The sequence below is a fragment of the Stegodyphus dumicola genome, chromosome 10 (genome assembly GCF_044657685.1).
Source record: "Stegodyphus dumicola isolate Sdum_Otavi_A_Nest chromosome 10, ASM4465768v1".
Taxonomy (NCBI): Eukaryota; Metazoa; Arthropoda; class Arachnida; order Araneae; family Eresidae; genus Stegodyphus; species Stegodyphus dumicola.
The window spans coordinates 94495384-95531528 of NC_140777.1; the positions used below are offsets into that span (position 1 = coordinate 94495384).

Consider the following 1036145-nt stretch of genomic DNA (forward strand, 5'->3'; position numbering starts at 1 on the left):
TCCAGAGCTCTGAGAATTTTTTTCTCCCCCCCCAACCAACTCAATGGACTAGACGATGAGTTTTTAAGAATGGACGTTTTGTTATTTATGCAGATATTCCGAGTTTCGCGTCAGGTAAATGCGCGCTCACCTTAGAGTGGATTCCCTTCAGACAGGTCTAGAGATTGGATAACACATCAAGAATTCTTCGACAGGTTTTTGGAAAAAAGAAATCGTCAAGAAGTGAGTATTGATTTTGATATTTTCTTTTCAACCTTGGTTCAGTTTCTAGTACATTCCTATACTAATTCCATTGTATTTAAAAAAAATAATGTCATCACGGACTGATCTGACCCGAAACGCTTGCCCATCCATTTGGCTGCTGGAGGGAGGAAAAAAAAAGAAATTAGTTGTGAAGGATATGTCAGTTTTTTCTAAAAATAGATTTCTAAGAAAAGAATGAACCTTTGTTGGAAATCTATTTTTAGAAACATGTCTAGACAACATGTTGACAAGAAAAAAATTCTTTTTTTTTCCTGAGAGTGAAATGATTTTTTTCTTTCCACCCACTTTTCTTTCTTTGGGAGGAAGGAAGAACTTCCCTTCCCCCCGTCTTTTTTCCACTAGTATTTATATAGATCCGAGTTTTTCTGCCTACAGGGTTCATTCTCGTTCTTCCTTCTCAACCGAGCAAAACTAAGATGTCGACCGATACCGTTGCAGTTCTACCTACCCTGGTGGAAATAACGCCCGTCTGTCATCTCGAACGAGCTCATCAATGGGAACCTCTCTCCCGTTTCGAGGAATGGTTTCGGGACCCGGAGCGTATGGAACAAATCGTCCAAGAAACCATGTGCTATTTATCCTGTTACGATGGAAAAATCCTGCATTATTTTTCGTCCATCGAAGCTTTCAAGCACTTTGCTTTCCAATCGATGATGGAGGCAGGAACCTTTCGCTTACACGCTTATCTGCGATGGGAAAATGTGATCGCCGTCGATGCTGGAACCTTTTTAAAACTGTTTTACATTTCACCCGAGTGGGTTCATATTCTTCAAACCGGAGAAGCTTCTATCCGTCTTTATGGATGGGAGATGGAATCAGAAGCCGACGGGTATCGTATGATTCCCTATCGACTGCGAGCTCGCTCCGTGTACATTATTCACGGACCTCTTTACTACCAACTCCAATTTCATGACAAGACGGTGTTTGCCGTAGACGCCCTTTACGAGCGTTGCATCCTGAACAGCATTTCCAATTCCCTGCTCGCGAGGAAGACAGGAGAAGGAAAAGATCCAGAAGGAGGAGACACCTAAAGAGGTACTAAAAAGAAGTCGGAAGGTGGAAGCATATTTTTTTTTCATTAACGGAAAAAAAAACTGTGGATCATTCTTTGTATATTTCTTGGAAAAAAAAGAAAAAGACTAATAGTCATAATAGAGGGAGTTAGGAGGGACCCTATCTATATATAGCTCTCTATATAAATCGGAAGCGTCAACAGGACGGTCCACCCAAAACAATCTACCTTATCTTTCTCAGAGCAGAGTGGAAGAAAGGCCAAGATGCGTGGACTCATTGGAAGCAAAATTCGAGTGGTTTAAATAGATAAGTGAGAAAAGATTTTGAGAGGTGTTGTTTTATGGATGGAGCTGGCTGGAAAAAAATTGGCAAAGCTCAGAGAAAAATTTCTGAATTGAAAAAAAAAAAAAAAAAAAAAAACTTTTTGTTAATTTTTATCATGTCCTATAGACATGATAAAAATTAACTCTCTCTTCTTTTTGTCTGGGAATGATGTCTCACCGTTTCGAAAAATAGACCATCACTCATCATCTTTTCTAAAATAATAGAATTTCAAGAATGGGATATGTTCTATTTTTCGAAACGGTGAGACATCATTCCCAGACAAAAAGAAGAGAGAGTTAATTTTTATCATGTCTATAAGACATGATAAAAAATTAACCAAAAGTTTTTTTTTTTTTTTTTTTTTTTTTTTTTTTTTTTTTTTTAACTCAAAATTTTTTTCCAGAGCGCTGAGAAATTTTTCCCAGTCGACTCACTCATCCAAACAAGACATCTAAAATTGTTTCTAGAAGGAGCTCTTATTTTTTTCTATTTAAGAAACTCGAGTTTCGGCTTCCCATCAGTCTGTACTGTGCATTCAACCTGGATACCCATTTTTTGGAGATAGGGGGGAAACTTTCGCAGTTTTTTTTCCTTAAACCCTCTATGGATCAGAGAATCTCACACATATCCTCCTCCGTGGATCGAAATGGACTGACCGCCACATCTGTTTTAGATAATAGTTTTGAATTTTCCACCTCCTCCCCAAGATTGGACTATCTCAATATTTTTTTAAAAGAAAAACGAAATTATTTTTTATGATTATTCTACAATTTTTAGTTTTTCTTCCCCCCCACTCTTTAAGAAGAATAAAAACATAAAGCACATTGAAACAGTTCCGATAAATTTTGAAACTGAAAGTCCATCACCTTGTTCTCCACGGGACTAAAATAAGTTTTCCCGGTCTGAGGATCTTCTTGGATTTGAAGAGGTTCTCTCATCACACTCTGAAGCCAGGTCAAAAAGAGGAGAGCGTCTGGACCCAAATCGTTGAGCAGTCTTTCCGAATCGAAGGTGATAAAATGGGTATAGCGGAGAATCCGGCTGGGGCGGTCCGACGTATCGATCCAGAGATCCGTCGTTAAGGATCGGTAAGGGCGAAAAGGGGCTCGAGAGATCCATTGCTGAAGGGTCCGTTGACCTTTCGGACTCTTCCAAGTCCCTTGCTGGGAAAGGCAAGTCACGAGTTCCGATCCTCGAAAATAGAGCGTGCCCGACCCCAAGTAAAACGTGAGGGGGATCGTCTTGGCGAAACGGAAACGAATCGCGAGGGAAAAAGACTCTCGCCGTAACCACTCCATGGCATTTGGTTTTCTCTCTCTCTCTCTCTCCTGAGGACGAGATGGAAAAAAAAGAAAAGACAACTTTTCTCTCGGCTTCTTTTATATATAGGAAGAGAGAGGGAGAGGAGTGTTCTCGAAAAGACTCATGGGAAATTTCCTTTTCTTCTTCTTTTTGGGGTAGGTGGGAGGAACTTGTTTTTTTTTGGCGGAGAGAATGCGTCGGATGACATCCCGAGACATTTAAAAAAAGAATAGATAGGATGGATTCTTCAAGTGGGAAATGCGGGGTGGTTAAGGGATCTTATTTTAAAGAATATTATTACCATTCTTCGAGGGTGAGACGTCTTACCATTAAGTCAGGTAATCCGAGATGATGAGCATTCCTTTTGACATGCCTCATATGTTTTCTAATAGTTATGTAACATAAATTTTCCAGGCTAAGAATACGTGGTTCAACAGCATAATTGAGTAACCGCATATTTTCCTCTTCCAATTTTCCATTTTTTCGCCAGCGTTCTAAAACTGTTTTGGGATCGCAACACCGGACATTTGCACCAGCAAGCAACAACATATCCACGATGAGTTTGCATCGTAATTGACAGGCATAGTGTAAAGGGGTAAAACCAAAAATATCATGTTTGTTCATGTCGCATCCAAGAAGAATCACTTGCCGAACGATATCATCCATTGAGAACAAAATAGCGAAATGTAAAGCATTTCTTTTCGTTAATCTGTGTTCATAAAAAACGGGTGGTTCCGCGTTTATTATTAATTTTGTGAATATCCATTGATGAAAAATGTTAGAAAAACTCATATTGAATTCAACTCTATTAAATTTACGCGTAGCTTCTTTGATAGATAGGTAGGAGATATCCTTAAATTCTTCACTGGACGGGGTTCTTGAGAAGAGAGGGTAGAACCATGTTGGAGAGCACACACTCATTCTAAAAGGAAACACGGATTGAACTAAAGCGAAACTCGGAATGCTTAAATAGATGAGTGATAGTCCGTTCTTAAAAAATTGGATGGTTTTGTTCATCGAGTTGGCTGGGAAAAATTTCTGAGAGCCCAAAAAAAAAAAAAAAAAAAAAAAAAAAAAAAAAAAAAAAAAAACTTTTGGTTAATTTTTATCATGTCTTAAGACATGATAAAAATTAACTCTCTCTTCTTTTTGTCTGAGAATGATGTCTCATCCTTTCGAATATGTTTCTAAAAATAAATTTCCAAGAAAGAAATGAGTCATGTTCTATTTTTAGAAGCATATCGAGACAACAGGTTATCAACGTCATTTGAAAAAGAGGGTATAGTTAATTTTTATCATGTCTAAAGACATAATAAAAATTAACAAAAAGTTTTTTTTTTTTTAAGGTTAAAATTTTTCTGAGAGAAATATTTTTCCCAACGACTTATCTTTTTTACTCCTACCTACTTTCATTCCCCCCCTCTCACTCTTTCTCTATATAAACGATTGCAGAAGGAATCGCGGCTCATTTTCTTGAGCAGATAGGTCGAGAACAGATGGCTACGGGAGACTTAATCATGAAGTGTGAAGACGATGATGAACCCTGTTTGGACTTGCAACCTTCTTCGCCTTTATATGAATGTGTTTCTTCGGAGAATGAGTATATCACGTCGTGGTCTGATATATCGCCAACTCCTTCTCCTCCACCTGTCCGCCGTAGGATCAAAAAGAAGAAACCTAATCCAATTCGTGATACTCCTTCTCTGAATTTCAATCCGCCGTTATCGCCCATTTCGTCTTCTTCCTCTCATTATTCAGAAATAATGGACCAATCCTCTCCACCACGCATGCGTTCTACAATCGAAGAAGATCTTCCCTCCTCATCTCATTCTACTTCTTCTACTAAAAAAAAGAAATATCGAACTGAAATTCATCCGAGTGTCATAGGTGTGCTGGCCATCACGTCTGATGGATACACTCTGACAAACAGTGTCCGGTTTGCCTCTAGAGACATGAAAACGTATCGACCGCATACCAAATGGATTCAGCAATTGAATGAGGATCTGCGAAAACTTCATATTCAAAGACTGTATGTCGCGAATGAACATTGTCGAAAAAAAATTTATCAATTGCTCCGTGTTGAATCTGTATGGACAGTAAGCTATAAACCTTCTCGTCGTCCACAGCAATGTGAGTATTGTGGAACGAAATATTGTCATCGATTTATGGCTATGATCGCCCTGCAACAAATAGTGAAATATGGTGTCAATAAATATATTCATTGGAGAACCAAATGAAGTGTCTTTTTTTATAGATGATGATTAGTATTTTGTCCAACCTCCTCTGTGTTCTATGACAGATGCAATTCGTCGAGGCATGGACGCGATTAATGTTTCAAAATAAGTTTCTTCCAAACTATAAAAAGCATCGCGGACCAAGTCCCATAATTCCAATCGGTTTCGAGCTACCCGATTCGCTAATCGACGTTCTAATTCCGCCCAAACATTTTCGACGGGATTCAAATCGGCTCCTTTAGGAGGCCAGTCTTCGACCTTAGGAATTTCATGTTCTCGAATCCATTGTGTGACGCGTAAACTCGTATGGATCGGAGAGAGATCGTGCATGAACAAGAGACGGTGTTCGGTGATCAAAGGGTTTAAAGAAACATCGGGAGGTTGACTATGATCGAGAAGCACCGGCTCTAAAATATTAGAGAGGTAATAGTCGGCATTTAAATGCTGGATCCCGATTCGACGGATTTGGTTGGGAAATTTTCCGCTCATGCACATCCAGACACTGAGATTAAAACGACCGGAACGTTGACGGCCTTCTAACGCAGAAGAAAAATAACGTTCGTCTTGATAACGCAGGACCTGTCGAGGCCGCCATACGCGAATAGGACCGTACCCGATCGAACTGAATACTTTCTCGTCGGAAAATATAATCCGGGACCAATCATCGACCGTCCATTCCGCACGCTGAGAAGCAAAGTCGTAGCGTCGTTGACGATGAATCTCCCGCAAATAATCTTTTCGGACGGGGATGCGCGACACTAATTCTTTTTCTTTTAATCGACGACGAACCGTTTGAGCGGTGCAAGGCACTTGTAATCGACGACCAATATCCGTCGCGGGTAAAAAGGGATCACCCGTCGACATTTCAAAAATACGTTGATCCATTTCTTGGGTCGTGGCTCGAGGTCGGCCGGATTTGTGTTTGGTTTGATAGTTCTCCTCATTTTCCGAGGAGCGGGAGATCCAATATTGAACTGTGGAAGGAGCGACATTCAAGTGTCGAGCAATTTGACGAACCGGTTGCCCTCGTTCATAATACGAACGACGAATTTCCCGTCTTATTTCAATAGGTGTATACGGCATGATAAGAATAAGAATAATACAAGTAGGATCTTGGTTACCATGTTCCTTGATTTCATTTCAACGTGTCACGGTCCCGATAAAATCGTAGCAGGTGTCAATGGTCAATTGCAGTGCACGGAATGTGATCAAATTCAAGATGCGTATGCTTTTATTTTACGAGCGTCCTTTCCTGATGACAGTGATCCGTTCTTATCGGCTCGTCTAGCTCGAGAATATGCGAATTGGACGGGAGATTTGAACGTACTCTGCACATTTCCTCTCATAGGGATTCCTGGTATTTTACCGATCCGTAATGTTTCCGTCACGTTACGTATTTTATTAAACGGGATTCGATTATTACAATGCGTGAATGCCCCTTTTCGATCCCAGACCGAACCTTTTGAATCGTATGAATCGCTCGAACGGTTCATGATCGAATACATGGACGAATACGCCCAGCATATTGAAAAAATCGCCAATGAAGAGAATCACTCCCAAGTCGATAAAGCGGCTCTGCACGCTCTTTTCACCAACATGAAATCGCTCATGGAAAATGTCCATCAAGACGAGGACCAACCTTTCAATTTTTCAAGTTATTATCACAAAGTCCTAGCTCCCTATGTAAAAATATGTGACGGCGACGATGCTTCGTTCCTTCTACCTCCTACTTCCAAGGATGTTGAAAAGGATCCGGCTTATCAATTATGTTTGGAAATGAAAGCCTCGAATCAAATTAGGGCTCGTTATTCTCCTTACACGACCCTATTTGATCTTGTGCACGTCATGATTTATTGCAATTTATGCCGGAACGAACTCAACGTGGTGGCGAATTTCGTGTTTGAGTTTGGAGTTCGCATTTGTCGTCGCCCCTTCTTCTTCAAAGAATCGTTCTTGACCCAGCAATTGCGAAAACTGGTCACTTCTCAAATTACGTACCATCGGAATACAGAATTCTACTACCTCCTTCGAGAGATTCAACAAGGCGGCACGTGCGATGCCTTATCACTAGAATTTATTGAAAAAATGAGTCGAATCGAAACCTTTTTAGCGAAAGTGTTCCTAGGAAAAGCGGATGATCGAATAAAGCAGTTTGCGTTCAAACAAAATTTCCCCTACGTCCTGTTTGTTCCGAAAGAAGACGAAGAGATGACGAAAAAAGCCACCCAAATTGATGAGTACCTCGGATATCTTTTCGGGACCGGGTTTATTATTTCCAAGCTCAAAGGTAAAGGATTAGTGAAAGGTTCGATCGCGACGGGTAAGAAATTTTACCGTCTTGTACAGAAAGTGGCCTTGAAAATACGCGAATTTGAAAAATCCGACGAAGAAATTTTCTGGACGATGGAAATGGTGAAACTGTTCTTATGTTCCGACGGATATATGGAAAAAGAATTGAGAATGTTACTCAATGTAGCGACGAAGGAATCTCAAGTTCCCTCTCGTCAAGAAATATGTCAAGGAGGAGGAGGAAGAAGAAACGAAGATGGCGAAGAGATGGATATGTCATAATCAAGTAAATCATTGGGAAAAATGGCAGACGCAGTGGAAGAAATCTGTGGAATTTGCTTGAAGGCCTTCAGAGAAACGAAACGCCATAAAGTCTACAATCTCGATTGTGAGCATTCCTTTCATATTAAATGTATAAAGAAATGGATTCGAGAGTATGGTAAAAAGAAATGCCCGACCTGTCGGACTCGTATCAGCCAGGATGATATGCTCTATTTCACCAGCGGAACATTGCAAATGGAACATTTAAGAATAGATTCGGATGAAGAGGAGGAGGAGGAAGAACCAGAGGTGGGAGAACCGCCAAGGCAACGACGAAGACGAAGACCCGAAGAAGAATTAGTCGATCTGGGAGGCCATGGTCTCATTTTTTCAGGGCCTAGTACCAGTCAGACGAGACCCAGAAGACAGAGAAGAGAAGATTTAGTGGGAGATTATGCTTATATGGATACACCTAGACAAAATTCACCTACCTCAGATGATGAAGAACGGGAAGTCAATCCTTATTTTGGTCGACCGAATGCATTTTGGAGAGAAATGAGACGACAAAGACGAAGTAGAAGCAATTAGATGATTCTTAAAATAAAAATGAATACAGTACGCAAAAATGGAAAAGTAAGACTCACGACTGGTGTATAATATTTCGTTATCAACAGATCCATCTCCTATACATCGTTATATCAACAGATCTATTTCCAAATGGAAAAGTAAAACCGACCGACTGTTGAAAAATATTTCTCAAAAAAATTTGATAGTAAAAAAAAAAAAAAAAAAAAAAAAAACTTTTTGTTAATTTTTATCATGTCTTTTAGACATGATAAAAATTAACTGTACCTTCTTTTTTATTTTGAATGATGTCACCTTTTCTAAAAATAGATTTCTAAGAATGAATCATGCTTTTCTTGGAAATTTATACTTAGAAACATGTCTAGACAACATGTTGACATCATTCCAAACAAAAAGGAGGGTAGAGTTAATTTTTATCATGTCTAAGACATGATAAAAATTAACAAAATTTTTTTTTTTTTTTTTTTTTTTTTTTTTTTTTTTAAATACCACATTAGATTTTTTTGAGAAATATTTTCCACCAGTCGGTCGGTTTTACTTTCTTTTTTTGGAGATGTTGATAACGATATATAAGTCGATATATAAGTTTCACTCACTGGGTTCTGATTCATTCGTTTTAGCCTTTTGCTTTCACGAGATATCGAGACCGCTTCAGCATTTCGAAGGAAGCCCCTTTGATGTTATACTGTTTCTTCAATCGTCGCTTTAGATTAAATAAATACTGGTAATGATTTTTTCCAAATAGTTTGGATGGAGGAGCATTGAAAAGAAACTGGAATAACTTTATCTGATTTGGATCCTTATAGACTTCTAAAGATTTAGACGCAAACGCTTTTCGTTTCTCTGGATCATCGTTTAGATAGCCCAAGATGTGAATCATCCTCAATTCCGTTTCTAACAGTAATAAGACTATCAGCGACAGTTCATCTGTTTCATAATTGGAGAGACAGTGATTACGGATTTGATTCATCTGCTCTGCTGTAAAACGTTGGTGTTTTCGACGACGAGGTTTCTTGACCACCACCTCATCTGCAGAAGGTAAGAACCATTTTCGTCGAATAGCATTTAAAGCGTTTGAAATATATTTCGCGGAACGTTGTTTTTGATCGATAAGATATTGGTGATATTCTTGAAGTGTTTCGGTATGATTTAGATCTTTATGCATTTGTAAACACCAAGTTTCATATTGATTTTCATAAATAGAGTAGACTAATTTACTAGTTTTTGAGGGAGACATGATGCTTCTTTTATTTTTGGTATAATGAAGAACTCTTACTTATTTATAATTTTTTTAATAGGTTTTTGAATCAAAAAAAATATTTATAATAAGAAGAAGAAACAGTAGAAACAAAATGGCCGAATGTTGTCCAATTTGCTTAGACGAACTCATTGCCGAAGATGTAGAAACCATTTCTACTTTAACGTGTCAACATCAGTTCCACACGAAATGTATTGACATTTGGAGAGAAAAAGCATTGACGTGTCCTGTCTGCCGAGAACCGTTTGAAGATGCCCTGCAGAAATTAATTTCTATGTTTCTCCCTTTGCGACGTTCTTTTTTATATGATGTAATTTACGATTATGAAAACCGCATCAGGTTTTCAGACGATGAGGCTGATTTAGATGATTTACTTATGTATGAATTATTGGGACCTTGGGAAACTTCTGATGAGGAAGAGGAGGAGGAAACAGAATCAATCGAACCTGAGGAAGAAAACCAGAGTGAGGAAACTAATTGAGACTGGAAAAAGGAATCGAGACCATAGATGGGTTTGAGTAAATTAGCCGATGACGGATGTAGGGATTGGACTCGAACCGATGGAATGGATTGGGACTGATATTCATCCCATTTCTTTAATCCCATCCGAAGATTTAAAGCCAATGACTTTTTCATATATTCGGAAAGAAGGAATCGCCAGGTTTTGGGACGATACTTTCCAACAATCTCGAGAGCGTTTAACATGCTGAGATAGCATTCTTGAGCTGTCCGACACAGTTTCAAATGAAAGACAACATCCATTTCATTCTCGACTTGCTTCCACCATCTCCCAGTTTGATATTTCCTTGGGTACAGCACTTCATTGTGTGGATATATTTCAGCCTCATCTTCGATCCACGGTTTCATGCTACTGGAAGGAAGGTCGTAGGGATCGCCTAAATGATAATTCAGTAACTGACAATTAGATAAATTGAGATGAAGATGGCTCGTGAAAACAATGAGACGATCGGCATAGGCTGGTTTGACTACCGAGTCTCCAAAATTCGGTTCGATCCAGATGAGAAGATCGCAATGCGTGCCGTTGCATTCGTAAGACGGATCTAACCCGCTGACGAACCAATCGTTGGAATCGTCGAGAAGAATATGGACCGTTTTATGATGTCGAACAAAAAGGGTTTCCAAATGATAGGATAAGAGGGAAGGATGCCTTCCTAAATTATCTAATACAACGGTCACGGGTGCGTCTTGACATTTCTTGAAAAGATCTTGAATGGAACCCATGGTGGTTGTTCCGCATACTTGATTCCCGAGACGAGTCAGAAAAGATCCCATGCTTCTTATTCTTTATTTTTTAAAGCAGCTCGCATATATTCTTGATCTTTCTGGAATTCCGATTCAGGATAAGGCGGCTTTTGAAGATTGGCATTCACTTCATTATGAAATTGAAACCAGACGTGGGCAAAGTTTTCGCCTAAAAACCGTTCTTTATACGTTTTGAGTTTGGATAAGCAATGATACACACAAATCCCGCATCGGAGAGTTCGATATAAAGATTCTGTCACAAAGTCTCTCCAAAGAGTTTTCGCGAGACGAATATCCGCGTCCTGCTCGTCCTGAACTGAAAACGCTTCGGCCATCCAATGTAAAAGCCGTCAGTAATAAGGACCAAAGACCAACGTGTTGTGGTAATTGATGTGATGAAAATAATCTTCGGCTGAAAAAGGTTGTGGGGATACAGAAATGCCGATCCGGGTCATCAAGTCTCGAATCGCCTGACTTTTCCCCTGCAGTAATTCAATCACCGCTTCGTCTAAAAAGAAAAAGTATTCGCTCTTCCATCGAATACGGTACAGGAGCGTTAAGACGCAGTACGTGGTCAATTTAAAGAGTTGAATCCAACTGTATTCGCCTACCCAAGCTCCAGGTCGTAGAAACGTCCGTCCCCATTTATCTTGGTTCATTAAATTGGCCGTGAATAATAAATAGGTGACGACGACTTCATCTAATCGTTGTTGGGGCTCTTCTTCTCGGAAAGCGGTCGTAAAGTGGGTGACGTCGATACCCGGAGGAGGAGGTGGAGAAGAAGGGGTTTTGAAGTGTAAAAGTTCATGAATTTTATGAGCCACGAACGGTGAAACACGAGCCTGGCTTTCTTGGAGTTCGTTCGAAACGATCGGTTCATCTTATAAATAAGTTCGTTTTAAACGTTTAAAGGTTTGAGCATCCATTCTCTTTACTTAAACCACCATTGACGAAAACGGCAATACCAATCTCCCACGTCTTTATTTTGCACCAAACTGCCGAGCAATTCGCCGAAAGTTGTAAAAATCGTCAGCTTGCGAATGTATCCAAAAGCCAGAAAGAGAAAAATGAGTCCGTTGATGAGGAGGAAAAGGAGAAAGAACCAGCTTTGTGTTAAAATGAGACAAAACAAGATCACGAAGGACGTATACGCTCCAGCGACTAAAAGCGTTCCTAATGTTAAGGAATCCATTTGTTTTTTTTTCTTCTTCTCTATTCTTGACCTAATGTCTCGTAATAAAGGGTGCGATACGTAATATTCTGGTAAGCATTATAAACGGGATGGTGGATAAAGAGAAATAATAAAATCCATAAGAGGATCGATACCATATTTTTGTTTTCTTTGTTCTGAGTCAGAAGAGAAGAGATAATAATAAAGTAACTCATATTAATTAAAAAAAATGGTTCGAAGGGATAAATCCAAATCTGATAAAGCGGAACGAAAATTGCTTCGAATGGAAGCAGCTCCTCCTAATCATGTAGGAGACCCAGTCGTTGACAACCCCCTTAACAATCACCCTCCAAGCAATCCATCTAACCATCCTCCTCCAATCCATGACAATCCTCCTAATAATGATAATGTAGGCAATATTCCCATGGACGTGGATGAGGAAATAATTCGTCGGCATAGGCGAGATCTCCTGAATTACGAAGAATACTACCCCGATCGAATGAAATCAGATAAGCGCTATGCCAAATTGGCTGACGAAAATGAGATTTATGCTAAGAATCGACAAGGAGATGAATTTTATATGCTGGATCCCGATGGAAATATTGTGTTTGCAAAACAAATCTCTCCCATCACCGGTAAAATAACCCCTGTCTATGCCGTCGATCATCTGAACCGTTCTATTTTACCCGTCGACGCCCAAAACCGTCCCGTGTATGGATTTGATAGTGATGGGGAACCCATGTTTCCCATGGAAAACGGAAAAATGGTGTATCTGTTCTATGGAGGAAAAGAATGGTATCCGGAAAATCCTCAGACCAAAGAACAAATCTATGCTTTAGACGAGCACCATCGACCCTATTTTGCCAAAGACGAGCATCAAAAGCCTTACTATGCTCGAAAACTCGATGTCAATCAATTCCCCATCGAATATGCCCCTCTCGATTCCAACGGTCAACGGATCTATATTCCCTTAGAGAACAATAAATTCCAATACCCGTTTAATCTCGTCACAAAACGACCGCTGTTTGAACTCTCTCCGGATCAGGACGAAATGTATTTCCGAAACAATACGCTAGGTGAATATTATCCCGTCAACAAATTCAACGATGAAATTTACGCTCGAGATCGTTTGCACAATGAAATGCCGGCTAGGAACATCGATGGAACCCCTTATTACGCTAAGAGAGCGAGTGGGGACGAATACTATCCCAAGCAACTCAACGGTCTCGAAACGTATATTCGAATTGGAAATAGGGATGAACCGGCCTTAGATGCTTTAGGAGGAGGCATTTATGCGAAAGATGAAAACTTGGACGAATATTATCCGAGAATTTACCACGACGACAATGACGAATAAAGCAAAACGATTACCAAAGGATCTTCGATGGCAAAAGATGAGTATTATGCAGTCGACAATCTTGGAAATCAGCGATATAGAAAGGATCGAAGGGAATTTGAAACATATATTACCACTGACGATCCCAGTCTACTGTATGCCCTAGACAAATATAAAGTTCCCCATTGTGCTAAAAAACCCGTATATATCGGTGGAGAAAAAAATTTGAGGAGTATTATGGAAAAATCAATAACTTGCCCGTCTTTCTAAAGTACCAGGGTCGAGAAATTTATGGCAAAGAGCATTCCGGGGCCGAGATGTATCCCAAAGATTTGTTTGGGAACGACATGATTGCTCGAGATGCCGACGGGCGGTATTATTATGCTAAAGATGAGACAGGAAATGAAAAATATCCCTTGTTCGCCGACGATACGGAACACAAGCCCGAATACATGTCTTACGCCCTCGATAAAAACGGTATTCCGTTCTATCCTATCAATTCTCAGGGTAAACCCATCTATCCTAAAAATGCTACAGGCGATGAATTTTATCAAATCCTTCACCCTTTCACTCAGCAAGTCATCTTTGGAAGAGATACCGATCAGAACCAAGTGTATGCGCGGAAAGCGGATGGAGGCGAAATTTACCCGGACAGCGGTCAATTCGCCATGACGAGGCTGAAAGAATTCTTTTATGCTCATGATAAGAACGGGGTCATTATTTACCCGGTCGATCAACACGGCAACGAACGATATTTAGTGACGGACAAAGGATCGTAAGATCAATTGATGAAAGATCCGGCCGTGAAACGATACGCCAAAGATGCAGACAATAATGAAATCTATCCGGAAATTATTCATGCCGATAAGCGCATTACCCAAAAACCTTTAGGAAACCGGTACGCTCAAAATAAATTGGGTGAATATTACTACCCGGTCGATCGATACAATAACGAGTACATTGTTCAGTTCAAGAAAGTGAGTGAGGAACAAATCTTTGCGAGTGGATACCCCATCACGTGTGATCAAATCATCATTGTTCCCAATTTAAATGACAAGCCCTGGATGCCTGCGTTTATACGAGACCCTAGAATTGAACCCGAAAATTTGATAGGCTACTTGTACCGATCGCATTCGAAACCGATGGATTATTTGACCAATTTGAGATCTAAACGCGCTTCTCGACACGGGTTCCAACCCTATAAAGTTATATATAATAACTCGGAGGGTAAAGTAGTCGAGAAAGTGGAAAGCGGTCTTCCAGGACAGGAAGATCCAGTGGAAGAGGAAGAGAAAAAGAAGAAAAGAAAAAAGAAAATATATGCCAACCCGATACAGTCTGACGAAAATAATCATCAATCCACCACCAACTGGACTAAAATCATTCTTTCTATGATCGGTATCTTGGCCATACTTGCGTTCCTAATCTGCATTAATATACTGTTTAAAAACTAAAGTCGTGAGAGAAAGAAAAATATCTGAAACAATCCATTCTTAAAAAGATTGGGATGTCTTGTCAATCCAGTCGGTTGGAAAAAATTTTTCAGAGCTGAAAAAAAAAAAAAAAAAAAAAAAAAAAAAAAAAAAACACCACTTTTTGTTAATTTTTATCATGTCTTCTAGACATGATAAAAATTAACTATCTACTCTTTTTGTCTAGGAATGATGTCTCACCTTTCGAAAATTAGACCATGACTCACCCTTTCTAAAAATAAAATTCCAAGAAATAAATGAGTCATGGTGTATTTTTAGAAACATGGTGAGACATGATTGAAAACAAAAGGGGGATAGTTAATTTTTATCATGTCTAGAAGACATGGGTTAATTTTTATCATGTCTAGAAGACATGATAAAAATTAACAAAAAGTTTTTTTTTTTTTTTTTTTTTTTTTTTTTTTTTTTTTTTTTTAGCTCTGAGAAATTTTTTCCAGCCGACTGGATTCACAAGTCATCACCATTTTTTTTTAGGAATGAACTCTTTCTTATCTATTTAAGCATTTCGAGTTTCGCTTCAAATGTGTACGTGCTGTTGAAGAGGGACCCACCTAGATCCTAGTTGACTCATTCATGGGGAAGGAAAAAAAAGTATTCTATAACGTGTTGGATAATGTTGGAGGTAAATCTCTTTGTTTTTCATTTTTTTCTAAAGATTTATGAATGACAAACGGAAAGGTTTCTTTCTTGTACTCTTGAAGGCGATGAAAATAAAACAAAGCTTCTTGGAAAGCACAATATTTGGTCCGACCTATATGTTTCGGACAAAACGATGAATATTCATAGTTCATTGGTATGGACGCGGTATGAAACGCCTCCTTGTTCTTGGAGACGAAATTGAAATAAATAGGACGGGCCAGTATCTGGTACAAAACATTAATTTTCCAATAATGAGGGCAGTAAATGTTTTTATATCCTGCCGTTAGAGCTACGAGAAACGGTTTTAATTGATCGTACGGCAAATGACCCTCATTCCATGAAAAGCCATGCGTTATATCCGCTAACGGTAAATGAACACTCGATACACTTTGTTTGGCGGAATAGGATAATTCAGACCACGGTATGGGTGGTTCCACGTAGATAATGCCTTGGGAACGATCATGGGTGATATAAGCCACTTCTTTAATAATATAGTCGGAAAAGTCATCATTATAAGAAAGATTGAGTTCTTTGGCGAGAGGATCACCATTCAATTCGAAACCTTCGAAATTGAGAACGATATAGGATTCCATGATTTATTTTTATCGGTCATCTTGTTTCAGGAGAACATTGAATCTAAAATCCTCTACGGTTATCACATGAAAATCTCTCAATTTGCCTTTTAGATAGGTGGCTCCAACTAAGTGGAAAGATTGAGTTCCATATTTTTTCTTTAATTGTTGGAAACAAATCCGCTCTGATACTTGTACTGCAATAGGTCCTAGACGTATCTTATCCTTGCGAGTGAACAAAGTTATATATTCTATACCCACTCGATGTTGACGAAACTTTTGTAGAAATTGTATTAAGGACCAAGATTGAAGACCCAAGGTCGATTTTAAATCTCTTTCCAAATTAAACGTGGCAGTATGGGAAATAAGAACAATATATCGAAAGGAGGGACCTATTTGTCGATTGAACCGTTCGGTGATTCGCCATGGAAGAAAGGATGAATGATTCATTTTTGTTTTCAATTTAATTTAATTTTTTTTCTTCTTCTTCGGTTCGAAGGATTAAACAAGCATGGCAGAGTATTACGATATTTCTGTTTTGAAAACTATTCAATTACCGATTGATCGACTCATCCGATTCGTGATTGGGCAAAATCCTCAACTTGAAAACTATCAAGCGACGTACCGGTTTCTGAATTTATATTTTGAGATTACGCCTCGACTCGTTCGAGATTTTCAATCACAGGCCGTTGCTCATATCCGTCACGTGTTAGATAATATGTCGCAATATGGACACCTATATCTTTTAATCGATCAGCAGCCCCTGTTTAATGCCCTGGAATGGAATGATGAAGAATTTATTGTATCGAATGAAGAAGTCTTAGACCCTATTCGCAAAATGGCCAGTCAGTTTTTTCCTAAACTCGCGAATCCGAAATATACTTGGATCACAATGGATTATTTAATGCACGGCAATAAATATCATCAATATTTATTAGCTAAACATTCTTACGAAGAAAAGTAAAAATAAAATCATTAGACGAGAAATTTATTTTTGAAAAGATAAAGCAATATAATGGAATTTTATCCGAATCGACATGGTAGCGAATATTACAAATATCGAAAAAAAGATCCAGTCTTTGTGAAAAGTGAATATGGTCATGAAAGGTATGCCATTCACTCCCAAAAGGGGGAAATCTATCCCGACAAAGGTGATCCTTTCGCTAAAACCCGAGACGGCCTTCCATATTATGCCAAAGATCGGAAAGGAAATGAAAAATATCCTCTACAACGTAAAAAATCCCTCGTTATTCAAATTCAAAACGAATTCGTTCTGGCCAAATACGCGGACGGAAAAGAACGATACCCGGTGGATTTCCGAGGGAACGAATATTATTTAGTGAAAAATGAAGAACCTTACGTCCTGAAAGATGCCCAAAGTGAAATCTACTTTGCTAAAACATGTAGTGGAAAAGTCCTCATTCCCTGGAATTATTTTGAACAGTACAAGTATCTTCTCTCAGAACATTATAAACGCACATGCGATGCTGCAGGAAACTGCGTTTATCAATCCACGGTACCTGTTGAAGAAATTCTTAAAAAGTTGTTTCCATGCCTCTGTTTGTGCTTAGCTGAAATACCTACAATGGCTTTTATTCTAGCAGCTACGTTAATGTCAATACCAGGACTGTAAGAACAACGTTCTTATATATAGTCAGTGAGAAGAGAAAGAATGACTCGAAGCTGGCTGAGAAAAAATTCTATTTAAAAAAAAAAAAAAAAAAAAATCCCCTTTTTCTTCCGAAATTGATGTCTTCAATTTTCGAAAAATTGAAGACATCAATTTTCAGACTTAAAGGGTTTTTTTTTTTTTTTTTTTCTAAATCTTTAGAATTTTTTCTCAGCTGTTAGAAATTTTTCCAACCCGACTCGATCGACCGGACATCACCCTTTTTTAAGAATGGACTCTCACTTATATATTTCAGCATTGCGAGTTTCACTTTACATGATTCTGTGTTTCTGAAGAAGAAACATCTTGAAATCTGGCTTTCTTCAGTCAACTTTTGTTTTTTCCAAGTCATTACACAATGAAATGTTGGGAACCTACCTCATGCATATGTAAAAAGGTTAGTAATTCTTGTCTTTTTTCAGATTTTTGATGATAACATTATCGTAATAAATAACTTGTCTTTTATGCTGAGGCAGATCAATGGGTTCATCGTCCACTTTTAAATGTTTCGTGGTTGAGTGTTCTCCCTCTTCGTCGTCATGCTTTCGTTTGAGAGACGAATTCAATTCGGCATTTTCAAACTGAAGGGGTTCTACTATATCCAAAGACGAGGAAATATTATTTTCGGCTGAAAAGGAACTGAAATCCATTTCGGTCCGTTTCAAATGTCCAAATTCATCATTGAAACGCATAATGAGTTCCGTTTCGTGGATGGAGGTGTCGCGCATCGTTTTCAAAAATTGTCGAATGGCCGATTTCAGTTCGTTAAAGGTCGTAACAGAACCGGGAATGATTTGTACATCGGCATACTGTTTGAATTGTGTAAAAATATCGGTCGAAGATAAAAATTCTTTTTTGAATTCTACTAATATTTCAGGTTCGGAACGGTAACGGATCATGCCGTCCTCCATGTTAATATTGTGGGCCAGATGCAGATAAATCATTAAAAAGAAACCTTTATAGGAATCTTCGACGATAGAATCTTTGGTTTCGAGTAAATATTGATCCTGCATCACTTGTTCTGAGGTGAGAGATGGAGCATTTTTCGTAAACACGGCGTCAAAAGGAATCGCTACCACGCGATCATTAAACGCCTCTGTGGCCGTACACACTGGGAACGTATTGGTAGAAGCCATGAGTTTGGCACTGGGAATCGCTCCTACATTTTGCTCGTACAAATTCCGAAAACTGGTGGTCGAATTACCCGTGATTTCTTTCACGAGGTTTTCGTTTAATTTTCCCGACATTTCTTCAACAGTCACTACCCGACAACAAAATAACGAAGAGGCCAGTTCAGGTTGGGCTGATAGTCCTTGACCACTCGTCGTTTGTAAATTGACGGCTCGAATACCATGACTATAGCCTCCAAAGACCTTCGAGATCATTTGAAAGAATTTACTTTTTCCATTGCGCGTGTTGCCTTTCAAAATAAAAAATTTACGACCGTAATTGGTCGCAATGAGAAGACTGGCCAGGACATCTAAAAGGTACATGAACAGATCGTATTCGAAACACGTATATTTACACATGTGCACATAAAAATGAAGCATGCTTTGAATGAGCGGGTTGGTTTCTAGTTTGTCATGAAACTCGCGCACTTTTTCCCGCAGCGTATCCAGTAAATCGTCCGTGAGGTCGAGAAAACAGCTTTTCAGGTATTGTCGAAAAAATTTCCGGTCGGTTAATAAACGATAGATGGCTATCAAATCCGGATCGTGACGAAATTGTATCAACTCGTGTCGACTAAAATTGATGCCCAGACGTCGATCCGATAGGTAAAATTCCGGAACCGTCCCTCCTACATGACCCGTCAAGAGATTCAGAACCCCATCGTGGGTTCGAATATGCCATTTATGTCGATCCATTTGAATGATTTTACGATCAATGTTGGTTCGACTCAGAATGGACGAGACCACATAATTAATGTTGACCTGTTTCATAATGTCTGTGAAAGGACACATGATTTTAGTTTTATCGGCAAACTGATTCCGAGCATAGGCCTGAATGGAGGACCAGATGGCATTCATCAGTTTAGAATTTCTATCTGGTGGGGCACTTCTTGCCAGTACTCGTGGATGTTATTCCACATATAGCGTTGAGGTTTCTTACAGGAATTGTGCATGGTAATGACGAGAATCGGAAAATATCGCTCTTGAATTCGATGAATTTGTTCCACGAGCTGATCTCCAGACACCGAATATAAAATAACGCCTTTCATGGTTTTGATAATAGCTTCCAGTTTATCTTTAAATTTGTAAATTTTAGGATTGAGATTAGAACCACAAAAGAGGATCGTGTCGAGAGTAAAATCTTGGGAAATGATATCTATAATTTTACTGTTGATTTTTTCCACAGAATCTATGAGTTCGTGAGATTCTAATATCGTACGCAAATGGGATGCGAGTGTATGGGAGGACATTCGTAAATGTTGACACAAGGCACAAAAGACAGGTAAAAAATAGTAACCTTGATTGTACTGCATAATCGTACGAAGGGGATTGGGATCGGAATGCAAACTAGGATTGTCTAACTTGAGAGCTTGATTCACCGTCTGGAATACATCGTTTTCGATGACGATAGAATTTTGACTTTCCCGGTACCATCGTTTTAGAGCCCGGTTATTAGATTCAAAGTCTGAAATCACAAACCCGTTAAACTTGATAAAGTAAAACGTTTTTGACCAATGATGACCTTCGGTTCCAAAATCCTTCCCTTTGTAAATATACATCGGGGTTTTTAGTTTATACACAAATGTAGCCACTTTTTCATCGTCGGGTCCAGCTTCCTCATCTTTGCTAATAAGCGTGGGATACGATACTCGATACAAAGGATCGTACAGTGTCACCACAGGCATCATATATTCATAAAGTTGTTTTTGAATATCCATTGGCTGGAGGTGGAGCAGTTTACGAAAAAAGGAATTGGTATTATCCTTGCGACGTTTAAATTTTGATTGAATGCCTAACAATCGCATGCTTAAAGCATTGGGATTGGTCAAATCTAAACGCCAGGTGGTTTGTTCGTCTACATAAATAATCAGCATGGGTTCGTATTTATTCGTATAGGGCTTGGACGAATTCACAAGCGTCGCATTCGCTAAAACGTCCAACTGGAAAACAAATTCAGATGTTTCGTGATAGAACCGGGGTTGAAGTTGGCTGCAGAATTGAATATAATCATCATGAGCGATCGAAATTTCCGGCAAATGGACATGAATACCACCTCCTGGACGAATAGCCACAATAAAAGTAAAATGCTTAAGGGATAAAAAGTAAAATTTTAAGGTTGAGAGAATAACAGAATCTAGATAATCGTAGAGCATAGATGAAGGAAGGGATGCATCGCATTCGGTTTTAATATCAATATCTAGGATAAGGGAATGATGGGTCGTCGAGCAAAGATCCATCGTTAAAAAAAGATTTTCGGCAGACGTTCGAGTATAAAATCGAGAAAATTTTGCGTAGTCTTTTCGGTTACTGTAAAAGATTCCTCCCGACATCTGGTAGAAAATGTAAGCATCGTTGGGCGCATCTCCAACCGAATTAATCCTTGTTAAATAATGGAGGCTCTGCGACATGATTATATATCTTAAACTTGATTAATATTTCTTAAAAAAATACAAGCAATGCTTTGTAAGTAAATATCCTATAAAATCTCCACGTGCTCCTCTAAAGAATAAATAAACTGAGCACTTTTACCTTCATAAAGTCTGTTCCTATATAATGTTGAATTCACGGCACAGAATGATTTAAAGTGAAATTCGTTTCGCACGTCTTAAATAGATAAACCAGAGTTCTTTCTAGCCAGAACTCAGAAAAAAATTCTAAAGTAGATATTAAAAAAAAAAAAAAAAAAAAAAAAAAAAAAAAAAACTTTTTGTTAATTTTTATCATGTCTTTAGACATGATAAAAATTAACTACCTTCCCCTTTTGTCTGGGAATGTTGTCTCACACTTTCGGAAAATAGAACATGACTCATCCTTTCTAAAAATAGAACTCCAATAAAAGAATGGGTCAAGGTATATTTTTTAGAGAGTGAGACATCCTTCCCTGACAAAAAGAGGGGACAGTTAATTTTTATCATGTCTAAAAGACATGATAAAAATTAACAAAAGTTTTTTTTTTTTTAATATACATTTCAGATTATCTGAGAAATTTTTCCCAGCCAGCTTTTACTTTTCTAGACATAAACGTCCTTGTTTATGTCCTTGAATGACGTCATCTCTCATGTATATATAAAGCGTGTAAGTTGGCTCTGTAGACTTATTCCTTTCAAGGAAGAAGGCGAGATAAAGTAAGCTCTGTCATGGATAATGAAAAGTACTACAATGTTTCGGATTATGTGGAAGCGTATGAAAATGTCTATAGACAATATTATTTTATAGCTATTCGTTTCAAACTACCCATCTTCCATGTCGATACTTTGAAGCATTTTAGCCCGGGTCTCGTTCGAGCACCTTGTATTCTCGTGGTCAGTGAAAATCGACTCATTTTCCAAGGAGAAAATTTAGACAAAGACTATCCGTTTCCTCGTGGGTCTTTAGTCTTTTGCGTGCATGGAACAAAAGAGGATCCTCGTTGGATTAAGATCTCTAGAGATACGACCGATCAGTTTTTACAAAGTTTATTTCCCTCTCGAGATTTTATCAAGGTCTACTATGAAAATAATACTTTATTTGTTTGTTCGACCATCAATCCGTTTTGTTTGTTCTGGAAAGTACTTCCTCGCAATATGGCTTTTCGCGCCTTAAGCGATCTGACGATGACCTACATAAAAAGAGAACTTTTCCAGTTAGAGCATTGCATGCGCCTCCGATTTTTCAAACGAAATACGCACATCTGGGAATCGTGGTCCAACTGGTATCACTATTTACATCCCATGCTCATCCTCCACTTCATACATTTAACGGGACAAGCTGCGAGTGCTCAATTGGCTGCCAAACTTCATAAATTGTGGAAACGCTCCCTTCCACCTTACCTGCATACGGATTCTATTCCATCGGACTTTTATACTTGTGAAATTAGTTTTGATGACACGAAATTAACCGGTGTTTGGTTTGTCGTTTTGAATATGTCTTTAGTGATGTATGTTTCGCCCATGATTGCGTCATTCCATCATGAAACGTTCCTCGACGTGAATCGTGAACAATGTAATTATTGGCTACCGTTTTACCGAAATAATGAATTATGGACCCGAGAAGGATTTAAAATATACGTTTCCCACTTTAGAAAGATTCGTCGCTACTTGAAAGAAGTCATGATTTGGTTATCGTCCCGCTCCGAAGAAAAATATCAATATATGTTGCTCGATTTGAACAAAGTAGCCTACCTTTTAATGATTTAAAAAAAGCAAAAAGAAAAGAATGTTACGAGAACTGGTTCGATGTCTTATTCAATACCAGTCCGACCCCACTTTTATATCTTTAAATGTTGTCGATGGTCTCAAACAAAATCTTCGAGACGACGTGATCGATGCTTTTCTCCTGAGTCGACCTTTACTCCATCTCTATCCTCAACTGTATAAAAAGAGTTCGAGCATCATCGATTTCTTGTTTCGCATTTCGGGCTTGCATTTGGAAGAGATTGTTCCGATGGAATCGCAGGACCTGGAAAACAAAATCGCTTCTTTGGAAACTCAATTGGAGGCAGATCGGAAAGCTTTCGAGAAACAAATCGAGACGCTCCAACAAGAGCACCGGAACGAAATGCGTTATTTTCTAGCAGAAAAAGAACAATATGTGAATACCGCTCGATTCGGAAAAGAGCATTCAGTCGTGGATTTGCAACGACAATTGGAACGCCTTACATGGGAGAAAGAAACCCTGCAAACTGAGTTGGAGCAGCTGAAACGGAATCACGAAACCTTACAAACTCAGTGGGAGCAATTGAAACGAGATCACGAAACCTTACAGACACAAATTCGAACGCATGAGTCTGAAAAAATACAATGGCAGAGGCAAATAGTAGAACAACAACAACAATTGAATAATAATAATAATAATACCGAGTTTCCAAACCGTTTGATGAACGAATGGCAAATGCTCCACCAACGCTACGAAACAGGACTTGAAGAATGGATGCAACGAACGGAAAGTTTAATCCGCCCTTTGCAAATGGCTTTACAAGAAACGATCGAGCAACTGAAACTTCCTCCTTCTTCTACGACTACGGTCATTGAAACCTTACCGCTCGAATCGCCTCCTTCTCAGCAGCTCATGATCGAGTCGTCGCGATCTAAATTAGAGCAATTACAAGAAACCCTCGACCAGTTTTTAACATCATATCAATCGGAACAAAAACAGCACGTCCAGCAATTGAACGAGGAACTGAAAGGACAATTGACCCTTTGTCAAAACGAAAAACGGATATTGGAAAAGCAGTTGGAGCAGGGTCAGAAAGAACGAACCGACCTCCTGCAAAAATGGAAAATCGAGTCCGAAACACATTTCCAGGAAGGTATTCAACGCGTCCTTGACACGCTGCAAAAGAAAAATCCTCATATCGAGACGATTCTTCGAGACGAAATGGCTAAACAAATGAAGGAGTTCCACGAAACGCAGTTTATGACGTTTTTACAGACGATCCTTCCCCCCTCATTTTGGAAACCTTTAGGCGCGAACCAAGATTGGAAAACGTTTTTCTTCCAGCAAATTCAAACGTATATCCAGTATTTACAAAATTGGCAAACCCAGCTTTTGAACCAATTAACACTTCTCGGGAATGCTTTAAATCAATCGCTAACGCCCGACAATTTAGCTCATACCGTTCTTCACAGTCTCCCTTCTTCCTCTAAAAGCATGATGGAAGACACGACCCTCTTGCAACGATTGCACGATCTTCAACAATCGATTGAGAACCAGAACGAAGCGAAGGAGGTCCTACAACAAATCCAAGCTCAACTCCATCGGGATCGTAGCCAAGAACATAAAAAATTACAGCAGAGTCTAGAACATGAAAAACGGCAACGCGTCGCTTTGGAAAAGAAACTGGAGGTCCTGAAAACGAATTTGGTAACTCTGATACGGACTAAATGGAATGCGTATTTTGGGGCCACGGATTACGATCAGATTCTCGCGGAACTCGAAAAAGTATTCCAATTCAAAGAAAATCTAGAGAGGACCTTCCAAACGCAATTGGCGCAACTGAAAGGTCATTTTCCCGAAATACCGGTCGTTCAATTCGATAATTTGGCGTCGAGCATGATCGAATGGGCTCGACAGGTCGAGAATCGCAACGATTGTGAAGTCGAGCTCCGTAAAACCAAAGAACAACTTTTCGAATTGAAACAGAAACTCGATCAAGTCGAAAGTAATTATATGAAATGTAATGAGTACCTTCTCTACGCCAAAACGAAATTGACCACGTTCCTAAAAACGATCCTTCAGAATGACCCTAGTGATCAGAGGGAAGATTAGCCGCAAGCCGTTGTCCATCAACTCCAAAACGTGATTCACGAGCATCGACAATTTCAAGATCTCGTTTATAAACAAATTGTCACGCTTCGAGCCCAGTTTCCGAACATACCGGATCCCATTGAAGAATTGGCGAATTCGGTGATTTTATATTTCGAGCAGGAACGAGACCTATATCGACGGCAGTTGGAGGAACGTCCTCACATTACCGAAGTGAAAGAACCCACTACTGTACCGGCCATTACGTATCCTACGGATCAAGTGGAGGAATTACAGCGGGAAGTGAAAGATTTACAAAACCAACTGGAAGTGTCTCGGTCTCGAAGCCAAACTTTAGAAAACCAACTGGCTAAAGCTCTCGTAGCTCCGCAGGATGTAGAAATGTCCGATACTTCGAAATATAAACGAAAGCACGTAACGACGGTCTACAAAGACTATGTAAGAGGTCTGTCATTGGATTTACAAGAGGCCAAACACGCTTTAGATCGATGTCTGGTCGAAAAAGCCCACTTGCAAAAGGAATTGGAACACATTAAAACCGAACCAACCCCTTCTCCCTCCGTATCGTCCGATTTCAAAATGCTCAGCGACCTGTTTTATCAATTATACGTGTCCTATTTTCGATTACGATTTGATGTCGTGTACGGAAAAACCGTTTTTTCGTCGGAGGAATATATTAGATCCGTGCTGAATAAATTGGATTTCGTGGATCGAAGCATTCGATCCAATATGACTGTGAAAGAATGGACCGATGTTTTATTGCAATACATCAAGTGGGACGTACAAACTCTGACAGGAGGGTTAGATTGGCAGGGGTCGCATACAGCCTACATTAAAGATGAATTCTTAACCTATTGCATGAATCAAACGATTGAAATCATTGACCGGTACGCGAAAGAATTGAGGAAACAGACCGAGATGTTTAGAAGTCCATAAAATAATAATAAAGGGGAACTATGGAATATTCAGAGTTAATTGATCGTATTCTTGCGCACCCGATTTTAAAAGCGGGGATTGACGAAATTGTTGAAAATAACCCGAGAACGTTAAACCTCGTGAGCCGGGAATGGAAAAATATATTAGCCAACAATCCTCAGTTTCAAGATTTTCAAGCTAAAGCGATCCCGTTCCAGCATCCCGTAGAAAAAGGTTATATTCAGATTGAAAATATTAAAGATTTCAATCATCATTATAATATTCTCGTAGCGGGGTATTGGGTTCTCTGCGCTACTAATTATAAGAGGAATCTGAATGCCCATTCTTTCATATGTAAACTCTGTCCTCCTCTGGTGGACATTACCAAAGCCGTGGCTGCCGATCATTCCCAAATGCTGATTTCAGAACAATGTCGGTTCTTCATTGAAAAATGTAGACCTTCTCTCTGTAAAGCGTGTCGGCAAATGAGTCAACGAAATGATCTGAATTCTCAGATGTCTCAAAATCAATGGTGTTTACGCAAAACCAAAGTGTTTGATGGAACGACCCTTTTAAACGTGTTTCAAGAAACCCTGGACCAAGAATTTGTGAATAACGATATGTTTATTGGTATTTTAAATATTAAAATTAATTCGCGGTACTTTTACGAAACGGACGCTTTGTATTGTAGAGTAGGAGGCATTTGTAGAGATATGATTCTCTTTCAAGAAGATGCTCTGAATATGATCGAAAAACCCGTGTTTCAGTTAAATATTTTAGAACCTTCTTCGAGAAATATTATTAACGAAACCATTTCCACTACCTTCGATAAAGAGAAAATCAAAACTGAAAAGGTGGATCCAGAGCAGGTTCCCATCAAAAGCAAGATCAATCCAGATCTGTGCAAACCATTCAAGAAAGAGAAGCCTAAGAAGGAGGCTGAGGATGTAAAAGGCAATGAGGATCCAGTCTATTTAGGTGAGGTTTCTGCCAGTTCTATGAAGAACAAGTTTAGTAAATTTGCGTATAAACCGTACGCTCTCAGGTCTCGTCGTGATATAGATTTAAAAAAAAAAAAAAAAAAAAAAAAAAAAAAAAAAAAAAAAAAACTTTTTGTTAATTTTTATCATGTCTTTAGACATGATAAAAATTAACTACCCTCCCCTTTTTGTCTGGGAATGTTGTCTCACTCTTTCGAAAAATAAACCGTGACTCATTCTTGGAATGATTGCCATTAGAAAGGATGAGTTATGGTCTATTTTTAGAAAGTGTGAGACAACATTCCCAGACAAAAAGGGAAGGGGGTTGTTAATTTTTATCATGTCTAAAGACATGATAAAAATTAACAAAAAGTTTTTTTTTTTTTTTTTTTTTTTTTATCTTAAAAATTTTTTCCAGCCGACTCGATCAACAAGACCATCATTTTTTTTCAAGAATGTGTTCTCACTTATCTATTTAAGCCATTCGAGTTTCATTTCAGATCGTTTGATGCTGTGGTCTGTGTACAAGCTTCTACATGATGAAAACAGATTCTGTGTCAAGGTATATTACCATTTTTTTTTTCCTTTTTACATAATAGAAATTTTTCTGTACTGACTTTTTAATCCCCCAACCAAATCAATTTATTTCTCCAAACCTTTTCGCATTTAGCAAGTTAGGAACCGCGTATCAGAAAACTGCATGGCATTTTTCATAATGAGATTATCGGGCAAATCCTTTCTCGTCAATTGTTTATTTAAAGCCGTTTCTTTGGGATACGTGATGCATTTGGATTGATAGAGATACGAAGATCCTGTTTCTTCTCCCGTCACAACAATCGGTTCAGGGTGACAAATATCTTCTAACGTATAAAACCCAACCCCTTTCTTGTACGCGACATTCGAAATGACGGTTTCGGGAACGAGGTCTAAATTGGGTAGTTTATGAAAATCGAATAAACAATGCGCCAGCAGGAAATTGTAAAAGGGAGAGAATTCCGTTTTAGGGTCGACAAAGAGACCTCCATTCGCCATGTCGCATACCTTTATCTTGTCGAAAAGCGTCGCTACATTTGAATTATTAATATAGTGATATAAACCGCAAAGACGTTGCTGAAGCGTGCTCTTGAAATGCACCATCATTTCTTCTTGCATCTTCGTGGTATTGTTCACGCCTAAACCAATTTCGTTCGTGTTGCCAACACTTAAATTCCGTAGCAGTTCGTAATGGAAACGCCGATCAAACACATCCATGGCGTTATTGCGTTTCAAGTCGGTCGGGTCTTGAGAATACAGGTGGTTGATATAGTGCTCGATGTACGGGTTGAGTTTAAACGTGAGATCGTCCAACTGGACGTCGTGTAAATCGGGTCGGAAATGTTTATCCAGGAATTCGCGTGTCGGTAAAATGACAGTATTTTTCGGAAACGAGAAATTTTCCTTCACAATCAGGAAAGGTCCAACGACCTTGGTATGCGATTCCGATTCCATTCGATGATAATAAATTTGCAATCCATAAGGATTTTGAAGATGGTTCAGGCAGAGAATATTCCGAAACGCCGAAATATTGTCCGACCCACAAGGAATTTTTCGATTACTAAAAATACAATTGGATTCGTTCATTGTCTTGGTTTCTGAAAATCCGGCAAGGGTCAAGAGACATGCGATTTTTTAACAAGTCTGGAGGCAAAGTCGCTAAACAATTTAAACGATTCGACATTCCTGTCAAACGAGCAGGGGAGGTCGCTAAAGTCGTCGCGAAGAATAAACCCCTTCAAAAAGCTTTTGATAAAGTGTTTAGTAAGATAGCTCTTCTGACCGCAGGAGGGGTGACAGCCGTCGCGCTCGGTTCTCAATATGTCAACCAATACATTCGGGACAATTCGGGCTGTTTTCTCTACAACGGAGGGGACATGGTTTGTAAACTTAAAGAATTGAGTTGTTGTCAACCCGAACCTGTTCACGGAATCGAATCGTGCACGGGATTTCCTATTCAGCAATGGAATGCGTGTGAAGGGTACGACAACGAGAAAGAGGATACGTGTTGTCGATTATGTGATTGTCAATATCACGATTGTACACCGACGCAAGAATTGAAATGCCGTCGACCCACGATCGGAGAAGCTTTAACGCATTTCAGTCAAGACGTGACGGGTTCCATCACGAGTGGTATTTTGGATGTTTTGGGTAATATACCGTACCTAAAACCAATCTTGTTGGGAATCGTTTTTGTCATCATCGGCCTTATTATTTGGAAATTCGTATAAGAAAAGATGGATATCGTTACACTTCAATCCTTAAAGACTCCTATCGATCACCTTCTTCAACATAAATATCGTCCTCGACTGAATACCGTGGTACCTCAATATATCAAATTTCATAAATTTCCGCCCTTCACGAGCCTCGTTACGCTCGAACTGGTGCGAGATCCAGAAGTACGGGAAGCGGTGCGAGACTATATTCAAACGCTGTTTCGAGAAAAAGAGAAATACGGCTATTTGTATTTTTTGAGTGAACAAAACCTCGTACTTCCATTTACAATTCAATGGAATACAGAATTGGTCGTGGATCCATTGAACTTTTTTACTATCATTACGGAAATAGATCAGATAGCCGACCAGTTCGCTCAACGGGGAGATATGACGTACGAAATAACTCGCGTTGAAATACTCTATTTTTTAGTGTTGATTGTGAATATTCAACTCAATTGGATCACGGTCGATTATTTGCTACGATGTAATCAGATGTATGATTACTTGATTGCTGCTCCTAATCGAATCTTGACCAATTCCGAAATGGAAAAGAATACAATATGATCTCCAAGTGACGAAATGCTTCTTCTTCAACCCTCCTGAGCGATCTAAAGTAAAACTTGAAATGTTTAAATAGATAAGCGAGAGTCCATTCTAAAAAGAATTTTGAGATGTCTTGCCAATCGAGTCGGCTAGGAAAAATTTCTGAGAGCCCAGAAAAATTTCTGTAGATGAAAAAAAAAAAAAAAAACTTTTTGTTAATTTTTATCATGTTTTAAGACATGATAAAAATTAACTCTCTCTTCTTTTTGTCTGGGAAGGATGTCTCACCGTTTGAAAAAACAAACCATAACTCATCCTTTCTCATGGCAATCATTGCAAGAATGAGTCACGGTTTGTTTTTCGAAACGGTGAGACATCCTTCCCAGCCAAAAAGAAGAGAGAGTTAATTTTTATCATGTCTTAAAGACATGATAAAAATTAACAAAAAGTTTTTTTTTTTTTTTTTTTTTTCTAGCTCTCAGAAATTTTTTCCAGCCGACTCGATTCACAAGACATTTCAAGATGACGTCATCGTTTCAAGAATTGTGTATATCAGTGGATAACTTTCGCACTTCTTGTGAGTTGAGTTCCTAGCTGAGCTAAGGGAATCACCATTTCTCAATCTACAGATATTTGTTTCGTTTTTTTTTCTCTTTACAACAGAACACATGGAGAGGAAACTGGTCGTTCCATAAATTCAATTCTTAACCGGACAATATCGAGAAATTTTCGAGCTTCCCGACTTAGGCGAATGACGATCGGGGACGATGAATTTCTTGGTACAATGATACCTTCTTCTTCTTCGGTTTCGACCGTTTCGGCCGAAAAGCATATTTTATGTCGAGCCAAAGTTAGAGCCAATTGAAAGAGTTTCAGATTGCCGTACCTGATTTCTGGATCCGTGGAACGATTCTGATGATAAAATTCCAGCCATGATTGAACCAGGTAAGGTAGATGAGCATAGGGTTTAGCAAGTGGAACTGGTTTTTCTTCTTCGATTTTGGTCAGACACCATAAATCATGAGGAATGGAAGCATATCGAACTCGGTGAAGCGCATGCTGACAATCGTATTCGTAACTCTCGAGAAACGTCAATTCGCTCACATTTGTGACGGGATGGAACAGACACGCCGTGTTTCTATTAGCAGGTTGTTTCGGATGAGATTCGAGCATGACATAACTTAAACATAAGAAAGCCTTTTTGTATTCAAACCCGATGACCGTCGAACAGAGTACGACCGGTTGGAGTGGATACGTGGTTTCTGGTTCGTAAAGAATAGGAATCCAGTGCACGGTCGTGGGGATGGCTTGATATTCCATGTACCGCTGATACGGTGATCGAACATATAAAATAGTTTCCGGTTCAGAACCGTTGACGACGAGTCCAATGCATTTCCCGTTAGGATTCGATCGAGTAGCATTTTCGAACCCGATTTGAAACGGGTATTCGATCAAGAGTCCGACCTTCTCAAGCGAATTTCTCTGATCGTACGTATTCAAAATATCTTGGACAATATATTGAGGATGGTGCTAATACGTCCATTGTTTTTGAATGAGCGCCGTACTCTTATTGTACTCAATGGGAAACGGGATGGGTTTCTCAGGATTCACGGACGGTAAAAATTCAATAAAGGAAGACGGAAAAGCCGTTCGCGTTTTCAGAGGATCGTAATAAACGTCCGTTCGATCTTTCCATTCGTTGATGAAATTATGGACGAGGTCATTCTCGTGATGGACCTGGTTGGACAAAAAACAAAGACGATACCTTTTCCCTCCGTCATCTTCTGGTAAATGTAATCTGGGCCCGTTATCATCATCAAAGTAATGTCCTCCTGGATACGGTATATCCCATTCGTCTAAATATAGAATTGTATGATTATTTTGGGAGCGGTACACGTTTTCGAACACGGGATTTTGTAAATACCGTTCGATCGTTTTAGGATCTTTCACAAAAAATGGTGTGGCGAAAAGTTTGAAAAGATTGTGGGAGGATTCCGATGAATTCGGGATCGTGGGGAAAATGACCCGTTCGTTTTCTAAAAGAAGGATCCATGACGCATTGCGTTGAAGAAAAACGGTACACGATAAGTCCGACATTTTACAATAGGCGGCTAGGGCGAGAACGAGTGGTTTCTGACTCGGGACGACTTTATCGAAATGAACGAGTTTTCGAATCACAGAAGGTTGAAGCCGCATATGGGCTAAGGGAAAAAAAATCGTATCTTGAAGCACATTGAATCCTCCTAAATGCAAGCCATGAAATTGGCTGTAAAGTGTAGCGTATTTATGAATATTCATTATCCTTTGTTTTTGAGAGGGTCGGATTAAAAAAAGAAGAAAATAGACATCTGAGAAAGTATCCGCAAGTGGAAAAGCTTACGATGAGCCGATTTTATAGTTGGCGTAGTATCCGAACTGACATTCGCTAAGGGGTCTAATAAAATCTAAAATCCATGGCTAGAGAATAGATGGGAAAGTCTTTTATGCTTCTGATAAAAACCGCTCGTTGTAAATCCAGAATCCATTGGTTAGAACAGATGCGGGAAATGTATTTGGAATTCTAATAAACAGACCAAACTGCCTCGAGTATCTGCAAGTAAAAAAATCTTACGATGAGTCAATTTTATAGTTGAAGTAGAATCTTGGATCCATTAAGGATATTGATAGAACTTGTATGTAAATAGAGAGAAAGGAATGAACAAGATAAAATGAGTTATGAATCATTTCTCCGATCCGTTTTTGGATCTAATTATAAGACATTTATGCCTTTTATTCATACTATTCAGCTTTACTGTTTATTTGTCATTACATTAGTGATTTGTCTGACCATCTACATGATTTACAAAACACAGCAAGATAAACATTAGGAAAACTATGTTCCCCCTTCATGGTATTTGTTTTTCAGACATATATATTATGGATTAAGTTATTTCTTTATCAATAGCGTCAGATCCTGGCACCCATTCAAAAAATCATTAATAATAATTTAATATCATTAATAAAATTTTGAAACCTTCTAGTATAAACCTTTTTATCAAATTTTTAGTAAAATAAAAAAGATCCTAAAATCCTTACCTTTTAAATCTAGTGTGTCCGATAGGACAAACCGGTTTGTCCTATGGGACACACTACATTTAAAAGGTAAGGATTTTAGAATTTTTTTTATTTTACGGTCAAGGAAAATTTAAAAGTTTTATGGAATCCTTATATTTTTTTAATCAATTTACTTTTTAGGTACCAAAAAAGGATTAGATTAAAAAATATAAGACGAAGTGAAAAATAATAGATAATAATTAATAATGAAGGGTAGGAATCAAGATGGATACTGAGGAACCTACAACTTTATCTGAAAGGAAAAGAAAAAGAAAAGCATATTTGAAACATTATTGGTCACTGGAACGAGTAAAAGAAGCAAATCGATGGAGAAAACGAGAAAGGCGAAAAGATCCAAACGTTCGATCCAAGGAAAAAGAATACCAACGAATGAGACGATGGAAATGTTGGGATAACGCTCTTCCTAAACATAGACATAAGCCTGACCATACAGTATTCAAACAATGTCCGTCGATGGAGGAATGTCAAAATATTATTAAACATATGAATATTTCGGAAGGAACACGAGCTAAGTATGAATTTTATTTTAATGAATTCTATGATTGGTATCGAAAACATGGTGACGGTATAAAATATCATTATAAAAGAGCACTAGAGATATATGAAAAGTATCTGACTGAGGAAAAGAGGAAATCGTATAATAAAATAAAAAATAAAATTCTGTTTTTATACCGTTTGCTCGGTGAAAAAAGGGAGCGCTCGAACCAAATTCATATTAAAAGATGTCAAGGTCCTCTTCTTACATTAAATGATCTCAAAAAACTTAGAAAAATAGTTATAGATCGCTATGAATATGAAGAGATGGCTTTATTTATTCTTGTCATTCTTGAAACTGACTTAAAAGCAAACGAAATTTTAAAACTTCTGAACGAAACAGATCTTCGACGACATTATGCAGAAAAGAAATTGGCATCGTCCAATATATGGGATCAACGTAATCGGTTTTTGTATGAATTTTTGGCTTGGGTTATTGCCGGCCCACTTTTCCCTCGATCATTAGATGGTTGCTTAAGAAAATTAAAACGATTCTTTCAAAAGTATTTTCCGAATCGATCCTTTAGTCCTTCCTATACCATCATTAAACGTTCTATGAAAATTGCAGGTTATCGTAAATATATACAAGAAGAAGCTAAAAAGGAGATGGAATCAGTAACACAAGAGTCTATTCTTTAAAAAACTTTCAAAAAATATAGGGATCATTGCTTTTATGGATTGAAAAAGATAACCAGATTGGATCTTCAAAAGCACTTCGTAATCTGAAGTAGAACTCAAAACACTTAGATAGGTTCAAAAAAAATAGGATAATCATTTCTTTCTAGTAAAACGAAAAATAATTAAGAAGGAAAAATCTCTTACCTTTATTGAAGCATTTGTCATAACGTAGAAGCTGCGTTGAAAGATGTTACCTCTTCAGCAGTACAGACTGATCTGTAGGGAATGTCGGATTGTTTAAATAGATAAGTGAGAGTCTGGATAATTAAAAAACCATAAGGATCAAGTCGATTGAATTGGTAAAAAAAAAAAAAAAAAAAAAAAAAATCTCTCTTTTCGTCCGAAATTGAAGACATCAATTTCGGACGAAAAGAGGGGTAATTTCTAATTGCACCCAATGTAAGATAGAGTCACGGTTTGTTTTTTCAAAAAATTTGAGACATTTTCAGACGTACATTTTTTAATGATCCAGTTCATTACGGATCCCGATAAAACCGAGCTATATTCCTATGTACACATTGAGGTTTTCCTTGAATCATAGCCTTTACTTGTGGAAATTGACACATGCATTCATGCTGATTGAACCCCCTATAGATAAATGTACCATTTTGACAAACGTCTTTCGCCAATTCTCCACAATCCGGTCCATTGTGAAAAGCTGGATCCGTACAGTAACACGACCACTGATAGACTCCATTTTTTTCGGTAAGAATAATCATACCCCCTTTTTCAGTTTGACACGGGTAAGGATTCAGTTTGGGCATACAGAGTCCTCGAACACATTGCATTTCTTCCCCGTTTGTGCAAAGAAAATCACATGTATCCACACACCAGACTTTTTCTCGTTGACAATCTTTAAGCGGTATAGATTCGTTCATGGGGATGGAATCCGATTCTATGACAGAAGTAGGAAAGAAAAATAGAAAGAGACCAAACATCATCAAGAATATATACATTTCAGACATCTTTTTTTTCTTTGGAAAAAAACAAAGGATAAGGATATGGAAAGACGAGTTGATCAACACGAAGAACATCGATCTTGTCGTCGAACGGCTCTTCAGTCTAAAATTAATACTTGGCGAGATGCTTGTACGGCATGCTTTAAAATCATGGATGATTGGGCCACGATCGATTTTAAAAAATTCCATTTCATATTTGAACGATGGGTCTCGATTCTCAATCGTATCTTGGAAAATCCAATTCGTCGATTGGACCGTTACGAAATGTCCATGTATTATTGTGAAGAGCCAGGAGGACCCAAAGAGGTTATTCAGTTATATATTAATGAAACCGAAACCGAGGAAGGAAAAATTCCCGTCTACGTTATTTTTAATCTTTTCGAGTTTATTAAAATTCATCGCAATTACTGCTTAAACTATTCCACTTCGAAAAAGATGCTGGTAGATCAAAACAGGGGCACGATCAATATGAACACCTATTATGCTAATCAGGTCAATGTAGATCAAACTCGATTTTATCGTAATGAAACGACATGGCAATTATTATTCATTTTTACTTTACATGCCTTGGCTCATTTAGATGTGTTTGATTTATACGATCACGCTTACTATGATACACACCAGCACGTTCGAGATTCAGTTTTCTTCCGATTATATTTCTATGGACAAGTCATTTGGGGAATATAAAGCAAAAAAAATGTCTTATCCTTCCAAAGTTCCTATTGAGTATGTTCAAAAAGTGTTAGAAGAGAAATTAAATCGAAACGTGCGTCGTTCTGAATTGACAGGGACATGTTCGTTGGGGCACGTTTTATTCGACTTGTCTCATTTACAAAAATTTTTTCCCCGCTATAGTCCAGAAGAGTTTATAAAGTTTCGAGACGATAAATTTATAATCATTCCGGGAAATTACTGGTATGACACTATGAGTGAAGAACCTCGTGTCCAAGACTATGTAAAACGTTTCTTAAACCGTAATAAAGTAGAAATAAATCCAAATATGCGGCGTCGATCTCAACGTCAACGTTCTAGAAGTCGATCGAGAAGTCGATCTCAAAGTCCAACGAGAGTCCGAACACGATCTCAAAGTCCAACAAGAGTCCGAAGTCGATCTCCAAGTCTAACAAGAGTCCGAAATCGATCCCGAAGTCGCTCTTCGAGTATAGATATACCCATTCGGCATTACTTGGCTCCTCTACCCAAAAAAAAGAGGAAGAAAGAGAAAGTCTAAACTCAAAGCTCGTGTTGGCTACGATCAAAAGTTTATAAAAGCCCTCGAGACAAACGAATCAGGTCTGATTCTAAAACCGACTCGAGGAATGGATCGAGATTTAAATTTGCCGGGATCTATTTGTCGGGGTATTCGCCAAGTCTGTCGCTACAAGGATCCTCAAACGAAACGTTACATCAATTTTGTTCGTGACGGGAGTGAAGACGATGAGTACGTGCTGCAACTGGAATATTAACAAATGATGGGATTTTCTAACGGATTAAAAGCCAGCGGGACAAGAGCCTTCCAGTGATCCGAATAATATAAATTATAAGGATCGTAATCATATACATAAGACGGTAAAATGGCTTTATCGATATGATTCTTCCAAGCATAATCATCTCGAAGGGACAATAATACTGATTTAGAAGTGCACGGTGACAATAAACCTTGAATCATGCGTGTTTCCAGTAAAAGAGATGAACGGGGTCCAAAATATTCGGGATCCATAATTTGATGAGTGATCTTGGCCGTTTTATAGTTATACACCCATAGTCGTATGGACTGGGGTAAATATCGAGTACTTTCGTCGTGAGTTAAGTTCAAAAATTCTCGAATGGCAGGAATGTTACTATTCAGATACATTATGAAATTATAAATTTGTTCTTCGAACATCTTGTATTTAAACATATCAAATTCAGCAAGATGGTGACTGGACAGTTTAACACGAAAACATTTTTCCGGATATTGATTTATATTAAAATCTTTAGGATCGATTTGTCGTCGATTAACCAATTTACTACTCTCGTCCGAAGTGATAAATTCCAGTTTATATGGATTGGGTTCTTCTAAATATCTTTGATTCAACTCGAAACATGGGGAGTCGAATCGTTTTACTTTCCCGTCTGATTTATAAACCTCTTTGTAATAAATATCCATGACCACATAACCCAATAAAATGGGATATTTTTTCTGTTTCAATAAATCGAGGACGAGTTGTTTATAATCCATCTTCTTGTTTATCTCGCAGAAAGCCACGTTCGAATGAGTTGACGAATAGGCTCATGGGGCATGAGTTCTTGAAAAGTATCTAAAACCTCGGCCAGACTGCGTTGTCGACTTTTACAAATCAGTTGATGCGTTACATCGTTGAAGACGACTTTCTCGGAGAGAATGCATTGACCGCGACATTTCTACTTAAAATAATCCGGATGCATGAGTTTCACGTACCGAATAATGTCTCGAGTCGTTCGTCGTTTCAAGAACCGATGCCATTTCTTCTCGTTTAAAAATTCTCGATGACCGATGCGTTCTCTCTTTTCCACATTCAGAGCTCCAATATCCACGAGCACGGGATGATGGTCCGTGTACACAAAAGAACATAATTTTAAAACGGGAGCCGTTCCTCCGAGTCGATAACAAATACTACACAAGAAAACAATGAACGTGTAAAACGTTTCTGCTAAATATTCCGGTTGAAGAATGCGAGCACTATAAAGTCCAGGATTCATTTCAAAGAGACCTATTGTATATCCCGAACGTTCTCGGAAATGCGTTGCAAAAGGCAACACATACTCCGAACTCAATTGTCGATGAAGAAGGATCAAATCGAAAAATGTTCGGGCAAGTCACAAGAGCTGCTGGCACTGTAAGATCTCCATTGCATCGAGTGGGAAGTAAACAGGCAGTGGAATCGTCTTTGATTGAAATTATTTAAAATGAGAAAACAGGCATAATCAAAATGCCAAGGACATTTGGAAGGAGCATAATAAACAATTTCTTTCACGTGTTCAATAATAGTATGAGTGGTGGATCGACTCATCTTTTCTTTCTTTAAAAAAGAAAGATGGTGGTGGTCTGTGTCTTAGATATGGATGAGACGCTTGGATACTTTGAAGGAGAAACATTTCAAATTCGACCCAAAACCAATTTCCTGATCCAGTTTTTACGTCTTTGCAATATCGATATCATTTTGTGGAGTAAAGGTTCGGATGATTATGTCGAGCGAGTGATCAACAGTTCATTGCACGATATTGCACGATATGCGTATCGGATATTTGGCCGCACGTAATGTGAAAAGTCGTGCCGAAAGTATAATATTTCAAAATGTTCGGAACATATCAGAGTCTTGTACGATTACGACATTCTTTTAATTGGGGTCGATGATAACGTCAATGAAAATATGGACGAGCGCTATGATTTAAGAATTCACGTGAAGCCGTACAAGCAGATAGATCCCCGTGATCAAGAACTGTATAAAGTCGTGGAAAAAATTACCCAATTTTGTATAGATCATCAACGAGAGTTGTAGATGAAGCGAGATAGGGTTTTTGCTATGTCAGCTGGGAACCCCATTCCGTATAGAGAAGTGAGTACGAGAAAGTTATGTGTACATAGTTCTTGAAGCAATGACGTCATTTTTAAACAAACCAATAGTAAGCCAGTTTTAAAAAATGATGATTGGGAAAAGGTCGGTTGAAAATCTGGCTGGAAAAAATATGTCAGGAAAATTTACAACCATTAAAAAAAAAAAAAAAAAAAAAAAAAAAAAAAAAAAAACTTTTTGTTAATTTTTATCATGTCTTCTAGACATGATAAAAATTAATGACCCCCCTTTTCTGTTTTCAATGATGTCTCAGCACCATGTTTCTAAAATACACCATGACTCACCATTTCTAAAAATAAAATTCCAAGAAAAGAATGAGTCATAGTTTATTTTTAGAAATGGTAAGACATCATTCAGAGACAAAAGGGTGGTTGTGTTAATTTTTATCATGTCTAAAGACATGATAAAAATTAACAAAAAGTTTTTTTTTTTTTTTTTTTTTTTTTTTTTTTTTTTTTTTTACTCTCCAGATATTTTTCTTCCAGCTCTCACAAATTTTTTTCCACTCGACTTCATCAACCAAACAAGACATTGCAAAATTCTTTCTAGAATGAATTCTCGCTTATCTATTTAAGTTATCCCATTTTCGCTTCAAATCAGTTTTTGCTGCTGAAGAGGTAACATCTAAGGCGAGTAGTCTAATAACCAAGATACTACATTCTACTTTGTTCGAAAAGAAGAAATCTATTGAGTAAGAATGGATTATTCGTTGATTATCAAGAATATTCTTTCTTCTCCCATCCTTGAGAAAGCTATCGACGAATTAAAAGAACGTCAAGGTGCTCTCAACTTAATATGTCCCGACTGGGAAGATGTTTTAAATCACGATCCCCTGTACGAGACACATTGTCAACAAAAAGTTCAATTTTCCAAAGGAACTCGAAAAGATACTGTTCACATCCGAAACATTATTGGTTTACAAAATTGCTATAATGTTCTCGTGGCTGGTTATTGGTATTTGAAACCGGGGGAGAATAATAAAACAGGAACTTCGTTCATGACTCGACTGTGTGCTCCTTTAACTAAAATTGGCGAAAGCATGAAAGAGAATCCGCAACACAAATTTGCGGAGAATTGTCGTTTTTTCATGGACCGGTGCGATCCCGCGTTCTGCTCTGCTTGTAAAGGAGCCCAAGATAAATTTCAAATTCATAGAAATATGTGGTGTATACGAAAGAGTCGGATCTTTAATGGAGAGGGTTTAAAAAATACTTTTCAGTGTTCGATTGAAAATATGTTTGGTACGACGACTTCTTTTCTAGGTATTCTAAACCTTCAAATTTCTAACCGGTACACGTTCGGAGAAAATTCGTACAAGATAGGAGGTTTAGTTCGCGAATTTATCTTATTTAAAGAATCTGTTCTGTTCTCGACCGATCTGGATATCGAAACTCCTCTTTCCCTCCCTGTAGTCGAAGAGATGGAAGAAGGGGAAGAGAAGTGTCCCGAAATTATCGGCATTCCCAATTACTTCAAACCCGTTACTCATTTTTAAATAAGAAGAAAGCATTTAGAAATGGATTTATGGAAAATCCATCGTCGACATTTATTATCCAAACGACGTTACCGATTTTTTGCCAAGATGGCTCAAAAAGAAATGGATCAACTTCCCTATCTCACCCCTCATGATATGTTTATTCATCGAGGTTTATCGGAATCGCTGTTGTAACAGTTTTGTGATTACCGATCATATGCTTTCCAGCATTATACACCGAAAAGATAATATTGATCCTCGGTACAGTCAATATTTGAACAAAATCGTTCCTTGCCGCAATTTTAATCAACCTCTCCTCCTTCAGTTAATAGCCACCTCGATCGCGGAAAAGGTGAAACCGGAACAGAAAGAATTACCGATGGACACAAGAGGACTTCCTAAAGACCCTATAGAGGATCCAAATGCTAGAAAAGTAAGTGTTATTAAGGGGGGTCCAGGAACCTCCACGGAGGATGCACTGAATCAAATGTTTGGCGTAAACAAGTAATTTAAAAAATAATGGAGGACCCTGTCAAAATGGTGAAGGCTCAACGAAACGATATGGTCTACAGTGTTCGAAAGTATTTATTATCGATCCAGAATCTACAAACCAAATATAAATTTTTGCAATATTTTGAACAAATAGGGGCCCAACGAGATAATGCCGGTCTGGTGCATGAAGATCGAGGCGATAAAATAAAAGTTGTGAACCTCTATTGAAAAAAAGAAGATGACGCTTTGGATATTTCTTCTCGTCTTTTATCTTTACCTGATCATGATCTACCTGTTTCGAAACGAGTCACAAACGACTACAACCCCTCCTTGGCAATCCATTTCCTACCACCCTCCTCAGCGGACGACGCTTTATTCGACTTGCATTCACGCAACCGATTGTGACGACGATCAAATATGTTTTCGGGGTGAATGTCTTCCCAAACTCCTTCCCCATACCACTTGTTCTTCAGCTACGGGAGAGTGGGTTCTGGTGAATCAAAAAGGATTGAAATTCGCGACCTATTTTTGTAAATACCCTCATCTCGTCACGCAAAAAGAACGCGGGGGGGGGAATTGTGACGTAGACATTGCTTGCGGACCTCACGGCCGATTATAAAGTTTAGACAAAGATCCTTTGAAAGAAGGTAAATGTGTTTGCGATTTTGGATACAAGCCGATTTTGCAAGGTTTCGGGTGTGAAGAAATGAGCGCTCACGAACGATTAGCATTTTCGAAGGAAGAAGAAAACAACAACGTATGGGATCCGACCGTATTTTCCGAAAAGTATCTCGCGTCTTTCCAAAAACCCGGTTACTTCCAGCAGCCCTGTTCCTTCGATGCTTTTACAGGTCAGCCTTTAAAACATACTTTTTATCATGCAGAATTTGGAAGTTGTGTGTGCGATCTGAGGTATGGGAATATCGGGGTGCGACTCGATCATCCCTATTATTTGAAAAATAACGATAAGGGCTATAATGCTTGCGCGAATATTTTTAAAAGCGAACCCGATTCCCCGATCCATCATGTGAAACTGTTTGCCTATTTCTACATGTTTGATTATTCGCCGGTCGCGTTCATCGAATTTGAGAATTTAGACCCGATTCAATTATCCTATCCTTTCAATTATTACGTGGTCCAATCCAAGAAACACCATCTACAAATCGAAGAAACGTGGCCTTTTGACTACATGCAATATGTTTTTAAGTACCTTCCCTTTACGGTGCATACGCGTCACTGCCACGAAGATCCTATTTTTCATGTCAAAACGTGCTACGAAACCATTATTCGACAAAACCAGCTCACGCGTTGCCAGTTGATCGAGCAAGAACTGGATGGAAAATTAAGTCAACACGCGAACGCCTACACGCTCCTGTATCGATATCCCGTATGTCTTTTTTCAGAGGAGGATCGACGCGTTCCCGAAATTTATCAAGGCCATGTCGTTCTCAATCCTTTCCATTTACTGTTGAAAGCCCTCCCAAACCTTCTTCGATCGAACGGTATTCAGATGAAACCGAATGAGGAAGGCATGTGGCATGTCACGTTCGCTCGAGCTCCTTATGTAGAAACATATGCGGCGACGTTAGATCCAGCCGTCTTTCCCGATATTAAAGGAGAACCCACGAAAGCGTTGGAAAAAGGTCATTTCTTTTAAAGAGAAAGAGAGAGAAAATCAAAATAAAAGAAAGGGAGACATATAATCAAAATAAAAATGAAACGCGCTCATGAAGAATCCGAAAAGGAAATGGACCATGGAGAGGGGGAGAAGGAGGAAGAAGAACCTACCCATAAACGAATTAAACAGTCGGACGTGTCTCTATTATTAGAGCTTCAAAATAAACACACAGATCCCGGTCAGAAAATGAATCGAGAATTGGAAACGGCTCGCGAAAAATATCTCGTTTCTTATCTACGGAAAGTCATTGAAAAACTGCCCATGAGTAAACATGTTCTAGATTCAACGACCGAAATTCCAGAAGGCTACGAAGGATTTTTAAAAATGTACAGTATCGCTAAAACATGCGTCCATTCGGAAATTCAGTTAAAAAAATTGATGGCGTTTAATTCCATCTTTGACATGTTGAATGGCGTGATCGGGAAAGTCATTCACGATAAATATATCGCTCCATATTTAACGAAACTAGTCACCGATCACGATTTGAATCGGGCTTTTGCCGTATTCCAAGAAACTCTGCAAGCAGACGATACGAACGTATCCACGGAACTCCATTGCGTTTCGTTTTTGATTCAAGACGAATTGTCAAAGAAGGAACCTCTCAAAGTCCCCAATCCTTTGTATAATCGTTTCACGCAGCAAATGTATGCCGTCAGTAAATACGTGACAAGTATATTAATGGCGATCGCAGCGAATCATGCAACTGCATCTACGCCTGACTTTGAAATGATCGGAACACCTAGAAAAGGAGAAAAATAACCAATGAAAAAAAAAGCTTGGGAATACGAAAGTCCATTAGTAACAAAACATGACAATGTCAGTTGGAAAAATTTTCTAAGAGCTGAAAAAAAAAAAAAAAAAAAAAAAAAAAAAAAAAAAAAAACTTTTTGTTAATTTTTATCATGTCTTTAGACATGATAAAAATTAACTCTACCCCCTTTTTCTTTTTTGTTGTGAATGATGTCTCACACTTTCTAAAACTAGATTTCTAAGCAAAAGAATAAGTCATATCGTTCTTGGAAATTTATTTTAGAAACATGTTGACACCTGATTCAAACCAAAATAAGGGGTGAGGGGTGGTAAAGTTAATTTTTATTATGTCTAAAGACATGATAAAAATTAACAATAAGTTTTTTTTTTATTTTTTTATGGCCAGTTTGATGTGGACAAGAAGTTACCCTTTTTTAACCAGAGTAAACTTTCACTTAACTATTTAAATCGTCAGTCAGTGCTGTGGCCTGGATCCAAGCTTATACTCCATCATAGGAAAAACCTTCTTATTTGGGTCCATATTCTTAAAAGAATTTCTTTTTTTGAATGTCTATTCTCCATTCGATAAACCACGCAACCAACACCAGAAACACGATCCATCGAAACTGAAATATATAGAAGAGTTTAGGAAAGAAATGAAATCCATGGAATATAGTTTCGGCCGCTTCATGGTACCGTAAACGCCGATCAAGGTTGACGAGCTGTTTAACCGGTTCAGGAGCGATTAATAATTGTCTGTCTTGATTCACCAGAATCACGGAATGAGCCCAATCCACCTCATTTAAAGAACCCACGTTGAATTTTTCTGCCGAGGGGTAATTGGGATAAACATGTTCCATTACATATCGTAAATGCGCGTCTAAGAGTTGAGCTGTAAAAATAATATTTTTGGGATACGTCAATAACAATTGACTTCTTAGAAATTCTTCCTGATAAGGAATCCAAGCTGATGAACGATCAAGAATCGTTTCGATCATGATATTATTTCCTCTACTCTGTTTTTTTCTTCTTTACCTATTCCAATGTTTCATGTACCGAAATTTACTCGTCTATTATTCGGGACAATCGATCCCTTTACATTTCAATCTTCTTCAATGGTATCGACAAGTCCATCAAGAAATCACATAATAAAGGAATCATTAGTGGATAAAACAATGTTTGGTTTTAATCTTCGTTCGACTCTCGCCATAACCATTTTAATATGTCTGGTGACAACACTGGTCATCATGGCCCTCATCGTATATCGTCTCTCCTACGGCAGTGTGGCTTTCGTTTACGATGCTGCTGATCCGAATAAAGTCACGACCAAAGGAACGACAGCGAGCGATTTCTGGGCCAACAATAAAATGTTGCTCATTGCTCCAACGGTTGTCAATGTGATCAATATACTAATGGTCGGTTTATTACTTTACGTGTAACCGAAAAGAGAATAAAGACTAGATTCAAAAATACATCACGATGGATACAAAGGCTATCATGGTAATTATCTTATTAGGAATTGTATTTGTCTCGTTACTCAATTTCGGCTACCTGGCAACAGCTATTTACAGTGATGCGACACCCAAAACAGGAGCCGAACATTTTAATCAACGCAACTGGATGTTTTACGGAAATATAATGCTACATATTATTGCTCTGACGCTAGGTGGAGGCATTTTTATGAAAACGTAATGATTTAATTAAAAAAATATGACAAGACCTACCCAAGATGAATCCAAAATCTTTCAGAGAAATACTTTCATAGATAACGATGAGTCACTCGTATTCATAAACACGTTCAAGGTGATGGACGGGCGTAACTTCAATCCAAGAAGAAATATACCAACAACTGCTTTTATTGACATCTTGCCCACTCAAGAAGGAAGAACAAGAATGATCAGAGTCAGCTAGAAAAATTTCCCAAGAGCTAAAAAAAAAAAAAAAAAAAAAAAAAAAAAACTTTTTATTAATTTTTATCATGTCTTCTAGATATGATAAAAATTCACTCTACCCTCCTTTTCATTTTGAATGATGTCAACATGTTTCTAAAAATAGATCTCTAAGAATGAATCATACTTTTCTTGGAAATCTATTTTTAGACACATGTTGACATCATTCAAAACGAAAAGGAGGGTAGAGTTAATTTTTATCATGTCTAAAGACATGATAAAAATTAACAAAAAGTTTTTTTTTTTTTTTTTTTTTTTTTTTTTTTTTTTTTTTTTTTTTTTTTTACTATTAGAGAATATTTTTCTCAGCTCTCAGAAATTTTCCCAGCCAACTCGATTGACCAGACATCACCATTTTCTTACAATAATGAACTTTCACTTATTTATTTAAACCATCCCAGTTTCACTTCAAATCAGTCTGTGCTATGACCTGAATACAAGCTTCTGTTCAGGTATGTTAATAATATATTTTTTGTTTCTTTGGCTTTTCGCGTTTAGTTTATGTGATTCGTCTTTCGCTATAGAGATCCAATATTTTATAATGGCAATTTTGATTTAAGATGGTCACCATTTTCGCCATTTTCCGTAGCGCTTGATCTGCTCGAGTGTCCATGTTGCGTCTATCTTCATAAGACATATCTAAATACAGCTCATTGGCGTTCGGTTCAATATTTAGGCGATACACTTCATGATTGCGTTCTTTGTCCATGAGAAACTTGAACACATCAAATTCATTTGGCCGGCGATCTGATTTGAACGGTTTCAGGACTCTCGGACTGTAAAGTCGTTTCCCCTTCGGATCAAAGACGAAACCCGGACAAGGTCCACCTTTTTGAGAACGAACTTCCACCTCGTCTGGTTCGACATCTTCTTCGACCTGTCGGCCATTGTCGGAACGATACTGTAATTTAAACCGTCGCCAATTGTCAATAAACGCGTCGAGAGTATCCTCCGATTCTGGAAAATATTGTCGGTAAAGCGTTTCGGCTTGAGTTTGTTCTTCGGGTAATAAATTGGCATACTTCACATATTCAGTGAACAATTTCCGGAAAATAGGATCTTTCTCACTTAAATAAGTGGCCATTTCATCCAACGTCATTTCGTATAACTGTTCGACAAAATTCATGATGGAAGTGCCTTTTTCTTCTTATTATTATTATTGAATTTTCAAAGCGGACATTATATCTTCCATTCTCTCACATTGATAGCGGTATTTTAAATATTTGAAAGATGTGATGGCCATGAGCGCTAGAAAAATGACGAGCGTTAAGACCGTGAAATGAAATTTAAAGTGAGTTTCTTCCTCATGCACAATCAACACGCAAATGGAATAGAGTAATCCGCCCGCTAAAGCAAAGATACCGAACGGTTCTAGCTTCGAAATATTCATGGGGATCCTAAAAGCGACTGGGCAACTCTCAAGTTAGTAAATACTTTATTCCAAAATTCTTCGTGAATAGCGAGCGAATTTTCTAAAGAGGCCTGGAACGTTTCGTACTGAGGCAGAGTTTGAGCAAACGATAAAATACAGTCTTTGGGATTCTGCATCGGCGTATATGAACTAACCATTCGCGTAACCGGTTCCACATCTCGGGCCAACATTGAATTTCTTGGTTGAACCGATCGGCAATCGAGGGACCGAACGTTTCATTCAAAAACCAAGAAATGCAAGCTACAGTTTGTTTCATAATCGTTTCTGAATTCATGGTTCCTTATTTTTAAATATTTTTTTTCATTTATTACAGAAAAAGAAAAAGAAGAGCAAAGAATGAATCATTTAGACGAATTGTTTCAGTACCTTCTCCAACACAAGAAACCAATTGTGTTTGGGAACCTGAGTCGATTGCCCTATGTGATCAACGATTACATTTCCAAACATTTATCCCACCTCACCATTTTTGTCATTTGTCCCTTTTATACGTATCCGTCTTCCCCTCATGTGCGTGTAATTAAACCGGAAGAATTGAGCACGAACACGTGCGATTTATTATTCTACATTGAACCTTTTCCGCATGCCGTTTTACACCACGACATTAAAACGGCTCAGCGCCTCGTCATTTTAACGAGCCACATGATTTTTATCGATCGATACCATACGTGTTCCTATTTATCCTATTTTCATTTCCCGGGAAGTTTAGAAAGGTATATGGAAAAAACCAAACAGCTGATGGATTTGGAACAGACGTTCCTTTACAAAACGGATCTACCCGAAGTTAAAGAGTCTAAGAAAGCTCTTTCGATCGGTCCTAGTCCTACCCTGGATCGATGGATCAGTCCCGAGAATCCCGATCCGACTCCCTTAGAAAACATGTCATGGATTTTAATCGATCTCACGTCCTTCCGGAATACGTCGTCACTGTTATTTCAATTTTGGACAGCCTTTGATTACATGCTGAATCATATCGATCGCATTGAAGGCTGGCAATTGTGTTTTAAAACGTCCGCGGAAGCTCGTGCTTATAAGAAACTCGTTCAGAAATGGATCGATTATCTCTGTTGTAGGGAATTCCAGCACGGGAACGTGTTACAATTGAATGAAATTCTGTCCCTCACGCCTTTTTATCGAGCAGGGACGGTCGATCTTCCCATTATTTTAGAAAAGAAACGATTCGGACCTTTGGAATACATTCTTTGCACATCGGTTCAAGATGCGTATCGAGCTTCTGTGCGATATAACTTAGATCCTGTCGTCGGATCCGTGTTTCGATTGAAATAAAGTCAGAATGAATGATCCTAACGAGGATGATGTTTCGAAGGAAATTCCACCTCTTGGAACACCCGAAGTTATTTTTTATGACGATATTCTACCTTCACAAATTCAAAACCAAGTCGACCTTCCCGACGATTTCGAACTTCAATTTCCTCTCCACACGTATGCCAAATCCGATGTAACCACTAGCCCTTACATTATTCGACCGTCCGTTTCTCCTTCTTCTCGAAGTTCGAGTCCAAGTTCAAGAAGAAGTCCAAGAAAACGCAGTCCGAGTCCAAGAAGGAGCAGAAGTCCAAGTCTAAGCAGGAGCAGGAGTCCAAGTCCAAGAAGAAGAAAAAGTCGAAGAAATCGTAGTCGTAGTTTAGAAATACGTCATACTAGAAGAAGAAGTCCTGTAAGAAGAAGTCGTTCGGCTTCCTTTTCATCGTCTGCATCTTCTTCTTCCTCTCCTTCCAATATGAATCGTAGAGGAACACAAAGACCCATTCGTAGAAGACCTATGAGAAAACGTCGAGGATACGTTCTTGGATCTCGAACCGTTCGTGTGGGTCCTAATCGATTGCTTCATAAATATGGTAACCATTCCATTACGTTTGTGACCGAAGGTGGGGCCCACATACGAAATAAGAAAATTCCCAATAAAGCTTGTCGATATCTATTAAGTCATTGCTCACGACGGCATCCAACAGCTCGAGATCGATTGCCACGACAAGCTCGTATTGTTTTGAGAAAGAAAAGAGATTAAACACAACGAGTTGAAAAAGAAACAATATTCAAGCAATTCACAAAAGCCAAAAAACAATTCAACAAAATAATAAAGTTTACTTACCAAAATGTGTATATAATAGACTTTAACTGAAGCTCTTTCGAGGCTGGTATGCAAAGCACAGACTGATCTGAAACCAAAACTCGAGTAATATTTAAATAGTTAAGTGGAAGTCCTTTTTCTGGTTTTATCGATCGAACCAACTGGGAAAAATTTCCAGAGCCGTATTTAAAAAAAAAAAAAAAAAAAAAAAAAAAAACACTTTTTGTTAATTTTAATCATGTCTTCAGACATGATTAAAATTAACTACCCCCCCTTTTGTTCAAATGATGTTAATCTGTTGTCTCGATATGTTTCTAAAAATAGAACATGACTCATTTCTTTCTTGGAAATTTATTTTTAGAAATATGTTCGAAAAGATGAGACATCATTCCCAGACAAAAAGAAGAGAGAGTTAATTTTTATCATGTCTAAAGACATGATAAAAATTAACAAAAAGTTTTTTTTTTTTTTTTTTTTTTCAAAGTTAAATTTTTTCCTACTACCCAACTTTTGCTTCTCCTTTCTACCTCCCCCCCTTTCGTTTCACAGTATATAAACAGCTGGAGCTGAAACGATTTTCTCATTTCATACTGAGGACAAGATGGATCAGGAAAACACTGTAACCCTGGAGCCTTTGACATTACCCTTGAAGGATAGTCTCAAGTACGTGTTGGATGAAGTCGTGCTGGAAGAATTTAGTCAACCTAATTTGTTTACGACTAAAACCACCGTTCAGTTGAGAGTTTTAAAAAGAATAGCTAATATGATGATGTTTCCGTGGACCTTGATTCAAGATTTGAAACCTCTTGGACCCGTCCATCGATACTGTTTAAATACCATTTGGCGTTTATGGATGGATGTGCAACAGCAGTTGGTACAAAATAAAACCATCTCCACGCCAGATGAATGGAATATGATCGAGAAAGTTTTATCTAAAGACTATTCTAGATCGACCGATCTAATAAGACTTTCCAACATCTTATTCAAACGACAGGAAATACCTAAGATAGAAGTGTATAAATTATTTGCCGTAGACGGATTGCTGGGCGAGGATCTGCAAAAGTATGTTTTTAATCTACAGTACGGAGGAGATGAAAAAACACCTTTAAACGAACAAGAAGCTCTAGATTTTAAAGCAGTTCATGCTCGAATCGTCCGTTGTTTATATCACGAAGTTTCCAAACGATCGGAATCTCTTCTCTACGTGGATGTGATTCGACGTACTATAGAAGAAATAATAAACACTACACCTTCTACCAGTGATGAAGTAAGCGAATGGGGTGCATTGTATTTAAAGTATCTTGGAGAGGATCTATTTTCAAATATATTTTACGAAATTAAAGTCTGGAAGACGAAAGAATTGGAACAATACCAGGCGAAAAAGAATCAACAAGAAAATAATTCTCAAAAGAGAAAGAATGTGAGAGATGATCCTAGAATTTAAGAAGAAAAACAGAAATAATATGTCGGACCCTACTTTAGCTTCGAGTGATTATTTCGACCCTTCGATTGTCGATTTGCAACCTGTTCGTTATCCTTCTCCCAAGAGTCCACCTCCATCGGAAAATGGGGAAGAAGATCCTATTTCTCCCGAGAGTCCACCTCCATCGGAAAGGGGAGGAGAAGATCCTGTAGAAGCTTCCTTCGAAAGACTAGAGTGTGAAGACGAAAATGTAGAAATTACAAGTAGTGAACAAGGCAAAATGAACCCTAGAGACTCGGAACATTTTTTCCATGGCTCTTTAATGGAATATAAAGAGTGGACAGTCCAATAATACATTGAAGGTATGTGGGAGACTATATATATATATATTTGGAATAGATTTAAATACTTTAGATGCACAAATATTAGACGAAATGAACTTGTTTTTGTCCTTTACAAGAAGAACTACTAACCATGATAAAATGTTTTTTGAATAGCATCCTTTCCAAAATATTTTTTCATCAGGTTCCATCCTCAACTGTAAAAACTGATTTTGACAAGATTTTATAGATAAGATAGTTCATTAAAAAAATTTTTGAGAACTGGTTTTTATCGCTATTCCATACGCAACTGTAAAAACTAAAATTTATAGGATTTTATAGTTTAGACAATTTATTTTTTAATTAAAAAAATTTTTTTTCTAACTGGTTTTTGTATATGTTCCATACGCAACTGTAAATACTGAATTGAATCTCATTTTATACTTGTTACTATATAAAAAAAAGAATCCTTTTATTTTTGTTGTTAAAAAAAAGCAACAACATCGAACTTTTTTTCGATATATAGGAACAAAGCCCTCCTCCAAGATGAAATGGGATTCGTTTCAAAATAGAAATGAATATATTGTCACTTCTTACGATCTCGATCACGCTATTCGGTATGCTCAAGAAGCGACTCAACTCTATATTTACGAACAAGCTCTTCAAAGTCGGTACGCTTTTATTTTTAAACATACCACCTTCCAAATAAGAAAAGCCGACTCCAAACGGGATTACTACATACCTAAAACCCTCGATCCGGAACAATGTCACGTCGTCGAAAAATTTGTTTTTACGCAAACGGGATGTGACATGATTGCCTCCTTCCCTTTCCAAGAAAATTTAGAATCGTGTTCCCCGGAAGATGAACCGCGATGGATTCGACTCGGAACGGGTTTCAGTTTAGCTTGCCAACCCGCCTGCGATCGTTTATATTCCAACACGCAGCAGAGTATGGACACGGAATATCGAAATGGAAAATGTGTAGCCGTAAATCTCGCCAAGAAATTATTAGCTCTCTTGCCCGAACAAGTTTTCTTTCAATCGAATCATCCTTCTCTTCCTCGTCATCATGCCGGCCTCAATCTCGTCGAGGGTCATTTACGACTCAACCAGCCTTATTGTGAAGCGTACGGTCTTGTTTTCAACGGGTCTGATTGTGTGACGACGACGGGGCAAGATATTGGCGAATTGTTCTTGGGAAGCAGTATCTATCGATCTATTTCCACTCTGCAAAAAAATCATACGTTACCACCATATCCTCCTTATCTTCCCGACTTTGTACAAAACTGGCCCAAGAAACATGTGAAACGGTCCTTGGTTCATGAATTGGCGATTGATGTAGGGATCGATATCGGATTAGAAGCCGCGCAAAAAATCCTTGAAAAACGGATGCCTAAACTCTTAACCAAATTGAGTATGCAGTCTCTTCCCATTCAATCGGCCATCCTTCAAGCCGTCGTTCGGACCCAATTAAGTACGCTCGCAACACTTTCCAGAATCGCCGCGACAGGATTCTCGGTTACTTCCAATGTGCTGACGGGTATAAGTATTCTGTCCGCCGTACTCGATATATTGGATCCGTTTCATTTCAATAAAGTGCTGACCGCTCGAACTCTTTACGATATCGACTGGCGATTAGACGTTCAGTTTTATCAATCGGAAACGGACCATGTTCTAGAAATCACACCCGGTCTTCTATGGGACGTGTTAGAAGAAGATGCGAGCGATCGATACCTCTTCTTTGCCGAGAAAGTGCAAGAATATTTAGATGCTATCCATAAAGTGCCCATGACCGATCGACACCAAACGCGAATGTCATTTCTCCAAAAATCACGAACAGACGAAAGAGCCCCGAAAAATTGGATTTATTTCACGATAATTGTTTATTTGTTAACAGGACTCATCTTCCTATTTCAACCCTACATGCATTACTTATGCGTGACCATCTTTTTCCTATTTGTGTTTTATTTTTATCGTCATTCTAAATAAAAGCTGAAGATTTTTGGAGAGAAAAAACGAATGACTTGGAGGGGGAGTAACTAACCAGTGAATAAACTAAAAATCAGTTAGTACTTACAAATTACAAGAAGATGTTTCTTCTTTCACAGCACAGAGTGATCTGAAGTGAAACTTGGAGTTTAAATAGATAAGCAAGAGTCTCTTCCAGAAACAATTTTAAAATGTCTGGTTTTCTGGATCAACTCGGCTCGGAAAAAACTAAGAGCTGAGAAAAATTTCTAAAAAAAAAAAAAAAAAAAAAAAACTTTTGGTTTATTTTTATCATGTCTTTAGAGATGATAAAAAATAACTACCTCCCCCTTTTGTCTGGGAATGTTGTCTCACACTTTCTAAAAATAGACCATCACTCCTTTCTAAAGAATAGAACTCCAAGAATGAGTCATGGTTTGTTTTTTCGAATGGGTGAGACATCCTTCCCAGACAAAAAGAGGGGACAGTTAATTTTTATCATGTCTATAAGACATGATAAAAATTAACCAAAAAAAATTTTTTTTTTTTTTTTTTTTTTTTTTTTTCAGCTGTGAAAAATTTTTTCCCAGCCGACTCGATGGACAAGATACCATTTTTTAATAATGGACTCGTTTATCTATTTTTTAAGCTTTCCAAGTTTCGTTTCAGATGAGTCCATGCTGCGAATACTGTTCTCCTGAAGATCTTTCAATAATACCACTTTCTCGGATAAAATTCATCACCATTCGCTTTTTTAGCATAACTTAGATAGATATAGAGAAATTCCTCGTTTTTATGATCTTTCGGGTAATACTCATTTCCATTTTCGTCTCTGGCTTTTCCCGAATTCTATCCTGTATATAATATTCTTTTCCAATGCTGCATTTAGGATAAATCTCTCCTCCCCTCGCATTGACAGCATACGTTTTCACATTTACATCCAATGAATTTAACGGGTATTCTCCTCCATTGTTTAATTTAGGATAAAATTCGTCTCCGGAATTGGATTTGGCGTACCGACGAGGAAGCGCTATATATTCATGACCCCGATATTCCACAGCGTAATATTCATTTCCATGCTCGTCTTTGGCAAAAATAGGTCAATTGTCATTATCGAAATAATACAGCTCCTGTCTAGGTTTTTTAGGATCTTTTGGATATCGTTCTTTTCCAAATTCATCTATGGTGTAAACTGAAACCATGTTTTTTTCCTTTACCGATCTTGATATTTATATGAGTCACCTCCGATTATCCAGTTATCTTTATCTTTTGATACATCTTTCGAATCCAGTCTTCAATCGATTGGCCCGTCGTTTTGAGATGTTCGGAATTATGAACGGTCAAATAAGCCATGTAAGCGGCTAGACCAAACGTGAGGACTAATAAAAATAAAAAGATGAGCCGGTTCGTTAAGAGGGTGACTGCGACTAGGATGATGCTGATATAAACCGTAGAGTAAAACAATATGCCTTGACCTAAATAACGATCCATTTTTTTTCTACTTTATTCCATTTGAATCAACGAGTCAGCCGAGACCGGATAGTCATCGGTCGTGACGGGCTTTTGGGTCATTTCACCTGTGTACAACAACGTCATGTCAGGATCGGGGAGGGCTTTTAATTTTCGGTCTTCCCAGTAAGCTGAACGAGGATGCGTGACGAGAATTCTAAAAAACAATTTCATGTCGCGCTCGGTCCAAATTTCATAGACTGAGGTAAGGAGGGGGATACCTTCGGGATGCTGCGTCGCATCAAAAACAGCTTCTCGTCCATCTATTTTATATCGCGCTCCATGTTCCGGTACAATACGACTCAGCTCTTGAACTTCAAGTCAAAGGGTTAATCCAGCCGGTAAAATCCCTTCATAGGCTTCTTCTTTGGGTACGCATACGTGATACCCGTACGGAGTGGCTCGAATTCCTTCTGTGGAGGAAGAAGGACAAAAGACAAAAGGTTGACGCCAATTACAAGTGGCGTATAATACGGAATCGGGAATAAATCGTCCCGATCGTATGCGATGGCCTTCACGACACGTTTCGGGAACGCTATAAGTCGAAGCCTGTTTCACGAATCGCTGCGACCAAAATTTCAAACCTTGCCGTCGAACGCGTTTCTTTCGAATTTTTCCCTTTTCGAAAAGACACATGTGAGGAGAAGTGGGTAAATAAATAGCTGTTTTCAATTGTTTGAGGAATGGGTACGGCGTGCAGTCGGGATGAGAACAAATATTATAGCCGGGAATATAAACTTCTTCGTTGGTTTCGTCACAAGAGGCACGAGGTTCATGATCAAGAGTCGTCCAGGGCCGAATCCAATTCGCAACGATCGATAAATGATCGAATTTAAACACATCGAGATGCCGATACTGAAACGCGCCGGGGATGCGCGGTCGACATTCATTTCCGTCAAAAAATGTTTGAGGAGGACACGTTTGAATTTCCCTCCGAGCGCAATCAAAATATTGATCGCTCGTATCGCCTATCGCGAGTTTCAACGACGACGACTTATCCTCACAAGCCCATTCAACCGTATATTGATCCGACACTCGATAGCCTGGTTCTAGAACCGTACGTTTTCGGGTTGGATCACGCGTGTAAGCTACAGCTCGATCCAAGGATGTTGAAAATGGACAGGACGGGAGATGTTTCGTATACTCGTGAGCGGGAACGACAGTTTCTTTTGAGCTCGGTTGAACATTTTCACAGAAAAGAGGCGGTTGACATGTTTGGGACGTTTCATCGTACACCATCGGTAAATGGAATAAGGCATCGCCGGTCCATGTGTCCCAGGAAAGAGGACAGGATATAGTGTCGCGAACCATTCCGTTTTCACAAATCGCGTAACCCGGAGAGTACAGAAAAGATCCTTTTTGGACGATGGGGAGAGGTCGTTGCGTATTATCCGGAAATCCGTCGCAGAGATCAGACACGCATCGCCGATAATGTGTCGAATATTTTTCTCCGGGCGAACATCGAATCATTTTCGGTCGATGGCCACGACACTCGATATACGTCACCTCGTCAATCGGAAAATGTTGACCGTCTTCACAGTAAGATACGAAATGTTTTCGCGAAGTGCAAGCGTCGTAGTAGAAAAATGTCTTGGGCGGACAGGCGATTCGAATCGGTTGTTCGTTCTGGCATTCGTAATAAAAACGTCGATTGGTTGGATCGGGTAAAACCGATCCGTCATGCTGATTGATGCAGGGATTGACAGGAATGCAGGTAGAAGGAGAATGTTCTTCTTGACACATGAGCACGTCTAGAACACGACCGTGCCGACATCGATAATAATAATACATCATGGACGTTTCGCGGGGTACAAAACTCTGCGATCGTAATAAAAACAGGTAGAGGTTTTTCCCCGTTGCGGGGAGCTGAGTATCATCGGGCTGTCCAAAACATTCATCCTTTTCCCAAATCCGTCCTTTCGCGAAATAATACTCGAGTGGGAGAGGAAACGTCCATGTTTTTCCCGTGGAGGTGTGAAACGAAACCTCGTTGTCGTTTGAGGTCTCGATCTGATATTGGAAACGCGTCGTTGTCGTCCGAGGAGAAGAAGGAACTTTCGGGGACGGGACCGAAAAATTATAGAAATACAAGTAGCAGTAGTATAAACCCAAAACGAATAAAAGTATGACGAGCATCCAGCCTTTATTCATAAACGAGATGTGCCAATTATGGAAAGAGCAAAGAATTCCGAAAAAGGACGCAGCAGCGTGTTGTTCCAAACCGAATTATCGACATTTTTTAAAACAAGATCGCGCGTTGGATGAAATGCCGGCTCTGTATCGTGAATGTTTATCCTGTCAACAAAAAAGAAAGATCTTGGCGCGATAAAAAAGTAAGTCAGAATGGATTCGTATCGTCTAACCCGACGTTATTTTCGTCAATTGCGACGGCTTCACTTCCTCTCGCAAATGCGGCAACGCGATTGGTATCATCATATCGTCATCCAATACGTGATGGATCCCCAAAAAGGACGCCATTTCACACTTTTTCATCCGGCTATGGATACCCATACAGAAGAGTCGCTGGTTTTTTTTGGAAAACGTCGCTTGTTTCTTACGTTTATGTTGAAACGGATCGTTCACCAAGGTTTGAATGCCGAACAACGGTTACAACCGAACGCGTTATTACCTCTCAAATCGCTCGACGATCCCGTCTATGAAACACAACGCAAGGCTATTCAAAATATTTGGGAGGTCGATGCTCATTGGTATACTACGGAGAATAAAAACGATATTGCCGTGAAGAATACGGCTCCTTTCATCAAAACCGAACCTCAAGCTCTGTAATTTAAAATATCCATCGGATGGGTGAGATGATTCGGATACGACACGATTTCAATCGTATGAGGCCATTTTAGCATGTATTTATAATGTAAAAGATCGTGCCGTCTCAGCGTATCGAGCCGGATAGCTGAAATATAGGTTATTTCTTCGTTGGTTTTCTCGTACAAATAACAAATACCTTGATCGACGAACACGTAAACATCTTGAGGAAACAGTTGCAGAAGCGACTTGTCCTTGGAAAAGTATCGAATCACAGTATAATGAGAACTCGTAGGGATCGGAACCGGTTCTAATTTATAAAGGAGGAAAGAAAGAAAAATGATACACCCGAGCGCGATCATTCTATGCATTGTATTTCTAGTGACTCTCTTGAATCTTTTTTATAAACCCGATCTCCGGATGCCTTCTATTCCTCCCTCATCATCATTAGCCTTACCAGAAATTTCAACCGAGACGTATTGCCCTTTCCAAATCTTTCAGTGTCCCGATAGCCATTGCGATTGTTCTCAGCTCTGTGAAACAAATCCCACGTTTTACGAAAAACTCACTCTTTCTGATAAAACATGGAATCATCTCGAACCGGGTACTTATTGTATTCCCCAAGGAATTCGGACCGCTTGTCTTTCTTCCTCGGAAATTCCTATTTTTTCGGCCTCGGGATGGCTCTGTGCTCCTCATTCCTCTTTCACCCATCCCTGTCAACATCCAGAAGCCCGTGATCCTTCTCTCAATGTTTTAATAGATCGTCGAACCCAACAACCCGCTCAAGAAGTAGCCGATTATTACTAAACGTTAGAAGATGGATCGTTCCGATACCAGTGTCAATGCCATTCTTTAGATCGACGAGGTAATCGAATGATTCAAACATCTCCGTGGGTCTGTTCTGTCGATTACTGCGTTCGAGATTTGTGGAACGTGCCCGGATTAGGATGGGACGCTGAACGACACGTCTGTGAATGTGGACCCTACGTGCATCGAGTCCTGGGCGATCTATCTTCCCCCTGTGTTTTGGAATATACACACATAGACGAAAAGCATAGGTTAACGGGAAAACGAGAATGTATGACCGACCAATCTGTTGAATTCCGACCGATTTATTGTCCAGAGAATCAGTCGGTGTTACGGTTCACAAAACGGGTCTTGCGAGGCAACACAGCGTACGATTATGTCATTGTACATGGAACAAGTGTTCCTAAAATTTCGAGAGGTCAAGAATGACATCTCATTTCAAACGAATCGAGAAAAATTTTCAAACGGACCAAGAATTGAGTCGGTTTGAAAAGGAAGACGAAAGCCCCAAAGAGGAAGGATGGTCGAAGAGACAAACGTTCGCCATTCATTTACTACTGGTAACGGCGGGTCCTACGATTCTTTTTGCTTTACTGGGCAACGTATTGAAGATTCATTATTATGTCGTCTGTTTAATTCTATTATTTTACTTTGGAGCTCTGGCCTACTTGATACGATACCGATTTCAGTGGCTATTGCAAGCTTTTAAAGAAAGCCAGAAATATATTCGTTGAATATGGGACTTGAAGAGTGGATTATATAAAAAAAACTTTGAAAAAAAATAAAGAGGGAGAAGAGTAATAAAAAAGGAAGAAGCAATAATTTAACCATGGCGATGGATCCTGTACTTATTCATCTATCTCCCAAAAATTCTGAAGGTAAAGAGTTAGATTTGGAAATATGGATAAACCCCGATGATACGGATGACAAGATTATAGAAATACATCGTCATGATCGCAAAGACAAAACGAAAGAATTTGAACCCTGTTGTCAAAATCCTTTTTTAACTCCCGTTATCCTCCAACGTAGAGAAAATGAAAAGAATAAGACGATAGATAAAACATTAGAATTGACCAAAGAAGCCATCCACATGTTGAAAGAAGTCTTTTCGGGAAATGGAGAATTCAGTACAATGGAATTTGATGCATCGTCCACTGAGGTAAGAGCTGATTTTAGACAGCCGACCAAAGAACCTGAAGTTGAGAAAGCAACAAGTTGTCAAGGTCGTAAACATAAGAAAAGAGTTAATAAAAAGAAATAATACATTTAAAAAGACCTCCCCATCTTTCCATGAATTTCTTGAACAATGAACTGTTTTCACGAGACTCAATCCACATCTTTGCTGGATCTAAAGAGAATCTTGAGAGAAGACATGGCTTAAACTGTTTCCAGGAGAGTTGAAGTGCAGGCTTTTTCAACAGCACAGAGGGATCTGAAGCAACAGTTGAAATGCTGAAATATATAGAACAGAAATTCCATTCTTAAAAAAAACTGGGATGTCTTGTCAATCGAATCGGGTAGAAAAAATTCTTGGCTGAAAAAAAAAAAAAAAAAAAAAAAAAAACCCACTTTTTGTTAATTTTTATCATGTCTTTTAGACATGATAAAAAAGTGGGTTCCGTATCTGGAAAGGTGAGACATCATTCAAAACAAAAAGGAGGGTAGAGTAAATTTTTATCATGTCTTTTAGACATGATAAAAATTAACTCTACCCTCCTTTTTGTTTTGAATGATGTCTCACCTTTCCTAAAAATAGATTTCTAAGAATGATCATGTTTTTCTTGGAAGTCTATTGTTTACAAACATGTCTAGACAACATGTTGACATCATTCAAAACGAAAAGAAAGGTAGAGTTAATTTTTATCATGTCTAAAAGACATGATAAAAATTAACAAAAAGTGTTTTTTTTTTTTTTTTTTTTTTAACTGAAGAATTTTTTCTCCTAGTTCTTAAAAATATTTTTCAACGATATCTCGATACCTCTACCTATTTTATTACCCCCTCTCTTAGTATATAAATGGTTGAAAAAGAAATCGGAGTTCATTCTGTTTCGTAAAAAGATAGCGAACACATGGCAACGGATAACTTAGTCATTTCATGTGAAGAAGATCCCTTTGAGGATATTCCAGATACGGAACCCACTTTTTATGGGCCATTTTCACCCGTTTTTAGAGTACCGGAAAAGTCTTCTCCTTCTCCAACTCATTCTTTGGAAATACTGTCTTCTCCTCCCTCGTTATCCACTCATCAGCGCTCTAGAAAGAAGAAGTCCTCACAGACCAAGCTTCACCAAAAAATTGTTGGTGTGTTGGCTGTCACCTCTGATGGATATACTCTTACGAACTGCGTCCGGTTTATAGCCAGAGACCTGAAAACACGTACGAAGGAATTTATTCGGCAATTGAATACGGATCTGGAACGACTTCATATTGAAAAACTCTACGTGGCGAATGAACCCACTCGAGAAAAAATTCATCAAAAGGTACCTCTCAAGTTTTTATGGACTGTTATTTACAAACCTCAACATCGTCAGCCACAGCAATGTCCATCTTGTCGATCGAAATCTTGTCATCGATTTATGGCCATGCTAGCGCTCCAACAATTAGTGAAATTTGCTGTTCATAAATGTATTCATTGAGTGGATAGGTAATCAAGGAATTTTTCTCTCTTTTTCCTTTTTTCAGATGATCCAGAGAAACAAATACTCTACTTCATATGGTTTAGTGGTAAAGACCTCATCAGGAGGTGGTGATGATTCATCGAAAAATGCCATATTGTTTTCAAAATTATTTAATTCAGCTTTTAAAAAATAAACGTATCGAACCACCCTTCGATTTGGAAAAAATATCGGTGCTTCAAGATGAATTTGAAAACCATATTTATCCGACTCTCCATCCCAATTTACAAGACGATTATGATCGGTACAAGGCTAAATTAGCTTATGAAGATGAATGGGATTTCCCGCATGGACAAATGGATAAAAGACGCTTCAAGAAAGACGACGACCCTCGATTCAAATGGTTCAGAGTCGCGTATCAGGAATTTGAAGAAGAGTCCGGCTACCGATTCGCCTACCAACCCTCGGACGTGGCTCAGTATCCCTTAATCAAACTAGAATTTACGGGATTAGATCAATGCATTTATACACAATATTTTTTTATAGTCGAACATCCTAAACATTTACGCCGTAATACCTACTTTGATAATTATTCTCCTTTCCAATCTCAAGCTGCTTATAGAATGGCTCTCGAACGCAATATCGGGAGTATTGATGATCGGATGGTCTATCGGGGTTACTTAATTAAAATCGAAGAGGCTCTAAAGTATCTAACACATCAACAGGAAATGAAAAAGGACGGGAAGGATCAAGTGTTGCTATATTTTTTAGACGGAGATAAATGGAATCCACCCGATTCTATTTGTTATTTAGAAAAGTAAAAAAATGCAATAAGATCCCTTAACCACCCCGCATTTCCCACTTGAAGAACCCATTCTATCTATTCTTTTTTTAAATGTCTAGGGATGTTATACGACGCATTCTCTCCGCCAAAAAAAACAAGTTCCTCCCACCTACCCCAAAAAGAAGAAGAAGAAGAAGAGGAAATTTCCAATGAGTCTTTTCGAGAACACTCCCCCCTCTCTTCCTATATATAAAAGAAACCGAGAGAAAAGTTGTCTTTTCTTTTTTTTCCATCTCGTCCTCAAGAGAGAGAGAGAGAGAAAACCAAATGCCATGGAGTGGTTACGGCGAGAGACTTTTTCCCTCGCGATTCGTTTCCGTTTCGCCAAGACGATCCCCCTCACGTTTTACTTGGGGTCGGGCACGCTCTATTTTCGAGGATCGGAACTCGTGACTTGCCTTTCCCAGCAAGGGACTTGGAAGAGTCCGAAAGGTCAACGGACCCTTCAGCAATGGATCTCTCGAGCCCTTTTTCGCCCTTACCGATCCTTAACGACGGATCTCTGGATCGATACGTCGGACCGCCCCAGCCGGATTCTCCGCCATACCCCTTTTATCACCTTCAATTCCCTGGAAAGACTGCTCAACGATTTGGGTCCAGACGCTCTCCTCTTTTCGACCTGGCTTCAGAGTGTGATGAGAGAACCTCTTCAAATCCAAGAAGATCCTCAGACCGGGGAAACTTATTTTAGTCCCGTGGAGAACAAGGTGATGGACTTTCAGTTTCAAAATTTATCGGAACTGTTTCAATGTGCTTTATGTTTTTATTCTTCTTAAAGAGTGGGGGAAAACTAAAAACTGTAGAATAATCATAAAAAATAATTTCGTTTTCTTTTAAAAAAAATATTGAGATAGTTCAATCTTGGGGAAGAGGTGGAAAATTCAAAACTATTATCTAAAACAGATGTGGCGGTCAGTCCATTTCGATCCACGGAGGAGGATATGTGTGAGATTCTCTGATCCATAGAGAGTTTCAGAAAAAAAAACTGCGAAAGTGTCCCCCCCCATCTCCAAAAAATGGGTATCCAGGTTGAATGCACAGTACAGACTGATGGGAAGCCGAAACTCAAGTTTCTTAAATAGAAAAAAATAAGAGCTCCTTCTAGAAACAATTTTAGATGTCTTGTTTGGATGAGTGAGTCGACTGGGAAAAATTTCTCAGCGCTCTGGAAAAAAATTTTGAGTTAAAAAAAAAAAAAAAAAAAAAAAAAATTTTTGGTTAATTTTTTATCATGTCTTATAGACATGATAAAAATTAACTCTCTCTTCTTTTTGTCTGGGAATGATGTCTCACCGTTTCGAAAAATAGAACATATCCCATTCTTGAAATTCTATTATTTTAGAAAAGATGATGAGTGATGGTCTATTTTTCGAAACGGTGAGACATCATTCCCAGACAAAAAGAAGAGAGAGTTAATTTTTATCATGTCTATAGGACATGATAAAAATTAACAAAAAGTTTTTTTTTTTTTTTTTTTTTCAATTCAGAAATTTTTCTCTGAGCTTTGCCAATTTTTTTCCAGCCAGCTCCATCCATAAAACAACACCTCTCAAAATCTTTTCTCACTTATCTATTTAAACCACTCGAATTTTGCTTCCAATGAGTCCACGCATCTTGGCCTTTCTTCCACTCTGCTCTGAGAAAGATAAGGTAGATTGTTTTGGGTGGACCGTCCTGTTGACGCTTCCGATTTATATAGAGAGCTATATATAGATAGGGTCCCTCCTAACTCCCTCTATTATGACTATTAGTCTTTTCTTTTTTTCCAAGAAATATACAAAGAATGATCCACAGTTTTTTTTCCGTTAATAAAAAAAAAATATGCTTCCACCTTCCGACTTCTTTTTAGTACCTCTTTAGGTGTCTCCTCCTTCTGGATCTTTTCCTTCTCCTCTCTTCCTCGCGAGCAGGGAATTGGAAATGCTGTTCAGGATGCAACGCTCGTAAAGGCTCCATTTTCTTCCTGGAGAGGGCGTCTACGGCAAACACCGTCTTGTCATGAAATTGGAGTTGGTAGTAAAGAGGTCCGTGAATAATGTACACGGAGCGAGCTCGCAGTCGATAGGGAATCATACGATACCCGTCGGCTTCTGATTCCATTTCCCATCCATAAAGACGGATAGAAGCTTCTCCGGTTTGAAGAATATGAACCCACTCGGGTGAAACGTAAAACAGTTTTAAAAAGGTTCTAGCATCGACGGCGATCACATTTTCCCCATCGCAGATAAGCGTGTAAGCGAAAGGTTCCTGCCTCCATCATCGATTGGAAAGCAAAGTGCTTGAAAGCTTCGATGGACGAAAAATAATGCAGGATTTTTCCATCGTAACAGGATAAATAGCACATGGTTTCTTGGACGATTTGTTCCATACGCTCCGGGTCCCGAAACCATTCCTCGAAACGGGAGAGAGGTTCCCATTGATGAGCTCGTTCGAGATGACAGACGGGCGTTACTTCCACCAGGGTAGGTAGAACTGCAACGGCATCGGTCGACATTTTAGTTTTGCTCGGTTGAGAAGGAAGAACGAGAATGAACCCTGTAGGCAGAAAAACTCGGATCTATATAAATACTAGTGGAAAAAAGGCGGAGGGAAGGGAAGTTCTTCCTTCCTCCCAAAGAAAGAAAAGTGGGTGGAAAGAAAAAAATCATTTCACTCTCAGGAAAAAAAAAGAATTTTTTTCTTGTCAACATGTTCTCTAGACATGTTTCTAAAAATAGATTTCCAACAAAGGTTCATTCTTTTCTTAGAAATCTATTTTTAGAAAAAACTGACATAACCTTCACAACTAATTTCTTTTTTTTTTCCTCCCTCCAGCAGCCAACTGGATGGGCAAGCGTTTCGGGTCAGATCAGTCCGTGCTGACATTATTTTTTTTAAATACAATGGAATTAGTATAGGAATGTACTAGAAACTGAACCAAGGTTGAAAAGAAAATATCAAAATCAATACTCACTTCTTGACGATTTCTTTTTTCCAAAAACCTGTCGAAGAATTCTTGATGGGTTATCCAATCTCTAGACCTGTCTGAAGGGAATCCACTCTAAGGTAAGCGCGCATTTACCTGACGCGAAACTCGGAATATCTGCATAAATAACAAAACGTCCATTCTTAAAAACTCATCGTCTAGTCCATTGAGTTGGTTGGGGGGGAGAAAAAAATTCTCAGAGCTCTGGAAAAAATTTCTGAGTTAAAGAAAAAAAAAAACTTTTTGTTAATTTTTATCATGTCTTATAGACATGATAAAAATTAACTGTCCCCTCTTTTTGTCAAGGAAGGATGTCTCACCGTTTCGAAAACGAAACCAAAACTCATCCTTCTCATGGCAATTATTCCAAGAATGAGTCACGGTTTGTTTTTCGAAACGGTGAGACATCCTTCCCAGACAAAAAGAAGAGAGAGTTAATTTTTATCATGTCTAGAAGACATGATAAAAATTAACAAAAAGTTTTTTTTTTTTTTTCATTACTCAGAAATGTTTCCCATCCGACTCGATGATCCAAACAAGACAGATCCAAATTGTTTCTAGAAGGAACTCTCCCTTCTCTATTTAAACCACTCGTGTTTCCAACTTCAGTTCAGTCTGTGCTGTGAATTCGACCTGGATACACACTTCTCCCTCCTGGAAAGAATTTCTGTGAAGGTATGCGAACATTTTTCTCAGCTCTTAGAAAATTTTACCAGCTGACTCGATCGACGACAGACATCTCGAACATTCTGTTATCTGCGGAAGCCGTTTCATTTTCGTGCAGTCCATGCTGTGGACTCACCTGAATATTCATTGCTCCCTCCCCTTCTGGAAAGGGTCGTAGCTTTTTTAGATCCTCGTCGCTCTTTTTACGTTTCGTTGGATATCTAGCACGAACTTTTTTACCTTATTCCTTTCAAACTCTAATATTGAGGTTGGAGAACCGTCATGGAAAATCAGCCATGATCCTGACGAATCTAAATCGACTCCTTGAAAACAGAGCTATGTCATGTTTTTTTGATGACAGATTTCCAAGCTCCGAGTGATGAGAAATTTAGAAATTTTGCAGTGTTAACGGAAAGGAGGAGACAGAAACCTGGAGAATGGAAATGAAGCTAAGAAAAAATGCTAAGACCACAGAAAAAAAAGGCTCTTTCCAGGAGGGAGGAGAAGCGCGTATCTAGGTTGAGTGCACAGCACACACGGATCTGAAGTTGGAAACGCGAGGGGTTTAAATAGAGAAGCGAGAGTTTCTTCTAGAAACAATTTTGGATGTCTTGTTTGGATCATCGAGTTGACTGGGAAAAAAATTCTCAGAGTTCTGGAAAAAATTTCTGAGTGAAAAAAAAAAACTTTTGGTTAATTTTTATCATGTCTTCTAGACATGATAAAAATTAACTGTCCCTCCTTTTTGTCTAGGAAGGTTGTCTCACCATTTCTAAAAATAGATCATGACTCATTCTTGGAATAATTGCCTTGAGAAAGGGTGAGTGATGGTCTATTTTTAGAAAGGGTGAGACATCCTTCCCAGACAAAAAGAAGAGAGAGTTAATTTTTATCATGTCTGTAAGACATGATAAAAATTAACCAAAAGGTTTTTTTTTAATCTCATCTAGAGAATTTTTTCTAGCCGACTCGATCGACAAGACATGACATGACCATTGTTTTTTTTAATAATGGACTTTCACCTATCCCTTTCAACCCTCCGAATTTGGCTTTGGATCCGTGTACTTGCTTCCACATTCAGAGCTCTTTTCTTCAACATTTCGATGCAGGGGAAGAATCAATTCTCTCACGACGTTTAGATATTCTTTCACAATGCTAGAAAACTCATTCAAAGAAGAAGTATCTAAGGGTGGAGTTGCCGGTTGAGGAAAATTCACGAGTCTTGGAACCGGATTATGCGAATCCGTCTGTATGCCAAACTGTAAAAGAAAACCACCCGCTTTAGGAGAGCATATAATAGTAAGATCCATCTTTTTCCAATTTTTGATTTGTATACTTGTTTCTTCTTACTCGGAACATTTTCCTTTTTCTTCCTCCTCATCCAGGAACTGAATTCCAGGTGGAACGGAAGCATTTGTAATAAACTGTTGTTTCTTGGTTCCACACGCCTGACATTTTCCCGTGACCATCGGCCGTCGATTTTTCGACATGCGATAGTGGACGTCGACCGTATCGGTCTTGGCTCGGCATTTCACACACCAAATGGAATACGAAACAGATTCCGCGTCAGAATGCTCCATTGCAGTAACACACTCTTTATTATTTTCTTCTCTTTCGATAGAGAGAGAGAGAGATCTTAACCAGAAGTGTAGATATAAAATTTAGGATACGTTTCGGATCCGTCGGCTCTTTTCGCATACCCCACTTCTTCACAGAGGTATTCCGTTTGCTGATCCGCTCTTCGAGGATAAAACTCGTTTCCCCAAGCATCGCGAGCATAACGAATTCGATCGCCAGCCGTTAAACAATATTCGACTCCATCCGCCTTTTTAGGATACATTTCATGCCCCGATTCGTCTTTGGCATAAGGGAATAAAACAGACGTATAAAGCGAATACTCGTCCCCATTTTGAAATTTCGGGTAGTATTCTCGTCCAAAAGACGTTCGGGCATACCGTCGAGGAGCTAAAATGTATTGGTTTCCGTTTAAATCTACCGCGTAATACTCATGACCGTTTTCGTCTCGAGCCAAGATAGGATTTCCTTCAGGATCCGTAACGTATAATTCGTAGTGAGGATGTTGGGGGTCGGTCGGGTATCGTTCTTTCCCCGATGCGTCTACTCGATAAACAGACATGCTTAGTTCTCGTCGCCTGCTCCTTCCTTCCTCCCACTCGAGACCCGTTAAGATGAGGGTATGATGTGATATCTATAAAATAGGTTGACCCTTTCAAACTATTCCATTGTTTAAAGACGGGTGGGTTAGGAAAAAAAAATAATAATAAAAGCAAATATCTGAACGGTTCAACACAACGGGTGAATAGAAAAAGGAATAGTTCTCTCTCTCCACTCACAGGATGGTTTCTTCTTCTTGAACGGCTCACACTCAACTGAAGCGAAACTCGGAACTCGAAATGTTTAAATAGATCATAGAGTCCATTCCAGAAAGAATCCGGAGATGTCTTGTCCATCCAAGTCGGCTAGAAAAAAAATTCTCAGAGCTTTGAAAAAAAAAACTTTTGGTTAATTTTTATCATGTCTTATAGACATGTCTTTATTGGTCTTAATTTGGCTTTGGATCCGTGTCCTTGCTTCCACATTCAGAGCTCTTTTCTTCAACATTTCGATGCAGGGGAAGAATCAATTCTCTCACGACGTTTAGATATTCTTTCAGAATGCTAGAAAACTCATTCAAAGAAGAAGTATCTAAGGGTGGAGTTGCCGGTTGAGGAAAATTCACGAGTCTTGGAACCGGATTATGCGAATCCGTCTGTATGCCAAACTGTAAAAGAAAACCACCCGCTTTAGGAGAGCATATAATAGTAAGATCCATCTTTTTCCAATTTTTGATTTGTATACTTGTTTCTTCTTACTCGGAACATTTTCCTTTTTCTTCCTCCTCATCCAGGAACTGAATTCCAGGTGGAACGGAAGCATTTGTAATAAACTGTTGTTTCTTGGTTCCACACGCCTGACATTTTCCCGTGACCATCGGCCGTCGATTTTTCGACATGCGATAGTGGACGTCGACCGTATCGGTCTTGGCTCGGCATTTCACACACCAAATGGAATACGAAACAGATTCCGCGTCAGAATGCTCCATTGCAGTAACACACTCTTTATTATTTTCTTCTCTTTCGATAGAGAGAGAGAGAGATCTTAACCAGAAGTGTAGATATAAAATTTAGGATACGTTTCGGATCCGTCGGCTCTTTTCGCATACCCCACTTCTTCACAGAGGTATTCCGTTTGCTGATCCGCTCTTCGAGGATAAAACTCGTTTCCCCAAGCATCGCGAGCATAACGAATTCGATCGCCAGCCGTTAAACAATATTCGACTCCATCCGCCTTTTTAGGATACATTTCATGCCCCGATTCGTCTTTGGCATAAGGGAATAAAACAGACGTATAAAGCGAATACTCGTCCCCATTTTGAAATTTCGGGTAGTATTCTCGTCCAAAAGACGTTCGGGCATACCGTCGAGGAGCTAAAATGTATTGGTTTCCGTTTAAATCTACCGCGTAATACTCATGACCGTTTTCGTCTCGAGCCAAGATAGGATTTCCTTCAGGATCCGTAACGTATAATTCGTAGTGAGGATGTTGGGGGTCGGTCGGGTATCGTTCTTTCCCCGATGCGTCTACTCGATAAACAGACATGCTTAGTTCTCGTCGCCTGCTCCTTCCTTCCTCCCACTCGAGACCCGTTAAGATGAGGGTATGATGTGATATCTATAAAATAGGTTGACCCTTTCAAACTATTCCATTGTTTAAAGACGGGTGGGTTAGGAAAAAAAAATAATAATAAAAGCAAATATCTGAACGGTTCAACACAACGGGTGAATAGAAAAAGGAATAGTTCTCTCTCTCCACTCACAGGATGGTTTCTTCTTCTTGAACGGCTCACACTCAACTGAAGCGAAACTCGGAACTCGAAATGTTTAAATAGATCATAGAGTCCATTCCAGAAAGAATCCGGAGATGTCTTGTCCATCCAAGTCGGCTAGAAAAAAAATTCTCAGAGCTTTGAAAAAAAAAACTTTTGGTTAATTTTTATCATGTCTTATAGACATGTCTTTATTGGTCTTAATTTGGCTTTGGATCCGTGTCCTTGCTTCCACATTCAGAGCTCTTTTCTTCAACATTTCGATGCAGGGGAAGAATCAATTCTCTCACGACGTTTAGATATTCTTTCAGAATGCTAGAAAACTCATTCAAAGAAGAAGTATCTAAGGGTGGAGTTGCCGGTTGAGGAAAATTCACGAGTCTTGGAACCGGATTATGCGAATCCGTCTGTATGCCAAACTGTAAAAGAAAACCACCCGCTTTAGGAGAGCATATAATAGTAAGATCCATCTTTTTCCAATTTTTGATTTGTATACTTGTTTCTTCTTACTCGGAACATTTTCCTTTTTCTTCCTCCTCATCCAGGAACTGAATTCCAGGTGGAACGGAAGCATTTGTAATAAACTGTTGTTTCTTGGTTCCACACGCCTGACATTTTCCCGTGACCATCGGCCGTCGATTTTTCGACATGCGATAGTGGACGTCGACCGTATCGGTCTTGGCTCGGCATTTCACACACCAAATGGAATACAAAACAGATTCCGCGTCAGAATGCTCCATTGCAGTAACACACTCTTTATTATTTTCTTCTCTTTCGATAGAGAGAGAGAGAGATCTTAACCAGAAGTGTAGATATAAAATTTAGGATACGTTTCGGATCCGTCGGCTCTTTTCGCATACCCCACTTCTTCACAGAGGTATTCCGTTTGCTGATCCGCTCTTCGAGGATAAAACTCGTTTCCCCAAGCATCGCGAGCATAACGAATTCGATCGCCGGCCGTTAAACAATATTCGACTCCATCCGCCTTTTTAGGATACATTTCATGCCCCGATTCGTCTTTGGCATAAGGGAATAAAACAGACGTATAAAGCGAATACTCGTCCCCATTTTGAAATTTCGGGTAGTATTCTCGTCCAAAAGACGTTCGGGCATACCGTCGAGGAGCTAAAATGTATTGGTTTCCGTTTAAATCTACCGCGTAATACTCATGACCGTTTTCGTCTCGAGCCAAGATAGGATTTCCTTCAGGATCCGTAACGTATAATTCGTAGTGAGGATGTTGGGGGTCGGTCGGGTATCGTTCTTTCCCCGATGCGTCTACTCGATAAACAGACATGCTTAGTTCTCGTCGCCTGCTCCTTCCTTCCTCCCACTCGAGACCCGTTAAGATGAGGGTATGATGTGATATCTATAAAATAGGTTGACCCTTTCAAACTATTCCATTGTTTAAAGACGGGTGGGTTAGGAAAAAAAATAATAATAAAAGCAAATATCTGAACGGTTCAACACAACGGGTGAATAGAAAAAGGAATAGTTCTCTCTCTCCACTCACAGGATGGTTTCTTCTTCTTGAACGGCTCACACTCAACTGAAGCGAAACTCGGAACTCGAAATGTTTAAATAGATCATAGAGTCCATTCCAGAAAGAATCCGGAGATGTCTTGTCCATCCAAGTCGGCTAGAAAAAAAATTCTCAGAGCTTTGAAAAAAAAAACTTTTGGTTAATTTTTATCATGTCTTATAGACATGTCTTTATTGGTCTTAATTTGGCTTTGGATCCGTGTCCTTGCTTCCACATTCAGAGCTCTTTTCTTCAACATTTCGATGCAGGGGAAGAATCAATTCTCTCACGACGTTTAGATATTCTTTCAGAATGCTAGAAAACTCATTCAAAGAAGAAGTATCTAAGGGTGGAGTTGCCGGTTGAGGAAAATTCACGAGTCTTGGAACCGGATTATGCGAATCCGTCTGTATGCCAAACTGTAAAAGAAAACCACCCGCTTTAGGAGAGCATATAATAGTAAGATCCATCTTTTTCCAATTTTTGATTTGTATACTTGTTTCTTCTTACTCGGAACATTTTCCTTTTTCTTCCTCCTCATCCAGGAACTGAATTCCAGGTGGAACGGAAGCATTTGTAATAAACTGTTGTTTCTTGGTTCCACACGCCTGACATTTTTCCGTGACCATCGGCCGTCGATTTTTCGACATGCGATAGTGGACGTCGACCGTATCGGTCTTGGCTCGGCATTTCACACACCAAATGGAATACGAAACAGATTCCGCGTCAGAATGCTCCATTGCAGTAACACACTCTTTATTATTTTCTTCTCTTTCGATAGAGAGAGAGAGAGATCTTAACCAGAAGTGTAGATATAAAATTTAGGATACGTTTCGGATCCGTCGGCTCTTTTCGCATACCCCACTTCTTCACAGAGGTATTCCGTTTGCTGATCCGCTCTTCGAGGATAAAACTCGTTTCCCCAAGCATCGCGAGCATAACGAATTCGATCGCCGGCCGTTAAACAATATTCGACTCCATCCGCCTTTTTAGGATACATTTCATGCCCCGATTCGTCTTTGGCATAAGGGAATAAAACAGACGTATAAAGCGAATACTCGTCCCCATTTTGAAATTTCGGGTAGTATTCTCGTCCAAAAGACGTTCGGGCATACCGTCGAGGAGCTAAAATGTATTGGTTTCCGTTTAAATCTACCGCGTAATACTCATGACCGTTTTCGTCTCGAGCCAAGATAGGATTTCCTTCAGGATCCGTAACGTATAATTCGTAGTGAGGATGTTGGGGGTCGGTCGGGTATCGTTCTTTCCCCGATGCGTCTACTCGATAAACAGACATGCTTAGTTCTCGTCGCCTGCTCCTTCCTTCCTCCCACTCGAGACCCGTTAAGATGAGGGTATGATGTGATATCTATAAAATGGGTTGACCCTTTCAAACTATTCCATTGTTTAAAGACGGGTGGGTTAGGAAAAAAATTTTTATCATGTCTTATAGATTTCCTTCAGGATTTCCTTCAGGATCCGTAACGTATAATTCGTAGTGAGGTTGTTGGGGGTCGGTCGGGTATCGTTCTTTCCCCGATGCGTCTACTCGATAAACAGACATGCTTAGTTCTCGTCGCCTGCTCCTTCCTTCCTCCCACTCGAGACCCGTTAAGATGAGGGTATGATGTGATATCTATAAAATGGGTTGACCCTTTCAAACTATTCCATTGTTTAAAGACGGGTGGGTTAGGAAAAAAATTTTTATCATGTCTTATAGACATGATAAAAATTAACTGTCCCCTCTTTTTGTTTGGGAAGGATGTCTCACCCATTCGAAAATTCGAAAAAACAAACCATGACTCATTCTTGGAATGGTTCCCATTAGAAAGGGTGAGTGATGGTCTATTTTTAGAAAGGGTGAGACATCCTTCCCAGACAAAAAGGGGGTTCATTAATTTTTATCATGTCTAGAAGACATGATAAAAATTAACCAAAAGTTTTTTTTTTTTTTTTGAGTAACAGAAATTTTTTCCAGCCGACTCGATCGACAAGACGTCCCCATTTTTATTTAAGAATGGATTCTTGCTTATTTGTGTAAGCATTCCGAGTTTCGTTTTAGATGAGTCTATGTTGTTGAAGAGGAAACATGGGTACCCTGATTTTTTTTTCCTATCTGATTTCTAAGATGAATTCAGTGAGTTCACCTTGACCTTTTCAAATTTTGTTTGTTTACTTTTAGCCCAGAGGTCGACGGATAAATCATTCTGATTTTTTATATATTTTTTTGTGTCCCTCTCTCTCTCTAAGAAACCTATCGCGTTCCAAGTCTTCTCGAAGTGCTATTGGTTCGTTTCGAGACGAGGTCATTTCACACACACACCCCCCCTCCTCCTCCTCAAAAAGTATATATATATATATAAATTAAAGGAAGTGATTTTCATACACACACTTCACCTTTTTTGAGTGGTGTCACGATGAGCCTATCCAGTAGAGAACGTCTTAGGGAAAGAATGCGTGAACAGAAACGACGCTGGCGAAGCAATTCAGCTAATCGAGAGCGAGAACGAATACTTCAAAGGGAACGTTATGCTGTTCTTAAAAAGAACTCCCGACCGCAAAAGAAACATCTTCCTCCCAAGCAGTGGGAAAGCTATACGAATTTGCAGTATAAGGATATGTGGTCCGAAGAAGCCTATCAAAAATGTATTCGACAATGTAATAAAGAGCAATACAATTTCCTGATCTACGTTCTCGTGCGTTTGTACACCTATTACGCGTTACCTGAATCGAAACGTCCCCCTCCTCTGGATATTATTGTGCAAGGATCTGCCGGAACGGGTAAATCTTTCCTGATCCAAGCTTTATACCAAACTCTGATTCGAACGCCTCTTTTTAGCGAAGCGTGCTCGGTTCTTAAACTCGCACTCAGTGCTCAAGGAGCGGTCTACATTACGGGAGATACTTTGCATCATGCCCTGCGTCTTCAAATGAACGGGACTTTTGTTCGACCTCTGACCCAAGAGACTTTAGACTATTACAGACCCCTGTATGCTCCTTTACGGATGGGGATTTTGGATGACGTTTCCACGATCGGATCCAATTTATTTTCGCGCCTCGACCAGCAACTTCGACAATTGTGTCATGTTCCGGATAAGCCGTTTGGGAATGTGCATATGATTAAATTCGGAGATTTGCAGCAGCTCCAACCGATTCGCGACACGCCCATTTTTTATTCTGAAGGGTGGTGGACGCCTCAATCCACGCTCTACTATGAACTAGTCGAATGTATGCGATTCTCACTGGATTACGAGGAGAGACTCGATCGTTTAACGAGAAATCACTTTTTAGAACCGGACGATGTGGCATTTTTCCAGTCCCGCGTTCGCAGTTTCGACGAAATTCCTCGCGAAACTATTATTCTCTGTTTTTCGAGCAAGGATGCAGAGAAATATAATATGAAACGTCTCCAATCCCGAGGGACGTACTGTTCGTGTCTGGCTCGAGATGTGATTTATTCCGAGAGCGAAAAATTGCGGAAGAGGATGATGAAACGGAGTCGACATTTACATCGATCTCAGATGGCGAATCTCGAATCCGTCCTCCATTTACAAAGAGGAGCGCGATATCAATTGACTAAAACGCTCGACAGATCCAAAGGATGGATGAATGGAGCGATTGGAACACTACACCAAATAGACCAGGACGAAGACGGAGTTGTGAGGCGTGTCTGGCTGCAATTTTCCAATAGTCTAGCTCCTATCGATCGCGTCTCCATTCGTATTGACACCTGTTCGACGAAAAGACTCGCATTTTATCGCGAACAGTTTCCTTTGATGTTAGCCGAAGCGATTACGGCTCATAAAGCCCAAGGAGCCACCTTTCCGTCGATCGCAATTTACATGCACGGACCTTTTAATCGATTTCAGCAATATGTCGCTTTTTCTCGAGTGACTCAACCCCAGGGATTGTATATTCTGGACCAGTTTCGTCCCCGCATGAAATTGGCGAGCAAGCAAAAATACGAGGAGGAACTGGAGCGATTGCAAAACATGTCCCGGATTCCGTATGATATATCGGCTCGAAAAGAGAACCAAGATCCGTACGAGTTTCTCATGAACCTTCTTCAATGTGGGAATCGTCTTTCCTTCCATCTTTCCAATAGAAACATCTCCCAAGAAAAAGAAGTCGTCAAACTAGGAGAAAAACCTTCTTTCCATGTAAAACCTGTTATAAAATGTCACTCTTAAATCTTTTTTTAAAAATTCAATAAAAAAAATATTCTCCATCAAAACCCCTCCATTCTTTCAAAGCTTCTCAAAACGCTCAACAATGTCCACACAATGGGAAGAGAAAAATCGATCTCAACGGTCCACACAACATGTTGACTCCTCAAAATATGTCTCTCCCAAGTGACAGGATGCTTCTTCTTCAACGGCTGACACTCATCTAAAGCCAAACTGGGAATGCTTAAATAGATAAGCGAGAGTATATTCTTAAAAAAAAGTGACGCTGTCTTGTCAATGGAGAATCGAGTCGGCTGGGAAAAAATTTTGAGAGCCGGGGAAAAAAAATTCTCTAACTCTAAAAAAAAAAATTAAAAAAAAAACTTTTGGTTAATTTTTATCATGTCTTATAGACATGATAAAAATTAACTCTACCCTCCTTTTTTATGGGAATGTTGTCTCTCCGTTTCTAAAAATAGACCAGAACCCATTCTTGGAATTTTATTCTTTTTAGAAAGGATGAGTGATGGTCTCTTTTTAGAAACGGTGAGACAACATTCCCAGACAAAAGGGGAAGGTAGTTAATTTTTATCATGTCTAAAGACATGATAAAAATTAACCAAAAGTTTTTTTTTTTTTTTTTTCAAAGTTAGAAAATTTTTTTCCTGGCTCTCAAAATATTTTCCCAGCCGACTCGATTCTCCAATTGACGACACAGCGCCATTTTTTTAAGAATGGACTCTCGTTTATCTATTTAAGCATTTCGAGTGTCACTTCAGATGAATGTCAGCCGTTGAGGAAGAAAAACGCAGATTCCCATTTTCTCATTTCCTTCAGAGAGAGAGAGAGGCCTAGATTTTCGAGACTCGATGACTTTTCAAGCACTTTTTGTTTAAGCTATTCGACTTCATATTTGTCTGACGTTCAAGAGTATGATCTCTCGTGGATGGATCTCATCCACCTCATTCTCTTTCCAGTCGATTTAGAAGGGGAAGGGGAGATTTTTTTTCCTCATGGAGGATGTCTCCTGAATACCGTTCAAAGAGTCTATGGAGAAATTATATGGTCAGAGTCACGGATTTCCAGGGCAATCTGCTTCTCAGCTAAAAAAAAGGATCTCTCTTTCCCAGTTTGTCTTCGATTGCCTCATTAACTGTGAAACCCATCGCTTTTCCGATTTTATGGTTCTCCCAGTATAATCAGACAGTCGGTCACAAAAGTATTCGAACACCGGTACCCTATCAGAAAATGACAAGATGGCGTTTTTTCCCCCTCTTTCTCTCTGTGTGTCGTGTTATTCCATCCTAGGTTTTCTTCTCCCCCCCATCTTGGAAAAAACTGGAAAAAATTGGTTACGATCTCTTTTTGAATGGGGAGATGCCATTTTGAGAAAAAGCTGACGACCCTCTCTTGGAGAATGAACATGACCGCTCTACACACCCTTTCACTCTCTCTCTTTGAATTGGGAAGCCATTTTGGGAAAAAGCAGACGACCCTATCTTGGAGAATGGAAATGAACGCCTCTCCCTCTCTCTTTGAAATGGGAAGCCATTTTGGGACCCTCTATTCTTGGGGAGGGAGAAAACTGAAGTCTGCACTTCGCTGTCTCTGAATGCGGAAAGCCCTTTTGGGAAAAGCGGACCCTCTTCTTCTGATCTTGGAGAACTGGAAATGAACGCTCTACACGATCTCTCTTTGAATTCAGAAGGTATTTTGGGACCTTCTAATGTTGGAAAACTGAAATGGACGCTCTACGCATTTTCTCTCTCTCTCTCTCTCTCTTTGACATGAGTAGCCATTTTGGAGGATTCTCCACCACCATCCTAACCTTGGAAAACTGAAATGAACGCTCTACACCTTCTCTCTCTCTCTTTCTCTCTCTTTCTCTGAAATGGGCAGCCATTTGAAAACTCCCTAACTTTGGAAAAAAAACAGAAATGAACGCTCTACACCATCTCTCTTTGAAAATGGGGGTTGTCATTTTGAGACCTCCCTCCCCTAAACTTGAAAAAAAAACTGAAATGAACGCTCTACACTTTCTCTCTTTGGACATGGGTAGCCCTTTGGGGACCCTCTCCTCTTGGTAGAAAAAAAAGAACTGAAGTGAAGGCTCTACACAATCTCTCTTGGAATGGGATCCATATTTTGGGAAACGTGGATCACCTCATGCTGGAAAACTGAAGTGAACCACCAAGATTGGACTCTATATAATATATTTTTTAATTGACATCATGACCCTCCTCCAATTTGTTATTAAAAAAGTTTTTTTGTTTTGGTTTTTATCCCATTTCCGATGTGATTTCAGAAATGCAATTCCATAACAGTTCAATTTCATTCGAGGTTAAATGATCTAAACAGTCTTTGACCCACCCATCCGTATGATTATTTTCTTCTCCTTCCTGTTGCATCAAATTTTGTAAGTCGATATAATCATTCCATACGGGAAGGGCTGGATCCTCACAAGGCTGTCTTGAAACACTTGGAGTCTCTTTGGGATGAGTGGAGGGATCTAGGACATCTGGACCCGGCTGCGATTCTACCTCCATGATTTCTGGACCCGTTGGAACTTGTTTACCCGGCTGAAATTCTACCTCTACGATTTCTGGACCCGTTGGAACTTGTGAACCCGGCTGTGATTCTGCCTCCATGATTTCTGGACCCGTTGGAACTTGTGGACCCGGCTGACATTCTACCTCTACGATGTCGGGACTTTTTGAAGCTTGTGGACCCGTCTGACATTCTACCTCTACGATGTCGGGACAGGTTAGAGAAGAAGAAGAAGAGGATACTGGAAGAGGTTCTGTCTGTGAGGAGTCCAAAAGAGGTTGCCTGTTTGAACAAGTCGGGGAAGAAGAAGAAGAAGAAGCTTCTGGGTTCTGAAGCGGATCTTGCACGCCAGGTAGGTTCCGGTAAGTCGACCGTTTTTTAACAGGTAATTTTTTTTCTTCCTCCTCATCTTCAATTGTGATGACTTCAATTTCATTCCGTTGCCGGGTCGATTTTGTTTCGGGCCATGACGGTTTGGTCCAGCTCCTCTTATCATCTAAGGAAGGGATGGGTAAAGGTGGCGGAGGGTTTTCTTCTTTTTCTTGAAACATCATCGGCGATTGGAAAGAAATCTCCTCTTTCAATTGTTTCCAAAGCGAGTACGAGCACCGATCGACGAGAAAGAGACTCTTCTGGGTTGTGACGATGAGATATTGCGTTTTCGGGGGAACGACATAGTTTTGATAAGGTCTTAGAATATATTTCTTATATTTCATCCTGTCGCTGACTTTAAAACTTCTTTCCTTCAGATTGGGGGACGATGATTCGTAATAGGCGAGAGGAGCGGCTGTGGTCTGAACAATATGAACTTCGTCCTCAGCCGTCGTTCTCACTCCAAACGTAAAATATCGTTTCGTGAGAAAAATATTCTTCCACCGAAAACTCGTGCGCGGATCCGTATATCGCCGGTCTGTTTGAATGGGCCGTCTCAAAGCTCAATCCATCCGATTCCAAGAGAAGGGAGATTCCTCTTTCGTTTGTTGCGATTCGAATAAATTTCTGTATATATTCTGAACGAGCAGGTTGGAGGATTCGACATCTTGGTTGAAAGAAACGATCGCTTGATGAGATGGTAAATGCGGAATAAATGTCGCACAATGACACGCCAAAAAGATTTTCAAGTTGGAGATTTGCTTTAGCGTCTTCAAATCCTCCCCGTTCGAAATCCGTTGAGTTGGAAAAACGCCTAATAGCGACATGGCTCCCAATGGAAAAGAAATGATCTCGCCCAGTACTCTCGTCTTTTTATATATATAGACACACACAGACACACATAGAGGCTCTATGACGGCCGTTTTATTTTATTTTATTTTTTTTTTGTTTCTCTCTCTCTTCTTTCCAAGAAATCTTATCTCCATGACCTCTTTTTCTTTTCTTAAAAGATGAATGTGTGTGGGAATGAGGAAGTGAAAGTAATAATTTAATAAACAAAAAATTATCCAACCATGACCTTTTTTTTTTCAAAGTCACCCTTTCCAATCCAAGGACGTCCAGAGATAGAGGAAGCAGGGAGAGAGGAGGAGGCAAGGGAAGGTCACACTCTCTTTCTCTTTATAAATAAAAGAGGAGAGCCCCAATGTCGTATTTTTGTCCAAGTGGATCATGAGGAGGCATCCCCAGCTCACTACGTGTATTCCTTTCAAATATAAATATGTTGATCTTTCCTTTTATATCATCCAAGGAGTCGTTTACCTGAAAGCCTCCGATTTTTCAAAATGTGCGGGTTATCATACCGTGGGGAGTTATCAAAAGATGCGGGACGAATTTTTATCCGACGAAAACGTGTTGATGGCTCGTGACATTCCACCTTTGGATGCACAAATTTTGTTAATGAAACGAGCCAAATATTTTTACACGTCCCACTTTCTAACTGTCTCGCAAATGAATAGGATTATGGATCGTCTTGAGAAGACAAAAGGGATTCTCGTTCATTTTAGTGAATTGTTGCACAAATGTTTGCACGAACCTCTCTCGATCGAGAAGACTGGGAAGAATACCTATTATATTCTTCTCGAGGACTCTCCTCCTTCGTCTCATCTTAAGGAGGCCACGACTTTTGAAAAAATCCTCGAGCAAGAAAAAATAGAATGGTGGAACAACTACCCCATCCCTCTCCCCGAGCATCAAGAGAAGCCTGTTCAGAAGGAAAAGAAAAAACCTTTCCAAAAGCCTATCCTCATCCTCCTCGATAATGATGGGGATGAGGAGAAGCCTGTTCAGATTCCTCTCAGTTTGTCAAAACCCGTCGAGGATGAAAAACCTCTCCCTTTCTCAAGACCCCTTGAGGAAGAGAGACCCCTCGAGAAGGAGAGATCTCTCCCATTGTCAAACCTCCTCGAAGATGAAAAACCTCTCCCTTTCCCAAGACCCCTCGAGAAGGAGGGACCTCTTCCTTTATCAAACCTCCTCGAAGATGAAAAACCTCACCATTTATCAAGACCCCTCGAAAATGAGGGACCTCTCGATTTGTCTGTCAAGACCCCTCGAGGATAAGGGAACCAAAACTTCTCTCAACATCGTTAACACCCATGGAAAATACGGAATTTCTCCTTCGTACCACGACAAGCCGTGATAATAATCACTCGCCCACACAGCGGTTCGTTTTTCTTTCTCGGTGAACATTTGCCATGGAAACGGGGATTTAAAAACAAATACCCATCGAGAAGTACCGTCCAATGTGACGTAAGCCAATTCTTTCACAATAAAGGCTCCTTGAGAATCATAGAAACCTTCAAAGTCGAGCACGAGTTCCATGTTTTTTATTTCTTTTTCTTTCCAAGGTGACTTTTATTATGATGATGGATGTGTATTGAGATACGCACGATATTATTCAAAAAACAAATATATATATACGAATGTGACCTTTCCCAGAATTCATACGACCTGTCACGTGCAACCTTCTCTCTCTATATATAAAAGAGGAGACGGCGAGAGAACGCTATCCATTTTTTCCTTCAGGACACACAGCGAGAGAGAGAGAGAGAGAATTTTGTTTTCTTTTTTTCCTCAATTGAAGAAGATGGACATTTTTAATGCCAAACCTCTCAAAGATTCCTACATTGTTCTGGACATGGAATACTTTCACTGTTATGATCCAAAGACGGGAGATATATGTTTCATCTTGAAAGAACTGGGCTACATCACTTGCGATTTAACCTTATGCGGATCCATGATTTTTCTCCCTCCTGTCCATTACGATGACTTATCGTCCCGCAATCAAGCTGTGGTCAACCAGACTACAAATAACCGACACGGCCTGCAATGGATCGAGGGTCGTCTTTCCTACGAGCATCTTCCTACGATCCTGAAAATACTGACCGAAAATGTGGAGGCGATCCGTTTACGAGTTTTACATCCCAGGGAAAACCGAGTGGCGGAACAAGTCGAAATGCACGCGACACCAATATTTCCAAAAGATGATTCATTGTGCCGAGAACAAGGTGAGAAATTTTCGATACCATTTGATGGAGGGTAGTTACGTTTTCCGGAAATTACATTGTTACCCCTCCGAGAGCAAAGCTGTCGAAGACGAAGGGGAGGCGGAAGAATCTCCCCAGGAGAACTCGTGCGACGATGAGGAGGAGGAGGAGGAGGAGGATGAACTTTCTAATAATAATAATAAATGTCTAAGTTGGGATGCTTTAGAGACACAAGAATATTGGTCTCAACCCTTATCTCACCTAGACCTGAAAGAGGATCGTCAAGTGTACTCTTTGTGGTCCTCTTCTAAAATTTGGTCTTGGAGAGAACCCTTGAATGTTCATGAATGAAATGGTATGTTAATCCCTAGAGAAAAAAAAATAAAAAAAAAGTTCCTTTTTTTTGTAATATGTTATGATATATGTTATGATATACATATGAATGTAATTTTGTAATATGTTATGATATACATATGAATAGGATTATGGATCGTCTTGAGAAGACAAAAGGGATTCTCGTTCATTTTAGTGAATTGTTGCACAAATGTTTGCACGAGCCTCTCTCGATCGAGAAGACTGGGAAGAATACCTATTATATTCTTCTCGAGGACTCTCCTCTTTCGTCTCATCTTAAGGAGGCCACGACTTTTGAAAAAATCCTCGAGCAAGAAAAAATAGAATGGTGGAACAACTACCCCATCCCTCTCCCCGAGCATCAAGAGAAGCCTGTTCAGAAGGAAAAGAAAAAACCTTTCCAAAAGCCTATCCTCATCCTCCTCGATAATGATGGGGATGAGGAGAAGCCTGTTCAGATTCCTCTCAGTTTGTCAAAACCCGTCGAGGATGAAAAACCTCTCCCTTTCTCAAGACCCCTTGAGGAAGAGAGACCCCTCGAGAAGGAGAGATCTCTCCCATTGTCAAACCTCCTCGAAGATGAAAAACCTCTCCCTTTCCCAAGACCCCTCGAGAAGGAGGGACCTCTTCCTTTATCAAACCTCCTCGAAGATGAAAAACCTCACCATTTATCAAGACCCCTCGAAAATGAGGGACCTCTCGATTTGTCAAGACCCCTCGAGGATAAGGGAACCAAAACTTCTCTCTCTTTCGAAGAGGAGGGACCTCTCAATTTGTCAAGACCCCTCGAGAATAAGGGAACCGAAAATCCTCTCCCTTTCTCAAGACTTCTCGAGGAGGAGGAGGAGGAGAGACCGCTCCATGTCTCAAGACAGGACCCCCCTCTATCTCTTGAGGATCCGAGGGAAACGATTCCTATTGAAAAACCATCTATCGACGATCCCCAGAAAAGGTCTTCGGAGGAGATTAGACTTCCATGTAGAAAACGAATCTGCCAGAATCATAATAATAATAATAATAATAATAATAATATATCCCCCTCTCAACAACAGAATCCTACAACATTTGCAGATAAATGCATTCAAACCAATCCCTTTATAGTAACCCTTTTGATTGGAGAACCCGTGCATTAGCCTCGAAAAAAAAATGAGATTCTAGACTGTTTCTATGACCAGAATGTTAAGCCAATAGATAGGTCTAGCTCAGAATTTTTCTTTTTAAAAGGAAATAAATAAATAAATAACCCAAAGACTATTCGTAAATATAAATGGTAAAGTCTCGAGTCGGCTGGAAAAAAATTTTCAGAGCTGAGAAAAATTCTCCAACTCAGGAAAAAAAAAAAAAAAAAAAAACTTTTTGTTAATTTTTATCATGTCTTAGACATGATAAAAATTAACGACCCTCTTCCCTTTTCGTCTGGGAATGTTGTCTCACTCTTTTGAAAAACAAATCGTGATTCATTCATGGAATGATTGCCATTAGCGAAAGGATGAGTCATGGTCTATTTTTAGAAAGGGTGAGACATCCTTCCCAGACAAAAAGGGAGGGTCATTAATTTTTATCATGTCTAAGACATGATAAAAATTAACCAAAAGTTTTTTTTTTTTTTTTTTTTTTTTTTTTTTTCATTAGAGAATTTTATCTCAGCTCTGAGAAATTTTTTTTTCTCCCAGCCGATTCGAGACTTTACCATTTTATTAAGAATGATTTCTCCCTGATCTATTATTTCAAAATTCCAAGTTTCACTTCAGAACCATCTGTGCTGTTGAAGAAGTAACATGATATATGTATTTTTTTTAATGAGTTCTGTCAAGATTGAATTGTGCAGGATCGACCTTGCGAATTTCTTCTCTGTGTCTTTAAATAATAATGATACCGAACCGCTTTTTGTAGAGCGCAATGGAAAAAACCTTTTGTATGGTTAGGACAATTCATGTGTTCGATCCCATTGTATTTGAGAATCTCTTGCGTCGATCCCGAAATGCAATAAATGGATCTTTGCAACCATTTCTCTAAAAACCGCCGTTTCATTTCTCCTCGCACCCAAATCATGGAAAAGGGTTCCGTCAACATCGTTAACACCCATGGAAAATACGGAATTTCTCCTTCGTACCACGACAAGCCGTGATAATAATCACTCGCCCACACAGCGGTTCGTTTTTCTTTCTCGGTGACCATTTGCCATGGAAACGGGGATTTAAAAACAAATACCCATCGAGAAGTACCGTCCAATGTGACGTAAGCCAATTCTTTCACAATAAAGGCTCTTTGAGAATCATAGAAACCTTCAAAGTCGAGCACGAGTTCCATGTTTTTTATTTCTTTTTCTTTCCAAGGTGACCTTTATTATGATGATGGATGTGTATTGAGATACGCACGATATTATTCAAAAAACAAATATATATATACGAATGTGACCTTTCCCAGAATTCATACGACCTGTCACGTGCAACCTTCTCTCTCTATATATAAAAGAGGAGACGGCGAGAGAACGCTATCCATTTTTTCCTTCAGGACACACAGCGAGAGAGAGAGAGAGAGAATTTTGTTTTCTTTTTTTCCTCAATTGAAGAAGATGGACATTTTTAATGCCAAACCTCTCAAAGATTCCTACATTGTTCTGGACATGGAATACTTTCACTGTTATGATCCAAAGACGGGAGATATATGTTTCATCTTGAAACATATATGGGATCGTTGACGTTTGCTCCTCCTCACCCCTTCCAGCAACTGAGTGAAAAAAACCAAAACACGAATGCCTGGCTGACGAGAAACCGGCACGGACTTCGTTGGAACGAGGGTCATATTCCCTACAACCATTTAGGACGCATTCTCCAATCGCTCACTCACAGCTTCTCCACGATTTATGTGGTGGGATGCCAGAAAGCTAAATTCTTTGCTAAAGCCTTGGATTATCAAAAACCCGTGACGGAAATTTATGTGCCAGATGGAATCATTTGGAAGTATCGGGAAAAATGTGCCCGACATCATCAAAGGAGGAAATATTTCCATTGTGCCGAAAACAAAGTGCGCAACTATCGATGGCATATTATGGAAGGAGATTTTCATATCAATCACGTCTATCCAGACGGAACGGTAAAAGAGGAGAGGATTCAGGAGGAAGCAGACAATGATGCCTCTGCAAGATTTTGATAAGGCCTACGATCAGTTAGAGAAGGATCCGTCCCCAAAAGCGTACGATGACCTCATCCAGAAATGGGATAATCTATCCTGTTTCCAAGTGATGGAACATCTGGATGAGCATACGCCTTTCCACTTGATGGGCTCTTCTACTTCTTCTTTATCGTCAACTTCCTCCAATAACTCGAGGAAGATGGAGGGTTGGGGAGACATACCTGAAAATATTCCCCATTACGATCCAGCAGCCTGTTGGGACGAACCTTCCAAAGAATCTCATGAGACCCCCAAAATATCTTCAGAGGATACAACGACAAAATCCACTGAGTGTTGGGACGATGAACGGACGACTCATGCTCCAAAATCCACTAAGACTATGTCCACTGAGTGTTGGGACAATGAACAGACGACTCATGCTCCAAAATCTATTGAGACTATGTCCACTGAATGTTGGGACAATGAACTGACGACCCATGCTCCAAAATCTACTGAGACTATGTCCACTGAGTGTTGGGACGATGAAACCGAAAAGACGACAGAGAATTGGGATGACCGTTCTCAAAAGTCTTTGAATTGATATATACATAAACTCAGGAGAAAAAAAAAGGAAAAGATTTTTAGAAATAAGTAGGGAAAGGTTCTCCGCTTTCCCTATATTTATGGAAATGGACTGAGAAGAGAGAGAGAGAGACGAATCAGGAGACCAAAAAAAAATGGGTCTTGGAAGGAATGAGTGCAAATGCATTCGATTCCTTCCGAGACCCATTTTTTTTGGGTCCCTCTCTCATCCAATCTTGGAAAAGAACTTTATCCTATTTTGCTAGGTTCATTCAAAAAGAAATGAATCTATCCATAAATTTTTTTAAAAGAAAAAAAAAACAAAAAGATCCTTTACCTCTTGACGGTCCAAAGTCGAGAATCTTGGAAAAAGTCATCCACTCTCCATCCAGTCAAGCTTCTCTGTAGAAAATCTAGTAGGTGCATCTGCATTCTTGAACACCCGGCAGTTATTATTGGACGCGAAACATCGAATGCTGAAATAGTTAACAGTGATCCCATTCTTAAAGAAACGGGGATGTTTTATTCATCCAGTCGAGTGGGGAAAAATTACTGAGAGCCGGAGAAAAATTTCTCTGGCTGGAAAAAAAAAAAAAAATACCCCCCTTTTAGTCTGAAAATTGATGTCTTCAATTTTTCAAAAATTGAAGACATCAATTTTCAAATTTTCAGATTAAAAAGGGGGGTAATTTATTTTTCAGAAACTTTTCCCAGCCGACTCGATGTGAATAAAACTTTACTGTTTGTTAAGAATGTTATTTAATGGATCGATTTCAACCTATCGAGTTTCGCTTGAGTTCCGGCCGTGCTGTGGGCCCACCTGGATACAAGTTTTCCCCGTTTGGAATAGAATAAAACTTTACTGTTTTTTAAGAATGTTATTTAATGGATCGATTTCAACCTATCGAGTTTCGCTTGAGTTCCGGCCGTGCTGTGGGCCCACCTGGATACAAGTTTTCCCCTTTTGGAATAGAATTTCCGTCAAGGTAGGCTACTTTTCCTCTTTTTGCATTTTTCATGTCATTTCATTTGTATTACAATATACTGAAAACGGGCGTTCGAACTGGTTTCTAGGCTATTTCTATACAAATGGAGCTCGATCCAAGAAAGAAATGATGTCTTTTTTTTTATTTTGTGGACTGCCAATTTGTATTGGAATATACTGAAAACGGGTGTTTGAGTCGGTTTTCAGTATATTTCAATACAAATGGAGCTCGATCCAAGAAAGAAATGATGTCTTTTTTTTATTTTGTGGACTGCCAATTTGTATTGGAATATACTGAAAACGGGTGTTTGAGTCGGTTTTCAGTATATTTCAAAAAAATAGAGCTCGATCCAAGAAAGAAATGATGTCTTTTTTTTATTTTGTGGACTGCCAATTTGTATTGGAATATACTGAAAACGGTTGTTTGAGTCGGTTTTCAGTATATTTCAATACAAATGGAGCTCGATCCAATAAAGAAATTATGTCTTTTTTTTTATTTTGTGGACTGCCAATTTGTATTGGAATATACTGAAAACGGGCGTTCACGTCGGTTTTCAGTATATTCCAATACAAATGGAGCTCGATTCAAGAATGAAATGATGTCTTTTTTTTATTTTGTGGACTGCCAATTTGTATTGGAATATACTGAAAACGGGCGTTCACGTCGGTTTTCAGTATATTTCAATACAAATGGAGCTCGATCCAAGAATGAAATGATGTCTTTTTTTTATTTTGTGGACTGCCAATTTGTATTGGAATATACTGAAAACGGTTGTTTGAGTCGGTTTTCAGTATATTTCAATACAAATGGAGCTCGATCCAATAAAGAAATTATGTCTTTTTTTTTTATTTTGTGGACTGCCAATTTGTATTGGAATATACTGAAAACGGGCGTTGACGTCGGTTTTCAGTATATTCCAATACAAATGGAGCTCGATCCAAGAATGAAATTATGTCTTTTTTTTATTTTGTGGACTGCCAATTTGTATTGGAATATACTGAAAACGGGCGTTCACGTCGGTTTTCAGTATATTCCAATACAAGTGGAGCTCGATCCAATAAAGAAATGATGTCTTTTTTTTTTATTTTGTGGACAACCAATTTTGTATTGGAATATACTGAAAACGGGCGTTCACGTCGGTTTTCAGTATATTTCAATACAAATGGAGCTCGATCCAAATATGAAATGATGTCTTTTTTTTATTTTGTGGACAACCAATTTTGTATTGGAATATACTGAAAACGGGCATTCACGTCGGTTTTCAGTATATTTCAATACAAATGGAGCTCGATCCAAGAATGAAATGATGTCTTTTTTAATTTTGTGGACAACCAATTTTGTATTGGAATATACTGACAACGGTCGTTCACGTTGGTTTTCAGTATATTCCAATACAAATGGAGCTCCATCCAAGGAAAAAAATGATGGCTTTTTTTTATTTTGTGGACAACCAATTTTGTATTGGAATATACTGAAAACGGGCGTTTACGTCGGTTTTCAGTATATTCTAATACAAATGGAGCTCCATCCAAGAAAAAATGATGTCTTTTTTTTATTTTGTGGACAACCAATTTTGTATTGGAATATACTGAAAACGGGCGTTCGAGTCGTATATTCAAATACAAATGGAGCTCCATCCAAGAAAAAAATGATGTCTTTTTTTTATGTTGTGGACTGCCCTATTTTGTATGGGAATATACTGAAAACGGGCGTTCGAGTCCTTTTTCAGACTAATTCTATACACATTCCACTATATCAAAATGACGTCATCGTTGAGTCCAAACAGAGTCGTCCCCGGACAGAGTCGTCTCCGGACAAAGTCGTTCCCGGACAATTTTATACCGAATTTGTATAGAGATATACTGAAAATGGGCTTGAGGGCCGCTTTCTAGTATATTCCTATATACATTCGGTTGCATTCAGAAACAAAAAGAATGTCTCTTTGAATGGACAGGATGACTATGGAAACCGGATCTCTCTCTCTCTCTCTCTCTGCCAAGATTGGATGAGAGAGTGGCTCCTATTTGTATTGCAATATACTGAAAACGGGCTTTCGAGTCAGTTTCTAGACTATTTCTATAAAAATGGAGCTCTATTTACGAAAAAAATGATGTCTTTTTTATTGTGCGGACAGCCCTATTTGTATTGCAATATACTGAAAACAGGCGTTCGAGTCGGTTTCTAGACTTTTCCTATACAAATTTCACCATCTATATAGAAATGATGTCCAAACAAAGTCGTCCCCGGACCATCTTGATGACCGAATATGTATAGAAATAGTCTGAAAATGGGCTTGAGGGCTGGTTTCTGGACGATTCATCTACAAATTCGGCCGCATCCAGAAAAACAAAAATACATCGTTTCTTTTTGGGTGGACAGGAGATGATAAATTTCTTTTCTCTCTCTCCCAATATTGGAGGAGAGAGTGGCCCAAAAAAATGGGTCTCGGAAGGAATCGAATGCATTTTGAAATGCACTCATTCCTTCCAAGACCCATTTTTTTGGTCTCCTCATTCAACTCTCCAGTCTATGGTATAGGGAAAGCGGACAACGTTTCCCCTTCTTTAAGCGACTGGAGACCATAGCGCATCATCATCATCATCATCATCACCATCATCCTCTTTCTGATACTTTTCAACGAAGGCTTGATGTCTCTGGATGATTTTGGGGAGATGATGGATCCCGAATTGAGTGATGAAAAAGAGAGGACTCTTTTTCCTTTCTTGTTCGTCTTGCACAGTCTCTCGGAGGGTGATATACGTTTCCCCGTCCTCCTCAATTTTCGTCAGAGGTCTCATGAATATTTTACACATCCAAGGGAAGAGCGACTTGTTATGCAGGGATTTCGAAGCGACGAAGGCCGCTTCATTCGAAGTGAGGACAATCTGGTTCGGTTGACCCCATTCTTTGGAGTAGTTGTCCAAATCGCCTAGTCGAAGAAAATGGTGTCGATTAGGAAAAAGACTTGGAGAACACTCGTCGTATGCGAGACGTTCGTAGGCAAGAGAGTCAAGATATCTTTGGCATTCCAGTACAGGAATCCTAGATCCACATACGCGTGCACGTAATAGTCATCGTTATATTCCAGTTTGAGCAGCATGGCTTTTGTACTTTTTTTCCGTTCTCAAGGCGAAACACTCGTCTGATATGAACAAGAGCTCGCTGGCGATCCGTTTATATAGACTCCTCAGAGAGAGAGAGGGAGAGGGGAGGAGGAACAAGGTTGATGAATTCTAAAATTAAAAAAAATGATAAAACATGAGTGTTTGTGAAGGTCATAGAGAGATGATTATAAAGTTGTTTTATTTTTTATTTCCTCAAAAGAAAAAACCAAAAGGGTCCCTTTCCATACGTCATAACCTTTGAGAAGGTGACGGGGTCATGTGTCTACAAAGTTGATAAACTCTAGAATAAAAAAAAGCTGTCATCACGTAGCTCTCGAGAAGAAAATGACAGGGGTCTCTAGGAGAAGGTCATAGGTAGTATACAAAGGATGGTTGTTTTTTTCTTTCGTTTCTCTCAATCCCATGACCTTTGAGAAGGTGACGGGGTGTCCTTTAGGAAAAAAAATAGAACGTCATAGAGAGAGAGAGGTAGACAAAGTTGATTTTTTTTTTCTAGAAGTCAACCGTCACGTCGCCCATCACGTGGTCTTCTCGTATATATAGAGAGGCGAGTGGAAGACAGACTCTATTTCCCAGAGAGAAAGACTGCTGTGCGTAGCTGTATTTCTACTCAAGATCCTGATCCGCGTCTTATATAATGAGTTTGTGAGCATTCGCTGTTATGTGGATGACGGAAGATTGCTTTGGAACGCTACGGACATTTTGCCTCTGATTCATACTTCCAGTAAAAGAACCTGGGACATTCTCTCCGTGTTTTTCGACGAACACCACGTCTTCAGGAAAATAAAAGATCTTGAGAGTCTCGGGAGTTCTCAAGAGGGATATGTCCTCTCCAGCGATGAAATGTTACATCTGGCCGAAAAGAATCCTAAAAATAATCAGCTTCTGGCCTGGGTGTATAGCATTTTAACTCAGCCGCTGGTTCGAGTTGTACCCAATCAACCCGTTTACCGACTGCTCTATCCGGGGGAGAGATTTCCCTTCATCACTCTCTTTAATCTGGGAGTGCGCTACATACCGCCTCATCCAGGCATGACGGATTCTTCTACTTACCCTAAACAATATGCCAGCGCTTATTGCCAGACAGACCCCCGTCAAGAAAAGGTCGTCGAGACTCAAACGGATCCTCTGGTGGTCTCTTTAAATGTCACTAAAGTTATCACCTTCTAAAAAAAACAACCACCACCACCCAAAAAAAATTTGCTCCTCCTCCAAATTTTTTTTTATCTTCTCGAAAGAAGAAAAAAAGAAACTTTTCCATCTAGCCTCTTTCTTTCAATCCCTTTTAAGAGAGAGAGGGAGGAGAAAAGAAAGAGAGTTCTGAGGAGGCAAAAGAAATGGGTCTGGAAGGAAACGGTGCATTGCGAGAAAAAGAGGGTCCTCTTTTCTTTTGTCGAAATGCACTCTTTTCCTTCCACACCCATTTTTTTATCACTTCTTCAAGCCAATCTTGGAAAGGGGGGGATACAATAAATTGTGCGTAAAGTCCATTTCGATCAAGACTGGATTTTGTTTTTGAAAAATAAACATAATGTTATATATAGATAGCTAAATCTTTATCATGATATTCTTTAAGAATTTCTTAGCCATTTGTCAAAGAAGGGGACTATAATTGAAGAATTTATGAATTTGGGAACATGTCACCCATGGCAAATCTAAAATCTTGGAAGTGGATACTGGAAAGCCCCGCTCTGATTATAATTCTGAGTTCTAGCATGGGACATTTTTTAGATCAATAAGCTAAACTATTTTTCTAGTCTCATATTCTCTCGTGACTAGGGTTTCAGATTTGGGTAGAGAGAGACACTGTTCTGAACAGAAACGTGGAATGCTTTTAGCTTTTATGGAAAAGTGAAGAGTTGAAAGTGAAAGTCGAAAAACGAAATGGCATCGGCTAGGAAAAATTTCTCAGAGCTCAGAAAAAAATTCTGAGATGTAAAAAAAAAAAAAATAAAAAAAAATAAAACTTTTTGTTAATTTTTATCATGTCTTCTAGACATGATAAAAATTAACTCACCCCCCTTTTGTCTGGGAATGTTGTCTCCCACTTTCTAAAAATAGACCATGACTCATCCTTTTAAAGAATAGAATTCCAAGAAAAGACTGGGTTCTGGTCTATTTTTAGAAACGGTGAGACAACATACCCAGACAAAAGGGGGGTGAGTTAATTTTTTTTTTTTTTTTTTTTTTTTTTTTTTTACATCTCAGAATTTTTTTTTTGAGCTCTGAAAATATTTTGCCAGCCGATCTCATTTCGTTTTTCGACTTTCACTTTCAACTCTTCTATTTTCTATAAAAGCATTCCACGTTTCTGTTCAGAACACTGTGGACACTGTGGGCTGTTGAAAAGGCAACACGCCTCCCTCTCTACCCTAATCGGGAATCCTGATCCAGGTGTCCCCCGCTTCACGCTACCCATCTTCACCCATTTCGACCCCGTCACCTTCTCAAAGGTTATGTCGTATGGAATGGGACCCTTTTGGTTTTTTCTTTTGAGGAAATAAAAAATAAAACAACTTTATAATCATCTCTTTATGACCTTCACAAACACTCATGTTTTCTCATTTTTTTTTTATTTTAGATTTCATCAACCTTGTTCCTCCTCCCCTCTCCCTCTCTCTCTCTGAGGAGTCTATATAAACGGATCGCCAGCGAGCTCTTGTTCATATCAGACGAGTGTTTCGCCTTGAGAACGGAAAAAAAGTACAAAAGCCATGCTGCTCAAACTGGAATATAACGATGACTGTTACGTGCACGCGTATGTGGATCTAGGATTCCTGTACTGGAATGCCAAAGATATCTTGACTCTCTTGCCTACGAACGTCTCGCATACGACGAGTGTTCTCCAAGTCTTTTTTCCTAATCGACACCATTTTCTTCGACTAGGCGATTTGGACAACTACTCCAAAGAATGGGGTCAACCGAACCAGATTGTCCTCACTTCGAATGAAGCGGCCTTCGTCGCTTCGAAATCCCTGCATAACAAGTCGCTCTTTCCTTGGATGTGTAAAATATTCATGAGACCTCTGACGAAAATTGAGGAGGACGGGGAAACGTATATCACCCTCCGAGAGACTGTGCAAGACGAACAAGAAAGGAAAAAGAGTCCTCTCTTTTTCATCACTCAATTCGGGATCCATCATCTCCCCAAAATCATCCAGAGACATCAAGCCTTCGTTGAAAAGTATCAGAAAGAGGATGATGGTGATGATGATGATGATGATGATGCGCTATGGTCTCCAGTCGCTTAAAGAAGGGGAAACGTTGTCCGCTTTCCCTATACCATAGACTGGAGAGTTGAATGAGGAGACCAAAAAAATGGGTCTTGGAAGGAATGAGTGCATTTCAAAATGCATTCGATTCCTTCCGAGACCCATTTTTTTGGGCCACTCTCTCCTCCAATATTGGGAGAGAGAGGAAAGAAATTTATCATCTCCTGTCCACCCAAAAAGAAACGATGTATTTTTGTTTTTCTGGATGCGGCCGAATTTCTAGATGAATCGTCCAGAAACCGGCCCTCAAGCCCATTTTCAGACTATTTCTATACATATTCGGTCATCAAGATGGTCCGGGGACGACTTTGTTTGGACATCATTTCTATATAGATGGTGTAATTTGTATAGGAAAAGTCTAGAAACCGACTCGAACGCCTGTTTTCAGTATATTGCAATACAAATAGGGCTGTCCACACAATAAAAAAGACATCATTTTTTTCGTAAATAGAGCTCCATTTTTATAGAAATAGTCTAGAAACTGACTCGAAAGCCCGTTTTCAGTATATTGCAATACAAATAGGGGCCACTCTCTTATCCAATCTTGGCAGAGAGAGAGAGAGAGATCCGGTTTCCATAGTCATCCTGTCCATTCAAAAAGACATTCTTTTTGTTTCTGAATGCAACCGAATGTATATAGGAATATACTAGAAAGCGGCCCTCAAGCCCATTTTCAGTATATCTCTATACAAATTCGGTATAAAATTGTCCGGGAACGACTTTGTCCGGAGACGACTCTGTCCGGGGACGACTCTGTTTGGACTCAACGATGACGTCATTTTGATATAGTGGAATGTGTATAGAATTAGTCTGAAAAAGGACTCGAACGCCCGTTTTCAGTATATTCCCATACAAAATAGGGCAGTCCATAACATAAAAAAAAGACATCATTTTTTTCTTGGATGGAGCTCCATTTGTATTTGAATATACGACTCGAACGCCCGTTTTCAGTATATTCCAATACAAAATTGGTTGTCCACAAAATAAAAAAAAGACATCATTTTTTTCTTGGATGGAGCTCCATTTGTATTAGAATATACTGAAAACCGACGTGAACGCCCGTTTTCAGTATATTCCAATACAAAATTGGTTGTCCACAAAATAAAAAAAAGCCATCATTTTTTTCCTTGGATGGAGCTCCATTTGTATTGGAATATACTGAAAACCAACGTGAACGCCCGTTTTCAGTATATTCCAATACAAAATTGGCTGTCCACAACATAAAAAAAAGACATCATTTTTTTCTTGGATCGAGCTCCACTTGTATTGGAATATACTGAAAACCGACATGAACGCCCGTTTTCAGTATATTCCAATACAAAATTGGCTGTCCACAACATAAAACAAAGACATCATTTTTTTCTTGGATCGAGCTCCACTTGTATTGGAATATACTGAAAACCGACGTGAACGCCCGTTTTCAGTATATTCCAATACAAAATTGGTTGTCCACAAAATTAAAAAAGACATCATTTCATTCTTGGATCGAGCTCCATTTGTATTGAAATATACTGAAAACCGACGTGAATGCCCGTTTTCAGTATATTCCAATACAAAATTGGTTGTCCACAAAATAAAAAAAAGACATCATTTCATTCTTGGATCGAGCTCCATTTGTATTGAAATATACTGAAAACCGACGTGAACGCACGTTTTCAGTATATTCCAATACAAAATTGGTTGTCCACAAAATAAAAAAAAAGACATCATTTCTTTATTGGATCGAGCTCCACTTGTATTGGAATATACTGAAAACCGACGTGAACGCCCGTTTTCAGTATATTCCAATACAAATTGGCAGTCCACAAAATAAAAAAATGACATAATTTCTTTATTGGATCGAGCTCCATTTGTATTGAAATATACTGAAAACCGACTCAAACAACCGTTTTCAGTATATTCCAATACAAATTGGCAGTCCACAAAATAAAAAAAAGACATCATTTCATTCTTGGATCGAGCTCCATTTGTATTGAAATATACTGAAAACCGACGTGAACGCCCGTTTTCAGTATATTCCAATACAAATTGGCAGTCCACAAAATAAAAAAAAGACATCATTTCATTCTTGAATCGAGCTCCATTTGTATTGGAATATACTGAAAACCGACGTGAACGCCCGTTTTCAGTATATTCCAATACAAATTGGCAGTCCACAAAATAAAAAAAAAGACATAATTTCTTTATTGGATCGAGCTCCATTTGTATTGAAATATACTGAAAACCGACTCAAACAACCGTTTTCAGTATATTCCAATACAAATTGGCAGTCCACAAAATAAAAAAAGACATCATTTCTTTCTTGGATCGAGCTCTATTTTTTTGAAATATACTGAAAACCGACTCAAACACCCGTTTTCAGTATATTCCAATACAAATTGGCAGTCCACAAAATAAAAAAAGACATCATTTCTTTCTTGGATCGAGCTCCATTTGTATTGAAATATACTGAAAACCGACTCAAACACCCGTTTTCAGTATATTCCAATACAAATTGGCAGTCCACAAAATAAAAAAAAAGACATCATTTCTTTCTTGGATCGAGCTCCATTTGTATAGAAATAGCCTAGAAACCAGTTCGAACGCCGTTTTCAGTATATTGTAATACAAATGAAATGACATGAAAAATGCAAAAAGAGGAAAAGTAGCCTACCTTGACGGAAATTCTATTCCAAAAGGGGAAAACTTGTATCCAGGTGGGCCCACAGCACGGCCGGAACTCAAGCGAAACTCGATAGGTTGAAATCGATCCATTAAATAACATTCTTAACAAACAGTAAAGTTTTATTCACATCGAGTCGGCTGGGAAAAGTTTCTGAAAAATAAATTACCCCCCTTTTTAATCTGAAAATTTGAAAATTGATGTCTTCAATTTTTGAAAAATTGAAGACATCAATTTTCAGACTAAAAGGGGGGTATTGTTTTTTTTTTTTTTTTTTTTTTTTTTTTTTTTTTTTCCAGCCAGAGAAATTTTTCTCCGGCTCTCAGAAATTTTTCCGCACTCGACTAGATGAATAAAACATCCCCGTTTCTTTAAGAATGGGATCACTGTTAACTATTTCAGCATTCGACGTTTCGCGTCCAATAATAACTGCCGGGTGTTCAAGAATGCAGATGCACCTACTAGATTTTCTACAGAGAAGCTTGACTGGATGGAGAGTGGATGACTTTTTCCAAGATTCTCGACTTTGGACCGTCAAGAGGTCAAGGATCTTTTTGTTTTTTTTTTTCTTTTAAAAAAATTTATGGATAGATTCATTTCTTTTTGAATGAACCTAGAAAAATAGGACAAAGTTCTTTTCCAAGATTGGATGAGAGAGGGACCCAAAAAAAATGGGTCTCGGAAGGAATCGAATGCATTTGCACTCATTCCTTCCAAGACCCATTTTTTTTTTTTTTTTTTGGTTTCCTGATTCGTCTCTCTCTCTCTCTTCTCAGTCTATTTCCATAAATATATTGAAAGCGGAGAACCTTTCCCTACTTATTTCTAAAAATCATTTCTTTTTTTTTTTCTCCTGAGTTTATGTATATATCAATTCAAAGACTTTTGAGAACGGTCATCCCAATTCTCTGTCGTCTTTTCGGTTTCATCGTCCCAACACTCAGTGGACATAGTCTCAGTAGATTTTGGAGCATGGGTCGTCAGTTCATTGTCCCAACATTCAGTGGACATAGTCTCAATAGATTTTGGAGCATGAGTCGTCTGTTCATTGTCCCAACACTCAGTGGACATAGTCTTAGTGGATTTTGGAGCATGAGTCGTCCGTTCATCGTCCCAACACTCAGTGGATTTTGTCTTTGGATCCTCTGAAGATATTTTGGGGGTCTAATGAGATTCTTTGGAAGGTTCGTCCCAACAGGCTGCTGGATCGTAATGGGGAATATTTTCAGGTATGTCTCCCCAACCCTCCGTCTTCCTCGAGTTATTGGAGGAAGTTGACGACAAAGAAGAAGTAGAAGTGCCCATCAAGTGGAAAGGCGTATGCTCATCCAGATGTTCCATCACTTGGAAACAGGATAGATTATCCCATTTCTGGATGAGGTCATCGTACGCTTTTGGGGACGGATCCTTCTCTAACTGATCGTAGGCCTTATCAAAATCTTGCAGAGGATTGTCTGCTTCCTCCTGAATCCTCTCCTCTTTTACCGTTCCGTCTGGATAGACGTGATTGATATGAAAATCTCCTTCCATAATATGCCATCGATAGTTGCGCACTTTGTTTTCGGCACAATGGAAATATTTCCTCCTTTGATGATGTCGGGCACATTTTTCCCGATACTTCCAAATGATTCCATCTGGCACATAAATTTCCGTCACGGGTTTTTGATAATCCAAGGCTTTAGCAAAGAATTTAGCTTTCTGGCATCCCACCACATAAATCGTGGAGAAGCTGTGAGTGAGCGATTGGAGAATGCGTCCTAAATGGTTGTAGGGAATATGACCCTCGTTCCAACGAAGTCCGTGCCGGTTTCTCGTCAGCCAGGCATTCGTCTTTTGGTTTTTTTCACTCAGTTGGTGGAAGGGGTGAGGAGGAGCAAACGTCAACGATCCCACGGTCAAAAAATCTTTTGTCGCATAGCCCAATTCTTTTAAAACGTAGGTAAATTCCCCCTTCTTGTGGTTGTAGGACTGGAAACCCTCTAGATCGAGCACGATAAAGTTTTCTGAACACGCCATGGCGATGAATACGGTGATGTCTTCCACAAACAGGAGCAAAAAAAGAATCGAAATGGTATATATGTATAACAGGGAAGATCTAGAAAGGGAAAAAAAACAATAAAACGTTTTAGAGTCGTCGTCTTGAAAGAGACATTTTTCTTTTGAAAGGGTTAAGAAGTTTCAATGTTTCAAAGGTCTTTTTAAATGAAGTTATGATTATTATGATTATTAAAAAAAACTAAGAATCAAATCGATTTTATAGAGAACCATATTAATTGGACCAAAGGGACTTACCAGCTCAGTTCACGTCTTCTTCTGTTCTCTGAAGAAATCTTGCGGAGGACACACACTTTTATACTCGCGCGACATCTGTCGGGATCGCGACCCCATCTAAATGTCAGGGTCATTCCAACCTCTTAAAAGGATCGGGATGAAAGAAACACTTTGATAAAAAATATATTTATGAAAAGATATCTGAGGGTCGTGAGAACATTTTCTCTCCCCATCCCCCGCCTATTTCAAAAAAAAATAAAAAGTCTTTCTTGGATCGCGTCAAGATTACAAAACAACTCACAGGACTTGTTTATCTCGATCTCGTCAGGGTCACCGTTTCACATAAGAAGATGGATGGACCCTGAACTTTAGACATGATAAAAATTAACTCTACCCGCCTTTTGTCTGGAAATAGGATCTCACCGTTTCTAAAAATAGACCAGATCCCATTCTTGGAATTCTATTCTTTAGGAAAGGAGGAGTGATGGTCTATTTTTAGAAAGTGTGAGACAACATTCCCAGACAAAAGGGGGGTAGAGTTAATTTTTATCATGTCTAAGACATGATAAAAATTAACAAAAAGTTTTTTTTTTTTTTTTTTTTTTTTTTTTTTTTTTTTTAAGGCTGAAAAATTTTTTTGAGAGAGCTGAGAAAGATTTTTCCTCCCAATCTTTTTCGACGATGAAAAGGGAAAAACTACTGATCCGATCTCCCTACGCTTTAGGGAAAAAAACAAAAAAATACTTATGAAATATTCATGTGTTGAAATTGGCTATTCAAATAAGTGACATTTTGTTTCTCATTGGAACAGTTCAACGGCGAGTCCATTCGTCTCATTCTTTGGGGTAGGGGATGAAAGTACAGCGGTTTGTTGAAATCGATGATAATTTCCTCTTTAGTCGGCGGAACTGTAAATCTATCCCGTCTTAAGTCTTCTAATCTCTTTGAAAGTCTTTCCACTTGCTCTGCTAAGGTTTCCTCGGTACTCATGGTCTCTCTTAGTTTAGGAAAGTCTTGACGTATTGGCTAGAGAACAGAGGGTCTTTTTCTCTCTATACATATATCATGTGGGAGAGTGTGATTTATAAATCGTTGTGTAACTTGGAAGATTCGTCTTGTGTAACTTGGAAGATTCGTCTTGTGTAACTTGGAAAATTCTTCTTCTTCTCGTCGATTGGGGTGGAGTTATGGAAAAGAAATGGGATTGGAAAGAAATCAACATATTACAAAAAAAAGGAACTTTTTTTATTTTTTTTTTCTCTAGGGATTTACATACCATTTCATTCATGAACATTCAAGGGTTCTCTCCAAGACCAAATTTTAGAAGAGGACCACAAAGAGTACACTTGAGGATCCTCTTTCAGGTCTAGGTGAGATAAGGGTTGAGACCAATATTCTTGGGTCTCTAAAGCATCCCAACTTAGACATTTATTATTATTATTAGAAAGTTCATCCTCCTCCTCCTCCTCATCAACGCACGAGTTCTCCTGGGGAGATTCTTCCGCCTCCTCTTCGTCTTCGACAGCTTTGCTCTCGGAGGGGTAACAATGTAATTTCCGGAAAACGTAACTACCCTCCATCAAATGGTATCGAAAATTTCTCACCTTGTTCTCGGCACAATGAATCATCTTTTGGAAATATTGGTGTCGCGTGCATTTCGACTTGTTCCGCCACTCGGTTTTCCCTGGGATGTAAAACTCGTAAACGGATCGCTGGCAGAGCTTGCTGAAAAATTCGGCTTTATTGTATCCACTGACGTAGATCGCCTCCACATTTTCGGTCAGTATTTTCAGGATCGTAGGAAGATGCTCGTAGGAAAGACGACCCTCGATCCATTGCAGGCCGTGTCGGTTATTTGTAGTCTGGTTGACCACAGCTTGATTGCGGGACGATAAGTCATCGTAATGGACAGGAAGGAGAAAAGTCATGGATCCGCATAAGGTTAAATCGCAAGTGATGTAGCCCAGTTCTTTCAAGATGAAACATATATCTCCCGTCTTTGGATCATAAGAGTGAAAGTATTCCATGTCCAGAACAATGTAAAAATCTTTGAGAGGTTTGGCACTCAAAATGTCCATCTTCTTCAATTGAGGAAAAAAAGAAAACAAAATTCTCTCTCTCTCTCTCTCTCGCTGTGTGTCCTGAAGGAAAAAATGGATAGCGTTCTCTCGCCGTCTCCTCTTTTATATATAGAGAGAGAAGGTTGCACGTGACAGGTCGTATGAATTCTGGGAAAGGTCACATTCGTATATATATATTTGTTTTTTTGAATAATATCGTGCGTATCTCAATACACATCCATCATCATAATAAAGGTCACCTTGGAAAGAAAAAGAAATAAAAAACATGGAACTCGTGCTCGACTTTGAAGGTTTCTACGATTCTCAAGGAGCCTTTATTGTGAAAGAATTGGCTTACGTCACATTGGACGGTACTTCTCGAGGGGTATTTGTTTTTAAATCCCCGTTTCCATGGCAAATGCTCACCGAGAAAGAAAAACGAACCGCTGTGTGGGCGAGTGATTATTATCACGGCTTGTCGTGGTACAAAGGAGAAATTCCGTACAGTTATTTTCTATGGGTGTTAACGATGTTGACGGAACCTTTTTCCATGATTTGGGTGCGAGGAGAAATGAAACGGCGGTTTTTAGAGAAATGGTTGCAAAGATCCTTTTATTGCATTTCGGGATCGACGCAAGAGATTCTCAAATACAATGGGATCGAACACATGAATTGTCCTAACCATACAAAAGGTTTTTTCCATTGCGCTCTACAAAAAGCGGTTCGGTATCATTATTATTTAAAGACACAGAGAAGAAATTCGCAAGGTCGATCCTGCACAATTCAATCTTGACAGAACTCATTAAAAAAATACATATATCATGTTACTTCTTCAACAGCACAGATGGTTCTGAAGTGAAACTTGGAATTTTGAAATAATAGATCAGGGAGAAATCATTCTTAATAAAATGGTAAAGTCTCGAATCGGCTGGGAAAAAAAAATTTCTCAGAGCTGAGATAAAATTCTCTAATGAAAAAAAAAAAAAAAAAAAAAAAAAAAAAAAAAAAACTTTTGGTTAATTTTTATCATGTCTTAGACATGATAAAAATTAATGACCCTCCCTTTTTGTCTGGGAAGGATGTCTCACCCTTTCTAAAAATAGACCATGACTCATCCTTTCGCTAATGGCAATCATTCCATGAATGAATCACGATTTGTTTTTCAAAAGAGTGAGACAACATTCCCAGACGAAAAGGGAAGAGGGTCGTTAATTTTTATCATGTCTAAGACATGATAAAAATTAACAAAAAGTTTTTTTTTTTTTTTTTCCTGAGTTGGAGAATTTTTCTCAGCTCTGAAAATTTTTTTCCAGCCGACTCGAGACTTTACCATTTATATTTACGAATAGTCTTTCGGTTATTTATTTATTTATTTTCTTTTAAAAAGAAAAATTCTGAGCTAGACCTATCTATTGGCTTAACATTCTGGTCATAGAAACAGTCTAGAATCTCATTTTTTTTTCGAGGCTAATGCACGGGTTCTCCAATCAAAAGGGTTACTATAAAGGGATTGGTTTAAATGCATTTATCTGCAAATGTTGTAGGATTCTGTAGTTGAGAAGGGGGTATATTATTATTATTATTATGATGATGATGATGATGATTGTGGCAGATTCGTTTTCTACATGGAAGTCTAATCTCCTCCGAAGACCTTTTCTGGGGATCGTCGATAGATGGTTTTTCAATAGGAATCGTTTCCCTCGGATCCTCAAGAGATAGAGGGGGGTCCTGTCTTGAGACATGGAGCGGTCTCTCCTCCTCCTCCTCCTCGAGAAGTCTTGAGAAAGGGAGAGGATTTTCGGTTCCCTTATTCTCGAGGGGTCTTGACAAATTGAGAGGTCCCTCCTCTTCGAAAGAGAGAGAAGTTTTGGTTCCCTTATCCTCGAGGGGTCTTGACAAATGGAGAGGTCCCTCATTTTCGAGGGGTCTTGATAAATGGAGAGGTTTTTCATCTTCGAGGAGGTTTGATAAAGGAAGAGGTCCCTCCTTCTCGAGGGGTCTTGGGAAAGGGAGAGGTTTTTCATCTTCGAGGAGGTTTGACAATGGGAGAGATCTCTCCTTCTCGAGGGGTCTCTCTTCCTCAAGGGGTCTTGAGAAAGGGAGAGGTTTTTCATCCTCGACGGGTTTTGACAAACTGAGAGGAATCTGAACAGGCTTCTCCTCATCCCCATCATTATCGAGGAGGATGAGGATAGGCTTTTGGAAAGGTTTCTTCTTTTTCTTCTGAACAGGCTCCTCTTGATGCTCGGGGAGAGGGATGGGGTAGTTGTTCCACCATTCTATTTTTTCTTGCTCAAGGATTTTTTCAAAAGTCGTGGCCTCCTTAAGATGAGACGAAGGAGGAGAATCCTCGAGAAGAATATAATAGGTATTCTTCCCAGTCTTCTCGATCGAGAGAGGTTCGTGCAAACATTTGTGCAACCATTCACTAAAATGAACGAGAATCCCTTTTGTCTTCTCAAGACGATCCATAATCCTATTCATTTGCGAGACGGTTAGAAAGTGGGACGTGTAAAAATATTTGGCTCGTTTCATTAACAAAATTTGTGCATCCAAAGGTGGAATGTCACGAGCCATAACGCGTTTTCGTCGGATAAAAATTCGTCCCGCATCTTTTGATAACTCCCCACGGTATGATAACCCGCACATTTTGAAAAATCGGAGGCTTTCAGGTAAACGACTCCTTGGATGATATAAAAGGAAAGATCAACATATTTATATTTGAAAGGAATACACGTAGTGAGCTGGGGATGCCTCCTCGTGATCCACTTGGACAAAAATACGACTTTGGGGCTCTCCCCTTTTATTTATAAAGAGAAAGAGAGTGTGACCTTCCCTTCCCTCCTCCTCTCTCCCTGCTTCCTCTATCTCTGGACGTCCTTGGATTGGAAAGGGTGACTTTGAAAAAAAAAAAGAAGGTCATGGTTGGATAATTTTTTGTTTATTAAATTATTACTTTCACTTCCTCATTCCCACACACATTCATCTTTTAAGAAAAGAAAAAGAGGTCATGGAGATAAGATTTCTTGGAAAGAAGAGAGAGAGAAACAAAAAAAAAAAAAATAAAACGGCCGTCATAGAGCCTCTATGTGTGTCTGTGTGTGTCTATATATATAAAAAGACGAGAGTACTGGGCGAGATCATTTCTTTTCCATTGGGAGCCATGTCGCTATTAGGCGTTTTTCCAACTCAACGGATTTCGAACGGGGAGGATTTGAAGACGCTAAAGCAAATCTCCAACTTGAAAATCTTTTTGGCGTGTCATTGTGCGACATTTATTCCGCATTTACCACCTCATCAAGCGATCGTTTCTTTCAACCAAGATGTCGAATCCTCCAACCTGCTCGTTCAGAATATATACAGAAATTTATTCGAATCGCAACAAACGAAAGAGGAATCTCCCTTCTCTTGGAATCGGATGGATTGAGCTTTGAGACGGCCCATTCAAACAGACCGGCGATATACGGATCCGCGCACGAGTTTTCGGTGGAAGAATATTTTTCTCACGAAACGATATTTTACGTTTGGAGTGAGAACGACGGCTGAGGACGAAGTTCATATTGTTCAGACCACAGCCGCTCCTCTCGCCTATTACGAATCATCGTCCCCCAATCTGAAGGAAAGAAGTTTTAAAGTCAGCGACAGGATGAAATATAAGAAATATATTCTAAGACCTTATCAAAACTATGTCGTTCCCCCGAAAACGCAATATCTCATCGTCACAACCCAGAAGAGTCTCTTTCTCGTCGATCGGTGCTCGTACTCGCTTTGGAAACAATTGAAAGAGGAGATTTCTTTCCAATCGCCGATGATGTTTCAAGAAAAAGAAGAAAACCCTCCGCCACCTTTACCCATCCCTTCCTTAGATGATAAGAGGAGCTGGACCAAACCGTCATGGCCCGAAACAAAATCGACCCGGCAACGGAATGAAATTGAAGTCATCACAATTGAAGATGAGGAGGAAGAAAAAAAATTACCTCTTAAAAAACGGTCGACTTACCGGAACCTACCTGGCGTGCAAGATCCGCTTCAGAACCCAGAAGCTTCTTCTTCTTCTTCTTCCTCGACTTGTTCAAACAGGCAACCTCTTTTGGACTCCTCACAGACAGAACCTCTTCCAGTATCCTCTTCTTCTTCTTCTCTAACCTGTCCCGACATCGTAGAGGTAGAATGTCAGACGGGTCCACAAGCTTCAAAAAGTCCCGACATCGTAGAGGTAGAATGTCAGCCGGGTCCACAAGTTCCAACGGGTCCAGAAATCATGGAGGCAGAATCACAGCCGGGTTCACAAGTTCCAACGGGTCCAGAAATCGTAGAGGTAGAATTTAAGCCGGGTAAACAAGTTCCAACGGGTCCAGAAATCATGGAGGTAGAATCGCAGCCGGGTCCAGACATCCTAGATCCCTCCACTCATCCCAAAGAGACTCCAAGTGTTTCAAGACAGCCTTGTGAGGATCCAGCCCTTTCCGTATGGAATGATTATATGGACTTACAAAATTTGATGCAACAGGAAGGAGAAGAAAATAATCATACGGATGCGTGGGTCAAAGACTGTTTAGATCATTTAACCTCGAATGAAATTGAACTGTTATGGAATTGCATTTCTGAAATCACATCGGAAATGGGATAAAAACCAAAACAAAAAAACTTTTTTAATAACAAATTGGAGGAGGGTCATGATGACAATTAAAAAAAATATTATATAGAGTCCAATCTTGGTGGTTCACTTCAGTTTTCCAGTATGAGGTGATCCACGTTTCCCGAAATATGGATCCCATTCCAAGAGAGATTGTGTAGAGCCTTCACTTCAGTTCTTTTTTTTCTACCAAGAGGAGAGGGTCCCCAAAGGGCTACCCATGTCCAAAGAGAGAAAGTGTAGAGCGTTCATTTCAGTTTTTTTTTTCAAGTTTAGGGGAGGGAGGTCTCAAAATGACACCCCCCATTTTCAAAGAGAGATGGTGTAGAGCGTTCATTTCTGTTTTTTTCCAAAGTTAGAGAATTTTCAAATGGCTACCCATTTCAGAGAAAGAGAGAGAGAGAAGGTGTAGAGTGTTCATTTCAGTTTTCCAAGGTTAGGATGGTGGTGGAGAATCTCCAAAATGGCTACTCATGTCAAAGAGAGAGAGAGAGAGAGAATGCGTAGAGCGTCCATTTCAGTTTTCCAACATTAGAAGGTCCCAAAATACCTTCTGAATTCAAAGAGAGATCGTGTAGAGCGTTCATTTCCAGTTCTCCAAGATCAGAAGAAGAGGGTCCGCTTTTCCCAAAAGGGCTTTCCGCATTCAGAGACAGCGAAGTGCAGACTTCAGTTTTCTCCCTCCCCAAGAATAGAGGGTCCCAAAATGGCTTCCCATTTCAAAGAGAGAGGGAGAGGCGTTCATTTCCATTCTCCAAGATAGGGTCGTCTGCTTTTTCCCAAAATGGCTTCCCAATTCAAAGAGAGAGAGAGAGAGAGTGAAAGGGTGTGTAGAGCGGTCATGTTCATTCTCCAAGATAGGGTCGTCAGCTTTTTCTCAAAATGGCATCTCCCCATTCAAAAAGAGATCGTAACCAATTTTTTCCAGTTTTTTCCAAGATGGGGGGGGGAGAAGAAACCTAGGATGGAATAACACGACACACAGAGAGAAAGAGGGGAAAAAAACGCCATCTTGTCATTTTCTGATAGGGTACCGGTGTTCGAATACTTTTGTGACCGACTGTACATTGTTAACTTCTATTCTTTTCAAAGCAAGTGCCAATTCTTTCTACATTGAAATACTACATTTCAAAAAGTCTTTCAGACTAAAACTTCTTTCTTGCTAGAATGTTTTAAATAAAATTTATACAATAACTTTTTACAATATTTAAGTCTTTACACAACGCTATTATACATCAACTTTAGTTTTACGCGCGAGTAATTGAAAAACATAATACCAAAATCGGTAACAACTCATTTCTCGCCCTTTTGGCGATAAAGGTAGACCTCGCATGAGGTAAAACTTCTTGACATCTGCCACTTGCAGTAAGAATGAAAGATTAACTTAAGTTTGCAAAGTAACATAAAATTTTACTTATCTTTGTGATATTCGGACATCCTTTTCTGGGCCCAGTCCTTAAAGGTATTGCAGATAGTTAGTTTTTTGATTTATCCTCCTTCTTGTACGGGCTCGCCCTTCAGTGCCTTCCTCTAGATGCTTCCTTTTTCACCAGTTCGGTCACCCTTAAATACCTTCTTTTTTGCTTCTGCCTGTGGTCTTGGTCGTTTGATGGCAGCTGGTCTTGGCGGAACCGGGAAACTTCTTTCGTGTTCCTGCTTGGACCTCGTTGCTGGCCGTTCAAATTTTCCTTGTAACTTTTCCTCCGCCGCTGATGGCCCTTCCGCAGTTCGGCGACATTTGCTGCGGAGAGTCCTGTCGGATGAGTAGATCTTCCGATTTAGAGCCGGGTTATAGTTGCCGTCATTTCTCCTGGTTCTCTTCACATACGTCGTCCTTCTCCCTTCTTCATTCTGGGGGTGTTCGTGAACTCTCTTTTCTGGACGGTGGAACGGCTTCTTTTTCTTGCTACCTTCAATTTTTCCGCGGGGAAACTTTCTTTTCACTTGCTCCTGCCTCTTAATGGCTTGCCCTTGTACTTGTAGTTGTTCCACCTCTGGAGCTTGTGCCTGCGGTGTCTGCCGTGCCGGATCCTGCAAAAGATCTGAAAATATTTGCATTTTATTACGATCAAAGTAGGGTTTGATTTGATCAATGTTTGCGGAGCAGGTTTCACCATTTCTGGCTTTTAACACTACTACAGCGTGAGTTATTTTTTCTATAACATATGGTCCTTCAAATCGTGGAAAAAATTTGGCAGTCTTATCTTCTGGTGCTGAAGAAAGTGAATGCTTAATTTTTAAAACTTCATCCCCTACTTTATAAGTTACTCCCCGTCGTTTCAAGTCGTAATATAATTTTTGTTTTCTCTGTGCTACTTCAGTATTCTTCTTTGCTTCCTTAATTAGTTTTTCTATATCACCCATTTTAAATTCTGGGGCTATCTGTTGCACATAAAATAATTTATCTAACGGCGTTATAATCTTTCTGCCTAGAAATAACTCAGCAGGAGTTTTGCCCGTTGTATCATGTTTTGCGGTCCTAAGGGCGAAAGCAAATTCATTGACATAGTTATCCCAGCTTTTATGAAAATTTTTAACATAACTACGGATAATTTTCACTATATTTCTATTGACCCGTTCCGCTATATTTGATTGCGGCCGATACGGGACCATTTTTAAATGACGTATGCCCAGTTTTTGGCACATGTCTTCAAATATATTACTTACAAATTGAGGACCATTATCCGATATAACTTTTAGGGGCGCCCCGTATTTTAAAATATATTTATTTAAAATAGAATCAGTAACTAATTTCGCGGAGGCTCGTTCTAAGGGAACAATTTCGGTCCATTTACTAAAATGATCAACCATAACAAGGAGATAGCGACTTTTATTTAACTGACTTTTTGGGAAAGGGCCCAATAAATCGATGCCAATTATTTCATTTGGAAATTCGGATTTAATACTATTTCGAAACCCGGCCGGGCGGAAATTAATATAATTAACTACTTGACATGTTGGGCAGGACTGGACATACGCCCTTGTTAACTTTTGCAGTTCAGGAAAGTAGACTGCATCGCGTACGCATTGGATATTTTTTCGAATACCAGCATGAGAAGCTAAAGGGCTGTCATGAAGCTCCTGCAAGATATTTAATCTAAGACTAGCTGGGATAACAGGTCGAAATTCGTTGTTGGAATTCGTAGTTTTTGTATAGAATAATAGACCATCTATTAGTTCGTAATGGGCCGCCCTATTTCTTATCGCCACAATATCTTGGTGGCTAAAATTTTCAGGATCCTTTAAATACTCATAAATGCTTCCAAACTCAGGATCCTTACCCAGTTCGGTTATTACAGTTTCTCGGGAATTTACTGTACATGCTGTGAGCATTGCCACCTTTACGGTATTACCTTGTTCATCTATTTTAATTCTTGATAGGGCATCTGCTACGATATTTTCCTTTCCGGGGGTATGCTTGATTACCAGATTGTATTCTTGCAGCTTGAGTGCCCATCTTATTAACCTTGGGGATAAATTTGTAGAATAATAACAGGACTGTAAGAGCAAAACTATTGTAATGTAAGCATATTACTATCCAGTTTATATGTACTTGATAAAAATAATATTGTAAAGCTGTTTAAATGATATTGAAAATCCAGTCAATGTGTAAATGAATTACAAGTTTAATTTTGATTATCTCAGTAAAAGTATTGTAAATATGAATTCATATAATGTCTAAATGTACACATAGCTGTCATGATTTTATGTATCTGTCATATGTAACTTGTACAAGACAATGATTGTAATCAACATATCTATGCTTATTCACAGGCCTTGTATGTCCATGTAATATTTATAAGTATATTCTTACACGGAGGAAATTTTCCCTTCTGCCAGGATGACTACTAACACTGTAAGACTTTTACAACAAAGTTAGGTCAGTGGTTATCTCAGGCGGCGCTCAGTACAATCTAGTTACCGCCGCATGATCAGAGTACACTGTTATTGGCGCCTTTCCAAAATAGACTCGAAACTTTTGCACTGCTAACAGAACTGCAAATGCCTCTCTCTCGGTCGCGGAATAGTTTCTTTGTGTTTGATTTAAAGTTCGGCTAAAAAATGCCACGGGCTGCTGATTTTGCGAAAGTACCGCTCCTACCGCATAATCCGAAGCATCCGCTGAAATTTCTAAATTCTCATCCTTTTCAGGAAATTTCAACACAGGGGCTTGCGTTAATGCTTGTTTTAATTTTTCGAAAGCACTATTGGCTTCGGCCGTCCAAGAGAATCTTGCCTTTTTCCTTTTTAATTTTAACAATGGCTCAGCGATAGCTGCAAAATCTTTTATAAAGGACCTATAATATGAACAAAGTCCTAGAAAAGAAGAGAGCTTCTTTGCCGTGTTTGGAGTCAGATACTTTTGTACAGCGATTATTTTTGATTCATCTGTCTCGATCCCTTTTTGCGATATTTTGTAACCTAAATATTTTAATTCAGGGGCTGCAAATTTGCACTTTTCGACATTAACTTTTAGACCGGCCTCATTTAATAAAGAAAACACCTGTCTTAAATCCTGTATATGTTGGTCGAGATTATCACTAGTAATAATGATATCGTCTAAATAGATAAATGTGGACTTTCCAAGAACAGGTCTTAACACAATGTCCATGCATCGCTGAAATGTTGCCGGGGCCCCTGAAAGGCCAAACGGCATACGCAAAAATGCATAAGTGCCAGACTTGGTTATAAAAGCAGTCTTAGGCATGTCCTCAGGCCTAACCCCTATTTGAAAATAACCAGTCGTTAAGTCTAAAGTTGTCATAAATTTGGTTGATTTTATGTTCCTTAGAATTTCTTCAATGATCGGTAACGGATATACCGGATATTTAGTTATGGAGTTTAATTTACGGTAATCAATAGCGAATCTCCACCTTTTTGGATGCGTCAAAGGATAATCATTATTTTTCTTACATAAAACCACCGGGCTAGCATAACTACTTGAGATGGGCGTTATGATCTTTTTACGTAGCATATCGGTAATATGTCATTCTATAATTTTTTCCTTATTCTTATCATACCGGTATGGTTTTTGACGAACTGGCATTGAATCTCCGGTGTCAATACTATGGTTAGTAACCTGAGTAAATCCTGGAATATCACTAAATAACGAAGCAAATTCACTTACCACTTGTCGGATTCTTCCTTGCTCGTCATTAGGCAGGTGGTCAAGATTTAACATTGGCGGTTCAGCCTTTTTTGCACGAACTAGTTTCATTGTCAGCTTAAGGGACGCGTCATTAAAATCCAGTGTTGCTTGTGCGTCTGAAAGAAAATCTATTCCTAAGATTATATGTGCTTGCAAATTCTTTACTATAAAAAACATCACCTTTACTTGTTCGTCCTTGATACGGATATACAGCGGTACTTTACCTATGCACTTACATTTTTCTCCTTGCGCCGCTAACACTGTCGTATTATCTGAATTATATATGCGGTATTTGCGAAAATACTTCCTAAAAAATCTTCTGCCACACAGGAACACTGCGCGCCTGTATCCAGGAGTGCGGTGGCTGGGATATTATTCACCAACACTTCAATCTTCGGAAGAGTCAAATTTTTCACCATTACTGTATTTAACTTGTAGGAAGAGGGGTTTTCGTTGCCTTCGGATTTCCGCACCCTCCCGTCAGCAGAAATCCGTTTTAGTTTAAATCCTTTTTTGTTTCCATGCTTTCCTTCTTTTTCCACTGGCCTTGAGACTTTTTTCCTGGGTTGCTATTGAACTGTCGACGTTCGCCGGCTGTTTTTGAATGCTCGGGTTACCTTGCCCACTAATTCGCTTTGCCTCCGTAGCCGTGTGCTTGAGTTTGCTGTAGTCTTGGCGCACCAAATTGGTTTCGCTGTTGATTTTGGCGTCTTCTTTCAACGTCCGCCGTTCTTCTACTTTCAAATTGGATTGCTAGCTCAAATAACTTTTCCAGTGTAGTCGGATTTCTCAATTCAATAAAGTCTTGCACTTGGGGCAGTAACCTCGGCAAAATCACTTGAATTATTTCAGGATCCGGACGGTTTCCATACAAGAGCTTGAAGACGTGAATTTTTCTTAAAATAAAGCTTGAAAGGTTTTCGATTCTTTGTTGATATATACTAAAAAGTTCCGTTTCTAATTTCGCACGATCCCTTACAACAGGGAAGGCTTTTAGTAGGGCAGTCTTGAAATTCTCGTAAGTATAGGTGGGACTTCCTGCTTGACCCAAGAGACTTCTGCCTATACATTTGAACCAGTTAAGCGCTTGGCCCCTCAAAGCGCTGGTAGCTAAGGTAACTTTTTGAAATTCGTGCACGGGGTAGAGCATGAAGTGATCATCCAATTTTTCCAAAAAACTGGTTACCGGTGAGTTTCCATTAAATGTTGCTTCTGGTTTCATCGAAGCGCGCATGGTCTGGACGATGTAACCAAATCCTTCCAGGGCGGCAGCTGGCATTTCTGGATTCTGAGCCGTTTCTGCAGGCAGCTCAGCCATGGTTATTCTTCTTCTTTGGGCGCCACTATCAGGATCAATGTTCCTTCTTACCTTCTTCGGGAACATGCAAGGACCTGACTCGGAACAGAGAGCTTACTAAAGCTATGTTCACTAATTGTGGGAAGTAGACAGGATACACAAGGGTATATAAAACCCTTTATTTTCTCTATTTACAATAACTTCCGTACTTCGGAATACACAGACCCGCTACTTGGGGTCTAACGTAAAAATATAAAAATAGAACTAAACTCTAATTTAACTTTAAAATAATAAACGTGGAAGATTGGCCTTATATTAACAGGAAGCGTATGTAGTACAGAGAACTGTGAACACTACAATACGTTTAAAAATTATCAAGAGGATTAAAACCTCTGGCCTGGAAGGCAACCAGCAACTGCGTAACTTCTAAGGTAAGCGGCCTGCTTCGACTCACTGCTTCCTCTCTCTCGCTTGGCAAAAAGCCACAACTTAAATACTTGGCGTTCGCTAGACAAACTTTGCATAAAAACCTTAACGCTTATAATTCTGGCCGGAAGTAGAAAATAAGAAGTGATAGTAAAGATTTAAAATAAAATAAACGTTAGTAAAACTTAAGATCCTTACAAGGTAGCAACAGCAAAGTTCATTACCTAAACAAAGATAATCAAAATGAAATTAGTAATAGTATAAGAGAGAAAATCTTACTATCTCTTCGAAAAGCTAGTATAGGTATAAAGTCTTTAATCCGGACATCCATAATCCGGAATGATCAATAATCCGGGCCTCAAAGCTACAATTTTTCTGCGCATGCGTAAACGCATAATATGTTTGCGCATTGCAGATTGCGTTGTTTTTTAATCTTCTAATTGGAACCGGCTTATTATTTTTTGCAGATTGTTAGAGCAATTTTATAGAAAGTAAGCCTTAACTTTCGATTATGTCAAAAAGAGTTTCCGATTCTGGAGCTGCCAAAGGATCTACAAAGCTAAAGCATGTTTCGATGTCCATCAAACAAAAAGTGGAATTGCTGCAAAAAATGGATAAAGGCATATCCTTTGTTTCTCTAACTATTTCGAAATCTGTTTATCAATTTTACGCTGCTCTGCGGGGGGGGGGGTCTAACGTCGCGTGCGCGCAATGAACTGGAAGTTGATCTGTCAGCATTATCCTCATCTTCAGAGCAGAGATTTTTATTTTATTCGGCTTATAATTCCTTACTAAATGTAGTATTTCATCTCAATGTACTCTGATATGATTTAAATCAAATAAATTCCTCGTCATTATAAATATCACGAATACACATCAAATAGTTTTGTGGTTGCAGTTTTCTAATTTCGACTATGCTTAATGTATGCTTTACGCATGCGCGCGTTGAAAGAAATGTTTAATAAAGTAAACAAATAAATATTAAGCCTTTTTTTGTAAATTTTGATACCCTTTAGATCATAATTGCTCTTTATTTCATAAATTACGGTTTCATATTTTTAATTGTACAATTTCTGCATGCCATCTTACCAGATTTAAATTGACGATCTATAATCCAGAAAAACCCCTAATCTGGAATCGCCGAAGTCCCGAAGAGTCCGGATTAAAGACTTTGTACTGCATTATTCTATAATTTTAAATTGTACTCCCAATATTAGGAAAACTGGACAGATGAATGTCATCATATGTTTTGTCCTCTGCAATGATGAAGTGACAGAAATCAAGGAGCATTTTTAGGCTGTATTAAAGATGATGATTTTACAGGTAACGGCCTTGTTTATGTACGCACTAATGTACACTAATCGATTCACGAATGTCGCTGCCTACGCATCTAACTATCTAACGACGTATCTAAATGCCACATCTAAAATTTCTGCAAGCAGTGGTTCAGCTATAATTCTATGATCAAATACTCAATCTAGTTTTTAAAGGATTTATTAAAATACTAAAATTAATCTAATCTAGAATCTAGAATCGAATCTAATGTTACATCTCAGGAGCAGCGTTCTAGCTGCGTCATTACAAATCGAAAGTCAAGTTCTCACTGTTGCCATTCTGAGGCAGAGAAAAGTTTGTTTCTAATCAAACCGGAACATCGGCATAGTGAAAGTTTCTAGTCAAACCGGAACATCCCGGCCCCCGTTGGACGATTGTCCAACATCATTTGGAAATGGGAGTGGACTGATATTGGAGACGGCTCGGCGAAAGATTCCATCTGAAGTTCTGACGTCTACGACTTGTACTAGTCCATCTGGACCAGGAAAGGTTTCCTCAATGCGAGCTAGTGTCCACTTCATGGGTGTCTTGTTTTTATCCTTTAACAAGACTAGTTGTCCTGCCATGAGATTGGATCTCACTTGATTCCATTTTGAGCGGTTCTGCAAGTGATTAAGATATTCCACGCTCCAACGGCTCCAGAAATTAGCTCTTAAATTTTTGAATTAATGTCCATCTAGAAGACAAGGTCAAAGAATCTACAGAATCATTCGGTTCTGGTATCGACAAAAGTGGAGCTCCTATTAGGAAATGACCTGGAGTCAAAGGCTGAAGATCTGTTGGATCAGCCGAAATAGGTGATAGAGGTCGAGAGTTCAAGCAGGCTTCTATTTGTGTAATTAATGTATACAGCTCTTGAAAGTTTAAAATTGTCGTTTTCGCGACCTTTGTCAAAATTATCTTCATTGATTTTATATTAGCCTCCCATAACCCACCAAAATGCGGGGAGGAAGGAGGAATAAATCTCCATGTTATACCTTCTTCGGAACTAAAGCGCTGAATAGGATCCGATCTACAAATTCTAAAGAGTTTATCAAGAACATTCTTCTTTCCCCTGAAGTTCGTAGCGTTATCACTCCAAACAATGGATGGTTTAAATCGGCTGGCAATAAACCTTCTAAGGCATGCTAGAAATGCTTCAGTAGACAAATCCGATACTACTTCTAGATGAATAGCCTTTGTACTAAAGCAAATAAATATCGCGATGTATGATTTTAACGTAACTCTAGATCTTTTCAAATTAGGCTTCGTGATAACTGGACCTGCAAAGTCCAATCCTATTTTTTCGAATGGTCTAGTTATTACAACTCTATCTCTTGGTAAGTCTCCCATCATTTGGTTTATGGTTTGGTTCCTTGTTCGAAAGCACGTCATGCATTTACTTATAACGCGTCTAACTCTATCTTGTCCGGAAGGTATCCAGTATAATTGTCTAATAAGAGAAAGTGTTGTTTGAACGCCCGAATGAAGAGATTTTTTGTGATAATAATCTATGAGTAATTCAGTGAAATGATGTCTTTTGGGTAAAAGAAGTTGATGTTTCTGGTCTTCTGAAAGATTGGAGAAACGTAGTCTCCCACCAGCTCGTAAAAGTTCATCTTCATCGAGAAATACATTTAAGGATTAAACCTTACTATTACTTGAAACTGATCGTTTCGACTGCAGGCACTTAATTTCAGGTTGAAATTCAGAATGTTGTACACATTTGACTAGCACTTTTGTTGCATTCTGTAGTTCAGAAGCACTCAAAAAACTTTCTTTCTTAATGGTGGATTGGTTCTACAGTTGTTCGCAAACCTTAAACACCAAGTAGTAGTTCTAATCAATGACGAATACCTTTTAATGAATTCGTTCTCAATGGAATTTTCACCTGTGACTGTTGAGTTCACTACAGCTCCCCTTCGAAGTTCAAGCTCTTCATTATCTTTGAAATCTCTTACTGATTCTGCAAGTTTAGGCCACGAATCGATGCTCTGTTATAGCCACTTAGGTCCATGCCACCACATGTCACTATTTCGTAGTTCAGACAACGTTATTCCTTTCGTGGAATTTGTCCTTGTTCCTCTGGTCAGCATATCAGTCGGATTTTCATCTCCAGGGCAATAATTCCAGGACTCAGGTGATGTTTTCTCTCGTATTTCTATTACTCGATGTTGGATGAATGGCTTCCATTTATTTAAATCGCCCTTTATCCAATGTAACGTAACAGAAGAGTCTGACCAAAAATATACATTCATCTGGAGTCTTTTCTCTAACTGTTCTTTCACATTCGAGGCTAATCTTGCTCCAATGAGCTCCCATCAGCTCTAATCTTGGAAGGGACAGCTTCTTAAGTGGAGCTACCCTGGTTTTGGAAATGACAAAACTACTTCCTATTTCACTGTCCGTGGTGACGTATCGCAGGTATATCACAGCTCCATATGCCTTCTGACTTGCGTCAGTAAAGCAATGCATTTGAATATCTCTCAATTCAGACTTGTTAGTCTTTCGGAAGTAATGTCGCGGAATGTTTACATCCTGAATCGCTGACAGTTCATTAATCCATTTTTTCATTCTCTTTCCAAAGTCCAATGGTAACGGATCATCCCAATCTACTCCAAGTTGCCAAATTTCCTGCATTAGTATTTTTGCCCTAATGGTGAATGGACTTATAAATTCAATGGGATCGTAAAGCTTTCCGATGGTTTTAAGAACTTCTCTTTTTGTCATTAGATTTGTTTTCCCTTGATTAGTTAGATTTTGTGATTCTATCTTAAGAAGGTCTTCCTTGTAATTCCATTTATATCCCAATACCTTCTGTTCCAGAACTTTCTGGATTTCACCATTTTCGTATTCGTCAAAAACTTCCTGCAGATTTCCACAATTTATTTTCCACTTTCGCATGTTGAAACCAGCAGCCTTCAAAATATATCTAATATCTTCATATACGAGTTTAACTTCGTTTTCGTCTTCATCCCCACCTATTACATCGTCTACGTATAAACATTCGTTCAATAGTTTAACTGCTTTCTGATTTGTTTCTTTAAAGGTATTTATGTGATGTCTGATTGTAGCGGCAAGCAAAAATGGGCTGGATGTAGCTCCAAACAAAACGCGAGTCATCCTAAGTATTTTCGTGTTAGGTTTCACATCCTTATCTGTAAGGTTATTTGACCACAAAAATCTTACAGCATCCCTATCTTCAGGTGACAGAGAAATCTGAGGAAAGGCTTGTTCAATGTCGGCAGTAAATGCTATGCTATGTATACGAAATCGTATTAATATCTCTAACAATGGTGGATTTAAATTAGGACCGGAATAGAGACAATCTTTTAAAGAGTATTCATTTTTCGAATGGTTGGATGCATCAAATACAACTCTCACGGGTTTGTCAGGTTGGATAACTGGTTGGTAAGGCATGTAATAAATTCTTCCTGTTTCTTCAGAACTTGGATCAATTTCCTCAGCTATACCCATTTTTAAATGCTGTTCTATAACTGAGTGATACTGCTGATGAAGCAGTGGATCATTTCTCAACCTTTTAACCAGTTTATTAAAGCGAACTTCTGCATTTACGTAATTCCTTTTTAATTCAGACGAATGTTCATTCCAAGGGAGTTTAACCTCATATCGCTTTACTTTAAATTTGATAGTTCTGTTAAAGTTCTCTAAAATGTCATTATCTATTTTACTAATTTCCTTCCCTTGTTCAATTCCCAATGTTTCTAATTCCCAAACTGCTTTAACTGTGTTGAGACCAATTTGTCATCAACAATAATGTCCATGTTTAACAATTTACCGTTAGAATCAGTCTGGCCTTGAAGGCACCATCCAAATACTGTTTCGGAAGCTATAAGTTTATTTTTGAAACGTTTAAGTCTACCAGTTATTACTTCATGACAGTAATCTGCTACGATCAAAACAGCAATATTTTTTATTACTGAATTGACAAGAATCAACTAATTGTAGTACTATTAACTCTTTGTTAATTTTGGAAACTGGGATATCAGGGAAAGGCAAATTAGTTGCACATATTTGGTTAGTTTCTAAAGCTTCAATTTCTATATTTAGGGATGGTTTACTTCTGTTTTCTAGTTTAACTTTCACAACATTGTAAGTTTGTTCTGTTGCCTGGTTAACCCCAAAGGCAAATACGGACAAAGTCTCCTTTCGAATAACAGGTAATTTACACTTCTCTGAAATGTCCCGAATTATAAAACTTCTCATAGAATACGAACTGGTTCTAAATTATCCTTCTCAGAAAATGGACGTATCATCACAGTACACGTTTGTAGCAATGCACTGCGGAAAGTTTCAATTTTTAATTGACTAATTTGAACATCTTTACTGGATGGAATTGTCGACACGACCTTATTTTTCTCCGATTTGGTTTCGAGTTGGAAACAAATAGACCTATTGTGTTTTTTATTACATATTTCGCACATTTTTCTTTCCTTACACTGCTTAATTTTATGCTGAGATTTTAGACACAAAAAACATCGGGATTGAGATTTTAAAATATTTCTTTTCTCCTCCACGGTTTTAATTTCGCAGCGCTCCGAATCGTGTAGTTCGTCACAATATATGCATTTACTGCTAGCGACTGGAGCAACATATTCATACGTTTTAGGCGAACTTCTTTCAAACTGTTTACTGCGCTTGTTGTTTACATTATCGTGAGCGGATTGGAGAGGATCGTTTGATTTATGCCTCCAGTTATGAATCATTCCCGCTCGGTGTTTTGTTTTTGTTTCTCTACTCTCATTTAACTAAGTAGCTCTTTCGCGGCTTTCTATTTCTTTACAAATAAATTCCATTAATTCGTTAACGTTCCATGTTTGGTCACTGTTTCTACTGCGACTGTATTCTAATGTTATCTCTGATGGAATTAATTTTAACAATATTGGGCAAAGTAAACTATCGTAAGTTTCTGATACGACGTTCATTGACTTAAAGCATCTAATTTGAGTTTCACACTGATCATATAAATTCCTAAGATTTTCTATATCCCTTACATTTCTAACAGGGAAAAGATTTAACAGTTTATTCATGTGAGCATTTATTACCAAATCTTTTCTCCCAAACCTGCTAGTGAACAATTCTATAGCTGAATCGTAGTTCTCATTTGTAAGCGAGAGTCCGGAAACGGCATTATAAGCTACCCCACCTAGTATTGACTTTAAGTAACTGAACTTATTTACTTTCGATAATGAGTCATTGTTATGGATAGCTGCCTCGAATTGACTCCAAAATTCCTGCCAATTGCTAGAATCACCAAAAAATTTAGCGATAGTCAATTTTGGAAGGCGAATAATTTTATTATTTTCAAGTTTGGAAGCTATAACGGTTTCATTAGGATCCGAATTTTCGAATTTGTGTAATTCCCTCAATTTTTTTCTTGCTTTAAATTGCCACAATTGGAATTTTTCTTCAGATTCTACAGCAGATGAAACTTCAAGTTCAAATTCATCCTCTGGGACCTTCAAATCCTGTTCTATTTGATTGTTTAAATCACTCAGAGTTTTTGCCTTTCCGTTTAATATGTCTAAAGTTTCTTCTATTACATTTATACTAACGTCATCTTTGCTTAATTCTGTCTCAATTTTCTTTAGTACCTTGGACACTGCGGTCCTTAATACTTTGCGTTTTGATTTAAGCTTAGCGACAGGATCTTCCATAAATACACTTTAAAATAGAAAACTTATCCTACCTGTTTTTTGCAGACTTCGCACACTTCACACCGTGCTAATCCATACTTTCGAATATTGGCAGACTTCCCGGCATATAGCACCAAAAAATGTTTATGTACGCACTAATGTACACTAATCGAATCACGAATGTCGCTGCCTATGCATCTAACTATCTAACGACGTATCTAAATGCCACATCTAAAATTTCTGCAAGCAGTGGTTCAGCTATAATTCTATGATCAAATACTCAATCTAGTTTTTAAAGGATTTATTAAAATACTAAAATTAATCTAATCTAGAATCTAGAATCGAATCTAATGTTACAACTCAGGAGCAGCGTTCTAGCTGCGTCATTACAAATCGAAAGTCAAGTTCTCACTGTTGCCATTCTGAGGCAGAGAAAAGTTTGTTTCTAATCAAACCGGAACAGGCCTAAACAGTAACACTAACGGAAAATGTTGAACATTCCCCTTGATGATATAAAGAATGGCGCAAATATGAAAGGGAAGAAAAATGATCATCAATAAAATAAATCCTAGGGCATTTTACGTTCCTTGTGCCGCTCATCATTTAAATACAATGATTAACGATGCAGCAAAGGTGAATGCAGATAGTTATTTTTTGGGGCAGTTCAAGAATTATATAATGTATTTTCTTCTTCTCCTAAGCGACGGTCAGTTCTTTTGAAAAACATTTCATGTTCAACCTTAAAACCCCTCACAAACATTCCATGGAAAGCAAAATTGAAGCTGTTCGATCTTGAAGAAGAGATCAACTAGAAGAAATGTATGACGCTCTTTTTGAAATATCCGAAGGTGAATGCTTTTCAGAAGAAATGCAACATGAAGCACAAAGTCTTGTGTCAAAATCAAGGATTATAAATTTGTTTCTTGATATTTGGCATGATTTACTAAATAGAATTAATCCTAAAGCAAAGAACCGAAAAAAAAAAAAAAGTTTGAGTGTTACACTAGCTTTAAAAGCAATAAAAGTAACTTAAAAACATTCATTGAAGAATTTAGAAGTGACATCAATTACAAAAGTTTTCTTGAGAAAACCAGCGAACTTAGTGAAAAGTGGATGGGGAGCCACAGTTTAAAACTTTTGAAGAAGTCCGACGAAGGAAAAAGAAATGTCACTTCGATTATGAACATGCTGACGAATCCCCTCAATCTCCAGAAGAGAAGTTTACGGCAAATATCTTTTTTAGAATTTTGGATATTGTTTGGCCATCATTAAATAAATTATTAGATGCAATGAAAAATCACTGGAATAATTTTAGTTTCATGGGTCATTTATCAGAAATCGATAATGCAAATTTGAAAATAAAATACAATAAATCGGAAAAATTGTTACTGTGGAATGACACCCATTAGCCGTTGGTGTTGCGTTGACGCAACGGTCAAAATAAATGCATACATACATAAATATAACTACCTAAGATATTTTATACCAGCAGATGATTTTTTGTAGGAAATATTATAAAGATTATTTCTGTAAAAAAATATTTGCCTTCAACAATCATTTTGTTTATAATAATTAATCTCATACTTTCAGCAAAATTTTCGACCGGGTATTGTTGCTAAAAATATTTAACGAAAGAATCGCCGTCTTTATGAGTGATCTATTTTTAGTCAAGGTCACCGTTTATCAACATATTACATCAGTCAGATGTTTATATTTGTGTTGGGAAGGAAGGGAAAACAGGTGTTGAGCTGACGAGTCAGCGGGAAACCGGTAGTCAATCTCCTTTTTCCCTCATTTCTTTCGATGTTCTGGTTGTTTAAAAACGCCTAGAACGAGTTATATTACATTAGAAGAAGCCCTTCAAAGATTTTTTGATGAAGAAACAGATGATAATGTTAATAATGACCAGAATGAAACTGATATTGTTGTTGTTTCCCCAGAAACTGCAGAAGCTAGTGACGAAGAAGAAAGGAATGGCAATGTTTTAAATACTGATGATATTTTACCAAATGATACTGCTGGGAAAGTTGAAATTTACGTAAGAAGTAAGTTTCAGTCTTCTAAAAGCAGTTATAGTCACACTAAAAAGTTTAAAAGGCAGAAGACTGAAATCTTGAAGTGCATAAAAAAGGAACTGTTAGTTATGTCTCACGAAGAACATGAAGAAAAAGATAGAAGAGAAATTATAAAAGACAAAATACAAGGTAAAACTAGTGCACAGATTTTCGATTTCGTTTAGACATTTACTCTCTTTTCGTTGAACAGACAAATATATACGCTCAGAGGGAAAAAAAAAAATTATTGCATCTGAAGCCTACATGAGAAGATTTATTGGAATATTATTCTTTACCTCAAGTAAAAATGTGTTGGTCTTTTGATAATAACATTTCTGTTCATGTTGTACGAGAATCGATATCACATTTGCTGTACAGGAATATGAAGCAGAATTTGCATTTGACAAGAGTCAAATTGACAATACTGATAAATTATATGAGGTGAGACCGTATCTAAACTTACTTAATATCACCACTTTTTACTACTGGAAATATAAAGTCTCTTTTAGATTTCAGACACGAGAATGCATTATTCCTTTTGCAAACTCCTATTGAGAGTGTAGAATTAGCCAGAAATAGATCAGCAACAGGAAGACCTAGTAAATTCAGCATTCAAAAACCATTGCATGGAGATGGTAGACATTTCATCATAAATGTCCGTTGATAACAAAAGACTTTGATGTAAAGAGTACCATAGCCAGACTGCTTATAGATGCAAAGTATGTAATGTAGCTTTACATCATGATTGTAATCAAGCTTTTCATGCTTGAATCTTTCAAATGAAATAATCTGTATTTGTGAAAGAAATACAATATATATTTTAAAATTAAATGAATTACAAGTAAAGTGGATTTGTACATTTATCAAACGTTATACAGCTAAAAAGTAATCCTGCGCTCCACTCAAAAGAAACATCACACGAGTAAACACACGAGGAAAACTATACTATATGGTTGCGAAACAATATCTGAATTTAAACAAAGGCTAAAAATTTATAAAATGAGATCGGACAATGATAAGTTTAAAAATCCGAAACCGAAAGTAGACACCCAAGTTAAAGATAGAAGCAAGCTTGCATCATCAAACCGAAATCAATCTAACGTTAATAAGGTCAAATGTTTTAATTGTGAGGAATTTGGGCATAAGTCATCTCACTGTGTAAACAAATCGCAAGGGATAAAATGTTTTAAATGTAAAAAGTTTGGGCACAAATCAACTAACTGTCAAGACCAGAACCCCGACAAACAAGCTTTAGTACAACGAATTTCTGATAAAGATAGAATTATGAAGACTGTAGAAATAATCGTTTAGTTGACACTGGTTCAGATGTTACGATATGCAGCGTGGAGTTACACAAGCAGATTGGTTCACCAAGTTTAAATTGTAGCGATATAACATTAAACGGAATTGAATCAAAGCAAACGTATCCCATCGGCTTTTTTTATTTCTGATAGTTTTTCACTTCGTACGAAAATTTATGTGGTTAAGTCTCTATGTAATCAAATTGTATTAGGTTTAGATGTAATGAATCAGTTTAACTTTTCCCTTACCGAGAATGGCATTCGAATAATTTCTCATCGGAATAAAAGCAATGTAAACTTGATAACTGCAGAATCATCTCGAAATGCCAACGTTCGTTGCGTTATGGGAAATTTGAATATTGCTGTGTCATTGAAGAATGTTTATGATCTTTCTCAATCGCCTGGCGTCTCCGTTAATGTAAACAAAAACCCCGAAAGCGGAAGTGGCTCGACGTTTAATGACCTTTCCACATCTGGTGAATGCTATTTCTGTCAACGAGATTGAATTATCGCATATTTCGAATAGGGAACATAAAGAAAGATTGTGTAATTTAATTAATTCGTACCAGCCTCGGAAAAATAGACAATGTGACTTTAAGATGCAAATAAATTCCTGTCTGTCAAAATAGAAGATACACGTCTTTCGCGGAACAAAAAATTGTTGACGAACAAATTAATGAATGGCTGAAAGAAAAAATAATAAAACCTAGCAACTCTTAACTAAACGGCGCCTATTGTTTTGTGTAGCAAGCGAGATAATTCTAAAAGATTGTGCATTGACTTTCGGAAATTAAATAAGATTATTAAAGACAAATTTCCACTGCCTTTAATCCCGGAAATACTTGATCCTTTAGAGCAATCAAAGGTTTTCACGACCCTAGTTTTGAAAAATGGCTTTTTCCATGTAGACATAGATGAAAACTGCACAAAATACAGCGCGTTTGTAACACAAAATGGTATTTACGAATTTTTTAAAGCTCCTTTTGGTTTATGTATTAGTCCAAATGTTTTCTAAAGGTATATTTATTCAGTATTTCGTGACTTGCTAAATGAAGGTGTACTAATTATTTATATGGATGATACAGTCATACCGGCTAATGATGAAGTTGAATGTTTAGACAAATTAGAAAGAGTATTCAAAACTGCTTCGGAATATGGATTACAAATAAATTTCAAAAAGTGCCAATTCTTAAAATGTAAAATTGAATTTTTGGGACATGTAATTGAAAACGGAACTATTTGACCATCACCTTCCAAAACCGCGTAACTGTAAGCAACTACAGTCAAAAGTCGTTAATTCGGACACCGATAATCCGGACCTCAAAGCTAAAATCTTTCTGTGCATGCTCATAGACGTTTTACGTGTGCGCGCAAGACATTTACGACTGCGCATATGCGTCTGCGCAAGCGCAGAACACGTTTTCGCGTGCGCGTTTAATGTATAACGGACGGTATAAGCTAAAATTATCTATTTCAGTTAATGTTGATGATTGCGTTGTTCCTTAATCTTCGAATTAGATCCGAATTATTATTTTTTGCAGACTATAAGAGCAATTTTATAAAAGTAAGCTTGAACTTTCGATTATGTCAAATAGAATTTCCGATGCTGGAGCTATCAAAGGATCTAGAAAACGAAAGTATGTTTCGATGTCCATCAAACAAAAAACGAATTGCTACAAAAAAATGGATAAAGGTATATCCTTTGTTTATCTAACCGTTCCGAAATCTGTTTATCAATTTCACGCTGCTCTGCGCGGGGGGGGGAACGTCGCGGCGCGCAATGAACTGGAAGTTGATCTGTCAGCACTATCGTTATCTTCAGGGCAGATGTTTTTATTTTATTCGGCTTATAATTCCTTACTAAATGTAGTATTTAACCTCGATGTACTCCGTCTTTGACATTATTTAAATCAAATTCCTCCTCATTATAAATATCACGAATACAAATCAAATAGTTTTCTGGTTGCAATTTTCTAATTTCGGCTATGCGCGCGTTGAAAGAAATGTTCAATAAAGTAAACATATAAATATTAAGCTTCTTTTTTTGTAAATTTTGATACCCTTTAGATCATAATTGCTCATTATTTTATAAATTACGGTTTCATATTTTTAATTTTATAATTTCTGCATGCCATCTTACCAGATTTAAACTGATGATCTATAATCCGAAATCGCCGAAGTCCCGACGAGTTCGGATTAAAGACTTTTGACTGTACAAAGCTTTTTAGGGCTAACGGGATATTTTCGTAAATTCATTTCTCATTATGCTAAAATAGCTAAACCTCTTAGTGACTTAGAAAGGGTATTGGTTTTAAGTTCGATTCCGAACAGGAAGCTTTTTGCAGATTAAAAGAAATTCTCTCTCAAGCACCTGTTCTACACATATTTAAGCAAGGATATCCATTAGAACTTCATACTGATGCTAGTAGTCAAGGCTTTGGTGCGATACTTCTCCAATTGTCTGATGATGGTAATTATCACTCAATCCAGTACATGAGTAAGAAGACTTCACCGCAGCAAGAGAAACTCTGTAGTTACGAATTAGAAGCCCTTGCAGTTATAGAAGCTCTGAAGAAGTTTCAAAACTATTTGTTAGGGTCTAAATTCAAAATTGTAACTGATTGCAGTGCTTTTCAGAAAACTTTAGATAAGAAAGATTTAACTCCTAAAATTGCAAAATGGGCAATGTTTATTGAAGAATTCGTTACAAAATTGTACATCATTCAGGAAGCCAAATGAAACATGCTGATGCTCTAAGTAGAAATGCTTTAATTTTAACATCATACACGTCCGATGTAACTGAGAAGATTCGGTTAGCACAACAACAGAATGAAGATGAAATTGATAAAGAATTTAGTTGAGAAGGGAGAAGAAAATGGATTCTTTGCGAGAAATCATATTTTGTACAAATTTGAAAATGGTAAAGATCTGCTAGTAGTGCTAGAATCCTTACAGAACGAAATCATACAGAAGGTACATAAAAAAGGTCACTTTGCTGTAGATAAAACTGTGAATGCTGTAGAGCAAGAATTCTATATTCCCAGACTGAAATGCAAAGTTGAAAAAGTAATTGCTAACTGTATAGAATGTATACTGTACAACAAGAAGCAAGGAAAAGCAGAAGGATTTCTTCATCGTGTACCTAAAGAAAACGTTCCCTTGAGTACATACCATGTCGACTTTATTGGACCTCTTCTATCAACGAACAAGAGATACCAACACATTCTAACTGTGGTCGATGCTTTTACAAAATTTACTTGGTTCTATCCAGTGAAATCACTAACAACACAAGAAGTCATTTCAAAATTGAAGCAACAACAGTATTTGGAAATCCAGCCAGAATCATTTCAGATAGAGGTAGTGTGCCTTTACCTCGAAATAATTTTCAGCTTAATGTACAGAAGAAGGCATAGAACATGTCAAAATTACTACCAGTATTCCAAGAGGTAACGGACAGATTGAGCGAATCCATAGAATTTTGATTCCTGTTTTGTCAAAATTATCACATGAGGATTCAACGAAATGGTTTAAGTATGTTCCAGATGTCCAGAGAATAATCAACAGCATAACTACGAGAAGTAAGAAATATTGTTTGAGCTTCTCATAGGCACGAAAATGAAGAACAAAAGAGGATCTGAGAATTAGTGAGATATTGAATTAAGAATATCTAAAGCTGTTGATGCAAGAACGTGATGAAATGAGAGAAGATGCGAAAAACAACATTTTGAAGATACAAGAAGAGAATCGTAAACAATTTAACAAAAGACGTAAGAAACCGAAACTGTACAAGATTGGCGACTTGGTAGCCATTCAGAAAACTCAGTATGGGACTGGTTTGAAACTACGACCTAAGTTTCATGGACCGTATAAAATCATAGCTGTTAGACCAAATGACAGGTATGAAGTCGAAAAAGTAGGATGCCATGAAGGACCAAATTTGACATCTACTGCGGCTGACCACACGAAGCCATGGTAAAATTGATTGATGTTTGAATCAGCTCAAACCAAAGAACCTGATATTTTCTTTTCTTTTTTTTGTTCTCTTTGCAGGTAGATGATAGTGACGTCCACTCAACAGACATCGAGGACGATGCCCCTTCAGGCTGGCCGAAGCTGTGGAGATCGACGACCGATGCTGACTTAGCAAATTACTAGTGTGGTGACGTCATCCCAGTTAGGACAGTGCGGAGCAGACAAGACCAACAGGAGATAGCGTCCAGACGTGGAGCAAAGCAGATGCGAGCGGATGGCTTGCTTGTCTTCAAGAGTAAAAGAAGACAGACGGTCTTCTTTGGTGTTTAAGTGCCCTTAGCTGATCATACTATTTAAAGCAAGCTGTTATTAATAGAATAACATATTCTATCAACGCCGGAGGAACTAATAGTGTGTGAGAATTGTTCATCATTACATGAATCCTGTGTCATTCTTTGCAACATTAATTTTTACTTACATTTTATTACTTTTATCTATTTCTTATTAGTAAAATAAAAGCATTTAAAAATGCAATATTCATGCTCTATTCGAAAGTAAAACCTACATAAATGCTACTTAGAAAAATACTTTGCATACATTCCTCAAAACTGATTTCTTCGAGATTTCATGAATGTGAAATATGTTTTATAAATGTTATTCTGCGAAAAGAGTTCTAACAGCTAAGCATGCAAGAATGAATAAAATGGAAAAGTAAAGCTTTGATTAACATCTATTCATACAAGAAGGCAGTAAACATGTTTATGTATAAAAGAAAATAAATTTTATGTATAATGATTAAAATATTCAATTTTTGTAAATTATATGACATCCAATTTGGATTATTAATTAATTGATGCTTAAAGCTACAAACAGATAAAACTTAATATTAATGAGGTATGTGGCCACTCTCATTTTACAGCAAATGCCCATTCTGTCAATCTGATGATCAGCGAAAAATTGGCGAATTTTAATTGGAATGGACGTAAATTTTGAAAACCCCATAAGGCTTTTGAGAACAAAAATATCAAAAAGAAAAAGTGGAAATACAAGATCTCTACCTTTTCTGATAAAACTAATTATAAGGTAAGGGAATAAACTTTCAGCCAAAAAGAGATTCTATTCTAAAATTGATCCCTATACCAAAACACAAATATGAAAAGCAGACTGTTTTCAACAGCAAACATATAGGCAAGTTTCATTTAATGCAATGCGAGGACTACAAATATGTTGAGAATTCATCACAATATATATATATATATCACGACTATCTAAAATTGTTCAACATGGTGGTTCAAGGAAAGATTGCTGAAGATTCTAAAAATAAGCATTTATCTGTCACTAAATGAGTAGGAAAAAATGACATTTCCATATTTTCAAAATGTCGCATTTGAGTTTTTGAAACATATGATGCTGCAATAGGCGAAGATCCAAAAGTATGTGATATAAGACACTGTGAAAGAAACTTGATTTTCTTGATGTTGAAATTTAAAATATGAAAAGCATATGCCCAAGCTGCGAAATGTTCTATTCCTAAAAAGTGAAGAATCTAAAGCGATGGGATAAATGTTTTGGACAAAATTATGGATAAACTTTTCCTTTTAGTCAGCAGAAAATTTATTTAATGTCTAGATAAAAAAAAGAGTTTATATATTGTTTCATCCATAAAATGAAAAAGTTTTGTACTTCAAGAGGTATGCCCATTTTGAGGGAAGGATCAGAACCATAATTTAATGCAAAAAAATTCTTAGGCAATATCAAATGTATGGTGAAACTGAAAACAGCAAAGGTTTAATTGCACGTAATTCTAATTAAACCTTAATTTTTAAGATTAGCTAGTGCAACAATGTTAATATTTTTATTTCCCTTATCAAATTCAAATAAACAACTCTCAGTCCCCTGAATTGATTACAAGAGGATTTAGTATTTTAGCTTCTATATGCAAAATGTTTCTCAGCATAACTGATGTCAAATTTAGGTTAATTTTCTTCTAATTTTAAAGACTGAAAAGTGAAAGCATAGAAGTAGGTAAGACACATCTATTCTTAAATTTTGGCACTTTTTGCTAGAAAAAAAAAAAAAAAAGTCTAACAAAAATTTTGAGGCTAGGCTATGGAAAACACAACAGCTATCTGCCTTTGTTGAAGACTCAACCCTTTGAGAGGCGGTATATAAAATAATTTATGTAAAATTTTGCATGAGTTATAACTTATGAACACTAAGGAGACAAAATTGAGACTAAAAAAAAAATCTAGAGAGAAATACTGAATTTTGAGAGCCAGCATATATTTTATACCAGTGCCCCTCCAAGACAATTTTTTCCTTGCTAGCTGCCAATTGTTTTCATTTTTAAAATTAATTTTGCATACTTTTAATGTGCATCTGTACAGCTGGGTGCTTGTTTATAGTTATGCAAGTCTGAAGACCAACTTTTAACATTTTGCTAGAAATTTTAAATTTAAAAAATAAAGTTTGTTTCTATGCACACTGATAATGCAATCCAGCTGAACATACTTATGTAAAATATAGGTAAAAAGCTTTTGAGCTTGATTTAAATTCAATATTATTTCGTAAAAAAAAAATTAGCAAATATAACACAGCATGCGTAAACCATATCATGCTGTAATTTAACTAGTATAATATTACAAGGAGATGTAACTCAGCCGAAAAGTCAAAAATAGAAAAATAAAATACTATGCCTCAGCTGAGAAAGCATGTTTGAAGTTAATAGTTCACGCTTTAGATATGTAAAAAAACCATGCTTTATGCTATGATACCAAGAATTGACCCACTTGAGATTATCGAGGACTGCAAGTACCCCTTTATTTTTTGTAAATATAGGTTGTAATAAGTCTTTTTGTTCATGAAGAAACACCATTAAACTAATTTATTTGATACACCTCAAAGCTCTTACTTCAATTTTCGACCCCTTTGGCCTCCTATTCAACTTTTGGATAAATTTTGGTTTGCATCTAAAAACGGGCCTAGAACTATTTCCTCCTTTCACCAACTGTGAAAATATATTTCAAAAACCTATTTGTATCCTAACCCAGGAGGCAAATTTCCCTTGCATTCAGTAATCTTTCATCCCAAATTAACAAAGACGATACCCTAAAGAATGAAAGCATGCTCTCAAATCAGCAATATTCGAAAGAGATAATTGATTGAATAATGTATTTAAGTACATTTCCTGTGTTTTTAAGTGAGCTTAAACACAAAGGGAAGAAGGTGCGACCTCTGAATGACAAATTCGTGAATGACCTCTTCATTTTGGCCACATTCTAGGATTTCGAAACATACGAAGCAACGGGTGTCAACATGTCACATTTAACCTCTACAATTGTGTAAAGTTTTGACCCCAAACGACAATTTTGAAATAGATGAGTCTTTCTTTTAGGAAAAGACAAGTGCTGAAATTAAAATTTTAGCTAAACAGAAACGAACAAAACTCAAGTGGAGTAAAGAAAGAATAAAAAGAAACCAATATACTTGCATTCAGTCCTAGTGCAGGGTCAGTAAAATCAGCATCCTTCATGAACGTAATGTTGAATCCTAAACTTTTAAATTAATCAAAAAATATATTATAACAGTTTATGGTATAATAAAAGAAATTCTGTCATCTTGCTGAAGAAGACTGGTGCTGTCATCTATTGGTGTAGTACCCTTAATATGGATGCCTGTTTAAAATCTTATAATTTGTTAATTACCACTTCTGACAGAAATGAAGTAAATATATAAGCTTCTACATGTACATAACACATTTACAGATTTTGAATTTTTTCTTCCTTTTCAATAGAATTTATGAATCTTCAAACACACCTTGGAACAAGGTATATTTTCACAATTGCAAAATATTGAGCATTCATAGGGGTGCTGCCACCATTAAAAACCGAAAGGAAACACTAGAAACCGATTTTAGCTTTTGACATAGAAAAATTAGCACTTCTTAGGAGGTTAAAAAACCGACAAACAACCAGCATATTTTATATACCGGTGCCCTTCAAAGGGTTAAGGGAAACTGGCTTGTATTCCCATTACACACGGTCAGAACTCTGGAACAGAAGGAATCTTTGTTAAAAGACTGTGATTATCACTTCTGTTAAGTTTTGAATGAGATCTTGGTGCTCAACAAAGCTGCATTTGCAGCTACCTCAGACCAAGTGATAATTCCTATAGTAATAGCATTTGCACTTTACAAATTACTTTTATTTCTTTGAAAGAATAAAGAGCGTTTCATGGGAATTAAACCTTTTGAAATAATTCATCCTTTTAAGTGTGATTAAAAACATGTTTACACAGATTTCAAAATTTGCTTTAATAAAACTTATGACTTGATTAAGCCTTAAATGAAGGATTCAGTAATCTTAAGGATTTGGATTTAAGAAAATTCAGGATTTTTGGATAAGGCTTTTGACAAATATACTTTAACAGCGAAAGCAATACAATCTTTTTAAAGAGCATTATTCTTTATTGACAATTCCCATTTTATGATTGCCAGATTTATTTTTGGGACTTAATCTAGCAATTCTAGGCTAGAATTAGTTTCCAAATGAGTACTGTGAAGCTTTACGCACTTTATCAAAAGCAGCTACAACAATCTAAAATTTATACAAGTCTCACTAATGAAACAAATTATTTAGAAACTAACACAACTTTCTATTTGTTCCACACTCGAAAACGGGTTTACTTTGTTTGGTTCAAAACTAGGAGATCTAAGTTTCCTTTGAAATACTTACTGAATGCTCAATTTGATTTAATTTATAACCACAATAATTCCAGAATCTTACAAGTTGTAATTTGATATAGCATATACATATAAAATTTGGAATAATATACTCTTTTGCATAAAAATCGAAGCACCAAGAAGGACTTTTGCGATCATCACGAAATTTGTTATGCAAAAACACCTTCATCGAACATGCAAATGATCAAAATTTCAAGACAAATAAACAGGAATTGCAACCCTAGCGCGTAATTTGCAAAGCATAAAACCAGTAACAGAGGCAGAAAATTTATCTTTTTTTTTGGTTGCTCCCATTGTAATTCCATAAAGAAGCAACTAAAGATGTCATTACGACGATATCGAAGACCTTACAGATGACTAAACGACTTCGAACGTTGTCCCATTGCATGGTTGCGTGAAGCTGGATAGTCATATTGAGCATCAGGCTGCCACCTGCAGCATAAAGATGTTGGCAGCAATGGTTGCTACAAGGAAATTGCCGACAAAATGAAGGCTCTGGAAGGCCAAGGAGCACAAATGTGAGCCAAGATAAAATGATTTTTAGCCAGGCCTGAACTTCCCTCTAACAGTATCATTGTTGACTATTCAACACACTACAGCCTTCACGTTGTACCGTCCACCATCTCACGGCACTTGTCTGAGGCAGGATTATTTATACTCACAGAGGACTAGCATCACATAGTGTTCAGCGATGAATCTTGCTTCACTCTTGAAGCAGATGACCACCATGTTTGACAGCAGGTCATCCTCCGTACATAATTAACAGCTCAACGACATATTAATACCATCCTGCAGCCGGTTGCATTACCCTTCATGGCACGTCATACCGGGGCCACTTTCCAACAATATAATGCCAGGCCACTTACCGCTTGCATATCTCTGGACTGTCTCTGCGAGGTTAATACTCTTCTTTGGCCAGCAAGGTCACTAGACCTTTCACCAATCGAGCATGTCTGGGAGATGGTAGGCCGGCAGATTCGGGCACCACAAAATATCACAGATCTGGAGCAACAACTGATAAATGAATCGCAAAATGCGTAGCAGGATGACATTAGGAACCTCTACGACTCCTTGCTTCGATGAATTCAAGCATGCACTGCCACCAGGGGTGGTTCGACCAACTACTAATTTGAACACTTAGTGGGTGATTGTGAGTTATGAATATGACCTTGATTTTTTAATCATTTTATTATCTGTGTATGAGCTACGCACACATTCAATTCCATCAAAAACAACCATTTCCTTCATGGTGCCTAGATTTTATTGCAAAGAGTGTATTTAAGTTGTAGGATTCTTAAGAAATTAAAACTACTTTGTTTTAACAAATGAAGACTATAGATTTTAGAGAACATGTAATGAAATTTTTAACACTGCATGTCTTATATGCATAAGTATGATGAATATGTTTACAAGCAGATGAAAGCGAGTTTGGTTTAACATCAGTGTAATACGAGCTTTGTTTAAAATTATAAATAAAAATACTTGAAACCGTTAAGTTATTAAAGAATGATCTTAAATAAATCTTTCATAGTATAAAATGCAAAAGCAATAAAACAAAAACATAGCCAATTGGAATAAGGTTTTATTTCAGAAAACAATAGATTTGAATTTCAGAAAAATGCTCTGATTACAGAGATTGCACTTAAGTATTGAGCCAGAAGTTAAATTTAGGATTGCGTTTTCTGTTAATTTAGTGATCCACTTCTTACAGCCTTCTTAATAGCATTAAATTAGCCATGCTACATCAGAGTAAAACACTGAGCAAGCCAACAGGGGATCAAACCATGGCTTTCGTCAACCCAACCATCCCATGCAAAAGGAAAATTTAAGACACAAGATTTAAATTTTTAAATTTCAAACTTCAATCTAAAGGAATGCAGATGCTTTTGCATGGATGGGTTTTACTCAGATTAAGATCAAGGACACAAGCCAAGTTATTTGAGGAAAAAATAAACAAAAGATTTTTAACTTGATGTATGTCTTTGATCTTTAATTTTAGATTGAAAATCTGAGGTTTTAAAAGGGCAAAGTTTGCAGCACAAAGTTCTTGGGCAGTAGGTTGGTCATTTGAGATACTATTTAAGTACCTTTTTTACTTTCTGCTCTACCACCATTGAGAGCAGAACCTTACAGACAGGTTATTGTGCACTGCTTTCACATTGTGGCAAATCAGTTTGAGATTTAATACTCATTGGCACTCTAGGTCTCCACTGTAATCTGATAGAGTTCCTATGTGTTCCACCACATTGAAATTTCACTGTCTGTCAAGTTCCACATCAGCTGTGATCCATTATTGGAAGTGGACTTAAAGATCACTTGCCACTTCTCAAATATATAATATATATAATATGTACACTAAAGCTGAAAGATATTTCTCTGGATAAAAAACATTAGGGAATAAGTCTCCCATTAATTAAAGTTTAAGATAATTTGTCATGTTCACTTAAAACCTCAGATTTTCACAATAAAACAACGTGAACATTCTGAAGTAAAAAATGCTGCCTTGTACAGAAAAAAGAAAACATCCAGAGAAATACCTATTCAGGTCAAATTTTAGATTACAAAAATAGGTGTAGAAAACCTACAAATAACAGCAATGCACATCTGGAGAGCAGAAGCACCACAAAAAATTGAATGTATCAGCACAGTTCTTTATTAAATAGGTAGACTTGGCTATCTGATACGAGAACGATTAGCCAACAAGACTAGTGAAGAGGGCCAGCTTTCCAGATGAGCATAGCTTTTGAAGAAAACAACTGTTCTTCAAAACGTCAACGCAGTGTTTGCATGAAACAGTGCTGATGAAATCATCAACATTTTAACTCGGGTGTATATTTACAAGTATGACACCAGTAACACAAAAAAGTCCCACTGTACAGAATATTTACACAGCTGTGAAAAGTCTCATGAAAATTTAACACTTCTAATTGTTACAGATTAAAAGATGGACCAATAAATATCACTAGGCAAAACAAAATAGTTTCTTTTTTAACAACTTTTCGAAAGAGGCCAAAAACTTATTAAAATATTCTAATTGGCACCTCTCTTAGCCACACACACAAAAAAAGTCAGAAATAGGGAGAAAATATGAACATTCAGTCAAGGCACAAGACTTAATTTGCAAATATTTAAGAGAATTATCTAGTGCCTAATAATATATCTGTGTAAATAAATAGCATAAAAATAAATAGTGGCAGACTATGCCTCGTGATAAATTCAGCAATGTTCACCAGAAGAAATGAAATAAGCTCACAAGAGATCCCACAGCTGTCCAATTAAAAGGTCTAAAAGAGAAAAATAATGCAATTAGCATGATAATGACAACTTCACATCAGGAAATAAATACAAGCATTTTAATGAAATTCAGCTGAATTATCTAGATTTTAATCATCAGAAAACAAATATATCACAATGTTATAAAACAACGATTCAAGACCGGTGGTGATACGCAAGAGAAAAATAGGTGGTAGACAAAGAAGCAAAGTACTTTTATCTATTTAATACCCCAACATAGAGTTTCAAATTTTCTCTCCAACACCCATAAATTATGCAATCCGAGATTTGTTATATGTAAATATCTGCTCACAGACATCAGCAGAATAATGTTTTTATTTTCACAAATATTCTTGAGCCATAGGTACAACAAAATTTGTCATAAATGTTTTTAAAGGAATAAAAGAAATAGATGTATTTAATTGGAAAAAATGTTCCTATCAAAAGATAATAGTATCTCATTAACTCTTTTAGAGTTCATAGATTTATTATTCATGCCTAAACTTTACATTGCCACCATATTAAGGCTCACAATGCTTTATTTTCAATTAGAATTTTTTTTTTTACATTTATTTGCTGTCTTTAACAACCGGTATTTTGTCCTCTTATTGCTTTGTACTCCTTATGTTTCTAAGCGACATGAGAATACCATTATTTTTGAAGAACTTTTAATATACAGTCAAAAGTCTTTAATCCGGACTTGTCGGGACTTCAGCGATTCCGGATTATAGATAATTAGTTTAAATCTGGTCAGATGGCATGCAGACATTATAAAATTAAAAATATAAAACTGTAATTTATGAAATAAAGAGCAATTATGATCTAAAGGGTATCAAAATTTACAAAAAAGCTTAATATTTGTTTACTTTATTAAACATTTCTTGTAACGCGTGCATGCGTACAGAATACATTACGCATAGTCAAAATTAGAAAACTGCAACAACAAAACTTTGATGTGTATTCGTGATATTTATAATGGCGAGGAATTTGATTTAAATCGTATCAAAGACAGAGTACATTGAGATGAAATACTACATTTAGTAAAGAATTATAATCCGAATAAAATAAATAACATGAGGATAATGCTGACAGATCAACTTCCAGTTCATTGCGCACACGTGACGTTCCCCTTCCTGCAGAGCAGCGTGAAATTGGTAAACAGATTTCGGAACAGTTAGAGAAACAAAGGATATGCCTTTATCCATTTTTTTTTTTGCAGCAATTCCACTTTTTGTTTGATGGACATCGAAACATGCTTTCGCTTTGTAGATATCATTTTGGCAGCTCCAGAATCGGAAATTCTTTTTGACAGTTCAAGCTTACTTTTATAAAATTCCTCTAACAGTCTGCAAAAAATAATAAGCCGGATCCAATTTGAAGATTAAGGAACAACGCAATCCGCAACATTAGCTGAAATAGATAATTAGATATTTTTAGCTTAGCTTATACCGTCAGTTATACATTAAACGCGCATGTGTACCCATATTAAGCACATGCGTTTATGCATGTGCAGAAAGTTTGTAGCTTTGAGGTCCAGATTAACGACTTTTGACTGTATTGTGCATTTAAATATTTGAGGACAAATGGCTAGGACCCAATGGAAAAATAATGATTTACAGGTGATGGATACAGGACAATCTACTAGCACTAAAAGTATTGAAAAGAGAAAAATTGTCAATAGAAGATATAATGAAAGTTATTTATCATTTGGTTTTCCTGGACTCAACCTCAATGTGCTGCTTGAGGTGTACTGTTATTTAATCAAAATATGAAACCATCTTTTTTTATTAAAGATCTCACCCTGCCATTGTAAAAACCCATTTTGCTCAAATGTACCCAAAATTTTAAGTCATGAAGGAAAATAAACACATAAAAATTTCAAAAATAACCCACATGTTAACTTTCAACTGAACGGGAAGAATTTAAAGGTATTTTAAATAAAGCTATTAAATTTTTAGTCTAATATTTTCAGGATTGCCACTTAAACAAGAGAATGAAATTTTCCGACTTTTCCAGGTGCGTTTCAGTGCGCATTGGCTGTGCTGAGGATAAAATTCATTATACACACTAGTCAATGAATTAGAAACCCAAGATCAATATTTTATTGTACAGTCAAAAGTCGTTAATCCGGACTCGTCGGGACTTCGGCGATTCCGGATTATAGATCATCAGTTTAAATCTGGTAAAATGGCATGCAGAAATTATAAAATTAAAAATATAAAACCGTAATTTACGAAATAAAGAACAATTATGATCTAAAGGGTATCAAAATTTACAAAAAAAAAAAAAAAAAAAAAAGCTTAATATTTATTTGTTTACTTTATTAAACATTTCTTTCAATGTAAGTTGTTTAAGTTGATTCATTTTTTATGTGATAATACATTCTCTTTAATTCTATAAACAGACATAATTTCTTGTTCAGTTACAAAGTTCCGCTGTTCACATCCTATAATTGCTGTGTCGAGAATACAGACTAATTTGTCAATCGAAATTTTTTCGTTTTCAATAACCTCTGTCACTTTCTTCGCTATCGGAAGCGAATTATAATGACGAGGCATTTGATTTAAATCATATCAAAGATGGAGTACATCGAAATGAAATACTACATAGAATAAACAATTATAAGCCAAATAAAATAAAAACATCTGCCCTTAAAGATAAGGATAGTGAATTCATTGCACGCGGCGTTAAAGATAAACAAAGTTTAGATAAACAAGCGTTAAAGTTTAGATAAACAAAATATATGCCTTTATCCATTTTTTGCAGCAATTCCACTTTTTGTGTAATGGACTCCGAAAGATACTTTTGCTTTGTATATCCTTTACATATTAGTAAATATATATCGAAAATTCTATTTGACATAATCCAAAGTTCAAGCTTACTTTTATAAAATTGCTTTAACAGTCTGCAAAAAATAATAATCTGGATCCAATTCGAAGATTAAGGAACAACGCAATCTGCAACATTAACTGAAATAGATAATTAGATAATTTTAGCTTAGCTTATCCCGTCCGTTATACATTAAACGCGCATTCGTAAACGTATTTTGCGCACGCGCAAATTCGCAGCGGTAAAGGTCTTACGCGCATGCGTCAACGCGACGCATGCGCAGAAAGGTTGTAGCTTTGAGGTCCGGATTATAGATCATTCCGGATTACGGGTGTCCGAATTAACGACTTTTGACTGTACCACTTTTTGCACAGGTAACTGCTGATTCATTTGGACATTGAGTCTACATGCGTCTACTCACGTCCAGAGAATACCATGCATTACTTATGCAACTTTTTAGATCTTGTAAATTAGATGGAAGAGGAAGGTGCTGTCAGATGCATCTTTCCACCATACCCCACACATTTTCTATGAGGTTAAGATCTGGGTTATGCAATAGCAAGTGTTGGAAGTCATTCATGAATTTTCAACACATCTGGCACGATGTATAATTATGTTATCATCCACAAAGTATCATTCGCCAGGCTGTTTGTTTACCCTCGAGGGACAACAGGACACGATTCCCATGCCAGCAGAATATGAATATCATGATACTCCCACCAGACCCTTGTACAGTACAAATAAGGTAAGATGGATTTATAAGGTCACCACCAAATTCAATGTCTTCTATCAGTGCAAAATCAGGTGTAACGCGATTCATCTGATCACATTACCAGTTTCCAATCCTCATATTGTTCAGAGGCTTCTTTTCCGACACCACTCCAAATGAATTCTTGCATGTCACCCAGAAATTAGTGGTTTTCTCCGAGATAGACTATGCATTCCTATTCTTTGCAATTCACTGCATATGGTTTGAGCTAAAATCTTTGGGAAGAGCCTTGGTTGACGAATTGCGTGAGCTGAACAGAGTTCTTGTTCTGCCGTACAATTCATCGGAGATGCCAACGATCACTCTTGGAAAACTGTGCTTCTAACACATTTACATCTTTTAGAGAAGGACTATGGGTTCTGATTCTAACTTTAAAAAACCTTTCATATGGCTGCTTTTGAGAACCCAGTAAGATTTTACAAATAGAGGCCCCTGTTAAACAGGCACCAACAACAAGATCTTTTCAAATGGTGAAAGATCATTCATTTTCCCCATTTTACTTCATTGTGGAAAGCACTCTTACACCTTACTTATACTAGCATTTTATCTCCATGTAACCCACATCATAAAAAAATTAACGTACTTCATCCCTAGCAAGCATTCAAAATGAAAATCTAATTCATTGGCCAGTGTGTGCAATACCACTTGAAAACAAAAAAATTCTCCAATTACATATAAATACAGTATTATTAATATATTTTAAAATCAGCAGTATTTTCAGAATTGCCATTCAAACAGGAGAATGAAATTCAGACTTTTCCAGGTATGTCATAAGAAAACTTCAGTCCATCCGCTTAAGTGTGCACTGGCTGTTCTGAAAGGCAAATTAATCATGGTACTACTTGAAAACATAAAAGTTTGCCGATTGGCTTTGGGGATATGTATATCAAAGTACAGTCAAAAGTCGTTAATCCGGACTCGTCGGGACTTCGGCGATTCCGGATTATCGATTTTTCCGGATTATACATCATCAGTTTAAATCTCGTAAGATGGCATGCAGAAATTCTAAAATTAAAAATATGAAACCGTAATTTATGAAATAAAGAACAATTATGATCTAAAGGGTATCAAAATTTGCAAAAAGAAAAAGCTTAATATTTATTTGTTTACTTTATTAAAACATTTCTTTCAATGTAAGTTGTTTAAGTTTTGCTTCGTTTCATGATAATACTTTCTCTTTAATTCTATTAAATAGACATAATTTCTTGTTCAGTTACAAAGTTACGCTGTTCAAGTGCTATAATTGCTGTGTTGAGAACACCGACTAATTTGTCAATCGAAAGTTTTTCGTTTTCAATAACCTCTGTTACTTTCTTCACTATCGGAAGCGAATTATGACGAGGAACTTGTTTTAAATCATATCAAAGACTGAGCATATCGAGATGAAATACTACATTTGGTAAGGAATTATAAGCCAAATAAAATAGAAACATCTGCCCTGAAGATAAGTATAGTGCTGACAGATCAACTTCCAATTCATTGCACGCTGCGGCATTATGTTAAAATCAAAAATACATTTAATTATAAATGTACGATTTAATGTTGTTGCTTTTTCTCCGAGGTCAAAGCAGCCTAATAATGATTTAAAGTTAATCTCTACATTTATAACATTTATTTAACCGTCAATCATTTTATAATTATGGTGCATATAAGACTTGTCTTGTAACATCTATAAACACAATCATAACCAACTTCATCACTGAAATTTTTTACATTATTTTTTTATTCATTCCTTAATGCATTAGTAATCGCTAATGAAACAAGGTAAAGAAAATTATTATAATCTGGAATTAGTTTTCATAAAGTGTAATAATATAATTTATCTATACACTTCTTCATATGTAATGAATTCAACATACTTTTGTAACAAAATCAGCATATTACCTGAAGATCCAAATTGAACAAGACATGTCTTACAGCTTCCCTTCTCAAAAGAAACATATCTATTATAATAATAGACCATTCAGTTTCAACATATTTATCAGCAACTGCACCACAGTTAACCTAAAATCAAAATGCGCTAAAATCATCTGCGCTGAAGATAAGGATAGTGCTGACAGATCAACTTCCAATTCATTACGCGCCCGTCGCGGTGTCCCCCCCCGGCCGTGCAGCGTGAAATTGATAAACAGATTTCGGATTTCAAAACATACTTTCGCTTTAGATCCTTTACATATTAACAAATATATATCGGAAATTCTATTTGATATAATCGAAAGTTTAAGCTTACTTTCATAAAATTGCTCTTACAGTCTGCAAAAAATAATAAGCCGGATCCAATTTGAAAATTAAGGAACAACGCAATCATCAACATTAACTGAAATAGATAATTAGATAATTTTAGCTTATACGTCCATTATACATAAAATGCGCACGCAAAAATGTATTCTACACTTGCGCACACTCATATGCGCGCGCAGTCGTAAAAGGTCTTACGCGCACGCGTAAACGCTTATGCGCATGTGTTAACGCGGTGCATGCGCAGAAAGTTTTTAGTTTTGAGGGCCGGATTATAGATCATTCCGAATTAACAACTTTTGACTGTATTACTTTTATAACTATGGCAGTTGTTTTCTCTGCTGAGAATTTGCCCAATCGGAATTAAGAAATGTTTTTTCTGTAGATAATTTGCAGCCAAAGGAATAAAGAAATCTATTTAATGACATTTTAAATTAAATTTAAGTATTTAATATTTATTTAAAAGCAAACATAAGTAAATATGTGCACTAAATTTTTTGATGGTATGTTCATATTACTGCTAGAATTAGTTTCACAAATATGCCAGACAAAGTTGCCTGAAATTTGTAACAAATATAAACAAATTTAGAAGGAAGAGGACACATTAAATGGTAAGAATAATATCAAAATAAAGTTATTTACTTGAATATAAAAATTGAATCGCAAAAATTGACAGTATTTTGGCAAATATAGATAGACGAAATGGTTAGCACAGATGACAGATCCCCCCCAATAAAAATTTTACTGCAAAATGACAGATGAGGTATTTAAGAAAGAAAAGGTTTAAACAATTGTTTTCCACGAGAATGGTGGTAATTGACTTTCATTCAACATGCACTGTACATTCGATTCTCGAGGTCAGTGGAAGCTTGCTTTGTCTTTCCAAAAGAGTTGACTGGTGCTGAGAAATTGGCTGTATACCAGCAGTCCGAATGTCGCTCCTGCGATGAATGATTCACCAAGAAAATGATCACTGTATAAAATTCCTAGAGTTTTCCAGATTTTGACTATACTATTTAAATTGCACAACTTTTTTTGGTCTATTGTTTAATTCCCCGACTTTTCCCAGTAGCACGACAAGCCTGCACATTTAATACAAATATCCAATAGGTAGCACAAATTGCGAAATATATTTTTTAACTATTGAAAAATTGGTGGTGTGGTGTATGGTGTATTTAATTATGGCAAAGCACACTAGGCTATCTGCCTAAGGGAAGGGATGCCTCCGTGGAGGCCTTTCTAAGGGAAACTGGCTCGTATACATGTTACACATGGGGAAAACCACGAAAACACCCATGCAGCCAGCCCGTTCTCGGAATTCAAACCTCGGACCGAACTACCAGTGTTCAGCGACTTTACCACTCGGCCGCTGGTCGGCACTAAGAAATTGAAAAACAATCATTGTAAAATGATCATTATTAATTGTAAAATATAGTGATAGTTTTTCAATTTTTGTTTAGATGGTACACATTGGTGAAAAGGTTAAGAACTGATGTTACACAATACGAAAGGGGGGAAAATAAAATACAACAATTGTATCAGTTTTATACTCAAGTCTCGACAATAAAATAAGACAACTAATACCACACGCGACTGATAAAAAATTTAATTTAAATAAATTGTGCAGTTAAAAATACCAAGGCAAGAAGAAAATAAACATTTGGTCCTGCAGTTTTTCTAAACATATAGCCTATGTAAGTTAGAGGAAAAAATATCAAGATTAACACTCCATCGCGCACGTTGATATGACAGATACAGGGGCGTCAAAATCTGTTTTTGTCCCCTTAAACTTCTCACGACCTTGACCTTATCAGTATTTGGCCACCCCCTCCTTCGAAATGCCTTAAAGACCAGTTCAGTGTTGGTGCATTTCCTGTTTTTAAGCTTATTTGAAAATATGTAAATGTCAGATACACGCGCCCAATAACGTTCGTCTCCTGAAGCTTTATGGAAGTATTGAGATTTCTTATAGATTTTTGATTTATTTCTCCCATGATGAGTTAGTTCTAAACGCTTTTTCGATTTGAATAATCAAAAAGATCTTGAACCAGCTCATAATATTCTGTTTAGTGATGGAAATGAGGAATTAAATGCTGAAGAATTTGATGAAAGTGATGAAGAAGTGGATTCTGAAAGTATTGAAAGTGATTATAATGACTCACAACTTTAAGATTTTTATGTAGGAAAAGAACACTAAATGGGCAAAATAGCCTGGAAGAAAAAATGTCAAAGTTAGATCGTAGACTTTTACCACAAAATTACCTGGAGATTGGAAATGTGAAAGGTATAAAAAGTATATACGACTCTTGGATTTTTTTTTCTGATGAAATACTGGAAATAATTGTGAAATACACTAGCAAATACATTTCTACAATTTCTGGTCTATTTAGTAGAGATAGATGCAAGCCTAACAGATATGATTAAAATAAAAGCATTTATAGGTTTACTTTTATTAGCTGGCGTTTTTGCGAAGTAATCAACAAATTTCGGAAGAACTGTGGTCTACTGATGGAATGGGTATCGAAATGTTTAGAACAGTAATGATTCTGAAGTGATTTAAATTTCTTTTAAGATGATCCTGATTTGATGATAAAGAGACGAGGAACGCAAGAAGGAAAACAGTTAAATTAGCACCTATTAGAGAAATTTTTGGGAAAATGTAAGCATAATTATTGCGTGGGACAAAATGTTATGATAAATGAGAAATTAGAAGGTTTTAGAGGAAGATGCCCTTTTTTGCCAGTACATTCCATCAAAACCAAATAAATATGGCATTAAAATTTTTGCAGCAGTTGATGCTAAAATGTTTTATACATTGAATTTAGAAATATATGCTGGAAAACAGTCCCGAAGGTCTATTTAGTGTCAGTAATTCCCCACTAGATGTTGTTCTGCAATTATTGGAACTAAGTTTCAACAGCGGTCGCAATATCACCGCAGATAATTGGTTTACCTCTATTGATGTTGTAAAAGTCCTAAAAGATAAAAAAAACTCTTACATTGGAACAATAAGAAAGAATAAAAAAGAAATACCTCCCTGTTTTGTGGAATCTAAAGGAAAAGAAGTACATTCAAGCTTATTTGGTTTTTCTAAAAACTGCACTTTAGTTTCATACGAAAAAAGGCAAAAATGTTTTGCTTGTATCAAGTATGCACTTTGATGATGCTATAGATTCAGACACTGAAGATGAAAAAAAAAGGCAGTTATAATCACATTTTATAATGATACAAAATGCAGTGTTAATGCTCTGAATAAGATGTGTGGAACTTATAACTGCGCTCGCAATACAGGGAGATGGCCAATGATAGCATTTTATTCGATGCTAAATATTTCACCCTATCAGAATACTGTTTAGAACAGGAGAGAGTATTTGAAAATACTGGTGAAGGAATTAGTCAATGAAGAAGTTGTTAGGCGCATGACTAAACAATTTGTCGTAGGATTTGCAAATGAAACTTCAAACCTACAGACCAACTGCTGAAGAAGGAAAAAAAGCAAAGGTTCCCAGTAACCAAAATAAACACAAAAGGTTCTTTACATGTCAAACAAATAAGAAAAGTAGATTTACCCAATACTCCTGCATAAAATGTGCTGAATATTTTTGTTTGGAACATGCAGTAATGATGTGTCAGAAATGTTCAAATAAAAACCAAACTTAAATTTTGAATCACATTAAAGTATAACTGATTTATTTTGTCATTTTATATTATGTATTTTTATGTGATATTAATTATTTGTGAATAACTGCCATATTTTCAAATTTTTTTCAACTGTATTGTTGTATGTTTCATTGTGTGTGTTTTTAAATGGCATTTTAACGTGTGTAATAGTTATTATAAATAATAAATAAAAATATTAAAAAAATAACAATTAAAAAAGGGTCTGGGTGTAAAAGCCTGGACCTAAAAAGAATAAAAATAGAAGATTTAAAGTAATACAGATCACCAAAAAACACGTAAAATAGAGATGTATCTGACAGATACAGCGCACCCTATGTCTCAAGTTTCGAGACACGCCCGACACAGTGCTAAAAAAATCTGGCCTTACACTCATGAGCTTAATTAAGCAGCTACGTTTAGAGGCTAATCTGTTTTACAAAGTAATAAATGCAATGGTTATGTTTGAACATATCATAAAATAATGAATTTACATAATTTAAAGTAGTTACATAATTAGAGCACTGTATTTGAATGTTTTTCAAAGCTACTGAAATTACCCCTCCTCCAATCCCTAAAATCTTTTACTGAAAGAAATTTGTGGCAGGAATGCATTATAAGCCATTCAATAGATTCTCAATCATCTTTTCTGCGAATGAATTTAAATTGTGAAGTATCTAATCAGGAATATTAAATACTTATGAAATTACAATAGCTAGAATTATTAAAATCATTACATATTTTCTAACTACTTTACATGGCTGGCTTCAGAAGCAGCTAGTAATTAAAAAAAAAGTAAACTTTATATTCATAAATGGTATATGTTATTTAGATGTTATACCAATCAAAATGTATTTGCAAGTTATAAAAAGAAGGCACATTTATGCTTAAACTTTAGTAATCATTAGCACTCAACCTCAAAATAGGCAGAGGATGCCTGTGTTCTAACATTTCAATACCTGTTTGCAATATGCTTATTTCTATTACCAAAACATTATGGCTTGCATATATATTAAAATTCCTAATGCTTGGAGCAGGCTGAAACTTTTGATAAATAATTCATAAAGTTCATATGATGACGTCTATGAATTTAAAATTATAACATTTCTTGCTAAAAAGCAAGAATGCTTCAATTTACAAATTTCCTTTTAGTTCAACTGTCTTCCAAAATCATCCGAAATATGATCACAACACCAACATAAAATGAAATTTCATGTACAAATTATCAAAATGTCAGAAACACTTTGTTCATCCTTACTGAATTTACATAGGAACTGCACTTGCAGATCAAAAAAGAGTCTTAAAATTGTCATCTAATGTCAAATTTATTAATGCACAGCACTTTAAAATATGTTTCTACATAAATTTTTTTGAATATTTTTCGAGAGAGAAAGGCTTTCTTCATTAACTGTATTTAAACAGCATTTGCTCGCTAAATTCATGAATTTTATTCGAGATATTTCGATTATAAAAGTAAATACACACACAAACACACAGTACAAATTCCGCAGAGTAAAATTCCAGGACCGTTAGAATTTTAGCAGTTCTGGAAACTTCCAGATTCTGAATCATAAGTTTAAATTTTAGTAAGATGAAATGTACACTTATTCTTTAGATCCCAATAAGGTCAGCTCTAGCAACCAGTGTACCTGCACAGGGGATCAGTATTTAGGTGTAATAACTTTAGATTTAAAACAGCACCAAACAGCAAAAATTTGGGATGGGAGAATTTAAGAACCATAAAGACTACACTGGCCCTCCTACTCAACAATCAGTGTGATCACTGGCAACATTATTACAACATCAATAAATTATTAACATCTAAGATGCAACTCCCTAGCCGGAGGGTGATTGAAAATACATGTAAGAATCTCAATCTGGAGAAAAATCACATTTACAGCACACCAGGTTCCTTCTGTTATTGTATTAATTGATATATTTTGGTACTTTAAAGGGAGGTACTTTATTGACTAGTGGTCTGGAGATTTAGATATTGGAGCACTTCTAGGCTGGTTTCAAAATTCATGCTCTGTATATATATCATCTCATGTACACAAACACTTAATTCTTTTAAACATAAATTAGTGCTTGAAAACATTGATGTAATTTTAAAAACATACCTAACTGATTTTTTTTCCTTATGAGCATTTATTGGCTATTTGCTTCAGTCTCTTCAAACTGAAATTCTGGAACATACAGGCTTTTATCGATGACCTGGGAAATAATTTACTAGTTAGTATTCAGCACAACCAATATGTTTTACAACTGAATTATAACAAATTAAGATTAAAAAATTTTTAATGACATTAGTCACATGTTAAAAATATGGTATGTTAAACACTCACAGCTGGATTTTCCAACAGCTATAACTTTTTTAGTTGTTTTAAAATAAGTAAACACTTTGAATACGAAGCTTTGTTAAATAAACACTTAATGCGATTACTTAAATAGTTACACACAGAAATTCTTAAAAAAAAAAAAAAAAAAAAGCCTTTTCTTACAATTTCCAATGTCTTTGTTTATTACAAACATTAGCTATAATAAAATTGAATGAAATCCTAAGAATAAATTATTTTTGAAACAAAATGTTTTAGTTAAGTAGATAGCAACCTGAAAAAGGTTTTTTTGTACTCCTAATCCAAATGCACTTCCTTAGAAAAACAGAGACAATGGAAAAGCATACATTGCAACTTAAGTTGATAAAAGAAATACAAAACTTAGCATAGATTACCTTGCATAAAGAAACTTTACAAAAATATATGACCAACACGCATAAATATACAACCTGAAATAATTTAAGTCAGTAGATAAATACTGATCATTAAATGTTTTCTTCTAATGTCATACGCAAGTAAAAGCAATCATGTAATCAAGATACATCATTGGCAGCACTGCCTACTTAGTCAATTCTTACTTATTATCAAAACTATAATTTGGAAAATGCTCCAAAATTAAGTACATAATGTAACTATAGCTACTGATTGTTAAATGCAAGTGGCATAACACAATAGCATTTTCTTCAAATTCTAATTTCAAAAATAAATATGCAAACATGATCAATACAAGTCATGCTTAAAAAGACAAATTGAGTCCTTGCTGAAAAAAGCATTATGATGAACATGAATTAGGTTTTAATTAAATTAACCATTTGTTAATTCTGAAATATACTGTCACAAAAAATATATGCCCCAGAAGGAAACCACTATCACGAACCTTAACTTGTATGTAATGTATGAGGGTATCAACAAATGATTACAAATTCAAGCCACCTCTGGTAAATATACAAGCCGAAATAAGGTGTTACATCAAATCAAGCAGGTCACTTACGACTTCCTGCAGATCATGCTATAATTTTTGCAACTGTGCAGTTAATTCACCAATATTCCAGGACGGCCGCAGTTGCCTTCCAGGCATGTCCAAAATGTGTTTTATTGGAGAGATGTCTGGTGACCTGGCAGACCACAGGAGTACATAACTGTGGACGACCAGCATCTTGCAGATAAATGACACCTGGCTGACATGATAGCACATGCTATACAATCAGCATTAAACTGCCATCCACATAACTGAGAATCCTTATATAATGCCTTGAAGGATGACTAGAGGTGATCATGTGTCCCAACAAATCGCTCCCCATACTGTCACAGCTTGTGTAATCGACGTACGCCTAGATGACAAGCCTGGCTGCCTCCACGTGCATCGGTCATCAACACAGAGACTAAATTGGGATTCACTGCTGAAAATCACACTCCATCTTGCCCAGGTTCAACAAAAATCAATTGACACTGCCTACGATGTGGGGGGTCAGTGGTAAGCATCGGCTAGTTGTCTCCAAACGGTTTCCCTTAACACTACCAGATGCCTGAAGGGCAGTAAATGACACTGAATCAACTAGCAACAGTGATGATGTAGAAGTGGTTGCTCACTTGTGTTTCTGGGACATCCTGATTCTCTGCGACGGTATGCTTTCCCTTCCGTGATGCACTGTCATAAACACCCAGCAACTGCTTATATTGCTTCGACCAAGGCAGCATCCAATATACCTGTTTGACCGATCTGCATCTTTGAGACCTTCTATACTGCCCTTCTTGAAGTATGACAACTATCCGTACCTGCTGCCAGTTATGTCTCAGATATCTCTAGTCACAAGTCCATCCACGTCGACAGATTCGGTTAAATAGCCCTATGGCCCGAGCAATCAATGCTTAAGTATTACCCAAGCTGAGCATAGTGAGTTTACCCTTGTCTCATCCTAATTTAAATCATTTGCATCTCTTAAACTATATTCCTGCAAAGTTTTGTGATTGTGACTAGATTTCTTATGGGTGCATATATATATTTTTTGTGACAGTGTATTTTACCATATGCTTAGTGAAACTGATTCTATAAATAAGCATTATAATAAACATTAATAAAAACTTAAATTTCTCTAGTTAAAAAAAAAACTAATGTTTTGGTTTAGTAAGTTAACCACTTGTTCATTTTGAAATATTTTAGCATATGCTTAGTAAAACTAATTCTATGAATAAACTATTACATTTTACACATGTAAAAAATGATCAATATAAAGAAAAATTAAGGATAACCATCTATATACCTCTTTAGAAGCTTACACTGCCAATAAAATTTGAAAACTTACCTTTGGAATTGGCTTGATTTCTGTTCCTAATTCTTGCTCTATGCGATGAAGGTTGAATCTGTCATCATATGTAATTAAGTTTATGGCTATGCCCAGGTGGCCAAATCTTCCAGATCGACCAATGCGATGCAAATATGTTTCTGCCATCTTTGGAAAATCAAAATTAATCACAACATTTACTGCCTGGATGTCAATTCCTCTTGTGAAAAGATCTGTTTAAAAAGAATTTGCCATATGAAATACAGGATGAAACCTTGAATATCAAAGAACTAATACATCAGCATTTCTTGTCCAGAATTATAGAAAACCATTACAGTCAAAAGTCGTTAATCCGGACTCATCGGGACTTTGGCGATTCCGGATTATCGATCATCAGTTTAAATCTGGTAAGATGGCATGCAGAAATTACAAAATTAAAAATATGAAACCGTAATTTATGAAATAAAGAACAATTATGATCTAAAGGGTATCAAAATTTGCAAAAAGAAAAAGCTTAATATTTATTTGTTTACTTTATTAAAACATTTCTTTCAATGTAAGTTGTTTAAGTTTTGCTTCGTTTCATGATAATACTTTCTCTTTAATTCTATTAAATAGACATAATTTCTTGTTTAGTTACAAAGTTCCGCTGTTCAAGTCCTATAATTGCTGTGTTGAGAATACCGACTAATTTGTCAATCGAAATGTTTTCGTTTTCAATAACCTCTGGGTCACTTTCTTCACTATCGGAAGCGACCAGGAACTTAATTTAAATCATATCAAAGACTGAGTACATCGAGATGAAATACTACACTTAGTACGGAATTATAAACCAAATAAAATAAAAACAACTGCCCTGAAGATAAGGATAGTGCTGACAGATCAACTTCCAATCGCAGCGTGAAATTGATAAACAGATTTCGGATTTCAAAACATACTTTCGCTTTGTAGATACAAATTACATATTAGTAAATATATATCCGAAATTCTATTTGACATAATCTTTCTAATCTATCATAATCTAATAATGACGTTTCTGCCCCTCCCCCTCCCGCAGAGCAGCGTGAAACTGATAAACAGATCTCGGATTTCAAAACGTACTTTCGCTTTGTAGTAAATATATATCGGAAATTCTATTTGACATAATCGAAAGTTCAAGCTTACTTTTATAAAATTGCTTTAACAGTCTGCAAAAAATAATAAGCCGGATCCAATTCGAAGATTAAGGAACAACGCAATCTGCAACATTAACTGAAGTAGATAACTTTAGCTTAGCGTATAACTCCATTACACATTAAACGCGCATGCGCACAAACATATTCGCAGCCGTAAGAGTCTTACGCGCTCTCGTAAACGCCTGTGCGCATGCGTGAACGTGACGCATGCGCAGAAAGTTTGTAGCTTTGAGGTCCGGATTATAGATCATTCCGGATTATGGGTGTCCGAATTAACGACTTTTGACTGTACTAGGTTTCAGCTGGTTTAACAGATTCGCTTCCTAAAATATTTTCAGCTTGGCAAGACCGCTTTTAAACAGATTTTCATTTAGACAGTAAAATCAAATTATTTAAATCTGACTACTGTTAAGAACTGCTATGTTCAACAAAAAATACAGATGATACAGATACAAGACTGTGCTCTGAACAAGCTAGTCCAATTCCTGAATTCCTCCCCATGTCTGCAAACCACCTCTGAATGAGATACGCAGTATGGAAAGGAGCACAATTGTGTTGAATGTACCCTCTCTGAACTGTTATTACAATGTAGACAGCACAAATTGTCTAAAATGTTCAGATACGCTTCCACCTAGAAAGTTCCTTGCATAGGCACAAAAGGACCCAAGGCAAACCAAGAAAACAGCCCTTTATGCTTCCACCTCCAAATTTCATTTGCAGTGAAACACAGAAATAAAAAAAGCATTTACTATACAATCTTCATATCTAAACTCTACCACTAAATTTTCAGATATCAGACCTCAATTCATTGCTCCACAATACAATGCTATCATTTGAAGCTCAAAGTGGATGGCGATGTTTACACCACTGTAAAGCAATGTTTTGCATTAGTAGTAGTTATATATGGTTTATAAGCGGCAGCTCTGCCATGAAAACGAAGTGCTCAAAGTTCATAGACTGCTATTATGATGACATGGCATTTAGGTTTTTTTTTTTTTTTGAATTCCCAAAGAAATTTTCCTGCTGATTCCATTCAAATGTTTTTTGCAACTTTGCAATCTCTGTTCTACATTAAAAAAGGAGAGGTCTACCAAATCTTAGCTACAATGTCATAGCATCTGCACAATAACATGTATACTGTACACACACACACACACATAAAAGAGAGAGGACAGTTCTATCTCCCATTCTACTGGGATGATTGACGAAATTCAACTTGCGTTTTTCATCTCTCAAAAGCACGTATTAGATTTATAATATAGGTATTTTTTTTTATAATATAGGTATTTTGACACAGAATCAGACTCTTTCTGAAATAACATGCCAATTTTTTTCCATATTTCCATTTTACAACTCAAATTACGCCAAACTACCAAGTTTTGTAAAAATCACACAAGTATTAAAAAATTAGCTCTCAAAATTTTAGCTCCTGAATGTTAATAGAGTTTGGTATATATTTATTAATCTCTTTTTTTATTAAACTTATTTCATTTTCCCTTTCACATTTCGAAATTCAGGTTCATTCCAAATAAAATTCACCTTTTTTTTAAACAATTTATTTTTAAAATTTGAATTTTTAAATAACTTTTCAAAAAATCTGAAGTACAAGCTATAAAATTTTTACCATCATCTTAAAGTAGATGTATTTCTAAGCATACCTGAAAAAAATTGCAGTTTTTTTGTTCAAAATTTCTGGAGATGTGCATGAATTTATATACCGACGCATTTTGAAATTTGGCACGTATGCTGAAAGAGATAAAACATCAAATGTGGTTTACATACTTTGCTAAAATTATTTGAAAGAAGGAACGATGAGACTTTTTTCCACGCTCCGGCATAATGGAAGGGAAAATTAGTTGCCACATATTATTAAGTTCACCAAGTGAATTATATTTGTGGCGCAGATTGATAAAATTGTGGCAAGATAAATTTTTGAATTTCTCTGTAAATGCTGCACCAAATTGTACAAAATTTGATATCTAGGCATAATTTGAGTCGTAGAATCAGAATATGGAAAAAATTGATATGTTATTTCAGAAAAGTCTGATTTTATGTCACAATACCTATGTTAGAACAATAATATATAAATCTAATATACAATCTATATATAGCCTAAGTCACTTTTTCAAGACATGAAAAACTCAATTTGACTTTTCTGAATCGGCCCAGTAGAATGGGAGATAAAGAACATTCCCCCCTCTTTTTTTGCGCAGTGAACACTAGAACAGAACACTCCTAATATAGCAGAAATTTCCCGAGCAGACTTTTTACATCCTCGCGGTGAAAATAAAATTTGCAAATATTCTAACTCAACTTGTCTGGGAATTACAAGCTCAACATCACTGGCCGGAACCAGAATTAAGGGGGATGTTCAGGTATTTCGATCATAAAGTGCACAACTACAGTAAAGTCCCTAAACATTTAAATCAATTCCACAGTTTATATATGAAAAGCACAGGTTTCATATTAGGAAAGGTTAATTTTGTAATCTAAACTGGCTAATTTATAATACCGGACCAACAGATATTTATCTTATGCCTTTTCTAGAGATTTATCCTTTAGCTTATACAACAACATACTTGCCAACCTATGACACTCAAAAATCAGAAGATTTTTCACAATGTTAAAAAGACTTTTTAAATGATAAAAATATAGTTTTTAATAATGAATTAACTTTAAATAGTTACTAAGTCTTAAATGCAAGCAAAACAAAAATACCTTAGACATAAAAAACATTTTTATTACTTTCATCGTTTAAAAAAAAAGGCACTTTAATCAGTTTTCATACAAATGTTATGGACAGTGGCAGATTTTGCTCTCGTTAAGAAAGAAACTTCATAATTTTGTTCATAGCAATTGCCACGTAGGCCTGCTTTCGCTAATAAAAGTTTTTCTAATGTGTCATCACTAATATTAGATCTAAATTTAGTTCTCGTTTTCGCAACAACACTGAAAATCCTCTCACACTCGACATTACTATGGGGAACTGTCAAGATGGCCAACATAATTCTAGAGAGTTCACTATATTTTAAAATTCCATCAGCACCTTTCAATTTTCCAATTAACCTCCACTGGGTGTCAATCCTAGCTGATTTTATAACTTCATCCACGTTTTCTAATTGTAAACTGCAAAACTGCGACTGAAGTATATCAGTAGCAACATCAATATCATCATCTTTCATGACTAAACGAATCTGTTCAAAAAGTACCTTATATAAGAAAAAGACGCATTTGCTAGAGCAGAAATATCAGCAACTTTAGCATGCAAAATCACTTCATCGTTGACTGGAAATTTATGTAGTGTGTAATCACATACTCGACAGAAGTAACTTCTAACATGAAGATAAAACTTACTTTTGTTTTCTTCTGAAAGTTCTTCCACTACTTTTGTAGTTGCAGCTCCTATTACCAAATCTTCATCTTTCTTCTGATTTTCTATTTCACCATAAATCACATCATATATAGAATTACAAGACAAAACACAGACTGGTTTTACAAACTTTGATAAAATGTCTTTAAACGGATCACAAATCATTGATTGCAAAACATGAATTAATGGAATTCTGCTTTGTAGAATTGTGTTCAGAACATCGAATGCTGGCAAAATGAATTGTAAAAAAAAAGCAAAAAGCTTTGTTAAGGTCCGAAGAAGAAAACATAAATATTCGTTCTTCACAAGATAAACTTACAGTAATCGGAAAATGTTTCGTGTGTTGAGCAATTTTTTTTTTTTTTTGAGAGAAATTTGTATCAGCTTTACACTTATATTTTGCAGTATTATATTGAGAACTGCCAGTTGAATTGCTGAATGATGCAGAAATTACTTTATTTTTCTCAAACCCATTTTTAACAATGGAAGTAGTAACTACATCTTCATTTACTTTAGGTACTTTAAAACTTTCAATAGAGCCTTTTATCTTAACTCTCCAAGCATTTACTTCTTTAAAAAATGCAAGAAGGGGGTTCCATTGATCGAGGATTCTAAATAAGCATTTCTTTAAAGACAACCAGCGTGTACACACGTTTCAAAATTTTTCTCATTTCAGTATTATGCAGCTGTTGGAACTGTTTCAATTTTTCCTTTCTTTTAGAACTCCTTTCAAGATAATAATAAATATCAACAATGTGTTCATCCACATTTAATGGTAAAGAAGCTGCCCTTTTTTCAGCTGCTAAATTTAAGAGGTGACAGGTGCACCTTAATCTGCAAATCTGAATTTGCCTTTCTTAAGATGCCTGCAACACCAGTCATCAAGCCTACTATTACTGGTGCATTATCGGCACCAAGCGCTAAGCAATTATCCAGAGGGACTGCATTTTATTTTAAAGTTTTAATAATTAGCTGTGCTAGATTAAAGCCTGTAGAATGTCCTAAAGTGGGGGCAGAAAGTAAACTGCACTCAATTTCTGAAGACTCTGGATTAAAAAAAGAAACAACAATTGGATACAGTTTTGAATTGGTATTATTGCCTCCATCCGTAGTAGAGAGGCAGAACGGAGCTGTTTTAATGCAATCAATAACTGAAGATTTATTTTTCAAACCCATTTCTTTAACAATTGCACCTGTTTTGGTCCTTGCACTTGAGTATTTCTTAGCGATTTCACTATCGGGAAACATTTCTCTAAATAAAGCTGCAGCGTGATCCCATGCATTCAGTGGCAGGTTTGTGCTCCAGTAAAAAGGCAGAGAACAGACATTCTGCATTAATCACTTTTTGGTCTTTTGTTTCCGAAGAAAAATTTAATTTTTCGTTTTTTCAAAACAACTCATATTGTCCTTGTGTTTATGTGTACGCACAGGTTTGAGAACATCTGCCCTTCCACCAAGCAAAATCAAAAAATCGCAACGACAGATGGTACACATCGCAAATTTATTACATTTCCTTGAAGAAATAATGGAAGGAAAGTCAACTGTGTACGATTTTTGAAACGTGCACGAGTATTTCACCTTTCTCGCAGACATATCAAAAGACGATAATTTCTAAAACTATTTCCTAAAGGCACGTGTAATCGCACAACTCAGGACAAGATGAACGAAATAGCGAAAGAACATCCAAAGAACGGCCTTGAGCTTGCTTTATGCTCATTAGCTAATATATGCCAGATGACACGCAGTGGAGCTCGATGCCCATTGGAGAACTGGAGAACGACGTTTCTGGATACGTATGCTGTCAATCACAAAGCAGAAATTCTCATCTGATTCGCAAGGTTTCATTTTAGATACAATCTAGAGAAAATTCAGTTGCTTTAAGACGTCCCAAATCACTTTTTTTTGTTCATATAACGAAATTCATTATTCATTAAGCCAAGTTCCATAAAAATCGTGAGAAATATTAAGAATAAGAAAAAGTCGGGAGAAATATATCGTAAATCGGGTTGGCGGGAGAGCGGTCGAAAATCGGGAGTTTCCCGCCTAAATCGGGAGAGTTGGCAACTCTGCAACAGTTAAAACAAGTTTTTGTATTAGTTATATGTTTATATTCTGGTGATATGCAATAAAAAAGATTATTCATGCAAATGTCTTCAACACCTCAAGAAAGTGTTTGTTTTCAGTGCACAGCTTTCATAGCCTGGCAAAAAATATATGCAGCAAACCCTTGTTGAAAGCAGATTTGTGGAATACAATTTTGTATCATTTTAATCACATCCGTTCGATTCGTCCAATACAAGAATTTCATTCACATGTAGGTCAACATTCATTCATAAGTAGATAATGTTTGCCAACATTAGTTCTCTCAGAAACTATTGATGATTTTCAAAGATTACTATTGATTGAAAATTAAAGAAATCTTACAAATTACAAAAGCTACTGGAGGTCACGGATTTTCAGATATGGAAGAGCTAAACAAAGAATTCAGAAATTGTAAATGATAAACTGGAATACCTCATATTTGCTGACTTAGAAAGCAGCAATAAAGACAACGGTTAACTTACAAGAAGTTAAAATTAATTGTTAAAAGCCCAGCAATGGAGATTGGAAAAAGTTAAGGACATTTCACAAGAGGCATTGAACGTGCCCGAGCTCCTTTTCACAAAAGTTGCATCAGTTAATGTCCCATGATACAGTCGCCAGATTAAAAAAAAAATTCCATTTCAGCAGTTACATATTCTGTCAATAGCATTTCTTTAACCAGTCAACTGTGATTGACGAGTATACTCGTTACGGAGAAACAGTACTCTTTTGGGTATTGACGAGTATACTCGTCATGCATATATTATGTTAATGAAATGGAAAGATAAGAGGTTTATTTAGCAAGTACAATAATGTACATAATGACAATGTAATAGAAACAGAGAAAAGAAAAATAATAATGAAACCGGAGCTAGTGATTGATTTTAATAAAAAATGGGTAGAGTGGATACGAGTGATGGAATTATCATAGCATACTCCACAGCAAGAAAAAGACTCAAAAAGTACTACAAAAAGATATTTCTCCATTTCTTAGACATTTCGTGTCTGAATGCATTCATATTATATAAAAAAATTATGGAACATTATCGCGTAACTACTTTTTGTTCAAATTTATTTAAGACACTTTTACGATGTATCCAATTGAAAGAAATAAATAGACAAACTCGACCATTTAGACCCAATATAAAATATAAGCAAATTAGGAGAGAATCATGTTCTGGATTATATACACGGAGCATCGGGGGAAAAGCAACCCTACGTGAAGGCATTCGATTTGCAAAGTCCCATTGTGTATAGTACCCTGTTTTGCTGAATATCACTCCATAGCAGGAATTTAAATTCTTACTTTTATATGTATAATATTTAATTTAATTGATTGCATTTTTAGTTTAATATGTATGTAACATATGCTTATGTTAACCAAATAAGTAAATATTAGTAATAAAATTTTCAATTTTATAAAATAAACCCATCTTTTTCATTTAATATCTTACCAGTGCAACTTACTTTGTGATTGACGAATATACTCGTCATGGCTCGACGCTGGCAATACAAAACGGTGCGCACTCTTAAACAAGAGCACCACAGTTAACTCGTTAAGTTATAACAATATTCAAGTTTAAATTATGCATATTGTATGCATATGGGTTCGTAAATGATTGAATGCACGGAGAACCAGAAAACTGATGTTCTCTTCGAGCATATATACAGGATGGTTATAATTAAAGTGACCTTATTCAGACTACTCTAGAACCTATTTTGAATTTTGGTGAAATATGGTATATATGTTACATGGACCATGGAGGAAACTACACTGAAGTGCCACTGAATTAAGGATAACAAAATATCGAGTAGGGCCTCCTCTGTCCTTGATAATGGCTGCCAAATGACGAGGCATGGATTAAATAAGTTTGCAGAAGCAGTCCACGGGAATCTCAAAACATCTTATAGAGTTACCCATAATTCAGGAAGAGGCTGTAGTATTATGCAGTGTTGTTTCAACCTGCCTCCAAAGCATCCGAAAGGTACTCGGTAGGATTTAAGTTGGGACTGCGAAGTCAGAATGTTCTTCCAAACATGCAGTAACCACCCGAGACTTGCGAGAGGTGCAGTTATCTTGCTCAAGTACTCAATTTCCATGTGAATGACAGGACAATATAAATGGAGGGAGATGAGATCGCCCAGCAACTTTACGTACCAAATCATACTGAAATAGGTTGGTAAAAGTATCAAGGATCTCAAACACTGCCAAGAACAAACACCCCAGACCATTACTGAGCCAACATGCCTTGTGCAGTTCCAACCTGACATGCAGGTTCATTGCTTTCATACGCCTAACCGACTATTCTCGCCTCCCACCCTTGTAAAGTAGTCGCAATTGAGACTCGTCAGTCCATGCTACTCATTTCCAGTTCTGTAGAGTCCATGCTCTGCATTCTCTTGCCCAAGTAAGATGTGCAGCTAGATGGTATGCATTGAGCAATAATACTTTCGTGGCTCTATGGCTTCCGAAACCCATATGGTGAAGGGAGCATTGCACGATTCGTTTACCAACTATACGACTGCCAACTTAATTCAAGTGGATGATAATTTGAGCTAATTTTTGGCTTTGTATGCTATGTACAACACGTCCCTCTGTAATTTGCCCGATTACTAATCCCCCCCCACCATCCATATATTCTAGGTATACTTGACACTGAAGACCTTGAAAATATTAGCCCTTTGATGATTTCAAAAATTGAATGGCCCATATGTCGAGCGCCTATTATCTGCCCTCAACTGAAGATGTTTAATTGTTTTACCCTTACTGGCAATTGAAATGACTGATTAACAACCACAGCACTAGTTATATATGCAGTTACCACAAAGACTTCACATGAGCATAAAAATGACACACAGTGCAAAATTTGTATAGCCATGTCTATCCTTAATTCAGTGGCACTTCAGCATATTTCTGTAATAAATAGGTTCAAATTTTGACATCAGAGAGAATAATAACCCCTAAAGAAGGACAAAAAAATCTGCCAGAACCATTAAAATTTATTCAATTACAGAATGTTCTCAATGTCTGCTCCATTGACATCAATTATGTACTGAAAGTGCATTACAGCACATTCAATGTTAGCATAAAGTAACTCTCGAGGGATTTCAGAAAGATGGTGAGTAACGCAAAGTTAGCACGAAGCAGTTCTTTTACTTGGTGCCCAATGTGAGAAGTTGCTCTATCTTGCATGAACACAGTGGTCTACTTACATTTACTATTCTTGTAAAGCAGGATGATTTGCCGTTGAAGGAGTTCACTATACCCTGCACTTGTGACAGCACGTTTCACCCTGAGGAGCAAGCGTCTCGGAGAAACATGGTCTGAGGATAAAATCAGCAGTAAATCCACACCATGTTGTCACAATCAGAATGCAGTGATTATTGGTGCAGGACATTAGGATGTGAAGTACCCCATATGCAGCAATTTTGATTATTCACAGCTTTATCTAAAGAAACGTGTGTTTTATCTGACCATGGAATTTTCCAAGGCAATAAGTCATCAACATTCATTCTCGGCAAAAGTCAGCAAGCAAATTCAGAGCGTTTGATAGTCTTAAGGTTTTAGCATTTGCACCAAGTGGATCTTGCACGGATACCATTTTAAAATGGATCACATAATTTTTTGTATTGTTGACCAAGGAGTCGTCAACTCATGTGACTCCGATCGAGCACTTGCTGAATAATAGCGGGAACTGGAGGCTCTTTCAAACACAGCAGTAGCGACGTCTTTGACAGTTTCATTCGCAACCAGTTTTCGTCCTCTTCCTGGCAACATTCATCTACAGTCTCTTCAAATTTTAAAATCATTGTCTATAAACCATTCTTCGACATGAATCCTTTCAATAATTTCTTTAAACTACGATATTCACACAATGCAGCTACGCTATTGCTGCCGTTCTGATACGACAGTTTTACCAGTAAAGCTCGATCTTTCTGTAAGGGCATGATTAACAATGACAAAGGCACACAGAATGATTTTCTGGCTCTGACTGCAAGTCTCTTTATAGGTTTGACTAATTCTCATAAGGAATTTTTGAAAATTGCCATCTGGTGTTATAAATTTGAACTTTTTACTACAGAAATCCATATAACATATATAAAAGTTTCATCAAAATCCGAGAGGCAAAACTGGTTCTACAGGGGTATGAATAGGGTCACTAATTATAACTACACTGTAATTTTCTTCAGGCCACCGTTCTCAAAATTACTGGAAAAAAAAAAAAAAAAAAGAGCTGGATATGGTTAGTTACACATACAAATCAATTACAGTACCACTTATACATGGACTGGACCAAAATGTTGCCAAGTTCGGCACTTAGCAATATCTTACCATCTTTATGAGAAGGCCATTTACTCAATGTTAAATAGACTTGCCCCCACAAACTTATTTTTCTAGCAATGCTTCGTTTTTTCAGCCATTTCATGTTAATCTATACAAAATTCATAACAATAAATTTGTTAATGAAACCCAACAGTTTTTATACAGAAAGTTAATTTTGCAGAATGAGATTTTACTGTATGCACAATGTACTGATGACATAACCCCGGCATTTAGAGACTGTATAGTCACTTGATGGAAATATTTCTTTTAAGCCTTGACAAAAAGACATGCTGTGAAATTTATAATACAATATTGGAAATTTCCTACTGTTTGTCTCAATCACTTTGAATGGCTTATTTTAAACTAAGTTTATATAGCTGTATTGGTAATCTTATATTAACTTGTTTAAAAACTGCATCTAGTATTAAAACGAAGAAAATATGGACAAAAATTATACTGAAATTAAATTTACTAAACACTTCCACTGTGCCATCAACTAATTCGATATAAAACATTTATCTATTACTTTCCAAAGACAATGCAAACACTGCAAAAGCAAGAAAGTTTATAAATGCTGAATTATATGAAAATAAGTAAATGGTAAATTCCAAATCTAATTTTCCACAGCTAAAATATGTAACAACTAATAAATTACCTCAGCAAACATATTCAAATGTCTGCGATGACACAGAAAGTTAAAGACAGGAAGGGGTTTTGCTCTAATGAATTGCAACTGTACAAGATCTACATAGAAGTTTACCTATTCCAGAAATCAAAATGCTGTTGAAACATGTTTTAAAGGGAAGAAAATTTTTTACATTACTCATCTGATTTTGCCCCATTTGAGCATAATTCAGATTACACTAAGATTACTCATAAAAGTAATTTTACAATTTTTAATTTTGTTCTCAATAAAATATAAAAGTTTGGAAAGAGATGGCATCAAAAATTAATATTTCCCGTAACAAATTTTAAGACTAAAGGGTATAGGAAGACTCAAAATTAATAAATCCTTAGCAGTGAACTTAATTATTGTTCAATATATCCATAACAAGATCTAAATTCAAAATATCATTGAAATTTTAACTCATTTATATGCAAAAATAAATTAAAACTTTGATTAACATTAAAGCAATGCAGGCTGAAAATTTTGACAATGGTAAAAACTTGAGCCTGAAGACTTAAAGCAGTTCTTTTAACATTCCTTATTTTTCTGCAATTTTTATACATGCGAGATTATTGTAAATTATGTTTATCTGATGCTTCTGCTAAAGCTTAGTGCATTATTTTATTATAAGGAATTAAATTACTAATACGTGAATTTCGAATAAATTTTTTCAAAATAATGGCAGTGAATGGTGATCTATTTTTATCAGTCCTAAGTGAGTCAACATTACATGAACAGGTAGGTAAATTAAAACTGGACAGGTAAAATTCCAGAAGCTTTTAAAATAATTTTAATTACTGCACTGAGGAGTAATAGATAATAAAGCAGATTTCAAACTGAACAGGAAAATTTAGTGATTAATTATACATGCATAAATAAAATTTAAAGATAACTTGCCAGAGCAAACCAAATTTCGACATAAGCCAGCTCGAAAGTCATGGAAGACACGATTACGATGCTGCTGCGACATCCTTGCATGTATGTAATAACATGAATATCCCAATTCAGTAATTTTCTTAGCAAGTAGTTCAACCCGCTGTGTAGAGTTGCAGAAAATTATTGATTGGTTTATTTGAAGCTGAAAAATATAATTTTATTAGAGTATAATTCACAATTCCATGTAATATCTCTAAATTTCTATAATGGTAGTAAAAAACTTACCCTTACATAAAAACTTGCTTCATTAAAATTTTTAAGATAACTAAAAGAAATATTCTATTCCACGCATTAAGATAAAAACTTTAAATTAAAACTTTTTAAAAACACTTATTATATAAAAAGATTAACTAGATTTCAATGTAATCGATGAAAACAATCTTAAATCCCCACCACATATGCTTCCACTACACGGGACTGGACATCAAAAAGAACATTTCTCAGAAGCCTTACATTTCAGTGAAACCTACATAGCTAGGTTACCATTTTCACTTACTAATCGATTATTGCTCAGACTGGGATCATGTGATCCTTCAGAAGCAGGACTTTCGTCCGATTTGTTGATCCTTACTCGGGACAGAAATGCAGACGGAACATTTTTGTCGAAGTTTCGAAATATCCCGTGTAGCCGGCACATCGCTTTCAGCGGAACTGTTTCTTCTAGGAATTCTCCAGTTTAAACCAATGCTACCAGAATCTTTGGAAAAGTTCTGTCTAGTGGGGACCATCACTAGATATGATAACCCCCTTACACATCACACAGTACAGAGCTCACTTCACCATCATTAAAAAATATACTGTTGACACCAATTACTCAAACTTACAGCTTTTACATAAATCAAGAGGGAAATTTTAGATATATTGAAACACATTAAGAAAAGGACAAAAGCATACAGAAATTCATATGAAAAGGCTTCCCCGAGATTTGATATTCGGATTAAAAATTTAATGAGCAAGACATAGAAAGTTAACCTTATTGCCATGTCACATCTGAGGAAACAGCAAAATGTAAGCAGCTTTTATTTAAAAATCTTTTATATAACAGTTCAATGATATACAAAGTGACTATTTTTTTTTTACACATAAGAACAAGTTTTAGTTCAATGAGTTAATTTTGAATGACAAATCAAGGACTCTTTCCCACTCCTGTAGAAGAGAGCTTTTTAACTATTGAATTATTTCTGGGGTTGATCAGCAACTAGCAATGCTATTCTCTAGGATGTTCCAAACATGTTCTATTGGGTTCATATTTAGGAAACATTCTGGCCAATCCTTCATCAAAAAGGAAATTGTCGACTAATTTAACACTGCGGCCTGGCACTATCATCCATGAATATGAATTCATCCCAGATTGCTGCCGCATAAAAAGCCACAACAGGTCTCACATTTCATCACTATATTGCTGAGCCATTAGCTTTCCGTTTCCTGTAATGTGGTGGTTGGTGCAGCCATTGACATAAATATTGGCCCAGATCATCATCCCACCTTCACCAAACTGGACACTTTCTTACACAAATGCAGAAGTATTCTGTGTACCAGGTTCTCTCCAGAACGAATGAGAATCCACCTTGTCAGGTTATATACTAAAATGGGACTTGTCTGTAGATATTGTTCTAGTCACCTCTTTTCCATCTTCTGCAAACAGCAAGGTGGTCCTGTATCAACGAAACACAAATCACAAGTCTATGAGCATACACACCCACATCGTAAAGTCTGTTTAGAACAGCTAGAGTCAAAACTCTGGCATCAGCAACATCCTTTTAACATGCTGTTGCAACAAGGGGGTGTTCATAGTGCACCATCTTATGGCTTCCATAAATCTAAAGCATAATCTGGAAATAACAATGAGAAACTCTTCATGCTTCTGCTACAACGGATGTCTGACCCATCCCTAGTCCTTCAGGCTATTGATTCAGCTAAGTCATCTTGCCCAGACATCATATTCACCAGTTACAAAACATTCAATGCATATCAATTTTTTAAATCTCCTTCTACAGAAGGAAGGTTACAGGTCGCTTTTCACTCAATGTCTAAAATGTGTAGTTTTCAACGTCAGATAAAATCTGCATCATCCCAACATTGTAAATGTTATAATTTTCAGTTTTTAACCTCTATTTATATCAATCTGAAAATTAAAAGTGAGTAGCAGTAAAATTTATATAACTTGACAATTCAAAATGAGTGATCAAATGATCAAGTTAGTGTTACGATGCAAACGAATCAAGCTAGACCAAAAATTCTCTTAAGTCTTTATAGATTGGAATACAGTTCTAAATATGGAAATCTAGTATTTGTAAACATTATATTGCTATAGAGCTAAAGGTTTGGAAGTGTTCAGAAACTTAAATTGTTTTGTACTGAAAAAATCTTAATAAAAATTGCAATAAATTCACATGCTGAAGAAAAAATAATACATTCTGATTATCTGTAACCTCCCACAGTAATGTTTTGCAATTTAATTTTATGCAAAGCAAGAGCCATTTTCAATATAGCAGTGCAATATGAATTCTATGTAAAAGCAATCAATACATTGAAAAGGGAAAAAACATCCATAATAAAACTATTTACAGGGTTCACAGCCACATTTTAGTTAAAAAAATAAGCACCTATAAGCACTTTTCAAGCACATTTTAAGAAAAAATATAAGCACCCGTTTAATTGCATTATACAAACTGCATAACCTTAAAAATTAGACTCTTAATTTAAAATATGAGAAATGCAGTATTTATTAAGAGAGAATAAACATTACCTCAACCATGGAAAATACTTACTTTTTTTTAAAATTTTAAATAACAGTTCAATTTACAGAACTAGTTTACAATGAGAGAAAAAAAAAAACTATGCAGAACTAAACTATATTACAAGATTTAATGATGAAATTTCAGTTCAAAATAGAGGAAATAAATAATAATAAGGCATATTTATTCTATTCGCTTTGAACTTAATAATAAATACAATTTATTTTTCCACTCTTATTGATATTTAACTAATTTAAATCTAAATTCTGAACATTTTCTAAATTTTCATCGTATATCAGTTTTCCATTAACAGATATTGCAAGCAAAGTAATTTAAATAAAAAAAGAGGAATATTTCTGAAATCAGAAGACAGAAATTTGCTTCATCCTTTAACAGTAAAAGCTTAACTACCCACCTACTTGAAAATTGGCAAATATTCGGACAGCGGAGCGTAACTTGAAAAAGAGGAGAGGAGGGGGATTTCGATATGTGCAAGTTCCGTTGGTTTGTTTCATATAAAAACAAACCAACGGAACAGAAAAATATTCTGCTCTGCAAGCACAGGAAAACTCTTAAGTGTTCATAAACAAATCTGGGACCGAACATCAAAATTAATTATCTCTGCAAAATATCGCAAACGTTATTACGCAATACGTGCGCCATAATTCTTCCCTACATGATATTACGCAATCGGATTCAACAGCTGCTGGCATTGGGAGAATAAAGAACTAAAGAAAGGAAAAGAAAGACTTAACAATCTGGGGTGTTTTTCATTCTGATTTTCAACAGACTGCACTAAATTTCTAGAATAGAATCATCCTTCGCTTGGGTTGGTAGACCGTAGAACTTTTAGTCCTATTCAAACCAGATTGGAAAGTGACAAAACAAAAAAAAAAGTCTGTTGCTTGCTTTGCAGCGAACTATAACAGTTTCAATATTCAAGATTTTGCGGAAAAAGGGGAGAACCTCCCAACATTCGTACTGTATAATGTATTGGCCAAAAAAATGAAATTATTTTGACTATTAAATTACTTTCCCTTTATTTAAGCCATTCCGAATATTATTCCTTAGAAAGCTAGTGTTAAAACACAACCATTTTTGGAAGTTTACTATACTTCAGCAGTTACTGCAACTATGTTATTATAAACATCCATACATATGCTCATAATATAAGCATAACGAGCATGATAAACATGAATATGAACTGACCAAGCGGAACGAGAATGCAGATTATTAAGATCTTGATAGAAATTCAAACGTGTGTAGTATTTGGGTGGGAGGAAAAGAATGCCGAATGTACCGGAATTTTCAACTGCTTTCACAATTCTTTGACCAACAGAATGACGGGCACCTGTCTGTACTCTCCGTGCAGACCAAAGGTTATGTTAATGCAGAAAAAGGGGGAAAAGCTATTTCCAGGAGTATGATTCACCATCCGACATTCCATATTAGGAAGAAAAGTTTTTTTTTTTTTATTTAGTTTCGGCTTTGGTATGGGGAAAAATTGCACTTTCATTAAAAAAAAAAAAAAGCAAAAGTAAGCACCTATAAGGGCCTTATTATTTTATTTTCAAATATAAGGACTTATAAGCACTTATAAGGACGTGCACTAAATACGAATTAATGACATTATCAAACAGCCCCCACTTAAAACTTGGACATTATAAGAAGTTATACATAAATTAATGTTTGAGGATCAAACAGATCCATGAATGCATTAGCAATATTATGATAATACTTACCTTTGAAAACAATGTATTTAAACAATGGACTTTCTGCCTCTCTTGCACAAAAGCATAATACTGTGTTACTCCTTTTAAAGTTAGCTCATCCATAAGATTTATTTCATAGGGATCTGACAAATGCTTCCGCTTGAAGAAATTTGAAGAGTACATAAAATTATAAAATCCATTTTTATTTCAATGGAGTTACAATACTAAGAAAATAATATACACAAATAAGTATAAATTAAAATAGCTATCACAGTAATTCTCAGCATCATTATAATATTTTCTTTATCTCATGCATGCCTTTCACCATTGCTAGACTATCATTCTTTCAAACATCTACCAGAATGATTCACCAAGTTTGACAGGATTGTCACCATATTCATAGTCAGGGAGATTTCATTATCTCCCAAGATGTTTTACTCTCAAATGTTTAAGAATGTCTATGCATTCCAGATATAAATGCAGGTTTTCCCCTTTCTGAAATCTTGTAAAATGCTAAATATAGGCTTTTAATAGTCAAAGCTAGTGATAAATAACCTTTTATAGTATTTAAGGAAAATCTTTCCCCCTTTTTTTTTTTTTTTTTTTTTTTTTTTTTTGAAAGGAGGCACTTATATTATTCGACGTGTTTTTATATTTAGGTTAAAATAACATGCCAAATGATGATATGAGAAGTCTAACAAGAATCAGTGTAATATTTATAAATTCAGCAGGGCTAGTTTCAATAGTTTAACTACAGAACCATCAAAACCAGTTCCTACAAAATTTACTTCTCTAATGTTTTTATGGTCCACATAAAATATGTATATAGTTTAATGAATTATAAAGAACAACAATGGAATCTAAAATGGTGTAAATCCAATTAATTTTATTAATGTCAAAAAAGTTCAGTCACATTCAATACAGAATGTACAAAAATGGAAGAATTTTTTAATAGGAAAAAGTAACCTTTTAGAACAAACTAAACTGCTTGTAGTACTTCTGTATTAGCGTATGCCTAGTATATTGTTAATGTATGTGCTAACAGAAGTATTAGTGTAAACCAGTGGTCAAGTTTAAATAAACTAACAGATTTTATTAGTACCATTAATGCACAATGGTACTAGTTTCATTTAAATTTCACGAATGTGGCAATTATAGGAAACAGAACAGTAGGAAAATTAAGTCGCATGCATGCCACTATTCAACTTGTGTACTTCATCAATAGACAAAAACGATGCATCTTGAGTAGGAGGGCAGGTTTTCATTACTAGAAAAGCATTTAAGAGATTTGGAACCAATGTTGCAAAATTAGAAACTTAAATGATTACTTAAGTTAGAAAAATTACTTTTATCACAATACACGCCTATTTGATTTCTTTAATGCAAATGACAAAGTAACAATTTAATTTTAAACTGCGGGCTAAAAGATACTGCTAATTTAAAGGAAAAAGACAATGTAGTTTGATTAGCTTACGATGTAATTGACTACATTAATACCTTAAAAAACCAATAATTCTACACAGATAAGCATAAAAAACATTGATGGGGTAAAGAAAGAATTAAGAAAAGAAACAAAAAATAAATGAAATTTGGTATGCGTGTTTATACTTCTAAAAAATTGTGTCTATTTAAATTTTGTGCTAGGACTGTAAATGTGGCACTAACAGTTCCACTATGAACATGTATATCAGGTTTGCTTTAACCTCTTGGCCTACAAGATATCTGCCAATTGCGCGAGCTACGGTAAACAAGAAAGTCAGTCGCACGCCATGCCATTCAACTGTTCAGCCGTGTACCCGAATTGGCGCAAAATGTATACTTTTCATGACATATATTTCAGTGTAGCAAAAGGAACTGAAATAATAAACAATGTTTAGATACAAGTAGTAATTTTAAGACATATAGGGTGTAATCAATCAACTGATCAGTTGACAAAAATAATTGCATGTTGGGTACAAGTTTTTTAATTCTTTATAATTTAAATTATATTATTAATAATTTAAATTTATTTATAATTTAAATTATATTAATTTAAATTATATTTGAAACGTGTGAATGTAACAAAGCTTTACGTGGAACTAACGTAACAGATCATCCAGTTTCGTGAGAAACAACTGGAAAAAAAATACTGACATTAATATTCAATGTAGGGAAGGAAACATATTCGATGTAGAATAACTCCAATTGCTTGTTCTAATAATAATATGTGGCCTTTTATGCACAAATTCCTTTCCATGAATCAGACTTGCAGCTTTTTTTATAGAACAAATTCTTTACCCAGAGCCAGACTCGTGGTTATAAGCCAAAGGGTATTTAGATTCTAAGACTCAAATTATGCCAATATACCAAGTTTGTTTGGTACAAATCACACAAGTAATTTTTAAAAAATTAACTTGCAAAATTTAAACTCCTCAATGTTACTCGAGTTTGGTATATATTTATTAATTTCTTCTTTTTTTTATTAAACTTTATTCTTTCTTTCACTTTTCGAAATTCAGGTTCACTTCAAATAAAATTTAGCCTTTTATGATTAATTTTTAAAATTTGCATTTTAAGATAATTTTCACAAATTTTTCAAAAAATGTGAAATTATAATCTTTAAGATTTTCATCATCGTAAAGTAGATGTATTTCTAAGCATACCTGCAAAAAATTAGCTTTTTTATTCAAAATTCCTGAAGATATAAGTGAATATATATACTTACACGTTTTGAAATTTGGCACATTTGTTGAAAGCAATAAAACATCAAGTGTGATTTAGAAACTTTACCTAAAATTATTTGAAAGTAAGAGCAATGAGACTTTTTCCCCCCGCTAATGCACAATGTAAAAAGGTCGGCACAACATGCCTTTTTTTTTTTTTTTTTTTTTTGCTCTGACATAATGTGGAAGGGAAAGGAAAATTGGTTGCCATATATTAAGAAGCTTGCCAAGTGAATTATTCTTGGCACAAACTGTGAACGCACTATAAAGTTAGTTAGCGTTATTTATTAATGAGATTGTATGCAGTAAGTTGATGTTAGTCAAGAATGCCTTCAAGAAGCCATTAACAACAGCCCAGCGAGTTTGAACAAGGTTGTAATACGGCTACGAGAAGGTGGACTTTAAAAGAATAGTGCAGAAAGACTTATGTATTCACAGTGTACGACTGTTGGCAACAGTGATCAAGGGAAGTTACAGGCAGAAGTATGGGTTCCAGGTGGCCGCTGTTCGGTGTAAGGCTATAATGCATTGTAGCCATCTGCTACATAAATTAGAACTGCAGTTAGCACCACAGTGACACAACAACCTGTTATAAATTTGTTACTTTAAGACAGGTTCAAACCAGAGTCATGTAGCATGCATTCCACAGACTCCACACCACTGCTATTTATGTGACATTAAAGTCATTGGAGAAAAAGCACAGATTGTTGTGTTTTCTGATAAAAGCTAGCTCTGCATTAGTGCTAGTGATAGCCTTGTGTTCGTTAGAGGGCAGATGAGCTCCTGCAACTACCTGTCCGAGGCCTAGACACACTGAACATACATGGGAAAATATTGACTGGGAAGCTATTTCGTATGACAGCAGGAGCACTCATGTTTATTCCATGCACCCCGACTACAATTCTGCACACCAGTCTGATGATTCCACCTGTTTTGCTGCCACTCGTGATTAGCATTTAACAGGGTTTTTCCAACAGGATGACGCTTACCCTCATATTGCTGTTGTTGCTCTACAGTGTTTTGACATGTTACCTACGCCTGCTAGATCATCAGCTGTTTCTCCAGTCTAGCACTTATGGGACATCACTGAACATTTCTAGCAGAAGAGAGAGAGAGTCATCTAAAGTCTTGCATTTTTACATGTTTCAAAAGCGTGACTTAGGATATGTACTAGATTTATATATAGCATTGTTCTAATATAGGTATTTTGACACAAAACTTAACATTTTCTGAAATAACATACAAATTTTTTTTCCATATTTAGATTCAAAGACTCAAATTATGCCAATATACTAAATTTTGTAAAAATCGCACAAGTAATTTTTTAAAAAATTAGCTTGCAAAATTATAGCTCCTCAGTGTTAATCGAGTTTGGTATATATTTATTAATCTCTCCTTTTCCTATTAAACTTTTTGATTCTTCCTTTCACTTTTCGAAATTCAGGTTCACTCCAAATAAAAATTCAGCCATTTTTTACGATTTTTAAAATTTGCATTTTAAAATAATTTTCATAAATTTTTAAAAAATGTGGAATTATAATGTATAAGATTTTTATCATCGTAAAGTAGATGTATTTCTAAGCATACCTGCAAAAATTAGTTTTTTATTCAAAATTTCCGAAGATAAGCGAATTTATATATTAGCGCATTTTGAAATTTGGCATATTTGTTGAAAGCGATAAAACATCAAGTGTGATTTAGACACTTTACCTATAATTATTTGAAAATAGGAACAATGAGACATTTTCACCGCTCATGCACAATGTAAAAAGGTTGGCACAACGTGCTCTTTTTTTTTTTTTTTGCTTGCTCCGACATAATGTGGAAGGGAAAGGAAAATTGGTTGCCATATATTAAGAAGTTCGCCAAGTGAATTATTCTTGGCAAAACTGAAAAAATAGCACTAAGACCAATTTTTGAATTTCTCCGTAAATTTAGCACCAAATTTTAGAGAATTTAATAACTAGGCATAATATGAGCCGTAGAATAAAAATCGGTGAAAAATTGGTACATCATTTAAGGAAAAGTTCGATTTTGTATCAAAATACTATGGTAAAACGGTGCTATATATAAATCAAATATATATTTGCAAAGAAAAGGAATATTTAAAAGCTATGCTAAAAAATACATTTGACACTGTAGTTCCTGTGTAAAATAGTCACATCATGTGAAAACAGCTAACAATACTAAAGAAGTCTAAGCTATAGCATAAAAATTTAATTTAAAAATTACATAACGAGTACTTCAAAATCAAAAAGGGATGAGAAAAAGTAATAAATTTTAATACAAAAAACTTTAATAATTTAAAAAAGATGCTTGCAAATAATTAAATAGCTTTTAAACATTCCTCTTCTTTTCAAATATTTTAAAAATTTTGTAGCTCAATGTGCAAAATTCTTGAGCACTAAAGTCTCTTGTTCATGCTATCTTTCTACTTTCTTAAATCAAATATATAATGCAAGTCATGCTTTTGAGACATGAAAAAACGCAATTTGAATTTTGCCAATATCGTCCCAGTAGAACGGAAGATATAGATCTGTCCCATTTTCTTTTTTGGGGCAGTGTACCTGCATTTCACATTTAAAATGGCTCTTGTGCTTGCATTAATCAGAGATCTTGAAAATATAATCACTGAAATATGTTACCTTTACAAATGTACTGCTGAAATTCCATTACAATATTTTTTCCTTGGTGTTGGGACTTTCTTTGTGTATATTTAACAAAGCCATTAGGAGAAAATCTGTATACAGGGTTATTCAAATTATTCAAATTAAACTTCCCCAACTCAGAGGCCTGTGCAGAGTGTTGTATGGGTCATAATGTGATGAAATTTTAAAAACAGACTTCAGATCATGCGCTCGAAATTTATTACACAAAAAGAATTAGTACAAGAAGTTGCGAATAGGTGGCACTGTAACACTAGTAATGTGCATATTGCAGCAACGTGATTTGCAGAAATAAAGCTTCTGCGCAACGTATCCAAAAGACGAGCCCTATAAAAGTGGAAGACAGGCCATGCACAGGCAGTTGTTTCCAGCTCGCTGATGCACAATGGCAACTTTGAAAGACAAAGCTCTGTTAGTGAAACTTTTTTACCAGAATGACGAGAAATCCCGTGCTGCGATAAGAGCATTCCGTCAGCTGAAGATCTTACGCCGAGGACCAATGACACCATGAGCTCTACAAGACATGACGAAGAAGTTCGAAAGAACGGGACAGCTGGGAATTTTACCAGGTAGAGGACGACAGGTTGTGGAATCTGCACGCATGGAAAACGTTGCTTTGGCGGCCGTGGACCCCACTAGCCAATCGCCACATGGTGTTGTCAGTGTGCCAACTGTTTCTCGTGCTGTTGATGTGCCCTATACGACCGTCTGGCGTGTGATGCGTTGAATCCTCAGTTATTTTCCTTACAAAATCCATAGTCATCATCAGCTGTCCGACAAGGATCCTGTATATCGGGAAACATTTGCGTTGCAGTTCCTTGCCAGAATGGAAGTCGATGCTGCTTGGACGTGAAACATCCTCTGGACGGATGAGGCCCATTTTCACCTGAATGGTCAAGTAAATACGCACAACTGCCGCATTTGGGGAAGTGAAAACCGGTGCACAATCCATCAAATGCCCTTGAACTCTCCAAAGGTTATTGTATGGTGCGGTTTTATTGCAACATTCTCGTAATTGGGCCTTATTTTTTTGAAAAGGTGACTCCAACAGCATTCAAACATGCTCTGTCACAGGAAAACAGTATCAGGACATGTTGACAACGTTTGTGATCCCAGAACTGCAACAACGTGGCCCAGGACACGATATTTATGCAGGATGGTACACCACCCCATTTTCTTTGTGGTGTTGTTCAACAGGTGTTATGGGCAACTTTTACCGATGCACGTGTGATCAGCTGCTGTTTCCCTACAGCTTGGCTTCCCCGCTCGCCTGATCTCACGCCATGCAACTTTTGATTATGGGGATTCTTAAAGGATCGGGTCTACCGAGAACACCCAGCAACCTTGGCACATCTGAAAGACGCAATTAGTCGACATGTTCATGGAATTAATGTGGATTTACTGCATTCTGCTGTAGAACACACTGCTTCGCAAATGGAAAGAGTTGTGGAGAACCACGGCACACATATAGAACATGTGTAGAATGTCTTGTTGATCTGCAGCACCACCTATCGGCAACTTATTGTACTTTTTTTTTCCCTTTAATAAATCTCGAGCGCATGATCTGAAGTGTCCGTTTTTAAAATTTCATCACATTACGACCCATACAACACTCTGCACAGGCCTTAGGAGAAGTTTAATTTGGATAACCCTGTACATGAATTTTGTATATAATGAAATGTTGAAATAGAATTTTTGCTTAATGCTTGTAAAATGAGAAAAAGGAATCTCGGAAAATTGCAGTAACATGAAATATTTAAAAATTTAGATACTTTAAGCTCACCTGAAGACAATAATGGAAGTTACAAAATGATTAATATTTTTTTATTTTGCAAAAGAAGTATTATATGTAAACATCAATGTAAATACTGCATTAAAAGCAATATTTTAGTAAAATTATAATTTAATATCTGAACCAGAAAGTTTAATTGAAAAGTATTTTATAATATTGTTTGATATATAAAACTCTCAATAACAAGAAAATGGTAATTGCAGAGATGAAAAAATATTAAAATTCTAAGAAGTTCCAATTATTTAGTACTTAAAATGTTTTACAACTGAACTACATAGCAATATCTCCATGAGGATAATATTTTCACTTGTTCTTATCAAAAGCTTTAGCTTTATTTGAAAAATGTTAGACTGGAAGTTTTATTAACCACTTGCGCTACGATTCAACTTCACGGTTGCAGTGCCATGCGCTACAATACAACAAGCGGTAAAGTGTCTCATTTACGCTTCTCTGCATCTGCAAGTGCAATCCAGAGCTGTAATTCAAGAAATAAACAATCTCATTATTAGGGGACGTGTGCACCACGTTATTTTCATTTTTTGCGATAAACGCCCATCGACGTGGTGTTCACGTCGCCCGCGGTTTGAGACAAAAGCATTTCGACGTGCTTGCCACGTCTTTTTAGCGCAAGTGTTAATGAGAAACATTCTACTGAGAAATTTAAGAACATAAAAGTAAGTACATAAATAGATACTTTTGTTGCGAAATTTTTTGGAAAGTTTTAAATACTGTCCACATCTGAACTGGCAAAAATATATTATACTACAGTTTGCCATATATAACTAAATAATAAGAGTTATTGAAGTAAAGGTTAACATATTTAATTACAAAATGCTAAAAATAGATAAAACTAAATTTTACCATGAACTGTTCAACTGTCAAAGGAAATGTAGCAGAATACAGGAGTATTTGACGATCAGTTGGCAAGTAACTTATAACTTTATCTAGTATGCCTTTAAAATCTTGAGAAAGCAATTTGTCTGCCTATTAAAAATTTTAAACACATAGAAAATTTATAAAGATAAATTACACTGCTGAAAAATTTATCAAGTTATCAATTAAGTATAACTTAAAATACCAAGTTATCTATTAAAATACAAAGCAATAATGTAGTGCCAGTTAATTTCAGTTACAACCACGTATCATCAGTACAGAATAAAAGAGAAACACATCAATGTGACAATCAAAATCGCAATAACAACCTTGAATTTAGCATACATATATTAAAATACACAATCTCTTTCGAGGGCAGCTCAAGGTCCCTCCTCATCAGTAGAACGAAATTACTAGAAAGGGAGGAAAAAGAAGAAAAATAAAGCATTGGCAAAGGAGTCTCAAACACGTGGTCGTAACCGGATTTCGAATCAGTTACACTGGCAGCCTACTTTTACTGAGCCAGGCTATCTGATCAAACATAAAACACAAACTAAAATGAAAGGTGGAAAAAAAAATAGCGAAGTCAAAAAATAGGGAGCGAGGTGCAACTGCACCTTCACACATCAAGTCTGAACGTCGAATAATGCCAATGCTTTATTTTTCTTCTTTTTTCCCCCCTTTATAGTAATTTTGTTCTGATGAGGAGGGACCTTTAGCTGCCCTCGAAATCGATTGAAATCGATCGCTGCCTTAATTGTTTTAATATATGTATGCTAAATACAAGGTTGTTATTGCGATTTTGATTATCATCAGTATGTTAAATATTAAGTGGCCAGAAATATTGAACTGCTGCAGATATTTTAAATATGCAGAAAAGAATAAAATTACAAATTTGCATTTTAAAAAATTAACTTTATTTATAATGAGTTCTTTTTGCTTTTATTGTACATTTGGCTCTTACTGTAAATTACATTCTTACAATACAGACATTTTGGACTCAAGATGTCACAATGACTAATCAATTTTATAAATGGTGAAAAGAGTCAAAAGAGAAAATTTAAAATATTGGAAGTAGATAATGAAACAATCTGAAAACAGAACCACTTATTTTTACATTATATTTGCCAAAAAAGTAATGGGACAAAAGGTTAGGTTATTTAGATATGACAAGATATACTGCGGAAAAAAAAAAGAAGCCTCCCATTCTACTGGGCCGAATGATGAAATTCAAATCATGTTTTTCACGTCTTGAAAGTGCGACTTAGTATATACAGTCAAAAGTCGTTAATTCGGACACCTATAATCCGGACCTCAAAGCTACAAACTTTCTGCGCATGCATCACACGTTGACCTTTATGGCTGCGAATATGCATATGCGCATAATACATTTACGCTTGCGCGTTTAATGTATAATGGATGGTATAAGCTAAGCTTAAATTATTTCAGTTAATGATGCAGATTGCGTTGTTCCTTAATCTTCGAATTGGATCCGGCTTAATATTTTTTGCAGACTGTTAGAGCAATTTTATAAAAGTAAGCTTGAACTTTCGATTATGTCAAATAGAATTTCTGATATATATTTACTAATATGTAAAGGATCTACAAAGTGAAAGTATGTTTGCATTAAACAAAAAGTGGAATTGCTGCAAAAAATGGATAAAGGCATATCCTTCGTTTCTCTAACCATTCCGAAATCTGTTTTATCAATTTCACGCTGCTCTGCGGCAAGGGGAGGGGGAACGCCGCGCAATGAATTGGAAGTTAATCTGTGAGCACTATCCTTATCTTCAGGGCATATGTTTTTATTTTATTTGGCTTATAATTCCTTACTAAATGTAGTATTTCATCTCTATGTACTCGGTCTTTGATATGATTTAAATCAAATTCCTCATCATAATAATTCGCTTCCGATAGTGAAGAAAGTGACACGGAGGTTATTGAAAACGAAAAAATTTCGATTGACAAATTAGTCGGTATTCTCGACACAGCAATTATAGGACTTGAACAGCGGAACTTTGTAACTGAACAAGGAATTATGTCTGTTTATAGAATTAAAGAGAAAGTATTATCACATAAAACGAAGCAACTTAAACAACTTACATTGAAAGAAATGTTTAATAAAGTAAACAAATAAATATTAAGCTTTTCATTTTGTAAATTTTGATACCCTTTAGATCATAATTGTTCTTTATTTCATAAATTACGGTTTCGTATTTTTAATTTTATAATTTCTGCATGCCATCTTACCGGATTTAAACTGATGATCTATAATCCAGAATCGCCGAAGTCCTGACGAGTCCAGATTAACGACTTTTGACTGTATATTAAATTTATATATAATGTTGTCCTAATATAGGTATTTCAACACAAAATCCGAGACATGCCAATTTTGACATAAAAACACAATCTGAATTTCGTCAATTGGCCCAGTAGAACGGGAGATATAGAACTGAGGCCCCTCTTTTTTGCGCAGTGTACATGAAGATTATCTGCCTAAGGAAGAGATACCCTTGAGGAAGAGCAAGGGAAATTGGCTCATTCATAATGCAAAACATTGTTCAAATATCTATCTCAATACCACATGCTTTCAACTACAACTTTTTAGAAACACTATGATAGCAGTAACATGTAAAAACAAATACAAAACTAAATAATCAATTGCTAAACATGATACTATACTGCAGAAATATAACTACTGCAAAGGAAGCTGCTTTTGATACTAGAACCAAGCCTGACAGAGCTGCCAACCTTAAAACCTGACATACCAGAAGATTTTCAAGTTGCATGGAATATCATTTCAAGGGAACTATAAATACTTATTTATAACAATTCTTAAGAAATACAGTAGCATTTAATAACTAAAAATTTTATATCCTTTGGCTAGTTTCACTTTTAATTTTCATACCTAGAAAATTCTTAGAAGGTAAGAAAAGCTTTTATTAACCGTCTGACCAACATGGAGGTTTTCCTAAGAAAACCCAAATTAACTAGAAGTGCCACAAGAAAGAGGCATTTTCTTAATTTTAATGCCAAAATGCCCCTGTCCTTTAAACTTGGAGTTATATACTTTTAATATATCACATTAATTTCTCAAAACACATTTAAAAAACATTCTAGGCTGTATATATTCAGCCTTACATGTCAGAAAGTTAAAGTACTTTTAAAATATGATGAAAAAATAACAAATGTACAGTGTTATGTAGATAAACAGCAGCTCACCATTTATCAAAATGAAACAGATTCAAAAATTTGTCAATCTTTAAAAATAAAGAAAAATTTTATAAATACCTACAGTAAATTAATATTTAATTTATTTGAAGTGTGTTAAAGAAAAATATCATTAAATGTTTAATAAGAAATACAACTCAGAAAAATTCTAAAAATCATAGGAGTAAGGAAACAATTTCCGTAATTTAAGTTTAATGATTTCAATAAATTTTCTTTATTGTTGGATAAGAGTTTCCTTATTCGAGGCTAAAACAGCAAGTTTTCGCAGTTACAGAGTATATGGTCAATGCAACTCATTTTGATAAACTTTTTGCTGATTTTAAGACTGGTTGATCGTAAGGAAAATCCATTTTGAAAATGCATAATTATGACCAATCTGGGATTTAAAAAAGCTTAGTAAAATAACAGCCAACATCCAAAAGATTCCAAGAAGGTACAGAACAAAAATACAAATAATATTCACATAAGAAACCCAGGCTCAAATCCATTTATTTAGTCATAAATGTAGGATGACTCGCTTCAAATGAAACAAGATGTTTACAAGAACTGTTCAAAATTCCATCCTACAAGAACTGTTCAAAATTCCATCCACCAACATTGATACATGCTTGACAGTGTTGGTGCAGAGACTAGCGTACACTGGCAAAGATACCAGGTGTTTCACACACACACATGTAGCAACTATCAATATTCGAGCAATGAGATCAACTTAGTCAACTAAAGTCACATAAACAAGACTTTAGTTGCCCTCAGAAAGAATCACAGAGATTCAATAAAACAGGAGATTGAGCTGGCAAAGGGACTAGTCCACCACAGCCAATCCACAGCACCGTAAAAATGTCATTCAGGTAATTTTGAATATGTGCTGGATTGGGCCTGATGGCTCATAATGCTGGAACCACTTTCGGTTACGAATGGAAACTATCATATTGCAAAATGGATAACGTTGGCCATCGAGTTGTTGCATATGGACATATTAAAAAGTCGTGGATGATACCAGCCTACACATTCCCACTGGTTTGTTATTGAGACACATGTGGTCACATTGCATTTGGATTCTCAGTAGCTTACACATAAGAATCATGTGCATTAATGCCCCCTTATAGGCAAATGTCACCGTATCTTCAAATAGCACAAGCTGTAAAGTCTGGCTGCAATGCAGATTGCTGCAAAAGCCACTGGCAAAAGTTGAGGTGTACAGGATTATCTTGTGGATTCGTTTAACACTCTCCAAATGGTTACTTTGACTTGCACATGTTTTGTGCAACAGTTTTTCTACTTAACTCGGGCCTATATGCCACAACGTTCAAGATGCTTTTTGATCCGGCATTCATTTATCCACAAAGTGTGTGCGATATATTCAGAACACAGTTCTGCCGTTACCGTTTGCTTGGTTGTACATGTAATGTATGACTGCTTTTTTGGCACTGAGCCCCCCCATCACTGACAACAGTACAATCACAAACGGAATCTTTCCCTACTAAGATGTATACCTACTGCCCTCTACCGGCAACGGTGTTTTTTTATGCAAATGGTTTCATGACGTAGTTTGAAGCAATGACAATGAGTGATAAAAGGTTCCATGGGTGATATTCTTAGTTTGAAACAATTCATATGAGTTGTTATATGATCTCTATCTCATTTTAAAGTTTTCTTATTGCAAATGCATTTTAAGTAGTATTTATGACTAAATACACTGACTGTGACCTAGGTTTCCGTTTATATGAATATTGGTAATATCTTTGTTCTGTACCTCCCCTTCAAGTTTGTACCATGAATTTGGAATCACTCTGTACTGAAAATAAATTTCTCAAGTTTGAAATAAACACATTACCTAGATTCTAAATTACAATAAGCTGATAGCGTAAAAAATCCAGTAATTTTGATATTCTATCTTGTAAAAAATCAAATGATTCATTACATGCTAATACATACTAATTTTTGTGATAAATGTTTTATAATATAAATTTTCTCTTTGAGTTTTTATTTGCTCTTGAAAGATGTATTTTTCAGCCAGCTAAAGAAAATTCGATAAAGAAATATTTTATATTTGTAATTAAAAAAATTAACATGTCTTGTGCTTAAAGATATGCAAGTAAAAACTAATCAAAAAAATTCTTAATTTCTAATTTTAATACATCCCAATACATGACTTAAGCACACCGTTCATTATTTACCTTCACATAACCGATATATAAGAAATTGATCACCAGTACTCATTCACTTCATAAATAAGCTTAATATTTTAATTTTTTCTGCCCTATTTTAAATACATATATTTTTTTGTTTTCCTTAACGCAATGCTACTAATCAGTTAATACTTTCTGACCTTTAAAATGAATTATATAACAAAATAGTAATGATCAAGTTAAAATCAAATTACCTATTAAACTTTTTACTTACCTCATCTAGAATTAACATATTGCATCTATCCATTTTTGCAACCATTTTTTCCATAAGATCCAATATACGGCCAGGTGTTGCAATGATTATATGAACTATTAAAAAATGTAACATGTATAAGACTGCATAAGCTAATTATAAAAGCACAATTTAAAACAATATCTACTTTAATGCAAATGCATAATAAGCTTACCATTTTCATATATTCGCATAATGTCATCTTTAAGATTTGTGCCTCCAGTGGTGACCATTACTCTTGCACCTATGTGTTTTGAAAGCTCAATACAAATTTGACTGGTCTGAAGAGCTAGTTCTCTCGTTGGGACTATGACAAGGGCTGAGGGACCAAAACAGTTTAGAAAGTGAATACCATGACTGAGAAATACATTCAAGTATAAAACATTAGAAATTTTACATGACTAACTTACCCTGAATATAATCTTTTGTGATATCAATTCTTTGAAGAATGGGAATGATATAAGCACCAGTTTTCCCTGTGCCATTCTTTGCTCTGGCTAAGATGTCTCTCCCAAGCAAAGCAATTGGAATGCTAGCTTCCTGAATAGGAGAGGGTTTTTCCCAACCTTTTTCAAAAATTCCCATCAATAATTCTCTTTTTAAGCAAAAATCTTCAAACTCATTGCCTTTGGTGTCTGTGACATCCTTAAGAAAAAATTTTTACAATTGTAAAAGTATTCGATACTTGCCTAAATGAATTTGAAATTAAAGCATTTCAAAATTTGATATACTTCAGAAAAATTTTCCATTTATTCCAATTATCATATGTTTTACTTACATGATCATCCCCTCATTTATCAATTTTAGTAGATAAAAATCAAGAGGAAAATTAGTATTCATGGATAAACTACAGGTTACTTGCATTACTTGTCATATTCTCTCATGTATAAAGACATCACTCTTTTCATAAAAAAAAAAAAAAAAAAAAAAAAAAGATGAAAATTGGGATGTGTAGCTTAAACATGTGAGTGTACAGTATGAGCGATTGGATTCTAGAAGCATGAAAAAGTGTCAAACCTGAAACAATTTTGGAATGCGAAATATATAATCTAGATGGCACGGAAAATAATATGCTGTATGATAGCAGTAGCAAGGATTCCGATATTCGTAGCACACACAACTACTCTAGTGGTACACACCATAAGTAAGAGAGGATAAAAGCAGAAATTTTCTTGTTTGTTTTGACAAGGTTCATACATATTTTTGCACATGAAATTAAGCAATTTTAAAGACCATTAACACACACAAAAAAAAGGGAGGGACCTGTTAGCAAATGGGAACTCAATTCAATTAAAGACATTATTTATGCCTGAACTACACTTTTGCAATACCATTCTAAAAATAAAATAGATCAGTAGTATAATGTATTATTATTAAACAGTTATTAATCGAATTTGAGAATGAAGACATTTATGCCTGAACTACACTTTTGCAATACCATTCTAAAAAATAAAATAGATCAGTAGTATAATGTATTATTATTAAACATAGTTATTAATGAAATTTAAGAATGAAATAAACTTTATAAAATTTATTAAGTAGCACTTAATAATTTACACTTACAATTGTTGGACATATTTGAAAGCTTAAGAACATTTTACTAACAGCTTCATATTGATTTTTTCTCTGTCTCATTTTAATCCAGACCTCAAAGCTACAAACTTTCTGTGCATGCATCAACGCATAATGCGTTAAAGCATGCGCATATGCATCTATGCGTGCGCATAATACCTTTACGTACGGGAGTTTAATGTATAACGGACGGTATAAGCTAAGCTAAAGTTATGTAATTATCTATTTCAGTTAAATTTTATAAAAGTAAGCTTGAACTTTCGATTATGTCAAAAAGAATTTCCAATTCTTGAGCTACCAAAGGATCTACAAAGCGAAAGCATGTCCCGATGCCCATCAAACAAAAAGTAGAATTGCTGCAAAAAATGGATAAAGGAATATCCTTTGATTCTCTAAGCATTCCAAAATATGTTTATCAATTTCACGCTGCTCTGGGGGGGAGGGGGTGTCTAACGTCGCGTGCGCGCAATGAACTGGAAGTTGGTCTGTCAGCATTATCCTCATCTTCAGGGCAGATGTTTTTATTTTATTCGGCTTATAATTCCTTACTAAATGTAGTATTTCATCTCAATGTACTCTGATATGATTTAAATCAAATAAATTCCTCGTCATTATAAATATCACGAATACACATCAAATAGTTTTGTGGTTGAAGTTTTCTAATTTCGACTATGCTTAATGTATGCTTTACGCATGCGCGCGTTGAAAGAAATGTTTAATAAAGTAAACAAATAAATATTAAGCCTTTTTTTGCAAATTTTGATACCCTTTATATCATAAATTATGGTTTAATATTTTTAATTTCTGCATGCCATCTGACCAGATTTAAATGGATGATCTATAATGCGGAAAAACCGACATTCCGGAATCGCCAAAGTCCCAACGAGTCCGGATTAAAGACTTTTGACTGTATACTTTAAGGTTCTAATAAGGCACTAAAGCACCAGGGGTGACAAGTTGTTTTATATTATTTTAAACATCACTAGATGGAAAGAATAAGTTTTAGATAAAGTATTTCGTTTTACCTGATAACCATAGTAAGAAATTAGCCTTTTTATTAAAAAGAGAATATCTCGCCTTAATATATAGAGATAATTTTAAGGGTGAGCAGGTCATTACAAATAAGTAAATTAGGTAGTTAGATAACCTTAGCCATTACAGATTTACATGGCCACTTAAATTTTATTAAAAAAATATAATTACATTTCACAGTTTAAATTGCATGTAATTTATCACACAGATTCTTAAATGACATTAGGATAATTACATATTAAAAGCTACAAAACATTTGTTTCGTAGCAAAATTCGAAGCCTTCCCAGATTGGCTAATTTATATCAGTTTTCTTCTCTAAGTATCTTTCCTAAAAATTAGAAATTTGATTTAATAAGCAAACCAATATTCCAACTCATTTCTGCGTACTTTATCTCCTAACTTGTCAATCTCTCGATAATGTATCTATGAGGTTATACTAGATCTGGTAAAAGTTAAATGGTCCCAAACCCCTGGCAGACATGAAGCAAATTATTGCCATGTTTGAAAGTAACTACAAAATCAGATAAAGGTTTAAATATACATCTTATTTAAAAAGAACTTGGCTCATAAATGCATGTTCTTATGCTAACAAAAGCAGCTCGTGGTGATGCAATTAAACAGGAAGAATCAAATTCAGACTAAAATTTACACTAATAGTCAGTTTAATTTTAATACAAGCTGGTCAGTAACTCTGTCGTAGCAAATTTAAATGACGGCAGTGATAATGCAAAGATGAATAATTATAGATTATCAGAGCTGGCAGGAACTGATGCAGTTACAAAGCAAGGCCAGAAACAGACAGTCTTACAATCCAAAAACTGAATTTGCTTTCAGGGAAAGAAATTGAAAAAGGAGGTTACAGTAAAAGTTGAAATTATAAACAACTGGTTAATTTACGTAATAACTCTACATATCTTTGAAGAATAAATTTCTTTATGTATTCAGTTTCTTTTTTCAATATGCTTTCTCTTCATTTGAGAATTTTTAGATTTAATTAAAAGATTTCTGTTATGAAAAAACTAAACACATTTAAAAGGCAGATTAAAAGCTGTTAATTAAATTTCTTTAGTAATATAAACATTCAGAATAAATATGAAATTATATATAGGGAAAGGCCAAACTTCAAGACGATGGAACCACATGGTAGATTTTATGAATGTTTGAGAGCCGCAAGTTCAAATTTATATTGTTTAAAAAATAATGAGACAGGATTTGAAGTAAATTAACGAATTGTGATCAACATGATTACACATAAATACATCTTATATCTACAGTTTTGTGTTCAGAAAAGTCCCAAGAAAATAAAAAATTCTAATGCTTGTATTGAGAGAGTTTTCTTCAGATAGAGGAACCAACTATTTTTTCTAATTTCCTTTATACCTCTCCCTTTACAATTACGGTTGCTTTATTTTAGTAGAAGTAAAATGGGTGAAGCATATTCATTGATCTATAATTACATAAAAATTGTTATTTGAGCAATTAACAAAACGTTATTTAAAAGAAAACCGACCTTTTGTAAAAAACTCATGAACAGTCTTTTAGAAAGGGTATAATATTAAATGACACGTGTCAATGCGCACTGCAGAGAAACTGTTATTCAAAGGGGAAAAAAAAATCTGCCGGCATACAAAATGAACTCCCTTTTATATACACATTATTGAAGGATGAAACTATAACTGATCATTATAATGAATTTACAGTATTTTAAATATAAAGTAATACTTTCTGTAAATACCCAATCTATCTGGAAAAGAACACTTTTTAATCGCTTTTGCTTGATGAATAATCATTTTTGTAGAACTTGAGAGTTCCACTTTTCTGTAGTCTAAAATCCAAGTATTCAGCTCCGCCTCAAGTACAGGCGATTGTGCAGATCCTCTTCCCGATTCCACCAAGTTCTTATAGTTTTCTCAGTTGGGGATAGCCCAAAATGCCTCTCTGCAGCCCTGTTTCAATGTTCTTTAGTATATGCAATCACACGTAGCTCATGTACTACGTTAAAGCAATGCCAAAGTTGTTCCTGAGCCACAACTTGCCAAAAAATGTAAGAAAATTAAACAGTAGAAATTTCAACTATTTAAAACCCAGCTGTGATCGTCGATGACACCATATAGGCATTCACTTAAACTCCACGTAACTAATATTCCCATATTCCTCAAAGAAATGGAGGAGAGGGTGGGGGTGAAATCACATTACTCTGAATAGAAGAAATTTCCAGAAATGAACGTAATCATAAACTGAGTGTTGACATACAAGACGTGCTCCATTTTCAGACCTGTGTTGAAATAAAAATTGCATCTTGTAAGCCAGCAAATACGGTATTTATTTAAAAATACGCTATTAAACTATTTACACTTTTGCTTAAAAAGTAATTTTATTTCCACCCACCCACCATTTAAATCATTGTCAAACCAGTTATTCTTCCGACGACTCCAAGTATTTCAGCATGCTCAACCATTGGTGAAATAAGATTTCTGCCTAGGATTATGACAAAATTATTCTGAAAGTTTCCTGTGGGAAAAGTGTTCATTGAGCATATTATTGTCAATGGTTGTGAAATCTGTGAAGCAAATGCATGAAAATGCTTGACTTGCTTAGGAATAGGGAATAAATTTTGAAAGAATTCTGCAAGAAATTTAGCACAACCAAGCAAGAGGCTGAAGATTCACTCCAAAACTAAAATACTAGGAAAGTTCTTCCACAGATTGAAAGAGCTCTATATAGATTGCATGGCAAAACAGTTTTTTCAGCATTTACTTATGTCATTCAAGGATTGAATAAAAGTAGTACCCAACAACGAATAGCAAATCTTCCAGGTAGATCACAACTGTTATGAAAAATGGGATCACACATGAACGTAAGAAGATTGTTTTGTATTAACTGAGAAATGCTTGGTGCCAGAGCGCAATCTTGGCTAATGGCACATGCGCCGCCGGAATTGGCGTTGAAATGTATTCTGTGAGAAACTTGATTTTTGTGGTACATTGGAAGTTGCAATTCATATGTTATGCTGTAAGGTGAAACCTAGCGACAGTGTCGCTATGGAAAATAAATGTATTCGAACTGTGTAATGTGTTATTTTATTATGATATATAGCTATCGATGGGAAATAGAATAAGTCAATTCAAAGATACTGCCGGAAATAAACTTAAATTAAAAAAAAAAAATATTAGAATATTAGGGAGAATAATGAAATAAAAATACTAGCATTGCCTTTCAGATTAACTACATATTAGTGTATTCTGACGACCATTACCTGTAACAAAAACGGAATAGTAGTTACCAGAAATGGAATTATTTGTAGTTTTAAGTATTGTTGCTCTGTGAATAAGCCAGCAGTGTACAGTTTGAAATCTATCAAATTTTTACATACATGAAAACAGAAATTGAATTAGTAATTAATAAAGAAACATGGCACTGCACAAGTTCCATTTCAAATTCCATTTGTATTAAAAAATAACTATATATTTTTTCGAAACAAGTCGCATTACAGATAGCAAAGAATCCCAAGCAGCTCGCAGTTAATGTGCCAGAGAGCCACAGTTTGGCTATGTCTGTTATATATAAGGCCCAGTTACAGCCAATATGGCAAAATTTTTAGGTTTAGTGACACACAAAGAAACAAATACTTAGAAATAGCAAAACTCTTAGAATTTAAAAGAGGCATTGGGAACAGAATTTAGGGAGGCACTAGGTAGAACTTAGGATCCACAGAAATTGCATAAGGTGGGAAAATGCACCAGTCCTGCATATGATGAATTGAGACAAAAATGAATCTTTTAAATTGTTACTTTTCAAACTTTTTATGAATAAAAAATTGCTTTCTATAAATGCCTGCCCATGTGATAAGCTTAGAAGCATTCTTGATATTTTCTATGCTTGTGTCCAGTGAAAAGAAAGTAAAGATAAACATGCATACTTGCCATACCATGACACTCAAAAATCTCGATAATTTTTTTAAGAAATTAGGAGATTTAGTTTCAAGGACAAAAAGAGTAAGTGACAAAAATATATTTTTAATAATGAATTGCCTTCAAATTATTACTAATTAACATCTGAAAGTTCAGATACTAATTCTTGACACGTTATCGCCCAGAGACCTATTTACAGATCACCTACATTTTACAACGACCCTTGAGAACAATCTTTTAATCACTTCATGTCACTTGCCGATTTCCTTACACATGTAGCCATACCCCTAAAAACATTTTGAAACATTCTTTTCCTGAACAGTGTAGAAGATAACATCAAAAGTTAGCCAAGTGATGCTCAGGGTTCATAGCCACATTTTAGTTGAAAAAATAAGCACCTATAAGCACTTTTCAAGCACATTTTAAGAAAAAATATAAGCACCCGTTTAATTGCATTATACACAACTGCATAACCTTAAAAATTAGACTCTTAATTTAAAATACAGTGGATGGACAAAAATATGGAAACACCTTGTGAAATGCATGTTTGAAAAGAAAGATTGATTTTAATGAAATATGTAGGTGGCGCTGGCGTTTTTGACTACTGACGCCACATATACAACTTCGTAAATGTGCTAAACAGTTCAGTTGTTGTCGGAGTACTGTTATGTGAGGTTGTCATTGCATTATGTCAGAGTTAACAGACTTCGAACGTGGGCAAATTGTTGGAGCACGTATGGTAGGTGCTTCCGTAAGCAAGGTAGCCGAGGTGTTTAGTGTTTCAAGAGGTACTGTATCGAAGATTTATTCCGCATATTTGAAAAGCGGAAAAACATCATCTGCTAAATCACAGCGCGGACGAAAGTGTGTCCTGAGTGATCGTGACAGACGATCATTAAGGGAAATTGTGACGAAAAATAAGAAGACCACAGCTGCAAAAGTTACTGATGAAATGAATGTTGTGTTACCGAACCCTGTGAGTACCAAAACAATTAGAAGGGAGCTTCATAAACAGGGAATGGCTGGCTGTGCTGCAATTGAGAAGCCACTCATCAGTGATGCTAATGCCCATAACAGGAAAAGGTGATGTTTAAGTCATAAAGCCTGGACTATAGAGCAGTGCAAGCGAGTAATATGGTCTGACGAATCTTCTTTCACATTGTTTCCCACTTCTGGCCGAGTTTACGTCTGGAAAACGCCATCTCAAGCCTATAATACAGACTGCTTGATGCCAAGAGTGAAACATATCGTGGTTCTCTGCTAGCCCCATGATAACTGTGTCAGGGCACATGACTGCCAAGACTTATGTGAACATTTTGGCTGATCAAGTTCATCCCATGGTACAAACTGTTCCCCCGATGGTGATGGTGTCTTCCAAGACGACAAAGCCCTGTTCACACAGCTCACATTGTCCAGGACTGGTTTTCTGAGCACGAGGATGAGTTGTCCTATCTCCCCTGGCCACCACAGTCACCAGACCTGAATATTATCGAACCTTTGTGGTATACATTGGAACGGAAAGTGCGTTCTCGTTATCCACCGCCAACATCGTTATCTGAACTTGCCGCCGTTTTGCAGGAAGAATGGTATAATATTTCCTTGGCAAACATACAGGAACTGTATTTATCCATTCCGAGAAGACTGCAAGCTGTTTTGGATGCCAACGGGTTTCCTACACCATATTAAGCAAAGAAACATGTTTTTTTAAAGGTGTTTCCATATTTTTGTCCAACCCCTGTATGAGAAATGCAGTATTTATTAAGAGAGAATAAGCATTACCTCAGCCATGGAAAATAATTACTTTTTTTTTTAATTTTAAATAAAAGTTCAATTTACAGAACTAGTTTACAATGAGAGAAAAAAAAACTATGCAGAACTAAACTATATTACAAGATTTAATGATGAAATTTCAGTTCAAAATAGAGGAAATAAATAATAATAAGGCATATTTATTCTATTCGCTTTGAACTTAATAATAAATACAATTTATTTTTCCACTCTTATTGATATTTAACTAATTTAAATCTAAATTCTGAACATTTTCTAAATTTTCATCGTATATCAGTTTTCCATTAACAGATATTGCAAGCAAAGTAATTTAAATAAAAAAGAGGAACATTTCTGAAATCAGAAGACAGAAATTTGCTTTATGCAGTCATCCTTTAACAGTAAAAGCTTAACTACCCGCCTACTTGAAAATTGGTGAATATTTGGACAGCGGAGCGTAACTTGAAAAAGAGGAGCGAAGGGGGATAGAATGTAGCGTTCTTTAGATTTTTCCGCTAAATAAATGCTTTTGACATTTCGATATGTGCAAGTTCCGTTGGTTTGTTTCATATAAAAACAAACCAACGGAACAGAAAAATATTCTGCTCTGCAAGCACGGGAAAACTCTTAAGTGTTCATAAACAAATCTGGGACTGAACATCAAAATTAATTATCTCTGCAAAATATCGCAAACGTTATTGCGCAATATGTGCGCCGTAATTCTTCCCTACGTGATATTATGTAATCGGATTCAACAGCTGCTGGTATTGGGAGAATAAAGAACTAAAGAAAGGAAAAGAAAGAGACTAATCTGGGATGTTTTTGATTCTAATTTTGAACAGACCTTTAAATTTCCGGAATAGAATCATTCTTCGCTTGGGTTGGGTAGACCGCAAAACTTTTAGTCCTATTCAGTCCAGATTGGACAGTGACAAAAAAAAAAAAAAAAGTCCGCTGCTTCAATATTAGGAGATTTTGCGGAGAAAGGGAAGAACCTCCCAACCTCCGTACTGTATAATGTATTGGCAAAAAAAAATTCTGACTTTTCAATTACTTTCCTTTTAATCAAGCGATTCCGAATATTATTCCTTAGAAAGCTAATCTGTGTAAAAATAAACCCATTTTTGAAAGTTTATCTACACTTCAGCAGCTACTACTATATTATAAATATTAATACATATGCTCATAATATAAGCATAACAATCATAATAAACACGAATATGAACTGACCTCGCGGAACGAGAATGTAAATTATTAAAATCTTGATAGAAATTCAAACGTGTGTAGTATTTGGGTGGGAGGAAAAGAATACCGAATGTACCGGAATTTCTACGGTTTTCGCAATTCTTTGACCAATAGAATGACGTGCACCTGTCTGTACCGAGTCTGTACTCTCGCGCACACCATAAGTTACGTCATTGCGGAGAAAGGGGGAAAAGCTATTTCCGGGAGTACGATTCACCATCTGACGTTCCATATAAGGAAGACAAGTTGTTTATTTAGTTTCCGCTTTGGTACGGGGGGAGGGATGCGCGTTCATTAAAAAAGCACTAAAAGCAAAAAATAAATACTAAAAACAAAAAAATAAGGGCTTTAAAGAAAAAGTAAGCACCTATAAGGTATTTCAAATATAAAGACTTATAAGCACTTGTAAGGACCGCTAGGAACCCTGTTTACATTACAACAGTGAAAAGTAAAAATGTTTCATTCTTAATGTTATTTCTTAAATATATTTTCAGTGTTATTCCCAGATATCTGAAATAAAAAATTCCTATAGAAACTAATCTTAACATCACCAAAGCAAAAATTCCCAAATTTAGAGCAGTTTAATAAAAGAATGAGAAAGAAAAAAAAAAAAAAAACCGAAAAAGATGCTTAAGAACTCTTTAAAAAAATGAAAATTTTGAAATGTTTATGTATAACTTCTTGTCCAGAATCTAGAGTATAACCAACCATATTTGTCAGTGAATCACCAAAATATTCTATAAAATACCAAAAATTTAAGGACCTTCCAATTTTGGCCGAAATTAAGACTTTTAAGGACCGTATGAACCCTGTTTGAACAATGATAAAAATTTTGTCTTGGTGCACGGTAAGTAACATTTTCGGTTTAGCTGCTTTCATACCGGCAAAATGAAAAATAAATGATAGTAGGCTATTTGTAGCGTATTGGAGAATAATAATAAAGTAAAAAATTAAAGGTCAGCTTTCACATGCAAGAACAGCATTCAAAAGAAACGATTAGAAAAATACTAGCATTACAGTAATTAACAAGATATCTTTATATCATATCTTAAATTTTGCCAACTCGATCCCTTTGTTTTAAGTCATCTAATGATCTGTTATCTCCTACAGCTTGCAAGTTATTATCTTTGTTCAATCCATAACCTTTAGAATTGTTAAGAGCATTACGATATCCTTATTTGATTGAAGCTCTTCTCAATTATTACTTCGCCAATCAGAGCACATACACCAAAAATCCATAAGACAAAATAAGTACTGTATGCCATTAAAAAGTTAAGGAAGGTCACCTTCCGAGACTTCCTCAGCACATTTGCGAGCAGATCGATCCCTTTGTCGTTGCTCAGCCCTGCAAACATAAAAATCAAAACTTTTTTTTTTTGTTGTTGTTGTTTACATCCCATGCAGTAACAGAAAAGCATCTCTAGGTTTACAAAGGCTCACCTCCCAGCACTGATGCCATGGAGGACACAGCAAGTTTTGAACAACTACTGAAAAATGACATAAGATGCTGTGTGTGTGTGTATGTGTGAAATAAAAGAGAGAGCTGTGAGGATAGTGACTCTCAATGCATTTTCAAGGTGTACATGCCATCACTGGCGGATTCAAGTTGCGTGTAGTTCGAACGTTCTAAGAGCTTAAAAAAGCTACCTGGCTGATCCTCCCAGAAGTCGTATGTCTTGAAGATTAAGCCATACATGTCTAAGTACATGCTGCATTAAGGCAAAACTGCAAATGGCTCATTAAATCAGTTATGGTTACTCAGATTATACCTTGCTGCTCGGATAACTGTAGCAATTTTTGAGCTAATACAAAGAGAGCTTCTGACCCTCTGCAGATGAACGCTTTTATTAGACCAAAATCAACCCAACATACTGTCCCTATTATGTGATGACTGTACAACTTCTGGCTCATCCCAGCAACATATCTTTTCAAGTGTCTGCCTTATCAACCATCGATGGTAGGTTATACACCTACCATGGTCGTAATGCAGGACTTTTACAGCACACCGTTTGAACAACTACTAAGAATCCCAAGAATACACTTCTACCTCAAATATACTGTATCTTCATGCAAACATTTAATATAGATCAAATATGACTCAAATGACCAACAATTCACTGGAAACACTGTTACACAAAAATTTTAATTTTCACTTTAAACAGTTCTGCCAAAACGAAAATTCAATTTTCACATAATTAAAATTTCATCTGTTTGATACAAAAGTTTTAAATCTATATTGAACATAAACTTCTGTGCTTTAAATGTCATAAAATATATATTTCATTAATAATATAAAATTTGAAGTATGATTACAGATAATTTAACACGCACAACATTTAAGATTAGTCTTATCTACATAAAAAATTACATCCCAGTAAGTTTTTTCAGTCCTTAACATCAATAAGTTTCAATTTCTGATATTAAACAGAAATCCTGAAATAATCATCAATTTACACTATACTAGCATATTTAATATTACAGTACAAAGTACATAATCCAGACGTCCATTATCTGGAATTATCTATAATCCGGACCTCACAGCCACAAACTTTATGCATGCGCGTAAAGAATGTGCATAGTGTATGCTTTACTCATGCACGCTTTGAAAGAAATGTTTAATAAAGTAAACAAATATTAAGCTGCTTTTTTATAAAATTTGATACGCTTTAGATCACAGTAGCTCTTTATTTCATAAATTACAGTTTCATATTAATTGTACAATTTCTGCACGCCATCTTACCAGATTTAAATTCATGATCTATAACCCAGAAAAACCAATAATCCGGAATCGCCAAAGTCCCGACGAGTCCGGATTACGGACTTTGTACTGTATAAACTATAAATTGAGAAAAATTATTAAATATTTTCATAGATTATAAACTGAGAAATGTGAACAGAACTATTTTATACAAGTTACTTAGGTTTCATGCAATTCAGATGCCAAATTACGTACTGAAGTTTTCTTCCTTTTGTCCTTTGGAGGAATCTTCAGTTTTGCTTTCCATCCCATATCATCAGCCATCATGTCCCTTTGATAGAGAGAGAGAACACAAAAATATACTTCATTTTTCACTTTTATTTGTACATATATAAATAATTTCAGCGAAATTACATGCATTTTTGTAAAATGTGGCAAGAAATATCGTAAGATTATGTTCCAATGGAAAAAAATAAGATTACACGGGCAAGTGCATTTAATACTATTTTGTTAAAACGATTCACAGCTAACTAACAAGGATATTGATGAATGTACTCGGAACAGGCACAGATCAAGAGCGATGTGCAAAGATGGGAGAAAAGCAGAAAGAATTGACCAAGGAATGAGATCACTGAAAAATATCAAACCTTTACAAAGAAAAGGAGAGTCAGTTTGGCAGAGATGTATCAGTTTATTTGATGTTTTCTTTCCTTAAATACCAGATGAGACACAAGCATATATATATAGCTAACATGCATAAAAAATAGGCGCTTCCCATAAATAATAAAGGAGAAAATGCTAGTGTTTACATTAAGAGGAAAATTAAATTTTTTGGTATGCTTCCCAATAACAGCTCTTTGTGAAGTGTTACATAACTGCAGTTTAATTTTTAATCATTTGTTCAGTAAAGTTAGTCATTTCCGGAGCAGATCATCCATCTCTACTGTAAGCCAGATTCCAATATCTAGATTGCAAGTTATTTTTACATTCATTTCATCAAAATTAAAGTTTAAATTTTCAATTGTTGGAAAGAGATTAATTTGGGAGCTACAGCAAGATACGCAAAACTAAATACTTTGATGTCAACAAAGCAAAAAATGGATAAAGACATCTACTTCATATTATATTTTGAAAAATAAGATTTATATGGAAATGGAAAAAACTTTCTTGCATATTCTGGCATTAGTACCAAATTAAAAAAATTCATTACGCTAAGAGACACAATCACAAAAGAGCGACTGAAGGGGAGAGACATAGAGGGCCCATTGACAAGTCCAATACAAATGGCTCAAGCCAAAATATTTCCCGATGAAATGGACTTCAAAAAATCGACAAGCTCGTTAACCCAATTTAAAAATCCCCATAGTATATGTTAATTTCAGGTGAAAAAATTTCAGCTAAATAATTTGCAGATGAATTTAACTCATTAATGATGAAAATTTTTCTCTAAAATTAATAATGCTGATGGTTAATTTGTAACTTCTCAGGCATCATGCAATACCTTGGTGATATAGCAGAACAGCCCCAAAAATTCCACAGCAAGATCGCTGCCACATTTCTGAAAATGTCAAGCTCATTCAAGAAATTTATTCAAACAATTTTAGCATGTGTAAATTGTTTCTGAAATGCAGAAACGTAAATCTTTTTTGTAACAGGATAAAATATACTGGCATTTAAAGGAGTTAACACTTTACCGGCCGCTAGCAGTTCAACAGCATACGCACGAATGACCGGCCGCTCAGCTGCAATTCCTGAAGTTCTAAATAATTATCAAGACAATCCGATAAATTGTCTAAATGACCCTCCAGTACAATTCTTTTTTTGCACTCATCGTGAACGGTAATTTTTTAAAAAAATGGTGTGAAAATGTGGGAGTTTACGAAGCAACGCACTTATCGCAAGTGAGCAATGTACCTCAATACTAATAATAAAATGCAGATGATATAGCAAAATGGCAGTTGTTTATCACCATGGCTACCGATTGATAGGCTATTTTTATGTAGCCCCAAGAAAAAAGTGATTAATAGGCTATCAGTCGCTAGGTGTTGGTGGAAAAAAAAAAACATGATTAAATAGGAGATCGATAGGCGTTGGCGATAAAAAGCCGATTAACAGGTTACCGGTCAGTAGGCGTTGCCGATTAATAGGCTACCGGTCAGTAATGCGCTAAGATTTTCCCCTTCATATATCATTCAAATAAAAGAATGGATGACACAAACACTAATGAATGATCATTTGAAAATCATTTTGTACCCAAGGCTTGGCAACATTTGAAATTGGCTTGTTGGCTAGAAGTAAAATTTAGTTAGACGTAGCAGCGCAACTACTTTGATGTACTTTTACAGAAGAAAAAATACTGGCTTATAATTACAAAAATTAGTATACAATCAACTAGGTATTTAACCTAAAAATTAATAGTCCTATCCAATACAATTTTTTTTCTTCTGGTGAAAATTTTGGGACATAATGCCAGACTTAAAGCAATCATCTCTTTTGGCAATTTTGTAGTAAATTAATGTATTCTTGCAGAAATTTAGTCAGTCTTCCATTACAGGCAAATCTTGCACATTCGCATTTTAAGATGAAAATATCTCGATTTGTTGTAATTCATGTTCTAGTGATTAAAAATGACTACAACATTAAATACAACAAAGGGAATATATATGAAAATGGAGATGCTGCTTGTTAAAACTGAAAACTGTATATGGATGGCTGTTGGAGTTTGGAAATTTACCAATGTGGTTGCAATAATACAAGTATCAAAAAGAGTTTCGATACACCGTTCAGCACATAGTGAAATATGCCACTTTTCACATCAAATCATACATCTATCAGTTCTAATGATACTGAACAATGGATATGCTCATGGATATTGAAGTGCTGCACGCAACAGAATGCAGATATAAAGTAGCCTTTTTAAAATCGCTGCCACATTTCTGAAAATGTCAAGCTCATTCAAGAAATTTAGATGTTTTAACATAAAATCTAGGGATACAGAATTGCAAAGTCACTGGAAGTAATTTCTGCAGATATTAAAAAAAATGCTGTGCTTTATTTATGGCTCATTACTATACATGAAAGTGACGATGGCTATGAATTCTGAAATTTTCTGGTATAACAAGTAAAGGACAAAATATTCCCATTAATGAAATACACGAGGAAATGTGAAAAGAAAATAAAGATGATATAATAAATTTTTCACAGCAATGGTGGCAGTGCCCCAATCATCTAACATAGGATTCTTCAACCTTTCATGTCCAAGGGCCACATCAGTAAATTCAAAAAGATCCACGGGCCACATGTCTCTCTCTCTCAAAAAAAAAAAAAAAAAAAATGTAGTCAGACTATTTATATAAATAAGGGAGTTTTGTTTTGCAAGACTACGATAACTTTTTTTTAACTAAAGGGGGGAACTTATAAAAATTATTGTACAGAACGATGTTACAAAATGCATTTACAATGAAAATAGGAAAAAACTTACATTACTGGAGATAGTAGTTACTTTAGTTTTAATGGAAATTCAACACTGTTTTTGCTTGATTAAAGCTTCAATATCCCAATTAATCTGTTGCTATAATTCGTAAAGTTTCCTCCAAATGTCTGTCAGCCATGCTCTTGTTTTTGATTTTAGGATTTTCATTTTACTAAAAAGCTGTTCCCATACGTAAATACTGTCACAGATAGAACACATGAAAAGTGCATGTTTACGAATTCCAGGCTATTTGTCTTCGGTCACGTACTTCGAATAAAAATTAATTAATGTAGAAGTTTCAAAAAACTTATTTTACTGCAGTCACACTGTAAATCTATAAATTCTAACTGAAGCTCAGGGGGAATACTTTCAACGTCTATTGAAAATGGCAAGGAGAACATTCATTAAAATTTCATTTATACAAAAATCCACTTTTGAATTCCTCTTTCAAATTTGAAATGCCTTGTACATAATTATTTGAATTCCCTGTTGTAGAGTACACTCCATTAACTTTGGAAAGCGAGTGGAATTTTTATTTAGCAACTGACTTTCCCGCAGGATTAATTTTGTCTCAAAAGCTTTCACAAAATGATAAAGATTATGAACAAGTAGATCTTTTCCCAGTAAGCAGTCGTTCAAATCATTGACATGACCTGTAATATCGACAAGAAATTCAAAGTCTTCCAATCATTTCTCACCACTGAACTCGTGAATACATTTCTCTTTAAATTCCATGAATTCTTGAACTTAGCTCTTCAAAGAAAACAGGCACTGAAGCATCTTTCCTTGGTAGTTCTGCTTAATACACAACATCACCATATTCAGCCTCAAAATCTCTCAAGGTCTGCTGAAATTGCCCGTGATTATGTCCTTTAGACTGAATTAAATTAACCACTTTAACAACATTAATCATATGATTAAGATACAATAACATGCCGAACAAATATTAATTTAAAAGTCAATTAACAAAAATCAGCGTTATATTTTAAAATTTTCACAGGACTAGTTTCGATGGTTTTACCAAACCATCATCCTCAGCTGCAAAAGCGCAAATGGATGTACGTAGCTTCATCACAGCTACACTGTGTTTGCAAAGTGCCTTAACCTTATGTACAACAAAAAATAAAGATCTGACCACTTTTCTTGAAACAATCGCACTTTTCCTTCAACTTTTCTTTTTTCCTTATTACGGCTTGCCATTGTTTACTCATTCAAAGACCATAAACGCTTCTGAATTTTAAAATGTGGATTGAGCATCAGTAATCTAGCTGAAAATCAACTGCAAAATCTGCTTATCACCAAATCAAACAGGATGTTTATGATCACCATTCCCTTTGACAATTAATTGCAACATTAGGAAAAATAAAATTCTGTTAATTTATTTCCCCTCCCCTCTATAATATTGACACTCTCAAGCTCACCTTTGACTAAGTATTGATGAAAGATTGACATCTGTTGCAAACCTGTTAGAGATAAGAATCTATCCTTTTCATGGTATTCAGATTTTATACATAGTCAAATTTTTTATTTTTAAAATTACATAAGATAAAGTGAAATTTTTGAAAAATTCCATCACTTTCAGAAAATTTTATCTCGAATAATATCAGGCATGTCAATAAAATGTTTTAAATAACAAGAATAAGAGAAACTTTTTTTTCACAATAGAAAGCTGACAAGAATTCAAATGTGGGACTACTACCTTCAGCAGGCCACGGGTTGAAGACCCAAATCTAAAAGATAGGTGAAGGTTTCAAATACTGAAAATATCAAAAGCGAAAGTAATGATAAACAGTTTTGAGAAAATACCGACTTACAGTTCAGTAAGAATTCTTGATACGGTAATTAGAGAACCTGAACAATAGAACTTAACAATAAATTATATCTAAAGTTGAAAGTATGACCATGGAAAAAGTTCCATTTAGGTCATAATTGCTTCACTATTTAACACACAACTATTTTATATTTAAAAGCTTTACAATTTCTATGTTCTTAGTAGTTTTAAATTGATGATTTAACATCCAAAATGTCTCAAGTCTCGAGTTGGACAGTCTTACTTTCTGACCAGAACTTAGGGCCATGGACTGAAGGCTCAATGACATCGCTTTCTTCCATGTCCTTTAGAAGTTTTCCTACCTTTTTCCGTTAAGCAATTGGGATAAGTCTTGGATGTTGCTTAATTGGTGGATTAACCCTGGTATCGATTTTATACTGTTCGACCGTTCTTAGGATATTTTATGATGACTTAGCAAAAATTTCGATTTTCGGCTATGGATCCAGGAAGCAAAAATCCTGTTCTTGCTAGTACTGTATTCGATTTTATACTGGTTCGACCCATGCCAGAAAGATGAGTGGGAGAAAACATCTTGAAATTCTTGAATGACACATTCCATAGCATTCCTCTCTTTATTGTTTTAATTGTGCATTCTGCAATAACTCTGATGCGATGCTCTCCGAAGAGAGATTTTGGGGTGTTACTGTTCATTTATTGTTGTTTACTGGAACACATACTGCAACCAATTCCCCTTTCTGCCTTGTCAGTTACACTAGCAACTGTCACTGGGATAACGGTCCTCGATAGGTCGACGAGTGCTGAGGCTACTGGTACTCCTTTTATGCTGTTACAGTTCTTAGGATATTCTATGACAGCTTAGCGAAAATTTCGATTTTCGGCTATGGATCCAGGAAGCAAAAATCCTGTTCTTGTTAGTACTGTGACATCGTCTTGAGCTATGAATTTCTAAAAATCATGCACATGTAATTTTTCAGTTTCTAACATTTTGATGATCATCAATGAGCTCAGTTTGCATTCAGTTACGAACTGCAGTGGGCACACAAATAAAAGCTTGCACTTTAAATTTCTACCTTATAGTAACGAACAAGTCCCCTCGTGAAATAGACTTCTAGCCCAATGAATAGGCTTATTCTTAAAAATAATCTAATTATTTTAGCATTAAGAAGCCAGTTCAACTCGCCAATTAGTCGATTTAACTTTGTACGGATTTGCCTGTAATGGCAATAGGAATATTAAGATAAATTTCCTGCATTATGAAGATGAAATTGAGGGTTTCCCAGTTTTTATTGCTATACTCTGAACTTGCATTATAGCTAGAAGTGGCATCAAACAGAAAGCTAAATCACTTTTTTCTATAGAAGAAATCTGATAACTAAAATCTTATCAAATATTGAAAAAATTCTGATACAGATAATTGTTTTGAAAATTCTGATTATGATGATTGGAGTGGAAGAGACTTTAGCAATGGTTTGGTTGTTTGACTTTTAATAACACAAAACCTTGAAGGTTATTAATTAGCAATGGTTCGGTTTATTTGATTATAGCACAGCATGCTAAAGCTATTTACACAAGGGGAGAGATGCTTTAGTAAAGGATTTTCTAAGAATATCTGGCTCATATCAATGTTACATTACATGACAAACCTACAGAAATGCCCATTCACCTGGAACTGAACCTAGGTCTAACTACCAGCGTTCAGCAACTTTACTACCTGGCTGATGGTGGGCTTGATTTAGCTGTCCTAAATGTTGCAGAGTATATCATTATATGTTACAAAAATCTGTCATACGCAAGTGTTAAGTACTAACCTATATTCATTAATATACTATAATACGATATGCCTTATTGATTTTTAAACTAATGATCTAGCATGTCTTGTTATATTTTGAAAAATTCAGATTTCATTATATTATAACAGGCTAATAACATGAAAAATTTAACAGCAAAATAAAGCACGATTTTTATTAAATTTACTATCTTACGATATTGTTATATAAAAATCAGTACAAAATAGCAACTTTTTATAAAGATCTCCTTCTGGCTCAGAGATGACATTTTAAAAAGTTCTAGAGAATCATCTACTCCCACCACAAATCACATGTATCTCGCATATCTGGGAAGAAAATCTTCCAATGACTAAAGGGGTTAACATGCAACATTACCATTTTCGCACGTATTCTTATGATGTATGTATTATATTTCATACGTATTCCAAGTGTCTTATAGACAAACTGATATTTTTTGTCTTGAACTCAATTTAAAAATATGCACATACAAGACTTATTGCAGTGGGAGAAAGTCAAAAAATCTACAGAAATACAATAAACTGCCGTACAATACATAAACAAAAAAATTTTTATCCAAAAATCAACAACAAAATTTACACTAAAGGAGAGATGTTAGTAATGACCTACTGATCTTTCAGGATATACCTAATTAAAGCATAAACATATACAGAATAACATGCAAGAACAAATTTTTCCCAAGTCATTCTTTTTCTTCTTTACAAAATCACCAAACTACAACAAGGCGGTAGCATAATACGCGATACCTACTTTCATTACGTCAAAAATGTCCTTAGTCTTAAGACAAAAACTTAAAATTCACTCCATTAACAGATATAACAAAATTACTTCCAAAGACAGGATACATACTTCTCTTCCAGATGACAAAACTTAAAACCAGTGTAAAATGTTTTTTACTCTAATTTATTTTATTATGGTAAAGTAGATCAGGGCTATCTGTCCACGGAAAAAAGAAGCTTGCATAGAGGGCTTGAAAAGAAACTAATGTTCATAATTATGTATAGGTTAAACTGATAAAAAGGAAAATCTAATATGGGTTATATACAGAAAGAGATGACTTCATAAAGACTCGTAGAAAGTTCAGAATCACCCACTGCTTGGCGCATTTTTAAGAATTGCACACTCAGTATCCATGTACACATCAACCTTTTTCACTTAAAAACGGCTCTAGTGTAGAATTGGGTGCCCCTTCGAAAAGCGATAATTTTTTAACTTTGTTTTAGCTTCCTATTTTTTTTTAATGAAAATAAATTGATGTGTACATGGACAAATTTAAGGCAGTGCGCAATGCCTAGTTTGTGCAATTCTTACACTTTTTATTTTGGTTTTATGTAGCTGCCATCTTGAAACTGTGCCTTCCTGGTGCTGATCTTGGCGTCAAAAAAGAATCGCCAAAAAACAAGGTGCACCCAATTGTAAACGTTTATCAAAAAACATCCCAGGGAAGCACTTCCGCAGAGAACCTGGTAAATGTAAACATCACCAACTTTGGTGATAATAGTTCAAACCTGGTAACCCAGCGTATTTATTCTATTTGCTTGTTCGAAGTTTGCAACCATTCCTCTTGCATTCATTTTGTTGAATTATCACTGTCGTTATTCTCATTTACATATTTATATTACTCTTCTTTTATTTATTATTATTTTTCTGAATTTTTTTAACAACGAATATATAGAAATATTTTTGTAGATAGATGATGGTTCTCGGTTGGGGATGAAAGGAAGAATATATGGCGGGAGGGGTGAATGCTAATTTGTAACACGGCTGTTCACGCCGTGTTCTTAATTATTAACAGCTCTAAGAACCATGAGGTTTCCAACTTCTAAAATAATTTGTTTCCGTAGGCCGCAAAAATGTGCATGTGCATTTTAAATAATCAAGTAATGCTTTTATTTTTATTATTGTCATCTAAAATTATTAGAATAAATCAATTTTTATGGCGTAAAATTTTAACAAGATAATATATTGTTAATGCTTTTCTAACAATAAGCTTTCAGAGGATGGCAGGCGTGACATAAATAAATGATTAAATTGAAATAACAAATATTGATCACCATGGTCATCAAAATTAGCAAACCACTGCTGGTGTAAGGAATATATTGTTTTCTGTGTTAACTGGAATTTAAGACAAATGTTTTTCGTTTATCATGTTTAACTGGTTAATTTCAGTATATTAATACTAATTTATATTTCTTTAATGAATTTTTATTTCCATTATAAATGCTTATATATTGTCTTATGCTTAATATATTCTTTTCTATACTAACTTGAATTTAATACACATTTATATTCGTATATCACGTTTAACCGGTTAGTTTTTCATCTACATGCTTATTATCTATGAATTTTTACTACCATATGCTTAATATATTGTTTTGTCTGGTAACTTGAATTTCACATGCACTAAAAATCACGTTTACAGTTCCGCTCATCGTCGATGGACCGCGAGCTCGGCGAGTAAAAATGCAACGGCGCCAACAGGTTTTCTGTGGATGAAAACCCCATCCCAGAATTGCACAAAAATGGTATTGCACACTCCCTTGACTTTACACAGACCTATTTTCACTAAAAAAGGTCAAGGAAAATTAACAAAAATCAAATTCTTCTTACGCTTGTACAAAGGACCAGACAAATAAGTGGGCGATTCTGCACTTTACCCGAAGAATCTATATGAAACTAACTTATACTTACAATGCACAATGTAAGAAATATGAACACTATTCAGCTAATTCTTTGCAGAGGTTTCAATCCAAATTAAGCTATTAGTGTTTCATTAACTTTGGTACAGATGGGCATCAAGGTACACAGTGAAAAACCACTAAAAGCCCAAGTAGTCAGCCTATTCACGTTGATTCAAACCCAGTTTGAACTACTATTGTTCAGCAGTAGGCCATTTTGAGAATTGGCCAGTCAAACAATCTTTTAAATTTTTGTTTTAAAGCCTTTTAAACACTAATTTATGCTTAAAAACTTGCAAACGTTAAAAAAGTTTGAAATGTACTATGTACATTTCAAACTTTATTAGCCAATTATGTTATTTCCTTTATTAGCCAATTACTAAAAACTTATATAATGTACTAAAATTTATAGAAATTCTCAAGTACTGAAAGTGTAACAATACTAAAGATAACATATATACCATACCATCCATGGAAAAAGTATTACTGAAACCAATTTTTTTTAACTACAATATTTTGTATTAAAATTTTTAGATATTAAATCAAAAATGCACAGATTCATTAGAAATTATATAACAGTGGTAATACATAAGACACTCCAACTTTCTCAATTTAAAATGTTTTTAATACAATAAAATATATTCATTACCCTCTTATTAAGAAACTTTAGTATTGAATATACTTACCTCGTAATGGCATTTGAATTTAATGTCATCCCAAGTCTGTTTGGGCTGCCGGGATTGTGGTTTGGATTAATGAGTGTTTCTGCCTGGACAGAAGCCATCCTGCTTACAGGTAGTCTCAAAAATTCACCCTCTTCCTCAAACGATATTTCCAATTAAGCCACTTCTAGTTCAAGATAGTCGCATGTACCTTCAAAAATTATTACCAAAATTACACTTATTTGCATTAGTTGATTCAGTGCCAGTCATTTCAATTTCAAGAACTTACAAAAGACATTTAAAAATAGTTAAGTATTTGCGGCAATTTTCCTACAGATTTATCGATTAGAAGAAAGTCCTGCATACATTTATTGTATCATGCGAAAATATGGCAAATATGTGCCGCATTTTAGCGTTAAAACTTTCTGAAACTGTGTCATAACAGAAAACAAACTGTTACATTAGACATTAACTTATGTGTCAACATTCCGTTCACTGACGGGTAAAACAAAGAAACAGGGCATTCACCTATGTATATGGCACTCAAGGATATTCACGCCAGTTACTTTCGTAAGTTCAGTTAAAACCCATTATTCAAATACATTCTACATCAACAGATAAATTTTAAGAAAAACTTCATACTTCTATCTACAGAATTTCCACTAGATAACCTTCAGCCATTTTTAATTTGGAAATCGATACTAGTCACCCACAAAAAGGTAGATGTAGTAATAGCAATGAAAATATTACAAACTTAAAACGAGAAATAACTTGTTATCTTTACATTGTCGCTAGAGCTTACCTTCGAACACAGCCTTTTAAAATTGTGGAAATCAATTCACAACCGATTATTAACGATACACCAAACCTTAAGATTGAAGTATGACAATATGGCTGCCCAATTTATTCGGAGTAACCGTGACGTAGAAAATAGTGCGATATTAATACTTTTAACTTCTTGTTAAACATATATATTGTTCATTAGTAACATTAAAAGAAATTTTAACGTGCACAACTATCAAGTTCACTTTTTCACAATTTTTCTAACTCCCTCTACTCACAAAGCAGAATTTCAATAGGACATCACAAGGTAACGGATTAAAAACCTTCAAAAAATATTTGCATGAGAGTGTTATCTTCTTCGCCTAGCAAAAATCCAACTTATATTCTGAAATTAAAGATAAATACAGCTAAAAATAGTAAAATAAAATATTTCGGGCATTTTCACTTGAATGCACTCACTAATTACTAATTCTCTCAAAATTCTAATGCAGCGTTATTATTATTTGTTAACTAATACTCAAGATAAGCACTTTCGGTTTTTATATATAGCTAATAAAACTTTACAGTTATAAAAAAATGACATTTAGCATTATAATTTTCAGAAAAGCTTGACAAAATCAAAAATAAATCTAAGTTTAATCATGTGTAATTTTTTTTAAAGGTACCTTTATTTGAAAAAGATTTAAATGATTCTTATTAAAGTATGCATCTCAAATGCTACGATAATATGTCGGAACAAGCGCAAAATAACATGGGCATCAAAATTTATTCCCTCCAAAAAAAATCATTCTAATTTTCCTGGCGCATTAATGCAGAAGTAAAATTACTCTACTCCGGAGTTTTAGCGCAACGAAACACAAACTACAGATAAACAGACAGCTAAGAGAGCAGGTAAACCGCGATCGCTTGGATGCCGCTTGTCAGTTAGTAAGAACAGCGCAAAGCGAGAGGTCCTGCTAAACATCGTTCTCGTTTAATTAAGTAATCCATTTGAAAAAAAGTTAATATGATTGTGTTAGATCCTGCATTTGAAGGAGTTGGACAGGAACCAGGAATTAAAATATGGAGAATCGAGGTACGTCTGTCACCACATATATCATTTTAAATTACCAGCCTTGAAATGAGAATTTATGCAATGAAATGAAGAAAAACCGGGATTTGATCTCTTTTAGAATCATTTTTCATACGTATGTTTTTATCCGATGACTAAGTCCAAAGAATTTAAAACAAAGTATTAAAATTTTGATAGTGATTGTGATTTTGACAGTGGTTTTCTTTTCTTTTTTTTAACTTTGAATGGACTTTTCAATAACAGCATATTATCTCCATAAGCCCTTAAATTAAACAATATTTTCAAAAAATTATTTAAGAACACGTATTTTAAAATAAATGTTAAAATCGTTAAAAGTTTGTATTATCAAATAATTCATCAAGAGCCTGATTGATATATTTTATGAATCTTGACATTTATATAAATAGAATTTCAGGATTCAGTTTTTATTCTATATCAGATATATAAATTGTTAGTGGAATTTAGATATATAAACTGCAGATATATAAATTGTTAGTAGATTTTTTTTATTTTATTCTATTGCAGATATATAAATGTACTGATTGGTTTATAACAATAAAATATTATTTATGATGGATTGAAAAAAATAAGCATTAATTTTACAGCAAACTAAAATTTCATTGTTTTTAATAGGAATAATCTAAAATATATTTATCTTGGTGTTGTAATTAAAAAAATAAAAGTAGATGATTTAATGATCAGTACAGAAATTTTAAATAAGTACTGTAGACTAAAAAAATGAAGCATTTGCTTGTTTTGTATGAATAATCATTCGTCAGTATTAATAACATTTTTTTTAATTTTAAAAATGATGTGTAATAAGCATGATGATTCAGCACATATGAAGACCTTCCTTTAAAAAAAAGGAAGCAAAGCATCACCGCAATTTTTTTAAAAACTATTTTATGTTGATTTTCATATTCTTAGTGAAAAATTATTCTTAAATTTTAGTTCCTGTATTATTTCAACAATAATTAAGATGTAAATTTTATTATTACAATAAAATCATTTAGATATAACGGTATTGCATCATGATTAATATGTGAAATTTAAATGTTACTTACTGCCTTACTGTTATTAAGATAATAATGAACAGATATACACTGGATTGTTTCTGACATCTGTGCAGAGGAGAATCTAATCTATGATTTCTCATTCTGCTGCTAAAAGATTTAATTGAAATTGCAGAGATAGTCTCTGATTTTATTATATTTTCTGCTCTAGTTTGTAAGAGCATAATAAATTTCAACATTTTTAAGATGGTAGAAAGAGACAAAATATAAGCAAATTAGCTGAAGTTTCTAAGTTATTTTAATTTTGTTTTCCATTGGATCAAGTTTTCCCTCCTTTTTCATTCTACAAAATGCTATGGTGATTTGAAACTTTCAGTGAAAGCAGAAATATCGATTAGTATATATTTTCGTTTGTCTGATGAATTACAGCTGAATTTGATTAGTTTTATATGTTATACTCATGATACCATTAGACAAAACTAAAAAATTATGTATGATACTTAATATAATGAAAGAACACTTGTAATTATATATATATTATGAAAAATGTGATCAATGATGTGATTATAAATAATGCCTGAGTAATATATGTGTAATGACTTCATTATTTAAGTAAGCAATATGCATGATGACATATGCATCCCTTGATCTGTACCTATATATTAATAAAAACGTATTAAATTTAATATAAATGAGAAAAGACTATTATGGCATAGAAAGCTTAAATAATTTTCATGGACAAGAAAAATGTATTATTTAGGCATTTAAATAGACTTATGTACGCCCCTGTTTGTAATATTTAATGCATTTTTGTTAATATATATTACATTATTATAGAAATTATACTGTTGTAATATTTCTGTTAATATATTAATATTAGAAACAAACTACTTTTAGAAATTCTTATATAAAAGTGCCTCGTTCATAGCCATATAATCATCTGTTTTTTACCATAATTATATCTCTAATAAATTTGTCGCTAATGTTCGGTCTGTTACAATAATAGAATGTTTAGTGATGTATGGTCTTAAAAGAAAAAAAAAAAAAAAGTCGCATTCTATAACATAATAAAGCACTGCATTTAAAACTCCATGTCGATAAACCTAGGCTTAATTTTTCCAAATTCACAAATAGTAGCTCTGCCGTAATATATTTTTGTGCCCTTTAGTGTATCAAGCTCAGTTTTTTTATTATTATTATTTTTTTTAAGGAATAATTGCGCTCATTTATTTATCTATATCCAAAATACAAAGTAAGGAATTATATATTTATGTAAAAATTATTCTTATTTTAATTTTCTAACGATTGGCCGTTTTATACAGATACAGTTTTTATATAAATAATCAGAATTTCTTGAAATTTTAATGAGCCAGTTCAGATAAATCATGCATGAAAGCAGGAAAATCATATTTTTATGAAATCAAAAATGTAATTACAGTAAAAGCTTGACTGTCCAGAAAGCTCGGGACATGCCGAATTCCGTATGTGGAAAAATTCTGGATAATTGAGTGTATAGAAATGTAGTTCGCGCTAGAAAAGCCAAATAAATGGAAGAAAAAATTTCCGAGACTTATGTCAGACATTCTGGCAGAAATTTGAAGGAATATCTCGCTCTTAGTTTAATCAACATCTCGAGAATGCTTTGATAGCAGAAAGATGCAAAAGACGCCGCTATCAGCTTGCAAAAGACGCCTCTCTCATCTAGTAAGACGAATTTGTGACTGCACCAGGACAAGTCCCTCTTTGGCATCCCTGAAGCATCGAAGTGACCTCGGTCTTTTCGTGTGATACAATCTGACTTTCGAACTAGCATACTTGCTTGCCAGCACTATTGAATTTCGCCTATGATTCTTCTTTGATTGTTTTGAATGACTTAATGTGATATTTATCTTTGTAATTTTTGCGTATGTGCTGAGCTAATATATTTTTCTAATCTAATTAAAGTTGTAAGGTATATCCTAGTTTTATAACAGTTATTTTAAAGCTCCTTTCCCGTCTCATCTAGCTTGAGCTTATAATTCCTTACCAGAATGAGTTTTTAGAATCGCTTTTAAATGCAAATGAGAAGTAGAGAGTATTTAAATCAATGTTCTGACTTCGACAGAGAGAATTAAAATTTCTGAATAGAGTGCGTTTGTCTTTTGGCTACCGTTTCATTTCTAATAACGAAGATGTGGAGGTTATTGCATTAATTTGCAAAGGTACTCCGTAACATAACGCCTTGGTCCTTGGTCCTTTTGGCTACGTCTCTCTAAGCTGTTACTAAGCTCGGTCGTCCTTGATAGCTTTGTTAGCTACTAATTTAATATTAGGGGCAACTAGTTTAGAAATTGTGTTAGCTTCGGCTAAGTTTCTTTAGTTTGTCATTAGTTCTTATTTCTTACATTTAGTTTGTGAGTTTAAGCCCACGTGGAGGCATTGTTGGATGTCCTGAGAAAAGGACCATCTGTCAACTTTATTTTGAGCAATAAAGCTTAGCTTACCCTTCTTGAGTTTACGTTTCTATTTTTGGACGTAAGCGATTATTCTTTTAGTAGTTCACTAGTTTCCTCAACACTTAGTTAATAGATAAAAGTGTGGATCCCTACAAAATAGTAGAAGTAAAACCAGGCATATCATCCTCATCTTTGCATTAATAAATATCTCTATGAAATGGTGACTCTAATCTCGACTAAGGTAAGACGTGACGAACAGACTAACATATACAAGTTAAGGACATAACATATAAAGAATTAAATCGCTTGTTATAATTTTTCACTTTGCACACCTAATGTTTATCCATTTAAGTCGCATTTTTCTTAATGCCAGGATTCCATAAACTTGAAAATAGTCTATTGCATGCCATTCCGTTGAAGACAAGTCGCAAATTTTAATCGTTTTTCAAAATGGTATTAAAAAACAGATAAAGAGCAGTTAATTATATACAAAAATGAAATCGAATTATCGATAATTATTCGGATTTCCTAAAGAAAGCGTTACGCCACGGTTATCCATTATTGGCTCTAAATCACACTGTTTGGCATCAGTTTCTGTTTGACTGGAATCGTAAAACTATTCGTGCTTTATAACGGAGCTATGATTTTTTTTTTTTTTTTTTTTTTTTTTTTTTTACATTTAAAAAAAGTTTTTAAAATTCGAAAATATTCCGGTTAGTTGAATGCCGGGTAGTCGGGCTTTTACTGCGCCTTGAAATTCTTGTGAAGTTATTACTTTCTTAAAATCTATGAATATAAAGTTAGATTTAATAAATACATGCATACAATTGTGTACAGAAGTCGATTAATCAAGTCGATTAATCTGCGATCACTGACAATCACTACTTTTTCAATTTTTAGAATTTATCTTTGGTTTTGGTATTTTTGCGATTTAAGATTTTTCTTAGCAGATTTTTAAACAAGAAGTTGAAATTACTATTTAAAATACTAATTTAAATTCTGACTAAAAATTTTTTTCATTCATGGATTTAAATTGAATCTGTGTTCCTTGAAGATGGTATATGGAAAGTTTTCTTACATATAAAGAATTAAATCGCTTGTTATAATTTTTCCCTTTGCACACCTAATGTTTATTGTACATAAATTATTATATATAATGCTACGGATGTAAACATTTTGTAATCACGTCGTAAATATACGTATAAATGTATTTTCTTTTTCTACAATATTTCAGAATCCTAAGTATATGAAAAGAATGCATTTTTAAACAACATTTCATTCTGAACGGAATTAAATGCTATACTTTTCCCAGAACAGTTTAATTTGAATGAAATATTTTCACAAGTTTTCGTTAATTAAATTAGGAAAACAAATAAGGTAATCCGGTTTTATTAGGTTAAGAATGCAAAAATTAAGATAAAAGTTTATTGTATTATTAATATTTAAATTACGCATTATTTCTTTTCTATTTACAGAGCTTCTTCCTAAAATATTTTCTCAAATATGAGACGACTTTTTAGCTTCTGAGGCATCTTTTAAATCGAAAATCTGAGTCAATTTATAATCAATGCTCCGTTCGGTTCATTTCAAATTACAACACCTTTTTTTTTTTTTATAGTGAAATATGTTAAATATTGGTGCTGATTTCTATATACTTAACTTTCTTTGAATATTTCTGAAAGGGAATAAAAAAAAGATTCTATTTTTAATATTATTTAAAACTTGTAATTGAGTTATTATGAAATGTAAGAAAATCATTCTTTTAATACTTATCAGATTTTTTTTAAACTTTAATTTCAACAATACGTATTCTTAAAATTCTTCTTTACTACTTCCTTAAGTACGCCGGGAATCGAACCACGGACCTCTGGAATACCGGCCCAGCCTGCAGAATCACTACACGAAGGCACGCTAAGAAAGCGGGAGAAATACCTTACATACTCCCCTTTTTGAAGGGCGACTAGAGTTTTAGGGGGCTAGTCGCTAAATCCTGGGTGTGAAGAATCATCATCCACAACCCTTTTAGTTAGGGTGCCACTGTAGAGACATATTTATTTATTTATTTATTTATTTTGGAGACCGGAGATATGAAAAATAGGAAACGCCTTCGCCATGAATCGAACCATGGACCTCTGGAATACCATTATACCGGCCCAGTGGAATACCGGCCCAGAGTACAGAACCACTACACCACGAAGGCACACTAGGAAAGCGGGAGAAATACCTTACAAATTTTATACACGTATATGTCAACAAAATTTCAGTTTATGTTTACAATTAAATATTAAGTTTATTATATATTTAGATTATATTTATAATCATTATAAATTTAGATATCTTATATATAAGCGGCTGAAGTGTTTGTCGCCGATAGTTTATTGTTGCTACTCGGAAAAATGAGACCGGAAATTAAAGTTTTCGCAGCTTTTAATTCATATCTCGGCCTATTAAAGTCGTACGAAGATGAGAACGGTATCGATGGATTCGGAGAATTTTTTGGAATCCGAGGATACGCGTCTCGAATTTCAACTCGGCGCCGTTCCGTAGATATACGAGAAAAATAATTTGGCACGTAGCCAAATCCCTCTAAAACCCAAGAAAGTGGAAAATGTAGGGGAAAATTAGTTTTTAATTAATGTCTCGGCTAATTAAAGACCCACGAAGATGCGAATGGTCAAAATGGCGTGACACGGACCTGCGGAATCCAACGATGTGTTTCACTAAGCTCGGGAGCCAGCCGTTTCGGAGGAGATGATGTTACTTCACCCCATATATATATGCAGCTTAAGTGTCTATTTGTCGCCGATAGTTTATTGGTTGCTTGCTTAACTGTACTAGCTAATGCGATGAAGTTGCCACGGCACAGGGTTGCCGTTTCATTTGAGACGTAGACAATTTCCTGTAAAACTTGCCTTTGCTATGACCATCAATAAGTCTGAGGCCCAAACGCTTAAGCGTGTTGGCATTTTATTTAACCTGAGCCTGCATTTGGACACTGTCAACTTTATGTTGCCTGTTCAAGAGTTCGTAAAAGAACAGACGTAAAATTAAAAATAATTGCTGGTCCTCTGCAAGGCGAGCTTTAAAAGGATGGAAAGATCTACACAAGAAATGTTGTGCACAAAGAGATCTTTGACATGTGAATTAACATTTTATTATTTAAATCACCTTTATTTATTGCGCTAGCCGTGGCTCTTAAGAAATTTACCGCCAGTGGTTTCCTTCATTGCACACTACTTTAAAGCAAGTTGAAGTGGGAAACCCGTGGGGCAGTAAGCAGAGGGGCGTCCTCGCCGCCTGCCCTGGGTAATTCAGTTTGAATTAGCAGACACCTTTCCACAAATAATTTTAATTACAATTTATAATATCTAGAACAGCTGTCATTTCGTTTGACCGCTGGTCTTTCTAGTATTTAATAACTAGACTTCCTCACAGTAACTTTCAAAGGAGTTTATGAATGAATAAATGCTTTATTTCCAAATGCATTTATAAATAATTTAATTAATATTTACGTATTTTGTTAAAGGCAGATACATGCTATTTGCAAGCATATGCATAAGTACCCATATATATTTAATATTTTTCATTTTCTCAAATCTTTAATTTGTGTGCATTCACTATCTTTTTGGAGTAATTTACAATAATTTAACACATACCAGAATTTTTTACCTAAGAAATGCGTATAAATATAATTTGAATGAAAATTACATGCATTATTTTTAATACCCACTCGAAATCAGTTTTCCTTCGAAATTCCTTCACGATGGCATCTCTCCCTTTAGGCAGACAGCTCTTGCATGCCCTAACCTATTTAATAAAAACTTAACCTGACCTGTGTATTTAACCAGTCGTCCTATGTAGCAGTCGAGCCATCTAAGTCTAGATCTCCCTCTTTTTCGGGTGCCGAATGCTCTGGCCGACAAGATTTTTTTAGTTACTCGATTTTCATCCATTCTGCACTGGTGTCCTGCCCCTTTAATTCTCTGAATCTTTATATATTTTACTATATCTATTTCTTTAAAGGATTTATAGAATTCAGAGTTAGTTCTTATTCCCCAGATATTGTTAAATTTTATGCAACCAAAAATACTTCTCAAAATTTTTCTTTCAAAGACAGAAATGATACTTTTAGCTTTTTCTGTCAATGCCCAGGTCTCAGCAGGGTATGTAAGAATGAGTCTGATTAAGCTTTTGTAAATTAAAATCTTCGTTTTTCTGCTAGTGAAGTTAGACTTCAAATATTTTTTTAGACCGAAAAAGCATCGGTTAGCATCTGTGACTCTACTACGGATCTCAGGCATTAAATCATTGAGAGTATAAACTTCTGATCCTAAATATTTAAATTTGCTAACAGTTTCAAATTTGCAATTTCCAATTTCAAAATATGGGCTGCTGTTATTACCACATGGCATGTATTTAGTTTTATTTTGGTTGATTGCTAGATGCATTTTGCTGGCTGCAGCCTCTAGAGATGTAAAAGCCTCTCTAAGTGACTCGGGAGTGCGTGCGACTATGTCAATAGTGTCAGCAAGCGCAAAAACCTGAACAGACTTGTTAAAGATAGTTCCACGAGTATTAATGTTGGAGTCTTTTATGATTTTTTGGAGGGCAAGGTTAGAAAGCAAGCAGGCCAGTGCATCACCCTGTCTGAGCCCATTTTAAACAACAATAGGTTCAGAAAGAACTCCAACTCCAACTTGCTTTATTTGCCGCGATTAACCTGCGAAATCGCAGGTTGTGTTCCGGCTATAGAACTTTGGTGCTTCTAGGAGCGCTGCAGGTAAGGAAATGCCGAACGTAGTTCTCGTGGAGACAGGATAGCAGATGCAGGGGGTGTGACCAATGTCACGTGATGAGCGATAAGACATCTGGTTGGCGATGAGGTATCCAGGCATCGTAGCGCTGTAAATCTGAAGTTTTACAGTAGTTATACATAAAATAGTACTAAATCAGTTCATAAAAGGTGTGTGTTGCAGTCATAAATGCAGAAAATAAAATATGATTCCAAAAAGTATAATAGTATATACAGGGAAAATATAAGTAATATCTTGTGGGCGTGGCTGTGTGTGTCACATGATCATCCGGCTAAGATTTCTAAACATCATTATTTGCAAGTCAAATAAGTTTTTCAGAGTACTACATACTTAAAAACTCAAATTATGTTGGAAAATCCTGGTTTCCACTGAGTAGAAAAGCGGCATATGGACGGAGGTGCCTGTCCTCGTGTAAAATTTCATAGTGAAATAGGTTGAAAATGTCCATATGTTGGCACTCCTTAGCGGCGTCATAAAATGCCGTGTTAGTTCTTCTTAAATATTCCACTATTGTATCCATTTTTAAATCTTCATGGAGACGTTTGTTCTTCACATACGGGTGTGCATTTGTGATAATTCTTAAAAATTGGTTTTGCACAACTTGTAATTTTTGGATTTCACCCTTCGTAGCGGTAGTCCATGCTGGCGAAGCGTACGTCATGATGGGTCGGATTGTGGCTAGATAAATAAGTCGTTTCTTGTCTAACGAAAGTTTTGAATATTTCCCTATCATAGGATATAAACATTTCATGACTTTAATCGCTTTATCCCTGATTTGTTGGATGTGATGCTGCCATGTGAGCTTGTCGTTGATGGTGATGCCCGGATATTTGGCTTGTTTCACGATAGGCACAGCCTCGTTAAAAAGATAAACACTTTGCCTGATCGGAACATTTTTCTTCCTTTTCCTTATGAGTAGGAGCTGCGATTTTTGAGCGTGAATTCGTATCTTCCAATATCCACACCATTGTTCTATGGAGGGAATAGTGTCTTGGAGTTTCCGAATAGCATGGTTGATGTTAGCAGACTTCACTGCCAGGGTAGTGTCGTCTGCATAACAGGCTAGCATAGAATTATGATTTAAATGCAATCTCGGAAAGTCTGAAACGTAGAATAGATAGATTATAGGGCCAGTCACAGAACCCTGTGGAACACCGCTAGTCATTATTTTAGTGCTGGATAATTCATTTTTTACCGAGACTCTGAATGTCCGATCCCTGATAAAAGAATGGGTTAGCAGAATGAGTTCTCTGTCCAGTTGAAGGTCAATTAATTTAGCAATTAAGCCCTCATGCCAGACGCGGTCGAATGCTTTCGCCACGTCTAGCATGACTATAGCAACATTAAGTTTGCAGTGCAGAGCTGCGCCAGCGAATTCGGTTATTCGGACAAGTTGCTTCGTTGTTGAGAGGTGAGCACGGAACCCAAATTGTTCCGGCGGAAGATGCTGAAAATATGGTTTCAGTCTATTCAGGATAATTCTCTCAAAAATTTTGCTTAAGCCCGGCAGTAGACTAATAGGACGATATCCGTCTGGTCGGGTGTGATCTTTAGCCGGTTTAGGTAGTAAAATAATTTTAGCAATTTTCCAAGGTGTTGGAAAGTAAGAAAGAGCAAGACAAGCATTAAAAATACTTGTCAGGCTGCAGATGATGTTAGGCGGCAAATTTTTAATTGCTGTATTGCTGATTTCATCAATTCCTGGAGATTTCTTTTGTCTCAGGTGTTTGATAATATTAGTCGTTTCAGTAGGAGTGGCGTATTTAATTGGAAGTCTGACTGAAGGGGCGTTGAGCCAATCCCTCACTCGTAGGAGGGTCTTTAATTCGAAATCAGAGTCATTTGGCCAATCATCTGGCGAGAACTGTTCTTGGAGGTGTGCTGCGAAGATTTCTGCCTTTTCCTGATTGGAGATGGCAATATTACCTCTGTCATAGAGGGGTCGATTACTTGTGAAGGAAGTTTTAAAATTTTTGATTAAAGACCAGAATGTACCTTCTCTAGAATCCAGATTTAACATTTTATCATCCCATAGTTCTTCTTTGAAGGTTTTAATGGCCTTCTGAATTTGCTTATTTTTACGATTTATTTCACGTTTAAGTGCCGGGTCCCACGTTAAATGATAACATTTCCTGAGTCTATTTCGCTCTCTCATAAGCTGTCGTATATTAAGGGGCAGTCTGAAAGCCTTATCACGATTAGTAATTTCAGTACTGGCTTCCTTAATTGCACCTTGAATGCTTTCACTTAAGGCATTAATTACGGTGTTTATGCCTTGTTTGGTATTGAGATTTTGCAGTCGAGGAGGTGAGTTTTTCATGATATTGCTGAAGAGATTCCAATTCGTAATTCGCTTAGTAGAGAACTCAGAAGTTTTTGTCGCTCCTAATGTTGCGATTACGGGGAGGTGGTCAGAGGACAATTCATGAAATACTTCCATTGCAACGGGGATAGTCGTTGTAGTGACTGCAATGTCTAGTATATCAGAAAATTCAATTCTATTATGGAGCCGCGTGTATTCTGGTGGGGCATGTAGCGCCACCGGATGCTGTAAAATATATTCATGGAGAATTTTACCATTTAGGTTTGTTCGACGACAGTTCCAGTCTATATGCTTAGCATTAGAGTCCCCGACAGCAAGGGTAGGTATGTCATCCGGTAGAATGCTATTTAGAAAATTATCACATAGTCTATTCGTAGGAGGGTTATACACAGCACAAAAATTGATGTTATTAAACACAGGAAGAGTGACACACACAGTAGTTTGCTCACAATTAAAATTTCTTGAATCAGATATAAGACAAGATGCATAATTACGTTTCACATATATTGCCACACCACCACCTCTGTGTGAAAGTCTATCACAGCGGTATGAATTATAATTTGCAATTCTCAGGCGTTGGCATGGTTTTGCATGAGTCTCTGATATGATTGCAATGTCAATATCATGCTCACTTAAAAAATGGTGCAGTTCAGTAATTTTGGTGGGTAGCCCGCAGGCATTCCATATCATTATTTGTACGGGAGTACACTTTTTCATGTAATTAGCCATTAACAGGGGCTGCAGGAGTATGATCTTGAGATACGTTTGATTTTGCCATCAGAGTAAATCCAGTTTCTTTTAGAACAGAGACAAGCATACGTAGCTCAGCTGCAACTTGTTTTGCTTCAGTTAGAAATTCAGGAGCGAGGCCGGTGTTTAAAGCTTGTGCATAAGTTTTATTATGCACTACCCGATCAGAGAACGTTTTCACAGCCGGAGTGGTTTTTGGTTTTGGAAAACGCACACATAATCTGTAGTTAGCTGTATGACCTATCTCATGACAATTGGCACATTTAGGCGGAGTTGCCTTATCCTTGTCACAGTTAAATGATTCATGAGGTTCACCGCAACGAACACAACGTGGTTCGTGATTGCAGTGCGATTGGGCGTGATGGAACCCTTGACAGCGATAACATTGCAAGGGTCCCTTACGGCCACGGTATCTCTCAACACTAATCTTCATTCCCAGCACAAATTTTAACTGGTGTATCTCCTTGTTTTTCTCCTTGCGGGTGACAGTAACGAGAAACAGGGGAAGCTTAATAACTTCTCCGTTACGCCTGATAGTGAGTTGGTTGACCCGCACGACGTCGAGTCCATGTTCTTTAAGATCCATCATAATTTCCTCAGGGTCCATGTAAGACGGGAGGTCACAGCTTTTATATGTTTAGATTCGGGAAGCGCATAGCAGTGATACCTGATGCCTTCTTCTTCTAACACTTTTACCATTTCCCGATAAATGGTGGGCAATTTCACTTTAATCTTGATTCCGTCCTTCATGTTTTCTCCATAGAAATCGTGTAGAGAAAAATTCTTATTATTAAACAGCGTTTTTAAGTCATTCCATGTGAATCTGCTGTCTTTGATTATAATCGGCGGCACTTTTCTCGCACTGTTGATCGGAGCGTTCTGATTGGTTGGAGGTGTCTGCACTGGGGCGGGGTCTGTGTCCATATTCTGTTGCGGAGTGAGATCAGCAACAGGGTGAGTCTTTGGAATTTCAGGAGCAGTCGCAGCAGCCAGGGGTGCAACAGCTTTTTTCGCAGGTTTTCTGGTGCGTCTGGTTCTGTCTCCTTTGGGTTCTCCATCGGAGTCAGAGCTGACATCTAAAGCCTTGTATTTTGTAAAGTCCTCATCCGACCTGGCGGGACTCTCAGCACGTCGAGCGTTGATCTTTGGGAGAGGCGGGAAGCCAGGGTTGTCATCAGTTTTGGTCTTAGCACGGTCGTCCTGTGTTCTGGAGTTCACAAATTCCTGGTCAGCAAGAGCTCGGAATTTTTTGAACAAATTCAGGTCTCTTGTTTCTTCAGGGGTAAGGAAACCTTTGTCTTCTTGACGGAGTTCCAGCTGAGTAATCTCAGTTGCAATGAAGTCCAGAAAACGTTCCATGATGCCGGTTGATGAAGTAGTGAAATGCAGAAAGTCTATGCTTAAAAAGCACAGGGTAAAAGCAGGTCGTTTTACAGCATACTAAACATAGTGGTTTGCATGCTGACCTGAATACACAATCGAGAGAGCACAGCAGTTTCTCAGTCACAATAGTCAAACTCAGAAAAACGAGAGGTTAATACTGCAGAACAGCGAAAACGCAGAGCGAGGGGACGAGCACCTTCACGCTCAGGAGCAAGCAGTCGAATGAGCATGAGGTTCAGAAAGATTATTCTGGATTTTAACCGTAAGTTTTGTCTCAGTAAGAGTAATGGTGACCAAATTTATAAGTTTTTCAGGTATTGCAAATTCTCTCATAGCTTCAATTAAATATTTTCTGTTTACTGAATCATAGGCAGTCTTAAAATCAATAAAAAGGTGGTGCGTTGCAATGCCATATTCATTAGTTTTTTTTTTTTTTTTTTTTTTTTAATTTGCCTAATGTTAAAGATTTGTTCTACTGTAGATCTTCCTTTGCGGAAACCACATTGATAATCACCTACAATATTTTCTGTATAAGTTACTAGTCTACTAAAAAGTATATTGGAAAGAAGTTTGTAGAAAACACAAAGGAGACTGATTCCCCTGTAGTTGGTACATTCCAAAATGTCTCCTTTTTTGTGTATAGGACAGACGATGCTCAGTTTCCAATCTTCGGGTAAACCTTCTTGGTTCCAAACTGATTCGATGAGGTGGTGTATTTCCTCAATGTTTTGACCTGCAGCATTTTTAATAAGTTCTGAAGTAATCGAGTCAGGGCCTGGCGCCCTGTTATTTCTGAGCTTTTTATTTTCTTCTCTAACTTCTGCCAAAGATGGTGGCGGGATGTTATCGGTAGTTACAACAGGTAGTTGGGTAGGTTGAAGACCAATCCACTTATGATCATTCAACCAGTTACTCATTCCACCTGTGGAGTTCCTCTTTTCTATCATTTGGGCTCACCAGCGACCGAGCGGTAAAGTCGCTGAACACTGGTAGTTCGGTCCGAGGTTCGAATCCCGCGAACGGGCTGGCTGCATGGGCGTTTTCGTGATTTTCCTCATGTGTAACGTGTATACGAGCCAGTTTCCCTTAGAAAGTCCTCCACGAAGGCATCCCTTCCCTTAGGCAGATAGCCCTAGTGTGCTTTGCCATAATTAAATAAACCAAAAAAACCAAACCTTTTCTATCATTTAGGATGATGTTGTTTTTGCTCTACAGGCAGTAGTTCTAGGCTTAAAATCTTTGTGGCCAAGATTAATTTCACGGCTTTAATTGAACTCCCTCAGATGTTCAACTTACTTAAATAGGTCGTCGTGAAATGTCTTTTCTTAAGCCGATGGATCTTCTGTTTTCTAGATCTCTTATATTCCTCAACAGAAAGTCTTGAATGCCGCTTTTGGACCATATTTTTATAAACAGCTCTTTTTGCCTGTGTTACGAGGAAGCATTCATTATCAAACCAGTCCCTTGGTTTAGGTTTTTCCATATATCCCTGTGTGTTGTCAGCTGAGTGTATGATTGAGTCTTTGAGCAAACTCCACTTATTTTCCACGGTTTCCAGTTCGGCCATGTTTTTAGATCTTTATTCTCCCCTGAGTGAGGACTGGAAACTTCGTTCAATTGCCTCATTTTTCAGCTTTTCACAATCAAACTTTTTTTTCCACTTTCCCTGTATCTTTCGGGCGTTTAAAATTTTAGCAATTAATTTAGCAATAACCAAAAAGTGGTCGGAATCACAGGTGGCGCCTCGATAAGTTGTAACATCCTGGATATCCGAAGAATGCCTAGAATCGATGAGTACATGATCAATTTGATTCCAGGTTTCTCCATCAGGTGAGCGCCAAGTTATCTTATGTATTTTCTTGTGGCTGAACACAGTGCTTGAAACTATCATGTTGTGTTCAGCAGCAAAAAGTAGTAGACTTTGTCCATTGTCATTAGTACCATCATATAAGCCATGCTTTTTAATTGTTGGTCTAAATTCATCCTCTTTACCCAATTTAGCATTCATATCTCTCATAACAATTTTAATGTCATACTTGGGACAAGATCTGTATATCATAGAAAGTTCCTCATAAATAATTTCCTTCTCTTCCTCTTCTTGGTCTTCTGTAAGTGCATGTCTATTGATAACACTATAATTTAAAAACTTTCCCCTTAGCCGAATTTTGCAAAGTCGGAGGGATTTAGGAACAAAATCAATCACTAAGTGTTTTAAACTTTTTTTCAATAAGAAACCAGTACCAAAAACATGTTTTTTCACATCACAGCTATAGTAAACCGTGTGTTTTCTTTTCTCAATGGTACCTTCCCCAAGCCATCACATTTTCTACATACCAAGTAGATCCATATTATATTTTTCAAATTCTTCTATAAGAAATTGCAGTCCCCTACTGTAGTACAATGTCTGGACATTCCAGGTGAAAAGTCCTTAGGCCATTTCTAAGTCTTTTTTTTTTTTTTTCCAAGTCCAGTAGAAGCAGCAGTCCGGCTAATTTTATCCTTGGATTTCTTAACAGTAAGATTTTTTACGGGGTGGGGCAGTTGGCCCCACGCCCAACCCCCGATCTGGAGGACCAGCCCCGTGATATAATCCCCCCGGCTATACCCCCAGACGCTGGGTACCCATTTTAGTCGCCTTTTACGACATGCATGAGCTACATCGGGACTATTTTTTCACACCCGTTCACCACACGAGTGATACTAGCAGGTAGACTGTTAAAAAATTGCTGGACTTCGGAATTCTGTTAAACCAGTCGTAAAATGAACGCGCTTCGAAGTCTTTGTGCGTTAACTAATTAATATTCAAAGAGTATTTTCGGGTTATTTTCCTTTCACGAACTGTTCCCGTATGTGACTGAGTTCGTGGTTTTCATACGTGTTATCTACGACTAATATGGAAGTTATCCTTCTTTTTGGTGAAAATTAGCAGTGGTGATTATCGATTTTATTGTAGATAGAGAGTTCACTAGCTTCGTCTATTCTGATTGTTTGATCCTTAATAAGCAATAGAAATATTTAAAAAGGTTTTTTGTTACTATCGGAATTTTTCATTCCGGAACCAGATCATGAAACAGAAAGGTAACATTATTATTAAAAACAACTGTTATTGCTTAATATGCAATGTTTATAGCAAATTAAGGGGCTCATACACCTTAAACCCCTTATGATCTTCGAATATGTGACTGTTGCAAGAATTTATTTTATTTATTTTAAAAGCGATTACTTCCAACTCTTTACAGATGACAACATAATATAGCTGCTTTGGAAACTAGTAACCAGAAAGATTGTGTTGCCACAAATATTTTTGTAATTTAATCCGCTTTGGGGCAAAATATTTCGCCGTGTTTCCACATTGCGCGCATGATATTTGAAAAATGGATAGTGGTACATACTTGAAAGTGGATGGAATTCTTTATATGGGCACTATCTTCTAACTGAACCAAAAATCTGATGAATATTTTAATATTTAAAAACTTTATGCACGAAAACATTACAGATTTTTTTAATAAAATATATTTTATAAACTCAACTCCAAATAAAATAAAAAATTAACATGAAATTCTTAGAATTTTTGGTACACAGTAGTTTCCAAATGTTATAAAAGCTATATATTAAATATGAAATTAAATTACGCAACAGAATGTCTTAAACTGTGCGCGCATTGTGGAAACATGACGAAACATTTTGTCACAAAGCGGATTAAATTATAAAAATATTTGTGGCAACACAAACTTTCTGGTTACTATTTCAGAAAGCAGCTATATTATGTAGTCAGCTGTAAAAGGTTGGAAGTAATTGCTTTTGAAATAAATAAGTAATCTCAATTCTTGCAGCAGTCACATACTCGAAGATCTTATGGTTTATAAGCTGTACGAGTCCCCTTAAGGAAACGATGGAAGCTTTTCAGGATTATGAAATATATACTGTTTATACGGTATGAAATTTTGATATTAGTATATCCTTTTAACAAAAATAGCGAACGTATGTGCTCGTATTCGACGAAACAGAAATTTCATGCTAAGTGTATTTTATATAAAATGGTAAGATTATGTGAGAATGCTTGATATGTTATTTCGTAAGACAACATAGTATAGCAATGTGATATGCATTTATGACATTTCAATATGAATCCTTGGTTGCCTTACGTAATATCAAATAAATAAACTGCTCCACATCTAGTTATAACGAAACCAGGTGAATTCTTGGAAACCATTACTGTCGTCTGCTGTTCCGAATACACAACTGTGGAAAAAAAGAATGTTAGGGAATGCGGAAACTTATTCCATTCCTATTGTTGCGTGCATATAGGTTTATAGTGGATGGAATGCGCACAAAACCGATGATAATTACATAAAATTTATTTTTACCAAACGAAACACCTGACAGTTCTGGAACTTTCCACAAAAACGCTAATACAGCTCTTTTCATTATCACAGAATACTCAGTAGTTACTCTTCAAACTACTAAGAACGTTAAACACAGCGTAATGTAAACCGCGTTTAAAAAGGCGAAGCTCCTACGGAGATCTCTCAGTACATCGAATTCACGCTAAAATAAACAATTGTGAAACTTGTAAGGTATATTTTAATTTTATAATAGTTATTTTAATTTGGAAAACCTTTCCTATCAATTCTTGTTTCCACTTACAACTCCCTGCCAGAATGAGCATCAAGGTCATTTCATATACAATGAATATTTTGTTACCCCCTGTTTTAACTGCGTATGGAAAAGAGGAAGTTTGTGAAAAAATAATTCGTGGAACGAAGGACTTTCAAAGAAATTCATTATAAAAGTGTACATTTGACTTGGAACTAAAACTTTCTTTTAAAGGAAAGAGCATTTTTAGAATCCTTCACTACAGGTTGCAATATTACCATCATCGGTGTCAGATTTCCTGCACATATATGGCACAATTTATGAAGCGAATATTTTTTAGAATGTAGGGACGCAATAGGTGGCAAACTTCACCCATTAGATAGGGCGCACACTATTCTACACCCAGAAACATAGATGGGGGCGTCTTGCAAGGTTCTGTTTTAGGGCCTTTATTTTACTTAATCTATGCCATGGACTTCCCGATGTTTGATAATAACAGTATTTGCATCACGGCATGCTATGCCGATAATATGGCCGTTCTTTCTTCCTCACTGAACCCTAGCCATGCTATTACTCGCATCCAGGGCAGAATGCGTGAGATTGAACACTGGTGTCGAAAATGGAGGACTAGCATTAAAAATGCATCTAAATCTAAGCTTTTACTCATTGGCTAGTATTGAAAGAAAACTGTAGATGTTGACTTAACATTATTTAACGTAAAGGTGCCTAACGTCACTAAGGCTACTTACTTACTTAGGACTAAAATTCAACTCCAACCTCATCTGAAATCCTCATGTTACTACAGCCATTGGCAAAGCAACTGCTGTGCTCAGGAAACTGAATAACATTCTTATTTCAACATCAATGCTGGACCCTGCTAGGAAAAGGAGGATTTACACCTCCATTCTCCGCCCAGTATTAACTTGTGCATCCCCGACCTCGTGCACGGCTTCAAAATCTGACTATTTAAAGCTTCAAACTTTTCAAAATAATTTTCTCAGAAAAATAGCAGGAGCTCCATGGTTCATATGCAACGCAGACCTTCATAAATTTAAGGTAAATTCACCATTTTAAGGTAAACTCGAAGACATCAAAACTTACATCCCCGGAAGGATAAATAACGACTTCTATACCGGTCGCGGACACTTAGCCGACAACCACTTAGCCGACACCAGTTAGCCGACAAGACATTTAGCCGACAATGACACTTAGCAGACATGGACACTTAGCCGACACGGACACTCAGCCGACAGGACATTTAGCCGATAGGACATTTAGCCGACAGGACGTTTAACCGACACGGACACTTAGCCGACAGGACGTTTAACCGACAAGGACACTTAGCCGACAGGACATTTAGCCGACACAGACACTTAACCGACAGGTCATTTAGCCGACACGGACACTTAACCAACAGATCATTTATCCGACAGGACATTTAGCCGACATGGACAGTTAGCCGACACGGAGAGTTAGCCGTTAGGACATTTAGCTACGAAACCCTTAACTGTCAAGACATTTAGTCAACACTAAGCCGATAGTGAAGTTTAGCTGACACGTACCCAATAATTATTCAAACTTTCTATGGATTACAAAATTTCTCGATTCTTCTATCAGTTCAATATTTAAGTTATTTTTTTCACTATCAGTAAAATCCAGTTTTCGATTCTTAAAGATCTCATTATGTGCTTTTAATTATTGTGTTAATTTAGCATTGTTTGATATGTATCGTCGTGTTTGGTGTATATTGGCAAAATTGAAAAAGCGCTGAAATTTCTCGTCATAGAATATGAATTAAATTTCGAAAGGGAAAAAGAATTTTTTTAGCTAAGTACGACGGTCACTTAATTACATTTTAATATGGGATCTTCAAAAATTATCCGTAATGCTTCTTCATTTAATCAACTGGGTTCTTTTGAACACTTTCCAATGATTAATAATTTCCCTTGTTTACTTAATGATAATAATTTTCCAGTCTTGCTCTTAATGCTTAAATGCTTTCAAATTTCTAATATCTTTTCATTTCATTAATATTTTACTCATCACATCATGTTACATTCTTTCCCTTACAAAATCGTTTGGCTCCTCCCACTAATGAAATTTCCTTTCCCTGTCCTATGAAGCGACGCAGTCGCAGATGTATATATCCAGCCTTTGCCTTACCGTGTATATAGCAAGTGAAATTACTGAGCATAACTTTTTCTGTGCTAGTATCAACTTCAGGAGATTTAAATGCGAAGCATTCAGATACCAGTTTATCGAAGTAGGAGGTGATGAGCAATTATATTCGTTGGGAACAATTATAGTGATTTGGCAGATACTGTATAGGCATAACTTGCTTGTAGGAATATCGTGCGAGAATTAGTAGTGAAGTGGAATCATTCATTTAGTGTTACGAAGCGCAGTTATTGGAGAAACGTTGTAGGCTGGACTGAACTGGCTGCAATAAAAGTTATTGTTATTCTTGATTATATTTTCATATAGAAACATATGGTGATGAGGGTAAGTTTAGCAATTGTATTTTATTTTGTTATTAGAAACAATTAAAAAAAGTGAATTTGTAAGACAAGCAAAGGTAGGAATTATTTGTGACCTCTATAATTTGCAGTTCATATCACCATTCTTGAGATAAAAAAAATTGTGACATTTTATTGACCACGCCTCTCGCTTAAAATACTTACTTAGAATGTTTATTGCTCTAAACTAGTGCATAATGTTTAATTTAGAAGTAAAATATACTTTAAGGTTTTGATTTATTCTTAATTGAAGCTGCAGAAGGAGGGGCCACAAAGTAGGGCGGAGCAAAGCGACACATCGTGAAAAGTCACCGTAATTTAGTGCCATCTAACGATGCTAGATTTAACTATATCTGTCATGCAAATAGATAATTTTATTTACTATGTCTTGAAAGTCGCGATATGTAATTTGCAATATAATGTGTTATATTAATGTTGTTCTTATAAAATATAACTTTTCTCAATATCTGTTAAAAATGTATAAATTTTCATTTAATGTTTCATTAATTTAATTTTTTTTTCCTCTTTCATTCCTTCTCTTTCTCATTTTTGGTTTAACGGCCACCTAACAGAAGTAAGTTTGGTTTATGTAATTACGGCAAAGCCAGAGAGCTATTTGCCTAAGGGTAAGGCTGCCTTCGTGGAGGACTTTCTAAGGAAAACTGCCTCGTATACATGTTACACATGGGAAAAACCACGAAAACAGACTGTCTGTTCGAGGGATTCAACCATTACCATGTAGCTAAACCGAAAACGAGAAAAGGAAGGAATGCAAGAGGAAAAAATAAAATGAATGAAAAATGAAATGAAAGTTTATACATTTTTAGCAGATATTGAGAAAAGTTATATTTTAATAAAAGTTATATTAATGTTTATTAACATTAATATAACATATTATATTGAAAGAACATTAATATAACATATTATATTGAAAATTAGACATCGCGACTTTCAAAACATAGTACATTATATTATCTGTTTACATGACTGATCTAGTTAAATCTAGCATTCATAGATGGCATCACATTACGTACGGTGGCCATAAAGAAGGCAATTCTCCTCTCCTACCACTTCGCGAATCGCATCATCATATGCAGTGACTCCTACAAGCGCTACAAGGTACTACCTGCAGAAGTCCCCCAGTGAAAGAGATCCAGAAACTCCTCCTTCATCTCCCACTGACTCTGCGACCGATCTTTTTCTGGGTCCCGGCCCACACTGGGATCACGGGAAACGAAATGGCTGACAGACTAGCAAGGCAAGCTGCGGGAGGCACGTCACTCCCTGAAAACCCACTGCATTTCCCTGGCTCTTTCCTCAAAAAACAAACGATGGAACAACTTATGGTCCAATGGCAGACGCGTTGGAATACTGGTGATACAGCCCGCCGACCTTACACTTTTCTACCGAAAGTGGGCTTATCCCTGCGTACCTCGTCACACGCACTCACAGTCTTCCTCACCGGACATGGGCCATTTCTCACGTACCTTATGCGATTCAAGATCATAGATGATGACATGTGCTCCTGTGGCCAACCTGGCTCACCAGACCACTTCGTATTTGACTGCCCTGCCAGTATCACCTCCAAAGGCCCTCAGAGCAATTTTGGCCCGAATGGACAAAAGTGATTATGCAGTGATTATGCCCGAATGGACAAAGTGATTATAATCGTCCTCAATGTCATTAATAATCGTCATCTATGTTATGTCACTATAATCGTCATCTATGTTTTGTCACTATAATCGTCATCTATGTTTTGTCACTATAATCGTCATCTATGTTATGTCACTATAATCGTCATCTATGTTTTGTCACTATAATCGTCATCTATGTTATCATTATTGTAAATGTTCTATTCGCACTACTATTTTAATTATTCGCAGCCACTGATTATATGTATCTATTCATTATTATTATTTCTAACTATGCACTGACAGTACAGATTGTAATGTTAATCATATACTAATAGCATTGAATACTGTGTAGTCTTATTGTACCACACACTGATTTGTATGTTATTCAAAATTTCGATTTGCTCAGCCTATCGCATTGCAATATGACCACAGTACTGTACTTACTACTATATGTATTTATAACCCGATTTTACTGTAGCTCGTCCTCGAGACAGTCTGCGGTGACACAACAGGTCACCAGCATTATACATGCTGACTTTTTTTATTTGTAAATGTTGGTACCACGTACTTTATTATATGTATTTACTTATCGCTAATTTATATTTAACTTTCTATTGATTTTACTGTAAGCACAACCAGCTATGTACAGTTTGCTTTGAATTTTGTATCTGCTCTGCACCCGATTACATATGGCACCATACTATTTGTAATTACTTACCACTAATAAATTTAACTAATTCCTGAGTGTACCGTCAGCATAAAGAGGCTATGTACAGGTTGTTTCGAATATTGTGTATACTCCCTGCATTTGATTACACACGGTACTTTACCATATGTAATTATTTACCACTAATATTTACAACTATTTTCCGATTGTACTGTAAGCACAAATATCCATGTACAGTTTGTTTCGAATGTTGTATTTACTCTCTGCATTTAATTTCGCACGGCACTTTGCTATACGTAATTTTTACCACTTATTTATATAACATTCTGCTGATTGTACTTTAAGCACAAATAGCCATGTGCAGATTATTTCGAATATTGTACTTACTCTCTGCATTTGATTACACATGGCACTTTATATAATTATTTACCACTAATATATACTGATTGTATTGTAAGCATGAATAACTATGTACAGATTGTATCGAATAGTGTATTTACTCACTGTACTTAATTACAAAGGACACTTAGCTATATGTAAATATTTACCACTCATTTATATAACCATCTGCTGATTGTACTGTAAGCACAAATAGCTATGTACAGATTATTTTTGAATATTATATTTACTTTCTGCAATTGATTACACACGGTACTTCATGTAATTATCTACCACTAATGCGTATAACCATTTACTGACTGTACTGTATGCACGAAAAGCATGTACGGATTGTTTCGAATATTGTATATACTCTCTGCATCGGATTACACACGGCACTTCTCTGTATGTAACTACTCCCCACTAATATACTACCATCTACGGATTGTAATGTTAATCAAAGCACAAATAGCAATATACAGTTTGTATCGAATATTGTATCTACTCTCTACACTTGTTTGCACACGGTACTGTACTATATGCAATTTTGTAATTACTCTCTACAATTGTCTGCACACGTTACTTTACTATATGTAATTATTTAACACTAATATTTATCACTACTTTCTGATTATAATGTACTAGAAAGCCCGGCGGTCATGCGAAATGACCGCTGTTCTAGATATTATAAATTGTAATTAAAATGATTTGTGCAAAGGTGTCTGCTAATTCAAACTGAATTACCCAGGGTAGGCGGCGAGGACGCCCTTCTGCTTACTGCCCAACGGGTTTCCCACTTGCTTAAAGTACAGTGCAATGAAGGAAACCGCTGGCGGTACATTCCTTAAGAGCCACGGCTAGCTCAATAAATAAAGGTGATTTAAATAATAAAATGTTAATTCACATGTCAAAGATCTCTTTGTGCACAACATTTCTTGTGTAGATCTTTCCATCCTTTTTAATATCACCTTGCAGAGGACCATCAATTATTTTTAATTTTACGTCTGTTCTTTCACGAACTCTTGAACAAGCAGCATAAAGTTGACCGTGTCCAAATGCAGGCTCAGGTTAAATAAAATGCCAACACGCTTAAGCGTTTGGGCCTCAGACTTATTGATGGTCATAGCAAAGGCAAGTTTTACAGGAAATTGTCTACGTCTCAATTGAAACGGCAACCCTGTGCCGTGGCAACTTCATCCCATTAGCTAGTACAGTTACGCAAGCAACCAATAAACTATCGGCGACAAACAGACACTTAAACCGCATATATATATGGGGTGAAGTAACATCATCTCCGAAACGGCTGGCTCCCGAGCTTAGCGAAACAGATCGTTGGATTCTGCAGGTCCGTGTCACGCCATTTTGAACATTCGCATCTTCGTGGGACTTTAATTAGCCGAGATATTTATTAAAAACTAATTTTCCCTTACATTTTCCTCTTTCTTGGGTTTTCGCTTTAGAGGGATTTGGCTACGTGTCAAATTCTTTTTTCTCGAATATCTACTATCTATTTCTGAATATCGTTCTCATCTTTGTACGACTTTAATCGGCCGAGATATTAATTAAAAACTGTGGAAACGTTAATTTCCGCGCTCATTTTTCCGAGTAGCAACACTAAACTATCGGCGACACACACCCTAGCCGCTTATATATATAAAAGATGCACAAATAGTTTCTTACAGATGCTTTGTATATTATATCTAATCACTGCATTTGATTATACACGGTTTGTACTAATGTCAGCTTTACTTATCCACTACTATTATACCTAATCAAGTACTTATGTTTAATGATCCACCATTACATTATGCAATCATGTTCTGTAACCTCTGAGTGCACATTGTAGCACGAAAGTGCAAAGACGTTTATGTATACAAAAATTGTGACTCTGTAACATTTTAAAGATTTTTTATGCGTTTCCGGTTCTGTTTCCGCTGTATGGGCATTATTCTGATAGGTATAACATTAGATCGGAAGCCCTTACAGCGGTGATCGGTGACTTTTCACGATCTGAAGCTTTGCTCCCCTCTACTTTGTTTGTGGTCGCCTCCTTCTGCAGCTTCAGTTATGAATATAACAAAACGTTAAAGAATATTTTACTTCTACATTAAACATTATGCACAATTTTAGGGCTATAAACATTAACCTATGTAAGTATTTTAAGCGAGAAGCGTGGTCAATAAAATGTTACAGACTTTTTGTCTCAAGGATGGTGGCATGAACTGCAAATTATAGAGCTGTTTTTGTTGATATTTTTTGGCGCCCCACGTTGGGCGGCAAAAAATTGTTGCGTGCGTACGGGTTCGTTACGAAATGAATGCACAAGTCCGATGAAAAAAAAAATGAACAAAAATTTATTACTATCACAACAAAAATGCTTAAATTTTCTCAAATTATCATGCAGTATTACAATATCTCACAGAAGTAACCTTTTAACTACTCAAATGTCCAATAGAACGTAATTCAAAACAGCTAAAGAAAGCTAATCCGCAAATTCGCTACAATCAACAAGAGCAGTTTTCTAAACAACAACAAACTAAGCAACTACACAAACTGAAATCGAAATCGAAATCGAGTGAATGGTTAAGCGGCATTTAGTAGCCTCTGCTACTTTAACCGTCTCTGTTGGAGATATGCCCTAAGACGTTGGGAAGAATTAAAAATTAAGGTGATTTACACCGCACCGACAAAGGTGAAGCAGGGACATGTGCTAATGCACGTGAGTTGGTCAAGTAGACTTTGTGAGTTGGTCAAGTAGACATGTGCTAATGCACGTGAGTTGGTCAAGTAGAAGGAGCATCTGGCTGCCGTACAAGCTGTGATGTATCTTCACTAGTTGAAGAAAGATGATACGTCGAGGCCAGTCACGTGGGTGGTCACCCACCCAAGTACTGACCCCGAGCTCTGCTGCTGTAAACAGGGGAACCTGTGTGTTGAAAAAGTGAAAGAAATCGTAAACATAGTGAAATTCCCTCAAATGCTTCGAAGCTGGTGATTACTCTTCACTTTCAGCAAATCTCATCAGTGTCATGGCTGCTTTGAACCCGGCAGTAAACTTCTCAGCCGTGGTTTTTGCAGCGCGGATCTTCTCAACGTGCTCAACCATACTGTTCAGAAATTTTTTGATTTTAGGATCTTGGATCCAGTTTATGATATCCTTGTACTCTGTGGGTGGGTTTTCCAATTTTTCTTTACTCTATCACTTTAGAGGGGTTTCATCTGGGTTTTACTGCTGTCTTCCTCTGTTTCGATGAATTTCGGAAAATCTGCCGGCGTAGGGATCTTAGCTGCTGGCTTCGCCTGCTGCTTCTTTGCTTCATATCGCTTCTTGTACACGGGGCAACTCCTGTATGAACTTACATGCGGTAGTGAGCAGAAGATGCACTTAGGTTTTTCTTCTGGCTTTAGAGGGCATTCTTTACTTCTATGGTGCTGTCCACACTTGCAGCATCGCTCAGGATTTGAGCAAAGATGTTGCGAATGTCCATATTCTTGACATCTATAGCATTGAATTACGCGTTTTTTCGGGGCAAACTTCTCGATCTTGACATTAACATTTAACATATTGTTGAGTCCATGAATTGCACGTCCTGCCTTCGTTTTCTTCAGTTCCAACAGGAAAATCGGAAGTTTCTCGATAGCGTCTCCTCTTAGTCTGGAAAACTGCTTGACTTTACTTATCGGGAATTTCCTTCTCTCCAGATCTGCCTGGATTATTTCTTCCTTCATCGTCGATGGGAGGCCCTTAAGAACAACCTTAATAGGTTTTTCGCTGAGTAACTGGAAAGTATGAAATGGTATACTTCTTTTCTGCAAAACCAGGGTTCCTTTTCTGTAATCGTCTACTGACTTTAAATTAACATATAGTAGTTTCATTTTCATATCGGCTTCGAATTGTGCACTGCAGGTATTGATAAGGATTTCATGAATTTTAGGCCAATCCAATTCGCTCTGCTGGAAAACTATTGGGGGTGGAGTTTCCTCTTTTTCGGCTCCTCCTTCTTCTTCCATACCTGCTACTTCACTTAGCTGCTGAAATCGATTTTCCATCGTAACTTCCATTGGAGCTTCGTTTTCTGATACTTTCGCGGTTTTCTTAGGAGAAATCCATTCTTGTTACCTGCTGTCTGTTCCTCTTTCAGTTATCTGCCCTGGATAAAATTTTTTCATGAATGTCTCTACATCCATCTCACCCTTAGTTCTTTTATGAAAGTAATTGTAAATTACGTCAAATCCAAATTTCGCAATCTGGTCCCGGATTTCTTCTTCAGAACATGACTTGAATTTTGGGATGTCCTCATCATTTCCCATTGATAAATCTTCTGGTGTCTGTTCATCAGTAGCTTCTCCATTCGGTGTTTGAATGTCTCTTTTTTCCTTACCAGGTTTAACATCTTTCTTCTTACTTGGTTGTTCGCTTTCCGTATCTGACATAGTTTTCGTCTTTTTTGCTTTACTTTTCTTTTCTTTGGCCATAAGTATGAAATCCTCTTTCTTCAATGGATAGATCTTGTTGGATTTGGACGAACGCTCGCTTTGGTAGTCCTCTTCATCAGAACTATCGAGTGGTGTCCTATAAAAGGACATTTTTTACCCGAAGGTAATTAATAAGTCAAATAAACTTTTTCAAAAATCAAATTCTGATTATTCTTGATCAAATTCTTCAGAAAAAATCGTAACAACGAACTGAAAAGAACAAGCTCAAAACGTAAATATCTCATCGAATTCTGATATTAACTGCATACACAAACTGAGATGTTTTCCTCCTTTTATAAGATTTTACAAATCACGTGCTAGAATTTTCTGGTACCTTCTCGAAATCAAAAAGACATATTTATTTATTTAATGTTAAATGCACGTGCTCTTGTATTTTTAATTTTCCGGCTTAGCTTTCTTCTTTTAATATTCGTCACGCGCTGCACTGCGCGGGAAATAAAACCAATTAATTTATAATTGAACTAACATTAGCTTTTTAAATACCAAATTCGTAACAATATTTTTAAACAACATTTCCTTCTGAACGGAATTAAATGCTGTACTTTTCACAGGACAGTTTTCTCAGAATGGCTTACTTTGAATGAAATATTTTCACAAGTTTTCGTTAATTACATTAGGAAAAAAAATTAAGGTAATTCGATTTTATTCGGTTAAGGTACAAAAATTAAGATCAAAGTTTATTGTATTATTAATATTAAAATTATGCATTATTTCTTTTCTATTTATAGAGCTTCTTTTTAAAATACCGTAATTTCCGGAAGAATCGCCGCGGCGTTTACGTGTTTAAAACTTAAATTTTCAGCGGGTGCAGCGTTTCTACCCATGCGGCGTTTAGGTGCACTAAAAATAAAATATTTCCTATGATGGTCATTGTACATAGTTTGGATGGCCTTGTCATTGTGCATAGATTGGTGCTGTTCCCACACAAAAGACCCCTCAGTTGCTTTTTGCGAACGTTATTTGTTTACGTTCTTTCCCTTGAACGGACCTACATGCCTTATTCACCCTAAACGAGATCTCAGAACAATAACATTCTTCCCCCTTTCAAATCAACATTCTCATCAGTTTGAATAGTCTCTCTCCTCTGCCATTCGATGAATCTTCCAGGACCCATCCTCTTTCCACCCCTGCCTTTTCTGCAATTTTTTTCAAAGGCGGACACGACTCCACCTGCCTCGCAATAACGAACTCTGACGTATTTCCCCTTCAGCTTGAATGGATTTTTCTTGGCATTCTGCCAAATACAGATCCCATCAGTTAGAGTACAAGTACTTGTTGGATAGTTTTTAATTAGGGAGCGGAAAATTTTTGAAAATGTCTCTAAACGGCACAGAAGCTATACATTTCTTACCTTTAATTTATTTTTGAGTTATGGTTTCATTTCATGCATTTTTCTTAACTGGTATGTCATATATCAGGACTTAGGTTGAGTTTTTGAATCTATACGGCCCACGACGATGTCACGCGCATTTTAATCTATTGCGGCGTTTACGCTGATGCGGCGTTTCTGTGTAATTTTAATTTTTTTTCCGCCATTTTTCTCGAGTGCGGCGTTTACGCTGATGCGGCCTTTCTTCCGGAAATTACGGTACTTTCTTAAATATGACATGATTTTTTGGCTTCTGAGGCATCTTTTAAATCGAAAAATGTGAGTCAATTTATAATTAATGCTCTATTCGGTTCATTTTAAATTAGAGAATTATTAGGAATTAGCGAAATACTTTAAATAGTACTTGACTTTCTCTGAACATTTCTGAAAGGGAATAAAATAAGTTTTTTTTTTTTTTTTTTTTTTTTTTTTAAGTATTATTTAAAACTTGTAACTGAGTTATTATAAAATGTAAGAGGAATAATTCTTTTAATTATACTTATCAGATTTTATTTTACTCTTCATTTCAACAATACATATTTCAAAACTCTTATTACGTTCTTAAGTGCGCGTCTCATAGCATTTGCTTTACAATACCTTTTAACAGATTGCTTTCCAATACGAACAATTCTTGCTTAAATAGTTTTATAACGTATTTGTCAACAGGATTTCAATTTATGTTTACAACCTGCGTACGTTAAGAAGCCAGCATAAAACTCGAATTTCCGAGAAAAAAAGACTTGCGTGGGAAACATTTAACAATCTGGAATCAATAAGAGGACCATTCATGATCGGACCTCCTTTGGCAGGATATACAAATGTTTTCACTTCCGTCGATTACCCTATTTTCAAATTCTTAATAAGCTGTCTTGATGATGTAGCACGTTCACATGGTCACATCATCTTGACCGCACATGGTACTTCCGCCAAATTCGCAAATGTATCCCTCTTCTGTTCCACACATTTGTGTAAGTACATAATTTTACACAAATGTGTGATTCCAAATCAAAGGAAAGCTAACTTGTTGGCATATCTGTGTGTATATTTATTAATTTTGACGAGGATTGCAGCATTTGATGGTAATTTTATTTTTAATTAACCCAAATAAGTAAAACGTGTATGCCCAAAGTGATTATTTTTCAGATATATAAAATTAAAACGATGGGTTTAAAATGAGCAGCAGTAAAGCCTCTTCTCTAAAAAATTTTAAAAGGTACATGTTACAATAATATATGGATGTGAAAAAAATTTGTTTTATTTAAAACATTTTGGCGTTTGGAAAATAAAATAAAAGTAGCGAATACTCTATCAAGGGTATCGAAAGAGGTATACAATTTTAAATGTTCCGTAAGGTATTTTTCATTCTTTAAGCATGACATTTTTCTTAAAACCTATATTTTTGTAGTGCAACAGCTTAGAATTTTATAAAACAAAGTCATAATCAAAATCGCTGTTGTCAGTTATCGAAAAATAACCAAGATGTGATTTTTGCGTAAATGTCACTAAACTATACAAATTGCTATTATCCATCACACTATGAATGTTTCTTTCATGCGAAAGTGTCCCTTTTTCGATTTCTATGGAACTGTCGTGTGTCGAAATACTATCAGAATCCTGTCAAGCGATTTTCTGTATGTAAACAAAGAACACCCCATCTGGTGACCCAAGCTTCAAAGCAGTGCTTCACTTCTAGCGCCGTTTGGCCCCTCCTCCCTTTCTTACCTCCATGGTTAGTACATGGAGGTAGGAAAGGGAGGAGGGGCCATTCCGCGCTAGAAGTGAAGCACTGCTTTGAAGCTTGGGTCACCAGACAGGGTGTTCTTTGTTTACATTCAGAAGCTTGCTTGACAAGATTCTGATAGTATTTCGACACACGACAGTTCCATAGAAATCCAAAAAGGGACACTCTCGCATGAAAGAAACATTCATAGTGTGATGGATAATAGCAATTTGTATAGTTTACTGACATTTACGCAAAAATCACATCTTGGTTATTTTTCGATAACTAACAACAGCGATTTTGATTATGAATTTGTTTTATAAAATTCTAAGCTGTTGCACTACAAAAATATAGATTTTAAGAAAATTGCTAAAAGAGATCTGCCAAAATTTATTTTCTAGAAGATTTGAAAAGTTTGAAACTTGATGGCTAAATGTAAATATAAAATTATGTATGTTAAAATATTTGTAATTAGGCACATAGGTCAGATTAAGTTTTTCTTAAATAGAGTAACGCATGCAAGGGCTATCTGCCTAAAGAGAGAGATGCCATCGTGGGGGAATTTTGAAGAAAAACTGACCTTTGAGTGGGTATTAAAAATAATACTTATAATTTTCATTCAAATTATATTCATATATATTTTTTATGTAAAACTTTCGGGTGTATGCTAAATTAGTGTAAATTACTTTACACGAAAAATATAGTGAATGCACAGAAATTAAAGATTTGCACATGCCGGAAATGATAAATAGGAAATATGTATGGGTATTTATGCATGTGCTTGCAAAAAGCATACTTACAAAGACAAAATACTTAAATATTCATTAAATTATTTATAAATGTATTTGAAATGAAGAATTTATTCACTTATAAACAACTGTGATAGTACTGTGAAGAAATCTAATGATTAAATGTATTTAATTTATAATGATTATAAATGTTATCTAAATATATAATAACCTTAATATTGAATTGTAAACATAAATTGAAATCCTGTTGACAAATACGTTATAAAACTATTTAAGCAAGAATTGTTCGTATTGGAAAGCAATCTGTTAAAAGGTATTGTAAAGCAAATGCTATGAGATGCGCACTTAAGAACGTAATAAAGAGTTTTGGAATATGTATTGTTGAAATGAAGGGTAAAAAAAAAAATCTGATAAGTATAATTAAAAGAATTATTCCCTTTACATTTTATAATAACTCAGTTACAAGTTTTAAATAATACTTAAAAAAAAAAAAAAAAAAAAAAAAAAAAAAAACTTATTTTATTCCCTTTCAGAAATGTTCAGAGAAAGTCAAATACTATTTTCCTAATAATTCTCTAATTTAAAATGAACTGAATAGAGCATTAATTATAAATTGACTTACATTTTTCGATTTAAAAGAAGCCAAAAAATCATGTCATATTTAAGAAAGTATTTTAGGAAGAAGCTCTATAAATAGAAAAGAAATAATGCATAATTTTAATATTAATAATACAATAAACTTTGATCTTAATTTTTGTACCTTAACCGAATAAAATCGAACTACCTTAATTTTTTTTCCTAATGTAATTAACGAAAACTTGTGAAAATATTTCATTCAAATTAAACCATTCTGAGAAAACTGTCCTGTGAAAAGTATAGCATTTAATTCCGTTCAGAATGAAATGTTGTTTAAAAATATGTTGTTTTCACATACTTAGGACTCTGAAGTGTTGTAGAAAAAGAAAATATATACATTTATATGTATATTTGCGACGTAATTACAAAATATTTACACCCGAACGCGTCAAATCCCATAGAACTCAACGGTAAATGACCCAATGTTTTGGTCACCACGTAGGGATCGCCGGTGCTTCAGAGCAGGGTACGGAGAAACTTGTTTAGGGCGACTCCTTCTTACTTCCTACCTCCATGGGTTAGTACTTGGGGGAGGGACCACCACGTGACTACTGCCAGCCACTCATTTAACTTCTCCTTGATGCCCGACACTTTACTTCTCTATATTATGTAGTTCTTCTCTTGCACTATCTTTCACAGCCCAGGGCCTGCAAAAAATGTTTTCTTTTGCATTTCACTCATAAGCGGTACTATTTGTGGTTTTAGGTGCGATGCTTCCCTTAACCAGGGTATTTGAGGTGTTGGTAGGAGCGCGCTGGTACCAGCATACCAGCAAGTATCAAAGTTTCAAACTTCAGGAGTCGCAGAGAATGCACTGGGCAGCAAATTGCCTACAACTGGTTCCGAGTATTTCCATCTAGTATCAGATAAACCATTGTCTGAATACACTGAATAAAGTAACAATAATTATGTGTCTGAATAAACTGAATAAAATAACTTCGTCAAAATTTTACTTACACCTAATTTAAGATCACAATACACATTACTGTATCTCTAACATTTGCCTGTATTTAAACGTCAAACCATTAAATGTTACGGAATGGAACATTATTGCAGAAACGGAATATATAACTTCAAAATCATTTCCTTTATGGTTGTGGCAAGGGTTTTCTGATTTTGTACAGAATTTTCTGAAATGAATTAAAAGTCTGCTTCCTTGGTGTCTGCCTATGTCGCTGTATGCTCCACATCTCACTGCAATATACCTGAGGTCACATTTATCCAAAACAAAATTGATACATACGTGCACCTGAATTTAATTTGTGATGATGTCTAAAATATTTTTAGTGATAAATGCGTGGACCTAAAATCTTTTGAGAAATTGTGAAATCCGTGAAATCATATTTTGTGCAAGATCTGGTTTCTCTTAATTAATGTTGGGATTTTCTTGTGGATAAAAAAAAATATTAATGTGCTAGAATACCCCGTTTTATGACCCTAACGAAAAATATATAACATATATATTTTATTTCACGTCAAAATTCGAGATGCTGAAATTTCATCTCTTGAGAAAGAGAAAAATTTCAACTTCTAAATCTCTCTTTCTCTTCCGTGACACATGAGTTTTTCCATCAACGATCGAGCGGATAAAATCGCTGAATACTGTTGATTTGACCACAATTCCTATCTCGGTGAATGAGTTGGCTGCATAGACGTTTTCGTGGTTTCTCCCGTTTATGACGTTAATAAGGACAAGTTTCCTTTAGAACGTTCCTCATAAAGGCATACTTATCCTTAGGCAGATAGCCTCAGTTTGCTTTGCTATACTCTAATGAATCAGATCCATTCGATATTGTTGTTTCGTTAGTATACTACTCATGCTTTGTTAAATCATTTACTTCTTATTTCACTAAATGTCATTGTACTAATTGATATCTTCCAGCAATGGTTATTTGTATAAGCCATTTTGAATATGTTTGTGCATAGTTTTAACATAAATAAGGAAATCTATGGAGCGCTTGTTACTTAACTTTTTACTTAATTATAATGTATATCCTTAAGTCACAACTGGAACCCCCTTCTCTCAAACAAGAGTTATTCGGTTGAGGTAATTTAAAATAATTCTGTATGTGTTTCATAATTTAAATAGTTGTTAATAATATACAGTTAACCTTTAAGGATTCCTCACATTAAATAAACAAAGTAATAATGCAATCTAATAATTTAACTGCTCAGTTTTACAGGCATACCTACAGTAACTGTGTACATAAGGAATAAAGATAAACTGCGCTAAAAACTTAAATATTAAAAATAATAACGAAGGAGACTTGTACGACGGGATTATTCAAACTTGTTATAATGATTTTCCTTTGTTAGAAAAAGTACTCAATTACTTGAATCAGTTCTGTATAAAAATAAAATGTTATTTGAATGACGGAATTGGTACATAACGTGTTCTTTAAGTAATCTTTTGTCCTTTTACAGCTCTTTCAGTATCAGTTAACCAAAGAGGCTATCTGGGTAAGTAATGAATAGCCGCAGTCGTATCCGTCTTCGAAAAAGGAAAGGGAAAGACATAAAAATAGATAACGCTACAGAAACCGCAAAGCTGTATTCAGTGAGAATTTGCCAAGAAAATTACGGAAGTGTTAACTCCGCGCCATTTCCTTTGCAGCAGATTTCTGCTTTTTTGTGCAATAATGTGTTGCATCACCTGTAGTAAGAAAATTCGATTAATGATGTCGTTGATGATATATATTTGGGTACACAATATCCGCACCATCACTTTTCTTTCGTGCCAAATTGAACTGCAGAAATTTATAATCAGAAGGTAAAAACTAAATTAATTAAAATAAATAAATAAATAAATATTTATTTTCATTCCGATTATGTTATTTTAAGAGAAAAATGAAGAGTTTAAATTTCTCGTTTCACTTAAACCACATTTGTCTAACACGTTCTTCTTTGGTTCAACTAATTAAAATAATTGCGTGCAGCTTGTTGGTTAGTTTCAAATATATATTGTCTAATTATTAGTAATAGCTCTCTGGTCTGCCGTTTAGTTAGTTTTAATTCCGACTAGACCATGAATTGTGATATTGATGGTTGGTTTGGTTTATTTGATTATGCCGAAGCACACGAGAGCAATCTACCTAACAAAAGGTATGTAGCCGTGTAGAATTTTTTGAGGGAAACTGCCTTGTATCGACATTACACATGGGGAAAACACCGGAAACGCCTATGCGTCCAGTCCAAGAATGGGAATCGGGCCCAAGTAGAACTACTAGTGTTCTTCGACTTTACCGCTCAGCCGTTGGTGGGCTTGTCATATTGATATGGTATGCGTTTATGATGAGATTCTCATTATTTAAATATTTCAGTGAATGAGTGTTATCCTGGAGAACAAATAATCGTTCCTCTGACGAAAGTAAATTCAAAGAAAATCTGGAAGTTTTCATGGAAGACGGTGCATTAAGGAAAATTCGCACAATATATATATATATATATATATATATATATACAGTAGTGGCCAAAATTGTGGACACTTTTGGAAATTTTTATGTTTTTGAACTTTGTATGCTTATAGAAAACGTTACGTTTCACAAAATGCAAACTTGTATATATTATTTTAAAGAGAATTTATTACTGAATTCAATACAAAACACAAAATTCAATTATTTGCAATACAAAAAAAGTTAAACGATAATAGTTATCGATATACATTAGATAGTGATGATTGCAGTGAGTTATCAGTACTTAGTAGGGTACCCTTTATCTTTGATTACAGCTTCACATCGACGTTTCATTGAGCTGACAAGAGTTTTAAGCTCTTCTTTCGTTATTACATGATGCCAGGAAACAATTATAGCCTCAATTAGTTCCCTTTTATTTGATGGGCGCCTCATTCGGACAAGAGTTTTCAAACGGTGCCACAAATTTTCTATAGGATTGAGGTCAAGACTGTTTCCTGGCCATGACAACAATTTAATGCTCTTTGTACGAAACCACTCTTTCGATATTTTGGCTGTGTGGCAAGGAGCAGAATCCTGCTGAAAAATAAACGAAGCATTGTTGGGAAAGAGATCTCTGATAGAAGGTAGAAGTTTTAGTTCTAGAATAGTGTCAATGTATTTTCTGGCATTCAATGTCCCATCGATGACATGAAGGCGACCAATACCATCTGCTGACATGCATGACCAAATCATAATACTAACTGGGTTCTTCACAGTTGCTTGAATGCAGTCAGGATATAGTTCTCCTATTCTATGTCTTACATATTTTCGCCCATCACCACCGAATAACGATATCTTAGTTTCATCACTCCATATAACTTGTGACCACTGATCATTTTTCCAATTAATGTGTTCCTTTGCCCACTGTAGTCTTTAATTTTCGTTGCTGAAAATTAAGATAAGGCTTTTTTCGTAGAATTCTACCTGTCAGTCCCACATCTGTTAATCTTCTCCTGATTATTCTTGAACTGACAGAAACACCAGCAACATTCAGATCACTTCTGATGGCCGCTGATGACATTTTTCTATCTTGGAGACACAGTCTTTTTATTCTTCTGTCATCAATAGATGTGGTGCACCTTTTTCGGCCTTTTCTTTCTTTCTTTCTTTTTTTTTTTTTTTTTTTTTTTTGAATTTGTCTCCTGATATCGTAAACAAAACTTTCGGACTCCAGATTTAGTCACTGAACCACCCACCTGTCTTGCAATCTGAGCATAGGAAAGACCACTTTCTCGTAACACAATAATATTACATCTCTTTCTAGGTGTCCAATCTACTCTTTTATTTGATGTCATTGCTTCTTGACTAAATATTAAAAATTTTTACAAAAATTCCTACTTGTAATTGCAGTGTATAAGAAACAGGTCCTCCTTCTACAGAACAAAGCAAAATAACGAATTGTTTCAAGTGTAAACATGATGTCAGCTTCTACTGGCAGCTACTAACATTTGATTGGTTCTCAGAACAAGAACAGTGATTGGCCAGGAAAGCTAGACATTACAAACCACTTCATAACTGTGTTTTTTATTTATATTAAAGTACATATAACTTTTTTGTATTGCAAATAATTGAATTTTGTGTTTTGTATTGAATTCAGTAATAAATTCTCTTTAAAATGATATATACAAGTTTGCATTTTGCGAAACGTAACATTTTCTATAAGCATACAAAGTTCAAAAACATAAAAATTTCCAAAAGTGTCCACAATTTTGGCCACCACTGTATCTATATTCTAAGAGCGGGAAAAAAAGAACGGATTAAGAAGGAATTATTTAAATGCAACGAAATTTTCTGTTCAGTATGTAAGTATGCCAATGATTAAATTTTGGCCATCAATCAATGAATTGCTGGAGCTACAGATCATCGTAACTGCTCCCGCTTGGTATATAAAAAAGAAAAATTCCAATTCTAAAGTATAAAAGGCTCACCAGCGGCCGAGCGGTAACGTCGCTGAACACTGGTAGTTCGGTCCGAGGTTCGAATACCGCGAACGGGCTGGCTGCATGGGAGGTTTCGTGGTTTTCCCCATGTGTAACGTGTATACGAGCCAGTTGTCCTTAGAAAGTCCTCTACAAAGGCATCCCTCCCTTAAGGCAGATAGCCCTCGAGTGCTTTGCCGTAATCTAATAAAACCGAAAAACTAAAGTATAAAATCCATTCGAACTTAATTTTGTGTAGTAGCTTCGACTGCATCAATGCTTTGCAAAGGGATTTGGGCCCACTATGAGCATATATTATCAGTTAAGAGAGGTTATTAAGGTCTAGAAAAAGCAGAGTGGTCAAATCGAAAGATCGCTCAGTGGTAATTACGAATTATCGCAACCACCTTAACTGAAGTGTCACCAAATTTTCAGAATGTGCCAAACTATACCAACCTCACGCATAACATTTCTTCAGACAACCATGCTTATAATAACGCTTCAGTCAAGCAACGTCATAATTTTCATTTGCGTTCCTTTTTGCCGTATTCTAATGGTTTTTATTGAGAGATCGTGATATTTTTTGCCTTGAACTCAATTGGAAAACATGCTCTTGTGAAATATGCCAGCAATGGAAGAAGCTGCGGTAACATTTTTGCAAGAAAACAGTATTTTGTCGCAGGTTCCTTAAAAGGAACTATGGTCAGAACATTTAAAAGATCGCCGGTACGCAAGGGAAGTTTGTGCAATTCTATGATATTTGTTTTAAGCCAGAATAAATCTCTGCATACATGGACAGAAAAAAAGCGCAAAAAATGCAAGTGTTTGACTTTTTTATGCATCATATAATCCTTATTTAATAAATGAAATTCGTATTTTAAACTGTTAGAATTTAAATTGGTTTATTTTAATATGTTGAGGATATTTGCCGACTTACGACAAATATCGAAGTTTGGAAATCTTTTAAAAAATGATTTCTGAGTGGCAGCGATGTTGGCATTTCACCATACTGTCCGGAATGTTTGAACTATGGTAGACCACAGCATCAAGAACGCAGCGGTGTATATCCAGAGACAACAGAATATGAGACTTAGCTATCGCGAGAGCGGCTGTCACAATACCTGATTAGTCATTTTCAACATCTGGCTTCACTGTGTGAAAGCGCTGCCAAACGCACCCTCTACAAAAGCATTGCTTATAGCGTTTGAAGTGGTTCCAAGTTCGTTCGATCTAGAATCTCACTGACTAGAGTAGGATTGTGTTCATCACTAAGTCCAGCTTAGAACTGAACCACGATTATCAGTGGAGACGTGTTCGATGATTTCCATAATAGTGTTAAGATGCTGACCTGACTGTCACCCCTGGAACAGCCTGATTTTAGGATGTTATCGTCTGCAGTGCTATTTCGTTTGATAGTCAGATCTATTTATGTTCATTCGTGGTCTATGATATTATATTCCTTGCCCATCTTTCTGAAGCACCTAGGTTTCTATTTCAGTAGAATAATGCGCGGCAGCACACATGGCAATCACTTCTACTGATTGTCTTCCTGCTTGTTAAATATTACCTTGGTCAGCTAGAACACCAGATTTCTTCTTATGGAGCCCATCAGGGTTCTGGTGAACTCACGCCTCCGACCGTTTCAAGTTGTTGCTGATATAACTGGACATTTGAAGAGAATTTGGCAAAAACATCTCAAAGGAATCATTCGCCTATTTTTGAGTCAATGCCAAATTGAATAACGGCTCACATAAAAGTTAGTAGTGGGCCCAACGCCTTTACGATTTATTCGCTTTGTATAATTGAACTCCGTAAATAAAAATTTCCCTCTGAAACTTTCTTTTTTCTATACATATGCATGACATCTATCGCATTTTATACCATTCAGAAAACTTCTTTTTCTGGATAGTAAAACCATAAGAAGCTGGTAGAAAGCAAGTGAATATTTTAATTAATCTGTGAAAAACATAATAAGTGAATACTTTAACATAATGCAAAACAGAACACGCTCGTGTATACATCGCAAATAAATATATAAGAATGTTCTGCTGCTAGTGCAGAGGTGGGTATGTTCCCCAATATAATCCTTATAAAAGTATCACCTGGCAGCCATGGTGGACCAAAAATTGCTTGTGCATTTTAATTAGAATGAGGGTCTATAAAAGCTATCATATGTTGAGTGGATATTGCTCAGAACTCATTGGAATCGATGCCAAGTCGCATAAAGGCTGTAGATCAAGCCAAAGAAGACCCTACAAATAATGTGTAACATTTAACTAAATATATAAAAAATGATAAAAGTAAATAGCATATGTTTCTCCTTTTTGTAAATAAATAAAAATTCGGTAAACATTAAGATTAAAAGTGACTGTGCCAAAAATTTTAACATATAAAATATACATTATTTTTTATTTTCTTTCAATCATTTGCAGTGCATCTCAGCTGTAGATAGCAAAGAAAATTATGGCAAGTGTCGTGGCGTTTGTCCCATCTGTTTATCTCCATCAGTTACTACGCAGAAAATGATTAAGTCATTGCACGAATGCTTACGGCGTTCGATGTAGTACATCTCCCATTACATTTTTCATTCAGTTTAGGAGTTTTTCCCAGTTGCTAAATTGATAAGACAGCTGAACACATCTATAATTTATCCTGCAATTGTGTTATTATTCAGTAAAATTCCTCAACCCTCATGATCTTGACATGTCTTATTTTTCATTAAAGCATGTCAATATTTGAAGGTTAAACATAGTGATCTTTTGTTTTTAGAAGTATTTAGTTTTTGTTTTCGAGGAAACTTTGCTTTAATACCTTGTCTCTATTTTTTCACTTTCACAAAAATTATGATCTCATTTTTAACGAGGCCCACCAGCGGCCGAGCGGTAAAGTCGCTGAACACTGGTAGTTCGGTCCGAGGTTCGAATCCCGCGAACGGGCCGGCTGCATGGGTGTTTTCGTGGTTTTCCCCATGTGTGACGTGTATACGAGCCAGTTTCCCTTAGAAAGTCCTCCACGAAGGCATCCCTCCCCTTAGGCAGATAGCCCTAGTGTGCTTTGCCATAATTAAATACACCAAATACACACCATTTTAACGAAGAAAACTGTGCGAGTATTAAATTATTTTTATTTGTATATTTTATGTTAAAATATCTTTGAAAAATAGAACTTGTTGAATAAGTATTCCCTAGGAAATGATTATCATTCGACTAATTGTTACTGCTTCCGTATTCTGAAAAGTTGTTATAGGCAATGAAATAAATTTTACCGCAGATTTTTCTTATCGTAATTGTAATATGATTGGCTTACCTCGATGTTATTTTAACGAATACTTTCCTTCAACTATCGTATTTATTCGCGTAATAGTCGCCATTACGTAATAGTCGCACCCTTGTTTTGAAGAAAAAATCGTCAAAAGTGTATAATATTGTGTAGTAGATTTTTCCCGCGTAATAGACGCGCTTAGACTTTGACAATGAAAAATTGGTAAAAAAAAAAGGTGGGACTGTTACGTGAGTAAATATGGTATTATAGAGTTCAATGGATTCAAAAATTCTGTAATTTTTCTTTCTTTAGGCCCACCAGCAGCCGAGAGGTAAAATAGCTAAGCACTAGTAAATCGCTTCGAGTTCAACTCCCTTACGAAGGGACTGGGTGAATTGGAGATTTCGTGAATTTTCCTCATTTGTAATATGAATGCGGGCCAGCTTTCCGTAGAAAATCGTCGATGAAGGCATTTTTCCTCATAGATAGCCCTTGAGTGCTTTGCCATAAGCTAAATAACCCAATGCTTCCTTTCTTCGCATTTAAACATTTTAAGAGTAGAGGATTTGATAGAATTTTAATCACACTGTTCACTGAAAGCAAAATTTGTATACATGCCATTGCCAGTTATTTTTTGATTCTTTAAAATACAGGAATTCTTTAGAATGAGAGCCTTAAAGGTATTGATTTTTTATGGTCGGGTATTTTCATACCGAAGCATCTGTTTGGATATTTTCAAAGATGCTACCATAAAAAGGAAGTTTCAATCAAAGCATAAGGGTAATTACATCTCAATTTAGTAATCAAGTAAATATACTTTTCATTTGTACCGAAATTTACTGAGCTATATAAAAAAGGCATGTTTAAAGTAATGTGAAAAATAGAGCTTCTGGAAGAAATGAGTTGTTCTGTTCCTGTTTCACTGAAAAGGACATCGAAAATCCTGCATCTTTGTGAATTGAGGTGTTTTATAGATCTTTTTGAGGTTATTTTCCTTTTAGAACTATTTATGAAACACCTAAATTCTACTGGCAGTATTGGAAGCATCTGACGTTACTCCTGACCGACCAGCAAGAGGGAAATATATCAATTTTCCAGAACCCGCCTCTTGATACTACTGTTCAGTTCATCGTGATAGAAGCAAAGAAAATACTTAACGTATTATTTATGGCCTTCTGGTAACTTACCTTTTAAAAGTTAAAATTTTAAAACACAGCTAAATGCATGCATTATTTATTGACAGATTTTGAGGGGAAATATTAAGTTTTAAGTAAGCTTTAAACTTAGTTTGTTTTAATTTTATTCAAATTGTAATTTTGAATTTTACATTAGCATCTTTCGCTTCCAATAAAAAAAAAATAATCAAACATTGGAAAGAAAGTAATTTATCTCTGTAATGTTTTTCACTGAAAAATACGTTTTATTTTTCTTGTTTTGTTGGTATAATTTTTTAAGTCATTTTATTAAATATTTTATTATTTAAATTCGTTTTCTATCTTCCAGATTTTTAAAATTAATATTCAACAGGACAGTAGATAACCAAAGAAAATTTTTAAAGCCAAAGAAAATTTAAAATTTTTAAAATTTCAAAGAAAATTTTAATTTTAACTTAAACCCCTTCGAAGCTAATGGCAGCAGATAAATGCAATTAAGCCACTTGAACCAGCAATAAGCAAATGTATCTACGGCAGAGGCGGCGGCCAGAGCGTATCCTTTATTTTTATAAGAAGCTTCTAGTGGTTGTATTTGTGTTTAAAATAGTCAAGCAGAGAATATCAGCGAACTAGATTGTTTAAAATAAAACCTTAATTTTCGACTCATGAACTGATTGCTTTGAATTCTTACTATCTTACGAATCGGAAAACACCTAAAATCCAAACTGGAAAAGATATTATGATTCAGCATGTTGAGATCAAGTTTCAAAATTATGGCTTAGCCTTGAAAAAGGGAGAGGAAGGGGTAAGGAATTAAAAGTGAGCAAGATAATTGTCTGGCATTAGTTAAAACTACTTCACGAAACTTACGATTTTCCCATTTCCGCGTTGGGCATACTGACAGAAGGTAAAGTATGCGTTGCGTGCGTATCAACAGCATATGAAATAGTTTACTGTAGATTATTTCGGGTCTTATTTGCATTTGAATTCGATCTTTTTCTCCATAAATAATATCTCAAAATTTCTTTGTCATAGGCAACCAAGAAGAACAGAGACCGTAAATCTAATTTTCATACGCAATTTGTTAATTACGAAGAAAGTTTGTTTTTGAAAAGAACACTCTTGTAAACTTTGCAATTAACCGCGTTTAACTTCAAGGATCTAATGTAAAGAGAAATTTATTTTTTCAAGGTTTTATAAGGTTTAAGAGCGCTAGAAATTCCATTCTATAGTAGTGGGCTTAAAGAAATTTTTCTGTCTTCGAAAATGTATGAATACTCTAAATTTATACTTTTGAACATCAGATTTTATGTTCTTATGAGAAGTGATGCTTAAAACTTTCAGCGATGTCTTCATTACAAAATACCTTCTTACATAAACTTCATTGTTTTATGTGAATATTCATTTACAAATATATCGTATACAAATCTTAGTAAATAGTTGGCTGCATGTATTTTCGTGTGTACTTGGATTTCTTCGTGTATAGCGTAAATACTGACCAGTTTCCCCTGTTTTACTAAAGATGCCCCGGCATAACAGGGCGGTACCATTATGCAAATCGACCGTTGTTCGAAAAGACTGAAATCTTCATAATGGTGCTGTGGATAAGGGAACATGCGCAAACTGCAGATCAGTTTCTCGCTTGAAACTGATCGTCAGCACTCCTATGCTTATCTGGCCTTTTCATGAAGGTATGCGCGCTCTTTTGCGCTTCTTCTCTTTCGTATGTGAATTGAAATAAATCTTCATCACCTTAATGAAAAACGCTGAATTGTTACAAATTAGCTTGAACTTTTATGAAGAATCGACAACCTTATGCCGGATAAATTTTCGTGAATCAGAATAATTTTTCAGGTTGTACTTCTTGGAAAAGGACTGTATTTCAATAAATTAAACCTTTATTTTTACCAAAACGACAAACTGATATACACATAAGGGCTGAAAAAATTGTATGTAAGATATAAATTATAAAAGAAAGTTACTAATTTTAATTAAGCAATAGTTTTTTACTTCCTCATTTTAATTTGGCTATATCCCTTTTCTGCTCTAAATTGTGTAGAATAATTTTTCTGGACTGCGTCTTTTCGTTTAGATTTGCTTATATAATCCGCCTATATTGCGGATGAGTCGTATCCAATCGCAGATCCAGAACTAAAAAAAACAAAAAACTAAGATGCAGTTCCCCCCCCCCCCCTATTTCGCCTTTCATGGTGCTGGCCATACTTCGCTGCCGCTCCGCTTCGCCCATTATTTAAAGATAATGTAAGATATACAAAATTATGGGTGTAGCCCCCACCTAAAAACGAGGTATGATTAAGATTATATACCACAAAAATTAAGTGTCAACAGAAAACATTTATGTGTCTTGTTATGTTAAACTTATGTTAAAAAATTCCTGTACTAAACTTTTTTTTCACCGATCTCCCATCGTAAGAATCTACGCATCTGTTTTTCCAATCCTCAAATCATCTACAGAATTACTATCTGTATATATATTTTTTAACCTAATCTTTCCTTTCTTGGATCTGGGGTGAATATAGACAGAAGGAATTAATTAAAATGTCTTACAGTAAATCTCCAATATTCTATCAAATATTAAATTTTTCCTATGTTCTGTCTAATAGGATATATACGATTTTCTGTCAATTATATATCGATTTCATATATAAAAAAATATTTTTGGTATTAGTAATGGAATGTTTCGAGTTCTACTGATCCCCCATTTAATACTTTCGTTTTTCTAATGTTTTCCAATTTTTCTTGCATCGCGACCTACAAGATTTCTAGAGAAAAGAAAGTTGATTTATGAAATTTTCTAGAAAAAATTGTTTTCTATGAAAGAGAAAGAAGGAATCCAGAAGAAAATAATATTACGTAATAATACGTTACGTATTAATAATAAATAACTATGAATAACTAGAGCAATAAATTTAATCAATTAATAATTATAAATTATTTATAATTTAAATAAAAATACAAAAGTAAGAAACAAAATATATTGAATTGTCTTTTCACTTCTGCACGAAAATTAATTTCACGATGCAATTCATATTTTGGGAGCCGCTATGTGTTTCAATGTTTGAAAATCTGTGTTTCCACTAAGCACGGCTAGTTTTATCTAAAGGCACGCAGATGTGCACCTTTATGAAAAATCTCGGATTGCCATTAGCGTGTCGACGATCTATTTCACGCCAGAAACGTATAACGTATTTTCTCCCTCCTTTCTGCATGCCTTCATGGTGTAACTGAAAGCACGCTGGAAACGTTTTCGGAAAGTCTGCAGTTCGAATCTCGGTTGGGATTCAGCTTCCTCACACTGGGCCCCCGAACTAAAAGGTAGTGGACGATAATTCGTCACCACCGGGATTTGCCGATCCCAAGTCTCCCTTTAAAAAAAAGGGGTGATGTATACGGTATTTTCTACTTCCTTTCCGCATGCCTTCGCAGAGTAACTGGAAGCACGCATGGCGCGTATTCGGGAGGTCCGGAATTCGAATGCCGGCGAGGGCACTGCACTTTTTTCCAGTTTTCTCACATTGTAAAATAAAAAAATATATATCTGCAAGTGGCGCCCAAACTAAAAGATGGGGGGGGCTATAATTCATGCCACTAGGATTTTTCGATCCCAAGTCGCCCTTTAACGGGGGGGGGTGCCTAAGGTTTTTTTCTGTTTCCATTCGGCATGCCTTCGTGGTGTAACTAGAAGCACGCAGGATGCGTATTCGGAAGGTCCAGAATTCGAATCCCGACATTTTCGAATCATTGCACATATTTTCAGTTTTTTTTACATCAAAAATCCTTTAAAAAAAGTTACAAATTGATCTTCAGTTAGTGCATCGTCTCTTATGCTGCGGTACCGTTATGAAGACCTTTTGCAACAGCGCTCGACTTGCATAAGGGTGTGCCACCGTTATTGAAGCTGTCCTAGGCATCCCTGATTAGTCTCGCCTATCTTGCTTTAATCAATTAAGCAAGCAACCATTTGCATACGAGATCGTGAAATATGGCTTCTGTGTCCGCTTTTTCAAGAATAATAAAATGAATTCCTCAGTACAAACTGCAATTAACGAAAATATGATTCTTGAATATGATAATCAAGGAAAATTATGAGTACTGAAAGCAGCAAAAGTTAGATATGTGGTTGCGGGTTTTAAAGAGAAACTGTCTCTCGTGTATACATTATATCTGGGCAAAATCACAAAAGAATTCATCCAGTAAAGTCCTTTCCATTCCTGGAAATCAAAATTGTTATACAACAAGGTATGATTTTCTGTGATTTTATATATTTGGCCACTGAAGGGCAGTTTTAAATTAAATAGGGCCGCCAGCGTTTGAGTGGGTAACCACTGAACACTAATAGCTTGACCCTGGCTCCAGTTATTGCGAAAGGACTGACTGCATTGGTTTTTGTAGTTTTTCATATGTGTAAAGATAATCCGAGTCAGTACCTTTTAGAAAGTCCTCCAAAGCACCCTTGTCGCAGGCAGATACTCCGCGTGTGCTTTGCCTAATTAATTAGAAAATAACATACTCCACATCTTGGCTGCTAAATTTTTTATCTCAAAGCTAACCTTCTAATTTTCTGTCATTTTTTTTATCATTTTAAGTTCATTAAGCAAATTTTGTGATTTGCTATGTATAGCGTATTAATAAACGAATACTTCTCTTAGTTAGATTGAAGATAATAATGTATTTAAAAATACAGAATGCATTGTTTTATACTTACATGTCTTCCTAAATAATTTATACTTGTAATTATTCGCAACAGAAATATAGTATTTAGTTTATTATCAGTTTAAAATAGCAGTATCTTTTCCAAATATCAACGCTAATTCGTATTTTTTTTTTTTTTTTTTTTTTTTTTTTTTTGTTTGTTTGCCTAGTTTTACGAATTGAGGTCTGTTGCTTGTTAACATGCAATTTCCTATTAAGTGATCCGCATTTCGTAATAAGTTCATTTCACAGCAAACCTTTACAGTTTTTCACTAAATTTTGTAATAAGGGAATTTTTTTACATAATTCTAAAGGATCAAGAAGTTTTTCATTTTGTTCTCAATTAATTTATTAAATATGATTTCTGTTTTGGTATTAACTCAATGAAGGATTTCATGGGCCAGGATATATTACAGATTTTATAATCTGTATTTCGAGTATTTTCTTTTTGGATCCCCATTTATAATGCATACTGGAAATTTTTGGAATTCCATAGGCAGAACAAAGAGATATTTATAACTGTCATCGTGTATATTACCAGATGAGTATTTAGCCAATATTTGTATAGCAGAATGTCCTGGATATTCTCTGGTACCAGCAAATCTGTGATAAGAGATTCTGATATGCTACGGTATTATTTGAGTATATGACACTGTATATTTATCAAGTGAACTTTCAAGAAGATATTTATACTGTGCGAGTCATTTCAAGTAATTAGTTTTTCCATGTGAACTCGTGATATTTCTTGTGTCACGCTTTGCTTTCAATTATACCTTGACCCCAAAAGAATTAACTTTCTCCTGCTAGCTCATTAAGTTAGAAGCCATTGTTATAAAACACGTTATTCCGAAATGAATCATTTCTGAAAAACCCGTTTCACATCGTTGCTACTGCCTAACAGGATAAATAAAAATGAATTCTTGTCGCGCAACCTCGGTCTAGAACAAGCCCATTCAAAGATTTGTTTGTGTGCTGCACTCGTCTGGAGGACAACGGCGGACTGTGACGAAAACTGCGGGTTTATAGTATTTCAGTTGTCAGTGTTCTTTTTTTTTTTTTTTTTTTTTTTTTTTTTGCCGATGATGTCATGCCGCAAGTTGTTTGGCCATTTAAATGAAAAAAGAGAGATTATAGGTCTCAGGCGAGTTTCAGTTACTTCCACTGTTGTAGAAATAAAGCATGTATTGAGTGTTAATGGTATCACATTCCTATAAATAATTTATATAGCTTATGACGTTATACTTTATCTATTCATCGCATTCTTTCGAAAGAGAAAAAAAAAATTAAGGGTGGGTAGAACCTTTAAACTTCAGATTATATTCTAATATCTTGGAAAAGGTTTAAATGATTATCTTATTTTAATTAATCATTTAAATTTAAAAAAAAAGAAAAATATAAAATTTTACAAGTTTTTCTCTTTCCTTCTTTAATACAAGAATGGCTGCTGTTGCCAACTTTCTAAACTATACTTTTAAATAAAATTCAACTAAAAAAAAACTGATTTTAAAGCTTCGTTCCTACCCCCACCTCCATATTTCTTTACTGAACGTAAAACGATACGAACAGAACCAACCCAAACTACCAAAATATTAAAAAGATATGTTTCATTTTGAACAAAATTAAAAGAAGAAATACATGTTGAGACTTGCGCAGTTATATTTCTGTGTCACAATAAAATTTCATCATTTATGCTTAAGTCGTATTTAGGAGGAGCGCGGATGGGGCCCTAGTTCTTCAAAGGTGTGAAAAACAAAATATTTTTTCCAATCATACGTAGAAACAATTATGATGAATTTAGCTATCATGTTTTATGAAAATAATTATGTTTCTTCTCCAGAACGACTACTCGTTATAGGGAAAAAAGTGGTCAATGAAAAAAACTTTTAGAAATTCGATTCCTTCTATTTTGATATGAGAGAATTATTTCCTGTCCGAATGTTTACATGCTTTTAAAAATATTAACTGTTCCGCCCATTTCTATCGCCACTAAAAGAGAAATTTCTAGGGCTTTTAACGGCTGTTACAATCGTATTTAAATGCAATACATTAATTTTAATTAAACAGGCTTATTTTACTACCCTTTTTTCAATGGAAAGTTCATGCAAATGATGAAGAAATTTTTAGTAATTTTGCTTGTGTTATCAGTAATTCTGGTTTTTGATTCGTGTGTGGGGGTAACTCGCTTAGGAAAGTCAGTATTTAAATATATACTGGTACGTATTTTGTATATCTGTAAATAATTTTAGTGAAGAATTTTTTAATTAGAATTTTTTGTATAAAGTAACATGAAATGCTTGAAAGAGACGATATTCTGCCGGAATTTAACATTGAGTAAATGCCTGTCTTGCTAAATTGGCGAGAAATGGCCAAACGTCACCAAACCTGGCGACCATTTGGCAACATTTTTGTTCGGTTCATGTAAAACTGCAATTGGTATTGTGATTTTAAAAATGTAATTAATCTATATCTGTAACTGTAACCGCATGCGGCTTTTATATGCCTTCCAGTAATTGCGAGAAATGGTAGGTATTAGAGATTTCTTGTCGGCCGTAGAAAAACTGTATAAGCCGAAAGACAGCGTCAGTTTTTCTTCGTTCAGATTTCAATTCGGAGAATGAAATATCTGTGAGAGCTTCGCCTTTTAGATGAGGTTTGCAGTACGTTGTGTTTAACGTTTTCAGTAGTTTGAAGTGTAAGTATTGATACGGAGAAGAGTTGTACGTGTGTTTTTTGTAGAAAATTCTGAAACTGTAAAGTGTTTCTTTTGGTAAAAATAAATTTGTCAAGCAATCATCGGTTCTGTATGCTTTCAACCCATTGTGATTTCGTACGCACGCAAAAATATAATAATTTTTGCTACTAGCGGAAGATTTTAATATATTATTAAAATTAATGCTATAATCTTGCGCAGCTTAATTTTTTTTTTTTTTTTTTTTAAATTGTCCGCACATGTGTTTTTATTGACTGTTCGATTTCTGATCTTCGCTTATGTCTTCACATTTGAAAACACGGCAGACCCTTTGAATGCTTCTGGGCATGGGTGAAAAAGTAAACAGTGGAAGCTTTTATAATAAACATTGTCGATTCAATATATGGCTGTAAGTTTATACCTGATATTTACAAATTTTTGATGTAAGCATAAATACGAGTCAATTTCCCTTGGAAAAGCATCCACGGGAAAGCTCTGTCCTTACTCAGATAATGTCATTCAAACAAACAAATTAGAAACTCAGATATGAGCACTGTGTGTAGCCATAACATGAAGTGGAGTGGAGTGTTTTGAGAATATAAATTAAAAGCGGTCTCACGCAATGAACATCGGCAATTAATACTGCAGGGATTTAATGAGCTGATCGTAATTCAGAAAAACCAGGAAAGTTAGGCAATAAAATAAAACAGAAAATTACTAAGAGGGGACCGGAATTTAAAAGGAACATTCAAAGTTTAGTGTTGCCATGCGAAAAATTGTGCAGACTTTGAAGGAGGAAAAAAATTCTGTAGCACAGGTTTTTCATCATAATAATGGCCTAAATATTAATTCTTTCATTTTTAAACCTGTATATTATGCTTTGAAATAACTTCTTCTAAATAAATTAAAATGAATATTTAAGGGCCTATTGAAAATTAAATTAGAATTTTGATTTATGTATTGTTTCTCTCCCACAGCAATGACCCCCTCATACTTTTATGAAAGGTTTTTCGTTTAATAAACTTTTTTAAAGTGCATGAAAATGATTGTTTATTGCTCAGTTACAGTCATGTCTCGTTATCCGGGGAGGGGTTGGTTCTTTAAACTTTCTGCTGATAATTTCCCGGATAATATAATAAAACAGCAAATAATGAGACAAGGCGAATATTCAAAATGATGGATTTGATGTGCGTTTGTATTTATCACTTCCATTGTAATAGTTCGAATTCTTCTTGAAGGAAGGACTAGCATTTCTAGCAGAAAGACGTTACAGCTATAAATACGACTGCAGTTAGTACGCATTACTTTTTCTCATCGGCTAACTGCATACATAAACCACGCCTCTCGCTTCGCCTTCTCTCTGTCTATTGTTTTAAAAAAAATGCAAGTGGTATTTAAACAGATCGTCCTTATTATGCTGTGATATTCAATGTATAATGTTTTCTTCCTCGAGAGTTCTATGATACTCTCCCCTTTTCCGCATAAGCTCTCCTGCCGGCAAGACGCTTTTCATGTATGCTGCTTACTTGCTTAAGATGATGTCGTACTTCAAAATGCAGCTTCTGTATTCAAATATAATTAGCAAACATCTTGTCTGAAAAAAGGATGATTTGACATACGTAAAAAAATAAAGATTGTGATTTTTTAAGATACGTTGTGCTAAATTGCGTCATCATGCTTTCCACTCTGCCATCTTCAAGCCACTACGGTCTTCTTCGTCATCTATGCAGTATCGTAAGCTGATTAAAGTTCCAGTGCCTTCATCCTACGCATTTTAAAATCACGCACATACACACACACATATATGCCCCTTTATTTTTCTTTCTCTTAAATTTAGTTATTTCTCCTTTTTGTACTAAACATAGTAATTGCATGTAATAAATCTCTTTAAACTGCATCATTTCAATATTGATATTTCTCACGTGATCCTTACATAACGTTTTAGTTAATAGTAATTTCAGTTCAAAACTTAAAATTAACGAATTAGAATAAAGCTTAATTACAACTGAACCATTCTAACCTGACTTTTATGTGGGCCATATCGCCTTCTCTCCTGCCAACCCTACTTGCTCTTCTCTACTGTGCTTTCTGCATTGAAATTAATTGTTATAAAGATAGAGAAAAGATACAAATGTGATCAAAAATGGGCGCGCAAATTGTAAAAGACACAAATTTGATAAAAAAAATGAGAGTACTAATTGTAATAATAGTTAAGAATGGGCTTGCCAAGAGTAAATGAGTATTAAATCAGTATGACTGCTAATATCTTTAATGCATTAAGCTTAGATATTTCGTAAACTATGTTCTGCTGCGTCAACGATTCTTAAGTCATCACATACAGGTACACTGCTTAACAAAAAAAAAAAAAAAAAAAAAAATGGGACAGTGCTATATCTCCCGTTCTAGTGGGCCGATTGATAAAATTCAAATTGCGTTCTTCATGTCTCGAAAGCGCGACTTAGGATATATATTAGATTTATATATAGCACTATTCTAACATAGGTATTTTGACACAAAATAGGACTTTTTCTGAAATAACATACCATTTTTCTTTTACATATTTCGATTCTACAACTCAAATTACGCCTAAATATGAAATTTTGTAAAATTTGGAGCGAAATTTACGGAGAAATTCACAAATTTATGTTGGCACTTTTTTTTTCAGTTTGCGCCAATAATAGTTCACTTTGCGAACTTCTTAATATATGGCAACCTAGTTTCCTTTCCCATGAGAGGAAAAAAGTCACCATCGTTCCTTTTTTCCAAATAATATTCTTTATGTTATATTTTTAATTATAACTTATTTAAGTAATTTCATTTTAATTGTTTAAGTTGCATGTTTTTTTTTTCGAATAACTTTTAAAAATTTCTATTTACCTATTCGAACTGCGTAAATACAGGTGCAGCGTTTATTTATTTATTTATTTATTTTCAAATAGTTTTCTATATATATATATATTTTGTCATAATTATTATTTTAGATAATTTTTAAATTCTTATACTTTTATTTTAATTGTTTGTGTTGCATTGTCTCTTCAGATAATTGTTTTAAAATTTTCTATTTATTCCTTCGAACTGAGCATTTTAAATATAATTATTAATATCAATTTTCCAGAATTGGATTTTATTTATTTGAACTGCGTTTCTTTCGGAAGAATACTTTGTAACCCAGACTACGATGCGTTTGAAAACTGCATACTATATTAAAAGAGAAAATACAGTAAAGCACAGTTTTACACGCCTTTCAATGTTCTGTTCAGAAAAGATATATATAAATAAGAGAGATGTATAACCGACATTTTAACTTAGGATGATTTGCATATACTGCTTTAAACAGTTTTATCATTGTGCCCATTGCTTTACACAATTTTATCCTACATTTGGTTTCTTAAAATGTTATTCATATTTTAGTCAAATATTTTATTTTTGAAATCGCAAGAATCAAATATCATAAGATTAAAAGGTTTTAAAAAAAAAAAAAAAAACTAAATTTTACGCAAAAATTTATTTTTCTTCTCTTTTTCTTCAGGCATTCTACTTTATTCTTGCTCTTTTTCTTTAGGCATTCCGCAAGTATATTAAAAAGCATCCAACTTTTCGAAATATCTTGATGTTTCTGACAATCATTTTAAATAAAGTTATCGCCTTCCATTTCATAAAGGCCCACAAACGGCCGAGCGGTAAAGTCGCTGAACACTGGTAGTTCACTTCGGGGTTCGAATCCCGGTAAACGGGCTGGTTGCATGGGCGTTTTATTGGATTTTCTCATGTGTACCGTGTATGACAGCTGGTTTCCCTTAGAAAGTTCGTCACGAAGTATTTGGTCAGACCCTTTATCAGTGTTTAAAGGCTAAACATTTTGAAGGTATGAGAGGAAAGGAAAGATTGGTTGCATCAAGAGGTTTTGGTTTATTTAACTATCACAAAGCACACTAGGGCTATCTGCCTAAGGGGAGGGATGCCTTCGTGGAGGATTTTCTAAGGGAAACTGGTTCGCATACACGTTACACATGGGGAAAACCACGAAAACGCCCATGCAGCCTGTCCGTTCGCGGGATTCGAAACTCGGACCGAACTACCAGTGTTCAGCGACTTTACCGCTAGGCCGCTGTTTCATCAGAAGGGAAAAAAAAAACATCTTTAGGTGACATCCACGTACATCACTGGATAAACTCCTGAATCTTCAAATAATTCGACTGAGAAAATCATGGGATTCTCCATTTATGATACGATATGATGATTTATAACGTAATTTAAATTTATACAACCATATAGTCTAAAACCTGTCACTCTTCACTTTAATCTGCAATGATATCGTTTTTGTCTTTTCTGTTAACACAAACTCAATTGATGGTATTTGCTGGTGTACATGTCCAAGTGTTTTCTTTTTGAACACCTAAATTCTTTGAAGTATCCTGAAAGTATATTCAAAAGCGTCCAACTTTTTGAAACATCTTCAAACAAAGCCAAATTTCCCTGCAAACTTTTGCTTACTTTTCTCCCTAATTATCTTTTTTCCTTCTACAGTTATTTTCAATGCTCACACAGGAAGATTAAGTTTTTTCGATTGCTAGACTTACATAAATTTTGCATTCTTGTCAATTTTTAAAATATCAGTTTCATGAATTGCGTTTCAGCTGAAGACAGCTTTTCATTTTCTAGTCATTTTAACTATAAATGAAGTTTAAAGCGAAGTCCAAAGAATAAATATTTTAATTAAAAGATTTTTGCTAAATGACAAAGAAATAAAACAGTCCAGCAGGGTTTATTCTGTACCACCGAGTGACCCGATTCTTATATCGGCTGAAACAATCTAAATCATATTAAAGATCATGTTTTTTATACAATCTATAAAGCGAGAGAAAAATTAGCTTCTTAAAACATTATTTCTAAGAGGATTGATACAAAAATTTATATTTAAATATATATTTTTAAAGCTGGGACTTGAACCAAATTGTCAAACTTTTAAAGTTTAATTTACATGGTGGTTATAATTAAAATTCCACTTTGAAATGGTCATAAAAGGAAAACTACCGGACCAAATGTTTTGAATTTGGGAATCGTGTAAAGGAGGTTATGGGAATTTATTTTCCGCGGGGGAAAAAAAAAAAGAGTTAAAAAACTCAGCACCAGAAGAAAAATGGCACTGTGTACAATATTGTTAAACGAAATAAGACATGAAAACATCTGTTTAAAATGTGTTTAATAGTTTCTAAAACGTGTTACAAAGCATGTTCAATGTAGCGTCCAGCATTTTCCGAAAGCAAGTTCAATCCTGCTACTGCATTGTCAACAGCAGCTCTTAAGCATATCAGGAGGAATGTTACGGACATGTCAGTGTATCACATTTTTCATTTCTGCCAAATTGTTTAGATTATCACCATAAACAGTGCTTTTGAGATAACCCCATAGCCAAAAGTCACAGAGGTTGAGGTCTGGTGGGAAGAGGGGAAGTGTTGGTCTATAAGACGTTCATTCGTGAAATGTTGCCTAAGTAACTGTGCGACACACGTGAGGTGGGGTCCAGCCCTGCATAAAAATCCTAGTATCTAAAATGCCACGTTACTGCAGTTCATGTATCACGAAACATTTTAACATTGACTCTAAGTGAGCTGCAATCACAGTGGTCCAGCTGTCGACTGCTCTTCAGAAAAAAATGGTTCAGTTATAAAACTAGCTGTCATTCAACACTAAACGGTGTGGAATGACTGCTATGCAATCGAATGCAGTAGGGGAATGCAATGGAACTAGGTAGATAACATGAGGGATTTCTTTGGCACAAATCGATTAAAAGCGTTTTGAATCTTCATGTTTTAGGGCCGAATTCAGGCTTCAAAAATTACAAATTAGCGATCTGTAAGAAAAGATTTCCAGATTGTACGCACTTGTGCGAGTGATTTGCGATCTCACACTTTCTAATCGCTAATTCGTGGTTTTCACGGACGAATTTCTCACTTACACGGATGGCGCACTCGACTTTTATCGAATTTAACGCTTTTAAATGGTAATTTGCCTACTTCAAAGTTTCTTAAGGGTATACAACATATTAAACCCGTGTAACAAAAGGTTAAGTTAGATTCCGACCCATATTTCGTTTAACAATATTGCATACAACGCCGTTTCCCCCCTGGTGGTGAGGTTTCGAAGTTCCTTTTTTTCGCGGAAAATAAATTACCATGTCCTTCTTAACACCATTACCAAGTTTGATAACATTTGACCCAGTAGTTTTTCTTTTATGACCGTTTCAATGTGGAACTTTAATTATAACCACTCTGCATATTATTAAATTTTAATTTGAAGCTATGTGTTATATGTATACCAAGCGTAAATTTTTCGCTTTTATAGAAAATAAAGAATCGAAGCAAATATACTTAGGATAATGGACCAAAACTGAAAAAATTTTCCCTCCCTCCGAAAATAAAATATTGAAACTCCGACCTTGAATTTATTGGGTTATCGAAATATTTAATTTGACTATCTTCTAAGTCCTAGTTCCGACAACAATTCCGTCAAAAATTCCGAATTATTTAATCTGAAGTAAAAGATTTAGTATATATTCACTGTATGTTAATAAAGTAATGAGAGTGTAATAAAAATAGATTATAGAATGTACGCTGATGCAACTTTTTGTCTGTTTGTTTGTAATGGAAGAGAAGGCTTGTAGAGATCTGTTTTTGACATGCCTCTAAAAGTAGATGTCATACTCCTTTTGTCTCTTCAATGTCAAAAAACTTTCCTTTGAGAGGCAACTTTAGTTTTTGGGAAAGAAAAAAAAAATCACAAGAAGGCAAATTTGAAGAACATGCAGGACGATTAAGTACACATACTTATTTTCGGAACACAAGCGGTTCTCCGACTGGTTATTGAATAATGAAAAGATGCATTGCCATGCAATACAAAGTACTTTTTGGGGGGGGGATACGTTTTCTGACTGAAAACGTAAGATTAAAAGTCATCTGCTTAATTCACAGCCATTTACAAGTCAACTACTCGGGCAATTGCAGAATCGTTTTGATCCTGAGCTTGTAAGTCAAACCTAATATCACTGGATTTAAACACTTCTTTAATCTTCCGAGAACGTTCCTTCTTTACCTCATATTTCAAGAATGTTAAGTGAATACAATTATTGCAAAAGAAATTGAATATTCATTTGCACTACGGCTTGGTAGTTTACTAACGAGTTAACAAAACTTAAATTCTCCTTTTTGTGTCTAAGAATACAACAATATTTTAAATATTTACAAATAAAATATTAAATTGGAGATTTAATTGGAGCCTCACCAGTTGCCTAGCATTTGAAGATTGTTAAATACTAATTGTTTGTTGCGAAGTCTAACCCAGGCTGCATGGTTGGTTTTCGTAGTTTTCTAGGTTCTCTTTACAAAGGTTCTCTATGAAAGCATCTTAATCAAATAGCTCCCATGTTCTTTCTATGTTCAAGTAACCAACTAACCTAGTTTAAGCGCCATTTCTAAGTGAAGTTACTAGTAAAACCCGAATACTCATTAAAAATCATGTAGCTTGCCAATCGGGAGTAACATGAAAGATACGGCGCCAATCATTGAATTGCTGTTACGGTGCGCTGTTTCTAAACTTAGATGGTCATTCCTTAATTAAATAGCCCACCAGCGGCCGAGCGGTAAAGACGCTGATCACTGGTAGTTCGGTCCGAGGTTCGAATCCCTCGAACGGGCTGGTTGCATGGGTGTTTTCGTGGTTTTCCCCATATGTAACGTGTATACGAGCCAGTTTCTCTTAGAAAGTCCTCCACGAAGGCATCCCTCCCTTTAGGCAGATAGCCCTCGTGTGCTTTGCCATACTTAAATAATCCAATCAAATCCTTAATTAAATATAATTGATTTGTAACTTCTACAAGAACTGACGTTAAGAATTGAAGTGCAAATAAATAATATCGTGTGCAATCTTGATTAATATAAAATTAAAAATATTTGCAGAGAAAAATATTTGCATTCAGACAGAAAGTTTTTTGAAATATTTGCAATTACTTTATAAGCAGGATTTATTAATAACCGTAATAATTACTTATTATATTACTGATGATTAGGATTCAGTTCTTGACAATTACATTCTAAATTAGGATTTTAAAAATTATTAGAATTTTAAATTAGAATAATGAAAATACGCTACGCAGAAAAGTACATTTTAGGATAAAAAATGAGTTGATTTTTTATGTTTTAAAACTTCTTGAATTCATTTAATAAACATCGTATCCTCGTTCTTAATTGAATTCAGAATGTTGGGTGTCGTTTATATAATTATTCTTACTTGTCCACAGAATCTGCTGACTTATTCAGCGATTAAGTAGCTGCAGATCATTTCTACATAACCATTGAACTTCCATTAATTCAGTCTCTAGAGGGTTGTATGTTTATATCATAATTTGACTTTTATAAAAATCATTATTCTAAATCTTATGTTTCTATAAAAATATACTGTGCTTTAAAAATATCTATGATAGTACCAGCCGCTCTTTCAGCCACTTCAAAAGCATCAGTTTGTTTAGAAATAAATTGTGCAGTTAATGTCATAAAATTCAATTAAACATCAAACGAAAATTCTCAGTTTTAGACAATTCGATTTAAACGAAGTAAAGTAGCAGACGATAAAACGCCGAGGGTAAAAATTTACTCTTACAAAAATTTACTCTTATTAAAAAAAAAAAAAAAAAAAAAAAAAAAAAAAGAGAGAGAGAGAGAGAGAGAGAAATTTAAAAAAATATTAAAAAATTTTTTTTAAAAAAATAGCTTTTCATATAGTATTAATAAATATTTATTACGCATCATTGAAGGAAAAAATGTCATATAATTAATTCTCCGTAAAATTTTACTTGAAACTTAAGGTTAAAAATAGCTGTGGCAATACAGTGTAACAAAAATCCATACACCACATTTGGCGTTATTATCGCTCAAAATAAAAAGATTCCAAATTTCAAAACGCGAAAATATGTAAATTTGTGTATATCTTAGAAAAGTTTGAAGAAAAAAGTCTAATTTTTTGCAGATATGCTTAAAAATATACCTACTTTAAGATGATGGTAAAAATTTTATAGGTTATAATTCAATTTTTTTTTCGAAAAATTTATAAAAATTATTTAAAAATAGAAATTTAAAAAATAAAACACAAAAAATGTTTTAATTTTATTTGGAATGAACCTAAATTTCGAAATGTGAGAGAAAAAATCAAAAAAGTTTAATAAAAAAAGAGATATAAATAAATATTTGCCAAATTCAATTAACATTGAGGAGCTAAAATTTTGAGAGCTAATATTTTAAAAACTACTCGTACGATTTTTACAAAACTTGGTATTCTGGCATAATTTGAGTCGTAGAATCGAAATATCTAAAAAAAAATTGGTATGTTATTTCAGAAAAAGTCCGATTTTGTGTCAAAATACCTATGTTAGAATAGTGCTATATATAAATCTAATATATATCCTATGTCGCGCTTTCGAGACATGAAGAACGCAATTTGAATTTCGTGAATAGCCCCAGTAGAAGGGGAAATATAGCACTGTCCCTTTTTTTTTTTTTTTTTTTTTTTTTTAGCAGTGTACATATATATTAACACAGGGGGCCAACTGCCCACAATTTATTTGGATATGGATACCTCCACTGAATTTATAAGTGAAAAATGCATTTGTTAATGTAAATATACGGGAATTTAATACATGTTTAAACTAAAATAATATTGAAATTAATTTAATTTAATTAATCCGAAAGGTAATTTTCTTTAAATGTTTGTAAATATTTTAATAACATAATTATTAAGGAAATTCCTTTTTACAGTACATGAAATTTTTTTATCGTTTATAAATATGCATTAAGTATAGCTACATAATTTTACTTAAAATTACTTTGTATCATCTGCGAATCTTCCATTAATTTTCCTTTCCCCTATGAAAAATTATATTTGCATCTTTGACGTGCGTGGAAGTCCAAATTTGTAGCTATGTATATTATCTACTTCTGAAAGTAACATCCGGTCGAAATGAGGAGGCCACGGGGAGGGAAAATTTCGTATCTGCATGAACTACATATTTCTTCCGGTTCAGCTGTGGAATGTTTCAGATAAGAGCATTAAGACATACTAAAAAGGGTTCTTTAATCTAATGACAACAGAAAAGGTATTCATATATTTCATTTCATAAATAGAAAGATAATTAGTTTAAAAATTGTTGGAGAATTAAAGCAAAATGTTTGACTTTACATTGAATGTGTGGCAATATAAGTCTTGATGATATTCTTTTGGGATAGAAAACTCTCCTAGAATATTTCTGTATGTCGGGAATAGATAGAAATATAAGACTGTTTTGCGTTTTATTTAGGAAAAAATATTTTGGCCGTTTTGCTTAAGAATATTTTGCGGAAATTCAAAAATTCAGTTGTAAAGTTCCTAAAAATTTTCTGCACGTGCATAAGTTCAGTTTTCGTATAGTCTGTTACTTTAAAACAGACACTTCAAGGTACTTGCAACCCTCCCTCGTTTACTATCATAATATATGTTGCCATCAGCGCACAGCACTTATTTTCTGTGCCTCATTGAGATTGTAGTTTTAAATCGGCTTTCATGTGTGCACTTTTCATGAAACAAAATAAGCTGAACGGAAATTAAGTGTGTGGGATAAAAGACTAGTTTTTAACTGAGAATGCTGCTTTGATGTAAGTAGATTTGATGCTGCACTAGCTCTGCAACGTTTAACCATTACACTCGATGGTAGATTTATGCACTTGTCAGTGTTGACCTGAACTTTCGGGGCTCATCGTCATTAGATACAGTAGTATTGTTTTTTTAAGAATGAATGATTTGGAGACTCCTTGCGATTGTGACTTGTGTTACTCTATAAATTTGCTTCTGAATATACCGCAGGTAAATTTAACTGGGGGAACTCCACAATGGATAAACGAGAAGAGCTCTGAATGCTAATTATCATTATATTGGATCTGAATATACAGGAGAATCAGTAACTGCATAAGTAATGTTTTACTGCTCACTATGTATTTATAATTGTATATTGCTTGTAGAAAAAAAAAACCTGTTTCGTTTAAATGTTGGTGTCTGGGTTGAAGAATGAGATATTACAAATCAGCTAGAATTTCTCCCGTGGGACTTTTAACGAAATTGATTATTCAAATAAATATACTTTGGCTTTCAAGCGAAATCAAATTGAAAATAATAAACTTTACCCAAGGAAGGGTTGATAAGGAGTGGCGCAAGTCTTTTCACCGGCTCGGAGTGGCCGCATATCTCATTTCTCTCAGTTTGCCAGTTTTCATAAGCAAACAGTTACAAATTGTCTTAGGATGCTCCTTGAATTTCTAATACACAGTTAAAACAGTCTCTTAATATGCTGTAGATTTCTGAGTATTTCTGTCGGTAAAAATCAGAAATTGACAGTGAGAATATTTATCGCTTTGGTTTAGTGAATAACTGAAGAGGTTTTATAGGAATTTTTCGATTATTATGCTTTTGCGTAAACTATTAATACGTTATTTTCAACACATTTTCTACCGAAGAGAGTTTTAGTCGAATATATGTCATCCACATGCAACTTGTTTGCATAAAACTCAAGAAAGAGAATGCGAAAGAATTTTTTGTTTGTTCTGTTTTGAACGGTAAAACGCCAATAATTTAACTCCGTACTCTATCCAATCCACCATTTTAGTAAGAATTCTAGTTTTTCCCTGTTTTTATAAATATTTTGAAATATGTTATATGTATAACATCACTTAAGTGTGTACTAATAAATCTTCCGTGGAGACGCACTGTCGAAAATCATCATAAAAGAGAAAAGTACTCGTTCTAACATGTGTCCGTCTTCATGTGTAGATGTTGCTACTGCATGTTTAGTAGTGCGGTATTTATGCACTCGCTGTTTTCAGCATACGCATATCGCAACCGCCTCTTTTTTTCTCTTCCATCATTTGGGTATCATGGAGGTGAAGGAGAGAATTCAATGACGATTCTCCAAAGAATTTAAATTTCCTCAAAATATGTAAGTGATAAAACAAAAGTGGTATATTTACATTATTTCACTGAAGTATGGTTTCTTTTGCTTACAGATACTTTTCGGTAAAATCAATATTTGTTGCATAAAGAATGCATATCTAACAAATAGTCTCGGTATATGACATGAAGCAAATGTAAGGTTTATCAAGAACTAATTTGTATACGAATTCAATGGAGAATTACATTAATTCCAATATTTTATGTAATAAAAGAATTTTTTCTCTTTTCTAGTATGTACTTTTTATGAACAGTCAATGCATTCTGTTTCTGTGTGATGGAATTTTAATCGATCCCTTCATTAGCATGCTTTGCATAATTTGAACATAAATATTACAGTTTTTGTTTAATGCTTAATTTGATTACTGCTAAACCTTTTAACTGTCAAGTACTTAGTATCATGAAGAGCAATTATGTAAAATAACTGAGTTTTCGACCTTGACTAATAATAAAAAGAATGCACAAAATATTGCATAAATTTTCAGTGTGTTGAATTTCTAATATTTTTCCCTAAAGTTATTCATAAAAACTTCGAGATATCAAGGTATTTTATAATCAAATTGGTGTGCAACTATGTATAAATAATATATATTGTTACTTATTGTCTCACAGATTTGATTATCCGAATGCAAACTATGAAAGTTTATGTAAACATTGTAATTTTTAAAGTTTCGTTTAGTTATGGAATTAAAATTAAAAAACAAAATTGGTTTAAAAACATTGTCATTTTTAAAGTTTCATTTAGTTATGGAATAAAAATTTAAAAAAAAAAAAAAAGATTCTTTGTTTTGCGAAGGTCCAAGCTAACGCTGCGTTTTTTTTTTTTTTTTTTTTTTTTTTTTTTTTTTTTTCATTATTCCTGTCTTGCTTGAGAAGTTACATTTTAGTTTTAATACTGACTTTTCGGCGCTTTCTCGTGTATCTAGACAGATAGACAGGCATCGCAAAGAGCGTTGTTGTTCTTAAAAGTGTTAAAATAACCTTCCAGAAATAACCCCACATAGCATCTTTTATGTGCCATAATCTCTTTGCCATGACACACACTTCAGTTGCCTCTAATTTACATCAGGTCTGAAACTGTCTCCTAGTTGCAAATATTTTTGATTGCCTTGGAAGTGCACAATTCGTAGTATTTAGTAACTGTGATCTGAGATATTTTTGGAAATATGCAACGGTTTGCATACGTGTGATCAAGAAGTGTTTCAGTGTATTTTAAACCTTGAGATGCGGACAGATTTCTTCTGCATTCAAACTTACTGGCTACGAGAGGGGGAGGGAAGAATTCAGTAATCTCCACAAAGTCATTCTCTTTTAAATATGACATCGGCATGCCTTTTGTAAGCCTAAACTACCTACCCAATCTTAAACTGAGCTGAAACAGTTTGTAGGGATCCTCACTTTTATCTATTAACTAAGTGTTGAGGAACCTAGTGAAGCGAATAATCGCTTAAGCTCAGGAATAGAAACTCAAGAAGGGTTAAATGCCCTTTATTGCTCAAAATAAAGATTGACAGATAGCCCCTTTCTCAAGACGTACAATAAAGCCTCCACTTGGGTTTCATCTCAAAAATATAAGAAATAAGAGCTGACTAATGACTAACTAAAAAGATTTAGCCGAAGTTAACACAATTTCTAAACTAGTTGGCTCGTAATATTAAATTAGCTAGCGAAGCTATCAAGGGCACGTAATACGGCCGAGCCTAATAACAGACGTAGCCAAAAGGGAAACGCACGCTATTCGGGAAATGTAATTCTGTCTGTCGAAATCAGCGCAACTTCGACTTAAATACTCTTACTACTCATTTGCATTTAACGCGGCTCTAAAACCTCATTCTGGTAAGGAATTGTTAGATGAAGCTAAAAGAGATAGGAAAGGTGAATAAAATTAAAAATAACTATTATAAATTTAGGATATACCTTACAAGTTTAAACTAATAATTAATTGCATGCAGAGAGCTTTACGTAGCTTAGAGCTTACTGAATGCATGCTAGTTGTGCAACTGCAGCTTTGGAGTTATTCTCAAGAAAGAATTATTTTTTAAATTATGTTCCTTCTTTTATTAATTAAAAGTCGTTGGGACTTCTCAAATAAATTCACTTAGTTCAATCCTATCTAGTTTTTCCATTGCAATTTTGATACAAATAGGTGGTGAATTTTTTTTCAGTAGTGGTCGTTTCGTTCTTTAAAATAAAATATTACTCATTTACGAAGTGCTAAGACTTGATAAGACACACGATATATTTTTCGTCATCACTCCCTTGCCCCAATAAATGAAAATGTGCAAAAACAATTGATATTTTTGGTTGGTAAAAATCAGATTCTCTGACATCAGAAAAGAGATTCATTAACTTTATAAATGTGTAGAAACCTGCACGCAAAATGTGCAAAATAATTTTTAAATATTTAAAATAAAAATATCATCCAAAAAATCAATAAATGAGAAATAGATTCTCTTCTAAACGTGATGAATCTTCTTAAACGTTTGTCACATAGTTAAGAAAATTTTAAGGCTACCACTGGTCATATGAAGCAGATGAAGATTTTGTTTAATTTCTGTGCGTAATTTGTAGCGTAAATCTGAACCATTTTATTTCAGAAAGTCTTCCATATGAATATACCTTCCCTTAGGCAGGTAGTCAGCCTTTGCTGTATCCAAATAACAAGCTGCCCACAACTTTCCGGTCTCCATGAGCTTCTTATGCTGTTTACGATCGAACACAATGCTTTTCTATTTCTTTTTTTAAATCTGCTTACATAAAGTTTAAAATTGTAAAACACTGCAGAGTTATGTAAGGCATCCAAAGACACGCAAACAAAATAATAAATAAATGAAATGATTGTAACTAAAATAATAATAAATTTCAAACGGCAAAATTTTTAAACTGAATGCCAGAATAGTAAATTAAATAGAAACAATTTTCCTTAAAAAATTGGTTAAATTAATTGGTTACTATGCTTTCATAAGTTTGGTTATGCTTATTTATTTTTATTTATTTATTTATTTATTATATTTTTGCTTTTTTTAATCGTACAGGTTAATTCAGCTTGGTTTCTCTTATTTTCTACAGACCCGCGTTTTTTAAAAATTTTCAAACATACGTATTTTCGATGACAAAATAATATTTTACAGAAATTTTTTCAAAGTTTGATAATTTTTTCTAAAATTTAATGTTGAATTTTTCTCTCATATCCTTGTGTAACGATTAAACTAATTATCACATAATTTTCATTTTTACACCAATGAATAAATTCATTAATAATAAATAAATAAATAAATAAAATTCTGAAAGTTTTCAGATTTTAACGGTCACCCAAAAAAGAGTTTATTAAGGTTTTTTACGTTCTCGCTGAGCGCGTAGTCTACCAGTTTGCCGTTACACTCACTCCTACTAACCATTTTTTTTAGCTTCATTTTTAAGCATCATTTTCTTCGGCATTTACGCAATATACAATTCAACAGCAAAATTACAAAAATTCTAAAAACAGCATAGCAGTGTACGTGTAGAATTCCGGATGTAGCGTTAAGTCTTGGCGTACATTTTTCTGTTCCCCTACCCCAGTCTTTTCTCAGGTCATCATATCGATATTCAGTTTTCTTACTAATTTAATTTTACAAATTTTTTTTGTCTTTTTCTTATTAACGTTTTGTGTGTTTACTTTATTTCTTAAATATAACTTTGTTGGCGTTTACGCCACATAAAATTTGATTCAATAGCAAAATCACAAAATATTTAAAAACAGCATATCTTTAGAATTTACGACAGACAATCTCGCACGCAAGAGATAAAAATGCTGTTCCGTAGTTTGCAACTGCTCGCTTTGAAATCGTTGGAGGACTATGCTATTCAAACTTTGATGTCTCTAGGTACAGTTGTTATTTCGCGAGCGAGAAACATGAATACATTCATGCAGATTCTTTATTATTTAATTTCTTTAATTATAATACAGAGCAAAAATATTTGGGGGCAACAATTTGAAAAATGATATGTCGTTTATAGTGATTCAACGCAAAATTATCGAGACTAGTATTACATCCCTTTGGGGCTAATAACTTCTAAATGAAAGTATTTAATACCGAATACTGGTGGTTTTCAAAAATTGGTCGATTTTTTTAGCAATCTAATCAATATACTGACATTGATAGATATTTAAATGAAAAGATTTAATTTTTCATGGTTAGCAGCTGCATGAATTTACGTAACGATGAGATCGAATTTCTAAATTAAACAGAAATTTAAATGAATTGAATATATAAATGTGCTATCGAATAGATCGGAAGACCTTGGGGTTGTTGGTATTATGTTTATTTTTATGATGACTTGTTTAGAAGGAACAATTTTCTGACATTCAGAGGCGGTGATTTTCTTTATTATCTTTTAGCTTCTATAGACAATGTGTATAAAATGTGACATGTGTGTCTATAGACAATGTGTATAAAAACACATTAAAAGAACTTTTAAAGGACACTGTTTTACTTACCTGCGGTAAAAGGTAAAATGAATGATATTCTTTATCATATGGGATTAAATATAAAATCGTAGAGTGCTTGCATAGAATTATATTAATCGATTTATGAAATTTTAAGAAGAATAAATAGTATAATTGTGGCATATGTAAGAATCACATTAAATTACCTCAAATTTTTTTATGTCAAATTAGACATGGCCCACCAGCGGCCGAGCGGTAAAGTCGCTGAACACTGGTAGTTCGGTCCGAGGTTCGAATCCCGCGAACGGGCTGGCTGCATGGGCGTTTTCGTGGTTTTCCCCATGTGTAACGTGTATACGAGCCAGTTTCCCTTAGAAAGTCCTCCACGAAGGCATCCCTCCCCTTAGGCAGATAGCCCTTGAGGCTTTGCCATAATCACACACACACACAAATTAGACATGAAATGTTCCCTTGATAGCAGTCCCATTAATGTTGGACGAGAAGATCCCTCAGATTCTGGTGGAGCAAAATCGCATTGTAACTATTAAGAACTAATAAACTGAGAGCTTAAAAGAACGCTTTGAAAAACCAGAGAAAATTATAAAATCACATATGAATAATCTTTTGGACATAGAATCAGTTAAAAATTCTTTTAACTTAAATGCACTAAGAAGATTACACGACACTTGTGAAATAAACATTCGAAGTTTAGGTAATTTAGGAGGAGCTTAGAGTTTTTAGACATAAACGCGTTGTTTTCGGATTGAATTGTAGTCATTTTTTATTGTAGTGTATTTAAGATTAAAAAAGAAATTTCTTTGAATTAATTTTTAAAACTAAAAGAAAGGTAAAATAACTGCATTACTGATAGTATTATTATATCCAAAAATTATATGCTGACAATCTGCGAGTGTGAATGTTTTATCCAGCTTGGCTTTTATATAATGGCATATATAATTGAGGGTTTATAGTATAACGAAATGTGTGTTTTCTATATTATTTCATTCTCTATCATTACATGTAATTTAGGGTTCGCAGTGTAATAAGATGTGTGCTTCCTATATTATTTCATTCTGTATTATTTACTTTCACTGTAATTTAAGCATAAAAAGAGTTTCCGTTAAAAAGCAAAAAAAATTTTTTTCTATAAGCCTTTTTAATAATCTGTATTGCTACATGTGTATAGGTTTATTCTTTTTAGCAAATGGAAGTGAAACCTGTGCCGAAAAGTGAATACGGTAATTTTTATAATGGAGATTCGTACATACTATTAAGTGTAAGTATTTAATTTTTAATATTTTCGTGAAGAGTTTAAATTGACAGTTTTTAATTCTGTTCATTTAGTATGGATTATTAATTTAATTATACCTATAACGTTTCGCTGAAAAATGTCCCGTATTACAAACATTTATGATCTTTTTCTTTCAGCTGTTGACTTTGTTTGATCTTTCGCTCAGTTTTACAAATTTCTCTTTTCAGTGGTTAAAAAAAATGTATATATCTGTACGTGAAATAAAGACAATTAAAAATATGTATCAAGCGACATGCAATGACTCCGTGATTTTAAGTAATGCAAGATTCCTGTTTTACCTAAACTTTATAAGCTGGGAGCAAATATTTTCTGATAGGTAGTTATCGAAAAGTATATAGCTCCTAAAATAACATTAAAAGTTGGAGTCCATTTTGGAACACATGAATGCTGCCATCTATTAAGGATGAACAGAGTTATAATCGTATTGTTGCGTAAGGCGTCAAAGAAATTAACGAGTTTTTTTACAAAATAATCTTCTTAATATATTGCTTTTAATAAACATAACTGAGAAAGCTATTTTAAGACTGAAGTTTAAAATTTATTCATGATCTATTCGCAGTTATATTTCAACGCAGAAGAAAACCATAATTATTAAGGGAAATGGTAGCAGATTATTCGGATAATGCACTTATATGAATATAAATATTTATAGTCTGATAATTCTTAATAAATGAATTAATTTACGTGATACTTAAACATAGCAGCTTATATATTAATTTTTTAATTAAAAATTCTTTTCTTGAATTTTAGTAATAATTCTTGAACAGACTTAAGTTACTGCTATAATAATGATACACATAATTTTTACTCATCACATTTAAGTTCTCAGTAATACATGGAGAATCCATTTACAGTTTATTTTTATAGTACAGTAAAGAACCAGTTACATTTCTCAAAGAACCATTCAAAAACAAAAACAAAAGAAAAAAAAAAAAAAAAAAGAGACGTAGAAATGACATAGACATATAATCAAAATTTTATTTTAAATAAACTTCAGTTTAAGAAATGTAATATGTATATCTTAATCGTAGAATATTAATGCTACTTATACAGTATTTCTATTAGATACTGTTACATGCCTGGGGGTTAATTCATCGAATACACATAGAACTGATTACAACTTCATAAAATGTATTTTACCCTGAACAAACACTTTACAGTTCTGAAACTTTCGCAAAAGTACTCATATAACTCTTCTCGGTATGGCAGAGCACAGTAATTCTCTACAGACTACTAAGAACGTTAAACGCAAGCCTCAATGCTTAAGCTCACAGAGTGATCACTTATTACTCTCGGTTCTCTAAACTATACTCTGAACTCAACTAAACTGAGAACTGATGTTGACTGTATGTTGCAGTATAAAACTGTATCTAAATATCGGAATTGCTTGGCCCAAACGTGCCATACATTGAGATGCATTCATTTCCAGAATTCTTTTTCTTTGAAAATAAGGCTACTTCAGACTTATCCACATTAATTTTGATTTTCCAAATTTGAAGTCATTCCTCCAGTGCATGTAGGTGATTTAGGAGTGACTGTTTGACTAAACCAACCAATACATTTTGAGTAAGAATTGCTGTATCATTAGCATACATACATACCTAAGTTACTGTTATGCATGTGTGGAATGTCGTTCGTGTATATAGTTCGTGATCTTAAATAAGGTTGAAAATCACAAACAGTCCCATGTTTTGTAGCATCTTGTCTGCCTGAATTCTTTTTAGGCTTGATTTAGGTTAAATTCAAAAAGAGATCCGACGGCCGAACTGAGACATGTTGTTTGTGTTTATTTGTGTTTGGAAATTTATTAGCGTTGCAGTAACAAGGTTTTTTGTTGGAGCATGTGAAACTTGTTTTTGCAAAACTAAGAAGCATAGTAATCGGCCAGTGATTCCGCTTTCTCAGTTTTGATGTATATGTTACCGTGAAAGACCGAAATTGGAGAATATCGACTTTCACCGGAGAATATCAACATTCATCAAATACGTCGGTGAAAGACCGAATATTTCACTACATTCTTGTATATTCGGACCCTCACCGGTGTATGTCGACAATCTCAGATATACTCTGGTGAAAGTCGAAAAGAGAGGTCATAAAGTGCCATAATACTTTAAGTTGTTGCAATAAATAAGATTTGAATCTCATAATTTAGGAAGTTTTTTATTACTGTTATTTTATTTTCTCGTTTAGAACGTACTGTATAATTAAGTAAGTTTTTAAACTTCTATAATTTTCCTTTCTCATTTTGAATGTATTGTGTGTTTTAGGTTCTCATGTTTTTAAGTTCTTATTTCAAGTCTCAAGTGCGTTTATTCACGACTGAATTACGAAGAAGAAAATATAATATTGTTATATGTTCAACATTCACCATTAGTACATGGTGAATATCGACATTTACCGGTGTAAGTCAGAAATATTAAATAAAAACATATCAAATAAAGACCCTTCTGGTACGCCAGCAGTACCTGAGCGATGTGATGAGTATTTGTTATTGACACGAATGAAAGAATTTCTTTCAGTAAGATAGGAATGAATGGTGATAGTGATGTAATTTGGGGAAACTCAGCTTTATGAGTTTCTATGTGAGGCCTTCAAGCCAGAAACGATCCGAATGCATTAGCAACATCCAAGATTACCTTAATTGTTTTCTTGTCTTGAAAACTCTGAGAGATTATCTCAGAGACCCCATCAAGTTGGTATACTGTCGAATGCTTTCTTTGAAACCCAAATGGTTCTTGGATGGTAATATTGTTACTCTCCGTTTACTGCAGGATTCTTTGTAGAATCACATACTCTACAACTTTGCTCTGTCCAAAGAGCAGACTAACTGACCTTTAAGAGACCAGATCACTAGGCGATTTCAGAACCAGGATCTCAGGTCAGGCGATTTCAGAACCAGGAATCAGATGTTAGGATCGGAGGTATCACATCCGTTTTCCAGGTCTGCAATTAATATCCCATCTCCAGCATATAGTTCGTGATCTTAAATAAGGTTGAAAATCATAAACAGTCCCATGTTTTGTAGCATCTTGTCTGCCTGAATTCTTTTTAGGCTTGATTTAGGTTAAATTCAAAAAGAGATCCGACGGCCGAACTGAGACATGTTGTTTGTGTTTATTTGTGTTTGGAAATTTATTAGCGTTGCAGTAACAAGGTTTTTTGTTGGAGCATGTGAAACTTGTTTTTGCAAAACTAAGAAGCATAGTAATCGGCCAGTGATTCCGCTTTCTCAGTTTTGATGTATATGTTACCGTGAAAGACCGAAATTGGAGAATATCGACTTTCACCGGAGAATATCAACATTCATCAAATACGTCGGTGAAAGACCGAATATTTCACTACATTCTTGTATATTCGGACCCTCACCGGTGTATGTCGACAATCTCAGATATACTCTGGTGAAAGTCGAAAAGAGAGGTCATAAAGTGCCATAATACTTTAAGTTGTTGCAATAAATAAGATTTGAATCTCATAATTTAGGAAGTTTTTTATTACTGTTATTTTATTTTCTCGTTTAGAACGTACTGTATAATTAAGTAAGTTTTTAAACTTCTATAATTTTCCTTTCTCATTTTGAATGTATTGTGTGTTTTAGGTTCTCATGTTTTTAAGTTCTTATTTCAAGTCTCAAGTGCGTTTATTCACGACTGAATTACGAAGAAGAAAATATAATATTGTTATATGTTCAACATTCACCATTAGTACATGGTGAATATCGACATTTACCGGTGTAAGTCAGAAATAAGAGTATTTGGAAAATATTTCGGACATACACCAAGAGACTATGTGAATGTTGACATTCACCGGTGAAAGTCGACATTCTCTAGATTTCGGTGTTTCACCGTAACATATGCAGTTCCTTGTAGCCCATTAAGGGACGGAAATTTAGTGTAACATCTTTTGTACGTAGTTGTCACCTTCTAGATGGAATTATCAGCAGGAGCTGTAGACTATAAGTACTTGGTCCAGTCGTCTTGTGCGTGTTAACGAGTAGTTAGCCTGACTTCCCGATTTAGTCTATTTAAGACCGGCTTGTCCTTAGAGTGTCCAAACCGCTGCCAGGTCTTCCGTGCAGCAAGATCAACAGGATTCTGGATTTCTTTTGGGTCACTTGCCTTAGTGCTCGGAGACCCACCAGCTACCAAGCCCTAAAGTGTTAAAACACCTGGTAGTTCGGTCCGGATTTTTAAATCCGACGAACGGGCTGCCTGCATGAGCGTTTTCGTGGTTTTCCCCATGTGTAACGTGTATAGAATCAGGTTCTCCTTAAAAGTCCTCCACGAAGGCATCCTTCGCCTTAAGCAAATGGCCGCACGAGTACTTGGCCATAATCAATTAAACAAACCATTAAGTGCTTGGAACAATTCATTTTTGAAATCATAAGTAGCATCTAACTTCTCTGTCGTGTATTTGGAGTGCAGAGTAATGTGTATTGTTCTGGGCTTTAGTATAAGATTACCAATTGGTAACAAAGGCTTTGTTGTCTAATGTATAATGGCAAATGAAATCCATGTCCATAATTACAGGTTTATGATCCGAGGGTAATTCACGGAGACTTTCTACATGTGTGTCTTGAACTTCCCGGACTTAGAAATCCAGTATTGATGTGGAGGTGTGACCATAACGTGTTGGGGATTAGTATTAGTATTAGCGGGTGCATCTCCCAATCCACCTAGCCGGCAAAAGCCGTCCATATGACTAAAAGGAGGACCAGCCAATCTAACTAAAAACTAGGTACCCAGCAGCCCGGCCACGCCCCCCCCCAAAAAAAAAAACAAATCAACAAAATTTAACTAGCCCCAGAGAAAGCAGGCCAGGATCTCGAGTAAAGAGAGAAAGAAATTACACCCCCCCCCAAAAAAAGACATAGCAAACTCAAAATTACTGTTAGCAAAAGGTTGCAAACCCATTCAATTAAAGCAACACTCACGCAAAACGAGCATAAAAATTTAAAACATAGTAGATTTGTTAAAATTAAATAAAATTCGTCACACATCTCAAACACATACATAGCCCACTCCAAATAAAACCAAAAATAAAAGTAGGTCTAGTTCTTTGGAGTTATACATTGATCGAGAATCTGAATAGATCAATAGTCTTCTAAATTTTATCAAACATTTCATTTCGAAATAGCTGGGCCTGGAATAATGGCATTGGTACGCGGATTCTGAAGTTAAACCAGGCAACCAGCTCCGTTATTCTAGGCCCAGTTATTTCGAAATGAATAGTTACTTAGTAAGGTGTACTACTTTGTGTACATTATAGCCACTTTGCTGTAAGCCTCCTGAATTCAATTCCTGTCTATATTTGAAGGAAGCTGTCTTAACACTACCTTCATAGACTTTTGATACTTAGGATTTATAACAAAGTGATAACTTTTGTTCTCCATAAAAATTTAAAGGTTATTGCCTCGTCAGCTTTAACTATGATACTATGATGGAAGGATTACCTTTTTCAAATTTACTAAGAACCTACTATTGCAGTCTGGGGCATATTATCAGAATTCCTACTCAAAACACTACCATTCACATTACTATATACATCAATAAAACTTTTATCATTAACATTAATGTTTATACTACCAAAGAATAATAATTATTACTCATTAACATTTTCATTATGAAGTATGTCAGGTAGATTAGCAACATTCTCCTTCAGCACGTTAAACTTAATACTAACAGAAAAATTTTCATGGAATTTTTGATAATTTCAACAGGCCTTTTAAAGCCATGCTCAGTATAAAAAATTTCAGAATCAGTACCTAATATTTTCCTTTTAGTCATTGCACCAAATGTGAAACATTTAGACTCACCAGCACTCACATCACAATTACCAGAATTAATAATACTAGAATTGTTTTTCGATTAGAGATGCCGCTAAAAAAATTTTGCACTTACCTTCAAGTTCTTGTATTTCAGTTTCAGTCACCATCGGAAGAACGGCATTTGAAATAGTATCCGGCTAAAAAGCATACCTTCACACGTTTTTTTTTTTTTTTTTTTTTTTTTTTTTTTTTTTTTTTTTTTTCGGATGCGAAGGACTGTTATAACGAGCGTCAGTTGCATTTATTTGTATACATAATAAAGCTATCAAAATTTTGGCAAAATAAAGTAATAAAATGATTAACGTATTTTAATTTTAGACCCTATGTGTTTTATGTAATTTTATACCCTATGTGTATAAATATAATCATAAATGTTTTATTTTTGTCAAACTAACATTCCAATATTTTATATATGTTATAAAATGTAACCTATATTTAACATAGTTGATTTTAGTAATAAAATCAAAGAATGTTAAGTATTTGCGTATTAATGGCTATTATCAGGTTAGTGCCAAGGAAACTCTGATGACCGTTCTATGTGCCAGAGATTTATTCTCCATCATAATTGTTTTAATTCGCCATATTGAGTTAAAACTGGCAAAATTTGATTGGGAATTCATCATGAGGAATTAAATCTATCGCTGTTACTCTGAAAATTTCTGAAGAAAACTCTTGAGGGTTTCTTATTAGTCCGAAAATAAAAATTTGTTTTAAATACAGAAAGGGAAAGATAACAAAACAACACGAAAGCTTTGGGGCAGTAAAAGCTGAGAACATCAATTACTGCTACTAAGATTACCTGCTCTGTCTGTACCTCAGCTGGACTAGACCCACCAGCGGCCGAGCAGTAAAGTCGCTCAGCTCTATTAGTTTGTTCTGGGTTCGATTCCAGGTAAACGGATTGGTTTCACGAGCTTCACCATATTTAATGTGGATATGCCAGTTTCTGTTAGAAAGATATCCTCGAAGATATCCTTCCTCTTAGACAGATAAGACTCACGTGCTTCGCCATAGTCATAAAAACCAAATTATTCCCTAGATGGACTAAGTGCGTTCTTATTTATATTTGTGTAGCTCACCGAATGGAACAGTTAGTCTTGGTAAAGTTTCGCGGACCTGGAGGGGAGCTTACATATTATTTTAACAGCTTTAACATAAATACTGGATGTGCGATTTCGTCCACAAGAGTTACAAATGTGAGTTGGATTCTTTAAAATTAATTTCCTACTCTCCTGTTTATCATCTGTCTATAATTTTCAGAGTTACGCTTGTACGTTTTCATAAGTGATGTATAGTTTAATGAAATCTATAAAAATTAAAATATTTTGCATTGCAAAGTAATATTCCGTGATTTAAAGAAAGCGAATAGCTTCTGTTTCGTCCTTTGGCACATATCAAAAACCTATTAAGAAAATAACAAATCCTAGGCACGTCGAAAGATAGAACACGCTGAAGCTAACAGAACAAGAGACTACAAATTTATGTGACGTGGAGAGGATTCATGATACCATTTCTACAGGAAGGCCAAACATTTATCTTCACGTTTTCACCATCTGGTACAAATCAGAGTTCTTTTTAGTGGTTAATACGCAAGTATCGACAGTTGTATTTAATTTCAGCCCTGTTTTAACATTTCTGTCAATTATTTAGACAAAGGAAACAAAAAGTGGCAGACTTGAGTGGGATATCCATTTCTGGTTGGGTGAAGAAACATCGCAGGTAAAATATTTCTGTAATTCCTTCTGTACTCATTTCTTAAGCACAGCTTTGTATAAAATTTTGTTTTAATATGTCTGTAAGAACTAAACTCTTCTTATATATATTCATGTTGCATATATAACATGAATATTATTATTATTATTATTAATCACAGTAGCTTTAAGCAAATTTTTAGCATAATTTTTGTGTTTCTTTTATTACTTTGATACATGTATTCCTGTGTTCAAAAGGTTTACGAAAAATGCTTGTAAAGTTGTTCTGCTTGAATAATAAAATGTTTTTATGCTATTAACTTCTAATAAACATCCATCAAAACAGATGCAGTTACATTGTAAGGATATATGTTTTTGGTATTTGTCATAGACTGGTTGTCGCTTCGTTTCGGATAGTTTTAATTGTCTGAAAACATCATTGAGGACGAATCTATTAGCATCTCCATAGAAAACATAGACACATAGAATCAACTTGATAAAAGAAGACAAGAGCGTAAGAATTTTACCAAGAATGCTGAGATGAGAGGGATTGTTTCTGTTAATAATAATAATAATAATAAACCAAACTTCTTTTCTTAAATGCGCTTTACTCAAAATGCAATATCGTACCGAAGCTGAGAACTATAAACTTTGCTTACATAACATCGCAAACTATACTATTCTTGATGTAACTTCGCATATTTCTTTTAAAGACAGTATTCTGATGCTCTTTGACAGGTAAATTAAATCGTTGTAAGTGTCTCACATTGGCGTGACTCTTCTATGAAATTTTGTAACAGAAGACTATATAAATGTACAAAGGAGGAAAAAAAATCAATTTATTTATATATCTATAAAAGTTAAGTATTTTATAGATGGTAGTACAGTTAGGTCCCCTGAACAAAGAATTTATGAGGACCGAATGGCAGTTCGCTATATCCGACCTAATAAAAAAAATTAGATTACCTCATAAATTGTAAAAATTGACTGAGGAATTAAAAGAAAGAAATAAAATTGATTAGCATTGTCACACCTACCAAAAGAAATTAGTAATAACTCTTGCTATTTAACAAAGAATAATATTAAGGGTTACTTACAGCTATGCCTGTTATAACGTATTTCTCCCGCTTTCCTAGCGTGCTTTCGCGGTGTAATAGTTCTGCACGCTGGGCCGGTATTCCAGAGGTCCGTGGTTCGATTCCCGGCGAAGGCGATGCTAATTTTTCATCTCTCAGGCTTTTCCAATTAACCTAATGTCTCTACAGTGACGCCCGAACTAAAAAGGATGTTGGATGAGGATTTTCCCACACCCAGGGTTTGGCGCTTGGGTCCCCTAAAAACCCTAGTCGCCCTTTAAAAAGGGGCGTATATAAGGTATTTCTCCCGCTTTCCTAGTGTGCCTTCGTGGTGTAGTGGTTCTGCACGCTAGGCCGGTATTCCAGAGGTCAGTGGTTTGATTCTTGGCGAAGGCGGTTGCTATTTTTCATCTTTCCTGCTTCCAAAAATATACCTAATGTCTCTACATTATTATGTGCAATTATTAAATTGTTTTTCCGCTCTTTTCCAGTTTCTTTATATGTTAATAATTTTACGCGATATATTACATAGGACAAAGATACAGACCGTTCCTTCTGAAATTTCTCTCTCTTTCTAAACTATACACATTAGTAGATATTAATAATCACTTTCATAACTCGGTATGATCTTCTAAGATATGCGTATTGTGTATCCTGATTTTCCAAGAACTGAATGTCACCCAAGTCCGGCGATATACATTTTTCCACCCGGTGTAATCTTCAAGTGTCCTAAATTTTGCTGCTCCTCACCTCCTTGAATTATAAAACTTTTGCCACCCCTAAATTCAGCTGCTTAGTGCCGACCCTAAATTGTAAAAATTTTGCCATCCCTAAAGTTTGCTTCTGGGTATTTCTCGAAGTTAAAAAATTTTTTCTCACCCCCTAAATTCTGTCGTCCGGTGCGACTCCACAGGTTACGCCGTCTTTGGTGTCACCGTCTTTGTTTAGAGACACCTACTCAAAAGAACTACACGCGTATGACTGTGAGGATAAAAGAATACTATAAAACCACAAGCTTGATTTACTTGTTAAATCCCGTGAAGGCAATAACTCACTTAAACTCTGATAATTCAGCCCCACCAAAATTGCCAATAGCCAAACAGTAGTTCATAATAGATTTAGTCCCCTGGACACTAACCCTGATACACAGCCAGCTAACACTAATGATAATAACTCTTACGTCAAGATTCCAACACCCAAATCCAAAACCTACAGTACTACTTATCATGGTTAGACCACCGCCGGACACCAAATTTAGCGACTACCTTAAACACCTTGCTAACACGATAGATACTAAATTTCTAGGACATATTAATGGAGAATTTTCAAAATTATCCGAGATACCCCATGTGATCACCGGATTCTCACAAAACAATTTCTTGGGGGGGGGGGGAAGGAACATCAACGATCAATCAAAATAGTAATTAGGGGTCTCCCTATTAATATGGACACCAAAGAAATAAGTAAAATTCTTACTACTAAAGGGTATACAGTATATAAAATTGTACAACGCACTATAAATAGAACCAGACAACCCATGCCACTCTACCAAGTATAGTTTAGTAAAAGCTGTGCTTGGTTAAGTACAACCCCCAACATTAAAACTATCTACTCCGTCACAAACATGGCTCTATTCATTGTTAAATTCGAAAATAACATTTTTTAATGTTATTTTTAAGTGTTTTATGCATAATTCTTATAATAGTTATTTTCTACTTTTTACTTCCACTTTTTCTGTTTTCATTTTTTTTCCCATATGTCGGAAGAAAAACAGAAAAAAACTGTGTAAGTATCAGAATATAATGAAGAAAAAAAGGTGAGAGGAAGACTTAATAAACCAGAACTATAAAATTACTCCAGATTTCCAAAACCCAAAGAATACCCAAGCTGACGCTACTAGCACTAGTTGTCCATCAACGTGTCAGTTATCATTGTAATTACCAAAAGAACCTAATAATCAGAAACAGTTTAAAGTGTTTTCACCCGGGAATTACCTTTAACTTCAATGCAGCCGGTACAAAAAAAAAAAAAAAAAAAAAAATACTATTGAAAAGAAGAAATACTATTGAAATCTACAATTTCCGCAGTGGGTACACATTTGCCTGTACCTGATGATTTCGGATTAAGCCAAAGTCCATTATTGCCATCCCAAGTTCAAGCCTTAATAGAAAATTGTCCTAGATATTTCCAAAACCTGGTTTCAGTTTTAGTTTCCCAAAAGACAAAGATACACGTAAATTTTTTTAGATGTCCAAACAACGAAAGAGTTAACCTGATTTTTTAGATTGATGACGAATGAATTAAACTGTTTATTCCGAGTTTCAAATTGTATTAAAAATTTATTAAAAAAAGAGACTAAACATTGACGGGACGTTATGGAAAGAGTTATCTAGTGAAAGAATTATCGTTCAGTTTTTAGTTAAGTTATTGAAAGAATTATCTATGCCATTCAGGTTTTAGGCAAACAAAACTTAGCCTTCCGTGGTTCCAGTAACAAAGTATTCAAAAGAAATTATAATTGTTTAAAGTGTATAGAAATGATCATAAAATTTGACCCTATCATGTCTGTATATATTAAAAAAATTCAAACAAAAACATATGGTTCATTACCTTGAGGTTAAAATTCAAAATAAAACAATTAGCTTATTAGGAGATAATATAAAGCAAATTATTTTAAATAAAGTCAAAAAGGCAAAGCATTTTTCTATTTTACTTGATTGTACTCCTGATGCCAGCCATCAAGAGCGGATATCAATTTGTATGAGGTATCTTAATTTAGGAAATACGGACATGAGTATTGAAGAAACATTTTTAGTATTTTGTATTACAACAGATACGGACAACATTCTTATTAAAGACTTCGCATATGCTTTTTAAGTCCCGAGTAAATAAATTCTCACCTATCTGAATAAGAAATCAATAATTCTTAATCGAAAAAGTACTAAATATTTTTTTTTTTTTTTTGTCCATGACTGCTGTTTAAATTTGTGTAATTTAATGTAAACATTTAATTTTGGCATATGTAAAGAAATTTATATTAAATTTCTCGTCGTCAACACATCACACATATTCTTCAGCAGTTGATTATGTTGAAGTTCTTATTCGTCGCTAAGCGGCGAAAGTTACCATGCTAATAAATTTTTAATACAATGTTTATTACGCATGCGTGAAGCATAAGCTCTGCTAAGGTGAGATACTAATATAAAGTTTCTCACTTAAATTCTGTTTTAATATCACATGCTATTCAACGATAGGAAAATTACCTCTGCACTAGATTGAGATAGGGCAAGTTGCCCTATTCCATCTGGGCAACTCGTTGGCAATAATTGGACAACCACCCCAGTTGGGCTATCCCGGGAGCCTCTTAACATGGAATTGTTATTCCACGGATGGCTTTTGTTTAGAATACAGAGAAAGCTGGTTATGAGGAGAAAGAACAGTAATGTTGTAGAGACATTAAGTCATTTTGATGCCGAAGACGTAAAAAATGACCTGTGCCCTCGCCGAGACTCGAACCATGGTTCTCTCGAATACCCGTCGAGCGTGCTGACCATTACATCATGAAGGCATGCTAAAAGGCGGGAGAAGTACCGTATGTACTCCCCCTTTTAAAGGTCGACTGGGGATTAGGGGACCCAATCGCCAAATCCTGGTGGTGAAGAATCATTATTCAGCATCTTTTAGTTCGGGCGCCAGTGTAGAGACATTAGGTCCTTTTGATGCGGGAGACGTGAAAAGTGGGCAATGTCCTCGCCGGGACTCGAACCACGGACCTCTCGAATACGCGTCGGAGCGTGCTGATCACTGGATAGTGTGCGGAACGTACAATTTCGTGAAGATATCTATAAAAGTTATTATATCCCATTTTCATAAATTTGGAGCTTTGCTATAGCAACATTCCTACATTGCAAACAATTTGCAATGTAGGAAATAGCCATTATAAAATAATGGCTATAGCAAACAATTTGCAATTTACGAAATAGCCGTTATAAAATAATGGCTATTTTGTACATTTCAAATTGGACGGGATTAAAGCGTTCCTTCATTATATCCGGGATTCGTTATAGCAAGGTGTGGCTGTAACTTATTTTTATTTCTAGCTTCATTTTTGTGTTTTCAAAACTGGCATTCATATACAAATTACATTAATTATGTTATTAAATTCTTAGGAATCTTTGAAAAAAATTAAAATTTAACGTAGCAAAATTTTTTATTCTTATCTGCGTATTAATCTTATTCCATTGTTTTGCATTATAATATCACAAATAATGTAAAAATTAAAGTTTAATGTATTTTGTATATTAATAACTATGATTTGAAAGGTTTTGAAAAGTTAATTTAGTGAATGAATTAGATTCATTTTATAAATATGTAAGCAATCCTTAGATCTTTCAGTTATTTAAATTTTATGTTATAATGTACTGTTAAACTTATAAAAATTTTTTGCAGACCTCGTATTAGGTAGGCTCTGTGAAATTTTTTTTCTAAGGTTTTTTTTTTTTTTTGTTTGTTTGAATGATTTTTCAACTATTTGAAAATTTCTAATTCATTAATTTACTAAGAAATTCATATCTTTATTTCATATTTTATGCATTTAATGAATTATTTACAATTTATCATCATGCTATTTCTTTGTCATGTTATTATTGTTCTAAGCGTGAAATTCTAAAGTAAGGTTTTATAAAAATAATGTGAATTTTCCCCCCTCTAAGCTTCAGAATTTCATTATAGAGCTTTTCTGGTTTAATTTCTTCTCTAATTTTTAAAAGAGAACTCGGCATTTTTAAAACTGTTCCAGTCTTCTAAAATTTAGCTGTGAACTTTTTTCTTTTTGATTGTGTCATTCATCTAGTTCTTTCGATATTCATTCTACTCGAAATATTTTCTGACTAAGACTTTTAGAAATAGCTTTTCTTCTTTTCTTTCGGGGAGGGGGCTCCAAAATATCTTTCTGTCTGTAAAAGTAATCTAAAGCGGTGCTTATGTATTATCACAACTACCTTAGTAAAAATCGCCAAGTTTCCACAAGTCGCCAAACTCCGGCAACCATACGCATAACAGTACTCGATCCGGGTAATAGAGTGGATATACACTGATGAGCCAAAACATTATGACTATCCCCACATTTTCAATAAACTCCTCTGCATGACGTGGAGGTCACGTGACTACGTTTGAATGGTATTTAACTTCTGCTGGAGAAGGTAAGGAATCAGCGAGATAATATGAGAGAGATTCTGAGTTATAAAATGAGAATAGAAATTCCTGCTTTCTAAAGCTCTCCCGTCTTATTACAGTTTGCTGATTGCCATTAATTGCTTATCACTTATCATTTTCTCTGGCTTTTTTGTGTTGGAGTTTATTAACTCACATAGTTACCCTCTAGACTTCTGCTGTCAGGCGGTTGTTAAGGGCCTTGTGAATTTCCGTCTGCCCATCCGTCTGTCGGTAAACCGCCTTGTGGGGCGATTCTGGGGCGCAGGCTTTCCTCCACTGGTTACTGGATTTGCAAAGGCTCCTTTTGTTAGGTTTTTGATCGGATTTAGAACTGGATTTAGGATTTGAATATGGACACAATTAGACTTACGGATTCTATCATTGATGGACTCACAATTAAGCTGAATATTAACGCCATTACCATGAAAGAAAAAGGGGAACTCGATTTTCTACAATGCTTACAATATGACACAAAATATTGCTGACACTACGCTAGATAATTCTCGAAATGATACAAACGAAAACCCTCAGGATGTAGAATGGAAAACAGTCACAAATAAAAGAATGAAAGGCGCTCCTAGTAAATCGAACACATATTCAACCAAAGAAATTCCACTCGATCAGGACACAGACGGTTCAGAAGCAGATGTTGAATATAACAAAATTAAAGGTGACCGCACAGTAGCTAAACGTAAACAAAGCCACCTTAAGTAAATTTACGTGCTACAAAGCTTTAAGAATCAACCGTACGTCCCACTAATACTGAAAATGTTCAGGAAGAAATGGACACTCATTTTCAGGAAACAGAGAATCCTAACCACTGTTACTGCTGAAAATTTAGTCGCTTCTAACGCGGATACTAAAATGATAGAAGGGAACGTGTTCCAACTGCCATATACATCAATGACTCGATATTCCTGGGCTAAATTAAAAACACTGTTTGCTGGTTTTAATCTTTCTGATAACCAGGACTATACAGGCTTTGCTCAGAAAAAGGGCTTTAAAATTAATGTCTCGAATGCTTCTATTCATCGCAAAATAACACAGATCTTAAATGATAAGGACAAAAAGTATCATTCCTTTATCCTTTCAGAGGATAAAAATTTGAAAGTTGTTATAAGACATCTTACAATGGATACGGATCCAGAAAAAATTAAAACTGATATAATAAAAAGAAATTGCAAAATTATAAACGTGTCACAGATGTATCACAGATTCAAAGCTGAAACGAAAAAATACCCGCTTTTTCTTGTCTCACTCCCCAAAAATGCAACTTCTGCTAATATCTACTACGAGAAGAAAATACTTGGCCTGCACATGAAAGCTGAACATTGCAAAGGACGCACTGGACTAATCCAGTGCTTCCATTGTCAAAATTTCCACCACTCACAGAGCGCTTGCAATAACGACTATCTCTGTGTTAAATTCGATCAGAATCATGATTCTAGAACTTGTCAAAAAGATAAAGTGAGCTTGCTCCGCAAACTGTGGTCAAAATTACACAGCTTCAATCAAGAGTTGTGAAAAATACTCTAAACAGATTAAAAAGGATCAACCCAAATTATATGGAGATAGATTTATTGTAAATAAATCTCATGCCGACTCATTAGAAACAGTTAACGGCCTGAACCATGGCTAAAAACCACGGCTGTTAACGGCTAAAAAGTACTTGAAGATTTAACTACTTTAGTCAACTTTATTAAATACTTTGGCATCCACTACTTAGCTCAAATAATCAGAGCAAAAGACACCCAAAGCATCAGATGAAAACATAACTGTCGAGCATGTTCAATAGTTCTTCAAGACTTAGCAAAGTTAATTTTTGGAATGCTGCGAGCATTCGTAATAAAATGGAGGAATATACCAACTTTTTGTTTGAATATAATATTGACATCAGCTTGGTTACAGAGACATTCGCCACACCAGCTGATAGACTCAGTGTTAACAATTATCGCTGTGATAGACTACGCTGCAGGAGAGGTGGAGTCGTCATTCACGTGAAGAATGCTTTGCAATCATGCCTCATCTCAGAATGCAGAAATGATGGTTTTGAAAGTGTTGTTGTTTCTGTGATTATTTCTGACTATGATAATGTGAATTTCTGTGCTTTGTATAATCCACCTAATAATAGACTCAATACTGCCATGCTTAACAATCTCCTTAGTGATAATGAGCTAGTGATCATCGCAGGCGATCTAAACGCCAAGCATATGGACTGGGGATGTAGGCGTACTAAAGCAAATGGATTAATACTGCATAATTATATTGCTAACTATCCAGTTGTTCTTCATGTCCCCATGAAAAGCTCGCACTGTCCACCTTGAATACAGAGAGCTGACACCCTGGATATACTTATTACAAATACTTCTATTCCCATCGCCTTAGAAGTTAAATCGGAACTCACATCGGACCATATGCCGTTATTGAATGATTTTTCAACTATTTGAAAATTTCTGATTCATTAATTTAGTAAGAAATTCATATCTTTATTTCATATTTTATGCATTTAATGAATTATTTACAATTTATCATCATGCTATTTCTTTGTCATGTTATTATTGTTCTATGCGTGAAATTCTAAAGGTTTTATAAAAATAATGTGAATTTTTCCCCCCTCTAAGCTTCAGAATTTCATTATAGAGCTTTTCTGGTTTAATTTCTTCTCTAATTTTTAAAAGAGAACTCGGTATTTTTAATAGTGTTCTAGTCTTCTAAAATTTAGCTGAGAACTTTTTTTCTTTTTGATTGTGTCATTCATCTGGTTCTTTCGATATTCATTCTTCTCGAAATATTTTCTAAGACTTTTAGAAATAGCTTAGTTGTGGTGGAACAGAGCATGAAAGCTGCGGAATATCTGAACATAACTGCGCATCAGTTGCACCCTTACATGGCGTTTGTCTTCCCAACTGGAAATGGAATCTTCCAGCAGGAAAACGCCCCATGTCACAAGGCTCAAATTGTGTTGGAGTGGTTCGAGAAGCATCTGGATGAATTCCAGTTAATGTCCTGGCCACGTAAGTCGCCGAATCTTAACCCGATAGAGCATTTGGAGTGTCATGGAGCAGCAGCTCAGAGCTCAAATGTCTGAATATCTTAACTTTGAGTGACTGCTACTTGGACATCTTGTACAACCTGTCTCCAGTCATGTACCGAAAACTTGTGGTATCCTTGTGAAGGCGAGTTGCAGCTGTTTTTCAGGCCAAAGGTAAAGCAACGCATTATTGAGCGAGTGGTCATAATGCTTTCGCTCGTCAATGTACATATATATGTGAATACACTTTTGGTGCGGCCAATTTCGACCAGAAACGAAAATGCCCAGCTACATATTATCGCAGTCCTATATACAAAAATTCAACGTTTTGAGGCTGTTTGTCTTTGAGTTATGCGAGATAAATATATATGTACAAAACGGAACGTAACGGAACGGAAAAAATTCTCGTTTTCGTAACGGAAAAAATTCTTCTCTGAATCCATTTTAATTCCATTTTATAATCCATATTTGGGAAAAGAGTCCTTTACTCTGTTTATGCGTACAGATGTAACGCAAAAACATCGTTTAAAAGGATTAGAGAGCGCTCAAAATGGATATTTTTCTTGAAATATGATACCCGAAATTTTTCATGATTACAATACTTCCTTTACTTCGCATAAGGAAATAAAAATCGTGGAACTGCACCATAGTGATTGCTCTAATGCTTAAATACCAAAGCATCTTCTCTTCGGTAAATAAAATTTTCTGAGTTTATTATGCTTATCAAAATTTTCTAGCATTTCATTATAGATTTTTATGTTTTTATTTTAAAGCATAGCAATTAATTGTGCCTTTCATTAATATATATTAGTAAATATACACTTCAGATTTATACATTCAGAATAACATATGTGTTCTGTGTATATCGAATACAAAAATGTCCAATACATACAAAATTTTGTATCAACAGTATTTTGAAGTTCACGAGTAATTTCTCTTGTTATTAAAGTATCTCGCAGAATTAACTGAAGTGAATGGATATTTTCTCAGGATGAATCAGGTGCAGCTGCAATCAAATCTGTTGAACTAGATGATGTGTTAGGAGGTAGTCCTGTTCAACACCGGGAAGTTCAAGGTCATGAATCTGGGCTATTTCTATCGTATTTTAAGAAAGGAATCAGGTAATTGCAAAATAAAATATGATGATTTGACACAGTGTAAGAAAAATACCGTCTTGTGATCAGCTACCGTATTTTACTGAATTTTCTTCATAAATTATTAGAAGCTTTTAAAATGCAATTTTAAAAATCTTTAAGATGAAGAAAGATGTTTTTGAAGATACTTTTTTAAATTCACAATTAAAAATTTATTTGTTAAAATATAAAGTAATTTTATCTATGTAAATATTAAATATAAGAATGCTGGAAAGATAAACATTAGGTTTCATTGCCAACTTTTTTTTTTTTTTTTTTTGTAAATGAAAACTAACATGTAAAGTAAAATAGTTAGGTATGTTCAAACGTATATTTTATGAAAAATAGCATCCAAGACTCCCATGTGAAATCACGTGCAATTCTTGGATCATGTGCAAGTTTCTAATATTAAAGTTTCCGTATAAAAATTTGTGATGCCACCTAGGTGTAAGTTCATATCATTTACTGACCTATTTCATTCATCGAGTGTAAATGCATTTCATTTATTGATCTCCTACTATAATTATTGGTGCTATAAATTTATGAAACTCTTTTTTTGCAATGCAGTGAGTGAAATTATCAGGTTCAATGTTCCGTCTTACTTTCTTCGGGAACATGCAAGGACCTGACTCGGAACAGAGAGCTTACTAAAGCTATGTTCAATCACTGTGGGAAGTAGACAGGATACACAAGAAGGGTATACAAAACCCTTTATTTTTCTCTACTTACAATAACTTCCGTACTTCGGAATACACAGACCCACTACTTGTGGTCTAAACGTAAAAATATAAAAAATAAAACTAAACTCTAATTTAACTTTAAAATAATAAACGTGGAAGATTGGCCTTATATTAACAGGAAGCCGTATGTAGTACAGAGAACTGTGAACACTACAATACGTTTAAAAATTATCAAGAGGATTAAAACCTCTGGCCTGGAAGGCAACCAGCAACTGAGTAAAACTTCTAAGGTAAGCGGCCTGCTTCGACTAACTGCTTCCTCTCTCTCGCTTGGCAAAAAGCCACAACTTGGCGTTCGCCAGATGTGTCAAAGGATAGTCATTATTTTTCTTACATAAAACCACCGGGCTAGCATAACTACTTGAGATGGGCGTTATGATCTTTTTACGTAGCATATCGGTGATATGCCATTCTATAATTTTTTCCTTATTCTTATCATACCGGTATGCTTTGTGGCGAACTGGCATTGAATCTCCGGTGTCAATACTATGGTTAGTAACCTGAGTAAATCCTGGAATATCACTAAATAACGAAGCAAATTCACTTACCACTTGTCGGATTCTTCCTTGCTCGTCATTAGGCAGGTGGTCAAGATTTAACATCGGCGGTTCAGCCTTTTTTGCACGAACTGGTTTCATTGTCAGCTTAAGGGACGCTTCATTAAAATCCAGCGTTGCTTGTGCCTCTGAAAGAAAATCTATTCCTAAGATTATATGTGCTTGCAGATTCTTTACTATAAAAAACATCACCTTTACTTGTTCGTCCTTGATACGGACATACAGCGGTACTTTACCTATACACTTACATTTTTCTCCTTGCGCCGCTAACACTGTCGTATTATCCGAATTATATATGCGGTATTTCCGAAAATACTTCCTAAAAAATTCTTCTGCCACACAGGAACACTGCGCGCCTGTATCCAGGAGTGCGGTGGCTGGGATATTATTCACCAACACTTCAATCTTCGGAAGAGTCAAATTTTTCACCATTACTGTATTTAACTTGAAGGAAGAGGGGTTTTCATGGCCTTCGGATTTCCGCACCCTCCCGTCAGCAGAAATCCGTTTTAGTTTAACTTATTTTTCATTTCCGTGCTTTCCTTCTTTTTCCACTGGCCTTGAGACTTTTTTCCTGGATTGCTATTGAACTGTCGACGTTCGCCGGCTGTTTTTGAATGCTCGGGTTTCCTTGCCCACTGATTCGGTTTGCTTCCGTAGCCGTGTGCTTGAGTTTGCTGTAGTCTTGGGGCACCAAATTGGTTTCGCTGTTGATATTGGCGTCTTCTTTCAACGTCCGCCGTTCTTCTACTTTCAAACTGGATTGCTAGCTCAAATAACTTTTCCAGTGTAGTCGGATTTCTTAATTCAATAAAGTCTTGCACTTGGGGCAGTAACCTCGGCAAAATCACTTGAATTATCTCAGGATCCGGACGGTTTCCATACAAGAGTTTGAAGACGTGAATTTTTCTTAAAATAAAGCTTGAGAGGTTTTCGATTCTTTGTTGATATATACTAAAAAGTTCTGTTTCTAATTTCGCACGATCCCTTACGACAGGGAAGGCTTTTAGTAGGGCAGTCTTGAATTTCTCGTAAGTATAGGTGGGACTTCCTGCTTGACCCAAGAGACTTCTGCCTATACATTTGAACCAATTAAGCGCTTGGCCCCTCAAAGCGCTGGTAGCTAAGGTAACTTTTTGAATTCGTGCACGGGGTAGAGCATGAAGTGGTCATCCAATTTTTCCAAAAAACTGGTTACCGGTGAGTTTCCATTAAATGTTGCTTCTGGTTTCATCGAAGCGCGCATGGTCTGAACGATGTAACCAAATCCTTCCAGGGCGGCAGCTGGCATTTCTGGATTCTGAGCCGCTTCTGCAGGCAGCACAGGTTCTTCTTGAAACTCGGCCATGGTTATTCTTCTTCGTTGGGCGCCACTATCAGGTTCAATGTTCCGTCTTACTTTCTTCGGGAACATGCAAGGACCTGACTCGGAACAGAGAGCTTACTAAAGCTATGTTCAATCACTGTGGGAAGTAGACAGGATACACAAGAAGGGTATACAAAACCCTTTATTTTTCTCTATTTACAATAACTTCCGTACTTCGGAATACACAGACCCACTGCTTGTGGTCTAAACGTAAAAATATAAAAAATAAAACTAAACTCTAATTTAACTTTAAAATAATAAACGTGGAAGATTGGCCTTATATTAACAGGAAGCCGTATGTAGTACAGAGAACTGTGAACACTGCAATACGTTTAAAAATTATCAAGAGGATTAAAACCTCTGGCCTGGAAGGCAACCAGCAACTGAGTAAAACTTCTAAGGTGAGCGGCCTGCTTCGACTAACTGCTTCCTCTCTCTCGCTTGGCAAAAAGCCACAACTTGGCGTTCGCCAGACAAACTTTGCATAAATACATTAACGCTTATAATTCTGGCCGGAAGTAGAAAATAAGAAGTGATAGTAAAGATTTAAAATAAAATAAACGTTAGTAAAACCTAAGATCCTTACAAAATAATTATATTTTCTGCGCCACTGTGTTTCTAAATCTCTGAACGCAAGGTAAGTTGGCTTATTTTACCCATTTCCTCAAATGGAAAAAGCTTATGTTTTAAGCATTATCCCCCTCCAATACTACGATACCTTACAAATACTTTGGGTTGATGCGAACTCGACTACCCGAGCGTGTTCTTGTCATAGCATCTGTCGTGGTGTCGGTCGGAAGTCGTGGTGTCAGTCGAAGGCTTGGAACAGCTTGCACTGAAGTCCGTTGGAGATAGATGTGGATCTTGGGATGGTATTTGCGATGGTGAAGACGCATTTGCTCCAGTGGCTTCTCTCGTCCAGATAAATGCTGGCTTAAGACGGTCGATACTAACGACGACTTCTGTTTCGTTGACCAAAGTTTAAATGTGTTTTCGTTTCGAGCTAGCGCTTGATGTGCCCCTGAAAATTGTGGTGCGTGAGAAGGCATTAAAGCATCACATCTGAGAAAAACATGAGATGAGTTTCTAAGTTCTTTATGCCTGGACACAGTTTGTTTGCAATGAGCCCTGGTAGGAACTGGTCGCAATTTTGATATGAAGTTTCTAAGCTGATGCACGAATGTAAGAGGACGTTGAAGGTAGATGGATTAACTGAATGTACGAAGTCCCCAGGTAAACGGAGATGAGTACCATAAATTAGTTCGGCAGAAGAGGCATCAGATCCTCTTTTAACGCTGATAGATGACCTAGAAGTACAGTAGGTAACACATCAGTCCACTAAAATGCAGTGTGGCATCGAACTGATTATTTTAAGGAGCGATGAAATCTCCCAATAATTCCATTAGAACTTGGATGTTAGGGGCTGGTTCTCACTTTGTAAATGCCCAAATACTTAGTTAGTGACGTTAAGAGTTGGGACTCGAACTGACGCCCCTGGTCAGTAGAAATCTGCTTCGGAACTCCAAATTGAGAAATCCAAACGGTGTAAAATGCCTTTGCCACCGTATCAGCTGAAATATCTACCAAAGGAACGGCTTCGGGCCAGCGAGTAAATCGATCAATGCAAGTAAGAATATTGGAATATCCATTAGAAGGCGGGAATGGTTCGACCAAGTCGAGGTGCACGTGATTGATGCGAGATGATGGCAAATTAAAATTTTTAAGTTGGCTGGTGGTGTGTCTGACAGTTTTAGATCTTTGGCACTCCAAGCTCGTAAGTGTCCAGTTGGTTATGTCCTTTCGCATGCTACGCCATACGAAACGTTGCTATATCAGTTTTCTCAAAGCCTTGATGCCAGGATGTGACAGACGATGTAACTGACTAAAAATGAATCGCGAAACCCGGAGGGAACATAAGGTTGAAATCTTGAATCCTGAACATTAATTTAAAGTGATTTTCCAGGTGACAGCTGTATAGGCTGCAAGTTGAGATTGCTGGAAGATTTGCTTTTCAAGAGGGTTTGTAGTTCTGAATCCCGGTATTCATCCGCAAGGTCAGATTTATTGGCAAAGGAACGGCTAGTTCTTCAATATGAGACAAGGTGTCTGCAACAATATTCTGCGAACCCTTAATATAACGAATATCTTGAAAATTGCCTTATGAAGTCTAGGTGTCTCATTTGACGAGGAAAAGCTTTATCCGAACGCTGTTGAAAAGCATAGGTTAAGGGTTTGTGATCTGTGAAAATCATGAAAACTTGTCTCTCTAGCATATGTCGAAAATATTTGACAGCTTCATAAATTTCTAATAATTCGCGATCGTAAGTGCTGTATCTGGTTTGTGCTGATGAGAGATTTTTAGAAAAATATGAAAGTGGTCTCCATAACTTGATCTTTGTTCCCGAAGTTAAGTCATTTTTGCATTTTTGGAAGGCTTCGCGAGATTCTGTGATCCAGGTTATAACATGTTTATCGTTTTTCTTGCTTCCAACCAAAAACGAATTTAGAGGTGCTAGTATGGTCGCTGCAGGAGGTAAGAAACGTCGATAAAGACTGAGCGTAGCAAAAAATCTTAAGTCCTTCACTGTAGATGGTTCGGGCATATCGCGGATAGCGGTGACTTTGTCTGGAAGGGGTCAAACGCCATCAGCGGAAATTTCATGACCAAGAAACGATACTTTTGGTTGGCCAAAAAAGCATTTGGAAGGATTAAGACTGACACCGTAACTTTGAAAACATTCAAAAACTGTTCTCAAATGTGATAGGTGTTCTTGCTCTGAAGAGGAGGCGATTAAGACGTCTTCCAAATAAGGTATGCAAAAGTCGAGGCTGATTAACACCTGATTCATGAAGCGTTGGAACGTTTGAGCAGCATTGCATAAGCCGAAAGTCATGACCGGAAGCTAAAATAGTCTAAAAGGCGTAATAACCGCAGTTTTTGGAATATCAGATGGGTTAACGGCCACTTGGTGATAGGCCCGCTCAAGATCAAAGGTTCTAAAAATAGCTTTTCTCTCTAAAACTTGCATACAGTTTTGAATGTGCGGTATTGGGTAACGATCAGGAATTGTAGCTGCATTTAACCGGGGATAGTCGCCACACGGGCGCCAGTTACCATTTCGTTTCTGAACTAGATGGAGCAGACTGGCCCATGAACGTTTTGAAGGACGGCAAATTCTCTGTTCCATCATGTATTGAAATTCTTCTTTGGCGGCTTTAAGCTTGTCCGCAGGTAAGGGTCTTGATTTAGCGGCAATTGGAAGTCCGGTAGTTTCAGTATAATGTAAAGCAGTTGGAGGTAATTGGAGGTCCGGTAGTACATCGTGCTTGAGCTTGGAAATACCCATAACTGGGCGCGTGATTGTAGGAAATTCTTTGAGAAGTTGTTGGCATGGGGAGTTACCCAAAATCAGTTTAATTCTCAATTCTTGACTATTGCAAATTACTCCCGGATAAGTTAAGTTGGTTGTGGAATCTATCAAACGGCGATTCTTAAGATCGACAAGCAAAGAAATTTTTTGTAAAACGTCAGTGCCAATAATAGGACTTAAAACAGTAGCAATAATGAATGGCCATTGGAAGTTGCGGTGCAATCCTAAATCAACAGATATCAGGCGTTCATCAAAGGTTTGAATAGGAGTTCCATTTGCTGCATAAAGTTGTAACTTGGTAAGGCGCTTTTGTTCGTGAAAAGGTAGTGGAACGACAGAAACATCAGCCCCGGTGCCTACAAGAAACCTTAAGCCCGAATTCTTATCGATGACGAAAAGGCGTGCAAAATTCCGGCCGCTGTCGTTCACGACTTGGAGCGATGTCTCTTCTCGTTTCTCTGGTCGTTATGACGACATGGTGGGCGGCATTTGTTTGCCTTGTTTCCAAATTTGTGGTGGTAAAACAAATTATTCAACAGCACTTAGCGTCTAGTTTTAATCTTAAGAAATTGGGTGTTCCAATTGAACAAATAAGCCCTACGCATTCCAACGATCTTCTCATACGCTGTGCAAAGAGCATCTTATAAAACTAAAGGACTCTATAGCATCTGAGCAAGTCTTTCAATATCAGAATACCAAAGCCATTTGGCGAAACAATCATCGTCTTCGAAGTACCCTCAAATTACACCGCTGACGATTTAGTCTCAGCATTTCTAACACACTCTCCACCTGATAAGGAAGGTGCCATCCATCCACGTACTTCTCAGCATCGATCAGGTAACTGTGACAATTGGATAGTAAACGTAAATCGGGACTACTACCATAAAATCGGATCACAAGGTCGTTTTTTTATAGGATTTAACTCCTGCCCGTACCGAAGATACGTCAGGCCTCCTCGTTGTTATAACTGTCAAGAGCTAGCACACCAAGGTCGCAACTCCAAGGAGCCTCCGGCTTGTGTCCATTGCTCTCATTCACACAATACTCCAGTCAGTAACTGTCAAGAAACCCCACTGTGTATCAATTGTACTAAATCTAACAACATTAGAGGCACAAGCTTGAATTGTCATTGTTCTGCGAACTTGAAAATATGTTCCAGCTACAAGAAGGAACTTCAAGCACTTCTGACAAGGACAAATCAGTTCTAGCTATACAGCCTAGATTTACCATAAACAATTTTACATTTATACAATGTAATTTACAGCGTTCGTCTGTGGCAACAAGCCACATTATTCATAGACAACTAGAAATAGGTTCTGATTTCGGTCTCTATCAAGAGCCTTATGTCACAAGAGAACACTTATTATATGGCTACAATAGTGTATACTGAACCCTTATCCCCCGTGGTTTGGAAAGCTACAGAACACACCATTTCAATCGCACTAGACACTGAAGAAGGTAGTTTCTTAATCGCCTCAATATACTTTCCACCGAGTAAAGACATAGACACACTGCTTTTAGAAATTAACTATATTAAGCATTGTTGCTTCAAATATATTCTACTTGGAGGAGACTTCAACGCCTCAAGTTACCTTTGACGTTCTGACCATGAAGATTCTTGATCGGCATTTCTATTGCATTTCATTGAACCAAATCATCTTTTGATTGTTAATTCAACTACTCCGCCAATGTTTAACACTGTGAAGGCAAAGGGTTGGCCGGATGTTACACTTGCCAATTCTGTAGTTGCAACTTTAATTCAAGATTGGACGACTTCAGATTATATTAGTTTAAGTGATCATGCAGCAATAACATTTAGTTTTGAGCACTACAATCAGTACTTTTATAAGGTATTTATCCCACTTTCCTAGCGTGCCTTCGTGGTGTAGTGGTTCTGCACGCTGGGTCGGTGTTCCAGAGGCCCGTGGTTCGATTCCCTGCGAAGGCGATGGTAATTTTTCATCTCTCCGGCTTTTCCAATTAACCTAATGTCTCTACACTTTGACAAAAACGCGCTTTAAAACATCATTTGGTGGTCTAAGAAAACTCAGAACTTACCTTAGTTCCTATATAGAGTATCTCACTCAGAGTTTTCAAAACTGCCGTATTGTAGCAGATCTCGATTAAGCTTATGATCAGTTCATAAATATATGTCAATTAGCATGTGTTTTACGCAAACTACGACGACAAGCTCAGGCTGCTCATTCCCCTGAACGTCAAGCTTTATTCGTTCAATATAAAAACATCTTATGCAAATTATGAGAGACAAATAAAAGAAGCAAAGAAAAATTCTTGGCGCAACTTTTGCGAAAATACAAGATTCTTTTGAATCATTTTTTAAGGTAGCTACGAACAAGATCTATCGGCCAACTACTCTTCTCTCTCAAATACAACCAAAGGCTAAAAAACCAACAGATACAGTCACATATTTACTATCTGAAATTTTCAAGGATGATAATCCAGAAGATGATTCAGCGATTCAATCTATTATTAGATAAAACTTCAATGTATATATATCTTCATCTCTTTCATCACAGCCTGAACCAAATTACTTTGAATTAGGTAATATCATCAAGCATTTAACCCCTCAAAAGTCTCTGGGCCTGATGGTATCGATAATTCTATTTTAAAAATGATCTAAAGAATTTCTCCTGTCCTCCTTTTAGCGTTCATCAACTGTGGCTGGAAATTACGCCACTTTCCTACTTCTTCCAAACGGGTAGAAGTTTTTCTCTTTCATCAAACAAGTAAAAACCTCTTAGAAGCTTCATCATACAGACCTATCTGTTTAATTCCAGCATTGGGTAAGTTACTGGAACGTATAATTTTAGAACACTTGCAATTTTATTTGTCTTCTCATAATATCAGTCACAATTTGGATTTCGTAGAAGAAAATCGACAGAACATGCCATCTCTCGCCTATAAACAATCTTGCAGAATAACACAAACAATCTTGCATAACAACACAAACAATCTTGCATAACAACACAAACAATCTTGCATAACAACACTAACAATCTTGCAGAATAACACAAACAATCAACAGCACTCTTTAGTCATAAGCATGGACATTTTGAAATTCAAAAACCCTTGCTCAGATCTCCATTAGAACTAAGACCGACCTTTTGTTGAGTACCAGCACATACAGGAATAGTAGAGAATGAGCAAGCAGACAAATTAGCCAAAAATGAGGCTATGGGCATACATCTACCAGAATATTCATTACGATTTCCAGGATCTTTCCTTAAGAAAGTGACATTCGTTAGTATGTTACAAGAATGGCAGTTTCGCTGGAATAACGGTACAATGGGTCGCAGAACATACAAGTTCATCCCCAAAGTATCTACTGATTTATCTATCATTATTCGTACTTTATCATAGCTCTATCTAATACAATCACGAATTATACAACTGGTCATGGACCTTTTATGACTTACTTGAATAGATTTGGCCTATCAGAGAACGACTTATGCAGTTGCGGTCATCAGGGATCACCTAATCACTATGCGTTTAATTGCGTACGTACCAAAACTTTTCATCTACGACAACCTTCAGAACAATACTGGGCAAATTGGCTTAGCGAATTATTGAAATCAAAAGAAGCATTAAATAAACTTAGTAACTGTATAAAAATTTGTTACAACTTAAATACATTTTCCCCCCTGAATGAAATTTCAGTTAGTAAGTTTCGTTGATTTTTTTCTTTCCTGTTGTTTATAATATAATATTATTTTTCATCAGTATGCTTTTTATAAATTATCTTGTATATATCTAACTTGCACTGACGATTTTTGTACCTCATTAACATGTTGAGCGCCACGCGTCTTTCTTAGGCAATCCCGTTCAGCCCACGCGCGCCGCTTAAAAGCGCTGGTATTGTAGGGTCAGGAGTAATGGCCAGAAAAAAGACTAAGAGAGTTGTCACATTTTGTATTAGCAGTAATGGAGAACCGTTTTTATATTTAGCGTGTTTCAATGAAATCCATTAGTCCTGTAATGAATCAAAATTAAGTAAATTTTAAATAAATTTTCTGTAATTCCATAAAGGTATAAATTTTATAGTTATATATCATGATACACGCTGTCAGACAGCGGCAGTCGGCGCGGCCTAAACGGAAAGTCTAGTGTCGGCCACAGATGGCTGACATCATTCTTAAATAACTGTTTATGTGTTATAAAATGCTTTGCATTACTACAGTTATTTTGTCAAACAACATAAATTTAATGTGTCACTTCTAGTACTGCATTTAGGCAACATTTAAAAAAAAAAAAAATGTTTCACATTTAGTCGTATTTGACTGATAGCATTATTCGTACTTTATCATAGCTCTATCTCATAATATTAAGGCATTATACAATGGAATACCATTAAATTATGTATTCATGTATCTCATTACTAAATGCACTATATTATTGTACTCTTATACACTGACGTTTTGCTTTTTGTCATATGTAGCAACTTATGCAAGATGTCCTGTAATCATTTTTGTAAAGTACTTTTCTGTGACATCCCTGATTAGGAGCAATTAATGGCACTTGGTCTTTCAGCCATTGCCTTGTTTAGGTGGCTGCTTGTTTTTTTTTTTTTTTTTTTTTTTTTTTTTTTTTTTTTTCCCACTGATCAATCATACCGTTCAGTTTTACCTTAGATCGGAAGCCTGGTCAGTGGCGTATAACCATAACCCGGAGGTGGGCTTTCATAACGTTTCCTCAGTGGGCTACGACGTGTATTTCGACCACGTGATGTGAAGCGGTTGCGCTGAAAAGGTTCAGCTTGGACGGCTACTAACTGAGCGACCTGTTTGGACAAATCATCAATTTGAGCCTGTAACGCCTAAATACCTGGACCAGGAGCCTGCACTGCGTGTATTTGCGCTGGAATGACCAGCACGTGAATTTTATCTGTGATTTCGGGTAGCTTTTTATGTGGCTCATTACTGGTCGCTAAAATGGCTTGCATGTTAGATGGGAGTCTATTCATCCATAATGTTTTAAGAATGTTATCCGTTAGGTTACCGGCGGCTAAGTCTGACATTTTAGACAGCAATTGAGAAGGCCTCATATCACCCAACTGTAAATCTTGAAACAGCTGCTTGATTTTTAACTGTGCCAAAATTATTTCTCGAGCTAATTGCAGTACCTCTGATTCTAACGCGGTGATCGCTGTATAAAATTGAGTTTCGTCGGCAGTAACGTGACTCAATTTAAACTGCGCATCCAGTTGAATGAACCATAATGATAGGTCTCGGCAACAAAAAGGCGGTGGCTTAACTGCCACTCGCGCGAATTGTGAAGCAGCATTGTTGTCAACCATTTTAGATCAATCAAATATGCACAAGGCAGAAAAATAATCAATATGTATATAGTGACACAGTTTCTTGGTACTTTAAATCAGAGAAATTGGCTTCTCAAAGTCAACAGACGATACATGTATCCGCTAAAATTATGACAGAAATATGTTGACTCACCAGAATGCGGCACAATGCTAGAAATCACAGGTGAATTGTCTTACTTGCATCTCATCACACTAGATAACTTATTGTTGCTCAGAATTTCGACATACAAACTCCATATTCGTGCAGCATTGCAGGTTTCTATTCGTAATAAATCCGTGTCATCAATTATGTTAGTACAATTTTTGAGACAGTTACCAGATTGGCAGCGTTGAGTTGTGTCGCATTAAGTTAATGTTACCTTCTTTGATTTTTAAGTAAATTTCAGTCAGTTTTTACTATTAAATATTTTGTAGATACTTACAAGGAGGTGTAAAATCAGGTTTCCATCATGTAGAGGATGTTACTGTGAAGAGGTTATTGCGAGTGAAAGGACGGAGAAATGTACGCCTTCACGAGCTTCCGTTAAGTGTTAGTTCTATGAATAAAGGTGACTGTTTCATATTAGACAGTGGACCAAATGTCTATTTGTATGTTGGAAGTCAAAGTGGACGTATGGAACGTATTAAAGCTATACAAGCTGCAAATGCTATTCGAGATGATGTGCACCATGGGAGAAGTGTTGTTAAAATCCTTGGTAAGCAATTAAATACTGAATTTTGATTGATTGCAAAGCATTTTAACTTAGATATAAGAAATGTAGTTTTGTAAATCATTTTACTATTAATACTTAAATATATATAAAGAGAATGTATTTCAATTATACATTCTGAATATATCACTGATTTGATATCTTTTAAATATTACCAATTGGAACAGCAAATGTCACTGTAATATGCATTAACTATGAGTCTAACAAGCTTCTGGCTGTTATGAAAGGAAAGGCACCTGTTCAGTTTTTCCTCTCCGTTAACTTTGGCCTGTTATTCTATTCACTTACATAAAGTAATTTCTTGCTGATCACAGGAAATGGACAAAGACATTTTGTGTAGAATGCAAGAAGCAAATCACTGAGCATATGTATAGAATATATGGTATTGTTCTGTTATTGGAATCGGATTCCGAAATGTATTAATGTATGCACATGTATGTGCGTGCATATATTTGTATATGTATACACACATACATCCGTATATACATACATACATACATGCATGCATACATACATACATTTCTGAATCCGGTCCTGATAACAGAATAGTACCGAATACATTATTTGATATACATGAATACATGTAAAATTTAAAGAGACATCTGGTTAATGTAAATCAAATACTTGAAAGATTAGCAAAGGTATCGTACTTGTTAGTTTTTCTAGATATCAATCTATGAGGTACACTGCGCAAAAAAAGGGGGGACAGTTCTTCTCCCGTTCTACTGCGCCGATTGACGAAATCCAAATTGCTTTTTTCATATCTCGAAAGTGCAACTTAGGATATGTATTAGATTTATATATAGCATTATTCTAACATAGATATTTGACACAAAATCGGACTTTTTCTGAAATAACATACTAATTTTTTTCCATATTTCAATTTTACGAGTCTCTAATTACGCCTAGATATTAAATTTTGTAAAATTTGGTGCGAAATTTACGGAGAAATACAAAACTTTATCTTGGCGCAAATTTTTCAGTTTGAGCCAAACTTCTTAATGTACAGCAACCAATTTTTCTTTCTCTTCCATTATGCCGGAGCGCTAAAAAAGGCACCTCGTTCCTATCGTTTTATATTGTGCAAGAGCTGGGAAAAGTTACATCGTACCTACTTTCAAGTAATTTTAGAAAAGCGTCTAAACCACATTTGATTTTTATCACTTTAAAAAAATATGAGAAATTTTAAAACGCGCCAATATATAAATTCACGTACATCTTCGGAAATTTTGAATAAAAAAGTGTAATTTTTTTCAGGTATGCTTAGAAATACGTCTACTTTAATATGATAATGGTAAAACTTTTATAGATTATAATTCAAAAATGTTTTTGAAAAATTTATAAAAGTTTTTTTAATTACAAATTTTGAAAATAATCATAAAAAATGGTGAATTTTTTTTTTTTGGAATGAACGTGAATTTCGAAATGTGAAAGGAAGAATCAAATAAGTTTAATAGAAAAAGACAGATTAATAAATATATGCCAAACCTCAATTAACATTGACGAGCTAATTTTTTAAAAACTACTCGTGCGATTTTTACAAAACTTCGTAGTTTGGCGTAATTTGAGTCGTAGAATGGAAGTATGGAAAAAATTGGTATGTTATTTCAGAAAAATCCGATTTTGTATAAAAATACCTGTATTAGAGCAATGCTGTATATAAATCTAAATACATATCCTAAGTCGCGCTTTCGAGACATAAGAAACGCAAGTTGAATTTCGTCAATCGACCTAGTAGAACGAGAGATATAGAACTGTCCCCCCCTTTTTTTTTCGCAGTGTACATCAGATATAAATTTACAAGATATCTGACTGTGGTTTCTTTCAATAGCAGTGTATTAAAAAATTTTTTTGGTTTTAACCCATTCAAATTTCTTGGCTAATTTCTATATTTTATATTTTTTGCAAGCATAAAACATATTTTTTTTGTTCCATTGGAAACATTAATGACTATGAAATTTTTTTGTTTGCAGAAATAATTTAAACCATATGAGCAGCATATGTCCCACATTATAGCACACATGGCAAATCCTTCATACTGTTGATTTTAATTGCATTAAAATCAAAATTCTGTCGAATTTGTCGTGTTTCTTATAGTGTGAGACATATACTACACATTATAAACATTTCATCCCATTTTAGAACACTTTAAGACACTTCCAAAATTTGATGCTAAATAATTTTAGTTCATTTTTATATAAAAACAATCAAAAAAACAAATAGAAAAAATTAAAATAATTATAAACTTTTTTTACACCCTGAAAATCAAAAAACACCACTAAAAATACAGAAAGACTAAAATAGTTATAAAAAGAGAACAATTTTTATACCCAAAAAATATAGAATGATCAGCCTTTGTTCAAATGTATTAATATATGTAGCATTTAAGATATGAGAAATCGACAGATGCTATAAATTTGAATGTAGAAAAAGAAGATATACAAAAATATTGTGATTTTACAGACGCCATTTCAAATGGCATCAGCGAAATAGACTATCTTTATGGATGAATCTGAAATATGTTCATTAATTTTATCATTACAAAATTAATAAAAAATAATATATATTTTGTAAAGAACCACATAAAGTTTTTCCAAAATCGTATGAATATTCTCATCATACCTTTATAGTTTAATATGTAACTTCCTTCATTAAATTTTTTGATTGCATTATCAGAAAGTCTTCCGTGACGTTTTTAAAGAAAATACTCTTTTTCTCCATAATCTACTTTTATTTTTGCAATGCATGTATCTCCATATTTAGTTTGAATTTTTCTCAATAGGATTAGATTATATTGTTCCGTGCGTACTGTTTCGTAATAAATTGAATGTACAAGTCCGATGAAAAGTGAATAAAATTAACCACAGGTTCGTTAAAGAGCATAAGCTTAGTCTTGAATGGTACATTAAATTTTTTTCCTTCTTGTGAGCAAAAGTTGGGACTTCTGGGCATTTATACAAACATTCCAGCTTTTACACCAGTCCTCTATGGAAGAAATATTTTCTTGAAGCTTCTTGATTGCATGACTGATGTTTGCAGACTTTACTGTCAAAGCAGTATCGTCTGCATAACACGCCAGCATTGAAGTATTGTAGTAATCGATCTTTGGGATGTCAGAAACATTAAACATATAAAGCACGGCCGCCATAACTGAGCCCTGCAGGCCGCCAGCACATAAGCTTAAACTCAAAAATATAAGAAATAAGAACTTAACTAATGACTAACTAAAGAGCTAACATAATTCTAACTAGTTGCCCCCCAAATATCGAATTAGCTAGCGAAGCTATCAAGGGCACGTAATACGGCGGAGCGTAGTAACAGCTTAGAGAGACGTGGCCAAAAAGGCAAACGCGCGCTATTCAGAAACTCTGATTCTCTCTCTCAAAGTCCAGTTCCAGTTGCCGCTGTCGCCGCACCCAGCTTGCTAAATATGCACGCTGTATACCTGCTATCGTAACATAGGTGCTTCAAGGAGCAGTGCAAGTACAAAAATGCTTGAGTAGGTGCAGAGAACAGGATGAAAGTTATTGACGCCTTTGTCGCGTAAAGGGATGAGAAAACACAATTTACAGAATTAAATAGTACATAAAATATAAAATACATATTTTCCCCAGGAAATAGGCCACTATTTACATAATATTTACAAGTATATGCCATGCTAAAATAGCAGAAAATTCGACAAAAATTAGGAAAAAGATTTAGAATGCTTACACAATATGGAGTTGTATTAACAATTTTAGATCCTATGTAGGAAAATTTTGGTTCTCGTTTAATATAACAGCTGTGTAAGGACGCAAGGGCCGATCATCGTGCAGAATTTCATAGCCAAACAGATTGAAATGATTCATAGCATTCTTGTGCATTCTGCTAGAATTGCTTATATTAATCTTGTGTAAGAACTTCGTAAGGGGTTTTACTTTGGGGTCATAATGAAGACACATATTCCTTACAAAAAAGTGGGTATCTGTAATGATAATTTAACTTGTAATTTATAAATTTCCTGGTCAGTAATTGTCGTTCAGATTGGTATATCATAGGTCTCTATTGGCCTAATAACAGAAAGATAAATGAGTCTCTTCTTACCCAAATCTAGTGAAGAATATTTCCCAGCGATAGGATAAATACATTTAATGATTTTAGAGCCCTGTATTGTACGTGATTAACGTGGTGAGTCCATGTGAGCGGTCGCGGACACTTAGCCGACAACCACTTAGCCGACTGGACACTTAACCCACACCAGTTAGCCGACAAGACGTTTAGCCGACAGGGACACTTAGCCGACATGGTCACGTAGCCCACAGGATATTTAGCCGACAGAACATTTAGCCGACAGGACATTTAACCATTTAACCGAGAGGGACATTTAGCCGACACGGACACTTAACCAACAGGTCATTTAGCCGATACGGACACTTAGCCAACAGGACATTTAGCCAACACGGACAGTTAGCCAACACGGAAAGTTAGCCGACAGGACATTAACTGTCAAGATATCTAGTCAACAGGACACTAAGCCTACAGTGACGTTTAGCTGACACGTACCCAATAATTATTTAACTTACTATCAATTACAAAATTTCTCGACTTCTCCATAAGTTCAATATCTAAGGGATTTTTTTCACTATCGGTAAAATTCATTTTTCGATTCTTAAAGATCTCATATGTGCTTTTAATTATAGTGTTAATTTAGCATTGTTTGATATGTATCGTGCTGTTTGTATATTGGCCAAATTATAAAAGCGCTGAAATTTCTCGTCAGGCAATATGAATTATATTTGAAAGGAAAAAAGAATTTTTTTACCTCAGTACATCGGTCACTTAATTAATTTTAATATGGGATCTTCAAAAATTATCCGTAAAGCTTCTTCATTTAATCAACTGGGTTCTTTGAACGCTTTCACATAATTAATAATTTTTCTTGTTTACTTAATGATATTAATTTTCCAATCTCGCTCTTCCAAATGCTTTCAAATTTCTAATATCTTTACGTTTCATTACTATTTTACTCATCACATCATTTTACATCCTTTTCCTTACAAAATCGTTTCGCTGCTCTGATTAATGAGCCCACCAGCGGCCGAGCGGTAACGTCGCTGAACACTGGTAGTTCGGTCCCAGGTTCGAATCCTGCGAACGGGCTGGCTGCATGGGCGTTTTCGTGGTTTTCCACATGTGTAACGTGTATACGAGTCAGTTTCCCTTAGAAAAACCTCTACGAAGGAATCCCTCCCTTAAGGCAGATATCCCTCGAGTGCTTTGCCGTAAACTAATAAAACCAAAACCAAACCTCCCATTAATGAAATTTCCTTTCCCTGAAGCAACGCAGTCGCAGATGCAGGTATCCAGGCATCGCCTTATCCTGTGTATAGCAAGTGAAATTACTGAGCATAACTTTTTCTACGCTTGCATTAAGTTCAGGAGATTTGTATGCGAAGCATTCATATAGCAATTTCGCGAAGTAGGAGCTTATGAGCAATTATATTCGTAGGGAGCAATTATAGTGATTTGGCAGATACTGTTTAGGAATAACTGGGTTCTAGAAATACGGTTCGAGAATCCGCAGTGAGGTGGCATCATTCATTTCGTGCTACGAAGAGCAGTTACTCGAGAGACATCGTAGGCTAGACTGCAGTGGCTGCTGTCCTCAGCGTACTAGGAGTAGATAAGTCTGAAAAATCTGAATAATGCAATAAAAATTATTGTTATTCTTGAATTATACTTTTTTATAGAAACATATGAAAGTGAGGGTTAGTTTCGGAAATATATTTTATTTTGCTATTAAAACAAATAAAAAAATGAATTTTTAAGACAAGCAAAAGTATAAATTATTTGTGACCTCTATAATTTCCTGTTCATGCCAACATTCTTGAGATAATATACTGTAACATTTTATTGACCCCGCCTGTCGCTTAAAATATTTACTTAGGTTAATGTTTATAACCCTAAACTGGTGCATAATGTTTGATTTAGAAGTAAAATATTCCTTGAGGTTTTGTTTTATCCATAACTGAAGCTGCAGAAGGAGGGGGCCACTAACCAAGCAGGGCGGAGCAAAGCAAAATATCGTGAAAAGTCACCGTAATGTGGTGCCATCTATCGATGCTAGATTTAACTAGATCAGTCATGTAAACAGATAATATTATGTACTGTGTTTTGAAAGTCGCGGTGTATAAGTTTCAATTTAATAAGTTATATTAATGTTTTTCATATAAAATATAACTTTTCTCAGTTAAAAATGTATAAATTTTAATTTCATTTTTAATTAATTTGACTTTTTTTTCTCTTTCATTCCTTCTCTTTCTCGTTTTCGGTTTAGCTACGTGGTACTGCGGCCACCTAACAGAAGTAGGTTTGGTTTATGAATCACAGCAAAGCCAGAGGGCTATCTGCTTAAAGGGAGGGATACCTTCATAGAGTACTTTTTAAGGAAAACTGGCTTGTATATATGTTACACATGGGGAAAACCACCAAAACACCCGTGCAGCCTATCTGTTCGCGGGATTCGAAATTCGGACCAAACTGCCAGTGTTCAGTGACTTTGCCGCTAAGCCGCTACTGAGCCTAACAGAAATAGAGTGACCGTTTTACTTAATAGATAACCAGTCTGTTACAATGAAAATTGCCTTTTTAGGCTAGAACTTTAAAAATGCATTCAGAAAAATGGGCACCAAAAGTTTTCCCAATACCATGCAGCTAAACCAAAAACGAGAAAGAGAAGGAATGAAAGAGAAAGAAAGTAAAATTAATGAAAATGAAGTGAAAAGTGATACATTTTTAATAGATAATGAGAAAATTTATATTTTATAAGGGAAAAAATTAATATAAAATATTGTATTGAAAATTACACATCGCGACTTTCAAAACACAGTACATAATATTATCTGTTTACATGACTGATCTAGTTAAATCTAGCATCGATAAATGGCACCGCATTACGGTGACTTTTCACGATATTTTGCTTTGCTCCGCCCTGCTTGGTTAGTGGCCCTCTCCTTCTGCAGCTTCAGTTATGGATAAAACAAAACCTTAAGGAATATTTTACTTCTAAATCAAACATTATGCACCAGTTTAGGGTTATAAACATTAACCTAAGTAAGTATTTTAAGCGACAGGCGGGGTCAATAAAATATTACAGTATATTATCTCAAGAATGGTGGCATGAACAGCAAATTATAGAGGTCACAAATAATTTATACTTTTGCTTGTCTTAAAAATTCACTTTTTTAATTGTTTTTAATAGCAAAATAAAATATATTTCCGAAACTAACCCTCACTACCATATGTTTCTATAAAAAAGTATAATTCAAGAATAACAATAATTTTTATTACATTATTCAGATTTTTCAGAGTTATCTACTACTACGCCGAGAACAGCAGCCACTGCAGTCTAACCTACGATGTCTGTCGAGTAACTGCTCTTCGTAGCACGAAATGAATGATGCCACCTCACTGCGGATTCTCGCACCGTATTCCTGCAACCAAGTTATGCCGAAACAGTATCTGCCAAATCACTATAATTGCACCCTAAGGATTTAATTGCTCATCACCTCCTACTTCGCGAAATTGCTATCGGAATGCTTTGCATTCAAATCTCCTGAACTTAATGCTAGCACAGAAAAAGTTATGCGCAGTAATTTCACTTGCTATACACAGGGTAAGGCGATCTCTGGGTACCTGATTCTGCAACTGCGTCGCTTCAATAGGACAGGGAAAAGAAATTTCATTAGTGGGAGAATCAAAATGATTTTGTAATTGAAAGACTGTAACATGATGGGATGAGTAAAATAGTAATAAAACGTAAAGATATTAGAAATGTGAAAGCATTTTGGAAGAGCGAGCTTGAAAAATTAATATCATTAGGTAAACAAGAAAATTATTAATGATGTGAAAGTACTCAAAAGAACCCAGTTGATTAAATGATAAAAGCTTTACGGATAATTTTTGATGATCCCATATTAAAATGTAATTAAGTGACCGCCGTACTTAGCTAAAAAAAATCTTTTTCCTTTCGAAATTTCATTCATATTCCCTGACGAGAAATTTCAGCGCTTTTTCTATTTGTCCACGATGCTAAATTAACACTATAATTAAAAGCACATATGAGATCTTTAAGAACCGAAAAATGAATTTTACTGATAGTGAATAAACAACTTAAATTTTGAACTTACGGAGAATTTGAGAAATTTTGTAATTAATAGTAAGTTTGAATAATTATTGGATTCATGTCAGCTAAACGTCACTGTCGGCTTAGTGTCCTGTTGACTAATTGTCTTGACAGTTAAGTGTTCCTTAGCTAAATCTCCTGACGGCTCTCTATGTCGGCCAAATGTCCTGTCGGCTAAGTGTCCGTGTCGGCTAAGTGTCCATGTCGGTTAAGTGTGGCGTCGGCTAAGTGTCACGGATCCCCATTGTGAGGCGATTTTTTTTAATATTTCTAGGTATTTTGCTTGAGAGACGACAGGAACAGGTTCATTGAAAAACGTAAGTCCTTTTTTGAGCGGAACGTTTCTTTTTGGTTTCTGAATAATCAGAAGTTGTGATTTGGACGCGTTGATTTGAACTTTCCACTGTGCACACCATTCTCAATGTAGGTAATGAAGTTTTGAAATTTTCCGACAACATGATTCATATTTGCGGATTTCAGCGCTAAGGTGGTATCATCCGCATAGCAGGCTAAAATAGAATTATTTTGCTGAATTTGTGGGAAATCTGCGGCATATAAAAAATGGATACAAAATCGGTCCTAGGACCGAACTTTCTGGAATACCGCTTGAAATAAATTTTTCGGAAGAGTTTGCACCGTTAACACAAATAACACAAACACTGAATATTCTGTTAGTGATGCACGAGTGAGTCGTAAGAAGTATTTCTCTGTCAAAATGACAGGAGATGAGTTTAGAAATAAGTCCATTATGATAGTCGTGGTCGAAAGCTTTCACCACATCTAGAATGAGAAGAGCAACACACTGTTTATTATGCAGAGCAGAGCCAGCAAATTCCGTAATTCTCACTAGTTGCTTAGTAGTCGAAAGTTTGGCTCGAAATCCAAATTGCTCCAGTGGTAATGATGTAAGATAAGGTTGCATACGAAAAAGAATATCCTTTCATAAATTTTTCGAAGAACTGGTAATAAACTGTTTGTACGATAACCATAAGGTTTCGTGTGATCTTTGTCAGGCTTTGAGATTAGAATCACTTTAGCACTTTTCCATTTCTTTGGAAAGTCGGAATGAAACATACATGCATTTAAAATGCTTATGAATTAACAAACAATATTAGGAGGCAGTTTCTTGATTGCAGTGTTTGTTATTCCATCGTTTCCCGGCACTTTATGCGACTTCAGTTTTTTAATTATTTGAGCAACTTCAGCAGGAATGGCGAATTTTCGAATATTTTTAGCATCACGTACACGTAGTAATGGGAAAAGTTCAGAGTCTCTATCAACTGGCCATTCATTTGGCATAAACCGTGTTTCTAAGTGTGTAGCGAATATATATGCTTTATCCTTATTTGAAGTAGCCACTTTTCCATTGTGATAGAGTGACCGATTTGAGACATAATTTGATTTAAGGTTTTTAATTAGAGTCCAAAGAGAACCAACTTGAATGTTGAGTTGTGAAATTTTTTCGCTCCACATCTCTTCCTTATGCAGTTTTACGGCTTTTCTGATATCCTTGTTGAGGCGATTATCGTTCTTTTGGCTACCGGATACCGCGTGAGGGAAAGAACTTCTCTTAGACAGTTTAGCTGTCTCATCAGTTGTTGAATATATCTGGTAAGTCGAAAAAGCACTTAATTTTTGTTGATAGTATAACTTACTTCTTCTACAGCATTTTGTATTTCATCAGTTGTAGAAGAAACAGCAGAGTCTATGCCACTAAATCAATAGCAGAGTTTTTATGATGTTTCCGTAAAGTAGCCAATTTGCGATTTTTCTTGTGGAAGTGAGGTCATTTTTTAAGACACACAGAGTTGCGATGACTGGAAGATGATCAGACGAAAGTTCGTGAACAACTTCTAGCGTGATAGTACTGTAGTTGTGGATAAAGCAGTGTCTAAAATATAGGAGTATTCTATCCTATCGGGACAACATGTGTGCTCGTCAGGTGTATAAATTGCAACAGAATAATTTAAAATGTAAACTTTCCGTTAGAATTGCTACGGCGATAGTTCCAAGCAATATCTTTTGCATTTAAATCACCTGCGAGTGTTGTAGGTATATCCGAAGGTATACCTACAACACTCGCAGGTATACCTACATACCATTCGGCAGGCTTTCAGTTAGATTATTTTGCGTTGAATTATAAAAGGCACTAATATATAAGTCTTTACACACCGGGAGAGTAATATATGCAGTCACAAATTCATAGCCAAAGTCATAGCATGCTTTTATGAGGCACAAAGGTAAATTCCTTTCAAAATAAATACTAACACATCGGCCGCAATGGGAAGTTCTATCACAGCGATAAATATGAAAATTTGGGATGTTAAGTCGATGCGTGCGATTATGATCGCTATGTCTATGTCATGACCGTACAAAATATGTTCCTGTCTATGTTCCTGCAATTCCTGCTTCTTATTTTGGACCCCGTTTGAGTTCCATATTATAAAATATATTAAATTTGCAGTTTTTGTAAATTTATCCATTATTGTGTTTTGTAGTGTTCTGAAATGCATTTTTCATATTCTGAGTGAGCTGTTTGAAGATGAGAGGGAGACCAGACTCCTTGATGATAGTAACGAAGCTTTTAAGTTCATTAAGGATGTTTTCTGCCTCCGAAATTGCTTCTGGTGCGAGACTGCTTGCCAGGGCTTGTGAATACGATTTATTTGTGATGACTCTGTCAGCATAAGATTTAGCTTGTGGGGATGCTTTGGTTTAGGAAACTTCTCGTATCTACAATAGTTTGCCGTGTGTCTCACTTGCTGGCAGTTGGCGCACTTAGGAGGGATATTTCTGCTCTTGTCGCAGTTATCCGACTCATATGAGTCGCCACATCGAGCACACCTAGGATCGTGATTTCAATGCAATTGTGAAACCCCTGGTGCGGAACACTGCAGAAGCCCAGCACGTTCATTATAACGCTCCATAATAATTCTCATACCATTTATATATTTCTCATGAAATATGTCATGACTTTTTTCTTTCGTTTCTAGCGTCACTAAAAAGAGGGGAAGATTTATCTCTTCACCATTGCGTCTGCATTTTAATTGATTAAATCTTTTAACACTGTATCCTTTAGCGATGAGTTCATCCGTAATTTCATCAGTTGCTGTATAAGCAGGTAAATTACTGATTATTGCTTTAATGCGCTTGTTTTCAGTAGTTAAAAGCAATGGTACCGAACTGCTGCACCTGTGAGTACTTTTATGATTTCTCTGTGTAATGTAGACGTTTTGGATTGAATTTTGAAGGCATTCTGAATTAACTGTCCGTAATAATCACGTTCAGCCTGCAGATTATATCCAATTAATATAGCTTTAACGTAAGAGAAGGTGAATCTTTCATCTTTTATCATAATAGGTGGTGGTTTTCGTCCTAAGGCAGCAGCGGTCGGATCAGCAGTCGGTGAATCAGAATGCTTAGAAGGTGGAGGGTGAGGGGTAGGATTCTGGATAGGTTTTCGAGTGCGTTTCGTCGTGTCCGCTTTTGGACCGTTACCCAAATCTGAACTATTGTCCAAAGCTTTGTATTTTCTGATGTGCTCTTCAGAACATGCAGTACCTTCAGCGTGTCTGACATTCTGCTTAGCAGTTGGAAGTTGAGGAAATTCTTCATTGTAGCTATCATTGCAGATCGCAGGACTAGCAGAAGTAACTTGCTCTTGCAGCAGCTCCTGGTCAATGAATCGTTTTAGTCGTTTTAAAAAAGACAAGATGACAAGATGGCGAGCATCGTTGTCAGGAAGGTTGTTGTTGTAAACCTCGGCTCGTAACTCGAGGTTTGTGATTTCCGTAGCAATAGAGTTGGTCAAACGCTCCATCATAGAACACGAAGCAGCAGCCACCAGCAAGAAAATAAGCGCAGCAAGGCCTTACGCCTTGTAGGATACATTGAGACGAAACTCAGGCAGCAAACAGCAAAGTCAGGTAACTAAAACAGCTCACTGAAATCAATGTTTGTTGAGAAAAAAAACTCTCGATGACCAACAAGATTGCACAAAACGCTCTAAGTCAGTGGAAATTCGACTTAAATACACTCCTTCTCATTTGCTTTAAACGTAATTCTAAAAACTCATTCAGGTAAGGAATTGTATTCTGAAATTCGGTGAGATAGGAAAGGAGCTTAAAAGTAACTGGTATAAACTTAGGATAAACCTTACAACCTTTTGAAGAATTTATTTTCAGAAACTGGCTTGTGTTAATGTTACACATACGGGATATTACAAAAATTTAGTCTAATCAGATTTCACTGGGATTTGAATCTCGATTTAAAGTATCAAACCTTACCAGTATTCAGGGATTTTATCTATTTGTCTATTGGTCTAAGGTAATACATGTACAATTTTTTTATATAGTCTGGTTTTGGAGATATTTGTGTGATATCAAAATGATGAATTGATCAGTCTGTATTTACTGCATGTTGCACTGCATTTGAGTAGTATTTTCAATTGCTTTATCAGCTTCTGATATTTCTTAAAATCTTGGAACTTATCCTGCAGCACACCACACGGATGCATTATGTTGGTGTTTTGGATCATCATTTCTATTTCATTCGTTGAACATGAACAAACCTTTGTTGTTGTTTAAGGTGTATCATCTTCAGACTTTTTTTAACATGATTCATTGTATGCTGAAGAAAGATGTTAAACTATATAAGACTTTGAATTAACAAAATCTTATTTTAATTGCTACAACATTATGTGGTGATTATGTTTACATTGTTAAATTTCTTCTTTTCTCTTTTCATTTGCTTTTTAAGTTGTTAGTATCAAGATTATGTAGGATATTCAAATATGACTCGGAAAATTGGAATAATCGAAAATGTAGAACTAAAATATTTTGAAATAATTTCTTTTTCGCGAATGAAGATTTCATTAAATATTACATCAAAAATAGCTTTTTCCTTTTGGGAATATTAAGCGGTGCTAAATTTGGCGACTTAACAACATTTCAAGATCAATTTGTCTACAGAATTTTTTATCCAGAGATTTGTACGATTTTTTTACAAACATAATTCAATTGATAAATATCATAAAAATAATGACAATATATTAAAATTATATTTAAGAAATAATATTAAAATAAAACATTTTCATTTTCTCCTGCCATGTGTAGGGCCGAATTATATTTTACTTTCCATTTTGATGACTTCGGAATATTTTGATTCTGAAAAATAAACATCGTATTATATCCTATAAAGCACAATTTCCGAAACACTTCTTAAAAAAATTAAATTTTTAAGAAGTAAAAGCAGCATTTCTATCACTTAAAATTTTCTTTGGTAGTTGAATTTGAAAGATTTGTCTTAAACAATTTATGTAACTATCTGTAGCTACACTTTTAGAAGCAAAAGTCCATATATAACGAGTAGTATGATCAATAATTAAGTGAATATACTTTTAGTATAATTATAGTTTAAACCACCAAAAGTATCAATAGATAATAATTCAAAAAGTTCACTAACAGATGGTAGAGTTTGCATTAAACAAAAACATACAATTTGAACTAAACCTACAACCATAAACTAGCAAATCTGCTCTAGGAACAGGATTTAAAAATTTAAAACCTTGCTCCACAGAACATCCCAGCTGGTTTTTTTTTTCCTTGAAATAAAATACCAAGCATTTTCCTGAGGTAAGAGATCATCAAAACAGTCATTAAAATAGCTATTAAATTAAACATTAAAATAACTGTTAGATTATTATTACACAGATTTTTTTCTATTATGTCATTCACATTTAATGATTTGAGCTCAATTCTTTTGTTTACTCTTCTTATTAAATTGACATACTTCGCAATGGTTACAGGAAATTCTAACATCTTGGACAATTCCTGACCAATAATATTGACAAAATAATAAATTTAGCATTGAGGACACACCAAATATGACCAACTTAATATGAGCTCTTAGGATTACATACATTATCTAAATTTTGATGCTCTTTAATTTCTTCTAATGATAATAAATTAACTTGCAAACTCAGATGTTGACAAATAGGATTTCTAGTTAACATATCAACTTCAAAATTAGTAGAATCTTTTTCATATTTTATATCAAAATCATGTATAGATTATTTTAAAGGCCATCTAAATAACTTACCTGTAGGATGTTTAATGTTCTTAAACAAAACTAAAGCGGCATGATCAGTATGTAAAGTAAAATAATTACCAAGTAAATAATAATAAAATTTATCTGTAGCATCAATAATGGCTCTACATTCTAATTCAGTAATTGCATAATTTTGCTCATAAGTCTTTAATTTTTCTAGAATGAAAAGCAATTTACATTTTTAAAAATTGTTAAACTTTATATAAATGATTAGGTTAAAAATTCGTAAAACGGTAGTGATATAATAACAAACTTTTATAAAAGAATATACGTAACATTAGATACTGCACACATAAAATGAAAACTTCAGTGTAGGACCTAAACAAAATATATTAAGTAAATTCGAAAATAAAATTAATAATAATAATAATGGATAATCTACAAATTTAATTAGGAAGCACCTACAGTGTATAGAATACGAAGATAAACATAATAGGTATACGTGTGTTCTTAGCAATTACTAATTAATTTAATTCAATATTAGTAATAGCAAGAGTTTATTTCAATGAACAAAATATAAAGTTACATTACAACAAGCACGAACTTACCGAGTATTTCTGCTCCTCGACAGCACGTGCTAACATTCCACTCTGTGCCATACCGCAAAGCAATGGCTTCCGCATTGAGAATCCAAACCTCGAGAACATCACGTGGGCCTACTAACTTTGACGTCTAAGGCTAAGAAAAAATATTTTTTCCTCCTTAGCCAGCCTTTGTGGTGTAGTGGTCTGCACGCTCAGCGCGTAATTGAGAGGTCCGCGGTTCGATTCCCGGCGAAGGCGTTGCTAATTTTTTCATCTTGCCTGCTTCCAAAAAATACCTAATGTCTCTACAAGCTATATAATTTAATTATTTGTAACTAACTGCTCACCCCTGGTAGTTATCTGTACATGTTAAGGGCTTCCGCCGGACACGGAAGACGATCTCCCCTTCTCGGTTGCCGAGATCAGAGCCACAATGGCAGCTGTCAAGAAAAAGAAAGCCCCAGGCTTAGACAATCTAACAATAGGAGCGGTAGAAGAACTACGCTTAGCAAATGAAGCTAGTTTCCAAGATCTCTTAAACAACTGCCTCCACAGGGGCTACTTCCCGGATGACTGGAAGAACGCAGAACTTGTGCTCTTCCGCAAAGAAGGGAAGGATAAGATCAAAGCAAATGCCTACAGACCGATATGCCTTCTCTCCGCCTGGGGCAAGGTGCTAGACAAACTTATTACCCAACGGCTCACCTACCACCTCGAGCACAACAACCTCCTAAATGCGAACCAATTTGGGTTTAGAAAAGGCAAAAGCACGGTGGATGCGGTCGATCAACTGCAGAATACCATCCTTAGCAACAGACAGAATAGTTTACATACCTGTGTCATCTCGCTGGATGTCGCTTCGGCGTTCAACCAGCTATGGTGGCCAGGTTTGAAGATCAGACTAAAAGAATTAAGATGCCCGCAAAATCTATATCGAATTATCGACAGCTACCTGACGAATAGGCAAGTCACATACACCAGAGACGGAGTTAACATCACTAAGAGCTATCATAAAGGTGCACCGCAAGGGTCAAATATAGGCCCAGTTTTATGGAATATAATGGCAGATACCGCGCTTCAAATAGACTTTGAGGGAACCGCGAGCATACAGGCCTACGCTGATGATTTCATACTCATCATCGCAGGAGGCAACAGTTCAATAATAGAAAGGCATGCAGTCTCGGCTCTGTAAAAACTAACACGCTGGAGCGAGAAATATAAGCTTCAGTTCAGCATAGCTAAAACTCAGATGATCCTAAAGGATCCTAAAGGATCAAAGATTGAATCTAATCCGCTAAGAATCAAATGGAATGGAGTCCCCTTACGACGACAAGACACGATGAAGTACCTAGGTTTTGTACTAGATAAGAAGCTAACATGGGTTCCCCACCTAACAGCAGTACGAGACAATACCAATAAAATCATGAATAGTCTAAACAGAATGATGAGTGCGAAATGGCACCTCAAAGGTAGACTCCTAAAAGATCTCTATCTCCGTGCAGTAGAGCGGATGATACTATATGGAAGCCCAGTCTGGATGACAGGCACGGTCCGAGTCCAAACGAAGCTCGCACAGATCTAAAGAATCGCCCTGCTCAAAATAACTGCGGCATTTACAGCGACATCGACAGTTGCATTGTAATTTTAAGCCTTGGCAGGTGTCCTGCCCTTAGACCTCAAAGCTCTGAAAGAAAAACTTCAGTATAGGCTACTCCATTACAAAGAAGATGCGATACATGATGGCACCACCATAATGCAAAACCAGATTTTAGAAAGATACAGGCAAAATGCCACAGAACATCCAGCGAAAATCCGAAACATAGTATGGCGTAAAGAGCAACCAGATGGCTAAAACTTAGAAATCTTCACGGATGGCTCCGGGATCAACAACCAAATAGGAGCGGCCTTTGTAGCCTACCTCGATGACAGAATTATCCATACAGAGGGCTATAGACTCACAGATGAGGCAGCGGTCTTTCAGGCCGAGTCCTACGCTTTAAGGAAGGCGGCACTATGGGCAGGAAGCCAGCCCTCGAGACACCATCTTAATTTCTTCACGGACAGTATGAGTGCACTCCAGGAACTAAGCAAAAGAGGAAAAGTAGCAGAGCATATAGCCTCCCTAAAGGAAATACTGCATACGCTAAGTCACGAGCATGATGTCCAACTAAATTGGGTCCGTGGCCACACAGGTCTGAGAGGCAACGAGGCCGCCGACTCATACGCAAAAGAAGCAGCTAATAGATCCGAAGTCGACACCTGCATCCCCATATCCATCGACGTTGCAAAACGTTTGACAGATAGATATCTTATTACAATCTGGCAGGAACGCTGGGAAGAGGACGAGAAAGGACGATACACCTTCCAAATCTTCGATAGAGTCAGCCTAAAGAGGCTACGTTCCAATCATTACTTAGCTCAGGCTCTGTCAAACCATGGGAAATTCCCAGCTTACTACCAAAGGTTCTTGAATCGCCAAGCAAGATGCGCCTGCGGCACCCCAGGACATCAAGCGGACGCGTTCCACTACATTTTCGACTGTCAGCTGATGAATGACCTACGAGCAAGACATTTCCCCAGTAACATCAGGAACATCCCATTATCCTCATTGGTCACCGACTTCTATCTGGTTAAAGGTATTACCAAGATCATCACCGAGGTCAACGTAAGATCCAGCATCATCATCGAAGACTAAAGAGTCAGGCCACTAATCCTCATCCACCGCACAGCAGTAGGACGTGACCTACAAGATTTTATGTATATATTCATCTCTATCTAATTGTAATTTATGCATCAACAACAGATACAGTTGACAAAGTCTTTATACTAAATTAATCTAGATGTTGTAACGTAATGTGTTTTGTTTTATGTATATGTATATAATAAAGGACAATATGTCCACACAAGCAGTAACACGCGGCCTAATTGCCTCGATTACTAGCGCAACGATCGGAATGATTTCAAGCCCGGTAGTGCCTTATCTTAATGGCGGAGCCGGTTAGTGTCCCAAACACTAGTTACATGTTAAGGTCACCCCCGGGGGTCGACATAGAGAACTCTGCGAAGCTACTGGCTAGGATCTGTACCTAGGCAGTCTCGGCCACGGGGGTATACAATTTATAAACTTGGTGGTTCTGAAGGCCCTGGGAAAGGTCACTTATTGGCCAGCCGCGGGGTCTGGCACGTCCTAACGTGGCGTGGTTCTAGTAGTATGGGGGGGTAGCGTTCTCGGGTTTGCTGGGTAATGTCCCGCCGCGACGGGCAACCCGAGCGACTGGCAGATAGCAAATCAAACGACCAATGCTGCCTGGCAAAAAGCCAGGTAGTGCGCCCTCTCCTGGAGGGGTAATAGCGGAGGTTGAACCTCTGCGACTTGCTCTAAGGGGAGAGGTATGCTGTAATGTTGTTAAGTCGAACGAGGCAGGGAAGCCCAAAATCGCTAGTTACATGTTGAGTTACCGCTTTTCCTTAATTCTTATTGTGGATGCAAGATGTAGCATAAAAAAGTAAAAATTAAGGTAAATTTTTATTCTTTACAACCAATGAGATTTAAAAATAATACAAAAATCCTGTCATCTCTGATGCTTCAGTGACTTATTGGAACTTTATATTCAATACTGTATATTGTTGCGTGCGTACGGGTTCGTAATAGATTGAATGCACAAGTCTGATGAAAAGTTAATAAAATTTATTCTTATCAGAAGAGATAAAACAAAGTGTTGAAATTTTTCTCCCCATATATTCATATAATATTACAGTACCACACAGTAGTTATATTTTAAACTACTAAAACGTTAAATAGAACACAATTCAAAGTGCAGAGAAAGCTAATCCGATCTCACCGCGAATTCGCTATAGCAAACAGCAACAGTTATCTAAACAACTGAACTGAGATGTTTTTCTCCGGCTTTTATAAGCTTTTTAATCATGCACGAGAATATTCTAGTATTTTCTCGAGCCATCTGGGAAGCAAAAGAGTACAATTACGAGATATCTATTTATTAAATGTTAAATTCGCGTGCTCCTGTATTTTTACTTTTTCGGCGTAGCTTTCTCTTAAAACTCGTCGCGCGCTGCATTGCACGGAGAAATAAAACAATTTTAGTACCAATTCTACTAAAAATAACTGAATAAATACATAAACCATAACAATACTCATTGGGTTACAACTCTGAGGTACGACATTAACTAGGTCAAAGTGTGGCTAACTTTCAACACTTACCAATCACACCAATGTCAGGCGTTCATGTTTGTTCTGATCAGCAGCTCTGTGTCTTTAAGCAAGCAGCCGTGGTGGCAACAGCCAGGCTTCTGTTATGATTCATACCGATTATTATTTTACTTCGCAATTTAACTTATGTCATTTGATGGAAAATTTGCGTAAACGTCTGGTCTGAGCGAGTGCGTGACGAAATGACGCATGAAGGAAAGAATCAATGTAAAGTTAACTGTTAGTAAAATTTAAAGAAAAAAGCCACTAATCTTTAAAATATGTGGGACTATTATACGTATTAAATATAAATGTTTCAAGATATTTTATACTTTAATGCTAATTACTTTAAAAAAATTATGAAGTTAATTTTATACATGAATTTATTTTATAATTAAGTTAAATATTAGATTATTGAATAATAATGCATTCTACTTAGGTTTATTTTATTCCTTCAAATTACAAAAGTGACGTTACAAAAGCGGTATTATAAAAGTAAAGTTCGGGTGTCGATAATTGCTTTAGTTTATTCAATTACCATTGGCTTGATAGGTCTTTAATTTTTTTCATAGATTGCCCTTAAAAGTCTTTAAAAGTACTTAATTTCCATGTGCAAAAATGTATAGAAACCTTGGATTAGTTGCACATCTACTTTGTGGTGACAGTGTAGAGTACTGGGAACTAAGTCTGAAAAGTGGCTTTGTAATAGATGTCCAACTTGCCTATATCTGACAGACAATAATCTGTACATTATCTGCAAAGACTGATCAAAATTCAGGAATTTGATATTATCGCTCTTTCCACCCAAACATTAATAATCATTCTTTGTTCCATAGACTGAAACATTTCTTGCTTCTCATAATTACCACATATGATTGACATGAGTGAGCTCTCACTGTACTCTAGAATAAAAAGTATTTCATAATCTTGGTTGAATGGCAAGCCTAATATTCTCAAAATATGTAGATATAATGCCTGACATACTTGTCATGCAAACTTTTCAGATATGATTCGATAAAATGGTTTTAAGTCATCTTTATAAATGGTAATTAATGTACTTTATAAGTTGTTAACCTGTAATTTTCTTTGCAGGCATATGCCAAAAATTATCTTTTATAATTTTTGTATGTTAATGTTTATTTTCCATTAAAATGTCATTTGTTTAATATCGATAAAACAATACATATATAATTTAATAAAAATAATTAAATATTAAATATCTGATGATAAGCACTTTGAATATAACTGTAATTTGTGTCATTTTTAGTACATATAATAAAATTTTCATGATGTTTTACCAGACTCTGATAGCTCTCATAGTGAGCTTGAAGAATTCTTTGATGAACTGGGTGATGGCTCTGCCGATGATGTTGCTGATGCTAGTGCAGGAGGTGACGATTCAGTATTTGAATCAAGCTTGGAAGCAAAAATTGCACTGCACAGGTAATATCTTAAATATGAATTTTGTGCAATTCTTACTGCCCTTCCCTTAGAAAAACAAAATTTGACTTGAACACGGACCTCTCGAATACGCACCTTGTGCTACCGTTATACCACGAAGGCATGCAGAAAGAAGAAAATACCGTAACACATTTTTCAAATACGTAGTTTTTTTTTACTTGAATTTTTCCTGCTTTAAAATTGCATACTCTGAACTTTCATTATCAATTTCATGATTTATAGAAAGTTGTAAGATTCCTATCTTTTGTGTTACAGCTAAAGTTGAAGAACCTTAAGAACTGGTAAGTGAATAATTGCTTTAGTTCAGTAGACGCAGAACAGATATTCAAGAAGGGTTAAATACCCTTTATTATTCCAAATAAAGTTTGACAGACTACTCCTTTCTTGGAGTTTACAATAAAGCCTCCACTTGGGCTTGAACTCAGGAATCCTAAGAAATAAAGCTTAACTAAACTGAAAAGATATAGCCGAAGCTAACAAGATTCTAACAGAGTTGGCCCCTTAACGCTAACTAACGGCGAAGCTATCAAGGGCCTAAAGTACAGCCGAGCGTGATAATAGCTTAAGAGAGAGAGAGAAAGTAGCCTAAAAGGCGAACGCGCGCTGCTCAGAATATCTGGCTTTCTAACGAAGTCAGTAGAACTTCAAAGTTAAATACTTCTCCTCATTTACATTTCACCGCGATTCTGAAAACACGTTTTGGCCGAAAGTTGTAAGCTGAAATTCAGAAAGGACAGAATTAACTGTTAGAGAAAATAGGATAAACCTTACAAAGTCACTGTGTATATTTTAACTTCTGTGTTTGTATTGCATGAATAATTTTGTTTTTTCTACTTTATATTTTTAATGAACTTTTATATATTTTTACATATTAAGAGCAATTCACAAATAGGAGAAGGTCATAAATAACTTATGTAATTATTTACTGTATATATTACATACTACTACTATTATTATGTAATATGTATATACATTCATTACATAATAATAATACTTCATTATAAAACTTGGCTAATAATGTGAGTATTCTTTCAATATGAAAATGGTCATTAAGTAAAAGGTAAAACAAATTTTTAGTATATGTTATCTGATTATGTAAGTATACTGTGAAAAGTATCAGGACATGATAATTACTTATTTCAACAGCACTTCTATTTAGACAAATTAGTTTCTCTAGGATTTTGTGTATTCTATATGAGCTTAACTTATAAAATTATGAGGGTACACTTTTAATTTTTAGAAACTATTTATTTACAATCTTAGAATGTATAATCACAGAGAACTGCAATACCAGCATAGTTCTATTTCTCAATCCCTCTCCAAAGTGTTGCCAATTACAAGTTACTAAATATTAAATGTTACCATTTACAAATTATTAAATATTACATCTTCCGTTTTTTTAAAAAGTTCAAAAGTTTTAACAGTCTAAAATCAGTCCAAATACCTGGCCGGCTTTCTAATCAGTCTCCCACTTCTAGTTCTTAGCTCACCGTTCCTTGTTTCTGAGTTAGCAGAGTTTGGTAGTTGATCTTCTAAACTTTGCCCTTGAGAATATCTGGAATCATATCCTTTTACATCTGTTTTCTGTGTATTAACTCCTTGTTCTGTTCCTCTGATATTCTCATCAACAGCTAAACTGTTTCCTCTAATATCTTTTCTATTTCTTCTCAATACTGATCCACCTGATCTAAGTATATATGATCTAGGCGTCTTATGCACTTCTTCTACAACTGCTGGTTTCCAGCGATTATCTTGATATACCCGAACACAATCTCCTTTATTTAGCAATGGTAATGTTTTTGTATGACGATCATAATATGACTTCTGTTTAGTTCTTTCTTGGTTGATTTTTTCTTTTACATTTCTCACAACTTGAGGTTTAAGTAATTCTTCAGATGTAGGAAGAATCGTTCTTGTTCTTCTACTCATAAGTCGTTGAGCTGGTGATCCTAGCATCTCATTAGTTGGAGTGTTCCTATGAGCTAACAATGCTAAATAAGGATCAGCATGATCTGCTTGAGCTTTCTTTAACAATTTCTTCGCCGTTTGTACTGAACGCTCTGCTAATCCGTTCGACTGTGGATGGTATGGGCTGCTTGTTATATGTTTAAATTGGTATTTCTTTTCAAATTCTGAAAATTCTTTACTTGCAAACTGAGGTCCATTATCAGATATCACTATCAATGGTATACCGTATCTTGCAAAATGAGATTTCATGTAACTGATCACTGTCTGACTTCGAGTATCCGGTAGTTTGCAGATTTCAAAAAAGTTGGAATAATAATCTACAATTAATAAATATACATCTTTGTTAATCTCAAATAAATCTGTCGCAACTTTATACCAAGGTAAATTGGGAATTTCATGTGGTATCATAGGCTCTCTTATGTTTTTGTTCTGGTATTCATTACATATAGAACATTTTGAAATTTTATCTTCTATCTGCTTGTTCATAAATGGCCAAAACAAAACATCTCTAGCTCTTTTCTTACATTTTTCTATACCAAAATGACCCTCATGAATTAAATTTAACATTTCCTTTTGCATAGATAAAGGAATAATTACCCTTCCTCCTTTGAAAAATAAATCATTTTCCATTGTCAACTCATCTCTGTAGTCCCAAAATACTTTGACTTGAGGTTCTACCTGATGTTTCCTTTCTAGCCAGCCTCTCAGAATATATTTCTTTAAGCACTGTAGTGTAGCATCACATTCACTTTCTTTCTTTAATTCATAAATTTTGTCATCAGATGCTGGAATCAGTGTACAAATTTCTGTATCTTCATCATTATCTTCTTCTGTTGTATTCAAATATGCTCTACTCAAAGTGTCTGCTATTAATAAGTGTTTCCCCTTTTTGTATCGTACATCTAGATCATATTTCTGTAAATTTAACAGCATTCTTTGCAATCGCTGTGGTGCTTTAAAAAGAGGTTTCTTAGTTATGCTTTCTAATGGTCGATGATCAGTTTCAACTGTAATACGTTTGCCATATATATATTGATGAAATTTAGAACATCCAAAAGTAATAGCTAAAAGCTCTTTTTCTATCTGAGCATAATTTTTCTGATTTTTTGTTAGAGCTCTGGAAGCATAAGCAATTGGTTGGTTTTCTTGTAGTAAAACAGCACCTAATCCTTCAGAACTTGCATCTACTGAAAGAGTTACATCCTTATTAACATCATAGAATTTTAATACGGGTGCTTTTGCAATCAGTTCTTTAAGTGTTTCGAAAGCTTTTTGATGCTTTTCAGTCCAGTGCCAGAGGACATTTTTCTCAAGTAACTGTCTTAATGGTGCAGTAATAGTAGTTAAGTTAGGAATAAATTTGGCTAAATAATTAATCATTCCCAAAAATCTTTGTAGCGAAGGCACATCTGTAGTTTCTGGCATTTTAACAATTGCTTCGACTTTAGAAAAATCAGGTTTTAGTCCATTTTCACTTAACTCGTGTCCTATATAATTCACACGATTAACTTTTATTTTACATTTAGCCTTATTGAACTTCAAATTATTTTCTCGTGCTCTCTGGAGTACTTTTTTAAGTCGTAGCTCATGTTCCTTTTCATTAGATCCCCATATTAAGATATCATCTATAATACATTCAACACCATCTAGACCTTCTATTATTTGGCTTAATTTTCTTTGGCAAATTTCTGGAGCTGAACATATGCCAAAAGGTAATCTTTTAAATTTGTATCTGCCAAAAGGTGTATTGAATGTACACAAATTACTACTTTCTTCGTCAAGCTGGATTTGCCAAAAAGCACTATTAGCATCTAAAACAGAAAATATTTTTGCGTTAGGCATTCTAGTGACAACTTCGTCAATGGTTAACATCGGATAATGTTCTCGTTTTATAGCTTTATTTAAATCTCTACGATCTAAACATATTCTTATTTTGTTCGGTTTGACAACTGTAACCATTGAATTTACCCATTCAGTTGGTTCTTTTACTTTCTCAATAACATTTAAATTTTCCATTCTTTGTAATTCTTTCTTAACTTTATCACGTATAGCTATGGGTATTTTTCTTGGAGGATGAATGACTGGCGTTACATCTTGTTTTAACTGGATTTTATATTCTCCATTCAAACAACCTAAGCCTTCAAATACATCTTTGTATTCCTCCAGTAAGTCTTCAGTGTAAACAGACATTACTTTCTGAATCAAACCTAGTTGCAAACATGATTTTAATCCTAATATAGAAGGTACTTCTTTGTCAATAACTTGGAATTCCACAACATAATTATTTTTTCCATATTGGCAGTTAAGTACTACTTTTCCTAAAGTATCCATTTTATTCCCAGAGAATGTAACTAATCTTTTAATTTCAGACTTCTGTATCGGAACATTTAGCAATTTCAGTTTGCTTTTAGAAATAACATTGCACATTGCTCCAGTATCTAACTGCAAATTTAGTTTACTTTTATTTACATTAACGTCAACAGTCCATTTCTCTTCCTTGTTATCTGAATTAAGGTTTAATGTGCCAACATAAAATTCTAACTCTTTCTCAGAGTCATGATTTATTAATTTAATTTGTCTATCTTTTTTGTTTACCTTGACTGCTTCATTTTTTATTATATAGCTTTTACACTGACTCGCGAAATGATTTGCCTTTTTACATTTATGACAGATTTTTCCATATGCTGGACACATTCGATACTCATGAGATGTTCCACATTTAGAACAAACTTTTGTCTTTTGTTTATTGGTATTTACCTCTTTGTAGGTATTCTTATTATATTTACTTAGTTTCTTTTTCACTAAGTTTACAGCAGTTTCCTCATCCTTTATGATTTTCATTTGATGTGCACTTATTTCAGCAGATCTGCATATATCAAGAGCTTTTTCTAATGTTAATTCTGTTTCATGTAACAATCTTGCTCTCACTATATCATCTTTAATACCACAAACAATTTTATCCTTTATTAAACTATCCGTTAATTGTGCAAACTCGCATGTTCTAGCTTTATTTCGAAGATCAGTTACGTATTCATCTATGGTTTCTGACGCGGTTTGATTTCTAGTAAAGAATAAATGTCTTTCATATGTAATATTTTTCTTAGGAATACAATATTCTGTAAATTTTGTTTTAATTTCACTTAATTTAATTTCTTTACCCTCTTCTATAGGAAATGTATTATATATTTCAAGACCACGAATTCCTATTACATGAAGAAAAGTATTAACTCTTACCTTCTCTTCTTTATTATGTAATCCACTAGCTACTTCATATATTTCAAATGATTGCAGCCATCTCTGCCAATTCGAACCCAGATTTCCATCAAATTTCATCGGCTCTGGTGGTTTTAAACTTTCCATTTTGAAAGCAAAACACTCCTGACACCATATAAAATTATGAGGGTACACTTTTAGCTTTTAGAAACATTATTAAATATTACAAACTAATAATTACGGATGTCATAATATTTTGTAAATTTTTTAATTTGAATTTGTTGCGCATTTTCAAGATTTGGTATTATTATTGATTTCAATTTATCAAAAAATATGTTCAGCTTGTTAATGAAAAATTTATTTTTTTTAATTCAAATTTGTAACTGAGCATGTTAATTTTTTGTTTGAGAAATTAAAAGCTGATATTTATGAATGAAACTTTTGCTTGCTTATTAATGGTTGACTTCACGAGAATAATAAATCCGTAATCCTATACTTGATGAATTTGAAAGATAATTGTTTAGAACCTGGTGCTTAATATAGTAAAAATAAAAATGGTAAGCAAGAATTCATAGAAATATTATTTTACGGCAGAGCATGTAATACGCTTGTGGCTCATGAATCATTCATAAAATTCAAGTTCTTAGGCTAAAGATTATTAATTTCAAAAACTTTATTGCATCAAGTGCGCTGAAATTTTGAATAGTCTGTGTATTTTTCACCAAGTGGATTATTAACTACTTAGCTGAAAAATTTCAAATTCCTGGGTCTTCTAGCCTTTGAGATATTTTTAACAGAATATCTGGTATCAGAACTGATAGTTAAATGTATAGCTTTTCAGTTTAATAGTTTCAAAAGTGTATTTTTGGATTTTTGATCAGCATATTGAATAAGTGTGTAAAACAGAGGTACAATGCATCATTATTACCTCATTCTATTTCATCACTTAAATGTGTCTAAAACTGATAAATTGTGCTGATCATATGTATATCTGGATTATTACAGCAAAAAATACGCTTTTTATTTTGCTTTCATCTTATTATGTATGTAAAAATATAGTATTATTTTGCTTTCTGATCCATTTTACAATAAAATTAACTTTTTTCAGTAATTATTGGGCATTTATTCTTTATGTGCAAGGAATGTTTAGTCATTATGAATTAAATGTTTTTGATTAGAATTTGGGAAGATGATTCTGGTGAACTTCAGATGGAACTAGTAGCAGAAAAACCTCTGAAACAAGAATACCTGAAATCTGGTGTAAGTAGTTGCTGTTATGTAATGGAAATATAGAATCTATATAATTTTTATCAAGCTGTTACTAAAATAATTAAGAGTTTTGTTAGAGGTACAAAATTATGTATTATGTATGTAAGCTTTGGATTGATTATGTATGTAAGCTTTGCATTGAAAGAAGTTCTTAATAACTTCTTTCAATGCAGATATCCATCTTTATGGAGCTTCTAGCGTACATTGTCCAACAAACTTTTAACTGAGACACAATAACACGCCGAACAAATACTAATTCAGAAGTCAAACAACAAAAATCAGCGTTATATTTTCAAATTTTCACAGGACTAGTTCCGATGGTTTTACCGAACCACCATCCTCAGCTGCACCGAACCACCATCCTCAGCTGCAGAAAAGCAAAATTTTGCGATTTTGCGTTTCTGCAGCTGAGGATGGTGGTTCTGTAATAACATAGAAACTAGTCCTGTGAAAATTTGAAAATATAACGCTGATTTTTATTGTTTGACACCTGAAACTTTTAACTGACTGACAAAAGTTTCCAGAATTTAGTATCTATTAAGCACAATGTAATCTATTTTACTATTGAGTTTGATAGAATTATATTTGCCTTTTAATCAAAAAAAATATTTATCAGAGAAACAAATATGAATATAAAATTTTTAATGAGAACATTATATCTGCTTACTTAATAACACTGCATCTCTGTCTACTTTAAGACATATTAGTGATTATGAAGAATATATTAAAACCACTGATATGAAATATTTGTTTTTATTTTACTGTTTGTATGCTTTATGTGGGGTGAGCAATAACTCATGAATATAAATGCTTTTAAAAAGAGGTGTCATGATTCGGTCGCGGACACTTAGCCGACGGGACACTTAACTGACACCAGTTAGCCGACAAGGACACTTAGCCGACAAGGACACTTAGCCGACATGGACACTTAACCGACATGGACATTTAGCCGACAGGACATTTGGCCGACACGGACAGTTAGCCGACAGGACATTAAGCCCACAATGAGTCTGGCTCTTCTACTGCTTCCAGATTTCTAATACTTTCACATTTCATTACTACTTTACTCAACACATCACACTACATTGATTCCCGTATAAAGTCGTTCCGCTTCTCCCACTAATGAAATTTCCTTTGCCTGTCGGAAAGTAGAGAGATTCGCCCTACTCCTCGCCTCACTAGAACTACTTTTTTTTTTTTTTTTTTCCTGAAATGCTATTTACACCTTCAGAATGCAATTACACGTTTAGGCATCGCATATTTATTAATCTGGGATAAGTCTCTGGCGCAGGAATTCGTACCTCGCGGCCTGTGGCCACGTAACAGAAGTAGGTTTGGTTTATGAATTACAGCAAAGCTAGAGGGCTATCTGCCTAAAGGGAGGGATACCTTCGTAGAGGACTTTTTAAGGAAAACTGGCTTGTATATATGTTACACATGGGGAAAACGACAGAAACACACATGCAGCCTGCCCGTTCGCGGGATTCGAAATTCGGACCGAACTGCCAGTGTTCAGTGACTTTACCGCTCGGCCGCTGCTGAGCATAACAGAAATAGAGTGACCGTTTTACTTAATATATCACCAGTCTCTTCCAATGAAAATGGCCTTTTTAGGCTAGAACTTTATAAATGCATTCAGGAAAATGGTAATGGTAATGAGAATGGGAAAATGGTAATGGTACATGGTAATGGGAAAAATTCACCAAAATTTTTCACATTACCATGTAGCTAAACCAAAAACGAGAAAAAGAAGGAATGAAAGGAGGAAAAAAATAATAAAATTAATGAAAAGTGAAATGAAAATTTGTACATTTTTAACAGCTATTTAGAAAAGTTACATTTTATGAGAAAAACATTAATATAACATATTATATTCAAAATTAGACATCGCGACTTTCAAAAGAGGGTATGTAATATTATGTAGTTACATGACAAAGGCCAACTCATACTATAAGTTGGCTTGACATGACTGACCCAGTTAAACCAGACATGACTGACCCATGACTGACCGATAGAGCCAGACTCATTGTGGGTTTAATGTCCTGTCGGCTGAATGTCCATGTCGGTTAAGTGTCCATGTCGGCTAAGTGTCCTTGTCGTCTAAATGTCTTGTCGGCTAACTGGTGTCAGTTAAGTGTCCCGTCGGTTAAGTGTCCGCGACCGGTTTATGACACCTCTTTTTAAAAGCATTTATATTCATGAGTATTGCTCACCCCATCTATCGGTGATAGATTTAATTGGATCAGTCAGTGACTTTTCAGGTTGTCTCACTTTGCTCCACCCTGCTTGGTTTGTGGCCCCATCTGCAGCTTCATCCGATTTCTCTATGATAAACTCTCTCTTTGGATTGAATAAAACAAAACCTTAAAAACTTTTATTTTACTTCTTTTTATTTACTTACGTAAAACCTTTTATTTTACTTCTAAATTAAACATTATGTACCAGTTTAGTGCTATAAACATTGACCTAAGTATTTTAAGAGAGAGGCGTGGTCAATGCTTAAATGCTAATCGCTTATGCATTATATGCCCAGTTGGGCTTTAATAAGCTATGTTGATCTAATCCCCTAAGGACAATCAGAGTGGCAACCATCAGCTTGTTCCCAGCCGGGAAATCGGAGCAGATACATGTGGTCAATAAAATTTTACAGAATTTTTATCTCAAGAATGGTGATGTGAACAGCTCATTATAGAGGTCACAAATAATTCATACCTTTGTTGTCTCAAAAATTCACTTTTTAAATTCTTTTTAATAACAAAATAAAATATTTTTGCTAAACTAACCCTTCACCACCATATGTTTCTATAAAAACGTATAATGGCATTGCGTACTCCCTTGACTTTATCCATATACATGTCGACCTATTTTCACTTAAAAAAAATCCAAGAATTGCACAAACTTGCATTGCGCACTCCTTTCACTTTGCCCATGTACACATCGATATATTTTCACTTAAAAAGTCAAAGGAGCACCCAATTAATTCTACAATATAGGCAAACAAAAAATACATAATCTCAATAAACTACATTTTAAACCAAACAATAAAATAACATAAAAAAGGAAAAACATGTTATACATTTAAGCACTACAAAAAGCAAATATCCACTTACCATATTTAGAAGTTCCTTCGTCTTTAATCTGTGGCACACAAAATTCCTTAAGAGCATCCCAAAACTTCCTAAAATTATTTGAACTCGAATCCGTATATCGGTGTAGCCACATCTGAACCTTTCTTCCTGCAAACCCATTCAAATGGTTTTTACTTTCGACTAGACGCATATCCTTCGTACATACAGGGCACATATAATGGCTACTAAGTAAATCTTCATTTACACACCAGTCAATTAACGCTCTTTTTCCCTTTTGTTCCAAATCTTACAGAAACTTCAAATTAATCTTACTACATTCAGCCATTCTACGGTCTAAACAATGAAACCAACACACACCACAAAAGCGCTTACAAAAACATCCGATGATAAAAAATTTCCCAGAATCATGCACCCGATTACGTCACAATAGGGTTTCCATAATATTCAACTACTCAGGCTACCATAAATGAAGCAACTTGGCGATAAATGAAACAACAATTTCGCCATAATACAAGGGATACCTTAAAGTCTACTCTAACCCCTTATTTTAATAATTAAGTTAGCTAAAAAAATTCCTTTTTCCTTTCGAAATTTAATTCATATTCCCTGACGAGAAATTTCAGCGCTTTTTCAGTTTGGCCAATATACACCAAACAGCACGATACATATATCAAACAGTGCTATATTAACAGAATAACTGAAAGCGTATATGAGATCTTTAAGAATCGAAACATGAATATAATAAGTGATTATATTCACTATGTGATTATATTCAATATGATAAGTGAAAAAAATAACTTAAATATTGAACTTATGGAGAAGTCGAGAAATTTTGTAATTGATAGTAAGTTTAAATAATTGTTAGGTACGTGTCAGTTAAACATCACTGTAGGTTAGTATCCTGTTGACTAAATTTCTCGACAGAGTAGTGACCCTTAGCTAAATGTCCTGACGGCTAACTGTCCGTGTCGGCTAAATGTTCTGTCGGTTAACTGTCCATGTCGGCTAAATGTCCTGTTGGCTAACTGTCGTGTCTGCTAAATGCCCTGTCGGCTAAGTGTCCTTTTCAGCTAAATGTCTGTGTCGGCTAAATGACCTGTTGGCTAAGTGTCCGTGTCGGCTAAATGTCCTGTTGGCTAACTGGTGACGGTTAAGTGTCCCGTCGGCTAAGTGTCACGGACCCGTCATAAACAGGATATGTTTCTGATGACCTGGGGACAAGTAAATTTCAGACAAATAAATTTATAAAATTCCATTTAAATGAACTTCTTTACACTGCATATAAAATTGCAACTCTTTACATTCCATTTCAAGCAAGTCAGTAATGGAGTAACTTCTCTGAGTAGTAGTGCTATCTGGATGTTTTCAAATGTTCTTCAGAATTGCTTCCAACAGTAACAATGTCGTCGAGATACACAAGGCATACTTCGTATGAGATTCTTTTCAAAACTGTTCCCACTAGGTGTTCAAATGTCACTGAAGCGTTTGCATAATCCAAAAGACGTTACTTTAACTTCCAATTCCTTGACCGGTAGTTAAATGCACTCTTCTCCCAATCTTGAGAGAGTACTTCCACTTGCCGGTAGCTACTTTTCAAATCCAATGTGGGAAATCATTTGTTTCCTGCCATCATATCTAAGGTGTTGTTAATTCGAGGCAAAGGATAACTGTCTTCTTTCAGAATGTCATTTAGATGTCTGAACATAGTAAAAAAAATTCTCAAGGCTGATTAGAAACAAAATTGTCTATATTGCACCTTCTAACTGAGCTACCGTTTCACTCAAAATTAAAAGATCTGCAATTCTATATAATAAATAAACAACTAAATACAAGACATGAGTCGCCCAACCGTATAATGGTTAGCGTCGCTGGCCCCCCAAAAAGACCTAGATGAAAATTTTAAATTCAGCATTTTGTTTCATTTCATGTTAAAAAAAATTTATTAACTTTTCATCGGACTTGTGCATTCAACCTCTTACTAACCTGTACGCACGCAACACTTTTGGTGGCAGCGGTGGGATTTGAATGCCAGTAACAAGAGCGATGGAAAAACAATAAAACGATTACTGGCAACCTTTGCTGCGTTCAAAGGAGAGATGAAAGCTAACCAAGAATCAGTTAAAGTAGAGATGAAAGCTCGGCAAGTAAATTTTAAAGAGGAGATGAATGTTTTTCAGGAATGTGTTAAAGAAGAGATGAAAGCCGTTCAAGCAGGTCAAGAAGCAATGAAAAAGGAAATTACTTGCATAATAAAAAAAAGAACAAATTTGAGGCTTTGGAAGGTCGAATAGTCGCTATGAAAATAAAGTTGGACAAATTGAAGAAAGAGTTTATTCTGTAAAAGAAAAATAGAAGAAAGAGTTTATTCTGTAAAAGAACAGATAGAAGAACGAGTTTCTGCTGTTTAGCAACGAATAGAAGGAAAAGTTTCTGCCGTCCAACAACTAATTGATGGCAGGGTTTCTGCTGCCGTCGCCAAAGAAGTTGATAAAGAAGCGCATAGCGACAAAAGAAAACAATTCTGAAGGTTTAAAATTTCAACCCATGCCTGCTCGTCCCTTTCTGAAGCTATCGACACATGACAGAAAGACCTCCTGGCAAGTGTATTTGACACAATTTTTTATAGTGACGGAAGCGAATGGATGGGATCCCCAAGGTAAGACCTGTCATCTCGCCGCTTCTCTGAGAGCAGACGCTGTGGTATCCTTCAGACTCTTTTCGAAAACAAAAGGCTAGATTTCGAAGCATTGTCCGGCGCGTAGGAGCTTCGCTTTGGGGAGAAATGTTAAAAAGACTACAGCAGGCTTCAATTAAAACCCCGTAAACAGAAGCCCACGGAAATTCTCCAGAACTTTCCACGGATGTTGAAAGGCTGTCTCATTTCGCCTTTTCGGAATGCCAGAAATCCATAACAGAAACAAGGAAAATCCTGGCTCTGCAGTACGTTATCGATGGCATCCGGGATCCTAAACTACAGAAAGCTCTACGAATGGCGGATATCAAGGACATAAAAGCTCTCTAGTGAAATTCGAGGCAGCCAAGCAGGCAACTCGTACAGACCGCCAACCAGTCAAAGCTGTGCAAGTCCATGAGTCAGTGGATCAATTTATGGTTCGTTTAGATGATTTATCGAGCCAAGTCAATGCCTTGACATGGAGTAGGAGTGAGAACAAACTGCCTCTAAAGTGTTGGAAATGTAGTACTGAAGGCCATATACGACGGCATTGCAGAACACCCGATCACGGTAAATAAAATAGATGATTTGACAGTACCAGTTAGTGCCTTGAGACGGAATAGAAGTCAAAAGAAACAAGTCCTAAGGTGCTGGTACTGTGGTGCTGGAGGCCACATACGAATGAACTGCAGAACATTCCAGAGCATGGAAAATAAGACCGACGATTTAAACAGATAATTAAATGCTATGAGACGGAAAAGCAGTGACAAAAAACCAAAGTGCTGGAACTGCGGAGCTTAAGGCCACGTACGAAGGAACTGCAGAGTACCTCAGGTTACGGAAAATAAGACCATTTCCCAGCAAAGACGCAGGAAACAAATTAATGATCATATCCCGGAGCGGAGTTTGAACGATAGTAATGCCCCATTTTAAAGCGCTCAAGATTTCTGCCGTGAATGGCAAAAGTAATGGACTATACATCAATGGGCATATCGATGGAATTTCTTGCAATATGATCATTGACACAGGAGCTGATGTTACCATCATTCGGAAAGATTTAGAACAACAATTTTAAGATAAACTTATTTGGACGCCATCCTGTGTTACCTCCAGACTGTGTCTGGTGATACAATCGACGTAAATGGGGAGTTAATATGAACATCACGTTGCCGCCTACGATCACACGGCATATGTAGCAGATATCACAGATCCTTGCATACTTGGATTGGACTTTTTAAGGAAGTACAATTTTCCCTTGGACTTCAAAAACAACAGACTGCTTTCAGAATCAAAAGAAATAACTATCCATCATCAGAAGTGATCCTCACCTGGAAACGCCGACGCCTTATCTGAAAGACCCTGCTCAGATAGCTACCGAAATCATACTAGGGTCGAAGAGAAACACGAGACTACCGGCTATTCTCCATCTCAGATGCTCTGCGGGCGTGACCTTCGTCTGCCTTGTGATCTTTTGTTTGATCGCCCTACGGATGCGCCTTCATCACCTGAAGAATACATCCAAGATCTTCAGGCCCGGCTTGAAGTGATGCACAATTTTGCATGAGAGCGAGCCAACTTGGCGACAGAGAAGATAAGACTCGATACGACACCAGAGGTACTGGACATCAATTCAACGAAGGAGACAAGGTGTGGTCATAGAATCCGACTCGACGGAAAGGACTGTGTCCGAAACTACAGTCATCTTGGGATGGTCTGTACACAGTCCTAAACAGGCTGAACCACGTCGTGGTTCGGATCCGTAAGTCTTCGAACTCTAAGCCTAAAATCGTTCGTTACGACAGATTAGCTCCTTACTATGGCCATAGTACATAGTGTATATAATGTAAATGGTGTAAGATCATGGTCCTTTTTCTTTCTAAATTTGTATTTGATTTGTATTTATTATTTGATTTGTTTTATTAAGTTACTTATTGCATTTGTTGTTTATGTTTTTTAAGTATTGTAATGTTTATTATTGCATTAATGCCTTAGTTGTAAGTTTGGCTTCCTGTATAGGGATTGTACTGCCCGGAACGTGCAGTCCTTGGGAAGGGGACAGTGTTACGGATTTTGTATTTAGTTGGCTATTTTTAGTAGAATTGTAATTAAAAATAGCCAACTAATTATAAAATCGATAACAATATTAATAGGAGTTATATTCATTTCATTACTATGATATCCTACATTATTTTGATTTACCCTACATATATATGCATACATAATAATAATTTATGTGTTATTGCCTATTTGAATTTTTTCAGGACTGTTACTTATTAGATGGTGGAGTTAATGGTCTATTTGTTTGGATTGGAAAAAATTCCAGCAAAAGAGAGAGAGTAGAAGCTATGAACATGGCTAATGTATGTATAATATTTTTATTATTTTTTTGTTTAGGATGTAAAATAAGAAAGTTAACTCGGTATTAAAATTTGTGGAAAGAATCTATTTAATAGAAAACTATTGGATAAGACATTATATGCTGTATTTTATTGAATAATAATTTCCTGTAAAACCTGTAAATCTTCAGAATTACTAGATTGCAGCATTTTATTTTGTGTCATTTTCTATTCTATAAATAAAATTAGTGTTTTTTTTTTTTTTTTTTTTTTTTTTTTTTTTTTTTTTTTTTAAGGTAAACTTGTTTGGGCATTTGGTTCTACCTAGAAATTATAATGCATTTCCTGTGTGTAAAATAAACGAATACATATTTCTGTTTATTAAAATCAGTATTAATCAAATCAGGGTAAATTGGTAATATTTATAACACTCATGTAATCATGTTTGACTTCTCCAATACTCTTGTAATCAGTTTAAAATCATTTGAATTTTATTTCATGTTTTTATCTTTGGAGTAAATGAATATGATTAAGTATCAGGCTAAATGTTTCTAACTGTGAACATATATTCAATGCACTTAACTATATTTTAGAATCTGAATAATTAAAAAACTAACATTTGAAGAAAATATGATTACCGTTTTTCTTTCTATATGTATTCATTCTAAAGCTGTAGATTTCTTCATCCATTCTCAAACGTTTGAATTTCCTATTTGAATGTCAATCTGGAGTACATTTTAATTTTTTCCATAGTAATTTAAATATGTAGTTAAATTATGTATGTAAAATATCGCATTGGCTATGACTTAGTAGTTTCTTTTTGGGGGGGAGGGGGGGTAGCTGAAAAGACGTAATCTTAAAACTTTGTAGATTCAGCACTGCCTATATATTTGTTAAGGTACATAGTATATAAAAAAATTGCATAAGTAAGTATCACTTGAATGTTTGGTTGTAGACTTATGGTTCATAAAAATAAATGATTAAATTAAATCACACTAATTTAGTTTTTTTAACAAGGTCTGTCATACATCTTATGGTAAAAAAAATGTATGAAATCTAAATTTTTATAAGGGCTTGTTAGGATAAAGTGCCAGCAAAAATAATGTTCTGTTTAAATTTTTGAAAGCAAATTTTTAAGATATTTTTATGTTAGAGAAAAGATTTAAAAGCATAAATTTCACTGGTTTGTAGAAATGCTAAAATTAGGAATTTTATATGTAATGTTAGTCTGATTTATATGACTCTTAATGATCATTTACTCTTTGACTAAGTGGTTTAAATCTTCGTTTTGATGTTTTTTTCTCCATGGTCAGGTTTGAGTATTATGGGGTGGTTCCTCCCCTAAATTATGTTTTCTAAGATAAGAAATGGTTTACTAATCAGAGCTTTTTTTTTTTTCGAATAACTCATATTTACAAAAAAACTTAAAATCCTGTATACATTGGTTGAAGGTGTCATGCAACAAAAATAATCAGAAATCTCATTTTTTTCAAAATGGACCCATGAGTCTATCACAAGTATTCAAAAGATATGCAGTCGTACATTCTTTCTGAAATATCCTTTATATTCATTTATATGTACAGTATAAAGTAAAAATCATTATTTAGTTTAATATTTTTTTTATTGTGAATAAGTTTAGTTTTATTACATACAACAAAAAGCTTAGAATAATTATTACCTTATAACTGTGCCTTGCTAGAACAAAAATTAATACTAAAAAATGTTCAGATTTTTGCACCAGTTGCATAAAAATTGCAAATTTCATTAGTGAGAAAAGATTTAATGTCTTTCCACTATTACATTCTCATAACAGACTATAATATATGACATGTTTATTCAAATAAAATGTTTATAATATTTATTAGTATGTATACTAAAATATAAGGTAACTATGCAACTTATGTCTAAAGAAAGAATTAATTGGTGGAAGAATATTTTTTTAATTTTACATGCGTGATTTAAAAACTTGTAATATAACAACTTCCTTTCAAATTATGCAAAATGGACATTGTCGATTTTTCTTTTACTAAGGTAAAGAAATGCATGCTATTTTTTATGTCACGCATGCATACTCTACGCTATACGTGAGAGTGTGTAAAAAAACACACACGCGCAAATTGGAGCATGGAGAAAGATTTATCTAATTGTGAAAAATCCAAGATTTATCTAATTGTGAAGAAGAGTGGGTAATAACTGAAGTTATTATTATAACATACTTTTTGTAAAGATTTTGGCATACAATTGTTATTACTATAACGTGTCTTTTTGTAAAGATTTTGGATTTCATGTATTTGAAATTGTATGCCAAACAATTTAAAATGTGAAATTCTTCGAAAATTTCGATCGTGAAAAATCGAGGAATGGTTAGATAGCTGCTCAACTGAGCTGGACTTTCAATGCTTGAGTGATGCAGATATCGTTTCAAATGTCACAAGAACAGAAGAGGCGGAGAGAGATATAGAAAATGCAAGCGAAAAATATCCTGATAATTCATTACATGAATTTTGATATAGAAATTATTTCTGTTGAAATACTATTAGATTTCGTCGATGAAAGGAGATCCGAATAAAATAATGGTATTTCGAACAATACGGAATAAAATCAGACAGATATTTAAACAATTTAAACAAAAATAATTACTGTTTTTTTAAGAAATAAATGCAGCAATATGCATGAAAATTGAAAACTTGAACTGTGTGTTTTTTAGTTATCCGTAACTTGGTTCCCCTACCCGGATAATCAAGAGTATACAGTATATTAGTAGAAGGAAGTATTTAGAGTATTTTCTTCCCATTCAAACATTTGAAACTGGTAGTTTTGTTATAATTTCATGTTAGTTAGGTTATTTGAATATGGCAAAGCTTAGGGAACTATGTGCCTAAGAGCAGAGATGCTTTTGTGGAGATTTTTTTAAAGGAAATTGGGTCATATTCACATCGCACATAGGCAAAACCATGAAAACCAATCATGCTGCCAGTCTTTTCACCTGGGTTCGAACCCAAATTAGGTCAAATTATCAGTATTCAGTGGTCGAATTACCATTTGGCCACTGGTAGGACTTTATGTCAATTATAAAGGTAGAAATGTTAATTAAAATAAGTTCAATTACTTTAAATATAAAACTGGTATAGCTCCATCAAGAGAAGAGTAGGATGATTTATTGGTTATACTTAAAGAAATTTTATCCTATAAAAAGAGTCTAAATTTGGCCAATAGTGTGAATTGACCAGTTTTTAAACAATTAATTTAAGTTAGTTTTCTAAGTTGATTTTTATGAATGGCATAACTTTAGATCTGGTGCTTATCTTGAGCAGGTTCAGTAAAAATGTCTTTAGCATTGGACTATTTTTTTTTTCACGTTAAAAGCTTAATATTATCTAATTTTCAATAACAATAAAAATGACCTTGTTGTAATTATATTTGTTTTGTGTTCTGCATAACATCCAACATATTTCAAATAAGTGTATTTTCACTACCATTAATATCTTTTTAGAAGTTGTTAAATCAGGCAAGCAAATTTCTGTGACAGAAACTTACCAATAGTTTTGATGTACACCCAAGATTAAAGCTAAATATTTAGCTTCAAAGTTTCATAGTTACACTTTTTCTACCTGTCTGTTGCTATAATATGTCTGTTGCTATATATGTCACTATATTTAGTAAGTATGGTATAAAAATTCTTAAATTACTCAAAATTTAAATTGGTTAACAGGAATTTACAGTTTTGGTACTATTTTACATTTTTAGAAATATATAGAAAAGCATAATTATCCAAAATGGTTGACAGTGAAACGAGTAATTGATGAAGGCGAGCCACCAATTTTTAAGTCTTATTTCTCCTTGTGGACTGAGCCTGATGATCAGCTGGGCCTTGGGCGACCATATACATTTGAAGAAATAGCAGGTATACTGTTTTACTGTTTGCAATTTTATAGGTAAAGTACTGTTTGAAAATAAATAATGTATTGCATATTTTTTAAATAGAAATATGATTTGATAGTGTTTTAGTACACAAGTTTATGCTATGCAATTGTTCAGCTTCAAATATCGCATTATGTAAAGAATTCCAAATGTTAACAAATGAATTACTTATGACTTTCCAATAAAATCTTATTTGCTATAATTTTATCTTGACCCTTTGTCGATATCATTTTTAATACTACAGTTCCATAGCATCTTATTATAACTATTTTAGTAATATCTCATTTAATAGTAAGATATTGGCGAACTTTGTTGAGTTCCTTATTTACTAAGTGACTTCCTGTTGCATTTAAGTCTGTATCATTAGCAGGCCTGAATTTATGGGTCTGTTCATTTGACATATAAATATTCAGTATTTTTATTTGAGCATATGTATATATAAATGTTTCATGCTAAAAAATAGTTCGTTGTTTCTAAAAGTTCTGCTGTTGAAAGGAAAAGGTACCCATTCAACAAATTATGATTATTTATATGAACATTCTTTTGATTCTGGTTGTGCGGTTCTGTAAATAATGCATTTTATATCGATATTTTTTATAAACAAAGCTATTGCTTATACTGTAACTCTTAATTAAATAAAGGAGGTCAGTCTAGGAGATTTCTAGGAGATTTTGAAAGAATGATTTTGATGAAAAATAATATCAATCATTTTTTGCAAAATATGTGGAAAAGATTAAAAATGAACTACAAAAACTGTATGAATAAATTACAAACCTGTGTATTCAAGTAATTCAATGCATTAGGGCTATGTTAATAAATGAGGAGTACTAGGAATTTCTTTTAAATTTCATTCTTTCCCATGAAGTGAACCTCATTGGGGGTTTTGTCATTAATTATCATGGGATTATGATATTATAAACTAATCTACCATACAGAGAATGTCATCATTTTCAGCCACCTTTTTATTATCTTGAAATATTTGCAATGTTTCCAGGAAGTCCCTCACTTCATTGGTCAATATTCAAAAAAGGGGGGAGGATTTTCTCTTCTTTTAGAAATTTGTAACTTTTTTTTTTTTTTTTTTTTTTTTGTTTTAAAAGAAGTTATAGAAATTACGTTAATTATAGGAATCATAATCTAGCCCCCCCCAGAACCCTTAAATATAAGAAAAAAGTTTTTCAATTTGAAAGTGAAGATTTCTTGATCCATTACTTACGTCATGATAATACTCCTGATCACACAGCTTCCTTCTTCCAGCTAAAAATAAAATAATATTTTATCTTGTCCTCCAAACTTGACTTTAGTCAGCACAACAATTTTGTTCTCTTGGTTGAAAAATCTGTTGAAAATTAAAAAATTGAGACTCAGATTCATAACTGCAGTTGTAATGATTAAACGAAAACAATTGGGGAATCCTGGATCAAGATTTTAGAATATTTTTCCAGCATGAAGGGAAATTTAAGGATACTTGTATTTAGTCCATATTTTTTTTTTTTTTTTTTTTTTTTGTTTTCTTTAAATTAACTTAAATTTCTGACTTATGAATGCATTTTAAATAACCATTTTAAAGAAATCTAAAAGAAAAATCCATTTGGTTCTTTATAATACCATGTACATTTTAGCTTCTCTACCAGATGAAGATTTATCAGGTGGAATAGGTGCTTTACACCATAAGAAACGTGTGCTGTTTTCGAAGAGTGTAGGAAAAGCAGTCAGCTTCATGCCTGATGATGGCTCTGGAAATGTTGAAGTGAGTATATTTTAGTTCTTTTTATAGTTCACAGTTCAGTGATAAACAACTTAAGTATATTACATTTTTATAGAAGCTCAAGCTTAAATCATTTTAAAATATATGTAACTTCTACAAGTGGAGGTTAAATGGACTATTTTCCATTTATATTTGAGTGTATTCTGGGCACTGAAAAAGTTACATATCCTACTAGTTGAAAATTTTATTAGTTATGTGAGTAGTATGAACATTATGCGTTATGTGCTACCTAGATTATCCATATGCTAATTTATTTCATGTTTTTTAATGGCTTAAAAAGTTATTATTGTTTTCAGTTAGTGTTTAATTTATTTTTCAGTTAGTTTATTTCAGTTTCAGTTTATTTTTCAGTTAGTGTTTTTAGTTAGTTTATAAATCCCTGTTCACTGTACATAAATATGGGAAACACGAGCACATTGTTTCCAATCACGAGGCCATTGATTTAATTTTAGTATTATAAAAGTGTGTTACTTATCAACAGAAAAAAAAATGAATTCCTGAAAAAATTAACTTACTTGAATTTCTTAATTATATTTTGCAATGAGTATTATTTTATATTATATGTGTAATAATAAAAAGCATTTCAAATACTCTACAATATTTCAGTTACAAAATATCTAAATTAATTGATTAATGAAACCTAGCATTAAAATTCTAATTACTTTTCGAAATTTAAACTATTAAATTTATACTGCATATAATAATAATAAAAAACTATATACACTTTTTAATCAGAAGTGCAAACGCAAATTTCACTTGTTATTTTGTAACTTATAATCCACCTTTTTATGATATTAAAGCAGAATTACATTAAAAATATTTTTTATTCTTCAGATATGGAGAGTTGAAAATTTTGATATTGTTCCTGTTGATCATGCTCAATATGGAATATTTTTTGGAGGTGACAGCTATATTGTAAAGTATACGTATCAGAAGAATGGAGAGCAATGCATACTTTACTTTTGGCAGGTTATTGATTTTATTTGCTAGTTTTCTAGGTATTGTGTAAGTCATTTATAATGGCACTGATTAAATAGCAATGCTTTAGTTCTTTTGGTGCAATCTTAAGAAAAAGACACAAAATAGTGACAGGCAAATGTAATTACATCATTTAAAAATATTTGACTTTACTTTTATTATTAATGTGAATATTTTATTATTTTCTTTCATGTAAAAATATTAAATTTGTACTTCAATGTTTTCAATAAATTTATTTTTAGTCACACTATATACCTTATATCAAATCTGATGTATAAAAAAAAGAAGAAATATTTTTTTTGTTTCCTTTTTATCAGTCAAATTTGATCACTTGCTACTTAATTTATTAATACTGCATCTAATTTATCTATGATATATTTTTTGCTTATTGCAGTGTTTCCTTTCAGCTCATTCAGCTACATAATCAAAGCAAAAGCAGTCTTAAAACTGAGCTTTCTAGAGCAATTCATGCACATTTATGTATTTCCCCCTCAAATTGAAGATATTTCTGCAGTAGTATTGTTGCGTTTTTCTTTTTTTTTCTTTCGACACCAGTTGTTACGTTATTTTCTTCCTTCACGTTCGCACGGGGTTCTTGTGGATTTGGAGTGAATAACGATGACATTCGATACTTGATGAAGTATCGAAACACACTTTATTGGCCAATATTGTCAGACCAGCTCCAAAACACGTTTTTGCAGTCGTCGAAGATCTACTATAAACACGCTTACACAATCAGCACAGCTTTCAGGTTATCAAGCTATCAGGTAGAGACAGCTTCACTGCAAAGCACCAGAGTACAGCTCCCGACTCTGCTTGGTCGTTCTCGGAACTCCACGTACTCTCGAGACTCTCCACACTACAACTTGCGATGTACTCAACGACACACAGAGCACAGCTCCCGACTCTTCGGTTCAGTCGTTCCCGGAGCTCAACATGCTCTCTCACCGATGCACTAACCGCGATACACTAACAGACTCCTTCGGTGAACTCAACGACCCACTCGGCAATCGCTGCCCGGCTGTCAACTCGATCGACTCCGCAGGAATTGACTCGTTAGACGAGACACCAACTCGATACTGACTATCTCGAGCTTTATGAGGCACTCTCCCTCGCCCTCTCGACGAGGCACACACACTCTGACTGCAGACTAGCAGGGTTTATATAGCTTTCGGCTTGTGTTCGAGAACATTCTGTGCTAAACCGTTAAGAATTCGTTTCAGAAGGTTCTCCATCCATCCATGGCATATCGCCAATTTTGTCACCAAATTTGGCAACCCTACCTTCCCTTGTCATTTTATGGCAACCCTAAAACTGCTTTGCGGGGAAGCTACCTTTACCGCGCCTGGACATTTCGTAACACTGCCCCCTCCCAAGGACTGCGCGTCCCGGGCAGTACAACCCTTGGTCAGAAGCCAAATTCGATACAAACAAAATAAAACAAATAGATAACATAACTAAAGAATCAAATATTTACACTATGTACAAGTTATATAGACAAATTAAACACATCACAATTTCAAATTATACAAATTAAAGTTAAGAATGAATTTCAGTCTCAGTCTGTTCACTAAAATATACCCAGGTGAAATACTTTTCCACTGCAGTTCTCAGATATATTTATGTTTTGCATATCACAGTCTGAAGATTCAGTCTTTTCCTCCACAGGGAGGTGTGAAAAAGTTTGTTCACCACTCTGTAGTTCATTCGCAGCATACATACAGTTCACCTTGGCATTTTTAGCAGCTGGTACATACTGGTTTTACCCCGTTTCCTGGGAACCAGCTTCAAATTCTGCATCAGAGTCATGAACGGAGCCCGATTCTTCACAAACACAAGTATCCAGGTTTAGAATCAAGTCCTTGTCTGCACAACCTACACTATGAGGCACACACATAGTTTGCAAAGTGAGTGAATTTTCTTGCAACACTGAAATGCGCTGCTTAAACTGCACATAGGCTTCTCCCATCTCTTCATCACATGCACTTTCAGATGGTTCAACACTTGCTGCCTGCGACTTCTTCAGTACATTATCACTTTCGACGATCTTGACAGTCGCGTTTTCACTTTGTTTTATCTCTACTTCAGGCACGTGAGATTCAAAATCATTCCCGTTTTTTATTTCTCATGTTTTCGTTCTTTTCCTTTAATCCCATTAAATGTTTCCTCCATCATTTCTTGATCTGTCTCAGGCAGTTCATTAGCTACTTCTTTCATTTCTTCATCCTTTGATTCTTCAGACGCCACTTCTGTCATTTCCACATTTTTTTTTTTTTTTTTGGCTCCAGTTTCTTCTGCAAGCTCCACTTTCATCTGTGGGAGTTGCTTTTTCTTTTTTTTCTGACACCAGTTGTTACGTTATTTTCTTCCTTCACGTTCGTACGGGGTTCGTGTGGATTTGGAGTGAATAACGACGACACTACTTGATGAAGTATCAAAACACACTTTATTGGCCAGTATTGTCAGGACAGCTCCAAAACACGTTTTTGCAGTCGTCGAAGATCTGCTATAAACACGCTTACACAATCAGCACAGCTTTCAGGTTATCAAGCTATCAGGTAGTGACAGCTTCACTGCAAAGCACCAGACTACAGCTCCTGACTCTGCTTGGTCATTCTCGGAACTCTACGTACTTTCGAGACTCTCCACGCTACAACTCGCGATGCACTTGACGACACACAGAGCACGGCTCCCGACTCTTCGGTTCAGTCGTACCCAGAGTTCAACACGCTCTTTCAACGATGCACTAACTGCGATGCACTAAGCACTTCGGTGAACTGAACGATCCACTCGGCAATCGCTGCCCGGTTGTCAACTCGATCGACTCCGCAGGGATTGACTCGTTAGACGAGACACCAACTCGATACTGACTATCTCGAGCTTTACGAGGCACTCTCACTCGCCCTCTCGACGAGGCATACACACTCTGACTGCAGACTAGCAGGGTTTATATATCTTTCGGCTTGTGTTCGAGAACATTCTGGGCTAAACCGGTAAGAATTCGTTCCAGAAAGTTCTCCATCCGTCCGTAGTATATCGCCAATTTTGTCGCCAAATGGCCGATTTCTCTCCAAATGTGGCAACCCTACCTTCCATTGCTATTTTATGGCAACCCTAAAACTGCTTTGCGGGGAAGCTATCTTACCGCGCCTAGACATTTCGTAACAGCATGATCTGAATGTAATGGCAACACGTGCTCTTGTATTTCCACATTATATTTAACTTTTCAGACTTGCATATTTGGGTTTTCATGAGAGTTACTATTTCTTTTAAAATATGTCATTTACAAATTTCAGCCTCCAAAATCTTTTGCATGGAATTGTAAATATTTAATGTAATATAAACATTTGAAAATTATAATGAATTTATTTTAAATATAATGACATGATAATTATTATTTTCCCCCAAAAATCTACTACTTGAATAGTTACACAGTTGTATTTAATTCAAAATAACAACTGAAATTTTCAGTTAGAATTATTATTCAGAGGAAAGGGGAAAATGTAAATGTTCTAATTTGCAGTCTCCAGATCTTTTTACTTGTAAAAGTAGGATACATGACGCATTTGCAGAAATGTTGTTTTACTGTGCATATAAGCTGTATAAATTGTACAGAGGACATTTAATGAATGAACGATGTGATGATGGACAAATCAATATTTTTTACATTTAATTTCAATAAAATGGAGATAATTTATAATTTTTTATATTTTTTATTAATATTTGCATTTAATATTTTAAGATAATTTTTCTCATAATTAACAAGTTTAATAATAGAATGTAACTAACATGGTGTTTTATGTTAAGTGTTCATATTTTGAAAATAATTTTGTGTTCCTTGAGAGAGAAGCTCACCTAAAAATTTACAGTTTTTTTACATTTTGATGAACATTTTTTTTTCCTTTTAGTATTTCTAAATTATCTGCATTATTAATGTATCATCCTATTTGAGAAATTTGTTTTCTAACTTTCAATATTCCATTCAGTATAAATTCAATCAATATTTCTTATTTAGGGAAAAACTAGCAGTCAAGATGAGAAAGCTACTGCTGCTATCATGACAGTGAAAATGGATAATGATCTTGGTGGTAAGGCTATTCAGGTAATCAATGTCATTAATAAATTTTACTTATTAAATTCTGCTAATTTCTTATCATATTTTATGCATATTGCATTTCTTAAAGCATTTCTTCATTGAACATTTGTAAACTAATAAATACAAAATAATATATAAGCAGTACTATAGCTAGGGAGAACAAGGAGAGTGTCTGTTCCTAGATGCCAAATTGATGTTACAAAATTTTAGAATTAAATGTTTTCCATTTTTGTTAAACCAGAAGGGGCGCGAAATTTTGAGTTGTCCCTGGGCACTGAAAAGCCTAGCTACATCTTTGTATATAATGCTATAGTTTTATCTTAATGCTTTATGAAAACAGAACATTCTTTAAGCTTTCTGTAATATAAAAGGACAAAAAACAAAGAAGCTATTTTTATTAATTTATATTGCAGAGAATTGTAAGCACTTCAGGGGGAAGATACTGTAATAGCACTAAAAGGAAATAATTCTGTAATAATATTAACAATATTCTGTAGCTGTAAGTATGATATGTTAAGTACTCTACCTTAAATACCGCTCTTCCTCGATTTGCATCCAAAAGTGATTCTATAACTACGTTCTGACCGGAAGTGGTAAGTTGAAATTAAGAAGCGATAGGAAACGAAGTTTAATTCAAAATTTAACTGTTAATAAAATTAACATAATTCTTACATAACTCCCGACCAGACTTTAAATAGTCGAAAATTAAAGGTCTCTAAACGGTCCTGTTTAAGACTTTAAAGTCTAAAATCTTTCTAACGTTAACTCCTAACTCTTTCATTAACTAGATTTCACTTTAAATTTTTGTTCTTAGAGCCAACTTAACAGAAAATCGTAAACTAGACTAAAGCTAGAAATTGACAAAATTTGACAAAAAATCGGATTTTGCTACAATCATCTTTTTTTTTTTTTTTTTTTTTTTTTTTTGTTTAATTCTGCTATTTTAATCTTGGTTCCTCCATACATGGAAGGAAATTAGTACTTTACAAAAATTTCCATATTCCTTATTCCTTACAATTACTTCTTTATTGCATCATTTGGCCTTCATACACTTTCAGTCATACTTAAACTTCTGTTTCCCTCATGCTCTCCAGAATGTGTTCTGAAATGTACTTAGGGTACTTATGTTGTGTTACCGCGAACAAAACTACCACTAAACAACATCTAACATTGTTAAATTTGACATACTAGACTTCACAAGACTACCTACACAAAAACACTTTCCTAATGTGCTAAGCGAAAACTTAAATTAAACTTTAAAGTGTTAGCTGGAGAGCCTAACATTAAATACACATATATATTCTAAAACATTCAATTCTTTCACAAATTCATTGGTACGGCGGACAAAATTTATCTCTTGTACAAGTTTAAATTTAGGATACTTTACCATATAAATTGAACATTTCTACTTTAACATAAACATTTAGATATTTACACATCACTTTTAAATTCACTTTACATAAAAAGTTATAATTGCTTAGTTACAATTTACCGTGTTTTTAGACGAAATCTTAACTTTAACTTCAGTATTCAAGGAATCTTTCCGACTAAACATATTCACAATTTAATTCTCGAAACTTGCGAGTTCTTATTAATATTTACTGCTAGCAGCTTCTCGCCAATTTGTGAACATAAAAATCTATGATTACAAGCTATTTACAACTAAGTACTCGCTATTTGCGATTTAACTTTCTACTTTTAAAAACTTTAGCAACTTACAACAGAAATGACATAAATTGAACTTTTTTCAAAGTAGAATAAGCAAAGATATTTTTCACTCATCTTTTTCTTTTTCTGTACTCCTCCATTCTGTTATGATAGAATTGTTCAAATGTCGGATACCTGAGGACCTCTAACCTTTTTCTGGAACTTCGATGCTCCATGCCGTTCGCTTCACTCCTTTTCCTCTTCTGCCCCTTGTCTAGGAATCTGGGATTCTTGCGGGACGGCTGCGGGTTTTGCAACTTCAGTCTCCTCTTGAGCTCTGGTGGGGCCATCCGCTCTTCGGGGTCTCTGAACTTGAGCTTGGACCTTCTAACTTCTTGGTCAGGCACTTGGGCCTCCCTCGTAATTGTTGCCACTGGAAAACGTGGTCTACGTTTTCTCGATTCTGTACGTCGTTGAAATTTCCGTTTCGCTGGAACCTCCTCAGCAGGCCTCACTCTCTTAGCCGGCGGTACTGGTGTTTTTGTTGAATCCTCGATTCTGGCTCGTTGGGCTGTAGGCGTTACCTTCCTCCGTTTCTGTGCGCCTGGACCTTTTCCAGCTTGGATCCGCTTGGTCGGTGATTGTTGCGATCTCTCCGTGTGCTTCCTTTTTGGTGTTGGGGGACTCCAGCTGAGCTTTTGAGCTGGCTGAATTCTTTCCTCCCTTCCAGGATTCTGTAAAACTTGAAAATAATTACGGCTGTAGTAAGATTTTATTTGATCAATATTTGCAACAAGTTCTTGGCCATTTTCGACCTTTAGATAAAAAGTTGCTTCCCGTATTCTCACAACTATATACGGCCCTTCAAACCTGGGTTCGAACTTTACAACCCTGTTTTCGGGTGCGAATGATAATGAGTGTTTCAACTTGTACTTTCTGCCCCACTTTATATTCTTTTTCCCTTCTATTTCTCTCATAATAAATTTTCTGTGTCTGCCTTGCTACATCAGAGTTCTTAATCGCTTCATCGACAGTTTTCTGTATGCCTTTTAATTTGAATTCTTCTTGCCTTTGCTGTACAAAAAACAGCTTATCCAAAGGCGTTAGAAATTTTCTTCCTAAAAATAACTCCGCGGGGGAGTCTTCTGTGTAGTATCGTCCTTTGCTGTTCTTAAGGCAAAACCTAACTCATTGACACAGCTGTCCCAGCAGTCATGGTAATTCTTAACGTATCCCCTAATAATTTTTACAATATTCTTATTTACGCGTTCCGAAATATTTGATTGCGGTTTATATGGTACCATTTTTAGATGGCGTATGCCAAGTCCTGTGCACAGTTTTTTAAATATACTGCTAACAAATTATTTCATTATCTGATATTACTTTTAGTGGGGCCCCGTATTTTAAAATATACTTATTTAAAAACGAATCTGCGACTATTTTAGCCGAAGCTCGTTTAAGAGAGACTATTTCTACTCATTTTGAGAAATGATCTACAATCGTTAACAAACATCTATTTTTATTCTAGGGTAGGGTCCGAGCAAATCAATGCCAAACATTTCATTTGGAAAAGTAGTCTTTATGTTTTTTAAATACCCGGCCGGGCTGTAATTAACATCATTTATTAATTGGCACAAATGGTACGACTTAACATACGCCATAATTACTCTTTGTAACTGCTGAAAATAGACCGCTTCGCTTACCCTCTGTACGGTTTTTCGAATTCCAAATGACCAGCCAATTCTAAATTTATGCAATTTTTTTTTAAATATTTAAACGTAGACTTGCTGGGATCACTGGCCGGTATTCCTGATTATCATTTGTTACTTTCGTATAGAATAACAGTTTGTCAATTATTTCGTAATGCTCCGCTCTATTGCGAATAGCTATTAAATCTATATGATCAAACATTTCGGGGTCTTCAAGATATGCGTAAATGTCTCTAAATTCAGGATCCTTTCTTAATTCTTCAATTATGGATTCACGGGACTCAGTAACTTTTGAATTGAGCATAGCATGTTTGGAGGAGAGTAACTTTTAATCGCTAATATTTTGGAATTATCGGTCTCGAAGCCCTTATTCGAAATCTTGTACCCAAGATACCACAGCTCCTTGCACTTTCTTGCATTTATTTTGAAACCGGCCTTGTCAAGCAAGGCAAAAACTTCTTATAAGTGTTTCACATGTTCGTCTATCGTTTGGCTGGTGACTATTATATCATCGAGATAAATTATTGTACTTTTACCCAAAACTGGCGTTAAAACTATATCCATTGCTTTTTGAAAAGTAGCCGGCTCTCTGCTTAAACCAAACGGCATTCTCAAGGAGGTATAGACGCTTGACTTTGTAATAAAGGCAGTCTTTTCAACATCTTCGGGTTTTACGGCGATTTGAAAATATCTAGACTTAAGTCTAAGGTTATCATAAACTTAGTAGAACGAATTTTTCTGATGATTTCATCAATTATTGGTAGGGAATACGTGGGCTACTTCGTTATCCTGTCAAGTTTGCAATAATCAACTGCAAAGCTGTATGCGTCCGGGTGCTCTGGCGGTAGCCCATTTTTCTGCCTGCAAAGGACCACCGGACTTGCGTATGGGCTAGTGCTTTTGGCATAATGATTTTATTTTCTAACATTGTTTTTATATGATGTTCCAGAATCTGTTTTTTGACTCAATCATATCGATAAGGTTTCGACCGGATTGGAGGGGGGTTGCCTGTATCAATAGCATAAGTCACTACCTGGCAGAAGCCAGGTTTTTCATTGAACAAAGAATTAAATTTTCTTACCAAATTTTCAATATTTTCTTTCTCTTCGGGCTTCAGGTGGTCTAAGTCCATTTCCGGCATAGACCCTTTCTCTTCTTCCACGTAGTCCATATGTACCTGAAACGTAAAATTCTGGAAATTAAGATTCGCGCCAGCTGCGCGTAAGAAATCGACCCCTAATATTACGGGTATTAGCAAGTTTTTTACCACTAAAAAATTAACTTTTAACACCTCATTTTTAATTTGTACATGTAGTGCGGTTTTTCCCAAACATACGGACTTTTTGCCTTGGGCGGCAATTTTTTTTTTTTTTTTTTGTCCTGTGGTTTTAAATAGTTTATAACGACGGAAGAAATGAACATTGAGTCCCGGTGTCCAGGAGGGCAGTGGTTGGTATATTATTTACAAGAATATGCATCTCCGGCATGGCTAGATTTTGCACCACCACTGTATTTAAACGAATATCTGAGGGTCTTTTCTTCCCACTCGGTTACCGTGCCATCTTCTCGATCACCGATGTTCGTTTAAATTTTGATTTTCCGCCCCCTCTTTCCGCTCCTTTTTTAATCCGAACGCCTTAGATTTACCAGAGCTTTTGCTATTGGACTTTCTACCTTTTCCCGTCTGCCGATACGCACTCTGCTGAACTTGCGAGCTGACGGTAAAAGGACGCGGTAGCGTTATCTCGATAAGTTCACTATCGGGCCTCTTCCCGTATAATAAATTAAATACTTGGATTTTTCTTAGAATGAACTCTGTCAACTCATCGAAATTGCTTTGGTATTTACTATACAATTCCGATTCTAGCTTTGCACGGTATTTAATAACTGGAAATGCTTTTGATAATGCACACTTGAAATTTTCCCAGCTGTACGATTTTGAACCTGGGTTCCCCAACAAAAAGTTGCCAATCTCTTTGTACCAGCTGAGGGTTTGACCTCTTAGGTTTGTAGTAGCGATGACAACTTTCTGCAGCAGGTTCACAGGATGCAAAGTGAAATGCAGGTCCAGTTGCTCCAGGAAAGTCATCACTGAGCCTTTGCCGTCAAATGTTGCGGCTGGCTTCATGGCGGCACGCATCGTTTCCACTATAAATCCGAATCCTTCCATTGGATTCGTGGACGTCTGAGGGATCTGAAATGTCGTAGGGGTCAACGTAAACTTCTGGTAAACTAAGTGAGCACCTGATCTTCGTTCTTACTAAAGTCTTTAGTAGAATTTTAAATTTTACATAAGAGCGAAGGTCAAATGCCCACTTAAAGTTTCAGGAGATTGACGGCATGTTTCTTTCGCTGGAACCGCTTTTTATGGAAAACTGCCATATAACTAGTTTTGTACAATTATCGTCCAGATTTTGTGAGTACTTGATCTTCATTATTTCTCTTTTTAGTAAATTTGCGTTTTATATATTATGTCATTTCAAAAAGTAAGCTTCGAATAGGAAGAATATTTGCACATTCTACTGAATTTCCTAGATCTGAAAAATTTCTGTTGCTTCTAAATTTTTTACCTTATATCTGCATATCCTGCATTTATTCCATTCGTCTTCTTATTACTGAAGGGAAAAATTACAATTACGTTGAAGACTTGGAATACTTCAGTTCATACGTATGAGAAGGAGGTTGAATAATGAGTGATGTGAAACTGATTAGTTGCATCTTACAAACATTAAAAATAAATCTTTTCATTTGATGTACGAGACACAGATGGCGTTGGCTATCATTGAAGTAGGAAGTGGTGTATTTAATTATGGCAAAGCACACTAGGGCTATCTGCCTAAGGGGAGGGATGCCTTCGTGGAGGACTTTTTAAGGCAAACTGGCTCGTATACACGTTACACGTGGGGAAAACCACGAAAACACCCATGCAGCCAGCCCGTTCGCGGGATTCGAACCTCGGACCGAACCACCAGTGTTCAGCGACTTTACCGCTCGGCCGCTGGTGGGCATATTGAAGTAGGAAGAGAAAAAGGGTTTTTCCCTTTCGACCTCGTGACGTGAACCGATTAAGATGTGTAATAACTTTAGGGGCCAGAAAATTTTCCCGAAAATTGTTAAATAATGTATATATTTTGTAGTGTAGATAGAATATAATTAGATAAATCAACTTCTTAGAGTTTTTATTCCGATTCAACATCACACTACCCAGGTAAGTGAGCAAGTTTTGTCTTTAGTTTTTCTGGATTGCTCGGTATCTGGGATAAGTGAAGGAAGTATTTTTATTTTAATGATATTTAATGGTAAGATTATGTTTTAGTAATAACAAAAATTGGCGTCCTCCGACAGGACTCTAAGAAATAAACTTAAAAAAAAATTATTTTAATGGTTATAGATAGTTTTTGATGTATTAAGGTATAATTAAGTTTAAATTCGAAACTATTTTGTAATGCATTTTGTTTTATTTTGAAAGTTAACTATGGAAGCTTTAAAGGCTAAACGGACAGGTTTACGCACTTCTTTTGCAAAAACTGCTAATATTTTAAAAACGGAGTTAGTAAAAGAAGATATTTCTGTAGATTTAGTACGAGATAAACTTACTAAACTACAAAACGTATATTCAGATATAAAAAATGTAGATGATAAAATTCTTGATTTGTTAATTGAAGACTGGAAAACTTTAGAGGATGATGTTACTAAAGAAATCGAAAGTCGCGAGGTGTATTCTGATGATTTCATAACACTAACTCGGCAAATTAATGAAAAATTGCAATTTACAGATGAAATCAATTTAGAAACAAGACCAAATGATGGTGCTGGTATTTGTTGTAGTAAAATCAAACAGTATAGACTTCCGAAAATCGAACTTAAGAAGTTTGATGGGGAATTGATAAATTGGCTACCGTTTTGGTCGCAGTTTGAGAAAATTCACTCTGACCCTGATTTATATGAAAGTGACAAATTTTCCTATTTGATTCAGTGTATGAAGCCCAGATCACGTGCTAAAGAATTCATTGAAAGCTATCCGGTGACTTCGGAAAATTATGATAAAGCTGTTTTAGCTTTGAAGGAACGTTTTGGAAATCTGAATTATTAGTAGAAGTGTATGTTAGGGAACTAATTAAATTAATTGTTTCTAATGTGAAGGCAGATCACAAGGATAAATTACCTCTTGATAAACTGTATGATGAAACTGAAGCTCAGTTGAGAGCCTTAGAGTCTTTATGTCTTAAATCTAGCGAAAACACATCGTGGTTATTTCCCGATGGTGGAATCGTGTGTCACAGAGGATGTTTTAAAGGCGTGGCAAAGGAGTTCGCTCTTTAATCAGCCTGAAGGAACTGATCTTTCTCGCCTTACCAACTTGATGATGAAATTTTTAAAGGCTGAAGTGGAGAGTGAGGAGAGATTAAAATTGGCGCGTAATGGACTCGATGGCGTTAGTCGTAAAGAAGGTGTGTGTGTGATTATGGCAAAGCCTCAAGGGCTATCTGCCTAAGAGGAGGGATGCCTTCGTGGAGGACTTTCTAAGGGAAACTGGCTCGTATACATGTTACACATGGGGAAAACCACGAAAACGCCCATGCAGCCAGCCCGTTCGCGGGATTCGAACCTCGGACCGAACTACCAGTGTTCAGCGACTTTACCGCTCGGCCGCTGGTGGGCCCGTAAAGAAGGGTATCATGATAAAGCAAAGAGGGAAACAAAAGGTAAATTTAAATTTAAGAAACAGGCAAATGTTCCCACTGCCACAGGTTTTCTTACAACTAAAGAACATGCATGTATTTTTTGTGGTAAAATGCATGATAGTAAAAATTGTTACGATGCACGTTCATTATCTCTTAATGAAAGGATTTCTAAAATTAAGGAGAAAAAATGTTGTTTAAAATGCTTGGAACCAAATCATATGGCAAAGTTCTGTAAACAGTTTATTAGGTGTTTTGCTTGTGGTAAATCACACTCAGTTATTTTGTGTCCAGACATTAATAATGAAACTGAACTTCCTACAGAAAAATCAGAAATAGACAACATACATACGGCTACAGCCAGGCAAACTGACGTAGCTTTAATGACTTTATGCGTAAGAGTAGCGGGTGTCAAAAAGCATAAAGATGTTAGAGTACTCTTAGATTGTGGTTCCCAGAAATCGTATATTTTGAAATCATTAGCCACTGAATTGGGGTTACCAATTATTTCCAAAGAAAATATTGCTCTTACTTTATTTGGAGGTACCAGAACAGAGGCAAAGTTGCATAACAAATATCGGGTAAAATTATGTTCAGCCAGTCCGCGTAAGTATTCAGATCTAGAATTTGAATTTTTAGATCAAGATAAAATATGTGGGGATATACCTCGGGTACCCAAGGGTCCGATATTAAAAGAATTAAAACGAAACAACATTCGGTTGTCGGATTTGGGAGCAGATTGTCCAAAAATAGAAATGCTCATCGGTAGTGATATTTATGGAAAAATTCTCACGGGATCAGTAAAACAATTAAAAGGAGGATTAACAGTAATCTGTACGAAACTTGGTTGGACAGTTTGTGATGTATCGGAGGAATTTGTTAATCATAAAGATAAAGATGCTTCCATTTTGTGCAAGTGGGCCACGACTTTAAAATCTCCGATCTTTGGAGCTTAGAAACGATCGGAATATTAGATGCTCATCAGAATTCACCTAACGCTGCTGAGGAAGAAATTGCCCACGAACAATTTTTAAACTCTCTTTCCAGAAACGAAGATGGTCGTTATTGTGTCGGATTACCTTGGTTAGTATATAACGCAGAATTGCCGTCAAATCGTCATGTAGCAGAAAAAAGATTGTTCAGTGTCAACCGAAAACTCAAGTCTTTACATAAATATGAAGAATATGATAGAAGTTTTAATGAATGGATGGAGGAGGGTGTAATTGAAATAGTACCAGACGATGAACAGAATTCTAAAGGGCACTACTTACCGCATCACCCAGTATTTAAACCAGACAGTGTCTCAACTAAGATAAGACCTGTTTTTGACGCATCATGTAAAGTTAATAGATCGCCCTCCCTTAATGATTACTTAGTAAAAGGACCAAATTTAATAGAAGAAATCCCTTCGATTTTGTTAAGATTTAGAGAAAAATGCATTGGCGTAACCTCTGATATCCGGCGTGCATTTTTACAGATTGAATTACGGAAAGAAGATAGGGACTTTTTAAGATTTTTATGGTGGGAGAAAGAAAATGTGCTGAAGGTTTTCCGCCATACGAGGGTAGTTTTTGGAGTAAAGTCCAGCCCTTTTCTATTAGGAGCGGTTATTTCAGTTCATTTGGCACAAGTACCAAAGGAACAAAGTTCTATTGCTCAGAAATTAAATAAATCCTTTTATATTGATAATTGTGTGACTTCTGTTGATAACGGAAAGGAGCTTGTGAATTTTGTGAAATATTCTACTGAGATATTAGCTGAAGCAAAAATGGACTTACGTATGTGGACCTATGACCCAGTAGAAAAAGATGTGGAACTAACCCAAAGTGCTTTGTGCACTGAGTCCACAATAGAGAATTCTGTACCAGTTTTAGGGATTATGTGGGACAGAATAGAAGATAACCTTTATATTGAAATTAAGTGTATTGGTTTCGGACAATTTGTCTAAAAGAGAGGTTTTGTCATTAACGCAGACAATGTTTGATCCTTTGGGTTTCTTGATACCTGTTTTATTGCCTGCAAAGTTACTGCTACAGGAAATTTGGGCGATAAAAGCAGACTGGGATGCTTCATTACCAGATAGTATCAAAAGTAAATTTTCGAGGTGGTATAATAAATTACAAATTTTGAATAAGTTGAGAATACCGCGACGTGTAGGTTTTGGAGATAGAAGTTCCTGGACACTTCATGTGTTTTGTGATGCTAGCCAGCATGCTTATGCCACGGTAATATTTTTGAGATGCGAAACTAAAGAAGAAACATTAGTGAGTTTTGTAATGGCTAAGTCAAGAGTCGCACCCTTAAAAGAACTTAATATTCCCCGTCTAGAACTTATGGCCTGTCTTTTGGGCGCGCGTCTTTCCAAATATGTGATAGAAGCTCTTACATTAGATGACATCCCGAAATATTTTTGGACCGATTCCACCACGGCCATATCTTGGATTCAAAGAAATGATGCGTGGGGGACTTTTGTGGGCAATCGCGTGAAGGAAATTTGCGCTTTCACTAAAGCAAATCAGTGGTCATATGTACCGGGTCGTTCTAACCCAGCTGATTTACCTTCTCGTGGTTGTTCCCCTCTTCAGTTTTCCGAATTAAATTGGTGGAGAGGGCCTGTTTGGCTCAAAGGCCCTAGAGATAGCTGGCCAAAATTAGAGGTTAAGCCAAATGAAACTTTAGTTTTTTCAGAGCGCAAGAAAGGCATAAATTTAAATGTAAATCTTAGTATAACTACAAAAGCGGATAAAGTTAAATGGTGTGAGAAGTTTTCTAAATTTTGAAAAATGTTAAGAGTTTTAGGTTGGATATTTAGATTTATCAAAAATTGTCAAAAGAAAATTGTAAATAAAGAGCCTTTTCTGTCTGCTTCCGAGATACAGGAATATAAAATTATACTTCTTTCACTTGTTCAGGGGGAGAGTTTTCCAGAGACTGGAGACTCCATCAATGGTCTTTTGACCGTACGAGATCAGAGTGGCTTAAGAAGAGTAAAAACGAAAATCACCGAACGAGATGATTCTTATGCATTCCGGTACCCGATTTTATTACCTTCTAAGCATTATATTGTTGACTGTTTAATTAGAGATTACCATTTAAAGCATTCTCATGCCGGCGTGCAAGCATTAACTGTTATAATTAGAGAAGAATTCTGGATCATTGGTGCAAGATGCCGAATTAGATCGGTGGTGAAACAGTGCATCCGTTGTAAACGATTTTCAGCAAAACCTCCAACTACTGCACCCATTCAATTACCATTAGACAGAGTTCGAGATGCTTTTGCATTTGAAGTTACCGGCATAGATTTATGTGGCCCTCTGATTCTCAAAAATAAAAACAAAGTCTGGGTAGTACTGTTTACGTGTGCTGTATATCGATGTGTACATTTGGAGCTAGTGACATCCGTAAGTACCGAATGCTTCATTCAAGCGTTTCGTCGGTTCATAGCCAGAAGAGGTCGGCCATCTACAGTTTACTCAGACAACGGCACGAATTTCGTCGGTACATCTGCATTGCTGAAAAAGGTCGACTGGGTAAAGGTAATTGCTCAGGAAACTTTGCATCCCATCACTTGGAAGTTCATTCCGCCCACTGCTGCTTGGTGGGGCGGATGGTGGGAGCCTCTAATCCGCACAACCAAGAATTTGATTGTGATAGTCTTAGGACAAGCTGCAGTCAATTACGAAGAGTTACTCACCGTCATCTGTGATGTGGAAGCCGTAATAAACTGTCGACCACTTACTTATGTGTCATATGACTCTGAGGATCTTCTACCATTAACGCCTTCCATGTTCTTACAGGACGTTAAGGTTTCAGGTACAGCAGATTTTTATACTTTAGATCGAAATAAACTCTTGGCTCGTCAGCGTTTCTGCCAGGAACTTTGAGAACAATTTCGTAGCCGTTTCCGCAAGGAGTACCTTGGACAGTTAGTACAAAAGCATGGACAGAAGGACTGTGAATTAAAAGTTGGAGACATCGTGCTAATAGGTTGTGAGAACCTTAAAAGAGTGAACTGGCCAATCGCTCGTGTCCAAGAACTTTGTACAAGCAGAGATGGACGTGTAAGTGTTGTAAAAGTGAAAACTAGAAATGGCGTACTGATTCGTCCTGTACGTAAAATGTACCCTCTAGAAGTGTGTTCCTGTACTAAGGATACCATTATTTGATTTTTGATTTTGCTTTTGAAAATCAGAAAGGTGGGAGTGTTGTGAAACTGATTAGTTGTATCTTACAAACATTAAAAATAAATTTCTTCATTTGATGTACGAGACACAGATGGCGTTGGCTATCATTGAAGTAGGAAGAGAAAAAGGGTTTTTCCCTTTCGACCTCGTGACGTGAACCGATTGAGTTGTGTAATAACTTTAGGGGCCAGACAAATTTCCTGAAAATTGTTAAATAATGTATATACACTCATGCCCATTAATTAAGGATAATTCAGAGTCACGCGGAAATCGAACTCTAAAATAAATATATCACCTGTAAAATCACTACACACATCTTCAAGAATCATATGCAAATTTCAGGAAGTAATCAGATGACACCGATGGTACGTCACAATGACGAGAGTGTAAGAGAGTGATATATAAGGAATACAGGCAAAGAAGTAAAATTGTTCGCAGACGCTTTATAAGCATTTCAGTGCAATAACCGAATAGTTATGACACAAAGGACGCATTTAGATGATTTTTTACGTGGTAGAATTATCGGCCGTCTGGAATGTGGGCGTACCCAACTGGAAGAATCAGACGAACTTGGAATTGCCCAGAGTGTCATCTCCAGGCTTTGGCAACGATTCCAAGATGATGGTAATGTGAGTAGACGTTACAGCACAGGCCGCCCCAGAGTTACAACGCCGAATGAGGACCGGTATTTGGCAGTTACTGCCAAAAGAAACAGGCGGAGCACAGCCTCAGACCTGTTTCGTCAGCTCTCTTCAGCCACTGGTACGACAATTTCAAGGCAGACCGTGTACAGACGCTTAGGGCAGATTGGTCTATATGCTCATAGACCTGTCAGATGCGTTCCACTTACTGCAACTCACTGTCGCCTGCGGTTAGCTTGGAGTAGAGAGCATGCATTGTGGACACCGCAACAGTGGGCTTGTGTCCAGGTCCGACGAGTCCAGGTTTAACTTGCAGTCTGATTCTCGCCTTACTTTCATATGGAGAACTCCAGGTACCCGTTACCACCAAGAAAACATCATTGAAACGACACCGTTACGGTGGTGCAGGAGTGCTCGTTTGGGGTGGAATTATTCTAGGTTCCAGAACTGACTTGCATGTTCAAATTGGAACCATGACAAGCCAAATCTATCGGGACGTCATTCTGGAACAACATGTACGTTTGTTTCGGGGCGCCATGGGCGCACAATTTGTGTTTATGGATGACAACACCCGTCCGCACCGTGCAAACATCGTAAGCGAATGCCTTCAATTGGAAGATATCACCCGTATGGACTGGCCAGCATTCTCACCGGACTTGAATCCAGTAGAGCACGTGTGGGACATGCTTGGACGACGAGTTGCAGGCCGTCAACCTCCTCCTACATGTCTACCGGAACTTCGGAGGCATTGCTTTTTGAGTGGTGTGATATCCCCCAAGATCAGATCGATAATTTGATACTCAGCATGCCTAGGCGTTGTACGGACTGTATTGCATCGTCAAGGAGACATCCAATGTATTAACAATCATACCAACTATGTAATATTGGTTTTTTGTAAATAGATTTTTTTTTTTTTGTAATTTGTTCAAGGGAGAAAAAATCGCTAATTTTTTTAATAATATCAAACATATAGCATCTTTTTTTGCTCTTTACCTTTTGTTTAATAAATAAGCTTAACAAATAAGTCAAATTTGTTTTACTTCTAACTCCTCCTTTGCTGATTTGCATTATTCTTAATTTATGGACATGAGTGTATTTTGGTAGTGTAGATAGAATATAATTAGATAAATCAACTTCTTAGAGTTTTTATTCCGATTCAACATCACACTACCCAGGTAAGTGAGCAAGTTTTGTCTTGTTTTTTCTGGAATGCTCGGTATCTGGGATAAGTGAAGGAAGCATTTTTATTTTAATGGTATTTAATGATAAGATTATGCTTTAGTAATAACAATGAGAACAATTCCGGCATTCTTTCATACTTGACTAATACTCAGATTGATAAAATTTTAAGAAAGCATCAGTTTCGTTCCCGTAAATAAAATAAAATACATTTCTAAAAACATCCAAGAAATCTATCCTAAGTGTCACCAAAAATTATCTACAAATATATTTTAAGTATTTAAATAATTCATAAGCTGAAGATAAACCAAAAAGTATCGATAATTCATTGAAATATACCAATAGCAAAAATAAAATAATTTCCAATACCAAATGTACCAATAGCAAAGAGAAAACAGTTTTGAAGTGTCTAAAAGACAACCGAGAGCGTACTCTCAAAATGTATACGAAAAGGCAACGACATCACAAATACATAAATATTGTAGAACATGACATTACTTACAAATTTTCGTTTGAAATTTTAGTTCGAATATAGGAAAATACACATTAAATAATTAAACGTGGGTTTCATGTACACGTTTGTAAAGAAGCAAATATATAAATATCTTGGTAATAATATTGGTAAGTTAGGAAAATTTTCTATAGTGAACATATGTGGCTACGAAAATCTTTGGAAATGCGGAAAGTTAATAATCATTTCAATAGTTCATTAGAAATCAAGTGTTACAGATGAACAACGATTTAAAAATTAACCAAGAATGCAACAAAGTACATATATAAACTATTTTGCTAATCAGTTATGCACATTTGAGTAGGATATATCCAGAATCTTCAAAATTAGTAATGAAACGTTCAGTATAACCTTTAAGTTTTCACTAAAGAAGTCTCTGTAATAGTAAAATACTGGTTAAAATTGTAGTAACAGAAAGAAAAAGTTAACCTTTTTTTAAAAGTATTCGCATGATATGTAATATAAACTGAAATCATGGCCCTGGTTCAGCAATGCAATACAAGTAAGTAAAAGTTTCTAAACTGAGTTTTTGTCACATACGAAATGCACTGGAAAAAGCGAAAATTAGTAATGTATTAGCACTGGACTAGGAAACAAATTTTCAAAGATATTTAAATGGTATGAAAATTGATCAAAAAGTGTAACAAACGTATAACATGTACAAATTTTTCTTCGTAATAAGCCATAAATGTTTTCGCTTCAGTAGAATAAAATCAGAAAGTACAAATTTGGTAATAAAACACTCATTTCAGTCTTTCCGATTTTATTAAAAAGTGCAATAAACACATATGTGTGCTAGTAAAATTCGACTTGAAAAACGAGCAGTTAGGGGAAAATATGATTCTCTTCACATATTCACTTGATATGCAATACAATAAGTATAACCCTGGTTCATCAGTACAATATATTAGCTTTCTACAGTTAATTGTTCATTTCGAATATGATAAAGAAGAAACTTTTGAGTCAGAGAGAAACCATGTTTAGAAAACAATGGTTCTTATTTTCCTAGTAATTTAAATCAAAGCGTTGATGTTTCTTATGAAGATGAGATATTTTTAGACATATTTCTAATGAAATTAGTGTAGAATCGGTACTTACTGTCTAGGAATATGATGTTCGTAAACTTACTTCCGATGTGGCTGTCTAGGGGCTAATAAACTAGTCCAATTTACAAATAACTTGAATATTTAATGAAACATGAATAGTTGCTACAAACTACAAAGTAATTACATACATAGAAGGAAATAGATGAGATTATTTACAGACGATGAGAAGGAATCGCATTTTACAAGCAAACATCTTTGAATCGCGTCATCGTCTTAATGGCGGAATCGCCTGCCTGCCTGCGTCATCGAAGAAAGATTTCCTCTCACAGCTTGCCGCGTCATCCGATTATAAATGAACGATGCCAACCCACAACTGCTTGTCCATCCTGATGGAATGCGGCCTCGCATTCTCGTAGCACCACTGTCTACATCTAGGGATCTGAAAAATAAAATTAAAAAAAAAAAACAACAAAAAAAAAAAGATTTTTAGTTACTATTGATGGAAAAGTCGTCTTAAATGGTTTATTTCAGCCATCTTTTCTCATCATCTTAACATCCTCAGAAATAACGGCGTTAGCACTTCTTAAATGCTCTTTCAGTGTTCGTTCATCTTTAACAGTCTATCTGAATACATGTATTTTACAAACACGTCTTCCTTTGATGTTGTCTGGAACAATTCATCTTCGTATTTACGTCTTCTTAAACATCATCTGAATAAGTCTTCTGAATGCGTCTTTTTAGATACCGTCTGGATACGTCTTCTGAATGCGTCTTAGATATCTTCAAGATCTGTCATTCGAATGCGTCTTCTCAAAATCATCTTCTTTAAGCCGTATTTCTTCATACATTTCATCCTTAGACATCATCTTCAGTCTTCTTAAATTAGTTCACGTCTTTAAAATAATAGTCCAAGTCCATTAGTCAAATCGGGAGAAATTTGTCAACTTGGGAAAAAGTTTATAATCAGGAATCGTCAAAATTGGTATTTCATTATCAAAGATCGTCTGTCCATGGTTTCAGGTATTCAGCACAGGTACTAGTCTTGACAAGTCCTTCGGTAAAACCAACCTTCTCCACGTCGTATGTGTCACTAGATTTCACCTTGGTGATTTTCTATGGACCTAAAAACTTGGATTTTAGCTTTATACCTGGCCCTAGTTGAGTGCGTTTAATAGCTACCATATCATTGATCATACCATATATTTACGAGGGAGTTTTCGACTTCGATTGTAAGTCTTTCGATTCTCTTCCTGGATCTTCCGAATCTGCTCTTTCGCCTCTTTACGTAGATTTTCTCTAGACTCGATAAAGTCCCTCTGAATTTCAGCTTCTATTAGTTCTTTAATCTTCCTGTCTTTATTCGTCTTTATCTTCGTACCAAACAAAAGCTCGAAAGGTGTCGAATTGATACTCCTCTGAAAAGTCGAATTAATTATTTGCTGGACATCATTTACGTGTTTGTACCATTTCGTAGGGTCATCTATAGCCAACTTAGAAATGACTGATATGATAATGGAATTCAACCGCTCTACTTGTCCATTGGCTCTTGGTAATCCTGTTGTGTTTAAGGATAGATGAATATTTTCCTTAGTACAATAATCAGAAAATTCTTGAGAAGTAAATGAAGTACCTCTGTCAGCTACTATATTGCAGGGATTTCCAAATAATGATTTTTGAATTTCAAGTTTAGCTTTTACTTCTTTACTAGAGGTGGTTTTAGTTGGATGTAACCAAACAAATTTTGTAAACGAATCAATAACCGCGAAAATGTATTTGTTTATAATTCTTGTTAGAACTCTCCAAAGGTCCCAAATGGTCTATGTGGTAAGTGTTTAGAGGAATATCTTCTTTAGGTAAAGGATGTAATAATCCCTCCTTCTTTCGAGATTTCCGGTTGGCCAGTATACAGGTAATACAATTTGCGATACATTTTTCAATTTTCTCTTCCAATTTAGGGATATAAAAATGTTGTCTCACATGTTCTTCAGTACGTTTGGCAGCAAAATGACCTCGTTCATGTGCGTCTTTAATTACTTCAATTTGCATAACGGTAAATTCACGCAATACTCCAATCCTCCCAATATATACATGGCAGGATATCAAAAAAGAAATTAGGGAAGACAGGGAGAAGGAAATTGAGACCACCTGGCAGAACACGAAGTATTATTGTTCTTTTAAAAATGTTTTAAATACTAAACACTTGAATATTAATTGGCCTGACTCAAGGAAAATGGAAAGTAAAATCAACAAAATCCTCACTCGAAGTATCCTCACGAACTACCTTAAATTCAAGTTAAAACTTTCAAGTACTCCTTTATGCATAAATTGCAAAGTACGTGATGATTTTGAGCACAGACTGAATGAATGTAAAAAATACATTCATCTAAGGAACTATATCGCCAAATACTGCGATAAAGAAAACATTCAATACATTCTTCCTGCAGAATTAGTTAACAATTTCAATCTAAGAATTCCGAAGTTGGGGCGTTTACTCGCCAACTTCTTCTAACTTTCCTGGGCCTCACGGAATGGTTTTACGGCGATCGCCAGAATACGAAGTAAAAAAATTTTTTTTTTTTTTTTTTTTTTTTTTTTTTTTTTAAGAAAAAGTATTAAAATTCCATTCACCTGAAGTTAAATTGGCCCGACTCAAGACAAATGAAAAGTAAAATTTAACAATTTCCTCACTCGAAGTCTCCTCACGTACTACCTTTAATTCAAGTTATTCCTTTCAAGAAATCCTTTTGCGCAAATAGCTATGTACGAGAAAATTTTGAGCACAGACTGAATGAGTAGTTAAAAATTCCATTCTAAGAACTCCGAAGTTGCGTTGTTTACTCGCCAACTTCTAACTTACTGCGCCTCACGGACTGGAGGAAACGGCGTTCGCCAAAGTCCTCACCTCCTTTCTTCTTGCTCAAAAGCAAGATTGCTACAGATTGCTACAATTTGCATAATCTCAGGTACTACTAGTGCTTCAATTCCATTCACCATTTTGTAAAGCACGTCATTCGGCAAACAATAATCTTCATATGGCTTAGACTGCAAAACTTCTTTTATAACTTTTATATTTTCGTCAGTTCCTTGAGCTTGAATTATTTTAAATGTTATACCATCTTGAATTACCATACATACAGGATTTCGACTAAGAGCATCCACATGTCCCATATGGGTGCCAGATCTGTGTTCGATTGTGTAATCATAATCTTGTAACATTAATGCCCATCTAGATATTTTAGTACAAATGTAACTTGCTCATAGTTTGTTTGAATGCATTACAATCTGTCACGATTTTAAATGGTATGCCTAATACGTACACCCTGAATTTTTAAATTTAATTTGAAGTCTGAGCTTCTACTACTGCTTTAACCTCTAATTCGTAGCTCGAATATTTACATTCAATGTCTGTCGTTTTCCTACTCATATAATAAACCGGATGCATCTGATTATCAATTAAGGATTTCTGTAACAGAACCGCACCATAACCGTCAGCACTAGCATCAGTGTGTATTTCGGTTTCTGCTTTCGGATTATAAATACACAAAACAGGTTCTGATGTCAATATGCGTTTCAATTCGTTAAAAGCATAAAGTTCTTTAGTTTCGAATTTAAATTTAGAATCTTTGTTCAGTAAATCACTAAGCGGTTTTGCAATTAATGAATAATTAGGTATAAATTTTCTGAAGTAACCAGTTAAACCTAAATAACTTTGAACATCTTTTACACATTTAGGTTCTGGAAAGTTAATTACTGCTTTCGTTTTAGAAGAAGAAGAATATAATTTCCCATCTTTAATTTTGTGTCCTAAAAATTCGATTTCGCGCTTCAAAAATTGACATTTCTTAATGTTTAGTTCTAGTCCATATTCCGATGCAGTCTGTAATACGCGTTTCAATTTTTGAATTCCCTGAGCTTCATTTTCGGAAGGAATAATGATGTCGTCCATATAGATTACAACAATATTGTTCTTTAAAAGATCACGAAATATGTCGTAGATGTATCTTTGGAAAACACTTGGGTTGTTGGCAAGACCGAACGGGACCCTCAGAAATTCATACTGTCCGTTTTGTGTCACGAAAGATGTGTATTTTCTACTTTCTTCGTCCACTTCAACATGAAAAAATCCGTTCTTTAAATCTAGTGTTGTAAATACCATTGCTGCTTGTAATTTATCAATAACATCATCAATTAATGGCAGAGGAAAGCGATTGCGAATTATTTTTTTATTCAGGCGCCGATAATCCACGCAAAGTCTCCATGAGCCACATTTTTTTCTACTTAGCACGATATTACTTGCGTAATCAGAACAGCTTTGTTTAATGATTTGTTTCTCCAACCACTCCGAAATCTGTTTATCAATTTCACGCTGCTTAGCTGGGGGAAAGCGTCGCGGCGAGCAATAAACTGGAAGTTGATCTGTCAGCACTATTCGCATCTTCAGGCCAGATGTTTTTATTTTATTCGGCTCATAATTCCTTACCAAGTGTAGTATTTCATTTCTATGTACTCCGTCCTTGATATGACTTAAATCAATTTCCTCGTCATTATAAATATCACGAATGCACATCAAATAGTTTTCAGGTTGCAATTTTCTAATTTCGACTCCTTTTTTATTTACAGTTAATTCCCCTTGCCTTATAATATCAGTACCAATGATCGCTTGTAAAAACATTTCGTTTTCTGCGATAACACAAATATTTGATCGAAATGAAGAACCATCAATTTCGAATTCACCTTCAAATCTTTCTATAGGCTTAATTTTCCCATTACCAAACCCCGTTAACTGTAGATCTGCCGACTTAAGTTCAGGAGAACCTATCTTCCTATGTATATCTTCTCGGATTAACGTTACCCGACTACCAGTATCTATTAAAGCATCAATTTGCAAATTCCCCAAATTAACAATTTTATGCATTTCTTTCTGACAAGTCTGAGTTATTGGAGTAACAGCTTTGGCATCTTGGATATTTTTAGATGATGTTTTCGAACAATCTACGGCTTTGTGTCCAAACAAATCGCATTTAAAACACTTAAATCCTTTACTCTTATTGTTACAAAAATTCGACTTATGGCCAAAACTTCCACAATTATAACACCTTGGCTCTTTAATCTTACTAAGTACAGCACGTGTTTTATTTTGTGTGTTAGTACTTGAATAACCCTTATTTTTCGTATCCGGAACGCGAATTTTCTCATAAATTTTTAATTTCTCTTTGAATTCAGAAATAGTTTTACACCCGTACAAAACAATTTTGTTACTACTCTGATCTGGTATCCCATTGATTACATAATCAAGAATTGATGAATCATCAACAGAACCACGACTGGCTTATTTCACGCATGGCAATTAAATATTCGGAAAGTGATTCACCAGGTTTTAAGTGTCGTTTCTGTAACAAATTATGAAGCTGTGCACTGTTTATTTTAGAACCAAATTCAGATAAAAGATTTTCTTTTAATTTGTTCCATGATAGTATACCTTTCAAAGACCTAATGAATACTTTAGCAGAACCAGTAAGCAATTTTTTAGCAAACACAATTTTCTGTAATTCGATAACTTAAATAATTTAAAAGATTCTTCTAAATCACCAATGAAGGATTCAACTGGATATGTATCAGTGCCATTAAATTCAGAAACAGTTTCTAAAATATCACGAAAATGTAAGGAAATATTGCTAGGCATTATAATGTTTTTATTCACTGAGTTATTTATGGGAGGTGATTCGGACCGAACAGAATTAATATCATCATTTTTATCAGAATCATAAACACTTTCGTTTTCAGATAACTCCTCATCGTCATCACTTTCGGATTTTAAAAGCTTAAAATCACAAAGACTATTCAATATTAAATCACAGTTTTTATCAGGATTTGAGTCATAATTAAGATGTAACAAATTACACACAGAAATAAAATCATTTGCAGTAAAAGTTTTAAGTAATTTTTGTTTTGTTTCTTCAATATTAAAATCAGATGGAAAACTGCAAAAGTTACGCAATCTAGCTCTATTTTTTCGATCACCCAAAGTTCCAAACACAATTTGATGTAAAAGTTTAATTGTCTTAGTAGGCCCAGTCTTTAAAGAATTTGAAATTCTAGGAATAGAATTTAAGGTAGTCATCTTAATTCACAATATCATAGAACACTATTCTTAGAAGTAACAATGTGGAAATAATCGAAACAAAACTTACTTATTTTGTAATATTCATAATGCTTCTTCCTAGGCTCATACCGGCCTGAGCACCCAAATCTGTAGAATCGGTACTTACTGTCTAGGAATATGATGTTCATAAACTTACTTCCGATGTGGCTGTCTAGGGGCTAATAAACTAGTCCAATTTACAAATAACTTGAATATTTAATGAAACATGAATAGTTGCTACAAACTACAAAGTAATTACATACATAGAAGGAAATAGATGAATTTTTTTACAAAAATGTTATTTACAAATTGAGATTATTTACAAACGAAGAGAAGGAATCGCATTTTACAAGCAAACATCTTTGAATCGCGTCATCGTTTTAATGGCGGAATCGCCTGCCTGCCTGCGACGAGAAGCTAGACTCCGCGCTGTACCCTCATGTAGCTAGCCAATTAAATTAGACTTCTCGATGACATCAGCTTGTGGGCGTGGTCTTCTGTTACGTGACGCGATCAAAGAAAGTTGAACATATTCTTTGACGCGATGGTCCATTTTAACTGTTGACTATCTATCTGACAGTTGTATGTTTTGGTAGTGATTGAATGCGTACGGCATGTCTTCTTCGGAAGAGTGTGTGCTTTGCATGTATTGCGAAAAAGGTTTTAAAAATAGGGTGTAACTATGGAGTATACTTTAATACTCCGTGGGTGCAACTTCGAAAACATTTACGCAACATGCACAAATTTTGAAGTGAGCTGAATCACATTAAATGCGGAGAAGAAGGTTGTTTGGAAGCTTCTCTACAATAATGAATTATAGAGAACATTTAGACAATCTGCTTAAGTATGAAATTATAAGTAAAAGTTTAGATCTGTCATTCCCATGAAGACAAGGTTGTCATTCCTCACCTTACATTTATTTGAGTACGCAGTACTTTAATTTTTTCTCTCATTTTAAGGAAAATAAAATTATTGAAAAAGTGCTATTTTCTTCTTTGCTATGCTTGAATTAATCGTTGTTAAACTTTTTCGGATCTTAACGATGAGAGAAATGTTATAAATCTTGCTCTTTATCTTTTATTATCAGTAATACCAAAAGACTTACCAACATTCCAGTTGCAAATTACAAAATTATTGAAACATTAACATACCAGTTAGTCTTTTTGCATCTCTTGCATATTTATGCTCCTTGAAAACTACGTTTATGGTATAAATTCATCACTCAATACATAAATTTTAATAACACTGTCTATTTTTCAGTTTCATTGTCTTAGTTTTTAAAAATTGGGTACTCCTCTATAATTGGGATCAGATTCAGAAATGCACATACATACATTTCTGAATCTGATCCCAATTATAGACGAGTACCCAATTTTTAAAAACTAAGACAACGAAACTGAAAAATATACTGATAAATATACATACTGTATATACAATATATACAGTTATTAAAATTTATGTATTGAGTGATGAAGTTATACCACACACATACATACATATGCACATGAACACATACATCCATACATTTCTGAATCTGGTCCCGATAACCGAAGATCACCAAAAACTGGTATCGATACATTAAATTTCCCTGCTTGACATGATGCAGGGAGATTTAATTGTATTAATTCTTTTTTTGCTTTCATTCACTAAAATGTACATACCATTTTACATTGCTTCACAATTTTCTTATCTCATATATGTTGCTTTCTTTTAGATTGTTTACTTATTTTGAATACCTAAAACTGATCATACTTAGATTTTTGTCATCTGCATTAAATTTTTTTCAGTATATTTACCTTTCAGTTTACATAACATGTTTTGTGGATTTTAAAGAATCAAACTGAACAGATATGTTCATAAACCATTTATTGGAAATTGGAAAAATGGTCCTTTTATAATACATGCTTTTCTCCTTTTAGTATTACGAATGTGAAGTTAGTGGACTAAAGAACTTACTGTCTAACAAACTTTTCCCCCTTCATATTTGTAATTAAAAACTGAGTTTTAAGCAATCTTAATCTTTAGCATATTTCCAAAATAATCTTTAATGAAAGAAAAATGAATGCTTAAGTTTTCTTTCAATGCATTCTTCCCATTTCCTTGTTATTATAGTAAACACACTGAGAACACAAATTTGCTTACATGCATTATCTTAATTGTATCAATTTAATTTGTCTAATGTGAGAATTCCAATTACATGCAGCGTGTTGCAGAATATTGGCAGCATTGCAATAGTTTTCTTTAATGACTGGTTTGAAAATTCATTCATTAAAAAAGTCAGATATTATATAGAATAACAAAACCTGAACTGTAATGTTCTCCTCTCTTCACCAAACTCAATTCCCTTAATCCAAACAATGGATCAAGGAATTATAACAAGAATTATGATCAAGGAATCAAAGCGTGTTACAAGAGGCATGTTTAAATCTTTGCAAATAAAGTACTAGACGAAAGAAAGCACACTAACGGCATTTTTGGAAGAAATTCAACATAAGTGTGTGTGTGATTATGACAAAGCTTCGACGGCTATATGCCTAAGGGAAGGGATGCCTTCGTGGAGGGTTTTCTAAGGGAAACTGGCTCGTATACACGTTACACATGGGGAAAACCATGAAAACGCCCATGCAACCAGCCCATTCGCGGGATTCGAACCTCGGACCGAATTACCAGTGTTCAGCGACTTTACCGCTCGGCTGCTGGTGGGCGAATTCAACATAAGACACTGCATAGAAATGATTGAAGGTCCATGGGAATAAGTGAATTCATCAATTATGAATGTTTTCTGGCTTCTGCTCTGGCCAATGAACAATTTTAAAGGATTTCCATCGAGTGAAAATGAAGCCAAGGAAATCATAAAAACTGCAAAAGGAATATTCATATATGGAAGGAGAAATAGAAACATTAGTCAAGAATGATAATTCTGAAATAACAAATTAAGAACTGAATGATTTTACTTTGTTATTAACTAAACAGCAGCTGAACTATGAAAGCAGCAATAGAGGGGAAGATGAAATGCTTTTAATGTATAAGAAGTTAAACAAATTGTTAAAAAAGACACAGGAAACGCCCGATTTTGGAATACAGATTGACCGAAGTGAAGAAAGAAAAAAACACTGAGAGGAATTCAAAAACTGCACTCCTCATCACAATATATTTAATAAGTTGCATCAAGTATTGTCCCAAACAAAAATCAGCAGCTATTTAAAAAAATAATTGTATCATGTACCTACTTATTAAGCAGTCATAGAAATTATTTCAATTACCACTTGTTTCATCTTTGCCTTTTAATTACAATAATATTAAGGTTTGTATTAAGTATTCATGCTTTCTTAATCTAAAATATACCTAACCCATTTTTTTCCCATAAAAAGTTGGTCTTTGCGGAATGTAATTTTGCTGTATGTGCAAATGTTAATGACATAACCCCTGTCTTTGGCAAAGCTTTAAAGTATACATATACAATGAATCCTCTGGAAAATTACCACCCATGGTCCCAGATATTTTTTTCTTCTGTGTAGGTAGTTAGTTGTCTGAAAGAAATAATGTTAAATATAGATATTGCCCTCAGAAATATTCAAAAATCATTTTTCAGGATTAATTTGGATTGATCTGATAAAGCACATTACGACTACCTGATAAAGGACAGAGATATAATCATGGGGGCCTCTTAAGGGAAGCTGGTTGTATTCATATTACACATTTAGAAAATTACATGAACGACTGTGCAGTTAGCAATTTTGCAGGGATTTGAACTGGATCAAACTACCAGTGGCTGCTTGGATTTATAAATAGAGAAAAGTTCTTACTGTTGAGTGATAACTACCACCTACGTGCCTCTTGAAACACATAACAAAAAAACAGGATACTTGTTTTGCATGTTCTAGTTCATCTGCCTTACATCTTAGACACAATAACATTGCATTAAAATATTTCAGTACTTCTAACATTTCTTAGCTGTGAAATATTTTGAAACATGTTAAATAGTATATTGAACAATATTTGGCTTCTAAGTCACCTAGAAGCTGATTTCCAGATGAGAAAATGTGAGAATGACAGCGATTACATAAGTGATCCATTGTTGGTGCTTTCTGTATGAAGTAATTTTAAATTCAGCCACTAAAAATGACAGAATTTTTTAAATGATCCACTATGTTAAAAACAACTATAGACTTCCTATTCTTTTTTAACATATACTGGTTAAAATTGGTTTTCATAATACTACATATATTTAACAAGATGCTAATTCAAAATTACAATATATGTTTATTACATATTATGAAATTAACATATTGTTATTAGATAAATTTTTACTGTCTAAAATTTTGTAGAAATAATGAATTATCAATTGCTTTTAGTTTTTTATAGAGCTTTTTATGAATGGTTACATGATGAGGAAAGAAATACCAGAACATCCTTTGTAATAAATAACTCATGGGAAAAAAAAATTCAAAATCCATTCTTCTCTAACTCTGACAGGTAGCCGAAGTGGATTTTATAAATCTGAAGGGAAAAGAATATGACAACTAAAAGCTCAAGGTTTAATAAGTGTGGACAGACATGTACAGCTAGCATAAATATTAAAATTTACGAAAATTAAATTTCAATACAGTACTACAAACAACACATACTACAAGCACAATTTTAATTTAGGTCTTATTCTTATTCCATCACCTCAAAAAGAAAAAAAAATTGCTGGTAATGATTTTAATCTTTTTTATTCTATATAATATAATAGTTATTCATTCTTTGTAGTTATCACAGTTTATTTCAAAAATCCCTCGCTAAAATATATTAAAGTTTTTTCCGTCATAATATGCATCTGTTTCCCTCTCTCACTTTCTACGCTGCTGGTACTCAAAATGCAATACCATGAATGAAGGATCCAATAATCTTAAAATCTTCCTGTTAGATGACTTAGCATAGACTTTGATGGAATATGCAGATAATTAATATTGCAGTGTATACGCATATCACGTACTCCAGTAATACTATGTAGAAAGACTAAAAAAGAAAGAACTATAAGTTGTTTTAATTACTGGAATTGTATGTTTTGCCAGTGCTCTTTTATGTGGGAAGTTTCAGCATGGCACAATATTCTTTTCAGACAAATCTCATTTTTTCCTTACCATTACGATGGTCTTATCTTAGTCTGGTGACATTTTAATAACAGATATCATGACCCTTGCATTATGAATTATCCTATAAGTCTATCACTAGTGGTTATATATAGTTTAGGGTACTATTATTCATGCCTAATATACTACATTACAGGCACCCTCAGCAGCAATCACTACATCTTAAAATTTTGCGCCCTGTTGTCTTTCCTCCCTTTCAAGGATAGCCTGCTGCTGAGTTTCAATATAATCACAATATTCAATAGTTTTTCATTGCCTATTATGTCATTCTGCTCGCTTGGCAAAAAAAAAAAAAAAAAAAAAAAAAAAAAAAAAAAAAAAGCACAAAGGCAAAATTACAACAAAAATCTCAAATACTTTTAAGGCCACACAAAGATGGAAAATGTTTACAGTCTGAGAAGATTGATGACAGAATATTTAAATTTAAAAGTAGCTCATCAAGAAGAATCTATTAGGTCAAAAAAAAAAAAAAATTCAGAGCATGATTGTAACAAACACTGTTTGAACATGTATACACAGTGTAATATTAGCATGCAAGCATATACTTGTGAATGTATTGACCTTAGTATTCAAAATAATTTGTGCAAACACATTTTTTCAGCAGTAATGTAGAACAGAAGTGAAAGAGGTTATTCTGGAGCAATCACGAAAAGAAGGAGTACAAAATTTAGAAAAACCACACATAAACTTCACTTCTGAGAAATCAACTATCATAATTTTTTTTAATCACTAGTAAATGAAATCCAAAAATTGGGCAATGAAAATAAAAATTTGCAGACTACATTAACAGACAAAATATTTCAGCAAATCATGCAACATTTAAATGCTGTTCAAAAATTATTACAGTTGTCAGAAAATTGCAACACAATAAATCAAAAAAATATATATGCACTAAATTTGAATATACAAGTAAAAAGATTATTCTACAAAAAATATTTTTCTCAAGAAAAATTTGTAAAAAATGAAAACTGAACAAACCTACAGCAAATGAAACAGAAAAGTTCTCAGATATTTTATTAGGACAGGCCTGTCATTAGTAAAGGAAATGATCATGACAATTCAATACAGAAACATCACTAATAAGTGAACTTTATTACTATTTTGCTTGATCAAGAAATTTAATCATACAAGCTAATCATTACTTTTACTGTTAACTGCTCCTGTAAGTTTCTTTCTTTCTATATTAATAATTTAGAACAAACTATGAGAGATTAATTGATTATTTCAAGTTGCTTTAGAACTTTTAAGATATTTAAGAGGTAATTTCATCCAGGAAATCTGCTTGCTAAATGAAAGTGTGCTATGATTAAAGAAAACATTTGTAAATAATCAAACTTTTGAAAATAACATCTGACTAATGTAATATGTTTTGTCAATCACATAATAACTAAGATTTTACTTTTTTTTAATTTTTGCTGTAAATATTATTTGTTGAATATTTTATAGATAATAAAAATACATAATGAAAATTTTGTGCATGCGCTTAATGTTGTAGGTAATTTCGAATGCTTCATCCCAGAACTTTAATTCTTCATTCAGATTTGTGAGGAGAAAAAAAAAAAAAAAAAAAAAAAAACTTAATGTGTATCCAACTTTTTATTTATTTCATAGAAGAATTTTATCTTGAATGTTGAATACTTGTAAATGCATTCACAGTCATCTACTTCCTTTTTTTATTAACGAAAAAGCTCATTAAGCTGTTCATTCACACAATGCTCCAAAAACGTCATCCTTATTACAAACAATGCATATTTTCCTATAGCTTTAAAATTAGTTAAATTATTTCCTTATTCAAAATAGTTCCTTATGTTATCTGAAGAACGAAAACAGCAACTTCATATGGCATTGAACTGTATTTCAGAATTAATCACTTATAAAATTTCATTATGCAATAAATCTTTTTTTTTTTTTTTTTTTTACTGCAGTTTGATAGTTACTCTGTATAAATTGCATTCATAAACTGGTAGAGTTATTGCTGAAAGAATAATAACTAATTGTACAGATATTTTTTTTTATATGGCACAGATGCTTGAACAGTGTGATGTCCTATAAATTATTTCATGTATGTTAATATAAAAGTTGACATGTAAAAATATTATTTTTGAAACTCGAATTAAATAATCAATGATTCATCAAACGCCAAAACGCAAAAACAAGCAGCACCAGGAGATACTTTCAGAAGGCATAATAATCTAATATAGTATGGAAAACTTGAGATTATAAAAGAAAATAAGATTAAACTATAAAACTATATTCATGTTTACATAGTCATTTACGATTACTCCGCCTATAAATGACGTCATTTTCAAGTCAAACATAATTGGCCAACATCAGAAGGGTACGGCGCGGAGTCTAGTTTCTCGTCTGCCTGCGTCATCGAAGAAGTGAAAGATTTCCTCTCACAGCTTGCCGCGTCATCCGATTATAAATGAACTATGCCAACCCACATTAGTATATAAACTTCTTTTAAGAAATAGTCTTCACAAGAAAATCTGTGACAATGCAAGTCAATGATCGTGACGACTTCGAGAAAATATTCAATAACTGGGTTAAAAGTTTCCATTATCTACATTCGAATACATCTAAGTCAGAGAAAATTAATCTATCCCTATAGTATACTAAGATAAAAAAAAAAAAAAAAAAAAAAAAAAAAAAAAAAACTTTTCTTAATTTCTGGTTCAGCGGGGTAGTGTTGTTGAAGTTAAATCTTCCAAATGTGTAACATAATTATTAAATCAAGTGATATCACTATTTAGTAAAAATTTGTTCCCAAGTCTTTACGAATCGTTGTAAACGATAAATAGGAAAATATTTGAAAATCCAATGATTTGCAGTGGCAGTAATGTAAAAGTGGTAATCTTCAAAGTGATCAAAAGGTTATCGGAAAAATACTTCACAAAAACTGTTTATGAAAACACGATAACATCACCGTCATCCGCAATTAACTTTCGTCAAAACTGAAAATTTTATGTTAAAAATTTACTTGGGATGCAGGAAAAGAAATATTAAATGATTCAAAATGAAAATACTCATGCAAACTTTCCGAAATGAAATGTTCAGTATTTCAGGAAATATTCACTTAACTTCTAACTTGTTTGCAATTTTGTTAAATAACATATAATGAGCATTTGGATGCGGGAAAAATAACAAACATTTAATTATCTGGCAATGAATTAAATTTCATTGGAAATGTAATGGCATGAAAAGTAGAAAAGAATTATATCTGTGTGGAAAACCTTGATGATGATTTCTGAATGTGTTTGTTTTTAATAGAAATAGTTAAAGGGTCCTAGATTGGTAATGAACTGCTAAATTGGGTCAATTTTCATCAAAAACGCAGTAAAAAGTTCTCCGTAATTATAAAATATTATTTAAATTCATGAGCTTTGTGACTTCCATCAGACATTGGCAAGACCATCGGCTGTCTGAGCAATACAAGATAAGTATGTGTTTAATAAGTTACCTCAAAGCTGTTAAAGAAATAACGTTTGAGAAAAAATATGGACATTTTCAAGAAAAAAATGTTCTCTTCTGTTCTTTCGGTATTATAATTGTAAACAAAATGCAAAAATTTAGTAAACACGTAGATAAGTCTCAGGAAAAACGGAATATTAACACAAAATATTTTATTAAAGTCTATGTAATTTGAAAACAGTGATCACAATAAATTTTAAAAAAAATCATAGTTCATATAAAGTGCATTAAAATTTTGCTACTGAGCTATGAATTCGTGAAAATCAGCGGGGGGGGGGAAAGTCATTTATCACGTTCGCTTGCGTACAGTATGTTCTCTTGTTTTAATCTTTTTGCTTTTGAGTTGTAGTATTTCTGAAGTTGTAATGTTTTTGAATCTGAAGGCTTAAAACAAAAAATCTCTCTGATTTATCAACTTGTGCCTAAATGTACAGTACAGTCATCAAAATGAAACATTTTTAATATATGTACTACAGACAAAATAAAATTAACAATACTTCATTGTTATTCATGCTCTGTTCATGAAACTAGTCAAGGTTCGTATTCCTGACTTATCACATTCAAAACATTTTCAGAAAAAATATTAATTTCTTGTTCATGTTTTGCATACTCAGATACTAATTTTGTTGGAAATATGGCATTTTCTTATTCCATTTTATATTTCACTGTTACAGTCTGGCTTAGGAGAAATTTTTTCCATGGATATGGCATGCTTCTTCCTATATGTCTGTCACTGTTGTAATAAATTACATTACTAATAAGTGTGAATAAAAGATAGCTATACAGGAATTATCTTGAATGTTTGTTTAATCTGAAACGAAAAATGCAACCCATGTGCAAAAATAGAGCAACTTTATCTTAAAAAGTTCTGCACGAATACATTTTTGTGTCTTGGTCCTTACATGCTTTTCTGTGTTTATCACTTAAGTGCATTGTGTACCTATCTTTTATCTAATTTGTGAAGTATTTCTGTTTGAATGCTTACATTTGAATTTGTTTAATTGATTTTTAAAGTACATGTATATTTTGATCAATGCGTGTGGAAATGAGGAACTGTGGCACCGAGTGGTTCTAAGCATTCCATACTGCATCTTTTCTTAAGAGTACAGCCGGTTAAAAGAGAAAATGCGTTTCGTACTTTGTGAAAATTTTATTTTTGCTGATGATAAATAAAAATGTTATACATGTGCGCAGGACTGTGTGGTTCCAATGTTTAATTAAAATAATGCTTTTCAAAAAAGTGTGGTCTTTCTTATGACACATTAAAATGCGTTAAAATTTTTAAAGTTGGTGACTATAGTATATCATTATATGGAGTTTCTGTCATTATTATCTATTTTGTATAATTATTTGTGTGCAGTTTTATTTACTATCTATGAGAAGTTAAATGTCAAAAAAAGCTGTAAAAGTTCATTATTAAGAAATGTCAGTTTGAAATTTCTATCTTAAAATTATTTGCGTTGGGTCTTTTATGTTAATTACTATGTTGGATCATTATTTGGAACTCTACTCAATATTTCGTGTAATGTATCATAACTATGTAGGAGGTATTTGTCAGGTATAATAAATTAAATTTGGTTCTCAAAAGGTTGTAAGAGTTCAGTGCTAAATAAATTATTGACAATGTGAAATATGGGTATTTTTCAGTTAATTTACAATGAATACGTTAAAAATATTCCAAGTTAACAAATTTTTATATTCCAAGTTGGGAAAAAGGCGATAAAGTTTCATTTCCATGGTTGAATGTTAATTCCATGTGTAGACTTCAAATTCTCCTTCACAAAATGTGGATATTCTTCTCTGTAGTTAAAATATAATTCAATCTTCTGTACCTTGTTAAGAGAGTAAGGCTGTGATAAGTTCAAATATAGTTGTATTTATAAAGTTCTGCGGTAAATGGTGGAATCATATTAAGAATCCGAGTGACGTTTTCACATGAAGGAAAAATCAAGGTTCAGTATATGTTTGGTGATTTAAGTAGGATGTAAGCAAGAAAATACGAGATATTTTTCTAAAATATTTCAAAGAGTTAGCAAAATTTGTGTTAGTAGTATAAATGAATCTTAATGAATAATAGGTAGTGTTCTGAATATATATGTATAAATGTCTGTAGAGTAAAATAAGAAGAAATGAAGTACTATTGGTACGTATCTAAACTTAACTGGGTAGAAATGTCCTATAAAAATTTATTACTCCTTATAAGATTTGTTCAAAATCAGTAGGTCTTGCAATAACGAAATTTATATAAGTCTGTATTTAATTTTTGGGGCGAAGGAATCAGAAACACATCATGAATATGTTTTATAAGTTAAATATAAGGGTAAATGTGTAAATGGAAAGTGTAAAATTTACATTTGTCAAACATAGTTTGGTGAATCCTTTGAATAAAGATAAGACGTGTAAAAGAGAATCCGCGAAGTTTTGTATAGTTAGCCAAAAACTTAATACAGTCATTAATAGTTAGTATAATACATTAGAAGAGAAAGTTCTGAGTATCTCCAACTTAGTAGTATAAAAACTAAGAAATGTAGTATTCCAGTTAAACTATATAGAATGAACATTGTGCGTACTGGTTTAAAGTTACAGAAAATATTATCCATGAAAGCCTGTAGAGTGAAGTTATATGCATGTAAATTCCAGCTTAAAATTTTCTCTATAGCATCTCCAGCATTTCTCTATAGAAATGTATGTAAGTTTACTTTTGGGGAAATGGAATTGTAACATCATGTTGTATTTAAAACAAGGGGGGAGGGGAAAGTTAAGGGTAAAATAAAAATGTAACAAAAATTTTAAAGGAAAGAAAAATAACTAAAACTTACGTTTGGAATTAAAATACATTAGGGGAAAAAACAAAAAACTGCATTTGTGTAAACTAAAAATTGAAAAAAGAATTAAACTTATGAAAATAAATATTACTTTTGTAAAATAAATAAAGTTAAAATGTAGTAACACCTTTTTTTAAAATAAAAAGCGAAAAGGAAAATTTAATTTGTAAAAATAAATATTACTTTTGTAAAAAAAATGAGTTTAAACAAACAACAACAACAACAACAAAAAACACCTTTTTAAAGTAAAAAAGTTAAATGTAAATAAAAAATAAAGTAAAAATACGAAAAGAAATAAATTTGAAAGGAAAAAAAACTTTTGCAAAATAAAAAAGTGAAAAGGAAAAAAATAAATTCGTAAAAATAAAATATTACTTTTGTAAAACCAAAAAAAAGAAAGTTAAATATAAAAAATTAAAGTAAAAATAGAAAAAGGAATAAATTTTGAAAGTTGTCACGTGACCCAAGATGGCGCTGGTGTCGTCACTTCCGGGGAAATCCAAGATGGCGGAGACCACGCCTCCCTTTTTGTGACGTCACATCCGTAGCACGAGTACCTGAGGTTACTACTGAGTATATCTAAAGTGTTATTGAGACTTTTATAAAATCCTAATCCATAAGCTAATAAACTCAGAATTAAAATAAAAGTTTAAAAATAATTTTATACTTAAATGATAATCACAATGACGTAAAAGTAAATTAATGAAAATAATAGAAGTCAGTCATTTTTTTGGTAAGATATCATTACTGTTTCGAGCTATATATCCACAAACTCAAATACTATTTATCAAGGGGGAAATATATGTTCCATTTTCTGTTTTAAAAACAAATTAAATACAAGAAATCCGCTTATGATAACCATCTTCCTTAGAAGATCATCTATAAGTGATTGGTATTTCTGAGATGGGCGACTATTTACTTAGCAGGTCAAAATTGGCTGCAATAAAAGACTGTCGTTTTAAAAAAACTCACAGTATTTAATGCATTCAAATTTCACAAAGATAAAATAGTTGAATAATACAGATAAAATATTTAAATTTTATATTTCAATAAATGGTTTAAATGAAGATTGGTAAGAGAAAAATTGTAAATCCCTCAGGATATTGACTAGAACATAAAAAGCGCAAAATCGAATTCTGTAGCTTAGCAGTCATTAACTCTTATCTTGCAGATAAAGCATTGCCTGAAATTAATTTTTATTTGAATTTAAATTATTGTTATAAATTAAAAATATTGTTACTTATATTGAGAGAAGAATTGTGAAATGAAACTATCATTATCATTACCATTTTAAGCAGTGGCGTAAGGGGGTGTATGATGCCCCGGGCGCCGCTCGCAGAGGGGCACCAAATGGTCTCCAAACAAGATTTTCCGAAAATTTCAGTTTTTATTTTGATCGACTTCTGGAAAATATATTTAAAATTAATAATTATTGTAATATAATTAATTACTTATTGTCTTGATTTGTCTGAAATGAGTAATAAAATGTTTGCAGTATATCAACCAAATATCTCCGTATACAAAACGTTCTTTCTGACCACTTTTTTAAAAATAGAGATATATCTTTATTTTTTTAAAACGAAATGCACATATAGATCCCGCTTTTTATTTTAAAACTATAACACGACCTTGTTCCGAATTTTTCAAACATATCCAGTTTCCAAAAACCGATTCCATAATCTGGAAATGACATTTTGGAAAATTTCTAACGCTTTCGCTACAATGGATTGCATTTGACTTTCCTGTAAACGCCTGATGGCCTTCCTGACTACCGATCCAACTAAGTTACCAAGCTGAGATATCGTGTATTCACTGCTTCAAAGCATTCAACGCGTGTCAGTTGTTTTTAATCTTCTACTACAAAAGGAATGCTGCAGGTCGCTCCTTATCTAAAACGTATAGTTTTCTACGTCACAGACTAAATTTGCATATTCTCAGCTTGTTAAACGTTATAATTTTCCTTTATAATCTATTTCCTTTTGTTAAAAAGGTTGTCGATTATATGGTTATTTCATACCGAACTCACAATATCCTTTAATTGTTTTGAACCGCGAATGTGACTGCAAGATGTTACTGCGCAGTAGAAAAGAAACTGAACCTAAAACTCCATTACAGATCTATGGAAAAAATGTTTTTCCAAGCCTAAGAGTAGCACTTTAACGACTCCTTACTATTTCATTATCAAATGTTAGCTATGAACGTTCGTTCAGCAAATTAAAATAAATTTGGACATATTTACAATCAACGATGGGCAAGATCCCCTAAGTCATCTAGCATTTTTAAAGGTAGAAAGAAAAGAATTTGAAATGATAGACTTTGCGAAAGTAATTCATAAATTTGCTTTTTCCAAGGAAAAAAAAACTGTATACATAGTAATTAATTGTATTAATGTATTATAATATTAAATTATTATTAATAAATATATCTACTTATCTATAATATATATTAAACTTTTTATTGTTTAAAAATTGTACTTTTTTAAAAAACAATTATATAAATATCTAAAATAAATAATACCTTTTTAACTAATTCTAGATAATCGTATGTCTGATTTTCTGCCGACTATTTTAGCAATTCCTTTGCTTGACCATCTCGATTTCCATTTAAAATTTCAATTTTCAAATTTAGAAAAGATTGCATCATCTCTGTTTTGCGTACTACCATCAATTTACTCTGATTGTGTAAATGAGTTGAAGGGTGCATATAAAAGATTATTTACCCTCTCTGGAACTTCTAAACGAAGAGATGAAACGTTGGCCACAGCATTTTATGTCTATTCCTAAAGCAAATCTCCCAGAAACACGAGTTTGGGCTTTAAAAGCTTCGAATATAATCTTTTTCCCAAATATTGGTGTGCTATTAAACATAACAGCTACACTGCCAATAACTCTTGCGAATGTGAACGTTCTGCAAGCGCTTCGAAAAGGTTAGAAAATTATAATAGAGCTACTGTGAGGGAACAGCGCAGAAATTCTTTGGTATTAAAGCACATTCATTGTATTGTAGAGTCATTAGGTTAATTGGAACTAGAAAAGATGAAAAATATGCAACCGCCTTCGCCGGGAATCGAACCACGGACTTCTGGAATACCGGCCCAGCGTGCTACCGTTACACTACGAAGGCACGCCAAGGAAGTGGGAGAAATACCTTATACACTTCCCTTTTTAAAGGGCGATTAGGGTTTTAGGGGGCCTAGTCGCCAAATCCTGGGTGCGGAGAATCATCGTCCACAGCCCTTTTAGTTCGGGCGCCACTTGTAGAGTCATTAGGTTAATTGGAAGTAGAAAAGGTGAAAAATATGCAACCGCCTTCGCCGGGAATCGAACCACGGACCTCTGGAATACCGACCCAGCGTGCTACCGTTACACTACGAAGGCACGCTAGGGAAGTGGGAGAAATACCTTATAGTATCACAGAAATATCATTTGACAAAGTTATTGATATATATGCCAGTTTACAGCCACGGAAAATAGAATTCGGGAATGTTTTAATTGCCGAACCAAAATGTAAGGCCAGAAAAATTTTTGCCCTTTATTAAAATCTTTTTCTTTTTTTTTTTCAATTTCATGTCCAAAATAAATGATGTATTTACGACTTTTACGTGTTTAATTCAATATCTTTATTTTTATATAATTATATACAACAGAAATACAGATTTTTATATTTATAGTTTTTAAAAATTTTTTTATATATATTTAAATATAGGTTTTTATATATTTATTTATCTTTATAGTTATATTATGAAACCAAAGTAAGATGAATTTCAAAATTCTTTTAATATTTCTTTGTATGTATGTGAGTGTGTACATCAAAAATGAAAGTAAAATAATAGAAGCACTTTTACTAGCATTATTCTATTTTTGTTATTTATTATGCTTTTTAAAATGGCTGTATGGCTGTAAAGGTTAAAGTGACTAAGGTGAAAAACAAAAACAGAGTTTCGCATTTAATATGTTTGTAAGGTAGTAATTATAAATACTATAGTTAAATGCAATATATCCATAATTATATTACATAATTTTATTATTAATATTATTAATAAAACTTATAATATAATTATTATTTATATTAAGATAACTTCCATTAACATAATATATTCATCACGTAATAATTACGTATATATTGGAAGATGCTGTGATAGGTAGAATAGTATAGGCATAGGAGTCGTAACGGGCACCCTTCCGTAATTTGAGCTGGCTACGCCCATGCTAACATAAATTTCCCTTTCTTGCTTTTTTTCATTCAACACATTTAATTTTAAATCTAAAACGTATAGTTTTAGATTTAAAATATAATTAAATCTTATATATATAAATAATAAATAATATAATTAATCTTATATTATATATATATCTAAAATATCTTATATATATATCTAAAATATAATCTTATATATATATCTAATATAATCTTATATATATATCTAAAATATAATTAATCTTATATATTATTATTATAATATAATTTTATTGAAATTATTGGTATCATACATAAACTTGTCTACAGGTTACAACTGATCAATAATTAAACACAGTTTGAAATACTTATAAAAACTGGATGCAATTATTATTATTGCTAAAATGATAGGATGGATGGAAGTTGGTTCTGCTCTGTTCATATGGTACATAGTATATTCAGCTTGAATATAGAACGGTGGTTAAACGAAGATGAACATACCAACAGAAATTTGCTTGATGCGTCCATCTCGCTGCTGAAGAAGATAGACATAGTATAATGCACATGGCTATGATGCCATATCCCAAATCTTAGCTCAGAAATTAATCTACATTGCGCCGACAGAAAGACACAGTTCTATTAGAAAAAGAAAGTTCTATATATTCCGTTCTACTGGGCCGATTGACGAAGTTCAAATTGTGTTTTTCATGTCTCGAAAGCGCGACTTAGGATATGTATTAGATTTATACATAGCATTGTTCAAATTTAGGTATTTTGACACAAAATCGGACTTTTTCTGAAATGATATGCCAATTTCTTTCCATACTTCCATTCTACGACTCAAATTACGGCAAACTACGAAGTTTTGTAAAAATCGCACGAGTAGTTTTTAAAAAATTTCAGCTTTCAGAAATTTTTTATCTCCTCAATGTCAATTGAGGTTTGGTATATATTTATTAATCTGTCTTTTTTTATAAAACTTATTTGATTCCTTACACAGTTCGAAATTTAGGTTCATTCCAAATAAAATCCACCCATTTTTTATAACTTATTTTTTAAATCTGTATTTTTAAATAATTTTTATAATATTTCGAAAAAATTGTTGAATTATAGCCTATAAAATTTTTACAATCATTTTAAAGTAGCTGTATTTCTGAATTATAACCTATAAAATTTTTACAATCATCTTAAAGTAGATGTATTTCTGAATTATAACCTGTAAAATTTTTACAATCATCTTAAAATAGATCTATGTCTAAGCATACCCGCCAAAAATTAGAGCTTTTTATTCAAAATTTCCGAAAATATACGCGAATTTATATATTGGCGCGTTCTGAAATTTGGCATATTTGTTGAAAGCGATATTAACGAAGCAGCATATTTGTTTACACACTTTCTTAAAATTATTTGAAAGTAGAAATGATGTGACTTTTTTTTCCGCTCATCCAGAATGTAAAAGGGCAGGAACGGTGTGTCTTTTTTCCCGCTCCTGCACAACGGAAGGGAAAGGAAAATAGGTTGCCATATATTAAGAAGTTCGCCAAGTGAATTATATTCGGCTGAAACTGGAAAAAATGCGCCAAGTTAAATTTTGAATTTCTCCGCAAATTTCGCACCAAATTTCATAGAAGCGAAATATAGAAAAAAACGGCATGTTATTTCAGAAAAAGTCCGATTTTGTGTCAAAATACCTATATTAGAACAAAGCTATATATAAATTTAATATATATCCTAAGTTGCTCTTTCGAGACATGAAAACGCAATTTGAATTTCGTCAATCGGCCCACTAGAACGGGAAATATTGAACTTTCACCCCCCCCTTTTATATAAGAACAGAATTTAACAGATGCAAAGTTTGCACTGAGTAGCAAAAAGCCTAGTGCTGGTGTTGGATGGAGATAAAAATGGTATGAGATTATAAAGTATTTCTCCTGTCTTCCTAGCGTGCCTTCGGGGTGTAGTGGTCTGCACGCTGGGCGCGTATTCCATAGGTCCGTGATTCGATTCCAGGTGAAGGCGTTGCTCATTTTTCATGACTCCTGCTTCCAAAAAATACCTAATATCTCTACAGTGGCGCATGAATTAAAAGAGTGGTGGATGATGATTCTCCACACCCAGGATTTGGCTATTGGGCTGCATAAAATCCCCAGTCGCCCTTTACAAAGGGGAGTATATAAAGTATTTCTCCCGCCTTCTTAGCGTGCCTTCATGGTGTAGTAGTTTGCACGCTGGGCGCGTATTCCAGAGGACCGTGGTTTGATTCCCGGCGAAGGCGTTGCTCATTTTTCATTCCTGCTTCCGAAAAATACCTAATGTCTCTGGAACATGTCATTTCAGATAACATGGCTTCCGTCATGATGGTTGCTTCTCTGATTGGTAGTATTCTTGAGACAGAATAAATGAGTCCTGCAATTATGTATTGTTATGAAGGTACAGAACATGATGTTGTGTTGAGGAGTGGTACGATACTATAATTCCATTCATATTTGGCATGCATTGTTAACAAACTGATGTGCAAGACTTAAGCAGCTTTTCTGATTTTGGCCGTAATTTTGCAAAAATCAACCGGGAGACATGGAATTCATACTACAAAGGCACAATGTAGTACTTTGTACACACAGTGTACAATGAGGAAAGTATAGAATCAAAAAATGAATGAGACACATACAATATGGAATGAATAGAAAAAGCTTTTATTGACGTAATGGGATAGGAACAAAAAACCGTCTGGCCAGGAGGGAGAACAACAAATCGAAGAGCCGTAGGAACGGATATGACTGACCCTAACCGCAATGGTTGTGTTGCACCATCTGTTGATACTCAACAATAGATTATATAATAGTTCGTGGGGTAAGAGTTCCCAAATCTTCAAGCAGCATTTGTTTCAGTTGTCTGGTGTTCTCTGGAGGCTACGATTGTGCCACTAGGTGTCTTCCTAAAGTATCCCACACATGTTCAATGGATTTAAATCAAGAGAGCATGCTGACCATTCCATTCTGTGGTCACTTTCTAGGAGCTCCTAAACAGCATGAGACCTGTGTGGCTATGCATTGTCATCCATAAAACAAAGTTAGGACCAATGGCACCTTGAAAAAGAGGCATGTGGTGGGGGACATCACAGTGATGACCTCCAGTAAAAGCACCTCTGTTAAAAAATGTGGAGCTCCATCCATATGTTCTTCGCAGTGCCTCGCCATACAAACGCCTCAGAACGATCCCAATGGCCCTTTTCCCTAATGTTAATGGGAAGAAATTGTGTCCTGCCTCTCTCCATAACAACTGGCATTGAAAATCGTTTGTCAGATTGAATCTGATCAGTAAAAAGAACATTTGATGAAGTATACAGTGTATATATTCTCTACACCACTGTAACAATGCTGCCGATGGGCTGCTGTGAATGAGATGCAACGTTCAGGAAAATAACCGAATACGCCACCTTTGGGAAACCGTCTGGACACCTATTGTCTGGTTGCTGTGGGCAACTGCTGATAAATGTTGTCTTTTGTCTTTTCACTTGCATGTCGGTGATCGGTCACTGTTGTTTTTCTTGGATGACCACCAACTTTTCTTACTGCTGTACTTGTCATTTGAAAGGCTTTCAAAGCTTGTGAAACAACACTTTCATCATTCCAAACTTTTAGGTGACAGACGTCAAACTATGATTCTCCTCAAGCTTACCAATCATTTTACCATGCGTAAAAGCACCCCGATGTTTTCCTGTAGCCATACTGTATGTACAATCTTACTTTCACTTGCAGAAGAATGTCTGGAAATGTGTCTTTCTGTCTTCTTTTTAAGTTGCCTTGCACTGTGCTCACTGACTCGTTGTCTTTTACATGCCCTGATGTCATGAATGTATCCCCTGATGTCATGAAACTGATATTTGCATATGTGTCACCTTTCTGCTGAATTGGCTTTACATTGCACTAATTGCAAAAATCCCTTTTCAGCAATTTCATGGTTGTATGTTGAAAAGTGAATTTTGTTGCTTAATTTTTGCACATTTGTCATTGTTACATTTCTGAAATGCTGGAACTTGTCAACAAAACAATGTATAACTGCATGCACACACACCATCTAATAATCGCTATGTTTTGTTGCTTACTTAAGCCCATACATTCATTGCATCTGTTGCCTATTTAACTTGTCAGCTCATGACCACACAAGGGCTGCCATATTGCTGACCACATGCAACTACCGTGTATTTCTGCATATATGCCGAGAATTTTCATAACTTTTTCTAAAGCTAAACTGTGTGGGTCAGCTTATATAAAGATCCGCTTATATCACAAAAAAATGTAGGTGCATATCCATTAGCCAGGGCAAGCAATAAACCACCAGATATAACATTTTTTATTTCTTAAGTTAATGAAAAAAATTATTGTAAATGGAATGAGTTATTCACTTTGTGTAAATGAGTTGTTTTATTTTTGAAATTGTTTACATTGCTTTGTTGTTTCATCGTCAAAATCTGATGTTAACGAAATTTGCGCCGGGTAAAGGAAAATGACCCCGTATTACCTTTTTAGATTTTGGCATTTCTACTAATTAAAGATGTTTTTTCGCCACTTATTTTTTAGTTAGGAGAAATGCCATTGAGCAATACTGTTGTTAAATTTTCAGCAAGTGTGATAATCTTTAATCGTGATAAAATTTCTGTTTCAACTAATCCTTCAGACAAAAAATAAAATTGCCCAGAAAATAAGACGGGCACAGATACCACAGACTGTAAACGAAACAACAAATGAATGAGGAAAATGTGGTAGCTTCAGATAAGGTTACCAGAATTAAAACTATCGTCACTGATATTTCCCATTTTAATTGTAGAGTAATTTTGATTCGATAAAATTGCAGCCCTTTTACTTGCTTGGCTTTTGTCCTCATCATGACATGTTTGAATATTATAGTTTTTTTTTTCTTTTTTTTTCCCCGGCTTATGTACGGATTTTGAATTTTGGGTAAATTTTTGAAGAATAAACATATTCTCACTTCTACAGGGATCAGCTTATATTTGAGAATATACGGTACGCAAGATGAACATAGGCAATGTGTCAAAAGTGCATTGAATTACATATTCCAAGCATACATCTAATATCTCTTTCTCTCTATTCCAGGCCATGTAGCATCAGTTACTGTTACTTCACCTTTATAAGTTTTTTGCGTAATAAATATGATTGTGATAGTTTTTATTTTTTGTAATTTTGCACTTTTAATGGCCAACATTGTAGATGTGCATGTAATTTAACTACTATGAAATTTCTTCTTTTTATTGTTTTGTTTTTAGATCATTTTTAAAGAGAGGATGAAATTTATAATTTGTTTTATGGATTGTCTCTGCGTAAACAATTTAAGATCTATAGTATTAGGCTTTAACAAAAAAAAAAAAAAAAAAAAAAATGTGCACATAAAAGTTATTTATAAATGCTTAATATTATTTCATTATAGGCCCGTGTAGTTCATGGCCAAGAACCTGAGCATTTCCTTAGAATTTTCAAAGGCAAAATTGTAATCTTGATGGGTGGTCATGCTAGTGGTTTTAAAAATATTCATGATTATGATTCTTTTGATGTTGATGGTACTCGCCTTTTTCAAGTCAGAGGAACAAATGACTACAACACTCGCGCTGAGCAGGTATTGTACCTTTCTACGTTTGATACATGTTACTTATAAGTTTTAAAGTGTTACATAAAATAAGGATTTAAAAAAAAAAAAAAAAAAAAAAAAAAACTTTTTATAATTAAGTAGAATGCAATGCAAATAATTATTTCTTTTTTGAAATAGCTTCTTACTTTAGTCTAAACGTTTTTGATCAGAAAATACATTTGCTTTTGAAGAAAATAATATATAATTGTGAATAAAATACAGTGAAAGTAGACTAAAAGAAAACAGTTGAGCTTTTGGGTAAAATAGTTTTGAAAGTGAAGATACATCATTGATCAAAATGTAAAATAAAATCTGTGCAAAATAATCTGTACATGTAAAAAATTTAAAAAAGAATGTGGTCAATAAATTAATAAGAATGGAGCGCCTATGTTAAAAAATAAATATATGCAACAGAATAACTTAAAAATAAAACGCACCAGATAGAGGGAGTATATGGGAAGAGAAGAATATTCACAAAATAAATTAATGAAATTTAATTTTCAAATTGTAGTTAATAAGGAATAAGTTATAAACATTCTTCACCTTTTCAATAACTAAAAAAACTTGCAGGAGTCAATAAACTTAGAACTTTTGATGCTAGTAATATTAGATACAACAATAAAGTATTTTGAGTCTCTTACTCAATTATCTTTTATAAAAAGATTTTAAGAATTTAAATCTCTCTGAATCAAGAAATTTTTGTGGTTATATATTTTTTATATTGTTTTATTTGTACTCTGTTACTAAAATTATGTTACATTTTAGTACTGTTATCACTGCTTTGTACAGGATATTTAACATCAACAGGTTTTATTTGGTCATTAGAGATTTTACCTTTTTAAATTCATCATTTAATTTCTAAAATTAGAAAATGTTTATAATAAATTTAAATATTAACTTTCTTAAAATTATTTAATTTAAAAATAATTTCTGAGATTTCTTACATGTAAAGTGGACAAATTTTGCATAGAAATTTCTTGTAAGAGTTTAGAAAAAGAAAAGTTATTAAAATACTCAGTACCTCAACATTTTTAGCTAATCATAGATGCCACAACATTTTTAGCTAATCACAGATTAATCTTTGTCTTGTTCTCATTCATAGACATTTGATAAAACTTATAAGCAATGAGTTTTTGAAGGGAAGCATAACAAAGAGAATCATTTTCTTATAAATAAATGTAATAAGTTGTAGAGTTCCTCACTTTGCAAGTGCTAATTTACAGTTGAACGTGCATAATCTTAAGAACTGCTAAGCGAATGATCGCTTAAGTTCGTGTGACAAGAAACAACAAGATGGAAGGGTAAATTAAAGTAAATAAATTTATTAAAGTGGACAAATTTTGCATAGAAATTTCTTGTAAGAGTTTAGAAAAAGAAAACTTATTAAAATACTCAGTACATCAACATTTTTAGCTAATCACAGATGCCACAACATTTTTAGCTAATCAGAGATTAATCTTTGTCTTGTTCTCATTCATAGACATTTGATAAAACTTGGAAGCAATGAGTTTTTGAAGGGAAGCATAACAAAGAGAATCATTTTCTTATAAATAAATGTAATAAGTTGTAGAGTTCCTCACTTTGCAAGTGCTAATTTACAGTTGAACGTGCATAATCTTAAGAATTGCTAAGCGAATGATCGCTTAAGTTCGTGTGACAAGAAACAAGAAGATGGAAGGGTAAATTACCCTTTATTATTCAAATACTCCGTCTTGGAGTGTACAATAAAAGCCGATACTTGGGCTTTAACTTAAGAGGCTAAGAAGTAAACTAAAACTAATCTAAACTAAAGAGGTATAGCTGAAACTATCAAAGTTTTAATGGAGTTGAGCCCTTAAACACGAGATGACTACGAAGCTATCAAGGGCCTGAATACGGCCGAGCGTAATAACAGCTTTGAGAGAGAGAAGCCAAAATTCCTCATTATGTATTCAGACGTGATTCCAAAACTACGTTCTGGCCGGAAGTAGTAAGTTGAATTTAAGAATTTGACAGGAAAGAAGTTTAACTCAAAATTTAACTGTTAATAAAATTAAATATATTTTACAAAGTAATCTGATAAATTGAAATGACACTTATTCTTTCATTAAATTTACATAGTTTACAAAGGTTTATATAGGTTTTAACTAATTTCAGAAATAACTAAATAATTAAGTAATGCATATTAAAATTAGTCATTTTTATCATTTTATTAGACATTTTTTATATTTTTCATTACAATTTTAATAATTTAAAAAGTTTAATCACACATGCCTATACATGCATCATATTTGCTATGATGTTATCGAATTTGTGCTAATTCATAGATTCCATTGCTGCTTTGTAATAAAATTTCATATTTTAATCAGTCTTTGTGTAATTAATTTGTATAGCTTACTGTTTGTTTTAGTTATTGACTATGGAGTATTATGTATATATATTATTTTGCAGGTTCCAGAAACAAGTGAGTCATTAAATTCAAATGATGTTTTTATCCTGGAAACTCCATCTGTGACTTACTTATGGATTGGAAAGGTTAAGCATGTTTTTTGATTCTTTTAAATTACGTTTTATAATGAAATGTTAAAAGCATATTAATGATAAAGATTAATAAGAAAGTCTAAATATTTGGTTTTATAAAAATCAAATATTTTATAATTTTTTAGCTATAAGTTCTGATAAATGTTCTTAACGTTTTGTATGTATATTCAAAGGACTCAAGTTCAGAAGAAGAAACTATGGGGCGGAAACTAATTGAAATAGTTTCTCCTGAAAGGTATGGGCCTTTTTTTAGAAATTTACTTTTATACAAACCCTGAATATGGAAAAAGAAAAATCCAAATTATAGTTTTATTTTATTTGTTACTTATATATTAGCACAATCATATTAGTGAAAGTTAACAAATTTCAGAATGTGCCAAACTCTGGAAAATATTTTCAAATCGGTTCTTCAGTTTTAACAATTCCAATGATGCCATTTTTGTGTGCATTCTTTTTAGTATATTCCAAAGCCTAACAGTTTTATAGACAAATCGTGATATATTTTGTCTTAAACTCAATTTTAAGATATATGCTTTCGGGATTTGCCTACAGTGATAGAAGCTGCAATAAAATTACTGCAGGACTACAGTAATTTATTGCAAAGTCTCTGATGAAAACAACTGCTTTGAAACTATTCTTAAAGAGGCTGCCGTGAAATTTGCAATAGAATAACAGGAAAAGGGTGGGATACCTTGTAAGTAGGTTTCTTGGTTTCTGGTGTAAATGTCTAATTAAAACGTAAAACAATAATGTTTTAATATGTATGTAATAAATAATCTTCTATAATTATAAAACATTATTCTTTTAGTTTCACTTACATACAAATGTCTATTTAAAAAAAAAAAAAATCCAATACATATGAAAACTAAAATTTAACTAAAACAGTGCATTAATTATTATCTGAATTTTGTTATTTTACATTAAATATTTGGATGTTCTATTTTTTGTTTATGACAATATGGGAGGTGGTGTACATGTATAGAAGGCAGGCATCAGAGGTGGTGCAACTGGAGCAGCTACACTGAATGGAAGAATTTAGAGGTGGAAAAATTTTAGAAATTAGAGAAGCACCATGCAGCAAAATTTAGAGATCGAAAATTTTTTTAAAAAGTTACTGAATAGTAGAATTTAGAAGTGAAAAAATTTTTAGAATTCAGTGAGGCAGTGGTGAGGAGATTTTAGAACCCTAAGAAAATGTACTGGGTGGCAAAATGTTCTGCACCTATACAAATACATGGAAGTTATGCTTTTTTGGCAGGTGGAATACATAAAATGTCTTGTGATGGCAATTCACTGCTGGGTATGTTGTAGAAAAGATAATGTGCTTTAGTACTTGATGCACTGTGGGAAAGACTTGATAGCATTTATGCAAAGCATTTGTTTCAAATGTCAAGTACAAAATTTTCTACATGGTATTTTTTTTTTTTTTTTTTTTCAGATTTAGAATTAAAAGTTTATTTTAAAATTTGGCCATGCACCACTGATAAAGAATGTTAATATAATTATTAATTTTGTCTCTTAACAAAAAGATGCAAATTCTGTAATAAGAGTACAGTGCCCTTTTCCTGGTATTAGGCAGCTCTTGCTGATTTTGACAAGTTTGCTTAGTTTTTTAGCGCTTGGAATAAGGATACATGAAGAAATTCATTTGGAGATGAAAGTAGAATTGTCATGGAAATCAGTCAAGATGCTGGCAGTGTTATTCAAGAACTATCATAACTGTTGAAATGTTTTTTGATAGCCATAATAGCCATTTGATAATCTACATTAAGATTTCAAGGGCTTACATGTAGTAAGCTTGTAAGGATCTTAAGTTTTACTAACGTTTATTTTATTTTAAATCTTTACTATCACTTCTTATTTTCTACTTCTGGCCAGAATTATAAGCGTGAAGGAGTTTATGCAAAGTTGTCTGGCGAACGCCAAGTATTTAAGTGTGGCCTTTTTGCCAAGCAGAAGAGAGGAAGCCGTGAGTTCGAAGCAGGCCGCTTACCTTAGAAGTTACGCAGTTGCTACTTTGCCTTCCAGGCCAGAGGTTTTAATCCTCTTGATAAATTAAACGTATTGTAGTGTTCACAGTCTCTGTGCTACATACGCTTTCTGTTATTATAAGGCCAATCTTATTCTAAAGTTAAATTAGAGTTTAGTTTTATTTTGATATCTTTTAAGTTAGACCCCGAGTGGAGGGTCATTGTATTCCGAAGTACGGAAGTCATTGTATATAAAGAAAAAAATAAAGGGTTTTGTATACCCTTCGTCTGTATCCTGTCTACTTACTACAATTAGTGAACATAGCTTTAGTAAGCTCTCTGTTCTAGTCAGGTCATTGTATGTTTCCGAAGAAGGTTAGAAGAAACATTGAACCTGATAGTGGCGCCCGACGAAGAATAACCATGGCCGAGTTTCAAGAAGAACCTGTGCTGCCTGCAGAAACAGCTCAGAATCCAGAAATGCCAGCTGCCGCCCTGGAAGGATTTGGGTATATTGTCCAGACCATGCGCGCTTCGATGAAACCAGAAGCAACGTTTAATGGAAACTCACAGGTAACCAGTTTTTTGGAAAAATTGGATGACCACTTCATGCTCTACCCCGTGCACGAGTTTCAAAAAGTTACCTTAGCTACCAGCGCTTTGAGGGGCCAAGCGCTTAACTGGTTCAAATGTATCGGCAGAAGTCTCTTGGGTCAAGCAGGAAGTCCCACCTATACCTACGAAAATTTCAAGACTGCCCTACTAAAAGCCTTCCCTGTTGTAAGGGATCGTGCGAAATTAGAAACAGAACTTTTCAGTATATATCAACAAAGAATGGAAAACATCTCGAGTTTTATTTTAAGAAAAATTCACGTTTTCAAGCTCTTGTATGGAAACCGTCCGGATCCTGAAATAATTCAAGTGATTTTGCCGAGGTTACTACCCCAAGTGCAAGACTTTATTGAATTGAGAAATCCGACTACACTGGAAAAATTATTTGAGCTAGCAATCCAGTTTGAAAGTAGAAGAACGGCGGACGTCGAAAGAAGACGCCAATATCAACAGCGAAACCAATTTGGTACGCCAAGACTACAGCAAACTCAAGCACATGGCTACGGAGAAAAAGCGAATCAGTGGGCAAGGAAACCCGAGCATTCAAAAACAGCCGGCGAACGTCGACAGTTCAATAGCAACCCAGGAGAAAAGTCTCAAGGCCAGTGGAGAAAGAAGGAAAGCACCGAAAGGAAAAATAATTTAAACTAAAACGGATTTCTGCTGACGAGAGGGTGCGGAAATCCGAAGGCCACGAAAACCCCTCTTCCTACAAGTTAAATACAGTAATGGTGAAAAATTTAACTCTTCCGAAGATTGAAGTCTTGGTAAATAATATCCCGGCCACCGCACTCCTGGATACCGGCGCGCAGTGTTCCTGTGTGGCAGAAGTCTTTTTTAGAAAGTATTTTCGCAAATACCGCATATATAATGCGGATAATACAACAGTATTAGCGGCGCAAGAAGAACAATGTAAGTGCGTAGGTAAAGTACCTTTGTACATCCGTATCAAGGACGAACAAGTAAAGGTGATGTTTTTTATAGTAAAGAATTTGCAAGCACACTTAATACTAGGAATAGACTTTCTTTCAGACGCACAAGCTACACTGGATTTTAATGAAGCGTCTCTTAAGCTGACGATGAAACCAGTGCGTGTAGAAAAGGTTGAACCGCCAAGGTTAAATCTCGACCACCTGCCTAATGACGAGCAAGATAGAATCCGACAAGTGGTAAGTGAATTTGCTTCCTTATTTAGTGATATTCCAGGATTTACCCAGGTTACTAACCATAGTATTGACACCGGAGATGCATTGCCGGTTCGTCAAAAACCATACCGGTATGATAAGAATAAGGAAAAAATTATAGAATGGCATATTACCGATATGCTACGTAAAAAGATCGTAACGCCTATCTCAAGTAGTTATGCTAGTCCGGTGGTTTTATGTAAGAAAAATAATGATTATCCTTTGGAGCATCCAAAAAGGTGGAGATTCGCTATTGATTACCGTAAATTAAATTCCATAACGAAATATCCGGTATATCCGTTACCGATTATAGAAGAAATTTTAAGGAACATAAAATCAACAAAATTTATGACAACTTTAGACTTAACGAATGGTTATTTTCAAATAGGGATCAGGCCTGAGGACGTGCCTAAGACTGCTTTTATAACCAAGTCTGGCACTTATGCATTTTTGCGAATGCCGTTTGGCCTTTCAGGCGCCCCAGCAACATTTCAGCGATGCATGGACATTGTGTTAAGACCTGTTCTCGGAAAGTCCACATTTATCTATTTAGACGATATCATTATTACTAGTGATAATCTAGACCAACATGTACAGGATTTAAGACAGGTGTTTTCTTTATTAAATGAGGCCGGTCTAAAAGTTAATGTCGAAAAGTGCAAATTTGCAGCCCCTGAATTAAAATATTTAGGTTACAAAATATCGCAAAAAGGGATCGAGACAGATGAATCAAAAATAATCGCTGTACAAAAGTATCCGACTCCAAACACGGCAAAGAAGCTCTCTTCTTTTCTAGGACTTTGTTCATATTATAGGTCCTTTATAAAAGATTTTGCGGCTATCGCTGAGCCATTGTTAAAATTAAAAAGGAAAAAGGCAAGATTCTCGTGGACGGCCGAAGCCAATAGTGCTTTCGAAAAATTAAAACAAGCATTAACGCAAGCCCCTGTGTTGAAATTTCCTGAAAAGGATGAAAATTTAGAAATTTCAGCGGATGCTTCGGATTATGCGGTAGGAGCGGTACTTTCGCAAAATCAGCAGCCAGTGGCATTTTTTAGCCGAACTTTAAATCAAACACAAAGAAACTATTCCGCGACCGAGAGAGAGCCACTTGCAGTTCTGTTAGCAGTGCAAAAGTTCCGAGTCTATTTTGGAAAGGCGCCGATAACAGTATATTCTGATCATGCGGCGGTAACTAGATTGTACTCTGGAAAAAATTTATCCCCAAGGTTAATAAGATGGGCACTCAAGCTGCAAGAATATAATCTGGTAATCAAGCATACCCCCGGAAAGGAAAATATCGTAGCAGATGCCCTGTCACGAATTAAATTAGACGAACAGGGTAATACCGTAAAAGTTGCAATGCTGACAGCGTGTACAATAAATTCCCGAGAAACTGTAATCACCAAACTGGGTAAGGATCCGGAGTTTGGAAGCATTTATGAGTATTTGAAGGATCCTGAAAATTTTAGCCACCAAGATATTGTGGCGATAAGAAATAGGGCGGCCCATTACGAACTAATAGATGGTCTATTATTTTATACAAAAACTACGAATTCCAACAACGAATTTCGACCTGTTATCCCAGCTAGTCTTAGATTAAATATCCTGCAAGAGCTCCATGACAGCCCTTTAGCTTCTCATGCTGGTATTCGAAAAACTACTCAACGCGTACGCGAGGCAGTCTACTTTCCTGAACTGCAAAAGTTAACAAGGGCGTATGTCCAGTCCTGCCCAACATGTCAAGCCGTTAATTATATTAATTTCCGCCCGGCCGGGTTTCTAAATAGTATTAAATCCGAATGTTAAACAAAAGTCGCTATCTCCTTGTTATAGTTGATCATTTTAGTAAATGGACCGAAATTGTTCCCTTAAAACGAGCCTCCGCGAAATTAGTTACCGATTCTATTTTAAATAAATATATTTTAAAATACGGGGCGCCCCTAAAAGTTATATCGGATAATGGTCCTCAATTTGTAAGTAATATATTTGAAGACATGTGCCAAAAACTGGGCATACGTCATTTAAAAATGGTCCCGTATCGGCCGCAATCAAATATAACGGAACGGGTCAAAAGAAATATAGTGAAAATTATCCGTAGTTATGTTAAAAATTTTCATAAAAGCTGGGATAACTATGTCAATGAATTTGCTTTCGCCCTTAGGACCGCAAAACATGATACAACGGGCAAAACTCCTGCTGAGTTATTTCTAGGCAGAAAGGTTATAACACCGTTAGATAAACTATTTTATGTGCAACAAAGAGCCCCAGAATTTAAAATGGGTGATATAGAAAAACTAATAAAAGAAGCAAAAAAGAATACGGAAGTAGCACAAAGAAAACAAAAATTGTATTATGACTTGAAACGACGGGGAGTAACTTATAAAGTAGGGGATGAAGTACTAAAAATTAAGCATTCACTTTCTTCAGCACCAGAAGATAAAACTGCCAAATTTTTTCCACGCTTTGAAGGACCATATGTTATAGAAAAAATAACTCACGCTGTTGTAGTGTTAAAGGCAAGAAATGGTGAAACCTGTTCCGCAAACATTGACCAGATAAAACCATTCTATGACCGTAATAAAATGCAAATCTTTTCAGATCTTTTGCAGGATCCGGTACGGCAGACACCGCAGGTACAAGTTCCAGAGGTGGGCAAACGACAAGTACAAGGGCAAGCCAATGAGAGACAGAAGCAAGTGAAAAGAAAATTGCCCCGCGGAAAAATTGAAGGTACAAAGAAAAAGAAGCCGTTCCACCGTCCAAAAAACAGAGTTCACGAACACCCCCAGAATGAAGAAGGGAGAAGGACGACGTATGTGGAAAAGACCGGGAGAAAGGACGGCAACTATAACCCGGTTTAAAACGGAAGATCTACTCATCCGACAGAACTCTCCGCAGCAAAAGTCGCCGAACTGCGGAAGGGCCATCAGCGGCGGAGGAAAAAGTACAAGAAAAATTTGAACGGCCAACAACGAGGTCCAAGCAGGATCACGACAGAAGTTTCCCGGTTCCACCAAGACCAGCTGCCTTCAAACGGCCAAGACCACAAGCAGAGGACAGAAGGAAGATGTTCAAGGGTGGCCGTAGTGGTGAAAAACGGAAGCTTCCAGAGGAAAGCACTGAAGGGCGAGCCCGTACAAGAAGGAGGATCAACCAAGCTACGGTCTGCAGCACCTTTAAAGACTGGGCCCAGAAAAGGATGTCTGAATATTACAAAGATAAGTAAAATTTTATGTTACTTTACAAACTTAAGTTAATCTTTCATTCTTACTGCAAGTGGCAGATTTCAAGAAGTTTTACCTCATGCGAGGTCTACCTTTATCGCCAAAAGGGCGAGAAATGAGTTGTGACCGATTTTCTTATTATGTTTTTCAATTACTCGCGCGTAAAACTAAAGTTGATGTATAATAGCTTATAATAGCTTTGTGTAAAGACTTAAATATTGTAAAACGTTATTGTATAAATTTTATTTAAAACATTCTAACAAGAAAGAAGTTTTAGTCTGAAAGACTTTTTGAAATGTAGTATTATTTCAATGTAGAAAGAATTGGCACTTGCTTTGAAAAGAATAGAAGTTAACAATGTACTACTAATGTATGTTTTCAAATGTGTAAAATTAACGGCATCTTGATATGTTCTTGTATACATGTGAACTGTTATTTTGAATGTTTAGAAATAACGTGATATGGTAAAAGTGAAAGTAATGTTAAAAAAATTTGTTATTCGTGTGACTGTAAAGATTAAATCATGGTGAATATGTGTTAAAGGTTGAATGATGTAGTTAGGCTCTCTGACGCTACACTTCAGAGTTAGCCACTTTCAGAATAGTACCTCAGGGTCTAGAGTTGAAATTAGGGTGTGTTAAGAGGTCTCGTATGTTGAATTTTAACACGTTAGTGTTTTGATTGTAGGAGGAAGTGTTGAACACATAGACAGAAACACATTCGTGTTTGGTGTTTTTACAACACATGTCAGAGAGCACGGGGAGAGATAATTAAAATAGTCGTGAATGAAATAAGAATGTTAAGAAAAGTATATTCTATATGTTATTTTCAATGTCATTCTGTAACATTTCATTAAACTAGTTTTCCTTCCAGAGATCTGGAAGGAACCAGAATTGAATAAAGCTCCTGTTTTGATGCAGTACAGATGAAAAAGAAAAAAGATTGTTGTATATTCCGGGAGCTGCTATTGTAACAAATTTCTTTCTTTTAAAATTTTCTAGTTTCTAGCTAAGTTATGATTGTAAAAGTTTGGCCTCGCGTTAGTTTCTAGAGCTAAAAGTTTTCAACAAGGTCGTTTTAGACCTCAGTTTCAAACTAATTAACTCTGGCGGGAAGTATGTAAGGATCTTAAGTTTTACTAACGTTTATTTTATTTTAAATCTTTACTATCACTTCTTATTTTCTACTTCCGGCCAGAATTATAAGCGTGAAGGAGTTTATGCAAAGTTGTCTGGCGAACGCCAAGTATTTAAGTGTGGCCTTTTTGCCAAGCAGAAGAGAGGAAGCCGTGAGTTCGAAGCAGGCCGCTTACCTTAGAAGTTACGCAGTTGCTACTTTGCCTTCCAGGCCAGAGGTTTTAATCCTCTTGATAAATTAAACGTATTGTAGTGTTCACAGTCTCTGTGCTACATACGCTTTCTGTTATTATAAGGCCAATCTTATTCTAAAGTTAAATTAGAGTTTAGTTTTATTTTGATATCTTTTAAGTTAGACCCCGAGTGGAGGGTCATTGTATTCCGAAGTACGGAAGTCATTGTATATAAAGAAAAAAATAAAGGGTTTTGTATACCCTTCGTCTGTATCCTGTCTACTTACTACAATTAGTGAACATAGCTTTAGTAAGCTCTCTGTTCTAGTCAGGTCATTGTATGTTTCCGAAGAAGGTTAGAAGAAACATTGAACCTGATAAGCTCTTTAAAAATGTTCTACACTTGAACAATGTAATGCTAAATAAATATGTAATATAAAATTGCATTAAAAACAAAATCAGAAATAATATCTATTAATTAGTTACATGATAGTACTACGTTATTTGAAATTCAGTTCTTATCTCACTGTAGGGATGAATTAAAATTTTTCCATAAAAATACATTTGGTTTATATTTATTCACAGTGGCTAACACTGTTATAAAATAGTGAAAGTATGACACTCTATAACAGAATAGAAGTACATAAGATAATTGATAATTAAATATGGTAACAAACTGTTTTTAATTTATGTATAACTTTTTTCATTATGAAATACTTTTAATATCCATCTTCAACAGAAAAATTGTTGAAGTAAGAGAAGAGGATGAACCTGAAGACTTCTGGATTAGTTTGGGAGGTAAAGGTGATTATGCTCAGACTAGAGGTTTACCATCCAGGCCATTGCTAGAACCTCGACTGTTCAAGTTATCAAATGAAAGCGGAAGAGCAATAGTTGAAGAAGTGTGCAATTTTACCCAAGAAGTAATAATTTATAATTTAAATTTTGATGTTTTCATCATTTGAGGAAGAAGTTTATATCCTCCTTTACTTGTCTTTTAAACTTAGCAGAGTTAAAGTTTTCTAGCTGAATTTGCTATATTATTGACATATATCTTATTATATGCATGTACCTCTGTGCATTATGCATACTCAGGACTTAATTTCTAAGATCAGAAGTGCCTGAGCCCCTCAGCAAACAGGAGCAAGAGTAAATAAATAAATAAAATGACTATTAAACTCATTAATAATTTTAAAATTAAAGAGTTAATTATTATCAAATTAATTGTAGCTATTTAATTAATGTTTACAAATAGTTATTTAATCAATAATTATTATATAATTAATTATAATTTAATTGGTAATTATTAGATAATTAATTATTATTTATTGAAATAATTAAAGATTAAAGTAATTAAATAATTAAAATTAAATAAAATGTAAAGAGATAAATTAAATTTAATACGCGATTTTTAATATAATTTTATTGTTAAAATAAAATTTTCAAGATAAAATTTCTACTGAAATTGTTATTCAGTTACATAAAAGATGTGCTGCAGTCTTCTTATTCAGGACTCCGGTGCGTTCCGGTTAGAATTATGATTTATTACAGAAACTAAGAAGCACCGGAGCCGAGACCCGGTGGGCTCCGGCCCATTTTAAGCTCTGATCGTAGGGGGGAGGGAAGGAGTTCTTTTATCATCACAAAAAAATTAAATATACTTAAAGTATAGCTGATGAAAATTCCAGGGCAAAACAGACTGAGGGTATAAGTATGTGGAAACAAAAAATGAGGGGAATCTTGGTGAGAGAGAACGTTTTCTTTGACCGCGGCTCTCTACTGATACAATTATTTATAGCCATCAAGCAGATGTGTGTCAGGGGTAAAATGAGCCCTGAATCTAACTCCTAAGGATGAGTGTAAAGTTGCTGGTTACGCTCCCCTCCCATTAGTAGATACTGTGGGAAGACGATGTATAGGACGTGCGTCAGCAGTTTATCTCAGTATTTCACTCTTATTGTACTCGCTGTCACTTATTGGTGTATTGAGAATGCGGCAAAGCACACTAGGGCTATCTGCCTAAGGGGAGGAATGCCTTCGTGGATGATTTTCTAAGGGAAACTGGATCGTATACACGTTACACATGGGGAACACCATGAAATCGCCTATGCGGCCGGCCCGTTCGCGGGATTCGAACCTCGGACCGAACTACCAGTGTTCAGCGATTTTACCGCTCGGCCGCTGGTGGGCCCGCTGTCACTTAACGCACATTTAAGAACACAAATTTTCCTTCCTGCAAGGATAACTAACTGTAAGCATCGATAACAATACACTAGATACGATGGCATGGCGAGAAATTTACGCGTTCCTAAACAAACTCCGCCAAATGTATTGCTTTTCTTAAAGGGAAAGGTTTTCGCATGTGAGTGAGGGGACTTTACTTGAACGTCTCATGTCCTCATGAGTTCGTATTTCTTGGGAAATAGAGTATTGCATGGTCTGCTTGTTGTTAAACTAAAACGTTAGGAATTCTAAATTTTTTCCCTTTAAATTGTGGTTTAATTTTATAAAGAGAAGTACCGGAGCTCATCTAATTTAGGGTTTCGGTGCGCTCCGGCTAAAATTGTAATTTATCTTAAAAATTGAGAAGCACCGGAGCTGGGCTCCGGTGGGCTCCGGCGCAATTTAAGCACTGTGCATACTGATATAAATTACTAAGAAGATGATAGCAACTAGGTATATTTTAGAAGCTGTCATGTTTGATACAAGTATACAGATGATGGTCTACCATTAAATATAAATACAGTACAAAGTATAATCATTACTGTATTCTTTATCAAGATAAATATAAGTTAAGATTAACTGTAGATTAAATACTTATTAGCAATAAACATAGATGATACTTTTTTCAAAATAATCTCAAATGGCTGGTAATATTTTAAAAATTCCTTTGTTGTTTTTGTGTATGTCAGTTGCAGATGATGTAATTAATATAATTTCAGTTAAATTCATAATGTTTAAATTATTAGCGAATGTTAGTTTGCTACTTAAACAAACAGCGTAGGAAACTGGTTTATACTGCATTTCTTCCTGTGTGATTAAGATAACACAAACGTGCTAGTAGAAGTGCTCTATAAAAATGGTAGTAATTTTTCATGCAGTAACAGCTTACAAAAAATTTCTGAAGTTTAAAATAAATGGCATATTTTTAGCTCATGGCATTACTAAGTTGAGAAAATGGACATAAGAAAATATGAAGGCTTTTCAATGAACATTTACAGTTTTATATGACTGGTTCAGTTATGTTTCAGTACAGAATTATTTTTTGAGTATCGTTACATTTTTAAATGTTTGTGTGATATGTAGTTGTTTTAAATCTGAATTTTAAAAAATCAAGAATTTTGCTTTCATTGAATATAAAGTTACTGTATTTATTCAGCTTGTTAGCTTGTTGAAATGTGAACAAATGTTCAGTGTAGAGATATTTGCTCTTTTATTAATATGTTATTTTAAAATTATGAAATATTTCTTTTTTCTCCTGAGTTTCTATACTTTACATTACTGCAAATTTAGAACTGCAAAGCAGAGAGATATTTAGTGCATTTTAAAACTCTATTAATTGTACAAAATGATTGTTTAAAAATTACTTTCTTAATATCTTACTTAATTCCACAGCAAACTATTAAATATCAGATTTCTTGAGAAAAGGGAAACAAAACTCTTCAAACCAGTCCTGAATAGCATTTTTTGAAACACCATCATCACCATAATGTAGGGATGGGCAAATACTTTTAACACAAGAAAGAGGTCTTTCTTAGTGCACCATGCAGGTTGGGTCACCACAAGGTGAGATGGTGATGATCCTTTGTAATGTCGTTATTGTATATGAGGATGCGATGGGAAGGGGAAGGGTAACATTTCTTCTCAGTAGAAATTTTTTTAAATTACACAGGGGTTTTATAGTTTTGTAGCATTTTATGCACTTAATTTAATATTTTTTTATTTTAAATAAGCCCCAAATGACGAACACAGGTTCATGACAACCCTGCAGGAGGGTCAGCCAGTGAAATATAAAATGTACACATAAATTTCAAGTTTTTGGCTCACTGGGAGAAGCTCATAGTGCACCACTTGGCGACTAGTCCATCAGATACAGAGCATGATCTTGCGTGGGTGCAAAGAAGGTCTCGCAATGTAAGGTGCTGGGTCCCGTGGTGACAACCAATGTCTGGAATGCCTGGGTGTGTCATACGGGACCCATTTTTCATCGCTGGTGAGTAAATCAAATATGGATGCATTACGGTGCCGAGTAAGCTATGACAAACAGGCAGCGACAGACTATTGCTTGTTTGCATCGGATAGTGAGTAGGGTACTCCACTTGCTCAGCTAGTATGCCTTTCTTATGAGGTGTAAATGGAGTCTGACCATTTCATCAGATACCTGGAAGTGTGCAGCAAGCTCACCACATGTTTGGCTACTGCCATTCTCTATGGCTGCTCTCAGGGCCTCATTGTCCAGCATTTGTGGCCGACCACTGTGTGGTGCAGCACTAAGGCCCATATCAAACATGCATTTGTATCATACGAACAGCTGTTTCGGACAAATTTTCTGCCTGGTTTACAATTGAAAGAAAAACTCATGATTTTTTACCGTCCTTTCGAAAAAAATTGCAAGTTGTCTGTTTTCAACCAATCAGCTATCAGCTTGTTTTCCTTTTTACATGTTAATCCTAAAATGATTTGTGGTGGTTGGCTGCTGAGACAGAAACATTATTCCAAACAGTTGTTCTTCCGAAACAAACTGGTGTGTGATAGCAACCTTAGAGACATATACCGTGACATGAACTTCTAGAACCATTGCCTAGCGGTTCGTTCGTTAACGGCATCAAACCTAAAGGCCTGGCAAATTCGGCGACTTGATTCTGCTGCTGACAGGCCCACTTTAAAATCATACAGTAAACAACTCGAAACGGATGCCGTTGATCCGTCCATTTCAATCAGTCGCTGTGTGAGTTATGTTTGAAGAATCGAATCGAAGTATTACATTGAGAAGCAAGTTCCTAGCCCAAAGGGCTCTGCACTTGTACTAAATTAAATAAGTCCATTTAACAATGCAGGAAAATAAGCAAAAAAATTGGTGAAGAATGGTCATTTACTGTGAGCAATTATATGGCGTTTAGTGGAGTTGACGTAAGGCAAAATAAAAATCTGTTCAAGCCGGAATCAAACCCACTATCAGCAGGTCTGCATCATAAAATGGAGTGTAATACCGCTCAGCAACTATCTACTCGTCGTGTTCTGCTAATCTGAGTATTACTTCAATAGCGCGAAAGGCTATTATCATCTTATCTGTTGGATTTTTAGCATTTTTGATGTATTCAATAATCTGGTCCATAGTTTGTGTAAAATAGATGGTTTTCTGATCTTCGAAAATTCGCAAGTGTTCTTTTAAATCTATCTGCATGGGGTTGGACGTGCCTGTTAAGACTGAGCTGTAGAAAGTTGTTCTTGATTCTGAATTTGTAGGTTTAGTTTTATTTTTGTATTGAGTTCAGGAAATTCATTTAAGTTTTTCCGGGAGGTGGTTTAGCTTCTGCTGGATTAGGTCTGTTGAATCTTTTTTGGTAGGCTTCACTATCTCGATACGAACTGACATGATTTCCTCCACAGAATAGGCAAGTTAATTTATCATCCTTTTTTAGTTGCCAGGTATTGCTGCGATGTTCTTGACTGCATTTAATGCATCTTTCAGTGTTCGGCGTGTGCAAACTGCTGACAGCGGAAACACTGTGTTGGGATTTTTTTCGGGTTTATACTGCTCGATATGGAAGTTAAAACTGTATAGATTGTTTAAATGAAAAATATTCGGTCCTGCTTCATTTTAGTAAGCTCTATAAGATAGAGAGGGAGCATAATAGTTTCTTCTGCTTGTCTTTTTCTAAATCGCCGAAATTTGATTACAGGGAACTTCCTTCTTTGTAAATCGTCGTAAATTGCATCTTCGGTGATCGATGCAGGGATATTTATTAAAACTGCTTTCACTAAGGCTTCCGAGCTTAGCTGATACGTGTGGAAATGATTTTTTCTGTTTGAAAATATTCGGAGGCGAATCTGAAGTCTTTAGCAATTTTCATATAGAGATAAATATTTCCTTGTTTGATATCAGCTTCGTATTGCTCCTGACAGTTTTCGCTTAGAATCAAATCATGTTTTAGCCAATCAGCATTACGATTGTTTAATACAATGGGTGGAATTTTTTCATCTGTAGAATTTTAATCTTTTTTGGTTCAGTGGATTCAGTTTTATCTAGTGCTTTAAAATGGTTATTTTGTGGAGTTTTGAAGTTTTCTTTAGTATTTTTTTCCGCTTTGCATGTTTTGCGAGGGGTAATTGTTCATCTGAAGTTTCAGTTGGAGATTTAGTAATGTCTCCTTTTGCAATGAGTTTGTTTATCATCTCTTTACAGCGATTTTGAATAATCTGATCAAATTTTGCCTAATCCTCAGGGAAAGCAGCTGTTAGATATTCGTTACTGTGCTAGCCGATAGATGGCAGTACCTCTAACCTCAGTGTTGCTAGGCAAGTCCATGGTAATTGTGCTGCGTCACTCTCGTCACTTGCCGCCAACTATGCAGTATCAATGTCTCTCTTATATATAAGTAATCTATTTTAATCTTATAAATAAACAGTAATCTATCTATGTTTGACGAGTCAACATATATAACATGGTGTCAGAATGGGATTTATGCATCATTCAAGTTTCTGGAAATAAAGCAAGAAAAAGAAGAGAAATTCACGGAATTTTACTCAAGGCTGCGATATGTAATAGTAGATTGCAACTGTGGGCAAGCGCAAGATAGAATGCTTGTGATAAAATAGTGCAAGGCCTCTCAGATAAAGCGTCAGAGAACAGCTAATACGAGAGACAAATAGAGCGAAAAAGATGCTGCAGAATATCATCAGTAAATGAAAGGCGGCCGAACATAGCAAAGCACAAGCCACTGAAATGAGCGAGAACAAAATCTCCGTAGACGCCCTGAGAAAAACAAACATCGTACTAATCCCAAGGAGGTTAGAATAAAACAGATTTATGTGAATTCAGTGATTTCAGTTTACGCGCATTTTATATTTATGAATCTCAAAAAAATTACCTTGAATTAAGCTGAATTACAGAAATTTACCTATATAAATTTTTGGATACATCTTTCCACATGTTCAGTTTTGTAAATATTTTACTTACTTTTATCGCTATACTGTCCACAAACTTGTAAGTTTATGCAAAAAAATTTTAGCAACAGAGAACAGTTAGTTTATCTTGATTAAATGAATAAATTATATTCCTAACAGTTCACAAAACTTAAAAAGGAATAATAATTAATACATAAAGAAAAGCATTACTTTATTTAACACCTTTACAATTCATAAAAATAGTAACAATTGATTTCTTACATTTAATTAAAATTATAAAACGAATTACCTAAAATGTTCAAATTATAGAGTTTAAATCCTAGCATATATCATTGTATGTTAAGGAACGAAGATACTAGCTATAAACGGAAACATTCAAATGTATTTAAGATATTTTGATTATTATTAAGTACTTTTTTCGCATCTTGAAAGAAAACAACATGACATTGTGATATTTTTTAACATATTTATCAAATTACATAGAAAAGAAAATCAATAATTACGAATGAAAAATAATTTTGGGAATCTTTTTCGAAAATCTATTTGTGCATCCATATGTAACACAAGCTTCCATGCTTCAAAAAGAAAAGAACAAAAAGTATTGCAATTACAGACTTCCTTGCACAAGTTACAGCGATAACAGTAACATGGCCGCCAAGCTTCACCGTTTGAGTTGAACCTTCCCTCCTTCTATTCTAACCTCCTTATAGTGCAAGCGATGTGGGAGAAAACATCATCCAAAGAAGTGCGCCGCGTGACGGCAAACTGGAAGAACGAAGGCGACGACAGTGTTCGGAACGGTCTGCCGAAAGTGCGGTGGGAAAAATCACTAGGCGAAAATGTGTGCGACAAATCAAAACAGAGAGTGCACGCCGTTGAACGTATGGAAGATAGCGACTCGGAGTTTATTTACTTAGGGGAAGTAAAAAGTGTTGACGCGGTGGATTCAAATAAAGCATTAAGTCTGGTAACAAAAGTGTAACATCAGTGTAAATAAGAACGAAGTGAACTTGTAATTAGACACTGGAGCTCAGGTTAACACTATACCCAAGAGTGAATTGTTAAAGTAGAAATTAAGAAAAATAAACAACCAGTACTAGATTATAGTGACAATCAAGTACCAATACTAGGTGAGTGCTACCTTACATGTAAAACTTAAAAATTGACAAAAACTCTCAAATTTCTGGTAACTGCTCTGGAATCATCCCCTGTTTTAGGTCTTCAGGCTTGCCAAGGCTTGGGTCTGATTCAAAGGGTGTATCAAGTGAAGCTCGGAAAAAAACAAAATGAAGAGACAGCAGGGCAAGTGATACAGAAGTTTGCAGATGTGTTTACTGGTGAGGGAAAACTAAATCGCACTGTAAAGATAAAAACAAAAGAAAATTTCACCTCTTGCTGCAGCACCACGTAAAGTGCCGCTTGCTTTGCACGAAAAAGTAAAGCAGGAGCTAAACAGAATGGTTGAAAATCGCATCATAGCCAAAGTTGATGAGCCGACAGAATGGGTGAGCAACAGAGTTGTGATAAATACGCTAAAGAAGTTAAGAATTTGTCTAGATCCAAGGCAGTTTGAGGCTATTCAAAGACCTCACTATCAAATTCCTACAACAGAAGCTCTTATGACAAAACTCAAAGGATGTAAAATATTTACCATTTTGGATGCCAAGAATGGACTTTGGCAACTACCGCTTAATGAGGAGTCATCATACTTGACAACATTTACAACGCCTTGGAGAAGATTCAGATGTTTGGTTTTTTCCTTTCGGTCTGAACAATGCACCTGAGGAATTTCAAAGGGCTATGGAGATTTTTAGCAATGAGAACGAGATAAATCCATATTTTGATGATTTAGCCCTAGGATCGTCGTCTGTCGAAGAACATTGCAAGTTGTTGCGGAAGACACGATAGCCAGAACTGCTAATCTAAAATTTAACATCGAGAAGACACAGCTATCTCAGACCTCTGTGACTTATTTAGGACATATACTGTCTGATAAAGGCATTGCACCTGATCCAAAGAAGATCCAAGCGATTGAAAAGTTTGCCACGACAAAAAGGCCGAGAAGACTTGCAGCGATTTCTAGGAATGGTGACATACTTATCGAAATTACTTGACATACAAATCTCAATTGTCAAGTCTAACTCATTCGTTAAGGCAACTTTTGAGAAAAGACAGCGAATGGTTATAGGATGAAAACATCCAAAGAGACATTGAGCACCTAAAACAGATGATTGTGCAAGCCTCATGTTTACAGTATTTTGAGGAAAGCAAACCTGTAACTGTGTCAGTAGACGCCAGTAAATATGGAATTGGAGGGGTTTTCCTACAAAATAATCACTCTGTGGCTTTTGGATCAGCATCATTGACAGAAACGCAGCAAAGGTATGCGCAGATTGAAAAAGAACTCTTAGCAGTTGTATATAGGTTAAAACATTTCAACTACTTTTATGTAGGAAAGACATGTAACAGTGCAGATTGATCACAAACCATTACTATGCCTTAGTAAGAAACTTTATGATACAATCTCACCTCGTCTTCAGCGCATGCTCCTCAAACTGAACAGGTATGATTTGAAATTGGAATATGTCCCAGGAAAAGAATTGCTAATAGCTGATACCCTGTGCAGAGCACATTCAACTGTTGACACCTTTTGCCAAGAACCTGCTGTTAATGTAAGTCTATTAACACAAGCCTCTCCAACAAAATGGCAGGAAATCGTAAAAACGACAGAAAAGGACCCTGAATTTCAAAATGCGTTGCGTCCGCCGTAGAATATAGTTCTACCATTTCGAGAAGTAATATTGTAAAAAATACGCTGTGAAATATGAATACTGTTGAACAAAGAGAACGGAAGGGAAAAAAAATGTGTGAAACGCTAAATTAAGTTGCATCCAACATTTTGTTTAAAAATTTTCTAAATCGTGTCAATCATTCGATGACCCGCAGGAAGACATCCCTTTTTTTTTGGAATTATTGGCGAAACTGAAAATTCCAGCAACTCCGACCTCACCCTACTCTTGACGAGAAAAGCAATTAAAGCATTCATTCACTGACCGGGAGGAGAAAAAAGCAACTGCTGTGGTATCTGCTTCATCTTCGACATATGTGAATAATTTTCAACTTCATAAAGCTGGAAAACCACTGCACAGTTCCGCTAAGATTATCTTCTTAATGAATAGTTTTTGTCAAATTAGAGCATTTTCCTAATAATTCCGATACTAATAATGTTACTTGTTGTAATAATCTTAGCGGAATTGAATACCTCAATTAAAAAAAAGACCCTTTTAAGAGCGACAAATTAAAAATACTAAGGCCGTTTTCAAGGCCAAAAATAAAATTAAAAAAAAATAATAAAATAATAAATAAATAAATAAAATTAAAAAAAGGCAAAACTATAAACAGTTATAAAAAGCATTATAAATGCAAGCTAACAACCCCTTATAAAATATGAAAATGTCCCTCCAGTAGCCGAATGAATACTGAATACTGATAGTTTGAGATTGTTTGAACCGAAGCGAATGGGCTGCATTCATTGCCAGTTTTAGTGGTTTTCCTATGTGTAACGTGAATACGGTTCTATGCTTTTAGAAAGTCCACAAATGCATCTCATCCCTTAGTCAGATAGTTCTTCTGTCTTTGCTATTTTCAAATCACCTAACCTAACCAATACGAAAGTACTGATCAATTATGGTAGAAGGAACAAGGGTTTCTGTCTGAAAGAAGAAACGGCTTCGTGGGGACTTTATAAGGGTAAAGGACTTCTTTTATACACTGAGGGACTCCCATGCAGTTCAGAGCTTACAGTCATTACAAACGAACTCGCTGCATACTACCAGTGTTTCATGGCTTAAGCAACTCTATCATTAATGCGCTTGATTTGCAGATGATTGCGTCTAACGAAAGGAATAGCTAGAACTTTCCATATGATATGCTTGTTATTTTTATACCTCGAAGGAAGTGTATGGTTTTTACCTAACTTATACAGTCTTACACGACAAAATATAATTCGCTGATTCTCAGAGAGTTGAATCAGCCAACTTTTTATAAATTGAGAGATGTAAAAGCAATATCTTCCCTGCTGCGAAGCAAGACTCATCTTTCATGCCCAGTCGTGCATAAACGTTTTATTCGTCAAAGCATAAAAACTTTAATTTATCTTTTAAATACAAGTAAACAGTCGTTAATTAATATGGTAAATGTCCTAAAAGCAATAAACGCACTTTTTAAGAATAAAATTTTTTTATATTTTTTTAGTTCTTATGAACATTTGCGCTTTGTTATAACTAACAGAAGACATTTCTAATGTTATAAATATTTTAATTGATTGGTATAAACTTGGTATAAGATCATTTGTTTCTTAATTTTCATGTTTGTTTCACAATTTTAAAGTTTTAATATTTTTCTAATGCCTAGAAATTTTTAATGATAAACTCTTTAGTTATTAGATTGCAATTTGAAGATCTCTGTTTCCAGTCTTTTTATTTATCTTATTTTTTATTTTAAACAGTAATAAAAAAAGATAAGGATAAAACTTACTGTAGGAGGATGATTATCTGGGCCTGGCTGGAAGTGTATGTGTGTTAGGGGACAATTAATACAGGATACAATTTTTATAATGTCTGCTATATAACATAGCAAAGTTTTTTAAACAATTGGCAAATTAAAATCAAATTGGCGTCTTTAAAGAATAAAAATCGAAAAATTTCCCCTCGTTCACTGGTTTGGAAGCAACAAGCTGCGTAAATTCTTAAAAATCAATAGAAAATTAACCAGATTTTCAAAATTGATATATTTTACTTCTAACTAAACAAACGGTATTGGGAAAAACAATTGACCCAAATTACTAGGAATACATTGTTAGCTCTTCCGTTTCAAGTTTTAAGTAACGATTCGGGTTTTAAATGTCATCAAATTCGTATATGTCACATTTAGATAATAGTGATAAATTTCATATAAATTAAGACAATGAATAACATGCCCTACATTTTATGCTACAATGAACTTTCAATTGCAGATTTATTCATAAAAAGATTGCCCTTTAAATACGCTGGATTTGGCAAGAAGTCGCCAAATGTGCAACGCATTGAAGGAATTGAATCTCCGCGGGCAGTTTGCTGCCTATGGATAACTTGAAGAACTGGGTGGAAAGCTGTGAGAAAGTCGTTCTAGCCTTGTATGTGTTCTCAGGTTAGGGTGTCTTGAAGTATAGTAAAGTTAGAGCTAGAGAACATTTTTACTGGACTAACATCAACAAAGATGTGGAAGAATATGTTTCCAAATGTGAGATAAAATATCAACAGGCTAATCAGAAATATCAACAGGCTAATCAGAAATATCAACAGGCTAATCAGAAAGAAGTTCTTTTAGACTGTGATCTACCTGAGAGACCATGGCAAAAAGTTGCCTGTGATTTCTTTTATCTGAACGGATAGCAATATTTGTTAATGATAGACTACTTTTCAAAATATGTACAGCTGTTATACTTTTAAGAGTTGAAACCACTTAAATAACAACTTAAGCTGTAATAACAGTTATGAACCATTTTTGCAACACATGGAATACCAAAGAAGCTCATCACTGATCGTGGACCACCATACAACTCGGAATCATTGCGAAAATTTCTTGAAGAATAGGGTGTTATGCATAACATCACATCAAATTTTCCAGAGCAAATGGGCAAATTGAAAGATCTGTCCAAACTCTCAGGAAGTCTCTGAATAAAGCTTCGGAAGAAGGAAAAGACTTGTATATTGTTTTGATAGATTATAGAATTCAACCTGCAAAAGATTTGCCATCCCCGGCTGAATTATTAATGGGAAGAAGACAGATCCTTTCTGCCATCACATCCTAAAGCACTGCAACCAAAATTTCAAATAAAAGGTGCAAGCAAAGCCTTAGAAAACAGGCAGATGATGCAAAAGAAATATGCCAATAAGCATGCAACCCAGATTCCAAATATTCATGAAAATGATAAAGTGTGGTTCAAAGGGAAAATTAAAGAGCCTTGGAAACAGGGTATGATCATGAAGACAGGTCTTCAACCAAGATCTTATGTCATAAAAGCAAATCATGGAACTGTGTTAATAGGAGAAACCGACATCACATTCGTAAAGACAAGTCTAGGTGTAAAACTAGAGTGGAACAGAACAGCAGAGGATTTGTTTGGACTTCGTCAATCAACACTGGATCAACCTTTTCTTGTAGATGATGATAAGCAGAATCCACCTAAGGAACAGGAAAGTGGTTCTACTAAACATTCTCAAATTCCAGGAAATGTGTTAACTGAACCAGTATAAAGACAATCAAGCAGAAATAGAATAAAACCTGTTCGATATAGAGACAATTAGGAAAAACTTATTGATGCCATAAAATTATACTTCATTTATAGACTAATTATGGAATTTAATGTACTGTTTACAACTCTAAAATATCAGTCTAATTAGTAAATCGTAATTTTAAAGATTTAAGTGAGTCATCAAGGTATGTAATTTTGCTAAGTTCTCTAAAGTTAACTGTTATGTAATAATTTTAATGCCAAAATGTTTTCTTAAGTTAACTACTAACTTTAACTAACTTCTTAAGTTAACTTCTAAGTAAGTAATTACTTAAAATAATTATTGTATTAATTCAGTAACATGCACTAGTCTTGTTCTATATATAAAAAGGGCATGTTAGATATTCGTTACTGTACTAGCCGATAGATGGCAGTGCTTCTAACCTTTCTGTAGTTAGGCAAGTGCATGGTAATTGTGCTGCGTCACTCTCGTCGCTTGCCGCCGACTATGCAGTATTAATGTCTCTCTTATTTATAAGTAATCTAGTGGTGCCGACGAACTAATGAACGCTTCTTCACGAAAGCCCTTGAGTGCGAAACTCTGAGCTATTTCGGTACCTTCCATTATGAACTGTTATACGAAGATCGAATGCTAAGGCCCTTTGCAGCTCATGTGATTGATACAAATTTTTCTACCTAATTTACGAATATTAAAATGCTATCAGGACTTGTATATAGTGTAAATAATGTATCTTATCCTTATTTAATATTATATTACTGTTTATAAAAAATGCCGTATAATATCCTCACCAAAAATCAGGGGACGTTATCAACTCACGAGACACAGGACAGCAAATCAAGACTACTCCAGACCAATGAGTTGAAACTTCAACACCCACGTGGCAATGGTCACGCCCCTTACCTCATCCTCAGCGCTCCTTCAACCACGGCAGCAGTTAGTCAAGAAATGCTATAGCCAGGCGTCGAATGATACTACTTCAGAGAGCCGAATCACGTCATGCAAGTTCGCATGATAATTCCGGCATATCAGCGGAACTATAGAAACTTCAAACATAAGTAGTCAATGATCTGCCTTCAGACCATGTCCCGGTCATAGCCTATCTTGGCGTCGTTAAAACTGATAAGGAATAGGCTTACAAAATCAGGGACTGGACCAAATTCAGTGAATTCCTTAATAAACATAACCCCCACATTAACTCTCTTAAAAGCACAGAAGTTGACTCGGCCATTGAAATCCTCACTAATAATATCAAAAATGCGTATAATTCTTCAACTACAGAACACAAAAGCAATAAACAGAGCCTGAAGCTCCCTCTGGAAATTAAAAATCAAATTCGAGAACGTAATCGCCTTAGGAAACATTATACATATTCACGTGACCCAGCTATTAAATCCGTAATCAACAAAATGAACAGAAAAATTAAACGTCTCATTGATGAACACCGAATTAATACCTGGAATATTAAAATTCACAATCTAAACTCAGAAGATGGTGCTTTTTGGAAATACATACGTCAGCAAAAATCAAATAAAATGAAAAACATGCTCATTCAGACCGCCAATGGATTCTTCTACACAGATAAAGATAAGGCCAATGCATTTGCTGATCATTTTGAAAATCATTTCGCACCTAATGATTCCCCAGCTGATAGCAATTTCACCAATTTTGTAAACCATTCGGTGGAAAAATGTTTGATTCAGCCCACGGCAAACAATCTCCCAACTTTCACAAATCCCAGCGAAATCAGTAACATCATTTCCAAAGAACACAATAGGAAAGCACAGGGACATGACAATATATCAAACAAAATGCTTAAAAATCTACATAGAAAGTACATCTACAAACTTTGCGGAATTCTGAATGCCTGCCTATTTCTAAACTATTTCCCGACGGCGTGGAAACATGCCATAATTATCTTGATTCCAAAACCAGGAAACCGCCCCCACGAAAGTTGGAAATTATAGACCGATAAGTTTACTCCGTTCGCTCGGAAAAAATACTTGAACGTATTCTTTACATCCGATTCTCTCTGTTCTTAGCGTATTGCCTAATCAGCAATTCGGATTCCGCAGGGGCCTCTCTATCACTATGCAACAAGGATTGTCGAGTTTCTCAGTTCTGTAATACACACGCATCAAACCACTGCGTTCCTTATGCTGGACGTGACCAAAGCTTTTAACCGCGTCTGGTATAATGGACTTATTTCAAAACTCACCACTCTCGATGTCACCCGAGAGTTAGTATTGATGGTCCATTCTTTTATCAGTCACAGAACGTGCACAATCAGACAGGATCAACATTATTCCCACCCAAGAAACATTGCTGCGGAGGTTCCTCAAGGATCTAATCTAGGGCCTTTGTTTTACTTAATTTATGCCATGGACTTCTCGATGTTTGTTAACAATACTAATTGCATCACCGCCTGTTATGCTGACGACACTGCTAGTCTTCTTCACTCAACCCCAGTCATGCAATAACTGGCATCCAGAGCCGGATGCATGAAATCAAACATTGGTGTTGTAAGTGGAGAACTCGTATTAACGCAACTAAATCCAAACTCTTGCTCATAGGTCGTGACCGCAAGAAAACTGTGGATGTTGACATGAAATTATTTAATGAAAAAGTGCCTAAAGTCACTCAGGCAACATATCTTGGCGTCAAATTCAACTCCACGCTTACTTGGAATCCTCACGTCACGACAGCCATAGGCAAAGCAACAGGTGTGGCAAGAAAACTTAACAACATTATTATCTCAACATCCACGCTTTATCTCGCCAAGAAACGAAGGATCTTTATCTCCATATTACGCCCAAGTCTTACTTATGCATCCCCAGCATGGTGCCGGGCTTCAAAATCTGACTATAACAAACTTCAGACTTTTCAAAATAACTTTCTTAGGAAAATAACGGGAGCTTCATGGTTCATTAGAAACAGACTTACACAAAGACCTAAAACTAGATGACATCAAAACTTACATTGGGAAAATAAATTATAACTTTTATACGAAGGCCACCAACACTAACATTGTTAATTATGCAGATAATTTCAGGTACGAACTTCTGGAAGAAGACTTTAATCTCCTCCCGTATGCCACACACCTTTTTACATACAATATCTAAATAATCGGCGTATTCCTTTCCACTATTTCACATTTATTTTATTTTCTCACAGTTTTAATTCTCACAGGTATGGGCCTAATTTACTTCTAATTTCCCTTACTCACAGAGTTCTAATTTCCCTTACACATACCACTCGAACATCTTCATGCGAGGTTTGCCCTAACAAAGGATAATTAAGGTGCTGATAAGAGCGCGCTAGATATCGCGCTGAGGCCAACCTAACTGACAAGTATCAAAGTACTTCAAGTATATTACACCTGAATTGTTAACCGTATCGCCTACAGAGGGTTAACTCAGGGTAAACTTCGGTTCATCGAGTTGCAAAACAGCCTAGCCGGGCTAACGTGCTTTGCTGCTACTGCTTTTGCATATTTTCTTTTTCTGCTTTTCTCATTGGAAAATGATCAACAAATTGATTGTACTTAGCGATCTCTCATCTGACTTAGAGGAAAAGGGTGAGGAAATCTCCGATGCTCAAAAATAGCACTTGGAATTCTTACGTGCCATGGGTGAAACCACGAACAAATTGCTGCTTCAACGGCGAAACCGCATCAACCAAGCCACTAAACCACATATGACTGATGGCCAAATTAATCAACAGAAGGACGCTATTAAAAGTAAAGTCATCTCACCGACACCCATTATCACGGACCCATTATCACCCATTTCACTCAAACGAGCACTCAGCTCCACACCGGAAGATGAAGCACCAGCGACCGTCAAATTCGGTTTTGCTGATGATTCTCATAATCCTAACGAGATTCCCCTTGATATTGACAGCCCAGAGGAAATCGGCGAAGGAGACTTCACGACAGTTACTAAGAAACATAGACGAAGGGAAAAGGACTTGGCCGCACATCTGCAACCATTTCCCAAAAAACCTAACTCCTGAGCAGCAAGCACTTGCAAATCCCATGACTTCTGATTCGGCATCGCTGATCCATCAAGCCGACCGTTAGTCAGTCGGAAGCTTTACTGCTGATGCTATCACGACAGACGCACAGGCCCTTCTCTCTGCGCCATAGGGAAGAATTCTAGAGTACCGCCATTAATCGTTCGTGATGAACGTTTTAACTTGTATAAACTAATGCATTTACTGCAATCCACAATATCCAGCAAAGGGGTTTCTATGCTGAAATGATCACAGATGGAAAAAAATTCAAATCTCAAATCCCAATGTTTATTGTCAAATTGCGAAAGTATTTAAAGATAAAGAGATTCATTTTAACGCTTTCACGCTACCCGAAAGCACACATCTTAAACTAGTAATTAGGAGCATGTCGGACTACATTAAACCTGAGGACATTCAAAATGAATTGATCGAAAAAAGATTTAAAGTGGAATCAGTGCCACTAATTACCAGACGTCGAGAAGGTGAAGTTATCAAACTTCGCCTGTTCCTAGTGACTCTATCTAGAACTGAAAGATCGAAAAAACTGCAACATGTGCAGTATATACTACGAATGAAAGTGAAAGTTGAAGCATACCGTGACAGAGCTGGGTCCCTGCAATGCTTTCGATGCCAGGGTTTCCACCACATCCAGCAAAACTGCAATCATGAACCACGATGCGTCTGTTGCGGACAAGATCATGAATCATACTTATGCAAGAAACTTAAATCAGACCCGCCAACGTGTGCGAACTGCTATCTCTCGCATACAGTCAAATTTAGGGGATGCTCTAAATTCCCTAAACCCAAGACTACTCCCAAACCAAAAGCGTTTGCGGATCGTGTAGTGATTAGCAAAACTTATGCATCTGCCGTCACATCTGGCCTGGCACCGGACGTTATCAGAGAAGCAAAAAATGTATTGCAAAACCTCACGGAGCTAGTCCTCTATGGAAAAGAACTGGGCTTGCCGGATATGAAAAAAAAAAAAACACATCAGATGAACACTCCTGCTGAAAACACTCAATCCGTGATTAATGGATAATTTAGTGTTAAACTCCATCCCTATTCGCACGATGTGTTGGAATGCCTGCCGGCTTCACAGCAGGCTCAACGAACTGCATCAATTTCTACTAAATCATGATATGGACATTGCTTTCATCTCCGAAACGCTAGCAAGTCCTGTGATAAAACTTAGCATCCCAAATTATCGCTGGTATAGAAGTGATGGACTGACCCACCGAGGTGGCGGAGTAATTCTTTATATTAAACGACACTATGGTTCCTGCCTCGTTAGCAGTTACGACAACTCCGGCTGTGAAGCCGTTACGGCCAGTGTTTCGCTACCTAAATTTCGAAAATTAAACGTCACTGCCGTGTATAATCCACCGCAAAAAAGACTCACGTCAAATACACTGACAAGGCTATTACCTCAGGATACTCCCACACTAATCGCAGGGGACCTGAATGCAAAGCATCGTGATTGGAATTGCCGTAAAGGTAATCCCAACGGTGCTCAGCTTCACAACTATGTACTGAACAATCCAGTTGCCTTACATATCCCTGACAAGTACATTTACCGAGCAGCTAACTTAAATTACTCGGACATATTAGACATCATGCTCACGACTACTTCCATTCCGATTGCAATAGAAGTGAAACATGAACTCGGTTCCGACCACCTTCCCTTCATCGCAGTTCTGCGTGTTTCTAAAACCGAGTTTCAAACTACCAAAACTGTAATAGACTGGCGACTGTTTGAAAATCTACTACTACTAAATTTGTTGGTTGTATCTAAAAGATAACAACCAACAAATTTCCAACTTCAGCACCAAGTCAGAAATTGAAAGTGAAATCAGAAAACTTACTAATAGCATAACGCATGCTATGCAGGGCTAATCGGATACCATTAATTCAAGTGAACAAATTTACAAACTCCATCACGAATCAAAAACCTCATGAAAGAACGAAATAAATTGAGGAAAAGATATCATCTGACTTGGGACTTAGCTCTGAAACGAGCCATTAATCGCCTTAATCGAGACATTAAAAAGAAAATCAAACAATATAAACAAGAATTATGGGAAGAGAAAAATCCAGAAACTCGACCCTACTGAAAATAATTTCTGGCGTACTATCAAGAACTTTAAAACCACCTATTCCTGCAATCATCCCATTTCCGACGGCGTTGACACTGCCTACTCATACAAGGATAAAAATTTTTTCTAAATGCCTGAAAAGTCAATTCATTCCAAATCCCTGGCCGTGTGATAATGACTCCGATCTGAATATTCTTATGAAGCTTCATGATTGGCTGAATGCACTGACTGTTAAGAACCTTCCAAAATTTGTGACTCCCGCTTGAAATTAAGCTTTGCGTCAAAAAACTAAAGGCTAAGAAAGCCACAGGATTTGATCGCATTACAAATTCCGCCAACAAACATCTGCCTAATAATATCGCTAAATTCACCTCCATCCTAAATTCCTGCCTTACGCACTCATATTTCTCCAATATTTGGAAAACCGCAAAAGTAATTATGCTGCCCAAACCTCAAAAAGATCTCACTAAGCCTGACGGTATAGACCCATCAGCCTTCTTCCAGGACTAGGGAAAATTTATGAAAGATTTATTCTCGATAGAATAAAGTGCTACTTCACGAAATTACCGCCGGAACAATTTGACTTTCGACAACAGCTTTCAACTACCAAGCAGCAACTCGTGAGAATCACGGAATTCATCGGTGCGGCACGACATAACCAGCTGAATGTTGCACTCCTCATGCTAGACGCAACGAAAGCTTTTGATCGGGTCTGGCATGAGGGGCTCATAGCAAAGCTCATTGACTTCCATCTTCCAAGAGAATCCATCTTGCTCATCCACTCGTTTCTTCGAAATCGATGTTTCTGTGTATCTGTGGCTACGCACACTTCCGAAGAAACACCTATCCTCGGAGGAGTAGCCCGGGCAGTATCCTCGGCCCATATTTATATCTCTTTTACGTTGCTGACTTTCCAACTCCTCGCCATCGTCGGCACCAGTTCTCAATTTGAGGGATTTTAGCTTGGAGTTTCCTGATAGCGTGGTTCATGTTAGCCGATTTTACAGCCAGGGTCGTATCGTCTGCATAACATGCTAGCAACGATGATGAGCAATGTAGCTTGGGGAAATCCGCAACATAGAATAGTTAGAGTATCGGTCCGACCGTACTTCCTTGTGGTACACCAGCATGTGTGGGTGTTGCTTTGGAGATAGAATTTCCGACGGAGACTTGGAAAGTTCGAGTGGTCAGGAACGAATGCAGCAGTAGAATAAGTTCCCTGCTGAAGTTTAGATCAATTAATTTGGAAATTTGGAGATCAGCCCCTCATGCCAGACGCGATCAAATGCTTTGGCCACATCTAACATGAGGAGTGCGACTTGAAGTTTAGAATGCAGAGCCGCCCCAGCAAATTCTGTTATCTTGATTAATTGCTTCACTGTTGAGAATTGTGATCTGAATCCAAATTGCTCTGGGGGAAGTAGGTGAAGGTATGTCTTCATTCTCGCAAGGATGGGATTCGCTCAAATAATTTCCAAAGACCTGGTAGGAGACTAATAGGTCTATATCCCTCAGGTTTACAATGATCTTTTCCAGACTTGGGAATCATTATGATTTTCGTTCTTTTCCAGGCAACTGGGAAGTAAGAGTTGAATAAACAGGCATTGAATAATGAGGAGAGTTTTGATATCAAGTTCGTGGGCAGGTTTCTCAGAGCAGTATTAGAAATTCCATTAATACCTGGGTCTTTTCTTAATTTTTAGTTTTTTGAGTAGGTCTTTAATTTCAGGAGGCGTGGCGAGGGCAGGGATGTTTAGCGCGCTTGGTGCTTTCAGCCAATCGCAGACCTTGAATAATATGCTGAGTTCCGGATGATCATCACGTGGCCAGGTGTTGGGCGTGAACTGTTTTTTTTAGATAATCAGCAAAGATGGCGGATTTCTCATTGTTAGTAGCATAGATTTTGTCATTGTAGTGGATAGGCCGGTTACATGAGTATTTTTGCTTGAATTTTTTTATGGTGTTCCAGAACTATCCGTCCGTGATGTCTAGGGATTCCATCTTTTGTTCCCCGAGGAATTGTTTATGTTCCTTGATTAGTTTTTTTATCTCTTTATTGAGTTTATTCAGACTACACTTGATGTTGAGATCCCATGTCACGTGATATCTTTTCCTCAGCCAATTCCTTTCCCAGATTGCGTTTCGGATGCGCGAAGGAAGTTTGAGAATTTTATCCGAGACTGGAACCTTCCCAAAAGCTTTGTTGATGGCCTCAAGAATTTTAGTAGTGAATAAATTAACAGCAGAATCAATATCATTAGTATTTCTTAAGGAGCTGGTATCTGTGGGGTCAGCAGCTAGTAGATTTTGGAATAAAGTCCAATCCGTGATATTTCGGAAGTCACGTGACTAAGGTTTGGCCACTCCAAGCACAGCAATAATTGGCACGTGATCTGAACTTAATTCATGCAAAACTTCCATGGCGACTGGTATTGAAGTCGTTGTTAGCAGGATATCCAGTATGTCCAGGTAATTGTTGGTCGGGCAATAGGTGAATTCACCAGGAGCATAAAGTGCTCTCGGATGATTTGAAACATAGTTGTGTAGTATTTTGCCATTAATGTTCGTTTTTCTACACATCCAGTCTTTGTGCTTGGCATCTTTGTGCCAGCGGCTATTGCTGCAATATCCACAGGCAAGAGTTCGTTAAGTAACTCAAAAAAGAGTTTGCTATTAGGTGCATTATAAACTGCTGTAAAGTAGATATTTCCTATATTTGGCAGCAATGCGCAGGTAGTTACAAGTTCATATCAAGGGTTGCGTTTTTCCGTCATGAGACAGGATTGAATGTTTCTTTTGAAGTAAAGAATAACACCCCCTCCTCTATGAGTAAGTCTGTCACATCTGTAGGACGCATAATTAGCAATGTTTAGTCTTTGTCCAAGGGACGTATGCGTTTCCGAGATGATAGCGATGTCAATATCATGATCCATTAGAAAGTTTTGCAGTTCAGTTAACCTGCTGTGGAGGCCACAGGCATTCCAGATCATGACACGAGTAGGAGCACATTTAATGGTGTATTGATCCATTAGTTACTTGTCCAGTTTGCTCTTGACGTGAAGTAAGTAAATGCTTAGTTTTGGAGATTTGGGTAATGTCTGATTCCTTTATGATGGAGACCAGATCAGTCAGGCTTTTTAGAACTTGCTTTGCTTCCGTTAGGTCAATTGGTGGTATTCCTCCGGATAGCGCACTGGCGTAGGATTTGTTCGTAACGAACCGGTCTGCATAAGACTTTGGGGGTTTCTTTAATTTTGGGGAACTTTTCACTCTTCCGGCAGTTGGTGCAGGTGGGTGTCTCATTGCGGTCCTTGGTACACAGATAGGACTGATGATTTTCCCCGCATTTCACACAGTGGGGTTCGTGGTTGCAGGTACTCTGCGTATGATGGAACCCCTGACATCTGTAGCATTGCAGGGGCCCAGCTCTTCCTTTGTAAACTTCTACCTTAATTTTCATGCGAAGCAGATACTGCATATGGTTTAGCTCATTGGATCGTGGAGTTCTTGGAAGTGTAACCAGAAATAGTGGGAGTTTGATGATTTCACCATTTCTCTGGTTAACTGGCGCACAGATTCAACTTGGAAGCCAAGTTCTATCAGTTCATTTTGGATGTCTTCCACCTTGATATAACTAGGAAGACTTCTGATAATCAGCTTGAGATACTTGCTTTCAGGGAGTGGGAAAGAGTTAAAATATACTCCTTTATCTCTTAGCACCTTCGCCATTTGTTTGTAGATAGTGGGGTTTGGGACCAGTATTTTGATTCCATCTCGAATCATTTCTGCTGTATAGTCCTGGTCACTAAAGTTGTTAGCCTTCAAAATTTTCATTAGGTGATACCCATTATGCCTATTGTCTTTGACAATAATTGGTGTTCTCTTGGATATTTTCCTGCATTTAACGTCGTGGGCAGAGCTTGTGGGGTGTCATCAGCCGGGCCAGAGACTGCATTGTCTCTGATTGGTTGTTGCGGATCTGCTTGGATCAGCGCTGGCGAATCCTGTTCAGTCTGCAGTGAGTGGGCTGGCTTGTCGTGGACTCCAACTTTCGAGGTGACCGCAGCTGGGATTCTGCGTTTGCCTGGTTTTCGTCTTGGTTTTTTTCATTTTAAATTCCGAATTTTTGTCATCATCGGAGGTGTCAACATCAAGTGGTGTGCCTTCATCAGCAAATGAATATCGGTTCGCTACAGGAACTGTATATTCTGCAACAGGGCTCAACGGGCGCTTGCAGCTGTTTCTTTTTTCATCTACACTCATGTCCATAAATTAAGGATAATTCGGAGTCACGCGGAAATCGAACTCTAAAATAAATATATCACCTGTAAAATCACTACACACATCTTCAAGAATCATATGCAAATTTCAGGAAGTAACCAGATGACACCGATGGTACGTCACAATGACGAGAGTGTAAGAGAGTGATATATTACAGGTAAAATTGTTCGCAGGCGCTTTATAAGCATTTCAGTGCAATAACCGAATAGTTATGACACAAAGGACGCATTTGGATGATGTTTTACGTCGTAGAATTATCGGCCGTCTGGAATGTGGGCGTACCCAACTGGAAGTATCAGACGAACTTGGAATTCCACAGAGTGTCATCTCCAGGCTTTGGCAACGATTCCAAGATGATGATAATGTGAGTAGACGTTACAGCACAGGTCGCCCCACAGTTACAATGCCGAATGAAGACCGGTATTTGGCAGTTACTGCCAAAAGAAACAGGCGGAGCACGGCCTCAGACCTGTCTCGTCAGCTCTCTTCAGCCACTAATACGACAATTTCAAGGCAGACCGTGTACAGACGCGTAGGGCAGATTGGTTTATATGCTCGTAGACCTGTCAGATGCGTTCCACTTACTGCAACTCACTGTCGCCTGCGGTTAGCTTGGAGTAGAGAGCATGCATTGTGGACACCGCAACAGTGGGCTTGTGTCCAGGTCCGACGAGTCCAGGTTTAACTTGCAGTCTGATTCTCGCCTTACTTTCATATGGAGAACTCCAGGTACCCGTTACCACCAAGAAAACATCATTGAACGACACCGTTAGGGTGGTGCAGGACTGTAGGAGTGCTCGTTTGGGGTGGAATTATTCTAGGTTCCAGAACTGACCTGCATGTTCAAAGTGGAACCATGACAAGCCAAATCTATCGTGACGGCATTCTGGAACAACATGTACGTTTGTTTCGGGACGCCATGGGCGCACAATTTGTGTTTATGGATGACAACGCCCGTCCTCACCGTGCAAACATCGTAAGCGAATGCGTTCAATTGGAAGATATCACCCGTATGGATTGGCCACCATTCTCACCGGACTTGAATCCAGTAGAGCACGTGTGGGAGATGCTTGGACGACGAGTTGCAGGCCGTCAACCTTCTCCTACATGTCTACCGGAATTTCGGAGGGCATTGCTTTTTGAGTGATGTAATATCCCCCAAGATCAGATCGATAATTTGATACTCAGCATGCCTAGGCGTTGTACGGACTGTATTGCATCGTCTGGGAGACATACAATGTATTAACAGTCATACCAACCATGTAATATTGGTTTTTTGTAAATAGGTGTTTTTTGTAATTTGCTCCAGGGAGAATTTTTTTAATAATATCAAACATATAGCATCTTTTTTTGCTCTTTACCTTTTGTTTAATAAGTAAGCTTTACAAATAAGTCAAATTTGTTTTGCTTCTAACTCTTACTTATCTCTACAGTCATGTCCATACACTCATACATACATACTACACTCATGTCCATAAATTAAGGATAATGCAAAATCAGGCATTATCCTTAATTTATGGACATGAGTGTATTTGTATAGCGTTAGCATTCGGGTTGTGTTCAGCAAGGTCCTTCATTCCAGAGTTCGGCGGCTGGTTTCCAGTATCCGTTTCTACATTTTTCCTTGCTCCAACTATCGTTTGGATTATTGCTGGACGGAATCCTTTAGGCATTCGTAAGTCCAGTTGCTCTTTATCAGTGAGCGGAGGCCAATCATCAGGACGCTCTTCGAGCTGAGTGATGAGAACTTCCACAAAATCTAGCAGTTTCTCAATCATGACGAAGCACTGAACAGTTAAAATCACAAGAAAAAGTAATGCTCAGAGATCAGTACTGCAAGGTACACAATGCCGTTTTACGGTGCTAACAGTTAAAGCCGAAGCACTAACCTTCTATGATATCCTTACAGCGGTGAGGTAAACTAACAACTACTAAGTAACTATCTAATAGCTGACCGCCTACGTGACTGGGTCAACTCAGAATAAAATATGCGCACTCCAAACTACGTCCTACACGTATGCTGTCTCAAACGCGAATGCACGTTTGAAGTCAAATCAAATCAAATCACTAGTCATTTAATAAGTGTTCTGCCTCGAAGGGACATTTACTTATATATGTCACATCTCTTGTGATCGCCTTGAAGAAAGAGACTTTATTTGACTAAAGCCGTAGAGCCGTCCGGAAAAGTAGCAATTACATGGCATAGCTGTAGAGATAAGCAATGGCTGCAAGCGTAAAGTGGAGGCATGATCCTGGGAGATTTATCCTCTGTTTAAAAAGTACACAATAAAATATACATATAAAAATCCTGAGTAAATAGTAAAAGAAAGAGACTTTATTTGACTAAAGTCGTAGAGCCGTCCGGAAAAGTAGCAATTACATGGCATGGCTGTAGAGATAAGCAATGGCTGCAGGCGTAAAGTGGAGGCATGATCCTGGGAGATTTATCCTCTGTTTAAAAAGTACACAATAAAATATACATATAAAAATCCTGAGTAAATAGTAAAAGATGAGAGAAAAATATTTACAAGTCCTCGTGTTGATTTTTTGGAAAAAGGTTCGACCAAGGATCGAACTTGCTATCTCATTTCTTGACGCAGAAGATGAGACTTAGCCCGCTCGGCTACTGAGCACTGCTGGTTTTTTGTGGATAATCTAGATAAATAATTCTAATAATAATATAATCTAGATAATAATGTCTTAAAAGTGCTTTCAAGGCGAAATTAATTTTGCTTTTTTCGTTATTTATGGTAGAGAACTAACTAATCGTAGAGATCCTTTAATTTCAATATTAAGTCTAAATTCTTCGAAATTAGTGGGTTCAGATCTTTTAGTTAGTTTTTCTGGCTTGTTTTGTAGAGTCTCGGCGTAGGTTTTGTTACTTTTTTGGTTGGTTTCGTCTGCTGGTTTGCTGTTTTTGATAAGTTCGGGAAAATCTTTATCTAGGGTAGGAGGGTTGAAGGATTTTTGCTGATTTTTCTGTTTTCCCAAATTCTCAGGTCGTTTTGGACAATCGGAACTGCGTGCGGCCCCAGGCAAAGCACACATTTGACTTGGATATCCATTTTGCCTTTTAATGGACATTCGTAAGATTGATGTGGATCGAGACATCTGACACGTCTTGATGTGTTGTGACATGCAACTTGTGTATGTCCGAAACGCTAGCATTTGAAACATTGATGGGTCCCGGTTGGCTTTTGCCAGATTTAACTCTTACTCTCATGTCTGAGATATGTGTTATATTAAAAATCTTTTTTCCTTCAGTATCTCTTGAGGTTTCAATATAAAAGACAGGCAATAATGTGGGGATTCCGCTTCTCATACGTGTAAGTTGGTAACATTTTAAGATTTTGATGCCATGGCTTTCTATTTCTGCTTTTAATTCATCAACGGGCGTGTCTATTGTGAGACGGTTTTTAGATTCTTTTGAAATGAAGGATTTTGCATCCTTCATTTCTTCGTCGTCCGGGTTTTGTTCATCATTAAGGGCGCTATAGCGCGAACTTACCACTATCGCGTCTAGATCTTTTAACTGTTGTCCAGTCTGAATCTTCAATATCTTGGAAGTTTTGTTTAATTGCCTTGGCTTTGGGCGGAGGTTTTTAAAATTTATCATTGTTTTTAGAACTGGTGGGTTGATTTATTTCAGTTGACGCGAGGGCCTTATCAATCTCTTGTTCATCTACGTTTGATGCACCTAAGATACGATCAATTTGAGATTTGGGCATAACTTGTCTTAAAAGTGCTTCCTTTGCAATTAGTTCTGCTCGAACTAGTTGTTTAATCTGATTACTTTCGTGAGAGTTTGGCAATTTACTAATTTCTTCGACCGCATCACGAAGTTCGGCGACTTTATCTAATAATTCAGCTATTTCCTGATTTTTCGAGGGTACTTTAGGTTTGTTGAGCCAACTGCCCGCGTTGTCAATACCATCACTTTGTGCCTTAGACATGTCAGCGTGGATGTCGTTTAACGTAATGCATACTTACAGTAAAATCAAGTAGAGAGCAGGACAAGAAAATTCCGAACTGGTCTCAGAGCTCAGTGTTCAGAATCCATATCATCGCGTGTTTGAAGTACCGATGTAACGCCCTTTTATACTTTTGATCAATGTCCGGATTCCCATCCTAACCACTTCATCGCCAGGTTTGGCGACTATTTTTATGTTGGGCTTCACTCATCCAATGTATCAGAAACGGCAAGAACGTTTTTGGTTACTTTGTATTTGTATATTGAGGAAGGCTTGATTTTTATCAAAATCCTTATTTGGGGGGAGGGGAGGGGGCAGAATTCTGAAATTTTGACATATTTATTATTGAAATCCCTCAGTAAGCTTCAGTTCGGCATGTTAGTATAGTTACAATACTAACATTCATATTTGGATTTTGCAATTGTACACTGACTACCAATAAGTATTTGGACACCTGTGATAGAAAAGAAAAACTAACTTTATTCAAATTCAATAGTTGGTAGAACATCCACCAGAGGTAATTACAGCGTGGACCTTCGGGCATACTTTCCACAAGTCTTTGTATGACAGCTAGTGGTATTTTCTTCACTCGGCTTGGAGAAGACATACAAGTTCCTTCACCGATTTTGCACGGGTAGTGCACCCCTGAATTCGGCGATGCAACTCGTCCTAGAGGTTCTCGATAGGGTTCAGGTCTGGACTCTGGGCAGGCCAGTCCATTCGATGAACTCCATTGGCACCATACCAAGCCTTGGTTAACGTCGAAACATGACAACTGGCATTGTCGTCCTGAAAGTAACAGGGGTCCAACCCGTAAAACTGCCACAACGTAGGAAGCACATTGTCGTCCAAAATAGTGCAGTAGGCATCGGAGTTGAGCTTACCATGAATGGGGACCAAGGGTCCCAGCCCATACCAGGAGAAACACCCCCAGACCATAATTTCACCTCCGCCGAACTTGACTGTTGGCACAAAGCATTCTGGCAGGAGACGTTCTCCAGGTAGACGCCAGACCCAGCCATTTGAACGGTAAAGGGTGAACCTTGATTCGTCACTCCAAAGAACCCATTTCCACTGATCTACGGTCCAATTTCGATGTGCTTTGCACCACATTAACCGAACAGCGCGATTGGATTTTGTGATCAAAGGCTTATGGGCAGCAGCACGACCATAAAAACCAAGCAGATGTGCTTCCTTACGGATGGTATTCATTGAAACAATACTCCCGGATGCCTGTTGAAACTCCTCGCGGAAGGGGGCCATTGGTTGGGTGCGGTGTTTCCGAATTTCTCTGGACAGCACTCGTCGGTCTCTATCTCCCAGTTTCGTTGGTCTGCCGACTCGAGGCACATTCCGACAATCACCGCTCACTTTCCACTTCTTAATCACATAGGCCACTGTCGATTTTGGGTACTTCAGATCGCTAGATATGTCCCTTAAGGATCAGCCACATTTGTGATACCCGATAATTATACCTTTCTCGAAATCAGAGAGGTCCGAACCGCGAAGCATCTTGCATGCGACTAAAGCCTATGCTGTTTCCTACACGATATATACCAGCGGAGTCCGTGACGTACCTTAGGACCGCAGATATCGTCATTTGCATAGGTGTCCAAATACTTATTGGTAGTCAGCGTATAATTTTACAGAACTTTTACCTTCAAACAGAAGTTGTAATTTTTCTTTTATTGAATGACTTTAATTTAGAATACTCAGTACTTTGCAGGATTGTATATAACTATACAGTTAATTATTTTTGCAATGTTTTTCCTTGTTATTTATCAGACTCATACAAACTGAAAAAGAATATTTGCCAAAAATCCAAAATTTCTTACATAACACATTTCTAAATCATAGAATGCTTATTGTTCACATATTTAAAAGAAATAATAACATGCTTTCAGGATCTGTCAGAAGATGATGTGATGGTCTTGGATTCTGGCGATGCCTTGTACATTTGGATTGGAAAAGGGGCCAATGTTGATGAGAAACAAATGTCTTTGCAAATGGCTGAGGTAATTAACTCTCTTACCCTTTTATCCTTTGCAGCATTTCCCTGAGTAAATGCATATAGAAGCTCCCAAGAAAGCTTTTAATACGTATTTTAAGATTTAATAGAAACAAGAACTGAGAGAATAGTTATTTTTATTCTTATTTTTGAAGTGTAGCATAATTTCAAATTTTATTTTGCAATAAAAATATTGCTATGGCTGACCTTACAAAGAAATGCAGAGGGCACAGAAATTGATTTCAAGTTTCTTAAAATAGATATGTTGGTTTGAAAAAGAAAAGCCTAAATTTTCACAACTTGTTTCCATAGCCTTGTGACTGAAAAAAGAGAATGTTATCTTTTATTTATTTGTTTAAAGAGATGCTTTATAAACAATCTCATTTTATTATTATTTTTACATATCTACTTATATACAACCCAAAATAAAGTCATTTCTGAAACCCCAAGCTTACAAATGTGTAGCGTAGCTTAACCCCTTGCACTTTGAAAGGTTCTGAGCAAGACTGAATTTGCTTTCATGATGTTTCATTATTTTTAAAGTAGCTACAAAAATTTCGACTATCTTGAAAAAAAAAAAAAAAAAAAAAAAAGATAGATAGGGGATATTAAACTGGTAACATATTAGGTACTTAAAAAATTAATTTAAACTTTACGGCATGCAAGCAAAATATGATGATGATATCGCAATTTTGGTCCACAAGCTGAGCAGTCAGAGGGTTAAGCTACTAACAGCATGCCGATGAGAGACATTTTCTGAAATAGTCATTGCAGCATCTTTCATGAACTGGCCCTTTTTTGAAGGCGTATACTAATCGCTATACCTTGTTATCATAAGTTTACCAGAATGAAGAAGTTTTCACAGGTTTTCAGCCTTTTTTATTTCTAAGCTAAGGAAGTATTCTGTATTTTCATATATTGCTTTACATTTATACTGCAATTCCAGTAGAAAATTATCTTTAATTTCTGGAGTCCAAGAGAGAGAAAAGTCCATTATCATCATATAGTGCTAATAAAAGTTTCTGCTTTTTAAAATCACTGTAAAAGTATGGGCCAGCTTTCCTTTCTTTCAGACCCTATTATTCTAGATATTCCTTGAATTTGTTACTCCAATATCTCTGCGATTGCTTTTGTTTATGGACTTTTAATCAGTGTACATATTCGGCTTGATTTGTCATCAACAAACTCAATACTTTGCAGCAGAGTTAGCTGCAGTTTGTACCCACTGATAAAGGTAATGGCAAGATAAAAGGTTATGATGTTCTTTGGTATTTAATTACTAATAATTTTTTAAAAAAATGTTTTGATATTGTTACGAGTCATTTCTGAAACTGCAATATGTTTATAGTTATGTGGTGATGAAAGAAAAAAATAAAAAATGATTCATCAGGTTGACGTGAGTGCCGAAGTGAAATTAAGAATCAGGACTCTTCCCATGTTTTATTATGAAAAAAATATCAAATTCCCTAAACAAAGCATTTAAAAAAAAGTTTTCTGGTGATTAAGAAATCCAGATATTATATTATTATTGATTTCGGACTTTGTAATGCATTGAGGTGTACATACAAAACATTCTGTGCCAGTGATTTCTCAGATAATCTAGTCTTAGTCTTTTACCAGAAAATAATTTGTAGGGTGATTTTCCCTCAACTGCTGATGTTCCAGCATCATTCAATACGTGTGCAACTGCTTAAACCATTTTCAGCCCATAGTAATGTAAGTAATCTTTAGCAAACATGACTGATCTTACTAAATCTACAAATTTCTTATTGGCTTATTTAGTTGATCCATTTTGTTAAGATGTTATAGAGTACTATAACAAAATTCTAATCCTATTTTCTTGAAGAGGCCCTTTTGGTTTAATATACTCCTGTATATATCAGTTAATATAATCCACTATGAACAAAACAGTTAATATGTTTTATTTGGTTTTTCTCTTCGATTATTGAAGAAAATACAAAGCTCTTCAAATTTACTTGAAACTTCTGACTCGTGTTTGGAAAAAATATTTGTAGCCATCTATGAAACAAAGTAAAGAGAACAACCCATGGATTTCTCCCCATAAGTCCACATCTATTGCACATTGTTGATGGCTTTGGAATGGCAGCCCCTGCTGGTTGCCTAGAAAACATGCTTTGCAAAAGTCAAATTTAATTCTGTCCCTTGAGAGTGGAGCAACATTTTTGTATGTTGTTTACTCAAGGCCCTCATCTCTCATGCCAGAGTTGAATAAAGCTCACTTCATTTAATTGAGCTTGGAAATTTCCACTGAAGCATCATCAAGAACAGCCTCTGGCTTCACCGATCTTGTTGGAACAAACCTCAAAATCTCCTTCCTTTTTCCACAAGTAAACCCTCAACTATCCACTTTCATCTCACGCAGTTTACAAAGACAAGAAGTTTATCTGTTGTGAACAGTTTTATAATTATTTTTTTAAAATTTTCTTAGGAAAAAAAGATTTCCTTTCGTACAGAACACTTTAAGACTAACTGCAGATGCAACATGCTAGGCTTAAGAGAGAACCACACAGTCTACTTTGCATAACAATTTTAATAATTTGCCATTATAATTTCAACAGCAACAACACCTTTGGATTTAACAAATTCACACTTATCACTTCACATACTGAATTCTGAACTGTGATATAAAGCTTGACATACTCGCCCCCCCCAATTTCATTTGGGCATTCATACTTTGTACATGTCTTGTAACAATCATTTTTGTTAGATATGTTGTGTAGCTCTAGTGTCTATAACCTACACATCATCACTTTCTGCAGTCAAACACACACTAAAGAAAATTTCATCACTGCTTGATTTTCTGTCATGTGAAGTACAGTCAAAAGTCGTTAATCCGGACTCGTCGGGACTTTGGCGATTCCAGATTATCGATTTTTCCGGATTATAGATCATCAGTTTAAATCTGGTAAGATGGCATGCAGAAATTACAAAATTAAAAATATGAAACCGTAATTTATGAAATAAAAAACAATTATGATCTAAAGGGTATCAAAATTTACAAAAAAAAAAAAAAAAAGCTTATATTTACTTGTTTACTTTATCAAACATTCCTTTCAATGTAAGTTGCTTCGTTTCATGTGATAATACTTTCTCTTTAATTCTATTAAACAGACATAATTTCTTGTTTAGTTACAAAGTTCCGCTGTTCAAGTCCTATACTTAGGAAAAAAAGATTTCCTTTCGTACAGAACACTTTAAGACTAACTGCAGATGCTACATGCTAGGCTTATGCCAGTACCAGCATTTCTAGTTAATATCAGATTGTGCCTATAATCTCTTGAAAAACTGAAAGTATGGTAGGTACCACTTAATGTGATCATGTTTATGTATGGCTATTTTGATAACATTGCACAACGAGAAACATTTTCTTCAAACTAGTAGTGGAATTTAATTAATATAAATATATCAAGAAATATATAAACAGGTATTTCCACAGCATTTTAAATAGGAAAATATGAAAGTTTGTTTATAATGTCTTTAATTGAAAAGTTCATTTATAAACTGTTCATAATGTTTCTCAAAATTTTTTGGCTGATGTAGTATCCCTAATATTAAAATTTGGAAGGCATTCTTCATTGGAAGAGAATAGGCCAATGTCAAATTTTAAATAAAGCAAAAAGCAACCCTAATTTGAAAATATTTTTAGAGAATTTTATTATACCGACTAAAATGTTTTCGTTTTCAATAACCTGTGGGTCACTTTCTTCACTATCGGAAGCGAATTATAATGACGAGGAACTTGATTTAAATCATATCAAAGACAGAGTACATCGAGATGAAATATACTTAGTAAGGAATTATAAGACAAATAAAATAAAAACATCTGCCCTGAAGATAAGGATAGTGCTGACAGATCAACTTCCAATCCGCTGCGTGAAATTGATAAACAGATTTCGGATTTCAAAACATACTTTCGCTTTGTAGATACAAATTACATATTAGTAAATATATATCGGAAATTCTATTTGACATAATCGAAAGTTCAAGCTTACTTTTATGAAATTGCTCTAACAGTCCGCAAAAAATAATAAGCCGGATCCAATTCGAAGATTAAGGAACAACGCAATCTGCAACATTAACTGAATTAAATAATTTTTGCTTAGATTATACCGTCCGTTACACGCATGCGCAAAAACATATTCGCAGCCGTAAAGGTCTTACGCGCACTCGTAAACGCCTGTGCGCATGCGTGAACGCGACGCATGCGCAGAAAGTTTGTAGCTTTGAGGTCCGGATTATGGGTGTCCGAATTAACGACTTTTGACTGTATTACTAATACTAGTTAAAAGATGTAGCCCTTTTTTTTCATGTGCCTTCTTTTTCCACACTTAAAACACTTTTGTTGCTTTCCCAGTTTGTTTATAGTTCTCTGTGATTTTAATGTTTATAGTTAGTTCTCTGTGATTTTAATGTAGTATTTCTTTCTTAATTATAAGTATGATTTTCCCCACTTATAATCACTTTACAGTTTTTCTAAAAGTTTGCTTATAACAAATTCATTTGGTTTAATAGATAAGTCACACATGCATCATATAAGATACTTTACTTTTGCTATTTGTAAAGCCCAGATTTGTAGGATCACATGCAAATGCTGAGAACTACAGTTGACATCTATATTGAGCTTGAGTATTTCTCTGTTCAAACACCTAACATAGATAGTTTCAGCCATATTTATCTGGCTGTTCTACGTATGGATACAAGGTCATAAATTCTCAAAGTTAGTATTCCAGAAAAGATCCCTTGCACTGCTCTATTTTAGAAATTTCCACTGAAGCATCATCAAGAACAGCCTCTGGCTTCACCGATCTTGTTGGAACAAACCTCAAACTCTCCTTCCTTTTTCCACAAGTAAACCCTCAACTATCCACTTTCATCTCACGCAGTTTACAAAGACAAGAAGTTTATCTGTTGTGAACAGTTTTATAATTATTTTTCTTAAATTTTCTTAGGAAAAAAAGATTTCCTTTCGTACAGAACACTTTAAGACTAACTGCAGATGCTACATGCTAGGCTTATGCCAGTACCAGCATTTCTAGTTAATATCAGATTGTGCCTATAATCTCTTGAAAAACTGAAAGTATGGTAGGTACCACTTAATGTGATCATGTTTATGTATGGCTATTTTGATAACATTGCACAACGAGAAACATTTTCTTCAAACTAGTAGTGGAATTTAATTAATATAAATATATCAAGAAATATACAAACAGGTATTTCCACAGCATTTTAAATAGGAAAATATGAAAGTTTGTTTATAATGTCTTTAATTGAAAAGTTCATTTATAAACTGTTCATAATGTTTCTCAAAATTTTTTGGCTGATGTAGTATCCCTAATATTAAAATTTGGAAGGCATTCTTCATTGGAAGAGAATAGGCCAATGTCAAATTTTAAATAAAGCAAAAAGCAACCCTAATTTGAAAATATTTTTAGAGAATTTTATTTTATTTTATTATTTTTTTTTCTGATTTTTATTCTATGTAGACTTTAGGAAATTCACATATTTTAACTCATAATATTACAAGTTACCTAATATTATGGATTTTTTATGTAAGAATCCAGATTCTACCATAAATTAATTTTTTGTCAATATATAATATGTACTTAATCATTTAAATTTCCAGGAATATATAGTGTCTGATCCAACTGATAGAAGTGTAGAAAATACACTAATTGTGACAATTAAGCAAGATGCAGAACCTGAAGCCTTCAAATCTTATTTTGGCCTATGGAATCCAGATTTATGGGATGTAAGTTAAACATATGTAAGTCAAAAATTTCTTAATTAAAATGATTTTCATTATTACTAAATTATAGACAGTTTTATCTTTGGCATTCATAAAATCTGAATTTTACTTAAGTTTTAAAAATTAAGATTACTGTACGCATTGCAGAAACATTACTAAAATTATCTCCATCGTGGAATTTTTAGAAGCTCATCATCAGTTGGATTCTTTTCTCATTAACATTCAACTGTGAAAAAAAGTTGTTCACATATAAATGCGAATAAAGGTTAATCAAATCTGTATCTTCAAATCTTTGAATACGATTTATATCATATTTAATTAGCTCAATTAATAGATTTTCTGGTGCATTATATACATTTTTTAATGGTAAAGAAAATAATGCAAACTCAGACTTTGAAATATTGAAATCTTTGCAACACTATATTTGCAAATATATAATTGAAATGTATTTACAGGCCGCATAAAATAGCATCAGAGGCTGCATGCCGCTTATTTTGTTTAGCTTCAGATATTTGTATTTTCTACTGTTTGCAGAACATCAAATAATTATTTTTATTATTTCACAGGAGTTATCTTCACTGCTGCGGAAAAGCTAATCTGCTGATTCAATTTCAAAAGCTTAGGAATCCTTTCTGAGAAAGAATAAATCAGATATTAAACAACTGTTGTAAAAATATAAGATTTATACTTTCATAATATTAATCTGCTATAAATGTTAGTTAAATACAGCAGACATTTTATTATCTGCCTTTTCAGCTTAGAGATATTCTGTTTTAGCCTCGACAGGGTTCATAGCCACATTTTAGTTAAAAAAAATAAGCACCTATAAGCACTTTTCAAGCACATTTTGAGAAAAAAATAAGCACTTGTCTAATTACATTATACACAACTGCATAACCTTAAAAATTAGACTTGTAATTTAAAATAATGAGAAATGGAGTATTTATTAAGAGAGAATAAGCATTACCTCAACCATGGAAAATAATTACTTTTTTTTAAATTTTAAATAACAGTCCAATTTACAGAACTAGTTTACAACGAGAGGAAAAAAAAACTATGCAGAACTAAACTATATTACAAGATTTAATGATGAAATTTCAGTTCAAAATAGAGAAAATAAATAATAATCACTTGGAACCAAATAATAAATACAATTCATTTTTCCACTCATATTGATATTTAAATAATTTAAATCTAAATTCTGAACATTTTCTAAATTTTCATTGTATATCAGTTTTCCCGTAACAGATATTGCAAGCAAAGTAATTTAAGTAAAAAAAAAGGAATATTTCTGAAATCAGAAGACAGAAATTTGCTTCATGCAGTCATCCTTTAACAGTAAAAGCTTAACTAACCCGCATACTTGGAAATTGGCGAATATTCGGACAGTCGAGCGTAACTTGAAAATGAGGAGCGGAGGGGGGGGTAGACTGTATCCGCGCTTTAAATTTTTCCGCTAAATAAATGCTTTTGACATTTCGATATGCGCATCATATAAAAATAAACCAATGGAACTGAAAAATATTCTTCTTAGCAAGCACAGTAAAACTCTTTTAAGTGTTCATAAACAAATCTCGGGCAGAACATCAAAATTAATTATCTCTGCAAGATATCGCAAACGTTATTGCGCAATACGTGCGCCGTAATTCTTCCCTACGTGATATTACGCAATCGGAATCAACAGCTGCCGGTATTGGGAGAATAAATAACTGTGGTATTTTTCATTCTAATTTTCAACAGACGGGGTTAAATTTCCGGAATAGAATCATTCTTCGCTTGAGTTAGTAGACTGCAGAACTTTTAGTCCTATTCAATCCAGATTGGAAAGTGACCAAAAAAAAAAAAAAAAAAAAAAAAAAAAGTCTGTGGCTTGTTTTGCAGCGAACTGTAACAGTTTCAATATTCGAGATTTTGAGGAGAAAGGAGAGAACCTCCCAATCTTCGTACTGTATAATGTATAGGCCAAAAAAATGAAATTATTTTGACTATTCGATCGATGACTTTCCCTTTATTTAAGCCATTCCGAATATTATTCCTTAGAAAGCTTATCTGTGTTAAAACACAACCATTTTTGGAAGTTTACTATATTTCAGCAGTTACTGCAACTACGTTATTATAAACATTCATACATATGCTCATAATATAAGCATAATGATCATAATAAACACGAATATGAACTGACCAAGCGGAACGAGAATGCAAATTATTAAGATCTTGATAGAAATTCAAACGTCTGTAGTATTTGGGTGGGAGGAAAAGAATGCCGAATGTGCCGGAATTTTCTACTGCATTCGCAATTCTTTGACCAATAGAACGACGGGCACCTGTCTGTACTCTTCCTGCACACCAAAGGTTATGTTAATGCAGAGATAGGGGGAAAAGCTATTTCCGGGAGTATGATTCACCATCTGACATTCCATATTAGGAAGAAAAGTTGTTTATTTAGTTTCGGCTTTGGTACCGGGAAAAATAGCGCGTTCATAAAAAAAAAAAAAAAAAAAAAAAAAAAAAAAAAAAAAAAGCACTAAAAACAAAAAAATAAGGGCTTTAAAGAAAAAGTAAGCACTCATAAGGGCCTTTATATTTTATTTTCAAATATAAGGACTTATAAGCACTTATAAGGACCACTACGAACCCTGCTCGAGTACATGTACATTTTAATATTATGCAGCAGTTCTGATATTTAAGATTGTGTTGCCTCTCAATAAATATTTTTATACAGGTACTATATTTTAAATGCAGTTATAAGGGCAGAAATATATATTTTTTATGTAAAAAGGGTTTACTATTAAAAATTTCTATTTTATTATATTTTTGCTAGAAAGAGCTAGTCAAACTTATTGTCATACCTTAGGGAATTATATATAAAGTTTCTTATAGAACTGACTATGTAATATAAAATATATGAAGACTATATTGTCTTGTTTTTTCTGCTTTCTTTTACTTAATCATTATTAATCTTACTTAATTTTACCTACTAACTGCTTAAAAACATTTTATTTCTTAATTTTTTTTAAATGGTGTACTTTTCTCTTTTGTAGTTGTATTATTTATTACACAGTACAAAATCCGAGATCCAGAGGTTAAATATCCGGAATGATCTAAAATCCGGACCTCAAAGTCACCACCAACTTTTGCCTAGTTTACTTATTTTTTTCTTGTATGCTTTACGCATGCTCATTTGATCCCCCCCCCTGCGCATAATAAAATGTGGAGAGTCTCGATTCTTAATTTAATGTTATTGAAGAAAAATCATTTTAGGATAAATTTTATATGACCAATAATTTAGCTCCACTGCTGCGTATCTGCTTGCCATACATCTCAAACCAAAGCATTCTACATAGATACATTGTTGATTTTACACCTACAAATATTTTTTTATCCCTGACACCAATTGGAATTGGATACTGAGACTCAGATTTTTGACTTTATTTGTTTTTTCTGGCGAGTTCCATTTTTTTATCATACTGCTGGCTTGCGCTGGCTAGGAGGATCGGGACTGTGCCCTTATAATGATAATGATGATAATGATTCCTGACGCCAACCTCGTGAATCATTATTTATTATATTTTGCTTTCATCACCACATGTTTATCAACACGACAATTTGAGTAACGACTCAGGTAGAAATGCCTAAAAAAATTTTTTTTAAGTTAGTAAGTGAATAAAGAATATGGTCAACTTTTATGCTGATATTACGCTTGGCAATTATAACAGATTTAAGTTAAATGTGCTAAGAAATGTTGACGAGGAAAAAATTTAACAAAAAATTTCTTTGCGAATGCTAAAAATATATTTTGTTAATGATACTCGTCAAAAGATTACATTAATGCTATATGAAATAAGAATTACAGATTTGTGATTCACACAAACCCAGTGCCAGAGTCTTAATTAAAAATTTAATAAAATAAATAAATATTAAACTTTTTTTGTAAATTTTGATGCTCTTTAAATTATAAATGCTTCAATATTTTATAAATCACAATTTAATATTTTTATAATTTCTACATGCCATCTTATTAGATTTAAACTGATGATCTAATATCTGGAAAAATCCCAAATCCAGAATCGTGGAAGTCCCGACAAGTCCGGAACTCGGATTTTGTACTGTATTATTTTCTAATTTGAACTGAAATTATTTTGTTTTTATATATGTTGATTATATTATTTGAAAGATGTATTTCTTTTGATGTTACCATTTTATTTACTTTTTGTTATCTTCACAGTAATTTAGTTTTGCTATTGTAAGAACTTTTTTTTAAATTTAATCTATTGTAGGATGATACGTTTAAATACAAATTTCTTAACTTTTGCTGGCGACCTTCTTTTCAGTTTACCTTCATGGATTCATCTTTTATGTACAAACTTTCCCTAAAGATCATTACAAATGACAAGAACATCATTTAGTCTATGTTTCATAACAGTGTTTTCCATGAAAGTAAAAATTTCATAATCTTTTCAAAATTCAGTCAGGCCTTCTATATGACGAGTTAACAAATCTTCATTTATGTCATAAAATTACATAAATTTTTATTTTATTCCTCATGTATTTGCTGCAAGACAATATTTTCACAATATTATTTTTCAAGACTTTAATTTTTCTGTGCACGTTTTTAATATTTTTGCCCGTTTTTATACTAAACTGAGCTATGTTTATATGTACTGAATGCATATATTATTAGTTCCCCTCCCCCCAAAAATGTGTTTATTATGAGTTTAAATTGGCATTTAATTTGATGTGCTTTTATTCTATAGTGTGTTTTTTTGATTTATGTGGATGATATGCATTACACATTTGAAAAATATGTACAAAATCAACCTATGATATACTTAATGGGTTAATAGTTTTAAGTTTATTAGTGTTCATTGTAGATCTATTTTTGCCTATGTAACAGTCCTTAAAATAAATTATAATGGATAGTTCTGGCCAAAGAGCTCTGTTCATTGAAGATTTCTCATGCAGTCAGCATTAATACTATAAAATATCTTCCCCCTCCACTTCTTTTAACAATTTAGATAATTTTACTAGCAGTACAAGATGAGCATGGTAATTTTCTCATTTTGAAGGGAGAAACAAAACAAGAATTTTTGTAATTTAATTAATAAAAATAATCTGCTACTCAATAACATCTAAATTTGACTACTTGTTAAAAGAGTTAGTTTTTCTTGAAGATATATTTTAAGCTATATATAAAAGTTTCAGTTATGTTTTGTGAAGCAAAAAACAAACTTTGTGACAAAGAAATAAACATATGGAAGATATATTTCATGAAAGAATTATATCCTCCCTGCATTCGTATTTGAAATTTTCCAAAGTATGGGAATTGTTTATTACTTCATAGCACTTCTGATAATCACAATTTGTATAATAAAAAATATTTAAAACATGAGATTTCAAAAGACGACATAAATATCAATATCATTCAAACATTTTATACTCATCATTTTTAATATGGTACGATATATTTGTAAACACAATCACTTCTGGTTTAAAAATTGCAAATTATTTATTCATACAAATTACACATCAAATAAGTGATTTAAGCATTTCATAATATATTCCCCCCCCAAGTACTTTCTTGTCTTTTGTAGAAATGCACACACACATTTTAAAGACGCACACACATATATATCCAACAGATGCAGACTTATTTGTCAACATTATCAGAAATATACTGCAGGAGAAAAATTTTATAACTTATAGAAAACAGTTGTCTTTCATTATGAATAAATAATAATAATAATAATAAAAATTTAACAACAGACTGCTTTCACTGCTTTTCTTCAAAAATTATTGTAATTCATAAACATTGCTCCTGCCATTTTTTGAAGTCTCTTGCTCAAGTTTAATTGTTGGTTTGCCAAATGTTTGTCTTAGTATTTTGATAAAATATTTAATGATTTCTTAGTTGCAATTTTTTGCATTCTGGCATTCAGCAATATTGTTGATACATCCAAGTTCCTTAACACTCCATCAGGCACAATATATTTCGGAACACGTTTGGGTACATTGAGCCTGAGAGGCACTTCTTGATTTACTAAACTTTTTTATACAGTACAAAGTCCGAAATCCAGACGTCCATTATCTGGAATGATCTAAAATCCGGACCTCAAAGCCACAAACATTTTTTTTTAATTAATGCTTTATGCATGCACATTTGATTTTTCTTTCTATAATAAAACATGTGGAGATTTTCACTTAAAAATTTCGATTCTTAATTTCACTTAGGCACTAAATAAAACCTTGTTATGGATAAACAATCATGTAAGCATAAATTTGTGTGATTAATAATTCGGCTCCATAACTGAGTATCTACTTGGCATATCCCAAACAGAAAAATTCACTTACTTTATATACCTGACGCCAACCTGGCGAGTCATTATTTATTACATTTTGCTTTCATAACCGCATGTTTATCAATACATGACAGCTTCAGTAATAACTTATGCTGTGATGTCTAAACTTTTTTTTATATTAGTAATTGAATAACAAGAGTATGGCAACCTTTTATGTCAACATTACACTTGGTGATGATTATAGATTTTGAAATGTCCTAAGAAATGTTGACGAGAAAAAATTCAACAAAAATTTCTTTTCATATGGTAAAAATAGATTTTATTAATGGAACTCATAGGCCAAAAGATTACATTTAGTGCTATTTTTTAATTAAGAATAACTGATATGTTATTCAGCATAAACCCAGAAGCGACAGCAGAATATATCAACACCGGATGGCAGAATTTAGGGAAGACGAAACTTTTGGAATTTGGGGAAGCACCGAGCGGCAAAATTAAGGGATGAGAAATTTTTATGATTTAGGGAAAGCACTGGGATCCAAAGTTTGGGGAAGCACCGAGCGGTAAAATTAAGGGATGAGAAGTTTCTATGATTTAGGGGAAACACTAGGATCCAAAGTTTAGAAGTGGTGAAAATTTAGAACTTAAGAAAGCGCTTTGTAGCAGAATTTAGGACTCGTAGAGACTGCACCAGGTGGTATCGAGTGCCGGCTCTAGATAAAATGTGGGAGTTTATTTATTCAGGACTCTTATTAGTTTTAAGCACCTGCAAGAAATAAACATAGGTATAGTAAATAACTAAACTAATACAATTTGGGTTCAATTCAGTACGCAATATGAGAAAGTCAAAGTTTAGTGAAACAACTTGGCTTTCATCGCCAATCTTGTGATACACAGCCAATAATGTATAACGGACTCTATTATGCTAGGCTAAAATTATCTTTACTGATTATAAGGCATTTCAATTAATGCAGCAGACTGATCATCTAATTTGACCCAGCTTATTATTTTTTGTAGACTGTTATTATTACGACAATTTTATAAAAACTAAGCTTGAACTTTCGATTATGTTGAAAAGTGTTTCCAATTCTGGAGCTGCCAAAGGATCTACAATCTGTCTCAAAATTATCTAAGGAGTATGGCATTGGAAAGTCCACTGTATATGACACAAGAAAAAAGAAAAAGGAACTTTTTGAATTTTTTGTGGAAGCACCTTAAACAACTTACATTGAAAGAAATGTTTAATAAAGTAAACAAATAAATATTAAGCCATTTTTTTTTGTAAATTTTGATATCCTTTAGATCATAATTGTTCTTTATTTCATAATTTATGATTTCATATTTTTAACTGTATAATTTCTGCAAGCCATCTTACCAGATTTAAATTGATGATATATTATCCGGAAAAATCCCAAATCCGGAATCAAAGTCCTGACCAGTCCGGATTTCAAACTTTGTACCGTACACAAAAAGTCTTATTTTACAAAAATCAAATCCTATCCATTATTATTAAACTTCCAGAAGTTACTTAAAATACTTAAGGGACATAAAACTATATTTAGAGTCTTAAACGGAAACTATTTACATTAAAAAAATTTTGAAAAATAACTTTTATAAAGTTGCTGTACAAGACTAAATATAGATTTAAAGTTAATTAAAACTAAAATATAGTATAATTGCTCATTCATCTGATTCATTAGGAGATATCCGTCCATCTACATTTCTCTTATAGTACAGAGGACACATGAAAAGAGCATAGGAGAGGCAGGTTGCTGTGGAACACTTTTTCCACTCATGTTAGCTTAATCTTCTTTTAGAAGTCTCCAAATAGCATGTTTCACATTTGCACCTTTTGGAGGTATCTGTGGCTCACTGTAATTTTGAGCTTGTGGTTCTTAGTTGGGAGCGTTATCTCTTTAATTTTTGTTGTTAAGTGTACTGGCATTCCAACAGACTTCAGATTTCATTGAGCAAGTTATCCAAGCACAAGTTCTAGACAGTTGTTTTATGAACAACCATCTTTTAAGTGCTGTGTACCCATTACCAACATGCTTGATCTGAGAATTGATTGAAGTGTTTAACATTGTAAAAAAGATTACCATGCCCCACTGTTTTCCATTCCGAGACATATTATATGAACTGTACATTTTATCTACAATATCTACTCCTAACTTGGTTTCATTGAAGAAACTGATTATTTCTGGTTTCTGTTTTTCGCACTAGCAAAGATAAATAGCTTTCATCATGCAATGATGAAATAAGAAGGGTTCTTTTTTTTCTTAAAATGTAGGACACCAAAACATTACCATCACTATTGAAGCCAAAATTACTGCAGTATTTGTAGTCTGGCTTTGTCCCAAAATGAAAGTCAGTATTTTCTTCAATGTCATCTTCTTCGCTTCCCTCTTGATCTGTCTCTGATCCCTTTTTACATTCCTCTACACCATTTTCTGAATCATTTTGACTTCGTCTTTGACATCCTCATCTTCTTCATCTGATGCCTCCAATAAACAGTGAATTTCTTCAAGGTCTTGAGGGTTTCTTAAATCAAAAATTTTTTTTGACATTTTGAAGCCTGAATCATTTATAATGTCACTATGAAAATGTCAAATTTCGTAATAAGCAATATTTTAAATTATTGAAACATTTTACAATTCATGACATGATAAAGTGCACTGTGCTTGAAAAGTCAGAGTCTAAAAACACACTCAGTTTTGTAGATAATCATAAATATTTTATTATATGAAATCGCTAACTGAAAAAATGTGATACAGTATTAAAAAATCACAGAAAACTTACTTGTCAAATTGCAACGTAATCAAACACAATGAGCCTATTAGATCATTCCATATATCAACTGGAAATGAAGAAATATATTCACCGACTGACTTTACAACTGCCAGTGGCACTAGAAGATAGGAAGCTAACCGGATGGAGAAGAAATGATGAAATTTGAAGAAGGCAGGGCAAACAAAGGTGCTTGATTAGCAGATCAAATGCGCCCAACATAGTGTTAATCTTTATACAGCAGCACACCAGCGGTGAGCAGTAAAGTCACTGAACATTGGTAGTTCAGTTCTGGAGTTCGAAATCTACCAAACAGGCTGGCTGCACGGGCGTTTTGTGGTTTTTCCCATATATAACATGTGTATGAGCCAATTTTCCCTAGAAAGTCCTCCACAAAGCATCCCTCTTCTTAGACAGATAACCCTTGCATGCTTTGCATAATCAATTAAACCAAAAATTCTAAAAACAAATTCAGATATATTCTTAATGGTACTTCAATTGCCACACTACCCTGGAAAACCTGAAAAACTGCAAAAAGTCAGGAAATTCGAAAATTGACTAAAAAAGTTAAGGAATTTAAATATTTTAGTCAAAATCTGAAAAAGTCAGGGAATTTCATACGACGATCCCCTCCAAAAAGTGATTTTTACGCCAATGTTGGAAGCAGTCACTTTCTTAGCGAATTATGTATTGCATGAGTGTCATTTGGGAAGCTGGCATATAACCAATTTTTGCAGCTCAAATCAGATTGTCTTTTAGAAAGGCAAACCAAGTTTCCAGCAACTTTGGTTTGCTGTAATCTCGACAATTGCATGTGGATGTGCAGTGCATGTTGAACAAGAAAATACCTTCTCATTCTCATATAAAACAAAATTATTTTAATTCTAGTATACGGTACACGGAGGATTCGGCAACGTTACGATGAGCAGTAAATCAGACATTTATGATGAGCAGTAAACGGGTCACTTTGGTATTGGCGACAATTTTCAAAATCGTGCCAAAGACAAACTGTATACCATTTTACTAGAAAATCATTTTACATATTTTTTTTCTTTTTAAAAAATGCCTTATTTGTCATTTTGCAGTAAAATAAAAAATAGTAATCAGCCATCTAGGATAACCATTTAATACACCTACATTCGCCAAAATATCATTGATTATTGTAATTCAGTTTTTAATCTTTTAGTAATTAACTTTATTTTAATGTTATTCGTATCATTTAATGTGGCTTCTTCCTTCTAAATTTATTTATTATTAGCTAATAATACTTTTAAATTTCAGGCAATTTTTTCTAGCATACTCCTGAAACTTATTCTAGCAGTATGATAACATACCATCACGAAATTTAATGCACATATTTTTTGCTTATGTATGCTGCTAAATAAATATAAAATACCTGAATTTATTTAAAAATATCATTAAACAGATTTCTTTCTTTCGTTGGAGCTGCAAAATGTCTGCAAAAAAAAAAAAGACATTTTTTAATCCAGATTAGGCAAATTCTAATCTCAATCTTCAGTACAGAAAACAACTCCTTTTATAATTAAGATACAATAACACGCCGAACAAATATTAATTTAGAAGTCAAACAACAAAATTCAGCATTATATTTTCAAATTTTCACAGTGAAAATTTGAAAATATAATACAGTCAAAAGTCGTTAATCCGGACTCGTCGGGACTTCGGCGATTCCGGATTATCGATTTTTCCGGATTATAGATCATCAGTTTAAATCTCGTAAGATCGCATGCAGAAATTCTAAAATTAAAAATGTGAAACCGTAATTTATGAAATAAAGAACAATTATGATCTAAAGGGTATCAAAATTTGCAAAAAGAAAAAGCTTAATATTTATTTGTTTACTTCATTAAACATTTCTTTCAATGTAAGTTGTTTAAGTTTTGCTTCGTTTCATGTGATAATACTTTCTATTTAATTCTATTAAACAGACATAATTTCTTGTTCAGTTACAAAGTTCCGCCGTTCAAGTCCTATAATTGCTGTGTCAAGAACACCGACTAATTTGTCAATCGAAATTTTTTTGTTTTCATTAACCTTTGTCACTTTTCTTCGCTATCGGAAGCGAATTATAATGACGAGGAACTTGTTTTAAATCATATTAAAGACGGAGCATATCGAGATGAAATACTACATTTGGTAAGGAATTATAAGCCAAATAAAATAAAAACATCTGCGCTGAAGATAAGGATAGTGCTGACAAATCAATTTCCAATTCATTAGGCGCCCGCCGCCGAGCAACGTGAAATTGATAAACAGATTTCGGATTTCAAAACATACTTTCGCTTTAGATCCTTTACATATTAACAAATATATATCGGAAATTCTATTTGATATAATCGAAAGTTTAAGCTTACTTTTATAAAATTGCTCTTACAGTCTGCAAAAAATAATAAGCCGGATGCAATTCGAAAATTAAGGAACAACGCAATCATCAACATTAACTGAATTAGATAATTAGATAATTTTAGCTTATACGTCCATTATACATAAAATGCGCACGCGAAAACGTATTCTGCACTTGCGCACACTCATATGCGCAGTCGTAAAAGGTCTTACGCGCACGCGTGAACGCTTCTGCGCATGTGTCAACGTGGCGCATGCGCAGAAAGTTTTTAGTTTTGATGTCCGGATTATAGATCATTCCGAATTATGGGTGTGCGAATTAACGACTTTTGACTGTACTGATTTTTGTTGTTTAACTTCTAAATTCACTCCTGTTATAGTTACAGAAGTAATACTTTGGGGATAAATATGTATGTAAATTGCAAACCTTTGGGTTTTCAAGTAGTACCATAATTAACCTTTCAACACAGCCAACGCACACTACGTGGATAGACTGGAATTTTCTTAAAACACACCTGGAAAAGTCAGAGAATTTCATTCTCTTGTTTGAGTGGCAACCCTGAAAATACTATTGATAATACAGTCAAAAGTCGTTAATTCGGACACCCATAATTCGGAATGATCTATAATCCGGACATCAAAACTAAAAACTTTCTGCGCATGCGCCGCGTTGACACATGCGCAGAGGCGTTCACGCGTGCACGTAAGACCTTTTACGACTGCGCATATGAGTGTGCGCAAGTGCAGAATACGTTTTCGCGTGCACATTTTATGTATAATGGACGTATAAGCTAAATAATTATCTATTTCAGTTAATGTTGATGATTGCGTTGTTCCTTAATTTTCGAATTGCATCCGGCTTATTATTTTTTGCAGACTGTAAGAGCAATTTTATAAAAGTAAGCTTAAACTTTCGATTATATCAAATAGAATTTCCGATATATATTTGTTAATATGTACAGGATCTAAAGCGAAAGTATGTTTTGAAATCCGAAATCTGTTTATCAATTTCACGCTGCTCGGCGGCGGGCGCGTAATGAATTGGAAGTTGATTTGTCAGCACTATCCTTATCTTCAGCGCAGATGTTTTTATTTTATTTGGCTTATAATTCCTTACCAAATGTAGTATTTCATCTCGATATGCTTCGTCTTTGATATGATTTAAAACAAGTTCCTCGTCATTATAATTCGCTTCCGATAGCGAAGAAAAGTGACAGAGGTTATTGAAAACAAAAAAATTTCGATTGACAAATTAGTCGGTGTTCTTGACACAGCAATTAATTATAGGACTTGAACGGCGGAACTTTGTAACTGAACAAGAAATTATGTCTGTTTAATAGAATTAAAGAGAAAGTATTATCACATGAAACGAAGCAAAACTTAAACAACTTACATTGAAAGAAATGTTTAATAAAGTAAACAAATAAATATTAAGCTTTTTCTTTTTGCAAATTTTGATACCCTTTAGATCATAATTGTTCTTTATTTCATAAATTACGGTTTCATATTTTTAATTTTAGAATATGTGCATGCCATCTTACGAGATTTAAACTGATGATCTATAATCTGGAAAAATCGATAATCCGGAATCGCCGAAGTCCCGACGAGTCCGGATTAACGACTTTTGACTACTGTATTTTTGGGGGTACCTCTTTCTAGTATATGAATACATATCTTCTACATAGTCAACCCAAATAGCTTATGTAGTGTAATGTATTTTGCAGTAATTTACAAAACAGACAGTCTTCTTAGTAGAACATAAATTTTATTTCTAGTTCACGGTGATAGACAAATTTTATACAATTCTTAAGTGGCAAAGTTTTCATCCTACTCCTAGCTGTAAAATCTTCAGAATACTAATCTTTTTTTAACAGTATCTCTCGTTGCTGAGTAACGGTTTGATACAAATATGGCGTTGCCACTTCAACAATAATTATACTTATTTATTAAATAACAAGATATTACAACCTCTCCCCTCTCCAGATAAACTTTAATTTATATTTTTATAAATTAAAGCTTACGGTTTTTTTTTTTTTTTTTTTCAAAACAACAATATCAGCACAATACAGAATTGAAATACGAGATATAACATAATAAGATACACTGAGGAAGAGAGGAAGGAACAAAATATTTTTTTTATCTACATAGAGAAACAAATTATTTAATCAGGCCAGGGAGTACGACTTAATGCGTCTACATTTTTATGGTTTTTACCACTTCTATGAACGATCGTGTAATTGTAGGGTTGTAGTACCAATGCCCATCTCATAAGTCGTGGATTTAGACTCATGTTATTTTTTAGCCAAACTAAGGGATTATGATCGGTCATGATGAGGAATTTAGTATGCCCGTCTAAATAACATTGAACTTTCTTTACAGCAAATATTATGGCGGCGCATTCCTTTTCTGTGGTACAGTACTTTTTTTCAGTTTCTCTAAACTTCTTACTGAGGTATAATACTGGATGTTCATTGTCTCGTTTATCTTTTTGAGCTAAAATGACACCCATACCAGAGTTTGACGCATCAGTTTGCAAAATAAACTCCTTATTGAAATCAGGTGTATGTAGTATAGGCCTTTGAGACAGTTTCTCCTTTAGCTCTTCAAATGCTTTTGTGCACTCTTCTGTCCAATTTATTTTCCCTTTCTTTAAGTTTCCTTTCAAAGTTTCTGTTAAAGGTGCTGCGATAGATGAGAACATGGGAATGTAATGATTATAATATCCCGCTAATCCTAAAAATGCTCTGACTTGACTTTTTGTGGATGGCACTGGAAAATCAAGAATAGCTTTTACTTTCACTTCACTTGGCATTCTTATACCACGACCTACAATATGTCCTAGATATTTTACTCTATCTTGAGCAAATTTACATTTTATTGGTTTAATAGTTAAACCAGCGTCCTTTATTTTGGACAAAGCGGCTTTCAGGTGACTTAGATGTTCTTCCCAGGTGTTTGAAAAGATTGCCACGTCATCTAAATATGGAACAGCAAAGTTTTCACAACCGTGAAGGATTTCGGCCATCATTTTACTAAATGAAAATGGTGCATTTTTAAGTCCGAAAGGCATCCGTAGAGGTCTAAATGTGCCAAAACTTGTAACAAAAGTGGCTAATCTTTGAGCATTAGGTGTTAAAGGTATTTGCCAGTATCCCTTTGTTAAATCCAAAAGAGTTATATATTTTGCGCCTGCTACCATTTCTACTCGTTGCTCGATGTTAGGCAAGGGGAAGAATTGTGTTTTAGTCAATTTATTCAATTTTCTATAGTCGATACAAGGTCTTGGATCCCTCCCTGCTACTTCTACTAAAATCATAGGAGAAGTGTAATCTGAATCTCCTATTTCAATTATTTTATGCTGAAGCATTTTATCAATTTCTGTTTTTAATATATCCGTTTGTCTAGGAGACATTCTGTATGGTTTACAGTGGATTGGGGTGTTTTCTGTCAATTGAATATCATGCGTTATTAAATGAGTTTTTCCAGGTTTATTAGAAAAGATTTTTGAAAACTTCAGCAGCATATCATGCAATTCTTGAATCTGTTGTTCATTTAGCTCATCACTTAAGGAGCTGTTTTCTTTGATGTCCTCAAAATCAAACAATGTTGGTTCAGAGTCAATTGTTGGGAAATTTTCCTCCATATCATCAATTTCAGATTGATCTTCTGTAATCATAAGGTTAACCGATTCTGCTCGTCTCTGATAGGGTTTTAGCATGTTAACATGGTAGACTTGGTTAAAGTCATTTTTTTCTTCGAAACTCACAACATAATTAGTTTCGGATAATTTCTTCTCAACCTTCCCAGGACCTTTCCATTCAACTGCTAGTCTGTTTGGTTTATTCGTTGATACAACTGAATACTAAATCCCCTTCAGAGAATTCTCTTTTTATAGCTTTACGATCGTACCACACCTTTCTTTTGGTTTGCATTTCCAGCATTTTCTCTGTAGCCAGCTCTTTGCATCTTTTTAACCGATTTATCAATTGAAAAGCGTATTCAACAACATTATTTCCTTCATCTTTAGGATTCATACATTGTTCATATAATAATGTTACAGGTGTTCTAAGATTTCGACCATATACTAATTCTGCAGGTGTAAATCCCGTACTCTCGTGTGTTATTGTTCTTAAAGCAAATAGAGCTGCGGGAACTTGCTTCTCCCACTCAGGGGCTGCTTCGATACATAAAACTTTTAAAATTCGTTTGATTGTTCGGTGAAATCTTTCAACAGGGTTGCTCTGCGGATGGTGTACTAAGCTTCTAGTTACTTTTATTCCAAATTTTTCTACAAATTCTATAGCTAGATTGCTCATAAAGGAGGTACCTTGATCAGTTTGTATTTCTTTCGGGAAACTCATTCTACTAAATATTTGTAACATGGCTTCAATTACTGACATTGTGCCAATATTAGGAACAGGTACAGCATCCGGATATTTTGAAGCTAAACAAATAGCTGTAATTAAATATCTATTTCCATTCGGTGTTATTGGTAAAGGACCGCATGCGTCAAAGTTAATTTTTGAAAATACTTCTGCAATAATTGGTACTAAAGTCAAAGGTGCTTTGGCTTTATCATTAGATTTTCCCACTCTTTGACATGGATCGCAAGTTTTAACATACTCTTCTATTTCTTTATAGCAATTAGGCCAGTAAAAGTATCTTGTTAATCTATCTTTAGTTTTCACGATGCCTAAATGTCCAGATGTGCTATCATGACATAATTTGATCCCTATATTTTTCAGGAATAACAATTAATTCCCTTTCATTTCCGTTTTTATCTATTTTCCTTTTCACCAACAATCCATTTTCTTTTACTTTGAAATCATTTGTCTTGCTGGAATTTTCATTTTTAGCTTCGTTAAGCAATGACGCTAGATCTCTGCTTTGATGCTGAGATTCAATTAATTCCTTTGAATTAACATTAATCACTTTCTTAATTTCCTTGTCTTCCTCATCAGCTTGCGGTAAAATATCTTCGTCAGTGTCAATAAACGTCAATTCTTCTAGTTTCTCCACTTCAATTTCTCTGCTTCGATCATCTTCAGGAGATCCTTTTACTTGAGATCGTGTCAAAACCGCATTTTTTTTTTCTAAATTTAAGAATTATTTATTTTTGAACAATCGTGCAGTTTTGTTACCCAATACATATCTTCTGGGATCATTTGTAACAACAGCTGCCTTTGTCTTTATATTACCAAGTTCGCAATTAATTTCAACTTCCGCTAACGGTAGACAAACTAAATGGTCATTTAAAAGATATTGCACCCAGACCTGTCAGTCATTTTTGCGTTATCTATGTATTACCGAGAAATAACATCAACAGTGGCACCTGTGTCTCGAAGAATAGGCATTTCATACCCATTCACTAAACCGTTAATTGTATATGTCTCTAACAAATCATCATTTGAAGATACACAATTTACCTTTTCATTTGGTTTTAAGCGAGGACACTGAGGCTTAAAATGTTCATATGATCCACACTCGAAACAACGTGGTTGATATCTTTTGTCATATAAATTTTCTTGGTTTTTGTTTTGGAACTGATTCCTTTGCTGATGATCTTTCTTGTATTTTGAATCATCCCATCTATCAGAATGCTTAAAATGAGGCGGATGCTCTATTTTTTTTCACAAAATTATCATAACGCGGTTTAAATGATCTTTTGTTAAATTTCTCAGTCTGATTGGTAGAAAATTTCGGTTTTATTGTTTTTCTCACATCTTCAAAATCTTCAATTTTCTTAACCATTTCAGTAGGTGAAATGATGGTTGTCCATTGATCCATAAAATGTTCTTTGAAATCAGGAGAAGTACGCTTTTTTATTTGATCAACCAGCATGAGATCTTTTAGCTGTTCAAAAGTTTTAATGTTTAATCCGTTAAGCCATCCTTCTAAATAATTTTTTAATTCATAGTAGAAATCATACCAAGTACTTTCAGTAGATTTTTGGTGTTTATTAAATAGTTGTCGAAATTTTTCCGCAGTCAATTTAAATCGTTGTAACAGTAAAGTTTTTAAATATTCATACTTTTTCGCTTCCTCTTCTGGTTCTCTAGCAATAAGCTGAACAATGTCAGGAGGCAGTAATGAAATAAGTTGAGTCACTTGATTTTCAACAGGTATATTCATTATTTTAGCTTGATGCTCAAATAACACCAGGAATAAACTTATTTCACATTCTTTAGGGTTGAAACGTGGCATGACATCGTGAATTCTGATTTTTAAAGGCTGCTCAGGTAACTGTGTAGTTTCTGCCGGCTGTGCAGTGGCAGCCATTGCTTCCAGCTGAAGTTTCTGTAGCTCAAAGGCTCTAATTCGCTCTTCTCTTTCAAGCTCTTCTTTTCTTTCTTCTCTTTCGCGTTCCCTTTCTCTTTCTTCTCTTTCGCGTTCTTCTCTTCTTTCTTCTCTTTCGCATTCTTCTTTTCGTTCCCTTTCTTCTCTAATTGCAGCCAGTAGTTCTCGAGTAAACTCCTCATCATAATCGGGACTTTCAGTAATCAGTTTATGCAACTGAGCAATCTTAAATTCAGGTTTCACGGTTAAACCTAACTCTTCTGCTAGTACTTTTAAATCGTGTTTTTTAGTCCTAGCTAAGAATGACATGTTGACACAAGTTACTTTTAATAGGCTTCCTTTTGAAATTCAATCTAAAAGCTCGTACTTGTATTAAAAATATATAATTTCTGGCGAGATTTAATTTCTCGAATATGAAATTCACACTAACCAATTGGAGAGAATTATTTAAACAACTTTGCCAGGTTGGCACAAAATAATTTAATACTACGTCGGGTTGACGTTTTAACTCACTATTCACAAGCCTCATTAGCTATAACTATATAAACACCTTTGCCAGTTAGGCAATACAATGGAATTTTACCAATGTCAGTTTGACGATTTTACTATCTATCTCCACGCCTGGTTGGCGATAACAAAAACAATTTTTGCCAGTTTGGCAATACAACTTTTAGAATATACAATCTGTAATACGTCGGGATGACGTTACTATCTACCCCACGCCTGGATGGCGAGAACTTAGACTTTGCCAATTCTGCAGTATAATCAATTCACTCTACGTCAGTTTGACGTTATTACTTATTTTCACGCGCCTGCTTTGCAACAAATTCAAAAACTCAGCTAGCAGTTCTCTTTTTTTTTTTTTTTTTTTTTTAAATAAATGCCGGGATGGCTTACACATATCAATTATCAACATAAAATTTTAATACAAATAAAAGTAAAGCATAAATAATAATTTCAAAATACTTCTTTACCACGAATATTAATTATAAATTTAAGCTGAATAATTTTGGGGTCAGTTATTTTAAGCAAAATCTTACACGATAAACTATAATTCTGAAATAAAGTATTAAAATTCAATAAAAGCTTTTTTAAGAAAACCAAAAGTTGATCTTATCTTCAGAGATCAGCAATATCCTATTTTTGACAATTTTTCTCGGACGCAAGTTACAGAAGCACAGAAGATAACCTTTGAATAATCCGCTTCAAATCTGGCTTTAAAACGGCAGACTTCTTACATCTATTTCTCCTTGAAATAAACAAACTCAGCAATTGGTATAAGCAAACTTGTTCTAAAAAATTCAGTAAATTTCTGGGATTAGGAGACCAGCACCATCGAAATTGATAATTGCACTCCTAATTTCCAGTATCTCGGTGGAACTGCCAATTTATTAAGACTGTAATGTATTTTGTAGTAATTTACAAAACAGACAATCTTCTTAGTAGAACATAAATTTTATTTCTAGTTCACGGTGATAGACAAATTTTATACAATTCTTAAGTGCCAAAATTTTCATCCTACTCCTAGCTGTAAAATCTTCAGAATACTAATCTTTTTTTAATAAAATATCGCGTTCCTGAGTAACGGTTTGATACAAATATGGCGTTGCCACTTCAACAATAATTATACTTATTTATTAAATAACAAGATATTACAGTACCCAGCTCGTTTAATTAGTAAATGTTATGCAATCTTCTCCCCCATTGATTTTTTATTTTAAAGAGTAGCTTAAAATAGTTTGCTTGTTTTGACACTGAGTGCAAGTGAACACATTTCAGAAGAAAACATTCTTTTTTATATTAACAACACCAATAATTGCAGAGGGGAAAATAGTAGAGCCTTTGAAATTTCAACTCCAAAAATTTTATATACAGAGGGTGTTCACTCATTTTTGTAATGATTTTGATTTTCTCTATGAATTTAAATATTAATTTTAAAATACAAATGTGACTGGCATCCAATTGCAATAAGGTTTAATTATTGTCTGCAGCATTAAAAATATTCCATTCTTTAAAATGTGGCTGGAACAAACAATGGATCAAAGCCTACATTTTTGCGCTGTCTGACGAGAAATATTCTTAATTAGTTATTAAAAAAAGATGTGAAAGCATGGTTTTAATATTTCTACACATAAAATAAGTGACATAATTAATATGAAAGGAAAACACGTCAACGTCTGACTGGGAAAAAGGCAATAAAAAGCACATACAGCTCTTATTAAATCTAGTCGCATCTCATGCTTTAAAGGAAAATACAGCCCATCAAACGGCTATTGCAAAATCTTTAAATATCTCTGCAGGAATTGTACACAAAATTATAAAATCTGATTGAAAGCTAATCAAAACAAAAAACGTGGTGTTCATTGCCTAACGCCAAAACATGTTTCTCGGCGAAAGACTATGTGCAGACTACTGCATGAAAAAAATTATTTGAAAGATGAAAAATGGAAATATATAGTTACAATTGTTGTGGTTTGGATATACTTAACTGACTGCAATAGCAAAAGATCGATTTAATAATTACAACCGAAAAAGAGGAGAAAAAAAGACTTATTATGTTGGTTCAAAGAAAATAAGAAAACTTTTTCCAAAGGTTTTATGGTTATTATTGGATTCTCTTATAACGGAAAACTTAAAATAAGGAAAGTAGGAAAAACTGTGAAAATTAATTACTATCAGAAATATGTTTTAACACCTATTTTTAAAGAAGAAATTATATCTCTTTATCCAAACAATCTTCACTGTATTAAGTTCCATGAGGATAAGGCTCCAAGCCATACCTCTAAATCTACTGCTCTATTTTTTGAAAAAAAAAAAAAAAAAAAAAAAAAAAGAGAAATGAAACAGAATTGAAGCTATTCCTTTAAAATGCATCCCATGCAAATCTTCTCATGTGTCTCCTATGGATTTCTGTGCATTTGGACTTTTAAAACAAGCTTTTTACAAGCGACATCCCAAAACATTGGATGGACTCTGGAAGATTGTGAAGGAGGAATGGAATATATAATCAACCTTGATGCTTTAAGAAAAGAAAATCAAAATATAATATGATTGTGCAACAAAAGGGCTATCAGATTCAATATATTAGAAAATAAAATTTTGAGGTTTGTTTACATATAAATCTTTGCAAAATCATTAGAAAAATTTGTGAACACACTCTGTATTTAAAGTATTATACATAAAATCAAATTTCTGATAAAGTTATACAGGATAATAGAACAGTAAGCCTGGAATGAATAAGAGATTGCTAAAAAGTATAATTTAAGATAAAAGCTAATATCAGTTTATAAAGCATTACATGCAAGTCTTTTCTAAAAATACACTTTGTTAATATGTAATTTAGTAGCAGTTTTTTAAATAGATATTAAGATGGAAATGTCTTTTAACTGCTGATACTATTATGCTACAACAGTACTACAATACTTTGATTTATAAATTGTAAAATTTCTGTCTAATATATCCTAGTAGAAAAAGCAGACAGAATTTTTGAAGAAATATGCAGTAATCACATAAATTCCAGTTTTCCTTTATATAAATAAAGTGATAATGATGTAATGATAGGTGAGTAAGTCATATAATGAGTGAGAGTAAAAGTACCAGAGGAAAGAAATTATGCCTTGTTATCATTAATTAATAAATAATACACTTCAAATTATTACAACATTCATATATAATTAATTATAATATTTTGATGCTTGTACCATAACAATTTACACAGTTAAAAAATGCACGATTTTTATTCAAAAATAATTTCTCCCAATTAATTTTAAAAGTAATCTAGATTTGAAAGAAATGGAAATATTTAGCTACAAACAATATATTTTATTTTTCAGTTAAGTTAATTCTGATGATTTAAGAATCTCTAAAGCTGGACTTAAGAATAATCAAATCATGAACTTAAGCCAATAAGCAAAATTTTCAGATAATATTCTAAAAGCTGTTTCTCACCTACAACTAAATATTGTACCAATCACCTTCCAAAAAAGGTAACTAAATTGAGCATGTATGTACTTTTCTTAAAAATTTTATAGAATTTTATATTAAATAAAAATATATGATAATGTGTAATACAGAAGAAATAATGTTTTAGAAATAATAATAATAATAATAATAATAATAATAATAATAATAATAATAAAAACAAGACATTTATTCTGAAAATTACAATCTACATACATTTCTACTTAATACATTTCTGATTTATTACAGAAATAAAATGTTCATCAGATGATATAAAGGATAGGCAAGTTTCATACCAGGTACGTAATTATTCTTATATTAGCTTCTAGCTTTATCTATGAGTAGAGGTGGTATATGGGCTGTGATAGCCTGGAAATGAAAAAATTAAATTTTGCTTTAACAGCTCAAATTCAGATATGGGCAGAACGGTTATATAAGATGAAGGAAAAAATTAAGTTTGAAATTTTATATACCTTTCTAGGAAGTTGACCATATTCAACAAATTGTTCAAGATAAACAAGAGAATTTAAAATATCTGCCGGTGTCTCATTTCTGCTCGTGTCACTAAAATAAATAAATAAATATTATTTAATTACTTAAAGTTACAGTATATGCCCAGCATTGAAAGTAAAATATGCCTATTTTATACCACTCAAAATTTTTAGAATTAAAAATAGCAACTTTGACTACAGCATCAGACTACAGTCTACATAGGTATTTCTAAATATTATATTATATTATCTAATAGCTACAACGTTTTTTCCTTTTTTTTTTTTTTTTTGTTTAAGAATTTTATTTCTTTGGTTTTGATATAAAGGCTTCTATTTTTCACTCAGTTATTAACATTCTACTTGCAGAAAAATTTTCTAATTTTTTAGAATGTTAATGTATTACTTTTATGATTAGTTTTATAACAAAACAAATTAAAACAAAATTAAAAATCTGAATTTTTTAATATATTTAACAATATTAAAATTTCTTTGTCTACTTTTACTGATATTTTTAAGTAGTTTTGGGAAAATATGCAACAATTTCTCACCGAATAGTATCCATCACTGACCGAATATACTGTCCCATGTATGCTAGGAAATTATTTTTATGATCTTGATGAAACTGGTGCAGGAATGTTAACGTACCAATGACAAAAGGCAATCCATCAATTCCATCAGTAATTTTTCGGCTTATTAAGCCATCTTGGAAGAAAAAGACGAAAAATAATTATTGAAATTAAAAATACAAAATTATTCATGAAACAAAATGAGAAGTGAAATAAAGACTACTAGTTATATTTTACACAAAATTCAACTATCAAGGAAAAACATCAAAGTACAAGATCATACAAGACAACATGTGTCTGCATGCACTGGCTGGGCTCTGAATGGACTTAGATGGGATCCTTTGCCACACCCACTATATAGCCTGACATCGCTCCTTCAAACTTTGACTTTTTTCACATCTGCAGCTGCATCTTCCTGGTGCTATCTTCCATTCTGCAGAGGACGTAAAAAATGAAGTCAATCTGTTTTTAGAGTTGCAGCCACCAAGTTTCTGGGCCGAAGTCTTTGAAAAACTACCAAAATGGCAGAAAATCATAGATTTGGGTGGTGATTACTACCTGCACTAAAGATACTGCTTTCATGTTCCCCCCCCAACTTTATTAAGAACATTTTTTTGGCAGAAAACCAGATATCAAGATTATGTGTTTAAAGCCTATATAAATAAAATTTAATTTTACTTGAAATAAAAATGGATTCTGTTATTCATAACACCAAAAAAGGAATTTATTCCTTCATTTGTAAATGAAGAATAATTTCCTTTTTTGGTATTGTGAAAATAAGCATATTAAAGAAATTTTTAAAATTTCCATTCTTTTAATTCTGTAATTCATTTAAATAAAACAGTTACATCAAATATTAATTTTCAAAAAATTCATTAAATTACCAATGCTTTTTTCATATGTTAACTTTGAAAACTGGGAGGTAACAAACAGGAACATAAACAGTGACAAATGAGGTAAAGGTCTGGTTGTTATGTAGATCTGAAATAAATTAGAAAAATTAAACATTCAATACATAGCAATTCAAAAATGTAAATTGTGAAAAAATTATATATTTTTATTTAAAAAAACTAAAGTTTTTAAGAAATACAGAAGATAAGAAATTTCAGCTTAACTATCTTACTCAAATTTTACAATAGTATAATTATCAAATTAATTTTTTAACCATACATAATACATTCTAAATGATTTTTAATGTAGTATAAGAATTTTGAATTTCACAATACTTAATGTGGCATATAATAAACAATTTTCATAAAGGCACAAAAATAGTATATGATGTCTAAAAAGTGTGCATTACAAAATGAATTTTTCATTGATTTCAATTCTTCAGAACACAAAGATAATTTTTCTTTCCCAGCACATCTTCCTGCTCAATAGCAATAGCTCAAAAATGATCATTCCCTCTTGTAGAGGTTCGTTCCTGACAACTATCCACCAATGTTTAATTTTAAAAACACTGAGGTCTTTTTCAAGGCAATCAAAACCCTGACAGTATAACCTACATACAGATATTACTTTTATTAAAATATTACAGAGTTTTCTTTACTTTGACAGAATTTTGTTTTAGAACTTATGCTGGAAAAACCCACAGTAACTGTCTCAAATATAGCTTTAATTTTCTGGCCATTGCTAAATTTTCATTAAAAATATTATTCTTAATGTGTTGTATAAAAGTCTAATGACTAAGTTAGTTATTTTTAGTACTTACAATGGAAAACAAATCAAAATTTTTAATGACCACATGGTATGTGAAAATTAAAGAGGAGGGAAGAATATTGCTTTAATAATTTTAGACAATTTTCTGAACTTTTATTTAAATTAACACAATGAATTTTAATAGTATCGAATGAATATTTTGAACATAATATCTTTATTAAACAGGATAAAAACATGCATCAATCAAAGAATATACATGAAGAATTCATACTTTTGCTAAAGGGTTACAAATTCCAGCCCACTCCAAGTATGAAGATAATTCATACAACAGAGGATTATCTTCCTTAGGATAAGGTTTACTTGGATCTTTGTAATGAAGTTCAATATCAGCTAATAAAGCTCTTAAAAATAATAAAAATAAAAATTCAGACAAATTTAATCACAGACAAAACTGACAATAATAAAACTGCATACAGAAATACTCATTTGCTCTCATTTCTTTGTTAATTTCAATACAATTTTATACATTTCAAACTTGTTTTCACTATAGAGTCTACAATTAATATTAATATAATTAACCATGATTATATACAATATAACCTTGAATTATTATATCTGCGATAATTATTTTTCCACTCACACAATTTATCGTTTTTGGTCCTGAATAACGTTTTATATAAATAACAATACTTATCCAATCATCTATTGTTTTATTACACTAACTATTAACCATTTTTAAATCGCTTTCTGCCACAATACTTCCCACATGAATTGCTTTAATTTTTTTTTAAAAATTACTTTTATTATTTCCTTTTTGGATAATAAATATGACAACTTAGAAATGATTTACTACAAGCCCTCAACTCTATGTCAACATTATTTAGTTTTCAGTTTGGACCTATGGAAGAATAAAATGAAGAAATTAAAAAAGAACAGAAGATAGTGTTGAACTTTAACAAAGGCTTAACAAAGCTTTACAAGATATCCGTATGTGTATTGTGTGTATTTAATTATGGCAAAGCACACTAGGGCTATTTGCCTAAGGGGAGGGATGCCTTCGTGGAGGACTTTCTAAGGGAAACTGGCTCTTATACACGTTACACATGGGGAAAACCACGAAAACACCCATGCAGCCAGCCCGTTCGCGGGATTCAAACCTCGGACCGAACTACCAGTGTTCAGCGACTTTACCGCTCGGCCGCTGGTGGGCCTTACAAGATATCCGAGCATTTTTCTATATCAGTGTGGACACAGATACATTTGAAAAATTATTTTCCATTGAGATAAAATTTTGACAATAAGCAAAATAATGTGCTTCTTTTTTGGGGGGGAGGGGGAGAAGCAAAAAATAGTTTTTATTACATACTTTTCATGCAGAATTAATACTTCTACAGCATATATAATGAATTTATATGCCAAAATAATAACAATCTATTCCCACTAACACTATGGGTCTTTCAAATTTTCAACAGTACATAACATAATAAAATAAAAATAAAAAATATATTTTTTTTTAAATCTGAAAGGTAGCAGATTTTATATTATGCACAAACGTGCGTTCCCCCCCCCCATTTACAGACACATCATTTGGGCTAATGAGACATTGTGCTAAAAATATTTAAAAGCAGCATATATTTAGAATTTCTGATACACAGTCTCGTGCACTGTAGATAAAAATGTTTTATTCCTTAAAGTGTTGCCACTGCTTGCTTTGTAACTGTTGAATTTTTTAATCAAAAATTTGTTGAAAGTTTTACAAAATATAAAATTCACATTTCCAGGTGCCCATGTTCGGGTGAAGAACCATGTTATTCAAAATTTGATTACTCTAGGTAACATTTTTTTTCACAGGGTGATAACATTTGACAGCAACAATTTGAAAAGTTTCATTGCAACATGCCATTTTGATTCTAATAACCCTTATGGGCTAATGCCCATTTGGTCTAAAAATGACAAATCAACAGTTCAGTGTAAAATTCAATGCAACACTGAATATACAATTTAAAAGATTAAAAGAAAATAAATGTTATGGATAAATTAGAAACACACTATTTGACATATGGTTTCAAATTTTTTTCTGATACCACGTCAGAAATTTTCAATATATTCATTAATTTAAATGAGAATGATACCTGTTCAATAACTTGGTGCAATTTTTTTATGAACAGGAACAAAGTACGTGATAAATTAAAAAAAAAAATATGGCATTTTTGTTAAACTAAGCAAGAAACTAGGGTGCAATATTTAGTCACTGGTAATTTCTGAATCTATGAAACTGCATTTATGATTGAAATACTTAAATGCCCAATGTTTATAACTCCACAGTACAGGAAATTAATTTATTCAGATTTTAAAAATGTTGATTACTAATTACTGCATAACTATTTGTAAAGTTGTAAGTGACCAAAAATCTCTAATATTATCTAAAATGTCTTCAAACATGTTTTGTGTTGCAAAATATTTTAATTTGCAATTTCCTACACTTTAAGAATACTTAATCTCAGAATTACAATAAGAGAGAATTGAGATATTTTAAACCATGTACACTGCTCAAAAAAAAAAAAAAAAAAAAAAAAAGGACAGTCCTATATCTCCCGATCTACTGGGCCGATTGACAAAATTCAAATTGCGTTCTTCATGTCTCGAAAGCGCGACTTAGGATATATATTAGATTTATATATAGCACTATTCTAACATAGGTATTTTGACACAAAATCGGACTTTTTCTGAAATAACATACCAATTTTTTTACATATTTCGATTCTACGACTCAAATTATGCCTAAATATTAAATTTTGTAAAATTTGGAGCGAAATTTACGGAGAAATTCACAAATTTATGTTGGCACTTTTTTGTCAGTTTGCGCCAAGAATACTTCACTTGGCGAACTTCTTAATATATGGCAACCTAGTTTCCTTAGGAAAAAACCTCCGTTCCTTTTTTCCAAATAATATTCTTTATATTATATTTTTAATTAAAACTTATTATTTTAAGCGTTCCTTTTTTCCAAATAATATTCTTTATATTATATTTTTAATTAAAACTTATTATTTTAAGTAATTTTTTCTTTTCGAATTTCATTTTAATTGTTTAAGTTGCATGTTTTTTTTTTTTTTTTTTTTTTCCGATTAACTGTTTTAAAAATTTCTATTTACCTATTCGAACTGCGTAAATAAAGGTGCAGCGTTTATTTTTTTTTTTTTTCAAATAGTTTTCTTTATATATATTTTTCGTCATAGCTATTATTTTAGGTCATTTTTAAATTTTTATACTTTTATTTTAATTGTTTGTGTTGCATTGTCTCTTCAGATAATTGTTTTAAAATTTTCTATTTATTCCTTCGAACTGAGCATTTTAAATATATTTATTAATATCAATTTTCCAGAATTGGATTTTATTTATTTGAACTGCGTTTTTTTCGGAAGAATACTTTGTAACCCAGACTACGATGCGTTTGAAAACTGCATACTATATTAAAAGAGAAAATACAGTAAAGCACAGTTTTACACGCCTTTCAATGTTCCGTTCAGAAAAAATATATATAAATAAGAGAGATGTATAACCGATATTTTAACTTAGGATGACTTGCATACACTGCTTTAAACAGGTTTATCATTGTGCACATTGCTTTACACAATTTTATCCTACATTTGGTTTCTTAAAATGTTATTCATATTTTAGTCAAATATTTTATTTTTGAAATCGCAAGAATCAAATATCATAAGATTGAAAAGTTTTAAATTTAAAAAAATACGAATACTAAATTTTATGAAAAAATTTATTTTTCTTCTCTGTTTCTTTAAGCATTCTGAAAGTATATTGAAAAGTATCCAACTTTTTGAAACATTTTGGTGTTTCTGACAATCATTTTAAATAAAGTTATCGCCTTCCATTTCATAAACGCCCACAAACGGCCGAGCGGTAAAGTTGCTGAACACTGGTAGTTCACTCCAGGGTTCGAACCCCGGTAAACGGCCTGGTTGCATGGGCGTTTTCGAGGATTTTCTCATGTGTACCGCGTATGACAGCTGGTTTCCCTTAGAAAGTTCTTCACGAAGAATTTCGTCAGAGCCTTTATCAGTCTTTAGAGGCCAAACATTTTGAAGCTATGAGATGAAAGGAAAGACTGGTTTCATTAAAAGGTTTTGGTTTATTTTATTATGACAAAGCACACTACGGCTATCTGCCTAAGGGGAGGGATGCCTTCCTGGAGGACGTTCTAAGGGAAACTGGCTCGCATACACGTTACACATGGGGAAAACCACGAAAATGCCCATGCAGCCAGCCCGTTCGCGGGATTCGAACCTCGGACCGAACTACCAGTGTTCAGCGACTTTACCGCTCGGCCGCTGTTTCATCAGGAAGGGAAAAAAACATCTTTAAGTTACATACACATACATCACTGGATAAACTCCTGAAACTTCAAATAATTCGACTGAGGAAATCATGGGATTCACCATTTATGATACGATATGATGTTCTATAACGTAATTTACACAACCATATAGTTTAAAACCAGTCGCTCTTCACTTTAATCTGCAATGATATCGTTTTGTCTTTTCTGTTAACACAAGCTCAATTGATGGTATTTGCTGGTGTACACGTCCAAGTGTTTTCTCTTTGAACACCTAAATTCTTTGAAGTATCCTGAAAGTATATTCAAAAGCATCCAACTTTTTGAAACATCTTCAAACAAAGCCAAATTTCCCTGCAAACTTTTCCTTACTTTTCTCCCTAATTATCTTTTTTCCTTCTACAGTTATTTTCAATGCTCACACAGGAAGATTAAGTTTTTTCGATTGCTAGACTTACATAAATTTTGCATTCTTGTCAATTTTTAAAATATCAGTTTCATGAATTGCGTTTCAGCTGAAGACAGCTTTTCATTTTCTAGTCATTTTAACTATAAATGAAGTTTAAAGCGAAGTCCAAAGAATAAATATTTTAATTAAAAGATTTTTGCTAAATGACAAAGAAATAAAACAGTCCAGCAGGGTTTATTCTGTACCACAGAGTAACCCGATTCTTATATCGGCTGAAACAATCTAAATCATACTAAAGATCATGTTTTTTTATACAATCTATAAAGCGAGAGAAAAATTAGCTTCTTAAAACATGCTTTCTAAGAGAATTAATATAAAAATTTATATTTATATATATATTTTTTAAAGTTGGGACTTGAACCAAACTGTCAGACTTTTAAAGCTTATTTTACATGGTGGTTATTATTAAAGTTCCACTTTGAAATGGTCATAAAAGGAAAACTACCGGACCAAATGTTATCAAACTTGGGAATCGTGTAAAGGAGGTTATGAGAATTTATTTTCGGCGGAAAAAAAAGAGTTCAAAAACTCACCATCAGGGGAAAAAAGGCGCTGTATACAATATTGTTAAATGAAATAAGACATGAAAACATCTGTTTAAAATGTGTTTAATATTTTCCGAAACGTGTTACAAAGCATGTTCAATGTAGCGTCCAGCATTTTCCGAAAGCAAGTTAAATCATGTTACTGCATTCTCAACAGCAGCTCTTAGCATATCAGGTTTGGTTTTGGTTTGGTTTATTAGATTACGGCAAAGCACTCGAGGGCTATCTGCCTTAAGGGAGGGATGCCTTCGTGGAGGACTTTTTAAGGGAAACTGGCTCGTATACACGTTACACATAGCATATCAGGAGGAATGTTATCAGTGTATCACATTTTTCATTTCTGCCAAATTGTTTAGATTATCACCATAAACAGTGCTTTTGAGATAACCTCATAGACAAAAGTCACAGAGGTTGAGGTCTGGTGGGAAGAGGGGAAGTGTTGGCCTATAAGACGTTCATTCGTGAAATGTTGCCTAAGTAAATATGCGACACTCTTGAGGTGGTGCCCAGCCCTGCATAAAAATCGTAGTATCTAAATGCCACGTTACTTCAGTTCATGTATCACGAAACATTTTAATATTGGCTTTAAGTGAGCTGAAATCGCAGTGGTCCAGCTGTCGACTGCTCTTCAGAAAAAAATGGTTCAGTTATAAAACTAGCTGTCATTCAACAGTAAACGGTGTGAAATGACTGTTATGCAATTGAATGCAGTAGGAGAATGCAATGGAACTAGATAGATAACATGAGAGATTTCTTTGACCCAAATCGATTAAAAGCATTTTGAATCAGTATCTTCATGTTTTAGTGTTAGTGCCGAAATCAGGCTTAAAAAATTACAAATTAGCGATCTGTAAAAAAACGATTTCCAGATTGTACGCACTTCTGAGAGTGATTTGCGATCTCACATTTTCTAATCGCTAATTCGTGGTTTTCACGGACGAAATTCTCACTTACAGGGATGGCGCACTCGATATTTATCGAATTTAACGTCTTTAAATAATAATTTGCGTACTTCAAAGTTTCTTAAGGGTATACAACATATTAAACCCGTTTAACAAAAGGTTAAGTTAGATTCTGACCCATATTTCGTTTAACAATATTGCATACAGCGCCATTTCCCCCCTGCTGGTGAGGTTTCAAACTTCCTTTTTCTCGCGGAAAATAAATTCCCATGAGCTCTTTTACACGATTTCCAAGTTTGATAACATTTGATCCAGTAGTTTTCCTTTTATGACCGTTTCAATGTGGAACTTTAATTATAATCACTCTGTATATTATTAAATTTTAATTTGAAGCTATGCGTTATATGTATACCATGCGTAAAATTTTCGCTTTTATGGAAAAATAAAAAATCGAAGCAAATATACTTAGTATAATGGACCAAAACTGAAAACATTTCCCCTCCCTCCGAAAATAAAATATTGAAATTTCGAACTTGAATTTACTGGGTTATCGAAATATTTAATTTGACTTATCTTCTAAGTCCTAGTTCCGACAACAATTCCGTCAAAAATTCCGAATTACTTAAGCTAAAGTTAAAGATTTAGTATATATTCACTGTATGTTAATAAAGTGATCAGAGTGTAATAAAAATAGATTATAGAATTTACGCTGATGTAACTTTTTGTCTGACTGCACAACATGTAATGGAAGAGAAGGTTTGTAGAGATCTGTTTTCTACATGCCTCTAAAAGTAGATGTCATATTAATTTTGTCTCTTCAATGTCAAAAAACTTTCCTTTGAGAGGCAACTTTAGTTTTTGAGAAAGAAAAAAAATCACAAGAAGACAAATTTGAAGAACATGCAGGACGATTGAATATACATACTTATTTTCCGAACACAAGCGGTTCTCCGACTGGTTATTGAATAATGAAAAGATGCATTGTCATGCAATACAAAACATTTGGAATACGTTTTCTGGCTGAATAACATAAGATTAAAAGTCATCTGCTTAATTCACATCCATTTACAAGTCAACTACTCGGGCAATTGCAGAATCGTTTTGATCCTGAGCTTATAAAACAAAACTAATATCTTTGGATTTAAACACTTCTTTAATCTTCCGAGAACGTTCCTTCTTTAGCTCATATTCCAAGAATATTAATTGAATACTTATTAATAATTATTGCCAAAGAAATTGAATATTCATTTGCACTACGGCTTGGTAGTTTACTAACGAGTTAACAAAACTTAAATTCTGCTTTTTGTGTCAAAGAATACAACAATATTTTAAATATTTACAAATAAAATATTAAATTGGAGATTTAATTGGAGTCTCATTAGTTGCCTAGCATTTGAAAAAGAAAAGATTGTTAAATACTAATTGTTTGCTGCTCAGTCTAACCCAGGCTGCATGGTTGGTTTTCGTAGTTTTTTAGGTTCTCTTTACAAAGATTCTCTATGAAAGCATCTTAATCAAATAGCTCCCATGTTCTTTCTATGTTCAAATAACCAACTAACCTAGTTTAAGTGCGATTTCCAAGTGAAGTTACTAGTAAAATCCGAATACTCATTAAAAATCATGTAGCTAGCCAATCGGGAGTAACATGAAAGATACGGAACCAATAATTGAAATGTTGTTACGGTACGCTGTTTCTTAACTTAGATGTTCATTCCTTAATTAAATAGCCCACCAACAGCCGAGCGGTAAAGACGCTGAACACTGGTAGTTCGGTTCGAGATTCGAATCCCGCGAACGGGCTGGCCGCATGGGCGGTTTCGTGGTTTTCCACATGTGTAACGTGTATACGAGCCAGTTTCCCTTAGAAAGTCCTCCACGAAGGCATCCCTCCCTTTAGGCAGATAGCCCTCGTGTGCTTTGCCATAATTAAATAATCCAATTCAATCCTTAATTAAATGTAATTGATTTGTAAATTCTACTAGAACTGACGGTAAGAATTGAAGTGGAAATAAGTAATATGGTGTGCAATCTTGATTAATATAAAATTAAAAATATTTGCATAGAAAAATGTTGGCATTCAGACAGAAAGTTTTTTGAAATATTTGCAATTACTTTATAAGAAGGATTTATTAATAACAGTAATAATTACTTATTATATTACTGATGATTAGGATTCAGTTCTTGACAATTACATTCTAAATTAGAATTTTAAGGATATAATGAAAATACGCTACGCACAAAAATACATTTTAGGAAAAAAATGAGTTGATTTTTTATGTTTTAAAACTTCTTAAATTCATTTAGTAAACATCGTATCCTCGTTGTTTATTGAATCCAGAATGTTGGTGTCGTTTATATAATTATTCTTACTTGTCCACAGAATCTGCTGACTTATCCAGCCATTAAGTAGCTGCAGATCATTTCTACATAACCATTGAACTCATTAATTCAGTCTCTAGAGGGTTGTATGTTTATATCATAATTGATATAAAATGATTATTCTAAATATTATGTTTCTATAAAAATATATTGTGCTTTAAAAATATGGATAATAGTATCAGCCGCTCTTTCAGCCACTTCAAAAGCAACAGTTTGTTTAGAAATAAATTATGCAGTTAATGTCATAAAATTCAAATAAATATCAAACGAAAATTCTCAGTTTTAGACAATTCGATTTAAACGAAGTAAAGTAGCAGACGATAAAACGCCGAAGGTAAAAATTTACTCTTACAAAAACTTACTCTTAAATTTTAAAAAAAAAGAAAAGATACGAGAGAAATTAAAAAAAAATAGTTAAAAATTTGAATAACATCATCTATAATTTAAAAAAATAGCCTTTCATATAGTATTAATAAATATTTATTACGCATCATTGAGGGAAAAAATGTCATATAATTAATTCTCCGTAAAATTTTACTTGAAGTTTAAGGTTAAAAATAGCTGTGGCAATTCAGTGTAACAAAAATCCATAGACCACATTTGGCGTTATTATCGCTCAAAAAAAAAGGTGCCAAATTTCAAAACGCGAAATTATGTAAATTCCGTGTATATCTTAGAACATTTTGAGTAAAAAAGTCTAAATTTTTGCAGATATGCTTAAAAATACACCTACTTTAAGATGATGGTAAAAATTTTATAGGTTATAATTCAAATTTTTTTTCGAAAAATCTATAGAAATTATTTAAAAATAAAAATTTCAAAAATAAAACGCAAAAAATGGGTAAATTTTATTTGGAATGAACCAAAATTTTGAAATGTGAGAGAAAAAATCAAAAAAGTTTAATAAAAAAAAAAGAGATATTAATAAATATTTGCCAAATTCAATTAACATTGAGGAGCTAAAATTTTGAGGGCTAATATTTTAAAAACTATTCGTACGATTTTTACAAAACTTGGTATTCTGGTATAATTTGAGTCATAGAATCGAAATATGTAAAAAAATTGGTATGTTATTTCAGAAAAAGTCCGATTTTTGTGTCAAAATACCTATGTTAGAATAGTACTATATATAAATCTAATATATATCCTAAGTCGCGCTTTCGAGACATGAAAAACGTAGTTTGAATTTTGTCAATCGCCCCAGTAGAACGGGAGATATAGCACTGTCCCATTTTTTTTTTGAGCAGTGTACCTTTAGTAAACTTTTTTTATTATATAATGTTAAACATCATCATTATTTAATGTTTCAGTTTATCATTATGTAATTAAAAAAGTTCATTTATATGCAAAATAGCTGAATAATTTCATACTTTATATTGAGAATGGCAGGATTTTCCTTTACCTTAAAATCACTTACAGCTCTTTTTTCAGATGGGGATGGGGGGGGCTGATTAATTTTTGATTTTCATGATTAAAATTTTATATCAACAATGGCAATATGCAAAAATTGGCTTGTTTGAAATATATGATAAATGAGCACTACTGAACCCAAGTTTTTATATACAGTCAAAAGTCGTTAATTCGGACACCCATAATTCGGAATGATCTATAATCCGGACCTCAAAACTAAAAACTTCCTGCGCATGCGCCGCGTTGACACATGCGCATAGGCGCTTACGCGCGTGCGTAAGACCTTTTACTACTGCGCATATGAGTGTGCGCAAGTGCAGAATACGTTTTCGCGTGCGCGTTTTATGTATAATGGACGTATAAGCTAAAATTATCTAATTATCTATTTCAGTTAATGTTGATGATTGCGTTGTTCCTTAATTTTCGAATTGGATTCGGCTTATTATTTTTTGCAGACTGTAAGAGCAATTTTATAAAAGTAAGCTTAAACTTTCGATTATATCAAATAGAATTTCCGATATATATTTGTTAATATGTAAAGGATCTAAAGCGAAAGTATGTTTTGAAATCCGAAATCTGTTTATCAATTTCACGCTGCTCGGCGGGAGGAACGGCGGGCGCGTAATGAATTGGAAGTTATCTGTCAGCACTATCCTTATCTTCAGGGCAGATGTTTTTATTTTATTTGGCTTATAATTGAAGATCACATGTTTTATTTTATTTGGCTTATAATTCCTTACCAAATGTAGTATTTCATTTCAATATGCTCCGTCTTTGATATGATTTAAAACAAGTTCCTCGTCATTATAATTCGCTTCCGATAGCGAAGAAAAGTAACAGAGGTTATTGAAAACGAAAAAATTTCGATTGAAGAATTAGTCGGTGTTCTTGACACAGCAATTATAGGACTTGAACAGCGGAACTTTGTAACTGAACAAGAAATTATGTCTGTTTAATAGAATTAAAGAGAAAGTATTATCACATGAAACGAAGCAAAACTTAAACAACTTACATTGAAAGAAATGTTTATTTAAGTAAACAAATAAATATTAAGCTTTTTCTTTTTGTAAATTTTGATACCCTTTAGATCATAATTGTTCTTTATTTCATAAATTACGGTTTCATATTTTTAATTTTAGAATTTCTGCATGCCATCCTACGAGATTTAAACTGATGATCTATAATCCGGAAAAATCGATAATCCGGAATCACCGAAGTCCCGACGAGTCCGGATTAACGACTTTTGACTGTATAAAATTTTAATTAATTAATTTTAATTGGTTTTGTGTTGAGAAACAGTTTATTTGAAATATAAAATTATAGCTCTTATCTTAACAGATTAACTAAATTGGTGACTTTCTATCTCTTGCCAACATGATAGTCATAAGCACATAAATTGCCATTAATCATCTTACACCAACTACTAATAAAATTTTGTCATTCATGCACAGAATGCTATCTAGAAATACAGTTTCTTCATTTTTAAATATGACTCAGGGGCTATTGTTACATATGCTTTAAGGCAGTCTGCAATTTTGATACTGTTATTGAAATTGATCTAAAATAATGAGAAATAGAAGGGAAATACAAATTTTGGGGATAAAAAAAGTTACTTTATCCTTCAAACTAATTTGTATCATAAAAATCTAAATGAAGAATATCTATTAATAAAATTACCTCAATAAAATTACCAATAACAAAATTATCAACAACGTTAAAAAAAGTTATAAACTGCAGAGGCTAAGGACAGAACATAATCATCAGTTTCCTAGCTTTGGATAAAACGCATTTTAACTTTATATAATTTCTCCCATATGGATGCTAAAAAGCTGGTAAGCAATTAAATTTATTTTACAAAAAATTAATTTCTTCTTAATGATGAAAATCACATGACAAAACTTTTATTATTATCATAAAATTAAAAAAAAAATGTGTTTAAAGGCTTGTAGAAATTTAAAATTGAATTCAGATTAACATATTCTTCTCAATTTGGATCACTACTAACAATCACAAAATAAAAAAAGAAAATGAACAACTAATGATTAAGAAATGATAAAAAACTGGACATAGCTATAAATGAAAACATCACATGGCTCTGACTGATAAAAAGTTCCATAATTAAACCTTTTAAAACCTTATGAAAGCATTTTACACAAGAAGATATGCAAAACACTTAAAAAAAGTGTTATTCATGATACTTTTATCATTACTTACACATAATGAAAATTAATCAAATAGATATAAATTTAATTAAAAAAATAAAAAAGCTGCATAAATTATTAAATTTACAAAAATGTTTTAAAAATTAATTACTCATTTATGGCTTGCAGAGCACTAGCTAAATGCTTAGAATCAAACTTGCAGGATGTATTCAATTCATACGCAATGCGACGACGCAGAAGTTGCATTTGTCCAACCTTTAAGACAGATGAATCATAAATTTAAAACATTTATACATAGATCTAAAGCTTAAAAGTTTAAAAAAATTAATAAAAATTTTAGAAATGTACCTTCAATAAACTCTCCAGAAATCGAAGATGTTTAGAAGCTTTAGAAAGTGCAGGTCCATATGCACGACCAGGTTGGCCTGTTCAAATAGAGAAAAATATGGCTTGTTAAAATAAAAAATATGTTTAGTTAAAAAAATACACACTACAATTAAAATAGTTTTAATCTTTTCTAAATTGATAATTCAAATATATAAAAAAAATTACACCATCATCAAAATAATAATAAACATTATTTCAAGTAAACTGAGATGATAAAATTCTGAAAAAAGTCTTTAAGAAAGTTTTACACAAGGATCAAAATTTAAGTTTTAAAATTCAGCAACACCAAAAATAGTACCAATTCATGAAATATTCTTAACTTTCTTGTGAATAGTTTTTAAAGAACAAAAAATTCTTCAAAATTTCTCTTGACAGCAGCATTTTAAAGATAGCAAAAAAAAAAAAAAAAAAAAAAAAAAAAAAAACAAGGATTTAGGTCAAGAATTTTAAGCTATGATTCATGAGATTTGACTCAACAAGATATTGGATGAATGAATTTACATTCTTGTGATGAAGCACCACCTTCCAAAGCACTAACATGGTTTAAAAAATTCCATCATGGATATAAGAGTGATAGATTTCATGAAGGCCAAACATGAACTATCATGATGTCAAAAAACATAGGTACTGGGCAACAAATGAAAACTTTAGATCATCTTGTTATATATGGTTAAATTAAGGCTCTTTTAACAGTTCAATGATTCAAATATATTCAATTTTTACATAATAATTTGAAACTGAAGAAATTATCAAAGAATTGGATTTCATATAATTTTATTTCTTTCCTTGTTTTCCCCCCCCCTCCCAATTTTATTTATAAAAATATTATTCTTTTTAACTTGAAATTTCGAAACATTTAACCCTAGTGATTGAAATATTGTCTCTGATATTGTAACACCTGATAAAACATGGATTTTTAGCCATTAATTTGAAACAAAATAAAAGTTATCATTTGGATATTTCAAAATGAACCAAATCCTACAAAAATGATTTATGTATGAATGATTCAAATAAAATAACTTTTACATTTTTTTTTTTTTTGGTTAGTCCAAGCACACATTGCTCTGGAGACAGCAGCATAGTAAATGTTAATTAGTATACAACAGTATTTTTGTCTAATTGTGAACGCTTAAAAAAGAATGCAAAACACTGCATCATAAGAATTCAAACTAATACACAGAATCTCCAACCATGAATTATATGAAGCCTGAAATTTATTTGATCAGTTAATTCCTTTATTTGCCGATTTAGCACCCAATGATTTTTGGTTTCAGCAATCAAACACAAACAGTTACATATGTAGTTGAAATTTGTTACAAGTTCTGAATATATGTAATTAATTTTAGTGTAGTTATACATAAAATTGTGGTTTTTCTTGTAAAATGCAACGTGAATTACCTAAAAAATGTGGAGCTCCACTCGGAAAATGCTACATGGGCAAGTCCCTTTAACATCGAGGTAAATGGCTATTTGGAAAGCTAGCACTAAGCTGGCAAAGGTTTTGATGACTAATTTTTGTTGCCAAATTTAGTAAAAAATCGCTAAACTTGGCAACAATTTGGTAACATTTTGGTCCAATCCCTGTATAACTGAAACTGTTTTGATTCAGGAGTATATCTTGCGCTATGCAACTGCGTATGCCACCCAGCAATTTCGAAAATAGAAGGTACTGAAATTTCTTGGCAGCTGGGGGAAAACTATATAAGACCAGAGAGAGCACTCAATTCACTCCAGATTTGAGTTTAAGTATTTAGAGATCTATGTGCAAGCCTTCCTTTTTAGATGCACTTTACACCGCATAGTGTTTTTAGTAGTTTGAAGTTGTAACTACTGATTGTGCTCTGTCTTACTAAGAAGAGCTGTAGGAGTACTTTTGTGAAAAGTTTCATAATTGTAAAGAATTCCAGAAGCATAAATAAGAAAATTTTAATAATGAAAGAAATGAAACAATACTATTTATTGAAAAGAAAAGATAACAAAAATGAATGAAAATACAAGTTTAAAGGGAAAAAAAATAGGATTTTAATTCATTTATTAGAACGGGAAAATCATTTACGGATATAGAAAAAAAACCTGCATGAAATCTCATTCACTATATAGCAGGGGTGGCCAACCTGCGGCTCTTTGAAGGATTTATTTGCGGCTCTAGATAAATGTATTCCAGTTCCCTTTTCATTTTTGTGTTATTATATTTTAAAAAATTATTATTGTTACGTATGTGTTTCAAAATGTCTTTTAAATTATAGACAACAAATATGAGAGATTTAGTGCAAATGTTGTAACAAATTTCATTTCCGTCCATCATCTCTTGGTTTTTTTCTTAAATCCATTTGAAATTAACATAATTCAAAATGAGTTTTCCATTTCCAATAAAATTATGACCCAAAATTATCTGGAAAATTAGAATTAATAGAGATGCAAGAAGATCAAGCTCTACAATTAAAATATAAATCGACGGCGATTACTGAATTTTGGAAATTTGTACCAGAATCGAAGTATTCTGAATTAAAAAAGGCTGCTTGTCGAATTATTTTAATATTCGGAACAACGCACTTACGTGAATCATTTTATTCCACTTTAAAATTCGTGAAATCCAAACACCGATCAGTATTAACTAACCAGCATGTCAAAGAATTACTGAGAAGTGCTGTCACCAATAATTCACCAAATTTTTAAGAATTATCAAGAGAAGTAAAATAAAAGTGTTTAATTTTTAATATTTAAATTCAATACACATATTTTGTACTTTTATTTATATGACTTTAATAAATATAATTTCTGTAAAAAAATGTTTAACACCTTTTTTGCATACCTTTTAAATACGTATTTAATTGCGGCTCGCGAAAAATTTTAAATTTTGAAAAATGACTCGGACTATCAACGGAGCTTAGCCACCCCTGCTATATAGCATATTGACAAAAGGCCTTTACTTTCAAAATTGCTGATTGTAGACATTTACTTACAAAATAGTTCTACATAGTAACAAAAATGTTTTAAATACTGTAAACATTCCTTTTTTGCCATTTTCAAATCTCTCTCTCTATTTTTTTTTTTTTTTTTTAATCAATCTACAAAATTTAACTTCTCATACAGTCTTCCAGTCCCTACTTACTCTATATTCAGGAAAATTTTACACTCATCAAAAATTCATCAAGATATTCTTTCAAGACTTGGGATATTTGATGTCATTTTCAATTCGCCTTGATAAATCGGTTAATAAATAAACTACGATAATTCACGGTTGACTTTTGCCCTCTGATGAAATTCAATGATATTCTTTTGTGGTTTATTAGTGTGTAAAATTTTTAAATTTATAACTTTATTACAAATGGTATGCCAAAAGAATTTTCAAACAAGCAAGTTTTCAAATGCTAAAAATATGCTATTAATATTCTCATGAAGCTTCATTTGCTTAAAATCATTATCTAATAATCATTGAAAAATTCACTAAATTAGAAATATTTTTAAATACTGCAAATTATGCTATTAATTGGCTATAAGCCTGCACTGAAGCTTGCCAGTATTTTCTAGAACATGAATTCTCTAAGATTCTGTAAATAAGATTTGAAAAAATATTGGTCAATACTTTTTACAACAATCTGCTGAGAAATGCTTGTCATGCCATATGAAATCTTTTCTTAATTGATGTTCTTCACTTTGAATACAAGCCTTGAATGCGATCTTCAATTTTGAAACAAAATATCGAAGCCAATTTCTATCACAATGGAGTCAAACATTTTGTACAACGAGTATAAAATTTTCCTAAATATTGTATCATTTAAAATATTTTTGTAATTAAAGGTATATGTCTATGACCAACAGTTGTGAAAATGAAAGCTGGATAAGGGTTTTTAGAGAGTATAAGTAAAATTTCTGATATGTTTAATGGAAACATGCTTTCGCTTTGTAGATCCTTTGGCAGCTCCAGAATCGGAAATTCTTTTTGACATAATTGAAAGAACATGCTTTCGCTTTGTAGATCCTTTGGCAGCTCCAGAATCGGAAATTCTTTTTGACATAATTGAAAGTTCAAGCTTACTTTTATAAATTTGCTCTAACAGTCTGCAAAAAATAATAAGCCGGATCCGATTAGAAGATTAAGGAACAACGCAATCTATAACATTAACTGAAATAGATAATTACATAAATTTAGCTTAGCTTATACCGTCCATTATACATTTAACGCACATGCATAAATGTATTATGCGCATGTATAAATGCATATGCGCGTACGTAAAGATATTATGTACATGCGTAAATGCATTATTCGCAGAAAGTTTGTAGCTTTGAGGTCCGGATTATAGATCATTCCGGAGGACGTCCGGATTAAAGACTTTTGACTGTACAGCATGTCTGAGATGCTCTTGGAAGAGCAATTCCATCTCATCATCTCCTTGCGAGAACCATTCTGGAGTTGAAAACAGCCTTGCTGCAGGAGTGAGATCCACTGCCATATGGACTCCTCAACTGCCTTCTGTTCAGTATGCCCTCATGCTGTGCAGACTTGTCTGGCTGTGAGAGGGTAACACATCCCATATTACTTATTTTTCAGTTCAATATCACAATGTGGATTTTGGACATCCCTGTAATATGAGCTTTACTGATTATGATGTGTACATAAAATGACTTTTGAATGGTGCAACTCTTTATTTAAATGAATGTTCATACCTAATTTTATTTAAATCTGCCTAATAATTTTTTAAAAATTCAACATAATGTGCAAATTCTCTTAATTTTGCATGCAAGTGCAGAATTTTCCTGAAATTTCTTTCATTTCAAATACTTCATACTTTCTGATCAGAAATTTTAAAGCCCTCTTTATTCCAACAATATTCAATAACTAGTAAGGCATGCCATTTCCTAAAATTTAAATCTAAGTGTAGTGTGAATTTTTTACATGGATTGTGAATTTTTTATAGCAGAAAAAAATTAGTAAGCAAGTCAGAATCCGTGTAATTCTGTAATGTAATAAAATAAATGTTAAATAAAATATCCAACATTTCTTAGCAGCCTGGTTGTTATTCATTTATTTCTCTCAATTAAACTGGTAACTTATTGCATTAATTTATACTTCAATAAAAACTACCCCTGAAATCTTGATGCATCCTAGATGTCAATGCAAACAAAAATGATGATATTAAGCTTTTTACAACTGTGAAAACAGAACAAAAATATCATAGTCTATAAAAAAAAAAGTCTGTGCTAGAAGAAGCCTTTGAAAATCATCCATTTATATGGACAATAATCGTGGACAATAACAATAATGTGGAAACGTTATTTCTCTCAGAAAATAAAATGAAAGTATGTAAGAGTACTGCCAATTAATTATTAAGTCTAAAAGGAAATAAGACAAATGACGTGTTAGGAATAAAAACGCTTCACATTAAAATAGCAAGTCGACGAAAAATCTCACCTCACTGTAGTGCTTAGGTACAAAATTAAAACCCATGGTTATTTTTGAGAAGAAAGGCGATATCAAAATGTAACTTCCCACATGGTGTTCTCATTCATATTCACGAGAAGAGATGGATGGACGAAATTGGTGTGAAATTGTGGCTAAGAAATGTCTGGCAAAATCGTCCTGTTGCTTTAAAGAATCCAAAAAGTCTTTTAGTTCGGGACATATGTTTCATATCCCATCTAACGGCGAAGAGATTCTAGAAAGAGTATAATACAGATATTTTAGTTATTCCAGGCGAATTAACGTCATTAATTCAGCCTTTAGATGTATGTTTCAATAAACCATTCAAAGGAAATTTAAAACGGCAGTGGAATACGTGGATGTTAGAAGGTGAAAAAACATTCAGAAAAGAAGGCCATGCCAGTCTTGAAATGGTGTACGAGTGGAAGCATGAAATGAAATTAAACCTGATATAATTCAAAAGTTATTTGGAAAAAACTGCGGTAAATCTAACCATCCAGGTTGAACGTAAGATAATTATATTTATTTATGGATCAGACTAACAGTGACAGTGAAGATGAAACAGAATTCGATTATGAAATTTTTTTGTTAACCGATAATGAAAATTTTGAAGTTGACAGGTTTATGCCATTTCGTTTTAAACAGCATTTAGGTACATGTAGAAATCTAATTTTAATTTCCTTGTTCCATAATTTATATGGACATATAATATCCATTTATATGAAATAGCCACAGAATCTTAAAAGTTCAATTTTAAATATATATCTGAAAGCAAAAATTTTAAACATTTTAGAAAGAATATAAAAGGAAAAAAATTTTACCTATAAGTTTGTTGATTGGTTGCAAAGACGAATGTAGGTTTTTGAATGTCTCCTGCCACGATTTATCACCAGCAATTTGTTTTTCATAGAAGCGTATTACACTTTGAAGTTCAGTAACAATCATAAATGATAGCAGACGATCTAGACCAGTCAAACCAGGGGTTCCTACACTTTTCTAAATTTGATTACAAACATTTAGAATCATATTATATGATCACACATTATATCATACCAACCAGTATAACTTGTTGAGTACATTTTCATATATCATTTACTTTTTTATCAGATGTAAAAAAAAAACTGAACTTCTTTCGAATAAAAAGTAGTCAGCATGGCATACATTATTGTTACTACTACTACTAGTACAGTCAAAAGTCTTTAATCTGGACTTCATAATCCGGAATGATCTATAATCTGGACCTCAAAGCTACAAAATTTCTGCGCATAATGCGTTTACACATGCGCGTTTTATGTATAACGGACGGTATAAGCTAAGCTAAAATTATCTAATCATCTATTTCAGTTAATGTTACAGATTGCGTTGTTCCTTAATCTTCTAACTGGATCTGGCTTATTATTTTTTGCAGACTGTTAGAGCAATTTTATAAAAGTAAGCTTGAACTTTCGCTTATGTCAAAAAGAATTTCCGATTCTGGAGCTGCCAAAGGATCTACAAAGCGAAAGCATGTTTCGATATCCATCAAACAAAAAGTGGAATTGCTGCAAAAAATCCATAAAGGCATATCCTTTATTTCTCTAACCATTCCGAAATCTGTTTACCAATTTCACGCTGCTCTGCAGGGAGGGGGGGACGTCACGGTGCACAGTGAACTGGAAGTTGATCTGTCAGCATAATCCTTATCTTCAGGGCAGATGTTTTTATTTTATTCAGCTTATAATTCCTTACTAAATGTAGTATTTCATCTCGATGTACTACGTCTTTGATGTGATTTAAATCAAATTCCTCGTCATTATAAATATAACGAATACACATCAAATAGTTTTCTGGTTGCAATTTTCTAATTTCGACTATGCGTAATGTATGCTTTATGCATGTGCACGTTGAAAGAAATGTTTAATAAAGTAAAAAAATAAATATTAAGCTTTTTTTTTTTTTTTTTTTGTAAATTTTGATACCCTTTAGATCATAATTGCTCTTCATTTCATAAATTATGGTTTCATATTTTTAATTTTATAATTTCTGCATGCCATCTTACCAGATTTAAACTGATAATCTGTAATCCGGAAAAACTGATAATCTGGAATCGCCGTAGTCCCAACGAGTCCGGATTAAAGACTTTTGACTGTACTACTAGTACTATCTGCAGGATGGTTTTCTGATATTTATTGCCCTATGACTGATTTTCATAAATTCAAGGAGAATGTACTTTTGATGAAATTTAATGATTTATTTATGATATAATTACTCCATTTGTGTAACTTTCCATAAAAGATTTAGTTATGTAATTTTACAAAAGCAAATGTGTTTGCATATTTGTTTAATTTTCTGAATTTTTATGCATATGTATGCATTTAAATTCCATTTATTTTGAGTTGAAGGTCTAAAATTCATCATGTCATGGATAAACTAGATACTTCAAGTATTTTAAGCTAATTAATCAGTAGTAACTGTAAATAATTTTAAACTCACAAATACTCTTCTGAAGCACACCCCCCCTGGAATTCCTACTGACCCTGCTTATTTATTGTTATTTTTATGATTATATGACTTACATCAAATATTTTGAAACATTTCTGCAATATGCAATGTTTACTTTCTGAACACTTTTTCTAAAACGTTTAATTATTAAATGTTTTAAATATAACTTGGTTTCCAAAAATTAAGGGAAAAAAATTTCACAATAGCAATAAGATTTACAACAGCCTCTTAACTCTTCTTAATTTGGTTATATCCCTCTTCCAAATTAAAAATAGTGACTGCTTATAATAAACTTCTCTAAATTGCATCATTTAAGTTAATCCTTTTTTGCAGGGTTCTTGCATAATGCTAATTATGCAAGCACTTATATGATGCTTCTGCCAACAAAAATTTTTAATGTTGTAAAATGAAATAATCTCAAACAACAAATCAAGATAAAGTGAAACCATAACTGAACCACTCTTAACCGTCTGGTTCCTCATGAATCAGCTCTTATTATTAACATCTACATCATCTTTAAGACACAATAACATGCTGAATAAATACTAATTCAGAAGTCAAACAACAAAAATCAGCGTTATATTTACCACCATCGTCAGTTGCAAAACCGAGCGGTTTTGCAGCTGAGGATGGTGGTTTGGTAAAACCATCGAAACTATTCCTGTGAAAATTTTGTAAATATAATGCTGATTTTTGTTGTTTGACTTCTGAATTAGTATCTACATCATCCATATCATATATATAGAGAGAGACTTTTAGAAAACATAGCCGAAGTGTATAATGCATAATACAACTGTAAGGTTTTATTTAACTTAACCCAATTATTTTATTATTTTGGCTTTACAATAACATCTTTCAGCAGACTGCAAATTAGTTAAAATATAAATAAGCTTCTACGTTTTCTAGCATAAACTTACAAGGTGGAGTATGAAACCAAAATAAATTTCCAGAAAGTTATTATTTTGGGAATTAGCATATGAATAAAAATGACAGATACTGACCAAGTGCCTCTAATATGGAATGACTTTAAAGAATTCATTTAAACTATTATCATTTATAATTCAAATAGTCTGAATATATTTCATTACTTTAAAATTTCACCTTAAAGCAGAATCTTATTCAGGGAAGAATTATCAAAATTATTCAACTCCAATGTGTTCAATATAAAGCACATTTTTTTGATGACCACATGATACAATACTGAATGAAAGAATTTTTACTTGGATGCATTTAATCTAAAAAGCAGTTTACTTTGAGAAACTTCTGACACAATGTCCAATCAGGGTATTTACACTCTTTTGCAAAAAATTTGAAGCACCAAGAAGGACTTTTGCGATCGTGACGAAATTTGGTATGCAAAAACATCTTGATTGAACATGCAAACATGCAAATGATCAAACTTTCAAGGCAAATGAACAGGAATTGCCATAATAGTGCGCAATTCGCAAAGTATAAAACCAATAACAGAGGCGGAAAATTTATCCTTTTTTGTTGCTACCATTGCAATTCCGTAAAGAAGCAACTAAAGATGCCATTACAACGATATCGAAGACCTTACAGACAACTAAACAACTTCGAACGTGGTCGCTTTGTAGGTTGCGTAAAGCTGGATGGTCATACCATGCAATAAGCCGCCACCTGCAGCATACAGACACTGCTGTGCAAAGATGTTGGTAGCAATGGTTGCTACAAGGAAATTGCCAATGAAATGAAGGCTCCGGAAGGCCAAGGAGCACAAATTCCACCACCTTGTGGTGCTAGTTCTGAGGCGGGGTTACGCTCACAAAGGCCTTTAAGAGGTTTGCCTTTGAGCCCACAACATCGGCAAAGTCGTTTAAAGTGGTGTCGCAGCCGATCATCATAGCCGCCATCAGACTGGCATCGTACAGTGTTCAGCGATGAATTCCGCTTCACTCTTGAAGCAGATGACCACCGTGTTTGGTCCCAATCAGCTTTTGTTTTACAAAGGCATACAGCTATAATCCCTGGTGTGATGGTGTGGGATGCTATTTCTTATGACAGCAGGTCATCTTTAGTCATCCTCCATACATCTTTAACAGCTCAACGATATGTTGATACCATCCTGTGGTCAGTTGCAATACCCTTCATGGCACGTCATCCTTGGTCTATTTTCCAACAAGATAATGCCACATACCACTCACATATCTCTAGACTGTTTGCGTGCGGTTGATACTCTTCCTTAGCCAGCAAGGTCACCAGACCTTTCACCAATCGAGGATGTCTGGGGCATAGTAGGCCGTTAGATTGGGTAACCACAAAATATCGCAGAACTGGAGGGATAACTGATGAACGCATGGCAGAATGACATTAAGAAGCTCTACCACTCCTTCCCTCGACAAATTCAAGTATGCATTGCTGCCAGGGCCGGTTCGACCAACTACTAATTTGAATACTGAATGGGTGATTGTGAGCCATGAACAGGTACTATGACCTTGATTTTTTAATCATTTTATTATCTGTGTATGAGTTATACACATATTCAATTTCATCAAGAACAACCACTTCCTTCATGGTGCTTCGATTCTTTTTTGCAAAAGAGTGTATTTAACTTCCTTTGTAATATATCTAACAAGCACGTAAAAAGCTTTGAATCACAAATACATAAAAGAAAATTTTTATTTCTCATCACAACTGTTCATTCAATCTGATTATATAGATGGATACAGAAGATGGTCTGGAAAATGTAAAACAAAGCACACATACGCTTATCTATTTTGCATTTCCTATATCCATCAGAAATGTGTAGATGTGTACAATTGTTTTCTTCTCACACATACAAGGAAAACAAGATGTTAGAAAATCTTGGTAACAGTTTTGTTTGCTCATTGAGACAATTTTATTTTAATTTTAAAGGTTAATATTAAAACAGGGTATATTTAATATTTACTGCAGTCAGTCATTTTAACTGCAGTTTTTTTTTAATTGCACATTTTAAATGAGAAGAGAAATTATGATTTATTGAAAACCTTTTTTTTTTTTTTAATATGTAATAAAATGCAGAACATTTTAGTACAAGATTTGTGTATAGTTTACAACACAAAAAGTTATAATTATTAGATGCAAACATAATAAACTAATATTTAATATTTTAACTAATAAATAATAAACGTGTGCAATATTTAACCTTAATTTAGGTTTAATTCCAAGTAAAAATGCTTCAAAGAAAATCACACATGGATCTTTTAAAGTGAAAAGCAACATGCATCAAACTGCCACTTGAATTAAAAGAGCATTTTAATTTGAGATCAGCAATACCCAAAGGCTGGATTTCCCCCATTTTTAACATAAAATTAATTCAAAATTTACTTTTAAAACACATTTAATTTAGTAACAAACATATATGCAATAGAAGACCATAAATTCACAGAGATTATGACCTGAAATAGAAGAGATTTCAGATCATAAATAACAAATAATTAAACTCAGTCTGGAAAAAAGAATAAATGAAAGATGTAAATGTAACATACATGTAAAAATTAAATTTGTTTTTGTCATTTTTATACAGTTATGTATATTAAATATATAGACAGAATCGACTTCAATTAATTTTATAATGAAATACACATATATGTACTATACTTTTAGATAAAAAGAAAATGAAATTAAAAAACATAAAAAAATTATTTGTTTATCAAAAATATGGTTCATATTAGTTTGTTTCAAAACTTTATAACATTCTAACATTAAGATTCCTTAACCCCAACCAAAAAATTAAGCAGAATAATTATTTTCCAATCAGTTAAAATAATTTTGATGTTCTAAATTCTTTCTTGAACTTCATTTATTTATTTTATTACTAACATGGAAATTGTTAGTTTATTTAGGATTTGTCATTCTGATATCCCCCAAAAAGATAATTTTGATTGTTATAATTGAAAATTCAACTCTTTTAATTTAGCCTGATTAAAACAGCATAGATGTAATCCTCAATGAAAAGTACCAAATCAGTTATGTTTGGTAAAACATTTATTCGATGACAGTTGTAAAAGTGATTATCAATAGAATTGTAGCTTAAATAAATACTCAAAAAGGAAAATTTTCACCAACAATTGTCTAAGCCTTCTTTCTGTATGTTCCCAACTAAAAAGCAATCTTAATATTCAAAGTCACCCATAATGGCACTTTTTCAACTCAGTCTTTTCACTTTCGCTTAAATTTTATTATTTCTTCTTCTAAACCAACAAGCAGCAGAAAACCTCTTCCATAACTGATGTTTTTCTTTGTTCTGATGTCATTACATATGTACTTATTATTAATTTGAAAACTTCTATGGTTTTGCTTTCTTATTAATTATGAATTTCACTGTTGAAATCTGATAGGCTGTACAGATTTCAAGTCAGTGGATTTTAGGTCTTCTGATGTACACATCACAGAAAGGTATAAATATGAAGTAAATTTAAACAGCACTACATAATTCAACATTACTTACCTGAATTAATGAAAACAACTTCAAACTAACCACTTCATTATGAGTCTTAAAATCATACCATGTTGTTGTCTGGTCAATATACACAGTAATTCTAAAGGTAAAATGTATATATTTAGGAAATTTGTTTTACCTAATAAACGTACATCAAAACATGCATAAGAGTGAAATTGACAAAAATAATAATCAAGATAGGAATAAATGAGGAAGAGCATTATGGGTCATACTTTCTCAGACACAAATTATGCCTCTGATTTGCTCGAATAGAAAATGAGTTTGTATGAAATAAATTCCTTCAGAATATTAACCTAATTAGCTTGAGCACACTGAAAGGTTCTTTGTACTGAACTGGAACTAAGACTCAAATGTCGATTACGATTTTGACATACTTTTCTGTAGTGTTGCAATCATATTTAAGTTTATTTTGCAAGTTGTGTGCCATAAAAAAGTAAAATGTTTGTATAAACAAACAGTCATATAAAACAGAATATGTAGAATAAACAGAAATATGTAGAAAGTAACTGTATGTATTTAAATGTTAATAAGTTACTTTAGGAATGCTCATCTTTCTTTAAGATTATAGCGATTTTTTTTCCATTTAAAGAGAAATAAATATGAATAAAGAATAAATTTTGAGCATGGTTTCTAAGGAGAGTAAAAGGAGAGTAATACATACTACATATCCAATAATGATTTAAAAAAAGGATAAATTTAAGTTTTCAACTTTATAACTATTATAAGAAAGGGAAGAAGTGACAGAGGACGGCAAGGTCTTATGACAACATTTAGTCTCATGAAAAGTGACACGAACTCTTCATTTATAGCAGCGGTTACATAATATGCTCGAATGTTCTCAAAAGTACTGGTCTAGGTCGAAAGCACTGGTCCTGAAATTGTGGAAAGTTACTTAGAGGTTACCAGTTAATGTAGAACAAAGCCATCATATTTTTTATAGAAAACATTCAGGACAATGCCCTATCATAACTCATGATCTTTCTCATATAATTAGAAACTTTTTAATTATATAATTTTACAATGGAACCTACGATTTATAAATAAACATATAATTTATAAGTAAATATCTAATTTTAGAACTATAAGATAATAGTATCTATACTAATACTAAATAATAAATTCAAATAATAAAATTCCTCAATTTTCTTCAAAATGTTCATTGAAAAGTGAAATTTTTGTTTTAAAGTCCTTTTCATAAAAATAGTTGAAGTCGAATGAAAATACTGGTTCAAGTCTCTTGATGTCAATAAATCCACAAGATAAAAATAAGTCCACAACACTTTTTGCAATGAAGATGGTTCCATAGTAAGTTTTGAATAGGAGATGTTTAAAAATTTTATGGGGAACATCTTGTCATATAAAACTTAAAAGATATACAATTTATGCGTAATGTACTACTTGCATTCATTCTTCTCATTGTAGGTAATCAAGAATACATTGGCATATTTTAAAGCAATATAAAAATTCAATACAAAACATTATAATATAATACCTTAAGAAAATTATTCAATATAAATCTCTAATAATATGATGCAATATTATAATAAGACAATAACACCTTGAAATAAATCTTTGGCATGTACTCTCCAACAAATCAGCATTGACTAATTTGCTGATGTTTAGGGGGTGCTTAAGTACAAAATATCAAAAAAACCTCCATTGCCTAGTAAAAGGTAACTGGTTTTTGGCATTGTACATTGTATCAAAGTGTTCTGTAAAAAATACAAAATACTACAAAATAAAATTTAAGACAAATAATTTGTGTACTCAAGTTAAAGTCTCTTTTAAAATTTTGGAAACTAAAAATGAATATTATCCTACAACAAGAAGAAAGAAAAGAAAATTTTATTACAGAATTATGTAGGAAAGAATAAGAAATTTTTTTTCTAAAATTATGTGAAAAATATGTGTTTTTGTGTGTGTCTGTGTCTGGTAACACTTCTGTGCTAAACTATGATCAGAGGATGGTGGGTGGTATGGAAAATATGCAACAACTCAAGCCAGTTTCTTAACCATAGTCGACTCTCCTAACAATAAAATAAAAAGATAAAAATTTTGAGGGGGTGTTAGGAGTATTACCTAGAAGGGGGGCATTGGGCATGTGCTATTACTTCTTACTTCCTCTTTAAAGAGAGGACACAAGAAGTAATACACATAATGTAATATCTAGTGTCGGAAAAAAATATAGAAACATTTGTCTTTACTGAGAATCTGGTATGAGGGCCAGATTTTCAATGCAATGCAAAAATGGGTTAGAATTTTCCCTCTCCTCATCTCCTGGGCGAAGGGGGCTGTATACAACAAATTTTGAAAGGGAAAACTCTAGGAAGCAGGAAAGGAGCCAGACTGGGAAACGATCAAGATCGAGAAAATAATTTGTCATACTTAGGGTATAGGTCTAAATCAAGTATAAAAAGGACATATTCGGGGAAAAATTTAATAGAGAATTTTGAAAAATTAAAGTAAAATTAATTTTGGACAGAGATAGGAATTCTAATATTTCTAACAGTTAATTTAAATTCACTTGCCGGATTAAAAGGTCTTAGTCTGGCTGATTGAGCAATTTCTGATTTCTTTTTTTGTTTGAGGATTAGGTTTATCAATTTCGTAAGTAACTTCAGAATATTGTTTTAAAATTTTATAAAGTCCTGAGAAAGGAGGAGAAAGTTTACGTGTATTTGGATATTGAAATTCTTCATTATTCTAAATCATTTTAAAATTACTAGGTTTATAATGCGTAACATATCTTTCTTTATTTACATTATGATAATCATCAGATCTTTTTTGAGCAATTTTTCTAGCCTCTTCTATTGGTGGATACAATTCTTGATTTTGAAGTAAGGAATCATAAGGTAATTTTCCATACATTAAGTATGAAGGTGAGAATTTTGTTACAAAATGAGGAGTGTTATAATATTCTTCAGTTACTTGGAGTAATAATTTTGTCCATGCAGTATTACCTTGATAAGAATTTAGTTTACATTTTAATATAATTATAATTATTTGATTAACACTTTCAACTTTACCATTAGTTTGGAGTCTATTTGCAGTAGTTAAGTCAGTCGTTAATTCGGACACCCATAATCCGGAATGATCTATAATCCGAACCTCAAAGCAACAAACTTTTCTCAAAACAAAAACGGATGCACGTTTAATGTATAACGGACGGTATAAGCTAAGCTAAGCTAAAATTATCTAATTCAGTTAATGTTGCAGATTGCGTTGTTCCTTAATCTTTGAATTGGATCTGGCTTATTATTTTTTTCAGACTGTTAGAGAAATTTTATAAAAGTAAGCTTGAACTTTTGATTATGTCAAATAGAATTTCAGATACATATTTACTAACATGTAAAGGATCTACAAAGTGAAAGTATGTTTTGAAATCCGAAATCTGTTTATCAATTTCACGCTGCTCTGCGGCAGGGGGGAGGGGGAGAAATGCCGCGGCACGCAATGAATTGGAAGTTGATCTGTTAGCATTATCTTCAGGGCAGATGTTTTTATTTTATTTGGCTTATAATTCCTTATTAAATGTAGTATTTCATCTCGACGTACTCCATCTTTGTGGAACTTTGTAACTAAACAAGAAATTATGTCTGTTTAATAGAATTAAAGAGAAAGTATTATCACATGAAACGAAGCAACTTAAACAACTTACATTGAAAGAAATGTTTAATAAAGTAAACAAATAAATATAAAGCTTTTCTTTTTGTAAATTTTGATACCCTTTAGATTATAATTGTTCTTTATTTATAAATTATGGTTTCATATTTTTAATTTTGTAATTTCTGCATGCCATCTTACCAGATTTAAACTGATGATCTATAATCCAGAATCACCGAAGTCCCGACAAATCCGGATTAACGACTTTTGACTGTAATTATTTTACATTATGATTCCTTAAAAAGTGCTTAAATTTTGAAGATGTAAAAGCAGCATTCCTATCATTTAAAATTTTCTTTGCTACCTGAATTTGAAAAATTTGTCTTAAGCAATTTATCTAAGTATCATTAGTTACACTTGTAGAAGCAAAAGTCCAAATATATCTGGTTGCATGATCAATAATTATGTGAATATACTTTTTAGTAGAATTACAATAATTTAAACCACCCACCACAGAACACAGAAATTTGATTAGATAAATAAAATAATTTGCTATTCGATTTATCTTCAATTGGTTCAAATTTTTTACCAATACACTTAAAAATATTGTAAAAGAATGTTTACCTGGGAACCTGTGTCAATAATCAGTGGTAGATTTTGTTGTCCAATTTGGACATTAACTTTAAAATAGCATCACTTTTCTGTTCATTTTTTGGCATTGTATTGCGATAGCTTAAAGAAGGTACTGGTTGAAATTAAGCGGCCTATACAGATACTGCATTGGTTGTGGTCGCACACTTCTGAAATTTGGATACAAATGTGGATTTGATTGAAATGGTCATACAGAATATCTAAATGGTTCTTGCCTAGGAGTAATAAATCTGTGATCTCTATATGCACTTGGTACTTCCTCCAGTGGCACTGAAATTTGGAATAGTTTGCGAGCTATCTCATTCCATTTTTTCAGAGTATTTAATTTCTTAATAGTTCATGACATGAGCTGGGCTTTGGGAAAACCCTGATTGAGGGCTTCCTTCGACCATTGTAGCATCATTCAATTTTAAATTGGATCTATATCTTAATTTATTAGGAAAGTAGATATCAATATTATTAATTTTTTTGTATTTGACAGATACAAAGCCATTAAATGTTATTACCTCTCCAATGGAAAAGTATGTATTGAATTTTTCTTTTAACTGATTGGCAGTCTTTTTCTAAGTACTCGTGAAAGAAGTACGCGAGTGCTTCTCCTCTCAGACCCTCCGAGAATACACGCAGTCCTTATCTTGGATATTTTTTGCTTCACATTTCTTTTCGAATAGTAAAATATAATTATCCACGGGAATCTCACTTTTGGAGCCATAAAAAATTTGAAACTGAAATTTGGTTATATCTATAGTGGTTGTCGCTTCTTGAGTATTTGTTGGCATTGCAGCTTTAGCTCTTGTTTCAATTTTTTTTCTTTTTAAACACCGATAATCAGTTTGTAAAAATTCAAATTTGAAGCACTAGTCTTTATTATTGAATATAATTTCACATTACTAGAATTTTTTTCACCAATCACTTTACACTGAACACATAACACTTGGTACTGGCACACACATCATTAGACAAAAACGTGACGTCACACTCGGTGACACTATTTAAACACTGCACACACCATGAGGATTTAACGGCATATCACAGCACACTTGAAAGATGCCTAATTTTTTAACTGAGAAAAAGCACAGGGAAATTCTGTCTGCAAATGATTGACACTATGCGATGTCCTTGACCCGCTTTATAGTAGACAGTGAATGTAGAAGCGCATTAGAAATAAACCCAGAAGAGTTGTTTTTCCACATAAAGGATACTGCCAGGATTGAAAAATGTAATATTTTCAGTAGATTGGCATTGGAAATGATGAAGCTTAGCAACCTGGTCACTGCGCTTGGGTGTGGTCGTGGCAGAGTGGAAAACATCAGCATTGAAGACACAGAAAAATTTAACTTTATAGCTCCATATCTTTATTAAATGCAAATGGCGGATCATTATTCTTTCAAATTCTCCAAAACTACATATCCAATAATGATTTAAATTAGAAATAAGGTTAAATTTAAGCTTTCAACTTCATAACTATTCTAATAAAGGGAAGACAAAGCGACAGAAGATAGCAAGGTCTAATGGCAGCGATGGCAGGGAGCAGTCTCATGAAAAGTGGCCCGAACTCTTCATTTATAGCAGCAGTAACATGCTCAAATGTTCTCGAAAGTACTGGTCTAGGGGGAAAATTCTAAAATTGCTGAAAGTTACTTGGTTGCCTGTTTGCATAGAGCAAGGCCATCATATTTTTTATATTTAACATATATATTTACTTGAGATAAGTCAAAAATTATACAGGCTGAATTTTTATAAAATATTTTAATAATCTTTATTGTTTAATGTGTTGCATTACATAAAAATCCCAAATGGATGTTTTTGCCATATATATTTATTTGAGGTAAGTGAAAAATTACATTACTCTAGAACTGATTATTTTATAAAAATATTTAAAGAAAATATTAAAAAAAAAACTGATAAAGTTTTAAAATTAACTTTGATAACTATCTGAGTGCTCCTCTCATAATCTACCAAAAATTGGAACAAATGTACGAAAAATTTAAATTATGCGAATGTTTTTGCAAAGTCCTATGCTCAGCAGTGCAAACTGCCCATCCCCATAGGGCAATGCATCCAGTTAGCGTGTCATCTCGAGAAAGCGGTTTGGTAACTGAGCTGCGTGTCACAAACTGGTTATGGAATGAAATAACAATTACAGAATTTAGACTCCAAGAGTACTAAAACAAATTTCTTGATACCAGACAATTTTAATGTAATGCAATAGGCTATATTATCACATGAAGTAACTCTGAAGGATAGGTAATGAAGTATCTTTTGAAGGCTAACCCAACTTTTCTAGCCCATACACTTTTCTGGAAGAAGCAAGTTACTGCTAATCCTCCAATTTGCAAAAGGTTTGGCTCAAAAAATCTAAATTCCCCCAAACCGGTATGAGAATGAGGTATTTTCTTGATTAAAATACCAAAATGCCTCTTGCATTTTATACCTGGAATCTTTCTCTTTAACTCTTTCGCATCGAAGTCACCCAAAGCGCCCGAGCATTCAGACATCGGCTGGACGCCCGAAACACCTGAATAATTTCCTACCGAGTGCTTTCACCCATCACGTTACTTCATTACTCATTGCTTTCAGGTGTTGTTAAATCACACGTCAATCATTCTTTTGAAGCTACTAAAAGTAGCTTCCTTGTTTCCTTTGTTCCTTCCTTTCCTTTGTTTACTGTCAGTGTTTAGCTTTTGATGCTCGAAGTTGCAATCCCGTCCCAAGGGGGAACTTTACGCAGTGTCAAAGCGTCGAAGAAAGAAGTTCTCGCTTTACTTAAGTAAGGCTATTGTTAGCACTGTAGTATTCAACTTGTCATGGGGGAAGGAAAAGCATTCCAGGAGAAATTCTTAGATACGGGCGTTTTCGATGTTTGGGGAATTGAGATTTTGTCCTCTCTCGATATGAAAGAGTTAAATATACTGTTTTCATTTCTTGAACATATTTCAAGATGCAAGTATATATATATATAATTATTTGTGCAAAAAATATTCTAGGTCATACGTATACAGGATGTTTCATAGATCATGGGACAAACTTGGAGGGGTGGGGGAGTGTACTAAAACATGCATTTTTTTTATAGGAACGTAGGGTCTAAAGTGACGGGTTAAAGCAGGAATGAAAAAAAAAAAAAAAAAAAAAAAAAAAAAAAAGACACAAGAGGAAAATGTGTTTATGTATAAAATCAACGCAAAGTGCTTTTTTGTAGTACAGTACACAATAAATGTTCAAAATTGCGACCATCAGCAGTAATACATGCTTGGTAATGTTGCAGAAGGCACTGACGGTCATTTTGAAAGACAGGCATTTCGCGCTTGCTTGCAGCCGCAATGGATAGTCGTGCAACGAGGTCCTCTGGTGAATCAATGGGAGTCTCGTAAAAGTTGTTCTTCAGATGGTCCCATAAAAAAAAAAAAAAAAAAAAAAAACAAGCTAGATAAATCTGGCAAACGGGGAGGCCATCAAATGGGTCCACCACGGCCAATCCATTGGCCCGGAAATGTCTCATCCAAGTAATTGCGGACACGCACGTCTTTATGGGCTGGTGCGAATTATGCTGCAACCACATGCAATCACAAACGACATCCCGACAGCTACGGGTGCAGCAATTCCCGTAGCACCTCTTGCAGAAAAATATGATAACATAAACTATTTGTACGTGAAGGTAAGAGGTATGGGCCTATAAGGTAGTCGTTAACAATACCCGCCCACACATTCACGGAGAAGCAGCTTTGGAATGCATGTGGACGTTTGCTGTGTGGATTATGAGTTGCCCACATGCGTATGTTGTGGCTATTGAAGATGTTGTCTTGTGAGAAAGTTGCCTCGTCCGTAAATAGCACATCCGATGAGAAATACGCCTGCACCGCACATTGCTGCAAGAACCAATGACAGAAATGAACTCAAAGGGTAATCTGTCTTTTTCAAGGCTTGGATTCTCTCCAAATGGTATAATGGGTGCAAACCATTTTCATGCAATACTCTCCAAAAGATGGAATGACTCAGTTGCAGACGACATGCAATAGCTCTTGTACTTGTCTGAGGTGATTCATGCACAATGTTCAAGATGGGTTCTTAAACGCGAGGCTGTCGTGCACTTCTTATTCCACTCCTAGTATCAGAGGAGGCTTCAGATGATCCGTTTTCACACAAAGACCAATGCAACCTCTCAAACATTGTGTGCTTCAGCATACGCCTGTTCGTAAACCGTTCCTGGTACAACTGTAGCTCTACTCTGCCGCTCCCATTAGCAGCACCATACATGAGATGCATATTAGCTTTTTCCCTGTGCGTAAACTCACCAATCACGCTCGACATCAGAGTTGCGAATGATCCTCTGATGCATTGGATCATGGTTTGTCCTGCTGACTACCACTGCATTGCCAGTCAATCACAGCTGTAGTTCCTATTACTGTTAGTGTTCCCTTTTTTGAACTTTTATTGTGAATACTGTATTGCTGCAAAGATGCACTTTGTGTTGATTTTGTACATTTTCCTCTCGTGTCGTTTTTTGCATTCCTGCCTTAACCCGTCACTTTAGACCCTACATTCCCATACAGAAAATGCATGTTTTAGTATGCTCCACCACCCCTCCAAGTTTGTCCCATGATCTATGAAACACCCTGTATATATATGTAAGATAAAAAAAAAATATGATGGCTTTGCTCTTTGCGAACCAGCAACCTTTAATTAATTTTCTGCAATTCAGGATCGTCCCCTAACCCAGTACCTTCTAGAACATTCGCACGTATTACATAATCTCCTCATATAAATGCTGCATCATAAGTTTTTCTACATTTTTCTAGAAGCTACTGTTACATAACCTTTCATATAAATGCTGCGTCATAAGTTCTCCTACACAGATGCCTTCTCGCCTTCGTCCTGCTAACGCTTCCGCTATGCTCCTCTTTGTTAGAACGTATTAAAGTCATTCCTATCTAATAGTTCAATTACTGAATAAGTTATTTGATTAACTCCATCTGGAAAAAGTCATCTGCTCTAAATTAAAATAAACATATGCTTGCTGTTAAAAGTGAAAAGTCCTGAGTCGTCATTTTTTTCTGTCTTTCAATCATTCCAGCTTCGTCAACCATCTACCAGAACGTGTAATGGAACAGTCTCACCATTCGTCCACGATGTGTTGGAATAACTGAAAACATTACAGTTATTAATTAGCTGGCAGGATTTATCCTCTACATGGGAAAAAAGCTCCTGGATTTATTTCTAATGCGCTTCTAAATTCAACAGTGGGTCAAGGACAGTGTGTGATCGTCTTATGCTTTTGCGATTTTTTCCAGTGATGCTTAAGTGTTTTACCTCGCTTCCAAAGTTATGCGTTTTATCAAGTGCTTCTAAAGTGATTGATTTTAGTGTTCAAATTGATATGTATGTGAACTCTTAAATTCAAGTTTTGTGATTAGAATGCTAACACGCTCAAAAACGGCAAAAATGTCAACTCATAAGCAAGAATCCGTAGCTATTGTGGATACAGTGAAATTTCAATTCCCCATTTTTGATGGCACAAGTACAAATTTTCCAATAGACAAATATCTTCTATTGTTTGAAGAGAAATGTGCCGCAAAGAACATTTCAGAAAAGGAAAAGAAATTTGTTTCCTCAGAGTGTATTAGAGGAAAGGCTTTAGCCCTCTATTTACGTGATTGTTTAGATAAAGACTGAAACAACATAAAGGATATTTTCGAGACATACTTCACAACATCGGAATCTGTTACTTTTAATGATTTTGTGTCTTTAAAATACGAGAAATTTAATAATATTGATTTTTATTTTTGTAATAAGTTGAAATTAGGAACCAGCTTGAAACTACCTGATTCCACAATGGTGGAAGCACTTACGGAAGGACTTCCTGAGTCTCAAAGAATGCTGTTAACAGTGCAAAAAATAGACACACCGAAAGACTTGATTACTCTTGCTAGGAAACTGTTTCCAGTTCAGATGCCGTTGGATGGTCTAGGAAATAGTAATTATCAATTTGTTTCTCCAAGGCAAACTGTTCCGAGGTGCTATTATCCCAGACCAGTGCAAGCCACTCCTTATCAAAGTTTTCGTAGTGTGAGACCTTTTAATTATCAACAAGTGCAATACCGACCTCGTATGGTATCGGCCAATTCGATATCCACAATTACCTGCTATTAACTCTAACACGGTTCCTAAAAGAGAAGTTAAAAAATGATATTACTTTAAAGTGAATGTCCAAATTGGACAGGAGAAAATTCCCAGTATTATTGATACGGGATCGCAAATTAATGTTTTACCGTTAAAAATTTTTAACAAAATTGGTGATAAATTTAGAGAAATTTCAGTGAAATCCCATGATAAAATATTTTCAATATCTACTCAAGTTCATAAAGAGAAAATAATCAAAATAAAGTGTAAAGTAGGTAAAATAGAAAATAATGTGATATTTTACGTAGTAGATTCAAATTTGAATTATTTATTGCTTTTATCACCATGTGTTTCATTATTTAAATTACAATTGAATTTTCATAATTATGAAGTGTATCAGCTTGGAAAACAGGTAAGTAAAAATGTTAAAGTAGACAAGTTTTTCCAAAATAATTATGTATGTAAAAATGATATCAGTGCTGAACAATCCAGTAAAAATTTTGATAATAGCGAAAATTTTGTATGTAAAAATGATCTTAGTACTAAAAATTGTGGTAATTATTTTGAAAATACTAAACATTCTGATAGTAAATTACAGAAACTGTTGAATGATTATAATCATATATTTGCAAAAAGTAAATATGATGTTGGTTTTATAAGGGTTGAACCTCCCAGAGTTATATTAACTTCTGAATTACCAATAGCCTATAGACCATATAGAGTATCTCCTAAAGATAATAGTGAAATTAAAAAAACAAATAGATGAATTGTTAAAAGCTGGAATTATTAAACCTTCTTATAGTCCTTATGCTGCTCCTGTAACTTTAGCTTATAAGCGAGATGAGCAGTCCAGAAGCAGATTGTGTATTGATTTTAGGAAGCTTAACCAAATTACTAAAACTGATTCTGAACTTATTCCTAGAATTGATGCTGTATTAGATCAATTAACAAATGCAAAAATCTTTTCTACATTGGATGTAAGATAAAAAAAAAAAAAAAATACGATGGCTTTGCTCTTTGCGAACCAGCAACCTTTAATTAATTTTCTGCAATTCAGGATCGTCCCTTAACCCAGTACCTTCTAGAACATTCGCACCTATTACATAACCTCCTCATATAAATGCTGCGTCATAAATTTTTCTACATTTTTCTAGAAGCTACTCTGTTACATAACTTTCATATAAATGCTGCGTCATAAGTTCTCCTACACAGATGCCTTCTTGCCTTCATCCTGCTAACGCTTCCGCTATGCTCCTCTTTGTTGGAACATATTAAAGTTTAAAGTCATTCGTATCTAATAGTTCAATTACTGAATCAGTTATTTGATTAACTCCATCTGGAAAAAGCCATCTGCTTTAAATTAAAGTAAACATATGCTTGCTGTTAAAAGTGAAAAGTCCTGAGTCGTCATTTTTCTCCGTCCTTCAATCATTCCAGCTTCGTCAACCATCTACCAGAACGTGTAATGGAATAGTCTCACCATTCGTCCACGATGTGTTGGAATAACTGAAAACATTACATATATATATATATATATATATATATGCAGCTTTGCTGGCTGGAGGGCTAAACGGTGCCTTAATTATTACAAGGATGCTATTTAACATCTGAATGTTGCTGACAGAAACATGATAAATCTAAATATGCTTCATCAACAGCAAGAAAAGGGGATGTATAAAGAGTATGTCACACCACATTAATGTGTCATCTCTTTATCCTCATGTAGTATATCTTATCCACTTTTTTATTTCCATACTCTCACAATCATTGTTTCTGTGGCAAATTTTGACCAACATATTTTTGCAAATGATTCTGATTATGGTTTCTGCAGTAGTAAGCTGCAGATTTCTGTCATACTAGAAAAGGAAGAAACACTGAATATAAAAGAAGAAAAGAAAATACATAATGAGTTAACCTCTATTTCAGTATACTAAAATTTAGTATCAATTGCATAATTTATTTTTTATAAATTTTCAAGAGCTCAATTCAGCAGTTTAACAAACATTAAACTCTACTTTTAGTGATAATATTCTATACCTAGGATCAGTGATTCTTAAAACTTCTCTTGCTAAACGGCCAATAAAATTCACAGACAAATTATCTAAAGGAGCAAAACAAGGTATAGGAATTGTGCGAGACTGATAAATGCTTTGCCAATCTTGGACCTGTAAAAAGAAATTAAAGGAAACCTTTACAAACACAACATGACTCAAAAAGTAAATAATTATGTGCAGAACTGAATAAAATAACACTGTAAAGCATTCATTAAAATTTTATAGATGCCCGAAATATAATTAATATGATATTTTATCAATGTTCCATTCAACTGCTTTCACTTTTAAATTACAAAGTATTTATTTAAAAATAAAAACTGACTGTTATTTTCTTAAAACTGATTCAAACTGAACAAAACATATTCAAGAATTATTAATCGAACATAATACTTTTTACTTCAGATAAAAATTTAATACCTTTTAATTACTTAATATTTTAATAATTTAATAGCTTTTAATTACTTTAATTACTTAAAAAATTGTTTAAAATCTAAATTATATTAATACTGTCAAAAGTCGTTAATTTGGACACCCATAATCCGGACCTCAAAGCTACAAACTTTCTGCGCATGCGTCGCGTTGACGAAAGCGCGTAAGACCTTTACGGGTTCGAATATCCGTGTGCGCGTGCGCAAAATACGTTTACAAATGCGCGTTTAATGTATAACGGACGGTATAAGCTAAGCTAAAATTATCTAATTCAGTTAATGTTGCAGATTGCGTTGTTCCTTAATCTTCAAATTGGATTCGGCTTATTATTTTTTGCAGACTGTTAGAGCAATTTTATAAAAGTAAGCTTGAACTTTCGATTATCTTATAATAATAAAAGCAAGTGTAATGTGTCTGTCTGTCTGTCTGACCGAGCTCTCCAGCCAAATCTATCGCACGCAGGGACCTGGAATTTTTTATACGGAAGCACAAAGGGGCTGGCCCCCAGACCTCGAAGCCCGATTTTCGATTTTTGAATTAGAAAAATTTAAAAAAAATTATTTATAATTAATTAATCACGGTTTTTTTGACTCACTGATATTATTATTTGTTTTCAAATAACGTTCGATTGTAACAATTGATTTCTTTATTCTAGCGTTAGTTTGCTGTTTTGACGATACATTAAATCGATTAATTACAATTCATTTCTTTTTTGTAGCTTGTGGGGGGGGGGAAGAGAGAGAGACAGTCTACATGTCCTACACTACTATTCCTGCGCTATTCACTTATCTGCATTTTCTAAATGCACGGGCAACGCCGGGCGGGTACACCTAGTGTCAAATAAAATTTCTGATATATATTTACTAATATGTAAAGGATCTACAAAGCGAAAGTATGTTTCGAAGTCCATTAAAACAAAAAGTGGAATTGATGCAAAAAATGGATAAAGACATATACTTTGTTTATCTAAACTTTAACGTTTCTTTATCTAAACTTTGTTTATCTTTAACGCCGCGGCGGCGTGCAATGAACTGGAAGTTGATTTGTCAGCACTATCCTTATCTTCAGGGCAGATGTTTTTATTTTATTTGGCTTATATTTCCTTACTAAATGTAGTATTTCATCTCGATGTACTCCATCTTTGATATGATGTATAATGTTGCGCACCTACAACTTGCACGCAACCAAGGGTGACTGTGAAAGCTTGTATAAACCACAGAGTCTTGTAAAGGGTTTAAGTCCCTTTTTATTCAACGTAATGAATTACAATTGCGTTCTCTTGACGCTTACAAACGGTGCCAACTCGGCAGTCAAAATAAAAATAAGAACCTGAAAAGAAAGTAAAGACAATATTCTAACTACGAGGCTCTCTAAAATAACTAACTCACCGCGTTTTACAAAAGCCGCAGCTAATTCAGCAGACTTGAAGCTCACTGGAACAATTGCAACTACTTCCCGCCAAGCACATAGGCCGCAACGCGGGGTTCTTCAATTCTCGATTTCTACCTCCGCGCTTGCTAAGTAAGAATAACTTTCTCTCACCGAACTCGTTTCCTTCTATTTAAATCATACTACTTCCGCTGATAATTTGAATGCTTGCGCGTTCTACTCAAATTTACATATTCTGGCATTGGCAGTTCCAGGGGAAAGTAAGGCTTGACAGGAAAGATAGTTTAAACTTAAAATAAATGTTAGTTAAAATAAATATAAACCCTACAGATTTAAATCAAATTCCTGGTCATTATAATTCGCTTCCGATAGCAAAGAAAGTGACAGAGGTTATTGAAAATGAAAAAATTTCGATTGACAATTTAGTCAGTATTCTCGACACAGCAATTATAGGACTTTAACAGCGGATCTTTGTAACTGAACAAGAAATTATGTCTGTTTATAGAACTAAAGAGTATGTATTATCACATAAAAAACAAAGCAACTTAAACAACTTACATTGAAAGAAATGTTTAATAAAATAAACAAATAAATATTAAGCTTTTTTTTATTAAATTTTGATACCCTTTAGATCATAACTGTTCTTTATTTCATAAATTACGGTTTCATATTTTTAATTTTGTAATTTCTGCATGCCATCTTACCAGATTTAAACTGATAATCTATAATCCGGAATCGCCGAAGTCCCGACGAGTCCGGATTAACGACTTTTGACTGAAGCAAAGCCTTCAAACATCTTTGAAACACAAAGCAGAAGAATCCTGCTTTGTGATTGGTAGTGAACAAGAATTACAACGCGTGTTTTCCCTTTATAATTAAACACATTAAGAAAGCCTCTAAATTAGCATATGAAATAAATTTATTTTTGCGTTGTATAAATTTATATTCACAGCACGTCTGCAGTAAAGTAATAATTTATTTTTATACAAAAAACAGAAATTAACCACATAAATTTTGAGTTCGTTTTACTGGAAAGTTGTTCATATTCTGAAGAACTCCATATTAAGAATGTCGTCAACTGTTTCAGGAAAAATATAAATATAATTATTTATTTACATTATTTATTATTTTCTCATTTAAAAATTATTAAAATTACTGTATCATTTTTTCTTGTATATTAAATAACATTAAAAAATTTAGCCTCATGTGATTTTTATAATAATGATTAAAGAGTTGAAATTTACGTAAAATATAAGGATTCAGCTTGCAATTTCGTAGTTATTATTATTAAATAAAAATATTAGTATATAGCATTAAAACTCATTAAAAAAAACCTCTATTTTTGCACATATTTCATATTTTTTTTTTTTTTTTTTTGTTTGAAAGGAAGAAAAACTATAAAATGAGAAATAAAAACACATAAAGCGTTGTTAGTATCTTCAGTTTTTTTTTATTCTTAAAACTTTCGTAAAGATAACATGCAAAAACTACCACACCCTTATTTCACCAAAATTATACATATATTTTTGGAGGTATGCTGCCTGGGGAGTTACCTTGTTTAGAAGGACATGGCGAATTATGCCAGCTGCAAATCAACTCGTAAGCAAAAACAACTTTTGAGAATGGACTTTGGAGAGCACTTTGGACTTTCATCCATATCCAATCACTTCTGGGATCTGCATTTATTGTTGCACCAAACTCACTTTTTATTACTGGTGACAGTTTGTTGCAAAACTCTATTCTTGTTCTCTCTCAGGTGAGGAAGGTACCCTCCTCTATCTGATGTGCCTTTTTATATGGTAATATAATCATGTCCCACTGGTTTGAAGAATTCCTTCTTTTTTGCTCTTTTGTTTTCACCATGTACTCAATAATCAGTATTTGCTTAAAAAAAATATTAGAATTGCACAAACTCAAGATTGATGCAATTCAGCATTGTGCACAAGCCAAAATAGATAACGTAGTATATGCAATACCTAAGTTGCCACATAAATACTTTTTTGTGACATTGTGGGTTGCTATATAACTATTTTGGGGCATACTGCTTTGCCTTGTAAATGCTTTTTTAGGACTTTTCAGTGGTATTATGGATAATCAAAAAGTACCATTTAAATATATAATAGTTTTTTAAAATTTTAGTTCATTTTAAAATCTTAAATGTAGTGATTATTTTCTTTTTTGGATTACACATTTGACACAAAAAGAAAAAAAAAAATCAATCAGTATCACATTACTAAATGAATAAGAATTTTACCTTACTTTTCAGTTAGTATTTTTGGGAAATTATGTATTTTTCGGAACTACTCTTATATGCGCCCTCAGGTCGCCAAATTTCTCGCCATTTTTGGCGAGAAACTCCACGGTGGCATATTACTATCTAAATTTTTTGTCTACACTTCAAATTTTAAGCCTAAAATGTCTTCACAAACGCGTTTTTCGCGCATGCAAAAACCATGTTTTGAACACACAATTTAAGCTAAAAATCCAAAACAAAAGAAAAGAGAGAAAAAAAATTAGATAGCAAAAACGTAAAGTTCCTAACCAAAAATATTTGACAAGAATCCATGTACACAACGATATGTTTTAACTTAAAAAAAAAAAATCTATGAATTGCACAATATAGGCAGTGAAAGAATCTGCGAACTACGCACACCTTGCTTTAATAAATTATCATAACAACAATAAATTTCAAAGAATACTATGCACACAGCTTTCTGTTTAAACTTAAAAAAACATCTACGAATTGCACAAGCTAGGCATTACGCACAAATCAACAAAATAAACTAAAATAAATTACAAACAATTCAAATAAAACAGAAATTCATAGTAAAAAAACAATGAACATAACATTCTACAAAATAAAAACAATAAAATAAAATACACTTACCATAATACATACGGGAATAAAATTTCGCCAGTCACATCACGTCTGCCAACAAAAGTGGCACAATTTTGCTATATCACATGTCTTTTTGCGATTCAAAATTTTGAAAGTAATGATAAAAACTTCCTCCAAAGTTAACTTACGAAAACCACAATCCGAATCTTAAATTTCGCTGACAGCCACATACTTTAGCAGCAACCATTTGACTGCAAACCCACACAAGTCTATCAAGAACACTATTCTTCGTCCGACTTCCCATATCAGCTCCGCATTTCGGACATGCCAAACGCCGTTTTAAAAGTCCTGACTCCCACAGAAATTCCAAAAATGCGCTTCTATCCACATCAACACACCCGTGAACAAAAGACTCGTTAACAACTAAAACATTGTACTTTTAATACTAAATTTACTTTTCACACAATCTAAAATACGCGACTGAAATCTTGCCACCAAGTCTCTAAGTTTCAACGTCAAAAGGGTTGCCATACAAACAGCATCGTCCCCAAACTATCCCACAGCACGGAATCGGGCCAAAAACCAGCACAGAACACATATCGCCACATTTGGTGATCTTAGGGCACATATAAGAGTAGAGCCCGTTTTTATTGCAAAAATAATAAAATATTTATTTTCAAATAAACCAAATTGTTATTAGTAAATTCATTCCTTCAACAGTCAGATGGTAGTATTATTGTTAATTTTTAGTTTCTTCCATTTCTATGAATTTCTATTTTCTTCCATTTTTTTTTACCCCTTCTTAATTTTGTTCACAGTCTTGAAAGAATCCATCCTTGTTTGTAATGCGAGCAGGCATCTTAATCTGGCTCTCATGTCTACAAAAATTGGACACTCTGATTTAAAACATAACATCATGCTACTACAGTCAAAAGTCGTTAATTTGGACATCCATAATCCGGAATGATCTATAATCCGGACCTTAAAGCTAAAAACTTTCTGCGCATGCGCCGCGTTGGCAAATGCTCACAGGCGTTTTACGCGTGCGCGTAAGACCTTGACTACTGCGCATATGCATGTGCGCAAGTGCAGAATACGTTTTCGCCTGCGCGTTTAATGTATAACGGACGGTGTAAGCTAAAATTATCTAATTATCTATTTCGGTTAATGTTAATGATTGCGTTGTTCTTTAATCTTCGAATTGGATCCCGCTTATTATTTTTTGCAGACTGTAAGAGCAATTTTATAAAAGTAAACTTGAACTTTCGATTATGTCAAATAGAATTTCCGATGCAGGAACTTCCAAAGGATCTACAAAACGAAAGTATGTTACGATGTCCAACAAACAAAAAGTGGAATTGCGGAAAAAAATGGATGAAGACATGAAGAATGTGACAGAGAGGTTAGTGAAAACGAAAAAATTTCGATTGACAAGTTAGTCGGTAATCTCAGCACAGCAAATAACGGGACTTGAACAGTGGAACTTTGTAACTGAACAAGAAATTATGTCTTTTTACAGAATTAAAGAGAAACTATTATCACATAAAATGAAGCAACTTAAACAACTTACATTGAGAGAAATGTTTAATAAAGTAAACAAATAAATATTAAGCTCTTTTTTTTTTTTTTTTTTTGTAAATTTTGATACCCTTTAGATCATAATTGTTCTTTATTTCATAAATTACGGTTTCATATTTTTAATTTTAGAATTTCTGCATGCCATCTTACGAGATTTAAACTGATGATCTATAATCCGGAAAAATCGATAATCCTGAATCGAAGAAGTCCCGACGAGTCCGGATTAACGACTTTTGACTGTACTTGAATTACTTCACGGTAGTAGGAGTTTAAGAGACATGGCTTTGAGTTTGAGTGCTTTTCTACTGTTAACCAAATTGCTTGTATGCTGATATATTTAACTCTTGCAGAAAACTACTTTCTGCATTTCAAGGCCGTTGATGATCCAGCAAATGTTATACATTTTCTAATGCTAGGAAACATATTTTCAATATTTTTTTGTGGTCCATATTTTGTGATTGCTGTTAGTATTGTAGTTGTCAGTTTATTTTCCCCTTTATACATGCATAGAATTTTCAGTGTTTGATTCTTTATGGTAATTTAAAAAAAGTTTGCTTTAAAAGACGTTGGAAAAGTTCGTTGTGTAAATTGATGCTATTTAAATTTTAAAATTATGTGCATATGATGCTAATTTTTACATTATTATATTTTCAGAAGAGGAAGATGTGAAAGTTTTTTTTATAGACCATGGATCTACTCAGAATGTGCTCCTGCAAGATCTCCGTTTGCTGCCTTGGCCTGCCTATGATATTCCAAAACAAGCTATTCACTGCTACCTCTATGGGGTAAAACAAACTTTGGTTTTGAATTTTAACTATATGTTTATCTTTTCTTTTCTTTTCTTTTTTTTTTTTTGAGTAATTGATTACTGCATATTTTTGTTTATTTATTATTTGTCTGTGGAAATAATAAATTGTCTAAAATTATAGTATAATGATATGGATTAAGAAGAAAATTGATAAGGAGAAGGAATATAATATTTTAAGGATTTAAACTAGGGAAATAAATGTCAGTGTAAGCATTAGCTACCAAAATGTACCTAATCCATTTTATAGATTATCAACAATATGAGATGCAGATGTTTTTGATGATGTTAAATGAAATCTGCAGCTGTATGCTTCCTGTGTAATCTGAAATTAATCTGATAAAATAAATTTTGTGTTTTTATATTTGCTTTGTTTTGCATATATATTCTAGATTTAATAAAATAGTCACTCTTTTCATGAAGCTCTGTGAATGATTCAGATAATCATCTAGGTAGATTTCCTACCAATATTTATGTTTGGTGCTAAGAAGCACATCGTTAGCAGAGAGAAACCTTTTGTTTCAAGCTTGATGAAATATCCTTTAGATTTTTTTTTATTATTATTATCATAGTATTTTGACATGACAAAATATCAGATGCAACATCTAATTCTTGCTATTCTCATTTCATATTCCACTGGAAGAATGAAAATAATAAAAAATTTATAGGGAGACAGATTGGAGCTGTAGCTGTTGTGGCAGTGGACAGAGGACCTCAATTTTGTCTTTACACTCTATGTCACATGTAGAGTAGGGGCATGCAATATGAATCTAGTGAACTGAGGTTCACTAGATTCATATTCTACATGCTCTTACTGCTTGGAACGAACTATGGTTGTTTGTAATATGTTGCTAAGACATTCCATTATATTTATCCATCCACTGTACCTGTGTAATAAGCCAGAGCCAATTGGAATACTTACAGGACATATTTTATATAAGAAAAATAGTTTCTTATGAGTGTTTTAAGTAGAATTGAAGTTAATTGGAGTTAGAATGTAAAATGAAATTCTTACATCTAATACTTTAAAAAGAAATGCTTCATAACTATTCATGTAGTGCTCATAATTATGTAGTTTGTGAATGTTAAAATTTTTTTTTAACTTGTATGGTTAATAGAAAACTTTCCTTTTTTATGTAATAATTTTAATCTTTTTTTTTTTTTTAATAAAATGGAAATATTAATTTTAAATATTTATTGCATGAGTTTCAGGTTTAGCTTGAAACATTTTGCATAATAGGTCACAAATGAGTGCATATAAGGCTAGAATCAGTACTTTTCCAAAATGCAAAATTTTGAATTAGGACTCAAAATTGTAGTCTTTGTGCAGTGCTGTCAAATGCACTGCATAAATGTTGGTGTTTGTTTATAAAAGATTGACTTAGTTTTTAGCATTTAGTAGCACTAATGTTATTTACTTATTAAAGATGAAGTTTTATGGATCTGGCATTGGTTGAGAATGTTTTGGCTCTGAGATGTCTAACTATGTGTTTCTGTATAATGTTTATTTTATAAATATTTAACATTTAGAAGTATAAAACTTTGGAAAGCATCCAGCAGTATATACAGTCAAAAGTCGTTAATTCGGACACCCATAATCCGGACCTCAAAGCTACAAACTTTCTGCGCATGTGTCGCATTGACGACCTTTACGGACCTTTATGGCTGCGAATATGCGTGTGCGCATGCGCATAATATGTTTACGCATGCGCGTTTAATGTATAACGGACGGTATAAGCTAGGCTAAAATTATCTAATTCAGTTAATGTTGCAGATTGCGTTGTTCCTTAATCTTCGAATTGGATCCGGCTTATTATTTTTTGCAGACTGTTAGAGCATTTTTATAAAAGTAAGCTTGAACATTCGATTATGTCAAATGGAATTTCCGATATATATTTACTAATATGTAAAGGATCTACAAAGCGAAAGTATGTTTCAAAGTCCATTAAACAAAAAGTGGAATTGCTGCAAAAAATGGATAAAGGTATATCCTTTAACCATTCCGAAATCTATTTATCAATTTCACGCTGCTCTGCATGGAAGGGGAAACATCGCGGCGTGCAATGAACTGGAAGTTGATCTGTCAGCACTATCCTTATCTTCAGGGCAGATGTTTTTATTTTATTCGGCTTATAATTCCTTACTAAATATAGTATTTCATCTTGATGTACTCCGCCTTTGATATGATTTAAATCAAATTCCTCGTCATTATAATTTGCTTCCGATAGTGAAGAGATTATTGAAAACGAAAAAATTTCGATTGACAAGTTAGTCAGTATTCTCTGCACAGCAATTACAGACCTGAACAGCGGAATTTTGTTACTGAACAAGATATTATGCCTGTTTATAGAATTAAAGAGAAAGTATTAGCACATAAAACGAAGCAACTTAAACAACTTGCATAAAAAGAAATGTTTCATAAAGTAAACAAATAAATATTAAGCTGCTGCTTCTCTTTTTTTTTTTTTTTTTTGGTAAATTTTGATACCATTTAGATCATAATTGCTCTTTATTTGATAAACTACGGTTTCATATTTTTAATTTTATAATTTCTGCATGCCATCTTACCAGATTTAAACTGATGATCTATAATCCGGAATCGCCGAAGTCGCGACGAGTCCGGATTAATGACTTTTGACTGTATACCACATAATAAATTATTAAATGAGTTATTTTATAATAATGCAGAATATAAAATGTATTTGAAATACAGCAATTATTAAAAGCTTAAAAAATGCATTAAATAATTTATTTTTAGCAGTCTTATTTCCACCAATTAGTTGGTATTATTTCTACTATTATATGACTTAAACTTTGTATGCTGTATAGCAGCGGTGTCCAACTGGTTTTGCCTTAAAGGCTACTTTAAATTCCTGCCATGCTTTAAGAGCACACTATTTTTGTATGGTATATAACAGTTGCATCCAACTGGTTTTGCCTTAAATGAAAATGCTTTGCCTAAATTTCTGCCATGCTTCGCGTGTACCTGCTTTTTCATGTTTGGGAAAGACAAATTTCATGAAAAGATACAATTTTACTGGATGACTTTGCATTTCCCAATAATAATAATATGAACCCGGAAAAGATGTAAAAAATCCACTAATAAAATGCAAATGTAGTGAGTAGAGTCAAACAAATTTTATTTCAAATTTGGAAATAAAGAAAAGCACAAATTAATAAACTAATTACTAATACAAAAAAGTGTAACTGCTAAACTGTTTAAATGTCAAATATCTCATTAGGTCAGTATTGCATTAAGTCATTAACTTTTTACTGATGAAATATTTGATTATTAATATTACAGGCATCATCTGATACACGGCATGCCAGTGCCACGCTGTTTTCCACATGCTCTGGAGTCAACATATGCTTTTTATTAGTTTAAGATGCAAAGAAGCCTGCTCACAGAGGTATTTTGATCCTAAAAATACTTTCACTGAAAGTGAACATCTAAGTATACTGACGTATGCTTATGGGTTTATAACAGATTGAATCCACACAGAATTGATGACAGCTTGATAAAATTTATTTTACCAAAAGAAACACTTCACAGTGTCATAGAGTACTATCAGTAATTACATTTAAAACTCCTAAAAACGTTAGACACAATCAGAGGCAGATATGCGAAAGAAATCATCCCTGGCAGGGTAAAATATGCTGGCCCTAAGGCCTCATATGAAATGTCATTATACATATAAGTTAGCATTGCCATACACAAACAAAACAACAGTTAATTCATAATTAGCCATTTAAATATTTTTTAATTCCAGGGGCCTGGGCAAATATTTCCTCCATTATATTTTCAATTTTTGCTTTAGCCAAAATATCCTTCTCTATGTTCATCAATAGTAATGATTCCAAATTAGCTTGCTTCACAGTACTCCTTTATCTACTTCTAACAATTTTTAATTTTGAAAAAGGCTCTTTCGCGTTCAACTTGCATTATAGATAGGGCGAGTACAAACTTATAATCAAAAAAGACATTGCCATACACGTTACTATATAAATTATATTTTGAGAATAATTTATATACCCACAAGATGTAATTTTCGCAAAAATTGCATTTGCTTTGGATTGAATGCTCATTAATAGATAGAGCACTCTTTCCTTCTGATTCGGTATCAAATTCAAAATAGTGATTTTCATTTGAATTTTTTAGCATTTCCCATTTACTGACTAGGTTTCGATATGCATCCTTAAGATTATCAATTGTTACGCCTGCATAGCGCCCTAATAATGTACATAACTGTCGAAAGAGTTTGACGACAGTGGCTTCGAAAAGTTTTTGGGATTAAGAAGAGATATGTCTTCATACAATTTCATATGCCCTTTAAACCTACTTTCCATCAATGAAATGGTGTTATCCATTATCAGATTAAAGGCAGTAACTTCAAATTGTTTGACGTGAGAAGAAAAAAGCTATTCAAAGAGTTATTTTGCCCATAATAGATTTTGCCTGTATCTGTGCATTTTGTATATCATTGGAAGCAATACTTTTTGAGTGCAAATATTAATTGTATGTATAAAAAAATTATCTTTGCAATGGAGCATGTGAATTTTTTTACGAAGTTTCTGTGCATCTCCATTGATTTTTGTTTAATGTAAAAAAATTCAACAGCAATATTTTTGGTCATCAACCTTGCATTATTCAGTGACATGGTAAAATTAAATAGAGAGTCTTTTTTAATTACAGTTTTAATGCAATATTTTCAGTTTCACAATTAAATTAACACATGACTGTATTGTATTTTTATAAATCTACTTTACTACTGTAGATGCAGTCAACTATAGGCTCTACTCTACCTCTGCCCTACAACCTACAGCACCGTATGTCATGCGAGTTTGAGTGAGATATTGCGGCCTTATTATCGAAGGCCCTGGCGCTATGTGGTCCGCACATCCCTGTCTCTCCCACGTTCAGAGTACTCTCGCCAAGTCATCTGTGTCGATTTAATTTTTCAAGTTTTTTGAGCGGCCTGAAATCGCTCTGGCCCACCGACCCTATGCAATGAAATGTGCATCTGAACGGCAAAGCTAACACAGAGATATTTTAATACTTCGTAGTGAACTATGAACTAACAATTAAGAGTAGATGCCCCCTCCAATCTTACATAGCTTTCATCCGGTCGCCAAATGGTAGCCAAGTTTGTTGTCACCAAAACCATTGCCAATTTAATGAGATAGCCATTTACTCAATGTTAAATAAACTTGCCTCTGTATTCTTACATTTTTGGCGAGCTTTCATATGACATTATAGCTCCATAATTCTACTAAAATTATTTATATATGTACAACATTTGTAAAATTATTTTTGTATTTAACAGGATCCATTATTTAAATACTTCATTACTTTTATTTTCTGTGCTTTCGAGTGTTATATCAAAAGTAAGAGTTTTAAAGATTAATAATTTCTAATTCAGCCTCTCATTTAATAAAACAAAATTTTTTGATTGATAAAATCACTTCTGTTATGGCTAATTCAACGAAAAAAATTTTGTAAACAATAAAATGGACTCCATAGAAAACATGGCTTGGAATTTTGTTTTAAATTTTGAGCTAAGTAACATAATATTTTCAACATGGTTAGATGGACCATACTTTGGAATAAATTTGAGATCCAGGTTGACAAGTAAATGACACTAAATGTTTATAATCGTTTTTGAATAAGTTGTTCTTCCATAAATCGGTTTTATCCAGAAAAAAGGATATTGAGCTCATTATGTTTTATATGTGTTTTCTTTTTCTTGTAGTGTGGCATTTAGGTAGTGTGGCATTGAGTTTTGTAGTGTCTGTTAAAAATACCACTTCAGCAAGTCACTCCAAGTTATACAATGTTTGGTCACATTGTATGAAACTATATTTCATCAGCCTCATAAGTTGCCCTTTTTAGAAAAAAAAAAAAAAAAAAGTTGAAGCTTAAGTAGCTGAATGGTTAGAACAAAGATTACTAAAACTTAGTTTTTCAGAATATTATGGCCCAGTTGTAATCATTAAAAAGAAAGATGAAACCTCTTGTATATACACAGATTATAAGACATAAATAGTCAAAATATACAAACCTTATGCCTAAGAAAAGCATTGCATTCTTGTTCCACGTTGTAATTAATAATACGGGACATTTCTTCTTGCCAAATTTTCAAACCATAAATACTGACATAATCTTGAATGTACTCAAAAGATCGCCGAAAGCCATCCATTTTCTGACCAATAGCTTCTAACTTTGGAACAAGTTCACTAGACTAAATGAAAAACATCTTGAATTAGAATTTTTGTGGTATAAAAATTGGTGCATTTATAGTGAATGGTAGAATTTATAAGATAAAAAAGAACTACACAATGATTTTTAAAATAAATAACTACAATGTTATGATAATATGAGAAGTGATAATGATGAGTATAGTAATGACTTTGAAAGTGATAGTGGAAGTGTAATCATCATTCATTCTAAGAGATTACGAGTTATTAGTGATAGAAGTGATGATGATAAAGTAACTGCAAATACCTCCGATGATGATATTATTGATGAGTTTTTACCTGCGGATACAATTTTTTCGAACGAATCGAATACTTTTTCTGAAGTACCTGGACCAAAGCATGCCCCTCCTCCTGATGCGAAACCAATTGAATATTTCAATAATTTGTTTTAAATTTTCAATAATTTTTTTTCAAGCAATTTTTTCAATAATTTACTAATTAACAGCAGCGTCTTCGCATTCTTGATACAAAACAAGAGAAGCACTATTGCGCTGCGTCGTATTTTTGGCATACGACAAGTGAAGCGCGCGCCGGACTCAAACGGTTAAAAGAGCAAAATAATTACTATATAGGAAATTATAAGAAAAAATTCAAAGACATATCATTAATAATTAATGTCCTGTTTCATATGCAATCAAACATGTTTTTTATCTTCAGGTGGGAAAAATGGTATTCAGGAGGATTTTTTTTTGTTGCAATTGGAAAATGAAAATGACTCAGAATTCCTCAACCAGACAAATATTTAGGGATAACCTAGTAATGGAAAGATCTTTTCATTTTGTAATAATACCATTATGTTTGTAAGCAATATTTTGAGTAAGGAAACAGAGTGATGATTTTTCATAAAAAATGATGCGATGCATGACAAGATTTCAACAGATCATCACCATTCTCAACGTTATACTATAAGTGCAATTTCATTAAAAAATTGCATGAGAGCTGCAGTATTGATAACAATGGTCCATAATCATCATTTCCATGATAATTTTACTAGAAATATCCTATTTTTGATACAGCATTTCAGGTTGCCAGAATTTCAACATTTTATCTGAAATAAAGTCAATAGTAGAAAAATAACATACTCAAGAGGCTTTATATATTGTTGGCCAATGTTTAAATATTTTGCATGACCCTTCATAAAGGATTAACTACGTTTATAACAAATACAACTTCTGGCCAAACCGTGATCTCATGAATCAACTATCATTACAATATTACACTAGGATTTCCAGTTTTTCCATAACATCTAGGCTACTCTATGTCCATATTTACTATAGACAGTTTGTACCTTAAATTTCTATCTTGTCCATGTAATATTTTAGAAAATTTAACAAAATGATCACATTTTCAGCAACTAATATATCTCTGTTACATTGTAGTACGTACATCATAAGTAATAAAATGAATACATCATAAGTAATAAAATGAATACGTCATAAGTAATATAATGAATGATTCAACCAGTCGTTAATGAAATGTTATAGGATAAGCATGCGGGCAGCACAACAACAGCATTCCAAGCTAACTACATAGAAACTACAAATATGCATATTTCCACTATGAAGTTCAATGAGATGCCATCTGTATGCACTCCAACCTGTATCAAAACTTATCAGAAGTCAATGCACAAACGACATTTTTACAACTTTGAAAATGTGTGCGCAAGGCATATGTTTTAATTAACTATTCATTAATTTTTAATTAATCATTAATTGTAATCAATTTTATTAATTTAATACCCATATATATATATATATATATATATAAAACTGAGTAATTAAAAATATGTCTAGTAAATTATACGCATATTTAATTAGAAATTTTTATTTAACTTCTCAAGAATGTATATCACTAAATCTACTAATATATGATCGAAGCAAGTATTTTAAATCACTACTTATCAGAAAAAATCATAATCCATAAATCATACATCTTTATTCGGGATCTGATTTCCACAGGGAAATAAAATGAAGAAAAATTTAGGTAACCAAGAATACCACATATAACTATTAAAAAAATACTTATAATTTATTTGTAAATTACGAATGCAAAGATTTATATGTAGTATGCTTAAGTTCTGATTCTGAGAATTTTTCTAAATACATTTCTTCATTTGCCTGCATATTTATTTTTTTAATCAAAACTGCTTCGAGTGTTTTAGGACCTAAATTTGGTCCAGCAAAATAAAGACAGCAAACATTACAATAGGTAATACTTTGTATTTAATGTACCCATTCATATTTTTTAATTTGGCAATTTTCCCCCATGCTATATCAATACGCAAATCTACAATTTCTTTCATATCATCTACTTGATACATAGAAAACTCAATTTCCACTAAGATATTTTTCATCAATAATGGATGGGAAACTATTCATCAAGAAAAGAACAGATGAAAATGAAACTTTGGTTCTCAAGTTGATGTCAGCAACTTCAGCATGTTTTAGAAATGGATCATTCAGTGGAAATTTATCTATTATATATGAACATGCAGTTACAAAAAAAGCTCGTATGAATTGAAAAATGATTTTACTTCACTTTCATTCAACTTGGCATTTTTAAAAATATAATCTTGTTTCTGTATCAATCACTAAATTTTCATTTTCTTTACTACACTTCTAAAATGGAATACATGTTAGAGTAACATCTTCATTTTCTTTAGCAATTACTGAGGGTTTTCTGAATCTAACAAATAAATTCATTAAAAGTTCAAAAAGTTCTTTTCTTAATTTATGCATATAAGGAGCTTCTTGTTGCAAATTAATATTTACTGTTATAGACAAAGGCAAAGTATTGTTAGGAGCGGTAAGACGGTTTCCCCGCAAAGCAGTTTTAGGGTTGCCATAACATAGCAAGGACGGCTGGGTTGTCACATTTGGCGAGAAATCATCCATTTAGCGACAAAATTGGCGATGTGCCATGGACGGATGGAGAACCTTCTGGAACGAATTCTTACCAGTTTAGCCCAGAATGTGCTCAAACACAAGCCGAAAGCTATATAAACCCTGCTGGTCTGCAGTCAGGGTGTGCATGCCTCATCTAGAATGCGAGATAGTCAGTATCGAGTTGCGCATGGAGAGTGTCGAGAGTACATGGAGTTCCGAGAACGACCGAGCACAGTCGGGAGCTGTACTCTGGTGCTTTGCAGTGAAGCTGTCTCCACCGTGATAGCCTGATAACCTGAAGGCTGTGTCACTGATCGTGTCAGCATATAGTAGTTCATCAATGACTGTAAAACGTGTTTTGGAGTTGTCCTGACAATACTGGCAAATAAAGTGTGTTTCGATACTTCATCAAGTGTCGTCGTTATTCACTCCAAATCCACACGAAAACCGTATGAACATGAAGAAAGAAAATAACTTAAGAACTGGTGTCAGAAGAAAAGAAACGTAAATAACGTAACAACTGGTGTCAGAAGAAAAGAAGCGTAACAGTATTTTTCAAAAATAATAAGTACAATTTGGTGGTAGGTGATCGTAACATTTTTCTTTTAATGTTTTGCATTCTCTTTCCTTCATTCTCACTCTTATCTGGTTGATCACCAAAAAATTAATCAGAGTATCCCACTGTTCCAAAATCCTTGTTGTCTAAAAGAGACAACCATCTCGTACTGCAGTATTTCAAAATTTTATGAGATTTTGCATTCTGTCCCAAAATTTGTTGAGCAACTTTAAACTTCAAAACCTTTCCCCAAATAAAAATATATATCCATTAACAACATTTCAATTTCTGAGGCAATTAATTTTTCAGCAGCCTCCCCCCCCCCCCCCAGCTATATCCAAGAGGTAGCATGAACAACCTCAGATGATTATATTTGGTTGATGCTTTTGATAAACGATGTTACAACTTTAAATTTTTACATCATATTACTAGCATTATCTGAAAAAAATGATATGCATTTTTTCCATTCTATAATTTTGCTTTTAAAGGTTTCATTTATACAATTAAAAATATCTTCTCTGGTACTATTTATGCATTCTAAAATAGAAATCAGTGAGGTAATTATCACTCCCTTTTCTTTGCTATAATATGTTATAATCAAAGGGTACAGTTTGTTACTATTACTCTTCCATCAGTACTTAAAGAAACACACACTGATTTTATAATATCAGCAACAGTACTTTCTGCAAGCACTTTCACAACAGCAGCAGTTTCGGTATGACGGCAGCTAATTTTTTTTTTTTTTTTTTTTGTTATGGCAGAATCCGGATAAATTGTTAATAATGCATTACTTATTTGATGTTTATTGCTTGTATAGTTTAACAGTTTGCATGTGGCTAGAGTAAGAGATATTCAAGTTTGAGAATGATGTAACAACGCTAGTAGTCTTTTTTTTTTTTTTTTTTTTTTCTTTCGTGATAATAAAATTTGTTTTCATTGTAACTGATTCTATTGTGCAAATAATCACCGCAGTTATAATGTTTGAATGATAGAGACAAATCTATGATGCAAGTCTTTAATTAAAGGCTACTTCGTGCTGAAAAGTTATTTATAATTTTAAGTATTAAAAGCTGAAAAGTCAGTGATACTTTTTTCTTGTAAACTTTAACATTATTGATGTCCAGTGACAGGATTATTTTCATATTTAAAGATGTTTCAAGTAATAAAAGGTTTTTAAAAAGAAGATTTGAAACAAATTAAGGAAGAAATTGGTGATAAGCTGGATTATGATCTTCAAGAAATGACAATAGAGCAAGAACTTCAAAAAACAAAAATGGATTATGAACTGGAATTGGAAAGAATCCAAGCATAAAATCAAAGTGAGTCACTTCCATCTATTTCTGTTTATGATGTACATAGTTCGAAGTGAAGTTTACTTTGCCTAAATTAGAATTTTGATAATTTGGGGATGATATTAAAGATTGGCTTCCTTTCTGGAGTCACTTTGAGCAAATACATAAAGATAATAATATTGCCCCTGAGGATAAATTCCAGTATTTAATTCAAGCTACCGTGTCAGGTTTCCGAGCTAAAGGAGTTGTCGAGAGTCTTCCGCCTATCGGTGTTAATTATAAAAAGGCTATGGAAAGTTTAAAATCTTGTTTTGGTAGGGAAGATATTTTAGACAAAGTGTACTTTAGAGAATTATTGAAATTAATCGTAACTGTTCAAAATAAGGAAAAGTTTTCATTAACTTCCTTGTACGATAAACTTGGACCTTATTTACGTGCTTTGGAAGCATTAGATGTGACAACTGATAAATGTGCCTCTATATTATATTTAATGGTTGAGTCCTGCTTTCCAGCAGATTTTTTAAAAGCATGGAATCATAGTCAAATTCTTTTGACTCTAAAACAGAAGTGAACGATCGGTTAAACAATTTAATACAGTTTTTGAGATCTGAAGTAGAGGAAGAAGAAAGAATATGCTTAGCTGTAGCTGATTTTGGTTTAGGGAAGCATCAAAATAATAATAATAAGCCAGTAAAAAAGAAGCATTCTAGTGCAGAATGTTTACGTAACAAGACGCCGACAGCTGCAGCACTATTAACAGCTGCTTCTGGTTCCAAGGCTACAAAATTGTGCATTTTTTTGTGATGGCAAACATTTGAGTTCTAACAATTTTTCCGCGCAAAAAATTTTAAAGGTAAAGCTTTGCTGCTATGTTTATTTATCTCTATGTCATATTGTTAAGAAATGTTGAGTTTTCTTAAAGTGCTTGATTTTCTCTAAAAAGCATGTGGCTTTAATGTGTGATATGCTTGATAAACAAATCAAAGCTGTACAGCCGATAAAAGAAGAAAAACCGATAGAGAGCAAAGTTAACTTGACTTCGCCCTCTATCAGTTTCAAAGACATACCCCTGGAGTTTTCATAGACAATTCAAATGACATACCCCTAGAGTTTTTCTTCAAACTTTGACAGCGAACCTTATTTCTGCTGGTACACAGAAGACTGTAAGATTACTTTTAGATTCAGCTTCGCATAAATCATACATTTTAAGAATGTAGCCGAAGAAATGAAATTACTGCCAGTCTGTCAGGAAAGTATGGTACATTCTCTTTTCGGGGGTGTTTTGACAAATGAGTTGAAGCATAATTGTTATAAAATAAAATTGAGAAGTTTGAATGAAAAGTTTAACTGCAATTTCGAAGTCCTAGGTCAAACTACAATATGTGACAATATTTGGCCTGTGTGTAAAGGCCCTTGGATTAGAGAGCTAGAAGAAAATGGCATAATTTTAACCGATCTTGCAGTCAATTGTGTAACTATTCATATTCTCATCGAAGCAGACAGCCCACCAGCGGCCGAGCGGTAAAGACGCTGAACACTGGTAGTTCGGTCCGAGGTTCGAATCCCGCGAACGGGCTGGCTGCATGGGCGTTTTCGTGGTTTTCCCCATGTGTAACGTGTATACGAGCCAGTTTCCCTTAGAAAGTCCTCCACGAAAGGCATCCCTCCCCTTAGGCAGATAGCCCTAGTGTGCTTTGCCATAATTAAATACACCAACACCAACACCATCGAAGCAGACATAATGGGAAGGTTGTTAACCAGAAATGGGAAAATTTTGTCTTCGGGTCTCGTTGCTGTAGAAACTAGTTTAGGATGGACATTAATGGGTAAGGTGCCAATACAAGAAGTTTTTAATGAAAACTTAGCAATGACGGCGACATCAATGTTTATACATGAAGCTGAAGTTTCAAGTCTATAAAGATTGGATTTAATAGGAATCAATGATCCTGTAGAAAAGAAATCTAAACATGAGGTTGATCTTCAGACCAAAGAACGTTTTTTTAGAAACTGTTACAGTAAATAATGATGATCGGTATGAAATTTGCTTACCTTGGGCTGATGATAAAATCACCTTTACTTGATAATTCTAGTTTAACTAAACAGAGGCTCGAGTACACCACTTTTAGCAATGAATTTGCATCAAGAATCGAGGTAGATGAAAGTCCAGGAACCAAAATAATAGGGAATACCAACGCGCACATTCTGGTACTCAATCAGGCATTTGTTTCTATCACAGCCGATTCGGTGATAAAGCGCGCAAGTGTTCACCTCCATGGCAAATTTCAGAAGACCTGTTTAAACTGAAGGGGCCGTCACTCGAAGCCATGAGTGACAACGGCCCGTGCATTAGTCGATTGTTCGTAACAGATAAACCATCAGGCAGACGTTTTCTTGTTGGTACAGGTGCTGACATTTCGGTTGTACCTCCCTCTCTTGCCAAATCCAAATGGCCGCCTGGAAAATTTAACTTATTTGCAGCTAACGGATCAAAAATTGCAACATATAGAGAAATATTAATGTCTTTGGATCTAGGATTGCATCACAAATTTCAATGGCCATTTGTCATCGCTGCGGTCTTATGGTGGTTTCCTATATGTTTTTACCACCAATCCTCGAATTCCATATCACATATTTATGTTCCTACTGCATTGATATAAATATTAACGAGACATAGTGCACAATAAAAATTAAGCTTTATTTCGGAACTTCGCGCACACTGCCCGACAGCCTGCCTGTTTCGCTCTGCTCGCTACTCGTAAGAAACTTCTCCTCTAGGGTACACTTATCGTCTGCCACACTTATCGGAGGGCGCAAGGCGCGTTCCTTATCGCCATCACCACAGAGTTTCCCTCCAGTTCCTTTAATGGCTATTCAAAGGAACAACATAGGTTATGAAATTATCTCAGAGGATCCGTACTGTCGGGTATTTTTTACATGATTACAAAATTAGAATATAAAATTAGAAAAGATCAAAATGCAATTCAATATATAACAAGGTATTGACACATATAATAAACATGAAATAACAAGAAATATGTTAAGATATGAATTTTAAAAAAATGTTTTAAATTGTTATGTAAGAAGCAAGTTTCTTAGGGAAGTGAACATGTCTTCCCGATCTGGTGACAGTTTGTGTCTTAGAGAGTTCGTTTGCAGATTTATTCTGCTGAACTGTCTTTAAGTCTTTATTTGTTTTCAGTTCAGGCAAATTAGATTCCGAAAGCAAACAGGCTGGTTTCACACGGTCTATAGACACAGTAGATTTCAGACCGTTAATATCAATTGTGAAAGTTTTGTCCGTTCTAGAAAGGACTTTATGCGGACCTGTATATGTTTGGCACAGAGGTGGCTTTACTCGATCGACACGTAAGTATACATGCGTACACGACTTTAAGGTAGCACTTACGTAACACATTTCTTGGCAATGTGCAGATGTTGCTATTGGGTTGGATTGTTGCATTCTATGCCGAAGATTCGTGATAAATTGAGTGTCATACGGAGATATCTTAGATGACGTTATCATATCACTAGGCAGCTTGAGAGTTGTGCCATACACCAGTTCAGCACAAGATGACTGTAGATCTTCCTTTACGGCTGTACGAATACCAAGCATAACAACTGGTAGTGTTTCAGTTCAGTTATTGGTTTCGTGAGCCTTGAGAGAAGATTTTAAATGTCGATGAAATCGTTCAACGATGCCATTGGCCATTGGATGATAGGCTGTTGTTGTGATTCTGTTCATACCCAAAATGCGCGTAAATTCTGCAAAAAGTGCGGATCTCATTTGAGAACCTTGGTCTGTTGTTATGATCGATGGGCAGCCAAAACGAGATATCCAACAGTTGAAGATGGCTCTGCAAATGGTTTCCGTTTTCATATCCGGGATGGGAATGGCTTCAGGCCATCTGGAGAATCTATCTATTAGAGTCAAAAGGTACACGTTGCCTTCTGATGGAGGTAACGGTCCGACGATATCCATATGGATTTCTGAAAAACGTGCATCAGGAAGAGAGAATGTGCCCAGTGGTGCTTTAGTATGCCTAGTAATTTTCGATTTTTGGCAAGATTCACAGGATTTCACCCAATTTTTGATATGATGTTTCATATTGGGCCACACATAACGAGAACAAATAAGCTTCGTAGTAGCTGCAATTCCTGGATGTGACAGATTATGCAGATGATTAAAGATGAGTCTGCGAAAGGAATTCGGAACAAATGGACGAGGAATGTCTGTTGACATGTCACAAAGAATATTACCATCAGAATACTGGCACGGTTTAAATTCCAGTTTCAAAGATGATGTGTTGTTTTTGAGAATGTCTTGTACCTCCGGATCATGCCGTTGAACTTCCGAAAATTTTTTAAAATCCAAAAATGGAGATTTTGTTATGGAATCAATTTCGATTCTTGAAAGAGCGTCAGCAACGACGTTTTTTGAACCTTGCACATGCCTAATATCAGTAGAGTACTCAGAAATAAAATCTAAATAGCGCAATTGTCGAGGTGAACATTTATGAGGGTTCTGTTTAAAAGCATATATTAACGGTTTTTGATCCGTATAAATTATAAAATTTCTGCCCTCTAACATATATCGGAATTTCTTAATTGCAGAATAAATTGAAAATAATTCCCTATCGTACGCGGACCATTTCTGTTGACTTTTATTGAGTTTCATAGAGAAAAATGCTATAGGTTCCCATGTTTGTTGAGACAACTGCATAAGTGTGCCGCCGATTGCGACGTCTGAGGCATCTACCCAGATGCTTAGCTGGGCTCCGGGAATAGGGTGTCTCAAAAGGGTAGCCTGAGCAATGGCATTTTTGGCAGCAGTAAAGGCTTGTTCAGCATTCTCATTCCAATTTAATTGTGGGGATGAATCCTGAACATGAGAACGAGATTTCTTTTTATTAATATAGCCTTCTAACAATTTTATTAAAGGAGAAAGAATATGTGCTGCTTTAGGTATGAAACATCTGTAAAAGTTAAACATGCCTAAAAATCGGCGAAGCTGAGTGAGAGTGGTAGGTTGAGGAAATTCTAAAATACATTTGACTTTGTCAGGAAGAGGTTCAATTCCGTTTTCACTAAGGTGAAAACCTAAGAAATCAATAGACGTTTGACCAAAGGTGCATTTTGAAACATTTATGCAAAGTCCATATTCCTGAAGTTTGGAAAATAAAGCTTTCAAATGCCTGCAATGTTCTTCAGAATCTTTAGAGGCTATGAGCAAGTCATCGACGAAAGCGTAAACACCTTCTAAATCCCGCGTGACTTCATCTATAAAACGTTGAAAAGTCGCGGATGCATTGCATAAGCCGAATTGCATACGGGTACTTTCGAATAAACCGAATGGTGTGCATATGGCGGTTTTGTGGATGTCGGCTGGGTTAATTGGTATTTGATGGTATGCCTTAATCAGGTCAACATGACTAAAAATTTTAGTACCGTGCAATGCAGCAGTAAAATCGGCTAAGCATGGAATAGGGTATTTGTCTTTTATTGTTTGAGCGTTCAATGCTCGATAATCTCCTACAGGTCTCCATTCCAGACTTCCCTTTTTTGGAACCATGTGAAGTGGGGATGCATAATTGCTGCTCGAAGGTCTCAAATGCCCCAATTGCATCATAGTTTGAAATTCTTGTTTTGCTATTTTTAAGCGATCTGGAGCTAACCGACGAGGTTTTGCAACCACAGGTGGACCTTTAGTTATGATATAATGAACGGTGTTGTGTTTAACAGGTTGGTTAGGATCTGGTAATCTAGTAACTGAAGGAAATTCTTTTAAAATTTTGTGATATGGTGTATCACTAAATACAGTTTTTACTGAAGAAATGCTTGCATTTTTCACGCAACCGACGGTTTTAAAATGCGTTTTTAAATCTTTGAGACATTTGTTTCTGAGATCAGGCACCAATTCAAAGAAATCGAGAAAATCTGCTCCAAGAATGGGTGTACTAACATTTGCTGTAAGAAATGTCCATGTAAACTGTCGTCTTAATTTGAAATCCAAAGAAAGTGTTTTTTGACCATAAACATGAATAGTAGAAGTATTAGCAGCGAAAAGTGTTTGTTGGGACGAATTCCGTTTTTGAGAATTATTTGCTGGAAGTAAGGACACGTCAGAGCCAGTATCGACCAAGAATGAAAGGTTTGTTCTACGGTCACGAACGAACAGGCGACATGAAACTTGAGGCAAAGAATAAGTCGCCTCTATTCTTTGCTGGTTTCGTTTCCCTGCCATGAACAAGGTTTTGTACATTTGTCATCTCTACACTTTTTCCTAAAACGTCTATGATACCAGCAAACAGAATAATCTCTCCTTTTGGAATTGCTTCTTTCCTTATTGCGATCTCCGCAATTTGGCGAGCGACCATGAGAAAGAGAAATGCGATCAATACGTTTGTTTAATTTTTCTATTTGTTTAAATAATTTATCCTCAAGAGACTGATCGACTGTGCGAGAAACGGCACAAGTCCCTGGGGTTGGATTTACTTCTAAAATTCTGTCGGCAATTTCTGCAGCTTTATCTACAGTTAAATTGGAAACCGCTGCCAAAATAGACTGAACAGTCGAAGGCAAACGTTGAAGGAATAATTCTAACATTAAATTATCAGGAACACTTAAAGATTCTGCTCGACGTTTCATATTTCTAAGCAAATCGTAAGGTTTTCGAGAGCCTAATTCTTCTCCAGATAATAATTGGTGAATTTCTTGCTGAGAAGATTCTCCTGAACGATTTATTAACTCAGTTTTGAGCTTTGTATATGGATCAATAGGGTCTGGTCCGAAATTCCGGCATGGTATTTTTAGCGGCCTCCATAATTTATCCCATCCTGGCATCTGTGCTTCTCGCATGTTAATTCAACAGCGTTTTGTATGGCCTGGTATGCAGAAGGACATCGCTGCATGGGCGAGGGTATGTGCAGACTGTCAAAAATAAAAAATTCACAGGCACACTCGAACTCCATGTCAACGCTTCGAGTTACCATCTGCTCGCTTTAGCCACGTACGTATCGATTTGGTTGGACCCTTACCCCCCTCACTAGGTTATACATATCTTCTTACGTGTGTCGACAGATAAACATGTTGGCCAGAGGCTATCCCCATTGTAGATGTCAGCCGACACTGTGGCAAAAACCTTTTTTTCTGTATGGATTTCACGGTTTGAGGTACCCGAGTACGTTACCACGGACCAAGGACGGCAGTTCGAATCTCAATTATTTACTGCATTAACAAAATTCTTGGAAACTAAAAAGATCCGTACATCACCCTACCACCCGAATTCCAATGAACTTGTCGAGAGGTTCCATCACTTTCTTAAACAGGCCATTAGATGCCATACTGCTATTCACTGGGTTGATGTCCTTCCTACTGTGTTGTTAGGACTCAGAATGGCTATTAAAGAGGACCTGGGTTCTTCAAGTGCTGAAATGGTTTATGGTACCAATTTATGTTTACTGGGAGATTTTATAAATCCTGCAAAAAAACTCACCCAATGTCCAGCCCCATGCATTCCTCAAACAATTGCGTGAAACCATGACTGCATTATACCCTAAGCCCACAAGCATACATTCTTCAAGACCTGTGTTTGTTCCTAAAGAACTCGCTACATCCTCACATGTGTTCTTACGGTGTGATGCATCAAAAAAGTCCTTGGAGCCTACCTGTACAGGCCCACACCTAGTTCTAAGTCGCACATCCAAGAACTATCGGATACTAATCGACGACAAAAAGACAGTGGCGAGCCTTGATTGTCTCAAACCAGCCTTTATCTTAGCGCCACAAATTGTCAAGACTGGTACACCAATCCCACCTCCTTCGAAGGCACCTTCATCTATTGGGTCTACACCAACATCTACTACTACGTTAGTTCCTGTGCCTGGATCCCAGAAAACAAGTGCTCCTCAGCATACACATTCTGGACGTAGAGTCCGATTTAACCCTCGGTACCTTTAATTCATTGCCACTGGAGGGGGAATAGCATGGCGACTCTGTAAACTTGTATTGTACTCGCAACCACGTGCCATTATCACTACTGTCAACTGTACTTATTAAGTTTTACTATTGTGATGTGATTAAATGTTTTTGTTATCTTAAAATTGGCTCTTATGGCATGTTATGAATTCATCCTTAAAAGCACTGGCAAATTCCAATACTCATAGTTTGTTGTTGCACACACTCGCAACCACGTGCAACACCGAGCATTAGCTAAATTTAGGCCCTGGATGAGCAGTATGGATATAAATTTGGTTATGTATTCCATTCTTCTAAAATGATCTATTATCCAATTTTTTTCTGCCCTCGCCTATGACCTGCAGAAGAATGCTTTTATTCACTGTCCTCTGAATCTCATAGGCTTAGTACCACTCCATTCCCAGCTCAAGAAAAGTGCACTTTCATTGCTGCCTTCCCTCACCAATTCCTCTTTCTCGTTTTGGTTTATTAAGTTACAGCAAAGCACACTAGGGCTATCAGCATAAGGGGAGGAATGCCTTTGTGAAGGGCGTTTTGAGGAAAACTGGCTCATATGCACATTACACATGGGGTAAACCATGAAAATGTCCATGCAGCCAGCCTGCTCGCCGAAATTTGAACTCCAGAACGAACTATCAGTGTTCAGCGACTTTACCACCCGCGGGGTTCAGCCGCTCACATGATTCAATGCGATGTGACACTTTATACTAGTACTCGATTCTACCGAAAATAACGAGTACTGCTTCATCGAGTAACAAATACATACAGGTACACAATTTTTTATTACCTTTACAGCACTACTTGGGAGTGCGGGGAAATACTGACAAGTGATTAACGGTTACAGTTAATGATCTATGATTGGCTAACCAGCAACACACTCAACACGTAATATATACTCTTTTGCAAAAAGAAAAAAAAAAAAAATCAAAGCACCATGAAGGAAGTGGTTGTTTTTGATGAAATTGAATATGTGTATAGCACATACACAGATAATAAAAAAAATCAAGGTCATAGTACCTATTCACAGCTCACAATCACTCATTGAGTGTTCAAATTTGTAGTTGGTTGAACTGCCCCTCGCAGCAGTGTATTTTTAAATTCATCGAGGTAAGGAATGGTAGAGATTCCTGTAATCTCTACCATTCCTTACCTCCTGTAATGCCATCCTGCGACACATTCTGCCAAGCATTCATCAGTTTTTCCTCCAGTTCTGCGATATTTTGTGGTGCCGGAATATGGTGGCCTACCTAGTCCCAGACATTCTTGATCGGTGAAAGGTCTGGTGACCTTTGCTGGCCAAGGAAAAGTATCAACCCATGCACCATGCAGACAGTCCCAGAGATATGTGAGCAGTATGTAACCTGGCATTATCTTGTTGGAAAATGGCCCCAGGATGACGTGCCATGAAGGGTAATGCAACCGGCCACAGAATGGTATCAACATATTGTTGAGCTGTTAAAGATGTATGGAGGATGACTAAAGATAACCTGCTGTTATAAAAAATAGCACCCCACACTATAACACCAGGGTTTATGGTTGTATGCCTTTGTAAAACAAAGGCTGATTGAGACCGCTGGCCCATCCTCTTCAGACATGAACACGGTGGTCATCTGCTTCAACAGTGAAGCGGGATTCATTGCTGAACACTATACGATGCCAGTCTGATGGCAGCCATGATGATCGGCTGTGACACCACCCCTGACGACTCTACCGATGTTGTGGGGTCAAAGGCAGACCTCTTAAAGGCCTCTGTGAATGTAACCCCACCTCAGACAAGTGCTGAGAGATGGTGAACGGTACCAAAGCAGGAATAGACGTGGCTGGTAGTCTGTTGAATAGTTAACAATGATAACATTGGGGAGGTTTGGGTCTGGCGAATAATCATCCTATCTTGTCTCGCATTTTGTGTTCCTTGGTCTTCCGGAGCCTTCATTTCATCATTGTAGCAACCATTGCCGCCAACATCTTTGCACTACAGTGTCTGTACACTTCACATGGCGGCCTATTGTTTGGTATGACCACTCAGCTTCCCGGAACCCTACAATGCGACCATGTTCGAAGTCTTTAGTTATCTGTAAGGTCTTCGATATCGTCGTAATGGCATCTTTAGTTGCTTCTTTATGGAATTACAATGGTAGCAACAAAAAGAGATAAATTTTCTGCCTCTGTTACTGGTTTTATACTTTGCGAATTGCGCACTAGAAATGCGCTCTATGATCCCAATTCCTGCTCATTTGCCTTGAAACTTTGATCATTTGCATGTTCGATCAAGATGTTTTTGCCTACCAAATTTCATCACGATCGCAGAAGTCCTTCTTGGTGCTTCGATTTTTTTTGCAAAAGAGTATATGATGTAATGAGTATTCAGCCAATCATTAGATGAATTAGTCGGTTTCATTTTGCGTATGCATCCGACCACCAATCACTTTCCTGATACACATATTTTAATTACTTACTTCACAAGATAGAAAATTTCTCCTGCAGCATTAAATACGGATACTGCTAAAAATTAATGTATGGTAAAATGAAATGTTTTAACTTAAATCAACTTGATACGGAGGCCAAAACTTTACTTATTAAAACTTACTCAAGACTTGCATACCTTTACTTTAGGATTGAACACCAAACCTTCATGAAGAGCAACAGCAACTTTCTGAACTAATTCTTTGCGTATTCCATCTTCCAAAAGTTGCTTTGGATCAATCTGAATGATTCCAACTAATGTGCGTTTCATCATGAGAATTCCCTCAGTAAATACAGATATAGCATGTGTATATTTTGCAACCTAAATTAATTTAAAATATCATGGACATAATTGTTTATCCTCAACAGAAATGATAATTACATTAAATTCTAAAAGCAACTTGAAAAAGAAAATTAAAGAACTTTTAGAAATTAGTTAAAAGAATATTTAAAATATTGCACTTTTATCATAGCCAAACAAAATGATTTGGAAAGAAAACGTATTTAAACTACAGGTGTACAATTTAAAATTATACATACCTCTTTGTTATTTTCCCATTAAAAATTTAAATGCATTATGGATTTCTAACTGCATCTGATTCATATTTATTTATAAAAACTTGGTCTTACAAATTTGAATGCAAAAATTCACAAAACTATCTTTGTCATAAAATTTTATTATGTATACCAAGAACTGATGTATATGTAACTGCATTATGCTTTTGAAATTTTTTGCATAATTTTCTAAGTTAGTATTTAAAATTAATTTTCATAATATTTATTTATTTGTCAAATGCCAGTTACATTGGCCGTTAGGCCATTAAACTTCTTGCTTGCCAATAGTGCTAAAATCTAGAAGAAAAATTTGCAGTGCTTCACACTCGTACAAATGTTCCGCTGTCATTGACCGTCCACTATTACATGAAACACACAACGGCGAATCAGCTAGTCCAATGCGGGCTCGGTTCATAATACAACACATGAAAATATTATACATTTTTAAAATTTGAGCTAGTAAACATGAAGCTACAACAGTTTTTGGTTATGGACAGGAAAAGTACTTTTTTTTTAGCTATTTATAATTCAAGATCTGAAAAGATTTCTCAATTTATTTAAAAAAAAACTAAAGGTAAGAAGATTACTCTTGAAAACTGGAAATCATCACAAAGTGAATTTACTCTTATTTAGCTTGCCTTTTTGGTGCTGAAAAAAGTAACAAATTATTTTCAAATGAGAATGAGAAAACTAAATAAGGTACTTAGGTCCAAAAACTTCAGATTACACTGGTGTTAGCAAGAAAAAAGTTAGAACTTATCATAAGAATAATTTCTTTTATGAAAACAACAATTTAAGGCTAAATTTTACCTAATTTTAATCTTAATTCTAAAATATTTTTATTTAATATAAGGTACTTCATATACACAAAAGACTTTACATTTACAAACTGAATTTAGAAACATGAAAGCAATCAATCTGCGTCACAGCTATGTATTCTAGTTGTAAACTAAAGTCAAAATAGAAAATGCCTGTATATAAATATAACATGTTTGCAGCCAAAGCTGAAATGGTGAGTCCGTTCACACGCCTCATGATCCTATCCGCATTTTATGTTTTTAAATTATTTTCTGTTGTTTATTATTTATATACAGATATGACATGACAGATTACTTTTAGTGGTAAATAAATTTAGATGAGTATAAGTGTAGTTAGCATATGATATAATGATTTTGCTTCTTGTGCCAACTATGAGATAACTCAAAACTATATAACAACAACACTCACCCTTGCTGTGCCTTCATGTAAAACTCTTGCACATGTGGTACATTATTTTCCACTAATTTTACATGAAACACTGAACAAGAATTTCAGCAGATAGTTTTTACGATTTCCCAAGTAAATAATGATAGTTTCTCAATAAATGGATTCGAGTTCTAATCATTTTATTATTGTATTTGCGTTTTGGATGTACAAAATTAAATTGGAACTTTTCACCAAATGCATTATTGAGTCCCTTTCTGAATCCCCAATACCTAAAAACTGCACGAACTTACTGCAAATACTTATATAATACTCATACTCTGTGATTTAGTTGCAATACTCAGCAGTTTAGACAAGATGATCAATAACAAGTTATCTGACACCATGCAAGTAAACTCAGTTATATGAAGACACAATAACACGCCGAATAAATACTAATTCAGAAGTCAAACAACAAAAATCAGCGTTAATTTACAAAATTTTCACAGGACTAGTTTCGATGGTTTTACCGAACCATCATCTTCAGCTGCAAAACCGCAAATCATTTGCGGTTTTGCAGCAATCATTTGCGGTTTTGCAGCAATCATTTGCGGTTTTGCAGCTGAAGATGATGGTTCGGTAAAACCATCGAAACTAGTCCTGTGAAAATTTTGTAAATTAACGCTGATTTTTGTTGTTTGACTTCTGAATCAGTTATATGAGTTTTCACACAGATGGCAGCAAGCATGTTAAAGAAGAATTAGCATTATGTTATAGGAATATGATGAATAACCTAACACTAGAGTTTTGATGATTGCAAATCAAATGAAAGTGTCCACTGAATTTTACATATTAAAGGATTATCACATTCTATTTGGAATGAACAATCAGAAGAATAAAAATGAGATGATTAACAAGAGATGCATTAAATGCTACTTTTGCTTCCACTTGGCTGCAAATTTCCAAAGACATATTCCATAACTTGTACCTGCAGTTAAACTAATTAAATGAACAGCAATCTGTCATTATCTAAATAAATAAAGAATGACTTGTTCTTTAAACTTCCACTGGAATGGCTAGCTTAAGTTTAAGGGGATCTATGAAAGTAAAATTTCAATTTAAAAACTGCATTTGTTCTTTCAATTTTGAATTGCAGGAATATGCATAGGCCTGCAATATAATAATATATATAGGCCTGCAATCTATACACTACTACAAAGATTTCACTCATAGTAACAAAGTAGTCTGGATACACTTAATATCGTACAAAAGAAACTGATTAAGAAATTTTGCAATCCACCAATTACAGAGTGTTAGAAACCTATTTTATTCAAAACACTCTATATAAAAAATAACACATACTGCAAAATATTGTTAAGAAACTCGGACAAAACGATTTTTAAATGACTAAAAATTAACTAAACATTTGTTAATTTTTATAGAGACGATAAAATGAAAGATCTCACATACCATTTAGCAACACAGCTAATTTATTATGGTTATCATTTATCATAAAATTCAGAACAATTAATACTTTAAACAGATTTTTCTTCTAAGCATTTTAAGAAAAAGGAAGAAAGCATACAGAAAACATTTAATTAAAAAATGCATATTTTAATTCAGATACTCAACAGTATGGCATCTGCAATCAACACTATAATATACGAAATCAAAAGTTTGACAAAGCAAATTTGAGTTTTTTGTTAAATTTATTATTAAGCCTTAAAAAAGTTTTCATTTTTAGTTGAAAGTTAAATAAATAATTGGCTCTAGTGTAGAATTGGGTGCCCCTTCATTGATGACAAATTTCATTCAGTTTTGGTGATGAAGTCCCATTTCTGGTTACCATGATAGTTTTAACTTGGATTTAGCTTCCTGATTTTTTAAAGTGAAAATAGATCAATATGTACATAGACAAAGTCAAGGCATTGTATAATGCCGAGTTTTGTGCAATTCTCAGATATTTTTAAGCGAAAATAGATCGATCTGTACATGGACACCGAGTTTCTGCAAATCTTTGACTTGCTATTTTGGTTTTGCATAGCTGCCATCTTGAAATTGTGCCTTCCTGGTGCCGATATTGGCGTAAAAAAGGAATCGCCAAAAAAAACAAGGGGCACCCAATTGTAAACTTTTACCACATAAATAAATAAAAATTCAAAACAAAAATCATCTATTAGTCACTAACTAGTCACTAAATTGAAAATATTTTTAATTAACGTATAAAACATGTTATCTACTTCAATAATTAATAAAGCTAACTGTAAACACTTATTAAGCCATGATGAGAAAATTATGATTTAACTGTCATATATTTGAAGTAAAAGAGTTAACTTTTACTAAATTTATAAATCAAACATAATAAAATAATTTACAAACCTTGTATCTTTCATCAAGTTGAGCATATGCTTTCAACTGGTCTTTCATAAGTCTTGTAGGAACTTCCTTTAAAACATTTGTCTGCAGATATATTATCTGAGCCATAAGCCCAAACATGGTCTCTGGAATTATGTGCAATACTTTTCGAACATACGATACAAGTTCCCCAGAATAATACTGTGATACTGAAAGCAGATCTGGACTACTTGCCTGGTTGATACGAAGCAAAGGAAGATCAAGAGCCGATGCAAGCTAAATAAATAAAAGGGAAAGTGAAGTTTCTTTCACAGACATGCTAGAAGTATGCAGTATCTTTTTCAATATAACCCACTAACATATGATTTGTGGCACATAATGAAGCAAATATTCAAACAGTTATACTTTTAATGTTTTTAAATTCCCCTTTAAATTAAAAATAGTAAAAGGTTTGCTCTTTTGGGGGGTAATCCCATAAAGAGAGGAATTAAGTCGGAAAAGCAAAGCAAAGATCTTTGGGATGATTATAGTACTGTTTCATATGATATATGACTCATTTCTTTATCGTGCTGGATTCAACAGTCAAAAAGGAAAGAGATAACTAGCTTATGAAAGTATTATGTTCCCTTTTCAGCCTTTCTGATTTCTTCACAAAAGATAAATAAATTAAATGGTTCTAGAATTTTTGACACAGACCATTTCATTACTTCCACATGAAATCTGTTCATAAAATGTGCTGCCTTATCTATATGCATTTTATGAGCTACATCTGTTAGTTCAAAGGATCTTCCATGATTGATGGCTTATAAAAAATGATACAATAAAAATTTGACTTGTGGTTATTGCATTGCATTTATTAGTATAACAATATAATTAGAAGAAAGTGTAGGAATTTTCATTTTAATTAAAAATGATAAATATAAAAGGGGGCTAAATATCATTTAACATGAACATTCCTCCTTTTGATGACTCACTGATAAATTATGAGAATATTTTTGAAGCTTACAGTGAACAATTAAAATTTTTACCTTTAGAAATGTCGCTCTTAATTTTATTGCTAGTGTAGGGTTTCTTTTAATTCCTTGCTGCATATATACAGTATAGCTATAAAAATTAAAAACCAATATCAGAATATAAGAAGTTATACATTATATAAGTTTAAACATGCCTATTAACATAAGAGAAATGGAATGAAATAGAGTACAATAAGAATAATTACCATCTTCTTTTGTAAACTTGTACATGTATCTGTGTCTATGTGTGTGTATATATATGCAAAGACACGCATATGCATACATAAGTGTGTTGTAATATCTTGTTATTTAATAAATAAATATAATTATTGTTGAAGTGGCAACGCCATATTTGTATTAAACCGTTACTCAGCAACGTGAGATATTGTTTTAAAAAAATTAGATTCTGAAGATTTTAGCAGTTAGGAGTAGTATGAAAATTTTGCCACTTAATAATTGTATAAAAATTGTCTACCACCGTGAACTAGAAATAAAATTTATGTTCTATGAAGAAGATTATCTGTTTTGTAAATTACTGCAAAATACATTACAGTCTTAATTAATTGGAGGTTCCACCGAGATACTGGAAATTAGGAGTGCAATTATCAATTTCGATGGTGCTGGTCTCCTAATCCCAGAAATTTACTGAATTTTTTAGAACAAGTTTGCTAATACCAATTTCCAAGTTTTTTTATTTCAAGGAGAAATGGATGTAAGAAGTCTGCCGTTTTAAAGCCAGATTTGAAGCGGATCATTCAAAGGTTATCTTCTGTGCTTCTGTAACTTGCGTCCGAGAAAAATTGTCAAAAATAGGATATTGCTGATCTCTGAAGATAAGATTAACTTTTGGTTTTCTTAAAAAAGATTTTATTGAATTTTAATACTTTGTTTCAAAATTATGGTTTATCGTGTAAGATTTTGTTTAAAATAACTGACACTAAAAATATTCAGCTTAAATTTATAATTGATATTTGTGGTAAAGAAGTATTTAAAAATTATTATTTATGCTTTACTTTTATATGTATTAAAATTTTATGTTGATAATTGATATGTGTAAGCCATCCCGGCATTTATATATATAAAAAAAAAGAACTGCTAGCTGAGTTTTTGAATTTGTTGCCAAGCAGGCGCGTGAAAATAAGTAATAACGTCAAACTGACGTAGAGTGAATTGATTATACTGCAGAATTGGCAAAGTTTAAGTTCTCGCCATCCAGGCGTGTGGTAGATAGTAACGTCATCCCGACGTATTACAGATTGTATATTCTAAAAGTTGTATTGCCAAACTGGCAAAAATTGTTTTTGTTATCGCCAACCAGGCGTGGAGATAGATAGTAAAATCGTCAAACTGACGTTGGTAAAATTCCATTGTATTGCCTAACTGGCAAAGGTGTTTATATAGTTATAGCTAATGAGGCTTGTGAATAGCGAGTTAAAACGTCAATCTGACGTAGTATTATATTATTTCGTGCCAACCCGGCAAAGTTGTTTAAATAATTCTCTCCAATTGGTTAGTGTGAATTTCGTATTAAAAGTACTAGCAGAAGAGTTAGGTTTAACTGTGAAACCTGAATTTAAGATTGCTCAGTTGCATAAACTGATTACTGAAAGTCCCGATTATGATGAGGAGTTTACTCGAGAACTACTGGCTGATATTAGAGAAGAAAGGGAAAGAAAGGAAGAAGGTGAAAGACAAGAAAGAGAAAAAGAATGCGAAAGAGAAGAAAGAGAAAGAGAAAAAGAACGCGAAAGGGAAGAAAGAGAAAAAGAACGTGAAAGAGAAGAAAGAGAAAAGGAACACGAAAGAGAAAGAAAAGAAGAACGCGAAAGAGAGGAAAGAAGAGAAGAACACGAAAGAGAAGAAAGAGAAAGGGAACACGAAAGAGAAGAAAGAGAAAGAAAAGAAGAGCGAATTAGAGCCTTTGAGCTACAGAAACTTCAGTTGGAAGCAATGGCTGCAAAAGCACAGCTGGTAGAAACTACGCAGTTACCTGAGCAGCCTTTAAAAATCAGAATTCACGATGTCACGCCCTGTTTCAACCCTAAAGAAGATGAAATAAGTTTATTTCTGGTGTTATTTGAGCGTCAAGATAAAATAATGAATATACCTGCTGAAAATCAAGTGACTCAACTTATTTCATTGCTGCCCCCTGACATTGTTCAGCTTATTGCTAGAGAACCGGAAGAGGACGCGAAAAAGTATGAATATGTAAAAACTTTACTGTTACAACGATTTAAATTGAGTGCGGAAAAATTTCGACAACTATTTAATAAACACCAAAAATCTACTGAAAGTATTTGGTATGATTTCTACTATGAATTAAAGAATTATTTAGAAGGATGGCTTAACGGATTGAACATTAAAACTTTTGAACAGCTAAAACATCTCACGCTGGTTGATCAAATGAAAAAGCGTACTTCTCCTGATTTCAAAGAACATTTTATGGATCAATGGACAACCATCATTTCACCTACTGAAATGGTTAAGAAAATTGAAGATTTTGAAGATGTGAGAAAAACAATAAAACTGCCAATCAGACTGAGAAAATTAACAAAGGACCATTTAAACCGCGTTATGATAATTTTGTGAAAAAAATAGAGCATCCGCCTCATTTTAAGCATTCTTATAGATGGGATGATTCAAAATACAAGAAAGATCATCAGCAAAGGAATCAGTTCCAAAACAAAAACCAAGAAAATTTATATGACAAAAGATATCGACCACGTTGTTTCAAGTGTGGATCATATGAACATTTTAAGCCTCAGTGTCCTCGCTTAAAACCAAATGAAAAGGTAAATTGCGTATCTTCGAATGATGATTTGTTAGAGACATATACAATTAACGGTTTAGTGAATGGGTATGAAATGCCTATTCTTCGAGACACAGGTGCCACTGTTGATGTTATTTCTCGAAATTACATAGATAATGCAAAAATGACTGACAGGTCTGGGTGCAATATCTTTTAATGACCATTTAGTGTGTCTACCGTTAGCAGAAGTTGAAATTAATTGCGAACTTGGTCATATAAAGAAAAATGCAGCCGTTGTTACAAATGATCCTGGCAAATACGTATTGGGTAACAAAACTGCTCAGTTGTTCAGAGATAAACAATTCTTAAATTTAGAAAAGATAAATGCGGTTTTGACACGATCTCAAGTAAAACGATCTCATGAAGAAGATCGAAGTAGAGACACTAAAATGGGAAAACCAGAAGCACTGTCTGTTATTGAGACTGATGAAGATATTTTAATGCAAGCTGACGAGAAAGACAAAGAAATGAAAAAAGTAATTAATGTTAATTCTAAGGAATTAATTGAATCTCAGCATCAAAGCAGAGATCTAGCCTCATTGCTTAGAGAAGCTAAAAGCGAAAATTTCAGCAACACAAATGATTTCAAAGAAAAAGAAAATAGATAAAAAGGGAAATGAAAGGGAATTAATTGTTATTCCTGAAAAATATAGGGATCAAATGCAGAACTATACATCTTTGATACAGAACCAAACAAATAATAGTACTAAAACTCAAGGTAATTTAGTCAATACTCACCCTCCTAAAAGTCAAGCTCCTGTCAATGTTTCACAGAAATCTGACAAACAATCTAAGCATTCATCACTTGATGAGAAAACTGAAGTTATTTATATGGAAGTTGACTCACCTTATTTACCTGGTGATTCATCTTCTATGGATCATGTGTTTGATTATTCCTCTACAAGTTCCCCAGTTCCTTCTTCTCCAAAAAGAAAAGATGTGTTTGATAGTTCGTTAGCAGCAGATCAAAGAAATTCTTATAAAAGAACTCATGAAGGTGCTTCTAAAGCTGAGAAATTAAAAATACATTCAGAATATAAGCTCGCATCAGAAAACTTAGCAAAGAGGCATAAACATGATAGAGGATACTCAAAGTTGCCACATTCAATGAGAATGCAAGTAGCAGATAAGAACAAAGGTTCATCTCGCAACAAGCAAAAACTATCTGAAAAGAAAGAACTGACAAAATTAAACGATTCTCAGTTAAAAGTTCCAGATGAATTGCCAAGTTTTGGAGTTGAGATGCAAGTCAAGGAGAAGTTTTTAAAGAAACTAAACAGAGAAGTTGTTGAAGAAGAAAAACTGCCACAAAAGCCTCTGTCACACTCACCTGATTTCAATAAGGAGTTTATTTTGCAAACTAATGTTTCAGACTCTGGTATGGGTGTCATTTTAGCTGAAAACGATGAACGAGACAATGAACATCCAGTATTATACCTCAGTAGGAAGTTTACAGTAACTGAAAAAAGTACTCTACCACAGAAAAGGAATGCTCCGCCATAATATTTGCTGTAAAGAAACTTCAATGTTATTTAGACGGGCATACTAAATTCCTCATCATGACCGATCATAATCCCTTAGTTTGGCTAAAAAATAATGCGAGTCTAAATCCACGACTTATGAGATGGGCACTAGTACTACAACCCTACAATTACACAATCGTTCATCGAAGTGGTAAAAACCACAAAAATGTTGTACTCCCTGGCCTGATTAAATAATTTGTTTCTCTATGTAGATAAAAAAAATATTTTGTTCCTTCCTCTCTTCCTCAGTGTATCTTATTATGTTATATCTTGTATTTCAATTTTGTATTGTGCTAATATTGTTGTTTTGAAAAAAAAAAAAAAAAAAAAAAAACCCGTAAACTTTAATTTATCTATAATAATAAAAGCAAGTGTAATGTGTCTGTCTGTCTGTCTGACCGAGCTCTCCAGCCAAATCTATCGCACGCAGGGACCTGGAATTTTTTATACGGAAGCACAAAGGGGCTGGCCACCAGACCTCGAAGCCCGATTTTCGATTTTTGAATTAGAAAAATTTAAAAAAAATTATTTATAATTAATTAATCACGGTTTTTTTGACTCACTGATATTATTATTTGTTTTCAAATAACGTTCGATTGTAACAATTGATTTCTTTATTCTAGCGTTAGTTTGCTGTTTTGACGATACATTAAATCGATTAATTACAATTCATTTCTTTTTTGTAGCTTGTGGGGGGGGGAAGAGAGAGAGATAGTCTACATGTCCTACACTACTATTCCTGCGCTATTCACTTATCTGCATTTTCTAAATGCACGGGCAACGCCGGGCGGGTACACCTAGTAAAGATATAAATTAAAGTTTATCTGGAGGGGGAAGAGGTTGTAATATCTTGTTATTTAATAAATAAATATAATTATTGTTGAAGTGGCAACGCCATATTTGTATTAAACCGTTACTCAGCAACATGAAATATTGTTTTAAAAAAAATTAGATTCTGAAGATTTTAGCAGTTAGGAGTAGTATGAAAATTTTACCACTTAATAATTGTATAAAAATTGTCTATCACCATGAGCTAGAAATAAAATTTATATTCTACTAAGAAGATTGTCTGTTTTGTAAATTACTGCAAAATACATTACAGTATGTATATGTATATGTATACGTACACACACACATTTTCACATAAAATACATGTATGAAAACTTAATTGTATTTAGTAAAACATTTCTGCATAATTAAAATAATATACACAAAAATCCATTATTTATCACAATTATTAGAAATAATATAATTATAATAATTCAGGCACATCCGAAAATACACTGAAATTTCCAATTTAACAATACATTACGTAGAGTTTTACATAGTTTTCAATAATGTTTTAACCTTATCATAAACACATTAAATAACAGTCCAGCTAATTTAAAATACATATAGTTTTAGACTGAACACTTGAGGAATGGCTACTTTAAATCCAATTAAATGCATTTAATGCACAAAAATATACAGTTTCTAATATATACATTAACTAAAAATACTAATAACTTTCTAATATATGCACTAACTAAATGAATGATTTACAGTATCACATGATACACAAGAATTATTTTAAGCAACTAATAATAATAATAAAAAAACTGCATGAAAAAAAGTCTCAAATATAATTCCGATTCTTTAAAAAAAAAAAAAAAATCAATAACAGACTTAGCATTGAATTTTAGTGTCACGTGAAATTTTACATTTTGATAATCAACTTATTACTTTCACATAATTTAAATTATTGATTTGAAAAGTAACTAATAACATTTTTTATAACTATTCATTAATTTAAAAAACTGATTCTAAATGTACCTGTCTATTATCTCCCATGCATAAGATAAATCTGCAACCATTTCCAAAGTTATCAGTACTTCTTCTTTAATATTTATAGTACGTAACATCTGATGCAAAAACTTTCTTGTATCAGCCAAAAACTGTTTAATTTGCAAATTACTTTCAAGTTGATGAAATTCTTGAACCTGTAAAGAAATTTCATTCATACAAACATTATAGCTTTCAGGCAAATGTTAAAAAAAGAAAAAAGTGGATGCAAAAGCATTGGAAGAATGAAAATAACACTTTTTTTCCCAAATTTATTTCAGCATCTGCAGCATTAAAATCTCTGAAGTTAGGGAAGAAAGTTAAAAATGCTTAAATTCAAAATTTATATTTTGCAGATTTTATGCCTGCAACACTATGTTGTATTACCAACTGAGATAGTGAAATTAGAAAGGGCACATTTATATATATACATATTATTTTTCCAAATTTATATCCTCTCCCTCCACAAATTAGATCACTAAAGTACACATCCAATCGGCCCCCCCCCCAAAAAAAAAAAAAGAGGGGGGGGGGGTTGGATACATCAGAATTAATTGCTCAGAACTTTTTGAACAATGCATGTATATAATGCAATGAGAGTTAAAACAGTTTGTGTCAATGAACGTGATTTCTGTACAATTACTCATCCTCCATGTCTAAGCATTATTGCTTTACTTTTGGCTTGTTAACATTCTGAGATCAAAATTTCAAAACCATTATTCAGTCACAACATAAGATGAAAATACTGGATATCAAACCTTTTAGATTTATATATATTAAAAAAAAAAAAAAAAAAAAAAAAGCCCAAGATATGAACCAATGGGGTAATCACAGTTTCAATTAACATAAAAGAAATGCAGAACTTTTCCAGTTATGTTTCCAGACAGAATAATATTATGGACTTGTATTTAGGTAGCTATAAAAGAGTACAAAGTCTGAATAAATGATTTAGCGCACAGAACAATTCCGCTTTTGATTCCACAGTTTCACATTGATGGAAATGTGTTGATTCATAGATGATTTTAATCATACCATGGATTTAGTCATGAACTTAGAGCATGCGTTTGATCTGGCCCTTGGAGCACACACCTACGAACCAAAGAGTTGACGGTTCAGTACTAGGCGGAGTAAGGAATTTATAATGGCACTACTTTTCTGTACAATGTTTCATCCACAAATTAACACCTTTAACTTATAATGATACACAGTACCAAGACTACAAGTAATATCAACCACAATATTTAGGTTGACACAACAAATACCAATAATGAAGACTATATCCAAATTTTTTGGGCATCCACTATACTCAGGTCAGAAAAGTATGGTCTAGAGCCTCAAAGATGTCTTAAAATTTCTCATAATATTAATTTTCCTTTATAATATAAAGGAAAGTGACCATCTGGAGCTCTTAAAAGAATACTATATTTTGGACTCCAAACTGGGTATGTATATTTGCCCTTTAATGTATCTGTCTTGGATCCCAGGCTATTTTCAACAGCATGCACATATATTTTCTCTCCTACGTATACCTGTGTTTAGACCTCAGACTATCTCCACCAGACTGCATACATTTGCACTCCAATGAACTTAGGCTAAAAATTTAATGCTCAACTGACTGGGATTCATTCATGCACTTTTCAATATATCAGGGCTCACATACATGCCTTTCATCACAATGGAATTTACTACAGTCAAAAGTCGTTAATTCGGACACCTATAATCCATATGTTTTTGAGGTCATGCACATTTCTGCGCATGCGTCGTGTTGACGCATGCTCATAGGCATTTACGCGTGCACGTAAGACCTTTACGGCTGCGAATATGCATGTGCTCATGCGCATAAAACTTTTACGCATGCGCGTTTAATGTATAACGGACGGTATAAGCTAAGCTAAAATTATCTAATTCAGTTAATGTTGCAGATTGCGTTGTTCCTTAATCTTCGAATTGGATTATGATTTAAATCAAGTTCCTCGTCATTGCAACTTAAACAACTTATATTGAAAGAAATGTTTAATAAAGTAAACAAATAAATATTAAGCTTTTTCTTTTTGTAAATCTTGATACTCTTTAGATCATAATTGTTCTTTATTTCATAAATTACGGTTTCATATTTTTAATTTTGTAATTTCTGCATGCCATCTTACCAGATTTAAACTGATGATCTATAATCCGGAAAAATCGATAATCCGGAATCGCCGAAGTCCCGACGAGTCCGGATTAACGACTTTTGACTGTATATCACTACAGCTGGATATCTATCATGTTGTGCACAGATAAAAAATTATACACTGATCTTGCTTGCTAGTAGATAATTTATACTACAGTTAGCCTTGGATTGCCTATTTATACACCTGGATCTCCTATTAACGGAGACAGTAATTATCAATGCTAAAAGTAGAAATATACTAGATACTACTTGTTTAACTTTATGCAAACGCAATGTGGACTTTAAAATAAAAACATACAGCACTCACTGGACATGTTTGAGATAAAATTCCTCAAAGCAATTTTTGGCCCAGTACAGGAAGAGGGGTATGTTGGGGACAAAATATAACTTTGAACTGTACATGCTTTATAGCTAATCACAAATAACACAAGGCATCTGCAGTAATACATTAAGAATGGCTGGGCCATGTTTGAAGAAGTCTGGAAGATAATCCCACATGACATTCTTGACATTCTGTTCTTAAGATTGTAGAGACATTAGGATATTTTGGGAAGCAAGCAAGATCAAAAATGAGCAAACACCTTCGCCGGGAATGGAACCATGGACCTCTGGAATACCGGCCCAGCAACACAAATGCAGACTCCCTTTTGCAGACCACTACACCATGGAGATACGCTAGAAAAGCAAAAGAAATACTTTATATATTCCGCTTTTTAAAGGGCAACTGGGGTTTTTAGGGAACCCAGTTGCCAAATCCTAGGAGTGGAGAATCCTCATCTAACACCCTTTTAGTTCGGGCACCACTGTAGAGACATTAGGATATTTTTGGAAGCAGGCAAGATGAAAAATGACCAAATGCCTTCACCAGGAATTGAACCACGGACCTCTAGAATACCAGACCAGCATGCAGATCACTACACAACGAAGGCACACTAGGAAAGCGGAGAAATACCTTATAAGGTTTTGAAAATCAAATAACCTGAAAGATCCTGAGCTAAAAGAAGTTCACAGACTAGAACACTAGTTAACATTGAAAAAGACTTAAAAACTTCGAAAATTAAGCTGAGCTTCTTGTAACTTCCATTTTGCATGTGAATCCTGTTTCTGGATTACTTAACTTAATTGGATATTTGTTGTAATTTTCCCTTTTTTCTATCCCTCCATAAAGCCCATGTGTCACACTTTCCTGACCTAAAAATTTTAATTTTAATTTCTCCATAAGAAATGCACTCATGTATGATCTGCTTCTTTCAGTATCCAGAATTATTCATTGCTTTCACCATTTCCATAAACATTGACAATTAAAGTTTGCAAGATTACACTTTCATAGGATGAATTATTCGCTATAAAGCCTTATTTTCAATTTGTTCTTCCTTAATTTCGCCATTTTCGTTTTTAAAACACATTATAATGGCATGTCGTTATTTACATAATTCACATCTTATTTTAAAAGAACAATTAATGCTAAGGTGTCGTGCATGTAAACAGCGATAACAAATTCCTTTCATTTTGCATTTCTCTCTTTCCCCCCCCCCCCCCTCAGTAGACTATAAAGATGCTTGTTTACATGTTATAGACTTGTGATCAGAAGAGTCGCGGAAAATACATGCAGTCCCCAACCCCCCGCAAATTTGTATTTGTTAATTCCATCGCTGTGTGTTTTGCAATAAGTCTGGATTCAGTAAGTCTGTTATGCTTTTGTTGCACTGCCGAAGCGATCTTTGGCTGCACCGTCTGGCATATATGTTGTCGTGCAATTAACTGTTTAGAAAGAAATTTCACTAGGTGATTCAAATCGTAATTTGATTTTCGAACTGTTTTATTATAATCTAAAACCAAATCTGCAGGCAATGCTTTAACCAAGATAGGTGTTAATAAAGCTCCATATGTTTCTGAGGTCATATTTAATGACTCAAGACGTTGAACATGTCTCTGTATATAATTGAATAACTGTGAAAATTAAGCTTCAGTTACCTGAGCTAAAAGAAGTTCACCGACTAGAACATTAGTTAACATTGAAAAAGACTTAAAAACTTTGAAAATTAAAACTGGAGAGGAGTCACTGCAGATAGAAGATGATACAAGGAGTGTGTGTTTGAAGCAGCCAAGGCCTGTTAAGGGCTGTCGCGTTTGTGTACTAATAACTCAGCTTCCATGAATGCCCTCTGGCGGAAGAAAAGAAAAGTAGTAAGTTGAACAGCTGACGCGTCTAACATAAGTTGAAACGATAGACCGTCTCCGTATATGTTAGAAATATAATGTTTGTATTGATTGTAACTTGTAAATATTATGTAAATATCTTTCACATGTTAATTAAAATTTCTTGAAAATGTTTATAGCAGCACTTTGCTGTGGATCAAATTTCAGCATAGACACTGATATCGAAGGTAAAGCAAGGCAGTTCAGGGCAGCCCTTTAGAAGGTAAGTGAATTTTCACTTATCTATTTAGTGATCTAACAATTTTAAGAGTGCAAAGTTGATAAAATTTTTAACATGGCACCAGAACAGGGACTCGATAATAAGAGCTGTTTTCCTAACTACTGAAACTGTTTAAATTGATTGCAGTGATGTAGATAATACATAAGCCTAAATAATTAGTGAACTGCTGATACTTGTTGAATTATTGAATATTAAAAAATGACGGAATTAATTGATACATTGAAAAGGAAATGCGGCCACATAAGGGCTGCAGTTACATAAGTAATTGGCTGAATCAAAACTGAATTATCAAAAACAGAAGTGAACGCAGAGGAACTAAAAATTTCCTTAGACCTCTTAAATGAAAAATCAAACGAGTTAAAACAAATAGATGCCTATATAGAAAAATTAATAGACATAAAGGATCTAGAGCAGGGATTAAATGGTGTTGACGAATATCGTGAAAGAATAACTACATTTAAATACAAAGCTAACAAAAAATTGAAAGAAATTAATACAGAACAACAAAAATTGAGTGTATTAAAAAGGACTGAGCAGTTAAGTGAAGTATGATAGAAAATGTTTAAACCGAAAGTAAGAATGTAAAACTTCCTAAACTTATGATTCAGAAGTCTTATGGCAAAAGCTGTGAATGGCTGACATTTTGGAACACTTTTTCATCAGCCATACACCAAAATAAAATGCTTGATGCTATAAGTAAATTTAATTATTTGAAATCCTTTTTGGGAGGTACTGCTTATAACACCATTGACAGTTTCGATCTAACCGAAGAAAATTACGAAACTTCAGTTAAACTCCTCACAGAAAGATTTGGAAATAAAGATCTATTGATAAATACCCATATAAATAAATTACTGAAAATAAGACCTTTAAAGGATTCTAATGACATTCAAAATTTACATAAGTTATTCAATTATATACAGAAACATATTCAACGTCTTGAGTCATTAAATATGACCTCAGAAACATATGGAGCTTTATTAACACCCATCTTGGTTAAAGCATTGCCTGCAGATTTGGTTTTAGATTATAATAAAACAGTTCGAAAATCAAATTACGATTTGAATCATCTAGTGAAATTTCTTTCTAAACAGTTAATTGCACGACAACATATATGCCAGACGGTGCAGCCAAAGATCGCTTCGGCAGTGCAAAGCATAACAGACTTACTGAATCCAGACTTATTGCAAAACACACAGCGGTGGAATTAACAAATACAAATTTGCAGGGGTTGGGGACTGCATGTATTTTCCGCGACTCTTCTGATCACAAATCTATAACATGTAAACAAGCATCTTTATAGTCTACTGAGGGGAAAAAAAAAAGAGAAATGCAAAATGAAAGGAATTTGTTATCGCTGTTTACATACACGACACCTTAGCATTAATTGTACTTTTAAAATAAGATGTGAATTATGTAAATAACAACATGCCATTATAATGTGTTTTAAAAACGAAAATAGCGAAATTAAGGAAGAACAAATTGAAAATAAGGCTTTATAGCGAATAATTCATCCTATTAAAGTGTAATCTTGCAAATTTTAATTGTCAATGTTTATGGAAATGGTGAAAGCAATGAATAATTCTGGATACCGAAAGAAGCAGATCATACATCAGTGCATTTCTTATGGAGAAATTAAAATTAAAATTTTTAGGTCAGGAAAGTGTGACACATGGGCTTTATGGAGGGATAGAAAAAAGGGAAAATTACAACAAATATCCAATTAAGTAATCCAGAAACAGGATTCACATGCAAAATGGAAGTTACGAGTCAAAAAAAAAAAAGTTCACATATTCCAAAATTGGAGGATAGGGACTGCTTAAAGAAACTTAAGAGATTATAAAATTTTTCCCAGTGATGTGACTATTAATGAGAATTCTTTTTTATTTGAAAAACACTCTAATGAAATATACATGCTTGTAGGAGCAGATTATGCCGGAAAACTCATTACAGGAGAAATAAAACAAGTAACGGAGAGTTTAGTCATATATGTGGTTAAGCCATATATGTGGATAACTGCGTAGCGAGCGTAGAATCAGTTGAAGAATTGAACTCATTTATCAAGGGATCTAGAGAAATAATGGCTACAGCAAAATTTGACCTAAGAGGTTGAAAACATAATAGACCTAAAAATGAAATTTCAATTCTAAGCCTTTCTGATAAAGATTATGAAGATGTTGTGTCAGTATTGGGATTGAAATGGGACTTGTTTGACAATAGTTAGTATTGTAACGTAAAATATGAAGAAAATCAAAATTTTATTTTATTATAAATTTTATTAAATATTATTAAATTATTATAAATCATAACTTTAAAATTAAAATTTTTAGGTCAGGAAAGTGTGACACATGGGCTTTATGGAGGGATAGAAAAAAGGGAAAATTACAACAAATATCCAATTAAGTAATCAAGAAACAGGATTCACATGCAAAATGGAAGTTACGAGTCCAAAAAAAAAAGTTCACATATTCCAAAATTGGAGGATAGGGACTGCTTAAAGAAACTTAAGATATTATAAAATTTTTCCCAGTGATGTGACTATTAATGAGAATTCTTGTTTATTCGAAAAACACTCTAATGAAATATACATGCTTGTAGGAGCAGATTATGCCGGAAAACTCATTACAGGAGAAATAAAACAAGTTACGGAGAGTTTAGTCATATATGTGGTTAAGCCATATATGTGGATAACTGCGTAGCGAGCATAGAATCAGTTGAAGAATTGAACTCATTTATCAAGGGATCTAGAGAAATAATGGCTACAGCAAAATTTGACCTAAGAGGTTGAAAACATAATAGACCTAAAAATGAAATTTCAATTCTAAGCCTTTCTGATAAAGATTATGAAGATGTTGTGTCAGTATTGGGATTGAAATGGGACTTGTTTGACAATAGTTAGTATTGTAACGTAAAATATGAAGAAAATCCTGTATTGAGCAAAATATATGTTCTTTCTGAATTCAGTAAAATCTTTGACCGAATTGGGTTTACTAGTCCAGTTACTCTCATGCCTAAACTGATTCTACAGGAGTGCTGGAAACAGAAAATTAACTGGGATATTAATCTGCCGAATGATCTAGTAAAGAAGTTTTTCACATGGTCATCTCAGTTAAAATATTTGAAAGACATCAAAATTCCTTACTGCTTCCCAAAATAGACAAAAGTACCACTATGCATGTATTTTCGGATGGAAGCAAGGATGCATATGTGACCTGCATTTTCCTTAGACACAGTATTGAGAGTGGAGTAACTTGTCAACTGATACAATCTAGAGCTAGAGTTACTCCCCTAAAAGCACACACCATACCTCGACTAGAGATGTTCGCTTGCACTATTGGAGCCAGGCTCTCTTGTACAATAAGAGAAGACTTGAAACTAAAAGAGGTTCCAGTTTTTTACTGGACGGATTACACAAATGCCAAAGAAAATTGGTCTACTTTTGTAGCCAATTGAGTGAATGGGATTCGAAAATTGAGTAACCCAGATCACTAGCATCACATTCCCAGGAAGTTCAATCCTTCAGATTTGCCATCTCACGGTTGCTCTGCTAAGGAATTGAGAAAATCTGAGTGGTGGAAAGGATCAGATTGGATCTATCGACCTCCAAAAGAGTTTCCTATTGCAGATGGAGAACCTCCTGACTTCGACATAGTAAATGAAGAGAGAAAACAAACTGTGGTTTTAGCAAGCAATAACACGAATACAGATAAATTTAACTTTTTTGACAATATTTCAAGATTTGAAAAGATCATGAAGGTCGTGTCTTGGACCCTTAGATTCATTTAAAATGCTACTGCACTAACATCTGACAGAACTCATGGCAGAATTTCAGTCAAAGAAACAAAAGGAACTGAAACGATGATTTTCAGACTGATCCAACGAGAATTTTTTGAAGGATCGAAAGATAAGAGAATACATGCTCTGCAACTATCATGAACACAATGGCCGTATGAAAGTGAAGACCTGTATCTTTTGGAGAGCCGATGATGCTGACTTTCGTTACTCAGTTTTACTTCCCTCAGATCATCTGTTAGTATTAAAATTGATCAAATCGGAACATGAAAGGCTAAGTCACGCTGGAGTACAATTCGTTATGTGTGCTTTACGTGAAAAATTTTAGATTATAAAGAGCAGGAAGACAGTACGCAAAGTTATCCAAAAATGAGTATGATGTCAAAGGTTCGACTCTGATTCATATAAGACTCCTCAAGTGCCACTACCTGAAGACAGAATAAGATATGCCTTAATTTTTGAGATTATTGGTGTTGATCTGATGGGTCCCTTAATTTTAAAAGGAGGTCATTTTTACTTGCGCAATATATAGAGCAATTTGCTTAGATCTAGTCTCTTCTCTATCAACTGAAAGTTTCCTGCATGCCTTCAGGAAATTCATCGGGAACCAATTTTGTTTGATCAAATAAGTTCTTTAAGACCATAGACTGGAATTCTGTCTTAGAAATCGCAACAGTTAAGAGAATTGAATGGGAATTTATTACCCCTTCCTCGCTTTGGTGGGGAGGGTGGTAGGAAAGATTATTTGGAGTACTAAAAAGAATTCTTCAAAAGGTACTAGGAAAATCTTCTCTGAACTACGAAGAGTTGTTGACAATCATTTGTGATTGCGAGAGCATTATGAACAACCGTCCTCTCACGTATTTGTCAGAAGACATAAAAGATTTGAGAGCTCTCACCCCAGCAATGTTTCAAACAGAAATTCCAGAGACTGGAGTTCTTGAATTAGATCTTTTGGATTCTAAATCCATCAATAAGAGATACCTTTACAGACCTAAATTGAGAAAAGACTTACGAAAAAGATTTTGATCAGAATATTTAGGGCAACTAAAAAAATTCATCAGCTAACCATCGTCTGTGAAAGTTGGTGATCTTGTAATTGTGTTCAACAATGAAAAAAGGATTAACTGGCCCTTAGCTAGAATCTTGGAAATTTTTCCATCTCACGACGGACACATTAGATTAGTGAAGCTGCAAACTGCCCAAGGGGAGATTATGAGATTTACTAAGAACCTCATTCCTCTTGAACTCAAATTTACACCTGAGTCGGATATGAAAGCAAGGTACAGGACTCGACGTATAACGAAATATCAAAAGACTTAGATTATAGGTCAGTTGAGATCCATTCTTTGCTGATACTGCACCTCAAGGTGGGAGTATCATGTTTGTGTACTAATAACTTTGCTTCCACGAACGCCCTCTGGCAGAAGAGATGAAAAGTAGTTAGTTGAAGGGCTGACGCGTCTAACATAAGTCGAAACGATAGACTGTCTCCATATATATTAGAAATATAATGTTTGTATTGATTGTAACTTGTAAATATTATGTAAATATCTTTCACATGCTAATTAAAATTTCTTCAAAAAGTTTATAGCAGCACTTTGCTGTGGATCAAATTTCAGCATAGACACTGATATCGAAGGGAAAGCAAGGCAGTTCAGGGCAGCCCTTTAGAAGGTAAGTAAATTTTCACTTATCTATTTAGTAATCTAAAAATTTTAACACATTGACTGCCAGTCACTAGAGTTAGATTGATAGTTATTGCCACCCATATGGGAGTAAATTGTATCCAGATGCCAACATACTTATTATAAGAAATATGATTTAAAATATTAATAAAAGATAATTATGTGATCCCTAAGTATTAATTAAGCCTTTATTAAAGAATTTTTTAATTACGCGCCAGTGCGTGATTGGCACTACATGTCAAAATTTTCCCCAAATGCCACGTTACGCGCTGGCACGTGGAATGTAAAAAATAAATTTAAATAAGAAAAATAAGTGGCAGTACGCATTATTTTTATATCAATATGTATTACAGACAATTACACATATTACAAAGGAATTTATAACAAGAAAATTACAAAGACATTATACAGATACATCTAGAATGTTATTTGTGTATTATCTTTGAACAATCTAAGCAATACCGGGGAGATCCTTCACAAAATTTGCAATATATTGTATCTTTACGTTTCCCTTTGGAATAGCAACTTTTGCATTGCTTTCTTAGAATTTTTCCTTCTTTTTTTTCTTCCCGTGTACTCAGCACATGTTCATATTCAGATTGAGCACACACAGGAGCACGAAGAACAGATGGCTGTTTCAGTAAACTTCGTATCACGGATAAATGGTAGTCATACAGTGATGTATTTTCATTGGAATACTTATTATAGATTAAGTGGGAATTGTTCATCATTATTTGCAAAATATACACAAATATTTTCGTGGGCCACCTGATTGTTTTTCTCTCACAAGGATAATAAGTAAGCATCTGATCTTGCTTATCAATACTGGCCATAAATTTATTATACTGAATTACAGGTAGAGGTTTCGATTTAATTTCACCTCTTTTGTTTGTTTGATGTGGTGGAAACCACATCATTTTTATATTCATTGGAAATGTAAGTGACGCCTCTCTTATCCTGTCACTGTGCAATCATCATACCATTAGCATACTTTGCCCTTTCTTCCGTTTTTTTCCCTTTACCTCTTTTGGAAATGTCTTTCTGTTCTTTCTGATTGTCCCAGTGCAATGAGTTTTCCTATCAGCAAGGCATTTTGACAGTTTCATAGCTCTGATAATAATTGTCCATAAATATGCTATGTCCTATATCCAGCATTCCCTCGAGTAAATTCATAACGAATTTTTTTGCATGTTCTTTTGCACCAGAATCATCCAACATGTCCGTATATATCATAAATTTCAGAACCATACCATCGGGAATTGTGATCATGTACAACTTGATACCATATTTGTGACGTTTATTTGCTATATACTGTCTGAAAATAAGCCGTGCACGCCACAATACCATCGATTCATCTAAACTAATCTCATGCCCTGGGTAATATATTTCAGATACTCCCGCGTTGAACAAATTCACCATATCTCTTACTTTATACAGTCCATCCTTTGGAAGCTCTGTATTCTGGTCTGGGATTTTTGCGAAGTGCAATGCCCTCAGTAACAACAAAAACCGATTCCTGCTCATATTTTCTGAAAATACACGTAAACCAAACAGTGCATCTGTTTTCCAGTAATCTAGTATATGGTTGATTCATATAGTTCCCATATGTATGATCAATCCCACAAATACCAAGTGTTCCTCTTTTGTGGTGCTCTTCCAAGCATTGATGCGAGAATGCTTCTTTTTCCCCTGCGAAAAAGTACTTTCTGAGCATAATCATTAGTTTCAGCATCTATTTCTTCCAAGACACCATCAGTGAAAAAATGACGAAAGAAATCTATAGGATTGTTACCTGAAACATGTTGGAGCAAATACTTGGATTTTATGAAAGGAAATTTTTTCATTGATGTTGAATCGTTCTCTCAAATAACGTTTTCCGCCATAGTTGAATCATCCTGCTGACATGCAGCTTCTTGCACGACTTATTCTTCATCTTTAGAATCCGAAATATCATGGGTACCAGTCGGAGGAACGAATTCTTCGTCACTGTCATAACTAAAATCGCTCTGGTACTCATCCGATAGCTCAGCCAACAAATTTGCTATTTCATTATCCGTAAAAGCCTTTTTTATATTGAACTTTCCTTTTTTCGTGCGTGAAGGCCCTGCATTATCATCTCTATAACTCATACTAAAAGATTATTTTTTCAATAAAAAGTAAAACAATAATTTCGAAACCGCAATTATTTATATGTAGTTTCTAATTTTCACTCCATGCCAATATCAGAAGAAATTCCCTGCATGCAATGCCAAATGAACTGGAGAATGAATAACAAGTATAGGATTTTTCCGCACCAGTGCGTGACTGGCTGCTGAGACATCACCCCACATCACGTGCTGGCTTGTGGTTGGCTGTTTGCTGATAACAAAAAGTCACGCGCCGGCACAGAAATATTTTTAACAAGGGCTGTTATGCTTGTGAAGAAGAAGTTATCAGTGGAAAAGCAACAAAATCAGCATTATCAGCTGTTTCATAGATCAAGTTATTATTGTTACATTTGAATTTTTTATATTACCATTAAACTATTGTTATGGAAAAGATCTGAAGCAGCAGTTTATAAGGATGTTAGAACTTTTACAGATAGGTTTTAATTAATTTTTTTGAATATTTTTCAGACTTTTTAATTGAAAATTCATTTTTAGCAACAAATAAAGGGCCATTCACACTGGAGTTTATCTGAGCTTACGGAGTCAGTTTCATGTGTCAACTAGCTCTGCTATGCCTGCAGTTCAGATTTTTCAATTTGATGGCCCTATGGGGGAAAACTGGTCTTGGAGATGGGTCGGTTACATCCGTTACGTGTCTCCGTTAGCTCAGAAAAACCCCAGTGAGAATGGCCTTTAAAAGTTGAAGGCCATACTTTTTAAGCCAGCATTTAAAAAGTGAAAAATAATTAATTTGAAGGTGTTGTAAAAATACATTATGCATAACTACCAAATATTAAGCTACATGGTTTCAAAATACCTCTAGATTTCCCTTAGGGACCTTTATAATACATCACTGGAATTTTTAAACTAGTTTCAACATGATGCTGACATAAAATATAACTGTAGCGTTGTGACCACGGCTAGCTGTAAAGTTGTTAAACAAAAGTGAAATTTAACCCATACAAACTTTAACAGAAAGAATTTAATTAAACACAAACACTACATAAAGAAAGTTACATGACAAAACTAACAAGAAGTAACACAAAGAAATATTACTCAAATGAAAATAAAAAGTACATGTTCATAGTCCTCTGCTGAAACTCGAACTAGCTAGTTCAGGCGTAGATGTTTTTGAATAGCTTTCGATAAGGTGGTGCTGCAGTACATGGGGCTGTTTGCTAGCGTTCGTTACAGACTCCCTCTCGGGCTCTGACAACGTTCCGGCAAAGAGTCCGTGTTCGATATTTCAATTTTGCGAGGTCTGCCTCTTTTCCTTATGGGAGTCACTGGACATTGGTCTTTCGATGGAGGCAGTTATATGGTCTCATCATATTGGTATGATTTGCTACCGTTTGGACTAAGGAACGCAGCAGTAACTTTTCAGAGAGTAATGAATAATGCGCTGAAAGAATTTCAACAATTTTTAAGAGCCTATATTGACGACATAGCTATATTTTCCACGGATTTCGACACTCATCTCTAACATCTGGATAAAGTTTTCACCAAACTAAAGTCACCTGGATTTACTATCAATTTGAAGAAATGTTCATTTGCAAAACCTCAAATTAAATATTTAGGACACATTATTGGATCAGGAAAACATCAACCAGATCCCAAGAAAATAGAGGCAATCAAGAAGCTGGAAACGCCGAAAACAAAAAGAGATCTTAAAAGTCTGTTAGGATTATGTAATTAATATCATGATTATATCCCAGGGTATGCAGAGATCGCCTACCCACTCACAGAACTCACAAAAAATAAACAACCGGAAATACTCGAATGGAAAGAAATTCATGAGTCAACATTTCAACAACTGAAGGAACGATTAGCGATGTCAACAGAGTTGATCACCCCAACACTGCAGGATCCGTTTGTCATTCATTCTGATGCATCCCAAATCGGAATAGGTGCATGTTTATCACAGCAAAGGGGATAGAAACAATTTCCCATCTGCTACGCGAGCAAGAAATTATCGAAACCTCATCAAAGCTGGCCGACCATAGAGCATGATGCTTATGCTATAGTATGGGCATTGAAGAAGTTTGAACCTTGGATATTCAGTTTATCGGTGAAAATTGTGACTGATCCTAATCCTCTAGCCTTTATAGTGAGAAATGCTCTGCAATTGTCCAAATTACAATGATGGGTCATAGCTTTGCAGAAATATAATCTCGAAATAGAACATTGCCCTGGAAAAAAACTGTTGAATGCAGATGCATTATCCAGACTCCCCACCTGTGAACTTTGAACATTAATTTACTGTTCATCTTCACGAACATTTTGTATAGTTAACGATTAGAGAGTTTTTCTTAACAATTTTAAAACTTGGTGCAAAATAAGATGTTTATGTAATTTGAAATAGATAGAAAAATTATTGGATAACAAATATTTGAGGTAAGTGATAAATTTAGATATTTGTCTCCCAAGGATATAAATCATGTTGCAGCATCATTAATTAAAGCATCATTAATTAAGAATATAATTATATATATATAAAGCTTAATAATTTTACTGTCATCATTGAAATAATACTAGGATATATTTTAACATGTTTATAAAAGAATATCCACTTGGTTTCTTTGGGTTAAGAATTGATAAATTGTTACAATAATAATAATGTTCGGAACAGGTGAGGTTAAAAATGTGTTATCTATGTTTATATATCTGTATGTAGTCAATTGATGTACAACTGTAGCTATTACATTGCAAATATCTATAGTAATTGAGATTTGAATATTAGGGTAGAATGTATCCTTTTTCTCCTTGATCGCAAACAGTTGCTAGATTTTAGTTTCCAGATTGCTGATTGATTTGCAAATAATATCAACAACAATCTTACGATGCAGGTGTGATATCTGGCGACTGTTTGGCGATCAACAGAGCATGCTTGGTGCAGGTAGCTCTTCTCCAAGAAGGGTTAATGTATTTGAAGATAGTTGTATGTTAGCCTCGGGAGAGGAAGGTAGTAGATTGTACAATGCTGTAGGAGCGACGTACTGCTCTGAGTTACTGTTATGCTTTGTATCCCATTTGCCTAATAAATGTTCGTTTCGTCTTGCTAAATACTGTGTTATTAAACCACGAAGCCATTACAACAGTACCTAACATTTGATCAGGAGTAGCAGGATCTGCAATGTCATATGTTGTGGGAGATCTGTTTGTAATCACTAGATACGGACCTTCGTGTTTAGGCATAAATTTACTTTTCTTGTGTATGGATTTACTGACTGGATGTATAGTTATCCATACATTATCACCAGGCTGATAGTAAGTTTGTCTATGTCTTTTATCAAAGTATTCCTTTCTTTTGTCTTGTTTTTGTTCGACACGCTCCCTAATTTGAGGTGTCAAACGAGCGAATTCTTTCAGATACGGCGTAATTTAAGAAACAAAGTTGTTGTTTTCAATAAGTGGTCTTAAATTTTGTGATTAACGTCATGTGTCGTCCTAAGTTCTCTTCCGAACTGCAAATAAGCAGCGGTATTACCCGTAGTGTAACATATTGCATATTCATAGCAAAACGAATCATGGGCAGTTTTTCTTCCCAAGTATCATGAGTATAGCTAGTTTGGCTATACTCATGATACCGACTAGTATAGCTAGTTTGGGTTTTAAATGTCTGTTCTTTTGTTCGGAGGGATTCGCTTGAGGGTGATAAACAGGAATAAGTTCTTGTTTAATACCAAGGAAGTAACAGGTTTGCTGCATTACCGCACTAACAAATTGCGTGCCATTATCACTAATCAACCTACTGGGTAAACCATAACGTAAAAAAAAAAACTTCTTCAATTAAAATTTTTGCACAATTTTCGCAGTGGCTTCTTCTAAGGCGAAGAGCTCTATCCATTTCGTAATAAGAAATATAATAATAATCAATAAGAAAAATTAATTTTTCCCTAGTTGGGGTTCCTGGAAGTGGGCCAAAAAGGTCTATAGCAAGTGTTTCAAACCATTGTGCATATACAGGTGTTCGAAGCAATCCAGCAGGTTTCTGGTTATTTGGTTTATACCGATTGCACTCAGCACAATTTTTCACGTATTCTGAGATATACTTTCTCATACCAGGAAAGTAATACCTGAAGGCAATCTTATGGTACGTACCTTCAGCTACACAATGTCCTGCAGTGGGGGGATCGTGATACTGCTGTAGGACTCGTTCTCGCTCTTGACAAGGGACAACTAACTGAGCCTCTTCAGAGTCTGTGTCGGAAGAGTAATGATACAAAACTCCTTGATTCACGAGATATCCTCTACTAGTCCAATTTACATAATTTTCATCTTTTTTGCAACTCTCAAAACAGTCTATAATTTTCCTTACATCTTCATCTTTCATTTGTTCCTCACGAATGTCTTTAGATTTGCGGGATGGTAAATCTATAGAAACAGCATTTAAATCACAAACAAAGTCATTGTTTGCATAAGATGGTCTAGAAAGAAGGTCTGCTATAACTTTGGATTCCCTGGAGTGTAGACAATTTTTGGATGATATGACTGGATTTGAAGGGCCCATCGAGCCAAACGACCAGATGGTGATTTAATACTCATTAGCCATTTAAGAGGATGGTGGTCTGATGCAATTATTATTTCTTGGTTTTTCATATAACCGCGGAACTTCTCAAGAGCCCAAACTAATGCAAGAGCTTCTCTCTCGGTAGTTGAATAATTTCTTTCTGCTGAGTTTAACAATTGACTTGCATACTCAATCACATGTTCCTCTGGGCCTTCTCCTTGGATAAGGACTGCTCCTAAAGCATAGTTACTTGCATCTGTCCTAATGATGAATGGTTTAACACATTGTCCAATAAGTCCCGTAACTAAGAAAACAACATCCATTAAAAAAATTCACATTTATTCATCAACATAATCACCATGAAGAGCTATGCAATCATTCCAAGGCTTTTCTAACTTTTCGATAATATGCTTGTTAAACGTTCGTCCTTGTCCGCAAAATAAGCTTCAGTGGCAGCGATGAGTTCCTTATTTAAGCCAAAATTTTTCGCCTGGAACATCTTTTTGAAATCAACAAACAGCCAGTAGTCACTGTGGACTGGGTCTGGGGAGTATAGTGGGTGGGGAGGAAGAGTGAAGCCCAACTCGTTCAATGTAACCAGTCTTTGCATTGACTTGTGGCATGGGGCATTGTCTTGACTGAAGATGATTTCTTTTCTTTATGTGCAGTCTTTTTTTTTTGTGATTTTGTCCTTCAGGTGCATCAATAACTCTTTGTAATAGGCGCTATCGATAGATTTTTCCCTTTTCAAGGTAATCAATGTAAATTTTTCCTCGTGCATCCCAAAACACAGACGCCATGACTTTGCCAGCTGATTGCTGCGTTTTTGGATGCTTCAGATTGCTTTCACTATCTGCATGGGACTGACTTCAGAGTGAAATAGTGGATTCATGTTTCGTCTATTGTCACATATGGACGCAAGAAATCCTGTTTATTGTGAGTAAACAGTGACAAACAGTTCTGTGAATCATCGACTTGCTGTTGCTTTTGTTCCATTGTGAACACATGCGGCACCCATTTGGGAAACACTTTTTTCATTCCCAATTTTTCATGTAAAATCATACACGTGTTTCCAGTTGATATGTTTACCATCTCAGCAATCTCACAAACTCTCACTTTGCGGTCATTCATCACGGTTTTCAACACTTGTTTGACATTTTCCGGAGCGACTGCTTCATTTGACCTACCCATTTGAGTGCCGCATCATTTGTATCCGTGCGACCGTGCTTGAAATCAGCATACCAACGGCAAATGCTTCTTTTCGATGGAGCAGTGTATGGATAACATTTTTCAAGCCATTGCTGAGCTTGCACAGTATTTTTGCCCATTAAATAGCAATGTTTGATCAACACTCGAAATTCGTTTTTCTAAATTCTGTCTACCAAATGCACAAGTAGTGTCACTTTCACCCCAGTAGCTTCGCTGTTTCTGGTCCGAATGTCTTGAAAATTAGACATGTGTCATTTGAAGGTTAGTTCTTTCGAACAATGAAGTCAAGTCGATATTGCTAAAACCATCTTTTGGTTAGTCCCGGGACTTATTGAACAATGTGTTAATTCCGTCAGGTTGAGATAACACAGGTGGTGAAATCAACCTTTTTTTCAACTCTTCAAATGCTTTTTGTTCGGTTTCACCCCATGTCCACTGTTTATTCTTTTTGGTTAAGTCACTAAGGGGTCTAGCAACATCTGAAAAATTAGGGACATATCTTCGGAACCAGGAACACGTCTGTAGGAAAGACTGAACTTCATTTACGCATGTTGGTTTACGAATTTTCTGAATGGAAGATACTTTCTCGGCATCTACTTCTATACTGTCTTCTGTAATCCAATGACCTAAATACTTTACTCTGTCACAAGCAAAATGGCATTTGCTCTTGTTAGCATTTAGTTTAAACATAGAAAATCTTTCAAACACTTTCCTCAAATCTGATAAATGTTTATCAAATTTTTCTGATAACACTATGATATCGTCGAGATAGGACAGGGCAAAAACATCTTTTAACTCTGATCTAAATTTATCAATGAGTCGTTGAAAACTTGCAGGCGCGTTCCGCAACCGAAATGGCATTCGCAAAAACTTGAAAGTGCCAAATGGACAAACAAAGGAAGTTTTCTCTTGATCTGCCTTCATGAAATTTAGCTTGATGATAACCTGCTCTTAGGTCAATGGTAGACACATATTTCGTTGATTTGGCTTCAGTTAGCAAATCATCCATTCTTGGTAATGGATAGGTATCTGGAACAGTTTGGGAGTTTAATTTTTGATAATCTATACACAGTCTGATAGAACTATTAGGTTTAGGGACCAACACAACAGGACTCGCATAGGGTGATTCGCATTCCTCAATGATACCCTGAGTTAGTAAGGAATCTAGCTCCTTTTTTAACAACTCTTTCTTCACGGGTGTCATTTTATATGGTGACTCAGCAACAGGTAAATTATTTCCAGTCTGGATTCTGTGCTCAATATAAGGATTTCCATCAGCCAGGGGGTCTCACCCTGGCTGAAAGCTAATTTTATACTCTTCTAACAATGAACTTAATTTCTTCTGTTGTTCTCTCGTCAAATGTTTTCCTTCATCATCTCTCAACTTCACAGACTCGGTTGCTTCTGGTATTGCAATAGGAGTGTCAGCAGACCTTTTTGTTTCTGGAGCTGTTACTTTCAGAGATGTTAGTACGTTTTGAGTCTCTTTAGCTTCAGATGGTTCAATGTAAAAGGGATACTGCTTCTGTGGATTTTCACTAAAATACCAAATGCCATTCTAGATGTTGAGCACTTATTCCCGCAGCCTGTAGAAAATCAGTTCCAAGTAACGTCCTGTTACCTTTTGTTTTTGACAAAGCAATAAATTTCATACGTATTATCTTTCCTTCAACATTAAGATTTACCACTGTAGTCAAAGCTTGAACATTTCTTTCCTTGCCATCAGCTAGTACCATCATAATATTTGTTGTTTTAAATCCAAATCCTCGATCTCATAACAACTTATAAAATCTTTCTCCTGCAATAGAATTCGATGTCCCTGTATCAGCGCAAAAAGCTGCTTTTTCTCCACAAAGATTTAAAAAAAATGGAATTGGACAGTAGATCGGATGATTCAACTGCATACAATTTTACACAATTGATGACAGTTTTAACTTCTCCTTTTAACTTATTACACTTAGGGCACTTTGATTGTATGAAACTGGGATATCCACAACCATAGCAACGAATAGAAGTTTTCTTTTCTTCTCTAGAATTAGTAAATTTTGAATTGTCAACGTTTGTATTTTTAATCTGGTTAACATTTTTAGGATTACTAGTTTTAGATTTTCCTTCTGGAACAAATTTAATATTTTCTTTACAATATGGTTTCTTTGCACTAGAAGATCCATCTTTCTTCATGCCAAGTCTTACATTTTCATGATAATCGAGCTTTTCTGCGAGCTCCAACGGATTGTTCATTTCTGATAAACTGTCCACAAAATATTCTCCTACCTCGGAAGGTGTTCTTTTCTTTATTTAATCTGCAATGATCAAGTTCTGTAGCTGCTCGAAACTATAGATATTCAATTCTTTAATCCATCCTTCAAAATAAGATTTCAATTCAAAAGCAAAAAGTCCTTCCCAGTAATTTCTGCAGACTTTCTATGCTGAAAAAACATTTGTCGAAACCTATCAGCTGTGAGGCTATATTGTTTCAAAAGCATAGCTTTTACTTTTGCATAGTCTTTAGAATCCTCTTCATTTTCTCTAACAACTAATTGATTTATTTCAGATGGTAATGATCCAATGAAGTATGGGACCCAATCAGTTTCAGGTATATTTACGAACTTCAATTGACACTCATACATGGTCAGATAAAGTTCTATCTCATCTTCCTTTGGGTTAAAATTTGGAAGAATGCGACTCAAATCAAATTTAGATTGATCTATTTGAGAAACAGATTCCTTTGGCATATTCTTATTAACTTCAAGTTGGAGTTTAAACTTTTCTAATTCAAACTGGCGTTCCTTGGCTAATCTTGCTTCTACTGCTTCTTTTTCAGCCGTATCTTCTGCTTCTTTTTCGGCTTTTACGCGTTCATTGAATATGTTACTTAACATATTTTTTGTAAATTCTTCATCATAGGTTTTAGAACTCGTTATCAGATCTCGCAATTGCACAACTTTTAAGTTATCTGCAACTTGTAATCCAAGTTCTAAAGTTAGTAATTTAAGGTCCTCTTTGCGGCCTTTGCCTAAATACGCCATCTCGAAGGGGATTCATGTAAAGTTTTTTCTTTAAATACACTGGTTATCATAAATTACGGAAAAATTACAAAAATAGCGATAACTCCCTCAAAAATAAGCCAAACCGTTTAAAATTTGAATATGTTGCTAAGTAAGAGTAGCTGAGTAAAACTCCAATATGCAAATTAGTGGCGCTGCACTCAGAATACGTAATCTGTGAGGAGCATAAAAGTCCCAGTTTGAGAGCAAGCCCACATATTTCACTGTGATAGTGACATCAGAAATCTGAGATAGCCAATTCTTAACAACGATCAGGCATCATTTGCCTGCAGAACTACGATAGAAAGCCATTGGGAGACTTGAGGCAGGACAAAAACAAACAGAAGTGGCCATATGGCTAAATGTGAGTCCTTCTGTGGTTCATAGACTTTGGAGGCAATTTCAAATCACAGATTCGGCACCTAGGAGGTTCAGCCAGCTGCTAAGACGAGCGCCGATGACCGATATTTGACATTATGTGCACTCAGGAATAGAACCGCTACTGAGACTCTTCTTAGATACTTCCTTGCTGCAGCCACCAGAAAGTTTGTGTCAACGTCAACTGTGCATAGAAGGCTTTACGAAGGTGGTCTGTATGCAAGGCGAACAACCATTTGTGTGCCGCTCAAGTCACGGATAGGAGGGACCGTTTGCAGTGGCTCATAGGAGGGACTGTTTGCAGTGGGCATGAATACATGTCTACTGTACGCCTGAGCAATGGAGGGCTGTTCTCTTTATGGATGAGTCCAGGTTTAGTCTAGAATGCGATAGTAGGCGTTATTTGATATAGAGAGAACCTGGAACACATCATCCATGACACATTCGTGAAAGAGATTGTCATATCCTTCTTTTTCTTGGGCGTGTAGCTTCTGGATATGTATATACTTTCTACCGTAGACGTAGCGTATTGTGTGAGTTGCATAAAACAGCCATTTTAACGGCACAAAAACTTTATTAACACACAAATAAAAATAATAAGTACAAACGATTAACACACAAGTATAACTTCGTACCTTGCATCTGAGCTGGCATACAACACATTTCCTTCGTTACATCGCTACTACCTACTAACTACTCTTCTCTAGTCAGTTTCATGAGAGAGAGGCGTTGCAGGCCGTTCGGCTAAACTGCGCATGCGTGCTCATCACGTTATGACACCTCCCCTCGAAAAGATTTAATTGCGTATTTCAATGACCTGTCAAATCCACATATATAAACATTTCTTGAAACAAAATAAAATAACATCCATGAAATTTTCGAACTTAATTAACTAATTCTTACCATTTTAAATTAAAATTACTTCAACATAAATTCAGTAATCCTATTCATTTAAAAGGATGTACCATTCAATTAACATTTCAAACTTAAATCCTTCACATAATCATAATCATATAAGCAGTTATCATATAAACGAGACAATACAAATCAATCATTAACATTAAACATAATACTTTAGCAAACCCTAGCTAAATCTTTAAACACATTACCTAACGTTAGAAAAAAAAAATTAGTATTTTAGCTAAAAAAAAAAATTCAAACTAAACAGTCAAAATGTCTTATAGTTCATAGTTCATAACATCAGTCATACTTCACTCACTGGGAAATATAATCATGTCATTTTAAGTCACGTCATCAATAAACTCAGCATGGTCTATTTGTCTACACATAAGGTTACTGTTCCATTTTGTTAACGCATAAATGACTGGATGCACATATTCACTTTCTGATTCAACGATTAGCTTTAGCTGTAAAAGCTTATCTATTTGACGATCAGCTTCATTTCTTAGAACTTCAGGTATTCGATACGGTTTCTGCTTTCCTGGCATACTTCCAGGTTTCAGTTTGATGCTGTGTTCTCTCACATTGGCGATTTTCGGAATACCAGTTCTTAGGTTCTTATGCCTTCTTAAAATCTCCATAAGTTCTTTCTTCTTATGCGGTTCAAGGTGTGTAAAATCACATTCCTCATTAGAATAGTGTTCTTTTGCTTTCCGTGGAACAATTCTTGGAACGTTTTCAACTTCGCCGAAATCAATATCTGTATCATATATCACACCGACATTATTCACAGCGGTATTAAACTCTCGTATCTTGTTTGCGTGAACGTGCTTCGATGAATTGTCAGGCATTTGTACTATGTAACTATAATCAGTATGCTTTTTGATGATCGTAGCAGGTCCCGTCCATCTGGCATAAACTTTGTTTTGGCTATCAGGGATTAAAACTATAACCCTGTCACATTCCTTGAATTCTGTATGACGAGTCTTTCGGTTACGGTAGAATGCATAAGCTTGTTGCTTTCCAACATCTGTAAGTCCTGCGTATTCAGCAGCTTTTTCCAATTTCGTCTTCAAATCATTCAGATAATCGGTAACTGAACTTAACTGTCCATGAGGAACAAGAGTTTCATTAGTCCATGACGATTTCAAAATAGACAACAGGCCATTAGGACGTCTTCCATAAAGCATTTCGAACGGACTAACACCAGTCGTAGCATTAGGAACTTCACGGTAAGCCCAAAGTAAATACGGTAGATGTTTCTCCCAATCTTTCGAATGTTCTCTAACGGTATGATGTATCATTCCCTTTAAAACAGCATTAAATCTTTCTACCAGGCCATTTGAACTTGGATGATAAGGAGTCGAGAACCTTGGGGACGATATGATCCTTTTCAAAAACTCTTGGGTCAACGAAGCAGTAAAATTAGTTCCTTGATCTGAAGCAACAATTTGAGGAATTCCTGTGCGTGAAAAGATTTGCAACAATGCATCGCATGTTGCTTTGGCATTCAAATTCTTCAATGGCACCGCTTCGGGCCACCTTGTACATTGATCAACAGCACACAGAACATATTTGTAACCTCTACAGGTTGGCTCTGCAGGTCCTAGGATATCCACATTAATTACCTGGAATGGTTCTCTAGGACGTGTTACTGGTGTAATCGGAACTTCATCAAAGGGACGCTTTTTCACTTGAAGTTGACAAGAAGTACAAGCACTGCAGTATTCATTTACATCTTTCTTGATTTCCGGCCAATAGAACGAATATCTCAAACGTTCGGCTGTCTTCTTGGTCCGCAGGTGGCTTCCCCATAAGCTAGAATGAGCTAAGTCCAAAATCTGTTTTCTTCTTTCTTTGGGTACGACCAACTGGTAAACTCTTTCTCCTAGAACTTTATCTTTATGATACAAAAAGTTGTCAATAACAATAAAGTTATTACTTCCGTTCTTAACATTTTGCCAGCATGTTTCTAAAGATGGGTCATTCGTTTGTTGCACTCGAAACAGTTCTGAATCTGAAACACATTGATCGTGTCCCGTGCTAACTTTGGAATCATCCTTACCTGTATCTTCATATACAAGCGCACAACATTCTATTATCTTCTTAACAGTTTCATTACATTTTTCATTAATTAGGTTTTCCCTATCATGGTTAAGTATTTCGTCAAAATTTTCAGTTTCATGAAAAGGCATTTCACCGAAACTATCATTAGCAAAGTTTACATTTTTACATTCAAAATTAAACTTTCTTTTATCATCTCCCCTTAACTCATTAAAAGCACTTAACGACAAGAGTAAATCATTACATAACTTATCCACCATTGCACATGTTATAAAAATAGGTGACATAAATTTATCATTTTCCGAATATATTACTAAAGGTAGGTTAATGAGAGGAGCTTTTAAAGCTTGCCCGAAAGCTGACGTGAGGATAACACTTCCATGTGGCGTACGGTATTTTTCTGGTACAATGTCGGTCTTGACAGCGGTCACTTGCGTGCCTGTATCTGCTACTGCATTAATTAATTTACCATCACATATAAGTTTAACGGTTGGCAAGTCATCTATTAATTCTTTAACCTCTTGATTCGCAGTAAAATATTTAGAAGAAATCTTTGCAATTACGGCATTAGAATTATTCTTAATTTCTTCTTTAGCAACCCTTTCCTTATCTTCATGCAATAATATATTATGATACTTAGAATTACATTTTGAACATTTTAATTGAGAAGGGCAATTTTTTATTCTACAATTCCTTTCGAAACAAAGAAAGCACCGATTAGAAGCCCTTAAACTCTTTTTCTTTTCTTCTGGAAACATAACGCATTTTTCCGAAGCATGATTTTCGCTTTCGCAAAATAAGCAAGGGAAAGTTCGAACAACTGCAATTTTGCTTACATTAGGGGAATAGCTGGCGGCAAATTTGTTGGCGTTGAATGAATTCCGAGTGTGGAAGTTGTTTCGCTTTTCATTTGGTTATGAATGCCTTCCAAGAGAATAAGCGTGACTCTTAGAATAAAATAGATTTAATGAAGTTCGTTCGTGACTTTCAATTTCCCGTTTTAGAAATTTCATGAGGTTGTCGACATTAAAAGTTTCCTCATCTGCGTTTTGACGAGCAAAATCAAGCGTTATATCCTGAGGTATGCATTTCATTAACAAAGGGTATAGTAACTTTCCATACGATTCGGTCTTGACCCCTATCGAATTTAGTGACCTTACTTGTACGTTGCAGGTATCATATAATTCCCTCAAAGAATTAATGTCATTAGAACTTCGGACAGGCCGTAAATTTAAAAGTTTATGCATGTAAGAATTAATAAGAAGATCTTTTCGACCATACCTATCTTTGAGAATTTTAAAAGCTTCGTCGTAGTTTTCTGGAGATAAAGAAAAGCCTTCTATTGTTTTTAAAGCTGCACCGCCTAACAGGCTAAACAAGTAATTAAACTTATCTACTTTAGATAGTTTTACGTTTTGATTTATTGCCGTATCAAAAGAATTGTAAAATGTCTGCCACATTTCAGCATTTCCATAAAATTTATCAATCATAATCTTCGGCAATTTAACATTATAATCAGAACTTTTATCGACACTGGAAATAGATAAATTGTTACTATCATTAGAAGAACCATTAGAAACTAGCGAATTATTGCTATTTCTTTTTTCTTTCAATAATTTTGTGCCTCTAAAGCTCCATTTCGAAATTTTTTCTTCGTATTCCAAGGCACTTTCGATTTCGGTTTCAATGTCATTAACATCAGTCAAAGTTTTAATTTTTTCGTCTAACGCTTTCAAAGAAATAGCTTTTACTTTTAAATTTTCCAGTGATTCTTCAAGGTCTTCAAGGTTACTGGCTGCAATTAATGATTCAATAGCATTTGTTACTTTAGTAATGGCTGAACGAATAATTTTCCGTTCTTTCTTAGATTTCGTTAGCTCTTCAGCCATTTCTGTAACCTTGAATTCCACTTTACCACAAAATAAATTGAACAAATTTCTTACCTTTCTGAAGACTCACTTACGCATTTATCCGTGAACTTTGCAGAATAACATATCCTCCTGTTCTGACACCACTGTCATATCCTTCTTTTTCTTGGGCGTGTAGCTTCTGGATATGTATATACTTTCTACCGTAGACGTAGCGTATTGTGTGCGTTGCATAAAACAGCCATTTTAACGGCACAAAAACTTTATTAACACACAAATAAAAATAATAAGTACAAACGATTAACACACAAATAAAAATAATAAGTACAAACGATTAACACACAAATATAACTTCGTACCTTGCATCTGAGCTGGCATACAACACATTTCCTTCGTTACATTGCTACTACCTACTAACTACTCTTCTCTAGTCAGTTTCATGAGAGAGAGGCGTTGCAGGCCGTTCAGCTAAACTGCGCATGCGTGGTCATCACGTCATGACAGAGATGCATACGGAAGAGGCTGTGTCTGTGTTTGGGGTGGCATCTCTTTGGGTGGATGCACAGACCTCCGTGTTTTTCCAAGGGGAACCGTGAATGCTCATGTTTATAGAGATGGCATCCTTGATGCTTATGTGTGCCCATATGCCGGGACAATAGGTGATGCTTTCCTGTTACAGGACAACAATGCAAGACCACACAGGGCTTGCATCGTATATGGTTATCTTCAACAGGACACAATTATGCCCATGGAGTGGCCAGCTCGATCCCTGGACTTGAATCCTATCGAGCACGTTTGGGATGCTTTAGGGAGACATCTAGCTGCTCTCAATCCATCGCGCTTGCAACTGATTTGCAAGAGCAATGGTTCTTGCTTCCTATGGAACTGATAGACCGCATAATTGAAAGCATCACACATCGCTGAATGTGCTGCATTTCTTCTAGAGGCGATTATATTCCATATTGAAGGTACTTTTACTAGAGCAAACTGACATCTTCGATTTGCTCATTTAAGTCATGTGATAATTTCTATATTACCATAATTGTCTGGTAATTTCTTTTTATGTTAATTGATACCTTACTATGTGTTGTATATTGTGGGTAAGTTTCATAAAATTCTACATGTAACTTTTTCAGTAATCGTGGTTTTTCCTTAATTTATGATAACCATAAATTAAGGAAAATATGATAGTTGAAAAAGTCCCTAATCTAATTTAATATTGTTCACTGGCAGAAATTATAAGAATAGGGAAAGGAAACTATTAAAATTTACTATACCTTGTTGATTTCGAATATATCTTCATTAACAACTTAGAACAATAAAGAAATATTAATATTTCTTAAAAACATTTGAACACAAAATGACAACACCTTTGCAATCAGAAGTTTCTTAAACATAATTGCTTTTGTACACATATACATATATCTTGAAAAATTAGAAATAATTTCAACACTAATTATTTAAAATGCAATACAGTATGACCGAATGTAAGAATAAAATTCAATCCTTAGCATTAATTATATGTAAGTTTAAGCAATGAGGGTTTAATTTAATAGCAATGGAATATACTTTCAAAAATTCCACATAAACAATATCAAAATTCACAGAATTATAATCATATATTACTCTTTACACATTTGTATAAAAATATTACTCTTTTTTTTTTTTTTTTTTTAATTTACCAAACTAGCTTTATTGAGCTGTTAACATCATTAATCTTTCACTCTTAAAATAATGAACATGAAAGCAGATTAATATGACACAAATTCTAAATAAGAGTTATTATAAATAAAAAAGGAAATAGCAATATATTTTGCAATAACAGACACGGCTTATCTCAATAAATTAGTCATTATGATAAACATACTCTCTCTAATTCAGGTATGAATAATGCTAAAGAATCGTCTTTTTGTTCAAGGACAAACCTTCATTTTGCAACAATCTCTCAGATGGAATAAAATATGTAACACTTATTTCAAAAGCAAGTTTAGTTTTCAGTTATATATATATAACCATTTAACAAACAAGAATCAAGCTTTAAACACTTATAAAAAATATTAATGCAAATATAAAATCATTTCTACAAAGAATTACTTTTGCTCTTTTTCTTAAAAAAAAATACGTATGTACCACAGGCATGGACCATATAATTGAGGAGACATATTTATTTTCTCATAACTGAAATATCACAGTTTGTGATAACATAATTTAACACCTTCTAACTTCCGAAATGATCAAAATACAATCTCAGTTAACTATTGTTTCGGTTAATACTTAAATATTTATAAAATAAAACAGACTTTTACTCTATGTTAAACCATCACATTGAATGAAATTTTACACAAAATCTCCTACCTACTGTGTAATTGCTTCACACTAAAACCAAGGACATTAGATTAATCCTTCATATTTCGAAATGGGTATTCAAAATTGTTCATATCACCAGAAAAGCTAGAAGAAAAAATTGAGCTCGAGTTTCGTTAAAGAGTACGACTTTTATTTTAAAATAATTTTAAATTTTCGAGGCCCACCGTTGGGCAGCCATTTTCTTTTATGTAGCATTGTGACCACGGCTAGCTATAAAGTTGTTAAACAAGACTGGTAAAATTTAATCCAGACAAACTTTCATTTAACAAAAGGAATTTAATTAAACATAAACACTACATAATGAAAGTTACACGACAAAATTAATAAGAAGTAACACAAAGAAATATTACTCGAATGAAAATAAAAGTTTAGTTTCAAAAGCAAGTTTAGTTTTCAGTTATATATATATAACCATTTAACAAACAAGAATCAAGCTTTAAACACTTATAAAAAATATTAATGCAAATATAAAATCATTTCTACAAAGAATTACTTTTGCTCTTTTTCTTAAAAAAAATACGTATGTACCACAGGCATGGACCATATAATTGAGGAGACATATTTATTTTCTCATAATTGAAATATCACAGTTTGTGATAATATAATTTAACACCTTCTAACTTCCGAAATGATCAAAATACAATCTCAGTTAAGTATTGTTTCGGTTAAAACTTAAATATTTATAAAATAAAACAGACTTTTACTCTATGTTAAACCATCACATTGAATGAAATTTTACACAAAATCTCCTACCTACTGTGTAATTGCTTCACACTAAAACCAAGGACATTAGATTAATCCTTCATATTTCGAAATGGGTATTCAAAATTGTTCATATCACCAGAAAAGCTAGAAGAAAAAATTGAGCTCGAGTTTCGTTAAAGAGTACGACTTTTATTTTAAAATAATTTTAAATTTTCGAGGCCCACTGTTGGGCAGCCATTTTCTTTTATGTAGCGTTGTGACCACGGCTAGCTATAAAGTTGTTAAACAAGACTGGTAAAATTTAATCCAGACAAACTTTCATTTAACAAAAGGAATTTAATTAAACATAAACACTACATAAAGAAAGTTACACGACAAAACTAACAAGAAGTAACACAAAGAAATATTACTCGAATGAAAATAAAAAGTACATGTTCACAGTCCTCTGCCGAAATTCAAACTAACTAGTTCGGCGTAGGTGTTTTTGAATAGCCTTCGATAAGGTGGCGCTGCAGTACATGGGGCTGTTTGCTAGTGTTCGTTACATAACAATATAATCCATTCTTCTAAATTTTAATTTAATCTTATTTTATTTTTATTTACTTATTTATTTATTTTTTATTTACATTTTATTTTTATAATTTTCTTCAAAAGTTTGATATGGATAAAAGCTTAAGTAGGGGAGGGGAACCTTTTATTTATCAAAGTGCTTTTAAACATGAAAAAAATATTATTAATTAATCATCATATAATGATTCAAATAAGTAGTAGTGACCTATTTTAAATTTTAAAACAAAATGAAATATTAATATTTACCGATTAGATAATTAGTTCAGATTACAGAAAATCCTTTGTAAATCTCTATAATGGATTAGAAATAGATCAGGTTGAATAAAAATTAGTCAGAAAAATAATGGCGAAAAATCACACCAGGAAGGCAGGGAGAGCTTGCAGATTTAAGATATGAAAATGTGTCAAAAATCTTCAGATTTTTTTTTTTAAGGAACTTGTTATTAAAAAAAAAAAAAAAAAAAAAAAAAAAAACAGCATTTCCTTTTTGTTTGTACTTAGTTATCAACAGTTCTTCTATACTTACATTTGAAAGAATCAATCCAAATTCAGATCAATTAAAAACTGGGAATGTTGGCAGTTTTGCATTTTACATGGCACATTTCATAAAACTCATTACATACAAAGCTAATTTTATCCTAAAATGTTTAAATAAATATGTGCTTAGTTTATTATAGTAATAATATTTCAGTTCTAACTTTGTTTTATAAGTACCACACATTTGCTAGGTTAGTAATATTATCACTTGTATCATCCCACGAAATGTTCATCAAGTTACATATAGCTAATAAAATAATAAATGCAGATAACAAATTAGAGAAACAAGCTTATAAAATACCTCCTCTAGAGCTTGTATGAGCTGAACTATTTTTCTACCAGTTGCAGTTGCATCTTCATAATTGAGAGAATCAATTTGTTTTGCCATATCTTTAAACCATGCTTGTAAATTATCTGAAATAATAATATTGCTCATGAATATATTAATTATGTATACTTTTATAAACAGTAAAATTAATAAAAAGGTCTTACTACTAATTTTTTCCACAAAATGAACGCACTTTTTTGGTTTTGGCATAATATAATTAATTACAATATAAAGAAATTTCAAAAGAAAGCCTCATTAAAATCCCACATTTTGTTATTTTCTTACCAATTATTGTGTAAGTATAAAATTAACCCTCCACGTACGGTGTGATTTGGACACATTCCTGTTCTGAAATAGGGGGCCTTTTTTTTATTATTTATTTATTTATTTCCCCCCTCTATCTTTATATATTACTATTCACATCTGTCTAAACAAAACTACAGTACTGCTGAAGTTTTAATAGTTTTTTTTTTTTTTGAATTTAAAAAAACATACAATACAGCTTGTGTGATTTTAGCATGCATGGAATAAAAATGCAAACAATGGTTCTGAAATGTGGGGCTTTTTTCATATTCTCTATCTTCATATATTACTATTCACATCTATATAAACAAAATTAATACAATACAGAAATTTTAGTAGTTTTTTCAATTTTAAAAGCATACAACATGGCTCACACAATTTTAATGTGCATGGAATAAAAATATAAAAATGTAAACAATAGTATTCCCTTACAATGCTATGAATCTATAGTGTCATCTAGGTGCAAAACGAAACATAAAGTATGAATGTTACAATATTCTTCTACACAGAGAAAAAGTGGAATCCATATTGAAAATAAGAGCAATAAACTTACACATGCTATTTTCACACAACCTATATTATGAGATAGATTTCATATCCAGTGGAAATCGAGGGCCCCGTATGCGGAGGGTTAATGCAGCTTTAATAAATATGAATAATTATGCATTAAAAATAGTTAAACTTACAAAAATTCAGAGAAAACTTAAATTTTACATATACCACTACAGCAAAAGAATGCAAAATTGGGAATATAATTCAAAACAATGGTAAAAAATTTTTTATTACAACAAAGCTGAAAATCATAAATCTTCAAATGAATATTAACAAAATAAATAATTTATATTATAATTGTATATTTCTTCTACATTTGAACCAAAAATATGAATGTTTTGAAAAATATATTAATTTTGGAATTTGTGAAACTTAGAAACACATTTACCTAAATTAATGCGGTAAATAAAGTGAGTTATACTGACAGCACATGGAAAAAATAGCTATCTATAATAATCTTGTAGTAGTGATAGACTGATAATAATCTCGTAGTTTGCTCAGTTAATTTTGTTGCTATTTTCACACTATTTGCACTTTAACATAATAGACTAGATATTTGCATTTTATACTACTGCCTCATGCAGAATTATTATTTAATTTAACATTTGGTACTGTTTTAGTTACTACTATCAGTGGAAAACATCCAACTTTACCTGGTGCATTTTTATGCTTTGGTATGTGTTGGGAAATTTGCATTCTCCCTTGTTTGTGCATAGTGCTGAAGAATGAAGAAGTGAACTATTCAGCTAATATTATAGCTTATTCTATTGCTATAATACCAAGATAGATGGCAAGAAATATGTTAAGATTCAGCATCCTGCAGATGTGCCTATCGGATGGGGGGTGTCGTCTTAGTTATTAGCCATAATTCTCTGTAGCGTGGTGTGGCTGGCATGGAATACAGTTGTCGAAGACTAGATTAGGAAGAGGAATCTAGCAGAGTGTTAAAGACAGCATTTATATACAGTATCACATGGAATTGCAGCCAAGTACCCGCTAACCTAAATGAATGGCCATGTAGACTCTAGTGACATAACACAACAGTTCATACCAGTCAAGTTAATCACCTGTTATTCATGTTATTTTTTTCCTTCATATATCAGAGACTGACATGCCCTGTTCATCTAGTTTGTTAAGTTCAAAATAGGTACCATTAAAACTCATATTTTACTCATATCAAGTATGCTCCTTTGGTAGGCAACATTTTCTACTGTGTATTACTCTCAAAGCGCCAAAAACCAAACAGCAAGCTATGAAGCTCAGTTTCACAGTTACCTAAGAAGTCCATTGGAGATGTACGTCTAAGCAGCAGGTCAAGCATCTGTATTTTTTGGTGAAAATCGAGGTAAACAAAATTAATCCTTCTTCCTTGGCTTTATTGAAAATCTAGATAACACTAACTTTGAAATATTGCATTTTTAAGTGAAAATGGTTTTAATCCAGTCAGAACTCTGGAAAGTCACGAGTGTTCAGTTAGTCAAGCTAGAAAGTCCCAAAGCTAACCAAGCTGAACTTCACAAATGGGTAGTAAAAGATAAACAAGCTTTAGCAATTATTGTTCTGAGTGTCAAATTATCTGAGGTCATGCATATTAAAAAATGTCAAACTTCATATGAAGTGTGGATTCAGGAAATGCATCAGCCTAAAGGTCCTATTACTAAAGTAAGCCTTATGAAGCAACTTAATTTGAAAAAGATGAATGTGAACAAAAAATGCAGATTACTTAATTTCGTTGAAATTCTAGATACACTTGAGGAAACAGAATTTGAAATTCCAGAAGAATTCCTTACTATTTTATTACTATGTAGCTTAAACGAAGCATCTGAAAATTTCAGATTAGTGATAGAATATTGTGACAGACAGACTGACAGAAAAATATTAAGAGTTAAGTTACTAGAAGAATCTGAAAATTGGCAATTTAAAGTGCAGGAAACAGCCAAATGCAGGATTCCTTAGTTACTAAACACCCAAGCAAAGTGAAAGTTACTAAATACCATAGCAATGCGAAAAAGAAGTCTACGAATGCGAAAGACTAAGTGTTATAACAACAAGCGAAAAGGACACAAAACATGAGAATGCACAAAAAAATAAAAGCAAGAATCCTTTAAACAAAACTATTCTCTAGCATATGAGTATAACACAAGAACTAAGAAAACATAATTGATACTTTGATTCAGGTTTGGTTTGGTTTATTTAATTATGGCAAAGCACACTAGGGCTATCTGCCCAAGGGGAGGGATGCCTTTGTGGAGGACTTTCTAAGGGAAACTGGTTCGTATACACGCTACACATGGGGAAAACCATGAAAACACCCATGCAGCCAGCCCGTTTGCGGGATTCGAACCTCGAACTACCAGTGTTCAGAGACTTTACTGCTCGGCCGCTACTTTGATCCAGGAGTAACTGCACGGAAGTGGAATAACAGAAGATAATTTACATTAGTTACTGAAACAGAAAGTTCAGTTAGGAAATTATGAATTTCTAGAAATTAAAGTGAAAAAGAAAACTGAAATTTATGCAAATATCAATTCAACATTACAAGACACAATACTTTCTGATGAATCATGTGTTCCCAACCTGTAAATAAACTTTCAGTTAAATTAATGGCACATTTAAAATTTACCACTTACTTTAGAAATAACCATATGAGGATTAAAGACAGTTATAAACATGCAAATATGCAAGCAAAGAAAAAAATGGCCTACATATTGTAAATCAAAGGTAAGTATCATATGTAATTGTAGCCAAGTAGCAGCAAACCTAAATTATTTCCCAAGTAGACTCTACTGACATAATGCAACAGTTTATATCGCCTAAATTAGTCACCCGTTATTCATGTTATGTATTTTTCACACATATCATAGCGCCTGGACAACATTTATATGAAATATTGCATGGAACTGCAGACAAGTACCTGTCTAAGTGAACGGCCAAGTAGCCTCTACTAACATAATGCAGCACTTTATACCAGTCAAATGAATCACCTGTTATTCATGTCACTTTTTTTTTTCTTTTTTTTCTCTGACATTTTATAAGCTGACATGCCTGTTCATCTATTTTGTTAACTCAAAGAAAGTACCATTAAAACTTATGTTTCACTTACATCAAGTATGCTCCTTTGGTAGGCAACCATGTTTTCTACCCTGTATTACTCTCAACACTACCAAAAATTAAACGACAGTCTCCATTATAAACTTTGCTACCTTAGTAAACTTTACCAGACAAATCAGATTAAATCTTTAGACATAAAAGGTACAAATGGATTTAGGTTATGGATTAAAGGATAATGAATGAATTTATAAAATTACCATTTTTTTCTATTCTTGTTAATGGCTTTGTACCAGAGAAAACATCTCCTAATTCAGACATTCTTTCTGTACTCTCAGATTTGTATTTTGTCCATTTTTCATGCTTCTCAGATAGCAACTGTTTAAAAAGCTGCAATGATAAAGTAAAAATATATACTAACAGTTTGAAAGCATAAGTAACTTTTAAAAAATCCACACTGACTGAAACCCCTTTAACATTTCTTATGTAACTACTTATCAAAATAAATGATTACAACCTTTAAAATATCTAAAAAAATCCTTCACAATATGAATAAAAAATTCATTTCCCATTTAATAAACACAGTCAAAAGTCGTTAATTTGGATACCCATAATCCGGAATGATCTATAATCCGGACCTGAAAACTACAAACTTTCTGCACATGCGTCGCTTTGGATAAAGGCATATCCTTTGTTTCTCTAACCATTCCGAAATCTGTTTATCAATTTCACGCTGCTCTGTGGTGGTGGTGGGGGGAGACGCTGCAGGGCGCAATGAATTGGAAGTTGATCTGTCAGCACTATCCTTACCTTTAGGGCAGATGTTTTTATTTTATTTGGCTTATAATTCCTTATTAAATGTAGTATTTCATCTCGATGTACTCCGTCTTTGATATGATTTAAATCAAATTCCTCATCATAATAATTCGCTTCCGATAGTGAAGAAAGTGACACAGAGGTTATTGAAAACGAAAAAATTTCGATTGACAAATTAGTCGGTATTCTCGACACAGCAATTATAGGACTTGAACAGCGGAACTTTGTAACTGAAGAAGAAATTATGTCTGTTTATAGAATTAAACAGAAAATATTATCACATAAAACAAAGCAACTTAAACAACCTACATTGAAGGAAATGTTTAACCCCTTCGCGCCGACTGTTACGTCTACGTACCAGCAACGAACACACTCACTTCCCGGCCGACACGCAGGCGTGCCAGAGGGTTTTCCCATTTAGCCCCAACTGTCACGTATTTGTGCCAGTGTCCTGGAACACTTTAAAAATAATTTCTGCCACAAGATGGCACTGTATGTCCATATGGTTTCAGATACATGTACATTAGACCTTCTACTTGAAATGAGAGAAGCATGACTCACATACATGTGGTTTTGATTATATAAACAAAAGGGGAAATAAATGTTTCCAAATGGCGTGATTTATGACGTCTCTTTTAAATTCGCACGTGGTAGTTGTTTATTGTAAGTAGAGAAGTTTTATTTTCGCTAAAGCGTTGGGTATTTCGGTTTAAATTAGATCTTGTTAGATGTGAATTCTCTCTGTTTTTAATAGAAACAGACCGAATAAATATTTTTTAATAGAAAATTTGTTAGACGTGAATTCTTTCTGTTTTTACCGTTGCAATCACACCAAGATTAGCAGAATAATTAAATCCGCTCAGATTAACTGAAAGACATTTTCCAAAACTTTGTTCAGAAGAGACTGATAAGAAAATGAGACGACGATGCTTCGTTTGTTCACATTTCTGGAAAAAACCTCCAAAACGGCAAATGAGTTATTACGAGTGCAAGGAATGTAACGTAGGACTGTGTGTAGATCCCTGTTTTCAAATTTTTCATACGAAAAGAGAATTTTAAGTAATATATTTAGTTTTCAGATGTATAATGTTAAAAGTCATAAAATGGTGAGTAAGGAAAATAAAATGTGTAAAATATGCATTTAAACAAGAAATAAGGTAATTAAAGTATATATAAAAATATCTATAAAGCATAAGCCGTTTAAATACTCTATAGAGCATTATTAAACAATGCGCTGATACTTCGGAAATTTCATGGATTTAGGCTTAATAGCAAAAAAGCCTCCGGCCCTGGACAGACGCTCGCATAAGACACTGCCGGCCTCCGTGATAAGCGCACGTTTGCACTACCCGGCGCGAAGGGGTTAATAAAGTAAACAAATAAATATTAAGCTTTTTTTTTTTTTTTTTTTTTTTTTGTAAATTTTGATACCCTTTAGATCATAATTGTTCTTTATTTAATAAATTACAGTTTCATATTTTTTATTTTATAATTTCTGCATCCCATCTTATCAGATTTAAACTGATGATCTATAATCCGGAATCGCCGAAGTCCCGATGAATCCGGATTAACGACTTTTGACCGTATATCTAAAATATTAAGTTTAAAGCAAGGGTGTTTGCTACATAACATCCAAGATCAACAACAATAAAAAGCTATTGCTGTTTTGGTACAGGTGAACAAGAATCATACATTAATTCTGAAATTCATAATAAGCTAAAACTATAAAGTACATATAAATTGGTATAGATTTATTGCGATGGATTGCTCAACTTCAAATAAGAATTCCAAATTATGTAAAATGTATGGCATTTTTCCAGTGTTCCGGGAATTGAGCTTTAGTTCAGTTTCTAGAATTTTATAGGCAATACTATCAGCCAGAGACAAGTCTTGTCATGTTTATGCAACTATTCTGGATAATACTGTTTAGTCCAATTCAGTTGTATGACAGGTACAGGTGCAGGTTCGCCACACTATTTTGCAGCCATGGAAGATGCATTTGCTTTTTGTGGGAAGAGGGTGGGAAAATTTTGGAAATTGATTTTGTGAGAAGGATAAAAAAAACCCACATAAAAAAAAAAAAAAAAAAACCAGTTGTTCGATTTGAGAATTTAACCATGGCAGAAGCAGACAGAGGAGACAGCAAAAAAGTTCTTCGAGGACAATTTTTAAAAAATTAATTTTTCTTTGGGATTAATATATTCAATTAAAGGAGGATTAGTAATATATTCAATTAAAGGAGGATTATGTTGAAAAACTGCACTGCAATATTAATGAAAACTGCGAAAATAATAATAAAATAAAAAAAAAAATTATGCCTAAATTCTTAGAATTTTTGGAACATTATATACAGTATCATTAAAATTCTAGTATTTTTAAATGCAAGTATAAAAAATTTCCAACATATTTAAACAAAAACTATCATATTTTAAGGAACAATAAAAGATTAAAATGCATACAAAAATCTGCATAAAGTATTTTATGTACAAATTAAAACTTTTTAATTTGTATCCACTACTAAAAAAATAATTTATGCGTATATATATATATATATATATATATATATAATAAAATAAAATAATAAATGCAAATTAAAATGAAGTTACCAAAACTAAAATTTATTTAACACACACACACACACACACAAAAAAAAAAAAAAAAAAAAGAAGAAGACTTCCTTACCCTAAAATATGATCTACTAGATTATCAGAAAAGTTAGGATGCATTTTTTTCTATGTTCTTCAAAGGCCCTTAATTTATATTAAGAACAATGATCAGTCAATAGTTTACTGCCCTTTTTGCTTTCTTTTAATGAGCTTCGTACTTCCACATTCACAAAACAAGCGAAAAGCTGAAAAAGGTGCTGAATTAAGGCCTCATGTGAACTGAGTGTTATACCATGAAACAAATTTCGAACACAGCAAAACAAGTGAAAGTCTGAGAGCACAGGACCAGAACACCTATTCTACAATCACTAGATCCATCTATTATTTGAGCGAACAATATTGACTCAAAAAATCCGATATGAACAGCCGTCTTCGACTTAATGGAGAAGGCCATTCTGTGGTCCTCAATTGGTGTGCGAGTGGGTCCATTTGACTTTACTGAAAAGGCACATGCAGCTTTAGACCAATCGCAGTACAGATGAGTGACGGAATTTATAGCGCGCACTGGTTGAAGTTCTAGGAGTATTCTCACATTATTTCACTAACTCACACGCTGCATTTGTAGTTAAAAAAAAAATGGCACAAAACAATATTATGACCCAAACGCAGCAAAACATGCTGCTGTGTTATGTGAAGGAAAATCCTGTTTTTTAAGGGGAAAGTTAACGTAGGAATTTAGGGAAAAAATAAAATAAAGAAATGAAGAGAGATGTGGGATACTATGAAAGCAATGGTAAATAGATAAGAGTAAATTAATTAAGCTTATTTAAAATCTTTTTAGACGTAAACAGTTTTAATCATTTAACTTTGTACTATGATTAATTTGCATTGCACTCTAATAGAAAATGAAGATTTTTTTTTCAAGCTTACATTAAAACTGAAGGGAAAAAAAGCCGGAAAACACTGCTGTAGACCCTGTACTTCTAAGTAATAAATATCTGAAGGCTCGAATCAATGCACCATCATTAATGACTAAAATTTCGAATTGTTCACGATCTTTCCAGTTTTGGAATATTAAATTATACAATACACATACTGTTTTAATTTATATGAAATTTGTACACTTCATATCATTCACGCTTTTAATATTATTTGAGGTTTAAATTGTAATTTTAGTACGATTTGATAGATTTTTTCTAAAGACCTGGGGATGCTCAAGACTTTTACCAATACAGTACAAAGTCTTTAATCCGGACATCCATAATCCGAAATGATTTATAATCTGGACCTCAAAGCTACAAACTTTCTGCACATGCGCATAATACCTATATGCATGTGCGGTTAATGTATAACGGATGGTATAAGCTAGGCTTAAATTATCTAATTATCTATTTCGGTCAATGTTGCAGATTGCGTTGTTCCTTAATCTTCTAATTGGATCCGACTTATTATTTTTTACAAACTGTTAAAGCAATTTTATAAAAAGTAAGCTTGAACTTTTGATTATGTTAAAAAGATTTTCTGATTCTGGAGCTACCAAAGGATCTACAAAGCGAAAGCATGTTTCGATGTCCATCAAACAAAAAGTGGAATTGCTGCAAAAAATGGATAAAGACATGAAGAAAATGACAGAGAGGTTAGTGAAAACGAAAAAAATTCCATTGACAAGTTAGTCGGTATTCTCAGCACAGCAATTACAGGACTTGGACAGCGGAACTTTGTAACTGAACAAGAAATTATGTTTGTTTATAGAATTAAAGAGAAAGTATTAGCACATAAAACTTAGCATCTTAAACAACTTAAATCGAAAGAAATGTTTAATAAAGTAAACAACAAATAAATATGATTTTTTTATACCCTTTAGATCATAATTGTTTATTTCATAAATTACAGTTTCATATTTTAAATTTTATAATTTCTGCATGCCATTTTAGTAGATTTAAATTGATGATCAATAATCCAGGAAACCCCTAAACCGGAATCGCCCGATTAAAGACTTTGTACTGTATATAAATTACTGGAAACTACTGCTATGTTTTATTCCATCATGGCTAGTGAAAAGCTTTCCCACATTACAGTATTTTTGAAAAGTGGAGAAAGTGTAAAAAATATCCATTACAAAAATTACTAATACATTTGACTTCAAAGAATTTAAAAAAACACAATATATTTGAATATTATATAACATATGGAAAGTAATAATCAAAAATACCTCCAAATACATAACACATGGTTCATCACAGAAATAAAACGGAAACATTTACATTAAATCATACTCAGCATACCTCTTTAAGTTTTAGTTCAAATTGAGCAGTATACAGTAATAGCTCAAATACTAGAAGTGGTTTATAATGGCTGTCAGTGACTACTTGTTCTCTCAACTGCCTACATCTTTTATTTGATTCAGCAACTAAAAAGAATACATATAAATCCACACTTATATATATATATATATGCAAATAATGCAAAGGAAGAAAACCAAACTTTGAAATCATATGTAAAGAAACTTGTAAAAAATAAATTTTAGACAATAAATATTATCATTGAAAATACATTTTAAACACAGCATTTTCATATAATCAGGCCTGAGAAGAAATCACCACAAATTCTCATTTTTATAATTATTGTTAAAAATCGCGTATTCAAGTTTCAGTATTTGCGAGATTTATGACCTCAGGGAACTTATCCATAATACAAATTAAACATATCCATGATACAAATTTACAAAAATATCATTCATATACTCTAATAAAGAGTAAAAATAAAAAAGTTATTTTTTAAAATATGTTTAGAAAGATTAATAAAGGAACGTACCTAGAATGACTTTTGATTTGAAATATTCAAGTCTTTTTACGAAATTTGTTCTTTTAAATGAACTAACCTGGAGACAACATCACTGTGTGAAGTAACAACCATCTCAGAGTAACATTACATTCTCTAGCTATATTTAAAAGCTTTGGCACATTATCAAGAACAATTTCTTCAGAGAGAGCCCCTTCTTTGAGGAGATTTTCAACTTGGGGAACCAGTTTCACAACACGAGTATGATACTTATGACACTAAAAATGTTCAAATGTTATTCATTACAATCATTAACTTTTACTTCTCTTAAATAAGTAGTAAAATCATTATGAAAAACTGATGTAAATTAACAGAAATATTAAAGCAGTGGATAACAGAATAAATTAATAAATGAAAAATATTATTATTGAGAAAATGAGAAATCACAAGGAACATTTTTCAATAAGTATACAGGCCAGTGTAAGCAAGTTTATTTACATTTCAAGAAAAAAATATATTAAGAGTATGTATACAGAATATAAATAAATGAACAGTACATATGTATATAATATAACAGAATAAATAATACATATGTATAGAATTGAAATTAACAGCATATATAGGTATACAACATGAAGCTTGAAAAGGCATATACATTGAGTTACCATCATTATTTGGTTTGTTTGCAAATACAAAATTAATCAATAAGCATACTGATCTTGATATTTTGAAATTTCTAAAATTGATTTTCTAAAATTCATGATTTTCTAAAATTTTAATCACACTAAATAACTGATTTCTAAAATTTTAATCACACTTCTGATAACACAAATATGACATTGTCATAATATTGTAGAGTTTGCATTCCCAAAATGTCGCTGTAGTATTTCCTTCTTTCATACTAAACCACTTCATGCATGAAACATACTTGAATACAATACAATTACATGCATCAAAGAGCTAAGATTCTAAAGACACAGTTTATCTTGCCCTTCTTAGTTTCATCTGTAAAATTCTTTCTGACAATTCTGATTTATAGTAATCTGCTACATTTATGCACAACTTTTTCTGGGCCCACCAGCAGCTGAATGCTAAAGTCACTGAACACTGGTAGGTTGTTCGAAGGTTCAAATCTCGTGAATGGACTCGTTGCTTTATAAAGTCCTCCATGAAAGCATCTCTTCTCTTAGGCATATGCCGTAATCATATAAATCGAACTAAACCAACCAACTTTTTTTTAAAATTCATATACATAACTTTTCTTGAAACTTCTTAAAAAATACTTCTAAGTATACGACAACAGTTAAATTGTAAATTATAACATTGAGTACACGGCTGAAACAATTTTTAAAATTGCTGAAATAAATAAAGGTATCAAACTAGTTTCAATAAAATCTTTACTAAAACATTTGGTCTATATGGCAAATAAATTTTTATTAAAATAATGAAACATGGTTGGTTAGATTAAAATTTCTGGCACAAAAACTAGAGACGTTATCTTTACCAAAATCAATGGCTGAAGAAAAGCAATTAATAATGGCAAATGTCAGGAATCCAGTGAAGTTAGATAAATAATGGTAAAATAATCTATACAGCAACTCATAAAATAGACACTAGGTGAAAATGAGGCAATTCCATTGCAGTTAACCACAGATCAAGAAAATAAAGGCTGAAATAGTGACAAAAGTGTGGAAAATAAGAAACACCAATGGTAGTGTAAAACCATGAAAGATTTAAAAAAAAAAAAAAAAAAAAAAAAAAAAAACTAAGGAAAGATGGATATTAAAATATTGCAAGTATACAGTTACAATACATTTTAGCTGAGACAAAAATGACTATATAACAGGTTATAATTCATGCCAAAAGCCAATTTCTTTACAAAACTGAAGCAATTATTAATACATTGGTCTTCCTATTAAGTTTTTTTAAATCCAGATTAAAACAATTACAATGTTTTAGATAAAAATATTTAAAAACTTTACCATTCAATAAGTAAAACATGGTGTAAATATAATTCATAAAATATAAATTCAAGTAAAATATGGTGAATTGTCAGTATGCCATTCCATTTACATAAAAGTAGATCTCTCTTGCCTTTCAGAAGATGCTTGTCAGTCAGTCAACAGTGACAAATTCTCAAACAAGTTAAGAGCCCATCTATTTAGTACAAAAAACCAGCACTCTATTGTGGGTTTTTAGCTTATTGCTTACTTGATCATTCCAATACATCTGCCCTTTATTGAGAATTTTCTGCTTAATTAAAAGCCCTGATATCTACAACTGGGAGCAGAGGATTGAACATTGTAGTGGTAGACAGATGCAATATCAGTTAGTCCACTCCCTTTTATGAAAGCATGCCCAGGGATCCAGTAGTAAAGAATCCCTTATAGCCAACATTTTAGATTCTAACTGAGGTTCAGAACTCCAGTAATTATGTGAAGCGTACAATAAATAAGTAAAATCTTCCAACTACTTTAATGCATTCAGAGAATCTGTGTAAATAATGGCTAATGATGTTCTGTTGATTGGAGAGGAAAATTAAAGCCTGATAGACAGCAGTACATTCAGAAGAAAAAACTGAGCAAAGCAGGTGCTATCAAAAACTGACAATGTTTTTTTCATGACAAAGTTGCACCAACATCATTTGGTTTAGTTTAGGAGATTATGGCAAAACACACTAGCGTTATCTGTCTAAGAGAAGAGATGCCTACATGGAGGACTTTCTAAAGGAAACTGGCTTATATACATGGGGAAAACCACAAAAATGCCCAAGCAGCCAGCCTGTTCCATTTGGAATCGAACCTAGGTTGGAACTAACAGCATTCATCTGCTGGTGGGCATGCACCATCATGATCCCAAGATTTTAATCCATCTATATACAGAGCTATATAATTTATATATTGATGTCTATGCTTTAAAGATCAGTCTGTACCCAACATTGGAATGAATCAAAAAGATGAATTTTTAAGTACTCCCATGAAGGAATTTCAAGAGTTTCTCCAGTTGTGTATTGATATTAGACATAGTGTACTGCTCTAACAATCTTCCTACTCTTAGACCAAAGGATGGAACAACTATGGATATGCCTGATACAAATGACAGACAAATCACCGAGTATATATAGATAAACAGGATTCTTGATTTGTGACATAAATGCTTGAGACAAAGATGTTCATATCTTAACTATGGGAAAGTCCAATAAAATTTAATGTATAGGCTTTTCACAGAAGGTGTTCTAAGAGCTCAGATGCAGCTGAATACCCTGGTCACAAAAAAAATCAAATTTTGGTAATAAAGAAGGCCTTGCCTACCTGTAAATAATTCATGTATAGTCAAGTTTTGAGAAAATAAGAGCTCTATAAATGGAGAAACACCGAGCTGCAAGTTTTGAGCTGATAAAAGTTCTATAAATGAGAAGCACTGAGCTGCAATAAACTCAAGTGGTATTCAACAAGACTTTCTGAATATTCAATAATTTGTAAACAATTCTCTCTCAGTGTTCGTACACACTTCTGCACGTGGAAATTAAGGACTTTTAAGGATTATCAATAAAAAAAATTAAGGACCTGTCTAAAACAATGACCTACATCAGTACTTCACTTTTGTAATTGTAAGAATAAAATAAATCTGTACATAGGATGCGTTATTAAACATAATCTAATATTTGACTTAATTATAACACAAATTCAAATGTAAAATTTAACTTCATAAATTCTTTTAAGTAATTAGCATTAAATTATAAAATTCCTTGAAATATTTTTATTTTATATTTATAATAGTCCCACATATTTTAAAGAAGATTAGTGGGTTTTTTTTATTTACATTTTACGAACAGTTAGTTTTATATTCATTCCTTCTTTTATGCCTTATTTAATCATGTACTCGCACAGTCCAGAGGTGTATGTAAATTTTATGTCAAGTGAAATTACAAGTTTAAATTGTGAAGTAACATAATAATCAGCATGACTCAAAACAGAAGACTGGCTGTTGCCACTGCAGCTGCTTGCTTACAGACAGACAACTGCTTATCAGAGCAGACACTAACATCTGCTTTTAGTATGGTTATCTAAGTGTTGAAAGTTATCTGCACATTATCTGACCCAGATAGTGTCGTAGTCTCTTGTACATTTGCTGGAGTTGTTAAGTCAGTTAATACATAACATTTAATATAAAGTCCCAATAAGTCGAAGCACCAGAGATGATAGGTTGTTGTGTATTATTTTAAGTCTCATTAGCTGTAAGGATTAAATTTTCTGTTAAGTTTTACATTTTAGTGTTGTATTTTGCATGCACAATAAGGATTACGGAAAGGAGATAACTCACCTTAATATGTAGAAATAACTTAGTTACAATCATTTAAATTATATAATTAGATACCCTTTGTCATAATAGATTTACATGGTATTTTTTTTTTTAATTTCTAAAAAATATCCATTTAAAAAGCGTTCAGAACACTTTAAAGCAGTTGTACTTTATGATATTGATTCAAAAATGATATTAGTGTACCTAATAGATTAAAAGTACAAAATATTTTATTTTGTAGCAACAATTATAACAAAAGGTTTATGCATCTTATTTTAATAAACATATCAATGTCCCCACAAGTTTCTGCTTCATCTCCTAATTTGTTAATGTTTCGTCAATGTATGTTTAAAGAATAATCTTCTCTCTTATTAAAAATCTGTTTCTTTTTGAATGAATTTCCTCTTCATTTTAGAATTTTCAGATTTAACTATACCTTTCTGTTATTCTAAAGAACTGCTTGTACTTAAATTGTAACTTGTAATGATAGAAGAAACTGTTAATTTTATTTCTTTAATAATATGAGTATTGAGAATAAAGATTAAATGATATCAGGTCAAGGCCGGCACCAGAGCCAGTGTAACAGAAGTTTTAGAATTTAATGAAGCACTGAGCAACAAAATTTAAAGAAAACGTTTTAGAATTTAGGTCAGGTACTGAGGTATGTATGGTGAAATGAGACATATACGATGAATCTTTTAATAAATCATTGGTTTTCAACTTCTTTGCTTTCTCTGAGTGCTTCAATGCTTGTATCTAGTGGAAAGATGATAAAATAAAGGGAGATAAATATGTTAAAAGAAACACTTCTGGGATCAAAAGAAGAAAATCCAAATTTCTTTTTTACTGTTCTTCCAAAAATTCTCCAAAAGATAAGAAATTCATCATAAATTCCCTCACCATCGCTTGTTAATACCATGTAGACTTTTTTCATTTCATCACATTTTTCTAGAAATTGTAGGTCTATAAATCTTGCCTTTAGGTGCAAGATCTGAAATAAAAATTATCCCTCCCAACTTTGTAAGAACGTAAAGCCAGAAGATTTTTGAAAAACAAAAATTCAGAAAGATAAGTTTAAAGTGAATTTTCAAGAGAAAACTAAATAATAAATTATTCTGAATACATGGGGGAAAAATCTCTTACTGTGAAAAAATATAAAAGACGAGAAATAAAATTAATTTTAAAACAATTACAGAAGCATTTTTGCTTTTTCAAAGAAACGTTTCGGAAACTAAGCATTTATTATCTTGTTTATTTCCCAGAATCAAAATATTCCTAAATCGCCAAAATGGAAAGGCAATGTAATAAAAATGTTTTATTTTAATGTTATTTCTTAAAACATAATTTTAATATGTTATTATTTTTATGATATTTATCAATGTTATTATGATAATTATCAATGCAAGATTAATAAAACGTTGGTTAAAAAAATCGTGAAAATTTTGCCAATATTCGAATAAAAAACATTCTGTACACAAACTGGTCTTGAAATAGCTAAAATACCGATGTGTTGCCAAATTTAATGCCCCATAACAAAGGAATTCATATCCCAAAAAAAGGGAAAAATCTATTTTTGACGTAATATTTTATGAACTCTTCATTCGCAAAATAGAAATAATTTCAAAATGTTTAAGTTTTAATCGAGGGGAAGCCTGTGCATAAACTCCAGTATCCACTATTTAAATTAATAAGTAAGAAAGAACTCAAACTTTAAACCATCAAATACATATTTGTCAATTCATCACCAAAAATACTCTTCCAGAATTCAAAATGGCAGTCATAATAAAACAGACAGAAATGTCAGATGAGTAAAATTAAGGACCTTTTGCCAGTTTTGACCAAAATTAAGGACTTTTAAAATCGTTTCGGAAAAAAACTAAGGACTTTTAAGTACTTTCAAGGACTGTACAAATCCTGTCTCTTAGAGATATGGTTTGTAAAATGTTCAGGATATGGGATCTTGCAGCAGAAATGCACCATGTGCTCTGAGTGGGAAAACCGAAACCTTTCTCCTGCATTTTACTATTCTATTAAAAAAATGAGCCCTCAGAACTAATTTGTAAGTTGTCAACATATAGCATTCCACGGATTGTTAGAAGAAGCGCTTTTAAAACCGAATGAATTTTTAAGCTAAATAGAGTGACACTTAGCATGCACCCTTGACGAAAAACTTTTTCTTAACTAAACACATCACAGGGTACAGAACTAACCTTTACTCAAAACTTTTGATCTTATAAGATATAGTTTACGAAAATAGACAAATTGCCTCAAAAGCCACTATTATACAAGTCACAAAGAATGCCATGTCATAAGCTTTCTCTGTATGAAAAAGTACTGAAATGAAGTGGTCCTCTTCATTTATGCTTTACAGATACATCTAAATAAACAGTTTGTGATCTATGACACATATGAAATTCAGAAATCTCTCACGCTCCTCCAATGCAATGGATGCGCTAACATTATTTCTTTTAAAGGTTATAAGATTTAATTAGATAGTTATCACTAAAAAATATTTCAGCTTTTCTTTGTTTTCTGGTGGCTTTATGATATTTGCAATTCCACCAAGGCCTTGGACCTTTTGGTGATGATTTTTCAATAAATATTCAGCTGCATGAACAGTTTTATTGGTAAAAACCCTCACAGCATAATCAACTGGCACATCCTTTACCATTTCTTTAGTAAAATATGAAAGAAAAGTGAAGTAATCCCTATCTGCTTTATCCAACAGAAGACCTGGGGTTCTGGTGACAGAAGAACTGCATTTGCTATAAAATTTTAAAAGTTTGGGAAATGGTTGCTATTAAAATTATATTTCCCAATACTAAAGGAGCAGAAAGGGAGAAACGATGGCTAAATTAATGGCATGGAATGTTCTTGAACTCTGGTGAAAACAAGTATTATCACCATTACTTAGTAAAACAAGGCAATGGTATTTTATAAGTAGTTCTATTTGCTTTGCATGCACATCTCTGTTGTCCTACAGAAGAATATGACCATCAAAATCACCAAGAAGTATGTAAAGTGAAGGCAGATAGCTGTTCAGTACAATTATTTGTCACTTTGATTGGTGTTTCATTTGGTAGTAAATACAAAGAATTGTGATCGGCTATTGCATTTTAAGATTAAATACGCTAAAACTGAAGAAGAATCTTACTAAACGTATTTCTAATCCATGCTTTTTAATGCAAGTTAAGTTATATAACAAAGGGCCCTATTCATGACATTTTTAACCACAGCGTTAAGTGAGATTTATGGAATCACGTGGCACTCTGATATCACAAGTAGTTAAATCACAAGTATTGGTATTCTCATCAAAGCTAGCATTAAATTTGATTGTTAAATTGACAAGACGGCTGTTAAAGTAAGGACAGGTCTGAACCTTTGTGTTAAATAAACAGATGGTTATAATTCCGGCAATAAACATGGTGGAAGGTTTTGCGTCAGTTTTAGCTGAAGCATATTGGGATGAAATCAGTCAAATTTCTTTGCATCGGCAGCGAATTTTCCATGATTGAAGCAATGCGTTCGATTTACATACAATAGAGACAATGGATAATTGATTATCGTCAAGATTAATGAATTCCAGGCTCAGGAGAGTGTCGTTGGTGAGGTAAGTTCAGCTTCGTATTTTTCCATAGAATGTTAGAAAAATTACTCTTCGTATTTCTTCAAAATGTGTATTTTTATTTCACTGATTGATGATCAACTGATTTTATAAATACAAAATCAATTGTGGAATGGGCACGTGTTTGTGCAGTAAAATATCGCCAATACTGTTTGTGATATTTCTTTTATTATCGCAAATAGTTTATACTCTTTGTAAAATTATATCCTACATTTCATGTAAACTTTGTGCTGGGTTATCACAAAGGTTAAAAATGTAAGTGCCTTATTTTTATTTTATTTTACTGTATGACTGGTAATTTAAAGTAGCATTCTATTTTGATTCTAATATATTGTCCCCAAATCTGCTAGTTGGCACCAGTGTTAAAAACTTGATAGTGTGATTTAAACTATAATTTTGTTTTTTCTTTATAGTAAGATAAATATATTCTGTATTTTTTAGGAATTTTGAAGAAGTTAAGTATTAATTTAAATATTCAACAAATTGCTTTGAGCCCATTATCATGCTTTATCTAGTAGTACATCTTCATGTTGTATTTTTAAGTATACTTACTTTAAATTTATTTAAATGTGTAAAGAAATATGTTTTAAGTAGCTTTACAAAATTAATTCTATTTTTGTATAAAAATTACAGAAAATTGCATTCTTAAAAGTGTGATTAAATTCATTTAATACATGTAACTGTTGTTAAATACTAGTACTTTAGATTTTAATGTTAAATTTCATGCATGCTTTTGTTAAATTTGCAAGTACATTTTAAAGCAAATCAATTTGTTCATAAATTTCAATACTCATAAATTTGTCATGGAAGATTTCATGTTCAGCTAAATCAAATTTACTTTTGTGTGACCTTAAATTTGAGGCACCGATAGTGAATCTGTTTTGGCATATTCATAATTTTCATTGGAAAACTTAGTGCTACTGTGAAAGAATGATCAACTGATTTTTACCTTATTATTGTAATGACTTGCAGGATTTTTCATAATGTGATGTTGCATATGTTTTACTCTTCTTTGTTATCAAATACATAAAAGAGTATATTCCTAATCTCATATTTCTTCTTTTGTAAGAGTGTAATATATCATAATGTGATACTTGGGATTTGTTTTTAGAGTACATAACAGTATTTTTTTTTTCTTTTGTTGTTGACATGCTAACAGAAGTGTATTTTATTTACTTGTTGCTTTAAAACAGGTTTTAAATCAAGGCTATTTTTTTCTGCCTTCTCAGTATGCACATAAAACTTACTCAAGCTACATTTTTAACAAATTAGTGAGATATATGTTTTAGGTTGGCTGCTTTAATAGAAAAAGAACTAAACTAAAATGATGTACCTTGAAACATTTTATTGAAAATAGGAAAAGTGCAGTGTTGGCTAAGATTTATTCAGAACTTTCTTTTTCTGTTTTTTTCATTTATTTTGATATTTCCATATATATTTATTTAAATAAGAATCCAGTAAAGTAAGATCATTCTGTATAAAGCTGTTGGTTTATGATAAAAAAATATCAAATTAATGCTGTATTTCATTAAGATTTTAATGTAATAGAATGAATTGCTCTACATTACGAAAAAGATAGAAAAAATTTCTATTTTTGCATTATTTTCACTATATGTGTTTTGCATATGCTTGTTACAAGAGGCCTTATCTACAGATCTGTAGCTAAATGATATTTTTATGTTTTTACATATGGAAATTAATTAATAAGAAGAACTGTGATTTAAGCATTGTCCTTGCACTGGTATAAATTGAATCTTATATAGGTTATGGAATTATCATTAAATATTCAGATAAGTGTAATATTAACAGCATATGTATGTTTTTTCATCATTTAATGCATGTAAATTCTTATAAATTTATCAGTATTTTTTCTATGTATTATAAAAAGTAGCTATCAATAACAAATAATTGATTAGTAAATAATATCTGCAAATTCCGTATGTAAAAGTATTATTTTTATTTATTTATGTATGTATTATTTTTTAATTTCGTTTTACCTAAATAAAGGTGAAAAAATCTTTTTGATGTGGAATTTTTACTCTACTAAATCTATACATTTTTTTTTTTTTTGGGCCATCAGAGAACTGAAAAGTGACCCCAAGTAAGTATTTTTTACAGCATTCTGCATTATAATTTAAAGGTGCATGTCTGGAACCAGTATGTGAAATCATAAAGCCTTTAGCTGCCTTTTCTGGAAACACATGCAAAATAACATTTTTAACCAGTTTGCTACAATAATAGATGTTAGATTCCATATAAGCAAACTTCAAATAGTATATTTAAAATAAAAAACATGCTTTATATGCAGACATGCTATTAATTTTTTTGAGAAGTTTAAACTGTGCACTTGCTAGATATATTAAAGCGCCAGCATGCACTTATGTATTTATCATGTAAAAATTTATTTACAACATTAGAAAATTATCTGTTGATTCAGGAAAGCTTTAGAAACTTAAAAATTACTAAAGTTGTATTCATACCAATTTGTACCCACAGCTTTAATGGCCTCTAAATATTTTAACATGTAATGTAAATAAAAGTAATATGCTTAACATCATCAGTATTGAAATGCCATAGCTGGGAAATTAAAAATTATCATACAAATAGAGCACTGAGAGACTTCTAATTTTTATATGACACATGAAATTACCTTTAACTCTAAAAGGAAAAAAGTTAAATAAATATGAAAATATGATTATAAATCCAGTACAACCTCATAAAAATTTAAGCATACAGCTGCGAGAAATTTATTGTCAAAAAATAGATTTTGAGATGCTTAACATTATGCATGTATTTAAAAGTAAAAATTAAAAATTCAATAAAGGAATTCAAAAAGAAAGTATTTTTAACTAATATACAAATGTGAAATATAATATATGAAAATGTATTAGAAACTTTTAAAATAACTTAAATCATATGAGAAATTTGGCAGTTTAAAAAAAAATGCAAGAAAGAAGCTGAACAGCAGAGAAAAGAAGGGGGGCAAAAGCCAAACATCTTTATATGAATGCAAAAAATCGGAAGTTTGAATACCCTAGAATGTTAAATAATAAAATGTTAGCAAACACCGCTAAAGAGCCAAAGATGGCACCCCAAACTTGAATTACAACCCTAAAGCGTTGCTACAGCCAGTGCCGCCCTAACCACAACTCGTGGAAAGCTAAATGGGCTATAGCCCCAGGGCACAAGCCTTTTGAGGCGGCAATTTTTTATTTGCGATATAGTAAAAATTTATTTTTCATTTTATTAGTTTTTACTTATTTTTAAATTAAAACACTTCTTAAAATATTAAACTGATTTTTATTTCTTCCAAATGTGCTGAAAAACGATAGATAGAGAAGGGCAACGCGAAATAGGAGTAACACCCTACCGATCGTACTTTTGTTTCAGTAGCATTTGAACTGTCGGAGCTGTACTGGAGTTAATATAAGATCACCTACGTATACTCACCGCGTCGCCAGGGCATATTCATTTATCTAAACGTAAATTGTATTATTTTAACAATCCTGATAAAAGATAGGAACATAAAGGGGTCACTGATGCGTACCTTAATATAGATTGCACGACAAAAGTAAACTTGATATAATTTTAGTATTTGTTGACTGAATAAGGAAGGTGAATTAAAAATTGAAAATTAAGTGGAAATTATTAAATTATATTATTATCTTCCTAAGGTAAGTGCTTTTCCTTTTACATACACTAGTGGACAAAAAAAAAAAAAAAAAAAAAAAAAAAAAGATAATAAAAAAAAATGGCATTTAGGAAGATAATATTTATTAATTTTAAAAGGTTAAAAAATAAATTGGTTTTTTTTCTCATTTTATATTTAAAAATATATTTACTTTAAGGTATAAAGAAATTAGGTAGTATATTGAACGGTTTATAAAAATCAAAGTGGACAAAAAAAAATGCATATTGAAAAAAATTGCCTTTTCCCGCCAAAAAACATAAAAAAATTCTATGATTCAGTGCATCCATGTCAAAGCAATTATCAATTGAAGACAAGGCTCAAATTGTAGCTTTCCACGAGTCTGGAATGAGCCAAATGGAGTTACCAAAAAAATACTCCGTAAATCAATCAACAATTTCCAGAATTGTTAAAAAATATATTACAAGAGGGTCTTCATCTCGAAAACCGGGATCTGGCCGAAAGTTGTCACTCTCATCAGGTGATTTAACTTTTTTGAAGCAAAATATCTCAAAAGTTCCTAAATTAGGATCAAATAAATTGAAAAATATATTAAATGACAGAAAAAGAAAATGTGTTTCATCTAGAACAATTCGTCGTGGATTGTGTTCTATAGGTTTGCCTGGCAGAGTTGCCTGTTCTAAACCATATTTAAGTCCTGAAAATGTTTTAAGCAGATATGAGCATGCTAAGAAATGGGTTTATTACACTCAAGAGCATTGGAATAGCATAATCTGGTCAGATGAGACCAAGATAAACTTGTTTGGATCAGATGGACGAAGATATGTGCGTCGTAAGGTAGGGGAAAGATATAATTTGAAAAATTTAAAGCCTACTGTTAAACATGGCAGAGGGCATATTATGGTTTGGGGTTGTTTTAGCTCTAATGGCACTGGAATGTTAACGATCATTGAGGGAAATATGGATTCCCTTAAATATACTAGGATAATCGACTCTTGTCTTGCATTGTCAGCTTCAAAAATGGGTCTTAATGGATATGAATTCCAACAAGATAACGATCCAAAGCATCGTTCAATGCATTCAAGAGAATATTTCAGAGATAAGAAGATTATTGTGCTAAGCTGGCCATCCCAATCACCAGATATGAATCCAATAGAACATCTCTGGACTCACCTGAAAACAAGAATAAGGGAAAGACAGCCAAAAAACATTGATGAGTTAAAAAGGATAACGCATGAAGAATGGGACAGGATTGATCCGGATTTCTGCAAAAAGTTGGTCGAAAGTATGCCAGATCGAGCTGAAGCACTTTATAAAGCAAAGGGCGGCCATACAAGGTATTAATTAAACAATATGCATTTTTTTTGTCCACTTTGATTTTTATAAACCGTTCAATATACTACCTAATTTCTTTATACCTTTAAGTAAATATATTTTTAAATATAAAATGAGAAAAAAAAAACCAATTTATTTTTTAACCTTTTAAAATTAATAAATATTATCTTGCTAAATGCCATTTTTTTGATTATGCTTTTTTTTGTCCACTAGTGTATATGTTAGCTAAAAATTAATTAATAATGATATATACATATTTAACAATTTTATAACAATTTTTTATTCCATTATGTAGGAAGACTAACCATGGAACATAAACGAAAAAAATTATCTGGTTCCACCAACCGTAAATTAAAAGAAGAGAAAGAGGCGAGGCAAAAAGCTCTCTTGGAAAAAATGCCTACATTAACAAATTTCTTTAAAAAAGGCGAAACACTTTCTATGGATATTACAGAGGATGAGCAACACAAAGAGGAAAAAGAAAAAAATCAACAACAGTATGACAATAATGCCCAGCAATCAAATGTGAAAGAAAAAGAAGAGGACCAGAAACAACAAAACATGGAACAGCCACAGCCAGAAGATCAAGAAAGAGAATATTTAGATGAAGATGAACTTAGTAATATGTTGAGTGTTAATTATACTGATCCAGCATTATGGGGAAGATTAAGCGTAGATAAAATTATAGGTATAATGAAGAACATATCTAACGTAGAGGTAGATATTCAAGAACTAGACTTTTCTGCATCTAAAGTGGTCTACAAATCACAGAGCAGGTATGCTACAAAAATGATATTTTATAGACGTTTACAAAACGGAAAACAACAAAAAAGAAACTGGCTTTTATACTCAAATACTTCAGGAAAAGTATATTGCATCCCTTGCAAACTGTTTGGTAGTGCCAATAATCCATTTAGTGCAGGTTTTAACGATTGGAAACACAGTGAAAAAATTTTGGACCATGAAAATTCAGCCCTTCATAAAGAAACCACCCGTATAATTGTGAACAGATCTACAGAAAAATGGGAATATTTCAAAAATTATTCTATTATATCAATGGAAAAAAATACGAATTACTGGAAAAATATTTTAGAACGTATCATCGAAGTCATAAAATTTTTAAGTTCAAGGGGTTTTGCTTTTAGGGGAGAAAATCAAACTATTGGTGATAAACATAATGGGAATTATTTACGGTGCTTAGAACTTTTAGCAAAATTTGACCCTATTTTGCAACAACATATATTTAATTTTGCAAATAAAGGTACTGGGAATATTTCTTATTTATCTGCAAATATTTGTGATGAGTTTCTAAAAATATTGGGCAGAAATGTTAGATGTTTTATTATCACGGAACTAAAAGAGGCAAAATATTACTCTATTATAGTAGATTCGACGCTCAATATTTCCGATATGGATCAATTAACCTTTGTCGTAAGATATGTCAATAAAAAAGGAACACTCGTTGAAAGGTTTTTAAAATTTTTGGAGAATACTGGCCATAAGAGCTCAGCAAGACTGTATTTTAAAGCTATTATCTGATTTAGATATTAGTTTGGAAGATTGTAGAGGACAATCTTATGATAATGCCTCTAATATGTCGGGTATATATAACGGCCTCCAAGCACGCATTAAATCTAGAAATAATCTTGCCATTTACGTGCCCTGTGCGGCACATTCTTTAAATTTAATTGGACAATCGGCAGCTGAATGCTGCATACAAGCAACTAAATTGTTTTTGTTTCTACAAAACTTATACAATTTCTTTGCCGCATCAACATCAAGATGGGAAATTTTAAAAAATACACTAACAGCAAAAAATAAAGTTCCCAAAAAATTAAGCGACACTCGTTGGTCAGCAAGAGCTGATTCAGTGAAAGTAGTGGTTTTGGGTTATGAAAATTTTAAAAATGCTTTAACTAAACTTTACGAAGATAATTTTCAAAAGCCTGCAACAAAAGTTGAAGCCCAGGGGTTGTTAAATGAGTTCAACTCATTGGAAACTGCTATTATGATAGCATTTTGGAGTGAAATATTGGAAACTATCGATAAAACTAATACATCGCTTCAAAAAGTTGATATTACAATTGAATGCATTGTTTCATTATATGCTTCTTTAGAAAAATTTGTACAATCAAAACGAAATATAGATTCGTTTAATCTTTACAAATCAGAAGGTATAAAATTATCTGGCTGTTATGAATACAAACGGTTACGGAAAAGAAAAAGACAGTTCGAAATATGTCGGAAGAAGTGCAACTTGATGCAAATGACGAATTCCGCATAAAAACATATTATGCTATTATTGATAAAATTCTAGCAGAAGTACAAAAGAGAAAATGTGCATATGTTGACATTTATTCAACATTTGGGTTTCTAGTTAATTTAAAAAATATAAATGAAAACATAATTAAAAATAATGCTGCAAAGTTGTGCGAAATATATCAGAATGATTTAGAAAACAACTTTATTGAAGAATGCCTACATTTTAAACATGTGAATTTATTGGAAAATACCGAAAATATATCTATCGCAGAACTAAGTTTAAAGACAATAATCGAGTTAAAAATTGAATCTACATTTCCAAACGTAACCACAGCACTGCGCATATTTTTAAGTATCGCCACAACAAACTGCAGTGGCGAAAGATCATTTTCAGCAATCAAAAGAGAATAAAAAATTATTTACGATCTTCTTTGGGACAGAGTAAACTCAATGATTTAAGTATTTTGTCTATTGAAAGAGATTTATTTGAAAATTTAAATACTAGTGATATTATTGATCAGTTTGCCAAAGAAAAAGCTAGGAAAGTAAATATATAAGTTACATTTGTTTAGATTAAGGTGTGTTTTTGTTCTTAAATGGTTTTTTATTTAATTAAATTTTATTTTTGTTTATGTTATGCACTGATGGAGAATCATATAATAGTTCCGATCAAGTTCTAAGGATTAAACTAAAAACTGATCGGAACTGTCATTATTGAGATAATCCCCTCAAATCTGGGTAAACATTTATACCCATCTTTTAAATAAGTGACTTTAAAGAAAAATTACAATAAAGATAACAGTTTATTATAAAAGTAATAAATAGTTTTTTTCTAGTTCTGACACTTTTGTTTTGTATAACTTTTCCGACTCCCATTTGCCATTCTGTGTATTTTCTTAGGAAGAAGGGCGCATTATTTTTAGTAGCCCATGGGCGCCAAATTCCTTAAGACGGCCCTGGCTACAGCACGAAGCCTACGCTAGAACATGGATGACGAGCAGCTTGTATTTCTAGTAGCTGTAATATGATTGGCTTATTTTAACGAACTTCCCCAACTCTCGAACGAACATTACTTACCATAAGGATCCCTCCGACAGTCGTTGTCATGAATGCCAATTTAACCAACAGTCCTTATCGTTACTGGAGTCGTAAAATATAGCGGTCGTCCATTAAGAAAAGATCGTTATTTACGCTCCTTGTCGTGAATAGGGCCCAAAGTCAACAACAAACCACTCAACTGAGCTTTGCAAAGTAGAAGTTGAAGTACATTCCGAGATGTTGCCAAACAAATATATGAAGTAATAATTACAGTACTTTGTTTTTTCTTTTGTAACATAAATAACTTCAACACCTCCCCTTGCTAAAATGAAAAAAAAATCACACTTTTAAATTAGACTTCTAAATTAATCAAAGTTCATAATTTATACTAGTCCAGTGTTTTCACATAGCATCAAGAGTCTTGGTTTGTGCAAGGGCTTGGTCAACAAATCTGCAACTTGCACTTCTGCTGAAATCAGCTGCACATTGATTTTACCTTCCAGAACTTACTCACGTATGAAAAAATGTTTTAGACTTATGTGCTTGGTCCTGCGATGAAACTCAGGGTTCGAAGCTAGTTTTACTGCAGCACTGTTGTCTACATAGATGGTTGGCACTTGTTTCAAGGAAGAAACACCAGTAATCAGTCTGTTCAACCAAATGACCTCTTTTGCAGCTTCATTTGCTGCAACTATCTCAGCTTCTGTAGTTGATGTTGCAACCATGGCTTGGCGTTGGCTCAACCAAGGTATTGTTTCACCTGCATACCAACGTATTACTCCACTGGTTGATCTGCCTGTTTGAATACATCCACCAAAGTCAACATCACTAAAACATTCTAAAATTCCTGGTTTATAGCCTGATTTATAAACGATGCATTTTTGCTTGGAATTTGCAATGTATCTAAATACACGCTTAACCTCGATCCAGTCTTCTTTAGAGGGATTTTCTAATTTATGTGACAAAACACTAATAGAGTATGCCAAGTCAGGTCTTGTCCCCATCATCAAATACATCAATGCTCCCACAGTTTCATGGTAAGGGATATCTGTTTCATTTACTTTTTCTGTATAAACTACTTTATCTTTCAAAATAGGTGTATGAACTGATCTGCAGTCACTCATGCTAAACTGCTGAAGGATCTTTGTGGCATATGCTCTAAGCTGGCTTGCTGGTGATTTTAAACTTTAATTTCAACTGGTCTATAAAATTTCTGGAATTTTCTTCATCAGTAGCAGCGATCACTCCATCATCCACGCAGAGTGCTATGAGTAGCTTCTTACCATTTTCTTCTTGAATTAATAGACATGGGTCTGCTTCACTGACCTTAGGAATTTTCCGAAACATTTATGCTAACATCGATTTTCTTGAGTCTGTATACTTTATTGGTACCATCGTTATATCCTCCAGGTTGAATTCATATAGATGGTTTTCTCCAGATCACCATACAAGAAGGCAGTCGAAACATCAAATTGCATAAGATGCATATTCTCACTAGCTGCAATGCTTATGAGTGAATGCACAGTTCTTAGCTTTGTGACTAGACTGAAAGTCTGACCATAATCAATACCTTGTCTCTGATTGAAGCCTTTAATCACAAATCTTGCTTTGTACTTATTCACGGTGTAATCTGGATTTTTCTTGATTCGAAAGACCCATTTGCAAAGAAGAGCTTTTGCTTCATCTGGAAGAGTTTCTAGCGTCCAGGTGTCACTTTCCTTCAAGGAGCTAATTTCAGAATCCATGGCCTTTTTCCAGAAATCCTGTTCTTAACAATTAATGGATTCTTTGTATGACTGTGGTTCATACACATCACACATAAAAACTTCAGTTGCCATTACATAATCTTCAAAATGTTTAGGCCTTTTTACTGCATTGCGCTTTCTAATTCTGATTCTTTTTCATCTTCTGAATCTTGATCTTCCTTCCCCTCATTTTCAGCTCCAGGTAACTGCAGTTTAGATTCAGGCAAAGGCTACTGGATCTTCGTAATTTTTCGAGGTTTTTCTTGAAATATTACATCTTGTGAGCATATAACAGTACTGGTTTCTTTCATCCAGATGCAATATCGTTCATTTCTATCATATCCTAGTAGGTAGCCCTTTATGGCTTTCTTATCCATTTTTCTGAGTCTCTGATCTGGTAGAGCAAAACAGGTGGATCCAACTATACAGATATGTCTTATTCTAGGTTTTTGCCTCATCCAAGTTTCATAAGGGCATACATTTGATAATGTCCTGTTTAAAATATAGACAGATGTACTAATAAATTCAGCCCATAATTATGAGGGAAAATTAACTTCAGAATTAGAATTCTTCAAAGTTCTTGCCATTTCTACCAAGATTCTGTTTTCTCACTCACTCCCACCGTTTTGCTGTGGGGTATAGGGGGCAGTTAATCTTTGAAGAATTTTATTTTGTCTTAGAATACACCTAACATTTTCATTATCAAACTCACCACAATTGTCGCTTAACAACTCTTTGATGGTATGTCCTAAGTTTTTCGCATGTGCTAGCATATTTTCAACTGCTTCTGCAACTTCTGATTTATGGCGAAGGAAAAACACATATCTAAATTTGGTGAAATGATCCTTGAAGGCTACAAAATAACGATACCTTTTGAAGGATTCGTCAAATGGCCTGCAAACATCCATTGAGATAAGTTCTCCGGCCTTTGTTTTCTTCTCTCTGTTGCCAAATTTTAGACAGTGTTTTCCCATATATGCAGGGTTCACAGAGTTGACTGTTTAGTTTAAGTCTGACACCCATCTGTTCTTCAAGGACATTCTTACTATGACGTTTGTCCTGGTGACCCCAGCGCTCATGGTATAACTGCAGATTTGAATCACTTCTTACAGCTAAGTTGACTTCTACTGGGTTATTCAGAACAAGTACTTCCATATGAATTTTATACAGACCACCACTTATGCTTTTTGTACCATAGAGTACAACTTTTAACCAACATTCTTCTGCAGTTGATTCAAATCTACTATTTTTGTTTTTATCTTGATTTTCAACCAACATTCTTCTGCAGTTGATTCAAATTTACTATTTTTGTTTTTATCTTGAGCAGCCAGTATGGAGAATAAGTTCTTTACTAATACCTGGAACAAACCAAATCTCTTCAAGTTCTTTGAATTGTTTCTCTCCTTTTATTGTTGTCATAATCTTTACAGTTCCTTTACCTACAGCTGGTAGTATTTTGCCATTTGCAGCAATAATTCCATGTGGTATTTCAAATTCTGTGAAGTAATCACTATTATTGGTAATGTGCTTTGAAGCACCATTATCCACAAACCAGTCATAGCAATTCTTTTCAGATGAGAAAGCTTCTTCATCTAGAGCTAATAAGGACATATTTGCTATAACACCATCTTTTCTTGAGACTATCATTTTGACTGGGCTTCGGTAGTCTTCCATCTTCTATCCATTTTCGACAAAATTTAATCCAATGTCCACTCTGGTGGCAATAGTTGCATTTTCCTATCTGCTTTTACCTTTGAAAATTTCTTTTTATTTTGCTTGCTTTAGCTTTTAATGTATCTTGATTTTGGACATCACCTTTAGATTTTTCTTCTTTATATTCTCTTTCTTGAGAGCATAATTAAGTAGTTAACTCATTAATTGTTCTTTTCTCTTCATAAAGAAGCAGCTAACTTGACTTAAAAGAATGATACTCTTGAGGTAGTGTGTCTAAAATTTTGCAAATTAATAACATCTGAGGACAGTTGGGTTTCTTGCTTTCTTTGAAGTCCTAAATTTAATTCATTCCAAAGATTCTTCAGCTTTGACAGATGAGCAACCATACTATGATTCATTGTCCACTTACACAGGAAAAATTGTAGACAAATATTATATAACTGATTGTCAGATGTTGCTTCGAAAAGTTTATGAAGTTCTAGCCATACTAGCAGTATCAAACCTCATAATTTTCTGCATGGTTTCTTCGGTTATAGAATTTGTCAGTACCATCATGGCACAAGTGTTGGCCTTTTTATATCGTGAAAGATCATCTGAGTATTTCTTCAAAGTTGCTTCAACAGCTCCTTCAAGTGGCTGATCTGGGTTAACTATTTTTCCTTCAACAATTTCCAAGCAGTCGTTATAGTAGTTTAAAGCGAACTTGATTCTATACTTCCATATCCACCAATCTGATTCTCCACTTAATGGCTTCAAATGCAACTTTCCTATCTCCATTATTTACTCTAAGCGTTTCTATAACATTAATCACTTTTAATAAAAAAAATGATAAACACTTGAATATTTAGTCTTCTTCAACCAAATACTTCCCTTTAGGGCTTTCTTTAAACTAAATATGATTTCCGGACTTGAATAATGGAGAGAAAATACTTTGCCATTCTTGCCGATCGCGTGGTTAGGGTTAACGCTATTCTCTTAACCCGCGCCAGGGCATATTCTTAGCCCTTATCTCAAAACCCCTTTCCTGTAAATGGACGAAATCTTTTGTAGCTGCATTCAAGGTCACATTCATGAAGCTGGGAAATCCGTGGAGTGATTCTTCGAATACTTTTCTAAGAATTGTACGGCTTCGAATACTTTCTAAGAAAGAATTGTACGTGCGAATCACTCGCACGCCTTCTCATGTCTCTCAGATTTTCACCCTCACTTTCTTAGTTAATCAGCATGGCATCTAAGTTATCATAAAGAAATGGAAAAGGTTGAAAAATATGCTGGAAACCATTTCAACAGATGATGAAACGTTTAGAGAAGAGAAGGAAGAATTAATAGATGAAGAACACTACAGCAATTATAATTCATCAACAGACAGTGATACAGACACTGAATTAGATAGTGAATTAGAAAATCGATGAAAATTATGTTGGTAAAAATGGCTTGGTATGGAAAAAAAACAAATTCCGAATGAATGTTAGGACTAGAAGTTGAAGTACATTCTGAGATGTTGCCAAACAAATATATAAAATAAAAATTACAGTACCTTGTTTTTTTCTTTTGTAACATAAATAACTTCAACATCAGCATGCTTATATCTACTTAAACAGCAATTGTCTGGAAGGAAGTTGTCAGCTGTAAGACATATGCATGAAAGTTAGCAGACCCACACTACCACCAGCATGATCCATATTATTCATGCTGTCATTTCTCACTACCTAATACCTCAATGACTGTTTGCGAGACCAACTCTAGAGAATTGGAGTGCTAGATTCCTCAAAGTGTATTTTGTGCAATTCCAATCAGCCTATGAATGTTTAACATTTAAATAATTGTACTGCACTTTCTCAGTATGAGGACATTGTTAAGAAGTACTGGAGAACCCGTGAACTAATGGCTTAAGTGCTAATGTCTGGCATTTGTAAAATAAAAATATCTTCAAAGGTTATTTTCAGATCAGGTTTTAAGAAAATTTCTTGCATAGCTAAGCAAGTAGGATGGTGGAGATCAGTAAGGTGCTTGATACTATTTAGATTTTGGTGAAAATCGCAGCAGTTTCAGAATATTAAAGTAACCATTATGAGTGCTCATATTGCTAACGCTGCTGCTTAGTTGGACAATGAGGAAGATGTGTTGGTAATTCAATCCTTCTTCAACTTCTATATTCTCAGAGTCCAGTTCATCAAATAACAGGCTTTCAAAAGAGCTTAGACTAATATCTGAAGTTTGGAATGCTTAATTTTCTTAACAATTTTCCCAGATGTAGAGATATTTTTACTTTTGGCTTTCTCCTGAATTGGTGTTTTAAGTTTCAAATGGAGTATTGTTTTAGATGATATTTGTACAGTTTCTTTATGGCATGCACTTATTAATGTTTGTATGCCGGTTGGTTTAACAGATTATACAGCAGCCACATCGGACTTAACTGAATATGGCTGAGTGTTATTCACCATCCTCTTAACTTCTGTACATGTTACATTTCTTACTACTTTGACACACTGGATTTCGTTTTTGGCCTCCCACTTTGTACACGATCTCAAAAATGCTGGATGATTATTTTTGAAATTTATGCAGAGAGGTGTATTATTACTATTATCATTCTGAAGGACAACCTGTGAGAATTTTATGCACAGAAGAGTGCCACAGCAAGAGATTCTTGAATGCCCAAAATCTCTGGCATTGAAAACACTGTAATGATTTGGGCATATTTGGCCTTACCAGGCATTGCAGATAGCCTGCTTTCATGACTTTTGGTACACCTGAAGTACTGAATGTACGGATTGTGTGCCTTGTACCAATAAATTCAACATCTTGTTTTATTTTTGTTTGTTTTGCCCAGCAGACACACTGAACTTTTAATTTTTCAACTATTTGTTCCTGTGTTACTGAAAAAAGATCAAGTTTTAATATTACCCCATACAAAAATCTTAAATTATTATGAGGAAAGATGATAATTTTTGTGTTTCTGAACCATGTAACCTTTGATAGTGAAATGTACAGTTGAGTGGTTACAGTTTCAACTAAGAGAGGATCCTGTCACTGGGGACTTTTCTTCATGTTTTTCAACTTTTCAACAGCAGATGTCATCTTTCTTAGAACAGGTGACATTCTTTCTAATTCCTTACTTTCACTACTGATGACTAGACATATGTAATTTTCCATCGTTTTGTTGGTATTTCTATTTGTTCTAGGTTTTTTAAGAAGTGATATTTTAGACAAGTCATTGCTTGAACTTTGTATAAGAGCCATTTCTGAGGTAGAAGATTCGGACCTAAGGCCCCACCCACCCCAAAATCCAATAAGATTGAAGTCCATCAACTTTATCGAAAAAAGGATATAGAAACCGCAAGACTTTATCTGCAAGACTCTAAGGACTAGTAACCAGTCAACTGACATTAGCAGGAAGAGATAAATGCATCCCATTTACACTGAAACAGAAGCCAAAGTAGCATATTAAGGAAAGTATTTTGCCCTCTCAGTTACCGAGATTCTCCTTTCTGGCCATACAAGTATCTTACACACTGTAAATGTACAGGCAGTTTTTGCACCATGATTAGCCAGAGACAAAAGAAAGGTAATTGTATCTTACAATAAACCCCATCCTCCATATAAAGACACCCTCAGAGCTAAAAAGAGAGAGAAGTGATTGCTAAGTGAAGGAAGAAAGATGAAAGATCACTAGGGCTCTGTGAAATAGCTCAGCTTCAAAAATCTAATATGATTATAATGTAAACTTTCTATATTCTGGTTTTATTACTTTCTATATTCTGGTTTTATTACTTTCCATATAAAATACATTCACATATATATTTTGAAATCTATCTTATACCCTAATGTTCAATTAATATCTAGTTGTCATAATATTAAAAAAATACCTGCTCCTTTATATTGGTAGCATCTATAGTATTACACAAAGCTTGTTTTGCAGCTTTATATGGCTCCCAAGCATCTACAAGATTGATAACCATACCCATGTAAATACTTATAACCTAAAACATAAATTTCAGACATCTTAAATTAAGATATTGTTTAAGTAACACTATTTTTATTAAATGAAAGAAAAATCCAGCTTCATATAAACATTACTTCCCTAACTTTATAAAATTCAATATTATAAGAACAGCTTTAAAAAGGTTTGAGACAAAAATAACAATGATTCATCAGAATTCCAAATAACATCAAAACTTAAAATTTAATTGATTGCTTATCAAATAAAATTTTTTTAATTATTAATATACATTCATATACTATGGACATGCAAATGGACAATATGGACACACACATAAAATTTATCAAATATAAATTGCACAAATCTAAAAAATTTACAGACCTTATAATTTAACAATCCCTCTCAACATTCAGAAAAAACTCAATTTTAAAATGCAAACGTATGTTATTTACATTAGAAAAATAATGGGAGTGACTAGAAGTTTAAACTACAATAATTTTCTTTTCACTCCCCACACATAAGAAGACTAATCAATTATATTTAACAACTCAATTCAATAACAAAATGGAATTTTTTTTTCCCTAATTATGTATTGCGAAACTTTAATTTGGTGATGTTAAGAGTTTTGGAAGTACTGTGAAATCTGGTTGCCTACCATAGCAGCATACTTGCTGTAAGTTAAACATACACTTTAACGGGTGTTTTCCTTGAGTTTAACAAAACTGATGAACAGGATATGTCAACCTATGACATGTGAAAAAAAAATATAACATGGACAAAATGGAAGATGGATAATAGGAGATTAATACTTTACTGGCATGCCGGCAATTCCACATGATACTTAAAATAAATGCTGTTCAGAAACAGTTTGCTAGATTCTTATTCCCATTATAGTCTTTGACAGTTATTTTCTACATCAGGTTTCAATGTATCAGATCGCTGCTACATGCTGGAGCTAATCACGGCTGCTGACCATGTCGATAATCGGGTATGACACATTCTGGATAGGTACACTGGGAGGACACATGGTCTTTACACACACCTTTCTTGGACTATATAGGACTGAATACGCTTATTCAGCATTTTGCAGATGCAAATTTTCAAACATGTATGATAACTGCCTATACTATTTATTTCCTACAGTTTTAACTAAGGTATAATCATATTAAATATTACCTAACACAAATACTATTGTAAGGTAATTGCAAACCATCAAGACTGACACCTATAATGAGCAGACTATCTGTAATAGACTGAAATCATACATAAGTAATAATAATTTCGTGCTTCTGTAAAATTTTGAATAATATCTAACATCTATACATCTCGTTTTATATTCATACTTTGTACTGCGATATAACTTTGGTGTTGTGGCATTTACATTTAAATTTTACAAACGAAATGTTATCTGCCTCTTTTTGTCAGAAGGTTCACTGATTTCAGAATCCATGTGGATTTGTGTGGCAAGCAATTTTATTATGGAGGAATTATGAAATATGTGCAAGAGTTTTGGCCTGCAGTCCACTGCTGCCTTCCCAATTAAAGTTTAAGACAGTTGGTGACTTCAGTGTTGATCTTGATGTGGACACTGTAGATTGAGATTATATGCAGATTTGACAAGTCATGTGTAAGAATTTTGTTGTGATCCAGGAGCAGCATACAGCATTTAGTCACGTTAAATTAAAACGTTGGATTTACAACAATTGCGGAAATAATTTGTATTTGAACTAAGTCTAATTGGCTGGCAACTTTATGTTTTCATATTTTTATTTAATCCCTCACAATTGTTGAGGTAGAATAAATTTAAAGTGATTGTACTTTAAATGCCTGTTTGTTTAAAATTAGAGATTTTGATGATTATAATTCACCTGCCAAAACACATGTAATTTTATTTTTAATGAAGTAGAGCTAGCTAAGTTATTTATACCCCCAGCTGGGGTTATAGTGTGACTCAACATCTACATATTTTTTAGTACTTTCCGATTATCTGCACCCCCAGGTTTTAATCTACAGTAGAACTTTCAGGTTCTTGACATATTTTTTAGCATTGTGAGAACAGCTAACTATGCATGTGTGTAACACACTTGTTTGAATGCATGTACATTTACACACTTTAACCATCATTCCGCACACAGTTAACACTGGCTATAGATATGCAAATATCAGCCATACAGATTCCCCAACTTCATAAAATTTCTTATTTCTTTTAAAATGTCTCTTCTTTATTATAATTTACAAACAAAACATTACCCATGAGCTGTAAAAATCAGCAAACAAAAATTTTTCACTAAACCAAGTCACGAATGGCTTGGGGATGTGAATAATCAGAAAATACTAGTTCAAAATAATACACGATATTTTGGAATGCTAACAGAATCAGCTGTCAATATTTCTTTTACTACATTGAAACACATTACTTAAAATTTTTGGAGTAATTAGAGCTCACAAATATGCAATTAAATAATTATATACGAAAGGAAAAAATAACACCTTCCATATACATACTTTTTTAATACAAAAGCAATTATTATGTATTTCCACCGTCATTCTGACTAGAGGGCGCTGCGTTCGTCCTAATAGTCAGTGGCAGGCAGGATACTAAAGGTGTAAGACGTGGAAGGCAGAGATGCCTAATAATATATCTAATTGATTGAAATTTTCATATATTTTCTTGTAAATAAATGTTGTTATTGTTAACAAAACCTCTTATTATCTCTTGGATGCACCTTTAGTCTCACAGAACCATTTGATGCAAAATTGGTGCATCTTATCCGCGAATGTGGAATATCGGAAGTAATTAGTCATCATTACTGGATTATATTTCTGAGAAGTTTGGATACTTTACACACGCTTTTGGATACGCAATATTGCATACTGGACTGTGGAGGTAAGACCTTTTGAACTCACATATTCGGAGTTAATATGGATAAGCTTTCGAAAATAACTGAAAAAAGAAGTAACGTTCGCGCTAGTGTCACTAAACTAGTTAAAAGAGTGCAGAAGCTTGATGAAGCCGTCGAAGACGTAAGTTCATTATCAGAACTACTGGAACTATTAGAAACGAAAGAGCAGATCTTGAAAAGCCATGATTTAGAGGTGGAAGCACTCATAGACGATCCGGAAAAATTTAAAGGTGAATTAAAAGCTTCGGAAGAATACGATGACAAAATATTGTTAGCTAAGATTAAACTAAAAAGCAAAATTAAAGGATTAGCAGCAGAAAATGTTCAGCGGACTTCTTCAGTTCTTAACACATCTAGTGTTTCGGAAAACACCGTTACGGCTTTAAAATTACCAAAGTTAGAAATTTCGCGATTCTGTGGTGATTCTGGCAAATTTATGGAATTCTTAAACTGTTTTGATAGCGCAATCGGTTCAAACAATTCACTTACGAAAATTGAAAAATTCCAATATTTAAAATCTCTTCTTTCTGGTCCTGCATATAACGTTGTTTCGGGTTTTGAATTAAATGAGAAAAACTATGACTCATGTCTTGAGCTTTTAAAACAAAGATATGGTAGAACTGATTCTATTATAAATTCTTATATGACTAAATTATTAAGCTTAGAACCCGTGAGAAGTTCGTCTAATGTTAAGGGTTTGCGTAAATTATACGATGAAATAGAAGTTAATATAAGAAATTTGCGTTCATTAAATGTAACGGAGGGTTCATATGGGCATTTATTGAATCCAGTATTGTTGAAGTTGCTACCACAAGATTTGGTGTTAGATTTTCACCGAAAACGAAACAGGGAAGTGAATTGTGAGGTTTCGGAAATTATTACGTTTTTGAGGAATGAAGTCGAATCTAGGGAAATTGCCGAAACTGTGATGAGCCCCCTAAAAAGTTACGAAACAAAACGATCCTTTTCCCAAAATTATCAAAGTGGTCAAACTTATCAGAAAAACTATTCAAAGCCTAAAAATATATCAACCGCTTCAGCGTTAAATGCACAAATAAAAAATGTTTGTTTATTCTGTGACGGTCATCACGATTCCGTAAGTTGTAAAAAATTGGATGTAGAACAAAAAATAAATAAGCTTAGGACTGAAGCTAGACGCTGGTGTTGTTTCCAGAAATATCACAGGTCTCGCGTATGCAGGGCAAAAATATCGTGTAAAAATTGTTTAAGCAATTTTCATCATGAGTCAGTGTGTAGAAAAAATAAACCCGTTAATGTTAAGACGAGAGGTTGTGAGAAGCAAGTGGAAAGCGAAACTATTTTGAATGACTCACAATCTAAATCTAATAAAAGCGCCGAGAATCTTTCTGTGTCTCATAGTAATATATGTACCAAAAATAAGCCCTTTTTACAAACATGTACAGTTTTAACTTGTTCGGATAAAATTTCAGTCTTAACTAATGTTATTTTAGACAATGGTAGTCATCGAAGTTTTATTTCATCTCGATTAGTTAAAGAATTAAAATTAAAGCCAATACGCTACGAAAGAATAGCTATTTTTGCTTTCGGAGACAAAATAGCACGTGAGAAGGAATACGGTATCGTTTCATTGACGTTGCGCAATAGGGATCAAAGTTCGAAATCGTACGAGTTAGAAGCTGTCATAACGGAATATATATCTAATTTGTCCTTGAAAATTCCTAATGTATCTATTCGCAATGCGTTGAAGGAAAGAGGTTTACCTTTGGCTGATTCATTTTCTGGCGACTGTCAGACGGAAATACTTATCGGATGTGATTCATTTTGGGATATTGTTTATGACGAGAGAGTAAAGTTAAATGAAAACATTACTGCGATAAATTCTTGTTTCGGTTGGTTACTAGCGGGAGTGGAAGGAAGTAATAAATTAACTAATAATTATGAAAATGTATGTTTAGTCATGGACTCTTCTTCAATTTTGTGCGATTTGAAAAAATTTTGGGAAATAGAAGAATTTCAGTCAGACAAACAAAACTTTTCTGAATGGGACAAGCAATTGATTGAAAAATTTGAAAATTCTTTGGAATTTAATGGGGAAAGGTATGTTTGTAGATTGATGTGGAAGGAAAACTTGGGACCTGTAGTTGGGTTGAATTCTAATTATGAGGTTGCGAAAAAGCGTTTTGATTCGTTAAAGCAAAAACTAAATAAAAATCAAGAAATTTATGACCAGTATAAACAAATTATATCGGATCAGTTAGAATGTCAGATTGTGGGAAAATGTGTTAATGAAGATAAAAATTTAGGATATTATATGCCTCACAGAGCGGTAATTAGGGATGACAAGGAAACAACTCGAGTTAGAATTGTTTATGACTGTAGCAGTAAAGGTAATGAAAATAATAAATCTCTTAATGAGTCTCTAGAATCAGGAGTAAATCTTTATGCAAATTTATTGGACATAATTCTTAAATTTCGAGAATATCAAGTTGCATTTTGCGGAGATTTAGAGAAAGCTTTTCTTATGATAGAGATTGCGGAAAAAGATAGAAAATACCTTAAATTTTTGTGGTTTCCCGAAGAGGTAGGCGATTCAACCGAAACTCTCCATTTAAATCGTCTCCCATTCGGTTTAACTACTTCGCCATTTTCCTTGGCTTGCGTTTTGAAATTTCACATTAAGAAATTTAAGGAACATCATCCAAAATGTTATGACATGTTAAATTCTTTTCTTTATGTTGATGATCTCTGCTATGGAGCCAATACCGTTCAAGATGCTTATTATTTAACTTCTATGGCAATACAGATATTAAAAGCAGCGGGATTTCAATTGAGGAAATTAAAAACTAATTGTCCGGAATTGTATAAACTTTGGAATGAAAACGGATATGAGGAAAATACTGACTTCGGGCAAGGAACAGGTTTCTTGGGATTGAAGTGGGATCCGATTGAGGATAAAATTAAATTAGATTTAAGAGATGTTAGGGATTCCATTGATGCTAGAATCACCAAGCGTCATGTTTTGAGAGTTATTTCAAAGATATTTGATCCATGTGGACTCATTAGTCCCTTTGTAATCACTGTGAAAATTCTTCTGCAAGAGATGTGGGAACGTGGTCTACAATGGGATGAAGATTTGCCAAGTGACCTCCAAAATAAATGGAAAACCTGGTGTTCTGAACTTTGTGAACTTGAATCAGTATCTATTGAAAGAAGGTTTTTTGAAAGTGTAGAAATAAGTGAAGTTTCTCTTCATGTGTTTTGTGACGCCAGTCCCAAGGCATATGGGGCTGTTACGTTCCTAAGGTACGTGAATTACAATGGCCAAATCAAAGTGAGCTTTATAATGTCAAAAAGTAAAGTTGCTCCTTTAAAAACTTTGACTCTTGCAAGATTAGAGTTAATGGCAGCTCTCCTCGCTGCACGTTTAGGAAATTATTTACAAGGTCTATTTCCTAATTTCGCGAAACAAATTTTCTTTTGGAGCGACTCTCAAATCGTCCTTCATTGGTTGAAAGGATCTTCTAAACAATGGAAACCATTTGTCGCCAACAGAGTAGCTCAAGTGCAGTCGCTGACTCTACCAGAGTGTTGGAACCATTGCAGTGGCTCCGACAATCCCGCAGACCTTACTACTAGAGGAGAATCGGCTAGGAGGATTCTTATAAGTTCTCTGTGGTGGTCAGGCCCTGTTTGGTTGTCTAAACCACTTCACTCGTGGCCTCTTAAAGAATCGCTACAACATTTTAATGACATCTGTGATGAACGCGTTATAGTGAAAGAGCGACGGACTGCACTGGTTAATTCCATGGTAACCAGTTCAGCTAATGGAAACTTACCTATGTCGTCGTTACTGGACGTTAATGACTTCAGCGAATTAAGTAGATTACTGCGTGTTACTGCTTGGATTAAAAGGTTTGTGCACAATTCTAAACCTAATTCTACAAAATTAAATGGACCTATATGTGCTCCAGAACTCGAGCAAGCTTTGCGTTTTTGGATCAAAGCTACTCAATTCAAACATTATAGTACAGAAGTTACCCAACTTCTTTCTAAAGGAACTATCGATAAGAGTTCACGCATATTTAATTTGAATCCTGAACTTGATGATAATAACTTACTTTGTTTAAAGGGACGTCTACAGTTTTCATGTAACGATATGCGAGCTAAACATTCTTGGCTTCTTCCATCTAATGATAAATTTGTCGAACTACTTATCTGTGATTCTCATACTAAAATGTGCCATTTAGGTGTTGATGCAACTTTAACACATTTACGAGAACAATTCTGGATTGTTAAAGGTCGTCAATTTGTGAAAAAAGTGTTAAATAACTGTCTGATTTGTAGACGATTCAAAGTGAAATCTGGAATGCAGGTGGTTGCCCCTTTACCGCCTGATAGAATTCAAGAGCATCCACCATTTGATGTATGCGGTGTGGATTTTGCCGGACCATTTTTTGTTCGTGATTTTAATTCAAAGTGTTATTTACTTATATTCAGCTGTGCAATGACAAGAGCTATCTACTTAGAAGTAGTTCTTAACATAAGTGCTGATTCCTTTTTGTTAGGATTCCGACGATTTGTTTCTCATCGAGGATTATGTTCCACTATATATTCTGATAATGCCAAAGCTTTTAAAAAAGCAAATAGTGAATTGAAAAAATGGTGGAATCAGATAGATAATGATCAAGTTAAAAATTTGTTTGCTTCTAAAGGTATAGTTTGGAATTTTATAGTTGAAAAAAGTCCATGGTGGGGAGGTTTCTGGGAGAGACAGATACGGACGGTTAAAACCTGCTTAAAGAAAATTGTTGGACGATCCTCTCTTTCTTTGAAGGAATTGGAAACTGTTTTTTCAGAAATTGAAGCTCTGGTTAATTCCAGGCCTATCACGTATCTGTACAACGAACCCTCAGAACCCTCTCCACTCACCCCATCTCATTTTCTTATTAGTAAAAGATTGGTGTCTTTACCTGTAATAAAACATAAAAATGAAAATTTAAATGTTAATAGGAATTCTTTGGTAAAGAAATATAAATATCAGCAAACACTTTTGAATCACTTCTGGAACAGGTGGAGAAAGGAATATTTACTTAATCTAAGATCAGCTTATATTTCTCCACAACCAGGTAAAATAGTTTCATTTAAAGTGAATGATATTGTTTTGATTAATGATGAGCGTTATCCCAGAAATATGTGGATGATGGGGAAAATTTTAGAGCTATATCCAGGAAGAGATGGAAAAGTTCGTTCTCTTCTTATTCAGACTCCTAAAGGACAAATAAGACGCTCAGTACAACTTGTGTATAATTTGGAAATTAATCCTTAATTATGTTAATTTAATTGAGTTGCAACCTGTTAATGTTCTATCTGTGTATTAATGATAGTTTAATTGTGCTTATATTTTAATGCTTGATATTTGAACAATTTTCTTTGGAAGTTAAAAGTGTAATTGGTTTTTGTATGTTAAGTCACTGAATAATTTTGAAGCTTTGTATTTGATATAATACGCTACTTATATTTTTATTCTTGTAATTTTAAATGGTTCCTGAATGTAAATTTAGTTAATTCAATGGTAAGTGAACTCAAGTGAGTTCAGGTGGGGAGTATTACGTATTTCCACCGTCATTCTGACTAGAGGGCGCTGCGTTCGTCCTAATAGTCAGTGGCAGGCAGGATACTAAAGGTGTAAGACGTGGAAGGCAGAGATGCCTAATAATATATCTAATTGATTGAAATTTTCGTATATTTTCTTGTAAATAAATGTTGTTATTGTTAACAAAACCTCTTATTATCTCTTGGATGCACCTTTAGTCTCACAGAACCATTAGATGCAAAAGCAATAAATGAAGTCACAAACAATGAAAAGTTTAAAAAATACAGACTGAACAACTTAATTACATCTTTATAAATGAAATTTACAATTTTTCAAAATGTGCATTCACTTTCTTCATGAATAGAAAAACTGCAGAGAGGAAGGAACTAGACAAAAAATTTTAATGAAACTTAAGACAATAAGAAGCACATCAAACTTTTCTAAACCCATAAAATATTTTACGCAAGAAACAGTTTCTTTAACTAAAAATTCTGGTAAACAGATTCAAAACATATGACATAAATAAAACACTGAATGAAGATTATTGGAGAAGATAAAGCAACAAGAATCAGCTGCAAATTTATGAATATTACACTGATTCTTGTTGCCTTAAGTCTTCCAATAAGATTCAAAACATATAAAAAAAGGGTGGGATTTTTTTTTTTTTTTTTTTTTTTTTTTTTTTTGTTGAAAAAAATCACTCATAAAAATATTTACTGAATTATTCCAAACTTGAAAGGTAAGAAAATTTTTTTAACATGTATTGTCATCAATTTGCTAGCAAATATAGACTTAAGGTTCTGTGCTGCTTTAGCTGCAGTCAATCAACTTTGATATTATAACAGAACACCATTTACATTTTCATTTATTAGACCTCTTCTAGTACCAGGCAGTGATTTAAGGACTTTAATACACATGCTCATTTGAACTAAAGTTGTGAGTAAATTAGGCAGTTTAGAAACAAAATTGTTTTGGCTACTTAAAACTATTATGTGAGCAAATCGATGTTAAAAATTTAAGGTAGCTGCTTCCTGAATCCTTTGATGTAGGAGAAATTATGTGAATGTTTAAAAAATTTTCAGAATCTTAATGCTAAAAAGCTAAGGGAGAAAACATGCTAGAGGGGGAATATGTGAATAAATATGATATTTAACATTAAATAAAACAAATCTACCGTAATTTCCGGAAGAAAGGCCACATCAGCGTAAACGCCACACTCAAGAAAAATGGCGGGGAAAAAATTAAGATTACACAAAAACGCCGCATCGGCGTAAACGCCACAATAGATTAAATTGCGCGTGACATCGTCATGCGCCATATAGATGCAAAATCTCAACCTAAGTCCTGATATATGACATACCAGTTAAGAAAAATGCATGAAATGAAACCATAACTCAAAAATAAATTAAAGGTAAGAAATGCGGAAAATATATTTACCTTCATGTTACTTACAAAAGGAATTACAGCAAACTATACATCATTATGAAGCCATCAAAATCTGATTCTCCACTATCTGAATTAAAAAGATTTAGTAAAGACCAAGTCTTCCAGATCGTCACATTCATTCTCTTGGTTTACAGTCTCTTTATCTAAGGATATAATTTCAGCTTCTTTGAACCCTGCTATTATTGACGATGTTTTTACCAATTTCCATGCACTTCCTACCCAATTTGCAACTTCTTCATAAGATGCTCTACGCATTTTACCGCTTTTGGTATATGTATGCAATCCTTCACTCATCCAGCACTCCCACCGCTTTCAGACTTCAGCTTTGAAGGATTTATTACCTGACAAATCTAATGGTTCTAAGATTTTTGTCAAACTACCAAGAATTATTGCGACAGTTGTGGACAATTTTTGACATCTGGTTTTCACTGACTCAAGTAAATGAGCACGCATGGAATCCATTATCAATAATCCTTTTGGTTGGAAAAAAGATCCCTTACAACACTGCCAAACTTTTTGTAGCCACTCATGCATGATTGTTTTGCACATCCAGCCGCTCTCGTTTGCACAAATAATTACGTCATTAGGAAATCTCCCTTCGAAATAGGCTTTAATTTAAAAATGATAATTGGCTTTAGCTTGTCACCGTTCGAAGCACAAGCTAACACACATGTAAATGACATTCTTTCATGCCTCGTCGTAAGCACAGATACAGTTTTTGCAGCAGTTTCATCAACAGTTCTGTTTGCAGGAGAGGCGAAAGCTAATGGCGTTGTTTCATCCATATTTATTATCTGTGACCGAAGAAGGTTTTTTTTTGTCAATCATATCTGTCACATATTTTAGAAAAGATGCCTTTTTATCCTGCCAGTCCATAAGTAATTGTTGCCCGACTGTTATTCTAGTACGCACAGAAATATTTTTTCTTTTCATAAATCTGCTACACCAGCAAGGTCCTCCTTTGAAATCATTTATGTTCATTTGTTTTGCTATAAATTTTGCTTGTAAGCGAATTTTTGCAGTCGGAATTGCCATTCCCTTTCCTTGTTGCTCCTTTATCCATTTTGTCATCCTCTAGATTCGGCCACCTTACAGAACCACTTCTTTTGGCTTGTTTCTGTTGTGGCATATTTTTAAATTCTTCTTTTTCAGTTCTCCAATGTCGAATATATCTCTTGTCCACTTCATACTCTCGAGCTGCTGCTCTATTTCCAATTTGTTCAGCACGTGAAAATACATTAAGCTTAAAACCAGCAGTATAGCATCCATGCCGTTTAGGTGCCATTTTCAAAAATTTTCCGCTCCCTTCTTACTTAAAAACTATCCAACAAGTACTTGTACCCAAACTGATGGGATTTGTATCTGGCAGAATGCCAAGAAAAATCGATTCATGCTGAAGGGGAAAAGCAACTGAGTGGTCTTTTGCGTGGGAACAGCACCAGTCTATGCACAATGACAAGGCCATCCAAACTATGTAAAATGACCCTCATAAAGAAATATTTTATTTTTAGTGCACCTAAACGCCGCACCCGCTGAAAATTTAAGTTTAAAACATGTAAACGCCGCGGCGTTTCTTCCAGAAATTATGGTAATCGAAATTTAAAAAAATCCAACCATCCTGTCAAAGTACACAATATACTGGACAATATGTTAACTAAATTTGGTAGTTCTGTTTCTCTCTGTTTAAAACTGCATAATATGTATAAAAAATCATTGGATGCATTCAAGTAAAAAAGTATGCATTAGACAGTAAAAAATAAAGATGCATATAAATAAACTAACTACACTGTCTAACTGCAAAACTCTTATCAGCAAATACAAGAAACTGTTTCAAATTTGAACCTGCATTCTCTATGTGACATATGTATTTCCAATTCAATTTGCTAGAGAACAGAAGATTATCTTGAAGTCCTTAGAATGAAGTTGAAAGGAATTTGTTCATTCGGTTCAAAATTGAGTCATAGCTGTATAGTAATTTAATAACAATTCTGATTTAATATGGAGAACTGTCCAAGATGTACAACAGTAAGGGATGATCATTCTTTAGATTCTTTAATGAGAAAGCAGAGGACATGTATTCACTGGAAAAGGTCTTCACAGTTTTGCATAACAGTTAACTGAAATATCAAAAAAGGCAAACTATAATATAAGAACTGATGATGTTGATCTTTATGCCATCGAACCAAAGTTTGTTTTCCTTTCATTACTTATCACATTTAATTTGAAAAAACAGCAAAAGGTGATTAGGCTCCTTGCTGATGAATGTTTTCTGAATTAATTAATGAAGATCCAGCTTGCAAAAGGGCAGCTTTCATCAATTTATCTGTAGAAAATCAAGAATACAATTTCACCTTTCAAATCGAATGGATCAAGAGTCCTTTTGATTTGAAAGGTAGTAGTACAGTCAAATACCGAAAATCTGCCAACTCTGAAATCAGCGTTGCCTCTCAAAATATAAACATTCAGTTTATAGGTTCTGGAAACCGCAACATTGAGTACGAAATATCGAAGGGAAAATACTTACCGAATAATAATGATTCATAATGGAAATACAAAATTATTGACATCATAATAAAAGTTTTTTTTCCCTCCAATCTGCATCGAGGGTTTAAACAAAAAAAAAAAAAAAAAAAACAGACGATTCACTCAACTCTTCTTTTAAGTTCACAATTCACGTTGTTGTATTTTCTGAGCTTTGATATTTCACGAAATTGTTTAGTGCTGCCTTTTTTTAATCCAGATATCTTGTGGATAAGAATATTTTTAATTTCAGCCGTTTTTAATACAATGATAGATAAGAAACGCACTCATGATTTTACTGCTTGTTGCAATGTTGAAAAACGTAAACACATTGCACTGACGGTAATGCAAAAAATGCAAATTCTGCAAAAGATGAAGGCAGGTGCTACTCCTCGGTTTATAGCAAGATCGTATGGAATTGCGACATGATTGTGTATGATATACGGAAAAATAAAGAAAAGCTGTTGAAATTTTACAGCAAGAGCGATTCTAATACGGAATCCGAAACCGGAAATCTTTGCACGAGTTGAAATTGGCAAACCTCAATGCTGTGTACATATAATACAATCAATAATATAATCAATTTATATATGTAATAATAATTTAATGCATGTGATAAATTATTACAATAATGTATATAATAATTTAATTAAATGTATCTAATACACCTTATTTATTTTACACTTTTAGTCTGAATATTATGCTTTATCTTTTCTGTCCTAAAATCTGCACAATCTCTGGTCCCGAGCTTTGTGGATTTTTGGACTTCTACCGTATTTGTAAATAAGCAGTTAAATGATATGAATAAAATTGTATTGATGGATGATGTAGAAGTAAAAGCTCTTATTGATACAGGAAGTGATATAAATATAGCATCGGGAAATATTTATATAAAGTAATTGGTTCACCTAGTATTAATTCTTCAGATTTGATTCTAGTAGGCCCTGGTAATAATAAAATAAAACCTATTGGTTATTTTAAAGGTTCCATATGAATCAATGATTGTGAAATTAAATCAAATATTTATGCTGTACCTCAAGAAAAAATGAAAGAAAATTGTGTTATTGGAAATGAATTGCTTTTGCAAATGGAAATTATTATAAAGAAAAACGTCATATGAAAACAGTAGAAGATGAAAATGAATAAAATTTGATATATATAAATCTGGATCATGAAGATGAGTTAAATAATAGTTCGGATCCTTACTAAAGCATGCAAGTCAAAAGTAAAACACTTAATTGAAAATCATATTCCTAATAAATCTGAAAATGTTATGGAAGAAAGAGATGTTGTTGAAGATGAATTAAAGGAAGAGGAATTTCAGGAAGAAAAAAGAGATATCAAAGGTGGAAAAGGAAAATTGCAAAATGTAGAGGAAGGGAAAAATTTCATTTCTAAAGGCAGAAGAAATACCCACCTAAGAATGTTTGGTAAATCAAAAAAGAGCAATGAAAAAAATAATTCTAAGAAACCCACTTCAGGGCCAAAGAGTTCTAGAAAAAGAAAGGATTCAGAATCTAAGAAACTTGTTGAAGATAATGCTGGTTAAACAGAAATATCAACAATAAAAAACAGAAACTTCTAGCTGAACCAAGAGAAACTTCTAGCTGAAGAACTGGATTCTGGTATGTCTGAAAAATCTAAAGGAAGAAGCCAAAGAAAAACCTACTAATATCAAAATTGAATATTATTTTAAAAGATGATCAATCTATTTCTTTGAGACCCACACGTTTACCAATTATAAATAAAGAAAGTGTCCAAGTAATATAGGAAAAACTATTTAACAAATGGATTTGGATGCTCATGAACAACAAGTTAGACCTTTGGAGAGAAATCTTTTTGTAGCAGAACAAACTGTAGAAACTTTACAGAAACAACCATCAGATGCCAAGAAAGAAGTCTGATGATCAGGAATATTATGGAGACCTGTGGAATGCTGCTGCTTTTCCAACACCGTCTAGTGTGACTCCAACTTACGAATCAACTAAAGATAAGGTCATATAAGAGGAATAAATCTTCTCTTGAAGAACCTTCAGTCCCAGAAACAAGATTTCCTAAAGCAAAATCAACTCTTAATTTTACGGAATGTTTCCACGTTTCAAGCAGATACTAATTATACTTTTGGAAAAGAAAATATTAAACTTAAAGGAATAATTGACGCAGAAATCAAAACTTCGAAAAGATGCAAAATAACAAACATTTAAGGTACAGGAACGAAATAAGAAAATATATAACACATATAACCATTGAGGATGTTCTTCAAAATGTTTTAAAAGTAATGATTTAGTAGGAATCAAAAGAATGCAATTTGGATCAAACTTTAAATTAAAATCAAAATATTTAGGCCCGTATAAGATTACAAAAATAAAGAATAATGACACTTATGATGTTGTAAAAAACGATCTTGAACGACCCATCTAGCGCTAAATACATAAAACACCGGAACCAAACAGAAGAACATGTATAGAATAATACTGATTATGACATTTAAAGCTGGAGTGATACAACTGATAAGCGACCTGTGATCTTTCACCTAATAATAACTTTTATTTCAACTAATTTTGTTTTAAGATGAAATGTAGCATTCTAAAAATGTTACAGTTGGAGTTTTTCATTTCAGATGAAGAGTTTTGAAAAAAATGGGGGGGGGGAGTCAGTTGACGACGCTACTGCTGCAAAGATGATGGACAATTAAGATATTTCCTTTCAATATTACATTTAGCACACAATCTTATCCTCTCTCTTCATATTAATTTTAATTTTCAGATTTTGGTTTATTCATGATGATGGTTCCTTTTACCGAAGACTACGATGATTTAAGATGACCAATGTTATCAAGAGTAGAATAATGTCATCGAGGTCGACAGATATCAGGAAGTCTGAATGTTGGATTCTAACTCTATAGCCTAACATTTTTCTCGCAAGGTATCTAATTTTTAACTGTTTACTGCATGAGTGAAATTGATGGAACTCTCATCGCTTTGTTTTGTGAAGTGAGATGAACGATGTTGTATATGTATTAATGATTCATTAAAGTGTTTTGTTTCAAAATATACTGTGATTACCCAAGACAAGATCCCACATATATATATATGTAAGTTATAACAAAATAAAATAGCTACTTTTAAAAATAATTGGCAACATCAAAATTAATGATTTTAGATTTGATGCTCTTTCCCTAAATTCATCTGTTCTCCCAAATTTGAGATCCTTCCATGATTATATAACAGCTCACAAATAAACTGCGTAATCTATTTCTCCTAGCTTCCTCCATGCCAGCATCTACGTTGCTTTGCTTGTTTGTCTAAGAGGATATTGCCTCGTTAATCTGTGTATGTAAGAAATTATTGTAATTGTTTATGTTAAACAAATATATTGTCTAAGATGAATTATTCTAATGTGCCTGAAAATAAAGATGGTAATTAGCTGAACTTGGTTTAGAATCAACATCTTTGTCCCGTCTTGCCGCTCTGCTATCACGACTATGCATTAAAAATATTACATATATGAACCAATAATTTAAAATAGAGAGTTCAAGCCAAATTGAAGTTAAAAAAATAAATGAACAGGGGCTCTGATGCAGTTAGTGTCATAGCTTCGTGTACAGTTTCAGGGGTTCTAACCCAGTTAATATACTTTAAGGTTCCAATAAGCCATTAAAGAACCAGAGGTAATAAGTAGTTTTGTATTATTTCAAGTCTCGCTAGATGCAAAGAATAAGTTTTACTTGAATTTTTACGTTTTTGTGTTTTATCCTGTGACTACAGTGAGTATTAATGAAAGGCAATAACTCGCTTTAATACGTAGAGATAATTTTTAAGGGTAAGCAGTTAGTTATAAATAATTAAATTAGGTAATTAGATAACATTAGTCATTATGGATTTACATGGCCACAATTAAATTTTATTTTTTAACAATATTTGTTAAAAAAGCCCTATTAAAATTAAAATCTACTCAAATTTCACAGTTTAAAATACATGTAATTTATAACATTGATTCTTAAACAATATTAGGACACATTAAACACATTAAAAGCTTAAACAATTAAATTTTATATTTTAACAATATTTGTTAAAAAAGCTCTATTAAAATCAAAATCTAATCAAATTTCACAGTTTAAAATACATGTAATTTATAACATTGATTCTTAAACGATATTAGGACACATTAAACACATTAAAAGCTAATGTTTTGTAGCAACAACACTCAACAAAATATTTATCCATCATTTTAATTTGAAGCCTTCCCGAACATTTTGGCTAGTTTATATCAATTTCCTTCTCTTTAAGCATCTTTTCTAACAATTAGAGATTTGTCTCAAAATGCAAACCAATGCTCTCGCTAGTTTCTGCATCAACCTAACTGCTTTTCTCCTAACTTGTCAACCTCTCCACAATGTACCTATGAGGGTTTACTTGATCTGATAAAAGTTAAATAGTCGAAAACCCAACTGATGTGAAGCAAACTATCGCTATGTCTGAAAATAACTAAAATATCAGACAAAGGTTTAAATAAGACTCTTATATAAAAAGAACTTAGAATACAACGGCATGTTCTGATGCTAAAAAAATCATTTACAGCTCACGGTGACGTAATTAAACAAGAACAATCAAATTCAAACTAAAAATGTGGACTAGTGGTCAAAGATTATACAATTTAATTTTAATTTAATCTGGCTCAGTAACCCCATCATATGAAAAAACAGAAATGGAAAATTATAGTAAAGGCTGAAATCATAAACAATTGGGTAATTTACATAATAATAACTGCACATTTTCTTTGAAGAATAATTTTCTTTGTCTTTATTATTTTCTTTCTTCAACACATTTCCTTTTCATTTTAGAATTTTTGGAATTTATTAAAGATTTCCGTTATTCTAAAAAACATGAAATGCATTTAGAATGCATAGAAAATGGCTAATTTTAATTCTTTAGTAATATAAACATTCAGAAGAAATATATATGGTAAAGGACAGTTACAGAGCCACTGTGGCAGAATTTTTAGAATTTAGTGACACACCAAACGATAAAATCTGGAAATGGCAAAACTTTTAGAATTTAGAGCAGGCATTAGAAGCAGAATTTAGGCTCCACAGAGATTGCATCAGGTGGGAAAATGCCTAGTGCCAGCTCTGTGTATGATGCATTAAAACATATTAGATGAATCTTTTAAATTGTAAGTTTTCAATTTCTTTATTAATAAAAAAATCCCTTTCTATAATGCTTGCCCATGTGACAAGATTAGAAGCATTTTTGATATGTTCTATGCTTGTGTCTAGTGAAAAGTAGAGAAAATAAAAGGAAGATAAACATGTTAAGAAAATGATTCTAGTATAAGGAGTAAAACATTCAAATATTATGTTTTCATTGTTCTTCCAGACGTTCTCCAAAAAGTGAGAAATTCATAGCAAACTTTCAGTAAAATACATCCATTATGTGTTGATACCATGGAGACATTTTTAATTTTGTCACATATTTCTCGAATCTTCTAGAATCATGGGTCTATAAATCTTGCCTTCAAATCTTTCTAAACTTTCCAAAATACTAAAGAAAAATTATCCCTACTAATTCAGTAACAGGAAAAAGCCATAAATATTTTGGAAAAAAAAAGGGAGGAAAAAAGCGTAAAATTAATTTTATAGAGAAAACTGATACATATTCTGAGAATTTTGAATATTCCAAGACAATTACATGGGAAAAACTTTTACAATGAAAAAATTAAAAAGAAGATATTTTTAACTAATTACATAGCTAATTTTGCTTTTGCTAAGAGCCATTTCGTAAACTGTGCTTTATAGCTTTATACCTTCTTTATTTTTCAGAATCAAAATATCGTATAATAAGTCACCAAAATGAAATTTTATAATATGACAGCAAAATTTAAAAATGTTTTATTTTAATGTTATTTTTTAAATATAATTTCAATATCATTATTTTAATATTTATCAATGTTAGGTTGTTTGAAAAAAAAATCGTCCAAACATTCGCAGATCTCAGAATTAAAAATTTTCTATAGAAACTGATCTTAAAATCGTCAAAATGTTGATAAGTCGCCAAATTTACAACCGTTTAACAAAAGAATTCACATCTCCAAAAGTGAAAAGTTGTTTAAGAACTTTCTATTAGAAAAAATGAATTTCGAAATGCTTATATCTCACTTCTTGCTTAAAAACTCGAGTATCCCATCAATTATATTAGAAATAGAAACAAATTATAACTCATAAACCCATTCAAAAGATAACCATATATGCCAGTGAATCGCTGAAAATATTCCTCCAAAATGTTAATTCATAATCAAAATGGCAATTGTAAAAAGAGACAGAAATTTCAGATGATTAAAATTAAGGACCTTCTGCTGATTTTGGCCAAAATTAAGGACTTTTAAGGATGAAAAATCGAGTCCAAAATATCTAAGTACTTTTAAGGACTCTTAAGGACCGTACGAACCCAGATATAGAATTACTGTTCATATGATTTTTTCCTTTTAATTTGCCCACATTTTATATGTCCTTTTATCATCTATAAAGAAGCTTGCATGAAATAATAATTTTGAACCCAAAATAAAAGTTTGATAATTAAATACGACAGAAAAAATTAGAAATATTAAATAAAGTGAGACGAATTATTTAAATTAAATTACAACACAGAAATGAGGCAGAGAATTTGAAATTTTCTGAGAAGATTGATCAGATATAGGATGTAACATTAAATTGCATTTACTTAGTAAAAATATTAATGATCATTTAGCAATCAATAAAACAAGATCTGATTTAGCTACAGATAACATAAGAAAATATTTCAAGTACATCATAAAAATTAAAATATTTAAAATGAAGGAAAGATTAAAAAAAAAAAAAACATACCCAGTTATCAGGGAAAAATTTATCAACAATTTCTCGCATTTTTGCATGATGATTATTCAATATTTCTGGAGCAAAATATAGTATAACATAAAGCATAGCTGCTTGGGTAGCCAAAGCAGTACTTCTGTGTTCAGGTAAAGGGTATGCTGAAACCTAAAAACAGAATATTTCATGCATTTCTGTGCTAATATCAATAATTAAAACGATGATTCAAATTAACCTAATATTTTGATATATTATAATGGATATGCCTAAAGACGAATTAAATCAGAAATGATCTGCAGCATGTATCCTGATGAATTTCCGAGGGTTCTGGATTAAATTTTTTCTCCTCAGGACATACTTTTTCAGAACTTAAAATACCTATATATTTTAATTGCATTGATTTTATATTCTAATTTTTCCACTGAACCATGAAATGCATACAATAAGTAACTGTCACAATTTTTTACAAGAATATCATTTTTGGAAGACTTAAGAAATGTCCACTTTCTACTTGTATCACATTAATAAAATAATATATAAATTATATGCAGGAAATAAAATATAAATAAACATCACATATTTCATCCAAAAATGCACAAAACCATTATGTTACTCAGAGAATTAGCAACTTGGAAAAAGCGGTAAAACTAAACATTAAGAATCATTTGTCTTGCCTAAATAAATGACAAAATTAGTAACCTAACAGATAAATTACACAAACAAATATTGCAGTTTGATTTTTAACAACCAGTTCATCAAACAAAAAATATTTTAGGACTTGGATCTGCTGAAATCATGGAAACTGAGTCTCACTATTGTTTGTAAGCATCAGACATAAATAAATGTAGAATAAAACTGAGCAGAAATACAATAATGTATAAACTCAACTATGTATATGTATTTGACATAAATATATTCCTATTACATAAAAATCCTTACAAGATATTCTTGAATTAAATACAGGTGTCCATAAATTCTCAATCACTTTAATGAAAATGTATCATGTGCGTGCAAAGGTTTTCAGCATTATCTGTAAAAAGCTCTAGTACACTGTTTGAAAAGAGTAAGTTGATAGTGGTACACAGCCTGATACCTAGTTGCTCAATAAAATGAGTTCATACTTCATTTGACATGGCTTGTGACAAGACACAATTTCAACCTTGCATGCTATATCTTTTCAGCCTTGGAATATCTGCTGCAAAAGCCAGAAGATAAACTAAACAAACATATGGACTGGTATACCGGTGGACAACACTGGTACAAAAGAATGGTTTGCCAGGATCAAGAAGGAAGATTTTGATCTGCAAGATAAGCCAATACGTGGAAGATCACAAGAATTTGAAAATGATGACGAGATCAAACTCAAAGAAGATCTGCACCAAATAACCAAGGACTTGGGATAAGAAGATTGAAGTTAACCATTTGACAGTTGTTAGGCATATATTGATGAACTTAAGAAGATCCAGAAAGCAGATATATAAATCCCACATGAGCTTATAGAGCTGCGACATTGAGAGTCATCTGAAAACTTGAGTATCAATTCTTGCTCACCATAAAAGACAGTTGCTTCCGTGGAAAATATCAACTACAGATGAAAAGTGGGTTTAATATAATAATTTTAAACATCGAAAATCATGGATAAGTCCTGGACAGCCTTCAGTTTCCATTGATAAAAAAATCTGATGTGTACACCACATGACTTCCTTGTACGGAATATTAAATTATGCACATTTTTTCTTGCATTTCATTTAAACTTATTGGGTTGAATTAAATCTACTTTGTCGATAACGCATAAACCACAATAGAATAAATGCACTCTTTAAAATTCACTAGATTTGTTTACCATAGTGACACTCTGGCGGTAGGTTCACTTAAAAGCGTTATATTTCGTTCATATTAATTGTAGAATGCTCAGACTATTAATACTCATATTAATACTCAGAATGCACAAAATTTATATCATTTAAAAAATTATGTAATCGTTGCCACATGTTCTATTCAAATACTCTAATATATCTAGAATGATGTATAAAAGAAATTAAGTAAGCAAAACAAAAAAGAAACAGTTTTTCACAGACGATTCAGTATTTCTCATTCAATTAATTCAGTTCTCACTTCGGGACAAGTCAAAAATACATAAAAACTCAAAATATCTGTATTAAAAATATGAAGAAAAAATTTTTACGAAGTAAATCTTAAACGCTAATTTCCTTGAAAAAATTCTAGAAAGGATTAAGCATGATTTAATTTGCAATGAGATACATTCCGCAAGAGAAGAAGAGGAAAAGTGTGGTTATGTGCTCTAGAAACAACAACACCCGCATGTGCTGTGTTTACAATGGAGTCGATAGCAGATATTCCGCTGAAAGTAATTGATATTTTGAATTTAGAAATTTATGACTCTTGCCAGAAATTAAAAAATATGCTTGGAAATCATTTATATTTCCTTGATGTCAACAAGAAGGGTCTTTTGTAATTTAAGGAAAACTATGTGAACAATATTCATTTCAAAGTAATGCCGGATAGCACAGTACTTACAACAAGCTGTGTGAAGGCCGAAATTATGAAACATCTGTGCAATTTTCTTTAGGAAACGAGGTAAGATTTATAAATTTTTCTTATGCATGATGCTTACCAGTATTAATAATGTTTTCATTAAGATTATTAAGTGTATATCAGTTAATTGAAAACTATTCCCGAGACATTGAATAATGTTTTCTAAACTTTTAAATGTAAGTGTAATAATAGTATATTCATAGTTCATGAATAGTCATTCTAAATTACTGGAATAGCCGAATTCGTGAAAGATCTGTTTATCTGCAAGAACATAAATACAAAGCCAATTTTCTCTTATTAATAATAATTAGTGTCATAAAATATTTTATGGAGCTAAAATTTTATTAATTTCATCGGGATATGTTTTAATATTTTAGCTGTTGTAATTCGTTTTCAATGAATACACATAAATATTGGAATGTTAATTTTTTTTTAATATCTTCCATTGTAGATATTAAGGATACCAACAGCTGTAATATTAGAAGCATCTGTATACTGAAACATTTTGATATAAAAGGTTGCTTTTATAAGAATTTATACTTAATTTTTAATTTTTATGGGAGATTGCCGAGTTTTTTTAGTTTAAATATTAAATTAGCATGTATATTTAGTCCTTGAAAATCAGTGGTTGTGTCAGTCCATAGTTTGAGATAACATGTGCATTAGAATTACGCTAGTCTATTTCCTATGGTAGATCTTCTCAATAAATACACTTGAAAATCTGTTTGAGGTACATGATTTTAAAATAAAAAATTCTGCACATAAATTATGTAACTGACAAGATTAAAAATTACTTCAAATTTATTTTTTAAATATTTAAATATATACAGAAAGTACTTTTATTATTATTTATTATTATAAAATGAAGAAAAATGTATTATGAAAAATTATTAGTTTCACAGCTAGTACTGCAGTGAACTCCAGTTGCAAACTTCTATATTTTTTTTTACATTTATATTATAGTATACAAAATGAGTTAATTTGCAGTTTATACTATCAATAGGATAATAATAGTCAGTTGCTAAAAATTAAATTTTAAGTTGTACAAAATTATATACTAATTTGAGTCACGCAGAACATTGGCATCATTATCCTTACATGATTTAAGGGCCAACTGCATTTACAGTGCTCCGGAAATTTGAGTATTATGATTTTCAGAAACCAACTATTTATATACTGTTCTGCTTGTTAAGCTGATAAAATTATGACTCAAAAATATTAATAGTAACTTTCCTTTCAGTGTAGAAGAGCAATCTATGTAAACATGATTTTATGTATTCATTTTTACTTTTTTATAAATGAATTAATTATCAGATCAAGGAAAGAATTCATAAATAAATATTAACAATCAAAACATGATAAAGCAGCGAACAAAAGAGTATCATAAAGATAACAATAACATATAAGAGATACCAAAATTATACTAACCAAATGAATGAACAGTTAATTAATGGATGAAATAATAATTAAAGATGAAATGCAAATTTCATAACTAATTAAAAATAAACAAAGTTTCCGAATTTTCAACACATCTACCGCAGCACAAGCTTGTTTGTTTATAATAGCAGTTCTTACGTCACATGACTTCCAATGTCTCCGGAATGTATCTCATAATAAATAAAGGCGTTATCTTTGTTGTTGCAAAGCTTAGTCTCTCTAGATTGGCAACAAATCTACTATTCTGCTACTTCAAATGTAAACAAATATGTCCGCCATATATTTTTTAATCACACTTAAACAGCTTTTAAATTGTTGATTAATTCTACAAATATTGCTTGCAGATTTACTAAAGGCATAAAATCCTTAACCGGAAGATTAGAACATCACAATTTAATCATTTTAAAGCAAAATTAACACAATTTACAAACATATAAGAGTAAAAAAACATAGATCACTGAGCCGGGTAACAGAGTGGATATACATATGAATATATTTATATACATTTGCTGCGGCCGATAGCAACCAAAATACGAGGTACACATCTACAGTGTCTCACAAAAGTGATGGGACACTTGTGCTTTACAATAGGAAACTGTAGTAAAATAAATTAAAAAAACACGTAAAAATTTTTTGTGGGTGTGTTTCATACTTAAATTTAGTGACAATCATTACATAACATACACTTTCTCAAAATATTAAAATATTAATTTAATAAAAATAGAATTGTTTAGAACGGAGCAAAAAATTGCTCACATAAGCGATGGGACATTTACTTTTCCATCAAATATTTATCAAAAAATTTTACTTTTTAAAAGGTTTTAATATTTTGTTGGATTTCCTTTTACTTTTAAAACATGATTTAATCTTCTTGGGATGGATTCGACTAATTTTTTTGTGATTTCTGGAGTGATTTTACCCCATTCTTCTTGAAGCACCAATTTTAATTGTTGTTTTGAAAAAATGGTGTGTTTGTGAATTCTTGATTCCAATTCTTGCAAATATTCTCTATGGGATTTAAGTCTGGAGATTGCGGTGGTGTTTTTAATAATTCAGGACAGTTATACAGCAACCAGAGTCTAGCGTTCAAAGCAGTGTGCTTGGTGTCATTGTCCTGGCAGAATTTAAAATCGTTATGAAGGTTCAATTTTCGTGCTGAAGATTTTAAATTTTGATTTAAAATGTCAATATACTTGTACTGATCCATTATACTGTCAATAAAAATAAGATTACCAACTCCAGCGGACGACATACACTCCCATACCATAACTCCTCCTCTACCATGTTTTACTGTTGGCACCAAGTTCTGTTTGCGAAATTCTTCCCTGGGTTTTCTCCACACGACGATTATACTGTCAGAACCAAATATATGAAATTTACACTCATCAGCAAATATAACTTCATTCCAGTAATCAGAATTCTTATTTATGCTGGATTTTGCGAAAGCCAGTCTGAGTTTTCTATTCTTTTCACTTATGAAGAATTTTTTCCTGGCTGCTCTACCGTGATATTCAGCAGATCGAATTACTCTTTCAATAGTCTCACGAATAACAATTGCTCCATATAATGCTTGTCAATCAGCAGCAACTTTAGGAGCACTAATTCTTGGACTTTTTTTTTAAATATTTCGAACGATAATTCGCTTTATTCCATTGGATAGCTTTGATGGTCAGCCAGGTCTTCTTTTATCCTGAATCATATGATTCTTTTTATATCATTTAATGATACTGAAAACTGTTGAATAACTCAAGTTAACTGTTTCAGCAGTTTCTTTAAGAGATTTTCCACGTTCAATATGCAAATTAATAACTAATTTTCGAATTTCAGGCAATGTTTCTTTTCGTTTAGCATTCATGGCTGCACAGAGCTAAAAAAACACAAAAATTCCAAAACAAACTGGAGAGAAATACTGCAGACGATTTTATAAATTATTACCAATTGCTTCTGAGTAAAAATAAAAAACCCCAAAATATTTTTATTGTAGTATGTAGTAGTATCTAATGGTGTCCCATCACTTATGTGAGCCATTTTTTGCTCCGTTCTAAACAATTGTATTTTTATTAAATTAATATTTTAATATTTTGAGAAAATGTATGTTATGTAATAATTGTTACTAAATTTAAGTATGAAATACACCCACAAAAAATTTTTACATGTTTTTTTAATTTATTTTATTACAGTTTCCTTTTGTAAAGCACAAGTGTCCCATCACTTTTGTGAGACACTGTACATGTTATTGCAGTGCTATAAACAAAATTTCAATGTTCTGAGGCTACTCGTTTTCGAGTTATGCGAGATACGTTCGTACAGACGCCATGAAAAATTCTCTTCAGAATTCATTTTAAAGCAGTTTTATATATATATTTTTTTTTGGATGAAAAGAGTCTTTTATTCCGTCTTTACGGGCAGATGTTATGCAAAAACATCGTTAAATTGCATTCGATAAAGGTCAAAATGGATATTTTTGTTGAAATATGCTGTCTGAAACTTTTCGCGATTACAATACTTCCTTTTTACTTCATACAAGGGAGTAAAAAATACAAATGGCAAAATCTTTTGTTGAGCATCTGGTAAGATATGAAGGGTATGCTCAATTAGATATTGCTAAAGCCTGGTGAAATCATCAATGCTAAACATTACAGTAATCAGCTGCTGCATTTAAGTGAAAAAAATGAGAAGCGACCTTTTAATGGCCAAGGAGTGCAACAGGTAATACAGTCAAAAGTCTTTAACCCCGACGTCCATAATCCGGACCTCAAAGCTACAAACTTTCTGCACATGCGTCAACATATAATACCTTTATGCATGCGCATAATACGTTTAAGCATGCGCATTTAATGTATAACGGACGGTATAAGCTAAGCTAAAATGATCTAATCATCTATTTCAGTTAATGTTGCAGATTGCGTTGTTACTTAATCTTTTAATTGGATCCAGCTTATTATTTTTTGCAGAATGTTAGAGCAATTTTATAAAAGTAAACTTGAACTTTCGATTATGTCAAAAAGAATTTCTGATTCTGGAGCTACCAAAGGATCTACAAAGCAAAAGCATGTTTTGATGTCCATGAAACAAAAAGTGGAATTGCTGCAAAAAATGGATAAAGGCATATCCTTTGATTCTCTAACCATTCCGAAATTGATAAACATATTTTAAATTGATAAACAAGATTAAATCATGTTTTAAAAGTAAAAGGAAATCCAACAAAATATTAAAACCTTTTAAAAGTAAAATTTTTTGATAAATATTTGATGGAAAAGTAAATGTCCCATCGCTTATGTGAGCAATTTTTTGCTCCGTTCTAAACAATTCTATTTTTATTAAATTAATATTTTAATATTTTGAGAAAGTGTATGTTATGTAATGATTGTCACTAAATTTAAGTATGAAACACACCCACAAAAAATTTTTACGTGTTTTTTTAATTTATTTTACTACAGTTTCCTATTGTAAAGCACAAGTGTCCCATCACTTTTGTGAGACACTGTAGATGTGTACCTCGTATTTTGGTTGCTATCGGCCGCACCAAATGTATATAAATATATTCATATGTATATCCACTCTGTTACCCGGCTCAGTGATCTATGTTTTTTTACTCTTATATGTTTGTAAATTGTGCTAATTTTGCTTTAAAATAGGGGGGGGGAACGACGCGGCGCGCAATGAACTAGAAGTTGATCTGTCAGCACTATCCTTATCTTCAGGGCAGATGTTTTCATTTTATTCGGCTTATAATTCCTTACTAAATGTAGTACTTCATCTCGATGTACTCTGTCTTTGATATGATTTAAATCAAATAGTTTTCTGGTTGCAATTTTCTAATTTCGATTATGCGTAATATATGCTTTACGCATTCGCGCGTTGAAAGAAATGTTTAATAAAGTAAAAAAATAAATATTAAGCTTTTTTTTTTTTTTTTTTGGTTGTAAATTTTGATACTCTTTAGATCAGAATTGTTCTTTATTTCATAAATTACGGTTTCATATTTTTAATTTTATAATTTCTGCATTCCATCTTACCAGATTTAAACTGATCATCAATAATCCGGAAAAACCGATAATTCGGAATCGCCAAAGTCCTGACGAGTCCGGAATAAAGACTTTTGTCTGTATGTGCAACAGGCATGACAATGTCTGCAGGTAGCTTTATCAATAAAAGAAATAATCTTCAACAGGATGAAAAATTCTTCCACGTGTAACATATTCATCTGATTTCACTACTTCATTATCAACTGTGTGGGTTTTAGCACACACTTTCTGGACAATGCTCTGCAGATATCAATATTATAAAAAATTATATTGATAACTTCATGGTTCTAAGCCACAGTTCATCTTTGAGCAGAGAATACGAAAACTACCTAATTTATGGACTAAAATGATAGAGAGTCAGGGGAAATACATTGATACTAATGTAGAAGATTGTATTTTGTTGTTTAAAAATGCAATATTCGTAAAAAAAAAAAAAAAAAAAAAGAAGAAGAAGAGAGAGAGAGAGATGCTGGAAACTTCTGCACACACCTGTTAATTGTTTGTTACTTTTAGTCTAAATATTAAAATCTTTTTCCAAAATGCTATCAACAGTGAAGAAAAGAATTATTGTTGCAGCATATTTAACAGGATCATATTATGAAGCCATACGAGTTGAATTTAAAATAAAATTTAAACAACTGCTTATACAGAGCTTAATTAAGTTAATTTATCATAAATTACTGAGAATAGGCAGCATAGCAAACAAAAAAAATTAGACGTACAGCACCTTCAGATAATGTGCAAAGTAAACTTTAGACAGGCATGGTCAGGTTAGATTCAATAATGTACCTATGTCCCTAATTGAATCTAACCTGACAATATCTGTCTGCCATTTCAATGAAACGCTATATCTGACACGTAGCACTGTATGGAAAATGTTATTTTTTATCTCAAATAAACAATGGTTATGTCAAATTGCATTGAATTTATTGCCCATTTCATGTCCTTTAAAAAACTTCATAATTTCAGATACTAAGAATACAGTTTTTTTGGAAAAAAATAGTAATACAGACAAAATTTTCAATTCTTAGATGATTAAAAATGCGGAAAAATAATTCTCAGAGGCTGAAATACCTGATTGTAAATATCATCTGATCTTAGTCTTCCTATAATCATGCTTATGAAAGTATAACTCAGAGGAACACGTCTGCAAAATAATACATAAAAATTAAATAAATGATTAATAATTTAGCAATCCAATAATTTTTTAAATGCACCAAAAAATAAAATATTCAAATTTGAAAGATTTTGCAGAGACAATAATGAAAATTATAAATACGAACAAAGGTAGGGCTGGAATTGGGCACTGAGACTCAGATTGTGGACTTTATATGTTCCCCCCCCTTTACTTTTTTTTTTTTTTTTTTTGATCATACGGCCTGTTTGTGCCGGCTAGGAGGATCAGGGCTGTGCCCTTATAATAATAATAATATACTAATTTCCATTTTAAATGCTAAAGATACTTAATCAATTATTTGATGTTACAGTTATATTATTTTGAATTTTTCACTCTAAAATTAATGCTTTTATTTGAAACTTGCAGACTTTTTGCAATATTATATAATATACAAAACCAGAAATAAAGAATCTTGATTCAACAAACTTCTACAAAATTTTTCTAAAAGTACCTACTTCTATTAGACAAAATAAGAATGATATATTCCCAGAATATTTTCATTTTCAGATTAGAAACTTACAGCATTAAAAATTGAGGACTACAATAACTGTAATTTGAAAATCCATATTTATGTATTAAACACAGTCTTTACAGAGTGTGCACATAAATGCCTACCAATAAGAAATTTAAATATCTCAGGAATCAACAGCATTAGCATCTTGTGATACTTTTTTTTTTTTTTTTTTCTCTAAAAATTAAATTCATCATGCTTTATCACCAACAAATGGCAGACCAAAACATTATTGTCTATTACTTTAAAATAAGCACTTGAAGGTTATAATGATCCTTCTCTCATTAACAGTAGTAATTTGTGTAATCTTCACTACAAACAGGAGCTTAAGAGATTTTAGTGTATTAGAAGACTCAACCATCTTCCACAAAAGTTCATATTTACCACATTTATGAGGCAAACCGGTAGTGGATTGGGATAATAAATAGCTTTGAAATTTCCTTTCTAAAGTAATGCATTACAGAATGCCTATAATTCGTGCTCATTAAGTAAGCAGAGTGGCAACCAAAATGTTATAAATTTTCTGGATAACCATTATGTTCCAAATAGCAATGCAAGATTTAGATGATTTTTTCGGAAGAACTATTACAGCATGTGAACCTGTTATGCCTCAGATGCTACAGAATACATGGAAGAAGACTAAATATCTCTTTGCAAGTTCGGTGCCTGTGATATTTACTTTCTTGCAGGCAGATCTTTAATTGAATACCTTAAATAAAGTAACATTTGAAGCAATACATCTCAATCATTAGTTCTTGGAAAACATGTTCCTTCACTTTAATGTTATACGAGGGCCATCCAGGAAGTAGATTACGTTTCCGTCTGTGTCCGCTAGGGGCGGGGCTAGCGCGGCCATCTTGGGGTCAGAGCGTTGCGCAGCTCAGTCTGCATCTAGCCGTGCTAGTGAGAGGTTCGTGCTGTGCTCCGTTCAGATACTGTGACGGTTTGAAATGTCTGCGTTAATTGAAAATCCCGCGAGCTGCGAGGTGCGCTCAGTAATAAGGTTTCTGACTGCAAAAAACTGTAAACCGATAGAAATCTATCGGCAGCTTCGTGAAGTGTATGGGGACAACATTATCACTGAAGGTGGAGTGCGTCCGTGGGTCATAAGATTTCAAAATGGCCGAACCAATGTTCACGACGAAGATCGAAGTGGGAGACCCAGCATAGTGACCGCCGAACTTCTCGAAAAAGTCGATGCTAAAGTCCGTGAAAATCGAAATTTCACAATAACGGAACTTTCCTTGAGTTTTCCACAAATTTCGCGAAGTTTGTTGCACGAAATCATCAGCGAAAAGCTTGGTTACCACAAGTTTTGTGCAAGATGGATTCCAAAAATCTTGACAGAGGACCACAAAAATCAGCGAATGGCTGCAGCGTTGAACTTTTTGGACGCTTACCATAAGGATGGTGACTCTTTACTCGATCGCATCGTTACTGGTGACGAAACATGGGTGAAACATGTGAACTGTGAAACGAAATTGCAATCAATGCAGTGGGGGCACACAAGTTCTCCCCAAAAACCCAAGAAATGCATGCAAACAATGTCGGCAAGGAAGATGATGGCGACTGTTTTTTGGGACAGAAAAGGTGTAATTTTGGTGGACTTCCTGGAAAGAGGCACTACAATAAACTCTCAAAGGTATTGCCAAACTCTCCAAAAACTCAGAAGAGCAATTCAAAACAAGCGCAGAGGAATGTTGAGCTCTAAGATCTTGTTGATTCACGACAACGCCCGGCCCCACACGGCAAATGTCACTCGTAAAGTTCTTGAATCTTTTAAGTGGGAGTTGTTTCCTCATCCGCCGTACAGTCCCGACCTGGCACCGAGCGACTTCCACCTATTCCCAGCAATGAAGAAGTGGCTGGCTATGCAGCGTTTTGATGACGACGCACAGCTGCAAGAAGAGGTAACGAAGTGGTTGAAGGCGCAGGAGCCGAATTTTTCGACGAAGGAATTTCCAAGCTCGTACATCGCTACGATAAATGCCTTAATTTGTATGGTGACTATGTAGAAAAGTAGTATTTGAGTGTGGCTTTCATCTGTATATAATAAAATTTGTTTCCTATACTTTGTTTATTTTTTTATTCCAAAACGTAATCTACTTTCTGGATAGCCCTCGTAAATGCTGTTTTATACCAAAATACACCTTTCTGAACTAAACCTATACTACCGAACACATTGGGTAATCAAAATATTCCTCTTTTGCTTTTAGAAACTTCATTTCTTTCTATTATAAACCTCCTATTCTTAACAATTAAAAAATCCTTCCACATTTAAAATATTGCTTAATGTCAACATAATTATTACCATTACTTCCTTATTTCATGAAAGATTTATCGATTTAAATATATCCAATGGTTTTTTGTCATTACATGTATATCTCTAATACATGTGATATGTCTTATCTTTAACAGCAAAATGAAATATGATTTCATTATCATGAATGAATGGACTTCACTATTCTCTTAAATTGTTTGCAGTTTCACTTAAACATCCATCAACATTGACAACAGATATTACGAATACATAACATCAGTTTTCATGTTTTCACTAGGTATGCAAATCTAAGAATGTATATAACCATTATCAGAAACTAAAAATATCAGGATTTCTGTATTATTCTACAATCTACTTAATTGATATTATTATTTCATAATTAAATTTTTACCTGCTTATATATTTGATATTTTTACAGCATTACGATTCAAATTTAATCCTTAATCACAAACAACCCGAGCAAAATGCCTTCAAATGCATTACTGCCCATATGAAGTATTTTCCTATAATTTTTAGGTTTTCACTATAGGAGAAGTTCTCTTATCTGTTGCTGCAAATATTTACTTGAGTTACATTAATACTTGAAATCAGTTTCAAAAATTACTTTCCCTCCTACTTGCAATGCGATTTCTAAATTACACATTGATCAAAGAGTAAACTCAGGTAAACATTCTCTCACGTATAGCTTTTGAATCAGAGCTGCATGTCTCATGCCATTATTAGGTGACAGACTTCAGCACCAATAAAATTACACTAACTAATTTATGAAATATTAACTCTATAAAAAACATTGAGTCAGTGACATACATTCTTTGGCAAAAAATTTCAGCACCATGAAGGAAGTGGTTGTTTTTTGATGAAACTGAAATATGTGTATAGCTCATACACAGATAATAAAATAATTTAAAAATCAAGGTCATAGTATCTGTTCATGGGTCACAATCATCCCCTGAGTGTTCAAATTAGTAGTTGGTCGAACCGCCCCAATGCATGCTTGAATTTGGCAAGGCAAGGAGTGGTACAGGTTCCTAATGTCATCTTGCGACACAGTCTGCCAGGCATTCAGTTATCGCTTCAGATCTGCGATATTTTGAGGTGCCCGAATCTGACGGCCTACTATGCCCCAGACATGCTCGATTGGTGAAAGGTCTGGTGACCTTGCTGGCCAAGGAAGAGTATCAACTGCACGGAGACAGTCCAGAGATATGCAAGCGGTATGTGGCCTGGCATTATCTTGTTGGAAAATGGCCCCAGGATGACATGCCATGAAAGGTAATACAACCAGCAGCAGGATGGAATCAACATATCCATGAGCTGTTAAAGATGTATGAAGGATAACTAAAGATGACCTGCTGTCATAAGAAATAGTGCCCCACACCATCACACCAGGGGTTATGGTTGTATGCCTTTGTAAAACAAAGGCTGATTGGAACCGTTGGCCACCGTCCTCTCCAGACACAAACACGGTAGTCATCTGCTTCAAGAGTGAAGCGGGATTCATAGTTGAACTCTATACGATGCCAGTCTGATGGCAAACATGATGATCGGCTGCGACACTACTCCAGACGACTCCGCCAACGCTGTGGGGTCAAAGGCAAATGTCTTAAAGACCTCTGTTAGTGTAACCCCATCTCAGGAAAGCGCCATTAGATGGTGGACGGTACCAGGGGAGGCACAGACGTGGCTGTAGTGTGTTGAATAGGCGAAATTTCGCCATTGCGCCAGTTCATGCCTGACAAACAATCATCTATCTTGCCTCGCATTTGTGATCCTTGGCCTTACAGAACCTTCCTTTCATCGGCAATGTCCTTGTAAGAACCACTGCTGCCAACATTTTTGCACAGCAGCGTCTTTACGCTGCAGGTGGCGCCCTATTGCTCGGTATGCCTACCCAGCTTCACTCAACCATACAATGCGACGACGTTTGAAGTAGTTTAGCTGTCTGTAAGGTCTTTGATATCGTCGTAATGGCATCTTTAGTTGCTTCTTTACAGAATTACAATGGCAGCAACAAAAAAAAAAAAAAAAAAAAAAAAAAAAAAGATAAAATTTCCGCCTCTGTTACTGGTTTTATACTTTGCGAATTGCATTTCAGCAGGGCAAATTTAATTCCTGTTCATTTGCCTTGAAACTTTGATCATCTGCATGTTCAATCAAGATGTTTTTGCATACCAAATTTTGTCACGATTGCAAAAATCCTTCTTGGTGCTTCGATTTTCCTTTTGCAAAAGAGTGTATTTTAACATCACCATTATGAGGTATGAGCTTTTTCTTCTAGATATACGTATCAATCTAACTGAAGGAAATATATCATTTACAAATTCTTTTCTGTTTTTGAAAGATACAAACTCTGATTTCTTCAATAATATTTCTGTATAATAGATCTGGATAAATCTTTAGTTCCCAATAACTAACTAAACTAATAAAAAAAATCACACATTCCATTTCTATGACATAGTTGTTTTTAGCAGTTAAATAAGCTGCAGAGAACCACACAGAAATGAGAAAATCATGCGTGCGGTCCCCAGAAGTCACTGTTTTTGAGCTTTTATAATGTGTCAGATGACATCGTCTGACACTGCACATGCAATAACTCGTTCCAGTTGACAGTACAAGAGATTTTAGTGTTCTGCACCGTGTCTGTCTTCAAAGCCTCTCGATTTCAGAAGGGCTGACGAACCAATGATCTAGTTTTCCCTCCAATATCGTTCCAGATATAATGAATTGGAGATCATACAACCAACAAATTAAGGAGGCATAGCTAATTCAGTCTGCAGATTGTTGAACACACCAGAATACTCTGGAACTCTCGACTAGAGAAAGTTGCTCACATAATTATGACAGTAAGCTTACCTACATTAACGGTTCTTTGTTTTCCATATTATTATAATATATATATAATATAGCTTCTCATAATTTGTAATAAATATGTTTTGAGTTCAAAAAGCAGTAGGCATTACATAACCTCAACAAATGTAATAATCATTACATGGAATCATCAGCACAACCTGCCGCTGGTTAACACAAAGCTGTTTCAATTTCTTTTGCACATTATATTACATTTTCCACATTCATGTCCAAATTTATCTTTACATATCCAAAAATAATGATATTTCATAAAACATCCAACTGAGGTAATCTATTTTTGCAAGGAATGTGTGAGAGATAAAGAGATTAAGCTGTTTCTGATTTGGAAATCAGGGTTTACATCATTTGACAGTGAATCAAGTGCTTGACTCAAAATTAGTACCTGAGCGAATTTCTGCAATACAGCATTTCATTTGTGTAAGAACTCAAAACAATTTGTAATTACTCTGAAGTATCATTTGAAAGAATCTATGAAGTGATAAATCACCTGCTGTTTAGAAGCAGCACCATGGAAGCAGTGAGATATATGAAGACTTCACGACAGACAGAAAATAGCATCAGAACTCCAGAACCGATGTAAAGAGGCCTCAACAAGGTTATGAACCAAATAACAACTGATTCTCAAAATTGATATCTGGCAATAATGCCCCATCACAACAAGAAGTCTACTGCTCGGTAGTAAAGTTTAGAATTTGCAACTACCGAAAGAACTTTTGTATCGCAGCAAACTGGGTACAGAAGGCTTATGAAAAAAAAAAACTTTATTCCAGAAATGTACATGTTTCACTGTGTTCACAGCAAGAAAGGGATCACTTAAATTGGTACAAAGAACATCAGAAGTGGAGTGCATATCATTGGTTCCAAGTTCTATATACTAATGAGTCAAGATTTAGTTTAATATCTAATTCTGAACGTATTTTCATCTGGAGGAATGTGAAATCCTGATCTGAAGACAGAAATGCAGGTGTGAATGTAGGGAGAGGAATAATGATTGACGGAAATACACCCCTACACATTCTCAACAGTGGATTAGTAACTGGCCAGATATATTGGGATTACATCTTAGAACCTTATGTAAGACTTTTCAGCAGGGCTGTAGGGTCGAAGTTGGAGTCATGGAAGTTGGAATCAGAGTTAGGCATATTGTTGGGTAAAAGAAGTTGGAACTGGAGTTGCTAAAAACACGTCAACTCCAACTCCGACTTCAGTTTTTGTTGGGCAGTTTGAAGTTGAAATTAAATTAAAGTAAATTGGGGGAAAAAAAAAGATGGCAAACCGAGTTATTATTTTTATTTATGGACTACATACATTAATAAATAATTATTTTATATTTTATTGACATATTAATAAATAAATATAAGGAACAGGGTTGCCACTCAAACAGGAGAATGAAATTCCCTGACTTTTCCAGGTTTTCCAGGTGTGTTTCAAGAAAATTCCAGTCTATCCGCGTAATGTACGTTGGCTGTGCTAAGAGGTAAATTAATTATGGTATTACTTGTATTGTGTAGCAAATTCACTTAATTATTCAAGAAATCTCAGAGGACACTTATTCTTAATTATTCTTGGTATACTTTGTTTGATAATTTTGTTTAGTTTTCCACTTAAGATACTTAATAAAATTTAAGATACAGTCAAAAGTCGTTAATCCGGACTCGTCGGGACTTCGGCGATTCCGGATTATCGATTTTTCCGGATTATAGATCATCAGTTTAAATCTCGTAAGATGGCATGCAGAAATTCTAAAATTAAAAATATGAAACCGTAATTTATGAAATAAAGAACAATTATGATCTAAAGGGTATCAAAATTTGCCAAAAGAAAAAGCTTAATATTTATTTGTTTACTTTATTAAACATTTCTTTCAATGTAAGTTGTTTAAGTTTTGCTTCGTTTCATGTGATAATACTTTCTCTTTAATTCTATTAAACAGACATAATTTCTTGTTCAGTTACAAAGTTCCGCCGTTCAAGTCCTATAATTGCTGTGTCAAGAACACCGACTAATTTGTCAATCGAAATTTTTTTGTTTTCAATAACCTCTGTCACTTTTCTTCGCTATCGGAAGCGAATTATAATGACGAGGAACTTGTTTTAAATCATATCAAAGACGAAGCATATCGAGATGAAATACTACATTTGGTAAGGAATTATAAGCCAAATAAAATAAAAACATCTGCGCTGAAGATAAGGATAGTGCTGACAAATCAACTTCCAATTCATTACGCGCCCGCCGCCGAGCAGCGTGAAATTGATAAACAGATTTCGGATTTCAAAACATACTTTCGCTTTAGATCCTTTACATATTAACAAATATATATCGGAAATTCTATTTGATATAATCGAAAGTTTAAGCTTACTTTTATAAAATTGCTCTTACAGTCTGCAAAAAATAATAAGCCGGATGCAATTCGAAAATTAAGGAACAACGCAATCATCAACATTAACTGAAATAGATAATTATTTAGCTTATACGTCCATTATACATAAAATGTGCACGCGAAAACGTATTCTGCACTTGCGCACACCACACTCATATGCGCAGTAGTAAAAGGTCTTACGCGCACGCGTGAACGCCTCTGCGCATGTGTCAACGCGGCGCATGCGCAGAAAGTTTTTAGTTTTGATGTCCGGATTATAGATCATTCCGAATTATGGGTGTCCGAATTAACGACTTTTGACTGTATATATATTGGATAACAAATGTATGTTTTATTTAATTATTACTCATGATCATCACCAGTTCAACATGAGGCTAATCCAGTCCTTATAAATCACAGCACAATGCTAAATAGTTAGGTTAGATTTTAGGTAAATTTAATTTGCGTGAGGTATGTTCTTAAAAGGCACCTAACACTTGAAAACACAAATATAATTATAATAGTTGTTGTTTTCTCCACTGAAGATTGAGATTAGAATCTTCCCAATCTGGAATAAAATAAGGCTTTTTTTGCAGACATTCTGCAGCTAAACAAAAGAAAGAAATCTATTTTAATAAATTGAGGTATTTTATATTTATTTCGCAGCATACATAAGGAAAAAATATGTGCATTAAATTTCGTGATGGTATGTCATCATACTGCTATAATTAATTTCAGGATTATGCCAGAGAAAATTTCCTGAAATTTGGAAATATTATTTACTAATAATAAATAAATTTAGAGGGAAGAAGCAACATTAAATTATATGATTAACATAAAAATAATTACTTAAAAATTGAATTAGAATAATCAACGATATTTTAGCGAATATAGTTATATTACATGGCTAGCCTAGATGACTGATTACTATTTTTTTATTTTACTGCAAAATGGCAAGGTATTTATTAAAAAGAAAAAAAAAAAAAAAAAGGTTTAAAAAGATTTTGCGGTAAAATTCTAGTATATGGTAAGGCTTTGGCACGATTTTAAAAATTGTCGCCAAGACCAAAATGACCCGTTTACTGCGCATCAAGATGTCGCCAAATCCCATTATTATTCTAACCAAAGAACGTCTATGTAAAGAAGAAAAGGTTCCATACAAGTAAAATGCTATTACGCCGCTAGAATGCGGAGGGAAAATTTGCCAAGGGATTTGGCGACGGAACCTGGCGGCCAGAATTTCCCTCTCCGCGATGTGTACAGGAAATTGAGAAACACGTGTTAAGAAGAAACGCTTTTTAACAAAAAAGAAAACTACGAAAATCCGTTTTTAAATTATTGCGAAAACGTTTCTTCTTGGATTTTTCGCAATAATTTTAAAAACGGATTTTCGTAGTTTTTTTTTTTTTTTTTTTTTTCTCCCTGAAAATAACTAATCCATGAATTAATTTACTTGCGCCAAAAAATATTTTCTTTTCCTTTAGAGTTTAACCACTTGCGCTAAGACTAAACTTCACAGTTGCGGTGCCGTGTGCTACAATATAACAAGCCGTAAAGTGTCTCATTTGCGCCGCTCCGCATCTGCGAGTGCAATCCAGAGCTGTAACTCGAGAAATAAACAATCTCATTGTTAGGCGACGTTTGCACCACGTTATTTTCATTTTTGCGATAAATGCCTCGCGGTTTGAGACAAAAGCATCTCGACGTGCGTGGCACGTCTTTTTTGCGCAAGTGGTTAAAGAAATTTTAAACGATATTCATTTTATGAACTCTTGATAACGTGACCTTCGAACTTCGACACCGGTTTCGAGCTTTGGCGACAGATATATCAGACATGCACAGCTGTTTTCCCTCTATGATGGAACGGAGCCACAGCCACGTCTGTTGCAGAGAGGTTTTCCTTCTTTACAAAACATATTCTTTGATCCTAACCTCCATGGTACCGTATACTGGGATTAAACCCATTTTGTTTTATATGAGAACAGGTACTTTCTTTAGTTCTTGCACTGCACATGCGATTTTCGAGAATAATGGAAACCAAAAGTTGCGGGAAAGTTGCTTTGCCTTTCTAAAAGACAATCAAATTGGAGCTGCGAAAATTGGCTCTATGCCAGCTACCCGAATGACACTCACGTGATACATAATTCGCCAAAAAAGTTACCTCTTCCGACGTCGGCGCAAAAATCGCTTTTTTTGGCGGGATCTTTGTATGAACTTCCCTGACTTTTCCAGATTTTGACAAAAATACTTAAATTCCCTGACTTTTCCCTGAATATTTTGGTCAATTTTCGAATTCCCTGACTTTTCCCGGTTCTCCAGGTAGCGTGGCAACCCTGAAGGAAGGAGGATGGATGTGATATTTTCCATTATTAATTAAACTGATCCATTTAGTTACAAATGGTAAATTTAGCAACAGCAGCAAGAACTCCCAAAATTGATGCCATTCTTAGGAAGTGAGAAGGAAAAGGACTAATTATAGATCAAGCAACACAGTGAGGAAGTACATATTTGATGAAAAAGAGGTTGTTAGAATTAAGGATTCTTTTAGAAGATGTAGATAACCATAATATTTCACTGACAGAAAGACTGTAGAATGATCTTGCAGAATTGGACACCTTCTTTCTACACTATATATAGACACAAAAAAAGCTACAATCTGAAGAATTAACATGAGGCAGGAATGGAAGAATATGATGTTTGTTCTTTCTGAAATGGATGGCTTATTGCAGAAGGAATCATTTCTTTAATGAAGAAAAGAGAAACTAGTTTGCTAGACAATGGGATTTTGCTGGGTTCAATATATGTAGGTACAAAACATTGAATTTTGTTGGATGAAAATAAATTAAAAAGGCAAAGAAAGCCATCTATGAACTTTACCAAGAATGGAATTATTCTCAGAACAATTGGAGAATTCAAATCAGGACAGTCAGAATGCCTAGAAATTTCTTCATAAAACCTTACTTAAATTTCTTTCGTGAGCATTTTAATTTCTGAATGTTAAAAATTATCTATGTGCTAGGGGGAGCATAAGAATTTTAGAGATGATTAGGTGGGGCGTAGCAAAAAAAAGGTTGAGAAACAACTGGTTCAGATGATGAGGAATGGCACTATTGCTTGCTCTTTTGGTTTCGGGTTGGTGGTAATGGATCCAGGTTCCATACCCTATAAAAATTCTCTCAAATAAGGCATCACCTTCTGCTTCAAAGAACCACAGAACTTCTTCACAGGCGTTAATGCATCACTCTTTCAGTTCTGGAGTGAGATACAGTTGCATTCACCTTGCAGGCACCTTAAGCACATCATGACTTATGTTCAGATTTGCAGCGATTTCATGCACTATCACATAGTGATTGTTCATCATGATGGCTTCAGCTGCTGCAATAGACTTTGATGTCACAACACGGTGCACTTGACCTGGGTGGGTGGCATTTGGCACAGATATCACATTTCTGAACTTCTACTTCTACACTTGCTACAGTAATAAACATGCCTCACCATAGTGGACTTTCATTTGCCAATGGATATCAATAAGTTTTACACTTCTCAGAAAATGTACACATTTTTATTAAGGTTTACATGTGACTCCTCTAGGTATTTTCATAAAACGGCATAGTAACTTCTTACTTTCACTCAACACAAAACAAATAATTCCATCAAGTCAAATGTTTAGAGGTTTTATAGAAATCAGGCTACTTTTACTTTAAAAAAAGTAATACCACTAATGAATTGAAAACTTGCATTCGCTTAAACAGTCCTCTCTGCATTTTGTGAAACAGATGGTGGATACACTGCATTCAAGGCATTGTATTACACGAATCCAATTCTTTGTGGAAATTATGACCTACCAAGATGATGCATATATATGACAGATTAGATAAGAAAATGCATCCTAAAATTGCTAGGATCATAGTGAAATGTGAAGACAAATGCCAATGAACTAGAGAAACATCATTTTCAACATGAGCTTTATCCAATATCTCATAAATATTAACACAGACAATGCAACCTGACAAACAAAGATTACGAGATTCTTTTGAAAAATTTTTCAAACACAAAAAATAAGTTTTAAACAGTAAAAACAAAATTCATATTTTAAACACTATTTAATTATAAGAAAACTATCTAATAATTATTGACTGAAAGTACAATCTTTTATGTTTTATATGCACAAATAATCATACTTTATAATTTCAAATGTTTTATTGAAAAATATCGAGTTGTCACCAACAGGAACAAAATGATGTTATCCAATACCATAAATTCCCTACAAATGCAATAATAAAAAAATCTAAAATATAATGGAGTTTCATTAGATTAACACAAAAAAAAAAAAAAAAATACTGTACTATATTGAAATTGATGACAACCATAGCTCAGCTACTGCAACAAAATTTCATTAAATTTATTACCACCAGTGAAGTTCCTTCTGTTGAAATATGCTTACAGTATCTTCTTTACTCATCAGCAAATAGACTTTCAATAATGCACTAAACTGGTGAGAAAATCTTGCGAATAGTATAATATTTATAAAATGACACTAAATTCACATTAATAGAAACACATTACTGAAAATACTGCTACCTACTTATAATATCAGCAACGATGCATGCCATGATATTTGAAAACAGTGCAAACTATTTATAATATTAGCAATAATATAAAAAAAATCCAATTATATAACATTAACCAAATTTTGGCATGGTACCTAAATGTTGCTCTGTTTGGTTCATGGTCCCATCCCTGTAACAGAGATGTACCCAATTTTGTTCATAGCAGTTGCCACCTATGCCTGTTTTTCATAACAAAACTTAAAGCACAGATAATAAAATTTTAAAACAAGTTAAACTTACAGCCTGTACATTTATATATGTTACAAAATTTGTCTTTTTTTAATATTACACAGCTGTTAGAATTGTTTCAATTTTTCTTTCCTTTTACAACTTTTTTCATCAGTAATAAACATCAGCAATGAATTAATTTATATTTATTGGTACAGAAGCAGCACCTTTTTCAGCTGTAAAATTTAAAAGCTGAAAAAGGTGCTGCTTCTGTGCAATTACTGGTGCATTGTATGCACCAACAGCTTTATAGTTGTTACCCAGAGAGCTCAATTATTATTCAAATTTTAATAAGTAGCTGTGCTATAAGAATATATAAAGTATGTTAGATCCTCTTTCCATAGCAGAAACACAAAGTAAACTACACTCAAATTTTAAAGCCACATGATTTAAAAAAAAAAAAAAAGTAGTAACTTTTAAATTGAGTTTTGCTTCTATCCTCAGAAAAGAGCAGCTATATTGCAATCAAGAAGTAAAGATTTATTTTTCCCATTCATTTCTTTAACAATTACATGTGTTTTTGTTCTTGCACATACATATTTCTTGGTAATTTTGCTCTCGGGAAACATTTTCTAAATAAAACACGTATGATTGGAGGCATTCAATGATAGATGGTGCTTAAGTAAAAAGGCAGTAAATCAGGCATTTTGCATTAATAATCTTTTGTTCCTTTGTTCCAATGGGAAAAATCAGTTTTTCCTTTTTTCTCAATACAATTTTAGATGCCCCTGTGTCTTTGTGCATACACATTTTACTACACATGCCCTTTTACCATGGGAAATCAAGAACTGCAATAATAAATAATACACATCTCAAATATATTTTCTTGATTAAATACTACAAGGAAAGTTATGTGTATGGAGGCCCAGTGGTGCAGTGGCTAGCGCATCGCGCAGCAGCACCACAGGTCCAGGTTTCGATCCCCAGGCTGGGCAATATATACTCAGCCTTTCATCCCTTGATTTCCATCCTTTGGATCAATAAAATGAGTACCAAGTTCGCTTGGGGACTAAACAGTGGGGGACCTGCGACCAAGCTGACCACTTGTTCAGGGCATATGCTTATGCACCCCGGGGGCCACGGACAAGAAAGCAGTTTTCGGGGCACTGCAGGCATTGGCCCACTAGGGCTGTTACGCCACTGAGTTTAGAGTTTTAGTTAAGTGTATACATTTTTGAAAAGTATGAGAATTTTATTTTTTAAAATGGTAATCCATTAACAACTTCAATAACCACATGAACCTCCCATTGTTTATCAGGTTTACATATGCAGATAATTGTTTCAATCTTGTTTTGTACTCATCAACTGATATTTACAGAGGAACTACTGCCCTTGAAGCCCACTGGCGAATCGAATCAGCATGGTTTCAGACACACCTACTCATATGTGAATAGTGATAGTGGTTGACAAAATATCACTTTTCTTTCTTAAGAAAAGGGGCTACCAAAAGATAAAGCAAAACATTTTGAACATCAGAAATCTCATTTCAAAACAAAATACAAATGTGAACAGATAAAAATTGTGAGATATTTTTCATAATACAGTCAAAAGTCGTTAATCCGGACTCGTCGGGACTTCGGCGATTCCGGATTATAGATCATCAGTTTAAATCTCGTAAGATGGCATGCAGAAATTCTAAAATTAAAAATATGAAACCGTAATTTATGAAATAAAGAACAATTATGATCTAAAGGGTATCAAAATTTGCAAAAAGAAAAAGCTTAATATTTATTTGTTTACTTTATTAAACATTTCTTTCAATGTAAGTTGTTTAAGTTTTGCTTCGTTTCATGTGATAATACTTTCTCTTTAATTCTATTAAACAGACATAATTTCTTGTTCAGTTACAAAGTTCCGCCGTTCAAGTCCTATAATTGCTGTGTCAAGAACACCGACTAATTTGTCAATCGAAATTTTTTTGTTTTCAATAACCTCTGTCACTTTTCTTCGCTATCGGAAGCGAATTATAATGACGAGGAACTTGTTTTAAATCATATCAAAGACGAAGCATATCGAGATGAAATACTACATTTGGTAAGGAATTATAAGCCAAATAAAATAAAAACATCTGCGCTGAAGATAAGGATAGTGCTGACAAATCAACTTCCAATTCATTACGCGCCCGCCGCCGAGCAGCGTGAAATTGATAAACAGATTTCGGATTTCAAAACATACTTTCGCTTTAGATCCTTTACATATTAACAAATATATATCGGAAATTCTATTTGATATAATCGAAAGTTTAAGCTTACTTTTATAAAATTGCTCTTACAGTCTGCAAAAAATAATAAGCCGGATGCAATTCGAAAATTAAGGAACAACGCAATCATCAACATTAACTGAAATAGATAATTATTTAGCTTATACGTCCATTATACATAAAATGTGCACGCGAAAACGTATTCTGCACTTGCGCACACTCACATGCGCAGTCGTAAAAGGTCTTACGTGCACGCGTGAACGCCTCTGCGCATGTGTCAACGCGGCGCATGCGCAGAAAGTTTTTAGTTTTGATGTCCGGATTATAGATCATTCCGAATTATGGGTGTCCGAATTAACGACTTTTGACTGTATGAGAAATTGGGAGTCTCCCACCTAAATCAGGATAGTTGGCAAGTCTGCACATACCACATGGATATACTTTTAAACTGTATCTTTATCCCTATACATTTCAGGATCTGTATTTTAAACCTGAGGATTTTTTTTCCTCTCAAAAAAGATAAATGAATAGAAAGAGATTAAGGAAAGCAGTCAAAATGAAAAGAATCAAAAGTTTTTGTTGGTAACAGTTTTTTGTTATTAATTGTCATTTACTACTACAATTTAAAAAAAAGGAACAGAAATTATACTGGTATCTCAGTTCAAGGTTATCAGTAATGTATCACAGAGATATTGCAATACCAGTATACTGAGATACTGAATACCGGTATTTTGAGCAATTTGTATAATTTTGTAATACTAGTATTCAAAAGTTTAAATACTGTTGTTTTGGTATTTACTAGAAATTCTTTAAATTGTCTACGCTATAAGTTCAGGGGTCCCTAACATAGCAAAAGAGTATACATTTTTGTTTTTATGTCTCCCTAACGGACGATATTAATAAGACTGTGAATACAAAGTTGCATCGTACAGTCTAGAGAAGTGATACAATATGTGAATCATCCAAGGAGGCAAGCCAAAACTGTTCTGTCCTATTGCAGCTCAGAGTGATACTGCACACGCGCAGGATTTGTAGTCTGATATTCGTATCTGTGAAAACAAGGTTGTAGTTGTGAAGAAAGTGCATAGTACAGTAGAAGTCCAGAAATCTGCAACGCTTGAGACCAGAGGTTGTGCGGATTTTAGAATTTCGCGTTCTCAGGACAGAAAAGATAATATTCAAACAAAAAGTGCAAAATAAATAAGGCGTATTGGATACATTTAATTAAATTACAGTACAAAGTCTGTAATCTGGACATCCATTATTCGAAATAATTTATAATCCGGACCTCAAAGCCACAAACTTTTTTTTTGTATGCTTTACGTACGCGCGTAAAGAAAGTGCATACATTACGCGCCCTATACTTCCACAGTCATAATATTTTGGTTCTTTACTCATGCTTTATTTTGTGTGTTAGTACTTGAATAACCCTTATTCTTTGTATCAGGAATGCGAATTTTCTCATAAATTTTAAATTTCTCTTTGAATTCAGAAATAGTTTTACACCCATACAAAATAATTTTGTTACTACTCTGATCCAGTATCCCATTGATTACATAATCAAGAATTGATGAATCATCAACAGAACACAACTGGCTGTTTCACGCATAGCAATTAAATATTCGGAAAGGGATTCACCAGGTTTTCTGTGTCGTTTAAGTCCATAGTCTAAATGAACCTCTTTTTTTCCTACTTAGTACGATATTACTTGCATAATCAGAACAGCTTGGCTTAATGATTTGTTTCTCTAACCATTCCGAAATCTGTTTATCAATTTCACTCTGCTCTGCGGGAGGGGGAACGTTGCGGCGGGCAGTGAACTGGAAGTTGATCTGTCAGCACTATCCCCACCTTCAGGACAGATGTTTTTTATTTTATTCGGCTTATAATTCCTTACTAAATGTAGTATTTCATCTCGATGTACTCCGTTTTTGATATGATTTAAATCAAATTCCTTGTCATTATAAATATCACAAATACACATCAAATAGTTTTCTGGTTGCATTTTTTAAATTTCTTCTATGCATGATGTATGCTTTACGCATGCACACATTGAAAGAAATGTTTAATACATTAAACAAATTAATATTAAGCTTTTTTTTTGTAAAATATGATACCCTTTAGATAATAATTGCTCTTTATTTCATAAATTACAGTTTCATATTTTTAATTTTATAATTTCTGCATGCCATCTTACCAGATTTAAAATGATGATCTATAATTCGGAAAAACCCCTAATCCTGAAATCCCGATGAGTCCAGATTGCAGACTTTGTACTGTATTATATACATTAATACAATAATTAATTATATGTATTAAAATATTATTACATATATAAACTGATTATATTATATTGTTCATTTACATTAGGCTTCTCTATTTTTAAATCAGCATGAATTTGCTTCCTCTTTTCTCTCAGGAGTAGTCCTGAAATAGGTACCCCATCACTCCATCACTGCTGGAACCACTCGTACAAGACAGCATCGAGGTTTGTCGATTTTGCCTCATGTAGAGATTTCCGGTGTTAGAATCATTGTTGCAATAACATTTCAACAGCTTTTCTTTATTGCTCCATATATCATACACAGTCCATGTGGCAATTCCATACAATTCTGCCATAAACCGAGCAGTAGCACCTACATCCATCTTTAGCAGAATTTCCACTTTTTTCATTACCGTCAATGCAACGTGTTTACGTTTTCAACGTTGCAAGCAGTAAAATCACGAGTGCGTTTCTTATCTGTCCTTGTATTAAAAGTTTATTATTTATTAAATTATGTTTTAATCTGTCCTTGTATTATTATATCCTTGTATTAAAAGGCGCTGAAATTTAAAATATTCTTAATTTATCCACAAAATATCCAGATAAAAAAAAAAAAAAAAAAAAAAGACATCACTAAACAATCTCGTGAAATAACAAAGCTCAGAAAGTACAACGTGAAGCGTGAACTTGAAAGAAGAGTTAATCATCCGCTTTTTTTACCTCAATGCAGATTGGAGGGAAAAAACTTTTATCATGATGTCAATAATTTGATATTTCTGTTATGACTCATTATTATTCAGTAATTATGACGTCATTATCCAGTAAGTATTTTTTCTTCGATATTTCATACTCCATGTTGCGGTTTCCGGAACCTATAAACTAAATGTTTATATTTTGAGAGGCAACGCAGATTTCAGGAGTTGGCGGATTTCAGGTCGGCGGATTTTCGGTATTTGACTGCATTTAAAAAAATTTTGATATTTTTTAAAATTGGTGAATTTGCTGTTCACATTGTATTTGCATATCATATTTTAGGGTTCAAAATATTTCTCAGATTTATCATTTACCCATAATTAATAAACCCATAATAATGAATAAGTACAACTTTAAAAAACATAAAAAATCTCTTGATAATATTTCAGTTTGGTTTCATTATTTATATGATGAAAAGAATATGGAGGTACAATGTAAAAAATGTTCAAGAGTTATTAAAGTGAATGGAAGAAGTACAAGGGCACTCCGTACACACTTAAAAATGAAACATGACACAAATTTGTTAATTAATTAATTGGCAAATTCATTTTTCCGATAAGGAATTTGACTTTTTCACTCTATCAGCTCTACTTCCAATAAAACTGGCTGTGGAGGCATTATGTCAGAGAGATTCTAATTTATTAACAGCTAATGCAACAATAAATTTCATGTTGCAGTCACTGAAAGAACAGCACACATCACTATCTGAAGAATTATATACTTCACTGAAAAATTGCACAGAAGAAAAGTATACCGAAATAGAAAATGTCTTACGGGATTTACATAATTATAATGATTTTTTAAAATGAAAATGAGAAAGAAGAAAAGAGACTAACCAAATCAAATTTGATCAAATTTATAGTAAATTTTCGTAAAATTTTTTACCCGCAAGCCTATCCACATTCAGAAGAGTTCGGTACAGTTATCGAAGATGATGATGACACTAATGTCAATATCGATAGTGAAAAGGAATTGTCTCTTGAGCAAAAATTACAATTAGGGATAACTAAAAATATTTCAACAAACCAAAATAAATTACAGAAATCAGTTTATTTCCAAAACCTTCCAACGAGAAATCGATTTAGTATTTGAAGATGAGGGATTTAGAGGTAAATACTTGAAAAAAGTATATTGCGCATTGCTAACAGTACCACCAACTAGCACAGATGCTGAAAGAGTGTTTTCGACAGCTGGTAATTTTTACACGAAATTACGTTTCAGGCTTAATGACAGTATTGATGTATTATGTTTTTTAAGATCACATTTCAAAAATTTGTAATAGTACCACAGACTGAATAGTGATATTTACACTTTTTGTGATTTAAATACATACGCTATTCCTTGTTTCTTTACTTTTTTGCAATTCTTTATATACTATTATAATTTATAACGCCACAAATGATTTTTTGTGATATTTACGCTCTCTACGAAAACTGGCAAATAAAACAAAGAAACACCCGTATTTTCTTTCTTTTTCTAAAATTCCTACTACCGGTATTAAGATCTAAAAAGTACCAAATACCGGTATTGAACTTTTGGCCCTTAATTGCAATCCCTAGTATCACATAAAGAAAAACAAATTCTGAAGAAATACTTTCATACCGAAAATAATCATCTGGGTAATTTGGTGGCCGTTTTGCTCCAGGTGCAGTGCTATAGCCTGTACTACGTAATAACTTACACACATCATCTATATTAGAATCCATGCTAGATCTTTGAGCACTAGAAAGAAGAATACAGTTAATTAAATAAATATATATGTTTAAGACTGTCTTATAATCTTAGAAGACTCATCAGCCTTTATTTCATGCACATAACTAAACAAAACTTTTAAAAAATAGATCACTTTTGAATTAGGCACACATTCATCTTTTAAGATAAAAACCAATACCAATACAGCAAATAATATTTCAAACTATTTGAAATGACAGAAATTTGAATAAATTTATTGAAAAGTAACCTAGAAGAAAATGCAGATGAGATTATATAATCTAGGGAAGAGGGCAGAAATTCAAGATGCATCTACAAAGTTTTAGGGCTTAATTTTTTCCACCAGTTTCTGTGTTGCTCTCAAATAATTACTACAGCAATGATAATTAATAAGTTCTCCTTTTGTTTCGATTAAAACAAAGATGTCTAAATGGTGTATTTTTATTTTATACAGCCAATATCAGCAACTATGAATTTAGTGAAGCAAGATTTGTCTTATCAATGCAAACTGTCATTCGTCATTCCGTGCCACTTAATGTAGACAGAAGTTTAAATTTCCGAAATCATCCTTTTACTTATCAACTGAGGAAACTAGATATGTTTCTGTTCTTTAATGTGAACTACAACTTTAAAGTACATCATTCTGACAACTTCAGAAATTTAGAAAACCATATTAACAAGCAGGACTGTCCTCCTGCTCGCAGGAAATAGTTTATAGCTTCCCAGTGGCAGAAACTGATTAAAAACAAGAAAATGGCAAAAACTGGAGCAAGCCAATAAGAGATAAAGAATATTGTATTATCAAGACTTTGCAGTTTATTTAATTACTTTTGAATAATAATAATAATATCGGGTTTTAACGAACGTTTTCACCGAAAATATCATCTGCGCAAATATTTGCATTAGCGTGTTTAATTACATTTTGTCAAATGATTTTTGGCATGTGAAAGAAAAAGACTTTAGAACAGTGTGTAGTGAAATCTATAAAAAATATTATTACAATCAAGCACAAGGTGTCTGAAATGGAACTATTACACTACCAGATTAAAACTATCACTTACTTCTAGTACAAAAGGTCTGCAGCTTTAGGTACTAATGTTGTTTCAAAGGACTGCAAATGTTTAGTACCGAAAAATCAAAAATAAGGACTATGACATTCAAGAAGCAGAGTGCTCTCGCCAGCCTACTGATTTCGATGAGGCCTCACTGTGAGAACTCATGGAAGATGATTAGTATGCAACCACTCGAGAGCTTGTTAAAGAGTTAGATTTTAGTGCTATGTCCATCAGTTGAGCTATGCATCGCATAAACTTGACGTACAAGTTCAGTCACTGGGTGCCACATGAGCTGATTCAAGCAGATACGAACAAACATATCAATTCAGCTTTTTCAATAAAGTATCAAAAATCATCATGCAGAAAGTCTAATTTTACTTTCTGCATGATGTTCTAGTTCAGTGGTCTTCAAAATTTTTGGCTCGAAAAACCCTTAGAACTATAAGGTTTTTTCGAAGAACCCTATTCCACACTCAGAAAAATATATCTTAAAATAAATAATATTATTGCATGCGTATGGGTTCGCAATAGACTGAATGCACACAGTTCCTATGACAACACACCTGTAAAGTTACTTAACACACCTGTAAAGTGTTTTATGTGATAAAATTTATTTTATCACATAAAACACTTTACAGGTGTACGACCTTCCACCGCAAAAACTCTTTCATTAATTCCTCCAACTTTATCTTCAACCATGCCTATTCTGCCTTCCTTTCAATTATAGCAAGGCTCTGGAGTCAGTAGAGAAAATGACTGACTCCTGGAAATTTAACACTAGAACGGTAGTAGTGGTCACTTTGAACCCTGAACACTTTTGACCGTTGATTACTTTTGTTTTATTGGAAGACATAGTTTGGAATTTTTTGACTTTTCCTAAATAGATAACAAATATTTGTAAAAAAATTTTCAGCATTCTAGGTTTGTTAGTTTTTGAAATATTGGCATGTATTCCTAGAATGGCGGTCATTTTGAACCCTTTACTTTTATCCCTCTTTCTGCTCGAGGCATTGTCAAATAACCCATGAGAAACATTCATTGATAAGGATTTTTTGATTGCATTCATACTATCCCCCAAAGGGATAAAAACCTGAGTGGTCTCACTACTTTGTAATGTCTACATAAGTTGCTGTTCCTTTGTTTGAAATTATCTATTCGTTTGAAGAAAATATTGCAAGGAAGGTAGATGCAGGGTTTTTCATGCTTACATTTCTTTTCAGAAATAGTTTATTTTACAGATGTATTTTCCCGTTTGTTAGTTCAGCTTACTTACTGCAGGTGATAAGAGTTAGGGCAGATGTTTTCTTGGTAATCGCAAATCAGTATTTCAGTACATATGAATTCTGCGGTCAACTTCATTATCACCTTTCCTTTACATTGTGAGAATCATATTCCTTATCATTTTCTGATAGTCTGATATTTTTCTACTTTTTTCAACTTTTACAAAATATGTCTAATAAGCGAAAAAGAGGTCTTAGGGATGAAGAAATTAAAAAATTGTTGCAAGAACTATCTGAAAATGTGTCTGACGGAAGTGAAATTGATAATTTTTCTGTAGATGAATGGAAGAATTTCTGTGGATTTTGGAAGATGAATTCCAAACACAAACTATTAAGGAATCCGAGGACAGCGAATTAAACAAAGAACTCAGCAGAAATAAATGGGAATAAAACGGATCAGGGTATTTGCTAAACTGTTTTTACAGCTCCTGAAAACATTACATGGAACGAAATAAATTCCAAAAATTCAGTCTGCGGCCGTGTTCCTGATTATAATGTTTTGAAACAAACAGCAGGACCAACACCTTTTGCAAAGAGTCGTGTTTCTGAAGACAAATACAACTATGGTCGGCACAACGAAAAAGAACAGAAGAGAAATTCTTATATTTTTGAAAAATATGCGTAGTAATCTTTATCCATCGACAACACCTTGATAGATGGGTGTGATATATTCATATATATCACACCCATCTATCAAGGCAAAAGAAACAAAAGCCTTTTTCTACTGAGCTCATTACATTCTACTGTAAAAACTGAAGACAGTCTCAAGATGTTGCCCAATTCAACAGCATTTTACAACGCAACAAAGTATGGTGTACATATTCGTGATCAGATGTGCCAAAAATATTAAGTTAAATCGGCTTCTAGACGGTGGCCAGTACATATCTTTTTCAATATTTTGGATCACGCAGCTTTGAACACTGGGATAATTTATAAAAGTATAACAGGAAACACCATTAACAGGAGAGACATTTTCTACTGAGATTAGAGAGGAGTTAAGAGTGCTACATATAGCTTCAAAACTCCCAAAGATCCTTCCTGAGTCTTAAAAAAAAAAAAAAAAAGAAAAAAAAAGAAAATGGATGTAAAGAGAAAAAAGCGTCAAGTACAGATATGCAATGGAAACAAGCCTCAAGAATATTGTGCATCTTGTTCCAAAGTTGTGTGCGGAAAATGCACTGGAATAATTGTTAAAAATTATTTTTGTATCAACTGCATTAATTCTTAATATGTATGTGTAATCTCTAATATTTTAAACATTAAATAGAATTGAAACGATATGCTTCACATAATCGATTCAGTTATACATATAATGATATAATGATATAACTGAAACATTAGAGTACATTTCTCATTTCTGGATTTAGAGTGTGAATCATCTTTCGAGTAAGTACATAAAAAAAATATTATTATATAAATTGTGTTTTATTTTAGTTAACATTAGTTTTAATTTGTGAAACCATTTATTCGAAACCAATTCTTATATCAACTTAATGAGTAATTGTAGTATGATCCAATTGATCGCCATGTACTTGATACATTTACAGTATTTTAAAAAGTCAATAAATTATCATGTGATATTAAATATAAATTTTGAAATACATATAAAGTACATATTTGTGTCAATGAATAGCATTTAAAATTGTTTTACCGTTGTTATTTCAGTACTTTCACTAAAGGGTCGAAATGACCACTTACCGCCGTTCTAGTAGGTAAGATTTTCCCACCGTTCTAGTGTTCAAGAATCCGACTCTGACTCCTACTCCCTCATGTGTATATATGTAAACATATACACATGGGTTAAAGCTTTTTTTTTTTTAATATAAAAGAAGTAATAGTAATTTCTAAGAAACAGTATAGCTTTGACAAGATCTTTGTTAGAGGACCATAGATCCGATTGGATAAACTTCTGAGCTGAGAAGAGTCTTTTCAGTACGAGAAAGAGCTGTTACTCTTTGGGCTACTTCTTTTAACTTTTCAGAATAGATTTTTACAAGTTCTATATGTTGCAAATAACTTTTATTTGTGATTATATTTCCCATTTGTATTTTACAACATGTGTGGCAACACACTTTTTATATTTTTCTCTTGGCACCGTTTTTTTTAGTTGTTGTCACTGTTTTACTTTACAATGTAGAATTTACTGTACTTGTGCCATTTTGTGTTTCAATATATGTTAATTTAGATGAACCTCTGCTTATTTATTTGTCTCCATTCCTAACGTTAGACTTCATCAGGTTATGGACCCAGCATGATATAACTGTGCGGGGAAATTTATGAGCGAAGTGGAGATAAACATTACCGGCAGTTCGTAAGCCTAACACGGCAGTTCTTAAGCCTTACGTGAGTCGGCAAATTAGTTCGCAAAAATGGAAGCTGCAAAGATATTGGTTCAGCCGTTATGCGGAAAAAGTGATTGGCCTATTTGGAAATATAGAATTAAGTTCGTATTAAATTATCACGAAACGCTTTAGAAGTCGTGGAAGGAAAACTGAAGAAGCCAGAGGAGCCTGATCATGCGGCCGCCGAAGAGATTCGAAAGAGATTTAGAGATGATATGAAGGTTTTTAATAAAGCAAATAATTGCGCTATGATGGTTCTTACGAACTCCATGACTGAAGACACTTTACAAAAGGTAATGAGATTTGACAGCGCAAGAGACATTTGGCTGGAACTTCACAAAGTATTCGAAGATTCGTCCGATAACCAACTTTATAACATATGTTTACAATTCTTCAAATTCAGTTGGTCAAATGATGATATGGCAGCTCATTTGTCAAAATTGAAAAATCTATGGAATGAACTGAACAGTGGGCTTGAAAATAAGGAAAAAAACAGACTGCCAGAAATGCTGTTAATTTGTAAAATATTGGATACTCTTCCTCCCAGTTATCGTACTTTCAAATCGAGTTGGTTACTTCTTAGTGATGAAAAGAGAACTTTAGATGAATTAACCACACAATTGTGCACCCATGAAAGAGAATTACGGAAAGATCCAAATTTTTTAGAAACTTGAGATCAGGAAGCATTGATAGCAAATCCGGAATTTAAGCGGAAATCATCTATTAACAAGAAAAACAATGGCAAGTGTAATTATTGCCACCAGAGAGGACATTGGGTCAGAACATGCAAGAAATGGATAGCTGATGGAAAACCGCCGAAACCCAGTCCACATATAGGGCCAAACAAGGGAAGTAAAAACAGTGTTGCTGCAAATATGACACTTCTAGCTGTAGATGATACAATATTTTCTGCAGAAACGAATTCTGATGATTGGTTTATTGATAATGGGGCCTCGAAGCATGTCGTCAATAACAGGCACTACTTTATAGACTTCAAAAGATTTAAGCTTCCTCATAGCATCACTGTGGCAAATGGAAAGTCATTACCAGCAATTGGAAAAGGCACCATCAAGATAATGACCATTGTAAATGGGATGAATCAAATCAAAAATCTTGAAAATGTCTGATATGTTCCAGAAATAAGTAAAAATCCATTTTCTGTGTTAGCATCTCAAGATAGAAATCAAAACAGTGTGTTTGAATCAACATTTAAGGACTGCTATTTAAAAATAGATGGTGAAATAGTTCTGCATGGAACAAGAAATGCTGGTGGGGGTCTCTTCAAAGCCGTGATGAAGACCTTAGTTCCTGAAACTCACATTGACATCAATATGACTGAGAATAATGAATCAACTCTCCAACTTTATCATGAACGATGGGGTCACCAAGATAAAAAGCATGTAAAGGCCATTGTAGAGAAAGAGTTGAATATTAAGATTAAGTCTGATATGAAATTATGTGAAGCTTGTGTATACGGAAAATCCCACCGTTTAAAGTTTGGAACCAGGAAAGCGGTTACAAAAGCTGGAGAATTGTTCTCGGCAGATATTTGTGGGCCATTTGATCAGTCATTTAGGAAATACCATTACTTTGCAATCTTCAAAGATGCCTACACCAAATTTCGATACTGCTTTTTCTTAAAGCACAAATCAGAAGTAAAAGATGTGCTTGAAAATTTCATAGCTCACGCTAAGAACTTAGGGCATACGGTTAAAGAAATGCTCAGTGACGATGGTGGAGAATTTGACAACCAAGCCATTCGCAAGATCTTGAACAAGCATGGAATCTCCCAGAGGCTCACAGCTCCATATACACCAGAACAAAATGGCAGTGCTGAACGAGAGAACAGAACAGTCCTAGAAATGGCCAGAACTCTCAAATACTCGAATGAGGAAGTGGACTTTCCAGCTTTCCTATGGGCAGAGTTCATCAGTACTTCAATTTATATATTGAATAGGACAGGCAAGTCTTCAGTTCCTAATTCAAGCCCTTATGAATTATGGATGGGAAAGAAACCCAGAATAAAACACATGCACATCATTGGATCGACTTGCTATACTCATATCCCAGTTCAGAAGAGGAGAAAGATGGACAAAAGGGCAGCTAAAGGCTATCTCCTTGGGTATGATGGAGATGAAAGGTACCGCATTTACATCAAAGAAACCAGTACAGTAATCTGTTCCCGAGATGTCATATTTGAAGAGAAACCTTCCATGACTGGAAACATTATAACATTGCACCCACAACAAGTTTCTGGAAGAAATTCATCTCAAGATGATGAAGTTGAAAATAAAGTAATAGACGAAGGCCCTCAAAAGGAAAAGAAGGAGGTCGAGGATATACCAGAAAAGGAGACTCGACCCAGAACACAAATTTCAGCGCCTAAGTGGACAAAAGATTATATCATGGAAAATTCAGAGATTTATGAAGAAAATCCTCCAGAAATAAATGGAATTACAAGTGGAATGCAATGCAGCTGACAATCAGAGAAACAGAAATATGAAGGCTCAACACCCAAGAAAGCTTTCCAGAATGATCCTGAAACTTTAGAAAAGGCATTAACTAGTCCAGATGCAGAAAAATGGAAGTTAGCCATGGAAGAAGAGTTGGAAAATTTGAAACGAAATGAAACTTGGGACATAGTACCTAGGCCAGAGGGAAGGAAAGTTGTGAAATGTAAGTGGGTCTTCAAGAGAAAACTTAACAAAGATGGACAAGTGGAAAGATATAAAGCTCGTTTAGTTGCTCGTGGCTACACCCAAGTCGAAGGAATTGACTACAAAGAGACATTTTCTCCTGTAATAAAAACAAAATCAATTAGAACTTTATTAGCATTCTCAGTTGAGCAAGACTGGCAGGTTCATCAACTTGATATTACTGCAGCCTATTTAAATGGAAGACTGAGTGAGACAATTTTCATGGAACAGCCACCCTTGAGTCTGCATGAGAAAACACACAGAGAAGTTTGCTTGCTAAAGAGAAGCCTTTATGGACTTCATCAGTCTGGGAGAGAATGGAATATGTGCCTCGATAAATTTCTGAAATCAACGAGCCTAACAAGATCCAGAGCAGATCCTTGTGTTTACTTCAATAAAGAAAAGGAGTTAATTGTAGGTGTGTATGTGGATGATCTTCTTGTAATGTCCAGCAAAGAATTCATTATTCAGAAATTTAAGGATAATATTGCAGCTACATTTAAAATCAAGGACTTGGGAGAAATACATCACCTTCTTTCAATTAGGATAAGCAGAAGGGAAGATAGCTGTGTGACTCTTGACCAAAGTGTCTATGCTAGTGAACTCTTGGAAACAACCAATATGCAAGATGCTAAAGTAGCATCAACACCATTAGATCCAGGTATGAAATATATAACAGCCACTAAGGATAACATGTTGAATGCTGAAGGAGCATTAAAATATAGGCAGGCTGTTGGAGGGCTCTTGTACCTAGCAGGAGGAACAAGGCCAGATTTAGCTTTTGCTACTACTTACATGAGACAATTCAATAATTGCCCAAGCAAGGAACATCGGGCTGGTGTACAACATATCCTTCGTTACCTAAAACAGACCAAGGAATTAAAGCTGACTTTCCAAAAGACAGGAAAGAATTTGGAAGTGTTTTGTGATTCTGATTGGGCTAGTGATAAGATTGACAGACGATCATTTAGTGGCTATGTGGTGCTACTAGCAGGTGGAGCTGTCTCATGGAGCAGTAAGAAACAACAGACGACTGCATTGTCAACAGTTGAAGCTGAGTACCTCTCAATGTGCCACGCAGCCAAGGAAGTACTGTGGTTCCAAAATGTTTTTAAAGAAATTGTGGGAGAACATTTTTTAAACCTTCCACAAAGCATATTTGTTGATAATCAGGGTGCCATTTCTTTAGCAAAAAACCATGTCACTTCAGAGCATAACAAACATATTGAACTCAGGCATTTTTTCTTGAGAGAAAAGGTTGAAGAGAAGTTGTTAAACTTTACGTATGTGCCTTCCAGTTCAAATGCAGCAGACATGTTCACAAAGAGTGTGCAAAAGAAAGCCTTGTTCAATCAAAGGTTCTGTGTAGGACTGAGGGAAATTTAATCAAGGGGGAGTGTTGCAAATAACTTTTATTTGTGATTATATTTCCCATTTGTATTTTACAACATGTGTGGCAACACGCTTTTTATATTTTTCTCTTGGCAACGTTTTTTTTAGTTGTTGTCACTGTTTTACTTTACCATGTAGAATTTACTGTACTTGTGCCATTTTGTGTTTCAATATATGTTAATTAAGATGAATCTCTGCTTATTTATTTGTCTCCATTCCTAACGTTAGACTTCATCACTATAAGAGGTGTCTTGCAAGAGCAAACCTATTTCTCTATTTCTTCAAAGGCTATGTAGAAATCTTTTTAAAATTTTTTTATTTTGACTGCAAAGTCATGCTCATGATGGGCTGCGTTTTCCAATGAATTCTTCCAAATCATGAATTATTTATATATACAAGTATATCTCTATCGGTATAAACAATATATGTATATATACATTTGTACTATATATACATGAATTATTTATATATACAAGTATATCTCTATCGGTATAAACAATATATGTATATGTGGTGTTCCGACAGATACTTCAACTTCTATTCATGAGATGGCGCCACGTGTAAAATCCAGTTCTTAATCAGAGCAGCAAAGCGACATCTTTACTCACTCAGACTTCTCGACACACAACGGTACGCGATGCTAGCACGAACTGTGTTCCGAGCTCTGTGTTGATCTCTGCATTGTAATTTAGTATTTAATATATTCTTTTGTTATAGGAGATTGTCTACTCTTATTTTCTTTAATTATATCATGCATTAAGCACACACGACCACCAAAAGTGGTGACCTTTTGACTGAGCACGCTACTGACAATGGATTTTCAACGACCCTAAGCCACGTGCATCCAAGGCATTCTGAAGAACTGACTGAAAATAACAACGAATATGGACATTAAACGTATGCTACAACATACCCCTTCAATTATTTCTAGATGTATTGATATATATTGCTTGTGTTTTTTTCAAAGTCGTGCATATCATCGCAAGGAGCTTCAGCAAATCATCAATGTGATCTGTTCCGTTCCGCTGACTTCGCCGTCGTGCAATAATTCTTTGATCATTCAACTTTTGTGACAAATGTGCTACAACAGTGATTTTCGCTGAATGTGCTACATCAGTAACTTTTGTGCAACGTGCTACGGCAAAATTCTTCCCTCAGTGTTCGAAAGTAGTGAATTTCTTTCCCATGTGCTACAGAAGTGTTTTCCTTCGATAATGTGCCTTAGCAGTGAGAAGTGGTGATTTTGTGTGTGCGCAATACCAAGTGAACGCATCATTTTTTTTTCTCAAATAAGGGTTTCTTTTCAAATGCATTTCGGTAAAATATTATTTGTGTGTGTAATTGCTGACCCTGTATTATTTGTGTGTGTATCATTACGTAAATTTTTTCTGCATGGTTAAAATATTTATTGTTATCATGGTAAAATATCAATAATGTATCTTCATGCTACAATATTTGTGCTGTTAAGTGTTTATTATTTAAAGTGAAAATTATCTATCAGTATGCCCGACGATATTCCACCAGAGCCACAAATCACACGCGTTGCGGTGAAGCCACCGCCTTTCTGGAAAAATAATCCTTCATTGTGGTTCGCTCAGATCGAAGCACAATTTTCTATCGCTCGCATTAGTGAGGATTCTACAAAATTCAACCACGTAGTTGCAGCAATTGAGTCTGATATTCTGAATTCAGTGCATGACTTAATTATCAAACCACCTGATTGTGATAAATACTCCAAACTGAAACAGCGGCTCATTGAAATCTATTCAGAAAGTGAATCTTCAAAAATACGTACTTTACTACAAGGACTTGAACTTGGAGATCAGCGACCTTCATACTTGCTGTCACGAATGCGTGATCTGGCAGGAAGCCATTTTAGTGACGACTTGTTGAAGTCACTATGGCTTTCGCGTCTCCCTAATAACATACAAATAATTCTTGCTGCTTCCAATGAAGATCTAACCCGTTTAGCAGCAATGGCTGACAAAATTAATGAACTTGTTACTCCAGCTTATGTCAGTGCTGCTAATGCTGCACCTTCCAGTTCATCCTTCGAACAACAAGTGGCTGAATTGACCAAAAAAGTATCTGAACTCTCTACAAGTCTTCATACTTCACGGAGATACAATCGATCAAATCAGGGCCCACGTAATAAATTTCGTGCTCGAAGCAGGAATCGATCTCGCAACAATACTCGAACGCAGTACAAAGAACCCACAAGTGGCATATGTTTTTATCATATGAATTTTGGAGATCAAGCTCACAAGTGTGCCCCTCCATGCACTTTTGAACAAGCGGGAAACTAAATGGGCGGTCTTCTGCTGGCCAACAGAATGTCCGCCACATCGACAGAATAGTACTGGCTGATCGTTCAACTCAGTTATGTTTTCTAGTAGATACTGGAGCTGACATATCAGTGCTCCCGAGAACTAAAACAAATGCTCACCAACTTAATAAACTTGTACTGTATGCAGCCAATGGTACCCAAATTGCAACCTACGGCACCAAACTATTGACACTTGATTTAAACTTGCGCCGGACTTTCAACTGGCCTTTTATTATTGCTGATGTAACTCAAGCAATTATTGGTGTCGACTTCTTGACACATTTCCACCTTCTAGTGGATGTCAAGAATAATTGCTTAATTGATGCTACAACTCAGCTGACATCACAGGGCCAAGCTTCTCACATATCAAACGTACCTACCAACATAAGTGTTTTATCGGGCAGCACACGGTTTCATCGGTTATTAGCAGAATTCCCTGACATTTTAAACCCATCCAAATCAGGGCAGCATACTCATCAGCCAGAAGTGTATCATCACATTGAAACACATGGCCCACCTGTATTTTCCAAGCCTCGTCGTCTTTCTCCAGAGATGCTAAAAGCTGCTCGCAAAGAATTTGAATTCATGCTAGCACAGGGAACCATTCGCCCATCTAAAAGTCCATGGGCCAGTCCACTTCACATGGTTAAAAAGTCTAATGGTGACTGGCGGCCTTGTGGAGATTATCGTCGACTTAATGCCGTCACAGTCCCTGACAGATATCCAGTCCCACATATCCAAGATTGTATCCATCTTTTTCATGGAACAAACATATTTTCTACCCTCGATCTTGCCAGAGCATATCATCAAATCCCAGTGCATGCTGAAGATGTGCCCAAGACCGCAGTGACTACACCATTTGGTCTCTTTGAGTACTTATATATGCCATTTGGCCTTCGCAATGCTGGCCAAACATTTCAGCGTTTCGTACACCAAGTACTGTCTGGCCTCGATTTCTGCATTCCATATTTTGATGATATCCTGGTTGCATCTACAGATGCGGAAGAACATTTTCAACATCTGCGTCAGATTTTCACTCGCCTTAAAGATCATGGATTAAAACTAAATCCATCCAAATGTGTACTTGGTCAACCCTCGGTTTCCTTTCTTGGATGTCTTATCACCCAGAACGGAGTTAAACCTTTACCGGAAAGAGTCAAAGCAATTAACGACCTACCCCAGCCCAAAACCATCTCTGAACTGAAGCGTTTTCTAGCAATGTTAAATTTCTACCGACACTTTCTGCCAAATGCCGCATAAACACAAGCCTGCCTACATGAGTTTCTGAAGAATAGCAAAAAAAAAAAAAGATCAACGAGCTATCCCTTGGACTGAATCTGCATCTGCAGCATTCGTGCAATGCAAACACGATCTGGCAAATGCAGCCACACTTTCTTATCACTCACCTAGTGATCAGCTGTCTATAATGGTAGATGCATCTGACACGGCCATAGGAGCAGTGCTTCAAGCCCATACCACTAAAGGACTTTCCCCAATGGCATTCTTTTCCAGAAAACTCACTACTGCAGAAAGGAAATACAGCACATGTGACAGAGAGCTACTTGCTGTGTACTGTGCTGTTAAATACTTTCAGCACAACTTGGAAGGACACGACTTCATCATTTTCACCGATCATCGACCATTAACCTTCGCTTTTAGAAAAAACTCTGACTCATGTTCTCCTCGTCAGCTTCGACATCTGGATTTCATCGCCCAGTTTAGTACAGATATCAGATATGTCTCTGGTACTGATAATTGTGTCGCTGATGCCTTGTCTCGCGTAAACAATATCAACCTCACTACCCCAGATTTCTCTGAAATTGCAAAAGCTCAATTGCATGATGAGGAACTCAAGAACCTAATCTCAAATCCACAAACCTCCCTTCAGTTACAACCACTGCACGTTGATCCAACGCTTAAAATTTACTGTGACATAAAGAACAATAGAATACGTCCCTATATTCCTGTCAATTTTAGACGTGAAGTGTTTAATGCCTTGCACAATTTGGCACATCCTGGAATCCGTGTCACCAAAAAGCTGATCGCAGACAGATTTGTCTGGCCAGCAATGAATCAAGACATCACAGAATGGACTCGTTCATGTATTAGATGTCAACGGTGTAAAGTATCCCGTCACACTCACAGCCCCATTCAACAATTTAACCTTCCAGCAAGACGCTTTGATCATGTGCACTTAGACTTGGTTGGCCCATTGCCTCCTTCAAATGGTTACACTTACCTCCTCACTTGTATTGATCGGTACACAAGATGGCCTGAAGCCATTCCTATTGAAAATATATCCGCTGAAACTGTAGCTCGAGCATTCATCTCCCAGTGGCTTTCAAGATTTGGCATGCCTACCACCATCACTACTGACCAAGGCCGACAATTTCAATGTCACTTGTTCGCATCCCTCACCTCTCTTCTTGGCATTCGCCATATTCGCACAACACCATACCATCCATCTGGAAATGGGATGGTGGAACGCTTTCACCGATCTCTCAAACAAGGTCTGAAGTGCCACAGTAGCACACACTGGACAGAAGCCTTACCCCTAGTCTTGCTTGGTCTTCGCACAGCATTCAAAGAAGACATTGGTAGCACTTGTGCTGAAATGTTGTATGGTGCATCCCTCCGTCTGCCAGGTGAATTCTTTCACCCGGAATCTACTCCAGTAATCGACCCTCCAACATTCCTTCAACGTTTACGTGAGACCATGAGCAATATCTCGCCAACCCCAGCATCTTCGCATAACCAGCCAAGCTATTTTGTACATCCTGCGCTTGAGACATCTTCGCACGTATTCGTGCGCAACGATGCAATTAAGCCAACTTTAACACCTTCATATGATGGTCCATTCAAAGTTGTCAAACGAACACCGAAACATTTCACCATCATCTGCAATGGCAAACAATCAGTGATTGGAATCGATCGTCTCAAACCAGCATTTCTAATGCAAGATCCAACAACTTCCTCATCAACATCACTCCCGGAAGAAAGCTTACATCCCGTAAAAGAGCAACCTAAAACTACCAGATCTGGAAGAAAGGTTAAATTTAACCCAAAGTACTTATAACGTACCGATGGTACTTGGGGGGGAGTACTGTGGCGTTCCTACAGATACTTCAACTTCTATTCATGAGATGGCGCCACGTGTAAAATCCAGTTCTTAATCAGAGCAGCAAAGCGACATCTTTACTCACTCAGACTTCTCGACACACAACGGTACGCGACGCTAGCACGAACTGTGTTCCGAGCTCTGTGTTGATCTCTGCAATGTAATTTAAATTGTAATTTAGTATTTAATATATTCTTTTGTTATAGGAGATTGTCTACTCTTATTTTCTTTAATTATATCATGCATTAAGCACACACGACCACCAAATATATATAGTACAAAGTCCGAGATCCGGATGTCCAATATCCGGAATGATCTAAAATCTGGACCCCAAAGTCACCAACAAGCTTTTTTTTAAAATTCTTGTTTGTATGCTTTACGAATGCTTTACGCAATCAATTTACAAAATCTGTAGTATGGTTCTAGATTCAGAAAATATGTCTAACGATAGTGAAGAAAGTGACTGAGAGGTTACTGAAAACGAAAAAATTTCAATTGACAAATTAGTCAGAATTCTCACCACAGCAATTACAGGACTTCCACAATGTACCTAAATAAGAAATTATGTCTGTTTACAGAATTAAAGAGAAAGTATTAGCACAAAAAATGAAGCAATTTAAACAACTTACCAATGTAAGTTTAAATGTAAGAGAAATGTTTAATAAAGTAAACAAATAAATATTAATTATTTTTTTGTTGTTTTTTGTAAATTTTGGTACCCTTTAGTTCATAATTTTTTCCTTATTTCAAAAACCACAATTTCATATTTTAAATTTTATGCCATCTAACTATATTTAAACTACCGGAAAATACCAAATCCGGAATCGAAGTCCCAATGAGTCTGGATCTTGGACTTTGTACCATATATATATATGATGAGGAATCTCAAAAAGTTCAGTGAGGTCGGCCTCTGTCTTCATAAATCAGATACTTGAAGGAATACCTTCCAGTTTTTCATTTATTTACAATAAATTTAAATATAATAATAGTTTTGACAGAAAACTTTGTTGTTGCAAATATTTAGCACTAATCCTTGTTTAAACTCAGTATCAGAACAATAGTATTTCACATTCAGGAATTCAGCATTCAGCAAGTCAACAATAATTCAGACTTTTTACAGTGATCTGACACAATATATAAACATTGGAAAAATCAGAAAAAACAGTTAAAAAAATTTAGAAAGGCCACAATTAACTCTTTATTTACATCATATTCTGTACTTTTTATATTTATTTTAAAATATTGAGTTTTAAAGCAGCTACCAAATTCTCACCTAATTTATTAGATAATTTTGTAAGCAAAAACACTGAGCACATAATGAAAGCATTGAGTACAATAAGAAAATACTAAAATCAGTTTTACCTGTAACGATAGTAAGAAACAAGCATTCTTTCTCTTACTATTCCATCTATTTTCTGATCGGTAACCAACAGAATTACTCCACACAAAAATAATGATTCACACTGGGGGGGGGGGAATTAATGCAAAAATACATTCAGTTCATACAAGAATAAGAAAGCTAAGTTCTTAAATATGAAGATCAATTATATACAATTACATACAGATTTAACAAAAGCATTTAATTAACAAAATTCAAGAGTTTAGACTGATAGTTATTCAGCAAAAAACTTTTAAAATATTTTGAAACATCTATGCTTAACTCCCTCACAATGACAAAGTGCTTTTTAATGCAATTAGTACCAATATAAGGTTGAATATAGACTACTACAAAATTACAGCCTTTAAATTCCTATTTTATACTATGAAAATATAAACATTAGATGAAACTCTATGTACAAATATAAAAATGAATTTTTATTAAAAAATACAAAAATAATTGCTGTAAATTATAAAAGGAACATACAAGGTATTAATTTAATTGTAAATGCTGTCAAAATCTGAATCCCAAAATTTATAAATATAAATACATTTAAAAAAAGGTGTTATTTCAAATAACATAAAATTATTACACAGAATTTTCAGTTTACATACATTTTTAATTTAAAACCATTATTATTCACATCTTTATGGAATGCATGTAATAATAACCAAAAATGTAAGATTCCTGAATCAAAATAATTTTATTCAACCTGATTATTTTTTCACGTATATAAATGAGGAATAATGGATATTCTTAAGCAAATCAAGAAATTAGTTAAGAGATTTGCAACTAGGACAATCACAACAAAAGTATAAGATATACTGGTACTCTTCTGTTATTGGAACCAGATTCACAAATGTATGTGTGTGTTCGTGTGTAGGCACATACATACATGCACACGTCATACATACATACATTTCTGAGTCCGATCCCAATAATAGAAGAGTACCAATTTTAAAATAACAAATGACTGAACAGTAAAGTGGCTGAACAATTGAGAGTTTGAGTTTAGGTGAACAGGCTAGCTGGCATAGACATTTTCATAGTTTATAGTTTTTCCCAAGTGTAACATACACTGGTTATCATAAATTAAGGAAAAATCACAAAAATAGTGATAACTCCCTCAAAAATAAGCCAAACCGTGTAAAATTTGAAATTGTTGCCAAGTAAGAGTAGCTGAGTAAAACTCCAATATGCAAATTAGTGGTGCTGCACTCGGAATACGTCATCTGAGAGGAACATAAAAGTCCATGTTTGAGAGCAAGCCCACATATTTCACTGTGATAGTGACATCAGAAATCTGAGATAGCCAATTCGTTACAAAGATCTCCACGCATCATTTGCCTGCAGAACTATGACAGAAAGCCATTGGGAGACTAGAGGAAGGACAAAGTCAAACATAAGTGCCCAGATGGCTAAATGAGAGTCCTTCTGTGATTCGTAGACTTTGGAGGCAATTTCAAATCACAGATTCAGCCCCTTGGAGGTTCAGCCAAGGACAGCCAACTGCTATGACGAGCGCCGATGACCAATATTTGACATTATGTGCATTTAGGAAGAGAACCGCTACTCCGACTCTTCTTAGATTCTCCCTTGCTGCAGCAACCGGAAGGTTGGTGACAACGTCAACTGTGTGTAGAAGGCTTCACGAAGGTGGTCTGTATGCGAGACGACCAGCCATTTGCGTGCCGCTCACGTCATGCCATAGGAGGGGCCGTTTGCAGTATGCACGAAAACAAGTCCACTGGACGCCTGATCAGTGGAGGGCTGTTCTCCTTACGGATGAGTCCAGGTTTAGTCTAGAATGCGATTGTAGGCGTTATTTGATGTGGAGAGAGCCTGAAACCCATTATCATCCGTCAAACATCCGTGAAAGAGATGCATACGGAAGAAGCAGTGTCTGTGTTTGGGGTGGCATCTGTTTGGGTGGACGCACAGACCTACATGTTTTTCCAAGGGGAACCGTGAATGCTCATGTTTATAGAGATAACATCCTTGATGCTTATGTGCGCTCATATGCCGGGGCAATAGGTGATGCTTTCTGTTACAGGACGACAATGCAAGACCACATAGGGCTTGCATCATAGATGATTGTCTTCAACAGGAAGCAATTATGCGCATGGAGTGGGCTGCTCGATCTCCGGACTTGAATCCTATCGAGCATGTTTGGGATGTGTGTGATTATGGCAAAGCCTCGAGGGCTATCTGCCTAAGGGGAGGGACGCCTTCGTGGAGGACTTTCTAAGGGAAACTGGCTCATATACACGTTACACATGGGGAAAACCACGAAAACACCCATGCAGCCAGCCTGTTCGCGGGATTCAAACCTCGGACCGAACTATCAGTGTTCAGCGACTTTACCACTTGACCGCTGGTGGGCGCACATTTGGGATGCTTTAGGGAGACGTTTAGCTGCTCTCAATCCGACCCCTTAGACCCTTGCCATGCTTGCAACTGCTTTGCAAAAGCAATGGCTTTTGCTTCCTATGGAACTGATAGACCGCATAATTGAAAGCATCACACATCGCTGAATGTGCTGTATTGCTTCTAGAGGCGATTATATATTCCATATTGAAGGTACTTTTACTATAGCAAATGACATCTTTGATTTGTTCATTTTATACATGTGCTAATTTCTATACTACCATAATTGTCTGGTAATTTCTTTTTATGTTATTTGATATTTTACTATGTGTTATATATTGTGGGTAAGTTTCATAAAATTCTACATGTAACTTTTTCAGTAATCGTGATTTTTGTGATTTTTCCTTAACTTATGATAACCAGTTTAGATAGGAGCCAGCTTTCTTTAAAAACCTCCCATAAAGGCATCTCTTCCCTTAGGCAGATAGTCGTCACTTAAACATATAGCATAATAATAATTGCCATAACCAAATACATCAAATCAAACTAAAATAAGTGCCAACAAAAAAAATGGGACAGTTCTATATCTCCTGTTCTACTGGGCCGATTGACGAAATTAAATTGCAAAAAATTAGTTTTTTATTCAAAATTTTCTAGGATATACTTGAATTTACATATTAGAGCATTTTGAAATTTAACATCTTTTTTTGAGTGATAATAATGCCAGATGTGGTTAATGCACTTTGTTAAAATTATTTGAGCATATGAACGATGAGTTTTTTTCTGCACGTCTACAATGAAAAAAAAGAAAAGAAAAATAGCTCGCTATGAATTAAGAAGTAAGTACAGCCCAGTAGAAAAGGTTCTTGGCCCAGCAGAACAGCAATTCTATATCTCCTTTTTAGTGGGGCGATTGACGAAATTCAACTTGCGTTTTTGTCTCAAAAGCACGACTTAGGATATGTATTAGATTTATACACTGGTGAAATATATGAAGAGAATTTTCATATTTGATCTATGATCTCCAGATCTACAGGACAGATTTTAATAAAATTTGGTGTGAACATAAGTTGATATAATACAAACGAAATAAACATTCAACAGTTATAATAGACACACATGTTCGTGTGTAACACTCATGGGAGTCTTAAGGTCTGAAACAGCGATTGCAGAAGACACAAAAGAAATGGGTTAATAGGGGGTATGGTCCCCTCTTACAGCCATACAGGCCTCGCAGTGTGATGTCATACTGGAAAAAGGCAGTTTATCAGTTCCTGTGGTAAGTGGTCCCATTCAGCAACGTTGTTTTCAGTTCCTGGTTGGTTCTCGGAGGAGGGGTGCGAGTTGCAATTGCACTCCCCAGAGCGTCCCAGATATGCTGTATAGGGTTGAAGTCTGGAGACCTGGCTAGCCAATCAATACGGCGAATATCCTCACTCTTGAGAAATTCATCGACCAGAACAGCTCTATGTGGCCTCGCATTATCATCCTGTAAGATGAACTCGGAGCCCACTGCACCCCGGAAAAGGTGAACATAGAGCTCCAAGACCTCATCTCTATACCTCACACCAGTCACAGAGCCTCTGTCAAAGACGTGGAGAGGTGTGTGGCCATCCAACATGATGCCTGCCCAGACTATTACACTGCCACTGCCATAACTGTTGACTTCGCAGACATTGGAGGGTAGGTACAGGATTCTTAGCTCTCCCCATATGAAAGTAAGACGAGAATCTACATTTAGATTAAAAGGTGACTTGTCGGTGTGAACAGAACAATCGCCCATTGCTCCATACTCCAATCACGGAGCATGGTGCAGGCAATCAATGCTGCCTGCACTATGCTAATCAGACTCTCCTGTTTGTAAACATGAGCGGGACGCAAACAGCCGGTCTTCTGGTAAACAACCCTCTCTTATTCAGTCTTTTGGAAACAGTCACCTTTGTAACCTAACTTTTGTTACATGGGTTCCTGTAGCTGCATACAGGTCCCGAGAGAGCTGAGAAGCTGTAGCCCCTCTGTTATGCCTTGCTAAAATGGACAAATAGCGATCTTCTCTGGCCGTCGTGGCTCTTGGATGACCTTGCCCAGGCTTTCTCTCGATGGATCCAGTATCCTGGAACTGTTTCCATAGGTTACACACGACGCTGGGTGTTAAATTAAACTCTCTACATATCTGGACTTGCACCTTAGCCTTCCCACAATTCGCCACCTCATTCCATCATCTAAACGTTGGTGGTTACTCAATTTTACTGTTCTGATGTGAATTTAACCAATTGCTGCAAGATAACACCAAGAAATTTGCCAAGGTGTGCTAGCAAAAGCAAATTGTCTTATCCTCCACGTGCTTATAAAGCCTGTTTTTTTTTTTTTTTTTTTTTTGTTGGCTCTGCCTACACACACGTGTACAGAAATATTTGAATGGGAGATATTTGCCGTACAAGATTTGCATTTTTATCTAGAAGCAGTGATTTTTCCTTCAGTTCAGTTCTTTTCATGCAGTTCAATAAAATATGCATATTCTCTTAATTTATTTCACCAGTGTATATAGCTTTGTTCTAATATAGGTATCCTGACTCAAAATCGTACTTTCTCTGAAATGATATGCCAATGTTTTTCCATATTTCGATTCTATGACTCAAATCACGCCAAACTGCCAAGTTTTGTAAAAATTGCATGAGTATTTTTTAAAGCATTAGTTCTCAAAATTTTAGCTCCTCAATGTTAATTGAATTCGATATATATTTATCAATATCTCTTTTTTTTATTAAACTTACTTGATTCCTTCTTCCACAATTCGAAATTTAGGCTTAATCTAAATATAATTCGCATATTTTTTATGATTTATTAAAAAAATGTGTTTTATAAATTTTTCAAAAACATGTTTGCATTATAAACCTACATTTTTTACATCGTTTTAAAGTAGATGTATTTCTAGGCATATCTGCAAAAAATTATAGTTTTTTATTCAAAATTTTATAGGATATACATGAATTTACATATTAGAGCATTTTGAAATTTGACATCTTTTTTTGAATGATAATAATGCCAGATGTGGTTAATACACTTTGTTAAAATTATTTGAACATATGAACAATGACTTTTTTCCTGCACATCTACAATGAAAAAAAAGAAAAGGAAAAAAGGCTGCTATAAATTAAGAAGTTCACCGAATAAATTATTCTTTACAAAAAAACTGAAAAAAAAAAAAAAAAAATTCGCCAAGATAAATTTTTTAATTTCCTAGTAAATTTTGCACAAAATTTTACAAAATTTAATATTTAGGTATAATTTGAGTGGTAGAATCAAAATATGGAAAAAACATAGCACGTCATTTCAGAAAAATTCCGATTTTGTGTCAAAATACTTATGTTAGAATGACACTATATATAAATCGGTACTATTCGGTTTTGAGGGCCGTAAAAAATCGCCAAACTATTGTTGATTCCAGTGCTGCCAAATATAATTGCGGCAATCCTAACGCAAAAAGGGAAGTATAATAGTAAAGAACTAAGATTGATGTTTTAATATAGATGAAAGATTAATTTCATATAATACTTTTTTATTATTATAATTGATATAAAAAAGGCTAAACATGACTGAATGGAAGCATAAAAGTAAATAACTATTTCAGATATTATTATAATTTATGTAAAAATTGCTAAACATAACTGAATGGATGCCTGCATCGCTATTTCGCTATTGAGTTATCGCTAATAGTTTCATCTCGTTCGTTGTTCAAACATAATTTTCTATAATGAACAATGCCTTTTCTTTGAAAAAATTCGCGGTAAAGTGCAGAATCGCTCACTTATTTGTTTGCTGCTTTTTACAAGGGTTAAAAACAATTGGAATTTTGTCAATTTTCTTTTACTTTTTAAGTGAAAATAGGTCGATGTGTACATAGATAAAGTCAAGGGTGTGCGCAATGCCATTTTTGTGCAATTCTGGGATTTTTTTTAAAGTGAAAATAGGTCGATGTGCACATGGATACCGAGTATGTGCAATTCTTAAAAACGCGTCAAGCAGTGGGTGATTCTGCACTTTACCCAAAATTCTATTGCAGACTTTTCGTCATAGGCAATTCCCAAATTGTTAAATCCATAGGATATCGAAAAAGGGTTTAAAAATTAGACTGGTATTTCAGTGGCGTCTTTAGAAATATAGAACTATATAAACTTACGCAATCTGAAATCAGCGCGTACGCTAGATTTGGCGTGCTGTTAAATGGGAGCATTTGCTAGATTTGGCGCTTTTGTGCATACATTTTCGATGCAATTTTTTTACGGTCTTCAAAACGGAATAGTACCTATAAATCTAATATACTCGTATATCCTAAGTCCTGCTTTCAAGACATGAAAAACACAATTTCAATTTCATCAATTGGCCCAGTAGGATGGGAGATATGTTCCCTCTTTATTTATTTCTTGGGGTTTTTTTTTTTTTTTTTTTTTTTTTTTTGTGCATACATATAATATAGCACAGATATACAGTAGTAATCATAAGCTACATGCATCATACAAATATGCTCTGCTTGAATTTGCTAGCTTCACACTTGAAAACATTTAGCTAATCTTTGGAATATGGTAACAGGTAGTTTGGCGACATTTTGGTAAGGCGATAAAGGTTACTAGCTAGGACTTTAGCAATAATCTGAGAAGTACACAATTCGAATCACAGATTATTTTGTCTCAGAGAAATGAGAGATCATGAGATATGTCATGTGACATTTTCCGGAAAATTTCGATCGTGATTTTAGCTAATAAGCACTTAGAAACTATTTCGCTGCTAAGTGCAGAATCGCTCACTTATTTATTTGGCGCTTTTTACAAGAGTAAGAAGAATTGGATTTTTGTCAATTTTCTTTGACATTTTAAGTGAACATATGTCAATGTGTACATGGATAAAGTCAAGGGTGTGCGCAGTGCCATTTTTGTGCAATTCTGCGATTTTTTTTAAGTGAAAAAATGTCGACGTGTACATGGATACCGCGTATGTGCAATTCTTGAAAATGCGCTATGGAGTGGGCGGTTCTGCACTGTCTCCCAATTTCGCACCTAATCTTCGTCATGATTAAGCACTTTTGTTTCATAAAAGTTCTAGCATAAGCGTAATTCGGCTAGCAGATTGTTAGAAAAAATGTTGAGGGGGAAAAAAAAAAAAAGCCTTTACTTCATGAAAACAAAATGGCGTCTCAAAAAAAAAAAAAAAAAAAAAAAAACTAGCAGGTTGCTGTAGCAGGGTTGGTCGCCAAATTTTTGCCAAAATTCGCCAAGTTACCATAATCTGAAGATTCACCAAACATTTTTGCACCAATTTTGTACTACCAATTAAAATGATCAGAAAACAAAAAGAATTATCATTTTTATGAAGAACAGGAATTTAATTACTTATTTATGATGACAAAAGACAAATTTTGTTGCATAATATCAGATGCTTCCATAGCTGTTTCCAAAAACAGCAATCTTTAGAGATACTTTTTAACTTTAGATAATATGTATCAAAGAGATTATCTACAAAATAATGACTTCAGGAAAAGTTAAATTTTAAATTTTAAATCTCGATCAAAATCTAAACAATTTTTAAAAGTTCATGTGTCATTCAAAGTGAATTTACAGTTTAACGAAAAAAAGTGTAAATCATTTTCTGATGGGGAAATTAAAAATTTTTCGGGGAATTTCCGATCCACTTAATGATTTTTAAGAACAAGTTCCAAATTATTCAATTAATCAAAATCTCAAAATACTGCACTCATTGAGGAAATGAGTATATAAGAGAACTATTATATCAGCAATCGTCAACCCTTACAACTTCATGGACCACTACATATATAACTTTATATTTGGCAGACCACTAATATGAATTTTTAAAAAATCTTAAATAAGACCTTAAAAACAACATATTGATATGCAAAAACAATACTCAACATTCCAATACATGTAATTCTAATTTTCATGTGTTAATTAATAATCAAAACATTTGGTGTTCTGCAGCATGCCTTTATGGAAATTCGGGCTATGCCCCTGATTATCATTATTTATTAATTAAAACACTATTAACATCTCCTGATACACATATTTCGTTCACATTGAAAAATTATATGAAAAGTACAAAAATCTTACCTTGTACAGAAAGCTTCACATTTCCATATCACTGAAAAGAAACTTCACAAAAAGGAAGACCAAACCGGCAAACGCAAAGCAATATCAATAAACTGAAAGTGTTATACCGCCAGTTTTTAATTATTATAAACATAATAATCATCGCTTACTTAGCAATGGCACTATGATCATCAGAGAGAAAAAACAAAAATGGAAATTTCCAGTGATGCAATTATAAACAAGAATGCAGATGGTTCTCATAAAAATCTATCAACTTGCTGACATGAAGAAAAACTGTGTTATTAATGACTACTATAGCATATGTTTGTAATTCAAAAGGAAAAAGAACTCCAGTTAGCGCTAATGCTGAAAACAGTAACAAACCTATAGATGCCAACTCTCACTTTCAAATGTCGCTAGATACACCTGCAAAAGTAACTAAAAAGTCTCTAAATTCAGTGAAGGAATTTCGCTAAAAGTACTAGTAGCTAAAATTATATAAAAAAAAGTATAATTTATATTCCATAATAGGTTTTGTTGCTCGCCATTTCTTATATTGAATCTACATAAAAATATAAATAATACGGGACACAATCTTCGGCCGAGAATGACTGTATAAAATCAATCTCGATTGGATTGCCATCAAAACATTGAAAACTTCTAGTGAAATGAATTTTAAAAAAATTGCTTGAGGAGTATAAGAAAATTTTTGACGGTAAATTAGGTGAAATTAACAATCACAAAGTAAAACTAAATTCGAAACCTAGTACTCAACCAATATTTTGTAGGTCACAACCGGTACATTTCGCATTAAAAAATAGAGTTGAATCAGAAATTGATAGGCTTGAGAAAGAAGGTATCATTGAGAGGGTTGAGACTTAATGGGCAACACCAGTTGTGCCAATTGTTAAATCTGATGGTTCCATTAGGCTTTGTGTTGATTATTCTGTGACTCTGAATCCTAATTTGGAAGTGCCACAGGATCCATTACCAAAACTCGAAGAAATATTTTCATGCCTTAATGGAGGTAAAAGTTTTTCGAAACTTGACTTCAGCCATGCTTATCTACAAATGAAGGTGCGTTCAGAGAGCCAACGATTATTAACAATAAACACGCATAAGGGGTTGTACGAGGGTTGGAACTTTAATAGTGGCAACTATTTATTTGCAAGGAATACAAAAGTGATTCATGCCACCATGTTTTACAGTCCTTCAATATAGTCGCCAGCATTGTGCACAACCCGTTTCCAACGATGTGGAAGTCGCAGAATACCTGTAGCAGCGTCTGTTTTGTTGATAGTTTGAATGGAACGGTCTACTGCCGCAAGAATCTCAGGAACAGTTTGGAAGCAAGTGCCATGAAGTGGTTCCTTCATCTTAGGAACTTAAGTCATAGTCACAAGGGCTTAGATCTGGGCAGTATGGTGGATGGTAAAGCACTTCCCAGCCCCATCGCTTGAACAACTCAGTCATAGCTTGCGCTGCATGTGGCCGAGCATTGTCATGCAAAATGAGAGGAGCGTTCTGAAAGTGTCGCCGTTTTTTTCTCAAAGCTGGTCAGAGATTGTGCTCCAAAAATGAGCAGATATACTGTGCAGTGATGGTCTGCTGTGGGGGAACAGTATGCATTAGGATGACACCATCACAGTCATACACGAGAATCACCGTAACTTTCACACTGCTGGGGTTCTGACAAAATTTCAAACGTCGTGGTGACGCCATTCGTTTCATTGGCGTTTCAGTTCTGGCTGGTACGATCGGGCCCAAGTCTCATCCAGCGAAATGATACGGCTTAAAAAAGCATCTCCTTCGCGCTCATAGCGCTCCAGGTCAGTTCGGGCAGCATCGTATTGTAGCCATTTCTGCATTTCCGTCAATTGATGTGGAACCCATCGTGAAGCAATTTTTCTCATGGACAGGCGTTCCTTCAGAATGTGCAGCACAGTCGTATGCGCTAATCCTGTTTGTCCGGCCAGCTGACGAATCTTTTGGCGGCGATCACTGTCCATTAGTGCGGCAACAGTTTGCACGTCTGCATCGCTGACACTCGGACGACCTGGCCACAGCATGTCTGCCACGTTTTGGCATCCTTTATTGAATGCTTTCACCCATCTTGCTACGGTTCTGTAAGGCAATGCAAATTCTTCACAAGCCTCTTGAAGCCCTTGATGACACTGTCCTGCTGTACGACCTCTGGCACATTAAATTTTTATCCAACATCGTTGTTCTTGTTTTGAAAACATCCTGACAACACTTACTTTAGACCGCGAGCTAATACAAGGATTCGTTCTTCACTCTGCATGCGCATGACGTAGGCAGGACGAGTCTTTTTGCTGAGAGGTAAGGTAAGTATGTAGTTTACGCATGGTATACGTGATATTCTTTGGTTTTGTTGCGTAGCATTTTTTCAGCTGTGTTGCCACTATTAAAGTTCCAACCCTCGTATATTTGTAAATGCTTAATGTATGAATTAAATGCGGCCCCAGCTATTTGGCAGCGCTATGTTGAGGGATTATTTCAGGGGATCGAAGTAATTAAAATTTTTATGGATGATTCTCGAGTGACAGGACCGGATGATCAGTCCCATTTAAAAGCATTGGAAATATTTTCAAAAAAATGCAAGGAGCATGGCCTAAAATTAAACTTAACTAAAAGTAATTTTTTTCAAAATGAGATTAAATTTTTAGGGCATAAAATGGATGCGCAGTTGCTAATGCCCCTATGCCGAAAGGCGTCCAAGTCATCAAAAGCTTTTTGGGATTAGTGAATTTTTATGCAAATTTTGCCCTAATTCGGCAACTTTGGCACATCCCTTAAATAATTTAACAAAAAAAGATGTTAAATGGGGTTGGTCATAAAACTGCCAAATCACTTTTGAAAAAATAAAAAAGGAAATTTGTTCAGACAGAGTTTTAATGCATTACGATCCCACATTACCGTTAATGCTGGCTACTGGTGCATCTCCGGTAGGTCTTGGGGCAGTGCTCTCGCATGTTTTGTCTGATGGAACAGAAAGGCCTATAGCATTCGCATCGAGGACACTGACTAACACAGAGCAGAAATACGCCCAAATCGATAAAGAAACACTGTCCATTGTTTGGGCTGTCAAAAAGTTTTATCTATATCTAAAAGGGAGACGATTTTCTCTGGTCATAGAGGAGATCATAAAGGAGATCATAAACCTTTAGTGGCTATTTTCAAATTGAAAAGAAGACTTCCTATCCTCACAGCCACCCAACTTTTACATTATGCACTGATATTGCAGGCATATCAGTTTGATATTGTGTATCGAAATACCAAGGAACACGGTAATGCCGACTACCTGTCGCGCCTGCCTTTTAAGTCCAAGATTTAAGCATTAAGGACGATGTTGAAATATTCAAACTCTCCCAAGTTTAAACTCTTCCGGTAACAGCTAGGGAGATAGCACAGGAAACATGAGCTGATGAAGAATTAAATAGTTTTTATATGAAATTAAAATCTGGAGAAAGTTTGAAAGGTAGGGAAGCAGAGTACACCTTACAAGATGACTAATGAGTGGTCAGAGGGTAGTTGTTTCGAAAAAACTCAAGAGTTAAAATTCTCGAAGAATTACACCAAGGACATTTAGGAATCGTTAAAATGAAGGCAATCACCAGATTTTATGTCTTTTGGAAGGGAATTGATCATGATATCGAAGAAGTTTCTAGAACTGTGATGATTGTATTAAGTTCAAATCAGATCCAGTAAGGGCAAGGGTCCATCACTGGGAATATCCAAGTGCGCCTCAGGAACGCATTCATGTACATTTTGCAGGCCCTATTTTTGAACAAATGTTCTTGATTGTCATTGATGCACATTCTAAATGGTTAGAAGTGTATACCTTAAAGTCAACAAATTCCTTTCAGACAACTGAATGTTTGAGAGACTGTTTTGCAAGATACGAACTGCCTTTAGTAGTAGTGAGTGACAATAGTCCTCAGTTCACATCGGGGGAATTTGAAATTTTTATAAGGAATAATGGAACTAAACACAAAACGTGTGCTCCATTTAAACCAGCAAGTAACAGGCAAGCAGAGCGGTACGTTTACACCGTTAAACAAACATTAGGGGAAATGCAACGTTATCCAGGAAATATTAAGCAAAAACTTGACATATTCCTCATGAATTATAGAAAGGCACCGAAATTGACAACCTTGTTAAGTCCAGCAATGTTATTCTTAAAAAGAGAAATTAGAACTTGAATTGATTTAGTTGTTCCAAATTTTAGACAAAGAGCGGAAGAACACATCCGAAGGAATATTTATGATTTCAAAGACAGAAATTTTGAGATCGGAAAAAAGGTTGCCATTCAGGATTATAGATCGACAAATTCCCAATGGAAAATTCGCAGAGTGACAAACAAGGATGGAGCGCTGCATTATACCATTGATGTTCAAGGAACTTTACTGTGCCGGCACGTCAATCAGATCAGATCGGTATGGAGCGAGGTTCCGTCTGCACCGGCAATCTATGAATCTCGTATGGCTGCTACTTCAGATGGCAACATGAAGCCACAGGCTCCGTACAAGGACATCGAACAAAGAAGTGAAGCTGTGCACACTTCAGCCGGTCTTGAAACCTCCTCAGTTCCAAGGAAAACTGAGCCAGTCATTCCAGTGAATCCTGATAAAGAGTTGCAGCAACACTAGCCAGAACTTAGACGATCTTCGCGCATCAACAAGGCTCCTCAGAGATTAAATCTCTAAATAAGTGGGGAGGGATGTAGCATCTGATTTTGAGAGTATCAGTACTCTTATACCTGAGAACCTCTGTGAACGAGAGTAGAAGAGAATGTAATGCAACTAGCGCATCGCTGCTGTTTTATGAGTTAGTTAGAAATAAATGTTTGTGCCGTGAACTAGTCTGTTTTGGTTGCATCATGCACTTCACTGAACCCACACTGCAAAACACAATGTCCCAATTTTTCTGCGAACTACGAAAAAGTTTTCACAGACCACGGTGCACTATATTATATAACATTAGATGTTCTTGAACATGAATGTGACCAAGTACATCACTTAAACTGCTAAATCTTACAGATAAATTTATAGCCTCCTGGGTTTATGAACATATTTAAGTTTTAGTAGTGTATCTGGCTACAATGGCTATTTTTTTTCCAACATTGACAAAGTCAAGGCAGTGCACAATGCCAAGTTTGTGCAATTCTCTGATGATGTTTTTTAAAGTGAAAATAAATTGATGTGTACATGGACGAGTCTGTGCAATCATTTGACTTGTTATTTTTGTCTTGTGTAGCAGCCATCTTGAAATTGTGCCTTGCTGGTGCCGATCTTCGAATCAAAATAGAATCACCAAAAAAAACAAAAGGTACCCAACTGTAAACTTTGTCCTTTTGTTTTAATTATGTTTTATTGCATTATGTTTTGGATGCCATTTTACTGGGGAGGGCATTGGATGTAAACAGGAATGGCACCAAGAAATTGCCAATTTTCGCCAAGAGGCACCCTGAAATATATTTTTACCAAAATTAATTTTTAATCGAATATTAATATGTCAGTTGCACAGCTTTATGGCAAATTAGAAGTGCAGTTGTACACATTAAACACATTAGGTGTTACTAAAGGAAAGAACACTAAAATGTTACTCGCTTTAGTCAAGTCATCAATTCCAAAATACTTCTTAATTATCTGGAAAGACAGAGAGTGATTTAAGAGACATCAATGAAAATTCTTGACGACTACCTGAGTGATATGTTAGAATTTTTTAAAATTGAGGTAGAAGAAAAAGAATGACTAAAATAAAGATATAATTATTTTGAAGCTAATAAGTATAAATTAAATAACAAGGCAGCGTATGAAAATAAAAATGAAATGATAAGTAATTCCCTACTGTAGCAACATTGTTAAGCACCAATAAAAATCATGTTAATAAAGATTCAGTATGCATATTTTGTGGTAAAACATCACATACTTCTAAAACCTCTGCAATTATTACAGATTCTTTAGAAGAAAGACAATCTAACAATCTACTCTTACATGGGAGCTTGTATGGTATGCTCAATATAAGGACATCTTGGTGCAAAATGTAAAGCACTTGTAGCGTGTGTAATGTGCTATATGTAAAGGGAAAGATCTAAGATGTTAGCTAAAACAGATGAAATGAAAACAGTCCTAATGAAAAGAAACAAGCTTGTGATGTTAACAAACTCTCAGAAGAAAATGTCTGAAATTTATTTACAAACTTTAGTCATGAATGTTGTTAACAAGAATGAGAAGAAAACAGTTATATTTATTGTGTGATTCTAGGTCACAATGCACTGCTAAGAGAACACACACATCAACATCATAAGCACACTAGAACTCTTCTCACCATACTTAGAGAAAAGATATTGATTTTAAGAGAAAGAAAAAAGTGCAGGAACTGTTATCCAAAATTGCACGAGTTGTAAAAAAAAAACAAAACAAGGGCACTGAGAATTCTCTTCTCTTCTTTTCCAAGACACTGAATGAAAATTTCTAACTTTTTACAAGTCTCTGAGTTATCTAGAAGAATGTAGTTTTACAAAGTCTAAATATATAAGTTGAGTCATTATTTTTATGTGTACAATATGCAGACTATAAATATTGAGCTAATACAGTCTTTAATAGTGCCTTTATCTAAGCTCTGCATTGGTTCATTGCTAGAGGAGGGGATAACTTATTTATTCAAATAAATGAACAAATTTCACTACGGTAAATACAACTATGAAAGAACTGGACTGAGATGAAATTCAAGGGAAAGGTAATTTACAGAGAAATTGAGAATTCATTTTAAAAGAGAATACCTCGAATTACTACAACCACTTAGCAAAAGGATCACCAACATTGTTAAAGCTAGAGAAATAATTTTTGTTGGCAGCAATAACAATAAATAAATAAATAAATAAAATAAATAATTAACATGACCAACTGGAAAAGTGGCAGAAATTTTTCTAATATGAGATAATATCAATCATTTATATCGGCCGAAAACAGATGACAGATATTTACTTAGACCTATACAGGGGTTATACGCAGTGGAAGTTCAATGTGAAACAGAAGAAATATCAAAGAAAGCAGAACCAGAAGACGGAAATTTTAAGCATTTAACAGAAAGTGCTCAAACCAGTTCTGCGAATGAACCTAATATAGAGGAATCAGATAGATCTCATTTTGGTAGAATTATGTGTCTAGATGGAAGACCTGATCTTTAAGAACTAAAAGACTTTCAAAATTTAAGATTTTTTTCCCCTCCCTCTCTTAATGCTTTTCAAACTCTGACTTTACAATGGAAGGATTTTAAATGTGAATTTGGTGAGGAATATCACTTAAATGCTGAATAATACAGATAAATTTACTGTCTCCTGGATTTATGAATAAATGTGCTGAAGTTTTGTTGGTGTATCCGGAAACAACATTTTTTTTTAAAGAATTTTTGTATTACAAGATATAGATTTGTGAAAAGGCTCAATATGATAAAATGAGAAATAAGTCTGAACCTAGGCTACTTAATTAAAATCGACTTCTGATTAGATGTTCTTGCTCTTCCATTCAGTATAAAGAATCAGCAGATATAAGCAACAGAGCAGAAGTGCTTATTTTTATTCATGTGGATTTCTTTTAAAAACTTCCTCACTAATTTGAAACTATTACTTTTTAAATTAGTTTCAATAACAATATATGAAACAGGACAACAGATGGATAGAAACAAATGGAGAGAATGAAAGAGGAAACAGAAGAGAAAACAGAAGAGAAAACAAATAAACTGGAAAAAATATGTCAACAATAACAACATACGAATGCTGGATCACATACGTGGATTTATAACTCTATTGCAAAAATAATGTCAAATTATTGTGTTGGCAACTAAGTAATTGCGGATTTTTTTTAGAAAATCAAAGACAATTTTTTCATGGAACTAAATAACTTTATTCTGTAATGCATTGCCCATTTTGATCAATGACCTTTTGCCATCTTTCAGGCAGCATCATAATCCCACGTTCATAAAACTTCTGGTTTTTATTAGCAAAAAACTGAATCAGGTACGATTTGACATCACCATCATTATTGAAATGTTTACCATTCAAGGAGTTTTGTAAAGATTGAAACAAAAAGTAATCAGATGGTGCAAGGTCAGGACTATACGGTGGATGTGGCAAAACATGCCAACCAAGCTCCAATAATTTTTGCCGAGTGACCAAAGATGTGTGTGGCCTTGCATTGTCATGATGGAATACAACACCTTTTCGATTTTTCAATTCGGGCCGCTTTTCTTCAATTGCATTGTTTAATTTTGTTAGTTGTTCAATGTAGACATCAGAATTGATCGTTCGGTTGGGTGGTAAGAGTTCAAAGTAGACAATTCCTTTGTAATCCCACCAAACTGATAACAAAACCTTCTTTTGATGAATATCAGCTTTTGATGTTGTTTGAGTTGGTTCACCTGGCCTGCTCCACGATCTTTTCCGCTTGATATTGTTGTAAACAACCCATTTTTCATCGCCAGTTATCAGTCATTTTAAAAATGGATCATTTTCATACGTTTCTTTAGCAAATCACAGCTGTTAATGCCTTGCGTTAAATGCGTTTCTTTCAGTTTGTGATGAACCCATGTATCGAGTTTTTGAACATAGCCAAGTTGTTTTAAGTGATTTTCAATGCATGTATGCGATACACGAAGCTTCTCTGCAATCTCACGTGTTGTACTGTGACGATCCAAATCGATAATTGCTTTGATTAGGTCATCATCAACTTCAACTGGACGACCAGACCGTTTTTCATCTTTGAGAGAAAAATCACCAGAACGAAATTTGGCAAACCAATTTTGACACTGCCGTTCTTTTAAGGCTTCGTCACCATAAACAGCACATAACTTTTTATCAGCTTGCAATGCGTTTTTCCCTTTGCGGAAATAAAAAAGCAAAATATGACGAAAATGTTCCTTTTGATTTTCCATTTTTCAACGAACGCCAAACGAAAGATACGCAACCGATCAAAAAACTTTTTTTACTGATTGACATCTGAATTGCCAACTATCAAATAACAAAATGTGTTTTACATTTGTACTACGTCTGCAACCCTAAAAATTCAACTGAAGCCATCTATCAGTGAAATCTGCAATTATTTAGTTGCCAACCCAACAGTATTTGGGGCTAAGACTGCATAATTTACCAATAAGCGCTGGCCAGCAAAAGATTAAATACAAAAGCAATAATATAGCTTTCAAAATTGTTGACATAGCTTTCAAAATTGTTAACTCCCTTCAAGGAAGTTCCCTCAAATGGTGTCTCTTAGAGTAGCAGCTTGATGAAGGACAGCCAGAATTATTACTACATATTGATGTAAGGTGGCTAATAAGAAATAAATTTCAGTAATAATTTTGTGACATTAATTAAACTCAAAATTTTTCTTGAAGGGCCAGATCAAGAATGCAAAAATTTAAATGATGAAATTGATTCAGTTATTTAGCATTTCGTAAAAGATTTTATGTCAAAATTAAGTTATTTAAATTTAAAATTGCAAAGACAAAAATAAGACAATAATTGAAATGATCTGTAAGATTAATGCATACAAACAAAATCTGAATCACTTCCTAAAATAAATCATGTTCAAAAACATTAAAATTTAATTATGGCATTGAAAAACATGCTGCAAAATTAAAAAGATGATAGATGACCTATGATGACAGATTTCATGGTTTTGAAAAAGTTATTGTGCAGTATCTCTTTTCCCTTCAAAAAGGATTTAAATGCAAAATATGATGCTGGAGGGAAGGGAAAGGGAAAACCTTAAGTGAAATTATAACTCCACAAAATGATCTAATTTTACAACCCAGGGAACTCAAGAAAGACTTTTGAAAAAATGTCAGTCAAGAAAAATATCCCAATATTACCAAACATAGCATACATAACTTACTCTCGTTTTGGATCTACATACTTATGTCAACTGGCTTTTTTCATGTTTTAAGTTGATGAAGATTAAAAATCTTTCTCAATAATTTAGGATAAAATAATAACCCAAATAATGATTATTGGAAAAGAATCAGAATAATATCTAATTCAGATAACAAGAATCAGAATAATATTTGTATATTTTGCAGGACTAATTTTGACGGTTTAACTACAGAACAAGCTTCCTTGGCTGCCTAAGTTGCAAATTTGCACTTAGCTGAGAAAGATGCTACTGTAGTTAAACCATTGAAAGTTGTTTATGCGAGTATCGTTTGCTTCATTTTATTGTTGCAAACAGCGTAAATTTCTTTTGTTTTTCTTCCTTTAGTTTTGAACTTTATGTGTGGAAACAAGATAATTGATTGATAGAATTGTGTTTGTGACAGCCATGTAGAATGGCTCGCTTATTTTGTATCAATTATTTCGTATCACTGACATCTTATTTATAATTAGTGTAATGAAATAAAAGTGAAGGAATACAGTCCATGTGTGAAGTGATTATTGTTTGTGAAACATATTAAGTGAAGATCATTTATTATTGGTCTGTCGAGCCGGAGTGCTAGTGTAGATAGTGACTGTTCTAAGCGCATTGTAATAATGCAAATATGCATATGGTTGGTGAAAAACTACTCCACTTTGTGAGGTAAGTGGATTTTGAACATTTATATTCTACTAAAAATTCGTTTATAACTGATTTTAAGAAAAATGTTGTAATACAGCATAGAAGAGTATTTCGATTTCGTTTTAATAGTAGTGTTAAGTGATTTAAGAACAATTTCTATTTTTGAATTGATCAATTATGAGTGAACTTATAACTTTTAAAACAAAAAGAGTGGTTTTACGCAGGAATGTTACTAATTATGTAAAGAAAATTGAAACTATTTTAACTGCAGATGAAATTAATTTAATAGAACTAGAGGAATGTGTCGAATTATTGAAACAAAAAGAAACTGAGTTAAGGAAGCTTGATTCTGAAATCGAAAGTTCAATTAAAGATACTAAAGAATTAGAAAACAAAATAGATAATGTTCAGGAGTACACAGATAAAATTTATTTGTGGAAATTTAAAGGTGAAAAAATATTAAAAAATCAAAATATTAAAAATAATTCTAATAGTGTAATTTCAGAACAGGTTCTTGACAATATTAAATTACCCAAGTTAAAATTACTGACTTTTGGTGGTAATATTACAGAATGGATAGCTTTTAAAGATCTTTTCAGTGCTTGTGTAAGAAATAACACAAATTTATCTAACGCTCAAAAATTGCAGTATTTGAAGGCTTCGTTGAAAGGTGAAGCATATCGCATTATTCAAACCATTCAAATTTCAGATTGTAATTTTGAAATAGCATGGAATCTGTTAGACGAAAGATATTTAAATAAGAGAGAACAAATTTTGGCATATATTAAACGTTTTTTAAGTTTACCAACTATTCAAAATGAATCAGCATTTGCTATTTTAAATTTAGTTGACAATATTAATGAAGTAATTCGTTCTTTAGAAGTATTGAATCAAACCATTGATAATTTTGGTGACACTTTAATGACTTATTTAATTTTGCAAAAATTAGACCCTTCTTCAATTCTACTATTTTAAATTTAGTTGACAATATTAATGAAGTAATTCGTTCTTTAGAAGTATTGAATCAAACCATTGATAATTTTGGTGACACTTTAATGACTTATTTTATTTTGCAAAAATTAGACCCTTCTACAAAATTATGGTGGGAATGTCAGTTAAAATGTAATGAGATTCCATATGACTTTAATTGAATTCCTAAAAAACTATGCAAGAGCACTTCAAAATAGCAAATTAACAAGTAAATCTGTGTTTCAAAATAAGAATAATGTTCTGGTTGCTACTTTGGGTTGTGGTTATTGTAAAGAAGATCATAGTTTAGCCAAATGTTCAGAATTTCTAAATTTATCGGTACAGCAAAGAATAGAATTTGTAAAATCTAATCGTTACTGCTTTAATTGTTTATCTAATATGCACTTGCTCAAAAAATGCAAGAGTTTAAATACATGTGAACATTGTTTTAAGAAGCATCACAGTATTTTGCACATTGTAAATAATTCAAAGACTAAAACTCAGTTAAACAGTATATCTCCGCCTACGCAATCTATCCCTAAAAGAAATGAATTAACGAGTCCTAAGGATGTTTCAGCCACAGTTTGTGCCTCTCATTATGATTCGAATGCAAAAAGTAATCAAACCAGTCACATTTTATTGTGTACTGCTTTAATAAAAGTTCAAAATTCTGAACAAAAATTTGTGAAGTGTAGATGTTTATGTGACACTGGATCTCAGAGATCATTTATTTCAAGGGATTGTGTGAAGAAATTAGGATTACGAGTGAAAGATAATTCCATTTCTGTATCATGCCTAGGAGAATTTAATACTATAAGTAATGGGAAAGTCGATTTAGTATTCATTTCTCATTTTAAAAGTGATATTCATATATCAACATCAGCGTTTGTACTGGACAAGGTGACAGATAACATTCCCTATGTATCTTTGCCATCAATCATCTTTGATAACTTCAGTGATTTACAATTAGCTGATCCATTATTTTACAAGTCACAACCAGTTGACATTTTATTTGGAGTAAATGTATTTCTGCATTTAATGACGGGAGAAATTGTCAGACGTGGTCCTTATCTAAATTCGAGGTTGGGATGGATAATTTTGGGTACTACAAATTTTGAATCTACAAATTTTGAGCCAGTATATGTAAATCATTTGAATACAAACACAGATGAGTTAGTAAATTCTTTCTGGGAGTTAGAAAAGTTTCCAAATGTACAACCTTTAACAATGAAGAAAAACTTTGTGAAGAACATTTTAAAAACTTGCATTTTAGACACACATCAGGTCGTTATTCAGTTGCATTACAATTCAAACATAATAGAGATATACTAGGTGACTCCCGTGAAATGGCACACAGAAGATTTCAATACTTGTAGAAGAGGCTGTTATCTATGAAAGAAATTTACAACCAGTATATTCAGTTTATGAAAGAGTACTTTTCACTAGAACACGTAGAATTAGTGCCAGACACAGATTATGAATTAGAGAATAAACACTATTATATCACACATCACTTTGTGTTGAAGGACTCTAGCTTAACAACAAAATCGAGAGCTGTTTTCGATGCAAGTGCTAAAACAACCACAGATGCTTCTTTAAATACGCTAATGATAGGCCCAAAAATACAAGATGACTTAATTTGTATTTTACTAAGATTTCGACTTCATAACATTGCAATAACCACTGATATTAAAATGATGTACAGACAGATAAAGGTTCATGAAAAAGATAGAGATTTTCAGAGAATATTATGGAGAGATAGCCCGTATAAACAAATACAAGTTTGTCATTTGAAAACAGTTACATATGGAACAGCAGCTGCTCCATATTTTGCAACAAAAGTATTCAGTTAGCGATTGATGAAGGATTGAACTTTCCAAAGGCAAAGAATATAGTTTTAAGAGATTTTTATGTTGATGATATGTTAACGGGTGTAAAAGATAGTTCGGAAGGTATTGCATTGATAGACGAATTGCAACAACTGCTAAAAAGAGGTGGCTTTGAGCTTCACAAATGGTCGACAAATGAACCGTTATTGTTAAAAACCTCTGGCTTAACACAGATAGTGACAATATTCATTGTGTAATAGAAGACAAAACATTGAAAGTTCTGGGATTGGAATGGCATCTGGACAATGATGAATTCAAATGTAATGTCGGTGTAATAGAGTATCAAAGTGTTCCGACTAAAAGGATTATTTTGTCATTCGTAGCAAAGCTATTCGATCCATTGGAGTGGATAGCTGAGTTTGTAATTCTCGCTAAAATGATCCTCCAGCAATTGTGGAAATTACAATTATCATGAGATGATCCTGTAACAGAAGAGATTGATCAAAATTGGAGAAATCTATGTAGAGAAGTTAAACTTTTGAATTCTATAAATATACCTATGAAACTTCTGCTACCTGATTATTTTCGATGTGAACTTTACGGATTTTGTGATGCGTCTGAAAAGGGTTATGCAGCAGTTATTTATATCAAAATTTGCAATAACTCTGACATTAATGTTAAACTTGTAACAGCTAAAACTCGCGTAGCACCATTAAAATCAATTACGATTCCTAGACTGGAATTATGTGCAGCAGTGTTATTGGCACGCTTGATTCAGTCTGTAAAAGTTGCCTTAGTTATAAATTTTGATTTAGTGCAAGCTTGGAGTGATTCACAAATCGAGTTGTCATGGCTAAGGTCAGATCCTAAAAAATGGCAAGTATTCGTATCCAATAGAGTTTCTGAAATAAGTCCATGTTACCTGAGAACTGGAGTCATGTTGATGGAAAAGAAAATCCAGCTGATTGTGCTTCACATGGGTTGTTTCCTGCAGAACTATTATCTCATCAATTGTGGTGGAATGGTCCTTCTTGGTTAAATTGCAGTGAGATTGCCTTGTCTAAAAATATTCTTATAGATGAAGAGGCATTACAAGATGCACGTGAAACAGTCTCATTTGTAGTTTCTGAACCTGTACAGGAACTTGCTATTATATCAAATATATCTTCATTTCCAAAGTTACAATGCATATTTGCTTGGATATTAAGATTTATATCGAATTCAAAAGCAGCATATCTAGAAAGAAATACGTCTTTTTTATCTAATAATGAAATTCGAGCTGCAACTTTCTGTATTGTCTGAATAATACAGCGATTTCACTTTTACCTACAAACAGCAACCTCCTTGGCTTGTGTGTCCAATTTTAGATGACAACAAAGTGTTACGTGTAGGAGGAAGACTGAAAAATGCGCAACTATCAGAAAATGAAAAACATCCAATCTTATTACCTTCAAAACACAATCCGACAGAAATCATAATTAGACACTTTCATCTCAAATATCTGCATGCAGCACCAGAAATTCTTCTATCTTTAATTAGACAGCAATTTTGGATCATAGCTGCTATATCTGCTATCCGAAAAGTAGTAAGACCTTATATCACATGTTGCAAACTTAGAGCTAAAACTGCAAGTCAAATAATGGCTGATCTACCGGAATCTAGAGTAACACAATCGCGACCATTTCATCGAAATGGAGTAGATTTTTCTGGACTGTTCATGATTAAACATCGTGCAGGACATGGACAAAAATCATTTAAATGTTACATATGCTTATTTGTGTGTTTTGTAACAAGGCAGTACATCTTGAAGTGGTAGAAGATTTGTCAATAAAGGCATTTTTAAGTGCATTGAAACGATTTATTGCAGGAAGAAGGAAACCATTTGAAATTTATAGTGACTGCTGTACTAAAGGTGCAGACAAATAAATCAGAAAATGTTTTTTGCAATATAAGCAAAATCAAGAAATTCACAAAATTTTGCCTTTAAGAGATAATAAAATGGATATTCAACCCGCTATCATCTCCCCATTTTGGTGGACTATGGGAATCGGCAGTAAAGTCAATGAAATTACATCTAAAAAGGACTGCTGGTGATACTGTGCTGACCTATCCGGAATTTCAGTCCTTGATAGCGCAGGTTGAGGCTTGTCTCAACTCTAGGCCATTGTGTCCAACATCGGCTGATCCAAATGATTTAACTGCATTAACACCTGGTCATTTCCTAATAGGAACATCTTTAACTGCCATACCTGAACCAGACCTAAATTATAGTTCCTTCAATCACCTTGACAGATGGCATGTGAGACAGTTTATTTTTCAGCACTTCTGAAAAAGATGGAGTCGAGAATACCTGTCTCAGCTTCAGCAAAGACCTAAATGGCAAAAAAGTCATAACAATTTAGAAGTCAATGACTTAGTTCTCATCAAAGAAAACAATATTCCGCCTCTTAAATGGAGGTTAGGGAGAATAATTGCTGTCCATCCGGGCTCAGATCATAGAGTCAGAGTTGTTAGTATTAAAACTGGTCATGGTGTCATAAAACGACCAGTCGTGAAATTGTGTCCTCTTCCTATTCAGACTAAAAACTATAAACTGCTTCGCATATAATATTTTGTATTATTTTTCTTATGTTTATCTTTTATTACAGACTGAGAAGTTTCAAAATGCTCCAACTGTTGAAATCCCCTGGGATTTCAACGAGTGCCAAGATATCTATGTGAGTATTGTTTGCTTCATTTTATTGTTGCAAACAGTGTAAATTTCTTTTGTTTTTCCTCCTTTAGCTTTGAACTTTATGTATGGCAACAAGATAATTGATTGATAGAATTGTGTTTGTGACAGCCATGTAGAATGGCTCGCTTATTTTATATCAATTATTTCATATCGCTAACATCTTATTTATAATTTGTGTAATGAAATAAAAGTGAAGGAATACAGTCTATGTGTTAAGTGATTATTGTTTGTGAAACATATTAAGTGAAGATCAAAAGTAGTCCTACAAAATTTACAAATATTACACTGACTCTTGTTGTTTGACTTCTCCCATAATCTTTCTCAATATATTGATTCGAATACTGAAAAATTCGTTATCAATATTTTTGTCTGCATACACACCAAATTATGAAAACATAGCTACTTTTTAATTGATAAATATTACTAATAAAATATCATATTGGTTAATACCCTTCCCCTATTATCACTTATTAGCACACAACACACAAGTTTGAATGTGTTAAATATTAATATTTTAGTAGGTAGATTGCACCATATTTTTAAGAAAAAAGTTGATTACATATATACAGAAGTTTAGCCATTGCTGGCTCAAAAGATAATAAATTTGGAATGGTGGAAATTACAGACAGAATATGTTGCAAGTAGAGATTTTGAGGGCTGAGACTGAATGTTTTTGTTACTTTTGATATTGTGTCTCAGTAATAAGTTCACTATGAGGGGGGGGGATTGTAAGACCTTCAAAAGAAGCAACAGAAGATGGCTGTACAAGAAATGTCTGCAAAGGAAAAGGGGTGAACAAAAGATGAACCTAGTACTTTCAGCCTAAGTTTCGGTAAAATGCAAAGTTCAATGTAATGATACATCTTAATAAAGGTAGTAATAAACTATACCAAACCATTTTCAATGACAATGCCATGCCTTACTTTGGAAACATTTTAAAACATAGACAACAACAAATCACACTGATCAAATTGAGTGAAATAAAGGTCCAGTGAGTCACAAGCATGGTCAAATAATGTGCTGTGACAAAGAAAAGTTAAAAGAAGATGCTTTAGAAAAGCAGTTACTTGATTTTTTTTTTTTATGGAAGGGGACCCTTCATCTAAATAATAACATTTTATCTTCTTCCTCATCACTTATGCCATCCACTCTCTTTCATATACATAAGGTTAAATTAATTTTTTCATCTACTTTACTTGTTTAATTTGCTCTAAGTTTTATGATTTCCACTGGTTTAGTACTCTAAAGTGACAGTTAAAGTACAGATGCATACTTTAAATAAGCAATAATCTGCCGTTCATGAATGGATTAATCAATTTTGTATTAATTTCCATGACAAGAATTGTTTTAAGTTACAAATTTTTTGGAACACAAACTACTTTCAGGAACAAATTAAATTCATTAACTGAGGTTTTACTAGAGATGACTAACACAACTGCTTCCATTATGGTTACATCATGACTAAATCTAACTTTATTTTGTCCTTTAAGGTAACGCGCTTTCAACTAACCTTAGTTACTCTTTGTCAAGCAATTTTTGTTACTGTTTAAGTCTACCAGTTTAAGACTAAACATTTTCTCTCTTGAGAGAGGAATTTCTCATTTGTTAAAAAGAGTCCCCATTCTACACTTACAAGCAGAGACACATGTACTTAAAGAGGGGGAAAATTTATCAGAAAAAAATTAACTAATAAACTCATCTGTCAATTACTTTATAAATTTATACATCACTGGAATTATTTTCGTCAAAATTTAGAAAGCTGAAAGTTTAACTGTAATGTTTTGATGTTCCAGCTGCTTGAAATTTACCAACTTTTGTTCAGATATTTTAAGAGAACACTTCTAACAGAACGGCAAACTCTTCTAAGAATTTACTTCAACTGAAAGAAATAATGTTTAACATTATTATTTAATACCACTGAATGACAGAAAACTTACCAATAACTGTCTTCCATCCTCATTAGCAAGTACAGTTTCAAGAGTTTGTTGAATATATATTCCTTCATCCAAGTCCTCTAAAAACCTAAATTTTAAAACAAACAATGGAATAACTAACCACATAAAACAAGAATTTGGTTAAAATTTCAGTAATATCCTTAATAGGATTAAAAAAAAAAAAAGATACATTATTTCATGTACAATGTTCTTTTAACAGATTTCATTATGGAAATAAAAATAATATTCTTAACTGTGAACTACTGCAGAAGCGATTTTAGTTATAATTATAACATTTAAATTTATAGTCTCACACAGAACAATGCATACTGATAAGAACAAATGAACATATTTTGCAAATACAGTTTTTAAACATTTAATATAATGCCATTTTTAACATACAGTAAATGCGCTGTTAAATAAGCATAATTAGCACAGCTTCACAAAAATTGTGCAAATGAACATACTGTTTAAAATAACATTACTATTTAATTAAAAAAACTGATTTGATGAAAAGTAGAATTTTACAGCCAACATTTGGTGTTCAGTGAACAAATTATTTGGCCGTTGAACAAACTTTTTGTTAGAATATTAATTCAGTTAGCATATAACATCCTTATAATAACCTCGTGCACCTTTAACGGAAAAAAATGCTGTAAATGAATGGTCACTATATCAAAATGGATTTCGTATACTTTCATCAGTTGCATGAAAATTAAGATTTTTTAAAGAAATTGTATTTATAAAATGCTAAACAATATTAAATACCATCTCCCATAACAGAATTCCATGCTGCTTTGAAGAGGCGCAGCACATTATGAATATTCACTTCATAAATTTTGCCTTTATCCAGTGTAGAAAGAATTTGTTTCAGAAGTAACTTCCGATAACTATGTTTGAAATTTAATATGATCTCTTGATTGAGAGGCTGAAGAATAGCTGTAACATGCTGAGAAGCATTTCACTCCTATCGAAGTTGAAAACATTGATTTCAGAATGAGATGTACAGATCTAACTATATCGACAATTTCCCCATATTTGTTATTATTTATTGTCTATCGAAAAAAACAAGTCTCAAAAATGCTCTTAAATGCTTCTTCAAAAATGTCAGAATGATCTACCAACCCAGTGGCTTAGGGAGAGAGGGGCAAGGGGGTCTATCATGACCCTTGCACCTCTCGCAGAAGGGCACCAAATGGTCCCCAAGACAAACAAGATTTTCTGGAAAATTTCAATTTTTATTTTAATCGATTTCCGGAAAATAAGTTTTAAATCAATAATTATTATAATATAATTAATTATTTATTTTCTTGGTTTGTCTGATGAAATATGTTACACATAATTTTTGCTGTAAATCAATCAAATATCTCCCTATGCAAAAAGCTTTTTTTTCTTTCTTTCTGAACATTGTTTTCTAAAAAAGTGAAATTTTTTTTTCAAGCGAAATGCATGTACCGCTCACGCTTTTTATTAAACAATGCACTGTAGCCTTTTATTATATTATAAGCTCTTCAACCTTGAACTATTATTAATTTGGTCGCTAAACTATAATAATCAAATAGTAACTCACATAAAAAGAAAGTAATATTATGGACTTTTATTTGGCTAAACTCCTGATATCGCTCATCCAGAACATATGTTGCAAGTCTTTAGGTATGTAGCTATTGATTTTAGCAGCAGAAAAGTTTCTCTCGAACGATCTTTTTGGAGATTTACTGAAGTACATGCTAAAGATGCAGCCTCAATTGAAAATTTAACTTTGAAAACTTAAATTCCGATCACATTTCATTAATGAATATTACAATGGGAATTAAAAAATACTTTAAAGAAAAGCATTAAACACAAATCTGAAACAAAATAGAGTGTTAGAGCACAAATGGTTAGTGCTACTTTTGATGGGCTGGAAGCATTAGGAGGACTATTAGAAAAATTAGTAGACGACAGTTCTACCCAAGTGACATAGAAATAAAGCTACAATTTTATTGCAAAATACACTGAATTTTAATTTCATAATTTAAGTCCATTTCTGGCATGAAATCTTCAGAACTAATTATGTGCAGCTCAGATTACAAGATCCTAAAATGAATTTTAGCGAAGCATTGCATGATCATGAATCATTTGCAACTGAACTTGCAGAAATTCAACGAGATCTGTAAAAAAGTAATTCCTCTTTGTGAAAAACCGGGTATTGATACAACAATCCGTATTAAAAGACACTGAAAAATTCCAGGAGAATTGGCTAGAGATACAGGCCTTTCCGCAGAAAATGAAATTTCTCACATTATGAAAAGCATTCCTGATCATCTGCAGCAGGAAATAAGCATACAATTTACATGACTAAGTGATCGTAATTCCAAATTTGTATATTTATTGAATGTTGAACATTTATTAAACAAGAATAATGTTGATAATGATCTTGAAAAGAATTTTAAAAACTTGGGTGAATTTTATAATACAGACCTTAATGGAACAGTATGTCGAAATATTTTGCTCAAAACGGTTCGGGGATATTATGATTTTGGATACAACTGCGGATAAGGAAATGTTTTGTTGAGTGATATATGATGTAGAGGTGGGATAAGATATGAGAAAAGAAAAAGGAGCAATGAAAAAGGAATAATATTTTTTTTGATGAAATGTGTCAGTAAACAAAAAATGTACAATTTATGCAATACAAATAAAAATTTGTTTTTCCAGATACAAATGAGATTGAATAAGAGGTATGGTTTCCCTCACCAAAAGCAATTCATATCTGAGGAACATACTGGGCACTTTATATGAAGGATTCCTTCGTTGACAAGAAAATTATTCACTAGCTGAGCCAGATGGGGCCTGGCATTATCATCCATGAGAATGTATTCATCCTCGACTGCTACAGCGTAAGGGAGCACAACTAGTCTGAGGATCTCATTCCTATATTGCTGAGTCATTAGTGCTCCTTTCCTGATAATGTGCAGGTCAGTACGGCCATTGACAGAAATATCGGCACAGATGATCACTCTGACTCAGCCAAATAGAACACTTTCATGCACAAATAGAGGAGTATTATGTACAAGGTTCTCTCTAAATGAGAATCCGCTTATTGTGAGGTTGTACACTAAAATGGGACTCGTTCATGAGCATGTTGCCACTCAACACGTCCCCATACAAGATGCTCCTGTGCCCACCCTCTGCCGACAGCACGATGAACCTATGTCAACGAAACACAAACCCTACGAGCATAGAAACCAAATGGCGGGAATGGTTTCGAATAGTTCGAGTTAAAACTCAGGTAGCAGTAGCCCTCTGAAGGTGCTTTGGCTAGATAATGGCCTTTATAGTGTGGTTTCTTCTGGCCATTAGTGTTAAATACTGATCGTGATTTTGCACTGTTGCAAGCATACGACCTTGTCTCGATCTTTGGTAAACATTTCCAGAAATTTTTCAAAAACTGATTCCATAGTTTGGAAATGACATTTTGGAAAACTTCCACTACAATGAATTGTGTTTGACTCTCCTGTAAACGATCAATGGCCTTCCAGGCTACTGATTCAACTAAGTCATCTTGCTGAAACATTGTATTCACTGCTACAAAACATTCAATTTATGTCGTTTTTAATCTCCTACTTCAAAAAGAATGCTGCAGGTCGCTTTTCACTTCTTTTCTAAAATGCATAGTTTTCGACATCACAGATTACATTTTATTTCCCAACTTTGTAAACATTATAATTTTTTTTTATAACCTCTTCTATTTACTTCTCTTAAAAATGTTGTCGATTATATGGTTATTTCATATCGAACTCACAATATTCCCTAATTGTTTCGAGCAGTGTATAGGACTGCAAGACGTTACTCTGCAGTAGAAAAGAAACTGAACCTAAAACACCATTATAGCTCTTACCTTTATAATATCGCATGGAGAAAATGTTTTTCTAAACCTAAAACTTCGAGTCGCACTTCAAATACTCCTTACTATTTCATTATCAAATGCTGGCTATGAATGTTCGTTCAACAAATTAAAATTAATTTTGACATATTTACAATCAACGATGCGACAAGGTCGCCTAAGTGATCTAGCATTTTTAAATGTGGAAAGAGAAAAATTTGAAATTATCAACTTTGATGAAGTAATTGATAAATTTGCTTCATCCAAGGCAAGACAAATGTATAAATAGTAATTAATTGTATTAATGTATCATAATATTGTTATTAATAAATGTATCTACTGATCTATAATATATATTAAACCAGGGACGTAGCTAGAGTTTCCAGCGCCTGGGGACAACTGAAGAATTTGTGCCCCTTTTTGTGTGTTAAGAATGGGAAATATTTCATTAAAATTTTCGTAGCATCAATTTGGCACCCCTTGGATGCTGCGCCCGGGCGCAGATGTCCCCACTTGCCCCATCCTAGCTACACCACTGTATTAAACTGGTTCTACTCTTATATGTGCCTTAAGATCACCAAATGTGGGGATATGTGTTCTGCGCTGGTTTCTGGCCCGACTGCGTATTGTATGGCAACCCTTTTGATGTTGGTAACTCTTTTGCTGGAGTGATTAGAGGGTCTGGTAGATTATTTTTAGTGGTTGTGCATGATAGAAGTAAGGAAACGCTGATGAAATGTATTAAAGAGTAGAATGAGCCTTGTACAACTATTTTTTGGATGGGCTGGAAATCTTACAAGTATTTAGGAAAAGAAGGTTTTGAACATTTATTTGTGAACCATAGTATGTGAATTTTCTGGATAGTGTGTCTGGCTGTCATATCTGACTGTTGCGTTTTTCTTTTTCTGACACCAGTTGTTAACGTTATTTTCTTCCTTCACGTTCGTAGATTTGGAGTGAATAACGATGACACTTGATGAAGTATCGAAACACACTTTTTTGGCCAGTGTTCTAAGGACAACTCCAAAACACATTTTTACAGTTTTCGATGAACTACTATAAACACGCTGACACGATTAGCGACACAGCCTCCAGGTTATCAGGCATTCACGATGGAGACAGCTTCACGGCAAAGCACTAGGGTACAGCTCCCGACTCTGCTTGGTTGTTCTCGAAACTTCACGTACTCTCCACGCTACAACTCGCGATGCACTTCACGGCACACAGAGCACAGCTCCCGACTCTTCAGTTCAGTCGCTCCTGGAGCTCAACACGTTCTCTCGACGAAGCACTAACCACGATACACTACGAGACTCTTTCGGTGCATTTGACGACCCACTCGGCACTCGCTGCCGGGCTGTCAACTCGATCGACTCCGCAGGGATTGACTCGCTAGATGACACACCAACTCGCACTCTATGCGAGGCACTCTCACACGCCCTATCGACGAGACACACTCTCTCAATACTGCGGACTAGCAGGGTTTATATAGCTTTCGGCTTGTGTTCGAGAACATTCTGGGCTAAACTGGTACGAATTCATTCCAGAAGGTTTTCCATCCGTCCATTGTATATCACCAATTTTGTCGCCAAATGGGCAATTTCTCACCAAATGTGGCAACCCTGCCTTTACTTGCCATTTTATGACAACCCTAAAATTGCTTTGCGGGTAAGCTATCTTTTCATGCCTGTACATTTCGTAACAATACGATAGTGATTATGTGGTGCCATGTTAAAGGCGGTATGAAATTGGTATGTCTGCTGTTCGAAAAAGCATTCATGGTAAGTGCATTTTATTTTAACTTCTTCTGCAATGGCCAGACAGCCCAGGATGTGCCCTTGCCTTCCTCAGAATCGAATTCCAAGTTCTTCTATCCCTGGCCATGGACATCCAATTGGTTATTTTAAAATTCTTAAGTCTGTTTCCAAGCAGTCGAGCCACCTAAGTTTAGGACTCCCTCTTTTTCAGGTGCCGAATGGTCTGGCCAAGAAGATGTTTTTAGTTACTCGATTTTCATCCATTCTGCACAGGTGTCCTACCCATTTAATTCTCTGAATCCTTATATATTTTACTATATCTATTTCTTTAAAGGATTTACAGAGTTCAGAGTTAGTTCTTCTTCTTCAGATATTGTTACATAATCGAGAAAATATTGTTAAGAATTTTATTATTACTATTTTTATTATTGTTGTCTATTTTTCAAAACTGTGTTTTTGTTTTATTATTGTGTGAAGTTTGTAACTATATGTCTTTTCTTGTGTGGCAACAACGCTTCTGTAATTCTTCGATTTGTACTTTTGGATGTGTGCCAAGTTTGATGGCGTAATGCTCTGGAGAGAGCGTTGATTAATTGTGTGGATGAAACATGTTGTTTCAGAACGTTATTTCTTTAAAATATGTAAAATAAATGTTTTGTTTTCTGAACTCGGATTACGCAAACGTTATTTAGTTTCAACATAAAAGTTTGGCGTCCGTTTGACAGGACGTTTGTGTGATTTCGAGTAGTTTTGATTTAGGCGTTTTGTTAAAATGGAGTTGTTAAAAGCAAAACGTAAAAGTGAACGTACTTCGTTTACGTTAACTACGAAGATTGTGGAAGAAGAATTGCCTACTTGTACGGATCCTGAGAGATTGCAAGTGTTGTTGGGGCAACTAATTGACAAATTTGAATGCTTGAACAGTACTCAAAGCAGTGTTTTAGAACAAACCAAGGAAGCTGATTTTGAAAATGAATTTAATGCGGCTGAAGGATAGAGAGATTCCTTTATAGCTTTAAAGGTGAAACTTCAGAATAAAATTGGACAATTGAATTCGATGAATGTTACTACAGATATTGCTTCAGTTTCGATTTCAGATCCTAAAGAAAATAAAAACAGAAAGTTTAAACTTCCTAAGCTTAAACTGAAAAAGTTTTCTGGAGATGCAAGAGAATTTTTAGGCTTTTGAAGCCAATTCTCCGAAATTCATGAAGATGCGGATATTGTGCCGGAAGATAAATTTTTGTACTTAGTGCAAAGTGCAGTACCTGGCTCAAAGGCAGCTCAACTTTTGAACAGTTTTCCTGTTACCGCCGCGAATTATCCCAAAGCTATCGAGCATCTGAAAGAAAGAGTAGAGAAGATCTTCTGGTGCAGATCTATGTAAGAGATTTGCTTGGGCTTGTTACAAAGAATGCTACAACAGGCAGAACAGCGTCGGACTTAGGAGTACTTTATGATAGTATAGAAAGTAAATTACGAGCGCTGGAAAGCTTAAGACGCACCAAGGAAAAGTTTGCTGATTTCTTGGGACCTTTAGTAGAGTCGTGTCTACCTGAGAATATTCTACGTGCCTGGGAGCAGAGTCAAACTTCTGAACAGGGACAGGAAAAGAGTTCTGAAAAGACGCTTGAAAAACTAATGTGTTTTTTAAGGCATGAAGTAGAATCGGAAGAAATGATTAGATTAGCACAATCAGGATTTACTCATTCTGTTAAGTGTCTTAATAAAAATGTTATTTCAGGTAATTCAGATTTAGCAACAGCTGCCGAGCTGGTTAAGTACAAATGAAACCAGTAAAGGTAAGCAAAATGTTTGTATATTTTGTGGTAAGCCTCATATGAGTGCTAAGTGTTTTAAAGCTGAAAATATGAGCTTAAATGAAAAGAGGCAACTTGTACAAAAGAAAGGTGTTTGTTTTTCATGTTTAAGAATTGGGCATTTAAAAAACCAATGTAAAGCCAATATTAAATGTCCCATTTGCAGTTGTGATCATATAAAATTTATGTGTCCTCAGAATGTTAGTTCTATAAAACAAAATGACTCTAAGTTGGATGTTTCCCTTTCTAATAATAGTAAGAGCGAGAAAGTTTATTTGCAAACTTTATGTGTTCTAATTAAAGTTAAAGATCGAGAGAGAAAAATTAGGATTATCTTGGATTCGGGATCCCAACGTTCATACATTGGGGAGGAAATTATGAAGCGAATGAAAGCTGATCCTATTCGACAGAAGAAAGTAATTCATGGTTTGTTTGGGGGAGGGAAACTGCGCTTGTAACCCATTCTGTTTTTGCTATTGACATAAGCAATTTAGATAACACTTTTAGGTGTTGTTTTGAAGCTTTTTCTGAAAAAAAGATATGTGGATTTGTTCCAACAATCAAGAATGCTCAGATTATAGAGGAATTGAAAAGCAGGAAAATTGAGGTCAGTGACACATTTTGTGAGGAAAGTGAAATTGATTTATTGATAGGTGCAGATGTCATTGGTAAAGTGTTAACTGACGAATACCTAGAATTACCCTCTGGTTTAACTGCAGTCAAAACAAAACTGGGTTGGACGGTTGTGGGTAAAGAAAATGATACTGTTAGGAATAATGCCCTAGTAAGTCTTTCCTTAGATGTAAATAATGCTTCTTTGAAATCTTTATGGGAGCTTGAAGTTTTGGATATTTCCGACCCGACGGAAAATAGTAAAACGAAAAATCTTCATTGCGACTACAAGATTGATTTTCAGAATAAATTATCTATTCTGCCCGATGGTAGATATGAATTAGAATTACCCTGGAAATGCGAATCTACCAATTTATCAGATAATAAAAGCATTGCTTTAAACATGTCATCAAAAAATGATTAAGAGGGCAAAAGAAAATAATTCTTTGAAGGAATATCAAGAAGTGTTTAGAGAGTGGGAAAATTTAAATATTATAGAAAAGGTTCCGGAAAATGAATTAAACAATAAATGCCACTTTTTACCACACAGACCGGTTATTAAGATGAATAGTGAAACCACTAAGGTAAGACCCGTTTTTGATGCTTCATCTCGTGAAAAGGGAAAACAATCTTTGAATCAGTGTTTATTGAAAGGACCTAATTTAATAGAATTAGTCCCTGATATTTTAGACAGAATGAGATTTTTTCCTATTGGTCTGAGTGTAGACATAGAGAAAGCATTCTTGCAGTTAGGAATTTCTCCGAAGGATAGAGATTACTTGCGATTTTTCTATCCAAGTGATGAGGGAGAAATAGTGTATAGGCACTGCAGAGTAGTTTTTGGAGTTTCCTGCAGCCCTTATCTACTAGGTGCATCTATTAAATATCTCTTCGATAATTGTTCATCTGATTTTTTAGATGTGGCTGACAAATTAAAAAATTCATTCTATGTAGATAATTGTATTACGGGTGTTTACAATATTGAGAAACAAGAGGATTCAATTCAAAAGGCCAAAAGTCTTATGTCGAGAGGCAGATTTAATTTACGGGGATGGGAGAGCAATGTTGCTTCCAAATATACTACAAAACATTCTGGGGACACACCTCTTTTAGGAATATTGTGGAATTTAGACAATGATACTTTAAGGTGTAATATAAATGTAAATATGATAACTTGTGATACTAAGGTAAGTAAGAGACTGATTCTGTCTATTGTACAATCAATTTTTGATCCAATTGGAATACCCAATTGGAATTTTGCTTCCAAAACTTTTGTTACAAGAAACATGGAAGTTGAAATTTTCTTGGGACGAGGTATTGCCTCATGATTTTGTAAGTAAATTTTTTGTGTGGATAACTGATATACTTTTGTTGAAAAATGTGGCAATACCCCGAGTCATTGGAACCTTTGCAACAGTTGAATTGCATGTATTTGTCAATGCCTGCAAATATGCTTATGCAGGATGTATTTTCATGAGAAGTGTTGATTCGTGTAGTGTAAAAATTACTGTCTTAAGAGCAAAATCTAGAGTAGCTCCTATTTAGAATTTGACGATTCCTAGATTGGAATTAATGTCCTGTTGCATTGGATCCCGATTATTATATTCTGTTTGTAAAGCTCTTAATGATTTTGATATAAATGTAACTTTATGGTGTGATTCCACAGTTGCATTATGGTGGATCAGAAATCCTGGTAATTGGTCGAACTTTGTAAGCAATCGTGTTAAAGAAATTGCTAAGTTGACAAAACCTGAATCATGGAGGCATGTGCCTGGTAATATGAACCCAGCAAATGTGTTATCTCGGGGTTGCTCTGCTAAACAAATGATTAACTCTGAATGGTTTAAGGGACCTCTCTGGCTAAGAGAAAGTCCTGAATTTTGGCCTACCAATATTGTTTGTCAGCCGAGCGAAGCTGACTTGGGAAAGAGGAAGGTAAAACTTATTAATGTTAACTTTTCAGAGGATACCACTCCTTGGTATGCAGAAAGAGTTTCTGATTATGAGAAAATGATTCGTGTAACCGGTTGAGTGTTACGTTTTATTTCTAACTGTAGGAAGAATTCAAATTTGTGTAAAGAATCTAAACTAACTGTTGCTGAAATCATAAATTCCGAAAAAGTTTTGATTCGGTTGGTTCAAAGCTCAAATTTTCCTGACATTGGAGCTCTTAATCCACTTGATGTATTCATTGATAATGAAAAAATTATAAGAGTTAAAACTAGAATTTGGAACACAAAGACAATTCTGAATATTTAACACCAATTTTGTTACCGAGTAAATGTATCTTTACTACATTGTTAATTGAGTCAGTTCATAAGAAACATTGTCATGCTGGAACTCAAATGCTTCAATCTATTTTAAGAGAAAGATTCTGGATACTAAAACAATGTAAAACTGTGCGTAATGTGTTAAAAGGGTGTGTAATATGTCAACGATATAAAGCGAAACCGATGTCTTGTGAAGTGACTCCTCTTCCTGAAGATCGCGTAGGAGATTATAGAGCTTTTGAAATTTTGGTAGTAGATTTAGCTGGCCCATTGTTTTTCAAAGACGGTAAGAAGGTTTGGATGGACTCTTCACATGCGCTGTGTACAGGGCAATCCATCTAGAACTGGTGACTTCGTTATCAACAGAATCTTTTCTTTTGGCTTTAAGACGATTCATAGCCAGACATGGCAGACCACGAACCATTTATTCTGACAATGGCACTAACTTCCGAGGAACGTATAACGAAATGTCTAAACTTAACTGGGACATAATAGAGAATGAGGCAAAAATAAAGAGAATAGTATGGAAATTCAATACACCAACAGCCTCCTGGTGGGGAGGTTGGTGAGAACGGCTAGTTCGCATGGTTAAAGAACTTTTAAGACATTCTTTGGGAAAATCGGTTTTATCTTATGAAGAACTGGAAACCTTAATTTGCGATTGTGAGTCAGTAATTAATTCTCGACCTTTAACATATATTTCGGAGAACTCTGAAGATGCTATCCCTTTAACTCCGTCAATGTTTTTAATTGAAAATTGTACTTCGAATGTAGCAGATATAGATAAAATTAACTCTCAGCATTTTTTGAGAAGAATTAAATATCGCACAAAACTTCTTAAAGATTTAAGGAACCGTTTCCGAAAAGAATATTTGGGGCAATTAATAATGAAACAACCACAAAATAAAGTAACACGGTTGCCTAAAATTGGGGAGATAGTCTTAATAGGCGATGATTTCAAAAAACGCTTGTATTGGCCTTTGGGTAAAATTATAGAGAAAATTCCTGGTCGGGATGGCAAAGTTCGAACAGTTAAACTAAAAACTCAGAATGGGATTTTCATAAGGCCCATTCAGCGTATTTATCCACTAGAGATACAAATAGATGAAAATTATTTAGTTGAAGAGCCTAACATTAACGACGATAAGAAAAACGATCAGACTGACATAGAGCATATAAAACAGAAATTCACGTCGTCAGGACGGCTTGTTAAGAAGCCTAATGTACTAGACCTTTTTAATAGGATAACATATGTTTTTGAGTCGTTTGCCACTGACTCAAAAAGGGGGGAGGATGTTGCATAATCAAGAAAATATTGTTAAGAATTTTATTATTACTATTTTTATTATTGTTGTCTATTTTTCAAAAGTGTGTTTTTGTTTTATTATTGTGTGAAGTTTGTAACTACATGTCTTTTCTTGTATGGCAACAACGCTTCTGTAATTCTTCGATTTGTACTTTTGGATGTGTGCCAAGTTTGATGGCGTAATGCTCTGGAGAGAGCGTCGATTGATTGTGTAGATGAAACATGTTGTTCAGAACGTTTTTTCTTTAAAATATGTAAAATAAATGTTTTGTTTTCTGAACTCGGATTATGCAAACGTTATTTAGTTTCAATAGATATTGTTACATTTTATGCCACCAAAAATACTTCTCAAAATTTCACTTTCAAAGACAGAAATAATACTTTTAGCTTTTTCTGTCACTACCCAGGTCTCAGCAGAGAATGTAAGAATGAGTCTGACTAACCTTTTGTAAATTAAAATCTTTGTTTTTCTGCTAGTGAAGTTAGACTTCAAGTATTTTTTTAGACCGAAAAAACATTGGTTAGCATCTGTGACTCTACTACGGATCTCGGGCATTAAATCATTGAGAGTATTAACTTCTCATCCTAAATATTTAAATTTTCTAATAGTATTTTAAGACAGATTCAGCATTTTATTATTATTTGCATTATTTTCTTATTATGAGTATATTCTATACATTATATTACTGTGTTTTTTTGGGGGGGGGAGCACCTAAAAGGTATTTTGCCCCGAGCACTAGTTATGCTCACTATTCCAATGTACCAAAAAAGTTTTTTTTTAATTATTTTGATAAGGTTACTGATAAAACAATTAACAAAAGATTAATCCCTGTGAAAGATTAGGAGAGCTGTATCTATCAACTGCTAAAAGAGCAAGTTTCTGTAATTCAACATATTTTTTAAAAAAATGTTTACACATTTTTTTAGCTTTCTTAACTTTACTTTCAGTTTCATATTTAAAATAAATAAATAAATAAATAAACATCTATCAAATGTTACCTTAAAAAAAAACAAGCGAGTCTCGTGAGCATTAAATACAGCTTATCCATATTTTTTTTAATTTGTTTTCTTACCTTGCATCAACTGTAGAACAGTAAAATATATAAGACTTTTACCTTCTTTGCTATTATGCAAAGTGGCTAGATTTCGGTGTAGAATCTGACGATTTCTCACACAGGCATGAAGATGGACACAACAGGGAAAGGTTGTAAAAGCTCTTTTATTAATCACAACTCTTTAACAGAAAGGCATGAATTTATATGTGCGTATAACAGCACTGACTACTTATGGTGACTACTATTATTCTTTAATCCAACAGACTCACTCAGAAATCTACACCATTGATATACAGGCTAGATGGCCAGAATGCCTAGCTGTTACTATGATTAACAGCTGCAAGGCAAATAGTAAACGTGTGCTTCAATAGCATAATCACGCTCTAGCTAACCTCTTTTCAACCACTTAAATACTCTCATTCTCTCATCTAAATACTCTCATTCACCCACTTAAATACTCTCATTCTCTCATCTAAATACTCTCATTCAACCACTTAAATACTCTCATTCTCTCATCTAAATACTCTCATTCACCCTCTTAAATACTCTCATTCACTTAGTTAACTTGCATTCTGGCGAGGAAATGCCAGAAAAAAACAAGATTTCAGAAAATACACCAAAATTTAAATAACTGATTAGTAAAACTAAGCAGAACCCTACAAATAATACACAATTAAGGACCTGTTTCAGTTCTTCAGAAAATATATGGGACCAGAAGTAAATTCAAATGGTGTACTGGAATAAATGATCCTGCTTAGTTGTTATACGAGATGCAAAAATAACCTAATATAAACGTGAAAATATTTTGGATTTTCTACGCACTCTATTGTAATTGAACAGTTTTTATAACAAATACTATTTCAGCAAGTGTTGATTACATATTTAAAAACTATATACAAAATTCAAACCTGAATTAGCATTAGACTTACAGATAAGTCACAGCTTTAATCTAAAGGTTTTTTTGAGGGGGGCAAGCATTACATGTTAAAAAAAAAATAAGTAAATAAAAACTATGAAAGGCTTCAGACTTTAACAATTGCCCAAAAGAGCTCTTTTAAAGTTTAATATGGTTTATCAGTACAGATTATCAAAATAGATGGTCCAAGTGGAATAGCAAAACATTTTATAAGAAATCAAATGAATATCTAGTCTTACATCAGAAGTAATTCCATTTGAAAAGTGAAAACAGTTATTTATAAAAACATATTAGTAAGTGGAAAATAAAATTATTAACTGCTGCTAATGATTTAAAATAGCTTAGTTGGTTGATCAATAATAGACACAGTGTAAAAGATAAATATATTAGATTTCGCCAATTGACAACAGAATATAAAATTTTATCAAATGTATCAGATAAAATCTTCACTAAACAGTACTTTAACTACAAATTATTGAGTTTATATCACTAACCTATTCCTTCTTTTTCAGTAATTTTACACCTAAAAAAATTAGCAAAGGAAAATTATGCAATATATACTATTCTAAAAGAAGAAGGAAGCTTATAAATGTGGTACTTATTCCTGTTCATTACACAGTAATACCTCAACATATGAGTTATAATTTGTTCCTTGACTCAGCTATAAGTTGATCTATTTGTATTCTGAAACAATATCCCTAAATGAAAAGCATTCAAATACCATTCATTTGCTCCAATCTCCAAAATAACCCCCTCTCGGTCTTTTTTTCGGGGGGGGGGATTACTATGTTTTTAATTATGGAAAAATGCATTGCATTGTACAGAAGATTGATGAAACATTATAAAGCATAATAGAAGCATATAAAAAGAAATAAAATATTTTATAAAGTTATATACTATAATCTATGTACAAAAAACCTCCATCATTCTTTATTGGTATTTGCTACCTATTTCTCCACTATTTCCTTACTTTTGTCTAGAGTAGTGATCTCCAAACCGTTTATTGTGAGCTACTCACAAGGACATTTTCAGTAGATCAAGTTAACTATGTCCGGTTGCCTAACTTTGATTTCTCCACTGAGGTGATGCTGGGGCAAGAAGGCACTGCTACAGCTGTGTTGAAACTGAATGATTTTCAAAACAACTTTTCTGTAAAATCGCTTTCTTCAAACAACAAATATATTTTGCCTCTTGTTCCTAAAGAAAATACCCAATTTTAGTTCAGGTTTGTCTCAAAGTGAAGGCAACGTTCAGCTCCATATATCTGCGTGACATTTTTTTTTTTTTTCGGTATGAAATTTACTAAAAATTTGTACAGAAACAGACTCACTGATGAATACCTGAACAACTGTATTTAAATGGCAGCCACTACCTACTCTCCCAATAATAAAAAACTTGTTGATGACAAGAAAAAGAGTTTCTACCTCCTCATTAATGTTAATCAGTCTATAAAAAGTCAGTTATTACATTTGTTATTTATTACTAACTACACTTCAATTTCTTTCTTATTTACAATTCAATTTAAATTAATTTTTGTTATATACCAGACATGGCCAAACTGCGGCACGCAAGCCGCATACAGCTCTCTGACACCTTAACTGTGGTTCGCGAGCTACTTGCAATCCTTTGCCATTTGAAATGCGACTTGCTTTGAATAAACATAGTTTAATTTTTTAATACAAATGGAATTTGAAATAAAAATCATACAGTGCTATGTTTCTCTATTCACTAATTTAATTTCCGATATATGTAAAAATTTGATTCAAACTGTCCATTGCTGGCTTATGATCAGAGCAAAAAATATGTAAAATTACAAATAATTCCATTTCTGGTAATTACTATTCTGGTTATGTTACTTTTTGAACAGGTAACGGTCATCGGAATACACTAATATGAAGTTAATCAAAAACCCAATGCTAATATTTTTATTTAATTACTCTCCCTAATATTTTTTCTCTCAAGTTATTTTTAATTCAGGCAGTATCTGCTTACATTCAGGGTGACCCCATTGTTCACATAATTTGTAATCCACCCGGAAGATTTGTTATTCGTTGTAGGGCACTACTACTTTTATCCAGTCCTTGAATACTGTGAGTAACTGCTAAAGAAACCTGCTTCGCCTTGCAATCCCTATAGAGCTCTTTAAATCTGTGGAGCAATTTTACGAGAATTTTATTTCTGGTGGAGTGAACCTTTAGCCTCTTACTTGGTTAGGAGACTTGTCTCAATTTTCTGTGAAACTCCTTCAAAATTAATTTCCCATCCCTAAGCAAGTCAGGCAATTTTAAGCAATTGCTTCACAGATTTCACAACAATGCACAGTAACATGCTTAATGACCACTTTTCCTATATGAAACTCTATCTTTTGTGATAATTCCTTGGTTGTCCTAGACAGAGTTCATAATTTATTTCCCCAATGCTGAAGTATTTGGAGCTGTGGGAAGAATCACTGGCTTGACAACAATTTAAATTTCAGTCAAAATCTTTAATTTCCAGTTTATCAAATATTGTTATTCTAGATAGAAGTCTTTCACCTTAATCATCAAAATCTTCATTTCAATTACATTGTAACAAGCAATGAGGGATCAACAGAACAGAAACATCTCTCTTCTCCAAAGTTTCTGTCAAAATTGGCATATTGATATTGGTGAAATCTCTTTAGTTTGTGATATTTTCTGGTATTTTTCGATTTCTTGTTTCATAACCTTCTTTCTTTCTACCTTGCACTAGGTTAGAGGTATTTTGCTGCACTAGGCTAGAAGCACTATGTTACAGTTGCCGGTAAATATCGCACTAGGTTAGAGGCATTTCGCTGCTTGGCATATCTAAAAATTTTCATCCCTTAGTACTGCTGCTCTGCAGCTGCACCAGTTGCCCCGGCTCTGATGCCAGCATTACATTTCCTTTAATCTGTTGATAGTTTCCTAATTTTCAATCATTATATTCGTCTGCCACGTCCTTCACTAAAGCTTAGTAGATAAATGAAAAGTTGTACAATCATCCACTGTTTGATCACTACAAATTTCAGACAATAATGTGAAATTTTGCTCCCATAAACATTTATTTTTAAAGTCTGATTTATTTTTTAAAGTATCCTCTGTCTACAAACTCTATTTGAGAATTATTTTCTGTACACAGGTTAGGTAATCCAATGGAAAGTTGTACTATATATTCATATATAATCGGCTGACAATAACTTATTTTAAACTTCTTTCTATTTATTTTACTTAGAAATCCAAGACGAGATGTTAAGTCATTTGACAGCCTTCATGGGTCCAGCAGTTAAAATATGGTGGGTTCGTACATTTATTTGGCAAGAGCTTAGGAACTTAATTATTGTGAAGATGTCTGCCATGTTACAAAAGGCCTCCACATCAAACATCTGCACATGTCCATAGAAATATGAAGAGTTACAGATTCATGTTATATCTGCATTTGTGAAATAAATTCATTATAGTGACAGGTATGTTTTCTTTCTGTAATATTAGTTTTGTTTTGCAATGTATTTGAAAAACAGCTAAAAATTAAACTGCTAGGTTAAAGAGTTCGTCTGGCAGTCAGACAGAATATGTGCTCGACGAAGTATTTATACAGCCCGACATGAACTACTACATTTATTAGCAATAAATTATATATCTCCAGAAATCACTGTAACGATTCAAGAGGTGGTTTTGAGAGTTTTCAATGATGTGCCTAAACTTCGTTATCTATGTCCAAAATTATTGGAGTGATTTGAGAGATAGTTTCAAGAATTTTCAATGATGTGTAGTGTACTGATTACTTAAAAATTCTGGTAGATTCCGTTGGATGCTACGCTGAAATACTGTATCTGTCACAGCTGTCATGAGAGATACTGATTATTCAAACCTTTCTAAAAACTGTTCATGAGCCAAAAAAAAGATTCATTTTTCTTTTAAATAATGATTTGCAATTTACTGAAATAACATTTTTTATGTAATTGTAGATCAATGAATATGCTTCCGATTCATTTTACTTCTACTAAAATAAAACAATAATAGTTATAAATGGAGAGGTATAAAGGAAATCAGAAGAAACTACTTTGTTTCTGTACCTGAAGAAAAAAACTCTCAGTTACCCAACAGAGTTAGAAATGTTCATTTTTTTGGGGGGACTTAACTTTTCTAAACACAAAACAGTAGATATAAGATGTATTTATTCGTCAAAATAGTAGATATAAGATGTATTTATATTTAATCATATAAATCACATATTCATTAATTGATTTCAAAAGTACCTATCTCATAATTTTTTAAACGCTATAAATTTGGACTTTTGGCTCTGGAAAGTTCAAAAAATCTATCATGCAGCTCCCATCGTCTTAAAATTTGGCCATCCCTGTTATATACAGTTTAATTAAAATTGATTTAATTTATAGAAATTTAAGTTGATAAGCAATAAGCAAATATAAGATTTTTTAAAAATAAGTTGTATATAAGTAAATAAATTGTATATAAGTAAAATATATATAAGTAAATATTGTATATAAGTAAAGAAGTTGTAAAATAAGTAGTTATTTTGGGTAGCTCACAGTAGGATTTAAAAATGGCATGGTAGCTCAAAAGCTTCATAAATTTGGTGTCCACTAGTCTAGAATGCGTTTCAACAGAAACTTGTCCAAGAAAGATTGTTTCATTCTCATTTTAAATTTTTTTCTGAAATGTTAAACAATTGTTACTGAACAACACTGTTATTTTTTTCTATGCTCTTTTTCAATGAACTTGGCAATTACTTCTTACTTTTCTAGGATGTCCTTAATTTCAGCCGAAGAAATAGATTCTCTAACCTTACCCACTGATTATTAATTTCCTCCGAAACCTTTTTATACTCCTCAATCTGTAATTTATTTAACTCCTTGGTCAAAAGGATTTCTTTTAAGGGTTCAGATTTTAATATTTCAAAATACCATTCGAGCACAACCTCAGACCCCAATTTCTTCTGTTCAGAGTTAAAAGTAAATTCCATTTCACCTTTCAGGTGTTTTAAACCAGTGTTTCTCAACCAATGGTCTGCAGATTTGGCGGTTATTTTTGTCTTCATGATTTATTCATGAGAAAAAATTGTGCCAATAGGTCGAATTATTAAACTTACCAGTCTGCAAGAACATACTGAAATATTTTACCGGTCCTTGGAGTAAATCCAGTTGAGAAGCACTGTTTTAAACCAGCCTTTCTTGAATGTCTCTTCAGATTTATTGTTTGAAGATGCAGCAAACTGACATATATAGTTTATGCCTTCTCGACTACCTTGGTCATGTTATCTCCCTTGAGCTCCTTGCCTTCAGTCACACCAAAAGCAGCTTCTCCATCTTTTTATCAAATGAAATCCACTGCTTTGAAGTTGCAATGCACTTGGCTGTCATTATAGTCTTTATTTTCTCCTTCTGCTGCAATACCAAGTACACAGTAGCAATCCATGCTCGTACAACTTGGTCAAGTTGGATACATGCATACCTTGCTTATATTTATCAGTGATTTCATGCTTTAATTCTAGGGACATCATCTGCTCCTTGATAATATTTACTTTCTTAGTAATGATTGTTATTAATATATCTTAAAAATAATTATAAATATATATTTATATTAATTACAAGTATATCATAATAATAATGGCAATGGTCATGTGAAGAATGCGAGACTGAATTCACAAAATATTACAGATGCATTTAGTACAAGGTAACCACGCAAACTTAATGAGTGAGTTTGCATTTTGCTTTGTTTACAAGTAGCAACTAGTGGTGGTGCAGAAAACCTCTTGCTTGGGCTCATATCTCAAATTCTACCTGTCTCCAGATACAGACATTTGCTCAAACACCAACTCATACCTCAAAAGATCCCTCACAGGTACAACTATTTTCATTTCTCACATTCCCCATTACAATCTTGTTAATTATAACAAATGCAAATTTTTTTTCATTAAGCTATACAAAATAAATCTGCAACCGAAAACTGTAGGGTGTTTATCTTTGGTACCCCCAAAAATTTATTACAATTAGTGGCAGGAAAAAGACTGAACGAAGATTAACACTGCAAAGATAAAATACAGAGAAATACTAGGTATATAGTTTCACAATATAATACTATTCATGCCTCAGCATTAAAAGCACAAAGTTAAATTTACATATAGCTACAGCAAAAAATTCATGAAAATATATTAATATTCTGTCCAGAAAATTTGTAGACAAGGGGCATACAAATATTTTTGCCTTTTTCAGCTATATTTATATAGGTCTTAAAAACAGTTCCTTCTGTTAGTCATGAATTTTTTGGCAACACAGTTTACATTATTAGAAGAAATGGTGCAGGTATGGCTCCGTCTAGTCTTTAAGCTGTTTTCCTGAACTCAAACTATTTCAGTCTTGATATTTTTATGCTTCCAAAATTCTACTATCCTATTTTGACTTTTAAAATCAAAAACCAGCCACATAAGGGCAATGCAGACTTAAATGGTTCCAGCACAATATTTGAATCATGAACTAAGACTAAATTCCATAATAAATAATGCATTTTGGGATGGTCTTTAAACACCTCTTGTTTCTAATTTCTCAAAGAAAATCTCATGAACAGCCCTTTTAGCTCTATAGCAATCATTTTAATAGTTAAGTGTTATCAAGCTACACATAAAGACAATACTCAAAATAATATATTATCAGAGCATATACAGTTCAAGCACCATCCTACAATCATATTTTCTTTACCCTCTTGGAAATGCTTAACCTACTTGGTTGATGTTGATTGCTATATCATAAACTCTTCATAGCAGCATTTTATATACTTTGGTTCCATTCTTTTCAAACATTGGCGATAAATTTTACAGAACTTATTACTTCATTACAACACTGCTCTTAACTCCATAAAAAATTTTAGAATCTGCATAATAAACATCTAATAAATTAAAAATTAACTTGCATCGAAGAACACCTCATTGTGGTCATCACTTTCCACTTACAAACAAAAGAAAAAACATCAGTCCACAAATTATCTAGCTAAACTATGTGCACCTTAACCCTCTGAGTAGCCCGGGTTTTTGGATCTGTAATGAAGATTTGTATTCAAACAGCCTTTATTAACTAAATTCATACATGTACTTAATTCACTCTCTATTTTCATAAACTTACATTCATTAAGATGACATTTATATTTATCTTAAATTATAAGATAATATAAAACAAGTGACAAAAAATCTCATGACTGGATAAAGCCAGTCATGCCGCTCAGAAGATCAATAAAAAAAAAATCGATGAAATGCTAGGTCTTGATATGCTTTTTCTTTTTAGGTTTAATTTAAGGATTCTTTTATCGAAAGATATTTTATTAAACAAATTGTCAGTAATTTTCAGTAAATGAGTATGCTATCGAATATTATAAATAGACATCTACGAAAATTTTTATTTGTAGCTGCTCAAAAATCAGCAAAACTTTCCTTCCAAGGAAAAAATCTTACGAATGTCCTGATTATTTTTCCTTTTACAGTATTATAATCTGTAAATAATTTACTGAATTCTAGACCTCCAGTCAAACCAAGTTTAGTGAAAAACATTTGGTACTGTTCTGTTATCAGAACGGGATTCAGAAACAGAATGTATGTGTTCATGTATGCAAGTATAATATGTGAGCACAAATGTATGTATGTGTATACACTGGTGTGCAAAAATTAAGGACGAAGTCAAAAAATTAGCATATCAGCTGAACGAAGAGGCAGAGCGGACAGAAAGACCAAACCAGGAGATTAAGTAAGGTGATGTACGGTAGCACATGCGCAGATATGCAGGTAGACGTAATGGGGGAGTGTATGAGTAGTATAAAGCATGTTGTCGGTATAAGATCAGTATTTTTGGCAAAGAGATTGCACGCCGTATAGCAGTTAAAATCACACCGAGTTGCTGCCTCAGCGAGAAATGGTGAATAATCAATCTGTTAGACGACATCTGGATGCTTTTACCCGAGGTCGAATCATTGGGAAGTTGGAGGAAGGCCGCAGTGTGACAAGTGTGGCTGCAGAGTTTGGAATTGCTCACAGCATCGTTTCACGACTTTGGAGACAATTTCAAACTACAGGAACAGCTATCCGGGGGTTTAGTAGTGGTCGTCCACGAGGAACCACACCCGCACATGACCGGTATATTGCCTTACAGGCCAGAAGAAACAGACAGCGGGAGAAATCGCTAGACACACGACACAGGCGACTGGACGACCGATATCGCGTTTTACTGTGGCCAGAAGACTGCACGGTGGTGGTCTGTTTGCACGAAGCCCTGTACAGTGTGTACCTCTAACGCCTGCCCATCGGAGAAGGTGTTCTCTGTGGTGCCGGGAACATCGAAATTGGAGAGAAAATGAATGGGGAAGAGTACTCTTTACAGATGAGAGCAGATTCAGTCTCAGTAGCGATTCTCATCGCATACTCATCTGGAGAGAGCGGGGAAGCCGCAATTATCCCTCGAACATCATTGAAAAAGACAGGTATGGAGGTGGCGGTGTTCTCGTTTGGGGAGGCATCATGCTTGGTAGTCGTACAGACCTTCACATCTTCGACGCAGGTTCAGTCAATGGGACCCGTTATTGTAACGAGATTCTTCTTCCATATGTGCGTTTTTTTAGAGGTGCTATGGGTCCGCAGTTCCTTTTCATGGACGACAATGCACAATGTCATCGCACAGTAGCTGCCGAACAGCTCTTAGAGAGTGAGGATATTGAACGTATGGATTGGCCGGAACGATCTCCGGATCTCAATTCCATCGAGCATGTATGGGATTTTCTAGGCAGACGCTTGGCAGCTCGTATCTTACCACCAGTAACGATTCCAGAGCTTTGATTGGCGCTGCAAGACGAATGGGCAGCAATGCCTCAACAACTCATTGACACCCTCATTCTCAGCATGGGCAGACGCTGTGAAACCTGCCTAGCAGTCAGGGGAGATCATATTCCCTATGATCAGGGAATATGATCTATTCAGGGGAGATATAAAGACCGGATGTTTCTTGCTGGACACCCATCACAGGGATGTTTCGGCCTTCAGTCGCATAGCGCTCCATGCTACTTTTTTAATAAAGCTTCTTTTTATCCCTCTGATTTCTCTTTTAGTAAGTGTTGCTTACATTACTCATGTCCTTACGTATTGGGGATCTTACTGTATTAAATGCGTTGATTTGGAAAGCTTTTGTACAAAGTTATATTGAAAAAAACCGTCTCGTCCTTAATTTTTGCACACCAGTGTACATATACACATATATACATGCACATACATTCATACATTTCTGAATCCAGTCCTAATAACAGAACGATACCAAACATATTTCTGATTTCATCCTGGATCATAAAAATACAAATTTTTAGATATGCAATTAATATTGCTATAAAATAATACTAAAATAATGCAAACTGAGGAGAAACTAAATAAATAAATCATAATTACTAATAAGAATAATACACTATAAATCATAAAATTTTACAGAAAAGAAATTTACGAATTCTTATCTCAAAAGAAAATGCATTTGATTACATGTTAGCAAATGAAATAACTAATTTTACATCATACCTTCCTAAATCAGTAATATATTTATGAACACTTTCAAATGCTAAGTAAAATCTTGTCAAAATATCAATGTAATTTTCTTTAAATTCTTCATCTCTATCTTGGAGTTGCTAAAAACAAAGAACAAAATTCTTTATACTGCCATAAAAGCAAAACAAAATTTTATATATATATATATATATATATAATGTACGAAATTTAGAGCTAATATTTCACAAAGATGAAAATTTTGAAATTCATAATTAATAAATTTCAAATAATCTAATAAAGGCTACAAAGAATTTAATAAATGTAAAAACCAAAACTTCTAAACTTACCAATACACCAATTCAAAAAATTTCCTTACAGAAATCAAAGGAAAAAAGAACATAACAGAAGAGTTGGGTAAAAGATCCAATTAGAACTTGTACTTTAAATAAAGATAATTGTATTTTGTTAAAAGAACTGAAACTGAAAGTGAATAATTAAAGTACTTCAGTGGAAAAGTTAATCAAAATGTTACTTTTAAACATACACTGGTTATCATAAATTAAGGAAAAATTACAAAAATCATGATTACTGAAAAAGTTACATGTAGAATTTTATGAAACTTACCCACAATATACAACACATAGTAAGGTATCAAATAACATAAAAAGAAATAACAATACAATTATGGTGGTATAGAAATTAGCACATGTATAAAATGAACAAATCAAAGATGTCAGTTTGCTACAGTAAAAGTACCTTCAATATGGAATACAATCGCCTCTAGAAGCAACACAGCACATACAGCGATGTGTGATGCTTTCAATTATGCGGTCTATCATTTCCATAGGAAGCGAGAAACATTGCTTTTGCAAATTAGCTGCAAGTATGGCAAGGGTCTGAGGGGGTGGATTGAGAGCAGCTAGATGTCTCCCTAAGGCATCCCAAACGTGCTCGATAGTATTCAAGTCCAGGGATCGAGCTGGCCACTCCATGCGCATAATTGTTTCCTGTTGAAGATAATCATCTACGATGCGAGCCCTTTGTGGTCTTGCGTTGTCGTCCTGTAACAAGAAAGCATCACCTATTGCCCCAGCATATGGGCGCATATAAGCATCAAAGATGTCATCTCTATAAATATGAGCATTCACGGTTCCCCTTGGAAAGACATGGAGGTCTGTGCGTCCACCCAAAGAGATGCCACCCCAAACACAGACACTGCCTCTTCCATATGCATCTCTTTCACGGATGTTTGACGGATGATAACGGGTTCCACGTTCTCTCCATATCAAATAACGCTTACTATTGCTTTCTAGATTAAACCTGGACTCATCCGTAAAGAGAACAGCCCTCCATTGATCAAGTGTCAAGTGGACATGTAGTCGTGACCACTGCAAACGGTCTCTCCTATGGCATGACATGAGCAGCACGCAAATGGCTGTTCGCCTCGCATACAGACAACCTTCGTGAACCCTTCTATTCACATTTGATATTGACACCCACCTTCTGGTGGCTACAGCAAGGGAGGATCTAAGAAGAGTCGGACTATTCCTGAGTGCACATAATGTCAAATATCGGTCATCGGTGCTCGTCGTAGCAGTTGGCCGTCCTTGGCTGAACCTCCTAGGTGCTGAATCTGTGATTTGATATTGCCTCCAAAGTCTATGAACCACAGAAGGACTCTCATTTAGCCATCTGGCCACTTCTGCTTGACTTTGTCCTGCCTCTAGTCTCCCAATGGCTTTCTGTTGCAGTTCTGCAGGCAAATGATGCCTGGAGATCATTGTTGCGAATTGGCTATCTCAGACTTCTGATGTCACTATCACAGTGAAGTATGTGGGCTTGCTCTCAAACATGGACTTTTATGCTCCTCACAGATGACGTATTCTGAGTGCAGTGCCACTAATTTGCATATCGCAGTTTTACTCAGCTACTCTTACTTGACAACATATTCAAATTTTACACGGTTTGGCTTATTTTTGAGGGAGTTATCGCCATTTTTGCGATTTTTCTGTAATTTATGATAACCAGTGTACATCACATAATCCAAAGTATTTTAAACTTTGGTGAAATAATAAAACTTAGGTGAAAAAAATTCAATTAAAACTGGTACTTTAAATAAAGAAAATTTTATTTTGTTAAAAATGTTGTTTCTTTCAAAAATTGTTTTGTAATATTATATACATATATATATATATATATGTATGTGTGTGTGGACGCATCATTTATATGTCTTTCACGAGACCATTCACAAAAGACTTATAAATGAGAAATGAAATTTTAATTTACAGAGTAAATCAAATGTATTAGCTACATAGTTTTGATACTACTAACCTTCTACTGATATTACATAATTTTATTATTGCATATTCAATTTAAAATATTAATTATGTTCAAACAATTTTAAAATTAATATTTTTAATAAATATTTAATTTTTAATCTAAACAACTTAAGCAAATTTTTATATTTATTAAAATATATTAATACGAATTTAATATTTTAAAAATCATAAGATGTAAATATATATTAATATTTATGTAAAACTGAGTAGTTATATAAAATAGTAGTTACATAAAGCTGGAAAAAGTCATATATTTATTTAAATTATCATCTATCTTTTTTTTGCCAAGAACATTTTAAAGCAAATATTTAAATTTACTTGAAATGTCCTCACTTGTCATCTGACGTGTCTCTTGATACTGAATTTTAAGCAAAGCACTATGAATCGAATTTAGTTCTTGAAATGTTTTTTCACTTATATTAATATATACACACGATTTTTCTGAGGGATAAAATTTTGAAAAGAAAGCAGGGTTATTTCTTCATTTTCGTCATCATCCACATTATTTAAATGTTCTTCTCATAACATGTTTTATATCAGTTCAACTGTGAATAAAGTCTGATGTTATTATATCAGCATCGCAGTTTACTTATTTCTCGATTGTGACATCTAATCACAGTAGCTTTGAAACTTCCCCATCTATAATCGTAATTTCTTCATTATTTTCATCTTCAACACATTCATTTGACTCAAAAGTCTGATTTGACTCATTAAGTTTTATTAAAGGAGGATTTTTGAGGTCTCAAAAATCCTCCTTTAATAAAACTTATGAGTCAAATCAGACTTTTGAGTCTCAAAAATCCTCCTTTAATAAAACAATTTTTAGTTGTTTGCGGTTTTACTTGAAGTCATGTAAGTAAAATCATATTCATAGTTTCAAGAATATTTAAATTTTTCTGTGTATTCCCTGTAGTTATATTTTGAGGGGCTATTAAAATCAACCCTTGCCTGTTGAACATTTTCAAATTCTTAAATGACACCCAAATCCAAAGGTTATACTGTACTAGTGCAACATCCCGGGAACAAAACGGCCTTTACATTTTGCAAGAAATCTGTCATTTAAGGATGGGCAGTAAGCTGATCCACAAAAAGTAGAATTTCACCTTTTGTTTCCTCATAGTTTTTTCTATTTTCATAAACCATTTTGTAAAAATATTCGTAGTCATCCAAGCTTTCTTTTTGCTTTATATTCTCACATCAGAGTCTTAACATGTTTAAAGATCCTTGGTTTTGTGACATTCCTGTAATTAAAGGAGTAATTTTTTCTGAAACATCAGCATCTGCACAAAGTAAAATAATGAGACACTCTTTACTTTGATTAATTACATTTCTCACTCGTGGTTAAATTGGTCACCTTCAAAAGCTAGATTCTGGTAGGTATAAGTTTAAAGAAAAGAGCAGTTTTATCAATATTATAGATGTTTTTGTAAATGTTTTAGTTCATATCCATCTATTTTGGTAGATAAATTCTTAAAATACACTTCAACCAACTCACCAAGCAGTCCTTTTTGATTTTGCATTTACTTTATGATATGAGATCACAATTTAAATTTAAACAATCATCCAGTTAAAAAGCAAGCTTCCTTCACATTCAATCAAAGAGCTATGACACTGAATGAAAAGTTTTTGCAAAATGGCTTTGACCTCAGGATTCATAATCTTGAACATGTAATTTATCTGTAGCCAACTGTTTGCAAATTTTTCTTCTTCAACTTTGCTTCTATCATAAACAAACCATTTTCAGTGTTAGCTCAGGAATATCTAGTTTCTTTGTTAATTCAGCTTTTGCCAAACCAGTATTTCTCATCAAGTTCTTTTAAGATTTGAATTTTATCTTTTAATGAGATTATCTTTCGCTTCCATAACGTTTTGTCTCAGTTAATAATGCTCCGCTTAAGTTTACTTAACACAGCACTCTATTCAGGGGGAAATCTATTTTTCCTTCCTAGTACCCCCCCCCCCCTCTATTCATAAACTGGTTTTCAATTCCTGTACCAGACTGTAATGTCTCATGCCTTTGCTTCCTTTTCCTAGCCCTATAACCTCGAAAAATACTCAAACAGCGTGACTGTGAAATGCAAAACTAATGTAGTAAGTCAAGCAGAACCGGGACCAAGATGAAATGACGTATAAATGTCGCTCTACTGTATATACATTAATCCTCTGAGTGGCACAGGATTTTAGATCCGTCATGAAGACCAGTATTTAAACAGCATTTAATAATTGAGTTTGTATAATTACTTATTTTAGTGTGTATTTTTATAAACTTACATTCATTAAGATGATATTTACATTATTAAAGAAAGTAAGAAAGCAAAATATCTTAAATTAGAAGCTAATATATGACCAGTAGCCAAACTTCTGATGACCGGATAAAGCCGGTCATAACATTTAGAGGGTAAATGACGCTGAGATAAAAGAGAGAAAGAAGATATATATCCTCATTCTGATATTTGAGAAAGTTCCAGACCTTGATGAGAAATATTGGTTTGGCAGTTAGGCATAATCACAAAATTTTTTTAAAGATATGCTCTTCAACTACTCCTAAAATATGCAGAAATATTCAGCTTCTCTTAAGCATAGTTACTTAAGAAACCTACAGCATCTGCGAATAAGTAAATAATGAATCCCTAGATAAAAAACATAAGGGGGGGTCAAGTAGGAAATCTAATTTTGTTCGTAAGTACAGCAGCTCTCTTTAGCCATTCTCAGCATAACATTTGAACTATCTACATACAAATTAAAGTACTAAAAGCCAATACTCAAAGTTTCCTTCCATACAAGAAAATGAGCAAAATATCGAGCTTGTAGCTTTTGTTTTCCTCCAGGGACCTGGTTTTTGTTTTCCTCCAGGGACATTACAAATAAATACAGAGATGAATTAAATCAGATTATTTAAAAAAATTAAGAAATTATTTAACATTCTAGAAGAAAAAATATATATTTTTAAAACTAAATTTAAAAAGTGAGTACTGCATATGGTACTATAGTTTACCACTAAAATAGTTATCAACCTTAAAGCTATTGATCATTATGTGTCAAAATATTTCTGGGAATTTTTGCTTTTGGGACATCTGATTGGTTCACTTACACGAAAACCAGGTCCCTGGAGGAAACCTATGCGAGACACAGGTGTAAGCAGTATCACAAAATGTCTCATGTAAATAGGCTAGACATTCCAGACTGTTTCAGAATTTTTCAAAAATATTGAATAAATTCAGAAAATACTGATGATACAAAAGCAGCAAAAAAATTTGTATTGGCACATATAAAAACAAAATCTTTAAAAAATAAAGATCATGTTTAACTAAACAAAATTTCTTATTTGAACAAGCATTACATTTTAATGCAATTTATTTCATTTAGAAACATCAGAATTAATTGAAGAACCAGATTCATGATGGGAAGCATATACAAAACTGTGTTTTCTTTGGGGTGGGAATTGAAATATCAAGTGACTTGTTTCACTAATTTTATGATGATTTTCAGAAGAAAAAAAAAATTAAAGCCAAAGCAGAACACACTGAGAAAAACTAGAATTTGATCTAACAACTGTTTTTTTGGATAAAATACTGACAAGCTTGAATGAATCGAGAAGTGCATACAACATTAATGATCTATGTAAGTATGCTTCAAAATTTATTGTAACACATACATAGGATAATAGGAGAAAAAAAGAAAAACAAGGCATTAATAATATACAATATTAAATTTTATATTATTTAAAAAAACCTAAAAAAATCAATTTTTTTTTCTTTTTTCTTTTTTTTTTTTTTTCTTTTGATGAAAACTGACCAGTTGTAGATATCAATTTATTTGTTAGAGATGATTTTAAAATGCATATAATTTATGTTATTTCTAACAATACTGATATGAAAGGCAAAAGATATCAAATTTAACAAAGCATTTCAAGTATTTTTTACAGAATTTGAAGTTTTAAAGTATCTATGTGATGCAAATGAATTTTTGGTAAAAATTTATTGCAAGGTCAACCTTGGCAATTTATTTCTTTTTCAACGCCAAGATCAGCACCAGAATGGCACAATTTCAAGATGGTCGCTACACAAAACCAAAATAAGAAATCAAAGACTTACACAAACTCAGCGTCCATGTACACATCGATCTATTTTCCCTTAAAAAAATTCAGAGAATTGAATAAACTAAGCACTGCACATAGCCTTAACTTTGTCCGTGTACACATCCATCTATTTTCACTTAAAAATCAGAAAGCTAAAACAACGTTAAAGGTATCATTGTAATCAGTAGTTTCACCAACATTATCAATATTTGGGTTCCTGAAAAACCTACTTCGCAGAGCCAGCATCCAGCTTATGCGAACAACCAACCAGGGCTGTGGAGTCGCAGCCAGAATCGGAGTCGAGCAGATTTTGGGGTAAAAGGAGTCGGAGGTCGACTCCAACTCCAGTTTTCGTTTGACAGTTTTACTTTAAAATGAATTGAAAAAATTAATGACAAGCTGAGTTATTATTTTTATTTATGGACTGTATACATTAATAAATACAGTCAAAAGTCTTTAATCCGGACGTCCATAATCCAGAATGATCTATAATTTGGACCTCAAAGCTACAAACTTTCAGCGCATGCATAAACGCATAATGTGTTCATGCATGCGCATAATACCTTTGCGCATGTGCATAATACGTTTGCGCATGCACATTTAATGTATAACGGATGGTATGGGCTAAGCTAAAATTATCTATTTCAGTTAATGTTGCAGATTGCATTGTTCCTTAATCTTCTAATTGGATCCGGCTTATTATTTTTTGCAGACTGTTGGAGTAATTTTATAAAAGTAAGCTCGAACTTTTGATTATGTCAAAAAGAATTTCCAATTCTGGAGCTGCCAAAGGATCTACAAAGCGAAAGCATGTTTTGATGTCCATCAGACAAAAAGAGGAATTGCTGCAAAAAATGGATAAAGGCATATCCTTTGTTTCTATAGCCATTCCGAAATCTGTTTATCAAGTTCACGCTGCTCTGCAGGGGGGAGGGAGGATGTCGCGGCACGCAATTAACTGGAAGTTGATCTGTCAGCACTATCCTTATCTTCAGGGCAGATGTTTTTATTTTATTTGGCTTATAATTCCTTACTAAATGTAGCTTTTCATCTCGATGTACTCCGCCTTTGATATGATTTTAATCAAATTCCTCGTCATTATAAATATCACGAATACACATCAAATACTTTTTTGGTTGCAATTTTCTAATTTCGACTATGTGTAATGTATGCTTTACGCATGCGCGCGTTGAAAGAAATGTTTAATAAAATATAAAATAAATATTACGCGTTTTTTGTAAATTTTGATACCCTTTATATCATAATTGCTCTTTATTTCATAAATTACGGTTTCATATTTTTAATTTTATAATTTCTGCATGCTATCTTACCAGATTTAAACTAATTATCTATAATCCGGAAAAACCGATAATCCTGAATCACCGAAGTCCCGACGAGTCCGGATTAAAGACTTTTGACTGTAGTTATTTTCTATTATATTGACATATTAATAAATAAATATAAGGGAGGAGGATGGATGTGATATTTGCCATTAGTAATTAAACTGATTCATTTAGTTACAAATCTTACTGGTAAATTTAGGTAAGCAGCAACAGCAGCAAGAACTCCTAAAATTGATGCCATTTTTAAGAAGCGAGCAGGAAAAGGAGCAATTATTGATCAAAATGCGATAAGGAAGTACATATTTGATGATAAAGAGGTTTTTAGAATTAAGAACGTTTTTAGGAGATGTTTCACTAACAGAAACCCTAATGTTTCACTAACAGAAAGATTGCGGAATGATCTTGCAGAATTGGAAATTCTTCTTTCTATACCATATATAGCCACAAAAAAACTGCAATCTAAAGAATTGACAGGAGGCGAGAATGGGATTTTTGTTCTTTCTGAAATGGAGGGTTTATTGCAGAAGAAAAGAGAAAATAATTTGCTAGATAATGAGATCTTGCTGGGTTCAATATATAGAGATCCCAAACACTGAATTTTCTTGGATGACGAACAAATTAAAAAGGGCAAAGAAAGACATCTATAAACTTTCATTAAGAATGAAATTATTCTCAGAAAAACTGGAGAATTCGAATCAAGGCAGTCAAACTGCAGACATTGCAACTGAGTCTCTATCATCCTTTTCCATTGATGAATTAGATTTTGAGAAATATTTTTGGATAATATTGAAAAGCGAATGAACATAAAAAACAAGAGCCTTTAGATAAAAAAATGAAAAATACAAACAAGATTTCTACACGGCCTTTGAAGAAATAGAGAAATATGATTGCGCTTGCAAGACACCTCTTTTAGAACTTATAAAAATCTATCCTGAAAAGTTAAAAGAAGTAGCCCTAACAGTAACAGTTCTTCCTCCTACTCAAGTTCTTGTGGTAAGACTCTTCTCAGCTCTGAAGTTTACCAAATCGGATCTATGGCCCTCAAAAAAAGAAAATCTTGCCGAAGCTATACTGTTTTTAGAAATAACTAATGCCAGTTTTTCCACTTCATAATAAATACTAATTAATGTAAACAATTTGCTATGTCATCAATTTTTTTTCTGTAGCATCTATTACTTCTTTTATATTAAAAAAATAAGCTGTAACCCATGTGTATATGTTTACATATATATATACCACAGAATAAAGATCAGCCAAATTTCTTTTTAATTTAATGGCATTGATGTTACACAACTAGTACAATTTTTTTAACAAAAAGAATGATAGCTATCAATTCATAAAACATAAAATCATCACACCTTTTCGTCACACTAAACTATTATTAAAAGTTTATTTAATTATAATGAAATAATACACGAATAGAAAGAAAGAAAAGTTAAATTATTTGAGAAATTATATATGACAGGAACGGTTAAAATCTTTAGCAATGCTTGTCATAAAAAAAATGATACTCTAGACAGCTAAACTGTAAAAATATCGACTAATTTTTCCGAAATGAATACCCAAAAATTAAATATTTAACCTTTTAAAATGCTGATATTATACCTTTTATATTTTAGATATTACATTTTAAATTCTTTTTACATCCTGAATTATACTAATATATTTTCTATCAATACAGGAAAACACTTTTCTTACAATATCAGAATTTATATATTCTCTATTATTAATAAAAATTTTAAATAGCTCACTTGAAGCAACAAATAAATGAAACCAAACTTTAAATTTTTATAGAACCCAGTAGAAGCTTAATTTGACATTGTCATTATTTTATTATTACATATTTTGATAAGAAACATAGTTGTGGGTTCCCAGGCGGCCATTGAGTACTCAGCTTTTTTGAAATATAGACAATAAACCAAAACCTACCATGTGCTTAAATTTACATATTAAAATACTTACTAGTGCAACCATCTTGGCACCATTGCCCATTTTTTTAAAGAAAAAAAATGACATATAACTGCAAAAATTCTAACACAGGTGTTAAAATATAGGTTAGAGTAGACTGAACGGCCCCCCTTATATTATCGCGAAGTTGTTGTTTCATTTATCGCCAAGTTTGTGCAATTCTCTGATGTTTCCTTAAGTGAAATAGGTTGACGTGTACATGGACAAAGTCAAGGGAGTGTGCAGTGCCTAGCTTGTGCAATTCTTTCATGTTTTTTTATTCTCTGATGATCTGAGTGAAAATAAGTAGATGTGTGCACGGATACAGAGTTTGTGCAATTCTTCGACTTGTTGTTTTGAATTTGTGTAGCAGCGACACACAAAGCCAAAATAAGAAGTCAAAGAATTGCACAAACTCGGTATCCATGTATCGCCAAAAATCGCCACTTTTCGCCAAAGGGTACTTGTAAATATACTTTTATCAAAATATATATTTGGTACTTACATATTATCGCAACCAGGCCAAAATTCGCATAAATTGCCAAATTTGGTGACCCTACTTACGACAACCCTACGTGTTATACGTAGTTTTGTAAAAAGAGCATGTGGAGATTCACAAAATTTTCCTGCATTTTCGTGCAAATTTTTGTAATTTATGAGAAAATAGCAGTGTACATGGATTAAGTCAAGAGTGTGCGCAATGCCATTTTTGTGCAATTCTGAGATGATTTTTTTTAGGTAAAAATAAGTCAACGTGTACATGGTTATGGCGAATACGGTTTTCAATCAGTGCTAAAAGTAATAGCCAAAAGATTTCCGCCGAAAAAATAATTCTGCAACTTATTCAAATTCGAAACCGGAAGGGTTTAATTGCTATTTTATATTTTAAAACAAAATAATATAAAAAACTGTATTAAAAATTATCTGTAATTAATAAATGTACATTTTCTTTGTATTCATACTTTTTTACTGAAACTTACAAATAGCGCCAACCTGGTTGCGATAATACGTAAGTACCATATATTTTACTTCTGAATTAGGTTATTTAACCCTTTCGTGCCTAACGGGACACATACGTCCCAAGCAAATTTCAAAAAATACTCTTGGGATAGAAATGCTTCTCTGTCTAATGGGAGACTTTCCCACCAGTCCTGCCAATATTTTTGAAGGTATTTCCATTCACAGAACATAGATGGAACTACCGTACATAATGCAATTCCCGCGTTTTTTGAAGTGTTGTACAGCTCATTCCATAGTCTACGAATGTAAATAGTTTAGTTTTGGAAAATACCACCTATTTTCGATTAAATTTTGATTTATCCATAAATCTAAGGCCAGATAAGTTACTCACGAAGCGGATTACCTCTAATAAACTGGTAAGTGGCAAAGTTTTACTTCCGTTTTTATTATCAGGACATATGTGTCCCTCTCGTCTTGGACAGTGGGAACACATTGTCCCAACAGTCCTATGTGATCATTTCTCTAGATATTACATTTTTTGGTTACTTTTGAAATAGTTGCTTATTATTTTTAATTTAGGCACATATTAATTCAATCCAAAATGACTCGACGCCAGGGACTTACTAATGAAGAAATCAAAAAAATTTTAGAAGAGTCAGATGACAAAGATAATGATTTGGATGATGAAATAGACGATCCCGATTTTCAAGATCCAACACACAATTTGTAGTACTCATCTGATTCAGACGAATGTGAAATGGATATCGATCATGATACCATTCCCCAAAATACAAAGAACAGCGATGCTTTGAGTGATGCTGATATGGCATCACTTTCATCAGTTGATGAGATACCATCAGCTTATGCTTCAGGCTGCAAACCAATCTTATGGTTCCACGCAGATTCAACTTTCCAACTTCAAATGACAATTCCAGTAGAGTCATCGCCTAGTTTGTTATTCAAATTAAATCGTTCAGCTACCGAATTGGATGTGTTTCTGAAGATATTTCCAAAAAGTCTTATGATTTGGATCTCTCAATGCACAAACCAACGACTCGGAAAGTTAGGACAAACAATTCACCCTACAGACCCCTCTGAAATTATGCTTGTCCTTGGATGCATGCTTGTCACGTCTTACAATAGGGTGCCAAAATTCTCTCATTATTGGTCATCTAATCCTTCTTTGGGAAACGTAGCAATAAAAAATTCTATTTCAAGAGACAGATGTAAAACGTTGCTGTCGAAACTATATTTTGCTGCACCAGAAAAGACAGAAAATGCAAGTAAAACATATTATATTGACGAGGTTGCTTCATGCCTGAAACAAACCTTCAAGCAGTGCTGAAGCGAAAGCTCATATCAAGCTATTGATGAATCAATGGCAAAATTCAAGGGACGTTCATCCCTCAAACAATATATGCCGATGAAACCTGTGAAAAGAGGGATACAAATTTGGCAGCGACATTTATTCTGAAAGAGAAACGGGTGAAATTCAAGGCACACTCGGGGAACGGGTAGTATCAAAGCTAACGGAGACAATCCGAGGTAAAGACGCGATGCTTGCATTTGACCAATTTTTTACAAGCGTGCACCTGATGGAAACCCTGAAATTTCCTTCTGTTGGTATGTGCATCAAGACATGCAAAGATGTTCTTAATTTTGCAACAAAACTAAGCAAAAGGGGTGAGACTGAGTTTCTCGTAACTAAAAATGGAACATTGTGTGCGAGGTAGCTTGATTCAAAGGAAGTGATGATGCTAAGTAATTGCCACGAAGCTAAATACACAAAAGTACATCGCACCATGAAAGATGGAAGCAAAGAAGAATTTGAGTGCCCTGTGGTAATCGAATTCTACAACAAAATCATGGGAGGTGTAGACCTTGCAGATCAAATGGCAAATGTCTATGAATTAGATCTAAAATCTTGCAAGTGGTGGAAAAAAGTATTTCTTCGCCTATTGATGAGTGCAGTGGTCAACTCATGGATTGCTTACTGCGAACTCAAACATCGAAAAACTCCACTTCTTGATTTCATTGTACCTTTTGCAGAAGCCTTGATGGCGTCCGGAAAGCTCAACGCACAGTATAAACGCAGTAGAGGAACTGGACGCCCATCCAAAACATCACGAAGCTTACTCAATGTTGGTGACCATCTGCCAGTAACAACAAAAACTCGACAGCGGTGCCGTAAATGCGCACAACAAAAGAAGGAATTGCACACTAAAATAATGTGCACAATGTGTAATGTCGCATTGTGCATTGATTGTTTCAAACCATACCATTCGTAATTAAATTTTTATGACTAGAAAATCATTGGTTTTCTTTACAAAATTACTCATTGAAGACTACTGGGACATATATGTCCCAACGGTCAGGACTGATGAGACATACATGTCCCGGTCCTAAATCAGTGTTCAAAATTTTTCTAAAAATATAACATCTTAATTCTTAGCATTCTAGAGTGCCCTACTCATAGTTTATGTTATCAAAATTGTTCTGTTGTAAAAAAAAAAAAAAAAAAACTCGTCGCGAAAGGGTTAACCTAAAACTCAATCATAAAAAAACTATTTAGATGACAGTTTTTGTTCTGGTAGACATTTTGTGGCAATGACTTTAAGAATAGATACAATGCATTGTTCCTTTTAGTTATTATGATAAAATATTTGCTAGAATACATATTTACCAGCAACTATTTTACAATAATTATTTCCATCGCAAGTACATCCCACAAGTGCATATTTTAAAACAAAGTTTAAGGGGGGAATAACAAAACCGATTTATGAATGCACTGGAATTCAGATTACAACAATATATATATACAAATATATATAATATAATATAAACAGTAATATAATAAAAATAGGATGTTGCTTGTTGAAACTGAATAACTGTTACGTGCATGTCTGCCATAGTTAAGTGCATTTAGAAATTTTGACATCTTCAGCTAAAGTAGCTCCGCAAATATTTAAGTACAGTCAAAAGTCGTTAATTCGGACACCCATAATCCGGAATGATCTATAATCCGGACCTCAAAGCTACAAACTTTCTGCGCATGCGTCGCCTTCACGCATGACACTCTTGACTTTATCGCGCACACTCTTGACTTTATCTATGTACACATCGACCTATTTTCTTTTAAAAAGTCAAAGAAAATTGACAAAATCTTCTTACTCTTGTAAAAAGTGCCAAACAAATAAGTGGGCGATTCTGCACTTTAGCAGCGAAATTGTTTCTAAGTGCTTATTAGCTAAAATCACGATCAGAATTTTCCGGAAAATGTCACATTACATGTCTCAATCTCTCATTTCTCTGAGACAAAATAATCTGTGATTCGAACTGTGTACTTCTCAGATTATTGTTAAAGTCCTAGCTAGTAACCTTTATCGCCTTACCAAAATGTCGCCAAACTACCTGTTACCATATTCTAAAGATTAGCCAAAGTGATTCATCAGTTTCAAATTCCATAATTTTCAAAACAGTATAACAATCCAGTATACTATAATATGCTCAAGAAAACAATATTAATATTTAAATATATAAAAATCAAGTTTCAATTTATATATACATATAAATTTTGCAACTTAAAAACTATTTTAGTAGATCACTCTGACACTTTTTAAATATTTCTTCCAAGAATATAGATATATACTAATAAATTTCAATTAAAACACGGAAGTGAAGTAATTTAATATATTTAGCTGGGAATAAAGATAGAATTAATCTTGCATTTTTGTAAGGTCAGAAATCAATGATCGTTTTTTAAATATTGAGGTAAAACAAATTGTATAATGCATTCAATAATTCGAAAAATAAAGCAATATTTTTTATTCGAACTCACAGGATTTGACTCGATCTTATTTTCGTAAAAGTCAGACATTGTGAAGTAGCTGAAATCACAGAGGACATCACCATATTTCTGAATGTCAGATTTCGCTTCCATACGGAAAACTTGAGGCACGACATCGGACAATCGAAGAAGCTCAGCAATAATAGCATTTCCGCGGGAGACAAGTCTTAAAAGATACTGCCCGCAGGCATTATTCTCAGCAAGGAAATCAACCATAACTAATAACGTAACGATATTAACTATTCCTTTTTACAACGCACAGATGAAGAATTTTTCACATTAGTTACATAATTCAGAATTCGTTAGCGCTTTATTTCCTTCAAAAACAAAACTAACGCCCCTTTATAACTTTGTTGCCAATCAAATTCATAATTGTATTATTATTTTGACAACTTAAAACAATCTTCCATATGCTGTATTATTGGGTGCATATTAAAGGGAACATAAAATAAAACATGGTTCGACATGTTAAAATTTCTTATTTCATAGTTCGGCAATTTTAGTGTTAGAGATATTTATTTATCTAAAGCCATATAACTTAAAGCTGCCGCAACCGTGTATGATGTCGACGTCAACAAATGCCGAAATGACTTTTTCTTAATACATGTAAAGTGTTTTCCACATTAAGTGTTTCATATTCTTCAGTATCTTTACCGATGTGATTTTTTCTTCTTTTCGGATTTACAAGTTTCCATTTTCATTGTAATGGCTGATGCTGAAAGTAAAGAGGATTTTGTAGCCATTAAGATGGACATTAAAGTAGTCGAAAATTTATACATGGGTAAGTTCCCCCATGTGTGTGGAGATTTTGATGTAGTTTAATAGCAGTTTTTGTATTCGGGGTAAAAATTGAAGTTAAAAATATATGCGATAAGTAGTTCAACTTAACTTCATAAGTATTTCTTATTCTATTGATTTTACAATATATATGAGAACATACGCTTCTGATATTCTTTATGATCATCTCAGTTATTAATTTATGCCATGATTGGAACTTAAACCAATAAAATCTCTAAATACTGCATTTATCTTTAATTTTGCATTTTTCGGGGAAAGTGCAGAATCGCCCACTGCTTGGCGCGTTGTTAAAAATTGCACATACTCGGTATCCATGTACACATCGACATATTTTCATTTAAAAAAACATTCCAAAATTGCACAAAAATGGCATTATGCACTCCCTTAACTTTATCCATGTAAACATCGACCTATTTTCACTTAAAAAGTCAAAGAAAATTGACAAAAATCCAATTTTTCCTACTCTTGTAAAAAGCGCCAAGTAAGTGGACGATTCTGCACTTTACCGCATAAAAATGTCATCATGCACTCCCTTGACTTTATCCATGTACACATCGAAGTAATTTAGGATGTAAGTACTTTCAAAATGGTGTTCTAGATGAAGTGAAAAATAAGCTATTGATAAAATCTGCCACTTTTTTTTTACTTGAATTGTCTAAATATTTATAGTTTCTTAAGGGTAAAAACATTTATAATGCACCTCTTAAAAAATAAGGTCTTTTAATATCATTACGATGAATTAATAATAGAAAGCATTCAATAACACAAAAGGCAATGAAACTTTAAATTTATACATGAAAAAATATCTTTCCTGCATGAAAATATTAAAGAAAAAGATAATACAAAATTGTAAGAATAACTAGAGATAACGTGTAATATATCACTAACTTAGCAATTTATGATTGCATCTTTTATTTGTATAAGGCTGAGCAATCGTTTTGAAATGAGTTCTCTTAAGGGCTTCAAACCGTTTTCTCTCACACAATACAGAGGGTTTTTACACATTCTTAAAACGATTTTGATAAAGAATTAAAAAAAAAAAGAAAAGCAGATGTTTTGGAATCAAAATTTCGGACTATTATTGGAATAAGAAATATCAGCTACTACTTTGAAATGTACTCGTCTTTCAAAATGGCACCTGCAAACAAGCTGTGAATTGAAGGATATGCTTTAGCGCTTTCTGAAAATAAGTATTCTTATTCCATAATTCAAAAATGTTGTGAAATGCATGGTATCAGAGCAAAATAAGCAACATTATAATCAGAAATGGAAAAACTGTCAATCATTACCTTACATTTAAAAAAGACTATTTTCACTTAAAAAGTCGAAGAAAATTGACAAAAATCCAATTCTTCTTACTCTTGTAAAATGCGCCAAACAAAAATGTGTGCGATTTTGCACTTTAGTGGAAGTATTAGGAGTCCTGAAAGCTTGAGAAAGTAATTTATGTCTTTATCAAAGACTTCATAAGTTTAAAAGTTCTTGATCGTGTAAAGGTGTTTAACTTAATGATAGTATTTGAGTAAATCATTTTAATTCACTCATGAGGTTATGTATAGCTTATTTTTGTAAACACTTTTATTTTAATTCACTGGGCATTCTGCTTTAATATGGGCCATTTGTTTATTTCGAGTGTATTTTCTTTATCTAAACACACAATCTGTTCTTTATTTTCATGGGGGTAGAATAAAGATTGCTTATAAGATAAGAGATTTAAACTTACTATTATGTGTCATATAAATAATTCTATATAGAGATATATAATATTTGAAGTTACAAACTTCTCTCAACTACTGTAATGCTACTGATGTTTATAAATTTATCAGTTGGGTCAAAGATAAACAGAAAGATATTTCAATTTTCGATTTCTTTTAAAGCTGATATATGACTTGTGCAGAATGCACAGAAATGATGAAATTGATAAGGTGGTCTTATAGTGACATTTATCAGTTTCAGGCTGTTCCAATTTTCAGTTTTATTTGAAATTATCAGTTACTAAATATTAACAAAATGGCATTATTTTTATTCACATATATTAATGATCATCTAGTTTAAAACTTACTTGTTTTAAAAGAAGTTATTCAAAATGTTTTTTGGTTAAAAAAAAATTATTTAAAAAGTTATAACAGTGAACTTGCATAAATATTCAGACATTTTAAACAAACCGTTTATATTGGTAAAAATGTATTTCAGGGTGCCCTTGGGCAAAAATTGACGATTTTTTGGAACCGTTCGTATTTACATCCAAAACATAATTAAAACAAGGAATATGTAATCTCATAAACTGCATTTTAAATCAAACAAGGAAATAACATAAGAATGAAAATATATGTTATGGAATCTATGCAATACAAAAAGGAATACTTATTTAAAAATTTCTGTTTCTTCGGTATGTGAGACACAGAGAATTCCTAAACTACATCCAAAAACTATTTACCGTTATGGCTGATCTTTGGAATATGGTAACAGGTAGTTTGGTGACGTTTTGGAGCCGATAAAGGTTACTACCTAGGACTTTGGGAATAATGTGAGAAGTACTCAGTTCCGATTACGCATTATTTTGTGTGAGGGAAATGAGAGATCATGAGATATGTCATGTGACATTAATGGACGAATCACTGTTCTTTAATCGGAAAAGGGGGTAAATTTGTAAAAATATCTGCTGTACAGCATTAGTTTCATTCTATGTTCTGTGAAACAGTGTTGTTTGATATTTGGATCCCATGGCCCTATATAAAGTAAATCCGAAATTTTTATTGCGTTTATGTGTAATTGAAAAGAATTGCTTAATTGCGGATAAGTATGAATGTCCAACATGTGGGTATGAAATAAGATTGTGTAAAAGGAAGGATATTACAGATAAGTTTGAATGGCGGTGCAAGAAATCTGGTGAAAATGGACATTTTGTGATCCGCCCATGCACTCAAGATTGTGTAGAAGATTAGGTAAGTTAGTAATTTTAATTATTTGAGGATATTATTTTTATGCATTGTTCTAAATGTAAGGAGTAAATAAATTGATATGGTATTATTGGAAAATTGTTATTAGCAATGATTTAGTTTAAAGTAATTAGGATTGTAAGCTAATTTTTATTAATTTAATGTATGTGCTTATTTATATTTTAAGTAGTGTTTTTTAATTAAATTATATTTTAATTTAATGATCGTGATTTTGAAAGTTATATGTTTGTAGTATTTTGGAATACGTTTGACTAGAAGTAAATGTGCATGGAAAGAATTTAAGTATTTGACACTAAGTATTTGGAACCATTTTTAATGTTTGCGTTAGAAATTGGTAGGTGAAGTTTATAATAGATAATTTAGAGGGAAAAGTTTTTGGATATTTTATTTATTTTATATGTGCAGATGTTCATCCTTGGAAAGGGTATATACTTTTTCGCAATCAAGTAATTTCATATATGTCCTTTTTACCGAATTTAAAGATTCACAAAATTTTCATGCATTTTCATGGAATTTTTCTAATTTATGAGAAAAAAGCAGTGTACATGGATATAGTGAAGAGTGTGCGCAATGCCATTTTTGTGCAATTCTGGGATTTTTTTTAAGTAAAAATAAGTCGACGTGTACATGGTTTAATTATATTTTAATTAAATGATAGTTATTTTGTGAATTATATTTTGTAGCAATTTGGTATACATTTGAGTGGAAGTAAACGTGCATGGAAATAATTTAAATATTTGACACTGAGTATTTGTAACCATTTTTAATGTTTTGTTATGAATTCATTGGTGACGTTTATAATAGATAATTTAGAGGTAAAAGTTTTTGGATATTTTATTTATATTCTATGTGGAAATGTTCATCCTTGGATAGGGTATATAATTTTTCGCGATCAGGTAATTTCATATATATGCTTTTTACCAAGTTTAAAGATTCACAAAATTTTCCTGCATTTTGGTACAAATTTTTGTAATTTATGAGAAAATAGCAGTTTAGATGGATAAAGTCAAGAGTGTGCGCAATGCCATTTTTGTGCAATTCTGGGATGTTTTTTTAAGTAAAAATAAGTCGACATGTACATGGTTACTGTGTATGTGCGATTTTGAAAAACGCGGCAAGGAGTTTGCGATTCTGCACTTTTTTCCAATTTTGCAGTTAATATTTGTCATGATTAAGCAGTTTTGTTCCATAAAATTTCTAGCATAAGTGTAATTTGGCTAGTAGATTGTTGGAAAAAGTGTTGAGTAAATAAAAAGAAAAGAAACATGTCTTTACTTCGTGAAGACAAAATGGCGGCGAAAAAAAAACAGAGGGTTGCTGTAGCAGAGTTGGTCTTGAAAAAATCGCCAAGTTACCATAATCCAAAGATCAACCAAAGTTATCTTAACTAGAATCTGTATGCTGCCATCACCACATTAATTCACAAAAGTAAAAGAAAAATATCCTCCAGACAGTCAGTAGCATTTCTTTCGAAAATCCATTTTTATTAACCCCACATACCTTGTGTAATGTTGATGTGAACTAAAGTTTCAAAATCCTTAAATCTCACTGTGTAATTTACCAAGAGGTGAATGAGGCCATTTAAATATTCATTTACACACCAGTCAATCAATGTTTCCTTTCCCATTTGTTCGAAAGTGTGCAGAAATTTCACATTAATCGACCACCAGCAGGCATTTTACAGTGTAAAGCACAAAATAACCAATGTTTGTGGCTTGGAGATCTAGATTTTAGATCATTCCAGATAATGGACGTCCGGATTTTGGACTTTGTACTGTATTCAAATTAGAAATACAATTAATTTGTTTAGAAATTAATTCCCGTTTGTTATTGACCAGACTCCCATTTATTTAAATATTAAGTAGATAATTAAAATTTTTCATTCATATTAGAAATTATCTGGAAATACAAGCGATAATTTAGAAAAAGAGCATATATTATTCTAATAAAATGAAATTTTATTCTGATTAGAGGTGTAATTAATTAATGTGATATTTATTAATTTATTGTTAAAATTTTTAAATAAATTTTTAAATTAATTTATTTAGAAATTAATTTATGTAAATACACATGGGATAATGTGTGCCATAAGTACAGAAAAGGAGCATATTTTGTAATTTTCTTGAATAAAAATAAGTTTATCTTATTCTAATTACAGGTGTAATTAATTTATTTAGAAAATAGTCAAAATGTATACTGAGAAATTCATGTAATCACCAGCACAAAGATTTATCTGCAAAGTCACAACACCCAACACAAAGTATCTACATATAGATAGAAAATACCCCTTTCCATTTCCTTATCTTAGTTAACATCTGAGCTAGTAACCTAAACGCTCTTCCCACTGTTGATGCCTATCGCCCAAGTGGGTGAATGTTATTTCAGGAACCTCACACAGAGTGCCAGTTATCCCCATTCCTACGAAAGAAGGTACTTACGTATTAACGCCACCACACTTATATATTAATGCCACCACAGCAGAAGTTGCAGTGATGCGTCAATAAAGAGCAATCCTGTTATTCGCACACAATTATCTTTTGGATTCCTTTTTGCCTTAATGTTTGTTGATTTTTGGTGCCTTTTTTTAGTGCTACGAAAATGCTTCTTTGGGATTTCCCAAACGCAGAAGAAGATGCAATGTTATTTTTTCAGGAATAAAATATTTTACCAAAAAAATTTAAATGTACCAATTCGCATGATATTGATGCGTTTATCTTTACTGACACCAGTTGTTACGTTATTTTCTTCCTTCGCGTTCGTACGGGATTCATGAAGATTTGGAGTGAATAAGGACAATACTATTTGATGAAGTATCAAAACACACTTTATTGGCCAGTATTGTCAGGACAGCTCCAAAACACGTTTTTACAGTCGTCGATGAGTTACTATTATTACGAAGCGATTAACGATAAGAATGCAAAGTTTGAAAGGCGAGTATAACGCTTGACGATTCTTGTTCGAACACTATTTTTGTTTCAACGAGTTTGCATCAGTTTAGTTTTGGTCTTGATTTGGTATACAAAAATACATGACGATATCTTTCATGTATATTTAATGAAAATACAAAAATATATCACAGTAATACAGCGACATCGCAACGGCGAACCTACAGTTACTTAATGTAAACACGCAGAATTCTTTCGACGCAACAACGCCCTCTGTACTATGAAAAGTTCGAACACACCCCACCTGTGCTCTGTTAAGAGTACACTAAATTTACATATCAATAATATATGTAGATATAATCACAAATCAATATGCACGAATCAATACTGGAAACTACATTGCAAATTAATACAATACATGACACAAACATATATTATATAACTTTAAACTTCAAAAGGATAGATCGATTGGACGGGTCTTCGATAAAGTCCTTGAGAAGTACGAATCAAACATGAACGTACATACCAATCCCTACCTTTATAAACTTCTTCTATAATTCCAATAGGCCATAAAAATTTTGATTTCATCGACCCCTCCAGCAATACAACCTCACCCTTTTTAAGGTTCCTTTCAGGAGATGGATTTAGAAAAGTATGCGCAGACCATAATTCGAGGAGATAATTCTCCTTCCACTTTTTCAAAATTTGTTTCAAAAGGTTAGTTTGATACAGTTTTCTCCTAGTCAAAGTCTGCCTGTTCAATGGTTCATTCCTGAAAAGGTCAGCGAAATGTAGAGGATAAGAAATATTTTTTTGCCCTGGAAACAAGAAATGGGCAAGTGTCAGAGCTTGTGGCTCTTTTATTTCATTGTGGACATAAGTAAGAGGTCTATGATTTAGAACTAACTCAATTTCTGATAGAATAGTCATCATTTCCTCAAAGTTAAGAAGAGCCCTTTCGAGAACCTTTGATACTTTTCATAAGCCATTCATAAAAACCACCCCACCAAGGCACATGAGGCGCAATATATTGCCAAGTTATGCTGTTTATTGGTATGAAATCTTTCAATTTTGAGTCTATTATAATTTTTGCTAATTTTTTAAGAATTTCATTAGTGGCTCTAAAGCTGTTAGCATTGTCGGAAATGATATTTTTACAATTTTCTCTCCTAGCTAAAAATCTCTTTAATGACAAATAAATTTTTTTGACATATTTGTGATTAATTCTATGTGCACAGCTCTAGTAACACTGCATCTAAATAATGTTATACAGTGAAACGTCATTAATCCGGACACCTATAATCCAGAATGATCTATAATCCGGACCTCAAAGCTACAAACTTTCTGCGCATGCGTCAATGCATAATGGGTTCACACATACGCATAGGCGTTTGCGCATGCATGTAATACGTTTACGCATGCGTGTTTAATGTATATCGGATGGTATAAGCTAAGCTAAAATTATCTAATTATCTATTTCAGTTTATGTTGCAGATTGTGTTGTTCCTTAATCTTCGAATTGGATCCGGCTTACTATTTTTTGCTGACTGTTAGAGCAATTTTATAAAAGTAAGCTTGAACTTTCGATTATGTCAAATAGAATTTCCGATGCTGGAGCTGCCAAAGGATCTAAAGCGAAAGTATGTTTCCATGTCCATCAAACAAAAAGTGAAATTGCTGCAAAAAATGGATAAAGGCATATCCTTTGTTTCTCTAACCATTCCGAAATTTGTTTATCGATTTCACGCTGCTCTGCAGGGTGGAAACGTTGCAGCACGCAATGAACTGGAAGTTAATCTGTCAGCACTATCCTCATCTTCAGGCCAGATGTTTTTATTTTATTTGGTTTATAATTCCGTCTTTGATATGATTTAAATCAAATTCGTCATCATTATAAATATCACGAATACACATCAAGTAGTTTTCTGGTTGCAATTTTCTAATTTCGACTATGCTTAATGTATGCTTTATTTAATAAAGTAAACAAATAAATATTAGTTTTTTTTTTTTTTTTTTTTTTTTTTTGTAAATTTTGATACCCTTTAGATCATAATTGCTCTTTATTTGATAAATTACAGTTTCATATTTTTAATTTTATAATTTCTGCATGCCATCTTACCAGATTTAAACTAATGATCTATAATCCGAAAAAATCAATAATCCGGAATCGCCGAAGTCCCGACGAGTCCGGATTAGACTTTTGACTGTATAAGCCTTTTGAGGCATATCCTTTCCTGATTTTATTAAAACTGGGCCAGTGAAATCTATGTCAGTTACAGTAAAAGGAAGGTTTTCGGTAATTTTACTTTTAGGTAGTTGACTAGTTTGTTTAGCTGGTTTCAACTTATACTTTCGACAAATTAGGCAATTACCTAATACTCTTTTTATAATTTGTGCACCTTGAGGAATCCAAAATCTAGACCTAATTTTGGTCTAAAACTCCACCATGAAAAATTTTATTATGCTCTCGAATAATAATTAACTCTGTAAATTTAGACTGCTTAGGAAGAAGCATAGGGTGAGCTTCATCCTTTGTAAATGCTGATGCTTCTTATCTTCCTTTTATGTGCAACACACCACAACTGTCGAGAAATGGGGCTAAATTTGAAAGGGGACAGTTTTTAGGAATCGACTTACCATTTTTAAGATTCTGTTATTCTAAGTTAAACTCTATGTTTTGCTCATGTTATAGCCAGTCTATTTCAGCATTTTGAAGTTCTGCTGTGAGGGGACCTGCAATCGTTTGTCATTTTTGAAGTTTATTAACAAACCGTTTAACTAGTGTAATTACTCTTAGTAATTCTAACAAACAACTATATTTCCTTAAATCTAAAATAAATTTCGAATTTTCTACCAAACAGTTATTTTGCACTGTACTTTCAAATTCTTTTTTTAGCTCTAAGTCTACGTCAGTAGATTTTAAGTTCTCTCTTTCAGTAGGCCAGTATTCAGGTGATTGGCTTAGCCATAGTGGACCGTGCCACCAAAGCTGGTTTGTAGCTAAATTTGATGCAGAAATTCCTCTGGACAAGATATCTGCATGGTTATTCTTACCAGTGCAATGAGCCCAATTATTGATATCTGATAAAGATTGAATTTCTTGTGTTCTATTTTTTACGAAAGTTTTGTATTTACTAGCTTGTCCCTTAATCTAACATAATGTAATCATCTAGTTGGTCCAAAAATAACTAGAAATATTAAATTTAAGACATTTACTTACTTGATGGACTAATCTTGCGGACAATAAAGCTTCCATTAATTCCAGTCTTGGTAATGTAAGACCTTTCAAAGGAGCTACACGACTTTTAGAACAAATAAAAGTAATACTTATCCTTCCATCTTCAGATATAGCTCTTAAATACAACACAGTTCCATAGGCTAAAAGAGATGAATCTGAAAAAGAAATGAATTTCAAATGAAATAAATTTTCAGTTCAAATTTGAAAAATAACATCTAGGAATCTGAAGATCTTCCGTTCAACTTCACTGCACCACAACTGCCACTTGTGATACAGTGATGATGGAAGTTTGTCATCCCAGTCCATGTCATGACTTCACAGTTCTTGTAAATTGCACTTCAACTTTATAATGAAAGGTCCAAGAAATCCGATAGGATCATAAATACGACCCACTACTCAAAGAATAAACCTTTTCGAAGGAGTTCTATTCTTGACAAACTTTGATAATTCTTTCACGTTGAATGATATACTGTTCGCATGTCAACTAGACCCAACTCCTTGGATGGTAAGTCAAGTCCCATACTTGAGCTCTTTTCCTCTTTGATGTCGAACTCAGCATCTTTCCACAGCTTATGCAGTTCCATGGAATTGGTTTTCCATTTTCGTAATATAATGCAACATCTTTTGAGAATTTCTACACTTTCAGTCGTAATTTTCAAAGCCATTGCGAGACTTCTTCGCCTCCAATCAAATCGTCGACACAAAACCATTCTGACAGTAATTTGCAAGTATCAGGAAATTCTTGTTTGCATTTATCAAAATGATATTTCAGAGTTTCAGCTAATAAATATGGACTTCGTTTTAGTCCAAATAAAACTCTACTAAAGTTCATTTCTGATATGAATTAGAACCGATATCATCAGTCCAGAAGAATCTAGTAAATTTTCTGTCACTAGGATCGATCAAAATTTGTAGATACGCTTGCTTTATATCCGCTGTGAAGGCGATTGTATTTTGGCAAAACTTTAAAATTATTTCAAATAGATTTGGATACAAGTTTAGTCCTTTAAATAAACAGTCATTAATCAAAAGTTGTCCTCCTTCATGAGAAAAACCATCAAACACGATTCGAAGTCGACTAGTAGATTTGTCCTCGCAAATGACAGCATGGTGGGTAAGTAGAATGACTGCTCAGAATATGACACTTCAATATCTGACGACGAATTCTCAATTATACCTTCCTTATGGTAATCATCAATTACCTTTTCATAATCCTAAAAAAATCTGTATCATTTCTAAATCTCCTAACCAGACCATTGAAACGTTTCCGAGCCACTTCTCTATTATTTGCTAATTTCTCCTGCATACCTGATTTCCACGGCAACTTTACACAATACCTTCCATCTACGAACCCAACAGAATTATTAAATTCATCAAGTATCTCATGTTCCACTAAAGTCAAACACTCTGCTTCCTTGTTTTCAATATCTAAACTTTCCAGTTCCCAGAAATGCCTGAGTTCAGCTGACACAGTGCTTTGATCACCCAAAACTAAGTTTACAATAGCAGTTTTATTCAGATCACCACAATTTCCTTGCAAGGACCATCTAAGTTCTGTGTTTACAGCTACCAAAGACGTATTTAACCTTTCAAAACCTTTTGTCAAATTCCAATAAAAATCTATACCTATTAACAAAAAAATTTCATTATCATCTGACACCTGATTATATCCCCACGTTAAAGTTAATCCCTTGGCTTCCATTTCAGCTCTTGTACTCTCATTCGGCAAATTAGTCGCAGCCCTCGAAATTTGTTCTGTTTCCAACGCCTGTATTACGACTTCTTTTCCATCTAAAATATTTCGCAATCTCACTTCAAATCTGCGACATGTTTGCAACCAAGGATCCTTTGCTCCAAATGAGTAAATCTTTAATGTTTCTGACCCTAGACATTTTAATCCCAACTTCATAGATACATTTCTTTTAATAAAACTTTTCTCACTACCGTTATCAAACATTGCAATAATTATACCTGACAATTTACAACCAACAATTTCTGTTCTAACACACTGCAATAAAATCACATTTCTATCATTTACAACTGAATTCGAATTAGTAGACAGAATTTCCATTTCCTTTGGTTTTTCTTCTTCTAGTTTTGAATTAGATTTACACTTGCTAGAATTTTCAAATTTAAAACAAATAGCTTTGGCATGTCTACCAGAGCAGAATGAACACTGTTTAGCATTACATTTTTTCACAAAACAGTTTGTGTTACAACACAACAGACATCTCCTTTCCTTAATTAATGTATCCCTTTTTTGTTGTACAGTCATGGTTTCACATTCAGTCTTATAGTGACCTTGACCACAGAAGAAACAAACTTGGGAAGTTTTCGCCATAAATTCTGTTACTGATGCGTGTTGATTATTACGACTCGGAGGGAAGTGCCGTTTCTGATTTCGAAAATTGTTTTGTTTGTGTTGGTTAGAATGAAAATTATTATATGATGATACATTATTAGAATTAATACGGAATGCTTTTTCTCTTGCACTAACAGCATTATGCAAAAACTTCATTAATTCCTGTAAATCATGACAATTATTTATATTTTGCTTAGAAAATTCAGTCAATTCTCCTGGCAGATTTTTTAGTATTATGTTAGTCAGTATTGTTGTGTATGTTTCCGATTTGATATTTAATTCCTCTAAACATCTAATTTGAGTTTGGGCTTCAAAATAAAAGTTATGAAGAGCCTGAATGTTAGAAGCATTTTTTACAGGTGCCAGATTTAATAAATTTGACAAGTGTGCATTTATTAAAATGTCTCTTTGGCCAAATGTTTCAGAAATTAATTTAACAGCCTGTTTATAATTCTCTGGAATAATTGAGAAGTGTTAATGCTAGCTAGGGCTTTACCACCTAATAAAGACTTTAATAGCAAAATTTGTCAATCTCGGTTAAACTAGAATTATTATTCACAGAATTCTCAAACTGATTCCAAAAATCTAAATATTCTGAAGGCTTGCCATATAATCGAAGAAGCAAATGTTTAGGAAGTTAAGTTCTGTTTTCTAAATGCGAAGTTTTATTTTCTACGTGAACATTTTCTGGATTTACTGTTTGTTCACCTGACTGATATGGAACTTTTCCAACTGATTTAATTTTGTTTTGCAACTTTACTTTAACTGGTATTATTTTTTCATTATATTCATTTACTGTGTTAATTTCATCCTTAATTTCTTGTTCTTCTTTCAACAATTCATCAGTGTTGCTATATAGTATGTTAATAATTTCAATTTTGCTATTCAGCTGTTCTAAATATGAATCACATACATCTATGTCAATATCTGATTCATTCAAATATCTGTTTATCTTTTCTACTAACTTTAAAGTTTGTTCACGTCTACGAAAGTTGTGTCACGTTTAGTTCGAAGTTTTAACAATTTAGCCATTTTCACAATTTCTAGCAATAAATTTTACCCCTCAAATATTTTAACAGTAAATTATAATTCTAGAATTCTAAGAAGACAAACTGTAATTTTCAACAACAAATCACACTTCAAAGCATTAACAACAAATTCTAATTCTAAGAAAACACAACATTTTCTTACTTGCAAATACATTCGAACTTCCAAATATCAATGCAAACATTCAGTAAATGCGAAACCGAAAGTTGTAAATTTTTACCAGACAAGATCAACGACATCAAACAACTTTACTACTTCAACAATTACAAAATATTCTATTCAAACAAATTTTCAACTAAACTATTTACTCACCCCACCGTACAATGTTTCCCGGTCGATGCACCACATATTACGAACCGATTAACGATACGAATGCGAAGTTCGAAAGGTGAATACAGTTAAAAGTCGTTAATTCGGGCACCCATAATCCGGAATGATCTATAATCCGGACCTCAAAGCTACGAACTTTTGACGCATGCGCATAAGCTGACGCGTGCGTAAGACCTTTACGGCTGCGAATATGCTTGTGCGCATGCACATAATACGTTTACATATGTGCGTTTAATGTATAACGGACGGTATAAGCTAAGCTAAAATTATCTAATTCAGTTAATGTTGCAGATTGCGTTGTTCCTTAATCTTCGAATTGGATCCGCCTTATTATTTTTTGCAGACTGTTAGAGCAATTTTCTAAAAGTAAGCTTGAACTTTCGATTATGTCAAATAGAATTTCCGATATTTTACTAATATGTAAAGGATCTACAAAGTGAAAGTATGTTTCGAAATCCGAAATCTGTTTATCAATTTCACGCTGCTCTGGGGATGGGGAAACGCCGCGGCATGCAATGAATTCGAAGTTGATCTGTCAGCACTATCCTTATCTTCGGGGCAGATGTTTTTATTTTATTTGGCTTATAATTCCTTACTAAACGTAATATTTCATCTCGATGTACTCCGTGTTTGTTATGATTTAAATCAAGTTCCCCGTCATTATAATTCGCTTCCGATAGTGAAGAAAGTGACACAGAGTTTATTGAAAACGAAAAAATTTTGATTGACAATTAGTCGGTATTCTCGACACAGCAATTATAGGACTTGAACATCGGAACTTTGTAACTAAACAAGAAATTATGTCTGTTTAATAGAATTAAAGAGAAAGTATTATCACACGAAACGAAGCAACTTATATTGAAAGAAATGTTTAATAAAGTAAACAAATAAATATTAAGCTTTTTCTTTTTTGTAAATTTTGATACCCTTTAGATCATAATTGTCCTTTATTTCATAAATTACGGTTTTATATTTTTAATTTTGTAATTTCTGCATGCCATCTTACCATATTTAAACTGATGATCTATAATCCGGAATCGCCGAAGTCCCGATGAGTCCAGATTAACGACTTTTGACTGTATAACACTTGACAATTCTTGTTCGAACGCTATTTTTGTTTCAACCAGTTTGATCCAGTCTAGTTTTGATCTTGATTTGGTATACAAAAATGCATGACGATATCTTTCGTTTATATTTAATGAAAACAACAAAATATATCACAGTAATACAGCGACATCGCAACGGTGAACCTATAATTACATAATGTAAACACAGAATTCTTTCGGCCCAATAGCGCCCTCTATACCATGAAAAGTTCAAACAACTATAAACACGCTGACACGATCAGCGACACAGCCTCCAGGTTATCAGGCTATCACGGTGGAGACAGTTTCACAGCAAAACACTAGAGTACAACTCCTCTGCTTGGTCATTCTCGGAACTCCATGTACTCTCGATATTCTCCACGCTACAACTCGCGATGCACTCAACGACATATAATAATCTATAATCTGGAAATATCCCCTTATCCGGAATTGCCGAAGTCCCGACGAGTCTGGATTAAAGACTTTGTACTGTAAATGTTTTATCTTTTGGCCTATGAGTATCATAAACGAAATATAATTTTAGCATATTGAAAGAAATTTTTCTTTGCCAACATTTCTTAGCACATTTATTTTAAATCTGTACTCACTTCCAAGCGTAATATCAACATAAAAGGTTACCATACTCTTTATTATTCAAGTATTAACATAAAAAAAAAACTGTATAGGCATCGCTATATGAGTCGTTACTCAAGTTGTGATGTGTTGATAAACATGCGGACATGAAAGCAAAATATAATAAATAAAGATTCGCCAGGTTCGCGGTGTCAGAGATGTAAAATATTAGTAAGTGTAAATTCAACGATATATTTATGTATAATGTTTCAATTTCAGATGTAAGCCAAGCAGGCAATTTGGCAGCTAGAGAGCTAAATTATTGATGATACAAATTTATTCTAAAATGATTGTTTCAATAACGAGGTATTTTATTAAGTGCCAAAGTGAAATTAAGAATCGGGACTCTCCACATGTTTTATTATGCGCAGGGGGGATAAAATGTGCATGTGTAAAGCATACCAAAAAAATTTTCTGGAGCAATACATATATGGGGATTTATGCCAGAAAAGCAAAGAATGTTTTCTGCTCACATTTCCCAATCGTTGTGCAACAACAGTGATAACAGCAATTCAAGAAAATATCACATTATATTTTCAGGCTGCTGAAAAGGGTGTAAGAAAAGAGAATTAAGAAATGTTGGGTGTGAACAATTTAACGGTTTAAATATCATGGCTCGAGTTTTCCAATTTTCGTTTGAAATATCACTTCCCCCCCCCCCGTATTTTGCCTTTTTTTTTTAATATAATGGACTACACAATTAGGACACTACCTAATGAAGAAGAGGCTGACATAAGATTCCTTAAGGACATAGGAATAATTCATAGCAATTGACTTTGTTCTCAACATCATTCAGTGATGTTAACTTTTAACTCACCTCTATGGTGTTGTTACCTACGTTCTTGCTGTGAAAAAAAAAAAAAGGATTGAAAAACCAAAACATGATTTGAAGCTGGTGTCTTTCTTTACTTAGTGACGTTTGTTTTATATATCTGTGGTTTCAGGAATTGATGTCGATTGAATTTTGCCAACTTCAGTTAGAAATCAGTCATAATATGACAGTAAATTGTAATAACTGTTTGAGGGAAGTCGGTCGCGGACACTTAACTGACAGGGACACTTAGCCGACAGGACATTTAATGACACGGACACATAGCTGACATGGACACTTAGCCAACAGGACATTTAGCTGACACGGACACTTAACCGACAAGACACTTAGTCGACATGAACAGTTAGCCAACAGGACATTTGGCCGACACAGAAAGTTAGCCGTCAGAACAATTGGCTACGGAACACTTAACTGTCAACACGTTTAGTCAACAGGACACTAATCCAACAGGGACGTTTAGGTGACACATACCCAATAATTATTTGGACTTACTATCAATTACAAAATTTCTCGACTTCTCGATAAGTTCAATATTTAAGTTATTTTTTCAATATCAGTGAAATTCATTTTTTGATTCTTAAAGATTTGATATGTTCTTATAATTATTGTGTTAATTTAGCATTGTTTGATATTTATCATGCCGTTTGGTGTATATTGGCCAAATTGAAAAAGCACTGAAATTTCTCATCAGGGAATATAAATTAAATTTTGGAAGGAAAAAGGAATTTTTTTAGCTAAGTACGGAGGTCACTTAATTACATTTTAATATGATCTTAAAAAATTGTCCGTAAAGCTTCTTCATTTAATCAACTGGGTTCTTTTCAACACTTTCACATCATTAATAATTTTTCTTGTTTACTTAATGATATTAATTTTCAATCTCACTCCTCCAAATGCTTTCAAATTTCTAATACCTTTATGTTTCATTACTATTTTACTCATCACATCATGTAACATTCTTTCCTTTACAAAACCTTTTGGCTCCTCCCTCTAATGAAATGTCCTTTCCCTGTCATGAAAAATCTGAATAATGCAATAAAAATTATTGTTATTCTTGAATTATACTTTTTTATAGAAACATACGAGGGCTATCCAGAAAGTAGATTACGTTTTGGAATAAAAAAATAAACAAAGTATAGGAAACAAATTTTATTATATACAGATGAAAGCCACACTCAAATACTACTTTTCTACATAGTCACCATACAAATTAAGGCATTTATCGTAGCGATGTACGAGCTTGGAAATTCCTTCGTCGAAAAATTCGGCCGCCTGCGCCTTCAACCACTTCGTTACCTCTTCTTGCAGCTGTGCGTCGTCATCAAAACGCTGCATAGCCAGCCACTTCTTCATTGCTGGGAATAGGTGGAAGTCGCTCGGTGCCAGGTCGGGACTGTACGGCGGATGAGGAAACAACTCCCACTTAAAAGATTCAAGAACTTTACGAGTGACATTTGCCGTGTGGGGCCGGGCGTTGTCGTGAATCAACAAGATTCCTCTGCGCTTGTTTTGAATTGCTCTTCTGAGTTTTTGGAGAGTTTGGCAATACCTTTGAGAGTTTATTGTAGTGCCTCTTTCCAGGAAGTCCACCAAAATTACACCTTTTCTGTCCCAAAAAACAGTCGCCATCATCTTCCTTGCCGACATTGTTTGCATGCATTTCTTGGGTTTTTGGGGAGAACTTGTGTGCCCCCACTGCATTGATTGCAATTTCGTTTCACAGTTCACATGTTTCACCCATGTTTCGTCACCAGTAACGATGCGATCGAGTAAAGAGTCACCATCCTTATGGTAAGCGTCCAAAAAGTTCAACGCTGCAGCCATTCGCTGATTTTTGTGGTCCTCTGTCAAGATTTTTGGAATCCATCTTGCACAAAACTTGTGGTAACCAAGCTTTTCGCTGATGATTTCGTGCAACAAACTTCGCGAAATTTGTGGAAAACTCAAAGAAAGTTCCGTTATTGTGAAATTTCGATTTTCACGGACTTTAGCATCGACTTTTTCGAGAAGTTCGGCGGTCACTATGCTGGGTCTCCCACTTTGATCTTCGTCGTGAACATTGGTTCGGCCATTTTGAAATCTTATGACCCACTGACGCACTCCACCTTCAGTGATAATGTTGTCCCCATACACTTCACGAAGCTGCCGATAGATTTCTATCGGTTTACAGTTTTTTGCAGTCAGAAACCTTATTACTGAGCGCACCTCGCAGCTCGCGGGATTTTCAATTAACGCAGACATTTCAAACCGTCACAGTATCTGAACGGAGCACAGCACGAACCTCTCACTAGCACGGCTAGATGCAGACTGAGCTGCGCAACGCTCTGACCCCAAGATGGCCGCGCTAGCCCCGCCCCTAGCGGACACAGATGGAAACGTAATCTACTTCCTGGATGGCCCTCGTATATTAGTGAGGGTTAGTTTAGCAAATATACTTTATTTTGTTATTAAAAACAAATATAAAAAGAGAATTTTTAAGACAAGCAAAGGTATAAATTATTTGAGACCTCTGTTCATGCCGTCATTCTTGAGATAAAAATTCTGTAACCTTTTATTGACCACGCCTCTCTTTCGAAATACTTACTTAGGTTAATGTTTACTGCACTAAATTGGAGCATAATGTTTAATTTAGAAGTAAAATATTCTTTAAGGTTTTGTTTTATTCGTAACTGAAGTTGCAGAAGGAGAGGGCCACAAACCAAGTCTGCGGTCACCTAACAGAAGTAGGTTTGGTTTACATAATTACGGCAAAGCCAAAGGGCTACCTGGCAAAGGGAGGGATGCCATTGTGGAGAACTTTCTAATGAAAACTGGCTCGTATACATGTTACACATGGCGAAAACCACGAAAACACCCATGCAGCCTGTCTGTTCACAGGATTCGAAATTCGGACCGAACTGCCAGCATTCATGACTTTAAAGCTCGGCCTCTGCTGAGCCTAACAGAAATAGTGTAACAGTTTTACTTAATATATATCTAGTATCTTCCAATGAAAATTGCCGTTTTAGGCTAGAACTTTATAAATGCATTCAGAAAAATGGGCACCAAAAATTTTTCGATTACCATGTAGCTAAACCAAAAACGCAAAACAGAAGGAATGAAAGAGGAAAAAAAAAATAAATAAATAAAATAAAATTAATGTAAAATGAAATGAAAATTTATACATTTTTAACAGATATTGCACAAAGTTATATTTTATAAGAACAACATTAATATAAGATATTGTATTGAAAATTACACATTGCGACACAAAACATAGTACATAATATTATGTATTTACATGACTGATCTAGTTAAATCCAGCATCAATAGATGGCACCACATTACGGTGACTTTTCAGAATGTGACGCTTTGCTTCCCCTACTTGGTTTGTGGCCCCCTCCTTCTGCAGCTTCAGTTATGAATAAAACAAAACCTTAAAGAATATTTTACTTCTAAATTAAACATTATGCACCAATTTAGTGCTGTACACATTAAGTAAGTATTTTAAGCGAGGGGCATGGTCAATAAAAGGTTATAGAATTTCTATCTCAAGAATGTTGGCATGAACAGCAAATTATAGAGGTCACAAAAAATTTATACCCTTGCTTGTCTTAAAAATTCACTTTTTTTAATTGTTTTTAATACCAAAATAAAATATATTTGCTAAACTAACCCCTACCACCATATGTTTCTATAAAAAAGTATAATCCAAGAATAACTATAATTTTTATTGCATTATTCAGATTTTTCATGACAGGGAAATTAAATTTCATTAGTGGAAGAAGCCAAATGCTTTTGTAAGGGAAAGAATGTAACATGATGTGATGAGTAAAATAGTAATGAAACATAAAGGCATTAGAAATTTGAAAGCATTTGGAAGAGCGAGATTGGAAAATTAATGTCATTAAGTAAACAAGAAAAATTATTAATGATGTGAAGGTGTTCAAAAGAATCCAGTTGATTAAATGAACAAGCTTTATAGATAATTTTTTTTAAGATCATATTAAAATGTAATTAAGTGACCGCCGTTCTTAGCTAAAAAACTTTCTTTTTTTCTTTTGAAATTTAATCATATTCCCTGACGAGAAATTTAGCACTTTTTCAATTTGGCCTATATACACCAAACAGCACGATACATAAATTACACAAGAATTAAAAGCACATATGAGACCTTTAAGAATTGAAAATGAATTTTACTGATAGGTTGAAAAAAATAACTTAAATATTGAACTTATGGATAAGTCGAGAAATTTTGTAATTTAAGTAAATTTAAATAATTATTGGGTATGTGTCAGCTAAATGACACTTGGCTTAGTGTCCTGTTGACTAAATGTCTTGACAGTTGAGTGTCCCGTAGCTGAATGTCCTGACGGTAAATCTTTGTGTCGGCTAAATGTCCTGTCGGCTAACTGTCTGTGTCGTCTAAATGTCCTGTCAGCTAAATGGCTTGTCGGCTAAGTGTCCTTTTTGGCTAAATATCTTGTCTGCTAACTGTCCGTGTCGTCTAACTGGTGTCGGCAATGTGTCACAGACCCGAGGAAAGTATGTGCAAATAGTTTGATGTCTCATAAAAGAAATAAAATCGGTGGAGCCACCAAAATCATAGAAATAGAGGAAAGTTTTTTCACAAAAAGGAAGAACAATGTTGGATATGCTCTTCCGGAGCAATACATATTTGGGGGCTTATACCAGAAAAGCAAAGAATGTTTTCTGCTCGTCTTTCCCGATCATTCTGCTACAACATAGATAACAGCAATTCAGGAAAACATCACAGATGGCAGCATTATATTTTCAGGCTGCTGGAAAGGATATAAGAAAAGGGAATTAAGAAATGTTCGGTATGAACAATTCACTGTGAATTATAATTTTGTAGACTCGAAACTGGATGCCATACCCAAACTGTGGATTGATTGTGGGGCAGTGCTAAATGCAGAAATGTCAGCAGGGAAATGCTCGCAACCATTTAGAGTCATATTTGATAGAATGTAATGTGGAGTCAGTTATATTTAAAAACTGAAATTTTTCCTATAATATTGAATGATATTTGTAATATTATGCCACCTGTTTAGATTGATTTTTGTTTTGTTTTCTATGGTTAGGATGTCATATATGGCCTGTGATACATGTGGTTGCCGAATGTGGCGACGTTTTGTCTTGAATGGTTTGAGATTTCTTTTGTATGGCAGCCCTTTTTATATTGAAAATTTTGTGGGGAATGTGGTTTAATTTCGTTATGATGGTATTTTGGTTACATGTTGAATAATGGCATAAAGTGACAGAAGTATATTTTTGCAGTTTTTATGGGATGCAGGATATTAGAAGCTGAACTTTACATGTGAGAAGTGTGGATCTGATATAAAGATTCAGTAAAAAAAAAAAAAAAAAAAAAAAAAAAAAAAAAGTATTTCTGCTGGATTTGTGTGGATTTTCATAAAAATTGTTGAGGATAAAGAATGCAGTTCTCAACGAAGTTTGTGATTTCGATTCTGGTTTTCCTGCTCTTGTTTGTTTGAAATTAATATTTTGCTTTTCGGGGAACTATTTTGAATGTAAGTGGGTTTACTTTTTTATTGTTTTAATTTTATAGAGATTTATTTTAATTGTCGCATTGCTTTAAGTTTGTGTTGTTATTTTGGCGTTAGTGTGGAATTGGGTGCCCCTTTGATTAGCAACAAATTTTGTTCAATTTTTGGTGATGAATAGCTTTGTTTTAGCTTTATATGATGTCATCATTCTCCTGATTTTTTTTTTTAAGTGATAGTTAGATGTGTACATGGACAAAGTCAAGGCAGTGCGCAATGCCGAGTTTGTGCAATTCTCTGATAATTTTTAAGTGAAAATAGATCAAAGTATGCATGGAGACCAAGTTTGTGCAATTCTTCGATATTTTTATTTTGGTTTTGTGTAGCTGCCATCTTAAAGTTGTGCCTTTCTGGTGCCAATCTTCGTATAAAAAAGAATCATTAAAAAAACAAGGTGTAATCATTAATAAATGTAATTGTATCTAATAAAACTATTGATTTATCTCTCTTGATATTGATATCACTGGGCGATCAAAACGAGCTGTGGTCAAGGCATTTGTCTCCCTTGAAAATGCAGCAAGGAAGATGGGCCTAATCATTAATGAAGGCAAAACTAAATTTATTATTGCATTAAAAAAAAAAACTGTTGATTTATCCCCCTTGAAGATAAATAGTTATGCCTTTGAAACCGTAAAACAATTTAAATATCTGGATACGTTGATGACAAGTTGCAACGATATAAAAATTGAAATTAAAAATAGAATATTTATGGTTAATAGATGTTACTATGGCCTTAAAAAACAAATCCAAACTAATGAACATAAAAACTAAATTAAATTTATATAAAACTTTAATAAGGCCTGTTGCCTTTTACAGAAGTGAATGTTGGGTACTTAACAGAACAAAGAAAAACTGATATCAACTTTTGAAAGAAAGATCTTTGGACCAACAACATGCCATGTGAAGGATTCTCTGTAATCATGAACTAGATGGAAAATATAGGAAATATGGTGAAACCAATATTGTGAGAATTGTAGAGGCATCTCATACCAGATGGCTGGGCTATATGTTTAGATACGATTATGCATTTCCAACCAAAAAGATTCCTTTTTGAGAATTGAGGGAGTAAGATGAAGAGGAAGACCACCCACTAGATGGATAGATGATGTTGGGGAGGAAGCTTGGAGAGACAACCTTGGCCTGTAACAGGCTGTTGAGCTTATGAAGAATATTCTTTATGCCACCTGTTTAGATTAATTTTGTTTTGTTTTGTTATTTTAAATTTACGTAAAGAATATTCTAGATTTGGTGGCAAAAAAGTGGCTCATTTTTAACTGATGCCGCTCTAATGGAATAGTACCCAAAAAAGTCACAAGAAGAAAGCCTATCTGTCGAAACATCTAAACAAAAATTTAGTCTATTAAAAAATTTCAACTCTGTATTTTAATATTTAATACAAGGTCTATGCAAATGAATTTAAAAAATACAAGTGTTCCCCAAAAATGTGAGCCACGATGTGTAAATGGAGGATTTCTTTTTATATGTTCCCATTATATGTGATTATTTATATGCTTTAACAATTTATTTGCCTGTTTTAATGGATACAGTAATTTACCTTTTACAATAATAAAATTCATTAAAATGTTGTATTAGTGAAGTGTTTCCCCATTTAGATTATCCCTTAGGTTTGATGATGGACAAGTAGTAGTCAGCAAGCATAGCTGCATACGATTCTACATGTTAGTGGTGTTCTATCGTAGATATGTGCTGATGAAATCGGTTAGAGTATAATTGAGGGTGCACCTTGGATTGTCACTAAGTTGTTTCATTTATCACCAAGTTGGTTTTCCATTTATGGTAACCTGATTAGTTGAATGTTATGGAAACCCTACTACAGTTAAAAGTCGTTAATCCGGACTCGTCCGGACTTCGGCGATTCCGGATTATAGATCATCAGTTTAAATCTCGTTAGCTGGCATGCAGAAATTCTAAAATTAAAAATATGAAACCGTAATTTATGAAATAAAGAACAATTATGATCTAAAGGGTATCAAAATTTACAAAAAAAAAGCTTAATAATAATAATATAATAATATATTATATTATTATTATTACTTTAATATAATAAATTTTATTTTTTTACTTTATTAAAAATTTCTTTCAATGTGAGTTGTTCAAGTTGCTTCGTTTTATGTGATAATACTTTCTCTTTAATTCTATAAACAGAAATAATTTCTTGTTCAGTTACAAAGTTCCACTGTTCAAGTCCCGTAGTTGCTGTGCCGAGAATACCAACTAACTTGTCAATCGAAATTTTTTCGTTTTCGCTAACCTCTCTGTCACCTTCTTCATGTCTTTATCCACTTTTTGTTTGATGGACATCGAAACATATTTTCGTTTTGTAGATCCTTTGGGAGCTCCAGCATCGGAAATTCTATTTGGCATAATCGAAAGTTCAAGTTTACTTTTATAAAATTGCTCTTACAGTCTGCAAAAAATAATAAGCTGGATCCAATTCGAAGATTAAGGAACAACGCAATCATCAACATGAACTGAAATAGATAATTAGATAATTTTAGTCTATACCGTTCGTTATACATAAAACGCGCACGCGAAAACGTATTCTGCGCTTGCGCACACGCATATGCGCAGTCGTAAAGGTCTTATGCGCACGAGTAAACGCCTATGCGCATGTGTAAACGTGGCGCATGCGCAGAAAGTTTTTAGCTTTGAGGTCCGGATTATGGGTGTCTGAATTAACAATTTTTGACTGTATGACATGTTTGGTTGCGTGATTGAGGTGAATTTGACTGCTGGGAAAAGATTTCTAAGGGCTTGTTTGTGTGTTGGATGTTGGTTCGGAAGTACGTTGCTTATTTTGTGGTTTTACACTGTAAAATGGCTGAATGGGACAAGATTAATTTAAAGTTTTTGCAACGAATGCTTTGCAACAAAAGAGAAAAAAAGCATTAATTGATTGGTGTGTAAATGAAGGTTTACTTAGTAGCCATTACAAATGTCCTGTTTGGGCCTAAAGGAAATATGTATGGTCGAATGTCAGAAGATAACTACAGAGGATATTTTTTTACTCTTATTTTTGTGAATTTATATGACAACGCCAGTATACAGATTCTAGATCAGATAATTTTAGGAAGCTTTTGGATGCTGCTAAGGAATTTTGTTTGACTGAAGACACACATTCATAAATAAGGTAAATGGGTACTATTTCCTTTGCGTAGTGCTTTGATGCTATAAAGAATTTCCTTTTTTATGTTATTCCATTGTTTGATTTAAAATATAGTTTATTGAGATTATATACTTTTTGTTTGGCTTATTTCATTGTTTGATTTAAAATATAGTTTATTGAGATTATATACTTTTTGTTTGGCTTTAATGTAGAATTGTCTGCTCCTTTGACCTTTTTAAGTGAAAATAGATTAATGTGTACATAAACAAAGGGAGTGCACTATGCCAAGTTTGTGTGATTCTCTGAGGTTTTTCAAGTGAAAATAGGTCGATGTGTACATAAATACAGAGTTTGTGCCATTCTTTGACTTGTTACTTTGGCTTTACGTTGCGGTGATTTTTGGCGCTAGAGGTTTTTTTTAAATCATTAGTTCCTATTTAATGACATGAGTGTATCAAATATTGCTACAAGAGGTTTACTTACTGCATTTTTAATAGAAGATTCTAACATTGCAATGAGATTACATACTTTTCCACATACTTCCTTTTGGGTCATAGAAACAAAATATTTAACATGTTGAGCGCCATGTCAGCCATCTCTGGCTGACACTAGACTTTCCGTTTAGGCCACGTCGACCACCGCTGGCTGACAGCGTGTTACATGATATATAACTATACAATTTATACTGTTTTATGGAAATACAGAAAAATTATTTAAAATTTACTTAGTTTTGATTCATTACAGGACTAATGGATTTCATTAAAACACGGTAAGCATAAAAACGGTTCTCCATTATAGCTATTACAAATTGTAATGTATAAATTTCAGTTAATGTTTCAGATTGCATTGTTCCTTAATCTTCGAATTGGATCCAGCTTATTATTTTTTGCAGATTGTTAGAGCAATTTTATAAAAGTAAGCTTGAACTTTCGATTATGTCAAAAAGAATTTCCGATTCTGGAGCTGCCAAAGGATCTACAAAGCGAAAGCATGTTTCGATGTCCATCAAACAAAAAGTGGAATTGCTGCAAAAAATGGATAAAGGCATATCCTTTGTTTCTCTAACCATTCCGAAATCTATTTATCTTATCAATTTCACGCTGCTCTGCAGGGGGGCTGGGGGGGACGTTGTGGTGCACAATGAACTGGAAGTTGATCTGTCAGCACTATACTTATCTTAGGGGCAGATGTTTCTATTTTATTTGGCGTATAATACCTTACTAAATGTAATATTTCATCTCGATGTACTCTGTTTTTGATATGATTTAAATCAAATTAATCGTCATTATAAATATCACGAATGCACATCAAATAGTTTTCTGGTTGCAATTTTCTAATTTTGACCGTGCATAATGTATGCTTTTACGCATGCGCACGTTGAAAGAAATGTTTAATAATGTAAACAAATAAATATTAAGCTTCTTTTTTTTTGTAAATTTTGATACCCTTTAGATCATAATTGCTCTTTATTTCATAAATTACGGTTTCATATTTTTAATTTTATAATTTCTGCATGCCATCTTACCAGATTTAAATTGATGATCTATAATCTGGAAAAACCGATAATCCGGAATCACCAAAGTCCCGACGAGTCCGGATTAAAGACTTTTGACTGTATAAGGTAAGAGTGTGAGACATATGCAAATTACATAATGCAAGAAAACTACACAGTCAATAGTTTATGATGATAAAGAAAGATTTCTGAAGGTTTGATGTTAGCCAGTATCTCGTTCTGGTACTCCTGCATTTTTTTGTGTGAAACGAACTATAGGCAAAGTTCACTTTAAATAAGACAGACTCCGTAAACGCAACTGATTTGCAATTTAACAAAAATATCATTGCTGCATTTTGTTTCTCAATTAGTAAAAGTGATATTGATACTGTATACAGAGTAAACGACTCAATTTCCCTAGAAGAGCAAAATGTATGGGAAAATTTCAGCAATTGAGAAGTAGAATTCTTCATATTAAAATGTGAACCCATTGGGAAGAAGAATTTTTAGGGGCTATATTCATTTGGTCAAAATGTTTTTAAATAGGTTAAACACCAAAATAAAAATGCATTGTCATCTCTGTGTGATGAATTCTAATAAAAATATTTACTTTTGATTTATTGTCCTCTTGGACTGTAGTGGTTAGCGGAGGTTGATTGCTTGTCTCAAATGCAGGGTTTAAATCCTGTTCAAGGCTTGGTTAGTTATGTATCCTTTCAGCTTTGTGCAGTGGACTACCCATAATGGTGCACCTTGTGCAGTGTTCTCAGCAATGGAGATGGCTAAGTGACTAATTGGTATGGCTATCCATTAATGCAGGGGTTCTTAACCCCATGCCCACAAAGCTATTTTTGTGCACCCGTGACTGTCCGCTATATACTATATTAGTACTATTTTGAATACTATATTAGCAACTATTTTGAATTTTTTGTTACCTTCTTAATGCAGAGTATTGTTTATGATGCTTATGATTGCAATAAAATAAAAAAAAATATTAAGAATATGAGATTGAAAATAAACATTTTCATAAATTTCTACCATCTATAAACATAACAGTATTCATTACATGATCACATCTTTTAAATAAAACTTAAAAGATTCAGTCGCTGATTTTGCAATATCACCAAAATAACTATATCAAAGTTCATCTTTATTTGGCACTAAGATGAATTAATAATTTGTTAATACACTTTATTTATTGATTATACTTTAAAATGTATTATACACACAAACCTTTTTGTGTGTGATTTTTTTTATTTGTGTGTGTGTGTGTGCGTGCGTGCGTGCATGCGCACGCTCTAACTTTGCCATAAATTAGAATGTTATTTTCTGCTATTGATGCCAATTCTGAAAGAACTTCAAAATTCCAAAAGGAGCTTCAGTCTTACAAGCATCTAGTGAAACAACAGTGGTTACAAAAACTGATCAGCATGAGATCATGTAGTCACATGGTAACTGAAAGAAAGTCGACTCTAAACGAGTGTGAGGTAGTATCTTCAAGTGACAAAAGTGATTTTGTACCAGTTTTCCACAAGAAAGTTCGCGTGTTGTCAGACTATGAAGGATATAATGCTTATACGTTTTGAAAAGCTTTATATGTGTAAAATAAGTACATATGTGAATAAAGTATTTAAAAATGCTCACATGTGTATTTTCTAACTCATATTTTAAAAGGTTTGATAAGATTCCAAGTAGCTGCCAAGCCTCATGTCTTGATTTTGTTTCTAAAGCAATTCCTAGTTATTTCGTAAAGTTTTGAGTTATTTTCAACGTAAGACTTTTTTTATGCGGCCCCTATTCACTGCATAAAAAAAATACTTTTTAATTGTGTTGCGAAAGCTATTTATTGTAGCTGACACTACGCGGGAAACGGAGAAGTCTCAATTACTTCTTCCTCCAGGATATCCATTTAGCTGCCATCATTTTTACATATAGCCTCTATAACTGTGACGAGTTCAAAAGGCAAGAGGTAGCATAAATAAATTTATATGGGTTCTTTCTAGGCTATATGCAAAAAAAATAAAAATAAATAAACTTATAAAGTATTGTTCTCACAGTAGGGTGAGGGGGAAAGAAATATAACCAGTTCCAGACGGTGTGAATAAAGTTCCTGTTTAGAACTCAGCCAAGGTGTTTGGAAATAGTTCAAGCTGATGATTGGTTCAAGATAAGACTATTTAGAATTCGTCGACTCTCTAAGCCGGTGGTTGCTAGACTGAGCTGTCTCTGAGCAGGATGTTCTTCGTAAGGTAGCGGCAAACCCGGCTACCTCGCTGTAAATCTCTTGGCAGAGATATTAATATCGCTCTACACAGAGCGAAGCAAAAATTTGCTCTTATCCGAGCTGGAAACACTGAGAGAAGGTTTCTCTCTCTATTTACTGTCACTAACTCTCACTCGCTCTCCTCTCTGGAACTGCATTCCATGATTTTGTTCAAGTTGACCTGGGCATGTTGAAACGAATCCCAGGATCCTCATTTGTCCGTAATTTTTAAAAGCACCTGTTGATTGGTGAGAGCACTTTGATTAACAACTGGGTATGATGAAGACAGAAACAAAAACCTGAGATTGTTTTGTGACTGCTGGTTACTTCCTCTTTCCAAGAATTCGTTAAGAAATACTCTGTGGGTTTGTGACTGCTGGTTACTTCCTCTTTCTGAGAATTTGTTAAGAAATACTCTGTGGGAACTTTCGAGGTGGTCATTCTTTTTCTCAGAACTTCGTGGTGATCGATAAAATAGCTGAAGACGTTACAGTATCTTTATTTCCCTAATCCAAATCTATAGTAGTTTAACTTCAAAAATAAGTTATACTCTTCCTGACTAACTACAAATAGTATAATGAATTTCCTGTGTATTATGTTAACTCGCAACATTTTTGCTATCTGCGAAAACTGACTTGTGTCATATTTTCAGAGATTACATCTGCAGAGTATGGGTAGATAATGAATTAATAATCACCACACCTTTACTATGAACAGTTTTAAATTAAGAATACATTTATTAAAAATATCTGCACCTAATATTAATACACATTTACAGATTTAGTATACTAGAACAAATAATACTTTTTCTCTCCAAGGGGGGAAATACACTACATTTTTTAATTTAATTCACCACACTACAATGCCGTAAGAAGTGTAATCTCATGGAACCAAAAATACAGTGCTCATCATTAACAGTAATAATCTTTTCGATTGCATAGAGGAAATTATCTCATCGGAAACCATACCCAATCCCGAGGATGCATTTTTCCCTATGAACATGGTGCGGTACAGAATGCTTATATGCATCCCGCTGAGAGCATTACAAATTCTTCAGTTTCTTGACTTCGAAAAAATTTCTAAATGATTCTACAAGTGTTGTCCAAATTAAAAAGGTGGTGGATGATAATTTTTCACGTCTAGGATTTGTGGATTGGGGTCCCCTAATTCCCAGTCGCCTTTTAAAACTGGGATTAAGATATTCCCCCTCCTTTCTGCATGCCTTCATGGTGTCACTGAAAGCATGATTGCTACATATTCAGGAGGTCTAGAGTTCCACCAAAGGCACTGCATATTTTTCACATTCCTGCATCAATAATGCTAATGACTCTACACAGGAAATATGACTTCAATACTAAAAATAATAATACCAAAAGAGTATTTTGTTTTCAACTTGATTTGGCATCTCCACAATGAATTCGCATTGTTTAGTTTGATAATTTGGAAGCATCTTTTGCATAACTTGAATTTAATATTAATGAATCTTGAATTTCTTATTTAAAATTATCCTGAGTTGTTGATTTTGGAATACTCAATTTTCTGCTTGCATTAGGAATTGTTTCCTAGGGATTTGGATGGAAACTGTTACACAAATGTTAACCGTTTCATTCTCATGCTAGGCTACATCTTCTTCACAGTGCAACAGCCTACCTGTTTCTTTTAAACTTCTTCATGCCACTGAGTTGAATTCATTGTTAGGGGATTAAAAAATCATTACTTAAAACTATATTACCATATATATATATATATATATATATATATATATATATATATATATAATCGAAATAGAAATTGAAAAGCTAACAAGTAATGTGACATAAGACCTATTTGGTCTTAAAAATTTTTTGTGCAAAATGCTGCAAAAATATTAAATAATAGGAAGAAATATTGTAGCGAGCTTGCTAAAAAGTTACCAGGAGCTGTAGCTCCATGAAATAGTTCAACGCAGTATTACTAAAATATTAACACATAAGTAATTTTTACAAAAATATTAACATGGAAAAATGAATAAACAGCATGCACGTGAAATAAATGTTGGAAAACATGTAAATGCATGAATAAACTAATCTTTTTAAAAATTACTTCTGTGTTAATATTTTAGTAATACTGCGTTGAACTATTTCATGGAGCTACAGCTCCTGGTAACTTTTTAGCAAGCTCGCTACAATATTTCTTCCTATTATATATACATATATATATATATTATTATTAGTTTTTGTATTAAATTTAAATAATTGTTCAAAAAATATTCAGGCATTCTTCAGTCTAATTATGGTTATAACTTATTATTTTCAGTAATATGTTTCAATGTCTTTATTTATGAACATTTTTCATGTTTCTTGTATATTATTAATGCAATTTTTAATGATGATATTTATTGTTATATACAATATGTATGTATTTATGCATATTTTTTTTTCTATCAATGCATCCTTAGGTGTTCAAAAAATGATGAAGTGGGTATCTTTAGTAGCACTCACAGTGCAAAATGCATCTTTAAACTTGCTGATGAGAATGGCTCGCACCCAAGAAGTATTATTTGTATCCAGTACTGCAGTTGTAATAGCTGAGATACTTAAACTTTTATTTTCATTAGTTATGGTTGGAGCAGTTGATGAAGGAAGTATCAAGAAGTTACTAATAGCTCTGAAAAAAACTGTTATTAGTCAACCCTTAGATACTTTTAAGGTAATTGCATTTTTCATATAATGGATTATTAAAACTCTTTTATTATTTCTTAAATATGACAGTTATATTTTGATGTAAAAATTGGGTATTGTTTGAATCTAAAATAAATATTAATCCTTCCCCTTTTTTAAGATCTAGATATTTAAACTAGCTTCCATTTTCAGTTTAGCAATGAACCTAGATGAAAGATCATACTTTGGTACTGTTTTATCAACATCCTCTGTTCAACATTTGGTAAAATTGCCATGCTTGTGGTATATTTTTGAGTACGCACACAACGAAAGCCAACACATACATATCATATGTATGTTTGAGTACACATGAATATATACTTTATATTAAATTATCATTTTGCCAATCAGTGCATTTTCCCCAGGTGCATTTTTTTCATTGTAAGGAATCACAATAGAACTGATGCTTCTTTTTATTATTGCGTGTGAACAGAATAATACCTCTGAGCTGTAAAGTTAATCTCTTTTTTTTTTGGGGGGGGGCCTGCTCATAAAATGTCCAATGGTTTTAAATTGCTGTAAAAATCTATGAGTAATTTATTTTCATAATTTCATATTAATTATGTCATTCTAAGCGGTGTCCACTGCTGAAGAATAAGACTATTGAATATTTTTAATTTAATTTCCTGTTTGGGACAGGTAAATGTATTTTGGGGAAGGGGTGGCTACAAAATGTTGTTAAATTATTTATCTATTGAACAACATAGAATAAGATAATATGCCATAATTTCTACTAAACATCATTACTGTGTAATTTGAAAATCATGTTCATACCTATATTGTAGTAGGTAAATGTGTGAATATGTACAACATAAAAAAAAGTTTTTCAACCAATTCTGTATCAAACATATTAAATAACCATTCGAGTAACGATCAGAGTGAAATATAAACAATAAAGCAATTCTAAATTACATTGTTTGTGTTGTGTGACATATTGCCGGGCAGTAACTCGTTCAAATACTATGGTACAGTGCAAAGTTAATTAAAATTTAATTATAAAACAAGGTAAGTAAAATCAAACTAACGTTTATTTATGGTTATAAAGAGTAAGAATACAAGTTACAGTTTACATTGTTGGTGACCGATCATCTAAATATCTGAAGAAACAACAGAAAAAGTTAACATACCTTCTTTAACATATATAACAGCATACTGTTCACGAATGGATTCCATCATACAATTTTTTTGATTACTTGATACAGGCAAAACGATGACTGGGGACAATTGGGACTCAGGGAAAACTTGGAAAATTATCTGTAAGAAGGAGAAAGGATAAGTTGATAAAATTAATCAAAAGCTATTGTTTCGGAGGCCAGGCTTCCCTCCTATTGCAGCTTCCAACCGGTAGGACACAGGTCTTCCCTCCACAGGCCATCATTGAAAGCGTAAATTGGCAAGAATTATAAGTGTAGTACGCCTTTCTTCGGTGCAGGTTATTTTTACATTGTTTCACCTACGAAGCAGCTGCCCTCCAAGCTGAACGGTAAAATTGACATCTTTTTTTTTTTTCCTCTTGTCCTTCGAAGGTCTCATGAAATTTCTTTTTCTCCATCTCTCTGGCTCAGGCTCTCTCTCTATCCACTGCACAGCCACTTTAATAGCTTGCGCGCTTTTGAAAAACTTCGCGAAGAAGGTGATCAGAATGATGCCGAGCACAGCAACCCAGGCGGAGAAATCTTCACGGGAAGGGGTTTCCCGACTACCCGAAAGAGCCAGCAAGCGCAGTTCAACCATTCAGCCTCCAAGGCCATTCTGCTGGGTCAACAACTCTTTGCAGATGAAAAAAAGGGAAGACTAGCCTCGTTCGAGGTGCAAATCCAACATGTAGAGCTTCCTGTCCAAAGACTTATCCCCTCTCATAAATAATTCACTGTAGAACCTTTCCCTGCAAGAGATGTCGCAACAACCAGAGTCCTGGTTAAGCAAAACTGCCGAGGCCACATTATCTGAACATGTGGTGGAATGATTACATGTGTTTTCATGCTTGAGAGAAAGAATTTCTGTGTGCAGTAATCCCTTGATAAGTGATTCTGAGAATGAATTCCAAGCCGACGGTTAGGATGAGAAAATTCTTCAGAACCAGTGAATAGTTACGAATTTAGGACATTAAAAATTTAATTATTGCATAACAGTTAAATTCATTAACAGCACAATATAAATTGTTTCTTCAGCAGCATCACTCATTATCTAGATTGAGCTTCACTTACAGTCAAATACCGAAAATCCGCCAACTCCTGAAATCCGTGTTGCCTCTCAAAATATAAACATTCAGTTTATAGGTTCCAGAAACCACAACATTGAGTACGAAATATCAAAGAAAAAATACTTATTGAATAATAATGAGTCATAACAGAAATGCCAAATTATTGACATTAAAAAAGTCTTAAAAAATAAGATAAAGGTTTTTTCTCTCTAATCTCTGCATCGAGGTAAAAAAGCAGACGATTCACTCAACTCTTCGTTCAAGTTTACGATTCACTTTGTTGTATTTTCTGAGCTTTGTTATTTCACGAGATTGTTTAGTGCTGCCTCTTTTTTTATCCTGATGTTTTGTGGATAAATTAAGAATATTTTAAATTTCAGCCCTTTTTAATACAATGACAGATAAGAAACGCACTCATGATTTTACTGCTTGCAACGTTGAAAAACGTAAACACGTTGCATTGACAGTAACGCAAATTGTGCAAAAGATGGAGGCAGGTGCTACTCCACGATTTATAGCAGAATGGTATGCGACACGACTGTGTATGATATACGGAAAAATAAAGAAAAGCTGTTGAAATTTTACAGCAACAGTGATTCTAGCACCGGAATCCGAAACCTGAAATCTTTGCATGAGGCGAAATTGGCAAACCTCGATGCTGTGTACATATAATACAATGAATAATAAATTTATATATGTAATAATAATTTAATGCATAAAATAAATTATTGCAATAATGTATATAATAATTTAATTAAATGTATCTAATACTATTTATTTTGCACTTTTAGTCCGAATATTATGCTTTATCTTTTCTGTCCTGAAATCCTCAAAATTCGCACAACCTCTTGTCCCAAGCTTTGCGGATTTCTGGACTTCTACTGTACTATTGATTTACCTTACCAGTTCGAAAATATGTATTAAATAACTTTAATAGAAAGAGGGGTAAAAAAATTAACCTTAAGTTAAAAAAAATTAACACACCAAAAGTGCAGCATACAAAACTTTAAAATAATTAAAGTTAAAAGTTAACAACCTTAAGGGTCTAAACAAAAAGTACAAGAACCAAGTAAACTGAAGTCCCTAAACTCAAATTAAAACTTTAAACAACTTCAACTTAAGAAAACTTTGCAACCAAACCTAAACTTAAAGTTTACAAAAGTTACAGTTTAAACTTACAACCAACTTTAACCCTCTCAGCATTACAGCTGGAAAATTCCGTACAGAAGGTTGCCTTCCACATTCATTATACATGAAAATTTCTGCTAGCTTTTAATGTATCTAATTTCAGTTTGGATGTATATTGGAAGAAAAGGAATCAAGGTACAAAATGAAAGAGTCATTTTTAATTAAAATCAAGAAAATATCACTTATTCATGACATTTTGAGGAACTTTGAAATATCAGGGCTAAACCCGTAACGCTCAGAGGGTTAAACAACTAAAGCAAAAAATTAACTTCAATTACTGATCAAAACTGAATTAAGTAAGCAAAACTTAAGCTTGAAAATAATAACAATTAATACATAACAAATCCTTTATCTTGCTGAGAGTTCTGAATTTTCTTGGAAATTTCGCAATGGTTTATCACCTGGTTGTAGTTGGCTAGAGGGGGTCCAAGTTTCTTTAAGATTGGTTAATTTTTTAATTTTAGTGTGGTTTGAGCCAATAGTGATTTTGAGGAGTTTCTTGGTGAATGTCAGGCAAGTTTTCTTAAGCCGTTGCACGAGAGGCAGGAGCAGATTTTTGGACTGAAAAATGATTTTAGGAGGAAAAAAAAAAGAAAAACGCCGAGACCCTTCGGAGGTCAACCGTGCATTGCAGTTAAAGGATATTACCATGTCCCCTTAGTTTTGGCTGCGGAGGCCTGACCGAGCCCGTGCAGACTCTCTTCATGATAGACGGCAACGAAGTGTTTTACCTGTCCTGCAACACAATAGTATAGGTTCCAACATAGTGATTTTTAGCAGAAAGAGACAGATTTTCTGATGGAATGAAATATGGAATAAAGGTGTGTCTTCCTTTCCGTTATAATCCCGAATTGATTGTGCGTGATGGAGATAGAAATTTCCCCCCCCCCTCCATGCAGTGTTGCCATTGCTTGCTTTGAAATCATCGAGTTTGTTAAATTTGTTAAAGTTTTACAAAATATGAAATAGACAATAAAACAAATTCCAAATTCGGTCTTCCAAGTGCCTATATTCAAGAGGAGGATTACGTTATTAAAAATTTGATGGCTCTAAATGCAAGAAACATGCATACATTCATGTAGATTCTTCATTATTAATTTTTTTAATATAATACAAGGTATATATATTTTTAATATAATACAAATATTTGGTGGCAACAGTTTGGAAAGTGAAATATACATTTATAATGAACTGACACTAAATGCTGTTTCGAGACTAACGGCCCTTCTGGGCATAAAAAAATCATGTTGCACAGAATGAAAAAAAAATTTTTACTAACAAGCTTTAAAATTTCAGCTGTCAAGCTACATAATGACAATATATTTTAGAATGGAGTTGTGTGGTAAAAAATACAACTAACCTCCATTGTGGAATTTTTCAGAAACAGTACTTCTTTGTTGAAGTGACCACCATGCTTAGTTGCATCAACAAGGAATTAGCATTTATTTTTATGCATGTTTATATTCTTTGTCTCTTTATTTTATATTGATATATTTTCTTTTTAGGTTGCTATTCCATCATTAGTTTATACTGTGCAGAATAATTTGTTATATGTAGGTGCTACACATCTAGATGCAGCAACATGTCAGGTAATTTGTAATTTAAAAATATGTTTTCAAAGTAACATTGTAGCAATTTTGCAGTTTATTGGAAGAATTAATGATTTTTCTTTTAGGTCACATACCAACTGAAAATATTGACTACTGCATTATTTTCTGTCGTTATGTTGAAGAGGCGCTTAAGCATGTACCAGTGGATTGCCCTTTTTTTATTATTTATTGGTGTTGCACTTGTACAGCTTGCACAGTTGACTACAGCTAAAACATCAAACTCTACTCACACACAGAAACCTTTAGTTGGTTTTTTTGCAATTGTGATAGCATGCTGTTTATCTGGTTTTGCTGGAGTATATTTTGAAAAAATACTTAAAGGTAGTGAAATAACTGTTTGGATGAGAAATGTGCAATTGTGTGTTACTTCAATTCCTGTTGGCTTATTCATGGTTTATGTTATAGACTGGAATGAAGTATCTACTAAAGGGTTTTTTCATGGTTATAATACTGTTGTCTGGTATGTAATTATGTTGCAAGCATTTGGTGGTTTGATAGTTGCAGTTGTAGTAAGATATGCTGATAATATACTTAAGGGCTTTTCTACTTCTTTGGCTATTGTATTGTCGTGTGTTATTTCTGTATATGTATTTAACTTTCAATTAACTAGCAAATTTGTATGTGGAGCATCACTTGTTATATGTTCAACATTTTTATATAGTCGGTACCCACCATCTGTTCCTGCTGTATATAAAAAATGATAAAATTTACATTATTTCTAGTTGAAAAAATATGGAATTTTACACATCTTGCTTATTTATGTGCTTTTGATTTTTTTTTTTTTTTTTTTTTTTTTTTTAATCTGAGAATGGATTACTGTTTGTTTATAGGTCACATAATGTTTATTTAGGGTAATGCGGTCACATATTTTTAGTTGATTTCAGTGTACATGAATTAATTATTTTTTGTACTCTTCTGTTATCGGAACCAGAATAAAAAAAAATATATGAACGTGTGTATATAGACACACATACATAGTACGTACATTGTACATATATATGCTTAAATTTCTGAATCTGGTCCTGATAACAGATTAGTACCTCCCCCCCCCAAAAAAAAAAAACATAAGTTACCATTTCAAGCTCTAAGTTACTCATGAATTCTGTTTATATCTATGTAGACCTAACATTTTAAGTAAATAAAACATATTGAAACAATAATCCTTGATGCCTGCAAAATTATATCTGATTCAAAAGTCATGGAAGAAAGGCAAAACTGTTTCCTATTACTCTGAAATATAATATTCAGTAACTTATGCTGTTTCTGAAATAAATTTCAGAATGGAATAATATGGCTTATTTGAATATCAATAGCTTTTTATAAATGCCAGTATATGTGTGTGTGTATATATATATATGTATATAATGAACGTTAATACACATCTTTGTTTCAACTGTGCCTTCATTAAATAAACTAATTTATTCATTTTATATCTCACTAATAACTAATTTATTCATTTTACATTACTTAAAATAATGTACGAAAACATTGTCTTATAAACTTTTTTGCAAGTGTAATATTTTATCTTATTCATAAAAATCTTCCTGTTTGTATGCTGTAACATTTTTTCCCTTGAAATAACTACATTTTCCCATACACTTTTAAGAACCTCATTATATCTGTGAAAATGAAAATAACATTCCAGTACCAACTATATTCCAGATTATAAGAAATAATAAATCATATTTTTTTTCATTAATTTCAAAAGGTTTTATTTAAAAAACGTTTTTGTAAATGCAACATTTGTTTTTAATATACTTATTATTATATAGTAACTAAATTCCATAACAGTCGACCTTTGAATAATATGAGATTATAGATGCCAAGATACTTGTATAGTATATCTGCATATAATTTTCAGCTTTCTAATATTTTAATTAGTAACAACCTGCTATTGACATGAAAATTTACTAATGATGTAAACAATAATTGGTAAACACATACTTTGTATTCTTTCAATAAAATGAGAGAAAATTATATTAATCAGGAAATACATCTATAACGTTGTACAATATTTATCAATATCTTCAATCATGCCTACAAGGTGAATGATCTATCTGATAATATCTATTTTCTTATAAGGTAGGAAACACTGTAAACACAAAACATTACTTACAGTAAAAATAAAAATAAAAAATGATTTTTATTTAAATATAAAATTTTGTGTTCATAACAAAATAGTGGATACGATTGGTTCAAAATAATATTGCAAATAATTTTTTTTTTATCGCAGCCTAGAGCTCAATGGTTCTCACTTTTTTTAAATTAATATCATACTTTAAATAAAATGTGACATAACAACAGTTATTTTGAATTATTATTAGTAGCATTCATACTATATCATCTTAAAAATTGCTTATTAATGTTGCCTATGTTTGGTGCCACATATTTTTTTTAATGTGGTCATATATATGATCGATGTGCAAATCATTTTAAGGATGCACAACACTATTTGTTTATATTTTACTGATTTTGAAAAATATAAAGTTAAAACAGAAGAAAAGTTTGCATCTTCCTATTTATGATTATCATATATAAAAAATTCGCCCACCAGCGGCCAAGCGGTAATGTCACTGAACACTGGTAGTTCGGTCCGAGGTTCGTATCCCGCAAATGGGCTGGCTGCATGGTTGTTTTCGTGGTTTTCCCCATGTGTAATGTGTATACGAACCAGTTTCCCTTAAAACGTCCTCCGTAATCTAATAAACCAAACCAAACAAACCATATATAAAATTCAAAGAAAGGTATGAAATTTCTCTTTCATGAAAAATCTGATGAAAAGCCTGACCAATTTTTTTTTTTTTTTTTTTTTTTTTTTTTTTTTTTTTAATACTGAAAGTAAATTTAATGGCATTTTCAGATAATCCAAAAGGATGGATTTTGAATTATGTTAAAGCATTCCTAGTATATTGAGTATAGGAGAGGAATATGTTTATGAAAGATTTGCAGAAGGAATCCAACTTCTATCTATATTGCATATGAGAAAGACCACAAAAATGTAAGAAATTTGTGAATAATTGGTGTTTCACATCAGTAGCCATTCATCCACTGCTGAGCTGTACCAAAAAGAGGGGGAGTATACAAATGTTTTTTTAATTGTTTCATGGTAAATAAACCATTTTTGCATGGAATGTTTCTGAATTTCAGAAAATAAGCTTAATTTAAAAAATTTCATGAGGCTTCACTATGTACCAGTATCTACTTGGAAAATTAGGTTCACATTTTAAAATTGTTGTAAATCTTAAAAAGTTCCACATATAAGAAGATTCATGCACTTCAAACCCAACTTCAAGGGTCAACTGTTTTTCATATTTCTGAAAACATCAACAGAAATGTTAAAATTCTATATTTTATATAAAATTATGATAGAAATATTTTAATTGGGATTTTAGGTAAAATTATTATTTTATGACAAATATTACTTGCATGTTTCACAAATTTCTCTAACTATGAGTCATGTGAAACTATATTTCTATTTAGTTATATTTTATTATAGAACAATATAACAGAATAATTTTATTTATTAAAATAACAAACTAGATGTCTTTGTTTTGTGGCAGTAAAATAATGTATTCTTAAAATCTTTTAGGAATGGAAGTTATAAGTTTTATCAAATTAACACAGATTTTATTAAAATACATAAGGGCAACAGTTGGTGATTTATGTAAAAAATATTTTGTTAATAAATTAACATTATTGTAAACCACAACATTTTTATCATGTAATTGTACTGCTGTATGATTTTATAATTCTACATGAACATATGTAATTTAATCCCCCACTTTTATATGACTTCAGTTCTTATTTGACTGAAAAATGAATGCCTATAGTGTTAAAAAATAGTGCACTATTCTACAATATGTTTTATCTTGATTAGCCATAAGTAATATTCAGCAATTATTACTCATGGCTAATCAAGAGGTACTATCTTTTGAAAACTCTCAGCTGCTGTTATTAAAATTTTGACTTGGAGAAAAAGAAATCTCGTGTGCCTGCAATTTATTCTTCTATAATTTGGACCAAAGCATATTATTTTACTGGTTAAATTTTTTTTTTTGGTTCTGTTTTCTTTGTAATAATGCAAGCAAGAAAATGTTTCATAGAAATGATTTGTTAGAAAATATAAAAATCAAACAATGGGTAATTAAATGAACAAAAATTATATATTCAATGAGATTGTTTTCTCTGAATTATATTTTAATTATTCTTTTTGCAATATAATTAACTTCAGCTATTAACAAGCAGAATATTCAGTCACATATATAAACTGTATATAATACTTTGATTATCAATACATGTTCTATAAGTAATATTATTAAAATAAGAATTTTGGAAATTAAATAATTGTCCATTAATGTTTTCATGTAATGAATTAGCTGTTTAAATAGTAGGGATTGGAATGCATAATTTGATGATATCATACTGAAGTTTTGAAAATTATGAAGAGAATAAACTCGAAGTTAGATCATATTGATTTGTAGGTACAAATTTGATCAAATCCATGGCATTCTTAATTACAAATAGTAAGAAAAATAATGAAGAAATTAGCATTTTAATTCAGTCAGCAAGCATAAATTTTCTAATCTCTCAATTTTAATATATTTTAGTTTAGTAGTGATGCAGATTTTTTAATATAAATCATATTGCAGGTTCAAAATGACAAATTCCTTTAAAAGTATAGTTCCTAAAATACTGAAAATTTTTCCACCAGTACAAATGAATTACTGTTAGTGAATTCTCATAAAGGAAGATATTCCTGCATAGAATTATGTTTGTAAGAAAAGGGGACAAATATATATTACCTCTTTATATCTGAAAAGGGAGATGTACTTTGTTTAAATATATAAAAGAAACTTAAATAATTAGTAATGTCTCAGATGTTTAAAAAATTTACTTTTAATTGCAGCATCTATTTTTGCTACTATTATTTTTGTAAAATCTGATTAAGGATTTTACCTCAATTTTTAATAATTGGCAAAATTCAGTCATCATTCAACATATATTTCAGATGAGATATAGTGCATATTAGAAAATAAATTTTGTCAATCAAAAGCCTTAAATATATGAAAGTTCATCTTATTCAATTAAAAAATCCCATTGAACCATGAAGATTGGCAGGGATGCTACTCTGTATGATAATCAATAGATAGAAATTGCAGATATAACATAAAAAACTTTATCATGGTTTGTTTCTAAATTAAATTGTCTATCATGCCCTTTAATACACACTTTTCTTGATGCAAGAATCTCATTACGTATAAATACCATGCTACAGAAGAAAGGTTCCAAATATTAATGATTTTTTCTAAATGTGATCAAAATGCGAAAGCAGATAAATGAAAATAATAAAATTTATACTCTTCCTTACAAAAACTAAACTAGCTAATAGATTTACTTAAAATCAAGTTGAAGATTTTACAATTATGTTGTGATATCTGGCCTATCATTCACTGGTGTTCAACATTATCTTCTTATGTGTTTTGCAAGTCTTTCATTTTCTTACCTTTTTTTTTCGGGGGGGGGGGGAGGTCTAAAACATTCTGGTTTGTTCAGTGCAAGATTATTCAGGCTTTTGCTGTGCATCTTTAGGAACATGTTACAATTTATGTATTAATTGTTTATGTTAACTCCATTTTCAGAATTCTTTAAAATGTTGATCTCGCAAAAGATGTTTTCATGTTTTCCAAGGTTTGCTTGATTTTTGAAGTTAAGCGGTAAAACAATTATCTCTAATAAGCACATCAGCTTAATAGAAAGGGTAATAGAAACAGATATAAACCTGTGCTATCATACGTGATTTAAAATTTCTGAGCATTTTCCAGTGATAAGCAAATAACTGTCTTCTAATTAGTACTTCATTACCTTCATATGCCTTTAAGTTATAATTATCTTTCATCATGTGATGTGTCAAATTGAATTTCCTGATACTATATGAGTTACCTACTGTACATTTTTTATTTATAAGAAAGTGCCATTTTTTATACCATGTACTCTCTGGTCTTAAAGTATGAAAAATTAGTTTTTTTAAATAAAGCAGTTTTATAATATTGTGTATTTTAATTTATACATCTTATAGTTACACAGCTTAAAAACTTGATGCAGCGTGTAAGAGACTGCAAAGTTTAGTAAAAATTTGATGATGTGATAACAAAATTATATTTTTTTTAATTTTAAGAGTCATATTCAAACAGTAAATAATGTTTCAAAAATATGTGTTTTATGAGCAACAATACAGTTAAATGTAAATCTTAAACAATAGTTAATGCTTTAAGATAAATAAATGTATTTGTCATTTTATATTAAGTTATGAGCTACTAATACAAGAAAACTGTTAATATCTATATCAAGGATTGCTAATCTCTTTCTAAGTAAGAATCCCAACTAAACAAAAACTGTAGATTACAAAACTATGTGTATTTTTGTAATCTGATAAAGCAGTTATTCATCATAAATACAGTAAGATCATATAATGGGTTATCCAGAAAGTTATGAGATTTTTCAAATCGAAGCACACTTTCTTCTACTTATTTTGTTGCTCTTGCTATGGGGTGACTTTGATTAAAGATGATGTATAAATATAGTAGTTTCTGCTCACACAACATAATTTTAGCATATATTGAAGCATGTGTCAGATAATGCAATTTTTAAAGCAGGAGAAACTACTTTATGTGCTAAAGTTACATTTTGTAAACAGTAAACAATTTTTTGTGTTGTAATGTTGTCACCTAGTATTTCTAAAATATTATAACGGTGATTACATAAAGCTCTCCATAATATGTTGTAAAGCTATTTGTTTCATCTTGATCCCAGGACACAAATTATGTAATTATAATCCAAGAAATTTTATAACCATACAAACATAGTAATCTGTCACTATATATTGATGCAATGAATCAATTAAAAACAATAGCTAAATGAGATAAACTTATAAATTAAATTTAATTCAAAAGACAGAAGAGTTTTAAAGCCAAAATCAACTTTGAAATCAGCAGCAGTGTGAATATAACATGCAGAATAACAAAAATATTAACTATTATTAAGACACAATAACACGCCGAATAAATACTAATTCAGAAGTCAAACAACAAAAATCAGCGTTAATTTACAAAATTTTCACAGGACTAGTTTCGATGGTTTTACCGAACCATCATCTTCAGCTGCAAAACCGCAAATGAACAAGATAGGAAATAATGTTTAGATAAGATAAGAAAGCCTGGACAAGAATAAGCAAGTGGCGCCATCTGTTGGCGAAACCAGAACTAAAACATAATTTCTCTAAAAGCCGAAGGCAAATTTGGATTGGAATTGGGATCGTTAACTAGAACAGAAAGATTTTTATGAATGTGAAATGCCTCTAGAAAATCCAGTTCTCCAATGGAAGATGTTTTTTGAATAATTTTGGCAGCAGAAAAATTGAAAGTGTGATTTTCGGACCAACAATATTGAGCAACAGAAGACTTCTGTGTTTCCTTTTTTCTAACATATGCCTCATGTTCTTTGACGTGAAATTTTAAGGCTCTCTTAGTTTGGCCAATGTAAATTAAACCGCACTGGCAAGGAATCCTATAAATACCCCAGGAATTCATATCCGGAATGGGGTCCTTGAGTATAGAAGTTGGAATTTTATTGATGGGAGAGTAAACAACCCGAAAGTTAAATTTCTGCAAAATATGTGCAACTTTATAGCTAAATGATGGAAAGAAGGGAATGACAACAGAATTTTTATAATCTCCTAAAATAAAAGTGTGGCTTTTAGTGTGTTGAGATGAGAATTTTTTAACTGCTTGATTAATAATGTTGGGTAAAAAGCCCCTGTCAATAGCTATTCCTTTTAAATAATTTAGTTCTTCATCAAGGGCTAGTTTGGAGGAGCAAACTTGAAGAGCACGGAAAACATAGGAATAAAATGAAGCTAACTTTTGTTTAGTCGGATGACATGATTTAAAGTGTGGTGGAAGGCAAACCGATGAAGTTTTACGTTGCAAGTCTCAAGTTCAAAAGTGAACTGAATATCCTGCTATTCAGTTCACTTTTGAACTTGAGACTTGCAATTCTCTTCCGTTTCTCGACATTCTGGTCACACGTAACACATCCAACTTCAGTACTACAGTTTACCGTAAACCTTCATCGGTTTGCCTTCCACCACACTTTAAATCATGTCATCCGACTAAACAAAAGTTAGCTTCATTTTATTCCTATGTTTTCCGTGCTCTTCAAGTTTGCTCCTCCAAACTAGCCCTTGATGAAGAACTAAATTATTTAAAAGCAATAGCTATTGACAGGGGCTTTTTACCCAACATTATTAATCAAGCAGTTAAAAAATTCTCATCTCAACACACTAAAAGCCACACTTTTATTTTAGGAGATTATAAAAATTCTGTTGTCATTCCCTTCTTTCCATCATTTAGCTATAAAGTTGCACATATTTTGCAGAAATTTAACTTTCGGGTTGTTTACTCTCCCATCAATAAAATTCCAACTTCTATACTCAAGGACCCCATTCCGGATATGAATTCCTGGGGTATTTATAGGATTCCTTGCCAGTGCGGTTTAATTTACATTGGCCAAACTAAGAGAGGCTTAAAATTTCGCGTCAAAGAACATGAGGCATATGTTAGAAAAAAGGAAACACAGAAGTCTTCTGTTGCTCAACATTGTTGGTCCGAAAATCACACTTTCAATTTTTCTGCTGCCAAAATTATTCAAAAAACATCTTCCATTGGAGAACTGGATTTTCTAGAGGCATTTCACATTCATAAAAATCTTTCTGTTCTAGTTAACGATCCTAATTCCAATCCAAATTTGCCTTCGGCTTTTAGAGAAATTATGTTTTAGTTCTGGTTTCGCCAACAGATGGCGCCACTTGCTTATTCTTGTCCAGGCTTTCTTATCTTATCTAAACATTATTTCCTATCTTGTTCATTTGCAGTTTTGCAGCTGAAGATGATGGTTCGGTAAAACCATCGAAACTAGTCCTGTGAAAATTTTCTAAATTAATGCTGATTTTTGTTGTTTGACTTCTGAATTAGTATTTATTCGGCGTGTTATTGTGTCTTAATTATAGAAGCCCCAAACAGGCTTACATTTTGCTTTCTTTTTTGCACGTGGTGTGGCCACCATTTTGTGATTGTAGGAGTTTCGGTGAGTACATTTTTGCAATTTTCAAGTTATGTTTATGTTTTGTACATTTGGATATTGTGCTTTGCTTGTCTGATTTCATGCATTTTGCTTACAAACATTTTGTTTTCTATTCATTTCAGTGAGGGATTTTTCTGCTATTTTGTGTGTACTTTATTATTGCTCAGTTAATTTAGTTTGATTTTCTGCATTGTTTATCATGCCTTCATCCGTTAATCGTTTCACTAAATTACGCCTGAAACGGCAAAAATTCCTGAATCATCTTGACTTTTTACTTAAATGTAAATGTAAAAAATTGATCCCCAATTTTATTCAAATCAAATCTAATCAAAAACCTTCGAGTCGCGTTTCAAGAATTCTGTTAAATTGCAAACTTGCCTTACTTCGGTCTGTGATAAGGGATACACGTCAACAATTGTCCAAAATTGAACATGAACTCTATAAGCTTCATCTGGAACTCGCTAAAACATATCCAAAATTCACTGCCCTTGAACAAAAGTCTTGGTCTAGAACGGAGAATGCAGTTAACCGTCATAAAAACAACCTTGCAGTTAAATTCGAAAAACTTCTTTTACAGTCTTCCAGTTCAAGTAGTTCAAAAAATCTTCCCATTGTAAACATCAAGCCAATAGTTAATATTTCTAATGTTAGTCTTTCAGAAGAACAAGAGAGAATTCTAAAATATAATTTTAACTTCTCACAAACCTGTAAACCCTCAATTCCAAAGATTTTGGCTCCTATCGAAAAAGCTTTCAAGTTTAGTAAAGTTTCAGATTCACAGAAAAAAATGATTAGGCATCTTATCGCTCATAATGTGAAATTCAATAATAAACCTTTGAAACCAAATCTAACTGCGAGAGAAAGAGCTACAATGCGCGAGATTCATTCTAACCCGGATATTGTCATTTCAAAGGCCGACAAAGGTGGCCAGATAGTCGTCATGGATAAGAACACTTACATCGATGGTGTCACTAAACTCTTAAACGAAGGACCATATAATCCGATCCCTAAAGATCCTTCACCTTCGGACTTATCCAAAATAAAAACTGCGATCAAATCTTCGCAAATCATTTCAAGCAACTTAAAACATTCGCTTATCCCATCTGTTGCGAATTGTGCCAGATTATATGCTCTTCCCAAAATTCATAAAAAGTGGTATTCCTTTCCGCCCTATTGTATCAAATTTAGGTACTGCCTCGTATCCATTAGCTAAATATTTAGTTTCTAGATTTTCCACTCTATTAGACAATAACATTTACACCATAAAAAATTCAATAGAGTTTGTAAAAAAGGTTAAAAACATTTCTCCTCGTAATTTACTCATGGTTTCTTTTGATGTAAAATCATTATTCACCAATGTCCCAGTGGAGGGTGCATTAAGATGTCTAGAAACCAGACTTCGCGAATTTCATTTCTCTTGCATCGAAATTGATGAGCTAATTTCTCTCACTCAACTCTGTTTGAAACAAACACATTTTGTTTTCCAAAATAAATATTACAAGCAAACTGAGGGATTAGCCATGGGAAGCCCCCTCAGTCCCATCCTGGCTGATATCTACATGCATTATTATGAATCAAAATTGTTTGAAACTTTAAACTTCCCGGCATGGTTCCGCTACGTAGACGATACTTTTACCCTGTTTGAAGGTAATAAAGATGATTTAAATGAATTCTATTGATCCTGCTATTCAGTTCACTTTTGAACTTGAGACTTGCAATTCTCTTCCGTTTCTCGACATTCTGGTCACACGTAACACATCCAACTTCAGTACTACAATTTACCGTAAACCTTCATCGGTTTGCCTTCCACCACACTTTAAATCATGTCATCCGACTAAACAAAAGTTAGCTTCATTTTATTCCTATGTTTTCCGTGCTCTTCAAGTTTGCTCCTCCAAACTAGCCCTTGATGAAGAACTAAATTATTTAAAAGCAATAGCTATTGACAGGGGCTTTTTACCCAACATTATTAATCAAGCAGTTAAAAAATTCTCATCTCAACACACTAAAAGCCACACTTTTATTTTAGGAGATTATAAAAATTCTGTTGTCATTCCCTTCTTTCCATCAATTAGCTATAAAGTTGCACATATTTTGCAGAAATTTAACTTTCGGGTTGTTTATTCTCCCATCAATAAAATTCCAACTTCTATACTCAAGGACCCCATTCCGCATATGAATTCCTGGGGTATTTATAGGATTCCTTGCCAGTGCGGTTTAATTTACATTGGCCAAACTAAGAGAGCCTTAAAATTTCGCGTCAAAGAACATGAGGCATATGTTAGAAAAAAGGAAACACAGAAGTCTTCTGTTGCTCAACATTGTTGGTCCGAAAATCACACTTTCAATTTTTCTGCTGCCAAAATTATTCAAAAAACATCTTCCATTGGAGAACTGGATTTTCTAGAGGCATTTCACATTCATAAAAATCTTTCTGTTCTAGTTAACGATCCTAATTCCAATCCAAATTTGCCTTCGGCTTTTAGAGAAATTATGTTTTAGTTCTGGTTTCGCCAACAGATGGCGCCACTTGCTTATTCTTGTCCAGGCTTTCTTATCTTATCTAAACATTATTTCCTATCTTGTTCATTTGCGGTTTTGCAGCTGAAGATGATGGTTCGGTAAAACCATCGAAACTAGTCCTGTGAAAATTTTGTAAATTAACGCTGATTTTTGTTGTTTGACTTCTGAATTAGTATTAACTTTTATATTTATATAAGTTTAATATTTGAAAAAATAATTTAAATACATATTTTGTTTAGATTATTTTAAGTACTGTAAAACTGGAGGTTCTTCTGCATTTCTCTTAAACCGCCTTCTTGGGTTTGTTGAAGTGAAAATATCTGACACTAAGTACATAAATAAGCAGAATATAGTAGAAAATTTCTAAAGTTTTTGCTTTAAAAGAAAATCAGATTTGCTATTTTAACCCTAGACTGAAAAACTTATGGGAATGGCAACCATTCGTCTTCCAGACACTAATATGTGTAAGGTGTGCTTAAAACTTATTTTAAAAGCTAATTAGAATAAAAATATACTACCTGCAGGTGATTTCAAGACTCTCGAACTTTAAGTAGGCAAGAAAATATAATTTATTTACTTTCAAAGAAGTCTTTATGCATATTAGCACGATGTTCTCCGCACACTGCTCTGGAACATGTTTGACAAAAGTTGCGCGTCATTCTGCATAAATTGTACGGGCAAAATGCACTTTTTTTTTTTTTTTTTTAAATTGTCTGGTTGTTTTGGAGGTTGAATGTTCAAATCTAATTTCAACAGTTCTGTTATAATTGTTCTTGTTGATCGAGGCAAATTTGGTAAGTTGATACATTTCTTCATCCATGGAGGAAGAAGATGTTCACTGAGCTTTACTGCGAATTTTTTTCTCAATAAAGCCTTTTCAGATTTTCGAGGCCATATTATGCACATATATAACATGTGCATTCATTAAATTGATATTAATCATGTCATAAAACACACAAAGAGGCCATCGTGTTTTTTTTTTTTTTTTTTTTTTTTTTTTTTCTAGTACATGACATATTGTTGCACATCTGATCCAATGTGTCTATGGCCCCTTTTGTGGAATTATTTTCGGTTTATTACTTTCTTGATTTACATTTTGTTTTTCATGGAATGTAAACAGAAGAATAACACACTTATTTGGTTTTGTTTTAAAGGACAAAAGAGTTTTTGCTTTGTCAAAATAATACATTGAAGTTCCAACGCTTCGAGAATGCAACTGTAAGAGTTCTGCAGGAATTTTTTAGCTTCATATTTCCATCTTCAAGGATTTGTTTCCCAAGCATTGTTTCTTCTTCCTCTTTGTTGTTAAGTGGTAATTCCTCATATTCATCTTTGTCGCTATCTGTCAATTCATGATTTTCAACTTTAGTAAAATCAACTTTTTCTGATTCATCTTCCAAAATAGAATTTTCTTCATCACTTAGTTCTTTTAACAGATTCCGGATAGCCTCAGGTCTACCCGAAAAATTTTATCTGCGAAAACGCTTAGACATCTTTAACGCAACCCAGAAATAAATCTAAGTCCATTCGTCTGTGAGACGAATATTGTTCTAAAAATGCCACTTGCGGAAGTATTTTGGCAAGAATGTTCTTATCTGTAGTAGCCAAGATCATATAAAGGTACTGAGTAGCCCATCCTATTTCCTGCTTCAGGAGAGGCAGGTCAAAGTTATTCGTAATGGGCTTTCTCCAGGAGGCGAATAGGTAGCATTCTAGGGTTAAATCTTCATCCGTCATCCACAGGTTTATTGGCTATTTCCTGAGTAAATTCTCTTGTTATTAATTTATGCACTAAAATGTTTTAATAACGTTTTACTACATTGTTTTGAATGATATCAATAGCTTTGTTTCATTCATCTGTCTGTTTTTAAAACAAATATCAATGATATTTAATAAATAATAAAAATATAAATATCACCGATAAATCACCGAAGTCCTGACGAGTCCGGATTACGGACTTTGTACTGTATTACAGAATTCGTGTACGGATTAGTCTGATCATAATAATATTCCATAGCCTAATGAAAGTATAAATCGTCATATTAAGTCTTAAGGAAACTGCATTCAATAATTGTTTATTTGGCTTTTATGAAACATGAGAACTAAAAGAATCCACGCTATTGAAACTTTTTTCCCTTGTGTGTGGCCGTCTAAATAAAGGTGCGTCTTATATGCCATCAAATACGATAAGTGGTATTGAAGCAACCAACAGCTAGTACAGTCAAAACACATCATTTCTTATCAAATAGTGCATTCAGATAGTTTGCATAGATATAGTTTGCATTCCATTATTGTATTATTATTATAGATTATTGTATTGAACCATGTTTTTACAAGCTGTTCTCAACTAGCATGCATAATCCTGCCAATTTCTTGCTAATCTCTCTAACTCAAATTGTTTTATCTATAATATACTGCATCATCGTAAGCAAAATCTGTTAGGAACTACTTATATCAAATCAATTAACATGCCACTTAAGTCCATGGTTTTCTTCGTCATGATGAATAAATTAATGCAAATGAGAATATTAGTTACCAAATAAAAAATGAACTATAGTTTCCTGTATATGATTACAGATTTTAATAATTTTCCCATAAAAAAATTTCCTGATAAAATAATAGTTATATATATATATATATTCAATCAAATTCAGAACTTTTCCCCATAATCTTTGAAAATGATATATTTGCACATAAAAGAATGCTTTGAAAATATTGATCTAAATTTTGTTTAACTAAATGCAGAAACTACACAGGAAAAAAAATAATTTATTTCACTTTAATGTACATAATTCTACATTGTTTAAATACATAACTAAATTTTCAAAACTATCTGCCACAGTGCTCAGAAAGCTCAAGAGTTAAGTCACTTTTTTTGCTTCTGACTTGCTGTTGCCTGTGCTGCTTTCTTTGCCTTTACCATTTCTACCAAATCCTGAAAAAATTAATGGAGGAGAGGGGAAATTGGTACTATAAGTATTTCCATTCCCATACCCAGACATTAAATCATATACATATCAAATGCTACTTTATTAATAGTGGCTGATAAAGTATTTAAACAAAAAAAATCACTTTTGATTATATATACATTCAAAAACAAAGTAATTGGGAATAATTATAAAAAATGCCAACCTATAGCATTAAAAGATCACTGTATCACTAAGTAAAATAGAATAAAGACAGGATTTTCAACAGAAAGTAATGCAGTGCACCGAATTGAATTCAAAGAACAGTTACAATTTTTTACCAAAATTTGAAAGTTTTGGACAAGGAGAGTTAAAAAAAAAAAAAAAAAAAAAAAACCACACAAAAAGTTGGCATATTCCACTACAAAATATTAAGAAAAAATTACCCCTCTCAAAAAAAAAAAAGATGAAGAAGAGGAAACATCATATACAGGAATTTACTATTGCAAACACTTTGAGAAAGGAGTATAGTAAATACGGTGTAAAAATTCACAGCTTTCTGTAAAATGGATACATTAAAAATCCTAATGATAGCTAATAGTATGTTACATTAATCTTCGTACAAAATCTGTTTCAATGTGTTCAGAGACTCTGAAGGAAAGCAAATGGTCCGTCTTGAAGCTTAACATTATATTTGTGATGGGCATAACTTGAAAATTAAATTATGTACATATTTGTATTACTAATACATATTGAACTACACTAATCTTCAAATTATTTATATTAATTTTAAGTATACCCCATCTTTCACATTTCATGCAAGTTCTGGGTCTCGTGATTCTGCAGCCATAAAAGATGTTCCACTTTATTCTCATGTTACTCAAATTACAAATGGGAATTCCCTATTTTATCATTTTAAAACGTGTGGGAACAACGCTTGTGCCATTAATTTTACATTATTTCTCAAAATAGTTAAATAGTGTTGACGACTGTAGGCTTGTATTTCTTTAAATAATCACTCCAGATGAGCAGGATGAAATTGACAATTTATTATAACTAATAATAATGGTAGCTAAAGGATATTAAGCAATTCCTTCTCAGTCCATAAGAAAATACTGTAAATTCCCCAAATCACTTACACAAAAAATTCTAAAATGCAACTAAACTAGCTCTCAGAACTGATTAACAACTGACTTCTAGCTTTCGGAGCCATATTTATATGGCATTGTACAAATCTGGAAGCTTTGGGGAAAACTGAACTTATGGCTTCGAAAATATGCTTTCTCAAAAGTTGTGAATTTGGCAAGAAATCTCCAAATGTTACAAGGCCCTCTGTGAGTGTATTTGCTCATATCTTGTATTTTGATTGAGTTATATGCTATACACTAGCAGGAATAATGGCAGTTTCTGGTTGCAGCCCTGGTGGCTCTGGGATACAAATAGAATTATGGTCCAATATTGTCTGATTAAATTTTTTCATCATGCCATCTGACTGTGGACATAAGAGTGGTTTGAGTCTTTCCCATGCTTGAAATTCTACATAGTCTTTATGGGCAGACATGAAGTTTGTTCCTTGGTCAGTGTAATAAGGAGAGGCAATTCACTTCTTCACTATAACTTCTGCAATAGTTGAAGCTTCTTGCACAAGCACAAGCCAAGGAGTTGAAGATCCTTCTAGTCATTTACTTAAGTAGCCGATGATAATCAGGATGTATTTGTCACCCTTAGTTATATGAGGTAAAAGTATGTAATGTTCATAACAATCCTTTCAAATGATGCTCCTGTAATCTATCACTATAAGCTTCCTCCTGTAGATGTTTTCAGCCTTCACACACAGCACAGGATTTACATCACTTTTCTATATCTACTTTGGCTTTGTCCCAGAAAAAAAGTTCACTAACTTTATGGAGTATTTTCATTATATCAAAATGTGAAGCTCTGACAAACCAGGGACTTGAAATGTCAGCAAGATGAATTGCTATCTGAAACTCTTCCATCATAAGCTTCCTATCTGTGATACAAACATCTGACAGGTGAAACACATCCCATAAAGCCCAATATCTTTTTGTCATCAGACTAAAAGGTGGCATTTTCAACTAACTAGATTTTCACTCCTAGTTGCCATTAATGGTCTCAATTAAGATCTTCTATTTTGGTCTTTCTGAGTTCTTTGCTGCTCTTTCGCATGATTTCGCTATTTAAACCTTTACACACAGACACTGCCTTTGTAAATGTCCGTTACTGAGATCTAGTCTGTTTTAGATTGACCTGCTACTGAGTTTATACAGAGTGGTTAGACCTTTGCTTCATAAGAAATTCTGGAATCTGTGATATTTATTTTGTGTTAAGGAAAATTTCAACATTATATCTCTGTTTTCCTACAGCTATTTTTCTTTCTTATATTAACTGTTATTACCTCAAGATAAAATAAGGATTGAAATTTCTTTCTTCTTTTTGCATGAATGATAACATACAAAACTATTTTACAGAAAGCTTAATGAGAGGTTCCTCTCAGAATAAGCAACGTAGAAGAGAAAAACATATATCAAAAATGTATTATAAATTATCTCTCTTGGAAAACTAAACAAAGTGAGTAATTAATAAAAAATGAATTTTAGAAAGCTTCTGGATTGGATCATAATAAAAATATAAAATATACCTTGTATCTCTTAATACAGTCCTTTTTATCTCTTCCTGGGATACATGCTGCAATTTTTTCCCACCTGTCTTCAGTATTAATTGGATATGTTTTCAGAGCCTGTTCTAGTAACTGCTGTTCATCAGCAGTCCATGCAGCTGGCACAGAATTGGAGGATTCATTCACAGCTACAGATTTATTTAAACAAATTTATGACATTCTGCGTATAGATTTATAAAACATTATACAGAAATATCAGCAACAAAATACATTATAAAATAGATGGTTAAATATTTTAGTTATATGGATGGAGAGAAGAAAAAAAGATCTCAGTAACTAAAGTAATTATCCAATAACAACAGTATTAATAATTAACTGGTTGTTCTCAATTTAATTTCAGATTGCTAAATAATACTTGACAAATGGCTTTGATTATGCTTAATTCAACATTTCAAAGGAAAACAATATGAGGAACAATCTGCTTCTAAAAGGAATAATTTCATGAAAGTATTCCTGAGCATATTTCTATTATTTATATTTTACACTAAAAAATTCTGAACTCTAAGCTATGGCAATATTCAAACATGTTCTGATTCATTCTGAAACATGGCATTCAAGGATTTTAACAACTTATCTGGTAAGTAAAATAAGCCCCACCAGTGGCCGAGTGGTTAAGACAGCTGAATACTGGCAGTTTGACTAGTTTGATTTCAATCCCAGGAGAATAGCATGGTTAGGTTTCATAATTTTCTCCATGTGTAACATGAATACAAGTCAGTTTCCCTCAGACAATCCTCTATGAAGGCATCCTTCCTCTCAGACGGATACCCTTCATGGTTTTGCCATATTTAAGTAACCTAACCTATTCTAATCTAATTTAAAAAAAAAAAAAAAAAAGCATTGCTTATATATTATAAACGCTTGTATTATATCTGTTTAATTTTTTATTATACAATAATTACTTGGCTTTGAAACCATAGCTCATACAAAAGCATACCATTGTTTGTTGGAAAATGAGAGTTGGTAAGATCAATATTTAAAAAATTTATAATCGTTCATACCATCAAATCTCTCAGTTGGAGCTGACTGATCTTTAACAGCAATAGGCACTTGTTTCTGATTTTTTTCCAAGTTTTCATATGCATTTTTGTTAATTTGTTCTCTTAAGCCTCCACCTTTGATGATGAAAAATGTGCAATAAATTTAATTAAATACTTTTAGACATAACACAATACAATTTTTAAAAGAATAATACTGGCAATATTTCAAAAAAAAGAGATTTATACTTCGTTTTTGGAGTTCTTTGGCTTTTGCAAGAACTTCTTTTGCAGTTCTCTTTACTTTTGATGTGGAATGTTGGGCCATAAATGCAACAATAACATCCCATCTATAAAAATAAATAAGCGAGTATATTATATTAAAACTTAACAAGAATTATAGCAAAAATCTGTCAAACAGCAGAATTGTGATACATTACTCCATCTACACATTTTGCACACATTTCAATACACACAGTACTTTTCAATAAGTACTTTTAAAGACCATCAATGAAAAAAACTATGGATTTATTAGCAAATGGGAATTAGGTAAATTAAAGCTATTACCTATGGAATTGACTTCATTCTTGTAATACCCTTCTAACAATGAAACAGAAGTGTACTCATAATGCATTATTCTTAAACATAATTGCAAAACTAATCTGGGAATAAAACCAACTTCCTAAACGTTACAAAATAATTAACATTAAATCAGAAACATTTGTATTTTACATTTATAATAGTTACGTATGTTTTACAAGATTTACAAAGTAAGTACTGTAAACTCCTCTAAACATCAACTCGCTTAAGGTGAACACTTAGCTGACTTCTCATGTACATTTTGTGGCTACCATGTTTCAAATGATTGCTTTTAACCCCTTAAGGACCAGCGTCAGAAGAACCAAGCGCAGTCACGAGATTGGACCCGCTGAAATGGATCGTTGCCACCGGCCCATGCATTTTCAGCAGTTAAGCCTAATTTTACAAAAAAAAATCGTTAAAAATCAGCATTTTGATATTACGACTTCAATTTTTGAAGTTGCATATTTAATGTACTTGTTTTTAATGTGTATTAATATAAAAAATATCACATTAATAGAAATAAACAGGCAAAATACTAAAATCATTACTATACACATAGAAATAAGTACTATAAATATGAAAAAAAATTACAAATAAGAAATTTATAAAAAAAAGTAAATAAATAAATTTAAAAAAAAAACAAGAATTACCTGTAGGTAATTAAATTCCAATTTAAAAATTCTGCTGTGTGTGAAATAATTTAAAACAAGGATCGACACACACTACATTGCATATTTCGCACTCAAAATACGTTGTTTGCTTTCACTTTTCCTTGGTTTTAGCGCACACACCGCATCTTCTACTTTTATTACTTTCCATCAATGGAAATTTTGGAAACTGTCTACAGTTAGACAGAAAAGTGGAGTGTCCAGTGATTTTGGACAAAGGTCAAGTGATTTTGGACAAGTGAGGTCTCTTAGCTATGGCTAACTGAATATAACCACAACAAATGTCCCAAAACTTCTTCAAAAGACACTCAGAAATATTTCATCCTCAAACCCTGTGTGACATCAGGTTTATATTAGAAAACTTCCTGTTTTTCTAAATCGAAAACAGCATCCACGATGACCAGAACGTGATCAAGGAAAGACCCCCACTGGCGGGATATCCATTACTCATTACGTCAATCTATACATAATGTATAATTTCATTACATGTAAATACATTATATACCAAAATATAATGCCTGTGTCATTATATATAATGACCTATTAAATTGAGTAAAAAAAAAAAAAAAAAAAAACGCTGGCTCTTTCCTGAAAAATATGAGCAAGACGCATTACTCGTTCAGAAAGCTGATAGTCTTTACCCTCCTGTAATAATGTTGTAATGTTACTTTTTAATTAACCAAGAAAGCTTATGTTGAAAAATAAATAGAAAAACCAAAAAAAAGGGGGGGACGAAAATCTTAACAAAATAAGCAAAAATGCCTCACCCCCCCCCTTTCATTCACAGGCACACTTATAAAGAGCAGTGATTTCCAGTTTGTTTATTTCGATAAATCTCTCAAAACCAGAAGCACAAAACAGAAACTAATACCAGTACGTAAAGATCAAATGCCGTATGAAGCAACCTATGCGAAAACAATTACCACTTAGCTCCATTTACTGGCTTTTAAAAATTCAAATAAATCATTCCGTTTTAATGTCGCGTATACGCGATGCTGGGCTTATAGGAGCAGAATCGTTGCGTCACGTATACGGGACGCTGGGCTCGTAGGAGTGGAATCGTTGCGTCGCGTATATGTGTCGCTGGTCTTGAACGGGTAAATATGGCATAAGAAGCATTTCATGGCCTCAAAGATTTTTGCCACATGAACTTTGCAACTTAAGACTCATGATGATGGTGAAGCGTGCCATGTTGATTTTTTATACAGCACTTAGTGCAGCTCCATATTCTTTCAATTTTTTGTGTATGAATAGCTGTTGTTAGTTAAAAAATTTATGGTTCACAGTAAAATGTCTGTAAGCTGCTTCTCCCAGTTCTTCTGTTTTATACACACACCAGAAGATTGAATAAATCATTCTCTCTTATATATGATCGACAATTTTTGCAATGAATGTGGTTCCCTATTTGGAACTTCAGTGTGAAAGAATTTCTCAGTTTCTTGTCAAATATCCAGTATTGTGGAAGAACCATGCCAGCTTTTCAGTAATGTTCACAATTTTTTCAGGGTCACCTGTTAATATATTTGGTTATCAGATTATATGCAAAGGAAACATCTCATAAAAATGTTTCAGTGAATAGTTCTACTTTTGTATTGTTTCATTCATAATTGATATAAAATAAATTGCTATACTGTTGCAAACAGAATTCTGAAACCACCGAACAACTTATGCTTTTTCTTTATTTACAGATTTTCAAGTTGTACCTCTAAATGCTTTTACTGATATTAAGTTCTATTTAATAGCCAATTTGCACATTCAAATGCGAGGCAAAACATGTCTTTCTTGAAAGAAAGATACAACAAGCATTTTCCTTACTTCTCAGTAAATTAAAAATTTTAAAATTAAAAATTAATTAAATAAAATACATTAACACGTGGAATATTGTGATGACACAATTAAGAGTGATCATGAATTTATAACAAGTACATAAAAAATATGATAATCCAGTTTACTCAGAGCTCTTCTCATCACTAGCAAATTATAAATCTTGCTTACTAAAGCTTGGTTTCATTTTTGATTCTAGCACATCAGGGCTATCTGCCTAAGAGAAGGGACATTTTGTGGAGAACTTTCTAAGGAAAGCTTGTTCGTATCCACATTGGAAACAACAGAAAAGCTTGGTATCCATTTTCAAACTTGTTTAAGCCTAGCATTAATATTAGCTTTCCAGGAAGATACCTTTTTCAATTTCATGAGGGCTCATTCATATTAAAATACAACTGCATTTCACTTGGTAGAAATTTGTAATTAAATTTCAAATTTAGTGTGGTCACAATATTTTTTTCAAATTTCTACTCAGAACAAGCTTATATATACATTAAAAACTATGAGCATGTTAAAAAAAAATTCTAAAATCAATCTTTCAATACATCTTCCATTTAAATACACTATATGATAATTCTTCCATTAAATGACTATGTAGATAACTTATATTTAAATGTGTTCTTTCAGATATACAATGAAATAAAAAAAGAATTTCGCATTTATTACAAAAATGGTGTGCAATTTTAAATTCAATCTTCATTTGAATAATGTACAGGAAAGAAAATATAATTGTTTCCTCCTAATACAATGTAGAAATGAAAACTCAAAATGCTAATTATTGGGTTAAAAGTACAGTAAATATTAACACAATTAATTCAAGACTAAAATCTCATGTTTTTCTTAGTGATTTAAAATAAAGAGTGTATTACAAAGATCTTTGAATTTAAAAACTAATATTTTCATCAGGAATTTTTTTACTTCAGAAACCCAAATCGTGAAATGATGTTATGAGCATAAATTTATTGAGCTTAAAGGGCATATCTTTGATATGACATCATCTTACATGCCGATTAGGTATCACGCAACCTCACTCCATGTTTGGGGATTTAGTGCTGACCAATTTACAGAAATCAAAGGTACTGGAAATTTCTCAACGACTATATAAAACCGAATACAGCATCAATTCAGTTGAATTTAGAGTTAAGCTCAAAGAACTGAGAGTACTAAGAGATCTCTGTGCACACCTACACATTTGAGACTTTTTAAATTGTTTTGTGTTTAACCTTCTTTAGTTTGGAAACATAACTATGGATTGTACTCTATATATCGAGGAACACACATACTATAGGAGATTTGTGAAGGGCTTTTCTTCCACTATAAGACCCTTTCAGAAACTGACAGAGAGCAAGCAAACATTCTTGAGGACAAAAGAACATGAGAATGCATTTAACAAACTGAAGGAGGTTTTAACATCTGCAAAGATTCTGAAGCATAACCAGTTCGAAAAACTATTTTTTCTTCACACAGATGTGAGCAATGTGAGAATATCAGTGCTGTTTTGTCCCAAGAAATAAACGGCCAAGAACATGTTGTAGCATACTGGAGAAAGTGTCTATCTAAGCCAGAGAGGAATCTGCTGTGTCACCACAAAAGATCACCAGAAAAAGTGATGCTTGCTATGGCTTAACCACAGAATATTTCCATTACCTCTAGAGCAAACAATTCCTGCTCCACACAGATCATACATCACTGACCTGGCTATTAAATTTCAAGAATCCTGATGGCCAGATGAATATAAAGACTCCAGGAATATGACATCATTGGAAAGGATCACCACACAAAAATGCCAACACCCTGTCTATAAGACGCCATCCAGAATTCAGAGAAGACCAGTTGAATGATAAAGACATTAAACCCATAATTCATTTATAGTCTTCAAATAGGAAATCAACTTTGATAAACCCTACAATAAAATAATATTGGGTTCTCTGGGTCTTCATATGTCTTGTACGTAGTTGATCACAATGATGAAGACAACAGGACTCAGGACTGAACCCTAAGGAAGCCCTTCTCTAGTTTGTCTATGGGCAGAGACAGCTAATCCAGATTTAGTTCTGATAAAGTGCTGTTCCAAAAAGATTTAATCCAGCGATACATTTTTCCACAAATACGAATATCAATTTTCTGAGCAGCTCTTTTCTCCATACTCTATCAAATGATGACTGGAAGTCGACTGTTGTATAATATGAAGGAAAAGGCTAGAGGGCGCTGTTGCTCGGATAGTTGAAAGAGAATAAAATTTGTTCATGTTGAAGGCGGCGGCCTAAGAATACGCTCTGTATATAGTAATTAAAATATTGTTAAAAATGTAAAAGTGTTAAAATTAGTGAACTCACTGAACCACCATCATCTGATTTGAAAAATGCACAAAATTATTATATGGTGCATTGGCGTAAGGAATTAAGGCTTTGGGAAGATTTTAGCTGTTCGATCCAAGTGTTTCGATTTCAATAAATATTTCATATTCAAGGGACAATGAAATTCCAAATAAAGGTAGGGAAATCTTAAATTAATTATTTAGTGATTATTTGTAGTAAATTAGTAAGTATATATTATTGCTGTCATGGGTGTATTTAAATTAAATAAAATGGAAGAGAAGTTAGATAGATTGAAACATAAACGTTCCACATTGAGATCGTCTGTTACTAGGTTAATTAAAGTGATTGAAGATAAATTAAAAATTGACGGGGAGGAAAATTCAATTAAAGAATTACGGGAATTGTTTTAATTATTAACCGAAAAGAAAAATAATTTGAGAATGCTTGATGATGAAATACAAGAGTTAATTGATGTTAACTTAATTGAAGAAGATTATAGTATAAGCGAAGAATACAATGACATATGTATAATTGCTTTTAGTCAAATTAAGCAGTTTCTAGGTGCAGTTACCGCAGTACCACCAGTGAGGAATCCCCAAAGTTCTGATTTAAACCAGTCTAGTGGTAATGGAATTTCGCATGTAAGTTCCAGTTCTAGTGGGAGTAGTACACTGAAATTACCAAAATTAATGATTGATAAATTTTGGGGAGACCCCAAACAACGGAATGAATTTTGGAATAGTTTCGAAAATTCGATACATAAAAACAAAATGCTTTCAAAAATACAAAAATTTGCATACTTAAAAACATTCTTAACGGGACAAGCTTTGAATGTTGTTTCAGGCTTTGAGTTAAAGATTAACTTAACAGAAAGTAATTATGATAGTTGTGTAGCATCACTAAAGGACAGATATGGTCGAAAAGACCTGATCATTAATTCATTCATGAATAAAATTCTCAATTTAGAAGCTGTTAAAAATTCTGCTAACGTAAAGGCTTTACGTAAATTGTATGACGAATTAGAAGTTTCGATTCGTACTTTGGAAAGTTTAGAAGTAACTTCTGGCTCATATGGACATTTACTAATTCCAATATTATTAAAATTAATTCCGGACGATTTAGTTTTGGAATTTAATCGGCAAAGAGGATCGAAAGATAAAGTTGAAGTTTCGGAATTAATGCAATTTATTAAAACGGAAATAGAATGCAGGGAAGTTTCAAATCTAGTATTAAATGAAAGGAAAAATCCTGTGCCTCCGCGAGTCGATCAATCAAAATATGAAATTAGAAAACATGTAAAAAATACACCCACGGCTGCATTTCATACTGCAGTTAACCGAAAATGCATCTTTTGTGATAATTTGCATGAGTCATTTAAATGCGAAGTGAATGTTTCTGATAAATTAAAAGAAACTAAGATCCGAAAACCGCTGCTATTCTTGTTTTAAAAAATTTCATACATCAAAAAGGTGCAGAAATAAAACTAAATGTAATAAATGTGGCGGTATGTATAACAATGAATCGATTTGTACTAATAAATACCTTGTAAACAAAAAGTCGGAACAAGGTTATTCCGAAAATGAAACTGAATCTCTGACTTTGAATTCTGAGGAAAGAAATAAAGTTCAAAACTTAAAATTGATTGCTTCTGTTCCTCAAGGTGATAATAATAATGACTGTAATGCCAGGGAAATATTATTACAAACTTGTACAGTTTATACTTGTTCTAAGTATAAATCAAAATTAACTAGATTAATTCTTGATCAAGGCAGTCACAGATCCTTTATAACGAAAAAATTGGCCGACCATTTAAAACTTACTCCAATCCGTTATGAAAGACTTTCTGTTTATTCATTTGGTGCGACCAAGGCAATAAATCATTCCTATCTGGTTGTTGAAATCGAAATTCAGAACTGGAAACAAAATAATAAAATAAAAGTTGAATGTTTGATCTCGGATGTTATTTCCTCGGCGCCCATCAGTGTGCCTAGTAAACAAATTGCAGACTTCATGAAGCATCTGGGTTTGCAGATCGTCGATTGCTCAAGAAAAAATAACACAGATGTTGAGATATTAATTGGCAGGGATGAATTCTGGAATGTAGTTTATTCAGAAAGAATTAAAATATCTGAAGGGTTGTATGCAGTCAGTTCTGTGTTTGGTTGGGTTGCTGCAGGAATCGAGAAAAATAAAACAAATAAAACTTGTTCTGAAAATTTAGCGGTAATGACAAACACTGTTGTGTTGAAAGATTTAAGAGATTTTTGGGAATTAGAACATATGGGAATTAATGATTCTGATGATTATTCCGATATTGACTGCAAAATAGTAGGCCAGTTTGAAAGAAATTTGCAGAACCTTCACAATAAACTAAGTAAAACTCCGGAGATTTTTCAGGAATATAAAAATATAATTGAGAACTAGATATTAGAAGGAATTGTGGAGGAATGTCCAAATAATGATACAAATTTGTGATATTTTATGCCGCACCGAGCAGTGATACGACCTAGTGAAACTACTGAGGTAAGAATTGTGTATGATGGTAGCTCAAGGACAGAGAACATGAATTCGTTAAATGACTGCCTTGAATCGGGACCTAATCTAAAACCAAATATACTAGACATTATGTTAAATTTTCGTAAGTTTAAGATAGCGTTTTGTGGAGACATTGAAAAAGCCTTTTTGATGATAGGAATTGCTGAAGGTGATAGACAATTTCTAAAATTTCTTTGGTTTAATGGAAATAACGACTCCTTTAAGATTATGCAAATATGTCGCGTAGCTTTCGGTTTGACCATATCTCCTTTCATTTTGGCCGCCACTATAAAACATCACATTCGAAAATATAAAGATAAAATGCCGGACAGTTTCCAAATGTTAAATTCTTCTGTCTATGTCGATGACCTATATTTTGGAGTAGGAACGGTTGAAGATGCATATCGGTTATCTGTAGATGCGGTTAATATATTTAAGGATGCTGGGATGAATTTAAGAAAATTAAGAACTAATTCTAAAGCATTAAACGATTTATGGATCTCAAATGGGATTAAGGAATTAGATAACAAATTAACTAGTGAATCGAATTTCTTAGGCATGATTTGGAATTCCATTGAGGACACTATAAAGTTAAATTTAAAAAATTTAATTGACTTTTCTACTGGAAACGATTTTGCTACAAAGAGAAAACTTTTGCAAAGCATCGCCCAAATATACGATCCATTTGGATTTATTGCACCCTTTGTTATTCGGGCAAAAATTATTATGCAAGAAATCTGGTGTTCCGGTTCTGACTGGGATGAGGTCCTTCCTGCAGAGATTAAGCACAAATTCAACATCTGGCGGGAGGAACTTAATGATTTAACTGAAATATCGATACAGCGAAATTTCTTTGATGACAATCCAATGAATATCAGCCTTCACCTATTTTCGAACGCTAGTCCTAAAGCATATGGGGCCATCGCATACTATTTCAGATATTGTACGAGTGATTCTGAAATTAAAACTTCCTTTATCATGTCAAAATGCAGAGTTGCACCTTTAAGATCAATCATGCTTCCTCGTTTAGAGTTAATGGGAGCACTCGTGGCTGCTCAAAGGTATAAATATTTGAAAAAATTGTTTGGTGATTTAATTGAGGATGTTTATTTTTGGAGTGATTCCGAAATCGCCATTACTTGGATTAAAGGTTCGCCAAATAGTTGGAAACCATTTATCGCCAATCGTGTTACAGAAATACAGGGTATATGCAACAAAAAATTGTGCAACCACTGCGAAGGAAAACAAAATCCTTCCGATTTACTGACTTGAGGAATTAGTGCTCAGTCACTAGTTAAGAATGATCTGTGGTGGCATGGGTCACACTGGTTATGTTTTTCTACCGAAAACTTTCCGAAACAAAAGAAATTACAACCAAATTCAGAATCGTTGGAGTTAAGAAAAATTATTATTTTGACTGTACCTGTAATTAGCAATGAATCCCCAATTTTGCATACAGAAAAATTCAGTACTTTAGGAAAATTACTTCGAATTACTGCCTATGTATTTAGATTTATTGGGAGGCTTCGGAAAAGGTCTACAGGGAATGGACCTTTAAGTGCTTTTGAGATTAAAGCAGCTGAACATTATTGGGTAAAAATTACGCAACGAGAATCGTATCAAGTGGAAATAATTAAGTTATCACATAAAAAATCAATTCTTGATTCTTCCATCTACTCCCTTAATCCAAGGCTTGATGAGGAGGGAATTCTTCGGTTGAAAGGTCGCATTCAATTTGCAGACTGTCACGAGAATTTAAAACATCCTATTCTGTTACCCTCAAGGTGCAAGTTTACCGAGTTGATCATCATGGACTCGCATGAAAAGGTATTCCATTCTGGAGTTAATTCGACACTTACTCAGATCAGAGACAAATATTGGATCATTAAGGGAAGACAGCGTGTTAAGACTATCATCAGCAAATGCGTGATATGCAGACGATATAGTGCTCGTCCTGGGGTACAGGATATCGCTCCACTTCCTCCAGACAGAATCCAAGTGTCGCCTCCATTTGCTGTGACCGGGTTGGACTTCGCCGGTCCATTTTTTACGAAAGACAGGCAAGTTTACATGTTGTTGTTAACGTGTGCGGTCACTCGTGCCTTACATATAGAGATAGTAACTGATCTCAGCACTGAAAGTTTTTTGCTAGCTTTCTGAAGATTTTTAGCTCGCCGAGGACTGTGTACCACCGTGTACTCCGATAATGCCAAGACTTTTAAAAGAGCTGACAAAGAACTAAAACATATTTTCAAAACTTCGAGTGACTCATCTGTGAAAGAATTATTTTCTGCTAGAGGCATAAATTGGAAATTTATTATTGAGAGGGGTCCATGGTGGGGAGGGTTTTGGGAGCGTGTGGTACGAACAATAAAATTCAGCTTACGCAAAATTATTGGTCGATCATCCCTTACTGTGAAAGAGCTTGAAACAGTGCTCATTGAAATCGAGGCAATGATTAATTGTAGACCAATTACCTACGTGTTTACCGATCACAATGAACCTTCTCCACTAACACCTTCTCATTTTCTGGTTGGTAGACGATTACTATCTCTGCCTGCTAATAAAATAACATCAAATAATTTGATTGGATCAAGAAATTCAATTATTAAATGATATAAATACCATCAAGATATTTTAAATCATTTTTGGAAGCGTTGGAGATCAGAGTATCTTTTTAATCTGAGATCTTCCAATATTTGTCCTCCGCACTCTAACGCATCTCAGTTTAAAATCAATGATATTGTCTTGATTCATGACGATAAACATCCCAGAAATCTCTTGACAATAGGTAAAATTTTGGAGTTAATGCCAGGCAGAGATGGTAAAATAAGATCTTGCATAATTAAAACACCTACTGGTACCTTAAAAAGGCCTATACAATTGTTATATAATATGGAACTTAACTAATGTTTGTATTTTGTATTTTTAGGTTTGATTCTTCTGACCTTGCTGATAGGTATCATTTAATGTTTGTAATTTTCATGTGCTTATAATTATGTGTGCATGTTTGTTATATTTAACATTTCTCTAGAATTGATTGTTTAATTATTAATTGAATATTCTGAAATATATTATTGAAATATGAACTCTCCACCGAGTTCAGGTGGGGAGTGTTGTATAATTTGAAGGAAAAGGCTAGAGGGCACCGTTGCTCGGATAGTTGAAAGAGAATAAAGTTTGTTCATGTTGAAGGCGGCGGCCTAAGAATACGCTCTGTATATAGTAATTAAAATATTGTTAAAAATGTAAAAGTGTTAAAATTAGTGAACTCACTGAACCACCATCATCTGATTTGAAAAATGCACAAAATTATTATATGGACGAACATTGCTACAGTACTCTTTTTTAAGATGGAAGCCCTCTTTTATTTCTTGTGTGAGTTTTGATATCTGATCAACAGTATTTTTAGATTTTCCTAAAACTGGCCTGTCTATCAGAAATATAATGGAAATCTGAGTGACACTTTCATAGGCATTTTACCGAGATTAATGAGAAACTCCGGCAGGATTCCATCCAGTGTTGCACTCCTCCTCTGCGGCAATCATTCATTTTGTATATTCATAATCTTCACCTCTGAAATATCATTAAGGTATTATCATATAACTATTTGGAATTTTGATTAAATTGAATTATTTTTAATTTCTCTGGTTTCCTCATCAGAAAATTAAGAAATGGTCATAAGTATCCAAAATAGTCTAGTTAAAATAAATAATAATGTGCTATTTATTTTCTAAAATAAATTATTTAAAATTCAGTGTCACCCAAATAGTATTGTAGACAGCAAATTTTGTAAGTTTGAAAATTAAGTGTGGATTCAGCTCTCACATAAAGCCCAATTAAAGAAATGAATAATAAGCAATAGGAACTGGCATAATGTAATTAAAGTTTAGTGCTGGGGGTCAAACAGAGCATTTTCCTTCAGCCGTAAAAAAAGTATGATAAAATAAGTAAGTAACATCAAAATGAACAAAAAAGTATGATAAAATAAGTAAGAAATATCAAAATGACAAAAAAGTATGTCAGAACAAAGAAATAAGCTAATACATTTTTGGCTAAGTAACAGGAAATGAACCACCATAACAGCGTTTTATGAAAGAAAATTACAGAAAAAATGTGATTAATTAAGAGGGCATGAAGAGATTTTTATTAATATGCAATGCCTTCAGGAAATCTGATTTGTCAAATGAAGGTTTTAAGGATTAATTTGGCTGCAGAAAAATGATAGGTGCAGTTTCCTGATTAACAACAATGGAAAATGGAAGAACTTTAAGGTCAAGTTATTTATGCAGTATCTTTCCCCTTCTCTAAGGCTTAGTGTTGGTCACCTGCTGTGATACACTGTAGAATGATGAGATGGTTAACTGCAGTGTGACCCACTGGTGGATCACAATATATTTGTTTCTGGGGAGTCATGATCCACTGGTGGATCACAGCAATTTTTATACTTGTGGCTGCATGTATTACTGGCAGATCATCTTTCTGCAGTTTTATATGGGAATATCAATTTCTTTGGCATCCAAATCATTCTTTTCAAATTGGTCCTTATGCATATTGGCAGTAAACGTATTAAATGACTCATGGCCAGAATTTGCAATGAAATACCTAATCAGAAATACTTGTTCATTTAAGCAGTAAATAAATACTATAATGTATGTGATTTCATTATAAAATCACATACAAAAATGATTTGTCAATCTTTCAAAGTATAAATTAATGGACAAATATTTAATCCATAACAAAAAATAACAACAAAACCAACCTATTATTTGTACCAGCTGGAAAGAGGTTAACACCTTTTACTAGAAGTTGCAAATCATCAGGTGACCATGGTTTCTGTGAATTTGTTTTTTCTGCTGAATTTGAAGTGGATCGCTGAGAAGAAGCAAAAAGCTGCTCTTTCTCCATTTCCAGATGTTTATTCAGAGATTCCACCTACATAACATAATTATACATCATCAAAAGATACAAATAAGGTTTTTTAGGGGTACAGATTTAGGTAAATAAATATGATATTTGCATACATTTTAAACAACTGAAAGAGTATTATTTACCAATAAACAGACATCATTAATGCAAAATATAACATCTTAAAATACAGAACAGAAATTTTTTAGAAATCTAAATTAAAGGGAAAATTAGAGCAGGCAAAAAGTACGCTTAAAAATTTTTCCAGTGTAGCAATCTCATGAATGATGCAATATGCATTCTATTTTTGTCAAAGGTGGTTGTTGGTATAATTCCTGGCATAGAAACTAAATGATTATACTGTGCCAAAACAAAAGTTATATTAATTCTAAATAGTTAAAACCACATTTAAAAAAAAAAAAACTGATGATTTAAAAAAAAAAAAAAAAAAAAAGATACTAAAATGAATGCATGATTAAAACTCAGTGAATGAATACAAACATAAAACCAGATAAAATCAAAAAACATGATAATGAATAAAGATATATCAAAACACAATAACCCACATTAAAATCAAATTAAATAATAGCATTCTGTCTCTTTCAGATACTTAAATAGATCAGGATTGACCTCTTTCCCAATTAAATGGTTAACACTAGAAGCGCCGAGCTTTCTTCCTACCTAGAAGCACCAACAGCAGTCAAACTGACTGCTCAGCAAATTAAATGCATATATCAAAATGCAAATGCTTTATAATGCTTTTAAGAATACTAATTATAGTTGTTTAAGAACGTCTTTAGAGAACAAGAGATTATCTTTATAAAAAAAGATATTTTATAATAAATTTCAACTTACTCTTAATAGAACACATATTGTAGCTTTTCGCAATTTTTATTTTAACTTTTTCAATATTTCCACACACGTAATATGAAAGTTTTTTACACACATCGCTGGTTTTGTTTTGTTGTTACAACGTCCAATATGGCACTAACATCTTTTCTTCGAGAGTCTACTCACAGAGATGGAAATTTCCTGGGGCAATCTTGTGTTTTATCTTCTGTTTAAATGAAGCTCCCTTTAACTTCTTTGCTAATTGAGATAGGAAGCTGTGCCTTGTAATATTTTTATCACTCAATTTATGGCAGATAATGTAGATATTCGTTCCTTCTAAACCCAGTAGAGTATAGAAAACATGCACAGGTCATCTACGTGAAGCAGCCCGAAGAGAATATTTATGCGTCATCTAGTCAAGTATATCAACTCCACACTTGATTTTGTTGTAGAACTCTACTGTTTCTGGAAGTTTCTTCTTATTTTACGAGTCTACATTTACACTCGAATGTAAGGTATTTAGTAGTAGGACATTTTTATTCCTTTTCCCTGACAGACCTTCAGTTTAATTTCTCCATTCTTTGGCAAAACTGTTTCAAATAGCCGGGGTTTGACTTCCTTACTTCATGCGAAATTTCTTTTCGATGCCTTCTCACTTAACCCCCAAAACTTCTGTTTTCCAGTTTTAATCTTTTAGCTAATGATAGTGAGGGAAAATGATTGTCCGCAGTCAAATTTCTACTCCCTGAATTCAGATAATGGCTTAGAAGACATATTACTACATTTCCAAGAAGACTTTCAGTTTCACTTCTCGATGTATCTTTTCCAAGATATGGAAAAGCATCGCACATAAACTTTAAGACTACATCAACTAGCACCCAACATTTGATACCCAGTTTGTTTGGTTTATTTGGTATATACTGTATAAACACATTTGACTTTGGATGGAAATAACTGCTCTTCTACAATTAGATATTTTCCTGGCTTATGGGAAATTGCGCAGTTCTGTATAAAGTTTTTTCAAATATCAGAAAAGAGTGCAAACTTATCACTTTCTAAATGCTGAGTCCTAGCTGACTTCAGGTCAAACCTTAGATATTTCATAATATCTCAAAAACGATTGTAAAACATTGTTTCTCGAAAAAAAGGAGGCCCTAATGTACTATTCTACAAAAAATTATAATCCATATTATTACAACCATGTGCTCCTCTTGCATAAATAATAGTAATACAAGCATGAAGCTTTTCTAAAGATACTGTCTAAATTTCTTCATTGTTCAAAACTGTCACTGCTTCAGTGCACATTTTAATATGGCGTAACATCGATTCATTCACAAACAACCTCCACACTCTCGGCACATTGTCTCCAAAATTTATAAGATGTTGGATTTGGCAATTCGTTTAGCACATTTTGAGCTTTATTTATCCCAGCTGTAGTTTGTGAAGTAGATGTCACAGTCCACGAAGAAAGGTGTTTTCTGAGCGGAAGGGATGTATACCCTATTGTAAATAATAAGTGAATTAAAGGAATGTGTCTGCCAGATGTTTTTCAGAGAAAAAGCATTTTTCTGAGCGAGATAACAATATAAATCTACCTAGTATTACTAGCAGTCAATGTGGATGCTCATGGTGCTTTTACGTATAACAAATAATACACTCACTTCTAAAAACCAAGCACGAAGATGTAAAATGCAAAAAATCAACAAATACTGCTTTGAGTGACACAAAATTCGCAGGAAAGCAGCATATATATTTATGCATAAAACAAAATCAATAATTATATACAGAAATGAAAACAATATTAAATTTTTGTAAGTTATCAGATAATGACATACTGGAGACTTAAACATAATTGTGTATAAAGTGAAAATAAACAGCATAAAATGAAAAAAAAAGGACATTAACAGGGTATGTGATCCCCCCTCATCTGTATACAAAGTTTACACCTTGTGACCATGCTTTCAATGCTTTCCACCGCAGAATTAAGCAATTGCCATTCTTCTTGTAGAGCAGTTTCCAGCTCAATAAAGAGTGGCTGGAGGTGGGAAACGTAAAGATACAGCACGGCCAAGAGCATCCCAAAGATTTTCAATGGGATTAAGGTCGGGCGAATATGCTGGCCATGCCATATGCTCAATCCCTTCTTTCTCCAAGTAGTCATCGACGATGTCAGCTCTATGGGAACGTGTGTTATCGTCCATTGAAACAAAAGTAAGGCCAACTGCTGCAGTGTACAATCTCACAATGGGTTCTAGGACTTCATCTTGATACCGGACAGCTGTCAAAGAAACCCGTTTAAAGATGTGCAGATCGGTGCAGTATCCTAATGAAATCCCTGCCCACACCATAATGCTTCCGCCTCAGAATGCATGATGTTCGGTGATGTTTTGGGACTGATTGTATTCGTTATTCCCGTCATATCCTTATATGCTTGTCATCTGGCTCCAGAGCAAATCTTGACTCATCAGTAAACATGACATTGCTACAGTCAGACACATTCCAATTGACATGTTCCCAGCACCACTGTAATCGTGCCCCTCTTGATTGGACGGATAGAGGAACACAAACTCGAGCTACCCGGGCGTACAGTCCCCTCATGTAATCTTCGGCTCCGCATACAGTAGCTGCAGATATCGTCTTACCAATGGACGCTGTAACCATAGATGTCACACGTCTGGAGATCGCTCTGGGATTCCGCTTGGCTACAATAGCAATATATCGATCTTCCGCGAGAGTTGTAACCCTTGGGCGACTGGCTACAGGCCTTTGGACAACTGTCTGTGTGGTTTGGAATTGTTTCCATAAATGTGAAATTACAGAATGATGAACGCCGAAGAAAAGAGCAACATCTGTGATCGACCATCCTGCTTCAATGTGCCCCACAGCACGCCAGCACTCAGAATCTTCCATTCGTCTTCTGGAAGTCATAGAAACACGCATGTCTTGAAAACAAATTGTATGAAAGTTTTAAACACATTCTATCCTTCTATCAGCACTTACAATCAACTTCTGTAACCCTTCATAAAGCTGGCTTCTTATAAGACTGCCTTTTTTGCATATTTCTTGACATGAAAGCACGACTGGCTGTTACCTAACATATTTGCGTACTTCCATGTACCTCTGCAGTGAATTGCATCCTCTTCAATTCTGATTAGTTTCCGGAAATTAGCATTTTCCTCTCCGTGCTTAACTTTTGGAAGTGAGTGTATCTTTGTTAATTTTAATTTGATTCGATTCATATCTGGCACCGATAATTTTTTAGGTTTTTATGAAAATCCAAAAATTTATGACTTCTTAAGGTAATGGGTTTTTTAGGAATCCAAGGTGAAATGACAAAAACAGTCAAATGATTGCTCTGGCACTTCTAGTGTTAGAGGTAAGTCACAGAAATACTTTAAACCAAGCTCCCCAAGCCATGGAAAATTTTTCAGGATGTGATGAACAGAAAGCTGAGCATTGCATGTTAAACACAAAGGCTCACAGTTGGCTTTGAGAAGATAATTATGATTGGCTCAACAACAAGGCGGCGAGCTAAAATGACTTCCTCTTTCCTGTTTTTAGTGGCCTCCAAATACTCCACTTTATGTTTTATTCCTCCTCACAGCTTATTATTTATCTACACATCCCACAGTAGCTGCTGTTTATTAATAATTTTGTTCTTAAGGGCAGTTTTAGTATCTCTTAGAGGATGAGGTTGACTTTCATCACACTTTGCTGCAACATCTGCTAGCTTATTTCCCTTAATATCTAGATGCACAGGAACCCAGCAGTAAAAAATACAATGTCCACACTTTCCCAAATTTAAATTTAGTTTTAGAATTTTCACAACTAAAGGATTTCAGGTGTCTGAGAATATTTCTAAAGCTTTTCATGTGCTAAACAAGTCAGAATGAATTATGAATCTTCTCTGGTATTGCTTTGAGATACGAAATATGAATACAAGAGCATAGCACAGAGCAGTTAATTCTGAAATGAGTACAGAGCAAGCATCATATAGTTATTTCCATTCAATATGATTTTTGATTATGAACAACATACTAATACAACCAGCTATATAGGAGTATAACTGCTGTACCTCTATCTATGCTCTAGAAAAAGTTGCTGATAAATGGTGTCCTTCTCTTTGTCAAAATGGTTAAAGGCATCAAAAAGCCGAATTTGTATATTCTCTCAGAGCAGTATTTAAAAATGCTTTACTGCATGGTACGTACATCAGACACGCAGTACACATCAGTACGGGGCCTGATAGAAAATGAAAGCACACAAGGTGATCATGCTTCAAACAGGCAGTCACACATGTCATCATGCAAAGAAAGATTAGTAGGATGGTCAAGTTGTGATAATATATTGTAATGATGTAGAAGATTACTCATTGACAATTGCTTGTGCCTCAACTGAAGCGGTGATTCATATGAATCCACATACAGACTATGTAGATGTTCTGAAGGTTACAAATCCACAAACCCTGATGCTGAAAGGGATCTAATTTCAATAGTACCAAAGATTGTGCTGATTCCTACATTACTGAGGCATAATCCAGTCTAGACAGTATTAACACTCCATAAATAAAAAGCATTATACTACAGTCTGTGCCATAGATGTTCGGCAGGACTTCTGAGATATTCAATGTTTTGAAACACTTCTTCCTCATGTATAAGACATGAGTAAAGTGAGCCAGCTTGTGGTTAATGGTAGCACATTCAACGCATAGTCAGCAAGTCCAGGTTCGAGTCCTAGTGAGAGCACTGCACATTTTTCATGTCTCCTGCTTAAAACAATAGCTTAATGTTTCTACAGTGGTCCCTGAACTAAAAAGTAGTGGATAATGATTCTTCACCATCAGGATTTGACAATTGGGTTTTATAATCACCAGTCGCTATTTAAAAGGGGGAGTATATAAAGTATTTTCTTACTCCTTTATGCATGCCTTTGTGGTGCAACAGTAGCACACTTGGTGCATATTCTAGAGGCCTAGGTTCGAGTCCCGTCAAGGGCATTGCACATTTTTCACATCTTCTCCTTCAAAATAATCTAATGTCTTTACAACATCACTCCTAAAAACTTTACTTCAGGTGCAGTTGGAATCATTGATCCATGAAAATTAACTCAGGCTCAGGATGAAGACCATGTTTTCTAAAAAGTTAACACAAAGAGTTTTCTGTTTCCACTAACATAAATACTTCTTTACCTTACTAAACATAAATACTTCTTTATCTGACCACTCTTACATCCTGTTCAAAGTGATCTGTAACTGCCTCTACATCTCTCATATCTGTCCCATGACAGCTAATTTGTAGATCATTGTAGATCATCAACACATAATGATCCTAAAACGATGGGAGAAAGCTCCTTTAATAACAGAGCCTTTTTTTTTAACCCAAAGCTGAAAAGAGTACCACTCAGCACACACCCTGGAGGCACATCCTCTCCCTGCTCGAAAACTTCCAACAAAACAGAACCAATCCTAACTTTAAAAGTTCTAGCGTTAAAAAAATTCTGAATGAGTAAACAGTAGGTTACTGTGCAAGCTGATGTCATGAAGGTCACATAGTATACCATACCTCCCTGCCTTATCATAAGCTATCTCGATGTCAAAAAAGACAGAGATAAGATGGTTTCTTCTCACAAAGGCTTTATAAATAGATGTTTTCAAAAGGAGCATGTTATCCATGTTCCTCCTCCTCTTCCCAAAACTACTTTGATAAGGGGAAATTATAAACATAGCTTATAGTGGTTACAGGAGCCTACTGTGGTACTGAAGGGCCCGGGTTTGAATCACAGAAGAGGCATGGTTGTAATTGTCCATCCCTTCATGGGAGGCAATGGTGGGCAGGATTGCATGTTTTGTGTTGATCAACTGACCTTCTTTACACATCTTGAACTGCCTAACAGCACACACATTTTTTGATTGGCTACATGTTCTTCAGGCATGAACTCTTCTTCAGAAACTGACAGAGTCTTTTTTCGAGATTATGCCTTGAGAAAAATTCAAGGTTTAATGCTCTGAAATAGTTATGGCAACTTGCTTAGATAAGAAATTCGAAGCAGAGAAGCAGACTGGGTGGCTGAGATTGTATCAATCAGCAAATCTCCAGAACAGAGATGCTTTAGATTTCTTAGCTCACCACTAGATGCATATGAATATGTTTGTTTATTACAAATAGAGACATTTTTGCAGTTCACCAGAAAGGCTAGATGTTACAAGAAAATGTGGACTATTATTAGATTAACTAGCAATTGTGATGGCATATATCTCCTTAATAGTAGATGTGTTGTCCCATTCAGTATGTAGTTTCATAATTTCAACATTCTCTAGTTTTGTCATTGTTATAAATTTCATATTCAGAGAAGCCATACTTAAGAGAAAGAAAGAAAAGAAATTCGGGTCCGACCACCCTACCACGGAGTCCAAACAGAGGTCACAGATCCTTGTGTTACGGCTAGCCAGAGCTATACAAAAACTGAAGCCCCATAATCAGCTTTCTCAAAAGCCTATCCCTGAGCCGCCGACAAAGATGTCAGGGGACCAACTGATTGACAACTGTGAGGACATCAAAGTGCATCTCATTCAGCTGAAGCAGTATGTCAGGGATACTATCATGCCCCTCAACTAACAAGACACTCCTTTCCAACGACACAGGTCTGCATGCAGCAAACATGTGGACAGTTTTCTCTTCACCAAGCTAGACCCAAGAGCTGTCATAGCATTTCATAATAAGCCCCAACCTCTCAATATAAAAACCACATGCAAGAAAAATAGGAATACAATATAAACAAAATTTTCAAAATTTTGAGCGAAGAAGAAATACTCAGTATAAAGCTTTGTATGAATAGCTTTTACTATCAATGTTATATAAAGCTTTGTATGAATAGCTTTTACTATCAATGTTATATAAAGCTTTGTATGAATAGCTTTTACTATCAATGTTATATAAAGCTTTGTATGAATAGCTTTTACTATCAATGTTATATAAAGCTTTGTATGAATAGCTTTTACTATCAATGTTATATAAAGCTTTGTATGAATAGCTTCTACTATACCACCTATTTCTTCTTTTCTTAAAATTTTAGTTTAAATTTTATTGGCTGCTTTAGAATTGACATAACTATAAAGCAATTTAGAGCAACTACAATTTTTTAGTGTTGAAGACAAGAAGTCACTATTTTATTTCATATATTTTAGCACAAATCAAGCTAATAGAAATAGTTTTTAGATTTAATTTTTTTTTTAAATTTAATTATTTTTTAAGTAACTTTTAAGTTTTTAAGTATTATGGTAAGTTTTTTTTAGTTTTTTTTGTCTTAAAATTCATTTGAGATGAACTTTTTTTTTATTTACATTATCATTTTACATATTAAACATTATCATTTAAAAACACATCATCGACAGATATTCATTAAAAACATACATTTATTTTAAAATATATATTACATTTTAAACATTATTTTTTACATTATCATTTGCAAATTTACATTATAATTGTAATCAATTATTGAAAATTCTTAATGTTTACTTTACATTTAGCAAGCAGTTTTCAGCGCAGCCATTATACTTTATTTATTAGTGGCATGCACCACCATCTAAGACATGAGACACTACAGAAATCCTTTTACGTGCCATTGCATGCAAGCGGTTTCGTCAGAAAGTAATTTTGTGACAGAGATTTGTACCTTAAAAATAGCCTTTAAACATAGTAGCTGAGAGGAGGGGAAAAAGATAAGAGGTAAGAGCAGTGGGCTCCAGGATCGTGACACTCGCATACTTGCCAACCTATGACTTTCAAAAATCAGGAGATTTTTTTAAGAAATCGGGAGATATTTCACAATGTTAAAAAGACTTTAAATGACGAAAATATATTTTTTAATAATGAATTAATTTCAAATAGTAACTAATTCTTAAATGCAAGCAACACAAAAATATCTTACACATAAAAAACATTTTTATTACTTGCAATCGTTTAAGAAAACGAAAAAAAAAAAAAACTTTAATCAGTTTTCGTACAAATGTTATAAACAGTGGCAGATTTTGCTTTCTTTAAGAAAGAAACATCATAATTTTGTTCCTAGCAATTGCCACGTAGGCCTGCTTTCGCTAATAAAAGTTTTTCTAATGTGTCATCATGAATATTAGATCTAAATTTAGTCCTCGTTTTTGCAACAACACTGAAAATCCTCTCACACTCTGCATTACTATGGGGAACTGTCAAGATGGCCAACATAATTCTAGACAGTTCATTATATTTCAAAATTCCATCAGCATCTTTCAGGTTTCTAATTAAACTCCACTGGGTGTCAATCTTAGCTGATTTTATAACTTCATCCAAGTTCTCTAATTGTAAACTGCTGTTATGCAGCTGTTGGAACTGTTTCAATTTTTCCTTCTTTTTAGAACTCCTTTCAAGATAATAATAAATCTCAACAATGTGTTCATCCACATTTATTGGTAAAGAAGCTTCCCTTTTTTCAGCTGCTAAATTTAAGGGGTGACAGGTGCACCTCATAATCTGCAAATCTGAATTTTCCTAAGATACCTGCAACACCAGTATTCAAGCCTAGCAATACTGGTGTATTATCAGCACCAATTGCTAAGCAATTATCCAGAGGGACTACATTTTCTTTTAAAGTTTTAATAATTAGCTGTGGTATATTAAAGCCTGTCAAATGTCCTGCAGTGGAGCGCAGTGGAGCACGATGCCCATTGGAGAACTGGAGAACGACCTTTCTGGATACATATATGCTCTCACTCACAAAGCAGAAGTTATCTAATTCGCAAGGTTTTGTTTTAGATATAAGCTAGAGAAAATTCAATTGCTTTCAGACGTTCAAAATCGTTTTTTTTTTTTTTTTTTTTTTTTTTTTTTTTTTTTTTTTTTTTTGGTTCATATAACAAAGCATTAAGCCAAGTTCCATAAAAATCGTGAGAAATTTTAAGAATAAGAAAAAGTCGGGAGAAATATATTGTAAATCGGGTTGGCGGGAGAGCGGTCGAAAATCGGGAGAGTTGGCAACTCTGCACTCATCTTCCCTACAGGGTTAGGGTACCTTGAGATTACCACACTCACACTCACAAAAAATGAGCCCCTGAGAGCTTTGTCAAAGGTGGAGAAAATCTATTTAGAATCTTTCCTTTTCTCTTTTGACTAAATGCTACAACTTTGTTGCATTTACAACCATTACAGCAATGCTTTCATCCAGAGCTTCAATAAAACTACACTCAGTGATAAATTTTTTGTTAATAATTATTGAACTTTTTCAATTATTTACTCGAAAGTTACACAAATCTCACCAATCATTAAGAATTCCAAAAGGCTCTGCATATTTATTTCAGAAGCAAATTTTAATATAAAGATACAAAAGATATTATTCAAGTTGTAAAATATGACAGAAAAAGGTATTTCAGGATTAAAGCTGGCCACCTCGGTCAATCACCAAAATCGGAAGCTTAGTCACCAAGCTTGATAAATATATTCCCAGATTCTTTACCTGCGACAGATTTGACTTTCAAACTGTTTTAATGCAATTTGCAAGCGTGATATCACCGATTCAATTTTTTTGTCCTCTATAATGTTAGTAGGCATTTTAGCTTAATCAATTAGAAAAAAAGCAGTAATTTTTTGTGATATTTATTTTGCTATATTTTTTATTTTCATGCTCACTTTTCACCACTTGATATCATTCCATCATTAACTATTTTCCCTTAAAAATGTTGGCATCTTTTAATTTTCAATTAATTTGAAAATCAGCATTACATTCTTCGTACTACTGTTCATTCTTTTGTAATCATCATTATTAATTTATCCTCTAAAATGTCAACCATGTTTGACTTTTTATTATCTTTGAAAAAAAAAAAGCTGTAGTTTTCTTTCAAGAGCACCGAGTACTGCATTCCGAACAAAAGTGTAAAAATGGCCACCAAATATAATTATTTATATGAAACAGAGTTTCCTTTGAATAGTGTGAGTAATGCTTTTAAAAAATTAACAAGCACACACAGAAACATGCCACTAATCAAAATAAATACATTTTTATGCTTTTAAAATAAATCAAATTACCGTAATTTCCGGAAGAAAGGCCACATCGGCGTAAACGGCGCACTCGAGAAAAATAGCGGGGAAAAAATTTAATTTACACTGAAACGCGGCATCAGCGTAAACGCTGCGATTGATTAAATTGCGCGTGACATCATCGTGGGCCGTATATATGCAAAATCTCAACTTAAGTCCTCATATATGACATATCAGTTGAGAAAAATGCATGCAGCCATAACTCAAAAATAAATTAAATGAAATGCAGCCATAACTCAAAAATAAATTAAAGGTAAGAAATGTTGAAAATATATTTACGTTTACATATATACTTATATTTATTTAAAATGAACATCTCATTGCACTCCATTTAAAATATAAATGACTGTATGGCAGAATATGTTAAAATTCCAGAAAACTGTAGTAATAATTATGCTTTCATGTTTTTAGAAATTATTAATTCCATGGTAAAAGCTGACATGATAGCTCAGGCATCTAATTTTCACACTTTAACCCCTTCCTTCTTGCTACCGTAAAAATTACAGGGTGAGGTTTCACACTCTATGTCTTGTGTCCATGTTATTTCCAGGCTGGAGTGTTCAAAAGTGCACGAAAAAGATTTAAAACAATCCATTTCTCGTATCAAGAAAATTTTTAATTTCTTATTTTACATACCCGATGGAACACGGACCATTTTTTATGTATTTGGAGTTGGTTTATTTTAAATTAGATGTCAGCACTAGTCTAATATGTATTTTGTAATGTTTAGCTGAGTGAGTTACGCTTTTGAATGCACATGGTTTGTGTTCTAAGCTTGAGAATGCACATGGCTTGAGTTCTATGATTATATTTTTAATATTGTGTACATTATGGAATGAGAGTCAGAAAGTAACTTGGATTCTAGTTTTAGTATAAATGGATCTGATAATGATTATAAAATAACTGATTTTTATGAAAGTTTGGATAGTGAATCTGAGAACAGTGATGATGGAGCTCTACTGTTGCCTGTATGAGTATGGACTAAAATTTTATATACTTCAGCAGATCATGCACATCCACATTTAAAATTTTTGGGAACACCAACGATAAATATAAATTTTGATCCAAATTCTGGTGTTTTGCAATATTTTGAGTATCTTGTGAATGATGATTATGTGAGTCTCTGCATTTCAGAAACCAACAGATATGCGGAACAATGCCAAAATTCCCAGGACTTCAATTGTTCAAGAGTAGAAAACCTTGGACACCTGTTATATAGGAAGAAATTCTAACATTTCTTAATAATCTTACAAGGTATTGTTAATTTTTTTTAATTAATTTCAACACCTTTTTTTAGAAGCATAATACTTTGTAATAGATTTTAAGAGATACACAAGTTTCTGCATTTCATAGACAAAGAAATTTTGATTCTAATATACGTGCAAATCCCAACCTGTACACAATTTGGCCTAACTAAATGAACTGTTTCAATGAGCTGTAACATACATCAGTTCAAGACTGAAATTTGAAACTTATAAAATGTCATAATGTTTGAAAACTTACCTCTTTCATAAATACATTCTTCTTAATAATCTGATCTTCTTTTTGCAAAGCGACATTGAGATTCTGTAGCCTAAAAGATAAATAATCAAACAAGAAATTAAAATATATAAAACTATATAGCTTCCAAAACTCTTTCACAGTACCAACACTTCAAGAACGCCAAACTGACTTAAAATTCATTTTATAACATATGATTCAGGTTACCTAACTATTTATAATATGATTCTGATATAAAATTTTAAATTTCAGGTCCTTTGGTTAATTTTATTTTGTTAACACTTAACACAGAAAATCCTGAGTAGGAAAAGAAAGATTTAATTCATCAAAAAAGAGACAAAAAAATTTTCCTTGTCTTTAAATTGAAAAAAAAAAAAAAAAAAATTAGGTAATTTTTTTTTAATTCCTTCAAATTTAAAAACATTTAAAGACGGTGAAAATAAAATTAACAATTAAGGTGCATATTATTGTGGCATAAATTTAATGTCCTACATATTGATGTAAAACAAAATTAAATACTTGCATGTTTCCCCCTTTTTCTTACTAATCTTACCGGCTGACAACTACAATGGGAAAAATATGCAGTGCATATTATTTCTGAAGAGATGGCTTTAATGATAAACACAGCATATTAAAAAGTGATGATTAATATTATTATATTATGTACTTCATAAAGCTCACCAATTTCAATACTGTTCCTTTTACTAACACAAAATACTTTCTGAATTGTGCATACATTTTACATTATTATTACAAATCAGAAGTTCTTAATCATACAAAAAATTTAAATGGGTAAAAGTACACAACAGAGATATACGAATAAATACTCTAAACATATTTACTGATTAAACATTGCCTGAATCTTCATATAAAGTTCTATAAATGTGTACAGTAGATTAAGACAATACAGATTAAATAAGATTTAATTTAAAAAATTTTACGCTAAGAACTATTAGGGGTGGGGGAAAGAATAAATTAAGCTTCATTAATTCAATGAACATGAATATGCTAAAAAAAAAAAAAAACTTTCCTTAGTCTAAAAATCAAAAACTAGGAAAACTGATGAACAGAAGTCACGACAAGAAAAACAGAAGTGTTGTTAGCTAAGAAATGCACACGTACATATATATATATATTTACTAAAAAATATTGATTAATTGATTATATTATTTATGCCAAATGTTGATTTTTCGATGATAATCCTATGTGCTGTATCTGACTTCGAATCTAAAAATTTTCTGAAGAACACAAAAACCTTGTCTAAAACTTAAAGGTTTATTTAACTGGAACTTCAACACTGATGAAAACTTAACATCACAAACAAAAACTTAACATCTTGGGTGGAAAAACTTCAAAGTGCTTTAAAGTAACAGCTATGCCGGCACGGTGAAGAACACTTTCCTTTAAAAGACAGAATCCATCTAGCCCTTTCGGCGTATATCTCCATTTCGCTGAATTCAGACATCCGCTCCTACATGTTTTGGACTTAAACGGCCAGGCTGGAACTGGAATGGGACTGGATCAGGACTGGATCCGCAACAAGACGGGAACAGGAACAGGGCGGAAACCGGACTCTCTCATCCCCTGGCTTCTCCCCAGGCAGGTCTATTCTGGCTCAAACTAAAAGGAACTATATTATCACCTAAATAAATTATTTTAAAAAAAAAAAAAAAAAAAGAGGGCCCATTTCATAATCTTTAGTCTGTCAAATAGCTCTTTGACAGTGAAAATTCCTTTTTTCCTTTCTTAAATTCTTAATCGTTTCAACACGACAATTAGCCAGAAATTAATTAATTTCCATTCACTAGTATTTTCGGAATAATTTTAACAGAAGGTTTCATTAAAATAAGAACTCCACAGAATACATCTCTCAAGAATTCAATTCCGAGTCCCACCCACTACCATAAATTACTTCACCCAAACCTTACCGACTGATATTATTCAAAGCCCCCACTGCTGCTAAGAATTTTTCGGAAACACTACACTTCTGAGTCAGACGCGAAGAGAACACTTTGCCCACTCACCACTAGAAAGAACGTAAGTTAATTAATACTTTTTCTGGCCCTTATATCTTCATGTACATTCACTTTTCTTATTATATTTTTTATTTTTATATTATTTTTGATTTGTTTTTGCAAAGTTTGCATTATTTATCTTGTTTGTAATTTTCTTATGTTTATATTAACTTCTTTGAATTCTACTTCATAATGACAATTTCCAATGTTTAATTTTTACAAAAAATATTGATTTCAAATGCATCAACACGAGGGTGTCAGGGGACGGTTACTCGAGCTTTATAGAAATTTGCTGCAGAAAATGCTTTTCACTCAAAATTGAACTGGCTAAAATGCTTAACCTTTTAACTGTCATGCCCGAGTGGTGTTCGAAAATGTCACGCCCAGGAATTACTCGGGGTACATTTTTTTTGAGCGCATTGTATTGTTATACCCGAATATACATCAAAAGACGTTTATTTCCGCTTCATCTCTTTGTCAACGCGACTGTATCTTGGGAAAAGTTAATGAGCGCTCAATTCAATAGATCACAGCACCTTTACTGAAGATTTCAAAGTTTAAAGGTTATAAGTTCTTTGGTTCAAAGTGCACAGGATCTTTTTGTTGTAAAATGGCGTCCAGTTCTTTGAAACGTTATACAGATGATTCAGATTCTTCAACCGGAGATGAAGGATGTGTGTTTGACAAGCAGTATTCGTGATACTTCCATGGTCAGCCTCAAAAATAAAAAAAACTGAAGATATACTCAAGCTGAAGATTGTTTCTGACTACTGTCTAACTATGGGTGGTGTAGATCGCTGCGAGCAGGAAATATCCTTTCATCCATCAATCTGAAAACGTCAGAAAATATATTATAAAAAGATATTTTTACATTTACTAGACAAGGTACTCTGGAACTCATATTTGCTCTTTAAAAATGTAGTTGAAAAATGTATTACATTTTCAGAATTTCGAATCCAAGTTGTAGAAGAGCTTTTACATAAATATGATGATGCAGCTTCTGGACAAAAGAGTGTTGGCAGACCACCTACAATAGATAACACTGCCCGTCTTACTGAACGACATTTTATTTCCCATATTCCTCTCCTGTGAAACGTGAACCTACAAGACAGTGCAAAGTGTTTAGTTAAAAAAAGGATAAAAATGGGGAAAAGATAAGGAAGGAAACACGAATCTGGTGTTGTGATTGTGGAGTTGGTTTGTGCTTGGAAAAGTGTTTCCAGTTGTACCACACAAGACTGAATTACTGAACTACTAATAGATATTCACTTTTATTTATTTTTTTTTTCATTTATTTATTTTTTAGAAAATAATTAATTTTTTTCATTTTTAGAAAATAATGCTCCACTAGAAGCGAACTTTACAACTGCCATGTTGAGTGGCAGCCGCCTCAAGCAAATATGCAGTGGCTACAAAACCCATGTACTTCAAAATATCAATTTTTAACTACTTAAATATATTTTATTTTGTACTAAACATTTGATTTTTCCAATAAAAAAATTTGACAATTTGTGTACCCAAATCATCAAAATAACTTGACAGTTAAAGAGTTAATAGGAATAAGTTCTTTGAGTATCAGCATTGCCTCATAATCCCTTCTATTCACAGAAATATTTGGCCTGACTTGAATTGCCGGTTTGGCTTAGCCTTATTGCTCGAGTAAAGACGAAACACCTTCATATTTATTTATTAATTATTATTCATTGAATGGGAGTTGGTTTGTTCCCCTTGAAAACTCAACTAATTTCCGATCAATGACAATGATTACATGCATTTAATTCTTGCCTTTAATTTATTCCTTTTACAATTGAAATTTTGTTATTCATGATTTAATTCCAGTCCCCGTTAAAACATTTTTAACATTTTACTTTCAAGTTACTTCAAAACATCTTTCAAAATATAACTTACTAGTATGGATTCACTCTTTTAAGATAATCCTACTATAATTATAATTAAACTTAGGAGATAATAGAATCAATTAATCAATATTTTTTAGTAAATAAACTATTATTAACTTACTACTACTTGTGCAGCAATTGCACAAGTAGTAGTAACTTGTTTTCGCACTAAATGAATTTAAGATCATACAACATTTATATATATATATATAATTAGCAACAGCCTCCTAATGCTAAAATTAAATTTATTTGCCCTCTCTATTCTAAAAACAGCAATCTCTGCACTGTGTCATTTTGAGACTAATGCATCTCATATAACTTTTAATGGAACTAAAACAGCCAAAAATAATAACTTTACAGCAGTATTAATTATCAAATTAAAATGCATTAAGAACCAAAATTCACTACATCTTGATTAAGAAAAAGTCCTGAACACTTGCTTTCTACATGCTGGCCTAGCTGGACTGCTGCTTTCTTTTTATTGCAAAGTTATAAAAAATGTAAACATTTTGAAATAGGAAAACACAGTCTACCAAGTTGTTTGTGGCTGCAACATGTTTACTGAAATGAAATTGAAGATTTAATCTGCCAATTTCCTATTCATTATGGATCAGCATTTCAACATTTTATGCAATTCAAATTCCTGCTGTCCATCATGAATTCAACATTCTATGCTATCTATCTACATGCTACACCATCAATATTGCAATGACTTTTTCATTACAATAACAAAATGCCTTTTTCTCCATCTATGTCATTAACTGTTTCTACAGTATCATTACTTCTAAGTTTGTTTCAATACAGTTAATGTCAGCTTTCATTATATTTTCATTATTTATATATATATATGTGGTGCTGGTCGCTTGAAGCCATGATAAAATCCAGCAGCTATGACATAATTTAGAAGTAAAGTCATTCTTTCTGTTACAAGCTTCGAAAACGAAAAGCGATAAATCAGTACAAGCACCTTTTAGATGCATGACCAGTAACATGCGCAAAAGCAGAGACGGCCCATTTGCCAAATATCATGACAAACTATAAATACATACTTTTTCTTCTGAAATGTTAAATCCTAAATGTTACCATCGTTTGTCTTCAATAAAGTGTCTTTTGTTAATTTGGTTATTATAATTCCCATAATAAAATTCAGAAAGTGGGATTTAATCCACATAATAGAATTAGGCTTAGCTATTGACTGTGATTAGAATGCTGAATTACTGAACACAATGTAGTTGAAAAAAGTGAGTAAATGGTGTGCAGGTCTAGTAAAAACTGTACAATGATAGAATGATACCCAATTTAAGTCCTCTCAAGATGTGAATTTTGGTGAAAAATCCAAAGAAGATAGCCTATTCATACTCGCAATCTGCAGCTTGTTTCGATTTGGATTACACATGGAACATTGTGGATAACCATAACATGAAGTGAGTGTATTTTATTTGTTTTATAAATTACGAATTTAACTAATATACCAGGAATGGAAGATGTCTTGAAAAGCGAGAAAGCCCATAAAATAAAATTATTACACAAAATAATCTTTAATGAAGTGGGCAATAGAAATAATAAAAAACAACTGAGAAAATTTAATGGTTTCTCTTTAATAGAGAATAGCAAAGAATTTAACAAAAAGCTAGAAAAAATCAAACAAGATTTTCAGGCTCATGAATTAATTTCCATTGCTAATATTTTATGCGTTGATAGCTCTGGCACACAATATGACTTAAAAACACGAATTGTTTCTTCTCTGAATAATTTTGAGTTACTCAAAAATAACATAATTTTAGAAGAAGAAGACGAATGTGATTTCGAAAGTGGAGATGGTGGGGATAATAATGAAACTGATGATAATGTTCAAAATAAAATGAAACTAAGAAACAATTATGGTGGCACAGTGAGACAACTAACTTCCTTTCAAAAGTGCTAATAATAGTATGGCTGAGAATAAGTTAAATGTATTTCATAATTGTAACATAAATGTTACTATTGGAGACACCAAATCTTTTGTTGCTCAATTTGATGTCACAAAAATCCACAAAAATGTCAGTAGTTGGGTCGAACATTTTGAAGATCCAGCTGCCATTCTTTAATTAAATCATTTACAGAAACTGATTTTCGCTAAATGCTCGATGACAGGCAAAGCAAAACTCTTTATTCTTCGTGAACTCAAGTTGAACTGATAGCAAGTGTTTAAGAATGCTATTCTTGATGAATTTCAGTCCAGTTGCAACTTGGATTAACTTATTATCAAAACAGAAAATGAAGAGCAACAAAACGTGCAAGAAGTTCCCCCCCCCCATGAAGAGAATTGCTATAAATGATCAAATTGAAGATGTTGCTTTGATACATGTTATACGAGGGCCATCCAGGAAGTAGATTACGTTTCCGTCTGTGTCCGCTAGGGGCGGGGCTAGTGCGGCCATCTTGGGGTCAGAGCGTTGCGCAGCTCAGTCTGCATCTAGCCGTGCTAGTGAGAGGTTCGTGCTGTGCTCCGTTCAGATACTGTGACGGTTTGAAATGTCTGCGTTAATTGAAAATCCCGCGAGCTGCGAGGTGCGCTTAGTAATAAGGTTTCTGACTGCAAAAAACTGTAAACCGATAGAAATCTATCGGCAGCTTCGTGAAGTGTATGGGGACAACATTATCACTGAAGGTGGAGTGCGTCAGTGGGTCATAAGATTTCAAAATGGCCGAACCAATGTTCACGACGAAGATCGAAGTGGGAGACCCAGCATAGTGACCGCCGAACTTCTCGAAAAAGTCGATGCTAAAGTCCGTGAAAATCGAAATTTCACAATAACGGAACTTTCTTTGAGTTTTCCACAAATTTCGCGAAGTTTGTTGCACGAAATCATCTGCGAAAAGCTTGGTTACCACAAGTTTTGTGCAAGATGGAAGGCAAGAAGAGGTAACGAAGTGGTTGAAGGCGCAGGCGGCCGAATTTTTCGACGAAGGAATTTCCAAGCTCGTACATCGCTACGATAAATGCCTTAATTTGTATGGTGACTATGTAGAAAAGTAGTATTTGAGTGTGGCTTTCATCTGTATATAATAAAATTTGTTTCCTATACTTTGTTTATTTTTTTATTCCAAAACGTAATCTACTTTCTGGATAGCCCTCGTAGATAGCATACCATGCTCCGCATTAAAAAAATCTTGCCTGTATGGGTCTCAGATTTTAACTGTTTTTAAGAAGTTGGTTGAAGCTTTATCAGCAGTTATCTGACAATGAGTAAAAGGCATGAATGTCAAAAACAAAATTTGAAAGTAAACAAAAACATTAATCTAGAAATAAAGCTGACTTAAAGAATTATGTTAACCAAACAAAGTGTAACATAACTGAAAGTGGGAAAAAAATCCTGAGAATCAACGTAATACAACCTGTTTCAACTGCGGTGAAAGCCGTTATATTTCCAAACGATATGTTCATAAAGATAAGGGCGTCAAGTGTTTTAAATCTAAAGAATTTGGGCACCAAACTTTTGAATTCGCAAACACGAATTTGGAACCAGAAGTAGCAACCATAATTACTGATGTAGTCTCGAAGCTGACCAAAGAAAAAATTAATGATGTATGTGTAACCCCGTTAATAAACACAGGTAGTCAAACTACTTTGTTACATAAATCTATTTTTGATAATTTGAATGTCGTAGGTCTCGTGCCCGTAATCTCAACATTGAGTGGGTTCGGCAAATGTCAAAACCGCAAGGTTTCTTTTAATATAATATTGAAGTTAATGATTTCCAGTGTACTGCAGATATTTACATTGTGAACAACAATCACAGATATTTACATTGTGGACAACAATGTGATGACACACGAGGCCATTTTAGGCTTAAACGCAATATTGAAAGGTGAAACGCGAATAAACGAAAATGGTGTTACCATAAAAAATAAGCCGCAGTGTGTAGAGGAAGTAAATATTGTATCTTTTATACCTGTTGATGCAGCTAGTAATGAAAACGAAATAAACATTGCACCCAGCATTCCAAACTGCTTTAATGAGACTGTTCAGCAGTCGGTTTTGAATTATGTAACACACAAGACCAAATATACTGACAAACAGTTAAAAATTCGCATTAAAAATAACAAAACAGTATCGAATCAACTTTGCAGATTACCATTCGCAGAAAAAAAAAATTGTGGAAACCCAAATATCCAAGTGGTTAAAGTCAGGAATTATAGAACATAGTTCTTCAGAATATTCCAGCCAATTGGTCATCCTTAGAAAAAAGGATGGAATACCCAGAGTCCATTGATTATCATCACTAAAACAAAATTGTCACGAAGGATAGATTTCACTTCCCCTTATTGAGGATATCCTAGACCACCTTCATGACGCATGTGTTTTCAGCACCATTAATCTCAAAAATGGCTTTTTTTGCTTGGATGTTGAAATGGAAAATCGGAATACACTTCGTGCGTTTCACATGAAGGACAGTACCAGTTTTTGAAAGTGCCATTTGGACTCTGTAATTTACCAGCTGCATTCCAGAGATTCAGAAATATCATTTCCCGACCCTTAGTTAATGATGGAGTCGTTTTGCTATATATCAGGGTTCGTACACGTTTATGCACATGGAAATTAAGTACTTTTAAGGACCATTAACGAAAAAATTAAGGACCCATGAACAAATGGGAACTGAATAAATTCAATTAAAGATAATAACTATGCCTAAACTTCACTTTTGTAACACCATTCTAAGAATAAAATAGATCCACAAGTAGAATGCATTATTATTAAACATAATTATAAAACAGATTTGAGAATAAAATCAACTTTATAAAATTTATCAAGTAGCATTTACTATTTTATACTTATAATAGTTGGACATATTTGAAAGATTATTAGCGACATTTTATTTATGTTTTACTAACAGTCAGCTTTATGTTCATTTTTTTATGTCTCATTTTGTCATGTACTTGTTCAGTTTACAGGTTTAGTAAATAGCAGGTAGATTTTATGTCAAATGGCATAGGTTAAATAACAAGTGAAATCCTAATCAGCATGATTCGTAATAGAAGACTGGCTGTTGCCACCTGTGCTACTTGCCTGCTAACCAGAACAAACCTGAAAGCCTGATGTAGGCATGGTTGGCAAGCTTTGAAAACTAGTTGCGTTCTGCTTGTCTGATGCTTTGAGTAGAGTTCCTGGGGTTGTAACCCAGTTAATATGCATTAAGTTTGCAATAAGCCACTAAAGCACCAGAGGTGATAAGTTACTTTATATGATTTTAAGTCCCACTAGGTAGAAAAAAAAAAAAAAGTTTTACATTAATTTTACATTTTTGTGACCACAGTAAGGATTAATGAAAGGCAATACCTTTCTTTAATATCCAGAGATAACTTTTCAGGGTGAGCAGTTAGTTACAAATAATTAAATCAGGTAGTATGATACCCATTAGTCATTATAGATTTACATGGCCACTTTTAAATTCTACTTATTTTTAAAAAATATTTGTTAAAAAGGCACTATTAAAATAACAATCTAATAACATTTCACAGATTAAAATACATGTAATTTATGACATTGATACTTAAACAATATTAGGATAACTACACATTAAAAGCTACAAAACATTTACATTTTGTAACAATATTCAACAAAATAGTTATGCATCTTTTTAATTTGAAGCCTTTCCAGACATTCTGGCTAATTTATATCAGTTTCTTCTCTTTAAGCATCATTTCTTACAAATAGAAACTTGTTTCATTATGTAAACCAATATTCCACTATTTTCTGCGTGTTTTATCTCCTAACTTGTCAATCTCTTGACTATGTACTTATGAGGTTTTACTTGATCTGATAAAAGATAAATATTCTACTCCCTCTCCAACACACATTAAGCAAATTATCACTATGTCTGAAAGTAACTACAAAGTCAGACAAAGGTTTAAATAAAGCTCTTATTTAAAAGGTGATGTAATTAAACATGAACAGTCAAATTCAAACTAAAAAAAATGTGGAATAGTAGTCAAAGACCACACAATTTAATTTTAATCTAAGCTGAGTCAGTAACACATCGTAACATAGCAAATTCAAATATCGGCAGCGAAAACGCAAAGGTGAATTATTACAAATTATCAGAGCTGGTAGGAAGTAATGCAGCATGCAAATGGAGAACAGAAACAAATTCTGTCTTACAACCCCAAAAACCTTAGTTAAAAAGCTATCTAAGTGATTCGCATTCTGCTGAGGAAATGGAAATGGAAAATTATGGTAAAGGCTGAAATTATAATCAACTGCTAAATTTACATAATAATAACTGTACATATCTTTAAGTGATAACTTTCTTTATATATTCAGTTTCTTTCTTCAATACATTTTTCCTCTTCATTTTAGAAATTTTGAATTTAATTAAAGATTTCTATTATTAAAAAAACTAAATGCATTAAGAATGTAGAGGAAAAGGTGCTACGTTTATTTCTTTAGTAATATGAATATTCAGAATAAATACGAAATTATATATCATAAATGCCAGTTGCAGAGTCGGTGTGGCAGAATTTTTAGAATTTAGTGACACACCGAGCAACAAAATCTAGAAATGGCAACACTTTTAGAATTTAGAAACGCACTAGGGAGAAAATTTAGATTAGGTTGAACGCTGCATTAGGTGGGAGAATGAATGTCTAGCACCAGCCCTTTATTTATGGAGAGATTTTATAGACTATTTTTTATAGAGAAAATTGATGCATATCCTGAGACAATTGCATAGGGAAAACTCTTACCATGAAAAAAGTAAAACAAAGACATTCTTAATAAATTACATAGCCATTTTGCTTTTGCTAAAACACAATTTAAGCATTTATTATTATTTTTGTTTGTTTGTTTGTTTGTTTACTATTTCAAAATGGAAAGTAATGTCTTTTTATAATATGAGAGCGAAAACTAAAAATGTTTCACTTTAATGTTATTTCTTGAACATAATTCAAAATATTAGCATTATTTTAATGAAATTTATCAATGTTATAATATATTTAAAAAAATATCGTCTAAAAACTCCCAGATTTCCGAATTAAAAATTTTTTATAGAAACTGATCTCAAAATCACCAAAATGTTGATAAGTCACCAAATTTAGAACTGTTTAATAAAAGAATACAAATTTCCAAAAGCAAAAAGTTAAAAGCTCTTCATTAGAAAAAATGAAATAATTTTGATATGCTTATGTTTCACTTCTTGCTCAAAAACTTAAGTATCCCACGGTTTATATTAACAACCAGAACAAATCATAATTCATGAAACTATTCATACATTCAAAACACAACTATATTTATCGATGAATTGCCAAATATATTTCTTCACATTTAAAATGGCAGCCATAAAAACAGACTAATTTCAGATTATTAAAATTAAGGACCTCCTGCCAATTTTGACTAAAATTAAGGAGTTTCAAGGACCAAAAAATCGATTCCAAAAAAAACGTAAGGACTTTTAAGCACTTTTAAGGAAATTACGAACCCTGTATATGGATGATAACATCACTTTGTCTGCCTCATACCAGAAGGGAATCCAGAGGATGAATCACATTTTAAATCTATCAAGAGAATACAGGTTAGAAATAAATTTTAAAATTGATTCAATTTATGTCGAATTGATTTTGACCATGTCATAGAAGGGGGTAAAATTTTCCCATCCACCTTAAAGACACAAGTCATTCTAAATTTCTCTGAACCATCTAACTTAAAGCAGGTCCAAAGTTTTCTCAGGTTGACGTATTTCAGAAAATTCATTTCTTAGTACTCTATAATTGTCGGGTCACTTAGCGACCTGCTAGAAAAGGATAATAAGTTCGAATTCAGCAAAGAACAAAGGGTTGCATTCAGTCATTTGAAGTCAGCATTAGCTGAGAAGCGCATACTTGCAATTTAGAACTTTTATTACAAAACCATGGTACACACAAAAGCCAGCCTAGAAGGATACGGTGCGATTCTAATGCAGAAACTACTTTTTTTGCCCCACTTATTTTACGAACAGGAAAACCTCTGATGCAGAGAAAGAGGATTTAAGTTACGAGTTTGATGTCCTTAAGATCGTAGAAGCACAGAAAAGGTTCCACGTTTACCTTTCGGGAATTTCATTTAAGATAGTGACAGACTGTTCAGCATTTCAATGGACGATGAAAAAACGAGACTTAGTGATGCATGTCACCCATTGGGCTCTGTTATTACAGGAATTCAGTTATGTTATATCAGGGATAGGCAAACTATGGCCCGCCGGAAGGTTCTATCCGGCCCGTGGATAGAATTTTAATTTGCCGCTCTGAGGCAAATTAAAAGAAATATATATTATATATCCATCTCCTTTTATATTTTGTTTAAATATCACTTTTTTTTCTTTCTTTTTTTCAAAGCACTGATGACCCTTTTACTTTCTCTATTTTTGTTCCACAAAACATAAATTGACAGAAATAGCAAACACAGACAGCTTTCAATCAGTAAACTGTTAAAAGTGGAATTTCTTTGTTAGTTACAACTGTAGACTTGCACCAGCAAGCGGTTATCTCTTTCTCGAGGAGCAGACATATGGAAATCCAATACAGGTGAATTGGACCTCACATGTGACAGACTGCGCATTTTAAGCTACAGCAAGCAGCTTTTTCTTTTGGCACGAGTTCTAATATCATTAATTGCATATGGAAAGATTGCGAACATAGAGCATCATTGTGGACAGTGATGAAATTATTAAAAGCATAGAGTAGCTAGTGCTTGTTTGAGTTATTCGTAATATATTTCAACCACAAAATGGTTACTCAAAAATGTAAAGTTGATTCAGAGTGAGATTCAGCTTTTAGTGATGAATGGACCTGGAAATATTTTTTACAGTTGTAAAAGATAAACCAGTGTGTCTCATCTGCACTGAAAGTGTAACAGCTTTCAAAGAATATAACATTTCTCGTCATTTTACATAGCATAAGCATAAGAATTCCAATTATGATGCAATGTCTGAATATGAAAGAAAACAAAATGCAGAAAGTCTTTGTAAAAACTTTTCAGGCCAACAAAATTTTTTCAAGATTTCAGTGCCATTCAAACAGAATTGAATATTTTTATCATGCCTTTCAGCCTAAATTGAGAAGCAGTGAGGTCAGACTTGCAGCTTGAATTAACTTAGTTGCTATCTAACAATCATCTCAAGCAGTTGTTTCTAAATATGCCAAAGTTTAGAATTTTACAAATCATTATTGAAAGCAAGTTTCCCAAATTTAATGCCCAGAAAATCAGTGCTATGTTTGCTTCATCTTATGTATGTGAACAAGTGTTTTCAACTATGAACCTTAGAAAGAATTATTTCAGAAGTAGACTGACGGATGTGCATTTAGCCTCATTCCTTAGAATTACTACATCTCACTTCAAACCTCAATATAAGGAACTTTTAAAAATGAAATTGCAATTTTATTCATCCCATTAACATATTTGAATTGTAATACTTGTAAATTGTTTTTAAAATTTTAGAAAAATTTATCTTGGCCCACCAAACTTATTTTTTTCGATTTTTGGCTCGCAACCGAAAAAGGTTTGCCCATCCGTGTGTTATATAGTATCATAAGGGTGTTAGAATGTTGCATGTCGATGCCTGGAGTAGAGCTCCTATAATCGTGTTATGTGTTTCTGTTGAAAACATCCTACCTAAACTAAAATTTGCCGAAGAAAATGACACCGAAATAAACACCATTAAGGAATTATTGAAAACCTCAATGAAAATTCCTGTAATAGAAATGATATATTTACAAGCTTATTGATGGCAGAGAATTGATATTCGTATCAGAAAGCATGCAGCCTGAAGTTATAACAGATACTCACCAGAAAGGCCATACCGGTATCAAGCATACAGAAAAACACCTGGAGGAATAATATTTCATTCCCAAACTCTGGCAGAAGATGTAAAAGGTTATTGCCAACTGTGTTCATTGCATCCTAATAAATTGCAAAGCAGGGAAAAAAAGGATTTTTTACAGTGGAGATCCAATGAGGACATTCTGTTGCATACACATCACACAAACCATTTGAGCCCTATGGAAAGTACCCACAAAAACAAGCACACAGGGTTCATAGCCATATTTTAGTTAAAAAAATAAGCACCTATAAGCACTTTTCAAGCACATTTTAAGAAAAAAAATAAGCACCTGTCTAATTACATTATACACAACTGCATAACCTTAAAAATTAAACTTGTAATTTAAAATATGAGAAATGCAGTATTTATTAAGAGAGAATAAGCATTACCTCAACCATGGAAAATTTTTTTTTTTTTTTTTTTTTTTTTTTTTTTAATTTTAAATAACAGTTTAATTTACAGAACTAGTCTACAATGAGAGGGAAAAAAAAACTATGCAGAACTATACTATATTAGAAGATTTAATGATGAAATTTCTGTTCAAAATAGAGAAAATAAATAATAATAAGGCATATTTATTGTATTCACTTGGAACCTAATAATAAATACACTTTTATTTTTCCACTCATATTGATATTTAAATAATTTAAATCTAAATTCTGAACATTTTCTAAATTTTCATTGTATATCAGTTTTCCCTTAACAGATATTGCAAGCAAAGTAATTTAAGTAAAAAAGAGGAACATTTCTGAAATCAGAAGACAGAAATTTGCTTCATGCGGTCATCCTTTAACAGTAAAAGCTTAACTAACCCGCATATTTGGAAATTGGCGAATATTCGGACAGTCGAGCGTAACTTGAAAATGAGGAGCGGAGGGGGGGGAGGGGGTAGACTGTATCCGCACTTTAAATTTTTCCGCTAAATAAATGCTTTTGACATTTCGATATGTGCATCATATAAAAATAAACCAATGGAACTGAAAAATATTCTGCTTAGCAAGCACAGTAAAACTCTTTTAAGTGTTCATAAACAAATCTCGGACAGAACATCAAAATTAATTGTCTCTGCAAAATATCGCAAGCGTTATTGCACAATACGTGCACCGTAATTCTTCCCTATGTGATATTACGCAATCGGAATCAACAGCTGCCAGTATTGGGAGAATAAAGAACTAAATAACTGGGGTGTTTTTCATTCTAATTTTCAACAGACGGCGTTAAATTTCCGGAATAGAATCATTCTTCGCTTGGGTCGGTAGACCGCAGAACTTTTTAGTCCTATTCAATCCAGATTGAAAAGTGACCCCCCCCCCCAAAAAAAAGTCCGTTGCTTGTTTTGCAGTGAACTGTAACAGTTTCAATATTCGAGATTTTGCGGAGAAAGGGGAGAACCTGCCAATCTTCATACTGTATAATGTATTGGCCAAAAAAACAAAATTATTTTGACTATTCGATTACTTTCCCTTTATTTCAGCCATTCCGAATATTATTCCTTAGAAAGCTAATCTGTGTTAAAACACAACCATTTTTGAAAGTTTACTATACTTCAGCAGTTACTGCAAATATGTTATTATAAACATTCATACATATGCTCATAATATAAGCATAACGATCATAATAAACGCTAATATGAACTGACCAAGCGGAACGAGAATGCAAATTATTAAGATCTTGATAGAAATTCAAACATGTGTAGTATTTGGGTGGGAGGAAAAGAATGCCGTATGTACCGGGATTTTCTAGTGCTTTCGCATTTCTTTGACCAATAGAACGACGGGAACCTGTCTGTACTCTTCGTGCACACCAAAGGTTATGTTAATGCAGAGAAAGGGGAAAAGCTATTTCCGGGAGTATGATTCCCCCCATCTGACATTCCATATTAGGAAGAAAAGTTGTTTATTTAGTTTCGGCTTTGGTACCGGGAAAAATAGTGCGTTCATTAAAAAAAAAAAAAAAAAAAAAAACACTAAAAGCAAAAAATAAGCACTAAAAACAAAAAAATAAGGGCTTTAAAGAAAGAGTAAGCACCTATAAGGGCCTTTATATTTTATTTTCAAATATAAGGACTTATAAGCACTTATAAGGACCGCTACGAACCCTGAGCACATATTATTAGTGGCTGATGCATTTACTAAATTTAATTGGATTTATCCAACAAAATCTCTGACCTCAGCTGAGGTGATAGCCAAGTTAGAGAATCAGAAGGCAATTTCTGGAAGCCTTTGTCAGATTATTTGTGATAGAGGAACGGCTTTTACTTCCAATGAGTTTTCAGACTACTGTGCTTAAGAAGACATCAAGCATCATCTAATTACCACCAGTTTGCCAAGGGCAAATGGACAAGGTCGAGCAAATTAATCAAATCATCATATCAATCTTAGGAAAACTGCCCTTAAAAAACCCAGCTGAATGGTATAAACATACACATGAGGTTCAGGGAATGCGTAACATTTTTTCTTTTTTAAAATCAAAAGGCGGGCATTGGCTTTTCTAGCACTGGCTACTCCTAAAGCCAGAAGTGGAAGTCATTTTATTATGGATGCACCTGATAGGTGGCCACCGTTACCTCCTTTGAGGTGAGAGACATTTTACATGTATACCTTCTTAAGGGGTTTGAACCCCTGCCCTTTGGTATCTCAGTCTGCTCCCCTAACTACTATACCATCTGGGCAGCCCTCTTAACCTAACATATTAGAGAAGCATTGACACCTCTTCATTTGGATTACTCTTCAGTATCAAAATGAACAGTAAGGGCACCAATCAACTCAAAGAACTCATAGAAAGTGAATTTGAATCTGAATTCAAGTCTTAAAGAGAAGAATTTCAAAATCAAGCCAAGAGATAAATTTTTCATGTCCAACAGAAAATAAAAAAACATACAATGACAAGAGAAGCACAGCCGTACAAAGTTGGTGACTCAGTAGCAATCGAAAGGCCTCAATTTGGACCACACTGAAAATTAAGAACCAAGTATTTCGAACCTTTTAAGATCATGACAATTAAGGGTGACGTAGTAAAGGAAAGGTGCCATGAGAGACCAATGTGCACCACCATATTTGCCAAATTCCTCAAGAAATGGATGCCACTTTAAATTTTTTTCACGAACACTTATTCTATTATTGTATACTCTTGCTTGCTGCTTTGTTTGTTTTTGCTGTATTCTGAAGTGTTCTGGAGGACCAGTCCATTCTAGGATGGCCAAGATTGAGATGCCGGTTGCTTGAAGCCATGACGAAATCCAGAAGTGACGTCATCCTCTTTATTACGAGCTCCAAAAGCGATAAATCAGAAGAAGCACCTTTTAAATGTGAGATAAGTAACATGTGCAGAAGCAGAGATGCCTCTTTTGCCAAATGTCATGATGAACTATAAATACTTACTTTTTCTTCTAAATGTTAAAACCTAAATGTTACCATCATTTGTCTTCATTAAAGTGTCATTTGTTAATTAATTTGGTTATTATTACTGCCATGTATAGATAGATAGATATAGATCAGAGATAAGCAAAACATATTTTTAAGTTAGTGCAAAGCAAAAATATGCCAGTTTCCCCCCCCACACACACACACACAGAAATAGTTTGTCACAGTACCATAAGACAAAAGTGGTACAATATGTTCCAAATGAGTTTAAGCATAAAATTATGAAATTTCATGAATAAATGATCCAAACATTTGAATTTGAATTCATTATCTGTGAGAAAATGATACAGAACAGTATGTCACATAAAAATTTGTAAGTATCCAAGCAAAAATAAAAAGTCAAACTGCTTCATGAATTGTATCTGCATATATGCAATGATTCTATGCAAGTGCAGAAATAATGACTTCGTGTGATTGAACTTGCAATTTTTTACTTATGTTAAGAGGATAAGACTGTTAAGAGGATAAGACTAAAAAATTATTAAAATAATAGCAAAAAAAGATACAGCTCAAACATATAAATCCACCCTCCAAAGCCTTATTGGATTTCACATATAATAGATTAAGATCCGTTTTCATAATAAATTAAAAAATTCGCAGGCAATGGATAGGCATATTAATGTTCTGAGCTTCTTCCATTTTTCAGTCACCTTTTCCTGACATCATATTTTTTTCCCTTGAGAATCTTGTCAATTTGTACAACTTCATATATATTCTCCTACTACCTTTCTTCACAGTTTGATGCACTTGAAATCACGGGATCTTATGTTTCAAATGTTGCACAAGTTTTGGTATATAACTTCTCATACAAGCAATTATACTGCTACTACTTTATCACATAAAACATGATCAATTTTTAAATTTGCTTCTTAGCCTGTGCCTTGCTAAAAGTGTGAATATATTTTCCCTATTTAGATTTTGAGCATTATCATCACTGTTACACCTATGCCAATGCACAGCTCACCAACTTGCATTTTTTTCTATCGGGTTACGATTGAAATGGAGCAGCCACTCAAAGGAGGTAGAAATAATTTCCAATACCCCCTTTGAGCAAACGCTTTGTTTCTGTCTGCAGCCAAACAGATAAAACATGTGTCAAGATCTATGTTCATGTGTTTATGCTGCACATTCTAACACTGGAAGGCTGAAAATTTACCAGAGTATGCTGTTTTTACCTCTAACTCAAAAGCACCCAATACCATCTATACATGCCATCCAAGCACTCATATTCCATTCCAAAACCTGCCTATTAAGGTACTCTCTATCTGCCTTTATATCTGGTTGTAATATAAAAATTTTTCACCAAAAAAGCATTCTTAATAAAGTTGGGGGGGGACACGAAAGCACACCTTTAGTGCAGGTAATAAGCACCACTCAAATCTACTATTTTCTGCCAACATTTTGGTAGCTTTTCAAAGCCTTTGGCCCGAAAACTTGGTGGCTAGAAGTCCAAAAACCAGATCAACCTCATTTCGGACGTCCTGTGCAGAATGAAAGTTAGCACCAGCAGGATGCAGCTGCGAGTGTTAAAAAAGGTGGATGTCCGAAGGAGTGATGTCAAGTGCTATGTAGTAGGTGTGTCAAAAGATCCATTCGAGCCCGTACAGAGTCAACCTGTGAATGCAGACCCATGTGGTCTTGATTATCTTGCTGGAATGTTAACTTTTTGCACTGGAACTCAATTCCACATTTTTCCTTGATAGCAGCATCAACACAGACTAGCATCTTGCTGTAAACCTTACTGTTGAGGGTTTTACCTATTTCCAGATACTCTTTGTGAATAATATGACAACAGACACAAAAGCGTGGTCTTTTTGTTAGTCAAACTGCACTTTGCGACGCTGCTAACGGACTCACCAGGTGCAGACCAACTCCCTTTTTTAGCCTGTGTTGTTGAAGTAAATCCATGTTTCATTACAAGTGATGATCCTCTTCAGAATTTTTGTCTTTGCGTTGATATTCGAGCAGATTAGTCTAGGCCCGAACACGTCTGTCCTTATCTGCTTGAATTAGCTCATGCTGCACCCAGCGATTAAACTTTTACATCAAGTTTATGCGATGCACAGCATGACTAATGGACATGGCACTAACGTCTAACTCCTTACCAAGCTTTCTAGTGGTTGCATACTGATCTTCTTCCACGAGTTCTCGCAGATGGGCCTCATCAACATCAGTAGGCCCAGCGGCCAGAGTGCTCTGCTTCTTGAATGTCATAGTCCTTGTTTTTGAGCTTTCAGTACTAAACCTTCACAGAGCCATATGATACAACATTAGTACCTAATGCTGTACACATGATTTGGTGATATTCTGTAGCTAATATTTTGCATCAAAGCTGGATGTAAGTGATAGTTTTAATCTGGTAGAGTAATAGTTCTATTTCAGACACCTTGTACTTAATGATAGCAATATTTTTTTACAAATTGTACAAGCAAGTCTCTTTCTTTCAAATGCCAAAAATCGTTTGGCAAAATATGATTAAACACACCAGCATGAACCGTTTGTGCAGGCAATATTTGCAGGGGTGGGAAACTTTTTTTAAAGCTTGATATTTTTAGATCATCCTGTATATATAAGAAAGTTTAAAAAAAAAAAATAAACAATCATCAGCCAATAAATAGCAATACTGTATACTTTTAAAGTTTTTTTTTTTTAATAAGTTGACAATGAGGAGAGTTTAATTCTAAATATTGTAATGGTCAACTATGTTTGTATTTTTTACATGTTTCTGAACAGTAAAATATTTGTGTTAATTTATTACATTAGTTCAAGTAGCTGTGAATCCAGATACTGTGAATCCGGATACGTTGATAAAGCTGGTCTGCCCTTGAAAACAGAAGTATTCTAAAGAACTTATCTAAATATGCTCTTTAAAACACTTAAGTCGCTCTCACTTTTTCCCCACTAAATTTCCTCACTCAAATAATCAAAATTTATTAAAGCAGCATTTTACCATGTAACACATAGAAATGAAATGCTTTTGTATTCATTTTTATATATTTCACTTTTATTTTAAAAAATTTGTCTAAGGTGTAAAAACAATTCAGAAGAAGAAGCTGCAATTAAAAGGAATATAAAATTTTTCAGTTTAAAAAAAATTAAATTACACAATTTTTATTAAGAAATTAGTTCAAAATAAAGATGTATTATAAAAAATCAACTTACTGTTGTAATGATAAGAGATTACACAATTTATCCACTTCCTTTAAGTGTGAAATCTTTTCTTCTTCATCAGCAGCAAAATAATTATTTTGTTCACAGATCTGCTGTAATAATTTTTTTTCTTTTTTCTGCTGTTTCTTAATAGCCTCTTTTTCTTTTTTCTCTTTTTCTCGCTACAGAAATCAAAATAAACGTTTCACTTAAAATAAAATATGCTCGTAACTGCATGTAAATTGTAAAGCAGTGTGCACATATTTGCATAGCTTGTTAAATCAAAGGAAGTAGAGAACTTTAAATAAGTTACACAATTAAGCAAGTACTGTAAAAAAGAAAAGTGATTTCAGTAACAAAATAAAAAAATCATATGCCAGGTGACAGTAAACTACGAAAATTGATAATACGTAATGTTTTATATTGTTTTATATTTTTAAATACAAATCAATTTTTATAAAACTTCATTTTATATCTTTTAAAATGTTAGGATAGAGCATTAAATGGTAAAATATTTCAGTTATAGAAGTGAAGATTTTAAAACATATACAGGGTGAGGCAGAGCAGTTTGCTTATTTTGAAATTCAATAAAAGAAAAAGTAATGTATATATATATTTAATTCTCTGAACAGCATCAAGAACAACATGTTTATGTTCATTCTTTTAAGCATATTAGACAGATGTCATCCATTATTGTCAGCACACTGCGTTAAACAAACTCTGAAGTTTTGTTCAACTCTTTCCAGCATACTGATGGGTATGTTGGCGAATGTTGCATTTGCTTATTTAAATTTGGTGCCTTAGAGCAATGTTTGCTTCGAAAAAGGTGGGTGTAGTACATTCGAGATACCAGGCCATAAAATTTCAGCCCATTAGGTTCATTTAGCATCATGGAGTGGTCAAAGGAGGAGCGGATGTTTGCTGCATACTTTTGTAATGGTCACTCAATCATTGCCATGCAATACCCGTTCCATGCTCATTTCAATATTGTGCCCTGTGGTTCGTGTTCCTGGTCAGCAATGGATTGTTTTGTGGGTAAACAACTTTAGGGAAACTGTTGATGTGAAGAAAGAGAAACCTGGGCTTCAATAAACAGCAAGGTCACCACAAAACATAGATATGGTAAGGTTTTCGGTTTTGTGATCTCCTAAGCGCTCTGCTCGGAAACATGCTGTTACTGTTGGGTTGTCTGCTTGATCTGTGAGGCAAATCCTTCCTAAACTGCTGAAATTTCATCCTTACAAATTGGGATGTGTGCAGGATGAAGCCCATTGATATGTTTCAGAATCGATAAATAAGGAGAACATGTGCTATTGGAGTGCTCAAACCACTAGATAATGCTAGACACTAGAACGTGTAATTGTTTGGTGTGCAATATCGTGAGTTAAAATAATTGGACTAGGGTTTTTTGAAGAAAATGAACTGACCGTTTCAGTGACTTCTGATCATTATATACATATGATTGAGGAATTCTCATCAAAACTCAACGAGGTGAATATGGGAGATGTATGGTTCCTGCAGCACACACAGCTTGTGTGCCAATGAATGTTTTGTGGTAACATTTCCCAGAACGTCTCCCAACACAATCGCCTGATTTAGCTCCCTGTGATTTTTTTCTATGGGCTATCTAAAATCACCTGTTTACAACAATCATCCTAACACACTGGCTCACTTGAAATGCAACTTTCATCACGCTATAGCCAGCATACCTGTCAATATGCTGGAAAGAGTTGAACAAACTTCAGAGTTCAATTAATACTGTGTGTTGACAATAATGGATGCCATTTGCCCGATATTATTTTTAAAAGTGTGAACATAAACTTATAAGGTATTTCTCCTACCTTCTTAGCAAGCTTTCATGGTGTAGAGGTCAGCACACTCAGCGCATAATTGGGAGGTCCGTGTTTCGATTCCGGGGGGGGGGGGTTGCTAATTTTTTCATCTTGCCTGCTTCCAAAAATACCTAATGTCTCTACCAACTTTAAATGTTGTACTTGATGCTGTTCAAAGAATTAAATATATATATCATTACTTTTTCTTTTATTGAATTTCAAAATAAGCAAACTGCTCTGCCTCACCCAGCACTTTAAATAAATTTAGAGTATCAATTTTTATTCAAAGCAGAAGATTGACATAAGCAATAAATATTTAATTTCTTGGGATCAATCAGTGATATTTTGAGGGTATATTTGCTCATAATTGAATCCCTGGAATAAACATAAGTGATTATGAAGAAATTTTCACGATTTTATCATGTATAACATATATATATAGTTACTACAAAGGGCATCTCTCCATACAGCCTAAATGCTCAGCCATTACAATTAACTGCTTCGGCATTACAAAGTCTTCAGTCACAACTGGAACTGAATGGCATCCATAAATCTGAAACTACTAGGTATTTAACTTGTCTAAATCACTCTTCCTATATAGCTCCAATTACACGATAAACAGACTTCCTAGCATACAAGCAAAATCTAATTTAACATCACAACAACTACTACTGGAATTCGTTACAATTTGACATATCAGAGATGCTTTGAAGTACCAGAAAGAAATTACTGGTAAATTTTCAAAAATAAAATGGCCATTTAAAATAATAAAATAAATGCAAATATAAAATACAAAAAAATAATAATACCTTCAATTTTGCTTCCTCTTCTTCTTTCTCTTTTTGTTTTCGTTCTGCTTCCAAAGCTTCTTGCCTTTTCTGAAAAATAAGAATATTTCTTTCATTTAATACAGTGTTAGCATATGTAGAAATTATTTTGATTAATTGATAGATGGTGCTAGTGTAGCATGTACAACGCAACACGACGTATCTTCTGAATTTCCATAGACTCTCCACCAGCAGCGTGATAGATGGATGTTTGATGCTTCTCACACTAGTTGACTAGGAACAGTTTGGTTCCTAGTTGAAAGATTTCGATTGCAAAAGCACATAGATTTGTCTTATAACCGAATGCTATGATTGATGATCTGTAAATATTGTACATATCAAAGGTTACATTTTAAAGTGACTGATGTCGATTTATAGCAATCTTAGAATATTTTGAAACAGCTGGTGCATAAGGCTGTAAAGAATTGTATTTAGCACATTGCAAGTGTGCGAAGACAGCAAAAGGTAAGACTAAATTTTCTATTTTGTAAAGAACAATGGCGGAAGAGTCTGTTGTTAAATTAAAATCGAAACGCAAATTTATCAGGACCACTGTGTCCAAAGTTCTAAAAAAAAATCAAATCGGAGTTGAATAAAGAAGAAATTGATACAAATACATTAGAAGAAAGTTTAGACCAATTAATCACAAAATCGAAAGCTCTGAGTGAGTTAGATGCTCAGATAGAGCAAGACTTGAAATTAGAGGTAGAAGAGTTTGAAACAGAAATTCTATCTTGTATCAGATATGAAGAGAAAATTCAGTTGTGGCAATTCAGAGCAAATAAAAAATTGAAAGAATCAAATAAAGTAACAAATTTGGATAATGAAAACTCTCTTAACGAAACTAATTCTATAATCGAAAGGAATAAATGTACACGTTTCCCAAAATTGACCGTTGCTAGATTCTATGGATATTATACCCAGTGGACAAGTTTTTGGAACTCTTTCAAAGTAGCAATCCATGATAATGAATCTTTAACTAAGATCGAAAACTTTAATTATTTAAAATTGTGCTTATGTGCCAATGCTGCAAACTCGATAGACGGTTTTTGTATTTTGGAACCAAATTACGATGAAATTATTGAAATACTTAAAAACACATGCAAAAACTCTTGAATCTTACCCTAGTAACCAATCCAGTGACACTTTAAAACTTCGCAAACTTTGTGATACTATAGAAACTCAAATACGCAGCTTGAAATCATATGAAGTCACGCCGGATAAATACAGTTATATGTTGATTCTGGCCATAATGAAAACTCTGCCAACTGATATAACCTTAGAACTCAATCATAAAACAGATTCATCATCTTTTTTTAATGTTGACGAATTATTGCAGTTTGTTCGTGCAGAACTGGAAAGTCATGAGAGAAGCCATCTTTTGCTCTCCACTCATAAATCAGAAAGCACTTCCTGTATTTATAAAGGGAGGGAAGGGGAGTATCACCCATTCCACTTACCAGCTCTTAAACAAAACAAAACTACTAATCGGTGTCTGTTTTGTAATACATCCAAACATGTTACTGAAGACTGTGAATCATTGACAGTTGATGAGAAGAGAAATTTATTACGTAGGCAAGCAAGATGTTTCCTTTGTCTTAAATTGAATCACCACATGAAGCTATGTAAAAGCGATCTCATCTGCTCCAAGTGCAAAGGTCAACATAACCATTCAATATGTTTTCGCACTGAGAAAGAACTAAATGAAAAAAATAAAAGTATGGAAGATTCGCATGTTCTTTCAGCATTCTCTCGCAGCAAAATTAAAACTATTTCACTTAAAATGTGTTGCGTAACACTTCAAACAACTACGCAAACGATTTTAATTAGAGCTCTGCTAGATTCAGGTAGTATGCATTCCTTCCTGAGAAAAGAAATCGCGCAGAAATTGAAGCTTCCTGTTACTCTAACAGAGATTCTTTCAGTATTTACGTTTGGAAATAAAACACCCATTAGAAAAACATTTGCCATTGTTAAGATAAAATTACAGAACAAGAAACACCGAATTTGAAAATCGAAATTGAAGCTCTCGTGACTGATCAAATTTTAAGTTCTGATTTACCACCTCCTAATCTCAATTGACACATTTTAGGCAAACATTTAGAAGGTTTACAACTCACAGAATCTTAGGATTGCAAAGAAAAAATTACTCTTTTGATAGGAGCTGATCATTATTATGATATAGTGACTGGGAAACTTAAGTGTTTAAACAAACATTTAGTAGCTGCTGAAACATTATTCAGTTGGTTTCTGATAGGTTACACTAAGGGTACAAAGTATAATTCCACAGCCTTACTTACTTGAAAAACTTAATAAAGCGATTTCAGAATAACCCCAAACTTTTTTATTCGTACCAAACAGTTCTACAAGATTATTTACAACAAAACATCATTGAACTAGTTCCAGACACTGTTGATAGTGAATCTCAAATCACATTTATTTGCCCTCACAGAGAAATCGTTCGTAGTGATCAAACTACTAGTAAACTACGCATCATATTCGATGTGTCATCACATGGACCTGGTGAAATTTCGTTGAATGACTGCTTGCATATTGGTCCAAATTTGTATCCTGACATTTTTGAACTTCTGTTGGCCTTCAGGCTTCATCCTGTAGCATTTACAAGTGACATAAAGCAGGCTTTTCTTCAGATAGAAGTAGATGAGAAAGACAGAGATGTAACGCGTTTTCTGTCTACTAAAAATCCATTACCACTTAACGGTTCACTCGTGTTATTTGCCGTACATAGAAGTCCATTTTTACTGGCTACAACCATTAAACACCATTTGAAACAATATGAGAAAACCTACCCTGCCACTTGCAAATTCCTAAATGATCACATTTATGTAGATGACATCGTTGGAGGTCACCAAAACATTGAACTTGCTTTCAATACCAGCTTAGAATGCATTAGCATTTTTAGAGATGCTGGTATGATTCTACATAAATGGCACACCAAGTCTCAAGAACTGCGTGAATTATGGATTACAGAAGGTAATGAATCTGAGGAATCTAGTCATGTTTCGGAAGCCAGAAATCCTCCATTGAAAGTGTTAGGAGCCGCTTGTGACAACCAAAGTGACATAATTTACTTTGATGTAAAAAATTTGACGTTTTGTCTAAACGTTTTGTCTTACAAGCAATAGGACGAATTTTTGATCCTGTAGGTCTATTATCACCATTTGTACTTTGAGTCAAAATCATATTGCAAAAAATTTGGACACCTGCTTTAGATTACGATGATGAACTACCAGAAGATTTATGTATGGAAAAAATGGGTGCAAAGAAGTTTCCGATTTAGGTGAAATCAGTATTCCACGATATTATTTTCCTGCAATCGGTAATAGTGATGTGGAAAAAATTGAGCTGCACTGTTTTTCTGACACTAGCAAAAAGGCATATAGTACAGTAGCGTATCTGCGTATAATTTCTAGCAATGAACAAATATTTATGATTTTTGTTGCCTCAAAGACTACAGTAGCGCCTTTAAAACTGCTTACCTTACCTAGGTTGGAACTAATGGGAGCTCTTTTGTGAGCCAAATTAGGCACTAGCATCATTGAAGTTTTGAAGTTACAACTTTCTTGTTTTTCTGGACTAATTCGAAAATCACACTTTTCTGGATAAAAGACTGTGCACAGAAATTTAAGCTTTTCGTTAAAAATTGTATTCATGAAATACAAAATTTAGCATCCCCAGAAAATTGTCATTATTGCTATGGTAAATGTAATCCCGCTGATATGGCTGCGAGAGGAGCTAAATTTCATGAGTTGAAAAACAATCCTACCTGGTTTCAAGGACCAGAATGGCTTAGCATGTCAACTGAGTTGTGGCCTGGACAGAATGAAGGGAACCCTGTCATTGAAGAAGAATTAGAATACCGCAAGAACATTAATGAAATTGTGTGCACGGCAGTTGAAGAAAGGGTAATAGACATCTCAAAATATAGTCATTTAAGAAAACTGTTAAGAATAACTGGTTGGATGAAGCGATTCATCGGTAAAATTAGAAAAACAAACCATTTGACAGGTCCATCAAGAATTGAAGAAATAGTAGATGCCGAAAGTTATTGTATTTGATCTGAACAAGAACGTTTTTATCCCAAAGAAATCGAGCCTCTGAAGAAAACGAATAAAGTTGAAAAGAAATCATCTTTATATCTTTTTAATCCATTTTTAGACCAGAATGAGATACTGAGAGCAGGTGGAAGATTAGAACATTCTAGTTTGTCACATGATGAAAAACATCCGGCAATTCTTTCAAAAGACTCCTGGCTAACAAATTTGATAGTAGAAAGTGCACGTGTTAAAATGATGTATGAAGGAGTAGCAACGACCTTAGCTGAAATTCAAAGTCGTGTTTGGATCCCACAAGGATGCCAATTTGTCAAGAAAATAATAAACAAGTGTCTTATTTGTACAAAATATTCATTAAAATCTGCTGACCAGACCACTTCTCAACTTCCAGAAGATAGAATTAATGAGACACCACCATTTTACATGTCTGGCATCGATTTTGCTCGACCGATTTACATAAAAAACATCAAAGGAAGTCAAAAAGCCTATGTTACTTGCGCTATCACTAGTGCCATACATCTGGAACTTGTACCGAATCTCTCTACAAATTCGTTCTTGATCGCATTCAAAAGATTCACATCTAGAAGAGGCAATTGTCAAGTAATTTATTCAGACAACGAAAAAACTTTTAAAAAGGGAAAAAAGATACTCGGAAATTTCTCTAAACTACTGTTGAATGAGAAATTCCAAGATTTTCTGTCGAATGAAAGAATCAGTTGGAAGTTTATAATAGAACGAGGGGCTTGGTGGAAAGGCTTCTACGAGAGATTAGTGAAATCAGTGAAAGAGTGCTTCAGAAAAATTCTCGGTACAGCTTTACTAACGTTTGAAGAATCGTCAACAGTTTTAGCACAAGTGGAAGCTGTTTAGAATTCTCCTCCTTTGACATATGTATACAATGACCAAAAGGAACCGTTGTCACTGAAGCCAGTCAATTTTTTTATTTTTGAAAACAAAGATTCTACATTACCTATCAACTTTAACTCCATTGTTAAAGATGGCTCTACCAAGTCCTCTCTGACCAAAAGAAAGATTTATCAAGATTTATTGGTTAGACAATTGTGGACTAAATGGAAAAAACAATATTTGATGGATCTTCATACAGCTCATCAATTAAAAAATGCTAATGTTTATGATGATCTAGAAGTTGATGATCTTGTATTAATCGAAAGCAACAAGTGCTTTTGTGGAACTGCGGTAGAGTGATAAACGTTTTTCATGGTTGTGATAACAAAGTTTGTTCTTGTGAAATAAAAACTGCTGATGGAACAATAATAAAACAACCAGTTCAATTATTATATCCTTTAGAACTTTAAAAAAAAAAAAAAATTATTGTGTAATAATATGAATAAGATTGATTATGTTTTGTGCAACTGTTTATTTTGCTAATTTAGTTTCATATGATTAGATTAAGAATAGTTTAGATTTACTGAAGTACGATCAAATTATATTTGATGATAACATACATTTTTTACAATTTAGTATAATGATTATAGTTTGAATATATTTTCTATTCATTTAATATACTTATTAATTGTTTTATAATTATATGTTAAAATGCTTATTGATATAAATTTGTTCGTTGTTAGATTAATATGAACTCTTGACAGAGTTCAGGTGCAGAGTGTGAGGAAATTATTTTGATTAATTGATAGATGGTGCTAGCGTCGCATGTTAAACGCGACGTGCCTTCTGAATTTCCATAGACTTTCCACCGGCAGCTCGATTGATGGATGTTTGATGCTTCGCACACTAGTTGATTAGGAACACTTCGGTTCCTATTTGAAAGATTTTGATTGCGAAAGCACATAGATTTGTGTTACAACCAAACCACCGAATGCTATGATTGATGATCTGCAAATATTGTACATATTAAAGGTAACATTTTAAAGTGATTGATGTCAATTTATAGCAATCTTAGAATATTTTGAAACAGCATGGTTAAACTTATCATCTAATTTTCTATAATATACTTGCAGTTATTACTTTTAATTTCAAATGTTAGTATTGTTTCTAGAAAATTTTCAGACATTAAACTAATTTATTTTACAAATCGTAAAGGCAGTATAATTAAAAGCTGTCACACAGTATTTAAATACATTAATGCAAAATAAAACAACAAAACGTTATTAGTAAAACAGTTGCAGAACTTCTTTCAGAAATATTCTTACTTATTACTGAGATTATTGTCCTCCTGCTGAAAAAATAGAACACATGCATTGATTATCAACCCCTAATGAATTATTTATCATATTTAGCAGCCTATTGTAAAGCCGAAATTATTTGAAATTTGAAATTTCTTGTTTTCTGATTAACATGCAGTGATTATTTTTCAAGAACTTTCAACACAACAGCAAAATCAAGTGCTGACTTTGTTAGTTATATTATGGTTTCAATATGAGAGTGCTGAATTCTGAATTAATTTATAGCTCAATATCTAAAACTTCCTTTAAATCTTGAAACTCTAAAAATATATTGCTTATTTAAAAAGAACTTTTTGAAAAGGGCATAAAATGAAAGAGCAAGAAATTCAAAATGTAAATAATGTTAATAATAATGAATTTTTTCAGGAAACGTCCTAGCAGCTTCATAATCAACTGATGCAGATTCCCCTTGAATTTCAGCATTTGGCTGTTTCATAAACTTTATTTTTTATTTCTACATAAATAACTTAAATTTTTATTAAAAATAGAAATGTATGTACAATGCAAAATAAAAAAATATTAATTTAACACAACTTTAATTTAATTAATTTCTTTGTCATCTCTGCTCAGTATAATTAACCGAGAACGCTTTTTTCGGGAGAATGTGATCGCTTTCATTATCAGAAATTTTTTCTTCATTTAAAGTTCTGGCACCTTCTTCCGTCTTTAAAAAATCTGTAATTTCACTTTGCTTACTAGTTCTTACCACGTCACTGTAAATTTCTCAATATGGAGCTAGATAGTTTTGCAGCTTCGTTTTCACTTTTCGACTTCTTTCAGTGGAAGGGTCTGCATTCAAGAAAAATGGTTCAAGATTTACAGCTAAGCTTAGGCCTTCTTGTAATTCTTTGAATGTTAAATTATTAATTGCACAAGCTTCTTCACTGCTAGAGTCCTCAGAATCGATTTGATTTACAGCTTCGGATGGCATTTCCATCAAATCTGCATCATGAATTTCTTCTTCCACAAATAAATCTTGAACGTCCTCAAAAGCTATATCCAGAAAACCTTCGTCTGGCTTAGTAAGTTCTAATATGCCACCAATTTCATTTTCTGACAATTCACGCACATTTCCTATTTCAACTGAAGAGGGCCATATCTTCTTCCAACACGCATGTAACGTTAATGCTTTCAATTCTTTCAGCAACAACGATATAATGTCGATACAATGCTTGATTGAAAATTTCTTCCATTACAATAATTGATTTTGAATCGGTTACATCTAAAAATGACTTGATTCAATGGTTGGAGAAAAGAAATAATGTTAGGTGGTAGGAAGAGTATTTTGAAGTTGGGATGATTCAAATCTTGTGAGTGACATGGAACATTATCTAATAGTAATAACGCACTGAAACTCAAATTTCTCTACCTTAGATAACATACAATGTCTGACACAAAACAAATCTCTAAATAAATTTCCAGTTACCCAAGCTCTTGGAATTGCTTTCCAATATAACAGTAAGGTGTTTTTATGTATGCCTTTAAGTGCACGAGGAATTAAAAATCTGTAAACTAACAAGGGTTTTGTCACAAAATTCCCCTGATGTGTTACTGCACAAAAGTAGTGTTAGACGATATTTAGGCACCTTAAATTCAGGTGCCTTTTTTCCTTTTTACGATATAAAGGTTCTACTGGGCATTTTTTTTTTCACCACAGCCCAGTTTCGTCGCTACTGAAAACTTGCTGTGTATCCCTGCACTTCTATAATATTTTGAATTTTTTCAGGAAACGTCCTAGCAGCTTCATAATCAACTGATGCAGATTCCCCTTGAATTCTTATGCTATGAATGGCAAAACGCTTTTTGAAATTTTCGAACCAACCTCTAATTTCCACAAAATCTGGGTTGACAGAGATTTACAGATTTAACAGACAGAGATTTACAGATGACAAAATTTACAGATGAAAATCTGCTTTATTTGAGTGCTTTTTATTTAATAATATTATCATCCAATGGAATTCTTTTTTGACAACTATCATCAATTCAAATACTGAGCGCCTTTTCCATCTTCTCACTGGCACCCGCACAGAGAGCTGTATGTTTTGCGGATGTCGAAGATCTTGCAGCAACTGTACTTCTTATTTCTTTTTAATTATTCTTAACAGTTCGGATTGCTGCTTCATTCAAATTAAGACGTTTCCTAATGTGAAATGCTTTTCCTTCTTTTAAAAGACGATCCGAGATTTGCATCTTTACTTACAAAGAAATAAATTTTCTCTTAAACGTTTTTTTTAGACATATTTTAGGACTGAAACTAAATGTTTTAATGCAAAAAAGTTGCACCATGGCTCCATGCAGACTGACGACCAGTGGCGTGAGACACTTTTGATTTCATGCCACGTAGATGAGGAATCGAATTTTGCAAGCCGAACTTTCAAGTTGTGCGTTTTGGAGCTCTTATTGTGACCTCATGTCATTCATCTTCTGCGATACTGAGATTCCTTCATTGTTATCTGATGGCTTTGGTCTTTCGTGACTGGTTATTGTTTCTGTTGTGCTATACTTTGACGGTCATGGAAAGAAACGATTTTCACTTATTACCAGTTAAAAATTTAACAATCAGTCTCCACCATGCGGCTCGTCTTCCTGAGGAATTTTGTTTTTATCGGAACTGGATCTTGAAAGACAATTGGCAGGACTTACAATACAAGGATTCTTGCGTGTTAACCTTTTAAAAGACTGAAAAGTTTGGAAAGGTTTACTTAAAAAGACAGGAAATAGGAATGTTACTTCCACCCCCTTCAGTTACCATTTCAAATGTGAACTACTTTCCACATGCTACCAACTCTTGTTACTTTTACAACATGTACTGTATGCTTGTCATGTGATATCATCCATAACCTGTGTTCTGTCTTCACAAGGAACTAATAGAAACAAACATACAATCGAAAGTCAACATCTATTTTATCCCGGGATAGCGTATTTAAGCAGGTACCCATCACACACAAGCACTGCATGTTTGCCTGAGCTGACAATGACTATCCCAACACCCTGAGGGGTGAGGGGGCAGAATTTCTCTGACCAATATTTGGGTCAAAGACCTGCTTTTTTTTTTTTTTTTTTTTTTTTTTTTAATAGGATGCCATGTTGTAGGAGGTTTCTCACAATTTATGATTTATGTTATAGCGAAACCGTATTACAGGATACCGTGTTGTAGGAGGGCTACCTGTATATTGTAAAATATATTGCTACTTTTAACAGTAATCAGCAAAAACACTTTTTATTATGTATAATTTGGAGCTGAAAATATCAAACCAGCTACATACTCATGTGCCATCTTGTGTTATAGATGGTAACTTTGAATATTGTGTAAGAAACTTTAGAAAATATTAGGGTTTGTTAATTAGAAAATATTCATGGTTTACAAATGCCACTTGAAGAAAAGTAAGTTCATGGCATTAAATTAAACAAACCCCCCCCCCCAAAAAAAATCAGAATCTAAACAAAATTACATCTAATTAGCTACAAGGAACGTGTATTCACCAAAAATATTGCAGTATCTCGTGGCATTACAATAGGTGACCACCTCTGAAAGAAAACAATATTTCTAAAAATATACATAACTACTGAATATAATATCGAAGGTGAACCTCTCATGGAAGATTAAATTTCCTTGGAACACTGGTGCTATCTTAAAGATAGTTTACTGCATCAACATACACAATTTACAAAGCATCTCTTTCACTTATAAACTTCTGAACTAGTACCACCTACAACTTCAATAAAAGAGTGATTAACAATTATTTTAAAGGATACTCTAATTGAAAATAATTAGGAAACAGTATATTGAAATTTTCTTAAGAAGGGCACCAACAATTTCAGATAGTTTTGATCTGGAGAGACAATGACAATGGCTTGTCTCTCCAGATCAATAATAATGTTTTTTATTTTCTCAGAAATACCAGTAACTTTCAGAGATGATTGTCTAACACAACTTAGCCTCACAAGAGGTTTTGTCGAATTTGTTTCACTAGTAAAAACAACAGCTTTTATTAAATCCATTATAAACAGTTACCTCCTAATCTTATTTACCTAACTGGGTTCAGTGTCTAGATTCCAAAAAATACTCTCTATATTTTGCATTAACACTGCCTTGTATAAAACAAAACTTTTTTCATATTCAAATTCATAAGCTACAGTCAACTTCCAATTAAGAGATTCAAATTATCCATCATCATTTTGATGGATTCAGAATTTGGACTGACAGTAAGCAGATTGTGCAACTTATAAATACAAATTATCAATTTATTAAAACAATTTTTGACCACACTTAATAACACTTCATTCAATCAATCTCGATAAAATTCATGGCATCAAGAGCATCGAGTTTCATTTAATTTTGAATAATGTTTTAAAATCATTTGTTATTCACCAAATAAAAAATATTTTAAGCTTCATTTTACATGAATCAATTATAGTAGATTTTGCACCATTTAATACATGAAAGAAAGTTAAAAAAAGAAAAACTTCCATATTTCAAATACAATAATTTAGCGGTTTAAAAGAAATATCCCCTTTCACACACACCTTAACAAAAAAATTCGAGATTTCCTAAGTATTCTTCTTCATATTCAGGAATCCTAGAAGAATAAAAATTCTCGAGGCTGGAACTCGACACTTCTTGCATTTGGAGTTCTCGAGCATTATTATTACTTATATGCCATTTAGACATTTCAGTTTTTATGCATTTAAAATTTTTTTCTCCGTAGTAGCAAGTGTTGGTAGGAAAAAGTAAAAAGTTTCACATAAAAGATTATTCATAATGACAGGCAATAATCTTACTAAATTTGCACATTTTTAAAAACACAAAATTTTCTTAAAATATGCATTTTATACATTGAATTGTGAAAGGTCATACTTGAAAGCATTCTAAAAGAGATGAATTTAAAATGATGTTAAAAAGCGCACTCCTTAAACTAATTGCTCAAAGCACATAAATTTCATATATTAGACATACAAAATTACCAAAAACCTTCTAGTTTCATTGGAACAACCATTGCTTTATATAAATATTAAAATTTAAGTAATTGTCACTTTATTTCAAAAGATAACCTCACTGTGAATGTTCTTTATTCCCACCATTCAGAAAATGAAGAAAAACAGTATGAAAATTCAAGCTATGCTCATAAAATAATTAACAAAGTCAGCTCTTGATTTTGCTATGGGCAGTATCTAGGACTTTAATCATTTATTTATTTTTATTTGATAATATGACATCTTTATAATCATTCTACCTAAGATAGTAAAATATTAACCATGAAATTCAATCTACCTAAAACAGATCAAAATAAATCAAACTAATTCTGCTCAGTCACATATGTACAGAAAGGAGATCTCAACATTTCCTACAATTCATGAATAATGCTGTTACTTGTTACTTCAGTAATCTGATATTTTATTTCTTCTTCACAAAACAAAAACAAATTTTTATTATCTTAAATTAGTTCAGTAAACAGCAGTGTGTTAATGTTATATCACAAAGACTTTTATTTATGACACTAAATAATTATATTTTAAAAAATCCCATCTTTATATCCATTTTATTGGGCATTTTTTCACCAAATTAAACGGAACTACTAACAAAATATGATGCTTACTTTTTCTTCTTCCTCCATTTTTAGCCTTGCAGCATCTTGTTTAGCTTTCTTCTGGGCTAATTTACGCTGTTTTTCTTCTTCTTTGAATTTCATAATTCTTGGATCACATGCATATGCATTATCTTTAAGATTGAAAGGTAACAGATTAAATTAAAACTATGTGCAACAATAAGAAAAACTACATAACAAAAATAAGGTATTTACATACTGCTCCACTAACCATCAAATTGTCAAGCAGCATGATTTACCACAACTGATGGACAAGTAATGAAGTAACAATATACTAATAACATTTGCACTTTTGTCTGCTATAAATCGAATGGATTCTCAATTAGTTTGCTTTTAGGAATATAGATTAATTGCTATTGCTGTATTTTTACCTCGCTTTTGGGAAAAAAATGAATACAATTTGGGGCCTCCCTTCAATGGAACAAGCAAGCAGTGGATTATTTTTGAAGTTAGGGGATCCTATGATCAAATTAGTATGTATTAATGGGCAAGATATCATCAGTTGGATATGGCCAACAAAGTGGTATTAAATTGAAAAAAATTGCCTTCGAGAAGTTTGTACTCATGACATTTTATATAGAATTTTCGGTAAAATCAGAGGGTCTAACAAAATAGTAGAAATTGATGAAATTTTTTTATGAAATGCAAAAAATGAAGAGGGTTGAATGGTGATTGCTAGCTTAAGTCATAAATGGGTCAATGGGATAATACAGTGTTATTTAAATTAAACTTCCCCAACTCAGAGGCCTGTGCAGAGTGTTGTATGGGCCATAATGTGATGAAATTTAAAAAAAAGACACTTCAGATCATGTCCTCGAGATTTATTACACAAAAAAAATTAGTACAAGAAGTTGTTGATAGGTGGTGCTGTAACACTAGAGTAATGTGCATATTGCAGCAACATGATTTGCAGAAATAAAGCTTCTGTACAATGTATCCAAAAGATAAGCCCTACAAAAGTGGAAGACAGGCCTTGCACAGGCAGTTGTTTCCAGCTTGCTGATGCACAATGGCGACTTTGAAAGACAAAGCTCTGTTAGTGAAACTTTTCTACCAAAATGACGAGAACTTCTGTGCTGTGATAAGAGCATTCTGTCGGCTGAAGATCTTATGCCGAGGACCAATGACACCACATGCTCTACGAGACATGATGAAGAAGTTCGAAAGAACGGGACAGCTGGGAATTTTACCAGGTAGAGGACGACAGATTGTGGAATCTGCATGCGTAGAAGACGTTGCTTTGGCGGTCGTTGACCGCACTTCAGTGTGCCAACTGTTTCTTGTGCTATTGATATGCCCTATACGACCGTCTGGCATGAGATGCGTCGAATCCTCAGTTATTTTCCTTACAAAATCCATAGTCGTCATCAGCTGTCCGACGGGGATCCTGTAGTTCGAGAAACATTTGCATTGCAGTTCCTTGCCAGAATGGAAGTCAATGCTGCTTGGCCGTGGAACATGATTGGACGGATGAGGCCCATTTTCACCTGAATGGTCAAGTGAATACGCACAACTGCTGCATCTGGGCAAGTGAAAACCCGCACGCAATCCATGAAGTGCCCTTGAACCCTCCAAAGGTTACTGTATGGTGCGGTTTCACTGCAACATTTGTCATTGGGCTTTATTTTTTTTTGAAGAGGTGACTCCTACAGGGTTCAAAACCTGCTCTGTCACAGGAAAACGGTATCAGGACATGTTGACAATGTTTGTGATCCCTGAACTGCAACAACGTGGCCGCCTCGAGGACACGATATTTATGCAGGATGGTGCACCTCCCCATATTCTTTGTGGCGCTCAACAGGTGTTACGGGCAACTTTTACCGATGCACGTGTGATCAGCCGCCGTTTCCCTACAGCTTGGCCTCCCCGCTCGCCTGATCTCATGCCACGCGACTTTTGGTTATGGGGATTCTTAAAGGATCGGGTTTACCGAGAACACCCAGCAACCTTGGCACATCTGAAAGACGCAATTATTCGTGGAATTTTACATGTTCGTGGAATTAATGTGGACTTACTGTGTTCTGCTGTGGAACACACTGCTTTGCGAATGGAAAGAGTTGTGGAGAACCATGGCACACTTATAGAACATCTGTAAAATGTCTTGTTGATCTGCAGTGCCACCTATCGGCAACTTCTTGTACTATTTTTTTTTTTTTTTTTTTTTAATTAATCTCGAGCACATGATCTGAAGTGTCTGATTTTAAAATTTCATCACATTATGACCCATACAATACTCTGCACAGGCTTCTGAGTAGGAGAAGTTTAATTTGGATAACCCTGTACATTGCGTACCAAAAATAACAATACAACTTTTGTATCTAAACCTTTTTAAACATACCTTTTTTTTAAAAGATTCCCCCCGATTTGTTCCATTTTCTTTCTGGAAAAATTGTTGAATATTGCATCTCTATTCATATATATGTGAGGCAATTTTATTAATACAAACATATATATGAAAAGATAATGAAAATGATATAATAATGAATAAATAAATAAATAAATGAAGAAAAGTGTTATTCCTGACATGCTAATATCCACTATTGAATTAAGCATATGGAATAAAAGGAATAAGAAACTGGAGGAAAACTGTGATGATATTTTAGATCCTTCAAAGCTTAAGCCATGAAAGAAAAAGCAAAAATTACACACAGTTAAACTAATAAGCATGTATTACCAGCAAAAAGAAACAAAAATGATTAAATAGGTTTAAATAATCAATATACAATTAACTTAAATTGCCTTGTCTTTTCCATTTGAGGACAAATTAATCAACGCCTCAAAGCCAAAATAATGTTAGTAACCAGACGAACAAAATTTAAAGCCAAAAATAAAGTTAATAACGAGATGAACAACATTTAAAGCCAAAAATAAGGTTAGTAACCAAATGAACAAAATTTAAAGCCAAAAATAAGGTTAGTAACCAGATACACAAAATTTAATCACATTTACAGTAAAATAAATCCAAATTAAAAAATTATAATCACTATGTTCCTCTATTCTATATGAAATAAGCTGAAATCAGGGTTGCCACTCAAACAGGAGAATGAAATTCCCTGACTTTTCCAGGTTTCCAGGTGTGTTTCAAGAAAATTCCAGTCTACCCACGTAATGTACGTTGGCTACGCTAAGAGGTAAATTAATTACGGTATTACTTGTATTGTGTAGCAAATTCACTTAATTATTCAATAAATCCCAGAGGACATTTTTTCTTAATTATTCTTGGTATACTTTGTTTGATAATTTTGTTTACTTTTCCACTTAAGAAACTTAATAAAATTTAAGATATATACATTGGATAAAAATGTATGTTTTATTTACTTATTACTCATGATCATCACCAGTTCAACACGAGGCTAATCCGGTCCTTATAAATGACAACGCAATGCTAAATAGTTAGGTTAGATTTTAGGTAAATTTACTTTGTGTGAGGTATGTTCTTAAAAAGCACCTTAAGACTTGAAAACACAAATATAATTATAATAGTTGTTGTTTTCTCCATTGAAGATTGAGATTAGAATCTTCCCAATCTGGAATAAAATAAGGCTTTTTTTGCAGACATTCTGCAGCTAAACGAAAGAAAGAAATCTATTTTAATAAATTGAGGTATTTTATATTTATTTCGCAGCATACATAAGGAAAAAATATGTGCATTAAATTTCGTGATGGTATGTCATCATACTGCTAGAATTAATTTCAAGATTATGCCAGAGAAAATTTTCTGAAATTTGGAAATATTATTTACTAATAATAAATAAATTTAGAGGGAAGAAGCATCATTAAATTATACAAATAACATAAAAATAAAGATAATTACTTAAAAACTGAATTAGAATAATCAATGATATTTTAGCGAATATAGTTATATTACATGGTTAGCCTAGATGACAGATTACTATTTTTTATTTTACCGCAAAATGGCAAGGTATTTATTAAAAAGAAAAAAAAAAGTTTAAAAAGATTTTGCGTTAAAATTCTAGTATACGGTAAGGCTTTGGCACGATTTTGAAAACTGTCGCCAAGACCAAAATGACCCGTTTACTGCGCATCATCATGTCGCCAAATCCCATTGTACCATACATGGAGATTATTCTAACCAAAAAACATCTATACAAAGAATCTCTAATTCTTTGGTCTATGTAAAGAAGAAAAGATTCCATACAAGTAAATAAATATTACACTGCTAGAATGCGGAGGGAAAATTTGCCAAGGGATTTGGCGACAGAACCCAGCGGCTAGAATTTCCCTCTTCATGATGTGTACTGGAAATTGAGAAACATGTTAAGAAGAAACGTTTTTTGACAAAAAGAAAGCTACAAAAATCCGTTTTTAAATTATTGCGAAAAATCCAAGAAGAAACATTTTATCAAATGATGTTTCTTCTTGGATTTTTCACAATAATTTTAAAAACAGATTTTCGTAGTTTTCCCCCCCTGAAAAATTACTAACCCATGAATTAATTTACTTGCACCAAAAAATATTTTCTTTTCCTTTAGAGTTTAACCACTTGTACTAAGACTAAACTTCACGGTTGTGATGCCGTGCGCTACAATATAGCAAGCGATAAAGTGTCTCATTTACGCCGCTCCGCATCTGCGAGTGCAATCCAGAGCTGTAACTCGAGAAATTAACAATCTCGTTGTTAGGCGATGTGTGCACCATGTTATTTTCATTTTTGCGATAAATGCTTATCGACGTGGTGTTCACGTCGCTCGCAGTTTGAGACAAAAACATCTCGACGTGCGTGGCACGTCTTTTTAGCGCAAGTGATTAAAGAAATTTTAAAGGATATTCATTTAATGAACTCTTGATAACGTGACCTTCGAACTTCGACACCGGTTTCGAGCTTACCGGCAGATATATTACGCATGCACAGCTGTTTCCCTCTATGATGGAACAGAGCCACGTCCAGAGTTGCCAACTCTCCCGATTTAGGCGGGAGTCTCCCGATTTTCGAACGATCTCCCGCCAACCCGATTTACAATATATTTCTCCCGACTTTTTCTTATTCTTAAAATTTCTCACGATTTTTATAGAACTTGGCTTAATACTTTGTTATATGAACAAAAGTGATTTTGGACGTTTGAAAGCAATTGAATTTTCTCTAGATTATATCTAAAACAAAACCTTACGAATCAGATAACTTCTGCTTTGTGAGTGAGAGCATTATACGTATCCCAGAAACGTCATTCTCCAGTTCTCCAATGGGCATCGAACTCCACTGCGTGTCAGCTGGCATATAATGAGGACTAGGCAAGCTGTTATTTGGATGTTCTTTAGTTATTTCGTTCGATTTGTGCTGAGTTGTGTGAGTGCACGTGCCTTCAGAAGATAGTTTTAGAAATTACCATCTTTTGTTTTGTCTGCGAGAATGAAATACTCGTGTACGTTTCAAAAATCGTACACAGTTGACTTTCCTTCCATTATTTCCTCAAGGAAATGTAATAAATTTGCGATGTGCACCGCCTGTCGTTGCAATTTTTCGAATTCGCAATGTGGAAGGGAGGATGTTCTCAAACATGTGCGAACACAAAAACATAAGGATAACATGAGTTGTTTTTTAAAAAAACGAAAAATTAAATTTTTCTTCGGAAACAAAGGACCAAAAAGTTATTAATGCAGAATGCCTGTTCTCTGCCTTTTTACTGGAGCACAACCTGCCACTGAATGCATCGGATCACGCTGCAGCTTTATTTAGAAAAATGTTTCCTGATAGTGAAATTGCTAAGAAATACTCAAGTGCAAGAACCAAAACAGGTTCAATTGTTAAAGAAATGGGTTTGAAAAATAAATCTTCAGTTATTGATTGCATAAAACAGCTCCGTTCTGCCTCTCTACGGATGGAAGCAATAATACCGATTCAAAACTGTATCCAATTGTTGTTTCTTTTTTTAATCCAGATTCTTAAGAAATTGAGTGCAGTTTACTTTCTGTCCCCATTTTAGAAGGACATTTGACAGGCTTTAATATACCACAGCTAATTATTATATTTTAAAAGAAAATGCAGGCCCTCTGGATAATTGCTTAGCACTTGGTACCGATAATTCACCAGTATTGGTAGGCTTGAAGACTGGTGTTGCAGACATCTTAAGAAAGGAAAATTCAGATTTGCAGATTATGAGGTGCACCTGTCACCTCTTAAATTTAGCAGCTGAAAAAGGGGTAGCTTCTTTACCAATAAGTGTGGATGAACTCATTGTTGATATTTATTATTATCTTGAAAGGAGTTCTAAAAGGAAGGAAAAATTGAAACAGTTCCAACAGCTGCATAACAGCAGTTTACAATTAGAAAACTTGAATGAAGTTATAAAATCAGCTAGGATTGACACCCAGTGGAGTTTAATTGGAAAACTGAAAGGTGCTAATGGAATTTTAAAATATAGTCAACTGTCTAGAATTGTGTTGGCCATCTTGACAGTTCCCCATAGTAGTGCAGAGTGTGAGAGGATTTTCAGTGTTGTTGCATAAACGAGGACTAAATTTAGATCTAATATTAGTGATGACATATAAGAAAAACTTTTCTTAGCGAAAGCAGGCCTACGTGGCAATTGCAGTGAACAACCTCCTTTTTTTTTTTTCCTTAAACGATGCAAGTAATAAAAATGTTTTTTTATGTGTAAGGTATTTTTGTGTTGCTTGCATTTAAGAATAAGTTACTATTTAAAGTTAATTCATTATTAAAAACCATATTTTTATCATTTAAAAAGTCTTTTTAACATTGTGAAAAATCTCCTGATTTTTGAGTGTCATAGGTTGGCAAGTATGCACGTCTGTTGCAGAGAGGTTTTCCTTCTTTACAATACATATTCTTTGATTCTAACCTCCATGGTACCGTATACTAAGATTAAACCCATTTTGTTTTATACGAGAACAGGTACTTTTTTTAGTTCATGCACTGCACATGCGATTCTCGAGAATACTGGAAACCAAAAGTTGCGGGAAACTTTCTTTGCCTTTCTAAAAGACAATCAAATTGGAGCTGCAAAAATTGGCTCTATGCAAGCTGCCCGAATGACACTAACGTGATACGCAATTCGCCAAAAAAGTTATCTCTTCCGACGCTGGCGCAAAAATCGCTTTTTTTGGCGGGATCATTGTATGAACTTCCCTGACTTTTTCCAGATTTTGACAAAAATACTTAAACTCCCTGACTTTTCCCTGAATTTTTTGGTCAATTTTCGAATTCCCTGACTTTTTCCGGTTCTCCAGGTAGCGTGGCAACCCTGTGAAATTATAAAATGAATGAAAAATTTCAGAGCAAAATTCATATGAACGGGGAAGAAAACAATAAAACAAAAATAAGAGATATAGAAGGAAATAATAAAGCAATAAAATAATAATTTCCAAAAATATATAAAATGCCTTATTCTAGTAAAATAGATAAAAAGAAAAATTCACATCAAAGCAGGGCAGGGTCTAAAAACAGTTTGATTTTTTTTTTTAAATGAAATAAGATTTAAAAAATGTTTTCTAAAATTACCTTATTGAACAGTCACCACACACTGAAGGTTTCAAAACAATTAAACCTCAAATTAGATTATATTAAGAAAAATAATATGTATTTTTACATAATAAATTAATATAATAAAAAATTAGGGATAACTTAAACTGCACTTTATTTTATTAACTATTAGCATAAAAGCAATAAAGTTTATTGGCATCTTTTTGTATTAGTAAACTTGCTACTTTAATCACTTATATATCAACTTTTTGATATTGCTTGTTTTTAAATACTTATATATATTTAAAAACAAGCAATTTAAAAACAAGCAATATCAAAAAGGGGGAACTCTTCTACCATATCTTTTATATAAATAAAAATAAGCAATCAGAGCAAACCTTTGGAATAATACTTATATCTACATAATTTTTTTTTAAAAACATTTCTCATGCTATGACTGCAGTACTGCTTTTTCAACCCTTAGCTGATTTTTTAATTTATTGAATACAATTCCAAAAACAGAGAACATTCTTCAATCTGTGTCCAAGAGGCTTCTGTTTTGTTTTGCGTTTAACATCTCAATGATATCCAACTCTCCTGCACCCTCTACGCCTTCTCATCTCAATGATATCCAACTCTCCTGCACCCTCTATGCCTTCTCATCTCAATGATATCCAACTCTCCTGCACCCTCTATGCCTTCTCATCTCAATGATACCCAACTCTCCTCCCCCTCTATGCCTTCTCTCAGAAGAACTACAGTCAAAAGTCTTTAATCCGAACGTCCATAATCTGGAATGATCTATAATCTGGATCTCAAAGCTACAAACTTTCTGTGCATACGTAAAGGCATAATGCGTTTGTGCTTGCGCGTTTAATGTATAATGGACGGTATAAGCTATGCTAAAATTATCTAATTATCTATTTCAGTTTATGTTTCAGATTGTGTTGTTCCTTAATCTTCAAATTGGATCCGGCTTATTATTTTTTGCAGACTGTTAGAGCAATTTCATAAAAGTAAGCTTGAACTTTTGATTATGTCAAAAAGAATTTCCGATTCTGAAGCTGACAAAGGATCTATAAAGCGAAAGCATGTTTCGATGTCCATCAAACAAAAAGTGGAATTGCTGCAAAAAATGTATAAAGGCATATCCTTTGTTTCTCTAACCATTCTGAAATCTGTTTCTCAATTTCACGCTGCTCTGCGGGGCGGGGGTGTCGTGGCGCGCAATGAACTGGAAGTTGATCCGTCAGCACTATTCTTATCTTCAGAATAGATGTTTTTATTTTATTCGTCTTATAATTCCTTACTAAATGTAGTATTTCATTTTGATGTACTCCATCTTTGATATGATTTAAATCAAATTCCTCTTCATTATAAATATCACGAATACACATCAAATAGTTTTCTGGTTGCAATTTTCTAATTTTGATTATGCGTATTGTAGCGCGCGTTGAAAGAAATGTTTAATAAAGTAAACAAATAAATATTAAGTTTTTTTTTTTGTGTGTGTGTGTAAATTTTGATACCCTTTAGATCATAATTGTTCTTTATTTCATAAATTACGGTTTCATATTTTTTAATTTTATAATTTCTGCATGCCATCTTACCAGATTTAAATTGATGATCTATAATTCAGAATCGCCGAAGTCCCGACGAGTCTGGATTAAAGACTTTTGACTGTATTAATTTCCACCACTCAAGTGTGGTTACTAGCTTGAATCATTTTCAAAAGAGTTCTGCAGAAAAGTAGAGCTTGGATTATAAATTTGAGTATAATGTTAAATAAAGCAGTGTCAGTGTATTTTTCATTCATTAAATCTAATTCCTGTTCTTTCAACTTTATATTTTGCTGATGAACTATATGTTAAAAAATGTATTCATGATACTGCTTATTCATATTGTGTTTGAAATATATTTTTAAGCTGGATTCAAGGTATTTCCAAACTTTAACTTCTTTAGCAAGGCTATATCTTTTTGGATTTTGATCAAAATGAGTGAAACAGGCTTCAGACGAAGAGATTTTTTATATTTTCTTTGAATGACATCTTAAGAACTTTCAGCTGAATATTCTTGTCCACTGTATGTTGAGCAAGTCCAAGCACATATTTTCTGATCAGAAGGCTTTTCTCAACAGTAATTTTCTGCAACTTGAATTGCACAATCTATAATCAAGATACTGTCATTAACACAAACACACATATACACACAAAATAGGGGGAGTAGCATCTCTCCCTCTATTGAAGAAGTTGAACCTGTATTGATTGCTCTCAAAATCAACAGAATTTCACTCAAAATCTAAGTCAATGCATAAGTCATTCATTCTAAGTCAATTCAATGAACGAGATAAGATCTTATCTCGTTCATTTGCACTTTTGCAGCTGAGGATGACGGTTTGGTAAAACCATCGAAACTAGTCCTGTGAAATTTGAAAATACAACGCTGATTTTTGTTTGACTTTTAAATTAATATCAGAGTTATGTTCAAATCCATTCCATAACATGGGATGGTTATCAAATATCATATGTAATGAACAATTATTAATTAAGTTGGCATTAAAAAAGTTGGAACATTTTAATGAAAAATTATAATTCATACTGTTAAAGAAATCAGAAGTATTTTGAAAAATCTCTATCAGAAGATTGATTGAAAAATCTCTATCAGATAGACTGATGAGCTATAATCCAAGAAGTATCTCGGATTATAGATCTAAGCTTCTTACGCAAAATTAGTATATTTGTATATAATTGTGAGGATAAAATCAAGCAATCATAGATAATTTAGCATGATTGCTAATGAAAATTATTTCAGTTCTTCATATCCGATCTTTAATGAATTTCTTTAATTTAATGAATTTCAGTTTCTTCTATTTTCATTTGACCAGGAATCAATTTTTCAGTTCATGATATTTTCTAATTCTATGCATTGAGCATTATCTATAATAAACTATTCACAGATATATTTTTTTTCCTTACTAAGAACTGTAATATTATCCCAATTTTTAATTAATTTTTAATAATTTTTTCCAGTTTTAAAAATAAAATTATTGAAGTAAATTAGCTGTGTAATTCTGGTGTCATGATATCCACTGGTTCTTTTTTATTGTATTTCAATCTTGCAACTTAAATATATTCTGTAAATTAATTATTAAATATCCATATTTCATTTTTATAATAATAATTCATTTAGGTTAGATGATCCTTCACCAAAGGCCTATGTTCGTTGTGTGGTGTGCAATGCCAATTCTTGGTATCTTCCTGATGAAAAATTCTTTAGATTTCCTAGATCCAGAGAGGTAAAAATTTTATTTTTAAGTATTTTTATATCCAATTATTATATTAATTTATTTTTATATTTAAGTGTTTAAAATGCATGAAAATAAATACAGTATGACAAATGCAGAAATTTTTTTAACTTTGCCTTTCTGTTATCAGAAAAATTATTCTGTTTCAAATGAAAACCAGGGTTCGTACAGATTTCTGCACACAGCAATTAAGTACTTTTAAGGACCACTAATGAAAAAAATTAAGGACCTATGAGCAAATGAGGACTGAAAATTCAATTAAAAATATTATTCTATGCCTGAGTTTTACTTTTGTAATACCATCCTAAGAATAAAATAGATCCCTAAGTACTATGCATTATTACTAAACATGAATTAATTAACATAATTATTAATAAGTTTGAGAATAAAATAAACTTCATGCAGTTTATCAAGTAGCATTAAATATTTTACACTTATAATAGGTTTGACATATTTGAAAGAAGATAAGTGACATTTACGTTTTACTAATAGTTAGCTTTATGTTGATTTTTTCGTCACATACTTGGTCAGTCTAGAGCTGAGATTCTCAACCAGTGGTATGCGTACCATCTGTGGTACGCAAGAAAAAATAGGTGGTACACAAAGAAGCAAAGTATTTTTAACTATTTATTTCAAAAATTAAAACCCCAACATCCTGATTGAACTATCACTCGTATATGTATGTCATAATAAAAGCAAAGGAAAAGACGGAACACTGTAGATGCGTGATTAGACCCATATTGAAGAAGATTTTGATTTCATAGTATGCTAGTAATGCTAACTTGGTAATATCCAAAGGACTTGGCAGTCGAGGCAGTTTCAATTCCATTTCCATTTGCAATAATATTTGTGGCCACAATCACCTGGCACTCTAGACGTGCCTTTCCACAGAAGATTTACATTTTTGATATTGTTGAGATAGAAAGCAAGCCAGCGAAATTACATCTTGCACGGGCCATAGAGTGATCTAAAAATGATGCAATGCAGAGAAGTTATTACGATTTTAGAATAGAGAGGAAGAATTAATGTTTATAGTTATATTATAATTCTGATTCATATATTTTTATCTTACATATTTCCCCCCTTCAAAAAGAAAAAGGCATGGCGACAGAGAAGCCTTTTTAAAGAGAAAGAGTTAAAGCACTAGCAAATGGGAAAAAATAAATAAATAAATAAATAAATCATAAAATTTTTGTCCTGTAAAGTATAATTTATAATTATCAATTTTTTAAATAAATTTTTCATTTTTAGAGTCCTATTGAATTTTTCAGCATTTCAGTCCAAAAGTCTTTGTTTGGGAGTTCACATAATCATAACTCTTCAGGGAAGGTTCTTGTTATTACAGAATATCACAAAATAAACTTTTATATAATCATTACTTATAATTAAATGCACATAAATATTTATGATATTAATTTTCATATTGATAAATTATATTTTAATACCATATAATAGGAGTAAGCTTTTCAGAATTTATGGTTTCACCGTTATTATCTTTCATTTACAATTCCTGTATTTTACCAACTGAAAGGCCTCGCAATAAACCATATCCATCAATAGGGCTGTCCTCTTGAGCTAACCAGTGTGTTCTATTGCACTGGTGGCCCAGGGTGCCTAGGCAGTTACTTGAAAAGGCCTCCATTCCTTGCATTAAGGTAACTGGCCTTTGAAAACTGCACTAATACATTCCATAATAAAAAAATATAATAATAATAATATAAAAAAATTACACACTCATAAAATGAGAGCCTCCAACATTATCTTACTTGAAGAGGGTGAAGGGAAAAACTGTACAGAGGTAATTACAGACCTCTGCTTAGGAACCCAGTACTCCCTCGACATACACTATACTTAACATAAAATCACCCATAAATTTAACATGCATTTACCATAATTTCATATTACGTATCTGTAATAATTTCACTTATTTTTAACACCTACTTCATTCTCAACAAAACAAATTCCAATATTAAAAATTCTCAACAAAACTTCAAAAACATAAAAACTTATCCTAATATCCTTCCCTATGAATAATTTAAATAGCTTAAAATTCGTTACTTAATTTGCTCACACATAATTATGAAAAATTAAAAAAATTAATGAACAAGAATTTAGATTTTCTCAAAACAAATTGCAGAAATTTTAACCAAAGTTGAAATGAAAACTATAGAATCCGCAGCACATTATATAATTTAGTTCCTGAGCTAGATTCACACGAATGTAATAACGTTTTAGCTGTTGAAAAAGCAAAGTGCAAATAATTGGTTAATCTTTGGATTATGGTAACTTGGCGATTTTTTGGCGACCAACCCTGCAACAGCAACCTGCTAGTTTTGTTTTGGACGCCATTTTGTTTTCACGAAGTAAAGGCATTTTTTTTTTAACTCAACATTTTTTCAAACAATCTGCTAGCCGAATTACACTTATGCTAGAACTTATATGGAACAAAAGTGCTTAATCATGACGAAGATTAGGTGCAAAATTGGGAGAAAGTGCGGAATCGCCCACTGCTTGCCGCGTTTTAGAAGTGCATATACACGGTATCATCCATGTACCCGTCGACCTTTTTTTCTTAAAAAAAACATCCCAGAATTGAACAAAAATGGCATTGCGCACACTCTTGACTTTATCCATGTACACTGCTAAAGTCCTAGCTAGTAACCTTTATAGCCTTACCAAAATTTCGCCAAACCACCTGTTACCATATTCCAAAGATTAGCCAAATAATTTTCTGTCGCACATACTTGCAAACACTAACTCAGATCGACCTTGAATTCGCTGTAATGCTTAATTCCTAAACGGTAATTCACTGATGATTTCCTTTTCACTAGGCATCCGAACTTCTCAATTTATCGAGAGATTACTTTTAGTCTGTAAACACTACACGTGATTAATTTTTTGAAGCACTTGCAAAACACCACAGCAGAAGAATGATCTGTTATTTTTTAAACACTGAAAAAACAAACTTGATGATTCACTTCTTTCACATTATCTTGGATTTATCACAAAACGATGATTTGAAGAGCTGAACTAAATTTTCCATTGAGGTTTCAGGCTGCAGGAAACTATCCTACCGGCTTAACTGTCATAAAAAAAAAGGTTGTGGCCACAATCACACGGCACTCTAGTCGTGCCTTTCCACAGAAGATTTACATTTTTGATATAGTTGAGATAGAAAAGCAAGCCAGCGAAATTACATCTTAGCACAGTAGACAGCAGAAGCTGAAGTGTGTAGTTATGAAAGATGGAAGCAAAGTGAAGAGAAAAGATTTGGTTTACAATGGCAGTTTCACATCACAATCATTACGTCATCAGAGCTGCGCGGGCCATAGAGTGATCTAGAAATGATGCAATGCAGAGAAGTTATTACGATTTTAGAATAGAGAGGAAGAATTAATGTTTAAAGTTATATTATAATTCTGATTCATATATTTTTATCTTACATATTAAAATGTAAACTAAATTCTTATCAAGGTAATATAGCATGAACAAAAATATTACCCCAAGTAACTGAAGAGTATAATAATACCCGTCATTCTGTAACAAAATTCCCTCCATATTTAATGTATGGAAAATTAACTTATGATTCCTTAATTCAAAATCAAGAATTGTATCCGTCAATAGAAGAAGCCAGAAAAAAGGTTAAAAGAGATCTGATGATTATTATAATGTAAATAAAGATATGATATTCATTTTAAACCTAGTAATTTTAAAATTGGTGATTTAGTAATGTATGAAGAATTTCAATACCCTAATACACGTAAATTATCTCCTCCATTCTCAGGACCTTATAAAATTTTAAAACAATATTCTGATACTTATAAAATTGATTAACCTAATCATTTAATTAAAAGAAATCAGAAATTGTTCATTCAACTAGATTAAGACCTTTTAATCCAGCAAGTGAGTTTAAGTTAACTGTCAGAAATAGTAGAATTCCTATCTCTGCTCAAAATTAAAATTAATTTTTTCAAAATTCTCTATTAAAAATCTTTCTGATTATGACTTTTAATGCCTGATTTAGACTTAAACCCTAATTATGACAAGTTATTTTCCCGACTATGGCAAATTATGCTCCCGATCTTGAACTTTTATATTTTTCACATAATTTGAATTATTTTGCAGCAAAAATTTTCTTCTTATTATAGGATAATATTTGTTTCTAATTTACAAAATTATAAAAAAGACTTTAACTTGATTATACAAGTTATCTGTCTTATAATTTTGATTTTATATGATCTTTTATTTTTCTAAAACCACTTTGAGGTAATGTACAATGCCAAAAACCAGTTACCTTGTATTAGGCAACGGAGGTTTTTCGATATTTGTACCTAGCACCTCCCAACCATCAGCAAGTAATCACGCTGATCTGTTGGCGAGGACATGCCATAGTTTTAAAGTCAAAGTATTTATGTTCTAGTGTATAATTGTATTATTTCTATTGAATTGTTTTTTGAATAATTATAATATTTTGTATTGAAATGTAAAATATGTCAATCTTTAATTGCCTGCGATGAGAGGAACAAATGCACATAATATATTATTCATAAATTGTATAATCTATTTCTAAGTTTTATCTGAAGGAAGAAAAATTTAAAATATTTTTAAATCAAAGCTTACTATTATGAAAACATATTCAGCGAAAAAAATTGCACCATATTTGTGAACTATCAACATGCATCATATTTGTGGACTATCTGGCATTTCGAGATTTTACCAGATATTTTCATTCTATTCGAACTCTTTTTATGAAAAGGACTTTCAAAAAACAAAATGGACATTTTTAACAAAATTGAGGACTTTTGTAATTATAACTTATTTATTTATCAGTATTCCATATTTATTATGTTAAAGTTTTAAAATTAGTCATATATTGTATATTTATTTATAACTCATAGTTTTAATGTTCAAAATTTCATATGCTATAAAGTCAAAATTCTATATGAGAAAGTCATGAACTATGATAGGCCATAGTTAAAGCTTGTACACTATGTCCTGGATGTTTTCATGTCTTTTCTCATACTTTTGCTTTACTCCTGTACTAATGCTTTTCTCAAATCGGCCTCTCCTTTTGACGGGGGAGGGGATGTAAAATATTAAAAAAACGACGATGGCTTTGCTCTTTGCGAACCAGCAACGTTTAATTAATTTTCTGCAATTCAGGATCTTCCCCTAGACCAGTACCTTCTGGAACATTCGTGCCTATTACATAACGTCCTCATATAAATGCTGCGTTTTAAGTTTTTCTACATTTTTCTAGAAGCTACTCTGTTACATAACTTTTCATATAAATTCTGCGTCATAAGTTCTCCTACACAGATGCTTTCTCGCCTTCGTTCTGCTAACGCCTCCGCTATGCTCCTCTTTTTTTTGTTAGAACGTTATAAAGTAATAAAGTCAGTCGTATCTAATAATTCAATTACTGAATAAGTTCTTTGAGTAACTTCATCTGGAAAAAATCATCTGCTCTAAAATAAAATAAAGATATGCTGTTAAAAGCGAAAAGTTTTGAGTCGTCATTTTTCTCCGTGGTGCAATCATCCCAGCTTCGTCAACCATCTGCCAAAACGTAAAATAGAATAGCTTCACCATTCACCCACGATGTGTAGGAATAACTGAAAACATTACAGTTTTTAACTAGTCGGTAGGATTTATTCTCTACATGGGAAAAAAGCTCCTGGATTTATTTCTAACGCACTTCTAAATTCAACAGTGGGTCAAGGACAGTGTGTGATCGTTTTATGCTTTTGCTTCTTTTCCGGCGATGCTTAAGTGTTTTACCTCACCTCCAAAGTTATGTGTTTTATCAAGTGCTTCTAAAGTGATTGATTTTAGTGTTCAAATTGATGTGTATGCGAACTCTTAAATTCTTTGTGATTGGAATGCTAACACGCTCAAAAACGGCAAAAATGTCAACTGATAAGCAAGAATCCGTAGCTATTGTGGATACAATGAAATTTCAATCCCCTATTTTTGATGGCACAAATACAAATTTTCCAATAGACAAATATCTTCTATTGTTTGAAGAGAAATGTGCCGCAAAGAACATTCCAGAAAAGGAAAAGAAATTTGTTTTCTGAGTCTCAAAGAATGCTGTTAACAGTGCAAAAAATAGACACACCGAAAGACTGGATTACTCTTGCTAGGAAACTGTTTCCAGTTCAGATGCCGTTGGATGGTCTAGGAAATAGTAATTACCAATTTGTTTCTCCAAGGCAAACTGTTCTGAGGTGCTATCATCCCAGACCAGTGCAAGCCACTCCTTATCAAAGTTTTCGTAGTGTGAGACCTTTTAATTATCAACAAGTGCAATAACGACCTCTACAGTATGAGTATCGGCCAATTCGATATCCACAATTACCTGCTATTAATTATAACACGGTTCCTAAAAGAGAAGTTAAATAATGATATTACTTTAAAGTGAATGTCCAAATTTGACAGGAAAAAATTCCCAGTATTATTGATATGGATCACAAATTAACGTTTTACCGTTAAAAATTTTTAACAAAATTGGTGATAAATTTAGAGAAATTTCAGTGAAATCCCATGATAAAATATTTTCAATATCTAGTCAAGTTCATATAGAGAAAATAATCAAAGTAAAGTGTAAAGTAGGTAAAATTGAAAATAATGTGATATTTTATGTAGTAGATTCAAATTTGAATTATTTATTGCTTTCATCATCATGTGTTTCATTATTTAAATAACAATTGAATTTTCATAATTATGAAGTGTATCAGCTTGGAAAACAGGTAAGTAAAAATGTTAAAGTAGACAAGTTTTTCCAAAATAATTATGTACGTAAAAATGATATCAGTGCTGAACAATCTAGTAAATATTTTGATAATAGCAAAAATTTTGTATATAAAAATGATCTTAGTACTAAAAATTGTGGTAATTATTTTGAAAATAGTAAAAATTCTGATAGTAAATTACAGAAATTGTTGAATGATTATAATCATATATTTGCAAAAAGTAAATATGATGTTGGTTGTATAAGGGTTGAACCTCCCAGAGTTATATTAACTTCTGAATTACCAATAGCCTATAGACCATATAGAGCATCTCCTAAAGATAATAGTGAAATTAAAAAACAAATAGATGAATTGTTAAAAGCTGGAATTATTAAACCTTCTTATAGTCCTTATGCTGCTCCTGTAACTTTAGCTCATAAGCGAGATGAGCAGTCCAGAAGCAGATTGTGTATTGATTTCAAGAAGCTTAACCAAATTACTAAAACTGATTCTGACTCTATTCTTAGAATTGATGCTGTATTAGATCAATTAACAAATGCAAAAATCTTTTCTACATTGGATTTGGCATCAAGCTATTGGCATATAAAATTAAATGAAAAGGATACTGAAAAATTGGCATTCACTACAAATTTTGGACTGTATGGAGTTTACTAGATTACCTTTTGGTTGGAAAAATTCCCCAGCTGTTTTCCAACGAGCTCTTAGACAAATTTTAAACAAATATCTGATTCAATTTGCTTTAAATTATTTTGATGATATTATAGTATTCTCTCCAAATTTTGGTGAACATTTAAATCATTTTAAAATAATATTTGATATATGTGAGAAAGAGAATATAAAATTAAAACAATCTAAATGTAATTTGCTAAAGAAAAAATAAATTTTCTAGGATATGAAATTCAAGCAGGTAAATACCAGCCCAGTAATGCAAATATAGAGGTTATTAAGAAATTGCAACCCCCTAAAAATACCAAAGAATTACAAAGATTTTTAGGAAGTATTAATGTTTATCATAAATTTATTCAAAATTATGCTAAAATTAGAGCCCTTTAACAAATTTACTTAAGAAAGATACTCCTTATAATAGGACTGATAAATGTCAAAAAGCTTTTCAAAAATTAAAATATACATTGATTTCTAGACCTATTTTAACTTTGTTTAATCCTAAATATCCCTGTCATGTATTTGTTGATGCGTCCAAAGAAGCTGAAGTGCGTAGTTATGAAAGATGGAAGCAAAAGTTTTGGTTTACAATGGCAGTTTCCCTTCCCTATCATTACGTCATCAGAGCTGCGTGGGCCATAGAGTGATCTAGAAATGACGCAATGCAGAGAAGTTATTACGATTTTAGAATAGAGAGGAAGAATTAATGTTTATAGTTATATTATAATTCTGATTCATATATTTTTATCTTACATGTATGTGATCCGAGCTTTGTTCAAGAGTGTTGGTGGTAGTAGTACTAAAGTTGTGGTGGTACTAAAGGTTTTCAATTTTTGTTTAGATGGTACGCGTTAGTCAAAAGGTTGAGAAGCGCTGGTCTACAGGTTTAGCAAATAGCAGGTAGATTCTATGTCAAACGGCATTGGTTAAAATGAGAAGTAATATCATAATCAGCATGATTCATAACAAAAGACTGAATGTTATTACCACTGCTGCTTCTCTAGAGAGAGACCTGCTGATTAGAACAAACTTGAAAAGCCTGATGTAGGCACGGTTAGCAAGTGTTGAAAGTTAGTCAGGCTCTGTTTGATGCAGTTAGTGCCATAGCTTTCTGTAGAGTTCCAGGTGTTGTAACCCAGTTAATATACTTTCAGGTTCCAATAAGCCATTAAAGCACCAGAGGTAATAAGTTGTTTTGTATTATTTTAAGTCTCACTAGATCCAAAGAATAAGTTTTATTTAAATTTCTACATTTTTGTGTTTTATCTTGTGACCACAGTGAATATTAATTAAAGGCAATAACTCGCTTTAATATGTAGAGATAATTTTTAAGGGTAAGCAGTTAGTTATAAATAATTAAAGTAGGTAATTAGGTAACCTTAGTCATTACGGATTTACATGGCAACTATTAAATTTCATTTTTTAACGATATTTGTTAAAAAAACCCTATTAAAATCAAAATATAATAAAATTTTACAGTTTAAAATACATGTAATTTATGACACTGATTCTTAAACGATATTAGAATTATTACACATTAAAACCTACAAAATATTTATGTTTTGTAACAACAAAACTCAACAAAATATTTATCCATCATTTTAATCTGAAGCCTTACCAAACATTTTGGCTAGTTTACATCGATTTCCTTTTCTTTAAGCATCTTTTCTAACAATTAGAGATTTGTCTCAATATGCAAACCAGTGCTCTCGCTACTTTCAGCATGCTTTATCTCCTAACTTGTCAACCTCTCTACAATGTACCTATAAGGGTTTACTTGATCTGGTAAAAGAAAAACAGTCCCAAACCCCCGACAGATATGAAGCAAATTATCGCTATGCTTGAAAGTAACTACTATATCAGACAAAGGTTTAAATAAGCCTCTTATTTAAAAAGAACTTAGAACATAAATGCACGTTCTGATGCAAACAAAATAAATTACAGCTCACGGTGACGTAATTAAACAAGAACAGTCAAATTCAAACTAAAAATGTGGATTAGTGGTCAAAGATTATACAATATGTATCTCAGTAACTCTATCATATGAGGAGATAGAAATGGGAAATTATAGTAAAGGCTGAAATTATAAACAATTGGATGACTGCACATATCTTTGAAGAATAATTTTCTTTATGTATTCAGTTTCTTTCTTCAACACATTTCCTTTTCATTTTAGAATTTTTGGATTTAATTAAGAATTCCTGTTATTCTAAAAAACACTATATGCATTTAGAATGTATAGAGAAAGTGGCTAATTTAATTTCTTTAGTAATATGAAATTCAGAAGAAATATGAAATATACATGGTAAAGGCCAGTTACAAAGCTGGTGTGGCAGAATTTTTAGAATTTAGAGACACACCAAACAACAAAATCTAGAAATGGCAAAACTTTTAGAATTCAAAGTAGGCATTGGAAGCAGAATTGAGAAAGGCCCTAGGAAGCAGAATTTAGAATCTACAGAGATAGCATCAGGTGGGAAAATGCCTAGTACCAGCTCTGTGTATAATGCACTAAGACATAGTAGATGAATATTTTAAATTGTAAGTTTTCAGTTTCTTTATTACTAAAAAAATACCTTTCCATAATGCCTGCCCAAGGGATAAGATTAGATTTTGATATTTTCCATGTTTGTGTCTAGTGAAAAGCAGAGAAAATAAAGGGAGGATAAACATGTTAAGAAAAAGATTCTAGTATCAGGAGTAAAACATTCAAATATTATGTTTTTACTGTTCTTCCAGACGTTCTCCAAAAGTAAGAAATTCATTGCAAACTTTCTGTAAAATATATTTATTACGTGTTGAACATTTTTCATTTTGTCACATATTTCTCGAATTTTCTAGAATCGTGTGTCTATAAATCTTGCCTTCAAATCCTTCTCAACTTTCCAAGCTGCAATGTCTAAAATACTAAAGAAAAATTATTGTTACCATTTGTGTAACAGCAAAAAGCCAGAAATATTTTGGAAAAAAAAGGGGTGAGGGAAAAAGTGTAAAATTAATTTTATAGAGAAAACTGGTGCATATTCTGAGACAATTACATGGGGAAAACTCTTATTATGAAAAAATTAAAAAGACATTTTTAATTAATTAAATAGCTAATTTTGCTTTTGCTAAGAGTTGTTTCGTAAATTATGCTTTATAGCATTATACCTTGCTTATTTTTCAGATTCAAAATATTATATAACATGTTGCCAAAATGAAACTTTAATATGAATAATATGACAGCAAGAAATAAAAATGTTTTATTTTCATGTAATTTTTTTAATATAATTTCAATATAATACCATTATTTTAGTGAAATTTATCAATGTTATGATGTTAAAAAAAAAAAATCGTCGAAAAATTCTCAGATCTCTGGATTAAAAATTTTCTATAGAAACTGATCTTAAAATCGCCAAAATGTTGACAAGTCGCCAAATTTAGAACCGTTTCATAAAAGAATTCACATCCCCCAAAAGCGAAAATTGTTTAAGAGCTCTTTATTACAAAAAATGATTTTCAAAATGCTTATGTCTCATTTCTTGCTTAGAAACTCAAGTATTCTATGATTTATATTAGAAATAGAAATAGAAACAAATTATAACCCATGAACCCATTCAAAAGATAACCATATATGTCAGTAAATCGCCAAAAATATTCCTCCAAAATGCTAATTCACACTCAAAGTGGCAGTCGTAAAAACAGACAGAAATTTCAGATGATTAAAATAAAGGACCTTCTGCAGATTTTGGCCAAAATTAAGGACTTTTAAAAACCAAAAATTGATTTAAAAAAATATAAGGACCGTACGAACCCCGAAAATGTTATATTCATTAACAATACTTATGATGTTCACATATCATTCACAGTGCGATATTCACAGTAATTCACATATTGTTTTACTGAAATTAAGGAAAAAGCTAAAATACAGTGAACCCTCTGTAAGATAACCAACAACAGTGCTGCATTATTTTGGACATCTGTGAAAGTGGTCATCAAATTATTATTAAATTCTGATTGAGTTTATTTCCAAAGGCTCCTATGTCCCATGGTCATTTTATTTCAATATAGCAATGTGATGTAAATACAGTACAAAGTCCGTAATCCGGACTTGTCGTCCACTTCGGCGATTCCAGATTAGGTGTTTTTCCAGATTACAGATCATCACTTTAAATCTGGTAAGATGGCATGCAGAAATTATGCAATTAAAAATATAAAAGCGTAATTTATGAAATAAAGAGAATTATGATCTAAAGGGTATCAAAATTTACAAAAAAAAAAACTTAATATTTATTTGTTTACTATATTAAACATTTCTTTCAATGCAAGTTGTTTAAGATGCTTCCACAAAAAATTCAAAAAGTTCCTTTTTCTTGTGTCATCCAATGCCATACTCCTAGCATAATTTTGAGAGAGATATGCCTTTATCCATTTTTTGAAACAATTCCACTTTTTGTTTGATGGACATCAATCAAAACATGCTTTCGCTTTGTAGATCATTTTCAGCTCCAGAATTGGAAACTCTTTTTGACATAATCGAAAGTTCAAGCTTAATTTAAAAAAAAATTGCCCTAACAGTCTGCAAAAAATAATAAGCCGGATCCAATTAGAAGATTAAGGAACAGCGCAATCTGCAACATTAACTGAAATGCCTTGTAAAGCAAATTTTAGCCTAGCTTATACCATCCATTATATATTAAATGCGCATTCATAAGTGCATTACACGCATGCATAAACGTATTACACGCATGCGTAAAGCATATAAAAAAAAAGTTTGTGGCTTTGAGGTTCGGATTATAGATCATTCTGGATAATGGATGTCCAGATTACGGACTTTGTACTGTACATTACATTTCTAAATTGAAATAAAATGACCATGGGACGTAGGAGCCTTTGAATCTTAACTCTTTCCTATGTGCTTTAATCTTTTGCTTTGTATTTTAAGTTTTAAAAAAATTATAAAAAAACAAGAAAAACTTATAAAAGATAAGTATCAAGAATATCTATCTATCTCCTCTGTAGCTCTGTGGTTAGCACGTTTGTTTTGAGACCAAAAGATTCCAGAATCAATACCTACTAATCAATGTTCATTTTCCAAACTTTTAGGCCCACCGATGGCCGAGTGGTAAAGTTTCTGAACATTGGTAATTTGGTCCGAGATTCAAATCTCATGAAAGGGTTGGCTGCAAGGGCATTTTCGTGGTTTACCCCCTGTGTAACGTTTATACGAGCCAGTTTCCCTTAGAAAGTCCTCCGAGAAGGCATCCCTCCACTTAGGAGAGAGCCCTTGAGGCTTTGTCATAATCACATACACACTCCAAACTTTTACTGATCTTAAAAGTTTACTTTTCCTCCGTAAGCATTCTCAAATTATGATGACTTCCTTTTAAATTAATTTCCTTAACGACTTTCATGTCTTTTTTCTCAGTTTCTGATCAATCTGTTTTATTTTTAAGACTTGAAAGTAGAGGGTAGTAAACCCTAGTGAGTCCAAAATATTTAATCCTTGATTGTGTTATCATGCGATAACATTGTTCATGATTTTGTGTTAGCATAAATTTAGGTATTTTGCATAATGAAACTTGAAAGGCACACGAAACCAACGTGTGCCAAGATATATATTGGCGAGAGAAAGTAAAGTTCGTGAGCAATGCAGTATATTTGATTTTCACCCTAACTACTTGTACTTATCCAAAGGTCTAATCCAGTAGTACTTTCTCTTTTCAGGTACGGTGTTAAAGTATGTTCCTAATTTCTTTTTTCTTATTGCCTAAAATAGGTAAGCCTGATATTTAGGACTGATGATGATTCTATGTAAGTTATCTTCTTTTCAATACTTCAATTTTTAATGTCTGTGAAGATTATTACTTTTTTGTTATGCTTAAGTTAAGCAAAATTATCCTATTTTATTAAATAAAGATTTCGTAGTTAATTTTTTGACTTATGATTCTTTAATCAAAACTGTGCTTGAGGAAACTTACTCATTACACCTTCAGTGCTAATGCACAACCAACAAAAGATTATGAGACTGATTAGGGTAATTGCCTTGTGGAAAATTGAAATTTTGCAATGTTGTAAGATTCCAGAGGCATAAAGTGTTAAAACTCTTTGTTGAAAATACTAGTTACAAAGTTTAAAAGAATAATTGTAACGAATAATTATGTCTATTTTAAAAGAATCAATTTGTATAGAAAAGTTAACAGATGAAAATTATTCAGTGTGAAAATTTAAAATAGAACAACTTCTACTAAAAGAAAGTTTAGATGATGTTGTATTCGAAGAAAAACCGGATACTGATATTTGGTTAAAGAATGATCGTAAAGCTAAAGCTTTAATATGTCTAAACATTTCGGATTCGCAAATTATCCACGTTTTACATAGTAAATCTGCAAAAGAAGTTTGGCAGAAGTTAAAATGTGTCCATGAACATGTAAATTTAACAAACAAGTTATTTCTTCTTAGAAAACTATATTCCATTAGATATAATGAAAGTTCTAAAATGCAGGAACATATCACAGGAGTACTAGAATTGGCTGAAAAGCTGCGTAGTATAGGTGAAGATATTAAAGAAAATAACTTAAAAGCAATATTACTATGTTCTTTACCAAATTCATACAACTCCTTAATAACTGCAATAGAAAGTAAATCGGAAGCTGAATTGTCGCTAGAATATGTTAAAAACAAACTTATAGATGAGTATTGTAGACGTGTGGAAACTAAGAAGTTCAAAAATACGATTCAGTTGCTTTAAAAAGTAAAAGCGAAAATAAATCAAAATATATTACACGATATTACACTTATTGTAAGAGAAATAACCATACGATAAATGACTGTTTTCATTTAAAATGCAATGCTAGAACTTCCCCGAAAACAGATGTAAATAACAGTAAAGAAAGAAATTATTCTCAAAATTATAAAAGTAATGCATGCCAAATAGCAAATACGCAAACTGTAGAAAACATAACAAAACTTAAAGAAAATAAGTATCTTAAAAGTATTGAAACTGAAAATTCGCAGATTCAGTTTAATGAAGTTCTAAAAGTGGAAAATAAACATGAAAACATGCAAACGCAAGAATGGGTTATCGACTCAGGAGCCTCAGCTCATATGATGAGTGATAAGAATTTTTCTTTCAGTTAAATGACTCTAATAAACAAATAGCAACTGTAGGCAATGGTGCTAAATTAAATTCTTATGGTATTGGTGAAGTTTATTTTAAAGTTCAAAACTTAAAGGGTCAGGTTACACAAATAAAAGTTTAAAATGTATTGTATGTACCAGGTTTAGATAGTAATTTACTTTCTGTTCAATCTGTTACGAATAAATGTTGCATTGTTACATTTGATAGTAAAAAGTGTTACATAAAGCATAACAATATACTCGTAGTCGACGGCAACGCTCAGCAAGGTTTATATAAATTGACCGTAAACTCAATTGACGAGAAAGCATACTTAGCTAATGATGTTTCATGTTCTAATACGAACTGTATACTAAAATGGCATCAAAGATTAGGCCACAGAAATATAGATGCCATAAAAACACTTGAGAAAAATTATTTGGCAGACGGCATTAAACTTGGCAAATGCACTCATAGTGTGGAATATTCTACTTGTGTAAAAGCGAAACTAACTGAAAAATCTTATCCCAAAACTGGTTTTAGATCTAAAAATCTACTGGATTTAATGCACACAGATGTGTGTGGGACAATTGAAGTCAACAGCTTAGGAGGGAAAAGATATTTCGTAACTTTCATTGATGACTATTTGCGTTATACTCAAATTTATTTTATTACTTCAAAATATGAAGTATTCGACAAACTTACAGTATGTTGCATCGACAACAAATAAATTTAGAAAGAAAATAAAGGTCCTCAGATCCGACAACGGTACAGAATACTGTAACGAAACTACTGAAAATTATTTAAAGAAATTAGGTATTTTTCATGAAACTTCGGTTCCTTATTGTCCGGCACAGAACGGCGTCGCAGAAAGGAAAAATCGATCTTTAATAGAAATGACAAAAGCTATGCTAATAAACTCTAAATTACCGAAAGGATTCTGGGCTGAAGCAGCAGCTACTACTGCATATCTTCAAAATAGGTTACCAACTAAAGCCACAGATAGAACACCATATGAATTGTGGAATGGTAGAAAACCAAACTTAAGTCACTTACGAGTATTTGGCTGTAAAGCATTTTATCATGTCAACAAACAAAAACGGCGTAAATTCGACAACAGAGCTGAAGAAGGAATATTCGTAGGATACGATTTACGAAGTAAGGGAAACATGATTTATGTAGGTGGAAGGAAAATAATAGTAAGTAGAACTGTTAAATTTTCAGAAAACGCGTCTTTATCTGACAAAAATGCAGAAAATAATGCTGAAGATTTAGAATTAATTCCTTTCAATAACTCGCAAGAAGATGAAGAAAATAATGAAAAAACATCTCTTGGCGATGATTTTACAGAAGATTCAAAAAGTTCTGAAGAGTTAATTAAGTGTGAAGAAAATGTAGAAAGAAGGGTTTCTAGCAGATCAACCAAAGGGGAAGATTCTGTTATAAAGCAGAAGACGAAGAATCAATCTTACGTAAAAATAAAGATCCAGAAAGCTTTGAAGAAATTCTAAACTTACCAAAACGTGAACAAGAAGCTTGGATCAAGGCTATGCAAGAAGAAATACATTCTCTAAAAGAAAATGAAACCTATACACCTACAGAATTACCACCAGGAAAACATGCAGTAGGCAGCAAATGGGTGTTTAAGACAAAATGTGATGAAACTGGTAAAAATATAAAATACAAAGCACGCTTAGTAGCCAAAGGATTTACTCAAAAATACAGCAGTGATTATGATGAAACATTTTCACCAGTAGTTAAACACACTACGATAAGAGTGTTCTTAGCATGGGCAGCATATAATAATGCCAAGGTACATCAACTAGATGTTAAAACAGCTTTTTTGTACGGCAACTTAAATGGAGAAATATATATGGAACAACCAGTAGGATTTGTGGTTCCGGAAGAAAGACATAAAGTTTGTAAATTACAGAAGTCGATTTATGGTCTCAAAAAAGCAGCTAGGTGCTGGAATGCAGAAATTGAAAATACATTGAAGAATCTTGGGTTCAGTCAAAGCAAAGCAGATCCGTGTCTTTTCACAAAAGTGGTTCGTGATAAAAGAATTAATTTAATAGTGTATGTTGATGACATCCTAATAAGTTCTACAGAAGAAGGACTAATCTTTCAAACAATTAATGATTTAAAGAAACGTTAAAAAATAATGCATCTTGGTGAAGCTAAATATTTCTTAGGCATGGAAATAAATCGCAAGGAAGATGGAAGTTATCTCTTAACACAGAAAAATAAAATAAATCAAGTTGTCAAGCAATTTCAACTTGAAGAAGCGAAACCCGCTAGCACACCAATGGAAACGAACTATTATAACCTAAACAAGGAAGAAAATCTCCTAACTTCAAATGATAAATTTCGCCAAGCTATTGGAAGTCTTTTGTATATATCGTCCATCACAAGACCAGATATCATAGCTTCAACTCCCATACTCAGCAGAAAGTGTATTAATCCATGTCAAAAGGACTGGAATGCTGTTAAAAGAATCATTAGATACTTAAACAAGACAAAGAATCTATCCTTACAAATTTCGTCGCGTGAAGAACCTAATATTACAGTTTATTCAGATGCTGATTGGGGACAAGATATTGAAGATAGAAAATCTACATGAGGAAGTGTTTGTTATTTTATTATGAAAAAACTGTGTTTCATGGTTTTCAAGAAAACAAACTTGTGTTTCTTTATCCTCAGCAGAAGCTGAATATGTTGCACTATCGCAAGCTATGCAAGAACTATTATGGCTATTAAAATTAACAGAAGATTTCAATCTACATAAAAGTATTTGAAGATAATCAGTCTACTATAGGACTTGTAGAATCTGAAAAATTCAGTTCGCACACAAAACATATGGATACAAAAGTTCATCATATACGCGACTTGAATAACAAAGGAATAGTAAAACTTGCTTATGTTATGTGAATAATGTTTCCTTATCTGTTTAAACTAATTACATATACAAATATATGTATAATAATAAAATATTTATGTAAATGTTACAAAATCGAAGAAGCATTAGTTGAATATATGCAGTAAAAAGTATCAGCTAAAATGAATTTGTTCATAAGCAGGATGCTTGAAAATTTAACATCTGTTTAAGTAAAATGCATAAATATAAAATTTTTTGTACATAAATTAGTACTTTAATGTTGTGTGCATGTCAAATTTCTGGAAAAATTAAAATATGTATTTGTTTTGCACAGTAATATTATAAGTTACATTTTAAATAAATGTTTAAAACTAGTCTTCCCTGAGTAAAATAGCTGTAAATTTCATTTGATTTAACTTTTATAAATCAGCACAATGGCTTGAAGCATATAGAAATTACTTGATTGGGCCCGACAAGGAAATATTAAAGAAGTCACCCACTGTTTTATACTGAAGTCGTCTTTGTTCCGCCCATTTTGAAGACCATGCATATTCAACAACTAAGAAGCATTTTTGCATTCGAGTGCTAAACCAACAAAATTTGGTGTTGAAACAGATATGCGTTAATTTCAAGTTTATATATTTCAAAAATTAAAAAAATTAACCTCTTAGATATTGTACTGTTCAGCAACTTGCTATGTTATCTCAGAGAGTAGTCTACTGTCTTTTAAAAGAATGATAAATATTTTTCTGAATGATAATTTAGTTTAATTTTCCACAGAAATTTCATTTGTTTACCCGAATAATATAACTTATTTATTATAAAAGGACTCTTTTGCTGTTTCTTACATAGTCAATTTTGGTATAAGAAGAGAATGTAAAGTAACATTTTTTTTTTTTTAAATCCATATAATTTTCCTTAGTAAATCCTTTATGGGGAAAAAAAATGTAGGGTGTATAGAATTCTTAGAATATGATATAGCAGAACATATTTATGCAAAGTATAATTTTAGGCTTTGAATCGGATTTACAAACTCAAGAGAAATGAAATTAATTAAAAATAAAATTTAAACTTCTTTTCTTAAAACTGAATATCAAAACATGTTAAAGGTTAGTTTAAATATTTATTTGTTTAGGGATGAAATATTCATAAAATAATTAATTGACAATGATTATATTATGAATTATTATACATTAGTCTTGTTTTATATATACATGTCATAATAAAAGCAAAGGAAAAGAGGGAACACTGTAGATGCGAGATTAGACCCATATTGAAGAAGGTTTTGATTGTGTAATATGCTAGTAATGCTAACTTGGTAATATCTAAAGAACTTGGCATTCGAGGCAGTTTTAATTTAATTTTCATTTGCAACTGATATTTGTGGCCACAATCACTTGGCACTCTAGTCATGCCTTTCCGCAGAAAATTTACATTTTTGATATTGTTGAGATAGCAAGCAAGCTAGCAAAATTACATCTTAGCACAGTAGAGAGCAAAAGCTGAAGTGTGTTGTTATGAAGGATAGAAGCACGCGAAGAGAAAAGTTTCGGTTTGCAATTTGGTGATTGGTCAAGAGACATCTGCATTAAGGGTTACGTAAGATCGTATGATTAATTTGAATGATGCAGTTTAGACTTAAGCGTTATCTTTAGGACAGATAGATGAAGTACCCAAATGAAATAGAAAGTAAAAGAGGTTATAGTGAATTAAATTTAGAAGTTTGCTTTCCTAATTTTTTTATCTTACACATTCCCCCCTTTCAAAAAGAAAAAGGCGTAGTAACAGAGAAGCCTTTTTAAAGAGAAAGAGTTAAAGCACTAGCAAATGTAAAAAAATAAATAAATAAATAAATAAAATAAAATTTTTGTCCTGTATAATTTATAAATATCAATTTTTTTTTAATAAATTTTTCATTTTTAGAGTCCTATTGAATTTTTCAGCATTTCAGTCCAAAAGTCTTTGTTTGGGAGTTCACATAATCATAACTCTTCAGGGAAGGTTCTTGTTATTACAGAATATCACAAAATAAACTTTTATATAATCATTACTTATAATTAAATGCACATAAATATTTATGATATTAATTTTCATATTGATAAATTATATTTTAATACCATATAATAGGAGTAAGCTTTTCAGAATTTATGGTTTCACCGTTATTATCTTTCATTTACAATTCCTGTATTTTACCAACTGAAAGGCCTCGCAATAAACCATATCCATCAATAGGGCTGTCCTCTTGAGCTAACCAGTGTGTTCTATTGCACTGGTGGCCCAGGGTGCCTAGGCAGTTACTTGAAAAGGCCTCCATTCCTTGCATTAAGGTAACTGGCCTTTGAGAACTGCACTAATACATTCCAAATAAAAAAATATATAATAATAATAATATAAAAAATTTACACACACTCATAAAATGAGAGCCTCCAACATTATCTTACTTGAACAGGGTGAAGGGAACAACTGTACAGAGGTAATTACAGGCCTCTGCTTAGGAACCCAGTACTCCCTCGACATACACTATACTTAACATACAATCACCCATAAATTTAACATACATTTACCATAATTTCATATTACATATCTGTAATAATTTCACTTATCTTTTACACCTACTTCATTTTTAGAATAATTATAAAATTCGTATTCAAAATTATCAACAAAATTTCAAAAACATAAAAATTTATCTTAATATCCTTCCCTATGAGTAATTTAAATAGCTTAAAATTCGTTACTTAATTTGCTCACACATAATTATGAAAAATTAGAAAAATTAATGAACAAGAATTTCAGATTTTCTCAAAACAAATTGCAGAAATTTTAACCAGAGTTGAAATGAAAACTATAGAATCCGCAGCACATTAAATAATTTAGTTCCTGAGCTAGATTCACACAATGTAATAATTTTTGAGCTGTTGAAAAAGCGGAAGTGCAAATAATTTTCTGTCGCACATACTTGCAAACACTAACTCAGATCGACCTTGAACCCGTGTAATGCTGAATTCCTAAACGGTAATTCACTGATGATTTAAAGCACTTTTTTTCTAAATATGGTAGAGATCGGCGAAGCAAATTAAATATTCCTTTTCACTAGGCATTCGAACTTCTCAGTTTATCGAGAGATCACTTTCAATCTGTAAACACTACGAGTGATTATTTTTTTGAAGCACTTGCAAAACACCACAGCAGAAAAATGATCTGTTATTTTTTAAACACTGAAAAAACAAATTTGATGATTCAATTCTTTCACATTATCTTGGATTTAGCACAAAACGATGATTTGAAGAGTTCGATTGAGGTTTCAGGCTGCAGGAAACTATCATACCGGCTTATGTGGATCTAAGCAAGCATCGACACTGCTCCAGTTTTTCCTTGTGCTTTTATTATTATTTCAATTATTTGACAGGATTGGATGGTGTGCTACTAACCTCAGTGGAACATTTATGTCAACTAATCTCACATCGCTTAACGAATGGATAAAATGAAAAAGGAAAATATTCATCTGAATTTCTAATCAGGCCAAGGTCACTGTAACATCGATATACAGTGCGTCAACAGGTACGGAAATAATTTACGGCGTCATCAAAAGTGGTATTGAAGTGTGATTAATTTCTTCGATTCTAAATTTATTCTTCATAGTTGTCCAGAAAATTCAGTGCCAATATTCCAAATTTGCGTTTTGATGTCGTGATAAAAAGTGTTTTGAGTTTTTCTCCAACTGCATCATTATAAGTAACTTACTCAATAATTGGTTATATTTTTGAAATCCATTGGGGTTTCCCTGCGTAGGTTCGAATCCTACCGGCTTAATTGTCATAATAAAAGCAAAGGAAAAGACGGAACACTGTAGATGCATGATTAGACCCATATTGAAGAAGGTTTTGATTGCGTAGTATGCTAGTAATGCTAACTTGGTAATATCTAAAGAACTTGGCATTCGAGGCAGTTTTAATTCCATTTTTATTTGCAACTGATATTTGTGGCCACAATCACTTGGCACTCTAGTCGTGCCTTTCCGCAGAAAATTTACATTTTTGATATTGTTGAGATAGCAAGCAAGCTAGCAAAATTACATCTTAGCACAGTAGAGAGCAAAAGCTGAAGTGTGTTGTTATGAAGGATAGAAGCACGCGAAGAGAAAAGTTTCGGTTTGCAATTTGGTGATTGGTCAAGAGGCATCTGCATTAAGGGTTACGTAAGATCGTATGATTAATTTGAATGACGCAGTTTAGACTTAAGCGCTATTTTTAGGACAGATAAATGAAGTACCCAAATTAAATACAAAGTAAAAGAGGTTATAGTGAATTAAATTTAGAAGTTTGCTTTCCTATTTTTTTTATCTTACACACATATATGACATAATAATAAAAGCAAGGAAAAGAAAGAGCACTGTTGATGTGTAGTTATCCTATATTGAAGAGGAAGTATTCTGATTGCATCGCAAACTAATGTGTTAACTTCGTATATAAAACTTGGCAGTCGAGGCGATTTTAAATCCATTTTTATTTCAAATAGACATTATGTGGCCACAAATCACTTGGCACCCTAATCGTGCCTTTCCACAGAAGATTTACATTTTTGATATTGTTGAGATAGAAAGCAAGCCAGGGGAATTACATCTTAGCACAGTAGAGAGAAAAGCTGAAGTGCGTAGTTATGAAAGATGGAAGCACGTGAAGAGAAAAGTTTTGGTTTACTATGGTCATTTCAGTTCCCAATTATTACGTCAATAAATTTTCTTTTCCCTCCTAGCTGATGAGCCGTCCAGAAACGACAGAGTTGTAAATGTTAATCAGCTTTCTATGAAGTTGTGCTCCAAATTGCAGCAGCATGCAATCGATATGGATGATAATCAAAATTCAAGTCCTTTGGCACAAAAAGTTTCTGGCACTTCACAAACAGATTCTGGCTGTCTAGAAGTTAGCAACAGTTCACAGCAGCACTCCATAGAATTAAATAATATCGCCGAAGTATTTGTGACACCGGAAAGACCAAAATGCACCAAAAATTTAACACCAAAATCTTTAAAAATTAGGCAGTTAAGCCACAAGCTGGCATATTAAAAAAGAAAACATTCAGCAAAAAGAAAAGCTAACAAAGCTGGAGTCAAAAAGGCACTCCAGCTGATTAGATCTTTAGTTGTTTTCGCTTTTATAAAATCACAAATAAAAGCATCAAATGTGTCAAAATACTATGATGGTAACTGAAGGATAAAAATTTGTGTTTTCAGATCTATCTTAGTAGTCCAAAATAATATAATACACTGAATGCTTTTTTGCATTTGCCCAGCACGTCTACATTATTGAATGCTGTATATGGTATAAAAATGGAACCTCGATTTTCAGCTGCTGTGCTCAATGCCATAAAATTAGTTGCTAGCACACTGAAAATTCATGACAGGTATAGCATCTTATCCTTCAATGAAATCATTTTAAAGCAAAGCTTATCTTATGATAAGAAAAGTGATTACATTGTTAGATTTGAAAACTATGGTTCCTACACTGAACTAAAAACATTTCCCGAATATGCAACCGAATATGCATGGGAGGCACTCCAAATATGCAAGGTGAAAGTCCTCTCAAAAGGTTGGTGGTAGAAGAAGAGGGGTGGTAGATGCTTGGACCCATCCCCCCCCAGGGAGTTCTCCATCAAAATTGGGGGCGAAACTGAGGTAAATCAAAGTAAGGTGATGAAGGATGTTACCAACGGCAGGCATATATTGCGCTCCTTGCCCCGAGGAATTTCGTGGGCTTGGGTTGACTATAGGTCAGACACGCGAGCATTAGTCAACAGTAACATGTTATAAAAAAGTAACACTGCAAGCGAAGCAAAATAATACACTAAACACACTGGATACCAAATATTATTGCTGAACACTACTTATTACTTTAAAATTCAAAACTAAATAATATACATATAAGCCTGCACTGAATAAATTGTTGTTCTCAGCGTAGTTTATGACAAGGTTCAAACTGTGATTACAAAAGGGCACAAAAAATGCTCTAGAGCTGATATCTAGGGATATATCCAAAATTTCTCTTCTGAACACCTCTATGTTGTTAACTACGATATAGCTTAGAGTTTCAACCGGCGATGCTACATTTCCTCCAAAAGTTTCCAAAAATGCAGTTCATGCATAAGATCTATAGTATGTATATTGCTTTGATTTTTATCAATTAATGCTGTGGCAGTTTTTGAAGTTGAGCTGATCTTGTAAATATATGTGAAAGAAAATACGTGATGCTGATGCACATGCAAGGGTGCAGGGGGAGCCGTAGACACGATCGACAAATTGCTTAATCCTTATTTGGTGTTTACCGTTGCAATCGCAGTAATTTGTGCAGTTTTTTTTTTTTTTATTATTATTATTATTATTTTTTTTTATTGCTGCTTGATGTTATATTTATTTTACATAAAAAAGTTAAGGGCAATGACATATTATGTTAAACTTGGGTTAGCTTCTTAATTCAGAAAAACGACAATTTGAGTTTTTTTTTTTTTTTTTTTTTTTTTTTTTTTTTTTTTTTAATGGAACATTTGTTTATTATACTAAAAATTATTATTTTTCAAGAGGAAAGGAATGACATACTTACGGAGTACCACTGAATTTAAAATATACCTATTTGAGATTAGAAGCGAAATAAAAATATACAAAGTATTCTGAAATCAAAAATTGCCCATTTTCCGATTTTTAGCTATGCAGGAAACCAAAGGAAAGTGCTTAATTATTTAATTATTTCATTACGTCTTTAATACACACTTTAAATTTGATTTATTTACTTTAGTATACAAATGAGTACCACCACCTCCTTGAATTATATAGTATTGATCTAATAGTTCATATAATTTCCAAGCAATGGCTTAATATATACTCACCTTTTCAGAAGCAAGGTAAAATATTTCAAACAGTGACTTCCTGAGTGTTTTTAACAAGTGTTTTACGCAAAAGTTCTTATAATAGTTATGTTTTACTTTTATGTTTACTTCCATTTTTTCTATTTTCATTTTTTTACAGATGTCGGAAGAAAAACAGAAAAAAACTGTCTGAGTATTAGAATGTAATGCAGAACAAGAAGGTGAGAGGAAGACTTAATAACACAGAACTTTAAAACTACTCAATTTTTCCAAAACCCAAAGAATACCCAACCTGACACGACTGGTACTAGTTGTCCATTAATGTTTCAGGTACCATTGAAATTACCAAAAGAACCTAATAATCAGAAAGAGTAAGAAAGTGTTTTCACCTGGAAATTACCTTTAACTTCAATGCCCGCCTGTCGAAAAAAACCAGAGGAAATACTATTGAAATCTATAATTTCTGCAGTATATATGCGTTTGCCTGTGCTTGATGATTCCTTATTATGCTCAAGTCCTTTATTGTCATCCCAAGCCTTAACAGAAAATTGTTCTGGGTATTACCAAAACTTGGATTCCCAAAAGACAAAAATAGACGAAATTTCTTTTAGATGCACTTTTGTCGAATCTGGCCAAACTACGAAAGAGTTATCAAATTTCTTAGAACGATTATGAAAGAGTAAACCTGTTAATTCGAAATTTCAAATTTCATTAAAAAAGAGACTAAGGATTGGCGCAATGTTATTGAAAGAATTATCTATGCCATTCCGTTTTTAGAGAAATAAAACTTAGCCTTCTGTAGTTCCAGTAACAAATTATTCAAAAGATACAATTTTTTAAAGTGTATAGAAATGGTCACAAAATTTGATGCTATCAATGTCTGTATATATTAATTAAATTCAAGCTAAAAAATTATGCTTCATTACCTTGGAAATAAAATTCAAAATAAAACAATAAGCTTATTAGGGGATAATGTAAAAGCAAATTATTTTAAATATAAATAAATATAATATAAAGCAAATTATTTTAAATAAAGTCAAACAGGCAAAGAATTTTTTTATTTTACTTGACTTACACCTAATGCTAGCCATCAAGAACAGATATCAATTTGTATGAGGGATCTTAAAAATATAGACATGAGTATTGAAGGAAGGTTTTCAGTATTTTGTATTACAACAGCTAAGACCGGTGGAGAATGAACTACATTCTTATTAAAAACCTTAGAGGAAAATGGTTTGGATATTAGTATTTTTTATGCCGCCAAAAATACGACAATGGTTCAAACATGAGAGGTAAACAGTTTTTGAGTAATAATGCTCAAACTGCTGCTTTTTCGAATTAAAATTTTAAACTAAGTTTAACATAATATGTTACTGCACTTACCTTTTTTTATGTAGAAAAACAATAACAACAAGTAATCGCAAAAAAGCTAAATGTTGCACAAATTACTACGATTGCAACAGTAGGCACAAAATAAGGATTAAGCAATTTGTCGAATGCGTCTACCCTTACATACGCATCGGCATCAAGTGTTTCCACATTCAAATAAGACAGAAGAGAACACCAAAAACGAACTCTTTGCTTGTTTATAACTTTCGGTCAAATAAGACAGTATGCTAGGAGGAAGGGGCACTCAGACTTGGCAAGGTCGAGGGTGCCTTAACACAATTAATTAAGTGTCCGCCGAAAACGTTGCAGAGAAAACAACGCAAGGCGAAAATGCTGTGGTACAAAATACAGTCAAAAGTCGTTAATTCAGACACCCATAATCCGGAATGATCTATAATCCGGACCTCAAAGCTACAAACTTTCTGCGCATGCGTCGCGTTCACGCATGCGCACAGGCGTTTACGAAAGCGCGTAAGACCCTTACGGCTGCGAATATGTTTGTGCGCATGTGCGTTTAATGTGTAACGGAGTTACACGCTAAGCTAAAGTTATCTAATTCAGTTAATGTTGCAGATTGCGTTGTTCCTTAATCTTCGAAATGGATCCGGCTTATTATTTTTTGCAGACTGTTAGAGCAATTTTATAAAAGTAAGCTTGAACTTTCGATTATGTCAAATAGAATTTCCGATATATATTTACTACAAAGCGAAAGTATGTTTTGAAATCCGAAATCTGTTTATCAATTTCACGCCGCGGATTGGAAGTTGATCTGTCAGCACTATCCTTATCTTCAGAGCAGATGTTTTTATTTTATTTGGTTTATAATTCCGTACTAAGTGTAGTATTTCATTTTGATGTACTCCGTCTTTGATATGATTTAAATCAAGTTCCTCGTCATTATAATTCGCTTCCGATAGTGAAGAAAGTGACCCAGAGGTTATTGAAAACGAAAACATTTCGATTGACAAATTAGTAGGTATTCTCAACACAGCAATTATAGGACTTGAACAGCGGAACTTTGTAACTAAACAAGAAATTATGTCTGTTTAATAGAATTAAAGAGAAAGTATTATCACATGAAACGAAGCAACTTACATTGAAAGAAATGTTTAATAAAGTAAACAAATAAATATTAAGCTTTTTCTTTTTGTAAATTTTGATACCCTTTAGATCATAATTGTTCTTTATTTCATAAATTACGGTTTCATATTTTTAATTTTGTAATTTCTGCATGCCATCTTACCGGATTTAAACTGATGATCTATAATCTGGAAAAATCGATAATCCGGAATCGCCAAAGTCCCGACGAGTCCGGATTAACGACTTTTGACTGTATAGTTTCAAGAAAATAAAGCAAAAAGAAAACATTGCAGTTCTAAAACACCATTGTACAAAATACCATGGTACAAATAAAGAGGTTAAAAAACTTTACAGTTTAAAAATATCGTGGCAAAAAATAAAGTACCTATAAATCATCGCATGATGATCACATAGCACACATGCATTTTTGAGGTTTTAAAAGTTGTAAATGCATGTTCGCATGTTTTGGAAGCGCAAGAAGGAAACAGGGATTATTTTATTTCTATACTTCATATTTTTGAATGAATTAATAAATTTTTCCAAAAAAATAAGAAACTTGATCATTTAAAAATTTAAAATGCATAGAATATTAATGCAACTTACAGAACTTAATGGAATTTTAAATTTACATAGTTAATTAATAAAGGTCATTAATAAATTAACCTTTTTTTATACAATTTTACTTATATTTGTTCACGAAAAATACAGTTTAAAAATGCTTAGAAAAAGAAAGATAAATAACTGCATGAAATTACCTCTATAAAATTGCTTAGTTAAGGATCAAATTATTTTCTTTCACATTTGTTGATCTGCTATTGTTTTAACCGCTTGCCTGATTATCCCGAGTTATCTCGGGTTCGTATATATTGCAGTTAATTATTATCCCGTGAAAACTCGGGCGAAGCAGAATTTGTTAGAATGATTTGTTTTATCACAGTTTTACTCAGCTTGGAGGAAATGAAAGGAAATATTCAGCTTTGATCAGCAGTTGGCCAAATTTTGTTGGTTGCGCGGTTCTTTTGGAGGGACTGGTCACGTGTTTCCCTATTGTATAGTATACGTCAGCTTGTGGATTAGTAATGTATGAAGAAGAATACATACGTTGGAAAAAAATAAAATAATGGCAATGATGCAAGATAGTGAAAGCGATGATTTTTCAGATAATGATCGTGAAGAGGTGGGGGGGGGGGGAAATCCAACAAGATGGTGCACTCTGTGCTCCCGTGATTCCAGCAATAATCCAGGAGGAAAAGAAACCACATACCAGCGTCGAATATCAGGTATCACTTTGTGTTGTTCCTTGTTTCAAAAACTATCATAGAAAGACTAATATTTAACTTTTTTTCGTTTGCCCGAGATAACTTCGGATAGTAAACTAATATTAAAAATAAATGCTTTTCTTTTACACCTTCAAAAAATTAAAATTTCAACTTAAAGCCTACATATTTTGATTTATTTCATTTCATTGTATTTAATAATAAAATTAAAAAATGTGATGATTTTTCGCAAGTTTTTTCAAAAAAATTTGTAAGGGAAGCGGTTAATGAAATTTACACATTATTTTTTTCCTGTTCATTCTTAAAGTGTCGTTGACATTTTCATGTATAGCGTGCAATCAATTTTTTGGACGTCGATTTGTTAGTTATGACGAAAGTCTGTTACATAATATGTCTCTAATGCAATTTGAAAAACGCATGTATGTGATGTTATCGTCACTCGATGATTTGTAGGTTCTTTATTTTTTACCACAATATTTCCGACAACGATGTTTTTAAACTGCGAAGTTTTTTAACCGCTTTTTTTTCGACCACGATATTTTGTACCACAACATTTTCTTGTTGCGTTAATTTCTCCGCGATGTTTTCGGCTATAGCCGTTAAATGCCCCAACCTCTAGAGGCGATTCAAGAGGCCGCAAACCTATTGGTGGAGCCGACGAGCTAAGATTACGCTGAGTCAACAGGAACACTCAGAAACTCACATTCCATGTTCCTGTTCTGGAGGGATGGAAAAAGCATCTGCAACCATGAATATCTGACTATATAGCTCCACCACAACCAACAGAATGGACAAGACAGTACCATGTGGTTCCTGCCGAACTTGAAAAAACCATCGCCAGCGTTGACTCCAGTCCAGTGTAGACTGATTTTAAACACTCGTGGCCAAGACTGTCTAGATACAGATCCTAATCAATAGCTTCCCAGGTTTTACCCGAGTCAACCCCTGGAGAAGTGTTCAAATAAGACAAAAATTTTCCTGTTCAGACAGGCAGCGAGACGAACTGCTTCTTTTAATAATTAAAGGGCGCCTTTTTGACTCGCCGCCATCGTGCCAACGCACGACTTTGCACTTATTGTCGGCATGGGCCCGTATGCAACTCATGTCTTGTTTTTATGGTCTGTGGGCTGAGTAAAAAGTGGAAACAGGTCATTGGCTATTTTTTTTCTTCTCACACTACTCCAGTTTTTATGTTGTGTACTTTGGTCATTGAAGCCCTATCAAAATTATTTGATTGTGGTTTGATACCTGTGGCTGTTGTTTGTGATAGTGGTGCAAACAATGTAGTTTGCTATAAAAAATTTATGAAAGTCACAGAAGAAAGACCATATATTATATGTCAAGACAAAAAAGCATTCACACTTTTTGATGTGCCTCACCTTTTGAAGTGCTTGCGAAATAATTTCAGAAAATATGATGCTAAATTTCAGGGTGGCGAAATTGCTAGTTGAAATCACATTGTATCTTTATGAAAATTTGATCGCAAAATGCCTCACAGATGTGTTCCAAAATTAACAGACTGCCATGTAAATGTGGATTGCCTTAGTGCTATGAGTGAAAATTAGCAGCTCAGGTCTTCAGTCATTCTGTGGCTTCAGGCCTGTGTTACCTTAGTGCACTAAATGGCTTACCTGCATCGGCTAGTCTTACAGCAGATTTCTGTTCAAACCTAAATATTTTATTTGACAGTTTGAACAGTAGAACACTTAAACACTCTAATCCTTTCCCTGCAGGAGTTACCAAGTCATCAATTCATTTAAAAACTTGGAAGGAAAAGATGAATTTCATCAAAGGCATTGAATTTCAAACAGAAAAAAAAAAATCTTTTCCAAGTATATTTGGCTGGAAACTAACACTATCAGCAGTTCAGCAGTTAAATTCAGTTCTGGTTGGAAGCTGTACCATTTGTATTAATGTGTAACTCAAGATGCTTTGAAAAATTTTTTCTCTGTTGTCAGATGCAGAGGTGGAAATAATGACCATCCAACTGCGTATGATTTTCAACAGAGGATGAGAATACTAATGGCACAGAATATTATAAGCACAAGTAAGCTATCAAACTGTGAACTTGATAATGATACAGTTTTGATCCCTACAGAGTTGCTGACAGTTATCGATAACACTGAGCCTGTAAATGGCAGTGATGTAAATGATATAGAAATTGACTTGATGATCCCTTTTTGGTAGCAAATGAAAATTCTGATACCAGTACTTGTATTGCAAGTATATCATATGATATATTTTCACAAAATTTAGTAGCTTATATTGGTGGAAGGGCATTGAAGCAATTTCCTTGCACATATAAGAATAATTTTCTTGTTAAATCTTTGTATGAACACACTTACTTTTTATATTTTAAAGAATTTGATGCAGTGAAAAATGGATTGTGTTACCCCCTCACAGCAATTTACATTTACTGTATGGCAAATGGGTGAAACATTTGTAACTTTGTTTGATAAAATATGTAGCCAAAAAGATGTGAAATCCAAAATTATATATAAACCTCAAAACTCACTGATCATGAATGGCTTACATGCCATTATCATGCAGTAAAAATGTGGGAATATATTGTCAGTTCATATGCTCAGCTTATGATATATCATAAGCAGAAAAGTATAAATAACTGAAACAAAATTAGAGAAAAGGAAAAAATTATTAAATTACACTACAAAGTCTTATTTGCATATATTATATGTATTATTTGTAATAATAATATATTAATGTAAAGAGTATGTGTGAGAAGTTTTTGATTTTGCATTTTTACTATACAGTCAAATACCGAAAATCCGCCGACCTGAAATCCTCGTTGCCTCTCAAAATATATACATTTTGTTTATAGGTTCTAGAAACCACAACATGGAATATCGGAGAAAAAATACTTACTGGATAATGACGTCATAATTACCGAATAATAATTAGCCATGACGGAAATACCAAATTATTGACATCATGATGAAGGTTTTTCCCCCTCCAATCTGCATCGAGGTAAAAAAGCAGATGATTAATTCAACTCTTCTTTCAAATTCACGCTTCATGTTGTTGCACTTTCTGAGCTTTGTTATTTCACAAGATTGTTTAGTGATGTCTTTTTTTTTTTTTTTTTTTTTTTTAATCCAGATATTTTGTGGATAAATTAAGAATATTTTGAATTTCAGCGCTTTTTAATACAACGACACATAAGAAACGCACTCGTGATTTTACTGCTTGCAATGTTGAAAAACGTAAACACGTTGCATTGATGGTAATGAAAGAAGTGGAAATTCTGCTAAAGATGGAGGTTTATAGCAGAATCATATGGAATTGCCACACGGACTGTGTATCATAAACGGAATAAAGAAAAGCAGTTGAAATTTTACAGCAACAGTGATTCTAACACCGAAATCCAAAACTGGAAATCTTTACATGAGGCAAAATCGGCAAACCTCAATGCTGTCTTATACGAGTGGTTCCAGCAGCGGCGGAATGATGGGGGTACTTTTTTTAGAACTACTCCTGAGAGAAAAGGGGAAGCAGATTCCTGCTGATTTAAATATAGAGGAGCCTAATGTAAATGAACAATATAATATAATCAGTTTATATATGTAATAATAATTTAATGCATATAATTATTTATTGTATTAATGTATATAATAATTTAACTAACGCGCCTTATTTATTTTTGCACTTTTAGTCTGAATATTATCTTTTCTGCCCTGAAATCCGCAAAATCTTAAAATCCGCACAACCTCTGGTTCTAAGTGTTGCAGATTTCTGGGCCTCTACTGTATTACTATTTTTGTTGGACTTTAATGTTGTTTTTGTAATGTAATGTAATTTGTTGGATTTTACAAAAGTTCATGTTAATTTAATTCTCTCTCTCAGTGTGTGTGTGTGTATATATATATATATATATATATATGAAATTTGGATTAATATTAATATTTATGTGCGTATATATTTTCAAATGTAACTTCAGTATCTAAATTGTAAGTACAGTGAAACCTCAGTTAACGAATATAGTTTGTTCCTAGAGGTCATATGAAATCATTGTAAACCAAACCTAATTCTCTTTTACGAACTTCTGTAAAATGTATTATTGATTCATTCCTGCACCTTAGATGATTGTAGATTTAAACTTTTGCATTGCTTACATTTGCACCAGTTTACAATTGAAAAACCAGTGCAAATCATTAAATCTAAACTAGAAAGAAACCAGCACAGTAATAGAGAAATATATATGTATGAAAAAGAGTTGGTAATATAATTACAAGGTAATGAGAAATTGAAAGGGAAGATATACTGTTATTAATCTTTAAAATGAAATAGAAATAAATCTTGCTGATAGAAAAATGGGTACTTTTCCATTATACTCCAGCAATCTTAACAAATATCCTAAAGAAATAGCATGTTTCTATTGTAAAAACGAAAAAAATCGTAAGTAATTAATTAACATCGTAACTCATTATTTTGTGACAGCCATCTTTTTCTTTTTTTAGTTGGCTTTTGAAGTTTCTCATTGTAACGATGCTTCTGTTGGATCTCTCAAATACCGAAGCATATCCTATAGTGTATTTTCAACAATGTAGAATTATCCATTCAGAATGAAAATGTTCCAATCTGCATAATATGATTTTATCTATCAAAGAAAATAGGGTAAGGTGGTGATGTTGCAAGAGCAAGAAAGAAATCAGAATCAGGAATGGCATTTTGTTAGAGAATTCTCATCTTCCCTTCACAACAATTTTTTACTTAAAGGCATGATATAGAAACAGAAAAGTCCTTAACTGTCAACTTCTTTAAAATCTCTGGCAATCTTTCAGATTGAATTCATTATTAAATTAGTTACTTATTACAAGGCTTTGTCAATGAGAATTGAATAATAGAGAATATTACAACTGCTAATTTTTGTTAGAAGTGACCTCAAAACATCTAGGAAATTCATTTATTGATAGCTTGTATGCTTGTCTTTTGAGACAGTTTTTTTTTTTTTTTTTTTTTTTTTTTTTTTTTTGTTAGGAAATTCGTTCATGGTCAAACATATTTGTAACCTGAGGTTCCACTATGCATTGAGCTGTGTTGTGATAATAATTTTTGACAATAAAAATGTTTAATTTTAAAAAAATAATTAAATGTGAAAAAAATTCTGAATGCTGCATTTGTTAACATATTTTATCCTGCTCTATATTTTTTTCTCAAGTTTTTCTCAACATATTTAGACATGTGTAATTTATAGCTATATACAAAGTATGGACAGATAAAAAGTGCATTATGTAACTTAAAAGAATACAGTAGACGCTGCTTAGTGTAGTCATGGTTAGCGTTATTAATCGGATGTTGTCATCGATGTGCTGAAGTCCCGCCCATTTGTACATGAAAACTTGGAAAATACTTTGTTTATTGTGATCAACAATTCAGTTAATATGTCCAGATTCATACAGAATGAATTTTGTAAATTTGACATCGCCAAATTAGGTCAAAATAGATTTTAAAAAATTGTCGAGTGACACAGAAAGTTGTGAAGTGAGAGATTAGGTTGCCAAACAATTTGATTTCAACTTTAGTCAACTATTTAAAATCAGGTTAAAAAAAAGCAACTTTAGTTTGACGTATTCTATGAGAAACTCTATTGATTTTAAGGACAATCAGACATAAGTCTTTCTTTTTCAGAAACCACCCCTCCCCCCAAAAAAATATCCTGAAAACACAAAGACAAATTAAGGTTGCATTTTTGCTTAATTTTACACTGGCAGAGACTCTTCAAACAAAGGATGCCTTTTTAATTTTAAGATTATGTGTACAGAAGCAGTAAAATAATTCCCAGGAACATTATGAACAGTTCACAAACACACTTTTGTACTTTCTAATTAAAATGCTGTGAAAATACTTTTGTTCTTGATATTTTTTAATTAAATTCCATTTCCATTCTGAAGTGCTTTTTTTTAATTAATGTTATTATTCCGCTAATATTATGAAAATAGATATGAACAAACATGATCACATTAAGTGGCACCTACTATGCAATGAACTGAAAGTAAAATTTGTATGTCTTCTTCGGAATATGTAGTATTTTAATTATTGTTACATCTCTTCATGTGTTCTAATTACTAAATTAATCACTGAATAAATTATGAATAACCATTTGCTTATTACCTTATAAAGTTAGAATGATATCAAGCAGTATTTCTCAAAAATCCTAAAGCATGATGAACAGGAAAGTCTTTGAACTAATGTAAAAATGTGCAGTTTTTCAGATAGTTTTTAAGTTATATTTTAGGATTGGTAAAACAAAGAATAATTTTATCACATATCTTACTTTTTTTCCTTTATATATGAAATACTTTGTGAAGTGCAAAAGAGCAAATTTATTGCTACAGTATCTCATTCTACACAAAAAGATTCCATTATTTGAGATTTTATAATAAAAATTTCCTTCCTTTACTAGTTATACAAATCATTTGAAAATTATCTTAATACAATATATATATCAAGCTATTTGTTATGGATAATATATGAAGATAGTTTTCATGTAGATGCTTTTATTTGTGATCTGTTGGATGGAAATGCATTATACTACTCAGACCCCTCAGTTGATGATTTTTCTCATCCTTTTACAAATGTGCAGTTTTAAGATTCCTGCGTTCAGCATGTTAAAAGATATTTTATTAACATTTTTATGAAAATTTGCAGCATTGTTGTAAGCAATGAATAATGGTACTTTAATATCATGTATTATTATCATTGGTACGGAATGAATTAGTTTGCTTTTCTTTTTGTAAAATATATTTTCTTTTCAAATCTGCCACCCCCTTCTTTATTGGGGGGAAGTAAACAATGAATTTAATATGGAAAATAATTCCAAAATTCTCACATTCTCTCAAAACTGTTTTTAGTTTCATAAGTGACAAAATAAGTTGTTTCCAAAACAATATTGACCGAATCTAAAATTTTCAATCAGATATTGAGTGTTTCTTAAAGAACTAACATAGTTTGTTATTATATGGGAGTTATTTTTTTTAACTGTTATCTCTTAATCTGCAATATGTGCTCCTAAACATTCGGCATTACAGTTTATTATTTTATGAAAATTATTAATTTACAGAAATATGACCTTCTGTGTGAGATCTAAGTATTTAAATTTAAGAATAATTTGATTTCTAAAAGATCAATTATTGTCGTGGTTTCTGTCATTAAAGCTATGCTAAAAATGTATGGTAGTATATATATTTCTCTCCTTTTTCTGTCTTTGCTATTTTTTCTGTATGATAAATCAAAAATTTTATGTATTTCTAAAACAAAAATTTATGAATATTTTACTAATTTTTAGTGTAAATAGTAGAAAAAAGAATTTATAAAAAAACACATAAATTACAATAAAATTTGAAAATGTATTGTATTATTCTTAAAAAATATGAAAATAATTTCATCTAATTATTGTTATACTGTGTTAACTGATATATCTTTAAACGTTAGCTCAGAGAAAACTCTTATTTGAAACAAAAGAGGGAAAAAGGTTTTATCAGCGATTGCATGAAAAATCATCCATTTACTTCTTATATATTGTGTTATAGTGATCTGACAATTGTGTATCTTAGTACGAAATTTTGTGTATAAATAAATTTTTTAATATTCAATTTATATGTGTTGTCTTTATTTCTTTCAAGCTGAATAAGTATAGCATAGATCTTTAATAAAATTGTACTGGAGATTGCATCATTTATTTATTTTAAAATTGCTAACTATTGCTATGTATTTCAGACTATTAAATATATAGCCTTTGTGTGCTTCGCCATATCTCAGTAATCCTGTTGTATGTAATAACAAACGCTACATTTATTAAATTACGTACATATGTAGTACATGGCATTTAACCCTTTGAAGCGCGATATTATTTTTATAATTTTTTTAACTAAAAACTCTAGAAATTGAATATTATGAACCTATAGACAAATAATATATGAATTTAAAAAAATCTACTCTTGCCTATTGTTCTGTGGGTGGTGGTCGCACTGTGAAACCACCGCGCGTCTAGGACTTTAAAACTTACTGATGTAGTAGGAAAAAAAAACTTACCATTTCCCGCGCGCATTTACAATAAATGAAGAAATTTAGGTATTTTAAAAAAATGTATGGAAGAATTGCATTATATATAATTTTTTTACATTATTTTACAAAGTAAATCATCAGAAAAAATTAAAAAATAAACATTTATGTAATTTTTTTCTAGCAGTGAAAATATAAGTACCTACATAATAAGGATAGTTGGATAAATGGATTAAAAAACTCAATAAAATAAGGATAAAAAAGAACTCAGTTTTTTTTTTTTTTTTTTTTTTTTTTTTTTTTAAATTTCAAAGAACAATTTTTTTTGTGTGTGACAAAGCATGTTTTGTCTCTTTGGTACATACATAGACCTACATTGCACGTTTCGCACATACATCTTGTTCTATGAGGTTTCTTCCTTGTGCTACAAAATGTACACTGCCTGGATTTAAATTTCACTGGTATATGTCCAGCGTTATTTAGTTATCTGGCACATGAAATTTGTGGTTTTTTATGTTAATGGGGGGGGGAAGGTTGGTCTTTTTGGCTTTGTACGGATTGTTCGTTTCCCATTCATACTTATCTTATTCGTATTTTGTCCCAAAATATTCAGAAAATACTTTTAATTTAAATAAAACTTTTACGCAATTTCTATTTTTAATTATAGCAAAGTATATTTACATTAAATTTAAACCACAGGAAATAATTTATAAAATCACAATACTAGCTTGGGGAGCAAGTGTGTTGATGTCAGAGAAAAGTATTTGGAAAAGAAAGACCTTTTTACTGGGCAGGTGCATATATTGTTTACTAATAAAATAACTCTGTGGTTTCAAAGCTCTTTATCTATATCCGGGTAAAAATAAACATTCCTATTTGAAAAGCAAGTGAATGCCATTGAGAAACAAACGCCAGTGGTTTCAAGGCGCGACCACCGAGCCTCTAGAGGATTGTAAGCATTGTAACACAATGCTCTAGTGGCACAGTGGTCGCGCCCTGAAACCACATAGCAAATGCCATACATATAGAGGTTTTTTTTTTTTTTTTTAAATTTTTTATTTTATATATATATATATATATATATATATATATATATGCAGTTTAATTACTGCAATTTTTTATTGTTTATGATAGAAATTATGATGTGCGATGACTAACTTTTGAAATTTAAAGTTTTTTATATTAATAAAAGGAAGTTATTTTGTCTCATCGAAAACGAATTTTAAAAGGCATCCGATCTGAAGTATTAATACCTAAAACATATATGATTCTACAGTCATTTTGTGTTATTTAGATGTAAAAGATGAATAATCAATTCCTTTTCCCTCAAAAATTTCGGAAAAAAGAGAAAAAAAATTTGGAAAATGGTGGTTTCAGGGTGCGACAACCGCGCGCCAAAGAGTTAAAATTAAAGCATATTTTAAAACCATAATTAAATGAAGTATTAAGTTAATAGTAACCATTTATGAAATATTTAAGTATTAATATGAATAATTATGAAACGTAAAAAGTGGATGTAAAATAAAAAAATCTGGAATTTTGATTAAAAAAAAAGGTAGGCAGTCTAATTATAATTAGGCCTAAAGGAGTACACAAGTAAAATTTTGTGAAGATAGCACTTATCGTTTTGATTCTGTGGGTGTGCCTGAAGCGGGCACACTGATTGAATAGAGCTTCGAAAAGTGTGCTAATACGAGCATTGCTGGTAAGGGCGTAAAAGAGCAAGAGTTTTTGCCTACAATTAAAAGACACTAGTTTCTGAATACTGTAGAAGATTTAGCATTACCTAGGGTGTGCCACGGGGAGACATGCTACTCTACACCCCCTAAAAGGCTCTTTTTGGGTTATATGATGATTATGTGCGTATGAATGGGGGAAAAAATGTAATTTGAGTATATCATTTTTACATTATTTACAGTCTACTTTTCATGGTGGTACTTTTCGAAGAAAATGACACCACCTTTGAAAGAGCACAACCCAATATTGTATGTTTTGCACATGTACCGGAATCTGCATCAGATTTACTATCTGAAGCAATTCATGTAGCACTTTCAGTGCTCCAGAAATGGTCAGCCCTCTTCGATCCGCTTGTAAAATAATTAAAAATCTGAAAAAATAAACTAATATTATACCTACATTTAGAAATTATAAACTGTAAAATAAAATTAAATAAACGTCTACAACTCAAAACTACTAAACGTAGCACTAGCGAAACTTTGAACGAAAGTGAAAAAGAACTGCTCTAGTGAAAAACCAAACAGCTAACTGATAAAATTACCCTTAACCTTCAGAAAATCACCCCAACAAATTGTTAGTTAATAACCAAACGTCCCCTTCAAAAAAAAAAAAAAAAAGAGATAGAAAAGAAGAGAGAAAAACAGGAAATAAAACACAGATGTAGACCCACCCTTCTGTTGTCCATGAACTGACCGATGAGATGCGGAGAAACAAAAAATGCAGTCTCTCGTCCTAGTGGTCTAGGTGTGCCTGATCTAGACGTACCTTGGTTTTGCCGTTCGATTTTAGGCACAATTTCAAGGTAAAAATTTAAAACTAATATAGAATAAGGCAATTAGCATACAGCCAAAAAAAAAATTGTTCGAAAAGAAATTTGTTTTTGAACAATTGCTTTTATATCCTAAAAAAAATTTGGAAGATTTCTTTGAAAAATAAGGGTCTTAAAAAACTAAACATGGCTAAAATATATGGACTGGTTTGTGTTGAGCTGCCATTTACAATAAATAAAGAAGGTTCAGAGTAACCTATAGTAACCTCTAAATTCTTTTTCATTCAATTTTTCTGCACTTACAGAAGGAAATTTTTAGGTGCCACAAAGGGTTAAAGTAGGATCGATTCTCCACCTTGACTACACCCTGCACATTAGCTTCACTGCATACTGACTTGGATTCGAAAGTTGCCTGAGGGCGAGCCAACTGGTTTCCATTGTGTCTATGAGAGCTTGCCTTCTTTTCCCCTATAGATTCTTTGTACGAATCTCTGGATTCTCAAGGTTACTGGAGCGCAAAGATGCTGAAAACTTGCTTTGCCTTTCTAAAAGACAATCTGACTGGCTCTACAAAAATTGGCTCTAAGCCAGCTGTCCTAATGGCACTTAAGCAATACATAATTTGCCAAGAAAGTTAACGCTTCCAATGTTGGCGCGAAGATCACTTTTTTGGGAATCACTATATAAAATTCCCTGACTTTTCCTGATTATTCAGGTAGTGTGGCATCTCTGCATTTATCTAATGATAGCATTTCAAGATACAATGAACAATACAAAATGCAGCACATTTAAATAATAAAAATTATTTTTTCAACAAAATCATCACTCACCTACCAACTGCCGTATTCTGGCCATTTCATCCTTTTTGCGCTTTTGCCTAGCTATCTTGTTCTGTTTTTCTATCCATTTCCTTTCTTCTCGGCTAAAATTTTAAAACTTTAAATTACTTAAGACAATTTTTAAAATGCATGTAAAAATCTAAGTTCTGCCTTCAAGTTAGCATGGGAATACTATGAAAATGTTTTAAACTAAATACTTTTCGCCTTTTTCCTTTTCTTCTTCATCAAGGTAAGAAAACTCTCTCCATGAATCAAAATCATACCTGAGAAAATAAATAACAGAAATAAGCTGACAGAATATACAAATTTTAAAATATTAAAATAAGTTAATATACATTTAAAGAGACCAGTTTGATACCAAAAATAAAACTACATTTCTATTTTTATCAAGCTTCTTTCATTTCCCCTTTTAGATAAAATATGCTTTTTTACATACTTAACGTATGCAACTCCTCACTCAGCTATTAGTAACATAATGTCACTGCAAATAGTCATTTTATGTCTGTATATCATGTTCTATAAGTCACAATACATAAAAACTTTTTCAATAATGGGGTGTCCATTGCTAGATATGATAGCTTATTCATACAATGTCATACAATAGCATCACTACGAATAAGCAGGAAAAATGAATATCAATGCAGGAATTCCTCTACCACATTTTCAGTTGCTTATGTGAATAATTTGGCAGCTGTCAGATACAAACCCTGACAAAATAAGAATTGATGCAGCACTAGCTACCACTATCTCGATAACTACCTCGTTCAATTCACACTGCGTCAAATACACGAAAAAATGCAAATGTTTTCAGCAATGTTAAATTAAACCTGCAGTTTTATGCCTTTTATGTAATCTAAAATTAATGCAGTAAAATCTATTTTTTATTTATTCTAAATTTAATAAAATAGTAATTCTTTTCATGAAACTTTATGTATCAATTAGGTTTGAAGCCATTTAATTAGATTTCACACTAATGTTTATGTTTGCTGCTAAGTGGTGACCTATTAATAGGAAAGTATTTTTCCACTATAGTTAAATTAAAATTAGACCAAATAAACAATCACAATTATTTCTAAATATCCGATGATTAATATAAATTTTCAAAAGCATTAGTATTTAATTTTCTTTACTGTTCAAATTTCCTATTTCAGATCCCCCCATACAGGTATTTAATTAACATGAAGCATATAAAAACCATCTATTTAACTCTTCCACATCGAAGTTGCTCTAAATGCCTGACCATTCAGACATCAGCAAGTTGCCCAAACCAATGAGTCCATTTTCACTCTGGTGCTTTGCCCCCCCCCTCACATTAGTGCATGGCTCATTGCTTTCAGGAGTTGTTAACTAACATGCCAATCGTTCTTTTGAAGTAACTAAAAGTAGTTCTGTTATTTGAATGCATCTTATTACAAATCAAGATGCCTGCTGTGTGACATCATTACGTTTAACTATGAACTCACGGGTTAAATGGCTAGAGATCGCTGAAGGAGAAACTTGCATACTGAATTTTACTGGATTAAAACATTTTGCTTAAAACTTTCCACATATCCATTACTATTAAGTATATTTCTTCATTCACATTAAAATTCTACAAAAATGTAATGATCATTTGCATAAATATATCTCAAAGGATTGCATATGAAAAGAAAATCACCTAGTGAACCTGGAAAAGAAATCGCTGAAAATAAGGTAAGCACTTTTTGTTTTACCTTGATTAATTGAATTTGAAATAACAAAATTTTAAGTGGTGCCATAACGTGGGGCCACTAGGTTGAATTTGAATTGAAATTTAAGAGATATTGCTTTAAACAAAAATGGACCTAGAAAAATTAAAAAAGAAACGAGCTGCTATAAGAGCATTAGCCATGAAACTAATAAATAAGGAAGAAACAGAAACTGCTAATGACAGCGACAACTGTGTAGTTAAAGAAACGGCTGCGCAGGTATTTAGTAAAGAAGAACTAATCTCAGCTGATAAAGATATTGAAAGTTTAATTGACATAAAGAGTTTAGAAGACAAAATAATTTCTAATGAAGAGCATAAACATAAAATTATTGTATGGAAATTACGCGCTAAAAGATATTTAGACACTAAGCCATACAGAGCTAGTTCTACTTCATGTGAAACCGTCAAGGATTGCAAAACAAAATTAAACTTCCAAAATTGGATTTAGAAACTTTTTCGAGAAAGATCTGAGCAGTTGGCCTGGGTTTTGGGCACAACTCGAAACAGTTGTACATGAGATCGAAAGTCTATGTACAGTAGATAAACAAAGCCAATTCTTACTTCCGATGCAGAAACTGCAACACGAGGGTTAACAGCAGAAAAATGTGAAATTATTAACTGCTTCCCTTATAAAGTTTTTTGAAAAAAATTGCAAAAAATCATCACATTTTTTTTATTTTATTATTAAATACAAGGAAACGAAACAATACAAAATATGTATATTTTAAGTTGAATTTTTAATTTTTTACAGGTGTAATACCATTTAGTTTTAATATTAATTTACTATTCCGAGTTATCTCGGGCAAATGAAAAAACGTTTAATTTTAGTCTTTGTAATGATAGCTTTTGAAACAAGGGACAACACAAAGCGATACCTGACATTCTACGCACTAGTATCTAGTCTCTTTTCTTACTGGCTTACCTCTGGAATCTCTTTTATGGGAGTACAGAGTACACTGAGTCGTTGGATTTGTTTTTTCAGTAGCAGGAATAATATCTGGAAAATGTTCACCTCTTCATAATCACTATCAGAAAAATCATCGCTTTCAGAAAAATCATCATTGCCATTATTTTAATTTTTTTCAACACAACTATATTTCTTTATACATTACTAATCCACAAGCCGACGTATACTAATTATTAGGAAAAACGTGTGACCGATTCCGCCACAAGAACCGCGAAACCAACAAAACTTGGCAAATTTCCAATCAAAGCTGAATATTTCCTTTCATTTCCTCCAAGCCGAGTAAAACTGTGTTAAAACAAATTGTACTAACAAAATCTGCTTCGCCTGAGTTTTCTCCGAATAATAATTAACTGCAATATAATCAGGCAAGCAGTTAAAAGATCGCTTCGGTCGCAAAGAACTAATAATAAACTCACCATGAATAACTTTTAACTCTAATTCCAGTTATGAAGTCTTTCGATGTGACAGCACTTCGAAAATATACGACCGTTGTGAAATATAAATTAAAGGAATAGAATTGTACAATATTTTGCCAGATTCGTACAATACCTTATTGTATCCGTACAGTCGAAAGTCGTTAATTCGGACATCCATAATCCGGAATGATCTATAATCCTGACCTCAAAGCTACAAACTTTCTGCCAATGCGTCTCGTTGACACATGCGCGCAAGACTTTTATGGCTGCGCATAACACGTTTACGCATGCATGTTTAATGTATAACGGACAGTATAAGCTAAAATTATCTAATTATCTATTTCAGTTAATGTTGCAGATTGCGTTGTTCCTTAAATTTCAAATTGGATCCGGCTTATTATTTTTTGCAGACGGTTAGAGCAATTTTATAAAAGTAAGCTTGAACTTTCGATTATGTCAAATAGAATCTCCGATGCTGGAGCTCCCAAAGGATCTAAAAAGCGAAAGTATGTTTCAATGTCCATCAAACAAAAAGTGGAATTGCTGTAAAAAATGGATAAATGCATATCCTTTGTTTCTCTAACTATTCCAAAATCTGTTTATCAATTTCACGCTGTTCTGCGGCAGGATGGGGGGGTACGCTGCGGCACGCAATGACTTGGAAGTTGATCTGTCAGCACTATCCTTATCTTCAGGGAAGATGTTTTTATTTTATTTGGCTTATAATTCCTTACTAAATGTAGCATTTCATCTCGATGTACTCCATCTTTGATATGATTTAAATCAAGTTCCTCGTCATTATAATTCGCTTCCGATAGTGAAGAAAGTGACACAGAGGTTATTGAAAACGAAAAAATTTCGATTGACAAATTAGTCGGTATTCTTGCACAGCAATTATAGGACTTGAACAGTGGAACTTTGTAACTGAACAAGAAATTATGTCTGTTTATAGAATTAAAGAGAAAATATTATCACATAAAATGAAGCAACTTAAACAACTTGCATTAAAAGAAATGTTTAATAAAGTAAAGAAATAAATATTAAGCTTTTTTTTTTTTTTTTTTTTTTTTTTTTTTTTTTTTTTTTTTTTTTTTTTGTAAATTTTGATACCCTTTAGATCATAATTGTTCTTTATTTCATAAATTACGGTTTCATATTTTTAATTTTATAATTTCTGCATGCCATCTTACCAGATTTAAACTGATGATCTATAATCCGGAATCGCCGAAATCCCGACGTGTCCGGATTAACGACTTTTGACTGTATTAATAAAGGTGATTCAGAATTATTTAGCCCTAGAATTTAATAGGAAATACGAAGATAAGAACCAGATAAAAATTACTTATTGGCTAAATTTTGTAACAGAAGAAGCAGAAAGCAGAGAGTGCACAGAATTTTTAACTAATCCAACCAATTCCAAAATTACTGAAAGAAAATCACGCTCTGAAAACAGCAGCAGTCTGCAAAACGATTTTCAAGGACAACGAAAAATATCAGAATTATTATAATAGTGGTGAAATTCCTTCGGTGGCTGCGTGAAATACATCTCTTTCCAACAGCTGTTTACTCTGTTCTGAAAGTCATATCTCTGAATCATGTCAAAAAACGGTACCAGAAAAAAAGGAAGTGTTAAAGCAAAGTGGGAATTGTTTTGCGTGTCTTAAAAGGTATCATTTAGCTAAGGACCACAAATCAAAACTAAGCTGTTGCATTTGTAATCAACAGCACCGTAAATTGATACATGATGATGAAACAAATAAGTCAGTCAAGAGGCCCATTCAAGAAGTTTCTGTCTATCTCTTCTGTTTCTGATTACGCAACAATAAATAACTATTCTTCTTCAGACACTTAGAGCTTAAATGTGCACGACTCCTGAAGCACAGAAAGTGAAAAGAACCAATCTCACTTTGCGTAATTCAAAGTATCGATATGAAATCAAAATAAAAACTTCAATTAACCCTGTCATTAATGGATCCCATATTCATTCCAATACAAATTAAATAGTTAACTTTATTAAAAATCAGGAACTACAACTTTCTGATGAATGGGGACAAGGAAATAAAACATCAAAAATTTCTTTGCTGATAGGAGTAGATTTTTATAGGAAAACAGTTACGAGCAAGATTCAGACTGTCTAAATCCTTAGTTGCGATTGAAAAAAAAAAAATAGGTTGGACCATTAGTGGAACAGAAAGACTTATGGAATTTCATCGCCTAGAGTAAATGCTATGAAAATTGTGATTTATAATTGTCGATTCCCCTAGCGCATGCACATGATAAGCAAGTTCTCTGCTGCGTAATACTTATACTTAGTAGGCTGTTAGCCAAAGTCAATGGTGAGTAATGCATGTAAGCGAGAAGGGCTAAGCGCCGTGTAATATCATGTTTCTACTCTGCTGTTCAACGTCTTCGTAGTTTAAATAAATGTTTGTTATGTACACAGAAGACGTCATTTTATTCTTCAAAGATTATGGGCCCAGATAGCGCTTAACTGTGCAGTGCAACTAACACTGTTAAATTCTTTCGGCAAGCCAAGCTGTGTCGACTGAAATGAAAATGGCGACGACTAATACAGTGTCAATTGAAAAGCTAAACAAGGACAACTTTGACACGTGGAAGTTGCAAATGGAAGCAATACTGATTAAAAATGATCATTGGGACTATGTAACTGGGAAAATTCCGAAACCAGAACCTGGCGATGAAGAATTTGCTAAATGGAAAACTACTGACCAAAAGGCACGAGCGGATATAATCCTATCCATCTTACCCAGTGAACTTCCACAAGTAAAGAATTGTGTAACATCTCACGAACTGTGGCGTAAATTGCATTCTATTTACGAATCGAAGGGACCAGCTAGAAAGGCCACAATTCTAAAAAAATTGCTTTTTACAAAAATGAGTGATTCTAAACAAATGACTGTTCATCTAAATGATTTTTTCATTCTTGTGGACAAACTGAAAGAAATGGAAATAAACATTGCAGATGATTTGCTTACAATATTGCTTTTATATAGCATACCGGACTCTTATGAAAGCTTTCGAATAGCAATCGAATCTCGTGATGAACTGCCTTCTCCAGAAATGCTGAAAATTAAACTGTTGGAAGAAGCTAACGCTCGCAAAAATAAAGATTCATCGTTTTCTGAACCACAACATGCGTTCTATTCGAAAGATCGGAAGTATACTCAACGACCGATTCCTATGATGACCGATTCCTATGTATGAAGAAAAACCGAAACCAGATAAGTCTGCAAACCGAAGACAGTATCCAGTTAACTAGAGATGCAACTTCTGCCATATCTATGGGCATAGAGCATCGGAATGTATGAAGAAAAATAAAGAAACTAAAAGCAAACGCCTCAGTGAAACTGCGACGTCTGCAGAATATCAGAATTCCTTGGAGCGAGAAAAAGCCGTAGCATGCACTAATAGTAATTCTAAAGACATTTTTTGTCTGGATAGTGGTGCAACATCGCATATGTGTAACAGCAAGGAACTGTTTCAGGAAATTCACGAGGTAGGTGATACTTATGTTAAATTAGCTGCTGATAAAACTGTTAAAGCTATTGGAAAAGGAACTGTTAAATTTAAAGTTCGCATAGGTTCTAAAACTGAAAATATCAAACTCAAAAATGTATTGTGTGTACCTGATTTGAAAAATAATTTAATCTCAGTGTCTAAAGTAACTGAAAATAATCTTTCAGTAATTTTCAAAGAAAAATGTGCTCAAATAATTAATTCTAATAACGAAATAGTAATTTTGGCTAAACGCGAAAATGATCTTTATTTTGTCATGCCAATATTTGAATCTGTATCAATTGCTAAAGAAATAGATCAGTGGCATATAAGATTTGGCCATTTAAATGAAAATGATCTTAAAAAACTTCAAATAAATAACATGGTTAGAGGTCTTTCTTTTTCTCAAAATGACTCTCTTTCTACTTGTAAGGTATGCATTCAGGGTAAACAAACCGCAACCCCTCTTCCCAAAGAATCTGAATATAGAAGTACTGAATTGTTGAATCTAATTCATTCTGATTTGTGTGGTCCCATGAGAACTGAATCAATCGGTGGATCATTTTATTTCGCAACATTTATCGATGATGAATCTCGATATGTTCGTGTTTATTTTCTGAAATCTAAGGATGAGGTTAAAGAAGCTTTCAGAAATTTTAAAGCATCCTTTGAAAATAAACTTAACTCTAAAATCAGAATCCTGCGAAGCGATAACGGGCTAGAATATTTAGGGAAAGACTTTAATAAATTTCTTCATGATGCGGGAATAAAACACGAAATGAGCACTCCTTACACGCCAGCCCAGAATGGCGTCGCCGAAAGATTAAATCGCACTTTAGTTTCAATGGCGCGATGTTTGTTATTGCAATCCAATTTGCCTCAGAAATTCTGGGCCGAAGCCGTCAATACGGCTGCTTACATTCGAAATCGCTGCCCAACACGAGGTTTAAAACACGAAATAAAAACACCTTACGAAGTGATGTTTGGCAGAGTACCTGCTGTCTCTCACTTCAGAACCTTTGGCCAAAAAGCATTTTCGCTAAATAAAAGGCCAGGAATAGGCAAATTTGATATTCGATCTAAAGAATGTATTTTTATTGGCTATTCTGATGAATCAAAAGCGTATAGACTTTGGGATCCCGAGGCATGTAAAGTGATAATAAGCAGAGACGTAAAATTTATTAATGAGTTTGAAAACTGCTGTAGTTATGACTCAGAGGAAGAAATAAATCTGCCTTTCGCTCCGGAGGAAAAAATTATAAATAAAACATGTTGTGATGAATCATCACCTCTGGACAGTAGTGAGTCGCCACTTCACTCTGAAGCTGAAAAGGAAAGCGGAAGTGATTTAGATAGCGAATCAATGCTTCCTATCCTGATTAAAAGGGGGCCTGGTCGACCCAAGAAAATAAAAACAGGTTTGCCAGGAAGGCCTAAAAAGGAATATCATTATACAGTTATAAATAAAAGTGAACAAACTCAAAATGTTGTTGAGGAAAGCATTAATCCTACGGTGCAAGAAGCATTAAATGGACCATATGCTGAAAATTGGCATAATGCCATGCTGTTAGAATATAACTCGCTTGTTCAAGAAAAGGCTTGGGAATTAGTAAAAAGACCTGAAAACAAGAAAGTTATTGGTAGCAAATGGGTTCTTAAATTAAAATATAATCACGACGGCACTATCGAAAAATACAAAGCTAGGCTAGTTGCTAAAGGATGCGCTCAAATCCCTGGTCTCGATTTCACTGAAAACTTTTCCCCTGTTGCTAGATTAAGTTCCATAAGAACAGTTTTAGCCTACGCAGTAGAACACAATCTCAAAGGTTACCAATTAGATTTTGTAATGGCCTATGTAAATGGAAATTTAGATGAAGAAATCTACATGGAAATTCCCGAAGGTTTTCGCGATGAAACTAATTCAGATAAAGTGTGTCTTTTAAAGAGATCATTATACGGTCTTAAACAGTCAGGACGTCAGTGGTACAAAAAGTTGGATGAAAAATTTAAATCTATGAAATTTAAATCTCTTAATTCAGATAATTGTGTTTATATTAAAAAGACGCCTAACAGTGAAACTATTATAATCGTTTATGTAGACGATCTTATTGTTTTTACCGATTCTCAGCAAACGTATGAAACAATTCGCGATAGTTTAGCTTCTGCTTTCAAAATGAAAGACTTGGGAAAATTACATTATTGCTTAGGAATAGAATTTTACCAAAATGAGAATTCAATTACAATTTCTCAAAAGAAATACGTTGATGATATTTTAAATCGGTATAACATGCAAAATGCTAAATCTGTGTCTTCACCTATAGATAACAGCAAAAAATTATCAAAAGAGATGAGTCCTAAAAACGAAAACGAAATCGCTGACATGAAAAATGTTCCATTTAGAAATCTGATCGGATCATTAATGTACCTTTCAGTAGCTACTAGGCCAGATATCACATATGCCGTGAATTTCTTAAGTCAATTTAACAACAATCCTGGAAAAGAACATTGGCATGCTGCGAAAAGAATACTTTGATATCTAAAGGGAACCCAAGATCAAGGACTAATTTATACGAAAACAGGAAAACCACTCATCGCCTTTGTGGATGCAGATTGGGCATCAAATGTCGATGATAGAAAATTCTACACCGGTTTTGTATATATATTAAATGGTTCAGCTATAACCTGGGAATCACGAAAACAATGCAGTGTAGCTCTATCTTCAACGGAGGCGGAATATATGGCTCTGTCTGAGGCCGCCAAAGAAACTGTCTACCTACGTCGTTTCCTGAAGGAGCTGGGTTACAACATAGAACACCCAACAACAATATACTGCGACAATCAAGGAGCTCAGAAAATTACAAAGAACTCTGTGTTTCACTCCCGTACAAAGCACATAGACATTCACCATCATTTTGTGCGTGAAGTGTATGAACGCGGTGAATTAGATGTGAAGTACATACCTACCAGTGAAATGGGAGCTGATGTGTTAACCAAACCCCTGACTCCTGTTAAACATCAAAACTGTTGTACAATTGTAGGATTGAATACTGTTTAATATGTATTTTGTTTTATTTTTCAGGAATAGGAGAATCAACGTCGAAAGGGGGTATGTTGGCAACCGACGTCGATTCCCCTAGTGCATGCGCACGATAAGCAAGTTCTCTGCTGCGTAATACTTATACTTAGTAGGCTGTTAACCAAAGTCAATGGTGAGTAATGCATGTAAGCGAGAAGGGCTAAGTGCTGTGTAATATCATGTTTCTACTCTGCTGTTCAACGTCTTCGTAGTTTAAATAAATGTTTGTTATGTACACAGAAGACGTCATTTTATTCTTCAATAATAATGAAGATACACAGAACAAATCAACTTCTAATTTGCTTAGGAAACCCTGGGAGCTCGAATGTATAGGGATAAATTATGATTGTGATAAAAAACTCGAATTAGAAAATAATTTAGTTTTCGAGAATTTTAAAAAGTCGGTGAAATTTGAAAACAATTGTTACATTGTTTGCTTTTCATGGAATCATAATCTAAATGAACTTGGAGCTAATTTTGAGACTGCTAAAATTAGATTTAAGAGCTTAACTCATAGATTTCAGAATAACCAGCAATTCTAGGACAGATATCATGAATTGATAATTATATAAAAGATAGAATTCCCAAAGAGATTAACACTGAAAAACACCAAAAACATATTTCATGCTACATGAAGTTGTTATAAGAGAAAATACAGAAACTACAAAACTCTGTATGGTTTTCTTTGTCACAAACAGAGAATTGTTTGTCATTAAATGAATTAGTCAAAAGAATGAATGAATGAATTAGTCACATTCAAGTCTAAAGATTTGTCCAGACATACAGACATTGCTCCTTAAATTCTGCCAAAATCAAATTGCATTTACAGCTGACATTGAGCAAGCATTCTTGCTGATGAAGACAGAAACACAGTAAAGGATGGAATGATGGTAAATTAAATGGAACCAAATAAAGGCTCTTCTTATGACAAGGGTAACTTTTGGAGCAATAAGTACTCTGTTTCTTCTTAGAGCAACTCTTAATGTACACTGCCCACCCACACACAAACACAGGAAGAAAAAAAAAAAAAAAAAAAAGCAGTTCTATATCTCTTCTACTGGGCCTATTGACAAAATTCAAATTGTGTTTTTCATGTCTCGAAAGCGCAACTTAGGATATATATTAGATTTATATACAGCATTGTTCTAATATAAATATTTTGACACAAAATCAGATTTTTTCAGAAACAACATACCTATTTTTTTCCATATTTCGATTCAATGACTCAAATTGTGCCTGGAGATTAAATTTTGTAAAACTTAGTGCGAAGTTTATGCAGAAATTCAAAAATTTTTCTTGGCACAATTTTTTTACAATAATTCACTTGGTGAATTTCTTAACATATGGCAAACAATTTTCCTTTCCCCTCTATTATGCCGGAGCAGAAAAAAAAGGCACCTCATTGATACCTTTTTACATTATGCATGAACAGAAAAAAGTCACATCTTTCCTACTTTCAAATAATTTTAGCAAAGTGTCTAAACCCCATTTGATGTTTTATTACTTTCAACAAATATGTGAAATTTGAAAATGTGCCAATATATAAATTCATGTATATTTCCAAAAAGTTTGAATAAAATTTTTTCAGGTATGCTTAGAAATATGTCTACTTTAAGATGATAGTAAAATTTTATAGATTATAATTCAAATTTTTTTTAAAAAAATTTATAAAAATTATTTTTAAATACAAATTTAAAAAATAAATCATAAAAAATGAGTGAATTCCAATTGGAATGAACCTGAATTTCGAAATGTGAAAAGAAGAATCAAATAAATTTAATAAAAACAAAAGAGATTAATAAATATATACCAAACTCAATTTACATTGAGGAGCTAAAATTTTGAGGACTAATTTTTTAAAAACTACTCATGCGATTTTTTACAAAACTTGGTAGTTTGGCATAATTTCAGTCATAGACTTGAAATATGGGAGAAAAAGTGGTAAGTTATTTTAGAATACGTCCGATTTTGTGTCAAAATTGACAAATTAGAATGCTATATACATTACTAATTACAATGCTATATATAAATCTACTACAAACAATAAGTCGTGCTTTAAAGTCATGAAAAACGCAATTTGAATTTCGTCAATTGGCGCAGTAAAACGGGAGATAAAGAACTGCCCCCCCTTTTTTTGTGCAGTGTACATGCTGAGAAATACATGTAATAGTATCTGTATATATTTTTCATGCTAACTGAAAATATGTATGTTGACGACTTAACTGCTGGAGCAGATGAAGAATCAGAACCATTGAAAGAAACGGAACATATTAAATGCATCCTGAAAGAATTTTCTAAAACCTATGGAATGAAGAAGATTTTGCTTGACTTGTTCTAAAGTACTAAAGATTTAGTAAAACATGCCAAAAGGATACAAAAACATACCAACTAAAAGAGAAATCTTACGATTTATGGGACGTCTGTTTGATCCATTGGGATTTTTAAATCTGTACACAATTCGAGCTAGGGTTTTATTGCAAAATTTATGGGAATAAAATCCTAGCTGAAACACAAAAAAAACCTCATAAAGAATTGGCAAAGCTGGTGTGATAAATTATCTTATATTTCTAGTTTGAAATAGAAAGCCATCAATTTGTAGGCGCTGATAAAAGGGACATGAAGATGTTTTACAGATGCACTGTTTCACAGATGATAAGGACTATGAGGCTGTTCTGTATTTTCGTTATTTGAAAAGTGGAGTCTTTCACGCAATCTTCATTACATCAAAATCATGAGTAGCACCTTTGAAAAATTTATCACTTTCCAAATTGAAATTGATGGGTGCTTTGATAGACTTCCACTTGTCAAAATACATTCAAAAGAAACTTCAGGACATTGGACATTACAAAGTGATGTGAAAAGATGGAACAGATTCATGCAAAACAGAGTGAAGGAAATACAAAAGAATTCAAATGTGCTGAACTGGAGCTATAACCCTGGTGAAGATAATCACGCTGACTTGCAAACTAGAGGTGAGTGAGTGCACCGCTATGATGGCTTCCGACCACGGACATGAACCAAACGGAATTATATTCCATCACGGCGGGGAAGACTCTAGAGTAACAAGGTTGAATATTATATACTAATAACAGTTTTTACATATTGTTAACTGCAAGGCACTAAGCGTTATTCTGGTTATCTGCTTTAAGTTCTGAACTTTTGAAACATTATAATATTATCCACGGTTGTTTCTGCTTAGGCAGTGTCCTGAGATTTTCTCTATTTTATCAAGGGCTATTCTGTTTTTGAGTGTGTTAGTCGTCCACATTGCCCAGGCACAGTCCGCTAGTTTCTTCAAGTGCCAGGTTCTTGTATGTACACGATGGAAGTAATAATGGTCCGTGTTGCCTTCCTCTCCGCATTCGCAGAAAGGAGTATCCCTGTTTTTTCTGAAGTCTGAATCTGTTCAGGTATACTGGGAATGGTCCATGACCTGTCAAGAACTGTGTTAGGCTAGCACAGTGGGTCTTTATTTCCATGTTAACTTTTGGCAGTAAGCGAAAGGTCCTTCGTCCTACCTCTGCCTCTGTCCATCTACTTTGCCAATTTTGTAGCAGACTTGTCAAAGTTGTTCGCTTAATATGAGACCAAGGAAGTTTAGTTGGTCTTTCTAATATATCCGTGCAGTTGGCTGCCTTCTTGGCCAGTAGGTCAGCGGCTTCATTGCCTTGAATCCCTGTGTGAGCGGGAACCCATTTTAAAGTGGGTCTTTGCGAAATAGGCATCATCAGAAGCTGTTTCTGAATTCTGTATACCAATGGACTCCGGCTGTTTTGACTTGCGATAGCCGCCAGACTTGATGCCGAATCACTGAGTATGGAGAATTTCTCCTGTTGACATGTGTTCGCATATCTAATTGCAGCACTGATAGCTAGAAGCTCTGTTTGGTATACGAGTTGTTCGAGCCTAATTTCCTTTTCTACTCGAATGTTACAACTCCATTTTCTAGTCTACAGAAGGCGCTGCCCGTGCCGTTCTCAGTTTTGGAGCCATCTGTGAAACGGTTATTACTGTACCTCTGAATTGGTTGGTCGTTTATACTGATACCGTCAGAGAGATTAAAAGCTGCTGGATGAAAGTTATTGCAGTTGTTTTGCTCCTCGTAGTCCGAGTGGTAATAACTATGACCCCAGAGTGTTGAAGTTTGACCCAGCCTGGTAACCCTTACGATAGCTGCCTCCGTTTCTATTATCAAATCTAGGGGAGGAATTCCTGCTAGCTGTTGTAGGGCTAGTGTTGATGTGGTACGGTAAGCCCTGCATACTTGAAGTAGCTGCTGTCTCTGAATAGAGAGCAGGGATCTTTTCATATGAGAGGTAAGTTTGCCACCCCAGATTGCTGCTCCATAAGTTATTACTCTTTCTGTAATGGTTCTATGCCAAATTTTTAGTAGCTTAGATGAGATACCCCATTTATGTGAAGTCATGCGTCTCATGTTGTTGCTTAGGATGCTAATTCGAGTCTTAAGATTCCTGACATGTGGCATCCAAGAAAGTCTGTTGTCGAGTAATAGCCCAAGATATTTCAATTGTGGGAAACATTTTACCGGTATCCCATGGAGTTTAATGCGTCTTAGCTGCCTGCTGCATCCTATGAGCAAAGCTTTAGTTTTCTCTGCCGAAATTTGAAGCTTATGTGCTCTGGCCCATTGGGAGAACAGATCAAGACAGTATTGAGATCTCATTTCGAGGTTACTCCTTCCTGCCACAATTAGCATAAAATCGTCCGCATAGGCTATGATTCGAGCGTATTTTACGCTCTCAAACTGACGAAATGCCGAGTTTGCCACCATATTCCACAGTGTTGGTCCAAGGCATGACCCCTGTGGGCATCCTCTAAAGACATTTTTGACATAAATGCTGCTGTCTGATGTTACTTGTACACTTCGATCTTGAAGGTACGAGCAAAGGATGGTAATAATGGCTGTTGGGCAGGCCATGTTGTGCAGCAAATTTATTACGTCTGGCCACCAAAGGGAGTCAAAGGCTCCCTTGATGTCAATGGCTATTGCCAGTGAGTGCAAATTATTATCCTTGTTATGTTTGATAGTGGCCATGCACACTAGGGCTATCTGCCTAAGGGGATGGATGCCTTCGTGGAGGACTTTCTAAGGGAAACTGGCTCGTATACACGTTACACATGGAGAAAACCACAAAAACACCCATGCAGCCAGCCCGTTCGCGGGATTCGAACCTCGGACCGAACTACCAGTGTTCAGCGACTTTACCGCTCGGCCGCTGGTGGGCCAAAAAGAACATTGAAGATTCCAACAAGAAACTGAGGAAATCATAGAAGGAAGTGTTTGTAAATTCATGCATCACAGAACCTACTGAAGATTTATTTAAAAATTTAGTTCAAAATTACAGCAATTTGCAAAATTACTGCATGCTGCTTGAGGTTCATTAGCATTGTTAGAAATATCTTAAAATTATCTGTATGTCTGAAAATTACTGAATTGGAAATGGCTGAAACTTACTTAATCAAATGTTTTCAGGAGCGAAATTTTTCAAATGAAATCCGGGCATTAAAGAACAAGTAATTAAATTACGAATCAAAACCGTCTCTAAATCCATTTCTAGACGTAAATGGTGTAATTCGTGTTTGTGGAAGATTATAAAATTCAAATTTGGATTACAAACAAACACATCCAATCGTGTTATTCTTCACAGTCATCAGTTTGCAGGGCACGGAGGAATAGAACACACTTTAAATCAAATAAGAGACAAATTTTTTTACTGAAGGAAAATTAAAGGTGTTCTGTACAATTGCAATGTCTGCAAATTATTTCATAAGAAACCTGCGATGGAACATCTTCCACCAGACAGATTCCCATTTGGGATAGACTAAGCTGGCCCAGTGTACATTAAAAATGGAAGAGAATTATCTAAGACATATGTTTTACTGTTTGCCTGTGCTGTAACTAGAGCCATGCATTTAGAACTTACAGCAGAGCTTTTCACAGAAAATTTTTGCTTGCATTTAGATGGTTCGTACCGAGAAGAGGGTTGTGCCAAACAGTACATACAGATATCGCCAAAGCATTTAAAAAAGCAAAAAAAGAATTAGATTTACTGATAAAGGTGATTTTTAAAAAATAAAATGAGTGTGATGACGATGCATGTGCAGTTTAGCTGAATGGCATGCAATGCCTTCTCTTTCTCATGTGACTTACATTAGAAAAGAAGAGAAGAGACTGATAGTAACAAAAGCAACCCGCTGTATGCCAGCATAATAATAAACGTAGTTCTATTTCTATTTTTGTGTTAACTATGTGTTTTGTTCTTGTGTTAATGAAGTGTTCATGCTGTTAAATGTCTGTTATATATAATGCCCACATTACGTTCACGTCTACATTAAAAAGTAAATATATATCCAGAAGCAATGCAGAAGAATATGTATGACAGTAGAGCAAAGGAGGATATAAGTGATTCTTTAAAATTCACAAGTAAACACGTGAGTCTACAGAAAGGTAAGAAATACTTTGTTCAATTCATTTTGTTGTAAAGTGAAATTCAAGGTTAGCAAAATGGCTGAAAAGCTAACAAAATGTAAGAAAGAATGGAAAGTTATTTGTTCAGCCATTACCAAAGTAACAAGTTCTATTGAATACTTAATTAATTGCAACCGGTAACATTGAAGACCTAAAAAAAGCATTGGAAATTTTAAAAGTAAAAGCTATTTTTTTGAAAGCGTTAGATGAAAAAATTAAAACTTTAACTGGTGTTAATGGCATTGAAACTGAAGTCGAAAGTAACTTGGAATACGAAGAAAAGATTGCAAAATGGAGTTTCAGAGGCACAAAATTATACAAAGAAAAAGAAAATGTTTATAATTCACTAGTTTCTAATGGTTCTCCTCATGACAGTAATTATTTACCTACTATTTCTGGTTTGAATAAAAGTTCTGATTGCAATGTTAAATTGCCAAAAATTATGATTGATATATTTTATGGAAACGCTGAACTAGGGCAGACGTTTTACAACACTTTCGACATGGCAAAAAATCAAAACAAAAAACTATCCAAAGTCAATAAATGTAATTACTTGCTTAGTCTGTTAGGCGGTGCAGCTTTAAAAGCATTAGAAGGATTTTCACTATCGCCACAAAACTACAATAAAGTGCTTAAAATTCTTAAAGAGAGATATGGCCAAAAAGACCTCCTTATTAATTCGTACATGCATAAACTATTAAATTTATGACCTGCCCAAAGCTTGAATGATATTCATGCTTTGAGAGAATTATATGACAGTACAAGTAAGGTTGCTAAATTCGATAGGAATCAAAAGTGAATCATAAAGAAGTTTACTGCATCCTTTATTAAGGAAATGTATTCCTCAAGCTTTAAATCTTGATTTTGCTTGTCAGAAAGCAGATGAAGAAAGCTTTAATGTTGGAGACCTCATGAAATTTCTAAAACAGGAAATCGGAAATGACGAGCGAACTTCATAAAATTTACCTTATTGTAAGAGTTACACGAATTCTTGACCCAATGAAAAGCGAAACAATTTCCACACTCGTAATTCACCAACACGTTTGGCACCTACCCCTAATGTAAGTAAAATCGCAGCTGTTCGAACTTTTCCTTGCTTACTTTATGGAAGCGAAAATCATGGTTTGGAAAAATGCGTTATGTCACCGGAAAGAAGGGAAAGGAGTTTAATCGGTGCTTTGTTTCGAAAGGAACTGCAGAACAAAAAATTACTTTCCTCAATTAAAATGCTCAAAATGTAATTCTAAGTATCATAATATATTGTTGCATGAAGATAAGGAAAAGGTTAATAAAGAAGAAATTAAATAATTCTAACACCGTAACAGCAAAGATTTTGTCTGAAAATTTTAGTGTGAATCAAGAAGTTAGGGAATTAATCGATGACTTGCCAACTGTTAAACTTATTTGTGATGGTAAATTAATTAATGCAGTAGCAGATACAGGCACACAATTAACCGTTATTAGGGCTGACATTGTACCAGAAAAATAAAGCACGCCGCATGGAAGTGATAGCCTCATGTCAGTTTTTGGACAATCTTTAAAGGCTCCTCTAATTAACCTACCTTTAGTGATGTATTCTGAAGATGATAAATTTATGTCACCTATTTCACAAACTGTGCAATGTTGGATAAGTTATGTATTGATTTACTTTTGTCGTTAAGTGCTTTTAATGAGTTAACTGCAGATGTTAAACAAAAGTTTAATTTTGAATGCAAAAATATAAGCATTATTAATGATAGCTTGGTTGAAATGCCTTTTCATGGAACTGAAAATCTTGACTACTTAACCATGATAGGGAAAACCTAATTAATGAAGAGTGTAATGAAACTGTTAAGAAAATAATAAAATGTTGTGCTCTTGTATATGAAGACACAGGTAAGGATTTCTCCAAAAGTAGCACGAAACAAGATCAATGTGTTTTGCAGCGTTCATAGCCACATTGTAGTTAAAATAATAAGCAGCTATAAGTACTTTTCGACCATATTTTAAGAAAAAAAATAAGCACCTGTCTAATTACATTATACACAACTGCATAACCTTAAAAGAAAAATAAGACTTGTAATTTAAAATATGAGAAATTCAGTATTTATTAATAGAGAATGAGCATTACTCAGCCATAGAAAACAATTACATTCTTTTTTTTTTTTTTTTTTTTTTTTTTTTTTAATTTTAAATAACAATTTACAGAAATAGTTTACAATGAGAGAGAAAAAAAACTAAGCAGAGCTAAATTATGTTACAAGATTTAATGATGAAATTCCACTTCAAAATAAAGATAAATAAATAATAATAAGTCATATTTATTATATTCGCTTGGCACCTAAAAATAAATACAATTTATTTTTCCACTCATATTAATATTTAAATAATTTAACTTAAATCAAAATTCTGAACATTTTTTAAAATTTTCATTCTATAACAGATATTTCAAACAAAGTAATTCAAGTAAAAATAAGTAAAAAAAAAAAGGAGCTTTTCTGAAATCAGAAGACGGGAAATTGCTTTGTGCAGTCATCCTTTAACTGTAAAAGCTTAACTAACCGGCATACTCGGAAATTACTGAATATCTGAAAGTTCGGAATAGTCAAGCGTAACTGGTAAGAGGAACCGGGGGGGGGAGATTGTAGCCGTTCTTTAGATTTTTCAGCTAAATAATGTTTTTGACATTTCGATATGTGCATCATATAAAAAATAGCCCAATGGAACTGAAAAATAATCTGCTTAGCAAGCACAGTAAAACTCTCTTATCTCTGCAAAATATCGCAAATGTTATTGCGCAATACGTGCGCCTTAATTCTTCTGCATGTGATAATACGCAATCGGAATTAACAGCTGCCGATATTTGGAGAATAAATAACTAAATAAAGGAAAATGCCCTTTGCTCCGTCCGGTTTTCACCTAAAATGCGCTCATGTGGCATATTTATCACTAAGCAGGACACTTCGCGCTCCTCAAGATATCCTTGTCATAGTTATGATTAATAAAGAAATTTACCAATCTGGAGTGTTTTTCATTTTAATTTTGAGCAGACTGCATTAAATTTTGGAATAGAATCATTCTTCGCTTGGGTTGATAGACCGCAAAACTTTTAGTCCTATTCAATCCAGTTTGGAAAGTGACCAAAAAAAAAAAAAAAATGTTCATTGCTTGTTTTGCAGCGAACTGTAATGGTTTCAATATTCGAGATTTTGCGGAAAAGGAGGAGAATCCCCAACTACCGTACTGTATAATGCATTGGAAAAAAAAAAGGAAGAAATTATTTTGACCATTCGATTACTTTATTTATGCCATTCCGAATATTATTCCTTAGAAAACGTATCTGTGTTAAAACACACTTACCCATTTTTGAAATTTATCTATACTTTAGCAGTTACTGCAAATATATTATTATAAATATTCATACATATGCTCATAATATAAGCATACCAATCATAATAAAATGCGAACATGAACTGGCCATGTGGAACAAGAATGTAAATTATTAAAATCTTGATAGAAATTCAAATGTGTGTAGTATTTGGGTGGGAGCAAAACAATACGGAACGTACCAGAATTTTCTACCACTTTCGCAATTCTTTGACCAATAGAATGGCGTGCACCTGTCTGTACTCACGCACACCAAAGGTTATGTTAATGCAGAGAAAGGGGCGAAAAGCTATTTCTGGGAGTAAGATTCACCATCTGACGTCCCATATAGGGAAGTAAAGTTGTTTATTTAGTTTCGGCTTTGGTAAGGGGAAAAATGTGCATTCCTTTAAACAAAAGCACTAAAAGCAAAAAATAAGCACTAAAAACAAAAAAATAAGTGCTTTAGAGAAAACGTAAGCACCTACAAGGGTTTTTATATTTTATTTTCAAATATAAGGACTTATAAGCACTTGTAACGACCACTACAAACCCTGGTTTTGGATACAGAACTGTTTTGGGTTCTACAAATGAATGATCCATTTTTAAAAACATGCTGGCAAGATGCTAAAAATGGAAGTACAGTCAAAAGTCGTTAATTCGGACACCCATAATCCGGAATGATCTATAATCCGGACCTCAAAGCTACAAACTTTCTGTGCATGCGTCGCGTTCACGCATGCGCACAGGCGTTTACGAGAGCGCGTAAGACCCTTACGGCTGCGAATATGTTTGTGCGCATGCGCATTTAATGTGTAACGGAGTTATACGCTAAGCTAAAGTTATCTAATTCAGTTAATGTTGCAGATTGCGTTGTTCCTTAATCTTCGAATTGGATCTGGCTTATTATTTTTTGCAGACTGTTAGAGCAATTTTATAAAAGTAAGCTTGAACTTTCGATTATGTCAAATAGAATTTCCGATATATATTTACTACAAAGCGAAAGTATGTTTTGAAATCCGAAATCTGTTTATCAATTTCACGCTGCTCTGCGGCAGAGGGGGGGGGCAGAAACGTCATTATTAGATTATGATAGATTAGAAAGATTATGTCAAATAGAATTTCCAATATATATTTACTAATATGTAATTTGTATCTACAAAGCGAAAGTACGTTTTGAAATCCGAAATCTGTTTATCAATTTCACCGGGCGGATTGGAAGTTGATCTGTCAACACTATCCTTATCTTCAGAGCAGATGTTTTTATTTTATTTGGATTATAATTCCGTACTAAGTTTAGTATTTCATCTTGATGTACTCCGTCTTTGATATGATTTAAATCAAGTTCCTCGTCATTATAATTCGCTTCCGATAGTGAAGAAAGTGACCCAGAGGTTATTGAAAACGAAAACATTTCAATTGACAAATTAGTCGGTATTCTCAACACAGCAATTATAGGACTTGAACAGCGGAACTTTGTAACTAAACAAGAAATTATGTCTGTTTAATAGAATTAAAGAGAAAGTATTATCACATGAAACGAAGCAACTTACATTGAAGGAAATGTTTAATAAAGTAAACAAATAAATATTAAGTTTTTTCTTTTTGTAAATTTTGATACCCTTTAGATCATAATTGTTCTTTATTTCATAAATTATGGTTTCATATTTTTAATTTTGTAATTTTTACATGCCATTTTACCAGATTTAAACTGATGATCTATAATCCGGAAAAATCGATAATCCGGAATCGCCGAAGTCCCGACGAGTCCGGATTAACGACTTTTGACTGTAATAACTTTATTGTTATTGACAAATGAATGATCCATTTTTAAAAACATGCTGGCAAGATGCTAAAAACGGAAGTAATAACTTTATTGTTATTGACAACATTTGTATCATAAAGAAAAAATTTTAGGAGAAAGTTAGTTCTAGTTAGTTGTTCCTAAAGAAATAAGAAAACAAATTTTGGACTTAGCTCATTCTAGCTTATGGGGAAGTCACCTGTGAACCAAAACAGCCGAACATTTGAGATATTCCTTCTATTGGCCTGAAATTAAGAAAGATGTAAAAGGTATTTTAGGACTATTATCGTATTACCATTCTTATGTACCCAATTTTTCTGTAGTAGCCCAACCTCTAACTGCATTGATGAAAAGAAGAGCTTCGAACGAAATTATTTGGCTAAAGGAACATGATCAAGAATTTATTTAATTAAAACTTGCCATTTGCAAGTGCTCCTAAATGTTACTCTCCAAATTTTAGTTTGCCTTTCATCATTTATGCAGATGCATCAGCATATGCTGTAGAAGCTTGTTTGGCTCAGCAAGATAAAAACAGTGTAGGACACCTAATAGCCTTCGCTAGCAAAAAGTTGACTGAGACGTGGAGAAATTATGCTGTTATTGAAAAAAAAGTTTGCCATTATCTTTGCCCTCATAAAATTTGAAACTTATATCTTTAGTTCTGAGACTGTCAACGTTGGTGATCAATTTTCTCACCCTCTCAAATTTCTCACTGAATGTTCCTCATAAAGTTTTCGTTTGCAACAGTGGTCTCTAGCATTACAACGATTTCATGCAGTGATTACATACCAGAAAGGAAAAGATCATATTAATGCAGATTTATTATATTGATTAATTGCCTCTCACTGAAAGCATGAGTGAAAGTTGATAACTTTTGAAACATTGTGAACTGTGATCTATGAAACATGTTGACTATTTAGTTTGAACATCTTTTTAGAGCTAAAATGCTAAGCTTTTGTATTTTTCCTAACATTATGTAATATGTTTAATAATTTAACCAGTGTTTATTGAAGTATAATATTTAATTTTAAAGATTGATTTGTATTGGTTTGTTTATATGATAACTGCTTATATAATTTTGATGATGTGAAAGATTTAAGTTTGGAAAGTTAATTGTTTGTTACATCTTTTAAATGATTAAGATTACTGAATATATGTTGAAGTAACTTTATTTTAAAATGATAAGAATTGGTCAGTCAAATTCGAAAATTTCATGGTTTTTTGGTTGTTGTTGTTTTGTTTTGTTTCAAGAAATATTTATATGTGGATTTGACAGGTCATTGAAAGTCGCAATCAAATCTTTTAGAGGGGTGATGTGATGACCACGCATGCACAGTTTAGCCGAACGGTGTGCAACGTCTTTTCTTTCTCATGTGATTTACATTAGAAGAGAAGAGACTGATAGTAACAAAAGCAACTTGCTGTATGCCAGCATAATAATAAACGTGGTTCCATATCTATTTTTGTGTTAACTATGTGTTTTGTTCATGTGTTAATGATATGTTCGTGCTGTTAAATGTCTGTTACATGTAATGCCTACATTATGTTCACATCTATAATAAGAACTAAATATATATTCAGAACCCATGCACAAGAATATGTGTGAAAAATTCATAATGAATCATAGAATATGTATGAGTTCTCTACATAAGGAATCAAATGGAAATTTATAATTGAGAAAGTGGCTTGGGTTGAAGCATTCCTGGAGCATATGGTTCACTTTCTGAAAACTCTTTTAAAGAAAAGCCTAAGCAAATCATCCTTGACATTCAGAGAATTAGAGACAATCATAATAGAAGCAATATTGAACTCCAGACCTTTAACATTTATATACTTGAATCTAGAAGAACCAGAATCTTTGACCCCTGTGCACTTCTAAACAGGAAGACAGTTACTGTTATCGCCTCAACAAAGGAGAGTCTTACATGTCGATTTAGACACAAACAAATATTGACAGAGAAAATCTTGAAAAAATGCAGACAAGATTATTTCATGAATTTAAAAACTGCTCATCATTCCAAACTGGGGGGGGGAGCCTGTTTAAAAAGGAACTATTGTGTTAGTACATGAAGATAAAATTCCAAAATTGATATGGAATTTGGATATCATAATGGAGATCTTTCCAGGAAGAGATGGTAAGGTGAGAGCTTGTGCTGTCTGTTTGACTAACAGTAATGTAATTAAAAGACTAGTTCAGCCATTTTATCCAGTTGAACTAGAACGCAGTAAGGACAATTCCAGCGACAGTCCTTCCGGGGTGAAGGATGTTTCGAATCAAGACGCCTGCTGTGTGATGTTATTATGTTAAACTATGAACTCACAGGCCAGATGGTTCAAAATTCCTGAAGAAGAAAGTCGCATGCTATGTCGTACTGGATTTAAAATTTTTACTTCCCATATATCCATAAATATTATGTATGTTTTTTTGTTCACATTAAAATATGTTTTGTGCAAAGATGTATTGATCATTTGCATAAATATCTATCGAAGGATTGCAAATGAAAGGATGATCACCTAGTGGGCCTGGCAAAAGAACTGCAAAAACCAAGGTAGACCTGGCATTTTTTATGTTTTACCATGATTAACTGAATTTGAAATAACACATACCTCCCCTCTCCTTTCTTTAGCATCAATCAATATTTAGCTACTGATGCTTGAAGATGCAATCCTATCCAAAGAGAACTGCACACAGTGAGTGGATGAAATAGCACAAAGATCCCAAGAGAGATCCAAGTTATTGCTTCACTTAAGTAGGTTATTGTTAATGCTACAGCATTCCACTTGGCATTGGGGCCAGGTAATCCATTCCAATAAAAATTTATATATATATATATATATAAGCATTTCAGATGTTTCGAGAGAAACAGATTTTAGCTGTTACCGAATCAAAACTGTTAAATGGTCAACAAATTTGGGGATTAAATTCAAGAGTCACCACTCAAAATAAGAGCTTTTGGATGAATATATTTAAGGTGCCCCATACTACAAACTTTCGTGTATTTTTCAATATTCAAAGCAGGAATCAAAGTGAGAGGGCAGTTAATCTAAACTAGCTATCATACCATTCATAGTTGTAACCTTTTACTCATACTAATGCAGCATTTGTGTTAATCATATGACATAATTGCCATATGATTAACACAAATGCTGTCTTATGATATTTCAAATTTTTATATTAAAATGTCAAAATTAAGATTATCAATAATCATACAATTTCATATAACATTCAAATAAAATGAACAGTTTCATTTCTTCCATTTTAAGTAAAATGTCAGAGAAAAAATTAGTTGTGTATGGTGATTTTGCATAAACAATAAATTCAATTCTGAATGCAAAGAAAAAAGTTTATAAATGAAATTATAAGTGCTACTCTGAGAAAAACACAAATAATTTAAAACTGAAAGACGTTATAGCTTTACAGTTTATTTTATATGTACCTATTAAAATAAAATAACTAAAAAAATTACATTTACTTTATTATAGTAAAGTGGAAAAGTGATAAGTTGATATTCCTGTACTGAAAAATATACAAAAGATAAGTAACAGCATTACCAAAAACTGTAAAATGCATCAACTTGATCAAATGGAGAATCTTTATTTCCTAAACTAGGTACTGGCTGTTTTGTAGACCATCTGTAAATATACATATACTGAAAAGTAATATTTTAATAAAAGAAAAATGGCATCTACACATTTATCCTGCAATTAAATTACAGACATTTTCCTCTTTCAAAAGTTCACTTTAAACATCAAAGAAAAACACAAAACAGAACAAGCTTTTATTAATTATAACTCCCTTTTATATAGTACAGTCAAAAGTCTTAAATCCAGACATTTATTGCATTTGAAGATGTTGTTTGAAAGGCTTTAGTTATATTTAAAGCATATGGTCTCTGTATACTCAGAAGATGTATAATTCTTCGCCCCTGCATTGGGTATGCCCATATGGCTGCAAAATATGTGACAATTTTTTAAATAACAATATGAAAAAGAACCTTTCGGATATGTTGATTCAATCCCCAATGCTGTCCTTGCATTTGACGTAGTTTAATTGTGACAGCACTAGTACTAAGTTTCTTGATTTCGAAAATATGGGGTATTCAATTCAGTTTTTGGTCAAATGTGAGTTCTAAATATTTAAGTTGCATAACAATTTTAAGGCGAGTGAGTGCCTTGTAGACAGATTGTCGGACAACATGCCAGTGATCCTCCTTTTTTAGGTACTAGAATTTGCGATTTATTTTCCACTATGGTTAGTTTAAGATCTTGACAAAGGGTATTGAAGATATCCAAGTTTCATTAGCATTCTTTTGTCCTTCTTCTCTGGTGCATCCTTGAACAATTATAAGGCGGCGTCATCTGCATAAGCATATATTTTAGTATGCATTGTCCATTGAGGCTTTTAGTATTTTATCAAATGTGAGATTCCACAAATCAGGGCCCGCAAATGAACCCTGTCGGCAACCTCGTCTGTTTTCTTATAATAGCACTATTGTTTTGGATGATTAATAGTTGGCAGTTACATAAATAATTTTTAAGGTTATAAGGGTACTCCCTTTTATAAGCACACAGAATTTATACTTTCACAAAATAAAATAAAAATTACAATCTTGAAATTTAACAATACAGAATAATAACCCAAAAAAGAGCTTACCATTACAAATTTAAAAAATTTTAATTTTTTATAATGCAATTTGATTTTTATATTCAGATTTTAGTCTAATACTTGATACAGTTTCAAGTAAAATAGTTAAAAAAAAGGCCTACTAATTTAACCCCTTGGAATTTACAATATACAATTTAAAATCTTATTATTTAATAAAAGTTGTTCAAAATGTGAAAAGGAAATGTGATATGTACAAATGTGAAAAGGAAAACCTTTACTATGCTGTCATTACATCAAAATGAATGCCACCTGGAGATTCTTGCAATAATTCCCAATTAATTGGCCTATTAATAAAAATTATGCTGCGGAATGATGAAAAAGTTAACACATAATAATACCTTCCTCAAAGTGTTTCCTTACGAAAAAGAATAATTTTTTTTTTTTTTTTTTTTTTTTAGTGACTGCAGAAAAGTTTAAGATTAATATGAGAACAGCACATGTTTACAATAACAAGCTTGCAAGAATTTTTTTAATGACTGCAGAAAAGTATAAGTTTAATTTGAGAACAGTACATGTTTACAACAAGCTTGCAAGATTTTTTTTAATTAGTATTTGAGCCCTCATTAAGGACAATATGTTAAAAATGCAAAAATGCACAGTTAAGCATTTGGATGCAATTCAAACTCATCCAGTATATGGTCATTATTATTACTGCCCTTTAAACAGGGTTGCCAATCAAACAGGAGAACAAAATTCCCTGACTTTTCCAGGTGTGTTTCAAGAAAATTCCAGGCTATCTAAAGTAGTGAGCGTCAGCTGCATTGCGGGTAAATTAATTATGGTACCATTTGAAAACACAAAAATTTGCCAATTATGTATAACTATACATGTGCATATATATATATATATATATATATATAATCTCCAAAACATTATTCTTATAATTATAAAAGGAGATGTTTTCTCCCCTGAGAATTGAGGTTAGAATCTGCTCAACGAGGATTTAAAAATGTCTTTTCTGCAGACACTGCAGCTAAAGGAAGAAAGAAATCCATTTAATATTTTAAAATAAATTCAAGTATTTTATATTTATTTAGCAGCATACATAAGTAAAGAATATGTGCACTTAATTTCATGATAGTATGTCATTTTACTACTATAATTAGTTTTACAAATATGACAGTTGTGTTTTTAATTTAGTTTATTTGTTACTGTTTTAGGAAATTTTGAGTATTTTGTTATGGATGATTTGCTTCACTGTAATTTTCACTGCTTCATTACAGACATTTCTTACATTTATATTTTTGTAATCTACTGCTGTTTATGTAATTTTCAGTGCATTGCCATTTTTTTTAAATGGCTACTGTTTTCCACATGTTAGGTTGATGAAAAATTAGATTGGTGACATTGCAGGCTAATAATGAGAGAATAAAGACCAGTCACATGTCATTACATTACCTACCTTGAATTTGCTTCAAAAACAGGCTGAAATACTTCAAAAAAATTTTCTTTGGAATAATTTGTAACTGGAGGAATGTCATCATCAAACTCTGGATCAACACTATCATAAGACTGACGCTTAACAGGATTTCCAAGAACTTCATAAGCTAAAAAATAAAAGAATTTGGTTAAGAAATTTTCAATCAAAACTACAGTTTAAAACTAACGAATAAATAAATCCATTCCTATTTATGGTTATCCATATATATGACAATTTTTTGAAGTTTGTCATGAAAAAAATATTTAAACTAGATAAAGTTTTAAAGATGTTTTAAGAATTTTCAACAAAATTTTTAAAAAGTATTAAACTTGATTAAATGATTCAGTATACGTATGTATAAATGCATTAAAAAATTGTGAAAATTAAATCATGATCTGAATTACTAACTTTAAAAGATATATTAGGTACTTCACGAGAGTGTATATATATATATATATAGAGAGATAGAGAGAGAGAGAAAAGAAAAGAAAAATAGTTCTAAACCATGCGTTAAAATCAAGGATTTTATGCAAATTAAAAACCTAGATTAATAGTTTAGACAAATACCATTGAATGTGTTAGGCATAAAAAGGGAATTTAAGATGCTAAATATATATTTCAAGGATTTGTCAAAAGAGATATTCTAATTTTATAAAGAAAATAATTTATGAAGATATAAATGATAATATTCTGATTTTGTCTTGCAGAATATGTACTCTGTAAAACAACGTTCATTTCCTGGACTACAATACTATATATATACCGGGTGGCCATAATTAAACTGACAGTGCTCACAGTGTTCTGTAGCGCGATCTATTTGCGAGAATGACGCCACATTTTTTAGGAAGATTAAACAAGACGGAGAAGAAGGATTCCGGAAAAAAACAAATTAGTTCCAAAAGTCACCGCTAGGGGAATATTTGGCGCTGTGTAATAGAAAATAGTGTGTTAACAAATGCAAATCAATACGGAAATTACCTTTTCCTTTCCATTCAAATGAGGTTCAAAGTGGCTGCTGTTGTTGTGAACCACATATTGCATTCTGTGCACAGTATGCACAAGAGCAGGAAGTAACATGTCTACAGGAATCTCCCGTACATTCCATAATATGTTATCCTTCAACGTAGCCAGGTTCTGAACCACTCCTTGATAGACCTTGGACTTAAGGTAACCCTATAGCCAGAAGTTGCATGGGGCAAGATCAGGCAACCGAGGTGGCCATGCAGTTGGAAAGTAGTGGCTAATGACTATTTCTGTTGTGAATTTCTGTCATAGCATCTGTTGCACCCATACAGGAACGTGTGGAGGGGCTCCATCTTGCATGAAAATGACTTCCCCCAGGCACTGTCTTTGCTGAAGTTCCGGAATGACAAAGCTGTTCAACACGTGGTGATATTTCTCTCCGATAACAGAACAGGTTTCCGGTCCTGTTGGGGTGATGTTCTCATAGAAGAATGGACCTACGATAAATTCTGCTGTGAACCCACACCAAACAGTTACCTTTGGTAAATGTAAGGGAATTGCTGTGACAGCATGTGGTGATTTGTCATCCCAAATTCGGCAGTTCTGGGTATTCACAGTTCCATTCAGGTAAAAGTGGTGTTTTGTTCGTCTCCCCATAAGATTTTCCACAGCCAAGCATCATCCACCTCGATTCTGACAAGAAAGGTGAGAGCAAAAGTCAATCGCTTATCATGGTCGAGGTACAGTAACTCCTGTACACGGCTGATCTTGTACGGATAGAAGTTGATAATCTTTCGTAAGATTTTCCATACCGTACTGTAAGGCATATCCATATTCCGAGCTACTTCACGAGAGCTAGAGGTGGCAGCAACATTGTCTGGTCCTCTGTCGACAATCGCCGTGGCAAGTGCTTCGATTGTATCCTGTGGTACAGGTTTTTATCCTCTGCCTGACTGAACCTTCGGAGAACCTGTTTTCTCAAATGTCGCAACCATTGCTTTTAGCCCATTAACCCAAGTGGCCGAGCCGTATATATACGTTCAACCAAAATTGTGCTCTAAGCAGCCAGCAAGCATATATACGTCCAACCAAAATGCTCTTCTAAGCGCCCAGCAAGCATATATACCTCCAACCAAAATCTTGCTCTAAGTGGCCAGCAAGCATATATGCGCTCGCGTTAGGATTTCTTTCCCCCGAGCAATTTCGACAGGAGTGATTGCACTAATAGGCTCCCTGCTGGGAAGGGTTGCGCTTTTCTGAAATTTAGCTTGTTATTTTGGGGTTGCTGCACATAACTGTTGAGTCGCCAAAAATCTATGTTTTGTTCGAATTTTTAATACTGCTATCGAATTAGCCAAGACAGCAGAAATACTTTCAACACGTACTGAAAGTAAAAATGGAATTTATTTCTTCATCTAATATCTAAAATGGAGAATAAAAATAATTGAATAATAACCGCTCTTCAACTAAAACCTGGTTTGACAGTTTGAAGCTAATATATAAATCCAGAGTTCCTATTTTTTAATTAGAATCGACTATCCGCAACACAATAATTTGAACAGAATCATTAAAATTAATTTCAAAATGTTAATGATTTAACGTACCTTAACATTTAATGAAGATTTGTTTTAATAGAAGCATATCAGTATTGTATTGGAAATTTAAATATACAAGAGATGTTTTAATGACAGACTTTTGACAGCATAAGACTGATATTAGCGTTATAAACATAGAAATATCTTTATTTTCGGAAATACTAGAATAATAAACATGTTACAAGAATTTTAAATAATCGTAAGCTTTAAACCGATACTCGTTAAAACCAGGGCTGACGTCACAGCAGGAGCGGCAGAATTAAAAGGCGAGAAAATTTTTAGAATTTAGAAAAACACTGAGCAGCAAAATTTAGGGATGGCAAAAATTTTGGAATTTAGGTAATACACAAGGCAGAGGCATTTAGAAGCTGAAAATGTTTTTTAATTTAGTAATGCACCGGAAAGCAAAATTTAAAACCTTCAAAAGTTATGCCGATCGACAAAATGCCTAAAGTAAACGAGTATAAAAGTAAATGAGTAATAAAATAAATATTATCAATCTTTTCTATACAAAATTTCCTTAACTTCATTTATTATAAAAATTATTGTTATTATTATACCAATACCAGCTACTTATGGATCTTTCACTACATATTTTAAAGGCGATAGCTGAATTCATCTCCCGCAGTAATCTATAGTATAATAAACATATATTTAAATAGCTTATTGTTTCGTATATGTTTGGGAAAATGGAATAATTTTCATAACAGCAATCTTACAAATAATAAGCAATTTAAATCCGAATTAAAAATTAATTTCGTTTTGGCATTTTGCATCGATTCACTTTCTGCGTTGATTCACTTTTCAAACTGTTTCCATCAAATATTACAGCCCTGTATTATATTTAAAGAAATTAAATAATGAAGAATCTTCATAAATGTATGTATGTTTCTCGCATTGTGATAAAACAACGGTACTTAGAGCCATCGGATTTTGAATAATGTAATCTTCCACCAAATATCGGCATCTGGAAGCCCTAATTTGGAATTTGTTTTATTATCGATTTCATATTTTGGAACACTGTAAGGAATTCTTTATAAACAAACTCAACGATTTCAAAGTGAGCAATAACAATATTGTACGGGGGGAGGGGGGAATTATCTCCAACGCTCGAGACTGTGTTTCGGAAATTCTAGTGATACGCTCATTTTAAAATTAGTTTGTGATATTGCTGTTGAATTGAATTCTATGGTTTAAGTGCAAAGAACATGATATTTAATAAATGAAAGTAACACACAAAACCTTAAAATTGGGCGTAATGTAAAATCTGAAAGTTTTCAGGTTTTATTTATTTTTTCTTCTCATTAAAACTGCAGTTGTGACGTGAATAGCAGCAATTTTTCTTTTCCATGCATTTCCATTTAACTTTATCAAATCTGTCTATCAGCACAGACATCTAGTGATTATCTAATCAGTATAAAAATGTAGTCATTTAATACTTATGTGTAAAAAAAGTTATACATATTTTATTACAGTGTATTGTACAGAGTCGTAGCTTGTGTTTTCAGCGCCCAGGGACAACTGAAGATTTCGCACCCCCTACTGCTTGCCAAGGATGGAAAACATTTAATTCTAAAATGTCGTAACATCAGTTTGGTGCCCCTTGGATTCTGCGCCCGGGGACAGATCCCCCCTTGCCCCCCTCTACCTACGCCCCTGGTATTGTAAAAAGTGTTGCTTAAACACTTTCATAAAGCAGTGAATGAGAAGGAAAAAAAAAACGAGCTTCTCACTTTCCGTACAGCTGTTAACAGGATCATTATTTTGTTTTCAAACAGAGAACGAAATTTTCAGAATAGAGAATTTTAAGAGGATGAAATATGTGGAAAGAAATTAATGGTGTTACCGCAATTTCGGTTTGCGCATTTCCATAAAATATGCACAAATCTATAACAATCACTTGAATGATTTTTAATACCCAATTTAGAAGACAGACCTGATATTTGATCAATATGCTTTCAGTTTTATCTTCTTCTCGGTATTAATAGATTGAATACGTAATTCAATTAAACTTTTCCTTGAAAGCATCAATTTCATTTGTAAATGTTTTGCAATACTAAATACTAATATTATTAAAATTCCCAGCCTTAGTAAAAGGGCAACCACTGGCAGAGTGAATAAGACTACTGTAATTGTTTTAAGCCGGCGTTAAAATCCGAGAGAATGAGGTGGCTACTTAGTCTTTTTGTATTTTTTTCCCCCCATGAGCAAAGGGAACACGAGCTAGTTGCCCTTAAAAAATCCTCCTCTGTGCATTCTTTGCCTTAGGGAAATAGCCCTCGTATGCTATATCAGGTGCGCTGCAAACTCGGGAAAGTTTATTCTCTTTCATGATAGTTAATTAAAAAAGCAATCAAACCATATAATACTGTTTATGGATGTTTCAGAAGTTATTCAAGACAAAAAAACATACTACTAGTGCCTTTTGTAAGCGTTACTAGAACAGAATTTTTGATAGGATTAAATTAGATCAATAAAATTGCAATCTATTGGCTATGCATTAAAGAAAAACAATTAATTCCAAATTATCATTCATTTCAACATGTTATGGACAAATCTTTAATTAAAAAATACGTATTTATAACAAAAACAAGATCAAAAGAGGAAAATATTTCAATTTTTCAATTTGACTGTGAAGAAGTAGAAAAATGCAGTAAATTTTTCGTATGCTTTAAGAATTCTTCAATTTCATAGTATCGACCTAGCGGTAATGTCGCTGAACTGGTAGTTTGACCTAGGTTGAAATCCTAGTGAGCGGGTGGACTGCATGGGAGTTTTAATGGTTTCCTTTTCTGTAGCCTGAATACAAGATATTTTCCCTTCAGAAGTCTTCACGAAAGCATCCTTGTTCATACGCAGATAGTTTTAGTCTCTTAGTTAAGAAGAATTGTAGGTTACCTCACTTGCGTAAACAAACGAAAGTGAGTTCTCGCTCTATATTGGCTCTTATAGACTTTTGCATTGATTTAAGTTTAATGTAAATTTGAACGTGATTGTAAAATAAATTTTTTTATGTCACAAATATTATTAAATTTATATAGCATAATCATTGGTACGCAAGTGAGCTAACGTGTTCTTCTACGGCTTTGAGTCATTACGGCTTTTGATGCTGCAGACGTGAAAAATGTACATTGCTCTTTGCCAGGATTCGAACCCTGGAGCTCTCGAATACGCGTTGAGTATGCTTCTAATTACACCGCGATGGATTACGTAAAGGAGGGGGAAAATACCTTATTAATTAAACTAACAATCATAGTGTCCAAACTTTGCTATTCTATTCTAAGCAAGGCATTGAAGAAAGTTTCTCTGCAGTAACTCTTATTCTCGAAGTAAAGGAAAACAAACTACTGAAATATTATGTCCTTTGATTGTAATAAATTTTGAGTTGTCCTCCGGGGCATACTTTCCACAAGTCTTTGTATGACAGCTAGTGGTATTTTCTTCCACTCGGCTTGGAGAAGACATAGAAGTTCCTTCACCGATTTTGCACGGGTAGTGCACCCCTGAATTTGGCGATGCAACTCGTCCCAGAGGTTCTCAATAGGGTTCAGGTCTGGATTCTGGGCAGGCCAGTCCATTCGATGAACTCCATTGGGAACATACCAAGCCTTGGTTAACGTCGAAACATGACAACTGGCATTGTCATCCTGAAAGTAACAGGGGTCCAACCCGTAAAACTGCCACAACGTAGGAAGCACATTGTCATCCAAAATAGTGCAATAGGCATCGGAGTTGAGCTTACCATGAATGGGGACCAAGGGTCCCAGCCCATACCAGGAGAAACACCCCCAGACCATAATTTCACCTCCACCGAACTTGACTGTTGGCACAAAGCATTCTGGCAGGAGACGTTCTCCAGGTAGACGCCAGACCCAGCCATTTGAACGGTAAAGGGTGAACCTTGATTCGTCACTCCAAAGAATCCATTTCCACTGATCTACGGTCCAATTTCGATGTGCTTTGCACCACATTAACCGAGCAGCGCGGTTGGAATTTGTGATCAAAGGCTTATGGGCAGCAGCACGACCATGAAATCCAAGCAGATGTGCTTCCTTACGGATGGTATTCATTGAAACAATACTCCCGGATGCCTGTTGAAACTCCTCGCGGATGAGGGCCATCAGTTGGGTGCGGTTCTTCCAAATTTCTCTGGACAGCACTCGTCAGTCTCTATCTCCCAGTTTCGTTGGGCCGCCAACTCAGGGCACATTCCGATAATCACCGCTCACCTTCCACTTCTTAATCACATAGGCCACTGTCGATTTTGGGTACTTCAGATCGCTAGATATGTCCCTTAAGGATCGGCCCCATTTGTGATACCCGATAATTATACCTTTCTCGACTTCATAGAGCTCCGAACTGCGAGGCATCTTGCATGCGACTAAAGCCGATGCTGTTTCCTACACAATATATACCGGCGGAGTTCGTTACGTACCTTAGGACCGCCGATATCGTCATTTGCATAGGTGTCCAAATACTTATTGGTAGTCAGTGTATGATAAAATAATACGAAAAGCAGATTTTGGCTTTTTACAATGCAGATTTTGTACAGCTTGAAAAACAAAACTATTTCCGTTATTCAGACTTTTGAATAAATAAGGTAAAAATGAATAGAATAACACTCTTAAACATTTGAACATTACAATTAGGATTATAAAACTAAGTGATCTTCTGTTTAGAAAAGGAGAAAACATTGTCAGGGAAAAAAAAAAAAAGGCATAGAGTAAATTTTCTTTTCATGCTTTGTCACTCTACAGATTATTTAGCTTAAAAAGCTAACAACAATCTTTAGAGTGACAAACTACTTCTTTGATGGTAGGAATCTCTATTGATAATTCTTTGATGCCTTTTGCATCACAAACAGTGGGAGGGAGAAACTTTCAAACACGGTTATAAAAAGACTTGCGTGTTACTAAGATTTCAGTTGCGACAACTTTTCTGCGACACAACCAGTGATTTAACTGAATTTTCTGAATTTTTCCTTTGCTAATTAAATATGGAAAGTGATGATGATTGCGAATCACTTCTAAGCTTCTCTGAGGATCTTTCAAGTACTGATGAATCGGAATCAGAAGATGATTGCCTTACAAGCGTCAGAGGCTGGTGCAAGATTGATGTCGCTGATAATTTACCACCTCCTCCAAGATTTCCTTTCATCGGAGTTCCAGGACTGAAAATCCTCACTGAAGATAAGGCTAATCCCTTATCCTTTTTTAATGCTGTCATGGATGATTCTATTATTCAGCATATAACTACCGAAACAAACAAGTATGCTGAACAATATTTAGAGGAAAGAAGCTACTCCAAGTTCAAGGACTCAGCTGTGGACTGAAACTGAGAACAAAGAAATTCAAGTTTTCCCTGCAATGCTTATGCTGCAAGGAATAATTCACAAACCAGTAGAAAAATGGTTTTGGTTGCAAAGACCTATACTCCATACTCCATTTATAAGCACAATTATGACCAAGAAAAGGTATAATTTCATAATGAAATTCCTTCATTTCGACGACAATTTAACTTATGACGAAACTGAGCATCCAGAGCCAAAGCTTCGAAAAATTTACAGCATTTCAAAAATGCTAACACATAAATTTAAAACTGTGTACACGCCTGAAAGAGACATCAGTATAGGAATCACTGATGGCGTATAAGGGAAGACTTGGCTGGAAGCAATATATCGCTTCAAAACGAGCACGATTCGGTGTTAAGATGTTCCATTTGTGCGAATCATCTAGTGGATATGTTTGGAACTCAATTATCTATACTGACAAAAGAGACTGCATTTGATAAAAAATATGTTAATTATGGCTTATCGACGAAGAGCGTAATGTCACTTATAGATGATTTATTGCAAAAAGGATATTTTTTGACAATTGACAACTTTTATACTTCTCCAGAACTGACAGAACTATTGATTACTGAGAAGACAGATGTATGCGGCACAGTTCGAACTACAAGAAAAGCTTTGCCTCCTGCATTAAAATCTGAAAAGCTGAAGAAAGAAAAAGTACCATTTCAAAAAGGCAAAATGTGTGTTTTAAAATGGATGGACAAAAAAACCAGTCTGCATATTAAGTACTGTGCACAACGCAGAAATGATAGAGACAGTAAAGTAAAATAACTCGTTAAAAAAACCTACTGCAGTAGTAGATTATAACAATTCCATGGGAGGAGTTGATAAGACCGATCAGTGCTTATCGTATTACCCTGTGTATGAGGCATCAACAAAAGAAGTATTACAAAAAAATATTCCGGCATTTGGTGAATCAAGTCATGTGGAATGCTTTCCTTTTATATAAAAAATATGTCTGTGGTGCCAAATTAAATCATTTAGACTTTCGTATTGAAATAATCGAACGTTTAATTGAAGAAAATTGCAGTCCAACAGCTCATCGTCAATCTGGACAAAATTTGCATATGGATGTTTTTTGATTACAGGGTAGACATTTTCCAACTTTTATACCTCGGACAGGTAAGAAATTAAATGCTGTAAGACGATGTCTTGTATGTGCTCAACGTAAAAATGAAAATGGAAAGAGAACAAGACGTGAAACCAGATACCAGTGTGAGGAATGTCATGCAGCATTATGTATAGTGCCATGTTTCAAAATATATCACACTGAACATGAATTTTAAACATCATCTCTATCGTTTAATCTAGGAAACGTGAGCACTTTTCTGTTTTTAGTTATTATAGGTTTGCTTAGATGTTAATATTATATAATGATAATCATAAAATATTGCATATTGTTTAGTATACGTTAGTGCATAATGATGATAAGTATAACATTGTTCAAATAGATTCTTATTTTATTTTGAAATTATACTTCTGTATTGATTTGTCTAGAAACAATAGGTCCTTTCCCAATATGTAAGAATGCATTCTAATTTATGCTCTGAAAATAAAAAAATAAGCATATTTTTATTTAAGTAATCTTCATTGGTTAACATTCATACAATAAGCACGTGGATAAATAATAAAATTTTTTATGTTGCTTACTTATGTCAAGCATTTTCTGATTTTAATAATTATTTTTTATCTGTTTAATTAAATTCAGATTTATTAGATTATGTTAGAGCACAGTAAGGCTATCTGCCTAAGGAAGCGGATGCTTTCGTAAAGTATATTTTTATTTAAGTAACCTTCATTGCTTAACATACATACAATAAGCACGTGGATAAATAATGAAATTTTTTATGTTGTTTACTTATGTCAAGCATTTTCTGATTTTAATAATTATTTTTTATCTGTTTAATTAAATTCAGATTTATTAGATTATGTTAGAGCACAGTAAGGCTATCTGCCTAAGGGAGCGAATACTTTCGTAAAGGATTTTCTAAGGAAAATCCTTTCCTGCCTCATATTCACTTAAAGTTCTCCACGAGGAATTTCTCATCTTAGGCAGATAGCCCTAGTAACAAGATTTGCATACCCCTCCGACATGCAAAGCATATTTCTCAAGAAGAAAAACAGGTCATAACTTTCTGTAACCTTATGAAAGTGTACAGACATTAGGATATTTTGGAAGCAAGACAGATTGAAAAATTAGCAACGCCTTCGCCGGGAATCAAACCACGGACCTCTGAAATACCGGCTAAGTGTGGTAACCACTACACCACGAAGACACGCTAGGAAGCCGGGAGGAATACTTTACAAAAGAAAAAGTCATTAAATTAATAATTTTTTTTTAATCTGAGGAAAATATTACATTTCAGAAGTTTTGAGTTGCAATTCAAATAGTACTAATTTTTTTAATTCAACCATGTTTTCTTTGAAGATAATAATTTTAATTTTTAATTTAATTGGTCTTAAAATTTGCATGGGTTTAATAATACTTTTAATTTTTTTCCAGTTTTACAGTGAAATTTTCAAAACTAAAAACGATTTAACAGCGTGATTAAAGCCGAAACAAATTCTGAGATAAGGGGGAAAATAAGAATGGAGATGTAGAATAGAAAATTCAGCATACTGATCCCCGCTCCCCCACGAAATAGTCCAAAAATTGGGGAAAGCACAATATGTTATATGCTTAGTCTTGTGTTTTTATCAAAGTATTTTAAACTGTGCAAAGCGAATTCACATACAGATAGTAAAAGACTGATTTATATCAAAATGTTTAAATTATAGAAATAAATTTTCATTATACTATCACATTGGAAAGCATTGTACATCTCTTATACATGAACTTAAAACTGATAAATATGGCATATAACGATATATGTGCGTATATATGTATATAAATGTGTGTATTTAAGGATCTGATAATGTGAAAAGAAAAGCAGTTTATTTCTATATTATTAGTTACAAATGCAAATGCTAGAAAATCTGGACACCTGAAATATCTAATATCATTTGGGAAAGAAAAGCTTCATAAAAAATTTAATTGTTACAGTTCCTTTTAAAATCGTATGCTACATTTTAGCTGGTGATTGAAAGTCTGAATAAGTAGAAATTTGTATGTAAATAATACAGTTTATTGTCTGTATGCAGTACATATATATTTTTAGAACAAATAAAAGTTTAAGTTTATTTAAAAAATCTGCGGGCAGTATCTAAGAAATAACGATTGGGTTACATAATGTGATACTTATTTATTTATTTTTTAACTGATGCTGGCTGGTTGAGATTCAGTTTTCAAGAAGAACATAAAACGAGAAATCTTTAAAGTAATATTAAAAAGGTACTTGGTTCAGATTACAAAAAGCAGTAATAACTGCTTATACAATATTTTTTGTTTTCCTCAATATATATTTAGTACGACTATGAAACTACTGTAAAGTATGAAATCTAATTGCAGAATATAATACTTCACTTTCGAATATTTTGATATTCAAGAAACATTTGAAAACACAAAGTCAGGAAAATTTAAAGGAATCAAATAATAACTCTTTGAATCATAAATACTTTTATTCCAAATTAAAAAGTAAAATGATTTAAAGGCACTTAAATTTAGTATTATGGTAACAATGTTGAGATATTGAAAAACCTATTTTTAATAACTTTTTTTACGTAGGTAAATTGAAAAATAAGTTTCCCCTGTCGAATGTGGTCAGAGTTGTGTATGAAAGTCAAAAAATAGAATGAGACATTAAAGATATGACATACCTTTATTTTTCCACATAGGTACCAAGTACATTGAGACATTTGTCATATCGCTTGATAAGCTTCAAAAAGCCTTCCAGGAAAAAATCAGGGCTTTGCATGTGGAAGAAGCGTTGAACGGCTTGTTTCACTTCAGTATTGCTTCCAAAGCGCCTTCCCCCGAGATTTTTCTTCAAAGCCGGAAACAGATGGAAGTCGCTTGGTGCGAGATCAGGACTGTATGGCGGATGGTGTAGACGCTCCCAACCAAGAGTTGCAATATGGTTTTGCGTTGCTCGCTCATGTGAGATTCCAAGTTCTTCCACTACTTCATTGATGGTGATACGCCGGTTCGTCCTAACCATGTCATCCACATTCCTGACATTTGCATCTGTAGTGGCCGTGCGCGTCCATCCAGCTCTCGGTATGTCCTCCACTTGCTGACGTCCATCACTGAATGTGCGACACCATCTCCGCACCATTTGCTTCGACATCACACCTGGCCCATAGACTTCCATGAGGCGGTTATGAATTTCTGTTCCTGATACTCCACATGCCCATTCATAGCGGATAACCGCTCTCACTTCCTCCTTTGACCATGAATTCAAAACAAACCTTCTCTCCATACCTACCGAGGCTCAAATGAGAGGCTTTTCTCCGCTTTGCGCAGGCACTGCAACAGCGCCATCTGCTTGATTTGCAGCGACCTCTACCCAATGGTGTATCGGTGACTTGCGCGTTTTCCTGCTGTGTCGCCTTTAGCCCATAGTCGTTCAACGCTTCTTCCATATGCAAAGCCCTAATTTTTCTTAGAGGACTTTTTGAAGCTTATCAAGCGATATGACAAATGTCTCAACGTACTTGTACGAGAATAATAAAATAAAGGTATGTCATATCTTTAATGTCTCATTCTATTTTTTGACTTTCATACACAACTCTGACCACAGTCGACAGGGGAAACTTATTTTTCAACTTACCCTCGTACATATTTACTCTGACATTTAATTCTCATAATAAAATGACTTTACTGCCCGTGATATGTATGCCTATTAGCTTTAAGATGTATCTCATTACTTTTCCTTCATGTGCCAAATATGTTAGCCGCACACTGACAAACTTATAAAAGTTTCGAAACTTTTCGCTCTCTCCTGTTGGTAATTCTACGATATTTAAAAATTTGCACCAAAATGACTATACTCAAGCAAGTAAAACTACTATTCTATTATTTCTTGTAAGCTGGTGAACATATTTCATAAATCATAATCTTGAATGTATGTATTTCACTGTTACCTTTGTTTTACAATACTTATCAAATAATTGCTGTTAAAAATTTGTTATGCTTTATTCAAAATTACAGAATGGAATAACTGCATGCCAATGATAATTAGTATTTATCAAGCTTGGAGAATACATGATTCAATGGAGAGCAGCATGCCAAACAAAACAGAAGAGAAACACTCCAAAGCGAAACATAAAATTAGCAAAGCAGCAACCTTGGGTTTAGTAAAGAACTCAGTCGATTTTTAAGGCAAGCAGGTGCAGGTCCCACTGTACTGGCAGATTTCTTTGCTTCTGATGAAGAGGGACCTGTTCCTGTTTGTCCTCGAAGTCGATTGCGTTCTTGACTAAATCTACGCCAAATACAAGGTTGTTGCTTTGCTAATTTTATGTCAGATATAGTTAATTATGATTTTACCATGCAATTGTGTTAAAATATTAAAAAAATTAAATTCCAATAAATTCAGTTTATAGGCGCCGGGTGTGCTAAATCATGCGTTTACAACATATTCATGTCTACAATAGCCCTTTTATATTTACAAAATTTATTTTTAATAAGAACATGTAATTAAACTGATATTACAACGCAATTTAATGAGTTTTTAGAAATAAAAACTAAACTAATTCTGAGCTACTTTTGATGAACGATTGAATGTAATGCAAGTAACAACATTATTTTACTGTATATTTGGTGTATAAATAACTTCAGATATTAACTGAATTTCCCTTTTTTCATGACATAAAATGAAACTAATGGTTACAAATAAAATAATAAAAGAAATGTACGCAAAGAAGTTCTAAATTTTATATCTTTAATTATAGTTTCGAAAGCAATAATGTATTTTGGGTAGAAAGTCATTATATTTAAACTTGATGCGTAGACAACGAAATTGCAATTATTTCATTGGATGGTTGGTTAACTGTACAAAGCAAAGTATTCAAAGCCAATTTCCTTAATGGAGTAATGACTTTGCCAAGGGCTTTCTAACAGAAATTGTCTCGTATTTACATGAGGAAAAACACGATGTGTCATGCAATTAGTTATTTCGCTAACATTTGATCTTAGCGAAAGTCGAACTATCTGTTTTCAGTGGTCTTATCCATTTGGCCAGTTGCAAGGTCTTTCTTGGTTGCGAAACAGCGTTGCAAGTAAATTCATGGTAATCATGAACTCCCTGTGTGCAATTTTCGCTCAATCAATCAAGCATTTTCAATTATTAAATATCCATTCATTATATATATCATTTCCTTAGTAAAATTCTCATTTTCTTCTTTACTTACTCAAAAGGAAAGTTAGAAAAGTACATCGTTCGAGAGTCCTCCCCTTTTGAGGTATATTTATCAAATTCCATTAAATTATTTGTCTAATGTGTAGTTAAGAGCTGAAAGTTAAGAATTATGTAGTTAAGAACTTTTTTGACTGAGTCAAATTTTGAAATAAATTTCTGATTTGCTTTGCCGATTTCAGTTGCTTCTGCAGAGTCGTTTCTGCAACGCTAGTACAATATTTCATCAAATACAAGTTTTCCCATTTGGTATTTTTATTCTGACAGAAAATTCACTGTGGGTCGATAAGGTTCAAATTTTTATTTGTGTTTCTAACCATATTATTAGATTTAAAAAGACATGGAGGTGCTTCAAATTTCAAAACGAACAAAAGTGTGGAAATTAAAAGATGCAAAATAAAACACATTAAAAAATCTTTTTAATTACTCAGTTTTCAGAATGTCATTGGACGCCTTGGTTTAAAATGTAGCTAGTGGGTTATCAGGTCAAGGTATTTGGATATGACAAAGCACATGACGGCTGTCCTAAGGGAAGGTATATTTTCGAGGACGACCTGCTCAGCGAAACTAGGTCGTATTCACATTATACAAGCGGAAAGCCAAAAAATGGTCTATATAATAACAACCCACTCTTCTGCACAATAACCTAGCTCGAACTACCAGTATACAGCTGTTTACTTCTCGACCACAAGTGGAGCCCCTACTCCGCAGATCACGTGATTTAACGTAACAGAAAATTTTTTTCATTCTTGATTGTTCGCTTGATTGGATTTGATTATGGCAAAGCACACAAAGGATACATACCTAAGGAAAGGGATGCCTTCATGGAGGACCTTTTAAGTAAAATTAACTCCCATTCATGCTATACAATGGAAAAATCGCTTTCCTTGTTGAATTGAAATTTTAAGCTATAGCTATCCTGGGTAAGGAGACGAAATTAACTAAAAGAATTTACATAAAGTTCAAAATATATACGTTAAAGTATATGTGTTTTAATTATAAGTGTTTAAAAATAATGAGGACAAGGATCCTTTGAAAAGTGTTGTATGATTTTGACTTTAGTATTATATGATTAGAAATGTTGGGATAATTTAAGAATTATTTTTTATTTTTCAATGCATTCTGATAAAACTTGCATATTAAAGATTTTATACATATATATACATATGCATGTATGTGTAAATTTCCACACAGAGCATGATTTCAAGGATCATAGTTTTGAATTTTCAATATAGCAGATTAATAAGAAGAGAAACATGCCAATATAATAGTTAAAATTTGTAAAAAAGTAAACTTTAAATTCGCGTAGATTTTTAAATAAACATTTATCAATTTCAAGAGCGAAGTGGCATAAGTCCTTCTTCTTCAGACGCGAAACAGATTTACTGCAATTTGCCTGCTCAAGATTGCTCTAGAAATCGATAGTGTATTATATCCTTACGTATTTTTCCCACTATCGTTTTAGCTGCAGGCTCCGTAAATTAAAAAATATTCTTGTAACTTTCTCCTTCCTCAATGCGTACAGAGGACGCAGTCCTCTAAATTTTAAATTGGATTCGTCCACTACAGAGAACGCAGTCCTCTAAATTTTAAATTGGATTCGTCCACGTCGTGATTGTTTTCATCTTATTGACAAAAACAAATCCCTGCAAACTACCTGTGAAGGTAACGCCGAACCTTTCCCTTCTAACTCTTGAAATTTATGCCTAATACAAGAACCGACGAATAACAGCGAAGTAAACCCGAACTGACATTCACTCTATGATTTATCTAAGTCAGCTACACATTCCTCTTCTCTAATTATTTACGGATGTCTTGGAGCCTAGGAGTAGCAGCGACAACTTTAAAAACGGGAAAGCATCAGCTTTAACACTGTACAGAGAAAAAAAACATTTCTTATTTAATGTCATATAATTTTATCTAACAAGATTTAAGACACACTTATTTCAAGGCATTTTAATTTAATTCTGAAACTATATTTCCGTTCAAGAATGTGTTTCTAGAATTTATAACAAAAAAAGACGCTTCTTTAGGGAAATGTTTAAAAACAGTTTTAACTTTGAAAATACAGCATCTTAAAACTGAATTTTAGATTTTTTCAGTGCACTAAATTAGGCAAAATTCTTCTCAGTTCTACGTTTATTCGCACGATAGTTTTAGTCTTAATTTTCATTTAAAGTTAGAAATACTTAAAGCATTAATAAAAGAAACTGAAAAAAATTATATTTTGGAAGTTTTCTGTGCGTATGTATGAATTTAGAAAAATTTCAAGTAATTTATCGTTTTTCAGTACATGATTTAAAATCATCATTATAAACTTTTAATATGAACAAGGAATTTTTAATAAATAAAATAATTCAAAAATCTAGATAGTAATATAGTTTATCTGAAAAGAGTTCATTTATGTGCCGGCTTTTCTCTTTAGACATTCTTTTATCATTGCACTGTACTTCATGACACAGTTTTCTTTCCGCAAATCTCTCCAGCGACGGGGTAAGGCATTGAGGGTCTTAATGTAGCAAAGAATATTTTATTTTTATCCTAAAAAAGAATTTATAATAACGATGAATAGGAAGCTGAGAATTAAAGTTAAGATTTTGGTAGGAAAAGAAAAATGCAGAACTTGTAAAAACTGAATGGTATAGAAAAAATTTTAATTTAATATTCTATCATATAAATTCATTCAACGTTCAAAGTTACCATGTAAAGAAACTTTTTTAATTCAAATTTATCTCAAATAGATTTAGTAATAATTCAAGTCAATGTTGTTGGAAAGTATTCATGTTAACGTCATTCAGAAAAGATTATTGATTAGAATATAAATTGAAGTAATTTAAAGATAAAATAAGTAAAATTAGTAGTTTATTAAACTATATGCTAATGTAAAGCATTTTATTTAGTACATAAATTATGTACGTTTTTATTTGTTTAATGCGATGAGTAGAAAATTTTGATGACCCTATCTTTTCTCTGGGCCTAATTATTAGGTCTATTCTTCTTCTTGCTATGTAATACAAATGAGTAATACGTACATAATACAAATGCTACGTAATACAAATGAGTGCTACATAATACAAATGGTGGAATCAAAACGTAATTTTCTATACATTTTTGCGTGAGGAATGACTACAATTTTTATGCAGATTTTGTGAAATATTTTAGTAAAACACGGAGAAATAAAAGTAAATAATTTTCCAAATAAAAAACTAAAAACGCAAAGCAATATCAATTTTAAACACATATTCATAAAGTATGTACGCTGTTTAAAATCTGCTTAGTTACGCAGCCAACACGGCGATAACCACTAAAATCTGGTATACATTCAATTATCTTTCTTGCCATAACGAGAGCCTGCTGGACAAAATTACATGGACACGTCAATACGCCCCGCTGAACGACGGTCATTTGAGTGGGGGCAAAGCAACTTTAAAGACAGCGAAACGTCTGCCGCCTTTAGCATTAATCTGGATACAGAATGGGCAGAAGAAATAATAGAATCTGGTTTCTTTTCAAGACTTAAGAGTTTTTAGTTGAGGGTCTCGGCCACTAGGAAGGTTAACTGACACAGGACCGTTACCTTTACGATTTTTTTTTCCCCCCTTGTGCGTTCTAAAAGCACGAAGAACGGCTGATGCGTTGCACTGGTTGAGGTAAAAGAATTTTACCAGTAACACACGCTCAACTAAAGATGCAGCTAATGACTCTTTCTCTTGTGAATTTCTGTCGTAGCATCTGTTGCACCTGTACAGCAACGTGCGGAGGGGCTCCATCTTGCATGAAAATGATTTCCCCCAGGCACTGTCTTTGCTGAAGCGCCGGAATGACAAAGCTGTTCAAAATGAGGCGATATTTCTCTCCGGTAACAGAACAGGTTTCCGGTCCAGTCGGGGTAATGTTCTCATAGAAGAATGGACCTACGATAAATTCCGCTGCGAACCCACACCAAACACTTACCTTTGGTGAATGTAAGGGAATTGCTGTGACTGCATGTGGTGGTTTGTCATCTCAAATTCGGCAGTTCTGGGTATTCACAGTTAAATTCAGGTAAAAGTGGGCCTCGTCTCCCCACAAGATTTTCCACGGCCAAGCATCATCCACCTCCATTCTGGCAAGAAAGGTGAGAGCAAAAAAAAGTCAATCACTTATCATGATCGGGGGTACAGTAACTCCTGTACATGGCTGATCTTGTACGAATAGAAGTTGATAATCTTTCGTAAAATTTTCCATACCGTACTGTAAGGCATATCCATATTCCGAGCTACTTCACGAGCGCTAGAGGTGGCAGCAATATTGTCTGGTGCTCTGTCGATAATCGCCGTGGCAACTGCTTCGATTGTATCCTGTGGTACAGGTTTTCGTCCTGTGCCTGACTGAACCTTCAGAAAACCTGTTTTCTCAAACGTCACAACCATTGCTTTTAGCCCATTAACTGACACAGGACCATTATCTTTATGCATTTTTTTGTGCATTCTAAAAGCACGAAGAGCGGCTGACGTGTTGCACTGTTTGAGGTAAAAGAATTTTACCAGTAACGCACACTCGACTAAAGAAGGAGACATTGCACATAAACTTTCAATCCGATTGATTCGAAATGTAACACATTGCCTTTTAAAACCCAAGCAGCTGGCATTGTGCGAATGGATGTAACGTGAAATTTGAATAAAGAACTTCTTCTTCTGCTCAGCATACGTGATATTGCAGATCACGAGACTTTATCGGTGTTTGTGTAGATTTTACGCTTTTTTAAAAGTGTTGACTTATTGCACTTGAACTAAATCAGAAAATGTGCATAATAAAAGGTAATTTTATTTCGTATTAATTTGCATTTGTTAACACTCTATTTTCTATTACACAGCGCCAAATATTTCCCTAGCGGTGACTTTTGGAACTAATTTGTTTTTTCGCGGAATCCTTCGTCCCCCGTCTTGTTTAATCTTCCTACAAAATGTGGCATCATTCTCGCAAATAGATCGCGCTACAGAACACTGTGAGCACTGTCAGTTTAACTATGGCCACCCGTTTTATGTATATATATATATGTCACCACAAATAGATAAAAGTAACCAGATCAATAATTAACATAATTGTTCTTCTTTTGAGTCAAATTCGTATTTAGATATATTAGCAAAAAAAAGATCAAGTCACAATGCAAATAAGTAACCAAAATTTCAAATTCAATAATCTACAGCACTGTTCATTAGTACCATATTTAAATTACATATTTGTATAGCATATTATGGATATTTATCTAAACTCCACTGAACATTACTTTTATGTGATGATAAATATTAAATACACATGACTCAAAATATTTAATACTACGGATAATGATAGGACTTAATATTCCTTTCTGAATTTGATGGCACACCATTTTGTGATCATACTTCCCCCATTCTACTATTTCAATAATTATCCTACTTTAAATGAACTTTCATATACTTTTAGGTATGCTTAAATACTGATCTATCATAACCTTTAAGTAAGTTTGTATCACTACAATACTGTTATCTTAAGACAAGCTGATCAAAAGACAGAAAACCAGTTTTCAACAAAATTTGGGTCTGTATTGGACTGAATTCATGAAGCCACATCTGCTTGGAATAACGTGTGATTGGAACTCTAGCTTTCAGGTTTGTTTGGCAAGATTTTTACACAAAATGGCTAGCAACTGGCATTTAGGAATTAGCCACTCTTCACATTCAGCACAAAAGTAATTTTACTTTGATAATAAAATTATGGATTAGTTTGCATCATTGAGCTAAGGAAATTTTCAATTTATGAAACTATAATTATTTAATAATATCACGGACAAATAAAGCTAAAATTAGAATACAATATCAAAAAAAAATTTAACTAAAATATTTAACCCTTTGTTGCATCATGTCCACTCTAGTAGACAAAAGTTTAAGCCTTAACAGATTCCATTCCTGTGTTTATTCATTCTATATTATTAGAACTTTCAACTGTTGATCATACATGGCTGTATAGCATCACTAAGTAAAGCGTTGCTATTTGGAAAATGGCTGCTACTTCCGTTTCCAAGTTAGTACAATTTCTCATAGTAAACATTATATAATATTGCTTACATTTTCTTACACTTGCATTTTTTATTTATAATTAGTAATTTTAGACATTTTATTTTAAATGTCAGTTTGAGAAAATTGTGGAGTGGGTAGATAAAGATCTACCGAAAAGAGTGAATTGAAACCCAAATGTACAGCTTATCAAGCCAAAACACCGCTGGAAATGTTTATGTTTGGCAAGGAATTTCTAGAACATTTGACTCCAATAGGTACAGGTTACAAAATCATAGCAAAATGAATTCAATCACAATCAACGAAAATGGAGGTATTTTGGGGTTTGTTGTGTCAGTTGTAGATTTACCATTTAGAAGATGGTAATGATCACTGCAAACAAGGCAGAAAATTATTTCAAATGTAATGATCGTAAATCGTTGGGAAGAGATTTGTATGCATGTACGTATATGCATGCTGTCCAGTGTAGTGAACAAACTGTAGCAATTATTTAAAACGAAATTTGAATTTTTATTATTATTTTAAAAATTTTTTATTATTATTATTATTATTACTAAGGTTATTTTAAGTAGAAAAAACACAAATATTTTCTTTAACGTCTCTAGATTATTTGTATGCAACAAAGGGTTAATAAGGTTAAATTTAAACAAATAAAAAAGAATCAAACAAAAATGTACCTTTAGTTATGCATGTAAAATAATCATGGTCAAGATCTTTAACATTTTCACCAGCATATCGACGCTTATCAGGATGATGAAGAAGAACTTTTTTCCTATCTGTATAAATCAAGGGAAAAATTATACTAATTACCTAATACTATAAAACACATGTTATTAGTAAAAATGAAAAATATACAAAAAACAAAAATTTTCTCAACACTGAAAATTGGTAAAACTTACAAGCCTTTTTTATATCATTATCTTTAGCTAAAAAACGCTTTTTCTTTAAACCTAATACTGCATAATGATCTTGGTTCTGAAATAAAAAACATTTAAGAATTAATTTAATTGCTTTAAGAAATATGTGATCCATCTATTTGAACATAAGATAAACACATAAAAAAATAATATAATGAAGAAATTCAGACTTCTGAAATTAAATAAATAAAAAACATTTCATTTAAAAATGAAAATAAAAAATGCATTATTCTGTTGTTCTCAAATAAAATACATTTCAGTATTTTCTGATTATCCACATTCTCACAAAAAGTTGCCAACTTATGAGATTTTGTAAATTTAAAAAAAAGTGTTTGGTTCTTTTTTTGGGGGGGAGGGGGCTCACAGGCGCTGTTCTGTTTATAAATAATGCCAAAGCACTTTATACAACCCCATTATGATTAGTTACAACCTACATAAATGCTCTTGGTAGTGGCGGGGAAATATCTATCAGCAAAAATTATTTAAAAAAAAAAGCATGTAAATCCATGTATCAAATGTATAGTTCGAGCTTAGCTTTAATGCATGTAGGTGTGCTTTCCTCTCACTGTGTGCCCAATGTTTTTTCAGCTACTTCTTGCTACCTTCAGGACTTTTTAATGCTTACAATAGGTTAGTACAGTATTATAAAATAGCCTTAGCATGAAACATTTCTACTTCTCACTGATTTAGAGAAATAATCTTTGACAGTACTAAAGGTATTTTAGTATCTGCAATCAAATTTTTTGAAAAAAAGCATCTCTTGAATAATTTTTCCTTCCTTCACAAAGTGGACATACGCTAGCAGTAAAACCTCGTCAGTACCCAGCAAGGTTGATTCATCAACCTGAAGAGAAAATTGGTGGCCATCAAAAGTTTGCATAACAAAGCTTCAACATCTTCCACCATGTCATCAATTCGTCGTCACACTGTATCATTGTTTAATAGAAAATTTTTTATAACACTGGATGCAGCTGGATGGTCTAACACCATTTCTAAAACTTCCTCGACAGACGGCAGTATCAACTCTATGCCCATGGTATGAGCTTTCTCTGACACAGTAATTAATTTTGATATATTATACGGGGCTATCAAACCATCACTGCATTTTTTTGATGAGGCTGCTGGTAATCCTGAGACAGACAGTGTCTTAAAAAACTTGGCTTTGATGTTCAGAAGAAACAACAAATCTTTATTTTGTTTGTCAGGATGAATTTTTTGCAGATAAGTCTCACCATTCTTAGAATTGCATGAGGGAAACCATTGCATAAGTTCGTTTTATTGCTGGTACAAATGCTGTAAATCGGATATCAATTTAATAAAATTTTTGGAGAGTTTCTAAATTAAGTTCGAATGTCAAAGCATGTTCATTATCCCCTACTGCCTGAAACATGCTTGCCACCCTCCCCTGCCGCCCAAAACAAGTTCATCACTCCTCAGCAACCTTTCACTGCCTCCATTGAACCCCCCCCTCCCCAATGCTTTAAAAGAAGATGCTCTGCCAGCAATAAAGAAGCCCCAAATGAAAACAACGGATTTCAGTATCCATGCAAAAATTGAAAGTCCTACCCATTACTGTGCAGGTCTCTGCTATTACATGGAAGCAGTTAATTAATGCTGCTTGAATGATAAAGAATTCTGAAGTTGATAGGAGACTACCAGTTTGATATTAAATTCTTCCCATCAGAAGCTCATTGAAAAATTAATGCTTTCCTCAATGAAAAGGGCATTAAGTACTACACCCATGTCCTGACGCATGACAAAAAAACTCAAAGTTGTCATCAGAAGTATCCCATCACAAACTCCATCTATGAAATTCGGCAATTCCAAGGATGAATAGTAAGGGAAAGAGTCTGTTCTGAATGCATCATTGTGAAAAGCTCCCAAAAACAGAGGCCCGGGAACTGAAGAAACTATTAACACACAAGCTCTCAGAAGTGAAAGCTGTTTTAACTCAGCTTACTGCAGCTCTCGATATGCTTAAAGACATTCAAGTTTCCAATACAGTTAGAATTGCAGCCAAACCAGACAAGATGAACAGACAATCTCCCAATGTGTATACCATAATCAAAATTATACTATGGAATGCTAGTTCTTGACTACAAAAATTCACGAGCTGCACGATTTCATCAGAAAAGAACATGTGGACATTTGTTAATTATGTAAGCCCATGTACTTCCGAAAGAAAACCTTAGAATCTCGAACTACAGTTCATTTCGGTATGACAAATGGCATAGGGACAGTGGCATTTTCATACATGTGAAACGCATTTATGAAGTATGTTTGATAAATTCAGACAATACCAAAGCCTTTGAAATGTACAAGTTAAGCTTCCCAAGTTAGGAAAAATTAATTTTTGTTCCTTATACAAACCACCAAAAATCTCTTGACTGACATCAAACTTGACAGACTGTTACCAGTATCAAAGAATGTGATTGAAATGTTAAGCATATTGGCTGGGGCTATCAGAGCAGCAACAGAAACCAAAGAATAATTCACAATTACATGGAAAACCAGAAAGATACATCCCTCACTAACAACAATTACCTGGATGGTAATCTACCCACAAACATTAGAAATGTAATAACATAGTGTAACAAGTTCAGAAAACAATACAGTAAAAACTGGAACTCTGCCCTTAAAACAGATATAGACTCACAAGACAAATTAAATCACTTATCAGTGAACACAGGTGTTTACATTCCTATATTAGAATGGTGCTGAAATCAAAAGAGTAGTTTCGATTCGAGATAACTTTAATAAATTGAGCTACTCTCAGTATATTCAAAACCAAACTGTAAACACACAACAAGGAAATATCCATACATAAACATCTAGTAATAATAACACAGTTAAGTTTTAAAATAAGTATTCGAACAGTTACAGGTCAGCTACATTCTAGCAACCAAATTCTAGCGAAGACAAATCCCAAGTGTGTTGCCAACGCAGGGCAACGAAAAAGTGTAAATTAATTCGAGAACCATGGAAGTAAAGAACAATACATTATGAAACACAAAAATTAATTACTTCATCTGGATGATGGTTCTATTTAGAATTTTGCAAGTAATCTCAAATGAGACTTCTACAACTTTTGATCAATCAGATCAATGAACAGCTTAGTGTACACTGACCAGGAGAAATAATTTTTTTTATTTCTAAAAATTATCCATTAAAAAAGCACTAAGAACACTTTACACCAATTAGAATTTATGATATTAATTCTAAAATGATATTAATACGGTACAAAGTCCGTAATCTGGACGTCCATTATCCGGAATGATCTACAATCCGGACCTCAAAGCAAAAAAAAATTGTTTTTGTATGCTTTACGCATTCGTGTGATGTGTTTACGCATGCACGTAACGCATTACGCTCGTGCGTAAACGTCTATGTTGTGCCCCTATGCTCAATTTCTTGAACAATTGACCATTCAAGACATTTTGAAATTTTTTAGCATAAAATCTGCTGTTTCCAGTTATTGGATTTTTGTAAAGAAATGTGGAGAAGTGGTAATAAATGAAGATGATATAACAGAAGTTTCTCATTGCGACAACAATGCCCCAATCATCAATCAATTAACAGGGGGTGAAATCTGTAGTATGGTTCTAAATCCCGAAAATACCGCTTCCGATAGTGAAGAAAGTGACAGAGAGGTTATTGAAAATGAAAAAATTTTGATTGACAAGTTAGTTGGTATTCTCGACACATTACAGGATTTGAACAGTGGAACTTTGTAACTGAACAAGAAATGATGAATGTTTATAGAATTAAAGAGAAAGTATTAGCACAAAAAATGAAGCAACTTAACAAACTTACATTGAAAGAAATGTTTAATAAAGTAAACAAATAAATATTAAGCTCCTTTTTTTGTGTGTGTGTGTGTGTAAATTTTGATACCCTTTAGATCATAATTGCTCTTTATTTCATAAATTACGGTTTCATATTTTTAATTGTTTAATTTCTACATGCCATCTTACCAGATTTAAATTGATGATCTATAATCCGGAAAAACCCCTAATCCGGAATCAGCGAAGTCCCGACGAGTCCGGATTACAGACTTTGTACTGTATACACCTATCCCTCGATTTACATGGTACTTGTTTTAGACGATTCTTTTTTACATGGTTTAAAAATTAAGGGATTTCAAAAACTTGGTAAAAATACATATTCAGTTGCATGTATGCAATACATATATTTGAAGTCGTTTTTGAATCTCATTCCTTTGGTAATATTGATGGCAACAAGGATGGGGTTTCCCTGTGTTGTAAAAGATGAATCCCCATGGTACGTAAACTGAGCAAAAAAAAAAAAAAAGTGGGGCAGTTCTATATCTCCCACTCTACTGGGCTGATTCACAAAATTCAACCTGCGTTTTTCATGTCTTGAAAGTGCAACTTAGGATATGTATTAGATTTATATATAGCAATGTTCTAATATACGTATTTTGACACAAAATCAGACTTTTTCTGAAATGACATGCTATTTTTTTTCCATATTTCCATTCTACGACTCAGATTACACCAAACTACCAACTTTATTTTTTAAATTTGTGTTTTGAAATAATTTTTATAAATTTTTCAAAAAAATTTTGAATTATAATCTATAAAATTTTTACCATCATCTTAAACTAGACGTATTTCTAAGCATACCTATAAAAATTACCATTTTTTTAATTCAAAATTTCTAAAGATACACATTAATTTATATATTGGCTTGTTTTGAAATTTGGCATATTTGTTGCAAAGTGGTAATACATGAAATGTGGTTTAGATACTCTGTTAAAATTAATTGAAAGTAGGAATGATGTAACTTTTTTTCCGCTCATGCACAATGTAAAATGGTAGGAACAAAGTGCCTTTTTTTCCACTCCAGCATAATGGAAGGGAAAGGAAAATAGGTTGCCATATATTAAAAAGTTTGCCAAGTGAATTATTCTTGGCTCAAACTGAAAAAATTGTGGCAAGATAAATTTCTGAATTTCTCCATAAATTTCACACCAAATTTTACAAAATTTAATATCTACGCATAATTTGAGTCATAGAATCGAAATATAGAAAAAATTCGTAGCAAAGCTTGCATCATTTTTAGTTATATATCTGAATGTTTACTGGTAAGTTTTCAACATTTATATTTTTTGTAGCATTTTTATAATTTACATAATTTTTTTAAGGTTTTATAATGCCAAAAGATTTGACAAGAAATCAAATAAAAAGTCATTTCTTTAGAAACAAAAATTAAAATATTAGATCGTCCACATAATAGAGAAAGGGTAACAGATGTTGCTAAATTTTACCCCATGAATGAAGCCACTATAAGGTCAATTAGAAAAAATGAAGACTCTATTAGAAAAAGCATAGCAGCTGGAACTTGCAGCAGTAGTGTTGTAGAAGTAATGAGAAATTGTATACCCGTATGTATTCGTTACTCGGTGAACCAGTACTCGTTACTATTGGTAAAATCGATTGGTATCCGTATCCTGAGCTTATTTTATCGGTATATGGCCCTAGGGATCGGTATACGGCCCTATGCGATAGGGAGTTTTGCGTCGTATTTTTGGTTAGGAATAATTCACCTCCTTTTGTGGTGTCACAAAAGTCAGAAGTCAGAAACGCCTAGGGAAGGCTGTCAGGAAAATAGGAAAAATAAAATAAAAAATAAATAAATAAATAAATAAAATATTACAATAATAACATTAATTAGTAATTAAAATAATAAAAAATTACTTATTAAAAAAACTTAATAATTAAAATAATAAAAAATAGTGATTAAAATAATGAATAATTAAAGTAACATAATAATTAGCAACTGAAATATAAAATACTTATAAGTAAAATTTAACAAAAAAGTAAAGACAAATAAAAATTAAAATAATTCTTAAATTTATGATGAATATTTAAATTATAAAGTAAAATACCAGACCTTGTCTTATTAGCTTAGTACCTTTTCGTCCTTTCTCATTTCATCCCAGCTCCAAAAAGTGTCATTTCGTTCGCTGCCTTCCCCCACCAATTTCCTCTTTCCCGTTTTATTCGCTGTTTGAAAAATAGGTGTTTACTTTACGATAAGACGAACGTCTGTTTACTTTAATTAAAATGGTTTAGAAGAGATGACTGTTTCTACTTAGATTTTGATTTCTAATACTATTTATTATTTTATGCAGACGAATTATGCTGAGCAGAAGAATGAATATCAGACGTGTTCAGAAGGTGTTGTATCTGAATATAATAACATTCTTGTTATATAGTATCAATTTTTTTTAATTTCAAACATTTCTAAAGCAACAGAACCACGGTATCACTATTTTGGCACACACACACACCAAAAACATGTATAATTAATGTTACATTCTTTATTAAAAGTAATGGGTCCTCTTTAAATTAATCATCAAATGAAACAAATTATACAATATTTTTATTACAATACAGTTATTTAAATATACTGAAGCTGTGAAGTATAAGACAGCTATTTTAAGTTTATAGCTTAAAAATCTCATAAAATTGTAATTTGTCAATGGAGTAATAATGATGAAAGAGAATGCCCGTTTTGTATAACTAATATAACTAAGTATAAATATTTATTTCCGGTAATTTAGTTTCTATAACCCCGTTTCCCAGTTACTGACTTTTGTACCTATAACTATTTGTTCAGTATTACAGATTAAGCAACAAATCGCTAATTTGAAAACGAAGATTGTAGTTAACTAATTTGGAGTCTATAACTGTTGTAGATACGACAGTAAATGTATACCATTTTGTCCATTCATCAACTTATTTCTACCTAAATAATCTCTCAAAAATTTAAACACAATCAAACAAGTTTATTCTACCAAAATAATAATGTTTTACAGCTGTTGCCACTCAAGCAAAACTAAAAGGAAATTAATATTACAGTGGTTGAATGTATATGAACTATGCTATACTTAACATACTCCCACCATCAAACCAAATATTTAATTAATGTAAAATCTAACCTAAAATTCCATTTTGAAGTTCACTTAAAAGTCTATTTTAAAGATAAAGTCCTTGAAATTAGAAGGCACTTTTATATAATGAAAAATTAATTTGATATTTTCTGGCACTTCTGCTTCTTAGAGAGTAGAAATTTCTTTCAAATCCATGAAGTGTGGCATTTCAAGTGTTTAGGAGGAACACTGTCTGAGACTGGCCAATGTAAATGTAATATCATCCAATGCAAAGAGTTTCATGAAGTTTATAGCACTGGAACCACAGAATATCAGGCCATAACTGAACTTGAAAATGATATATTTTTGGCATGTACTTGGTATTTTGTTACAGTATGATAATCTGCTGCTGCTACTTCACATTCAAGCAAAAAGCAGTTTTTCCTATGCTTTTTAATAATATTTTAATACATTAATCATTGCCTGGATTAAAAAAACTGAATTATGATGTACAGCTACAAAAGGCAATGGAGAGGTTACATTTACTGCTTTGCTGCATGATCCTTTTACAGACCTAATACACCACTTCAATGGCAAAAAAGATCTTTTTAATATCTTAAATGAACTGACTACTCTTTGCTTCTAAAATTTTTAGATTCATTCATTCATACCTTTAACTGCTTTGTTGCATGATCTTTTTATAGTCTTAATACACTGCTTCAATGGCAAAAAAGATCCTTTTAATATCTTTGCTTCTAAAATTTTTAGATTCATTCATATCTTTAAAACTGCTTTGTTGCATAATCTTTTTACAGTCCTATTACACAACTTCAATGGCAAAAACAATCTTTTTAATATCTTCAGGGGTGTTTGTGGGACCCCAAAAAATCCCCTGAAATTTTACGGACTTACTACCAACATTTTGGAGTTTCAAGAAGGGGCAAGAGAGAAATGAAAAATTACAATTATGAAGTATTGAATGACCTAATTATAAAAGTTCAATGAATTACTTTTTTTGCAAAATTAATAACCATAAATTTTCAAACATATAAACTACTACATTTTATGTAAATATTTTAAATTACCTGAATTAATTCTTTAAAAAAAAATTATCTAATTTCTGCTACTTTTTTTTATTTTCTGATGTTTGTGGGCTTGTCTTTCTTTTGTGGTGAACTTCATAATTGCAGGAAGGTTGACTTTTATTTTCCTCATTTACAGTTGAAGAAATTTCCTCGAGAACTGCCCATGCAGAGGTAGAAACAGTTTGCTTTTCTGCTAATGTAGAAGGTTTTTCAGAGACTTTTATAGGTCACTCATCTGAAATACATGTTTTTAAGTCCTCTTGATATGTTTTCCAACTTCTGTTCATATTCAGTAAGAGATCTTTGTGAATTGGATCAGTCATTGGATTTTTTTAGCCATATTTTTCACATGAGGTTTCTTTAGAAGCCATTAAATCATATTTAATAGTCTGCACTGCATCTAGGGAATCAATCTTAAGAGAGGTTCTATAGTCAGTGACAAGTGTATCCATTAAGTTGAATGCACTTTCCACTAATGGGCCATGGAAGCAGCTAAGGCAGGCTTTGACCAATTTAGCCAATGTAGGATACTTATAATCATTTGTGAAATCATCTTTTAAATTAAAAACTTTAGACCAATATTTATCAATTGTACACTTGACTTGATTTCCACTTTCATCAGATGTGTAGAGCATTTCTTTGGTGATATCAATATCACTCTGGTATAACCTTATTTCAGCTTCTACTTTTGACTTTTCATTATCACTAAAAATATGGGACATAAAAGATGATAATTTTTCAAAAGCTAATATTGTACTGGTTTTACCTCTTAGCTCTGGATCTAATGCTTTAAAACTAATTAGATATGAATTTTTAAGGGGTAATTTCTGTTTCATATGCTGTGCTGTATTAGTATAAGCTTTCATCAGAGAAATTTGGAATTCTTTTGCTATTGGATGATTTTTTGATAATTTCTTCAGGAGAGTGGAAGCTTCTGCACCAGTAAATATTACTTTGCTAGGTAGATGGAATTCTGAATTTGTGACATCCACCTTTAATAAATCATTATAAGATGTGCACTCTATATTTTCTGGCTTCATAAAAAAAGAGAAAAATTTTGCCATCAATTTATAAATACTGGAATGTACTGGAATAGCAAATGAAGCATTGCTTTTTTTGCTTCAAATAATTTAATATATGTGTTGAACTCTGGTAATACTGCTGAATATAATGCCATATGCAATAAAGTTTTGTTTTGTATAACAAATAACCCATTTAGTATTCTTTTTTCTCGAGCTAAAGCATCCTTTGTGAGTTGTTGGGAATGCAAGCAAGAATACACCCCTTCAACAAATTTTTTCTGAGCTGCAGAAATTGTATACAGTATTTTTGCAGAAATTGTATTTTATTGTATACAGTTTCAACATAAGAAAAATAATCCCCTTTATCAGTTTTATCCAAGTAGTGAAAATAAAATGCAATAAGAGCATCCCACAGATCTTTGATTCTTTCTAAAACACATAAAATGTACACCCACCTATGGTCTGGTCTCTTCAAGGGCTTAAGTTTTTTAATGGCAAGGGATTCACAGATTTTGAAAAAACTTTCTCTTTTACTGCAGCTTTTCATATCAAAATAGATGTCATCAAACAAATCTTCTAAGTATCTATCAAAACATGAAGCAAATTTTTTTGCACAGTTATTAGCTGTGTGACATGTGTCACCATCAATATCTAACAAGTGGGGTGCTTTGTTTGATCGTAGTCTGGTTTCAACACCCTTTTCTTTTCCACGCATAGTGTTACATGAGTCCGTTAATACACTAATTAAGTTTGCCCATGAATATTATTATCTTCAATAGTATTAAAAACTGCTTTAAAAACAGCTTCTGAATTGCAAGATTCCATCTTTAGAGATGCAAAATGATGAACTACAACTTCATTTTGATTGTTGTCATAAAACTGCACCAATATTGCCAGTATACTTTCTTGAGCATTGCTAGTACTTTAATCCAAATTTAGAGAAAATGGAGTCCCCTTTAAAGTTTTAATGATATTTTCCTTAATAGTTTTTGCGAGCCCATATTTCATCTTATAACATGCAGTAGTCCTAGACATTTCCAACGAGTTTAGTGCCGTCTGATCGTGGCTCAACTGTTTGCAGAGCTCAATTAAATTGGGAGCTACATTGAAAGAAAGAGAATTCTCGGCGATAAACAAAGTTATTAATACCTCTTGGCGTGCTTTTCTTGTTACTATATCCAATGGCCGTGCATCAGTCTCCAGTAAGTCATCAGTATTTTTTGAATTAGCATAATTAACTAAAGTCATTGAATGTCTAATGCACTTTGAATATTTTATGTGCGTCACAGTTTTAGAATGATTTGTGAAAGCCTTGAATCCTTCCCCACCATACTTCAGCAGTGAGTTACAAAAAACACAATATGCTTGTCCAGCAACATTTATTTTCTTGCACCATGTGCCGATGGTACCCCATTACCATCTCTCCGTTCAATCCAATTCCACCTAAATGCATTCCGGACACCTTCTTCTAATTGTATAATATCACTATTTATATCGAGAAATTTCATAGTGAAATTCTCTTGCGTACATAAATAAAAAAATATTTCAATAAACGAAACAAAAAATTTACACGTGCATCAATAAATGAAACGAAAATTTTACACAGCGGAGGAAAAAATTTGAGAAACGATCAATGACAAATAGCTAATACGGCGAAAAATCCCCCTTCTCTACTTATTGGCGCCACGCCAGGAGAGATAAAACCTTTGAACCCAGAGTCACATGATCACACATCTGGTCGAACGAAGTCTCTCCCTTTTTTTTCTGCCGCGCCTACTTGCCGAAAAGAATCCAGAAGAGAATGTCCGAGAACCGGGGGGATGAGTCATAACTCGCAATAAGGAAAGAACAAAAAAGAAGTTTTTTCCCCCTTTTCACGCATTTTCACTGCCTTTGGAGAAAGAAAGGAAAAGTTTTCACCACACACACTGACCTTGCATTTTCTGCTTTCAAAGCAAACAAAATAAATAATTCATTATTATTCCTACTTCCTTTTGAACGACGATCCCCGGAATTTCCGGGGATCGAAGTTCAAAATCCACGGAATTCTGCGGTTTCCCCAGAGCACAAACACCCCTGTCAAATGCAACCATTCATGCTTTTTAGAGGATTTTACATGTCGTGGTCTTAAAAAGGTGATGTTCACTACCAATGTTTGTTTATGTTCTCAAAAATACATATCTCTTAGAAAGTGACCTCTTAGAGATGTCGTAATTAGATGATTTGCTATAATTATATTCTAATAGCTAACGGAATTAATGTAATTTAATATCAATAACTTGAAGAAGCAAGTTTAAATACGGTGCAACAAAAATACAGAAGTATTTTAAATGACGAAAATATGTCAAATTTTAAAAAGAATTAATTTTGGACAAATTATGAAATCTAACTTTTAATGTTGTCTTCTGGTTTCTATATTTACAGCTGGCAAAGTTTTATACTCGTTATGAAAAAATAAAAATACAAGAAGTTTGAGTCCCGTAGACAGAGATTGACCAGGAAATTTAATTTCAAAATTTGCAGTGTTTGATGCCATTAGTAACTTGCCTTCGGGTATCGCTTAATTAAGTTAGAATAATTCGTGGAAATAAGTTTAAATGAAGTGCAGCAAAAATAAGCATAATTTAAAAAGTTATGTGGTATCCATATCAAATTTCACTTTTCATAATGACAATAAAACTTTCTTAAATGCAAATAAAGAAACTGGGTTGGTGTTGGTGTATTTAATTATGGCAAAGCACACTAGGGCTATCTTCCTAAAGGGAGGGATGCCTTCGTGGAGGACTTTCTAAGGGAAATGGCTTGTATACACGTTACACATGGGAAAAACCACGAAAACACCCATGCAGCCAGCCCAATCGCGGGATTCGAACCTCAGACCAAACTACCAGTGTTCAACGATGTTACCGCTCGGCCGCTGGTGGACTAAAGAAACTGGGAGACCGCATTAAAGATTAGATTTCGCTATTTATCCGTTATTTGTTATTTCATTCGCTGCTTCTCCCCATTCCTTTCATCAGAACCGCTAATGACGAAAGGATGAATTTCTAGTAAAGCATGTATATTAATGTTCATTATACATTTGTCACATTTTTGCTTTCTTTCAAAACAGCGATACTGTGGTTCTATTGCTTTAGAAATTATTAAATGGGCCCTATGTTATAAAAACCTAATTATATTCAGATACACACCTTTTGCATATGTTTGAAATCCATTATTCTAATCAGAATGTCTACAGAAAATATTGAATCAATATTAGAAATCAAAAGCTAAGTGAGAAGTAGTAAGAGTCATATCGTCTAACCAGTTTTAATTGAAGAAAACAGGTGCTTGCTTTATCGTAAAGTGAACACCTAGTTTTCAAAGAGCAAAGAGCCTACCAGCGCGCGAGCGGTAAAGTCACTGAAGACTAATAGTTCGATCCGGGGTTCATTTCCTGGCTAACAGCTGGCTGCACGGGCGTTTTCGTGGTTTTCCTCATGTGTAACTTGCATATGAGCCAGTTTCCTTTAAATAGTCCTCCACGAAGGCATCCTTTCCCTTAGGCAATAGCCCTAGTGTGCATTTCCGTAACCAAATAATCCGAAACCGAAAAAAAGGGAATTGGTGGGGGAAGGCAGCGACAAAACGTCGTTTTAGAAGAATAGACTACATAACCAAATTTCTATCTATACTCTGGTAAACAGTACATTATTTGCTCATCAAGGGCCTAAATTTAGCTAATGCTTGGCTTGGTTCTTAAATTGCAATTTCAGCCACAGCCCCCAAACCAGACGATGTCTGGTACTTTATTTCATTACTTAGTTCTTCATCATTAATTTAAGAATTAATTAAATTTTCATTTGTCTTTACATTTTTATTGAATTATAATAATAATCATTTAATATTCTAGTTGTTAATTATTTTATTATTGCATTAGTTATTTTATTTATGTTTTATTTTTATTTATTTATTTATTTATTCATCTTTCCTAATGGCCTTCTATAGAGCTCCAGCACTTTTAATTTTAAAAATTAAGTCCTGACTACAACCAACGATTGCGAAAAAAAAAGGCAAATAACTTACTTAGTGATAAATAAATAAAATGAAAACCAAGGCTTTTATTTTCGCCTTACTTGGCTTTTATTTTATATTTATGTATATATGTGTGTACTTTACATTTAATTATAAGGATATATATATATATGTACTTTACATTTAATTATAATTTATTTAAAATATACATATTTACGTTTTGTAGTATTACTGATTGCAAAAGGGAGGTGGACATCTAGATGTTATGATGGGCCCATATACAAAATTTCAACGTTCTAGAACTAATCGTTTTCGAATTATGCAAAATGCATATATACGTACTTACACATCATGAAAAAAATCCCTTTCAAGTATCAACTTAGAGTGATAATCATTAGTCATAAGTATCAGCTTAGAGTAAATGGGATTACATTTAACAATCCGTTTCTGGGGAGAAAAAAAAAAATGTGTTTGTACGTACAGACGTCACCCAAAAAAATAATTCACATGGATTCTGTAATCGTTAAAAATGGATATTTCCGTTGAAATATGATAACTAAAAATTTTTCTTGATTACAATACTTACTTCCTTTTTATTTCGTAAAGAACTTATATTAACCTACATATTGTTATTTAAACAATACCTAAGTGTATAAGTGTACCTAAGGTATTTAAACAATACCTAAGTGTATAAATATTTCAAATCAATTAAATCTCCTTTTGGCACGCTCAAGGAAAAAAAATCAATAATCATCTAAATTTTCAAATTACAAACATAATATGCACTATAAATCTAAATGTAAAAAGCAAATACAAAATAACGCTTCATGCTATAAAAATTGATCATTTTCTTCAATATCAACAACTAAACAATATTTCAACTAAAACACATAATGTAAACAAGAGTTTTGCCCGATGAGTTCACCAAAAAAATTCGAAATTATCAATGAAAAATGTGGCACATGGGTATTGTTAGGAAATGTATCATTCGTATTCGAACAGCAACCGCGTCATTCATATTTGCATAGAAACCACATCATTCGTATTCGCATAGCAACAGCATCATACGTATTCGAATAGCAACCGCATCATTCGTACTCGAATAAACCGCATCGTACGACAGATGCGAGTAACGAAATGAATTTGTGAGTACCGAATCGGTACTTCGAGACAACCAATGTACTCGTTACTCGGTAACGAATACATGTGGTTTGCTCCAGCTCTATGCAGCAGTAAGAGCACAATTTCATATGTAGGAGATGATACAATGAAAAATATGGAAAAGGCATTAGTGATATGGACAGAATACCATAATCAAAAACGGATTCCAATTGATTAATTGAAGATTGTAAGGTTTATCATAAGCTTATAACAGTTATTTTTAGGTTAAAGCTCCTTCTCTATCTCTCCTAATTTCAGCTTATAAATTCCTTACCAGAATGCATTTCTAGAATTGTGTTTCATGCAAATGAGAAGGATGTCGAAGTTCCACTGAATTCGAGAGAGTGGGGCAGTTTCTGACTAGCACACGTTTGCCTTTTGGCCACATCTCTCTAAGCTGTTGTGCTTACCGCATTACGGGCCCTTGATAGCTTCACTAGCTAATTCTATATTTAGGAACCAACTATTTAGAACTGTTTTAGCGGCTAAATCTCTTTAGTTAGTCATTAGTTAAATTATTTCTTATAGTTTTGAGTTTAAGCCCAACTGGATGTTTCGTTGTACGTTCTGAGAAACGGACTATCTGTCACAACAATATGCAGCCAAATTTACTGAAATCATTGGCACCAACTCTTACACTTCTGATCAGATCTTCAATGCTGACGAGTCCGGTTTTTCTGGGAAAAAAAGCCTGAAAGAACCTATTTAGCTAAAGCTTACAAATCAGCTAGTGGTCATAAGGTAGCGAAAAGTCGTATAACAATTCTTTTCTGTTGCAACGCTTCAAGTGATTATATAATGAAACCATTCGTTATTAACAAAATAAAAACACCACACTCATTTAAAGGAATAAACATAAATAACCTTCCCGTTCACAGGACAGCTAATAAGAATGCATGGGTCACTGCCATAGCTTTCAATGAATGGCTTCATAACATGTTTGTCCCAAACGTCAAAAATGACATAATTAAAAAAGGATTGCTTTTTAAGGGTCTTCTGTTAATTGATAATGCACCTGGTCATCATAAAGATTCATAAAACAAAAATGTAGAATTTGTCTTTTTACCAAAGATTACAACTTCCTTATTACAGCCGTTAGATCAAGGAATAATTGGACGTTTAAGGCATTGTATATCAAACAAACCTTCAGGTACATTTTAAAACAAATGGAGAATGATGAATCTCTTACTTTTATGGATGCTTGGAAGAAATTTACGATCTTAGATTGTGTTAAGCATGTTAGACTGTCATATACTCAGATTAAACAATCAACACTCAACGCATGCTGGAAAGAAATATGGCAGGATGCTGCTAAAGATGAGAGTAATAGATTACCACTTAGAGCATGAATATTCTCAGATCACTAAATTGGTCCAAACTATAGGAGGAGAAGGTTTTCAGGATTTAGCTGAGACAGATATTGAAGAAATAATGGCTGATGAAGAACTAAATGAGGATGAGTTAGTTAACATGATTAATGAAACAAATAAAAATGATCAAGACAATTCTGATGAAGAGCAATCTGAACCAGTAGCGTTCACAGCAAGAGTCATCAGCATAGGACTTGAACTGGGAAGAAAATTTGGTAATCATTTTTACAATACGACATGAATGTTAAACGAGCTCTCCGATTCCAAAAGGAGCTTAGTAAGTGCTTCAATCAATATGAGAAGGTTTACAAAGATTTAGGAAAACAAAAACCTAGGCAATTGTTAATTACAGATTTCACTATAAAGTCTCGTCGACCTGAGATCTTCCCTAATTCGTCAACCATTGAAGCAGAATCTTATCAAGAATTCTCAGGTGATGAAAGTGACATCATACCAATCAAGAAAAAAAGACTAATAGTTCATGAAATTGGTGATAGTTTTTTTAATGATCTTATATTTTCCTAATGCAAAATAAATTATTTACTATTATTACCTACATATATTTGTTATTTATAAATGAAGTATAACTTTATTTATTTTAAGATGTCTTACTTTTGTTTAATGTAAATAAATACCCAAATTATGCACATTTAGTGTGTTCTTCGTTTTGCACGGTTTCATGCAGCAAAATCCAAGATTTCAATTTACACAATTTTGTGTGGAACCTATCTTCTGTGTGAATCGAGGGATAGGTGTAATTATATAATTATCTTTTGTAACAACAACAAGCAACAAAATATTTATGGATCTTTCTAATCTGAAAATTTTCCAAATATTTTAGTTAATTTACGCAAAATTACTTCTTTTTAGTATCTTTTCTAAGTTTGTTTCAATAAGCAAATCAATGTTCCCACTAATTCGCCTACTTTATCTCCTAATTTGTTAATGTTTCGACAATGTACTTTGAAAAAAATCTTCTCTCTTTTATAAAATAATTTTTTTCTTCAATGAGTTTCCTTTTCATTTTAGAATTATCAGATTTAATTAAAGATGTCTGTTATTTTAAAGAACTGCTTGTACTTAGAATCTACAAAAGAGACCAATTTTATTTCTTAGATAATAGTACCGAGAATAAATATGAAATGGTATAAGGTCAGAGCCAACACCAGAGTCACTGAGGCAGAATTTTTAGAATTTAGCGAAGCACTGAGCAATAAAACTAGGGATGGCAAAGTTTTTAGAATTTAAAGCAGGCACTGAGGTATGTATGGTATACTGAGATATATAAAAATGAATCTATAAAGAAACTGTTGGTTTGCAATTTCTTTGCTTGCTTCAAAGCTCGTATCTAGTGTAAAGATAAGAAAATAAAGGGAAGATAAAAATTTTTAAATTAGTTTTACAGAGATTTTTATAAATTTTATTACTGCCATTCATAGGAGCTTATATTTCTTTCTAATGATTGATTTTTCATAAAGATGTAAATGGAAATATGGCTCCAGAACTTAAGGAAGCAGCATTTTACCTTTTACTAAACATATATTTTTAGCTCGAGTGTTTTAGTGTAGTAATTCTCCATTTTTTATATTTTTAAGGTATAAGAAGTCCAAACCAACCAACAAATAAGAATAATAGAAACATACACTGCTTTAGGGAAAAAATAAACTCTCATTTAAATATATTTACATACATATCTACAATATAAATTATATATATAATATTTCGATTATCATTTAAATTGAAATATGATTCATATCAATTTACCTTCCAATCTTTTGGATCTAACTTTCTAAGATAATCAGAATTATCTTCGAACTCTGCTTCTTGCAATTCATCATCATCATCTTCATTTAAATCTGAATCTTCGAGAGAGATATTATTCGTATATTCATTAGCTATATGAGACTGAAAGCTTTCAAACCATTTACCAACAGGTTCAACTTTTATTTGCGTGAAATCTGAAACATATAAAGATATAAGGTGTGGATCACTGATATATATCTATACCCTGACGGAAAAACAAAATTATGCACCCTAATTTTACCTAAATTTAAATAATTAAATTTAAGAGATAAATGTTTGACTAAATAAAGTCAGTTTAAATAATTATCTGGATAACTGATGTAGTCAGAAAATACAAATTATTATGTGAAACATCGAAAGGGGACAAGGATGAAGTAGAATTTCAAGTTGTAGCATCTGATAAAACTTTTCCAGCTATTTTAGGTTTACCTACATTGCAAAAATTAAACCTAGTACAAAGGATTTGTACAGTAAATCCTGATTCCAATGAAAAGTTACCATAATCTTTAAAAGGATATCAAGATTTGTTTAAAGGAATTAAAGGGAATTTAACTGGATATACATATCATATTGAATTGAAACCAGGAGCTATTGGTAAAATAGAGCCCTGTAGGAAAATTCCACTTAGCTTATTAAATTCATTAAAAATGGAATTAGCAAGAATGGGAAAAGTGGTATTATAAAGAAAGTTAACCAACCAACAGAATTTGTGAATTCATTAATGGTAGTAAGGAAAAGGATGGTAATTTAAGAGTATGTTTAGATCCTCAGCACCTTAACCAAAATATACTGAGAGAACGGTACAACTCTGATATACGCCCTAATTTCACCAAATGTGGCAATATGTGTTCTGCGCTGGTTTTTGGCACGATTGCGTGTTCTATGGCAACCCTGTTGACTTTGAACAATCTTTCGCTGGAGCTCGTTGATTCGCGTCTGTGTCTGAAAAGATGGGAGGGAAAGATAAAATGGTAGACGTTGTTGAATTAAAGTTTGGCAAAAGGAAATATCATTGTGGCCATCATGTTAAGGGGTAGTGGGTATTTGAAGGTGTGGAAAGAGGGTCTGGGAGATTATTTTTAATGGCTGTGCATGATAGATGTAGGGATTTGTGATTTTATTTATTTGTGAACCATAGTATGAATTTTATGGAGTGTGTCTGGCTGTCATGTAAATACGATAGTGGCGGCATGTTAAAGGCGGTATGAAATGGGTATTTCTGCTGCTCGAAAAAGCATTAATTTATGGTAAGTGCATTTTATTTTATTCTTGTTCTTATTTTGTAGAATGTTATGTTCATTGGTTATTTAGTATGAATTTCTATCGTTACTGTTGTTTTTGAAACAGAACGTTGTGTACATGGTATTATTTGAAATTTATTGTTATTATGTTATTTCATAAAAGCGAGATGTACGTAGATCGTAGATTCGTTCCTTGCCTAAATTGTGCAATTCGTAGATGTTTTTTGAAGTTTAAACAGGATGCTGTGTACGTGGTATTCTTTGAAATTTATTGTTGTTATGTTAATTTATTAAAGCGAGGTGTGCATAGTTCGTAGATTCATTCCTTGCCTAAATTGTGCAATTCGTAGATGTTTTTTTAAGTTTAAACAGGATGCTGTGTACATGGATTCTTGTCAAATATTTTTGGTTAGAAACTTTACGTTTTTGCTATCTAAATTTTTTGTTTTTGTTTCAGATTTTTAGCTTAAATCGTGTGTTCAAAGCGTAGTTTTTGCATGTGCAAAAACAAAAAATTTAGATAGTAATATAGCAGCGTGAAGTTTCTCGCGAAAAATGTTTGGCGACTTGAGGGCGCATATCAGAGTAGTTCCGAGAGAACATTAGGTCACATACCAACCTTTGAAGAAATTTCATCTCAAATGACATATGCAAAAGTGTTTAGTATTTTAGATACAAAGCATTTTAGCAGACTGTCAGATTAAACTGTCAGATTCAAGTTGTGAATTTACTATATTTAATACTCCATTTGGTAGATATTGCTTTTAAGGTTGCCATATGAACTGAATTCATCACCAGAAGTTTTCTGAAATTTTTAGTGATTTAGAAGGAGATCAATTGTATATAGAAGACTTATTAGTTTGGGGTAAAGATAAAAAAGAACATGATTTAAGATTAAAGTTGTTGTTGGACAAAGCCAGAGAAAATAATGTTAAAGTTAATTTAAATAAATGTAAATCTGAGCTGAATGAAGTGAAATATATGGGACATATATTTTCTAAAGATGGTTTAAAACCAGATGAAGGCAGAATTAAGGCTGTTCTAAATATAAAACCACCAAAAAATGTCAATTAGGAACTTTCCTAGGAATAATTCATATGCTTCTAGATTTATACCTAATGTATCAGAATTGACATCATGTTTATGAGATTTATTGAAAAAACTAATTATCTAGAACTGGAATGTAACACACGAAAAAGCACTTAGAACACTAAAAGATGTCTTAGTTAATAAACCTGTTTTACAGTATTATGATATAAACATGCCAGTAGTTTTATCTAAAGATGCATCTCAAGAAGGACTAGGAGCAGTCTTACTGCTGAATAATTCACCAATAGCATATGCATCTAAGGCATTAACAGATACACAAAAGAATTATGCTCAAATTGAAAAGGAAACTTTAGCTATCGTATTTATTTGCGTGTGTTTCACCAGTATATATTTGGAAAATATATTACAGTGGAAAGTGACCATAAACCACTGGAATCAATTTTTAAAAAAACATTAAATAAAAGAAAATTTCGTCCAAGCTAAACGATATGTAGACCATAAACAACATTTACTGAAGAGACAAACCTAGCAAAAAAGTTATTATGATAAGAATGCAAAACCGTTAAAACCACTGAAGGTAGGAGATCATGTGTACATAAAAGAGAAAGGAAGAAAAAAAAATATATATGAAAGAGGGAAAATTATAGAAGAAGCAGAGACCACATTCATACAGGATTATAAGAACAGATGGAAGAATTGTAGAAAGGAACAGAAGAGACCTTCTTAAAGGAACTAATCAGAAAGAGTTTGCAATGCAAAACAACTGAGAATGAAGTTGTAGATGAATCCGAGTTACCTGAGAATAGCAGGACCACTTCAAATTTAGACGTGCCTGTGAGTCCTTCAAAACCTAATAGAAGTGTTGTGTCACTAAATACTGAAAGAGGTATAATATCATCAAAGTTTTCAAATGGACATAACTACGTTACTCGATCTGGTAGGACTGTAAAGAAACCTTATTATTTAAAAGAACATGTTTAATTTTAATTTTATTATTATTTTTGATAAAAAAGGGAGATGTTATATATGTAACTGTATCTATTATTATTAATAATTATAACTGTAATATAGAATAGCAGATTAGCAATGGATAATCAACAATGTTTGTGTACATCTTGTAATCATACCCAACATATAAAAACAACCCAGGGCCAACGTTCTAATAACACAATATTGTTTACTACGCCCACAGAATATTAGATCTTAAAGTTTTAATCAGGTATATAAGTAACTTTTAAAACAACATATATAAAATAAACGGGTCTTATTACCTCTAATTTGTGAATGGACTTCTACACACATACTCGCACAAGGTGCCATATTTTCCAAAAACCGCACCGGGTACTCTTGCTGCCAATTACAGAAATGTAATTGTTTTTTGTTGTTTTTTTTTAAATGATAATCTATCATTGCTTTTGTTAAAAAAAAAAAAAAGTGACTGTGCTAATTGGTGCTTTGAAAGCAAAATTCACATTATCTGCTATAGAAAGTATTACATGAAAACGAAATTGTTTATAATTAAATCACCTTAATTGCCATATACTTTAGTAAAGTCATATAGTGAATGAATGATTTAAAAAGGAATATCTCCTGGAACAATTTAAAAAAAAAATAATATTTGATTTAAAAATTTTAAAATTAAGTTCTTTATACTGCTGCTCATCAAGAAAATAAAAAATGTTTACTGCTATTTAGGAACAACAACATCAATTAACAGTCTTATTCATGGAGGTTAGAATAGACCTCTTTGGTTTTATAAGTGTAAAAGATTTGCCCTCTGCTCTCCTTTTGTAGTCGAAAAGAACGCTAGTCCCAATGGGCTCCAAAAAATTGCACAAACTCGGTATCCATATACACATCGACTTATTTTCACTTAAAAAAAACATCCCAGAATTGCACAAACTTGGCATTGCACACTCCCTTGACTTGAATGGATCGAAAGCCATTTTAGTAGGAAAACTGAGCATTTAAATGATAAGCATCGAAAAGACTGAACAAAAAGAAACAAATCTGAATCTGAAAGCTTTCAAATTTTCTATTACGTGCAAAGGAGCGTTTATTAACGTTTTGTGTGCCCCCCAACAGCACGGCAGGTCGCTGCAACATTGCAAAGGTGTCGCATTGTGAAGACCTCAATGTCGCAGTAACGTTGTCCGCTTTTTTTCCGCTTTTTGCGACGTTGATGTGAAGTCAGATTGGGACTTTGATGTGAAGTCACATTGTGACTCTGCTTTGAAATCGAGGAATGACATCAGCGCTGAAGAAATGTCGGAGGAAAGGTAAAAACCCATAGCCAAAATATCTAGTTGGCCTTGCCATAGCCGACAGAGTGATGGCGAGCATCTTTTGGGACAGGAAGGGGTTATTGTTGTGCGAATTCATGCCTGCGGGTATAACAATCAATGTGGACCGCTACTGCTAGACAAAGAACCTTCGTCGCGTGGTTTCAAACAAGAAGAGAGGCATGCTCACGAGGGGCATGCGTTTGCATCAGGATAACGCTCGTCCACACTTCGCCCGTGTAACAACCAGTCTAGTAGATTAGCAATGGAGAATAAACGATGTATGTGTACATCTTGTAATCATCACTGAGCACATACCCAACATATCAAAACAACACAGGGCCAAAAGGTTTGGATGGGATTGTTGGTTTTAAGATTGGTGTATAAATAACATTCCCAAAGGAATCATCTACTTCTAAAAAAACACATTATGGCAATATACAAAAAACTTTATTAAAGAAAATCAGTCATATGAAATCTTACCAAACCATAAGAAAAAACTCTCTCAATTCCAGATACACTTTTAACTTATTATTTTTGCAATTTAATATCAATGTTGTCAAAATATTAAAACTTAAAATTATACTTTATAAACAAATACTATCAATTCCCCCTTATTTGTATTTAAAGATATAATTTTAATCAGTCAGTCATGTCCATACTTTAATAGTTCATCTTTCAATTTCACCCTAGGTAGAGACTTTGTTAAAATATCCGCTTCTTGATTTTGTGAACACACAAACTGAGGAATGATTTGACTTATCTCATATTCATCATTTACAAAGAAATATTTTCTATTGATGTGCCTTGAACTGCTACTTTGTTTTGGTTTTTTAATTCAATCTATTAATGCTTGACAGTCTGTTTTAATTTCTATTGGTTTGTCAATTAGATCATCTTGACCCAATTCTTCAAGTAAAAAGATGTACTATTTAACTTCAGATGCACATTCACAGAATGCTAAAAGTTCAGCTTCCACTGTAGATAGAGCAACTATTCTTTGTCTGCTGCACTTCCAATTTATGAAATTTTTACCTAATTTAATGAAATAACGTCCAGATGATTTTTCATCTTCAGTGGTACACCAACTTGCATCTGATGTAGTATTTAATTTCCCATTGTCTGAAGTATAGACTAAACAAGCATTTTGTGTTCCTTTAATATATCTAAATATTCTCTTTACAGCTTTCCCGTGTTTCTCTCTGGGATCTTGATTATATCTTGACAAATTACTTACTGCAAAAGCTAAGTCTGACCTAATGCCTGTTGCTAAGAACATCAATGAACCTAATGCTTCTTGATATTTTGTCTTCGACTCATGTGGCGAAGATGCTATGTAATAAAGATTTTCACCCAATATTCCTGGAGTTTTCACAGGTTTACATTCATCCATTTCAAAGTTTTTTGAGATTTTAGTTATATAGTTTTCTTGACTGAGTGTAAGTTTTCCAGATTCTTGCCGGATGTCTATTCCTAAAACTTTTTGTGTTTTAGTGACTTTTCGTAATGTGTGTTTCGTAATCCGCTTAGGAAATGCTGAACTATTTAAAACAAATGACTCACATTAATCATCAAATGAAACAAATTATACGATATTTTTACCACAATACAGTTGTTTAAATATACTGAAGCTGTGCAGTGTAAGACAGCTATTTTAAGTTTATAGCTTAAAAATCTCATAAAATTGTAATTTGTCAATGGAGTAATAATGGTGAAAGAGAATGCCCGTTTTGTATAACTAATATAACTAAGTATAAATATTTATTTCCAGTAATTTAGTTTCTATAACCCCGTTTCCCAGTTACTGACTTTTGTACCTATAACTATTTGTTCAGTATTATAGATTAAGCAACAAATCGCTAATTTGAAAACGAAGATTGTAGTTAACTAATTATAACTGTTGTTAGATACGACAGTAAATGTATACCATTTTGTCCATTCATTAACTTATTTCTACCTAAATAATCTCTCAAAAATCTAAACACAACCAAACAAGTTTATTCTACCAAAATAATAATGTTTTACAGCTGTTGGCACTCAAGCAAAACTAAAAGGAAATTAATATTACAGTGGTTGAATGTATATGAACTATGCTATACTTAACATACTCCCACCATCAAAACAAATATTTAATTAATCTAAAATCTAACCTAAAATTCCATTTTGAAGTTCACTTATAAAGTCTCTTTTAAAGTTCACTTAAAAGTCTATTTTAAAGATAAAGTCCTTGAAATTAGAAGGCACTTTTATAGCTCGACCACTTCATAATCTAATCTATAGCACTCATCAAAATAGTCATAAAATGTTTTGACATCTGGATCATGAACTGGTTTAGGTTTAGAAATTACTTTATGGAATAAGGATTTCTTTCTAACCTTTATCCTTCCTGTGTTGAGTTGACTCAATCATTTCTTTCTTAACCTGTGATTTAGAAAAAATTTTGGAATTTGTAATCTCAACACCGGATGTTTCAGAAGCACTTTCTTCAAGCTGTTCTTAACCACACTGATCACTTTTACTTAGTCCAATCCAATGGTTCCGATCTTCATTATCGGGATCCTCATCATATGGAAATTTTGGACATTCTTCTTCTTGAATAGCATAATAATCATCGTTAAAAAGCGTTTCAGTTTTCTGGTCATGTTTTTGAGGATCGAAATCATTTTCAATATTACCTTCGTTAAGGTTCAATTCATTCTGGCCAGGCACTTCTTTCAGCTTTAAAAATTTGTCTTTAAAAATTTAAATGTATAAAAATGTTTAAGGAGTCAAAAGTGTTTATCAATATGATGTATTATGAAATATAATTGAAATAAAATTCCTTAATAGAAATTGTGCTATAATACTCATCTATAATTTTAAAAAAGCAGCACAATTTAGAATTTAAAAAAAAGCTTTAAAAAATTTGTTTTTAAATATTTTAGTATTTTTTACATATTTTCACCAATAGAAAGCATAAAAATTGCAAGAGAAAACTGCTTGTTTGAAATTTTCTATTAGTTCAGATTTAAAATATTATTTTCTAAAAGAAGTAGTTACAAATTTCCTTACAGCATAGGAAAAGCTAAAAAAATATCCAGCCCTGAAAGCATGCAATAGCTTTATAATTATTTGGAACGTTAATTATGCTTGATAGCTATGCTAAATTTTTAAAAATCAATCTCAGTTTCAAAAATAAAAATATGCAGAAATTCTAATTTGTGAAAGGAGGCGATACAACCAGCTTTTTCTTGACAATTATACACGCTGCAATAGGCAACCACTGTTATATTTCTGCAAGTCGTCCCTACTCCTCCGGATATGATCAAAGTGACAGCCGGGAACGCGTCAGACGAGGGAGAAAATCCATTTGGGTTGGTCTATTTCTTATAAGGTCCATGGTATTTTCGTATTTATGCTACGCGTAATTTATATTTTCTCTTAAAAAAACAATAATGAATTGTTTATTATTGTAGATTAACATCAAATTCTTTACTTTAAATTTACATTTCTGACATTTAAGCTTAAGCATAACTGAAAATAAGTATAATAAATTGTTTATATTTAAAATTACCATGAATTCTAGCGAATTATACCAATTATTAAAACAATAAAGAACGTCGCAGTCTCTCATACTTGTATTTCATGCAGCTTCAGTATTTTCAAAGATTTTTAAGCTTCAGCATTTATACAAATAAAGAAGGATTTTTTTAAATTTAAATTAATACTCTGGAACATATCAGTTTTATCATATTTACAAATTAACGTTTTGCTACGTAACGACATTATCTCTTACATACCAGTAACTAGACAATTTTCATTATTTTCTAAAAATTTTAAACATCACATTAATGAAAAACAGGTTCTTAAATTCCTAAATCACATCATATTCTCTGTAGGCAGGCATACTAGAATTCTACACATTAATAAATAAAAAAATCTAATTTGTCACAATGAAAGAAAATATTATAAGAAAATAAATACTACAAATTTGGAACACTAAGCAATGCTTCACATACACACACACATATTATCAAAGAACTCATATTATCAAGTGCAATTACGATAGCAAACACTACGTATTGTAATAATGGGGTAAAAGTTACTTATAGGGTCAAAGTTTACAGTTTTGCTACTGTTGAGTAGATCGTCGGGCTATGGATATATATCGTAAGTCGGAAAGCATTATAAACATATCAAAACCAAAAAATTAAAAATATAATTTAAATGAAAAATGATGTCTTAAATATAATTCACAATTAATACAACAAAACAAATTTAAAATACACAAAGGATATGTTAAACATTGCATGTAAAATACGTTACATTACAGCTCGGCATTACACACTATCTCGTTTTCCCTTGTACACTACGATCCGTATTCGCTCGAAAAACATCTAAGAATTGCACAAACTGGGTGTCCATGTACACATCCATCTATTTTCACTTTAAAAATATCGGAGAATTGCACAAACTCGGCATTTCGCACTACATTGGCTTTGCCCACATACACATCGATCTATTTTCACTTAAAAAAATTCGACAATTGCAGAAACTCGGCATTGCGCACTACACTGTAAAACATTTGGTTCGAGGTTTCACCAAATTATGGTACCAAAAATGTTGCAACCAAAACATGGTAAAATGTTGTTCCATAATTTGGTGCTTTGAGTGAACCATTGTTTGGTCATATGTTGAACCATGAATTGGCATCCATGATTAGAGAATGTTGAACCGTGAAATAGGAATACGTTGAACCATAAATTGGAGACATATTGAACCATGATTTAGAAATACCGTAGACCGTTAATTATAATTATAGTTACCGTTAATTGTAACTATTAATTATAAGGCACAGGAAATTATTTCAGAGCACAGGCATAAAATTTCACATTAGCCATTTTCTGCTGATTCTTCTGGTATTTTTTTATTTCATTATTACTATGGAAATGCTTGTTAATAACTATTGTTATATATTCTATAATACTATTAATTGTTATATATTCTATAATACAATTAATAGCCTATAGCAATCGACTGTTACTTTTTTTCTATATAACAAACAGCATGCAAATTAGACTATCAACAAAAGTTTAGAAATTTTTTATTAGATTCATGTTTTATTGTTTTTAATTTTGCAAATTATAAACAAGTTTTCTGAAGCAAAATCGCAGATTGCAATTGAATAACGGTTCCATTTTATTTAACGCATCAACACAATTTTTTAATATTTGGCATAAAATTGTTTAATTCTTAAATCACATGAAAAAGGTTCAACTTGTTTTCCATGGTAAATTGATTTGACTAAAGCCTGCTTCCAATAGGTACAAAGAGAGGAAAGTCAATAATATTTTTGTTAAATGTAACAATATTTATTTTGGGATGTTTCTCTCGAATGACTTCCAGATTCCAAAACTTTGCGGATTAGGCTTAAGATCTTTCTTCAATGGAATTATCTCTTACTACAGCATAATATAAGATATATCGCAAATCAGTGATGATATCATTGTAAATCCTCTGGGAAGATATACAGTTCTTTTCGATAACAGACAATAGCATTTGTGTATCGCCCTATTTTGTATAAATCCTTTCTTACTATCTGATATAGCTTTATATCAATAAAAAATTATCAATTTTATTATTACATTTTTTGTAGTAAGATTTGAATATGCCGATCTACTGCTGGTGAATGTTCAACTATTGATATCGATTCCGTCAGGAACTCCTGATTTTGCAATATTTAAATCCAAAAGAGAGAGAGAGGCATTTTCCCAACATAAAAATGAAATTACACATCGGTTCTAGTGTATAATTATTAGATATTTAGTTGATTAAAATTAGATACAAAAAATAAATTATTCTATTCATAATTCGTACTTCACATTCCATGCCATTTATAAGCTGATTAAACTGCTGGAGATTCTGACAAATATTACTTGGAAAATCCTTTTAGTCTAGACGTTAAGAATTTCATTTATAGTATTAGTTAAAATGTAGGTATGTTAAAATGTATTTTCATACCTAGGACACAAAGTAAATTTTACAAGGATTTCAAATGATATTTTTTATTTAAAAGCAGGTTTTATTTTCTTAGAGATTAAACGTATCTCTCGATAATATAAATGTTAAAATATAAGAAAATGAAAAAACAATACTAAAAAAATCATTGCAAAGCATTAAGGAAGAACATAATGCACAGCTGTTACCCAAGAATATTAATAACTCAAAAAATATTTTATATTGATTGCTGCGTATATATATATATATATATATATATATAAACAAACATAATTATATATTATATTGTATAACTTAAATTTAATTTACCTACATAAAGCCATTCTGCATATCAACTGCTGATACATATTTTAGTAAATAATTTTCCGAATTAACTATCACAACTGTAGCATTTAATATATTTCAGTTTTTGTAATTCAAAATAAATATATTACTCTTATTGCACATATATTAAAATGGAGATGAAAAATGCATTAGGAAATGAAAACTTGATAAAAGTAGGCTTGAAATTAAAGGTTTTAAATTTTGCACAGAGAATCTGTAAAAACATGAAAACAAAATATTTTAGTTTAATGTTATCTTATGATGAAGATTCATAACTTTACAAGGTATTTTACCTCTTATTTAAAAAATAATGCAGTAAAAATTAGTACAACATATTTCTTTTGGATAGCTTATATTCATAGTGTATTAATAACACAGCAGTAACGCAACTGCCGAAGTAAAATCTTTTGAGACAAAAAGTTTCATTTTCTGCAACTACACAGAAGTAGGAGGAAGAAGCAGTATGTCCAACTGAAAAAAAAATTAGGTGAAACTGACTGTAACGTTTTTGCAGCATCAGCAAGAACCTAAAAAAAAAAAAAAACATAATTGGGGGAGAACAAATTGAATAACATATATAATAATGGACTTTTTGATAGCAAAAAATTTTATTGCCAGAATAAGTAATATAACATTCACACAAGATGAAATGCCTCTGCACACCAAAAATCCTGTCCTGCATCTTCTATAATCAACACATGAAAATGTCCACGCTTTGAATTGCTCTAACATGCACGAATAGCCAACAAGGTCTCTACATGTTATACTTTATGACTTTTGACTATGGCTATTTTAAACCGCAGGTATAAAGAGGTCAGCTGATATTACTGGCCATGCTGAAACAATTTTTTCCCATCATGCGACATGAAATTATAGCTGAACTTCCTTCCATGAATACCCTCTACTAGTATGACAACCACTGTGAACTGTACTGCATCACTATACGAATTAATATAACTGACATGTCAGTCACTAACTACATGTCAATGCCATATGTAACTATTCTGACAATAAAATAGCAACCAAGCTCTATATGAGCAGTCTGCTAATGTGTTAGAAACCAAAAAAATACTCCTGTTGAATAACTCCAGTTTTAGTCTTTCTGAGCGTTTCATATACTATTAAGAGAAATATTTCATCCATCCTCAGCTTACTGTTAGAAAACCATGACGCATATCGAATTGACTTTGAAATCCACATTCCTGCTGTAACTTTTCTACATACCCGCATAAAACCATTTGAATTTTTAATTTTAAATTTCATTTTAGAATTACATTTCACGCATGCAACTTCCCTCTTTATTAAACCTGCTTCCTTTAAGAAATATAAGAATAATTGTTGATCTTGTGGCATAAATATAAAAGGAACAGCCTATTCACTACACCAGGCTTTCCTAACGCCATCCCTCCATTTGAAAACAAACTTTAAATTCCCCATTAACACTTCCTGAAACTTCTCAATGCTTAAAACAGACGGCATGATAATCAGAAAATTTAATGAAATCGGGGCTAATCTTCCATGAGCGGGGTAAGTTGGCGCCAAACTATTTTCGTTTTCGATGTCAGACTTCATTTTGCAATTGCCAATTACAAAAAGATGGTGTTGGTGTATTTAATTATGGCAAAGCACACGAGGGCTATCTGCCTAAAGGAAGGGATGCCTTTCTAAGGGAAACTGGCTCGTATGCACGTTACACATGGGGAAAGCCACGAAAGCGACCATGCAGCCAGCCCGTTCGCGGGATTCGAACCTCAGACCGAACTACCAGTGTTCAGCGTCTTTACCGCTCGGCCGCTGGTGGGCCCCCAATTACAAAAAGAAACGGCGATGTAAAATTTAACATCGCCAAACGAAAATGACGCAAAATGCAACACAAGCATATCCTTATTAACAACTATCTTTGCAAAACATTTTGGACACTACACATGAGTTTCAGTTGAAGGAAATAAACCAACTTCTGAAATAAATTGTATAACACTTTCCTCGGACTCCAAAATTCTCAACGAAGAAAATATATTCAAATCCACTAACAATAAATGCATCAACTCACTAATACAAGCATATACAAGTTAATATCGTCCGTGGAATTCAACACACTGAACTACTTTCGCTCAACAATCGCGCCAAATAATATCTGCCAAGTTTCGTATCCCCTCCGCTTATGGAAGATTAACCGAAATCGGAATAAAATAAAAAACTTTAAAGAGAACAGGAAAACATTTAGTCTTGCATATGTTACGGTGAAACACCGAAATTTGGAGAATGTCGACTTTCACCGTGAATGTCAACATCCACGTAGTCGTTTGGTGTATGTCCGAAATATTTTCCAAATACTCTTATTTCTGACTTACACCGGTCAATGTCGACATTCACAATGTACTAATGGTGAATGTTGAACATATAAGAATATTATATTTTCTTCTCCGTAATTCAGTCGCGAAAAAACGCACTTGAGACTTAAAATAAGAACTTCAGAATATAAGAACTTTAAACACACAGTACATTCAAAATGAGAAAGGAAAATGGGTTGATCTTTACAATATGGTAACTGGTAGTTTGGCGACATTTTGGAGGCGATAAAGGTTACTACCTGGGACTTTGGTAATAATGTGAGCAGTACTCAGTTCCGATTACGCATTATTTTGTGTGAGGGAAATGAGAGATCATGGGATATGTCATGTGATATTAATGGACGAATTACGGTTCTTTAATCGGAAAAGGGGGGAAATCGGGAAAAAATGTGGAAATTTTGTATTTGGCTTTATTCTGTGTTGTGTGAAACAGTGTTCGTGAATTTTTGGATCCCATGGCCGTAACTAAAGTGAATTCGAAATGGGTATTTATGTATGTATTAATTTAATGTATGTGCTCATTTATATTTTAAGTAGTGTTTTTGAATTTAATTATATTTTAATTAAATGATAGTTATTTTGTGAATTTTATGTTTGTAGGAATTTGGTATACGTTTTAGTTGAAGTAAACGTGCATGGAAATAATTTAAATATCTGACACTAAGTATTTGTAATTGTTGCGGTATGAATTCGTTGGTGACGTGTATAATGTAATAGATGATTTAGAGGTAAAAGTTTCTGGATATTTTATTTATTTTATATGTGGAAATGTTCATATTTGGAAAGGGTAAATACTTTTTCACTATCAGGTAAAATTTCATATATGTTCTTTTTACCGGGTTTAAAGATTGAGAAAATTGTCATGTATTTTCGTGAAATTTTTGTAATTTATGAGAAAAAAGCAGTGTACATGGATATAGTGAAGAGTGTGTGCAATGCCATTTTTGTGCAATTCTGGGATGTTTTTTTAAGTAAAAATAAGTCCGCGTGTACATGGTTTATGTGTATGTGTTATTTTGAAAATCGCGTAAGGAGTATGGTATTGTGCACTTTTTCCCAATTTTGCAGTGAATATTTGTCATGATTAAGCAGTTTTGTTAGATAAAATTTCTAGCATAAGTGTAATTCGGCTAGTAGATTGTTGGAAGACGTATTCAGTAGATAAAAAGAAAAGAAACATGTCTTTACTTCGTGAAGACAAAATGGCGGCGGGAAAAAAAAATAGAGGGTTGCTGTAGGAGCGTTGGTCGCCAAATTTTCGCCAAAAAAAACGCCAAGTTACCATAATGTAAAGATCAACCGGAAAATGATATAAGTTTAAAACTTATTAAATTATGTGATTCAAATGTTATTTATTGCAACAACTCAAACTATTACGACACTTTGAATTGCACAAGAGGCCCTTGCTTTTACAGTTGCATTTATTTGTGGAACACTTCCTTTTGCAATGACAGCGTGTACATATACTCCTCTTTTTTCGACCTACATCAGAGCATATCTGTGATTGTCGATATACACCGGTGAGGGTCCGAATGTACAAGAATGTAATGCAATATTCGATCTTTTGCCGACGTGTTTGGTGAATGTTGACATTCTCCGGTGAAAGTCGACATTCTCCAATTTCGGTCTTTCACGGTAACACATACACATAAATTAGTATTGTATTTCTAACAATACAGTACTGTAAAGGTCCTTATTTTCGCGATCCCGTCGTAATCTCGAAAATTTAAGCCTCGCGAAATACTTTTTTTTCCGCCTCAAATAATAATAAAAAATCAGAAATTTTTCACTTACCCAAAATTTAATAATTTACTTGACAGTTACAAGATTTTCTTGACAACTTTCTTTCTCATAACTATTTTTTAAATAAAATAGAATATATATTTTATTTAAAAAACAATAAACAATAAAATTAATGGAAAGCAGCTCATTCACTTAGAATACTATTTATACCAGCTTCTTTGAAGCCATTCAAAATTATCTCATGTTTGGCTTCAATACCGTTAAATACGCGCACAAGCCAAGAAGCGCGAATCGGTTTTAGTCGTAATATTCGCAAGTCCACAGATTCTTTTCCCTCTAAAAATTGAAGCTTATTAGAATACCACTCAATAAACTCATTTTTGAGCAAACGCTTGAACTCGCCATTTAGACGGCAATGGGGGGACGAACTTTTTTCAGACACAATGAAGCTTCTTAAAATGCTTTATGCAAAAGATGTAGTGGTAAAAGTATAGTTTAGGGTACCCCTTGGCGAAACTTGGCGATTTTTGGCGGTACATGGTTACCGATTTTGTGCAATTCTTTGACTCGTTATTTTGGCTTCCGAAGCTGCGATTTTTGGCGCAAAAATCGCCGCTACACAAAGCCAAAATAACAAGAGAAACTCTATATCCATGTACACATCGACTTAACAAAAAATCCCCGAATTGCACAAAAATGGCATTGCGCACTCTTTTGACTTTATCCATGTACAAGTCGACCTATTTTCACTTTAAAAAAATCCCAGAATTGCACAAACTTGCATTGCGCACTCCCTTTACTTTGTCCATGTACACATCGATATATTTTCACTTAAAAGGTCAAAGGAGCACCAAATTCTACAATATAGGCAAACAAAATACATAATCTCAATAAAATACATTTTAAACCAAACAATAAAATAACATAAAAAGGAAAAACATGTTATACATTTAAGCACTACCAAAAGCAAATATTCACTTACCATGATTTTCGAGTTCGCTTCGTACACCTAGAGCCACGTAAAAATCAAAATATCAATCATACTCAAATGACTTTTTTCAAACCAGGTACTCTTTCTGATCGAACGCTTCACATAGTGACCATCTGAATCTTTCTTACAAACCCATTCAAATCCATCTAAACGGTTTTTACGTTCGACTAGACGCATATCCTTCCTACATACAGGACACTTATAATAGCTACTAAGTAAACCTTCATTTTCACACTAGTCAATTAAAGCTCTTTTCCCCTTTCGCTCCAAATCGTACAGAAACTTTAAATTAATCTTATTACATTCGGCCAATCTCCCGTATAAAGAATCAAACTAACACACACCACAAACATCCCTTGACTCAAAATTTCCCAGAATCATGCACCCTATTACGTCACAGTAGGGTTTCCATAACATTCAACTATTCAGGCTACCATAAATGAAACAACAACTTGGCGATAAATCAAACAACAACTTCGCCATAATACAAGGGGTAACTTAAAGTCTACTCTACCCGATGTAGTTTTGGAATTTTTCAACTTTCTCTACTTAGGTACTTTTGAAATTTTTCAAATTTCGATTCTGTTCATATAAAATTCGCGAAATTTTCAACTCGCGAAGTCACCGATACATTCATTTTCGCGAAAATTACGGCCTGCCAAAATAAGGGCCTTTACAGTAAATAAATGGTACTAATACTGTTTGCACCGTATAAGTGATGTTCGAAATCGTTAGTCTAGTTACTAATACATCATCTCATTACTTCAAAAATAATTTTCTTAACCGGCAGAAAACAATTATTAAACAAAATTATGATTGTGTTATAAGAAATGTAGAGTCTGCGGGTCTTTATTGAACTTTTGTTTTAAGTCTAAATAAACGAATACAGATATTATATGCAAAATATCCTGAAGCGGGAATCCAAATATAGACTCTGGTGGCATGCATTAGGAAGAAAATTCCAAAGTTCTTCTTATAGAAATACATATATTTACTATTGCAAAACTATACATTATGTTATGAACAATTTACTTGTGACAAGAATATATGAGAATCTCTTTTCAGTGTTTTACTCGGAGCCATTTCTTACATACTAGCTACGAAAAATAAACTACTATAAACATACGTAGCTATGAGTAAAATAAAAATATGTGTACTTAAATCAATGCACAGATGCGAATTAAAAAAAATACATACATAAACCAAAATATAGTAATGAATATTCTAAAAATATACATACCTTGTAATTTTCAATTCCACGTACGTATATTCAACCACCACAAGGGTTTTTAATAATGGTGGTAAAAATAGGCTGACGCACTTGCGATGATATGGTTTGTATCGATTGGCTGTAACACGTTGCCAGAAAATGATGAAAACTTGAATGCTCTTGCAGTTTCACCATTTATCGGTGCTGTTAAAAAAAACAAGTGAACCATGTTTTGGTTCATCCTCGAATGTTTAACCATTAAATGGTGCAACATTGTACTGAAATTTTTTACAGTGTAGCTCATACGGTAAACTGAAGGAAACTCGGCTGTTTATGCGTTAAAGTACACAAGCTCCTTTATTTAATGAACACATATGGGGAGTAAACACTTATTGTATACTGACTTGAATGATAGCAGTAATAATTAATATATAATAATCTACTTTTGCGTTCGATTATGAATATCAATCGTGTGATACATCTGCCTGATGATAAATCATCAAACGAATTTTGATTAAATTGGAACTGCTTTCTCAGCTACCAGAGTGTCAAAGTTGGTGCCCATAGGGGTCGGCACTTTTGTCGTCTCTGTAATGTTCCTAAAGACCCTTCTGTTCATTTTGCACTCTTTGTCAATGACACCGCGATACTTACTAAATCCTGCAAAGAAATCGCCGTAAGAAACCAACTCCAAAACTATCTCATAAAAGTGGAAAAATGGCTCACCCTTTGGAGGATTAAAATCAACACTGATAAAACCAAGGCAATGATTTTCCGGAAGGAAAAAGTGAACTATTACCCTCCACCTCCTGAAATAGTAGACGAAGAAATAGACTGGATTAATGAAACCAAATACCTTGGGGTCAACCCTGGATAAAAAAATTTAGCAACTTATCTACAACAAAAAAAATTAATTTTATATCGCTCCATACTTCGTCCAGCTCTCCTGTATGCAGCTCCGGGACATGCAGCTAAAACCAACATAAAACAATTGCAAGTATTACAAAATAAAATCTTACGAGAAATTATTAATGCTCCTTGGTATATTCCAAACACTTGCATTCACGGGGACTTATAAATAGAACCTGTACAAGATACAAGACTATATTAAACGCTTAGCGGTCAACTTCTTTCACTCAGTACAATCCCACAGTAATAGCTTATTAGCACTCTCAGACACTCTCCGCACCCAGGGAAAAACATCTATATCCCTGTGACATCCTACCCACATAACAACTGCAATAAAAATTTACTCATTCACGCTTAATTGACTTTGCGGTTTACACCCGCTGCTCCATCTTGCATCGTTACTGACCTCACCCCCTATTCGCCGCCGCTAGCGTGGGCAAGATTCTCTTCTCACCCCCTCCTACTACATTGTTCTCTCTTTTTCGCCTAGAATACTTATCAGAAGCCGAGTAAGAAGTTGTTTCTACATTTTGACAGTCGAGAATAAAATACAATCTTCAACGTCGTCGAATTTTCGTCATCCTTCCTTCTACAGTGCCAACACTCAGACAATAGAATTTCTATTGGGACATCTTAAAAAAATAATTCTACGAATATGAGAGGCACAACACCTGAAATAGTGCCCCATCACCTTGCTGACGTGGGATGACAATCTGTTAACAACAGAGAAAATTTTCTGGCAACGTTGAAAGATTTTGTCACAGTGTTTGTGTGAATGAAAAATAAAAAATGGCTATCAATCTTAATTTATATCAGATTAATAGAAGTAAATTGATCATAATTGACATTGATCCAAGGATAGGACCATTCATTACCCAGCCACTTCCTTGAGCGGCCATAAATGTTCAGACGATCCAACCTCAGCGGCTGTGCCGGCGGAGCGCCAACCCACCGAACAGTCCGCAGGGACTTCTCATGTTCATAGCTACAATCCATCACACTGAGGACTGCGCGGGGAGCCGTCCCCCTCCCGGCACAGCCCGTAAATCTACATGAGAACGACACACATCCAAGGCAACAGACACGACAGTACCAGTACGGTCCTTGCCAAGCCTGCACCTACCATAGGATGCACCTATGGTTCTAGTCACTGTGAAGTCTCATTATATGCCCAAGAAACCGAAGCTGTCTGAACACAAGTCCAGCCAGTGGTCTGGAAGAACGCCGGGGATCATAATTGACAAATGTGAAACACAGCTATATGAAGTGACAGATGACAAACAAGACTGCTGAAATTGCTTTCTGAATCTGTTTAAAATACAATGATGTCCATGTGATATGACCATTCTTGAAGTGGACCCACATGATTGGTCCATTTCAAGGCCATATAAGTGCATTCTTCTAGTAATGTTGTATAACATAATATAATAATACGTTAATGTAATAAGAGTAATTATATGTATGTAGTATTCGTAAGTGCAACACAACCACAAGAGGGCCTCACCGATGCGCCAGCAGCGAGAGCGAGATGAAAGATAAGTATGACATGGAGAGTCTTCTATTCCACGCGAAGGTGGTAAGATGTCTCCACGAGAAGGTGGTAAGACGGAGTTCTCCAGGAGAAGGTGGTTAAATAATGAACTGTATGTTTCCACGAGGAGGTGGTAAATTGAACTGCATAATATGAAGGCAAGTGCGAGTAGGCACTAAGCTGCTATGTTATAAGATTGGTAAAAGCTATCCAGAATCCTGTTTGTATCAAACGGCACTGTGACTCTATTTAATGTACCTTCTTCTATTATGTTTATTAAATGTTCTGTGGTGTGGAAAACGTTGGAATTGTTATTTAGCATCTTCAACTCCTCTATTACAGAAAATCTGGGGCCTCAGACCGGGATACTTATATACTTCAGAGAAAGTAGTGTGAAAACTTTGTTTTATTTCTTTCTTGAAGATAGTGATACTTTTGTTTCATTTTTAAAATGAGTTTCTTTAATAATTTAAAGAAAAGCGATTTAATAGTAATTGCAGAATAAATTGGACAGCCTGTTCCAGAAAATGCTAAAAATGCTGACATTAAAAATTATCCAAATTTCGGATGCCTTTAAAAGGAACGTTGAATTTGTTCGTGGCCTCGCCAAATCGATCACAGAGGATCGGACGCCTACAACAAGTAATGAACACTATCTGTTAGAGATCTAACGTCTTAAATTAGCTCAAATTGAGAAGTAGATTGAGCTAGAAAATTTAAAATCACAACCATTATCGGCTGATAGAAGAACCGCGCAGACTAGTGTTGAAGATATTTTTAAAAGCGTCAAAACACTAACTATAGCTGTACCCCAGAAACTGGAAGCTATGCATTTGTTTTTTCAGTCACTTGAGAGAGCTTCTACTACTATAAGCGTACCAGTGGAGTTAAAATCAGAAGTGTTGATTAATTTATTAGGTGATAAATGTAATAATGTTTTAACGTATGTTTCTGAACAAGAGATCGCGGATTATGATAAGTTAAAAACTCTAATCTTGAAAGAATTTCAGCCAACACCGCGTGAATGTTTGAACAATCTAAAAAATGTTCATAGATATTCATCTGAATCGCATGTTCAGTTTGCGTCTCCAACTCAGTGCAACTTTTGGTTATTATTGTAAGTTAAGAGAGGTAGATGACTTTAAGAAATTGTGTGATCTTATTATATCTGATAAGTTGCATGAAACTCTTGACTCTAAAACAAAGGAACATATTAGAGTTCGGGAGGGTCAAAGTTGGTTCCCACCTAATCAATTGGGAAGAGAATGTGAGTAGGCAAGCACTTATTTTATTCATCCAGGGATAAATCCTTAGCTGATACCAATAACACGCGATTCGAAACTCCAGAAAATAAAAAGCTTAATTTTTCCAAAAACAATCTTAGAAAAGCTCAGAGCAATTTCAACGATTCAGGGAAGCTTGTAAATCATAATAGTATTAAAACAGAACGTATTTGCTATGTATGTGGGAGTAAAGAGGGATTATTTCATTTTGCGAGAAATTGTCCCAAACGGTTAGAAAAGGAGGAAAGTTTGTCTCAAAAAAAGGTATCTGGGTTAGAGATTGGATCGAATAATGCAGCTAGAAATAAGTTAGAATTTATTGAACTGTTGACTGATGGCAAGAAAATAAAATGTTTAATAGATTCTGGAAGTGAACTGATAGTGGTAAAGAAATCTCTTTTTCCGAATAAAATATCAAGTGGATGTATAGAACTTAAAAGTACCTTTGGTCACGTGGTTAAAGCGAAAACGGCTAAGTTTATTTTTTCTTTATGCGAAAACAAAAAACAAAAAGAGATAGAAGCAGCAATGGTCTCTGACCTAATAAGAGAATGAATGTATGATGCCGCCTTCGAGTCTAGCTCACATCTCTTATGAGGGAGTGATGTTTACGCAATATGAATGAGGGAGACAGCGAAAGAGATTTATTGCACATTAAGCATGAAGGATTACGCAATACTGTTTCCACTCTCATTAATGAGTATAAACCGTTAGAAACGCCGCGCAGTACATACTTAAAAATGAAAGTAATATTAAAAGATGAAATTCCAGTTTCTCAGCGTTCGAGGACAATTCCTTTTGCTGACCAAAAAATTGTTGACGATCAAATAGATGAATGGTTAAAGGATGGGATTATGAAGCCATCATGTTCAGAATATGCTTCGCCAATTATTTTGTGTCGACAAAAATCGGGCAAGACACGAATTTGTGTTGACTTCCGGCAGTTAAATAAAAAAATAGTTAAGGATTCTTTTCCCATGGCACAAGTAGAAGAGGTTTTACATCGTTTGGGTGAAGCAAAGGTTTTTTTTCGACATTAGATTTAAAAAATGGTTTCTTTCATGTTTCAGTGGAGGAAAACAGCACTAAATATTTGGCATTTATTACTCATGCAGGCTTGTACGAATTTCTAAAAGCACCTTTTGGTTTGTGCCCGTCCCCTAGTGTGTTACAAAGATTTATTTACACTGTGTTTAGAGATTTAATTCGGGATGACACTGTTGTTACTTACGTGGACGATTTTATTATTCCAGCACGAAACGAGAAGGAAGGTTTAGAAAAGTTAAAACGCGTTTTAGAAGTAGCCAAAAAATACGGTTTGGAGATCAATTTTAAGAAATGCCAATTTTTGAAAAGAAAAACAGAATTTCTCGGGTATGTTATTGAGGATGATACAATTCGTCCCTCTACTGTAGAGACCAGGGCTGTTCAAAATTTCCCGGAACCCAAAAACCTTAAGCAGATTCAGAGTTTCTTGAGCCTTACTGGGTATTTTAGGAAATTTATTGCCAACTTTTCAAAAATAGCGAAACCACTAAGTGATCTTCTTCGTAACGGAGCAGAATTCAAATTTCGGTCTGAGCAAAAAGATGCATTAATAAATTGAAAGAACTTTTATCGACAAGTCAGCTTCTTCAAATTTTTAAACAAGGAGCACCATTAGAATTGCATGCAGACGCAAGCAGTCATGGTTTCGGCGTTGTATTGCTACAAAAGTCCAGATGGTGGACAGTTACACGCCATTTACTTCATGAGTAAAAAAACTAGTCTCCTACAAAAGAATTTAGCTTGAAGTTTTAGCTATAGTAGAAGCTCTAAAGAAATTCAGGAATTACTTTTTAGGATCTAAGGTCAGAATAATTACGGATTGCGATGCTTTCCAGAAGACTATGTATAAGAAAGATCTAACCCCTAAAGTGGCGAGATGGACGTTACTTCTAGAAGAATTTGACTATGCAATTGTTCACAGATCTGGGCAGCAAAAGAAGAAACGTAGTAGAAACGCTATCATGATGGTTACTTGTTCTCAGGGAGAAGTTACTGCCAAATTTGCAGCAGCGCAAAGAAGTCATGAGCGTCTCCAGTTGCTAAAATCCTTAGTCGACCAAGGACTAAAGAAAGATTTCCTACTGAAAAATGGAGTATTATATAAGTTTGACAGTGGTCGCGAGTTACTTGTGGTAACCGAAGCATTAGAGCTAGAAATCATACGTAGTATCCACAACAAGGGCCATTTCGCAGTGTCTAAAACGGAAGATCTGCTGAAAATCGACTTTTATATTCCTAACCTTAGAAAACGAATTGAAGAAGTCATTTCAAATTGTATCGAATGTATTTTGTGCGACAGAAAACGAGGTAAGGGAGAAGGGTTGCTGAATCCCATACCAAAAGACAGTATCCCTTTGAGCACTTTTCATATCGATTTTATAGGATCATTACCTTCGACAAATAGGAACTACAATCACATCTTAATCGTGGTTAATGCTTTCACAAAATTCGTGTGGTTCTATCCAGTAAAGTCTACATCAGCTCAAGAGGCATTGCAGAAGCTGAAACTGCAACAATCAACTTTCGGTAATCCTTTGAGAATAATAAGCGATAAAGGTACGGCGTTTACCTCTAAAGACTTTGAAGATTACTGTAATCAAGAGAAGATCCAGCACATATTTACAACTACAGGCGTTCCTAGAGGAAATGGAGAAGTGTAAAGAATTCATCTCACTCTGATTCCAGTCCTATCCAAATTATCCATAGATGATCCAACCAAGTGGTACAAATATGTTGGAGATGTACAAAGGATCTTGAACAGCACTAAGAGCATAAGCACAAAGAGTTCTCCATTTGAGCTTCTCACTGGTGTTAAAATGAGAAATTGAGAAGACTTAAAGATTATGGAAATTCTCGAAGAAGAAGAAAGAAATATCGTGATGAAAGATCGAAAAGATATAAGAGAGGAAGCCAGGAAAAACATTCTAAAAATTCAGGAAGAGAATAGAAAAACATACCACAAGAAGAGAAAAGAGGCACATGTATACAATGTGAACGAAGTTGCCATACAAAGAACGCAGTATGGAGGTGGTCTAAAGTTAAGACCAAAGTTCTTCGGCCCATATCGTGTAACAGCGAGGAAAGGCAAAGATCACTACCAGGTGGAAAATGTGGGACACCATGAAGGTCCTGGGTGTACGATTACAGCAGCTGATCACATGAAGGCTTGGACTATATAGGAATATGTGTGGTTCTTCCGCACTTCTTTCTTTCTTTTTCTTTCCTTTTCTTTTCTTTTTTTTTAAATTTATTTTCAGGTGCTGTCTTGATGTTCCAGTGCCGCTGATCCGTGTTTTTTCGAGGACGAAAACCAAGTCAAGAAGGCTGAGTTGTAGTATCCGTAAGTGCAACACAAACACCAGAGGACCTCACAGATGCGCCAGCAGCGAGAGCGAGGTGAAAGAGAAGTATGACATGGATAGTCTTTTATCCCACGCGAAGGTGGTAAGATGTCTCCACGAGAAGGTGGTAAGACGTAGTTCTCCACGAGAAGATGGTTAAATAAAGAATTGTATGTTTCCACGAGGAGGTGGTAAATTGAACTGCATAATATGACGGCAAGTGCGAGTAGGCACTAAGCTGCTATGTTATCAGATTGGAAAAAGCTATCCAGAATCCTGTTTGTATCAAACGGCACTGTGACTCTATTTAATGTACCTTCTTCTATTATGTTTATTAAATGTTCTGTAGTGTGGAAAACGTTGGAATTGTTATTTAGCATCTTCAACTCCCCTACTACAAAACCACAGGAAAAACAACAGTAGATAAATAAATACCAAGAAACTATATATATACATATATACAGAGCCTTAACTTGCGCCGGAGCTCACCGGAGCCCGCCTCCGGTACTTCTTAGTTTTGAGGATAATTCATAATTCTAGCCGGAGCCCTAAATAAGCGGGCTCTGGCACTTTTATGTAACTGAACAACAATTTCAGAAGAAACTTTATTTTGAAAAGTTTATTTTTAGTAATGAAATTACATTAAAAATTCCTTATTAAATTTTACTTTTAATTATTTAATTACATTAACTATTAATTATTTGAATAATGAATTGTTTAATTTTTGTAATTATTAATGATTTCATTAGTCACTTTATTTATTTATTTCATTTTCTTCCTCTTTCCTAAAGGGCTTCTTATAGGTCTCCGATACTTCCAGTTTTAGAACTTAATAGAGCTTCAGTATTTCTAATTTTAGAAATTAATAGAGCTTCAGTACTTCTAATTTTAGAAATTAAGCCCCCTTGCTTATATAAATATAGTTTCTTGGTATTTTTTCATCTACTGCTGTTTTTCATGTGGTTTCTTATGGTAATGTTATTAGTGTATTTGGTTTTGAATCATGTTTCATAGGTGGTAAATTACTCATTCTGAAAATAATACGAAGATATTTATATTTATATGAAATTCTGTGATCCCTTTTCAAACTATTTCATAATGACTCTATGATGCACCGATGTGTGTGTATATATATATTCATGTGTAATTATTATGCGAGATAAATAGTAAATATGCAAAATTACCTAACCACACTGTAGGAACAGACAAGACATACTTTAAGAGAAATTAACTAATATTTTTGGGTATCAGATACTAATTTTTATATGTGAAATGCTTAAAGAATTGAGAAAAAGGCACTATTTTCTCATATTGTTCAAAAGAATTATATATTATAGAAGGCATAAGCAACTTAAATATTATTTCTAATATTGAAAAACAATTTCTCCAAATGTATTTGTTAGAACATGAAATGACAAATTAATAGTGGTCACATATTTTTATTAGATTCCAAAGTTTACAGTAATTAACAATATTGATTCTTAGAAAAAATTATCATTATCTGAGCTAGAACAATTGATTACTTATTAATTCAGAAGTCAAACAACAAAAATCAGCGTTAATTCCCATCCTGGCTGATATCTACATGCATTATTATGAATCAAAATTGTTTGAAACTTTAAACTTCCCGGCATGGTTCCGCTACATAGACGATACTTTTACCCTGTTTGAAGGTAATAAAGATGATTTAAATAGAGTTCTTTCAACAATGAATTCTATTGATCCTGCTATTCAGTTCACTTTTGAACTTGAGACTTGCAATTCTCTTCCGTTTCTCGACATTCTGGTCACACAACACATCCAACTTCAGTACTACAGTTTACCGTAAACCTTCATCGGTTTGCCTTCCACCACACTTTAAATCATGTCATCCGACTAAACAAAAGTTAGCTTCATTTTATTCCTATGTTTTCCGTGCTCTTCAAGTTTGCTCCTCCAAACTAGCCCTTGATGAAGAACTAAATTATTTAAAAGCAATAGCTATTGACAGGGGCTTTTCACCCAACATTATTAATCAAGCAGTTAAAAAATTCTCATCTCAACACACTAAAAGCCACACTCTTATTTTAGGAGATTATAAAAATTCTGTTGTCATTCCCTTCTTTCCATCAATTAGCTATAAAGTTGCACATATTTTACAGAAATTTAACTTTCGGGTTGTTTACTCTCCCATCAATAAAATTCCAACTTCTATACTCAAGGACCCCATTCCGGATATGAATTCCTGGGGTATTTATAGGATTCCTTGCCAGTGCGGTTTAATTTACATTGGCCAAACTAAGAGAGCCTTAAAATTTCGCGTCAAAGAACATGAGGCATATGTTAGAAAAAAGGAAACACAGAAGTCTTCTGTTGCTCAACATTGTTGGTCCGAAAATCACACTTTCAATTTTTCTGCTGCCAAAATTATTCAAAAAACATCTTCCATTGGAGAACTGGATTTTCTAGAGGCATTTCACATTCATAAAAATCTTTCTGTTCTAGTTAACGATCCTAATTCCAATCCAAATTTGCCTTCGGCTTTTAGAGAAATTATGTTTTAGTTCTGGTTTCGCCAACAGATGGCGCCACTTGCTTATTCTTGTCCATTCTTTCTTATCTTATCTAAACATTATTTCCTATCTTGTTCATTTGCGGTTTTGCAGCTGAAGATGATGGTTCGGTAAAACCATCGAAACTAGTCCTGTGAAAGTTTTGTAAATTAACGCTGATTTTTGTTGTTTGACTTCTGAATTAGTATTTATTCGGCGTGTTATTGTGTCTTGATTACTTATTATTACTACAATGGCACGGTGGTGCAGTGGCTAGCCCGTTCGCGTATTTCCAAACCCTACCCCACTTTTCAAATTTTTGACGTCACGGAAATATCGACTAGTTTCACCTGGGAAGACGCCTACCCCACTTTTGACTAGTGCTGTAGAAGTAACGAGAAATTGTGTACCCGTATGTATTCGTTACTCGGTGAACCAGTACTCGTTACTATCGTATCGTTACTCGTTACTTTCGGTAAAATCCGTCGGTATTCGTATCCTGAGCCTATTTTATCGGTATACGGCCCTAGGGATCGGTGTACGGCCCTATGCGATAGGGAGTTTTACGTCGTATTTTTGGATGGAAATAATTCACGTCTTTTTGTGGTGTCACAAAAGTCAGAAGTCAAAAGCGCCTACGGAAGGCCGTCAGGAAAATAGGGAAAAATAAAATAAAAAATAAATAAATAAAATAAATATTACAATAATAACATTAATTAGTAATTAAAATAATAAAAAATTACTTAGTAAAAAACTTAATAATTAAAATAATAAAAAGTAGTGATTAAAATAATGAATAATTAAAGTAACATAATAATTAGCAAGTGAAATATAAAATACTTATAAGTAAAATTTAACAAAAATGTAAAGACAAATAAAAATTAAAATAATTCTTAAATTATAAAGTAAAATACCAGACCTTGTCTTATTGGCTTAGTACCTTTTCGTCCTTTCTCATTTCATTCCAGCTCCAAAAAGTGTCATTTCGTTCGCTGCCTTCCCCCACCAATTCCCTCTTTCCCGTTTTATCCGCTGTTTGAAAAATAGGTGTTTACTTTACGATAAGACGAACGTCTGTTTACTTCAATTAAAATGGTTTAGAAGAGATGACTGTTTCTACTTCGACTTAGCTTTTGATTTCTAATGCTATTTATTATTTTATGCAGACGAATTATGCTGAGCAGAAGAATGAATTTCAGACGTTTTAAGGTGTTGTATCTAAATATAACAACATTTTTGTTATATAGTATCCATTTTTTTAATTTCACACATTTCTAAAGCAACAGAACCACGGTATCACTATTTTGGCACACACACACCAAAAACATGTATAATTAACATTAATGTTACATTCTTTATTAAAAGCAATGGGTCCTCTTTAAATGTAACCATTTATGCTTTTTAGAGGATTTTACATGTCGTGGTCTTAAAAAGGTGATGTTCACTACCAATGCTTGTTTATGTTCTCAAAAATACAGATCTCTTAGAAAGTGACCTCTTAGAGATGTCGTAATTAGATGATTTGCTATAATTATTTTCTAATAGATAACGGAATTAATGTAATTTAATGTCAATAACTCGAAGAAGCAAGTTTAAATACGGTGCAACAAAAATACAGAAGTATTTTAAATGACGAAAACATTCATATTTTGTCAATGTCAAATTTTAAAAAGAATTAATTTTGGACAAATTATGTAATCTAACTTTTAATGTTGTCTTCTGGTTCCTATATTTATAGCTGGCAAAGTTTTATACTCGTTATGAAAAAATAAAAATACAAGAAGTTTGAGTCCCGTAGACAGAGATTGACCGGGAAATTTAATTTCAAAATTTGCCGTGTTTGATGCCATTTGTAACTTGCCTTTGGGTATCGCTTAATTAAGGGGACTAATATACCTTAAACCCCTCATGATCTTCGAAAATGTGACTGTTGCAAGAATTAGGATATTTTACTTATTTTAAAAGCAATTACTTCCAACGTTTTACAGCTGACTACATAATATAGCTGCTTTGGAAACTAGTAACCAGAAAGTTTGTGTTGCCACAAATATTTTTGTAATTTAATCCTCTTTGTGACAAAATATTTCGCCATGTTTCCACCTTGCGCGCATGATATTTTAAAAATGGTTAATGGTACATACTTGAAATTTGATGGAATTCTTTATATGGGCACTATTTTCTAACTGAACCAACAATCTGGTGAATATTTTAATACTGAAAAATTTTATGGACGAAAACATTACAAATTTTGTAAATAAAATACATTTTATAAACTCAACTCAAAATAAAATAAAAGTTTAACATGAAATATTTAGAATTTTAGGTTCACAGTAGTTTCCAAATTTTATAAGAGCTATATATTAAATATGGAATTAAATTATGAAAAAGAATGTTTTAAACTGTGCGCACAAGTTGGAAACGTGACGAAAAATGTTGTCACAAAGCGATTAAATTATAAAAATGTTTGGGGCAACACAAACTTTCTGATTACTATTTTAGAAAGCAGCTATATTATGTAGTCAGCTGTAAAAAGTTGGTAGTAATTGCTTTTAAAATAAATAAGTTATCCCAATTCTTGCAACAGTCATCTATTCGAACATCTTATGGGTTTTAAGGTGTATGAGTCCCCTTAAGTTAGAATAATTCGAGGAAATAAGTTTAAATGAAGTGCAGCAAAAATAAGCATAATTTAAAAAGTTATGCGGTATCCATATCAAATTTCACTTTTCATAATGACAAAAAAAACTTTCCCAAATACAAATAAAGAAACTGGGTTGGTGTATTTAATTATGGCAAAGCACACTAGGGCTATCTGCTTAAAGGAGGGATGGGGATGCCTTCGTGGAGGACTTTCTAAGGGAAATGGCTGGTATACACTTTACACATGGGGAAAACCACAAAAACACCTATGCAGCCAGCCCCTTCGCAGGATTCGAACCTCAGACCGAACTACCAGTGTTCAACGACGTTACCGCTCGACCGCTGGTGGGCTAAAGAAACTGGGAGACGGCATTAAAGATTAGATTTCGTAATTTGTCCGTTATTCGTTATTTCGTTTGCCTCTTCTCCCCATTCCTTTCATCAGAACCGCTAATGACGAAAGGGTGAATTTCTAGTAAAGCATGTATATTAATGTTCATTATACATTTGTCACATTTTTGCTTTCTTTCAAAACAACGATAATGTGGTTCTAAACAGCGATAATATTGTTTTAGAAATTAATAAAATGGGCCCTATGTTATAAAAACCTAATTATATTCAGATACACACCTTTTGCACATGTTTGAATTCCATTATTCTAATCAGAATGTCTACAGAAAATATTGAATCAATATTAGAAATCAAAAGCTAAGTGAGAATGAAGTAGTAAGAGTCATATCGTCTAACCAGTTTTAATTGAAGAAAACATGTGCTTGTTTTATCGTAAAATGAACACCTATTTTGCAAACATCGAAGAGCCCACCAGCGCTCGAGCGGTAAAGTCGCTGAAGACTAATAGTTCGTTCCGGGGTTTAATTCCCGGCTAACTGCACGGGTAATTAACCGGGGTTTAATTCCCGGCTAACTGCACGGGCGTTTTCGTGGCTTTCCCCCTGTGTAACTTGCATATGAGCCAGTTCCTTTAAAAAGTCCTCCACGAAGGCATCCCTTCCCTTAGGCTAGTGTGCATTGCCGTAACCAAATAATCCGAAACCGAAAAAAAAAAAAAAAAAAAAAAGGGAATTGTTGGGGTAAGGCAGCGACGAAACGTCGTTTTAGAAGAATAGGCTACATAACCAAATTTCTATCTATACTCTGGTAAAATAATAAAAGTCAAGTAACTTACTTAGTGATAAATAAATAAATAAAATAAAAACCAAGGCTTTTATTTTCGCCTTACTTGGCTTTTATTTTATATTTATATATGTGTGCACTTTACATTTAATTATAAGGATATACGAGGGCCATCCAGGAAGTAGATTACGTTTCCGTCTGTGTCCGCTAGGGGCGGGGCTAGCGCGGCCATCTTGGGGTCAGAGCGTTGCGCAGCTCAGTCTGCATCTAGCCGTGCTAGTGAGAGGTTCGTGCTGTGCTCCGTTCAGATACTGTGACGGTTTGAAATGTCTGCGTTAATTGAAAATCCCGCGAGCTGCGAGGTGCGCTCAGTAATAAGGTTTCTGACTGCAAAAAACTGTAAACCGATAGAAATCTATCGGCAGCTTCGTGAAGTGTATGGGGACAACATTATCACTGAAGGTGGAGTGCGTCAGTGGGTCATAAGATTTCAAAATGGCCGAACCAATGTTCACGACGAAGATCGAAGTGGGAGACCCAGCATAGTGACCGCCGAACTTCTCGAAAAAGTCGATGCTAAAGTCCGTGAAAATCGAAATTTCACAATAACGGAACTTTCTTTGAGTTTTCCACAAATTTCGCGAAGTTTGTTGCACGAAATCATCAGCGAAAAGCTTGGTTACCACAAGTTTTGTGCAAGATGGATTCCAAAAATCTTGACAGAGGACCACAAAAATCAGCGAATGGCTGCAGCGTTGAACTTTTTGGACGCTTACCATAAGGATGGTGACTCTTTACTCGATCGCATCGTTACTGGTGACGAAACATGGGTGAAACATGTGAACTGTGAAACGAAATTGCAATCAATGCAGTGGGGGCACACAAGTTCTCCCCAAAAACCCAAGAAATGCATGCAAACAATGTCGGCAAGGAAGATGATGGCGACTGTTTTTTGGGACAGAAAAGGTGTAATTTTGGTGGACTTCCTGGAAAGAGGCACTACAATAAACTCTCAAAGGTATTGCCAAACTCTCCAAAAACTCAGAAGAGCAATTCAAAACAAGCGCAGAGGAATGTTGAGCTCTAAGATCTTGTTGATTCACGACAACGCCCGGCCCCACACGGCAAATGTCACTCGTAAAGTTCTTGAATCTTTTAAGTGGGAGTTGTTTCCTCATCCGCCGTACAGTCCCGACCTGGCACCGAGCGACTTCCACCTATTCCCAGCAATGAAGAAGTGGCTGGCTATGCAGCGTTTTGATGACGACGCACAGCTGCAAGAAGAGGTAACGAAGTGGTTGAAGGCGCAGGCGGCCGAATTTTTCGACGAAGAAATTTCCAAGCTCGTACATCGCTACGATAAATGCCTTAATTTGTATGGTGACTATGTAGAAAAGTAGTATTTGAGTGTGGCTTTCATCTGTATATAATAAAATTTGTTTCCTATACTTTGTTTATTTTTTTATTCCAAAACGTAATCTACTTTCTGGATAGCCCTCGTATATATGTACTTTACATTTAATTTTAAGGATATATATGTGATAATAAGAGCAAAACAAGGAAAGAAGACGGAGCAGTGTCGATCTGTGCTTAGATTCATATTGAAGAATTTGATTGCGTAGTATGCTAGTAATGCTAACTTGGTAATATCTAAAGAACTTGGCAGTCGAGGCAGTTTTAATTCCATTTTTATTTCCAATTGATATTTGTGGCCACAATCACTTGGCACTAGTCGTGCCTTTCCACACAAGATTTACATTTTTATATATTGTTAAGATAGAAAGCAAGCCAGCGAAATTACATCTTAGTAGAGTAAAGAGCAAAGCTGAAGTGCGTAGTTATGAAGATGGAAGCACGCGAAGAGAAAAGTTTTGGTTTACAAGGTCAGTTTCAGTTCTTAATTATTACGTCATCAGAGTTGCGCGGGCCATAGAGTGATCTAGAAATGACGCAATGCAGAGAAGTTATTACGATTTTAGAATAAAGAGGAAGAATTAATGTTTTTAGTTATTATGATTAATATAATTTTATCTTACATATTCCCCCCTTCAAAAAGAAAAAGGTGTAGCGACAGAGAAGCCTTTTGAAAGAGAAAGAGTTAAAGCACTAGCAAATGTAAAAAAATAAAAATAAATAAATCATAAAATTTTGGTCCTGTAAAGTATAATTTACAAATATCAATTTTTTTTAAATAAATTTTTAATTTTTAGAGTCCTATTGAATTTTTCAGCATTTCAGTCCAAAAGTCTTTTTGTTTGAGAATTCACATAATCATAATTCTTCAGGGAAGGTTCTTGTTATTACAGAATATCACAAAATAAACTTTTACACAATCATTACTTATAATAAAATGTAATGCACATAAATATTTATGATACTTATTTCCATTTCCATACTGATAAATTATAATATAACATGATAAACAATAGGATTAAGATTTTCAGAATTTATGGTTTCACCGTTATCATCTTTCATTTACAATTCCTGATTTTACTAAACTGGAAGCCTCGCAATACTTCTAAACAAACATATCCATCAGTAGGGCTGTCCTCTTGAGCTAAGCAGTGTGTTCTCTGCACTGGTGGACCAGGGTGCCTAGGCAGTTACTTGAAAAGGCCTCCGTTCCTTGCATTAAGGGAACTGGCCTTTGAGAACTGCATTAATACATTCCATAATAAAAAAATAGAATAATAATATAAAAAATTTACATGCATTCATAAAATGAGAGCCTCCAACATTATCTTGCATGAAGAGGGTAAAAGGAACAACTGTACAGAGGTAATTACAGGCCTCTGTTGAAGGAACCAGTACACCCTCATCATACTATACTTAACACACAATAACCCATAAATTTTAACATGCATTTACCATAACCTCATATTACATATCTGTAATAATTTCACTTATTTTTTACACCTACTTCATTTTTAGAATAATTATAAAATTCGTATTCAAAATTCTCAACAAAATTTCAAAAACATAAAAACTTATCTTAATATCCTTCCCTATGAATAATTTAAATAGCTTAAAATTAATTACTTAATTTGCTCACACATAATTATGAAAAATTAATGAACAAGAATTTCAGATTTTCTCAAAACAAATTGCAGAAATTTTAACCAAAGTTGAAATGAAAACTATAGAATCCGAAGCACATTAAATAATTTAGTTCCTGAGCTAGATTCACACTAATGTAATAATTTTTGAGCTGTTGAAAAAGCGGAAGTGCAAATAATTTTCTGTCGCACATACTTGCAAACACTAACTCGGATCGACCTTGAACCCGCTGTAATGCTAAATTCCTAAACGGTAATTCACTGATGATTTCTTTTTCACTAGGCATTCGAACTTCTCAATTTACCGAGATATTACTTTCAATCTGTAAACACTACGCGTGATTATTCTTTTGAAGCACTTGCAAAACACCACAGCAAAAGAATGATATGTTATTTTTTAAACACTGAAAAAACTAATTTGATGATTTACTTCTTTCACATTATCTTGGATTTATCACAAAACGATGATTTGAAGAGCTGAATTAAATTTTCCATTGAGGTTTCAGGCTGCAGGAAACTATCCTACTGGTTTTATTGTAATAATAAAAACAAAGGAAATGACGGAACACTGTAGATGCGTGCTTAGATCCATAATTGAAGAGGAAGTAATCTGATTGCGTCGTAAGCTAATGTGTTGACTTCGTAAATAAAACTTGGCAGTAGAAGCGATTTTAATTCCATTTTTATTTCCAATTGATATTTGTGGCCACAATCACTTGGCACTAGTCGTGCCTTTCTACACAAGATTTACATTTTTATATATTGTTAAGATAGAAAGCAAGCCAGCGAAATTACATCTTAGTAGAGTAAAGAGCAAAGCTGAAGTGCGTAGTTATGAAAGATGGAAGCACGCGAAGAGAAAAGTTTTGGTTTACAAGGTCAGTTTCAGTTCTTAATTATTACGTCATCAGAGTTGCGCGGGCCATAGAGTGATCTAGAAATGACGCAATGCAGAGAAGTTATTACGATTTTAGAATAAAGAGGAAGAATTAATGTTTTTAGTTATTATTATTCATATAATTTTATCTTACATATATATATATATATATATATATATGTACTTTACATTTAATTATAATTTCTTTAAAATATACATATTTACGTTTTGTAGTATTGCCGATTGCAATAAAAAAGGGAGGTGCATATCTAGATGTTATAACGGGCCCATATACAAAATTTCAACGTTCTAGAACTAATCGTTTTTGAGTTATGCGAAATGCATATATACGTACTTAAACATCACGAAAAAATCCCTTTCAAGTATCAGCTTAGAGTCATAATCATTAGTCATAAGTATCAGCTTAGAGTAAATGGGATTACATTTAACAATCCGTTTCTGGGGGGGGGGAATTGTGTTTGTACGTACAGACGTCATCCAAAAAAATAATTCACATGGATTCTGTAATCGTCAAAAATGGATATTTCCGTTGAAATATGACACCCCAAAATTTTTCTCGATTACAATACTTACTTCCTTTTTATTTCGTTCAAGGAAGTAAAGAACTTATATTAACCTACATATTTAAACAATACCTAAGTGCAGTATATAAATATTTCAAATCAATAAAATCTTCCTATGGCACGCTCAAGAAAAAAATCAATAATCATCTAAATAATTTTCAAATTACAAACATAATATGCACTATAAATCTAAATGTAAAAAGCAAATACAAAATAACGCTTCACGCTATCAAAATTGATCATTTTCTTAAATATCAACAACTAAACAATATTTCAACTAAAACACATAATGTAAACAAGAGTTTGCCCGATGAATTAACCAAAAAAATTCGAAATTATCAATGAAAAATGTGGCACACGGGTATTGTTAGCAAATGTGTCATTCGTATTCGCATAGAAACCGCATCATTCGTATTCGCATAGCAACCGCATCATACGTATTCGAATAGTAACCGCATCATTCGTACTCGAAAAAACCGCATCATACCAACACCGCATCAGACCAACACCGGTGTTGACAGACAGACAGACAGACAGACAAAGTAGACAGATGTCTTGTTTTGCAACCGCTAAGTCTTTCTGCACCGATGGGCGAAAAATCAAGCATAGGTGCGAAGGAAAGGTATATAGAAAGAGGGGCAATTTCGTATTTGAGGAAAGTAAAAAGGAACTTCGTACATCTTGTACGAGTTCAAAAGGCCAGGAAGAAAAGATGGGACAAAATAAAATTTAAAATAAATGGCCCAAAAATAATAGAGGGAAAAAGAAAAAAAAGAAAAAAAAGGGGGCCTATAGAAAGAAAAGGAAAAGAAGTAGAAAATATCCTAAAATACGATTGTGTCCATGAGTGTAGTTAAAAGGAGAAGAAACTGTCTTCATTTACAATAAATAGTGTCTCACAGGTGTGTTTGTGTAGTGAGTGTGTTTGGTAATGGTGAATAGATGTGTTACTGGGGAAAAAACAAATATTGACGGTATTTATTTTCGTATCAAGGTATTTAGCATGGAATATAAAGTAATATGTACGCTTGCATCCTGAGATATCAACAAAGGTCATCAAACAAAAGTATATATTAATTTAACCAAAGTAACTTATGCTACTTTCATTTTCAACATTTTCATACATTTTTCAAAAAGCAGCAGCAGACTAACAACATAGAACCATATACAATACAAGACCACAACCGCATACACCCAAAAAATATAAATAAATAAATAAAATATATATATATATATATTTATGTGTGTAAATTGCTGAGTATATGTATTAAAAACACAAATTAAACAGTATTTATTAATTTAACTATCATAATTTATTACAAGATTAATTATTTTACTATCATAATTTATTACTAGTTAAATAATGTTAATATAACACAATGAGGCACACTGTTATTTATATAAGCTCATAGTTCTAAAAATTCATTTAAGGCGGTGAAGAATAAACCATCATCAAACATATGGACATTTAACAGATAGCAAAGAACAGTATGAGAAAAAATCGGTGAGGTATAATATTATTTAAAGGCGAAACTATATTCAAGCGATCTAGAAAGAAAACAGAATCCAGAAGATCCGAGAGGGAAATAGCGCGATGCCCAAATTATCCCTCTCATCCCCAAATTTTCCCTCTCTCGAGATTCCTTAAGGGCTTTGTAAGTGTTGACAGACGTGAACTGATAACGCTGGCGTCTGTTTCGAGTTGATACACAAAGGAAGCCACAAGCAATGGCAATTTCAAGTATTTTTTAATGCTTTAAACTGATGAAAAATTAAGATTTATTGATTTAAAGGCACTTATTTATAGAAATTTGATTTACTTTAGATGAAAGAAAAGTACTTATCTTAAAATTCCAGGCTTTTGGAGTATATCCTTACATTGTCCGCTGTTTTATTCTCGTCAACATCGGAGCCGAAATTCATTGGAATGATATAGGTTTTGTAGGGAAAAATAAACATTTTTCAAAGAAATTTAATTGATAATCACCAAGAGGAAAGGAAAAATTTTCACTTTTTTACGGAGCGCAGCGATCGTGCTGCCGCTTGCCTCGGTGATCACACAGCCCAGAGTCGGTGTTGACAGTAATGAGCGATGCAGCTGCGTTTCCCGGTCAACAGTTTCCAATTACCAGCGCAGAGAGAATAATTCCTACCCAGGGGGTAAGACCCCATAACCACTCCCAAACTAGAAGCAGGTGGAATGGGAAAACTTTCTCTGATAAGCCACGGGGCCTTCGTACAAGGCAGTGCTACATTTGTGGCGACCAAACGCACTTAGCGCGGAACTGTCCGCAGAAGGCTAACCAAACAGAAAGGAATGTTTCGACCCAACGGGGCAACAACGACGTGGTAATTGCGAAGGTGATTTCGCGCAAATTCGAGAGTCGTCGTAAACAAGTAAACGCTTCAGCCCCTAAGATTTATTACGCTAAACGTGAATGGAAGGGAGATTGAATGTATTGAAGATAGCGGAACCAAGATTACCATATTAAGACCAGAAAACGTCCCTAATGTAAATGACGATTATGGAGTCATCACCTTGAGTTCAGCTTTCGGGGAAGAAATAAGAGCCAAATTAATTACGACTTTAATCGACGTCTATAAATAAGGGTAGAAGCGGTACATTAACAACACCTATAGAAATCGTTGTAGCGTTCACAGATAAACTGAAAGAACCAGGGTTAATTCCGACTAGTGTATTAAAAATGATGGAGAAGGAATATGAAAACCTCTTTACACCGTTAACATTTAGAGATTCAGAAAAATCAGACAAAGGGATAGTAGTCGAAAAGAGCCTAGACTCCGAGACAACAGATGATGGAATTCAGCGCCAGAATTTAAATGTAAGGGGAACACCTTCGTTAGAAAGTGAAAGCGACAAACTTATATCGGCTAATATTAAGGTAAATAATGAAGAAATTAAAGAAACAACGTCACAGGCAGAGAAATTGGAAAGGGAAAAATTGAAAGAAGAACAGAGGGAATGTGACGATTTAGATACTGTCAGGTCAAATTTAAAGAAGGGTAAAGAAAATTTTCTTTTCATTGACGGTTTGATATATCATAATGACAAGGTTTCGGGTGAAAAGGTATCTCAACTGGTATTACCCACGAAAAGATGCTCGAAAGTTCTTCAATTAGCACACGAATCAGTCTTCGGTGCACACTTAGGATTTAAGAAGACCAAAGAGCGGATTCGATATAACTTTTATTGGCCTTCCATGGTTAAGGACATTGCGGAGTACTGTAAATCTTGTGAAAATTGTCAGCTGAGAAATCCGGAAAGAATACATGAGAGAGCACTAATAACTCAAGTGTGCAGACCGGATTTGCCATTCGAAGTCGTGAACATGAATGTTATTGGTCCTATCGATCCACCATCGGGTCGAGGACATAAATATGTGTTAAGTGTGATGGATCAGCATACACGATGGCCGGAAGCTATACCTATAGCTTCTTTGAGTGCTAAGTCTACGTGTGAAGCACTATTACAAGTATTTTCTAGGACAGGAGTACCAAATATAATAGCAAGCGATCAGGGAACTAATTTTACTTCGGCATTGACCCAGGAATTTCTTAGAAGAACTGGGGCATCCCCGAGATTTTCATGTCCAGGTCATGCAGCTAGCAATGGTTTAATAAAATGATGGAATAGAGTCCTTAAGAATATTTTACATCATGTAATACGAGAAGACCCCAGAGGATGGGATAAACAAATTCCATTTCTATTATTTGCTTATAGAGAGGTTCCAAACTGCTCTACAGGACTGATGTGCGGTAGTCCTCCTGATTACAGGTGCCATCATTGTGTGGACTCTGTGTGACTTGAACTCTTTGAACTATATTGAAATAAGTGACTTTATTCAATATCTGACTAAAAACACTAAGTGGAAGCTTAAAGCTATGACAAAAACACATACCCCTTATTGCTATATTTGTTATATTAAAAAACCATATCTATCTTTTATATTTTACAGATTCAGTGGAGATAAGAATTCTCATATGGTTATTGTGTTAAGTATATTTTAATCGAATTTTTAATATTTCATGCTTTGGTATTTATGTTTAGATATGTTATGCTGAGTTAGTTGTATGATATATTATTTGCTATAATTTCTATGAATTATTAGAAGATCTTTTTTCATGTATTTTATATAGATAATAGTGATTAATCTATTATTGATAATTGTAATGATCAAGGTAGAAATTTATAATGTATGAAATTTATGTGAATTGATGACAGAAATATTTCAATGTATCAGACGGTTATCAGATATGTGATCTTGGGTTTGCACACCAATCACAATCTTAGGTGGGGGTGTAATGTCTGATACCTCCCTCCCCCTGGTATTCGAGGGAAAAAGTTGTACAACTCCCTCTGGCGATTGATTGCCGCAGGGAAGAGTCAGTTAGGGTTTGGACAGCGTCGGAGGTGACTGCACGATTACCGCAGGCGTGCACTCACCGTATGTCTTAATAGGACTACACGATAATATGTAGGCGTGTACTCTCCAATTGACTTTAATTAGTGTTAATCTTATGTAAATATTTTGTAATCTACTTAATACCTCTTACATATATATATAAATAAAATAATGTGTGAGAAGAAAGAAGTCCCATTATTGGATTGACACCACGGATGACAGCAAACTAAAGAACCTTTCAAAATCAATCATCACAATATTGTTGCGTGCGTACGGGTTCGTTTGAATTGAATGCACAAGTCCGATGAAAAATGGACAAAATTTTATTATTATCACAATAAAAATGCTTAAATTCCCTCAGATATTCTTTCAGTATTACAATATCTCACAGTAGTTATCTTTCAACTACTCAAAAGTTAATTCAAAACAGTTAAAAGAAAGCTAATCCGCGAATTCGCTACAATCAACAAGAGCACTTTTCTAAACAAACTCTTAAGACAACAACAACTAAAATAACTAAAATAACTGACTGTCTGAATTGAAATCGAAATCGAGTGAATGGTTAGGCGTCATTTAGTAGCCTCTGCTACTTTAACCGTCTCTGTTGGAGATATGCCCTAAGGCGTTGGGAAGAACTAAAAATTAAGGTGATTTACACCGCACCGACAAAGGTGAAGCAGGAACATGTGCTAATGCACATGTGCTAATGTGAGTTGGTCAAGTAGACTTTGGAGAAGGAGAATTCAAGCATCTGGCCGCCATACATGCTGTGATGTATCTTCACTAGTTGAAGAAAGATGATACGTCGAAGCCAGTCACGTGGGTGGTCACCCACCAAAGTACTGACCCCGAGCTCTGCTGCTGTAAACAGGGAAACCTGTGTGTTGAAAAAGTGAAAGAAATCGTAAACATAGTGAAATTCCCTCAAATGCTTCTAAGCGGGTGATTACTCTTCACTTTCAGCAAATCTCATCAGTGTCATGGCTGCTTTGACCCTTAGCCTGTCGAACGATTTTCTGCGAATCCTTTTAAAACTGTCGCTAGTTTTGGACCGAACTTCCCGTAAAATGTCGCGAAAATAACCCTAAACCTCTGAAAATTGTCAGGCAGTTCTTTTGTTATTTTCCATCCCTCCCAGAATTTTACTTCAATGATTCCGCTAAGTGAGACTGATTACTAGATATTGTCCAGTAGATGTCAGCTGTCAAGAGACTTGCAAAAGACTAGAATCTCCGTGATGACCGTCTCAATGCCGCAGGGTACAGCTGCGAAACTTAAAAGTTTACTTCCCTTAAACAATCTTATTTTCAAATAAATTGCTTTTAAAATTTACCCGGTTAAATTTTTAATTATTACTCATTTTTAACCTAAGTAACCTAAATCTGCATGTCACTGTTATCACCTGAATTTCAATGCAGTCTGATTAAACTGCTATCACTAAATTCTATTCTGACAAATATCTCTTTCATTCCTTCTGAGATATTGCTGAAACATTTCGTATTATTTCCGATTTTCTGTCTGTATTTTTGTCGTTAATTAAAAATCTTTAAAGCTTTCAACATTTTCCTATATTCTTCAACTACATGCAATAATAATTATTTTAAATAATTTCTTTTTGCCCTAATTATTACGTAGTTTTAAGAGTAATAAACGGAACATTTGGGTGTCATTTAAGGGTGATAATATTAATATTAAATTTGCATTTTACTTTTTTATATACATTCAAGATATTCAGAAAGGGAATTATAACCTGAAACTGTTTTCAGTGTATCATAAATTTATTGAATCAATTTAAAAATTCTTGCTTTCCTATCCAAGAAACACTAGTAAGCTTTATCTGAAATAGGGAAGATAAGACATATTAATAACAAACAAAACAATTAATTTGGAAGTCAGACAACAAAAATCAGCTTTATATTTTCAAATTTCCATAGGACTAGTTTCAATGGTTTTACCGAACCACCATCCTCAGCTGCAAAAGCAGAAATGAACGAGTTAAGATATAATGAAAATTAGATTGTGAAAATTTGAAATTATAACCCTGATTTTTGTTGTTTGACTTTAAAAAAAACTAATATTGTTCTAATATTTGTTCTAATATTTGTAAACTAATATTTCTTCGGCGTGTATCTCAATTAAACAAAGCAATGTAGTTACTCATTAGCTTACAATATAATTTATTCAGTATGGTATTTTTGTAAAGAAATAGTGTTGCTGTACATTTTGCAAAGTATAAATAAGCATTGCATTTAATAATTATAACAGTTATTAATTATTTAATAATTAATCATAAGAATATGAATAATTAAATATTTTTTGGAGATATATTTTCCGGCAATATTTTTTTAGGTATCCCAGCATACATTTTTGAAGCATTATGCTCTAAATAAATGTCTTGTTTGAACATAACATTTATTGTTGACAAATCTCCAACCAAAGGAAATACCTTACTAGGGAGGATATTCAAACAAAAATTTTTATTAGAATAAATATTTTCGTTATTTTAATACTACTAATAATATACAAACATTAGTTTAAGTTCACTATAGTTGAGTGAATAAGATTGCTGGATGTTGGTAGTTTGTTGTTGGCAACCGAACAGTTTAGTTGTTTGTGGTCCTTATGATTTTCCCGATGCGTAACGTGAATTTAAGCCAATTTTATTTAGAATATTGCCCACGAAGGTGTTCTCTTAAAGCAGATAACCCATGACTTCTTAAAATCTGTAAAATATAATCTGTGGATATTTTTTGTTATACGATAACAAGAAAAAAAGGATTTCCTATACGAAACATATGATCAGCGCTGTTATTGTCCGCCGTTTAATTAAGTGCATCCATCTTATTCCTTACAATTAATTTTCCTTTTTCAAAGAAAGTTTGATTTCAGTAAAATGTACTATTTTCAATGTGTCATTTTATTTTGATCGTTTTTTATGCAAATATTCAAATTCAGATAGATATTGCGTAAGTTCAGAAAGCCAACTAGTCTCCAAGCGGTAAGATAGTTGATCACCCTTAAATTCTAGCGGCTGCATGGGAGGTTTAGGGTTTTTCACAAGTAAAATTAATTGTGAATTAACAGTTTGTTTCCCACAAAAAAAAAAAATCTACTCTGAAGACTTCCATTCCCTTAGACAAATAGGTCCTATGTGCTTTATCATAATCCAAAATCTTAAGCGTAAAAACCTTTTATCATAGCCCATGATGACGATAAAATATTTTCTACCTCATGTGTTAAGTTAGGATAATTGTATATTTCTAACGAAAACTGTTTGGCTCATGTTACCCTATACTGAAAAAAAGAATCAAATTGGTTTTTAGCTTAAACAGTATTTTTATTATTAATTATATCACGAAATTTATCAACTGTATTTTTAGTATTAATTTTTAGTATTAATACAACACAAAAGAGTACAACACTATTTCAAGTTGTTTTGTGGATATACGGAAGACAGAAACATTCAGCTGTATTCGTTCATCAGAGAAAAACTTTTCATATGAAGCTAGTTTTTCAAATCTTTCACTATACAAGTAATACAAATGCAGTATAAGAATTTCTTTTCTTAATATCCAATCGAAGAGCTGAGGGACGTACAATGATTAACATACAATGGGTGCCTAGAATTATTTTGCTTTACATGCAGTTTCCTTATATATGTAAAACAAAATAAACTTTCACCCATTCCAGGATTTCAAGAACACACACAGAGAGAGAGAGAGAGAAATATCTATAACAAATTTTATTGCTGTTTGACTGATTGCTTCGGAAACAATAAGTCTTCCAACTCATGCATCTAGCTATTCAAATGCGAACGCTTCTCAGAAGCCATTTGGACCGCATCTGCTTTGTTAAGAAAACTTTTGGAGGTGAAATCATCCACTTCATCGGGTTTTTCAAACAAAGCATTCAGTGGTCCTGTTACTACCTGCTGACCTAGAGAAATTTCCCAGAAACTTTTGTTTGAAAAAAACGAGTTTTATACTTTTAAGAATTTCCACTCTGACAGCAAGATTTTGGTATTTTTCATATGTAGATGAAAAAGAAACTATTTTGATTTTAATAAAGAAAAAAAATTAATAAGCTTATTTAAATTGTTTTACACAGCATCAAGTAAGGAGACCAAATTTAATTTTCTTTATAAATATTTTTCTCAGACAATACTTTACGTGTAGTGTTTTTCAAGTTACGAGAATAGCGTGTTAGTGCGTGCATTTTCAAATCAGATTTATTTAATTAATATATATGGATATGCTGAACAAGCACACTTTCGCACATAATCTGTATATTAGTACATACATAAAAATGAAATAAAATTTGAAAATAGAGCAATTTAACAACTACTGTATTAAAAAATGATTAAAGATTTGTTTTTAACTCATTTTTTTTCGTTATATACATTTACTTCAGTTTTGTTGTATGCATTTACTTAATTTTATTTTGTTATATGCATCTGTTAGTCTTTTTGAAAAAAATTTAGTTTATTTGAGTATGGCATAGGAAATGAGATCTATCAGCTGAAAGGAAATGTATGTCTCCATGGACGATTTTTTATGTAAAACGTACTCATGTTCATGTTACACAAAACCCAACCATGCAACCAGTTCGTTTGTTTGGGTTCGAATATGAATCGAACTAGCGGTAACCAGGTTTGGTTTGGTTTATTAGATTACGGGGAAAGCACTCTAGGGCTATCTGCCTTAAGGGAGGAATGCCTTCGTGGAGGACTTTTTAAGGGAAACTGGGTCGTATACAGGTGGGGAAAACCACGAAAACACCTATGCAGCCAGCCCGTTCGCGGGATTAGAACCTCAGACCGAACTACCAGTGTTCAGCGACGTTACCGCTCGACCGCTGGTGGGCCTAGCTAGCGGTAAGCAGAAATCTTAGCCAGAAGGCCATTGATTGGGTTTGACAGATTTGGAAACCTAATAAATAGTATTTAATAAATATAATATTATTAAACGAATCGGATTTATATAAACAAAAGAAAATTCTTATATCGAACACGACTAAATCTCGATGTGACTTACACTGATAAACTGATGTGTAATAACACTGATAAGTTCAAATACTGAACGGAATATACATTAATTCTACATAGATAAATTTTTTTAATATATTTCGCTGGGAATGTCTGGCCGCAAATTCCTGATTATATATACCCTTATTTTAAGGTTATCACATATCTGATGGTTTGACATTTACCTCAAAACACAAAGAATTCACAAACTTAAATAAAATTAATAACTTTATTACCCTGTTGAAAATTCTCTGGATCTTTTCAATTATAAAAGCACAAGCGCCAAGCAGTTTTCCTTGAATAAATATATGCTGCAACGAGCAGATGCGCTTTTGACAGCAACTCGTTTCGACAATCAAAAATTTTTCTAAACGTAAGACAATTGTCGCTTAAATTAATTTTGCGTTAAAAACAAAAAACAAAATAGAACTGCATATTATTAAAAATATTTTATTGATAATTCAGAATCTGAAAACAAGAACATTGTTATAAAAAACAAAGAAAAAATAAACAACATATTTCATTCAACGTGGGCCAACTTTGGCGCATGCACTTTTCAACAGAAAAATATTTTGAGCATGTTATGGATAATGGTTTAAATGATTATGGCAAGGTACTCGAGGGTTATTTACCTTAGGTGAAGGATGCCTTCGTTGGAGAATTGCCTAACGGAAACTGGTTTGAATACGTGTTACACATATGGAAAACTAAGAAAACATCCTTGCAGCCAGCCCGTTCGCCGGGATTCGAACCCCGGACAGAACCACCAGTTGTTTCGTTAGACTCCGCTCAGCAGCTGGTAGGCTGTCCGATAACAGAAAAGGTCAAAATTTCATATTAGAGAAAAAAAATGGAAGCACAGTATACGAAGTTATTGCCATTTCAGTAATGTGAAGCGATTTCAAGAATGTTTAATTATTTTATTTAGCTTATGGCAAACAATACGAGGGCTATCTCTTAACATACTGGTAGTTTGACCTGCATTCAAACCTACGTGAACAGGGTGATTGTATGGGCGTTTTTATGGTTTTAACTCTATGTAGTACGAGATTGTTTCCTTTAGAAAACTTGTCACGAAAGCATACCTCCTCTTAGGCAGATGCCTTCGCGTGCTTAATAATCTAACAAGCCAAACCAAACACAACCCGAACGAGGACTCGTAGTCAAGGCACGTCATCATGAAAAGCTAACTAAAATTGGCTCATATTCACATTAAACATGCGTAGCAAAAATTCGCGAAAACTGGTATGCAGGCAATCCATTCGCCAGGATTTGAACCTGCTTCAAACTATTAGTATTCAACGATTTTATTGCTACGTCGTTGGCGGCCTTTTGTAGTATCTATATGAAAAGTAATTGCAAAGACACAATCATTGCTTACCGAGGGATGAATTAAGTTCGGAATTTAAAGAATAACTTTCATTCGTGCTATTGCTGTTAGCATTGACATTTGGAGAAATGTTAATTTATTTTAAATTCTTTTAATGTAATTAATTTTCTTTAGGTAATTGTTCTTCTGATTGTAAATTTTTTTGTGCGGAATATATCTAACCCTTCCATACACTAAATGTTTTACTTAATTTACACTCCATTAATTTTAAGCGATTTAATAGATTTCTTTCCAAAAATGTTTCTAGGAATACGTATTTTTCCCTTTGGATTTTAAAACATTGTAGATTTAAAATCTTAATAATAAATTTTTTAAAACAAATATTTCTAGAAATTCCTTCAGTGTATTGATTTATTCCAATTAATTGAAGTTTTCGAGTAGAACACCTTCCTTTCAACATTTATAAAATTTTTATATGTCAGTTCACCATTTCTACGGAACACAGAGCCACACATACGAGTACAAAACTCAGGCATGCTGAAAGCACAGTTTTAACATTTCAGAATGTAAAAAGAAGAATATACTATTATAATAACGCGCATTTGAAATACGAGTAAAAACAAGAAAGCTGGTTGCTACATTTTATATTTTTTCCTTACGAATCAGAAATTGTAATCAACTTTTAATACAAAATTAAAATATTTGATTGTATAACATATGATTTATTAAAAAGGGCGTCTTCCGTTACAATTCTTATTTTTTTCCTGTTTCTACTAAAATTCGACAATGTACTATAATAACGTCTGATCCTGTTTGACTTCCATTTGTATAAAGTACCACAAAGCAAGCAGTTGTAAAACGATTTATCTTCATTCGCAAACTTTTAGTCGCCACATAGATAATACATACATGCTGTCTGACAATGATACTTCACTCTCAGGACTCTTTCGTAAAGTGCTCTTTTCAAAGAGACTTCACACCCCATTAAGCGCTTTGTGTCAACTGACAACCGCCTGCAGAAAGGTAGGGGAAAGAACACCAGAGCGCATCGTCTAAACACGTCTTAAGCAATGTTGGCAAATTCGGGCTTCGTGTATACACGTCTTAAACATTTTTCGAGCGATTTTAAATTCGTGTAAAGACGTCTAAAGCATTTTTAAAGAAACTGTGAAAACGTTTAACCCATTAACGGTTTCACCCGGATTTTCTCGTTCTTTTATGCAGGTCTCTTAACGGTTCGTTACGGATTATTGTTAGTTTAAATGTACCCTCGAAAACGGACAGTCCCGTGTTTTTGTATTATCGAAAAAACACGCCAAAAAGGACTAGCCCGTATTTTTGTATGTCTTCCAACCCCCCAATGCCTAAGGGGACAAGGGTCCATGCAATCCTGACGACAATGGGTAATGGCTGTCATTAGCGTGGGGAAAAATCTCCTTGATATTTTGGGATAAAGGCCTTACACTGACTCTAAAGAAACAAATTTATTACCAGTTACAAAGTGGATGCATATATAAAGGGATTTAAGAATTTCCGTTTTAGAGCAGTTATTGAATAAAAAAAAGAATTTTTTACAAAATGAACGTTTACCTATAAGAGCATTACTGAATTAAAACGAGAAAAATAAAAGTAATAAATGCAAACATAAAAATCTGAGAATGCAAATCTTTCAGATTTTACATTACGCCCACAGGGCGTTTTTTAACGGTTTGTGGGTTACCTTTATTTTTAAATATCATGTTCTTCGCACTTAAACCATAAAACTTCAGTTAAACATCAATACCGCAAAATAAATTTTAAATGAGCATATCTTTAGAATTTCCGATACACAGTCTCGCCCGTTGAAGATAATTTTTTATATTATTATTTTCATACAGTGTTGCCTTTGCTCGCTTTAAAATCGTTGAGTTTCTTAATAAAAAATTCATTGAAGTTTTACGAAATAGGAAACATATAATAAAACAAATTCCAAATCTCGGCTTTGAGATGCCCATATTCGGGTGGAAATGTACGTTATTCAAAATTGGATGGGTCTAGGTGCCGTTGTTTTATCACAATGCGAGAAACATATATATATTTATGCAGATTATTCATTATTTAATTTCAAGGCAGATAGCCCTCGAGTGCTCTGCCGTAATCTAATAAACCAAAACCATTATTTAATTTCTTTAAATATAATACAGGGCTGTAATATGTGGTAGCAACAGTTTGAAAAGTGAACTGACATAGTTTTCAACGGAAAATGAAAAAATGAAGTTAATAGACCTTCTCGGCTAACGCCCTTTGTTTTAAAAATAATGTATTGTGTAATTTAATGGGAATACGAGATTAAATAATTCTCTTTAAAAAATTCTTCTACTAATTTATATCACGAATAATAAAAACGTGAGGCTGTCTTGATAAATTTATAAATATTATACATCTGACAATGCGATTCAATTATTTGATTTCGTAGTTTAAGAGCCTATGATTCTTCTTATAAAACTGTACAGGAATTTAGCAAAGAAGCTATTAAGTAATCTCTTATTACCATTAATCTATGCGATAAATTATTATTATTATTATTATTACTTTTGGTTCAGTCTTTTATATCCAAGTATCCTTTTACCTCAAATAATCGAAAAAATATATAAATTTAAAACAAAATTCGCCCCCAAATCAGAAATTAGGTTACAAATTTCATGCAAATTTTACTTCAAAAGCTATTTTACGCTCTGTAAAATGATGCAAACTTAAAAATTTAAGATTTTTAGTTTATTCATAAATGGAAATATGCGCAAAAAATTTCTTCGATATTAAATTTTAAAAACTCTAAATCGAATTATTATCATCCGTAAACGTAATTGTACAAAATCTGAATTCAATAGCTTATCGATAAGCAGTTCAAAAATCGACGACGAGCTTTTGATTAAACACCGTGAATGAACTGAATACAATTTTTGGAACAGCTCTATTTTTAAGCACTTTGGAAAGATCGGTAAGTTGTTGATATAGCATAACCGTTACTTTTATAACATTCTTGGCATTATGAAACGTGTAAGTGACATTCATAAGCGATTCCCGACAGTTCTGTTCATTTGTCAAAGTGGCTGCTTTTGAAAATATTGTGAAGCTCACTCGATGTGCTCCACTTCTATGATACTCATTAAAGATATTTAATAATGTTTTATTTCTATACAGAAATACTGGTAAAATTAAGAGGTCAAATATTTAATTATTTGAGTTATATAACTACTTATACTGTCTCAAGAAATTTTGAGTCATTTTGTAAAAATAATCTTTTCTTTAAAATTCCTTTTTCCCCCTACCCCCTATGCTTCATGACTTTATTACTATTCTGATGAATGGAAGGTTTTTAGAGACATTACATTTTTTTTAACAGCAAGAGACATGAAAAATGAGCAATGCCTTACCCGGGACGCGAACCACGGACTTCTCGAATGCGCGCCGAGCGTACTGAGACCACGAATGCATGCTAAAAGGGCGGGAGAAAATACCGTATATACTCCCCCTTTTAAAGGGCGACTGGGGATTAGGGGACCGAATCGCCAAATTCTTGCGGCGGAGAATCATCATCCACCACCTTTTTTGGTTTGGGTGCCACTATAGAAACATTAGGTTATTTCGAAGCAGGACATGTGAAATAGGAGCAATGCCTTCGCCGGCACTCGAACCACCAACCTCTCGAATACACGCCGTGCGTGCTGACCATTACACCACGAAGGTATGCTAAGAAGGCGGGAGAAAATACCTTATAGGTTACGAAAACCAAAAGTTCAGTAGGTAGTCACAAATCTAACTAATAAATGCTCTACAAATACAACTTTTAATATTTTAGCAGAATTTTTTGGAAACGTATTTATATAGATTGTTTTAGAAATCGACACAGTTTGATGCCAGTTTAGAGGAGGGGTTGTTTATGAGCGTATTAAAAATGCTTTTCCCACTCAAAATGTTAACTACTTTAAAATAATAATTCATAATCGCACTGAATCTGATGTTTACAATTATTTCCCCTGAGATTTCTTTAAAAAGAAAGAATTACAATTGTGTTTAATGCAGAAAATTTAATGGAATTGGCATCTGCGCAAGAGGACGGAAACTATCAGGGAGAACTTTCTAAGGAAAACTAGATTTCCTTCACATTGAACGTAGAAAACTTTCACCGAACAAGCGTGTTCAACAGGATTTGAACTTATGTAGGATTACCAGTACTCAGCGGTTTTAGCGCTTGGCCACCGCAGGCCGATTAAAAATCTTGTTTAGAAACCTTTAATCTTGATTTAGTGTGACAGGTGCCGTAGTTTGAAGGTAAGGATTACTTGAATGCAGCAAAACACACGAGGACTATCTGCTTTTAAGGAAAGAGATGCCTTCGTAGAGGACTTTTTAACGAGAAAAGTCTCATATTCATGTTATATATAGGGAAAAACATGGAAAAATACCTTTCAGCCATCGTATTCGTTCGTCAGGGTGTAAATCGAACTACCAGTATTTACCGGCCACTAATATGACCGTAGTTGAACAGGAGAAATAACTGTTGGATTGTAAGGCATCTAAATTAAGAAATAAAAAAAAAAAATCACTTCTGAGGTAATCTTAAACCCAAATTAAGTTTTTATTATAATTATGAAAGAGTTCAACTCATTTGTTAATTTTTAGATCGTTAAAATTAGTGTGGCTTTAATGAATGATTATTTAGACCTGTTACAGGAAACAAATACATCAAAAGTTTCCTTTAAAATATCAGGAATTATTGAAAAATCTTCTGTAATTTATAAACGAGAAAACGTATTTATCCAGATTTTACATGTGTGAAAAAATAATGAATTTTGATCTTCCCTAGTAGAGACATTTGTAATTATATTTCTAGTTCCAAATTCAAAGTGAGAAATCTAGGTGCCTGAAGCCAGAGAACACTATCGACTCTTCTTGGCTTCTATTTTCAGCGACGAAATAGATCAACTGCATGTAATTTTTATGATTTTTCTCAACATGTAAACTAAATGCGTGTAAGTGTTTCTTAGAAAGCTCGTCGGAAGTAGAATACCTTTATCTTGGTAGATAGATATCGTGTGCTTTAGTAAATTTAGCAAATCTAAACACAGGGCCGACAGTACTATGTTTGAGGCCTTTCTCTAACATAGTCGAATAGTGTATCGAACAGTCGAACAATGAAATCACCCTACATCGCCCTCTTTTACTTACTTTTATACTTTTATCTCAATATTATATGTTGCATCCACAAAAATTTCTCTAAATTAATGTTATTTGGAATCGAAAACCATTTTATGCTTAAATACATCTTTCCAGATGTTTGTCTTTTACTCACTGAGAGTCAATGCTTCTTGAAGATGTCAATTCATGAATGAAAAATTATTTCTTGCTTTTCCGGTTTCCCCTAACCGTTCCCACAAAGGCCGAACCTTTGGGCAAAAACAGCCCTCCTATGATGTTAATTCCTCAGTAAAAGAGAGAGCACTGAACGGGGTAAAGTAGTAGAAATCTTGACTTTCCTTTTCACTCAAAATTCAAGCATTCCCAAAATCTACTATAAAAGATATACTCCCTAAGGTATAAAATTTTTGTGTAATGAAATTATAAAATGCAATATATATATATATATGCATTATAATATATACATATGCTAAAATATGAATGCATATATATATATCATTGATTATATATATATATATCATTAATGACATATATATATCAATTAAACCTTTAGAAACACTCACACACATACATAATCAGATATATTACATATATAGAATCACATAGTATCAGTAGGTGAAAGAAGAAAATAAATCCTACTGGTGAAAGATTGCTGAAGAAATTCAAAGCATAATGAAAGTTTCTTTTATCTTGGAATCAAAGAACTTTTTTATCGCTTTAGTTTTTGGGAGACTATTAGATTAAAATGTAATAAATAAATAAGTATATGGAAGAAAAATAAATCTTTAAAGGAAGAAAAAGGAAAAATAGAACCAAACAATCAAATCATTTTCAGCATTAAAACCAATTTTAAGTGCGACAGTATATTTTCCTGCCGATACGAAAACTTAAGAAAATAGACAGAAATCTGCATTGTTTCACCTATCAATATACGACAAATGGAATAACGATACAAAAAAAAGTAAATTTGAAAAATTTGCGAAAGCGGAATAATTTCGAATGCTGCACAAATAGAAAGATACCATGCAGATACATTGGATTTTTTTCGAAGCAAGAAATGCGAAAATTCAGCAGTGCCCTTTTTGTGCTTCTAATAAGGAGGTCTTCCAAATTCTAGCTGGAAGGACTTCCATTTATAACAAGATAGTGAGAATGCCATAATTCCATATTATTTGTTTTCATTTAAAGGGCGAGAGAGAAGAAGCACGAGGCACTGTCGGAATAATTCATGTGTTAACGAATTAGCGTCTGACATGTTTTCGTTGGGGTGCCATTGAAGAGACATAGCGTTTTTATGAGGGGAAAAAAAAAAAAAAAAAAAAAAAAAAAAAAAAAAAAAAACACGAAAAAACCGTTATCCTATCAGCGGAATACGAACCACAGGCATTCCGACTGATAGTCCGATCTACTATCACTTACACCCCGAGTTCAAATTCTAGCTGGAAGAAGCTCCATTGAGCAATTTCCAGCTCAAAGAAGAATGAGATAATTTCTCATAATCAATACGGATATATAACTGATGATTCTAAAATTCTATTATCATTAAGACTGGATCATTTTCATACATTTTAAAAGAAGTTAAATTTTTCAGAGAGTTACTATAAAATATTTATTAGAATGTCAAATTTAAGCATTTCAATTATTTATATAATAAAGGATAAATTTTATATTTATATAATAAAGAAAAATCGTTAATAATATCACTCTGATTTTAGTGGAGATATTTTAAGAAATAAATAAGTGAAAGCTGGAGGAAGAAAAACTATTTCAAGTTATATGTTTATCTTAAAAGTAACGAGAGAAAAACTATGTTAAAAGAAAAGGCACGCATATCGAAATTGTTTCCTGTACTGCTGACAAATTGTTATATGGCATGCATACTATAATGTTCATGAATAATTGATTGCTACTAGATTAATACAGGCATAGCATATTTCTAGGGACTGATTTGCTGTAATTTCCAATTTGATTTTTGCATACTTTTATATTTAGGACACTAATTACATCACACTGAAGATTACTCAATGCAATAATTCCATTGCAGTTTTATAGAAAATTATAAAATTTTCAGTTTCAATAAACAAATATATAATATTTCGATGACTCAGCAGGTAACATAATTTATTATCTTTCAAGTTTTTTTCGAAAACACCTCGGCAGATATAGAATCAGCCGCAGACTGTACTAACTTTAACAAGCGGCAGTATCTGAGTATTTACATTTCTGTTTATAACTGCAATAAGAACAAGTATAAGTTTGAAAAGTTTACCAATGGCTATGTGGATAAAAGAGATGATCATAAGTATTTTGACCTGTTTTTGGTTTCTGGTCAATACGTTGGCTGTAGGGAAGATTTCGTGGTTTTTTCCATGTGAACTAGTTTTCTTTATAAATTCCTCTAAGTCTTTCGTTAAGTACATACAAAGTTGCTACATTAAACATTAGTAAGTGTTTACATAGGTAAACATTTTAAAAGCGACTAGCGTAAAGAAAGATTATTTAAATTATGTTTTTTAAAATGCAAATTCAGAACACTGAAAACCAAACAGTAAACATTATAAGAATAATTTAATAATCTTTGGTTTGGTTTACTTGAAAACTTTACTTAAAAAACGTTGAAATTTACAATGTTTACAACAAACTATTATTCTGCCATATTCATCGATTGCGTTAATCAAAATCTAAAATTATTTAACGTAAAATGTAATTATCCGAAAATTATGTAAAATGAGAATTTTTTCCAACTATATCTGTAGTTTACAATGGCTAGAAAAAAAGATAGCTCTAGATAATGAGTATTTCTAGAATGAAAAAACTCTATAGACTAGAAATAGTCTTTCGAGACCTTAGTGTCAGTTAGCCTGCGGAGGTCAGGTTCCCTTCCAAAAAAAAGTAAAACTGTTTAAAATGCATATAGTTTAACGCTTCCTGTTTTATTTGGAATAACATTTCAAAAATAAAACTCGTGTTGGTTACGAACCAAGCAATTCTTAACGGGATAAAAAGCCGTACTTTGATAATGCTAGGATCATGCATTCAGTTTTCGTCGTTTCAATAAAATCCATTATGATACTTATGCTGGTAATTATAAACTGCATTTACGGATACAGAAGTATGATTAATACACTAATATCACAGAATGTAAGCTTTTTATGCTCTGACAAGTTTTGTCAAGATACCAATTTTTAGTTCATATACAAGTCGTAAATTCCCTAGCCAGATTCCTTTTTTATATAAATAGATGCATAGAGGAGAAAATGGAACAGTTAATTATATTTTTTATTCTTTTTCAAAATTTAATTCTTTTAGATATAATTTTTAACGATAAACGATATTCTGCTAAGTTATAATACAAAAATTATTACTAATAATAATTTATATCCTAATATTTATATCCTAATTTAATAATATTTATATCACTCAAAACAGAATTGGAAAACTCATTCAAATCATATTTAATCAAAACATTTTACGAAGTTATGGGGAAAAGGAATTTTGGGGTTTGTTTGATTTTTAACGGTGAATTCAATCATTAAAACCTTTTTACCGTGTTTCCTCATTCATAAAACATTAGCAAAATAATTTACTAAATAATTCTTAGATGTAATAGTATTCTTGTTTATCTTTTGTTATATGACTAAAAATAAATAAAAAAGCGGCTGGTATTCAATATTATTTTATTTAATTACAAATACTTGGCTATTGGTACTCAAGACATAGTCTTTCCATATTATCACTTTTCTATTAGGCCTTGAAATTATGTTAACGACCTAATAGAATTCGGAAAATTCTATGATTGCATAAAACTGCGGGAGGTGCTAATAATGACAAATTTTAAATGAAAATAGAAATTTATTTAAATAAATTTATTTAAATTCTATTTGTGAGTGTCTGCTTTATGCATTTAATGTATCAAATGCAGAAAAGTGAGAAATATCCATCCAACACAGAGAAATAATTCTTTCTAGTCTATGGTAAGATTGTATCAAATTTATTTAAACTTCCGTTTAAATTCGAAATGCGATCTCTCAAATCAACGAAGTAATACATTTTTGGCTTTAAATTCTACATTAGTAGCAACTGTATAATAGCTAAACTTACCAAAATATTTGTAGAAAACCGCCAAAATTCTAGAAATTGCTATAAAATCCCGAAAAATATTAGGAAGATTATGCTTGCCAATTACACGCTGAAAAGACGAAGATGAGCTCGACAGTAAACGAACAACTTGTGAAAAAAATTCAACGCTAAAATATAAATGCATATGCGAAATTTTCCAAAAATTTCTGATAAATATTGTACTCTCATCGTAAATATGTATGGACTTATAATGTGATGAAAACTGAGTCGGTAAAAGAATGGATTAAAATTTAATTTCCCAAAATAAATTGGTTTACTAAAACTAAATAAAATAGATAAGTAAATAGTAAAAAAATTGTGTAACAAAATAAATAATGATCTTTCTTAAAATACTGCCCAATAAAACATGTCGAATAATTGAATGTTCACAAGCTTGGAAGCTAAAATTCTAAAAAGATTTCGGAAAATTCGGCAGTCACATGTTAAAAGAAACAAGTCTACAGGCTACTAGTACAAAGAAAGAGGAGGGAGACGAAACTAAACGGAACAACTACTTCTTGGCATTCAATAGCGGGGAGGCAATTTTATGGCTTATCCATCACATTAAGGGGAAGCAAACATACTGCCTTAGGCTGGGCCATCTTAGAGAGATTTCAGAAAACGAAAGCGATTTTTTGGAGAGGTTTGTTGTCTGACAACGCGACCGTTTTCGAAGCATTTCGTTCCGAGAGGCGGGCTCGTTGATGGGTTAAACACGTCTTAACCGGTTAAAGGGTTGAACCCGGCAGTAAACTTCTCAGCCGTGGTTTTTGCAGCGCGGATCTTCTCAACGTGCTCAACCATACTGTTCAGAAATTTTTTGATTTTAGGATCTTGGATCCAGTTTATGATATCTTTGTACTCTGTGGGTGGGTTTTCCAATTTTTTCTTTACTCTATCACTGTCCCGGATTTCTTCTTCAGAACATGACTTGAATTTTGGGATGTCCTCATCATTTCCCATTGATAAATCTTCTGGTGTCTGTTCATCAGTAGCTTCTCCATTCGGTGTTTGAATGTTTCTTTTTTCCTTACCAGGTTTAACATCTTTCTTCTTACTTGGTTGTTCGCTTTCCGTATCTGACATAGTTTTCGCCTTTTTCGCTTTACTTTTCTTTTCTTTGGCCATAAGGATAAAATCCTCTTTCTTCAATGGATAGGTCTTGTTGGGTTTGGACGAACGTTTGCTTCGGTAGTCCTCTTCATCATAAGTATCGAGTTGTATCCTATAAAAGGACATTTTCCACCCGAAGGTAACTAATCAGTCAAGGGTATAATCACCGACCGCCTACGGGACTGGGTCAGTATCCGAAAATCTTAAGCGTAACCACAGCACAAACTACTAGCTCGGAGTCACAGCTCAGAATGCTGCCACCAATATACTGTTACGGATTTGGTATTTTGACTGAATTGAGAGGTTTTCCTTCTTTTTATAAGATTTTTAAATCGCACGCGAGAACTTTCTGGATCTTTCTCGAAATCAAAAAAAGATATTTATTAAATGTTACATGCACGCGCTCTTGTATTTTCAATTTTCCGGCTTAGCTTTCTTTTAATATTCGTCACTGCGCGGGAAATAAAACCATTTAATTTGCAATTCAGCTAAAATTAGCTATTTAAATGTCAAATCCGTAACAATAATTTGTGTGCTTGAAATTGTGTTTCGAATGAAAGAGTAGTCTATGTTATAAATGATAAGTACTAAAAAGAAGTTAAGATAATTTGAGAAAGAATGTAATTTAAAAGGTTAGGCTCTCCAGACAACACTAAGTTAATTTTTACTAGCGTTAGCACCTCAGGCTGAGATTTGCTTGTAAGGTGTCTGTCTAGGTATAGGTCGTTTAATTCTAACAAGTAAATGTGGAGTAGTCGGTAAGTGTTGTACTCTTTTTACATAAAGCACGCTCATATTTTACGGTACACAATACTGGAGAACAAGAGGGAGTTTCAATGTTATTTAGAAAGATTGAATTGAGTAAATGTAGAAAAGGTTGAGCTGTTAATATATATATGTGGCAAATGTAAGATGTATATAAGCACGTACTAAACTTTTTTTCTGGAAGGAGACAGAACAAGATTTGCTAAAGAAGGAAATTATTGTAACTATGTGCCACATTGTCCTTCTAAAATCTTAAATTTAGTTAAGATATAGTTTAAGATTGTAAAGGTGAACTCACTTGTAGATTTAGAATTTAGCTATCTTATCCAGGCTTTTAAAGTCTTCTTATGCGATAGTTAAATTCTGGCGAGGGAAACTGTAGGGTTTTTCTTAATTTGCATAACAAATTTATTTTATGTTTACCTGTTCTCAACTTCTCACATTCTCTCGCCAGGATGTAAATTTAAAGTTAAATGAAGTGCTGTTTAAACGTGTGATTATCTCAGTTTATTCAGAGCCTGTTTCAATAGCCTAGAGCACGTTTCGTTGTTATTTTCGCGGTAACTCGAGTTAGACTCTTTGGCCGTTTTCAGTTTAGTATCACGCCGTGAACAATATTTTGATTCTAATATTTTTGTTTATATTTTTTTTTTGTAACTGCAGCTTCTGAGTAATATTGCACGAGCTTCAAGCAGATGTAATCGTTTCCTTTACTCTATAGGTTTTTTTATTCATTGTCTATTCATATTATTATTATCTATGTTTTGTAACAGTTTATGTTTTCAGAGAATGGCAACATATTATGATGTTGTTCTTTTTTAGAGAGTTAAGTGTAACTTTTGTTTTCCTCATTTGAGAGTATGAGTAAAGGAACTATTTAATTATTGTAGAGTCTTAAATAACTAAAGAGATATAGATAGTTATTTTCGAATAATAAATAGTTCTTGAGGTAACAAATTTGGTGAGAAATTTTGAACATTTGGCGTCCGCGACAGGATTGTTATCTGTAAGTAGAATTCTTTCGTTTATTTATAATGGATCAAACGATCTCAAGTGCAAACGATCTCAATTTAGAAGATTGTTTACAAAAGCTTTAAATGATTTTGAGAAAAATGAAAATGATTTATTTTTAGACGGAAAAATTTCGAAACTTAAATTAGTTGAGGACAAAGCAAAACCTGTGATTGAAATAGAACAGACTTATAGAGAAGAATTAATTAAAATTGAAAAAGATGAACCTGTGATAAATAACGAGTTTGATGAGTCGGAATGCTATATTGATAAGTGGAGAATGGTAGAAAGAAAATTAGTTTCGCTTTTAGCTGAAAAGGAAAACAGTTCTGTTGTTAATGAAAGCTTAACTCAAAATGCTACTATTCGTTATCCTAAGCTTAAACTTCCTATTTTTGATGGGAATATTAAAAGCTGGTTAGGATTTTGGGGCCAGTTTAAAAAGATCGATAATGATCCCAATTTAGATGATCATGATAAATTTGCATATTTATTGCAGTCTATGGAAAAAGGGTCATCTGCTGAAGAGTTAATCAAAAGCTTTCCGCCCGGTGGCGAAAGTTATAGTAAAGCTTTAGAACAACTACAATCGCGTTTTGGGAAAGAAGACCTTCTTATAGAAGTCTATGTTAGAGATCTACTTTCGTTAGTATTATTAAAAATTTCTCAGCAGAAATTTTCATTACGAAAACTCTATGATAACTTAGAATCGAAACTAAGAGCGTTAGAAGTTCTGGGTGTTGCTAGAGATAAATATGCGGCGATGTTATATCCTCTAGTCGAATCGTCACTGCCGGATGATACATTAAGAGCATGGCAAAGATTCCGAGTTATTAATCGCAGTCAGAGAGAATCTGAAAGTAGTGAGCAAAAAGAGAAAAATGCGTCAACACATCGCATGGATTTAGATGGTTTGCTTTCGTTTTTGCTCGATGAAATTGAAGGTGAAGAGAGAGTATCTATAACTACTCAGTGCTTTACTAAACATCAGACACCTAAGCCTGGGAATGCTAAACACTTTGGTTTCAAAAACCGTGGAGAATTTTCCAAAACACCTTCTGCTTCTACTCTAATAGCAACATCTGAACCAAAATCAACTGGATGTATTTTTTGTGCTGGAAATCATGGATCTGGTGATTGCGTTAAAGCAAGAAAGATGACGTCTGAGGAAAGGCAAAAAGCAGTTCTAAATAGTCGCAGTTGCTTTTTATGTTTAGACAGAAAACATGTAATAGCTAAATGTAAAAAAAGAACATCGTATGTGATAGGTGGGAAGAAACACCACGTACTTTTATGTAGAAATATCCAAGCTGAATCAAAATCTCCAGTTCCTGTTAGCATGAATAAGGATGAAAATACGGATGCAGTACCTGAACGAGATGAAACCCTCGCCAATTTGGCGAGAACAACAAATGTGTTTTTGCAAACTTTAACGGTTACATTGAAAGGGCGAGATAGAAAGCGCCAGGCCCGTGCTATTATCGATTCAGCTTCACAGAGATCTTATATTTTAAAAAGCATTGCAGATGAAATGAAATTTGAGAGTACATCTAAAGAAAGATTGAGCCATTCATTATTTGGCGGGTCATGTACTGATGTCATAAACCACGATGTTTTTACAGTGTTCTTGTCTAAAACGGATGGAACTTATCATTGTAACTTCAAAGCTCTTAGCCAAGATATTATTTGTGGAAGTATACCACCAGTTGCTAATGGCGAGTGGATTCAAGAGCTTAAAGAGAACAATATATCCGTATGCGACGATAGTAATGGACCAATAGAAATACTTATTGGCGCTGACATTAAAGGCAAGTTGATGACCGGAGGATTTAAATTGCTTACTTCAGGCCTTGCTGCTATAGAAACAAAACTTGGTTGGACTCTTTTCGGGAAAAATGGTATGCGTGAGATCTTGGACAATTCCGCACTGCTCGTCACATCCATGTTGAATAAGGAAATATTGATATCCGATCTATGGTCTCTAGATCCACTTGGAATTCTAGATCCATCAGAGAAGAAAAGTAAACTGGAACTTCAAGAAGAAGCAAGAGATCATTTCTTGTTTACTGTAAAGGTGAACGAAGAGGGGCGTTTTTAAGTCAGCTTGCCATGGCTTGATAACCATCTACCGTTAAAAGATAACTATGACTTATCTGTAAAGAGATTAGCTTCTACAGTAAAACGACTAAAAGCTGAGAAACTTTATGATGCTTATGGAGAAGTTTTTAGTGAATGGGAACAAGAAGGCATCATAGAAGAAGTACCAAAAAGCGAAATTGATGTAACATGCCATTATCTACTACATCGACACGTAGTAAAAGAAAACAGTACTACACGAATCAGGCCAGTGTTTGATGCCTCGGCCAAACAAAAAGGATCCCCTAGTTTCAATGATTGTCTAGAAAAAGGTCAGAACCTTATCGAACTGATTCCTTCAATTCTTCATAGATTCCGAATGAACAGAATAGGAGTTTCTGCAGATATACGAAAAGCATTTTTACAAATAAGTCTCAACCCTAAGGATAAAGACTAAATAAGATTCTTATGGTATAGAACTGATGGAAAACTGAAGTATTACAGGCATTGTAGGGTAGTATTTGGAGTTACAAGCAGCCCTTTCTTGCTAGTTTCTGTAATTCACCATCTTCTAGAATCCACTTTGAAACAACTAAATGGAAACCCAAAGTATAAAGTGGATATTATTGAGCAGTTGAAGAAGAGATTTTATGTAGATAATTGTTTAGCGAGTGTGAAAAATGATTTAGAATTGCAACAATTCACACAAGTTGCTTTACATACTTTAGCTACAAGAAAGCTAGAATTACGTGGTTGGGAATATAGTGACCCAACAGATAATTCCTCTAGTACCACAAATGTATTAGAAATGATTTGGGGACGATGTGGAGATTACCTTTGCCTTAATATTACTAACATCACCTACAGTCTACCAAAAATTTTGTCTAAAAGAGAGATTTTAGCTACTACACACAAAATATTCGACCCTTTAGGAATAGCTTGCCGCGTAACTCTTGTGCCGAAACTTTTACTTCAGCACCTATGGGAAGTTAAGTTATCTTGGGACCAAGAAGTTGATTCAAATTCAAAATCACAATTTTGTAAATGGTTGAATGATTTGAAGTGTCTGGAAAGAATGAGAATACCAAGATGGTTAAACTGTGATCGTGAGATTGAAAATATCTCACTTCATTTCTTCAGTGATGCGAGTAAACTTGCATATTCAGCTGTGGCCTTTGTTCAAGTACAAACAAGAGATTCGGTTCAAGTTCATTTGGTGCAAACTAAAGCGAGAGTTGCACCCAGCGGAAGGAAAAAGACAACAATAGCTCGATTGGAACTTCTTGGAGCTACAATATGTACACGTTTAGCATCCAGCATAATACCTGAATTCCAAGCTGATGATATTTGTTTTTGGACAGATTCGTCTACTGTGCTAGCTTGGATACAGAGAAATGAAGTATGGGACGTATTTGTTCACAACAGAATTAAGGAAATAAAGCAACTGACTTCTATTGAATCCTGGAGGCACGTACCAGGATCACTGAATCCTGCTGATTTGCCCAGTAGAGGATGCTCTGCTTCTTATTTAATTAACCTTCTGAAGCCGGCTGGTACAGCAGTTGTACCAGGAGAATGACTTTCTCAGATGCCGGCATTGGTACAACTGTCGTACCATCTATGCCCTCCCCATTTTAGAGAATCGCCTATCTGTAGATCTCTGGGTGGTCCATTGTCGCTGCTCAGAGTAGCCGCTGGCTACGCATTATTTCCCTCATCTTATCAGTTTGGCTACGTTTTGGCAAAAACCGCAGGTTTCGTCTCGCACCAATATACTTGAAAATCAAATAGAGGCCATCTCTTTCTCAATCTGTCTCATAACTTTAATGCTAATTCTTTTAGTACTGACTTTTGCTATGATTAAAACGTCAGCGATTTTGCACGCTCTTTAAACATACCATATTTAATGTTTTTTAATCATAACAAATAAGAATAGATTAATATTTCAGATTTAATGCCCTTCTAGAAAATAGGTAAAACCGCTTTTATCGTTTACTTCCTTTTCATACTTATGAATAATAAGATTTTATTTTGACATTTTTTTGTGGAGTTCACAAAACCCTTAAGAACTGTTAACTCTTTCAAAGTGCTTCTATTATGTAGGCAATTTTGTCTGATTTATCAGGAGATAAATAAGAGACAATTGTATGCATAATAGTTTTTGTGATTTTCATTCATTCAGTGATTGCTTTCAATGATTTTCATTGATTGTAAATTAAATAAAATCAATTTATCTTTAGACCCTCTTTTAGGATGAGATCTGCCAAAAAGTATTTAAATATCAGTAAAGCTCACGTTACTTCTAAATTGAATCAAAACATCAGTTACATTGTATAAAATTTAGACCAGTTTTATTTGCTGAAATTCTTATACTCCTCAAGAGATAAAGGGAATTCAGACAAGTTAATAGAAAAATATCTTTAAAAAAGGTTGTTATTTTGTCTGTAATAAGGTGTATGTCAACTTAGTGTTAAATGTATGAAAATTAGGATTGGATTACGGAAAAGCACACGAACGCTATCTGCTTAAGGGGATGGATGCTTTCGTGTAAACCTTTTTAAGAGAAAATTGCTCGCATTTACGTTCCTGATAGAAAACTCCACATGTAATCAACCCGTTCTTCGGGTTTGATTGGATTAATTTTGTTCACTTACTGAATTACATCAAAGCACACAACAATTACCTGTATAAGGGGAGTTATGCCTTCGCGGAGGACTTTCTAAGAGAAGCTGGCTTGCATTTATGTTACACAAAAACCATGAATCCAACTATTTAGCCGAGATTCAAACCCAAGCGAGCTACAAGTGTTCAGCCACCTTTACCGCTCTACTGAAAAGCCCGTAAAAATATTGATAAAGGAAAAGTATTGAAATAACTGGTTTAATTTACTAACTTATATTTCTCAATCGACAGTACATAAATTACGCATATGAGGGGGATTATTTGTGAATAAATAAACTGTATTGCACTTTTCTCCACTATTTCATATTACGATGGAATTATTGCATTTCAAAGTTATTTCTCATGAATTAATTTTGCTCCGTTCATGATTTTTGATATTTTCAAAGAGAAAATTCCACACTTTAAATAAAAAAAATACACGAGAAGATACTGTTGCGTGCGTACGGGTTCGTTATGAAATGAATGCAAAAGTTCGATGAAAAATGAACAAAAATTTATTATTATCACAACAAAAATGCTTAAATTTTCTCAAATTATCATGCAGTATTACAATATCTCACAGTAGTTATCTTTTAACTACTCAAATGTCCAATAGAACGTAATTCAAAACAGCTAAAGAAAGCTAATCCGCGAATTCGCTACAATCAACAAGAGCAGTTTTCTAAACAACAACAAACTAAGCAACTACTACAAACTGAGATGTTTTCCTCCTTTTATAAGATTTTAAAATCACGCGCTAGAATTTTCCAGTACTTTCTCGAAATCAAAAAGAGATATTTATTTATTTAACGCACGCGCTCTTATATTTTTAATTTTCCGGCTTAGCTTTCTTTTAATATTCGTCACGCGCTGCACTGCGCGAGAAATAAAACCATTTAATTTATAATTGAACTAACATTAGCTTTTTAAATACCAAATTCGTAACACTGCCCCCTTCCCAAGGACTGCACGTCCCGGGCAGTACAATCCCTGGACAGGAAGCTAAACTTACAACTGTGGCATAAATGCAACTGAGGCATAAACATTACATCACAATATCAAACAACATGAACAATAAATGCAATAACTAACTTAAACAAATCAAATGCTATCAAATACTAAATACAAAACAAATACTAAATACAAATCAAATCAAATACACATTTAAAAACAAAATGGACCATGGTCTTATACTATTTACAATTATTTACATTATGTACTATGGCCATAGTAATGTGCTAACCTGTCGTAATGAACGACTTTAGGTTTAGAGTTCGAAGACTTACGAATCCGAACCACGACGTCATTCAGCCTGTTTAGGACTGTGTACGGGCCATCCCAAGGTGACTGTAATTTCGGACAAAGTCCTTTCCGTCGAGTCGGATTCCACAACCACACCTTGTCTCCTTCGTGGAATTGATGTTCAGTAGCTCTTGTGTCGTATCGGGTCTTCATCTTCTCCGTCGCCAAGTTGACTCGCTCTCGTGCAAAGTTGTGCATCACTTCAAACCGGGCCTGGAGATCTTGAATATATTCCTCAGACGATGAAGGAGCATCCGGAGGGCGGCCAAACAGTAGATCACAAGGCAGACGAAGATCACGACCGAAGAGCATTTGTGATGGAGAATAGCCGGTAATCTCGTGGACAGCACTGCGGTAAGCCAGTAAAAAGAGTGGTAATTTCTTGTCCCAGTCCTGTTGGTTTCTGGAAACCACTAATGAGAGGTTATTAAGGATGGTTCGATTGAACCTCTCTACCATGCCGTCCGACTGGGGATGCAATGGCGTCGATTGAGTTTTGTCAATGCCGAGTAGTTTGCATAGTTCTTTGATTACTGCCGAGGCAAAATTCCTTCCCTGATCGGAATGTAACTGAAGAGGCACTCCGAACCTGGCAATCCAGTGCTGTATCATTACCTCAGCTACTGTGACATTCTCTTGATCAGGAACAGGGTACGCTTCAGGCCTCTTGGTGAAGTAATCAATGACAACGAGTATGTATTTGTTGCCATCAGCAGTTCGTGGCAGAGGTCCTAAGATGTCAAAGGCGATACGTTCAAAAGGCGCCCCTACGTTGTAACGTTGCAGCTTGCCTCGGCTGCGTCTCTTCGGTCCTTTCCGACCTGCACAGGCATCGCAGGATCGGCACCACTTTTGCACGTCATCCTTTGCATTATTCCAGTAAAAGCGCTCACGAACTCTCTGTAAGGTCTTCATTATTCCAAAGTGACCTCCCGTAGGGCTGTTATGTAGTTCTTTAAGGACATCAGGAATGCGGGATCTTGGAAGTATCAGCTGCCATCGGAACGTCTTCCCATCATCCGATTCAAATTTCCGGTATAAGACGCCGTTTCGAATCTGAAGTGAATCCCAGAGTGCCCAATACTGTTTGGTTGTAGGACTACAGATAGAAATGTCCTGCCAGGTAGGTTTTCTGGTTGATGACTCCATTAAATCAATTATCGGTTTAATGTCGCGGTCTTCCAGCTGGTCTTTCCTGACTTCATCATCACTCCACGGTTCTCGATCAGCCGATGTTGATGTTGTAATTTGTCTTGCGACCGGAGTCAGCAGCTCGTTTTTCGCTTCCACCCTGGAACAATATCGGCAGCTTTCTTGGCAAGGTCTTCTAGACAGGGCGTCGGCGTTTCCGTGTGATGATCCCTTACGATGACGGATAGTGATGTCATATTCTTGGAGTCTCTGTATCCACCTGGCTATTTGACCCTCAGGTTTCTTGAAATTTAAAAGCCAGGTCAATGATGCATGATCGGTGCGGAGCAGGAATTTTCTGCCATATAGATAGTGATGGAACTGTTCTACGGCTGTGACTATGGCGAGCAACTCTTTCCTGGTGACACAATAATTCCTCTCCGGTTTAGACAGGCACTTGCTCCAGTACGCCACTACACGTTCTTGGCCGTCTATTTCTTGGGACAAAACAGCACCGACACTTTCATTGCTCGCGTCGGTGTCAAGAATAAATGGTCGGTCGAGCTGACGATACGTCAGGATTGGAGATGTTAAAGCCTTCTTTAAGTTGTTAAATGCATCCTCGCATTCTTTTGTCCACAAGAATCTTTGCTTGCTCTCTGTCAGCTTGTGAAGGGGTCTTGCGATGGAAGAAAAGTCCTTCACGAATCTCCTATAGTAGGTGCAAAGCCCTAGGAAGCTTCTCAGCTGATGGACATTTTCAGGACGTTTCCAGGATTTAACCGCTGATACCTTTTCAGGATCCGTGCGCACACCTTCTGCAGAGATGACATGTCCCAGGTAAGTCACTTCCTTTCGGAACAATTTGCATTTAGCGGGACTCAGCTTCAGATTGGCTTCTTTCAGTTTCTGAAGCACCTTCCTAAGATTTTCTAAATGTTCTTCAAAACTCTTTCCGACGATGATGATGTCGTCCAGGTATATCAGGCAGGCTTCGTAGGAAAGACCTTTCAAAACAGTCTCCATAAGACGTTCGAATGTTGCCGGCGCATTACACAGTCCAAACGGCATCACCTTGAATTGCCAAAGCCCTTGTCCCGTAGTAAATGCCGTCTTTTCTCGGTCTTCAGGCTGTATTTCTACCTGCCAATACCCACTCTTTAAATCAAGTGTTGAGAACCACTTGCTTCCAGAAAGAGTGTCTAGAATGTCGTCAATTCTAGGAAGAGGGTAACTGTCTTTCTTCGTAACCTCATTCAACCGGCGATAGTCAACGCAAAATCTTGTTGAGCCGTCTTTCTTTCTGACGAGAACGATGGGAGATGCCCATGGACTCGCTGAAGGCTCGATGACATCGCCTTCTTCCATATCTTTTAACAGTGTTCGCACCTCTTCCTGTTTAGCAAACGGTAGACGTCTTGGATGTTGCTTGATCGGGGGATGATCGCCGGTATCTATTCTATGTTGTGTCAAACTAGTTCGACCCACGTCAGAAGACGAGCGGGAGAAAACAACTTGAAGATCTTTGATGACGCGATCGGCAGCATTCTTCTCTTCATCGTTCAATTGCGCATTCTGCAATAACTCCGATGTAATGCTCTCTGATTAGGACACGGATTCTTGGATATTGCTCTTTCTTTCAACGCTGGTTACTGGAGTACATGCTGCAACCACGTCGCTTTTCTTAATAACTCTCGCCTTCTCAGTTACATTGGCAACTCTCACCGGGATAACCATTCTCGATAGGTCGACGAGTGTTGAGGCTACTAGTACTCCTTTCGGGCTATTACAGTTATTGGGATATTCTATGATGCCGTAGCGGAAATCTCTGTTTTCGGCTATAGATCCAGGGAGTAAAATTTCTGTTCTTGCCGGTATTGTGATATTGTCTTGTGCTATGATTCTGTGGACAGATTTAACTTCTTCATTATTAATTCCAAATAACGTTATGTCCTCAGACGCAGAATGCAATTCGTTATTTTTAAAGTCCAAGGAAAAATTGTATTTCCTTAGAAAGTCCAATCCGAGTATGCAAGAATCAGTGATCTCTGCTACATATGCCGTGTGATGGTAAGCGGCACTTCCAAACGTGATGTTAACATTTACTTTCCCATTGATGTCGATCTTCTCACCGGACACAGTCTGTAGGGTAACGCAGGGCGGCGTCCAGATAAGTTTGCTTTCCAGTTGTTGAGCCAAATCTTTTCGGATGATGGTAACGTTGGCTCCTGTGTCTATCGTCATATTGCAGGGGACTCCGTTAATATGTCCTATTATGAAAAGTCCATTACTGCCGCCTCTCACTGCAGAAATCTGAAGCGCTTTAAACTGGGGCTTTTCATTATCTGGCAACCTCCGCCCCGCGAGATGGCCACTAATTAGTTTCCCTGCTGCTTGTTAGAAGCGGTCTTAACATCCGTACCCTGGGATATTCTGCAGTTTCGTCGTATGTGTCCTTCAGCACCGCAGTTCCAGCACTTAACGGTCGGTTTCTTCTCACCAATATTCCGTCTCAAGGCGTTCAGTTGTCTAGTTAAATCGTCTAGACGAGCGGTGACTTGATCCCCTGGCTCCTGGACTTGAGCAGCTCTGACTGGGTGGCGGTCTCGACGAGTGGCTTGCTGGGCTGCCTCGAATTTCATGGCGTACACTAGAGCGCTTTTTAAATCTTTTACATCCGCCATTCGTAGAGCTTTTTGTATTTCAGTATTCCGGATGCCATCGATGAAATATTGCAGGGACAGGATTTCCCTTGTTTCTGTCGGGCACTCCGAAAAGGCGTGATGTGACAGCCTTTCAACATCCGTGGCGAGCTCCTGAAGTGATTCAGTGGGCTTCTGTTGACGGGATTTTAATTGAAGCCTGCTGTAGTCTTTTAAACATTTCTCGCCAAAGCGCAGCTCCAAAGCGCCGGACAGAGCTTCGAAATCTAACCTTTTGTTTTCGGGAAGAGTCTGAAGGATATCCGCTGCGTCGGCTCTTAAAGAAGCGGCGAGATGACAGGCCTTAGCTTGGGAATCCCATCCATTCGCATCCGCAACGATAGAAAACTGGGTCTTGTACACTTGCCAGGATGTCTTCCCATCATATGTGGATAGCTTCAGAAATGGACGAGCAGGCATCGGTAAGAATTTAAAATCATCATTCTTGCTCCCTGCCGTCGCTACGAATTTCTTTAACGTTTCCATTTCTTTGGCAACTGCAGAAACTCTCTCATCAATTTGTTGTTCGACTTGGTGTTGGACGGCACAAACTCTTCCTTCAATTCGTTCCTCCACAGCCGAAACTCTCCCTTCTATATGTTCTTTTACAGAAGAAACTTTTTTTTCTATTTCTTCTTTCACCGAAGAAACTCTTTCTTCAATTTGATCTTTTACGAAAGAAACTTTTTCTTCAATTTGTCCAACTTTATTTTCAACTGTATCAATTCTGCCTTCCATAGCTTCAAATTTATTTTCTATTATGCAGGTAATTTCTCTTTTCATTTCTTCTTGACATGCTTCAATCTTTTCTTGACCAGCTTGAACGGCTTTCATTTCGTCCTTAACGGATTCCTGGCCCAATTTCATTTCTTCTTTAAATGAGGCGAAGGCTGATATTAACTGCCTTAATTGCTCTTCCATCGCTCTTGTTATTGGCATTCAAATCCCACTTCTGACACCAAAAATTGTTGCGTGCGTACGGGTTCGTTATGAAATGAATGCAAAAGTTCGATGAAAAATGAACAAAAATTTATTATTATCACAACAAAAATGCTTAAATTTTCTCAAATTATCATGCAGTATTACAATATCTCACAGTAGTTATCTTTTAACTACTCAAATGTCCAATAGAACGTAATTCAAAACAGCTAAAGAAAGCTAATCCGCGAATTCGCTACAATCAACAAGAGCAGTTTTCTAAACAACAACAAACTAAGCAACTACTACAAACTGAGATGTTTTCCTCCTTTTATAAGATTTTAAAATCACGCGCTAGAATTTTCCAGTACTTTCTCGAAATCAAAAAGAGATATTTATTTATTTAACGCACGCGCTCTTATATTTTTAATTTTCCGGCTTAGCTTTCTTTTAATATTCGTCACGCGCTGCACTGCGCGAGAAATAAAACCATTTAATTTATAATTGAACTAACATTAGCTTTTTAAATACCAAATTCGTAACAATACTTTATGCAAAATTTGTCGTACACGGTTTTCTTAATTTTGCTTTGAAAATATTCCAGGGTAATCGTTTTCAATACTGGAAGAAATATGAAAAACAGATTTACTACATTGTGTCAACACCCAGTATGTCCTTATTCTTTTGAAAACGTGAAAGATTACTCTTTCTGAAATAAATTAGAAAATATATTATGTGCAAATAGCATATTCGTTGAAAATAAAATAGACTTCAACCTTTGGATATAACGATGGTTTTAGACAAAATTTCTACCTATGAAAAGAAATTGACGTATAATTAATTCTTCATGAACATTTAAAACTGTTCTCAAAATTCTTTTGATGATTGCATGTATAGGTCACGGATTTTTTTATCTACTAACATAAACAAAAGCCAATTTTATAAAGAAAAATTCTCGTTAAAGATATAACTTCTTTGCCTGATAGTCCAATGTAATATTTGTTAAAGTTAAATGATTAAACGCAACCAATGTATTTCGGGTTTTGATTTTTATATTATAATAACAAAATTATCGAAAAAAGCAGATTTAAATCTCTGTTTTATGTAAAACTTTATTATTGCTGTAAGTTCATCTCAAAATCTAATTGTATTGAATCTCATTCTAATCATCTAATGGTAATAAATATTATTATTATTATTATTATTTCATTAAATTAGTCATTACCATTATTTTATTAATGAAAATATGTTATTAAAAATCGCATTCCAGCCTGCAGATTTACAAATCTAGTCCGTATTTACTATATTTTGTTAAATTTTGTTCTCGCTTTCTAATTTCTAATATGAAAATACGCGAATATAAATGAAGAGTGAAAACAAAATTAAAAAATTCACAAATTATTTACGAGATTGATTAGAAATAGTGAGTGAAATATAAACATTGCATATATTTTGTTCTAAATAAATTGTGCACTGGATATGCATCCAGTACTGCATATTTATTTATGCACTATTTATTTAGAACTTCATTTAAATGAAAGCAAAATAATCATCGAAAAAATTGCAAATCTAGCAACCCCTTTACTATGGGACTTAAGCGTCGGACAAACATGTAAATTTTATTCCATCCATGGAGGGGGACTAACGACTTTTCTCATTAGGAAAATGTCAAAGAGGGGCAAAACTGTTTCGGATCGCGCCGGTCTGAAGACTATATTATGAGAATTTCGGCCCGGTTTTAGAAGGTTAAATCCAGATGGTGGGAAGGACCTAAATGGCTATATTTATCACCTGAAAAATGGCCAAAAGAAGATTTTAGTGCTGATGAAGAAGAAATAGCTCTTGAGAAAAAGAAAAGGATTATTTCGTCCTTAATAAATCTTAATGCTAGTGAAATAGTTGCTACTAGATTCTCAAGTTATCGTAAGACAATCAGACTGGTAGCGTGGATGTGTCGTTTTGTTTACAACTGTAAACATCGAAACAAGGAAAAGGATGAACTTACTGTATCTGAGTTAAATGAAGCAGAGAATATCTTGATTCGTTTAATACAAAATGAGTCCTTTAATAGAACAGAAGATAAACGGATTTTAAGTCTTAATCCATTCATTGATTGTGGGATCATGAGAACTAAAACAGCAATATTTCAAAGAGAAGATACATCTGAGTTCAGAACTCCTGCTATTTTGCCAAGTGATCATCCTCTTATAAGAAGTGCAAAATGGAGAAGTCATAAGAGCTGTACAAAATCTTTATCCTGTGGAATTATCGACTGCCGAGGAACTTCCATCGAAATTCAGCGGAAGTCAACCACGCGAAAATACCTCGGTAGAGCAAACTCCAATTGATGATGTACCTGTAGAAACAAATAGGTTAATTCATACTCATTTAAAATCGCCCACGATAGCCAAATCAGAAGGGACAATTAGAGTTCCTCATCGATTGGACTTGTGAGAATAATGTTTAATTTTTTATTATTTTGCAATACTCAATCCCGAATTTCATATTGCAAGGTGGGAGGATGAACAATATTTTGACTCTAATATTTTTGTTTATATTTTTTTTTCCAACTGCAGCTTCTGAGTAATATTGCACGAGCTTCAAGCAGATGTAATCGTTTTCTTTACTCTATAGGTTTTTTTATTCATTGTCTATTCATATTATTATTATCTATGTTTTGCAACAGTTTATGTTTTCAGAGAATGGCAACATATTATGATGTTATTCTTTTTTAGAGAGTTAAGTGTAACTTTTGTTTTCCTCATTTGAGAGTATGAGTAAAGGAACTATTTAATTATTGTAGAGTCTTAAATAACTAAAGAGATATAGATATTTATTTTCGAATAATAAATAGTTCTTGAGGTAACAAATTTGGTGAGAATTTTTGAACACGCCGATTAGATCTCTGTGAGCCAATCTCTTAGGAGTAATTTTGAAATGCGTTCTTGCACTCGTTTTTATTTTTCAGATTTGATTCTGTATTCTCGTCTACGTTTAAGTTATCGCCGCAAATGAACGGTGTTTTTGTAAAGCACGAAGTCCGTGCTGTCTGTTATTTTCGTTTGAGTTAATAAAGGGTTATTTTCACCCTTCTTCTGTGTTGGTATTTATTTTACGCCTGTGCGATAATTCGCCAGTTTCATCGTAGGATCTAAGTTAATGCATGTGGACAGTTAGGGACAGATCTTACATACTTTGAAAGATGATATGTCTAAATGAAAAGGGAATGAAGGGACGAGAGACATTGGTTTTGGAGTCACAATAGAGATAAATATCTTCAAGCGGAAAATACAGTTTGGAAAGCTTTAAAGAAGAAGATTTAGAAGTTAGTAATTGTTGTAGTTCATGGTCTGTGAGTTGTGCTGAGGCTAACTGTTTGAAATCCAGAATAAGTTTTTTTTTTTAAGTTCCGCGTTTATTGCCCATTGAAAAACAATCGCCAAGCAGTGGGCTAAACCGCATTTTAACCATATTTTTTTTTATTTTTTTTTAATAACAGAATCTAAGAAACTAAAGTAACATATACTACTAGTTTTAAATGCATTTATGAACCTCTTGTAAATTTCATTATTCATAACATAAAAATTAACCTTTTGTAAATTTAAAATATTAGCTAAATACTAATATAATATAAATATTAACTAACTACTGAAAATATTAATGTTTAATACATTAATATTATATTTCGTAATTTAAAATATTAACCTTTTGTAAATTTCATTACTGATAACATAATCACTGGCATAAATTCAAGTACGGTAGTGTTTCAAGAATTTATCATAGCAGTACTAGAAATGTTGAAAATTAGAGAAAGACTGTTTATTCTGATCAAGAGCTTATTTTTTAGGATTGTTATTTAGTCTAGATCGGGTTTTGTTGACAATCCGCCATTTTTTTTCCAATCTTCAAAGCCGGGTATACGTTGGCGACCGAAGTTTGTCGCCAAATCAAAAAATCGCCAAAAGGACCAATACTAAAGCTGTTCCGTCATTTTATCAGATCTTGAAGCTGGAATTAAGGAACAATCACTACCTGTATGAGTTAAAAAATTAATATTGGTTTTGCGATCACGAACAAATAGGCGACGAGAACTAGAAGGCGAGGCGTATGTCACCGCTACTACTTGTCCTGGAAATTTACCTGAAAATTGCAGGGTGGAGTACACATTTTTGCTCTAGAAACAAATTTTTGGTGGTACTAACATAGATCATTTTTTTAAGAGGATTTCTCACAATTTGTTGCATGACGAAAATGACGATTACGAGAATGACTTCTTGAACGTCGTAGAAATGCATCTTCCATGCTAAGCGATTTTATCTCTTTAAGCAGTTCAGAGTTCGATGTAACACTAGTTGATGCACAAGAATCAGAAACTACGTGTTAGATAGGACAATAAATGTACACCATTTTGTCCATTCATAAACTCATTTCTACCTAAAATTTAAACACAACCAAACATGTTTATTCTACCAACTTAATAACATTTTACAGCTGTTGCCACTCAAGCAAAACTAAAAAGGAAATTAATTTTACACTGGTTGAATGTAGATGAACAATGCTATACTTTACATACTCTCACCTTTTGATAAAACGATTTTTATCAAAACAAATATTTAATTAAACTAAAAGTTAACATAAAATTCCATTTTGAAGTTCACTTAAAAGTCTATTTTAAAGTTCACTGAAAGGTCTATTTTAAAGTTCACGTAAAAGTCTATTCTAAAGTTCACTTAAAAGTTTATTTTAAAGTCCTTGAATTTAGAAGGCACTTTTATAGCTCGACCACTTCATAATCTAATCTATAGCACTCATCCAAATAGTTATTAAACGTTTTACCATCTGGATCAAAAACTGATTTAGCGTTAGAAATTACTTTATCAAACAAGGATTTCTTTCTAACTTTTATCCTTCCTGTGTGAGTTGACTCATTCATTTCTTTCTTAACCTGCGATTTAGAATAAATTTTGGAATTTGTAATCTCAACACCGGATGTTTCAGAAGTACTTTCTTCAAGCTGTTCTTCACCACACTCATCACTTTTACTTGGTCCAATCCAATGGTTCCTATCTTCATTATCGGGATCCTCATCATATGGAACTTTTGGACATCCTTCTTCTTGAATAACATAATAATCATCATTAAAAAGCTCTTTCGCTTTCTGGTCAAGTTTTTCAGGTTCAAAATCACTTTCAATATCATTTTCGTTAAGGTTCAATTCGTGTTTACCAGGCTCTTCTTTCAACTTTAAAAAATTTCTTCAAGTTATTTTCTCTTTAAATCTTTCAAACGTTTTAGATCTTCTCTTTTCTGCTCTTTCTTCCTTTTTATTCTTTCAACGTATTCTTCACGCTTCTTCTTTCTTTTATTATCAACACGTCTGAGAAAATCTTCAATTATCTTTGGATATCTTTTAATGAATTTTGAATTTAGCTCTTCAGATGGGGAAATATACTTACGTTCAAACAATTCTTGCCTTTTCATATCTTTCTGATCATCTCTTGACACTGCAATATCTGTTTCTTCATAAGTCGGAATCTCATGATTTTTATCTTTTACTTTACACTTCTTATCTAAAATAATCTCTTTTAAAATTTTCTTATTCTCATCCAGGTTTGGATCATTCCTAAACTTCTTCAAAAAGGACATTCCTTTCTTCACATCATTCGGTACTTCTTTTTCTTGACCTTTTAAACATTTAAAATAATTAGCATCTTCATCTTCTCTTAAATTTGGTATAAAATGATCATTTACGACCTTATCAATTTCACTTCTAGATTTCAATTCAAAAGGATCTGTAATGCTAATGGCTTCCAATTCCCAAAGGTTTCTGATATCTTCATTGTGAATTAAGAGGGACGTAACAACAGCAGTAATAGAATTTTCATCTCCAGTTGTTGGCGATTTACCCATCAAAACCCATCCGAGCAGAGTTTCCATGGCAAAAATGCCTGTACTTAATTCCTGTATTTTTCCTGTATAAATATTTCCTGCAAAGTCTGAGCCTATCAAAAGATCAATTTGTGGGTTGACACAATCAACATCTATGATATGAATTCCCTTTCCAGCTAATTCTTATATCCAAGGTCCTTTCTGTAGACTAGGTATAGATCCACAAATAATAGGCTGTTCTAACACAGGAATCTTGAAGCTATAACCAGTATGCAGATTCTCAGCAGTTATTTTATAACATTTATGATTCATGTCAGATGTCTTTCCTCCATACACAACATGTGTTAATTTTTTATGAGCTTCTGATCTTATTCCTAAGGATTCTACTGTTGATTTTAAAATAGAGGAGTATTCAGATCGAGTATCGATCAACGCTCGAAGATGAAGTTTCTTTCCTTCATGTTGAATGGCAACTACTAAAGTTTAAAGCAAAACTCTTCCTGAAATGGCTGTTGAAGAAAGAGTGCTAATTTCACAATTTTCTTGATTGCACTCGACAGGAACTTTTGATTTCTGCTTAAATTCTGGACAACAAACAATGTAATGCTTCATACCGCAAAAACTTTGCTTTTACAATTCTTAGCTCGATGGTTTGTTTCCAAACACGTAAAGCAACATTTTTTCTCTTTCATAATTTTCAATTTTTCATCATGACTTAAACTTTGTGCTTTGTAGGAATCTTTGCTTTGATGAGATTTTTCACAGAAAATACAATTTACAACATTATTGTTGTTTATTTCTTTTGCTGCCGAAAACAAGTTGCTTGCAGTAGGTATAGTAATATCTTCCCTATCCTTATGAACTTTTCTATAGGGATCACTTTGCTTCATGCCTGACTTTGCTATTCTTTCTTCCCCTTCGACCTCAGCCCTTAGAAAATTCAAAAGTTGGCTCAGCCTTACCCTATGATTTCTCTTCATTTACTGAGTTTCTCAACCAAACTCTCAACGCGTCTTCTGGAATACACGACTCCACAAGGGGGAAGAGCATTGCAGAATATTTGTCTGATGTCATCTGAATGGATTCTAAGGATCTGAGGTGGGATTCAAGTTTATCATATAATTGAGTGATACTAAGCCTTGGTAGCATTTTTAAGAACTAAAGTTAATAGTTCACGAACATAGTATTCCACTAACAATTCCTCACGGCCATATCTTGCTTTGAGGCTTTCAATCGCTTTTGAATAATTTTCTGCCGTAGGTGGATAGCTATCGATTATCTCTTTCGCTCATGTACCTGGCGACATACCTTGTATTAAATATTGGAATTTTTCTTCCAATTCCATTTCTTTAAGACCGTGAATTCGTTTAAACTGACTCCAGAAACATAACCATTCTTTGACTTCACCGCTAAATTTTATTCGTTCAAGTTTGGGAAGTTTTATTTTTGATTTCTCATTAATTAATATATTCCTGTTTGGTTGTGATTTACTTTCTATAAAAGAATTGACACAAACTATAGCTTTATCAAATTTGACTTTATATTCTTCTACAGATTCAAATTCATCAGAATAACTTTTACCATTATCGTTTGCACTCAAGGCAAGTTCTAAAATTTCGTTATCAAGAATCATTAAACTAGCCCTAATGCGTTCTAAAGTAGCTAATTTAATCTTAACATAATTTATTTCTACATTTTCCTCATCAAACAGAGACATTAAACTTTTATATGTTTTAGTAAACGATGTTCGCAACGGAGATCGCTTCTTAACAAGATGCTCCATTGCAAACCAAAACCAAAATTCAATTAATTATTTCTTATATAAAGTACTCACCTCTTATATTTAATCACGTACTGAGGGTCACCAAATGTTAGATACGACAACAAATGCACAACATTTGTCCATACATCAACTCATTTTAAACCTAAATAATCTCTCAAAAATTTAAACACAACCAAACATGTTTATTTTACAAACTTAATAACATTTTACAGCTGTTGCCACTCAAGCAAAACTAAAAAGGAAATTAATATTACACTGGTTGAATGTAAATGAACAGTGCTATACTTTACACTACGCTTACCCGAGCAGATGACACTTCCAGTATTTTATCCGCTATTTCAGCAGCCTTTTGTGTGGTTAGAGGGGTGATTGATGCTAAAATAAATTGGACATTTGTAGATAGTTGCTGCAGAAATAATTCCAAAACAAAAGTATCCGTCACGTGATGATTTTCTGCACGCCGTTGCATAACGCGCAAGAGTTCAGACAGCTTTCGATACCCTAGCTGCTCACCGGCAAGTAAGCGACGTATTTCTTGCGCATTACTTTCACCACAGCAAGAAATGACTTCATTCTTCAGTTTCCCATATGGATCCGTTTGGTAAAGAGAAATGATGATATCCCTTACGGTCATAGCGATGTCGGGAGGTAAATGCCCCACGCAGTGGTTATACTTGATTCTGGATTCTGTTATAGCCTTTGGAACCGCTAATTCAAAAGCAGATTCCACCATCGTGAACCATAGAGATGGATCAGAACGAATGAAAGGAGGTATTTTCACTGCTGATATTTCATCCATTGTTCATGATGTTTTTGTTTAGTTCCGTTTTCATATTTTGTACAAATTCGAAGAAACGATCAAAAGATGTGCGTTGTCCAACGTTGGTCACGAATGTAGGGGTTCCATGATGTGGCAAGACACAAGTATAAAATATATAAACTTGATTTAACACATCAATAATAACATTCCGATGAGAAGGAGAATTGCCGCTTCATGCACGTCGCTCTCTCCTCATCATCTGCCGCTCATTCAAGGCTGGCATGCGCAGAACTCACAAAACTTTGTACGGTGTTTCCATAGCAACACCACAAATACCATTGTTAAAACATGCATACCTTTGCAGCAGCAGCGCCAAACAGGCGATACAAACTCAAAAACTACAGAGTTTGGTTTGGTTTATTGAGATTACGGCAAAGCACACTAGGGCTATCTGCCTAAGGGGAGAGATGCCTTCGTGGAGGACGTTCCAAGGGAAACTGGCTCGTATACACGTTACACATGGGAAAAACCACGAAAACGCCCATGCAGCCAGCCCGTTCGCAGAATTCGAAACTCTGGCCGAACTACCAGTGTTCAGCGACTTTACCGCTCGGCCGCTGGTGGCCCCTAAAAACTCTATAGAAAACCTTCAATTGGCGAAACAGTAAACAAAGAAAGTAAACCTATATGGCAACCGTACGGGCTGACGGGGAGAGACGCGTTTTTCCCGGCAATCAGTCTGTGTAATGACTTCAGTCTTGTGCTTCACCGTTGGGCATCCGTGTCTGTGTTGGGACTGCTCTATCTTAAGCCATTATAATGTATCTAACTATGTTACGTTTCATGATTAAATCTCATTATTAATTCTATATGGCTATGTCAATTACAACTGCTATTTTTCTATGTAATGTTATCAATACTTTTCTAGGCACGTGGTACTCGCGCGTACCTCACATTCATGAAAAGTCCTCACTATTTACTTTCTTTAAATATAATACAGGGTGATAATATTTGGTGGCAACAATTTGAAAAGTGCTTCAGACTTTATGCTCCGTGGATTCAACACAATGCTCGCTAATAACGCTCCTTTGGACTAAAAAA

General features: G+C 34.0%; 6 protein-coding genes and 1 pseudogene across 12 annotated transcripts; 2 read left to right on the forward strand and 5 right to left on the reverse strand.

The window, feature by feature from the left end:
- Positions 1-130480: 130480 nt before the first annotated feature.
- Positions 130481-200753, reverse strand: me31B (ATP-dependent RNA helicase me31b). 2 transcript variants are annotated; one of them, XM_035354260.2, is made up of 12 exons: positions 200427-200753; positions 199649-199835; positions 189471-189546; positions 177400-177634; positions 177165-177308; positions 176972-177066; positions 171326-171448; positions 163335-163463; positions 158816-158996; positions 146322-146533; positions 143803-143896; positions 130481-132200 (listed from the first exon to the last, which is right to left on the reverse strand). In XM_035354260.2, the coding sequence occupies exons 2-11, from the start codon at positions 199744-199746 to the stop codon at positions 143831-143833; spliced, it is 1359 nt and encodes a 452-aa protein (XP_035210151.1). In that variant the 5' UTR covers positions 199747-199835; positions 200427-200753; the 3' UTR covers positions 130481-132200; positions 143803-143830. The 2 variants fall into 2 exon arrangements, with proteins under 2 accessions (XP_035210151.1, XP_085681396.1); XM_085825270.1 differs by lacking the exon at positions 200427-200753 and adding an exon at positions 200153-200304.
- Positions 200754-201277: 524 nt separating this feature from the next.
- On the forward strand, positions 201278-502281 carry LOC118179705 (gelsolin, cytoplasmic-like). 4 transcript variants are annotated; one of them, XM_085825276.1, is made up of 19 exons: positions 201278-201482; positions 267802-267876; positions 275387-275455; positions 285739-285869; positions 297665-297945; positions 318268-318409; positions 324787-324868; positions 332902-333000; positions 336724-336880; positions 338520-338647; positions 339500-339634; positions 343659-343745; positions 386536-386721; positions 389164-389247; positions 389427-389488; positions 398295-398478; positions 427243-427353; positions 432991-433131; positions 501821-502281. In XM_085825276.1, exons 1-18 carry the CDS (start codon positions 201414-201416, stop codon positions 433123-433125), a joined length of 2217 nt encoding a protein of 738 aa, XP_085681402.1. In that variant the 5' UTR covers positions 201278-201413; the 3' UTR covers positions 433126-433131; positions 501821-502281. The 4 variants fall into 4 exon arrangements, with proteins under 4 accessions (XP_085681402.1, XP_085681400.1, XP_085681401.1 ...); XM_085825274.1 differs by having other exon boundaries at positions 432991-433116; XM_085825275.1 differs by lacking the exon at positions 501821-502281 and adding an exon at positions 433680-435655.
- Strump (WASH complex subunit strump) lies at positions 454987-727391 on the reverse strand. Of its 2 annotated transcripts, XM_085825271.1 has the most exons (27): positions 727040-727391; positions 712568-712674; positions 689415-689499; positions 662894-662994; positions 647215-647334; positions 627437-627509; positions 618357-618509; positions 598977-599090; positions 575581-575758; positions 574985-575109; positions 569538-569667; positions 565348-565460; positions 534646-534812; positions 528517-528592; positions 527513-527764; positions 523536-523718; positions 508031-508210; positions 494915-495042; positions 482495-482585; positions 476385-476559; positions 470103-470179; positions 469906-470009; positions 457805-457934; positions 456759-456855; positions 455857-456010; positions 455291-455381; positions 454987-455186 (listed from the first exon to the last, which is right to left on the reverse strand). In XM_085825271.1, exons 1-27 carry the CDS (start codon positions 727262-727264, stop codon positions 455136-455138), a joined length of 3480 nt encoding a protein of 1159 aa, XP_085681397.1. In that variant the 5' UTR covers positions 727265-727391; the 3' UTR covers positions 454987-455135. The 2 variants fall into 2 exon arrangements, with proteins under 2 accessions (XP_085681397.1, XP_085681398.1); XM_085825272.1 differs by lacking the exon at positions 598977-599090.
- A 204-nt stretch (positions 727392-727595) lies between these two features.
- On the forward strand, positions 727596-769411 carry LOC118198821 (UDP-N-acetylglucosamine transporter-like). Its single transcript, XM_035370594.2, has 4 exons — positions 727596-727829; positions 758102-758352; positions 763260-763343; positions 763430-769411. The coding sequence occupies exons 1-4, from the start codon at positions 727754-727756 to the stop codon at positions 764063-764065; spliced, it is 1047 nt and encodes a 348-aa protein (XP_035226485.1). The 5' UTR covers positions 727596-727753; the 3' UTR covers positions 764066-769411.
- An 8363-nt stretch (positions 769412-777774) lies between these two features.
- LOC118204233 (dnaJ homolog subfamily C member 2) lies at positions 777775-961438 on the reverse strand. Of its 2 annotated transcripts, XM_085825278.1 has the most exons (17): positions 961299-961438; positions 957698-957891; positions 940366-940441; positions 940144-940242; positions 919210-919354; positions 916694-916774; positions 891996-892061; positions 891790-891881; positions 841691-841812; positions 829796-829864; positions 827167-827336; positions 806840-806909; positions 794296-794468; positions 781856-781956; positions 781631-781744; positions 780591-780757; positions 777775-777960 (listed from the first exon to the last, which is right to left on the reverse strand). In XM_085825278.1, exons 1-17 carry the CDS (start codon positions 961435-961437, stop codon positions 777892-777894), a joined length of 1947 nt encoding a protein of 648 aa, XP_085681404.1. In that variant the 5' UTR covers position 961438; the 3' UTR covers positions 777775-777891. The 2 variants fall into 2 exon arrangements, with proteins under 2 accessions (XP_085681404.1, XP_085681405.1); XM_085825279.1 differs by lacking the exon at positions 916694-916774.
- A 1799-nt stretch (positions 961439-963237) lies between these two features.
- On the reverse strand, positions 963238-963702 carry LOC146995038 (uncharacterized). The gene has a single exon (XM_085825140.1). It carries the CDS (start codon positions 963700-963702, stop codon positions 963238-963240), a length of 465 nt encoding a protein of 154 aa, XP_085681266.1.
- A 65857-nt stretch (positions 963703-1029559) lies between these two features.
- On the reverse strand, positions 1029560-1035083 carry LOC146995039 (uncharacterized; annotated as a pseudogene).
- Positions 1035084-1036145: the final 1062 nt, after the last annotated feature.

Excerpts from the sequence above, each read along its gene's own strand:
- me31B (XM_035354260.2), bottom strand. The coding sequence starts at position 199,746 with ATGGCTTCTGTCCAGGCAGAAACACTCATTAATCCAAACCACAATCCC. Across the intron at positions 163,464-171,325 it reads TGACAGTTGAACAGTTCATG|CGGAAGCATTTGTCAGATCC; the intron begins GTAAAATTTAGT and ends AATTTCTTCAAG. Across the intron at positions 143,897-146,321 it reads AAATCAAGCCAATTCCAAAG|GTCATCGATAAAAGCCTGTA; the intron begins GTAAGTTTTCAA and ends ATTATTTCCCAG.
- LOC118179705 (XM_085825273.1), top strand. The coding sequence starts at position 201,414 with ATGATTGTGTTAGATCCTGCATTTGAAGGAGTTGGACAGGAACCAGGA. Across the intron at positions 318,410-324,786 it reads GCAAAAATTGCACTGCACAG|AATTTGGGAAGATGATTCTG; the intron begins GTAATATCTTAA and ends GTTTTTGATTAG. Across the intron at positions 339,635-343,658 it reads GCATACTTTACTTTTGGCAG|GGAAAAACTAGCAGTCAAGA; the intron begins GTTATTGATTTT and ends TTTCTTATTTAG.
- Strump (XM_085825271.1), bottom strand. The coding sequence starts at position 727,264 with ATGGTTGATTTCCTTGCTGAGAATAATGCCTGCGGGCAGTATCTTTTA. Across the intron at positions 647,335-662,893 it reads GTTTCTTACTATCGTTACAG|TGCTCAAAGATCTAGCATGG; the intron begins GTAAAACTGATT and ends TCTTCTTTCTAG. Across the intron at positions 569,668-574,984 it reads TTGAACTAAAACTTAAAGAG|CTTTTTAAACAGTTGCTATC; the intron begins GTATGCTGAGTA and ends TTATCATTGCAG.
- LOC118198821 (XM_035370594.2), top strand. The coding sequence starts at position 727,754 with ATGGCTGATGCTGAAAGTAAAGAGGATTTTGTAGCCATTAAGATGGAC. Across the intron at positions 727,830-758,101 it reads AGTCGAAAATTTATACATGG|GTGTTCAAAAAATGATGAAG; the intron begins GTAAGTTCCCCC and ends ATGCATCCTTAG. Across the intron at positions 763,344-763,429 it reads TAGATGCAGCAACATGTCAG|GTCACATACCAACTGAAAAT; the intron begins GTAATTTGTAAT and ends TTTTTCTTTTAG.
- LOC118204233 (XM_085825278.1), bottom strand. The coding sequence starts at position 961,437 with ATGATAGATTATCATTTAAAAAAAAACAACAAAAAACAATTACATTTC. Across the intron at positions 916,775-919,209 it reads GTTTTTGAAGCAAATTCAAG|ATGGTCTACAAAACAGCCAG; the intron begins GTAGGTAATGTA and ends GTATATTTACAG. Across the intron at positions 806,910-827,166 it reads AATCTCTTATCATTACAACA|GCTACAGAATCTCAATGTCG; the intron begins GTAAGTTGATTT and ends TTTATCTTTTAG.
- LOC146995038 (XM_085825140.1), bottom strand. The coding sequence starts at position 963,702 with ATGGATGAATGTAAACCTGTGAAAACTCCAGGAATATTGGGTGAAAAT.